The sequence below is a fragment of the Phyllostomus hastatus genome, unplaced genomic scaffold, assembly GCF_019186645.2.
Source record: "Phyllostomus hastatus isolate PE091 unplaced genomic scaffold, TTU_PhHast_1.1 phas_contig_40, whole genome shotgun sequence".
Classification (NCBI taxonomy): domain Eukaryota; kingdom Metazoa; phylum Chordata; class Mammalia; order Chiroptera; family Phyllostomidae; genus Phyllostomus; species Phyllostomus hastatus.
Genome location: NW_025333872.1, coordinates 71,417,811 through 72,505,127, shown reverse-complemented (window position 1 = coordinate 72,505,127; position 1,087,317 = coordinate 71,417,811). Strand labels below are relative to the sequence as shown.

General features: G+C 36.4%; 7 protein-coding genes, 1 long non-coding RNA gene, 2 other non-coding genes and 2 pseudogenes across 27 annotated transcripts in view; 7 read left to right on the top strand and 5 right to left on the bottom strand.

The window, feature by feature from the left end:
• Window positions 1–53,148: 53,148 nt before the first annotated feature.
• LOC123822292 lies at window positions 53,149–53,255 on the top strand. Its single transcript, XR_006786263.1, has one exon. It is a non-coding gene; the product is annotated as a U6 spliceosomal RNA (small nuclear RNA).
• Window positions 53,256–119,004: 65,749 nt separating this feature from the next.
• On the top strand, window positions 119,005–606,818 carry PTPRK (protein tyrosine phosphatase receptor type K). 4 transcript variants are annotated; one of them, XM_045842702.1, is made up of 33 exons: window positions 119,010–119,335; window positions 234,152–234,274; window positions 302,724–302,995; window positions 366,022–366,103; window positions 368,407–368,522; window positions 381,735–381,909; window positions 416,525–416,818; window positions 498,789–499,091; window positions 504,802–504,911; window positions 505,887–506,088; window positions 508,056–508,161; window positions 514,576–514,849; window positions 517,490–517,526; window positions 564,649–564,787; window positions 572,830–572,990; window positions 574,829–574,864; window positions 576,613–576,624; window positions 578,883–579,067; window positions 580,765–580,852; window positions 581,857–581,933; window positions 582,128–582,145; window positions 584,695–584,731; window positions 586,090–586,187; window positions 586,968–587,084; window positions 591,930–592,084; window positions 594,200–594,335; window positions 594,573–594,722; window positions 595,634–595,807; window positions 598,788–598,919; window positions 599,046–599,171; window positions 601,778–601,941; window positions 602,461–602,596; window positions 605,336–606,818. In XM_045842702.1, exons 1-33 carry the CDS (start codon window positions 119,239–119,241, stop codon window positions 605,387–605,389), a joined length of 4,386 nt encoding a protein of 1,461 aa, XP_045698658.1. In that variant the 5' UTR covers window positions 119,010–119,238; the 3' UTR covers window positions 605,390–606,818. The 4 variants fall into 4 exon arrangements, with proteins under 4 accessions (XP_045698657.1, XP_045698658.1, XP_045698655.1 ...); XM_045842699.1 differs by lacking the exons at window positions 574,829–574,864; window positions 576,613–576,624 and having other exon boundaries at window positions 119,011–119,335; XM_045842700.1 differs by lacking the exons at window positions 574,829–574,864; window positions 576,613–576,624; window positions 582,128–582,145 and having other exon boundaries at window positions 119,011–119,335.
• Window positions 606,819–649,152: 42,334 nt separating this feature from the next.
• THEMIS (thymocyte selection associated) lies at window positions 649,153–816,969 on the top strand. Of its 2 annotated transcripts, none has more exons than XM_045844246.1 (6): window positions 649,153–649,273; window positions 699,826–699,984; window positions 719,240–719,698; window positions 735,445–736,496; window positions 803,597–803,749; window positions 813,970–816,969. In XM_045844246.1, exons 2-5 carry the CDS (start codon window positions 699,840–699,842, stop codon window positions 803,741–803,743), a joined length of 1,803 nt encoding a protein of 600 aa, XP_045700202.1. In that variant the 5' UTR covers window positions 649,153–649,273; window positions 699,826–699,839; the 3' UTR covers window positions 803,744–803,749; window positions 813,970–816,969. The 2 variants fall into 2 exon arrangements, with proteins under 2 accessions (XP_045700202.1, XP_045700201.1); XM_045844245.1 differs by lacking the exon at window positions 649,153–649,273 and adding an exon at window positions 656,822–657,016.
• Window positions 748,261–752,964, bottom strand: LOC123821424 (annotated as a pseudogene).
• Window positions 792,446–793,761, top strand: LOC123822252 (annotated as a pseudogene).
• Window positions 816,970–846,975: 30,006 nt separating the features above from the next.
• CUNH6orf58 (chromosome unknown C6orf58 homolog) lies at window positions 846,976–878,597 on the bottom strand. Its single transcript, XM_045843565.1, has 10 exons — window positions 878,294–878,597; window positions 874,345–874,431; window positions 872,438–872,622; window positions 871,427–871,527; window positions 867,365–867,603; window positions 864,329–864,440; window positions 859,971–860,094; window positions 858,759–858,833; window positions 850,717–850,775; window positions 846,976–847,159 (listed from the first exon to the last, which is right to left on the bottom strand). The coding sequence occupies exons 1-10, from the start codon at window positions 878,595–878,597 to the stop codon at window positions 846,976–846,978; spliced, it is 1,470 nt and encodes a 489-aa protein (XP_045699521.1).
• LOC123822276 lies at window positions 855,179–855,289 on the bottom strand. Its single transcript, XR_006786251.1, has one exon. It is a non-coding gene; the product is annotated as a U6 spliceosomal RNA (small nuclear RNA).
• Window positions 878,598–916,345: 37,748 nt separating the features above from the next.
• On the top strand, window positions 916,346–954,725 carry SOGA3 (SOGA family member 3). 2 transcript variants are annotated; one of them, XM_045843019.1, is made up of 7 exons: window positions 916,346–916,476; window positions 918,430–919,619; window positions 920,041–920,265; window positions 922,036–922,194; window positions 946,080–946,151; window positions 951,944–953,110; window positions 954,592–954,725. In XM_045843019.1, the coding sequence occupies exons 2-7, from the start codon at window positions 918,531–918,533 to the stop codon at window positions 954,700–954,702; spliced, it is 2,823 nt and encodes a 940-aa protein (XP_045698975.1). In that variant the 5' UTR covers window positions 916,346–916,476; window positions 918,430–918,530; the 3' UTR covers window positions 954,703–954,725. The 2 variants fall into 2 exon arrangements, with proteins under 2 accessions (XP_045698975.1, XP_045698974.1); XM_045843018.1 differs by having other exon boundaries at window positions 951,944–953,119; window positions 954,592–954,719.
• Window positions 954,726–968,054: 13,329 nt separating this feature from the next.
• Window positions 968,055–1,001,909, bottom strand: LOC123821551. The gene is made up of 3 exons (XR_006786136.1): window positions 1,001,682–1,001,909; window positions 975,191–975,238; window positions 968,055–968,445 (listed from the first exon to the last, which is right to left on the bottom strand). It is a non-coding gene; the product is annotated as an uncharacterized LOC123821551 (long non-coding RNA).
• KIAA0408 (KIAA0408 ortholog) lies at window positions 970,828–986,385 on the top strand. The gene is made up of 5 exons (XM_045843020.1): window positions 970,828–971,000; window positions 975,074–975,436; window positions 975,530–975,609; window positions 977,505–978,849; window positions 981,470–986,385. Exons 1-5 carry the CDS (start codon window positions 970,866–970,868, stop codon window positions 981,641–981,643), a joined length of 2,097 nt encoding a protein of 698 aa, XP_045698976.1. The 5' UTR covers window positions 970,828–970,865; the 3' UTR covers window positions 981,644–986,385.
• Window positions 1,001,910–1,050,985: 49,076 nt separating the features above from the next.
• Window positions 1,050,986–1,070,704, top strand: ECHDC1 (ethylmalonyl-CoA decarboxylase 1). 8 transcript variants are annotated; one of them, XM_045842594.1, is made up of 8 exons: window positions 1,050,986–1,051,048; window positions 1,051,921–1,051,985; window positions 1,052,548–1,052,638; window positions 1,055,421–1,055,642; window positions 1,058,795–1,058,937; window positions 1,065,939–1,065,991; window positions 1,067,469–1,067,549; window positions 1,069,927–1,070,704. In XM_045842594.1, the coding sequence occupies exons 3-8, from the start codon at window positions 1,052,623–1,052,625 to the stop codon at window positions 1,070,333–1,070,335; spliced, it is 924 nt and encodes a 307-aa protein (XP_045698550.1). In that variant the 5' UTR covers window positions 1,050,986–1,051,048; window positions 1,051,921–1,051,985; window positions 1,052,548–1,052,622; the 3' UTR covers window positions 1,070,336–1,070,704. The 8 variants fall into 8 exon arrangements, with proteins under 8 accessions (XP_045698550.1, XP_045698548.1, XP_045698552.1 ...); XM_045842592.1 differs by having other exon boundaries at window positions 1,050,990–1,051,246; XM_045842596.1 differs by lacking the exon at window positions 1,052,548–1,052,638 and having other exon boundaries at window positions 1,050,990–1,051,246.
• Window positions 1,070,705–1,071,546: 842 nt separating this feature from the next.
• RNF146 (ring finger protein 146) overlaps window positions 1,071,547–1,087,317 on the bottom strand; it is a 22,039-nt gene continuing 6,268 nt past the window's right edge. For 3 of the 6 annotated variants that reach the window (XM_045842585.1, XM_045842586.1, XM_045842588.1), the window contains exons 2-3: window positions 1,083,912–1,084,019; window positions 1,071,547–1,074,193 (exon numbers count right to left, since the gene is read on the bottom strand). In XM_045842585.1, coding sequence (XP_045698541.1) covers window positions 1,073,119–1,074,193; window positions 1,083,912–1,083,913 — 1,077 coding nt within the window. In that variant the 5' untranslated portion in view covers window positions 1,083,914–1,084,019 and the 3' untranslated portion in view covers window positions 1,071,547–1,073,118. The remainder of the gene's footprint in view (window positions 1,074,194–1,083,911; window positions 1,084,020–1,087,317) is intronic. The other 3 variants (XM_045842587.1, XM_045842589.1, XM_045842590.1) reach the window with 1 other exon arrangement.

The window sequence follows — 1,087,317 nt, the reverse complement described above, 5'->3', positions numbered from 1 at the left end:
GTTCTCTGAAATTATCCTCCTTAGATATCATTTGATTCTATAATTCCCATACTCCACCTTAGGAAAAGAACAAGAAAAAAAATCTATCAATTTAAATTAATATTTTTGACATAGGTCCATCCTATTTAGCCAACTCCACAATGGTCCAGCTATGAAGATGACTGTATTTGATTTCTCTAATGATGAATCCTTTTTTTTTTTTTTGATGGCTCAAGCCACCACTTGTGCCTCTCTCCTCCTGACTACCCATGCACTCCTTCTGTAAGGGTTTGCTAAAAGGCCCTGTAAAATTGTAATTTGTTATGTCTTTACCTAAGTCATTGTCTAACAGAACCTGCCTCTCTGTTAGCTGGAACATGACTTCTTGCCTGCTAGACCTACAATACATGCAAGACCCCTTCTACCTAACTGGACTGTTGAACTCGGTCTTAAATAGCCAATTTTGCCCTGATATTGTTACTGCCCACTCATGATATTATCTCTCTAATAGTGTAGCTTTCACCTTCTTCAAACATTGCTTAAGACTAATTGTAACAGTATTTTTAATCTAAGAAATCTTTGCATTTGTTTATACAGTGATATATTTGGCATTGCATTAACATATTTTATACTGACTCAGTAAGCTCTCATTAAATACTTGTAAAAGGAAAAAAGTAAGGAGGAATTAATGGAAGTGAGGAGAGGCAGAGGGAAAGAGATGGAGAACAACATAGAAAGAGATGCTCATTTAAGGAATTGTTTACAAGGATAAACTTAAAGCAAATTTCTACTGCTCTTACATTTTTAAATCTAAACTTTGACCCTCAAAAGACAATTATAACAATTGAGTCTTTAATTATACCAGTGGACTAACAGAAAAAAATATATATATACATATATATACTAGAATAATACATATGCCACCCCTCATACCCATAAAAAAACTTTCATCTAATAACCTTGAATTTCATTTTTAAAGCCCAATCTTTTAAGTAATGATTTATTTTTTTTACCGTATCTAGAAATGTTACTCCAGGGGGAAAATGAGATCCAAAAGATAAATGTTAGCAATTAAACTAGAATCTTCTATCTTATACTAGATGGTGCATTTATAAAGCCACATAGAAAAATATGAATCATCTTTATGACAATTGTTACAAGAATCATTAGTACTAGTCTTGCATTAAGTAAGGAAATAAATTGCTTTGCTCAAAATTTAATCCATCTATTCCTTTACATGTTTGCTAAAGTGAACAACATTTTATATGCTAGAAGAGTAGCTAAGGACCTAAACTCCTTGCAGCAAATAATTAATATGCTTTACTGTTACCAAATGTCTACATATTGACAGTATAATTTAACTGGATATAGTATAGGGCTTGTTTCATTGTTTTGATTGACCTGACCTGTCAAATCAAGTCAAAACCATCAAACAACACTTGACATTGACAAACAATCCCAGGCATGAGAATCCTTTTTTTAACCTATTACAGTAGGAATTTTGAACAGTGCAAATAATAGAGTAAAAAATAAAGACATCATGTATATCAATAACAATAGTTACCTTCACGCAAGAATTCCTACTTTCAAAGGCCTGTGATGTCTTACCTTTTCAACTTTCTTTTTTTTAATAAAGATTTTTTAAAGATTTTATTTATTTTTTTTTTAGAGAGGGGAAAGGAGGGAGAAAGAGAGAGAGAGAGAAATATCAATGTGCGGTTGCTAGGGGCCATGACCTGCAACCCAGGCATGTGCCCTGACTGGGAATCAAACCAGCGATGCTTTGGTTCTCAGTCCATGCTCAATCCACTGAGCTACGCCAGCCAGGGCTCAACTTTCAGTTATATAAGAACTAAATTATCTTTTGGTGTGTTCCATATTTACATACTTTCATTTCCTTTTCTCTCCAGCCAGCCATCTTTTGGGTATAATCAAATAAATTACATGATGCCTACTTTTGAAGAAGACTCCATTAAAGGAGATAAAACACAAACCGGTTCCTTGGACACTTGAGTATTTGCAAAATATTGATAAAGAAAATGTATTTATTTTTAAAAAACAAATTTGGGGGTTATAATAGAGTTAATTCATCAACCCGTTGAATTCATCAGCCTCTCAACCAACAGAGGTAATATTAACTTGGACATTCATAAAACTTGAAAAAAACTATCAAGATGCCCAAAATGATCATAGGATATTTTTTAATTAAGTGTGCACAGTATTCTTTAATCTTCATATATTTTATTATAACCTAGCAGTAAAACCAATGTTAGTATGTAACAAATGACAAAAATAGCAAATTTCTTGTATTTCTAACTACAAAAAAGACATGGTTTTATTTTCTGCTGAAAAAAAATCTCAAATCACTACCTTCGCTGTATAATTGGCTCTGCTGGCAGTCAGTCTGTTTATGTTTTGTACAACCTTCACACTATCACTTTTCTAATCTCTTTTTAAAAATCACTTAATTCATGTCAATCTTCTTTACAATGGCTAAGACAGAACAATTCCTTACCATGACAATAAAATACCCTTAATAATTTGACTCCAGAAGACTTCTAAGCCCCTTATTCTACTTCTCCACCATCTTGTTCCATTACCCAACTACTTAACTCTATGGGTTTCAACTTCTCAACGTCCTCTTATTTTACTATACTCTTTCATTTTTCCAGTTGGAATGCTCCTCTCTTCCTGGTAAACTTTTATGCATCCTTTAAGGCCCAATATAAATGTTACTTCCTCTGTGAAATCATTTTCTACTATTCAAGGAAGAGTAAGTTTCTTCTTCTTCTGTTTCCCAACCCAGTATTAATTCATAATTATTATACCATGCATCAAATTGGGACATTAATATTTGTTTACATGTGGGGCACTGTGGTATATGGTAACAGTGGGGTATCTGACCTCGCTTTAAGATACCTCACAGTGTTTTCACATGAGATGATGCAGGTAAGTACCCCACCCATCATGTGTTTTCTTAAATCAATAAGTGATAAAAACTTTCACTTCTTTCTATATGAGGAGATAACCTAATATAAAATATTTTACTTTTAAATGAAATTTTAAAAAGAATGCATGAGTGCTTCAATGAGTCACAGTATTTATGTATTCAAAGTTAGTGTGTATGAAGTACACAATCCACATCTCATATATTGACGATAATGCCACAGAAATTAAAAGTATAACTTGTCATCCCTAAAGGCTTCAAAAATGCTTTGGTTTTTTTTAAGGGGCAATAATACATTTTTCACTGGCAATCTCATGTTCTCTTTAATTTTTTTTGCTCAGAGTTTACATTTTTAATTTTGTATTCAGTCTTTTTTGGGATCTATGATTATGAATTAAAGACAGGATAAACTATAAAACTAATAAAATGTGTTCTTCTTTGGAGAAATACCAGTTATTTCAAGGAGAAACCCCCATATGTGGCACATGTATTTATTTATTTTTAATTTATATTTTGATTGTTGTTCAAGTACAGTTTTCTGCCTTTTACCCCCATCCCAGCCACCCCCTGCCCTCCCCACCTCCCTCTCATTTCCACCCCCCCCTTGCTATTATTCAAGCGTCCTTTATACTTGTTCCTGCAAAACCCTTCCCCTTTTTCTCTAAAATTCCCTCCCCTCATTTAAATGAGTAATAAAAGCAGTATAAACAAGAGATGAAAAAAATATGTTAACCAACCCCCACATTCCCTACCACTAGTGATAAATACATCACTAAACGTAAAATAAGCCTAAAATAAGAAAATACACAGTAAGCCATATCCCTGAAAATACGTGGATTGAGGCGTTAAATGCAGAAATTAATACTGATTTCACCAGTCAATATCTTTAGTTTCACAGATCCAGATTGTAATGTACTCTTTATGCAAGTTTTTAAAATTTGCCTTTCCCGAACAGTTTGGGAAGTTCCTGCTACAGGCAATAGGGTGGGGGCGGAGGTAGATCTAAGTTGCATGTGCAATTTAGATACATTTAACATTTTCCCATTGATTCCATTTGGGTTGGAGGCACATAATCAAAGTGCACATCACTTGAGATCAGTATCAGGAAGCTGATTCTGTGTTTGCAATACCTTTACACTGACTGGAAGGCTAGAGAGATTGGATCATTGTCCTGAGAGCCCAGGCACAGCAGATCATCTAAGCACACAGGACAGACCAGCAGAGATCACATGTCTTTCAGCCCATGGCATTTACTGGCCTTGTTAAGTAGGCGAATTTTCTGTGTTATTCACAATAAAATGTAATCACAAACAGCATGGTATACAGGGACAAAATACATGTACCCTTATATATGGTTACTCTATACAACATTTCGTATGTGTGCCTTGAAATCATTTAAAAAAAACTGTATTTTATAATTCCAGATGGCTGCTTCATTTTATCATGAAAAATATTTCCAAATCTTCTAACGTTTTACCACTGATAAACTACATTGGCAACGATATATGTGATTGATTAAAATTGATGTTTATAGCAGGTGGCCCAAATTACACAAATCTGCTTTGCTGTGAAGCTGTATTAAAAACACTACTCATAAAACTAATCTGTCATTTTAAGGAAACAGTTTAATCCAATCCAGTAGCTGTTGCTTTTTAAAAAAAAATTTGACCATGCCCTACCAATATGCTAATACCCATCTGGAATTTAACAATCCATTATAATAACCCAAAGATGCCAAATGAAATGACCAGAGTATTTCATTTGTCCCCCAAAAATAACAAGCTGAAACATTGCTAAAGCTCATTTTTTCTCACCTATTTTACGGGTTATATTATGTTGGAAACTTAAAAGCAAAATATCATGCTTGCCACAGAAACTTCCAAGTCCTCTTGTTCTAGGATCTGTTATGTACTTGGTTAAGACTAGTAAATGTTTCCCCACATACCCTGCCCAATCTAGTTGCTACAACCCAACACTATTTACAAAGTTCGTATCTAGGGGATAACTAACTTATACAGACCATAATGATCAGAAAATAATTGACTTACATTGTCCATCATACGTTTGGTGACAATGCTGATGAGAACAGTGTAATTGGAGGACTGGACACCAGGATATGTCATCTACAACTGGCTGGTAGTGTGTGACGCTGGCCGTGACAGGGAGCAGACATTTTGTTAGAATTCATTCTGAAAACGTCATGATAAAACAAATAAAAAATAATATAAAGCAGTTTATATTTTAAAAAGTCATATATCTGACTTCAAGAAAATACTTATAAAATTTGGATTCCTATCAGAAACACTAACAAACTAATATATTTTTTAAATTTCTTAAAATTTTGTCTGATGGGATGTTGAAAACATAGTTAATAAGTGTACATCCATGTGTATAGCATTTATATGTACAGCTGTATATATAATCTTGGTGTCTATATGTACATATATTTGTATAAACACATATATGGCATTTTGGTTTTATCACTAGCAGCAGTTGGCATTGTCACAACTCTTGCTTGTATACTTTAAAGCCTTTTAATGTCACAGAAAAAAAGTGTTATTAGGCCTGGGAAAGATGGATTGGTTATGGTTGATAGGATACTGACCATCAAATTTACATGCAAGAACAAGATATTTTGAAGTTTCTTTATCATTTATTTCACTAACTTATTCCACTGCCTGTGCGTAACTTCACATGAATTTAAATATGTATATTGTCTCATAGAATTTTCTCTTTAAAGCTAAATGCTGTTTCAGTTGTCCATCTAAGAACTTGCAATTTTGCCCCATCAGAGGAACTTTAACATTTCTAGTCACAAAGAGAGAAACACCTTGTACTCATGGTATCTCCTTTGTATCTACAGCATGAAGACTCAGATCTTTCTGTGTAGGTATTCAAGGCTCTCTTTTATTCATTCATTCAACTTTATTGAGTGCAATTGTGTCTGTTACTATGCAAGACTATCAATGCCCAATTTTATGATTCTTACTTTATTTTACTCTTGGTTCTCTTAGACACACACACACACAGAGAACATTCAGTTGTACTGACCTGTCTACTCCCCCCTCAAATATACTCTGCTTCTTCCCATTATTGTTGTTTTTCACACACTATTTCAGGCAAGGGTGGCAGCCCAAGCACAGACTCAGAATCCTTATCTTCAAGAAGACTGCAAGCTTCTAAGGGTAGAGACTTCTTTTGTTAAACTCTTAAAATCACCCTCTCACCAGCTCTTATTATTTCTCAATAATTACTCTTTGCAAGAAGAAATATGTATAATATATAAGAAGCTACTGTAACAATATGTTGCATTTGTGTCTTTAAATGAGTTCTACGTAATCAACCAGAGCACTACTACATAAAAATATTTTGAAGGTTTTATGTAGTATAATATCCCTTTTAAATACAATAAAAAATGACTGCTCTGAAAATTGCTAAATTCATAGATCTTCACTGTCAGTGTTACTGAGATTATTGCTCAGTGGAGCAAATACAGTTTCATTTAAAGCACATTCTTTTAATTCTGAATTTGCTTAATGCTATGAGTAATTAGCGTCTCTGGTTTAAAACTAAATCATTCTTCTATGCTTCTAAAAGTCAAATCTCCCTGCTATTCCAGCCTGTGGAGAAATACCTATTAGTTTGGGGAAAATACACCTGCATTTGTCCTAGGTTCTCCCAAACATTTATCATTGTCTTTGGCAAACGACTGGCAAATTAGTTTACTTGACTTAGAATATCACAGTCTGAAACATATATTGAAATGACCATTATTCTTCCGATGCAAGTCACCTTTTCATTTCACTTAATGCAAACAGACAGGGCACACACTGGCCAGCACTGCTGGACTATTTCTTAAATTGTTTGTTTATGTTCAATGTTGGTACCTAGGAAGGAAGGTATTGTAGAAGGCACAGAAGAGATTTCCACTCCTTAAAATCAAAACCATGCAAGATTAAGCAGGATTTAAGAATGAATCAAGAGCCATAAATTGAAATCCTTCAAATGACATTTTCCCCCTTTTACTTTTATTTAGAGTAAACCGTGGTGATTTTGGAGTGGGGCAAGAGCAAGGAGAAAAAGGCTGCCTCTACCACAGCCCTTTCTCCAAAGACTCTTACAGGAGATTCTTTGCACTAGACACCCCCATGGTAACCTCACTCCATGTTTTATTACTCTATGCCAAAGCCTCTTCCATCAAGATTTAAAACTTACTATAAAAAGTACTCCACAGGAAACGTGGAATTGGCATGGGTGGGTTCTTGTGTGGATTGATGGAAAATAGGTACTGTTGTAAAAATATATTTGTACAATTTCAGGTTCAAACCCATCAGTGAAACCTTCTTCATTTTTCAGTGAGAGAGTCTGCCTTTCCAAATCTGTCAATAACTAATCTGCAGTATTGGAAGTCAGGGTGGCAGTTACCTTTGGTGGAGAAGGGGCCAGACAGTGGCTGAGCGGAAGACTGGGGCATGCTGGTCATGTTGTGACTCTTGAGTTGTGTGTTTGTTATGCTGGCATGTTTGCTTTGTGAGAACTCATCAAGTTTCTCACTTAAAATCTGTGCTATTTTCAAATTATGTAATATATATATTTAAGTTTTCTAAAAATAATGAAATAAAATCTGCTGCCAAGTTAAAAACCCAACACTTCCCCTACTGTCAAATGCCTTAGAGCCTTCTCAACTTGACATTCTCTACTCTGCCAGTATGGAAGTGGACTTTATATGTCTTGAGAAGAAAAAAAGTAATATATCAACTTGAAAATTAATAAAGAAAATAAGATGTTTTCTATCCTAGTATTACAAATGATGTATGACATCTAATACAATTAATACCTAGTGTTATGAATCTTTAAACCACCAGAATAGCATTATAAAATTCCAGCATCTCATAATAATACTCTCCTCTAGGGCAAGAACTGAACTGCAGATAATATAGGCCATTTCTATGTTGTGTCTTTTGCGTACCCAACTCTTTCAAGGTTAGCAAGAACAAGCTATTAACATTCATGATCCTCTGCAACACGGGCCTTGCTTGGTAGAATGCAGAAGGTTTCAGGGTGACACTTTCAGCAGTAGGGTTCCAGTGGGTCATCCTAGAGAGTAGCAATGTCATTTCGTTCCTTTCTTCTTATAGCCTCCTGGACACCACCAAGGTGTTGGTAGTGATCTCTCTTTTAAAATATTAGCTTTTCACTGCTATTTGTTACAAACAAAATTCTAGATGAAGGCAAATCCATTTTGGTCCCTAATGAAGGAGGGAAGTACTTACTATCATGTTATCAGCATGAGAGATGAAATCCATGGCAGCCATGTCTGCAGTGTGCCTGGCCGGCAGGCCACTCATGCCGGCCTTCACTGTCCTCTCTTCAGAATGGAAAAGGATTTTATGTTGAATTCTCAGCATTTGAAATATAGAAGTTCCCAAGCTCCTCTATGGGTGTAGACACAAAATGCATTTTACTACTAGGACTGTTCTAGTTATGAGTTACTGAAAAATGCAAATCATGCTATCTTACGAAGAATAAGATGGAGTGGTAGGATAATCTATATACACAGGAAACTGAACATTTTGAAGGCACTAGATCCAGTGGCTCAAATTTCATCAGTAGAGATACTATCTGTCTTCTTCTCTCACGTCTGCTCTACTCTGTATGGGCTTTATTCAGTCAAGCTTATCACAGGGTGTAGCCTGATTGCTGAGACACCTCAGGCCTCTGTCTTCTACTTTCAGCAATCATGGTAGAAAGAGCTCCTCCTTTGCAATAGTTTGACCCCAAGAGTGCTCTGAAAAGTGTAGTTCCCACCACCCCCCCACCCCCCGCCCCCCATCAACCATGTTCTATAAGCAGAGGAACTGAATAAGCCCATTGACTAGGCATGGATCACTGCCACATCCGGATTCAGGTCAGTGTTCATCTGTTTTAAAATGCAAGCCCTAAATGTGAGAGCAGGATAGTTTTCAAAATGAGGAAGTGGGGGGTGGTTCTGTCAGAGAGGCTTTTGTAGACACAGATAGCAGATATCCAGTAGCAAATATATTCAGATTAGTATTTTAAAATATAATGTTAACTTCCTAAGGAGAGTAGCAAAAAAACAGATCAATTTACAAATTAAGGTAATCACAGCTGTATTCAAAGTTTTGTACCAGTCTGAATTGATGTTCCCAGGTAAAGGAGTCCAGAACGTCCTCTGTGCAAGACTCCAGATTGCCTCTACAAGAAAACTCCTCTGAAAACAAAGTCCCAGCTTTCCTCTTGTTTCAGCAACTATCTATTCACGCCTTTCACACTCAGCCCAGGCCTCTGGTTCAGCTTTAACTCTTCTACCATTTTAAATGTTCTTCCTCTTTATTTTTTTAAACCTTGTCTAGAACCAAAGAGAAAAAGCTAAGTAGAATACAAATGAAAAACTTAATCTCTCTATATAAATTTATACTTTAATCCACACATGCAGTATATATTGCCAATTAATGAGATCTTCTCTGATTTCAAATGTTTGTTTTTGTAAGTGCCTAACATATAAGCTTTATACTGAAGTATTCCTTTAAAAAAATTTTAGTGTTATTGTAAATGATGTGCTTTTTTCTTTTAAATTGCTATTTTTCATTGCTAGTACACAAGAATAAGATTTTCTTTTGTACCTTGTTTACTGCTGCTTTTCTAAGATTAATTTATTCATTTTTTTGCTGATTTTTGAGGGATTTTCTTTAGAGATAATACCATCATCTATGAATAAAGTCAGTTTTATTTCTTCCTTCCAATTTTGCATGCTTTTTATTTCTTTTTTTGTCTTAGTGAGGTAGCTAGGAAACCAGTACAGTGGTGAATAGGAGAAGTGAGAGAGGACATCGCTACTTTGTTATTGCTTTTGGGGGAAAAAAGTCATTGTGTCATCACTGAACATGACATTAGCTAAGGTTTTTGTAGATGGTCTCTATTGTTTTGCCTGTATATTTTACATTCTTCCAAGCCTCATTCTTGTGTGTGTGTGTGTGTGTGTGTGTGTGTGTGTGTGTGTGCTTCTATTAAAATGGTAACTCCCAAGACATACAATAACAACCTACTTTTTTCAGTATCTTATAATATTTGCCTACTCCCATCCTCCAGCCAAAATAATAGGTACTTGTTCATATAACAGGCTTTAATTTTTTTCTTAAAATACTGACTTCTTACTAAATTGAAACTAAGCATATTTCATACCATTTTATTTCAATTCTTCATAGTCCAAATGATGGACTCTCCTGTTACTTGGTCATTTTAATGATTAAGTTATATATAGTATTAATGTTTACCATGATTCAAACCACTATTGTCCCATAATCAATGAAACATTTTTTTGAATGTCCAGAAAGAATAGCTTCTCCCTTTCTTAAAAAGTCAGGAACAGTTTATGACTTGGCTGTTCTTAGATTAAATTAAGAAAGGTAAATTAGATATCATTTCAAAAAATAAACAAACTGATTCTACTCCCCTCAGGGGTTTGAAGGTCTAGAATGGTGGGATAATAACATGGACTGTTGGCATATGTGCTAGCACTATATCAAGAAGAGTCTTGGCAAAAGCATAATCTTTGAAAAATCTATCTAAAAATAGCCTACCAATTAGTTGCTTTCCACAGATCTTTAAAGGAAAGATCATGGCCTCTCCTTCACAAAAGATTTTTAAGAAGCAAAAGAGTGATGTTTTTAGGTTAGTTTGAATGCTTCTGAGCCTGGAGTCAGGAAAATAGACTCTCTAGAAGCATTCCCAGCCTATATGATCCAGGGACAGTCAAACTACTCAGTGATGGGATAATCTACAAACCAATCGTTCTATGAGACTCTTGGGAACAGGCTAAGCAAAAAACATAAAGACAAATTACAGGGTAAAGTCCTGGACTGCTATAAGCTCGAGTCTTTTATCCAATTTTACCTGTTGTTCTTGCTATTTCACAAGTTGTTATATGGTAGATTCTCTTTGGGGGAAAAAATAACATTCAGTATCAACTATTGTTAAAATAAAGGACTCCATAAAATCTGTGTGATGGTATCCTTATTTCTTTAGGGATCTGAACATTCTAAGCTTTTAGGCTTTTCTGTGATTTTGTAACATTAACTTTTTTCCCTTTAAGCCTTTGTTTCATGAAAATCTAAGCTTCTTTTATTTCTGTTGAAAGTTATAATCTTTTATATTTGTCTTTCTGCCAAACTACTATTGATTTCCACATTTCTAATTTTACTGATCAATGCTATAATTTTTAGCCTTATTCTTGACTGATTTTCTGTCTCTCAGATTGTTGTTGGATTTTGGTTTTACTTTTCTTAGGCAACAAACCTAGATTAAATTTGTTTCTCCTTTCATTCAAAAAGACTTAACAAAATTTTCAGCCCAGTAATTCTAATCAGATTTAAATTGTTTAATTCTTTTATTATTAGATAATATTTTAATTTCCTACTTCATCTATTGGGGTCACTTTGTAAATTTTGTTCAAATTGTATTGCCACTAAAATTTAAAATATAAAAGCCACTATATTTACGCATCATTGTTCTCATCAGACCCTATTACTTTCTCTGTTATCTTTCACCAGCACTATTGCAATTATTGTTCATTTGATTTATCAAGTGTTCTCTAAGCACTTTGAAGGTAGACACAATGTCCAACTTATTCATTTTGGAATATTAAGCTTCTATTATAGTTCTAGTACTAAGTCAATAGTACTCGTAGTCCATGCTTAACTAATACAGTATGCATTAAAGGAATTAATAAGATTGAATAAATTAGCAAATAATTTTATTTTGGAATATTAAGCTTCTATTATAGTTCTAGTACTAGGTCAATAGTACTCGTAGTGCATGCTTAACTAATACAGTATGCATTAAAGGAATTAATAAGATTGAATAAATTAGCAAATAATTTTATTTTGGAATATTAAGCTTCTATTATAGTTCTAGTACTAGGTCAATAGTACTCGTAGTGCATGCTTAACTAATACAGTATGCATTAAAGGAATTAATAAGATTGAATAAATTAGCAAATAATTTTAATGCTTGGCATACAATGGAATCTCCAACCATTTCCTTAACAATGAATATAGAATGGTGTTTTCTATACATAGAACCCATATTTAGTCATTAGTGTATAGCGCAAAAGGAGAAGCTTGTTAAGACTGTGATCCTAGGAAAAGAAGTATCTCAGAGAAAATTACTGGGAGTGATGGCCCAGAAATGTGACCTTTTTAATCCTTGTAACAGGTATTTCCTGAAGATGGGTGTTTCAGTCTCTCCTCATCAGATGCCATTAAACATCATATTACATAACTCACTCTCCTATTCAGTCAAGTAGGTTCTGAGTATCTGGTCGCCCACTAGGATATGGTGTTCACAGAGCCCAAGACTTGAGATGCAGTTTTTAAAAACTAAGTGAGTCATTTGAGAAGCAACATGCAAGGAAAAGTTGAAAGGAATGTCCAGTCAGACATCGGCCTAAACCATTAGTACGTAGAGATTCAGCAAAAAGGGGGAGAGGCATAAAATGGAAAGAGCAGAGGCAAATGAGAGAAAACAAGTTCAAAGAGGAATTCAGGTTGAGAGTTGAAGGCAGAGTTTTTGGAGAGACATCCTTCACTGAAGAATGTAGCCACTTTCCAAATGATGCCTGCAGCCTACTGGTTCAATAGCCTGCTGAACATCCTCCTCCAAGCTCAAGTCTGAGTCACTTTCTTACCATAAAAATAGGGAAGCTAATTTTTGAAGCCAGTAATGAAAGTTATATTGTTAGCATACCAAACTTTTTTTAATATTGATTCTGCAATCAGCTTTCTTAACATTCTTTTCAATCATCTCTGACTCTTTTCCCTTCTTCATCTTAAAATTATCAGTGGTCTGCCTGAAACACAGAAAAGGTTGACTGAAGCAAACATAGGTACATCTTGAGGGACTGATGGCTACATGTCTTATTGTTCTGTTTCTATTCCTGAACTAGTTTCTTCTCCTATTAAAATTTTTGCTAAGTGTGGCATGATTGCTCAAAGGAGGCACTAAAAAACATTGGATATATGGTAATATCTCTACTCTCACCTTGAATTTCTAACACAAAGGGTTGACATTAGGAGTGTAGGGAAAGGGCCAAGGTTTATCTCACTGAAAATGGAATACGTTGGAAAAAGGAATAAATTCAATTGTTATAACTATGTGCTTTCCCAATCTGGAACTGACAATGGGGGAATAACCCAATATGAAGTGCAATCAGGATCAGGAGTATTTTTTGCCAGTGCAGGAGATATTTCTTAAACTTTGGTAGGTGATACAGCCTTGAAGGTTGATAAATGAGATAGGCTGCAAGTGGGAATTTTCCTCTTTGGTTTTTCTGACCTTGGAATATAGAAGCTAAAAATACACTCAATTTCAGTGTTCAAAGAGTGTGTTTTGGTTCTAAATTAGGAAGATTCAAACACAACTTTGGTAAATAGAACTCAACAGAATGTCTTGATTTCTTCATCTTTTTTTCCCAAAGACAAAGTAGATTAAAAAATAGTAGTTAGAACAATGTCACCGTACATACTCCTTTGACTAAATTATGAAGAAATAGGCCAATAAGAATTATCTCATCCTGGCACATGGACATAAAACTCATCCTAATCCCTCATCAAAGAAGTAACCGTATTATGAAAGGAATATCAGTTATCAGGAAAGGTTGCATTGAGAAGTCATATTAAAGAAAATTCCTTTTAAAAGATTTGAACCTTAATCACATAAGTGGATACCACAGGTGGTGATGCATCCAGCCTCTCTTCTGGGACATTTGAAAACCTGGTCTTTTTCCTCCCCAGTCAGGAAATATGGTGACTTCAAGGACTGAACTATGGGCCAGAAGAAGCCTTTAACCTACGTAAAGAAATTTACTATACCTACGTAAAGAAATTTATTAAGAGGTGATATTTGCCCCAACCAAGAATCTATTCCTAGGAAAGGGTGAGATTGAGAAATTAGGCATTCAATAGACACTCTTTTTCTTTTTTTTTTTTTAATGATTATGTAAGGAATGTTTGATTAGTTTGAAGCATGCAGTTGGGCTAGGGAAAATTTAATTTTTTACAAGTTAATTAATGGTTCAAGAAGTCATGCTGCAAGAAAAAGTCATTCTGCCAATTATATTTCAATAACCTACTGAGCCCAACTCAGCTCCAACTCAACCATTCCAAAGGAGAAAAACAACAAAGGTTATTTCCTGCACTTCAAATATTTATAAGAACTTTTTGCTGGAAAGAAAAGAAACAAGATCAATATAAAATATACAGTAACTAAGCTTCTTCATTTAGATTTTGAGCTCTTCAAAATCATGTGATCTCGCATATAAGTGGAACCTAATCAATAAGAGAAGCAAGCAAAATATAACCAGAGACATTGAAACAAAGTACATACTGACAGTAACCAGAGGGTAAGTGGGAGGGGATAATGGGTGGAAAAGGGGAAGGGTCATCTAGGAACATGTATAAAAGACCCTTGGACAAAGCCAAAATGGGGGTAGGATTGAGGGTGGGGGATGGGGACGGGTGGGATGGGGGATGTGGTAGTGGGAAAATGGAGACAACCACACTTGAGCAACAATTAAAAAAATAAAAATATATGGTAAAAAGATAACAAAAGAGTGTTTCAAGTAGTTAATTAATAAAAGGTAACTAGAACATTTTTATTTGTACAAATATTAGATAGAAGACATAAAGCTAACACATAACAGACAGCTTATCTTTCCTCCATAATATATGACTTTATTTATTCCCCTGCTCTCACAGGAAAGAAGCTTCAAAGGAGGATCACGGACATGGGTATGAACATTGTCTAAATGTTCTTCATGCAATACAGGTCTGTTAGGTAAATATTTTCTAGAAATGTGAACATTTTTTCTATATTTACAACTTAGCTCTGTTTCTAAAAACAACATCCAAAAGTGGAATACAATCTTGAAATTGTAGAAAATTACCTTTTATATTATATTACCTTTTATTTAATACAGAAAAAATATCCTTAATTTCAGTTTTAGTTCAGTACAATCATTCACAAACTCCTGAAATATCAGTTATAATATAACATTTCCCAAAATTTTTTAAATTTAAGATCATTTTTACAGTGAATCAACTTTAAAAAATGTTACTCTACCACCAATTTCCTTAGCTTGTTTATTTCTTCTGTTCTACAATGGAGATATACATTTAATCAACATCATGGACTTCAACCAAAACCTTTCAAATAATTGAAAAAAAAATGTGTTCTTACTTGTTTATTTCAGTCAACTTTATTTATGGCTAGTCTTTTCTATTACATTTATTATTTTTTACTTCAATCAACTTTCAACATACATATGGATACTATTTTTATTATTTCCTAAATATGTAAGTTACAAAGCAATTGATTAGGTTTTTTCTAGTAGAAAAACCATTCAATAACTCTGTGAATTAGTATTTACTGTTTTCATTTTATTGGTGACATAACTGGAACTAATTTAAAAATTAAATATTTTGCCCAGCATCTATATCCAAGTCTCTCAGATTTCAAAGTACCACTACTGTTTGAGATTCTAAAGCAAAATGGGTTTGATATTTTTAAAATTTTAGAGGCATTATTAACTATATTAAGTTAAAATAACTTTAAATTTCATTTATCTCAAAAAACTGTACCTCTTTTTAGATGTCATCTCAACCTGCTATGTTTTTCCTCCTTAACGCTCCTTATCACTTTTCTCATCTTTTAAAAAAAATATTTTATTTATTTATTTTTTAGAAAGAAAGTGAGGGAGAAAGAGAGGAAGAGAAACATCAATGTGCGGTTACATCTGATGCGCCCCCTACTGGGGACCTGGCTCACAACCCAGGCATGTGTCCAGACTGGGAATCAAACCAGTGATCCTTTGGTTCACAGGCTGGCACTCAGTCCACTGAACCACACCAGCCAAGGCACTTCTCTTCTTTTAGTATCTTTCTTTTCATAATTTATACATTATCTCTATAATGCTACATTTTCCACTTTTTTGGTAATGCTGTATTTTCAGGAACTCATCTTCATCCATTCCAGTCTATCCTTTCTATTTGAATATCCTTCAGCCCCAGATGCCACATTTCTTCCTATGGCAATTTATGTACGTTATTGCTTGGTTAAACTTGACCCTATTTGTCACAACTGCCTTTAGTGCATTTTTTTAAAGATTTTATTTATTTATTTTTAGAGAGGGAAGGGAGGGAGAAAGAGAGAGAGAGAGAGAAACATCAATGTGCGGTTGCTGGGGCCATGGTCTGCAACCCAGGCATGTGCCCTGACTGGGAATCGAACCTGCGATGCCTGGTTCGCAGCCCGTGCTCAATCCACTGAGCTATGCCAGCCAGGGCAAGTGCATTTTTTAAAGAGAGGTCACAGATAATATTCATGATATAAAGTTTCTCTGCCATCAAGAAAGATAAAACAGGCATAGTTCAGAACTTCTTTAAGTCTGGTATTTGCAGTTTATGTGTGAGCAGTACTGAGGACACATAACCAAAAATCAATAGGAATTTAATGTAAAGCAAGTACCATAGGGAGAATCAGGGACTACACATAGAGCAAGAGAGAAAACATCTAAAGGAAATGGATAAAAGCAAGTTTGTAAAGTTGAAGAAAAAAATGGATGGTTGTTTTATATGATATTTACCTTTAGGGAATGAATCTATAACCTGTCCTGAGGTTCAATATGCTTTCACTTTCTCAAACTATTAAAAAAAAATGTCTGCTTGGAACACCTTGAGGGAAACACCCAGATTAAGATGACTCACCAGGGTATGCCAAGAGGTTTATATACCTTCTTATTCTCTTAACTATAAGAAATGAACTCTCAAATCCTTGAGTATCTCTCAAACAGCAGATGTAATGAATGGCTAAAGTAGAAATAGACAAGCTCAAAGTTGCTCTAGCCACTATCCAGGAAGTAGAATAACCTCAGCCTCCTGAATATTCCCACTGACCAAAATGCTGCTCTTTTCTATAAAAAATTGGTTTCTAATAAAAAGTTCAACTTATAATTATATTATGAATTATTCATAAGAATTCCCTACACACTTCATAAGATCTCTGTATGTACTATGTACTTGGCTTAGTGTTACATACATCAATCATTCATTCAATGACTGATAAAGAGGAAGCTGCATAACACAGTGGTTCAGACCATAGGCCCTAGAGTCAGACAGAGCTTCATTCAAAACTTCCTTCTGCCTTCTGCTGTAAAAGGCTAATTCATAAGGTTGTGTGAGAACATTTAAAAAGTCTGTAAAGTATTTAATCACTTTCTCCATGCACAGTTATGTGGGCAATAACATAATCTAATGTTATTAGTCCTACCTGACAGTGTGCACAAAGTTTCCTGTTGTTACTGTAACAAATTACCACAAATTAAGTGTCTTCAAGCAACACAAATTTATTATCTGACAGTTTTGGAGATCAAAAGTTCAAAATGGGTCCTACTAGGCTAAAATCAAGATGTTAGCAGGGCTGCATTCCATCTGAAGGCTCCAGGGGAATCTGTTTTCCGGCCGTTGCCAGCATCCAGACTCCTCCTGCGTGCCTGGGCTCCTGGCCCCCTCCACTGACAGCAACAGACTGGTGAGTCTTTAACATCACACCACACTGACTCTGATCTTTCTGCCTTCCTCTTCTGCATTTGAGAGACTTTGTGATTACACTGCATCCACCCAAAAATCCCAGATAATTTTCCTATTCTAAAGTCTGTTTTTCTCTCTCTTAGTTTAAATAAATTGAAAAAATATATAAATAAAAATGCTGAAAAATAAATAAATAAAGTCTGTTGATTAGCAGTCTTGATTTTATCTGCAACCTCTTTCCTCCTTGTTAGGAAATCATACCAACATAATTTATTCACAGATCTGAGCTTTAGCAGATGGACCTCACTATCAGGAGGAGCTAGTATTCTGCTTATCGTATGCTGGGTGGTTAAACAATATTATTCAATTTGTTAACTATAACATTTTTAAAAATTAGGCATAATAAGAAAAGATTGTTATCCACAAAATCCCTTTTCAAAATAACCTAATTATAGTATGTAATAACAAAGTCAACCACCTGTATGTGTATTGTTGATTATATTAAAAATATTTTATTGTTTATATAGGTAAAATATTTCCTGTGAACAATAAATGAATTATAAATGATAAAAACATATAATAGTAGATGAATTTCATAATAAATTAAAATTGTTTTTAATTTTAAAGAGAATGATATATGCTGTTTGTTAACAAGAATGAAACCCCTGTACCAGAACCTAAGGTGAGGTACAAAAGGTGTAAAAGAACAATGTCCCTGGGAACTTTCTATCTGATCTGTAAGAGAAGACACTCATTTCGCAAACCAGTGAGCATCATGTGGACCAGTTTATGTTTAAGTGCACTAAGTGTTTCAGAGCTGCTTCCAGAACGAGATCAATGTAGGTTAGAGTTTTCATGTGACAAGATAAGATATTTTAGCAAATCCAACTAATTTTAACTCACTCTTTTCCTTTAAAGCTGGTAAATATGATGAATTTATTTAATTTCTTGCCCCCGGATGCACATGCAATCGTGCATACAATATGTACATTTTCACTGAATCCCTGAAGCCTATGTACAATCTCCAAAGGCTCATCACAGCCTTGCTGGAAAAGCTCAGTTCTCTCGGAGGTTTAGATATGACTGGATTGATGAGGAAAAGAATAGATTTCTAAGGATAAGGAATGGTAGATTTCTTAGGCAGGATAATTCCTTGCCTTCACTGCTTCCTTCTGACAAAGCTAGACAGCATGCATTATTCTCGGCATTTTAAGTCACAAAGCTAATACTTACTTCAAGAAGAAAATTAATGCCAAAGTCATAAGAAAGAACTAAGAAGTTTCAACCCCAAGGCTTTTATATTTTTGCCATTTTTTGTTACAGGTAACTATAAAATTATGTTTTAAAAAATCCTCCCCACTTTAACATCTGAGTTATAAAATATAAAAAAAAACCTCGTTTTACTTCCATAAGGAATCATTTTTTGTCTTCTAGAACTGGTAAAGTCCCTTCTTTTGCTGGCTCGCCTGAATAGTACTCATCACAGTAATAAAGAAGTAAATAAATGTGTAATTAATCGCTTAATGTCTTTCTACTCCATCCTCACAGGAATATGAGCTCCACAAGGGTTTCTGCCTTGGTTTCCACTGTATTTCCAATGGCTTCTGTATCTGTATTTGCTGAATGAAACAAAAAAAATGTTTAAGCAAATTCCTTACCCTTGAGATTCATCCCAAATTGATTTTGCATGGATCACTTTGTTTTACTAAATGTTACCTCCAAGCTTCTTTCATCAAACTTCCATTTTTGTTTCTGTCCCACTTCCAGCTCTAGAGCACTGATATTTGAACTTCCCACACAAATTTTATGTTAATCCAGCTCAATCTAATCTTTTTCTTTGAAATTATGGAATCTGATAGGTATTTACATAACCAGCCTCTGACTTGACCTTTATATCCTTCTTTTGCAAATTGCCTTCATATGCTACCCAAATGAGAGTGCATACTTTATGTAGTCTCTACTCTTAGGGTGGGTTTGGATGCCTCATCTGACAGCTTATACCAAAATTATTCCCAAAAAGATAAACAGGCTGAACACTTGACTGTTTGGCACTCTTAGGTTTAAGCACTACAAACTAAATTTCGTTAGTTTAAGCAAGAGCGAGACAAAATGACAGAGAGAATGAATGTACTGTAAGGATATAGGTACATTTCATTAATGCTTAAGGACAAGAACATAGGCTGATTTTAGAAAAAAAATTGAACTAGAAAAGTGGAAAACATCAAAAATCCAGAAATTTCCTTTCTTTTCTCTTCTCCTGTTCTTCTTGCTAAGCACAAACTTCATCCATTCATCTTCCTCTGGAGGCCTCAGAAATACCATGAACAAAGATACCCATCCTACAGCATCTTAAGGTTACATGTTTTTAAAATATATTATTACTTTAAATTTATTGGGGTAACATTCATTAATAAGGTTATGTAGGTTTCAAGTGTACAAATCTATATGTCATCTGTACAGGACATTATGTGCCCATCACCCAAAGTCAAATCTTACATCACTATAGATTTGTCTACTTCTATCCTTAACCACCCACCCATGACTCCTTCCTTCTGGTAACCACCATACTGCTCTCTGTGGTCTGTGAGCTTTTGTTTGTTTTTCTTGTCTGTTCATTTGTTGCTTTCAGTTTTATATCCCACATATGAGTGAAACCTTATGGTTCTTAACTTTTTCTTTCTGACTTTTTTGTCTAGCAGGATATTCTCAAGATCCATTCATGTTGTCACAAATGGCAGCATTTCATCATTTCTTATGGCTGAGTAGTATTACATTGTATATATGTACCACATCTTCTTTATCCAGTCATCCAGCAAAGGACACTTTGTTTGTTTCCATTTCTTGGCCACCATAAGCCTGATGCAAAAACTTGGCAAGAATAACACACAAAAAAGAAAATTACAGACCAATATCTCTGATGAAGACAGATGCAAAAACCTAAACCAAATACTAGCTAATCAAATACAACAATACATTAAAAATAATGCATTATGATCAAGGAGGATTCATTCCAGGATCACAAGGATGGTTGAAAATATGCAGATTTTTAAGTGCAATAAGCCACTTTAACTAAGAGTACATCTTATTCATTCAAGTGCCTTTCTTTGTTTTCAATTTGTTTCACAGCCCAGATTTAAATCCCAGGAAAATAATGCTAATTATACCATCTTGGTTCAGATGTCCACTGTGTTACAATAAATTCTCATCAGCAAAGAAGAATCAGATTGTGTCACCATGGCTGTCCTGGATCCACCCCATGACACCATGGGGTAGCCAGATGATAGAGCTGAGAACAGTCAAGACTAGCTTCATATGAAGAGGGAAACATGTGCAATAAAACAGCACTCCAAAATATCTGCAAATATAAAATAAATATTCAAAAATTTAGCAGAAAATAGAATTTAATGATTACTAGCTCTCTCCATCAGAGACTAATTTATTTATATGTATTCACACAAGAGAAGGAACAATAAATATAAAGATGAACAATTTTTGCTATATAAGAATTACAGGCTGGGAACCAAAGTGTCCCAGGTTCGATTCCCAGCCAGGGTACATTCCTGGGTTGCAGGCCATAACACCCAGCAACCGCACATTGATGTCTCTCTCTCTCTCTCTCTCTCTCTCTCTCCCCCCCTCTCTCTCTCTCTCTCTCTCTCTCCCCCGCTTCCCTCCCTAAAAATAAAATAAATAAATAAAATCTTAAAAAAAAAAAGAATTACAACTAAAATTAAGAAGGCAAGAGTAAATTAGACAATACTAATAAATGATACCCCCTAAAAATCTAGGTCATAAGAGAACTCAGACAAATAAGATAAAAGCCCCCAGTAAAAATGTTTTAAATTTGGTAACACATTCAAATATTCTTAAGTAACAATGATTTTATTCACAATTTTACAATAGAATTGATCTCTGACAGTAAAACTGGTGGAAAGCAGCACAAAATTACTGAATTCCTCATTTTTAGGAATTACTCATGGCACTATCAGAAATGTGAATAAAGAGTTTTGGAAACCCCAAGCCAGATGCTTAATTAGCCAGACTGCGATGTGACTAGGACCAAGAGAGCTACAAAACTATCACTGAAGAAAGAGGGTTTATCAAGCATGAGGCACAGAAGCAGGAGAGAGGACCAGATTCCTAGGAGAGTTTTCAACATTGTCCAGAGAAGTGGATTTCTTGTCAGCTGACATGAAGTTTCTTGCCTTTTAAGAGGTATTTCCTAATTCTAAAATCCATCTGGATAGCTACAAAAACATTGCTTTTACTTTACTTTGATTGTTTACACCATTACAGATGTCCCTATTTCCTTCCCCTCTTTGCCCACCTCCCCACCCCTGAGCCCTTCCCTTCCCTCTGGCCTTCACCACACTGTAATCTATGTCTGTGGGTGATGCCCATAATTCTTTGGCTAATCCTTTTACCTTCTTTCATCCAGTCCCTCTTCCCTTCCCCTCTGACAGCTATCTGTCTGTTCCATGTACCCACGCCTCTGTTTCTATTGTGTTTGTCAGTTTATTTTGCTCATTCGATTCAACACATAAGAGAGATTGTATGGTATTGGTCTTTCACCTACTGGCTTATTTCACTTAGCGTAATACTCTCCAGGTCCATCTATGCTGTCACAGAAGGTAAAAGTTCCTTCATTTGTATGGCCACATAGTATTCCATTGTATAAATGTACCACAGATTTGTTATCTATTCATCTGCTGATGGACACTTGAGCTGTTTCCAGGCATTGTAAATAATGCTGCTATGAACATAGGGATGCAGAGATTATTTCAAATTGATGTTTTGGGGTTCTTATGATATAGTCCCAGAAGCTCCCAGTAGCCTTTTATTTCCCCAACAGTTAACATCATGTCATAGCCAGTGCACTCGAATGCCTGACAAATTGCTCATGTCTCTGGAGAAGGCTACATTTTGCTGGTCTGAGTATCATAGAGGAGAGAGTTGTGCACAGAGAGAGATTCAGAAATCTTCAGAGGATCTCTCTTTCCTTGAATCTTTGGCTGCATCCTGACCAGTGCATATCTGTGAGGAAACTCTCTGGAAACAACAACAAAAAGAACTACCCAAAAGAATTAGAGGAGAAATTTTGCAAAATGTTCACAGTGCCAGGAATAATTCTTCTGCTCACGGCTCACAGTGGGCAGTATGACATTGGGTAGAATACGCACAATGATAGTTTCCTTAGTAGTGTCCTTAGGCAAAATTAGCTGCTCTGATACCACCTAACAATGATTAAACTCAAAACCTGAAAACCAATCTGTTTCCAAGTAACTTAACTGTGTCCCAGAGCAAAGCTGAAAAGCACTTATAGCAATACAAAAATATTCAGCATCGAATGAGATAAAGTTAAAAAAATCTGTCTTCCAAACATAAAAATAAGACAATGAGAAGAAAAATAAATCAACAGAAACTGACCCCAAATTATGAAGAAAATAAAATTTATAAGTGAGAACATTAAAATAGTTATTACAATGTCGTGCATGTTTTCAAGAAGCTAAAGGAAAGACTGAACATTTCCTTTAGCTTCCGTGGAGACATGGATGACATTGAGAGGACCTAAATCAAACTAGAGATGGAGACTACAAATAAGCCTCAATCCTTACTTCAAATCATGCATAAAAATTAACTTGGAATAGATCATAATCCTAAGTGTAAAAGTTAAAATTATAAAATGTTTAGAATGAAATATATGACAAAATCTTTGTAACTTCAGGGCACTATTTTTCATGTTTTTGTGTACTATTTTTAGGTAGTGGATAAAAGCATGAAAATTTTTTTTTAAAATGATACTTGTACTTCATCAAGATGAAAAATGACTGCTTTTTGAGAGAACTTTACAAAAATGAAAAGGCAAGCCACAAACTAAAAGAAAAAAACATTCATAATAATTATCTGACAAAGGACCTGCGTCCAGAATATGCAAAGACATCTTACGGCACACGTGCCCTGAGCGGTGTGGCTCAGTTGGTTGGACGTTGTCCGGTAGGAGAAGGGGTCACCAGTTTGATTCCCAGTCAGGACACATGCCTAGATTGCGAGTTCAGTCCCCACACTGGGAACATGCAAGAGGCAGTCCCCAGACTAGGAACATCCAAGTCTGACAATACAAAGTATGGACAAGAATGTGAAACAATGGGAGCTCGCATATATTGTTGGCAAGGACAGGAAATTTTTCCACCATTCAGAAACCGTTTTGAGAGTTCCTTATAGGGTGAAACATGCATGTAACATTTGAACCATTAATTCCATTCCTAAGCATTTACTTATTCCTAAGCATTTACTTAAGCATTATGAGAATTAATAGCATGTGTTTACAGAAAGACATGTACATGAATATCCATCACAGTTCCTGGTAAACAAATTGTATCATATTCACACAATGAAATATCACTCAGCAGTGAAACCGATCAAACTACCGATACATGCAGCACCATAAATAGATTTCAGAAACATTATACTGTAAAATAACGTCAGGCATTAAAGACTGCACATTTTAGAATTAATCTATAGTGATAGGAATCAAATCAGTGTTTGTTTGGGAAGAGGAGTAAGTGGAGGTTTTGACTACAAAAAGGCACAAGGCTGCTTTTTGCATGGAGGAAATGTTGCTTTGAAGAGGTCACAGTGTGTACATTTGCCAAAATTCATCAAATTATCCAAGAATTGATGAATTTTCTAGATAAATAAATTCATTCTTTCATTTTACTTTTTAAAAAGACATGCCGATGTACAAAATGTGAACTCCACTGAACATTTAAAGAAGATTTAATACCTATCCTTCTCAAACACTTCCAAAAAATTGAAGAAGAAGCAATACTTTCTAAGACATTTTATGAAGCCAACATAACCCTGATGCAAAAACCTGGCAAGGATAACACACAAAAAAGGAAACTACAGACCAGCATCTGTATGTGACGCAACCACTGGCCTGCAGTGACAGCGGAACGCTGCGGATGGCTCATTGAAACATGAGAAAAACATACATAGAGACAACCAGGCCCTGTGGAGAAACAGGGATGGAATGGCCACGTTCTCCAGTGGGGAGCACCATGGCCACCCTCCCTAGGGGAGAGCACCTCATTCTCTTGCCCGAGCAGGCTTTTATTGGGTTCGTTTACACAGGAATTCAGGTAAAGCTCATTACTCATTGCCACGAAGTAAGGATCAAAGAATAGGTAACAAAGAACTCTAAGGGCCTATTTTGAGTCAGGGTCAGATAGCTAAAGAGCTGTAAAACTTTGAGGAACAAACTTACTTCTTGCTTGGACCCTTATCAGTTAATTAAGAGCATTCTAAAAAAAGCAGGTATCACAGGATTTTACATATTCTTTCTTAGGCCTGATCACCTGGGGAACCCGCCCTTTCCAGCACAGGGCTGCACCATCCTCCATCAGTGTTTCAGGCTTAGGTGGAGCCAGGGAAGTAAGGCAGCCAAGAGATTAGGAGATTTTCTCACAGACAATGAGGACTCAGCCTATGTCAAAGCCTAGGGGTGAGGGTCCATCACCCCCTTTTGCTATAGCCCCAAGTCCTGCCTTGTGGGGCTCCCACATTATCGTGCCTGTCTTAGAATCGTTCCCCCCTTGGGAAATCTTACCTGTCATTGGCTAACTGACCAAGCATTGGGGGCCACACAGGGTGAAGTAAAAGGAGCAGAAGCTGTGCTCCTGCCAGGGAGATAAGCTTTGTGTCCTTGCTGGCTTATGGTCCAAGGTCGTTTCCTCAGCCTTATCCTTGGTGGGGGTTACAGCTTCTGATACCAGACAGAGTGGTTCCCAACATCTATAGATACAGATGCAAAAATCCTAAACAAAATACTAGCAAATCAAATACAACAATACATTAAAAAATAATATATCATAAAGAAGTGGAGTTCATTCCAGGGACACAAGGATGGTTCAACATACCCAAACTGATTAATGTAATATAGCACATTAATAAACCAAAGGATAAAAATAATATAATCTTATAAATAGATACAGAAAGAACATTTGATAAGATGCAACATCCACTTATAATTAAAACACCCACTAAAATGGGTATAGAAGAAAAGTACCTCAATTATAATAAAGGCCATATATAACAAACCCTCAGCTAATATAGTCAGTAGTGAAAAAAATGAAAGCTTTTCCTCTAAAATCAGGAACAAGACAAGGATGCCCACTCACCTCTCTTATTCAACATAGTCCTGGCAGTTCTAGCTGGAGCAATCAGGCAAGAGAAAGAAATAAAAGATATTCAAATTGGGAATGAAGAAGTAAAAGTGTCACTTTTTGCAGATGACATGACTCTGTATATAGAAAACCCTAAAGAGTCCACCAACAATATTATTAGAAATAATAAACAAATACAGTGAAGTTGCAGGGCAGAAAGTCAAATGACACAATAAATGGATGAATAAAATAAAACCAGAGGCATGGACACATGGAACAGGCTGACAGCTCCCAGAGGGGAGGGGAGGAGGGGTACTGGAACAGAGTAGCCAGAGAACATATAACACATTGTTATGTCACATTATATGGAAGCATAAAGTTGGGTGGTTGCTGTTTTTGAAGTTAAAATGTGGGTGGAAGGGAGCATGTAGACTCTGAATTCACAAAGGGTGAATGATCCCAGATGTGTGTTCAGCTTGGTACATGTATGTCCACCCAAAATGTAGATGTTGAAGCCCTAATCCCCAAGTGATGGTATTTAGAGCTGGGGCTCTGGGAAAATAATTAGAGTTAGATCGGGTCATGATGATGCAACCCTCATAAAAGGACGAATGCCCCTACAGAAAGAGTAAGAGGTGTAGATGTCTCCCACCGCCACATGAGGACACAGTGTAAAGATGGCCTTCTATAAACTAGGAAGTGTTCCCTCACCAGACCCAGGATCTGCTGGCACCTTCATCTGGAACTTTTCCAGGCTCCAAAAATGTGATAAATAAGTGTTTGGGGTTTTTTTGTTTCACTCACCAAGTCTGTGGTATTTTTATTACAGTATCCCTATCTGAGTAAAACAGCATCTTAATTTTTTTGCTTCAAAGGAGAACCTGAAATTCCATTTCCAACCCCCCCTTTAACTGGATGTTCTGGATTAGGCTGCAAATGATAAGCATTAAGATGCAGGAAGTAACAAAGAATAGAAAAGCTTTTTCTTTTTCTTTTTTCAGGCAGCAATAAAGGAATGTTCACAGGTTGATGTAAGATTCTGTGGGAGAAGCCTTTCAAATCATCCATTTTGGGTGCCTCGGGCTACAGGAATAGTAGTAGTCCTTCTTGGAGCCTCTTAAGATTTGCAGCAGCTTCCACATGAACTCTCGAGTGGCTTCTCTTAAGGCTACTGGCCACTGAGACCAACAGGTTGACTTCCTAACCCTCACTCCCCTATCCTAGGAATGGTTACATCTGTAATCCCTGTGTCAGCCCTCTCCTGTGTGATTATCCAAGGCAGCTTCTGATTTTCTGACTGAAACCTACCAATATGGGAAAATACCGCAAGTTTGAAATAGCCAAAAAGTGATTGAAAGATAGTCCTTTATAAAATTTAAAAATTGGAAAACAAACAACAACCAACCAATCATCCTTGATATCAGTTCTAGTGAAGTCCCAGCTCAGGGGGTTTTATTATGTAATTGTCTACCTCAAGGGCTACTTGTATGGAAAATAGAAAGGCTATTGTTATCTTAATATACTATAAGAAACCATTTGAAAATACTATTTGTCTCTTGCTACACAAATTTTTATGGGAAATGGAGAAAAGTTCACTATATGAGTATAAACTCAAAACTTTACTCAAATAAATGAACCATCTTTGTGGTTCTTTCTCTGCAGGCAGGAGAATCCTCCATGGGCCCATATCTCGCCCAGACTTCAGTTCATCTCAGCAGATTCCTTATCAGCGGGCATGCATTACTGCACATAGTCTACCATTGTTAATGTGATAACAACAGAATTGAAATGTTTTGTACATTATGCATAATTTTAGATTATTGAAAATATGGCATTTTGTATCAGATGGCAAATGATGTATGACTTAGTGTTTGAGGGAAATAAATTCCCATTTCCTGCTCTAAGAAATATTTTATGCCAGTGACCAAAATTTAGGGTTTTGTTTCAAAATTAATTATAAAACTAATGATGATTTAGAAGAGAATGTTTATGCTTGCAACAGTTAAGGAAAACACCTCTGTGAGCAATCTGAATAAAGGCTTACTTCTAGGTATTAAAAATGCAAAATGAAAGCTCTCCATGTTTGTGAATTTATGTTTAGCTTTAAAAAGATTACTCTCACTTAATAGAAAATATGTGTGGTTGTCAGAAGAAACATTATGGTAGATTAATGCCCCTGGCAAAAGTATTTGAATATTTCATTGTTACAGAGAACCCATCATTCAAGTCACTGAATATTTATTCCCTTTTAATGTGTTAAAAACAAGGCTAAATTAAAGAAGTTATTCATTAAAGATCTATTTAGCCTATATGAAGTAAATGAAGCTTTTCCAACTTAAAATAATCCTGGCCTCTTGCTAGCTTTTTAGCATGCTAGCAAATGACATACTGATATGCCAAGAACAAGACAGCTATGGTGAACTAAATGTACTTTTGGCACAAAATCAAACAATGTTCTATCAAGCAACACTACTGTCTACTATATAATGTGACACCTAAATCTATCAGTAACATCATATTCAGCTTTCAGATAAGTTTCACTGTTGACATGTTCCTCTTAGCATCAGGTGACAAGAGAAAGTGTCCAGTAAAAAGTTTTGAACTTCAGGCACTCCAGAAGCATGACAATGTAATCTGTGCTCAACTGGGCATCTTGGTCAACTGATAAAAATGTAACAAGTGACAATGAATTGTGGGAGAAGTGGATTCTAAGGCAATTGCACAAGAGGGCAGAATTCCTGAAATGGTTCCCGAACATGTTACAATTCAATCTGCAACAATGCATGAACACGGAGAAGAGCCAGAAAGTGATAATAGCAGAGCAGCTATCACTCACTGTCAGAGATGGAGCAGAGGAGAAAATGTAAGTTTGAGGGAGTCTGAGTAAAGCAGCAATCTGCAAATGATCTCCAACAAAGCAGCATTTTCTAAAGGACAAAAACTGGTACAGAAAGGACTATTTTTAGGCAATACTCTTTAGTTCTTTCCAAATGTCGTGTTATTTATGAGGAAATAATAATAGTAACTGCCTTTTTTTTTTTTTACCCCTAATAGATACCAGGCTTTGTATGAGGCCCTTTATTTCTTTATTTTACTAAAGCCAAGTGACAATACTTCAAGATACTCATTATGATCTTCATTTTTAAAAGATTTTATTTATTTATTTATTTTTAGAGAGGGGAGGGGAGGGAGAAAGAGAGAGAGAAACATCAATGTGTGGTTGCCTCTCACATGGCCCTCACTGGGGACCTGGTCTGCAACCTAGGCATGTGCCCTGACTGGGAATCGAACCTGCGATGCTTTGGTTTGCAGCCCGCACTCAATCCACTGAGCTACACCAGCCAGGGCATGATCTTTATTTTATAAGTGAAGAAAGTAAGGTTCAGAAGCTAAGTAACTTGCCCCAAATCATACGGCCAGCAGGTACAGGAGCCAACATTTGATCCCAAATTTACAGGGCTCAAAGTCTAATCTCCTTTCATATTTGAAAATTTGTGAACCCAATATTTGTCAATGCTTATATACATGTATAAACATATATGTGTACAAAATGTGAATACACTTAGTATATCATGCATACACACATCTTAGGATGTTTCAATAACTGTACCAGGTTCTGTATGGAGAAAAAGCATAAGAACATGTAAAATGATTTTAATCAGTTTTCTGGGATTTTCATAGGGCTGAAAACAATCTTCTTCAAAAAGTTTAAATATTCAATGTTTTTTATAAGATATAGAAATAAAAAGGAGGCAGTCATTCATATTCTTTTAGAAAAAACATCAGTGAAATTTGAGATATCTTAGGGAAAATTCAAATAGTCTCTCATGTTATCGACCACAGAATAAGCAGCTTTAAGAAGTCCTACAGAGGATTAGGAGGATGTTGAAACTGGCCAGAGTGATTCAGACTGAAGGTTGATTTCCTAGAGAGAGAGCTAAAAATATACTCTGATATTAAAGAAAGTTCTGGAGATTGGTAAATACTCTATTGTTACCATGTTTTTTCCTCAAGTTTGAAAATAAGAATGGAGCCCTCTTCAATTTACTGAAAGTAATGATTCAGTCACAAACCACCCCTTCATATGATTCCTTCAGATAACTCTCTTTAGCTGTCTTCAGCTACCTTTTAAGTTTCCTTCCTCGCTCTGAGTCAGCCTTATGGAAGGTTAAAGAATATCTAGGATGTATGTTCCTAGTACCTCAAGAGAAAAATCAGGTATAAAAATCAGGTAAAAATAAAAGCATCTGTACCTTTAGATAATGTAAGAGCACACCAAGATTTCTTTCCTAATTAGCTGCACAAACTTCAACAACTCAATAGCTTTATTTTTACCTCATCTCACTCCACTGTAAAATATGCAAATTGAACTAGATGACATCTATAAGTTTTGAGCTCTAACTACTATAATTTTGTACACCAATCTGTGAACTGTAGCTGACTCCAAAGAGTGACTATCTGTGGGTATGTCATCCTCCATGTTGTGTACTTGTATTGCAGCTCGTGTTTTTGTTCTAGTAATGATATGTAGTGCCTTTATAAAAAAATAAGTATCAGTTTTTTGATCCATTATTTTGTGGCAATTGGCATAACAGAATTCTCTTTGCTTTGGTACATACCATGGCAAATATTCACCAAGGGTCTTCTACAAATAATCCTGTCCACACATTATAAATACATAGCAGAGTATCCTGCCTTCCTCATATTACACTCAGGGGATTGATTTCATTGGTCCTTTTAGTAAATAAATACCCCGTTCTTTTCAAGCTCATCCTTTCTTTCTCAACCCTATTTCACATACTCTAACAAGTGACTTGACTGGGCCCCTCGCACTATCTGACCAAACTCGGTACAACTTGTACCTCTGAAAAGAAAACCCCCGCATTTCTTTTTGATCATTTTAAGAGTATGTCAATCTGTGAATATCACGTTCTTGTTCTAGCAAGAATAAGTCTGGTCACCGCAGCCAGGTTGTTATCAAATTTCTCTTGCTTTTGTGATAAGCGTTTGCGATTTCAGCGAACTGAGGGAGGGCTCCCTGAGACTGTCGCTGCAGCTGGATTCCCTGAATTATCTCCATCTGTCCCACATCTCTGCATCAAGGGAGCTGAGGCCTGACAGCTAGATTATAATGTTGCCTTTGTGTAACATGAAAAACTTTCCTATTGTCTGTCAAATGCAAATTTACTAGTGCTGGCATCCACAGGGTAGTTTTGAGGAAAGAATGCTTCGGAGTGGATCTAGTTGGAGTTTTGAGGCAGCCATTGTTTTTGTTTTGTTTTGTTTTGAACCAGTAATTTAAACCTTTTGTTTTGTTTTTTTTTACAGAACTGTTCTTCACATCCAGGGAAATAGTCAGGCAACTTTCCATCCATTGGTTTTTGTTGATAAACTGTAGCATAGATCCTACATGATTTTAAAGAATAATCCAGGATTTGGGTAAATAACCCCCTAGAGTAAGTGGCTCCACTTCCCACCCTATATTGTAACTAGAATAACTTCCTGTCATCTAGGTATTTAGACTTCATTTCAACTAAAAGGGAGACCGGTGCTCAGGAAGAAGCCCTTTCCCTCCTACCATCCACCTCTTCACCCTCCAATTCTCTTAGAATCACTGAAGTTGTAGCTGCCACTGGACTCCTGGATGCTTCCCTCCCTTCCTACCGGCTCTCTAATTGTAGTGAGGATGTTCTCCAATGTAAGAGTTATTTTGTGTTTGTGTTTCTTAGGGCTTCGGTAACAAATTACCACAAATTTAGTGGAGTAAAATGAGGCACAACAGGAAATGAATCCCTGTTTGAAGACCATTAGTCTGAAATCAAGTTCCCAGTAGGACTGCATTCCTTCCAGACGCCCTAGGGGTGTATTCTTCCTTGCCTCTTCCACCTCCTGGTGGCTCCACCCATGTTCTTGAGTTGTGCCCATATCTCTCTAATCTTTGCCTCCGAGGTTACAGGTTATGTGACTTCCCCTTCTTCTGTGAGTCTTCCCTGTGTATCTGTGTGGCATCTCCCCCTGCATCCACTGTAAGGACACTTGGGATGGTATTTAGGGCCCACAGGATAATCCGTGGTAATCCCTTTATCTCAAGATCCTTAATTTCCTCGTATGCAAAGACCTTTTTTCCAAAATAGTACATTTACACATTCCAGAGATTAGAATTTGATATCTTAGGTGACCATTATGCAATCTACTACAGTCATCTATGGAATATCTAGGCCATAGGTAATTTTACCTCTTTGAATCCCTAAAAGAAACAATTAACAATTGCTTTATTGAAGAGCTGATATCAAGTATCTTGATGTTCATTTATATATCTCCCTATATTATTCTCTCAATTTTCCTATCAAACCTGAATATTTGTCCCAAGATAGAACACTTGTTCCCCTTTCACAGAATGCTTTTCTTACCTCCACATATATCTTCTCTACCTTCTACATATTCTCTGAACAATACTTTTTATTCTTTTGATTAATAAAAATATTTATTATATTAAAGTCTATCTTTATCTCCCTTGGTTTTTCTTCCATTTTCATGTATTTCTTGAGTCCCCATAATTCTTCAAGATCTGTGAAAGTCACTGACTTTTAATCTCAAAGTCCCTTACCCTTAACTTACCCAGGATTCCTAGGGACTTTCATGAAAACATCCCTGTAGCTTGTCTTTCGAGTAAAGTCTTCAAACTAGACAGGCAGGTGTATAGAGAGGTATAGCCAAGCCTCTGAGAGCTGAGGACTGCTAGATATCCCCTGCCTGAAAACTGAAATTTCAACGGCTTAAGAAACTCATTGTATTCCTAGAAGTCCCACTAGGGTACTTTCCCTAAAGCACAAAGCCAACCAGAGTATCAGTAACTTAAGTAAAATGGAATAGTTTACCATTTCAACCTGAGGATCCCCTCACCAAAGAGGGCACTATAATCAATACTCTATTCTGGGGTAGTAATTTCTTAACAGAGAGGAAACTAAGAACTCAAAGTCCAGAAGAAAGTCACGCTAACCAAGAAATCTGAAAAGTGCCCCAAGGAATTATCAGATGAGCAGCAGGTCCCATGGACAAAGCAGTTTTAGAGTCATGTGTGAAAAAACAAGTATATTGATGACCAAATAAATCACAAGTGGTTTCAAGCCCTGAGTTCACAGACTGCTTCCAGGAGATCTTTAGGAAACAAGAGATTCAATTTCAACAAGCAACTTAGGGATTTTGGCGAACCTTATTTCCTACAACAGTGGGTTCTCACACAAGTCTTCAGTTTAAATCCAAGTTTGAAATGAGGGGCTGAAGGTGATAGGGATCACCCATGAAGAAGTCAGGAATTATGTTGTCAGAAAATGTTCTAAGTTTATTTTCCTATTCATAAACTTAGTGGAAAATTTGAAAAGTACAGAATACATTTTTAAAGGCTTACTAAAATTATTTCTAATTATCACTCTGATAAAACCATAATTAATGTTTGTTATATTACCGCTAAGTCTTTTAATAAAAGTACTGATGTTTATTATTTATTGTAATATTAGAGTTATTGTAAATATATAATTTTTGTATTCTACTTTATTTTTCACTTAATGTTGCATAAAGATCATTTTCCAATTTTGTTAGGTTTTCCTTGCAAGTGACTCTAGTGAGTGCATTATATCCTGTTACATAACTTTACCTCTTCATTCTTGATGATTGGACATTTGTTTCAGGTTCTGTGCTATATAAATAATACTGCAGCAAATATCTTAGTGCATAATTCTTATATAGATCATTGATTATTATTATAGTGTAAGCTCCTAGATGTAAAAATACTCAGTCAAGTAAATTAACACTTTGAGACTCTTGACAACTAGTAAATAAAGCTATATGTAAATTACAGTATAGTTGCTGACATGTAGAAAATACTAATGAATTCTAGTTAATTTCTAATGATAACTTGCCATTCAAAAAGTTTATACCAATTTATAACCCCATCGTCAGCCACCTTTAATTATGGTTTTTGTTAAAAATACACCTCTGACTTCCCTTTGAAGTTTGGGGTGGATCCCATGTTCTGGCCACCTGCCAACACCAACTGCCTGCTCCCAGGTTCGGTACTGATTACAGGTGTGGCACTTGCTCTTTTCATTCTCTAAACTGAACGTGCAGAAATTCCCCAATGCTCACACAACCCCTCTCATCCACATCATTGAAAACCATGCTGCACATTGTTTGTATTTTCTGACATTTAGGGACAGGGCAGAAAGACCTGACACCCAGAACTGAACTGGGGGTACATGTGTTCACCTCTGTGTGGGAAGTGTTTTTATCCGGCTTGGTATTTACAAGGGAATAACTTTCCATTTTATGCAAGCTTCGTCCATTGAGAAATGACTAAGGATAATTTTTTTACTTCATAAGGAATTCACCATATTGTCACTGTGAACATTTGCTTCTCTCTCCCCTATTTTGAAAGGCACTTTGGTTTAATACATGGAGTTATGTTACAGTTGTCTTGCACTTGAATATAGAGGTGATTTACACAGGTTTCCTGCAAGTCTATGCTGTGTAATTTGAAAGGGTGACCTTTTATCACTCTCAAAATTGAGAAGGAATTAGCTCATTAAAAGGCAATATTATACCCCTTATTCAGCTATCATGAAGTTCAACTTGAAACACAATATATTTTAAGCCTAAGTGTATATTCTGTCCAAGTATAAGTTTGAAATTGTACTTCATACTATTGCAACAGTGGTTCAATATGTTTTGTAGAATTTTTATAAAATTTCACTCTAATGTTTCTTATAATAGCAAGGATTCAGCTATACTGCAGGAAAAACCATGTCCTCTTACATTTTTTTTCATTTCATCACTGTCTACATGCATCTAAGTCTCTTACCATTATCTAAGACTCAGTACCACTATTCCAAGTGAATTCTACTGTATAACATCATGAGCTGTACACATTACATCAATTAGGAAAGTCATTTCAGTTTGAAGGTCAGGGATGGGGTTTCTGCTCATCAGCACAATGCTACAGCACAAGACATGTGTGCAACACCAGATTCATATTTTAAATTGTGCACAAATGAAACACTGCAAATGATGATTACTCAAGATGTATGAGATAAAGACATATTAATCTTATGATCTCAACACATATAGTCTTGGAACTCTGTTTAGGCAAGAAATAAATCTTTCATTGGTCTAAAAAGCACTTATTATGCTGCACATAGTAGATATTATTTTTGCAAATGGCATGGAAAAGGGGAAAGAAGTTAAGGAAAAGAGAAGGAAAGAAAGGAGAGAGAGGAAGGAAGACTGGGAGGAAGGAAAGAAGGAAGGATGAGAGAGACTTAAGTAACATACCAAATGCATTCAATTTGAGTCTTACTCTTCTATTTCTGGCGAAACTGTTCTTAAACTTTGGTGCTATGATTATTTTTACTGATTCACGACCATTGTCACACTTGACCTTGATTTAGTTACTTGGCTTTGCATTTTTTTTAACTGCTAATGTTGACTTTGTAATATATCCTTATTATTGGCCCAATTACTTCCTCTAGATAGCTGTTAAAAATTGGTTTCTTTTTTTTTTTTTCCAGGATCTTCTCTATGCATTGTTGGTTTGGTTTGAAATTTTCTAACCTGGGTCTTGTTTAAATTTGTGATTTAAACAAGAAGAAACAAATCCTCTTGTACTGAGTATTAACCTCATACAAATTCTGCCTAGTCCAGCTATCCCAAGAAAATCTATACTCAGATTTGCCTAGAACTCTAAATTTATCTGCTCTGAAGGTAACTATCAATATCTTTAAGACTTGTCAGTAGCGGCTACAGCTAATACAACTCAAATATCCTTATGTGCAATTTGGGAGGGATTTTTAAATCAGCACAAATAATTATAGGAAGAACAACCAAACTCAAAATCAGGCCTTTTGGTATTTCTCTGTCTTTATCTCTCTCTCTTTTCCCCTTCTCCCTCCCCCTCCCTCTGCCCCCTCTCACAAACACATACACACAGAACACACACGGAAAAACATACCAATGAGTGTTCAGCTGTTTTTCTTCAGGCTTCAGTGGTTCATCTTTGATCACGGTGAACAGAATACATCCTTATATTTCTAATCCAAGCTCTAACATTTACAGTTGTATAATGTTAGGATTTCACTTTTAATAATAAAAGATCTAGATTGAATAAATTTGTATTATACAATTAATTTTATAATTTGCTTTAGAAATTATTTCAAATTTACTTAAATCTATTGTTAATGCAAATAGAATTAATGTTAAAGATATCATTTTCCAAGCATATGTAATGATTTTAATATCTACTTTTACTGTCTTACTAACTTATTTTGAAGATTTTTTTCATATATTTTTTTATTTTCTAGAAGCTATGATAGAGTTTATCTCAGAATATCTTAACTTTTCCCACACCATTTTTTTTTTTTTTTTGGAGATAGAGAGAGGGGAAAAGTGGGAAAGAGAGAAGGAGAGAAACATCGATGTGAGAGAGAAGCATCGATCAGTTCCCTCTCTCACGTGCCCCAGCCAGGGACCCCAGTGCAACCTGACCAAGGACCGAACCTATAACCTAGGTAGGTGCCCTGATGGGGAATCAAAAGCGGGACCTTTCACTTTGTGAGACGATGCACAACCAGCTTAGCCACAATGGTCAGAGCCCCATATCCTTATAAACATACACAATCAGGGGATTTGAGGATCAAAATACTGCTTTCTGACACTTCCTCTCCTTTGCTCTGGAAATTCCATGAAAATAAATTCTCATGTCCGTCAAATTTAAAGCAATCAGTTTTACTTGACTGTGAATTTTTATTTATGAATACTGGAAATTATACTCAATTTGGAATCAGAAAATAAACACTCAAGTTTGAACGTTCTGAACTGCATGTGATCTCTTCAGGAACCATTGCAAAAGCAGAGGATCCCTAAGAAGACTTCAGGACCAGGGCAGAGCAACTACCATCGGGCAAACTTAGGGACAAAGGCAGCAGCGTAAGCTATGTGATGATGCCATATAAACTTAGCAAACACGTAAAAGCAGTCAAATTTATTTTCTTCTGTGTCATTTTCCTACACCCTCCTCCCTTTCATCCAATAAAAATGTCCCAAGACAATCATACACAATCATGCCAGGGTTATGAGTTCCCGAGAGGCAGGCCTGGGAAGCCAAGAGGCATCTGGGACCCAAAACACACAGAGCTGAAGTTCTAAAATGGGGGTCCAAAACAAAAAGCAAAATTACTTTCAGGAGCTGGAAGGCTACCAAGGCCAAAGATCAAAGACAAACTAAATAGTTAATTAAAGGTTCAGGAATAAGGTGACCTTGAAATGGTAACAGCTTTGGTCTCCATAAGTAAGCTCTTAAACACTCCCTGCTCAGCCCAGACTGGGACGTGATCATTCTAGGACCCAGCCATACAAAAATATAATGAACAAGCTAATTAACAAGAGTAAACACTTCATAGCAACAAAAAATTAGCTAGTCCCCACATGGATGGGCATAATGCTGCTCTGCTTAGTTTATTGAGGGAATAGCAATTCTTTGCGTCAGCCTTGTCTTTGCCCCTTGGTTGAACAACAGATCACAGAAGTAGGAACAGATCTACTTACTCACCAAGGAGACCCTGATTTAGGCAGTGCTACATTTTCTGGGACTTTTCCTTGTTAATTGCAGAGCTGTTCTATTTATTGAAAAATGTTTGCATTAACCTGAAGTGAAACACATAGTCAGTTCTCCAAAATTCCTACTCATTTACTTGCAAGCACTATGTATCCAGGAAACATGATTGCACAATCCTGTTTCAGGGAGTGGGTAGGCTCTTAAAAACATCCCAGCTATTCCTAGGTTCAAAATGTTACTCCTGCTGCCATTCCTTCTCCTGTTTTCTCTCATGAGATTTTGTATTTGGCATTTATAGTTCACCACTTTCTCTGCTCTCCTGTATTGCCCAAGACTATTTTAAACTTTTGTAATCAATTTACCTTGAAGTAGGAATTGGCCCTGCTGTTTATAATATTTTTAATGTGGGTAAGTCTCTGCATTTCCCTCCCCCTTCCTGTCTGCATTGTCACCGGATCCAGACTTCATGTACAGTGTTTCCCATATGTAAGGACTAAACTGGAAAACCTGAATTAGCTGGAAAGAAACCTGGCTCTGGGAAAAAATTCCTTGATGTTTTAAATTTACTAATTGACTTGGGAAGCCCCTCTTCCTGAGATATCCTATGAGGTCAAAAAAATTAAAGTCTGTCTTAGCTTCACCCAAAGTTGATATTAAAGTGTGTGTGTATGTATGTATATATATAATCTCACTTCTGTTAAAATGGCTGTTATCAAACAGACAGCAGATAAGGGATGCTGGTAAGCTTATGGAGAAAAGGAAACCCTCATGCACTGTTGGTGGGAATTTAAATTTGTGCATTGGAAAACAGAGTGAAGATTCCTTAAAAACTTAAAGAAAAAAAACTACAACATAATCCAGCAATCCCACTTCTAGGAAAATAATCAAATGAAATAAAATAAATATTTCGAAGAAATATCCATTCCCCATGTTCAATGCAGCACTTAACAATAGCCAAGACATGGAAACAACTCAAGTATTTGTCAGTGGATGAGCAGATAATGAAAATATGGTATATACAGAATGTAATATTATTTAGCCATAAAAATGAAGGAAATCCTGCCATTTTCAACATGAATAAACCTTGAGTGCATTATGTTAAGTGAAACAAGTTAGTCAGAAAAGGGCAAATATTCTATATCACTTATACAAAGAATATTTTTTAAAAAGCCCAAATGCACAGAAACAGAGAGTAGACTGGTGGTTGCCAGGGGTGAAGGGGGTGGAGGAAACGGGTAAGCATGGTCAGAGGGCACAAACTTTCAGTAATAACATGAATAACTTCTCAGGATCTAACAGAGAGCATGGCAGCTAGAGTTAACCATACTGTGCTACAAACATGAAAGTAGCTAACAAAGTAGACCTTAAAAGTTCTCACCAGAAAATTAGAAAAAGAAAGAAAATGGCCATGATGTGAGGTGATGGGTGTGTAAACTAACCTTGTTGTGGTAATCAATTCACACTGTGCAGATCAAACCATGCCATAATATACACTAAATTTACATAACTTATGTCAATTATATCTCAGTAAAACTAGAAAAATCACTTTATAATGCCTGCATTATCAATTTAGAGCCATTATTGCTAATCTAAAACATGAAATTAAGAATTATTATTTAAATTACTAAAAGAAATACAAATAATATGAAAAGAAATAAACAGAATTGGAGAGGCCAATTCTATTGTTTTGATTACTACATGCATTTTCTAAAATAAATAATTAACTGAATTAATATGATGTGAATGCACCAAATATAACTCCTTCCCTCCAGTTTTTTTAAAACTAAATGATAAAAGGGTCTTGTAACACTTTTTAAAAAGTAACCAAAATACTCTTATGGTATCAGAATGTTTTTGTTTGGATTGGTCTGTTTTATCCTTCCAAGAGAAATTCTTTGCCACCTGAATTTTCACAAATAAGGCGATCTGGCCACCAATGACTTTTTAACTCCCAAATTCAATGGACACTTGTAGGTCCTTATCTTACCTAACCTCTCTGTCACTTTCAACACAGTGACTATTTCTTCTACCTTGCAATTATTTCCTCCATCATCTCCCAAGATTCTGTTATGTCTTGGTTTTATTCCTAATTTTGTGGTACTCTTTCTCAGTCCCTTTTAAGTTTTATCTTCCCCCTCTTCTCTGTAAATATGGGTTTTTTCCCACAGCTTCTTCATTTGCACTCTTCTGATTTCAGTTAACCCTTTTCCTGGAGCATCTTAGCCAAACTATAATTTCAACTACCATCTGTTCAGCAATGAGCTTCAAATCTATATTTGCCTCTCAGATCTCTCTTCTGAGCTAAAACCCACATATGTCCATATGTCTATTATACACCATTCATCTCTAAATCAATAGATCCCTAACTGAACTCACCATTTTTTCTACCTTTTTTTTATACCCACCCCTTCCAAACACTCTGATGTGGGTCACCATCTAACTACTAGGTTGAGCCAGAAATTGAGCAGTCAACTTTAATCATTCTGTATTTTCCATCCCTATTTCCTCTCTTGTGCATTCCTGTTGATCTAACCTCCTTAGTATTTCTCAAACCAACCCCATTCCCTCAGTTTCTATCACTGCTACTTCAGCTCAGGCACTCATCACTTCTTACTTGCAATACCCAATAGCTCCTAACAGATCTCCCCAGTTTGTTCTAAAGCTTTTCTACCCACATTTTACACTGACCCTAAAGCTGTAATTCTTGAGTGACTATAGAAGAAAATCATCATTTAATCCCATCTAAGTGTTGAGGAAGAAGTAGCGTGAAAGAAGAAAGACCTCTTGAATTAAACAAATCATATTTAAGAGATTAATTTGAAAAATTTTACTAGAGATTCTATGTTTTTGTTTTTTTAATGATTTTTATTTTGAACCTCAAAATCTTTTAAAGGGGGCCATATTCTTCTAATGTATATTGAAAGATAACATGTATTTTATGAAAAAATCTGTACTGTGTAAAATTGTTCTATGGGTCCACATTATCCTTAGAATAAAAAGTCATTTGTTTAGCATATTTCACAAGGTTCTCAATGACCTGGCTCTGGTTTATTCCCCTAACTTTCCATCAGTGTTTACTAGACATTACTAGTATATGGACTACAAGTGATAAAGAACTATTTAATGACTTAAGATCTGTACAGGTGCTCTCTTCTGTACTTGGAATTCCTAAACTATAGGCCCCTGTGCACACACACATGAATTTCCCCCTCCCACACAGATTTTCTCCTAGCTGGTATCTTACCTTCTCTCCTTTTAAGAACCCCATCAAGTGAAGCAGCCTTTAGAAAATCTTCTTGGGCAACACAATCAATTATTTTTAGATAAAACTTCCTCTAACTCTTTGCTCTCATCTTTAAATATTAGGTGAAATTCTCTATTATATTACTCATCACACTGGAATGAAGTGCTCAGATTTTTGCTTTTTTAAATCTCTTTTTCTTCCTAGGCAGTGAGCTTCTTAAGAACAAAAACTATATTTTTCATCTCTATGTCCCCAATATTGAGCCTGATATTTGAATAAACATTTTCAGAAATCTAAGAGATATTTTTTATTAAATCTGACACAGTGAACAAGTTCTTCAACACAAAGATTTGTTTTGAACATTTCATGTTGGCTATTCTTTAGAGAAACTCCTAGCTTATAATGTAAGTCCTCTGTAATATTCAGAGGATAACCATTAAGTGACTAAGCCCAGTCTGCAGGTTATGTAACAAGGGCACTGAAATCTAAAGGACTAAAATGAAAGTCATTGAAGACAAAATAAGATATTAAAATATCCTATTTTTTATTCTATAAAGTAAATTATGTTTAGTTCATTTCATGATTTTCTCTTTAATTGGCTCTAAAACTCAAATTTATAAGCCTATTAAGAAAAGAAGATAAATTACTTTCAGTAGATAGTACATGAAGAAATTTGGTGAGGGCAAGCTAGCCCAAGTACATTATATTGAAAATCATTTCAGAGAAAATTTAGCCCACTTAAGGAAGATAAGCTCGTTATTATTAGCTAAGTTGGTCCTTTAATATCCTTATCATGTGTATGAATTATTATGCAACCATTATTAGTTATATAATCGTCCTTACATACAACAATTCTTAGAGAATTCAGCTTGGATTTGTTCCTATTGAGCATACAATTAAATATCACCAAGAAATCTGAGGAATTACAGGAATGATGTATTCATGACCACCCTGAAAATATGTTTAAAACATTTGGCTGTCTGCCAAAGTTGTTTACCATCTCTAATGCTAAAGAATTGCACAGGCTGTTTAACAAATGAAAACAGCATCTGTTTACTCCTCACCTGGCCTGTTACACAATAGCTGTATATACCGTGTGTAATCAGAATCTAGGGTAAGATAACATCTTTGCTGCCACCAACACAATCAGAGAAAAGAGTCACCTCCAGGTCTCACAATGCTTCTGGCCACGATCAACTCCTAGGCACTCAGGCCACTGGTGCACAACAGACTAGAAATCAGAGCGCGGAGCGCAGAACCTGTAGTCTATTATCCAAGGTCAACTTGCTGACTCCGTGGTATATCCTTGGACTTCGTTTGTTGTTTAAACCTCTAATTACCTACTAGCCTCATTTATAATCCCACTCATTCATTTTTTCTTTCACAAAAATGCATCTTGAACACGCTTTGAGTATCATGTATAATACATGGGGATTCAAGATGAGGAAACCCGGCAAGGTTTCTGCTCTTGTAGGTTTTATAGTTTATTTGGGGAAGTAGGCATTACTCAAAGATTCACTTAAACATGTATAATTCTAAACTTACCAAGTGTCATAAAGGAAAATATATAGGATAATAAAAATGTCTGATGGGGAAGTGATGAATTTCTTTTCTCATTTTATTACATTCCCTTTCTTGAATCCTCTAAGTCTTATTTACTTCCCTGCTCAGAAGTTGTCTAGCAGCTATCCACTGACCGAAGCCTTGTTTCTCAAACATCTTCATGATTCCCGGCACAGAGATTGGCTCAGACCACTCAACTCTCATTAAGAACTGTTATAAAAACAATTGTTCTCCATAATATTTTCAAGTGACAGGGCCCTTCCTCAGATGTATCTAAATGGCTTTTATGTATATGCCTTTTAATTTTGTATGTATTTTCAGCTTGAGCAATTTCTTGGCGTAATGACATCATAAATTTATTATCCGCTTTACAAATGTGGAGAAAACAGATTTTGGTCAGTGAATGTCCTTAAAGGAAGCTGTTGGGCCTATTCCAAATGCTGAAGCTTTGAGGGAGTTGTACCAAAGGCATGACAAAAATGAAAATTTAGCTAACATTTCTTTCTTTGAGAGGTTGTGACTAGCGTTAGAAAGGAAAGAAAAAGAATAGTTTTGAAAGTCTTGTGTAGTTATGTTGAAGAAAATTAATAAAGTTATCTTGTGGGAGACACTCAATTACTGTGCGTAAAAAGTGGCCCAGCGCTCACTTACACCACCTCACTTCTATGCCAAGGTAAGACTCAGTACTACAGGGAGGGCATTTAAAGCATCAGAAACTGTGAAACCAGTGCCCACTGCTTAAAAGCTTGAGCCTGACGGGTTCTACATACAGAATAAATGCTATATAAATATTAATTTGACAACTGTCAGTTGCACATATTCAGAGTTAGTGTTACATAAACTGTCAACCTACAGTCAGGTTGAAGAGAGGATGGATACACTCGGGGGAACTTATCAGCCTGCCCACATTGTTTTGTTTTGTGGGGTTTTTTTTTAAGTAAAGGAACTGACAGAGTCAAGGGCAAAGTAAGGAGAGCTGCAGATTTTACTGATCCTCCCAGGTTAGGATTTTATTGCTTCAGCACAGATATATCTTTGGCTTCAAGATTCCCCTCTTTGCGAGCACATACTTCCCTTTTCCTCCCAGCAAATGAGTTTACCACTGAGGACTAAGATCGATATCAAGCTGTAATTCAGGACACAAAAACTTTACCTGGGGGACTAAAGAGGTGATAATACTATAAGGCCTCAAGGTTTTTCCCCAATATTTTAAATCTATTAGACTTGAGAATTCCACCCCATGGGGGAGCAGAAAAAGTAAAGAACAGTGTAGCAACCCTTAGCCAAAAAGACCTTAAGAGGCCAGTTGTCTCCCCCTCTCAAAGCCACAAGTTCAAGGAGCTCTTGCCATGCTTGCCTCTGCCCCACCTGTCTGACCTAGTTGAGTTCATGCCAGTTCGTCTTTCAGATCAAACCACCTGCTTAGTCCTTCCCCAGGACTTTGATCTAGGCCAACTGCAGCTTCTCAGTCCCAGGCAACAGGCCAGTCAGCTCTTTAGATGGAACTGGAGTGCCCGCTGGCTAGTCCAATGCTCCCTCCTGACTCCTGCTGTTTCCCAGCCATCTGAAGCTATAAAAGCCGTGGGCACAGGAGCTGGTGCTAGCTTTGAAAAACCATAAACACACACACACAGTCAATGCTCTCTGTAGAGTCTGACCCTGGGCAGGAAGCTCTACTTTATTCTCAGTTGGATCGGCTCAAAAGTTTTCCTGAAAAGAGCTCCCAGTTTATATTTCGTGCCTGTTCTTCATTCTGCCAAAGTTCTTTTTTTGAAGCATCTTACTAAACTGTTTATTTATTTATTTGTTTGTTTGCAAATTTCTGGTGAGGGTTTACTTCCATAGAAGAGCTATTTAGATAACCTAAAATTATTAATTACCCATATACACCCTGCTTAACAAAATAGTGCTGCAAGAGCATTATTTCTTTGCCCAAAGAGTTTTGAGACTTACCTTGATCACTACTTGTCTATTAATAATAATTTATGGTTTGGACATGACAATAATAAGAACATGTGATATATTTAGCAGATATAGGTTACTGAACTATATACAAGATTGGAAAGTATTATCCATGCAGCCTGAAGTGTTCTTCCTGCACGAGTGGCTATTTGCAAAGCTGACTCACAGTATGGCAATAAGGAGGTGGGATGATATACAGCAGTAGAAATGCTGCAAGAATTACCATGCAGGCACTATTCTCAAGTACTACCTACCATAAATTCTCTCAAGATAAAGTGTAGACCAGAGGAAGCAGTGAACCATTTTTTATACTTCTTCCATTCTGCCAGAACTCTAAAATTAAAATAGGAAAGAGTAAAAGAGAGCCTCTACTTTGAAATCAGAGTGGATAGCACCAGAAGAAAAGCAGATCTGTGATGGGTTCCAGCTCTATATAGGCTTGCGTGACTTTGATCAATACGTAATATCAATATTCTCAGCTGTTTTCTATTGTTTGTTTTATTTTTAAAGGATAACAAATATCTCCCCTGTTAATGTGAATCCTCTTATTACCATAAGATAATATAATAATACAAAATTGTCATGTGTCACTAAAAATGCTATATACACATGTGATAAAACTACGTAATTTGATGTTTTATTTAGAGAGACTACATATTATAATGGAAATTCAGTGATTGTATATATCTAGTTACTAGAGATAGAGTTTGCCCAGGGCAAGTCTGACACTACTCTAATTCCTAATATTCTGAGCTCCTCAATTACGTGAGAATTCTAATAATTGGGGATAGTAAGGGAATTTATCATCTTTTTCATTTACTTTCAAAACGGAAATAATTTTTAAATTATATCTTCAACTGGCAATATCAAGAGAGATTTAAAAGCCAATAATTTGAAAATAGGTCTGAAACTGTTGGTTGTTTTTAAACATAAACAGTAGAAATGTGTAACAATCTGATATCATTAAGTCAGTTGTCCCACAGATGTCCCTAATGTATCCTTGAGGTAATCTTGATCAAAGGAACAATCAAAGGATATTTTCCTGATCTAAACTGATGAATTTATGGCACATAGACGCTATTAATACTGAAAGTGTTGATGAGCTTTGTTGCTTATTTACATTTTAATTTTTTATCATAAAGGTAAAAATAACCCCAAATACTGGATGGAATTTTTTTTAAATTCCTAGGCAATAATCAGAAATCATCATTTTTATAGGAATAATTTAAACAAATTTGTCAAAGGCTGTTCAGAATGTTTTCATCTAAAAAGAAACAACTGATAGAGTAATATGAAAAAAAGCACAAATAAATAAAATTAAAAATTACTTCAGACTTTCTCAAGGTCAATGAAACATAGCTAGTAACAATTATATTTTAGGATTAAATCACTTGGGAAAGTCCTACACTGTAATTATTCAAAAAAATGCCAAAGGCCTAACATGTACCATGCTTAATGTTAGGCGCAGGGGATATATTAGTTGAAAAGACAGCTTATACCAGCAGGAACTATACAAATTAAACAGAAAATTACAGGATTTGAATAAATAATTACAAGGATGCAAAGCTCTGCAGACTGAGTGGTTGAAATACATATATGATCACTAAACAGAAAATTAACTCTTAATTGGATAAAAAGAGTTAATAAAGGGACTATGGTATATGTCACTTGAGATTCTTGACTCATGAGATGAAAATCACCCCATCAGAGGAAAACAAAAATTAGCATCAGTGAGCAAGTGAGACTGGCCAGTGGCTGCAGAGACCTTTTCAATTCAGGCAGCTTTCCAGAGTCTCTTTTCAGCAAGACTTGTCAGAGACTCAGAAGCACCGTGAAAAGAGTGTTGCCATTTCTATCCCCAGATTTGGGTTAGTATGGATTTCTGAAATGTATTGATTACAGGGCAAAGCAGAGAAATTTTCTGGACTCTGAAGCTTAAATGTAGAGTCACTTGTCTTGAGCGCAATTTTCTGAGATTTATTAACTGAAGGCAATTGCATCCGTTAACTCAGAAACATAAGATTATTTTTCTTAGTAGTAAATTAAATGCAATGTTTATATTTTAATTGACCTACAGGGGATGAAATTAAAATTCAATAATTTTTGAAGACACAAGAAGACACTTCAAAGAAACTACCTCCCCAGACACTCCCCAAATACTTGTACATGCTTCGACATGCAGTGTGAAGTGGGGACATAATTTGACTCTCCTCTGGTTTTAGGGAAACTATAATTGAAAGTTTTGAAGAAAGAACTTTGCAGTGTATATCCTAGCTTTGATCTTGAACAAGTTACTTAAACTTTTTAAATCTCTGTATCCTCATTGTAAGTTGAAGTTATTAATAATACCTCCTTAACAGATCTGTGAGATTCCAACTGTGAAATGCTGCTAACCTTTGCTAAACATAGAGTAAGTCCTCAGGAAAAGTTTCCTGGTCTCTTTCCCAGTCTCTAACTGCACCATTTTCCTGAAACTAAATAAGAGGGAAGGGGAGGGAAGGGGAGAAAAGGGAAGGGAAGAGGAGGGCAGGACAGGGGAAGGGAAGGGAGGGGAGGGAAACCTTGCTTTTCTTTCAAACAGAGCCAGAGTCAGAAGCCCCAGAGTAAGAGATACAGAAGTCCCAGGCACAAGAAGAAATTAATGAACTAATCTGCATTTTAGCTATCAACTGGTAACTGAGTGGACTCTATCGCCCCTAATTCGGTGACAAATATAAAGTAGGTGCTTAATAAATATTGAATGAATTGAATGTAATGAAAAAAAATGACTAAGTTGAATGCCTGAACTGAAGTAATAAATTAATGAATGGCGTGATGCCTGTCTCAAAGATCTCTGCACCTCTATGCATACAAATTTGGGGGTATATTTCAGTACACCAGGGCAACTTTTAAAACCCCTGTGCCCAGACCAATTACATCAGAGGGGACGTGAGCATTAGTATTTTTTTAAAGTGCTCTGCATGATTGCAATGTACTGTAAAAGTTGACCACAGTTAGAAGTTCATCTTTTCTATATTAATCCATGTACCACCTCATATATAATTTACTTGGTGACAAATATCACCATTTCATTTTAACCCTATCTCAGTGCCTTTGAGGTGATAATTACTAGTTAATTACTCTATTTTGTTTTAGTTTAGTAACAGATGAGGATTAAATGACGTAGCCCTTGTTGGATCTTGGCTCTCCTAGTAACAAACCAGGATGTGAAATGAATGGTTTGTATTAAGAGAAACTTTAAATAGATCTGAAATGGATTACAATTCTACAATTCTAGCTGAGAAAGAGAATGATCTAGGGTGTACACTTTCTATCTCTTCCACTGTAATGACCTTATATCTATTTTAATAATATCTCCCACTAAGATATTTCTTTCCTTTGATTATTTTTTTTTGGTCACTAATTTTCAGATCACTGTATTAATTAAACTATACTTAAGGCATAGCAGATAAATTCAGTTGTTTAACACAGTTGCAGTGCATTTCTTTTATTTTTAAGATTTTATTTATTTATTTTTTGAGAGGGAAGGGAGGGAGAAAGAGAGAGAGAGAGAAACATCAATGTGCAGTTGCTGGGGACTGTGGCCTGCAACCCAGACATGTGCCCTGATTGGAAATTGAACCTGCAATGCTTTGGTTCGCAGCCCACGCTCAATCCACTGAGCTACGCCAGCCAGGGCCTGCAGTGCATTTCTTGACCACATAAAATGTCAATGGTAAAAGTTAGGGGAGTTGCCTCTACTCAGTCAACCTAGTTGGATGGAGACTTGTCATCTTCAACATAGGGCTTCCCAGGTCACCTTGGGGATCCAACGTCCAGCCAGCAAATGAGGAGAGAGTGGAGGATCACCACGGGAAGTTTGTGTGTCAGTTTTGGAATCAGAACACATTACTTCTACTCACATTCCATTTGCAAGAATACAACTGCATGGACAGTCAGAGGTGCAAAAGGAGCTGGGGACCGTCATCTACCTACATGCTCAGGATAAAAAGGAGCAAGGTTTTGCAGAATACATAGCAGTCTCTGCCACCTCACCAAAGACTGCTGCTCCTTCAGTTCTTATTGCAAATCCTTTACTGAGGAAATCCTTTTTTTTCTTTCTGGGGAGAAGCAGAGTGAATTTTTTGTTTGTTTGTTTATTTTACTTCTAAAAAGACTTCTTGAGGAGTAGTTGCATCTCCATGAGGAGTACTCCATATTTCATTTTAAATTATTGTCTATCTCATCCAGAATTTCAATTTTACTTTTATTTATTTTGTTTGTTCGGACTGATCTTCTTCTCTCTGGCTGCTGGGCCCTTTGAAATGACTGTGGCTTGATTTTTGGGTTTCTGCTCCGTGGAACTGAGGGCTGGTCACAGAGCACCAAAGCAACGAAAGGGGCAAACATACTGTTGGCCCCCCAGGGGGCAGAAATCTTTGTAAAGCACCCGCCATTCTTTCTTAGGCTTGGGCACATGGCGAACGTTTGAGAAAGACCCAATTCTGTTTCTGTTATTACAGAAAGTTAATTTTGCTTTGGAAACCAATGAAATTAGGACCACAAAGATGTCAATCTTCCACTGGGTTTCCACTAATGTCTAGGGTTAAGTGCTCCATGGATCCCAGTGATTATAATCTAGCTCAAGGCTCCTTTGGTGGTCTCGGGCACTTGCCCCATAAAGGCGGAGAAGAAATGACTTCCTTTCTGCCATGCTATTCATTCCATGTCTTCTAGCAGCCACTTCCCTTAGGAAAGACAGTTTGGATGGAGCAGGTATTGGAGAGTAAGACCATCCAATTCAGGTCACTGTGTTCCTAGAATGTCCTGTTTTGGATCTTTGCACATTAACCTGAGGGTACAATTTTTTTCCCCCTAACAGCAAGGATTTCACCTCTATCTGTTTATTTCTTATTGATTAATGAAATATGTATATGAGCAAAATACAGAAAACTAAGATTCTAAGATATTTTAAAAGAAATGTAGTTGCATCTACACCGAGTATATGTAGTAACACAAACTCAATTATTGAAAAATCAAAATCCTATTCTATTTACTTTGGTAAATAGCTATTATTAGATTGTAATTGGCATTAATCCCATAAACAGTACTGTGCTTTTTTCCCTTCCTTTAAACACTGTAAATAAATTAACAAACTGTTCTCAAATTTTATTTTACCATCAAAATCTTAAAGCAAAACAACCTTCAAACTAAAATGATTGATTTATTATAAATTCTAAATAGGTGTCAATTCAAATTAATGAGACTTTACTTTGAAGATAAAAGATAAAATAAAATATCCTTATATTGGATTAGTAACCAGTACTTCCTAAATCTATTCGTACTAATTATTTTGGAGGACAATCCTGAATAGCAGAGGCATTTTTCATTCCCTATGAATTTAACAATTACGCAGTATAATTCAGATGGCTTGAAAACATCTTACTTGCCCCAGAATAAAAGAAAAAGCTTAGAAAAAAGACTAAAAGAGCTATAATTTTGACTTGAACAACCATTCCCCTTTTTCACTCCCCTCACACCTCTTACTTCCAATCCAGGATTTCATAATCTTGGGAAGAAAAGAGGAGGCAGGTAATGAAAGAATTGTATGCAACTACCTCTTTTTACCACCAATTCAAAGCTTCACTTTTAAAGGCCAAGTGACTACTGTATTTATTACTCAATGAACTTGTAATTTCTAACAATGACTGCAAATTGTATAATGGTCAGGCCATTGTGTGTGTGTGTGTGTGTGTGTGTGTGTGTGTGTGTGTGTGTTTGTGTGTTGGTCAGGAAGCTTGCCCTGATGGAATTATCTTTCAAAGTGCATACTGTGATTATTCAATTGTACTAAAACACTCATACTGTGAGTGCTAATTTGCACAAGCTACCATTGCACTTGCCACTGATGAAAATACAGATAACAAATTACACACTAGAGAACTACATTGGAATTTGAAAATGTTTCTACTCTCACTCGTTATCCGGAGAAGGAACTGCTGGTGGTAACTGGGTAAAAATAGGACTGCTGACGTCTCATACGTTTTCCAATGAGAGAATTTCATGCATGAAGAAAATCTAGTTACTTATAATTCAAATTATAAGGACTGTTATTTTTTTGTTAACTATCATCCTCAAAAAAATAATTTGAGAAAAAGCCAATATATTACAATGTGGTCCCCCATTAAATTTAGAATTTATGTTTGTAAAACACCTATTTTGTGCCAAATACTGGGAGGACTGATAAAGTTTCCACAACAGGCATGTCTAGTAGAATGATAGACATATCTATCAATGATTACAAACTGTTATGAGTTATAATGGGATTACAAGATGCAATGAAATCTGTATTAGTTAAAAAGTACACCAGCAGCTATAATAGATAAAATCCAAAATTTAACTTGAGATTTAACATCATGAAGGTTTATTTCTTACCCTTACAGTGGCCCCAGGCAGGACCTGATGGTTGAGCAGCTCTCAATGACTTGGGGACCTGGTTCGTTTCTCCAATATAGTCATGCACTGAATAACAATCTTTCAGCCAATGATGGTCCTCATATACAACAGTGGTCCCATAAGATTATAATGGAGCAGAAAAACTCCTGTTTCCCAGCGAAGTCATAGCTGCAGTAAGGTCACAGTGCAACACATCAGTGTTTTGTGCCCTCTCAGTCTACCCATACAGAGCAAGATTATCAGCTAAAAATGCCTGGGGGCACTCACCTGGGCTGGTGCTTCCCCCAGACACCTCCCCTTTCTAAGTCAATGTTATTGGACTGACTTTTGTGGCTCTTATTATGATTGCAAGATGCCCTTCCATGATAACCACTAAGAAACTTTGAAGAAAAATTAAGAGGTTATTACTTACAGCCCCTGGAGAGTACAAGGCACAGCCAAGGGCACACAACTAGGTCCCGTGGAGAAAGACAGAGAGAGAGGAAGAGAGACACAGAGAAGGGAGTGAGTCCCTGCCATGAATTTGCATGTGTTCAGGCCTGAGGTTCTGCCTTTATTGGGGTTGAGGGTAGGGCTGTCGGCTTTGTGATTACACTTTTTATTGGTAAATTTAAAATGAAAGAGTGGGAATTCAAAGCACAGGAAGAAAAAAAAGTACTCCAAATTTTCCAGTTATCTAAATCAACCAAGATCTCTAACAAAAAATGAGCATCCATGGTGGGGGAGGGGGGAGGGCGCCTGGCTCTTTCTCTAGCCACGTGGCTGGCAATACATTTATTCATTCGCAGTGGCTTTCCTGAATGAAAGCAGATGCTTCTGTGAAATGGATGCCAGCCTAGAAATGGATGCCTAGGCAATCAAAGCTTAGGGCAGGCATTCGAGTTACAAAAAGGAAAGCCAACTGTCAGGGCCTACACTACAATTACTCAGGTGTTTGTGGTGATGCAGGTGTAAACAAACCTTTGGCACTGCCAGTTGAATAAAAGCATAGCACATAAATTACAGTACTGTAAGAGTGGAAAATTGTAAATGTGAGAAGTTGCAACCCACCTCACTATTCTTTTGACATTGTTTCTTTAAGTGCTGACTCTAATGTGCAGCTTGTAGATGAACAACATGTTTGTACAAGAATCCTAGGAACTAACTTTAAAAGACGCAGATCTTAATCTTCAGGCATCCCAGATCTGGGAGATTTGCTGACTTTCAACCACGGAACCAGGATGACGTGAAGCTGGGATGATATGAATCCAGGATAGCTAAACCAGGATGACATACACCAGACCATCACCTGCCTTATCTGAAGGGACTGTCTGTGCTCATCTGCACGTAGAGGACTTTTCAACCCCTTCCTGGATCTGTTTGTTCCGTTCCCTTCATCCTCCTTATAAAAGCCTCTGCCTCCACTGAGGTGTGGAGATGGGCTTTGTGATGAGTCCCCCATTTTCCCAGGGAATGCGTTTTGAGATGTGAGCCCCTCATCTTGCTGGTGGCCGGCACATGAAAATAAACCACCTTCTTTTACATCAGCACCTGCCTCTGAGTTTTGGCTTTTGTAGCGGCTGGCAACCAGCCCTTGTGTTGGTTACAGAAGTAGGTTTCAACGCCTAAATTTGTAGAAGGGCATTCTATGAGGTTTGCACAACAAAGAATTCACTTAATGACAGATTCTGAGAATGTATCCCAGGTTTAGCCGCACATGACTGCAGGGCTATCTTCCATACATAGCTCCTGAGATCTCCTTTGAGGGGTTCTCTAAACCAGCCATCTGATAGTGGAAAACAGTATGAAAAATGACAACTGGGAAGAATATATGGCCACACATAAGAGTACATACATTGTTTCCACTCACATTCTACAGCCATGTCAAACAACCAATGAGGCTGAGAAATGTTTTGTTGTGTGCCAGAAAGGAAAAGAAATGTATCTGCAGCAAGGTCTACACACTAACAGAGGAATAAAGGTAAATTTTACAGGGGCATTAATTCCTCTATTTACTTTTCCAAGTCATCATCCAATTTCCAGAAGGACAACACATTGTAAAGAGCATTCCTGGGTGAAGTAACAGCTGTGTAAATACAAGGAAACATGGAATTACCCAGGGCATTAATGGAAGAGTAGGTTGTACGGCATGACTGGAGTGCAGGATGCAGGGCAAGTAGGGCATGAATCTGGAAGACCAAGGACCAGATCATTTAGTTCATTGGCACAAAACTTACTGAATGTGTTTTATTATGTAACTTTGATAGTTGAAATTAGGAAAAACATAAAGAACAAGCTTCGCCCTTGAAGAGGCTCCAGTTCACTGGGGATCACAAAAAAAAAGAAACTTGTTTAAGAAATAAAACAGACTACAGACAGACTTAAGAGAAGACTGATTAGGGCTTTGTGTCTGATTGGATGGGAGGAAAGATCACAGTGATAGACTGACGGTAAAAAGAAGAAATATAAAATGGACTCCCAGACTTCTCATTTGGAGACTGGGTACCTAAGAGAGAGAATATAGGAATAGATACATGCTGGAGGGTAGGTACAATTAATTAGTGAAATTAATTTTAAAGTTTTTGAGCTTCAGGAAGTTATGGGACATTCACATTAAGTCTAGCAAGTCTTAAAATTCACACATAGAGTGTGATTAAAATTTCGTTCTGCTTGCTTCGAGAGCACATACACCAAAACTGAAATGACACGTAGCAGATTAGCATGGGCTCTGTGCAAAGATAACATGCAAATTCATGAACTGTTCCATATTTAAAAAAAATAATTTGTTCAGTCTCAGCTGGCTGGAATTCTTTCTGTCTCTTTGCTCTACATGCAGAATCTTTTACTTCAACTTTTTCCCAGTTGGTCAATAAACACTTTTTTATTGTATAAAAAAATGCAACTATCCCTTAAAACCTCATGTAGCTCTCACTGTTAAAATATTTTAAAAGAGAAAAAGAAAAAAACGGGACTTCCTTGCTATTCTGTCCATTGTAGATTTCTGTGTAATGACAAGAATGAAACTACTTTTGTGATTGTGTGCCATGAGTAATTTCCTAAACAACAAAACCAGTAGATTGTTTTCACTCAGCCTACCAGGTGTTGTGCTTGGGGAACATGACGTCGCTGGGCCATCTCCTTTCTATTAACACCACCCCCCATTTTGAGGGTGAGGGCAATGCCCTCCTTGGTATTCTTACCAACTAATCCTCCTCTTTCCTTGAATGACTCCTCTTCCTCCTCCCACTTTCATAATCGGTCCCCTTTTCTTCTTCCAGGGAGCAACCTCCGCTACATCGAGGTCCTTAACAATCAGCTTCATCAAGGCTCTCACTCAAATGCCCCCTAGAACAGGGAGGTGGCCCAAGTGAATGGGAAATATTTGTCCATGCATATTCTAAGTGAAGAGTTGGATCTAAGGCCAAAAGGAGAGGCTACTCTTCAGTTCCCTTCACTATCTGCCATATGAAAATGCTAAGCAATAGCCCCACACCACTTGATTTATTAAGAAAAGCCCATTTTTTATATATGCTATGAATTAAATGGTAGCCCATTTATATGTCAAAATCTGTTTCAAAAGGAAAAGAACAATCCATTTTTCCAATTTTTAGTATTTAGTCTCTGACATAAACAAATGATTCTTCTATTAACATCTACTGTCCTGACCTCTGTCCTTAGGTATATTATCAGAGCTCTAGCTCTAAACTGGACACCTTCGCTTCATTAACACACAGACATTTCATATTAAACAGATGTGTGGAATGTAGCAGGTCCAAATTCTGTTCTCTTTCTGAAATACGCTTTAGGACATATTCTAAATCTTTTATATCTATCATCTTTATTTGGGTGTCAATGACAAGGTCTAAAGATAACAGTTAAGCAAAAATTCAAAGCTTTGAATAACTTACATGCAATAGGTCACTTGAATGTGTTGGGCAATCTATGCATAACAAAAATAATAAGAACAAAAGCAGGTGGTATGTACTATTTCTGCTACTGTGTTAGAAAATGTATTAAGAATTTTATGTGAATTAACTTAAAGAATCCTCAAAACAACTGTAGGATAAAAGTGCTTTCATTATTCCCATTTTATAAAGGAGGAAACAGAGATCCCCAGGGTAATCTTGGTAATAAATGGGCAGATTCTGGATCCAAATCCAGACCTGACTGACCCAGGAGCCTTGCAAACACTGTGCTCAGCTGTCAGCCCCGCCTCTATGAAACTTGTAGTGGTTGGAGCTGAGGTTCAGAATGTTTTGAACAATTCTGATGAAACACCTATCATAAATAATCAATTGTTTCCAGAATGGTGCTGTGAAATCCTGGCCTTTGCCCAAGGCAGACTGGTTGCTCTCTGTCTGTGTGGCACCAGCAATCATGGTGTTTCCAGCATCACACCCTCCTTCTTCAAGTTATGAAACCTCTCCTTTTCTCCCAAAGGGATCCTATCCTGCCTCCCATTCTGGAGCTGGTGGTTGCGTGGACCATCCAAAGACCACATCTATCTCATCCTTCTGTAGGATGAGGATACGTGTCAGTTTGCTAGGGCTGTCATGACACGGTCCCAAAGACTGGCTGGCTTAAACAATAGAAATTTATTTTCTCATAGTTCTGAATGTTAAAAGTTCAAGATGAAAGTGTTGGTGATGTTGGTTCCTTCTGAGGCCTCACTCCTTGACCTGCAGGAGGCCACGGCCTCCTTGTGTCTTCACATGATCTCCTCTAGTACATGTCTGTGTCTGGACTTCCTCTTCTTATAAGGACATCAATCATATTGGATTACTGCCTCTTTGATGACCTCATTTTAACTTAATTACCACCTTAAAGAACCTATCTCAAGATATATAGTCACATTCTGAGGTACTAAGGGTTAAAATTTTAATGAATAAAATTGGAGAAATATAACTCGGAGAAAATAAAGCTGGCCAATTTTTGATTAATGTTGTATATATTTATCCCTTGTCCCTAAATAGAGATACTGGTCCCATTTGGGGATATTTTTCAAACAAGGTTAAATGATGTCTTCTTGAAGATTGATAAAAAAATTGGAAAAACAAAGGTCATACCCTATTCTCTGAGATTGCTAGCTCCAAAGTTAACAAAGACTTGATTACCAATAAACTACAAAGGTTCTCTTCACAGCCACGTGGAGAAGAGCTATCAAGGGTCAACATGAGGAAACAGGCATGAGAAGTGGAGAGAAGGAGAGAGGTTTCTGATGATACCCGTTGACCCCAGATTCCCAGCACACCTAAAAACCAAGGGAATCCCTGTCGTTTTTACTGAAGGCCATACATTTTTGTTTTATTAAACTAGTTTGAATTAGAATTGTCACTTCCAATTGAAAGAGGCCCAACAAATGTACCTAGGAAAAATAGGTACCTTTGGCAGAATAGGTTAGGTAGGCTGACTAATGTTATCTTGGTGTGACTATAAATCAATCATAGGCTACCAAACTTTGTTAATAATCAATACCCTTATTGAACAATTCTATATGTGCTGCTTATAGTGTGTTTGCAAATCAGGTACTCATTACCTGCAGAACATTTCCCTATATGGAACTTCCTAAGGAGGGAGGGGCAATGGTGAATCCATACTGATAACTTGAGAACTTAAATTCTTCAAACAACTTTTTTACATACTCAGTTTATTATATAAGACCATAAAAAGAATAAATTGATCAACCTCTCTCATAATATGAATGTAAAATAAGGCAAGCTGTCATTTTTCAACTACAGAATTTGGGAAAACTTGCAATGATTCTAGGACTGATCCTGAAGTATATTCTAGCCATTTTTCTTATTAGTCTATGGTGGATTGGCATTTCCTGGGCAACTTATGATTGGGTGAAGCCATTACTCTAGTCCATGGGTTTGTGAATATAAGTGATATTTTTCCCTTCTAGAACAGAATAGCTAGTTACTGATATAAAAACTTCCAGAAAGAGGATGACACAGAGTAGACTGTTTATCCAGCACACCAAATATAATGCAGTTTGTGCAAGATAAAAACCCAAGTTGTTGTAGCTCACTGAGAATGACATAGCCAATTCTGGCCAAAATAAAATGTAAAAAGTATAACGAACTAGTCTGACAATGTGAATTAAACCTGCACACTTTGTACACTGTTAATGGCAGGTAAATTGGGGAAACCTTTTTGAGTATACTTTTGCAGGATGTCCTAAGATATCATTTAATTATTCATTTTTCTCCTGGTAATATATCCTAATATAAAAAAGGAAAATAAAAAGTAAGTGATAACAACAGTTCTGCTTTCTAGGAAGTTCAGAGCCAAATTTGTTTTAATAAAAGTCCAGTGTGTTGTAAGTTACGAGTATCCATCCTGAGTTCAGGCCATGCATTAGTGAAGGTTCCCCAGAGAAAAAGAATCAATAAGATAATAAGATACATATTTTTTTCAATAAATAGAAATTTATTATGAGATTTATCATAGGAATTGGCTCATTTGATTAGGGAGGCCAAGAAGATCCATAGTCTACCATCTGCAAGCATGGAGAACCAGGAAAGATGGTGGTGTAATTCAGTTCAAATTTAAAGGCCTGAAAACTTTGGGGGTAAATGGCATAATTCCAGTTATGAGTCAAAAAGCTTGAGAACCTGGAGAGCTTATGTCAGAGGGCTGGAGAAGATGAATGTCTCAGCTCAAGCAGAGAGAGCAAATTTGCCCTACCTCCGCCTCTTTGTTCTATTCAGGTGTTCGCTGATTGGAAGATTTCTACCCAATTAATTAATTGTTATTAATTATTATTAATGAGTGTGATTTTCTTTCCTCAGACTAGTGATTCAAAAGTTCATCTCTTCTGGAGACACCATCAGAGACCAACTCAGAAATAATATTTTACCAGGTCTCAGGGCACTAATCAAGTTGGCACATAAAATCTTTCCCTTGTGAGTTAATTTTTTCAAAGAAATTAAAGTCCATACTTATTCTTCTACAATTACTGCTGAGTTCTGGCAGAAGCATCTCCCTCAGACACTAGGATGAGTTTTGAGCTTCTGAGCAGCCATGGCCTGCAACTTTATTACTGGAATGCATGTGGTTGCTCATTCTCAGTGGTAAGTCCAGAGAGTTAACAGAGGATCACACAAGAAAACCAAGGCACACACTTTTAAACAGTTTGACCTGCTTCTTAAACTGGTCCCTTTTCTTCTTTACCTTATGGGGACTCTCACCATTTACAAGCTTTCACTGACTAATTTCTTTTCTATTTCTTGATGCCGTAATTCCAGTCAATATCTCTACCTCTCTCTCACCAGGAGGCCTGTCCCTGTATTTTTCAAACATGGTCCTGAGATCGCTGGGGTAAGTATATGAAAGCAATGAGTTCTTTATGTTCAAAGTTGTCTATAGTTCACCTTCACCACCCTAGAATTGACAATCCTACCAAAACAATAACAAACTCTGCTCTGAATGTAATCTTCTGCCTGGCTTACCTTTAATATGTTTCAGTTTTGTCTGTCTTCACTTAAAGTCTCAATTTTCTCATTTTTTTGAGCATGTTGCCTCAGGACATAGGACTCTTCGTGCTGACTATCCGCCAGAAATAGCTTTGTTGCTTCTAAACCCATTCAGCAATTCTTTGAAGAGTTTAGGCTGCATTTTCCCTCTCAAGTTTGTTTGAATTTTCTGTAACCTTATGATGTTGCTTCCCCATCTTCCAGGGGTGGCTCACCACTTGCTCCTTCTGTAAGTATGATTGGAGTGCAAGGTAAGTAAATGGAATCCAAGGCTATTCCTGGCTGGAGCCTGGGAATGAGATAAATTACATTAGCCATGCAGGCAAGTCCCCAATCTGCTTAAAACTCCCAGTTTTCCCTAGTCCTTGATCAAATCAAGATGAGACCCTCAATCACATATCAAAGGAAGGGAAATTTTTAAAATTTAACAAAATTTTGAGCTTTGGGGCATTTCATTAGATTAGCAGATGATACGCAGCATTAGGGGAAATATATTAGGTAAAAATGAAATAGGCAATTATGGGAGTTTTATGTTCTGTTGTGTTTAGAATTTGATTCTGTCAGAGGCACTCTTTGTAGCACCTAGAGCCTACAGAGTTCAAGAATCTCCGTGATTTGCTACAGTGGTTTAAATTAAAATTCTTTCCAAGTGGTAAATATAGTAAATTGTCTCAATTTATTGAAATCAGGAGGTAGGTTTTTTATATTTAGACACATGTTTTTAAATGTTTCAAATATTTCATGATAAAAGTGGAAGGTATCTTTTAAAATTCTAAACAGGGTCGCAGTCAAACACCACGATGTTAGGTTTTAAGGAGCTAATGGTACCCTTTTCCCTCCACAACTCAGAAACAATTGAGAAATAGACACAGAAACTGGATGAAGATTAGAATGTCATATTTATCATTTGTGAAACAGTTTGAAGATGTGGCTTTAGATCTCGAGTCAAGTGCCTTGTTCGTTCATCCAGGCACTGGCGTGTTCGGCGCCGGCAGAGGAGGAGCCCAGCCGCAGGACAGGGGGTGAACCTGGGCACGCTCTCCCTGCAGGTAGGCAGGTCTGAAAATACGGCACGAGTTTCTAATGTGAGTGGGAAGGGGCACGCAATGGCTTTCTTGGGTACTTGAAATATTCTATTTCTTGATCCATAAAGATTGTTTGTTTAAGTATCAATATGTAAATGTGTAAATATCTATCAAGCTGTACACTTAAGATTTATATATTTCTCCACATGTATTAACCTGGTAAGGCTGCCATAACAAAATAGCACAAACTAGGTGGCTTAAACAACTGAAGTTTATTTTTTTGCAGTTATGGCGGCTGGAAGTCCAAAATATAAGGTGCCAACAAGTTCTCCTGAGGCCTATTTCCTTGGCTTACAAATGACTGTCTCTCTCTATATCTGCACGTGTCCTTTTCTCTCTGCACATGTGCATCCCTGGTGTCTAACTTCTTATACGGACACCAGTCATACTGGAATAAGGTCCCATCTTTATAACCTTGTTTCACTGTAATTGCCTTCTTAAAGGCCTCATCTCCAAACACAGTCACCTTGAGGGTCAACGTATAAATTTGGGGGATACACATTTCAGCCCATAGCCACATATATATGGCATACTTCAATAACAGAGTTTAAAAAGAGAGAGAAAGAAGAAGCAAATGACCATAAATGGGGGCACTTTAATGTAAAGAGATTAAATTCATGATATAAATTTAAGATATCCTTTCCAAGAAAAAACCTCGATAGGGAAAACAGTTGAAAAGAACTGGAAGTCTATGGGAAAGAAGCAGACGAAGGGGGACTAAGCAGGGTTGATGGGAGGAGGGATCTGGAAGAGACCAAACTCCTTTGTCCTGGGACCAGCTGGCGTACCGGATGTGGTCCACAAGCTGTCCACTTCCAGTGATAGAGATGGAGGGAGGTACAAGAAAGAGGGAGTGGGGATAGGTACTCAAGGGCACGTGGGAGGCAATGGGAAGATAATGGTGGGAAAGAGGCGAGAGAGAAGAAGAGCAGTCAATGGGAGAGGGCAAGAGGTGGGGCGGAGAGAAGAGAGGGAAGATGGAGAGAGGGAGAAAAGAGAGGGGGAGACAGGAAGACGGAGGAGAATAAATAAATATGACCTCACAAGAGGCAAATATTTGGCTTAATGTTTAAGTAAATAAACTCTGGAGGCCAACTGCCTCGGTTTATGTCCCAACTCAGTCACTTAAGAGCTATGTGAACATGGGGAAATCACTAAATTGCTCCATGCCTCAGAGCCATAACCTGTCAAATAAAATAAAGAGTACTACCTACCACGTAGGGTAATTTATAGAAGCAAATGAGCTAATACACGTACAGCGTGGCGTATGTTTCAGCAAGTGCTGTATTATTATCACTTGAGTTAAAGACTTCATCTGGAATCTGAAGTATAAATCAGAAATGAGGACCTACCTGCCTCGGAAGATCCAGCGAATATGCACAGCTTGGGAAATAGCCCATTCCCTTTTTCACTCCCATGCCTGCTCCTCCTGCTGGGCCCGGGGTTTGTATAATTACTGCCAGCTCCAAACACAGCAAACCTAGACAGATTGCTCTGTTTACCTGGTGCTGAGGTGGCTGGGATGTACGCTGCAGTTCTCAGGTGATTTTATTTAAGGCTGATATCTCCCAGCATAGACCTGATTTCTCATCTAGGAAATGCTGGTATCCTGCCTTCCTATGATGAGACTAAGTGAGAAGTCTGCAGTCCTCCAATGTAATTTTTCTACATAGGTTATCTCACTTGCTTTTCATACTGAAAGAGACAACACAAAAATCCACCGAGGACCATTTTATTCCCCTCCACCTCACTGTGCTGCGGGTTGATAGATCACACGAACCCCTGAGGAAGCTCCTTCCTGAAATGTGAGAGTGCGGGTGTCGTGCTTATTTTCTACACAGGCACTCCTTTCCTTGCCAGTGCGCATCTCCAGGGGCCATAAGACCATGCAGTCTCTGGGAGCTGGAAAACCACAGGTAATGTTTACCCTGTGTGTTTATGAAAAGGTGTTAACAACTAATTGGCATTATTACCATGAGTCTGAGGAACATTTGGAGGAACATTTTCCTGGCATAGATTTTTAATAGCTTTTAAAAAGAAAATGGTCCTATAGGAGATGCCAAATTTGTGGCTTCATCCAGTGCAATTCAGATGGCAGACAGGATGTGGTTCAGCAGTTATGGGGGTTGCAGTGAGTCAGCTATGGAGACAAATGTTTCCATGGTGACCTTCCCCATTCATTCAGTGCAAGGCCTCTGTATACCCATGAGGATTAATGACATGGCATTAACACTGATAATCATAATGAAGAGAGCTGTCTGAGAGTGGCGCAACTCTACCCTGACATTTGTGAGGAAATAGGATGGAGGAATTTAGCCGACATATAGAGGAAGAAAATATTGAACTACGGGGAAAGAAAATTCTTTTTTTTTTCTTTTATAGCACAGTTTTCCTGCCAGAATAGACCCTGCTGCTGACAGACTTCTATAGTCTCCCCTCTGGGAATTCTCAGTATTACAACAAAATGGAGAGGGAAATAAATAACCCAAAGAAGCGATTCAAAAAGTCAAAAGAACCAGGATGAAAGAACATGGGAGAGGCACAGATTTAAACTCTACTCAGTTATCATGGTTTATTTGTTTGTTTGTTTGTTTACATGGTTTGAAATGTTCCTTAGGTAGTCCTTTTAAGAAAAGCCTTTTCACTGAGAGACTTGCCTTTTTCTATAGCTTCACGGCACCTCTTTTGTCCCTTTCAGGGAACAAAATTCTTTTCACATTGTGCTAATAGCAACACTTGGTTTCGGTGTACAGAGACGTGGGGCATTGCACAGACTGATAAAGTGAAACATTAGGAGCCTACCCTCTAACTCAGATGCTGGCCTGGGTAAAATTATAGCCACAAAGAGATATTGTGCTTTCCCAGAGCAGGATGCAGATCTTCACAGGTTCCCAGAGGACTGAGCTGTGTGATTGAGTTAGTTGTGTGCATGCTTATCTTTATTACATTTCAAGATTCCATAGAGCAGAAACTTCATCTTGTTCCTTTTTAGCATTGCCAACTCCACCCCCAACACACACACACACACACAATTATACCCAGGCACACATACAAACAAGTGCACGTAACCACACACACATCAATCTAGACTCCTTCCGCCTTTACTCACCACATACCACATTACTACATTATCTATTAAATGAGTAGATTTGATCAGTATTAAAACCTCAGATGAGGCAATGGAGCATTTTGTATATGAAGTTTTAGAAACCCATAGAGGCGAACAATAATGGTTTATAAAACTATGCAACACTGTCTTGCTTTCTTAAATGTTTAGACAAGTGGTTTTGACACAAATACAATGAAGCCCAAGAGGCAGTAAATGAAAAACATGTGTGAAAAAAATCAAAAGCTCTCACGGCAGCTGGACTCGTTAGACTGATTAAATGATGTCTGCAGAATGCTGATGGTTGGACCTACTGTGGCATTTGTTAATCCATCAAATATTTTTTGAACACCTACTTTAACAGCCATTTGCTCTGTGCCAAGCACTAAGTACTTATGCAAATTAACGTGTTTAATCTTCCATAACAGATCAACGTTCTTATTAAAATGCCTATTTTTCAGGTAAGTAAACTAAAGTACAAATAATTTAATCTACACAGATAGTAAGGATGGAGCCATAAATTGAACCAAGCAGCCTAGCTCCAGACTGCAAGCTCCTAAACACTTTGTAATAGTGTCGATCCTGTGCTAGGAACAGGGAATAAAGTGATAGTCAGGAGGTACAAACATTTTCTTTGTTTTCATAAAGCTTTGAGTTTTGAAGAGGTGACATGCTGTAATTAAAACCAATTACAAACACAAGTGGCCAAGTGCTGTGAGAGCCAAGGGATAACTCTCTAGGGACAGGGCAATGTAAGTCATCCTAATTTAAGGATTGGGAAGCTCATTATAATGAGGAAAAGATAGACATAATAAAAGAGGCGAGTGCCATTTTCCTCTGACCTTGTTTCCTGCTGGTCTTTTGTGATGAGGTATAAAGGGCTCAGCCAGAGGTGTTGCCATCTTCAGGAATGAACCTTTCCAAGTGGTTCATGAGGTCAGACAATAAACTTTGAGAGACACACCTCTGGTAGGTGAGTCACAGGACAGAAAGATAGCGTCTCGTTTGGCAAGGAATGTCACAACAGGTGGAACCTGTTAGGAGAGACTGTTGGGAACTCCAGGAGCATAGATGCAGATATTCTAGGGAATGACACCATCAATAAAGGATACCAATATGTTTTTAAAGATTGGTTTTTTTTAGAGAGAGGGGAAGTAGGGGAGAAAAGAGGGAGAGAAACATAGGTGCAAGAGAAAAACATCCATTGGTTGCCCCTCACATGCACTCCACCTGGGGACCAGACCACAATCCAGGCATGTGCCCTGACTAGGGATCTAATCGGTGACTTTTCGCTTTGTGGGACAACACCCAACCAATGGAGCCATGCTGGCCAGAGCAGATATTGATATGTTTTGCTAGGGTTAAAGAGATCATTAAAGATATAGGAAACTAGGGAACCAAGCATGTGTTAAAGAAAGTCCCTCTAAAAGTCAATCTAAATCTTGATAATTCATTACACATTTTCACTCATCACCATCAGAGTTAATACACAATGAGCGCTTCTATTTACCAAGCTCTATGATAAGACTAAGGAAAGAGTGTCATCGTTGTTATCCTGATCAAAATTATGACATCCATGTTTAAAGGCACATTATGCATGCCCTGAATTGTACCTCTATATTTTGTTGCAATTACTTTATAACATATCTATTAGTCTCTGGCATCAAAGCTAAGATTGCTAAGTATTGGGGAAAGGGATTCTAACATCTTTTATAAAACATGGCAATACTTAAATAAGAATATTTTTTATTATCTAAGTATATTGCTTAACTAAGATATTCCTTTTTTAAAATGTAGGTTCAGCATAAGTTAATTTCACTGAAATAATGTACTTACTTTTAAAAAATCTATTCCTGAATGAATTTCAAGGAGAGCCCTCAAAACCTAATTAGTTCACTAATATTGTGGCCCAGAAAATGACTTCCTTATTTTAACAATAGGAAGTATTTGTATGACCTGTAGGACCTTGGGTGGTCCTTTGGGAATTACAAAAGTGAGAATTTCCTTTTATGTTTGTAAACCTCTAACTATAAATTGCCAGTGGTCTTGGTGTTTCTGGATGGTTCATGAAGGATTTGATGTACTGTCTCTTGTCCTCATGGATCCTGTCACTGCTTTTACTTCCCTGTCCTTTTCATGGTTCCTACTTGGTTCTGGAATCTCTTTTTGGTTGCTTTTTCTCCTTTGTACAAAATGTTGTCTTGTCTTTTCAGCATTTCAAAAGGCCTCCCCAGTGACTTGAATTTTTAGAAAGCTACAGGGTCGTAGCTCAATGGTAAGCTTAGAATGACAGTGAAATCCCTAAACAGGGACTACTCACTCTGAATAGAGAGACCTAAAAATAAAAGCTTTCTGCAGCGGGGACTGTATGCCCAGACAACTATCACTGAAATGCAAGAGGAGTCAAAAACATAAATAAAAAATAACCTTGCTAAAAAGGACTAAGTTGTTAATTTGGTGCCAAGGTAGAAACCTGGAAAAGGCCAACTTCATAGTAGGTGGTTTATCACCTCCAGATAGCTTGATGAGGTGGAAGTTTTATTTATCTAAGAAATGTCATCCCCAAGAATGTAATGATACAGCAAAGACACTCTAAGTCAGCCCTACTTCTCAAAAACACATTCCCCAGGCAGCTCTCTTTGTTTTTCTTCCTTCTGCACAAGGAGCCCTGGTTATTTATTGGTGGTCTTTTTCTCCATACTTTTTTCAAATGGCAATTCTTTTGAATAATTTGTCCTAAGTCTGGGTTTCCCCCTTACTCACTTCATTCTCTCATGGAATACAATTTCACACCATTCCAGTTTTAGGCTCCTTTTACCCCACTGTCCTCAATGTATTTTGACCTCCAGCTGTTCAACTCCTCCCTTTTAATCCTGTCTTGCATAGGTTCACTTCCTTTTAGGGACTACACCCAGGTTCTGGTAACATTTGAGAAGAAAGAAGCATACAAAAGTGTGTGGTTCCTGCTACTAAAAATCTATGTTCACTTCTTCAGCTGGACCGTCCATGCTGCTCGGCAGTCTTGTGCTTCTTTCAGCTCAACAATGAGCCACGGATATGACTTCAAATCTTCACCCAGTTTTGCAGTTCTCTTCATTCTGTTAGTCGTGTTTTCTCTTAGCATATGCTCTTTAGGAAGAAAAGTGAGGCTCTCTATAGCACACAAGACTACAAATCATTTCTATCTACATGGAATGTAATGTATGTAGGAGCTTAAAAAAATTGTACTTTTTCTTTCACTTTCTGTATGCTTCTAGCTGGGCTAATCATTAAATTCGCCGAGACGGGCTAACAGGAAAGGGGTGTGGGGGAAGGTAGAAGACAGTGTAGAGAGATAAGAGGTGATGGAAGGAGACTTGACTTGGGGCGCTGAACACACAGTACAACATACAGATGATATATTATAGAATTATATACCTGAAAACTATGTAATTTTATTAACAAATGCATCCCAATAAGTTCAATTAAAAATAAACAAGGTCTTTCCAGTGATCCATCAAAACATTAAGCTTTGCACAAAAACCCTAAAATCATTAAATAGGAGATGGGACAGAAACAAGGCTACTGGGAAGACAGAGGAACTTTCTTTCATTAAAATAGCATATATTGATTTGAAAAAAACAACAAAACAAGCAAACCTAAGCAATGTAACAATTAAAAATAACATAAGTTTTGAAGGAGGAGGAGAAAAAAACAGTATCTCAAGCTGAAGAAGTTAAATTGAGATGAAAATGTTATCCTGGCTTGTGTGGCTCAGTGGTTTGAGCGCAGGACTACAAAGCAAAGGGTCTCTGGTTTGATTCCTAGTCAGGGGACATGCCTGGGTTGCAGGCCAGGTTCCCCGGTCCAGGGAGCACAAGAGGCAACCACACATTGATGTTTCTCTCCTCTTTCTCCCTCCCTTCCCCTCTGTCTAAACATAATAAAATCATAAAAGAAAAGAAAATGTAAAGGTTGTATTATGATAAAACCGTTGAGATGGAGAAAGCACTCTATCAGAAATTTTTAAATATTAATTAGATCCCTATATACATTTCCCCCCATTTTTCTTGGGAAATCTGGATTGGCATACGACCTACATCTGTAAGCACAGAATGCTTATAGATATCTGACCAAGCAGAAGAAGTCAGTGTGAGAGAGTTCCAGAGAGGGAATGTTTGGAAAGCGACTATCTGGACACATAAAATGCAAATGCAAACATGCTTGATCATTTCAGAAACTGGTAGAGGAATGGATTTAAAATTCTAAAAAATTTAAGTCCAAGGCAGAAAAAAAATAGTCTTTTAAAAGTCATGTTTTAATGATGAATAATTTTGAGCAATTAAAGTTTAGACTAATTGCTATGGTGATTTTGGAAAAGAATGAAGCTAATGAGTTTCTGAATGTCAACTGCAATTTTTTAGTACTTTTAATTTGCAATCTCTTTATTTAATGGAGAAAGCATTGAAGACTCACTCTGAATGTATTCAAACTGCATTTTTGCTTCTACAGCTGTACTTTAGCATAGGGATTATATTTTACTATAATATCCACTCATTTTTGTAAGTAAAATCTCAGAAAGTCTCCTTTAGGAGTGCCAAATTATATACTCTGTCAGATTCCAAAAATAACTTTGCTTCACATTATACAGGATAAGAATCTGGCCTGATATACTAATCCTATGATTGAGAGGAAAATAGTTGACAGATTGCTTGACCTAGCAAATCATTCAGATAACTCTGCTAGGAGCAATGGCCCTGCCATTTCTTTGTAATATAAATTTTTGATTCATATCAATTTTCACTGAAGGAAACTTTGAGGAAAATGCCTAAGGATTTTTTAGTTTGTTATATTTTAAATGTATTTGAAGTAAATAGGAGCTATCCCCTCTCTCCCACTTTTTGCAGAGGCAAATGGGAAAAATAATAGAATTATAATTTGTCTTTTCCTTCCTGCCTCAGATGTTAATTACAATAAATGTAAAAAGACAGCACATATACCTATGCACTTAAATCTGCTTCTGCCTAGACATTTACCTGAAGATCAATAGTCAGAAACCCTTGGAAACTATGCGCATACATAAATAATTGGTGCTTTTCCTCACATTTCAGAAGTTTGCTTTTCATTTGCTAGTATTGATGTCTGCAGAGAAAGGTGCGAAATGACACTACAAAGTCTAACGTACCAATCACAGCAGCCCAATCATCCACAGGAAAGGAGTAATGAGCTGATTTTTCTCATGTTTCTGCCTGCATTTTCCCCTCTTGATTTTTCATCACCAAGGTAATATTTGATATCAGAAAAAAATGCACCGAAACAAAAACATGAAAAGCCAAAAACCACATCAAACCTGGGGTCACTTTCTGTGTCTGCATTTCAGATTCACACTGCCAATTATTTCAGGCCCAGGAATCTCAGAGACACAAAGATTACCTACTTGTACAAATGCATTATTTTCCCCTTAGTTGTCAGTGTGACAGACAACACAAAAACAAACACAGAAAATTTGTATTTGCAATGTTTTTATATTCAGTTTTAATGGTTTACTAGTCCAACATTCACTAAACTGAACAATGGTAGAATAACACCTGCCTTGTGGTTTCTCTGACGATCTCCCTCCCCCTCCCCTTCACCCTCCCCCACCCTCTCTCTACCTTGCAATTAAAATGCTCTAATGAGAAATACCACTAGTTTCAAGACTTTGAGTTGACAGACATTGGACTGATTTAAGAGCTCTGACCTTTTCCAGACTAACTCAGGGGCACTGATCTTTGAAATCAACCTTATTCAAGATAAACATATATATACAATGAGGGGTTCCATGCAATTATTTGATCACTAGAAGGTATTAAAACATTCAAGTAATATTGTAGGTCAAGTAATATTGTATTGAAGAACTTTAAAGGTTTCACAGACAATGCTCTTTTTTGGACACAAGTAATATGGTCCATGTCACCTACAGATCTATGATGAAAAATTAAATCTAATTGTCTGTGTTTGTACAATAGACATTGATGTATATTTTACCTGCATCAGTATTTGAAGTAAATAAACAAGCATTTTTTAAATTGATTCATTGATTTTAGAGAGAGGGGAAGGGGAGGGAAAGAGAGAAAGACATAAATTTGTTGTTCTACCTATTTATGCATTCATTTGTTGATACTTGTATGTGCCCTGCCAGGGGATCAAACCCACAAACTCAGCATATCAAGACAATGCTCTAACAAACTGAACTACCGAGCAGCACTACAAATAAACAAGTTTTAAGAGACAAATTTCAGCCCTCTCAAGCAGTGGTCATTCATCGGAGCAACAGTGCACTTAAGTGACACCTCTGAGACTTTGTAGACTCCTTCAACTTAGTAGCTCAGTGTGCCATGTGCATTCAAAATATATTTCTGAAGCATTTAAATAATTTTAAAAATATACTGTGGTATGTAAATAATAATTTAGTACAATTTTAGAAATGGAAGAACTTTAAAGGTTTCACAGACAATGCTCTTTTTTGGACACAAGGGAAACAAAGCTTTAAGAGAAGAAAGGGTCTGCCCCAGGCCAAACCTTGAGTTAGTAAACAAGTCAGAACTAGAAAACAAAATCTTCCAGTGTGGCATGTATTCATCAGAACTAACTCCTGTGGAGGTCAGAATGTATTCATTGTCTTTTACAAATCTTATTTTTCCCAGCAATTTATATTAATAAAAGCAGTCTTGAATGGGTTATTTCCTCGACAACTCTTTAAAATACAAGCTTTTATTTTCAAACTTCAGGGGTTTTTTTTTAATTAAAAAATACTTTCTGTTCAAACCTGAAGGGCTTTATACATTATGAAAGAGTAACTTAAAATTTGGAAATTGACTTTAGAAATGTTTGTCAGTTTACATATCCCCTGAAAATCCATTTGACATTCAAGATGTTTATTCATCAAGAATTTAAGGGTACTTCATTATGCAAAGCCTACAGTTTACAGACATGATTGACATTCTTTTCTGTTTTTTCCTTCCTTTTTTAAGTCCAGTTGGAATTTGTTAACAAATAGAAGACTAAAGATTTAGAGAAGAAAAGAACCTTTCAAAAATAAAGAAGTTAATGAGTATTCATATTTCTTTGGGGACTTTAATAGACTGTTTAAAGGAGGAGTCACAAATTTGTATTTCCAGAAATTGACTCTCATCCATTGTGTAACTGTGGTGAGTTTTTTTTTTATTTGAACATTTTTGTAAATACTGTTAATTTAATTTTGGAAAAGAGTATTTTGATGATTATGTAGGATCATGTATCTAATGTTTATCAGACAGTAAGCAAATATTAATAGAAGTTGTTTGAGACCATCGCCTGAGTCTTTTTTATTGTACAAAGTACAAAGTCTGATCATTTAAAACACATTTATATATGAAAATGCCTCACCACTTACTGTGAGTCACTAGTGAAAGTATAGAGGATACAGATTTATGAGATCAAACCATTGGAGATCAACAAAGCCATCAAATAGTCCCCAATGAACGAAATTATTAATTTACCTTCCTATATATCCCAATGTAAATGGTATTCCTTTGATATAGATTTAGAAGTCAATTACACAGACATATACACGCACACACCGGCCTGGTGTTATAAGCAATTGTTCTAAACCAAGAAATTGCCGGTCCTGCCCTTATCCAGAGTGTGCCCAGCCGTTGTTGCTCAGTGACAGAAGCTGCTCTCCATGGGACACGGTTTTGTATGTAGACCTCTAGTCTAACAGTTATAATGATGTTTTTATCATAATCACTAAGCATTTAATTGCACTGAGCAATTTAGAAACAAAGTCTTGGTCGAGACAGATTGTAATCTAAAACAGATGACTCTGATGTGGACAACATAGAGGGAATGAAAACAACAAAAAAAAATAAGCAGTGAATAATTCCAAAGATAAAACTATTTTCACTATATTTCCATTCAGGGTAAATGCATTTTGGTCAACTCATGTTTAATTGTTAAATACTTTAAAGAGCCATTGGGTGCTATTATTTCCTTACTGCCCTTTCATTTTTCCAGAAATCATACTTTCCCAGCACTGTGTCACTGGATAAGAGGCAAGGGGAGTGGGGAACACCATGAAAATTAAGTCCAAAGAGTCATTTCTGTACAACATTTAAGTCATTGTTAAAATGTATTTATTTTAAAGAAGAAGGGAAGGGAGGGAGAGAAACATAGATCAGTTGCCTCTCATACGCATCCCAAAGGGACCTAGACATGTGCTCTGACCAGGAATGGAACCTGCAACCTTTCCCTTTATGGGACAATGGACAACAAACTGCACCATGCCAGTCAGGGCTAAGCCAATTGTTTTAAGAGCATATAACATACATACAGCTAATTACTATAGTACCTCCCCCCTTCATACAGTAAGTGGTGACTATAATTGACAATCATCGTTTTTTCATTCCTAAAGAGCTGATTTAAAATATGGGAATAAAAATCTTTAAAAAAAAGAAATAGGGCAAAGAAACATGTATTCAAGAAAATAATTATAGTAAACATCTTTGGTTATTAAATCTTCCTAATGTGATACCAAATTCCTGATGTAATTGTAAAATCTTTTGCCTTATATCAATGAATCTTTATTCCAAGAAGAAAAGGGCAATTTGGGCATTTTCAGGTTTTTGTATGTTCCAGTAATAACTGGTTATCAAAAAGAGAAGAAAGTAAACAGAAATGCCATTATTTTGCTTGAATTTTTTAAATATAGGGTAGCATATTTTGGTGTCTAAAGCCTGTGGTGTTCTAATTGAATAAAATGTATCAATATAAAAACTGGTAAATATTTTAAAGACTGTCACTCTGTGATGGTAAAAAGTTCAGTACTTTGTGCTTACTAATGAGGAAACAAAGTAATTATAGTTATAAAAAAAAGTTTGCCCTGACCTGAAATAAAGATTATACCAGTTTTAAGTTGCTAAGTTTTGCTCAAATTACCTTCAGTTCTGCTTCAGTGCAACATATGTGTTTCTAAAAATCTCTACACTGCAAAACAACACAAAACCATAGGGACTGGGGTATGACACTCAAAACATTTCTCAGGGAACATTTTTAAAACTCAAGAAATAATAATAATGGTAGTAGAGTTTTATACTTGTTAAACACTACAACAAACTTGGCAATTTAGCTTGAAAACCACCTGAGGCTTGTGGCAGAGTTGCAACTTGTGAGCTCTGGAGAAGTGGAAGGAAGGTTTTCTGAGTCAACGGGAGGTTGTAACACCAGTGGCGGGTGCATGTAGGCTGTGATTGTCCATGGGATATGCAGGTGTAGGTGTTGTGTCATGCATTTTGCATTCCTGTGAGGCTCAACTCAGCTGTGTGCAGTCTCCTGCATTCACCTAATATTTCCAACAGATAAAAATACAATAATGCTCCACATGACAAAATTTGGGTCGATGATGGACCACATGTTCAATGATGGTCCCAAAAGATTGTAATGGAGTTAAAAAATTCCTGTCACCCAGTGACGTCAGTAGCTGTCACAAGGTCATAGTACAAAGCATTACTCACATATTTGTGGTGATGCTGGTGTAAACAAACCTACTGCACTTCCAGTCATATAAAACTGTAGCACAATTATGTACAGCACATAATACTTGATAATGGTAATAAATGACTATGTTTCTGGTTTATGTTTATCATGCAATCCTTTTATCATTAGAGTGTACTCAGTCTACTTTTCCCCTTTTGAAAAGTTTGTTGCAAAGCAATATGCCGTGCTTACGGTGACTCTTTTGCGTCATTTCTCTGGTGCTTAATTTAATCTTGTGTCATTTTGTACAGTGACATGCTGTACAGGCTTGTAGTCTAGGAACAATAGGTTATACTGGATAGCCCTGGTATGTAGTAGGCTCTACCAACTAGATTTGTGTAAGTACTCTATGATGTTTTCTCAAGGAAATGGCCTAATGACATATTTCTCAGAACATACTCCCATCATTAAGTAGGATAGGACTGTAACACATAGGCAAATGCAAAATTGTTGTTTTATGCTAAACTTGTTTTTAATTATATCGTTGCATTGGAACAAATCCACATCTTTAAAACCAATCATTATAGCAGAACTGACTATATAATTTTTATTGAATTTAAAATTTTATTGATATGTACCAAAATATAACAAGAAAAAAATTAGTCTGGGCCTCAGTTATCTGGTACATCCCAATCTCCAACAGCAACTAAATGCAATTAAATGAGTCTGTCAAGTAGACACGGAAACCAAGTGACAGCTGAACTATTTGTTATGCCAGTGGTTCTCAAATGTTAATGATTCACAATCAGAATCAACTTCAGAGTCTGTTAAAACTCAGGTTTGCCCCAATCCCAGAGTTTCTGCCTCAACATTTGCATTTCTAAATATTCCCAGGAGATGCTGATGTTGTGACTCCAGGAACCACACCTCGGGAACCATTTGGTTAGACTAATACCTCCTGCTGAAAGCAGTTGACAACACTGTCTCAGAACTCCTATGAAGGAGAACATCTCTTTTCCTCAGTTACCACTGAGAATGTGACTTCCTCATCACAAAGATCCCAATGACCCTTCTCCACCTTTCTTTGCTCCAATGTTAGCAGCCAATCAAACAACAAAGAGAATAAAAAACAAGTTTAATGTTTAGGTTCATGTAGTATGTTGGGCATCTGTATTATTTCCTATGAAGTTGTCATTCTCCAGTCTATAGAAACCATGCATTTTTGGTGCAATTCACCTCCCCTTGATGAGCCTTGATTAGAATGATTCCATTAGGTTAAACTCACTCTCCCTGGGCATCCATGATGGTTCATTCAGGGAGAAATTTCAGTGGTTTGAGAAGTAATATTTTCTTTCTTTTCCACAAACCTGAATGGAGAAACAGGTCCCTCCAGAAGGTACTGGCAGTCATCTTATAACCAACCCTAAGGCAAGCCAGGCTGAGGATGAAGGTAAAATTGCAGGAGATCAGAGCCAAGAGGATCTCAGGAAAATGGAGCAGAACTCCTCATTGAACAGAACCTGAAGTCAACACTAGCATTGTAACCTTCAACTAAATGAGTGGATTAATCACTTTTAATTTTTAAAACAGTTTGAGTAAGGTTCTTTACTACTTCAACCAAAAATAATACCATGAAATGAGTCAACAAAAAACCTCCTGTCTAAATAGGTAAAGACAAAGGCAAGAAAGGCCCAGAGCCAATAAATACATCAAGCAGCAAGAATACTGAAGGTAGGCAAAGACTCTATAGGAATCTACTAATAAATATATTTTTTTTACTGTTTTTATCGACTTTAGAGAGCAGGGAAGGGGAGGTGGGGAGAGGAGAGAAACATCCATGTATGAGGATAGATTACCTCTCATAAATGCCCCTACTGGGAGTGGACCCCCAACTTAAGCATGTGCCCTGACTGGGAATCAAACCCAAACCAGCCAGGGCAGAAACATTCTACTTAAAGTGAACCTTGGCTATTTATCGATACGAGGACCAAGATCTTGTTAGTAAGGGTTTTTGAAGTAAAGTATCAGCTATTCCAGGTAGTAGAGTTTCTATAAATCCCCCAAAGTATCAAAGGATACAAAGCATCTAGAAAAATGAAATATATAAGCTTCTTTCATGGCCACTCTAGTTAGACTTAACTTATCTATACAGAAAATGAATGTAGTCTTCATTCTGAGTGCAGTCATTCTTAGTTCTTTTGACTAACTCCATAAAGTCTCAACTAAAAGAATCTTTCTAACCTATTGTCACATACAGATATCTAGCCTGACTATACCCTACCTATAGACACAAAAAGCGAGCAAAACCAATTAGCCAGTCTTCTTCCCATTCAACTTACAAAATTTCGCCTTAGCCAAACTTACTGCTGCCTAGATATGGTCTGTGTTTGCCAACACAAAAGAAAAGAAGAGTCACGAAAAGTAAAAGACTCATAAATTCAAGAAAAAATCATTAAATTTGTCAGTTTGCCTATATAAGAGAAATTATTTCACTTTCATAGAGACTAAGGGCAAATTAAGCCCAGTAAACCAAATGGCAAGGAGAAAGAGCATCGTTTTAGGAGTGACATAGATCTGAGTTTGAAATCCCACCTGCTGTTTAACATTGACAAGCTACTCAACTTTATCGAGTACCAGATTTCTTACCTGTAAAATGGGGATAGCATGTGATTTACAGAGGGATTTTTTTCTGGTGTGACAAATAAGGTAGCACATGGAAAGAACCTCACAGTGCCTGATAGACATTAGGTACTTAATATACGATGATTTCCTACCTTAACCCCAGATACTTCCACAGCCTCTTAGAACAAAATATAAAATAGCTGAATTTTATTGGGTTGTTTAGTCTCTTCATGAAGGAGAGTAGTTTGGGTTCTATTGACCTGCAGGACTCAGTGGCATTGCTGTATTGGAGGGATTGTCATTTTGAGAGTACTCCAAACAGGACTGGGCAAGGGGCCCTCCGCTGGGGTGTCTACTGGCAAAGGAAACCATAATACTCTCCAGGGAAACAGGGCAACACTCAAGAATATACAAGAAGGACAACAATCAGTCCCATGGAAACCAGAATACTATACAAAGTGTTTCCTATTAACAAAAAGGCAGAAGCTCACCTGACAAGCAGCTTTTACGTTTGGCAGTGAGACATGAAACCTAAGGATTAAGTGTGTCCATGGAAAGTAAGTCATCAACCAATGAAGCTACTGGAAAAGTATGTGGCATTTTGAGACTCATTTATGAACTCCGCCTACAGAGCTGGTGAAATCGTAGTCCAATTTACTCCAGTAACAATCTCAAATGGCCAAGTTGAAGAAGAAAAAGGAACTGTAACAGCTTTTGCATATACCAGTCCTGCTGTCTTTTATGTAACAAAAGCTCGCACTATTGCAAATTCCATCCATTAAAAATAATATGCATTTATTGTTGTTTATTTATTAATACAAGGTATGTGTTAGAGGATATGTGGCTAGAACTTTTTCTTTTTTAAAGGTTTTATTTATTTTTAGAGAGAGGGAAAGGGAGGGAGAAGATTAGGGAGAGGAGCATTGATGTGAAAGAGATACATCAATCGGTCGCCTGGCGTGCAAGACAGGCATGTGCCCTGACCAGAAACTGAGCTGGCGACCTTTCACTTTGTGGGGTGATCCTCAACCCACTGAGCCATGTTGGTCATGGCTAGAATTTTGTCTTGTTTTTCTGGTCGTTTTAACCTGATTTTGGCACCTACAATGTACCATTTAAAAGCTTTGTTAGAATAATAGGTTTACCTAAGAAAATTGTAGAATATATGCTGAAAAGCAAAATGTGTCATGTAATAGTTTTATGATTTTCCTGCCTACCACCATCACCTCATTATTCAAACTGTATCCCTGGGTTATTCAGAATACATAGTGTTAAAGGAAAAATTGATTTAATGGGATATTAATTCATATAGCATTAAAAAATTTCTATCATATTTATAATGAATTTTTACAACTGTTTTCCTAAAAGAATAAAAAGAGTTTAAAGAATTTATCATTTAAAAAAAACCCTGGTTGGTGTGGCTCAGTGGATTGAGTGTTGACTTGTGAACCAAAGGGTCACCGGTTTGATTCCCGGGCACAGCACATGCCTGGGTTGAGGGCCTGGTCCCCAGTTGGGGCATGCAAGAGGCAACAGATTGATGTATCTCTCGCACATCAATGTTCCTCTCCCTCACTTTCTCCCTCACTTTCCCTCTCTCTAAAAATAAGTAAGCAAATATCAGTCGGGTGTTTAGCATACAGCTATGATATTTCAATGAACATGGTTGGACTCCCACTACCATTACCAGTTAGATGACCTTAGACTGATAGATAACTGAATGATTCCATAATATAAGCCATCAGAATTAGAGAGAACTCGGTAAGTACCACATAGATCATTGTGAAAAACAAATTAAATAATAAATGTAAAAATAATTTATAGAAGTAAAAAGTACTGAGGCAGTTCTGGAATATTTAAGTATTCTAGATGCAAGGAGCTGACCTTGAGAAGTAATTTACTGTCTGAGCCCAAATTCAGTGTCAGTACTTTGCAAAAACCAGTAATAACATCTACCTGTCTTGTCTGCAAAATGTCAATGATATATTCTAAAAGAGCTTCTTGAACTGTAAAATATTATAAAATATTTAATGAATAGGTGTTCTTGCCCCAATTACACTAGCATGAATTCTTAAACCCATGAGAGAGACACTTCAGTTATCCATTTTGGATTTTAAATTTAGGGGGGTTTAGGATTCTGACTGTTTTGTTCCATGGTGCATCTTGAATTTCTAGAACAGGAGAAAAGAGGAGGTGCTCAATAAATACTAATATAATACAGAGGAAAGTATATGAATGTTTATATGCTAATAGTGACAGGTTGGAAAAAGAGATAATGGTTTGTGTGCTACTGGGAAATAAACTAGCAATGAGAATAAAGAAATTTCTAGAGGATAATGAAATCATTTGAGAGAGGACTGTGTACTTTTATTTCATGATTTACATTGGGAAAGAATAGTCATATTACATTTCCCTTGGGGCCAAGCAATACATAGGTTTTCTTTCACATATGTGAGAAAGAAAACAAATCAATGAAAATACGCTAAAAGCAAGCATTCAGTGATGTATGGATCTTTTCAAGAAAGAAAAGGTGGTATACATCCTCATACTGACATCCATTTGTCCCTATATGCTATATCTCTATCTGCATGGATACCTAAAGTGCAAGTCAATGATTGTTGCTCATAAAAGTGACTCTGAACTCTGAAAGAAATGATAAGTCACATTCAATGTTGTTTTTACTAAGGTTTGTAATGTTTCATAAATATACTTTCTCAAAGAAATTGTTACATTTTTAAGTTGTGGTATTTACTTTTTTCCTCCTGTTTAATCAAGAATCTAATATGCATCATAAGATATAGATAATTCAAATAAAAAGAAATATGTCCCATACTATAATGCAGCTTATAATTCAATGAAAAAAAGATTAAGCCTCTTTTTTAAAAAAATTATTTAATCCAGTCTACCTATTTTCCTGTACTACCAATAATTGTACGTGAGGTTCATTTCCTATAAAACTAAAAACAACTAAGTTATACTAATGTGCATGAAGGTTGATAGTATAGATTGGTCTAGATTTTCCTTTCTGGGTAGCTTTGCTACTTACAATTAGTTTTTTTTGTTTGGAGGGTTTTTTTGGTTTTGGTATATTTTCTGTGTGTATGAATACATGAGAGTACACTAATGTTATAGTGTATTATTTTATAGCAGCTGCCAATGTACATTTCCATCAAAATATTTATCCATAGTGTAATATGATTATTTCTAATTATCTTGCCAACAATTATACTCTGAATTTATTGGAACACAGATTCTTGTTTGACTTTATTTTTCTAATATATACAATAGCAAGATAATCTGGAATATTATAGACACCAAATACATGTGGAAGGAAAGAAGGAAGAATGAAAGGAAGGAAATGGGTTAAACTCCATGCAATTACATGTCACAGTTTAAACAAAATGAGCACATGATCTGAAGACCTGGAGAATTTTTAATAGAACTAAATACACTGATGCCAAATTATGCTGAACTTTTAAGAGCATACAAAAAGCATAAGAAACAAGGCAACAGGGGATATGTTTTGAACCAGGAATGAGATCATGTTTATCAACCTACCCTGGTCAATCTCATGTAATCTTCATGCCACATATACTGAGCTGGACAAGGGCTACTCTTGCAATACAAGTCACTTTCAGCTGCGGGAAGCTCGGGTTTCCACAGCCAGAAGAAAGCAGAATGATGTGGCTGTTACCTCAATGACACAAGCAGAAGGTGAAGGGGTCACTCAGTCACCCTCTCTTTATTTTCAACGTGGAGAGTGGCAGAGCTACAAAATCAAGTTCGCCCAGTCTTCACCTGGTACACCAGTCTCTTCATTATTACTCACCCCCACACTCTAAATAAACAATAAAACAACAAGAAACTCACTGAAAAATGTTCTGCCAAAATTACACACCTGCTGTTTCCAGACTTGAGAAACAGAAACTCGAACGTGATTTACAGAAAAACAAAAGCACAAATAAAAGTCTAGTTTGGTGCAGTCCTACCGAGCAGGTTTGACTGGTATCGCAGCAAGCTCACCACTACACTGGGATTCCGCCCCAAGCGCAGGGCCCCCTGCTCCCTCCCCCACCGCACCCAGGATCTGGGATGGCTTCCCACCACCATCCTGTCCATAGAGGGCAATTCTCACTGGTGTCTCTTAGGACAGCTGGAAAGATATTGCTTTACCAAAATAAACTCTTTTTATTAAAAGTTATGATTGCGCCTTCAACACAGCCCAGCATGTGGTGCCTCAGCTTTGCTGTATGCTATTTCTCCTATTACTATTCCAGGAAAGATCTTTATCAGTGACTGCCTGCAGAGTAGGGAAAAAAATCCAAAACGCAGTGTTATAACTTAGAGCCCAGAGAACAGAAAAAGAAAAGTAAAAACAGTAACAACAACCTGGGATCCTGTAGGTCTTCTTTGCCCTTAGGGAAGGGAAAATTTGCCTGATTTGAGTACCTTAGCTCACATACACAAGAATTCTTTTTAAGCCTACAAGAAAGTACTTCATCTAAGCAAATTTCAAATGTATTGAAAAATGTGGTCAGATATCAACAAATTACACTCCAAAATATACTTCCCCTGCATGACCCCCGCAGTCTTACCCAAACTGCATGCAGCTCACCTCTCCTGCACCCACTTGTGTGTGGGCCTAGAAGCTGTTGCTGTTACTCTCTCTCGGTTTCCTACCCTTCGTCTTTATAAAGACTTAGCTTGGAGACACCTTCCCTGGACCTTTTACGTGCCATACTTTTCTTCCCTACTTGGGTTCATTTTGTGTTTTCTTCATCAAAATTTTTACAAATCGTAACTACTTTATCTATTTGCCTGCATGCATTTCCCTCAGAACTTATATTTCCAAAGGGGCAAATACCTTCTCTTCTGTCTTGTTGATCATTACATTCTCAGTTCCAAGCTTTCTGCTTAACATACATTAAGTGCTCCACATTCTGTTGAGTGAATGAATTGTGCAAACTGGTGTTAAGCAACTGTAGTTCATTTATCGGCATTGTGGTTTGTTTACTGCATAATCTTGAGGAGGTATTTCCCTCCCTAAACAACTATGATATCCTTTCTCTGTAAAATAGTAATATGTCTAATCACATAGAGATGTTTTGAGCATTAAATGAAATGAGAGTGAAGAGTACTGCATCTAACAATGACAACAACACGAACAACAAAAACTCAAGTTATTTGTTATTACAGTTGTATCAACCAGGAAGGGAGACAAGGAGATAAGGTAAGTGAGTAAACCCAACCAGGCAGGTACTTACTGGAACTGCATATACAGTCGTGGGAAGTGAAGGCATTTTGAGTTGCTGATTGGCTGTTTTTTAGAGACAGAAGTCCACCATCTGCTTGACCACAATTTGATCAGAAAGTACACACATACCTCTAGACTCAAGGTATTCAAGGGTGAGGATTTCCACAAGTTATCTCCACCCAAACTCTTCTGGATCTTGTGTCTTCTTTCTATAGCATGTCCTGGGAAAGACCAACTATGAAATAGTCATGAGAGGAATAGGGACTTTGTGCTCAACCATATCCTACCATCATCCTGCACCCCCATTACTACATAGCTAGAGAAGGGGAAAGGCTTGAGAAAAACACTAAAGTGAAATATTAAGTTGCTCTATTGTTTTTTATGAAGGTAGTCAAAGAAATCTGCTAGAGTCTTGGGTTTATATTGTAACATCAGAGATGAGATTTACTTCATTGGAAAATATAAAGAATTAAAAATGAAACTAAAACTTTCTAGTTTAATGTATATTTATGTGTAAATTAAGGACACTTTAAGGATGAAATTAAGGACACTTTAAGTAGAGAATTCTATCACAAATCATATAAGAAGAAATTAAAAGTTTCACAAAGAAGAATACAATTTTTTTCAATTTTGAAAATCTGTGCATATTATCATTTAGCAGCCAACATAAAATTGACACATTTTTTATTTTATCTAGAAAAAATTTAAAACTAGCCCATTTATGATTTAAAATGTTCAGTTAATGTGCTTAATCTTCTGCTATTGCTTTGTGAATGCTTTAGCAAAGTACTATCAATATTTCTACTGATAGCAGCCCTAGATCTGCCTGAATATCCAGGCAGGTACATTTTGGGGTGGCTGATGTTTGTATAGTCTCCTTTTATAGAGCAATTAGCCTTCATGAAGTTTCAGTTTATCATTCAAGGAGTCAATTTCCTACGTGTAATACAGTGACTCTCAATTTTATGATATCCAAGCCTCATTTTTATTATAAGTTTGTTACAGTCTGTTTATGATGCTGAAATAAAACTCATAAATAATGTAACTTATCAGCACACATAATTTCAAAAAAAGAAGAAAAGAAGAAAGAAAGAAAGGAAGAAAGAAAGAAAGGAAGGAACAAAGGAAGGAAGGCACACTTCCTATAAAATAACTTATATTTTAACTTGTAAAGACTTGTGCACAAGTATACCAGAAGACATACTGAAATTGACAGATACTTGTACCCACCTGAAATACATAAGATATGATTTATGACAAGTAGGGTGATGTGAATTTATTCTGTGTAAATAGGGAAATGAAAGCAGAAACATGCATAAATACTAGAACAAAAACTGTGGTAGACAGAAGAATGCCTTCCCTCACCCCTGTGAGATGCCCATGTCCTAATCCCTGAGACATAAATATATATACATATGAAATATGTATATATATTATGTTACGTGACAAAGATAAATTTGAGTAAATGGAATTAAGATTGCTAATCAGCTACCCTTAAGATAGGAAGATTGTCTTGGATTATTTAGGAGTCATGAAGGGCATTAAAATATAATCATGAAGGTCATCAAAAGTGGAAGAAAGAAAGTCAAAGTCAGAGAAAGTTGTGGAGATGGAAGCAAAGTCAGAGTGATGTGATGTGAGAAGGCCCAGCTCACCTTTGCTAGTCTTTGCAAGCTGTGAAGATGCAGGAGCTAAGTCAGGAATGCTGGCAGCCTTTAGAAACTGAACCAGAGATGGAAGGGATTTACCACTACAGCCTCCAGAAAGGAACTTTGTCCTGTCAAAGTCTCAATTTTAGCTGTGACATTTCTGACCTATTGAGCTATAAAATAAGGAATTTTTGTTGTTTTAAGCCACTAAGTTTGTGGTAATTTGTTACAGCAGGAGTAGAAAATTTATACCGTAAGTAAACACACCAATCTTACTTATGTGATAAGAGAAAAGGGGATGTAACTTTAATTGCAATAAGGATGACAAGTGAAAACGAATTACAAACTTTTGTAGGGGAGAAAAAAGGGAAATATGACACCTTCACAATTTCCCTGGGCTTTATAAATATGGAGTCAAAATAATTTCTTATTTTGTGGTTTGGAATGAGACAAAAAATATCATCGCAGAAAGTGCATCTCGTTTCCTGATCGCCTACTATTTGTCAAGGCATATATGAGGCACTGGTACTAAACTTGGAGTTTATGCTTCTATTGGTTTGGGGAAAGTAAGGATGAATTGAGAAGACATAAATAAACAAACAAACTACAAAACAAGAGTCTATGAAGAAATTATATTATTATCCTCCAGGAATAGTATCAAAGTTTGAAAAACAAGGGAAAACCCAAAATTGTATCAACATGTGTTTTTTCATAGGTTATAGAATAAATTAAAATATATGGGTGGAAATAATTTATACACATATATGTGTATATATGTGTGTGTGTATGCTGTGGACTAAATTGTGATTCTCCAATTAATATATTTCAACCTATATTAAAATACACAGGTTGAAAAAAATATATAAGTGCTATGGACTAAATTGTGACCTCCTAATCAGAATCTTTTTTGATCTATGTGTTCATAGGTTTCATCAAATGTGGGAAATTTAGAACCATTATTTCTTCAAATATTTCTTCTGCTGCTCCCCCTTTGGAGACCTCACTAAACTATTTAGTGAAGTACAATTACATGCACTAAACTATATAGAGAATCACTTCAGAATCACCAGGCCACCTCCTAAACAAATTAAATTCTCAACTGTTAAGGGTGGAGCCCAGTCAGTACATTTTAAAGTTCATAGATAATTCCACTGTGTGCCTAAGATTGATTCTGTCCCAAGAATTTGAAGAATGAGGGGTGGAGACAATTGCCTGAGGTCACATGGTCTTCACCTGTTTTTCTAGAAACCTCAGCAGGAAAGAGTTGCTTCACTGTCCAAAACTTACTCTTGAGGACAGTGGGACAAGGGTTCTGAGCAAAATTTTGAGCACTTGCTCTTTGTCTCAAGAAAATGGGAAGGAGGAGCAAGAAGAGAACTCCAGCTCTTCCCCTTCTATTTTATCTAACTACACTATTGGGCTGCACCCTATCTCAGGCTTAAATCATCTACACACACGCACACACACACACACACACACACACGCACACCAATTGCCAGGAGGGCAAGAGAAAGGTGATATCCCAGGGTTCTCTCAGTGTCCCTTTTCCTCTTCTGGGTCCTGAAGGTTGAAAATAGGAGAGGAAATTAGCATCAAAATCAATGTATATTAAAGTCATTCTCCCCAAATTAAATAATACAAAAACTTTGTACATCATAAAAAGCAGTTGGCTCTGGCTTCAGATGAAGCTTCAAACACCTTATGGATATTCTAAGGTCATGCAAGATGCTTAGCTATGTAATTCCTTGTTTCATAGGACTGCCTCGCACACTGCAGGACATTCATCATAGCTACCTCCTCCCATTCTCCCTAAATAACAGTATATTGTGCCAAAACGGAAAGGGTCTCGTGATGACTGATAAATTTGAACCTTATCCTAAAGGTAATTGGGAGATTTTAAAGGATTCTTTAAGGAAGGGAAATACAAGTTTCAATCAAACAGTAGTGATCTAGACTAGGCTGTCAATTTCTTAAAGGAGGCACTAATTCATATCATCATAGCATCACCAAAGATTAGTTAGGAACACCACAAATAGCAGACAATTATTGTAGACAAATGATGGTTGGATAGATGGAGAGAGAAGGACAGAGGCAGAGACAGAGAGAGAGGAACAGAGGAGGCAAGAGGACTAGTTACCTGGCTAATATAATTATTTAGATAATTATTAAAGAAGACTCAAACTGAAGTATGACAATAATGAAACAGGACAAATGATAAACATTTAGAAGAAATAATGAATAGGTCCTATGAAATAGTATAAGATAGTAAGTAACCAGAACATTTATTCTGTAGCCCAGATAATCCTGATTTAGGAAATAATGGCTTTTACGCAAAAAGAAAGTACAATAATACAAGAAGCACAAAACTTAAGCTACTAAATTGTTTCTGTAAGGTATGAATAGTCTCTTGAGCACACCTTTTTCATGCCACGTAAGAGCGAATGCAGATTCCAATGAAATTGCAGTGAATGCTTGACAGATTTGTGTACGTAAGTGAGGCTTTATCTCATTCCCACAATCAAGCTGCTCCAATCCCACCACCACGGCAGCTTGAACAGTGGCTCTTTCTGACCTCAGCTCTGACTGAACGAGTGGAGTTTGTTGTAGATTTGCAACAATTTCTGAATTATTTTCTCCATTTTCCACTTTATGTTTGTAATTTTTTGCCAATTTTCTTTAGACTAATCATATTTTAAAAATACACACTCACTCACATCATTAATTATCTAAACCAATACAGCAATAGGTGCTTTTAAAGGAAAGTTTAGGCTGTGACAAAGGAGTTTGAAGGACCTCAGGTATAAAGGATGTACGTTCCTCATGTGGAGGCAAATTGAACAAATGTCTCAGTTTATAAAAGAATAAAATTATTTTGCAGTGTGGGAGATTAAATAAATTAGAAAAAAGAAAAGGTGAGAAAAATAAAGAGAAGAAGCTCGTACATATCAGTGCAGTCTGAAGAGAAAAGCAGAGTGGATTACAGGGAGCTTGAAAACGAGGGATGAACAAGCATGCGCCAAGGCTGGTGATAGATTGATTGGGGTGACTTTGAACATCTTACTGAAAGATATAAAGAGTAGAGTTTAGTGAGGGAAACAAAAATCAGCTCAAAAACATTTATTGCTGCATTATTCACAATAGTCAAGATATGAAACAACATACGTGTCTGTCAGTGGGTGAGTGGATAAAGAAGATGTGGTATAAATACACACAATGGAATATTATTCAGCCATGAGAAAAGAGGAAACCCTGCCATTTGCAACAACATGGGTGAATCTTGAGGGCATTATGATAAGCAAGATAAGCCAGAGAAAAACAAATAGTATATATCATTTATATGTAGAATCTAAAAAAAAAAAAAAAGCCAAAGTCTTAGACACAGAGAGTAGAATGGTGGTTGCCAAGGCCTGAGACATTAGACAAAGAGGGGAAAAAATGGAGACAAATAACCAAAAGACATGTTAGTAAATTAAAGTCACTGTGTGAAAGTTATTGATTTAAACAAATTGAGGATCATGCTACAGAGACGATAATTGAACTCAGAAAAATCTTTTAGAAAAGAGAAGTCAAACTATAATAAAATCTAAAGACTCAAGTATTTACAAAAAGTTTTTCACATTACATTTCCAATAAGCAAACTTCTTTAATACAACTGAACACAAAACAAATCCAGACTTTCAACAGTGTCAGAGAAAAAGTACCTGAGAGGATATTAAACCGGGAAGTCTACTTGTGCTTTCAAGTCTAATGTATATAAACTCTAAATTATAGTAACAAAGGAAAATTGAACTTTGAATATTCAAGAAATTGTAGCAAAGTCTTAGACAAGGGGATGGTTGTAGTACTTTTGGTTGGCAAGACCAACAAAATGAAGATCCCTTTGTTCTTAGCCCCTCCCGCTTCACCCTTCTTCCCTTTGAGCCGTGGAGCCTCCCAGCTTCTCTGCTTTCTGAGAGTCCTGTCTCCTCTCTCCAGGGTCTGTCATTGGATGATTAAGGATAATGTCCATTCAAATGTTAGTTAATATCCCTGGCTGGTGTGGCTCAGTGGATTGAGCGCTGGCTTGCAAACCAAAAGGTCACTAGTTCAATTTCCAGCCAGGGCACATGCCTGGGGTGCAGGCCAGTTCCCCAGCTGGGGGCGCGAGATGGGCACCCACATATTTATGTTTCTCTCCCTGTCTTTCACCCTCCCTTCCCCTCCCTCTGAAAATAAATAAAATCTTTTTAAAAATGTGAGTTAATACTGGATTATTGTGTTCTGCATTTAAACTGAAAACACTTATACAAGACCTTCTAGATAACTAGACAAAGGCACCCAGCAGTGGCTGTTCAAAGAAGTGACTGGAAGCAGGGAAGCCAAAAGCACTGCTCTATCTTAGATCCTTAGAGTCACACCTTTTAAAAAATTGTGTGTGTGTATGTGTGTGTATGCATTCTCTAAAGAAATGTACATGAGCTCTCCCCTCCCAAAGGAATATTTTATATTTCCATAGTCTAAAGGAAATATAGCAGATTCGAATTAAACGTTGTGTTTATCACTCCTCATCCCCACTCTTACTCTTATGGAATTATAAGTAGTGAGTAGTGCAGAGAATCACAGAAATGACTTAAAGAGAGAGATGAGGTAGTTTAAATTAATGTGGATGGTAAAAATGTACATTTTCCAGGCGAACAGCACTTTGGAAACAATTATTTTGAAGGCTAAGGTAACAGTCAGAGCGTAGAAAACAGAAAATAATTGGAACAATGGGGAAAATAGCATAGATAGTAGGAAAGCAAACAGGATGGAATGACCTTATAATAAGAATGTTTACGTTTTTTAATAACTTAGTGACAGCAGATCTTGACTAATTGTAAAACGTTTCTTCCACTCTGTTCTCTGCTCTTCAGAAGTACCTGCTGCCTCTTATCTGTTCACAGCAGCAGATGAGCTTGCTCTCATCATATGAGTAATTGAGCGTGAACATTACTGGCGCAGATAAGGTTTTCTGAAGAAAGGTGTTGTGTTGCTTATTGATAGATACCATTACACACACATGCACTCACACATAAAACGCATATGCAAAACTCCGATAATATTTTATATTACATTTTAGGGAAATGATTTAAATATTTTATAAACACCAATTAAATATCATAGAAGCTCCTTTGAATAAAATCTAAATGGAAATGACACAGTGAACCTACCAGTGCTGAGATTTTTTGACAAGTACACAGAACAAGAACTTAAGAAGTGTGAGCTCTACGTTTCTACTATCTGCTATAGTTCTGACAAATCTCCCATAAACGTCTCTGATAGCATATCTGATTAAAATAAATGATATTAACATAATGTTTATAAATTTTAATCAAGTTATCATTTTATAAAGTTTTTTATAAAGTTATAATCCTATACATTATTCTCAAATAGTGCTCTCAAATGCAATTTTGAATATCTTTGTGTTTCTGCCTCTAACACTGCTTCAGTCTTCTTTGTTTTTCCAGGGTAATGTCTGTTTCTGATTCTTCCTTTCTCCTGCTTCCTTGTCAATGTTTATTTCCCCTCCTTGATATTATGTGCCATCTTTTAAAGATTTTGTGTCCAGTCCATTTGTGAAAGTTCTGTTTCTATTTGTTTTCTTTTCTTCTCTCAGTCTCATGCACTATCCTCTCTGTATCACCTATGTTTTGTTCTTACAGTATTAGAGAATCCTACTATTTGCAAATACTATTGTAAGTCAGTGCTGGGTTGCAATAGGTCAAGGTCAAAACAGAGAAGAGTAAGGGCTGGGAAAAGCAGCCAAACAGAGTAATAAGTTGACAGTATTAGTGCTAAGACTTCCAGGCCTAAAATTATTTGAATGTTTCATTCATTAGTCTGTTTTATATTTGATAATTCTCCACTTTATAGTTGCTTAAAAATGTTTGAAAAGAGGACATCAGCGGTGTCAAGTAGTGGATAAAGTGGTGGTGCACATATTATACATTCCCTTTTCAGAATGTCTGTACCTGAAGATTCTCAGAAGGTGTCCTATTATTGCAGAACAGTGCATTGGCTTTATCAGTTAGGTGTGGGTAATTGTTCTTGTGTGAGTGAGTGTGCACAAAAGCAGTTTATAATATGTCTTCCTCTTCTACAGTCTATTCTCTCAACACTGACTGCATTCCCACCAAACTGTGTAGCATGTAGGGCTTTGAGGTCCTTGATGTATAACAGAACTCCTTGATGAGGAGTAATCTCACTTGGCCAGAATATAGAGGGTTAGACTCCTAGGGCTACTGTAAGAAAGTACCACAAACTGTGAGGCTTAAAATAACAGAAAGCTGTTCTCTCATACTTCTGAAGACTGAAGGTCTGAGACCAAGATGTCAACATGAACATCTGCTCTCTCGCTCTCTCTCAAGGCTCAGGAAGATGGTACCCTCCCTTGCCTCTTTCTAGATTCTTGTGATAGCCGGCAATCCTTGGTATCCCTTGGTTTGTGGCCAAATAGCTCCAGCTCTACCTGTCTTCACCTGTATTCTTCCCAAGTATGTCACCATGTCTCTGCTTTCTCTTGTAAGAACCCCCACCATTGGATTTGGATCCACTTTAATCCTCATCTTAACTTGATTACATCTGCAAAGATCCCATTTTCATGTGAGGTTGCATCCACAGGTACTGGCTTAGCATTTTGACATTTTTTTCTTTTTGGTAACACAACTCAACTCATAACAGGTACCTTTCCATGTTTTTTCCCATTTAAAATTAGAGTGATGAATTATCAAATATGATGTTACATAGTCTGTAGGTGTTTAAGGTATATTATTTGATTTTTATTTCTTATAATGTCTTCCACTATTAATTATTTTTGTGTTAATGGTAATAAGAAAACTGTCACAAGAAAAGATGTCTGCTTCTTCTGTAAAACACAGGTTGAAGTACAAGATTTAGTAATATGTTACTCAATATCTTATATATTGCTCAAATAATATTTTTATGTTATTGTTCATATATATTTAGAAAGAAACACACGATGAAACATAAAAATAGCATTGTTCTATGCTAACCTGTCCAGGAGTAAGTTGAGATGTCATCTTTATATGAACTAAAACTAAGACCACTTTGAAACAAAATAATGCCAGTGGGCTTGGCTTGGACGGAGAGCAGATGGGAGATCTGAATACTCAGTAACTACTAAGCAAAAAAGTAAACCTCTGTTTCTCTTTTGTTGTTGTTTCAGTTAATTATGCTAGTTAAAATGAAAACTTCCACCATTAAAATTACCTGCAGCTGTATGGTTCTTGTCCCTATTGTTGGTGTACCCTGAAAATACTCAACAGATGGCAGCAAGACTTGCTTGATCTACCCACCCACATAGTTTTGTCACTTTGGAAAGTTAGCAGACAGCATAACTAATAAAGTTAGTGTGCTGTTGTGAGAGAATAATAACATGTTTGAAGAAAGTGTATTAACCCTGTTGTAAAGTATTGATTGCACTCTGTAGTAAAGGAAATGAAAGACCAAAGATAAAGCATTTTTAATTCTTACCCTGTTTGCTCTTGCTTGTTTTATTCCATTTCAATTTACACCTATATTCAAGAACACTCAAAATGTATCACTTATCCTCAAAAGCAGTTTTATTTTTCCTATACCCTCTTGTATCAATTTGATGCTTTAAAGGACAGATGTGTAATCTAACTTAGAAAGTGATGAATAAGAAATACCATCCAATCTCAAATGGCTGTGAACTCAGTTTGCTAAGTTTACTATTTAAAAGAAGAAGAAGAAGAAGAAATAGAAGAAGAGAGGGTGAGAAGGAGGACATAAGGAAAGGAAGGGAAATACTGGGGGGTGGGTAGAGATGGGTGGAATTTTGTTATTTTGTTTTACATTTTTATTGTTACTTTCTGATTTTTTTTTACTGGGTTATAACGGTTTCAAGTTATAATCCTGATTGTACACTCCTAAAGAACATAGCAATAAGCAAACAATCAATATTTCTGAAATCCCAAGTTTAAAATTAGAAACTTTAATGTTGTACTGTTCCTCATGGAAAACTATTAATGCCAATAACATGTTCACAAATGTAAATATTCATCCACACCAGCACCTCCTGTATAGAAAGAGCCATCTCTCTAGAAGATGGATGGTGTGAGAAGTAGGAGTAATGGAAACTATATACATATGTATTGCTTGATTTCTTAGTGAATACAGGAAATTCTTGAAACTTTTGTTTCAGATTACAGAGTTTATATTTACAACATTAAGGCTAGTCCTTTGTTCATTATTTATATAAAAACAAGGTGTGAATAAAAATAAGTAATATTGCACATTGATTGCCTCCATAGTCATCGTGGTGTGACAAGGCTGAAGAGTATGGCTTGTGAGCACTGGTGTGCAAAAATAAATTAGATTCTGGGTAAATGAAAGAAATATTCAAAGTTCAAAATCTGGAAGATTCTTAAATAAAAAATTATGACAGGATGAAACTCCACAGTTTTGAAAGGCAGTTGATGAACACTTCATACATTATTAATAAGATATAAATGAATATTTAAAAATCAGATAAAATTATCTTTTATTGTTAATGAACATCTTTTGCAATCATCGTTGTGTGGTGATCTAGTAAGTATAAAACCACTCACCTTTCTAAACCACGTCCTTTAAGAGCAGAGCTCCTGTAATTGCACTCTGATTCTCTGTCTCCTTGCCCCCCACCCTTCCTTTTTTTGAGATGTATCTGTAAAGACATTTGGCATCTCATCAGCAAAAACAGCAGCTAGAGAAAGGCCTTCCTACGTGCTCTGTCAAAGAAATTGCAAGTTTAGTTGGAGTTTTAATAGACATCAAGGATTTACTGACATAACATAGATTGCAGGCTTTCATTCTTTCCATTATTGTGCCTTTCTCTTTTAATGGAAATGAAAACAATTATAGAGCAGAAAAGATAAAGCATCTTTTTTAAACTACTGTACTATAATCCATGAAGAGGTATAAATTGACAAACACATGTATAAGGTAGATATTTACACATCAGATGACACTGGTAAAGCTTAACTTTTATTTTCAAATTTTGTAGGAAACCTCTCAAAAGTCAAGCCAAGCCAACAAATCAACAATATTCTATACGGGACAAGAAAGGACTTACTGCTATTTTTATTCCAATTAATTTTTTTCTTGGAGCTGCTAGTGATTATGTATCATTTTTATGTTTCTAATGCTGTTAATAAATTTTTTCTTTCATAAATTCCTCACAATTGAGACTTTAAAAAATAACACAAATTGGACATATATCCTCTGAATCTAACCCTGAAGTTTTCCATTATAGTGTGATGAGAGTACTTCCATATACAAAACCCCAACCTGCATGCAGCGATCCTACATCAAAGATAAATAATGGTTTGGCAAATTAAGAATCAAATTTCAATCTAGAAATAAGAAAGGAATGGTAAAAGTATACTTGATAGGGTTCTGTTGAATATATGAGATGTGGACATGATAAGACAGCCAATTTACTTAGTTTATAATTCCTGTTTAATTAAAGAATCATAGAATTATAGAGATGGGGTGTTTCACCTGTCAATTCAATGTTAATTACTTAAAGTAACTATTTAAATTTTTAAGTAAGTCGTATTTCTTATGGTGATATTAGGAAACAGTTTTCATTTAAACACCTTAGATTGAACTCATGTTTATCTCTATTCCCTTTAGAAGTAAAAGAAAGGAAAGTAATGCTGATAAAAGAATAAATATTCCAGCCCTGGCTGGCTGGTGTAGCTCAGTAGATTGAGCACAGGCTTGCAAACCAAAGGGTCGCCTATTCAATTCCCAGTCAGGGCACATGCCTGGGTTGCAGGCCAGGGTCCCAATAGGAGATGCATGGGGAGCAACCACACATTAATGTTCCTCTCTCTTTTTTTCTCTCCCTCCCCTTCTCTCTAAAAATAAATAAAGTCTTCTATAAAAAATCATATGCCAGAACAAAGAGAATCAGAAGACAACCATGGGTAAGAAATATGAATAAATTTTTAGAAAATGAAAAGCAGATGGAGAGTACTCAAATAGGGAAAAGAAAATGAAGATGAAATCTAAGACCTGCCAATGAGAATATTAAAAATTTGCTAGCTGGTTCACCCCTCGGCACCCCAGAAATGCTTGGAACACAGAGGTCCACAGTAGTGGGACAGGAAGACTTGTGCGCTTGAACCGACTGTTGGTGTGCAGACTTTGGAACTCCCAGGTGAAATTCTAATTTGCCCTGCTCCCCCCTGCATTCCGTCCACTCTCTCTCACACACACACAGAAAAGAAAGACTGAAGGAAGTCAGACAACTTCAGATTGGTAGGTGGCACTTTAAATAAGCAAGAGGACTTGAGTCTTGTGTGACCAAAAGAGGAGGTCACCACACCTGCCCCCCAGAATCTTCAGAGTTTAAAAAGAGGCCCTAAGGGGGCTCAGTCAAGTATTCAATCCAGGTAGTCTCAGCAAGACTTTACACTCTCAAGGTTGCACTCTTGAAGTGGCTCCTAGTACGGGTACAGTGGGCAGATCAAACATTCTAAAGATAGGGGAGGGTATAAGGAGCCTCCTATTGCTCAGGTCCAGTTCATGGGTCAAACAGTGGTCATGTCCTCTCAATGCCCTCCTTGAACAGGAGTGAATCTCTGAGTTCACACACACTATGTGTGTATAAGTGAAATCATATATTATGTGACTTTTGAGTTTGGCTCTTTAAATATGTCATAATGATTTTGAGATCCATCCATGTTGTCTCATATATCAATAGTTCAACCTTTTTATTGCTGAGTAGTATTCTATAAAATGGATATACTTTTGAAAAACAGTCAACTATTGAGAGACATTTCAGTTGTTTCCAGTTTAAGGATATTATAAATAAAGCTGCAACAAATAATCAGGCACAACTTTTTGAGTGCACATAAATTTTAATTTCTCTGGGAAAAATGTTCAGGAGTGCCATTACTGGAATATATGTTAAATGTATATAATTTTTGAAAAAGAAGCTGACAAACTGTTTTCCAGAGTGGCCATAACATTTTGTATTCCCACCAGCAATATAAGAGACTAAGTTTCTCCACACCCTCATGATCAGTAGGTGTTATAACTATTTTTATTTTAGCTGCTCTAATATATGTAAGGTGATATCTCATCATGATGTTAATTTTTATTCTCCTATGGCTAGTTATGTTAAACATCATCTCCATCTTGTTCAATATATTTATTATTTTTCTTGAGACTTCTTTTTTCACCCGTGAATTATTTGGAAGTGTGTGGCACAGTATCCGAGTGTTTGGAGGTTTTCCTGTTATCTTGTTTCTTATTGATTTCCACTTTGATTCATTCTCATCAGAGAACATGCTCTGTATGATTTCAATGTTTTTTTAACTTGTTGACGTTTGTTTTATGGCCCAAGATATAACCTACCTTGGTAATATGTTCTGTAGCACTTATAAGTAATATTCTGTTGTTGGATAGAATGTTCTATAAATCTCAGTTGGACCTTCTGTTTGACATTGTTGAGTTCTTCTAAATCCTACCTCATTTTTATATTAATTTTTGACAGAGGGAGATTGAAATCTTCAAATCTAATTTGGATATGTTTATTTCTCCTATTATTCCATCAGTTTTTTATTCACACACTTTGCGGCTTATTGTTCAGTGAATTTACATTTAGGATTTTGACTACTTTTACTACTTTGTGGATTAACCATTTACCATTATGTAATATCCTTCTGCAGTCTGCTTAATTTGATTAATATTGGCATTCTGTATTCTTTTCATTAAGGTTTTCATGGTACAACTTTTACTACCCTTTTTTTCTTTTAACTTCCCTATATCTCTTCTAAACAATATATGGTTAGACTATATATTTTTATCTACTTTGTGAATATCTGCCTTTTAATTGTGTATTTATAGAATTTACATATGAAAATTTACATTTAGTGTACTTGATAAAACTTAAAATGTGCTGTTTTATCTTTTGCTTTGTTTGTTCACTCTCTTTTTTCATTTGTCTCATTTTTCCCATTTTTCCTGAAGGTTACTTGAACATTATTTTAGAGTTTCATTTTGATTTATCTCTAGCATCTGTACATGAATCTCTGTACATCTTTCTTAGTGGCCATGCTAGTTAACACATTATGTATACATAACTTGTCACCATGTACTGAATTTCATATTTCACAAACTCAAGTGAAGTGTAGAAACCTCAGCTCCCTTACAATTCTTTACTCATTTATAATATAATTGCCTTAAATAGTTCCTCTCTATATATTTCAAACTACATCATATAGTATTATAATTTTTGATTCTATCATCAAATACGATAAGAAAACTCAAGAGGAGAAGAAAAAATTATCATAATTAAACATTTTTACCTTTCTTTTTTTTCTTTCTTTCTACCTACTGTTTCAAGATATACTCTTTCATCATTTTCTCAATTTTAGGAAACTTCATTTAGCCATTGTGGGCAGATAGGTCTACTGGCATCAAAGTCTCTTCATTATTCTTCATCTGCACATTTCTTGATTTTCACTTTTTTAAAATTTATTTTTAGAGAAGAGAAAGGAGGGAGAAAGAGAGAAAGAGAAACACTGATTGCTTTCCTCTCATCTGCTCCCAATTGGAGACCTGGCCTGCAACCCAAGCATGTGCCCTGACTGGGAATTGAACCAGTGACCTTTCAGTTCACAGGCCAGCACCCAGTTCACTGAGCCACACCAGCCAGGGCTCCATTTTATTCTTGAAGGATATTTTTTTAATATAGTATCCTGGATTGACAGTTCTGTGCTTCAACCACTTGAAAAATGTTGTCCCACTTCTTTGTGGTCTTCATGGTGTGTGCTGAGAAATCCACTGTCATTTGAATTTTTTTCTCTATGGGAAAAGTATCATTTCTTCTTTTCAACTTTCCAGAGGTTTTCTTTGCCATTAGTTTTTTAAAAGTTTGGTGTTCATAAGACTGTGTGATTTTTTTCAGGTTTTCCCTATTCAAATTTTATTCATCTCCTTGAATCACTGTATATTTACCTTAACAATTGAATTCTGAATTCAAAACTTCCCCACAAAGTCTAGTCATAGATGACTTCACTGGTGAATTACACCACAGTGACAAAAATTAATTTAGTGGTTGTTTGAGTACAAGATGGGAGAGAGGGGCAGAAATAGGAGGAAAGAGTGACAAAGGATCTTGAAGAAACTTCTGGAGATATGGGACATGTTCATTATCTTGATTGCATTGATGTTTTCATGAGTATATACATATATTGAAATAGATCAAATTGTATATTTTAAATATATATGGTTTATTGCATGATATTTTTATCCTTCTGAGTTAACTTTGAAATTTTGTCAAGTTAGGGAATTTTACTTTCACATTCCTTTTCCTATCCAGACCAAAAGTCATTAACATATTAGCACTTGACCAAGTCCTGTGTAATAACATTTTCATAATAAAGACATTGTTTTTAATAGGGTAATATTTATGTGTTAAATTTTATATGGGAAACAACATTATATTTTAAAAATATTTTATTTATTTATTTTTAGAGAGGGAAGGGTGGGAGAGAGAGAGAGAGAGAGAAACATCAATGTGCGGTTGCTGGGGGCCGTGGCCTGCAACCCAGGCATGTACCCTGACTGGGAATCGAACCTGCGACGCTTTGGTTCACAGCCTGCGCGCAATCCACTGAGCTACGCCAGCCAGGGAAACAACATTATATTTTAGGTGAAGAGCTCCACAAACATCAAAGCTCCTTAAACATAATATTCCTTTGAAGAAAGGAAGGGTGAATGAGAAGAAAAGAAGGAAGGAAGGAAGGAAGGAAGGGAGGGAGGGAGGGAGGGAGGGAGAGGGAAGGGAGACAACATAGGTGAAGGACAAATTTTTTTTTCATTAATAACTTCTGAAGCCCCATATACAAAAGGCACACAATGTTTATTTTTTTATCATCAAAGAAAGGAAATATAGGTATTCTAGGTATGTATGAGTTATGGAACTAAATGGGAGTGAAATGGACCAGCACAGTAAACAATTACATGATTCACAGAGCAGGGTGGCAGAGCACTAAGGGCCATCTATCAAAACCTTTGAAAACAGCTGGATTATGGCAGAAAAATCACAGGACTCTTAGCAGTTGATATATAGTGCCAGCCATCTGCTTCTAGAAATTGTTGGTAAAATGAAACTTTTACATTTAAATAAGGTTACTTAGGATTTAGCATTTTATTTCTCTCCATGATGAGGACTCATACCTTTTTGTTTGTTTTCTAATGGACATTCCTGCTTGACAACCAGTGTTCTCCCTTGTTCTCTAATAAAAATAATCTTAATTCCACTTTTAATGGCTTACAAAACAAGTCCTGAATATTAACACCTGATCAATTTCTAAACACGGCTGACCTTTAATGTAATCCAAGTTTATTGATTTTAAAAATATAGAAATAAAGAAAAGTTAAGAGTCAACACCACAAGAACAATCCAGAAAGAAATCCAGGTTTATAGTCTCTTTCCTGAAATCCATGGGGCAAGTTGTGTTCAAAGTTAAAAGTATCAGGATGTTAGAACAGGGATGTTGTACATATACCAGTGGGGACAGTGCTCCCACTGACCCCACTGGTATCAGAGACTCAGCCATTACTGCAGGCAAACATGTTCATGTGCAAAACTGTGTAAAATAGAGACCAGAGGTAACTTCATGTTTAGCCAGTTGTGGCCATTACAGAAGCTTCAAAACACCTTTTGGTGTTCAAATTGTTTTGGATCTCAGATTTTCAGATAAGGCATTATGGATCTGTAATTTCAGTATGTTGAGAACAAGCGGAGAAAATTGTGGTATAAAACTAGTGATTGACTGGGAGGAGTGGGATATAAAGGGACCAATGGTAATGCAGAAAAAATACAATGAAGATTAAATTAAAAGAAAAAGAAAAAAACTAGAGGAAATGAGCTCAAGTATAAAAAAATACACACATTTTAACAGATTCCCATTACTTTTCCAAGTGTTGAAAACATAGATATATTTCAACTATTGTATTTTGAATTTGTTTTACCAGTTTCAACAGAATGGTCATGTAGTTTCTGAAAAGTACGGCTATGAATCTCACGAAACCAATGTTATTTTTAAAGAAAAAAACTTAAAAATTATGAATGGTGGTATGGTATGCAAAACTGTAAAAATTATAAGGTATCATGGTTAAGACAGTACACTTAATATATGCTTTATTCATACTTAAATTTAAGATAGTTAATTATGTTCCTTTTACATTGGAACCTCATTATGACACTATCATCAGGATCTATGTAGAACAACCTTGCAGTACAACATATTGATACTGAGGTGTAACTGATTACTGTTTCATATGAAACTTTTTAATAAAAGGAAAGAAAGAAGGAAGGAAGGAAGGAAGGGACGAAGGAAGGAAAAAAGGAAGGGAGGGAGGGAGGGAGGGAGGAAGAAATCCGAGTGTATTTCATTCTGGTGGAAAATATATAGATATTTCCACAGGTGATGGTAAAATAATGTGACCTCTAGCTTCCTGTTCAAGTTTAATTTTGCACTTAATTTCACCATGATTTTCATATGTAATATTGGTTTTTAAAAACTTAATTTTTTAAAATTCAGATTAGGTTAAACTTGGTTGATAAATTGAAAAGAATTCTGAGTATGCAAAGAAGTTTGAGTACTTAGAGAGGTAAGATACTGTGAAAACTCATGACCCCATTCCCACTCCTCAGCAAATACAAACTCCAATATTATTCTGTGAATCACCTTATGAGCCTTTCTCTTAATTTCATTAACACACACTCTCTCTCTCTCTCTCAAAGTTCAAAATATTTACCTATATAAGGAATAAAATGATTATGACAAAGTTCAAACTATAGTAGACAAATAGCTGTCTCTTAAACATGATAAGTGTAGTTGTCATTGAATAAATGAAGAGAAAGATAACTAAACAACAACAAAACCACTCAGCTCCAGGTCCAATGTGAAGTATTTTATGCGTGCTGCTATCATTTAACTTTCATCACAGCACCTCAAATGTTTGCTATTCTATATTTTACAGACAATATGAAGAGATTTACCCAGGTCACTATTGTGCACAATTTCTTTGTAGTCTACAGGAGTAACCTTTTCTGTGTATGGGACTACTTTTTTTTTTCTGACTATGCAAAAGATTAAGTCTATAAAGCCAAATAGATCTTTTCCTTAATGTTGGGATCTTGATAGAATTCACAACTAAATTCTCCCACTAAAACATCAAAACATACAGATTCTCCCCCAAAGTTTCTAGTTACTCCAGAGATACTCAAAATAGAAAATAAAAAAAAAATGGAATCAAGAGCTCAAACACTTAATTATGTCCAGCCTGCTAAGTGTTTTTAGCTTCAAATGTTCCCTAATCTGTCCTCTAGGGCTCTTGATGCCTGTCATCTCTGTGTCTCCCTATTAGCCTGGGACATTCTAAGACTGAACCAAGTTGGAAATGCTTCAATAGCAGCATCTCTAAAATAGTATTATGCCCTATTGCAACCTACATTCCTGTCCCTTTGGCCAGAATGTTCAGGCAAGGTCGGGTAGTGCCCAGATGTTTTGAGACATTTGATTAGCAGGAGTTATTCCTCTGAAAGTATGAGGGATTTTTTTGAGATGTGTGCTCTTTACGCTGACTGCTGCTATAAAGCTGTGGATTACTCTTTCCTTTTTGCCATAAGAGTACTTTATAATTTCAGTAAGGTTCTCTCTGCATGAAATAATGTGCTTTAATGTAGATTTCCTACAGTCATCCACAAATACTTCTCTGTGGGATTTTACATTTCAACCAATGTACTCATATGGCTTTTGCATTCATTTCTACTTACATTTTTATAATGTTCACTCTGGCTAGTAATTTTAGCCTCACCACAGATTTGTCACTTTCTTTCTAAATCTTAAAGTCCTAGAACTCTGAACCATAAGGCAAAAACCCTTTTTTCTTGGATTAGAACTAACTCCCCATTCTAATATGAAATGACAAGTCTTAGATCACAAAATATTAAATAAAAATAAACATTTTTCTCCATGTTAACATGATGAACTTGGATTAAAAAATAAAACAGACTGGCTTTTGCTAACTTGCATTACAGTCTGGCCACAGGTAGAGCAACATTCTTATTTGGGTCTAGCCTGTGTGTATGCATTTTCCCACCCCCTGAACTAGCATGTTGGTTTAAGCTTCTTAAATCCAGTTCCAATTTCAATAAACTTCATTGGCATGGCAAGGGATGCAAGCATGACTAGAATCCATAAATTATGTTTTGGACTTTAGTGCAGCTGTTTTCACAGAGGAAAGGGTTTTTTGTTTTTGTTTTTGTTTTTATCTTCATTTTCCATTAAGTAAGGGAAATGGAAGAGAATGTTTCAGTCCTGGTAAGACAGGACAGAATAAGAGAAAAAAATGGACTTCACAGTGGGGCTCCTTTCTGAAACGAGCTGTGAGCAGGAAGCAAATATTGTCCTTAAAGAAATACCAATTCAGTATGTTATATCAAAATGAAATGTGTAATAGGAAAATATCTAGGTTCTGTGGGTCCTGAAGTTTAATAAAACTTTGCGGACCAATTTTAGAAAAAGAAATTGTGATAAATTTAAAACTGAATTCAAAAGTGAATATTTTAGGTGACTTAAAAATCATAATAAATTATTTCTTTTTAAAGGCTGAAAAATAAATATTTTTAAAATCAAGAAAAACACATTTTTATTAATTAACTGCCTTGTATATCTATGTAGTACTTTTTTCTCTAGCACCTCTGTATGTGACAGTTCCTATCTATATTCTCTACGAATGGAGTGGAAAGATATTACAGTCTGTCCTACAGCACAGTCGACCAATGGGCTTTAAATTCATGGTAGGTTAGAAAACTTGAGTTCAGCTTCACAATTTGTGGTTGGTTGTGTCCCTATGTTCGGATGCACAAAATAGGGGACTTTAAAGCAGACATACATAGTGTTTGTAGAACTGTTTTTGTTGTGTGCCCTACAGTCTGAGGTGTTCTATAAACTTCATTTGTGTTATTCTTAGAAAAGAAATAAATTTAACTGTACATGTTGCATCATTGAGTATGTTTGTAATAGAAGAGAACTTCTGTTTGACTGGGTATCTTCCCCTTACTTTTAAGTATTCAATGGTGTAAAAAATTATCTCAGACTAGCTTCTGGCTCCATGAATTATAATTTTTTTCCTCCTCCCCCATCTATTTATTGCAGTGTCAATTACTGTAGAGCCCATTTACATAGGGATACAATCGCTGTCTTCTCTATTCATATTATGACCCTGGGTGAGTCAGCACAGAATAGTCAGGGAAGAAGCTCTGGCTGGTAGCTCAGAAGCTCTGGCTACCAGCTCAGTGGATTGAGCGCAGGCTGTGAACCAAAGTGTCACAGGTTCAATTCCCAGTCAGGGCACATGCCTGGGTTGCAGGCCATGGCCCCCAGCAACTGCACATTGATGTTTCTCTCTCTCTTTTTCCCTCCCTTCCCCTTCTAAAAATAAATAAATAAAATCTTAAAACAATAACATAATCCAATTGTTTTTAAAAAAAGAATATTCAGGGAAGAAGCCATTTCTATATCAGGACAACCAGAAATAACTTAACTACACATGAAAGCGATTGCAAACCACAAAATTGTATTCCACTGAGTCAGGATTTCTCAACCATGGCACTACTGACCCAGTTAGGCCCAGTACACCTTGGCTGGCGAGAGAAAGGGGCATTTTGTGAATTCCAGGTATTTGGTAGCTTCTCTGGACTCCATATGCCAACACGTTCCCCCTCCCCACCCCAGTTGTGAAATCTAAACATGTCTTCAGAAATTGCTGAATGTCTTCTGGGCAGGAAAAACCACATTCAGTTGAGAGTCACTGCATTAGACAAATTTAACAGCACTATGAACCCATCCCGTTAACTGAATACCAAAACTGTCCACTGTTTGGCAGGACAAAACATGGCAGGAGGCACGCTGGAGAGGAAGTACAAAAAGAACCAATTTCAGGTACATGTATTTTTTTCCTCAAAATTTAGAAAAAGCTGATGATTTTATAAATACATATTTGGGGACCTTCGAGGGTTTTGGAAGGGGTCCATGAATTGAGGACTTCCAGATGAAGCTTCATTACCTCATTTTATATCAGTTTGTTTGTACTTGAGACTTTGAAGACAATAAAGGGTTTTGGTATTTTTATGGTCTATCATTTAAGGGTTCCCTGACCTTGGATGAAGGGTCCCTAATGAGCAGTGTTGTTTAGAGTATGATGAACTGGAAGAATGTGTAGTGAATGATTCCTGGGTTTCCTCACTTGTTATTTCTCCTCTTTGTCTTTGGGGACTGTGACTATAGGTCTGTCAGTAAAAAATGTATGTGTTCTGACCAAATAAGATTAGGGGATTGAGCATTAAATTAACTGTTTCTTCTTGCAGTGTGTTCTTCAAACATAGTTGACAATGAAACCGTCTTTCATGGAACACTCTTGTTCTCTCAATGGACACCAGTATTGTTTGGAAAGCAGTTTGGTGAATGCTGTTGTTGTGACAAGAAAATGACATTTAGTACCTCGAAGTTTGGGGTCCAAATCTTAGCTCAGTTTTGTGCTAGCAATGTGTTTGTAATGACATCAATTAACCTTTCCAAGACTCTGAAATCTTATCTGTAAAACTGCAATCAAAATACCTGCCCTCAAGTATTTACTCTGAAGTTTAAAGATAGCACAGAGAAAGTACCGTGTGCAGTGCTTGACACATGGTACATAACACTACAAATCATAACTCCTAATAAGGTTTGAGTGTGTTTCTTAAAAAGACTAAGGAAGCACTAATCTAAAATCATGAGGAAGATGTTTTTATTGGTTGTAATTCTATTAGTTTTTACTTAATGTATGTTGATTGACTTTCTAGGTAGAACAAAACCTGCCTGGATTTTGTTGAGCCCCATGCATGCTCTATAGTTATCTGTGTGACAATCTTTTGGCTCTAGAAGAAGCAATTAAGCAGCTTTTTCCAGTAGAGAATAATTCACGGTTAACTGAATACAGTCTTTCATGCAATAATAGTATTCTCAGTAAGGTTATATATACTGAATATCAGCTGTAGTGTGTCTGAGTGGGTGGGAGTTGTGATGCTCTGCATTTTCTTCTTTCTATTTTTTTAAATTTAAAATAATAAAACCCTGAGCTCTTTGATGCCAATGTTCTGGTAACACTTATGCTCCAAGTAGGAGATTGTGTCTATTTAGAAAGTGCAATACCAAGCGCAATTTTGCAAGACCTAAAAATAATCATAGCCTTTAGAATTGAACAAGATCTTAAGGATCATCTTTTCCTGTGCTTTCCAGTGAAAATATGAAGAAATGCATCCCTGGGAGTGCAGGCAACTGGCAAACAGGTCCCTAACGATAGACCAGGACTCCTGTCCTCTTCACCATGTTTAACGTGCACCAAACAATGCAGGTCCGAGGTGACTGGGAGAGAGATTGATCAAAAGTGAATATGATGCATGTGCAGCCAGTTCTATTATTCATATTCTGATTCCTCCCAAATTATCCTAAATCCCAACTGCCTTCTTTCTTTTCCTCTTAAAACAAGCCCTCAATGGAAGAAATTTAAAACAGTCACAGACTGTCTTATAATCTTCCCCTATCCCTTTTGGGATTTTTACCAAAATTCTGAATCTAAAGCTCTTCCCCTATGCACAATGTCTTATGATATTCCTGTCTTCTTGAAGTCTCCATCTTGGCCTTCTCTTCCCGAAGCCTGCACCCAATTCCCAAGGTAATGTGGGTGCTTTACCCATACAATTATTATTTATTAAAATTACTGTGTGTTTCTTTCCCCAACTGGCACATGAGTCAGACAAGCCATATGTATTTTTGTAACAAGTTAACTGAAGATGCTAAATATGGAGTGGCTGAAGGAATGACTTAGAATCCTGAAGGTAGCTCATATCTACTGGCTTTTTAGAAAAAAAAAGTGGTATGATAAAATAATTCAAATGGAGGTATAAATGACTGCTACACCTTCTTCTCTGCCCCCACAGGAACATGTCAGTGTTTTATAAGACACATAAAATATTGGCATAAAGCACTCTGGAAGGTGTCTCTAAGTTCAGAACACATAGGCAGTCAGGTCTCCCTGGCATATAGACTGGTCTGTATTTGAACTATATGGCAGTTGAAAAAGTATCGTGCAGGAACTAGTGAGGCAAAACCCTGGGGAGTCCTAGAAAGGCATCAGGCAGTTGGAGGAGAGAGGGAGAAATGAGAAAACATGATTGTAACAACTATTTATTATTGCAGGTCCTAAAGCCAGAACTCATTTCTTATAGAGATTTGGTCACCAAACAGCTCTCTGACTATATATATATTAAGTTAAATACAGCCTCTTCTATGGTTGACATCAGAATAAATTTCATCCTTTAGTTTCACATTTTAGTAGCAGAAACTGACAACCCACATCCCAAATTGTCCCCATTAGAAGTGAGAGAAACAGATGGAAGGGGAATAAGCAGAGTGAAGATATTTGTCACCCATCCTTGCTAGAAAATGACAGAAATTAATTGCTTCTTCATCTCTGTTTTCACAGCAGGTTGTTTGCACTTCAATAGTGCCTATCGGTTTTGCCTGTATTTCTTTTTTTTTTTTTACATGTCATTCTTTGTGCATCCACAGTCACCACTGATGCTAACTTACACTTTTGGAGTTACAGTTCCCTTTGCTCCATCTCTGTCTGTACCCTGTAATGCCCAGGACAGAGCACTACATAGAAGAAGGAAGGGAGAGGGACAGAGGGAGGGAAAGCTGCAGAGAGGAGTTGCCCCATTAGCAAGATAGAGCTCAGAATGTAGTGGGCATTTGGGTGCAGGAGGGGATGTAATGGATGGGCTGGAGTGGGGGAATGGAAGTTGAGGGTTAAGAGGAATAAAAAAGGAGATGGAGATAATGGACCAATTGCACAACCTACTTTCAAATTCACTTGCATTCTCTGTGATTTTTGCTGAGAGTTTTGCAGAGTCTGGTGTTTCAATTTGTACTGAAGTAGTTAGGACCGACTTTTCAATTTATTTCAGTGCTAAATAATTAATCTGCCCTTGGGCTCCTTAGTAAACTGATCAGCAGCTGTATTACTACTGGACAAAATAGCTTCGTGATGGGTCTTGTCACTTACCAACTCACGTGTCATTTTTCTCCATTGAGAAATCATACCTTTGGATCTGGATCACAAAATATTTCTTCTTAATGCAGGCCTAGGTTGCAGTAATGTAAAGGCATTTCTAATATCTTACCTAGTCTCCTCAAACATGTCCCTTTGCAAGGATTTATAGATTCCCTGCTAAGATTTATTTTTCTTGACAGTTTTGTGAAAAACCTGGAGGACCTGGTAGGTCATCCTAATCTCTTTTTCTCACCACAATCCAAGGATAAATGGCAGAATGTCACAGAGGAGATAGAAATGTAAAATTTCTGTAATTTAGAGATGCATAACCTTCGAAGTTACATTCTAACTGATACCCTTTCTTAAAGTAGAAACCACTCCCAGTCCCCATTTCACCCTGACAAGTGGTTAATTAGCACAGGCTTGAGGATGCACTATAAAACCTTGGGTAAGGTGCCCTCACATTTTGTGACTTCGCATTTTTCATCTAAAAAGATTTAAGAAGCAGGAGAGTTGAGCCTCTTCATCTTCTTATGAATCTGCCAAACTTAGGCACCCATTCTCCTGGGGTCATTTCGTTTGTTTTGCTTGGTTATTGGTAGACTTAACTCTTCATTTAGAGAAATAAAACACATACATTGAAATATAAATAAGTAAATAAATCAAGATGAGAGGAAAATAAGGGTAGAATTGTAACATGAGACCACTGGGAATTTAGCACATTCAGCTCAGACTATGTCATACTGCATGTGACTACGAAGTTAGCTCTAAGTCTCCTAGCAGTCAAAGTAAAAAAGAAAACCCTAATAGTTATACAAATTTTCATAAAATATAAATATACATAGTTTTAAAAAAATGATCTATTGATCATACAACCTTTTCTTACACTGAGTCAAAATTTTACTTTGGTAACATTAATATATTGAACTTAGCCTTGGTTTCAAAGCCAGCATACAATGAAAGTCTCTCTTTCATGACATTTTTCAGATATTACAGTATTGATTAGAATGATGGCTGTTGTTCTTTCTAGGCCATCTGTAAGTTTTACTTGTTTATCATCCTTCTTCTGCTAGAACACAAACACAGAGCAGAGATTTTCCCCTACTTTTTACCCTTCTGTATAAGTACTACCTAGAATAGTGCCCAGCACACTGAGGCAAAACAATGGATACTTACTGAATGAATAAAGAAAAAAAATCAGGTTGTGTGGCCCTGGCTTGTAAATCAGTGGTTTAGTACATCATCCTGATACACTAATGTGTTGATTCAATCCCTGGTCAACCAGTGAATGCGGTAAGTGGGACAACAAATCAATGTTTCTCTCTCTCCTTCTCTCTCTTTTTCTAAAAAAGTCAATAAATGAAAAAAAATTAACTAAAAAAATCAGGTTGTGTGCGAAAGACTGGCAGGAGGGCTACCTTTGTCCAAGCACCCGGAATTAAGGGTGTATAAAACCAGCACCTGGCTCCTTGACCATCAACCTGAACACAAGTTGTTCACTGAGGCATTTTACAGTTGAAGACACCTTTCTGAATTAGAGGTACGAACTTAGCTCTCCCTTCTAGAAGCTATCTAGAAAGGGGGAAAACCTCAAACATTCAGATCTGAGATGACTTAAACAGCCCCAAACTATTTTAGGATGCAATCTCACTTGATCCAAGATGCCTTGAATGTCAGTTCACAGCTCTCATTATTGCAACAGGAACTGAGTTCTGAGTAGGACACAGTGAGTTGTGACTATAAATCTTCAATATCTCTGAGTGTAAAGAAGGGATGTTGATAGATGTTTATTATTCATGAAAGAAAATATTTCATCAACAAGAAGAGTAAACACATAAAAAACTAATAAGCCTGCATTCTTGAACAGTACTGTGGCTATAAACAAAAAAATAGAAATCGAATATAGGAAAAAATAAGCTTCAATATCTTGCATGAGAAAGATACTTCCAAACTTGAAATGGCCATAGGAGTGAAGATTTTCTTACTCTGCTCCAGTATTCTTAAGCCCTCTGTCCAGAGGGTTGTTCTTCCATTATCTCAGAATTCTACGCCATTTCCTGCCAGACCATGAAAAGTCTTTTCATTTATTTGTTCTTTTCTTTGTTCACTTTTCCATTATCATTAATTGAGGGACTATGTGACAGTAACTATTCTGTGGGTGGAGATACAATGATAAACAACATGTAATCCTTGACTTGTAGAAAATTACAGAGGTAGCCTATGCACCAATGACCTATAAATTTGGTTCCTGAGGAGTCAATGATCTCCAGAATTAATGACCTACTGATTCATATATAAAAGATTCAAGCAAGTGAGTGGGAGGAAATATAGTCTTAGCCCCTTCAACAGGTTATAATATATAGAAGACAATATAATGATAGTTGTGACAAGAAATATACCAAATATAAAAAAATTAATCTTCAAGATTACTACTGACAAAGGCCATCTCCTTTTTTAGATGTGCTGTTGACTAAATAATACACCAGTCTAGAATGCGATTGCTAGTGTTTAGAGCAAAGGAATTGTGAGAACTATATTCATTGCAAATACAAATAAAATTGCAAATAAAATATAATTTTTAATTAATTTTCTATTATAAAGTAGAATTCCATGATAATTTAATATATTGTTGCCACTCTACATTAATGTTTGGAAACAGCATATTTCTTTGCACTGCAAACTCTGAAGTCCGAGTGCCTAGGTTTGCACATTAGCTCCATTGCTTACTTAAACAAATTGCTTAAACTATTTGAGCATCAGTTTCCTCATTTTTCATTTGAGCATGTAAAATGGGTATAATATCTTTAAGGATCAAATGAGGTAACCCGTGTGTATTAATTTCTTATTGCTGCTATAAAAATATTACAAACAGCAGCTTAAGATGACACAAATTTATCATTTCACAGTTCTGGAGGTCAGGAGCCTGGAATAAATTTCAAGGCTAGCAACGTAACATTCTTTTTGCACTCTGATCTCTGCTTCCACATCTTCCTTTTCCTCATTCTGTTTCCTCTTATTCTAAAAAAGTATTTAAAATTATAGTTAATGTACAAATCATATTAGTTTCAGGAGTACAATATAGTGATTCAACATGTATATACCTTACAAAGTAATCATCATCATAAGTCTAGTAACCATCTGTCATTGTATATAGTAATTACAATATTATTGACTGTATTCCCTATGCTGTAATTTACATTACTGTGACCTATTTTATAACTCTGTATCTTTACTTCTTAGTCCCCTTCCCCTTTTCCACTGACTCCCAAAACCACCCTCCCTTCTGCCAACCATCAGTTAGTTCTCTGTATTTATGAGTTTGTTTTTGTTTCATTTGTTTGTTTGCTTTTTCTTTTTAGATTCCTCAAGATGTAAGTGAAATAGTATGGTATTTGTCATTCTCTGTCTGACTTGTTTTACTTAACATAATATGCTCTAGACATAATTATCTATGTTGTTGTAAGTGACAAAATAGAATTTTTTATGGCTGAGTTATATTCCCTTGAACATGGGTTGTGGCAAAAGTAGGTTTACAGTTGTTCATATGGAAAATAATATAATAATTGATATATAATACCAGCATAAACTCTGTGTTTTGTGTACTCACAACTCTAAACCTATTTTTGTCTCACCCTGTGTATGTGTATGTGTATGTATATATGTCTACAGACATAGACATAGGTGTAGACATAGACATAGATGTAGATATAGACATAGACATAGATGCAGATATAGACATAGACATAGATGTAGACACAAAGACATAGATACATATCACATTCTTTACCCATTCGTCAATTGACAGACAGACAGCTAGATTACTTCCTTACCTTGGCTTTTGTAAACAATGCCACAATGAACATAAGGGTGCATATATCTTTTTCCATTTTTTATTTCTTTGAATAAGTACCTAAAATTTGAATTGCTGGGTCCTACAGTAGTTCCATTTTCAATTTTTTGAGGAATCTTTATACTGTTTTCCACAGTGGCTGCACTAGCTTACAATCCCACCAACAGTGCACAAGGGTTTCTTTTTGCCACAGCCTCACCAGCCCCTGTTACTTGTTGTCTTTTTGGTAATAGCTACTCTGACAAGGCTGAGGTGATATCTCACTGTGGTTTCGATCTGCATTTCTCTAATGACTAATGATGTGAAGCATTTTTTCATGTCTGTTGGCCACACGCGCGTATTCTTTGGAGAAATGTCTATTGATATCTTCTGCCCATTTTTAATTTGATTGTGTTTCCAATATTGAATTGTATGTATTCTTTATATATTTTGTACAGTAAACCCTACTGAATATGCCATTTGCAAAAATCTTCTTTCATTCAGTAGGTTGCCTGTTCATCTTGCTGGTTGTTTCCTTCCCTTTATGAAAGCTTTTTACTTTGAGATAGTCTTCTAGTAGTTTATTTTTGCTTTTGTTGCCTTTGCTCAAGGAGGCATATCCAAAAAAATATTGCTAAGACCAATGTAAAAGTGTTTACTACCTGATTTTTCTCTTTCAGGTGTTTAACAGTTTCAGGTCTTACATTTAAGTCATTAATTTATTTTGAGTTGACTTTTTTATATGGTAAAAGAAAGTGATCTAATTACATTTTTATACATATCTGTCCAGTTTCCCTTACACCATTTTGAAGAGACTATCTTTTCTCTGTTGTCTATTCTTGCCTCCTTTATTAGAGATTACTTGACCATCTAGGCTTGGGTTTATTTCTAGGCTCTCTATTCTGTTCCTTTAATTATGTTTGGTTTTGTGCCAGAACCATACTTTTTTGATTCCTTTAGTTTTGTAGCATAATTTGAAATCAGAAAGTATGGTACCTCTAACTATAGTCTTTTCCCTCAAAGTTGCTTTGGCTATTTAGAGTCTTTTGTGGTTTCATCATTCTAGGATTGTTTCTTTGTTCTGTGGAAAATGTCTTTTGTATTTTGATAGGGATTGCATTGAATTTGTAGATTGCTTTGGATAGATTACAGTTATAATGATATTAATTCTTCCAATCTGTGAGCATACTATGTCCTTTAATTTATTTGTGGCTTCAATATTTTTCATCAATGTCATAGATTTTGGAGTATAGGTGTTTTACCTCCTTGGTTAAATTAACTTTTAGGTACTTTATTCTTTTTTATGCAATTGTAAATGTCATTGTTTTATTAATATCTATTTCTGAAAGCTCATTATTAGTGTGTAGAAATGCAACACATTTCTGAATATTAATTTTGTATCTTGCAACATTACTGAATTAACATTTATTAATTCTAATAGATTTTTGGTGGAAACTTTAGAGCTTTCTATATATATAGCATCATGTTATCTGCAAACAGTGCCAATTTTACTTCTTTTTAAAAAATATATTTTATTGAGTATGCTATGACAGTTGTCCCAATTTTTCCCCTTTTGCCCTCCTCTGCCCAATACCCCCCTTGCCTCCAGCAATTCCCACCCCCTTAGGTCCTGTCTATGGGTCGTGCATATAAGTTCCTAGGCAACTCCATTTCCTATACTATACTTTGCATCCCCATGGTTATTCTGTACCTACCAATTTGTACTTCTTAATTCCTGCACATTTTCCCCCATTTTTCCCCTTCCCCCTCTCAGCTGATAACCCTCCAAATAACCTCCACGTCTATCATTCCGTTTCTGTTCTGCTTGTTTGCTTAGTTGTTTTTTAGATTCAGTTGTTGGTAGTTGTGAATTTATTGTTCATTGCCATTTTAATGTTCATTGTTTATTTTACTTTTCATCTTCTTTTTCTTATATAGTTTCCTTTAACATTTAGTATAATGATGGCTTGGTGATGATGAACTCCATTAATTTCACCTTGTCTGGGAAGCACTTTATCTGCCCTTCAATTCTAAGTAATAGCTTTGCTGTATAGAGTAATTTTGGTTATACGTCCTTGCTTTTCATCACTTTGAATATTTATTGCCATTCCTTTCTAACTTGCAAAGTTTCTCTTGACAAATCAGCTGACAGTCTAATGGGAACTCTTTTGTAGGTAACTCTCTGCTTTTCTGTTGCTGCTTTTAAGATTCTCTCTTTATTTTTAACTTTTGGCATTTTCATTAGTATGTTTCTTAGTGTAGTCCTCTTTGGGTCCAACTTGTTTGGGATTCCTTGTGCTTCCTGGACTTGTATATCTATTTCCTTCACCAAATTAGAAAAGTTTTCTTTCATTGTTTTTTCAAATAAGTTCTCAATTTCTTGCTCTTCCTCTTCTCCTTCTGGCACCCTTATGATTTAGGTGTTGGTGCATTTGGAGATATGCCAGAAGCTCCTTAGTCTATCCTTGTTTTTGGAATTTTTTTTTAATTCTTGCTGTTCTGATCGAATGCTTTTTCCTTCCTTATGTTCCAAATCATTGATTTGATTCTCAGCTTCATCCCCTTCACTGTTGATTCCCTGTAGATTTTTCTTTATTTCACTTAATGTAACCTTCATTTCTGCATGGGTGTTTTTTATGCTGTACCCAATGCAGTATCTTAATATCCTATGTTTTGAACTGTGCACCTGACAGTTTGCTTATTTCATTTTGTTTAGTTCTTTTTCTGGTGTTTTATTCTGTTCTTTCATTTAGGCCATATTTCTTTGTCTCCTCAATTTGGCAGTCTCCATGTGTTAGTTTCTGTGTATTAGGTAGAGCTGCTTTGACTCTGTTTTAGTAGCATGACCTATTATAGAGGGGTACACCTCTGACATATATGGGGTGAAGCCATTAGGTGGTCTCCAAGACAGGGCAGCCTGTATCACCTCTCTGGGATCTGCATGAGGGAGGGCTCAGAGAGGGGAAAATGCCACTGCCTGGCCTCTAGAGATTTGCCTGGAAGGAAGCTATCCCTTGGCACTCACCCTGTTGCCAGTCTCTTCACTGGCAACAGCTGGTGACCTTTCAGCTGTTGTCCTGGTGCCGAATCCCAGAGGGGATTGTTCTACATAATTCCCAAGACCATTGTGGGCCATTTAAAGAGGAGCCTCTTGAGAATCCTGTAGTTTCTTCTGCCACCCCAACCCCCACTGGTTTTTACAGACAGGAGTTGTAGGGACTTATCTTCCTGACACCAGAAGCACAGGCTGGCTGGTCTGATGTGGCACTGGGATCCTTCATTCTTGAGGTATCCCTCTTGATTTTTACCCACCACTCACGAATGTGGGACCACCCATTCCATGGTTCAGTGCCTCTCCGTGCCTCTCAGCCCTTCCTACTTGTCTGGATGAATGTGCCTTCTTTAGCTCCTTGGTTGTCAGTCTTCCATTCAGCTCAATTTTCTGATGATTCTGGGTGATCTTTGCTTTGCAGTTGAGTTGTACTTTTTGCTGTAGTTGTATGAGGAGGCGAAGCATGTTTACCTATTCTTCCATCTTGGGCAGAAATCAGCTTATGCTGATAATATTTCTTAATTCAACCAACAGCCAGATGAAGTGACACAGGGCAGTGTCTTGAACAAAGCTGTGTCTGTCTTCATGGAGTTTGGGGCCTGGTTTGGAGGCACTTAGAAGTGCTCTCTAATTTTACGTCTCTCTTTCCAATTTGGACATCTCTATTGCCTCTCTCTCATAAGGACTTTGTGGGTTACTTTGAGCCTACACAGATATTCTTGAACAATATTGTTATGTCAAAATCCTTAACGTAAGCACATCTGCAAAGTCTTTTTTGTCAGGTAAGGAAACATATTTACATGTTCATAGTTACCATAGACATGAATTTTTTGAGGGAGAGGGGTTTAGGTTGTCATTATTCTGCCTACCACTCCATGTAAAGTGTTTTTTTTTTAAATCAGCTAATATTACTGCTTACATTTACATTGTTCACCAAGCTTCTCTAAAGTGTATATGAATTAGTTAAGTAGCCATTTTACATCATGCACAAGCTTAAATAAAACTAGATTTTGAGCAACTGAGCCTCTGATTCTTTCCCCAGACTGTTGCAGGTTGTCATCCTTTGACTTTCTGCTGAGATCCGTGGACCATTAGTTTATATCAGCTGTAGTTGTCAACAAGTAAATGAGCTAATTGACTATTTCATTATGGCCCCAAAGAAATTGTATGTGATTTTAATAGTCTACTGTGCTCATATGGCTATTTCTTAATGAACTGTTTTCTGAGCTTATTTAGTTTAGGCAGTTGTGCAGCTTTAAAAGCATATAAACTGATGTTACAAGAAATCTGTATTTTATGTGGTTTTCAACATAAGTCTTCTCAGGTGATTTAAAAACATTCAACAATAAAATGAGAACTCATCTCTAGGGTAGGCAGGTACCACAGTCAACAGGAGGCACATTTTAGTCAGTTATCAAGAGCAAATTACTTCACAGAAAGCTTGTTCAAGTAAGAAGTTCAAGCTCTGAAAGTTAACACCTCAATCTTTTTTCTGCCCATCACAGCCACCACTTTCTTTAATATCTAGCTCCGAACTGGTCATCCCTGCAAAACTTTTACTTCCAACAGAACATCACCGGGACCTAATAGTTTGCTTTCACATTTAGGATAAACACACACAGGCATGCACACGCACTTGGTTTGTTGTCCCTTGTTTTTTGCCTGCTAAATGTAAACTGCTAATTCCCATGTCCCCCGTGGAGTAACTAGCACTGTGTTGTATACTTAATAAATGCTTGCAAATGACAAAATGAATTCTTTGCTTTGGTTAAAGAGGACTTCAGAATGGAAATGAGCCCCTATGTTTGTGTATAGGTTTTAATGGTTCATTTTCTTGTCAGACTTCCCCTGGTTATGAATGCTGTGGCAGCACCAACAACATAAAGGGAGGATTTTATTGGAGAACACTTGAAGGATTAGAACAATCTACAGAGCCTGGGAAGCACCACATTTTGGGTTCAGAATCTATTTTGTTTTATATCGAGACCAGAATAAGCAGAAGAGGAAGATGGCAAGATCCACAGGGTTCCACACATGAAGCCTCCTCACAACCCTTTTCAGGAGTGGGTGGGAGGGAGGAAGGAGCATAATTATTCGACGATTTCTCATTCAACTGTTACACATCTTCAGGCTGAAACTTTGCATATGAGCTCTTAACCCTGCAAATTATATTATTGAATACATGATGTATTTAATTAGATTGAAGAGTTATCCTCTTTTCTGGTTTTTGCTAAAATAATACACAAAGACAAAACAAAATAAAATGAAAAAGAATTTCAGGATAATTTGTCCATCCAGACCAAAGGAATTCTAACAGGATCAATGGGATGCCATGTAACTGGTGCTTTTATACCTTTTTTTTCTCCAGTGACCTGGGAGGGAGGATTAACTTTTGGGGGGCATGAAAATTACTCCCTAGTATAAAGCATAAATAAGGCACCATATAGTGTCCCAGACAAGTTAATTCATGAAACACTAATGAGGGTACCATGAAGACCAAGCATTTATTTTCCATTATAGTTTAGTCTTTTATTAACATCATTAGACTACGTTCTTTGAAAATGGGGAGAGACTCTGAAGTCAGAATATACCAGTTCTGGAAGTGACTGTCACTGTCCCATCCCTCCATCTCAATCCAATTTACACTTTTATGATTGGCTTCCTTTTTGACCCATGCTTGCTAATTATATCCAGCTGTAGGCAAATTGCTCTTTCAAATTGGCAACACTGAGCTCTCAAGCTGCTCGCATTTTTTCTTCTTCCCTGGATAAAACCTTTGGAGCATGCAGTTCTGTTTTTTTTTTGACTAGTGTTTCTGAACTCCCCAGTTATGGATATTTTAAGGGGTTCAGGGGACTTACAAAATAATTCCGGTTTTAAGTACAATGCACTTCTTTCCATTCAATCCAAAATCACCTAAGAAATGATAGGGAGGAGAAGAGACTTTCTTAGAGACTCGAGCACACTGCCGTCACTATTCCACTTGTTCCTGGACAAGATCTAACTAGTAACTGGCAGGTCCCAGCCCTACTCCAGGGAGCAATTGGGCTTTGGCCTCCAGTAGAAGATTCAAACACTCATCCAGGACAACAGCTTTCAAAGGCATAAGAGGCACTTTTTCCCCCTTTTCTGTAAGTCTCTGTTCTGCTCAAGGGCTGTGTTGTCAGAAATTCCCTGTCCCTCCCTTCCTGGAGGACTGACTTTACTAAAATCATACATACTCGTGCAACACAATTACTATAAGAAAGTGCTTTTATTTTTCTTCTTCTTCTTCTTCTTCTTTTTTTCCTCCTTTCAAAGAGAAAAATAGAAGTTCATTTTCACCCACCCGCCCAAGAGGCTCTGTTTGATAGATTGGCCTTGAGGGTTTTGACCCTTAACACAAATAAAACTTTTTAAGAGATAAGAAAAGGGAACCCTAGTGCACTATCAGTGGGAATGCAAACTGGTGCAGCCACTGTGGAAAAGAGTGTGGAATTTCCTCAGAAAACTAAAAATGGAATTACCTTTTGACTGGCAATTCCACTGCTAGGATTATACCCTAAGAATCCTAAAACACCAGTTCAAAGGAACCTATGCACCCCTATGTTCATAGCAGCATTACTTACAATAGCCAAGTACTGAAAACAGCCTAAGTGCCAATCAGTAAATGGGTGGATCAAAAAGCTATGGCACGTTTACACAATGGAATACAATGCAGCAGAAAGAAAGAAGGAACTCTTACCCTTTGCAACAGCATGGATGGAACTGGAGGGTATTATGCTAAGTGAAAAAAGCTAGGTGGCGAAAGACAAATACCATATGATCTCACCTATAAGTGGAACCTAATCAACAAAACAAACAAGTGAGAAAAATAGAACCAGAGACATAGAAATAAAGAAGAAACTGACAGTGACCAAAGGGGAGTAGGGAGGGGGATAATGGGGGAATGAAGGGGAAGGGTCAAGTTAAGCAACATGTATAAAGAAAGGACTCATGCACAAGGACACCGGGGGCAGAAGGGGAGGGTTGAATGTGGGAGAGGGGTATGGGCAGAGCAGGGGAGAGTAATTGAACAACAATAAAATATTTAAAAAAATAATTAGGTTCATAAGTATTAGGGGCATGGGGAAAGTGAGATTCAGAATCAGAATATGCAGGTCAGGGGACAGCTCTGCTATTGACCAGTGGCATAACCTTGGCTAGGTATTTTAATCTCTCTAAGCTTTTGTTTCTTTCATCAGTTAAGTGAAATTAATAATGCCACCTGCCTCCTTTACAGGGTTGCAATGAGGATGGATTGAGATCATGTGGGTGAGCAGGCATTACAAACAAAAAAGCGTAATATAAGCAATTAGTTGCTATTAACAAGTTGAGAATAGTATGTAATTGCTTATAAATCTATGCTGTGGGCACACTCAGGGTCAGTCACTGAGTGAATAAAGCCGTGCCTCTGCTTGGTATTGGTGTGCATGTAGTCCTTCCGTGAAACGGTAAAAGAAAAGAACATTTGCTCAGGAATTATTATCACCCAGGCCTTTTCATAGCTGTACCTGTAAGTAAATTTATATCTATAGAAAAATATATATTAAAATATATATTTCATTTAATTCTTTGGAAAATCTGACTCATTAGTCTCATTTTCATATAAAAAAGAAAAACAGAGATGTTAAGTGTTGCTTAAAGCAGTACTTTCTAAATTCTGTCCCTAAAAGAACCCCAATCCTAAGACATACTTCTTTCTGAAAGAGTTCTATGGTTAAAACCGAGAAGGAATGTGTTTCCTTCTCTTCCAACTTATTCACAGAATGCAATACCACACTGATAACCACAGAAAAGTCTTCTAGTAAAGAAGCCTGCTGTAATTAGGGAAACTGTTTAATTTTGTTCAATTCAGAGTTCTCCAAACTCATTTGATATGGAGACTATTTTCCAGTAACACTGACTAAATGTGGATAGAATTCTATAGAAGCCGTTTTGCCAAATGCAGATGTAAATTCATGACTGGAGTTACTATGTGAAGAAATTGCAGTCAGAATACAAGTCCTCTTTTAACAAAATATACTCTAATGATATATCAAAAACAGAAGGAAACCAAAGGACAGTTAGGCAATTTTATTATTGTACATCTATTAATAATCACATCAATATTATGGTTTATGGGGTTCCTTGTTCAGTCTTCTTTTCTTAGCTCTAATCATGGTATATATTGACTTTTGACATATTTTTTTCTCTAGTAAAACACGTATAACATAAATTACCTTTAAAAAAATCCTTATCCAGCACATTTTTCATTGCTTTTAGAGAGAGAGGAAAGGGGAGAGATGGATGGATGGATAGATAGATAGATAGATAGATAGACAGACAGACAGAGAAACATTGATATGACAGAGAAACATTGATCAGCTGCATCCCGGGGATTGAACCTGCAACCTTTTGGTGTACAGATGACACTTCAACCATCTGAGCCACCTGGTCAGAGCTAAAAATTACTGTTTTAACCATTTTAAGTATGCACTGCAGCGGCATTAAATACACTCTCAGTGTCACAGTTTCGATTCCCAGTCAGGGTACATGCCTGGGTTGCAGGCCATGACCCCCAGCAACCTCACACTGATGTTTCTCTCTCTCTCTCTATCTCCCTCCCTTCGCTCTCTAAAAATAAATAAATAAAATCTAAAAAAAATACACTCTCACTGTTGTGCAACCATCACTACCATCTATCTGCAGAACTTTTTCATCTTCCCAACTGAAACTTTGTACTGTCTTCTGAATTTTTTTACCCAAATTTTTCTCATAAGCATTTTCCCACATTGCAACTTGCTCTTTTCTAATAACCTTCATTTCTACTGGCTGTGAGATATTCTATCCAGATAATGCCCATGAATCTGCCGATTGTTGGACATTCATATCATTTCCACTTTTCTTTTTGTAAATGATAAATATCATTGTATATATAGCATTTTCCACATTGTGGATTATAACTTTAGAATATCTAGTAAATAAAGAATATGGGCATTTTAGTGAATTTTAAATGTGTGTTAATTTTTGTTATACCCAATTTATATTCCTATTGATTGATTGAATCATTTATTCTTTCAAATAAAGACTTAGTAAGTTCCTAGCATTTGCCTGGTAATATGTGTTGGACACACATATTCTCTACTCAAATTATTTTAATCTTAATCCATTCTGGCAGCATTAATTATTATGACTAGCATTAGTGACAACTAAGGACAACAAAATTGATTTACTTGTCTAAAAGTTTTCTTGCATTTCTTTGACTTTCAGTTATAAGATATCCTTGTTAGACTGCTGATTCCTTTTGAGAATTTCCTTGTCCCTCATTGTTTCCTCTCCCTCACTTCTCACCCATAGGCGAGCTGTTGGGCAAATTACTGAATCCGAATCCGTAACTTTGTTTCCTCAATTGTCAAATGGGAGTAATGATTGTTAAGAAAGTCGTGGGATTGTTGTCCAAGCTGAAGGAGACATTGTATATCTTGATGTTTACATGATACATTGCTTATCTTAAGTCAGTGCTTAGCAAATTGTACAGACTCTATAAACATTACTTGTTACTGTTATTACTTCTAGGACAGAGAAAGTGAGATGAATTATGTATCAGTTGACCCAAGGAATGAACAAAGTAAGAACTACATGAGCTTTGCCCTAACATGTCAATTTTTAGAATTTAATCCATTTATTTAATGATGAGACAGAGAGAGAGTGAGAAACATTTGTTGTTCCACTTACTGATACATTTATTGGTTGATTCTTGTATGTGCCCTGACTGGGGATCAAACCTGCAGCCTTGGTGTATTGGATGATGCTCTAACCAACTGAGCTACCTGGTCAGGGCTGTATGTCAATTTTTAAACAAGGTTTTGGTGTGTTTAATCAAACATATCTACTAAGTCATGAACTTAATCTTTCTTTCAATTGTAGAAGAACAGATTAATTAGTATATAGATGGTGGGTTTTTCTTTTTCTTGAAGCAATTGCTGCTAAATTTTACAAAATTCTGCTAAGTAAAAAGGAAAATATATTATCTTTCCATTATTTTGTCATCTAGGATTTAAGAATGGTCCTCAAAAAAAGAAGTAAGAACAGTGATGTGCTAAAAGTTATGGGTTAATGAATTTTTAAAACTTCTATGGTGCATCCTAAGAAAAAATGAACTTAACTATGCTGAACTGAATTAAGTATCTGGCTAGTTAGTGTGGTAATGAGCCAGCTATAAGACTCCAAATTATGTTTAATCAAGCTTCTTATCAATTTTTTTAAAAAGCCTTTTCCTTCCTGATTTTATATATATATATACACATATATATATGCATGTATACAGGGTCCGGCAGAACTAATGCTGGCTCGAGTGTGGTTGGTAGGGTGCATAAATGTCTCGCAGGAGATGGACAGCCATTTGAACATTTCACCGAAACTGTCATATGGTGTGCTTGACTATGATATTGTTATATTACAGTTACATGCCTATGGTTTTGTAATTAAAATGGGCATTATTTGTGTCAGACCCTGTATATTTGTTATATATAAACATATTTTTTCCAGCTTTATCATAAGCCTTTAATATAACATATTAAATTTGAAAAAAGGAAAATCTTGGTAAATTCTGTGTTATATTAAATTGACTATTATGTTATATCGATTTACAAAGGCTAAAGATACAATATCCAGTAACTGACAGGTGTCATTCAATAGATTGTGTTTTAGGAATTGTATATATGACATCAATATTCTGAATAGAAATTGTTTATTCAGTTGTGGCCACAACTATTTTATTTGCCATGTTACAAAAAAATGAATAAAGTATGCAATACACTGTCTTTTCAGAAGCAAGTAAGTGGCATATGGTGAGACCGCTGCTGGAGAAGTAGCAAACTAAAACACTTCACTGTCGTAATAGGCGCACAGCATCCTTTTCCTCCGGATGAAATCATTCGTGGCCGTTTCATTGTCGATGTGAAAGTCCTTTTGTTAAATACTGATGTCTTAAGTAGCTATTAGATATTACAACAAAACCAAACCCTTTTCTAGCCCAGCAGACCTGTGTGGAAGGAAAGGATGGGAAGCCTGATGCAGTTCTCAGGTTCTTCCTGGGGGCAGAAGTGGAAAGAGGCCGGAAGGTTTCCGAGCAACAAGCAAAGTCAGTGAAGCAGAGAGTAAATCCAAATATTCGGCAAATGACAAATAAACCAGGAAGGAGACATGCCAGCTGTTCACACTGGAAAGTTACCGGACGTTTGTTTTGGTTCAAGTTTTATTTTTATGTGACTACGGAACAATAAGTTTTCAGTGGGGGAGGAGTGTCTTATTCCTTATTTCATGAACAAGAAGCGGTGAACTATCGACGCAGGTAGACGTCTCCTCCGGGCGCTGGCACACTCCCCCTCCTCGCGCCCCGCAGCCGCCCGGGTGGGCCCTCCACCTTGGGGACCCGACCCCAGCGCACCTCTGCTGGGGCGGCGGGGGGGGGGTGCCTGCGCTCGTCCTCAGCGGTCTGGCCACACTGCTCACCAGATTCTCGCGTCTCAAACTCCGGTTTCTGGAAAAGGGCAGCTAATGGCGCCAGGTCCCCTTTCCCGCCACCGCTCCCGCGGAGCGGCGGCGGGCGGCCGAGCCCCGGCGGCAAACAAAGGCGGCGCGGGGCGCGGGGCGCGCGGCCGGGGCTAGCGCGCGTCTCTCCGGCAGGAGGCAGCGGCGGCGCCGCGCCCGAGCCCGCATTCCAGCGAAGCTCCCGGAGCCCGCGGGGCGACGTCACCCCCGGCTCCGCCCCCGTCCCTCCCCGAGCAAAGTAACTCTTGGCTAACAGGAGCAGCCTCCGCCGAGCCATGGAGAGCTGCCGCTGCGGCCGACCGGCCACGCGAGCGACGCTGGCGCCCCAGAGGTAGTTCGGCGACCGCTAAGAAGGAAAAAGTGCCGGCGGGTGGCCGTGGACTTCCCGCTCTCACCCCGCGAGGCCCGGCCGGCTGCTCAGTCGCGGATTTCTCTGCGATCCTCCGGGCAGCTCTTTGCAAAGCTGCTTGAAACTTCTCCCAAAGTCGACATGGATACAGCGGTAGCGGCGCTGCCTGCTTTTCTGGCGTTCTTGCTCCTCTCCCCTTGGCCTCTGCTGGGGTCGGCTCAAGGCCAGTTCTCCGCAGGTGAGTGGCCCCGATGGTTTCTCCGGATCCTGTGCTCTGGAGGGTTGGAGTGGCTCTTCGCTAGGGCCGGGGGCTAGGATTTAGGGGAAGCTTTCGCGGCCCGGGGTGGGGGGCAGGGCGGAGGGAGAGGTCCCAAGAGTTTGTGCCAGGTGGGACGCGGGACCCAGGGCTGGGCGCCACTTGGGGCAGGTAACTTTTGTTTTTGCGACCCATTGTTACCCTCTGAGGCTAGCCCCGGGCGCAGGCTGATTGGGCTGTGCGGGAGTGAGCGAGACGTTGCTTTTCTTGGGAAACTGGTAACCTCGGTGCCCAGCGCAGGCTGCACGGGGCTGGGGAAGAGAGAAAGAAAAAGTAGTTACGACTCTGGGGACGACTCTGTTGCTCGCGGGGCAAGGTTATTGCTGTCGGCCACTAGAGTGTTCAAAAAAATTTCTCCGGGAAGCCATTGTCAGAAACGTGGAGACTCTAAGGGACTGACCTCGGCGCGCTTTGCCAGGTGCTTTTTGTCCCGGGGATAACCTCCCCTGACTATTGTCCAACTACTTCCCCGTCCCTCCCACAGTCCCTTTCTCCTCCCACAGCGCTGGGCTGCTCCTGGCTTTGCCCTTTGGGTTAGGGCACTGAGTGGAGTGGGTTCCGTTTGTGCGTTTCATGTTCTGAAATCGGATGCTAAGGATCCAAACGGAGGGGGTCCTGGGCAGCGATGGCTGGGAGCTGGGTCCGCGAAACCTGGTCGCGGTGTGGGAGCACAGCTACTCCCGGAGCGGGTCTGGGTGCCGGGGGCTGCAAACGATTGCCGCCCGCCGGGAGAACGCTAAAGGAGGCGTGTGGCGCGGTCTCGCATGTTATCCCTTTGGGTTCTAGGTAAAGCGACTTAGTGAAGTCCTTGAAACTCGCTGCCTCCCAGTCCCGATCTGTTGTTTCCTTCCAGTTTTGTTATCCTTTCCGTCGGTTGCTTCTTTCGTTCTCTCCTCTGGGGGCTCTGGAGTTTCACCAGGTGGACGCTGGGGAGCGGGCTCCCGGGCGCTCGTCGGCCTCCCGCCGATTCTAACAACTTTTCTGGCCAACCCACCCAGCTCTGTGTAGCCGCCGAGTGCGTCTGCCGCCTGGATTCGCGGTGCTGATTGAGACGCAGAGGTGGCCGAGCGGTGCTGGAGAAGACGCGGGAAGCGACCGCCGCGCTCCCGGCTGAGGCCGAAGGACGCGGAGAAAAGAACTTAACTTTGCACATGTCCGTTTCCCTCATTGTTTTGGCTGCCGGGTTTCCAGGAAAAAAACTCAAATTGTTGTGATCCGGAGTAATGCTCGTTTCCCTTCCCGTCTCCCCTCTTTAGAACTCTGTAAAAGGAGTTAGACACCAGATTCAGGTGGCAGCGTGTGTTGTTCGCTCAGGCAGATTAGGAAATGCAGCGCGTAGAGGAAAGCTATGGGTATCGGTGATGTGTGCAAAGGACAAAAAACAGCTCTATGCAATGAAGGATCCCATGGCTTAATGTGATTCTTTCTGGAGTAGGCGAAAAGAAAGGCATCACTGCATGCATCTGTGACATATAGTGCCTATTAGTATTGGAACTGTGCTTGATGGAAGTCATTCTGTGCAGGCAAGTTGGAGTGAGTATTGATTTCTTCACAGTGTTTTATCACTGCACGGAGAGCCTACGCTGGGAAAGGCATGCAGTTTGTTAATTGAAAGTTTGAATTCTACCAGTTGCATGATAAAAACTTACCTGTATTCAAAGGCTGAAACTGTTAATGTCTCAACAGTTGATGGCTATATTTGAAGCAATAAAGAAACCTTTCTTTTTCTTTTTTCAAATATTGTTTACTCTTTAATGAGCGAGTAAATATTAAATTTCCCCCAGCTGAATGAGGAGATGAGCTTTTCTGATTCCTGGAGTTCAGCTCTCTCTAATGAACAGTTGTGTTCTTGGATATACAGTTCAATTAATTTGACTAAATATGCCTGGCTTTTGTATACTGACCCGGCAAAAGCATTTAACTTTATATTACATTTAAGTAAAAGAAGGCGTAATCCTAATATGCAATTTTCCCAGAATTATATCTCAAAATTTTGTTCTTCAGGATTTACATATATGCCTAGAAATGAGTGCCTTTTCTTACCACAGTTTAAAGTCAGGTTGTAGATCTGCCTTTCTTCATAAATTAAAAGTTTGTTTTGTAAAAATGTCCAATTTTTCTGGCTAAGTCATTTGGTGTTCTTTTGTCACCTGCTTTTTTGGCAGTCAGATTTGTTCCAAAGACAGATTTGGAGATTGGCGATGTGTTCTTTCGTGCTGATCTTCTTATAATATTATTCTTTAAATGAACTTTTATTCTTGAGAAATTTAAATAAAAGTGCTTTAAAATCTAAAATATGTGTTCAGAATTTTACTTACCCTTTACATGTCTTTTAAATCATACCCACTGAGGCCAATTTACCCCTTTTAGATATTATCATGTGACTCCTAACATGGTAAGCTTCAAAAGCAAATTTTGAAAAACTGAGGCGTGTTGGATCTTTGATATAAGTATTATCCAGTCTACTTTGTTTAACCACAAATTCAAGAATATTTAATCATTGTGACTTTTGCCTTAGCTTTTAAAGTATAAAAAGTTACATGTGAGCCTCTTTCAAACTAGAACCTCTTATAACTATCAACTTATATTTTTTCAGTTTAATCTCTCACTGCAAATGACACCAGTGTCATATGTTACACCTGGGGAGACCGAGGTGTAGAAGCACAAAGATGTATTGAAGTTCTTCACCGGGTTGTGTAGCTGTTCCCTCTTGATATCATGCATGGTGTAAGAAAGTTTTGTGTACTAGGATGCAGATGGCTGACAAAGCCAGTCACAGATGAAGTCACTGAGAAACTCAACCTTCTCCTCTGTAAAATGGGGGTAATAATACCTATCCTGAACTTTCCATGTGGTTTAGATGAGAATCATATAAAATAATTTATATGAACTGACACTGTCAATGGTAAAGCATTATGCAGCTGTCTAGGGTATAATCATCATACTTTAAGGTAACTAAGTGCCTTGACTTCCGCCTCTACTTACTCCTGCACTATCTCTTAGTGAGTGCAGGCTCTTCAGGATGGCTTGTGTATGTCTACCAGTCAGCCAGTCATTTGTTTTAATCATTATTAAGCATTAACATCCTAGATTGGCCAGATCATAATTTCATCAGCGCAGTGAGAGAATTATACATTTTTTTTTACTTACCTCATATAAATCTTTACTGGAGTTAAACCTATGGAAGAGTCATTATTGACATCCCTAGTATTCTAGCTATATAAGAAATATATTTTAAGTCATTTTCCTTAGCTTTTTGTTCATCTAACTGTTGGTTGTTCAGCTTTTTCATCTCAGTGTAGAGAAAACTAGGCAGCTTTTTAGATGCAGTCTTATCAATGACCTAGAGAGGGACTATTGTCTCTCTAGTATGATGTGAGCCTGGGAGTGCAGCTCCAGACCCTGCTTTGAATGTAGTCTCGGGCACAGCATGCTGTAAGTAGCACTCACTTGATTCCTCAGCGCCCTGCCTCTAAGCAGTGCCACTGTCCTAGGGTCTGACTCCTTGATGTCTTTGCATGAGAGATTAATTTCTCCCACACTTATTTCCTACTAGGACATTACATCAGAGACAGCTTGTTTTCAGGTTGGCCCTTTAGTTTTCTGGTTCTGATTGGCCAGAATCCATCAGTCTCTCAATTCCTTAAAACTCCAAATTCTGATCACTAGTAATGATGTGTGAAGGGATATTTCTAGGACTGGTTTTTGTCTCACTTGGGTCCTGTACACTCTACCCTGTTGATTTTCCTAGATTGCAAGATGTCCTTTTGTGTCTGGACTGCCCGGATGAGAAGAGGCAGCTCTGGCTGCACTTGGGCTGTGTGGCGTGTGTGCTGCTCACAGCTCTTCTCTTTGTATTCATATATGTGAATTTGAAAAATAAATCAAGTCCATGCCCCCCACACTCACTCCTTGCCACTCCACTCTAGCAACAGCAAAGCTCCACACACATGCACAGAATCACAGCCTTTGTGTTTTCACCAGATACCTCCCAGTGCTGTGTGTTCTTGAAACTGGAAATATGACTCAACCGCTACCCAGAGCAAGCATCAATCCTCCTACCAAATTAACATACTTCTATCAATGGTGGTTTACTACACATTTTTATGGCCTTAAAAATTTTAATTCATGTAATGTGGTCTTTTGTAGAGAAATTGTGTGTCACCTTCTAATGCTTTTGAAGTGCAGTGTTCTAGGTCTGCTAAAGATGGTACTGAAGACAGTGTAAGTTATGTTAACTATGCATTTGCTTCTCAGAGGCACAGAAAATGTGGTTCTCACCTGTCCTGTGCTCTTCCCATTCCCCCTACTTGCTCTTCCTGCAGGGCAGGATGTCAGGAATTCTGGAAGATTGAGAGCAGGAAACATCAAGAAAGTTTACAGGTTGTTCTGAAAGAAGAAACAAAGAATGCTGGGAGTGTGTGTGCATACGTGTGTGTGTGTTTGATGTTGTATTTAATTTTCTAAAGAGGAAGAAAAGCCCTGTTTTGCCTTATTTATTGGAATCATCCTTGGCCTTTGTCCAAACACGTTCGTGTCTAAGAACTTCCCTCTGTGGATTCCTGTCAGACTCCACCCTCTGCTCATATACAGTTGTTTTGTGTTCCATTACCGTATGGTGTTTCTTTTTGCCTAAAAAGATATAATTGCTTTTGATTTGTTTTTTTTTTTATCAAAACTCGTGCCGTTTGTCATAGTTACTGAATAATGGTATTTTATCAAGTCATAATATGTTTTAAACTGGTATTTGATGACAAAGTACGTGAATAAGCACATCAATCACGATACCTTTCATTTCAGTTGGAGCCAAAAAATGAACTTATACATCCATGAGATAATCTTTTAATCCTACAAAATATTTTTTTGTCTTTGCTTATATATCTCTGAACAGAACAGAAACTTTAAGGTCTGTTTTGTAAATGGGAATAGGAATTTTAAGTGCCATATTGCCTGATACTTTGAGATACATGAGATAAGTTACATACAACGATGCTATGGAAAACTTTTTAAAAATGATGTTTGAATGTTTGATAGCAATGCAAACTCTGGAGGTAGATAGTTTATAGACTTCAAACTCCATCTCAGTGGAAATGTTTTATGAAAAATGTTCTTTAAAAAAACGTAGTTCCCCATAAAAGTTCTTATTAGTTCCTTAAAGATTCTGTTGTGAGAGGTATGTCTACTTTCCTCTGGTATTCTTGTGGGAATTCTTTTAATTTGTAGTTAATATTCTAGTAACAAAATAACTTACATAATTTAAAAAAAAAACCCTTGATTTTGGGAGGGTTGTCAGATTGTTGAGGCTCCAGGAACACGGCAGGTTTGGGTGGAAGGGTCATGTCGGTTCTGCTGTGGAACCCTGCCATTTCCCCACTTAACTCAGGCTGCGTGTTTGGTATTCTCTGCGTGTGGATAATCCATAAAAATTACAAGTGGCTTATGTTGTCACTGCAGTTGTTTCAGGACCAAATTAAGGAGTCCTTGATGAAATAATCCATGTTTCCACTTTATAAGATTGTAGAGCTCTGTTAATAAAAATGATGAGTGGGCAGTGCAGGCTGAGTCCTTCCACAGGTGCCATTCTAGAAATTATTTTAACAAGCGGAATACAGAAATAAAGCCAAATAAACTAGTTCCCAGTTGAATTTATTGTTGGGAAAGCTGAAGATGTAAATATGTATTTACACACATACATACATACATACATACACATGTCTTAACAGTGATAGAACCTCATTGTCCAAAGGTTCAGGTTACAGGGAAGCTAAGGACATCTAGAGAAGGGGTCAAGCCCCTATACATAGATTCTTGAAAAGAATATTGAACGTAGATAATTTTTGTTTCTATTTCATAGATGAAAAATCTGAAATGGAAAATACATTAAGTATATAGTACACGGTGTATTTTACTATGTTATACTTTTAAGGAAAACATAATAGATCTTCTTCCAGATTGATACCTATGTATATATACCCCTCCCCAGGCAGCCAGCTCCTTAACTAGTGGAATATAGGCTGATTCTCCAAAGTCTGACCAGGCAGGGCAGCAGCTGACCAGCTGCAGAAATACCCCTAATCCTTGTTTGGTGGTTGGTCACTTGGCAGCTTTGTAAGTGGCAGACTGGTCACAGCTCTTTGATGTGACACACCTAAGGTCAGTCAGTAAATTCAAGAGTGGAGAGGACGCCTATTTCAGCACCCTCACTGCCCACCTTGGGGGTGAGAGCTGATTCCCTCATGGTCATTGGATCCCTCAGTTGCAAGGCGCCCCAGAATTTTGCTGCTTGAATTGTGTGCTTCATGGGCCAGCCGTGTCCGCATTGCCTGGGAACTTGTGATGGTCTTGTGATTACCTATCAGAGCCGCATCAGACTCTGCCATTTAATAAAATCTCCAGGAGATTTGCTTCAACATTTAATTTTGAGAAACACTGCTTCTAGGACAAAAAAAAACAAACCCCTCAGCTTGCAAATAATTGCTACATGCACTTTACTGTAGAACTGTAAGAGTATGTTGAAAGGATTAATTACAACATGAAACAAATTTCGCTGGAATTTTATTTCTGATCAGTATTTACTTAATTATAATTTAACACCCAGGACACATGAAAACAATAACACCATCTAGCTTCTTAAAGAATATTCAGACAATTTTGAAAGAAATACTTTTATAAGAGAACAAAAATAAAGCAATATGGTTTGGGTTATAGACCCATTGTATAAAAATATTTAAAGGTAAACATTTTATCTGAGGAACCGAACATGATCTATGCTAATCATTTTAGTCTATTGATATGTTGATTAAGAAATAGTATTCCCTCTGACATTTCTAGTAGTAGCAGTTTCTTATTTTACATTTCTCGTTTTCTCCTAAGGGTAATTTAAGGATCTTGGTAATAAGGAGCTCATTTTTAGGATAGTCAAATATAGTGAATGGGAATTAGGTAGAATACATTAGCTATTCCTGGTGTTCTTTTTGCTATCTTTCGTTCTCATATTTAAGAACAGAGCTTCTTGTCAGTTTTCTCAAGAGAAAAATTATGATGTAATAGACAGTGCACACTATTCATGTCAAAACACAATTTCACTTGCATTTCATAGCTTGCTTTAGCATTCTTTTAGAAAACGAATTCTCCCAGAAGACCTAATTGCCTTCTTATTAATGAGCCTGTGTGTTTTGTTACCATTTACTATTCTAAATGTGTCGACTTTTGCTGGTTGTTTCAACAGTGAAGTCTCTGATTAAATCACAACTGCTGTGTTTGTTTCTGCCATTCACTAGCGATTCAGAAAATACTGGCATAATGACATGGTTATGGCAGAGACTAAAGAAAAACAAGAAGTATAAATTAATGTTAACCCATTGTAATTGGTTGTATTTTGGTCTCGGGAGCTGGAGTTCCGGGTAATACACGGCAGAATTCTCTTACATGTTTGATACTGTAAATGAAAGCCTGCTTAACCGGTATTGTTTCAAAGACAAAAACAATAGCTCTGGATTAATGAATAAACTACAGATCAAGGGTTATTACATTTGCCGTGTTAGACACTGGTGGTTATAGGAAGAGGTTTCACTGTAGACAGGTTCAGTGTTAGAGAACTTAGTAATGGAGAGAAGCTCTGAGGGAGAGGTACTTCTTACACATTTTCAAGAGCTTTAGAGTCTGAAGGCAATGACTTGTGACTTTTTGTAATTTTATTTCAGATTCTAGAACTTGCTTTTTGTATTAGTTCTGCTTTTATTATTTTCAGCAATACGTAGGTTTATGTATCCTCTTACACACGGGAGAGGAGAGATTGCCCTAGAGCAGTTGCAGAGACCATAGAAGCTTCCATTTTCTGAGTTCCTGTGATCCACCAGGTCTTATGATCAATGTTTTTATGTAATTTTAAATTCTCACGATAATCCTTTAAGATTGGAATCATCTTCACTTTGCAGACTGAGACCAAGGGAGGCTAACTACAAGCTTGTCTCAGATGACAGTGTGAGGAACTAGTAGAGCCAGATTTGTTATTGAATATGTACCCATGTGTGGCAATTGGACCTTTTTGCGGGGGTTGCACAGTGGCAGAAAATGCACCCCTGACTGGTTGCGACAAAAGGGGAGTTTATTGCAGTTAAGGTAGAGCTTCATTTAGGAGCTCACATAATTCCCCTGGTATATGCTCTCTCTCTGCCTGCTCAACTCAGTCCTGGGGCGCTCCAGTAGCTTTGTTCTCAGGGCCCATGTGTAGAGAGCAGGTAGTTCTGGCAGCTCCCACGGCAGAAGATCTCAGGTTCCAGTCTGATAGGAAACTGTGAACTTAAGTGCTGGTTGCACCTGAAAGGGTCCTGAGGTTCACTGTGATTGGATCTGGTGAATCATGTGCCCTGTGGGAAAGAAAGTGTGCCGATTGGCTTGGTTTGCTAGGGTTCTGGGTTCAGCTGTTGGTCCTCAACCAGGTCATATGGACTGATGCAAGGGGTGGGGTGAGAGTAGGGGGAGGCAGAGGTGGGACTGTGGATCAAACCATCAGTTGTCAACATATAGGGAATTGGGTTGTGGAAAGTCATACAAACAGTAGTCTGGTTGTTAAATAATGTGTGAGCAGTGAAAGCAAAGAAAGAGGGAGTTTCCACCTGTGCGTGTATTTATAATTCTTCTGAGGAGAGGACAGGAGGTGGTGGGGAACAGACAGGTGGATCAGATAGCCCCCAGCTCTGGACGACTAGGTGGTAACATCAGGAAGACCTGGCGGCCTACACCTGGAGGAGGAAGCAAGAGGCAAATTGCGTGGCAGATTTGTGGGCATTACAGCTCAGTTGTTCATCATTTAGGGAGTGTCTCTTTTTTGGCTTTCCCTTTAAACCCTGCTTTAAAGTACAAATTTTATTATTTTCATTGCCACAATATTGAATAAGCCCAACATTAAAAACTGACAGAACTTTGAGTGCTGAGGGACCTTATAAATTAAATGCTCTCCATTTGATGTAATTTGCCAGAAGTCATACAGCTTGGAAGAACTTGAGGTCAAACTCAAGTTTTTGATTTACAGGTCACTGTTGCTATGAACATACACATTGTTTTGCTTAATGGTAATTTACATAGATTATTAGTTACAGTCTTTGATTAATTATTTTGGTTTGTATTCTGAAGTTCTAAAACAGTGTTTCCAGATGCAATCCTGACTTAATGATTGGCTTTGATTAGAACAATAATCCAAATATGAGGGGGTAATAATTAATATGTCTGTAAAAGACCATCTTAGATAACTGCTTGGTTTTCAGGTGCCCTGCAGGATCTATGTATACATATGTGCACAAATAGCTCTTTACATGTATGCATTTATTTATTTTTAGTGGAAGTCAGAGGGTAAGCTAAGCTGTGATAATGACACTTAGTTGATACAGAAATAAAACCTAGTAACTGTTTACTTTGGAAACTTAATTTTGAAAAACTCAGGAGGAAGAGTGAACTTGTTTATAATTTTGATCTCAGCTCTGTCTTCTGCCTGACTTCACAATGTGTATCTGAACAACATGGGGTGTTTGAAAGCGTGGCTGTCAGAAGGTCCTGAATAATGAATAAAACGGAGAGGAGCAGCAGCTGTTGGCCCAGCGCCCTTCCCCAGGAGGGATTTACCGGGCCTGTGTCAGAGGCTGGCCTGCGCTAGTGGCCCAAAGCTGGGTGCGACTGAGGACCAGGGGCCCAACTGTGGCCGTGCCAGCTGAGAGCAGCGTGTCATCCCGGGCACGGCCAGAGCTGCTAACGGCCCTTCTCTGGCAGGAGCAGCTGGCCTGGCACATAGCAGGAAAAGACTGGTCCTGGAGAAAGACTTAGGGGCTTCAGCATGCTTCCTTCTGTCACAGGAGGTTTATTTTCACACACCTGTGTCTATTATCTTAAAGAAATTAATAGATGATTACTTTCCCCGGTGTATTGCCTACTTTCTGTGACTTTTTTATAACCTCATGTTACAGTCTTATCAGGTGTGATGACTGTGACTCCTGAGTGTGATAAAGTTTGTAATAATTTGTCTAACATCCTGGCAGGTTGTTGCAGAGTGATATCTAGTGTTGACTCCTTATTGCTTCTTCATCTAAACTCACATTTAAATACCTTGGAAATGTACACTGTGAAGGGGCTGGCAGCTTCCGAGAGCGCGAAGGGCTTCTTTGGAGATCTGTGAATGAAACCGTTTTCGTGCACAGAGCATTGGGCTCGCTCTAAGACCGTTCCAGTCTTAGCTGTCACTTGCTAGCTCTGTGATCTGGAGGTAGTTTCTTTCGGCTTTAGCTTTAATTTCCTTATCACTAAAGTGGAAATATTGCAATGAAAATGATTTTAATCTCTTCTAGTTGCTCAGTAGGACACTTCTAAAAGTAAAATGAGTAATATATGTGAAAGTAGTTTTTAAAAATAATTGTAGACTGCCATAAAAATGTAAATATTTTTGTTGGGAATGTAAATTTTAATAAGAATATTGTTGAAGGTACAGGGTATATGCCAAAGCATGGACATGAGAACAGTAGATGCTTTGTATGTTTGTATATCTAAGTTGTACACTGCATATCTAAGTTGTTTACACAGCTGAGTGTTGGGGAAAGTGGTGTGATAAAGCGGCAAACTTCTTGTGAGCAGTGAATAATTTTATTATGTACCATAACATGTAGTCCCCCAAATTCATTTTCCCATTATGTATTTCCTATGTCCATAAATTCTACTCTGTAATGCTACAACATGGGCTTTGTATTTTAACCAGATGTGTTAATAAAGATTACAGGATTAGAAAGTATTTTCACTGAAAAATCTTCAACATATGCTTTAAGGACTGTGATGATATATCTCCAGTTAAATGTATAATTTTTCTTTTTGAACAATTTTGTGAAGAGATTAAAAATACCCTTGCTATTTGAGCTGGTTTGCCTCATTGGTGAGGGAATGATTCTGATAAGGTTTGTGTCCCTTTATTTTGTTTAGACTCCATATACATTTGAGCATCTATTACACATCACTGCTGTGTCAGGCCCTGGGTGTGCTGGCACATAAGCCAGGTATTGTCCCTTTGCTTTGGGAGTACATGTGACTTTATGACTGCATGGAGTGGTTGTCTTTGTGCAGCTCCACATGGAATGATTAACTAGTGAACTGGGCTAATTTGTAACTATCTTACCCTTGTGTTTTCTTGCAAGTCAAAGCTCAGTCTGTCTCTTGCAGTTTGTTCGTCCACTTCAGAACTTGCCTAGGTCAGTACAGGCATCAGTAGCTTTACCGTACCCTAGAATCTATACACAAAAAACTTGAAGCCTACCAAAAAAAGAATTACGCAAAAAAAATTTCCACAATGATAGTAACATTCCACCAACTGGAATTTCCCAAAAGTTGAGTAATCAGAGCAAACAGGTCTGGTGGGGGAGAGAGAGCACACTTGCTTTCTGGAGGCTCGTCACTCACTCTCCTTCTGAAAACAAGATCAGGCAGTTTGGGGTGTGCTCCATGGGGAGGACGTCGTGTGTGAATGTGCAATCACAATGTGGACATTTGTAGGCAGAGCCCCTGGTTGTTGGGCTGCGGATTCTTCTTTCTGAGACCTGCAGATGCTTATCAGCTGCCGCCGTTGTTCCGACTCTCATCAGCCTTTTCTCTGCTGCTTCACTACTAGTGTGGGTTGTCCAAAGTAGTGGGCCGCTGCTCAGTGGGCCGCTGCTCGAGAGGGAGGCCAGAGGCCTGCAGACAGAACTGGCCACCAGGAATCCGGGAAGACCTTGACCCTCCCTCACTGTCCCTGCACCCGCACCGCACCTGCAACAGGAAGCAGAGCAAATTCCATTCCGGTGCTTTGGTCATTCATTTCCAAGGGGACAACAGTATTGTCATTTAAATATACCCATTGCCCTGCCAGGAAATGGAGATTTTGAACATCAGTATTTAAAGGAGGCCCACAAGACTTTCAGTGTGTGAGTTAAGGAGAAACTTTAATTTGGGAGATGCGCAATTTTTTTCTAAGCAGAATTGCCAAACTTCAGAAATAGAAATTTAGAAAACTATTTTGTTTTAGTTGAGTCAGTAACTTTTTGTGCTCATTTTATCTTTAAGCAGAGGACACCCATAGAAACTACAGCATAAGTTTAAGATCACAGGCTTTGGATCCTGATTGCCTGAGTGTGACTACTGGTTCCAACGTTTTCTTGCTACGTGATTTAACCACTTTGCTTCATTTTCTACATCTGTAAACAGGGATGAATTCACGTATCTATCTTGGGTGTTTGTTCTGAGGAATGCCGAACTGAAGTGCTTTAAAGAGTGCCTGGCACACTGATACAATTCATTCAGTCTCAGGGGCAGATCAGAGGAGGTGTGAGATTTGGGGCATTCATGAACCTGCTTACCTGGAGAGATTGAATCTGAGCTAAAATATAAAAACTCTAATTTGGGTGTAGGATCAAAATGGGACTTGACCGGAAAGTTGAAGAGTGAGATCTGTCTTACTTCTAGAGATGTCCTGCCTGTCCCATCCTAGTGAGACTAATGTCCTATCTGGGAGCAGCACTCAGATTTCCAAATGACGCTGTTGGAATGGAGCAGTGGAGGAGAGAGGCCTCCTTAGCTCCTGAAGAATGCCATTTCCCAAAGGTGACAGAGTGAGAAAAGGATATCGTATTGCTCTATTTGCATGTGACACATGCTAAGTAAATGCATTACTAGCATTTGGGACTTCATTTACCCACGAATTCTAGGTAGCATTTTCATTTGCTTTTATAAAGTTTGCTGTTGATATTTAATCTTTGTTAGCCTCGGCAGCTTCAAATCCATTTATCCCCTGAGCCACTGTCATCAGGGTCAAGTCTGTGCCGGGGAGCCTGGGGCTGGCGAAACTTTCCACAAGTGTTAGCTCCAGTGCGGATTTGCTCTTTGGCCAGTCACTGCAGAGGGAAGCCTCCCTAAACTTCACAAGGATTTCATGGGCAGTTCGAGTTTCCGATTTCCTGTGCTCTTTCACCTGCCTGCTTTCTCTCTCTTCTAGCTGTAATCAAAACAATCTTTCCTTTTCCATGTATTATACTTACGAAAATCTTTGCTCTCCAGTTATCATTATGAGCTTTCTTACTAGGCAAGCTCTTTGCACTGTAGGTTTGAATCTTGCCAAAATACATGGTCTTGTAATATTCAATTTACCATCATAATGCAATTTTGTATCCTGGCTAGATGCTCCTAATACAAGGTGGACACAGTAGGTTGCGGTTGATTTTTGACATTCTTTTGAGTTAATAAAGCTGTTGTAATATCAAGTGCATGTCTTTTGCCACACAAACACCTGCAAAACCACTCTTGCTCACCCCTGTGCAGCTTTTACCAGCTGTGGTGGCAGCAGGTGTCTTCCTAAGTTCCTCTCTATTTGAAAAATTTCTTAAGGTGCTGTCCTTTGGGTACACTGCCTGGGAAGATAAAGCATCCTCTACCCTTCAAGGTCCTTCTGGCTGAACTAATAATAATCAGAGTAACGGGAGACAGATTAGGAGCAGAAAAACAAACTAAAGTTTAGTAACATATATAACTCCTATGTCCTTGGGTGTGACCCAGGAACACTGAGTACTCACCAAAATGATGAAAGCCATCACCTCAGATATCACTTTCAGTTGGAGACAACAGATGATGTTGGGGGATGGAGAGTCAGTTAAGGGCGGTGACCAGGAAAAGCAGGGAAAACCGGGGTAAGATTCTTAAGCAGAGACAGCCCCCTGCCTCCTTTGGGGACAGGCCTGGTGCTGTGAGGGAAACACTCTTACAAATGTAAATGTTCTTTTACAAATGGTGCTTCTTGGTTTTCGCAGAGCTTGTCCCGGGTCTGCTATTTCTTAGAATTAACCAGCCTAAAATAATCAGTGGCCCTAAGAGCCATGTTTTGGGGTGGCACATTCTGCTCACTTCATCATTATCTGCCCAGGCTTATAGTCTTAATTAAAATAATTGAAAAGCAAACTCCTATAGCATGTGTCAACTTAAATATGGAACCATTCAAAAAAGGGGGATGCATCTCTGGACTGTTTATTCCGGGCTCCAGAATCATGATCCAATTACTATTTGGAAAGCGGAATCATCTTTTATATGTCACAACAAATATCTAAAGGGCGAGGAAGCAGAAAAAAAACTAAGTTAGATCTAGGTATGGAATGAAAACACTATATAATAGACAGTATACTTTGTGGGTGAAACAGGATTACTGTAATAAATCATACATTCCTAACTGGGCAGATCATGGTGGATAGTCACGGTCCAGACCTGTAACTTCTTTAGTGAAAGGTTTTTAAGCCAGCCCTGTCCATTGTTCTTGTGCAGCTAGGTTAACACACCTTTGAAATGCCAGAAGTAATACACCTGCAAGGGGTAACCACCCTAAGAAAGTGCATAACCTTGTAATCCAGTCCCCACCTTCCCTCTACCTCCATGTAATCTTCCTTAGCTCCCTCCTTAACTTCAAATGCAGAGGAGAAACTGCAAAACTGTTATTCCTGGGAGCATTTGAGATCTTGCTTCCTGGCAATTGTTGTCAGTTTTGGCTCAAACTCTTAAATTCTTTACAGGTTTGGACATTTCTTACGCTGAGAAATTAAATTTAATAATATGTACAGGAACTACGAATTCTAACTGGTGTGGTTCAGCCTGTGGCTTCCAATCATTTTTTCATAAAGGAGTTGGGGAGATCCACGAGCCAGCAAGTGTTACAGCAGACAGTTCCGGAAGAACCCAGGGGGCTCAAGTCCTTGCTTTTAAGGCAGTCTCTTGGATTGAGCAGAGTAGGTCGTGTCCTTTCCTGGCCCACTCTTACCAGGAATGCAGATCCCAGGTGACTCCTGGGAATTGCTTTGAGGGCTGTGTTCACTCTTTTGTTTTAGATACAGGAATCCACGGGCAGGACTTTGAATTTCCCTCGGTACATGCTGTTCACCTACGTATTCATTTAAGATCTTTCCTAGCCTCTCAGCGGTTTAGAGCCAGTCAGTAGACAGAAGCACTCAGTCCACCCCCATCACTCAGTCATTATTATGCCACAGACTTCCCTGTCTGCCTACACATTTTAGAAAAGCATACAATTTTATTAAGAGTGTCTCTTGTTGCTATCAAATGTAGTCAAGGAAGGGGGGAAAGTGGGGCAGAATGTCGCGTCACCATTTACCTTTACAGCTGCCAATGCCTTGAAAACTGTGCCTTGAAAACAGTGAGGGTTGTTTTGTTTTGTTTTTTTGAGGTGGAGACTTATTGTTATTGAAACCCCATCTATTGTTGAGATCACAGCTACATCAAGCATTTTTCTTTAAGATTTTATTTATTTACTTTTAGACAGAGGGGGAGGGAGGGAGAAAGAAAGGGAGAAAAACATTGATGTATGAGAGAGACATCAATCAGTTGCCTCTCATACACCTGCAACTGGGGACCCGGCCCTCAACCCGGGCACGTGCCCTGACTGGGAATTGAACCTGGGACCTCTCGGTTTGCAGGCCTGCACTCAATCCACTGAGCCACACCAGCCAGGGCTATTTTCTTGTTTTTGTTTTGTTTTTTTGTTTTTTTTAATGTGAGCAGTCACAAAAAGAATATATCCATTCTGTACATTATGGAAATAGACTTGAACTTTAATGATAGCATGTCAAATCTAATATCCTTTGAAGCTTGTTAGGTTATATTAGTGTAAATTATTAGCACTTTCTTTTTGGCATTGCTTGTTGGGGCAGGCAACTTTGATTTGTGCATGCATGTGATTGATTAAGGTCCTGTTAGGCTGGTGAGCCAGTGGCCTCTTCATTCAATAAGATGTGTATGACAGAGCTTGTCTCACTCCGTTCATGTGGATTTGCTTAAGTTCACCAAGTGCAGCAGGCACACTTTGCTGTTTTGTGCTTCACAGATGTTGGGTTTTTAACAATAGAAGGCAGGACCCTCCACCAGCAAAGAGATTACCACTCCCTTTATTGTGAAACTTGTCTTATTGTGGTGGTCTGGAACTGAACCCGCAGTGTCGCCAAAGTATGTCTGTATTTAATGGATGTCCATTAAATACAGAGGGCAAAAAGATGCAATTGACTAAGTCCCTGCACTCATGGACATTACAGACTAGTTGGGGGAACTGAGAAATAAATAAGTTATAATTCAGAGTGGGAGGTGCAAGAAGGAAGTACCATCAGCAGATGGGAAAAGGATAATCATTCAGCCCTCATGTGATGACTTAGTCCTTTCTGGATCAGAAGATCATCAACCACAAAATTCCCAAGAATGGGCATACAGTGCACTTAGAAAAATGAGAAAGTAGTGGTGATGGTGGGGCATGTTTAGCAATGGAATTAAAAAGAAACCACAAAATTCCCAAGAATGGGCACACAGTGCTCTTAGAAAAATGAGGAAGTACCTGATGATGGGACATGTTTAGCAATGGAATTAAAAAAAAACACACACACAAACACCAAAGTTCAGGTTTGAGCACTTTTCAGTTTCCATCAGGTAAATCCTCCTCCTACGGCTGATTTCAAATTGCCGATGTGACATCACAAACAGAGCTGGAAGGAATGTGTCGTCACACACTGCTGTCTAGTATTTCCACCACACAGATAAAAGATAAGTAGGTAACCTCAAGGACATAAGTATAACGTGGTCAGAGTAAAATGTAGTAAAATAATTAGGAAGTGGTGACTTTTGAGTTAACAGCTATTTTAAGTATAATTTATTCAAATAAAATAACATTATACTTAACTAAAAGTAAATTATACTTTTATTTTTATTTTATTTTTAAAAACAGGTTGTGATTAAGAACTGGCTTACAAAATTGCTGAAAATCTTAAAAACTGTCTGTCAGGAGCTGGTATGGGCTGGCTCCAGCATACCACTGAATGCATTATAATCTTGGATATGGGTGTGAGGGGTCCAGGGAGCAAATTTTCTTTATTTTGTAGGCCCTTCTATAGCACTCTCCCAGGAGAGCAGAGTCTAGTGTGAGAAAGGCTTGTCCATGTTGAAACTCATCAGGTAGGATTCAGTTCTCAAAAAGATTCGGGTTCATCGATATAAAATGCAGACATCAGAAAGCTTTTGAAGCATCCATTACAGAACCTAATCTTAGGAAAAGTCCAAAGAAGACTCCCTTTCTGTTCAAGTCTCTTCACTGCACAGGATGAATATCTTTGGTCTTAGGTGTTGATGTAAGGAGTTAAGCTTTCCTTACGGACTGTTTACTTAGATCCCTGCTAAGTCTACTTAAAGAGTAAGCTTTTAAATGACTTTGAATTATGTACCTTTTCATGCTAAGCACCATCTTTTCCAGAATATTACACCATAGGAAGTGTGTTTCCAGCCAATATAGCTCAAAAATTATTATTGAATCCTTGTAATAACGCACCAGTTGTGGTCTGCAAGAGCACTGAGTATTCGTTATTCAGAAGTATGGGAAGACAAACGTTGCCCGTGAAAGTGAACGCATTTGCATTCCATTCTGCTATACATTGTGGCTTTCAGGATTTGTTTGTGTTTATGGAATTAACATTTATAAAAGAAATCTACATTTTAAAACAAACACTTCTTACAAATTAATTTTAGCTCTTAGTTTAATCTTTTCCACAGAATGATCAATTGTTAACTAAAATTACTTCTGATTTTTTTACTTAAAAATTTACAATTTAATTACTACTACTGTCACATACAGTGGAAGGTTCTTTTATCACGTGCTCCTGTGACATGTTTATCTGTAAGACAAAAAGATTCTGTGCACTAAAAAATGCCCTGCGGGTTAATCTGGCAATGCTAAATGACAACGCCTGTGCTCCAAATGCCTTTGTAAGGTCTGCCTACCAGGAAGTTATTGCCTAAAAGTAAGATATTCATACTTCAGATTATATTGTAAGATCTTTTTGAAACTGGTAGGTTGTTAATAAGTTGTATATGTATGTTTTTTTCCTTTTGGTAAGAGTCTGTGTGTGTGTGTATTAATTGAACTGAATAGCATATGACCAAGTGTTGACAAGTCTTCAAGTAACTTATTTTGATAAAATAGATTTCTCTATGATTTTCTCTGTATATTTCACATAAAGTCTTTCATCTAATATCTGGGAAAAATTATCTTTCCTCGTATAAGAACACTTTCAATAATTTGGAAGCACGCCAAACTTTACAACTTAAAACTAGCTTCTGTAACAAAATTTACCCAGCCTGTTCAAAACGAAATACAGATTTTAATTATTTTGAATTACTGGTATCTCCTAAAACAAAGTGGGAGAAGAGATAAGACAAATGTTACTTTGTATTAAAGACATAGTACTAAAGTGACTGGACATTTTGTTTTTCTGCACTTAAATATGGTTGTCGGAAGAGACCCATGTTAATACGAATTCTCAGGAAACTACCAGTTTCTATTGTATGACCGGGATCAGTAGACTGAGTATGGTCTTTTACTTTAATGTCTCTAATACTATAGCAATTAATTGATTTAAGAATGATGGGTTCGCTAAGCATCATCAAAGATTTAATTATGCTATGTACATTGGGTAATTCATGAGGCTGGAAAACGTACCAGTAGTGGCCACAGTGATTGAAAGGAAAGGACACTCCTACCCCTAATTTTGAGGTAATCATATGATTATATTACCCAGGACAGCCCATTTTAGAGTATCTGTTTTTGCGAGACCAGTTCAACTTTGTGTTACTTTGTATAGCAACACTATTTATTTATGAGGGACTAATATAGATCTGTAATTGATTTCTCCATCTGTTTAGTCCCTTCTTCACTGAAGTCCGATTACATGACACAACAGTGTGTTGGTATCAGGATTTAACCCTATTCTGCATCGGAAACTGAAGCCATTGGTATATATTTCTCTGGGCTTTTATATGTTTTGTCTAGATTATCATCTCATGGGTAAAATAAATAATTTTTTAATGTTTTAGGTCTACTAACCTATAGTGACTTTACTTTAAAAAGTATTATTTTCAGAGGGTCACATTTTAGTGGTTACTGGGTCTCACTGAGTTGAGTACTATCTGAGCATCAGCTCAGTATTTTCAGACTGCATGTAACTGCCCATTTTGTGGGTATGGAATTTAATTCAGTGGGTAGCAGCCAGCTTCAGAAACATGAAATAGAAGAGAATATCACAATAATAAAAATTAGCATGCCTCTTGTAAAGGGAGTATTATGTCATGAAACCTTGGTTTTAATTCAATATCTGTCTATTTCTGTCTATATCTATGTTTCTATATCATCTATCTATCTATCTATCTATCTATCAATCTATCTATCTATCTATCTATCATCTTTATGTCCCTGTGCACAAGAAAGGCAGGAAAGCCACCACACTTTTTTATGTCATGTTCACTACAGTCTTACGAAGTAACCTGAGGTCTGTGATGTGTTCAAGATCGCACAGTTATAAACTCCAATATCACTCTTCAAATATTATGTTTTGCCATTTCTTGTAGGTTATGAAGAGCACAGGGCTGGCTTATTTTGGTAAATAAGGTGATTTAACTTACTTGGCCTGTTTCCTTTTCCTAAACCTGGGTAAAATGCCACTATCTGTTGGATCAAATAAGGTAACTGACGTGAATAAGCGTTCCGGACCTTGAAGGAGCTCTGGGAATGTAACATTGTTAAAGTGACTTGTTCACTGGTTCTTAAAACACTAATTGACAAGCATGTATTACTAGAGATGGTTAGATTAAGTACCTTGTATTTATCAAACTCAGAATTCTACAATTCAGTGTTTCTTGAGTGGAGATCTCTCCTATTTAGCACTTTTTATAGTATTTTGCTTCTTGTTTATGACAGGATATTGTGGTGAATAAAGAAGCTCCGATTTTTACTTATACTTACTTTTCCTATTTGTTGACAAAACAACTGAAGACAGATGTGCTTTGGACATTTCAATAAATAAACATATCCAGCAAAGTGGCTGTCTGCTGCCTGTCTCCCGTCTTTCCGTCATTCTTTCTCACAGTCATTTATCTCTCTATCATGTGGCCATGTAGCCAAACTTTCGGGATGTAATGATAAACATACAGGTATTTTGCATTTTGTATGTGAGTATTGGCATAACCTGTCAATTCAGCATACTTCCTGAAGGCTTAGAGTTATGAACATTTTCACGTTTAAACGTGTCTCTCAACCTTTAGAGGAACAACGCGGTTATCTGGACAGAGGTGCATTGATGCCTCTGTGCCCCAGCAGCCCCTCGGTCTAGTCTTACTAAAAGCAGAGGAGGATATTGGGATGCAAATTAGGTAGAGGAAGGCCCTGTGCCAAGTGTTGTTTATTGAACTGAGGAACTGGCTCCCCGCTGGGTTGGAGGGAGCTGGTGAGTGTAAGTAGCAGGAAGGGCCTGCCATCTTTCTAGGACCCAGGTTTCTCAAAGAAATATCCAAATGTAGATTCCCTGGGCCCCTGCAGGGAGGGGAGGGCCTGAGAACCATTTCCTCTCCTGGAGTCCAGGCTGAAAACTACCTGTTTGGCCACTGGGGACACTCCATTGTTTGGAAGGTAGGGTCCTTGGAATGGAAGCTGGGCTGTGATTTATCTTTTTCACAACCTGACAGAAAAAGGAGCATTAGGGAAATGGGGGGGGGGGATTTATTTACAGTTCCTGAGAGAATGAATTGTCTTACGTTTTCACACTTCAGATATAAACAGTATGCTAATAGCCAGAGCATCCATACCAATTCATGAGAAAAAGTCTCTAGAGGACTTATGTCAGTCAATGTGTTAAAAAGCACTCATTGTTGAAAAATATTTCAAAGCATAAAAAAAAGTTCTTTTAAAGTGTTCTGCAATTCAGATTTTAAAGTGACTCACAAATCATCACAGTCCACCTCAGTTAATGAGATTTTACTGTTCATATGTTAGCTACATCTAACAGAAAGGGAAAAATAATACATTCTGATAAGTGATAATCACTTAAACTTTGGATCCAAAGTAAGAGAACAAGGCTCTAATAGTGGGAGAGAACGGTTAAGAGATATGAGGTAAGAAATAAAGGAGGGGAAATGGGAAGAATTTAGTCAAAACAAGAAAGCTGAGGTATTTAAATATACGACTATCATTTGATGTTTATTAAGTGTGAATTTGTACATTTACTCATTTCAAAACAATAAAAATCTCAAGTATTTTGAGCAATTTTATTTCTGTCTAGTTTTCTATTAAAATTATTTTTTTCAGTATAGAGGCAGGGATAATTAAATTTAAAATATTTTAAAAGAGAGCTTACTTTAATGTTATTTCTTTACCTCAGTTCTCGGGCATCTTTTTTTTTTTTAAATTTTAATTGTTGTTCAAGTACAGTTTTCTGCCTTTTAATTCTCTGGCATCTTAACACTAGTAATATTAAGATTTCTGTTCTGACTGACACATGTGTATTTTGTGTCTCTTCAGTGAGAACTTCACTGCTGGTAGGTATGGACTATGGTCATCTCCAATTTTGACAATTCGATATAAGGCAGTTTTATAAGTGATAAAATCACATGCTGTTGTGTATGTGGTAGAGTTGTGTCAGGGAGTTATTTTGTTATCGTTTTTGGATGTGATCCTTTTTTAGTTTATGAGTAACCTAATGGTTGCTACTTACAGTGTTTTACTGACTTTAGAACCACCTTGGCCTTTCTAGTTTGCTGTGATGCCAAGCACCATAAACATTTTTTTAAGTGAAGTTTTCTGAAGGAACTTACAGTCTTCTGTTTAAATAAAAGAACTTTACTATAAAGTGAGAACAGTTTTATGAGTCGCACCCAAAAATGTCATGTGTTATCTTCATTAGTTCATTACCATGCTAGTGTGACTTTCATGACTTTTGTCAATCTAGATGCAGGAGGATACACAGTATGTATTTGTTTAGAAGATAAATTCGGCAGGATGGTAATAATTTTAAAAGCTATATATGTTGTTGCTAATGGTCAAAATGAGGAAGTTACATTATTTCAAAAACAGCTGTCTTTCTGATTGTACCAGGTAAGGATTAAATTTGGACCTGGTCTCAAATACGAAGATCCTAAATTAAATTTAAGTTACTTCGTTTTGGCTTAACATTTTATATTACAAATAGTCATTTATTGAATACTGTATGTACAGCATTTAGCTTAAAACTGTGAGTATATGATATATTCCCTAATAGATGAACTACATAGCAATCATAGGTTGAATTATATAGTTAATATTTTCTATTTTCCACTTTACTGGACAGAGTCTTAGGACTAGCCCCCTCTCTGTCTGTCCCACTTTTCTACCTCAAGATTTAGGGAAGTGTTTTTTTCCTGCTTATCACATGTTTTTACAAACTAATTGTTGGGATTTAAGATGAGACTTCCTCATTAGGCCTGTTTCATCTCCCAGGATTTTGAAGGACACTCAGTGAGTCTTTGAATATGTGCTGGGTACCTTCACTGTGGCATGCTTTAGGGACTGAGGACCTGCTCCTTTTCACCAGGGACCTTTGACCATGGTCTTTAAAGTCTAGGGTATACAGATATTAAACAGATAACTACAAGTAATGAAGAATCCATAAGTTTTTCAAGTACTATAACAAACAACAGGGAGATAGGAGAATGTCTCCCAGGAAGATTGCTTGACGTCATTGAGAACTGAAGACTGAACCAGGTGTGAAGAAAGCCGGGACAGAAAATTGTAGGCGAAGAGCACAGCTTGTGTGTGGAGGGCATGGCGATGGAACGGAATGCGGTGGGATGCAGCAACGGTCAGAAGCCTCGTGGTTGAAGATTGTGAGGAGCTCAGCTGTAAGCAATTTTGAGGACTTTTTTCATAAGGAAAAAATGGAACCAAAGAGGGAGAAAGACACAACTTTGTTTTCATTTTATGAGGATCACTGCGAGCATAGTGTGAAAAATGAATGGAAGGAAGTGCATGGATTTTGGTGAGGCCCCTGGGTGAGGAGGGCATCACTAGAACCTAAGTGCGGGGGTGATAGCAGTCTGAATGAGGGTTGGATGGAAGAGCAGGAGAGGGATCTTGAAGGTAAGAGTGTTAGGCTGGCTGATGGATTTGTGGGGACTTAGTGAGAGGAAAAGATGAGAGATGCTGCCTAAGCACATGGTTTGAACTATAACAATTACCCAAACAAGGAACATTAAAGATGGGTTTTGTGGACCTTTGCTGCTGTGAAAACTTAAAAACAAATTTGCTGTTTCCTTGCATAATTTTGTTCTGGGCATCATGACTAAATATTCTTATTTTCCACATTGTTTCTCTTTCTATTACCTTTGTTTAAGGTATTTTTGGAAGTATGCATGTTTGTCTTTTGAAAACTTAGTCTTTTAAAATTATCTATTTTAGTTCCAAGTAACGGGGTCCATACCCCCTGGCACTTCTCTATGTTGCTTCTCTCTCCTTTATAGTTGAGCTTTCTTGAATGAGTGATAAGCTTTGTAATTTTTGAAGTTCTTCCCTTGTTAATTTCTCTTCTCTAGAATATATGTAAGTACATATATAAGCATATATATGCACCCACCCATCTACACAGGCACAGTTTTTTTTTAAGATAGCACAGAGTTGGTGTGTAATACAATATGGAGAAAGAAAGAAAAAAATTTAAAACCTGCTTTCTTTAATGGTTTGTCTTAGAAGATGGGCACATGCTAGAAGGTTAAGAACATGATCTTTGGGGGAGATTACAAAGATTTTACCATTTGTCTCCTTACTAAAGTCAGAAAAATAGGAATTCAGTTCTTATTTCCTCCACATATTTTCAGGGCATTATGACAGATTTAACGTGAATTGTAAAGTGTCGGAGGCGTGCTCTAATTCCCTTTCACGCACAAAAATCAAGTTTTAGCCTCTTTCGGAAATGTTTACTAGCAAGCATGGGCAGAGTTTAAAATGCTTTTGGATTGCATGACAGCATGGTGCCACTTCGATTGAAGGCTTGTAATACTTTATTTTCTCTCCTGAAGAGTCGAGATAAAGCCTGTAAACACTTTTCCCATTTTGTTGTTTCTGTTGTACCATTGTGTTTAGCTCTGACCTTCCCTTCCCACCTGCCTTCCAGGGAAACAAAAGCGTTTTCTTACTCTGTGGCTCCTGCTGTGCGCCCCAGCTGTTGGGCCGCAGTTTCAAAGTTGTGCCTTGTTTGCGCACTGTAATTCCAGCTGGTCAGAAAACTTTCTCAGTCTCACCTGAAGTATATGAGTCTTAAGGGGTATATTTTCAAAGGAAATCTTTGCCAAAACCTACCAGTCAGTTTATTTTATTTATTTTATTTTATTTTATTTTATTTTATTTTATTTTATTTTATATAAAATCTAATTATTGTATCCTTTTGAAAATTAATTATGATATACGTCAACATAAAACCTCAAGAAATTCACAAAATAACAGGTTCCAGTAACTACTCTATTCATTCACCATTAAGATAACTGCGAATGTGTTAAGCCACATGGAAGCTGAGGGCCACGTTAGGTCCTGTTCAGACTTTGCTCTCCATCAGCCTCAGTCTGTGCAGAGAAAAGGGCATGTTGGTAAATGTTATAATTCTCATAGGAATTAAGTTCCGAGACAAGACAGATGGGGAGGAACTGGCTCTACCTGGAAAATTTGGGCGAAGCCTCAGAGATGAGGTGGCCAGCTGCATTAAATCTTACCCTTGGAGTTTCCAAATTAAGAGCAGGGGAGTGGCTTAAATGCAAGATATAAATATAGGATGAGCAGTTGGGTAATAGTGTTAGGTTTTGTATTGTGGGGACTCACTGAAGAGGCAGATTACTTAGTTGGGGGTGGGTGGGTGGAGTTTACCTAGAAAGTGACACCAACTTTAAGACCTAAAGATGTGCTGGAATTAGAAGGGTAAGAGGGAGCCAGCGAGGACTTTCTGGTTAGAGAAAGAGAAGCAGCCTGAGAAGAGGTCAGAATTAAAGCAGATTTTGGGGGGATAGACCATGAAACCCTTGGGTCCCGTGCCATGGAAGGTGGGCTACCTTGGAGGCGACCTGATGACACTGAAGGATTTTAGGCAGGGCAGTGATGGCATCAGACTTCCACTACTAGACTACATTTTATTTATTTTAAAAATTGGGAACATTGGTGAATCAGTTTCCAGCAAAAGCTTCACCACCTAGAACTGGTTCCACCTTAATGCTTGGTCTTTAGTTACCTAGAAGGCTGAGCTTTTTGTGCCCTGCGATGGTGGTGATTTTTTCTACCTTTGTTTTTGCTGCTATTCTCTTCTGCATCTGTCAAGTTTGTGGAACACAGAGCCCCTGCCGGAATTATAAAGAGTGATGGAAAAAGTAACATGAGAAAGAAAACATGTATTAATGTAAACCTAATGTTTGTTTTGGTGCTCATATGAGTACTTGGGTCTAAATTAATCTGACGTTCTCATCACAATTTTCCAGCTCAGGAACTGACAGACCGCAGGTTAAATAATTGGAAATTATGGGTATAACCCGAACGACATTACAGCTGCCAAGTGTGGGTACACAGGAGCCAGGCTGCTTTTGTCTGCTTTCTCGTAAATGTTCTTTTCGCATTCTTTATCAGCACACGATCCCGAGGTACAAAAAGCTTTTGTGTCCCACTGGGAATGTGAGAAAATCAAACCTATATATTGGCTTTGCTCCTGGTTAGGAATCTCTAACATTTCTGTATTAACCACCCCAGTTTCGAATGTAGATACATGTTTTCAGCAGTATGTGTCCTGCCTTTTCCCCAAAGATGTCACCATTCAAACATAAGAAATTTCAAACACAGACTATAAATGTTTGTTTTTATCTACCTGGTGCTATAATTTGTGGCTACTTATTAGAAATGTAAATCTGATGGTGCTTACCTTATTAGCAAGCACTTCTGGTAGCACTTCCCATTTGCCAGACACTTTATATAAATTAACACATTAATCTTTACCGTAATCATCTGAAGTAGGTATTATTGTTGTGCACTCTTACAGACTGAATTGTGCCCCCCAAATTCATAGGTTTGAGCCGTAACCCCTAATGTGACTTTATTTGAAGATTAAGGTCTTTGATGAGGTAATTAAGGTTAAATGAGGTCATCAGGGTGGGGCTCTAATCCAGTAGGACAGGTCTCATAGTAAGAGAGAGAGAGACCAGGGATGCAAGCGTGCAGAGAAAAGGCCATGTCAGGACACAGGGAGAAGGCAGCACCTTGATCTCGGACTTCTAGCCTCTGGAATTTTGAGAAAATGAATTTGCTGTTTAAGCCACCCAGTCAGTGCTCTTTTGTTGTGGCAGCCATAACAGATGAATACATACATGTTTTTTTGCACACGGAGAGATGGAGGTATGGAGAGATTAAGCAGCTGGGTCAAGTCCACACATTTTGAAAATGACAGGGCCAGGATTCACACTTGAAAAGGGTGATTATATTATCAATGCAGTTAACCACTATGCTGTGCTGGTTCACATGTAGGTAGAGCTTCTCACTATCTGGGTCTGGATGGTGTGATTATATGCTGCCTCTAGCGTTTTCCCTTCCCTCCTTTCCTCTACCGCCCCTCTGCTTTCTAGTGACATCCATGGTGCTCACTCACTTTGGGCTATATTGAATAGGAATAACACACCTGCAGAATCCCATACTCTTATCATGGTTAGTTATTTGCTGTGGCTCAAGCAATTTCATGGTTCAAAATGAGCAGGGTCAGCAAACACTGTTACATTTTTTCTTGTCATGCATTAACTTTCAAATAGTAGCAAAACTCACCTTCAATTTTTCCCAGCATCAGCCTCATAGTTCTGTTAAACGCTGCTTCCATAGTATATTGCTGACTGCCATGTTTTGGAAAATAATGTCTGGGAAAGGATGGGAAAGAGAAAAGGAGAAAAAAGAAGTTGTTTGAATTAAAGTGGCCCTGTTAATGCCCGAGACTTGTCTGACTGATTAATTGGGTACTTTTAATTATTTAAAAATATGTTCTATATGTTATATGCTTTATAATAGTCTTTAAAATAGGATAGTGTTTTTGGTGGATACTTATGTCTCAGTAAACATACAGAAATGGTACATGTATTAGGTGGGCTTGGTCCCCAAATGATGATTTTTAGAGAAAAAACCAAATGGGTGGGTTAGCATGGTTGGGAGTGGGGACAGGTACGTATAGGTCTTGTTACAGCATTCAGAATACTGGGCTGAGCGTGGACATTGGAGCTCAGATAAAACTGAATACAAATCCAAATGCTGGTAGTACTAATTTACATTAGTTAAACCATTATTTAACTTCTTTTTGGTCCAAAATGTGATCATCATCATCATCATAATACCACCTGTTTTCTGGCTGTTATAAAGATTAAATGAAAAAAAAATGTTACCTAGAATTTTAAAAAGTATGTTTTTCACGCAAATAAAACTGCTATTTGTTTCTCATTTCTGGAAGGGTTTTTCCTATTATTGCTCATCTGATTATTGCTAATTTATTCTGTGATGCATGTTTCCAGTAGGAGCACCACTCTTCACGAACCTGCCCGCTGCCCTCCAGCGCGTCTGTGTTCTTTCTGTCTGGTCTTGGGCCCCGTGGAAGGCCTGTTCTCAGCTGCTCCGTGGGGTCTTCCTTCGTTCACTAGCATTCCTCACGGGACAGAAACTGGACCCCAAATAGTCCCTTCTTCTTTTCTTGACTTTTCTTTCTCTTTTTGTTTTACTTCATTTTATTTATTCTAGTAATACATAGAACATAAGTTATCTCTGTGTCTCTGTAATAGCATTGCCTGTCATATAGTAGGCATTATCTCTGAGCACACGTCTGTGTGTATATACATTTTCCCCCTTTGTTGATATATTGTAAAATAAAATTGTATATATTTACAGTGATGATTTGGTACAGTGAAGTGATTACTATAGTCTAGCTAATTAACATATCACCTCACACAGTTAACATTTTGTGTGTGATGAGTGCGCCTGAAATCTACTCAGTGTCTTTCCAGTGTTCTGTAACAGTATTAGTCATCTCTATGAATTTTCAGTGAATGGTGTGCTAGATAAAGCATTTTTATGATACGGATCTTTATAAACTTACATTATTATCACATGCTAGGTAGTTTTTTCCCTTTACAACTTTATTTTTTTTTCCATTGAAGGGAATTGCTAGGAATTTGATGGCAACACCAAGCTCCTAGCAATTTCTAGCAAGACTAAATAGCCTGAACACTGGTTATTTGCTTAGAACCTAACAATAAATGTGTAATGTGTGCTAGTAATAAATCATTGTTCTGTGTTTGGAATGACATTGCTTAAGTTATTTAAAAAATGTCATTATGGGTTGATTGCAACAAAACCATAGGTTAACATTTTTATAGACGACTAGGTGTTTCTGACAATTTTCCTAATCATATAGTTGAATTGTAATTATATAGCTTGTATTTTTTTGTGGGTAGCATTATAATGTCACAAAATTGACATTGTTATATGTAGCTCATTCTTCCATTTTACTGTGTGTTCCAAGACTCCATTGTAATGTTTTTGATGCTGTGAGCATCCTGTTGAGATAGTCTGCTTGTTAAAAATGGAAATTTAATTTCTGTGAAGTTTGTATGTGTTTTGAAGGAAACACATACAAGCTTGTGGATTTGATTTGTATTTTCTGAAAGGAAGGAAACTGTTGAGTTTAGAAATGTGATTTGCTTTGAACAAATTATGCTAATTAAATTTATTTTTGAGGCCACTATTAGTAGAAAAACTCTAAATGAGGATGATTTTCCATTGCTCCTTTCTGCATTTCTCAAGTACATAACTCAGTATTTTCTTAACACTTTGTTTTTTAAATAGATCATTAACAAAGTTAACTAACAAGTGATTTATTTGCAACTTGAAAGCTTACTTTATAATGGACTAGACAAGAAATATTTTCTTCCCTAGTTTATTTCTAACCATGGGAACAGATGTGGTAATAGGCTCAACAGCGATGAAGTTAGTATCACAGACTTAGTCTTACTCAGATTTGTAGAAGTTAGCATTAGATTGCTTAACCCGTTAAAACTTGAAGGCAGATGATTATTGAAGGTTGATAAATCACTTGAAAACTTAACTGGGGTTATAAACAGGATTGAAAATAACCTGTAGAATCCATAACTTTTCCAAAAGAATTAGATAATTTTACTGTTAGGAGTTTAAAATTTTGGTAAACACTTACTGTTAAGGCTTCTATAAAGTGAATTAGAAAGAAAAGTTAGTGGAACTGAAATCCACTACTCTTAAAAAAAAGTAACTTTGCTAAAAAAATAACTGCTTATTAAACCTAGTTTATACTCTCTTGGAAATAACTTAAGTCTAGACTTTTATTTTATTTTACTTGATAAACATGGAAGTTGTAGCCTGTGTACCTAGCATTCATCAGTTACACAGTCGAAGGACACTTTGGTCAGGAGTTAGGATATGTTTCCACCGCAGCAGGGGACACTGGGGATGTATAAGGAACCATGAAGCGAGGCAGTGGGGGAGGGGGGGATAGATTGAAAAGGAAATGACTGACCCTGGAAATTATCAGGACATCCTGCCCAGGATGTCATTACCAAATCTGTGTTCTGTTATTTTTATAAAAAGATAAAATCTATACATACCAGAGGACAATGGCAAGCAGCAGCATAATTGGCCTGTGATGATAAAGGACATTTCATACCACATTAGCCTAGTACTTTTTAATCAGAGTTTCAGTTTAATTACAGTATAATTCTAAACTAGCTGTAGGCACTGACGATGTGATGATGATAAAGTACAGAGATTTTATCTGGGAATGGATCTTCCCATCAAGCAATAGCTGTGATTGTGTGCAAAGTGACCTTGAATGTACAACAGTGTTTCTGTGACTTGGACATTAAGGAAATGCGTGAGTTCCTTTAGGACATTGGCTTTCCCTTACTGATTTGTTTTCAGTTCCCTTGTTCATCTTTATGAATAAGTAGTCCCTCAGAAGAGAGTCAAGCTCAACGTTACTACACTTAACCCACACCAATTCATAATATTCCAGGAAAAGAAGATAGAAAGGAAAAGGAAGTAAACAATCAGAATTACTACTTTTGAATTATATTATTGTTATGAAAAACATGCTGCCTTTTTACTTTTAAACATTCAGAGTGGAGACAAACGAGATGTAAAGGCATCAACAGGATAAAAATACGTTGGTAGAAAAAGACTCTGCTCTTGTAGGCCTTGGTAATATAATATTGTGTGTTGCTTAAACATTTAAAAATGGAGAGGGACTTTGCTGGGTCCAGTGTTGATGGCATTAGTATACTGTTAAGAGCCCATGTCATGATACTTAATACTTTAGACATTCAGGTTAGTAAAGAGTTATTAAATTGTACATCTAAGGAAGTTAGCCCTAAGATGCTCAGCCAAGAAAAATGCCTGACGTTGATGTATCAAGTCGTTTTGCGAGCAGGATACCACCTGGTTCCTCCTTGCTCTGACTTCATTTGTTGTTGTCTGTGATAATGAGAACTGTTCATTGGCTTAATGCCTTTACTTGTAAGAGACAGATGCTATCTGATCCCTACTGTCAGAAGAATTTCCAGAATAAACCATTCGACCAAGAACAATTGCTGTCTTGTGGATTGCAAATAGTAGGGAATTCTCTGTGTTCTCTTGTACCTTTGCTTTCCACGTCCTCGTGTGCCCATCAGTAGTGAAGCTGCACATTGGTGGCTTTTGAGACGATGCTGCTTGTCTGTGATTTGGCTATTCTGTATTACTTTGATGTGACCACTCAGTACCTAAAAATGTCTGCATTGCTAGTTCACTGGTAGCATTTCTATTGCCCCTATCTCCCTCAGTGTGTTTCTGGTTGACTCTTCTGATATATACATTTTCTTTTAAATGTCCTTAGTGTCTAGTCCTCCTTCTCTTTCTCCATCTCCTTCTCCTTCTCCTATGTCTTGTGCTGTGTCCACACATAATTCACAATTAGACTTTTCTTTAGATCTGTTCCCAGATCAGAGTAGAAAAAGCCATTCATCATGACTAAAGCACATGCGGTACAGTGCACTATGAACCTTGAGAAAAGGTAGATGGAGCCAGGTCACAGGAATTTATTTTCTTTTTTGTTAAATTTCATTTATTGGGGGTAATATTGGTTAATATACACTTCTGGTATACAGCTTTGTAATAAATACATCATCTGCATGTTGCATCGTGTGCTTACCACTCAGTCTAGTCCCCTTCTGTCAGCATATATTTGACCCCTTTACATTCTTCATCCTCCATCTTCCCTCTTCCTCTCTGATAACTGTCCTACAATTGTCTTTGCCAATGAGTTTGTTTATTTGTTTTGCTAGATTGTCGTTTTCTGTTTTATATCCCACGTGTGAGTGAAATCATAGGGTTCTTGACCTTTTCTCTCTAATTTCACTTAGCACAATGCTCTCAAGATCCATCCATGTTGTAGCAAATGACAAGATTTCATCATTTTTTATGGCTGAGTAGTATTCCGTTGTATATACGTACCACATGTTCTCTATCCCATTGTTCACTGAAGGACATTGTTCACTGAAGGACACTTAGACTGTTTCTATGTCTTGCCTGTTGTAAATAGTACTGTATTGAACATAGGAGTATCTTTACAAGTAAGTGTTTTCAGTTTTGGGGGGTAGATATTCAGAAGAGGGGTTGCTTGTTTGAGTGGTAACTCCATTCTTCATTTTTTGAGGAACCTCCAAACTGTTTTTTGTAGATGCTGCACCGATTTACATTCCTACCAGCAGTGTATGAGTGTTCCCTTTACTCCATATCTTCTCCATCCCTTGTCATTTACAGTCTTCTTTATAACAGCTATGCTGATAGGTGTGAGGTGGTATCTCACTGCGGTTTTGATTTGCACTTATTTCCATTATAGCTAGTGAAGTTGAGCATCTTTTTATACCTGTTGGCCAGTTATGAACATACATGTATGTTCAATTGGGAAAAGAGTCTCTTCAGGTCCTCTGCCCATTTTTAAATAGGTTTGTTTTTTTTATTGCTGAGTTGTAGGAATTCAGTATATACTTTGGATATTAGCCCCTTACTGGGGATATCATTTTCAAATATCCTCTCCCATTCAGTTCATTGTCTTTTTGTTTTGTTGATGGTTTCTTCAGGGAGGAGAGCAGAAGTATTTTAGTTTGATGTAGTCCCATTCATTTATTTTTGTTTTTACTATTCGTAGAACTATATTTTCAATTTTACTAATAGGCTGGGGTGGATATTATAATTCTAAGTGTTTCATTTGGTACTTTACCTCTTCTTAGGGTTGGGGAATATGTTCAACATTATCCAGAATGGTTCTTATTAGGGTTCTTGAGTCATTTATTTTTGTTTGAAGAAAACAAGAATGTTTTTCCTGTCATTAGGGGTGAGTGTTAAAAACACGCAAACAAACAACATAAAAGAAACCCTATAAAACGCTAATTTGTGTTAATGCCTGACATTCATGCAAGCAGGATTAATTCATTCATTTATTTTTATGTTTCATTTTTTGACTGATTTGATTAGAACAAAATTAAATTCTGAGAAGAAAATGCATAGCAGCCAGATGGCCCATTTTAGAACCCCTCTTGAGTTAGTTTATTTTGTACTTATTGTCTGGAAAATGGTATGCTGTATAGTATTAGGAGAGGTAAAAATCCTGTAATACTCAATTCTTCTAAGTTTGTAAATCTTGCTGGAGACTTTTGAAATGTAGATTTTTAAAGATTCTTAGTAGAAACTGAGGAGTAGCTCTCACTAAGTTAATGTTAATATTACTGTTTAAAACAAATTAACTGATGAGGCGTTATGTGATCACACTAAGGTAACTGAGGAATGATTATTGAGTCAGGTCAAGAAAGAAGGAGATAGATTTTGAACTGGAGGAGAAAAAGGTATGAAAGGGTTTCTTAATAAAGGGGCTTTGATACCACAGTCACTGCATTATTGCAGAGGTTGCATGGGGAAATCAGGAAAATAAAAATTAATTCATCACTTTATAAGTGTGTCTCTATTCATTCACCTTGACTCACTGTCTCATGGTCTGGATTGGCTAGTCTCTTGAGGATTGTATGTTGTAAGCATCCTACACTATATCAGCAAAAAAAAAAGAAAAAAGCAAAGCATTTGTTGTGTAAAATTGTAAGTATTTAAAAAGACAAAGGATTTCATGGCCTAAATCATGGAAAAGCCACTGGTGAGTGAGGTAAGGTAAGTAACCAGTTGACAATCTGAACATAAGTAATTGGCTATATCTTAAGTTTTCATTATAGAACAAAGTTAAAGAAAATGTAAGATGATAAAAATACATTTTCAAAATTACTTTGAAAGGTAAGGTGTAATGGGGGCTTTTAAATAAATTTTTTGCTCTCTGAAATTTAAATTGGAAATGCTGGCCTATTTGACTCATATTTGTCTTAAAACTGGTGTCAGGATTTACCTACGCACTAAAAATACAGGACTGTCTTTTTAAAGGTGATGTTTGTACACTGACCCTGCGCCGGTGCTCAAAGTTATGTTGGTATGTGCGTGACAACTAGAGTGCCTTAGGCTTGAGGGGTGTAATAATGAGTAACGAGAAATGAATGTGGAGAAGCAGTAAAAGTGCTAAGGGCTTGAATGGTACAGTATAAGATTTTAGGCTTGAATGGCACACTAGCAGATTTTAGGCCTTGTACGGTGTGGTGTATGAAGACTCAGAATGGCCCTTGGCCATGGCGGTGGATGTGATATTAGAAAGCTCCCTGAAAAGTGGGTGGGACACTAGATGGGAAGTCCTGAGCCCTTGTTTTGTAGCTTGGACTCCACCTCCCACTTGGGTATGTAAACCTTCTAGAGATTTTGTTTTCATCTGGAAAATGAGAGCATAGACTGATCTAAATGAGCGTTAGCCTTTTGTATTTTGTGCAGGTTATTCTGACAATTCACTGTAGAAAAACCTGAAGGTGGGTGGATGAGCTAGGGACTTGCCCTGCATGTGTGAGGAGTAAGGGCTTGGGGCTGACACAAGAATGAAGAGGAAAGCATAGGTCGGGGAGATGGGGTAGAGAGGGAAATGGCAGTGTGCAGACAGGATGAATGTTGAGGATGAAGAAGAGGGAGTGAAAAATAACTTAACATTTTTGAGCCTAGGGGATTTTGAGGACGAAGTTAACATTGACAGTCGCAGGAAATTTTGCAAACACTTGCTTATTGTTGGGAGAAGAAGATGAGCTCAGGCTTTCACGTGTCAAATTTCAGTTGACATCTGAATGAGATATCCTGCAGGCATCCGGAGTGACAAGGGAACCAGGGAGGTCAAGCCTGGTGGTGATGCCACCGGCAGTCTTTCCAACAGAAACGGAAAGTGAACCATTTCGAGGAAGGAATGGGCAGAGAAAGCGTTGGCCTGAGGTTGTAATGAGGATGGGGGAAAGCCCTTCATGTAATTCATACTCAACAGTGTGGAAGTGAGGCACAAATAAGTTAGTTAGAGAAATCAGAGAAGCCCAAGGGGGCCTGAGAGGGTTGAGCAAGCCCGTGAGTTTGGTTATGAGATAGTAGATGGCCTCAGGTAGTTTCCTTGGACTATTTCCAAAATGTTAATGTGTAAGAAAGAATTTTCTGGAAGAAGTGGAAATGATAAGAATATACTCCTAATGTTAACCACAAGATAGAGCATAGACGTTCTATGCTCTAGGAAAATAAATATTATTAGGTAGAATTGAAGACAATTCAATAGTGTGCCAAGAGAAAAGAAAAACTACCGCACCACCTTAGTTCTGTATTCATTGAACAATTAACAGTCCTTTCTAATTCCTCCTTCGGACCCTACCTAACCTGCACCGCCATCTACCAAAAACAAAGCACAATCCTTTGCAGGAAGGCAGAGAGAAAAACTGATGTGTGAAACCTCCTCTTTCACTCCTGCTGAGATTAAAGGTATGAGTACAGCTCCTCCCAATCCGTGGGACAGCTTGGTTTGATCACCCCCATCAGTAAACACTCCTTATGTGTTAAGGTGGATTTTATTACAGTGGAATTTGGACAGGGCGATTAAGTCAATACAGGAGTGACTCTTGTTTAGTTTGTAAATAAGAACTTGAAGCTAGATGTTACAGTGAGAAACATCTACCCGAGGAAGGCCAACCTGAAAATTAGTGGTTTAACTCCTCTATTTTCAGTGCCATAATCCTTTCAGAAGTGAAATGCAGGCATTTTTGTCCACCTGAGACATCTCATTTGTTGCTGTGACAGTTTTATTGAAGCTGGGGATGGAAAGCACTAGTGAACGCCTGAGCTACCCCACTCACATTGTTGTGGATCTTAAAGAGTGTGGCTAGTCACTGAGTAGACATTTGTCAGGTAGAGCAATCCCAGGTCCACTCTGGGAAACTCAGTGTTCAGATTGAGACCCACCCCTTTGACCCACTGAGTACATCTGGCTTTCTTCTCTGTAGCTCTCTAGGAAGGAATGGGAACCTTGTGTGAGGAAGATTAAGCTGGCAGAATGGCTGACTTGAGGCTGGGTGAGAAAGTGCTGTAGAGAATGACTGCTGAATTCTGTATCCTAGGAAATTTATTCTTAACAATATAACTTAGCCTACAACAGAAGGCACTTTTTTATGTGCTTGCAAATTAGCAAAACTTAAAATACTGTTTTACTATTTTGTTCTAGCTATAATGCTGCTTTTCTTTGATGTGGGCAGGTGAAAAGCAAAGCAACTATGAAAATGATCTGCTAAGTAACAGATATCCAAGGCATGGTTCTCTTTCCTTTTGCTGAAACAACAACAACGACGACGATAACAAAACCCCACATTTATTTGAGACCATTGAGACCGTTTCTCTCTTAGAGTGGCAAAAAGCATCATGAAAATGCAAAATGGCCTGTATTGACACTCACGTTTTGTGTAGTACATTCTGTTTGACTTTGTCAGTTATAGAGGGCATGTGAGGGGTCCCTGAATACATGTATTCCACTTTCCAGAGGAGACAGATGACCAAAGGATTGTGAGAGCAGTCCCAGCACAAGTATATGAAATAAAAGTACTAAGCAGTACTTCAGGTATGAGACAGTTCATGTGGCGGGGGAATCCACCACAAGCGTCTGCCTCCAACTGGCAGGCAGATGAGTCCCATTGCAGCCATGAATGCTCAGACGCAGTGCTGGCTCTGGGCTGGATCCAACGAGGAGGGAAATAGCGAAGGGCTTGTGTATATGCTGGTATCACTATGAGAAAACAATGGTGTGGGGAGGAACGATGTGGGTAAGGTGGGAAGGAGTCCATGAACCACAAGCAAAACTGGGCCAGTTCTTAACTCTTTGATTTCTCTCTCTCTCTCTCTCTCTCTCTCTCTCTCTCTCTCTCGCTCTCTCTCTCTCTCTTTCTCTCTCTCTCTCACTGAACACTGATATTAAAACAGTGTCTCCAAAGATTGCCTGCATTCATTAATTTCAATTAGGGAGGGGTGCCACACCCCCTCTTTCAGTTACTATTAAGTAATGTCAACACCTCTGCCTAAGTAAGGTGATGCTAAAACGCCCCTTTACTTGCAGTGCATTGTTCTTTCTTAGGCCCTTTAATTCATTGGCGGTGGCCTTGGCAAGTGGAAGACAGTGGCCATGGAGGAGCTGTAAATGCCTCAGAATTTAGCTGTTCTTGTTCTCTCACACCTGTGAAAACAAGGTGGTTTTTAAATAGGAACTTTATTATTATCAACTTTCCTCTATTCTTTTTTTTTAATTTCTATTTTTAATCCTTACCCAGGGATATATTGACTGATACGAGAGAGGGGGAGAGAGAGAGAGGAGATAGACAGATATGCCTCGAAGTGAGAGAGAACCATTCATCGGTTGCCTTCCATAGGCACCCTGACCAGGCATATGAACCTGCAGCCTAGGTATGTGCCCTGACTGGGATCAAGCCCACAACCTTTTGGTGTATGGGATGATGCTCCAACCAACTGAGCCAGCTGGCCAGGGCTGCTCTATTCTTAATGGAAAAAAAATTGTCAGTGTCTGACTTATGTATTTGAATATGTACTATCTGTATCAGGTTTCCATCACAAATATCAGCTGCTTTTTACACAAAAGAGTGTTTCCTTTCTGAGTGTTTAGGAAAAACTAGGTAAGTGCAATCCATTCTTTAGTGCTTGTAAATATTATTAGTTCAGATATGCTGGTTATTCCTCTCGAATTTTAGCTTTTAGAATTTGGTTTATAGGTTACAGAAAAAAGATTTCAACTTTATGGTAAACTTTGAATGTGACCATGAAAATAATATTGCTACCTTTAGTTCTCTCTCTTATGGATATAATACATCTGCTAGAGATTCCTAAGTGTAACTGTGTGTGTTTTCTTTAAAAGAATTTGTTAGCTTCCTGAAATAAAATTGGCTTGTTTTATTTGTCATAAGTGTGTTACTTTTTCTAGAATTTAGTTCAGGGTAATTTCACACCAAAATGGGCAAACATTTTTATTCTTTCTCACTTTCTTGATTGCTCTGAATTCTTCATAAAATTGGGAATCACATTTTAACTTCTTATTGCTTTTTTATTAAGTGTTTGAGAAAATAAACACATGACCGCAGCTTTATTTTACATACTGTTGGTAACGACATGGTAAAATTTGAATTTTTTCAGTCTCAAGATTGATTTAAAATCAGTTTAGAAACAACACACGTTTGTTGACATTAATCACCATCTAGGACTTAATGTCACATAGTTTGAATTCCTCAGTGATTATTCGTAGGTTTTCAGGTTTTAAATAAGTGATAAACCATAAACCTATAAATATGTAGTAGTTTAGTAAAACCAAACTGAAATGATGCTTTCTTAACCATGAATGAAACTAAGTTATTTAAAAAGACTACCAAATCATGGTAAAAAGAGTGTTGAAATAGAATTAGGTTTACATTTTTGCATACTTATTAAACTAAATCTCTTTATTAACACGATGCATGTGGCTCTGCAGTGTGTTATTCACACACACGTTAATCCAGAGATTCACACGAAGCCGACAATGCTGTGTACATAGGTTTGCATCAGTGGACAGTTGACCTCAGACAAAAAGATGTTCCCCAGTGCACAGGACATACTGAACATATTGATGACCAGGCTGTTCTGTGGGGTGTTTTTAAGGACTTGTTTGGTAAAATCTAGATCACCTCTTGGTACGAGAGGAGAAGTTGCTGGTGAACACAGGGATTGCCATGGGAGGGGTAGTTCTGGGGCTGCAGACTTAGGTTTGCACTATGGATGTCCTCTCTTGGAAATTACAGAATGAAATAGTGAATGCAACTTAACAGAAGGTATGTGCTGGTAAAACCTTCTTCCTAAATTTTTAAGAAAAAGCACTTGGTCTGTCAACACCAGGGCTGATTTTGAAGAATTGATGTAATGTTGAAGAATGACTTCAATATAAGCATAAAATACGGTACAAAAATACTTGATGCTGAACATTATACTGGGATGTGGCTGTAAAACTCCCTCTTTTATTAGGAAGTGCCATCTGTTTCTTCTTTAAAATAAATTTAAAATATTTTTCTCATCGGTGGAATAGGATTGACTCTCTATCAAAATGGTATCCCAGCTCAGTCCTCTGCTTATGCTCCTGCTCAAGGCAGTAACTCACGGAAAGCTGCAGGAGTCTAACTCAATCTCAGTGTGTTCAAAAGCAGTTGTATTTGCTCTCAAGGATGTTCATACAAGTCCTTCAGAGGTCCAGTTACTCTGCTGGTTCCTCCTCATCCCTTCCTGACACCAAATCCTGTACTATCTCATGAACATTTCCCATTCTAATACAGCTTTAGTAAAGACCCTCAGAACATCTTTATTGAACTATTGCAGCTAGTCTTTATATCTGGTCCTATGCTTTGTACACATGACCTCCTCCAACCAACTCATTCCTCACTGTGTTCTCAAACTGATTTCTCTGGAACAAAATTATGATCTTCTTAGTCCCATCTTAAATGTTCACTGCCTCCCTAGACCTAACAAAATATGGCTTTACCTCTTAAAATGGTTTCCATGTATGAGGCATTTTTTTATTATCTTGTAGAATCCTCCTAGCAAGTAAACGAGGTACTTGCCTTTGCTTTACAAATGAGGAAATGGACATAGAGATATTAATATTAAGTACCTGGCCCACGGTTATGTAACTGGTAATAACAGGGCTAGGATTTGGGCCAAGGAGACTGATGCTAGGCCCCCTGTTTGTTAAACACTGTGCTATGATGCTTCTAAAGGTGATTGTTTTAAAATTTATGGTATAAAATTAGTGTTGAAAGGCAATGGTTCTTGGCCTGAGAGCTGTTATAAGTACTCATTGTTTTTAAATTATTAGGTATATCGTATGGCTTCAGTTTTAGTTGAGTCATTAGGCATTTTTAAATGGACATGTATTTGCAACACTCATAGATTATATATATATATACATATTTTTTATCAGTGTCTTTCCCCACCCTTATGTTGTTGACAGTTTGGGGCATATGTTTTGCTCCAGAGAAAAATATAATGACACTGAGCCTTGGTAAGAAGATATTTCACTTTTTGCTTCTGCCTGAGGCAATTATGAGTTTTTAGTTGTTGGAGAAGTTCAGAAAACTTTAACATTTTGATGGACAGAGTCATTGAAAACTTGCAGTCTTAAAAGTTAAGTTTTGATTTGAGAAAAAGAAACATACAAATATACATCCTCATTTTGCCAACTTCTTGCCATTATTTCAATCCACAGTTTAGTCTAAGCATTTATTTTATCTTCTGAGGTCATCAATTTCCCTTCTATTGTTAAATAAGTTAGAAAGATCATTTTTCCATTGAAAATATTTTTTAGTCATCATTAAAACTTGCAGATGACTAAAGACAAGTTAATTCTATAATGCAACCTCCATGTGAGAACCCTTTATCTATTTGGTAACAGCCATCATGTGTCACTTTTCCTTTAAAAAATATTGTTTCCTGCCACAACATGACTTTGTTCCACTTTGAATTAAAAGACTTTGAATTAAAGTGTATTAGTAGATCTTCTTTAACATTACCTAGAAAGTTAGTGGCAGTTATCTTTAATAGCAATGCATTACTGGTCCATGTTATCAGCTGAATTGTGTTGGCCCAAAATTCACGTGTTAAAGTTCTGACCTTCTGTACTTCAGAATGTGACAGTATTTGGAGACAGGCCTTGAGAGCGGTACTTATAATGAAATGAGGTGATATGGGTGGGCCCTGATCCAATGTGACTTGTGTTTTTATAAAAAGAGATTAGCACATAAGACAAGTATGAAAGGAAGACCATGTGAGGGCACAATGAGAAAGTGGCCATCTGGGAGCAAAGGAGAGAGGCCTCAGAAAATACCAAGTCTGTCACACCTTGATCTTGGACTTAGGGCCTCTAGAGTTATGAGAGAATAAATTTCTGTACCACAGCCTGGTAGTGTGTTCTCAGTGACAAGACACTACCAGGCTGTGGTAGTACGTCCTGGCCATTGCAAACATAGCCTCTAGACTGTGCCTTATTTCCTCAAGCTAAAGGAAGTGGTTACTCAGCTATGATCTGTGACCCTGGTAGTTTAAGTGGAGAGGCATGATTTGTGGGCAGACTCAAAATTGAGATTATACAAAATATGTTAGGTTTTATTTTTTTGTATTATTTTGTCTTGCATGTTTCTTTTCTATTGGTATTTGTACTGCAACAATGAATCTTCAACCTTTGGTGAAAACAATGGAAGTTAAAGAAATGTAGCTTTGTAATATATAAGTTGTAGCTTCAAAATATAGGTTTTTTGTATACTGATGTGCAAGTGATGTACTATTTGAGTCTTTAAAACATTTGTCTAATTGGTCTTTTGAAGCTTGAGAAACTCTAAGGCCATTGATGTTCAAGAGGTTTAAAAGTTCAAAGTTCCCTAAGGGATCCTTGAAAAATAACTAGCAACTGATGAAACATTTAATATTTCTGAATATCTGATTTCTATTCATAAACTGATAGTCCATACTATCTTGGATTTTATGACATTGCAGGTGAACTTGGGAAATTACCACTTTGTATCTATAATAGTAAAAATGATTTGGGAAAGAATTGGTACTAGATATTAAACTGGGAGGCAGGAGAAGTGTGATGGAGAACAGAACATTTACAAGGTCTTAAAACATCTGCCTATAGATTTTTATTAATTGCAAAGACAAAAAGTTGTAACTGTATAGTGGCACAGCAGAATACCAAGATTCATGTTATCAAGGAGGGGCACACGTATATCGTATGTGTCTGGATATGATACCACGTTTGCGGTGTTCAGACAACCAATGCATTGCCTGAATCTAATCATGAGGCAACACCAGGTAAACCCAAATGGAAGGATGGCCTAAAAAAACACCTGGCTTTGTCTGCTTCAAAATGGCAATTTCATGGAAAACAAAGAAAGGCTGGGGAACTGTTCTGGGTGAAAGGAAGACTGAGAAGTGTGACAATTAAATGCAGTGCATGACTCTGTATGTATTGAATCATAGATGGAGGATATAGTTAAAATGGATGTTATTGACACAATTAACAGTGGAGTGCAGACTCTAAATTAGGGATCAGCAATTTTTTAAAAAGACCCAAATAGTAAATATTTTGAGGCTTTGCTGGCCATACTGTCTTTTGCAACAACTCCCTGGCTCTACTCTTTGTGCCGTTGCTGTGGACTGTGCAGGAAGCAGTGGCCAGGCCTTGGTGCCAGAGAGTTTCACATGCACAGTCAGTGGCGGGTCAGATCTGGCCCACAGGTTTGCTGAACCCTGCCTTAGACAATTGTGCTGTGTCAATGTTCACATTTCTGATTTGATAACAGTATTGTGGTTATTGAGAGAATACTCTTATGGTTCGGAAATGTACACCATGGAAATATTGAGAGGTAAAGGGAATGTTGTATGCAAACTACTATCAAATTGTTTTGAAGATGTGGATAAAGTGTACAGAAGTGTATAGAAAAAGTGTTAAATATATGGAAAAGAAAGAGAAAACAACTGTGTCAAAATGTTGAAAATTGGTGAAAATTTGGATAATGAAGGAATTCTTTGTATTACTCTTGCAACTTTTCTGTAGGTTTGAAATTATTTCAAAGTAAAAAAGCACATTAAGAGAGATTCCTGTGTTAAATGTAGAAATAGAAGCAAGCAAACAAGCAACACACACATGCACAAACCCCCCCACTCATTGCATTTGCTTGTGTTGTACCATCTGTGACAGAGAGAACCATGTGAATAAACAGAAGCTACAAGACCAGGCTTCTCAGGAACTATTCAAATAAAAGGCAGACTTCACGATGGAAAAGAAAAAAGAACAGAATTAGGAACAAAAGGCTCAGCAGAACCTCCTGTTTCACTTGGCTTTTGTATTTTGAGGCACAGGCCGTGGGGAGAAGGCGAGACGTGGAGGAGGTGCTGCTGGCTCTTGCTCTGCCTTCTCTGCCCTCCTCAGAATCAATCAGCTTCTCCTTCCCTGCCTTTCTCCCTCTCCCATTTCTGTCGTTTCTATTGTTGGCCTTTTTTTTAGTCTTCTCCCTTCTGCTCTTCAGCTCCCTCTCATAAGATAGCATCTAGATTTGCTTCTGATACATTCCTATTATACATTAGCTCAGTTTAAATCATTGTAGAGTAGTTGTAACCTGCTCAGCTGTGTTCAAATCACTTGAAACAAAGCATCAAAACTGCAGTGTGAACATACCCACCGTTAACCACACACACTCTCACATACACCTCCTGGACCACCTGGTGCTAAAAATAGGAAGGAATGTGCTTTACCCATGAGTCTATTGGCCGGTCCATTTCAGACAGGCCACTTTCTCCTTATTGATTGGCCTCCTTGTGTGTTGGGTTTTTTTTTTTTGGAGGTTGTTTTATATCTATTAAATGCATTTCTTAGCTCCATTTTTCACTTATTTGTAGTTCTTTCCCTTTAAGACCTCACTTTTCCTCACTAATACAGTCCCTAGTGAATCCCTTTTATCCCATTTGCACTTTGCTTCAAACTCTTCCTGACAACTTTGTTTTTTTTTGTCTGTACAACAGTGTCTATTTTATTTTTAAAGGTGCACAATGTGATAATACACAATGACATTGTGAAATGATTACATATCCATCATCTCACAGAGTTACCATTTTGAGTGTGTGTAGTGATAATACTTAAAATCTACTCTCTGCCAAGTTCAAGTGTAAAATGCCATGATTTCACTGTAGTCACCATGCTGTATATGAGATCTGTGGAACTGACCAGCATCTCTCCATTTCCTCTATTCCCTCAGCCTCAGAAAATCACTGTGTTGTTCTCTGGTTCTATGACTTCGACTTAACAAAATCACATACATGTGATACCCTACAGTATTTGTCTTTCACTGTCTGGCTTATTTCATTTAGCTCATCTTCCGTAATATCTAGAATTCTGTGCTTATTTCCTTTTTCTTTTTCATGTTCATTTCCTGCCCCAGTTTCTGTGTTCATATGTATTGAAAATGAAACATTTGTTTTATTCACTAAAATTCTCCACGAAAATGTCACAGTTACCAGAAAACTGGATATCCTAGAAAATACCTTTACTCCTTGGCACATTTATGACAGCAGTTGGGAAAAGGTTGCACGTCTGTGTGCTGAACGTTTTCAGCTACTGCCCTTGATGTCAGTTACTCTCAGGCACACTAGCTTCACTTAAGGTCAAGAGAACATTGCAGCATAAAATTTACTTTTAAATGATGTCCTTCGCTTATAGTTTTTGAAGGCACTATCCTGTATTCTAAAGGTATTTTGACTCCCCAGCTGAAGGGAGACTTAACTGGCCCTTAATGTCTCTTAACTTTCCTTGTCTGGTTTCTTCTCAGTTGGGTGACACATTCTCTCCTTTCCTAAAGAGAAAGAAATTCCCTGTGTGGTTAAATGTAGTGAAAATCAGTGTTTTTTAAAAAGATTTTATTTATTTACTTTTAAACCGAGGGGCAGGGAGGGAGAAAGAGGGGGAGAGAAACATCAATGTGTGGTTGCCTCTTGCATGCCTGCCACTGGGGACCTGGCCTGTAACCCAGGCATGTGCCCTGACTGGGAATCAAACCGGTGACCCCCTCAGTTCGCAGGCCATCACTCAGTCCAATAAGCCACACCAGCCAGGGCAAAAATCAGTATTTTTTTTTAACTGTATATATTAAGCAATAGAACCAGGACCTGTAATAGTTTATAGTAAAGGCTTTTTAGCATTTAAAAAATAAATATATTGTGTCTTCTCTAGGTCATGCCTTACTGAACCTCTGAAGACCTCTGTGTTAGAAATTACCGAAAAGCAAAATTCTACCCTGTATTGATTTTTTTTTGCCTTGCTTCTTCTGCAGTAAGAACAAAAAAGCCGCATGTAGTTACTCACCAAAGCATTTTTTTTTACTTCAACTTGGTCTTTTTGTAAGAAGACAGAAGTGCCATTGCAGAGCAAAATATCTCTCAGAGACTTAAAGGAAAAAGTGATAGGTTACTGTGAATGGTTTTATGAATTTATATCAGATTTATTTTAACATGACTGCTTTTGTTCAAAGCTCATTAGAGGTTAATGGAATGATTTTATAGAAAAAGCCAAAGCTCAAGCAATACCTCAAAATTAGTATTCATGAGACAAGGACACAAAGAATTTCAGAGCTCAAAGGAACCTCAGAACATTCCAAGAAACTCCATTATATTAAAAATAATGAAACTGAGACCCCAGGAGAAGTAACTTAACTGTTTTAGTGAGGTCTGAAGTAGACCATGATTTTTTTTAAAAAAAACTATAATGTATATAAAATTAAAATGGTGAGTCTATCATTATAATTAGAAATAACAGGATGTATCTTTTTTTGTTAGCTGTGAAGTGTTTATTAAATTAGTTTTCTATGGATGCTGCAACAGATTGCAACAAAGTTAGTGGCTTTGACCAATATCAATTTAATGACCTGTTTCTGGAGGTCGGAGGTTATAGGCAGGTCTCAGTGGGTAGAGCATGGCAGGGCTGCACTCCTTCTGGAGGCTCTAGGGGAGGATTCGGTTGCTGGCCTTTTTCAACTTCTAGCAGTGGCCTAACTTGCTTGCTCCATGGTTCCTTCTCTCCATCTTTAAAGCTAGCAAAGTCAGGCCAAGCCCTTGATGCGCTGGGGTCTCTCTGGTTCTCCTCTTCAACTTCCTCCCAATGATTACAAGGGTTTACCCAGGTAATCCAGGGCAATCTCCCCATCTCCAAGTCACCTGAGTAGCCACTTCAGTTCCATCTGCAACCTTAATTACTGTTCATCGAATCTAACTTATATACAGAAATCGGGGATTAGAATACTTTTGTTGTTGGCGGGGGGGTGCATTGTTCTGTCTATCACAAGCACTAATCTGAATACTCATGTTAAAATAAAAATATGACCAGAAGCATCTACATGCTTGCTTGGACACAAAGATAGGCTTTATTGGATAGTTAAATGCTCCAATTTCTTCCCCTGTCCTCAACCCTGGTGTCAGAACATCTTCTTAAAGCAGTATAGGGCATGAATAAATAACAACAGTATGAGAAATGGCCAGAATTTTGTTTTATTAGATTTGAAGTGGCTTTCCTGGTCAGAATATAAATTATTTTGGAGGCATTTTCAAGTTATTGGAAGTTGAGCAATTCAGACAGGAGTAAATACTCCTTGTATGTATTCTTACCTTATTAATTTGTAACAGCAATTTCCCTTGGCATACACCTACAGCTAAGTACAAAAGATAACCTTTTGTTTGTTGATAGCATAATATATGCTTTCTAGCTAGATAAAATAAGCAGAGGAAGGCACTCATTTATAGTGTCATTACTATTTTTTCAAGGTTAGATACTGATCTAGTTTTGTTAATCTTGCCATGGATATTGTGATTTTATTTTTCTACAAATGTGAAAAGTACATTTGTCATTGCTATCTACTAACTACCTTGTTTCAAAGTTGCCAGATTTATTTATCAAAGGGAACTTCTGTGGGAAAGGAACTTAGACCGTGTTGGTAAAATCAGATGCCTTAAGACTTTCTCTTTTTTGGAAAAAGTATTTAACTTGTGTGTTGAATTACCCCGGTCCAAGGCAGTGCTTCTATTTGGTACAAAGATATTAGAAAATTATTTCTGATTGAAATAGAATCATTCCAACTTTTCAAAGTGTTGAAAAAAATCTCTGATTCAAGGAAAGTACTAAAGGGTAGTTAGGTGAAGATAAGAGGAAAGAAAATGGAACTAGTAGCGATCTGTTTTTGGGGCGGGGGTAGGAGATGGGGTTGTTGGCATGTGTATAAGTGAATGGCCAATGAGGAGGTTTGTATCCTGCTCATGGGAGTCATGGAATTATTGGTAGATTTGTTGGGGGATCCTTTTCTGTAAATCTATTCCAGAACAACTTTACTCAGGAAACTGTACAAAAACAGTAGGTTCAACAGTAATATAAGCCCCAAAACTGAAAAGGAGCCCTTTTAAATAGAGACAAATTATACTACTTGCAGGTTAATTTTCCATGTTAAGAAAACCTTGAAATTAAAAATTTGTGTAATGCTGCCAGACTGCAATGTTGTTCAAGATTGTGTATGTTTATATGTATACACACACATATATGTGTATATATATAAAGTTAGTAAACATAGAAATGTCATCCTATTAATATTCCTAGATTAGTTTGTCCTCATGATTCAATCACAAATAAAAAAGTCTTGTCCAGTGTTAAGTAGGATTTCAGTGTCTACTAATTGCCAGAAGTTTATGCTAGATGGTAGGTATAGGGTACTGAACACAAGCAAATTTACTTCCTGACCTTATGGAGTTTATAATCTAATAAGGAAGATGCATATCAATTAACCACTCAACAGTAAGGTAAATGCTGCTATGAGGATCTGGAGAAGATTGTCCCAAAAGATAAGCTCTAATCTGAGGATAATTATAAATGAATAAAGTGAAGGAATATGAATTGGGGGAAAGCAAAGCATTCTAGCTTGAGAGAACATTTCAAAGGCTGTGGCTGAAGGAGCTGGCATTTACAGAGTAGAGAGTTGTAGAATGTGTTGACAGAAAAGAGGATGGAGAGGAAGTGACTTCCAAGTTAAGCACAGACCAGAGGGGGTCATTACAAACAGCTCTAGAAGTTTTGAATTCTTGAACTGATCGCTGACCAGGTGGAGTGGCAGACATAACTCATCACAGAACACTCCAGTAAGAACACTGAATGCGTAGAAAGACCAAATGAAAACCTGCCCTTTGTCTCCCTAGGGAAAGGTAGAAGCACCACATTCCATTTGAATTAGAAAAACCCGTGTGTCACCTAGTCTGACTGCCCAGAATTCGTCCTGCCTGAGAGCACGTTTGCCTGGGCTTGCATGCTCTTGGACACATCAGATTGTCCAGCTGTCTGGGAGTGTTTCCTGCCCACAGCTGACCTGGAAGGCTTGCTGGCTCATGGCTCCAGTTCTCTGCTTTTCTGAGAAGCCAAAGGGCTCTTTTACTCAGATGTTAAAATCTTCTAGAGCAGATGCTTTTGGAAAGGATGCATCCCTAACTGCCACTCGCCAGCAGTGGTGTTTGCTGCAGGCCAGCAGTGAGCAGCGGGTACACCATGCCTCTCTGATGTCATTGTCAAACCCATTGCCTGCTGATTGGTAAGTGACTGCAGACCTAGTCAGACTGACCTTTTGGTGTTCCCTAAAGGGGGAAAAAGCATAGTGCTTTTTACATTCTAAAGGCAGTGTTCAGTTTGCCATCTCATTGACATACAGAAGCTGGCGGTCGAACCCTGAAGGTACCATGTCCTCAGGTATGGTATTTCTTAATCTCTGAGATGTTGGTATGCACTGAGGCTGGCATTTGGAGATGCAGACTTGGTGGGCAGCACTGTCATGGGGCCCATGGAGCAAGCAGCCTCTCCCCAGCCACCTCCTGGAGTGGCCATCTAGAAGGGATGCTGAGAGCAGGCAGCGCTAGGTCAGGCCTCTGTGGACCATTGCGCCCTCTGCTACAGAAATTAGTATGCATCCTAGATACTTTTCAGTTTTGCAGCCAGGAGTGTCATGCTTTTTCCTAAGATGCATGTTTCGTGCACTTTAACAGCGTTGGGCATGCATCTGTGGGCTAGGTCATTAAAAACCAAATGTTTTCCTGAATGAGCTTATCAGTTGTTAACCTCAAATATAATACTGATTATAATAGAGCCCCTGCAATTCTTCTAAAAAAAGGAAGTCATTAGAAGATTGAAACAAGGAAGGTGGTGGTGCTAAGATTGCATTTCTGCTTCAAAGATTATTCTGGCTACAGTGTAGAAAGCAGAGTGGAAGCAGAGTGGACAGGGAGATGAAATGAGACTGCAGTTGTCCAGGTGAGGGAAGTTGGTAACTTGGTTGCTGTGGAGCATATGGAGAGAAAGGGATGGATTTGAGAGAGAGGAAGATAAAACTCAAGATTTGGTGATCGATTGGGTGGGGGGAATGCTAAAGAAGGTGGAGTCACCTTCCAGAATGTGAGCCATACCATCCAGGGCAATATATCATAAATAAAAAAAAAACTTATTTGTTAGTATATATTTTGGCCATTTTCATGCATACTGTTATCTCCTTTAAAAGTCAGGAATAACTTGCATTGTGATTAATATGGATTGTCTGACACGAATTAATAGCTCTTGTATATCCAGTGTATTTTTCTTCTTGTTAGATTTCTCCTGTTTGTAACTACAGCATTGATAAAGACTTGGAGGTAGATATTATAAAGACAGATTTAACCAAGTAAACTGACAGTAGAGGATAAAAGAGAAAGTTCAGTGATATTTTTCTTGTAGTCTGAGTCACAGTTGTCAGGGTTTGCTTCATGGGCAGCCAACCAGTGTAGTCACACAGGGCTTCAAATTCAGAAGGTGGCACACACTTGAGGCTTAATGTCTTGTGATCTGTCTTAAAATTCTTATTCATACTATCTTTTATTAGAGCTTTGTAAACAAATCCCCATGGGACACCAGAGAAAGAGATTCGGACTTGAACACCCAATTCACATGTGGCCTACTGCCCATTGCCCTCTCTACCCCTTGTGATGGGTTCCTGGCCACCCACTCTCCGTCCCTGCCCAACACAGTGACTTAGCCCTCTGCCCATGAAGGGAGCTTGGGTGCAGGTGTTAGTGAGGAGGGTTGGATCTAGTGTGTGCCTCCTGCTTACTGAGTTCAAATATAGGGCCCCACTCACATGTGCAGGTCTGTAATTACCCTATGAGTATGCCCACATCCAAGAGAGCTGGACATTAGCAAGTAAGAATCATGACAGGTTGAACATAGCAGAAGAAAGAAGGGTAAGACAGTTTTTCCTGGTTTTTCAACAAGAGTCTTGCATTTGTATTTTGCTTTGGTCAAATTATGTCTTTGGCCTTGACAGTTGTTAATATGAACTAGTATCTAGAAACAGATTTTTATCTTTGCAGCATGTTGATTGTATTATTAGAAATAAGATTTATCTATGCTGTCACAAAGGGTAGGAGCTCCTTCTTTCAGCTGTGTAGTATTCCATTGTATAAATGTACCACAGTTTTTTGATTCATTTATTTACTGATTAGGAACCTAATCAACAAAACAAACAAGCAAGCAAAATATAACCAGAGACACTGAAATTAAGAACAAACGGACAGTAACCAGAGGGGAGGTGGGAGGGGATAATGGGAGGAAAGGGGGAAGGGATTTCAGGAACAACTATAAAGGACACATGGACAAAGCCAAGGAGGGGGGTGGAATCAGGGGAGGGAGATGGGGATGCCTGGGGTGGGAGAGGAGTGGTGGGGGGGAAATGCAGACAACAATACTTGAACAGTACTTGAACAGTACTTGAACAACAATAAAATTTAAAAAATGGGATTTTAAAAGTTTGTAAATATTTTGTAATTGTTATGGAACATGGTATATGAATGGATTTGATTGTGGTTAAACCTAAATATTTTTTAATAGCAGCTGTCATTCCACAGGTCATACTGATTATTAGTCTTTTAATTTCCTTCCTATTAAAGTGGGCTTTTTGTACCTTCACAGTAGTAACATACGGAATTTGAATTTAAAATATGAATTTACAAAATTAATAACAAGTATTGTTCAATTGTTTTTACCTTTCATTGATAAACTGCTTGATATTAATAAAAACTCTTTCATAGTCTTTTTATTATAATTTCATTTAATGACAGTGTTTGGAGACATTTTTAAAATATTGATTTTAGAGAGAGGAAGGGCAAGAGAAAGAGAGGGAGAAATATCAATTTGTTTTTCCACTTATTTATTCATTCAGCAGTTGATTTTTTGCATGTGTCTTGACTGGGGATTGAACCTGTAACCCTCACATATCAGGACAATGCTCTGACCAACAGAGCTACCAGTCATGGTTTGGAGAGATTTTTCATTTGAGCTTTTCTACACCCGCACTACCTCAGTATGCCCCCACTGCGCATTTCAGGCCTTCTTTCACTCTCAGTTGTCTTGGTGCCGAACGTCTTTAGTTGGAAAATACAAATTTTGTCTGATTGTTTTATCGAAGGTCATATATGCATTGCACAAGTCCTTTTAATTTATACGAGTAGTGTAGGTCTGCTCATGACAACTTCTCAAACCTTTTTTCATCATAAAAATCAAACCCAAAAGAAAGACAGAACAAACTGGATTTAATCTTCCCATCCATAACTTTTGTGATGTCTGTTATATCTATTTCTGTAAACTGACAATGTTTATGTTGTTTTTGTTATCTTTTTTAAAAATTAAAAAAAATGCTCCATGTCTTTTTTTTTAATTAAAAGAAATAATATTGCTGTTGCTGTTCAAGTTTTCTTCTTTGTCATGAGTTAGAAGAGTTGAACAAGAGGCTGTTACAGGTACTCACTGGGGAATGAAATGCACCTTGGAGTGGCCATCTGTCCTATTTGCTTAAAAACTAAAATAAAGCTTCTAAAGGGCTCCTTGTGAAATATGTAATAAAGAGACATTCAAAGATTGCTGATGCATTACCTTTGATTTAGAGTTATATCAATGCTTTTTTTTTTGGATATTTCAGAGATCTACTGGAGGCACTTTGTTGATTTTATCCAAATTTACTTTTAGTTTTCTTTAATGTCTACTAAGGTAGATGACACAAATGGATATTTTGGATTATTAATGCACTCCTCTCTTTCTCAAAAGTCCTAGGGAATCTTAAGGAATTTACTTTGGTTTCTATACCAGTATTTTTCTAGTTAATGACCTAGCATTTTATTTCCATCTAGAGGTTAGACTGCCCCTCTAACTTAATAGTTGAATTTGTGACTTTTTAAATGATTTCACAGTTGAAACAACTGTTTAGCTATGTAGAGACATATAAAGCTTTTGTTATTGTAATTTGGCTCTGTGCCTAAAATATCTTGCAATAATGAATAGGTGTTGCATTCTAAGCCCAATTTAGTTCATCTCTAAGTTTGTCTTGAAATTCAATGGTGAAATCATTTATTTAAAAGTAAATTTTGACTTTTGTAGGGAAAACTACATTATTTTGCGAGAACTATGATAAAATTTGAATTTAAGTGCTTCAATTTTTTTTATACTTTCTAAAAGCTACCTTAATTTTATGTTGTAGTTATTTATAAGGGCACATTATTTAACTTAATGTGTAAATTTGTTTTATGTAATATTATTTCAGCTATAATACTAATGATGCAGAACTGCATATTAATAAGAGCTCTACAGTGGTTGGTGGATGTTGGCTACATATGGCATGGAAGTGCAGTTCACAGATAAATTGTGGTTGTAGTAGTTTGAAGAAGTGTGTGTGCAGTAGTCCTCCCTGATTTCAGTTACTTGTGGTCTGAAGATATTAATAGGACAATTTGTAAGTTTCAAATTGCACATCGTTCTGAGTGTTGTGATGAAATCTCCCACTCTCCTGCTCTACTCTGCCCAGGACGTGAATCATCCCATTGCCCAGTTTATCTGCCCTGTATGCACTACCCACCCTTTTAGCCACTTAGTAGCTTTGCCCGATTGATGGACTGTTGGAGTATTGCAGTGCTTATTTTACCCAAAGAAGGTCCCATAGTGATCCTAGCTATTTGGATACTCTAAAACAAAGTTGGAAAGTACTTCCTTTACACGGTATTTGAGAAATGAAATTCATATAACTTTTTAATAGTATATTATTATAATTACTTTATTTTTACTAGTTGTTAATCTCTTACTGTGCTTGAGTTATAAATTGTAGTTCATTACAGGTATGAATATATAGGAAAAAACACAGTATACATAAGATTCAGTATTATTTGAGGTTTCAGGTATCCACTAGGGGTTTTGGAATGAATCCCCCACAAATAAGGGGGTACTACTGTACATCACAGATATGCAGCATTAAGTAAGCAGAGCTCTGTATCTTAGCCTAATTATTACCCCTGGAAATAGGATGCTAGAGGCTACCAGAGGAACACTCTACTGAGACAGACATATATTGTATGTTTCTTTATGGTTGCCTCAGTAACTCAGTTATTCAGTTAGTTCTACTATGTGTGATAGGTAGGTAGTACCGTGGATTTGAGACTCAAAACATATTTGATAGATTGAAATCTGTTTTTTTTCCTGATATTCCTTCATTTTCCACTCTTTTTTACTTTGTGTTCCTTATCCTTTCTAACCTTTTTTTTCTCTGATGTTTCACTTCTTGTTATTCCAGTCTCTCAATCTGTGCCGTCCAAATGGCAGCAACTAACCACATGTGTCTTTTGAGTCCTTAAAATGTGGTAGTCCAAACTGAGGTCTGTGAAAAATGCAAGTTATATAGTAAACATGATATGAGGAAAAGAATGCAAAATACTTCAATTTTTTATGTTGATTGCACATTGAGGTTGATAATATTTTGAATTAAATAAAATATTGCAGTTAGTATTACTTGTGTTTTACTCTTTAAAATGCAGCTAACTAGAAAATTTAGAATCACATAGATGGATCTAATTATATTTCTCCTGGAGAGTGCTGTTATAGATTCTTTTATTGATTTTTTTATAGTAATTCACTTAGGACACTGTTTCCTATTTTATTCTCATCCCCCTTCACCTCATTTTATAGAGGCCAGAAATGAGAAAAATGGCAAATCTCCTGAAACGATCTTTAAAAATAAATGTTAGATGGAATATTCAGAATAACAAACCATGAAGTATTCACACATGCTACCACATGGACGAACCCAACAGATGCTAAATGAATGAGGCCAGTTGTAATAGAACATATGCCGTAGGACCTCAGTTATATGCCAGGTCTAGAATAGGCCATGCTATAGAGACAGGAAGTGGATCAGTACTTACCTAGAGGGTGGTATGGTGGGTTTGGGGCTTGTTAGGAATGACTGCTGGTTGGTACTAGGGTTTTGTTTTTGTTTTTAAGATGACATGGAAAATCAGATGGTGGTGACTGTTGCCCAACTCTGAATATACTAAAGACCACTGAATTGTACACTTTTGAAAGGTGAATTTTATGGTATATGAGTTATATTTCATTAAAGCTGTTAAAACAGTGAATATTAAACTATTCTTATCTTATTGAAGTGTCATGGGTCGGTCTTGCTTGGTTTTCTGCTCCCTTTTCCTGCTTCTTAGGACGAATATGACTTACCCTTTACTAATCATTTAGTCTTCCTAGTATTTGTGTCTGTTCTTAATTGTGTTAGTAGTGATCAGTTGCTTTCATCTTAAAATGTGAAAAAATAGGTCAGTGTGTGTAGGAACTTTTGTAGGCAGTTATAATCTCTTTTTAAAATTGGTGTATATGCACAACATTTATTTTAATGCAGTTTCTCCCTAAGCAGACTTTTAGGCAAATGTATTTAAGTGTCATTTTAATGCATTTTATAGCTTTATTTATTCCTTTATACCTCCATGAAGTGTCAACATCTGATGAATTGTGGCTTTTCATTAGGACATGTAGCTTTCCTATATATAAAAAAAGAATAACAAAAGAGAAAAATCTTCTTTCTTTTTGAGCTGGTTACATGTATCTATTTATACTACAAGTGCATAAATATGTATTTTTTTCTAACAACTCCAGACAATACCCAGGTCTATGTGCTGAAGAGAACCATTTTGATAAAATTGGTCCATTATAAGAAATGAAAAAAGATTAGTATGGAAGAATTTTTAGAAACAATTTTTTTTCTGGATGCATTTTCCCTTTTATCATTTTTTTCTTTAAAGGTGGCTAAAAATTGCAGTATTTTAAGAAAACATCTTTATATTTGTGTTTCTATGTTTATTATTTTATATCTCTCCTTCATTTTGAGAGGCTTACTTTCCTAACCTTAAAAATAAATATGTAGGGAAATAGTTATAAATTGACATAAACTTTGACAGATGTTACCTGCCCCTTTGCTTCTTTTGACATTTGAGGAAAATTGGAGAAATTAAAGTTTAATGGTTATCATTTCATATAAAAGTTTATCATCTCCTATAGAGATTTCCTTCTTGCATCTTTCCCATCAACTGAAGTTGTGTTTTCATTAGATGAGGTGTTTGTTGTTTCGTCTCTTAAGTCAAGAATTTCGTAATCACTTGAATTGTGTCAGTAACTTGATGGGCAAGGAAGCCCCAAATTTGCAACTATATTCACCCTAATGATTCTTTTCTAAGAAAAAAGACATTTTCATGATTTTCAAGTTACAGTTAAGCCATATAACGAATATGTAATCAGTAATATATTAAGACTCTCCACCTCTTTCCATTGTTTCCCATTGAATATGGACCACTTGCTGTAGACTGAATGTTGGTATCCCCCTAACATTCATATGTTGATACCTAACCCCCAATGTGATGTTATTTTTGGAAGTAGGGTCTTCGGGAGGTAGGAGGTCCTGAGGGCGAAATTCTCATGATTTGGATTATTGCTTTTATTGCCTTTTTAAAGAGGCCCCAGACAGCTCCCTTACCCCCTTCTGCCATATGAGGACACAATGAAAAGACCACCATCTATGAAGCAGGAGGGGGGATGGACCCTCACCAGATACCAAATCTGCTGGTGCCTTGATCTTGGACTTCCCACCCTACAGAACAATGAGAAATACATTTCTGTTGTTTACGAGCTTCCCAGTCTATATATGGTATTTTGTTACAGCACCCTGAATGAACTGAGATATTACTGTTACCTTCAAAATAATGTTACTCTGATAGATTGGTACTTTATCAGCTCGTTTATTAGAATTGGCAACCCCTAAAGGTTTATTTTTTTGGAGGAATTTGAAGAATGATAGTAACATACTAGCAACTTCTTATAGTCCTGAAGAGGGTGGGGCCAGACTGAGAGGGCCTGTGCTTTTTCACTGGCCCCAACGACTCCCTTTGTTGCTGTGGGTGTCACTTCATCTTTTAATAAGCAGCTCTTATAACACAGTATCAAAGTCACCTTTTCAGAGTCCACAGACACAGCTCAGATGGTGTGAGGATGACCTGTATGATTTGCCTCTAGTGTGGAAAAGAACTTGGTGAGATGGGACAGAGATCAAGGCTGTGGGTTTCTTGCCTTCCCTTTTTCTTCTGTCCCATTGTATCTCCGAGAGTAAAAACTGTAGGATGTGATGAACTTTGCCAAGTTTTGTTACCATGCCTGACCTTTGCAGAAACTGGGTATATTAATTAATGTGATAATCTATAAGGAGATACTTTGATTTATTGGGTATTACAGCTTAAAGGAACATAGAGATAATGAAATTTGTCCTCATTTTCTGGAAGATTCTACCAGTTCATTTTCAACGCACTTAATGTTAACCCTTTGTTCTTTAATAATTCACTCCTGGTAATTCTAATTCACCTTTAAATTTCCAGTGTCCAAGCTATGAGGTCGGCTTTTTACTTGCATATGATACTAAGATTAATGCATGTATTTCCAGGATTCTGTGGTGACTGAGATGGGTGTAGAGAACAATAAAAAGAAGATGGGCTTAATGGATTTCTTCCATATGTCTAATAAATAATTACATTTAAAAAGGCTCTCGTTCTTTCAAACAGTATTGTTTCTTATTGTGAACAATTTAAATATATGAACAAAATAAATGAGGTATCCATTTATTTTTTATCGACATTCAGATATCTATTATATGATCTTTTCTATGTTATATTTGAAATATCTTAGTAGAGTTACCAGTCTATCCATCAGTCTGTGGGAATATGGCTACATACCCCCTACTCTGTGAGGACCTTTGAATCTTTCTATGAACTAGATTTGTTTTTTATTTTATAATAAAAAATAAACTGGTTGGCTTAATTTTTAAGGATAAGGCATGCCTGTCAGAGTTTACTCTTCCCTTCCCTTCCGTTTCCTGGCTTTGTCGTCATCTGTTCCCTAGAACATTTACATCTTTAATTAGTGGGCTGGGTTGCAGGAATGGAATTGATTGTTGTTGTTGATAGTACATCTCACACCGTTAAACTAATGTGAGATGGAGGGGAAATGCCCAAATGCTCAAGTCCTTGTGGAGACCATAGTGTTGGCTCAGTAGAGAAAGTTGCGAATTCAAATCAGGAGACTGGTTTCTTGCCTTGCCTACCACTTGTACATTTTGACAGGATAAGGTGTTTGAGGTCAGTACATGTAAGGATATTAAGGAGTTAACATTAATAGCACTGTGGCTAAACAGATGGTGTAATTAGCTCACGATGGGGAAGAACAACTTTTTCACTTGGATAAAAAAGAGCTCACGGTGGGTGGTAGAATAAGAGGTTACAAATGAAAATACTTTATGAAGATTAGGTGACAGTCCTATGCCTCTCAGGGCAGAGGCATATATTGTGAATACATGCATATATACATTATCTCCTGCCTATTTTATTTAAGTATACTAACCCTTGTTAATTTTAGGGAAAAAAATCTCTATGAGTGAATGCACAAATGACTTAATTCAGCTTAGTCGAGGAGATATGGCTAAGTACTGTGGAGGTTTCAGAAATGAATTTTGTCTTTGTATTCAAATAACCATTTTTCTGGAACAAATTCATACTATAGTGGCAAATATAGGACCTGATAAACATTTCAATAATAAAGGTATATTATAAATGATTAGCCATATGACTTATTTAGCCTAATTCAGGAAAATATTTTCAATAAAGAGAAAGAAGAAAGATAAAGGACTGAGTCTGTCCACTCATCTAACTGCTTGTCTGGGTGGGTAGAATTTGCTTTTGTCAACTCTGATTTATTCTGAACTTGAAGATATAGCTATATATATCTTCACATATATATGTGTGTGTGTGTATATATATATATATATATATATATATATATATATATATATGCAGCACAAAGTGATGCAACAAGCTAGAAAACATAATCAAATGGATAAAAGAATATGACAAGCCCTTCTGTTTGTATAATTAAAAATGTTTTCTTAAAGAAAATTCAGAAGTTGAAATTGGCTAGTATTTTGTGCTGTTCAAATTGATAGAACTCAACTTTTAATAACAATGTAAATTTAAAATAGTATCTGATACTTTGGTTAATTATTAAGAAGATATTTACAAAGATTTTCCCCCTTGTCTGCCCATCTGCTCCTATGGTACAGTCATAATGCAGAAACATTGACATCTCAATTATTTCCATGGCAACAAATTGATGTCAGGATCTTATATTTGACTTCACTGCAGGGCCAAATAGAATTTGGATTACAGGGGTGGGCTGGGAGTTCTTATTGCAGCACAGGTTTTTAAGAAAGAGAAATAGAAATATCTTGGGAAATTAATTTTAAGTTTCTTTTTTTAAAAAATAAGTTTACTTTAAGAGAGAAAATATAAAACTTTACGTTAAGTCTATGAATAGCCTTCTACCTTTCTGTATATACAAAGACATAATGAAGAGCATTTGCTCTTTTTGTGACAGTTGCAAGAAAGTGTGTGAATCTGATTTAATGCTTACTCAAAAACATAGGTAACATTCAGGAATTTGGCAGTAGTACAAAATAGTAGAAGTCCAGAACCTCTTACTTTTAGTTAAGTAGAGTATATAAATTATCAGTGTATGGTACCTAAGCTTTAAATCACATAATCTCTCTTTGGTTTAGGGTATCATAATTACAATTGATCCTTTATAATATAGGATGGCATAGCTTCAAAGATTTTGTGGTACACTGCCTTCATTCTTGTGTTTTGTGATCCAGTGAGGAGCATTTTGTATTCTATTGCTTATTCCAGATACAATTCTATCAGTGTTTTTTTGCTCATTCTCAGGGGAAACAGATTCTTATGAACAAACTTACTTATTGAACCTAAAATTACTTCTCTATTCCATAGCCTTTGTATTAACTTGTCTTAAGGCTGTTCACATTATATTAAAGTTCATTTGGGATTCTGCCTCTCTAACTAGATAGTGAAGGCAGGGATGTTGTCTTTATACTCTCAGTGTCTGGCATACAGTGGGTACTTTGAGTCTGCTTGTTGATAGATAGATGTGACCTTATAGATTGTTGGGGCATTGCAGATTCTTAGAACGTTGATGGTGGTGTCACTCTGTTCCACTGCTGGATTTTAAGTTTTGTAGGTTTAAAATTTTGGTTTTACCTGAAACACTAATTCAAAAGAATATGCACTCTTAGGTTAATTGTAGCATTATTCACAACAGCCAAGGTTGGGAAGCAGCCCAGGTGCCCCTCAGTAGATGAGTTGATAAAAAGCTGTGGTAAATTCACACACTGGAATACTACTTGGCCATTAAAAAGAAGGAAATCTTGCCCGTTTGTGACAGCATGGGTGTACGTGAAGAACATTATGCTAAGTGAAACAAGCCAGTCAGAGAAAGATAAGTACCATGTGATTTCACTCATATGGAATCTAATGAACAAAATAAACTAACAGAAAAAAACAGAAACAGACTCATAGATTCAGAGAACAGACTGACAGCTGTCAGAGGGGAGGAGAGTTGTGGGGCTGGGTGAAAATATGAAGGGATTAAGCAAAAACCAAAAAAATAAAAAACTCCATGGACACAGACAACAGTATAATGATTGCCGGAAGGAAAGAGAGGAAAGGGAAGGTAGAAGAAGGTATAGGAGGGATAAACGATGATAATGAGACTGACTTGGTGTGGTGAACACACAATATACTATACAGATGATGTATTATAGAATTATACACCAGAAACCTATATAATTTTATTAACCAGTGTCACCCCAATAATTCAATACAAATTTGGTTTTAGCTGTTTTTAAGAGACTAATTCCTCATGAACAAACGTAAAAAAAAAACTTATGACTTATGATGTAACTTTTTTGGATGAACAACTCCATGCAAAGGATTATGTTACAGATTAGATGGCTCCTGGGTGAACCAGCCCTACAGTTTGGAGAATTAGATGTTCAGTAGTGTTTTGGTTGCTGTGTCATTTGTCTCTGGACATTTCTGTCCAGGTGCCTGATAACCATCTCTAGGATGAAAGATTTCTCTCACTCTGTACTGTACTGGACAAACAACACCGTGATGGTTAATTTCATTTGTCCACTGACTGAGCAAAGGGTACACCCAGACAGCTGGTAAAGCATTTCTTGGTGTGTCTGTGAGGGTGTTTCTGGATGAGATTAGCATCTGAATGGGTGTATGGGGTGAAGAAGACCGTCCTTCCTGGTGCTGGCCTGTGTCTTTAGGTTCTGATGGAACAAAAAGACACAGGAAGGGCACATTTGCTCTGCTTGAGCTGAGGCATCCATCTTCTCCTGTTCTCAGACATGGGAGCTCCTGGTTCTTGAGCCTTCTGGCTCATTCCAGGACTTACACCCTTGACCGTAATTTTTGAGCCTAAAATCCCAGGCTGGAATTTACACCGTTAGCGCCCCTTGTTCTCTGGCCTTTCAAACTTGGCCTGAAGTGTACTACTGGCTTCTCAACCTGGCAGATTAGGGGACTTTTTGGCTTCCGTAATTGTGTAAACCAATTGCTCTAAGTTTGCATATATATGTATTTCATATACATATGTATTTATCCTATGTATATGTATTTATCCTATGGTTATATGTATTATATATAATACATATTATATATGAGATATATAATATATCTAATAGTATAATATATACTGTATATAATATGTATAATACATCCCTTAAGCTGTTTTTTGGAGAACTCGAACCATACAACCCCCCAAAATTACATTTTTCTTTTCCTCAAATGACTCGCATATCTTTGCTCTTCCTTTAGTCATTACTTCACACAAGAGTGAGGGAACTTGTAATAGTTTTGCTTATACACTTATGTTCTAACCTTGCTGATAATGCACCCTGGGACTCTGTGATGATGCCTGCTGGTGCATGCCAGTAGTGACTCTGTGCCTGACATTGGGCTTAGTGCTTTACGTGCATCCCCACATTCAGATTGTTTGAGTAGTCCTAGGAGACAACTGCTTTGTTCTCCCTGTGTAATAGAGAAGGCAAGTTCAGCAATGTGCAGAAACTTGCCTCAGATCATGTCTTGAAATCAGTGTGGTGGCTGGGATTTGAATCTGATTCTGGGCTCCTATAGAGACTGACAATTTAAAAAAAATTCTTGTTTTTAAAAGGGGGATATGCTCCTTATGTCTTAATTTTTACATTTTTAAATATTGGAAGCTGAGAACATTTCACTGTTGAGCCGAAGGTAGTTTCCTGCCTGTGGCACTCCTGCTCTCAAGAAGCAGGGAGTTGGCATGAAGCAGAAAAGAAAATGAGTAGACTTAATGATAATAAATTGTAATGAGATTTCAAATGAGCAAATATACCCATTTTGGATTCACTTAATTTTTCCCCATGCAGCCTAATAGCATTGCAGTAAAAACTTGCTGATATAGATGAGTTGTGGGTGACACCTGCCTGAATTAACCAAGTCTGAATCACTGAACAATTTTATACAAATTAAGTTTTTATTTTCCTGATAGATATAATTAGCCTATCAATTAGGAACTGAGAAAACTAAGCTTCTGAGTTACTTACTAGAATAGTTTATTTTACATTAGTACTCTGTCTTTGATCTTGTTTACACTATAGGCTTTTGAAATACTTTAATACTTTCTACATAGAGATCAATTCTTTGAAAAAGGCTTTCATGTACAATGCCACATTTAATCCTCACAAGAACCTCTCTTTTCCCCAGACTAGTTCATCTGATAGTTCATATGTTGGGAAGGGATAAACGTAAAATGATTTCTCCAGGCTCTGACTAGCCGGACAACATGGCCGGCTAGTCAGAGCCTGGTCTGGAACCTGTTTCGTTTGAGGCATTTTATTACCACTACACAAATCTATGCTGTTTAGACCGCCCTTTTTGAATTATCAATATTTGTTTAGCAGTATCTGAATTTGTGTTTTCCCCACCGTCCTCTTATCCATACTCCCTTCCTTTCCCAGTCTTCCCTCTTTCCCTCCTTCCCCTTCCATCCATCTATCAATCCAGACTTATATTTCTGAAATATCCAGAGAATGTGTTTGTTTTAAACAGATTTTCTGCTTTTTCTTTTTCTGGTGGTTATTTAAACATTTTGTTATTTTGGGGGTCACAATTCCAATTTATACTCATTGGAATGAGTCTTTTCATAATGTGGTAAATTATTGACTACATTCGTTTTCTAATGTTTTGTGATTTGGAATATCTATCAACAACCAATCTGAAATAGTTCATTTAATTGACTGTTGCCTCATTTTAATTTAGGAATAAAATGGATCCCTTTTCTGTTCTCTGAATTCTATTTCTAATTCAAAATGCTGAAGCTTTTAAATAATAGAACTGGCATCAGCTGTCTTGAACAAACATAATTTATTATAAGGAAATTGGGTGCCTTGCTACTAAAGGACAAGAATGTGGCAAATTTCAGGATCAGTGAGGGTCAGGAACTTTCTTTGCCTTCTCTGCTTCAATCATACGCTTTCTGTTCTCCCATCCCCACACACTCTCCTATCCTCTGCTCCTTCCCTCTTTCCTCTTTCTTCTTCAGGCCTTTCTTCCTACCTCTTTTCCTCTCTTCCTCTTTCTTCTCTCTCTCTCCTTTCTCCCTCTCCCCCTCTGTCTTTCCTCTCCTTTTCTCCCAAACCTTCTCCTCCTTTCTTACCCTGCACTCTTCCTTTTCTTGCACCTTGTCTCAAGGAATCACATTCAGTGGTGGTTAAGATTGACCACTGGCTTTGACTGGTTAAAGCTCAATTGTTTTATTATAGAGTTCCTCATCAACTTTATACCTAATGGTTCTGTCATTCATTCATGACCATTTTCTTACTCCAATAGTTGCAAAACGAAGATTTCCTAATTGTATTGTTCCTTCTCCATATATTATCTAGAATTGTTTTATATAGAAGAACTTTTCATCTGCCAGGGCTATTTGGCTACCTTGAAATACAGTTCATAGTGGGAAGGTGGGATAATGCTCTTCCTCATGTATCAGTTTTCAGCATGTTAGGTTGGATCCTCTGTGTGCATTGTACTTTTAAAAATCTCTCCAGGTAATTCTTATGCAGAGAAGCACCAAACCAGAGCTTGAATATATCTCAAACCTAAAAGGTTTTATTACTTATTATAAAAGGGATTTTACAAGACAGCTATTGTTTTTACACATGATATATTCCTTTGCTAAGCTTTATCACAGTATATGGATTTAATTCAAAGCAATTTATGTAGGAGTGTTCTGGGAGGTGCTTGCTTATTTTTGTTAAATTATAAACTGAAAGTAAATGGACCATAGATGAAACCCTCTAAAGGCGACCTGAAAATGATAGCACACCAGCTAACATTTATTCAGGGCTTATTCTTTGCCCGGCTTTGCACTTAGGCCTGTACAAAATTAGCTCCTGCAATGCTCATAACACCCAGTGAAGGAGATAATCTAATTTTTTATGCAATGGAGAGAGAGTCGGAAGCTGAAATTTACCCATTTGTCCAAGGTCATGGGATCAGCAAAGGGGTGCAGACAGTTGGGAGACCCAGAGCCTATGTAGTGGATTCTGTTCTCTGCTTCTGTCAGAGTAGGGCATTTCATGTGTTTCATCATATCCTTCATGTGGAATTTTCCTTCTTCCATTCTGAGGCAAAGAAATGAAAAGACTGTGTTTTTAATCTGTAGATCCTGTCATAGGAAAATGAACACATGTACAGTTGTATGTAATAATTAGAATTTTGATTAGACCATTATAACTAGTGTTTTCCAAATAATTAAAATGTGGTTACTTAACCTTTATGGTGTCACTCAGTCATAAAATCTGCAGGTTAGTTGTAATGAGCTCTTTTTTTTTAACGTCTGAGGAAATAAGATTAAGGAAGTCAAATGCTCCATGTCACACAGTGAACTTTGAGCCAAAGCTCCTGTGGTTGCAGTCTTTATTCTTACACACATTATGCTGACCAGGAAGAGGAAAAGTTAATAGCAATTAAGAGTGGTTTGGAAAGCAGCATATAACCTCCTGAAGACATTTAAGGTTATTTCTCAACAAGTGCAGGAGACCTACATAGCAATGAACAACAGGAGTCAGAGAGAGTATGCCCCAATTAATTTTCTCCGTGACAGAACTTGGTCATTTCTCTGTAGTCTGTTTTCATTTTTTTTTTAGTTACTCCCTAGTGTTAATCATCAGTGAAGGAATAAGGTCTTGACTAATCATGATGAGCTCAGAATTTTGCTGTAATTTTTTTTAGTAGGTGTTGGAAATGGGCACTCAATATTGTATCTTGTTTTTATGTGGTGTGCCTCATGGTAGATGTAGAAATTTGAACTTAAGTAAGTAAGCTTGAATTATTTTCTCCAGATGAAATCTTAGGTTTTATAGGTATATAATGTTACCTTTTCTAAAGTTTTGAAAATCCAAAAGCTCATTAAAAACATACACTGAGTTCCTACAACACTCTTTGGTAATGAAGACACAATCAGTAACTTGCAAAAAAAAATTAACTCAGGTACAGAAAAAAGTGACCTAAAGATTATTCCAAACTCACTTGTATATACTTTAAGTGAAAAGAAGGGAGACCTCAGATGGGTAGTCTTGTTTATTTAAAAGGTGGGACCTTTAATGTGGGAGTTGGGAAATCCAGAGAAAGTGAAAGAAGGCCAAAGCAAATAAAAACCCCTTTAGGAAATAAAAGCAGAGATTGACTGTGGCCCTTGAACTAGTAACAAGTGCTCTGAACTCGTAGAACAGTGGTGCAGATTTTGAGCGTTCAAGCTGCCACATGCCACATCCCCAGATAGTCCTGGGATGACTCGGGCATCCCCCTGAGGGCAAAAACTGAGCACTTTCATCTTGTATCCTGAGGAATTAACATGGTGCTTGGCAATTTTATAGATTCTTCTAAGTGTGCATAGAAAAAGCACATTTTAATTGTATTATGAGTTTGGCAAAAAATTCTATTGAAAAGCATTCTATAAAGTGGATAACGAGCTTTTAATTTAGGTCTGTGGTTCTCAGACTTTGAGCTAAATTTATTTACAATTTAAAAAAATTATTGAGGACGCTAAAGAACTTTTGTGTATGTGGATTCTGTCTATTGATATTTACCATATAACAAATTGAAAATGAAAAGTTCAAAAATACATGTTAATGTGAAACATGTTTTATGTTGGGGGGGGACCCCCCTACATTTTGAAAAGAAATTAGGAAAACTGACATTTCTTCACACATTTTACAATTCTCTTTAATTAATTTATAGTTTAATACATGAGAGCAAGTGTTTGTTTTTTAAAATCTGCTTCAGCATCCAATCTCTTGTATTATGTCTTTGGTGGAATATATGAAAGAAAAGGGAGGTATATTTAGACTTTCTAAATAACTGTAGCTCTTCTCCTTTGACACAGTAAAACCTTATAGATTGTAGTTTCTTAAAAGTTTCAATGAGGAATCAGAAACTTTTCAATTAACATTTTCTCCTTTGTTGCATTTTTTGTATCTTGTGTAGATCTTTTTACCTGAACATGATTTCGTAACATCATGCCTTGGTCAATTAGAAAATAACAGTTTCACTAAGTTATGCAGATCTCCAAATGTTGACACACTTCATTATATAATATCAAACACACCTGTTAACATCAGAAAATGTTTTAAGTGTTCTATAGCTGTCAAGCTCGGGATGATGGATAAAACTTCCAAGATACTAATTCTCACTTAAAAGTTCAATTTCTATCATTGGCAACAGCTACTGTCAGTTATTTTTCTTGAAGTGACAGTCTCACTTCTTCCTTTTCCGAAAATGTCAGTCATATCCAATTCTGAATAGTTTGTCTTCAGCCATTCAGTCAAGTAAAAAATAGTGTTTTGTGAAGAGTGGCTAGTTCCCCTCATATCTCAGCCTCTTCAGTGCTTTTCCTTGAGACCAGATTGTGTCGTGTGCTGATATGCAGCAGAAATGCATTATGCATACTTTCCCCTTTCTTTTTCACCTAGGATAATAAAATGGCATGCATTCAAAGATTGTGGTTTTTGAAATTAATTTTACGGGTGTATCAAAGGCATTCTTAAGTGAAACTGCATTTTGTTTCCTGTGATTGCATGGCGGTGAAGAGTAAAATGACTACTAGCAAAATCTGCTGCCCCTGTGTTCATTCATGCTAATGGCACCATCAGCTTGATTCAGCATTGCTTTTGCACCATCAGTAGAAACACAATACTATCTTAGCATCATTATGAAAATAGTTTTTACCCCACAATGCCTAGATGGGTCTCGGAGAACTCACATTTTGAATGTTGTTGGCTTAGCTGAGTGGTTGTTATATATTCATGCAAAACAATTGCTTGTATATGTAAACAAGTATTATCCTGGCATGTATTTATCACAGTATAATTTCTTCCATGCATTAGAATAAATGCTTTTGTTTAATTGGTTCATTAACAGCTTGAAAAAATTAAATTGTTATTACAGAGAGGTACATAATTTGTTTTTAATTTTCAAATTAAGTACAACATCGCCTCACAGTGAAATTCTTAATAGCGATCTCAGTCATCATTATAACTATGTATGCATCCTTAGAAGCAAATACGGTTTGAGCAGGTGACATGCTTCTCCACTGTCAAAGTATTCCATCATTTCTCTTTCTATAGGGTTTAGGTTTGATTTTTATGCTACTTCCATTCCATCTCACACAGTAAGTATGTGGGCAAAGTAACTTAAGGGTGAATGTGTTGGACTCTTTGTTTATTGAGTTCACGTAAGGTCTATTATACATATAACTATTAAATATTTATCCCTACTTTTGGTTAATGGTTAATTAACAAAAAAAATTGTACCTTGGGGGGGAATAGAGATCAGAGTATGTCTTTCTAGAATTTTCTGGCATGTTCTTCAGATTTCCTTTGGTGCGGGGTGGGGGTGGACTAGGGAGAAGCAGCAGTTAAGTCTTAGAACCATGAGAGAGGTGTCCTGACAATAATAATGCCTGCAGTGCATTTTCTTTACAAGCTCTACAGTTGCATTAAAAACTTAAAACAGGTTTATAAATATCCACACCAGGAGTGAAGAAAATAGTAAATTCTAATGAAATTATAAAATACAGGTATTAGTCTATGTTTTAAATAATGCAAAGTTATGTAGGCAAAGGAATAGATTGCTAATGGTTTTTAAAGGAGCATGTTTTCAGCTATGTTTAGCATGAGATTTTGTGAAGTCCTTCTTCCTTCATGTGCATGTTTATGTTCAAAAATTACTTCAGTACAAAGATTTAAACCTATTTTGTAAAACTGGGATGGCATAAGAACAAACATGAGAAATTGATGTGATCTTTGCTACTTTGACAAGCCAAGATATTCTGTTAGGGGGCCACTTCTAAATGTTATGCTTGGTTTATGTAGGTATGTGTGTGCATATATACATACACACATACATACTCTAAGTTAATAATTAAAATTTAAGTTGTAAATGATATTAGTAATTTCTTGCTCTTGCCACATACTCCAAATATATACAGTAAAAAGAGTTTGATGGCAAAGAGCTAGCAAGCATCATAAAGACATGCACACTAAATAATTTGTTTCCAATAAACAGTGCCTCACATATGCCATACTCTGTGCTTGGTGCTAAATATAAAACAGGAATGAGATAAGTTTTTATAGTTTGACAGAGGGAGACACTGCAGAATGTAAGTGGGGGAAAGTGTTCTGAGGTCTACAGTAGGGATATATACAGGGGACTCGGTTCAAGTTTAAGTTAATGGAGAAGGGAGTATGGAGAAGGGAGAATCGAAAAAGACCAGACAAGCATTTGTAGAACATGTGATCCCCGGGAATTACAGGTACTCAGATGAGTTAATAATTTTAAGTAGCAATCATTTATTGATTCTCCAGAACTGTAGAAACAAGCTTATGAATAATTAATAGTTCTTCCTTTAGCCACAAAACATTTATGAAGCATCTATAGCATCTATTGTGTGGCAGGCCCAGCCCCTGGTGATGCTGGCATGAGCGGCGTGGTTCTTACCATAAACTGGGCTACAGTCTAGTGAGAGAGACACACATACTTACACTGCATGGTTTAAGTGCCCCAAAGTTGACACACACAGTGGCTGGCCAGATCAACAAGACATTTGTGTTTGTCACAATATAAAGAAGAATGTTTACTAAATCATGGAGTGCTTTCCTGTGTGCTGGGTACCAATATTTCTAAATAAAAAAGGAGGCCTTTGGTTTTGTATTGCACATACTTCTTATGATTGAGGAACACGGTTTTGATTCCACACACTGGAAAATGGCCAAGGTTTCCCACTGCCTTCATGCACTCATGGAGGTTTAAGTCTGGTTCAAAACCCTGGTCCCAATACTAATTAGCTATTAGGTTCTTGAATCAGTTATGTAACTGCTGTAAACTGTACTTTCTTCAACTGTAAATGAGAGATACAAACAGTAGCTAACTCCTAGGGTTTTGGTGACCTTTCAATGAAATAATCTATGTAAAGTACTTAGCATGGTGCCTGGCACATGGCAGATGCTTGATTTATAAGCTAGTTGTTGTTATTTTTTTATCTTAAACAGCATCAATAAACCACATAGCAGTTAGTCTTCAAAAGAACTCCAAAATAGAATTTTTTCTTACTTCAAAGCTCAGGTGGAAATACTTTTTTGCTTGGCCCTGTACTACCAAGAGAAGCGTGCTTGCTCAAACCAGTCCTGGTAGTGACTTCCTGGAGAGTAGTGCTGTCCACCACTTTCCTATGAAAAGTGGGACGTGGGGTAATTAATGTTTTCTAAACCCTTGCTATGTACAACACATGGGACTGAGTATTTTTATAAATAAGAGACTTGAAATGATCTTTGTCCCTAAAACACTTACACTTTATCATGACAAATAGTTAAATAGTTGTGCATATAGGGAAAAAAGGATCAAGTATTACTTAACTTTGTCTCGTGTAAGCTTTACATTTTCCGAGGGGCAAAAATCATAAGCTTGCCATTGTTAGAAAAGGCCTTTGTTAAAACAAGATGTTTTGAGCATTTTCCCTTACTGTTTTTCTTAGTTTTATTTGCAAGCTGGAGCAGGTATTAAGGATGAAGTGTTCTGGTGGGACCGGTAGCCCAGAGTGCTTGAAGCATTGCTAATTTCCAACCTTGTAATTTAGTTAAATTGAAACATAACTGCGTTTAGATGAATGGGCCGCTCGTTTTCCTTCCCAAAGCAAACATGCCAACCTTTCATTACTTGTCTGTGCTATGGCTTCTGTGCTATTCCGATCTGCTCATTTACGCATAATCAACATGTTACGGTGGTGCAGATTTTTTATTTTGAAAAAAGAATTTTAAAAAATTAGGGATGCATGATGCATCAATCATTTCACCGTTTGAAGTGGGATTGAGGGAGTGATTCCAGGTAACTCGGTGTTCCCGTGGAAGGCGGTTCGCACTTGGCGCATGCTTTTACAAACCTGGGACTAAGTGACACAGTAGGTCTGATTACAAATACAGTTTATCTTCATTTGGAATCCATGGCTTCTATTAAATTTAATTACTTCCCCCGTGGCTTCTATTAAATTTAATTAATTTCCCCTGCAGCTGGCATAGTGGAGGTGCTGCTGCTAAATGAAGGTGATTGCTAATTGAGGGAGTTTTCTGAAAGAGGTTTTACCCTTTCTCTTGTTTATCTTGAAATCACTTATCCAGCCAGACATCTCAACATTAGTGAGAAATTGCAGGTTGCAAAGTCATACTTGAGTTCATCACCATTACTTAGGAAATCTGTGGTATTTTTTTTTTTTTGGTCTGATTTTCCAGTTAGCATGTGTTTTTGGTGAGTGGCCAGCCTAGAATTCTAAGCGAAAAAACCAGCCCAGTCTTTACCTAGTCAAGATGGGACTTGTTAGGCCTGTCTACACATGGAGGTTTTGGCACCTGTGCCAAGGTTAATTGCTGCTCAGATTTAAAAACAGAGGAAGGGAGGTAAAGAATTGAGCATTGTAAGCAATGTATTATCCATTCATGAAGCATTATTTGGGTGATTCTCAAATTAGAATTAACAATCTTATTATGAATATGGTTTTTCTTACTGAGGCCATACAACTATAGTAAACATCAATACATATTTCTAAGGAAAAACTAAAATTTCAAAGCAGGTAAAAAAATCAGGATATAGAAAAGATATATACCTACTGTCATTGTTGTCTGTTTGTACAAGTGGTCATATGTGTGAAAGAAAAGATGTATACTGACATATATGTACCCTCATTCTGTGCATTTTTATTCTCATGCAGCTCTCATTTTTTAAGCATCAACATGTGCCAGAAATTTTATGTACATGATCATTATAGAGTATTCTTTATATGTGAAATGTTGAAGTTCAGGCTCTTACCTTTTCTGATAACAATTACCTGCCCATTGAAACTGTATGTGAAAATTCTGGCTTTGGAGGAAAATTCTCTTTTTCTTTGGACAATACTGTTTTGGCAACAACCTCCTTAAAAAGCTACTTGTTTTTCATAATCTCATTCTTTGTTTTTTTCTCCTACATTTTCGGCCACTCCTGCTTGGCTGAAACTTTAATTTTAGTTTGCTGTCCTTCATGCTTCCCAATGGCCCTGTTAATCTTATAGCTACTAGTACCATCTACAAACCCATTTATTACTCTAACTTTCTTACTTCCGTCCTGGCCTCTCTTCTGAGCCTATTAAAGAAAACTAGAGCTGGGTGTTAAAGTAGTAAAAGTAGATTTTACTCAGGGTCTGTTGCAATAGGGGACGAGAGACCTCAGTGTAAGAACTCTGCTAAGCTTTGAATATAGCACAGGGAAGTAGGGATTCATGGCCAAGGAGTAGGGTGGCTGTCAGTGGATGGAAACTTCCTAAGTGGAAACATGTGGGGGAGGAGAGATTCTGGTTGAACCAAGGTGACAGCACTCCTGCTGAAGGCAGGCCACGGTGACCAGATATCACCAGGGGGAAGGATGGTGGGAGATGAGATATTTAGTCATGCATTGAGGTTGACCAGATGTCAGGGGGAAAGGAATTCTTGCTAAAGTGACTTAGCTGGAATTTTGCTAAAATCAGGCTGTAGAAGTCTGGTAAACTATGGGGTCTAGTTGAGAATAGAGCTTCGATTATTTTGACTAAAATTTAATCAATGAGACAGTCTTTATCAAGTCCCAGAACATTTTTTTTGTTTGTTTGTTTGTTTTAAACTCATTCCACATCTCCACTTGGTTATTTCCTATGCATAGCAAATTGAAATCATCAAATTCCTGTATCGATCTGTACTTTGCTCCTCCAGCCCTCCCTGCTAGCCTTGACTCCATGGTTACTATCACAAGCTCAGGAGTTATTCTTTTTATAAAAAAATTTTATTGTATTTTTTTCTATTACTATTTAGTTCTTTTATACTCTTCTCCCCCTGCACCCCTCGCAATCACCACCCTGTTGTCCACGTCTGTGAGTCCTTTCTCTTTTTCGCTGAAGCCCAGGAGTCATTCTTAATGTCTTCCTCCCTCATGCCTCTCCTTCAAGCATTAGGCTCTACCTACTAGTCTATACTCAGGTCTTTCTAATACTTTATGATGTTCAGCCCAGCCTCATCATTTTAGTCTGTGCTACCTAGACTACTATATTTGCTCCCTAATTTATTCAGAGTTCCCTCAGATTCATTGTTCATTGATCATATACCTTTGAATTGTAATTATGATAATTTTACTTGCCCCCACCCTTCCTTTTGGCTCCTTCTCCTCCATATTTCCTTCCTTTTCTCCTTCTTTATTTCTCTCCTCTACGTCTCCCTTATCCCCTTCCTCCTTTCTTCTTTTCCAGTTCTCTTCCTCAAGCCTCCCTCCTCTCCTTCTCACCACTCCTTTTTCCAAGTACCTGTAAATTGGAGTGTAAAGACTAATGTGTTTAAGTAAACTTTGGTGCTTATTAATGATTTAGACTAAGCTTATTTAAAGACAATGTAAATTACCTGTTTTTATTTTAAGAATGACTAGAATGTTTTCTCTGCCTCCATTTTAAAGAAATTAATCTCTTTATGTATTTTTTTTCTTGGTGAAATGTAGCCTCTCTTATACATTATGTTATTATAACTTATTTGCCAGCTTTTAAAATGGCAACCAACTTCTAATGTTTTGAGCTTTACAGTTCTGCTAAAATTACACATATGTGTGCTATTGACTAATGCTATCAGAATTTGAATAGCTTTTACAATAAATCTTGATTTTTCTTCTCAATTAGTCATTAAGGCTCCTGGGTAGTTACTTAACTGATACTGAATTAATGTTCTGGTTACACTAATTAGAGCCATGTAAATGCAAGACTCAATCAATGAATGAGTTAGAGCTTTTTCATTAACCCTTTAAATGCCTGTGACTTTCCTCATGCTTTATTCAGGACATAGGTGGGATAGCGTCATGGAGACTGCCCTACCATTTTTATAAATGATTTTTATTTATTTATTTTTAGAGAGAGGGGAGGTGAGGAAGAGTGAGAGAAACATCAATGTGTGGTTGTTCCCCACACACCCCCCATTGGGGACTTGGCCCGCAACCCAGGCATGTGCCCTGTGTGGGAATTGAACCAGTGACCCCCCAATTTGTGGGCCGGCACTCAATCCACTGAGCCACACCAGCCAGGGCTGCCCTACCATTTTTGCACACTTTCAATCTGAATATATGTTTTGCCAGATATGAAGACATATTTGTTATTCTTTGGAAACTCACTACTGTGTGGGAGAAATGACATAGGTAATTGGTAGGGTACAAATGTCTGTGGTCAGAAACTAGTTATTGCATTTTATAGGCATTGGTGGCTCAGTTTTCTACAGAGAGGTTTATGGGCAGCCATGTAGTGTGGGTGGGAGGCCAAGGGGCTTGTTTGGAAGCTACATTTGATAGCAAGCAAGTATTTATTTACTTGGGATGGAGTTTACTTGAGGTGATTTTTGGAGCCTGAGAAAAGGGGGTAGGAGGGATGTTAGATCTTCTTTTCCTAATGTACTTGGTCAAACTAGTGTTGAATGAAAGGAAGAGATAATGGACAGTGATGAAAGAGTGGAAGAGAGAGGTGCAAGAAAGGTATAGGACAGACACAAGGGGATAGACGGCATACAGAACAACGAAGTTACTCTGGTTGTAGGGCTAGAAAGACTGAGTTTACCTGTCAGAGTAGAGAGAATTCAGTGAGGAAGACTCCACCACCTGCTTAATTCATTTATGGTTGCAGAACTATTGTATATTTAAACTTTTACAAATGCATGTCTATGCAGAGTTGTAAAAAAAAAGTGTTCTGAAGTGTTTTGAGGACATGTCTGCTAGTATTCATCTTTGCCTGTCCTATTTGATATTTATTCAAATATTGATTCAGTACCTGAGACCTGACCTTCAATGAGTCCTTGTTGGGTCTGGGTTTGGAATCCTGAGGACCCTCAAAGGTTAGTCATGCTTGTTCTTTAGATGTGGGACTTACTGTAGCTATTGAGTGTTCATGGTGGCTGTGATCTCTTCTGAACTGTTTCTAAGCTTTCTTTTTTCATGGCTTCTCTTTAGGATGCTAGTATGGACTAGCTGTACTTTCCTAACCTTTTTAAAATTACTGTAATAGTGAATAACACCAGCTGCCCAGCTTTTCATATGTATCCATCCTGTACACATCTGCTTAAAATGCGAATCTGCCCTTACTTCTTAGGGGTCAATTCTGTGAATCTGTCTTCTTAATCCTTTTTTTGGAATTGATTGATTTATACCTTTATTACTTTGTCTTTTTGTACAGAAGATGGATCGTTCTCACTCCCAACCTTACAGAGACTAGTGCTGTTCTAGGTGTCTAGAGAAGAATAATGTCGGTTGGTAAGGACTGGTCTTTGGAAGAGGAGCCTGGAGAGTAAACTCAGGCCTCACTGGCATGAAAACAAATGCTCTTTGTCAGTTGGCTTAATTTGCTAATCTTTGGTTTTCTTATTCTTAAAAGAGCTTAAAATAACACCTAGGCCAGGCTGTCCTAGCTCTTTGTTGATTACTTCTGATCAATAACATATTCTCCCTGCACTGCCTGTGAAAATTAATAAATAGAAACCTCATTTAAAATGGAGCTTGGAGTCTAGAAGAGAGACTGCCCAAGCAGGGCACTCACCTCATGCTACTGACCCCAACTGGAAGAGACATTCGCTGCAACTCTTATAGGAAGTGATCCCACTTTTCTACCTCAGCAGGAGAAAGAGAAGATTCCTCCATAACTCAGCCAATGAAAAGTCACTATGCTTCGAACTTAGTTGCCTCCAGTGGACTCTTTACAATAGCTCCTTCAAGTCCATTAAAAGAGCATGCCTTCCATTTCTCTGGACTTGCAAGTGGTTTGCTACCATGTCCCGAATTGCAGTTTTTTTGCTGTTCCTGAATAAAGAAACCCATTTTGCTGGAGAAATATCTGGCTGTTTGTTTAAGGTCAACAGCCTATAGTTTTAATTTCACATTTTTATGTTTTATGAAATAGCACCACTTTACGGGCTAATTTGGGTGATTAAGTCTTCTTAAAAAACATCAAATGCTTCTCAGGTGTTTACCCGGCTACCCAAAGGTGTAGGTAGGATACAAAACACTATCTGCAGAAAAGAAAATACAAACTTTTCAACAGATGAAAAGATGCTCCATTTCCTTTTTAATAAAGAAGTGCAAATTAATATGACAGAAATGCCATTTTTTAACTTATCAGATTGGCAAATATGAAGAAGTTTGATAAGACTTCTGTTAGCAAAGGTTTGGGAAGCAGGAGTTCTCTTTGTGTTGTTTGGTGTGTAAGTTGGAGCTCATACTACAGCTCCAACTTACACACCAAATTGGCACCATCTCTCGAATACAGATGGGTATATGCAATAACACCTCTCCTGATAATTTATTCAAAATATCTATGTGCAAGAGGTTCATTGCAGTGTTGCTTTTAATAGCAAAAGGTTAAAAAGGAACTAAATGTCCACTAATAGGGAACTATTCAAATCAGTTATAGTGCACTCATACAGTAGAACACTCCCCAGCTGTTCAACAAGATAAAATAATGAGGCAGTCCTTATATATTGATATGTAAGTATTTTCAAGTCATTTTATTAAAGATAAAAAAGGTGCTGACTACATGTATAGTGTTCTAGCTTTTCTATTAAACAGCAGAGAAGATAAAGTGTATTCCTTCTTGCTTGTGTGCATACATATATACATAAAAAGAAATTTAGAAAGAATTCACAAGTTACTAATAGCAGAAGCTACCTATGGAAGGGGAAATTTTCACATTTAAAATTTTAGATTTTTGAAACATGCAAATATTATCATCTTTTGAAAATTAAGTAAAAAAAACCCCACTACTTTAGTGTGAATTAATTTAGTCGCAATGTTTCCTTAACACTTATCTAAAATCAGTTGGCCTGAGGTGGGGGAAGAGTTCTAACTGGAAGGAGGGAGGAATTTAGCAATTTTCAGAGCCTTGAGTCCTTAGGCAAGGCAGGACGTACCATCCAAATTCTACATGGGGACATGATGGTCCTTAAGAAATCTGGAAATTAGGTCGTAGGAGCTTTGCAAGAAAATGGAGGTGAAAGGATGCCAACGCTAACTGAAACTACTTTCAAATTTTGCCTACAGCCAAAAACTCCAAGCGAAACAAAAGATAAGATGGGAACGTTCTTCTTTCTATATATTCTGTTGTTTCTTGTACAAATCAGAATTTCTGATTCAGAACAAGAATTTAATGCTTAGAATTAGCTTGATTGAGGTGTATGACAGGTGAAATATATTTAATCATCTACTCTGGAAACCTTACTAACATTTAGAAATCTGTATCTGATTGTAACTGAGTTTTCACTTTCAACAAACTAATTTCTCTAACATTTGGAAGACTAATTAGGAACAGCATGTAATCATTTGCAGGGTCATAGACCCTGTCATTCAGTGTGGACTTTACTCCTTGATGTTTGGCTAGTTTTGTTCATCCTTCTCTTTACCCTAAAGCAGAGATTTCAGAATTTTGAAATCATAGCAGGACTAATGAAGGTAATATGTTAAAGGAGATTTGAATTATCATGAACCTACTGTAATTCTTCCAAAGTTAAGTAAGTCCTGTGAATTAAGGCTGGTTGATTCACATATTAGTGTGACTATTATTTTTATTTTAATTAATTGATTATTTTATTAAAACAGTATATTGATTACTTTCCATGGGACAGAATTTATGGCTCTGAGAGTTCACTGGTCAATCAGTGTTTCAAAGTTTCACCTTCATTTTTATCTGTAGTCTTATAAATAAAGATGTTACTTACTTTGTTCATTCATGCCTCCTCTCCCTTCCCCTGCCAAGGCCCTAATTTCATTTTAAAAATATTGGGAAGTAGCAGGAATTGGAAAAGATGCGTAATTGTTCAGCTGTTGTTTCTTTCCTGTTTCAATTCCCATTCAGTAAAGAAATTTATCAACATTTATTTGAATCTTGATCTACTAAGAAATTTTTCCTAATTTTAAAAGTAGTTTCTTGATTACTGCAAAGTATTTTCTACACAATTCTCAATGGGTCCCTTGTATTGGAAATACATCTTTGTGTAATGGAAAGAACACAGATTTGGAAATCTGATTGGAATACTGATCCATTACTTAATAATTATCTAACCATATTTAAGATATTTTCTTTGATCTTTGGTTTTAGTTGGAAAGCAAATTCAACCCCCCAGAGCCGACAAAAGATTGGAGGCATCTATTGCATACCTGGCACACAGTAGGAGCTGTGTGAATGCTAGCAATTATTTGGCGATTAATTCAGAAGCTGCTGATCAGTAACAGCTGAATGCATTTTAGTCTTAGAGCCTTATCTTCTTTTGCTTTAGGCTTTTCTCAATTTACCTTGGCACCTGGGGCAACTCTAGGTCACCATCCCTCTCTCTCTCTGTAAGTTGATAATGCATTGCATCTGAGGGGAGCATCAGTTCTTTGATTTGATCCCCAAATCAAAGGATGAAAGATGAAGGCAGATGAAGAGAGCTAGAAGGAAGTCAGTTAGACAACAGAAGTAGAGAGATGAAGGCTGACTGATTTTTCTCTTCTCCATTCCCTGCCTGTGACAAGCAGCCTGCTGGTTTCTTAAATCAGATTCTGTGTGCCCTGGCAATGATAGAGCACATTCTTCGTAGGAAAATTCCTGCTGGCAATTGCCATTTGAATGGAGAAGAAACTTACAGTAGAATAATTATGGTTTAGTGGCAATGTGTGTGTAAGAGTAGGTAGAGTGAAGGGCCAGGGACTGGCATCCATTTAAAAGCAGCGTGCCAAATCTGCGTTTATTCCCTCACTCAGGAACAGAAGTGGGAGTGTTAGTGTGGCTCACTCACAGAGAAGCCTCGTTTTTGGAACTCCTGTGATAAGTGGTTTAATAAATCAAATTACCCCTAACATACACACTCCGTTGAACATTGTGCCCCTAGGAATAAGTGACACCTTCTGGCCAATGGTGGTAGCTGTCTTCCAAATTCAACTCCTCCTCAAAGCCAGTAAGCTACACCTCTGTGCTTCTCTCCCACCCCCAACCACACCCAACAGGGATAGATAGCACTGCCTTACTCTTACTTTTGGGGTGTGCCTTTATTATTTCTGCACTTGCCATTTATTTCATTTTTTTATCTCATTACATTTCTTTCTATCAAAAACTTATCTCCATTCTTTTCTCTCTTCCCAGTTTTGGCCAGCTAAATTTCAGGAAAACCTTTTGACAAAAGCAGTATACTGTAATGGTGAAGGCTGTGGAGGAGTCGGACTGTGTGCATGCTTGAATCTTTCTACCTGGTGATCTTGGGCAAGTTAGCTTGAACTCTGTGCCTTTGCTTCCTATAAAGTGGGAAAAATGATACCTACTTTACATGCAGGGTTGTATTGAGGCTAAAATAAAATAATGTGAGTTCTCAGCATATCATTTTATATGAAAAAGTTACTCAATAATTGGTAGCTTTTATTGTTTAGCTACCACTCTGCCCTTTCATTTATGTGCCATAAATAATCTCAGCTGGTGAAATCAGTGTCAGTATGTACTCAACGCATGGTAAAGAAAAGGTGTTTTGGAGAACTTTAGTTTCAAAGTAGCTTTACATCAACGCCTGAAGTGGGCAAAATGTCAAAAGTTGTCTTCAGACTTCATATATCTTTAAATATTTTCCTCCACAAATTTTCAGATTTGCTTTTTTTAAGCTCTAGCAGGTGAGATATGTTTTAGAACAATTCCTTCAATTGGATCATTGTCCTGTTTTCATTGTTAATATTACTATTTCATTATTTTCTGTCGTTTTCCAATTTAAATACAAAATTTAAAAACTACTCCATAACACCGGATTTAAACTACCTAGAAATGCTTAGGAGGCTATCCTGGGAAACTAATATTGTTTTAAATTGTGTTTTGGAAAAATGTTGGTTGAGACCCCAAAGAGCAATTTATAAATTAATGTTTTGTATACAGTCTAAGGGTATCCTTTGTCACTTTGCCTGGGAGGCTCCAAAACCTGTAAGAAGTATAATTCTTGCCTTTTGTGTTGTCTTTTTTTGGGGGTGGGCATGGGAAGCCCATTAGTTGGATTCTGTTCTCAAACTGCATTAGTCATAATGCCAAAGTGTTTATTTCTAGTGTGATTTTTCGAGAGCTCAATTTTTATTAGAATACTTTTGATGACTACAAAGCACATAGCAAGTTGTTTTCATTACAGTTTCTGAGTACTGGCTCTTCTGAGATTTTTTTCCCAGCATCACACAGTGGCCAACCTACTCTAATACTAGAGGGCTTTATTTCTTAGACTACTAAAGGAGTTTACTTCTTCACAGATGGTCATGATTGCTCTCCTCAACCGTTATGACTTGTCCCTTAAGAGTAGCCTGCTAATGATTGTTGGGGTCAGTGCCTCTCTTTCAAGTAACAGGTACGGAACTGCTTTAAAATTACCCACTAGCAAGATAGAAAACTATCATTTTCTTCTACTTTCATCGGCAGACCCAGGCTGTTCTGGGAGACTCTTGGTCTCTGCGCAGCCTCTCTCTGGATGCTGTGGGGAATTCAGATCTAAGACATTGGCTTGTTATGTTGAGGTCATTCTACATCCAAAAGGTGTGTTTTTTTTTTAACGTCCCACACTATTAGTAATAGATGTACAATATACCTCCACTGAAACTCTTCATTTTCAAAAGACAAACTAATTTAGGAAAAGCCAGTTACTTACATTTTTGTGGCACTCATGATATTAGACCTTGTCAGCACGGCTATTGTAAGCCAAGCTTTTGGAAGATTTTAAGCTTTGAAATTGGTCCAAACAACTGTAGAACCTGTTTGGGAGAATCTTAACCATAGGCATTTTTATGGTTTTTATAATAAAAGCAGTACACTGGCAAGGTTTACCCCATGAGAAATATTTAGTTTTCTTTCTTGATATGAAGTAATTCTGTTTATCTGAGTTTATTTTGGAATGGGCCAGCATAAGAGAGACTCCAGTGCCTCAGAGGTTCCTTTTTTCCCCAGCTAGTTAACATTTATTGAGTTTTTAAAGTGTCAGTCTTGCTCTACATGCACGATCTCATTTTATATATATATATAGATATGGCAAGTTCTCTGCTTGACTCATAGAGCAGGCAAATAAGCTGAGATTTCAGGAGGTTTCATTTTGCACAAGGTCATTAGCTATTACATGATGGATATACTCTGCTGTGCACAACTGTGCCGTGCCACCCTATGGATTATGTATCTCTCCAAAGAACATAGAAGGGAGGTTCAGAAATATTTAGGTATGCTCTAGTATGACTTGTTTTGAAACTAAGTAAAAAGGCTTATTAAAGAAAGCCCCATAGGGCCTTCTTGTCTATCGAAGAAGGCCAGTTTGTTGAGGAGAAAAAGCCACAATCCTCTAATTGCTCTCTGAGACTGTATTTTTTAGTCTGTCCACCTGCCTCCTCAGAGAGGTTGTGAATGGTCCCAAGACAGGATAATATTGTGGCTTCAGTTTGTCTGGAGTCTTTTCTAGGCTAGTTTGTCGTCCTCCTGAGGGATGATTTTACCCGCGTGGTGGTTCGTAGCCTGTTGTCTAAATGGATAAAAAATATGCCTGCCAGCCACAACTAGCTAATGATGGTCAGGATCAAATACCTTCTTTAGGATTGTCGAGGAGATCTCTGATTTGGGACGCAGGGCTTCTCTTTTATAAATCGTTTAAAAGAAGGATGCCCTGTCTTCTCTGTTATGGTTTATGAATTGTTTTCCTTTGACTTTATCTGGTAAGCTCAAGTGCCTTCCTAATTTCTTTTCAAAGGAAGGTAAAAGTTACTTAGAAATTAAAGAAAAAACTGTTTAGAAGATGCTGTGGAAATTAAATACAGAATAAGTAATAAACTATTTTAAATAATAATATAATCAGGGTAAAATAAAGTCACAAAAGTCAGAAGACAGTTAAATGAATGCACATGGATTAAGAATTTAAGTAACAAGATAATACTAAATAAAAATCCATAGAAAAATATAAAAATACAATTGAATAAATTTCATTGAGGGGTGTGTGTGTGTGTGTGTGTGTGTGTATAACATACTTATATGCTAGAGGTAACATTTGTTGAGACCAGTGATTTTCAACCACTGGGCTGAAAGAAGTTTTAAAACTTGCAATACCTCACTGTTTGGTCAGGGGCACTGACCTTTTTTCCCTTAGACTGCCAAATAAAAAAACTAACAACATCCAATACAACAATAGCCATCCCATATGAATGAGTCTTAATTATACCTATTTTTTTTTCAGATTGGCAAAAAATATATATATATATTTTAAGTGTGCAGCAGAATTTTAGTAATTACTTTATGTATGCACGAGATGAAAAATGTTGAAAATTGCTGGCCTAGACTGATCTCATATGCATGGTTTTTTGGTCACATGACTTGACTGAGCTCTTTATGAGAATATTAATTAGAGTTTGAAAATATTAATTGATCACCCATCCTGAATTAGTTTCATTTTGGGATTAATGGAAACATAGGCATATTTTTTTATGGTTCAGATGAGATCTGGTCATTTTAATGGTTTATAATGTGTCTAAATGGTTCTACAATCTTATATAAAGCATGGTAAATTTTCAACGCCCATTGCTGCATAACAATAAGTAGACAGTTATGTAATAGTAACTTGCATTTGTTCAGACCTTTATCTCTGCTTTTGGTTACATTATTGCATTTGCAAATGTATGGTACACTTTTATTTTATATATTACAGTAGTAATTCTTCAAAGGTTTAGTTTATATCTTTTTAAAAAAGCTGATTTTTTTGATATTCCAGGATATTCATAATTTACCTATTTTATAAGTGAGGAACAGCGTTTGCTTTTCAGTAGAACAAAATCTTTTGAAATAGTAGTTATAAAGATTGTGATCTGTGGTGTATTATATTAAATAAAAAGTAAGGAGCTATGTTTTCTTTTTTTAAAAAAAAATTTATATATTTTTAGAGAGAGAGAGAGAAACATCGATGTGAGAGAGAAACATCTATGTATGCACCCCTACCAGGGATGGAACCCACCACCCAGGCATGTGCCCTGACGGGGAATGGAACCTACCACCTTATGCATTGGGGAACAATGCCCAACCATCTGAGCTACACTGGTCAGGGCAAGGAGCTATGCTTTCAATAGCCTCTCTCCCTCCCTTCCGCTATCAGACATAAGAGAATAGCTCTGGCTAGTATGGCACAGTGGATTGAGTGCTGGCCTTTGAACCGAAGGGTCACGGGTTCCATTCCCAGTCAGGTCACATGCCTGGGTTGTGGGCCAGGTCCCTGGTTGGGGGCATGTGAGAGGCAACCAGTGGATGTATCTCTCACACATGGATGTGAAAAACAGTGAGTTTTTTTAAATGAAAATGTCAGGGTACCATGATAACTCCACCTGGTCCTTAGGCCAAGTCTTATTTATTTGGGTATTTCTGTTGGCTTTACAAGAAAGCAGTTTTACTGTTAGGTCTCTGTGATTTCAAAGGAAATCTCAGGGTCCTGGCTGGGTAGCTCATTTGGTTAGATCATTGTCCTGATACTCCAAAGTTACAGGTTCAATTCTGGTCACAGCACATACAAGACTTGGCCAATGAATGCATAAAAAGTGGAAAAAACAAATTGATATTTGTCTCTCCCTCTCTCTTTCAAATAAATAAATACATAAGATTGAAAAAATTAAAAAATGAAAACTCATGTTAAGCTTTAGCGTGTCCTGTGCACCACCTAAATGAGGTTTTATAAGACTGTTATTCATTAAAAAACAGAAAAACAAGCAATTAGGGCCAGTAGAATGCTGGACTCCTTGATGGTTTTACATGAATATATCTTGAGCTGTTCCAGTTCATAATGAGCTTGCCCTAACTAATAACATTTCATTTTAGTTAATATGCATTGCACATTATTTGTAGCATTTGACAAATTCTAAAAGCATATTTTAAAAATGATTTCATTTTAACATCATCAGCTATGACCCCTAATGGAGCTGGAAAGATTGTAGTCTGGTGTCTTAGTTATTCATTATATAAATCTTTTTTCCAAATTGCTTAGCTTACTTGCAAAGGTAGTTTGTATTTTTTTTTCAAAATATGTTTTAGATATAAAAGACACCTGAGTTTTAGGACTGTATGTTTTTTTAAAATTTATAAAGAACATGTGCAACACAACACCAGACCTACACATTTGCACAATAATTAAGAATGTTTTCAGAATCACTGTGTTGATTCACATGTATTTTTACGTGGAAGTGTGGGGTGGGCAGTGGGGAGGGAGCATACAGCATGCACTTATTTTTTCAGGAGACACCTTGTATATTCACATCTCCAGGCCTCTGCTGAGGCATGCCTGGTGCTGGTCCAGGGCGTGGCATGCACTAGGATGCCTAATCAATACTTACTGAATTAATATCTCCTTTTTCTGATGTGGCCTTGTCTTTTTGAGATATTCTCTTGTCTTTATTAGGTAACTAATAAATTAAATCTGTAATTAATCTATAAATCTGTTAATTATATCACAAAATTTTTTAAGTCATGTTTATATTTCACACTGTGTCTTCTTCCTAGAGGACGTACTTCACCTATGTAGGAAGCAGTACAGACATTACTGCTTTCCAATATTTTGACATTGTGTCTTCAGACTGTCAGTAATGGCAAGGAGTGTGCTGGCTAAGAGGAGTGGCTCTCCAGCCACATGATGTAATTGCATAGTGTTTCTTGGGTGCCTTAATGGGAGGCTGGAAGGATAGGATGGTGGCTAAGAGTTTGGGCTCTGGTGTCAGACTACCATAGTTAAAATCCTGGAACTGTCATAACTACCTGTGTGAACTTGGATGAATTATGTAACACCTCCTCAGGTTTTCTTGTGTGGAGATGATTATAGTAATGATTTCTTCACTGAGCTGTTGTGAGGGTTTAATAAGACAAAGGGTGTAAAAAGCACATAGTATTCTCTGGCACATGGTAAGTGACAATAAGTGTTAGTTGTTATTGCTGTTATTAATAGAGTCAGAGTCTAGCTTTGTACCTTTAATATGTGCCTGTTCATCAGAATACATCACTGGGAAATACAGGGTCCAGCAGAAGTAAGGCCTGCTTGAATGTGGTTGGTAGGGTAATAATATGGGTGTAATAATTTATGGTTTTAATTTGAACATCTCACCTAAAATGTCATATGGTGTGCTTGAGTGTGATATTATTGTTACAGAATTTCATGTTTATGATTTTGTAATAAAAAAGGGTGTTATATGTGCCACATCCGGAATGTAAGGGATGGCCATAATCTTTCCAGTTACTGGCGTTTTCCCTTTTGAAAGGAGATCTTGTGCCTCACTAGCTGCAGCACTGGCGAGGGGGAGGGCTCCTGGGGGGAAGTGGAATTTGATGAATACCAGCAAAAGTCAAAGCTCTGAAATCTTAAGAGTGTTATCAGTTTATTAAAACAACAACAACAAAAGAAAACAAAATATTTCCTTGACAGTTATAGTCAAATAGGACCATTGTGTTTTTAATTTTAGGTAAACCAAGACAAGTGACTGTATAAGGTTATCTTATGCAAGAACAAACAGTCTTTTGTTTTCACTTCCTCCCCCAAACATGGGCTTTCAGCTTATGTTTTTGTTACATGTGACAACATGAAGTGACAGAATGTTCAGTAGAACTTTAAAACGACACTTTTCTTTTGAAAATGTTAGATTTTGTTCCTATATGATTTTAAAGGTGTGGCAAGTGTTGGAAATGCTGAGTTTTTCATTCCTTTTTCACAAAGCAGAGGGCACTTGAAAGAGCATGCTGTGCGATAGGGGTCATAGGGAGTTATAAGAAGTTATAAGGATTATGCCACATTTGAATTTTTCACTTAAGAAATAATTAAAACCCACTGTTGGGTGCTGAGAAGAATAAAAAGACGAATAAGGCCCAAATGCTGCTTTCAAAGGGATTATAGGAATTGAATCAAATACTAGAAAAATAGCTTTAAGGAGAAAGTAGAAGGTGGTAGATACTGAAGGAAGAGCAAATTCGCTATGCTCTGTGAGGTATTATTTCCGGCTGCGGATCCCAGGGAGAGCTTTAAATATGAACTGGTGTTTGAACTGGCCTTGAACTGATAAGTGCCAATAAATGCCAGTACAGGTGGGAAGCCGTGAGGGGGAAGCACATCTCTGACAAAGGGTCTAGAATGTGTAAGGACTACAGACAGAAATCAAAGGAATAATGATGAGAAGCTGTAAGTCATAGTGCATTTTGCCAAGAATACTGATCTCAAGAGATAACGTGCACAAAGAGATTTCTATGGCGAAATTAGTTCAGGAAACTTTGGATGCCATAGACACCTCCTAGAAACCTTCAAACACTACAGACTCAGGGAAGTCTTCCATTAAAAATGTATAGAGTAGTGTAGTTCATCAGAAACCCTCTTTTTGAGTAAAATGCACAGAAGTGCTGTGGCACAATTCCTTGCAGATGCTTTGGGAAATGTTGGCCTGTAAAGGTAGATAGAGCTAGGGTGGTGGAAGGTCTGAATATCAAAGTGAAGCTTTCTTGTGAGCTGGTTCACTCTTTAGGAGAGTTCATCTGGAGACTGTGCAGAGGTGGGATGGATTAGAGACTGCGAAGAGATTTACGGAGGGGCATCCAGTAATAAATCCTTTTCAGCAGACTGAGTTTGAGGTCATGTAGGCCCAACTTGAGGTGGTTATGGCAGTGATAGGAGGAATGGTTTGCAAGGAAAGAATCCTGTAAAAGTAGAGCCGTCAGTTCTTTGATGTTGGGTGCTTGGGGCAATTTTGAGATAGACTAGAGACTTTTGGGAGGTGTTTTAAGCCCCCTCTCCCCATCCCCCACCCACTACCACACACGTTAACCTCTCTGAAATCAGTAAGCATTTTAGCATTTAGTCATTTGATTGCTGGTGCCCTTCATTCTTAGTGGTACATAAACTCAGATTTGTTAAAATCTCATGTTGTCATGGATCCTTGTATGTAAAGAAATAATGCAAAGAGTAATTTGGGGCTCAGCAGTTTCTAACAGTCTGATGATCTCTACTTTTTGGAAGAGGGGGTACTGGAAGAGTATCCTCCACCCATGCGGGCCAGAGGAAACGCGGGTTTGATTCAGAGGAAGAGAGTGACTGAGCATCAGAACCAGGATTTCCTTATGAGTTGTGCCGTGGGCTTTTTTGAGCTATCTATAACAGGGAGGAAATCCTTCCGAACTCACACAGCCCTCACTGACTTATTTACTAACTCCTGTTTTATCCAGCTACTACAGATAGTGTGGCTTTACGTAAAATGCTGCTTTGCTGAGAGATGTGGACCTTCCCCTTGGTCTTCTAGGTATTGATTGGACAAGGTAAGCAGGCTGAAACTCCCTGCTTCAAAGGATTTTTCAGTGGTTGCCATTCTTTCTCTCCGGTAGATCTTTACTCTCTAGCTGAAAAAATAAAACATTTTGTACCACAGTTTATTTGTTATAGTTCTAAGAGTACTTTAATGTTACTTCTTAAAGATTCAGATTAAGATTTGTGTTCATACCATACAGTCTATTCTTATAGTCTAAAAATCCCAACAAATACTTATTGAAGACAGAATACCAATCCTCCAAAACAGAAATATTGATCCAGCCAATTATGAAAGAGCGTAAGTTTTATTTAATGTATAATTTTTAAATTGCTCTGAAATATATTGTTTGACTCTATATACATACCTTCATAAATGTTTATCATGAAACACATGGTATTTTTTTCTTATTCTTCTGCCCTGGCCACCTTCATGGCGGGGGGGGCGGTAAAAACATAAAATGTTCCTGAACCTGTCCATAATGGTAGCTTGATTGATAGGGTTTTAGTCTCTTTATAAAAAATATTAAGCTTTTCTTTTCCCTTGTTTTATTTTTAGGTTGACAATGTTCCTAGGTCATGGGAAGATCTGAAAATAGTTTTAATTCATTTTTAGTCACAGCTGTTATTATTAACCTATGGTCAGTTCCTGTGTTCAAAAAGAGAAAGAAAAATAATCACAGATAATTTCCTCTTTTTAAGTCAGAAAAGCTGGACTTTTCAAGCTTTTTAGTCAGACATTTAAAATTGAGCTTAGGTGCTTAGAAAAGACTACATCCAACTTTACTCATCAAAGAGTTATTAATTGCCAGAGATAGCTGAGTCTGTTTTCAGGTGACTGAAAACAGGCCTGTCTTGACTTTGAACCCTATAGATTAGGGGACAAAGAAGAGTGAGTACATTTGAAAATTTTAAATTTAGCATTGTATTTATACTACTCATTGGCCAGGCTACATTTCAACCTCTTAACCTCTCTTTTTGTTTTTCTAATATTTCTAAAGAGCAGAAGTGCTCAGTTTATTCTTTAAAAACATCTGTGAAACTTTTTATTTTGAGTTCTTTGGGGGAAAAAAGCATTTTCCCACTGCTATTAAAAATGGGGCCAATAATGTATTAGTGAAGACTCTTTTGATTATAGACTGTTTGAAGGGGAAAAGGAGTACAGTAGAAAGCTGCAGGGGAATCTAATAAAGTATAAGGATAAACTGAATAATAAACAACCAATGATGGGGAAGTCAGAAAAGCAGTCTGACCTCTGGAGCATGGAGAATTGGGGTGCAGAGCTCCTCAGGGTTCTCTGCTCCCCTGTGTCTCTACTTCTTTTTGCACATTGGCTTAAGTTTTCTTTCTTCAGGGTGCATCCTTTTCCTCCACACAATATTGCGATGATTAAGAGTTTTCCAATTTCTATATTCCAGCTTCTGTCAGTAGAGTGAGACTTCACCAAGTCCCAAATTTGAGGCAGGGAATTCTGATGTGTTGGCTTTGGTCCCACCCTGGCGCCAAGTCATCAGAGTTAGGGAACAAGGTCTGTGGAATTAACACTGCACCTCCCTGAAAAAGCACATCAATGAGGGGCAAGGATGCAGCGGTGCTGGGCAGAACTGCCATGGGCATTTGCAGTGCCACCACACACACAATGCCTTGCACATGTTACTCGATTTGAAATTTTCTGAATAAATTAAGAGTAATTGTATGTGGAAGAATTATTGTAGTGGCACAGGAATAGTTAAATTCACTGGGAGAAAGTGGAGAGCAGTGCGTTTTTATTTTAGAGGGATTCTAAGGTATCAAAATCAGTATATTCACACATGCACACACACACACGCATGAACTACATCATTAAGTTCATACCTGAAATAACATTAAAAATGTGTGCATGGGGAAAAATAATACACCACAAAAAATTAAATGTGACCTTTTGTCAACACAATTAGAAAATCTACAACAGGGTTTGTAGGCAGGGGGAACTTGGAGTGGAAGTACAAAGCAGCTCTGTTGGCTCCTGGTTGCTAGCTTGGGCTCAGAGGTGTGTGAGCCTTTGTATGTTGCTTAGCAATGTGTGTGTGTGTATTTTGTTTGAATGGATCGAGCCTCATGAATCATGAATTGTTGCTTTACAAGAGTAAGGTGTTCTTACAAGCCAGCCAAAACAGTAACCAAACCCAGGCCCTTTTTATACCAGAAGGATTTTGAGAACAGAAGTTTAGCTTCTTAGATTATTGTGGAGCTTGAAGAAATATATCATTTGATAATTCTATCATTATAATCAATCTGTAACTCTCTGCTTTTTATATGCAGATATTTGTGATTCCAGCTAAAGAAGAACAATAGTACTAATTCATCTATTTAGCAATTCATTTTGAGTATATTGTGTGAGGTGGGAAACAGAGTCCTTCTTTCCTTAAAGGCACTGTAACTCTGGAAGCGTGGATACCTGTGAAGATAGTCCTGAACGCTTAGTAAAAAATCTTGTTCTTACTATTTCTCAAGTTCTGAGTCTCTGCCAGACAAGTATTTTTGTTAGATTTTAAGAAGGAAGAAGAGGAGGGGGAGGAGGAGAAATGCAACCAAACCATGAACCCTTTTTTTATTTGTCCACTGTTACCTTCGTCTCACTTTTTTAGAAAAAAAGACTCACTAGTATTTTCTGCCACAAACTTCAGTGTTCTTTTAAATACTTACAGGATTATTTCTGACTACCAGTCTGTCTCATCTGTTTTGCTTTCTTTTTTTTTTTTTCAACGCAGATTCTGAGAGGTATGGAATGAGACCCAGGGGAGTGCATTTTTTAAAAAATCCTCACTGGAGGACATGCTTATTGATTTTAGAGAAATAGAAGGGAGGGAGAAAGAGAGGGAAAAAAACATTCATGTGAGAGAGAGAAACATCGATCAGTCGCCTCTTGTACTCACCCTCACTGAGGACCGAACCCATGACTTAAGCATGTGCCCTGATCAGGAGTTGAACCTGTGACCTTTTTGGTTTTACAGGTTGACACCCAACCAACTAAACCACACCAGCCAGGGCTGCCTCAACTGTTTTTACACCCCATTTTGCTCCCACCTTTCCCAACTCATTAACTAAAACATTGTATTGTCTAGTTTTATTCTTTGTGGTAAGATATTTCCCTCTAAAACTTTGTTTCTTTATCATTTTAATATAAAATATTTTAATAGTTTTCTTTACCAGTTAATGTACTAAAAATACAGAAAATTTCTATTTGTTTAAAAAATGGCAGTAGGAAAAATAGACCTGTCAGATGTAGAAATATAATTTTAAAGAATCTGAAAATGAATGGATGTATTGTATACAAGCAACTAGAGACTAATGTAGGAAAAATGATGAAGTCTCTGAGAGAGGCAAACACACCACTGAGGTAGAAAGTTAGGGATCTCACCCGGGCACAGAAAGTGCCTTTCCAAATAACAAAATTGGATGCTGTCATTTTTGCCCAGAGTTGAAGATGATTATACTAAGAAAAACTGTCTAATTTCTATCATGATCTCCTACTTTTTAAATTTTTTATTACAAAACAAGCTACATAAAGCACTGCTTCCCAGACATACCCAGTGTCTGTCATATGTGGTTTGCACAATGTGAATGTTCTCTTTCGGCTCTAGCTGGTAAAGGTATTATGGCTTAGTCATAACGTGGCCATTTCCACGAAATCTTCCTGACCATAGGGGCAAATGCTTGTTTTCCTGCTTTCTTCTAAGCACTTAATTTTGCTTGTATTTTCTGTCGTAATTACCATAGATTGCTTTTTGTTGTTGTTGTTTTGATTCGTTTTTTGTATCCATGTCCCGGATAAGCTCTCTGAGGGCAGTCAAAAGGTCTAATTCAACATTTATTCACCTAAAATGAACAGTTGATTCATAGATCAAAGGTAGAAAATACATAGTTTAGCTTTTTTACTAGGAAAACTTTAAGGCAATATTGTGCAAACAATTCAGTTTAAAGCCTTAGGTTTACTTTAAGTCATTACTTTCAGTATGTGTAGGAAAAGGTAGGAAATGACTATTCCTAGAATTTCAACCTCATTGAGACAATATATTTGTTTCTTCCCATTTGATGACTTATTTGAGATGGCTGTTTTTCCCTATAAACTCTACAGCTAATGACAGTTCCCTTTCTTCTTCTGAGAGAACAAACAGCTATATATTTTTTAAAATTTATTTTTATACAGGGGAAGAGAGGGAGAAAGTGAGGGAGAGAAACATCAATATGTGGTTGCCTCTCACATGCCCCCACCAGGGACCTGGCCCAGCAGCCCAGGCATGTGCCCTGACTGGGGATCAAACCAGGGACCCTTTGGTCTGCAGGACTGTGCTCAATCCACTGAGCTACACCAGCCAGGGCACAAACAGCCATATTTTAAGCAATGTGCAAGGTAGGACCTGATTTTAACAGGTCCTCGAATAATGTCATTTAGTTCAACATCGTTTCATTAGAACATTGATGAGAAAAAGAACAAAGGATTTCCAGCAGGAGTCACTGCCTGTGTGGAGCTGGCATGTTCTTCTCACATCTGTGTGGGTGTTCTTCGGATACTCAGGTTGCTCTCATAGCCAAAGACATGTGCATGGGATGGACTGGCATGGCCACCTTGTCCCGGTCTGAGTGAGAGTGTGTGTGACTGTGCCTGTGGCGGAAGGGCGTCCTGTCCAGGGTTGGTTCCCACTTAGTGCCCTGGGCTGCCAGAAGAGGCTGTGGCCACCCTAGACCCTGAACTGAAATAATCTGGTTGGAAAATAATTATTTTACCTGTTTTTTATTAATACTTCTTAAATATATACATAGTTCACATTTATTGAATGTTAATATTAGAAGTGATTTGGGCCTTTATTTAGAAGCTTGGTGATGTTTTTGTGACCACAAATATACCCTAAGAACTCAATCTTTGATTATATATCAGTTTAGGGTTAAATTTGTTGTGTTATAAGTACTTTTCCTTAAGGTTATAGTCTCCAAGAACCCATCGATGGCATAAGTGAGGATGTACTGTACACATGAACTCAGTTTGGCAATGTAATGGCAAAAACTCAAGCAAAGTAGATCTTCTACGTGGTCAATGACATGTTATTCCTCTGTATAAATAAGCTTCAGTACTGAGCAGCTATTATGAAGGATTTCATACTGACCAGTAACTAACCAACCTCTTGAGTTTCCACAAGAGGAAGGAAAAGCTTGATTTTGAGAAGGTTGTCTTACAGTAGGCAGTCAGCTAGATATTAACAAAAAAGAAGAGAACAAAAGTGGCTAAACTTAAACTTAAGTGTGATTAAGTCTGGAAGTTCCAGCTTTAGACACCCCAGGGGACAGCCTCAGTCTCAGCCAGTGGAGACTTAATCCCTGGCAGGCAGGAAGATCAGCTTTCCCCTCTCCCCAGGGATCCACCAGTCCATTTCTGAAGATTATAGGGGTAGAGGGAAGGGAAGAACCATTCCCTAGTTAAAGGAGAAACTCCTTAATTCCTTTGCTAGGTGCATGTGCAGTAGAAGCCAAGATGGCACCGGGGAAGGGGAGCTCCCAGCCCAAACCCCTGCAGAGCTGGGAAGGAGATTGGTTAGTTTGAAAGAAAGCCTGCTGTTTCCCAAGCCTGAGGTAATAGAATCAAAGCTTAACAAAGGCCCTGGTTTTGTTAATTTTTTCTTTTTGTGTGCTGTTCTCTCACTGTAGCAGCCACACGGGCCTGGGTGTGGCAGCCATGGGGGCCCGAGCTGTGGTTTGGATGGGAACTGATGGGGACAGAATAAGGTAGTTGTGCCCAGGTAATGGCACAACTATTTCTGGGCCCTGGTCCTCCTGAGCTTGGTGAGGACAAGTGTGGGCTTGTGGCCCCAGAGGTGGACTTGTGCAGCTGAGATGGAGCTGAGCCACCTGCCCGTGAAGGAGACATTGGGCACCCAGGGGCAGTGGTTTGTTTTCATGCGGTAAACCTTACCACAGTGGCTCATGTCCTCCTGTGCATGCTGGGGTCCTGAAATGCTTTTCGAAATGCTTTTCTTGCTACTTGGTGGCAGAATCCTATTTCCACCAGCAAGAGTTTGAAGCAGGGTTTCTGGATCCCTTGGTACTTTCTTTTCTGGGGGATAGCTTTGGAGGAACAGATGTTTTTCTCCTCATTTCTGCCTAACAGCTCTTTGTTGAGAACACAAAGAGCGTGTGACCCTTCTGGTCTGGGCTCCTCCGCACTGGTTGCGAGGGCTCCTGAGGCAGCAAGCTGATTTGAAATTTAAGTCTTCAACAGGTTCTCAGGTGGTTTTCCTACTGAATTCCAATTCTCTCTTTTCACTCCCCATCATATTGAAGGAGGCAACTAAAAGTCCCATCTATTCCTTTCAGCTTCCATTTTCTTCCTTCCTTTGTGTTAATACACAAATTGAATAAACTCAGTCTTATTTTCCAATAAAGGCCCCCTGCCCCAAAATGTGTTTTGCCGTCATGTTTTCTGAGCTTCATGTACTAAGATCGGAAAAGAAGTATTGGATCTTTATTTGGGATTATTGGATACTTGTTAATTATAGGTATTTGAAAAGTTCTCCATAAAGTCCCGATAAGAGTTTTAGAAGGGAAAGAGGGAAAAGCCTTCATGTAATAGATTTGGGTGTATTGAGTGAGTGGTGTGGATTCTTGACATGAGAGTGTTTTACAGAGCTAGAGGGAATCATTAAAATAATGTGGGAGCTGGAGGCATCAAAAATAGGGGAAGGAAGAGGGAATGGGGTGGGCAAGAAGGCGGTTTGATTAAAAAGTCAGAGATACTCTGCATAAGATGTAACATTTGGCAAGAGCTGTGACATGTACAGTTATTTCCCTGTTAATTCTTTTCACTGGTGTTCTGGTACTGAGGAGGAAACAGGCTAATTCTCAGGGACAACTTTGCCAGACATGGGTCCCGTGGATGCATGCTTGCATGCATGCTTTAGTGTATGGAGAAAAATGTTTCTCTAAGGACCATGAACCTCCGGTTCATTCGAACCACATTTCTTCCTAAAAGGAAAAAATGTCATTTGGCATATTTGAAATTTTAAGGGAGGAGTTTGCAGGAACTGTGACTATGTTAAGAAAGTGGCAAGTAAATGGATTTTAAGTGGTCATAACTTTGAAAGGAAATAAAATTGATAAAAGCTGATATTTGCAAAAATGTGTTTTTTTGTGACTAGATAAGGTGTCTTATGGAATATTGGAATCTGTCTTTGTGTTTTTTTTTAATCTTAACTAGAAAACAAACATACCTCCTTGCAACTGAACTATTTTGTATTTCCTTTCATCTGATGGGCATGGATAGGAAGTAATACACTTTGTTACCTCAGATTGTGAAGAGTGGGAGAAGAATAACAGAGAATATCTCTGAGAATTAGATGAAAAAGCATGTTCTTTTTTTTTCTTCTCACATCAGGTAAATAGATTTACTGTGAAATGCTATTTGTTCCACAGGGAGTAAAGGTGAGCTCTTAATTCTTGGCAATATTATTGGGGATGAGAAAATTAAGGAAGAGGAAATGAATGACAAAAATACTGCTATGACCAAATAAATTTTGGTGATATTAAGTAAATCAAGATGCAAGTTTCAGTGGTATTGTCTAATCTTAAAATACTTGTTTCTTCATGAAGTAGGAATGATTTATAATAACAATAGATCAAGAAAGAATCTCTAATGATATGCAACAAATTACTTTTCTTGTATTAACATGATCTGTGCTCGTTCGATGACTCCCATGCTTTCCATTACAACATTATTGTTTTGTGAATTCGCATTATTAACCATTATATTTTTTCTATGTATGAGCAGTATATAAAATTGTCTTTAGAGGTGCTGTTTAATGGCCTATCCTTGTATAAGGCTGCTGGGACAATTGTATTAGCCATAGAGCAATATGAAATTAAAGTTAATTCTCTATTGTCTTCCTGTAGAATGGCTCATCTTATTGGAGTATTTTACCGTCTAGGCCCTGCCCCTTCCACATACCACGTATCTTTCATCCCGGACCATTTGTTAAACCTAACTGGTTCATATTCTGAAAGTGGAAACATTAATCTGAGAAAAAATGGAATTACTTTTTCATTGCATGCTGGGTATTATACAAAAAAAAAGAACGAAAGAAAGAAAACAAGAATTTTAGATACCTTTTTCTGCTTTATGGGAGATTAGATATAGTATGATTTGTCCTGCTTAGTAAATATCTACTGAAATATGTGAACATTCTCTCATTTATTTTAAAAAGGTTTTTCCATAGTTGGGAAAGTGGAAAAAAATATAACACCTTAATTTTAAGATAAGAGAAGCATCTACATTAAGGAAGTTAGAAAATATAAAGAAGGGTGTAATCGCAGTAGCCTGAAAGAAATACCACCATTATTTTGACTTACCTTTCCAGTCTTTTTTGTGTGCATGCACGTGTATGCATACACATGAATGCTTTGTATGTCCATGTATTCTCTAATTTTAATTTTAAAGGACAGTCACTACATTGAATGTGTAAACTTTTTAATTACAAAAGTAACTCATAAATGTATAGTTTTATATTATTTTCCCCAATCATTTGCAAAAACGAAAACATCTCTATGCAGCTGCACTCACAGTTGGTCTGGTTTTAAACCCTTACCTGGAAGGTAACAGTGGAAGTGGTTTGTGAGAGTGATTTGTGAAAATACTGTTCTTTTCTCTTTCAGAACACATCCCAAATGGCACCTTTTTCTTTACTGCAGTATAAATACCATAGTGTCCCGCTTCCCCCGCCCTTATCCGCGGGGCATATGTATGGTTCCAAGGCCCTCACTGGATGGATGCCTGAGAGCCCAGACAGTCCTGAACTTTATGGATACTCTGCTTTTTCTATACATACATACATGCCTGTGATACAGCTTGATTCATGCATTAGGCACAGTAAGAGATTAATGATAATAGCTAATAAAATAGAACAGTTATCACTATATACTGTAATAAGAATTAGTGAATGTGGTCACTCTCTTAAAACATCTTATAGTAACTATCCCTTATTTGTAGTAAATGGCTTGGTGTCATTTGTTTTAGGGGATTCCTTGCTGAAATATTTGTGTAGGCTCAATGCTTTTTGATACAACATATTGTTATTAGTTGGACCACATTTACTGTTATGTCTTTGACCCACACATTTTTTTCATTTAAGATTTCATTGATTTATTCTTAGAGCAAGAGGAAGGGAGGGAAGAAAGGAGGGAGGGAGAGAAACATCGATATGTGAGGGAAACATCCATCGGTTGCCTATCACACACTCCCCAACCGGGGATGGACCCCACAACCCAGCCATGTGCCCTGCCCAGGAATCAAACCAATGACCTTCTGATATGCAGGATGACACCCAACCAACTGAGCTACACTGGCCAGCATGATCCCACAATTTTAATGCTCCGTGGGATGGAGCAAGATGACTCGATTTGCTCATGTGACTCAGAACAATGTGCAGTTTCAAATTTATGAATTGTTTATTTCTAAAACTTTCCATTTAATATTTTCAGACCATGGTTGATTATTCATTTATTAAAATAAAAAAATTGTGTCAATTGTCCTATGGCCTTGGGCACTAAGCACAAGTTAAGTTTGTATATAATGCCTCATTCAGCTTTTTCTTAAGAATTAAAAATCAAAACTTTTAGAGAAAAATCTCTTTTATTTTTTGTACAGAAGCCTTCACATTGGAGAATTCTGAAGTTGGGGAGGTGGTTTGAAAGGTGAAATACAGAGAATAGCTTTGCCATGTGAGCAAGTGAGGAGAAGTTAAAGAAATTTTATCAAAGAGGAACTAAAATTACCTGATTCAGTAACTCTTACCTAATCTAGACCGTGTGCTTATAATGTGTCCCTGCCACTTCCTCATTGGGCTGTATGGACGCCATCTAGACCTCAGTGACTTTACTTTTTCACATAGATTGAAAAGTACACAAACTTTTGAATCAGAGATACGTAAACAGGTTACAATTTATCAGTTAATGGTTATGTGATCTTAGCCAAATCAATGAACTGTTTTCTACCTCAGTTTTGTGATCTGTAAAATGAGAACGTTTTCACTGACTCTATTTGTAAATGTTAAGTAGAATTAAATATACATATTAAATGAAAAATTATGGAAATTAACATCTGTAGAGATTAAATTACATAAAATTAAATGAGATGTTTGTAAATATTAAATTGAAATACACCTACAGTGTCTGACAAATAAAATGTGATTTGTAAGAAACACTTAGGTTACTTTCTTTTTAAAAGATTTCATCTTTTTTTGAAGTGTTTTTTTCTCTTATTCTGAACCATATTTAGGAAAGCTTTGGAATGGCTTTATTTTATTAGATCAACTGGACAGAGCAATGAAAAGACTAATCTCCACCAGAAGATGAGGTTTTGAAAATAAGTAGTGGCAAAGCAATCCAACTTCTTGTCTGTTTGAATCATTTCTTAAAAATTCGATGAATGACAGACAATATTTGCTATCTTAAAAAAAATTCTTCCACTCTGAGGAAATGTAATCTGTGTATACTTACAAAAAAATTAAAAATGAAATGGGCTGGTGGCTTGCAGAGGGAACGTGCCACCTGCGGGGGTGGTGTGTGGTGGGTTGCAGAACTGCTGTGCTAGGACAGAGAAGCCTGAGACAGTCTCATCAGCGACTGAGTTTGGGAGAGTCCGTTAACTTTAGAGAATCACTAGTGTAAAAGGAGCCTACGATACCTTTCCTACCTGAAGATGGAAGGCTGATTCAGGTAAAATTGTGATAAAATTGAGTTCTGATACTTACCTATAGAAGTTGAAGAAAATAGCTTTTTTTAATGAGCACTTATGTTACTTAATATTACAAATATATTTAGTATTGATAGACTTGTGCCTTAGAGCTCTGGGGGCACATCACATGGAATTTTTTTCTCTATACATTCCCTCTTAAAGGCTGAAGGAGTCCAGTTTTGTTTTTGTTTCCGGGTTGTGACCCATGAGATGTTGGAATCCCAGCACTGTGGTTCCTGCTTCTTTTAGTGACCTATTAAATTTTATTAGTCTTTTTTTTTTGTAACCAGGGTTTTTAAGGCCAGTTAAATAAGACAGAAAGAGAAATATTAAGTAGACATTATTTGGATAAAAAGTCAACAGACGTGAAGCCTTTGTTTTGAAAAGTTGGCTCAATATAGGAGGGCGATTCTCGTAGTGATGGTTATAGTTAAGTGTCACAATGTATGTACCTATAAAGCTACTGCTTAACTAAGCCTCGATTGTGGTCTAAGGTTAACCCAAAAAATGATCCCTAAAGTCCTTTCCAATTCTGAATTCTAGTGGTTGTATTACACTCAACAGGGTGTAGTCTTTGGAGAGGTCAAATTTCTCAAAAGTGTCACATCATTCCATCTGAACTGTCAAATGATTTCAAAGCCATCGTGGTGAAATACCATTGATACCACAGGGGTTCATGCCTTAAGATGAAGCTTGAAAATATCCAAGCAGCTGCAGGGAGGCCATCTGTCCTGAGACTCTAGTGGACATTCTTATATTGGGTGGAGAATGGTTCTTGATGTCCTTGAAGACCTTTTGCAGCTCCTGACATTTTCAAATTCCTTCATCCTAAATACATACATATTTAGAACAACGATAGCCCTGCATTTTCCCAGAAAACCAGGGTGGACTTTATTGAGATAAGGGACAAATGAATGCTCTTTTGTACACTACTTGATAGATACCCTTGATACTGTGCTTCTCTCTTCATGGGTTTGCTTTGGTCTGTGTCAGGAGTCAGGTTAGAATGTCACTGCCTTGTTCTGCTTTAGCGATCTGTAGGTGGGCTTAAACTACAGTCATTGCCCTCAAATAGCTAGTAAGTACATAAAATGCCCTCTGCTACTGAGGAAATGTGTGGATTGTACGCAGGTCCTGAAGTAAGCTGGGTTAAAAGTATTGATAACACAAGGGATGCTAACTGAAAGAGACATGTATCTTTGGTCTCCCAATGATTTCTACTTGTAAATGGCATCTCTGAAGGGATGTCCAAATTCTTGGTGCAGGCGTGTAGACAGCTGAGTCACAGCTGCTAAAATGAGGCTGTGCCTCCTTCCCCTTCTCCTAGAGAAGAAACAGGGAGAAAGAAGTGAAAGAGATCTAGTGCCAAGAGCTACTTAAAATTCACTGGCTTGTGAAATATATGAGATTCTTAGGCCAAGAGGAAGCCATTACTCGACTATATAGGGGTGTTTGGAGCATGAAATCTGCTTTTCCTAAAGGAACTCTTGCAATTGGCCATACTTTGTACAAACATGTATCTTTCTTAAGCAGTCTTTCCTGGACTTGTAGGGATACCCGTGGTATCTGGCCTATGGTTTGTGGCTGCTTGTTTAGTCTGGATTTTTGACATGGTAATATCTGGCTTTCCTGTCGTTTTTCCCCTAAAGTTTGATGCTTCCCTTCTTTGAAGTGCTTATTTTCATTCATTTAAAAAAGTTTTGAAATGCCTGCTTTGCTTGGATTTAGCTCCTGTGTGGGTGCCTTTGTTAGCGATATGACCTTGAACAACTCACTTAAGCTGAGGTAAAAAGCTTACCTTAGATTCTTCATCTGAAAAAATAGACATAATAACAGTACCCATCTGTTTAGGTTGTTGTGAGGATTAAATGAATTACTTCATATGAAGTACTTATAACAGTACTCAGCACACAGTAGCACTCAGTAGTTATTAGCTGCTCTTGCTATTGCTTCTGGGGCTGCTGCTGCAATTTTAATTGCTACTATACTGACACCTATTTCTGTTACTACTTCTGACACTGTTAGAGCTTCTACTACTACTCTTATCTTGTGCCTAAAGAGTAGCATTGAAAATGAGTGAAGAGAGTTGCTAATCTGCCCGAAAAAAGTAACACTCTGGCTAATAGGAAGAGCACTAATAAATTAATAGGTGTTCAATACTGTCATTATAGTACTGTTTTAGAAACTCTATTGACTTAAATAGCTACACATACATATACACACAGAGGGAAACAGTCAGCATTATTTAGATATTATGAGTTTGTATGCAGAAGTCCCAATAACATCAACAGTAACATCATTAAATTTGCAGTACTAGCAAAATGGCTGAGTACTAAATTTTTAAAAAGAGAGAGGCTTTCCTAAGTATCAGCAACAAGTATTAAGGAAATATGAAGTTGGAAAGCCTAGAAAAAAATACTCACCAAAATGTTAGCAATTATTATCTCTGGTTGGTGGGAATATATGTGATTTTTAAAATTTAACATGAAAGTAACTTATGTTTATTTAGTACGTGCTAGGTGTTATGAACAGTGGTAAATATTTTTTGTATCTGTTGGTTTTACACTTTGCATTCTGATCAAATATTTTCATTAATCCTCTTTGAGATCCATAAAGCCTTTCTGAGTTTTGTTTGTGAATTCTAATGCATCTAAAGATTGTAACTGCACAACTGCATACCAAATAGCACGTATTGTGTTTTGCTGTTCCTTATATTTGCTTGACACTGTTGATATTTAGAGATCAAACAAGTTTGATCATAGGATTGAAATAAAATTGCTCTCAATTCTGGACTGGAAACGTAAAAGAACTCCTTTCTCTGTATGAAAATACATGTTTATATGTTCTGTGTGTAATGTATACAGTAATGTTGATTGGTTTAGATGTGACTTTTCTCCATGATAACATTAAGATGTGAAAAATGTATGTCTGACATTCTGGGTCCTTGGCAATATATACTTTGTATCTTAAATGTTTAAAAAGAGGAATGTGTTCATTTGGTTTTCTTTGGGGGCTTTGGTTGTTACTGTGATTATAAATTTAAAGCTGGGAAAAGAAGTTCTACCACTGAAGGCTCAGCCAAGTTAGTGTTGGGCAGGAAGTCAATCCTCCTGCCTTCAATTACTTACCCTGCACTTCTCCCCTGAGATTTCTCGATCAGTGTTTTATAGTACTATAAAATTTTATTCTCTGACTCAGAATTCTCATTTCACCCTTGGAGGTGTAATTAATGCCATTGAGTCAGATTCAATTGCCTTTCACTCACTGAGCATTTGTGGTCTTAAAAGAAATCATAGTCATCCCCGTTCCAGCCTACATTTTGTAGACATGGCTGCAGCCTGGCCCACAGCCATGTGACTGGTCACTAACTTTTAATGACTGTTAATGTTTTGGTAGACATATTTTTTTCCCCAAAACATCACCACATTATTGCCAATATTTCCACAGCAAACATAAGTATTTTTGTCTGTTTTAAAAAATGCTTTCTTTGAACACATGAAAAAGATATCTTTATATGAATCATAGTCAGTGCCTTTTAAGTATTACTACTAGGAGGGGTGGCGGTAGACTGCAGAATCCTGTAAATGGGTGATTGTCATCTGGTGGGGATAATTGCTTGTCGATGTGATCACAGTAGGGGGAAGGTTTCTGACCTGACACCTTTCCTTTTAGATTAGGGCAGGTTGGAGTTTAAAACCTATTGAACAAGAATCTGAGTGCCTCTTCCTTATCTAAAATCCTTTTGTGTGTATACAGGCAGTTCTTAAAGAGAAATAACTTTGTACGATTCATGGTTTCTTGAGTGGTCTGCCGGGTATACCTGAATTCTGGCTGTGCCACTTAGATTGAGTAGGTCACAGACTTGCAGCTATTATGCCATCTAAGTCTCACCTCGGGGGTCTCCACATCCCCACCCTCCACCCCTTTGAGCCCTTTGAGCTCTTAGTCTTCATCTTTATAGCACAGCTCCCCAGTCTCATCTCAAGTCCCTTCTGCTCCTTCTCCAACCGAGGCTTTCATTCCTCTGGGGCTCTTTCCCACTTGCTCTAACCCAACGGCCTTTCTTCCTGTTACTATCCACTCTGCAAAGTGTGTTCTGGAAGAATCTTAATCAAATACAGCCACTTGAAATAGCCACTGGCTGATTGCATACTCTGTCTGTGCCAGGATGTCCATGTCTTGGTTTCTTCAGCTCTACATCCTCTGTTCATCATCTTCTAACAAAACTCTGTGTTACTGTCCAAACTGTAGATTAATATTAAACACAAAACTGAGAGATAAGAGGGATCAGGAAGGGACTCGGAGTTGGAAGGTGTTTTCCTGTGTCCCCTAATAATTTTGCAGGGGACTTCACTGGTTGATTGATTTCTACTCTGCTTATTGAAATTGCTATTTCCAGGAATAGATTTTGTTTTCCTAAAATCAGGTTATTAGAAAATGTAGCATTAAATAATGTTATGAATAGCAGTTACATAGTCAAAATCATGACTATGGAAATATGTTCAAACATTTCATATGGAAATATGTTATACATTCTCTGACAAAGTTATAAACCCATTCCTTGCAGATAAGTCAGCAGCAGAAATGGTTTTGCCAAGTTTGGTTCTCTGTTACGCCTTTGCATGCTGGTTGTACCTTCAGATGAGGTCTGAAGTTACTGAAGTGGTAAGTGAAGAGGAATTAAGCTGTTTTGTGTTGGTAGAGCACTAGGCAGTTACACTCAAAGTCTTTCTTTCAGGTAATTTTTTTACGGGCTGACTTACAATGCTGTTGGTGTCATTAATCTTATCTTGAATGGTTTATTAAAATATTACCTCTTATAAGTAGTTTCCCTTTGTTTTCTCAATCTGCTGAAATAGCCACTTGAAAAAATTGGTGGCTAGGGAGGGATACTATTTTGTGTTGTTGTTATTGATCCTTCTTCCATTTGTGCACTTGGTCAGCTTTGCTTTACGTCTACAATATCTTTGGGTCTTTTTTTATTGTCTCAACATTTGCCACATAATTGCTAGATTCTACATTGCCCCTTAAAATATGCATTGTCTTCCATGTTATCAATTGGTGAAGGCCTTCACCAATTGATAACACTGAACATTTAGGTTCCCCAATGAGCATTAAATATTGTATTAAAATACTTTACCAGTGATTATTAACCCAAACTTTGTGATTATATTTGCAAGCAATTTTGCTGTAAGTGCCCTTCAAACTTGAAAAGGTAGTCCTGTTGTCTTTTGGTGTCATTAAAAACATCCACAATAATTTCTTTTTTATTTTTTGGAGGGTTGGTAGCCCTAGCTTGTATTTATAGGACTCAGGACTGCACATATGTGAGTGTTTATGTCAAGTAGAATTGTAGAGGTGTAATTGCTGGATTAAAGGCCAAGTATATTAAAACGTTAATAAATAAAAACAAATTGCTCTCTAAAACAGAAAGTGGCAACTGCCTTCTTAATGTCCATGGTCACCACTGGATATTATTAGTCCTTTTAAATTGTGCACGTGATAGGGAGAAAAATTCTCCTTTTCTTTTCTTTTCTTTTTGCAATTTGCCTTTACTTGAATAACAAGGATGACAGACTTTTCTTAACTTCATAGGGACATTCATTAGGATGACTTGTTTTTACTAATTATTTGCTACGATGGCCTTGTCAGCGCCACATTGTAGCAATGTCTTTTATTTTATCTATTTTTAGAGATTTGACAATTTCAGAGTCTAAGCTATAGCGTGAGGTGAGAAGTCAGACAGGAAAGCTGCCCAGCGGACTCCATACTTCACAGGCTCTCCTCGCGCTGCTGCTTTTCATCTATTATTCAAACCTGATTTGTCAGCTTCTCACCCCCTCATATTTGAAATTAAAAATTTGCAGGTTTTTAAGTTTAATTCTGAAAAATTGTTTCCCTTTTATCAGTAAACTGGACAGCTTGAGAGATTTAAAGTTGGCCATTATGTTTTAGAGCAAGAACTGGAGGGAATATTAAATAAAGTAAGAAGGTTAAATAAATGGGATATAATGCTTCAGTCCAATCATTAAATTTGTTGAGATGAGGATATTTCAAGTCTTTAGATATTTTTATACCTACTGTTCTTGGGAACTATGAGCCCCTGATCTGCATAGAGTTTGTGGTGAAGAAAAGTTAACTTCTATCTCTATTAAATTATTTTTCCAAGCTCGGATGTGCTTTCTGGATGGAAGCATTTTTCATATTCTTGAATTTCATATGAAATTCTAACATAGGCAGAGTCAACATCTTTAAAATATTTTATCATGCAGGAATAGTTGATGAGTGCTAGTTACATTTTAGCAGTTCTACTGGGGAGGAAACTCAGTGGTAGCATGCATTTCTAACATATAACTGAATTTATAATCATATAATTTCATCATTTTTTTTGCAAATGATGGGCTATTGCTACAAGCTTACCTTCGTTTTCCAACCCTCCAGATTATTGGTCATGTTACTTAAGATGTTCCATGTAAATATAAAACAATAATAAGGATCTCATCTACATGTTTTCTTAACTAAAATCTTAATTTCAGGATGATTTTTAAATATGCAAAGCACATAGATTTAATAATCATAGGTTATTGCAGAGAAGATTTTGAAATTAATTGGCACAGACCTCTTGTGTAGTAGGTAGGAGTAGAGATGGGAAAATGAAGCCAGAAAATTTTGTTTTGGTTGGGATAGAAATGAGAAAATGAAGACACAGACAGACTTGAATCTTGGTGAGGGCCTTTGTAAAGCCTTCTTCACCAGTTCTCCCAATTAAGACTTTCGCTTAGGTTAGAATGACTATTTACTCACATGTCATTTAAATGTCAGTGTATAGCAGTGTTTTTTTGCTGCTTGAGAAATCTTTATTTTATGTGACGATTTTACTAAATAGTAACCACATGTACCTCTTCCGAGAAAGGGAACTTGAGAAGGGAAAGTTATTGTGAGTCAGGATTCAGCACTGACTTGGTTAGAGGCTATTTCAGAGGCTATTGTAAATCTCGCTAAAATTGTGGTTAAAGCCTAGAATGCTTCCTTTATGAGAAAAGGGGCAAAGGTCCTTGACAGCAAGGTTTCTGACATGACTTACTCTCCGCGTAACGATTTTCTTGTGTTTGTGTGAGCCGCCTGTTAGCTGTCGACCTGGCTGAGCTGTCTGCCTATGATGCGTAGAATGAGAAGAACGGTTAATATGTTCATGATGGTGTGATTTACTGATTGCAATAATGATATCCAACTTTTCTTTTCCTAAATAAAGAAATTGACAGAAAGAACCACAGCTTTTTACTCTTAAGAATTTATTTTAAGAACCATGAAAAACCTGAAAGATGGCCTTTATTACATCAAGTCCAACATTTTCATAGAAAAAAAGGCTTCCTATTAGTGAAAATGATACATTTTTTACTTTAGAGATACATTTCAATGACTCACCTAAATTAGCTGTTTATCATTTCCTTGAAGTGTGTTTCAAAGTCTTACAAAAAGTATTGAATTAAATTGTTGACCTTCTTAAAATGTAGCCAAGTACATTTAAGATTCTTTTGCCAATCTGTTATAAAACTTTACATTCAAAGTCTCAAAGCAGTCCTTTGCCCTTCCTCTAGGAGGCTGGGTTGTGGAATTCCATTTTACATTCCATTTCATGGCTTCAACATTTCACGGAACTCCCTTCGTAAGTGAAAAATAATCTATTACCCATCATGCTTGAGTCGGGTCAGGAGCAACTGCTGAAGCCAGAATGTGTCTGATATGGGTGAGGCAGAGCCCACCAGAAATCCCTCCATGACAAACAAAATAAAACAAAGCCAGAGAAGAATGTTTAAATGTGAGCCTGAGTGGTTTCCAATTTTGCCAAAATGTAAATATGGCTTCAGCTGGAAATTTTATTTTTCAGTACATTTACTTTCTATTACTTTGTTCAGTGGCTTTCTCTAGATTGTGTATCTAACACTAGGCAAAAAAAAAAAAAGGTGAGATTTTACTGGAGTAGATAAAAGAATAAAAAAATAGGAAAGGAAACCTGGGTTAAATACATTAATGATCTTTGGAGAAACACCTAATTTCTTATCCCAGGATTAATGTGAGGGCTACTGCAAAAGTTGGCAGAACAAAACTGCTTTTCATTTATCATAATGTTTTCAAAGCTAGAAAAGCTACTTGTTCGTACATGATTTAGGGGAGAATAGGTGAATTTTGAAGGTTGTCGACCCGGAGTGACAAGACAATATCATGACCACACAAATTCTTACTCTAAAGTCAACCTGTATGAATAAGATTCTTTGCTGATGTTGCTAGTTATCAGTGGGGCTTTTATAGCTCTCTCTATTAATGACGCTCTCCTATCTGTGGCATCAGACCTGAGAGACTTTGCCATGTGATGTGATTCAAAGTTCAATACATTTTATCCTCAAAGAATGCAGCACCACCGTTTCATTAAGTGGATGGGACAGGCAGTGCTCTCTGTGTTTAGTAACAGCTTGATGTAATGCCGGTTGGAGGGAGCTGCACTGGCTGAGTTTGGCCTTCTGCGAGGTGCGTTTAGTGTAGTGGTTAAGAGTAAAGAGCCTGCTGTGCCTGGGTTCAGATCTTGACTCTTGATAACTTTCTTGTTCTGTGACCCCGGGCAATTTTATTTTTTTTTTTATTTCTGACATACTTTTCATTGATAGTTCCTTTTATATTTTAACAGATCACTTTTCATCTGTGTCATCACTTCTATGGCTGTTTGGCATGTAATTATTCATTAAGTCCATAATAGGGTTGGATGAAGTTACATATATACTATCTGGGTCAACCAGGTCTCACAGGTTTGTTTTTCGACTTTAACTTGGCCTGACGCCTGAAAAGTAGGTATAGAGACGTGGGTGGCACACACCTGTCTTCTAGGTCCCCTCCCATGATAGACATATTCTTATACGTACCTAAGGCCAAGGATTGCTGGCCTCTTTTTATCTTTTAATATTTACTTCCCCATTTCATACAGCTACTTGATTTTATTTCAGTTATAAAAAGAGCTTGGGACTAGTGACCTGTGGTAGAGGATAATAAATGATTGCGTTGTTGGTTCATAGCCTTGGGAGTTCCCTGGGTGAAATGTGAAACTGGCCTCTGCACACGGAGGGCAAGAAGAGACCCAGGTTTAAGAAGCAAGGGAATTTACCTATGAGGCTTGTCATGGGGTGGTCACAAGACGGGTGTATCTCCACACCTTCCTGCCAGGATCGTAAAAGCTTATATAGAGTACTTAACAGGATTCAGCTGTGGATACCACCCAGCTGTGCTCACCAGCACATTTCTTTCTGAAGGCTGTGTCAGTGGGTAGAGCATACATCCCAAGGACATGAGAGGGGGTCCTGTTGCCTGGGTCCACTTCATGGGTGAACTGGTGGTCACATCCTCTCAGTGACCTCCTGCAACACGGGTGAATAGATGTATTTGTGTGTTCCCCCGCACTGTGTATATAAATATTTACATTCATGGATGCATATGTATGCTGGGGTACAATGTTAAATATTCACCCTTTGTGATCTTAAAAGTTTGAAGCCCAGAATAGAAGCCCTTGAAAGTGTCTTTAGCTCTCTTCATGTTTTCACTTTTTGACTTACCCCTCTGTCCAGCCCGATAATCTGATTTCCTTTCAAATATGTTATTGTAATTCCATTTCTCTTAAAGTTTCCTGGCTGTGGTCTGTTGCTACTCATGTTTATATACAGCAAAGAAAATTGAATAATATACAGGTGATGCTGAGATCAAAGACCCTTGGTGGTGAGCTTTTAACCAGACTGTGCACTACCTGTAATTCTCAGAATTCTTAAGATTGCAGTGATCTAAGTCAGGGGCTGGTGAACTATGGCTGCAGGCCAAAAGCAGCCTGCCACCTTTTTTGGTAAATAAAAATTTTATTTGAATACAGTCATATCCATTGTTACATATTCTCCGTGGCTGCTTTCTCGCTACAATGACATACTTACATGGTTTCAACAGAAATGGTATGGCCCACAAAACCTAAAATATTCAACAACTGGATTCCTGCAGATAAAGTTGGCTGACTTTGGATCTAAAGGAAGGTATTTTCCTAACTGAAAGCATATCTGGTGATCAGGGAAAAGTGGTTATGGTAATATGGTAACATGGCCCTTATGGAAATTCTGTTTAGTCTTTCTAGATGAGTTAGTTATAGGGAAACCATAAGATTCTTTCTTATTAGGCTTTAGCTGTTTAATGTGTGCATAGGATTTCATCTGTATAGCGTACTGATTTCTGTCCAGAAAAAGTCCAGCCGTTGTTAATGTAACAAAAACAATTTGTGAGATATTGATGTAACCTGGCAGCCAAGGAGAGTGGACTGGAATGCACATGCATGAACAATGGTGACTTCACTGTACTAGTCACTGGGGGCAGTAGAGTCTGTTGAGCAAGCATGTGTACTGTGTGGTAGAAACTATTCAAATGATTCAGAAGGCCACAGCAATGGGTAACTGGTGATTGGCAGCTTTATCACGGCAATGCACACATGCATCATATCTTGTGCAGTTTTTTGGCAAAACATCAAATCACCCAGGTGACTCAGCCCTCTATAGCCCAGATTTGGTGCCCTACCACTCCTGGCTTTTTCCCAAACTAAAATCACCTTTGAAAGGGAAGAGATTTCAGACTGTTGATGAGATTCAGGAAACTATGACAGGGCAGCTGATGGTGATTGAGAGACCTGTGTGAGGTCCCAAGGGGGACTGAGTACCCAAGGGGGTCCTTTGAAGGGGACTGAGGTATCATTGTCCTTTGTACAATGTTTCTTGTATCTTGTATCTTCTTCAATAAATGTCTCTATTTTTCATATCACATGGATGGGTACTTTTTGGACAGACCTCATCATATACAGAATAATCTGTAAAGAATGGGACATGAAAAAAAGGGGTGCTTTGAAAACAAATTTGTTGAGTGTTAGAGGATTTACAAGTATTTTCACTGATCTTCATACCACTATGCCGTAGCTATTATTACCTTGATTTCACTGGCAGAGGGCAGAGGGGATTGAAGCTAAAAGCAGTGAAGTAACAAAGCTATGTAAGAACTTAGTCACCACTCCACGTTGTGTTAGTTATTACTCTATGCTGTGTCTAGAAACACTGTCTTCTACCATCTAAGTGCTGCCAGTTCCTTAAAATTCCTTAAGTCTTATTAATTGAAGTTATGAGATTTTAATCTTGTTTCTCAGCAAAGATGTAGGGAAATTGGACTTATTATTCTATTCTGGTTAATTCAGTCTTATTAAAGGAAGAATATTCTGTCAGTTGGAGTATTCATTTTCTTTGAATCATAGACAGTTTTCAACAGAAGTCTTATAAACTAAATCATGGACTATATATATTAAACATATATTCTTGGCTAGAAATGGAACTCTAGGGGTGAATAGTCAGTTAATTTGTGGGTGTGTTTGAAATGAGTTCTCTCATCATTCACAGTCATTTGTATCTATCAATAAATGATAGGTTTAGATTTCCACAAATGTGTTTCGAGTTCCATTTTTTGAATAAAGGAGTTAGGTTCAAATAATATTTTCATATACTAATTAACTATAAGCAGGTCAAAGGATATTTTCCTGGATCTGAAATGATTATATTTTTAAGAAATTATTTTTCTTTTTTTTTGTTAATCTTTTTTTATTGTTGTCCAAGTACAGTTGTCCCCATTCCCCACCCCACCACTGCCCCCCGACCCCAGCCATCCCCATTTCCCACCCTTGATCCTACCCCCCCTTGGTTTTGTCCATGTGTCCTTTATACATGTTCCTGAAAACTCTTCACCTTTTCTCCCATATCCCCTCCCACCTCCCCTCTGGGTACTGTCAGTTTGTTCTTAATTTCAGTGTCTCTGGTTATATTTTGCTTGCTTATTTTTTTATTAGGTTCCACTTATAGGTGAGATCATACGGTATTTGTCTTTCACTGCCTGGTTTATTTCACTTAGCATATTCTTATTTATAACTTTTCTTATTTTTCTTTGATTGTTCATCTTCGGTACTGAACCAGAGCAATGTATTATGACCAGTGACTCATACCATGCCTTCAAAGGCATTCGTCCTCTGCATCCTGTTTGCATTCCACTACTTTGGTTGAGAGAGGTCTCGCCTGTCCTTACAGCAGATATAAACTCTACAAGCACTCATCATGAGATGTCCATTTTATTCTGTACTTTCAGTGTTCCCAGAATTTAGAGTTGAAAGGGGGATTATGTATACATATATAATCTCCCCATAGATTAAAATAAAAAGGAAGTAGGGCTCTGGAGGAGTCTGAACATTTTGTGAAGATCATTTTTAAAAAATATATTGTACTTGTATCTTCAGCATTTTCCCCTCTTGAACATCGACCCAGTCTTAATTTTTTGACTTAGTATAACAGCAAGAACTACACAGAATTATCTTTCCTTGTTCTTTGCTGTTTGTAAACAACACACAATATTTATTTTTAATTTTTAAAATGATTTGGAACATACAGTTTGAAAAAGTAAGAAGAAAGCCTTAGACAAAATATGTTGGCAAAAGTATTATGTCACAGTTGCTTAAGACCCTCATAAATGGACAAATTAATTTTTCTAATTATTAATTAAGCTGGGATACACAAATTTTCTCACCTAAGGGGCACCAACTTTGGAATAGTCTTTTCTCTGTTAAGGACACAAAAAAAGATTCATACATTGCCACTTCAGGACATATGCAATACTGAATTAAAGTAAGTTTGAAAGGTCTGCTTTATCTATGCTAATCAGAAACTATAATATAAGTTTACTGGTATAATCCCCAAAACTCATTACAAAGAAGCCAACACATTTCACACACACAAAAGGACTTCAAAAGAACAAAAAGAAACTTATAATGAATATCTTAAATGTAAATCCATTTATAATCTGAGTTAAGATAGTTTATTCCCAGGCAGATCTGCTGCTTGGCTGATGGGCACAGAGGAGTTAGCAATCTGTGAAATGGCTATTCAGAAGTAATTTTCCTCTAAGAACCCAGGAGCTTGTAGCCATTTCTCTGACATGATTTGCAGGTACTGTCTGTAGTCTTATTACTAGTAGCACATAGAACAACTGGAGATGTAAGATGTTTCCTTAATGATTTTTCACCCCCTCTGCCTAACTAAATTTCCTCAATGTCATTTCAGTATTGTCTTCTTTTGTTCTGCCATTTAACTCAGTGAGACTTTAAAACTCATGAGTTAAGTTTTTGTTTAAGAATTAAAATGTCACTTAAGATACTTCTCTAAAACAGATTTTATAATACTCTGTAATACTCTATAAAGATGTCTTGAACTCAGGGACATGTATATAGAAGATTGTGTATTATGGAAGACTTTGTATCTAAGGCTTTCGAGTGATCCTTAAGTGGTGAACGGGGATTGTGTATAATGGGATTACCTCAAGGTACCTTATGTGGTATCTGCTGTAAGGTTGGATCAAAATTCTCTGCCCACCCCAGTCAAGTCTACTTTAAACTCTCTATGGCTGCTAGAATTGTTATTGTTATTGTTATTACTATTATTGTTATTATTATTTTTAAACTTGGGGCTTGGATTGTGTCATACACTTGGATAAAAACCTTTAATGGCTTCACTACAACTAGAATAAAATCTAAAATTTTATCATATTTAAAATCTTACCTAAAATCTTAATCTAAAAACTAAAATTTAGTTTTGTTTGTGTCTTGTTGCCTACATGCTTTTCATATTTGTTGCACAGACTTTTGTGGGGAAAATTTGAGTTTCTCCTACATATCATGTTTCTTTAGGTTTCTATGCCTTTGCTCTTGCTTTTTCTCTAATCTAAGTTTTGTTTGCATTCTGGCCTGGTGCATCCTCACTCATCTCCTAACTAACTCCACGAAGCCTTCTCTAATTAAGCCGGGTGTATGTAACCAATTCATTTGTCATTTTTATTCTTTGTGACTTTGGCCATACTGTTATTATTCCTTATTACACATTGTAATTAATATACATGTATATAATGTATATGTATATGTATCTGTGCCCTACTGCACCACCCACTCATGTCTGTCAATACCATTACTCAGGACAGGAAGAGTTTTTTGTCTTTTCTCTCATCTAGTTCATTACATTGTACTAGTCCTTAACTTTGAAATACAAAATAGTTTACAAAAAGATTTCTAAAAACTTTTACTAAAGATTTATCAATATAGTCTATATGTGGTAAATAGATATATAGTACTGCTTAGATTATAATTTTATTTACTTATATATTTATTTTTATTTAATCGTTATTGTATTTTTTCCATTACCATTTAGTCACCTTATACCTCCCTCAGAGCAATCAATACTCTGCTGTCCATGTCCATGAGTCCTTTTTCCTTTTTGCACAGTCCCTCCACCCCCTGACTTCCCTCCCCACTAGCTGTCATCTGGTCTACATCTATGAGTCTGTCTCTGTTTTGCTTGTTACTTTAGTTTGTTCATTAGATTGCTTTCACATATGAGTGAAAGTGTATGGTATTTTTTTTTCTCTGACTGGCTTATTTCACTTAGCACAATGTTCTCTAGGTCCATCCATACTGTCACAAAGTGTACATGTTTCTTCTTTTTTTATGGACAAGTAGTATTCCATTGTGTAAATGCCCCATAGTTGTTTTATCCACTTACCTACTCATGGACACGTGGGCTGCTTCTAAGTCTTGGCCATTGTAAATAACATTGCAATGAACCTAAGAATGTTTATGTTCTTACAAATTAGTGTTTTGGGTTCCTTCGGATATATTCCCAGAAGTGGCATAGCTGGGTCAAAAGGCAGATCCATTTTTAATTGAGATATTTCCATACTGCTTTCTACAATGGCTGTACCGATCTGCATTCCTACCAATAGTGCAGGAAGGTTCCCCTTTCTCTACATTCCCCCTAGCACATGTTGTTGTGGATTTATCTATGATAACCATGGTTTGAGATGATACCTGATTGTGGTTTTAATTTGCTTTTCTCTAATGATTAACATTGAGCATCTTTTCATATATCTATTAGCCGTTTGTATATCCTCTTTGAAAAAGTGTCTATTCAGTTCCTTTGCCCATTTTTAAATTTAGTTTTAAATTGTTTTTTTTTGTGTTTTCGGTGTTGAATTTTGTAAGTTCTTGATAAAGTTTGAATATTAACCCCTTATCAGATGTATCAGTGAATATGGTCTCCCAACTGAATACAGCAATGCATCAAAAAGATCATACCCCAGGATTAGGTGGGATTTATTCTGGTTGTTCACAGTTGGTACAACATTCAGAAAGCAATAAATGTGATTCAGCACATAAACAAAATGAAGGATAAAAACTACATGATCATATCAATAGATGCAGAAAAAACATTTGATAAAATACAGCACCCATTTATGATAAAAACTCTCAGCAAAGTGGGATTAGAGGAACATACCTAAACGTAATAAAGGCTGTGTATGACAAACCTACTGCCAGCATCATACTCAACGTGCAGAAATTACAAATGTTCCCTTTATATTTGGGAACAAGACCAGGATGTGCACTTTCACCTCTCTTATTCAACGTAGTACCAGAAGTCCTACTCACAGAAATCAGAGAGGAAGAAGAAATAAAAGGCATCCAAATTGGAAAGGAAGAAACAAAACTGTCATTATTTGCAGGTAGCATGACACTGTACATAGACAACCCCAAAGATTCCATCAAGTATCTACTAGAACTGATAAATGAATTCAGCAAAGTAGCAGGATTCAAAATTAATATCCAGAAATCAGTTACATTTTTATATGTCAATAATGAGCTAACAAAAAGGGAAATTAGAAGACAATCCCATTCACAATTGCTACAAAAATAATAAAATACCTAGGAATAAACCTAAGCAAAGATGTAAAAGACCTGTACTGGGAAAATTATGAGACACTGAAGAAAGAAATTGAAGATACAAATAAGTAGAAACACATACTGTGTTTATGGATAGGAAGAATTAACATATTGAAATGTGCATACTATACAAAGCAATCTACAGATTCAGTGCAATTCCTATTACTATTCCAAAGACGTATTTCACAGAACTAGAACAAATATTTCAAAAATTTACATGGAACTACAGAAGGCCCTGCACAGCAACAGGGATTCTGAGAGAGAAGAACAAAGCAGGAGGAATCATGTTCCCAATATCAAACTATAAGGCCATAGTAATCAAAACAACATGGTACTGTCATAAAAATAAAAACAAAACAAAACAAAACAAAACACATAGATCCATGGATCAGAAGAGAGAGCTCAGATCCATGGAACAGAATAGAGAGCTCAGAAGTAAACCCACACTTTTATAGTCAATATTTGACTACAAGCAAGCACATTCAATGGGCTAAAGACAGTTTCTTCAGTAAATGGAGTTGGGAAAATTGGACACCATGTGCTGAAAAATGAAACTAGACCACTGTTTTACACCACACACAAGAATAAATTCAAAATGGGTCAAAGACTTAAATGTTACACCCAAAACTCTAAAAACTGTAGAGGAAAACATAGGCAGTAAAATCTCAGTCATTGCTCATAGCAATATTTTATTGGATATATCTCCCCAGGCAAGGGAAACAAGCAAACAAACAAACAAATGGGGCTACGCCAAACTAAAAAGTTTTTGCACAGCAAAGGAAATCATCAACAAAATATATTTTATTTTAAACTCTAAAATAAAAAAAATCTTAAGAATATTCTTTCCTCCGAAGTCAAGTTCACCAGGAACTGTTTCAAGTCCCTTGATTGCCATGGCTGTGATGCGCAACAGACAGTCGGGGTCGGCCACTGGTTTTGTGCAGCTCCTAGTTGTTATTGCTAATGAGAACCCTGGAGTCTCAAATTAACAATTGCTATGAAGGACAGCAGTTAAGGCCATTTGTCTCCAAGTGAGCTAATGCAGGTTGCACTGGTAGTTTAAATTTATACACTGAGGGCACTCGCTATTATAAAGGGCAATGGGGGTCCTCAGGGCATGTGATGTAAAGCAGTAAGTCATTTTTGGGTTGAGAGCAAATTATGCTTTGAGACAAACTTTCCCCATGCTATTGTGAAGATGCATTTCCTTGCAACCTCTTTCATTGATCAATTTTAAATTAAAAATACATCATTTTTTATGAGAGCATTTATAGAAAGTCTATTTTAAGCATATTTAATGGAGAATATTAAGCTTTCAAACTGGTGAAGTTTAGTTATTTTAAAGGATTGAAGTACTTATGTGTGTGATTCAAGGATTCCCACGTACATTTTCTGCTTTTTAAAAAGGTCATTAGGGCTGTAAGTGTCTTCTGGGCATATCTGATCTTGCCTTCTTTGCCTGTGCTGCTAGCTTGGGAATGTAACTTTTATTGATATTCAGATTGACAAATTTTGATGAGGAAAATGAATTCCTTGTTTACAGAGCAGAACTTCTAGGGCTGAAGCTTACCACCCTGTAGTCTGCTGTTTGGTTACAGAATTCACTGAGTTTCTTTCCAAAGATTCACCATGGAAACTAAATAAATAAGCTACTTAAAAGGAGACAGGTTATTGGTTTTCCCCCTTAAACCCACTGCTGGATTTTCATTAGTACTAATTCATTTTCTTTCAAGATTAGACATATAGGCCAGTTCTTATTTTCATGAACCGAATAAACATGTTGTGTTGTTCATGCCTGTATCTATGTAGGGTGAGAAGCTAATATAATTCTATCACTGTCATAACATTTCCCTTGAAAATAAAGCCAGGAAAAATTACTGATAAAAAAGGGAGAGCCTGCCTCCATTTCTTAAAGCCATTATTAAATGAACTGGAAGTGGTGAGTATGATTATAGGCTAATCTTATTGGTTTTGTGCTTTAGTTTTTCCCCTCCTAGTAAGTTATAATTGTGTATGAAAGTAATCTAAATAAAGTACTGGAGTGTATCACTGCCCTCAAACATTTTAGATCCTATAAAGTTTTAACTGGTTCATTTGATATTATATTTACCTTACAAAGTATTCCTTTAAAGCAAGGAACTTGATAAGACTTAAGTACTAACTTCACCTTTTTGAACTTGCATTATGGAAAAAGATGGTTTTCACTCTTTGCCTATCTCCCCTTATAAACAATAAAGGTATTAAAAACTATTAAGGTTCTATATGGTTTCTAAATTTCAGGAAACCCTCACTAAATGTGTATCTAACATGCCCCGGCCAGCCTGTGGTTGGGTGTCATCTCGCAGAACGGAAGGTCGCCAGATTGATTCCCAGTCAGGGCACATGCCTGGGTTGTGGGCCCGCATGCAAGAGGCAACTTATTGGAGCTTCTGTCTCTCATCAGGGTTTCTCTCCCTCCCCTCCCCTCTGTCTAAAAATAAATAAAACCTTTTTTTTTTTAAATAAAGATTTTATTTATTTATTTTTAGAGAGGGAAGGGAGGGAGATAGAGAGAGAGAGAGAGAGAGCAAGAGAAGCATCAATGTGCAGTTGCTGGGGGTTATGGCCTGCAACCCAGGCATGTACCCTGGCTGGGAATCGAACCTGGGACACTTTGGTTCCCAGCCCGCGCTCAATCCACTGAGCTACACCAGCCAGGGCTTTAATAAAACCTTTTAAAAATGCATATATAACACTATACACATATGTCTAATATTATTTTTCATATTTTAAAATCTGTTCCCCAGACTTCCATCTGAGGCTCCTTTGGTTTCTTATTCAGACAAAATACTGATAGAAATTTCATTTTGGGTGAAAATTTAACAGGAATGGCGATAAGCAGGAGTACCATTTATTAGTAAAGTTATGAGTACTACATTTACATATTGCAGTGTAATGCTTCCCTCTCCAGCACGTTGTCCACTGTTAGCACACCTGGTTAGCATGTAGCAATCTAATGTTATTTTCCCCCTTTTAGGTGGCTGTACTTTTGATGATGGTCCAGGGGCCTGTGATTACCACCAGGATCTGTATGACGACTTTGAATGGGTACATGTTAGTGCTCAAGAACCTCATTACCTGCCACCTGATATGCCTCAAGGTGAGAATCATTCTGTTTTACCCAGGGTTGAGGAAATCACTTTGGAATATGTAGCATTTTCTTATTTTAGATATAAATTAGTAATAGTTTAGTTGTTACCATAAACTTCTATGATCAAGTTTCTTGACTACATCTAAAAGCCTTAATCTAGTCCTTGTTTTTCCCTTAATAATGTTCTTTAATCCTGTTTTTGTTCGATAGCTCATTATATCTTTATTATCTCTGATGTTGAAAAGATATTAGTTTTTAAAAAAATTCCTATTTAATAAAAAGCCAAATGTAAATGAAACCAAGAAATAAAAAAAGAAATAAATACAATGAAGAAGAAACAAAATTCATTCAAAATAACCTAAAATATGAGATCAGCTCTCTTAGTTACCTGTACAGGTGTGACCCAATCAAACTAAAGGGAATCCTTTGACTCCGTGGTGGGAGGTTGCTTATCGTCTCATTGTCCCTCTGGTCAGTGGCGCTGAGGAAACGCAGCCTGGGCACCAGACTGTCAAATAGAGAATGTCTTTTCTGAGTGAGTTGTAGAAAAATAAGGCTGAGCTCTGACCATTCCTTACCGAGACCTTGTTAAACGCTTAGGATATTGGTTTTATGAAATTCTACATTGTCTTATTGTTTAAACCAGTTTTGAGTCATTTTTTCTCTGGACTAATAGGGGATATCAATGTATACATATTACTTTACACACTATCAGACTAATATTTGTACCTCCAGTTCTGCATAGTAATTTGGAACTCATTCTAAACTCTATGCATATATATTTAACAAAATTAATTGTCAAAATTGAAAATGCAAATGGTAATTTGAAAATACTGTGCCAAAGAGAATAAACTGTTTCCTTCCAATATGTAGAAATAAACAAATGTGTTTATATGGTACAATCATATACTATATACAGTCATGTGCATATAATATGCTGTTGAGGAAGAACAAACTTTCCTCTGCCCTAGAGGTTCTTTCTGGCTGCTATAACAATCAAATAGACGTGAGACAGATTAGCAAGAGAAAATGACCAAATTTAAGACTTGCACGTGTGTGGCAATGCCACATACATGACAGAGCCCGAGGCCCCACGTACATGAGAGCTTTAGAGACGGAAAAGTAACATGGGAATATAAGACATCCTGAGTTAGGGATGAAGCAAGGTGCTCTGAGGGCTTCAAAGGGTCATTTTGGGATGTTACAAAGAGCTGATGCTTAATAAATGAAGTTTGTGCTGCCCTATAAATAGGTCAACAAGAGGTTATCTCTGATAATCTCTTATTATGGGCAAGTTCCAGGTAGTTAAGGGAGGGGCAGAAGTTTACCTTGAGCCTGAGGTTAAAGTTGCCATTAGCTCCAAACAGTCTGCATACCTCAGAGGCACATGTCGGGGCAACTTATTCTGAACCCCTGTGAGAAAATATAGTAATATACAATAATATAATATAATATAATATAATAGTATACTATATAATAATATATCAACATTGATTATAATATATAATGGTGCATAATTGATGGGCTGATTGACTATTATAATAATTTCAGTTTTAAAATACATTTTCAGTATTTTTACTGTGATTACTTTAAAATACTTTAATCGTTATGAATTTTCTAGATTCAGAAAAGTCTTTAGACTGAGTGTGGATTTTAGGTATGAGATTTTTAGACATAGCCAATGGAATGGAAATGAAAATGTCAATCTGGTGATTGAACTTATATAAAAAAAACCCCAAAAGTGAAATGATTAACAGTAAACAATAACATACTACAAGTTTACAAAGCAAATAAAACCACAATGGTACATTTCCAAAGTGTGGTTTATAAATGAACATGTCCTTAGAAAAATGTTTTAATTAGTTTACCCAGTGATGTATTCTTTGAGAGTAGGGTGAAGTAAATCTACTTTCTTTTCTAAATTGTCACTTTCCTGGGCTGAGTAGGCAAATGGTGATTTGTGAAGCTGAAAAGAATCTTAAGTTTTTGGCCATAGGAATAAGTTGGTACTAGGTGGCTGGCATCCTTTGCTTCTTATGTTTGACCCCTGAGTTGTCCGCCGACTCATTTAATTTTGTGCATAGGTTTGTATTTTTTTCTTCAAAGGTACATAACCTTATTTTCCTGGTACATGTTAATTAAAGGAACTATTGTAATATTTCACCTGAGTTTTCTCTGAGGTATATTTAGACTGAATGTTTTTTATAAAATTAAAAGGGGTGGGCTGGGATGCACACATTCTGACTGTTTATCATCAGGGAATAATCAGAAATATGTTGATTTATGGAAATGTTACCATTGTTAATTACCACTGAAGATGGGTAATGAGTAGCTGAAGAGGTACTGCTCAGATGACCTTGCTGGCTCACCTCTGATGAACAGTGTAATAGGTGGTTTACAGGACAGGATGATAGGCACAGAAAATGAAAGTGTTTGAAATTCAGCCACATCTTCTAATTAGTAGGACATTAAGTAATTAATCATGCAGAGGAGGGAAAAAGGTCACAGCCACTTTATTTTTGCCAAATGTAACTTACGTTTAGTCTCAGAGAAGGTGAAGGAGAGCACCCCCATATTCTCCTTTTACTGGCCTCTTTCTACCATACATGCTGCCCCTCCCCCATTTTCCTTCCGCTGTTTCTCTAACATGCTCACTGAATGTTATCTGTTCATAATTTGAGATAAAAGGAGATTTTTAGATTTATCATTAAAATTTAATGAACGCTTCATTTGTTTTCAAGTAAATTGTCAGGCGTGCTTCCTTTTAACATTTTTTAGCTTTTTAAATGTTTGGCGGTCCCAAAGTACGAAGGCTGGGACTCCAATGCAAAGTTGTTTTTGAATTGCTGAACTCTCTATAAAGTAGTTGGACATTGTTAATTGACTTCATTTTATTGACCTTTTTGGACTGGGAAAATAGAAGAGAAGAAGAAAGACAAGGTCAATAAATAGATTAGAATAAAAGAAGACTGAAGATGGGTAGAAGAATAGAGAAAAGAAGAAAATTATCTGTCCTTGCTTGAAGACATAATGCCATCAATATTTGCATATAGTGTTTTTCAGCATTTCCTACCCCCACACTACCTTTGTTGGGTGACAATGAGGGTGGGTGAAAGGCCTGCCGAGAACTTTTAAAATAACAAGCAAAAAAAGAGTATATTCTAATGGCCAAAAAACATGAAAATGTGAGCAAATACTCAACTGAGTCATCAAGGAAATGCATATTAAAGCCACAGTGAGAAACTATTACATACTCAGAAGAACATGAAGAGTCCAATTTCAAGTGTTGGTGCGAGTATGGAGTCAGCATAGCTCTTATGCAAATCTGTGCAACCACTCTGTGCAACCTAATGACCTAGCAAATCCGTTTTCTGATATAAGCCAAGTGGAACTGAGTACACACGTTTTCCAAACAACATGTGCAAGAATATTTACAGCAACGATATTCAAAATAGCCCCAAACTGAAAACAATCTAAATGCCTATCAACAGTACAGTGAATAAATAGTGACATATCCATATAATGGAATATTACATTATAATGTAAATGAACTATTACTATATATGATATCAGTGAAGATCACAAACATAATTTGGAGGGAAAGAAACTAGACCCAAAAGAGTAGGTATTGTATTTCTTTTATATAAATTTCAAAATTTCAAACACAAGGAAAACTAATTGATGCTAGTAGATGTCAGGGTATTGTTTACCTGCAGAAGGGGCTAGCAGAGGTGGGGATGGTAAGTGCTTGGAAGGTGGCATGAACATAGCTTTTGGATGCTAGTTAATACTCTTTTCTCGATCTGGATATCCTTTGCACAATTGTGCTCGAACTGTGCAAAAAGTCACTGAGCTGTGCAATTGTGAGTTGTGAACTTTTTAATATGTATCTTGTTTATAAAAATTGTCAAAAAATAAAGTAGAATTAAACCAGTGTTTACACGTATGCTATGGAAATAAAACTAATAATTAACAAATGTTTTCTTCTTTTCATTAGAAGAAAAGATAGTAATAAGAGACCAAAATGGGCCCCAAACCTTTTATCCCCCAAGCTGTTCCCCCCACCTCCCAGCAAAGATGTGTGTTTTTTGACATCTCAGGGCTTTTGAATGTTCTCTTCTCTCTGCTTAGACAATTATTTGTGCCCTTATCCACTCACCAAACTCTTACCCCTTCTTACTATGTCTGGCCGAGTTTCATCTGTATCAGAAAGATTTTCTTGACTGGCTTGGAACTCATTATTTCTTCAATCCTCATATCCGAATATGTTGCCAGTGTACTTTGTACACATTTCAACTGCAGCTATTATAGTATCATTATTTATGTCCTTCTCCTCACTAAGCTTTAATGTCCTCCTGAGCAAAACTATATTTTTCATCTTTGATTTCCCATGAGACACTAGTTCATTTTACTCAGGCAAAAATGTCAACTTATATAATGTGAATTAAAATAGTTTGATCAAGTAATCAAAATGGTTTTCCTCTTTTTAGAAAATTAATTGAAGAATAAATTTCCCCATTTCCCAAGCATTACGTTCAGTTCCAATTTTAAAATAATTAAAAGACCTTCACAGAACTATTAATATTTGCCTTTTACCATATAAATGCTTTCACCTATTTATTGTGGGTACAATTTTAAATGTTATTAATACTACAAAGAAGCTCCCTTTAGGATCTCTCTCTCTCTCTGTCTCTCTCTTGCCCTGTGTTTGTGTGTCTCTGTCTTTTGTTTGTTAAATTAATTTAAATCTTCTACTGCTCAAAAGCCTGGTATATAAATAAACAAAGCACAGAGAATGAGAGATGTTACATGGAACTAGAAATTGTTTTTCATCTTGAGTACATCTGTGTCCATGACCTTGTTTGTCACATGTTCTTTTATCTGTATGACCTCCTGAAACAAATTCATTTGACCATTTTGCTCTATGTTCTGTCTCAGATCTGAAAGTGGGGATCATGATTGACATCTCAATACATTTATCTTCTACTGTAATTATAACTGCTTTTTCTTTTTAAGAGGTTTTTGTAAAATGACTAATTGAGTTTTAGTTTAGAGCCCCTGGAGTACCTGTTTGACGGTATTTAAAGTCAGGACTCCATTCTACCCCACTTCCAGTCCAATATGTTTTACTGAGCATAATATAAATCACCAGGTGGTGTTTCTTCTGTAAAATGCACGTACACTATTTTATGGTAGAAAATAAAAGCCCTCTGTTATTAAATTAATCTGAAACCATTCCTCCTCGGACATAAAACTTAGTGAGGTGGGATGCAGTGTTTTCAGGCCCTGCTGGATCCCAATTCTGCCCCCTTGTCAGCTCCTAGACTAACCGGGAGAGCAAATGACATTACAAAGAGAAGGATGAGAAATGAACGATGCCGCTAAGAAATGTTCCTTTATGTTAAAAATATTGCTTTTAGAACTAGGTATTCTCTTTTTGATTTATATTTTAGGATTATTAGCCAGATTGTAAAAATAAGGCTTGCCTTCTTCAAATACTTTTTTGGAGAGACCAAATGTGTTTGTGTATCCAGTGGGGGCCATGCACGTGCCATGGTTTTTGTGCCTGGCTTTCTTCTGACAGTGTGATGCAGTGAAATCAGATGAAACTTTGGTGTCCACATTTGAGTCATATAATAACATTTCTTAGGTAACACAATTTTAGCTAAGATTTCTGTGTAATGATACTGGTGTCTTAATTTTATAAGGGAAGACTTAGTCATAATGTAGTAAATGATAGTATGTGTGCAATGTATCACATTTTGATACCTATGAGGATTAATTTCAAGGGAATATTTTTGGTGACTTACCATTTCTAACCTATAGTCAATCTCTCTGGACACCTTAATCACTCAGTAAAATGAGTGGGTCACTTTGTGTAATATTTTCATCAACCTCTTACAGCCAATGTAAGACATGTGTTTTTACAAGGTCATAACTGCCAAAATCTTACATGTTTGAACTAATAGAATTATTTGACAGCAAATCCATCAGCGGCAAACATGCCAGAGAGTGACAGAATAAAGTTCTGTGTGTACAGTGTTGGTAAAGAGATAGTGTGTTGCAATAGTAGGGCCAGTTTTGTTTGTGTTAAAGGACAGAGCTTATCAGATCAAACTGGGGATTTATTTTCTTTTTGTTATATAGTTACCCCTGTCTGTTAAAATGGCCAAAGAGAGTGTATGTATGAATCTGTGCAGTTTGCCCAAGGAGAACCAAGACAGGGGTAGGGACGGGAGACAAGAAGGAGACGGGGAGAAGAGTTCATTAACACAGTTGGAAAATGTTGCAGTATTGGAGATGGGTGTTCAATTCTAAGAACGTGACAGAACCAGAAAATCTCACTTTAAAGCTGGAATGCTGTGTATCATTCAGTGATTTTTAAGATTATGTTCTTTTAAACAACAGAATTCTTTTTTTTTTCCTGGAAACCAGTATTTCTCAGTAGTTATTACCACGTAAAATCATGAACCTCACAAAATTAGTGAAATTTTAGAGAGTAGAGTGAATAACTTTATTAAAGCCAGACAGGAACAGGATTTGAACTTGGTCTTTCAGTCTAATATCAAAATTACCCTTGCCATTGTACCATCCTAGTACCATCCTGCTTTGTAATTATGGTGTAGCTGACAAATTTCCTTGCCTTGATCATGGACATTTATTTATTTATTTATTTAAATTTTATTTATTTATTTTTAGAGACAGGAGAAGGGAGGGAGAAAGAGGGAGAGAAACATCAGTGTGTGGTTGCCTCTCACATGGCCCCCACTGAGGGCCTGGTCTACACACCTAGGCAAGTGCCCTGACTGGGAATCAAACCAGCAACCCTTTGGTTCGCAGCCCAAGCTCAATCCACTGAGCTACACCAGCCAGGGCTGATCATGGACATTTAAATTCACTATACAATCAGCTATATATTACATTTAATTCACAATGATTTTCTACTTTATATAAAATATTTTTATTTATTTTCTTAAAGCTCTAAAAAAGCTTTTTAAAGCTCTAAATGACTGTCTCTTGAGTGCCACATGAAATGGAATTTCAGACTTGCTGAAATTCCAGACTTGCTGTTGTTTGGAATTTGTGCTGCAACTTCAGGGTTTCCTCTGTAATATTCTTACCCCCCAGGGAGATGCTTTGTCCTTCCTTTGATTTACCTGTCTGCTATTTTTAGTTATTTGATGAACACTTGCTGCATGTCTGTTTAAGCAAACCGTTAGAAACACATATATTATCTGGTGCCTCATTAGAGCATGCATGGTAGAAGAAAAATTCATGGACTAAAGGACTCAGACTAAAGTTTAGGGTTTGAAAATAATCTTGAGACTTTGTTTGCAATGGGGTATTTTAGGATTGGAATTATGGGCTTATTTCAGTGTGTTCTTCCAAACTGTGTTATCATGTGTCTGTTGGTGCCTGTGCCCTCAGCACAGAGAAGATAGTTTATCGCATTTCAGTTGCTTATTAAAACCAGTGGGAGATGGAGGCATTGCAGGGTCAGAGAGTGAAAGGCTGTAATGGACCACGTGTAGGGTAAGCCACTTCATGAGGGCTGGTTTTTAGTGTAAGGGCTCTTACCCTTGTTGGACATAAATGCAGCATGAAGAATGTCTGAATTGCAGTGGACAGAAATGGCATGCTGAGACAGGAGTATTTTCTTGATATTTCAGGGACATATTATATCTAAGTAGATACATCCCAATAAATTTTAGGGGGAAAAGACAGCGTAATATTAAAAAAAGAGAACAACATATTGATGCCAGTGCTAGAGAACTTCCAAGTTCCTAAATGAATTACAGATAAGGAGACAGAGTAATTTCAAAGCCTGTATAGTCACCTTTAACAGGTATCTTAAAATCAATACATAATCCAAAGGAACAAAATTACTTTTTGTTGTGGGGAGTGTGAGGGAAAGTACAGTTATGACCTTATACTGTTCATCTCCAAAAATAAACTTGCCCCATGCTGGCTGAGCAACTCAGACATTTGCAGTTTAAAAGTTTATTGTCTTCTAGATGCAAGAAGACTGTTAGTAAAAAAATATAGAAAAAAAGCAATGAAAGGCAAGTGATTAAATTAGGGATTATTTAAAAATATGTGATGTTAATTATTTCATATAATTAATGTTATGAAAAATGCAGAGTTATGCTTATACATTTTATTATCATTACATAAAAATGCTTTAAAAATCTTGGAAGCAGGCCAGCTTTCAAATCTAATAAGTAGTATGATATGTTTGCAGGCCTCTTCTCCCTCCCCCAAAGAGGAAATTATTGAGACATATTTTTCAATAAAAAGTGAATGTTTTATATATTTAGAGCACATGACAACTTACAAATGCCAACAGCATCATAAAGTCTTCCCTTGCTTCTTGCAGTTTTTGAGAATAAAATTAAAGGAGACAGTTCCACGAGTTTTAGGTTGATTATGTATTTCTGTCCCTCCTCCATTACCACCAGTTTTAAACAGTTGATCTGTTAAATGGAAAGTGCAGTGGTAAATTTGGCTATTCAAAAATTATATTTTAAATGTCTGATGTTTATTTTAGGCAGGTTATGCTTGTAGGATATATTTTTAAATGCCCTTATTACCACTTTTATGTAATCCCATTTTTTATATGTCATTTCATTTAATTCTCATAAAGGCCCTTGAAATATGTGTTCACCTCATGCTATCAATGAGGAAACTGAAGTTCAGGGAGGTTAAGTCAATTGCCAGAGGCTTCATGTCTTGGGAGAGTCAAGGTTAGGAAACTGAGTTTATAGAAATATAGGAGAAAGATCTGGCTTTGCAAGTCTATATAAACAAGTATAAGTCAAGATCCTTCTTTAGAGTCTTCAGGAAAAAAACAACTATGGGGTGACTTGAAAGTGTGGCAAAATTTGATTCTCTCATGCTTTATCCAGCCCGCTACAAGTAATGGGAACCCCAAATCAAAATGCCTTTAAAGCATAAGGAGAGCTGCTTTCACAAATTGAGAGGTCCAGGATTGGCTAATTCAGTGGCTAATTATGTTCTCAAGGAAACAGGTTCTTCCGCCTCTCTGTTCCTCCCCTCTGGAAGGTCATCTTCTTACTTCAGACCCGTTCTCTCATGGGCATGAGATCTGCAGCTGTTAATAGTTATTACATTTAGACATGAAGAAAAAGCACTTATTTCTTCATTGTGCCTGTTTTCCTTTTAAATAAGCAAAGAACTTCTCTCAGGTTACCATCAAGAAACTTATCTTCTTGTATAATTTGCCAGAATTATGTCACATATCTGTCACTAAATCTACCAGTAATGGAGAGAATAAGACAAGGTTTGGCTTATCCTTCCAGGCCCACGCTCCTGCTCCCATTGGAGCTGAGGCTGAGGCTTCCCATGAGCAACCAGATTGTATTGGAAAAAGGAAGGGGGTGGGGGTGGGGTAGGTAAACAGCAATGCCTATTGCAGGACCATTTGATGAGTATATGGTAGCATAGATCTGTAGGTGTAGTAGAATTTAGAAGCTGTGAATTTAGAAGAGTAGACAAAGCAATTGTTAGAGAAGCATTGTATTCTCAGCCTAGTGTTACTAGTTTTTCTTTTGCTTTAAAGCATTCACAGGATCTATAACTTGAAAGTGGAAATGTTTCTGCTCTTAATACATTTATTTTAGCTTTGTAACTTGCAATTTTTACTGTTGAGAATTTTTGTATTCTCTCGTTTTCTTCCTCAGTTTTATGACATGAAAGAAATAAGTAATATGCCTTATAAAAAACTCAAAACCTAAAAATGAGTCATGTTATATATGTGGGTGAACACATGTCAAAGGTACATTTAATTCACTAATGAGGGAGTCCGCAGGGCGGTAGGCTGCTTCAAAAGATTATAGGAACAAGAGAAGCATTTATAGTCACTGAAAGAAAGAATACTGGAATAAGATTCCCAATTTTATATTAAATAGAATAATGGCAATAAAATGAAAACCTTTGAGGTACTCTTTACTATCTTACAAGTCATTTGCTTCTGTACTAGACAATTTATTTGCATCATTATCATATAAGTATCATTTGTATTGCCATAAGTTATTTCCCAAATGAACATCTTCTTTCATAGATTTATAAAGCACCTTGACAATAAATAGCCATTCCAGCAAAGGTATATACTCTTGAAGAATTAGCTAATCCTTGGATAAAGAATATTCAGTTATTCTTTTGTCTAGTTATAAGTTTTTCCTTTAAGAGTTCAACCCCTTATGATGATAAATAATATCTAAGGACAATTCTTGTTAAAAACAGCCAAAAAAGGTGGTTTCATTTTGTTTTGATCTGAATCATTCACATAAGTACAACAAGAAGTTTATAACAAATACAAGCCTTGTGGTAGGATCAAAATATACAGTGCCATACAGTATTAAACAACTAGTAAGTTCAGAAAATTAACTTCTGTTTGGAGATTTTATTAGAAATTTAGGCTAGTCTTTAATCTTTTAATTAATTAATTAATTAATCAATCTATTTATTTATTTATTTTGGAGAGAGGGGAAGGGAGAGAGAAAGAGTGTGGTTACTTCTTGTATGTGCGCCTATTGGAGACGGAACCAGCAACCTTAGCATGTGCCGTGACCGGAAACTGAACCAGAGTGACCTTTTGCTTTGTTGGACAACACCCAACCAACTGAGCCCTGCTGGTCAAGGCCTAGCAAGGTTTCTTAAATAGTTTCGATTATTCCACAAATTAAAAAATAAAAATCTTTTTCTTCCTGTTTAGAAGCTTAGAAATTCAACTCAAATTATTCATCTACCCAAGGTATCACTTGAAGTACCTATAAAAGTAGGTGAATTCCTTTCTCTTTTATGTCTTCCAAATCAGCTGAGATGCCTAGCCTGTCAGGAAGTGACCTTCTTCCCATGCTGAGAACTTCTACCTGACCAAGGAACAGATCTAATTACTGAGAGAGTTTTGTAGGTGTTGGTTCACATATGAAGTATAGCCATTGCTCCTTTGAAAGGCTTACCACTTACATTTTAGTAAAAGTCAATTTTAAACATATCACTCAGTAAAATCCAAACAGTTTGGTTTGTCAAATCACATTCTGGTATAAAGAATGACAGATTCATCTAGTGCTTATCCTGTTAGCTACTTTGCCATTAAAAGTAACAACAACAAAAATGTAGTGTTGAATTTTGAGGGGTCAGTGGGAACAAGGTAGCATTTAAGTTCCTATTAAAGTATGGATTAGCTATCAAGAAGGATGAAGAGCTTTATCATATACCAACCAGAAAGTAGGACACTAAAAAATATCAATAGTCTTCCAAACTAAGAATTCCAATTAGATTTCCCCCATCATTCATTAAGTTATACTTAACTACCATATTTTGCTGTGTATGATGCACCCTTTTTGCCCAAAGTTTTGAGAGAAAAATAAGGATGTGCAATATACATGTGTAGTACTAATTCCATATCTATATAAATATTTTTTAATTCTTTTATTTATTCTTATGTGTTAAAAGTGAAACTCTAGACAGCAGTCACTATCTGTATGCAAAATAATACCCTGAAATAAGATAATCAGTTTTGTTTCTAAATATAAATGAATTAAAAATTGAATTAAAAAAATTTAAGAGTGTTTTTCCTGAAAGTTTGGGCCAAAGATGTGGGTTTGCATTATACAGGGCAAAATACAGTAATTTGTGGTCTCTTGAATTTTGGGATTGCAGACTGTTTCAGGAAGTCATCTGCTTTGGCAGTTCTTGCTCTGTGTCCTGATATAGTCTGGCTGACGAGTAAACGGTACCGGCACCGAAGCGTGTACCCGGAGGCTGCACTCCTGAAGCTAGTCCTTGAAGTATCTGGTTCAGTCCTTTCCACTGAGGTCATTAGTTAAGGACCTAATTTCTAGACTCTATAGCAGAGCCCTCAGGTAAAGTATGGGAGGAATATAGAAACGACTTGCTGGTAAGACTAAACGTGACTAACATCACATTAACCAACAATATCTGAGTGGAGAAAATTTATCAGGGCATTGAGTTCACCTAGTTCATAAAGATTTGGTTATTGTTTTTCCCTTGATGCTAAGGCTATATGGACAATGAGGGTATTAACAAATTTCAAGTTCTTCCTGTAACTTGCCATATCTTGGGCACCTATTTATTTTAATTACATTTATCTGAAGAAAACTAATTTACAAAAGATTGAATTTTTCTGATTTGAAGCCCTTCCTATGCAAACTTCAGAATGATGTTGAGCTAGTTAAAAATATATGGAGCAAACCAAACTTAATTATTTTTAGTTTTCCTAGTCTAATAAAGGGAACAAATCCTTGTAGTTGTCCAAAACCCTATAGAAAATTCTGCAGTTTTTAAAAAGAGTGACTTCTTGAAAGTTTTTATTTTTCTGAATTTAGAGTCTTATCAGTCAGGCAGGATCCAAGAAGTTATTACTGTATGAGATTGATCACTTGATCAAGTAGCATAGATCCCTGAGAACTGAAATATTTTAATAGAACTAATATTAATGTTTATTAAAATGGTAGTATTATATTAATTGCAATTAATATTTAGTACTTAGAAATAAAATAGAAGGGTGCTTGCCAGGTTGCTCAATTGGTTAGAGCATTGTCCCTATGCACTAAGGTTGAGGGTTTGATCCCCAGTCAGGACACATGGAAGAATCAACCAATGAATGCATAAATAAGTGGAACCATAAATCAGTGTTTCTCTCTCTCTCTCTCCCTTATTCTCCTCTCTCTTAAAAAAATCAATAAAATAAAATAGGAGTTAACACAATTACAAGAAAACTTAGCTCTTCCATAAATAGTGAAGTTATGTTTTTAATAATCAGACCATAATAAAATCAACTTAATGCACAAAAAATTGTTCTGGAGAGATACAGAATTTCTGCTTAAATTAAACAGAAGGTCAGGAATGATTTTTACAACCTCCTGTTGAGAAGATTGAAATTACTGAGATCAACTTGTTATTTTAATAGAAAGAAAACGTAATTCCAGTCTGGCATTAATGTAATATTTGGCAGTAAAAGATTTTTAAAATTAAAAAAAAAGTCTATTAAAACTGAGCCAAGTTTAACAAGTTTTAGCACAATTCATTGCTTCTTTTCAAGACATTATTTGCATGTATTATACTCCAAGATAAATAAACTTTCCTCTGCAAATATGTTGCAATTTCTTATGTCCATTGAAGTGTTGTCTTTTCCAAATTCTAAAATAATTGTCCCCAAACCCCCCCCCCCCCCCCACTAGGCCAAACAAAATTACTCTTTTCCCAGGTATATAGTAGGTCGTCATTTGATTTCCAGTCATCTTCCACTTTCATCTTCATTAAATGAAAAAAAAAATTGTGTTAGATTGTTAAACATAATGCCCAAATAGTTAAAATGTAACTAAATAACTAAAGTACAGCATACATAATCTGTTCTTAAACTTGGTGGTATCACCCTTAAAACATTTTTTCGTGATCCAAACAATTAATATTTATCTAAGTAATTAAATTTATTAAAGTTGTTCTGTATTCATTATATATTGCACATAGACCATTTGTAATCACTTCGAGCTTTTCAAGGATATTTACACGATTCTGATGTTTTACTAACAGTTTGAGTGTAACTCACAAATCTTTCTATGCATAATTTTGTTTATATAGGGTCCTGCACAAATAATGCCCCCTTTTATTACAAAATCTTTCATTACAAAATCATAAGCATGTGATTCTCTAACATAACAACATCACACTCAAGCACACCATATAATATTTTATATGAAATGTTCAAATTGCTGTCTATCTCATGCTAGATATTCATGTACCCCACTAACCACACTCAAGCAGGGTATACTATATTGAGTTTTTGAATCATAAGTAAAAATATATTCTCAGAAAAAAATATTGTCCAAAAGTCTTTGTATGGAATGATATCTCTATTAAGTTGGATATTAAATGAAAAAAATCATTCTATTTATAAAAATGTTAACAAGGGAAACATTTTGTAGGATATGCCTGTGTGTGGCATGTATCAATTACAAGTTCACCTGCAACCAGTTGTCAAGACAGAGTTATTCTTTAATGAGAAATGAGTAGTTTTTCAAAAAGGGAAGATGTTAATATGACATTCCTGGTTTAATTGTTGGTAAATAGCAAGCCTATTAGGGTATGACTATACTTCCTAAATCAGTAGCTACTACAACAAATAGACTATCTTTCTCTAAAATGTTTAAGGAATAAATTATTAACTCTAAGAAGCATTTAGCTATTTTATTTGTCTCAGGATATGGAGTTGTAATCTACTCTGTATACGGCTAAGAAATAACTTAGAATTTTATGAAAAATAAAAATTTTTTTCAAACTTTAAAAGACTTGTAAATGTAAGCCTACTACTGATTTTGATTTACCACTCTTGTTGCTTATAACAATGGCATCTGAAATGTTGCTAAAGGGTTTGCTAGTATTCATAAAATGACATTGTTTTTGAAAAATAGCATCAAGAAACTGATACTTAAAATCAAGAATAATGTGAAACAAAACCACCACTTACTTTCCTGCCATTTAACACTGCTTGGCACATAGACATGCAATACATAGTTGTTGAATGAATAACTCAAAATCTTTTAAAATGTGAATGAGCATTTTCAACTTTTTTCTTGAATACATATACTAATTATCTTGGAATTCAAATTATTTTTGAATGAATAAATAGGTGAAATAATAATATTGATGAAAAAGGGAGTGGAGAGGGTTTTAGACAATCATTTAAATTATTGACTGCTGTAAATTTATCTGCTGTTGCTAAACTGGCCTTGTCAAGCATTTCCATGTAAACAAATGGGGCGTGTCTACTGAGGATGGTTTAAATGGGTTTAATTACAACCCTTTATGTTTCCTCCTCTTTCAGTAGGTAGAAATGCTCTCTAATACTTTCTCTTTTCACTTTGTATTACTAAACAATTTCTAGTGGTTAACACTCTACTAGTATTGTTTGTGTTTGTGCTTTTTATGTGTGCTATGTGAAATCTTAGAAACTATAGGTCTTTGCTGCAGTACTGGAAGATATTTCATGTTGTGTTTTACAGTTTAACTTGGCTATTGAGAATATAATTGTGACAGTAAAACCTTGCTATATGTGACAGGCACTGAGTTTGATCCCCCCACCCCCACTGGATTACTCAAATAGATTCATTGCCAATGAAATCAAATAATCGTCTCCTTAGCTTGGTGGAGCTGAATATTTCTTCTGTTCTATTTTACTCAAAACTAAAATCAATGAACACAATAAGCCTGTGGAAAGAGCTGACTGGTGTTGTTATATGTCATATTCCTCCTTATGAAGTCCAGGTTTCTCTCAAGGCACAGTGTTTATATGAACTCCATTGAAAAAAGAATAAGACAGCTTTCATGTTATTCTCTTATTTATTCAGGTGAAACAATTTTTTTGCTAGTTCAGTGGCAGTAGTGCAAAAGTTATTTGGAATTTTGAATGCTTTGTATCTGTGCTAATTGGACACCTTAGGTTCCAAAATATCATTAGATATCTTGCAGTGAGTAAAGAGAAATGAGTGGTCACCAAAAACATTTTGTAATTTTTAGATAGGTTTTCTTCACGCGTTAAAAAATTTGCTATCTGTTGTTTTATGGGCTCTTGACCATACCCAGTTATAATACTATAGTATAATAATGATAGTGTACCATAATGGAAGATAGGTTTCTTCATGCTGAATTTTCCTTGTCTTTTGACACATGAAATTCCCCAATTCAGTGTATTATATAACCTGTTTTGATAGTAGTACAAGAATAGCACCCTTAGCATCATGAAAATGAGTTTCCATTAATCTAAAAGAGACCTTAGAGATCATCTCGAGTGTAACCTTTCATTTTACAAATACAGTGGTGTAGAGGTATGTAAACTGACCCCAGAACCACAGGAACCTGAATTTAAGTGCAGATCCTGTCTATTACTTGCAATTTGGTCATGGCACTCACCTTTCTGAGCTTCCATTTTCCTATCAGTAAATTAGGAATAAGATTTGTCTCTCAATTTTGTTGTATCAAGAAAGGATATAATGTTTGTGAGCATCTGGTAGTATCTAGCATGTGGTTGATGCCTAGCATTATTTTTCTTCTTCCCTCTGGCCTGAGATGACATGGCTGGTTATTAATCTCATTAATTTGTAAGAAATTGATTTGAATTTCTTTCATTTACTTTTTCTTAGCAGGGTATAAATTACATTTCCCCATTATAATTTTTCAGCAGCTTGTTAGGAATTATTTTACGTCTAATGCAGAAAATTACCTTTCCTACATAATTGTTCACTGAATGAAAGTGCTTTGCACTTTGACACATAATGACATCTGAAAATGATTTCCATGGTAAGTATTGTAGGGCACCTTAAACTTTTCAAATATTATTCTTGGCAAAGAGAGGATATTTAAGACATGGAAATAGTTTGGAAAAAGGTTCATTATTTCTCAACCCTTTAAGCTGTTTTTACATAACTATTTTTCTATTTGGCTTACTAAATTGCTTTGTAATCATTCCTATTTTCACATTTAAAAAATTAAATGCATCATTTTCCCTTGGATTCTACTTAATGTCAGAAGAAGCTATAGCCTGTACTGTCATAAAGGCATAGGAAGAAGAAATAAAACATTGAGAAACTGGAAAAATATTTAAAGTATCTCCCATTATAGAAATTGAGTGTCTGTTACTATACAAATATCTGTAGGCCAGCACCAGTAAATATCTAGATTTGGAAGCCTGGATCTGAGTCTGTCTGATGTGGCTTCTTATTTTTTTTTAATCTGGATTTTTTTTATCATGCAAACTGATTTTGGTATTTGAAGCTTAAAGTTGAACTTATACAAGTATGGTTTGGCATGTACTTATTTGGGAAAATTTTTATCCTTTTTTTTTAAGATTTTATTTATTTTTTAGAGAGGGAAGGGAGGGAGAAAGAGAGAAAGAGAGAGAAACATCAATATATGGTTCCTGGGGGCCATGGCCTGCAACCCAGGCATGTGTCCTGACTGGGAATCGAACCTGCGACACTTTAATTTTTATCCTTTAATCATACTCTAGAGATAGGTCCAGGCTGCTAATTGGAAATTTCTGTTCTAATTGGAAAATAGATTACATTGGCTCTTCTTCTCAAGACTTCCTTCCATTTCTTGAAGAATGAGAGAAGGTTAAGTTCTTTTGTTGGTTTCTATATATCTCATCTACATATTGTGTTAATAGTGAATATTTAGGGGGTTATGGACCCTTTAATTATAATATTGTATATGTGTGTGTTTGTATGTTTTTGTGTGTAGGTATACATATAATTTCCCCGGAAATATTAGACACTGAATATCAGAAAAATCACACAGAATAGTGCAATATTTTTTGGAGTCCAAAAATTGGACAGTTCTCTCTCTTTTTTTTTAATTATATAGGTGTCAAGTATACAATTCTCTTTTTTTAATTATATAGGTTTCAAGTATACAATTCTTTTTTTTAATTATATAGTTTTCAAGTATACAAGTCTTTTATTTTTTTAAAGATTTTATTTATTTATTTTTAGAGAGGGAAGGGAGAGAGAGAGAGAGAGAGAGAGAAACATCAATGTGCGGTTGCTGGGGGTTATGGCCTGCAACCCAGGCATGTACCCTGGCTGGGAATCGAACCTGCAACACTTTGGTTCACAGCCCGAGCTCAATCCACTGAGCTATGCCAGCCAGGGCCAGTTCTCTCAAATGTAGTCCTTCATAGGAGGCTGAATTTATAGTAGGATACAAAACTCCCACGTCATGCATCTTCTGGTTTGATATCTTATACTGACCTATCAAGGATGATGTCTTTCTGTGAGTCTTGCCTGCATTTGGTTAATTTCATCTCTACTTCTTCAGAGTTATTCATAATCAAAGTTTAAATGATTTAACATCTTTTATTTTTAAAGGGTTTTTCTTTGAATTTGTTTTTCTCCCAAGGACATAATATAGGTTATTTCTATTACTAGACGAACCCATTGTTTGATGTTCTTGCCACACTGTGTTGGCACTGAAGTCCATTTTTGGGGTGGTTTACATCCAGGATGAATAGGATTTAAAAAGCTTCTCTTCTGCTTTTCTTTCTATGTACTAACTACTGTCCATGGGAAATCTTAGATATAGTACTTTGTGTTTCATTGTGTCCTCCATTTCCTGCAACTCATTGTTGATTATTCCATGTAAAGCCATAAGCAAAAATATATAAAATACAAAAACACAAAAGCATCAGTAGACAACAAAATATTAAGGTAGCAAACATTATTAAACAACAAAATAAACACCAATGGAGTTTGCTGTCCATTCTATAAAATGAATACTCTGGAATGCCAAAGCTTTTTCTCCGTGGTCCAGCCAACTGGTGTTAGAGAGGGATGAGCAACTTACTTAGCATTTCCCAAGAGTCTGAGAATATCTACAACCTGTAAAGGATTTGATATTTTTGGTATATATGCCTTTTGAAGAAAAGGAAGCATTTTCTTTTCTTCAAGCGTTGACTGAAGCAGTTTTTAGTAAGAGCTTATTATTTTGGAAGACTCAGACTCTAGATTCTAACACTTGAGACTTAAACACAAATTCATGTGATTTAGATGAATGGTCTTCTCCTTAAATATAAAATCAGGACATTAGTATTTGCCTTTCATTTTTCCAGATAGTGGTTGTAATACATGGTATGAAAACAGTGCAAGTACATGTTAATAACACCCAACAAGTAACAAGTGTATCATGCAGGTTATGAGAAAGGATTATCTTCAATTATTTCAGGTCATTTCAATTCCAAATACTTCAAAGAAGAGAATGAATTATCTGTTTCACAGCAGTGTATTATATATAATTTATTTGATTTGTGTTGTCTTATCTCATGACAGTAGGTAGCACTGGCAGAGAGTAGGGAGAGAGTAGGAAGCAAGAAGCAGGTACACTGGAGTATGTGGAAATAAAGTGGTAGAAATAGGAGTTGACCAAGATCCAGAAAGAGAAGGGTAGAGCTTTTAGTTAGAAACTAAACAGACTTGTAGAAGTATATCAGGGGGTGAGGCAAGTGGCTAATAATTAAGTAGTATGTTTTACTCTTTTTCTTCCTTACTAGTGCCCACGATAGTTCTCTACTGTGATAATTAGGGCATTTTGGCCATAACAAATAAATTGCCATTTCATTCTGTTATTTTCAATTTTGTTTGAACTTGATGTAGTGTAACAATGATCCTGGAATGGAGGAAAAGGTGGAAGAAAATTATTGTAAGTAAAAATAGCCTCTTCAAAAAAGAAAATAGGCGACACCAAGAAATGACAGATTTCTGCTCTGGAAAGTTCCCACCAAGGTTTCCAGTTATAGAGCATCTTTCACATGGAGTTCTTTGGGCTTCTTTAAAAAAGAGATTCTACTGATGTATTAACAGTAATTATTTTGGAGTCTAGTTTTTGTTTTTAGATTCCTAAAAGATAATTTTTCTAAGACTTCTTTATTTGTACATTCAGTGGTAATTTTCGTCATGCTTATGTTCTTCTTATATCAAAACCAGTACATGCACAAAAATTTAAATAAGTTAGAAAACTTTAAAAATTGCATGTCTCATAACTAAGAGAAAACCACTATCAATATTTTGATAATATCCTGCCAATGAGAGTTTATGTGTATAGAGTGTATATGTATACATCTATGTGCATATATATGTATGTACATCTGTGTATGTTTATATATAAAATTATGGCATGTAGCATGTAACATTATTTCCATTTTTCTTATCAAATATATTATTGGTATGTCTTCATCATCCAAGATAATTTTGGGAAAGGTAACATATAAAGGTTCTTTATTAGAGAGCAGTGTAATACATTTTTAAATGTTTCTGCAGCATTAGGCATATATGTTCTTTTCTGTTACTAATGCTTCAGTAAACATCCAACACTTCTATATTTATAATTGTTATATTTCAGAAGATTGTCTCGATAGAAACTTCTCAGTCTTGGCCAGAGGTAGAGCATAACTTATGTTTTATTTATCTTACTTTATTATATTTACTCTTCAGTACATAAATGTAAAAATTTCTTAATGTGTAAATGGAAATGACCTCTAATTTTTATTTATTAAAATATAATTTTCACTTTATATGTGTAGTTAATTTGTCTGATTTCTGTAGAGATTTCTGAAGCCGCAGACCCCTAAAAAGCATACCGCATCCACAGATCACATTGGAAGCATGATTCATTACTGTGCTGGAGTTAGAGCACGAACAAGTCCTTTGTTCACATTAAGAAAAGAAGAATTTTAATGTGTTTAAAACAGTCTAATTTATATGCTTACAACTGTTCTGAGGTTGATTAAAATCTGTAGAGTGAATGAAAATTGCATGTAGTGCTCATTTTAGTTGACCTTCCATGTTAATTAGGACATTTTTTTCATTTATCTTGAAGCTAAGTACATTTTCTTTGTCCAATATAAACTTTGATTCTCTTTTGGGGGGCTTCTTCTTCCTTTAATAAAGTTTATCACTTTCAGAACTCTTTTTGCTTTCTTCCAAAATTTGAATGACAAGTCAAAGTACTATGATGAATAGTCACTGTTTACTTATTATTCATTTATTCATTCAGTGACAAACATTTATTGTATGTGTCAGGTACTCTTCCAGGCACTTGGGATAAATTCATGAACAAAGAGAAAATTCCTTGCTTTTGAGAAGCTTATATTTTGATAGGAAACAAGATAATAAAAATAAGTAAATTAGGGTGTTTCTGAGTGACATGGAGAAAACAAAGGACTTAAAAAAAAGGTGAGGAAGCTAGCCATGCAGATATTTAGGGGAAATGCATTTTAGGCAGAGGGATTAGCAAATGGGAAGTCCCCAAAGCAGGAATACTCCTGATCTTTGTGCAACAGTAACATGGCCAGCTTGGCTAAAGGAGAGTGATTGCAAGGATCTGTAGTAAGAGAGAGGGTCAGTGTGGTCATAGTGGTTTATAGAGCCATCAGCAGGACAGTGCGGGGTTTGAAGGGGAGTAACATGATTTAACTTATATCTTGACAGGATCAGATTGATTGCAGGATGTAAAGAAGAGATATTGAGATAGAGCAAGAGTAGAAATGGGAGACTTTTTAGGAGCATTTTGTGATAATCCGAGTGACAGAAGGTTGTGACCTGAGACCCAGATACAATCAAAGGAGGTGATTAAACATTAGAGTTAATGGCGTTGGGTGACAGACTGGATTCGTGGTGTCAAGTATGAATAGTGTTATGGCTTGAATACCTGAAACAATGGAATAGTCATGAACTGAGTTGGGGCTGAGTGTGGGAGGGGCAGATATTTGGAGAATAGATTTTAGAGATGTTAATTACTTTTTGTATCCAAGTCTCATATTCAGGGGAAGAGACTATTCGAGAGGCTTTACTATATAAATAATGTTTGTAACATGAAATTAGATGAGATCACAAAATTTGGTATATAAACAGAGAACTGAAGAGTTCCAAGAAGTGAACCAAGCATCATTTCAGCGTTCAGAGATCAAAGGTGAGGAGAAATACACAAAAGAATCTAAGTAAGGGTAGTGGTGGCTTGTGCCATTGTAGAAATATGTACCACATTGAGAAATACAGACACAAATTTCGGAAATGATGCAGGTGAACTTAGAGTAGAATAGAACTATCAAAAATATTTCTACTTTGGATATCAGTAAGAGAAAACAATAATATGAAACAGGATAAAACTAATATTAAAAAGTACACTGGAGCACTCCTAGAAACTTGGAAGTTGGGGACGGCATTTTTTCTTCTGGGGTTTTCTTTTTTATATAGCAAGTAAAAAAGTAAATAAATTAATTGCAACATATAATAAAAGATAATCACACATACTGTGAAACAATTTTGTTACTCAAGAGAATGACAGCTACTTCTAATACTGAGGCTAATGGATACCCATAAGCAGGCCAAAGATTTGTGGCATAAACAATTTTGGAGTGACCACTAACACAGAATGGATGGGTGATGGAAAAGCCAACATTCTAGGCCATTATACATGGATGTATATGTGTTACAGAATTGCCTTAATAATTTGTAATGTTATATTATTAACATAATGGAAAATTACAACAGTAGGTCTAGAAGGAGAGAAAGTAGGTCTAGAGGGAAAGATAATTTCAGATAACATTTAGGCAATATTTTAAGGAAATTATGGAATACTAGTTCTCAAAGCTGGCAGCATGTTAGAATGGGGATTTGTTATAAAGGACCAATGCCACACTCCCAGAAATTTTTTAAATTGTTTTGCGTTAGAGTGAGGGCGTCTATATTTAGTTATAGTCCCACAGGTGATTCTAATGTACATGGTTAAAGTAATAAACACTGAAATAATAGAATGGAAAGCAAGAAAATGTGTGTGTTTTGTGTAAGCCATTTCTACCTGTTTGTGTTCCGGTGGTCACCCTGTTTTGTTTGCAGACATACTGAATATACATCAGTGCCGGGTCGATGTGTATGTACTGCTCATCAAAATGTGAATTAGTACAGCTTTGCAAGGAATACAGGCCAAGGCCTGCAATTTGAAATTGTATTTAAGCATACCATCATTGGTGAAAAAAATTAAAAATAACATTTGAACACTAGGAATAAATCAAGTTGGTGGAATAATACCCTTAGTACAAAATCTTGAATATGAACTTATTACGGTCTGCCATGTATACTTTGTTTTTACTAGGAAACACTATTTAAAATATATTGGAATATTTCCAGTCTTCGGTCAAAATTTCTGTCTTGTAATTGCCTCTCTTATTAGTTTCCAAAGTTCACAGCATACATTGCATCCATATGGTGTTATGTATACACCCAAATTCATACGCACACATATACCAGAGTCTTTTCTGTTCATTTCCCCATTCCGTCTTTCTGTTCAAAATTTGGCAAGAGGGAATGTGAGAATTCAGGACACTGTTATACCAGGAATGTATTTGTAATGTATCGAGAAGTTAGACAGAATGTTTTGAGAGCAGGGTGGTCTTATTTGATGCCCCATGAATAGAATGTCCATGTCATTCTTACTGTCCTTCTTACTCATCAGAGCGTCACGTGTGATCCTAACTAAAATTGTCTGTCCTTATCTCATTATTCATTCACAACAACTTAAAATCAAGTAGGAAAGTCCAAGGACAGGTAACTTCTATTTGTCCTTAAGTTTTTGACTTACTTTTCCACTCTTTTGAAATTCTTTTCAAAAAGTAAATGAATAATCAATAAAATGTCCTACTACCTGGATGCATTTAATGTTGGAATGGATTGAAGCCTAATGTTTGGCTTGAATCCTTGGTTTTTGGAAGATCTTATGGACCAACGTGGTTTTAACCACCACATTCAAAGCATTAGAAAATCCTTTCTTTTCTACAGATTCCCATCCAATTTTACTTCTTCATTTCTAATTTCTTTTATCACTATTACTGCTATCCATGTGCCACACCTCTGAAGTCTTTTTGCTATGATATAGCAAAATGGTAGCAGAGCTGTTCCTACAACATCTTATTTGATAGTTTAGGTTTAAAGTCATATGCTCAGAACTTGGAATAGATAAGACACGGGCTTATGTCTTGGTAGATCACCTAAATCTATGTGAAGGAATAGGTGCTAACTTTATAGGTCCCAAATATAGTGTCAAGCCTTGGACAACTGGGCCAATGTTCATTCCGTGCAGTTGTGTGCCTGAAGAGTTTTTAATCTCTGAGGAGCTTTCCTCCAGGTAAAATGCCCTTGAACTCATAGCTTAAGTAGAATCATTGAAAAGCTGAGATTTTGAAGATAAAGAATGAAATTGGGAATGGCCTCTCTTGAGGTTAAATACACATTTACTTGTTATTGAGAGAAGCAAAGGCTGGTGGTTAGTTGGGTGAGTTGGTGGTTAGGATGCTCCCAATATCCCATTTTGACTTTTCTTTGGAAGGAAGGAAGCTGTTTTAACCAGAGAAATGTGCTTGTGCTAGAAATAAGCTCATGAGGTATGAGAGGACAGCAGGAGATTGTAATGGATTTTGAAGTTTTCCAGGTTGTTATAGTATCTTTCAGACACATATGAGAATGTATAAAATTAACATTCTAATAAGCTATTCAGTTTGGGTTAGAAGTGCTTAGCAATAATTGTTATGTGATTGATATTGAAGTAGCCATTTATTTTTACTAACTCCATTTTACACTACAGATAGATTCAAAACTAATTAAACAGGTGTACTAAGAAATGAGTTGGCAGGGTAATAATTGTGAACAGGAAGAATCAAAGATGATGGAAGTATTTTGAGGTTCTTGCTGACGGGAGTAGTGACAGTGGTAGACTGTGGCAAATCGGGATATAATTCATAGACAAATTCCAGTATTTCTGTTTATTCAGTTTCAATTCACTGAGTTGTTTGATTATAATGGACTTTTTCATATTGTACTCTTGAAATGTTTGATGCAGTGAAGTCTTTTAAAAATTCAATTATACTGAAACAATAGCCATAGGACATCGTAAAGTTATTGACCATGATAACAAAGGGCAAAATGGTAAAACACAATTTGTATTTAGTAATGTTGGTGCTATTGCTTGGAACCAAATATTAATATTGTTTCCGAGGCAAACAAACTTCAATTTAATAGTGACTTTTTGGGTAATAAATCAGGAGGTAGTCTTTTAATCCTTAAAATAGTAAGATAGAAGTTATTTTCTAATGAGATCAATGGATTCTTTCTTATTAAAACTGTAATGAAAGTATAAAACTAATTTACAAAGTAATGATTCTTTTGTTGTTGGGACTTTTGTATAGGAATGTGGAATGTCTAAGAGATAATTTTGAATTTAAAACTTGAAAATTTTCTTGGAAATTTTTCATCAGAAAATAATGTCCAGTTAGCTAGGTTTAAAATAGAAAAATGCAAATTTGATATGATGAATTACCTTGATATTAAAGACACACTGCATCATGAATATTGCTGTGCAAAACTATCTAAGATCCCTAAAGACCTATACAAGAGAAATATTTTATTTAGATAATGAAAAAAATCTGGAACAATAGCTTTGGGATCCCTGAATTCTATTCCCTGTTTTACTGTTAGCTCCATAGCCACGAGCAACAAATTTAACCTTTCAAAGCCTTTTCCTCATTTGGCTAAAGAATGAGTAATAATTTCCAGCTACATGAATAATAGGGTTGTCCTAGTAGATGATGATCTTTATTTAGTTCATTAAGTTCTGTAGGTTACAACGCAAATACTATAGTGTGAGCCCATGCTGTTATCATTAAACTACTTGTTTTATTTAAAACAAATGTTTGTTTAAAAGGTATTTATGTTTGGTCTGTTAGGTGCAAGGGACCAAATGACATGTCTCCCTGGTAAAATCTGAGACCATGAAATGCAAGTGTCCATTGTTATTCATTATTGCATCCTGTCCACTCAAGGCCTACTTTTAAACTTCTATGTGGGACTAATCAGCAGTATTTGTTTAGACTATAAATATGGATGACATAGAGTCGTCTTGTAAGTATTAAGCCACCAACTGTGTGCATGTATAGGGGAGTCGAACTGAATTAGGAGGGCCTTTTGTTTTGAACAAGAGATCTAAATTTTATTTTTCTTTACTATTAGTTCCTTATGAATAAACTGTTTGCTCTCCCCTCAAATTTTCAGTGTCCTATGTGCTTTTTGTTTTATTCTGAGGTACCGCCCCCCAATGTTGAGTGTTTTTTTTCTCTATAATCTGTTAGATTTAAAGAAAGGAACAGTGTTCTCTGCTTTCTGCTTTCCTTGCATCATCAAAATCAGTCCTGGAATAGATTTCCTCACAAGACTAGCCATAAAAGGATCTTCAGAAACATGACATCCACATCTGTTGGGCATATGCCACACTAGGTGTATACTAAAATGTGAGAGAAGAGATATAAACTAAATAACATTTAAAGAGTTTCCAAACTTTTCAAAGTTTATTAAATTTTATAATCTAATTTCTCAATCAATGTACATTGAGTTTGTAAGATAGTAATAGGTTAATTGTAAGTTAATATACTAAATGTAATTCTTTGGGCAAGGACTACAACTAAGTTTTCTCCACATATCTATGTCAAGTATTTAAGGATGAAGAATAGTCCATTTTCACCCATAAAATTTTCTTTCACCTGAGGAAAAGGCAAAATTAAATTTAGATTTATCAGGCCAAGATCTGATATATTTTGAATGTCTTATAAGATGTCTAGTTATACTGTGCTTACCTCCTCAAATTTTTACTTAGAATGTTGAGCCTTTGAAACTTATTTACATGTGGAACCATTTCATTTTTCTCTTCAGAGCTCTTTGAAGCTAAACTGTACTTTGGAAAAAAGCCTACTCTCTGAAATCGTTATTACTGCACTTCTGAAAATGGCATCCCTTCTTCAGGAATGCAGAAGTAGGAAATGAGGCAGTGAAACTGGTTAAGAGTGGTGGGACAGTGAGGAGGCAAAATTATATAAATGTATTTTCAGGATAACTTTTTTTCTTTGGTGAAATGCCTACTATATCTTAAAGACAGAAAGCTTGACTTGTGAAGTGTTGGTGGACTTGAAATTGCATGCAAAGTCAAAGCTCTTTAAAAGAAAGTAAATCAAGTCCACTGTGCAGTTTAGCTCTTTGGTGATTCTTGCCTTTTGGGAAAGAAGTGAGGCATTTTATTCTTATATATTCTCTGAATAATGGAAAGATTTTCTGATACCTGGATTTTAAAAAACCATTATTGTAGTCTGTAATCTTATAGTATATTGGTTCTGAGGAGTATTCTAGAAACCTAGCCCAATTCCTTACTTTACAGAGAGGAAAACTGACTGTCAGAGAATTTTAAGTACTTGCTTGGTGAAGAGACACAGAGCTACTACTTAGTTTTAGGTTACAATGGGGGTGGCTTTTCCCTTACTCTGGCCCTGTGATTATAAAGAGTTAAGGAAAATGACTCGGATACTCCCATTCCAGTTAATAGCGATCTTGGGTCAGTAGCACTTATTGTGTTATAAATACATTGGAACGACTTGAAAAGAATGGTAAAGCTTCATTTGGGTAAAACCAGGATTACGCAAAGGAAGCTGCACCTAGTCAGAGGAAGCAACTGGTAAAGACAGGATTTTGCTCATTGGTCTTGTCACAAATTTGCCTGCAGATTTTTTTTATTTTTAAACAGAAGAGTTAAATGTTAAGTCACCTCACCTTTTATTGGAATTGCTCTTACATTAATTGACTTTGTTGCTGTTGTTGTTTGTTTCAATAGAGTAAGTGCGGATCATGGCTGCCGCTCTCTTTTTATCTCAGGTCCTTCCTCAGCTTTTCTCTGCTCTCTGTCACTCTAAATTGAGTTATTATCTCCTTCAGTCTCTGCTTCCTGTTTTGCCTGCCTACCCTCAACACCTTTCCTTTTTTCATGGCTAATTTCAGTGAGACAATTTTATAATTTCCTGACATCTGTAGATTTAACCCCAATGATTTCTAATGTAAACTCAGAAATTCTGGAGTGAGGTGACATCGATGCATTATTTTGGATCGTGGGAGTGGGAAGGCCATGTATGCACGTTAGAGAGTCAAATCTGAAAAATTAGGTGCTGGATTCACTTCATTTAATTGCTTTATAAAATTGAACTAACACTGTAACTCATTAAGGTGAGAATATTTTTTCCCCAAGGTTCTCTCAGACTCTCAAGTAGGACATTACTTTGTAAATTTTTTTACTGTAGTTAATGGTTTCCATTTTAGCACTGCTATTATGTGCTAAGAGACCTGTGTTTGATGTAGGGACTAGTATTAATGAGGCCCAAGTTAGGGGTTTGATTTATGTATGAAACACCTTAGAAGGAGAGACCCTCTTTATTGCTGCTGTACTTACTATTATCATTCATTCTTATATGGGCCTTCTGTCAACACAACTCAGAGATGCAGCAAAGGGCAGTGGTGATCAAACCTCACTGCTAAGACTCTACGGGAGCTTAGAAAAATGTCTGTGCTGGTCCCACCAATTAAATTGAAATCTCCAGGGATAGGACCAGAATATTGGTATTTTTTAAAGTACTCCAGGGTATGTCATGGTAGAGACTCTCGAAATCATCAGGTTTGGATTTGAGAAGTCTACTATTTGGGGCCCAAGTGGATATTCTATTGAGTGACTTTATGTATACTTAAAAGTCTAGAATCATATGACATTGGTAATCGCTTTTAAATACGTATCATCAAACTAGGCAGAATTAATGGTGCAGGTACTGTGGGGGGCCTGGACAATTCAGTATTGCCTATGGCTGTGTTGGAAAACCAGCAGGAAGTATTGTGTACATTAGAATTACATTTAATTTAACCATACATCAGCACATTTATTAAGGGTCAGCTATGTTTTAGGCACATAGGTTAGAAAAGTAAACAAATGCAAAAACATTCAGCCCCTGTGGAGTTTAGATCTTTGAGGAAGATGCCACATAGTGGCCAAGGCTTTCCTGTACAGCAGGTCTAACACAGCTCCTATTTTGTTCCCAAGCGTTAGAGGATCCGAGCCTCAGATAGTAGTTTGCTTGGAGTTACAAGGCCACTTCCAAGAAGACTCCTGTCTGCCAAGACTGGAGCTGTCCTCGGCATCTGCAGAGGCTGGCAGTGTGAGAAGCAGGAAAGAGGTGATGATATATGTGAAGAGGATCACAGGTGCACATTTGTTGTCTCAAGTTCATGTTCCGAATATCTAAAAGAAGGCAAACTACCACTGTGATTCTCATTCACTCTTTTCTGCTTCTTGAACCCACACATTTGACTTCATATAATTTAAAAGAGAATTGAAAGTTGAAAAATGATACTCAGTTTATAGGGACTTTGTGCAGGTCTGACATACGTAAAGCTCTTAGCCCAGCACTTGGTATATAGCGGACCTTAGTGAACAGAAATGTCCATGTTATTAGAGAAAGGGACAAGAATTGTTATTTAAACTTAAAATTAAATAATATGAAAATTGTAAGAACTTTAACATACCTTAATAAAAGACGTGCGAGACATACTTTCTGTAAATCTTTTAAATTTTAATTTCTTTAACTGTATCTGTTGTATAAGTTAAAACTGCTTTGGATAGCTACAATTTTTTTTTTGTCTAATTGATTCAAGTTTCCTTCTCCGTAGACTTCCCAAATTAATGCTCTGAACTCTACAATTTTGCAGCTAAAACGCTGGGCAGAGTGATACACTGCTTCCGGAAACATCTAGGGTCCATTTTGTTTCTATGCTTACCATAGGCTTCTAGGTTTGACCCCTGTACTGACAAGTTTTTCTGATAATGAGAGCTAGTCCACCAGGTGTACTCTATAGAAAGGTTTATCTGTCTTCCACTCAAATAACTCATTTCTCCTGACTTACTTGAACACGGAGGAACTCACCTGGCTCAGTACTTGTACAATGTTTGAGAAAAGATTCAGAGACTAGGAAAACACTCCTCTGTGGCTTGGGAAGTGGCTGACAGGTCTCCCAATTAGAGCCCTATGGGTAGTTTCTTTGAAAGTACTCAAGAATGGCTTAGCATTTGGAAATCAAACTTTATGAGCTCTTCTGGTTTTTCCCTGTTTTGATTTAACTTAAACATTACAGAAACAGTTGGGAAACATCCAGCCCTAGAGCTAGGAAAGGGCCCTGTTCTCTTTGTTCTAGGACTGATATTGACAAGTTATATAACAGACTAATAAATATAGTCCCAAAGTGCCAAAATGCTATCAGTAGCATGCTATCAGCACCGTGGCTGTTGGTTAGGTGCTTGTGGCACGTGGGTGTGAATGGCTGCTGGCTAGAAGAAATACCAGGTCCACTTCAGGTCAGTTATGAAAGGCTCTAGAAGGACTTTTATAATTTAATTTTCGATCCTCTGAAAGTATTTTCATTTGGCCAATAAAAGACCTTAGATAAATATCACCTCAGTTTTCCTTTTAACCTCTATCTCTATTCAAATGAAACTAAGTTTCAAATGACACATTAGGTCCTTAAACTTTAAGCCCACAAGTGATTTGTAAACTGAGTAAAATATCTTTATTCCTGGCTATGAAGCAGTAGATAAGATTGTTTAGGGAAAAAAATTGAGCATGTGGATTATAAACCCTGACTAGAGTTTGAATTTGGTCTGTGGTACACATTTGTAAAAAATGTTTGTTTAAGTATAGCTGATAATATTAGCAATATTATAATAGTTACATTAGTTTCAAGTATACTAAGTTTGAATGGTAACAGATGACTGCTAGAATTAGTGGGGCGATCACATTAGCAAGGCTTAAACATTTTTATTCTTGTCTGTGTCTGCTTCATGTGGTGTATTGTACAAGGTTTTGTAGGACTTTTGGATCCCAATGTTCATTAGACATTTCTGGCCACTTTCAAAATATATCTAAAGCACGCACATGCATGCCCCCCCCCCCCCCCCAGTATATTTAAAATAACCTGTTCTCAAATTTGTCACTGACAATACAGAAATACAGCTCATCAAAATCACACCATAACTAGGAAAAGACAAAGTCAGTGATTCCACTATAGCAGCCTATTTAATAAACTTGGATTCAGATACAAGAGGTACAACAGAAAGAGTGTTTTTTTTCATTGATTTAAAATATTAAAGACTTTATAGGCCTGTAGGTCACCCTAATACAAAACATGTATGCAGTGCATTGGATGTGACTGTTACTACATTTAAATGAAACTGTGTGCATTTAATCTGTCCTGGCAGAGTGAAATCAACAGATGAGATAACTCATTATCTATATACTTTCACATAAACTATTTAAGCATTACTGCTTTGGAAATTATTGGTTTAATTTTTTGAAGAAATCAATGATAATTATTGGCTCTTTTGAAAAGTTTACTTAGTAATGCCTTCACTTTTCTTTTCCAAATGTTGCCAGTTACTTATCAAGATGTGAGAGATATCCATGATGATAAATTGAGCCTATTTTCATGCAGATGACAAATCAATTATGTGTTTCTAATGATACGTTTTTATAGTTATCCTGTGTTAACACACTAGGTGTGGAATTGAGTAAAAGTAGTGCAAACTTCTGTAATTATCTGGCAAGTTGATGTATGGATCATTTGGTCCCCATACTAGGAGAGGAAATAAAATACAATTGTTTGAATGCCATTTACTTCCAAGAAATATATATTTAAAATTTGAAACAACATTGAGAATGTTTAAGAAAAATGAAGCGTTGAAGAAATCATCATGACTCAGAATTACAATATGTTAGACTTTTATTATATAACACATTATAATGTTTCTATGTTTGAGTACTATAGTTATATAGCAGACTGTATATTTTGTGTGTGATCTGTTTACATCAGTCACCAGCTATCTAATTTGGGTGTTAGACTAACACCAAAAAGTCCAGGCTTTTGCTCTGCTGATTACTATATCTGAGGGCTTTGATTTTATCTATACATTGGAAGGGGACTGACTACATAATCTGTTTCTTCTGCACCTGAAATGCTGTAACTTTGATAAGATAACTAACCATGAATGTGACTTTGGAAATGTGATTTGGAAGGGTATGGTTTACCAAAAGCAGTGTGCAAAAAGCCTGTATTATGTACTTAAATTCTTTTTTTTAAAGACTTTATTTATTTATTTTTAGAGAGGGAAGGCAAGGAGAAAGAGAGGGAGAGAGAGAGAAAAAAACATCAATGTGCGGTTGCTGGGGGCTGTGGCCTGCAACCTAGGCATGTGCCCTGACTGGGAATTGAACCTGCGATGCCTGGATCCCAGCCCAAGCTCAGTCTACTGAGCTGCGCCAGCCAGGGCGCTACATACTTAATTATTTGCCTAAAAGAAACATGCAGAAAATTTTCCAGACGGAGTTAAAAAGGACGGCCTTCCTCTTCAATGGGCTTTTCTGGGACTTTATTTTGTAAAATTTTGACTTTGTCATGATTTGATTACCCATTAGTGGTAAAAGTGATAAATCAATAAGAAATGGTGAGTAAACTGATCTCCAGGTAAAGAAATGCAATGTTTATGCTTATTTTTCAGTGAGAGGGTACTTTATGAGTTAAAATATAGGGGCACAAAGAAGGCTTTCCGATGTGCAGGTAGGAGTGGAAGCACCTGCTATTGTACCCAGTAGTCTTGAGCAGACCACTGTTTTGACCGTCTCTGACTCTGGAAGTTCTTTTAGTTGAGCCCGGAATAGACTACATTGTAATTCCTAATTAACCGTGGCATTTAGGGATAACAACGATTTATTTCTCACTTATGATGCATGTCTGTAGCAAAGTCACTGGGAACATTGTACCCTGGACTGCATCAAACAGAGAGTACTTTGAAGGCCACTGAAGTTTAATCAATTTTTAATATATAAATTCTGTGTTTCTTGGGTCCCTCCTCATAACTTAAAGGATCATGCAGTGTGCTCAAGGGCCTGCATAGTCATACCTGTGCTATAAAACAGACAAACAAACACATGAAAGAAAGAAATACAAGACACAATAGCAAAAAGTATCTGGATACTGGTTTTTATTTTTTTAATAGAGAAATAGAGACTTAGTTTCACATGAGAAAACAGGTAACCATTCATAGCACAAACGGGGAAAGCATATTTTCTCACAGGTAAATTCATATCTTTGGGGGAGTATTAATTTTATTTGTAGGTTTTACCCAGAGCTACCTACAAGTAGAGTTTATAAATTGAATTCCTACATACTGTGCTAATTACAAACATTCTAAATAACTGAAAAGCTGGTTTTGGATACTTGACACTTAGCCATATTCATTTCAAGTAGTTTAAGATGCTCACTGTACTCTGAGTTTGTAAGTGCAGGAAAGCCGTGACTGAGGCAGCGGGTGTCTTATGTCCCATTTTCAATATTTCAAAACCAAACTAAAGGCTGTTGTATATGTAGAATTGTACATTTGAAGCATCAAAATTCTCTTTCATTGATTATATTATTTTATAATTGTGACATAAGTTATTCAAGTTACTCAGAAGCTCTGGATTGGCAGTATTAACGTATCTGAATTAGTGCAGTGACGTTATGTTGAAAACAAGCTCAGTCTAATTTGGTTGTAAGGGGTGTGGAATAACATTGCTATCCAGCTCTACTTAGTTTCCTAGCTATTAGTTTCAACTAAAAGCATATTAAAGCGCATTAAAGTTTTATTGCTGCTCAAATCAATGTGAAGGGAGTCACCTGGGATCCTCTGATTATGTTCATTTTGGAGAATTAGTGTATGAGTTCTGCCAAGGGAAGTGGAAGACAGAAGAATGAGGACAGAGGTGCATTATACTGGCTTCACACTCACCATACATATTAGGTCAATACTCGAGATATGTCTCTCAAATGCTAATTAATGACTCACCTTGACATTATGCAATGGCAGCTGTCATCACATCTCAATGTTCTCTGCCTCTACTACTTCTTTGCCTCTGATTGATGAAATTTCAATGAGATGGTGTTGAACAAGGCCAAGTTTAAAATCCTGCCAGCACCACTTACTGGCCTGCGACTTTCAGACCATTACTACCTCATCTGAAATATGGGATTAAATGAGGATTAAGTGAAATAATATGTCATGGTTTAGTACTTTGGCCTAATACATATAAGTAGATCAATAATAGTTGCTTGTTTTTTTTTTTTCTGATAGTAAAGTGAATAAGCCCTGGGAAATAAGAGAAATTTAAGTTTCTTAAACTTTCTTAGATTATGCTAAAATGATGGAATGTTATGAGATGTTCTCTTAAGCTTTGTAACTTTCTAAATCATTGTCCCAAACAGCTATTTGAATGGTAAAAACTTTGTAGGCTCTAACCTTGAACAACAATGAATGAGAACATGCTTATATTTGAAGGGAAATAAGAACTTTCTCTTTTATTTTGGATACATGTGTATTCATGACAAAGACCTCTTCCTAACTTGTGTTGCTCAGGAAGCAGTGAATTGAACTACAACAGTGGAAAATGTCTGTGGAAGAGACCAGCTTTTCCTTTGAGTCTAGCCTGCAGGATAGTGTCCGCTGAGCATTCTCTGAAAGATCACTGTGTAGCCTATGGCTGATTCTTCACTTACCAATTGAGCTCGTAGGCAGAGACACTCACTTCCAGATGTGTTACCAACTTTCTATTGAACTGCAAACACAAAAGAAAAATAATTTGCACTTTTGGATTGCTAGTAAGTATTATAAAAATTGAATTATACCATTACATAGAGAATAATACTTGTTTGTACTCAAAGATAGAAAATACTGCCTTTGAAATTGAACAAAATGAAAATATTAGTAAACTTATAGAGTATGACTACTAATGCAAATTTAAAACAAGAATATTTGCAGGCAATTGAAATGCATGATTCTCAGATACTTAATCCTATCTATAAAATGCAGTATAATATAGTAATTCATGAGGCACAAAATGCATTCATAAAATAAATGAAATAATATCATGTGGTTATTGAACTGGATAATGGAAACCATTGTAAAATTAACTGTTTCTTACTTGATAAACTTTCCTAAAGATTTCTTCAGTTATCCATCATTTGTTTTCTTAGGTGGCCAGAGATGGAGGAGGTGTACAGAGTTCTAGGAATCATGCCACTTTCTCAGTGTGACCATAGAACCCTGTACTTCTGAATTTCTCTGGGTTCTTATCAAAAGGCTTAAAAATCAGGCGGGTGGCACCCAGAACTTGTACTTAATGAGCAACCATAGGGTGTGTGGTTGCCCTCCCATGGACTCCTGTGTCACAGGTGAGTGCCAATGTTCCGGCCGAGCCTGTGTCTTAGTGAACACAAGGCTAGATGGGTAGTTGTCCACATCACACGTCTTTTCTAACTGGCTCATGTGTTGGAAACCATAAGCATAACTGTCACATAGGTGAAGACTTTTATCCTTATGTACATCAGGGTCCCCACTTTTTTCTTCCTGCCTTCAAATCTGAGCAGTCTGTTACAACTTCAGGAACTCCTCCTCCTAACTTAAATATATTGCTGCTTTTCAGCGGCTGCCTGCAGACAGTTAAAGATTGAAACAAGCATTTCATTTTGTATTTTTTCTGCCTACCCACGTGCTGAGGTAGATAATACACTGGGTACTTTTGTCATTCAGCTGAACCAGAGTTCTATTTGCATGGTTTATCAAGATAATTATTTATTTGCTTTGTAACATCAGATTTAGCAAGACGTTTACTTCTAGGTAATCTGCTGGTGAAGACAGCATGGGTCATTGAATTATTCCACTGTCCAGTGAGAATTTTTGGTAGACTAAACTTCCTGGTCTTTGTAAAATGACCCAGAGCTCTGGGTAGGAGGTATTGAACTCTTTAGTTGTCCCAGAAGCCATGAGCTATGGTGCATGGTATACAGTGACCACCTTGCACACAAAGGTGTGAGTGACCACAGCCAGCACTGTCCACTGATGGTGTCTTAATGGGATTGTAGGTTCTGGCCCACATATACCCCTTCCTTCAGGGCTAAACCATTATAGTGAGTGGTGATTATTGTGGATCAAGTGGAATTTGGTCTTTGCTTTATTACAATTGCTCAGAATATCATTTGGTGGCTCCCACCACTTAGCTTTTGAATAAGTAAACCTGTTTTGATGTATTTGTGTGTTAATCATTATAAAAATACATTGAACTTAACTTTGGGATAAGTTAGCAAGTCTGAAATAAAATTTTAATTACCATAGCTCTTTGGACCTATTCTTTGTAATTATTCAAGTATTTCATAGAAATGTGATAAGCATGTATGGATGATAAAGAGACGTTATTGAATAGAGAGAAATGGTTAATGAATATCACTACTAGTTACTGTCAAAACATATCAACACTATAAATGTGATGCTGTCTCTTAAATTTCTTGAAACGTATGCACTGATTAAAAATGCCTGCAGTCAGGTTAGGCAGACAGACATAAGTAATTGTTGCAGTACAATAAGACTTAAAATGGTCAATAATAAGGTAATTGTAGTAGAGACCTTAAAATGGAAATATTGTATTTTTGTTATAATTTTAAAATACAAAGACAGTTCTTTTGAATATTTATAATTTAACTATAACTATGAATAAATATAATTCTTCATATAAGTTTGAACATTTATATTTATTTGGGTGGTGTTGTTCTCTTCTGACTACAGAGAGCTACTATTCTATAAATATAAATAGACCGAGGCTGTGTACTGGGACAGTGGCCAGAAATGCTGAATTCTTAACACTCACTGTGTAACTAGATATCTGGAAGCTGACTCCCCACCTATGCTCTGAAAGATCACTCTCCTCTCCACACTTCTGCTCTGTTCCTCCTGCATTTCTTGCCCTCTAAGGGAAGTGACCATTTCCTAGGTCATTCTGTATAACTTGTAAAAGCCAAGGACTCATCAGAGGTCCATGATTTCCACCCTTGCCTCTTTCCTATTGCTTAATATATTATATTATATGGACTATTAAAATGTGAACTCTGATTCATATCTTGATTAAATAGTTTCTAAGTTATAGCTACAGAATGAGCACACTTAAAGCTCAGATTTAATAGCATGGTAGTAGCTACCTTGCGTTGGTTTATTCTGTAATTGAAAATACAGCAAGCAGAAATCTCCCATACCTTCCAGGCTCTATCTCATTCTTAAATTGTGTCTAGAAATTTTAAACCTTCTTGATTTTTAAGCCCAGCCTTCTCTTACTGATTCTTTGAAACTTAGCATTTCCCACCTTTTGGAAGTAAAGAAGTCAGGTACCATGTTATAAAAAGCGTGGGACTAAAGTAGAGTCAGGAGGCTTATAATTTCAAATCTGATTCTGGTTGTCTGTGTGATGTAGAGCAGATTCTCCAGTAACTCCAGAAACATTCTCGAGTGAGTATTTATAAAAAATAGAACTTTGAACTATAGAGTTAGCTGTTACCATAAGGAAAAAACAGGTTTTTATGTCTGTAACAATAATCCTTATATTCTAGTAAAGTGTTAAATTCATTAAAATATCTCTTATGCTATGTTTAGTTACTTGATTTCCATTAAATATTTGCCAGTGAAATAACTATGTTTTAAAACATGCTATAATTTTGGACCTAATTAATTCAGACTGACTTTAAATGGGTAAGGGCTGACCATCCGAAGCCAAAAGCATGTGATTAAATAACAGTCTAGATAAAATGGCCTGCACTTGAACCTGAGCTTCACCGTGTATTAGCTGTGTGATCTTAAGCAAGTTTCTTTACACTCTCTAGGCCCCACATTCCATAGAAAGCAGGAATAATAATACTGCCTTCACACTGTCATAAGAATTGGATAAATTAACACAAAATGCTTATCATTTTGTCCTACTCTTTAAAATTTTTTTTATTGTTGACACTATTACAGATGTCCCCCAGTTCCCCCCTTTTTCTCTTTCCACCAAACTTACCCCCACCCTTTGGCCTTCACCACCTGCCCCACTCTTTCTAATGATGCCAGAGATTTTTATTGCTATTCATATTGATTCCCATGTTAGGTAGTAAAATAAAATTGAATAAAAATACAAAATTTGGGATATATTACATAAAGAAATGATTTATAAGAATGAGTGACTATCCTAGGAATGTAATTTGTAGGGTGGAAAAGTATTTCCATATATACAGAAAACAAATGTGTTAAAATGTAAACATTATCTCTGGATCGTATGATTATGAGTAAGCTTTTAATTTTAGCTTTTTTGCATTTTTGTATAATTTCTATGAGGGATATGTGTTACTTTTGTAAAATACATATAGCAGATGTTATGAAATAATAGAGATCATTTTAAATATGAAATATTTAACAAGAGAAGTCTATTTATTTTGGGATTCAATTTTCTTCTAAGAAGTCCAAGCACTTTCTGAAATTAATCAATGAGCATAGTAATTAAGTGGGTGATTTTAGAAGATTTTGCATCCTGGCGTAAGATTCTTTTGCCATCCTGCAACGCACTTTTTAGATCGCTCATCCCAACATCAGTGGGTGTTTGTTCAAGGGGTGAAAACCAGCATTTTAGCATGGAAATTGTTGTCTAAAGAAGACTACAATTAAAACAAAACAAAAAAGTCACCCAACCTTGTATAAATTATTTCTGGAGGCTTTTTGTTTCTTACTTTATTAAGACTAGGTCATCATAAGTGAATGAATTTGAATTTCAGACTGCAGAATTTGTGTAGTGTTCTTTCATTAGAGTTCGGTGTTAACATGGTTATTATTGTGTATGTGGTTTCTATTCAGGCTTTTTTTATATACACTGTAAGTCACGAGAGCTCACATTTATTGGGAACATTCATCAAAGCCTCTTTAGATATTTACATAATGAGGAAATAAAGACTAGAATATGGGAGTTTTGGGTCAGAATGCCAATATGCAGTATTGTGCAATCCCCTAGGAGAGAAAATAGGATCATATACCAGTTGGCACATTGGACAAGTGCAAGCAGCCCTCACTTGCACTGCTGTTTCCCAGTCCCCCATCACTACGGCCTAAATTTCGTTGCCACGGTCTATTAACTGTGAGTAATTGCCTAAAGCACAAACTTTACCACGAGATCTTCAGCTCACAGATCGCCACATGAGAAACAAATGTGCATTATGATCAATGACTTGTCATGCTACTTCTTTGAAAGTCTGTTGGTGAGTGGCGGCTGCTCATCTGTCACTCCATTGAAGCAGACAACCAGCATTTACCTTGTCCGTCAGTGGTAAACCTACATAACATTGTATAAAATCAGGTAATTTAAAGAGGGGGTTGGTGGACAAAGATGAAAGTGCAGTGAAGAAACAAAAAGTGGTAACACTGGAAATAAAGTTGGAATCAAACCACATTGGGGTCCTAGAAGAAAATGGTGACTGTGGGAATGTTGACCTTCCTGCTGCTATGTAAGGGACTCTGGTAGCCAGAGAAGGTTACTGATCAGCATAACTGAGGAACATGGTTTGATCAAAAGGAAAAGTTGTGCCAGAGGAAGTGACACAGGTGAAGTATTCACATTAAAAGAATTCTTGTAGTTAAGAGATGCAAAGGTGAAATTGTTGGAAGCTAGTGCAGATTTAGAAAGGGATGTGAAAATTTGCTGAGGCATAAAATACCTCAGCTTCCTCAGCATAAAATACATGCCAGCTTCATACTATAAGTTTTGTGGAGACAAAAAGGCAAGTGCTGTTCAAATGACTTTTGATAATTTTTATGAAGAAAGCTGCTATAAACATCTGTACATGTGTGAGCATAAAGTTTAATTTTTTTGAATAAGTGCCCAAGAATAAAATTACTATATAATATGGTAAATGCTTGTTTAGTTTTATTTAAAATTTGTCCATATGTTTTACAAAGTGGCATAGCCAGTTTACATTCTCACCTGTGGTTGCATGAGTGATTGATTTTCTCAGCATCCTCTCCAGCACTGGGTGTTAGCACTATTTTTTATTTTATTTTAGTCATTCTGATAGTTGTTTAGTGATCTCATTGTGGCTCTATTTATTTATTTTTATTTATTTATTTTTTAGAAAGAGGGAAAGGGAGGGAGGAAGAGAAGGAGAGAAATATCGATGTGCAAGAGATACTTTGAGCAATTGCATCTCCCATGCTTCTACCTGGGGACCTGACTGCAAATCGAACTGGTGACATTTTGGTTCACAGGCTGGCGTGCATTCCACTCAGCCATACCAGCCAGAGCTCATTGTGATTTTAATTAACATTTCTCTAATGGTTAATAATATTCAATAGTTTTTCATATGCTAGTTTGCCATCTGTGAACTGTCCTTAGTGAAGTGTCTATTTTTTAGCCCAAATCTTATTTTATTGTTATTTTTAAGTATTGTTTTAAGTGCCTAGTCTATTGTTTTTCAATGTTTCTAATATTTTATATTTCAGGGTACACAATAATGATTAGTTTCACACTTTTTAATTTCCCTAAAAACTTTTGACTGAATATAAGAGGCTTTTTAGGATTTCAACAGAAATTTTTTAAGGACCTTGAACGATTATAAATTTTCTCATTGATTTTAAAGGTTTATTTGCACAGCTTCAGCTTGCATGTTCATTTTTATAGTCCCATACTGCTGACCCATGAGAGGACTTCACATTATGGAAGGTGATAGGTGCTTTGCTAGGGATGTACACAATGCTGTGGAAGTACAAAGCCTTCGAGAATAATGTCTCAGTTGAAATCTGCACAAGAAGTAGGAGCTAGTCAGGCAAAGACAGGTGAGAGGGCCATCTTCCAGGGGGAGGAAACTGCCTATGCAAACACTTGGTGATCCTAGATGGCATGGCCCTGGAGAGGAAAGAAAATAAGTTCAGTGTGGCTCAAAGTTGGAGTGCAAGAAAGGCAGTGGAGCAACTGCAAAGATGGGGGAGGCAAGGTCATGAAGATATGATCAATGTCAAGATGTTACGGGGGAGACCTGAGTTAGGCAGCTCCCCCCTCCTTGGTTCTTGCCTTGCTCACAAGAGAAGAACTGAGGTAAGAGACAGCATGTATCATGGAAATGAGATAACAAGTTTATTTATGAAATACACTTGAGATGAAACTATAGGCAGGCACCCAGCTAATCTGAATGCCACACGTATAGAAGAAATGGTTGTTATTAAGTGTGTTGGTGTGTTCTTTACACTTGAGCCTGAAGCTGCAAGTGGGCCCCCAGCTAATCTGAGTGCCCCATTGGGATTCAGGGGTTTTATACTTTAGCCAGCTTTTGGGTATTCCTCCTCTTCAGCTAGTGAAATTGTTTTACACAGAATTTCAAGAGCTCCCCTTCTCCTACACTGTCATAGTTTTGCTTGTGATGTCTAACATCTGGCAGTCTAACTGGACCAGGCTCAGTATGGCTGAATCAGTGGGTGAGACATATCTCCCTTTTGTTTCTTGCCTCCTGTTTTAAGTTCTTCATTAGATTGCCCTGTGTGGGGCTGCTTTATTTCTTCCCTGTCCACTCCTTCCTGGCTGTTACCCAACAAAGACACATGGTCATTACACAATGGCCATGAGTGAGACCCCAATTAAATGTGCCATCCACGGAGATCCCCCGACTGCAGTATGGGCATTGAATTGTAGGACAATGCAACTAAAGCACTTAATACTTTATAGAACTGTTTTACATTAAAATATGTTTTTGTGTTAGTGTTTGTTTTGGTGTTTGAGATTATTGTTTATTAGCATAATGTTTCAAATGACTATATACTAACCTGTCACGTTAATACCAAAATGTAAAACAGAGTAACGTTGAGCTACTCTGCTTTAAATTGGGGTGGATCAAAGCACCACCTTATTTTCCCCTTCCTGTGTACAACCAAATCCTAACTCCATCTCTCCAAACTTGGCATACAGTGTCCCTTGTAGTCTAGAGTGCATTGCAAGGAGATCCCTTAATGTTTTAACAATGGTATTTTAGATTTTATTTGTTTTGTGTAACTTTTATTGCATGATTTTATTTTTACAAAAATTCTCAGTGAACAAAATATTTGAAAGTCCTTTTACCCTTAGGGCTTTAGGAATTCATTTTGGTAAATTCTAATTTCGAGAAGGGAAATTTTAAACTCTGGAGTACTTTTTTTTTTAAAGTAAGAACTAGGTGAGAAAATGAACTATCAGGAACTTTCCTTTAATCAGTTCAACTTGTGAAAATTATGTGAGAAGCTGGTGATCTATCCTCAGAGATATATTTTATTTTTGAAATTAAGTTCCCATGTTCATTACAGTTATCTACCAAATGTTCTTTCAGGCCTTTAAGAAATTATAGTGATGCTTTCCTTCTATCCTACTTGTCCGGACATGCTGTGTTTATAGGAGTACTGTTGTTTTTGGATGTACAGATGTGTATACACACACACACACACACACACACACACACACACACAATCTGGAAGAAGTTAAGGGCTGCTTGAGAGTGGTCAATATAGTAATAATATGAGTGTAATAATTTATAGTTTTAATTTGAACATTTCACCTAAAATGTCATGGTGTATGCTTGAGTGTTATATTACAGAATTACATGCTCATTCTTTTGTAATAAAAGATTTTGTAGTAAAAAAGGGGCATTATTTGTTCTGGACTCTGTATGTATGTATGTATGTATGTATGTAAGTATGTATGTATGTATATATATATCAAAACACTCATTTTGACAAAATGGTGGCATCTTTTCTTTCCTTGAAGTGCTTAAATTCCTATTTCTTGATTAAATCCCTTACTCTTGAGGCCCTTGGGCTTCAACCCTTGGGTTGTAGTAGAAATTACAACTCCAGAATTGAATGAGTGATTTTTCAACCATAGACATGATACTCTCTCTCTTAAATCCCTGGCTAAATTCAGGATTTACCTCATTGGTGTGGTTCAACACTCAGCAAAGCATCACATACACTTGTATGCCAAGGTGTGTAGAAGTTAGAGTTGAAGAAGTAGAGCTGAAAACAAATTTTTGGGTTGCTTTTTATTTTTAACTTCTAGGCTGAAAGCCTAGTTAGAGGTAAAAGAGTACCACATTAAAATGGAAATAAAAGTCTAGCTTTCTGGCTCTGAATGAGTTAATGTGGTTTGCAAATTCAGAGATATGCTAGGCTAGCAATTTTCAAACTGGTGTGCCGCAAGATTTTTAAAACTTGCAATATCTGACTATTTAGTCAGGGGCACTGACCTCTTTTCCCTTAGATTGTCAAATAAAAACATGACAACAATAGCCATCTGGTGTGAACAAATCAAAATTATACACAAGATGAAAACAGTTGAAAACCACTGTGCTAAGCCAACGGGTAATAAAAGCTGATCCAGTGTTTTTTTCCATTTAAAGTTTAAATGTTTAAGTTTCCTTTTACACATATTTGCTTAAATGTTTATAAAACACTCTGCAATCCAAACAAAACATTTCTAACATATCTCTTAGAAAATCTTGGTGAAGCGTACACAGTACTGGATTCGATCAATGTTAGTTTAATTGCTATCTCTTTGCATGCTCATTTTTACCCTGTATCCTTTTTTTCTCTAAGAGCCTTTTGATGCTATTGATAAGTGTACTTGTCTTTGAATTGAAGAAAAAAGTTAGCTTCCTTTGCATCCTCTATCTCTGTATCCCTGGCACATACAGTATCTGCTGACTTACTTTTTACAACAGACTGAAGATTTTGAAGTTTAAGAACATTTTTGTATCTGATCCTAATTTGTACCACCATTGCCTTCTACCTTGGCTGTGAGCTAGTTCATAGGTTCACTCTATAAATTTAGTGTCTTTGTTCATCTAACTTATCCATGTGGCTTGTTATTTCTGGCTCCTATCTTCTTGCCTGGAGTTTTAAATTTCTCCTTTCTGCCCTCCCCATCAAGTGGATGCTTGGGTGGGTCCATGAGCATAGACTTAGTACGTGGTCTACTCTCAGGACTGGCCACAGTGAAAGCACCATACTCCACGTTCTGAAACGGAGTAGATTGCTCAAATGTCTTGGTTTTCCTGGGACTGTCCTTGTTTATACTTGCTGCCTGGGCTTCATTATTAATAGTGTCTCATTTCACTCAGGGGCCTGGTTTAGAGGAAGGTGCATATGGTCACCCTATCTCCAGGTCTTTTCTCCTACATCCCTCACTGAGATTCCATTGTTGGGAGACCCTAGCCCAAACTCCAAAATGTGTTGGGTTCCACATGCACAAAAATGTATGATTACTCAAGTAAAACAAAGCAGACAGGATATAACACCTACATCTACTTAACAGTACTTACTTTCATTAAAAATTTGAATGTATTTTCCAAGTAAAGCCTATGATGCACACTATTAGATCGAGTGAATAAAATTGTATTATCTTTCTTTCCCTCTTAGCTGTATCAGCTTCTAAATATGTGCTCATTTGATGTTAACTAAGGCAGTAAAACAGAAGAAGCTCTTTATCTAAATTATCCCAATGGCCAATATATCTCACTATCTATTTATTTATTTTTGATGCAATAAAAATATAAGAAGGCAGAGATCATGAAAGCATAAAGATAGAATAAATTTGTATATTTTTCTGTAGATAAAATCTCTCATTCGTCTGCAGTTGTACATTCAATTATAAACCATTATCCAAGAGATTTAAGTCTTGAAAAAAATCCACTAGGGAATATTTATAGGCAAATTTATTTCTGCATTTTGTTTTCTTCTTTCATTTGATTAGGTAAATGAGCCTAGGAGATGTGAGAGAGAGTCACACCACGGGTGTAGGTTTGCTATAGTACTTTTCATTGCCCTTGATTGGCGGTGGATTTTTGCTTATTTTTCTGGATCTCACACTTGAATTCTTTGGGACTCTCATGAGAATTTTTCTCATGCCTTATTCATACCTCTTTTCATGATTTCTCATGTACATTCATTTTTTTCCCTTTACCTATAATTGCCTTCTTGTGTAGCATACAGGGGGGAAGGTATGGTATGGAAATCTCTGTTTGCAAAAGCCCATAGCAATTACTAGCATTCTTAGATAGGTGGCTTTTCATTTACTTTCTTATTTAATAAGGACACAGTCATTCCTCTGCTTTGGTTCCCAAATAATTTTATTCATCAATAGCCAAACTAGTTATTATTTTCCTTATCAGCATTCAACAGAATGTTTGATTTGCTCTACCTCCAATTTAGAAGTTCAACAACTTGTTACAAAGCTTCTAAGTTCTCACACATGACTTATTAAAGACGTAGCTAAAAATACTTAATAACTAACTGAAAAGTAGTTCTCTTCAATTTGACTATTGGGATTATATTTCCAGTAAATCTTCTTACATAATGGAAGTAGGAAAAATTAAAATAATGATTATATATTTCATTAAGATAAATGGAACTGTTTCAACTTACAAGGGGGATATTTGGATTGTAATTCTCACAGATAATTTTTATGTATTGTTATGGCTTTAATAATTCACTGTGAATAAAATACAATAAACAGGTCTAAATTGCATTCATAATTTAAAGATTCGGAAGAAGGTTTTATTATATTAATGTAATTAACATATTATTTGCAAGTAGAAGATACTTTTTCATTGACCTAGATGTGGTAGGTATTGAGTTTAAAGCTTCATCTACAATAGGTCATTTTTGGCACATTTTCACAATTTGGAGCTTCATTTAATCAGATATATTAGTTAATATTACATTATTTTTGGTATAATGAGTTGATTGGAAAGTTTATTTGGAAATTATGTCAATAAATACATACTTGGGAATAATGTTTTATTTCATGTTTTCATACTAGTAATGCTGATGGCTTTTGAATATTGCTGCTGTTTTCCACAGTTTTTGATCAAAGCATCTGTGTTTGTGTGAAATCTACAATAGATCATCTGTACTGAAAGTCATGCTTTTTTTTGTCATGATCTTTGTGTTATTGACATAATCTAATTTCTGTGGGTATCCTCTATCTGACAAAATAAGATTTCAGAACTTAGAATAACCTTTTTGAGTAAAAATGAAAACAGCTAATATGTGTTGCTAATTCATGGATATTATGTTTTGAGTCTGTGTTGTACTTTTAAATTACAATATAGAGATTGAAGTGTTATTAATTATATAAAATGTAGGAAACTTTTAGGCTTCTTAGAGTGTGTGTATGTCCAGATAATGAAATACCCAATCTAAATTTGTAATGTTTACATATTAGTATACATGCTTGTTAACTGTATTTTGTATGAGGATATCAACAGTAATTAAGCTTGAGAAATATCTGAGATGTGAGATTGCTTTACCTTTGCATGCACTGCTGTCCGCTCCCTCTCACATACGGACTCACATGCAGATAAACTGAAAAACTTAAAGGTACATTATATAGGGTTAGTCTTGTGCTTCTTAAAAACATATAAGCAAATGAAAAAAATAATTTCAACATATTATATTGACCGGTTTCTACAAGTTTAGAGATACCTCAGAATAGTAGATAATGGTTCTGTGATGAATTTAGTCCATCTTTCCATTTCCTGAATTGGCAACATTTTTAGGGGGTACCATTTTGAAAGGAGAGGGTATAAGCGGTCCTTGGATGATATTCTCATTGTCCCGAAGGGGACAAAATCAGGTTTCCCTCTGATTCAGCATACAAGCCACCATGACCTAAATGATCTGTCTTCTCACCAATTCCCATAGCTCCTACTGCCCCACAATGCTTGATGGTGAATGAGTAAGATTTAGATCAAAGATTAAAATACTAATTTATATTATGCTTTCTAGTGAGATAACGTGGTAATAGGTGTTAGGAAACTTATTTACAGTTTTTAGTGTTCTTAAGAGTTAAAGTATTATCACTTTAGGTCGGAGTTTTGTTTTATATAATTAATATTTTTTATTCCTTTCCTACTGTTGCAGGAATAGCAAGCATGAGATTATCATGTGTTATAGACTTACTATGAACCAAGCCTCCTGCTTAGTTAGTGCTTTAACAATACTTCCCAATGTTTTCTTCATTCCAGTCCTGTGAGGCAGGCTGTTACCCTTATTTGCTAGATGAAGGACCTATGTCTTCAAGAAGAGAAATAAGATGTTCAAGATTACACATTTACCATGTATTAAACTGGGTTAGTCTGATCCCATCCATATTGTTGGGGACAATTAAGAGTTTATAAGTGTTTTTATCATTCCCTAAGACATGTTTATTGAGAGAAATAGACTCTGTACTGGATTAATTTTTTTAGACAGCCAAAAAGGAAAACAATTCTATCTCACAGAATTTATGAAATGTTTTAGATTGGGACTTTATAGCAGACGATTAATAAAATCACAGTACTCAGGAAATTAATTAATTGAAGCCTTATTTTACTATAGGATGTATCATAAAATTGGCTAAAATTTTCACCTTTTTAAATGACAGGATTACTCACTCTCAGGCAAAAACAAAAGGCTTTCTCAGTTTTCATCTTTCTAGTTCCCTTTGCTTCCTTGAACATTTAAAGCATTTGCTGTTTATATATGTCACTTAGGTTTAGTGTCTTTCAGATTTTTAATCTATGAAACATGTAGCAAATGAACAATGGCTAAATTCCTAAAACACAGAGAATTTTGTGAGATTGCAACCCCTTAGAGACAAACGGGGAAACATCAGGGATATAATACCCTTGTGTTTCTCTGTTCTTTGTTGCTTCTGATTGTTATTCATTGGAACATTTTTGAGACAGCAGGTGTATACTAATGCTAAAGTGCATTTCATCCTGCTTTTCACTAAGGTGAAGGTAGATAAAAAAGACATTTATTGCCTGAGATATACATCCTTTTAAAATGTAACTTAAAAAATAGATACAGTGGGTATTAAGAAAAAAACACCCACTACTTTCCTTTGTAGTTAAAATTGAGTGCTTCTACTTAAAGGATTAGATAAATATATAATTGTAATGAAAATACAGCTTATACATTTGGATTCATTATCTCAGAGCACTTGGTATCACAGGACACCTTCGTGGTAAGAAGATGTGTTACTGAGAAGGGATACAAATGCAAGTAGTGCATAGCTCCCTTGCATGATGACTAACACACACACACACACACACACACACACACACACACACACACACACACACACACACACACAAAACCTTTCCAGTCTGTGTTAAGTACTGCAGGGGAATCCTAGATAGTTTTGGAAGAGAAATAAATTGGAAAATATTATTGCTTCTGAAACTGAGCTTCTCAAATCATAACTTAATTATTTGTGTCTCAGATGTTGGGATTTTCTCAAATGTCAGTGATTCCATTAACTGATACTTACTGATTCCTGACCTCTTCTTAATACAGTGCTGGATTCCCTGGCTTTAATAGGGAATATTGTCATCAGCATGATGGCTTGCCTCCTTGAGGAGATGGCAAACACATGGAATAATTAAGGAATAGACAAGAGGACAGAGCAGCTACCATTCACTCAATATTTATTTTGTGCCAAATTTAGTTAAGTGTTTCATGTATATAATGGGAACATCTTACCCATATCTAAAGGCTCAATTCTGTTTGGTGTCACTTAAGGAGAAGCATATATTCAATATCAGGAAGTGTTTACAATAGCATGCATTCACAGAACCTGCAGATTCATGCATATGTATGTATGTATGTATCAGTGTATTTGTGGGTGTCTATCATACATTTCACAATAAGTGGAGAAGTTGCTAAAAAAGGAAAAACCTTTTTAAATGATTCCTCAAAAGTCTATACCACATAGTGGTTGCTCTGATTTTGTGCATCTCTCCAAAAAATAATCACTTGGCTTTATCTTTAGAGACCTAACTTCTCTCCTCATTTGTTATTCTTCTACATTGACACTCATTTTTTTCTATTTTCCAGGTAACTGTCTGCCCTTTATTAAATAAACAAATCTCTCTCTAGATTCATTCAGAACTTCCCCCCTTTATTCTCCCTGTACAACAGAAGCTCAGGTGCACAAACACGTCTTCCATAGACATAAGAGGAGATTGGGGAGAGTGAAAAAAGAAGACTGAATAATCATAGTTTAATTGAGAATTTTGGCTGAGTCTGGCTGCACACATCCTATATTGTGCGACGCCAGCCACCATGTTTTACAGTCTTTTGGCAAATGCAGATTTCTTAATTGTTAGCAAATTCAGGATAGGGATCCTGATGTAAATTGAGTTAGTTTAGAAAGATAAGTGTACTTTCTTTGGCTAAGTGGTGGTGATGGGAGGGTTTCTAAGAGAAGGAGCACAGTTAGTGGAGCAGAGAGGATAACACAAGAAACAGTTATCTCAGTACTGTCGGTGAGGATGCAGTTACTGGCTTGTTGAAACAGAGAATCCATGTGAGGGAGTTGGCTTCTCTTTGGGTGAGAAGAATGAGGAAGTATTTTTTGACATAAAAAATCAAATCCCAGAAAAATTTTTATGCAATAAACATTTAAAGGTATAAATATATTCCACGTATGTCTCCCCAAACTTCCATAAGGCACATGGTACTCTCTCTCTTTTGCAGATAAAGATCCCAACTCAATAAAGGGGGAAAGAAGTTGTAAAAGTTGCTTAACTTGCATGTGATAGAGCCAGGATTTGAACTAAGTTTGATCTGACTCCAGAGTTCATTCTCTTAACTATATGCTTAGAAAAATAGACAAAATTACAGATGTTTCTTAGTTTAAGAGCTATCCTGTTTATTTCAACTGGACTTGGGAGAAATAAGAACTTTGCCCTTGTATATTTCTTCAAGCAGTTAAAAATGCAAACAACTCTGTTTCACATAACTTATGAAATGTTTTTGGAAAAAGCATTTAACAGCTGAATTTCTATTTAATTTTTTTTATTTTAGAGGAATTCATTTATAGAAGTTTTACTGTACTACAGAATTAACCGATATGAATAATCTGTTTATATAAATGAAGTCATCTTTTATTTCTTCATTTTAATACTTGGAATGTTAGAAAACCTTTATTACTTTTATTAATGATAACAAACTATTGATTTTAAGAAATTACAGATATTTGTGTCATCTGTCTTACTACATTGTCCAGGATATCCAAAACAGCGTTCAATAGAGAGATGGAGGACATCTTTATTGCATTTCTGAATTTTCACAAATGAAATTAATTATATCAGTTTTGATACCTACCTTTTTTCAAAATAACAGATTTCTTCTAATAAAATGATTTCTTCTTTATAATTTGCTACAATTTATTGCTACAACAAAAATGAAATTATTAAAATAAAAAGATTTTTAAAAGACTCCTTTAAGTTGATATTTTTCTTGTGGTTCTACCATTTTAATTTTGTTTACAGTTTGAATTTTCTTTTTGTTTAAAAGTGGGAATTAATTTATAACTTATAATACATTTTTATACACTTTATAATACCCTATTTGAAAGCCAGCACATGGCTATTTAATGAAGACGAAATGGTGTGTGGACAAATGTAATGACATAATGGCCAATTTTTTTCTTGACATATCTATGCTGAGGGATTTTTTTTGTTGTTTGTTTGTTTAGTCTCCTTCAGTCACCATATATCTGACCCCCTGTACCCTTTTCAACCTTCCTACCCCGCTTCCCCTCTGCTAACTACAATCCTTTTTTTTTTGTCTGTGTCAGTGAGTTTTTTTGTTTTATGTGTTCATTTGTTGCTTTCTCTTTTGTATCATATCCTGCATGAGAATTAAATGATGTGATACTTGTCCTGCTTTGTCTGACTTATTTCAGTTAGCATGATACTCTTAAGATCCATCCAAGTTGTTGCAAATGGCAGTGTTTCAGCATTCCTTTTGGCTGATAGAAGCTTTTGTACAAGGTCTATCCAGTAGGCATCCAGCCATGTAATATGAAAAATAGAGACATTTATTGAAGAAGATACAAGATACAAGAAACATTGTACATAGGACAATGACTCCTCAGTCCCCTTCAAAGTAGGCACCTTGGGACCTCACGCAGTTCTCCCAGTCACCATCAGCTTCCCCATCATATTTTCCTGAATCTCACCAAAGGTCTGAAATCTCTTCATTTCAAAGGTGATTTTACTTTTGGGGAAAAGCCAGAAGTTTCAGGGCTCCAAATCTGAGCTGTAGGGGGGCTGAGTCATATGGATGATTGGATGTTTCACCAAAAATCTCTGCATAATATGTGATGCATGAGTGGGCATGTTGTCATGATGCTGCTGCCAATCACCGGTTGCCAGTAGCTGCAGCCTTCTGAATCATCCAAATAGTTTCCATGGAGGAATGTTCAGGCTTAACACAAAATTTGATGTTGTTGCTCTGCTTGCTTAGTCACTTTGAATGCAGCGGCCACACAGTATGCATGCTCATTCAACTGCCCACCATCCTCACTGACTGGAACAGTGAAGTAGTCATTATTAAAGCATGTGCATTCTCCTTGGAGACTGTACTCCTCTCCAAGGAGAGTCCACTCTCCTTGGCTGTCAGGTTACCTCCATGTTGCACATACCATTCTCATTTTATTAACAATGGCTGGACTTTTTCTGGAGAGATGTTATGTATCTAACAGTTTTTAATGTTGAGATCAGTGTGTAGTAAATGGCTTTACTTCTTCTTAGATACAGCTTAGCAGGCAATCATAGTCAACTATCTTCATCAAAATATTATGTAGAATTGGCTTTGAGAGCTTTTGGCAAGGTGGTGCAGGCACTTATTGGAAAACTTGGTCTTAGAAGTGGAGGCTTTCTTCATTTCCTAGTCATTACTTAATTTATATACCATCTTATGTCTTTCATCATTACACAAATAATTTGAAGTGTCTATTTCTAAGATAGTAACCCAAATGCAAGGGTAAATAAAAAAAGAAAATCCAGATAATATTGCAAGCATGATTATAAAATCCAATTCATCGCAAATAAACCTAAATTTCCTAGCCATTGAGACCTACATTGCTAGTTTTTCTTGAGACTCAAATTAAGTTATAAGCTTCCTAGCACCAACTCAAAAGGAAGCACATCATTCATTACTTAGGGTTTTCTTCACTGTGTTAAGAGAAAGCAAAGCTTTTCCATGTATTAAATTCTAATGTTTAGGGGTAAAAAGGAGGGCATAGAACATAAAGTGGCGGTTCTTATTTTAAGGGATTGAATCACTCTGTGTATCTTTTTTAAAAATAGTTTTTTCTTCAGCCCTGGCTGGTGTAGCTCAGTGGGTTAGAGTGCTGGCCTGCTAATCACAAGATCACCGGTTCCATTCCGGGTCAGGGCTTCCATTTCTGGGCAGGGCACATGCCGGAGTTGCAGGCCAGGCTCCCCGCTGGGGCCATGTGAGAAGCAACAGATTGATGATGTGTCTCTCACACATCGAAGTTTCTCTCCCTCTCCTCTCTCTCCCTTCCCTTCTCTCTAAAAATAAATACAATTTAAAAAATATAAACTCTTTCTTCAAAAAAATTAAAGTTAAAACATTTTCTTCCAAGAAAATGAGTTTAGGCTGGGTAGACATAATTTTGTTCCAGTCTGGTTTTTGTGCTTATTTCTGTTACTTTATAGGTATCTGTATTAAAAATGATGAAGTTCTTTTGGTGCTGAGTGTCTTGAGCTAGGGAAGTGCTTCTCAAATTATGATCTATAGGCATATTCTCTGAGTTCTATGAAAGTTAAAAAATTGTATATTTTTATTTTTATGAGTGTAAAATTAATATTTACTTACACATCTTATAATTAAGATGGTCTGGTCTGGATGATTGAGAACTAATGCCAAAGCATCATTTGCATTCATGTTGATGCTTTATTTACATGTTTGCTAAGTGAAAGTGTAAATTGCATTATAGTTTAGTGCACAAGTGAAGGTTTAATGGTAATTCACATAGAGAAAAGTGATGGGAGAATTTAGTTACTCTGGGGCAGATGTACATGTCATGAGCATGAGAAATGTAAATTTTGACTTTATGTTAGCTGATGTCATACTATTTTTTAATCATATTTTGCGCAGTTCCTGGATTTCTACATATTACCTTGGAAAACCTCATTAAAATATAGTGAGTAATCAGAAAGTACTTTTTAATAAGTGGATTTAAAGTTTCCTTATTTTTGTATTTTGGAATGCATTATCAAATTTATTGGCCAATAAAAACATAAATAAGTGGCTAAAAATTTCTATCAAACAAAAACAGATTATAACAACATTGACTCAAATGATGTTTGATCGTGATCAAAATCAAAAGACTCCGACCCAGAAGTAAAATGTAGTATATAAAAAAGTATATACTTTCCCTATTAAATGTAGTGTTTGTAATATTGATTCTGCCAAGCATAATTTATTGTTAAATAAATGTTAATTCAATTGGATTGATTTGTACATTTATTTGTATGAGTAAATTCTTATAATATTCAAATTTGTCTGTGAATAGTTCAAGTTAACACTGAGGCCAGTGAGAAAGTTTTCCTTTTCAAAAGATTGGTCATGTTTGAGAAAACACTGAATCGGGTTTACTCTTAAAAGGGTTTTATGCCCACAGGGATTCAACAGAGCATGCTTTCCTGCACATTTGGAGGTTTTTAAGGTAAAAGTTATAATGCTTACTTACTAGGTCTGCTAGAATGAGGGGATTCCTTAAGAAAATTGACTGATGCCTAAAACAAATGCTCCATCGACAGAGGAAAAATCTGGAAACCCTATCTGGTTGCCGTGTTTATGTTATGAGCCATATGGTTTTACTCTGACAAACCATGGAATTCAGATGTTTTTAATTCTTTGATAGAGACCCAAGAAAGAATTTATACTTAGACAAAATGACTTATTTTAGGAAGACATTGTAGCCATTGGAGAAATCTTGTTCTTCTAGTAGGTCATCTGAACTAATCTATTAAATTTATGTAAGATTTAGGTTCCTTATGCTTCTGCATCTTTCTTTTGCTTAGCACCTTAACAGCTTGCAGCTGTCCCACTGTTCGTCTTATCTGGGTGTTTTGGAGGGGGATTATGGTAGCAATTTTGGCCTGCAGATTTTACGCCATATATGATTCTGGGCAATAGGTGGTGAAACCTCATTGTCCATTACTACCCGAGGAAACTTGATAGTGAGGCCATTACTACCTGTAAAGAAAGAATCAGGGATGTACTTCTGATCAAATGACAGAACCCAATTTAGTTACTACATTTTTAAAAAGAGGAAGAATCAGAGGCCCTGTGGTATGACTAGTGTCCCTTGTGAGATCTTTCTAAGTGGAAGGACATCCTTAGCCTTTCTAGAAGCTCACTGTTGACATCAGTGTGAGTTTCTTCATGCACACCTAATTTATCCTCGTGATCTTGTTTGATTCTCATTCATTTATTGTATTTTTCAGGTGTCAAAGGATATTTATGTGGTTTTCTGTGTTCCAGGAAGCGATTTAACTACTGTGGAGAGGATAATCGAAATGGGGCTTCAATCACGATTAGTTCTAATTTTTCCTCCCCAAATACACATGTCTATTTTAGTGTCTTCTCAAGTTTTTTTTTTCTTCTTCTCCCTCAGAGCACATCTTTTTAATTGAATGCTGGTCTGTATAAACATATAACATACTCAGGAATTTTGGTTTTGTATTTGAAAAAATAAACCAGGAAATCATTGTTCAGATTCAAAGATGTGGTTAGTGAGGGTCAGGAGATGAATATACTCAAGACAGACAAACTAGTTTTGTGTGCTTATGAGTGCAAGATTAAGTTGCTTTTATCCAGCCACAGACAGATTTTCCTGTGGGGTCTTGGAAATCACCTAAATTGTTCATCACTATTGAAGTAATATTTTGGTACAAGATGGTAAGAACATTCTTAGTCATCAGAACTAGCCACATAAATTAGAAATTTAGAATGAATTTCTCTCCTACCTTCTGTAGTTTTTCTGTCACTACTAGTGGTAAAAAGTTTTTTAACCAGGTCGTGGCAGTCCATGTCCCATAGTAATACAAAACATACATGGTGGGACAATAATTTCATTAAATTTACCCTGTCATGTTCATAAAATATTTAAGATTTTGTTAAAGAGTTTACAAAAAGTGAAAAGTTGTGGCATTATGGAATTTGCATATGTAATATACGTGCAGATGATTCACAAATGTTGCACAAATGTTTATAGCTAAAATCTCTCCAATTAGATACAGAATCATGTATCTAATTGCCTACTTTATATCTTCACTAATATGTTTCAACAAAATTAATGCTCATTCTTTCTTAGATGATTTCTTATTTTTTGGCAGGCTTTCTTATATTTGTTGAATTTCTTTCCTTATGAATTCTCAAGGCCTGAGAAAAGTCAAACACCTTTCAACCACCCTTGTAGATAGGATACTCACAGGCGACCAGATCTCCATTATTCAGACCCCCCAGATAAAGTCTGGCTTAGGAAGCTATTAACGACAGACTGAGGATTTCCTTCTGCAAAGGGTGGAAGCATAGATCTGCAGGGGCAGCAAAGGGGGCAGTGTTGCCTGTTTCCAGCAGTGTGTCTCCACTGGAGGTGTCTTGAGTTATATTTAAGTCATTGTCTGGGTTTTCTAAAAGTCAAACAATGACTCAAATATCTCATGCAGCATCAATTCTTGCTGATTTTTTTTACCTGATACAAGTTTTGAATGGTTGCTTCCCATCATTTCCATCATGCACTACCATAATTAAATAGAATTTTTCTCTACCTGAATGCTACAACTATTTTGCAACTGGTCTGTCTTCCTTAACCACTCTGCCTGCTCCTTACCTCTTTACCCATCTATTCTCTACACTGTAGCCATGGTGATTTTCCAATGTGTGCATCTAAATTAGGACAGCAACCTCTGCCTCCTCAGCTTCAATCTGTTCCGTATATTTCTATAACAGTTAGGATTAAGCCAAAACTCCTTATCTTTCTCTATGGGCCTTCTTGGCCTGTATACTTCCTGCTTCTCCATGCTTATCTCTTCTATTCTTATCCTGCCCAACGTTCAATACGTCTTACGCGTTATAATCTCTCTGCTCCAGGTCCTTTGCACAAGTGGTGACCTTTCTTCTTCTCCTCAGCTATAATGACTCACTCTTCAGATAATAGCTCCATACTCATTTTCTCAGAAGAAAGATTGGTTGTGATCATGTCTTTCCATTATATGACCCTATAGCCAATCTCTCCTTTAAAGAGGTTACCACTGTTTTGTTTTTTTTAATATATTTAAAATGTTTTTCAATTGTAGGTGACATAGAATATTATATTGGTTTCAAGCGTACAACTCAGGGAGTAGACCTTGATTAATCTAGTGCCCATCTGAAACCATACATAGTTATTAAAATATTATTGGCTGTATTCCCTACATTGTACTTTATATCCCTGTGACTAATCTGTAACTACCAGTTTGTACAACCTCCCTCCCATCTGGCAGCTGTCAAAATGTTCTCTGTACCTGTGAGTCTGTTTCTGGTCTGCTTGTTTGTTCACTTTATTTTTTAGATTCCAAGTATAGGTGAAATCATGTGTCATTTGTCTTTCTTTGACATTTCACTCATCACAAAACATTCGAGGTCCATCCATGTTGTTGCAGATGGCAAGATTTCATTCTTTTTTTTTTTATGGTTGAGTCTTATGTCATCATGTATATGCATCCCTACTTCTTTATTCATCTATTCATGGACACTTAGCATGCTTCCATATCTTGGCTATTATAAATAATGCTGCAATGAACATATAGATACATATGTCCTTTCAATTTAGTGTTTTGAATTTCTTTGGATAAATTCCCAGAAGTGGAATTGTTGGGTTCTTTGTTGTCTCTTGTTATAGCCTTTGTTTTAAGAAGTTTACCTGTCTAGTGTAAGTATTGCTACCCCAGTTTTTTTTTTTTTTGGTTGTTTCCATTTTCATGAAATATCTTTTCTATCCTTTACTTACAGTCTGTATCTATCTTTTGGTCTGAAATGAGTCTCTTGTAAACAGCGTATGTAAGGGCCTTGTTTTGTTATCCATTCAGCCTCCCTATGTTTTTCGATTGGAGCATATAATCCATTTGCATTTAAAGTAATTGTTGATCTAGAAGTACGCATTGCCATTTTATTACTTATGTTTTTTATCTGCTTTTTCATCTTCATCAAAACAACCCGGTAATATTTCTTGTGTTGAATAATACCAGTTTGGTGCTGATGAACTGCTTTGGCTTTTTCTTCTTTGGGATGCTCTTTATCTGTCCTTCAATACTATATGATAGTTTTGCTGGGTAGAGTAATTTTGATTGTAGATCCTTGCTTTTCATCACTTTGGAAATTTTGTGCAAATCCCATCAGGCCTGCAAAGTTTCTGTTGAGAAATTTTATGGGAGCTACGTTCTACCATAAGAAATGTTATGGTAGATAACTGTCTTTTTCTGGCGGTTTTTATGATTCTGTACTGTCTTTAATCTGTGGCGTTATAATTATGATGTGTCTTGGTGTGGGCCTCTTTGGGTTCATCTTGTTTGGGACTCTCTGCATTTCCTGAACTTGGATGTCTATTTCCTTCACCAGGCTACAGAAATCTCCTGTTGTTATGTTTTCAAGTACATCTTTAATTTCTTGCTGTCTGTTTTCTCCTTCTGGCACCTCTATGATGCAAATATTGGTATTGGAGTTGTCCTAGAGGCTTCTTAAACTACCCTCAGTTTTTGGATTCTTTTTTTATTTTTGCTGTTCTGATTGGGTGTTCTCTGTTTCCTTATCTTTCAAATAGCTGGTTTGATCCTCTGTTTCATCTGCCCTACTGTTGATTCCCTGTAATGTATTGTTTATTTCAGTTATATTCTATATATCTGACTGGTTCATTTTAATGTTTCCTATCTCTTTGTTGAACTGCTCACTAAGTTCATCTACTCTTCACCTGAGTTCATTGAGCATTCTTATAACCAGTGTTTTAAGGTCTGTATCTGGTGGAGTGCTTGTTTCCATTTTATTTGGTTCTTTTTCTGGAATTTCATTCTGTTCTTTCATTTGTGACCTGTTTCTCTGTTTCCTCATTCTGGCTGCCTCCCTGTGTTTGTTTCTATGTATTAGGTTGGGCCAGTATTTCTTCCAGTCTTGGTAGAGTGGTCTAATATAGTAAGTGTACTCTGTAGAGCGCAATGGCATGGCCTCCTTTGTTACCTGAGCTGAGCATTCCAGGTGCACCCCTATTTGGGCTGTGCCCACCCTCCTGTTTAGTTGAGCCTTGATTGCTGTTGACACAGCAATGGGAGGGATTTACTCCCAGGCTGGTTGTCTCTGAGGACTGGTTGTGAATACAGTGGAGGATTTGCCATGTAGTGGCCAACACCATGGAGTGAGATGTGCTTCAGTGACACTCAGGTGCCTGACGAATCTGCCCCTTCAGTGTGTTACTAGTGGAGGTTGTCTTTCAGGTGGTCTGAAACTCTACACTGAATATTCTGGCTCTGAGGTCTTCAGGGGGTGCAGGCCAAGATCAGATGCTGGCTGCATCTTGCCTGGATTCATTGGGAATTAGCTACAGAGCAATCCTTGTATGGCTGCTTCTTGTGCTGGGCTTGGAAGTGACCCTAAGAGGCCAAGCTGCAAACCAAGGCCTCATGAAGAAAAAACACTGAAATGATATTTTTTAGAGCACTTTAAATTTATGCTCACTAGGTTTCCCTGGAATTTCAAAAAATAAATTATGCTATTTTTTTGTAAGAGCACTTTGATAAGAGCATAATACAGGAGCTGAAAATAATGGTTTTTGTATTAGAGTTAGTTCTGGGCAAATTATTTAACTTTCCTAAACCTCACATTCCTCAGTATAATGGTTAGCATTTTATGTATTAAGTATCTTTCTAGCTAGAAGTTTGCATTAATAAAATATTTTTACTGTTTTAAGTAGTTCTATTCTTAACACATTCCAGTTAGGCTCCATCATCATTTCTGTTAAGGAGATATCTGCTGTGTGTTGACCATGATGTGGAAAGGGCTAATCCGTGGCAATAGCCCTTTAGAAGTTTGCCATTAATTTTGGAAAGTTCTGTAAACTTTAACACTACAAAGTTGGAAATGTCAGATCTGTTAATAACCTACAGAGTTCTATGATCAATGAAAGGAATTTAAGGAGATTGCCAATTTAAGCTCCATAAAGGAGAAAGAAGTATACAAGCCTTCAAAGCAAAATGGAGGGTAAAAAAAGGGCAAAAAATGCCTATTGTGTCATTATGAAGTGCAAACTAAGAGTTTATGCTGGTGCTTTATGGCATATAAGCACTGCAGGGCTTCTGTGGACCAGACTTGAGAGGATCTTGAGTATTATATATACGGTATTACCTCCTTGAGAACATGCACTTGATTTCTCTAACCAGCAGAATCATACTGAATCTAATGGGTGTATATCAACATGATTGGAGTAATCGTTGCTAGTTTATTATGCTTGCAGAGTTCGTCACTGCTTGTAGGACCATTTAACAGCAATCATTTTTTTAAAGTCATATAAACAGTTCCTAGGGAGATACTTGATAATATTATAGTTAGAAGAAAGTAATGTTGGAGACTTATCTTTGTTTCTGTTATTCTCCAGGTGAGTAGTTTGATCCTATTCTGTGTGTGTAATATGTTTCTATTTATCTCATGAATATCACTGAAATCTTGAAAATATATCTCAGTAGATTAAAAACTCTGAAAGTTGAACTTTTTAAATTAATAAACATTTCCTCTTTTCTTTTATAAAAGAGGGCCAGTGTGCCTTTGGGGGGGAGGCGGGGAAACACCTGTGCTTGATTGTTAGTCAGAGTTCCTTGCCCAACTGTTAAACTTGTTTTGGATAAAACTCTTTTCATTTTAGCTTCTACAGTATACCTCAGGATAAAGCTTTACAAAGTTAGTATGTAAAGTGGAATTCTACAGTTTCTCAATGTTTGTGTTCTCCCATTGAGCCTTAAGTTAACATTTATGAAAACATTAAAGTGCAATTCCCAGTTGCTCTCAGGGCAAGCGAGCACTATCGGAATGGAGGTCACTTGCATCATGCAGGCTTTTCTGGTGAAGTTTAAAAGGCATGTTTTGTGGGATGAATATCCTGGGGTGATTGTTTTTCCTAAGAGGAAGTTGACTTAATTGCATGCCAGCAGTCAGGAAAATATTTTCATGCTCTTTCTTTCCTCACCATTGGTCAGTATTGCTCTTCATAAGTGACCAAGTGTGTTTTAGTGATTTTTTAAAAAATAGCAGCTGAATCGGCAGCACTGGACGTGGCATAGCTTATCCTAGAGAACAGTGATATGATTCAGCATTATTACAGTTTGCTACAGTATTGGGAACCACTAATTCCATTATTCTATCTTAAATTAATGTAGGCTCAGGAGATTTATAGAAATGTATCAATTAAAGAGTTTTCATATTTAATATTTCATTACAGATGATTAAACTCCTTGTGACCAAAACCAGTCATCTCAGCATTTGAGGTGATGATACCATTCTCATTTGCTTTTTTATTTCTGGGACCACAGTTTCTTTTGTCGTATTTGTATGAGTCATGAAGTTACTTGGAGAGACAGGAAAGAAATATAAACCCATTTTCTCTATCATCCTGCTCTTCCTCTTTTGTCTTCCTAGATCTTGTATTTTAAAGTTTAATTGCTTATTTCTTCTCTTTTAGTCCTCTCACTTGGATTCTTTTCTTCATTTCTCTATCTTGAATACTCTATCTATATCTACTATCAATTCCTTTTGCTCCCCGCCCCCCTTTGTTTGATGTATGCCTTGTAAGACAGACGGTGTTTTTGAAAACCAAGCAGACAGATTGATTTTTGGTTTAGATAATACTTGTAAATAAAAAAAGAGATGTTTTTACTTTGATAGTTCCCATTTCTGTAATTCTCCACAACACTGCTTTCAAACAGTAATTTTGTTGTATCTAAGACACTTATCTTTTCTGAGCCTAAGATATTTGTCTCAAGAATATTAGAGGAGAGTTGGATGGTTGGGGTGGGCAGTGTCAGAGTTCGGTAGCAGAATCAGGTCTCTGTGACTTCAGAGCCTGAATTTTTAACCAGTTCATGGATAAGAATATAGTTTCATCTGGATAACAGTAGAAAAAATGTCATTTCTTCCTTTTGAGACTTTTATAAAATAACTATTATTATAATTTAGAACTTTCATTGCTGAATAAAGAATGCAGTTTCCTTGGTTGGCCATTGAACTTTTTCTGTAGTTTGATCACTTTTGAGTCTGAGAACTCAGTTGAGAAATCTTGCCCAACCCAAGTTCGTTTCTACTTGGTCATTACCATTTTCTTTTTCAGGAGTAGTTGTTGACTCTATTTGTTAACTTTGAGTCAGAAGAAAGCCTAATTCTTCTAATATATTAATATAGATTTTTGGTTCTTTCAGACATACTACAAAAACTGAATAAAATATTTTGACTTTGGGAATATCCATTTCTATGGAGATAGGGAAGCACTGTACACATTCTTTACTGACCTTAAGCCCTTGTCTTCTGTTACTAAGAGTTAAAATATATCTAGACAATAGGCTGGAATTGTTAGTGTGGCATTTAGTCTTTTTGCTGTTTCCAGAGGCTGCAGGTTGTACTATCTTCTCTTGCTCTTTCCAATCTTCATTCCTTGGAAAAGACAAGTGATGATTCACAAAATTAGCTGTAGGACACAGGCTCTCTTGCCTTCATAATGTAAGAGAAGGATTATTCTCTTTCAAGTTGCTTTTTATTTTAGTAGCTGCTTCTCAAGACATTTCAGTATCACATAAGAGAAAAGATATGCAGGTTGGGGAGCCATGGGGAAGAGTGCTGCAGTTTCGGAAATGGAAGAAGAAATCACAGGAGATCTTAAACTTACATCTATGAGTCCTTTACTGTTGTCGGTGAAGTTTTGTCTGTTTGTGTGTTTACAGAGAGAATATTCTATATTATCATCAAATTTTAAAGAAAGAAAGAACTTTCAGAAAAGAGGGTTGGAAAGGAATAGGGAGGGCTTCAATTGGTGTGGCTCAGTGGATTGGGCATTGTCCCACAAACTGAAAGGTCACAGGTTCAATTCCTTATCAGGGCACTCACCTGGGTTGCAGGCCAGGTGCCCGATTGGGAGCCTGCGAGAGGCAACCATTCAATGTTTCTCTGGTACATTGATGTTTCTCTCCCTCTTTTTTGCTCCATACCCTCTCTCTAAGTATAAACAAAGAAAAAAAATAAAGAAAGGCATAGGAAGGAAAGAGCTGGGAAGGAGGTTGTTGACACATTGGAATGAATGCTGTTAGTTAGAGTTGTAAAGGCTTGAGGGAGGTTGTGAGGAAAGTTTGGAAATTTTTAAGTGTACTAATTTTTCACAATGTCATTTCAATTTTACCTTTCGAATGTTTTTATACATTTTCTGGCTAGATTCTCTCTATTATTTAACGGAGAAAGGAATGACTATGTCTAAAAAAGCCAATACTAAGAACCTACCCAATTAGCATGTTGTAACACTTAAAGACAAGCTCATTGAGTCTTGACAGCAGACTTAATGAAAATTTTAGTGGTCAGAATAAGGGCCAAGTAGATTCATGCTTCTGCTTTCTATGATGTTGTAGGGGAACAATAGCATAATGTTTGGCCCGGTTCCTAAATCTTAACATGTAGCAGTTAAACTCCCTGAGGAGGCTAGTACCCCAAGAAGAAGTATTGTGCTCATTTTACCTAAAATATTGTGTTGCCTGAAAATTTAAGAAGATGTTCTCTGAAATCAAGACTTCTTAAATTTTCAAATCTAAGTTGACTATCTAGAACAAATACAAAGATTTACTCAGGGAATATGAGAAATTTTAGTCCTGCAGAATGTCAGTAACACAGATTTATATTTTTCTAAAGCAAAAGGAGGAATATTTAGGAAGCACAATATGTTGGAAATAGAATACTGCGAGGATGCATGCTCAGTCTTTTTGAATTGGAGTTTGAGGGACAAGTTTACTTTTTCCAATCTGACATTTTATAATGTGCGCTTCATTCTGTCTTTTAGGAACAAATGGCATGGTGTACAGGGTGAACTCTATTAGAAGGGAAGCATTATCTTAGAGATAATAGAATGCAAAAGTTTGAGGAATTAATAATAGAGCATGCAAAAAATGTGAGGGCACCTATTTCAACCTTATGCAGATAATGGAATCACTAGGGGAACTGACAAGATTGAGAACATTTATAGTCCTTTCAGATTCCACGACTTTTTGTTCTATCTGAAAAAAACAATGTTGTTATTATTTCTATAATTACATATTTTTGATTTCCTTCAGTTGAGTTCACCAGGAGTTTACAGGTGCAAAATCTGTTCGATGCTAGAGGAAAATGATATTTCTGATCTTCAAAAGCTTGTGGTAGAGCTGGCAGGTGCACAGATAGGTGCACTGTATTTGGTACATAAGAGAGCATTATAGAAGTGCTATGGACATGCAGAGCAGGAAATACAAATAGGTAGTAGTTGTCCTATTTAGTTTTAATGAACATGCTCTTCCACACTGAATATTCCAGACATTGGTCTAGGTTTTGCGATGAACAAGACAGATGAAATCTAGACTTTAACTGGAGTTTTTCAACTGAGTAAACAAATAAATTAAAATCAGTATGAGGCAAGTGGTATGCAGGAATTAACAAAGAAGGACATGTTAGAAAGAACCTTAGGAGGAACCACTTTAGTTAACACACCAAGGGGTGCTTCACTAATAGATAACATTAGAGCCAAGACCTGAATGATGAAAATAAACCAGCTGAGTAAAGAGCATTGCAAGCAGGGGAAAATCCAGTAGAAATGCAGAGGCAGGTGTGAGTTTGGGTTTCCAAACGGCAGAGGGAAGCCCACTATCTCTGGAGCACATTGAGTAAGGGAAGAAAATGGTAGGAGATAATGAGAGAGAAAGGCCAGATTATATGGAATCTGGTAGGTTAGGAAGAGGTTGCATTTTATTCTCATTGCAATGTTGGGGTGAGCGGAAATTAATTGTATGTTTTGAAAGCAATCTGGCTGCCTGTAGGGAACTATTTTAGGGCTGCTAATGTGGAGATTATGAAACCTGTTAGAAGCCTATTCTGGTTGTCCTGAGAGTTGGTAGGAGTTTGATAAGACTAGTGAAGATGGAGAGAAGAGGATGGGTTCAGGAGATAGTTTAGAATTATATATTATAAGAGAAGTGGGAGGGAAAGGGGAAAAGCAAACTGATTCCTAGGTTCTTATTTTTAGTAACTTGGTAAATTATGTTGTCACCTGATTAGATGAAGAATGAAGGGGTTAGGGGAAAAAACTTGAAGAAAGGAAATGAGAAGCTGAAAGATATAAAAAATAAAAAATAAAAAGGTCAGTGGCATTGGCTTTAGTGCAAAGGTAATAGTAACAGAAATGCTTAAACATTAACAACAACAAAAAATTTAATGTGGATGAGCAGGGACCCAAATCATGATTTTGGTTGTTGTTAGTCAACCAAACAAATAGGTGTGTGTATACATGTGCATGTATGTATGTGTGAATGCATGCATGTATCTATCCTATTCTGTTTCTTTGATCAACTTGGAATAATACACCCTGGAAATTTATACTGGTGTAAAAGTATTCAGCTTTTTCTATTTTCATTCTCTAGATATCCACTATCCCAGTGAAGACTTTTGTTTTGTGGAGTATATTTTTACATACTGCAAAGACTGCACGAGGGAAATAGACTCAATATAAATGAAAGTACTGATTATGTTCTTGTTGGAGCATAAAAATGAAAAGAATTATGTGTATTATAATATAGTGCTTTCCACATGTAGTCCAGGACCACTATGGGTCCCCAAGACCCTTCTGGGATTCTTGAGGTCAAAACTACTATCATGAAAAACCTGAAGATAAAGTTTTTTCTGTTTTCTCTCATTTTCTCGTATGCGTATAGTAGAATTTTCCAGAAGCCACACGATGTATTATATCACATTAGATTGGATGAAGAATACAAATGAGAATCTAGGTATCTTAAAGAGATTTGCAAATCTCTTGTTCTTTTGATGTTTTCTGATAACTTATTTTACATGTTGGTACTGCTTGAACAGTTACATGTTGTTATGTTCTAAGAGCTATTCTATTTTCCTCTTATTCATTCAGCCAATCGATTACCCAGCTAAAACCAACAAGATTTATTGAACTTCTATATACAAGGCCTTTGCTAGATGCATGCTGATTATCAATTCATTTTTTTGCTGCTCAAAATCTACTCTTCATTACCTGCCCTGTGATAGTGGAGCTTGACTCTTTCAGCATTTCTTCTTTGTAGCTTTCACAATGTTAAGCTTTGTCAGTATAGGGTGCTGAAGGGGCATTTTAGTGGGAAGCAGCTTCTACTGGTTGAATTGTGCTTCTATTTTAGTTTCCTCTTGCTGGTATAACAGCTAAAAGTTGCCTGGTGACACGCCCAGTGCCTGCAGTCCCCCAGTGAGCTTGCAGCTGCAGCTCTGGTCTGGCGCCCACCTTGCTGTGACCCTTCCCAAGTGCCACAGCACTCCTGAGCCCTCACACCACCCCGCTGCAGGGAAGTGTTTCCTGCCAGCTCTGGCCTGAGGACCAAGCAAACTCCTCTACCACCCAGTAGGCTGCAGCCACCACACCTTCCTAAGAGGTCTGATCCTCGGCAGCCTTCCTCCCCTTTCCGTGTTCTTTCTCTCCTTGGGTATTGTAGTTATCCTTTGGGGTTCTCTGTACAACTTTAAAGTTTCTGCTCTCTTATAGTTAATAATTCTTGGTACTACACTTTCATTGTTACATTTACTTTGTGACTGCCGTCTTCTGATTGGACTCTGAATTGGTGCTATCTTCTGAGAGAGATAAATTGTCCCTATATACATTTTTAAAGCGTTTTTTATTTATTGATATAGAGAGAAAGTGGGGGGGGAGCGATACAGATTTCTTGTTCCACTTGTTTATGCATTCATTGGTGGCTTCTTGTATGTGCTCTGACTAGGGATCAAACCCGCAACCTTGGTGTAGCTGGACAACACTCCAACCACCTGCGCTATCCAGCCAGGGTCTGTATATATGTGATTTAAAATGTGTACAAAAGCAGTGCATAATTAAAAGCCAGAACCATAAGAGCAGAAAGCACTACCAAAGGCATTAAAGGTAGGGAAAGCCTGACATGGGCTGGAGCTGAGGAAGAATTGTGGGTAAAAATTGGCTAGGGCTTTAGATGAGGGGAGGCTTCCTTCCAAGAACATGCACCCAACTGGAGAAGAAAATGGGCATGCTATGTGTAGAAACAGTGAGGGTTCTGTCAGGTTGGAGAAGGTGGTTTGTGAGGAACAGGGGTAGGAGATAAAGTGGTAAAATTACTTTGTGACCAAATCATGGAGGGTTGTCAGCACTAAGCCAGAAAAGTAGGAATTTCTCTTCATATAGTTTATAGGGCACATTCTACATATTTTAAATAAGAACTGTCAATAAGCCCTGGCTGGTGTAGCTCAGTGGATTGAGCATGGACTGCTAACCAAAGGGTTGCCAGTTTGATTCCTGGTCATGGATTGACTTTAAAACCTGGAACTACATTGTGGCTATTTGAAGATTGTTACTTGTGGAATTAATTTTTTTTCTATAAAATTTATATGTGGATCCCTGGCTGATATGGCTCAGTGGATTGAGTACCAGCCTGTGAACCAAACGGTCGCTGGTTTGATTCCCAGTCAGGGCACATGCCTGGGTTGCAGGCCAGGTCTCCAGTAGTGGGTGTGTGAGAGGCAACCACACATTGGTGTTTTTCTCCCTCTCGTTCTCCTTCCCTTCCTCTTTTTCTCTAAAATAAATAAATAAATAAAATATTTTTTTAAAAAACTGGCAATAAAAATACCATGTTGGTGTTGGTGTGTATCTATATATATACACACATATATGTATATGTGTGTATATATATATATATGCACACACATAAAGGAGTTTTAGGATGAAGTATGGCAACTTATTTTTTCATTATTTTCTTTGCAGTTAATCCTTTATCTGGCTTAAAGATAAAAATTTTATTAAGATATACAATTCATAGGACATTATTCATCTAGATCTTAGACTGGTATTTATGAATATGGGTCTTGTAGTCTCTGGCTATTTTTTATAATAAAAATTATATTTAGTCTAAATACTCTCTGCTTCTCTCTCTTTTTAAATGAATTGCAGTATGAAGTTTCTGATTTTTGTATATTTCTTGTTGTTGAAGGAAAGCCAGGATGCTCTCAATCTGTAGAATGCAGATTGGATTTATTTTTAAAGGCAAAATACTTGTCTTTATTTTCTAAGTATTTATCATTATTTATTTGATGTTCCTCTTGTAAAATAGTATTCATGTATTTCTCTCTCTCTTTTTTTAAAAGTACAAATCCATTGTATGATCATGTGGAACATTTGGTGAATGTACATAAACAAAAATAAGAAAACAGAAGACTATCACAACTCCCCCTATATAATACAACTAATGTTTTGCTATGTATTCTTTGTATTTTTCAGTTATACATGCATGTGAATGTAAATATAACCAAAAACAGATACATCCTGCTTCTATAAATTGGATTGGGATCCAGGATACCCAATTAAAAAAAAAAGAGAGTATAACTTATCCAAAAATATGTGTGGCCAATTTATTTGTTAGTGTGCTGTCAATAAGAATCAAGAAGAAAGAAAGAAAAGGAATTCCAGGTCACAAAAGAAGATGAGAACTGGGAAAAATGAAGCAAAAGTAATATGTATAACTTATCCCTGTACTAAGCTTTTTCTGTACTGGACCTGGTAGTGTTGTGATATGAAATCTTCCCACAAGCTCTGAATCACAACACCCCCAGATGGGAACTGGTCCAATTTAAAATTTTGATTTCTTCTACATTAGACGTCCTCTTATCTTCCATGATTTGAATAAGTTTTGGTGGGTTAATTAAACTAATTAGACCAGTAGTCAATGAACATGCAGTGTTGTGGGTAAAAGTTACTGTGTTTTAGAGAGGAAATCCAAAGTGTTGACTAATTCTACAAAATGGTTAGGAAGAGGGGCCCAAATACAACCCTAGTAATACAGGATTCTGTAACAGTACACCTACTACATTTAGGTTAAATTTACATCCTAGGGAGAAAATATTGTATAATAAAATTTGTGTCCTTCCTTAAGTGTGATAAATATCTGATTTTTCCATATGGATCTTTGTTGAAATGCACAATAACATGAAAAACACACTGTTTTTCTGGACATGACCTCGGGCTAATACAGGCAGCTCATGTTCAAGTCTCATTTTTGTATTTAGCACTTTATGGTTTACCTGCAGAACAGACTATGTATGAGGGTGGGGCTGTGAGGTATTATGAGGGTAAGCCTCTCTAGTTTTGTGCCTTCCCATGTAAATAGCCAATAAATATTTATTAAATCAAAGGAACTAAAATAGATTAGTTATTGTCAAATGCGGTTTCTGGCAGCTATAGAGCAACGTAGGGACTATTGCAGAATTAGGCCTAATGGCCATGGTGATAGCTGACAGCTTCACGGGTGAGGTGCTAGACGGGTAAATCTATTCCACATCAGATTCTCAGTCTAGAAGTTTTGACATTACAGATTTCAGTCCTCATAATTACACTGCAAAGTATCCTTTTTTCCCTGACCTGCAGTTTAGCGTGGCTAGTATACTGCGAAAGGTCACATAGCTTTTATAACTGACGATCTTGGGATTGGAAATAATAAATGATTTCAGTGTCTACACTCTTAGCCTATTTTCCTATGTCATGTTATAGATACGGAAAAGGAAAGGTGCGCACGGGATGTAAACCAGGCTTGTAGGGTATTTATTGCTTTGTTTGATATTAAAAGACCCTTGCTTAGTAATACTAGATTTTTTTAGAGTGGGATCTGGATTTAAACCAGGCCCTACCTATTTGACCATGTAAATAATCAAATAGTATTTGGCTTTGAATTTACTAATTATTCCTCAATTTTCTAATTTTTGAAATAGGAATAAACTTTGGTTATTGCAGAGAGCAAATGTGTTAATACATGTCATGTTCTTTGAACAATATCTGTCACCTATAATAATTTATTTACTTGTTTGACCTCTTTCTATGGCTCTGTTCTGAAAGACATAGTTCTGAGTTCAATTTAACACTCAGAATAGATTGATACCATTTTTAGTGTTCTTTCTATCATATACTCCTTTTTGCTTATATATTTATTTAACTTTATTATATGTAATGTCATTTCAGGTTCCTATATGATAGTGGACTCTTCAAATCACGACCCTGGAGAAAAAGCCAGACTTCAGCTGCCTACGATGAAGGAGAATGACACTCACTGTATTGATTTCAGTTACCTGTTGTATAGCCAAAAAGGGTTGAACCCTGGCACTTTGAACATACTAGTTAGGGTGAATAAGGGACCTCTTGCTAATCCAATTTGGAATGTGACTGGATTCACGGGTAGAGATTGGCTTCGGGCTGAGCTAGCAGTGAGCACCTTTTGGCCAAATGAATATCAGGTAATCATGCTTTCTTTTCTGGTTAATGCTTTGATGTCATCGAATCTCACTGTGTATGTAATACTTAGAGGTAATTATTAGCCCCACAAGAATGCAAGATAGTCTGTCTAACTCTCCCCAGCCCTGTCCTTGAACAAATGTTTAAATACCTTGGCATAAAATTTTCAAAAAAAGAGGAAAATAATTTCACATATAGAAAAAAAATAGTTTAGGTACAGAATTTGTTGGTTGTTTGGCAAAAAGCTACTTACTTATTGACAGATATATTTCTATGTCTCTGTTCAGGAAGAAATAGTGTTTTTGATTGCAGTGCAGTATTTGCAAGTGATTGATTGGTTTACTCAGTTCTTGAAAATAGCATTTGGAAAATAAATATGAAATAGTGTTTCATGAAATATGTTATTTAGGAAGGAGACATTCTCCTTCCTAAGTTACATGAAGTATAAAATTAAGCAAACAAAAAAAAAGAAAAGCTTTTTCGGAGACCCCACCACCACCACCACCACCACTACCAAATGCTTGATATCATTACATTTAAATCAGGCAATAAATAGTGTTAATACCTAGCTTATATTTTGTGTGACTGAATTTATGTGGTTTAACAAGAAGATTAATTTACCATATCAGAGAATTATTCAATAATCCTCACTATGAGATTCAGTTCCTGGAAACAGAAAGTTACCTCTTTTGAAAGTTCACTTTTGTGTTAGAATTTGCTGTTTAACTTATATGACTTCTTATTTGTAGCTTATTAGAGAGCCTAATCAGAATATGGTTTTGTAATAGCAAGTTTTATGTCCAATGAGTGATAATATATAAGTTAAGAACAGTTTTATTTCTGTTATTTAAAAATTTAACTATTTCTTCAGGTTATGTTAGTCTTTACTTCCAAAGAAGGGAAAAATTCAATGCATTGTTTTAATTGCTTCGTTTTGAGTTGATTCTCTATTTGTTAAAAGCCTTTCACTTCATAGATACTGTTGCAGAGGTAAAGCTCTTCAGTCAGGGTTATGTGTCATTGAGAGTTCAACGAGTTTTCATTAGGTAACAGTTGATTCCATTATTCCAGAACAGAAAGGTATTTTTATTCCATCTGGGAGAGCCATCTGCTTTGGGAGGTCCAAAGCTTTGGTAGGGCTGCATGCATGGTAGCTGGACTGGTGCAAGTGTGTGAAACTAATGCTAAAATACTGGGGGAAAGCTCGATGGGCACAACTCTGATAACAGTGGGTTCATTACTGCCGTTGCATCGTCATACTAACTTCACAGGGAATCTGTTATTGGGGCTTAGCACTAAAAAGAAAAGCCCCACGATTCAGCAAAATAAAACTATCAATGTATTCAGACTCCTTAAAAGATCCAAATTACAAATCTAATTACAAAGCAAAATGGTTAAAAATTTGGGTACTGGAGTCATATTGCCTGTATTCAACCTGATTTGCTCTTTGCTACCTGTGTACATAGTTAAGGAATCAAACTGTTATACCTTAAAATAAAACATAGAAGTAGAGTTTGATAAACCCTACAGGTAATATATCTGTGTTACTAGGCTTCTGTTGCTTGCTGACAAAGAAATGGCATACATTCATCACTTTTTCCTTATTTTCCTAAGCTCTATCTTTGAGCCATTGATATTAATAACTTTTTAATTTCTTAAAAAATTTATTTTCAGGGAGAGGGAGAGGGAGAAACATCAATCACACTCCCAGCTGGAGACCTGGCCTGCAACCCAGGCATGTGCCCTGACAGGGAACAAAGCTGGCAACCTTTCAGTTCACAGGCAGCTAGCCGCTCAATCCACTGAGCCACCCAGCCAGGGCGATATTAATAACTTTTTTGATGGCACAGATTCTGCAATATTAATGTTGAGTTATAGTACCTAGAACTGGATGGACGCTTTTTGTTCAGTCTCATTTGCATGACCAAGCCCTCTAGTTTACATGGACCTACAGTGTGTTTAATAAGCAAGCAGTGAAAGAAGTTTCTGGGAGAGATTCAGCTTGGCCAGTAAGATCTTTTTGGAGATCTCTTGTCACGGAACAAGATAAGGAAATAAAAGAACCCATGGGTAAATGTCTCCTTGTTGCAGGTTGAAATTCGAGCCACAGATCATTTTTTAAGTGATTACTTTGCTTCCACATATTTTTACTTAACTTGCAAAACTTAACAATCAATGAAAACAAATAGCAGAGTAGAACATTTTTCATGTGCATAGTGCTCAATAAATTATTTGGTTGATGTTTTCATCGATTCTGTCATTTAGATACATACTTGTACCTGTACGTCAGTTATTAGAAACAACCAGCTCGACATAAACTATATTTATGTAGCCTTTTTGCTATTAGGAAATAGCATGAAACACTTTTGACTGTTGCTTAATGCAGAAGCTTTATGGATTTAAAAAAAATTAAAACATTCCTATTGCAATGTGTCATGTTAGCTGCTTATTCATTTTAATTCTTATAAAAAGGAAAACTGAATAATTTTTAACTTTTTCCCAGACTCTAGGTTAAGTAAAAATTATTCTCCTTTCTTCCATTGTTTACTCAATTTCTCTTCTCCAGAGAATTTACACTCTAAACTTCTTATTAAACATTTTTAATACTCTGATTTTTCTAATTATTTTTACTTTTTTGTATTTCTAGAGAGGAGGCCTATATTTTCTTTGCTTGCGACATTCCTTATCTGACCACTCCTCTAATCAACCCCCTTCTCACACAATTTTTACAGCAATAAAACTACCAAAAAGAAAATAGTCCCAGAGTGCCACTACTTTTAATGAACTTGGACTAATTTTTGTATAGAGGATACTCCTGGAAATGGGGGGGCATCCCCTCATTTTGTGTGACAGAGCTCCCTAGTTTACATGTACCTGTGTGCTGCTCTCTTTCCCACTTTTCTGTTGAACTAAGAATCTGAAACAGCTACAGCATATCATTGCTATCACTTGTGCTTCTCAGTGATTCCATTTTGCCAGATGCCTGAACAGGAAGCTGACGTGGTAATTTAATTACTCATGATGGGTATTATTCAATAATGAGGAGATACTAGTTTTTAACCCCAAGAAATTTAACCTCTGATTTGAAAAAGGAAAAAAATAATATACATAAAATAGTGAAATAAAAGCAAAAATGGTTTTCCAAATAATGAATTTGGTTGCCTGGCAGATCAGGATGAGGCTCATGAAATTTGGGGCTGCTTTCTGGGGTGAATTTTGACTCTTATTTCTCAGCCCTGCAGAATTGGACATGCTTCTTAATCTCTTTGACTGTAGTTTCCTCCTCTAAAAAAGGAAAATCACAATAGTTTCTACTCATTGGATTATTATATCACATAAATAATTATATATATATTTGTGTGTGTATTATATATATTATTTTTAGAAAAGTGACAGAAGGCATGTGTTTATCATAAAGTTTAGTTAATATTATAATGGATAAACACAAAATTTGCAGACTCCACTGGATTTAATATGTGCTGATAATTTTCTTCTGTTTCGAAAGCATGCTATTTAAAAAACAAGGCTTTATTATTATTATTTTTGAGCAGTTTTAGGTTCACAGCAAAACTGAGAGGAAAGTACAAAGATTTACCATATACTCCCCACCCCCACACATACATAGACTCCCCTATAATCTACATCAACCACCAGAGTGGTACTCAATCGATGGACCTACATTGACATCAGAATCACTCGAAGTCCATAGTTAATTTTAATGTTCACTCCTGGTGTTGTACATTCTAAGAGGCTGACAAATGTATGACATGTGCCCATCATTATAGTTTCATACAGCGTTTTTCCACTGCCCAGAAAACCCTCTGTGTGCCACCTATACTTCCCTCCCCCTTCACGCTGTTCTTCCTAGGTTGTTGTTGTTTTTTTTAATGTTAACATACTTGGCACCTCATTAGCATAAGGTCAAACAATGCCAAACCCCTGAGGATACAGGCAAAGTCCCTCTTCTCATAACCTTATAGTCTAGGTTGGCACTGTAGGAGATCATAATGTAAATCAGATGTGGGGTCTAGCCTTAAGGAGCCTCGTCCAGATGGGAAATGTGAAACATAAATAGATTAACTTTGAAATAGTATAGCAATTGTTAAGTGACTTAAGAGAGATATAAAATGTAGTGGGGGAAATGAAAACAAAGTGTAGATTTGTTTCCAAAGTAATTTGAGGCAGAAGTAGGACTAGAATTCTTGCCTCTGATTCTTCTGTTTCAGATTACTATGCTTCCCATTGTACCACATTGTTTCTCTTAAACCACGCTATTTGGAGCTAACACTTTCTGCAGTGGAACAAGAAAAGGAAATGTAAATTTTATGAAGTAAGCACTGCAGTGAAACCCTAATATATGAAGCTGTTTCTCACCTGTATCTTCAAAACAATAGATGTCTCTTTTTCTCAGCATACGAATTAGAAAAAGTATCATATTATATTTGTTTTATTTGCCATGGTCACAAGGTGCTAGTTTTGCCTTGTCTTCTAGGCTTCAAATAAGTACTGTAACATTTTAAATTGATTAATAGGTAAAAGTGAAAAGGAAAAAAAGCCCATTATGAGGCATTATCTTGGTGTTAAATTTCAATGGAAGATCAGCACTCTTCTGAAAGTGTAATTTTCTCCTCTCTGGAAATCTGACCTGTCTTGTATTTATAAAACTAAGTTCTGCTTTGGGATTAAATCCATTAGTTTCTTACTGAACAGTGAGGTTGTTACCAAATGAGGCAGGCAGACATAACTTCCAAAACTATTAGTGAAAACCTAATCTGCTGTTTTCCATTAACTGGGTGCACATCATTAATCACAAAAATGATGCGTGATGAAAACCACAGGGGTTTGGCCAGAAATTAGAAAGTGATAATATAGCAGAATGTGGGGGTTTTTTTTTGTTTTTAAACCCCTGAATTCACTGAGAAACAAACACTGAACTTTTGCAACCCATTTTCTTAACATTTTTCATTGGTTTGAAAAAAATTTTAAGAACTGGATAGGCATGGAATTTTCTGTTTTTGTTTCCTTTTTAAAGGTTTATGTTAACATGCATTGCACTGATATTTTGGCAATGGGATGATTTTTACACTCCAGGGATACTGCTGGCTTTGAATCTAAGAAGACTGGGACTTAAACCAAGGGAGTGTTTAGTTAAAATAAAAAAATCTCTAAAAGATTGATCCTTGGAGATAGGGGCTGAAGTAAGGACATGCTCATGAACCATCCGTGCAAAATGTGAGGAAGAGTAGATGTCACTCCTGTGCCATAGCTCTTCCAAATTCAGCCAGGTGGAGCCCCGCTGAAGAAAGGAGGCTCGGCTTTCTTTTCTTAGAGGGATTAGTCTGCTGGGTGCCATAACCAGACACTGAAGACTGGGTGGCTGAGACAACAGAACGTTATTTCTCTCAGACTGGAAAGCCCAAACATCTGGGTGGTGGCCTCTTTGGGTCCTGGTGAGGGGTCTCTTCCTGGCTTGCAGATGGCCCCTCCCACTGGGTCCTCACTTGGTGTGGCCACATAAACTCTGGAGTCTCTTGCTCCTCTTCTAAGGGCACCAGGCCTATCAGATTAGCGTCCCGTCCTTATGACCTCATTTAACTTTACCTCCCAAAGGTCCTGTCTCCAAATATAGTCTCATTGGGGATTAGGCTTTCAACACATGGATTTTTTTTTTTTTGTGGGGGAGACAGGGAGGATACAATTCAGTCATTAATACTACCTATAGCTGATAGCTGTAACTTCTTCATTTATAAGCATTATAAATGACTCTGGCTCAGTATGTTGTATAACAATGTTACAGATTTTATTAATTTTTTATTCAATAGTCCTTCTTCTCTCTTCCACATTGGCCAGACTCCCACCCACCTCGCTTACTTTCACAACTTCCTTTGCCCCTAAGAGTGGCTGTGTGACACAAGTTTGGCCAGAGAGTTATGGTGGGGAAAGATGTTCCTCCCAGATAAAAAGACAGAGGCGAGTTGTTACCTGAGATTATGATGCTTGGAGCTACTGCAGTTACCATGTGACTGTGAGGTAGGAGAAAACAAACTAAGGGTGACAGAAGAAAGTATGGAAGGAGAGGGAGCCAGGGTCTTACTCTCAGGTCAAATAATAAAAAATAGTAATAATAAACAGTTTTTAAACCACTTTTAGGTGGGCATTTCTCTATACGGGCAAAAGCATCTTCATGTGCCACGTCACACCTTTTTTCAACTTTCGTGTTGTCACCCTTATCACCACATCGTTTACAGATGAAACATGTGAAACACTTGGGGAAATTAAAAGTATTCCTATCCACCCTGGCTGGTGTAGCTCAGTGGATTGAGCGCGGGCTGCGAACCAGGCATTGCAGGTTCGATTCCCAGTCAGGGCACATGCCTAAGTTGCAGGCCATGGCCTCTAGCAACTGCACATTGATGTCTCTCTCTCTCTCTCTCTCTCTCTCTCTCTCTCTCTCTCTCTCTCTCTCTCTCTCTCTCCCCCCCTTCCCCCTCTAAAAATAAATAAAATCTTAAAAAAACTATGGTAATTTAACATAAAAAAGTATTCCTATCCGTCTTTGATTGAAACAATTCATGGTTTTCAGCTCAGGTGTAGAGAGAAGACACAAGAAACTATCAATAGATCTGTCAGGCAATAAATCAGTGACTGAAAGAAGCAGAAAGAAAGGAAGGGAAGGTCATCTGCTGGGTGTCTACCATGTGTAAGACACTGAGCTGGATACTTCATGTATGTCACCTTGTCTGGTTTTAATATTTGCTGTATTTCACCATGCTTTTAAGCAACACCCATGTATAATGCACATCCTTAGTACCACCCACATATAATGTGAATTCTTGTTTTCTCCCAAAATATTTGAGCAGAAATACATGTATTATACATGGCAAAACATGGAAATCAAGTGTGTGGATGAAAAAAGTGCTCTGTAATAAATTTAACTGAAAGTAACTTCACAGGGTGATTTGATCATAAATTTCTAACAGGGTAGTCATGCCTCAGGCCTATAACTTTTTTTGTAAAAGTTTCTCTTAGCCTTAAGCAAGCCTTGCCCATTATTTTGTGCATCTGTGTTAACACACCTTTGAAATGCTTCCTTTTCAGACCCCTTGGAAGCCTAACCATCCTCGAGGGCACATAATTTTGTTACTGTATTTTGCCGTGTATTATTTGCAATTTTTTGCCCAAATTTTTGAGGAAAAAAACTAAGGATGTGCATTAATACATGGGTAGTACTAATTCTGTATCTATGTAGAAGTTTTTAATTCTTTTATTTATGCTTATGCATTAAAAGTGTAACTCTAGAAAGCCATAATGATATCCAATGCAAAATAATACCTGGGAATACTGTAATTAGTTTTGTTTGTAAATACAAATACATAAAAAATTGAATTAAAAATTAAAACAAACAATTTTTTACCTGAAGGTTTGGGCCAAAATTATGGGTACACATTATATATGAGAGTGAATTATACATGGCAAAATATGATAATTACCATGTAATCTGATCTTTGCCTTGCTTTCTTCTATCTTCTTGTAATCTTCTTTACATTCCCTCCTTGATTCTAAATGTATAAAAGAAATCGCAGAACTGTCATTTCTGGGGAGCTTTTGAGATCTTGTGTCCTGGTATTGTCAGTTTTTTCAAATAAACTCACAAAACATCTGTATGGGCTTGAATGTTTCTAACTTGAATTGTTAAGTGAAGGTTTCTTATCGGTTGCATGGACTAAGTTGCTGCCAAGTTTGTGGCCAAAATTATTCCCCTTTCTCTTCTTTCATGATTTAATCTTGCTGTTAAGTGTTTGGACTTGAGCCATATCAGTGACTTCTGAAATTAGTCATAACTAGATAGGCTGATTTTAGTTATGGCAACAGTCAGTTCCTACCACGGGCACTTGGGTTCATTTTTATTCTGGCAAAATACTTGTTATTAAGGAAGCAGCCTCTTGCTGCTGATTTTTCATCTTAATGATTCCCTAGTTGTTTCATTTAAAGTGCTCCAAATGGATTTGGAAAAACTCCCACGTTATTATAGTCATTACTTTCTTAAAACATAACCATGTGAGGGTGACTTCTCTCTTGTTCCTGACGGCGATTTGCTTTTTTTATAAAGCATCAGCTTTGCTTTCCTATTAGACTGTGTTTGCATTGATTCACTGACAAAATTTACAGTTTGTAAATAAATGTAAACAAATGAAGAGGAGAGTCTTTCTGGTTAACACGATAATCATTGCAAGTATATGACAGCAGTCTCTTGTTTTTCCACTAAGTCATACCTGTTTTTATTTAGCATAGCAAGAGCTGTCAACTGCCCCTTACTAATTATTTTGAGAAATACATCTATGAAATTAATTCATTTTCCGTTTAATAGCAGTTAAAATTCATGAGCGGTAAGGAGAGTTAGGTAGTGCTTTTTTCTCTTAGGAGGTTGTTTTTACCCAAGGTGACTGAGGAAGAGACGTGATCCAAGAGTGGCAGGAGAGATTTGCTTGCCCACTCGCTTACATTTAGCCTCGTGTGTTGCACCTGAGTTAATGCACTTCCGATTCCGTTCCTCCTATATCTCTGTGGAAGTTATTTCACACACCTTTAACAGGCTGATTTTCATGTGTCAAGATTAGAAAAAAATGCATTTTACTGGGGCAGAGTTCATAGTCAAACACAAAAAAAATGAAAGAACTCCTTCTTATCAGTTTAATGATGTTTCTGACAATGCTGTGCCATTTAGTAGTACAATACCATGTCATATAAAAAATACAGATAACAATTTAAAATCAATTTTCTCAGTTATTTTGCCCATTGACTTTGATAGTTAATTGGAATTGGTCTTTTTCGGAGTTCTTTTGAGTTTCTGTACAACTTGAATTTCTGTGTGACCTCCGCGTCCATTTCCATTTCAAAGACTAATTTTTTTTTTCAATTCAAACTTCCTGTGGTTGGTATGTGAGCAAAATATTGGGTCTTCATGGGCAAAACAAAACTGAGTGACACTATGTTTTTATCTAAATTTTAACTTTTATGCTGTGGTAATTTCAGTTTCAATACTTAGAACAATTTATATAAATAATAAAAGGATGTAATTATCTATTTTAGTTTTTTAATTAAGGGGTTGTATTAAACAAAATATAAGGGAAATGTCAGACAAATGTATAGTCTGTAACTATTTTACTATTTCTTTAGATAATACTGTATATAATCTAATTCTGTTGTTAGTAATACAAAGTAGAATATAAAGGAAAACAAACTTTAAACACCGAAAATAAAAATATCCACTTATCTCATCTAGAAGACAATTTATGGTTAATTTTATCTGTCATGCTTTTCAAAAGATTTTTAAAAAACATTATTTATTTATGTATTTATTTTTAAATAAAAAGGGGGAAGGAAAGGGAGAGAAACATCAATGTGTGGTTACCTCTCTCTTGCCCCCTACCGGGGACCTGGCCTGCAACCCAGGCATGTTCCCTGACTGGGAATCGAGCCAGTAACCCTTTGGTTCACAGGCCACCACTTAATCTACTGAGCCACACCAGCCAGGGCTCAAAAGATGTTTTTAAAACTTGTTATAAAACTTGCTGCTACATCTTGTTTCTGCATTTAGTTATATAAATAACTATTGCACACACCTCTAGAATTCTCTGATGAGATTTGGATTCTCAATATTCTCTGAATGATCTTTTAAAAATCATTTTCCTCAGCTTTTTGTAAACAGTAAATCAATTCTCATTTTATGTTAAAAAATGAGGTCTATAGTCACAAATTTATATCAAATAATAATTCAGTAGTAATAAAGAATGGAAAACTTTTAGCACCTAGGGATCAAAATTTGTTTTAAACGTAAACATCTTTAGATCCAGGTGTTTTGCAATAGCAGCACTAATGTAATTCTTGGGAATAGACACAGCATCTCTCAGGTTAACTTTTATTAAAGTCATTTGTGGTTTGTTTGTGAACTTCAATCATGTAGGCCTACATGGGGGTGAAGGGTAAATTTCTTTTGGGGTGGTAGCTATGTTGCTATTTGTTTTCTTTCATGTTTTACATTCTTTCTATTTGCTTTTTAACCCCCCTCCCCCCTTTTTTGGCAGGGCATTGGTAAGCAGAACAATAAACATATAACCGAATGACTTTATTACTTTGGGTACTGTGACCTGATGCATGAGAGAGGTAGAAGATCTCCTTCCTACGTAGGGAATATAGAGTTGACAGACAATAACATCAAGGCTATCTTATTTATAGGGTGAAGCTTCGAACTAGATGCCCTTTGGCTTGTGTTCAATACCAGGGCCACTGGTCAATGCCTTTGTTCTTTGAGTGACTGTTTTGTGGGCCTTTTGAGTTTCAGACCCTGCTAGACTGGATGATAGCTAGTCACTTATTACTCAGATTTTTTTTTATGAAGTTAAAAGGAAGTAATGAAAACTGCAAAATGGTATAGGTCAAGTTCTAATTTACAAGTGAAAGAAACCAACTAAAGCTAGCAAAGTTGGAAAGAGGCAGAATTGAGAAGATTTGGGATTCTCTCACACCAATTAAGGGAACTGGAATATCCAAGACTGAAGAAGACATGGTGTCCAGAGCAGTCCTGAGGACATTACTTTCTCTCTGAAGGTTGACATGAATGACTCGTTTATTTATCCATTCCACAAATATTTATCCAGCAACCTAATCTGTACTGTGTACCATTCTTGCTGCTGGAGATCTATAGTGCTGATTATATCTCAAGGTTCCTGTTCTCCCAGGCATTGCAGTGTAAGAGTGGAAGAGGGGAAACAGATAAACAAATGAGAGAAAGATCAGAATACAATAAGCACTAAGCAGGTAATTAGAATAATGTGAGAGTTAAATGTCTTGGAAACCACCTTGGACCAGGTGGTTAAGGAAGAATTATTGGAGAAGGTAATGTTCACCTGGAGATCGAAATGGTGCAAAGGACCCAGGGACCGATAATTTTCCTGATCTTTATCAGGGGAATACATTAGAGACAGATCAAACCACTCATCCAAGTCCCCGAATCTGGACGATTAACATGGTGGAGACACGAAAACAAGCATAATGGTCAAAGGGGATCTTTTGAAGATGAGATGGTTATGTTCTAGTTATGTGGAGCTTTGTAATCCAAGTGAAGAGTTTGAACACTCTAAGATTTCTATCAAGGGGTCCTATTTACTTATTCTTGGCCTCATCTTACACATGTTTGAAATTTATATTCCTTGTTAGTCATTACGCTGCTTACTCTCCAATCACAGCTTTAAGTGTGCACGGTCTCAGTGGTAACAACAGTTTCCTGTTTCCTCTTACCTTAAATTCTGATAAATCAATTACTCTTTTGGGATGCTAATTTACTGATATTGAGCTCCCCCGATTTTGTCAATACTTCCTTTGTGGTCAAAATGATTAGCCTTCATTTGAGGTCCTTCATAATTTAGCCTCAGTCAACAGCTCCGGTCTCTCTACCATTATTTTTTACAGACACCTCTGATTAAGTCAAACTGAAAACTGCTCTCTCTAATTGTTCTTTGAAGAGTTTGGGAATTCTGTGTGTGTGTGTATTTACACATGATATATCTACCTTCTAAAATGCCCTTGTTTCTTCCTTTCTTTTGCCTACGTTCCATTTATCCTTTAAGACTCATCTTTATGCCCACTTCTACTAAGAAGACTTTGCTAGACGTATCACTTCTTGTATTTGTATTGCTTACATTGCTATTCAGATATTTAGCCTGTCATACTTCAGATAAATTTATGTCTCTAATTATATATGTTTGAAAATGCTGTGATGAAACGATGGGAAAACAGTTATCTGAGGGAGGTGAAGCGTTCCTATCGGCTGTCTTGTATTGTTATTTAACTCAGTGCCCAAAGGACCAGAGAAACCCGTACTATGGAAGGAGCTCCAGGAAGGAAGCAGTGCACAGGCTCAGGGGTCAGACTAGAGTGCAGGTGGATCTGGGTATGTGAAGGTGGGAGTAAAAGGGGTTTAGGTTTCATTGTTACAAGGCATAGGGAGTGCCCACACTGCTCAGAAATGAGAATGATCACTCTGGGTGACGGGACTTCATACAGGTCTGAGGTGGAGGGTTTTGAAATGAGGAATAATGATAAATGATGTTGAATAGATTGGACTCTATGATTGAGAAATTTCCAAATCCAGGCCAAGGGATTTTTAAAAAAATATTAAATAAACTATAAAATAAAAATAAACATAAAAATAAATAAAGAAGAAAACAAAAAAATTATTTTGATTCCTACATCCTTGTGCAATGCTCACAAGAATCTAATCAGCAGAGCAGTGTGATGACAGTGATGATTTTTGGAAGTCATTCTTCTAAGTCTTGGCTCAGCAGATCAAAGGTGGCCCTTAACTCAGCATTTGCTGGCCCTCTCCACACTGCTATTATTCAAGCCCCATCTGTTCAAATAGACTCTTAAAGTTGTGACGTTCACCGTTTTTGGATGATGACCTGTGGGGGGCAAGGCATATTTTTGCTACTTAGAAGAGATTTTTTGCTTAGAAGACATTTATTTGTTATGAAAGGTAATCAGGTTTTGGCAGACAAACTCATATTTAAAAGAAAAAGTCCATTCAAGGATTCTGCCTTTGTCGACAGAATTGCTAAATTTTGTTCATTTAAGCTGATTCTTTCTGCTGGGATCACTGGGGAACTTTCCCTTATTGTAAAGGATGAAGGATGTCCAGATGATGCTCTTCTCCTCCATCTGCCGGTTAAATCCTTAATCTCCTACACCTGGGTGGCTTTAAATCTTTTATTTGCTTTATGTACCAGTGGTTCCAAGTCAGACAAGTTCTCCATTGCATACGCCAAGTAAGTTTCCTTGTGCCATAAAAGGGCATGCTGTGCCCCACGATCTCCTGGAAAACAAAGTGGGTTGCTGTTCAAAAATGGACTTGCCAGTTTTAATGCAACCCAGTTAGTAAATGGCATTCGCTCCCTGTACAGCCAGGAGTGCCCTATTGATTGGCAGCAGGAAGCTCCTTGTTCACATTGAGATTTCCTTTTGCGTGATTTCTAGCCCCTGTAAATCGTCAGTGTGCTGCCTTTGTGGTGGAACAAAAGGCCCTTTTCTGCTTTTCTCATTGCCATTTGCTTCTCTGTTTGGAACCAGTTGAGTTATTTAGTCATGGGCCTGAGTTGTAAGGCACAGAAATTTGAAATGTATTTGTGTTTGGGTCTTTGTCAGGGTTCTTTTTGGAAAAGAGTCAAACAAAAAATCCAGGAGGCAAAGTTATCCACTGCTTCGTAGTTATCTCTGTACTGACTTTACTTCACTCGGCTAACTTGTTAAGAGGTTATGCTCCCAGTTGACTTTCAACCTTGAACCCTGTTGTATTTCGTAGAGAGCTATTGTTGCAGAACAATCCTCACCTCAATCACATAAACCTTCCAACAAATCATCTCTGCACCCCATGAGATTATGTACCGGTATATCTATCAGCTATGTTATGGTATAATTGGGAATCAGAAGGAAAGAGGCTTTCTCTGTTCTCCAAGTTAAGGCCTACACAGGTATCTATAACTAACGTAGTAAAACATGTTGCTTGTTAGGCTAAGACAAGGGTATATAGCTCAGTAAGCTTGGAAAGGGAAGGGGAGGGGAGAGGAGGGGAAGGGAGAGGAGGGGAAGGGAGAGGAAAAAAGGAAAAAGGAAAGACACCGGGCTGTCCAATACCTTTGTATTTCTGATGAGCCATCATATAAATGCATGGCAGGTTTGTAGAATCAGGGACTGGAACTTTTATTTTTTAAATCTTGTTGCTGCTACTAGAAAGACAGTGGATAAGGGAGATTTCTTAAACCAAACTATAATTTGTGATTATATTGCTCAGAGAGAGTGAACTGGTATTGGTGTGAGATTTGGAAATTTTCTATTAAGATGGTATTTATTATCTTTGAAAATAAAGATAAATTATTTAAAATTATGAATATTTTAATTTGGAGGGGATCATTTGGAACATATGCATTAGAGAGGAATTTGTACTTTTTATCACTACCAGACTACAAAAAAAGACTTTAATTTCTAAACGTTATTACAGTTCTCTGCTTCAGCAATACAAAGCAGTAAGACCTATAAAAAATTAATGACAACTTCTGATGTAACAGACTTTGGGAGCAGTAACTCTGGAGAGAGGAGGGCCAAGCCGTTTTATGGAGCAGGACTTATATCCCCAGTATTGCTGTTGCTTTGTGTAGTGCCTGAGCCCTGCTTCCAGACAGGGACTGCTGCATCTGCTTCGGGCACTTCCATTGCTGTTTGGAAGGATCCTAAAGACTAATGACTGATTCTAGACTCTGAATTCCCCACCCCTCTCTGCTTTCTGCCTTTCTCCTGGAGGCCCCATTTATACCTCCCACTCCTGTCCCAAGGGGAACATTGCCCCTCTGAGGAGACAATGTGTCCTTGGACGAGCTGCCAGGAGAATTGGGGAGAGACAGAGGTGGTGCCTCTAGCATTGCCTTTAATAAGACTCAAAAGTGCATGAGCGCTTAATTGGACTAGACTTTGTAGGGTGTTAAAATAAATGGGAAAGGTGAACTCTTTGAATGAAGAAATTGTCCTATAGCTGAGTTGTAATTTATAGCTTTCTGACTGTTGAACGAGACATTTAATCTAGGGAATAGCAACCTTATCATTTTTAATGCCCAGGACTATAATTTTATTTATTTAAAAGTAACATATAATCTCTGTAGTGTTTTTCCTCCTGTATTGTTGGCCTTTCTCTCCAGGCCAACCCCCGTAGACGCCACATGCCCACTGTCGCAGACCTCTCTCTCTCTCTGCAAACACGTGCCGGTTTCATCCAGTGGGAAAAAGTCTGGCACCCTACTTTCGTGCACACCTAGTTCTTCCGAGGGTGGTTTTTACTTCCTCTGGTTTCTCTCAAATTGTTCTCTTACACCTTACAGCTTAGCTGTTACCCTTTTCATGCATCTGACAATTCCTGTCTCAAGATGATAACATGTCTCTAATTTTTTCCAAGACCTTATTCCTCTTGACTTCTATATCATTTTGACATTATGGGACCCACTTTCCCTTCTGGAGATCTAAAAGTCTGTAATGTCCTCGATTTTCTATGACCAGTTTAAAAAGCTATCCTTAATTTGTTTTGTTTTTTTTCTTTCTCATTCCTATATATGTAAGCATATCTGAGTATATAGTTATTTTTCCTTTATAAATATTTATTTTGTATGAGATAAATAAAATATAACCATACATGTATATAAGGTTTTTATATAAATTTTGAATAAAATAGTAAAAATATAAAAATTTACAGAATTTATGTAAATATATGACATTTTATAAATATATGACTGTGTACAAGATATAAAGAAAAATAAAACAAATATACATGTACCCATAATACTACACTGTTGTGTAGTATTCTGTTGTGGAGTATGCTAAGATTAAATACCCAGTCTTCTGCCTATGGATTTTTGGGTGATTTCTGGATTTTCTAATTGTTATATTAAAAAACAATATTGTATATATGTACAAATTCTTGTACACATGACTTTGAGCATATATAAGTATTTTGACTTGATAACACCTAAATCGTTTGCCAATATTATCAAACAATTGGCATTTCAACCAGCATTGCATTATATAAACATTTCTATTGTTACATGTTCTCATTAACTGTAATAATATTTGTATTGTTGGATTTTCAGATTTTTCACATTGGTACTTTTAGATTTTTCATATTTAAAAAAATTGCATGGGAGTAAAATCATAATCAAAATTTGTCTTTTTTGACTCTTTGAATTTCTCTATTGTTGAGGTTGAGTGTATTTTCAGGTGTTTGTCCTTTGTGTTTCTACTTTTTTTAAGTGTCCATTCATGTCTTTAGCTCGTTTTCCATTTGGTTTATCTGTTTCTTACTAATTGGTAGACATTCTTTATCTCCTCTGTTAATCACTAGACAGTGCTATGTATTTGTTTCAGGTCTGCGCTTATTTTTTCACTTCGGTTATAATTCTTGGACAAAGTTTTCATTGTAACATTGAAGATTTTTTAATTTTTTGGTTTTATTCAGAGATTTTTAAAAGTTTTTAGAAACACTTTCTGACTCTGTGGTTGTTTTATTCTGCATTTATTTGAAAAGTTTAATGATTTGCCTTCCAAACTTAGTTGTTATTTAATGACCTGGAAATAGATTTTATATATGGTGTGAAGTAGGGCTTTTTATAATAATCTTCCTTAGGGCTGGACTCATTCGTGTGCATTTTCTCTCTGTATGTGTGTGTATTAAACATGTATTTGCATTTTGTGTACATATATCTATGTTTTCTTTTGTGCTCTGAGTCCTCTTTCCAACTGACTGCTAGAAATTTCCGTGTTGATACATATCACCTTAAATTCACATATGAAGCATAACTTTTCCCATTCTTTCCCAACCCTCATCCTCACATTTAATTAGTTTCCAAATTACTTAAATACTAAATTTGGAATGAATTTTAGGGTTAATCCCTACTGCTATCCTATTTCATCCCATGTGACCTAAACCCCTGACCTCTGTAATATGTTGTGTAGACATCTAGCATCTCTGTTTTTCCCATGCTGATCATGGGAGCTGGTACCATATTAATATTAATTTTTCTAAAGTAAAACTTTGATTTCTCAAATAAAATATCTTTGTTAATTTTTAAATGTTTGTATGCTAGTGTGTAGTCCCTAAGGCTCTTCAGTTCTTTTCTAGCCCCAACTTTGCTTTATCTTTTACTATAAAACCTCTCTTCTTCTAAATTAATTTCTCTTTAAATCATCTTGTGCTTTTTGATTTTATTTACTATTACTTATTCCATTGTACCCATTGTTTTACTTCTTGGCAAATCTAAATCAAACCCTTCCTATCTTTCTTATGACATTCATGATTCACTGAGTTAGGAATTTCCTGAATGTTTTTGTTGAACTGAAGGTACCAATTCTTACATTTTTATATTCTCTGTATCACCTATCACAATACTCAATGCATACATAGATAACACATATCAGTCAATTGATATAGAGGCATATTAATTTTATGAAATGGAATTATATGGACAAATTCTATATTTTTTCTGAGAGATTCAATTTTTAAAAATTTCAGTGGAGAATCTTTCCTTCCTAAGTTGCATGTAGTGTTTATGCTAATTGTAAGTTGTTAATTTCTTTTTTCTTGATTTTTTTCTCTTTTCCGTATCTCTTTTTTTTACTCTCTCAATATGTCTATAGAAATAAGACTTCATTCTAGTAGACTTAATTTTTCCCCTTTTTATTTTCTATAAACAGTCCAAGTAAGTGAAAATGCCTCCACTAACTATTCAAGACAGAGAATGGGAAGAAGAAACTTTAAATTCTCTAAGCTACTAATGATGTAGAAGGTGAACGCATTGTTCCCTGGTGATTCATAAGGTAGAAGAAAACTTACAGCAAAGGGAAAATCCGGTTTAGGCCTCCCCATAGTCAACTTTATTTCAGTTGTTAATTGGTCTGTACCAGAATGGCGCTGATAAATCAACAAACCAGTGGCCTTGAAAGGGGCTTTCCGAGAAATCTACTAAAAGGCATATACAGTTTTTTTATTTTTAACTTACTCTTGGTCTCCTTCATGATAATCAAAAAGAGAATACTCACCATATAAGTAGAATAAAGAGCTGTTTTTATGTTCAGAAACAATTTTATTTAAGAAAAGAAATCCAGAAATAACTAAATAGGCACAGAGTTGTGCTGTTTAATCCATTTCTTAAACTGTGAGTTAGAACAACTTGTTTATCATAAATTTTATTTATAAAACATGCATTTCTTGCCTTTTCCCCTCTTGATTATTGGCCCGATGCTATCCTTCTAGCAGGCCTAGGGGACACACACTGATTTTATGTTAAAAAGAGTTCCCTGGGGATTTAATATTTCTTTTCATTATAATGAACAGATACATTTTGTAAATAGGTTTTTTTTTTGTTTTGCCCAGACACATTTCTAATACAGGTAAAGATAGCTTGTAAACTGACTAACTGAGAGAGTTACACATGTTTATGTTGGAAGGCTTCAATGGTCATTCCCTCCAGCCCTCGGATTTGGGAGGTTCACAGAGGCGACATGATCTGTGTGTGCCACATGCAGAGAGGTGTCTGAGTGAACCAGGAAGTTCTTACTCTTCAGCTGCTTTCAAGATAACTTAGCTGCTTTGTGCATTTCACAATCAAATAACTCTTTTTCTCCTTAACCTCAAACAAAGGGATGTTTGTATTTGCACCTATTGCAGTTATTTGCTTTATATGATATAACAAATCATGGGTAGCTAGACGAAATATATTTTGCAGCATTTTGCTTTCCTGGTGTTTAATGCTCTCCTTAGTAGTGATATTAATTTGATAAAGCTTAATACTTTGAGGATTATTCTAAACATTTTTTCTCATAAAACAAGCATGTTCTTCTTTCTTAGTTTTATATTTTGGTATTGCTGGCAAGATTATGTAGCAAGAGCTATTACATCACCTCTAATTTACCACTGAAGAGCAAAAGGTATTGGCAGTACTTGGCCTTTTTAAGCAAGCCACAGGCAAAATATGAAACACATTTCATAGTAATTATATTGCTCCAGAGTTGCGTAAGTCTGGGCTCTGATAGGATCTTCCATGACTGGGCTTTAGTCTGACTACAGTGCTGCTTTTGTTTTCTGCCGGTAAATGTCTCTGCTGTTTAAACAGGTATCTAGACTTCAAATAATTGTTAAATGAGTGTTGTAATCGAGACAATTGACTCTTGGAACTACAATAATAGTGGAAATCTGTTGTTCTCTAAAGTCTATGTAAAAATATTCCATGTGCTTTAAAGAGAAACATTCCATTTTATGAAGAGGAATTTGCTTGAACAATTTACTTTAATTGAATAAAATTAAGTAACGAATCATCATGCTATAGCTTTAACTTAAGTTTTCTAGTTTAAGAAAATCAGTTAGAGGAGAGATTAGGTTTACCTCTTAAGGTAGTAGAGAGTCATTTCTATAGAGAACATGAGTGACCATTGAATGGTATCTGACCGGTGTTGAATCACATCACTGCAAAGTCACCCAGGCAATGACATGGAAGACAGTTGATGAGAAGTCTAGTGGGATGAATACACTAATGGACATGATCTTCAAATATTTATTCTCTGACCCACTCTTTGGCCATTTGAACACCTTCACACATACCACCCCTCCACATCCACCAAGGGTACCTTCCTGTAGACCCACAGAGTCATCTGCTCCCTAAAGGAACACCAGTAAAAAGCAAGAGTAATAAGTGCCAATGCATCTGAAGACAGAGATCAGTGGCCCCCCAAAAGAGGGCTACTTTTGGAAGATCTATGTGGGAATGCCGATAGTACTGGAATTAGCCTGCTGATTCAGGAGACTCATGTATTAGTAGTTTAGGTCACAAATAGAGAATGGAGAGCATGAAATAGGCCACTGATTATGCAGACTTGAATGAAATCAATTGTTTATAGAAATTATTTGGACATGGATAGATAGGGACTGAAGGCTGATTTGGCATGTCAGATTAGAGAAAGAAGGCAGAGGTGATGCCCCATTTTCTAATTGTGCAAGTGGTGGAGTGTGATGCTACTTGTTCACATATGGGTTATTTGAGAGAAGGCAGTGTGTTGTGTGTGCCCACTAGGTGTTGTGTGTGCACACTAGGTGTTGTAGGGTTGGCTGATGCTGATTTTAGTGACGGTGAGCCATCTATGTGGAGTTGACTTCTAGTTTGGATATCTTTAATATCAGGAGAAAGATCTTAACTAGAGAAACCGATTTGGAAGTCATCAGCATAAAGATGCTGAAAGAAGTCGGAGGAAGGTAGTATTCCCCGGGGAGAGCAAACAGAGTGAGAAGATGGTCTCTTGGACACTAGCACTTATGGTAATCTGTAGGAGAGTCCAGAAAGTTGAGCTTACAATGGAGACAGAGAGAGTGATACAAAAAATTAAGGGAAATCCATGAAATTAAGTGACAGGAAATTTAAGGCAAGAGAACATTTCAGGAAGGAAAGGGATAAGAATATGAAATCCTATAGAAATCTCAAAGGTAAAGAAATGAGGTCTATTAAATTTAGCATGGGCAACTTTAGTTTTATCTTCTTTCAAATACATGTTTTCAATAAACAAAAAATACAGTAGTCTGATTCAAGAAGCATAATGAAATATCACCTGGTCCCTCCCACCCCCTCCATGCGGCATTCCTTTGTCCAGCGTATCAACACTGCATATATGCTCCTCGCCCATTGGTCATGTAGTGGCTGCCATCTTGGTTATCAGGTCCACTGTAGCAGGATCTCAGGGCTTGTGTTAAAGCAGCCGTCATTCAACTTAATAATGGCCCCAGCATGCAAGAGTGGTGATGCTAGCAATGGCAAAGAGAAGCATAAAATGCTGCCTTTAAGTGAAAAGGTGAGTATAGTACAATTTTGAGAAAGACAGATACCACATGAATATAATTTTAATACAGTATGTTATTATAAAGTTTCTAATTTATTATTAATTATTATTGTTAATCTCTTACTGCTCCTAATTTATAAATTAAACTTTATCATAGGTATGCGTGTGTATGTATAGGAAGAACATAGTCTACAGGGTTTGGTACTATGCAAAGCTCCAGGCATCCATTGGGGGTTTTGGAATGTATCCCCTGCAGACAAGTTGGGGTTACTGTGGAGCAAAAGTCAGGCAAATAGTTCTGGGGCAAAGAATGTTCTGTATTTTTCCAGGCTTTCTATAAAAATGATGATTTTATTGTTTTATTTCCATTTGCTTTTTGGTATGTTGTTCTTAGTAGACGTTTTTGAATATGTTACAAAATAACCTACGCGTGACAGACAAGAGGATGAATATAAATTATTTCATTTAGCTTAGATAAATCTAGAACATAAATCATTGAGATAATACCCTTATCCTTAAAAAAGAATAAAATAATACAGTTTTCTGGCAGTAGAGACAAGGCAGCTTAGATATCAGAGAATATATCAGCAATTATGACTCTAACTCTAAGGTAGACTCAAACAGTTCTACCACAGTTTATTAAGACAGTTTATTAAGACAAAATTATATGATCTGTATTTATAATGGTTTGATGTGCATTTTAGAATTGTGGTTTCTTCTGGAAAGAAGATAAAAAACTGCTTTTAATGTTTAAATAAATTCGTATTTAAAAATGTACATACTATATGCTTGAAATCACAATGTACTTTTGTATTTAACATTTGTCTTCACTTATGTTTTATCTTATCTTTTAAAGCAAGTGACAAAACACAAAATTTACCTACACTTGAATGTTTTACATACTTTTATTCAATATCTTTAAAATATTGGAGAGTGATAAAAATTACTATTTTGGTTACTGTACTTAGAGCTAAGCATCAGGGCATCTGAGAAAAATTAACATGAAAATTTCTAATTTTAACTGTACTTAAACAACAATAAAAGAAAACAATGAAAAATCTGAAAATGGTAGTGTAAGTAAAAACATTGTTATTTGGGGAAACATTGATTTGTATTAAAAGTGATGCTAAACATTTTAATATTTGTACCATATGCCTGTATTTAAAAAAGCAGTGATGTTTACCTTTTCATAAGGCAAACATGAAAAATATTTCTTGAATAAATGAATTAAAGAGCCTTTTTTAATGCCAGGCACTGTTCTGGGTACTTAAAATGCACTGGTGAATAAAAGAGACAAATCGGTACTCTGAAGAAACTTTTGTGTTGGTTGGGGTGTCACAGGAGACTAACATGATATGTAAGACTAGAAGCTAGTAAGAACTATGGAAAAGAAATAGAGCAGAATTGTGGAAGGAGGTGTTGAAAGTCGATGGGCAGGGGCAGGCTGTAATTTTACATGAAATAATCTGGGTAGTTTCCACTGAACAGGCTCTTGGGTTAAGAGGTGTAGAAGATGAGGGTATAAGCACGTGGGTATCTGTAAGAAGAGCGTTTCAGGTGAGGGAAGAGCCCAGGGCAAAGGTCCTATGCCTGTGTGTCCAGGAGGAACCGCTGTGGCTGGAGGGAAGTGAGCTGGGGGCAGGGGTGAGGTGGGTGGTGGGGGAAGAAAATGAGGTTAGAGGCTGAGAAAGGTGTTGGATCAGGTCACTTCAAAACTTTTAGTGCCTTGGAAGGACTTGACTCTAACTCAGAGCGCATGGAGATTCATTGAAAGCTTCTGAGAAGAGGAGAGATTTGATTTTGGTGAATTTAATTGTTTCTCATGTTCTTTAGCCTATATGAGGGGGGACTCCCCAACAAACAGAATTAATGTATAAAAAACTGTGTATTTATTCATACATGTTTAAACTTTAGCCACCTTCAAAGTATTCTCCATTTGATGCAATATACCTATCAAGAGGTGTTCTCCACTGCTCAAAAGTTTTTCAATGTTGATTTTGATGCCTTTAATGCTTCTGCTGTTTTTTGTTTCCCCTCTTCCACATCAGCACAATGCTTCCCTTTGAGGACTTGTTAAATCCAGGGCAACACAAATAAAACTCCCTTGGGACAAAACTGGGTGAACAGGGAAGGTGGGACACAGGGGTCATGCTGTTTTTGGTCCAAAGCTGCTGAACACTCAGCGAGGTGTGGGCAGGTGCACTCATAAATCACCCATCATGAAATGGGTAAACACTTTGAAAGAGTCTTCAACAAAAATTCACTGAAACTGAACACAGCGTCTCACAACAATGTCCGCTGGTGCACTGATACAGAAGGGCTCCGAGACCACCCACCTAGTGAGGAAGCCTGTACTACAAGGGGCCCACCCTCCAGAACATAACTCCTTTTGTTGGGGGTCCACCTTCATACTGTATAAGGTTGTAATTTCAAACTTTTAAAAATTAATATTCATAACAGTGTGCTATACATAATTGCTACAGTGTAGTCTATGGGACATATATGAAATTGCCCTGGGACTTTATAGGGCCCTAAAGTTTAAGTTATATTGGCTGTGCATATGCCTCATTTTCAAAAACCTAAAAGTTTAATTTGGAAAATTAAGATTTATTTTACATAATCTCCTTAATTTATAGATATGGACACTAATCTGTCTACGATTATTTAGTTGTATTTGCTAGAGCTAGTAGTAGGATTTGGGTTGAGAATGAGAAGCAAGAACTAAAAACTTCCTACTTTGTTTATACAGGGGTGGGTGGGCAATATTAGCTTTACCATTGTTTGTATGGATAAAGACATGCAGAGTATAATTTTACAATAGGCTTTATTAATTCAAAAGAATTCACTCACAACTATAAAGCCACTTTTTGGCCACCTCTATATATGTGCTCAGCGCCTTATTTTTTTTTCTAATCCAAGCCAATTCCCACTTAAATTATATTACTCTATCTTTTACACATCTCTTTGTCTAGGTGTGAGTATATCATGGCTTTTACTACTAGATCTTTCCTGTAAATTACTATGTAAAAATCAATCTTTTTGTCATCCTCTGGACCAATTTTCAAAAAAGAAATCTTGCTTTTTATGCATCTTGGTAGATATTTATAACCTATTCCTACTCTATGGATTTTCCGTCTCCTGCAGCAGAGGTCAGCAAATTATGACCAAATTATGGCCCGCGGCCTGTTTTTTCACATTGTGATTTAATATAGTTTTTGCATTTTAAAATGGTTTGGTAAAAAAAAAGAAAATTATATTTCATGATATGAAAATTACATGAAAGTCAAATATCACTATCCAGAAACAAGGCTTTATCGGTGCACAGCTGTGCTCACTCCTTTGCCTGCTGCCTGTGGTGCACTTGTGCTGCAAGGGCAGGGCTGAGTAATTGAGACAAAGAGCATGTGACCTGCAAAGCCATCAGTATTTTCTGTCAAGCACTTTAGGAAAATGTTTGTTGACTTCTGTCCTAGAATGTGCTTCTAAAACTTTGCATAGAATGGCCTGGAGGGCTTCTTCAAACCCATGTTCCTAGGCATCGCTCCCAGAGGTTCAGGTGCCATCCATATAGGGTGAGGCTCAAGACTGCGTTTTGTGCCTGGGTGATCAAGATGTGGCCAGGCTGCAGACTGACCACACTGTGGAAGCATTCCCCTGAAGTGGTCCTTTTCGAACTTATTGTTTACCTTAGCTTATCTGTCCTGTCTTGTGTTACCTGATTTTGAAGAAGGGGAATGGAAGTGGGTATCTCTGATGAAGCTCAAGCTGCCTTGTTCAAGTAGCAGAACTAGTCCAAGCATATTGAATCTTAAAAATTAATGCAGGCTATTTCTTGTACTCTGAACATATCTTTGATTGTATTTTAATATGGAAATATCCATTCTCCCTCTAATACTCTGTTTTTCCTACATGAAACCTTTTGTGTGCTCTTGTTTATACTGTGACTTCAGTGCCCTTGCAGAAATATATTAATTGCTTATAGAAATGACTGTGGGATCAAATAGTTATTCACATTAATGATATTTTACATTTTCATTTTTCTAAACCATCTCACTTCTTGGAATTCTATCTTTTTAAACATTAAATACAACTTGGCTAATAAAGTTTTTATTAAATTATTTTAAAATAGTTCAAAAATTTTATATGGTGACACAGTTTATTGTGGTATATCTCAGAGTAAACTAATCATGGTTAACTTGTGAAAGAACATCCAATAAAAACAGTTTCCATATAGTATAAATAATTACATAAGCAATTATGTACCTGCTTATGTAGGATATTAAATATTTCTTCTTTCATACTTTAATTCCACACAAATATACCATATGTTTTAATGACTCTGGCTTTGTTCCCAAAGGTCTATGATTTCTTTTTGAGTTAATCAGCCCTGTGTCATGTATTCATGTATGCAAAATCAAAATAATTTCTACATATTATTTAATAAAACTTAATTGAATTTAGGATAGAGCAGAGGCAGAATATATATTATACAAATTTATGTAAATGCTACACAGCATGTCTCAAGCAAAGTGGATCGATCCATCATAGTGGATCAGCAAAAATTGAGTGCTTAGCCAACGTGATGCTTAGCTACATGCTAAAATTTTTTTGGTTACTACAGGTATATTTCAGGTTATTTTCAACACTGTGTCTTGAAGGGAAGGCTGTCATTTAATCAGTATTGGACACCTTAGAAAGGTTGATTATTAGCCACCAGGGTTAGGAAGAATATAATGCTTAGCTCTTATATCTTGCACAGCAAATGTTTATTGATTGTCTCTTTTTAAGATATTTGTTTACATATACCTAAATTGAGTAAAATAAACTGAAAGTGCCAAAATACCATAAATATAAGGAATGTACATAGTTTACTAATGTGTTAAATAGCTCTTTTAATTGTCCACAAAGTATACTAATGTGTTCAATAGTTTTTTAATTGTCCTTATGGAAAATATGTAATATGGTAGAGACTGAGAAACATGTAAAAGCTAGAATTAAAAAAAAAGAAACATCCACACCTACATGCACAAAGGCTCTATCACTGGGATAACAGACAGACTTTCTCAGATTCTGTCAGTTGCATTGTCTGCCTGAGTCCATCTGATCACAGTGTGTGGGCAGGGAATTCAGTCTACCTCCTGTTGGCACACCTCCCCTGGACGTTTTGCACATGAGTTACCCGTGCTAGGCACTCACAAGAAAGATTGGTGAAATGAGTTGGATTCTGCTTCAGTCAGTGGAGTATCTCCTCTTTTCTTACACTGTTTAATTATTATTATTATTTAAGTGTGTATATCTAACAACTTATAACTCAAATAATTTCTGGAAAATATTTAGAGCTGATATAGTACAATGGACAAGGTCTGAATTTTGCTTCCTTAAATTTTTATTAGGACCTTCACTCCTGTCATGAGATAGGCTGGTAAGTGATGTTTGGTGTTTCCAGTACAGCTTCAGAAATCTCAGCCACGTGAAAGAAAGTAAAGACTTTTGAAGGTCTGGAATACAGAATCATTGTTATGTTAACAGCTACTTTTACTTACCCTGTCTTATATCTTTACTTGCATTATCTACCCTGATTTTCACGACTGGATGAAGTGAAATGTTATGTCTACTTTATATAGTTAGATAAAAGTTACATGAACTTTTTATAAACTAGTTTATTAAAGACCTGGTGACGTTTACTTAACCAGGGCCACAAAGCTAGGAAATGTCAGCTGTGTGTTGAACTCTAAAGTGTCTCACTCCATTGGCTGTTCTTTGACAAGCAAGACATTGTTGTTTCTTTAACGAAGGTTATTGGGATTGCTTCGGAAAAACAGGCATTCTTGTAGATGTTGGGATAGAATCAGAAAGTATCCACTGCTGTTAACAGAGTAGCCTCCTCAAGTAGTCTTATGGTGCATTCCAAGGAGTCAACAAATAATTACATTAAAATTCAAGTGTTATAATAAATGTATATCATTATGCTAGGGAATAAGGGGAGGATTAGCTATTGCCTGAGATTTGTAAAAAGAGAATTCACAGGGCAGAAGCACTGTCTCCTGAATGTAGCATCACATTCTGTTTTAGGAAAAAAGGGGAAGTTCATGACAGATAGAGAATACAACACATAAATCTAGAGCTGTGAAAGAAACGTTTTGGGAATTCTATTTCTTTGTGCCTGGAGCCGGGGGAAAAAATATAAGACCATGTGACAGAGAAGTCAGTGTTTCAAAGGGAAAGATAAGTTCTTACTTATACACATACTAATTTTTAGTTTTGATAAAAATGTAATTAGAATATCAACAGGAATATTAGTAAGTTTAAAAATGTCTGGTCTTGATGTAAACCAGTATTTTTCAAAGTCTTTTAAAAATGCGTCTGTACTTTTTTCTCTAAATAAATTACATTAAAATATTGGTTTAAAATATATGGTATAATTCCAAGAGAGAAATGTATAGATTACAATCACAGAGGTCAGCAACACAGAATTACCAAAACATATTTATATTTATGTTACTAATCTTTGTTTTGTTTTTTGTGAATTATATTATTCCAGTTATTCAACAAATATATTTCTAAGATAGTGTGTATCAGTGCATTTCTCACTGTATATTCTCTGCAAGTATATAAAATATATAGTAATCTTCCTTATGAACATCTGACAGATCAACTTATTTAATTCAATCTCTTTTTTACTATTTTATTGGTAGTGGATGGTACCTTCTCAAAGAATGCTATGGTTTTTGTTTTTTCTAACAGTGCTGTATTTTATTTATCTTTCATGCTATATTGCACTGGTATGAACTTCCAAAACCACAGGTATCTTTCCAGCTATTCAAGGGAGTTAGTTAAAAGTTCTGGGAAGAGAACTTTGTGTTTTATCTACAAGAATCGCTAATACAAATGCAAACTGGGCCATGCTGGTAGCCTGAACATGTAAACTGGGCCAATTGCAAGAAAATGAAAAACTACAGGACCAAAGAACTAATGTGCATTCTTTTAAAACACTTTGGGAATAAAACAACATATCTGCAAGCTTAATTCAGGTAAGGGACTGCCAACAGGCAATCCCATCTGTGAAAGGGTGATTGTGTCCAGGACGGCATTAGAAATATTAGTATGCTGTAAGAGCTATTAAGTACTGGACAGTGATGGTATTGATGGGAGAACAACATGACCCCCTGGCAAGAATCTGAATTTAAAGTATGTGGCTCGTCCCCTTCCTAGCATTGTGTCCTTGAGCACATTACTACATTACTTTTCTATTGCTGCCACAAATTTAGTGCCTTAAAACCACCAAGTTTATGCTCTTATGGTTCGGAGGTCAGAAGTCTCACACAGTCTTACTGATCTAAAATCAAGGTGTATTCAGGGGTGTGTTCCTTTCCAGAAGCTCTAGGAGGGAATGTTTTCTTGCCTTTTCCAACTTCAAGAGGCTATTCATCCTATTCTTTCGCTTATGGCCTCCTCCATCTTCAGAATCAGCAATGGCAGATTGAACCCTTTCCGAGTTCTAGCCCTCTCACCTCCTTGGTAATTGTCTCACTCTTCCACTTTTAAGGACTCTTTATGTAATCTTCTCATCTCAAGTTCAGTTTATCATCAATCTTATTTACATCTGCAACATTAATTTCTTTGCCATGTAAAAGCATACGCACAGGTTCCAGGCATTAATATGTAGATATTTTTTTTGCGGGGGGGAAGTTCATTATTCTGGCTACTACACTTACCTTTTGTTTTGTTTCTTCATTTGTAAAGTGAGGCTGTTGTGAAGATTAACAACAAAAAAATTAAAATGTATTAAATGCCTTGCATATGGCAGGAATTCAGTAAGTGGTATATCTGATGTTATTTCTTGTTTCCTGCATTGCCTTTTCTTTTATACTCTCAATTTCTTTCTTATTGTGCCAGATATTTCTAAAATCAACTGTGAGAGGTATTCTCTGGTAGACAGCTGTCAGAGGGGAGGAGAAAGGGGGAAATTGGATGAAAAGAGGTGAAGGAATTAGTCAAAGAATGTATACACGTAAGCCATAGACGCAGACAACAGTGTGGTGATGGCCAGAAGGAAGCGGGGCAGAGCCTGGGCGCAGGTGGGCAAAGGGGCAGGGGCATGAGGACATCTGTGTCCGTGTCAACAATAAAAATAAAGATGTTTCAGATGTATAGGTTTTATCCTAATACATACAGAGGGGCTTAAATAAGTTAGAACTTTTTAAAGTTCAAAAAATTAAATTGGGCATACGTAGAATCCTTTAAAGCATCTTCTTACTCCCCATCCTTCATCCTAGTGCTCCTGGTCCACTACACTGAGCACCAGGGTTCTTTTACATGAGCAACCGTCAGAATACATGGGGGGTTGGGAAACTGGGGTTGCTGGGCCTGATCCCCAGAGTTTCTGGCCCAAGAATTTGCATTTTTCACTAGATCCCAGGAGACAATGAATATTGTTGGCCTAAAATTACATACAGAGAAATCAGTGCTCTAGAAATAACCATAAAAATGGGGTTAATTTTGCTTTCTTCCCATGTGCAGTTAAGTGTATCTCTGTGCTTTTGGTTTTGTTTTGTTTTGGCTTCTAGTTCCCCAAATACTGAAAATATCTGGGTGAAAAGTGCTAAGTTTTAATGGAAATGCATTAGCATTTTTTTCTTTATCAAAGAATGTAAATCTGCTTTCTAAAACATTGTTATTTGAAGTGAAGCAAGTTATAACCACAGAGTAGATAGATATCAAAAATCTATGCCTTTCCACCCAAGGAAGAGTATCTGATCAAGATTCGTATTGATATTTTGTTTTCTTCCCCCATCTTTTTTCACTCAGTTTAGCAGTCTCTTTCTCACTTGTGAAAGTAATAAAATTGAATTGTTCTTCATCTGATTGTGTTACTGCTTCACAAATCAAATGTCTTATAATAATACTGACTTGAGTTACTAAACATAATGCTGTTATTTTGCAACATGACACTTAAGCATGAAAAATAAACTGTTAAATTAATAATGTTGCTTGACACATCTTTGAAATTGTCCTTGAGTTATGGTACTATAAAATATCTAACAATTTGTGCCACGTTTAAAGTCAAATTTCCTTTGATATAGAATCCTGCAGTAAGTTTCCAAAACACATTTCATCTCCATAAGGTATGCCAAGGTGGCACAGGTCAAATTTTCTGTATTTGTCTAAGTGGTAAGAGACTGATACTTTAAAGGGAGGAAAAAGACCTCAGAGAATTCTCATTAAAACCTTCAAGTAAGTTGTTAAAAAGTATAGCCCTACAGAAGCAACTGTCTTTAAAAAAAAAACATGATTTTTAAAGAAGTTCAGTGTCATTGCATAGAGAAATCAAGTGCATTGTTGAAGTACTTTGAACTCTTGTGTAATTTAAAGTATTTAAGCTAGTTTATCACAATCTTTTGAACTTAGAAGGGACATGGATTTTATAAATTTGATTTATAACTTATTTCTCTGAAAGAGTATTACTTAAAATAGACAAATTTTTAACTTGTAAAATTGTATAACTTACAATTACACAATAAGTTATAAAATAACTTATAAATTTCTTTATAAAGTTATAAAGAAATATAACTTATTTCTCTGAAAGAGTATTACTTAAAATAGACAAAGTAAAATAAGACAAAATTACTTAAGTATTACTTAAAATAGACTAATAGACAAAATAGAATTGTCTATTACTTAATAGACAATTAAGTAATACTCTCTAAAAGAGTATTACTTAAAATAGACAATAGTAATGTCTATTACTATTAATAGACATTAATTAATGTCTTCATTTCTCACCAAAGAACTCCAAACTGAGAGCAGCCAATGAGTACACAGTGAACTAGAAACTTTCAGTGTTTTGGAAGCCAGTATAGTCAAGCGTTGAGAAGCATGCTGTCACAGAACCAGACAGCTGAGGAATGGCCTGTGCATTTAATAATTAGATAGTCTGCTTCGAGGAGAAAGGCCCTAGTGATGTTTTGGGTAAAGAAGCCAAATCCAGTAGGTTGTTAAGTTAGGTGTATGTTATAAATTCAGGAAGCAAATGAGAATAGAAACTTTGGTGAAAAGAGTATGTTTGGACAGTAGCCACAGGATAACCATGACCAAATGCAGGCTTTTAAAAGTGAAAGAAGCTACTTGATCATATTTATTAAAAGGCTAGTGGAAAGGAGCAAATGGAAAGGAAATGTTAAAGGTGCAGAAGAAACTGAAGATGGAATGAGATCCAGGAAAACAAGTAATCAAAGTTATCAGGTTGGCCATGAAAAGGCAGGGTCAGCTCATCTTCCCAGAATGGTGGAAAGGAATAACCGATAGTGAAGAAACATAGAAATGTATACCTTTTTGCAGAGGGTCTTTCCAAAACAGAATATCCATGGGTGAAACTTTGTAACAGGTAAGATAAAGAACCACTTTCCCTCTGGAAAGCAGAGGGACAAATAATCCTCAGAATTCACTGAGCTGGAACTAATTTGTATTCCCATCAACTAGAGTAGAGAGCCTTCCAACTACATAGGGCATTGAGTAGAGTCCTCAGAATGATATTGCCCTATTAAAAAGAGTAAATTGGCCTTATTTTAAAGGCTACTCTTGGGCCCACCGGAACACAGCTTAAAACCAGCCCTTCAAATGATCATGTTATATTGATTCACAAATAATAGTGTCCCTCAAAGAGCTCAATACTCTATAAAAGGATACAACAAAATCCAGCATGAAACAATGCAAAATCTATAATGTTTAACATCCAATAAAAAATTACCTTGCACATCAAAAGAAGCAGAAAAATAAGAACTATAACTAGTAGTTGGAAATAATAATCAATAGAAACATTGCCGGAAAAGAAGATGATGAGATTTGCAGACAAAGATGTTAAACAGCTATTATATGCATATGTGCCATCTGTACAAGACAGAAGAAAATATGAGCATGATAAAAGAAATGGGAGATACAGAAATAAAACAAATGGAGGTTCTAGGGTTATTCCTACTAACAAAATGAAGCAGAGGCCCTGCCTGGCCTGGTAGCACAGGTGGTTATAGTGTGTCCTATACCCCAAGCTTCTGAGTTTGATCCCCAGTCAGGGCACGTAGAAGAATCAACCAATGAATGGGTAAAGAAGTGGAGCAACAAATCAATCTCTCTCTTCCTTCCCATCTCTAAAAATCAATCAGTAAAAAAAAGTAAAAAAAAAGAAACAAAAAATGTGGAGAAAAAGAGTCTCCGTAAGCTGTGAATAGTCAGTATCAACAAGTCTAACACGTATAATCGAAGAACCACAAGACAAGGAGAGCAGGCCAATATTTGGAGAAATATAGCTAAATACTTCTCAAATATGATGAAAACTATAAACCCACAGATCCAAGAGCACAGTTAATTCAAGCAGATAGAATGTAAACTAAACCACACCAAGGTACATGGTAATAAAGCAGCTGAATACCAGTAGGAAAGAGAAACTTGAAGAAGCAGTCAGAAAGCAGCAAGAAAAAGGTGCAACCCTCACTTTCAGCTGTGGGGGAAGGTGTGTACAACAGAGGCTGGGTGGGAGCTCAGTTTGCACCCTGTGGTGGGTGGAGAGCCAGCGGCATTCAAAAGGTGGGCAATTCTGGGTTCCACAAAGGGAAACTTAGTAATAGCAGGATCTTCTATGGGTGGAACAGGTAGGGGGTTTGTTGCTGTTTTGTTTTGTTAGTTTGCTTGGAGCGTGGCGGGAGTCACTGAGATTGAGTAGAAAGAACAGTGAAAACTAAGAGGAACCTCCTGGTGCTTGAGGATTACCAGGGCTGTAATGAATAGGCTCAATGTTCTTCATTTTGGTTTATGACATTTTCATGCCAGAACTGGCTTAGATTCTCAGACAGTGACAAATATGCCCTGAGGGCTGTGATGTGGTTTGCTACAGCATGTGCAAAGGCATGACAACAATGAAATTTTAGGTGTTCTTATCAAATTTTGGTAGAGAGAAGAGAACTATCTTCGTAGTACTGAGTATGAATAGAAAGTATTGGCATGTAAACTCACAACAAGGTAGTACATTTATTTGCCTTATCCAACTGTATATTCTCATTGAATAGCACAATACCTGGCCCATAATTTAGGACCTAGAAAGATATTATTTAATGTACTTCTCATGCTCTTTTTAATAGGTGGCAATTCTTTAATACTAGAAATAAATTGAGATTAAGAAAACTCTAAAACAAACTTCACATACCTATCAGCCAAGCACAATAGCCTGAAGTTCTGTTAAGTCATTGTATGGTTGAGACTTACGAAAATACCGTTTGCATTCTGCTTTCCTTAACTTGAAAGGGAAGATGATGCTTCTGACCTACTTTATATGTAGTATGAACAATAATTATAAAACATCATGTACTTTATGAAATGTTCTGTGAATGCACCTTTTCTATAAATATGCAGATTTTAGAAAGTAGGCCGTTGTGTTTTTGTCCTTCCAAATTCTAGTTAAATTGAGAATAACCTTTAGAAGTTTTGTTGAAAAGCCGAAGCATTCATTGTTACATTCGACTATTCATTGAACGAACAATTTCAGCAGGGCACCCACGAGGCCCAGAATTGTGAAAAGCAAAGTTTTCATCTTTTCAGAACAAACACACGTGGGTCAGTATTTACAGTCCAATCAGTGAAAGGTGTCATGTTATTTGTTCACGATATTTGCTCTGACTGTGAAGGGGAGGGAGGTGGAGTGCGATTGTGGGCATCTAATCACCATGATGTGGAAAAGATTTTGAGGATGAGGAGGCATTTGAATTGTTAGGATTTACCACTAGGAACTGGGAGTAACATTTGAAAAAGTGTTTTGGGAGCTGACGAGTAGGCATTTTCAGTGAACTGAAGAAATCCCAGCTAAATAGAATTTAAGATTAGTTTTGGAACAGAAAGTGAGAATATAACGGGCTGAATGGGGCCAGATTGTGAAGAGCTGTGAGTGCCAGGCTAACAATTTTGAGCAGTACAATAGGGAACCCCGCTGAAGGTTTACCTGTAATGAATAGCTTCAGAGTCTTGCTTTAGTGAAATGTAATTTCTTGGCACATGTAGGCCACAGATGAGTCACGGCGTCAGGTAGACTTATTTGTGGACTGTTGTAGTGGTCTAGGTATAATGTGCTAATGGCCTATAAGAGTGAAATACAGTGTGTAAGAAAAGTGAAGAGTGGGTACCAGAGCTATTCTTAGGAATTGTTTATACTGTACAACAAAGTGAGTAATCTTTAAAGTTGCTGCTTTGCTGTTTCCTTCAATGGCAGTTTAATTATTTCCATAACCATTTACTATATTCCCCTAATAAATGCTATTGATTTTAATTTTAGTATAAATATGCTATATTCAGTCTATACTCCTGTATCTGAAAATGATCATTTAGGAATGATTAATTTATGAAATACACATTAACAATTATTTAACCTACCAGGAAATGTTTATGAATTTACAATGATATAGTAATGATTTTTATATCAAGCTACAAGCTTTTTTAAATGGGCTCCACTTCACCCCCCCACCACACACACACACACACACACACACACACACACACACACCCAGTACAAAAGCAATACTGCTGACAGGCCAGGGAAGGATTATCTTCTGTGGGTCTGGTAACTGGAATTCTTTACTTGTAGGTTCATATAGATTTCCGACCCTGTTGGTCGACTACACTGGGCTCTACAACAGCACTTTTGGCTCCCATCACCTGTGTCATTTTCTAAGTTGACAGGCACGCTGCTGGAGAAAATCATCTGTGGTAGACATTTGCACGTTCAGGACTCTGCAGCCAGGGCAGGTGGGGAGGGAGCCTAGAGATGAATGCGAGTCAAGGCCAAGCTGGTGTCTGGCTGCACCTTCCTTCCTGGAGGACTCAGGCAAGTCTGGGAGGGAGCATCTGCCCTGTTTTTACCCCTTGTGGTGGGCTGGTTTGTTGAGTGCCTGGGTAGGAAGAACCGGCTTTTGTTATATTCATAGCACTACTATACCCATGTTTCTTATATTTGGTATCTCCTATAATCTCTTTCAGCAGTTACATCACTTATTTTTATGTCAATTGCCATTGTTGAAAACTCTCATTGCTATATTATTGCTTCTTTTCCCCTTTCTGGTATAATAAGCACGTGGTGTTTGTAAGATATTCTTGGAAGAGAACCCATAGTACTTTTTAGAGATATCTACTAATTAATCTTTACAGAATCCCTATGAGGCAGATAGATAGGGCTGAAGAGGGTATTCAGCACACAATCTGATGTCTCTGTTATGATAGAGGATTATTAATATGTAAAAATTTTATATACTGAGAACATAAATTTGTAGAGATTGACGTAAACTGAATCCCTTGGTGAAAATATGAACATACCTGTAGCATAAAATTGCAATTGTAAAACATGCTCTATCAACTTCTGCTGTTCAAAGAATTCTTCTAGGTCCACGCACTAAACCTCTCTCAGATAGGTTATTTCCTTTGTCTTGCCCGTTTGGGAGTCATGAGGGGTCAGTGAGCTCCTGAACTAGGGTTCTAGCACATGATAAACCCAGACTTTTGATAACATTGTTTAAAAATTACAGCAGGCTGTTGTGGCATGTGTGTGACTCATAGTACATGCATATAATACCTTAATTGACTTGCATCATTAGAACTTTATGTTGATACACTGATATTTATTCAAACCCAGGCAAGTGTTGAAGCTTTTACAGTTTGATGTGGGTCTTCAGGATTGGGACTACCCTGTTTTCAAAACAAACCAAATATTCTAAAGACTTGTCCCTTTATGGGCGGGCACTCTACTGTTTAAGGGACAACGAGGTATAGTCCTAAGGTGCGTTAGTGTTCCCTCCTCCATGTCATATGGACTCACTGGGAAAATAGCAAATGAGTGACGGGTAGAAGGGGAAGGCTGGAGAGGAAGGTCTTTCCTATCACTTGCTTTCTCTTTGCTCAATATCTGCAGGTTGCCTTACTCCCCATTCCTCCTATTTCTTATGGCTATTGAATAAATAAGAAAGTACTGTTCTTAGATCCTGATTCCATCTAAACACTCAAAGGTAGCAGATTAATTCTGGTAGGGATTGTTGGGTGTACCAGAAAAGCTCTGGAGTTGTAAGAATATTGAGTTTGTATGTAAGTTATGGCTGCTGCTCTGTATCTCTCTCTCCTACTGGGATTACAATAGTGAGGGAGGCCTGTTGGGTTTGGAGTTGGTGGGGTGATAATTGCAGAGATAAAGAGTTTTAATTTGTAGTCACATGGGCTCCAGGATAACAGGAGGTGTTCTGTTATCACTGATGTAATGAGTTCCTTCCTGGGAAAGACTTCAATAGTATGTAAGTCCCTGATTCTGCATCACTCAAGTGCCAGGCATTGGGGAGCTTCTGAAAGATTTAAGAGGGGGAGTAGAGTGATAAAAGTGACATTAAGGGAAAAGTAATTGATCATCATTTTAGCCTCAGAGGGCCTTTCTTTTGGTCTCCTAAACTTTCTTTAACATGCATTTGGAGGAAATTATTTGGGGGAAATGTCATATTTCTTATTAAATATGCCTAAGATTATTTTTTAATAGACAAAAGACTATGGATTGTTTTCTTTGCCATTAAACCCTAAAGCTTAGTCCTTTGCCTTGTTTGGAGAAGTCCCATGGGGCATGCACTGTCCTCCCCTCAACCCCCTCAGCCGCAGCCCCCTCAGCCTGCTGGCTTAGGATGGGCCATATGATTCCTGATCAGCTCAGCAGGGTTCTGCAGGGCAGACCATGTTGGTGGGGTCTGCGTGATGTTCAGTTGTTTTCTGTATTGAGATGGAGAGACAATTGTTGCTCTGTGCTGTAATATGACCAAATGTTTGCAAATACAGATTTCTTTTACCTCTCTAATCCTCTCAGAGGGTCACAACATGAACTCACTATTACCTGGGCTTTTCCCCAAAAGGTTGATTTGCTTAAATAGCAAAGTATTTTTTAAAAAAGAATCAATTCTAGTAATTTTCTACAAAAGGTATGGGAAATAGGTTTTATAATTATTTAAGTTCCAAACATATTACATAACTACAATTACTATATTAGCATTTTCTGATTTTTCTAAGTTTGTGTTCACATAGTTGTAAACATAGTGTAAGTACACTATTATACCCTGTTTAAAAATGTCTGAATATAAAATAGTCACACCTCCTCATTTCGACATTACTGTCGTGATTGTAGTTTTCAGACTGGAAAACATGCTTGAGAAAATATTATCCTTGACTTAGTTATCCTGTTGATTCCGTATTTTTTCTCTTCAGTTTAAAATACAAATTTTGTATTTTCTCATATTATCTCCTTAGTCTTTAGTTCCCCAAAGATAGCACTTGAACTCAAAAAGGATGGTTCACGAGCTGTATTGTGAAGTTGCTTTCTAAAAGTATTGTGCCACCACAAGTAATTTTTTAAACTTCCGTTTTATTAGGTAGCATCATTTTCTTCTTTGATGAAATTTCCTGACAGAGTATTCACACACAGGAGGCCTGTAACAGTTTTATGGCCACTAAAGTCCTGCAGAAACAGCACTTAAATTGTTTCCACTGACATTGAGAAGCTACAGTGCCCTCCTCGTGGTACCAGGCCCCCAGGGCCACGTCTGCCGAGCCCTGTCCCCGTGTCCCTAACCCTGTAAGCCCAGAGGAGACTGACTTAAAAAAAGATGAAGTTGATTTAAAAGAAAAACAAAACTTGATATTTTTCAGAGGTACATAATTTAAACAGCTTTAGCTTTTATGTATCCATATATTTTTCTTTACCCACCAACTAAAATTTGGGAGGAAAACAGTAACAATAATTATTTAGAACTCTATTTGTCAAAATTGTGAGGCCCAGCCAGCCAGCTCATTTGGTGGGAGTGTCCTCCCATGCACCAAATGGGGCGGGCTCCATTCCAGGTCAGGGGACATGTCCACGTTGCAGGTTCCATCTGGTTGAGGCATGTGCATGAGGCAATGGATTGATGTTCCTTTCTCTCTTAAAAATAAATCAATAAACATATTCTTGGGTGAGGATTAAAAACAAATTACGGTAAATATTTTAGTAGCCACTGGGAAGCTTCTGTGCATTTGTTTTTATGCATATACCTAACTATCTGAAATGTTTAAAAATTAACTTTGTGAATAATTTCTTCAATGTTTTCTCTTTTAAAAAAGTGGGGCGGTTGGGGAGTCAAATAGCTCTTTGGATTACCACTAGAGTACTTATCTACTTGCCTTCTGAGTGCATTGATTCCTATGGAAATGGCTGCTGCTGTAACAGATTTACCTGACAAGCAGTTCTGTAGCCTGCTAAGGAAAACCACTCATTGAGAAATGAGTCCATTTACTTTGTGTTTTTAATTAAAGGTGTCTAATGCTGGAGCACTCGTTGCTGTCTCATTTTCCAAAACTTCAAAAATCAATTCTCTTTAAGTTTTCTTAATCTAGGGTCTGATCTCTATTAATTTTTGTTGTTGTTGTTGTTAATTAGAATTAGGCTGTAACAAATTCAAAGAACAGACCTAAGCACTGAGTTTTCCAGGCATCTTAAAAAAAAAAAAGAAATCTGCCCTTGATTGAAATCTGGGAAAATTGATATGATTTCCAGTTCTAAATTCTGTTATGTTCAATTTATAATGGCTCATAGTGTAAGTTACTTCTAGTCTAAATAAGTGCTTAAGTCATATCTCAGGGTGGTTAATGGCTGAGTAGGAGAGGTAAATACAGCGCTTTGTGGCCTGAAGACCAGAACTTAGCAGTCTGAAGCTACTTCCACCCCTGGCCTCTTGGCCCAAGCCTCCTTCCTTCACCATTCCTCATCAGTAGTAGAAGTCTCCAGTCTTTGTTATGTATGACTGGGATTGGAGTACAACAAGAGCCATCACCTGAGACATCAGGAGGATTGTATTGGAACCAAGGATTGTACTTTGTCCCTAATACCTTTTGTTGTTGTTGTTGTTGTTGTTGTTGTTGTTGTTGTTGTTGTTGTTAGATATATTTTCATTATCACAGCCTGTTGAGAATTTTTTATCCTAACTTTCTCAACCAGGGCATGAAGTATTCTTAACAGTCTTTTGTGTTCACTGTGTATTAGCTACTTGCATTTTCTTTCATGTGTTTTCATACTAATGATGAATAGACTCAGGCTGCAGGTTGAGCCCTGTGACCTTATGCAGAACGGCTTCTTCCTGGTTGACAGCAATGCTGTAGTCAGTTCTTTTTTTCGGTATAGAGGTTAGACCAGTCCAAAAGTGACATAACTATGTTATTACCCATCTCTCTTTCCTGCATCTTGCCCCAGTAGAAGAGTGTGAGAGATTTGGGCAAATGCTTTATTGAACTATGGACAAATTAAGAATTGCATCTTTTCCTTTATCTATTAGTCTGGTATTTCTAGCTTTTCTTTGACAGTACTCAGAAAATATTCATTTAAACTACTAATAGAATTTCACTGGGAACTTGGAAACATTGCTTTGTACAATTTTTTAAACAAAATTTATTCATTTTTTAAAAATAATGGAACTGTATTTGTTTCCATGTTCACATATCATGTGTGTTTTTATTCTCTGTATTAGCAAATTGCACTTTGAATCATTCAGTCATTCATTCAACATACAGTTTTCAGTACTGGAAGGGGATCAGGTACTTGTGTAGGTTTTCTCCATACTTAGGATATAATTTGTTTGGACCAGGAGACTGGAATTAATTCAAGATAGCTATTCATTTCAGCTTAAGTGATTGGCTGAGGTCATTTCATAAATCATGCTATAATGTTATTGTAACCACACAAAACTGATGTCTGTCCTTTCCCTAACCTTTACTATTTTTGTCAAGAGTCTTTTATGAGCTAGGCTGCCAGAGCTCAGCACAGACTGGCCACCCAGTTATTGATCTCATTTCAAAGTCTGTTTCTATATCACTATCTAGAGTCAGGGTCAGCAGAAATACTGTTTGGAGAGAGCAGGTCACATATTTTATTAGGGTAATATGTGATTGTATTCTGACCTCCCTTCTCTTTAAATTGATTCTCAGTGTTTTGCATGCCTACTCACTAATAGGGGACAAAAGATAACCATTTTCTTATAGATAGTTTCATAGTTCTGTTATCTTAATCTAAAAGGGTTGTAAAAAGATAACTGCCCCTACAAAATGTGTTATTTTATTTTGTCAATGTACTGTGACTGACTTTTATTTACAATAGCCAGCCAAATTACTTTGGCTTATGCCTCACAGGTAGTATTTCTTAAGCTTAGCTCTTGGTTAACTTTCACTGTGTGTTTTATTGAATGCTTTTTTAAAAATAATGAAACCAAGCAGAGAGCTGTTTTTACGTTAGTGAAAACTTTTTTTTCACATTCACACTGTTATGCCAGGCTGTAGAGAGTCCACTTTCTAGGCAGCAGGTCATGCATTATGCTGCAGTTAGAGACGTTTTAGAAAAACCTCTCTAAAGAAGTACGTGTTCCATGATACTACATTCAACAAAGGATGAACACCCTTTTGGACGCACTCAGGTCTTTTTAAGGCTAGATTTCCTAATTCTCATAAGAGTATAGGAACTCTATATACATAATTTCTTAGAATTTAGAGTTGTTTCAAATGTGTGCGTTGAAATGGCTTCGTTGGAGAGTATGATGCCCTAGACCAGCAGTCCCCAACCTTTTTAGATGGAGAGCCCAGTTTTGGCACAGACCTGGTGGGGCATGGGGGCAGCAGGTGGAGCTCAGGCTGGCTTCACTTGCTCACCTCTGCTCACCTCCTGCTGTGGAGGCGGGGAACTGATGGAGGGGCAGAGACCAGAGGCCAAGCTCAGGCAAGCTTCCCTCTAGGTCTGATTCCTAGCATGCCAGGGGCCACCATCAGTCTGTGGACTGGTGGTTGAGACCTTGCCCTAGACCTTTCCAGGCACCCATAGTTTAGACAAACAGTATTTTGGGAGGATTGCTTGAAAGACATGCAATTCTTTCTTTCTCTAGGCTTCCCATGTTATCTAAAATCGATCCCCAAATCAAACCGTATCTGTGGACAACTGGCAGACAGAAACACATCAGTTTGCCTCTCAGTGGAATTGTTTTACTGATCAAATTACTCCAGGAGCTGTGTGCTGCGTTTATTGCTAGAAAGCTTAGAGCCAATTTATGGCTCCCTAATATGAAGCATATAAATGTTTATGGTAAACTTATCTGAGCTTTATTTCTGACTGTATCTGATGTCTTCATCCTCATTTTCCCCTCATTTTCCTCTGATTTTACGCTTATGGAATTTTCTTGTGGTTAATGTATCCTTCCAGCTGACACTAGGCTTTCCTAGAAAAGAGGCAGAATCTAAATAAACAAATACAAAACATCTGTAAGCAAAAAATAATAATTAGGAAAGAAATAAATTTGTTTTCCTTTTGAACTTTTGAACTTCTGTTCTGTGGTTATAGACAATATTTTTGCTATCTTAAGATGTCCTGGAGAACAATATTAGTTGAATAAAGAAATTTGTGTTTAAATTACTTAGAGATATCATAAAACTGTACGTATGTTGCCTTGAGCAGAATGTTATGCCCTTATTTATTCAATGATTTAATACATGAACATTTATAAGAGATACTATTTTATATTAATAAATTATTTTAGTATCTAAACATTTAATATTTAATCTTTAATTAAATATGTAGTAGTATCTAATGTGCATATTTAAACATTTTATAAAGGTTTACATGCCCCATCACACTGATTAATTCTACATTGTTTATATATAAAACCCCCATTTTAAAGGCTTGATTGGGTTTTCACTTGCATGTATTTGAGAGGGAATCCCAAAAACCCAGAATTTATTTATAAAAAATTGTGTGTTTATTTTTACACCTTTAAACTTCATTCACCTTTAAAGTACTCTCCACTTGATGCAATGCAGCTATCGAGACTTTTTTTACTGCTTAAAGCAGTTTTTTGAACTTGTTGATGTTCATGCTTATTAGGGCTTCTGCCATTTTTTGTTTCACCTCTTCCACATCAGCAGAACTTTTCCCTTTGAGGAGTTTTTTCATAGGGGAAACCAAAAACAGTTGTTCTGGGCAGGGGCAAGATCAGGTGAGTAGGGTGAATGAGGCACAGGGATCAAGCCTTTTTTCATCAAAACCTGCTGAACACTCAGCACAGTGTGGGCAGGCGCTCTCACAAATCACCCATCATGAAATGGGCAACTGCATTGAAAGAGTCTTCAACAAAAATTCACTGAAGCCAACATAGCCTCTCACAACAACACCAGCTGGTGCACTGATACAGATGGGTTCCTGGAACACTCACCTAGTGGGGGAAATTGGTACTAAAAGGGGCCTGCCTCCAGAAGATAACTCTGGGTTTTTGGGGTTCCCCTTGTGTATATGTGAGTGTGTGTACATATGTATGTATGTATATATGTATGTATATCTCATGTGGCAAAGGAAAATAAGATACCTAATTTTCAAAGAACTTGAAGAGTCGCTTGTAATTCATCCATTGTAACAAGATATCTTTTAGCCTCCTCAAATGCTGATACTAAAAGGGACTTTAGAAAACAATTTGTACAGCCTTCTCATTGTTAGGGTGAAAAAGAGTGGGGTCCTGCATTTGTCACTTAGGTGGTCTTATATAATTCATTACTGACAGTGGGTTTCAAGTCACATCTCCTGGTCACCAGTACAGTTCTCTTTGTATTATGTCATGTCTCCTACTGTCATATCCCATTCTAATTTCAGAGCACTCAAATAAATGTGAAATCTCCATGTAAAGTGTGCTCATGGGGACCGTGCTCATCCCATGCAAAACTCGAGTTCCAGTTGAGCAGTCTAGTCCTTATTCCCAATGACTGCCATTAGCATCTGCAACTCCTGGTTTGGTATTATTGTCCTTCAGCCCCTCGTTATTGTGACCACTCTTAAAATTCAGTTGCACTGCTCTCACTTATTAATTTATTATTTTTTTCTCTTTATAGCCAGATACACCCAGAAGGGGTTGTATATAGGTTTTGAACACTTTATTACACTTTCCAGGAAACATTATGAAGTTTGCCTGTTGGTTATAATTAAACAAATAAAAACCACAAACAAAAAAGTGTAGAGTTAGACATCTCTGGGCTCCGAACACTCAGCTTCACCTTAAAAAAAGAAATATTAAACAATACCTACATCTTAAATATAGAAATGATATTGCAGCACTTCAGGGAAAACAGGAGCACCTGCTTTGGAAAAGTTTGAGTTTGGTCAAGTTTGTTAACATCTGTGAAGCTTAGTGTCTTCATCCTTGAAATAGAGATAATACCTGCATCACAAATGTATTATGAATAGACTAAAGCATTGTCATATGTTGCACGGTACTCTTAAAGCACAAAATAATATTCTTAGTACTTTCCTGCTAGTGCCACACACTGCAATCACATGGTTTTACCTATTCTTCACTTTGGAAAAAGGAGCATAATTTGGCTTATGTGTTACTGAACTGACAATATTGCAAGGTGCTTTCATACATGATGCTGTTGAATAATTTTAGTTGTCAGACCTCACCAGCAATAAAAAGGTCATGTTCATCTATATTGTGCTATTGGTTAGCCTTAACCAAAAATTTGCTCTTTGATTTTTTTCTGTGGTAATCTAAAACGATACAGACATTCATTTTACCTAAATCAGGCTCTTTCAGTTCATACCGTTCTGTGAACTGGTCTACGAGGTTAATCATGAGGAAACCTGCTTGTAACTTTTAGGAGATATTTCTGAATCATTTATCTGGACCCAAAATAAAAATGCTTTCAAGTCTATTTCTTTGGTGACCAATGGAGCAACCTGGGCTTTTTTTTTTTTTTTTTTTCATCTGAATGTGCGTGCCATGGATTGCTATTGCAGATGTATCTGCGTGTGGGACTGGGACCCTGTGCTGCATTTATTTAGAAGAATTGTAAATCCCAGGAAGCAGTTTATTATGAAACTTTTAAAATGCTCTAAAAAGTATGTTCAGATTGTGTTTTTAATTTTTACTAGGTTATCTTTATATGCCCATTGTAATAATTTACTTAGCCAAACACTGGATTATAGTGGTAATTTTTTGAGTTTCAGAGAATGTCAGCTTTTTTTAAGAACTAGTAAATGTGATACGGTTTATGAGAGACAAAGTTTGAGCAGGGAAGTGAACCCTCTGTCTTGCATCATAGAAGAAATTCAGTTTCTCCAGTAAATTAAAAACAGTAACAAAACAATAATATTTTAGTGTTATAATTTGTAATCTTGGTTATTTGAAATAAGAGTCATTAATTAGACTTGGTATTCTATTGGAACAATTTTAATTATAATTATATGATAAGAGTGCAATTAAAACAGTTTGAAGAGAGGAGGTTTGAACATTGTGTAATGGAACATTTATTTTTCAGTATTGTTAGTATAGTAGTTTCTGTGGGTTTCACTCTTATTAAAATAAATTCAGTGAACTGTGTTCACTAATAGTGAAAAGGAAACCCTGGCTTTGTATTTGGAGAACAGAGGGGGGTATACATTTATAATAATAGTTTTTATTTTATTCACTGAACAACTATTTGATTTTGATAGGCAAAAGCTTGTGAAATTCATACTATTATGATGCTTTTGACATTATGGTAATAAAATGCTATATCTGCATTGACAAGTATAGCATATTTCCTTTACTCAAATACTTCTTAACTGGGATTTCCATGAGTATACTCAAGGGAGATTACTCTGGACATAGAAGGATTGCTGGTCCATGACACCAAGACATGTTTTGGTCTGGAGTTCAATCTTGAAGTGATGACAGCAGAAGACGTGAATCTTAGCCTGTACATTTGAAGGAGTTTGGAAGATTTAAATTTATTGTCTGGGACCTGTGGATCACTAGGTTGTTGAGTTTTAAATTTCTAGGCTTGTAACTTTCGTACACTCCTTTAGGGTGTATTTCATACAGTCCTTTAGGGTGGAGGATCTAGAGTTTTAATAAAATGTGTTCTGGGACTTCACAAAATATTAATGTCAATGCTTTCTCTAAAGCACTTGATATTTTCTTTACCGTGTATTTTAATAGCTAATTTATGTGTGGACAAATCCATTATTATCAACATATGTAAAACATTGGAGTTAATATCAGGGTTCTTGTTTTAGGAAATTAAATTGTTAGTATATTGATGAGTGTTATTAATATAATACTTGTTTTCCTGATAAACTTCACATTAAATCTTTGACATTGATATTAATTTTAAGTGTATTTGTTCCAGCTCTTCCAAATGAAGTACATAAATGAGTCCAATTTGCCGAGAACTAAAAGCATTGTTCAGAGATTATGCATCAATAGCCTTGGAAGAGAACCAGAGATATTATAATCACAGTTTGCCAAGTCTGAGTAATGATTTCTTCAAAGTTTAGAACACCAGTGTGCTAGTGTTTTGTGAAGGCTTAACCTTTGATCGAGGAGGGGGGCTTCTGAATTTAGGCCAGGGTGCAAGTAGAGATTTGCACCTGATCAGACCTTCCCTTTTCTGAGTAGATAATAGCTACTTCTGCCAGAAAACCAGATCAAAGCATAGCAGGAGAGATTACTACATTGGGTTTTATCAGTCATTTTCCAGCTAAAGCTCTTATAAAGCTGATAACAGGGTGGAGGTGCATGAAATCATCTGCTTCCAACCCCCCTGTGGAGCTTTCATCTTGATTTGTTAAGAACTTGGGAGGCCCATGTCTACACTGTGGACACCTGGTCGGTCCCCTTGCCATCCCTGTCAAAATTTGAAGCACTTAACTAGTAATCACTACTCTAACACTGGGGCAGCAGGATACCACGTTCCTTTTGCTTTTAACTTGGCAGCTGCTATGTCTTCTTCTGCATCTGGTCCTCTGCCAGCCACCTCAGTTACCTTGGATTGACTACAGAAGACTTTGGTTTTTGAAGTTTGTGTTTCTCCTGCTACTATCAGGACAAAGTGTCACTCCTTCTCTCCCCTCCCTCCAATACAACACAGCTCTCATGCAACCTCTGTCTGTCCTTCTTTATTCCTTCAGGGCTGCCCTGGACCCTGAAGACCTGAATATAGCAAGTCTTCCTCACCAAAAGTTGACAACTGAAGTCAGAGCCATAGCTCATTAAAATTTAAAAAAGAATGAGCTACCCAGTTCCACCATCTCATTTCATGTAGCATATCTGTACATGTTAATAACAAAGCAGGAGTTGGAATCTTGGTCTCTTGATGCCTGACCAGTTCACTGAATCCTCCATGACAGATGATACACAGGCTGCATTTAAACAGCGTAACTCCTAAGGTGGTTTTATTTTCTCTTCTGGTGAAGAAATATATGTATAATATCTAAGTAATCTCTAGAAGTCCATCCCAAAAGTTAAGGCTATTATATGCTGCATATTATATGCTTTCTAAAGAAACATGTATGAATGATTTTTCTAAGATTTCTAGCATCTGTATTATATGTGAAAATACAAAGACTTGAGTATGGTAGAGTTGACATTCATGTGGAGTATCTTTACTTTTAAATACATCGGCTCTCCTCGTAGCCAGTGCTGATTATCCATGACTATTGTATGTGGCTTTGTAAAGTTGGGGGGTGAAGTGTAATAGAACGTTAAGTATCTTGGCCTTTGATCCATCGAACTTAGTTAAAGTCTTGTTTCTATCTCTAATGTACTGAAACCTTTTGGAATCTAATTTGTTATGTGTGGCTCTTATCTGAGGAAATAGGATGTTGCAATTTAGATACTTTCTAAGGTTTCCTAGGTACTAAAATTCTAGGAGATGACTTTGAACATCATTTTACTCTTTCAAACGATTATCGTTGTGCATGAATATATATTTGCATTTCTCTTCTGTTATAATAATACATGATTGACAACTTCATAATTTATTGATGTCAAAAGCTCTACCCAAATTATAACATCATTCTTATGGGAAAGCATAATCCCCTTTACAGCTGTAAAATGTCGTTTCTAGGAAACTATCATGGCTCAAAAGTAAGGACTTTCTGCTCTGGGTTAAGCATAATCGACTAGCAAAGTACAATCAGCAGAAGGAAAAGTTAATTTAATTGGTTTAAAGACTTTCTTGCAGACACAGAGAATGTTAAATTGATTTTGCCTTATTACATGGAAAAATTGCAGCACATTCATTATCTGGAAGTTGCTTTTAGAGAATGTATTACTTTCTAGATACTACACCAATGATTTCAAGAAATGAGAACAACTATCCCAAATTTACCATTTGTCAGTTCTTTTCCTTAGGACTAATGCATGTAACTAAAGAAAGATTTTTCCCTAAGAATACCTGTATAAGAATATTTTATGTATGTAGCTCTTAATACTTTGAACATGTACTGTTTATATGTATTTACTCTTTATACTCCAACTCTGTTCCAGTTTCTGTGTTTCTATCAGCGACACATTGTTTTCAGAATATCTCTGGCTGGAAACTTTGTAGGTGGAATGACTCAACTCTTATCACAACCCAAACCATACCTTATTTTTTTTATGATAAAGTCAGTTGATGAATTACATTATCTTGTAATGTGTTCCATATCTGGGTAACAGCCTCTATTCCCGCCATGACCTAGATTTCTCTGTGCCATTCTCCTGAATAACTGGCCTCCTGGGCATCAATATCCAACCTCTGGGCATCCTGCGAACTGATTTTGGGGAACCAAAACCGTTTGTCTGATTTTCAGATCTCTCTTACCAGCCTTCATGTTAGATAGAATGTAACCTCCTTTTGAGCTTCTCCAGCTTCACCTGACATTTAGATTCTCTGTGTTTCAGTAGATTTTTGCAGGTCTAGCCCGTGCCTGACACATATAGATGCCTGCTTTTCAAAATAGTGTCTCTGCTACTGAGGACAGGATCCATGTATTCCACTTTAACTTCTTTCTCTGTGTTGGCTTACACCATGCTAGGCACAAAATTAGGTGCTAAAATGAAGATTTGCCCCTTGAACCCTTCTCTCTGTATTAGTACTTACATATTCTTGATTAGCACTTATATGTACTATCTAGTGATTTGTTTCACAGATATTTACATGTTCAGAACATTGTTAGTTTTATTGCTTCAAATATAATAATACTTTTTATGTATGTAGTTGTGGAAGTTTGGTTTTTATTTATGTATTTTAAATGACATGTTCACAGGATTTACTTGTAGTAGTTGCCTTACAACAAAGCAATTTAATTCTTATTTTAATAATGAAGAGGCTAGTGCATTTAATGAATGAAGTAGTTACATTTTTGCAGGACAGTTAGAATCCACTTTTCTCATAAAATTGATAAACTCTTGAATTTTAACTCTAAATTTTAGAGGGCATTTTATTAAACTTCCTTTATTTTATCAGAGAGAATAAATTCCTGCCCTCTGGGACTTTTCTGGAACTAATTAGCCCTTAGCATGTGAGATATGAGACACTTATTATCACTTTGTTCTCCTGTCTGATTTTAACTTGACAAGGTTATTACTGATTGATGTAATCTCCCTTTCTGTGTGTGACATCAGAGTGATAGCTTATTGCTTATGATTTCACCTGGATCATTTCTTTTGATGGAGATAATAGTACAGGAAATGACTGAAGAAGATCGTATACTAGATGAACACTCACAAGTCATCTTCATTAAGATTTCATATTTACACTTTTTTGGTGGAAAGCAAGTGATAAAACTAATGATGATTCCCTTAAGGAATGTTAAAAATATAGTTCTCTCTTTCCTGCCAAGGTAAGGAAAGAAACTGGAAAGTATCTCTCAGAGCAATATATTAAATCTTCTGCAGTTGTTCTTAGACTCATGGAGAAACACTTCATTTTGTCTTAAGAGAATATATAGCTAGCAAAATTCAAATAGTAAGAATGAGTTCAGTATATTGAAAATATGTTACTATAGGTGACATTCACATTTAAAGAGGGCTTAGTACTACAGATAAAGGATTGATTTAAAGGTAGATGATCAGATTTCTGTACAATAATTTTACTAGAGCCATTGTGTTTTAGAGATTGTAAAACAAATGAATTGTTAAAAATAATTTTACTGTTCACTGAGGCACAGTGATTATTGCAGAATAATTTCTTTTTTGCCTTTCTCTAATGCTTTGTTTTTCTGAATATGGACCCTGTTCCCAAAAAAGGCTTCTCACAGTTATCGGTCTTCTAGATAAAAATTTTAATTATGGTTCTCTTACTTTCTTTAAATTTTGTTTCCTCTTATGTAGAAAATAGGCCATTTTGTGCTCAGTAATGGATGACCCCTGGAATTTAGTGACAAATGTTGGTTAATTTAAGTCATCATCATCAATTTAACAAGCTTCTCTGGTAATACGCTTTTCACTTTGAAAAAAATGTGTCAAGGAGCAAAATGCGTCTCTCTGAGGAACAGCAATGACTATAAGATAATCATACACCTCTAGGGCATAAGCACAGGAAAGGTGTAGACGAATGTATCTCTTCCTTTGACATAATGACTATTTTATATGTGAGTGCTTCCATTTCGGTCTTTCCACTACCCCGGCTTACCCCCTACTCTATTAATCTGAAAGAGGAACAATTTTTCTCCTGCGGTAAATTATGATGCTGGTGTTTCTATGATGGTTCTGTACATATTCCAGCTGAACTGTACATTTACTTCTAATCCTTAGGAAATCAAAATGGCCCATTAGCCAAAGTATTTGATATAATAAAAAATAGATTTTTCTTGAGCTCTTTTGTTCATGCTCTTTCCAATTAGACGTACCAGATCTGCCCCTGCTGTAAATCTTCAACTTAAACATGTATTCTATTGCTACTGGTAATTTTGGTATACATTCTTGTATGTGTAGATGCATATTGTTAGGATATTTAAGCTAAAGGTGAACATTGTACTCAGTATTTCAAGTTCTGAATGTAGATGGAGTTCCCAAGAACACAGAGAGGGGAATTTTAGATGTTGTTCTTAATGGTGGAGACCTGATGGGTGTTTGAGCAATTCCTTAGGATAAACTTTTCGCAGGAAGCAGTTTTGTGAATTCTTGGTAGTAACTAAATATTGAAAGAAGCATTACACAGTTTTAAAGAGCATGGGCTATAGGATCAAATCCTGTTATAATAAAGTCCCAGCTGAAGCACTTGTTATCTCTTTCCTTGTACAATTTATTTACTGTGTCTAGGCTGTGTCTAGGTTGCAAATCTAGGCTTCAAAATTACCTAAGGTATTGTCTGGCAGATAAGCGTTCAGTGAACAGCAGTTGTTTGCATTTTTCCACCTCATATTTTCCATCATCATCATAAATTTGGTTGGAGTATGCGTGTGTTGGGTGGGTTGGTAGGTTTGAGGTGGCTGTTAGTGACTTTGTTTAAGAAACAGGAGTAGTGGCTCCCAGGCATGGTTCTGTTCCTGGGGGTAACATGAGTGAGTCAAGAGATTCCTGAAGTAGGTCAGTGTAACTCTTTCTTGCCCATAGACTGGATGACCTTGCTGAGAGCTTTAGCATGAAGGAGGCCTCAGTGAAGCCATGAGCTTTCTTAGCAGGACTCTTGATGGAAAATGAATGTACTGAAGGCCAACTCCATGTTGCAACAGTTCACATGTTATCACGTGACCACTTCAAATCAGCCCTGTGTTTCACAGAATGCGGAAGGGATATGGGAGGCTTACGTAATGTTCAGAGCCATGCAATATGTGACGACCCGGGATCCCAGACCAAGCTTATAACTGGGGCTAGCTTAGGGCTTGGCTTTTATGAAGGTAGTTTAATTTCTATTTTCTTGAGAAGTTAATATTCTCCTTTTAGGTGGAGAGTTTAACAGTTCAAAATAATTCACTCCTGTACTTAAGAAAAAGGCTAAATTTTAGGGTTTTAAGGTGCTGATGTTGATCAATATTTGTATTTTAACATAAGACTAAGACTCTCACTTGGGATAAAAATCTCCTTTTGAGACAGTATAGTTTATATGTATTTTCACTGTGTGAACCTAATTGGTTTCAGTAATTAAACTTTCAGTTTGTGTCAACCTGTTTGAGTCAAGGGAGAAAATGAATTTAAAGCTGGACATTAGTATTGGTATATCAACAATTTTGCATTGTAGTGTAACTTTCATCATGCTGCTTAGTTTGCCATTTATAAAATTGGGACAAAATCCAAACTTGGAAAGTAATATTTCACTGTAACAGTAAAAACAGCATTGTGTGATCCAAATAAAACACCCTTCATCGTTGCTGTCGTTTGCACACATGGAGAGACTTCTCTCAGGCTGAGTAACTCCTGGTATAGGATTTTAGATTTAACCATGTCTCTTTGGCTTGTTGGTGCCATTAAATAATTCATTAGTCCACCATGTAAGAAACCAACTTAAACCCTTTCTTAACCTGCCTTTCTTTCCTTCCTTCTTTCTTTTCTTCCTTCCTCCCTCCCTCCCTCCCTTCCCTCCTTCTTTCTAGCTATCTATATGGCGCTTTAGAGATGGGTTTGTTATTGGGGCAACTTGGCCTATATAGACTTGGCACTCAAGTTATGTACAGCCTTGTCCATTTACTCCAAGAAGCCCTACAGATATTATAATTTTCCTGGCCTTTTTTTGTTTTGGCTTACTTATTTTTTTCACAGTAGAAGAGTGTGGGGTGAGGCACTGCTGAAGTCCAGAATCCCATCCTTCTTGCTGCAAACATCTGCTTCCCAACAGATCTCCCAGCTTCCCTCCTTGTCACTGGTAGGCTCTTCTTTCAACTCACTGCTTACTGATCTGTTGAGAACACATATCAGATATTAAGGATTCTATCCAAAATCTTTTCCTGGCTTCTCAAGGCACTTAAAATGGAATCTAAATTTCATACCATGGATCTTACTCCTGGCTAACTTCACACGAAGTTGGCCGCTGCTGTCTGCCTTCCTCACTTTGACCTATGCTTCTGGATGTTCCAAGATTTTTCCTGTCTCAATGTCTTTGTGCTGTTACTTCCCCTGCCTGGATCAGTATTCCCTCCATCTTCACTTTCAGGTATCTGTTCATATTTTACCTGCACAGAGTTTTCCCTGGTCCCTGACTATGTCTCAACCCCTTTGTTCTCTAGCTCCTTGCCTCCATAGCACTTTAGCACCGTACGTGTTTGCTCCTTGTCTTTCTCCCATAGAATGCTTTTTATGAAGGCACTAACTTTTTCTGTGCTGTTCATCTCTTTGCATATTAGACGTCAAATAAATGTTTAATGAAGAAACAACACATGTATCGTGCTATGCTACAAGGGTCAGTAATAATGAGATTCATATTGTTATTCCACATATTTCTCATTTACTTCCTTCCCCCCCCACCCCCATTGCTTTGGATTTTTCTGAACCGTTTTCTCTATTATTAGCATGGGTCCTTCAGGGAGATTTAAAGGAAAATATAAAAATCAAGACATAGTAATCCATCAGTCAACTAAGGTATGCATAATTAACTTTGTGGTATCATTGAGTATATAAAATATTTTGATGTTTTGAACATAATGAAATTAAAGTTTTAAGTATTAACTTGCTTGTTTAATATTATGTAATGGTCTTCTTATGATAATTTCAAAGATTTCCCATAATCTCTCTTTTCTGTTTAACAAAAGAAAAAATATACAAAAAAGTCTATACAAACAATATAGACAAAGCTAAATTAGTGTTATTCTTTAAGTGAATAAAACTATAGTTTAGGCAGAAATAATTTATTTCCTGTTACAGTCCTCCCTTTGTACTTCCTCAAAATAGCATATTTAAATAATTTTCAGTAGTCACAATTGACTTCTGAATTAAATATTTGTTGGCTACTTTTCTTTCTGCCAAGATTTGTTGTAAGCATATCACCAGAACAGTTTACGTCTGTTTACATATCAGAGAATGCTCTGATCTTTGAGAGTTGGGACTCCAAATTGGATTTATTCAGTAAATCATTATGGGTTTTTGGTGGTATGTGGTTCTGTCTTTTATCCATCCTCTGCATCCCTGGTGGCTAGGATATTTAGTGGGTGCTCACTAGGTACTTGGAAAATGAAGGACGATTTCTTTGACCAGAAAATCACTCAGAGAATCACTCACTTTCTCTGATATTTTTTGGTCTTCCCCCAGGTGAAGTAATTTTCTTTGTCTCCTGAACTCTCTAATATCTCTAATTCTGCTGTATCACAAATAACTGTTATGGTCATTTCCTGTCACCTCCATCTCTCCTGCCACATTGTAACTCTTTTGAGGACAAGCTTTAAAAATTAGGTATATCTTTCTTTCTAGTGCCCAGCCAATATTAGATTCGTAATACATTTTTTAAAGAAAGAATGAATGAAGGAGTGTCCAATTGTTTAAATGTTTTAAAGTTAATATTCTTTCTGAAAAAGTAAACCTATGAATCGGCTGTGATTTGATTTTCTATGTGAAGGAAAAGATACTGAAGCAAGAAGACTGGTTCTTAAAACCAGCTCTTCCATTGCTAACTATAAAACTAAGACAAAGACATCTGGCTCAGTTTTTCTCTAAACTAAGGTAGATAAGCTTAGGTGAGTGGTTCTCAAACTTTACCCTGCATCAGGATCACCTAAGGGGCTGTGTATGTGCATTTCTACTAGTCCCTAGATGTTGCTGATTCTACTGCTTCCTGGAGCACGCAAACTCTTTACTGCCCTGGTCTCTCTAAGGTAGTATTTTGCAGTCTTCAATACTTTAATGCCAGTATGTAGAAGCAGTGCAAATTCAAGTAGCTTAAATATCTCTAGATTCATTTCACTGTCTCTTTCAGGTCATTTCAGTTGGTTTCCATTCTTTACTATATTCATTAAAGAAAGTAATTTGTCATTACAGTGTCCATCACTTTCCCTCACCTTTCAGTAAATACTGTCACTGAAAGTAAAGGCTTTTCCTCTTTTGCCATTGCCTGTTCTCAGCAAAGGTACAGGGTCTGGCAGAAGTAATGCCTGCTTGAGTGTGATTGAGTAGGGCAATGTTATGGGTGTAATAATTTATAGTTTTGATTTGAACATTTCACCTAAAATGACATAAGATGTGCTTGAGTATGATATTGCTATGTTACTGAATTACATGCTTATGAATTTGTAATAAAAGATTTTGTAGTTAAAAAGGGGGCATTATTTGTGCTGTACCCTATACTTGATCTTTCCCTATCCTGCTTTAGCACCCAGTTTTATTCTATTTCTTTTGTATTGTCTGGGTAACAAACAATTGTTTATGAATCAATCACATTTTTAATATAGTTTCAGACTTTTTTGATTGTACAGAGTTCCAAGAATTCCTTTCTTATCAGTACTGCAATTTCTAAAATTATCTGCCTCAAATAACCCATTTTGATCAATTGCCAGACACCCAGTGGGGTAATGAGTGTTCTTCTGGAACAATGTTGAGTATATAATACGGAAAAGCACACCATTTTCTACTTTTTATCTTTTTTAATTTTTTGAAGTGAGATTTCTGGCTTCAGTTCTAGCTAATTTAAGATCTCTGAACATTGGGGATAGCAATTCTCCTTAAAAGTTTATCAAGAAAGACTCTGAATGTAAGTTTGCATCTTTGCTGATTTATGGCACACAAACTTTTGACTAAAGTTGAAGCACAGACTTTTTACTAAATATATCAGCAAATGTTTGAGTTGGTATTTTGCAAACAATAAAATAAAATATATGCAAATTAAATGTATGCATTAGGAAAAAGTCACAGCAAATACATATGTGTATTTATATTTGTAGTTTTTTTTTTCAGCAGTGCTAGGATGTCTAGCTCTATTGTACTCTTAGGATATTTTCTAAAGTTTTCTATTATTTTTCTCCTTGTGGAAGCTTACTATTAAATATATTTCCCAGTACTTCCCCTAGTAATTACGAATTTTCACTAACTTTTTACTGACTAGAAGCACTAACATCTTAAAGTATATAGTAATAGCTAGATATATTTTCATCATTCAGTTCTTATAGCAAAAATTATTACTTTACTTGTCCATTTACTTGTAAAATAAAATAAGAATAAAAAGTTAATGGAGATTTTTATCCCTAAATTTAACTGGAGTACATACATTGGTTACTCTAATTAATTTTGTGTACAAATTTTTGAAATTATTCACTTGTTACTTGTTAAACCAACATGATGAAAGTAAAGAGTTCTGCTTTACATGTGGTCTTAATAAAGTCATTACTTAATATGTTCTCATTTGTGATGGAGGAGCTCAAGTTTAGTTGAACTTGGCCTTGATATACACAGATCTGATTATGCTGCCTGTTCAATAACAATTAATCACCTGGTTCCCTTAAAGCTTTTTTTCTTTATAAGTACATACTATCAGCAGATTTCATATGTTAGTAGTTATATCGTGTGATGGCACGAACAGATTGCATTACTAATTTTAATTTTCTTAATTGAGCTGCATGATCATAAATTAAAGTTCTTGAGACTCACTAAACTTTGCTAAGAAACAGATTTACTGTGTTAGTTTGAAAGCATTTTTTTCATATGTAGTCGTGCAAGTGATCTGCTATGTGTACGATTGGACTGTTGGTGCTAAAATTTAAAAGGCTCTGGCTGTGGATTGCAGGAAGACAAATGGCACATCTCTGGAAGTGAGGAGAAATAGTCCTGTAATTCAGTGTCATGTTGATAGAAATAGCAACCTTAACCATCATTTATTTTTGGCTCAGACAACTAACCATAAAATATAACCCAGATGGTGGAGCTATGATAGTAAAGATACAGAAATGACATTTTGCTGACGATTTTGCTACCCTTTGCTTCTCCACTTTCAGTGTTACACCACATCTTTCATGGTGTAAGTTGCTTGTTTATGTATTTTAGGGTGGGTCCACAGGATGAAAAATGTATTGAATGGCATTTTTAGATTTTGGGTTATTTCACTTAACTTTCATTTCCCTCTTCCAATTGCCTTTTTGACTTATCCTCTCTTTTGCTAAATTCATACTCTAACATAAATTAGTCTCTACCATGAATAGTGGGTCCTATTTCAATTTGTTTCTGAATACCTATTTAAAGATGTTTAGAATGTAGTATCATGCTCTATCTGCCTACTTTAGCACTGGGGATGCCGCTCAAGGATTTGGGCACATTATACTGAGTCCAGCTTCACATTTAGCCGTTTAATTGAAATGAAAAAAGGAATCATGTAAAGGTCCTTCAATGATGTGCATGTCACATGGTTCCAAGCATTTCTGTTATTGTTGTTTTTGCATTAGAAATGAGAATGAGGAACCTAGTGAGTGTATGGTGCTGAGTCTGAGGGCCATTCTTGGCCCCATTCTGTGTTTCCTTGTGGTCTTCAGCATCATGGCCACCTGGAGCTGCTGGTCCTAATATCACTGGCTGGGTCTAAGGCGCTGGTTATGATGAAATAGTCCCTGGAGAAGGACAGGAAAGGGAGGAAGGGCTTAACATTTGTGGAGAACCACCTAGATTGTGCATAGTCTCTTTTAATCCTCACAGTGACTCCGGGAAAAAGATTTGAATTGAGTCCTGTGACTCGGGGTGCAGTTGTCTGTGGTGTATGTGTGTGCGTGTGCTCATGTATTGGGTATATCTCCCTTATCATGAAGGATTCACACTAAAACCCATTTGAGAGAGCAGTCTATGTTCTCCCGAAGGAATCTACCCTCCCAAAGGAATCTTAACGCTATGGGTAATGTGCAGAGAACACAAACGCTCCTGTGACATTCATTTTGTTAATATTGTTTATCTTTGGTTCAAATTTTGAGTTTGTTTTCAGAGATGAAAAATTTGTCGGGGACTCTCTTTGCCACATTATAGAGTCCTGTTTTTATACATATTAATTGACATCAATATCCAAATTAAAAAGACTTGACAATTTTTTGCAAGTGCAAGATTTTGGGAATGAAAATTAATTTAAATAGCTAATGGACTATTATTATGAACTTATATATTCTAGCACAGGATCTAAAAGTAATTATTGTTAGTTCCTTTATTTAGATCTTCTAGATAATTTTGGAAATTGCATTAGGGATAGTTAACTCCCTGGACTAATTTGAAGTATAAGAATGTACTATGTTTGCATTTTCATTTCGGTGTAGAGTCTTCTGAAAATCTCCTTCTTTGGATTTTTTAAAAAATTCAATCTACTTTGAAATCCCCTAAGTTTCATTTTCTCCTTTTGATCTGTGATCCTGCATTTTCACTGTTTTACCAGACATTGGCGGTGTTTTTTGGCTGATGTTCTGTTGTTCATCAGGTAAACTCAGTATCACTGGAAAGGCTTGTGGTTGGATGGATGTTGTAGTCTCCATGCGAGTGCGGTCTTGTGATGACTAATATTGTCACCTGTGTTAGATAGTGTTGCAGTTCCTTTCATCACTTAGGCAGTTGGTAATGCTAAACCTCAAGATATTTTTGTAACATTGACGTTTTATTCAAGAATACTTGACTATACTATACATAGAATTTGCATGCTAAAATCAACTTAATTTACTAGTATATTGTTACACTTGTGTGGGTAGATCGGACTCTGTGTGTGTGTGTGTGTGTGTGTGTGTGTGTGTGTGTGTGTGTGTTTTGAATGAGACAGAGAGAAAGCCGCTCAACACCAGCTTCTGTTGAGCAGCAGACCTTGTAGCTATGCACATAGCCTGCGTGCACTCAGGTACCAGGGTGTGGTTTCAGAATCTCTGGAAGCCTAATTACTCCCTGCAAACTGCAGAGTCCTAAGGTTAAGTCTTGACAGGACCAGTCCTAAGGAAGTGGACCTGTTTAATGTTAGGATGTCTTAAGAAAAAGAACTGATTTTTGATTTGTTATGCAGCTGTATATTTGACTTGATTGGCACAAGCTCTTCTGGGAGCTCTAAGCAGAAATGTATTCCTTACGGTTTTTAACTATTCAAGAGAAGTAATTGTATTTTCATGATTTCTAAATTAGCTTGGGAAAATAATCTGGAACTTTCTTAAGGGAGAGTTATTTTATTATGTTAACAGAGTTATATCAGTTAGGTAAAGATGAACTGAATATTTTATCCCATACTTTCTCCTAAGGCAAAACTGTTAACTAGAATCATCCACTGATATCACATAGTTGTTTTCTTGAACATCTTGGAACTCCTTCTAGCTCCAGCTTTCAACAGGGGTCTTGTGGTTCACTGATGCCATGGATGAGTAAGAACTGGCACTGTGCTCAAAGACCTTATATTTTAGTAGAGGAAGACAGACTTTGAAAAGTTACTTATGCAGTTAAGCATAGTTATAATCCTGTTCTTCCTTGTGACTCTAGCCTGTGGACACATGTTATAAAACAGCCTCTAAAAAGCAGATATTAATTCCCAACTCACTTAGGATCAGGTCAGTGGATAGTAAACACTCCTCTCCTTTGTGTTTCTTTCCTTTCAACCATGGCACCATTCATCCCCATTATTGCCTCCCTCAGGACCCCAAGCCATTATCTTCTGTTCACTATGCACTTCAGTACTAGTTGCTCTCCCCACCTCCTCCTTCCCCTAAATCACCTTTCTTATTTTGCCTCATCTCCAGAAATCACATTCTTCATTTTACCTTATTCCCCAAATCACCTACCTTATTTTAACCTGATACACTGGTTAAACAGATCCTATAATATTAATATTTCACCAGTGTTCTCACTTTACACGCAAACATCTCACTCTCTGACCATAACATAAACTCATTCTCTTCTACTCTACTCAGGTTACTGAGGTCATCCGCCAACCTCATGGGGAGCATCAGTCCATCAGATGTTCTGTCTTTCTTCAGTTCATCAACTTGCTCGCCATATTAAAACTTGATTTCATTGTGCTTTTTTCATTACATTTACTATTTCCGTACAATTTTTGCTTGTTTTTTTTTCCTGTCTACTTTTTATAGGCTTAAAACCAAGCACATTACACTATGTTTAAAAGAAACCACTATTCATGGTAGATTGGGATGACAAGAAATCTGCGGCGCCGACTTCAGTTGTGCTGACTGTGCTCTTGGACGTACGGCTGCAGTTTTCTGTTTCATTTTTCTTGTTCCTTCTCCTTTTTGTACCCCTGCATCTGATTCTCACCAACTCCCAAACTCCTCCTTCTTACCAGCCTTCTTCATCGCTGAGAAAATTGAAGCCATACAGTAGAAACGCTTTTATCTACCAAACCTCCAAATTTACTCCTATCTTCATTTATACTCTCGTTTTTCCCTCGTTATAAAAAAGTGTAGAGCTAGAGCCCCTCCTCTGACTGATGCTTTGGATATTGTACTTGGTTATCTCACACTGGCAGTTATCGTTTCCCTCTCATGTACCCTCAGAAATCCTTTAAATAGGCTTTAAATTTTCTTTTAAAGTCTAAAATTTAAATTAAAAAAGGGAAGGTCATTTTAAATAGGTTTCAATTTTACACAAAGTCACATGAGTAATTTTACATACATTTTTCCATAAGTTAAAAATTACACTTGCAGAATGTGAACTAAATGTATGTCTGACTTTGGAGGCAACACTAGTTTAACATCATTGTGTATCGAAATGAAATGAAGTGCGATTTTTTTCTAGATTTTTAAAATACCTATAATATCTTTTATTGCATAGTATTTCATGTATAATTTAATCATTTCACGTACACCATTCAGTCTTCACAAGAAACTTGTGATATAAGCAAGGCCAATGATGCCTAGATGAGGCTACAAAGAACAGAGTTAAATAAACTACTTGGATTGCATGTGATAGTGGACCAGCAACTAGATTTCAGGCTTCCTGATTTTGAGTTCAGCTTTCCATTATATGAGGTACTTCCTCTGTATTAAGTCAGTTTACCATAGGATAAAGTTTTCTTTGTCTTTTGGGTCTGTATTCCCCTCCCTACTTTAATTTAACTTCAGTTATTTAGTTAATAATCCAAGAATGTTGCTAGAGTAGCAAAAACTTGATTAGAATCCTCACCTTCAGCATTTCAGGTAATGGAGTGCAGGGAAAGCAGCATAAAAAGCAGAGCCCGTGTGTTCTGTTCCCGGGCTGGCCTCCTGGATGGGCTCAAGTTGATGTTTGGTATCGCTTTCATTGCTCTCCTCTTCTGGGAAGCCCTGGTAGACTACTTGACACCAAGCATTACATCTGACCTGAGCATTAGCCCAAGCAAGCTCTGCGTAATTAAGCCATTCAGATTTGTTTCCCCTGACTGGACAGAAGAGCCAGACAAGGTGAGGGCTCTGTTGGAGCGATAACGCTGACTAGATCCTTAGCAGTAAAGGAATCTGATCTTAGAAATTTCCTCTAGCTCTCATTAATGAGGCAAAGACAACACTTAGGAGGGAAAATGAGGTGACTAAAAAGAGAAACATTTTTTTTCGTTAATAAAGAACCAATTCTTTTGAATCAAGGACTAAATTTATTGTCCAGAAGAAAGTTCAATTTAAAAGAACAAATAAAGTTTTTTCTCAAGGGTGTAGTCATTATGTTTAAAGTTATTACTTATAAGGAGCAATGGAAGTTAAACAATTCAAGCAAATAAAATGAAAATAAGCCTAGAAATTAGAATAATTTAAGTACTGCTGACTAAAACAAAACTAATTATACAAATATATGGTACATTCATAAGGATATTTTGTTTTTTAAAAATGGGTTTTTCACTTTTTCTTTCAATGCCTTCTCTTTTCTTGAACTACATTTAAGCAAGTACAATATTTTTCTGGGATACACTTATACAAATCTGACATAAAAAGAATGGTGATAACCTTACATTTTGTTTATGTCGTACTTTTGCATGCGGTACTATTTAATCCTCATAATATTGTAATGAGAGCTGCATCATATCTATATTTTAAAGTCTGATCCCCTCCTCTGTTTCTTGCTAAGCCTTTGGTTCAGTATTTAAAGAGTAACACGGTAATTGTTTTCATATCAAACACATTTAGATGAAGTGTAAATCCTGTGTATATGCAGACGGATATTTCTATGTTCCTAGGTCAGCTGTCCTTTCGTCATGAAGCATTTCTCTTCCCCCAAAGACATTGTTCTCCTACTTCTCAACTTTAACTTATTACAGTGAAATCAGTAATCACCAAGGACAAACTTGAAGTGGATAAGAAGTAACATAGGAGAAAGCTTGTGAGGAGAGTGGATGGATGGGAAATGAATCGGCCACCCAGCCTACTGCCTGTGTCCTATTGGCTTCTGGATGGTTCTAGAAGTGCAGTGTCAGGATGGGAAGGCTGTCATGCTGATAATACTGCTATTTTGACAATATAATACCTAATTAGAATGCTAGTTGAATGACGTTAATTTTGGAAATTTAAACTTTAAACTTTAAAAGGAAATTTAAAGCCTATTTAAAGGAAATGTTCTCACTGTGTTTGCTGTTTTATCTTGTGGTGAAGTTGATGGGAGAATGCAACCTCTAAGGACATTCCTGACTGCTGCTTGTTGGCTGTTAGCCTTCAGTACCGTTACTTTACTTTTCTTTTTAGTGAGGGTAAAAATAATACGTACCTCATATGATTGCAGATGGAAATGAGTATGTGTGTGTGGTGGGGTGTGTGCTCACATGAATGCATATGCTAGTTTAGGACAGACTCTTGTATATAGTAAGCGCTCGATAAATGTTAATTAGTACAGCTGTCAATCAAGCTTTTGCTTCTCCACTGCAGTAAAACTATCTATTGGAAGTTACCAGAGAACTCCTAATGTCTAACTACAGTTAATACTGTCTAATTCTAGTTTTTCTTGACTTCTCTCCTATATTTTATATTTTTTACCACAGCCTACATAAAAAAAAACTAGACTCCCAAATTTCTAATTTGTCGTTCCTTTTTTGCACAACTCTAGTGAGCTGCACTGTTTTCACTTTCTCCCCTCAGAGGCCCTAAGTTTGTGCTGGGCTAGAAACACAGCCTAATCCCAGAATTCCGAATAGTCTCATGGGAAAAGAGTCATGGCTGGAGTTTGATCACAGCACCACGTTGGAGAGACCGACCTCCTAAAATCTGTGTTCATATAAGTGCCATTGTTTATGCAAATGCCTGCTTTAACATTTTGGTTATCGTAATTTATCCAGACTTTTCTAATCCTTTTGGTGAGAGTGTTGGCCTGCCTGAGACTTCCTGGTACTTCTCTTCCTTTTTTGACCATCATGTGTGAATCATACTTTCTTGGCTTCACTTCTGCTGGCTGTCTTCTTGCCTCCATTGCAGTGGTTTTCTCCTCTTCTCTTTGAGATACAGCTGTCTAGTCATCTCATAAGCATTTACCCTGTACATATCCTAGGCAAATCAAACTTGAAATATCTGAAATGTGCTTGGTTATCTTCTCCCTCAAATGTGTACATTTTTCTTCATCACTAGTCCTAGCTAGGAATCCAAATAGTGTATCATCCATCTAGTGGACCAAGCCAGGAATTATAATTATCCACAACTAATGAGTTAGTAAGTTCTATTTTGTATATCTCCTTAGTATTATTTTTTACCTCTTTTCTTTCTTCTCATTTCTTGATTTCCACTGCTACTAGAATATCACCTGATTGTCTGTTTCTAGTCATCTTTTCTTAGGCCATCCTTGACCTTAAAGCCAAATATATTTCTAATAAGTCAGTGTGATTATATAACTAATTCCTACTGTAAACATAAACTTCACTACATTTCTTAAAATGTTTCCAAGATACTCCAAAAACTCTCCACAAATAAAGGAACCCATAGTCAAATAAAATGTGCAAATATGGCACACTGTGTCTATTTTCTCTTGAAAACTCACAGCACATATCATTAAAAGAAAGGTTATATGAATCTCTTCTATTGACTCTAACAAGAAATCTATGCCATATGAGCTAATGTTTGAACATGGAACCTTTTTTGGCTTGTTTAATATTTATTAATGTGGAACGATTGACAGGATGTACTCCTGACAACACTCTGAAGGTCTTCAAGGCCTTCCATGCCTTTTCTAATCTCATCCCTTCCTTTTTGAGCCATTGTAGACATACAGATTACATTGATTTAGTTCCTCAAATACATAGCTCTGGGTTTTTTTTTAAGATTTTATTTATTTATTTTTAGAGAGGGAAGGGAGGGAGAAAGGGAGAGAGAAACATCAATGTGCAGTTGCTTGGGTCATGGCCTGCAACCCAGGCATGTGCCCTGACTGGGAATCAAACCTACAATACTTTGGTTCGCAGCCCGCGCTCAGTCCACTGAGCTAACATAGCTCTGTTTTATTCCCTTTTATATTGTCCCTTTTGCCTGGAATGTCACTAATCTATCTGATGAGGTCTCTGAAAATTCAACTATTTAAAAAGTTTAGATCATTTGATACCTTCACTGGTCAGCTTACTGCTTGGCATATTGTAAGTGTGTTATTGTAAGTATGTTAAATAAATAAGGAGAATAGAGGGAAATCAATAAGAGAAAGTTTAAGGATATGGGATTTGTTGGATCTGTCTGTTCCTTCTGCATATGTATTGCCCAACCAGGAAATCTGACTTAATAGGTTACTCAAAGCATCTACTGAGAGCTGCTCGACCTCAGTAATTTGATGGTTCTTCAAAAAAAAATATTTCATTTACTTGTAGAAACTCTAGAAAATTACTTTATATTATAAGATACAATTTTATTTCTTATAGGACAAAAATCAAATTAAATTTCTTAAGCTTTTTATAGCTATTCTTCTGCTCTGAAAAGTTTTTATAAATGATTGTTGTAAATGTTTTCTATCTTTCCTGACAGGTAATATTTGAAGCCGAAGTCTCAGGAGGGAGAAGTGGTTATATTGCCATTGATGACATCCAAGTATTAAGTTATCCATGTGGTAGGTTTGATTAAAAATTGTATTTTTCTGTGTCCCTTCAACACTTATATTGGCTGTGACTGTTGATTGTTTAACACTTGATCACTTCTGTCTCTGCTATTGTTATTATTCCTGGCCTTCTGTTCAGTTGTAAAAGAACACTGAAATATTTCTAGAGTTTTTAAATCAAATATTTTTCAAACCTGCAATTAATAATACATATATTAAAGAAGTCTTCTAATTAATTACTGAGAACCATATGCAAATGAAACTGTAGGTAGGGCTTGTTCGATCACTTGGTATTGGATTTTCTTGGAAATCATAGAAAAATAACAAATCAGAGATCATCTGAAGGAAAAATATAAAGAAGCCTCGTTAACTTATGTAATCTGCCAAGCTGAAATTTGAAGTAAAGTAAAGAGAATGAATTAGTTCAACCTATTCCAAAGTGTCATCATAGATATCTGGTTAATCTATATTAAACAACAAAACAATGGAAAGCCAGTAAAACAAAAAACTCAGTTTACTAACACATGGCTTTGTTATATTACATGCACAGCGGTTGTTCAGTCAGTGAGTATAACTACTGTATTTGCATAACTACTGTGTAATGCACACCCACGTTTTTGGCCCAAATTTTCAGGAGAAAAATCTCTCATTTTAATTTTTTAATTCAGCTATTTATTTATATTTGCATACTTGTTTCTTGCGTTATAGAGGGATTTTAGCATTTATTTTTGAATGTATTATGGTACAAGGAATTTTATGTAACATATCATCACAAAACACAAGAACAGATACAAGGTATGTCAGCTACTACCCATGTATAAGGCACATCGTTATTTTTCCCTCAGAAATTTGGGCAAAAAAGTACACATTATATACAGCAAAATACAGTAAATTTGTGTTTACATTACATTTCCTGAAAGACAATTACTGCTTGCATCCCCACAGCCAGGCGTGAAATAGCTGGCAAAAATTTGAACTTTCCCTATATTTCCAGAGAACAGCATTTGTGAGGGTCCATAAATTCTAGAGAGTGTGTTGGATCATCCTCCTGGTGGAACTCCTGTAGCACATCAGAAGCAGCTTGCACAGGGGGACAGTGTGCCAGGGGTCAAGGCTTATGCCCCTGGTGAGTGGTTGCAAAACCCTAGTTTGCAGGAGAATCCCTCATGGAGGATGGCAGATCCCACATTGCCAGGCAAATTAGAATTCTGTTCTAATTTGTAGGGCTGCCGGAGCCTCAGAATTTGTATTTCTGATAGGTTCCCAGGTGACACTGCTGTTGCTGGCCTGGAGTTCACAATTTGAGAACCTCTATTCTAGTTCATGATCTAGTTCAAGCATTCCTTTTTCTGAAGTGCCTACTGAAACGTGGCACTGGAAAAAGGGGTAGCAGACGAGGATCAAATGATTTATACATGTTTTAAGAAAAAGGAGAGTAAAATTATCACACTCAGAACTCAAGTTGGCTTACTAAATTCTTTCAATCCATTAGTATATGAACATGATGTTTCTACCTACTGTTCATTTACACTTCTTGAAAGAGAGATGTTAAAGAAAAGCTTTCTTGAGTAAATAATAAACTGTGAATTGAGTACAACAGCTGCTTCATTGTGATACAGTTTTCTCCAAGAATTTTTTTGCTCACAGAGGCTGTTTTTTTTTTTGTTTATATTTTCTTTCACTGAAAATGAATAAGCTTCTGTCTTAAAAGGGAATTACAGAAAACACCTTTTTGACAGTCATATATGTATAATATATTTTGACTGCACTCATCAGTTGTTGTTGCTCTAATATTTCTTTTGGGTAACTTTCTTTGGAATGTAAAAGAGGAAGTAGATATGACAGTAGTTAAGCTAATATTCTATTTGAGAGAAACACAAACATTCCCTTGCTCTTTATTAGGGGGTTATAACTACTGAGATTTTAAAGATCTAACTGCTTTAGATATCATTATATATTTTTATTATTTTTCCATAATGCTCTGTTTTATGCCTATTCAATCTCTTTTGCTTGTTGGACTTGAAACTATTTTGTTGGTACCCATATGCAAAAGTCTATGACAATCCTCTATGTTACGTGTTGAGTGCACAGTCTGTAAAATAATGCTCTCGTAATTATGGAGCAGTAAGTGATAGAGCTATTGAGAAAAAGTACTGTGAAAGAGAGGAGGTGTCTTTCAGTGCAAAGAAAGCTCAATTTTGTTCCATGTAAGTCTTGGCCAAAGGTAAAATATTAACAACATTATTCTCTTGGGGAAAAGTAACATGGCCTATTTTCTTCATCTTAAAACAACAATTTTTTTCTTGCCTTCACAGATAAATCTCCTCATTTCCTCCGTCTGGGGGATGTAGAAGTCAATGCAGGGCAGAATGCGACATTTCAGTGCATCGCTACAGGGAGAGATGCTGTGCGTAACAAGTTATGGCTGCAGGTAAGCCCAAGCTGGCAGCCAAGCTGAAGGGTACACTTGATTTTTTTAAAAGGAATCACTGATGTACTGGTTGTGGTGTCATTCTTTTCTGAGAGAAAGAGAGAGAGAGAGAGAGGGAGCGAGGGAGGGAGGGAGGGGGAGAGAGATGCTCTCTTTCATTTGATTTAATTAGCTGCAGGTCCATTTCAGATATTTTTATTTTTGGAATATGAATAAAAATATAACAGTATTCAGTTTAAAAGTATTTGGATTTGTGTCTAAGGAAACTTAATAATTCTCTAATGTTTCATGTATTTCATGCAAACTGTAAAAACAATTTTTCGAGATTCATTATGTAGGACCAAAATGAAAATTTCCTCATTTAATATTTTGAAAACTCAACTAAAAAGAGCATAGTACTTAAGTAGGAACTGTCATACTCAGATACATTTACCAAGAGTATTTTAAGACATTTTTGGTATTATTTCTGGAAATGTGAATTGGATGACAACCAATTTTTTTTCAGAATTTTTGTGTATAAAGTTTAATCATAGACGGAGGTTGACAGTTGCCTTGAATATATTAAATCTTCAATAAGCATGTATTTAATGAGTTGCAATTTAGCATACATGTTAGAGAAACATAAATCATGCATATAAAGAATTTTAGAAGAACCAAAACAATAGACTAAGGAGTGTACCCTGTTTTTAGAGAATTATTTGTCAATCTTGGGGCAGTGGGGGTGGGAAGGAGCTAAGTAAGAGCAGTTCCAAAGCCCACTGAAAAAATATTTGAAGTAATGTAAGTAATAATATTTTCTGAGCACATTTATTATTATTTTGTTTCTATTTGCATCAGAATGAGGAAAGAGGTTTAATTAGCTTGAATTTAAAATTCCTGAGAATGCCAATAGAGATGAAAAAGAGAAATTAATGTAAGATTAGCTTAGTTTCTTGAACATAGATGTCAGGATTTATTTTAGTATATCTTTATGGAGGTGAAATTAGTGTTGAGGATAATCATTAGTTTGCAGGTGGTTTGGGTAATGATTATAGTAAGTGATTTATAAAATCATACCTAGTATAATGCCTGGTATTGTACTGGATGTTTTAAATGTATTATTTCACCTAATTCTCATAATAAAATCAGTTGACAGATGTACTTCATATAAATCTAATTATTACTACTTTTATAATTTTTCTGACTTGCAGGTATAAAGATACCATATTGAATATGTGAAAAGGAAATGAAGCTCCTTTTTTCTGATTATGCTAATTTCCCATATAGATATTAAAATATAATTATTCCTGGAGAGCAAATTGAATAATATGGAACTTGCTGTATCATCTAAACTAAGTCAGAATCTGCCTTACTTTTTCCCTCTCAGCATAAATAATAGTTTAAAAAATACTTGTAAATGTATTTTCATTAATTATTTTGCTAATTATTTTGTAATTATAGGTAGGACCATTAGTTGGCATTTAACTTTTTAGCTGTGATCCAGGTAGTCTTGCCTTGGAAAACTAGAGGCTCTGCAGTCTGCACCTGGTTTCATGCTCCAGGATTTAATGTGACATTGAAACAGAAAGGGCTTTGTAAACAGAGATACCAGTTGCCTTCTGGCAACCCATTCCTGGCCCTGCTGGCCTGAGTGGGTTGTGGTCAAAATACTGCTTTTGTTTGTTTGTTTTCTACTTTATAGATTGATTCATTTCACTATAGTTTCTTAAAACTTTCTTCTTGCCATGTTTTCAAACTAAGATGAGAGATAAAAATATTCCGTGAGACTTCTATTCTGCTTTCTTTTCTTCATTTTCTTCATGTTTGCCTAGGTGTGTTTGCGTATTTCTCTTCTATTTTGACATTGGGATTGCCCAATTCGTCACCAGTCTGCATATTCACCTTATTTACTAAAAAGAAAAAAGAAATTTTTCTTACTTAAGCTACCTTAATTTATTCTCTGAAGTATTTTTCTCCATGTTTAATATGTATTGAAAACTATCAGTTATTGAAGAGAGAGTTCAAGGGGGTGTGAAGCCATTAAGAGGTGGCAAGAGACCAATAGTCAACAAGTACCTTAAGGGAAAGTTGAAAAATGTGTGGAAGAGAAAAGAAAACTATCAATTACTTAGTTTAGGGATGTTTTCAAATTAATGACTAGTTATTGTACATGCAGAAAATGAGTTGATCAGAAAGTGGCCAGTGACTTAAAAAACTTATTACCCTTTTGTTAATATAGTAAAAACATGATAAAGTGGAAAGAAACTTGGTTCCACACTGATTTTTAAAGCCATCCCACACAAATGTATGTCAAGTCAGTTGTGCTTGATGTAGAACCACTTCCTAGAAATCAGGAAGCCTAGTTCTTAGTTCTAACCTTAATTCCAGCCCTTTAATTCTGATTACCTAGTTAATTGTGTAGGCTTAAAGAGTTTATGGAACTATTCTGGGCCTCAATTTTCTTGCCCTAATCTATAAAACAAGTTGTTGGATAGAGACTAAATTTTCCTCCAGCAAAAGATGCTAAACTGTAGCCCTTTATAGTATTTTTGACTCCCTGAAATATACCTTGACTACCTTTTTATTGGTGGAAGAATGTCAAATTTTTATGTTACTAGATTTTTGGGGGGGGTTATATCTCTTAAATTAAGTATCATTATGAGGACAGCTGCTTAAAATATCTGCTTACAGTATTGAAAATGAATGTATTTAAAGCAATTCAATGAAAGGTCACTGCTTCCTATCAAAAGAGTAACAGAACAAATGGAGTAGACACGGTCAGGTGTAATTAAAAATTGTGATCAACTTTTTATGTCCTCCACATGACTTACATTATATTTAGCATTGTGCTCCAATTGTTACAATGTTGTCTGAATATGGGGTGGAATAACAAAAACACACAAAAAAACTCAACCGATTTTCTATTTTAAAGGAGAAATAACAATACAACTTTCATGAAAGATACTGATAATAATGTCTGTTACTATTTGATATTTAGAATAATTTATGTATGGAAATACGTATACAGAATAAATTCTCTCACTTGTTAATATCTTTAGATTATAATTCATATTGTAACCAATTTTATTGTTTAAAATGATATATAAATTATGGAATGGAGAACAAAACCTGAGTTAATCTAGAATAATCCATAAATCTTATTATAGTGGCTCTGGATGTATCTCTAGGAAGTGTTGTTTCCTGTAAGATGTCATATTATATAATTATAGAGCCTTAGAAGTAGGTCATTTATTATGAACATTGAGTAAACAATGACAAAACATGTAATTTGAATGAACCTTCTTGTGTATGCTGAGCAGTCTAGCGATACATAAAACAACACATATGAATGTTTTTAAAAGGTTGATGAGCTATAAATAGAGTGAAATCATGATGCTTTCTGGAACATAGTTTTCCAAATTGTGGTCAGTCAACTTATGGGGTTGGCAAAAAGTTCGTTCATTTGTTTGGGTTTTTTTTTTCCCCCCATAAGATGGATCTAGTGGTGCTTAGTTGTCTTTAACTTCATTTGAAACAATTTTGTTAGATTTTATTGTGACAGCTGTTATAGCAGTGTGCTTTAACAAAAAGCTTATCAAAATCAGTGAATTTTTAAAAAGATTTATTTATTTTTAGAGAGAGGGGAAGGGAGGGAGAAAGAGAGGGAGAGAAACAGCAATGTGTGGTTGCCTCTCCCTCGCCCCATACTGGGAACCTGACCCGCAACCCAGGCATGTGTCCCAACTGGGAACCAAACCAGCGACCCTTTGGTTCTCAGGCCGGCATTCAAGCCACTGAGACCCAATAGTCAGGGAAAAATCAGTGAATTTTTGTGTTGCCATTTTACCATTGAAGATGGAAGAAAATATGTAACATTTTTGATGCATTGTGCTTTATTATTTCAAGAGAGGCAAAAACCCAACTGAAATGCAAAAAAAGAAAAAAAGTTTTTGCAGTGTATGGAGAAGGTGCTGTGACCGATCGAATGACTCACAGGTGGTTTGCGAGGTTTCTCACTGGAGATTTCTCTCTGGATAATGCTCCACAGTCAGCTAGCTGACATTGGTAGCAATCAAATTGAGACATTAATTGAGAGCAGTCAGTGTATAGCATGTGAGAGGCAGCTGACATACTCAAAGTATCCAGATCAATGACATTATTGGTGAACATGAAAAATGTGCCTTTTGCTTTACAGAAAAAACTAAAAGGACTATCTGGCCAACCCAACAGTTAGTAACTTAGAATATAGTCTTTAGTTTCTTTTAGAGACTTTCCAAATTCCTGTGGTAATAAAGCTGAATGAAGTAGCATATATCCAGATATAAACATAACATTTTTTGTCAACATATGGTTTGTAGTATTTTTCACTGTGGTCAATTCTTGCAACAAGTTTTAGAAATAAGCCATTTTGTGTTCCCGAGGAATTCCCTGTAGTACAGTATTTGTGGATCTTACATTAAGGCTTAGTGTAAAACACAGATTTTAGAAAATAAGATCACAAATAAAATTTTAATGAATAATTTATATGGGTTCTATTCCCAAGTAAAACAATAAAATCATCTTGTTATATTACTGAGAAATATCAGTGAATTTTCTCACAGCAAAATTAGGTTATACATTTTTATAGGTTGAGAGTTTTAATTATGTCCTTTTTATTTCAACTCTTACTAATATGAATAGTAATGTGATGGCAAGAAAAATGAACATATAAGCCAACAACTAACACGATACAGAAATTCCACTCCTAAGTATCTACCCAAGATAAATAAAGGCAGATGTTCACAAAAAAACTTGAGCAAGAGTGTTTATAACAGATTTTTTATACAACAACCAATAATTGTGAAGATCTCAAATGTCTTTTAACAAGAGAATGGATAAACAAATTGTGGTTCATTCAAGCAATGGAATGTCACTCAGTAACAAAGAATGAAGTACAGATATGTCACCAGTGTGGATAAATCTCAGCAACATTATGTTCTCAGAAGGAGGACAGACACACAAAACAATACATACTGAGTGATTCCATTTATATTAAGCTCTAAAAGAGATAAAACTAATTTAGGATGATAGAAGTCTGATAGTATTTGCTTCTGGGGGATGAGGATTGACTGGAAGTGGACAGTTGGAAAAATTTCAGGAATAATGTAAACATCTTATATCTTTAGTGATGCGTTGGGTCTATGGGTGTATATATATTTGTCAGAAGTTTAGATCTGTCCAGTTCACTGTATATATAGCTTACCTCAATAAATTACGAATGGGGGGGAAGTGAGTATATGATACAGTTTATTAAATTCCTAAATCACTGTCAGTACTAATCAAGCCAGAGATGATAGTAGCCTACAAATACTACTTACATTTTTGTCCATCTTGTCCAGTTGCAGTGATGTGATTGGGTTTAAAATGTAACTTTTGTGTTAGTGTAGCTGAAATATAAAATAAAGCCTGTCTGAGTGTTCTGTTTTCAGAACATGTTACAACTTTTGAGGATGCGAAAGAATGGAAAGACTAAAACATATAAATTACTATTCTTTCATGAAGGTCCAGTATAAGTGGACACCTACATGGGGAGTCAAATAGAGCTCATTGCTGGAACATCTGTCAGACCATATGCTTTGGCTTCGGGTTCAGTGTAGAAACTAAAATGCTAATGACCTCATCCATCATTACAGAGCTTTGTGTGCATGCATCATTGCATTGGACAGAGAAATTTGACCGTGGAGTCGTTGAAAGTGGGGAATTATGTGGGTAGATTTGGTAGCACCATTTGTTTCGGTGAATTGAAATGAGGCTGTTTAACGTGTGATTGGTAATCCTATGCAGAGTGCCATCAAAGCTGTGGTGATTGGGCCAATTTGTCAGTAAGTGCCACGGGTGCTGGCACTGTGCCACCACAGGGGGCCTGCCAAAACAGAAAAGTCTGCCATCGCTTTGCCCTTGGTGAGCTTTGTCATGACTAATGTAGTGTGATATGGCCACTTTCTCAGCCAAAGGAAATGTCATTCCTTATGAAGCAATAGATAATTTAAGCGATGGATTGAGAGTAATAGTTGGAGGGTAAAATTAGTAAAATAAGATGCAAATGGCTCTTCAAAACAACCACAGAGAGGGAGACGGACCTCTTGCAGTAACACCTGGTGTCAGCCGAGGTCAGTGAACATTGTTGGTTGGAATTATCCGGCCACACTGTGTTTTATCTGTCCAGGCAGATGTCATAGCCTTGTTCCTGTAGTACACAGGAACACTGGCACTGTAACCATGGAAATCAGAAGTATGATTTAAGAAAAATGAGTACCATGTTTTAACTGGTGATATATATCACTCTAGTATTTCAACTTTTATCTACCTGATTGCCCACATAGCTCCTTCTGGTGGTCCCATGGTATAGTATCTTTCCATGACTATTTCTACTGTCATATAAAGTGCCAGGACGTTTGCTGCATATTTAATTTCTGTGAGACATTTTATTATTCCTGGTGCTGTTTCTTTTTGAGAACAAAATCTAGTAATTTTGCATTTATTATAATGAAGATAAGTCCTTGGAAGAAATTAGTCTGTGCCTAGAAATATGCAATCTACAATGGATAATTCACTGAAAATTAATTGGAGAGAAACATTTCAAAGCCAAAGTGACTAAACATGCAATATGTGATAAGCTCTCACTGAGTATCATGAAAAAAGAAACAAAGGAATGGGATACGGTAAAAATGGTCCTTCCTAGGCTTGGTGAAAATTCTGACATTTTCCAAGTCATTGTCCTTAAGAGTGACTGACTCACATCTGAAATCCTAGACTAACAAAAGGAAGCATGTAATTACTGGGACAGTGACTAAACTTGAAGAAACAATGTCAGTATTTCTCAAGTGGCATGGTATACATAAATCTTGAGATTTGTGGGAGACTAAACATATGTCTTAAAATCTTAGAATATTGGAAATACACAAGAGGGATTCAATTTGTTCTCTGTAGAGCCTATAGTACAATAATAACTAATGCTTTAAAGCTGTATGGTAAGAGTGACATGCTGATTATAAGGAAGAACTTTCTAATGGTAGATCTGTTGAAACCTACAATGAGCTACTCCAGAAGGTAGTAAAATTACAGTTAGTGGAAGTATCCAAACATAGTCTGGGTAAGCCCTTGCTAAAGATGTAATTTGAGGCTGAATACTTTTTTAAGATCCTTTCAGCCCTGAGAGATGCTTCTATAACTAAGAAAAAAACTGTATAGTATCTAAGCACTGCACTATTCCAGCAACATAAACTGGAATGAATGAAAGATTTGACCAAGTCACTAAAGGACATGTAGGACTTGAATGAACAAAGAGTAAGTGGGCATAGTTGTTTCTGAAAAATAGTGTATATGTATGTGGGTGGTATAGGGACATAAGGAGGGAGATCTTATTGGAGTGGAATGTCAAAATGGAAAGTAGAAGTGAATATAGTTTATGATGGGTTAGTCCTATGCTGTGATATGCAGGCAAAAGCAGGAAGGAAGCTACTATTAGCAGTACAGATAGCAAGTAACCAAGGCCTTCGATTGGATAGTGTTGGAGGAGTTGGATAATTTATAGGTAGAGAAGGAGGGGGGCAGGTGAAAGAAGGCAGTAGAGCTTTAGGTCTGCTTGGTACTAGTTGACAGAATTTGGGAATATGTGAGAGAGACATAATAAAAACAGCTCTCTTTCTGAATATCCTCAATAGTTTACTTTTTACAGCCAGCCAATGAATTTGGTGTCTCATTTTCTCTCTTGGAACTCATTTGTCTGTTAGATTCATTGGTTTACATTTTTCTGCCCTACCTTCATAACTGCACAGAAGTTATCCTAAAAGGGAGTGAAAAAAGATGAGACATTTCCATCCCTTTGGGTTTTTTTAAACCTCAGTAAAAGTTTAACAAGGCAGTCTGAAGCTCTGGCCTGATAAACCTCAGGGTTCTCCTGGTGTCACTTAGGAGAATCCATCTACTGGCTGGCTTATGGTGCTTTTGGCTGTGGCCTCTCTGGCCCTTGTGGCTAAGGGAACATGGATCACATCAGAGACCAGTGTTAACCATGTCTGTTGTGCTTTCCTGATGTGTAGACTGTTCTAGACTTCAACTGGTAGATGAACACTAGCCTGCTATTTAACTCTAATTTTCTCTGTTTATCCTTCATTTAAGCACTAGTGATTTTTTTCTGTGTGTATGCTAATTTACAATTAATTCTGCTCCACTTAAGAGACCATGTTCTATTTGGTAGCTAATTGCTATTACTCTTGTCAGTCTTGCTGTTTCCCCAGGACATTGGTTTATTTCAGCTCGTGGCATTATACTTTTCCTTGATAGCTTTCTATAAAGAGTTATGGTCATTGGTCTCAAAGTAAAACTATCAACCAAGGACCATGGATTTTAGTGTGTTTTTTTTTTCTTTAACTTTCAGCATTTTGGGTGCATATGCATGTAATAATAAGCATCAGAAATTTTAAACATATTAATCTATGGGATCGTTAAATGTTCCTCAGATTGGCTTTATGTGGCTTTCTACTATAAAGAGTTCAGTGCCTTAAAGATATAGTGCATTCTTTTCCTTTAATAATTTATAAACTCTAAGTTTGTAGTCTACAGATTACATAATCGATTATAAATGAGTAATGAATGTATGGAATATTCTTCATCTTCCTTATCTATCCCTGGAGTATTCTGTAAAAGCTAGGCAGTCATAAAAGCTCAAGGATTCCTTCTTATCAATATCCATAAATTACAATTTACTACTTTTCCTGTGCAAAATAATGCACTCTCCCGCAGCTCCTAGAGCTGCCCTTTCAGTGTGCTTTCAGGGAGTTTGTACTGTCCCGCACTTCGCACTTTCCACTGAGCTCATGTGATTAGTGCAACTGCATGGGGGCTCTGGCAGCAGGCCAGGGTCCTTCTTCATGAAAAGGGCTTAATATAAAGACGTAATATTTATAACATCACTTTATTATGAAATACAACAGATATAGAAAACAACACAAGATTAAACCTGTGATTCAATGCGTTTTTGCAAGGTACAGAGCACATGGGTCAGGAAGGGGTCTCAGCCTGCCCTCTGAGAGGCTCTTTCCAAGTGCTGCAACTGGTCACAACTGACTCTTCTTCCAAGCCCTACAAATAACTGTTATTGTGAATTTTAGCCCTCGCTTCCCTTACTGTTTAAAAAAATCATTGTTCTTTTTTCACTTATATATCTGTCCATAGCTGGTAGAGATTATGAGTCTTGTCTATTTTTAAAAATATCAATTAATGTCTCTTTTAATCTTTGGGCTTGTCCTCTATCCATTCCTTTTCTTTGCAGGCTATCTTGTTGGGGAATCCAGGCCACTTGAGTGGTAGTTTTGCAGAGTCTGTGCTTCATTGATCGCATACAATTGTCCTCTTGAGTTCATCACATTCTTCTGAATTTCCTAAAAATTGCGCAAAAGATCAAGTCAGGTCCGATCCTTTAGCAATGCTAGAGGTGGCCCTTGGTGTGATTACAGGGGGCACCGAGGGGAGGCTGGAGTAATCAAGCACAAACTAACCTTGTTATTCGCAGGTTTTCTCCTACTTCATCTACTTCATCTACTTCCTCTACTTCAGGGAAGCCTCAGCTCTACTCTAAACACATTGTGACTCATTGAATCAAGTTTACCCAGATTATTCATAATCTCCTTTGAGGATAATTACCTTTTCTTAATGTTAATCGGTTACGGACTTTAATCCCATCTTCAGATACTTTCAGAGGGCATTTAGGTTAGTGTTTGATTGACTAATGAGACTAGCCTAGCTGAGTTCTTACATCAGAGACCATCATAGTTATAAAATGTATTTTTGGTTTAGAGATTGTTTTGATTATCTTTATGATATTGCTGTTAGAGCTTTTGCACAACACACCAAATATTCTCAACCTCTCTGTTGAATAAGCAGGTACAAATTGCTATTCCCATTTGTAGATGACAAGGTAGAGATTTGAGTTTGCTTTCTGTGTCTTTAGTTACCGATGGTAGGCTGAGGTTTGGAGATATTAAACAGAGACTTTTAGAAGTAAACAAATCATAAGTTTTAAATTACATGCCTTTCTGAGTAACATTATGAAATCTTGGACAGCCTTCTTCATTCTTTCTATGACATGAATTATCCCTTTGTTCAGCATATCCACATGGCTATGCTGCCCACCCATAAGTATCTTAGTAGCTGTCTTGATTGCCAGATCGACATTTTGTGATCCCAAAGTACAAGAGTAGAGGTGCTTAGATGGTAGTGATGCTTTAGTGCACCAAAGAGACGTACTTCCTTTAAGTGAAGCAGTGAAGGTTCTGTACTTTATAAAGAAAGAAAAAAAAACATATGCTGAGATTGCTAAGATATGTATATGCTAAGACTTAATCTTCTATCTATGAAATTGTGAAGAGGGGAAAAGAATTTTGTGCTAGTTTTGCTGTCCCACCTTACTTAAACTGTAAAAGTGGTGGCCACAGTGCACGGTAAGTGCTTGTTAAGATGGAAAGAGCCTTAAACTTTCGAGGGACAGTCATGAACAGAAAGTGTGTTACGACTGACAGCAGCCAGTCAAGCCAGAAAGCTTTGGGCCTATAGGAAGACCTTGGCAGAGTCCCCTGAAAAGAATGACATCAGGCCATTTGCTGTAAGTGAGGGATGATTGCACACATTCAGGTATAGATTAGAATTGAAAAAATATAAAAATTATGGATAGAGTAAGAGACTGCATTTACATAATTTTCATTACAGTATATTGTTATAATTGTTTTAAATTAATTATTGTTGTTAATCTCTTTATGTGCCTAATTTATAAATGAAGATTTATCGTAGGTATGTATGTATAGTATACATGCCCTTGGGAGGGACCACTGTAATGAGAATTGTGAAGCTAATCAATGGTCAGTTTAGGACTAGATCCTAGGAAAGGGTATCCCAACTAGGCAAGGGTCAGTCTACTTACCCATGCTCTCTGCATGACCCCCTCTCATGGGTCACCTGCTCCCAATGCTGCAAAGATAACTGTGCTTCTTAAGTTAAAACTTCTTTTCTTGTTTAATAGCTGACTTTACTTTTTGTTACTTATGATCCTGAGTCTAATAATTTGCTGTTCCCAGCACATTTCTATCCTGCTTTGTGTCAGAATTATAGTAATTGCCACCTTTCTTTTTCTGTGTCAGATATTATTCACTCCATTCAGTTCTTTCATTGCCACATAGTAAATACATTGGTGAACTTCCTGTTAGCAGTTTAGTGTAATTATTCCTAGAAGAACACCATTTTCTTGTTAAGTATGATTCTACTGAAAAAAAAAAAATTCTAGCAGATAGAAATGAGTGCTTTTCCCCAAGAAATGACATAAAGTTTCTAATTTTTATGTTTGCCACGATACTCTTTCATGTTTCTAAAGTGCTTCGATTTAATTATTTGATGATGATGATGATAGCTGTGTGTCATCCTTGTGATAAAGAACAAAAAAATTCACCTGGCAGACAAGCCCTGGGAAGGAACTCATATGTCCTTGGGATTAATTTGGCTAAATTGTTATATGATTCACCTCAATCTCAGTTAATTATGTGTTCAAATTTACTTTGGGGTCAGTTTTGGAAAGAAATGACAAGTACTGACAAATCATGTGCCCTCTTCTGAGTGCTATTCGGCAGGAACCTGAATACCAATCGTAGACAAGCAGCCTCTTTCCAGTCTCTGCAGCTCTAAGAGGACAAAGAAGTTATAGATTATTATGTACTCAGGAAAAGCAGTAAAAAATAAATAAAACAGTAAACATAATTTTATTTTGTCTTTAAGTCAAAAGAGTGAAATAATCTCTGGAAGTCTTCTAAGTGCCACATTATTTAATTTTTAAAAAAGTTTATTAATTTATTCTCAACCTTTGAAAAGAGAAGATGAAATAAACTGTACCTGCCCATTCTAACTGTACCATATTACCTTTTAGGATTTCATGTTGAAAGTAATAGAAAATGATTACTTTTACGCCACTTAACAGTCCAGAAAAAAAGGGGATTCTAGGAATTGTTGACAACATTTCAGACCGTCTTTGGACAGAAGTGGGGTGCACACCCATTTTTAGACCTGTCACTGTTGATGAGAATAGGACTACTGTGATCGTTTTCAATCAATGTGCCTAGGGCTGTCATACCTCAATACATAACCTAGGGATCTTGTAAAAATGCAGATTTGGATTGAGGAGGCCTAGAGGGACCAATAGACTGTAATAATTTGAGAGGGGATCTGGATGCCACTGGTCTGTAGACCACATTGTCAGTAGCAGAGGGTTGAGTTAATAACCTTGTTACTATAGATGTTGGGAATTAACCAGTATCAGCACTAAACTACTTTATGCCAGGAATCGGACTAGTGAAATAAACACCGCATGCATCTTGCATGATGAGGCTTAGTTGATTTAACAGAGAGTTGATAATACTTAGGGAATACAATGACTTTCCAGGGACATTTGGTAAGTGAGAAGTCTCTACAACCTACACTGTAGACAAAGTATGTGAGAAAGCATGGCAAGGATCTGGGGATGGGGAAGAGGAATAGAAAAAGGGAGTGATAGGTTGTAATCCGTGGATCATTTAATTTTTTTAATTTATTTTTCAGCATTTCTCAAAGTTAGGGTTATTTGGAATGGAAAAAATCATATAAAATCTCAAAGCAGGATAAGGAACCTGGAATTGAAAAATAAATAAATGAAGGCAGAAAACTATATGCAAACATTGCTGCATAAGAAAAATGTACGACTAGCTGTTACTGCCTTCTTCATAGCCCTGCACACTCTACTAAAATGACAGCTTGTAGTAAGGCAAAGACCTATTACTTTGGATTATAAAAGAAAAAGTTACCATTTTTAACTTCCGTACATCAACTGCTATATTTAACTGTAATGCGTACTGGAAGTTGAGTGAATAAAACAATGTCTGATATAGTGGATTATGTTTTTTCACTGGTACAATGCATTAATTAAGGCTCAACAACAAATAATGGATTTGTTGGGCTAGACATATACCAATAAAAACAGCAGCTTTGGTTCAGTTTAAAAGAAATACTACTGAATTTCATGTCATCAAACCTGGTAAAAGTTTGTGGGGACTACATAGACATTTTCCGCTAATTTAACCACAAGAATAATTTATCACAGATATTGGTTGCCAAGATGCTTTAGATTTGTGGAAATGCTAAGAACCTGTTTTTTAAAAGATTGCTTTCTGTTTGCAGAGACGAAATGGAGAGGATATACCAGTAGCTCAGACTAAGAACATCAATCATAGAAGATTTGCTGCTTCCTTTAGATTGCAAGAAGTGACAAAAACCGACCAGGATTTGTATCGCTGCGTAACTCAATCAGAACTAGGTTCTGGTGTATCCAATTTTGCTCAACTCATTGTGAGAGGTAAGGTAAAATGTTTTCACTATATGAAATTGCATGGTTTTATTAGAACAAAAGTGACATTGTAAATATTTGGATTGACTTTGAAACCTAGTTCTCTTCATCTCAAGTTACTATAAAATTATATTATTTTAAAAATTTTGGGAATGTCTTAAAATAAAATTAAGACTATAGTTCTACAGTTTGTCAAACAAGTTTTCATCAAGTGTTTTCTTTTCATTGAATGGAGTCTCCTTTGAAATGCTCTAATAGGGCTAGCCATATAAAACATTTTAATTCTATATTGCCATCGTCTGGTTTGCATTTAACTTTAGATCCATATTTCCTTTTCTTCTTATAGTTTCATAGACTTCATTATTGTTGTTCAAGTACAGTTGTCTCCCCACCCCCCACTCGCCGCACCCATCCCCACCTCCCACCCTCGATCCTACCTGCCTTTGGCTTTGTCCTTGGGTCCTATATACATGTTCCTTGAAGACTGCCTTTTTTCCTTGTTGTCCTCTTCCCCTCGTCCCTCCAGTTACTGTTAGTTTGTTCTTTATTTCAAAGTCTCTGGTTCTATTTTGCTTGCTTGCTTGTTTTCTTGATTAGGTTCCACTTATAGGTGAGATCATATGGTATTTGTTTTTCATCGCCTGCCTTATTTTACTTAGCATAATGCTCTCCAGATCCATCCATGCTGTTGCAAAGAGGAGGAGCTCCTTCTTTCTTTCTTCTGGGTGGTATTCCATTGTGTAAATGTACGACAGTTTTTTGATCCACTCATTTACTGATGGGGGTGGATCATATTTCTTTTTTTAAACAGTTACATGGATACTGTATTTGCTCTTCAAAACATTGTGGCAATGAGGTCACCTTCAAAGTTTCTATCCTATGTAGACCTGTAAATTTTACTGGTATCAAAACGCAATGCTTGATGCTCACTAATTCCAGACGCCTATAGTCTCAGAGAGTTAGACTTGCTAAGAGGTCCTCATTAATATTCTTCAATACCAAGGTTGCTAGAAGAATTGCGGGGGATTATGACAAATGAGTACATATCAGAAGTGAATACTGGAGAAATAACTACAAGTACTAATATGTTATCACATTCATTCAAAATTTACTGAGTCCATTTTATTCCACACACTATTCTAGGCTGCAGAGCTGGAATTGTAAACAGAATACAAAGTTCATGCCCATATGAAACTTATCATTGAGTTATGTTAGGTACACATAAAAAATTATCAAAAATGTAGTACTGTGGTAGGTGTTACAAAGAAAAATAAACTTATAAAATGACAAGGATTTATATTTTTGTTAAGGAGATCTGGAAGGCCTCTTTGAGAGGTATCAACGCAGTTAAAATTGTAAAAAATGAGGATGTGTCTCATGTGAAACTTTAGAGGTAATGCAGCTTTGTTCAAGCATCAATCAATAATGATGTAAATGAAAATAATTATAGATTATGTAAGTCACTTCAGGGAGAAGTTCGCCAGATTCTAACAAAATATCCAAACTGGACTGAGATGTATCGGAGGCACCAGGGAAGGCCCTTGTAAGGAAGTTTTCTTTGGAATTGGATCTGAAAGTTGAGAAAAAGCTGCTCTCGTAAGGGGTGTGGCTGTGGGGATAGGGTTAAGTGAAAGAAGTGTCCTCAGACAGGCAGCAAGGCCTATGTCAAAAGCCCAGGGCTGGAAGGAGAATGAGATACATCCATATTCAAGTTAATATATTTTATAACGCTTGACACCAAATGACTTTACATACATTATTTCATTTTAAGATTTACTTGATTTTAATGTCTTAACATTTAATACTTTTAGAAAGAAAAAAAATGTGGTTTAGACTATTTCATAATTGCCGAGAGCCACAGCGATCTAATGGACTAATGGACTAATGGACTATGCCAGGGTTTAACCCCATCTTTCCAGACTCCCAATGCTGGGTGCATTCTCTCCCATCGCAGCTTTATCTAACCTTTACATTATAAAGTAATGCTGTTAGCCTCTACTAATGTTTTTGCCTTGGCAGATCCTATTGGCCATCAATAAAAAACTTTATCTTTACAGGTTGATATGACTCCTGTTTTCAGTGTAACTCCTATCCTGTCTGCAGACACAGCTCAAATCACTTGCTTGATATTTATGAAATCACAGCCCCAATTAATTGAATAAGAAAATCTGATAATTTTCACCTCCAGGGTTTCAGTAGAAAGTGTAGAAAAAAGGTTTATCTTCTGCTCATGCATACTTGCATATTCATCTTTGTTGAGCTTCATTTTGGCATCTGTCTCACCTGAGCATACTTTTTTTTTTGTCATTTTTACTGTTGACACTGATCCAGAAGTCCCCATCCCCCACCCTTTGCCTGCTTCCACCCACCTCCACTCTCCCCTTTCCTCTGGCCATCTCAACGCTGTTGTCTCAGTGTTTAATATGCCAGGGATGTGGGAAGGGGTGTGTGTGCTTGTTTCATTATGCTCATTATAACCACATGGCACTGTATGTTCATGTACTATGCAGCCACTGAAGGGGATGATGGTTTTTAACAGTGCAGATAGAGTGCTTTTGAATAGCTTCCTGTTATGCACACATATAATTGTTTTTTGAAGAAATGACGTTGTAATGTATTAAACAACTGTGGAAGGCAGAGATTACAGTTTTTATCCAGGAGCACCCTTTATAGATATAATTTCTTTTTTTATATGCTGTTTATTTTTAGAGATTTATTTTGTCATATTAGATTTTCCTTGTTTATCTAAATCAACAAGTAGATTTTACATTTTTTTTTTAAACCTGGAACTACCATGTGGCTATTTTAAGGTTGTTACTTGTGGAATTAATGTTTTTTTTTTCCTATAAAATTTATAAGTAAATCCCTGGCTGATATGGCTTAGTGGATTAAATGCTGACCTGTGAACCAAAGGGTCACTGGTTCAATTCCCAGTCAGGGCACATGCCTGGGTTGCGGGCCAGGTCCCCAGTAGGGGGCATGCACGAGAGGCAACCACACACTGATGTTTCTCTCTTTCTCTTTCTTCTTACTTGCCCCTCTAAAAACAAATAAATATAAACTTAAAAGTAATTTATAAGTGGAGAATTTTGATTATCATAGAAATTTTTGGCTGTTTTCCTTTATTTTTATTTTTGTAAAGAAAGTTCTACCATTTAACATATATTTTACTTAGGTTTTATATTTTACCTGTTGGGTTATCCAGAATGTGTGCTATCCAGAATCTGCTAGCACTTTAGAAACACATTTTGATGGTGTTGGCAGTTTTATTTTTCTTTTCAACGTATTTCGTTTTGCTATATATCTAATATTTGCAGGTGATACTTTGCTTGCTGCTGTATTTGGGAACTAATATACAGCAATAAATGTTCTTGTTTGTCCAGATAAACACCAAATAAATATTGCTAGCCACATACCCTTCAGGGATCAGCTGCCCTGGTGTTGAAATAATGCTGAGAATTTACTATGGTGACTAGTCCTGTCTCTCATTGGCACTTTCAAAACTGACATCCTGTTACAAGGATAAAAAAGATGGTAATTTTAAGGGAAATTTTGAGAGCAGTGATATGAATAGTCTTTAATAAGAGCTGGCATGGGATTGCCTGTTGTCAAAGATGACCCAAGGGCAAGAGTTTATTAGTGCATTTTCTCCTAAACTGAAGTGACAGGGCATGCTTAAGGCTTTTTTGTTGCTGTTTGTTACAAATGAAAATTTTACTGCAAAATTCTCATGTTGAAGAGTATTGATCTGTGTTCCCACAACTAGAGGAAGGGGGAAAAAAAAGTATACTGAAATGGAATGTACCTTGCCATGACTTTAGCATTGCTGCTTCCTGATCATTGTGAGTAATGATAACGTCTTCAGCTTGTGGAAGCCAATCTTTATTGACAAAGAAGTTTTTACAGAGATGAGATGAAGATCAGATGTTTTTGCTCGATGTTCCTAGAAAATTGAAGTGTAAAAATGTGAAATACAGGTTGAAATGCTGTTTACAAGCTTTAAACCAAAAACACCAACTTTATAGTCTAAGTTATGTTATAGGGATTCTCATTTTCTGCCTCATTTGCATGCCTCTCTTTTCTTTTGCACCTGTCTGAATTAAAGACCCTCTTGCATTTCTAACCAGCTGAACCACAATAAGCTTCTATAAAATTCTCTGATTGCTACAATAGACAATTTTTATTTCCATTTGTTAGTTATACTTTATATCTCTTAGTTTATCTGGAAAATTCTAATTACACTTTAGGTCATTTAATGTCAAAGGCACAGTTGTTTTTGTTTGGCTTTGTTGCTGGTTTGATTTTTAAATTTTAGTGGCAGCTATTAGCCGTTATCAAAATGCTCTGCACATAAGGATCGTTAATATTTTTTTTATGTATTTTAATAAGTATCCATGACCTTTAGCTGTAAAGTAAATGCCACTTCATTTATCCAGCCTAACTCAGTGTGGCTGGATCTGTAAAACATGTTTGGTGTTTAAGATAATGAAGAGTTGAATTGTTGTTGACGCACACCTTTGTAAGACAATGCCAACCTGCTGAAAAAAATAAGGGTGTTTACTGACTTTTGTCACTGGGAAGTGCAGAGATAGGCTTCAGTGCTGGTTCATTTAGTCATGAAAGAGCTAGATTCTTTCCAATTCTTTGCTCAGTGGTCCATGGTTTTGTCTCCTTGTCATAGGGTAGCAATATGGGTATAATTCCTTGGTCACATCCACTTGGATTTATTATTGCCTACGAGTTTCAAAAATTGCATGCTTGCATATGGAGTGACAGCTAGAATGTCCTGTAGATAATGTTTGTACATGGGACTTAAGGGCATAAATGATGTTATTTAGAGAGTATTATTTCTTGTCAGGTAAGATGGGATCTGAACAAGTATTTCATAAGAAGGTACAATTTGCCCTGGCTGGCATAGCTCAGTGGATTGAGTGCAGGCTGCGAACCAAAGCATTGCAGGTTTGATTCCCAGTCAGGGCACATGCCTGGGTTGCAGGCCACAGCCCCCAGCAACCGCACATTGATGTTTCTCTCTCTCTCTCTCTCTTTCTCCCTCCCTTCCCTCTCTAAAAATAAATAAATAACTTAATTTAAAAAAAAAAGAAAATTAGGAACTTTATATAAAAAAAGAAGGTACAACTTAACCTGGAAAGACACACAGAGTTTGGAATTTGGCAATGTGGGAGAAAGGTGTTACAGTACGTCAGGTAACAGCGTGGAGTGGGGTCATGGCTTATTTGATGAAAGGTGAGGGGTAATGGATTCAGTCACCTGTACCAGTTACTCACTACACATGTATGTGAAATAGGAAAGAAGTCCAAACTAACACTAGTTTCACATTTGAACATTTTAGGTTGTGTTCTTGTTGTAATTGTTTATAGTTATGTTCCATCAGAGCCTATCTAGTTCATTTTTGTTGGCATTGGCACCTAGTACATCTTTGCATAAAGACATTGATGCTTTTCACCCTGGCTAGTGTGGCTCAGTGGATTGAGCACAGGCTGCAAAACAGAGAGTCACCAGTTTGATTCCCAGTCAGGGCACATGCCAGGGTTGTGGGCCAGGTTCCCAGTAGGGAGTGTGCAAGAGTCAACCACACATCAATATTTCCCTTCCTCTCTTTCTCCCTCTTTTCCTCTCTCTCTCTAAAATAAATAATAAAATCTTAAAAATAAGACACTGTTGCTTTTCTAAAAATTAATAAACTTGTCTAGTTGAATGCAGAGCAGTGGGGCTGACCCTAAAAGATGTAGGGAATGGGTGATGAACCACATACGCTTCTTCCCCACCTACAGATGGAGTGAGGATTGCTGGCGAATGGGAAAAGATAACAGTTGTTGTCATGTATTCTTTTTCATTTTTAGTAAGAACTAGAAATGGTCACTTAAATTTAGCATTAAAACTTCTTCCACTTGTAAAATAATTCTGATTTAATCAATATGTTATATTCTAGTCTTTTTGTATATACCAGTTAAGAATTAGGTCTGAATACTTGATTTTAATATTTTTATATTAGAAGTAAGGACATACAGGAAGTGGTAAAGATGACATACTTTACTAATACTTTTGGTGGTGGTTAAAGCCCGTGGGATTTCTAGTTTGAGGGCTTCAGCAGTCTGCTTAAAAACACACTGTTGATTTTTCACTCATTTTCTTTCATAGCACAGCTGTGAGACTCATGAATCCACACAAAGATCCTTCTTCTTAATGGTGACTTGATAACTTTTCCTTGCCTATATTGTGAAAACTAGTCAACTCAACAGAAGATATGGTATTATCTGGGAGAATTCAATTTAAACCCCTGTGGTTTACAAAACCCGAGCCATTGTGAAAGTGTAAGGACACATGGATAGACCACGTAGTGGTTTTCTCCGACTCCCTGTACACAATTAGAAAAGCACCTGCCATGGGTCAGGTGAGATCAGATGTCTACGATTTGGAGGAGACTCCAAATGTCACATATCTAAAAATTTTACTTTTCTATCCTTGAGTATATAAAAGAAAAATTTGGAGTCTCCTCTCATTTCATTCATCATAGCTACTTGTAATTCAGGTGATTCAATGTAGGGAATCTCTGGTACATTTTTAAATTCTCAATGAACAAAAGGATACTAGATGTCCTTATTTTAGACACTGCATTATTACTGAAACTCTGTTCTGTCCACTCGTGTACCTCATCATTCCAAATACTTTTTCCTGATACTTTTCTCCTCTGAATTTCCTTACACTTCTTCACAAAAATGGTAGAGTGCAGCACTCATTTAGCCCGAGTGGTTATTTCATGTTATGTATTCTCTGTTTGTTTCAAAAATAAAGATGTAGCAAAAGTTCTTTCCCAAAGGATATCTGATTGCATTTACGTAGACGATTCACATGTAGGACCTCTACATAATGTTTAGCATTTCAGGTGCTGGGCCCTGCTTTTGGAGTGAATCTTGTGGGAGTTTGCTTTTGTTGGAGCTTTCTTAAGAATTTGAGAAAGATCAAAAAGGAAGGAGAATGATTTGCATGCCAAATAATTCTTTCTGTTGAACTCTCAGGAATTTGATTTCAGAACACTGACACGAGGTCCTTACTTTCCTTCTGAATCTCTCAGTTTTGTTCTCTTGAAGTCTGTGATAAATGAAATTTGGGTCCACTTCTTCCAAAAGACATATCAACTTCTCAAACTAACAGTGTTTTTGTAATTTATTTTTCCCTCCCTGTTTACTATTTTTTCCCTTACCCCAATCCAATAAGGAAATAATGAACTTGATTTGCAACTTCACTGGAAAAATCAGCTAGCAGCCTTTACTGAATACTTAAAATGGCAAGTAGTAGGCACTAGGAAATTACAGAGAAAGGGCAGACATAGTCTCAGGTCTCAAGTAATTTATCACTTAATTATTGTATAGGAAAATGTAGAGTTACTGAATTTGCAGCACAGAGTTTTGACTTTGATTTTGGTAAAATTTTTAATTTCATAAAATAAAAACAACTACGAAAGGATCTATTCTATTAAAGCCTTTTATTAAGCATTTATTTTATAAATTATTATATCGTGAGATCATTAAAGAATATTAACCGGGAGTTCTGTAACTAACTGAACTCAGTCAGCAAGATAGAGGGATGATTCACAGTGTTTACTCAGGGGTGCAGTGAGTAAGGTGGGGGGTGATGTGCGTTGCCGAGGGGGAGTATTTCTTGGTTGTAGTTCTTGAGTTCCTCCCCCTCTCCTACCACTTCATCTTCTAAAGAGTCAATAATAACATGCTTCCATATTAGCGTATGACTGACAGATGGATTTGATATTTGGCTTTTTGCAGTTAGCATACACTATTTGCCACATAGATGGTTACATCTTTTTAAAAGCCTGCTAACCCTCTTTCCACTTACTAGTAAAATACCGTCAGGAACTTAACTTACTAAGAGTACACACTAGGACTTAAACAAAAATCAGAAAACACTCATGAAGTGTTAGAAGCCAAAGGTAAATCAGTCAAAATGAACTTTTTCAAAAACGTTTGTCATATTACCACTGAAAGAACCCCCCATCTTGGTTACTGTAATTCATGCTATTTCCTTCTCTAAGAAACATTTAATCTATTGGAAATAAAAACAGTCATAAAGTGTACACAGATAAGTACAGATAAATATATATACATGGTTAGTTCTTGGCATGGATTGTGTTTACTTCACAGTTATCAGTTTTTATAAAAAATAAGTTGTACTATTTTAGTGTTAAAAGTGAGGATTTGGGGAGTAAAAGTGTGGATTGGGCAGAGATTAAATTATTGTAGAAAAATCCACAAGGATTTTATCAGTGTGTATTCACAGCCACCTCTCTCTGCTCAGCTTTATCTTAGCTCTGATATTTGTTTTTGAGGAAATCATGGCCTACCAGCATGTTCTCATCTCCTACCAGGAACAGGGACAGAATTACTTTTGAATTCAGGATTTAATTTGGAAGTTAACTTTGTTTTGCTCTCCATCTCCACTTTCTGAGCCTTAAACTAATACTTGTTATCTTTCTGCTGTAATGCATTTGGAAACAGATTTGTTTGTGATGTCACAGAATCTGTTCTTGTGTTTAAACAAAGACACAACAAATGGATAATTACCTATACCCTGTTGAGAGGAAGTTTTACCCACATGGTTATTTACATCTTCTTAATTGCCATTGGCATTTTCTTTCATCTTTATACACATATAGAGGAAACCATTGCTGCTGTCATGTTCCCATGTTACTGCTCCACCAGCTTTCTTTCACATTCAGGAAAATAAAAATCAAAGCCCTCTTCTGGTCCAAAAGACCTTTGATGAAATTTCCCCTAGATATCCTTAACATTTTTTCTTTTCTTTTTAAAATTATTTTATTGTTGTTCAAGTACAGTTGTCTGCATTTACCTCCCACCACTGTCCCCACCCCCAGCCATGCCCCCTCCTTCCCAGCTTCCACCTCACCTTGGTTTTGTCCATGTGTCCTTTATAGTTGTCTCATTTTTTGAACCCACAGCAGGTGCGCTGACTCTCCCAAGCATACTCTCTCCTAGGGCCTTCACAATTGCTATTTCCTCCACCCAAATATCTTTTTTTTCTCAAACATTTGCATGCTTTCACATTATTTCACTCAGGTTTCCTCTCAAACATTTCCAAAATACCTGAAAACCAAGTAATACTTATTTTCTATTGTAACAGAGAATTTATTGATTTTTAATACAGTTTTTCTCTAGTTATTTAGCTCTAAGTTTTTAAAAGCTCTTTGTGTAGTGGCTGCTATTAGTATGCGCAGAGCAGTATCTGTACAAGACAATGGCATCAAATATTTTTGTGTTGTTTGGTGAGATACAACAAATAGAAATGCATGTTAATTAATCGCATTCTTCCTTAGTCTGAGTTTTATTGCACACCCTCAGGGTGCTGGGTGCCTGGCTCTTTTGTCTCACCTTCACTGCCATTACTGTCGTGCATGTGGCCCTCTCCTTGTTCCTGTGTCTCCTTTGCCCACCTAACCTGAGTGACACTGGCTTCCTTTCCCTTGATTTAATGCACTTGCTCTCTTCTCCCTTAGGGACTCAGCTTTTCCTGCCTGTCGTGTTTGTTCATCTGTCTTAAAAATCATACTGCATTTCTACCATCTGCCTCTTCCACTATATTGACAAGTCAGTGACTATTCCCTTTTGCTTGTTACTGTTGTGTCTCTGTAGCCAGTCCCCTGGCCAACGTCCAGCAGATATAATTAAGTAATTGTTGTTAAAGAAACAAAACTAACATGGATTGTAAAGTGCCATATGAATGGCACGGACTTAATGTGTGGAGCAGAGGAGGGTAGACTCATTGCTGTCTAGGGTGATCAGGGGTTGTGTTAAGGAGCAGGTAAAGTTTTATCTTACCATTGACATGTGGGTAGGATATGGGTAGTTGAAGAAAAGTAAAGGGCATTTCCAGCAGAAGCATGGTGTACACAAGCATACGCTCTGGTGGACTAGTATTAAACAATGACTGTGACACAGTGGTTTCCAGGGAAGAAGACTGAGAAGAGCCTAAAGTGTACTTTGAGGTCTGACTATGGAGCAGTTTGAATGCCAGGCTAAGGAATACAGAGGTACCCTACTGCTATCTGAAAATGGAGCACTTCTATGGAAATGTGCCTATGCCAAAATGGTGTAATGCAAAGAAGCAATTACTATTAATTTGCAAGGAAAATTTTTTCATCATTCCCAGAATGAAAATACAACACACGCATAAATGTCTTTATTTCCTTCATTATGATCAAAAAGCTTAATTACGTCCAGTTTTATACCAAGCATAACATTTTTACGAGCTCTTTGGATACCTTAGGACCCATCTTGTTAACGGATGCACAACATAAATTGAGACGCAGCACAGATGATCACTGGCTACTGCAGCTTGAGGCTGAAACGTTAAGTGTGGTTTCCAGGGAAGGAGCTCGGCGGGCCCTCTCTGGCTGTTCGAGGTTCTGCTGCCTGTAATAACTGCTCTCTGCAAAACAAACACTGAATCCTGTTTTTGCTTTTTGCCCTGTTTTGTAAAAGCAAAAATCTTCTTGTGATTTCTTTGAGTAGATGAAAACGGGTAGTAGTGTACGTCTTCCATAAAAGTGAAGTAGTATACTTAAACTTACAAAATGTTGTGTCAATTATATCTTAATAAAGCTGGAAAAGTATATATTGAAGAAAGTGAAGTGGTGTAATGCAAACTTTCAAAAAGCAGGAGGAACCTGTTTGCATTTATTGTGTCCGTTGATTTAGGAATTTCTGGGAGTTTCGGAGTAGTTACTCTTGTCTTCATATATGAGAAAACTAGGGTGGGAGATGATTTGGCAAAAGAGTTTTCAGTGAACAAAGAAAGGACTCTAAAAAATCATAAAAGCTTGAGATGGGGAGGTGTTCTTGAGGGGGTTGTGGTGGAAGGAGCACGCAAAGGGAGAGAGATTATGGTGGAAATACCGTTAAGAACACGTGGAATGAAAGAAGCCTGGGGTATGAGGTGGAATATGGTGTCATGGACAGAAATTCAGCAGACCTAGAGAGGAACCTAACTGAAAGTGCAGATGGTAATTTCAATAGTAAATCCTTGATGAGGGTGCTGAAAACAGGTTTAAAATCTTTAGGCCTGTGAGAAAGGCTTCAATTAATTGTAGGGTATTAAATAGGGACTCAACACAAGATAAATTAAACAACATGTAGTGCATAGAACTGTTTTATATTTTGTAAGCTTTCATTTCATAGAATTCAGCCAATATTGTTAGAATTTTTCATTTTGTTAAACTTAGCATGAAAGTCTATGTTCACGTAAATGGAATTTTAAAAAGGTGACTCTGACAGGGTTAAATGTCTTTTTTTTCTTTTTCTTTTTTTAAAGATTTTATTTATTCATTTTTAGACAGATGGGAAGAGAAGGAGAAAGAAAAGGAGAGAGATATCAATGTGTGGTTGCCTCTCATGTACCCCATACTGGGGACCTGGCCCACAACCCAGGCATGTGCCCTGACTGGGAATCAAACTGGTGGCCTTCCTGGTTCGCAACCCATACTCAATCCACTGAGCTACATACACTAGCCAGGGCTTTTTCTGTTTTTCTTTTTAAAGACCTTATTTTATTTCTCTTTATTTTTAGAGAGAGGAGAAGGGAGAGAGAAAGAGAGGGAGAGAAACATCAACGTGTAGTTGCCTCTTGTGCACCCCCAACTTGAGGCCTGGCCTGCAACCCAGTCCTGTGACCTTACTGGGAATCAAACCAGCAGCTCCTTGGTTCATAGGCAGCACTAAGTCCACTGAGCCACACCAGTCAGGGCTCTTTTTTTCTTTTTTTCTGACATTATGCACATATAAAACCACATCGAAGATATATAATGTATAAATATTTTTCTGCTGCTTTATGTACATTCCTGGTTGAATTTGAGACTTTTAAGTGAAAATCTTTTCCCTGTTCTTTCTATAAACTTTTTACTTCATAGAAATAAGGCAAATTCTCTAAAGACTTCTTCACTTTCTCTGCTCTTAGGAATTTCATTGCCCCTGATAATAATGCTCCTAGACATGTCTCAATCCTCAAAGAATGCCATTCAGTGCGGCGGGTGGTTTAAAAATGTTTACTTAAGAGTAGATAAAGAATTCCCACCTGCCATAATGTTCCTGTGTTAAAACTCCCAGTAGGTTTGACCTTTCTTTTTCTTGTGCAAGATTGTTAAGAAGTAGTTACCATGATGGGGCTGGTTGATGCATGGTAATGATGAAAAGCCGGGTGTTTGGGATTCAACATGAATGGTAAGAACATGAGGTGTCAGAGAAGCCATATATTAAAGAGAATTTGAATTAGAAATCGAATCCCAATCTGCCACTGGGAACATTTTGATCATTTTGATTTATTAAACTTTTATAACAGCATTCAGATGGGGTGGAATTAAGACCCTTTGGTCTTGGATAGTTTGTGGTTCACCAACCACTATGTAACTGGTGTCATTTTTGGAAGTCCTCTTAGCAATCAGTGAAAAAGTGAAAAATGGAGGCGTAAGAGATTTGTTTTAAATGGCACTTTTTCACAAATATCCTTGCATTTAACTTTACATTTCTCTCTTCTATTGCACTGTCAAGGATAAACTCATTTTGATTTGCAATTTCAACATGCTAACTACCTTAAATTTTTATTTTTACTATCAAACATATTCAAAACTCTAATAGATTCTAGGTTGAAGTTTTACATTTATATATAGTTACAGGCTGTCTTTTCTTCTTTGTTGCATGTACCTTTGCACTCAGAGGCATTTATGTCTGGGTCTAGTTTTTGTTTCTGAGTTTTATGAATAAATATTAAAGTTGAAATACGAATGCAATTCTGAATATTCAGTTGCAAAAACAAAATAAAATCATTGCATTTTTGTACAACTTTTGTATTTTTTTTTTTATCATTCAGGTCGTTTACAAATAATCTCAGCGTCAGCAAGCATGTTCTTTTCTGAACAGTGGCTCCAGGATAAGGAGAAATCATTTACTATTAGTGAGGCACTAGAGGTTAAAGGCATTACAAGTTCACACTTGGTTTTGCAGCCACAAAGTGTACTTAGCTGTGAATAAGGAATGATGCAAAAGACAGATGGGACAGAGTTCAAGGAGCAGTAATGTGAGGGTCCAAGACTATCATTCCAAGCTGTCTCTGCAGTAATGATGGATGGTTTGGTGGCAAGAAGTAATAATACCAGATGATGAAATATATCTCAGCATCTTGAGCCACTGCATCCTGGCTACCTGTTGGAGTTCTGAGGCATAATGATTTCCAATTTGCAACCAAAAGGTTTGCTGCATTTAGCAACCCAGATTTTTGGCAGCTGTGAAGGAAGCAAGTAGCATATCAAACACTCCTGCACATTGTAAATTTAATTACCTCATGTTTATGCATAGTACTTGTTGACAGGATCTTGTAAGCTATGCTAATATGGAAGGTAATTTGTTACCTTCAGAAATCACTTTCCATGTGTCTTCTGATCATTATCATGAAACATGATAAATGATCTAGCCCATGAAGTATAAATGAAAATGAAATGGATAATTGGATTCCATGTCTAAATTGTGTCTGGGATAGTTGCAGCAATTATAATTGAATCTGTCTCATAAAAATGCATTTGGCAATATATTAATGACCTTTTATCACCTTGAACCTGTGGTGTTTTACAAAACTACTGTTAAGATGATTGTAAAAATTTTATCACAGTTATTTTTTAATTCTCCCATACCATAAATTTTCTCTTTTCTTGCTTTACTTGCCTAATTTCAAACCATCTTGTTTATCAACAATGGGTCTAAGCAGTTTATACTAATAATCTTCTTTTGATACTGAAAGTAAAGTGTTTTGTTGTTTCAGAGGCCTTGATTGAATGGTTAGGAATGGCACAAGATATAATTGAAATGGATTTTATGAACACCTTTTATCGTTAGCAGCACGAATTTTTCTGCTGGGTGATGAAAGTGTGCCCTCTTGCTGATGTGCATGTTTTCTTTGATTCTTAAAAGAGAATGTGTCTGAAATACCCAAATAAAATGACATTTGTTTGAAATATCATCACTTTTATCCTTTATCTCTTGTGTCTCTTCAATTCACTTTTTTAAAAAGATTTATTTATTTATTTTTAGAGAGGGAAGGGAGGGAGAAAGAGAGAGAGAGAGAGAAACATCAATGTGCGGTTGCTGGGGGCCGTGGCCTGCAACCCTGCCATGTGCCCTGGCTGGGAATCAAACCTGTGATACTTCAATTCACTTTAGCAAAAAACTTATTATAAACAAAAATGTTCTTAATTTATGCATTGATTTGATTAACATGTTTGATCCTTGTCATAGGTGAATCATTGTGTTTGTTGCAAATAAAAGTGACTAGCTATGGGAATATCTAGTCTTTAAATTGTAATTTCTTTTTTGTACTTGATACTGTAATTCCTTCCTCTCCTCTTGTTTCTGTCCATGAAGGTCCAAGAAGCCAATAAACCTTCTGTTTATGCTTTTTCATTTTTATTTACAGCTGAAAAACTGTTTTAGATTCAGTTAATAATGAATATATGAAGAATAAAAAGATATCTAAAAGTGTGACCATTTTAATGAAATATGTCAATAAGCAGGGCATGTCCTTTGGGGCTTGTTTCTTCTTGACTTTTTGTGCTTCATGTAATGAAAGCTGCTTAGCTCCAACTCATAACCTTATTTCAGTAACTGTTTGATGTAATGGGATATGGACATGGTTGAGCCATCTATTCTTCTTTCTAGCAAATAGGAATTTAATAAAACATAACACAAATGTTTAGTGTATATTGTAATAAAAACACCCACTTATAATGCATTTTTTAATCCTCGCCCAAATATATATTCTTCATTGGAGAGAGAGAGGGAGAGGGAGGGAGAGGGAGGGAGAGAAGAGAAAAGACAAGAGAGAGAGAATCATGGGTTTGTTGCCTTCCACACCTGCCCTGACTGGGGGCTGAACCTGCAGTCTAGACATGTGCCCTGACCGGTAATCAAACTGGAGACTTTCAGTGTGCTGGATGACATCCCAACCACTGAGCCATGCAGGCCAGGGCTATGATGCATTTACAGTGTGCCAGGTTCTGTGATAGATAGTTAATAAGTAGGTAGATAATGTGTATAACATTATTTCTCTAATTTCACGATGAGTCTTATTATCCCCATTTTGTCCTCAGGGAACCTGAGGCTGACAGGTAACACTGCTCAGATTGTGTGGCTCTAAGGGGTGGGCTCCAGACTGTAACCCAAGGCTGAGTCCAGAGCTCATAGTCTTCTTGCCACACCATGGTGAAAATATGCTATACATAGACTTGTTTAGTTTATATAAGGGCACTGGGAAAAGGCTACTTGAAGCAAGATTTAAATAAATAATGATAAGAAATAGATTTGTACTTTTTCTTTTAAATTTTAATGATTTTAACTACTATGCAGCTATCACCATTTTATTGTTACTTTAGAAATAATGCATTTATTTAGAGTTGCTTGGTTACTGCTTTTCACTACATCCTGCCCTTACAAGTGACATTGTAACTGTAGCCCACCTTTTTATCACAGGGGTTTCCAATAGAGTGAGCAGGAGATAGCACCATCCTCTTTAAATAACATAAATAGGGTGTTTAAATAATGATCATCATTACGTATGTTCTTTTCTCAGAATCTGATATACTTATATAGACTGGTGCATGTACATACCTGTGTACACTTAAGCACATGTGTGTGCTCACTAAACTCAGATTCCAAGAAGCCTAGGAAGCTTTGACTGAATCTAGGCAGAATGTAGCACATGGGTTTATCAAAAGCTAAGAAACTGTTCTGATATTCCACCTGCATTCTTCATTACCTCTTTCCTGATCATTCTTCTTGGACTTTGTGCTAAGAGCTATGAATTGTCTTTGCAGCTCTATGAAAATTTGGGAAATATTTTACAAGTTTCTAACAATATAAGATTTTTTGGACTTCACAAGCTTCCTTGATTGTGGAAAAAGTAAATCATTTAGAATTCAATTTCCTATCCTCTTTCTGAAATCACAGTTTTTAGTAATCAATAAAAATGCATCTGTAATTATCCTTAATTTTATATGAATATTAAAAATTCTTATAGCCTGATTTTTTTCTATGGTCTGGTCACCTTTAATCAAGTCTGGTGAAAATCCTAGGCTTCTCAGCCCCTTTCTCTCCCTCCCCATGCCCTGCCTTCTCCTCCCTCTTTCCCTCTCTCTCTTTTCCTCTTTATTTCTATGCTATCTTTATTGTTTTATTTTTATTTTTTTAGCTTGGTCAAATAGGGTTAGAAAATTTTTGATGCATGCTCTGGAGGAAGTTTTCCTTTCCACTTAGTCTATTTTTATATTTCAGGTAGGGATGTACTCTGAGTAACTCTTCACATTGAGAGTGAAATCATGAGCGACTTTCTTTTCTTCCAATGACTCACTCCAGGGCAGCTTCATTTCTTGTGTTTGCTGCCTGAGTAAAAATCTGGAGATTCTATGAGATGGGTTCCCGAAGTTTCTCTGAACTTCTCTGTGAAGTAATAGTGGCAGTGCAAAGTTCAAATAATGTCAGACACTAATGACTGAAAGTAGACATGATTCCAGAATAATATTAAATAAAAGGAAATTATTATAGGAGCTATGGCAAAGGAATGAACGGTGTAAAAATATTATATATGGATGAATCCAAATAAATAATTCTCAAAGACTTATAGTTACAAAGCAGAAAGAAAGTCTACTCAATGGTTTTGTATGGCATAGTCACCTCATAATATATTTAATATACAAAGGTGACTGTCGTACTCAAGTGCTCCGTCCAAGATGAACTTGATCTATCTTAACTGAAGAAATATTTTAATGCTGAAGCTTGTAGAATGACCATCCCTCCTGTTTCTTTCTAAGAGATTCTCACAGCATTCAAGTCAAAAGAGCTGTTGCGATCAAGTGTGTAAGGAAAAACCCATAACCTAGATTTTGTGAGTATTTTAGGAATTTTCAAAGTAAATTTTGACTAAATTAAATTTTTATTATAAATGCTGACTTTCAATGTTAAATCTCAGTTAGGATGAGATTCTAATTGTATTTGGGTTCTTGAGTTTTATGTATGGTGTTTCTGGGCAGGAGTCTAGTTCCAATTAGATACACAGTCACCTTTCTCTTTATTTACTTTTAAATTTCTTATATAAGTATGGTGTAGAAAATTGTCCGTTAAATATATAACTTAATAAATGTGCAGCTTGATGACTTTTCAGGAACTAGATATACTCATCATCCATATAAAAATAAAAATATTATCAGCACTCCAGAAGCCCTCCTCGCTCTTTCACAGGCACTAACCCCCCTCCCCCATGGTAGCCACTGTCCCTGGCTTCTCGCAGTAGTGAATAACACAGGTAAATGGAATTCTGTAGTTCATACTTTCTCTCTTGGCTTCTCTCTCCAGTATTAAGTTGGTGTGCTTTATTAATATTGTCACAAGTAGCTTTTGATCAGTTGACATCATTGCTGTGACTTGCTGGAATTTGTCTGTTTCATTGATGATAGGTATTTATTTTCACTGAGCTGTTCTATCGTAATGGTATAGGAATATTCTAGTATAAGATCTGTGGAACAGATGAACTAATTTGGGGAAGCCCATACCTACAAGTGCAGTTGCCAGGCAGGCTTATGTTCAAGTTTTGTAGGTCCTGGAAAAGTTATACAAATTTGTTGTATCAATTTATAACCCAGCTTGCTGTGTGCAAGTTCCATATTCTCACCAACACCAAGTATTATCCTGCCATTTAAAATTGCTTTCTTATGGTTCTTTAATTTGTTTATAAATACATTCATACAGCAATCATCTGTGGGGGAGCTCCACCCACAGCCCCCCCCACCACCACCACGGATGAGAATAAGTCTACCATGACATGATCTACTTGGGGAGGAAAGGTGGCCAATCTCTCAAAGGAGAAGGGCCAAGAGCCTTTTCCTCAATGGCCTTTTATTGGGTTCATTTGCACAGGAATACAGATAAAGCTCATTAATCATTGCCAGGCAGTAAGGATCAAACAACGGATGACAAAGAACTCTGAGGGCCTATTTTGAGTGAGGGTCAGATAGCTAAAGAGCTGTATAACTTTGAGGAGCAAACTTACTTCTTGCTTGGACCCTTATCATTTAATTGAGAGCATTCTAAGCAAAGCAGGTTTCATAGAATTTTACATGTTCTTTCTTAGGCCTGATTGCCCGGGGAACTTGCCCTTTCCAGCACAGGGTGCACCACCCTCTGTCATTGTTTCAGGCTTAGGTGGAGCAAGGGAAGTAAGGCAGCCAAGAGATTAGGAGATTTCTCACAGACAATGAGGACTCAGGCTTTGTCAAAGCCGAGGGGTGAGGGTCCATCACCCCCTTTTGCTGTAGCCCCCAAAGTACTTCCTTGGGGGGCCTCCCACATGATTGTGCCTGTTTTAGGTCGTTCCCCCCTTGGGGAATTTTACCTGTCATTGGCTAACCGACCAAGCATTGGAGGCTAGTTATGGATGAAGTAAAAGGAGTAGAAGCAGCGCTCTTACCAGGGAGATAAGCTTTGTCTCCTTGGCGGCTTACGGTCCAAGGTCACTCCCTCAGCCTTAGCCTTGGTGGGGTTACAGCTTCTGAAACCAGTCAGTGCAGTTCCCAACAATTGTTGGCTGGTTTCTCAACATGTTAAACACTGAAGGCACAAACCCAAAGACAAAAAATATAAAGCTTTGCCTTTCAAGGACCTCAGTAACTAAATACACACACAGAGAGAAAATATTCATAAATCTCTTACAAGAAAATGGTGTATTTATTTCAGGGTGGAGAGGGTGTGCTGAGGAAGGCTTGCAGAGACCATAATAAGTAAGCTGAGATTTGAAGATGAATGATTTTGCCAAGTGTATAAATGGTGAAAGGGCCCTTCAGGTAATGGTGGATGAATATAAGAGAAGATTTTCCCATAGAAAATGTAAGTTGTTATATATACAAACCTGGGTCTGGAAATTTAGAGTGGTAAGACATGAGACTTGACAGGTAAGCAAGGGACAGATAATGAGAGAACAGTGTGTTTTATGTTAAGAAGTATGCATCTGTCATCAAAGTTTACCTTCGACCTCTTAATAAGATATAATAGTCCATTTATTAACTACTGCACAATAAAATACCCCAAACCTTACTGGCATAAATCAGTAATCATTTTCTAATGCACAGCTTCCGTGGGCTAAAACTTCAGGAAGGAACAGTGGGAATGATTTTTCTCTGTCCCATGGTGTTTCAGTCCTCAGCTAGGAGTGCTCACATTGGAGAGCTGAAGGTGAACTCAGATTCCCAGAGGCGAGGATTATTTGGAAGCTTCTTCATGTATTTGTCTGGCACTGGGGTGGGGTAACGCCACCAGCTAATTGAACTTTTCGCCTGGTGGTGCAGTGCTCCAAAAGTAAGTGTTCCCAGTTTTAGGGAAGAGAGGGAAGCCACATGGTCTTTTGTGACCTGGCCTCATAGTCTCATTCCATTACTTCCTCTGTGCTCCACATGTTCAGGCAAAGCAGGTCCAAGGTCGCCCCGAGTCCAGAGGGGACAACATGGACCCAACCTCTTAATGAGAAGGCTCTCAGAGAATTGGTAGCCATGTGTTCAAACCACTGCAGTAACTATGGTGTTTTGTCTTTTTGCATTTTTCGTGTTATATATAATACTGTGACAGTCACAAAAATTATCTAGTTCCCCCACCACCACCATCCCTGTTATTCTGCCTGTAGTGTGAATACCACGCTTATGGCACCACGGAATATAGAGAGCATGGACTTGACTTTTGACCTCTTCTTCCTCACCTAGCTGACATTTGATTTTACACAGGGGTCTGGCAAAAATAATGCCCCTTTTTATTACAAAATCATAGATATGTAATTCTGTAACATAATGATGCCACACTCTAGCATACCTCATGACATTTTAGATGAAATGTTCAAATTAAATCTAAGTTATTACATGCATATTATTACCCTACTAACCACACTCATGCAGGTGTTACTTCTGCTGGACCCTATTGATAGAAAAATTTAAATTTACAATTAGTAATGCATTAGTTCAATATATTTTGATTTATATTAAAATAGAATAACTTTTGAGGCAAGGTAAGAATATTCAGGCACAAAGCAGTGCCTTTACACTTTAAACGTGTCATTATACTTTATAGGCGTTATATACATCTGGTGTACCTCTATAAGTAATTTCCAAACTAGCTTTCCTGATCTTTGTCTAGTGTCAGGCTCTTAATTTAGAACTTCAACAGAGTTATAGATATATACCTTTGAAAATGTAAGTGTATGAATTCGAAAAAAGAAATGGCAATTCAAAAAATGGCCTCCCCTTTCTCTCGGTGAAGCACACTTTCATTTTTTTGCTGGAGACTCTGTCTCCCAAGTTTACGGTAAAAAGTCCTTTTTTGGGCTTCCAGCAAGATGGAGGCATAGGTGGATGCACCGTACCTCCATGCACAACCAAGATTAAAAGAACAACAATTTAGAGGCAGAATAACACCCAGAACTGACAGAGAATTTATCTGAATGGAAGTCGGACAGCCAAGAAGTTGAAATAGACCCGTTCATCCAGACCGGTAGGAGGGGCGGAGAGGAGCAGCCGGGCGTGGGGTCTTGGCATGGGGAGAACAGGGAGAACTGAGCGCATAAGGCAATCAGGGGGGAGCGCATAAGGCATCTGGGACGCACAAGATGGCAGCGGTTGGACCCTGAGTACGCAAGCGGCAGCTGGCAGACCCAGTGAGTCGGCGATTGTGGACCAGGGCAGAGCGTGGAACCCAGGATCCCAGAGAAGGGACTGAGGTCCCAGGAGAACGGAGCTACCGCAGTTGTTCCCTCCCACCCCGCCCCCACATATAATGTCACAATCTAGCGACTGGGGTGCCCAGCCCCAGTGAACACATAAGGCTCCACCCCTCACAGTAACAGGAGCGACCAGACCAGAGAGAGAGAGAGAGAGAGACATGTCTCAAACAGAAGAACAGATCAATGCCTCAGGACTCATCCTATTGAGGGACCAAGAGATAGCCAATCTATCAGATGCACAGTTCAAAACACTGGTGATCAGGAAGCTCTCAGAATTGGTTGATGTTGGGCACAAATTAGATGAAAAAATGCAGGTTACCATAAAACAGATGAAGGAAAATGCACGGAGAACCAATAGTGAAGGGAAGGAAACTGGGACTCAAAACAATAAAATTGACCAGAAGGAATAAAAAAAAAACAAACAAGAAAGAATGAAGAAATAAGAATTCAAAAAAACGAGGAGAAGCTTAGGAACCTCCAAGACATCTTTAAATGTTACAACATCCGAATTATAGGGGTACCAGAAGGAGAAGAGGAAAAGCAACAGATTGAACACATATTTGAACAAATAATAAAGGAGAACTTCCCCAATTTGGCAAAGGAAATAGGAAGTCCAGGAAATCCAGGAAGCTCAGAGAGCCCCAAAGAAGTTGGATCCAAGAAGAAACACACCAAGGCACATCATAATTACATTAGCCAAGGTAAAAATGAAGGAGAGAATCCTAGAAGCAGCAAGAGATAAGGGGACAGTAACCTACAAAGGAGTTCCCATCAGACTGTCAGCTGATTTCTCAAAAGAGGCCTTACAGGCAAGATGGGGCTGGAAAGAAGTATTCCAAGTGATGAAAGACAAGGACCTATATCCCAGATTACTCTATCCAGCGAAGCTTTCATTTAGAATGGAAGGGCAGATAAAGTGCTTCTCAGATAAGGTCAAGTTAAAGGAGTTCATCATCACCAAGCCCTTATTTTATGAAATGTTAAAGGGACTTATCTAAGAAAAGAAGATAAAGAAAAGACATGTATAGTAAAAGGACAGCAAACTCACAATTATTAACAACCACACCTAAAGCAAAACCAAAAGAAACTAAGCAAACAACTAGAACAGGAACAGAACCACAGAAATAGAGATCACATGGAGGGTTATCAACAGGGGAGTGGGAGGAGGAGAGAGGGGAAAAAGGTACAGAGAATAAGTAGCATAGATTGTAGGTTGAAAATAGATAGGGGGAGGGTAAGAATAATATGGGAAATGTAGAAGCTAAAGAACTTATAAGGATGACACATGGGCATGACTAAAGAGGGGGAAGTGGGTGGGAGAGGGTGTACAGGGTGGAGGGGAGTGAAGGGGGGGAAATGGGACAACTATTAGCATAATCAATAAAATATATTAAAAAAGAAAGAAATGGCACATTTTGGTTACAATGGGGACACCTCTTAGCTATCTACTTTTACAAGTGTGGTCATTTTACAAAAATTCACACCCCAGAAACATGGGATATTTTCTTCTCCTCTTTATTCTATTTAAAATAGTAGGTTTTTCTATCCAATTTTTCTTCACCTTAAGTCCACTGATGGAGGTACTTATTTACAAGATTATTTAGTGCCCATGGAAATGTTAGCATATTTTACTTATGTTTTCATTCCTTAGCAAATTTTTCAGTTGATCTAGCTAAAGTTGTAGCAAAATGGAAAGTTTGAAGTTCAAGGAATATTTGAATGGTCTGGCTGTAGCCATTCCACACCCTTATTTTTCAAAGGCATGATATTTATCAAAGTAGAGTAGGAAGGTTTCTCATCACTTAACAATGGCTATAAAAAAACACCTCAGCCCCTCAGCCATATAATTAATTGCATTGCTGTGGTCTTGATACCCTTTATTTAGGTGGATCATGATGAGAACCATGTTCTAGTATTTTCTGTTTTAGATGATAAATTGGATCTGGTACCAATTCCAGTGTGAGTGGGCAGGGAAGGTGTCCCCCACACTAGCAAGTATTTCTTTGGACATCCACTGGGTTTCCTAAATTCAATTTCATCTGACACCATCTATCCAGGGATAGCATCAGACTCTGCAGGTTAAGGGTTCTGTCCTGAAAGACTGATCTTGCCCTCCCGCCCTCTTTTCAGATGCCAGTCACAATGCTTCTACCGGTTGGCTATAAATTGAAGGTTCCTTAGAACCCCCTTCTTGGGGTTTAGATGCTAGTCACGAGTCTAGGTTATTACCTGTACTACTGCCCTTGTGACTAGAAATCAGAGGTTTCTGTTCCCCGCAAACCCTCCTTCATCTGATTTGAGTAATTTGCTAGAGTGGCCCACAGAACTCACAGAAACATTTTACTTACTAGATCACCATTTTATTATAAAAGGATACAACTCAGAAACAGCCTTGGTTTTATCATGTTCATCTAACCCAAGAGAATACATAATTGTTTTTGTGTTTTGTTTAATCTCAAAATCGAGGAAATGTTCTGTAATTGCTAATTTGTATCATTTGCTTTTTGAAATGAGTATATATTGGGAATCTTCACACTTTGACACTGAGCTGGATCTGCATAAGCTAATGACACAGGGGTTTTTTTTCCTATAAAGATTTTTAAAGTCTCTGAAGATTTATGTTTTTTGAATTGGAAAGCATCCTAAAATATGACTGCTCTGGAGCTAATAGTGCATACATAAAGCTTATTATCTAAAGGAGTTATCTATATGAAGTCTTGTTCAACTGTTTTTCTATGTCATCACAATTTTTTTCATAAAAATTAAATATAGTACTTTTATACATAGAGAAATATGCCTGCCCCCTCCCCCCCAAATGGTCACTCTGTACTTTCCAGAGTCATGTAAAAATAGCAGGTAAATAATAGTTCTCCTGATTAACTTGAGGTAAATACTGTCTTGGATTTTATGAGCCTGGAAACCAGGGAGGGAGCAAGTAGTATCCTTTCCTTCTATTTCTGACTAAGTCATTACCCTGAAAAATGGCCATCTGTTCCTGGCTACATATACATAAAAACTTCACGCGTCATTCTAAAGTGTGTTGGCATAATCACAAAGTACATATTCATAATGAACATATGCTTATCCTGTGTTGTATTACAACGAGTCAGCACAACCCAGGGGTCGAGTTGGCAAACTTAGACAAAAATGAGTTATTATATGTTTGCAGCTGTAACCTTTTTTTACAAGCTGTATAAATCATTTGATGCCACTTGGTCACTAAGCAATTGCCTAGAAAGTGTTCTTTGGTTCCAGTCAACTAACTCCTTTAATTAAATAGTAACATTTTGTAGGTGCTGTGTATCAATGTCAGAGCCATTGGCTCGGTACATGGTTCAAAGCAAGAGGAGGTACATCTTATATTTTGAGGATGTAATTTCTGTGTTTGAAGGTAAATTAATAAATACACACACAAATTTTACTAACGCTGTCTCTAAACGTTGGTTGTCACACTGAAGTCGTAGCCTACCTGTATGGCATAGGTATAATTCATGTAGATGCTTTTCCCTGCAGTGGCACGAATAACTTTTTATCATTACTTTAGGTGTTGTTGAACCAGTCATTCATTCCCATACAATATTCTTGAACTCTGTCAGGCACTCTGATAGCTACTAAGAATATAATGATGAGAAATTTTATGAAAACATTACAAATTTTATTGGAAAACATGTAAAATAGTGAAAGCAAAGCACTCATGGTTTCCCAGTTCTTCAGCCACTGCTGTTAACTTTTCAGTATCTTTTTTCCTGGTGGTGGTTGTTGGTGGGTTTTATTTTGTTTTTCTTATGCATTTTTTTAATGAAAGATCTAATAATTTTAAACATCCCCTGACTTTTATTATATAATCTTCACAGCCTGAGGTCTGGAACTGTGTGTGAAATTCCATTGAATAGATCTATCACAATTTGCATCACCATTTTTTTACTTTGAATATTTTGAATCATTAATTTTTTGTTTTAAACAGATATTTAAATTATCTTCTTACAGTTTATTCCTAGAATTGGGACTACTTTTGCTTGTGAACACACTTTTATTTCTTTTTTAAAAAATATGTTTTATTGATTATGCTATTACAATTGTCCCAAATTTTCTACCTTTGATCCCCTCCATCTGGTATCCCCCATTCCCCCTGGCAATTCCCCCTACCCTTAGTTCATGCCCCTGGGTCATGCATGTAAATTCTTTGGCTTCTCCATTTTCTGTATTGCTCTTAACACCCCCTGTCTATTCTGTGTTACCAATTTGTACTCCTTAATCCCTGCACCGTTTTCCCCATTCTCCTCCTTCCCCCTCCCAACTGAAAACCCTCCAAATGGTCTACATATCTATGATTCCGTTTCTGTTCTGCTTGTTTGCTAGATTTGTTTTTCAGATTCAATTGTTGATAGTTGTGTGAATTTACTGACATTTTAATGTTGGTAGTTTTCATCTTCTTTTCCTTAAATAAGTCCCTTGAACATTTCGTATAATAATGGCTTGGTGATGATGAACTGTTTTAGCTTTACCTTGTCTGGGAAGCACTTTATCTGCCCTTCCATTCTAAATGATAGCTTTGCTGGATAGGCAATCTAGGTTGTAGGTCCTTGCTTTTCATCACTTTGAATATTTCTTGACAGCCCCCTCTAGCCTGCAAACTTTCTTCTGAAAAATCTCCTGACAGTCTTAATGAGAACTCCTTTGTAAGTAACTATCTGTCTATCTCTTGCTGCTTTTAAAATTCTTGCTTTATATTCAACTTTGGGCATTTTAATTATGATGTATCTTGGTGTGGTCCTCTTTGTGTCCATCTTTTAGGGATTCTCTGTGCTTCCTGGACTTGTATGTCTATTTCCTTCACTAAATTAGGGGAGTTTTCTTTCATTATTTTTTCAAATAAGTTTTCAATTTCTCACTCTTTCACTTCTCCTGGCACCCCTGTGATTCAAACGTTGGCATGTTTGAAGTTGTCCCAGAGGTTCCTCAGCCTCTCCTCATTTTTTATGAATTCTTTTTTTCTTGTTGTTCTGATTGGTTCTTTTTGCTTTCTTATGTTCCAAATCATTGATTTGATTCTCAGCTTCATTCACTGTACTGCTGTTTCCTTGTAAATTGTTCTTTATTTCAACTAGTGTAACCTTCATTTCTGTCTGGGTCTTTTTTTATGCTGTTGAGTTACCCAGGGAGTTCCTTGAACATTGTAATAACCAGTGTTTTGAACTCTGCCTCTGGTAGGTTGCTTATCTCCATTTCATTTAGTTCTTTTTCTGGAGTTTTGTTATGTTCTTTCAATTGGGCCATGGTTCTTTTTCTATATATTAGATAGAGATGCTTTGACTCTGTGTCTTAGCAGCATTACCTATTGGAGAAAAACACACCTGTAAGTTGGATGGGGTGGATACTTTGATAGTTGCCAGGGTAGAGCAACCCATGTGAACCAGGTTGATGGAGTCTCAGATATGATGCTGTTGCTCTGTGGCTCTGTGGGGGGGGATGTTCAGAAAAGGGAAAATGACAACTGTCTGGCCTCTGGAGTTTTGTCCAAGAGGAAGCTGTCACTGGCACTCCACCTGATGCTAGACACTTCAGTTTCTCTCCATATGCCACTGGTACCCTTCCAGCTGCTGCCTCACTGCTGGAGCCCACAGGGAGTGAGTCTATGTAAGTCCTAAGTCTGTTGTCAGACTTTTAAGAGGAGATGCCTGAGAATCCCACACTTTCTCCCACTGCCCCAACCCCCCCTGGTTTCAACAGGCAGAAGTTACAGGGACTCATTTTCCCGACACTGGAACCCTGGGCTGGGTGTTTTTGTGTGGGGTTGTGATCCCTTGCTCCCGAGGTATCCCTCCTGATTTTTATCCCCCAAATGTGTGTGTGGTACTGCCTGTTTGTGTCCATGTTTCCATATTCTCATCCCTCCTACCCATCTGGATGAATGTGACTTCTTTAATCCTTGGTTGTTGGACTTCCATACAGTTCAATTTTCTGATGATTCCAGGTGATAGTTGTTTTATAGTTCAGTTGTAATTTTTGCTGTGGTTGTATGAGGAGGCAAGCCATGTTTACCTATGCCTCCATCAGGATTGGAAGTCCCTTTACGATCCTAAGTTTTTCTCTGTGGAAAGGAAATCAGCCTGGCAAGATATAGCAAACAATGATCCAGTTCTCAGGAGAAGACTAAGCAAAGTGGACATGACACTTTCCTTTACAGGAGAAACTGCAGGACAAAAACCAATGGCCAGGAGCACAGGGCTCACTAAATTTATATATATATATAAATGATTTTATTCCAAAAACCTAATCAACTCACTTGCCTATGAGCAAGCTATATACTCAAATGCCTGTTTATGCCTCATTAGCCATGGTCAGTTTGTGTGAATAGATGATCTTATCTTCCTCAAATTCTGCTCCAATGCTCTTTTGAGAAATGGAAGTGTATGTGATGTAATTTTAGGTAACCATAAACCTTGGGTTATGGAAGGGCAATTATTTTTAACATTGTTGTGGGGTTTCTCCAGAGGAATCTATTGGTGTTTTAGGTTAGAGAATTTTTTATGATGTGAGATAACCTGTGGATTTCATGAACTTTAGTTAGCCTGTCCCCGGTCTACTCAAGGCCATCAACACTCCTGGGTCATAAGCGCAACTGTCCTCAGTGGAGAATGACTAGAATGGAGTGAAGAAGAATGTATTGTTTAGCTGGATATAATTTACAGTGATAAAAATACATAGTATAAACAAAGATGCATATTATGTGTGCCATGAAGCTTTTGTTATTCAACTGCAATTTTTTTTTTACTTCTAGTTTTTCTACCTACTTACAGCTGTGAAATCATATATGCTCATCTTATGTTTCTCAGAACTTTGGTGTATGTGTAAAATAGTTGTGAGTGTTAGAAGTGGAATACTGTATATACTCTTTCCATAGTCTACTAAAACTCTATCCTAAAAGCCCTCTGATTTCCATGGACTTGATAATAAGTAATTAATAGTCTAGGTGCTAGCATGGAAACCTCAGGTTTAACAACAGTAAACTTTATTGAAGCACCTGAATGACATGATTTTAAAAGGGTATCTGTCAATTGCATCATGGGATTTAAAAAGATTTTTTTAAAGATTTTATTTATTTATTTTTAGAGAGGGAAAGGAGGGAGGGAGGGGGGGGGAGAGGGAGAGAGACATCAATGTGCGGTTGCTGGGGGCCGGGGCCTGCAACCCAGGCATGTGCCCTGACTGGAAATTGAACTGCGATGCTTTGATTCACAGCCCGAGCTCAATCCACTGAGCTACGCCAGCCAGGGCGAGATTTTAATATATTAAAAATAATTTGATTTCAAAATCTAATGCACAGATGTGTAGACATAATTAAAATACTAATTTGCCTGAAAGATTATGTATGGAATTTACCAAGTACATTATTGATATGAGAAAAAATTATGAGAAGGTTACCAGAAGACTGAATGGAGACGTTCTTGAGTGCCTAGGACATCTGATAGGACTGGAAATCAGAAGTAGCAGAAAAATGACAGTGAAAATCATGAAAGAACTATTACTCCTCTCACTTATATATATGCATTACAGTTCATAAAATGTGGGTGCAGTAGGAACCTTGTTAAGTAAATCTAAAAGGTTTAAAATGTGTATTTTGTTTTATCATCTAAGTAAAAATGCAACATTATGTTGTTACACAAATGATATTAAATGGCCACAGAATGTGCTTCTAATCTATGGCCTGCTTTCCATTTCTTATGGGAGGAAAGCTCATCTTCCCACTCCTCAGCGTTACTGTTCCTAACTCCTTGAAACATTGGAGTACCTTTAAATTGTATTATTGTCTTTTTGAGACATAATTTGAAGTCATTTAAAATTATTATAGGTTAGCTGGTAAACAAATGCTTGAGTTATTTGGCTCACTGGTGTCCTCCTTGCTTCTCTCAGTCTCAGTGTCAATTCCCCTTTACCTCAGCACTTAATAGGTGATAAGGCAAAAAAATGAGACCATGGGAAGCGTGAACTAGCAATCTTTTCTTTTTGCCTGGAACTGGATCAGAATTGTAGCGAGAGGAATGCCGAAGAAACAGAATAACATTAATTTTGAAGTGATCTGTTCATTTACATAAACAGGTGACAGCAAGTAAGGAAATATCTGTCTTCAAGGCAATTGTTTAAAGTTGTTTATTGTTTTTGAGGTTTCTTTTTTCTTTTTTTGCAGTAATTTAGGCATGGGAAGCAAACATTAATTTCTGTAGCTATTTTGATTAATAATTTTTAATCTCTATTTTCATTCATCCCCCTAAAAAAGTGCAGAAAGATAAATTATTAGGTCTTTTATAATTTTTATTACTCTGAACCTAGCTAGGAAACTTTCCTAGGTGACGTATTGTTTTTTCCTCACAAGCTCACTACTAACTGAAGAAAAAGGACATCTGAGATGGTTTTCCAAAGGAGGATGGTATTGTAGTTCATATCTGTCATGGGAGAAAATGGCCACCCAAATATGAGGTCTCCATCCCTAGAACCTGTGAATATTACTTTATCTGGAAGAATGGGTTTGGTGGATTTAAGTTAAGGGTCTTAAGAGGGGGAGAGTGTCTTAGGTTATCTATGTGGGCCCTGAACGCAATCCCAAGTATTGTTGCAGGTGAGAGGAAGGGGAAATTTGAGAAGAGGAGAAGGCAGCGTGAGCCATGAGATAGAGACGTGTCAACGGAGTAAGGAACAGCAGTGGCCAGGAGACACTGGCAGTGGTGAGAAGCTGATTCTTAACCCTAGAGTGTTTGGGGCAAGTGTGACCTGCTGCCATCTGGATTTCAGTCCAATGACACCAGTTTTGAACATCTGGACCCCAGAATGTTGAGGGAATACATTTCTGTTGTTTTTAAAGCACCAAGTTTATAGTAATTTGTTGTAGCAGCCGTAGGAGACCTGTGCAATACTGTTGCCTTGCTTCTACAGTGGGGCAGTTAATCTTGCGACAGTTTCTTTGTTAAGGAGTCTTTGACGAGTAAATAAAACAAGTTGGAAGAAGATAGAATTGAGAGGCATTTCGTTTATTTATTTGGAAAGAGGAATGTAGATGTGTCATTGTCCTTCATGTTTACTTTGTTAACTGACCTTTTCTGGCTTTGTGACTTCTATTTCTGTTAACTAATTAACTGCATGTTGAACCATGACACATATCTTTGTAAAATAGCATTTGTAATAATGGGATAAGGATATACTTTCATAATGACTTACTGTGATTTCAAGACAATTTTTAAAATCATTTGAAACCAAAAACAAGCAATTTCAATGCATAATTGTGGTTCCATAATAGGTTTAGCTCGAGAATAATGAATATAAGTTATTAATTGAAAGTTAATTGGTAACATCGGCATGGTTTATCTTGTATTTTGGGTATTGCATGCTTCAGTTGACACCTATTGTGCATTTGGGATTTATTCGCACACCTCTGGGTCTGATAGTGTATTAAGTTATGAAGAATATTAATATTGCTGCAGAACAATTACTTGTTCATTTGCTAACTGATTAAAATTCATGCATAATTTATTGAAATGAATAGAGATTTTATAAATAAGCCTCCTTGTTCTCAAGGGCCAAAACCCAAAATATATATGCTAATATGAGTCTACTTTTTTTTACCTCCAACATAAAAAATTTAATATGTAGTAGTATATTAGTCTCATTAATGCTAGATTTCACTTCTTATAATCATGTTGTAAATCAGGGTATACGCTTCTAAGCCTCTCCTAAAGTTGCCACGTTTCCAAATGTGAAGCACTGTTGTGATTACTGAAATGCCTCTTTGGTTGGCTTGACCCTAACAAATGACAAGTAAAACTGATCAGAGTGAGTTGTTTCCATACTTCAGGCCAAGAACCTGATTACTTCAAACTCATTTCTTCATATACATAGAACACTAGTATTGAATATTAATTTTGGGTGTTTATATGCTATCTGAAGAAAAAACAAAACAAAGCAAAATAGCATCAAATATAGAATTTCTTGGCATATTTATGAGTGTGGAGTCTTTAAAAATTCTTAAAACAATCTTAGTTTACCAACAAACAAATGGTAATGCCAAGAAGTTCAATAAAATATTCAGGTTTACCCAGCTATTAGTGCATGCATTTTTGAAACTAGATCTCCTGACTTTAAATTCATGTTCTTTTACATGCCATTTTCTTAAAGATAGAAATGACAGAAGAACTATTATGCTTTAGTTTTTCACTTTTTGTAATGTTTTGTTATAGCTTTTTTCCTTTGTTCTCTCCTCTTCATCCTCTTTTGTTTTCCTGTTTTCTATGGCAATGCTGTGCAGAGTTTTGATGAATAAGATTAAACATTCAGTATATACTCATTAGGCCAGGTTTCAGAACACCCATGAGTTTATAGATTCAACAAGGTTTGCTATTAATTATTTATTGGATAAATCATTTCATCATGTTAATATCAGGTGTCTTTGTGCTGTTCAGCTGTAATGTGAGCGAGGCATTGCTGTTCTGGGGTAGAACTCCAGGAAGCTAAGAATTTAGTCTCATTTTCTACTTATATTGGTCAGTGTCTGAGCAATGTGGAATGAAAACAAATACTGCAGGTGAGGAAACTCAGTTGTAAAATACAGACTGCTTAAAATATATACAACATTTAGATAGTTTGGGAAGACGTTTGTATTTTTTCTTTATGTTTTTTTCTCTATTCAGTTTCATTCCAGTTAAAAGTTTAGAAAATTTATCAACTTTCTCTTTCTCTGTCTACCAGAACATTTGCATACTACAAATTGAAAAATGCTAGGCTGGTAAAATTTTGTTATATGAAACATCTAGCTCTACTATTCTTTAGCTAATAAATTAAAATTCTAAAGTATTTTGGTTGTATTTAATCTTTTTATTTTGTAACAAATTGGAGTTAGTTGTAAAATTGGATGTCATTTACCATTTACACAATTTTGATTATATTTGTTGAAATATATTTCAATCCATAAGGTACAAATTTTGTAGTGAAATTTTATAAATTGAGTGTTAAGACTACTTTTCCAAAGCAATAAAAGTAATTCTAAATATAAACAGCTTATGTAGCACATATGATACTCAATGTTAGTTTTGTTTTCACTTTAGACATGAGCAAAGTGAAGGACAAGTTCATGTGGTACTACTGATAAGTAGTTTGAAAGTAATGAGCCAGAATTAATGATGGGAATAACTTAGCATTTTTCAATAGATTCTTTATTTTAAAAATTCAGTCTTACTCATTACATACTCCCTCCAATCATTTATTCTTTATGACAGTATCTCAATTTTAAATAATGAATTTGAAAACATAATCTTGAAAAGCACTTTAGCCTGTGTAGAGATCCAGTCCAGCTAGTCTTACCTTTTAGGTTAAGGATGTTTGTGACTCAGGGTTACATAAGGTGGGAACTATATTTTTATACAGTCAGGGTTTAAAGGCAAATCCTGGCTGTAACTGAAAGCCCTTACTTCATACTAATCTGCATCAGAAGGTAAAATCTATCTACAGGTTTTTTTCCCTTTGTTTCTTATTTTAAGCATGCATTGTCATTAAGATAGAAAATCCATTTTTGAAATACACTGTATCTACTTAACTTTTTTTCTGTCTGTATCTTCTCCAATTTACTTATGCGAGGGTGGGGGACATACCTCGTGCAGTTATATTTAATAGTTCCTTTATATGATTGCTTTTACTTTTAAAAAATCTTAGCTTTATTGAGAGAAAATTCACATACTACAAGATTCTCCCAAAGTGATTTCTAGCACATTTATTAATTTGGTGGTTTCTGGTACGTTAAGAGTTGTGCACCCACCACCACAATCAGTTTTAGAACATGCACATCACTCTGAAAAGAAACTCCATGCCCACTAGCAGTCAGTCTCCATTTCCCTCATTGCCCAGCCCCTGGGGGCCACCATCTACTCTTTACATAGATTTTTCTGTTCCAGGCATTTCATCTGAATGAAATCACACAATATATGGCCTTTTGTGACTGGCTTTTTTCAACTTGTAATCAGAATTCATCTATGTTTTACCATGTTTCAGAATCTCATTTCTTTTTATGGCTGAGTAGCGTTCCATTGTACGGATGGTGTTGGCTTCTGTGTATCCAACAATTCCAAATGTTGATGGGTATTTGTTTTGTAGTTATTTATTGCAAAAAAATGCTGCTATGGATATTCATATGTATTCTTGCAGGTACAAGTGTCCGTTTCTCCTGGCTAGGCAGCTGAGTGTGGAATTGCTGGGTTGTGAGGTTACCCTAGGTTTCACCTTTGGGGATCTACCTGCTTTCCACAGTGACTGCTCCATTTTAGTCCCACCAGTCTTTTTCATGTCCTCGTCAACACTTGTTATTGTCTGATTTTTTTTTCTTTTACCCTTTCTTGTGTCCAGTGATGTAAAGCATATTTTCTTGTGGTTATTGGCCATGTCCCTCTTCTTTGGAGAAATAGTTGTTCAGATCCTTTGCCCATTTTTTCCTTGGGTTGCTTATTTTTCATTAAGCCAAAAGAGTTCCAGAGGTATTCTAGATTTGTTTTCATTCTTAAAAAAATAACCTTTGAAACAATGTTGAGGCAGTTGCAACTTTATAAGAGTAACGCCCTCCTTGCAGGGGTGTCCAAGCTTTTGGCGTCTCTGGGCCACACTGGAGGAAGAAGAGTTGTCTTGGGCCACACATTAAATGCATTGAAATATGTAATCACAGAAAAAAAAATCTTATAATGTTTTAAGTAAATTTTCAATTTTGTGTTGGGCCACATTCATAGCCATCCTGAACCACATGCGGCCTGTCAGCCAGGGGGTTGGACATCCCTGCTTTAAAGCCTTTTGGCTACTGGAGATGTTCTTTCGGACATTAAGAGAAGGCCTCGCCTGGTCACAAAGTAGTAGTTAGAATGTCTTTGTGACATAGCATGTACAGAGTTAGCACTGTGGAGATCTTCATAAAGCCCAGCACCAAATTGTAGCCACACTGTTGTTAAATAAAGAAGAAGTGCTTTAATTCATCATTCGTCATTTCTATAAGTTCAAATGTTGAAATAATGTTTCCTGAAGTTTCTTTCAAGTGAAATATCTAAGCTGTTCAAAATTAAATTGTGGTATACCTTTGACATTTGAATTTAATATTTGATGTATTGCCTTAATCCATGGTGCTCCCAAAGGTCAGTGATATGTGGTGAGTTGAGATTTTGCCTCAGTGTTAGTTTTAATTTCTTACACTCTGAGGTGGGGGTGCGGAAAGGAGTCAGTACCTGGGATTACCTTCTGACTTCTGCTTTATGCCTTTCTCCTTATTTCATCAGCAGGAACTCTGCAGAAGTAAAAAAAAAATACAGCAAAGAAAAAACGCCACACAGCCACATTTCATGAACTGAATGACGAGTGATAGCAGTATTCCTTAACCTGAAGATGTGTAAAGGTCATAAGACCTCAGGAAGGGGAAAGGGGAACTGCACTCTGTTAGTAGCTAATTGGAGCTATCCATTCCTAAATATTTCTCTTTATTTTACTTATTTACAAGTATTTTATAGTTTTGTTTCCTGGAGAAGCATGATTTTAATAAGAGAAGACTTATCATGATGGGTTATAGCCCATCTGTGAAAGTATTTGACCTTTAAAAGTACAGTTGCAGGACCACTGATGCCCCAGTTTTCTTTTATGTGTTTATTAGGTACTCCTAAATAAGTTATTTATTAAGCCTTTAGGCTTTGAGATCCAATAGTGTATTCCTATGTATTATAGTCTTTTGGCTTTTTAACTAATTAGGTTGTATATTAATTTCTCCTAGAACCACCAAGACCCATTGCTCCTCCGCAGCTGCTTGGTGTTGGGCCTACATATTTGCTGATTCAGCTAAATGCCAACTCCATCATTGGCGATGGTCCCATTATCCTGAAAGAAGTGGAATACCGAATGACGTCAGGTTCCTGGACAGAGACCCATGCAGTCAATGCTCCAACTTATAAATTATGGCATTTGGATCCAGATACTGAATACGAGATCCGTGTTCTACTTACAAGGCCCGGTGAAGGTGGGACGGGGCTCCCAGGACCGCCGCTAATCACCAGAACCAAATGTGCAGGTAAGACTGAATAGCAAGCCACTCTGCATAGTGACAAATTTGAGCATAAGACATACTATACATACAACATTGGCCATTCTAGTTATTAGGCGCATGATGTAATCACACTATTCTAAGAGTTTCAGGGAATTTGGTAAATTGTGCCCTTGGATACATCATAATCTGACCGTTTTAGGCGCAATGTGAATCTTTCTCTATTACTATTCAGTATTTATTTTGTAACCATAATCTTTTCTGGTATGTTAATTTTGATCAACTTGCCTATATTCACCCCCAAATCGCTGGTAGACACAGGTGAAAGTATTGAGAGCAAACCTTGGCAATTCAAGCAAGCACTGAATACCTTTCTCATATGTGGAAATGGTCTTCCTTGACCATCGCAGAGACCATATCTGATCACATAAGAAGTGTTACTTTGAACCAAGCCTTGGTGAGGCAGCTCTGCTGTTCAGGAAATCCCATGGCTGAGAACCAGGTCAGCAGGTTGACAGCCAGCTGTAGAACACACGGAAGCCTGCCTTTTGTTTTTAAGCCTTGTGATTGCCTTCCCCATGTCTGAAGTGTGCTGGTGAAGATAAAAACATATGGAGAAAACACAAAGAATAAAAAGTGAAATGAAAATTAACGTATAAACATACATCCTAGTTCCTTTTCCAACATATTGTTATAAGGGAAAAAATTGTTAGCTATTTGTTAGAAGCCACTGGAAAGTTTAATTGTCTAAGTTATTAACAGTGCATGTTTTTGTGCACTCTTTATTTTCTTATTGAAAATAGTTCAGTTGAAAAGACATTTTTTTAATTCATCAAGCATTATACTGAAACACCTGCAGAATTAATCCATGGATTTGTGCATCATGAACATTTAATGATCTAGGTTTTGGAAATTGAAAATGAAGACTGTGGGGATCTATGAAAATGTAAATGCCTATAAAATGTCTTTTGTTTCTTGAACATCTGTTTAGCACTGACAATATTTTGTGGCTACCCACCAAGAATACTGATCTAAGATCAAGACAAAACCCATGAAATTTGTTTATGTACTCTCATCATAAAATGTTTTTAATCTGGCTTAATTTTATATATTAAAATTCACATTAATTCATATATTAACATGCCATATTAATATTGAAAGATTTTCATACACAGGAAGTTTATCTGCTCAATCATTAGTCTCAATCATTAGTCTGAGATTTAGACATAGAGATTCTACTAATATGCTGATTGATGTTATGTGGCAAATTGTTCTAATTGTAGTGGGGAGAGACAAGTCCATGCCACAACCTCATCTAGCTGGAGAAAGGAGACAGTTTGGAAGCTGAGAAGTAGTTCATTCTGTCTTCCAAAATTAATATTCCATGATAACAGAAAATGAACAATGGGATTCATTTTACAGAGGATATTACATACACATTTTCAAGTAAAAATTACCTTCTTTTCTACATTTAATTTTTATAGTTAATATACAAATTAAAATAATAGTGGTAATTTTGTTATTCCAGTGTTCTCCCTTTTGATTTCCTGTGTCCAGACTTCTTTAAATATCAAAACTGCTTTCTTATTTTTATGTCATCAAAATAAACAATTAAGAATTAACAGTATCACACAATATATTGCTAATAATTATGTAATTTTTGTTTAATTTAGAAACTACTTGATGTTGGTTATTGGTGTGAGGGCCAATGGATGTTGCTAGTGAGTGGGATAATGTTTTAAAGCTACGTATGCTGTATTACGTGGATGAAAACAACATGTCAATAAGCATTAATTTATCCTCATTGAGTGCCCTTAAAATCCATATTGAAGTGCCGTTAAAATACATATTGAAATGCAATAAATATATGACTAGAAAGTGCTTTGAGGTATTTTAAGAATAGTCTTATCTGTGTGGGTGGGGATAGAATAACAATAACATATTCATAGCTGCTTTCAAATTTATAAATGTCTTGACCTTTTGGAATTATATTGGTCTTTTACCCTAATTCTTTATTTGAGAAACATTTAATTTGTGGACTTTGTAGCACAGAGCAATATCCGGCTCACTCATGGTTTTCATTTGAACTGCAGAAAGGTTTTTGGTTTTTAAACCTATCTTTCACATGTGGTAAGTCTTGTTCTCATGTTTATTAATTTATTAACGTCCTCATAAGTTGTGTTTGATACAGATTTTCATGGTTAAAAAAAGGTGCTTATAGACTAGATTTTTAAAGTACATTATAGATTTGAAAGAAACCAGGGTTACTATTTTACTAGGAATGTCTACTAATCTTGCCCTGTTGTTAGAAAAGGAGGGAAACTTTATAAAAGAATATATTGTGTTAGTTATTAAACTATCTTTGACCATCCAAAGTTGAATAACTGATAGACATTGAATATCTAAAACAGAATCAGTATCGATGAAAATTACAGTGTCCATTATCTTCCCTTCTTCATGATCCATATACCTTCCACCCAATTACAAGGGCCCTCACACTTCACCATCGTCGTCACTGGTCTCAGCCCAGGGTCCCAGAACAACAAAATAGAACACAACATATGCTAACTATGACATTATCTAGTATTTAGTATAGATTTCAGAAGCTTAAAGTTCTTCCCAAAATGATTGTGTTTCCACATAGGGAGTGTTCCATAACACTTAGGCCTTACTATTGTTCTTAATTATTGGTAATGAAACAATGTATTTTTGTTAAATAAACATGTATTACTTTAAAGTTGAAACTAATTCTTTCGAAAAGCAGAAGAATAAAATGCTTCCTAATCTGGGGAAATGATCCCTTTGAAGCCCCCAACACAGTTTCTGGAGCAGGGTCCACATAACTGTATTAAGCTGGGCAAGCCCTGAGCACTGGCTCTGTAACTCCTTCCATTTTAACCCGGGCTGGGAGAGTGCACCCTGTGGTTGTGGTGTTTCACCCTTAACGTCATGGGACTAAAAATGTCAATTATTTCACTGTAGCTATTTTAAGAGACCCTGCCTGGTAGACTACCAGAAAGCCTTAAAAACAAGTATAAAAACTTCTTTGCTGTGTTTGTATCTGATATCAATTTTATATGAAGTTCTTATAAATAACAAAAGAACGATGATTATTTTCTGCCTCTGAGAAATTCTGATTTTATTTTGGTGTATCAGAGAGGAACAATATTGATATTACATAGCAATTAAAAAGTACATTGGTTATAATTCTATGTTAAATATTCTACTTTAATGTATTTAAGCCATTGAAATTTTATTTCTTGCAGAAATCTGTCTATAAATTATTGTCTAGCAAGTTAAACAAATGGTTTTATTTATGTGCATCAGTGGTGCAATTTTGTATTTCAACATGCAATGTAGATTGTCATAGTTAAGTGTTGGTTACATGGCTTTATAATTAGCATATGAAGTGAATTTATCATGGTATTTTCTTTCCACACCAATCCTGTGAATTAGGTGTATTTTGCCTGTTTTGCAGCTTGTGAATCTAAAACTCAGGAAGAACAAAATAAAACAAGACTTGTCTGATATTAGACAACTTGGCAGCTATGGCTCAAATGCATTTGCTGAAAATGGGGTTTCACTTAAAAAGCCTGAATTCTTTCCCCTCTTTCTGCCACCGTAGGTGATCTTTTTCTTTTCATGAATAAATGAATGTGCAATAGATAGAATCTGGGAGGGATTTACTTTTTTAATAAAGAATATCTGCATGGATTCCCTGAAAAAATCGTAGTTTGACATTTGCAGCTTCACTTTTATTCACTCAAGTACATTCTGTGTCTTAAACATTTTAATCAGTGAAAGAAGCGTTAATACAATCTTCTAATTTATCTTTACCTGAAAATGTCCTACCTAGTTGCCAAAGCTCTTTGTTGGTGTTTTTTTTTTCTTTCTCTGTGAAGTGTATTAAAATCATCTGGTGAGGGAAATTACCTGCTTCAGGGTCTCGCGAGTTCAGAGAGGCGGTAATTACGGTCTCTGGTGGCTGTAGCCGCCTGCGCTCACCTCCTGCTCCCCTGTGCACCTGAGGGGTTCGATTAGTTCGCTCTCTGCTTACAGCCTGGCCTGTGTTTGTGTTCACAAAATGCTTCTTCAGGCATTTTATAAATTAAAAAAAAAGCATAAATATGAAGTTGTCTTAAAAATGAGAAATAATTCAAAAACTTCAGTGAACAATCAGAGAAAGTATGCTCTTTTTTTTTTTCCATGTGTCTGCTTCCCCTGCGTATACCATCTGGAACTGAAGCTAAGAAAATACAGTTTCTCTTTCTCTTATTAAATGGAAATAAAATATGCCATCCTCAGAAATTGTCTGCATCACATGCTTTGGCAATTGCATGTTAAAATTGCTCTTTTAAATTGCCTTCTGCTTCTGGGTAACCCATTGCAGCTCTGCTTTATGATTAACTGACATTTTAGCAGTATCTCCCTCATAGGAAAGGTGAAGAGTTCAGGGTGTCCGGAATGTAATATATTTATACAGTTGCAAAAACTACTTTCTACTCTTATATTGAAGTTCAATGCTCTTGGCAATTTTCAGTGAAACGTAGATCTATGAAGCAGTGAAAAGGAGAGTATCTTATTTCACACGTAAACATTTACTAAAAATACATTTTTTCTCTCCGAAATTCAAACTGGAAGGAAAAATCAAAACAAAACTCCATCATATACCAGAAACCAAAAGGTGAGGAATTAAATTTTGGCCTTATGGCTACAACTTCATCAGCAAAAGGGAACCATGTATTGGTTTTCACTGTGGTCCCAGATAGCTATCTGTCACCAAGACGAGGTATCACAAAACTTAGCCTCAAGGTTAAAAGAGAAGAAACCACTTTTGTAAGAATTGGCATGGTTTACCAGTGTAAGGGTGAAATCTCTGTTTTAAATTGAAGGCCTATATCAATACTTGTTTTAATTTTTAAAATAATTTTATTTAATTGTTTAAGTACAATTTTCTATCTTTTAGTCCCATCCCAGCCCACCCACCCACCTCCCTCCCATTTCCACCCGCCCCTAGTTTTTGTCCATGTGTCCTTTATACTTGTTCCTGTAAACCCCTCCCCTTTGAAATGTATTAATAGCTTATATATGGATGTCATGTGGCTTCTGTATTGTTACTGAGCAAGAATTTTAAAAGGCAATGGTATTATTTAGAAATTAAAAACAACAAAGGTAAAAAGCTATAAGAAAAGTAATGAAAAGCAGTTTTTCGATTTTTTAAAAAAAATCTAGGAAAGTAAAATTCTGTAATTTTTTTTCTTTTTGTAATAACCCAATTTTGTTTTTCAGATTCTATCAAGAATATTACAGCTTGAAATACATATATTTATTCAGAAAAAAACATTTATTGGCTTCTTTCTTTGTTAACAACACTGGGTTAAGTGCTAGGTCTTCAAAGTTATACAAGCAGTGCTTTCCCCTCAGGTCCCCAGTAAACACAAGAGACAGACCCATAAACAAAGAGTGTAAATACAGAGTGATAGAAATTGGGAGGAAGAAGCTGTTCTGTAAGGGGGTGTTTTAGATAAGCTGTGCCCAGGAAAGGGTGGCTTATAAACTGTCTCTTAAAAACTAACAGCAAGTTTTTAAGGCCGAAAAGTATAGAAAATAAACAGAGGGGAACCACGTTTAACCCAGCAGTAAACATTGCTGATGGGTTGGAGTTCGGAAACAGATGGGGCATTCACTGGCTGTCTCTGTGCTGTGGGAGAGCTGGGCTGCCGTGGCGTGTGGCCGGGTCTCACGTGGTCCAGGCTGCTATTCTGCTGTTTTTGAGAAACACACTAACATGACTAGATTTGCTTTTTAAACAAATCTTCCCATTTTTGAGGAAGATGAGTTTGAGTTAAGGAAGGACTAGGAGCAGAGAGACTATGAAAACATGCTTAGAATAATTTTATAAAACATGCTGTCTTCTTCTTTACTGCATGTCTCTCTCATTTTCAGTCAGAAACACAAAATTTGTAAATTCTTGGAAAGTATTGTCATTCTTAATAATCAATCTAGTTTCTATCACTAGAGATTTTAAAGATATTTTATAGGTGATCTAACATTTCATTGTGTGATTTACTTCTCTTTTTAAAAAGTATGTTTCCCATTGTGATTAACAAATGTGGAAAACGCTAATACAACACATCTTTTAGAGGGTTCAATGATGAAAGATTGCAGAGAAGTTCAAGAGCTACTCTGTATTTGATAAGATACTTAACATTTATTTCATAAATTATATTGAGTGTCCAAGTTGTACACTTAGCCACACTTAGGAAGCAGAAGACACAACATTAATAACACAAGATTCCCATTCTTCAGGGACTGACACTCTAGTGGTAGACCTGTAATAACAACAGAAACACCAATGATGTAACAAAGATAAGAAATACTTTAGAAATCCAGGGTAAAGAAGAATAATTTCTGACCAAAAGTTAATTTTCCTCAATGATATGTCTGAACACAATATTAACCTTTGTTTTCTGCATGGAGCTGGGTAACACTGTATGTAGCCTCCTTCCTAATTCCTGGACTGTGATATAATGCAGAAAACAGTGGTTAGCCAGTTGTTGCCATGAGGATGACTTACCTTCTTTCTTTCCTTTCTACCAACACTTAGGCAAACTATATGCCAGTTTGCCTATAACTATAATTCATATTTTAATTTAAATCATCAAAATAATTTGTTTGGTTTATTCGAATTTTCTAGGGCCCGTGGATTATAGAAATGTTATTTTAAGTTGCATAGAGCACATATATTCTAAATGTCCAGTGGGTGGGGGGAGATATATTTATAATATATTCAACTTCTATTAACTCTACTAATGGTCTGTAATGCTAGGATCTCCCAGCATAAGACTCATGAAAGTTGAACTAATAAGAAAATCATCTTTCCTCCTACCTATTTTTGTCTTTTACCCCTGGCATGGGATGTATAGTTAACCATACATATAGTTCCTGGAACATTTTCTTATGGGGAATATCCTTAGTAACTGTGTAATTAACTTTACTGAGTAGAGTTGGGTTACTTCGAGCTCAGAATTGTCTTCTAACTTACTTTTTTAATAGAAAGCATTTGGTAACCAGTAAAAATGACACTACTTTATTTATCTGTCGTACTTAACTACATGCTGAGTCTGTTAACGACATCATTAAGTACTCTTTTTATTGGCTTCATTTGTTTTTATTGAATTTTGCATACTACAATAAAGCTGACAGGTGGAAATGATTTGAATAACAGCATCAGTCCCATTAAATATCGTAGATTTTCCCTCTAGTCCTAGGTCTTTTTTTATATATTAGGAAGTAGAAATAAAAATAAAATGATATTTTAATATCTCAAATGATAATAATAACACAAGAGCATCTGAAGAAGAAAATGACTAGACAGAATTAAAAAGCTATGGATCCAGATGTTGAACACTAAGGGATGCGCCGAATGTAAGATGCGCTCGAGACACTAAACCTGCGAGTGTCAACCCTCATTGTGCTTCCACTGCGCATACTGGCCCTTAATTTTTCTTCCTTTTTACCCAGAGAATCTACCTCTGTAGATTTTGTCTTTAGTTGTCACTCCCTGTTTTTTCCTCCTGACTTAAGTTATAATTTGTTTTCTTTGCTGCAGAATAAGAAAAAAATTCCTTATTCAGGCTCTGGCAAAAAAAAATGCAGTCACATTTTTTGGGGGCAGGAGTATAGATTCCTAATTATTCTTGAACTCACTTATGCAGATCCATCTTAGTTGTAATCAGCATTTTTTGAGAATATTGGTCATTCTGTACAGTTTCTTGAATGGAAAAAAATGAGTTTATAAAGTATCCTATTTTCATTATTTAACTTGACTCTTAACTAAATCTGAAGATTGGATTATCATCTCAAAGTCTTGCTTTCTGGTCTTCACTGTCTTTCTACAAGATACAGCCTCATTATACCAACAAATGCTGTAGGGATGGCTTTCTGTTTTTCTTCTCTACCAACCTGTATATAAACTGCAGAGAGGAAAAAAAAACCATATTCCATGGCAAAAGATAATGAGTGAGCTCTTATCTTATTTGTTCTGTTATATTAAACATTGTAATCTCCATAAAAACTTCAGAAGGGCAGAAATCCATGCCTTTTTGGTCACCCAAAGAAAGATATGCGCAAATTCGGCTGTCACAATGTATGACATGGCCTAAATATCACTGAGTGATGTGCGTTTTAATTGTCGCAGACAGATCATCTGGGCAAAGTTTGAGTTCATATAGCTCACCTTTCATTCTCTGGCTTTGTTATTATTTCCCACCTCTATGTGGTCCTTCACAACAAAGGAATAACATACAGTGAGAAAAAAAGTTTATCTTATTATGGTACTTTTAATCTGGTACTGTTATATCCACCCCAGAAACTATACAAACATCATAGTTTTTGTCTTAATGTTACATGTGAATCTATAATACTTTATTGTTAAAACAAGGTTTTATTTTATATATGCATAAAAATCATAAGAACCATTACATGGTTTCCTTTTAATAGTAATTATAGAAGGAAATGAAATTATTTCTGTTCCAATTTTTAGGTATTTCTATACATCAAGAGCACCAAACATGCTTGCTCATGATTCAGGATAATGTTTAATGGAAACCACAACACATTTCATTGTGAGAAGTGTTTTCTTGCCTACTATAGACATTACACATGAATAAAGAAATTGATATCTAGTTTTGAATTATAAATAGCAGAAATTTTTGCTTGTTACATAGTGCATTAATTTTTAACTTTTTTCGCCATCCAGTAAATTATTATAGTGTAGAAAATTTAGGAACATGTTTTAAAGGTTCAGTTTATCCAGGATTGAACAATGATATCTTAAACGTTTCTTCATTTTATCACCTTTATATGATGACATTTTAAAGCACAAATTGGTATGTTGATGAATTTGTGATTTTTGAAGAAGGACATTAAAGTTCGCTCTGGTATTTTAAGGATTACAAAATGAAGACAACAAGAGCTGTTCTCTCACCGGATGAACCCCTTCATGGACTGTCACGAAAAATACGCTGTAGGGAACGAAGCCTTCTTCTTTTTTCAACAAAAACAACCTGTTGATACGAGAGTGTGGGCATAGGCTCTCTAGTTGGTTGGGCCATTGGTCCTGTTTTCCTTAATTATTTAGTCAATGAATTTTGAATTCTTATCAAATTCTAAAGTAGTAGAGATAAGATAGTATTTTTCTCATTTATCTTGTTTTTAAAAGTAAAATTAACAGGTAACTAATATGTAGATCCCCTTCTAACAAGTGACAGAATGTTGAGACTATATCGTCATTCTATTTAATTTTGCTTAAATAAATCTTTTTAACTTATTCCCACCTCGCATAAGTTATATCAGTAGAATACAGAAAGCTGCTTGATTTTCAAAGCAGTATGGAGAGAACTTCTGCTCTGAGTCCTCCTTCCATCTGATTCAGATAACCCTTTAACCTCTGCTTCTTCTTCACTCTGGTTTATTACCCACAAAGGGAACATTCATTTTTTAAGGCTAGATTCCATGAATGATCTAGCTACTTTGGGGAAAAAGTCAGCTCTTTATATTAAATTAGTATTTGATATTTCAGCTTAATTAAACCAATTTGGGTTCTCTTTTAAAAGTTTTAATCAATATTAGCAGTTTGGATACCACCTTAAAATTATATTACTGAGGAATACTAAAAAAGCAGAATCATTGTTTCAGAGTTCCCTTTCATGTTTCTCCATCCCTCCTCTGGTGAGTGCTGTCTCCTGTGTATTGTGTGCACTGTGCTCTCTCAAACAGTCAGCCTTGCTCTGCTTGGGATGAGGAAATGCACTGGGGCTGCACTAACTATCTCTAAGATGGAAGTCCCTTGACTGAAGTCCCAGACTTTATAAACAGCTCATTAGAATTTACACACCCAAGTCCTTTTTGTAAATTATGCATAAGAAACATTACACCAAATTTCACAAATTGAATTTTTTTAAAAAGCACTGCAGTAAATATCTATACAACTATCAGCATTCTTGTCAGTGCACTATTATTTTTTTCAGCGCCTGTGGTTTTATTGTTTGTTGTAAAAATAAGATATGTGCAGTATTATGTTCTGCTCATTGTACTTGCCATCATATCTCATTTCCTATGTTTCTACAGGACATTCTAACACCTTTAATGGTTGCTTAATATTCTACTGGACATATGTAGCACTAGAGTATATTGAACCGTTCTTCTATTACTAAAAGTTTGGACTACCTCCAATGAATCAGTTATTTTACATGCTTCAATGAGAGTTATGCATGTATCATTATTTTGTACATGGTGGAAAATTTCTTGACAAATAATATTCCATTGTTCTCTCTTCCTGGCATCAGCAAAGGCACACATGAAGTCATGTAGTTTTAGTGTAAGAAAGTACTTCATAATCAAGTCCAACTCTCACATTTACCACCATTTTGGGTACTTGGTCTCAGTAGTGAAATAATTTGATCAAAATCAAACAATTGATTAATGAGAAAATCAAGACTCACACTGCATTTTCTGTTTTCCTTTACATGAGCATCTCCTATGTGGCAAACGCTGCCTCCACGCGGGGTATTGTGAGATGAAGACTCTGCTCTGCAGCCACTCAGTGTCGAGAGAACCATAGCCATCGCAGTTCCCATATATCAAGTACTTACTTCGTGCCAGGCACAAGCTCTTAGCTTCAGGTCCAGGCTGCCTGAGTGCATTTTTATGCTGAGCAGCCTAGAGAGGTTAGAAGAGGGGCATGTAGGTAAATAACTAGACCAATAAGTGGTATAATACATTGTGCTTTGGGCTCTATGGGAACACAAAGAATCTTTGAAGTATGAGAATTTCATAAAGCAGCAGATCACATCATTAGTAGTGATAAATTAAGGTTCATGAGTCAGTAAAATCGTACTTACCACTGGGTAAGTACAGTCTCTCTAATGTTTCGTATTGTCATCTGTAAAATAATGATCAAGAATTGAACTTGCCAACTTGGTATTTGTGAGATAATTCATGATGTGCTAAAGCTGAGAATTAGTTGTTAAATTTTCAGGAATTTGCCAGCTGGTTGTTAAATTATTATTAAAAAATAAATATACAAACAATAATATCAGTTATATTTTAAACAAAAGTAATAAATACTCAAACCTTCCTTATTGTTTCAATATACTGCACCATTATTTATGTTCTTGAGGCTATTTATGTCTATTTTATCTGTATGTTGAAGATACTATATCATAATAAACTAATGTTCATCTCTTCTAATTATGTTTTGGGAGTATTACAGCATGGAAGTTGGCAAATGCTACAAATCTGGGCTTTTTCCTTCACCTCACCACCTTCTCTGTTTTGGGGAGAGCTGAAAGCATTCTAAATATGTTAAGCATTTCCTGCACACCACTGGAGATAATGCATACAAAATGTTTCCTTAGCATATATACCACAACAAAGATTAGCCATTACTGTATTGCAAGCCATTTCATTAAAAATAATTATTTTGATATTCTAAAAATTACTAAAATGAAGAAAATCTAAAAAGAATGATGCTATGATCCACCCATAAGCCTACCTCTGTAATGTTTCCTTTTGCTGTACTTGCTACCTCACATACTTATTCACCTATTTACCTTTTATTCATCCAACATTCCATGTTAACTTTTTTATATAATATATTAAAATATTTTGTTTAGTGTAGTGAATTTTAAAGAATAATCAGTTTGAAATGTTCTTATTAAAATGTTTAGAATGATTTGGTTTTAAAGGTGATTCTGTAGTGGTAGTTTAGGAAAAGGACTGAAAGATTTCAGGGAGATTAGAAGGCGACCACATCAGTCTGAGCAAAAATTGATCAGTGCTTGAAGTGAAGCAGTGGAGATAAGAATTCCAATGAGGTGGCCGAGTTGAAAGAGATTTGAGTGGTACAATCAATAGAATTTGGTGACACATTGTAAGTGACTTCTGGCTTAGAATATTTAAGGTATAGTGACAGGTTTCAAGTTGAAAGAGTAAAACAGTGGGGAAAGCATTAGAAGTGAAGTAGCTACGTTTAGTTTTACAAGTGAGATATTCGGTAGGTAGTTAATATTTTGGGTCTTTACGCTTCAGTAGGGAATGTAGAGAACAGAGTGTGCAGATGTGGGTGCCATCACCATGTCATTGTGTTGTCAGAGTCATGGGTATGCTGTCCTTGAATTAGAAATTTAAGTAAATCTTATTCAACCATATTTAAAATATTATTCTCTTTTTTTTCCTGGTGGGTGGAATCATACTGCACATATTAGTATCTTACTGTATGAACTCTACAGATTAGTGAAATTGTTCTTGTTTTTACATAGAAACAACTTTAAAATATGTAATGGCTGTTTTATGTTGTCAAATGCATTAAAGATGTTCAGGACGTGCTTTATAAAAACTGATTAGTTTGTTGAATTGTGACATCCATTTGTGCATCTTAAATGTTCCCCATAATGGGCAGGTAACAGCACAGAAATAAGGGCAGAATCAAAATGTGGTTTAGTGTTGGTTTTCTCTTGCTGATCTTAGGTGAACTTACAGATAGGCTCATGCTGTAAAGTGTTCTATCTTTATTCCGGCATTTCCTCTGACCTCCCATGGTACTTCACCCTCACCTCACAGATTCGTGGTGCTCTTACGCACAATGGGCACCCTACAGGTACCTCCATACCACGGCAGGAGAGGATCATGATCGCGTGTCTGTGGGATTAGCAGCAGGACTGGCGTGCTCATTCTTTGGGGTGATAGTATGAGACAGTGTTGCACTGATATCTTACTGGAATTTTGAAATATAAAAACTTATTTTTCCTTTTAATTAGTATTAAGTTTTACACTTCAGTGCAAATAATTAGTTTGATTGCACCCTCAAATCAGAAGCCTTTGTAAAACAAACTTAAGTATGTAGACTTTCGAAAGATACCAGAGCAAAAGATCAAAAAGTACCTGTGTACTTATGTGAAGAGCAGACAATAAATGTTTGCACTCTGTCCAATTTTAGTGGAATGTTTTTATAAACTAAAAACTGGGTCAGCAAGACTGAGTTTGTATTATAACATAACAGTACTAACATCATCTTAAGGAAATGATCTACAACTAACTTACAAAAACAAAAAACATGGAAAATTTTTAGTGATTTACTCCTTCAATGGTCCCTTGGTCTTTAAGTAAAATGCAGAGTAAATTGGCTAGGTTACTAGGGTTTCTACTTTTTTTAGCTGATAACTTTTTCTCTCAGTTATAATATTTTTATGATTGTAATTTTGTAAATAATCAGGAAGCTTTTAAAAAAATCTGTGTTTAGCCTAATCAGTTATTTTGTTGTTTACAATTTCAGTGAAAAGATAATCAAAATGCATTCACAAATAGGTTGAACAGATCCTTTATTATTTTTTAATGAGATGAGTTAGTATCACCTCATATTATTATATTGCCTCTGAGACAAAGTGCCAGATTTGGAAATCTAAGCTCCTAGAAATATGTTTTGACACAATCATATATACATATCTTTTTAACAATGAAGTTAAAATTGGGTAATGTTACTATTATCTTGAATTTAAAATCCAGAATTGATTTGAGGAAGAAATTCTGTTAGAAATATTCTTTTAAAAAATAAGAAGGTGTAATCACAGTCCTTTTATATACCTGTCACCAAACATCTGAACAGTAGAGAAATAGATATGTTCTTGCCTGTAAGCAGAACAGTAGAACAGAGCTTCTACATTACAAACAGTACATAATACTTTAATTTTCATGGGACTAGTAAAGCATTTGTTATATTGTGGTTTTTAGCAAGAAACAGTACATATATCTTCCATTAAAATATATATTCTTGGCTTGGACAGGTGATATTAAAGAGTGTGGAGTGAGAAATCATTTGGCAGTGTAACAAGGCGCAATACAAGTGCCTACCTTGAAAGTAAGAAAGGAGAGAGACATTTTCCAATACTATCTACTGTTAAGGTGCTCGCATTACCCCTAAACAAACTGGTGCTTGGGGCAATAAGCATGCACTGTCTTTTTTTTTTTTCCTTCCTAGCACTAATATGCAAGTGCAATTCAATCTTTTTGACAAATACTGCATCACTTCCATCTGGGCAATTTTCGTCACTCAAACCCAGTTGATGTATAAGTAGCTGGTGACACGCTGGCTGAAATGACTTTGGATTAACTCTATTGAGGAAAGTAAAATTTCATGTAAGGTGTTATCTTTCGTTCACTTCCCTTTCCTTCTCTCCCCACCTCACCCTACCCTCCCTTTGCCCTGAGTTCAGATTCAGTCTCCTTGCCTGTTTCTTTATAAGCTATATCAAGCCAGGAAATGTTTTACCCAGGAAAGGTAGCTTTCCTTAGAAGAGCATAGTTTGCTTCTTTGTTTTATTGTTTTCTCAATTGTGTGTGGCTATATCCATGCATGCTGGTGCACAATTTAAGCAATTTAAAACTTTTTGCTCTCTTATGGGGGGCTCTTTTTCTAAAAAACAGCAACAACAAAAACTGTTATACAGTGTTTGTAACCCTAGACCAGTGATTTTCAAAACTTTTAATCTCATAACACCCAGACTAATTAGTAAAGTTCTGCAACATACCAAAAATATATTTTTTAAAGATTTTATTTATTTATTTTTACAGAGAGAAAGGGAGGGAGAAAGAGAGAGAAACAGCAATGCATAGTTGCTTCTCACATAGCCCCACTGGGGACCAGGCCCTCAACCTAGGCATGTGCCCTGACTAGGAATTGAACCAGTGATCGTTTGGTTCACAGCCAGTGACCAATCCACTGAGCCACACCAGCCAGGGCCAAAAATGTTTTTTTTTTCCTCTCTGACAAAACCATTTACATAGGATGGCTATTATTGTGTTGTCATCTTTTTATTGTTGTTTGATAATCTAAGGGAAAAGAGGTCAGTGCCCCTGACTAAATAGTCTGGTACTGCATGTTGCAAAATTCTTGTGGCACACTGGTTGAAAATCTCTGCCCTCGACTCTTAAAGTCATTCATAATCTGTCAGTTGGTATGAAATATGAACATTTTGCCTTTAATTTTCTACTTTTGTAGTTAACAATTTTGTTCTCCAAAGATGCCCTTTGCACTCATGTGTGGTTTGGATGTAGTTGTTTCCTTTTTTTCCTTCTTTAGTTGTTCCATCTGTATCTCTCATGGAATTGAAATGAGAGGTTTATTGCATTATTATTATTTTAAAAGATGACTCATGAATTCCCACTGCTAATTCCCAAAGTGGCAGTGCTGACAAAGAGGTCATTTCTTTGGTAACTTAATATGTCAGGTAAGATCTGTTTGTAGTTTAAAATAATTGAGGTAGAAAATATAATCTTTAAAAAGTGCAGACTACAATGAACAGTTTTCTTTAGTTCACAAGTAAGATTTAAAGGAATTGCCCACGTCTTCAGTCTCTGTTTCATTCCCTCCCCGTAGACTAGGCTCTGCTGAGTAAGAGCATAGAAATAGTCATAGATATTGTTATAGATATGGGTACATACAAATTAAGTGTAGACATAGATAACAAAGACACCTATGTCTGTCTGCCCACTCAGTCACTTGTTTGTGGCCTGCAGGGGAGTTTCGTCCTCCCCAGATACACCCCAGCTCCTACAGGCTGCCCTCAGGAGCAGTCTTGCTCTACTTTGTAGTAGTTGTGGCATGAACTTCCTAATTATATTCCACCTAGTGTTATTTAAAATCAAATTTCTAATTATTTTTTAAACAATACTTCAAGACACCTATTTTGCTAGTTAAAATTTGTCCTTTAAATAAATTTTGAATTAAAAAGCAATTAAAAAAGAAGAAAACCTACTATAACTTAAAAATATTCATTCACTAGGATTTAAGCATTTACTTTGCCACTGCTAATTTATTCTTGTGTTTCAAATCAAATGCAAATTCTTTTCTCCAATATATATTGTTTTGAAAAGTACATGGAATTTTTATAAAAATGTTTACATGTATTACCTCAATTGTGATATTAGTCTTAAAACAATGCATACAGAAACATGTATTTTTTAAACTAAAATGGCATATAGTTTTAAAAATTGGAAACTAAATGTTCAACATTAGGGAAAGATCTTATAAATTACAAATCTGTATTAAATGTTTTGTAGCCATTTAAATTATGTGTAAAGGTTTAATTTGAATATAAGATAATGTTAAGCAAGAAAATCAAAGTATGATTAAATAAGAATAAAAATCAGGTAATAATATTATATATAGTTTTCTTACTTCCTAACATCATTTAAAGCTATTCAGTTATATAATTAAATATTTATTGTAGAAGAAAATTTACCCAAAAAAGAAAATAGAAATAGCTGTAGACACAAATTTAACTAATTCATGTTATCTTAAACTTTCTGACTTTCGTTTCTAAATCTTTAAAGTTAGGATGAATGAAAATATTAAAAAGGGTCTATTTGAGGACTAAATATCCTAATGACATTGCAAGTTAACACTGGAAACTTATTTCAGGATACATTTAACCCGCACATATCTATAAATAGGTATAATTGAGCATTTTATAAAGTCATGCACTTTGAACCATGCAATTATTTTAGGTTTTGGCTGATTTTATTTGTAGCAAAATCTCTTTTTTCCATTTTCAATCAAAATGCATGAAAGACCAGCCCTGGCTGGTATGCTCAGTGGATTGAACACTGGCCTATAAACCAAAGGGTCTCTGGTTTGATTCCCAGTCAAGGTACGTGCCTTGGTTGCAGGCCAGGTCCCCAGATGGGGGTACATGAGAGGCAACCACATATTGTTTCTCTCCCTCTCTCTCTCCCTCCCTTCCCCTCTGTCTAAAAATAAATAAAATCTTTGAAAAAGGCATGAAAGAATGAAATTGAACTGTTATTGATTGGGAGATGTCACAAGATTCACTCCTAGCATTGTGCTTCTGTGAGAACACATTTTCTAGCACTCACGGGTCACTCAGCACCGTTTTCATTCCAACAACTTAGTCTGAAAAGGATTTCAACTGCTGAGTTCTGTTTTCACTTTTCAGGTATAAAACATATCTCTCTGCTTTCATTTTAGAGTGTTGTTTTAAATTAGACTCTTAGAAATTTCAAAACCAAGTGTTTGGCCTTGGCCTAGAAGTTACTTCTATTTTTAAAAGATAGGTTGTTAGTGACAGTGACTGCACTGACACATTTCTATTTAGTACTTAACCTTATTAAATGCTAGGCGAGGTACAGCAGGTAGAATAAGGTCCTAAATTGAATTTGGGGGAAAACATATAATATTTAAAAAGCAAATCAATAAGTATATAATGAGAATCAAATTCATGAAATGTCCATTCTACTTTTAAATTTTACTAGACCTACTAGAATACTTAAGAATGGAGAATCTTAACTACAGTTCGGTTGCTTGGTAATTTAATGTTCCTGAAAATCACATAGGAATAAACTTTTATAGAAACCTTGTTAAAACCTATTTACCTTTGGGTAGTAATCATGTAATGTAAAATATAATTTACCTCTCTTGGAGATGGAAGACAAAGTCAATGTCAAATGTCTCAGATGAAAAAGACACTAGAATAACAAATAAGAGACTAATTTGTTCAATTTAGAAGTGAATCATCACTGTCCTTTCTCATGTGAAATAGTAATGCAATAAACTTTTAAAAATCTTCTGGTATAGTTTTTAGTTTAAATTTGTATGTTTAAGATTTATTACATTTGTCAGAGTAGATGCTGGCAAAGAGTATGTTAATATAATATTTACTATTAAAATTAGAGTATTTTTTCTTGGTATATATTTCTGTGACATTTTGCTTTTCTCACTGACCAAGTCATAATAATGTTGTGTTATGTTTTTTCATATATGTGTTAATGTGTAGGGCATAATTCTGGCTATGTCTCAGTGAAGACATTGAACTGATCCCAAAAATTGTTTTGTTATCATTGTTGATTAACTTTGGAGAAGCTGAATGTTTTGTCCTGAGTGGTTATATTTTATTCCTAGTTGTTTCCTGATGATATTGGTAACCCAAGTGAACTTAAGTAGCAGAAAACATAACACCCATGATAATTTAATAGGATATAGAACATTATTTGAAGTCTTTATTAGATTATTTATATATTTACATAAGAAATATGTTATTTACCACCTTATTAATTTCAAGAATGATTTGAGACGGTCTACGAGAACATACAACTTTCAATAGAAGAATATTAAGCACCTTGGAGAGAAAAAGGATACTAAAGGGAAAAATTAGATATCTTTTGAGAGCAGGCAAATATTCTATTGTCATGGACTCTGGTGTTACTAGAGGAGACCATATATTTGGTTTTGAGTTGATTAGCAGTAAAAGCAAAATCTTCATCAATCGATAACTGTGATGTTCATCATTGTTTATAATCAAGAGTTAATGTTTAGCCATCACTACAGCATTCTAAGAACTGTGCTCAGTATCTGACACAGGATTTTGTATTTATCAGTGCAATGGCCGTCCAAAGTGATAATTTGTTATATTTTCCATATGAAGAAAAGCATCTCAGAGAATTTAAGTGTTTTGTCCAAGGTCACCCAATTATTAAACAGTTGAGCTGGGATGTGAATCTAAACACTTTCGACTCCAAAATCAATACTCCTATTCACAGGAGTCACAATTTTTATAAGATAAAATAAATCAGTTGTTTCAGGAAAATATACCTTTTTTCAATTCTAAGGATAAGAAAAAATATTTTCTGAGGGACTCAGGCCCACTTCAAGGATAAAATGGAAATGTCCAGAGAAATGTCTGTAATGCACATCCTTCTGGCAATCCTTATGAATACTTCTTTGCTCTTTGTTGCTACCGCACTGTTTTGTCCTGAGGCTATGGGGACATTGATTTTTCTAAGCGCTGTGTGTCTCCTATGAACAGTTAATATTTAAGTCAATAGGAAGATGTGATGGTTAGAACTTTAGTAACTTTGTCCTTATCAAGACCTGGAAAAATACATCAAGATCTGGAAAAAATGCTCTTATAACTGAAAGCTTAGTCTAGAAATTCTTCTGCCATAGACAATTTGTTAAATGTCCAATGTTACTTTAAGTAGTTTAAAATGTTTTTCTTATCTGATTTACTCTTCTATCAACTTTTACCTACCTATTGAACTACAATTCTTCTAATATATAAACTTTTATCAAGACAGTAGTTTAGGTTTTACCTGCATTAATTTTTAGTAAATGCTTACTCATTTACATTACCATATGAATTTATAATAAACTTTATTACTGATTTAACTAAGGGACTGACTTTTGCAAGTTTGTCTTAGTGAAGGCAGTGTTAGAAATTTAAAAAATCATCTCATTATCACTATGAAAATATCAGTTATTTGATCTTCCTATCTTTGTGTATATTTCAGATTTTTTTTATTACTTTATGTATGTAAATATTAAAAAAAATAAGTTTCACATCTAATTATTTTTAGTGCCCATGAAGTTAGTTTGATTTTTCTATTGCATTTCTATTATAGTTTTAAATGTTGAAACAAGTGTAGAAAGAAAACAAAATCACCTAAAAGTTCTATCCTACAGAAAAAATTATCGTTAACTTTCTATGTGTATGTGTATAAAGATGAAAAAGATAGAGGAAGTGTTAATGGTTAGATAAAATACTTTGTGAAATGTTTTCATATGTACTAGTTATTAACAATAATTATTTAATCAATTTTTATTTAATAATCAAATAGGATACTGAATAATAAAAAAAATAGGTATAATTGAAATAATGACTGTTAGCTAGGTAAAAGTTTCCCACTGCAAATATTTCTTAATTTTCTTTTTATTTCTTTGGTTCTTTCCTCCCTTCAAATTTGTTTAATGCAATGTACCAAAAAGTCTTGGGGAGAACTTTCTAAACATAACCTTGCACACATAGAATTGATAAGATATATAAATATACGGTCTGGCACAAATAACATGTGTTTTCTATTACAAAGTCTTTTATTACAAAATCATAAGCATATAATTCTATAACATAACAATATCACACCCAACCACACCATATGACATTTTAGGTGAAGTGTTCAAATTAAAACTATGAATTATTACACCCATATTATTACCCTACCAACCACGCTCAAGCAGGCATTACTTCTGCCAGACTATATATACATATATATCCATGTAAACCTATGTAGAATTGCATCTGTGAGATTTTTATGAAGGAGTGTTATGTTCTTTATAATGTGAGAAAACTAGTCAATAAAGTCAGGCATATTTTAAATATTGCATGAGTTAAGAAAATTAATTATTCAAGGAACATGTGTAAAGGACATATGGACAAAGCCAAAGGGGTAGGCTCAAGGGTGGGTGGCAGGGAGGGATGGGTTGTGGGATGGTGGAGGGATGAAAATGGAGACAAATGTACCTGAACAACAATAAGAAAAGAAATAAAGAATAATTAATTAAAAGATTAAAAAGTTGAAATAGTAATTATTTTTAGGGGGTAAAAATGACTATATTTTGAAATTCATTTGTTATTTTTAGTTGGTTACTCTTGATGTTTTCCTGTCTATTACTTCTTATTAATTGGTAGCAAGCCAAAATAATACATTGGTATTTATGATATATTACAACTGTATCATTTTACTTTGGAATGTTAGACAAGTATAACATTTGTCTTCCATTTGTAGCCATAATGCTTACTTATTCTCATCCTAGTTCTACATTTAAGTTTCCTATAATTAGTATCTTACAAGGATTTATCTAACACTGTATATTCTTTATTGGATATATTCCCTCTCACTGAATTTTTTCCAGTAGATTATTAAAAGAATGTAACACTTCATGATATTTTAAGTGTATTAAACATATAAACAAATATATCAGATAACATTTTCTCTTACTTTTAGACTTTGATATTTATCCATGTTGAAACATATCAATCGAATATTAAGTTCATGGCTTGAAAAATATCCCACTCTGACTTGTCATTTAATGTCATGTTTCTATAGATGATCATTAAATTATTTCCAGTTTTTTGAAAATATAAATAATGCTGTTATGAACACTACTTGTATATGTATTTATATGTGTCTTCTTATAAACATATACAAATTTTTCCTGTGGTATGTGGATAAAATTAGATTAGTAGGGTGATATGGTATATCCATATTCACTTTTATCAGAAATTATGAAATTATATTCTGAAGTCTCATATTTATTAATATCCTCATCATCAATTAGTAGAGACCCTGTTTCTGCATTTCTTCACTAGTATTTGATATTGTCCAGCTTTTTCTTTTGACAGCTTGAGTGCAAACTGAAATTTTGGTTTTTTATTTGTTTATTTTATTTATTTATGTTTTTATTTGAAGATTGAACATCTCGTTTAGTCATTGGTTGTTTTGGTTTCCTTCTAAGTGAACTTTAGCAACGTGGTTTTCACCTTTTTTTTGTTTTATACTCCCTTCTGTAAAGTTTATTGTTTATAATTAGATCATTTTCATTACTGAAATGTATTTAAAAATATGAAAAACACTTGATTGTCTCCCTATTTTCTTCAGCTAATTTTATTTTTATGTACCAATATATTGTCTGCCTTTTGATAAATTTTCTTTTCCTCTGGACTTCCTCTCCCTTTTAGTAATTTGTTAAATATTCTTAGCCTTCCACAATCTCCAACTATATTTTTAATTCATGCTTTTTAAAGCAGTATTTATTCTATATAGTTGAACAAACCAGTTCATTGTGGCTAGTGATTGGAATGCACAAATTAACTTAAGACCCAGTTCTATATTTAAGAACTTTTTAAAGATGGAGATATTAATTTTGTATTAGCTTTGTCAAAGCAGACTTACACTTTTTTTAATGGAAAGTTTGAAGTGTTGCAGAGTTCTATTTTTACCAGGAAAACTTGATATCCTGGTCATACATTTTTATAGTAATGTCATATACAAACCCCATTAAAGAAAAAGCATTAGTAATAATATATAACCAGTGGGTGAAGAGTTTCTCTTCTGGAGAAAGCAACTGAGAAAGAAATATAGGGCCATGACTGTGATAACTAAGATTATATGATCACACTTCATGTAAGAACTGTAACTGACTTTATCCACGGTGAGGGTTGCATCTCCCAATTTGAACAATCATCTCAGTGTGTTGCTTCTTTTTCTGATTCATCATCAGTGCTCCTTTGCAAATACTTTTATTTACACATGGATGTTTATACAGGTATGTAAGAGTTGCCATAAAATAGCTTCAGTGATGGCTGTTACTGGGAGAAGAATAACTAGAGTTGATTATGGGGTGTCCCCCAGACTATGATGATGTGTGGGCGATTTGTGTGTGTGATGGGAGTGAGCTGTAAGGGAATGTGACAGTGGAGACAGGAAAAGGAGAAAAGGGTTTTTAGCCGGTTCCAGAATTAAACTGAGGGCATTGGAGAATTTGGACATGAGAATAAATTAATTTTATTTCTACAAATCTGTAACTCTATAATTTAGTATTTCCTTGTGAATAAATGCCACAACCTCTGATAGTGTTGGTAAGTTGATGATTTTATTTCTAACAGTCATGACAGATATTTTCATATCACATTGCAGATACTGTAAATACCCTGAAATAACATTTATGCATCACTATTTTAAGCTTACAGTAGTTATTAGACCTGCCTCTTTTTATTGTGCTACTGAATTAATACATCTTGCTTTGCCTGGGTAGCTTCGTTTGTTACAGCATCATGCCAATACACCAAGGTGCAGGTTCGATCCCTGGTTAGGGCACACACAAGAATCAACAAATGAATGCATAAATAAGTGGAACAACAAATCGACGGCTCTCTCTCTCTCTCTCTCTCTCTCTCTCTCTCTCTCTCTCTTTCTCTCAAAATCAATGAATAAAAATTGAAATTAACACATCTAATATTATATCCCATATTTAAAAGAACATTTATAGCTATTCATTCTAACGGGATTCACTGCTCTCTGTATTTTACGCATTTGTAAACCTTATCCTCATAAAAGGACTACATTTCAGTAGACTGCTAAAGAGAGCCTCGGCATAAAATATTACAGGAACCTTTTCTGTAAGAGGTACGCTAATTCAGCTAGCTCTTAACCTTCTTTTCTAAATATGGTGAGTCTTTCCATTTTTCTCTGCCATCAAGTATGAAGTTCTCAGGGAAGTTGAGAAATGTTTTTTCTAGTGATGAGCTGTTAGATCATGTTGTCATCTTTTTATGAAGTAATTGTACCATATGTAATGGTGGGAAAACTGGTAATTTATTTATGTCTGTTCCACCCCACAGACAATCAAAACATCACAGCAAAGAAAAGGCAGAATGAAAACTCCGTTTACAAAAATTTCTTGCAAGAAAAAAGATGTTATTTTTATAAAGATGAGATAGAAACATTACAACTTCTATTCCTGAATAGTCTTAGGTTTTATTTTGATGGTTTGAAATAATTCTAAGAACAATTGATACGATGGTAAACAGATGATACCTAAAAATGTACAAATCATATAGATTAGAAAACAGAAAAGCCTGTGAGTGTTGATGTAGACATTATGTGTCTTTTTTTTGAACTCCTGATCACCATCTCTGAGAAGCAAACTGTGCAGATTTTGTCAATATTTGCAGCTTCCTACAATTTGTTTCACTGCTCAAGTTTCATTAATAGAACTCGCCCAGATAGAGTTCACTGGAGTCTGCTCATTCTTTTATCGATTGAACACATTAAAAGGTATTTGACTCATTCTTGAACTGAAATGCAGCCTTCACCCAGGATTTGACAATTATTTCCTAATATAATTGGATCTATCGCTTTTATCTCAGGCTCTTTCCATGTATGTGAGTGTTTATGACGGTTTTAGTGAGTGGATTAGCTGTGCCCACCCTTTGGCTTTTCCCACCGAGTACAGCCTTGGTGAAACTCAGAAATATCTAGCCTAAAGTCTTTCCTCTCTCTTACAAACACACCCACACACACAGAGAAGAAAACAATATGAAACAGTAGAAAAATGGGTAGATTCAATTCATTGGTAGTTGTAATATATATCACACATTTTTATTTATACTTATGAAATTTATGTTTTGAATAATATCAAAAGTTATTTAATCTGCTATCAAAGATCAAAGTCCTCTATTACTACATAAAAGATAAACATTAAAACTAATATCTATATTAGGTTATATAATAGTGCATTGGCACTTACTGTTATTTAAATGTCATCTCCATTTCCTTTTTGTAGTGCTGATGTGAACCTTGTGAGCTTTACAATGTTTGGAAGTTAATGGTCTGTTATATGACTGTAATAGTTCTTAGTGAAAGAATATTAGATTATATTATGCAGTTTGAAATGTAACTTTATCTCATAATCATAAATAATGACAGTCTTAGTTGAAATTACAGACATTTGTTTTTTCTTTTCTGCCGATGCTGTATTTAGTGTGAAGGATTTTCATTTATTAAAATCTTGTTTAACATATTTATTTGCCCTTCATCACACCCTGGATTGGGGGAAAATAATAGAATGAAATGAGCATACTTCTAAAGGGTACAGTGTTCTTTGTGAAAATCGGAATCTGAAAATTATTAAAGTTGGTAAACTCCAAAGCATCATGTTCTTCCAGGACCCATATATGCCCTTGTCAGGTTTTGCGTGAGTTTTATTCCTTAATTTTATAAGAGGTAAATTTGTATGGAAGCTAGTGTAACTGACAGGAGGGAAGTAGAAGCAATTGGCTTGCACTAACCAAGTTTGAATGGTTGTTAATGTGAGTGACTTTCAGGCGGTGAATGTCAGAGAACAGTAGATTACTTTCTTTACCTCGGGCATTTTAAGCCATCTCCTGTGGTAGACTGACATAATTTCTCTCCCTCTCCCTTGCAACTGGGAAGCAAAATAATTGGAGTCTGGTAATTTTGGCCTATGGCTGATGAAGATAAATCATAATGAGCAGTGGAATACACACTGACAATTCACATAGGGCTACCAGAACATGAACTTTCAGTAATGTATTAATCAAATATTGTTTCTTTCTGATTTATATTCAAGCAAGCCCTGGAACTGTTAATTATGAATGCAACCATCATTTCTTACTTTTGACATAATTTCACAGGATAAACAAATTGTTTCAAGATGTAAACTATTGTGTCCTTTCAACATGGGCTAGAATCTTATATTTTCCATTATTTCCATTATATATGATTTTAAGCCAGCATATTTAACAAGTACTATTTGAGGCTTGAAAATAATGGAGGTGGAAGGGAATTCAAGACCATCTGTCTAGCCCCTCTCCTTAAGGCTCTTGAATATGTAAACTATCTCGAACAGATGGAGGTGTAGTCACCTGCAAGTTTATAGAAATATAGGTTCTAAAGCTTCTTTCGGGAACTCAATTTTGAATTTGATCGCTCTGATTGTTAAGGGACTCTTATATTCAAAGTATTTAAATTTAAATTCATCCTCTAAGGTCATTTTCTAAGCTTTTGAAGACAATCACTTCGGTGTTTCCCTTGGTCAATATAAATTTGTTAAACTGTGTACGTATTTACTTAATATCATGTATGAATTATTTTTAATGCACTGGACACTGTACTAAGTGTTCATTTACGTCATAGCATTCATTTCAACAATCTGATGAGCTTAGATAGTGTCTCCATGTAGACTTAGGAAAGCGAAGTTCAGGAAGGGTAAGTAGTGTGGACAAGGTACATGTCTAATGAAATGTTGACTGGTAACATACCTTAAAAGTTTTCTGATTGAACTCTTTTCCACTGAACTGTATCTTTTGTGATAGATTCTGAACTCTTTGTTTCCTTTCTGAGTTACATTTCCATGACTTGTGGTTGCTGCATTTTGCCCCTGACTCCTTTCCTTAGCTAACGTGGTTGGTTATTCAGTGTTTCTCAACCATAAGAATTGTATGTAAAAAAAGCTTTTGCATGCTCTGCAAAAATACAGCAGTTAGAATTGGGCCTCACTGGTAGTTTGTTACACTGGGAAAGTAAAACAGAGATGTCATGTTCCTTGGCGTTTCTGTGTATAGTCAGTGCAAACAGACCGGGCCTTTCATTCCATTCATTGAATTAACAATATGAAAAATTGAATCTTAAAACATTGCATACCTCTTTGGAGGTAACATCCATACTCAATTATTTGTATAGATAAAACGACAAACTTAGGTTTTCAGAATTTCTTCATTCTGTAGTAGTCTCCACTTCTTTTTTGTGAAAGTTATTTTTGGTCTGTACCGAAATTCACAACCCTTCAGAACTACAAGAGGCATTTCAGTAGTTTCTGTTGACACCCAAACCTAATTTTGATCTCACTGATGACCCCTTACTTTTTTCAGAAATTGAAAGAAATGTTAATAGTAAAACGAAGATAGGGCATTTGGCCCCCAAAATGATATTCATGGAACTTACTACTTTGAAATTATTACTTATTTTTTTATAATTTTTTTAGATTTTATTTATTTATTTTTAGAGAGGCAAGGGAGAGAGAAAGAGAAAAACATCAATATGCGGTTGCTGGGGGCCATGTCCTGCAACCCAAGCATGTGCCCCGACTGGGAATCGAACCTGCAATGCCTGGTTCGCAGCCCGCACTCAATCCGCTGAGCTACGCCAGCCAGGGCTGAAATTATTACTTATTACAAAGAAATTTTTACTTTGGAGTGGAGACTTTTGTCAACTGTTACCTTTTCCAGGTACATGTAGTAAAGAAGGATAGAATTGCATATTTCTAATTGAATGAAATAGAAGAATTAATCAGGTTTCCAGTTTAAATGGGGAGAAAGAAAATATCTATACTAATGACTCTTTACTGAAGGTCTGGTGAGAGAAAAGAGAAATCTGAATGGCCACTGTGCAAATGTTTTGAATTACTTAAAGAGTCGAGTATTTGAGAGCACTAGAGCTGTGTGTGGACTTAGAGCTAAAGAATAGTGAGTGGGAAATAGAAACTGGGAAGTTTATGTAGACCTGTGTAATTTAATTCTTGATGATTCATTTTACAATGTCTTTGTGGTGTGGAGAAGGCACGTGGCTGTGTTCCTCTGCCATTAAGTGTGTGCCTTGTTCACTTTCGCAGGGGGGAGCACAACGCAGGCACACAGCACTGGACAGAGTGGTCATTCATTTAAGAAAATTGTCATTATTTTTGTCACGGATTCTTTAAAAATTCTTTTTGTTGAGTATTTACAATTAATGAAAGATAAAATTAAATATTCAAATTACTGTTGAATGTTTTTGACCATTCACAAGTACAATAGTAAGTATGTAGGTCACCGATGTTATAGGAATATCATTTTTGTTGTGCTTTTCATTTTTTTAGTCAAATGTGTTATACTTCATATTTTTACTTTATAGATATTATATACCTAATATAATGTGTATCAATGAATTAAGAAATTAATTTATATGCTTTAAGAAATACGATAATCCTGACAAATCTTGAAGTACTTTTCCCATTTAAAAAGAAAAAGTGATAGAAGGTATTGAAAGGATACAATAACATTCAAGAGATTTAGGGAGACTAGAAAAATCAATAGTTTTTGCTTAGACATGAAAGCGTAAGAATTCTCCATTGGGGTCTAGAGTAACATTCTGTAATCACACACTTAACACCTCTGCAGAAAAACCAGAGGGGAAAATGAAAAATCCTAAGCCGCTCTGTAGGTTAGAATTTGGATAAATGATTACAAGCCTATATTTCATTAAAATTTTCACAATAACAGGATTAGGTACTATCACCCCCATTTCATTCATTCATTTATTTCTATTATCCCCACTTTAAAGGCACAGTAACTTGAAACAAAGAGGAGTTAGGTGACTTCTTTTGAGTCAGAGGCAGGCTGGCTCCACAACCTGTATTTTTAGCAGTGCTGCCATGCTGCCTCTTTGGCATACAGTCACGCATGCGTACATGTGTACCAACAGAGACACTACATGTAAGCAAGCAACTCATTAAGGACGATTTAGAAGTGAGTTCTGAAAATTCTAGAAATTTATGTGATTGTTTTAAATGGAGTCTGTATTATAATAACATGTTGCATTTAATTTTGTTGTTAGTGTATATTAACTATTTCTATATTATTTCTATGTTAATAATTGCTACTGAAACTTGTATATACCTTATATTTAGCTTGGCTTTCTGGAAATTCCACATTTGGTATTTTTATATTAGGTACAATTTGTAAAGTATTAGCTTATACTAGGAATTGCAATTTTGTGATACATTAGAGGAAAATATGTAGATGACCAAACACAAAACACTCATAGAAATCAAGAAAAGAAGACATAATCAAACTTGTACAGTTTAAGACTTTATGATAAATGCTACATAGGCATTGAACTTACAGTTCTTCAACTTGGTGTTCCCATCAAGAGAGAAAGACTGACAGTTGACTTATGCTTACTGATATATCCAGCTCAGCACTTAGGAATACTGTGTAGCATTTATGTTGTCTGTAGTAACATGTTACTGGTATTGCACTTTTTAATTCATCCAAACTTTTGTGATCCTTTGGAGAAATGACTAATACAGCATCTGGTACAGGAAATATAAGGGTTGAGCCCGAAACATCATATAACACCAGAAATTAAGGAAGCTATCAGAGGTTACTAGTGCTATGCCACAATGATGGAAGAGCCAGTTCCCATTGGCCAAAATTGGAATATTTTGAGGAAGAAAAAAGAAAAGTAGGAAGGAAGGTAAAGAATAAACTGTGTCAGATTGAATCATAAAAAACATGTTAAAATTTGTAAGTTCATAATAATACTTAAAAATTGATATCATTTATAATTTTTCTTTTATGCTAGGAAGTCAACAATAACACTGTGAAAAATTGTAAATATAAGAAAAACTTCAAACACCTAACCTGTCTTTCCTATAAACTCAGTGTAACTAACTCAAGTCTCTCTTTATAGAATTATTCCAAAGAATAAAGATTAATAATAAAATTATATTTTCACTTTATAAAACTCAAAGATTGGATTTAGTTGATGATCATTAATGGTTAATAATACTAAAAGAGATCATTGAATATTCTTTGTTTCTGATAGACATATATCAAACCTATGAAATATTCATGCTAAAAAATTCAAGCCTGAATCTACCTGAGCTTCTGTAAATAACTACGAGTTGCCAGATGTGTAAGTTTTACTAAGCATATACAGGGATAAAACTCTGAAGTTTAGAAAACTGCATAGGGTAAGCGACCTGCTTTCTTTAAATGCAACATGACAGACAGAAAGTGCATAGATTATAAAGAACTTAAAAGACACATCAACCAAATGTAATGTGTAAACATTGCTTATATTCATATTTGAACAAATAAATAAAATAAAATAATTATTGAATATGTGAGGGTTTGTTAAATTATTCTATATTTAGTATTTTTCATATTAAACTAAAATGAAATATAACTTTGTGGGTGTAATTCTATTGTGATTTTGTATGGCAACCCAAGTAACATTATGAGTATCTATACTGAAATTTTTGAAATCATCTCTAATCACATTTTTATTTTCACTCTGAAATAATTCCTTAGGGGAATCATTTTTTTTTCAAATCTCCATTTAGTTTTAATTATCTGTAACACATTGTGGTCAGAAAATGAGGTAGTACAATTTATGCCTTTTCAGAAACCAGAACTTTTCTTCATTAAACAAGTAAATGATAATTTTTTAAAATAGACATGTGGACTCTTGAATGTAGGCATTCACTTAAAATGTGGCATTTTACCATTATTCACATTTTCTCTTCATTACTTTATAGGTCAGATATATCATTTTTGGTTTCAGTGATCTTTTAGAGATAGTAATGATAGAATTATCAATAAAATGAATTTTGTTGTTTTTTCCTAACATTTTTGCTGTTGATATTCTGATATTTTAGTCTTCAATACATAAATATCCCTCAGTTAACAATCACTAAGAATTGAAATGTCTCTTCTCAAAATACAGTGTCTTAATTATTACTGATATTGATTATTATTAACAAATAATAAGAGTAGTAGTAATAATAAGAGATGTGACATGCAAATGAGATCACTAAATTATATAGAAAGTTATGACCCATGTGTTAAGTCTTAGCCGGCGACCCTGACTGCTTTCCTTCTCTTATAGAATCTTCTAAATCATACTGATAGTCTGCTCTAGTCATAAATCAAATCTTTGCTAAATTATACATGCTTCCAAATTCCTAATCTTCCATCATCATTATTGATAAATTTATGGAGTTTCACTTTTTTCTCAAGACCATAGATAGTGAAGCTTATTTTGATAAATGGAGGTCCTAACTACACCTTTCCACTGGTTGTCATAAGCCCTTTGTAGCTATTTTAATATTTCACAGGAAATGACCATTTTTTTCCATGGGTATGTTCATTGAATAAATTTCCATCAAATGAAATGATTAATAAGGCCTTGCTGAATTTCATATTTTTCATTTAGTAGGCATTGTATCTAAAATGTTGTCATTGTCTGTCAGAATAGCAATGCAATGCCTTTATCTAAATTCTTTCTAAAGTGACTGATTCTTAAAGAGAATAATGTATTTACTTTTAATCATTGTACCTTGAAAGATGGATTTCAGTCTGTTGAACTGTTGTGAAAAATGTAATGCTAATTGTAATTTGAATGGTCTAGTCACCTGATAATACAGGTTCACATTCAAGTAATTTAAAGCAAATTTTAGAGCACACATTTTGTTTCTTGTGCTAGCAAATACATAATACACAGTAATAGAAACTCATGTGCTAGGGAAAGATGAACATGATTAAGTAAACTTAATTATTTTTTTTCTACGGTGTATTTATAGCTTTCTCAACTGCGTCCTGGTGGCTGCAGCACCCTGTGCTATATACCTTACTGGGTAAAGTGTCTCTTGTTACCACCCACTCTTCACCATCTTGCCATTTTTCACCTTTCCCATTTCAACTCATGGAAATTCTGGTTCTCTCATGTCTAATCATCTTTGGATTTTGATTTCACATATAATACACACCAGTTATTTATATTTTTGGTTTTGCTAATCAACTAATTACTTCACATATTTTAGTTTTCTTCCCAAACACATTCTGTGCTCTTTGAAATCAAAAGCTCTCCTGTGAAAAATCCTAGTGTAATTGGATTACTGAATTTTAAAATGAACAAGTGGTGTTGTGGGGTCAGTTCAGATTTAAGGTCCGACCTGCCCCCTGAGACCTGAGTGATGCCTGTTCATAATGCAGTCACCTTCCCCTCTTCCCCGAGGCACGCATACAAACCGATGCTACTCCCTGTTATCATGATCTGCTGACGCTCAGTGAATGTTCTGATGCCACCTAGATCATAGTTTTCCCTCTGCACCCATCTTAGGTGACTTTAACTAGCCAAGTAGATACTCGTTTCTTAGAGTATTTCTTTTTTAATCATCATTCAGAAGATTCTAAGATCCTTTGATTTCCAGGATTAAACTTATTTTTTAAATCTTTTTTATTGTTGTTCAAGTACAGTTGTCTCCATTTCCACCCTCAACCCAGCCATCCCCACCTCCCACCCTGGATCCTGCCTCCCTTTGGCTTTGTCCATGTGTCCTTTATACATGTTCCTTGAAAATCCTTCCCTCTTTTCCTCCCATTATCTCCTCCCAACACCCCCTCTGGTTATTGTCAGGTTTTTTTTTCTTTTTACATCTGATAAGAGTTGTTTTTTTTTATTTTAATCATTGTTCAAGTACATTTTTCTGTCCTTTACTCCCATTCCAGCCCACCCTCCCACCCCTGCCCACCTCCCTCCCATTTCCACCCCCCTCCTAGTTTTTGACCATGTGTCCTTTATATTTGTTCCTGTAAACCCTTCCCATTCTCCTCTGAAATTCCCTCTTCTCTCCCCTCTGGTCACTGTCAGCCTGTCCTCTATTTCATTGTCTTTGACTATATTTTGCTTGTTTCTTTGTTTAAGTGCCTGTTGAAGGTGAGATCATATGGTATTTGTCTTTCACTGCCTGGCTTATTTCGCTTAGCATAATGCTTTCCAGATCCATCCATACTGTTGCAAAGGGTAGGAGCTCCTTCTTTCTTTCTGCTGCATAGAATTCCATTGTGTAAACGTACCATAGTTTTTTTATCTATTCATTTACTGATGGACACCTAGGTTGCTTCTAGCACTTAGCTATTGTAAATTGTGCTATGAACATGGGGGTGCATAGGTTCTTTTGGATTGGTGTTTCAGGGTTCTTAGAATATAGTCCCAGCAGTGGAATTACTCAGTCCAAAGGCAGATCCATTTTTAGTTTTCTGAGGAAGTTCCATACTGTTTTCCATAGTGGTTGTACCAATCTGCATTACTGTCAGTTTGTTCTTAATTTCAGTGTCTCTGGTTATGTTTTGTTTGCTTTGTTGATTAGGTTAGATTCAGCCTCTTCCTCTCATTCCATTATAAACTCCAATTCCTCAACTCCCTTTTCATCTCTCTGCCCACCCGCTCAAAAAATTCAGTTCCTTGACTATTGCATCACTGTACTTACTCAGGCTACATTGCCCCTCTCTCTTGCCAGACCACATCGTTGAATCAACATCACCTCCCTCTGGGATGCCACAAGACCAGACACCCTTTCACTGGGCTGTTCGATTGCAGTAGAGGCTTGGATGATTACCATCAGCAGTACTTTCATTCACGAGAGCAACTGATGGTATCCTAATAATGTGTCTTCCTTTCAAACATCTAACTGCTTTCTTAGCTCTCAGTTGAAAATCTTACCTTTGATTGTAGTGAGAAAAATCAAAGCCATCTGATCTCAACTCTATCATTACTCTTTCTTCTTTTACTTTCCTCAACAAAACATTTTTTCAGAATTTACTCCTACCTGCCTTCTTCCTCACTCACTGGCAAGTGTATCCTTTGTCCTTTTCAGGTATAATAATATTTTCCCAAAGTTGCTCAATCTCAGCTGCTTGTCTTTCCCAGGGCCTTTTTCCTCAAGTAATTCATCTGATGTATTTCTGTTTATTCTTTATACTGCTCTTCCAAACAACCTACAAATATTCATATTCTTCAATCACTTTGTCAAAGAAAAAAACCACTTATTTTTACTGCAATTTTCCATCTTTTTTGCTTTTTTGTCCTTTTATCTTTTGCATTAATGAAAGTATCAACAGAATTGACTTTTTTATGCTGTGGATTCTTTCCCTATAGTATTTACTTACTCATTAATCATTTGTTTCTTTGACCACTCTATTAAAATTACAAACTCCTCATTTAGAAGTTTGTAATAACTCTCTAAGAGGCAAACCAAAGTCATTCCTCTTAGATATTACCCTCACTATATCAAAAATGTTTATGTAAAATACTATAAGGATATATTTATACAATATACATTACACTCACTTATACTTATGGTACATCTGAATACACATGCACATGGTTTTGGAAGAATTATTTGATCTAAGATTTTTCTTCTATGATGAATTGGTCTTTGTACTACTTGTTGTGGCTCATTAGATGTGTGTTGTTCTCTGGCTAGGTAATTTACCTTGTCATATCCAATATAACAAAATAATCTAGTCAATAGATGCCTAAAATTAAACATTAAGATGAAGGACAGCTTTTCTTTAACAATGCCTTAATTTGTTTTCTCTCTTTCCACTCCCCCTTTTGCCTAATTTTTTATGGATGTATACATCCATAAAATACAATAGTATAGTAATCTTACAGGATTTTATTGATTTGCTATAGTTCAGAATTCCTTAAAAATGAGCAAGACCCTGGCTGGCGTAGCTCAGTGGATTGAGTGTGGGCTGCGAACCAAAGTGTCGCAGGTTCGATTCCCAGTCAGTGTACATGCCTGGGTTGCAGGCCATGACCCCCAGCAACCGCACATTGATGTTTCTCTCTCCCTCTCTTTCTCCCTCCCTTCCTTCTGTAAAAATAAATAAATAAATAAATAAAATCTTTTTAAAAAATGAATAAGAGTAAAGCCAAAATCCATAAAATGGAGTAAAAATAAAAGTCTTCCTATTTTGTTTTTTCAAAATTCTGTTTGTCTTTTAACTCCTAGTTCACTTTTGAATAGATCTAGAAAGTCAAATCATTTAACAAACTTCATGAATTCCTAAGGGACGGGCTTCATTCACACTCTGATATCTCAACCAAAACTACTTTTGTACCTTGTATTCCTTTAGAATATTTAAAAAGATTTTATTTGTTCATTTTTAGAGAGAGGGGAAGAGAGGGAGACACAGAGGGGGAGAAACATCAATGTGTGGTTGCCTCTCCCACACCCCCTACTGAGGACCTGGCCTGCAACCCAGGCATGTGCTCTGACTGGGAATCGATCCAGTGAGCCTTTGGTTTTCAGGCCTGTGCTCAGTCCACTGAGCTACCCCAGCCAGGGCAGCATTTCGTTTTTTTAAGCTATATCACATGTCACATGATATGCCATATTTGAGCTATTGACAAAAGTTATAATAATATTTTAAAATGTAATTCTCTTTGCTAAATACTACACCAATCCCTTGGCATGTCTTATGTTTGATTCTTGACACAAACCTGAAAGGTTGATGTTATTGCTCTATAGAAGAGTAAACAAGGAAAGTTGAACTAACTTCTCCCAGATCAAATAGATACCATCAAGGTTTGACGTAAATCTCTTTTTTTATAGCCTTGCATTTCCTCCTTCTCATGTTTGTATATTTATTAATTTGTGACTCCTCAGGAAAAACGTGAGATCAAAGAAGGAAGGGATAAACAGCTGTTTGTGTAATGTGATAATAGGGCACATTTTCAAGGCATCGATAGCATTCAGCCGTTGGAAAGTTGCAGTGAAGCAGGGAAGGCCGAACAGAAGGAGTGGCATTTGGTGTGCCTCTGGAAAGATGAGACAGGCAGGGGAGGGAAGGGGAACATATTTCCCAGAGAGGAAATGGTGAGTGCAAAGGACAGACTCTTCCGAGTCCAGTGATCCCAGAATATGAGACATATACCAATTTAGTTGTTTTTGATCATTTTCCTTATTTGCCTCACAAACAATGTAGCTCCTGTCTTACATCCAGTATTTTTAAAGGGAATGGGGTTATACAGTTTATTTGGCCTGTTGCCTTGTATATATTTATGTAAGTCAAAGGGAGTCAAATCAGAAATTATTCTCTGTGATGTCGAAAGCTTAACAGAGCAGCACTGAGCCCAGTACACTGATTACGGGTTGGTTCCTTCTTCTTCATACCTCCCCTTGGGGGGTTGTTTTTTGGCTTGCTGTTATACTAGTTGTAGCAAAAATTCAGCCAGATCCACTGAACTCCTTGGCATTCCCTATATCCCTTGGTAGTCCAAATTAATACTAATGAATGTCTTTAGACTACATCCTGCTTGAAGCCCAGGAGCAAACATTCTGTGTCTTTCACCCAATGGAATGATGACTCACTTAGGGTTACTCATGAATGTCCCATAATTTTTATGAAACCCTGACATGTTATGGCTCCCAGAACACCACTCCTCATAGTGAACATCTGCATTTAGCCGAAAGTGATCTCTGTTTGAAAGGCATTCAGAATCATTATTTCTTCCTTACTTATTTGCAAACAAATCCAAAGCTGATTTAATTTAGGCAGAAACAAGTGGGGAGGTGGGGAAGAATGGGGAGAGTGACACATGGGTTTCAGTGTCTCTAATAGAAAATCGTAATACCAACATTATATACAGTTTCTGTTTCTTGAGACTTTGGCCCTATTTATTGAGACTCTACCAAGTGCTGTGCTCTTTACCAAGAGCATGCCTTATCTATTTTAATTCTCACAACTACCGTATGATGTAGGTAGTATTAACCCCATCTAAAATAAATGAATGCACAACCTGAATGAGATTAGGTGAATGTCACACTGAGTACAAGATTGAGACGGAACTGTGTGTGCAACAGATTTAAAAACTGTCTACTACGTGTATGTGTGTGTGTGTGTGTGTAGCACTATGTTACTGCTGCAATATAGCTATTCAAAAATTAAAACATTGTTCTTATGTCAGACAAATCTGTAACATCATTATAGCACATCCCATTTATTTATTCTAATTTAGTGTTATTATTATCATCAATGTATTTTCATTAGTTATGCTGCACCATGAAGATTTTGTTTGATATTGGTGGCAGCCTATGCTGTAGTATCAAGCAGTCTGATTCAGTGCATGGTGCCCTTTGATTAAAATGCATCAGTCATTTATGTAAGATATGGTAGATGAATTCCCCTTGAAATCATAGAAACAGGTAATTAAATTCTGTTATTTTCCCAAACCCAGGCTTTGATCTTTTCCTGGAAAGACATCATATAATCTTAGAGTAAACCAGGTCTCAGTCCCCCAAAGTTCATTAACATGCAAATAAATTTTCGACATGCTAGTGATTGTTCTTACTAAGTAAATCAGTATAAAAACATCATTTTAAGCAGAAAAGATTTTAAAATTCTTGATAACTCTAAATTGTTTTTTAAAATATGCAAAGATATAAAAGAGAGGCTAATGCATTCTTTTTGCACATATCTGCCAATTTTTGGTTTCTACTCTGATTGTTACATTGAAGAAATGCTAATAAAATATATTACCTGTTAAGGGATATCAAGTCTCCTCAGAATGCAAGTAATAAAATGTTAATTGTCAGCGTTAACCATTTAGCTTGGAAATGTTTATAGAGAAACACTTGTATATTTTCTCTACCTAGGGAGGATTGCTGCCTACAGTAGTCTAACACAGGAATTATTGGTACCTGTCATCATTGATAGAGTAGAAATTTTTTTAATGAAGGTTTTTGTTATTATTACTAACTGTAAGTCCAAACTGTTTTGTGTAGCCTTCTGCATAATATATGCTAATGAAATTTTTGAATACATATTTTAAAAGTTCAATAATCAGGTTTTTCTAACCCACAAAGCAACTCTTTCATTTTTAAACAGCATTTATCTAAGTTAAATGTATTCTCCTTGATCTTTTAGTACTAAATAACAAAACCCTAATTCTTTTACCATGATGGCCCTGCAGATATTTATTATTCAAACAATTTCATCAGTGTCCCTCTTAAAATATGCCATGGAGAACCAAACTCCTCTTGCAGTGCCTCAGCCAATAGTAGACGGGTTTCCGCCTTCCTTTTTCTGGTCAGTAGGATCACATGGCAAATCTGGGCAGCCATTTCTTGGCTGAAGTTTAGCCATCAATTTAAATTTCTGGGTGTTTTATGTGTTTGTTTTCTTCCTTAATGTTATTATTATATAAATTGGCATTTTAACATTCTCTACCATAGCAAGATTTTACGCATTTTAAGACCAGTGAAATGGGACACTTAGCAGGTAGGAAAGCCTTTGCTTTAGTGAATAGAGGGAGGCAGAAAGACTGCAAGCTTATTAATTATTTTTGGTCTATCAGATATTTTCTTACGCAGAGCACTTTCTCACTCTCAGGTTTTATTGTTTGTTTTGTTGTGTTGGTATGCTTTGTCATGTTTCTGTGAACTGTTGTGGAGCCCAGGCACCCATGCATTTACTTGAATGAGAGAATTTGAAAAACATAACTACAGGGCTTTGTGCAGAGTCTTCAGAATCAATGAAGATTTCTCTGTGTGAGTATTGATAGCTATTCACATTTACTTACTCCATCCATTTTCTTTCTCAGGGCTGGCCTTTATTCCTAATGATATTATATTTTTGTCAATTGTATAGTCATAGGATTCCACAAATTCAGAGGTTTTTGGAAATAGCTTTTTACTTGCAAGAGAAGCATTAATGATAAATATCTGAAGTTCCATCCTGGAAAAAGTGTCAGGATTTTTTTTCCTCATGTATTGACAAAAGAATGAATAGTTTCTCTGAAATCATAAAATGCCTCTGGTTTCTTATAATTGTAAATACAGAAACTATAGAAAAGGTGTAACTATTTAGCCTTAAACAAATTATTTTAGTAGATATTTAAGCATTTATAAATGTTGACAACTTTAATCATAAATGTTTCCTATATCTTTTGTATAAATCAATCGCATGTTTGTACAGCATTCATTTTTATATATAGTAACAATATGTTTACTACTTAAGCACAGCATTAAAAATTGAAGTAATATTTCCTTTATACAAGAGAGACACCTTAGAAGATAACAGGAGAGCAAACCAAGATAGACGAATGAGCTAATTAGATCAGAATAGGAGAAATGTTCCCATTTTAGTTTCAAGCGCCTGTTTTCAAGCAGTTTATTTTTATTAATATATATTCCTAATTGAGACCATTATATGATGTTTATAGATTGTGCAAATGAGATATGAAATTGTTGAGAATCACATACTGCTCCACAAAATGATATTAAAGTATTAATTTTAATACCTTTTCATGGCCTGTTATATTTGCAAATTAGAATGCAAAAAAAAACCCATTTTCCCATACACACAATATGTTAAAACACTGCTCCAGTTAATAACAAATTATGGAAAACAGTATATTTGATTTAAAAAAGTTTTAAAGCCAGTTTATTGAGGTACAATTTATACAGAGTAAAATTTGTCCTTTTTAGTGTATACGCCTATGAGTAATTACAAACCACTACCCTAATCAAGATATGAAAGATTCTATTATCCCAAAAGTTCCCTCATGCCCTTTGTAATCAAAATTCAGTGTCAATAAATTAACTACTTCCTATCTTGGATAACCATCCGCCGCCCCCCAAAAAAAAAGGATGGAACTTCTACTCCCAGATCCATTGAAAGGGTTCTGATTTGCCTGGCCTAGATTAAGGCCCACCCATCCACCCATGAACCACAGCAGAGGGCTAGGGTACCATACTTGAGCCCTGTGGCTAAGGCTTCCTGGGTGAGCTGCTGGAGTACCCATTGAACCAAAGATGGGGGAAGGAGTGTTTATGAGAAGATGGCTGCTTCTCCTGAGGGCACAGGCTTGGAGTCCTGGGTACATAAAATCATTAATTTCTATTATTATATGAATTTGGTAAAATTTAATATTTAAGCATTTATAGTAGTAGATGCATCAGCTACTACTGCTTAAAGAGCTTCTGCATCAAAGCTCTTTACAGTTGTTTCATTCCAAGTGTCCTAAAGCAGTCTTTGACAGTTGTTCTTGTGTTGCTTTTGTGAAGGAAACTCTTTTAAACAAGTTAGTTACAATTAATTTTTTTAAATAAGAAAGAATTCTCTATATGTTACCCTTAAGATAATCTATGTTGTATGATAGTAGGATCCACTTTATATTTAGTATAAAAGAAAATTTACGATGCAAATATAGTATGAAAGAATCTATGGTTAATATTCGTTAAATAGGTAATCTTTTTTGGTCATTTTTATCTCTGACAAATATAATAGGTTTTTCACTCTTGCTCATTTACCTCAAAAATAAGAAATATGACAGATTTTCTTTTAATTTCTTAATATTTCTGAATTTTACCTCCTAAGTATATTTGGTTCTTAATGTAGAGAGTACACAGTAAACCCAGCTTTAAACTGAAGCTAAATGGACTCAGATCCCATCATCAGAACATTAATCTCCTGACTCCACTTCTCATTTTCATTAAAAGCAATGCTTTCATTGTTCATGCCTTTATTTCAGAAGGCTCTTCTGCATCAAAGCTCTTTACAGTTGTTTCATTCCAAGTGTCCTAAAGCAGTCTTTGACAGTTGTTCTTGTGTTGCTTTTGTGAAGGAAACTCTATTTCATATCGCACATCTAATAGTTAAAGTGTAGCCCTGTCCTCACAGTGTTCACTGAGAGAGACAGAGAGAGAGAAAGACAGAGAGAAAGGATGCTTGATTTGTATTTCCTAATTTTATAGCATATGGTAAAAAAAATTGAAAGAATACTATTTTAAGAAAAAAACACTATACATTATTTGAGAAACAACTGAAATCTTTCATTGTTATACAAACACCTGTGATAGTATCATAGTAGTTATCTTTGTTTACATATTTGTTGAAATTAATGTATTTATTAAATTCCATTGAATACCTACTATGTGACAGGTTGTATTTCAAATATGGGAACTCAGTAGCAAAAAAAGTAAAGGGATTGACTTCATGAAATTGAACTTACATTAGAACAAACAATGAAAATAGTTATATAGAAATGCCAAGTAAATGACAACAGCTAGAAGGAAAAATAACACAAGGGGATGGAAAGTGATGGCAGGGCTTTATTTTGATAGTTAACAGACCACAGGCAGAGAGTCAGGGAACTAACTCCTCTCTGGGGTGGTGACATTCGAGCTGAAGTGAGTAAATAAAGGGAAGATGTGTGGCTCTTTACAGGAAGAATATTCCAGCAAAAAGAACAACCAGAGCTGGGTCACTGGAAAGGGCAGTGCTATCCAAGGTGTGCTCCCTGGGTTGCTGCCTGGGGCAAGCTACTTGTCAGTGATGGGCACTGAGATAGGGAAACGGGGAAGGAGCTCTTAAAAAATTTGGTGTGCTAATTGGTTGTGTATGTTGAATGTGATATTTGATACATGGTGCATGTCTACTCTTTTCTTTCATTGTTAATTAATTTTTATTATATTTTACAAGTTTATGTTCACACTAGACTGGGGTATGGGAACTTGTTCTTCACCACAGACAATTTGTGAAGCCCTGTGTGAGAGAGAAAATGGGGACCCACTGTTGTGAAGTAGGAGGGAGGACCTCGTATTGCTCAGATCCTGTAAGACAATGAGAATTTGTCTTCCGGGTGAAAAAGAATCAAGTTACGCAGCTAAGAGTGATATTGGGTATAGAAAACTGTGAGGAGAGAGATGTGAAATAGCAGTGCTGGTTGTTGCTTGGCTGTGCAAAATCCCCGCCTCGGATTTGTGGTCAGATATTCAACATGACACCAGTCGTCACTGGTTATACTATTTTCTTCAACAACTTTCAGCTGCTTTGCTGCAAGTGCAGAACAGGCAGAGAGTACTTTACTGGAGGCATGGGTTTCTCCAGGAAATTATTAAGAGGAACAGAAGAGTTGAGCTGATGAAAGGATGTGATTATACTGATGTGCCTGCAAGGAGGGAAGAAAATATATAAAAGGATGATGGTCAGTGAAAAGATAATTGGGCCGGTGGGCTATTAGGACAGCAAGTCAATGAGAGGGATGCCCCAGTTGGTGTTTTGGAAATGTTGCAATTATTGGTATCGATTGAGGTGGGAAAGAGGTCACCATAATTGTGGTAATATGTTAAAATACTGATAGAGCCTCATTTTCAAATTTACACAGGACAGCAGAGCATTACACACTGTGTTTTAGATAAAGTCAGTCACTGTGGAATGAAAAATGCTTGTGTTCTAATGACATTTAATGTTCAAATACAATAATTTCAGAGGTTCTCATCAAATGCTTTTCATATGTGAATATATAGTTCCCTTCCACTCTGTCTGGTGAGAGGTCAACTGTGTTCTGTGTTCGGTGATGAATCAACTTACTGGGAGAAAGTAAACAGCGAGGTAGGAGCCGAGTTGTTGTATTAGTGTCTGCTGTCCTGTATCTCAACAGCAAGCTCTGGCCATTTGCTTTAACTCCACTGTGTCTGAGAGGTGCATGGGAGGCATTGATCGTGGAGGGATCTGCATTATAGCAGTGGGAAAGTGGGAAATGTAATACATTGCAGGATCAGTCTGCTTTGGAAAAATAATACTGATTCCTTTAACATAGACACATTTTGAAAAGTGTTTGAAAAGTACACAGAGACCTTAAATATCATGAATAGTCATAATAATATAAAATTTTATTAAGAAGTAATGTACCAAGTCATTTATGTTTGGCTGAGCCTTAAAATAGCTTATCTTATATGATAGTACCAAAAGTTTCCTGTCTGAAAAAATGCATTTATGTATGATATCATGATTCTAAATGATGAGGTATTCTATGAATAGAAGAGCATTTGCACCTTACTATAAATGTATACTTTTTGTTGAAAACTAAGATTTAATTTTTATTTAAATATTCTAATTTTCTTGAGTCCACTTCTATAAACAAAACATTTCAAAATTTCCTTGTACATTACCATGTATAACAAATATATTTGCGAAACACAGTACTTGCCTCCTTCCACAACCACATCAAAATGACAACCACAGAAAACCATCAATGAGAACCACTTGAAATCTGGCTGAATGGAAGTCCTACAACTAGGGAATTAAAGAAGCCACATTGAGAATGGTAGAATGGGTAGAGATATAGAACCAGCTGGTCCCACAGCTCTTTGTGGCAGGTAAAAACCAAGAGGGATGTCTTGGCTGCAGAGGTACCCTCTGAGGAGTAAAAAGTCCTGGCCCCACCCCTGGCCCCAGAGTCTAGGGTTCCAGTATCAGGAAGAGAAGTCCCCATAACTTCTGGCTATAAAAACCAGTGGGGATAGACACTGAGTGAGATGGAGGGCTTCTGGATCCAAGGCAGTACATAACTCTTAAAGGACTCACACAAGAACTAACTCAAACTTACTTCCTCTGAGGTCCAGCATTGACATAGATTTTAAAAGGGAACAGAGACATGGGGGAGGAAATGAAGTGTCCAGAATCAGTGCAAGAACTTGGAGGGTGGGGGAGTGGGGGGCAGTGTTCTCCCAGACAGAATTGCTGGCAGAGGCCATTGTTCCTTTGATTAGCCTTCCTTCCACAGAGCCAGCAGCCAGGCGCCATATCTGAGTCTCCATCGACCTGACTCATACTGTTTGCCCCACTCTGGTGATTCCCTAAGACCTTGCTCCACCCAACTTTCAAGTCTACTTAAACTGTTTCCAATGTCTTTTCCAAACAAGTTTCCTGTCTTGGCTCATGCTTCATACTTTCCTAAAATCTCTCAAACAAGAAGCATCTGGCCTCAGCATGTCTCATGTGTCTTACCTAGTGGCCTCAAACCTGGCAATAGCAACAGCCAGTCTTGTTTGCAGCTTGGCTTCACTTGAACATCTCCAAACTCAGCACAAGTAGCAGCCACTGGCAGATGATTTTGTAGCTAATGCCGGGCAACCCTGGACAGAACACAGGCATCAGCTGACCTTGGCCTGCAACTCCCAAGTTAACGTACCCAGCAGACAGCTTCAGACCATGTTGAAGTACCACTATCCAAACACCTCCACAAGTGACATATTCCAGGTGCAGACTCAGTGGGCACCAGAGCCCTGCTAAAGTAAATCCTGCTCTGTGGAGTGGGCCCTGGAGTTTTGTTCTGTTCTTTCATTTAGGACGTGTTTCTTTGTCTCCTCATTTTGGCAGCCTCTCTATACTTGTTCCTATGTATTAGGTAGTGCTGCAATGTCTCCAAGGCTTGGTAGAGGGACTGATCCTCCACAGTGGCACAAGTTTGGTGTCAGTGGTCACAAACAGTCCTTGCATCTGATTGGCCTGGAGGTAAATTCCTTCCACTGACATGCCAACAACAATGAAGGTTCAAATACAAGAAGAGGTGTACACAACCTATATAGTGGGTGCTCCTCAAATACCCATCTTGGGCGATTAAGAGGGTTCTGCCACAGGGCCCTGCAGAACACCTACTACATCAGGTCCCTCTACCAAGCCTTGGAGACATAGTAGCACTACCTAATACATAGAAACAAGTATAGAGAGGCTTCCAAAATGAGGAGACAAAGAAACATGTCCTAAATGAAAGAACAGAACAAAACTCCAGAAAAAGAATAAAATGAATTGGAGAAAAGCAATCTATTTGATGCAGAGTTTAAAAATACTGGTTATAAGGCTGTTCAATGAACTTAGTCAGAACCTCAACAACATAAAAAGGACCAGAAAGAAATGAATGATGCAGTAAGTGAAATGAAAAATACTTTACAGGCAATCAACAGTAGAATAGATGAAGCCAAGAATTAAATCAGCCATTTAGAATATAAGGAAGCAAAAAAATAAATAAAAACCAAAACACCCAATCAGAAGAGCAGAAAGAAAAAATAATTTTAAAAAATGAAGATAATGAAAGCAGACTTTGGGACGACTTCAAGCTTACCAACATTTGTATCATGGGGTGCAGGAAGGAGAAGAGAGAAAGCAAGAAATTGAAAACCTGTTTGAAAAAAATAATGACGGCAGACTTCCCTAACTAGGTGAAGAAAATAGAGTAGAAGTTCAGGAAGTGCAGAGAGTCCCAAACAAGATAAACCCAAAGAGGCCCACACCGAAACACATCATAATTAAAATGCCAAAGGTTAAAGACAAAGAGAGAATCTTAAAAGCAGCAAGAGAAAAGCCATTAGTTACCTACAGTGGAATTCCCATAGCCTGTCAGCTGATTTCTCAACAGAACCTTTGTAGGGTAGAAGGGATTGGCAACAAATACTCAAAGTGATAAAAAGGAAGGACCCATAGCCAAGATTACTCTAACTAGCAAAATGATCATTTAGAATCAAAAGACAAAGAGCCCTCCAGACAAGAAAAAGCTAAGGAGTTCATCACCACCAAAGCAGTATTATATAAAATGTTTAGGCCCTTCTTTAAGAAGGAGGAAAAAAGGATGAAAAATATGAACAAGAAAATGATAATAAATACATATTTATCAATTGAATCCAAAAAAATAAGTGAATAAGCAGAACAGAAACAGACTCATAGATACAGAAAAGATTTTGATGGGTGGCAGTTGGGAAGGCAATTGGCAAGGGTGGGTGAAAGGGTGTGGAGATTAAGAAGTACAAATTGGTTGTTACACCATAGTCATGACAATGTAAAATACAGCATAGGGAATACAGTCAATACTATTCTGATGGCTGCATATGGTGTCAGATGAGTGTAAGATTTATCAGGATGATCACTTAGTAAGTTATGTAATGTCTAACCACTGAGATGCACACATTAAACTAATATAATAATGTATGTGAACTGAACTTGAAAAAATGGATAATAAACCATTTTTTTTCTACCATTGTTCCTACACATTTAAAATACTGATTGGCTCACTGAATATATTTGTGTCCAGGGTGGAATAGAACAGATTCATGAACCATTTGAGTTTGAAAAGTACTCTGGCCATTAGCAAGGAAACAGCCTCATGTGCCCTAAAGAAAGGAGCAACAAAAATGTAGGTTTTTATGATTTAGACACTTGTCTAGGGCCTGGCAGTCCAACATGAGCAAGTTACATAATCCATTCAGGCTTAAATGTCCTTGTTGGTAAAACAAGGATAATAGTAAAACAAAGATAATCCTTTCAGGACTGGTATAAAAAATAGAAATAATGTGTGCAAAATAAAAGGTGAAGACCCAATAAATAAATATTATTATTGTTGAGTGAAGAAAAGAAATAAATTTGCATTTGGTAGGCACATATCTGTGAAAGCAATATATATACTGTGGTCTTTGTATTCAAAACTTCCAATGGAATGTTACATTCGTACTTTCAGTATACTTCCAATGTTTGACTTGCCTGGGTGAGACTTGTGATGGACTTATTCACCTTAGATGATATTTATTCCTTTTACTTCATTACACATAATCCACCTCTGCAAGATCTTAAGGCATGTGGTAGATGTTATACTCTACTACACAGCTTATCAGCTTCTCTGCAGGCTTCTCAATTTGAATTTTAAAGTAAAAATGAATGAATTTGTGTTACTTGTGGAGCCCATGTTCTGAGCTATGCCTGCTCTCTGGTTCTCAGGTCATGACATGAGTGGAAAGCAAGTTCATGGATTATCATTTACAGTGGCTGCACTGTATCTATGTAGTCTTTATGTGTGCATACACATACATTTATATAATGCATATTAATAACAACACATATATCTTAATGTAGTTTTGGATATTTAAGGAGTAAGGAATAAGTTCTGATTATTGATTATCAGAAAGAATTTGATACTTGTAAGAAATAAAAATTTATCAGAATTTAGATGAGCAATATATTACACTACTGGTTTTGAAAAAAAAAAAACAGTTTTATAACATAAAACCAAAGGTAACACTAGGAAATCATTTAAATGTTTTCTTTCTGGCTTCTATGAAGTAAGGATTCAAAAGATTGTTAAAAGATATCCAGTACATAAAAAAGGACAAGGTATCAGAGACCCAAGGCTAAAATGAGATGAAACAATTTTAAAGTCAAAGATGTCGTTTTCTAAAGCTTCATGAATTTTAGTCAGGGCGGGGGAGAGAGGACAGAAAAAGAATGCATTGACTGCATTAACTTTATGAAAAAAAGGAAACAATCATTCAAAAGACCTTCCACAAAGTTTTCTATTTTTTGGTTAGTGTTAAAACCTATTTTCATAACTATGATGATCTCAATGAGAGGAACTTTGGAAGTAAAAAAGAAGATAGGAGCTCTATAAACTAAACTTTCCGGTAACTCCACATTTTATATGTTAGTGACATGTCTTTTCTGTGCCCTTTTTTTTTCTCAAAATGTCTAAGATAACTATAATATAAAGCTATTAGGGCCCTCATCACTTCACACACGGACCACTGCAGCTGCTTCAAAACAACCTATTTTTCCCAGACTCGCGTAGAAAATAACTGGTTCTGAGATAACCGATTCTACACACCTATAGATTTATCTTTCTCTTACTCTGCTTTTAACATACTTGGTGTCTAAGTTCAAAACTTACAAAAGCTTATCGCTGTTTGCAGGAAGTCCGGATTCTTCCTCTAATCTTTAAGATTCTTGATAACGTGGCCCTCCTCCGTTCAATTTTATCTTTCACTAATCTCTGACCAAAGCCTCACCTCCCACTCCAGGAACTCGCACTGTCCCCGGACCACAGGGTTTGCTCACACTGACTTCTCCAGGCTGCCCCACCTCATGCTGTTCTCCCTTGCCTTGAACTTTGGGATACATACCCCTCTGCATGTGTGACTTAGCTGATTACCCATCACCCCATTTGATTGAAGTCTCTTGGGGAGATGGGGAAAAAGCCTTGACACATCTTTTGTATTTCCTACTTTACTGTGGTGATGAGGAGTGCTGTCTGCAGAGAAAGCACTCAAGTGGTTATGGACTATGTCCATTAAGTTTCCCCAGTACAAGACCCTTAACTTCATATCCCATTATGCTGCCACTCTGACAGCTAAACAGAGGGTCTGAAAGGCTCAGGATTGCTAAGGCTTCAAAGACAGGATGTGTAGTTCTCTGGATCCCTAAATAGTGAGAGAAGAAATAATTGTTTCAGTATAAAAGTTAGCAAATCAAATGATAAAGAAAAATGAGAAGGATTGAACTTAATTGAAGGAATATAGGTGAAAATATCTTTTTTTAAAAAAACCAAGTTTGGTGAAATCACCAAGGAGAATTCAGGAAGTTTTGTCTAAGTTGGTTGGACACTGATTTCTAAGAGGTAACAGAATAACAGAATCATTTTGAATAAGAAGTAAATTATGGAAATGCCATGCAAATCAGTGAGATCACAAGGTGTCTCCCATCCTTGTTGGTCATGATTCAGGAAAGTGCACCTGGATCGCACACCCATTCTTCCCTGTCGAAGGGGAAGAAAGCATGAAAAAGGGAAAGAGGGAGGCATGTGACTCAATCACATGGTTTATATAACTGTATATTTATCCAGGGTTATTAAAAAAATAATCTCCACTAGACAAGATAAAAAAACTGTGCTGGCCAGTCTCTTGTATATTTCTTACTATCTGAACATGTACATGTAGATGATTTCCATTTTTAAATAATTTGGGGACTGAGTATTTATTAGCTCTTTTAAAGAAAAGTAATTTGTCACATATTCATATTTACATATTCCCATTAATAATAATCCTTTACTTTTATAAAGCTGTATATTTTGAAAATGGAATATCTGTGGCTTAATGAATATGCAGCATGTTTTTACATTTCATACAGACAAGAAAAACCAAACACGGGGCAACACAAGTTTGTGTAAAGGATCCTCATTTGTTTTTCTTTATTAATAATGTGTATTTTTTAAATAATTTATAAAGGATGCATAATCTTTGCATTCACTGCTAGGACAGTTTCATATGGTTTACTAAATTTTGCATTATACTATTACTTTAGCTTGTGGGAACATTTAGTATAATTGCTTTAGCTGTTTTTCATTAAATTGTGAGCCTCCCATTGCTTCAAAAAGTGTATCTTAGATGCTGTTTGGATTCAGTAAATAACTATTTGCTACTGTTAAGAGATACTGAGATTTCCATTTTAAATGGTATTTGGCTAGCAGCCCTGGTCATAACATCCCTGAACTTCTCACTAAATGGACTATGAAGACCCAGAAAAAGATAATTCACAATATGGAGAACATAGACTGATGATCAACTTACTGCCAGAATTTGGGAGGAATTTTGTTCCTTTTCTTTTTCTTCCCCTATGTTTGGTTGCATAAAATTTCAAGAATGCAGCAATTGAAATCATTTTATAGTTAACATCTGTGCACCCACCACCTAGATTTTACTATTATCATTTTATTCTATTTGCTTTGTCACAAATACATATATTCATATCTCTATTGTCAGAACTAGATTTTAAAATAGAATTGGTGGGTTACCTGTGCTAGGCTTCTGAAAATAGAGCTAACTAAGCTCACTTTGAAACAAGAAGTAAAAGCTATATTGAACCTGGCTTAAAATAAAAGCTTTCCTCAAAATGAAAAACTAGCCAACTGCTCATATACTATAGACATTTTTCTTTTCAGTGGAAACCCACATTCAAGTACCTACCTATCAGTTTTAAAATCTATTCAGAAAGGTGAGCAAATAAAAGATATGGAGGAGAGGATATGTGGTTATAATTCACACCCTGCCAAGTATAATTCCCACAAATGGGACACTACAAGCAAAAAATTACCCATCTCCAGTGACTCTAAAAGGTTTCTGAAATGTAATTAATTAAAATTACATCACTCCCAATGCAGGAATAGAGCACAGTATTGACGCTGTTATAACATTTTTCACTGATGACACATTGTTACAATGTATCGGTTCTACTTCTTTTAGTGACTCCTGTGACAGGGTGTTTAAGTCTTACAGCCTCGGTAGCTTTTGCATATCCCTCTGTGAAGAGCTGCTCCTGCTGGAATGGAAGATACCAACACGCCCAGGTGTTCAGATCCAGTGGATCTGGAAACCGTGACTATCTCCAGTGTATGCAGCATCAGTGCTTTACCAAATGGCATGAAGGATGGCTATCGCTGTTTGCTGTGTTATCAGTTAGAGGTGCAGCAGCACTGGTAGAACTCAGGTTGTGTGTGGCGGTGGGAAATATTTTATGGAGGACAGAATGAGTATGATAATCATATACAAATTGAAAATCAAGTATGTCATACCTTTATTTTTGTCATGTATTTTGCTTGCATTAGGAATGGTGTCATCTCTGTGATTCAGGAAAGATCTATGATAAAGCTAGATATTGCTAATGGTCTCCAGAGTGGGCCTTAGTTGGGAAAAGAGGGAATTACAGGAAGCAACTATAATGGTCACACTTATTTTAGAAATGTATAGCCTGTAATGATTTCTCTTATTGACCTTTATCTTACACAATATTTTTAGTGTGCATTTCATTTCTTTGGTTTGAGAACAGGTATAGAGTGTTTTGCAGTACAGTGCTCTATAATTATTTTGTGAAAAGTATATTTGGCCTTTGAAGCCATAATTCATGCACATCAATGATAATAATTTAAGTATCTTATATACCAATTATTAATCATTCTAATATTTTTCTCTAGGGAAGATCAGAGCTAAAATAAAAACATTAATGACTCAGTTGCAGTTTTTATCAGAGCATTATTAACTCTGATTTGACATTATTAAATAAATGTAATTTAAAAAAACTAATCCCTGAATAGTTAATCATGCTTTCCTAATAAACTGAGATATAGTAGTTTGGGAATATCCCTTTTGAAACAGCCTCATTAAGAGAAAAATAATAGCACTATTGCACAACTCTGCTTGACTTGAAAGAAGACATTTCATTCTGCAGGTGTCCTAATTTCACTTCTGGCTGGAGTGGCACTGGAAGAGTTTTAGCCAAAACTGCAGTGAGAGTTGGATATCTATTCTATACTGAGATGCTGAGATGCCTGGGCACTGAGAAGAGCTAAGTTTACTGGTGAGCAGTAGTTAACAGGCTGCCTGGGTCCAAATGCTTGCCTCCCATCTCTCCACCAGCAGACGCAGACTAGAGCTTTCTTAGTGGTGGTCTCTCACCTGACATGGCTCCCCATAGATTTTTATTAGGTCATGTGTCCTTTGCTCAGCCTCTACCTGATCACCCATGTTTTGCTGCTACAGAATTAGTTTTTCAAGCAACACTCAGTGAGAATTGGAAGATTGCCAGAGTTGCCATTGCCACTTTATCTTCCAGTGACTTTGAAAGAAAGCCACAGCATGAATTGAATGCTCAAAACTCTGCCCGTGATCTATCTGCAGTATATTATTTCAGTTCTGGTTTTTACTGCTTCTTTGGGAATTGATTTTTTATTTCAGGGTACCACCCTCCCCTCAATTCTCTTCCCTTAAAATGGAAAAAAGAAAAAAAAATACAGTGCACAAGGTGTTTGGGAAGAGGAGCAGAAAGTAGGCATTTAAATCCCATAAGGATATGAAATGGATGGAAATTATAAAACAAAAGGCAATAATTGCTCTCTCATGCAACAGTAGATTCTTTAATTCTGGAGTGGAGAAGCTGACCCCAGAACCTTGTAGTTTTCAAACCACGTTTCTTAAAATATAATTCCATTATTCAGTTCTCTGAATGTGTTTCTTATCAAGTGTTTCCTTATTTGTTCATGTGTCTCTTTCCAGAGTCTTGGTTATCTAAGTTAGAGAGAAATATCTCCATTTTCATATACTTTCCATACCAATATCACCTTTTGTTTGTGGAAAATAGTTCACTGTTTGTTCAGATAGTCTCCAATCTTTTGCTGTAATTGCCAAATGAATTTTTAAAATGTGATTTGGCAAGACACAATGACAACTACCATGTTCACTGCTCAATAAGTCTTATAACAAATAACCTTATTTGATTTGTTTAACCCAGTATTTCCTAAATCAAACCCTTTTTTACACTGTTATATCTATTCTTTATCTCCTTTTGGATTCATGTGTAGCTAAAAGAATTACATAGATTCAAAAGACACAGAAGGAAAAATTGATAGGGTTTAGAGAGAGAGGAATATGGACAGAAGGTGAGCCAGGCTCTTAGCTCTCCCAGCAACTCAGTGGTTCATGGTACCATTCACTGAAATGGGGTACTGGCTATATATTTGGACATTCGTATATGTCCTGGAAATAAAGTAAAATTATTGTTCTTGCTTTAAAGAAAAGTAAGTCTACCTGTACGTTGTAAGGTGTATTATTCAGAACACATTCTTAGGGGGGGAAATGCAATGTTTATAGAAGTAGATTAGTATTTTAGCTGTGTGAGGAAATTGAATTTAAAAATATGATAGTGAAAAATTATAGTTAGAATAATTAGGAGAAATTATATTCCACATTAAGATACCTCAATCTTTTGATCAAGGCAATTACTTAATTGCTGCATTGCTGTTACCTGAAAATGTTATTTGCTTGAGACAAAATATTGCCAATCATAACTCGTACTGTGTTCTTAAATCTGCTTGTCCAGCAATAGGAGCGCAGTTGCACCTTCAGAACAGTTAAGATGATTGTTTGAATGTGACATTATCTGATGATACTCAGAAAGCCTTTAAACATAAAAGATAGAGAGCAATGCTTCATTGCCTTCCTAGGATGACTTTTTCTCTTTCTGAGTCTAAGCAAGATTAATGTTCTCAACTGACAGGATGACATCCAGTCATGAAATGACAATAACGTATACAAAACGGGAATAGAGACATGCCTAATAAAATGCACTGCCTTAATTTTTCCTAGATATTATTAGTTTTATATTTTTCTGAAAGTAATGATGTTTAACTTCTAAATGGGTTGAGTATGCCATTATGTTTTTATATGTATGTGTGTACACTGTTTTTGTTAGCAGTGATAGATCACTTTCTTTTTGTCTTGATTCCTGTATCTCAGAAAAGCAATGGCATTTTTTGTATTCCCTTCAGTTCAGTTTAGCAAACATTTATTGAGTAATTTCTCTGTTTAAGATGCTGTGAAACTACCTCTTGTATGAATGTAACAAAAAGGGAGAGAAAAGCATGAGAGCATCAGTTTAGGCAAATACTTAATCTCTGGTGCTCAAAGCTAATTGGTGATTGAATGGGGGGAAATAACAGTGTTACACTGACGAAATAGATTTTAGTACAATATGAGAAGACATAATTTTTTCTTTTTTAAAAGATTTTATTTATTTATTTATTTATTTAGAGGGAAGGGAGGGAGAAAGAGAGAGGGAGAGAGAGAGAGAAACATCAATGTGTGGTTGTTGGAGGCCGTGGACTGCAACCCAGGCATGTGCCCTGACTGGGAATCGAACCTGTGACACTTTGGTTCACAGCCCACACTCAATCTACTGAGCTACGCCAACCAGGGCTTGAGAAGACATAATTTTTTCATACAAGCCAGTTTATTAGTAAGAATATGCACTGCCCATGAATAATAGTGATGGTGAGATGGCTTACTCTGAGAAGTATGTGAAGAAATCATTTGCAGAGACGTTGAGCTTCAGTTTGGAATAGTCAGAATTAAAACAAATAGGTGTAGGCAAAGCCACAAGCCAACTGAGACAGGTAAAAGGTAAATTACAGATAAAGGTGAATTGTACAATTTTCAAAGCAAGAAAGAAGACCCATACAAAACCAAGATCTCTAGTTCTACAAATCATGAGTCAAGTGACCAGGGACAGTATCTCCTGATGAAATCCATCGGCCCCTGTTAGCCTCACTTTTCAAAACGAGGCTGGTAACTGGTAACATCTTTAATGGAAAGAACACCTCTTACAGTTCATGGAAGTTTTGGTTCATATCATTTCTGTGGCTTATTTAGCTCTCACTTATCCACTCCATGAAGATGTTTTTTGGTACTTTGTGTTAGTTTATAATATACAAAATAACTTATCCTGTCAGACTTCCTCATCTAAGAACTCTAGCATTAAGAAAGAAGGGCTAAACTGTTTGGAGAATTAAGGGTATAGCCTGATTTCTTCATCTCCAGCAGGACAGTTTCTTTGGAAGTTTTGCTAGGTCTTAAATATTCATGTAAATTTTGCATTCACTGTTCTGTCATTTTAATGAAGTTTCTCCCTCAAATCTTTGGAATCCAGGGAAGGCTGGTCCTGGTAAACTTGAGGTTTCTCCTGTCTCTCAGGAGGAGTAATCATTGTTAATTTGTAGTTCCTCATGTCTCCTGTGGACACACACGTATCCCCATTTGAAAAACATAGTATAAGATGTTGTTCATAAGGACTTTACCATAAAGTTAGGAAATGATGTTTCCTTGGAGCACTGTGGGCATCCTGGGAAGGAAGGTGATGGCTGGGCCTGTATCCACTTGAAGGGGAATTTTCACTTGGGCTTTGGAGGAAGAGGGTCCTTTCAGTAGCCTGAGGAAATGAAGAGAGGAAGACCTCCCGGTCTAAAAGAAGGGTCCTACGATGGCATAAGCAGTGTGGCTGGAAGATGGGATGAGAGTAACTAAAGACGAAGATGGGAAGACACACAGACAACTTTTTTTAGCCTGAAAGGCAAACTAAGGAATTTAGTCTTCATATAGTAGTGAGTGATTCTTTAGCACATATAGCTATTTGTTAACTGAAATCAATGTGAAAGCCTAACAGATACTTCTTTAAACATTTTTATTTCAGCAGTTTATGAACTTTCCTTACAAGCCAATCAGTGAAAACAAGAGTATTTTGATAAAAGCAAAAATTGACTTTGTTGGTTCTTGCCCTCCACATCCAGTTTATTTTTTGTATTTTCTCTTGATTTCATGGTGTCTGGAAAATCTTGATTTGTGTAGATAATTCATATAATTGAAAAATATGCTTTACTAGTTTATTTAATAAACCCAACATAATGTAGTTATTTCCACCTTTAACGAGTTCCAGCATAAGTCCCCCACTCTTTGAGGCTGAAATACACAGTGGCTTCCTTCAAAAGATTAGAGTATGCAAAGTGGGGGGAAATGAATGGTATTATTGTGGAGAATCTAGACAGACACTACTTCAGCCAGGTGACTGTCAGCATCAATCATAGTCAGTCATGTTGATACTCTGTGCCCTGGACATGAGATGATGAGATTGGCACTTCACCTCTCTGGTCTCCTGCCCCAACGCCCTCTCAACCTAGAAAAACATCAGACAAAGCCCAGTAGAGGGCCATTTTTCAAAATATTTGATCAATATTTCTCAAAACTGTCAGTGTCATCAAAAACAAGGAAAGGGAGAATCTATCACAGACTTGAGGAGACCAAGGAGACATAATAACTAAATGTAACATGGCAACTTGGATGGGAACCTCAAACTTAAAGGGGACATTAGTTTAAAGCCATAAATCTAAGTCTGAACAAGTAAGCAGTTTAGTTATTAATAATGTATCAATATTAATGCAATAATTTTGACTAAGGTAACTATCAAGGTAAGGCATCATTTACAGGGGAAACTACATGTGGGTTATATGGGAACTCAGTACTGTATTTGTAATTTTTCTGTAAGTACACAACTATGAGAGAGAGAGAGAGAGAGAGAGAGAGAGAGAGCAAGGCTCATGCTTGGACACTGTTATTGAAGTAGATGGGCTGGCAAAAGAACAGTGCAAACAGTGTACCTCTTAACCATGAGTACTGATTTCCCAGGGCTCCCTTAACAAATTACCACGAAATGGGTAGCTTGAAACAGCAGAAGTATACTCTCATACAGTTCTGGAGGCCAAAAACCCAAAATCAAAGTGTCAACAGGATCTCACTCATCTCTGAACATTCTACAGGAGAACCCTTCTTTTGCCTCTCCCAGTTGTGGGCGGCGTCTTGGATCTCCTTGCAGTTCTTTGGCTTCTAGATGTGTGGCTCCAACCTCCGCCTCTGTCTTCACATAGCTTTCTCCCCTATGTTTTTATTTTCCCCTTTTTGTCTCTTATAAGGACACTTATTAAATTTATGGCACCTAATCCAGGGTGATCTTATTTTGAGATTACCTTAATTACTTCTTCAGAAATCCTTTTTTTGCCCATTCTGAAGTTCTAGGTATGCAGGGACCACTTTTCAACCTACTCACAGCATGCTGTATCCATAAGATACATGGCAAAAACATGGCAAAAAAAAAAAAAAAACCCGCAGGAAAACAATTAGCTGTGCAAATGAACACGGTAGCAGTCTATCAAATATTAGAATTGTTCAAATTTATTACAACAATAAAAAGTATTGTTGATCTTTCACTATATGCTAGGCACTGATGTGAGTGCTTTACATATATTCTCTTAAGCTTCATATTTCAGTTATTCTTCGTTTATAGGTGATGAATCTGAGGTCCTGAGTGATGAAGAAACTTGCCTAGAATCACAGAGCTGGTACATTTTAGACCTGTGTTAATAGCATTTATGGCAGTTAAAATGTTGCAAATAAAATGCATATTGCACATTTGTAGATGTCCTGAATCCCTCTCTGGAACCTCGGGATTGCACTTGAAGGCCTAAAGTCCTGGGGTGGTGGCAGGCATTGGCTTTCTTCAGTTGCTTGAGGTAAAGGTTTATCGGTCCGTGTTGCTGGGGGTTCCTTGTGACAGAGATCAGTTGTGCTTTTTTAATGGTACAGGATATCAGATATGATTCCATCTCAATTACCTAGCTGTCTTCCAATCAATTCTTACCTTCTCTATTTAAATTGCTATTTTCACCCTAAAATATTTTACTTTTTTATTTGAGTTTCCCTCTCAGTAGAGTAAGTTTCTGCCTATTCCCCTTGCATATGCACATACATGCCTTTTTATCCATTTAATTTGTGTTTGGACAGAAAGTCTTAAAAATTCTCTTAATGATATAAAGGCTTATAAACTTTATTACAAGCTAATGTAGCATTTCTAGAGGCTAGTAAAATATGTAGCTACCAAGTAAATGCATATAATGAAGTAAGTGATTTAAATAGAACAATTAGCAGATGGCAGGAACAATTATATATTCATATTCCTGGCCAACGACATTTGGTAGATATAATTACCTTACAGGTGTTAACTGCCCTTCTATCATGAAATGAGACATCTCTGAAGACTAGTAAGGCATAGTTAAATGACTGATAGCCTCAAATTAGCAAAAATTCTATTGGCTTCTTTTTCAGACATGAATCAGAAAGCTAAATTCAGTTCTTGGAGTCTAGTGCTAAGTTCAGAAAAAGAGGAACTTAAACAGTAGAACAGGTGTGGTGCAATCTTCACGTTGATTGCTGGGAGGAGAAAAAGAGCCCTGAACATTAAAAAGACATTTAAATTCACTCAACATTTGGAAGGCACAAAGTCCAAAAAGTCAATCATTTGGGGAAAAGGAGGCAGCTGTTATGAAGAATTCCTTTGAGTTTTTTTAAAATTACCTGAGCTTCTTATGGAAGACAGTATTGCAATACCATTTTCAAGCAAAAGTTTTGATGTAGATAAGTTTGTGTATTTTTCTTTATAGCCTTAAGGATTATTATATTAGAATAAGAAGAAAATTAATTATTTTAGAATAAGAAGAAAGCATTAATTTTTCATGTTTTAATCACTTTGACCAGAAATATTTGAAAACATAGATAGCCAAAAATACACAAATTATAGGTCATGAAGTATTATCACTTCAATTTGATTTCTGTATTGTGAAGAATAAACATTTGTTACTTTATTTAACATATCTATTACAGCATTAGACTAAGGAAGTATTAAGTCCTGAGTCCCTACTGGGAAAGATCCCTACTGTCTGATTAAAATGGGAAGATTTCCTTACTTCTTTTCTATCTTCTAGTCAGCTACAAAGTCAAATTTTTGTATACAAATTTAATTTGATTTTGTATTTTGAATTGAATCTCTGAATCGGGCTGTATTCAGCATCACCATAATTTATTTTTTCAAGTCATGATTTTAATTTTTGTTTTTTGTGTTTTTACAAAATAGTAGTTTCACAACTATTTTTTATGATATTGAACATCCCTATGACTCACAAGTATCTTATTTATTGCTGGATAATAGTTATTTCTCAATAAATAATTTTGATTGATAAAGCCTATTTTACATAGCTGTTTTTACTACATTTCTTCTCTTTCGTTTCTGTAGAAGAAAAATAGAATGGAGTTCTTCTCTAAAAGGAAAAAAAACATTATTTAATGCAGTACATTAAAGTATATTGTTTGTTAACATACTTTTAAAATTGTAAAGTTGTCCAATATACAGAGACAGATTGTTATGGGGAAATGTGTATTATGTTATATTACTTTTTTCTTTATAATGAAAAGTTTTTCATAATTTAAATGTTATTATTTTATTGAAATATGTCATAATTTTTCTTTAGCACTATATTCCCTATATAACAGATATAATCAAGTCCTTGTTGCATACACACTTTTCCTAAAAACAGTTAAACTAAAATATAGGGGTTTTGACATCTATCATCTGAGTTATTCTCCAAACAAACCTTATGCATTAATTGTCCTATTTTTCTTGTGTAGGTAAGAAATTACACTTTTCTGTCTTTTTTTAAAAAATCTTCATAAATCCACTTCTTTTTTAAAGATTTTATTTATTTATTTTTAGAGAGGGAAGGGAAGGGAGAAAGAGAGAGAGAGAGAAACATCAATGTGCGGTTGCTGGGGGCCGTGGCCTGCAACCCAGGCATGTGCCCTGATTGGGAATCGAACCTGCGACACCTTGGTTTGCAGGCCTGCGCTCAATCCACTGAGCTACACCAGCCAGGGCAAGAAATTACACTTTTCTGTCTTGATCATGGAGAATACTCAATCAGCAGAAAAACTTTTCCACACATATATAAAATTAGTACACCCTTCACTCTTACCTGGTTTCTAGGTTGCGTTTGATAATGTATTAGCTTTAAAAATTGTCACTCCACCCACCTGGCCATGTGTATCCAGTTGTCTTTCTGATAGATTTTGGTGAGCGAAATTACTGTATTCAAAAGAAGGGATTTGAAATTGAGATAAAAATTTATGTTCAGTGACACTCTTATTTTAAATCGGAAACAGCTCGGAAGTTTCTGATCTGGAAATTTAAAAAAAAAGAAGAGGAGGAGGAGGTTCAGCATGTAGAAAATCTTCCACATAGAAGACCTTTAGGAATAATAATTTCAAATGTTTCTTAAAATTATGAGATAACTACTAAAGTCATTTTTAAGAATATAATCTCAAAAGAGGAAGGGTCAAGTCAATGAATGTGTATAAAGGACCCATGGACAAAGACCACAAGGGTGGGGATTGAATGTGAGAGGTGGGGGAGGGTAGGGCAGGGGAAAGTAATGACGGGAAAATGGGGACAACTGTTACTGAATAACAATAAACATAAATAAATTTTAAGAAGAACCACCTCTATGAAAAGAGATTTACATAGAAAAAGACTAGAATTGGTATACAGAAAAGTAATACTAGTCATCCTTGAAAACAGAGTTAAATATAAAATAATATAATAAGAACAAAATAATATAAAAATGAAAATTCTCTTGTAAATTAGGTAAGAACATTTATTCTACTTAAATATTTTTAGATTTTATTGGATTAAATTCTTAAGAATCAGAGTTCTTCCTGCAATACTGTGACCTTGGACAAAATAATCTTATTTCTAGTATAGAGATAACCATAAGAACAATTTCATTTAGTGTTCAATAAGAAGTCCAGATTGATTTACATTTTTTAAAAAAATCGTTGTTTGTTATAAAACAAGTTTGGAAGCAACGAAAAATAGAAGAATTTCATATTGTTGTGGCTGGAATTAACAAAACGACATGTAAAGCACGTAAGTAAGTGCCGGGCCTACAGTTACTGCCCACTACATGCTACCAGTAATTAATTGTAAATTTTTCCCATTAGTTCGGTTTAAAGGTGGGAAGGTCTTGGCATCAATATATTAAGATGCCTACAAAGCCTGCCTCATGAGCATTGCAGTTACTGGTTTTCCATTGTGCTTAGGTTCATCATGGTGGTTTGAAATTAATGTGGAATCAGGAAAAATCATGAATGAGAAACCTGTGTAAAGCTGAAGTGTTCTTTTTTGGGGATAAACTCAAGTTCGTCCTTGAGTAAATTTACTTTTCTAGCTATTATTTTTTAATAGACAGCTTTAGCTTCTTCTTGAAAATAACTGCCAATTCAGCACTACTATTTGACATAAATCCTTTGAGAAAATATTTTCAAGCAACTACTATATAGATCTGGATTTCTAAATATACCTAAATGTTTTCTGAAATGTATTTTAGCAAGAAGGTAAATATTGAAACCTCTTATATATTAAGAGACTTTATATTTTTCATCTGGAGAATAAAATTGATAATTAACAATCCATTTAAAACAGTGTCATTTTGATCTTTCAAAATGTAATTTAAAAGAATAATAATAAAAAAGTATAAGATTTTAAACAAAGTTACAATTTTTTGTTTAGTGATATTTTGATGCTATTTTTTTGAAATACGATTTCTTTACTGGAGAAAATCAAGCCTGCTTTACCAACATAGTAGATTTCATTTAACCAATGGGTTATGTGTTAGTCTAGCAGATGGGTGAAATTTAAAGTTACTCATGTCACTCTAATTTGTTTGCCTGACTTTTTCATAGTGGCTGATTTATATTGTTAGAGCATTTAAATAATGTTTCGAGCTATTCTCTTCAAGGCTAAATAGACCTTTTCCTGAGAGAAATCCCCTCAATGAAGTGAATTGGCAAAAGTTATGTATGGGGAACGGAAATGCTTATTGTGGTTCAGAATTTCTGAGAAGGCTCTTCATAAGACAAAACTAAGGAAGCTAATGACAAAGGGCTGACAGGAAAATTTCCTTCTCATAAAACTGTGGAATGAATAGGAAGCATGCCCAGAAATAAATGGCTGTTTTCTCAAGTGGAAAGAAGTTAATAGGGGGTGCCTTCAGGACCAATTTGAATACTGATGGTATTAAATCTATTAGTGATTTGGAAGACAAACTAGAGAAGTTTTGCTAGTGTCATCATTTAATTTACAGTAAAAATAGGCAAAAATTAAGAACACAGGCAAAAAGAAAAATTGCATTTACAAACATTCATAGAAAGAGGCAGTTCCAAATGTTTGGCTGCCCTATACTTGCATGTAATTGACACAAAGGAAATTGATCCTGGAAAACTTCAAGCTTTATTGTTACTATAAGAGAATAAGCAATGTAAAATTTAGCTTTCTTTTTTCTTGCTTTTCTGAATTGTATATCCTATATGCATCAAAAGAAATCTCCATGTTAAAGAAAAATGCATTCGAGAAAAATTTATATACACACCAAAATTGTGTTTAGAACAGAACTGTTTGTTTTGTTGTACTTCTCATGCATAGTTACTTCCACAGTTGGAACTGGACAGCTGGCACTAGTACCACGGTATTTGTACAAAACAGACGTGCCACAATGCAAGTCCACAGAGACCTCAGTTTACTGCCTTTTGATGCAAATGAAGTCATTGATCCCTTTTTTGGAAAGCCTGGTGCATAGAGGAATAGCTGGAGTTTTTTTTCATTGTGCCTCACTGTGACTATTATTTATTAACATTGTTGTTTGCCTATGAACGTTGTTGTACTTGAAAAACTTTTGTTTGATGGGTGATTCCTTCTACTTTCCACACTGAGACAGACTCTTTGTGGCATCCGTAAATGTTTTGGCTCTTGGAATGTATTTACTCAATCTTAGATAAATAGCTTAATTATAAAATGCAAGAATCTTTATTACAATATGAATGCTTATATTCTAAAAACTATACAACATTTATTTAAAATATACCTCTTAATTGATAAAGATAAAGTATATTTACATAGAGAACATGGCAGTCTGTAAATATAGGTGATTGTAAAATGACATCTTTGGGATATACCTATTTCTGTTTGCAGTCAAACTTAAAATTAATTTGAGATGCTTTCTTCTAAAATTTGAAAGTCTGTAAAACTAAAATATAATCTTTTCAACAGTATTATCTAATCAATTCCTTATGACTGCATACCATTCTATGTATTTGTTTTTGCAATAAAAATACATTTGTAAGTTTGTGACTAGTGCATTAAGGATGGAAGAGTAAAAAAATATAAGCATTGTATGGCAAATTCAATTATTTACCATCTCTAGTACCTTTCAAGTAAGACTTGTTCAACATAATAGCATATAAACAACCAGATGTTTAATTCTAAGCTCAAATCTAATAATAATATATACTTGTAGACCTGTTTTTCAAAACCCTTTCTATATATTACTCCAATTACAATTATGTATCCACCTTGGGAGCTACTATGAGATAGGGGTTAATATTCCCACATTATTGATAAAAAGAGACTCTTTTCTTTTATCTCTGTATATTGTATATGAGTATAGTTAACTGGAACAACATCATAGGTACATTTTGTGTCCATCTTTTTATAACTATTATACTTAGAATTTTCTTCTGTGTAATTGTAAATGAAGGGAAGACAGAACTGTGGAGGTAAAGAGATTTGTTATGAGACTATTGTGAGCCACACTCCAGAGCAGTAAGGAGTTGCAGCTTGATTTGCTAAGTGTAGAGAAATAGGGGGAAACCTGGTCTATCCAGAGTGGCTCGGGTTTGAGTAAGTGGGTGGGCAGCTATATAAGGAAACCAGTTCAGAAAAGGGAGATAGGGAAAGAGCATGACTCGTACTAACATGGGTTTGAGTTGCATGGAAGAAATCAAACTGCATTTACCCAGTGAATTAGGCTGTTCTAATTCACCACTAAAGGAAAGGGGAAAATATATGGTCTCTGAACTCTATGTGATAAACTATGTTTAGATACTATATTTAAAAGAGTCTTAATGAATTATTAAGGGAGCTTATGACTCCTCTTCCCCTGGAGGATTTTTTAAGTACACAGAAGCATTTGTCTGCTGTGTTTTGAAAGTGATCTTTCCAAGGGAAGGGGGTTTGCCAGCCCAGCTAACCTGCCAAGAACTCTCCCCAAGCTTTCAACCTGTGATAAACTTATGTTTATGTTGACTCTGTCACATGCTTCTAGTGAACCACAGTTTTTAAAAATGAATGTTTTTCCTTTTCTAAACCCATATACATTTATTGTAATTTACTTAAATATCCTCTCTGTGTCATAAAATTAGATGCCAAGATCTCATATTAACTTAAAAAGCACTAGTTCTTTAATAACTTGCTTTTCTTTTTAATGTGTTGTCATTCAAGAAAGTTATGACATATACTTCAACAAACTGTATCACATATAATAGTCTTAAAAGCAGTTATTTTTTTGTCTTTTACCCCATTCCCTTCCTTAAAGTTTTCTTCAATGTGAACCAAACCAAGTGCAAAAAGCAAGGACTTGGTATCATTACAATAAAATACAACTAAAAAATGGTATATCAAAATGTTTGAATATTATGTTTAAAGTTAATTTCTAAAAATCATTTCCTTGCTAAGCAAATATATAACTACTCCTTTTGTCTGGTTCATCAAGATTTACTTCACCCTGTTAAAAAATGGACCATGGAAGCCCTGGCTGGTGTGGCTCAATGAATTGAGTTCCAGCCTGTGAACCAAAGGGTTGCCAGTTAGATTCCCAGTGTAGGACATGTGCCTGGGTTGCCGGCTGGGTCCCCAGTAGGGGGCACACAAGAGGCAACCACACATTGATGTTTTTCTCCCTCTCTTTCTCTCTTCCCTCCTCTCTGTTTAAAAATAAATAAATAAAATCCTTTAAAAAATGGATCATGACAGCAGTAATTTGAGGAATAAATTTATTAAAGCTGTAAAACCTTTAGCAATACTATCTCCTCCATCTTCACAGGTGAAACTTAGCATTCATTCAATCATTAGTCATTTATGGATACACCTGCTATATTAGACGTCATGCTAGGTTCTGGCAATATAAAAGTGAAAAGGAGATGTTCACATTCCAGTAGTAGAAATAAGTATGTAAACAGAGAATTTAAAAGTATAAGTCTCTTGATATTTGTATCAAAACCATTATAAAGGCATCTTTCTGAGCAAGGAGAAGATGTGGGATCAGGGTGGGTAAGGTTCCTGGAGAACATCTTAACTAAGAGATATTAACAGATGGCTGGGAAGATTTAGCCAGATGAAATAGTAGAATGAGCAAGCGGCTATCAGAGAGAGAAATATATCAGAGGAAAGAGCAAAAACAGCATCATATAAGGAAGAAAAATGAATGTGGGTATGAAGAACTACAGATAACTTGGTGCTCCAGAAATATGAAGAGGGAGACTGTGGTGAGCAGACAGGGAAGGGTAGGCAGGGCCTGGATCAGTGAGGATACTATATACATTGTTAAGCAATTTGGACTTTACCCAATAGGTTAGTATTATTCACAACTTTGGTACCTACAGGTGACATAAAGGATTTTACTACAACTTGGAAAACTCTTTTATAGGTACATTTTTAAGTAAAAGGAAAACTATTTTAATTAAAAGTGATACTTCTTTCATTTCATTAAAAGTCACTAATTTCAATTTTCTTTGTTAATTTGTTTGTAGATTTAAGATGAATATTCTTCAGAAACATCTTATGTTTTAGGTCCAGTCAGCATTTAAACTTTTCTTTGTTGCAGCTTAGTAGGTACTAACTCATAATTGTAAGTCAGTGCCAAAGAACTCTAACAAGTGCTTGGAGACTGTCAGTTCTGGATGTTTGGATGTAATATGGCATAAGAAATGACAAATAGATAGATACTTTACTGGAAAGTACTTTTTTGGAAACTGTCAAGGTCTAAATTGGCAAGCACATCCTACTTAGAAGTTAAGAAGTTAAATGTTAATCTTAGGATGTAATGGTAAATTGATTTTAATATACTCTTTTATTGAATCAAGGACTAGAAATTATTTTTTTCATGTTTTGGTGCAGCATTGGATATGTTTTTAAATGTACCTAACACTAGGACAACAATCTCTTTTTCTAAAAATATAGAAAATAATTACATGTTGAATTAGATTAAACTTGTAGTGACTATGTTATTTGCATCATGATTCAGTCATTTTAAAGAATATTTCTGATGCTCAGAATTAAATATGGTGATTATTCTCTCCCTGCCATGATAGATTTAGATGATGTAATAAATTGAACATATTCTGAAATTGGGTCATTTAGGCATGCCACTTGAAGTCATTGAAAAGGCTTTTAATAGCATGGTCAGCATCAGGAAGAAATGTGTTCATCACATCCTTTATTTTGGATTTTGGGAACCCATGTGAACTTTTCTCCACTCAATAGTCAGCACGCCACAGTATGGCTAGGCAGTCTTGTATTCATTGGCCATTTCACTGCATAGGTGGGAAATACAAGGCAATTATATTCAGTTTTATTATTTCCTTCAGGTAGCATATCCAAGATCAGGTAGCATTATGCTTAACTCTTTGCTGTTCTCGGTGAGTAAAATACCTGCATAGACATTTGAGCTTTATTTAATTCTCTTTTCAAAGTGCCAGCTTTCCCCTCTGCATCCATAGCTGTGTCCTGCTTGTGTTGAATCCACAGTCTTATTCCTGCATCTTTGCATATTCCTGGTTTTCAGGAATTACTGGTTCCAAAATTTATGGAGCATTGTTTCCTCAAGTTTATTCCACACATCCGTGAAGAGCATCTCCCGGGCATGTCAGTGACTAGTCCAGCTGTTAAATGGAACTGCGTCCAAGAGGCAGACATTGCTCCTCCAGGTTGACATTATGTGATATCTAACAACAGTGTTCATAGATGTGGACATTTTGCCAATAGCTTTTACTGATTTTTGAGAGTATAGTATTTATTATTAATTTTCTCAGTAGCATTACAAGCCTCTCAGAGAGAGTGTGAATTTACTTGCGTATGCCTCCAGGAGGATAGATTAGAAGTCGACATTTGGGCCCTTCTCATCTTTGGTGAATAACATTGTAAATTTCATCACAGAAAACATTCTGCTCTCATTCTGCGAAAATTTCTTTGGTTTAGTATAGTGGTTATTGAGTTCTTTTGGGAAATGATGAGGAAGTGTCAATAAGTGTAAGCTACTATTTGATAATATTTTATTATCAGATAGTGTGGAGATGAATGGATCACCAGTATAAGAAAATCCAGGTTTCAAGTACTAAAGTTTTGCTTTGTGTTTCTTTAAGTATATTTTGGTCCATTTCATCACTGCTTGTCATAGCACAAATATTCACATTATATTTTGACATTTGATTCTTGTTTACTCATTAAGGACCTGGGTTTGTTTGTCACTGTTTTTAGGCTTTGATGAGCAAAATATGAGACACTGATACATTTTTAATTGTTGTCATAAAACAACATCAAAAAAGTATCAATTAAAAAGGTTTTGCACAGCAAAGGAAAACAACAAAATGAAAAGACAACCCACAGAATGGAAGGGCATTATCGTCACTATATCTGATAAGGGATTAATAGGCAAAATTTATCAAGAACTTACAAAACTCAACACCAAAAAATAAAAACAAACAAATAATCAAACAACCCAATTAAAAGAAGAGCAAATGACCTTAATAGGTATTTGTCCAAAGAGGATAAGCAGATGATCAATAAACATATGAAAAGATGCTAAATGTCACTAATCATCAGAGAAATGAAAATTAAAACCACAATGAGATATTACCTCATGCTGGTCAGAATGGCTATCATCAATAAATCAACAAACAACAAGTGCTGCCAAAGACATGGAGAAAGAGGAACTCTTCTGCATTGTTGGTGGGAATGCAGATTGGTGCAGCCACTGTAGAAAGCAGTATGGGGATACCTCAAAAAATTCAAATTGGATCTTCCTTTCAACCCATCAATCCCACTTCTGGAAACATACCTGAAGGAACCAAAAGTAAGAATGTAAGCACCCCTATGTTCATTGCAGCATTATTTACAATCACCAAGATATGAAAGCAGCCCAAGTGGCCATCAGTAGATGAGTGGGTGAAATAATCATAGGATATTTACACAATGGAATACTACTCTGCCATAAGAAAGTAGGAAATTTAATCCTTTGCAACAGTATGGATGGACCTGGAGTACATTATGCTAAGTGAAATAAGCCAGTCAGAGAAGAACAAATACCATACAATTTCACTCATGTGGTATCCAATGAACAAACTGAAGTAACAAGCAAACAGACTCATAGATAGCAGAATGACAGCTGAGGGGGTGATGGGGAGACGAGGGTTGAGCAAAAAGGAAAAAAAGGACTCTTGGACAACAATGTGGTGAATGCTGGTGGAGCAGGGTATAAGGAACTAAATGGTAATGGAAGAAGATACAAAATTTAAAAAAATAAATAATGAAATAAAATAAATAAAAATGAAAAGCAAGTTTAACATGTGTAAATAATAGCAGTCACAGCTTGAAAAGTCATAGCAGTCACAGTTAGATGGGACAACTGGACCAGCACAGCCTTATGTCAGGTGTACTCCTTTATAATGTAACCATTATTAGGAATTTAAGTAGGTTACATTAAAAATCATAACTAATCTTACATTTCAAACTTTTGAAACATGGGGAAAAAGACAAGGGTGGGAAGGATTCAGCTTACTTAGATGGTTGATGTGGCAGTTCATTTGCATGGAGATACTCACATATTTAAAAAGCTATGGTCACAACAGCATAAATTATTTTTTTTTAAAGATTTTATTTATTTATTTATTTATTTTAGAGAGGGAAGGGAGGGAGAAAGAGAGAGAGAGAGAAACATCAATGTGCGGTTGCTGGGTTCATGGCCTGCAACCCAGGCATGTACCCTGACTGGGAATCGAACCTGCGACACTTTGGTTTGCAGCCTGTGCTCAATCCACTGAGCTACACTAGCCAGGGATAACAGCATAAATTAAATGTGAGCTATTAATGGCATGTAATAGCTATTTAAAAATTTTTAAATCTTCTACTAAATTATAATACTCTTCTATGGAAAACTTTGCCTATAATCATTCCTTACTTTTTCCAGATTTCTTTTTTTTTTAAGATTTTATTCATCCATTTTTAGAGAGGGAAGGGAGGGAGAAAGATAGAGAGAGACAAACATCAATGTGCTGTTGCTGGGGGCCATGGCCTGCAACCCAGACATGTGCCCTGACTGGGAATTGAACCTGTGACACTTTGGTTCACAGCCCACATTCAATCCACTGAACTACGCCAGCCAGGGCATCAGATTTCTTAATATGAATTCTCATACACCATTGTTTTTGAGTCTGTCAGAATTAGATATCATTTGTAAACTGCTCAACTCCCTCCTAGTCTCAGTTTTATTTTTCACAAAATTGTAGGGGGGAAATACATCACATCAAAAATTTAAAATTTTGTTTTGCTTCTTTTGTTATTTTATTGACAAGATTTACCTTTTTGAGGTACATTTTATTTATTAAATTGACTACATTAGCTTGTTATCTTACAACATCATATTGAGGAGGCAATAAGCTTAGTATAATTTTTAAGCAATCCAAAGTTGGCACTAAAACTGTTGGCTCTTAAGAATGTGCTTAGGAACAACTAGTTTTGACTGGTGTGTGTGTGTGTGTGTGTGTGTGTGTGTGTGTGTGTGTCCTTCCCCTCTTTAGGATTTTGGTTTAGTTTTGGCATGACCTGGTGAACAAAATGAAGCAGTTGAGAGATCACCTTCAGGTCCATGTAAAATTAAAAGAAAATTTCAATGATGAGGTGGTTCATAAATAAAAAGAGATAAAGTTGTATCAAAGACAAAATAGAGGCCTCTTGCTGTAGGGCCCTTGCCATGCGCCCCTGAAGGGGACTCCTGTCTAACTCAGCAGGAGGTGCCATCTTAATTAAGCCTCTAATTGTGAGTCCTTACCCCATGATGCAGAGCCACAAGGGGAGAATCAGAAATTCCCCTTGAAACCTAAAATCCTCATTTTCTAAATTATGACAAATATTATTTAACATGCATATTTTTTATTGCATTTTAAAAAAACAATGGTGATATAGCAACTTAAGGCATGATTTGCTATTAACACTTTTTGTTTCAGTTTTTATTAAATTGTTGGTACATTTATTTAAAATTATAACACCAATACAAAAGAACCTTTGCACCCCAATGTTCATAGCAGCACAATTTACAATAGCTAAGTGCTGGAAGCATCCTAGATGCCCATCAGTAAATGAATGGATCAAAAAACTATGGTACATTTACACAATGGAATTCTATGCAGCAGAAAGAAAGGAGGAGCTCCTGCCCTTCGCAGCAGCATGGATGGAGCTGAAAAGCATTATGCTAAGCGAAACAAGCCAGGCAGTGAAAGACAAATACCACATGATATCACCTTTAACAGGCACCTAAACAACAAAACAAAGAAACAAGCAAAATATAGTCAAAGACACTGAAATAGAGGACAGGCTGACAGTGACCAGAGGGGAGAGAAGAGGGAATTTCAGGGAAGAATGGGAAGGGTTTACAGGAACAAATTTAAAGGACACATGGACAAAATTATATATTATTTTACTTGAACATAACTAATGTGTAGAGACATTGAATACATACTAGTTATTTTTCCATCAATGGGTGCATTTTGTCACTTTGGGCTAGAGGACACCTACATGCTTCTGCTCACTCAGGGAGCATCATTAAAAAAATAAGGTAGTTGTTTTCAAATAATACAGATTTAATGTGTTTATTTACTAGGAATTACTAAAGCTATTCATTCTTTCAATCAATATGTTACTTTTAACTAAGTATCTACTATGTGACATTATGCATGGATCCATGATGGATGGAAAGAAAATGTGGTGTAATTCTTGTCTTCAAAAAATACACCATTCTAAGAGCCTAACAAATATTCAAATTAGAGAATATTGAAATTACCAGGAGAGTAACACTACAGCAATGAGAATGTGCTTGAATAATTGTTTTAGTTAATATTTTTAATGTACAGTGTTTAAGATATCAGGAAAGTATGGTTGATTTTAAAAAAATTCCTAAATGGTTACAATAATCACACTGAATGTTGTAAGGAAAATGTCTCAAATGTCATTAAAATATATATTTCTGATGTATTTCATCCCTTCATGAAACAGAAAAATGAGTTGTACTTTAGGGGATTCTTATAAAAATGAATTCCCAAAGCATGCACATCAAGAAAGGGAATGCAATGGAACTGCCATACTTCATTTTAATGATTTTCTGAAGGGTCTCCATTTATGGTACAAAATTTTTTAAAAACAAACAGAAGTCCTATGTGGCAGTGAAATATAAGTAACTTTAATTGTTGAAATATAGCTATTTGAATTTTTCAATTTGATTTGCTTATGAAGATTTATTAGTAGATATCTGGATATATTGTTCTGTATTTAAGATAAATCAATATAAAAAATCCAAAAATGAACTACTTAGATATTTAATTTGAATTTTGTAGAATTCATAGTAAAATAACTTCTTTTAAGTGTTCAGGTCATCTGACTTACCAAATTCTTCTTTACATTTGCAAAAAAATATGAACATGTTCCAAGAAATCATTAGAGTATTTTAAAATATTATAAATATCTACTGTTTGATTATGACTTTTGGTTTCTGGAAATGTCCTTGAGCAGTCATTCATATTAGAAGATAGATAAATAAAAAACAAAACCTTTCAAACAACTCTCCCTATAGCTTTACATTCAAAACAAGAATTCCTGACAATTTCCGTACCAGTGTTTAATGGCATTGAGAACTTCACTTGTAGAGAAAAGAGTGTGCGTTCATGTGTGAAAATGAGTGGGCAGGCTCAAGGGGCTCCATTTAGTAGAAAAGTTTTATGCTCAGCAGCGTATTCTATTCTTTTTGTAAACTTTTCTATCTGTTAGATTTCTGTGAGATTATAGTATTGTTTTTATTTGAAGTTAGATATATTCCCTAACTTACAAACATATTCTTCATGGCCAGAAAATGGGCAGAGTGGTACATAAATCTGGCATTTTTTTCCAGAAGTTACTTAATCTGACATTTCAAAAATTATACATGAATGCTTTTATTTTCTGCATAGAGCATAAAAGATGATAAATAGCCACACATGTAATGAGGTTTGTGGGGGGAGATAGGGGAGAGCTCTTCCATACTTTCCCAGGACTTAATTCCTATAAGTGATAATACTAGTAGACCACTAATATATATGTAATTAGAATAAAGTTAACAGTCTCGTTTTAGTCATCAAATAAACCAGGTATTTTTTTCAGTCACTTTTTATGTAGTAATCTTATTTTAGCCTTATTATAATTCTTTGAGGTAGATTTAATTTTTCTCATTTCATGCATTTAGCAATGATGCATATGGATGTTAGCAGCTTGCACTTAAATAACCAGAAGTCCCATTCCACAGCCCATTAGTATATATATATATTCACATATATACATGCATATATATGATCTTTTCACGGATGGAGGTTTCTGCCCTCCTATTAGGGCTACATTCAGTAATTTAAGATGTTATCACATGTAGAAACACACAGAGGCTCGGAAATATTCTTGTCAAACTTGTTCCAGGCCACAATAACAAACGTGCTTGTATATATAAAAACAATGAGCAAAGGAGCTTGACTTCAGAAATCAGTGTGTGATTGCCAGTAAAGTCATGGTAAACAGTACTGATGCAGGCTCTAATTAAAGAACCAATTCTTTAGATCCCATGTGAATGAAAAAGAAGTTTAATGTGTCTTTAATGATGCCATCTGTTCTTCAGTGTAACCTAAAACAAAGTCAGTTGTTTATATAGACCATCTAATTTTTAAGCTGGAATAACAAAATAATTTAAAATACCTAAAGTCTATTATTCCTGTGCTTTGAAAACAACAATCATTGTTTGCAAGGACTTTTTTCCCTCCGTCTTGATGAAGTTTATTTTTATATTTTATGTTCAAAGGTTGTAAGTTTCATAACTCCTTTAGGGTAAAATTGCTTAAATTAAATGTATTCATTGCTATTCTTACTCTATGCTTAGCACTAAGAAGTGAAATAGTAAATATGTTTCTTGCCCTGGAGAAACTTGCTCTCTAGTTGAGAAAATTAAAAAAGTACTTGAAAGATCAAACAACAACAACAACAGTAAAGGACAGTTCCAAATGTATGTCGTTAATAGAGGCTGATATTCATGATGGATAAAACTCTTAAAATATTCATCAAATTTCTAACGTTAAATGTATATTTCCTTCTGTGAAAGTTTTTTCACTTTAGTTTTTTAATGTTCTACAATAATTGTTTTCCCTTCCTCTTCACTAACTTCTCCCAGTAATTTGACTTTTGCTTAAATGAAAATCTTTATTTGCTTCTTAAGTATGAACATGTTATATGTTAAGGCTATTTCTAGAGGGTAGATATGGTTAGTAGTTTAGATTTCATTTTATAACTAAATTCAGATAGACTTTTAATAGTGACTCTTCTGTTATTAAAAACGACCTACCTTCAGGAAAATTGTAGCTCATTTATTATGTGTCAGGAACTTCCAGACTGCAGAAGATACAGGCATTCATTAATTCATATATATTCATTCATTCATTCACTCATCTGTTCATTCATCAACTGAAATATTTATTGAACAATGATTATGTACCAAACATTTTATTATGAGAAGACAGAAAATAATAAAGATGACTAAATAAAATACAAATAATATGAGATTAGCAGTAGTGCTAAGAAGAAAAATTAACAGCAAATGACATTAACTTTTAAATAAGGTCAGGGAGAGGGAGCGGCAAGTGCATGTCTGGAATAACATTCCGGGAAGAGAGAATAGCAAGTGTGAAGGCACTACGGGAGGCCAGACAGGGAATTATGTGGGTTGATGGGTGGTAATAGAAAGTGCAGGACATAGTAACCCATTGTGATGACTTTCACTCTTACCTTCACATAGGTGAGCAGTCACTGGAGGATTTCTCAGGGTCCCTCTGACAACTTATGTGAAGGAGGGGGAAAAAGGGAGCAGGTGTTCACTCCAGTTTAGTTTGGAGACATTTTCACTAATTGCACCCTGGGTGTTAGCGGCTAAGGTCAAAGAAATAGAAATGGTGCAAGTAGGGCTGAGTGGTCAGATTTTAAACATGTGTTGCAGAGAGTACGGATGGAATTGAAAATGAAATGGAGTGAGGTTAAAAGGAGGAAGGTCTTTGGATGACTCCAAGATTCTTAGCCTGGTTTATTAGAGCTGTTTTCATTGAGAGAGGAAAGACTACAACAGGAATAGGCTATAAAATAACATTAGCTCTATTTTGGAGCTACCCATTGGACAACCAAGTTGAGATATTTGGTAGGCAATTTGGTATATGAATCTGGAGATTAGAGAGGGATCAAGCTGGAGATTAATAGGACTTACTTGCAGAAACAAAGGAAAGCAATCCCTCCAGGTCATCATTCCTAGTATTATCATTTTACGCTTTCCAGTGGATCATTTGAAAATATTAGTAGATTTTAATAGAAATATCTTGATCAAATATCTTGCATAAAATATTCAGTGATAGATATGTAATTTTTTTTATTTGTGTAATTTAAGGGGCTTTCATTTTCTTTAGACTAGTGCAAGGCAGTACAAGCTCTAAACCTCATTGTTGAATACCTTCTAAAGCTGAAGAAATGAGTTCTTCAGAGTGTGTGTCAATATGAATCACCTTTTATTTATTTCTGCCTTATGTGTTATCGTATATAGGACTTGCACAGATATTGAACATACTCAATTAGAATAATGAAAGATATTTTGCAAAGGACCAATGATATGATATTCAGAAAACCATAATAGAACATGAAAAAAGAAAGTTAAGATTTTAAGCTTGGAAAAAATAACCCACTTATGTTAGTTAAGTTTATAGATGTTTATTAATCTTTTTCTGGACATCCTCAGACCTTGAAAAAGTGAACATAAAATATACAGCAGTGTTGTAAAATATTTTAAGGTGAGAACATTCTTAAATAGATTTAGTTGTGAATTTCATTGTCACTAGTTATTTACTAACTTTAAATGATAATATTTTTGTAGTAATTAAAAAATAGTCCCTTTTCCTTTATCTTAAAATAGATCATGATTCTTCAGTTTAATATAGGCCCAGATTTTCCAGGTAGAAGTTAAAGAGTTCATTAATCTTATCTCTGTCAACTTCCTAATTTACAAATGAGCTGAAGCAATTAATCCTTTCGAGTCTCCTGTATTAATTATAGTCTCAGACAGGTTTCCTTGAGGTTTTGTAATTCTTTTTGTCACATTTTCACTGTGTTTACTTTCTCAGCCCAATGCCAGTTGACATGCTGATTCATGTTTTAGTGTGCTAGATAGGTTTTATTCACCCAGAGGAATGAGCATTAAAAAAGCTGCACCTTATAATCACATTGGCATTTCTAGTGTGTGTAGGCCGTATATCTCCTTTTAATTTAATCTCTGAAAAATGTACAGGGATTTCTGCAGCTAAGCTGTACAAATCGATAAAATTTATAATCAAGGCTGTCTAATCTCTAAACCTAATATAAAACTTCACAACTATTGATTACATGTGAAGGATCTGCAAGCTGTTACTCATGCATGAAAGCAAAGAATAAATGGTGGCTTCCGAAAAGGAAATGGTCAAATAATCAGCAACCTGGCAGCCCCTATCTTTCCATTGCCCTGGAGCAAGCATGTTCCCAGACACTTGCGTTTTATAAAATCAAATGTGTGTCAAGGTATGTCAATAGCCTGCATCACTTTTGAAGTCTGCATACTACAGCTTGTTACTTTTATTACCTAGAAATTTTTCTTTTTTCTTAACAAATTATTCTCCTTAAATTTCTAATAGGAATGACAGGACCTAAGTTGAAGTATTAAAATCATAGTATTTGTAAAGAGGAAAATGAGCCACACATACTTGAGATGTCACTAAAATGTAGTTGTGTTTTGTGTGTGTGTGTTGGAGGGTTCAGTGGGACTTTATGTCATAAGATAGCCTCACTTAAAACGGGCTTTCTTAATATTTCAGTGAGTAAATACACTTTATAATAATTTTCCTAAGTTGCATTGACTGATTTATTCAAGGTCAGGTATTTATTCAAAGTCACTCTGAGTTTCACAACAGAGTGATGTAGCTGAGGAAAAGGTACTAAACAGTGTTACAGAAATTTGGGAAATATACAGGGATGGACAAAAGTAATTGTACAGTTGCACCGTGACATTCTTTTGAGTAATGAAACTACTGTAATAATCATAACCTGCATGTCCTTTTCCATTCCAACAGCTGTAAACCCACGGTTGCCCACTCCTGTATATGGAAATGCATCTTTTCCATCAGGCCTATCACCTCAAAAGGAAAGAAATTTAGACTATGTTACAAACTCAGTCTTATGTATACCTACAAAGTCATATTAATATAAACAATTAAATTATTTCAATAAATGCTTTACAGTGATAGAGTAGAGTACTAAAACCTGCTATTTTAATTTTTATAGATTTGAATAAAGGACTTAGATATCTTATCACTCATAGAGTTATTAGCTCAACCTTTGATATATTACTGTAACAACTAAACCTGCCCTCAGAGAGCATATAGGAAATAAGAAAAAAACAAAATTGTTTGATCATTTTTAAAGCATATGGTATGTTACCACAGTATCTGGCACATGTCAAGCATTTAAATGATACTAAATAAGCATGTCGTGGCTCAGCACAACCTGTTAATAGAGAAATAAAATTTGTAAAGTATTGTCCTGTGGAAAGATCACTGACATAATCTTCACACAAATACTAATGTAATTTACAAATGAAGAGATTAAGAATAGAGATTATATCAAAATGCTGAGCAAAAACTAGCCATAGAAGCCAACCAGTGGCATAAAGCGAGCATGTACTATAGCTTACAACCTGGGATGGTCGGGTGGGACCCTCCGATCCTGAGTGCCTGTAGACTCCATTGACTGACCTGCACTGACCTTTGCTGTTACACCTGGGACAACTCAGCTCCGACTCACAGATATCTCATTCTAGCACTGTTGGTGGAAGGTGGAAGAGCCATCAGGAGCACACTGGCCTTTGAGATACATTCCACCCCAAGAAATAGCACACCATCACTTTGCCTCTTTGCCTCATTCATTTGACCAAAGCAAGTCACAAAGGAAGCTCAGAATTAAAGGGTGGGGAAAGAAACCCCACTTTTTTTGGTACCAGGAATTACAGTCACACGACAAACTGAAAACAGAAGGGGAGATGAAGAATTAATCACATTGTAATTATAACACAGAATTGGGTCCTTTGCTCGTAATTCATTAGCTCTTGAGCTTAAAACATTTTTAAATTATCTGCTTTATTGTTCAGAAAAGAAAACTTTCCAGGAATATACTATGGATCAATGACTATGCTTGACATACAAAATATTTACCTCTTTTATTAGAACAATCTATGAAGTAGATAATTTATCTTCTTTTTAGGGATAAATAAGGTATTGAAAAATCCCCTCTAGAGTTTTTTAATTGCTATATACAACTCTAAAGTCATCTTTTTAAATACATATATGGGCGCACACTTCCCGTATTACTTTTTACCAGCATTCTGTACAAATCACTCTACTTTTTTTGCATCTGATGAGTGCTTTGCTATTTTATATGTATATATAAAAACAATACATTTTTAAACAGGAAAATAGATTATTGTCTTTATTTTCATAATTTAAAACATGTCTTTTCTTTCAATTTTATGTTTTATACAAATGTATACAATTATCTATAGAGAATATATTTTATTTAAGTTTTAAAACATAAGTGAGACCTACATGCTCTGTTTTAAGATAAATAAAGCAAAGAAACAATAAAAAAATCATCTTGACTTAATCATGTAAATTATTCACTGTGTTCAATAAAGAACATTATTGACATGCAGTTTCAATGACATGTAGAGGAATAAAATATGTAGGCTAGAAAATAATCTGCTAAAAAATACAAGTGGGATATCCAGTATCAAAGAGGAATCGAAGTGGGTTCACTGATTATAATTATATGTTTCTATCAAGTCTAATATTATTACACAAAAATTTAAATGAAAACACCATTAAAGTGTCACCAAATTTTCAACTGCTTGCTATACTGAGAAATAGATTTCATGATAAGACAACATTCAGTAGGATTTAATATTTAGAAAAAGAATTACTATCTTTTTTGTCACTTTGGTATTGTTTAAAAATCAATTCATTTTCTTAGCATTATAATAGAGAGTATGCGAATGTTAAATTTATTGGAATTATTTGATGTACTTCAGTAAGACTCTTGAGAGCAATGAAGATGACACGTTTTGCTTTAATTTTTATGTGCTTGGTATTGTTCTGATGGTACTGGCTAAATATTACTGTGGCCGCAGGAGAGCTGAGTGAGCCTTGCACCCTCTGTCACTTTGTATCCCCTGAGCCCAAGTGTGTCATTTCAACAACATAGCCATAAAGCCAGAAGAGCTGACAGTTGGCTTGCGATTATTTCTGGACCCGAGGCTCCCTCATGTTACAGTATTAATCAAGTCATCTCACCAACTTATCATTAACTCAATCTGACCCATGGGAGCAGAGATGAAATCTTTTTGGGCAAGACTATTGATATTATAAGATTGAAAAGCTGTGCAGTGCAAAATCTTGATTATTCTCAATTCTTACCATGGGCCAAATAATAAAAATACAAAGCATCAACAGGGAAAAGTAAAAGAATACCTTCCAAAGACCTTAAGTTTTTTTCATCCCCCAAGGGATGTCAATGTTTTCTTCCTTTTCACTTTGTAAAAATTTACCTGTGTTCAAAAATTTTACCTCAATTATTTCTTGGTTTACACTAACAAATTTTTTCTCTGGCAGTCAGGAAATTCACTTTCCTTGTATTTGTTTTGATAAATGGAATGGAAATTGTGCTTTGCAGTCAGCTTCTCGGATTTCTGATGAAAAGGCAGCCAGGGGCATGCAGCGCCTGTCATGATTCAGTGTTCTCAGTTTGTGCACATCTTTAACAAGATCTTTCTTTTTTTTCTTGGCATGAGGTTTGGGACATCTTCTGTTTTTCTCTGACTGACAGCTAGATAATAAGTTTTATCATTAAAAACTGATTCTAGGGAAATAGTATCCCTGTCCTTGATTCTCTGGTAGCTGCTAAAGCTTTTGTTTTCACAATTCTTTCAGAGTAACGAGAGATTATCACTACAAAAGGATATGGATGTTGACCTGCCATGTCACATGTTGTCTAGTGAATACCAAAAGCTCGAATTCCCTTTTATCTATTGTCTAGAACCACTTACAAATCATCGTGCTCTTCAGAGGGGACTCAAAGTCAACAGGTTTTGTCTGTTCATGTTGCCTTTATGTTTCTTAACCTTCAGGGAATTATTAAGTAGTTCTTTATGTTATCCTATTAAGTTGATCTAGATATTTAACACATAAAATTATTACAGACATAACCCCCATGGCTCTATCTATTTAGAATTTAAGGACAATGATATGTTACTTTTTAATTTACTGCTACTTACATAATACTGGTCCTAGATTTGATATGCAAATTTTCTGCCATTTTCTTTTATTTCCCCTCAACTTCATGGAGACTTTTTCACTATAACAACTAGGAAATAGGTGAAAAGTACAAGGAAAATGGAATGGGAAAAGCTAGTAGGCCTGCCTGACCAATATTTGACAAAGAGAATAAAATCAGCTAATACTGACATTTCTCATTACATGTGCATTTTTTTAATTAATAGGTGTTTTCCTAGGATTTGTTAGGAATGAATGAATGAGAACTTCATACCAGTTTTAGTGTGCATCTATACACAGGACAGACATTTAAGAAGAGGGGTTATGATTAATCATTTAAAGGGTAGAATGAGAAAGAATGAGATTTTTCTTAAAGTACCAGTTTTTACCTGTTTTTTAATGTCCTTCTCTCCCATTCCCCCTTCCCTAAGTCTAAAATTATAGTAATTATCTTCTAAGTGACTTTCCATAACCTATCACATCAAGTTAAATTTCTTACCCTGATATCCCAAGTCTTCCCAATAATCGTTTTCTACATAATCTACTAAATAACTGGCACAACAACCAAATGGGATTACAGATTTTTCCCAATTGTGTTCTGCATGTTTATTCATTCCGCTTCTCCTGCTTGTGCATCCAAACAATGTTTATAGATCTTGCCTTTATCCCTTGAGATATAATGCAAATGTCTCCTCCCTTTTGCACCTGGAGGTCATTTCTTCCTCTTGAATCGCTATACTATATTATTCCATTTATATAGCACTTATATCATGCTGCTTAATCACTTATGTATTTTTCATGACATCATTTTTACTAAATAAATGTGAAGCTCCTTGAGGTCCATCATTGTTTTGTTCACATTAGTATTCTGTACTGTGTCTGGTATTAAATACAATGTATATAATAAGTAGTGTCTTTTTGTTTCTTAATAGATTATTTGTTTGAAATATTTTTTAATTAAAAAAATTGTATCCTCACTCGAGGACATTTTCATTTCTTTGAGAGAGAGAGAGAAAAGAGAGAGAAACAACAATGTGAGGGAGAAACATTAATCAGTTGCCCTCTCACACAATCCCTGACTGGGAATTGAACTCATGACCTTTCCACCCACTGGCTGATGCTCCAACCAACGGAGCCACACAGGCCAGGACTTCGAAATCTTTTAATATGATCCTTTACTACATGAAATTTACTTTCTACCTATATTTCTTCCCAAAATTTTGCCAAAACTTGACCTCAAAAGTTTTTTAATTACTTATTTCTTTCCCAATTTTTCTTTTACCAAGAAAGCAAAGAATGAGAGAGAACTGTTTTTACAAAATTACATAGATAGAATACCTAATGAAAATTTGAATGTGAAAAGTCAAATCCTGGGAAAATGAGAGAATATTTAGTATGTTTCAAAAACACTTGATAGCTAGTACATTGATCTCAACTTCTTTACCTTCCTTATGTTTATTAATGTTGTTGGTTATAAATACTGTTTACTGTTGTGCCTCTATGTAACATTCACCAGGCTGGGTCATTTCTTTAAAATTTTTATCCTTAAAACAGCACTTATGCCTGTCTTGTATAGAAGATAGTGGGTTCCAAGTAATATCCTTCTGCTTTTGGGTTTCTATGACAATTTAAGTAATTATTTCAACTTAGAAAGTCACATTTTTATTTATGTATTATCTCACAAATACAATGCAATTAATTATTGGTGAAGCACAAGAAATAATGGATGAGAGTGAGAAATTTAGGTAATTTTATTTTTGAATTCTTTGATAGAATTTTTTAAATGAATTTCTTAGTAGTAGAACAGTCTCAAGTCTCTGCTCTTTATAAAGATTCTAATATAAAAATTTCAGTTCAGGTAGTTGTCAGCTCATGTTAGACCTAACAGAATTCAGAGGAATTGCATAGCACAGTGCCTATCATATGTAGATGTTAATGAGTATATATGTATATGTTATGTCTATGTGTTTATTTTGTGTATGTGTTTCTCAATACTGCCCTAAGGTGAGAGTGAAATTATATAATTAACACATATTTGGAATAATGACAGTTTTGAGCGTTTATTCCATGCACTGAGGAAATACAGATTTTAAATACCATTTTGACTTTGTAGAATGATTCTTTGCCTAACGGAAAACTACTTCTTTCCACACATCTGTATTTTTCTGTGTCAGTTAATAAAGTATTGGTTACTGAAATTATGATGGTGACTTATACACATATGTATAGGATTTATAAAGCTATCTTCTCCTGATTTTGAAGTGAGTTTTTAATATAATTTATTATTATCAATGTAAGCAACATTTAAATACACAAGATCAAAATTTGTGCACCAAGTAAACCCCATGCATTTTTTACAAAATATGTAGTAAATATGTCTTTTGAAAATCCTTCAAAAAGTAAGAATTAAAGGTGTAGAGCTGCTCCATCTTCACAGAGTGAAAGCCATCTAGGTGTGCTTTTAGAGTTGTGTTAGAATGCAGGGTAAGTGAAAATGGAACTGTGAGAATAATAGAAAAGGTGAATGAGAGAGAGATTACTTGGAAAAAGAAAAATCCATAAAGGGAGGAAATGTCAGAATCAAAATGAGGAGTGAAAGCAAGTACATTAATACTAGTTCAAAGAAAATTTGAACAGAGGAGCAAATATTCATTGCTGAATAGGAGATCTTCATTCATGCATTCCACATATTTTCTAGGGAAATCTCACCTTCTTATTTTAGATAACTTTTAGAGCAAAGTTGGCCTAATCTAAGCATGGCCACTAAATTGTATCTACTTTTTATCTAGCAGGCAGCAAAATCAGTCTACCTGGGAATCTTAGGGTGATCCTAACTATAATTGCCTGGTCAGCTGATAGCCAATGGTTCTGAAGATTGCTTTTAGTCTAACTATGCTGAACTGAAAGTATCCCTTGTGCCTGGTAAAAGAAGTGTTATCACAGAGCTAGACATATAAAGAAATTTGCTAAATTATTAAAGAGACACATCTTTATTCCAACCTAGTTACAGTGCTTAAGGTAAAACACATGCAACAAAAGTAATGAAATAGGAAGAGTTAATACTGTGAACAATCAGAAAACTGGAAAATAGCATTTAAAACCTAAGCATGTCAATGGGGGGAAGGTGGGAAACTGAACAACAATCAATCAGTAAATTAAAAATGATCTGCTTTTCCATGAATCTGCTTTAATATTTTGTGAATTGCTTAAAAAGAGGAAACATGTCATGTGTCTTCATATCTGCGGTGACTGATATAATTTTATTAAGTTCTATTCTACCAGTAAATTTATTGAGACACAGAAAACATTTTTTCTTACATTTCTGTAGTTTTTGTAGATAAATATTTGTTCAAGAGAACAATTTAATTTTTGGACGTTATGTTATAACATTATTGAAAATAAAATGTAAAGTTATGATACAAAAAAAACCCCTAAGCATTTAGATTCTACCAAAGGTTAATTTGCATGCATAAATATATGTATTTTTGTAAACTTCAGGTTTTTAATTAAGTGGCCTCCACAGTGCATTGCAGATGACACATTAAATACATTGAACTGGAATTTCAATTGGGACTTGCCATCTGTGTACCATGCTGATTATTTTTACATAACTGACATTTTAATCTCAAAAGTCAAAATGTATAAAAACACCCAATTAGGCTTTTTTTAATTACTTTTTTTCTTTTTCCTCTACTGATTTCCATTTAGCAAGAGTAGTGAATATCTCTGATGAGTTAAGGGAGGTCCCTACAAGGCCTTGACCTTGGCCTTGACTTTAATCTCCTTGTCAAATCAATGTAATAAAGTGTGCTGTGTACTGGTTTGTTTATGGCATAGACTTTGTGATGGCCATGATTTCATAGAGTAATTATTTTTATTAAGTTAGACTATTAAAGTTAGTCTTGCATGAGGAAAGAATACACTTGGGAAGCAGTGATGAATGGACTCCTGTCTTTGGAGTGTTTAGTTCTGCCAACATTTTCCAGTTGAGTGAATATTCACCTTCCAGTTTAGTTGGGTGACAATGAATGGATTCTTCGACCTGGGTGTTTCCTAGAAAAAGATAGAAAGAGATCAAGAAGCACAGATGACGATGTGAATATCCACATGTGTTCTTGAAATTTTTTTCAGATATTTTTCTGCTTTGATGAACAATATCATTACTGAAGTAATAAATGTTAATTAATATCTGTGTCTTTTTTTGTAAGTGGTAGTTTATGTTACAATTAGACTAATTAGGATACAGCATAGCTTGGTGACATGACAAATCATAGAGCAGAACATGTTGACTTTTATACATGATGATATATTAGCTAATTCACTCGCTCAATAATGACACAAGAAAGAATGGAGAATTGGCAGTAACAACAGCAGCAACTACAAAGGCATCTTGGCTACATTTTCAGATCTTTATTTTGCACCATGCTCCTAAGTACTATGGATTGTTGACATTTTACATTTCAGTCATTTTCCTTTGGTAAACTGTAGCCCTTGACCAAAATCTTTAAGAATAAAATCATGAGTAAACAAAGAAAATGAGAATAAAAGATGAGTTCTAAATTTTCCTGGTTTACATATATGTCATGATCAGTGTTTTATTTTTCCACGATTATTTATTATAAAGTTGACAACTCTCTATGTCTTTGGCTTATTCTTCAGAACCTATGCGAACCCCAAAGACGTTAAAGATTGCTGAGATACAGGCAAGGCGCATTGCTGTGGACTGGGAATCCTTGGGTTACAACATTACTCGTTGCCATACTTTTAATGTCACTATCTGCTACCATTACTTCCGTGGTCACAACGAGAGCAAGGCAGATTGTTTGGACATGGACCCCAAAGCCCCTCAGCATGTTGTGAACCATCTGCCACCTTATACAAACGTCAGCCTCAAGATGATCCTAACCAATCCAGAAGGCAGGAAGGAGAGTGAAGAGACAATTATTCAAACTGATGAAGATGGTATGCTCATATTTTGCTTTGTTTTGAAAGGGGGGATTATATAACACAAATTATGTAAATGTTTACAGTTTTTTCCTAGAGTACCCAAAATTGAATTAAAATCTGAAATCTGCTAAAAACTCTTAATAAGGTTAACTTTGGAAAGAGTCTGCCTGTAACCAAAGAGCTTAGTATTTTTCAGAGTAGCATCGAATACTAGATGAAATGTAGTATTTTAGTATTTTAGTATTTCACTGTATGGTGTTCTGTTTTCATACAGTTTTAGAGAATTGGCAACTGCACTAACAGTGTAAATAAGTTTTTCTTTATCAATTGTTCAAAAATAGTTTTCACTGTTCATAGCAATATAACAACTACCTGTTGGTAAAATACGTTTAATTAATAATTTAGTCCTTTGCCTTTTACAAGCAAACAGCAATAGCTTTCATTTCCTTAACCTTTGAAAACAGCCCTATTTATCCATTCTTTTTATTTGTATATGGCATTATGAAAGTCTGGGTATAAAAGAAGGCCAAAGTTCATACCTTTAAGTCTAAATAAATACCCTAATCAGACATTTGCAAACTATCATCTTTTATCTACCTTATTACTACCCAAGAAATTGAACTGTATCTTACCCAATTTCTGTGTTACTTCTGAATTATTGAATAATAGGAACAAACATGCTATTATAATATATCCACACACCTGTTGTAGCACTATGTCAATGAAAATATAAATGTAGTTTCTTATAAAACAAAAATGTATCCCATAGAAAAATTGTTACAAATGATAATAGTCTAATAATAACAAGAATATAGTCTTCTAATGTAAGACATTTCATTTTTAAAAAGCTTTATAAAAAAATTATATAGGGGAAGAAAGTACTATATAGTGAAATTATACCCAAGTGGTACCAATCCCCCTCAATTTCTGAACTTTAGGCTTCAATTTTTGATGCCTACCAAGTATGAGATTGCCGTGTAATGTGTCAATATACCATACTTTCTAGATACTTTCCTTATCACTCTGAAGAACCTAAATGACCCTGATTTGTCCTATTGATTTCGTGGTAATAAAGGGAAATAAGAGCCCTTTAATCTCATTTGCTCAGACTTTGAAGGAAACAATTAATATTGCCCCAAAATTATGCTTTGGGTTATTCTCATATTCCTAAAACATCAAAGAGTGTAAGCCTCAGACTTAAGGATAAATATACTTTTTCCATTCTTGACGCCTTAGCTATCATGTTTAATAGCTAAATTTGGACCTAATTGAAGCATTTACAATATTTTAAACAACAAACTCTGCTGTAATATAAAAACACACCAATATTCATATCACTCCCCATATACATATACAACATACCTCAACATATGCTTATGCAAGAAGGAATGGCTAGTATAGTAGTGTTATAGGTGCAAAATGGGGAATGTAAGCATAGATTCAAAAGTCTTGAAAAAATGTCTCCTTTCATAAGGTGGGATAAATATTAAAAAGTCTGTATTATACTAGACATTTTGTAACCCTTATTTTTAGTGATAAGAATAGGCTCACATGTTTTATTGCCTACCCTAAAATTTTTAAAAAATGATTCTTTAATTGGCAATTTTAAAACAATACATGAGTTCTGTGCTCCTTAGTCATTCATTCTCTCCAATATAATTCATTTTGATGGTATCCTTTGGTATGTTGTTTTTGTTACCTTTCTTTCCCACAAAACAAATAATGCAGTCAGGCTTATATAATGTTTTTCATATTTTCCCATACTTTTTAAATTTTTAAATGTATTTTAGGTATACATATGACTAGATTAATAATCACAAAGTGAATTGTAAAATTTTAAATTATGTTCTAAATTGATCAACTCATGACTGTATTTTTTATCCAGAAACAAGTTTATAAAAGTAAAATGGCTTCATTTGTTGTAATTTCAGTAATATTATCTATGCTAATTTTATATTAACCTGTGCTTTGAAGCACTTTGTTGTTGGTTTTAATGATATTGAATTGCATATTATTACTTCAAAGTATGGTCAAGAACTAATTCCTTGTACCTTCAGGTTGTTTTTTTCCCTTTGCTTTATCTATAAGACTAAATGATAATGATTGAAGCACAAACTATGACATATTCAGATCTGCCCTTGTAAGTTCCAGTTTCTACACACAGTGCTTGAAGTGTTTCAAGTTCCTGAGATGGGGACAGAATATCTACATTGTAATCTGTTGTTGTGAAGATCGATGGGTTATGATGATATAATTAAGTCTGTCTTACTAAATTATTGCTGCCCTATATACATAGAAAAAGAATAAATTATCAACCATCTAATGAAAGAATGTAATTTCATGAAAATAATTCTGGGGACCTCCATAAATCATGACAGCAAAGCTAGAATGATTTCCCACCAGGACCCTAAGGTAGAATTTATATTTAATTTATTGCATACATTTTTTTAATCTACACATAGAATATTTTTTCTATGGGATTTTGTTTTCATTTTTTCCGGCATTGATAAAAATCAATATTAAAAAGTTGGCTCAGCAGAAAAGGCCAGTTTAGGGACAGGGCCTTTTTTTTTTGTTTTTGCTAATACAAAACTATTTTTAAATGTACATTTATTATATTTTAAAGGTTGTAATGCTTATTTAATATAAACTTGACCCAACTACATTTATTATTTTTTCTCCTTTCCATTTTGAGAGTTATATTTCCAAGGATTTTCTTACATGCAAAAAATTTAGCTGAAACAGCTCTCAAGTAAATCACAAGCAGGGGACTAAAAGTCAGCATTCTCTCTCCATTAAAAGTTGTTGATGTGGAAATATGAAGTGGCAGCCGTGGCAATATGCGGACTGCCATGATGACGTCTTCGTAGCTCTGTGTTGTATTTATACACATTTTAAGTACATCTAGATGTATGTATGTGGAAGACATTGTCCTCCTTCATTTGTAGACAGTTATTGAATGCAATTTGCCTCTTGCCCCTGTAGTTCGTTCTTTTGTCACTATACTTGTCCCACTGCAAGCTCAGTAGTATGGCACTCTCTTAGCCATAATATTCCCACAGATTCTTCCCTCTTACAGACAGGACCTTAGGTACTTGAAGTAAATCCAGTTGACAAAATAGAGCTAGTTTAAGGAAAGTGGAGAAATACGTGCATTCTAGAGAGACTTTTCTCCAATTCAACCCCCTTTCAATGCAGAATTATGCAAACATTTAAATCTATCCCTATTTGTAAACAATTTGAAATATATCCTTGGCGTCTTATAGTATTTAAGGACCAAATTGTGTTTGGTGAACCAGGATACTAATTACTTACCATCATATAAAAATTCAGTCATGAATTGGTCTTTTGTCTCCTCCTTCCCCCAACAACCACATTCTATATACAAGAGGTATGGAAAGGTGAAGACATTTTTTCCTTAATTACAATCATGAGCTTGTATCATTCGAGTAAAATGGAAACAGCAGGTACTCTTCTGAAAAACAAACAAATGTCCATGACAGCTTCAGTAGATGCTACAGATTGCACATAGGGGCCTTCAGCCGCAATCAGTGGCATAGCTGTGCCAGTGCTGTGGACTGGGGTGTTGGCGGGTGCTGCTCGACACCTTTGGCCAACTTCTTCCTGAGCCTTCAGCTGACAGTTACATGAACAGATCATCTGAAGCTCAGTAGTGGCACCTTTTCTGTTTACTGTGAGTTTCTTTCCTTTATGAATTTATTATTAATGTGCCAAATTATGGTTGCTGTCCCAGAGGTCTTAACATCATTCATCATCTCCTTGTAGATTGAAATAAATCTGACTCTTTTGACATATCATTCAGAATTTCTTGATGCTGCCAGCCACAATGCAATGCATTTCCTTTGATCTAGTGATTTTTAATTTATTTCAACCCTCATGAAATTGCTTTATACTCTGAAACTACATTTCAAGATAACGTCATGTGTGAAATTCACTGAAGTTTTATATTAAGGAAAAATATTAATTAAAGACCAAACTTGCCCATATTAGGTCAATATTTTCAAACAAAAGACATTATTAAGCAAAGCAGGATGGAGAGAATGTAGTTGTAAACATAAAGCAGAACAAGAAACTGAATATATGAATAAATAATAACTATATATTTAAATAAAATACACAGAAAGTATACACACACACACACACACACACACACACACACACAAAAGTATCTTGTGTCATACTTTGTCAATAGAAGCTGACACATCATTTATTGCTGCCATTGGGTATTGTTAAAAAATGTCATTTGCAAATAAGGACAGGAGTAAAGGTTTCTGAAATCTTGTCATACCTTGGGATACTTCAAAACTGGTTATGTCAATTGGTAACTTCTAAACAAGTGTGATGTTATAAAATGATTTGATTCATGGCTTTGAAAAAGCGAATTTCATTTAAAAGACTGAAATAAAAATATTTTGACCTATTTATCTTAGTTTTTTAAAACATAATTAATGTGTCTTTTTTAACTATAGAAATTAATATAGCTTTAAAGGTCAGGTTGACTATTAATGGGCATGTCTTTTTAAAAAATAAGTAGAACACTTATTATCTCATATAAATCCATAAGTAGGGTAAGCTTCAGAGTTGAGTGATTCCATGGCTCAGAAATATCAAAGATGCCAGATTGTCTTAGCATCTGTGACAGGCAGTCCACGTGTTGTTCATCTTCAGGGTTCTTCTGGTCACAGTATAACTGCCCATTGGAACTGGGGAAAGCTGTGCCCTGTGTTTCATGCATTAGGAGAAAAAGAGAGAGAAAGAAAAGAAGTGGGGAAGAGAAGGGAGAGAGCTAGTAAGGGATGTCTTCCTTAAATATGAATGCTTTCATTTAATCTGGTTGAGCCAGTTTAGAGTATATGTCCATTCTGTGATCAGTTAGAATCACCAGGAAAATGCTATCCCTTGATTTGTTTTGAGCAATCAGAATCTATACTCAGAATGAGAAAGTCATAAGTTTCCTTAGTCACATGGATTGTGCGAAAGATGGATGGATAGTTGAGCAGAATTGGGATTCTTTTCAGAGGAGGAAGAAAGGGTGATGAGTAGTCAACTGACCACACCCTACGCAGTCCCATTTTATCCCATTTCTCTTTCCTTGTGATGGACTTGAGAGTCCAAGAGATTTGGTAATAGCCTTACAATTTGGCAGCTTTATAAAGAGTACAAAGTGTCCTGTGGACCTGAGTTGGAGTCATGATTGTCTTGTCTTCTAATTATCTGACTTCAGACAGGTGAGGTCACTTCCCTGTGCTTCTGTTTTCTTACCTGTCAAAAAGCTGAATGCTACTATATGATTTTACTTTCCAGTCTAAGAAGCATTACCTATTATGTTCCATTATTATATGCACCTAGTTTATAGAAACTCTTTTGGGTATTATAATCTTCACAATATCTTTCAGGGAAATAGGGCTCTGTTCATGAAACAAATTACCAGTAAGATTTTCATGTTATTAGAGCTTTACAATAGAGTAAACTATACTTCACAGTTTATTCAGCTCTCTTGGGCAATTAGAATATTCTTTGAATAAAAATAACTTTTTGGTTGTGTATTCTCTGTATTAGAAGCTTACAGACTTCCTTTAAACTTCTTTTAAGGACATATTTTTATTTATTTTATGTATTTTTAATTTGGTTGTCTGGTCCACATAATTTACCTTTCCTGTTTCTGAGCTAAGCACTCTTATAAACAAAATGTATGTATTTGTAGTGCCTGGCCCTGTACCAGTCAATTCTCTGCAAGGAACATCCTTTGAAAATAAGATTTTCTTGAACTGGAAGGAGCCTTTGGATCCAAATGGAATCATCACTCAATATGAGGTACTGGGAGAACAAGAAAGTTCATTGAAATGTGGATCAGAGGAAAAGTAAAAGGAATGGTTAGAGGGAAATAAGGAGGGAAAGGAGCAAGTGTTAAGGGACTAAAATCATTATTATTTCTCTTGTTTTAATTTGGCATTTCTTGATTTCAAAATTTAGCATCAGAGCAAATATTATATGGCACCTAGAATTTTCAAATGCTTAAAGTAAATGTATGTTTTTTGTGTGTGGTTGTTTCATAAAAGCAGGATTGGTGTTTTTCAAGCAGATTTGATGATGGTTGTGAAGCATGAATTTTTATAAAATTGAGAAACTTATTTCAGACTGTGATTTAGGGAAGGCTATTGAATGTCAGTTTCATAGTAACAGATTAATAAGAAAAACTAAAACCTTATGTACACTTGACTATATTTGAACTTGGAGTATAAATTATCTTGTTTTTAAATATAATATTTTAAAGGAAAAAAGGGATCATTTTGATTATACTAATGTGTACTTATATTCTTGTCAGTGTTAAAGCATAAAATACTTAAATTGCTAGTAGCTACAGAGTGTGTCCTGAGATCAGGGATCACTAGTGCAATCATATAATCTGTGACTATATTAGCATACTTGAATACTAGTTATACATAATTTATATAACTTGAACAAAGTATAGATTAAGTTAATTAAAAAAACTATTTGTTGAACACATCTGTATATCATATGAATTAAAATACATAACCATAAGATTATGTATTCATATCAAGTACATTAATTAATTTTTGATAAAATGGATGTACATTGGTCCAATCAAATAGATAGTAGATACACATATGAGTATAACCATATAAAAATGAGAAGGAAAAGAAGTGAAAGGAAATGTGATTCCCTCCACAGAGATGCCCCTGAATTCTATCTTATTTAAAAGTGTCTATTTAAAATTTGTTATGACTAATGTTGGATATATAATAGGAAATGTATTTCCTAAAACAGGTTAGCTACAGTAGCATCAGATCTTTTGATCCCGCGGTTCCAGTGGCTGGACCTCCACAGACTGTATCAAATTTATGGAACAGTACACACCATGTTTTCATGCATCTCCATCCTGGAACCACATACCAGTTTTTCATAAGAGCCAGCACCGTCAAGGGCTTTGGGCCAGCCACAGGCATCAATGTGACGACCAATATCTCGGGTATGCAAATGAATATAGAATTGGATTGTGTTAGTATGTCACAGAGAATCACAAATACATTGAGTACAGTTTGTTTCACTTATTGAATCTTTAATGTAGTTATTCGTGATTGAAGGCACTTGAAATAATTATTTGAATACATTTATTCTTGGTTATATGTCCAAAGCTAGTTTTAATTGACAGTGGTCTTTTTAAAAATTGCTTTATATCTTTATTAGAAATCTTTCAAAGTTCATTGGATATGCTAATGGGCTTATAATTATTTTGAGGAGTTATTAATTATTACGGTATCAGATCTTTACTGTAAATGATTTTATCAAAGAATGGTAGATGATCTGTGCCCTACTATTTTAGTACCGCATAGCTTGTCTTTCTGTTCCATTTTTACTGACATTCTGATAATTTTAAACAAATATGACCTTTTATTTTTCTTAGCAATCTCACATAAATTCATTTGCATTTCACAATAGCAATGTTAGGTTGATAAACAAATACAATTAAAATTTTATTATGTTATGCTTATAATTTCATTGCTTGCATTTGACTAGATTAATTATAGATGTGACTACTTCAATCAAGTTGCCAATTAAACCTTTTTAAAATTTTTTGCCAGGAATTAGCATTGTAAAATGCCCCAAATCTACTCCAGCTTATGTAATGCTATATATTATTTGTCTATGATTAGTAAAATGAGCCTATATTATACATGTAATGAGTTAAAATTGACAAATATCTATCAATTAATATATTAAAATACTAATTTTGAATTTAAGTCCAAAATTGTATTTGGAAGAGTTTTGAATATAATACAAAACTTTAAAAATTTATATCATGAAAAATTAACTATTCCAATATGAGTGATGGTTTTGTTAAAATATTTATTTTTGCCCTGGCTTGTGTGGTTCAATGGATTGAATTCAGGCCTGCGAACCAAAGGGTTGCCGGTTGGATTCCCAGTCAGGGCACATGCCTGGGTTGCAGACAGGTCCCCAGTACGGGGTGAGTGAGAGGCAACCACACATTGGTGTTTCTCTCCTTCTCTTTCTCTCTCCCTTCCCATCTGTCTAAAAATAAATAAATAAAATCTTCTTTTAAAAAAAAGAGCATTTAAAAATATTTGTTGTCACTTTGCTAGAAAATGTGGCCTGATTATATGATGTAGTGAGAAATGTTTTCTACACTCTAGAATTAGCAGTGGTGTTGTAGATGAATAAGATCTTTCAACAGAGATGCCTACAAAATTTTCATAAACTTGTGAAGCTGATAGCATTGAACAAATGGACATTATTGAGAGCCATAATTTCTTTCAGTTCTGACACATATTTTATTGAATAGAAAATTTATAATTAAAGACCAAACACCCATTTAGCGTTTTCTTTGAATTATTTATTTTCTCTTTCACTTAAAATAACCTACATCCATGGGTACTAGGATCCAAACTTTAAAAACTTGGTACAATCACTATATCTTAGGAACACATAGTAGTCAAGCTCATGCTGGTAAAATATATGTTTGTGATTCTAAGAATCACTTGAACTTTTAAGTCATTAGGTCACGGAAAGCATCTCCTCTCAGGTAGCCTTTACCTCAGTTCCTGCCATTTCTTTCTCCACATCTCCATTTATAATTCCATAACCAGGACACTCCCCATAGTCTCACTGTTACCACCTTCATCCCTTCCCATCTTTGCTTATTTCAAGGTCTCAGGAAACTGAAACCTAAAGCATTTTCCCAAAGTGTTTGGAGTGTGTCACAAGTTGCCAAAGTATTATTTAAATTTCTACAGCTCTTGGCTCCTATCTTTTTCTGCTTTAGGTTTCCAGGGTTTGCATTCACTGGTATATGCTATTCATCAAAATAAGTATTAAGTTGATATTTTCCTCAGTCACATCATTTATTCAGCCTGACTTGAGATTTATTCCTGCTAATTGATTGAAACTTTTTTTGTGTGATTAATCACTCATCAGCTCCAACTTTGCCTGACTATGAAGGAGTTGATGCCTCTCTCAATGAAACTGCCACCACCATAACCGTATTGTTGAGACCAGCACAGGCCAAAGGGGCGCCTATCAGGTAAGAGGTGGGGGGAAATGCAATAGCTAAAGGAAAAAAACAGCCAGTAAAAGGGTTGTTTTCTCATAGTTGCTTAGAAGCCAATATACTGAGTGGGTCATTTCTATAGGGAATCATTTAAAAAATTACTAGCAGAAGCTTTCATTTCTCTTTAGTATTGTATTTGTTTGCTTTTCATTTGGACTAAGCCTAAGGATAGACTTATAGTTAAGAGAAGAATTCTAAGGGGATTGTTGAGATATTCATGAACTCAATCATTCACCTCTCTGTGAGATTGGATTTAAGAGTGTTGCTCTTTTATTTTTGTCTCTAGTCCCATTTCATTTCACTTCCTCTGTGGATATCTATGGTATATGAGCTTTGAAGGTATTTGTCATAAATACAATGAGAAAATACCTCCTGTCCAATGCATTAAATCATTATGAATAATTTCATATGAATGATTGAAAAATAGGAGGCTTTGAGGAAATAAAAGTAGAATATTTATAATGAATGTAGCCTGTGACCTTTTAATTCCTGAATTATCACTTATCAGAAATTTCCATAGTAAATATTAAAATTCACGTTGTATTTTCTTTATCTTTCCCATATTAAAAGCCACCATATTTTCTTCATCTTGCATAAAATTATGAGCCATGTTTTCAGGGATTGAGTCAAATTATTCCAACCATTTTAGATACATATTTAAAACTGATTCAAGTTTTTATTAGGAATTTGTAGCTTTTTTTGTGGATACTTTTGTTTTCATATTTCTACTGAGAAATACATCTAAACTCAAAAATCAGTGCAGGTATTTCATAATTAAGTCATCTCAAGTTGTTTACATGTTCATTAAAAATAAAATTTATCTTTATTTTATATGTAGAATAAATGCATTTGACCTTACGAGCATATACTAACCATTCAGATAATCCTATATAACTACAAAAGAAGAAATACTTTTAATTAAAAAATAAATTGATAAAAGACCTTCAGTTTATAAAGGAAATTCTCTTAAGTCTCTCTGGCTAAAATGCATGGGACTACTACACCAGAGGAGAAGAGAGATGACTGAATACACTTGTAATATAAACACTTAGAAACATTCCTACTTGAAAATGCAAAATAAGTATGCAGTGCTATTCATGAGTCAATGATCTGTGAGTCTGATTGCAGATCCAAAGGAGAAAGAGTAAAGCCCTGCATTCAAAATCTTTTCCTAGTGACAAGAAATCAGGATCATTCACATGTCCCTACCTGTGATAAAATTTACTTTGTAGGTGTTCAGTTCCATTACTGCTTTTTAAATGAGCTGCCAGGTACTGGCATTTATTTATAAGAGTTAGACATTTGAGTGAATTCAGCTTTACTTAATATAAGTTGAAAACACAGTGTATATTTTTTCTGCACTGTGCTATAACATGCAGGGCTTGTTATATATAAACTCTGTATTCGTTTGATCAATGTATTACACAAACATTGACTGGCCATGGATTATGCGTCAGGCACTGTGCTAGGCATTGTAAATCAAAAACAGAATGATCACAACAAAACATGGAGCCAGTGTCCATGTTTGTCATGGGCGATCAGCACTGCCTGCAGCCTGGTAAATACTTTGCTTATAGCTGGTATTCACAAAATTTGTTGAATTAATGAGCATGTTATCAATGACACATTTTTAAATCAAATGCCTTTCTTCTACTTTTTTTTCTTAACACAAAATTTTTAGCTGCTAAAAATCCATATAATCTGAATTTATGGTAGTATAAAAACAATCCTTGATAATCATACATTCTCTTTCTTTGCCACAGAGATGCACCTCTTTGTATCTATTGGAAAGACATCTGACCTTTTTGAGATTGAGCCCAGTGTCTCAGAACCCCCAATTTTATACTTTGGAGCTTAGGGTTCAAATAAATTTGAAATCTGTCAAGTATTACAGATTTCTTTATGTAGTAACATGAAAAAATAATTAAATGATATATAAACAAATTAAAAGTATTTTAAAAGAATGTTACTACCAGGAAAAAAAGCTGTTTTCCAACTGATAATCTTATCCATCTTTTCCATTTTTAATTTTTTATAATGATTTGCACACTGATCTGGTACCACCCAAAGTGTGGGCGAGGTGGCAGAACTGGACTGGTCTAGTCGGGCAGTTGGGCCTCGGATGAGCATTGCCTCCTTTGCTTTTGGAACCCTCCAGTCAGGTAGTCCTGAGTCCTTTCCTCTGACCACATTCCTGCCTGCTGTATTGCTAACCGGAGCCTTATCCTGCAGTTTATATGGTCTGGTGCTCTTTTTTTATTTGTTAATGAGAACCCAACTTTATGTAATCCATTTTCAAAGCACTGCATTTATGTTCTTGTACATCAAATTTTTTATTGGATCCTCATTACTATTTTAGGTTCTTGAAATTCTTTTACTTTCCATCCAATTTCTTCTTTATTTATGTCAGTCTATCAGAATCTCTTCTGTGCTAATGCTTGTTGACTTTTCCACTTTGTCTGTGACCCATCTCCTCCCCTCCCAACGAAAGCCATACTTACATACCACCTAGCCAAACCTCCTGAGAGCATCCATCTGTTAGCTTTGTTTGCTATCATAGGCTCTAAATACCAGGTTCTATCTTGCCTTATTTGACAGCATAACTAGCCTCTGCCAGACTGCATTTCACCCTCTATTTATCCCATCTCCAGTGAAATATCTAATTCTTTCTGCTCTGGTCTTCCTAATGTCAAGCAAACTGCAATTCCAAAAGCCTCCATCATAGCACCTGTGAAATCCTTGTTGGGAAGAGTTTGTCCATCAATGGTTTCTATAAATTCACTCAACCAGTTAGATCCACTATGTGCCAGGAGCTGAGCTGGATACTTGGAATAGAAATCCACATAAGGTGATTTAGTATGTGCCCCCAACTGGTTAATTACAAGGGAGGTAAAACATGGTTAAAAAATTGACCTTGTTAAAGTCAATGCCAGGATTTTGAGCCTTGTTATTCAGAAATGAAGAGCAGTAAATGTGATGCTAACCGAAATGATATTTAAACCTTTACTCTGGATCATCAAATGCTGGCAATGGGGCAACACAAGCAATGGTGTCTGAGATCTTGGGAAGTCTGTTCACTAGAGAAATAGTAAAATATTGGTTCTGGGGAATTTCTCCTGAAGCTTTAAGGAGACATTTTAGATCAAAAAATGAGGAAGTGGCCCTGGCTGGCATAGCTCAGTGGATTGAGCTCGGGCTGCGAACCAAAGCATTGCAGGTTCGAGTCCCAGTCAGGGCACATGCCTGGGTTGCATGCAGGCCATGGCCCCCAGCAACCGCACATTGATGTTTCTCTCTCTCTCTCTTTCTCCCTCCCTTCCCTCTCTAAAAATAAATAAATAAAATCTTTAAAAAATGAGGAAGTGTAAATTGTATGAACTTTGTTATGTGATATCACTAAGAAGAAGTACAGGCTGAAACTATAGTTGGATTCACAGAGAGTTCAAGTAGTAGTAGTTGAAAATTCATGGCAGGCTGTTATAGGTAATTTTGTGTTGAGCTTCAACATTTTTAAGCATTACATCAAGAAAAGTATCTACAAAATGTATAATATCACTTTCTGAGCTAATGTCAAAATCCCTTTCTATATTTTCTTACAGTTGTACAAAGCAAAGAGAAATTATATGATGAGATGTCATTATTTGGTTTCACAGAAACTAAGAATGACTACATTCCAGGTTTAATAACATTAGATTATAGTGTAGCAAAATCATTTTTGTTTTTTTAATATAAGGAAATCATATTTTACATATTGAGTAAAGATTCATAATGCCAGTATATTGATTTTAACTTAATCATAGAAATATTTTAAAATGTAATTAAAAGAAATGGGGACTATATGAAATATGGGTAGAGTGAATAAACTCTTCAGGTGACTTTGGAATATTTTAAATTGCTAGAGTACTGAGCTCAAATAATATTTAGATCTAGCTAGAATTAAGTACCATTATGTAATTAGACAACCAGAAGGATGAAAAAGCACAGGCCCATTTCATGTAATCAGTCAAATCAGTTCCAATTTGATTTCTCTTTCCTTATTTTCTGCCCTTTATTTAATTTGTATTGATATATAAGGAAGTAGCAGGAGAAAAAGAACAGTTCAAAATAAGTGGAAGAATAGGTTGGGGTACAGCTTGCTCAGACAAATTGGACAATGAAGGGAAAATATATTATTTTAAAAATGAATGTAACTACTTTGAGTTTAAGCCCATCTCAAGTTCAATGAGATCTCTCCCCGAGAATAGATTTCACTTTTTCTTCCTTCACTTCCCTCCAACATCAGCAGTTTGCTTTGCCCATTGAAGATTTGAAGAGATGAGCTATTTTTGTTTGAAGTTTCTTAATTTGCAATATACAACTATGGCAATTTAATAGAATTAGTTAAGATGGAATGTGTGCATGTATGAGTTTATCTATATACTTTTTATCTGTATATGTATATTTCAGCAGGACATGCAAATGTACATCATACAGATACAAATTCTAAATTGAAAGTGAATAGAAAAAAATACTAGGTTTGTTTAATGTGGAACATGTCAGCTATGATTTTTTTTCTCTTGAAGGGCTATCATTATGTATTTCCAGTATTTTTAAATGCAGGGGATGGGGGTCTATGGGAACTTAATAGTAATGGAAAAAAACACAATAAAATAAATTATACCAAAATAAAATAAAATTTAACAAGTACTCCTCCATGGACCACTCAGAGAGCATGTATCTTTTTAATAGTGTGTCTAAGAACTTACAAACCCAACTTGGAAGAGAAAGAGAGCATGATGCAGTACAGGTAATTTCAAATAACATAGACTTCCGCTTCAGTTACTAATCTAAATCTGAAATTCTGACATTAATACAATTTTTACACTATTTCTAAGGGAAAGAACATAGACATTGACCTACCAATTTTTTTGCAATATTTTAATAGGAAATGGGAATTTGAATAATTAAGGAGAAAAATATTTGATTTATAAAACTTCTTTCTTAACCATAGGAAGGTTTTCTGTTTGTAGGGATAACACAGTTTATATTAAATTAGAATTTTACACCAGTTTCTAAGCTGGTATAAAATTTAATTTTTAATTGTCATAGAGGCAGATTCCATCTCTCTTTCTCTCTCTTTCTCTGTGTGTGTGTGCCCCTCCCCTCTCTCTTTCTATTCCTTTTTATAGAAGTTTACTAAAGGAAATATTCTATTTCTGCTGGAGATCCATTCAGTAGCAACTGTTTTCCCTGCATTGAATGAGCATATTTTCCTGGAGGCTCAGAGTCAAAATGCAGCTCTACACACAGCTTATTCATAAGCAATTTATTTGGGACCACAAATGCATTGTCTGATAATTTGCAGGAATTTTGAAACACAATTTTTAAAATTGGTTAATAATATATTAACAAATATGTTAATATATGTTAAATATATTGTTAATACATGTTAAATACATGTAATATAATATATGTGTTAATAAAGTCAACTTCCTGGGGTATACATTTCCTAAAAATGTTTGCCTAAAGAATTCCTTACCAAGGAAGAATATTATTAATATACCAGTTTCATAAATTAATAAAAATACATTACCAGTGCCCAGGCAGATCTTTATTTTAAAGTTGCACTTTTTTCTTTCCTCTGTAAAATAATAGCTGTTATAGAAAAGTTTAAGACATTTAGGAAAGGTATTGAAAGTTTTAGCTAGATTGGAGCTTTAATAGGCCAAATGCCATCTGTTTCTATGATTTGCAACACTTTATTATTAACAACTCTAGAAGAAGGAGGCAGCTCTATTTTGGTGGTGAGGACAGATTTCTGTCCATCTGTGCCCGTATTGCAGCATGTCACTTGTGCTTTAGATCTGCATAGCTGCAAGCCAAAGTTGATGCCAGGGCAAGGTCAAGAGGTGGGGACTGCCTGTCAGCACGCTCTGTCTCTAACATTGTGACAACTGTGAACCGGTGCTTTCAGCTCCGCCCCGAGGCGGCCATTCTGTTGGGCCCTGGAGCTAGCTGGACCTTCGATGCTACCATTTCAAAGGAAAATATTAACTTTAAGCATTTAAAAATACCAGACAAGACACTTAAATCTATTATGTGTCTCTGGTTAATGTCAGGTTCCTTATTAGGATGGCTCATTTCTCAACAGTTAAACATGAGTCGAGTTCTATGCTGATGTTTTTAACTTTCTTGTTTCAGTTTTGTGATAATTACACTGGGATTGGAATCCATGTGAAATTTTATTTTATTGCAAAATAGCTGAAAACAAGAACACAGGGTGTTAATAAGACTGACCTTAAAGTCTTTTAAATGTTTCCTGTTACTGTTAAATGATTGTTTCTTCTTTTGAGAAATCCTAATATCTAGAACCTCTAAATGTGTGCTTTATTTTCTTTTTCCAAAAAGTGCTTATCAGATTGTTGTGGAGGAGTTGCATCCACACCGAACCAAGCGAGAAGCCGGAGCAATGGAATGCTACCAGGTTCCTGTCACATACCAAAGTGCCATGAGTGGGGGTGCACCCTACTACTTTGCTGCTGAGCTACCCCCGGGGAATCTTCCTGAGCCTGCTCCGTTCACCGTGGGTGACAATAGGACCTATCAGGGTTTTTGGAACCCCCCTTTGGCTCCACGCAAAGGATACAACATCTATTTCCAAGCAATGAGCAGTGTAGAGAAGGTAAGCTTTCTCCAGGATTTGCTTTTTCACTGCCCTGAGGAAATGCTACAGCTGAGTGTTGTGAATACTCAGTAGCATTTGTCAGTTAAACAAAGGGGGGAAATTTGGTGTGTGCGGGGGGCTGTTGTGCCCAGGTTTGAGTCTGGCTCCATGTGTTACCTTGCACAGGATTCCTGTCTCCTAGTAACTGCTTCTACTTGAACCTTCTTCAGGAAAGCCCGCACGGGCAATTGTGAGCAAAGTGATTTGAAAAGGTGGGTGTGCTGCTGACACTTGAGCCCCGGTAAATACGGGGAATTGTTCTGCCTTTGCTCAGTAGTGGCACACTTCAGAAGATTAAATTTACTGCAGGATAAACAGAAAGTATGCTCCACAGCAGGCTAATAAACCCTTATAAACTTTCAGGGGGTACAAGCCAAATAGTAAATAACAAGTAACAATCCTCTGATTACACGAGGACGCCTGTGGTATATCTGACAGAACCCAAACAGAAGGCTGCCTGGAGACCCTGAGTGCGGTGCCATTCGAGGAGTCTGTTTTCTGTCTCCCTGGTTGCCCCTCCTTTTCCCATTTTGGACACAGTTGTTTTTGAGGACTGCCGCTGGTCCCAAATGAATATTGGAAAGGAAAACACAACAGGGAGTTAGAAACAACCAGTGGTTCTTTATGTGGGGAAATAACCTGGCCTTTCATGCTTCGTGCTGTTCTCCGTGAAGGATTTTCTTTCCTACAACTTACTTAATTTTTTTCTTCAGAGAGAGATAGGAAAAAAAAGTTGAGAAGAGAAAATGTCCACAATTCAAAATCCAATAGGAGGAGGATATTTTTGTTGACTTGTAACTGGGTAATTGAGTCCCTGAAGTGAGTACTTGATATCTAGTTGCACTGGTCATGTTAGGTCTTGGAATAGCTTAAGTGGAAGACACAGCAATCCGTTTACATTTCTTCAGGGACCATGGGAACTCAGAGTATTGACCAGTTGCTTTTGATGAAAACTTTATTTTTCTCCTTACCCTAAATGGTTGGCTTGCAGAATATGGCAGAGAAAAATGCCATAGCATCTTCTAAAATGTACCCCAAAGCCAGAGACCGCTCATGGTTGCAAATACTCTCGTCATTTTCTAGCATATTTCCTCATAAGAGGGAGTCTTTAAGGGCAAGTCAGCTGCCCACTCCCGACCTACACATCGTTCTCTACCACTGGCTCCTCAAAAAAGAGAGGACTATAGAAGTTAATATTCCATTCTGGACATGAAGGTTACATCGTGGTAGAAAGCATACTTCTGTGTTTGGATATTCATTTTTACAGAGATGAAAGATTGCAAATTAACTTTTGTCATTTGGTGTATGGTTTGAGAAGAGTACTAATAAATGCATGTTACTTATATAGGGTTTTCTCTGGCATTCTTTAAAAGCATCCTTATGAATTTTATCTTTAAATTGTTACTGTGTCTCCATGTGGTATAATCAAAGTACAGAGTAGCAACAATGTATCTCACAGTTATCCTGGCAAAGAGTTTTAAAATTGACATGGTTCCTACCAGCGGAGTCTGGTAATCCCGATAGAGTTAACAGCAATTGCTTTTAGGAAATCAAAATCTCTCTGGGCTTTATGGGAAAGTGAAATAATCTCTTACAGTTTATTATGAAGGCCTTAGGTCACAATTAAGGGATAGAATTGCATACTTTCATTTTTAATTACTGTTTCTCCCTCAATGCTTTATTTTGCTTAATTTAAAAATAACACATGCTTAAGAGAAAATGATAAACTCTTGGTTTATCAATATATAGAACTACTCCCAATGAAATTATAACTGCATCTTAAAAACAAATAGCCTCGGTTTTGTTCACTGGCTTTAACATCTTTATCAACCACTTATATGTTTAAAGGCATAAACTGAAAGAAATAAGTCTAAGAGTTGTACCCATAAAAGTGTGTTCCCCTCCTAGTGCCGCCCCACAGCATTTTTTAAGAGGAAGAGAAAAAGAAAAGATAAAAAATAGAATCTGTAATAACTTGCCCTTTCCTATTTCTATGATTTCCTCAACCCCTTCTGTCTAGCAAGAGGGGGAAAATCATCACCAAGAAAGATTTATCCCCAAACAGCTAAATTAAAAAGAAAAAAAAGGATAAATTATGTTGCAACTATGATGTAATTTCTTGAAGATCTTTCTAACTGCTGTCATGTAGCTCTTTAGTCATGCCAGGCTCTGAGTGAGAGCATGTAGCCCTTGGCTTTAGTCCAGTGTACAGCCACGAGGAGAAAATGAAGTTTCTGTTGGGGTCCGATTTGTATTAGCTTTGCAAACACTTTTTTTTTCCTGATTGTTCATAAAGTACAAAAATGCAAATAGAATGCCATTATACTTGTCCCAGACAGGATAGCCTGTTTCATTACAAAGTGAGAAAGAACACCTAAATCTTGAGAAAAATGTTAAATTTTTTTTAAGTTCTTATTTTACATTTAAAAATAAAAGATATCTGAGAATACATATAAAAACATTAAAAGCTTCCTTAATACTGCAATTTCATTCTTTAAACCTATTTTATAGTCCCAAATTGATATTCAAAGTAGTTATAGTTTATGAAATAGGAAACATGTATACACTGACAATTTTCTTTCACTTTTACTCCATCAGGAAACTAAAACACAGTGTGTTCGAATTGCTACAAAAGGTAAGAGGTTTGCTTTTTATTTTTTTTTTTCAAATTTCATTCTCCTGCTTTCTAAAATGAAAGAGCTTTGTTCCCTGCTTCCAGGATAATTACATGTGACACGTCTATTACAGAGTATTTGTAGTAGGGCCCAGTTAAACTGCCAGTCAAGTCCTCTGACTCACTTGGGTGTCTTTAACACATAGTGGGGTGCTAGTTTCCATCCTCTAGGAATTGACTGGAGCAATCTTGTTATGAGAATAGGAAGGATTTAGAAGCCCTTAGAAGGGCTTATTTCTGCCATTAAGTATCAGAAAGGTCTTGTGTTGCTGATCAACCAATGTATTGGGAAAAGCTCAGCAACATCAGTTCAAATTCACAAGGTGCTTGTTTAAAAACCTCTGTTACTTTCTGGGGTAGGCAAAGGTTAAAAGAACCAAGCTAGTCCATGCATATGGAAGAGTGTAGGTGTGGAGACTCGTCTTCATCAGCAGTGCAGTTTCATTGAAGATGCTTTACTTTCTTTTTAACCTAATTTTTTTAAATCCAGCTGATGCCAAGAAATTAGATTTGTGATGGCCAGTGGCCAGGGCAGTTCCTGCTGACATTTCACAGCATAGTTTTGTTGCCTGACTTCTTTAGGAGAAAATATTTTCATCTTTGGATGGGTATTTAGAGTCCAGAGTGGGAGAAAATCTCCAGAATTTACTCTGTTTATAATCCTTCAGTTAAGACTTATATGATCATGCCAACAAGTGAGGGTGAGGGATTGGTGGACTTTAATAGGAGGAACAAGAGAAAGCTGTCTGCATGCAGTCGTGGGGCTCTGTGGAGGGTTGGCGCTCTGGATGGTTTTCTGCCAGAATTAGTATTTAGACATTCATGAGCAGGAGCTGATTCCGTTGGGGTGAAAATGAATGGCCATATTCTGTGTGTGCTGGCATCACTCTTTCCACCATTTTTCTCGTCCATCATCTCTCTGCTCGGTTGAGCATTTGCGTTGTACTCTTGCTTGTGAAGACAGTAAAGACTTTTTTTCTTGACTCATGAGAAGTAATAAAAAAACTTCACAGAAGAGAAAAAAATACACTTTTCAATTCCAATACCAAGATTCTTCATGATATTAAAAAAGCAATCCTTAATGGAGGGAAAGAGAAAATACACACAGAGGCATCTAATATATAAGAATTTATTTTATTCTACAAACAGCTTACAGATCAAGAGTTAGAGTGGAAATTTTTAGAAGATAATGGCAGAAAGTAATTACGTATGTATCATCTATGTTTTTCCAGATTTAAAATAAAGGTAGAAATGTAAAAGGGCCTTGCATCAGCCTCCAAAGAGTTTTTTAGATATGGTCATGTTGTATTTCTCTAACTGAGAAGAGATATCTATAAATTATTCTAAAATTTAAGGTTTTTGTATTTGGTTATTTAAGTATTTGCATTTACACAGCTATTTGTTGTTTTATCCCTCCCTTAATACAAATAAAATTATGAGAAATATCCTATGTGATTTAGACTGCAGGAGAAGTAAGATTATGGAAATTAAACGTACCATGTGGCACATAGCATTCGCCAGAAACTCAGAGGTAGTAAGGAAGAGTCTATTTGTGGTAGTTCCTTCTTTATTTAATAGTTTATTCCTGCTATACTTCTGGATCTCAGGTTGATGGTGTGGTTTAGTGAGGAAGAGAAGCAGACTCTGGCCCTGGACTATCTGGTTCATATCCTGACTTTGCACCTTACTATCGTTTAGCATTTGCAACATATTTAACTCTTCACTCCCAAAATATAAATAGTGGAGTATTTGAGCCTCTTTATCATTGTGAGGATTAAAATAGTTTTTATATATGAAGTACTTGAATAATGCCCTATATTGTGACTATTATATGAATTAACTACTAATTTTTCATTGTAATCACTTTGTACCTCCAGAGGACATAGTTTGTGTTATATAGTTATGAAGGAAATGTGTATGAAAATAAAACTAAATTTTTATGGGGGGAAAGTAAATTTTTAGTGTTTTAATCCAGATCTAATATAATTCCTTCTCTGACCGTTTAGCTTCTTTACACACTTATTAGGGTAAAATCAACTTATTGTCTGACTTCATTTGTACTTAACACCATACAAGTATGGTATACAAATACATCTTTGGTATACAAATTTTCAATATGAAAATTAAAAAGTTTCCTATAGGGTATTTTGAAGACACACTTAATTGACAAAATGACATAACCATACTGACTGGAAAGAGACATGAAGGAACCTTTTGGGCAAGGAACGGCTGAGCATTATACAGATGTAAACACACATAAGAATTCATTAAACTGTTTGTTTAAAATGTGTGTACTATATTGGTTTAGGGCACTGAATTTTCTGTGGGATGTGAAAGTATTTAAAATTCAAGAACAACTAGCATTATCATTTTGAAAAATTTGTGACATGTGAGACTTGTTCTACAAAATTTTCAATGCAATAGATTGTTGCCTTCTTGGAGCTCATACCTGATGGTACTAAGGCATAAAGAGGTGGTGACATTGGCCTGACCATTAATAGAGAGAGCAAATAATCAGCGTCACAATATCTGCATAAAGAGTGATGTGAATATATACTATGGGACAAGAGAAGGGGTGTTTTGGGAGTTATGGTCATTGTAGTTGAGATCAAAGGTTATGCTGTCTGATTCACATTTAGGTAAGAAGTCATGGAAAAGATACACATCCAAATGGAGTGGAAGGGTTTGTCTAAATTATATTGGATGTCATGAACATTATTCCCTTTATAAAATAGCATATCCAAAACCAGACTTGTTACAAACATATGAAAAGGAATTTAGTCACCTGTGTCTCTGGGAAGCAAAAAGGAAAATAAGTATCAGGAAAGGTTTCAGTGGTACATTAAGAAAACCGGTCATCACTGGAAAGTCACTGGTACAGTGTGGTAGGAGCACCATGCAGCCTGATGCTTTAGGCTGTTGATGTCGGTGTGCTCTCTATCTTTTTACATAACATGTACAACAGTGTTCTTAATCAGGATACACACACACAATTTTTTGTAAATAAGCAGCTAAGGGCCTTTTGAGAGAGGTGTACTGCAACCGCTTTCTTTTCTTCTTAAGGAAATTATTTCAGTGAGTAATAGATTTATGTTTAGATTTAACATACTGATCATGTAAATGTTATATAAATTATAATAAAATTTATTTCAAGGTTTTCGAAAGTATTCTATGGAAATATGCTTTATCGGTATTAAACTAATGAGAGATGCATGCCAATTAAAGTTTTATCTCATTCAATAGTATTTAGTATACCATCTCATTTTAAATTTTCTCAGTCATTTATGAAACCATGTACCCATTGACATAAAATTATTCTTAACATAAAGCAAACATTGATAAGAAATTAAGATATTGGATAAATCCCTAGAATAAGACTAAAAAACAAAACCAATAATACAAGATATTGACAAGATTATAATCTATTTATGTAAGTAGCTTTATTACATTATGAAACTATTTTGGTTATGTCCAGTTTCCCCCTCTTATGAATTTCTGGATTTTTTAGAAGAAAACCACTTACTTAAAATTTAATTTCAGAAGAGGTTTTTATATTGTTCAAATCTATTAAAAAATGTCTGATATGTTTATTGTTAAAAGCCATGAACTTGATAGAACAGAAAAATGTGTCATATATGCAAATTTACTTGAACATAGCATTTAAGGTGAAAGGGAGGGTTTTTTAAGTTAATGAATTGTGGCTGTATTCTATTATTATGGCAAACACTTAAGTTTCTAAGTGAAAAATGGATTTTATCCCAAAAGCCCATTTGTAAATAACCATTCTTTGACTCTCCCAATTTCTTTTGCACAGAGCAGTGAATGCATAGAACAAAGCCTTTGCTTTTATGGAACTTAAATTTCCCTAGAGGGAAACAGACGAGAAACAAATAAATACGTGATAATCAGATGGAGGGTACATTTTGGGGAGAGAAATAAAACAGTAAGGGGGTTAGAGAATGCTGGGGCATGTGTCTGGGGCAACACGATTTTATGTAAGATAAAGACTCACTGGTCAGGTGAAGGAAATGAAGGAGAAAACATGTGACAAGAGAATGTTCAAGGCAGAGGGAACGCTTGCAAAGACCTTGAGGAGTCTGTGTGCTTCGCTGCTAAGGAAAGTAGGCTCAGACCCGGGGGTGAATCAGATTGGCCTTGGCAATTCTCAAACTTCAACTTGAGTCAGAGTCAAATAAAGGTCTTATTAAAACAGGATATTTGGTCTCAGCTTCAGAGTTTCTAAATCAGTGGGCCTAGGGAGGGGCCCAAGAATGGCATTTCTAGCAACTTTGCTGCTGCTCCAGCTGGTGCTACTCAGGTAACCAACCACACTTGGAGAGCTTTTGATGTAAACAGCTCCCACGCACTGATGCCGATGCCTGGTTTAGGGTTGTATCTGTAACCCAATTCTGGCCACAGAGATCTAAGAATATCTCTTCTGTCAGATCTTCTAAGAAATAGTATTTTTTTTCTTTCCAATTCATAAAAGGAAAGATGGCAAGAATAATCTCCAACTCATCCTTCTTATCAGGGGCATTATTTTGTGAGAGTTTGTTATTTAGAAGTTCAGGGCCAAATTAGCTAAAAAGAGGAGAAAATCAAAGAAAACCATTAGCCTTTTATGAGCTGAGCTACTCACTGCTGGAACTTCTTAACCCCAGATATATATTTGCTGAAATTAACATTCTTATTATGAAGACCACTACTAGTGAGTAATGTATAACCTATAGCAAATGATGTCTGAACTGATGTTAGATTTTTACCCCTCTTAGGAAAAAAAAATAAAAATATCACATAACAGTTGCAAGTAAGCAATTAAAGTTCGTATAACCTAATCGTTACCAGTGGCATTTTAAAAACAGGCAATCTCCTGTTAGATATCAGTCTTGCACACCAGGAACACATTTGCTGCCTTGGCTAGGATCCTTGAGTAGGATTTATCCTCACCAGGCTCCAAGAGAGCTGGAAAAGAGGACCCTAGACAGTTCCTGTAGTAGCCATGGAAACAAGGAAATTCCAAACTCTAGCAGGGGTGTCCAACCTGCAGCCCACAGGCCCAGGATGGCTGTGAACGGGGCCCAATACAAAATCATAAATTTACTTAAAACATTAGATTTTTTTGTGTGATTATGTGTTATAATGTATTTCATGTGTGGCCCAAGACAACTCTTCTTCCAGTGTGGCCCAGAGACACCAAAAGGTTGGACATCTCTGCAAGTCATGCATATCAGCATTCATCCATTCACTTAATATCACTTTATTTATTCTTTTGATATCTTTGATATATTTCTTTATTCTTTCTTCTCTTCTTTGCTGCCTATTCCTTAATTACTAGATAACTGGTTTATTTTTTAAAAATAGGTTTTTTATCATCTTAATTTTGTCTCATGTTGCTTTTGTTAAATCTTTCATCGTCATTTTTTCTGAGTGCTCAGAAGGATAAAAGTATCTTTTTGAGTGATCAGACATTCAAAAATAACAAACATGGGAAGAAAACACTTTGTCAAGAAGTTACAGTAGAACCGTGAAAGCTCCCCTTGGGTGCACCGTGTGTGCAGAAGCTACTTGACTGAATTCATTTTTATCGGATTTACCACAGATGAACTTGAACTTGATACAACCCAATCATCAGCTCTTAAAGCACACTCTTATCTTTCACCCCTTTCAGAACTTAAAACTGCAGTGGAGGATGGTTTGGAAATAGGAGTGAAGTCTGCTAACATGCTTTATATTTTGCTAGCAACATTTTGAAGGAAATGGTAAAACATCAAACATAAATTTTCAGATACTTACATACCTTTTTTTTTAAGCTGATGGAAAATATGGTCAACTGTTATAGTTTATTCTGGCTATTAAGAAATCTTGGGCCAGGTTGTGGCTTTTCTTGGTCCCTAGGATGAAATTAGCTTTGAGGAAGCTGCCAGCTCTCTGAAAAATTTTAATCAGTGAGAATAACTTTGTGTTTTTCCTCTGAACCCTAAATGCTCCTGTGTGTACGCATACTTCTTTCTTCTGCAAGTGAAGCAGCCCATGTCCTAGTTTTCAAAAATTAATTTAATTTGGAGTTTCTTTCTCTTTTTATTTTTATTTTTTGAACTGAGGAAAATGAAAGCATGTCTAAGTGAAAACAAGCTGGAAATAGGTACAATTTTAATAAAACTTAAATCAGTGGCTCATGGCTTGAAACTCTTGTCTGTTAAACACCAGTGTTTCCTGTGGCTCTGTCAAAGATCTTATCATTGTAAATTTTTATCTTAATATAAAGAAAGGATTTTCTCCATTATACTATATTATGCTAAAAAATAAAGAGCTAGTTAATATTTTAACTTCTTTGCAAAACTAACATATCCCTTTACCTTTGTGAAACTCCGGTAGACTAAAAACATAGTATTTCTACATTGGATTCAAAAGCTAATGACTGTATAAATTGTTTATTGTTCAAAATTTTCATGAGCTGAAGAACTATCTGGATACACCGTCAGGTTTATAAGGGTAGGAGTGACAATCTGCTTATCTTCTTTGTCCATGTCTGATATTTAATATAAATGCAGTCAGTCTCTTTGGAATGGATGAATGAATGAAAGACTATTGCTGTGCAGAATTGTTCTCCTTTTAAAACATGGAATGTATATACATTTTCCCCAGTCTTTATTTTATTTACATAATTTAGAAATAATTTGAAGTGTTTGCTTTCTTTTTAATCTTTACAGAAAGTGAAAAAAATGAATGACTAAAAATGTTGCCTCTTAGTATTCCTATTAACTTTTGCTTACCTTCCATTTAAATTGTGCTATACTCTTAGAATTTTTTTAAATGTAGAAAGAAAAGCTTTGCCTGAGTTATTAATTTATTATTTCTTATATTAATTTCCACCTTTTCTTTTCATGAGGAGTATAGGTGTAAAAAATTGATACAATTTTACCCTCCCCCTGATTGGGTACAGAGTGTGTATGTGTGTTATTTGTAATCAAGTCAGCTGACTCCTGGAGACTTGAATGAGTTATGTCCACAATGTCCTGTCCTCAACAGCCCTGTTGAGAGATTATTTACATTTCTATAAATAGAGATCAAATGACATAGCTCTTCACCTTGAGAAGCATATTGAGCAATTCATGATATATATATATATAAAGACCTGAGGAAAACTAAAGTCTAAAAACAAATATAGTAAAAGTTTTACATGTAATATAAGTATATATACTACCTAACTACTAATGTAATGTGGAGTTTTCAAAAATGGCAAAACTACTGATGGGAAATTTCTGGCCAGTAATGAATTCTAATCTCTGTTTAAAGAAGCCAATTGAATTGTATTTACTTATTATGTTTATTTATTTATTTAGCAATGATATATTACAAAGATATTACCAGTTCATTTTGCAGACATTTTAGAGATTGAGAATTTACTTTTATAATAAACTGTTTTTCAAATTGAGAACGATACTTACATACACAAATCTTTATGTGTAGAATATTAACAGATGCCTTTCCTAAGAGATTCCATTATTCCTGAAAAGATATAAAACTAAGACTTCTACCTCTGCTTTTACCTATATTGATCCATTTTCACATTAATTACTAAATTGATAATGTCATTTTATTACATGTATTGATAAAGTGAAATCTATTAAAATACATAGGTTCCTAAATTCTGTAGCTACTACTCATAACCCGTGATTTCAAATCCACCACTGAACAGCTCTTATGTTTTCACCAGTTGGCTTTACAATACGTAATGGAAATGGTATTGGTAATAAGTGCATTTGATCATATAAATTTATATTAATAAAATACTTATATTTTACTCAGTGTTTAGCAATATGATTATGTGCTAAAATTTTAGTGACCTTGCTTTGAGTCATTCCCTCATTTGGTGGATGAGAAAACTGATGTTCACTGATAACTCGATTTTTCCAAAGTAGAATAGACTACTAAAAGTATAGAATTGGAAACCAACCCCTGTACTTTTTTCAGTGTACTACACTCATTCCACTTTGCCTGTCTAGAATCATTAATGGGAATACTGATATGTGTTCAATTTCCATTTTCATGTCAACCAAGGCACTATGGTTACCAGAAGTCCGCTATAGTAATTATTTCTCTGGTGCAATTAAAGGCCAATCCTGAAATTTTATGTGGTAGTTAGTATATACTGATAACATCAAATTGAGGGTGGCAGTTGTTTCTCAGGGAGAATTTTATAATTTAAAGTTTCATTCAAATAATATCAATAGCAAAGTCTAAACTATTGCTTTATTTTTAGGAAATTGCCTTAAGGGACTAATGAGATTAAATAACTCCTCTACTCATACATCATTTCATAGACATTTATGAACAAGGGTCAGAAATAGCATGCCCTTACAGAGCAAAGATGGTAAATTCTCGATGATAAGTTTATCTCTTTTCAAAATCACTTTTTTAAAGCTGTCAGTCAACACTGAGCCTATTCATATTTCTAGGCAATAATATTGGATTAAATAGATAATGGTAGGCTTAATAATACTTCCCTAACCCCACCCCCACCGCGATTTCCGAGTTCTAATCTTCAGACTCTGTAGCTGTTACTTTATATGGCAAAAAAATACTTCTCAAGTACTTTAAAGATCTTGACATAGGGTAATTATCCTGGATTATACAGATGGACTCAGTGAGAGTTCATACAAGCGGTATGTGGAAGGCTCGAGTGAGAGAACGGGTGTGAGGACAGAAGTCGGGATCGGCGTGATGATGGGCTTTGCAGAAAGATACAGAGATCGGGAGCCAAGGAAGGCAGGTGGTCTCAGGAAGCAGGAAAAGACAAGTGGTTTTTTCCCTTGAGTCTCTAGAAGGAACACAAGTCTGCAAACATTTTAATTTTAGTCCCATAAGATTCATTTAAGATTTTTGACGTCTAGAACTTTAAGATAATAAGTTTGCATTGATTTAACTCACTAATACATGATAACTTGTTATAGCTTAAAAATAACTAATCTAGGTTTTATTAGTTACTGAAAGGGGGGTCCAACTGTAACAAATACCTAAAAATATGGAAGTGACTTTGGAATTGGGCAGTGGAGAGATTCAAAGAAGTAATGGCACATGGAGCATGATACAAAAACCTAAATTACCTTTAACAGACTCTTAGTAGAAATATGAATTTTAAAGTCTCTAGTAGTAAGGGCTCAGAAAAAAATGAACATGTTTTTAGAAAAATAGAGGAAAGGGGTTTGCTGTGACATATTTAGCTGAGTTGAAATACAGGTATGTGGGAAACAAAATTTATAAATGATGAACTTAAATATTTAGGTGAACGGGTTTCCAAGCAGTGTTGAAGGTGCAGCCTTTTTAAAAACATGCACACTCACAAATTACATATCTACATATTCACATGCACACATGTGTGTTATTTGTTGATATCATTAACTTTATATACTGAAAGTACAGAGTCCCTATTTTAATCCTTTGATTTCGAAGAAAGCAAATGCTAAACTAAAAAAATAAACTTAAAGTATTTTTGTTCTTAGCAATTAAAAACATCTTTAGAGTGAATCCGCACATCAAAATATTGGATTAGTTTTATTGCAATGTTATGGTATCATGAGCTCTGCCTCTCATATTTCTATATTTATTCTGTTCTAGGGATAAAATATTAAAATCGAGTTTGACCTCCTTAAAACATGTTCACTGAGTGTTATAGAGCATTGGTTTATAATTATTGCTCCATAATAGATGAAGTATCCTTTATCCCCTATTCGTTAGTGTCTGACATTTTGCATTCTTTTCAGTTTTTAATGAAATGTGGATTACTTTAACGATTATCTCTATGATTGAATAAATGGCATTAAAGTAGAAAGTTAATTGAATCTTTCTTGAATGCACAGTGATCACTATTGAAAGAAGATTATAAATTACATACTTTAGAATTTTTTCAATATGTTTAAAACTTTTAGATTAGTATTCATTATTTAGATTAGAAAGTATTTATGTGATCAATTTTATCAAGTAAATTATGTATTTCCTATTGTATTTATAAAAATCTTGGAAAAATTCTAGGTCACTTTAAAATAAAAATTTCTCAGATTTTGTGAAAATGAAATACATAAAACACCACACAGTTCAGTGTGTTTTTACTTTAAAGACCGAAAGTGAATGTTATCACCCAACATCTAAATAGTTCTCGATTTTTCACATCCTGTTTTTGACACAGATCTCAACCTAGCTTCAAAATTTGGAATCTTGTTCACTTCTGATATTTTTTACTCTTTTAAGAACTCCTGCTGAATTTACTGGGAAAGAAATTACTATTTCCACTTCATGGTTTAAGGAAATGTAGAAATTAACATTTGTAAATATGATAGTGGAGGGGATAGTGTGATCTTTGCCACATGTTCTATATCCCTAGTAATAGCAGAACATTCACAGTTTGCGTATTGATGACCCTTAAGTAAATGTACAAATTGTTCTTTTAAAACAATGCTACTCTTCCTGATAGATGTTTGTATGTGCAGGTGTGTCTTCCATATTGTAAATTCAGAAAGATGATGTTTTAATTACCGGCTGCTGCTGTTATTTACAAATAACACCTGGCTTTGCATCTGCTCTTTGCCTGCTGTTTTTTCCCAGATGAAAATTAAACTGGGCTATGTTTTTGAGGTAGGGTTTCACTGTATTAGTAAGACTTTCTTCTACTTACTCTGATAACCTTCATCTCAGGTTTGATTTTATAAAAAGCTGAGTGGTATTGGCCGATTACTATTTTTCTGACAAGGGTAGCTACTAGGAGAGACAGTTGAAGTAAATGTGGTTTATCGTTCATGGCCTAACCATATACTAACACTACAGCAAATAAGAACATTTTTGGAGAGACAAGGAAGAATGAAAAATGTCTAATAAGAGTATGTAACTAACACTTACTGTTTGTTGATTTATTGATGATGGCCATTCTGACAGGTGTGAGAGAATATCTCACTGTGGTCTTAATTTGCATTTTTCTGATGTTTAGTGATGTTGAACACCTTTTCATGTCTATTGGCCGTGTGTATGTCCTCTTTGCAGATGTGTCAATTAGGTCATTTGTCCACCTTTTAATTGGATTGTTTGTTTTTTGGTGTGAAGTTTTATAAGTTTTTTATAAATTTTGGATATTAACCACTTGTCAGATGTATCAGCAAATATGTTCTCCCATTCCATAGGTTGTCCTTTAATTTTGTTGATGGTTTCCTTTGCCGTGCAAAATTTTTTTAGTTTGATGTAGTCCCATTTGTTTACTTTTTTCTTTTCTTTCCCTTGCCTGAGGAGATGCAGCAGATAAAATATTGCTAAGAGAAATGTCCAAGATTTTACTGCCTAGGTTTCTTCCAGGATTTTTATGGTTTCAACTCTAATATTTAGGTCTCTAGTCCATTTTGAGTTTTTAAAAAACTGTCAAGACATTTCTCAGATACAAATGACTCTTCATTATATGAAAAAAATTCAACTTTACTCATAATAAGAGGAATATAAATTAAAACTAAAATGAGATACAAAGGACCCATGTACATGGACAACAACAGTGTATGGAGGTGAAGAGGGTGTAAGGGGGATAATTGGTAATTGAAGCAATAACAGATAAAAAGCTCTTGCAATATGCCTTAAAAAATCATTAAAAAAGAGTATATAGCTAAGGCATCACCTCCTGTAATTTGGGCTTTTCTCAAGGCTTTCCTGCCATATCGTTTCTAAGAACTACATTGTTGGTGGCTGATTCTTTTAAACATATAAATTTCACATCATCATGGTGAAGGGCAGTCATCTCTTGAATATATCTCCATGCCTTGCTCAGTTTCCCTACATCTAACTATTCTGTCAGCTGCTTAACATTGGGAGCCTGGTCATCCACTGAGAATGTATTAATTGCCTGCTTATACTCTGTCAAGCACTAAGCCAGATTTTGAGCTCCAAGGAAGGTAGCTGGGGAATGGAGGGTATAACACCTGTATGCAGTTACCATGCGGAGCAGTTTTGAAGTGATAATAGTCATTGGCCAGCTTCCGGTCAAGATGGAAACATAGCTAGATACTGCTCACCTCCTCGCACAACCATATCAAACTTACAACTAAATTATAGAGCAACCATCAGACTGCAGAAATTGAGTGGAATGGAAGTCTGACAACTATGGAATTTAAGAAACCACATCCATCCGGACTGGGAGGGTTGGAGACAGGGAATAGGGCTGGTCTCACAGGAGAAAGGAGTCCCAGCCCCACACCAGGCCCCCCAACCCAGGATTCCATCGCCAGGAACATAAGTCCCCATAACTTCTGTGTGCAAAAACCAGTATGGATTGAGTTGGGAGAAACTTCTGGAATCCCAAGCAGTTCCTTTCAAGGAACCCACACATAACTCAGACTCACTCCCTTTGAGCTCCAGCACCAGGGTAGCAGCTTTAAAGGCACAGTGGCATACAGGAGGGATCTGAAGTGTCTAACATCAAGGCAAAAGCTGAGAGACAGCTTTCTCCCAGACAGAAAATCAGCCAGACCCACAGAGCCAGCAGGAGGTTGCCATATCTAAGACTCCATCAATCTGGCTCACACTGTTTGCTCCGCCCTGGAGATTCCCCTGAGGCTCTGTCTCACCCAATTTGCAGCTGTTATCAGTAGCTTTGCCATATGAGTGCTTGGTTTTGGCTCATATTCACAATTTCCTAAATACTTTCAAACAACAGCAGCTGGCCTCAGTGAACCCCAAGCCAAATATCTCTTGCTAAGTGGCTCCAGGCATGACACTAACAGAAGCCAGCCTAAATTCACATCTTGGCTTAGCCTGGAAATCTCCAAGCCCAGCATAGTAGCAGCCATCTCAGATTGCTCTATAGCTCAGGTAGGATGGTCCTGAGCAAAACACAGGTGTGAGTTAACTTTGGCCTGTACCACCCAGGAAACCCCAGAGCCTATGCACACAGTGGACAGCTATAAACCATATTGGAGCACCATGACCCTACCCTTGCACAGTTGATCCTCCATGGATGGTGGAGGTTGGTGTTAAGTGGTCACAGCCAATCCTTGCAATTGACTGGCCTGGGTAAATCCCTCCCATTGAGCTGCCAACAGCTACCAAAGCTCAACTATAAGAGGAGGATGTACTCAGCCCACACAAAAGGGTGCAACTCCAGTACCTGACTTGGCTGATAGGGGAGGCTGTGCTATTGGACCCTACAGGACACGTACTGCTTTAGGCCATACTACCAAGACAGGGAGTCATAGCAACTCTACCTAATACATGGAAACATACACATAGAGGCTACCAAAATGAACAAAGAAATATGGCCCAAAGGAAAGAACAGTTCAAAACTCCAGGAAAAGAACTAAACAAAATGGAGATAAGCAATCTATCAGATACAGAGTTCAAAACACTGGTCATTAGGATGCTCAAGGAATGTAGTAAGAACATCAACAGCTTTTTAAAAAGATCTAGTCAAAAGTAAAGGATTCACTAATTGAAATAAAAAGCAATTTGCAGGGAAACAATAATAGAGTGAATGAAGCTGAGAATCAAATCAATGATTTGGAACATAGAGAAGCAAGAAACAATCAATCAGAAAAAGAAAAAAAAAAGAATCCAAAAAAATGAGGATAGTATAAGCAGTCTCTGGAACAACTTCAAGAGGTCCAAAATTCACATAATAGGGGTGACAGAAGGAGAAGAGAAAGGGCAAAAAATTAGAAATCTATTTGAAAAAATAATAAAAGAAAACTTCTCTAATTTGGTGAAGGAAATAAATATACAAGTCAAAGAAACACAGAGTCCCAAGGAGATGGACACAAAGAGGCCCACTCCAAGACACATTATAATTTAAAAGGCCAAAGGTTAAAGATAAAGACAGAATCTTAAAAGCAGCAAGAGAAAAGCAGCTATTTATCTACAGGGGCATCCCCATAAGACTGTCAGCTGATTTCTCAAAAGAAACTTTTCAGACTAGAAGGGATTGGCAAGAAATATTCAAAGTCATAAAAAGCAGGGAACTACAGCCAAGACTGCTGTATCCAGCAAAGCTATCATTTCGAGTCAAAAGAGAGGTGAAGAGGTTCCCAGACAAGAAAAAACTAAAGGAGTTCATCATCACCAAACCATTATTATATGAAATGTTAAAGGGACTTACTTAAGAAAAAGAAGATCAATACTATGAACAATAAAATGGCAATAAATACATACCTATCAGCAATTGAATCTAAAAAACAAACTAAGCAAACAACAAGAACAGAGAAAATCATGGATATGGGGAATGTTTTGATGGCTGCCAAATGAGACGGGTGTTGAGGGAATGGGTGAAAAGGTAAGGGGATTAAGTACAAATGTATAGTTAAAGAATAGCCATAGGGATGCAAAGTACAGTCTAGGAAATGGAGTAGCCAAAGAACTTATACACATGACCCATGGACATGGACAATGAAGGGGGATTGCCTGAGGGAGTGGGGAGGCTGGGTGGAGGGAGGCAAAGGGGGGGAATTGGGACAACTATAATAGCATAATCAATAAAATAACATTTTAAAAAATTGTCATTGGACACATTCATCTAAATCATGAGATATCACACTCTGAATGGAGATTCCCAACTCTGTCAAGGTCTATTCTTGGCAATAGAATGCAACTCCTTTCATTCTGGTAGAATATTGAAAGTCTATGTTATAGGTTTATTATAATTTAGGATCTGGTAATAACTTCCATTAAACATATATAGCCTTGTCTAAAAACTACGTAGGCTTTGGATTCAATTTTATAAAACATCAATCTTACATGTTGTAGATACAAATATTTTTATAATTACCCAACCTGTTGAGGAACTCTTTCCCAACTTTGTGATTATGGAGACATACCTTTACTTTTATTGCCAGAAAATTTACAGATTTTTAAAGTTGCCATCATCCTAAAATAGTGGCCTGAAGCTTGCTTTTTTTTCCTCTAACTTAAAATGTCTTGGATATATTTTCAAATTAGAAGACACAGATATTCCATGATATATGAATGTATGTTTAATCCTTCTTCTATTGATGGACACTTACATTGTTCACATGTCTTGCAATTACATGCAATGGAATAAACATCCTTGGCTAAGCTGTTAATTGTCTGTTATAGAATAAATTCCTGAAGTCAGTACTTCTAAATCATATGCTGTTTATATATTTTAAAATAATTAAAGTCAAATTACACTCATAAAGAATTATACAGATTTACGTTTCACACAATATACTTGAATGCTTGGTTATCCATACTCTTATTCTACTAATTGATACCAGTCTTTTAGGATTTTGCTTGCCTCACAGGCAGAAACATGGTTAGCATTTTATGTTTTATTGTTAAATTATTTGCATAATGATACCTCTGGTTTTGTTTTATAACTGTTCTATAAAGACTGAAGAAATGACCACATGAGTAGTTAACTGTTCAGTTTATGTGGTACACTTTGTTTCAAGTTGATGAATCAAAAAAAGTTAACAAACATTCAAGCTCTTTTATTGAAGGCTGCCTCTTAGGGAAAGCCTAGAAATACTTTAATTTGCTTTGGAATATCTTTAAGTACATAGTGGTTCTTTCACATTTCCTGAGCTGCAAGCAATTCTAAATCATCTTGGTTTATGATATATATGCTGTTATTAATCACCGGAAGTCTCTAATTTCATAATTTTTAAGACTTTCTCATATTGAGTAGGGCAACATTCCCTCCCAGATGTTGTGAAAACTGTACTTTTTATTTATTAAAAACAAAAGCATCAAAAAATAATCAAAGCAGAAGGAAGCATGATTAGGCAGAGGAGTAAGCTGGGATTCATTAGGTAAGCCAGGTGGCAGGAGCAAATGTGGAGAGTGATTTTTATTTCACTGCTAAGAGAACTTTTTTTTTAAATGAAGTTTAAAAAAGCTATTTGAAAACTTCACATAATGCTCTACAGAACAAGCTGAAATTGTCACACCAATCATAGAAAATACACACTAATTCATACATACAAACTAATATTTCAAATTTCTCCTGAAAAAAAAAAAACAAGTTACATATTTTTTAAGATGTATAACCAAGTTGAAAAAAAATTAGAAAAATATGTACTGCACCAGTTAAGCTCAGTTTGACTTCTGTTTACCAGAAGTTTTGATAGAAGTCTTTTTTGTGTTCAGTATTATAATATCTGTGAAACATTGCTGTGAAATGTCTAAACTATATATTTTGTTTATCGATAAAGAACAAATAAGTTTGAGAACCATTGCTAAAACCACATGGAATTTTTTTCTTAATTTTTATTTATTTATGTGCTAATTTATTTAATTTTTAAAGCGAGGGGAAGGGAGGAAGGAAAGAGGGAGGGAAACATTGATGTCAGCGAGAACCACTGATCTGTTGTTGCTTCTTGTATGTGCCCTGACTGGGGACCAGACCTGCAACCCAGGCATGTGCCCTGACCAGACATTTCACTTTGCGGGACAGCGCCCAACCGACCAAGGCACACCAGTCGGGGCTACACGGAAAATTTTTGTGACACAAACATTTCAGTTTTTCTCAATATAATAATTGTTTTATAAGTATTAAATAAAAAGGTAAATTCTCCATGATATATGCAGTCATCTAAATATATAGCAGAGAAAGTAGAATATTTCCTATTTCTAAACTCAGGGTCACTTCTTTTCTAGTTTCAGAGGAATTCAGTTTTAGAATTAGCCAAATAACCAGTGATGCGCTTATCTTCCTAATTTATTATCATGATCACAATATATTTATTTGACAAAATAATGCCAAAATGATTTTGTCAGATATTTTAAACATGACTGCCTTCTCTCCACTTTTCTTTATCTAAAGACTTTATTGAAATAAATATGTAGTAAAATCCTAATTATGCTACACTTATTTCCTGAAAGTGTTAGTGTCATGGGGGTAGTGAAATCTAAACTTGATTTTCTAAATATAATATTAGCTTGAGATACACATTTTTAAACCTTGATAGGCAAATGTCCCAGGAGGCTGGGTGGATGCAGAGCCCCACTCGGGTCACTGGCTCAGAGGACTGGCTTGCCCCACATTTGCATCCTGCTTTTATTTGGATCCATTCACAGGAGCAGTTGCTCATCATGCAGGGTATAGGAAAATGACCTAAATTAACTTTCCTGCAGGACGTAGGGGCACCTCAGGATAGAGGACTCCAGTTTCAAATTTGCCCTGAGGTGTAAACCAATTCAACCTTTATCTGGAATGACTTAAATGACTTAGTATACGTGGCCTGTTGTTTCTGCTGAAGAGGATCTATCAGTGATAGAGACCTGGATCTAGTGATCAAGTGTGCAGGACTGCTTCCTGCGAGAAGGCAGAAAACTCAGATTAGTCCAAAATAAAAGAGTGGTAGGGGTGGTGATGGCACTGTGGACAAGATTCACTTCCAAACACACCTGGGAGAATGAGTTTGGAGGAAGACTGAAAGAGATCAGATCATTTACTTAAAAAAAAAAAATCAGAATGATTGGTAGCTCTTTTCAAGGATCCCTTATAATTTTGTGATATGTCTATTTTTTTTTTGCTATTTGGTTAATTTTAACTTTCCATATTTATTTCAATATTTTATTCAAGTATGCTGGGTATTGAGTATGAACAATCTCAAGAGTACAACAATAAAGATCTGTTCACTGACCTTTAGGCACTCACATCCTAGTTACTGTACTACATGGTTTGTTTGTTTTTTCCTAATCATTTTCCATTGATAAAGGTTCCTCTCTCTTTTGTTTATGGTGAATAACTATGCTTTTCTTAAACCTTTTTTTTTTGGTAATTATTTCTTACCTATAAAATTAGTGTTCTGTATATGATTATGTTGCTAGCAGCCCTCATACAGTTTGGTTACCTGAAAGGTTAAGTATTTGTCTCAAAGATCTCCCTGATGTAGCTGCTCCCAGAATACAGACGTGGCAGAACTCTGTGGTTTCGTTAAGCTCATTCTCCCGCATCCCTTGGACCCTCTGTGCTTTGGTTGTCTGAGGCTCTTTTGTTCAGATACTGAGGCGTATTTATGGAACAAAGACTCCCAACCCCACTGGTTTCAAACGCAACAACTATTCTGTAAGACCTTCTTCATGCTCCTGAAACAAAATTTATTTATTGTACCAACATATGTAATTTTAAAAGTAGTCAATAAAATGTTCTAACATTAATATTTAAAAAGGTCTAAAGAAAATATTTCAAATAAGACGTAAATAATTTCCTAAATGATTAGGCCCAGTCGCACTAAGACAAAAGGAATACTCTGATATGTGTCTCTGTATATAGAATCGTAGAATGCAGCAATTATTAATGCAGACTGCCCTGCCTGTCCCCTTAAACCTACATATTATAAATTCTTAACTCTAATTATTGGGAGACCACAGTGTGTCTACATTTTCTAGATGGCTCCAGAAATCACTAGCTGCCAAAGTGAGACATGCCACAATTGGGCATGATACATTTGAGTCACTATATCTTCAAGTGGCAGATTATAGACTTGAAACCTGAATTCCTTTTATTGTGTCATGACGCTGTTGCCCTCATGTGTCCAAATGATATTGGCAGAAACCCCTCACTGAATACAGCAGAAAATGAGAACTTTCTAGATTTTCTTTAATCAGCACAAACAACATTAAATAAGTAGTTTCAAAATCTTTGTTTCCTTCACCTGCATCTTTCTCTTTGCTAATAATATTCTATATTTCTCTCAAAGCTATGAAATACAACATTACCTTAGGTGTTGCTTCAACAGATATTTTTACTGTATACCAGTTTGATTTAAACATCTCATTAAATTCATCCACAAATATTTATTAAGGATGTGAATGTTTTATATGACTCCAGGTCGTGCCTCAGTCAACAAGTCTTGTTCATCTGTCTCTGATTTCCTAGCCCTTTCTCTTCAGGTTGAAAGCAAAACAAAAATAGCATCTGACATAACTACTTCATTCCCCAAAGAGGAAATGTAAAATATAAACCTTTAACAGTGTTAAATGTTGAAACTGTTAACATTTTTTAAATGTTAAAACATTTCTGATGGCTTATTTTTAGGTCTACAAAGACTGTAGGTTTCATAAAACACAGAACCCATGTTTGTTTTCTGTTGTATCTGTCTCTTCATCAACTCACTTACTTTACAGTACTCTGGATATTTATTTAATAATTTTGTACAGGTGACATGAATGAATGAATGAATGTGTGAATGAATATAGCTTGTTTGTTAAACATGTAAATTCAAGAATCTCAACACGCAAATATGTATTTTTGATGAGGATTTTAATGGTTCTTTTCCTTTACCAAAGGGAAACTTGTACTAAACACTTTGATGGTTGAAACGCTGCTGATTAAAAATTGATTATCAATTTGAGTGCATGTTATAGTTTTTCTGTCTTATATGTAGTTGAATTATTTCTGAAAACAGAAGAGGAAAGTTGATTGGGTGCCTTAGCTGCATTTCTCTATAATGAGGGACATTTAGACTTTAATTACTTTAACTGTGCAAATATTTCTTTCTGTTGATTTTTTAAGAATGCAGTACCAAATATTTCTTTCTGTTGCAAATATTTCTTTCTGCTGATTTTTTAAAAGTTCGGTGCCCTTTGTGTAAAAAGCATAGTATGAATAACATAATTCTGAAGATAGTTTAGTGACCCTGTCTACACAGTTATGGACCAGGGTGTATCTTGTACTGGAGGATTGGTCTGCATTCCAGGAGTTGGTCCTAAACCTAAAGGAGTATTTTTTCTTTAATACGGATGTGTGTGGTAACTAAGGGGTTCAAATCCTCATTTGCATTCATGGGACCCCAGTCAGACCCAATATTGTATATAAAATCATTCCTGACTTGTGACATTGACCTTTAATTATTAATTTTACTTTATAATAGAAAATCTTTCATTAAATATAAAACCACCATTTCATTTAACTTCTAAATCTGTGTCAGTAAAATAAAACAACTTTATCTTCATGCAGTAATAGCAAACATATGCTATTCTAAAATCCTCAGACATCTGGCAAGATATAAATTGTAGAGGTAGCAATGACCTCATAATGTTTTAATATGGGCCTAAACTCTTTGGAAAGAGGTTTGTCAGCAGGGTTTTCATGCTCCAAATCTGACTTCAACAATTGCTACCTTCTACCACATTTATCCTTTATATCTCAGTATCTGCACACATTCCTCGACAAGCCCACTTTCAAATTAAGAGCATAGCTCTGGCATCGGTGCCAAGCCCCGAGTGCTACCCTTATGTACCAAAATCAGTAGTGCTTGTCTGAGATACTCCCCAGGGATTATGAACAACTGGAAACAGTTTAGAAATACTAGGAAAAAAAAGTGTTGTTCATTCTTTTTCTACATTCTCCACATCTACCTCCCCTTTCACTTCTCAAAAGTCCATTAGTGTCTTCAACAACACTCCGTCAGCTGTTCACACATTTAAAACTCTGGGAAAATCACATAGCTTGAAAATGGTTTACAGCACACCTTGGTTAATCTTTTTTAAAATATGTATCTTCCTGACGTGACCTCACCTGCCTGGAGTGACCGTGGAATGCTGTGGATGGCTCGTCAACATGCGAGAAAAACATACACAGAAAACAATCAAGTCCTGTGGGGAAGTAGGAACAACATGGCCACTCTCTCTAAAGGGGAGAGTGCCCCGTTCCCCCGCTGGAGAGGCTTTTTATTGGTTTTGTTTGCTTAAGAATTCAGGTAGAGCTCATTACTCGTTTCTAGGAAGTAAGGATCAAACAATAGATAACAAGGAAGTCTGAGGGCCTATTTTGAGTCAGGGTCAAAGAGCTGTAAAACTTTGAGGAACAAATTTACTTCTTCCTTGGACCCTTATCATTCAACTGAGAGCATTCTAAACAAAGCAGGTTTCACAGGATTTTACATGTTCTTTCTTAGGCCTGATCACCCGGGGAACCTGCCCTTTTCAGCACAGAGCTGCACCACCCTGTCATTGTTTCAGGCTTAGATGGAGCAAGGGAACTAAGGCAACCAAGAAATAAGGAGATTTTTCTCCCAGACGGTGAGGACTCAGGCTCTGTCAAAGCCCAGGGGCAAGGGTCCATCACCCCCTTTTGCTGTAGCTCCCAAAGTCCTTCCTTGGGGGCCTCCCAGGTGATTGTACCTGTCTTAGATTGTTCCCCGCTTGGGGAATCTTACCCGTCTTTGGCTAACCGACCAAGCATTGGGGTTCAGTTATGAATGAAGCAGCAGAAGCAGCGCTCCTGCCAGGAAGATAAGCTTTTGTCTCCTTGCTGTCTTATGGTCCAAAGCGACTCCCTCAGCCTTATCTTTGGCGGGGGTTACAGCTTCTCATACCAGGCATGGCGGTCCCCAACATCTTCCACGGGAAATAAGATCTAGTGTCAGGTCCAGGCAATACTGTAGTGCATGTGCTGTGCTCAGCACAGTGAACTGCACCGCTGCTGATGGCCCTTCAGTGAACAGACCTACGTCTGTGACAGGTGCCACCGACACCTTTGTGGGACAAGCTGAAAAAAATTTTAAATGTAGAGTCTACAGAACATTTGAGCTCTTGGAAATCAGTATGATTGCATCTATACATCCCCTTAAAGAGATGGATGTTTTTGCCCTGATAGTTTAATTGACTGTTCATATTTGATGGTTATTTGTGGGGGTTTTTAATATCTTGTTACAATCAGCTTATGGACAAGTCAGACATATAAATAATGGCTGATACTTTGGTTGAAAATGTCTTGGATTATAATGAGTTTAGAATTACTCTCCTAGAAGTTTGATTTGATGAAGCTATTGCAGCTGTGGCCTTGACAAAATACTGAATCTTCTGTCACTGATCTGAACTTGGTGACTGGCTGAGCTTGTGGAAACCAGCATGACCAGGCAGGCCAAGCCAGAAGCCAGAGCAGGAAAACCACAGGAGACTGAATAACACAGCACAGAGCCCAAACGCAGGGGGTAGGGTGGGGCAGGAACCAACCCCCCGCTGACTTGGAAGGGAAGATGAAGTCTGGAGCCAAAGCTCAAATGTCCTCCGGAAGTGAGAGGCAGCGGGTCAGAGGGACCTCCATAGCCTGCCTTACCTGGAACCTATAATCAGGCCAGAGTTTGAGATCAGAGCAGGCATAACAAACCAGAAACACTTGCACTGTTTAAATAATGGCTGTCTTCCACAGGAAGTCCTTGCTCTCGCGACTGCTGCCTGACTGTGGCTACTTTGATACAAGTGCCACTACAGAGCTGGTCACACCTGATGGGCGCTGATACTGGGTGTGAGTGAGGAAACGCAGGGCCTGGGATTGAGTGTGTCCATTCAGACGGGTCATTAGACCAATACAGTGATTTTCATATAAAGAAAAAAAGGAGGGATTGATATACCTTTTTGGCTTTGTCATTTTAAATTTAGTGTTGAAGCTATCCCCACGTAGTTCAAAATCTACAGATTAAGAGATAAAGAAAAGATTTTTTAAAAAAGAAATAGAAAACAAGGCCAGATTCAATTTGATTTCAGAAATAGTTGGGTGATAAGTTATTTGGGCTCAGGAGCATAAATAATTTTTCAAAAATGGAATTAAGGTCTTGGTTACTTGGTATTCTCTTGCTAGTTGTCACACATACCCATTGACCCCACAAAAAAAGGTAATTGTCCTAGTCTAGTCTTCTATAGAACATTCAGAAAGATTAGGCGGACAATTGCAATTACTTCATCAATTTCTTAGAATGACTCTGGGAGTTCAACTTCACATCTCCCCCTCTTTTAAATTTCCAGCATTTACTCTGTAGCATTTGTATAGCATTAATGTTACACAACCTGCATTATTTTATACATTTATTTTCTTTCCTGACCAGATGCAAAGTTTCAGAGGACAGGGATTATATCTTTAGCTGTGGGGTGAAGGAAAATGTACAGGCTTAGAATCAGATCACCTGGGTTCTACAAACCAGTTGCGTGGGCTTAGCCAGATCACTGGCCAGTGTCTAGATTGCCTAAAGTTTAAATCCCACCAAAAGAGTGGTTCTCAAGGATGTTTGGAAAAATAAAGTCAGAACTTTCAAGCCTTATATTCCTTATCTCTGCTTCAGCTACTACATCTGTTCTCTCATTTAGTTTATATCTTGGGCTTCTACATAGGATTTTTAAATATGTTTTTAAAAATTTCTCCTGCTATGAAAAATTTGACTGACATCATGTTGCCTAATTTCTTCCAAAGTTGAAGACTTAGTAAGTGTCTAATAAATATTTGTTGGGAGAGAAGAAATGAAGGCTGTCACTCGGTCATGTAGTGTCCAGATGTCATCAACAATTTCCATGTGAAAAGTTTAGTATAGTCTGTAGCCAATGACGATTTTGATTTTTGAGGAGAATTCTTTTTACATCAGCTTACAATTCTTTTTGAACTTGATTTCTGACTTAAGGAAATAGAAAGCCAACCTATGTGCATATGCTTTGTGCAAGGAATGAGGTGCTTTTTAGAGAGTAATCCAGCTGCTGTCTGATCAGCCATGTAGGAGTTATTCCGTGGAAATTCTTTGAAAAGCTTTTTTTAAAATTTTCAGTCACACATATGAAGGCTTTGATAAGATTAAAATAATCCAAGGAAGCAATTTCAAGAGTCACAGCTAGAGACAGGAGCTAAGAAACATCCGTGTCTCACATGACACAGTCTCCTAATGGGCAAATCGAGTTTTAGGACCTTCTTCAGATCATGGGATACACAGATATATATAAACAGCTGCTGCTTGAGCTTGAAACACTGCTGGTTAAGTTCGAAATCTTAATGACGTGTGTCTTCCAAAATGTCTTGTTTCTTGCTACCTTTTTTTTTAACTATATTCTTTTTTTGAGAGCCAATAATGCTCTCACATGAAGGGTGTGCTTTAGTGTAACTCTAGTCAGTTTTGGTGCTCTGACCAGATCCCTTTATCTGAGCTTGTGGACTTGCTTTCTAGTTTCTGTGACTGTTCTGCTAATATCTCCATCTGCCCTCTTTCCTTCAGAATCACTTTTAGCTGAAAAGTATTTTCTTTCCCCAGAGCCTTATGCACCCACCTCCCAACCCTACTAGTTTATAGCCAATGACAGACTGACTTGAAAGCACAAAAAACTAGCCCCCTCATATCAAGTGAGGTCACCTTTGGGGCAATTTATGCTCCAGAGCTCCCCAAAAGACCCACTGAGACCACATTCTCAGTTACTTCCTTTCCTCATCCTATTCCGTGCCCCTTGCTTCTTTTCTTCCCCCAAGAGCACGCCCTTAATAAATCACATGCAACTGAATCCTTGTCTTAAGCTTTGCTTCCAGGGAGCCTAACCTATGGTGGTGATGCATATTTGAGAGTGCAAATACTGTCATCTTTAATCTTTCACCCACATTCCCCAGCACATCTGGAATCTGATGATCACTAGTATTTTGAAGAGTGAACAAAGTAAGAAAATTTGATCATTTGGCCAAAGTCCTCACAGTGAAATATGAATAATTGAAGTCTTCATCAGTCCAGTACAATTCTTACCTAACTTGAAATCTGAATTCTGAGCTCACTGAAGACATAGGAAATGGGCAGAATTGGGAAGCGGAGGAGTTATGGTGTCAAAGTGGAATCCATTTTAACACATTATCCTGAAATTGGAAAATATCAATGCATCATATCAACCAAAACTGTTCTTAGTTATAAAATTTCACAAGAATATTTAATTAGCCTTTCTGGCGTCCAAGATGTTGAAATGCAGATGTGGTGGGCCCTCCGGGGCGAAATTGGGGATTTCCCTCGGTCTCCCAGTAGGAGCCGTGATCAACTGTGCTGACAACACAGGAGCCAAAAATCTGTGTATCATCTCTGTGAAGGGGATCAAGGGGCAACTCAACAGGCTTCTTGCTGCGGGTGTGGGCGACATGGCGATGGCCACAGTCGAAAAAGGCAAACCAGACCTCAGGAAGAAGGTACATCCAGCGGTAGTGATTCGACAATGAAAGTCATACCGGAGAAAAAAAGATGGTGTGATTCTTTGTTTTGAAGATAATGCGGGGGTCATAGGAAACAATAAAGGTGAAATGAAAGGTTCTGCCATCACAGGGCCAGTTGCAAAGGAGTGTGCAGGTCTGTGGCCCAGGATGCATCCAGTGCTGGCAGTGCTGCACGATTCTCTGGTGTATTTGTAAAGAAGAAAAAATTAAAAAGTATTTCCTCTCCCCCCCAAAAGAATATTTAATTAATATAATTTGAGTATTCAACTAATAATATAAATTAACATATAATTAATATAATTTTATTGAATAAGAATATTTAGTTAGTATAATTGTGTTGCACATCAAGAAAATAAAAATAAATATGGTGTAGCTCATTCCACAAAGGAGCTATGAATAGTGAGAGAGCCCGACAACAGATGAGCTAATAATTGTGATATGAGGTACTCAGAAAAAAAACAGAATTGCATGCAAAATGACACCTGAGATCAGCTGGTAGAAAAGGCCAGAGGCATAGGGAACAGAATGAGCAAAGGTATGTAGGCATGAAAATTGATGGAATGTTCAGGGAAGAATAGGTAAAGAAATTGGTGAGAAATTAGGCTAATAGATATGTTGGTACAGGGTTATGGAAGGACTGTAAGACTAGGAGTTAAACTTTATCTTGAGAGCAAGGGCAAGCTGTCAGCAGTGGTTTAGGATTTCATTTGTCTCCTCTACCTTAAAAATTGTTAATATAACAACATTTAAAGTACTTTGAGACAATATCCTAGAAGACTATTATCACATTTCTGCTTTTTTTCTTATTAAATGCTTGCATGAATGTTTTCCATATTTGCAGCAATTATAATTATTTCTAGTTACTTCTGTCATGAGCTTTTATCATATTACTGTGTTGTTTCAAGTGCTGTTGTAAATCATGTTTTTATTTGAATGTACATTTTCATTTTCCTTAAAGTTTTGTGGGCTGTCAACAGAGCAGCAGTGGGATCCTAGTTCGGTTTCAGGAAAACCACACATGAAAGCCGGAGGTGGATGGAGATGAGTGGGCCTGGGAGTCGCACCTTCTCGGGGGCAGTGCCGCGGAGTGGGCCAGCAGAGAGGGAGGCAGACTGAGACAGAGGGGCCACGCACCCCTGCGCCCTCAGCCTGTACTAGAAAAGAAAATGCACAGGCCTGCCTCACAAGCCTCGTAGTTGAATTAATGTATTAAAAGAACTTGGCATTTAGGAAGCTGTTAAATAATCATTCATTCAACAGAGGAAGTTGTGGAAAACATTTAAAGGTTACTTTGACTTGTCGGCATACAAGTTTCTGAAAGACTCTTTGAACCCTTTGAAGGTGGGTGCTCTCTTCCTCGCATTCATGTGCTAACTATACCCCTTGACTTACGTTATTGCTCACTGTACATATTTTTTCAATGAATAAGCTAATGAACAGCCAGGCGATAATTTCAAATTTACTAAAGGGACACACAGTGTTTTCTAGTGGAAAGCATGCTTTTAAAAGAAATGATATATTCACTATTCCAAGAAATGATGAATAAGTGAAAATACTTTAGGTATTACATGGTGATGGTTAAGTATTTTCTCTCTTGCTAGTGAACATATATTAGTTGTGTACATTAATGGGGCTAGACAAGTGATTATTATAAAGCACAAGGTAATTAATGAGGTCCATTAAGAATCCAGAAGTTTTCTGGTCACTATGAAATACGTCATGTTTGGAAAAGAGGGGAATTGGCTTTTTCTTTTGTAGCACTAAATTCAAGTTTTAAAGTTTTATTTAATATCTGTCTCCCGTTCTAGTCTTCAGGCTCCATGAGGTCAGGACTGGGGTCAGACTTGAATCTACCCTCAGCAGCTATCATACCAGGTGCACAAATGTAATTTGTGAAATGAATGACAGATACATAGTGAATGAATGAAATGGGGCACTAGTTAGGGTGTTGGATCAGCCACAGTGTCAGTGTGAGGATGAGCCTACTTATTGCAATAGAAAAGAAAATATAATGTGAATAAGAAACTCCTCTTCTATTACTGAATTCTTCCTTGTTCCATTTTTAAAACTAGAAGATTTTCATGAGACACTATACAAAAAGAATTACTCATAATATTTTTCAAAATTATGTAGTCCTGCCAAATTATATAATATGATGCATTAATTTTTTACTACCTGATATCAAGTTAAAATTAATATTAACTGAATATTCGGTCCTTGCTACGTGCCAAGCACTTTCAGGTTCTTTAAATATGTATTCAGTAATCTTCAAGACATACCTAGAGAGCAGGAATTATTTATCCCACTTTAAAGTTGAGAAAACTGGGCCTCAGAAAAAGCAGGATAACCTGCCTCAGATTACATGATAATTTTTCCTGACTCAAATTTTTCCTCCTGTCTGTCTGACGCATAAAACAATGTTTTTACAGATTATAAAGTATCTCTGATCCTTTGGCTGTTGTTACAACAGCTAAACAAACTGCAAACATACTCTAAGCTCTTTAGAAGAGAGATCTTATAAAATGCAAACTAGGCATATATGATTTCCATCATAATACAAAAGCACATCTATAGATGACTCTTGGTCTACAAACTTTTAGAGAACTGTTGATAATTTGTCTCTGCTTTATCAACTTCATCCCCTGAAAATGTCCCATGTCGATTTCTAGCTGCTAGTTTTAAGTGGATTATAGGCTTTATATATATCACCCTTAGTAGCTTATTCAGTGCATAAAATTTTATATATTTATGTTTTAAAAACTTAACAAAGAACTTAACTCTTTTGTACAATTTTAAAATGTCCAAATAAACATGTTTTTGCCCTCCAGTTCTTGGACTTAAAAATAACTTTTTCAGTAAATACTTCCTCTGTTTATCCAACCTTAGAATAGGACTAAACCAAGAGTTTTGCTTTCCTTGGCTTCCTCCGTAATACCCTACTATCATGGTTTTGTTTTGTTTTGTTTTTTTCATATACACTTTCTTAGTGTGTTTTGCTAGTTGTTACTCCTCCTTTAGAGTTTCCCAGAACTTTGATCTGGGCCCCTTCTCATCTTACACATGTTCACTCTGCAAGATTTCACCATAGCTGCAACCATGTGCTGTACTAGGATGACCTGTAAACCTGTTTACCAGATATCTCTTCAGGGTTACAGCCCTATAACTGCAGAATCTAGTGCTTCCCAGCCTGTCAGACTCAAGAACTCAAAACTATTCTGATCTTCCCCCCCGAAACCTGTTCTCATTTCAGTGTTCTTTATCTGAATTTATATTGCCATTCACTGAGTAGCTCTGCTCTCTTCCTGCCATTGCTGTCCAAGCAATCATCAAACACTACTGATTCCACTGCCTAGACATCTTAACTTTGCCTGCCGTCCTCCAGCATTTCCAGGGCCACCTTGATCACTGCAGCTGTCCCTCCCACACCTGCCATTGCCTTCTTCCTGGTGATTCTTCCTATGACAACCAGAGGGAGCATTCAAAAATGCAAATCTGATTATGCCATATGTTTAAAATACTGTTGTGGTTTCCAAAGGCCCCTAACATAAAGTTTAAAATCTTTGGTCTACAAAGCCCTGCATTATCTGATTGTAACCCTAACTTCCAAGTGTGGCATTGAGGCACTTCCAACTACTTAGCCAGACTAAGATGTCTTTAATTAGTTGTTATAAGAAGTCCTCAGAAGCCGTCTCAAATGCTTACCTCCAGTGTTACCTTCATGTTTAACTACTACTCAGTACTAGGATCTGGGTCCTCTTTCCTTACTTAGACTTTTGTTGTAAGGTTTTACTGTGGCTTCACTCATATGCTATACTGGGATGACTTGCAAACCTCTGTGTCTTATTTCAGACCTGTCTTCAGAGTTATAGCCCAGTAACTGCAATATGTATCCATTTAACATCTTTGTCTCACTGGCACATACCATTGAGGTCTCAGCATAATTATACTTTTCTTATTCCCCAAAACTAGATTAGAATCTTCTCTTATGTGTTCTCATAATGCCCTATCCTTTATGTCAGAAGATTTATCAGAATTTGTTATAAAACTTTGTTTGCTGTCCTTTATCCCCTCTAAGCTAAAAGATATGCTCCTAGCACCTGCCCAGGGCCCATGACACAAAAAGCACTCAATATTTGTTCAACAAATAATGAATCTATACTGCTTGGCTTCTATAAAATAAACTTATCTCTTATACAGGTTTTGAAATATAATATTAAAAATAAGATGTACTGTTTGAATATATGCTTGGAAATAGTTTTGATTTTCCAAACCTATTGTTATGGGAGAAACTTGGTTCTTCTTGCCAACACAGTAAAGATTACAAATTAGCAAGCCTATTCGTGTGCAAGCAGAGTTTATTAGTGATGCATTCTCATGGAAGAGAGCAGGCTTTGCTGACGTGGGGGTGAAAGTCAAGAGCTTGGGTAAAAGCAAGGGTGGCAAGAGGCATCAGGTCTCTTGTTCTGAGGACTTATATAGTTGGCAGGACGGGGGCGAGGGAGTTACATATTGACTGGTGGGTAAAGGTGGTGCCAGCTTCCCCTAGGGGGATGTATCTACCCAAATGTAGCTATGTGTGGGGGTTCTGTCTCAGATAGTGGAGACGGTACATAGAAACATCCCCACCTTGTAGGCCTTGGGATGTTCAGGATACCCGGCAATCTTAGTAAGATTGTTACAGAAGCTTACAGAAAACCTAGTCTCAAGGATTCTCCCCTGTTTTGTACTATCATAGTTTTGCTTGTGTTGTTCAGCATCCCTGGCCAGGTTCTTGTCGGACCAGGCTCAGGACTGCTGGGTCCACAGGTGAGATGTGACTTCCATTGCTTCTAGCCTCCCGTATTAGGTTCTTTGTTAGATCACAATGGTGCAGGCTCTCCTTCACTTCCCCTCTGACAGCTCATTCCTAGCTACTACCTGACAAAATGGCATTATTTAAAAGACTAAAGCATATGCTGTAATGCAGTATTTTAATAGTTATTTCTCCTTTTAAAAGAATGATTTTTATGCTGGATATCTATTTCAAATAGTGATTTCCAGTATAATGCTTGTCCCTCTGTAGGAATTCAGAGTCTTCAAAAATTAATATGTATCATGTCTTATACCTATCTTTTTTTGAACTAGGGTTTAGAGGACAAAATCTCTCTCCTTTATAATGTGACTAGGGAAGCAAAGTCATGTAGTCAGAAATACTTTGCCCAAAGTAAAGAAAAAACTTAATTCATTGAACAGTTGTTGAGCCTCAGCTACGTGGAAGTCTGTCTGGCAAGATGTCGATGGATGCGGATCAGGGCAAAGAGCATCACTTCTGAGTAAGACAGTCTTTGCCTTTAAAGAGCTAATGCAGTGAGGACAACATACACATATTTCACCATGTATAAAACAAGGGATAATCAAGCCTGTTTTTTAAAAGACTGTGAGAGTCTGCCATATGAAGGGATAATGTATTGTATTCCCAGGGCAAGTGGTGAAAGCTTCATGGAAAAGATAGATTTGAGGTAGACATTGAAGAAACAAAGGAGAATGGACTTGCAGAAGAATGGTGGGACAGCAGCCCCATTACAAGCTGAATACCCAGATAAGCCTGGAACGTGTGAGGAAGCAAAAGGAACTGCGGTATTAGATTCCTGTAATTATTGTAAAGGCTTTGTGAAAGTCAGGTTGGAGTGTACGAGCAATTCTCAGCCCTTTCCAAATGTAGCCCTCAGCTACTGAGGAAGAGGTATTATGACAGGATTGTGTTATCTACCTGATTTAAAAGAAAAATTATTTTTTTAAGAAAAATGATTTTTGTAACATGCAAAAAAAGAGAATTTTTGAAGCAAATTGCAGAGCCTTCTGCAGCTACTATGTGTATGTGTATGAGTATGTGGAGAATAAGGAGAGGCTCTGTTAGCGACAAAAACAAGTAACAATGGGGAGGAAGAGAAGTAGACCTGCCTACAAAATCTGTCAAGTGCCGTAAATGATGCTTTGTCTTCTATTATACTTGCCACTCAATACCATCACTTTGGCCTCTCACCTACCAGATTCTTTTGATATTTAAAGCATGTACCTTGAAAAATACTATTTAAAACATGTTGGAAAGCACATAGATTTTAGTAGACTGAATAATAATCACCCAAACATATCAAGTCCTAATCTTTGGAATCTGTAAATGTTACCTCACAGGGATTTTAATTTGGGGAGATTATCCTGGATTAAGTAGGTGGACCCTAAATCCCATCACGTGTATTTTATGAGAGAGCGACAGAAGAAGATTTGACATGCAAAGGACCAGAAGGCAATGTGCTACAGAAGCATTTTATGCAGTGACGTGACCTCAGATCAAGGAATGCTAACAGCCACCAGAAGCAGGAAGAGGCAAGGAGCTATTCTCCCCTAGAGCCTCTGAAGTGGTACCTTGACTTTGTCCCAGTGATACTGCTCTTGGACTTTTGGCCTGTGGTAAATTTGTCACAGTGGCAATTGGAAATTAATATGTAGATGGAAAATTATTTTATGACTTTTCTCTGAGGTTTTGCTGTTCAGTCAGCATTTTATCTTATTTGAGCAATGATAGAACCAGGGTTTGCTAATCTACAAACCATTGATTTTCATCTTCTAAATGTGTTTACTTATTCTTTTCTATAAGTTTTGTTTCCTTCGAGGCTCAGCTTAAATAACTTTGATATAATAAAAGTTGGAGAAAACAGTCCTGGAATCAGAGACATTGGTATATGAATTCATAGAAACTAATGAAGAAAAACAAAACTTGGCCTCATAGGGAGAGGATGTCTTAATGCAAATTTTTGTAGTCAGCCAAGTTCATACATGCAGAATTATAAGTTTGTTGGGGATTTGGAAATAGCTTGAGATAATCTAATGTAAAAGGACTGGTGAATTCCTTTAGCTTTGTAGAATTTATTCCACTTGTGTCAAAGATTTACTTATTATGCTGCAAAATAAACTAGCACTGTGGGTGACCTTAATTGAAAATGTAAATATTGCACATTACATTTTATTTTTTTCTTATTCATTTTATTGATACATATTAATGAACTGTAAAAATACAGTGGTAGTGCTTCAAAGTCTACTGATAAGCTTATGGAATGTTAGTTAAATGTATTTCTGGTTTTGTAACCTAAAAATATTAAATTATTAATTTTCATGCCTGATACTGAATTTACATTCATTATAAATACAAAGGTATAAGAGGGAACAATTAATTTTTTTCTTAAAATATTCCTGGTAAGCAGGAAGATTCATAAGATCATGGTTTGCTGAAGGCATTGCAACATAATCTTACGTTGAGAACATTGTTACAATGCAGGTTATAGAGGTCATGTGCCTCAAAGATGTGATCTCAGTTCCTAAAGTACGTGGTGATGTAATAGGATAAGATTTGTCCAGATGTTTACACAGCTCATACAAGGAATTATTTTAGGTGTGTTTACTTGGGTTGAAATGTTATGTGTTAAAGGATTGAGTTACTGTTATGACTTGGATTATTCAAATAGCTTTGAACTTCAGAAGTAGGTTAAATACTTGTTTTGAAAAAAAATATGGTAGACAGAGACAAAAATCTGTGAATTAATCTGCTTGCCCTAATAATATGCTCTATTTGTAAAAATAAGAGCTCAAATAGTTCTGTTTTAAAATATACTAGATGAGAAATAAATTGATTTCTTTATTTTTATCATATTTTTGAAAAGAATACTTTCCAGCAGAGTTTTAATGGGAAACCATAGCAAAATATAGAACATACAAATGTGTAGGGTGCAATTTCTTTGGTGAAGATAATATGAAAAGATGTATATTAGGGTTCTGCAGAGAAACAGAATCAACTGGATATATAGATAAAATTTATTATTTTAAAAATATTGGTTCATAAGAATATGTAGGCAGAGAAGTCCCACAACAATTGTCTATAAGCTGGAGACCCAGAAAAGCCAGTGGATGGCTCCTGTCTTGAGTCCAAGGGTCTGAAAACCAGAAAAATTGATAGTGTAAATTCTAGACTCAGCCCAAGGGCAGGGGAAGACCTGTGTCTCACCTCAGCAGTCAGGTAGAAGGGATTCTCCTTGCTTTGGCATTTTTGTTCTAAAAGAGCCTCCAGTGGATTAGATGAGTCCCATCCACATTGGGGAGGGCCATCTGCTTTACTCCATCTCCTGTTTCAAACGCTAATCTCACTGTCACAGACACACCTAGAATAAAGTTTAAACAGATACCCAGGCACCCATGGCTCAGTCTGAATTGACACATAAAATTAACTACCACGGGTAGTAAGGGAAAGGTGGCAACATCAGGTCTATGGCCAAGGGAGAGTAGAGAAAGTTCAGAAGGGCTTTCTCATGAACCTAGCTTCCAGGGAGGTTGGATGGGTCAAATCTGATTTCAGTAAGGTGTAACTTCAGGGTCAGAAGCTGGTACATGCAGAGAAAGACTACATGCAGTACAGCTGTGCGGGCCTGAGGCTGTCAGGTGCTCTCTAAAGACTGGTACTGGTTTCCACATCTATGTTTAGGTCACACAGATTCCCAAGAGAGAGAGGCTCTCCACCTTTCTCTCAGCTCTTAATAGGAATACCATGAAAGCTGAGCCCCCTCTCTGTTCCTCTCAAGAAGTGGTTCTCTTCTTAGCCATGCAGAGCAATAAAAATCTTTATTCTTATTGTGATGCACTGCCTAGAATTCCCTGTAAATTCACTGGTATAATCTAGTAGTTTTCAAGATTAGTTAAAATGTAATTCCAGCTTTGTCCACTACGAAAATACTATCACTTTTAATACTTGAAACTAAATTTATGTTTTTCTTTTCATTGCAAACATTTAAAAGGGTACCACTAATCTTATATTTTTTTCTTGAAAATGTTGAGAAACAAGAGGATCCATAAGATCAGGGTTTGCTGACCCACCGTTAGTTAGAGCCAGGCACAAGAAAGCGAAGTGAATCAGGCCCATCCCTCCCCAGCTGTGTGCCTGCCTCACTTAGTTCCATCAGACCACATGGTTCAAACCACAGCCTAGGCTCTGTCTCCCATCTGCCTGCTTTTGGCCTCACCACTTGGGAAATTCAAACTAAACTGTTTCTACTGTCCATTAGTAGGTAAACGTGTCCACCCCTGAGCAAAGGACCACTGGGCTCTGTTTGTACTACCCAAGACCAGCTTGTTTACAAGGAAAATCACACTCATTGTCAATGCTGGTTCATTTTCCCATCAGAGAGAGTCAGGGCCAGGTTTCTTCTGCCAATTTGTACTGAATTACTTTGACTGTGGGTCCACTTCTGATAAAAGAGGAATGGGTGGGATTTTGTCAGTTAACCCGTGCACCGCCCCCACATGAAAGCAGCTGGGAGACCACAGATGCAACGCGGGCATGCAGGTGGGACCCTGTGTGAGGAACGTCTCCGCCCTGCTGCAGACGAAAGACCAGGTTGTTTGGAAACATCTCTTCGATCTAATAAATGAAAAGGAGTTGGAGCAAACAGAGTGAGCATAATCTGAAGGAAATGAAAGAATCAGAATAAAGACTGGTCTTTATTCTTGTAAAATTAAGGGAATCGTTATGCTGCCAAAACCGATAAGAAAAATAGAGTAGAGCTTATGATTTCACCTGATTCTTCAATTGAAATTTGTCTGGGTTTTTTTTTCGTAAAGAAAAGCAGAAATTAATCCTTAGCTAAGAATTTTGGAATAACTGTTAATATTAACACATGTCATTTATTAATTAATAATTTATTGGCTATCTTTACAGATCTCTGTTTCGCAAATCATCTTGGTTTCTCTGATTTTAGTCTTTGCTTTTATCACTTTTGCCTTTTTCCCTTGCTTCTTCTGATTCTACTATCCAGTTCACCACATGTCAGAAAAGTTCTGTATTTTTAAAGCAGAAAAATGTAAAGAGGATGGTATTTTATAATGTTAGTTGTTAATCTTTTTGTCAGAGTGATGATATCAAGTAGCCAAGGTTGGGCAGGATCCAGCACCTGATCTACCTATTATTTGTACACTTTGTAGAAGAAAACATTTTTTCTTCAAAAGCTTAGCTTTCTATATGCTCAAAATATGAAACCATATTAGGTTTGGGGGGACTGAGAAAAGTTATTGTTGTAAAATCTAAGGCTCAGTGAAGCCTAGGAGGAAGCAAGTTCACACAGATGTTAATGAAAGAGGAGTTGATTGGCACCATCTAGGAAAGGCAGGTGTGGGAGGCATTGGTGAGGACTGGGAGCCGAGCTCCGGGATCTGGTGGTGATGCCGGAAGACAGTGCCTCAGAGTAAATGCAGGGTTTTCTTTTTCTCCATAAACTAGGAGGCCTTGAAAGTAGCAGTACTCATTTGGAGTGAGGTGCTTAGAAACAAGTGTTAAGGAATTCAGAATGGTAAGTGGAACAAGTATTTCAACAGTGAATTCACCGAGTGTGGAGGTAATTGAAAAAACAAAGATACTACAGGTCAAAGAAAAATGTAAGCACTTGTTTGAAGGCTTCTGTGAATCAGATCTTAAGAGAAAAAAAGTAAGAGACCAAAAGTTGGAATGGCAAAAAGACAAAACAAAAACAACAAAACAAAGTGCTCTTTAAAAATTGGTCTAAGTGCAATATGAAGCAGGGATAAAGGAGAAAAGGATACTGCTCAGACTATGAGAGTGTGAAGGCACCACTCAGTGATGGTCATTCTTCTCCTGGCTTTTGGAATAGTAGGCAAGAGGTTAAAGAGCCTATTTGCATGTACATTGTAGAACTCTATTTTGCAAACAGCAGCATCCAGATCATCAGTGGTTAAATCTCTACCATAATGGAAGCATTTGGAGATCAAATATTTCCTGTATCCCTACTCCCTTCTAGGAGATGGAGATGCTGGTGTCTGCCCACAAAGAAGAAAGATATGGAAAATCCAGGAAACAAATCTTTATGAGCTTTCTTTAAGATTATCTCAGTTAATCCTTAAAATATGTGTGAAAGAATAGTATTGCCCCATTTTATAGGTGAAGAAACTGAGATTCGAAGAAGTTAGGAAACTTCCCAAACTCCATGTAATTAGTGAACGGCAACCCCAGAAACCCTTGCTCCTCCTAAAGCCCCAGCCGCCCTCTACTGAGCTGGGATTTAGAGTACAGATAAGAAAGAGAAACAGGAAGCACGCGGGAATTCAGAAGAGAGGGAGACTGAAGGACTGGAGAAGGCTTCATTGAAGAGGTGGATGCTTCTCACTGAAAGGGTCCAGTCTAGATAAGGAGGAGATCTTTCAGTATAAAAACAGAAGGTTCATTATCTAGAAGTGGACAAAATGTCATTTAAAGTATGTTGGATGTAAATGTCGGCTAGATATTTTGAAGCATAGAAATCATGAAATACAGCCAATGCTTAGATAATTTTAGACTATCAAGAACTATTGGAAAATATGGTTCCCATTTTTCATTCAAGGCCAAAAGATGTTTTAGGATTAAAAACCAATCTCAAATTTTAAAACATTTATTAATAATTTAGGCTTTATACTAAATCATCGTGGAAAAGCTGGAACTCAAAATCATTTTTTAATCTGGCTCCTCTGAACAATATTAAGTCAGTTTCTAATTTAGTAAACAAAGACCTGTGAAAATTGCAGTGCAGCCTCTATTAATATGATTTAAACCATGTTGTGTGTTCTCCTGAGATATGCCAGATTAATGAATTATCCCAGCCTTGGACGAAAATGAACTGCTGAAAATAAAAGTAAAATTCATGAGTTAAAGCAGCCCAAAAAAACCCTAGCTAATCTTAACTCCTCATTTTATAAGTAAGGAAAGTGAAAATCAGTAAAAAGGCATTTATATTTTAAGTCATATTACATCCTTATTAACTTGAGCATTATTAAAGGTTTTGTTTGGTTTATATTTCTTTAATATCTCAAATTATATTACATCCGTGTGTGTGTGTGTGTGTGTGTGTGTGTGTGTGTGCGTGCGTGTGTGTGTGTTTTGAATGGCGTGTTTGGACGACTGGCCAGATCTGGCATTCTGAGTTCTGTGCCAGCAAAAATGTCAAGTGCATTTGCCCTTCAATTACACGCAGTGCCTGAATTTCATATTCCTGATTTTTCCCTGAAGAAGAGAATTTTCTGTTCCTGTATTTTATGAGAGGAAAAAAAAAATCACTGACATTATCATGAAGCTTTTTCTCCTAATACCTCTAGATTTTCACACTCATCTGTTCATAAACATTCTACTCTGAGGTTCAGATTTAGTTGTTTTTAGCCTGCTTTGCTTTAAACATTACGTGTGGATATGAGATCCAGCGTCATTTAATTTATTCCTTTTATTTCTCAGTAATCTTTAGCTCAATCTATTTTACTTTTAACAGGCCATTAGTACCCAGATGTCCCACGCATAATAAGCAGTATATGGAGGATATGTAGTTTCTGATTATTTATACTTTCCTTTCACTTTTGACATAAAAGCAGGCCAGCTCGTTATTCCCCAGGGTTATGGTTATAGCACTGTCTTATTTTTTACTTCAAGTCAGTTTTTAATTTTACCCTATTTTATTCTCTGATCTCCTTTATTATTTGACATTAAAAAAATACTTCTTATCAATAAGACAGCTCCATCGTCTCTGAACTCTCATTAAAGATAGTGGATAGACATTCGAAGCATTTTGTTACTGGTGTGATACACTCTTCCTCATGTCAGTAAAAAAGCCACATCTTCCACCTCCAGGTCTTCTTTAGAGAGGTTTTCCCTCACATTTGAATCTGAAGAGGTCACCATTGTGCCCGCTCTCATCCCCTATTTTAATTCTCAGTAGGAAACTAATCACTATCATATGATCCTTTTGTGTGTCTTTTGCTTTGCAAAACGAGATGTAAACTGTGTGAGACCAGAGATTTCTTTGTCAGCAATGATGCTTCAGGGCTTAGAAATGCTCCAGGCAGATGGGGAGGCAACAAATAATGTAGTAATGAAAGGAAGGAAACCTATACCTTCTTCCTAGATTTAAGGTAGGGCATGGATTTATATTTTTCTTTTTATTTAGTTATTTTTAAAAGATTTTATTTCTTTATTTTTAGAGAGGGGAAGGGAGAGAGAAGAGAGGGAGAGAAACATCAGCGTGTGGTTGCCTCTCATGTGCCCTCTACTGGGGACCTGGCCAACAACCCAGGCATGTGCACTGACTGGAAATTGAACTGGTGATCCTTTGGTTTGCAGGCTGGCACTCAACCCACTGAGCCACACCAGCCAGGCTATATTTTTTCTTTAAAAAAATATTTTATAACGTTCTCTAAAAACTACCCAGATTTCATTTCATCCTTTCATCCATCTATCTCTGTACCCACCCATATCTGCTTTTTTCTAGAAAGGATTTGATGTGACAACTTCTTTCTTTATTGTGGGTAGTGAAGGAGAGGTCATCCTTCTCTCTCTCTCTCTCTCTCTCTCTCTGTCTCTCTGTCTCTCTCTCATTCTCTATATCTCCTCCCTCCCTCCCTCTCTGAAAAGACAGTGCTGAAAATATTCCTAATCATATTTCTCTCAAGCTGAAGTACCAGATGGGAGTCAGGAAGCATGGGGTATATTTTGAATTGCATCAGTAACTAATACTGTGGCCACCATTGATAAAGACATTTACCTCCACTGAGCTTTTCCTTTATCTAAAAATCACAGTTGGACTTTGATGCTGAATGACTTTTAAGAAATGTTTTAGGATGTTAACAAACCATATACAATTTCTTCCCCCTGTACAGATCCCTACTTATGCTGCTTTTTAGTGTTGCCATAGTCTGTTAATAAGCAAAGTTATTTAAATACTTATCTCTGCTTCTACATTATATACTCTCTGAAGAAAGAGCATTTGTTCATCTTTAGCCTAGTAAAGGCATGGTTTTTAGCCTAGCAAAATCTTTCCTACCCCTGAGGTATTCAATAAATATGTGATAGACAATGAAGAATAACATTAATATCTCTGTATTTTTAGAAATTAGACATCTGCCTAGTTGATGCTGTTTATTGGAACTCATTAGCTATGGTTTAGACATCTAGATTTGGAAAGAGAGTTTTATCTGAACTTAATTGTATCTTAACTAATACTTAATGGGACCTTATTATATATCAGATATTGTCCTAAGTTCTTGATGTATTTTAATGCATTTACTCTTAGCCTCAATCAACCTAGAAGGTAGGTATCTTCCTCATTTCTCTTTTACCAGTATAAAAACTGAGGAACTTAGAGGTTAAATAACTTAAGGTCACATAGTGAGTAAGTGGCGGAGCTGGAACTCAGATTCATATCAAAGGTTTTGTTATAAAAAATTATTTAGTGCCACGTGATTAGAGTAATTCCTGTAAGTGTATTTTCTAGATATGTTAACTTTCTTTTCTCATTGCTATTATGTAGAACAAAATTTTTCTTAAAGTATAATTATAGATGTCATAAATCAATTAACTCTAGACTTAATGTCTTTTGTTTCAAAAATGTTAAAACTTTAAACATTATATTGTAGTTGATATATGCTTTCATTTGTGTAACACTGATAAATGTTGCATATTTTTTATTTATCAGTTATTCATTAGATTAAGTGGTTGGTTTCTATGTAAATCACTGGACATAAAATGAATGAGATTATATCTCTGCTCTCAATTAGCTTTCAAACTGGTAGATGTTGTAGACTTATTGAAAAATACTTGCAGCACAATTTTACATGTGGGTTGTGGACAGATAATTAACTCATGTTTTAGAGGCAAGAGGGTAGTTAAGGATAAGGTCTTGGGAAAGATAAAAGCATAAAATCTTACATTCTGACTTCCACTTTTGGAAGCCTGACAGCTAATGTGCTCTGAGAAACTATATGGAATAATCCTACCCGGATAGGACATGTCTTTAGACATTGCTGGGCCCACAGCATCTAGGGAGGTCTCTATTCTGCCTCTTCAACCCCACAAAGGTAGGTGACTGGAGCTGAGGACAAGAATAGGCAGGAGGGATTGGTAGCCTCTGAAGGGAGAGGCTGAAGATACATCAGGAAGGTCATACAGGGGTGCTATGGAGAGGTGATGCTCTTGAGGGTTGCAGAGGTAGTCTGGGCCCTGCAGTACCACATGGTTAGTAGCAGAATTTTAAGATGAAAGCATGATCAATTTAGGTCTGCAGGATTCCCATAGTTTAACAAAGCAGTTAACTCACAAAGGTCACCAAGTATTCATGAAAGTAACTCACTGTGAGAATTAGCTGAAACAGCAGATCTAAATCCCTGAAGAACTGCAGGTATTCGGATTGTCAGGTACAGAATACAAGAGCAGTGATTTGACTTGAGGTGGTAAACACACAATATAATACACAGATGATGTATTATAGAGTTGTATAATACAATTTTATTAACCCATATAACCCCAATAAATTCATTTTTTTAACAAGAGAGGTATACAAAATATTCAGAGAAACAAAGTGCAAATCATAAAGTTTAGCAAGATGCTTTCAGGAATAACTAAACAAAGAGCCATTTGCAAAGAACGAAATGGAACTTTTAGGAAGAAACAGTACAATTGTTCAAATTTTAAAAGTAACTCAGGATGGACTAAATAGCAGGTTTTACCAAAATAAAGAGATAATGTATTGGCTGGCCTTGAATCTGAAGAAGTTTCCCACAGCAAAACGCAAAGGTGCACTAAGATGCTCGAGAAGAAAGATACTTGGCATGGAAATGTGTCTATCATATATTACAACATATTGTAGATCTACAGTAATTAAAATCATGTTATTCCAACATAATACATACATTACCTCATGGAAAATAATGAATAATCTAAAACTTGAATTCAGTCATGTATATAACTTGGAGACAAGTGGTTTTGAAGATTCTCGATCAATTTGAAACCTGCGCACAAATAGGTGAGAAGTGGGGGGTGCTGAAATATGTTCCTACTTGTATATCATACTCAGAAAACAATTACAGATGGATCCAGGGTGAAATATGAAATGTACAGTTTTAAAACTTTTAGAGAAAAAAGAAGACATTGTAATTAAAACTCAAATAAATAATTGATATATTTGACTTCATTAAAATTAAGAACTATTAGTCATCAAAATACCATCATTAAAATGAAAGGAAAGTTTCCCAGTAGAAGGTATTTACAACATGTATAACTGACCAAGGATTATTACCATGTGTAAAATATTTCTATAAACCAATAAGAAAAACATGAAAACCAAATAGAGAAAAAGGGGTCAAAATTGTGCTCCCAGCATTTGCAGAGAAGAAATTGGTATACATATTTAAATAAGTATCTCAAAAGATAATTCCAGTAGCCAAAAGCATATTAGGTATATTTTTCTACCATAAATTGACAAAAATTAATAGTCTGATAATACAAACTGCTAAAATGTAGTTTAAATGGAGTTTACATACAGTGCCAGGGGTGTGTATAAATCTCAGTAGCAATTTAGCATTATCCTGTGAAGCTGACTATTTGCAGTCATATAATAGTTGCAGTCAAAATCCACTGGAAAGGACTCATGGGGCCACAGTTTGCCAAACCCTGAAATAGATCAAGGAGTATTTGAGTGTTTGGGGCATGGCTGATGCTCTCAGATAATTAGGGTACGTGATGCCCTAAGGAAATCATCAGTAGATGAGATGGAGAAGGTTGGTTAGAGCCTAGTTTTGAAAAGCCTTGTATGTCATACCCAAAACTTTTGCCTTTTCTTTTGAATGGAAAGCAGTTAAGAAAGTCATTTAATCACATTGGCATTTTAGGAAACTCATGCTGGTAGCAATAGGGACGATAAATCTGCGGAGGCCTGTGTGAGAACCAGAAAGTCTTAGTGAAAAAGCAGGTTGACTTAAGAAGATGGAATGGAAAATTAAGGACAGATTTCAGACATAACTTAGCAGATAGACTGTACTGTGTTTAAGAAGTAAGAGAATACACTAAGGCTCTGTTTGGCTCAATTGAATAAATCTAACTAAATGAAAAGCTCAATGAAAAATGCACATGTAAAATAAAATACTTGCCTTTCACTTAGTTACTGTGGAGCAAAAAATAATATTTTACAAGTTTTTTAACCATTAGATACACTCCTGAAATGTGATAGTTATGTTATCACCTTTGTAAAAAGTATTTATCATTTCTTCAGGATCATATGTAAGTTTTGAACTGTGGTTCTAAAATCAAAACAAACAAAATCTAAGACCACAAGGAGAGATGCCTTGAGCCATATGAAATTAATTTGAAATATTCATAATATAAATCTATACTTCTATTTCATAGTGAGTTAAAATCTTTATACAGTTCTGCATTATTTTGTACATCGTAATTTTTCAAGTAATGTTCACATTTTTATTAAAAAAGGGTAAGGTATGTTCTAGTTACTGTTGAAATATGTAGCATATAGCTGTCATTTTCACCAAGATAAGACTCCAATAGACCCTGTCTCTTACTGTCAGCAATCTAAGACTGGACAAGTTTCATGAGATCACATGACATGATAAAGCAGAATGACTTCAGGGGATCACTGAGTTAGATACCTGCCTCAAGATGAATGTAGGGCTCAGATATCCAGTGTGGCAGACTACTTAATTAACAACATGTACTTTACAAAACTCTCATCATCATTTATTTAATAGACTGCTAATATTTTTCTGAAAACTGTTTTTCAGTAACATCAGAGCCCCGGTCCATAATTTTACTTTTTATGTGATGAACCCAAATAGTTAACACCCAAGCCATCTCCACCCAGGACAGCAGCATCTACCACTACTTCTGGTACCAGTGTTTCATGGCTCATAAAACCTTTTCCCATCATTATGTCATTTAATACTCCTGAAAGCTATGTAATATAGGCACTGATATTATTTTTACTTTACAGACGAGAAATTAATGATTGGGAAGTGAGTGTAAACAATTTTTCAGAATTAATTATAACTGAGAAGGGAAGAAAGCATTGGTGAAATACCTAGATCTGCAGTCCTCTATCTTTTTTGGCACCAGAAACCAGTTTCATGGAAGACAAATTTTCCATGATGGTTGGGGCATGGTGGAGGATGGCTTTATAGCTTGCCACCAAATGCAGCTTAAGTGTCACTTGCCCCACTCACTGATAGGGTTTTGATATGAACCTGCAAGCAGTTGATTTGTTATGGTCTTTGTTTGGTCAGACCTCCCTGCTAATGATAATCTCTATTTGCAGCCATTCCCAGTGCCAGTATCCCTGCCTCAGCTCCACCTCAGATCATCAGGCATTAGGTTCTCACAAGGAACACGCAACCTAGGTCTCTCACATGTGTAGTTCACAGTAGGGTTAATGCTCCTATGAGAATCTAATGCTGTGGCTGATCTGAGGGGAGGCAGAGCTCAGGTGGTATGTAAGAAATGGGGTGTGGCTGTAAATACTGATGAAGCTTTGCTTGCTCACCTGTCACTCCCCTCCTGCTGTTCATTCCAGTTCCTCACAGGCCATGGATTGATAGTGGTCCCTGACACTGAGGTTGGGGACCCCTGACCTAGAGGATTTGCAGAATTTATAGGACGATGGTATCTCAAAAACTTCTGTGAGATCACCCAATATATTATACTTAGAGGCTTCTATCACTAATATCCTTCATAAAAATGGAAGATGTTTTTGTATGATTACAGCTATTAAATAATTTGACTTTGTAAGTAAATTTTGAGGAATTTGTGTAGGTTTTTTTACCTAATTGTTTTAGGTAAGTTATTTTTAAGTAGTGGAAGAACACAATTTATAAAGTTGCTTTAGCTATTTTTGCAAAAATAAAAAGCATCTCAAAAATTGCACAATAAAAATGAAATACTGCCTTAGTTTTTCCCACCGTCCAATAAATTATGCTGCTCTTGGCTTCAGAACACCAGGGACTCTGAATATTCTCTGACAGATAAAAAGGTAAAGATTTATGGCAAAGGAAATTATTTCTGAAAAAGGTGCTCCATGTTGCCTTTGCCTGTGTGTTCAAATTATAAACAGGGCTCAGGGGTGCAGTGACTATAATAGCTCTGCTGTGCTCTCTCTCTCTTTTTTTTTTTTTTTTAAGAAAACAGAAAATGTTCACTTAGGAGCTACTGCTTGAGTTTCTGTTAATGAATTTTCTAAGCTTGAATGATTTTAGATAGGATATTTATATTCCTTAGTTCTATTAGGCCAAGAACTTAGAAAAATATGTTTGATTAAAGTATCTAAAGTGATACATTTATGCAGACATTTAATAAAAATACTCTTAGTAGCCCCAGTAGTAGAAATAATAATAATACATTTTATAGCTAAAGATTTAAGGAGGATTCACAATCCAGGGGAAACAGCCACCAAATCATGTTCCTGGGGAGAGCCGCATTAGCCTTCTGTTTTCAAGTTTAGTAATGATGTTGAAGCACCAATGAACAACTCCTTGCATGAGAGTTAAAATTATGACACACAAGTACCCTTACTCAACCCACATGAATGAACTTAGTGTTTTAATTTTCATTTTTATATTTATTTTATTGTATTTTTTCCATTACAGTTTATCCCCCTATCCCTCTCCCCACCACAATCACCACACTGTTGTGCCTGCCCATGAGTCCTTCTATTTTCTTTTTTAACCATTCAGTAAATATCTATTGAAATCCAGTGTTTAACAAAGACCTATAGACTGTGACCATAAAGTAATAAGTTTTGCATAATAGATTATGAGTCTTATATCCTGAATGCAACCTCAAGGTTATCAGTACCAGTCTTTGGGTCAGAAATTTACTTTTGGATTTGGCTTTTCACTCCTGGAAATATTTTTAAATTAATTTATTAGCAAATTTATATTATTTAATAAAACTTAAAAAGATGTTTAAAGCTCTGAATTTGAACCACCTTCATGTCTATCTGGTTATTTAATTATTAGACCTAGCTAGTATTAAGGCTGGCTGTTCATACTTTATGAGAGTTTGTTTGCACCTGAGTATATTATGAAGGCTTCTTGCTTCTTATGAGGCTTAGCAGTTCTGAAGATTATGAAAACATGCTACTTATGTAATAATATCTCTAGAAATTTATCCCATAATAGAATATTTCTTTGAACTACAATGTTAGGTTAAATATACATTTACCTCATTGAACAAGAACTGGTCTTTTTAAGTTTCAGAAGGGATTACTCTCTGAAAACTAAGTGTAACATAAAACTTGATGAGAATAAGCTTTAATTAGTGAATAATGAGGATTTGTTGCCTAGACTAATGTTTTTTTTCTAGAGATTTCTATATCAAACATCCTGTCTCTCTGTTTGAAGTGGTAACTATGTGAAACATATTTATTTTGAAAATTACAAGCAATGCTCTTTTTTGGCTTCATACGCAACTTGAAAATCTATTTCCTGTCTTTATTATGGGTGTGTATATCTTTGTAAAATTTTTATTGAATTCACTGGTGTGACATTGGTTATTAAAATTATATCAGTTTCAGATGTATGATTCTATAATACATCATCTATATATTTCTAAAGTTTCTTTTGGGAAGGGAGATCTCCAATACAGTTAATCCATGTTTTGATGACTTGAACCATAACGCGGAATTAGAAATGTGGTAAACAGTGAACTACCTCTATTCGTAATTAATGAGCCTGGAAATTCCCTGAAGCTTGCATATGTGGAAAGTATCAAATTGGACAGGAAAACCCCTCTCTTACTAAAAGAAAAAAGCTGAAGGCTTGGTTATCCTATTTGAGACTAATAGTTACCAAATAGTGTTCCATGTGGAAGCTTTATTTTATCCCGTTGAAATAAGATAAATGTAGACAGTTATAGTGAATTGTTTTGCAAAGTTAACCATTCTCTCTAACCCTTTATAAAAACCATGTTTCATACTGGTTTAGCTTTAAATTATCATTTTATAAAATGATATTAATATTAGATGCATTAGTCCTTTTCACTGACCTACCTGGAAAAATTAAATTTAGCAACCTTGTGTCAATCCCCCTTTAAGTGAAACGGGCTGGTTGGAAAACTGGAGCAGGTATTTAGATGTGCAGAACTGGGGGTGAAAGTGGAGGGTGGGGTAAAGGAGCCAAGACAGAGAATCTAAAGAGGAAAGGATTGGAATGTAGAGAAATGAATTATTTTAAAGGCGGAATTAGCCAAGTATTCATTGGAAAAATATGGGGTTAGTTTTAGGGATACACTTGCTTGTTCACTCGACTGCCATTCCTTGACTCTCTGAATGGGCCTTGAAGGCAATTTCCCAAATGTGCTGATTCCTAAGAATCGGCTGCATTCTTGTCACACACATTCTTAGCAGGAGGGGCTGTGGATCTGGAAATGTTGAGAACTGCTCCTTGAGAAGATAGAAGATATGTTAGATTTTGTGTCTGTTTTTGAGCAATTTATATCTCTCTTTTATCTCTCTAAGCTTCAATATTTTATGTACAATATAGATAATACTTTCCTTGCCAATTTTTAAAAGGAAAATGTCTTCAGAGAGCTTGTAAATTGATTAAAGATTATAATTACTAGTATGTGTGTATATGGGGGATGGTGGTGACTTCACGAAAGGAAGTGAACTTATGTAAAAAATTCTTTTTTAAGATTTTATCTTCTCAGCATTCAGTTTTCCACGTTTACTATATGGGTTTTATTTATTACGAGAATGTGAAATATTTCTTGGTATACCTGTTTTACTTTTCATATTCTTTCTATTCCCCAAACCAATGATTCATTTCAAGTTTTATATATCAGATTATAAACTCAAACTTTCAGCAGTTCGATTAGACATTTATTTGACTTAACCACTTGTGTGCCAGACAAGTGGCACTCACAGAACCTTAAAGGGCCAACCACAGCACCCTGTACTTAAAAGTGGAGAGGGGTTTGCTGAACAAAACAATAAACAAATGAGTCTTTAAATCTGACCTCATCTCTTTCCCATGTACTGACTGAAAAATCTTGCGTTCTCATTTGTAAAGATATTTGGAGAAAAATTGTTCAACGTTCCTTTGGTAGTTATGTCTAGACTTTTGTTTTATTCTTTGTGTTAATCCCTATTCAGAAAGCTTTTCCCTTAACTTGACCCTGTATCTCCCATGCTGTAGTTTAATAGGCTTCTGAATTTATACATGCAGGCTATTTTTATTCAGATAAACATGTTGCCTTTTGTAATGGTTCACAATTTCCTTTCTGTGATAATTAGCTGCTTTTAGTAAACTTTTTTTTTTTGGTTCATTTAGCTGCAGCAACAGAAGAACCAGAAGTGATTCCAGACCCAGCAAAACAGACAGACAGAGTGGTGAAAATAGCAGGAATTAGTGCTGGAATTTTGGTGTTCATTCTCCTCCTCCTAGTTGTCGTATTAATTGTAAAAAAGAGGTAAGGCCTCATTTTGCTCTGTTTCTCTCACTTATTTATCTCACTAGATGTCAACCACTTTTTTGTTTCCTCAAGCTCTTTTAAATTAGAGAATTGAATGTGGAAGAATTGCATTTTAACCATGTTGTCTGCACCTGAGCCTATTTCTCAGGCTTCTCAAATAAATTTTTATTGATTATTTGTAGTTTAATTTCAGATATAAATATCTGTTTTAGTCACATTAACCTTTAAATTAGTGTATGAATTTAAATTTCTCAAATTCAAAGGTACTTGAGATATCTGTTTATCTTGAATGTCAAGTGTTGTTTATTCAGAATGACAAAATAAGAATTTATCATAATATTTGGGTTAGGGTCTATGAATTATTTTGTACTCTACTTTTCTAAATATTGGCTATAAATAAGATATGAAAAGAATGTAAACATTATTTTGTGAAGTTGTACATTAAATATTCACTGAGTATTTTGGCATTTTAGTATGAAAAGTCAATTTTTAAAAAATTGAGCATTGGTCTTTTCTACTATATCAGCTAATATTTTCATCTTCTAGAATTATATGCAGATATTAAGACCCACTAGAATTTCAAATGAACTCTAGCTTGGAGGTTAAATTACACTCCTTCTAAAACATTTTAAAAGTATAGTTTTTATAATTTGAACTTTGTTTTATTCTATACTGTGTTATTGTCTGTCAGGCATTGTCTTAGAAACTAATACAACTCTCTCATCCTTCCAGTCACATGTTTTAGATAATACTACAATTGGGAAGGACTTCTTAAAAAAATCTTTACATGCGGACTACAGCCCAAAATAGTTTTGTGTACAGAAGTGTTTGTAATTTATGAATTATATTGAATAATATAATAAATGCTATTGGTTATATTATATTAAATCATATAATATACTATTGTGGTTATTATTTTATACTCCAAATAAATCATTAACAATATAGATAAGATTCATACTACATGTTTAATGATTCCATCAGAGTTTATTTTAATATATTGCCTCTTTACAATTATTTCCTGGAGATATATATGTTGGAGAAGACACATCTGCATTAGAAACATTAGGTATGCATTATAGTATTTTGTGTTAAATTAGCTACATACGTGCTTTCCCCAATAGTGCTTTCTCTTTTTGCTGTTGTCTACCTCTGTGGTTGGAAAATACATCCTATTTGAGAAAGGAAGGTTTAAGTATTTAGTAATACAAATTTGCCAGTCAAGATCAATAAAAGTATTGAATATAACCTCCAGATCTTATCTCTCTTTATACTATAAATTTATACTTGGAGGGTTAACTACACCAAACAGTTAAGAGAGTTCATTCAACTTTGCTTCACAATTAAAATCAGTCCAGTCACTTCAGATCGGACATAGCCTCTTATTATATCCTCATTTAATTAAAACTGGGTTAAATGATCAGTTTTATTATGTACTTGAAAACAGTTATTTGTTATTGGAGTCTTTCTTATGCATGGCTTTCTGTTTTAGAGATAACAAAAAAAATGAAAAATAAGCCTCAAGAACACCAAAACAATCTCTAAGCATGATTGGGGGGAGGGGTGTATACTCTGACAACTTGCTATAATTGCATAATGTAAGAAATTCTTTTCTGGTTCATATTTTAAATGGTCGGATAAATGAGCCTCAATGAAAATGTTGAATGTGGGAGTTTTCATAGTTATGCTTTAATTGATTGCCTTTTAGTAGAGGGTATGCTAGGGCTTTTGTTTCTCTTCCTCATCACCTTCATGACTAGGCAAAGTTGCAATTTTACAGATAAAGTTACATATTTAGATATATTCCATTACAATAGATAACTAAACTACTTGAATCCCTTATGTATCTAAGCAACTTTTTAATGCCTTTTACTCATATGTTGTGTGCCGTACATTTATCCTGTATGATTTAATCACAACTATGTTTATTATATATACATAAAATCATAGATATTATAACAATATTGAGTAACATCAAATTTAGGGAAACAATTTCAGTATATAACACACTTAGCCTTTTAATACACAAATGCATAATAAAAATAATGGAAAGGCAAAATATTTAGTCTTTTATTATCTTTATTTTTATGAGAAATTATTACATTTCTCAAGATTTTATCCCTCACTGGGAATATTAATATACATAGCTGTATTTCTCATGTTGAAAAACATTCTGTGCATTTTTGTTTGTTGTGTAAAGAAATGGTTTGAAATTCAATTTAGTAAAATTCTACAGCTGAGGATATATATAAAGTAAGTTTTTAGGCTAAGAAAAGGGATATTGCATCTTTCAAAACGCAATGCCATTTTTTAATTTAATTGCTTTTGAATTATTTCCAAATGTATATCATTATTTCATTGGTTATGTATTATATTTTAAATGCGCAGCATGAATAATTTAATAATTCCAAACATAAATTTGAAATTATGTTTCAATACAGTAAATGTCTGTGTATGATATCATGGTCACATACATCTACTGTAGACATTATTGTGTGTGTATATAGTATGTGGTGCATATGTATATTCACATAATATATGTATGTACCTGTGTACCATTAAGATATGACTTGTTTATAAAAATTTTAGGTGTCATTCTGCATATATTCTATATTAACCTAATAGGTCTTTATGTTTTATATCTAAAGAAAAATAATCAATTTAGTATACAAGTTCTATACACAGCTGTTCCATCTGTCATGACATTTAGATGGTAATGGATGATATGCTTAACTGCATGTCGAAGATACACAATCCATTTACTTTTTCTCTTTTTCTTTTTTGGCTATAAAAGAAATGTCAGCATGTTATTTTTTCCCAAATTATGTATTTTAAATTTTATTTTTCAATTGCATATCCGTCTAATTGCATGGCAAAAGGTATCTAACCAATGCATGAGCAAATTGAAATGCAAACCAAAAAAAAACACGAATTTTATTTTATTTCATCTTAATTTTAACGCACATTTTTCTGCTTTATTGAATGTGACGGAGTCACGCTTTTCATTCACCATTGCTTCTCTTTTTCCACTGTCTGTGATTTGCTTGCCAGGAGGAGCTACTATTCTTACTCCTACTACCTGTAAGTAGAAAATGGGTGATATACAACTTTACATGTGTTAAAGATGCAATATCCCTTTTCAAAAACAAAACAAAGCAAAAACGAAACAAGAAAAACTCACAGGATGTTTGTGATTTCACTGACATTTCAAAACATTTTTTTTCTGGACTCAAATTATAAAATTTAGCTATTAAATTATTTTGTTAATCTTTTTAAAAAGGGATATTGCATTTGTGTATATTCAGCTACTTCTAATTTTAATTTTCAATTTTCCATGAGTAGCTTTAGTCTACAACCCAAAACATCATTTATTTACTTAAGTCAAACCTGTAACTTATCAATATGATACCTCACTCATGTGGTAGGGATAGTGGTTGTAACTCACTAATCTCTATCTTTACATAATATTAATTATATTTCACAAGAAATATAAAAATATAAAAGTGATGTGTTCATAGAAGAACAAACAGAAGTTCCTTCACAGGATGCAAGTCATGTCAGAACTTACTGTGAAAACATTCATCTCCACAATTCCAGAAATCCAAAATGGGCTATAACTTTAAAATGAACACCTTTGGTCTGGCAGTCTAGGCCATCAGTATATTCTTGTGAAAACAAATGGGTAAAATCATGATATTGCAGTGGCAAAGAAATAAAAATTCCTTTTTAAAGAAGAAAATTATTATTTCTTTTTAACTTAAATAGGATTATTATTTTTAAAAACCATGGCCGATGGGGGGAGGAGTCTCTTCTACCTAGACAAGACATACATGGGTGTCACATATGTCCTTTTCTCTTCCAAAGTCTTATCTCATTCTGTAATTAGGTATGAAATACTAGTATGAATAAGGATCGAGACTATTGTCCACTCTATTTCCCTAGTCATTTATTACCTTGGAGGCCAGGATATTCATCCAGTCCAAAGGAATAAGGCAACAAAGTATTCACGGACATTGCTTGATCAATACTGATCCACCAACTTTTAAAGCTTAAGGATCGTGATTGTGAATGTTTGGATCAAACACTATTTGTTTCACTAGGTAAATTTAAGTTAGCTTTACAACAAAATTTGTTGAGTCTTAATGACTAAAGCAGAATTCTGGCAACCTTTTTAAATATTATAAACATTTGCCTTCTTAAAATCCACTAAACAAGCAGGTGTAAACTAACAATGTTCCTCGCTTATCATGATGAATCATAATATCCTTGTTAAATCATGTTGGATGAAGCCAAAGGTAATTGACTGTACCATTTCATATAATGATGGAGCACTTTCCCTCTTTATAGCCCACCCATATATCCACCTGCAGAAGTTTATGCTGTTGGCTGCTTTGATAATGAAAGTCATTTGCACATCTGTCAAACTCAAGTAGCTGCAAAATGAATTGCTTAACTGTCCTGAAGTGCACATTATATATGCTTGTTGCTGAGGGAGACAAAGCATCAAACACAGAAATCATTAAGTGTTTTATTAAGAGAATATCAGTAACCTTTCTATTAACTGTCTGTATATTCATAATGTTAGAACAGGGTCGCCTTTTTAGTGGATGGACAACATTCCAGTATTCTAGGCTAGGTAGTAAGTTATGATACTGTTATTGTAATACTTAGGAACACTGGCATCATTAATCATAATTAGAAAGAATGTCATGGAGATATGCTGTTCAAAGCTGCTTAAACATACCTAGTGAACCTAATCTGAGTTAGATGATTTTTAAAAAATAAAAGCAGTAATACATTAAATTAGAATTTAAAAGTAAATCCAATGTGACCTTTGAGCTACCATTCATTGACATCATAGTAACTCACAGTTCTCGACCAAAACACTTAATTCTGTTGTTAATTTTTATTTGTTTTGTAATAACCTGAATTAAAGTCTACCTCACAGTGTTGTTGTGAGAATTAAGTTATTAGAACAAAGCTGGTGATGGTTGGTTGGCAGATGTTAACAAACACATATTCCTCTGTAAGTTGACAACTAATAGAGGTTTGTAAATCTGAAAAGTCAAGATCCTTCATTGCCATGAACTCTTTCATCTGTTGTGAATTTGACAAATCCATTACTTTATATTTTTCCTTACTCATGAAACATGTATAAATTATAGATTTTTAAAGTAAAGCCTCAAAGTTTATACATGTTTTCTATTTCCTTTGAACTTCCTATCTTCAAAATTTTAACATTTTTAATTCATATTTCAAGTAGTTATTTTTATCTAATTCAATCTCATGAATTTTTAGGGAAAAGAATTTTTTTTCTTTTTGCCCAACAAAGACTGAGATTTATTTCGTAAATGATCTAATTTGCTGTTTCAAAATTTTAAAATGTCAAAAATGTGTGCTGCATTCACATTCCTCTTCTCAAAATTGTAACAATTTTTAACTTGTAAATCAAGTAGATGCTTTTATTATAGTACACTTTATAATGAGGCATTAATAAATGTCAGCAACTGGATATAGTATAAGAGTATAGAACTTGAAAACAGGTCATTTTTCACTGCTTATTAGATAAGTAACCTTGGGCAAGTTATTTAACTTGTCTGAGCCTCAGTAAACTCATCTATACAATTAGAATTCTCATGCCTTTTCAGCGGGTCGGTCTGAGAATTAATTGAATTAGCAAAGGAAAAGTGCAAAGCATATAACAGGTCTAAACCATCCATTCAGCAAGTATTTAAATACTCTGCTCTTACCTGCTCTGTGCCAGACACTGCTCTAAATGCGAGAAATATGCAGATGGTTCTTCCCTTCGTGGAACACACAGTGGGGAAAACAATTAAAAGCACACTTGCGATGATATGTGATGAGTGTTATTAGAGGGAGAAAACATTGTGTTTTAAACACACCTCGCAGGGAAACCTAACCTGAGACAGGTTGTTGGAATCAGTCAGCGAAGCCTCCCTATTGAAGTGAAACAGAACACAAGTTAACCAGATCTTAGAGGAAAAAGAACATTGCAGGTCAAAGAACAGATATCCTATAAGATACCACAGAGGTAAGTTTGAAAAGTGGTCTATCAACTAAAATATGACCTGCTGGTGTTTAATTTGCTTCATGCACTCTTTCAAAAAAAAAAAAAAGCAGTTGGGAAAAATCCAAAAATTTAACGTAAATATTCAGATTCATTACTTCTCTTTAAATATAACTTAAAAATCAGAAGCTCCTGGCTGGTGTAGCTCAGTGGATTGAGCGCGGGCTGCGAACCAAAGCATTGCAGGTTCGATTCCCAGTCAGGGTATATGCCTGGGTTGCAGGCCATGACACCCAGTAACCGCACATTGATGTTTCTCTCCCTCCCTTCCCTCTCTAAAAATAAATAAATAAAATCTTTTAAAAAAAATCAGAAGCTCAATACTGGGATCAAATGCCAGCAGTCACCTAGAGAAGTCATCCTGAACCTCTGTGCAGTTCTCCCCCAGCCCCACCCAGACGGCGGCCTGGCATTGGCAGCCACACACACTTACAGTTCCTATCTGAAACCTATCAGGGCTTTATGGGGGTTTTACTGCCTAACCTAGAAAAAAAGAGACAACTTTTTCATTTTCAATGAATAGAGCAAATATTGCTAATAAATGGTGGTGGTGGTGGTAGTGGTACTGATGGTGTAGTTAGTAGCAGTAATGGTGGTGGTGGTGATGGTAATTCTTATCATACTTTTGTCATTGTTTTCTTACTACTAGTACTATCATTAGTATTATTTCTAAAGAAAACAGTAATGCCATTTTGATCCTTAAAGCTTAATTTATGACTGTCTCATTTAGGTATCACAAATCTGCTGTATTCATACGTTGGGTATAAAACCCCTAAAGTCAAGTATTATGATTCTTAGGGGAAAAAAATTCTATTTAGGAGTAGCTCTTACATTGCTAGGATAATCTTTTAAAGGAACAGCCTTCGGACATAAATACAAGTATTAAATGAGGCCTTAAAAAAGTACTTGTAGAATATTTACTCTAGTGTAGATACTAATGAGAATCAGAAGAATATGTCCTAGCTAATAATCTGGCTGAGAAATGGTATTCTGAAAACTGCTAAAGAATATTTCCAAGGCAACATAAACTGATGCCATAAATTTAGAAACATAATCTGGCTAATACAAGTTTTTAGAGTGCCTTTACTTATATCATATAAATTGCCTCATTAGTGTGATATTAATGTTTTATATACCTTTAATAGTTTTTTTATTTCATGTGTAATGGTCACAGAGAATCAGAATGTATTTCATATCTTTGATATGTAAGATAAAGATTTCATTATCTGATTAGCTGAAAAGTCTACCTTCATTATTTGCAAGCCCCCTGAGTCATTTGCCTTGCTTAATTTGTAAGGCATTTCTATAGTGGATACTCTGCCACGTGGATTTGACCATGCCTATAATTCAAGATTATAATCATTTGTGTAATATGTCCAATTTTCTTATACAGAATGTAATTTCTCCATATATTCCTGTGTATTTGCATTATGTCTAGCTGTGCTTGATTTTACAAGTATTGTCCAGGTTAGGCTTGGATTAATGTTGTAAACATATTGTTAAATATGTTCATGCTACACATGTTGCATTGTTACTGAGTAATAAAACAATGAGGAATGGGAGTTGATAAAAGAATTGATCATCCAAGAGGAATACCAGAATTTAGCTTTATCTAAAATTTTTCTTAAACAACTCTAATAAGGAAATATTCAGTTACGGCTTTAATAAAGTGTAGTTGGGTTTTACAATACTCTATTTTAATGATAAAATATAAGAAATAAGAGTTTGGGGTTGACAGCTTGAATGTTGAAATACCCAAATGACAAACTAGTTTTATAGCAAGCAACAAATATTGTTTGAATGTCAAACTTAATTCCAAAAATTATGACCTAAGTTATTTGTAACCCACATCTGTATCATTACCCTTGGACATTCCTGAACCACTTACTGCTGCTGTCAACTCTCCTTCAAGCTTCACATTAAGGTTTCTTTTTTGTATTTACCTTGGCAGCAAGCTTGCTAAAAAACGCAAAGATGCTATGGGGAACACCCGACAGGAGATGACTCACATGGTGAATGCAATGGACCGAAGTTATGCTGATCAGAGCACTCTGCATGCAGAAGATCCTCTTTCCATCACCTTCATGGACCAACATAATTTTAGTCCAAGATGTAAGTTCTTCATTAAAATTTTCGTACATGATTTTCAAAGCTCTTTTAGTGCACTCTATGGTCAACACATCTTTTGAATAATGAGAGAAAGTAAGAAAAACAGATGGAAGAAATAAGAAAAAGGGCGATAACATTATAGAATTTATAAGAACTCATTTTCAGTCTTGATACTAGATTTACTGTAACCTGAACCTGCATGAATGTTATTACCATATCATCATAAGAGATATTCGTATATACCACTCAGACCAAATCATATGTCATTGCTTTAATATACTTGATGGCCCACATTAAATTAATTTGTGTCAGATTCATAGTTATTTTACCATTTGAGTCTTCCTTCGTGCAAGATAAAGTTTTTTGTAAGATAAGAAACATCATACATTTTCTGAGAATTATTGGCATGGGTAAAATTATTCTATCAAAATATTGTATAGACTCCTGGAGAATTTCAGTAACAAAAAATTAACTAGGGGAAAGCGGAACTACATGCTCTTTAGTGGCTGGTGTGAAGTCCAAAATTTACTTGAATTAGGGGATTGGCATGAAATAGTGAAATCCATCCATTCATCCATTCATCTGTCTATCAACTTATCTATCCCTCCGTCCATATTAAGAACTCCTAATGTTGATCTATAAAGGAGGGCTTTTAAAATATTTCTACGGAAGTACTGTCTAATGGCAGATGATTTGAATAATTACCCCACCATCAATATTAGTTAATTTCAAATTTCTGGTGAATTTTATATTTTTTCTATACCCCTGTGTTTGTTACTTAAGTTTAAGCTAAATTATCTGACTCTGTTCCTTCAAATCCTCATGTAACATTGATGCTTGACAAAAGAAAATCATGTTTACCCTTGGCCTTGTATATATGGGCATTCTGCCACAGACAGTGGAAGTGTGCTTACTTCAGTTTGGAAAACATATATAAGGGAAGATGACAATAGAAGTATTATTTCTTATACAGATTATAAACGTATGTTGTGATAAAGTTGAGAAAATAAAGTGTTTGCAGGTTGTATACATTTACCTCTTTTCAGAAAGGGAAGTTTGTTTTTTTTTTTCTTTTGTTCAGCTTGGTGAAAATGTCAGGCGTTACTGGCCCTAAATGCAGCCCATTATTTCCCTTGTTACATATCTAACCAAAGTAGTTAAAAAGGTTATAGTCATTTTTAACTTAATTTTAATCATAATAGGGTCTTTCTGATCTATTTTATTTTTATTTCACTGTAAGATAAATAATAGAAAAGAACATAAAAAATTACTGTTGAAAGCAAGTTTGCCTGAAAATATAGATGTGCCACCTCCCTAACAACTTTATTTAATAGTTAATCCATTAAGGATTTGAGAGCATGTTTGTTCTCCACACTTTTCTATGGCCTAGGTTTGTATCTTACTGGGAAGTTTGGATTCGGTAGTGTAATTATATATACCCACTCATGAACTTGGCAAAAGGGTTAAATCTGTTTCCCACAGTTAACTAAAATCAAATTTATTTGGAATGAATGAGGTAATTATTTCTCTAAGTTTTTTGCACTTGATAGATCTAAAATTCACGGGTTTCTCCCCTAATTTTATAATCTTTATAATGTCAAGTTGAATCATCCTGGCTTTTTAAATTGAGCAGAATACTGAACTATAATTATAGATACACCTTTCTTATTTTGAGATAACCCAAGCTGGAAAAGAATTTTAAGTTTTCAGGATACATTAATCAAAGCATGTTTAATAATTATATTTCTTAAGAAAATATAAATATATTTTAAAGGAGAAAAGAGAGTAAAATACTCCTTTAGGGCAACATATTCCTTCATGAGCTTTGTTTTCCCACACAGTGCCCAATGATCCACTTGTGCCGACTGCTGTGTTAGGTGAGGCCCCGCTACTTCATCATTTTTCTTTGCATGGATCACACCTCCTTGCATGGGTTATAATTTTGTCAACAGAGTTATTACTTGATGTTCAGGAAGCAGCTTGATTTAAAATATATAGTCATTGCCTTATCAGAGAGAGCAACCATGATCAACCCAATTAGTAGATTTCAAATTAGTGATGTATGCTTTTCTAAAGCAACATGTTCATCAATTCCTGGTTCTGTTAGATTGGGGCAAAAGTACAGTGGCCCACAATGTAAGATGTATGTTTATCTGTGCAGGTTAATAGAATGAACCCAAATGCACATGTGTCAGGGACCAGTGCTACCTGGATAATTTGTTTGTATGTAAGAATTTGATGGAAAGAGAGTTCCTAAATTCTCCTGATATTATAGTTACTATATAACACCTAAGACATCCTGTAATACTAGCAATAAATAAGTCCTTTTCAGATACAGTTAATTACATATTTAAGAATGGAATGAGTTTTATTTCAGTTTGTACCATATTCTTTGACTGATTTTACAGCAATGATTGATGACCATTTGCTTATATGTTCACAAGTTATACATCAGTTTTAATCCTGTGTTTCTAATGTTAAGATTTAACCAAAGAAATGTAGAAATTGCCAGAAAGAGTGTCAAAAGCTCCCAGTTTTCATGTTTTATGTATAAATTTCTTGTGAACATAAAACTTTAGTTTGTATTTTATGCATGCTTTATTATCCATGTATTCAACATTCATTTCCATTTTCAAAATATTTTGGAACAGTTACACTAACTCAGTTAACCAAAATGCACCTCTTTTTCACTAAAGTAATTATTTAAAGTTAAAATTATATATTCTAAAAGAATCAGAAAGTCAGTGTTCTCAATTGCTGATAGCGCTCTCCCTTTAATGTCCACACCATCAGAGGTATAGAGCGAACTGAGGGACCTGTCCAGGGGGCAGCCTGACCGTTTAGGGGAGAAGTCAGGAATCGTCATCTTTGGCAAGGCAGCAGCAGATGCCTCTGAAATTATCATTCTTGCTGAGCACTCAGAAGCCTGTCAGCATCCAATTAATAAGTAAAATTCAATGAAAATGTTAATAACTCACAGGAAACCATAGTTGCCTAATTGTTAAAATTGTATTACAGTAGTATGTTAAGGACGTGTAAATAGAGCTGGGGTCACATCTAGCAGTGCTGTGTGCTTGCAATATAAACTCATGAAAATACCTTTCGTCTTTTCTTTCCTATCTGTAAAGCAATATGATAATTCCTACCATACCTTTTCCACAAAATTTTGAAAAAAGAAAATGAGATGATAGATGAGTTTTTAAAAACTATAAAGTTTAAAATGTTGTGATGATAATATTCCCTGTGAAAAGGGATATTTCTGTGGAAGGAAGGCTGGAGTTAACACAATAGAGTCCTCAAATTTACTCATATAAACAGCCATTATGAATTTTATGTCACTTTGAAAGTTGAGTTGTTTAATTTCTTTAAAAAATTATTGTTTAAAAACTAAATCTCATTAATCATATCAGATGTAAAAATGATTTGTTGCATTTTTCATCATTCTTGGAGTCATGAATTTTATAGTTTTGCATCCAAGTGATTTTGTGTTTATAAGGCAATCTTGAAATCATTTCAAATATTGCTTGATATTTGTATCTATTCACTGATTTAAAAAGAGCTTAGAAACTTTTCATGGTAATTCATATATTTGTTTTTTGTGTTTTACTGCTTCTTTGGGTTAAAGTCCCTATTACTGGTAAGTGTATTGCAAAGAACTCTAGAAAACCTTTCCATCAAGGAAATACTTAAAATTATTATTCTTAAATGTGTAATAAGGATAATGCTTAGTACATGTACTCTCACTACTAGTCACATTATTAGGTGGTTTAATGAGGTGGAAATGTATTGACATTAATAATTCATGTGATTATTTTAAAGAATACTGCTCATTGTACTGCTGTGTTAAAGCTTAATGCAAAACAAAAGCATTTCATACTGGGACACAATTGTGTAAGATTTGGAATATGAGTGAATTCTGTGTTTCTCACTGGGCCTTTTACAAATGTAAATATCCTGCTGCTCCAGCAGGTGCCGTGTGAGCTCTGGGGCCGCTCCACAGAGCCCCTTAGGTGGTTGCACTTCACCTCACTGACGTTATCTGTCCTCTTCTCATCCTAAGCTGTGTAGTGTGCCCAAATTGGTGCCTTTTGGTTAAATTTACAGGAGAGATGTATAGATGCTTTATGTCAGTCTATCGGTTGTAATATTTTAGCAGAGATAGATCAACTGAGTATAGTCTCACAGAAGAAAATCTCATGAATTATGTTTGCTATCAAATGTTTGTGTATAGAGGGGTGGGCAAAGATTGAATAAAGGGCATTAATTCATTTGGGTGATTAGTTCAGAACGGAATCCATCAGGAGTGCTTTTGATTCATTGTGGTATTTTAGAAGGAAATGCAAAAAAAAAAAATAATAATGCATTCAGCCTAGTAAGACAAAGTAAAGTAAATGCAATCAAGCTAAATTATAGAAGCACACAAATCTGATTGTGGGGTTCTTTTTTTTTTTCCTCCTCCAGGAAGAAAAAATGTTTATCATGGGGACAACAATTCATTTTTTGCCATATCCTATTTGTAGAGTTGGTGATAGAACAGGCAAATGTACCAGCATTTGAAATATGTTTCACTGTTAATTAAATATCGTTCTCTACAGTATGCATTATCATTAAAAACAAAAGTTCCCCTAAGAGTGTACTTTCTCTTCTGTTAATGAGCCTGGCAATATAATGCTTTTCTCAATAACACCCCTTAAAACATTTTTTTAAAGTGGTAAGTTTAAATGTGATAAATATAAGCATGCTTTTTCTCATTGTAATGATTAGTACTATGGTCATTAAAATAATATTTATTCTTCATAGGTAAAATGTTCTTGTTTTTTTTTCTTCCTCCTTATGACAGAAAGATGCTTAAAGTTTCTTTTCATTTTAAGTTAATATAACACAATTGGGATGGGCCTACACTTAAATGTGGGTGGTAAGGGATTCAGCTGATTTTAACTAATTCATTCATTGAAATGTTTATTGACTGCTTTGCACCAGGGACTAGGAATAAAAAAAAATGACTCTGTCTCTACACTCTAAGTGTGAAGAGTTTAGTGAAGATAAAAGACCCGGAAACAAATTATTAAAATATAAAATAAATGAAATGAATGTAGAATGAGAGGTCATGAGAACATAAAGCAGGAGCTGTGTAGCTCTGCCTGGATGGGCCCAGGAAGAATTCCAGAGGAAGGACCTCCATACTTTGCTCCAGAGAAATACACTGGTTTCTTTTACACAGTAGCCAGAAGAGTCCAAATATATTAGCAATAAAAACAATAGCAACAACAACAATAATAATAAAAAACCAAGAGGTAGAGATTGAGTATGAATAACATGTGGCCTTGCTAGCCAACATAAGAGGGTCCAGGGGATGCTTCTGTAGAATGCCCGTGTCTCCCAGTCTGCAGTGTCAGGGTAAGAAGCCTTAGGGGGCTGGGCATAATAAGGCCGCAAGGGCAAGACAAGCAGCCCTGTGGGATGGTTGCCCAGAGAGAGGTTGGGTTATGGGTGTGAAGGAATTTGCTCAATTTAACCAACAATGAAATACCTCTCCAATTGACAATGTGTTCTTCTAGTCCTACTCTATACTTCTGTGAATGCAGACACAAGAAAAAAGTAAGAACCCAGCAAAATCTCCCATTATACTTTTAAAAAAGTGGATCAGCTATTTTCTACATCTCAGAGCATCTGTCTTGGTGAAATACACATAATGTACTCTAACCTCATGCCCTGAGCTGAAGTGAAAGGCTTTGTATTTATGAGGATGCTGCCCTAGGCCTCTACTATATTTCTTTCCCTTCCTCCTATTACCAGAAAGAGCTTGAGGTCTTAAGAATGTTCTTTGCATTGATATATATTAAACAAGATAACTTTGTCTTTTTTTTAATGTTCTTGAATCTGAAAAAATGCCAGATGAGAACCACAGTGCTACAGCCGAGTCCAGTCGTCTCCTTGATGTACCTCGCTACCTCTGTGAGGGGACGGAATCTCCTTACCAGACGGGACAGCTGCACCCAGCCATCAGGGTGGCCGACTTACTGCAGCACATTAACCTCATGAAGACATCAGACAGCTATGGCTTCAAAGAGGAATATGAGGTGAAAATTTCAGTACTATGTTAAATGTTATTTTTAATCGTGATACTCAGTGGAATTTAACAGATTTCCTTCCTTTAACATAACGAAGATTTGAATACTCTGTAGACACTCTAATCCTGCGTTTGAGTGAAAAATCAAGTGTGTGTATGGGGAGATTAAGTACACAGATTGAAAGACAAGGTACTTCTTGGGGCTGTATCTGGCTCTAAATACATTTTAAGAACTTAAAAATGTTGAGTTCCATAATTTACTTTACTATATTATTTAAACTCCACTTTCTTAGACCTTTTGTTTCCCCAGTCAAGAATCCACAGCAAGATCCTCTGGGTTCCACGTAATCACTACAGGCTCTATTGTTCTAGTGGCTTACACATTCGGTACTACCTTGCCTCTTTGCTTGTTAACACTCTGTTAAGAAATGGGACGAAGTCTTGTGTTCTAAATATACTAGTTGTCACTCTTAGTTTTGAGGGTGTTTGGGAAGAAAAAACAGAACACTGCAAATCCAAATGTTCAGAAGCCAAAAGAAGGAATTGAGAAATTATTCCGCCAACCTTGTTTCCCCTTCCTACTCAAACCAAAATAATCAAGATTTAAACTGCAAGGGAAGTGATTTAAAAATGAAGCGTTCCAATAAACAATGTATAGCAAAAAGGGAACAGTTCCTTTGCCACCTTTGCCTACTGAAAAATATCAGCATGAGGCAGAGAAGGAAGCTCTTCCACCACCACACATGTAACAGCATACATGCACTGCTACACATGTACCACCAGGCACCCATAGTTAAAGTAAAAGAATTCAAGCAATAATTTACTTTAAACGACCATTCAAAATACATCCAACTACATGAAGAATTCTCTAAACATTACATTTTCTTTGCCAATTACTTATATACTCAGTTTGGGAGTGAATACAATTGTCTTTGAATTTTGAAAGTTGGTTTTAGATGTTTGCCGGAAACACTATGCTGTGGTAAGGAACTAGTGAAAGGAATTATAATAGGCTGCTAGAGCTGGCTCTTTTTGTTCATTTCATGTGTATTTCTGTGTACCTCACTTCAAAGACTGTTGACTCTTTGAAGACCCTATTTCCTGTGTTGAGCAAAGTTAAAGCTCTTCTGCAAAAAGAAATTTATACCCATATTTTAAATTGCTACATATGGCAATTAAACCAGTCAACATATTCATCTGTTCCAAGATTCTTGGAGATGAAGACTTTTTAAAAATTCTCATATGGTCCCTTGTTGTAGAGACTCAGTCCTTTTCATGATCTTCAAAGAAACTGAAATGTGATGTACTACACATGATTTAATGAATAATTATGGGGGAAAACAAGTCCCCCCCCGTTATTATGCTAAAGGAAGCACGTTTGAAAAATAACTCATTAAAAAATAGTTTTGAAGTTTTTGATGCTTTCTCTACCTCTTTCTTACAAAGTTATAGCGATCTTAAATTGGAAATACTTTTAAGGTCCTTCTTTTCTGAAGTTGTCTCTTGTCCTTAATTTGAACTCAGTCCAATCCAAGATGAACAATGGGAGTCCAGCAAATAAGCTTTGTTCTGACAATAGAACTTGTTTACTACTGTAGGACTCCCTCCCCAAGACAGTGGCTATTACTACTTTGGTCTTCAGAACAGACAAACCTGATTCATGAAAAGGAATTAAATTCAGTCTGCTTGTTCCTTTTATTTTTCTAGAGCTTCTTCGAAGGACAGTCGGCATCATGGGATGTAGCTAAAAAAGACCAAAATAGAGCAAAAAACCGATATGGAAACATTATAGCATGTAAGTTCTCATAGAATTTGTGGTGAATATACTGTAAATATTGTGCATAAATGATAAACAGTAAGTTGCAATTCTTCTTTATATGGTTTTAAATTTTAAGACAATCCCAGAGGGTGTCACATTTCCTTATAAAATAACCTACTTAATATTAAAATAGCACTGGCTATTGGTAATGACATTGAAATTGTCATCATCCTTGTTAATTAAATTGACTCACACTCTTCACCCTGTGGAGATAGTTCTGTGTGATTTTATGTTTGCACACAAATGCACAGGGTGTTATTAAATGACTGAGAATATCAGAATAATTAAAAGAAAAATCTTTTCAGTGATAAATGACCTCCTTCAAACTTACTCCCTTGGAATCTGTCTGAACTCCAGTTGCTCCGTGTTATTTCTCATTAGGGACTTCTTCCTCCTTACCTCTTCAATGTGTGTACATGGATAAATAACATAATATGAAACCACAGAAGAGCTGAGGGAAGTAACATAATTTAGCTTGCAACTAGCTACTTATTTACTTTGACCATTCTTTTTTCAATTTAAATTATTTTAAAGTTTCTTATGAATACATCAGAGACTAATCTTGATGCTCAAGAAATAAGTTTAGGGCAGAGGGTCAAAATCCATTTCCTACTTCACTGGCTCATTTGCTATAAAGCGCAGGCAGAAAGATCCCAGCCCTTTAAAATCACATCTAAGAAGCGAAAATAGGAGTCAAGGCAAGTTGAGTTCCTTGGACAAGTCCATGAGATTCACCAGACACTAGTTATCGTGTCCTCTAAAAGCTTCCTAACTATGCAGATATTAGTCAGTAAAACTTTATTAATAGAATGCTATTGCAATTGTAATAAGTAATAAGACCATTAATGATCTTGAATTTCTTCAAATGAGTGGAGTCTTGGAAAATTTAGATCCTGGATTATTCTAAGTCTCTACCAGTGGCATTGTGTCAGAACAGGGGGATATTTAATAGCTGTTATTTTATTATTTATAAATTTTAGATGATCACTCCAGAGTAATTTTGCAACCTGTCGAGGATGATCCTTCTTCAGATTACATTAATGCCAACTATATAGATGTAAGTATTTTTATAGTTCAGTATGCCCAATTTGTTGGCTTGCATATGTGAATCTTTTACTTGTTATTACCTATAAAGTGATTGCTAGCTTTTTAAAATAAAGAACAAACTGTACACTTTTCCTTGTTCTACGTCCTAGTACTTACTGACGTTGTTGTGCTTTCTTTCACACCTGACTTTGGTTTGGGCTGTAGATATGGCTGTACAGGGATGTAAGTACCACTATATGTAAATAACAGTATCCTATTATAAATATTTAATGTAACTACTCTTAATTACAGTTATTACTAATGCTTACTACTAGCTTTCTCTGCATGCTTCATGTAATTAGCCTCATACAGTATATCTATGTTCATTTCTTTGTAACTCCTTTACATGTCTTAAGATCTCTTTTATCTCCTTCCCTTATCTATGTTTAGAAAAACAGGACCATTTTTAGCTCTTGACAGTTTCTTACGTACTTGAGTTTTATTTGTTGACGATTTCTGTTTCTGGCTTTTATTCTTACCCTTCCCCAAACATATGTGAGAAGCTGGATAGTATGATGTGTTAGTGTTTCTGAAATTTTACTTTTTACATTTGACTTCTGATGTGAATAATGGGTAGGGAAACTATTTTGTGGTATATGGTATTGGTTTGTGAAGTATTAAAATTACTTAGGCAAAATAATTACCAAATTGCATTTGTCAAGTACACATATCGCACATATATATCAAATCATACAAGTGAAAAAGTTTGTTTTAATCATATATTCTATTCTTAAATTTTACTTAAAAACACATCTACACATATATTCTTTGTTTAATGGAAAATATTTTTTTAATGATAGATAAAATGTTGTTTAGGAAGCAATATATTACATTACATATAAGAGGGACAGGCTTTGTTTGTGCTTCCTGGTTCAAAATCCCATTGGAAATCATAGAAATGTTATTTCATCACTCTGAGCCTCAGTTTCCTCATCTTTAAAGTGGGGGTAATGATAGTTTTAATCTTACCACTTTTTTGTGAAAATTAAATGAAGTAATTCATGTTGAGCTTTTAGCACAATGCCTCACACATATTAAGTGTTCATTAATTTTAGTTATTTTTTAAACTAATTTAAATCGAGGTGTGCATAAATTAATCAGTTCAAAATATGCATTATTTGGAAGGCAAAAGGTAGAAATATCAAGTATTACAGCATATATGCATACATTTACATCTATAAAATGTAATAAATTTAGGAGCCAACATTTTCTAATTTACCAAAAGAAAGAATATTTTTTATGATATTAAGTTCATGTTTTATAGTTATTTTGTGGATTGTAATTATTTATATTTTTGAATGAATAAATTTTATTATATTGATTAAATTTTTGACCCTCACTTTACTCTCATTCAATATTTTAAATTTACTAGACACCTTAACATGGAAAACTAAGCTCTTGGTCTATTTTTTAAAATAAAACACATTAACAGTTCTCTGACAAATTCATACTTGTTCTTACCAATTTAGTTTGACCTTGGTTTTCTGCCAAGACATAATACACTGGAGCCTTGTTATAATGCTACTTTGTGATTCACATGTTAACGGTGAGACTGTTTTATACAGCATTTCTGTTAAGACCCCAGTGTATTTTGGCTGATTATTACACAATTTTATAATTTTCCCACTCCTATTAGACTATTATATTTAAAAGATGTCTCCTGCAATTGGTAAATTTTTCATGAAAAGCAGGAGATGAAATGCTTATGGAGCTTGAAAAAAAAGTCGTAAAATACTGTGCTATGTGGGTGTATTTAGAAACAGAGAACTTCCAAATTTGCAGTAACTTAATGCTCATGTTATCAAGTTTTAGACTGGAGATTTCAGTTTATATGCACTTGCATTTGTACTGAGTCACCCACCCAAAATGTGGATAAATTGTACCCAAGGCTTTTTACTAAAGTGCTCTGGTAAATACACAACAGACCCAAAGCTCAACCCTATTATACCATTAATATTTTTTCTACTCACGATCCATTGGAATTGAAACCAATTGATAACAACTAACAGCTTGTTCCTTATCAGGAATAACTTTTTTATTGAAACAATATTAAGTCTTTAACCACATAGAGGTCTTGGCATATTAAAAAAGAAGATAAGATATATATTTTAAAACTCTTCTTTTCCTATATATGTGTGTACCTATAGTTATGTGTGTGTGTGTAAATTATTATATTAGTATCAGCACACATAAAACGGTTTTTGGCAGATTCTGGAATGTATTAGCAGAATAGGAATACTCTGTAAAATCACTGCAGGACTTTGATTTGACGCACACATGCATTGTCCAGCTCTAACATTGGAATGTTCTGTTATTTTTTTATGGTTCTAATATGTCGTTGTCCATTTGTAATGCAGTGTGTTGTACTTTTGGATGATAAAATGAGAATTGGTCTTTTTGAACACAGTTTTGCCAGGAATGAATGACTAAAGATTAACATGAAGGCATAAACATTTTAGTGAAACCAAAGAAAATCTATGAGGTTAATCCCTAGCAAACAAATCTTAACTGTGCAATATGTATTCTAATCAGAGCCCTTAAAATATTTATTTTTTTATCTTTACCTTTCAGATAACATAGGTTTGAGAAGTGAACTATGAGTTCACTACTCATTTCTGGACTTTTTACTATAACTTAATCTTAACAGGTGGTTGTCTTCATCTTTTTATGCCTTCATTCATTTATTTCTGACACTGATGTAAAATTATGACCAATTTGTTCTCCTGTTTTAGGGCTACCAGAGACCAAGCCACTACATTGCGACTCAAGGTAAAACTTCGCCTTTTTGAGTGTTATAGAACAACCAAACTTGCTTATCCCTCCATATTGGGGGGGGGGGGGGTTGTTTGTTTGTTTTTTGCAATTTTATCTGTCAATTAGATAAATGATCGTCCCTTCTGAATAACACTACTCATTCATTCATTTGTATAATACAAATTGTTTTATCTGTACAAAATATATGTGAGCATATGTATATATAAGCGTGATTTATTGATTTATTTATTAATTATCATTTTTTTATTGTTGCTCAAGTACAGTTTTTAATTACAACTGTAAGAAAAGCTGGTGGTAGTTTTTGTGACTGGGTTCTTGGTATCCTGATGTCTCAGAGTACTAGACAATAGTGCTGGGCAGCGGAATTACTTATTTTCATTGAAAGCAAGGGAAGCCTCGCCTTACATAAGGTACCTTGTTTCTGGAGCAGGCTATGAGCCTGAAATGTAATAATAGTACCCAAGGCCTGTATCGTTACAATGAGATGTTATACTATCTTCCAGCAATTTTTTTGCAAGTCAAGACTGAGACAAAACATAGGGCTAAAGGGAACCTTGTCAACTTCTTTCTTCATGGAAAATAAGAGAAGAGTAGGGGAAATTTGTTATAGTGGCACATTGGGAAATAAAAGTATCCTAACATCAACAACAAGACACCTTCAGTTATCTCTCAAAATTGGCCATGGGTTGTTAGAAGAAAAACCTGCATATCTACTGTATAAAAGAGGAAAGTAAAACAAAAGCTATATTACTCTTTGACAGAGGTTATTTTATAAGTGTTTTCACATATTTTTGGAGTAATTGAGTTTGTGTAAACTATTTAAATTTAGAAAAGTCATCCATGATGAACAATATTCTAGTTTTAGGGTAATAAGTGAAGCCCAGCAGATGCTTTGCAGTTTGGAGATTATACTGTAAGATTAAGATGTGTCCTGTATGTATGACATGTCTTCATTAACCTCTCAGCATGCACTGTTTATAAGTGATATGCATATAATTTTAATTGGCAATGTGTACTTTTTGGTTGGTGATGGCATGATCCTGTTTTCATATATATTTGAAGATGTATTGACATCACTTAGATATAAATACCCTAGAAACCAATATTTCTTTCTGAACTGGGAAGTAAAAACATAGATGGCAAATAAAACAAACAAACTTGCACATGCCTGTACTTTTACCTAGTATGACTTAGATAGGAAATGCATTGGAAGTACTTTTCGTGACATTTTGTGTTCGACCTTCAATTTTCTTTTCCATTTATTTAGTTTACATCACTTTTTAACTTACCAAATGTCTTACTAACTATCAAAAATCTCTGATAATATAATATTCAAATTAATTCTTTGCTAGGCCCCGTTCATGAAACAGTATATGATTTCTGGAGGATGGTCTGGCAAGAACAGTCCGCCTGCATTGTGATGGTGACAAATTTAGTTGAGGTTGGCCGGGTAAGAAAAAAAGTGTGTTCGTTTTTTGTGTGTGTTTGTTTCTTTGGGTTTTTTTTAAGGGGGGGGGGCTATAAAACAAGAGTATAATTTGAATAGCAAACCATAAAAAATTTAAAATAGAATATCGTTCAATTGTTTAACAAAAATTATAGTCATAGCTTATCAAATGAGTGCTTGATTCCCTAAGTGAAACTTGATTGCTGAGAAATTATTTGATTGCTCATTTATTGATAAAATAAGCTTTGATTTTCTACTGGAATCTAATTACATTGTCAGGCTTGTATATTTTTATGAGATAATACAAAGTCTTTCTCTTTAATGTGTAATATGTAAAATGATGTCTCATTTATAGGTTTTTCAAACTATTTCTTAAATTTATTTTTATAGTATTTTTTCCATTACTACTTGTCCTCTGTATACCCCCTCCAATCCCCTCTCCGCAATCAACATACTGTTGTCCATTTCCGTGAGTTCTGTTTCCTATTTTGCTTAATCCCTCCACCATCTAACCACCCCCATACCAAGAGCTGTCAGCCTGCTCTCTATCTGTGAATCTGTCTCTATTTTGCTTGTTATTTCAGTTTGTTCATTAGATTCCACATATGAGTGAAATCATATGGTATTTCTCTTTCTCTGACTGGCTTAGGATCTGGAGAATATTGTGCTAGATTTTTTAAACTGTATTTTATCTGCAACATGAAGAGTTACCACTCAAATTAAATCATATTGGTTATGTATTAGGTTTTCAGGTTAACCTATGTCTTCCTTTTTGTCATTTAGGTTAAATGCTATAAGTATTGGCCTGATGATACTGAAGTTTATGGCGACTTCAAAGTAACTTGTGTGGAAATGGAACCACTTGCTGAATATGTAGTTAGGACTTTCACCCTGGAAAGGGTAGGCACCCTAACGTTCTATTTTAAAAAATGAATATTGAAATGTATTTTTCTCTTAAAATTCCTGTTAAGGTATGTTTCGACTATGCTATAAATCTGTCCATTTTACTCACTTATTTTACAAATATTTGTTTAAGAGCAAGGCATCGTGTGCAAGGCATGTTTCAAACCCTTGGAACACATTAAATCCCTGCTCTTGTGGAGTTTATAATCTGTTGAGGGGAGAAAAGCAATAAATATTAATAAAGCAAATACATCATATACTATGAAAGGTACTACAGAGAAAAATGATGTTGGGCATGGAAGTACAATAGATAATATTGCTGAGGTAGAAGAAGGAATGGTTTACAATTTTAAAAGGATGATCAGTAAAAGACTCATTGAGAAAATTGCCTGCAAATAAAGGCCTGTGGAAAGTGAGGGAGTAAAGTGAGTGATTTAACTATTATATCCCAGGGAAGTTAGCCCAGAGAAGAATATTTCTGAGGGAGGGAAGATTCATTTTAGAGACCCTGAGGCATGAGTATGCCTGTCACAATGAGACACAGCCAGGAGTCGAAAGCGTTCAGAGATGAGACAGAAATATGAGATGAAGTCAGAGAAATCACAGAGCCAGATAAGTGAGCCCTTGTAAGCCATTGTGATGATTTTAGCTTGTATCAAAAGAAGGCAGGCAGTCATTGAAGGGTTAGGAGCCCAGGAGTAACATGATCTGACTTTTATTTTTAACAGGATCAGAAAGACTAAAGCAAAGTAGGCAATGTAAGGACATTTAAGTGAGACACAGAAGCAATGAACTACATTGCTGCGATACCATTGTTGCATATGTATCTCTGTATATCTACAGAGCTTTAAAATACTGGTGTCCTTTCACCAAGAATTTTTTTTCCATTAATTTATCATAAGGTGTGTATTTAAAATACAATGACTTCATGTATACTCTTGGAAAATTTAGTTGACTGTACATGTCCAGCAGTAGGAAGATATTATACATTTATAATCTAGCTATAGCATTTTTAAAAATGTATTGACTTGAGAGAGAGACAGAGAGAGAGACATTGAGACATTGATTTGTTGTTCTATTTATTTATACATTAATTGGTTGTTTCTTGTATGTTCCCAGACCCGAGATTGAACCTGCAACCTTAGTGTATCAGGACAACATCCTAACCAACTGAGCTACCTGTCTAGGGCCTAGAAATAGCATATATTACAAACTAGATCTATAAGTACTTATACCCACATTAAAATAATTAGGGAAAATATTAAAAGTAGCATTATACAGAATAACATAATTATGATTATCACAACTCTAAAAAAGTATGGAAATTTCTTAGACAAATCAAGTACAATAAAATAATCAAAGATACAGATTTCAAAAGGAGCCATCAAGTTTGATTTAATGATTAACTAGACCTCATTATTATGGAAAGAAAGAATATAGAATATGCATTTTTCTTATTCATGAAAATTTTATGAAAATCAATCGTGAACTTATAAAGGAAACATGAATATATAACAAAAACTTCAAGATGCTTCCAAAATCCAATAGAAAATAATAACAAATCACTAACCCATGATCCCACAAATTAGGCTCTTAGAAATCACCAAAACCTCTTCTGAATAATCCCTGAGTGAATGATTGCCTCAAAGCTAAAATTATACTGTAGTAATCAACAATTTATACCAAAATTTCCTACAAGTTATCCTCTAAGAAAAAAATATATCCATAAATCATTTCAATCTTTAAAGGTAATCTAGATCACATGAAAAATCATTAAACTACAAAACTTTAAAAATCAATAAAATAAAGAAATAACTATTAAACAGAAATAAACAAAAAAAATTAAAAATCTAGTTCTTTGAAAAGATCAATAGACTAACTAAACCACTGATTCAGAATCAGGAACAATCAAAAAAATATGCAGCTTTAGCCCTAGCAGGTGTGGCTCAGAAGATTGAGTGCCATCTTGCAAACCGAAGTGTGGCTGGTTCAATCCCCAGTCAGGGCACATGCCTGGGTTGCAGGTCAGGTCCCCAATAGGGAGCACACAAGAGGCAACTTCACACTGATGTTTCTCTCCGTCTCACCCTTTATGCCCCCCGTCTCTAAAAACAAATAGTAAAATAAAATAAATCTTTTAAAAATATGCAATTTTAGTAAATATAGAAAGGATATAATTGTAGTTATGCTTGCTATTAGGAAAGTTATAAATATATTTTGTTTAAACTTAGAGGTGCAGATTTTCATCTATATACACTGATATGCTAAAAAATAATGACTTCCTAAACTTAACTCAGAAAAAGTAAGAAACCTGAACAAATGATAGAAGAAAATAAAATAATTGTTAAAATTTACCATTAAAATTGCACTATGGTTTCATAGTTGAGGTTTCTTTAACATTTACAGAATTATTAATGCCTATATTAGTCAAATCATTTAGGCCATAGAAAACTGTTAAAATCAACTAAATATATTTTTAAAAGCTAGCATACCTGTGATAACAGAACCAGATAAAGAAACTCCTCTCTTTTTTATCTCAATCTCTCCAGTGTGCATGCCACACCTTTTGAACCAATTACATTCAAGAACATACTTGAAACAACTTCAAAATGAAATACTGAAAATTTGAATCCAGAAGTGAACTAAGAAAAGATCATAACATGATCCATCATGATTTTTTTCTAAGAATACAAAGATATTAAAACTGTGGCAGAATATTTCATTATAACAGTGCATTAAAGGAACAAAACTATGTTATTTCATTAATAGACATTGTAATGCACTTAATTTGATTTAATTGACATTTGTAATAATACTCTAATTATATTAGGAAAATAAGGAGAGTCCCTAAACATGATAAAGGTGTTTCAACAATAACTAGGAGCATGCATGTTCAGGAGTAAAAAATTAAAGGCATTGCTGTTATAATCAGGAATGCGATGTGGATAATTATTCTCACTAGTATTCAACATTTTAGGAAGCTCTATCAAATGAAATAAGACAAAAGGAATAAACTGCATTACTATTAGAAAAGATGAAATTATTTTTAAATAAAATGATCTTATACCAAGACAACTACCAATAATATTTTTAAATATTAACTAATAATCACTTATTTAAGCAACTAATTCAAAATAAATATTCACAAATTCTAGCTTATGGTAACAATAAACAGAGGGTAGACATTAAAAGTATCTTTCATGATAATAAAAAAGTATCTAGGAATATATTATCTAGGAATAAACAATAGTAATATAGATAAGTTTCTAGAAATATACTTTCTAGAAAGGTACAGGTCCTAGGCAAAAAAAAAACACAGAAGTCTATTGAAAGACATGAAATAAGATGTGAACAAATGGAGGCCTGCCACAGGCCCCACGTATACTTGTGTGTAATTGTTTTTAATACCACATTAGGGATTCGGTGCGGTACGAATTGGAACGTCATTGGGTTTTTATTTTTGATATGTTTTCTTGTATTTAGAACTGGAAAGAGTGATTTTTTGTGAAAAACACATATTTGAAAATTACTTTGGAAAAATTAAATAAAAAGAACAACAAGGGAACCTGTGCTGGCAGATATTAATATTTACTAAAAGGAGCAAGGCCCTATAGCAACTACGGTGAAAGGATTAATGTGGAAGAGGTGAAGCAACATCTAGAATCAGCACTAGACTTGCCTTTGAAAGTAGTAACAAAAGGGATTTCTCCATTTGTGTGACTCCGTGGTGCTGTTTATTATTGTCACTAGTATAATGGCTTGCTGAGCCCTGCTTTCTGTAGGGTGTTGTGTTAAGAACTGGAACTAAAAAATATAATAAGACATGATCACTGGCTTCCAAGGTTTTCGTCATATTGGTCTATATAGGATAGAATCAAAACATAAACTTTCTTAATTTGTTTTATTTATTTCATGCAGTTGTTCTACCTATCCTGTCTTTCGAACAACAGACATTGACATTTGACCGAGAGGTCACAGTAAAGCTGGAGTTATATAGACTATAGTAGGGGTTTTGCTTTGTTTTGTTTTGTTTTTCAGTTTTTGGTATTTTTGCTACAAAGGTGGGTTCTGAAAAATAAACTCTGCAGCACTTCATGTGTGCTCCAAGCTGCACTACTACAACCTACAGGCTTCTTTTAACCAAAAAAAAAAAAAAAAGAAGAAGGGAAAAGCTTTGAAATGTGCATTTAAAGGTGTCTCTTAAATTAGCCCAATATGAGAGAGGCACAACAATAGATACTTTACCTCCTTTATTTTGTATTTTTGTTACTATAAATAATACTCTGTGTGCTGAATTATTGCAGAGTTAAGAAAAATAGGCCGCCCGAAGAATAGTTTAGCTGTCCTTATCTTTTTATAAACCAATCTAGAGTAGCACTCTGCTGGAAAATCTCCACATGCTATGCTTCAAAGCCATTTTCAACATGGATAAGCGAGGCATTAAAATCTCTTTGTGAGGTGAGAAGCTAGAAAGTTGCTTTTATAAATTACTTGAGTACTCAGTGCATTGGGTCAATAGGGCAGCGTTTTAGCTTTCCCATTTCTTCCCTTTACCCTAATTTTATGTGTTTCCATTCCCACTAAGGAGCAAACTGTCAGAGTAAATAAAATTTACCCTGACTTACAAAACTGAGCAAGACTTCTAATTTTCTTCCTGTGGCTGTTGTCTGACAATAAACGTAAGCTCCTAAGCTGTATCAGCCCAGCATCCTTTTTTAGACAAAGTCTGATCTTGGTAAAATCTTCATTTTTTTTCATTGTCAGTCAGGTCTAGTACTCCTGATTGTGTTTTATGACTGGATTTGGGACCATCTAAAAACACCTGTTTACATGTTTGCGCAGAGGGGCTACAATGAGATCCGGGAAGTTAAGCAGTTCCATTTCACCGGCTGGCCTGACCACGGAGTGCCCTACCACGCCACGGGGCTGCTCTCCTTCATCCGGCGAGTCAAGTTCTCCAACCCGCCCAGCGCTGGCCCCATCGTTGTGCATTGCAGGTGAGTGATGGTCCACGTGGCGATGACTGTGTACAGCCAGCTTTTTTAAAGTATAAACATAAGGCTTTTAAGCACAAACTAATGCATGTATACAAAATTCCAGCTTGCATGTATTACAGATTAGTAAAACAGCAATAATATAAAAGTTAGCCATAAGGAGGATATAAAATAGGAACTTAAGAAATAAATACGTTCATTCTAATGTGTATAGTGTTGTCCACGATTGTGAGTGTAGAAACTACTTTTCAGTGGCAACATCTGTGTTTTGGTTTTTGCTGGGGGATTTTTTTATTGCTTTTGTAAATCCCATATTTTATGGAATGGTAAGTTGAAATAGAGATTTCTTGCCAATCTAGTAAATTCCCAATAGAATCCCAGCTTTTAAAACTAAATTTGAGACATACAGAGTTACTGAATGGCCTAAATTACAGGAATTTGTGCTATAAAACAGCTATTTAAGACTTTTTTTAAAAAACATCTATTGGAGGACCTTGAAAACGACATCAGTGAGATCCAGTAAATACATGCCAGAAAAACATGAACAGTATATCCAGACTTTCTTCTGATTAGAAGCTTCTCTTAAAATAAGCATTCAGAGATACTAAAAGCAAATTACATGGCCTCATTTTGAGATGTGAACAAAAAAATATATACTGAATTTGAAAGTCTTTTCCTAAATGCTACATACCATTCTCAAATACTAACTCCTCCAAGCCACATGATAGTTTATACTTAAGCATATTTTTTCCTTTCTGAAATTCAACCTATTCAGAATTTAAATGACTATGTAGAAAAGAAGAAAAAAAAACACCGACAATGAAGTAAAAGTAAGTCATCTCATAAGAATCGGATACTATGTACCCTGAAAAAAAATTTTAATTCAATCCTACTCAAGAAATCTGATGGACTCTTCAATTACTTTCCTGTCTCAAACCCTGGGAACAGTGATTGAGAGACAGTAGGCACAAAAAAAAAGAGGGAGCGAGAGAAAGAAAAGGGGGGAAAAGAAAGAGATATTCACAGTATCTTTCACTTAAATTCCTTAAAGAACAGTGAGTTTAAGAAAAGTGACTGGACAATAAAGAAATAATGTGAATAATCTATCTATGCATTTAGATAGCATGAGATGAGATAAATAGGTTTTCAGTTCAGGGTTGTCTTATCATAGAGGTTTATTTTCCTATGAATTGTGTCCTCAGAAGTGTTCCAAGATTCTTAGATACTCTCTTGAAACAGAAGTGTCATTTTCTACTTAAACTCAGGTGTCTCTGAATTTATGTAAACAAGGTTGCAGACTACAAAGGGAATTTCCCCTCCAAAAATCCCAACTATATCTTGTTTCCTCCATTGACTTGTATACATAACATTGGAGAAGCTGTCCTAAGGTGTAAAATCACCTATGCCAACAGCATATTATGATTCAAGTAATTCATTAAATATCTATGCCTAGCAATGCATTTTCATATTTTCTTCAGATGTCCATTTAAAATATTCTACTATTGGTCTCCTCCCCATTGATAACCACTCTTTTCCCCCACCCTCTTCATGAGAATTTTCTCCTGCATTGTAGCTTTTCAGATTTCGCATTTAAAGGCTTTGGAATTCATGTTCTTTACCTTGGTGCTTACAAGAGTCTGTTTGACTAAGAGAGCCAGCAGTCTCCATTTCTCCAGAGGACCCACAACTACTTGAGGGTTAACGTCCTTATTTGGGGGTTAAATGTTAAAGTGTGAGTCCACTCCTTGATCAATTATAATTCTATGAACTTAAAATTATGTGTACTTGATTTTCATAAAATGAAGACTATGTAAGAGCTACAGAATTTGAACAACATGTATATATTATTTTCAATATAATGTGGCTTATAAAAATAATTTTTATTTATAAAGTTGTATCATCTAATTTGGAAGTCTTATTTTAATCTTCAATTGATACCAAACCATATACTCCACAGGAAATTTTTTTTGTTTATTAACAAGTGTTTACAGGATATGTACAAATTATGCCCTGTGGTTTGTTAATTAATTCAATCCCACATGTTTGAAAGCCAAAAGGATCCTTATATAAGATTGCATAGACATGATTCCTGCAATTCTTTTGTTTAATTTTTTCCAGTGCTGGTGCTGGACGAACTGGCTGCTACATCGTGATCGATATCATGCTGGATATGGCTGAAAGGGAGGGTGTGGTTGATATCTACAACTGTGTCAAAGCCTTAAGATCTCGTCGTATCAATATGGTCCAAACAGAGGTATGTGTTGATTGTTGATTTACCTCTAGTGGGTTTTAACATTTTTCCAATGGATCAATGTTTTTTTTTTTACATAGAATTAGTATTAGCTCATCAAACTAATATTGGTATGTTTAATATTGGTATTTTTATTAATATTTCCTTATAGAGAAAAATTCTCTGTATTCTCTCTACCTTTGGTGACAAATAAATTTTATTAAAATGGTATGAAGATTTTCTTTTTCTTTCTTTTGATAGGAACAGTACATTTTTATTCATGATGCCATTTTAGAAGCCTGCTTATGTGGAGAAACTGCCATACCTGTCTGTGAATTTAAAGCTGCATATTTTGATATGATTAGAATAGATTCCCAGACTAACTCTTCACATCTCAAAGATGAATTCCAGGTATTTGCAATTTCTAGGGCCTCTTTTATGAGCAACTTATTTTGACTTGTTCTGGGCATTATTAATTCTTCTAAGAAAGGTCTTTCGGGTCAAATTTATAACCTTTGACCCAATTGTAAGTATAATATAATGACTGTCTCTTTCATTATACATATTATGCAGTCACTTTTGTATTAATGAGCTGATATCTGCTGTATCATGAAGGGCAAATGAGTTCAGACTCAGTTAGGGAAGAGAATGGGGGAAAGGTATAAAAGTCAGTTTTAGTGGTGATTTGTGTATTTTTACAACCTTTTTTAAAATTCAGTCTAATGCGTTTTGGCCTGTGTCAATCAAAATATGAGATCAAGCACATTAGTGATAATAGCTTAAGTTGTGAAGTTTAGTAATAATAGGTGAAGTTTGTGCTAAACATTGTTTCTAAAAATACCCTAAATGTTTATATTTCCCTTAAAGCATCCATGAAGGTGTGTGACAGTGATGTGACAATGAAGTCAGAAGTACTTCTAGAAACTTAATCCTTCAATTCTTCACTCAGTGTTCTTGCCAGCATAGCACAGCCTGTCTTTAAGTATGGCACACCGGATGTCCTCATAAATGACACTTTCCAACTTTGATGATGGGTTATCATCCTGGGAGTGTCTGATTGCATTTTGTGGGTAGTTGTGTTGCCTAGGTTCCCTTTGCCTTTTAAGAAGAGGCACAGTGTACAGTACATGTATTTTTTCTTTGTCACTCTTACAAAGAAAGAGTGTCATTAGCTTAACTACAAAGTCTATCAGCCTGTTATAGTGGCAAGTGCCATCGAGTTGTACAAATCCCTCACTTGGCCTCCTAAATACTTGATGAATCTGTGTTGTGCTATTAAATGGGTCACTGTCTTTTAACTTGGGTTCCCCTTTTCTTTTTAGACTTTGAATTCAGTCACCCCTCGACTACAAGCCGAAGACTGCAGTATAGCATGCCTGCCAAGGAACCATGACAAGAATCGCTTCATGGACATGCTGCCACCTGACAGATGTCTGCCTTTTTTAATTACAATTGATGGAGAGAGCAGTAACTACATCAATGCTGCTCTTATGGATGTAAGATACTGCTTTCTTTGTTAGTGTAAAGTGTCACAAAAAGCTACGTAGTGCAATGAAAATGAACACTGGCTTGTTTCCTGTCCAAGAAAATTAAAATGGCCTATAAAGGAAAATTGGAAATGTTCGATGAAATACAAAATTGTGAGAATGCTTTTGAGTTTCCTCTATAAGGATTCTTAGGAATGATAAGTTTTAGGCTTTACTGTAAATTTGGAACTTGATTATCAATTATTATATTCTGAACAAAAAATATCTGCAGGTGAGAGTTTTTATCTTAATTATTTTCAGAAAAGAAAATCATGTTATCTATTTTAAATATAGTTAAGAAGGAATTTTAAAAATTACAGAATGCCATATCTTTCTAAATTTATATTAATTAGGGAAAATTTTATCTCTGGCATTTACTATTCCAATAATTTAGAACTGACTTCTTCTGTTGGCCCTTAGCTAATAGATACTATTTGTAAGTAACTGGAAAAGACATGGAAGATATCATGTTAATATATATATCCTAATGAAAGAACTGACTTGCCCCACTGCACTCTTCATAAGCTGTAGATGGAAAAGCATGTACTCAGCATGTTAGCATCCTGCAGACAGAACAACATGGAGAGAAAGAGAGTTTTAGACTACAGCTTTAGCCACCTTGCTTTGGTTACCTTGGGAAGAAGCAAAATGACTGTCAGGGTTCAGAATGCCTTTAAACAGTTTTGTCACCTTCTTTTGTAAACATTTCTGGCTTTTGCCTTTTGGCTTTTGGAACCATAGCAAGGAGAAATTAGAAGTCAGAGATCATCCCTTTGTGACTAATAATGAAGCTTTTTAAGTTGTTGCTCCTATTATGTTCTTCAAAAATTAGCTTCTGAAAAAAACCATTCTACCTCTAGGACTAGTCTTTCAGCCAGTTAACTTGGTTTTTGTTTAATCTGCAGAGCAGAATATCCTAAAGGCAAGCTCCAGTGGAAAGTTCCTATCTGTCTGTGACCAGAGTTTTGCCCACCTGTTAATTATTTTCACTGAAATCACATTGGATTCTCATTGTACCATTTCTTCTCCTTTTAGTTGTCTGGAAAGGCAAATAAACTAAATATAGAGAGAAAATATTCAAGACCTTTCAATTCTGAGTTTAGATTGAAAATGAAAAAAAAAGATGTATGAAAAGAGAAGAAGGAAAGCTATTGATGCCTTTCAGTTTTGTCTTAGGCATCTCTGAAATTTTCCCTGATTTCCAGGTTGTTTTCTAGTTAATTTGAAGATTGAACCTTGTACTCTTTCTGGTTCTACTCTCTGCTTAATTCCCTATGAGTCAACAAATATATTTCACAGTGGATACTGCCCTGTGTATTTAGCAGTATAGTTGGGGCTTCAGAAAAGTAAGGTTTGATTTAGCTTACAAGAACAGGGTGCACTGGTCAACACTGCCTCCTCCCTTCCCCCATCCATCCCCATCATTAGTGTTATACACCCTTTTGCCATGCCTGCGAAGGATTAGGAGGTAAGGCCAAGGATTCTGTGATTTAAAAGTCTTAGGTGTGCTCCTGTGCATAAGGGGGAAAGAAATGGGAAATCGTTGGTGTCTTCCCTATCCTCTTCCTCATCCATCTCCCCTCTCCTCTGACTCAAAAAGATGAGCAAACAGCAATCAACATCTTTGACTTACTTTCCCATGGAGCAGGCATTTCATTGAAAGGAAAGCTTCCTGCTTTCTTCTGATCCTTTCTCATGAGACTTCTTGCTTTCTTAGGAGGGACTCACTCCAGCTGCAAGTGCAGCTGTGTAAAACATTGAGGTCATTTAGAAGCAGCGAGGTGAATAACCATCTACTCACATTTACCCTCAAGTCCTCCATGGAGCGAAATGCCATGGTTAGCAGCATTTCCCAAATAGTGGGATCAATGAATTTGAAGGATCAGTTTCTACACAGATGTTAAGACACTTAGAGGACTGAGAGTAGTGTGATACAAATGAGTTAGGAGATCACTGACAGTTTTTATCAGCGTTAAGGAAATCTATCTCAGGTAACAATCTAATTATTTGTTTTATAAATCATTAGTTTAAGTTATTAAATGTATATATTTAAGTTATTAATGAATACATTACATGATTTAATAATTTCAGTCATTATATATGTACATTTCTATTTCAGTGTAGAACATCAATCTGTAGAACTCTAGAGATCCAGGCTAGATGAGCTTTGCCTTTATTAGCCCCTCCTTCTAGCCCCTAAAAGAGATAATATACTGTGTCCCAATGAAGGGTCACTTGGCAAACTAGGGCCCATTTTCTCTTAGGTGGAGCAAAGGAATACACTGCTTTTACTCTTTGGCACTTGAAAAACCTTTATTAAATGATTAAAACTATGATCATGTTTATTGATATACATTAAAAATGCCCAGAAAATTAAGGGAAGTAGATTATAAGATGTACAAAATGTGCTATAATATCCAGATGATGTAAAAGCATATGATTCTGAAGCATATGTGGATTTTCTTATTTGGAATGGAAGAGAAGCAAGCAGTTACATGTATTACAGATTGGCAGATGGTTGATAGAGAGGTACCTACATACACATACCCCAGAGGCTTTACCTTCAGCCTATCAGGCTAATTGGTTACCTTTGGAAAACTGAAACAGCCTGATAGGCACCTCATGGAGGATCTTAACCTCAAGAAGTTCTTTAGTTTCTTCTTCTCTATTTTTCTATTTACTTTTCTCAATAAAATAAAACTTAAATTACTTACATGATTTGCTGTTTAGACATCAAAATCTTACCATCAGACAACTAATTACCAGTTGTAGTGTATTTCAGTGGTTCAGATTTGTTATTCTGTGCCTTGTAGAGCAATCTGGTTCCATCTCCATGTGAAGCTGTTACATTTTACTGGCTCTACACTGAAGTGCATTGAATCTGCTTATACAACTGATCGTGCATTTTAAGTTCTTCTTATGTTTTCCCATCTACATTGTTTCTTCACAGAGCTACAGGCAACCCGCTGCTTTCATCGTCACACAATACCCTCTGCCAAACACTGTGAAGGACTTCTGGAGATTAGTGTATGACTACGGCTGTACTTCCATTGTGATGTTGAATGAAGTTGACTTGTCCCAGGTTAGTGGCTATGGGCTGCCTTTGTGTATTTATACATAACTTAATAGCATAGTAAGAAAATTCTTTTACCACCCTAATGAGAAAAAAAATCACACTCTTTTTAATTTCAAAACACTCATCCTCTAGGGCTGTCCTCAGTACTGGCCAGAAGAAGGGATGCTGCGATACGGCCCAATCCAAGTGGAATGCATGTCATGTTCAATGGATTGTGATGTGATAAACCGGATTTTTAGGATATGCAATCTAACCAGAGTGAGTCATTGTTCAATTATTCTAATTGAGTTGATCCAGAATATGTGGATTATAGCCATGACAGGGTATAATTCCATTCAGACAACATGGAGAGTAGAATTCATAAACCTTACATAATCAGTCCCCAAAATAGTAATCATCTTACACCTTAGTACTAGAACAAAAAGCAGTATGAAAACAGGAAAGCAGAAATGCCGGAAGCTACTGTTTTCTGGTCTATTACTAGGCTAGATTTGGATGCACTGGCTTAATTGAGTTTGATTAGTCTACTTGGCTCCTGAGCTCATGTAGACATATCTCCAGGTTGACTGCATGTTTTATTAGTATTGACATCCAGCTCAGAGAAGACATGCAGTTGAAAATAATACAATAATAATAATAATAATAACAGAGAAGGTTTACCTCCAAAGGAAGGGCTATATTATTAGAAGTCATTATAGAAGGTTCCATGTCACTATTGCAAGTCCTGTGTGTAAGGAAGAGCCCCAGGCATGAAGAAGGTAAATCACAGACATCACTGATTCTCCTCCCACCTACAACGGTGTCTTTCTAAATGTCCCAATGTCTCCCCCTGCCCAGGTCTATGGAAAGAAGCAGAGCTCTGCCACTGTGCCCTTTCCCAAGAACAAAGTAGCAACTTTCCCTGACTATTCATGTGCTTTGTGGGCAGGGGGATGTCTTGGGTCTCTACTTAAAAAAAAGCATTAATAAAAACTGTTTAGGTTATATAACCAAATAACAAGCATAATTTGAAAATAAAACATTAGTAACTTCCATTAAATGTCCCTCCTTTTTTTTTTAAGAAAAATCTTAAAAAAAAGATTCTAGTTCAGAGCAGCAGCCCTGAACTACATGAACTACATATCTATATCTATTATATTAATTGTGTGATTAGGATGATCATATTTCAATGTTTTTCATCTCAAAATGGCTGTATGTGTTCCTGTTTAGTAAACCCATATGTATATAACTATAAACAGAGGGTAAAATCCTATCCAATTCTATTACTCATTTTCATGAAGAAAAAGATAAATTCAATCATGTCATACTGTTCATGGATATCTTAGATGTAAATTTAAATGAAATCTCATTATATCTGCACATCTGTTACATTATGGTTCTAGTAATGTTTTAGCTGGAAACCATAGGCACTAAACTAAGAAAGTAAGACTTGTCTGTTAATTGAGCTGTTTAAATGAAAAATATTCCAGTAACAAGAGCTGAAATTGGTGTTACGTTTTTTTGGCGGCATATTTGTTTCCTTATTCTTCAATATTTGGCATTCTAAGTCTTAACAGTGCAAGATTATTTTTCTGTTTTCTATCTCATTATTTAACATCATTCACTTCATCAAAAATTTAGTACATGAAACAACAAGAAGTTGGGTGTTATACTAGGTAGGTCCTGGTTCTACCAAAAGATGCATGAGCCCTCTTTGCTTAACACTGGTTCAGATCTGATGCTTTATGATATGGCATACTCATGAATTGCATAGTCTTCCTTCACACTTTTATTTGAGGGTTTAAGATTTTGATTCACTCATTCAACAAAACTCTGGAAATTATTTTTCTAGGTTCATGTTGTACAGCGTTTGGCAGGGAAAAAGAGAAACTTTCTTGTCCTTAAAGAATTTATATTTTATCAGGGAAGATAAGTATTAAAGAACTAATTAAATTATCACTTATTTACAGATATGAATAATTTTACAGAGAAAGTACAGAATACAAAGTATTTGGGTGATCTGACATAGCTGGGTGATCAGGAAAAATTTCTTTGAGGCACTGATAATTAAGCCAAAGTTTGAAGAATTGGTAGAAGCTATTTGAGGATGGGGTAGCCAACCACTTTGGTTTACACAGCATAGAGAGGTTTTCAGGACACACGAGTTTTAGTGCTAAGAACTTGAAAAGTCCCAGGCAAACCCAAGACCAACCCAAGTTGGTCACCATTTGGAACTGAGAAGGGCAAGCAAGAAGGAAATGTTCAGGGCAAAGGGAATGTATGTGCAGAGTCCCCAAGGCAAGATTAAAAGAAGGCTGATGTGTCTGGAACTTGAATGGCCTGTTTGAGTAAAGGGAAGGTTGAAGAAGAAGGTGGAGCCAGATCATGTAAGGATTCTTAAGCCATGATAGTAATTAGAATTTTATGCTAAGATCATGTGGAAACCATTAAAGCAGAAGAATGACAAGATCAAATTTGCATTTCAAAATAATCATGATGCCTACAGTAAGAAAGAGTTGGAGAGAGATCAAAGTATATTTCAGGAGATCCACTAGGAGGTAATTATCATAACCTGTGATTGGGAGTGCACTGATGTCAGTGGTGATAAAGAAGAGATGACTTTGAAAGTTCTTTAAGAAGTATACACATAGGAATTGATTAATGGACAGGGCTCCGAGGGAGAAGCTTGTATAAAGGATAATTTTCAAGTTTCCTGCTGCTGTAACTTAGAATGTTTCTGCACTGGCATGCATGAACATAGTTAGGACTTACAGAATTGATCCAGTGTAAATGTCATTGATATCATGGTATCCATTGGTAAGGACTTCTTGCTTTTTGGTTCAATTTCTAGTCCCTACTTAGTAAAAGTACTTTTTCTTCCACAGCCACAGGAAGGATATCTGATGGTACAGCAGTTTCAGTATCTAGGATGGGCTTCTCATCGAGAAGTGCCTGGCTCTAAACGGTCATTTCTGAAGCTGATACTTCAGGTGGAAAAATGGCAGGAGGAATGCGAGGAAGGGGAAGGCCGCACGATCATCCACTGTCTGTGAGTACCGAGGTGGCTGGCCGGCCCGGGAGCCTTGGCGCTCGTGCCCGCCTTGGCCTTCCCCTCCTCCGTGCCAGAGAGCACCTGGCTCACATCTTACACGGCGCCATAGATCTTCCTGTCTCCTAATCCCATCATTAACTACTAACTAACGAGCTTTCAGTTGCTTTTAAAAGTTGATTATTACATAGTTTTTATATAATTTCAAATAAACTCTTACATTACTCTGAACCACTTTTCTGATTTACACAGTTTGGAAATCTGTCACAGTTTCTGAGGATCTAGGTTGGCAAGCTATGCCTGTAGCATATTCCTAAGCATAAGCTACCGAGTTAACATCTTCCTCAAGTGTCCTTTCCCCTGGCCCTGCACACTTTCAGGTGCACATCTGAAGCAAAATTAAGACACAAATGAAAAAAAAATTAAAGATCATGTTTTATTTTCCAAACATATATCTTTGTGCGACCTATAGTCTCCAAAAGCTTTGATGTAAAATGGCTTTGCGTTCCTTGGCTTTAGAAATGGTGGCGGGCGAAGTGGCATGTTCTGTGCTATCGGCATTGTTGTGGAAATGGTGAAACGGCAAAACGTCGTTGATGTGTTCCACGCGGTCAAGACACTGAGGAACAGTAAGCCCAACATGGTGGAAGCCCCGGTGAGTCAGTCTTTGAGACAGAAGGGAGCGTAGAAATGAATCAGGCATTTACCTGCTTGTGAATTGGTTTCATGCACACATAGGGGATGCGAGGTGCAAACCTGTCTTTGTGGGGACTGTTCTCTGTAGTTGGTGGACTACAGAGCAGCCCCTCTACCCAAGGAAACTTAATCACATATCACATAAGCTGCCAATAATAAAGAAAACTATTTTCATTAAATTGAGAAAATGTATAGGAATTTGTTTTTCTATTATGGATATAAACATTTGCTAAAATAAAGTTAGGGTAAGTGGTTCTATAATAAGAATAAATTTGCTCTCTAGGCATTATTCTTATTTACTTTTAATTTCTTAGAGTATATTGAGTTTGCTGATAAAACTGATCTGAGGGATATACATCAGGACTTTCAGTACCAATGTTTTTAAAGGGCAACTGCAATTTTATAATTCATTACTTCTGGTCAAAGTATAAATTTTTAAACTTATCATTGACAATTTTCAGCTTTTACAAATTATAGAGTGTAGTTCCTGTGATGCTACCTGACTACCAGAGCTCAAAAAATCAGAACATAACTTACAAAATAAGAGCAGATGTATATGTGTGTGGGAGTGTATCTGGGTGAAGCTGTATAAAGAATAAGAAAGCAAGCTACACTTCTTTAGCACATTTCACTTCTAAGGAGAGATGCCTGTGGGTTACACATGTGTGCATGGCAGGATAGAATCAGGAGCCCCTGTGTAGTGTATGTTCACAGAAAAGTCAACCAGAAAAACCAAGGCATCACTGTTGCTTGCCCTACATTTATCAAGATTATCAGATAACCAAAATGAGCAATTCAATAAACCTTTAAGCATTTTTACCACTTCCTGCTCTTGGATTGTTCACACAAGGGGTGCACTGCTTCCTGAGACTAAATCTGAAGAGTTACATTCATACTCTTTCACTTTCAAGAGTGAAAACAAGACTTTTTCACCTTCTACAAGTGCTCCAACCCCCTCTGCTCCCAGCATCCCTTGGGTGACTGCAGTTGTCCAAACAAGGCATGATGGCTTTGACCGGGGTGTTGGCAGTCGAGATGGAGAAAGGGGGATGGGTTGAAAAATTTTTGAGGTGGAACTCTCAGGTTCTTTTAAAAGCAAATGGGTAGTGGTTATGTCTTTAGACTCTTTGCAGTCTGAAGATTTCTCAATGTAAACTCTGCCTCTGTCTCTCTGACCAAGTCTTCTTAATGGGGTTACTTCTGACCTCAGAATTCAAATTGTACCTCCAAATTTCACTGTTATTTTCCACCATTACTTTAAGAAAATAATTCTATGGTTAAACTCTGCCATTCTAAAATCTTCCAAAAAGTTACAATTTACTTTTAACTCATGTCCAGTGAATCATGACAAAATCCCCCACCCTCTGATTTGTGTTTCATCACAGGTGATGATTAGTTTAATGTGCTGTTGACTTGTACTGACAAGTTTGGTAAGGAAATTTAGAGTGTAAAACAAATGGCTGGAGACTGATTAAAAAGATATAACTGCTTTCAAGCACTTTGTGTTTCTTCAGATGCACTTGTTACAGTAGCAGACTACTTAAAATCACGTCTACTTGACAATTAGGGTAGGGTAGATGCAGACCTCTCGGGGAAGGTTTCTGTCACCCCAGTTTATTGCTAGAGACACCTGGACGTTGGCTTTAGAAAGAATATGAGTTTTACATTATTCTCCATTTCAGCCTAAATTTATCTACTTGGGTTGAGTTGGAAAGATTTTAATGAGTTACATGTTGTAAGTCATAATTAGTAATACAGTCTCCGAATTTTTTCAAATTCTGAATAAGCAACGCATACATGGACTTAGAGGAAAAGCAGTTTAAACTCAAAATTTTTATAGCTAACAAATCCATCTTAAATATATCAAGGCAGCAGAAATAAATGTTCAGATGTAAATAAGCTCAAAAAATTTTAAGAACTACCAACCAGTGTCAAAAACTTTCTTGAATACCCTGATGGACCAAAAGCTGTCAAAAATTAAGAATTTGACATTGTAAAGTGGCAGTTTGAAATGACTGGCTTCTTTTTTTCTGCTAAGGGAAATGTCTAAAATGTGGAAAAGAATATTTGCATGTATTACTGTAGCATTATTTTATAGTAGAAAAAAATAAATGCAATCTAATAGATAAACAATCCACCTGTTAGACTTTTATATAGGGTTAAAAGATGTGTTAACATGGGAAAAAGTTACCTAATGTTACACAAAAGACAATGAATATAAAATTATATCCTCATATATGTATGCAAGTATGTTTGTTCCAAAGTAATTATTTCAACCATGCATTAAAAAGGACTGAAGCAAAACTAAGGCAGTAATATTAACAATTTTATTTTCTGATGATAGAAGTATAGAAAATCTGCTTATTAATCTTTATATTTTTCTATATTGGAAAAATTGTCTGTCATGATGAGGTATTACTATTATAATCAACTTTCAAAATAGTTTTTTAATTTGATAGAAACTATAAGGCAAAGACAACATATCTTTTTACATCATCTGTTTTCTTAAACAGCAGCCATTAGACTGAAATGTGAAATATGTATTCCCAGATATTCAACTTGTATATAGAAAAAATAATTTGTCATTCATTCTTGAAATATCTAAATTGTTTGCTGAGTATTCATGGGGTAGCTGTTGTTCACCATGAGTCTCTTTGTTCCTCACTTTCCCCAACTCTTTTGTGCTAACGTCTTTCAGGAGCAGTACCGCTTCTGCTATGATGTAGCCTTGGAGTACCTGGAGTCGTCTTAGTAGGGTGAGACGTCCGCATCCCAGCAAGAACCTGTTCATCTGTTGAGCCAGCAGCTGTTGTACCTGTTACACCTGTGCAGAAAGATTTTAATGTGGGGGGTGGGCGACTTTTACATTCGAGAGGTAAAAGTATTTTTCTTATGAAGTTGTGTATCTTAATAAAAAGGACTCAATTAATTTCTATTACTGTATGAAAGCATCGACATTTCGTGCCACATATACTATATTTAATAAGAACCAGATTCAAATGAGAACTTATCAGTGTTTGTACAGTGAATATGCAGCCTTTTCTCTCCTGGTTTTGGTAGAGCAGCCACCACATGTTGCATGAATTAATACTTTCTATGTGGTGTTTTTTTCCCTTTTTTAGACAAAAGATGTTAAATCTTTAAAGAAAGAAGAAAGAAAAGCTGTGCGAATTCATAGTAAAGTTCATTTTTTATATGTTTCAAGTGTAGCAGATCTCTATATAAATATATAAATATATATAACTGGCTTATTTTCTTTCAATGTGCAATGATGGCTGGATCATTTAAAGTTCTTTTTAGAAAAAAAACATAAGCCAAAGACTCAAGTGTAAATATGTCTATATGGAGAAAGCACATTATATTTATTGGTTACTGACATTCCTTTTTTGATGGCTAAAATACTACCACCACGCTATCACTTTTTTTTCTGAAGCTTTTTCTTTCACTAAAATTCATCGTAAACAATTTTTGTAGATTATTTTTTGTATGTTTTAGTGTAAGTAGAGGATAAACTCTTTATTCATAAACCAGGAAGCAATGTTCTTTATAGTGATCCTCTTGTGAACATGCTTGTGAATTAAATTTATGTAAAACACCTTGGCAATTGGGTCTTTTCATATAGGACCAAATTACAGCATTTTGCTGAAAAGGTATAATTTTTCACAATTTCATTAGGTAAATAAATAATGGTTTGGTGATAACATATGAGAGTTGAACACATTCAAATCCTTTCTGGTAGCGTGCACAGTGTAGAACATAGCCTTGAAGCATCATTTAAATGTTAAAGGACTTGATCTTTTCAGCCTATCGCCAAGCAGCAAACAAAATAGCAGCATTTATGCTTTCAGGGTCAAGTTTTAGCAATCTGTAAACTGTCAAGGTGATAAAACGTTTCTTTTGATGTTTACATGCACGAGCTTTGGGTTCTGACCATAGAAAGTGTGAACAAATTGATGCCAGATTCCTGTTTTGTGCAGCGTCACAAGATTCTCCAGGGAGCCTTCGTACGTGTGGTCTTGTTCACGTGCCCCATGTAGCTGTAACTCAACATCATCAGCTTGCAGTTTGTTATTGACTGAAGCGTTCCAGTAGCCTTGTTCTAGATTGCCAGTACATGACATGGTGCTTTTAAAGATTTAATTAAAGTAAGAGTGAAATAAAGTTTTTATAATTATATCAGGTATCGTTTGCACATCATTTTCTCCTCATTTCCATGCCTGTACTCCCAATTAAATACCCTATTCTCAATAAAAGTAGACCATGAAAATTCTATTAGGAGTAAAACTAATCTCTAAGCACCAGTTTCTTTCAGTTTGCTTTTTAAAGTTGAATTTCAAAAAGTCCATACGAGTGGAGAAAAAAAAGCAAAGATATTGACATCAATTATTTTTTGAGTTTCCATAGTTATATGTCAGTATTCTTTTATATAGTATATGTTTTCTCATTTCTTTCTTATAACAAACTTGACAAATAGTAATTATCACCTCTATTTTACCAATGAAATTGAAACCGAGAGCATAAATGATTTGTCACCTGCTTCAAATCTTAGTCTGATTTAGCAGCTTCCTCTCTTCCACTGACCACACCACTTCCCTGTTGTGTGACAACAGAAATTGGGCACTTCATTCTTATTTTTCCTCATTAATTGGTTTTGTCATAAAGTGTTACCCATTATGGGCATCTTTAAATGCCATTTGCTTTGTACATTATCAGGACATTTGTGACTTTTATTGGTAAGAATTTAGATAATGAGACTTCTTTTCCTGGGAAGACTAAGTTCCATTTAAACATGAATGTACTTAACAAAATAACTACAGACTTACCCAAGATTTTTTTACCCAGTGGCACTAATCCTGTGGAGGATTCTGCTTTTCTGCAGGACCCTGACTTCATTTCTACTCACATCATTGCATTCACATGCCACCAAAATCACCATGAATACCACTGTTCACAAAGCTCAGAGGTCCGTGTGGCCTCCAGACTCCAAGCAAGGAACAAAAGGAGCTCTCTCTCTCTCTCTTTAGCAGGAAATGGAAATGCCATGTTTGCTTTGTTTGGACACCACAGAGACCAGTTCACCAGGATTGGGAGGGGAGTGGTTCTCAATCCATCTTTCTCAAAACTCATGTTTAAAAAATCATGCTTTATACCCTTGTGGAGCTCCATGAGTAGTCCCATGCCTGGCCATGTCCCTCTCGGCTATGTCCCCCTGGGCAAGAAACGCTCTGTCAGAACTTTTTAAAAGTGACCATATTTTTCATACTTAAAGGCCCCATGTCTGTATGTCACTCGTTCCTGTTATAAAGTTGAATTTTATAGATCCCTTTCGTATATGTTATCACTAGGGAAATGTTGGAAGTGTGTCAATAGAAACATAAGCAACTGAGAATTTATAAGTTTTAACCAAGCTGCCTAGCCTTATTCTAATATTTTGTCTTTAGAGAAAGAAAAGGCTTTTGCATGAATGTGTTTCTGTGTCACAGGCGAATGATTTTTGACATTGAAAGATAAACAAAAGAAAGACATTTTTGCTTGGATGAAGAGGGAGAGGAGACATGTTTACTTCTATACTGATGTGCTAACTCATTCAATATTCACCTTACTGAGAATCTCTTGGGTTGCAGGCATTCATATAACAAACTTGGAATTCAGATATAAACAGCCTCTTAAAAACTTAGTAAATATTAAAGTATTTATTAATATATAAATAAACATGTTTATATATTAAATATTAAAATGCAGGAGATAAATGATTGTCCTTAGCTCAGGCAAATATGAGATAGTCTGTTAGCTTTGAAAGATCGCCTTTGAGATTTACCAAAGTTTTATGGAAGAGTGACAACTGTACATTTATATTTAATGTCTGTGAACTTCAGCAAGTATTCCTTTTTAATAACAAAATAGCCAGAAACCAATATTATATCCCACACCCCAATATAATATGATGAATATTTACTTTATAAAGTATTTCCTTAAGCAGACACTCCACAATATTCTATACTCATTTAAGTGTCTTAGTGAACACCCCTACTTAAGAGGGGGGAAAATGCTGTTTTATTAAACACTATCCTGAGTGAGATTAGAAGACAGCTGGCTGTGTCTCATAGCAATTTCTACTTACATATTATTTCATAAGTCTCCCCACATGGTAGGAGGGTTATACAAGAGAGAGATTATCTGAATTTGTTTACAATTCTGGTCTGTTGAAGCATTCAGCAGAGTGTCAGAATATCGTAGCTCTAAAGCTAAAAGAAAAAGCTTTGTCTTGGGATCTACTTTAAGTAAGTTGTAAATGGTTTCTCACATATAAATTGTCCAAAAATCGATGACTGTGTGGTAGATGCATAACACTCCTAAACTTCCAGCTTCCTCCAAAGTGAATTGAAATGCTAACCTGGAAGATAACAAACACCGAAGGGACACTGTTATCAACTTCCAGGCATTCCCACCATGGTGCATGGTCTGAGATGAAATCAAACTGGGAGAGAGGGAAAAACAAGGTCACCGTGGCCTCTACCTGTTTGTTGAAAAAGAAGAAATGCCAGCAGGGCCAATGGGTACTGTGAGTGAGGGAAATAGGGCAGGTATATTTCAGAATGGTCATTCAGATCAGGCATTTGTAGCTTGTGCACTTTCTAGTAGGAATAATTTTCATCTCTACAAAAATATGTATCTCATTCTTAATAAAACATATTACTTCTTGCATTTTCCTACTCTGAATGTAAAAATAGATACTAATTTTATGCCATCTTCAGCTCTACTCTAAGAAACAATAGCATGAGACAGATAATAAATGGCAACTGTCACTAGACATGGGGACTGGAGGGAACAATGTGGAAAAGCTAATCCGCACTTGGACTTGAAAGCATATATGACACCCAAATAGAACATGACTTACCTCCCAGCAGCATGGAAATGTGGACTCAACCGTGACTCACTGTCAAAAGGGTAATTTTTATGTGAACTCAAAATTTTTGAATGTTGGCAATTCAAAAACTAAAATCAACTTCTGGACCAATGCTGTGCAGAACAAAACCTGTCAGGAGGTTTTGTCTGGTCATTTTAAGATCTTCAGGCACCTGGTTTTTGAACTCCCCTGGAGAATAACTCTTGTTTTACTGTATGGGCCTTTTGAAAATGTTTTTAAAAGAAACTTGAATTTCAGTTTTTTTTAAACAGCTGTCATGACTGCTTTTCATACTTATTTTTTGTTTCTCATTTACCTTCTTTTCTTATTTTTCTGTCTTAAAAATGTGCATGGATGAATCTTGACTTCTCAGATATAAAACAAAAAACAAAACATGTCTCTCTATGCTCGCCTACCTGGACTAAATTCAGAACAGCATGTTTTAGAAAGTAATTCACACATTTCACCTAGTAAGCAGCCCAAAAATGATGACTAGAAATAATTCTTCTGGAAGTAATAGTATAAAGAACTCAAAAGGGGAGCACTTGTTCTGTGAGCCATGGGATGGGCTGAACTGTTTCAGTCACAAGTGCAGAAAAGTATCTGCAGAAGCCCCAGCCTTCCAGATTGCATAGTGCCTGCTGACTTCCATGGCAGGTGCAAAACAGTATGAGCTCTTGCCAGCCCACAGTGGGAGCCTGAACTCCAGTTCCATAAATCTAATTACTTGAAGCACAGTCAGCAGACTGAAATTGATTTCTTTTCACCTTCATGTTATATTCTTGGCATGATAAAGGGAATAACTATTTTTTAATTATTTACATTCCAGTGCTAAGTTCTTTATTGCCTGAGCTCAAAAGTATCATTGAAGGAATAAATTTATGTTCACCTAATAGATCACATAAGTTCACTGAATGAAATGATACATATTAAAAGGATATTAGAGATGATTGAGTCCAATGCCCTTGTTATTAAGTTTAAGAAATTAAAACCTAGAGAGGTCATATGTCTATCAGTAGAGGGTCAGATAGTAAATATTTAAGCCATGTAGCTATTGGTCTCTGTTTCCTTTGTTGCTAGACCTATTCTTAAAGAATGGCTAAAGGAAGCTCTTCAAATGAAAAAAAAATGATAAAAGAAATTTTCAAGCATCAGAATGGAAGAGCAGTAAGAACAGAACTTTGGGTAAATACAATAGAATATACTTTTCTTCATATATTTGCTTTATAAATCATATGTGATCTTTTGAAACAAATAATACCATCTGGTATTCAAGAAAATGGTAGAATGGAGAAAAGAATCTAAACAGAATGAGGTTTACATATTGTACTCAAAGTGATAAAATAATAATAACATTAGGTTGTATTAAGTCACATATTTATAATTTAATGCCCAGAGAAATCACTGAAAAAACTATGCAAGAAATAGTCTTAAAAACACTGTATTAATCAAGATGGAATCTTAAAGCATGTTCACATAATGCACAACAAATTAAGGAAAGAGAAGCAGAAATAAGAATGAGAACATATAATAAAATGACGATTTAGGGCTAACATGTCAATAATTACCTTAAAAGGTCTAAATATGCCAACAATAACAGATTGTCATTTGATTTTAAGTGGACAGCTATATGCTATACACAGGAAACTCCATATTTCAATGAAAGATACACTGAGAATGACAGGATTGAAAAAAATAACACCATGCAAATATTCTATGTAGAAAATGAGCAGCTACAATCAACATCTAATAAAGTCTACTAAGCAAGTCAAATTCCTGCATAAAGGGACATGATATAATGATAAAAGGATCGATCCACAAAGAAAACATAATGATGCTAAATGCATAAACATCAAATTGCAAAGTCTCAAAAGTGTATGAGTAAAACTGACAGAGATTGAAACTTCAAGCCCTACTCCCTCCTCTCTGCCCATGGAAGTGGATGGAGCTAGTAGGCAGAAAGTCAGCAAAAACGTAGATCTGAACAAACAATCAGGGTCTGGCAGGGTCTGACTTAAAAATTTAGAACACGCTACCCAACAACAGCAGGATGTACTTTATTCAAGCATCCATGGAACAATTACCAAAATAGGTTATACGCCTGGGCCATAAAACAAAACCAACAAATTTAATTCTATAGTGTATATTATTTGACCATAAAGACATCCAGCTAAGAGAATTCAGTGACAATAGAAACATCTCTAAACAGGTAAATTAAGTGACACTACTAAACAATTTATATGACAAGAAATTTTCAAAGAAAATTTTTAAAAACAGACCTGAAAGAAAACGAAGTACAATGTCAAGATATGTAAGATGCAGCTAAAGCAGTAGTGAGAGGGAAATTTATAGCTCTAAATGCACATGTTTGAAATGACACAAGGTCTCAAAACAATAACCTAAGTTTCTACATCAAGAAAATAGAAAAAGAACAGGCCCTGGCTGGCATAGCTCAGTGGATTGAAGCGCGGGCTGCGAATCAAAGCATCACAGGTTCGATTCCCAGTCAGGGCACATGCCTGGGTTGCAGGCTACAGCCCCCAGCAACCTCACATTGATGTTTCTCTCTTTCTCCCTCCCTTCCATCTCTAAAAAATAAATAAATAAAATCTTTAAAAAAAAAGAAAAAGAAAAAGAACAAAATAAACCAAAACAAGCAGAGGGAAGAAAATAACAAAGCAGAAATCCATGGCAATGAAAATAGGAAATTAGTGAATATCAATAAAATGAAAATCTTGCTCTAAAAAGTCATAACATTAATAAACTTCTAACAAGACAGACAAAAGTGAAAAAGGATACAGAAATTGCCAATATCAGGATCATAACAACATCATTATAGATACTGCTGCCATTAAGAAGATAATAAATATTATAAAAATGTATACTCACAAATTGGACAATTTAGAAAAAAATCTACCATTCCTGAAAAAAACACAAACTCTTACAACTCTACTAAGGTGAAATAGATACTCCGAATAGTATTTTTATAACCACTAAAGAAGTTAAATTCATAATTTAAAAATCTAAAAAAATTATTTAGGCCCAGATGGTTTCACTGGAGAACTCTATTAAACATTTAAGGAATTAACACCAATTTTACACAATCTCTTCTAGAAAATCGAAGAGAAAGGAGCACTTCTGAACTCATTTTATGAGGGCAGTATAAACATGTCACTAAAATCCATAATACCAAACAAAATACCAGTATGATACCAAACAAAAGCAAGAAAAACTACAGACCAATGTAGGCCATAAATTTTACATGAAAGTGTCCAACAAACTATTAGCAAACTGAATTCAACAAAGTAAAAATAATCATGTAAGAAAGTAAGTGAAATTATTTTCATATATGTAAGGCTAGATTAACATTTAAAAATCAATGTCATACTAATTTAGATTGATATATCAACGATCTAAAGAAAACAAGGATATGAGCATGTTACAGACCTGAGAAAAAGCATTTACTAAAATCCAACCCTCGTTCATAATGCAAACTCTAGAGGGGAACTTCCCCTGCTTGCTGACATCTAAAGGAACTAACAGTTAACTTCGTACTAAATAGTGAAGGACTGAATGCTTTCTCTTTAACACTGGAAACAAGGTAGACACTATCCTCTCACTACTTTATTCATCAGAGTGCTGGAATTTCTAGCACAACAATAAGCAAGAAAAAGAAACCTAAGTCATACAGATTTGAAGGATAATATAAAAACTTCCCCTATTTGCAAATGACATGATTGTACATGTAAAAAATCCTAAGAATCAAAAAAAAATTTTTTTTTAAACCTAGAATCATTAAGTGAGTTAGGTAAGTTAACTGGATAGAAGATCAATACAAAAGTATCAATTGCATTTTTATATTAACAATAAAGTGATGAAAGTGAAAAGCATAATGCCATTTACAATTGCTCCAAAGAAACACTTAGATACATACTTATCAAAACATGTACAGGATCTACAAGCTGAAAATTACAAAATGCTGACTGAAAAAAAAAACTTAAAGTGCACCTAGATAAATTGAGATAGATATTTGCTTGTGGACTGGAAGATCCAATATAGTTCATGCTCAGTTTTCCCCACACTGATCTATAGGTTTAAGGTAGCTCCTATCTTATTGCAATCCCAAACACAGACCTTAGGGTAGCTAAAACAATCTTGACAAAAAAATCAAGAAATGGGAGGGATTACTATACCCAATATTAATTAAGGCTTCGTATATTGCTATCTTCATCTGAAAAGTGTGCTATTGCTAGAAGAAACCACTTTATCCAAAATTAAGTCTTCATTACTGCTATACTTGTTTGAAGAGTGTGGTATTGTTTAAAAAAAATAGAAAATTTTCTGGATTTAGGGATAAGCAGAGTTCTTAGATTTGACCCTTAAAGCATGATTCCTAAAACTAAAATTGATTATTTAGGCCTCATCACAATTAAAATCTTTGCTCTGGGAAAACACCTGTAAAAAAGACAAGGGGTAAGATTAGAAGAAATATTTGTAAATTACATGTCCAATGAAAGCACCAGCATCTAGAATATGTAACAACACTCAAAACCCAACATTAAAGAAGTGCAATTAGAAAATGTGCACAAGAAAAGGCATCTCACTTAAGATGATATATATATGACAGATAAGCACATGAAAAGATGGTCAATGCCATTAGCTATTAGGAAAATGGAAATTAAGATACCCAGAGTTATATAAAATGTAAAATGGTAAGGGCACTCTGGAAAAGAGTATGGCAGTTTCTTATATCAAACTAAACATGAAAATAACATACAATGCAGCAATTGTATTCCTAGAAAAATAAATACTTATGTTCACACAAAAACCAAGGCACATGAATATTCACAGCAGCTTTTTTAATATCCCCAAACTGGAAACAGCCCAGAGGTCCTACAAATGGTGAATGGTTGAATAAACTACAGTGCATCTCTATTATAGAACACCATTCAGCAATAAAAAGGAATGAACTATTATATAGGCAACAACTCAAAAGTATCTCCAGGGAATTATGACTCTCCAGGGACTTACTCTATGTTAAAAAAAAAATAGAAAAAAAGCACATCTCCAAAGGGTTTATGTTGCCGGATTCTGTTATGTAACCTTTTGAAATGACTAGATTTTAGTTATGGAGAACCAATTATTGATGGATTAGGAACGTGGGAAGGGTGGGCGAATGGGAGATGGGAGGTGGGCATGGTTATAAAAGGGCAACACAAGGGTTCCTCATGATGAAAGTATCTTCCCTGTGGTGGTGGATGCATGAATTTACACATGCAACAAAATTGCATACAGTTAAATATATACACACGTGTAAGCACAAGTGAATAAAAGAAGACTGGGTAAATCTGAGTAAGATCGGTGGATTGTTTCAATATCTATATTCTGGTTGTGATATTGTACTTCAGTTTTGAAAAGAAGATTCAATCTTCCCTGAAAGATGAAACTCGAATGAGAGTTGATTGACCAAAGATACACTACCGCACACACGTTGCTGACCAGGTGACCCAGCCATATGCAACAAACATACAACTACAAAAATTTCCAGGTACTCTCCAGCAGCAAATAATCCAAAGCCATGTCCCCATGCATTAAATATAGAGGACAATATTAGGTGGTCATTGACTCCCGAGTCCATAATCCCTTTTTCACATAAAGAGAGTACCCTTTTCAGCATATATCTTTTCTTACTGTTGGAGTGTTAGAAACATCCAAAAGAAAGGTAATATGAGACAGGATTTTAATCCAAATCTTGTGTTTGTCCAAAACCAAGAGTGAAACCAGAGAGAGAAAGCAGAAAGACAAACAAATATGGAGCAAGTAGACAATCAAGGCAGACAGTGATATGTGCTATGCAGAAGGTTGCAGCTGATGGTGTTACACTACCTGGAGAGTTGCAGAGAATTAAGGGAGAGGATCCTTTCCATCTAAAGCCCAAACATGGAATGTGCAGAAGGAGGAGAAAGTGGCCGGTGAGGTAGAGCACGCTGAGGAGAGTAGTACAGTGTGAGGTCAGTGCAAGTGGTCACAGCACCTGAACTGAATAAGCCAAAACCAACAGTTTGAATATATGATTCATCTTGAAACTCCATTCTCTCCACCCTCACATTGCATGGAGTTTAATGCATTGCATCGCACATGGACAATTTAAAAAAAAATTTGTTAGATATAATTGAAGCCATACCTAGGATCCGGGCTTATTTCTTCTCCAATGTATTCTCCACAACATCGCTGAGTGCCTCTGCTTCTTAAAAAGCACACAAATAAACCCCTTGGGCATCTGCTTTGGGGATCTTTCCAGGATGATTTTTTTTTTAGGGTTACATAGTAGAGCTCATTCCCCTAAGCACTTTGGCATTTCATTTACAGTATTCATGGGTTCAATGAGCTCTTTAGTAAGTAATTTGACTCTAGACCATAATAAACAAAAAATAAATCTGGGCCTAAGGGGACTATAGCAATTCATCCAGTTCAATATCACTGATTGAATGTAAGAAAAACTTTTCCCCCATTCCAGTCCAAACATGTAAATGATAGCTATATATAAATATACTTTATAAGTACAGAGCCTACTATGAAGGCCAGAAATGAAAATCTCTTCAATCAGAATTGGAAAGGCAGCATACAGAAATCCACAGCAGTGAGTGGGGAGTGGCGGGGGGAGGGGAAACCAAGCTGTATAACCGGCGGGTATCAGGACAGGTGGGCAGGACCAGGGCCAAGCTGAAGTCACACGGCTGACTGACAGTGAGAGATGTGCTGGGCTCCTGAAATCATTTTAAGTTTAAAAAACCGGTTCCAAAAGGGTAGATGCTGTAGGATTCCATTTATATAACCTTTTGGAAAATGACAGAATTTTAGAGATGGACCACCTGTGTCTGCCTATCTGTGGCCTGAGCCATACAAGGCCAGGAGAAGAACAGGCTGCCCTTGACTGACAGATGGAGTCACTCTCCTCTACTTAATGTGGACTGAGAGTCAAGAAGCATATCTTCTACCCTGAGTGTCAGTCCTGAGATTGTATTAGATTCTTCGGGCTGTCATAACAAATTACCACCAACGGGGTGGCTTACAACAACAGAAATGGGTGGTCTTGGTGCCAGAGGCTGAGAGTTTGAAGTCAAAGTGTCAAACTCTTTCTGACACCTGTCAGGGAGAATCCTTCCTTGTATCTTCTAGCTCCTGGTGGGTGGCCACCAATCCTTGGCATTTCTTGTTTGGCAGCTGCTTCAATCCAGTCCCTGCCTTCGCCTTTACATGGGGTTCCTCCTGGGTCTCTTCTCCTCCTACAATACCAGTCATTGTGGATTACAGGCCCACCTTTCTACAATGTGTCTTTATTTTAATTTAACTAGTTTCATCTGCAATGAAACTGTTTCCAAATAAGTTCCCATTCTGAGGTAATGGGGCTAGGACTTCGACATACTTTTTGTAGGACACAGTTCAGCCCCCAACACGCAGCAGTAGGTAACTAGCACACTCAGCCAAATGACTAGAGTGTGAGGGTAGAATGAAGATGTTTTCAGACACAGTCGTTGGTGTGTACAAAACTGCCTCCCCAGTGGTTGCTGCTAGAACATGTTTTTCCACACATGTGTGTACCCATGAAACATAGTTTCACTGGATTTTAAACATAATATGAATGCTATAGCGTGGGTATCCTGCAGCTCCTTTCTGTCTTCACTTGTGTTTTTGAGATTCATTTACATTAGAAATCTGGTTCATTTTTTAAATTGCTTTATTCTATTGCAGAGATCTAAGCTATTTTATCAAAATGTTCTCTTATGGATGAATGTATGTTAGTCTCTATTTGCCTTTAAAAAGTGCATATTTTTTTCTCTTCTGGCCTCCTAAGAGCTACTCTCTGCCCTTCTCAGCCTGCTGGTGTGTCCTGGGAGGCTCACCTCTAGGGACTGACCGCATCACCTGGGTTTGGCCAAGGCAAGACGCCAATAGGAGATGAGCTGGCAGGAAAGGGAAGTGGTGTTTTCTTTTGCTGGTCTACAGTTTTTATGCTTGCTACATTTCTCTACCAGCCTGACTTCGTGACTGCAGCACTCCAGTTTTAACAACACTTCTTCATCCTCTTACCGTTCAGGGCTAGGGATGATGACGAGTTTCAGCCTTTGATATTTCCAGGCCGCTTTACCAACCTTTGTTGATCCCTAACCTCACTAGTTCCACTGTAATGGTCTTTATTTTTTTTTTAAATCCTCAGTTTATTATTTGAGTATGTCATCAATTTCTTGCCAAAATTTTGACTGACACAATAATTGGTCCCAGAAGTGGCTCTACAGACACTGCTCATCAAATTGGATTATGGGATTGGGTCATTCACAGGTTCGATGAGTGCCTGTAGACTCTTTGCTGGTGAAAATGAGACCCTGGTAATCAGAGGCAAGCAATAGCTGGTACCTTTTCTAAAACAAATCTGTCTCTGAAATATGATGTACACCTATTGCCCTGGCAAATGCTTTCCCTTTAGTTTCTACCAGTAAATATAACCTGCAGTATCTCACCTTCGGCCTGCGTTCAGCAGTACTCCTTTGCTGTCTTTTATCAAAGCTGTGCCTGATCTCTGTCATGTTATAGTCTAGACTGAAGCAGTGATCCTCAAAGTGTCATCTGTGAACTGGATTTTGGTTTATGTTTCTTTCTTGTCACCAGTGAATTAAAGATTTGCACCAGCTTGTGAACCATGTCACTAAATGTATTGTTCAGTTCAGCTGACAGTTTTTATCTTAGCGGGATTTTTACTGAGGGAACAGGGTATTGATTTGCAGTCTGGTGCAAGCTGTTTATCTTATTGTTGCAGAAATGCACCTTAAATAGCTGGTATTCTTGTCTAGAGGGACCTTGATCATCTTGATCTACAACAGAGTATTATGTTGGGACATAACAATTTGACTCTGTCACCAAGAAGAAGCTCACAACCAGAGGCCTTAGGAAGACAAAGCATGACTGAGGAAGGGAAACATGTGAAAGTTCATTGACCTCTGATATTATGACATTTCTAGGAGGACAGTGGTGTGAAAATGTCAAGATATTGCTTCTTAAATGAGACAAGTTGCCTCACTTCACACAGCTCAAGGCAGAAAGAGCCCTAGCACTTAGTATATTTAAGGCACTATATTTGTGTCTACTGCTCTGGCCCATCTACCAGGTAACCTGGAAGGCTCCCTGTTCCAAGAAACATGTGTAGCAAGAGAGGGTCTGAGGCAGATCCAGGCTGCTGCGCAAGCTGACCTGCCACCGAGACCTGTGACCCAGCAGCCTGAGTAGCACTTGAAGAATTTGTGGCAAATAGACATGAGATATGTAGCAATAGTAACATCACAATGAAGATTCCTGAGGTTTGGAGGAGCAATATTTCCTTTTCCGCCAACTACTATTTCCCCACTGGTAAAGCTGCTTTGGGCTTGCTACGTGGCCCTAGTAGAAAATGAACAGCCGAGTATGGTGCAAACCACCAGCACTATGAAAATGGACCCTAAGAATGGCTACCATCAAGAACTGAGGGTTACCTGACCCAAGCAATTATAAGGTGTGTGGCCGCATTCCATTCTGAAGTGTGATTGGCATGTAGGAGACTGAGACCAAACAGAAAAAGAAATCACAACTGCATTTCAGGTGTGGTGGCTCAGCCCACTGACAGCTGCTGCCCGTCCTCACTTCCTCTCCCTTAACTCACACCCGGGGCCTCTTCGAGATGCCAAAACTCATCTTGGTTTTAATAGTTAGGTACCAGATTGTGTGTTGGCATGGCAGCACATTTCCCACTCCCTTGGATGGCGGGGTCTGGAACAGGTGCTGGCAAGCCACTGTCTGTGAGCCCGATCCAGCCCACCACCTGTTTGTGCCGCTCCTGAGTTCAGGATGTCTTTTCTGTCTGTAAACGGCTGGGGTCGGGGGGGAAAACCAGAAGAAAAACAAGAGTTTGTAGCATGTAAACATTATCTGAGACTCAAAAATTCAGTGTCTCTGGTGCCTTCTATGCTAGAACGGCAAAACCTAGAACATTGGCTATCTGGACGTTTACTGACAAATGCTAACTCTTATCTAGAAGCCTGGGGACCATATTGTCCCGAATTCTTAGTAGATTAGATTCCACTAATGGAAGGTGCTCATGGGAGGCTTAGAGGAAAGCAAAGAAGCAGAGGGTAGTATTCCCTTGCTCGCTGTAAAGAAATTTCATGGACTTTGGCAGGCAGCTAATAGGGGTTTTTGCTAGAATCTTCTAGGCATTCTCTTGTGAATTGGCCACAAAGACCCGGCAGAGATCACAAAGGACCCCTCACTTCATGATTTCCCGAATTCTGATATTTAATCTCTTCTTCCTGGAAAAACCTACAGTGGGTATTTTTGACCTTCTCCTCAAACCTGACCTGAGTCAACACGAAAAATGCTCAATCAGCTAGGAAGACGGGGTGGCTGGCACCCGGCTCCCAGCTGCGACTGGAATGATCTGTTCTGTGAGAGCAGAGAGTAAAGGGATTCTCAGTATTCTGGGGAATTTAGGGGAGGTTTCTCTGAGAAAGTCAAGACTGATCTTACATCTGAAAAACTGACAAAGTAACCGGGCAAAAGGCTCAAAAAGTTTTCAGGCCAACAGGAAATGCCATAGGAATGAAGGCTGGTATGCAAATAACCCTTTATGAGGAAGAATATGGTTCAATAAAGAGAAAATTGCCGGTTGGAGGGAAACTTAGAGAGCAAGGTGTAAGATTAAGCTGGGCAAGGAGAGAGCCGTACAATCCAGGTGCTTCTACACTGTGTTAAGGGTTAGGGTTTTTTTTCTCGTGACCAATGACAAACATTTCCATGACCTCTGTCAGTCATGAAAACTTTGTTAAAGGGGTGACCGGAAAGATGGGGCTTTACTAATGGTTGGGAGAGTGGTGAGAGACGCGGGATCCAAAAAAAAAAAATGGAGGTGGGGGGACAAAACACGTTAGTATACACCAATCAGTTTAGCTGGAGCAGAATACAGTGGAGATTAATTTAAAACAAGTGTGGAGGCCCAACACGCCAGGGGTCTGGACTTTATTTTGTTGTCAATAAAGTTATCCAGGGAACCATAACTACACTCTCCTGGAACTGTTTCTTATGGTAATCATACACAGACATATCAAATTGCAATTTAGTTTGAGAAACAGTGTTGCCTTTTGTTAATGTTGTGTTTTGTGGTTCTTGAAATGAGACAAGGAGGCTTAAAGATACAGGAAATTGGTGGCTTTGGTAATGAGTTTGAGTTTTTTATATTAAAAGTAGCTGTTGCAGAGTTTTTCTTTATGCCAGCCCTGTAGAAATAGAGGAAATAGATTATGGCGGTTTGAATATTAGGTTGTGTCTTAGTTACTCAGCTTTTGCAATCTTAATCTTGAGAAGAAGGCACTGAAAAGTGTTCTAATTGACATTTGACACACAGGCTTCCAAGAGACAAGAAAAAACTAATTTAAGTATACATTAAAAGTGCTATTTATTGTCTTAGAAAGAGGAGCATCAAGAAAATGATTTAGTATATATTTACAACAGCTGGGTAAGAAAAAAGAAGTGTCATTCTAACAAGTTAGGAAATGGTACAGGTCTGTTTTCCTAAAAAGAGACCCTGAAGTGGACATTAGCATGTAGATAGTTTATGGGGCATTTTGAGAACAGTGATGAGGGTGAGGAAAGCAGGATGGGGCAGTGGGAGACGGTTTACCACAATGCGGTGGCGACAGAGCTGGGGTGGCACTTCAGACTGGCAGGTCACCCCTACTGAGGCAAAGAGGCCAGGCATTTGTGTCCCTGCATCAACCAATCATTGGCTGCAGGTTACCCGGAGGGAGGTGCATAACTCTGGAATGAGAAAGTTTCCACAAACCAAGGGCAATTCCTAGAGCTGTCAATAGTTAGTACTTCTGACACTTGGGGGGGATGGGTTTATGAAATCTGAGGAAGGATCTGGGTGGTACACGACAGCATTCATTACCAGCCAACCCCATGTGTTGGATCCATTTATTTTGTATAATGAACTCACACCATTTGGAGTCAGCTCTTCCAAGATTCCAGTTGGTCTCCATTACCAGAAAAAAATACTAGAGGAAGGTTAACAGCACAAACTCTAGATCCTTGTGTTACAGCTAAATTTCAAAGATATCCGTCATCTTCCTCCTCTACTACTCATTCTAGAAATACCTCATTCTTGACTCGGTCCTCTGCTGGTATTGCTGGCTTGTGCAGATGAGTGATGCAGACTCTCATCCACGCTTTTCCCAAGCCCAGCAGCTGTGATTAATTGTTTACTATCACTCAGGAGCATAGGAGAACCAACAGATGCCCCAGGGGATTATTTGGCCAAATGAATTCTTCTGTACCCCCATTGTGTACCAACAGCCTGCCTCCCCATGAAAATCAGGATCAATTAAACCTTCCACATTAGTGACACCATTGGTTGCCTGCCAAACTCTGAGTATAAGGAGTTTGAAGTGGCCAGGGGTCAACTTTGACTTAAAGTTTGATGGGACTCTGTGTCCTCTGGCAGAAATATTCTCTCCTGTGGAAACAGAATATCTAGCATCACAGAGTCTGGAGTTGAAGGTATAGGGAACAAAACTTCAGTGGGTTACTGAGATTGATGACAATTAGAGCCGCTCTTACCTGTATCCCTTGGTCCCTGTACCCATATATTTACATGTTGGGGATACAGAACAATATAACGAATATTGATTGGGGTCACATTCATCAGCTCCATTATTCAAGCTGATGTCTCATCTGCACATTCCTAAGCTATTCCATTATTCCATCAAGCTGGTAGTTTCTGCGTAATATAAAATGTAATAGGATGAGTGGGTCTCATGGTTATGTGCTCACCGCTGTGCTGATTTTGCTTTAAAATACTTCCTGTGGTTTTATCGTTAAGTGGACCCCCATGTTGGTGGTTCTAAAACTCTGTAAGACTTTGGATAGTGGGTCACTGGTTGAGGCCATGGGTGCAGGAGAGATAACCCATACTCAGAATAACTTGATTCTAACCAACATAAATTGTTGGTTATTGCAGTACAGGGTGAGGCAAATGTAAGTTTTTAGTGGTTCATATGGAAAGTAATACAATAATTAATAAATAACAGTATAAGTATACACTCTGTTTTTCAGGTACTTACAACTGTAGACCTTCTTTTGCCCACCCTGCACAGAAGAAATTTAATGTACTCCACTTGGCACCAAAGAGAAGTGACTGGTTCATCTCTTCACAGGTTGGTACCACATTGGGAGCTCAGACTTCGTCCAAGGTGCTGTTGGGTTAAGCATTTGCCAGTGGCTAAATGAGAAGTGACCAGCTAAAATGAGGGTGGGCAGCCAACTTCAGTTCATAAATTGTTTAGCTCAGTATAGGGGTGCAGCTGAAAATAGATTGCTCCTCCACCACAGCTCTACTCAGTGGCGGCCTTGAAAGACAGTGGAACAATTAGCTGCGTAGTCCTGCCCACTTGGTTGCAGTGAACACTCTCTAGTGTCAATATACAGTACAAGGATGTTCACACTTCATGCCCTCTCTAAAGATGTGTCTCCACACATCTTCCCCAGATCTCCTTATCTGCAATCATCCCATTTTTCTCCTTCCAAGACCTCAAACAAACAGAAAGCCACCTGTCATTATCCATGAATCTGTCTATATTCATACATGACTGTTCTTCTTTCCATGCAAAGTGGATGTCAGTTGCACTGCTCGAAATTGTATTAAGTGCTGTAATTTTCTCTGACCACTGTCTTTCAAGACCACCACTAAGTGGGGGTGTAATGGAATAGCAGTCTGTCTTCAGCTTGTGCCCATATACTGAATTAAACAATTTATGAACTTAACTTGCCCCCCACCCCCATTTTAGCCAGTCACTTCTCATTTAGCTATAGCTGTGCAGTGAGAGAAGAGTGCTGGTGTGAGAGTAATGCATGGTGTGGGGGTTTGCACTGCCTTACTGTGTGGTTTACTTGTCTTCCTTTGCTTGCTTCAGGTGATACTTCCACCTTACAATGAATTGATTACAGCTAGGCCTGTCTGATCTTACGGGTTGGTAGGTTTGAGAAAACTCTCCTCAAAATGAGAGCTCAGTCCCCTTTGTTTCTTCATATCTATGGTCAGATGCTCAATTTCCACTAGGGCCCAGCAGCAAAGGGCTGTTTTTCGAATGAGTTCTCTGCTGGAATCGCTCCAGAACCCATGCTAGGATTCTTCTATTAGGAAGTAGCCCAAATGCCAAAGGATATCTTCCTACCACAGATAAATTTAATACAATACAGTCTGTGGTTTCAGGACACAAGCGGCTAGGATGCTTCAAGTGCAACTTGGACCTGCTCAGAGTCCTTTCTTGCTCTGGATACCCCTACAGGCGGCAGGATTCTGTCACCAGAACTGGAGGAGTTCTAGACACTGCCCTTCCTTCCACTGAGGAAGTGAAAGATGCTAATCTGTGTTTGCTGCCTCCGACAATTCTTTATTCCTTGACTTTTGATGTCTTAGCCTGCCCTAGACCTTTGAAAATTTTACAAATGTGGCATGTCACTGAATCTTTGTACAGTTTATCCACCACATTCAGGAGTTATTATTCTTTGCCAAGTCCTACAATATACTTATCACTGCTTGCTCATTGAGTGTGATTAGCATTTTTTCATTGAATGGTGAGCCAATTTAATCTTTTGCAAAATATCCCACATGTCCAGGTCCTTCCAAACTATTTTCTGACAGATGGTGGTAGAAAACAGTAGCTCTCAACCATAACTAGGCGCCGCCACACCTCCCGTGTGAATATGAACCACATGCGGTCCTATGTCTGCCTGGGACAGAACGAACTCACTTCCCAGATCAGTAGCCCCATATCACATTTCTATGACCATGTTAATCTGTCGTAGTTAAGATAATATATCTGGAGTGTCCATTTTAACTGAAGCTCCTACTTAATTGAGTGTTTGGTAATCATTGTTACCTAGAGAATCCCGTAGGTGTTTAAGAGCAGTGCTAATGTCTGGTATTTCCCAATGTCGCAATATTTTTAACAGTTTTATTGAGATATAATCAACATACCATATAGTTTACTAATTTAAACTACACAACTCAATGTTTTTAGTATTGTCACGGACTTTCCAATGTTGTTTCTTTACTTACATCTTGTGAGGAAGTTTCAAGGGATTCCCCTTAGTTTTTTCTCTACCATAGCTCTTACTTCACAAATCAAGTAACCAATTTGGAGATTCTGCCAAAGCACAGGATACTAGATTTGGAGAATACATAAATGACCACTGGGTGTGTCCATGTACTTAAGAAACTCACTGTGAATTGGATTTGGACCAGAACTCCTTTTGTCATCTGACTCTCACTAGTCACCAGTCCAGTGGGGGTCAATAATGAGGATGCTTTCAATAGTCCTCTACTTGTTTTGGTATTCCTCTTTTTTTCAATGTACAGTAACAAATGTCACAGTTCTCTTTGGGAAAGGGTCATGGGAATCATTATTCATATACCTGCCATCCTTTCTGACGGTTGACTGTTAAGCAGCCTCGCCTACAGTCACTGGGTTCCCAGATCTAAGAAATAGCTCATGTCTGGAAACTGGGTAGTGAATCATGGCTTGATATTGGAGTGGCCTTCTGATAGTGAACCAATGATTTATTTCAGTTGCATAGATTGAACACTCTTGTAGATTGTTCATTTGTCTTGCTCTGCTAACAGCATGTTTTATTAACTACCTTCATAGCTCTCTGTGTGCCAGGCCTCTCTCTTCCTCCAACATATCATGTCGTTAGCTCTAGTCTACAGACGACGGCCTCTTCAAACTCTTAAAATGTCATTCCCCATCTCCCAAGCACATACTTTAGTAAATAGAGTGTCCTCTGGGACTTCCAATAGATTATGGTCATCTGGTAATTTTCTTGGATTTATGTAGACTCTCTACTCTAGTATGCCCATTTTCGAGCCCTTTAATTCTTTTTTTTTTACTATTTGTACTGACAGTCTTGATATTTCCTATTCTCTCAGTATGAGTCACCACTTTTCCAAGCGTTTTGGACTCAATCTAACAGTGTAATAGCACCATCTCCCAAGTTCTTGCCAATATACTAAATCCTGGGGTGATTTATAGTGACCCTATACTGATAAAAATGTCCTTATCCAACTTTGTATTCCATCCCCCTGTCAGATCACTCTCGAGATCCAGTCTCATATGTTCTCACAACTCCTATGTGCACATCTAGCCTAAGTCCTTCATTGCCTTTAGTATCTAGGGGCTGATTCTCTTAGTAGGCCTAACACTTTTCTAACCCAGTTATATTGTGACCCAATTCCAGCAGCTTTTCTCATAACCACAAAAGAAAGTAGGGCTGAGAAAGTATGGTAAACAAGTAATCTATTGTATTTAAGTCAGAAACCTGTACTTTGTCTTCAAAGAAAGGGAGAACTAAAATCATTTAGGAGAATGAGATATTTCTGGAGCCCAGGGGTTCAGAGGATTCTAGATCTTTAGGATCCCTTAGTATATTTTCCCAGATGCCCCCATTCAAGTCTCAGGGTTCTACTCTTTCTCCTTCAGTGCCCGGATCTTAGCATATCAGACCTGCCAGGGTTAAGAATTCAACTTGCTTTGGAGCACATTCTCTTATAATTACAGCAAGTCCTAGGTCTAATACTCAGGTTTTTCTGCTCTTTAGCTGTAGGAAATAAGAGTGTATGGTGTCAGGGAAAGTCATTGACTTTACTACTGTACCTTTTGTTGCTGATTAATAGCCTTCAGCTTTTCACTGCCGTTTTTCAGTATGTTTATTGTCCCAGCAATAATGAACTGATTCCATCTCTCTTAAAATTACTATTTCTCCAAAGCTCTCAAAATCCCAAGATACTGCAGCCACATATTCCATTCCACCAGTATCTCACCCCAGTTCACTACTGGTCAAAACGCCTAAGAACTGCACTGCAAGTGATGGGGTCCTTATTGCCACATGGCCAGTGGTGGACCTATCTCCAAAATGACATTTCTGAGTTTGTTTCCTAGGTGTACTCCCAGTATCGACTTTCCAGTATCAACTTTCTTAGGTTGCATTCCCCAGGAAATAAACTCCAAGGTTCTGGGATTTGCATGCAGATTATTGGAGAGTTCCTTTACTAGGGAACAACACAAGTGAGGGATGAAAGAGGCAAATACTGTAGAGGTCGAAAATGAACAGTGATGCATTGCAGCCAGGCCTCACCTAATCCTATCAAGGTTTCTGAAACTGGGATACTCCTTCAAAATTGTCTCCATTGAGTCAAGGGAGTCACACTTTTGAACACTCATTAACTTCAAACAGCCACCTAAAAAGTGTTTTAATGTTCACTAAGGCATTTCTTTTAGTCGAGAACAATTCCTGGAGATCAAGTCAGGTGGGAGGCATGACAGCAACACTCATGGTAGCTGAGGAAAGGAAATAAGTGCATTAGTTCTGAACACTTAACATTTACTTCAACTGGAGTGTTATGAGAGTAATATTCAAATACATGAAACCAATATATCCTTAGGCTTTACAAATATGCAGAATCTATGAGCTCTGTCCAGCAAAAGTCCAACCATTGTTAATATAACAAGAATGGTTTGTATCACACTGATGTAATCTGACAGCCAAAGAGAGGGGAGTGCAATGTACATGCATAAACAATGATGACTTCACTGTACCAGCCAGTGGGGGTGATAGACCACTGAGTGAGCACGTGTACTGTGTGGCCATCACATTAAAAATGACTGAGTGACTACAGCAATGGATCTGCATTAAAGTTTGTGTTAGCTTGAACATTTCTCCATGGAAACTATTCAGATGATTCAGAAGGCCACAGCTATGGCCAACTGGAGATTGGCAGCTTCATCAGGACAACATGCCCACTCATGCATCATGTCTTGTGCAGAGTTTTTGGCAAAACATCAAATCACCCAGGTAACTCAGGCCCCCTATGGCCCAGATTTGGCACCCTGCAACTCCTGGCTTTTCCCAAAACTAAAATCACCTTTGAAAAGGAAGAGATTTTAGACCATGGATAAGACTCAGGAAAATATGGCTGGACAGCTGATGCCCATTGGGAGAACTGTATGAGGTCCCAAGGTGCCTACATTGAAGGGCGTCATTGTCTTATGTACAATGTCTCTTCTATTTTGTATCTTCTTCAATAAGTGTCTCCATTTTTCAAATTACATGCTGGATATGTTCTGGACAGACTTTGTATAATTTTGTAATATTTGTATTGCAAGAAGTAAATGTAAAGATGAAAGAACAGAAGAACTAACCTTTTGGGGCCAGTCCACATTTAATGATTAATTTTTTCCCTCCAGCAAAATTTGAATTTAAAGAAATTCCTGCCACTATACTGTGTTTGAAGACCCAGAAGAGACAAGCACTGAGAATTTTATAATAATGCTATAATCAACTTTGGGCAGAGGAAATTTTTCAAAACTGACACCTCTGATATTAAGAGTTCTTGGTTCTTAAAGAAACACAAGAGAGCAACTCTCTTATAATTTTATAACTACTTTTAAAGAATTTTGACTAGTTCTGTTTTGCTACTTTTGGTATCTATTGTACATAAATGCTAGAGGAAGCACTCACTGAATTCTACTTGGGTTCAAGTACTATCTGCCACCTATTAGCTGAGTAAGAAATTAGTTTCTTAATTGTTCTGTGACTTGGTTGCCTCGTATGTAAAATGTATGGGAATAACAATGAGCTTATTTCATGAGTTGACTGTGAGAATTAAATGAATTAGTATTTTGTACAGCGATGAGCGTCACTCAGTCAGTGATCATGGTTATTATTTTATTTAAGCAGTTGTTTTGCTCTTCCTTTATATGTAATCTTCACCATTTTATATGGCCTCTTAGCAGATTGGATACATCCCTGTGTCTTCTCAACTGTGTTGGTCTTTACTGAATATTTTAGGCTCCACTTATGGCTATTGGAGGAGATGCAAAATAGTTGAGAGAAAGTATGAAATCTGTGTTAGTATCTTTAGGCTAGGACTAACACTACAAACCTAGTCCTGTGGTACTAAACTAAAAAGTGGATTCCCAGCCCAGATTTTGCCATATTTCGGTGTTTTTAGAGATCATGAAAATTACTTTGTACTTCCTTTTAATTATTTCCTGATACATTAAAGCTCTACATGTTATGAATGCATCATTGTAACTTGTTTATAGAAAAATTTAAGGTACAAGAAGGAAAGCTTAATTTTTCTTCACCATTGCTTACAACCCATTTAATTTTAATTTGCATTCTTCATCCCTTGATGATGTCTAGGGCAGACAGATACCATAGCTTTCTGAGAATTTACAATTAAAGAAGTGTACGTGTTATAAATTCTAGAACAGAGCACGACATGGCCTAAATCTTAATCAAATAAAAAGCAACTCCCTTTCTTATCCCAACTCAAGCTGACCTGAGGCTCTGGTCTTGTGTGAGTAGAAGGCCTATTCATTTATTCTCCCTCCCTCGTACCTGACAGAAGAAATCTGAAACAGTACAATGATGGAGAGAAGAGATTAAAGCCAAGGTGTGAAATTTTTATTTATTTTTTTATGTCTTTGTCTTGCGATTTTATCTTCCTTTGGCTACCACCAAAAAGCAGTCAATGTCTGCTCTGGGGCAGACACCTGAAGGCCAGCCTGTGCTACATTTTGTTCTTTGGAGAACTCGTGGAGACTTCCGCGTTGCACCGCGTGGTTTCCTGACACTGACGATTCCCTCTCTGGCTTACATCTGGCCATACCCAGCTCACCTCCTCTACCCAGTGGGCTTAACTCACTGTCTCTCACTGCTAAGCTTTCTCTGCCCCAGAACCCCACCTGCATAATTGGGGATCTTCAATATGAATGTATCCCAGCTTTGTCATAGCAAACTGGAGAGTGATGGCTGTGAATGGCTCCCTGCCATAAGGAACTGCTTCTGTTATCAACTGAACTTCAACATTATACAGATGAGAGGTAAATATCTGATTCTATGCTAATGTATGTTCCCAAACTCCAAAGGACACAGGTTAAGCTATTGAGAAGTATCTCATTGCACCACACCTTGGTGCAATGAGCTAGGGAGGATCTGTGGGTTTCTGAGGCTCAGTAAGTATGGGAGCAAAATCACCACTCTGGATTATTTTATTGGGCAGCATAGCCCTTGAATGGAGAAAGGATAAGGTAAGGAGGAAGATGAGAAAAGCCACATCCCTTTCCTTCAATCTAGTAATGAATATCTAAAAAGATTATTACATCTAAAACACCTTTTCCTGCCCTGGCTGGTGTAGCTTAGTGAATTGAGTGCAGGCCTGTGACCCAAAGCATCACCGGTTTGATTCCCAGTCAGGGCACATGCCTGGGTTGCAGGCCATATCCCCAGTATGGGGTGTGCTAGAGGCAACCATACACTAAAACAACAACAACAACAACAACAACAACAACAACAAAACTGCCCTTTCCAAATTCTTGGTCTTCCCTTTATATACTTTGACATGTATGGTCTGATGATGGTAGGATTGTTTGCTATGCCTTCTAAAAGTCCTACAGAGGGGTGCATATTGGCTCTTCTTTAGACTGAGCGGGCTCCTGTTATGTATGGCTTACAATGTTGGTAATTTAGTAAAAATTCTGAGATCAAAAAAGCCCAACCCTGGCCAGTGTGTCTCAGTTGGTGGTGTGTCATCCTGCAAACTGAAAGGCTGCTGGTTTGATTCCCAGTCAGGGCACATGCCGAGGTTGCAGGTTGGGTCCCCAGTTGGGATGCATACAGGAGGCAACTGATCAATGTTTCCCTTTCACTTTGATGTTTCTCTTGCTCTTTCTCCCTCCCTTCCCTTGTCATTAGAATCAGTATAAGAATTTTTTTCTTTTCTTTATTGTGTTCAAGTAGAGTTCTCTTCATTTTTCTGCCACCACTCTCCCCCAAACCACCCACCCCCACCTCCCACCCTCAATCCTATCCACCTTTGGCTTTATCCATGTGTCCTTTATACACGTTCCTTGATGACCCTTCTCCTTCTTTACCCCGTTATTCCCTTCACCCCACTCCCACCCCTCTAGTTACTGTCACTTTGTTTTTTATTTCAATGTCTCTGGTTATATTTTGCTTGCTTGTTTGTTTTGTTGATCAGGTTCCACTTAGAGATGGGATCATATGGTATTTGTCTTTCACCACCTGGCTTATTTCACTTAGCATAATGCTCTCCAGTTCCATCCATCCTCATGAAGGGCAGGAGCTCCTTCTTTCTTTCTTTTGTGTGGTATTCCATTGTGTAAATGTACCACAGTTTTTCGATCCCTTATTTACTGATGGACACTTAGGCTATTACCAGCACTTGGCTATTGTAAATTACACTGCTATGAACATTAGCTTACACAGATTCTTTTGAATTGCTGTTTTAGGATTCCTAGGGTATAATCACAGCAGTGAAATTGCTGGGTCAAAAGGCAATTCCATTTTTAGTTTTCTGAGGAAATTCCACACTGCTTTCTACAGTGGCTGCACGAGTCTGCATTCCTACCAACAATGTACTACGGTTACCTCTTATCCACAACCTCATCAACATTTCTTGTTTGTTGATTGATTTGTGATGGCCAGTTTGGCCAGTGTAAAGTGGTATCTCCTTGTGGTTTTAATTTGCATCTCTCTGATGGCTAGTGATGCTGAACATCCTTTCATATGTCTCTAGGCCTTCTGTATATCCTCCTTGGAAAAGTGTCTGTTCAGGTCCCTTGCTCTTTTTTTAATTAGATTGTTTGTCTTTCTGGAGTGGAGCCGTTACAATATTTTGGAGATCAAACCTTTGTCCGAGGTATCACTGACAAATATATCTTCCCATATGGTTGGTTCCCTTTTTATTTTGCTGATGTTTCTTTAGCTGTGCAGAAACTTTTTATTTTGATGAAGTTCCATTTGTTTATTCTTTCCTTTATGTCTCTTACTCTAGGAGACATATCAGTGAAGATATTGCTGTGTAGAATATCTGAGTTTTTCCTGCCTATATTCTCCTCTAGGACTTTTATGGTATAATAACTTATAGTTAAATCTTTTATCCATATTGAGTTTAATTTTGTGTATGGCGTAAGTTGGTGGTCGAGTTCCAGTTTTTTCCATGTAACTGTCCAGGTTGCCCAACACCATTTGTTAAAGAGGCTATTTTTACTCCATTTTATCCTTCTACCCCTTTGTCAAGTATTAATTGGCAATAGAGACATGCATTTATTTACGGGATCTTTATTCCGTTCTACTGATCTATGTGTCTGTTCTTATGCCAGTATCAGACTGTTTTGATTACAGTGACCTTGTAATACAGTCTGATGTCAGGTCTTGTGATCCCTCCTACTTTGTTCTTCTTTTTCAAAATTGCTGTGGCCATTCAGGGTCATTTATGGTTCCATATGAATTTAAGGAAAACAAAAATCACATGATCATATCAATATATGTGTAAAAGGCATTTGATAAGATACAGCACCCATTTATGATACAAACACTCAGCAAAGTGGGAGTAGAGGGAGCATACCTCAACAAAATAAAGGCCATATATGACAAACCTCCAGCCAACATTATACTCAACAGGCAAAAAACTAAGAGCCTCCCCATTAAGATCAGGAACAACAAGAGAATGTCTGCTTTCACCACTTCTATTCAGTATAGTATTGGAAATCCTAGCCACAGTGATCAGAAATGAAAAAGAAATAAAAGACATCCAAATTGGAAAGGAGAAAGTAAAACTGTCATTGTTTGCTGATGACATGATAGTATACATAGAAAAGCCTATAGACTCCACCAAAAAACTACTCGACCTAATTAGTGGATTTGGCAAAGTGGCAGACTTCAAAGTCAATATTCAGATATCAAAGACATTTGTGTACACCAACAATGAAATATTAGAAACAGAAATCAGGAAAAAATTCCCTTTGCTATAGCGACAAGAAAAATAAAGTACCTAGGAATAAACCTAACCAAGGAGGTAAAAGACCTATACTCAGAAAACTATACACCCCTACAGAAAGAAATTAAGGAAGACACAGATAAATGGAAGCATACATCACATTCATGGATTGGAAGAATTAACATCATCAAAATGTTAATTCCATATTACCCAAAGCAATTTGTAGATTTAACATCATCCTTATTAAAATACCAATGACATATTCTACAAATATAGAAGAAAGCATTTTTTAAAAATTCCATTTATCTGTGGGGAATGTTGAATAGTTTGCTTCATTGGTTTGTTCTTTATTTTTCTCATTTGCAAAAGAGAGAAGACAATAGCACCTACACAGAGAGTTGTGAAAATTAAATAAAGTGATGCATGTAATCCCCATAGTTGTTTAGCATAGATCTTAGTACATATAAGAATTCAATCAGTGTTAGCTACCATCATATAATCTGATATGTTTATTTAACTGTAAATAAATATTGATGGAACACATATTTATTCATTTAACTGTTGTAGGCACTTTGGAGGAGTAATGAAAAGAACAGACAGCTCTCGTGAAGCTTAAATTTTAGTGGGGGAGACAAATAACAAACAATAGAGTAAGATACATAATATGTCAGACAAAGATTAGTGCTACGAAGAGAAATAAACAGGAAGAGTGGCTCGGCAGTTTGGAGACGTGTTGTTATTTTAAATGATGGACAGACTCACTGATGAGGGGACAGATGAGCAGAGACCTGAGGTAGAAAATATTATTCATCTTGTTAGAAAATGTATTAATTAAATTCAGTATTACATTTTCCAAAAGTTTGGTATAATTTATAACTCAAATAGGTAACTAAATATTATACCCAATGAAGAAAAATTACCTTAAGCTGAGTGGATTAATTCAGCTTTTCAAGAGACAATTTATACTATTTATAAAAAAATATCTACCAGTCCAGCCAGGAAATCTTCCCTTTTTTTTCTCCCTTTTAGCATGCCTTGTGATTTTGTTGTTGAAAGTCAGACTTACGGTAATAGAAATTAAGGTAAACGGGGCTTTATTGTGAGGTTCTGTGTTAATCTGGCCGGAAGTTGGTCTATGTCTAATGCTTGTTGTAGCTGTGGTGCCATTGACTTCAGATTCATCCGGTGTCCTTGTTTTTGTCTCCTTGTTGTTTGGGGAGCTTCCCTAAGAACTGCTTAGGGGCCTTTACACATTGCAGTTCCTTGAGCTCTAATCTGTTGTTATACTGGAGACCTGTTAGTGTGGTAGTGAGGGGTAGGGAAGGGAAAGTGAGCTATAATCTTATGACTGCAATTTAGGCCCATTTAGTGGGCTTGTGTCTTTCATAAGCATTTGACTTTCATAAGCGTTTCTTTGTTTTCATTCCCTCCTTAGGTGAGCCAGGAAGTGTAGAGGGAGCTGGAGCTGAGCAAGGCTAAAGTAAAGTCCTTTCCCCCTGGAGAGTAGGCCTTTGTTATAGAGAATTCTCTAGGTGTATTTCAAAAGAGTTATTTCCCCTCCCTCAGCCAGAGCCAGGATAGATATTTCTTAGCTCTTTGTAGTAAAAACCCTGGTTCCCAAAGTAGAAACCATAAAAGTATAGGAGTAATATCTTACTTTTTAAAAATAATTAAGTGTTGAAGAATAGCTTACATACAGATCTGCACAAATCAGAAGTGAAATAAGCCAGTCAGAGAAAGACAAATACCATATGATTTCACTGACATGTGGAATCTAATGAATAAACTGAACTAACAATCAAAACAGAGACAGACTCATAGATGGAGAGCAGACGAAGGCTAGTGGTTGGAGGGTTGGTTAGGAGGTGGAGGGATTGAGAAAATAGGAAAAAGGACTCACGGACAGGACAGCAGTGTGGTAATTGCTGGGGGCATGTGGGTATAAGGTGACTTACGGTGATGGAAACACATATAATAATGATTAAATCTAATGAAAAGAAAAAAAAAGAACAGCTCAACAAATTTTCACCAAGGGAAAATACCCACATAACCAGCAACCTGATCAAGAAATAGATCATTGCCAGCATCCTAAGAACCTGGCTCACAACCACTTCCAGTCAGTATTCTTTCCAAGGGAACTGTCACCCTTCTCACAGCACAGGTTAGTTGGACCTGTTTTTGCACTTTATAAAAATGAAGTCAAACCAAAGAAATTCTTTTGTGTCTGGCTTTATTTTAATTTACACAATATTTGTAAGGTTAAGTGGAGCTATTGTGTGTAGAAGTAGTACATTCATTCCCACAACAGAATAGTCATTTATTGTATAAATATAACATCATTTATCTGTCCATTCTACTGTGATGCACATTTCAATTTTTTCCAGTTTTTCTCCATCAAGGACAAAGCTGCTGTGCATTAGAGTACGAGTCTTTTCATGAGCACAGGTAGTCATTACTGCTAAGTGCATATCTAAGTATATACCTAGGAGTAGAAGACGCACGTTTGCCGTCAATAGATACTGAACAGCAGGTTAGCAAAGTGGCTGTAACACTTCAAACTCTCTCCACAGCATTCGAGTTTGAGTCACTCACTCCACATGCTCCCAAATACTTATTATAAATATTTTAAATTTAGTTTTCTGGGGGAGTATGATTTGGAAAAAAAGAGCTAATAAAATTTAAAACCCATCCATTAATGATCAATATTGACTTCTTGGCAATCTTGAATTCCAAGTTTTGTCTCTAACACCATGGTATTTTCAAAAGTTCTCTGGGTTCTCTGCCTCTTTGCAATTGCCTCTGACCAGATTTCGGTCTTTCACAGGGCTCCAAACATTGGCAAATGCCCCAAGGAAAGTATCTGCTTTCCATTTTCCTTCTTGTGTGTGTGCATGTGGCTTAAAACAACAATCATGGTTTTATTATCGCTCACATTTCTGTGGGTAAAGTTTTTGGAAACGTTTCAGCTCAGGGCACTCCATGAAGTTGCAGTCAGAAGGTGATGTGGGGCTGGATCAGCTGGGTACTGGTTCTTCACACAGTCTGGAGTCTCTCTGTTTGAATTTTGCAAGTGGTATAGCTTGTCCTTTCTTAAAGCACGGTGGCCTGAGGTTGGTTGACTCTGCTTACAGGCGGCTAAAGAACATGGATCCTTAAGTTCTGTAGGTTTCTGCAGTTCCACAAAGCCTTCAAAATTGTATACATATCTATCTACACACATCCTAAACAGAAGTAGACAGGGAAGTCCTACTTGATGACCTCTGGCTTGTTTGTTATTAGGAAAATTCACAGGGGCTTCTCTGAAAGAAAAAGGGTTTTACTATTTTGTTTGTTTGCTTTGTTTACTTTTTTGGAAAGAAAATTCTATCCAACATAATCTCCAAAGATTAAGTCTCTTGCATAAGAGAATCAATATGGAATAGGCTATTCTGAGATTTGTAGATTTCCAATTCTAAATAAAGTATCATGAATCATACAGCTTTTGATGTAAGCCATTTTCAGAAGTGTCGAGGACAGCACTTAGAATCCACGGTACACATCAAACACTCTGCATTGATCTACAATTCAGTAGAAAGGCAGATGGATAAATGTGTTGACATCGTTTTGCCATCCACAAACATACCGCTAAATGTATTTCTGAAAGTATTGAAAAGAGTAGTGCATACTATCATTTTATAAATTGCAAGTACTGTATTCGCACTGAAAAGTGATATAAGAAAAGAAGAAAATAAACAGCTGTAAATGTGCTTTACCCAGGAGAATATGGGTTTTAAAAAATGAAAAAAAGAACATTAAAGGAGTTAGTTGCCTTGGGGTCAAAACACTCAGATATTGAGTCAGCAAAACAAAAATAAGAAGAATCATCCAGAGGAAAAAAAATGTTGAAAAACAGATACAGGATTCATTTTTGTTCTTCTGTTTTTGCATTTGTCCAAATATATGTATTGGATTTTAAACAAATAAAGTTACTCAAAAGATATATTGTAGAAATGTTCCATAATTTTAAAAAAAAACAACTAATGTCACACACTGCTATCATCAGGACTTTAACCCGGCCATATCCAGGAATTACCAACAATTAAAACATGCTATATTGCATGAATGATGAAGTTAAAATAATATATTTTTAGTTTCTAGAACAGATGAAAAAATGGTGCAGTTGCTGAGAAAGGCGATGTAGGAATTGTGTCCTTTTTTCTTTGATGAAAATGGAAAACATAGGAGGCGTTCACACCACTGATCCATCAACGGTTATATATTGTTCTCTTCTCTTTACCCCAGCAGGGCGCATCTGTCTGACCTTCACCCAAAAGTGCCTGTGCCCCTTACAGTAAATAGAAAATTTGATGCTGCTAGAGTAGCTGCCCATCATTTGCAATTTCACCTTCCAAAGTTTCAATTACCCATAGTTAACCATTGTTTGAAAATATTAAGTGAGAAATTACAGGTATGAACAATTCATAAGTTTTAAATTGCATGTCCTTCTTAGTAGTGATGAAATCTAACAAGTCCCCCTGTTCCCCTACAGGCATGAATCATTCCTTTGTACAGGGTACCCACATCCACCCTATGAGTCCACACCTGCCTGTTAAGTTACTTAGCAACTTCCGTCTTGATTTTCAGGTCAACAATTGTGCTTTTGCTGTGGTTGTGTTGAAGGAGTCCTTAGTTTACTTAATGATGGCCCCAAAGCACAGGAGTAGTGATGCTGGCAGTTTGGGCATGCCACAGAGAATCTGTGAAGTGCTTCCTGTAAGTATAAAGGTCGGTACAGTAATATATTTTGAGAGAAAGAGAACACTCACATAAGTTTTATTACAGTATAGTTATGATTGTTCTATTTTATTAATAGTTATGGTTCTTTATCTCTTACTGTGAATAATTTATGAATTAAACTTTACCAAAGATATTACTTATAGGAAAAAACATAGTATATATAGGGTTTGGTACTTTTCCAGGTTTCAAGAATTCAGATGGTCTTGGAATGTATCTCCTATGAACAATGGGGGACTTTTCCTTTCTATTTTCTGTGCCTGTCTAATTGGGTGAGGGGTATCATATTTTGAGGTGGTGGCCTAAATGTTTAAGATCAAATAGATTTGTGCCTTCATCAGGGACTCCCTCTTTCCCTTACATGTTTAGGAATCCCCGTGTCTTTAGCATTGGCCAGTTTGCCAGGTCTGGTCACTCCCAGATCTCAGAGCTGGTATTGGCCCCCAGTGCATGCTCTGAAATTGGAGAATGAGCTGCACCCCTACATTGTTAGTTTTTTTGAGGTGCTCTGGCTCTCTGCTGGACCGTTAGGCCCAAGATTAGGGTCAGAATTATAGGGAAAGGCTGGAAGAATTGAGCATTTTCTCCTACTGTCTAGGATAGATGAGCCTTCAAAGAGGGCAAGTACTCGCGCTCCCTCAGTTTGGTGTCAGGAAAGTTGAACGTCAAAACTCTTTTGGGCTCCCAAGGCTATAGCTCCTTTTTGTTATAATAAAACATCATCATAGCAAAATACAGTGAAAAATAGGTCATGTTAACAATAAGCATTTATTTTGTTGTTACTTAACCTTAATTTGTACAATAAACTTTGCATAGGTTATTAACTCCATTTTACAGATGAGAAAATAGAAGCACCAAGATGTTAAGTAAATTATACAGGATCATTTAAGACAGAATAACTGTCCATAGTAAATAAGTGCCATCACTTATGGTTAAATTCACAGAGGTGTGGTTGGATTATCTACTTCTCTTGTCACTCCAACGGCTGCTGAGTGCAGATTTTTGACCAGGCAGATGAAATGATGCCACCTCTGCACAGAAACCACGATAAGAGCTCTCCACACAAGAACAGGCCAGGGCTGTCAGGTCTATGGTTCTTTAGATGTGTTTATTTCCCCAGAGTGCTAGTCTGTTCTCAGTCAGATCTCCTTCCAGGTTTTCTGGCTCACAAATCAAAAACTTTATTTTGTCCTTTTCCTCTATTCCAACCCACTGCTTCTGTCTCTTGTGATAACTTTATTTCAGGGAATCCATTGTTCTTTCTGTGACTAAACCTTAGTCAAGGCTTCTCTTACTCTCTTGAAAAAGTTTCCGTAGTCTCATGATTTCTCCCTGAGTGGAATAATGTGGATGATGGGGTGTGCAAGTGGGAGTGACATGATGATGATGACGACAATGATGATGAAGATGTTTTCCTGTTATAATACATCTTTGGTCCACAGTATTTAGCATTCCAGATATACTCGTATCAGTTGATTCTCTCTGCTTAGAGCTTCCTCATGAATAAGTAAGTAGTCCCATTATTTACCTGAAGCTTGGATAAGTGGATTTGAAGTTTGTTTGTTTGTTGTTATTGTTTTTTTTCTGGTTGGAGAAGAAAGAAGCATGTTAATTTCTACATTGCCAAATAGCCATACAAAGTTTTTTCTGTTTCATGTTTGCTGCATACATCATTTGCTGAACATTTTCTTGCCACACAAATCTTCCCTCTGAAAGACCCCTGAGAACTTTTAAGTGCTGTTTTCATTCTACAAGCATTTTTTTGAATGCTCATATATGTCACATGCAGTGTTGGTCGACTCAAAAACAAGTGAGACAAAGTCCCTTTTTCCAAGGACCACTTTTGTCTAAGAGTGCAGGAAAGCTAATACAAGAATGTGTTCCTTCTCTCAACTAACTTTTGTCTAACAAATAAAGGCATAAGTGGTGAAAGGGGAGAGCTCTAATTTTCAATGATTAGAAAAAAAGCAAAAATTCTTTGAAGTTTAACTGTTAAAAGGATCTAAAGACATTGGATTACCAGATACCCAGTAAAATTTGCATTTCAGATAAACAATGAATATTTTTTATTTAAGTTTTTTAAATCTGGCAACCCTAATAAAGTGAGAATGTGGGTTAATTCCTTTTATGGTAAATATTATTTTCTTCAAGAAGACATGATATAGAAAAGGAATGAGGTTATGAATCAGCCAGATGTGGATGAAAGTCTGACTTTATCAGTTTCTTGGTAGGTGACAGAGGGAAAGTGATTTGTCTCTGAACCTCATTTTCTCATAGAAATGGTAGTAATTTTGGTTAAAAGTTATTAAGATCACTAATAATATATAAAAATGGCTAGCATGTAGTACGAACTGTATTATTACTATGTGCTAGTGGTAACAATAACAGTAACAACCAACATTTATTCATCTCTTGTGCTAAGGACTTAACATGCATTATCCCATTTCATCCTCACTACAGCTTCTTGAGATACATAAATAATCAAATTTAGTTTTGAAGATAAACCACTGATGCACAGAAAGTCACACAGCCAGTATATATTTGATAAAGATTTGAACCCACTCTTAAACACTGCACCGTAATGTTCTCCTGCTCTATGCTATTTAGAAGCAATGACTTTAGACAGACTAGTGTGACTTGCAGCAACACAAGTCCTTCATGGCTATCGAAGATCAGAGGTGCTCAAAAAAACATTAGTATGAGAGGCAGAAGCATAACTCTGACTCCTCTCCCACTAATGGCGACAGAACTAGCTTGGAGGATCAGTTTTTTCAGTTACATCTTGGGATGGAGATGTTGGCCACTGCCACTGCTGCTGCTAATAATAGTGATCATCATCATCATCATTATAGCCGCTAATATTTTTCTGTGGGCTAGACCATTTTGTCAGCATTTTACATAATTAACCTATTTAATTTTCATAAGATTTACAGATAAGAAAACTGAGGTTCAGAGAATTTAAGTAATTCACACAGTCCAATTCACCTCACTTACTTCAACAATGAACATTTTATGAAACCTGATCCTAGCCATAATTAGTCCTTTATTCCTCTGTGTTTCATTGTATCTTCCCAGAACTCAGTGTGTGGTTGTTCAATTATTTAATTCTGTGTAATAATTACTCTTAAACTTAGTTTATAAGTTTAAGATATATATGCATGCATATAAGATATACATAGTTTATTCTGGGTTTTGACAAGCTCAGTTGGTTGTTTCTCAAGGTCATTCATATGGTTGCAGTCAGATGGCTTGTGCCTGGGGTCATCAAAAACTTTCTTACTCACATGTCTGTCACCAGGACTAGTTGGTCTAGTCCAGGTCATCTCTCTCTGTGACCCCTGCATGTGGCTGGCCTTGGCCTTTTCATACCACTGTAGACTCGGGGGCATCGGACTCCTTGCATGGAGACTGAATTCCCCCAGGACAAGCATTTTAAGAAATAGGAAGTAGAAGCTCCTAGTCTCTTAAAACCTGGCTCAAAATCTGGAACAATATTAACGTGGTTTGATTGGTTATTCTAATTGGCCAGAGTAGTTGCAGAGCGCATCTAGATTCGAAGATTAAGTCCTTTTCACAGTGGTTTGTTCCGGGGGGTCCTTCGTGAGAGCAAACTCCCCTCTGCTTCATCATACTCTCACTGCGGGGGTTATGGCCTTTACTTGGTCACCACATTTTGCTTTTCCATTTCTGATATCAGTGTGTTTCTATTGGTTTTACTTCCCCTCAAAACGAGTATCTGGGCTTCTAACCTGAATCCAATTTCCCCATTGGCCATCTTTAATATGCATCATTGGCATTTCTCAGTAAGTGTTTGATGGGTTGATTAGTGCACAGATACATTAAAAAAAAATCTAGGCCAAGGAAAGTAGATGGATGAAAAACATATGAGGGGTAAAGATAGATTAAAAATGAAAATATTACAAAGATGATTGCTATTACAAGTTTAAAAGTGCTTGGGAATATGTGTCATAGTCTAGATATTATCAAATATATAAGTAAAATATATAATATGTATGTATGTTAGCAAGTTGATAATAGGCGGACCCCCTCTTTTCAGACTAATACATTGGAATGGAGGTATCTGGAAAATGTTGACAGACATAATGGCTCTTGGCATTACCTTTTGGTCAGATAAGCTTATTATTCTCTTCTGTTTTTATTCAAGTGTTTCTTCTCCACTGAATAATTTAGCTTCAAAAAATCAGAGCATTGAAATATTTTGTCATTTTCCTTCATGACTTTCCTACTCTCTTGCATAAGAAATTTCATATAATGTGGTTTTATGAATTTATTTTTTGTTTCCCTAAATGCTAAATGTAACTCTAGTCCTCAACTTCCATTTTATTTTGAAGACTTCTACATAGTGAGTAGAAGAATTCCATTATATTATCTTCATAGCTATCACAACCAGAACGAACTTCCTGGATTCCTGATATCTTCATCAATTTTCCCGTCTCCAACCCTCATCAGTCTCCATCTCAGAGAAATTGCTTTTTAAACTCACACAAATCATTTCAACTTTCTCACTGCTTCCTAGAGAGGAGTAGAGGGAATTATGGGACATGAACAGAGACATAATGAGAAAGTAAAAACCACCAGGACCTTAAATGTTAAAATCAACAAAATATGCAAAATGCCTTGAGGCACTGTAATATCACTGTCTCACAGAAGGCAGAAGATTGTGAGGAGAAATTTAAATGATGTGCTAGAGAATGTCAACTGCATTCAGAATGGAGCTTTGGATTTTTACAGGAATCGAATACCCATTTCAGTCATTAAAATGAAGCACTATGAAATTGTTTCAGACTGAACTTTGCCTAGGCCGAGGAAGAAATTACAATTAAATATATCATGCCATGTTTTTCATTTATGAAATGAGACATGAGGTTTTCTAACAGATGAAATAAAATGCAATGTGTGTCTATAGGACAGCTTCTATTCCTAGGGTGTCAAAACTGAAGACCACAATTGCACCTACACATCTCCTCCCCAACCCCATTAAAACCCTGTGGGGATGATATAAATATGGCCGTCAGAGGCTTCTAGAGGATGAGTTATAACCAGGAGCAAATAGATATTAAATGATCTCTGCAGTGATTTGTTTTGTGGGGTTCTTTCATAATAGCAGTCTTCCCTCTGCTTCATTGTCCTCTCACTGCTGGGGTTATGGCCTTTACTTGGTTATTACAGTCTGCTTTCTTATTTCTGATATCACTGTGTTTCTATTTTATTGCTTTGTTTCCCCTCAAATACAAGATTCTGGGTTTCAAACCTAAATCTACTTCCTCTTTGTCCCTTTCACTGATGATGTGGATGAGGCATCCTTGAACTCGAACATTAACTTTGGACTACCCAGTTAACAAGAGGGGCCCAGACCCTTTCTGGGGGGTCTCATGAGACATTCACTCAGGAAATGGGCCTCTGTAGCTTCTGCTCACAGATGCACACAATCTCGAAGACAAACAAGGGGCTGCCGGATTTATACCTTCCTTTGCTATGCAAATGGTAAGGGCTGCCAAACTGAAAAGTTTCTTTAAGGCTGACAGGTAACACCAAGGATTCTTGATAATGCTAATATGACCTTTAATGGACAACTGTTCTCCTTCCACAGCAAACCTTGAACATTTCTCCCAAATATTCCGTCAGCATTGGTGTTCTCCCTTGTCTCCTGCAAACTTCATTTGCTACCTCAGGTTGCCTCTGGTTTCTTCTACTCACTGTATTTTCTTATTATTTTTCCCCATAATACAATCTAACACGATTAAAGATTTTTCTCCAACTGTGGAAAGCAAATAATTCTTCCGGTTAAAGAAAAAAGCATAGTTTTCATACAATGTTGATGTGAGTTTATGCAATAATGGTCCTACTTCTGAAAGAACTTAGTCCTTTCCTTTCTCAGCCCTGCCATTCTCTCAGACCTCTGAGACCCAGGATATCCTTTATCATTGCTTTGCTCTCCTGGGGGAGGGGGGCCAGGGGGGTTAGAAAATTGTATCAAGTAATTTAACAACATGGAAATTATCTTGATGTAGTGAGAAATTCAGCAATAGGTAATCCAGAATTGGTATAACGACTCTGTGATGCTCTTAGGGTGACCCAATTCCTTCCATAATTCCTTTTTTAAAATAAGCTTTTTTATTTTAGAATAGTTTTATCTTTATAGAAAAATTACAAAGATTATACAAAGTATTCTCATTTATGCCCAATTTCCCCTGTTAGTAACATTTAACTTTACTATGTACACTTGTCACAATTAACGAACAAATATTGATACACTATTATTAACTAAACTCTATTCTCTATTCAGATGTTTCTTAGTTGTTTCTTAGCATTCTTTTAATGTACCAGGATCGTGTCCAGGATACCATGTTACATTTACTTACGTTTCCTTAGGCTCCTCTTCGTCATGCTAATTTCTCAGACTGGCCATGTTTATAATGACCTTGACAATTTTGAGGGGTATGGGTCAGGTATTTTTTTAAATGGCCTCAGTTATGGTTTGTCTGATTTTCTCATCATTTAACTGGAGTTATGGGTTTGGGGGAGAAAAATCTCTAGTGATAAAGTGCTATCACAGCACATCATAGCAAGGGTATATACTATCAACATGAATTACCAGTGTTGTTGTTGACTTTTGCTACCTAGTTAAGGTAGTGTTTGTTAGGTTTCTTACTTGTAAAGTTACGTATTTTTCAGACTATAAAATGCACCCCCTAATTTGGGAGGAAAATGGGGGTGCATCTTATGGTCTGAATGTAGCTAACCTGGCTCACGGGGGGAGGGGGCACAGGCAGCAGTGGAGCAGGGCCACAGGTTATTAAATATTTTACCACATTTTTTGCTTCAAAAATTTTTTTCCTATTTTCCTCCTCTAAAACCTAGGGGCGTCTTATGGTCTGGTACATCTTATAGTCCTAAAAATATGGTAATCTTTTGCCCTTTCCTTTACAAAATGCACTCTCTGGAGAGAAGTTATTTAGTCATGGAGAGTTATGTTTTACCGCCTTGAAAGGGAATATCTATAAAAATTATTTGGAGTTCTTTTTCATAGAATATTTGATATTGTCTTCCATTCATTTATCATTTTTTAATATTGGTATGAACTCATCAACATTTTCTTTGTACTTTGAGTGTTACTTCAATACTATGTTATAATTTTTTTTTCAAATTGTTCCAGATATGGCCATTGAGACTTTCATTTGGGTCCTGTGTCTCTTTGACCTACCCCATCACCGAGAGAGAGCATGTGTGCCTACTAATGAGTGCGTGCTTGTTTTGTTTTGTGATTTTGAGTACTTTCTTTCTGACATTACTGAATGTTATAGGCTCATCTTATGTATTTCTTGTCTCAGTCCTAAAATCAGTCATCTGCTTACTTAATGGTTCAGTATCAGTGCACGTGTAGAGTCTGGGCAGAAAGGGCGCTCTGCAATCAATCTAGTTGAAATTGACCTCAGAGGGTGATCTGATCATAAATTTCCAATTGGTCATGGTGGATAGTCATGCTTCAGGCTTATAACTTCCCTAGGAAAAGGTTATCAATGACTTAAGTCCTCTTATTTTCACTAATGCAAATTGACACACCTTTGAAATACCTCTTTTTGGGGCCCCTTGCAATTCAGGTGTGATCACCCTCAAAATAGCACATAATCTTGTTAACTATCCTATAATCCAATCATAGATATTTCCCTTTCTTTATTCCTCCCACTTTCATATAATCTTCCTTACAGTCCTTCCTTAATTCCAAATGCACTTTAAAAAAATCCCAAACTCTCATTCTTTGGAGTGTTTGAGATCTTGCTTGCCAGCATGTCACCAGTTTGGCTCAAACTCTTAGCAAAACTGTCTGCCAGACTGAACATTTCTTACCTTGACATGAACTATATAGGACTTGTTAACCCATATCCCCCATGGGAAACAATTAGTTAAATAATAATAGGTTAGCATTTATAGAATCACTATGAACTCTGTTAGCTTGATATAAGTGCATATATATATGTAGAAATATTTATAAATATGTGTGTATATGTGGAATACTACACACATATATTTCTTTTCTTTGTCCTAGAAGCAGTGACATCCCAGTAGCAATGAACACACCGAGGACACAGGTCTTGGTGTTAGTACCATCCTTTAATAAAAGAAATTAGGACTTTTGGGGAATGAGTGATTTTAGGACTGTGGCAGGAAGCAGGCAAGATGAGCCTGGAGCCTATATATGCATTTGATTTGATTTATCACTCTGTTTTCTGCCTTTGGAAATTAAAGAATCCAGAGGTTTCTTAATTTTCAGGTTCTCAAATGCAATTCTTTTAAAATGCTATAGGGTTCCCATATATTAATTTCTAATATGCCTCATTAAATAAAAGCCACACCCACAGATCTTTTTAAGATAATCTCTTTTCTACCTTGAGTGTACCTGTGAGGCTGAGGGACAAAGCCCTTAAGATTCTTAGAAACCCTGTTTATCTGAAAGCCATACCGATACAGTCTTTTCAGGCCTTTTTATCCACCTGAAAGGTATCATGAGGCACTGCCTTGGGCCTTTCTGATAACTTGATAGTCGCCCTTTGGATTTGACCTTTGGTTGAGAACTTTTCTTATTTTGAGAGGCTTTTGCTAGCTGAAAAGACCATTCTACGCCCTTTGCAAATCCTCAAATGCAACTCAGAACCTGAATAATTTGTTTTTTAGTTCCTCTCTTCTCTCCATTTATAATAGGCAGCTAGAAGACAGCAGGCAGCACTCTCAATGCCCAACCAGGAAGTCCCCTTATTAGATCACTAAGTTCATTGAATATATTTCCTATTTTCCAAGTTACCTCAGATGACCACTTCCCCCAACTTTCTCTCACTACATGAAAGGAACTCATTTCCTTCACCTTGTAAGTCCCTCACTTTCTTCTAAGGTTTCACAGATACCATTCTTCAGTTCTTTTAAGATTCAACTAAATTTTTCTCTAGACTCTTTAGACTTAACGGTCTCTTCAAAGTTTTTTCAACTTTTGCCTGGTCCTAAACCCAATGTCACATATCTTTGTTTTTTATTATGTACCCCCTTTTAGGTGCCAGTTCTGTTCCATTTCTCTTCTGCTGCATAATACTTTATGGATCAAAATTGACAAGAGTAGCTTTATTGTCTCTCGTGGTTTTGGTGTGTCTGGAATTTGGGAAGGGCTTGACTGTGTAGTTCTGGTTTAGAGTTTCATGGACTTGCAGTCAGTGACTAAAAGTGGAACAGCTAAGGGATGAATCTCTCTCTCCATGTAGTCTTAGGGCTTATTCATTGATCTCTCTGTGCGGGTTTGTTGGGACTTCCCTACAGTATGGTGGCCTCAGGGTAGTCGAGGAAACCAACATGAAAGTTTGGGCAAGCAAGAGAAAAGATGAATGGTCGTTAATCATCTAGCCTCACGATTCGCAGAGCATCATATCCCCCACATTCAATTGGTTTCAAGAGAGTCATAAGCCCACAAAGATCCAAGGGGAGAGAACTTACAGTCCATCTCTTGAAAGAGAAGGGAAAGAGTATAAATGAAGTTGTACTTTGTATACTTGTAATTTGTACAAAATGCCCTTGTCTTTGGTACGCAAAGATACAGAGAGAGTGGACCTATTTGAAAAAGGTCATGGCCTTCTGGGAAGTAAGCCCATCTACTACCTAGAAATACTTTTTTTGTGTGTAATAAAATATATACAACATAAAATTTTTAACCATTTTTAGGTGTGTAATTCACAATGTTGTGCAGTAAGTACATCCGTAATGTACAGTATAACCACCGCCACTCTTCAACAAAGATCGCAGCTTTTGAAGGAAGACCAGGTTCAGGAAGTCCAGGCCAAGTTGAATGACAAGAAAGAAACCACAGCTTCTAAAGAATAGCAAGGACAGTGGAGGCTGGTAACTTAGTCTTCGAGAAAGTGGTGGGGACGGTTTAATCAGATGTGAATGTGTTGCTCAGAAGCCCTGCGTTAACAGACAGGTGGCAGGTTCTAGGCTTTAGAGAAGAGCAGAACAGTAGTAGAAAAATAAATCAAATACGACTATATTTTACTCTAATTTTGTGTAGCTCATTTTACTGGTTACTTAGGATTGATGAGTATACTAATCTTCAAATCTAGAGAAAGTTGTCTTTGAACTGAACTTTTAGTTTAATCTATTCTTAGCAACTGTGTTTACTAGAGCAGTGGATTTTTCATTTCTGACTCCCAGTAACTCAGACGTTGGAGCAGATAAAGCAAACGACAGACCAGCTTTCATTCTGGTATGATTATAGCTCTTTGCTGTCAGGAAAGTCAGGCTGTTTTGCTTCCCTTCTGTAGGAAATTGTCAGTTGATAGGCAAAACTTCAAGAATAATTAAATAAATAGAATATGTACACTCTCCCCTGGGAAATCAGTCTTTTGCAAATGTATTTAAATGAATTCAGTTTTCTTCTCTTTTAATAGTGCTTGTCTGGGCAAAACATTTATTTTAGATTTTATATGGCATCCAAAAAACTATGATGCCTCTTTAAAAATAAATTATAGTGTAAAAGTCACAGAGGAAGCTTACTGAAAAGAAAAAAATCTCAGGAACATTCCTTGTGTATCTCCTACTGATTTACGTGCACTTAAAGTATGCTAAATAAATCTCAAAGCACTTCCTGTTTCCTGAGGTCATCTCAAAGTGTCTCAGTAAATGTTTAATGCATCCCTATTCCTATGTCTTATTCAGCACACCAGGAGGAGAAAGATTTGTTTTTGGCAGAGGTTTGCTTTGGCAAATGCCACAGGTTAATTCAGCAGGTGCCATTGGCACCTGTGTAAATCATAGGTCTGAGAGCTGCCCAGAAATGCTGGTCTTTCTCTTTGGGAAACCAGACTGTGACACTTGGATTAGGTCATCAATGAATACCAATTCATCCGTTTACCTCATCTATTCTGCCACAAAAAGAGGGTTTAAAAGAGCTTTTATCAACATGCTTGCTTTGAGAATGTTCAAGAAGGCTGTGGAATTTGTGTTGAGAACTGGAGATGGGACTGCAGAGCTTTCTGGGGTACTGATGTGGAATTGTTGATAGTAATAGCTCTAGTACCATCAAAAAGGTTTGCTGTGTTCTGGTGCACTCTGGGTGTCATGAATACACAATTTCTTATTTCTCTCCCTCACAGCAACGCTCTCTGGTTGATACAATTACTATCCTGTTTTAAAGGGAAGAAACGTAAGACTTGGAGAATTTAGATTACTTTCTTATGGTCTGCCTAGTGTGGTGCAGCACTGGGACAAGTGATGCCATGGTCAATGACTCCATCTACTACACTGTGTTGGAAAACGAGCAGACGCAAGGGAGGTGGGAAAGATCTGGGCCTTCAAGCACCTATTCATCAACCTCATTTGATGCAAGTTACCAATTAGTAAGACATGGGAGGAATTAGATTTGCATAGCTGATTTTAGTTGCTCTCAAGGCATAGTAAAATCAAGTAGAAATTGCTCAAAACCAGTAGTTTCTCATCTATTACAAACTACCTGAGTGAATGTGAAAGGGTTACTTAGGCTCTTTAAAATTTGCAGAGAAAATAAAAATTAAAGATGATGAGAGAATCCTTTAAGTTCCAGATATCTTTTTATTGAATGTATTGGGGTGACATTGGTTAATAAAATTACATAGGTTTCAGGTTCCAGGGGTGTTTTTGATTTGTAGTTCTAGTTTTTACCTGATCCCTAGGTGCAAGCTTGCCTTGAAACAATTCTGACCCTTCATAATAATTTGAGTCTTCAGGTTAATCTAACTGGAATTAGTTTCTGTTACTTTCAGCTAGCATAGCAGGAAACACTGAGTCGGGTCCAACCTGGGTTTAACCACATCAAGATTTAAGAGCTCCACCCCATTTGTAGACATACTAGGTTCACAAATGGAGCATTCTAAAGGCTCAAGGTTTATGTTTACACTGTTCTCTTTTGCTGCTGCTGGTGGTGGTGGTGAGAGACCCTGCATGGCTCCCTGCAGGAGAGGAAGGGAAGACCTGGGCGGTTCCAATTCCCTTGTGCATCAGTGATCCTTAGCATCAGTCTCTGTGATCAAAAGGTACAGCTCTTTGGAGGATAATCTTTCTTGCATGAGATTTTCACGGGCTGCACTGCAGTTATCATGGGTTTCTCCTCTCAAGTTGCCAATTACAGAGACAGGCTAGATAAAAATTTCTCTAAGAAAATACTACCGCTACCTGCAGAATCAGGTTGAGAATTCTTTTTTTTTTTTTAAGGATTAAATGCTATTCATAAGGCATGTGTTATACATGGTTTATTTATTTATTTTTAATGATGGGGGTCTGTGCTTTGGGACCTTAAGAGCCAGTCTGGGATTAATGATGAGGCACTCTCTATACTGGAATTAGGGACTACCCTAGGAAAGAGCTTCTATAGTTAGTCCAGCCATGAATAGTCTTAAAAACTGAATCTTGAAATGGGGACCTTAACTAGACACTGTAGTGATTAAGGTTCTTTCACATACCAATGAGATAAGGTGACTCATGCTAATTTAAGCAAGAGGAGAAATTTATTAGAAACATATTATAATATTTTATGTAATCCAAGGAAATGTTGAACCATTAGGCCTTTGAAAAGTGAAACCCAGGAAAAGCCAGTCTTAGAAGCAGGGATTTATGGTTAGCTTTTTACACATTCCCATTTAAATGTTCTCATTTTAAAGACAGTTCATTTTCAGTTTCCAGCATGTCTTTTGGTGCGAACACAGCAATATTTAAAAGGCAGAGAAGAAGGAAGTTGCAAATCTGATTGAGAAGGAGAAGGTAGAAAAAGAATAAAAAATTAGGGGAGCCAAGTAAGGGTAATATGCCAAGGAAAGCAGTGTGGCCATGAACATGAAGATAAGGAATAAAAATTGTCCACAAGACATAACAAAGAGAAATAGGGTAATATGTGGTGAGTGAAAACCGTGTAAAGAAGGGGCTAGATATTACAAAAATAGAAAAGTAATCTCTGTTTGTTCAAGAGCAAAAAGATCTTTCATTCACTTTCAATCTTTTAATTTTTTTAAGTAAAACACACTCAAGTATACATTAAAATATATAATTTGGTATATATTCTGGATTCTGTTTTCACTGATGCTTCTCTGATATACTCAATTTTTAAATATTGTCAACATTTTCCCAAGTCAATATTTTTATCTTTGACAACATGCTTTTTGAAGCAGCATAGTGTACAATCATGTGGATAATTGATTTAATAAGCTCCATTCTAACATTTTAGGTACCTTTTCATTTTTTGCCATTACAGGTGATTATATCACCCTGACGGGGTAGCTCAGTGGGTTAGAACACTGTCCCAATAGGCCAAGGTTGTGGGTTTGATCTCTGCCTCGGGCACATACAAAAATCAACCAGTGAATGCATTCGTAAGTGGAACGATAGTTGATGTCTCCCCCTCTCTCTTCCTCCTTCTAAAATTAATTTAAAAAATTTAAAAGATATAGATATCTTTGTGTGTATCTGATTCTGTTTAAAGGTAAAATTACTAGATCAAATTCATTTTAGGATAGACCACACTAGTTTGCATTATGCTGAGTGACTAAATACTGTACCCTCAACAGTATGTCTTTCATAAATTAAATTTGGTTGTTCTAGCAAATGGTGAGTATATGTGTAAATGTTTCTTAGCCTGATAATGGATTCTATGTCTTCTCTTCATTTGCTTAATTGTTCATTAGATACTTTGAAGCTATGCATGTTGCTGTGGTGCATAGAGATTTAGGGCTGTCGTATCTTCCTCAAGAATTGATCGCTTTTTCATTATTAAACAATACAGCATTTTTGTCTCTAACAATGCCTCTTGTCTTTAAATCAGCTTTATCTGATATTGGTGGAGTTTCATAAGCTTCTTTTGCTTAATTTGTTGTGTGTATCTTTTCCTATGTTTTAACTTTTGGATTTTTCTATGTACTTATAATTAAGGTGTACCTTTTTTAATATTATTTTTTCATTAATATTTACTCCCACTAAACATCATTCCATCTCTGTCTACCCTCGCCCCCTCCCCCCTCAAGAACTTGCATCCATGAGTTCTTTCTCTTTTGCTTTCTGTTTTGCCTGATCCCCCCAGCACCCAACCCCCATCCCAGAACTGTCAGCCTACTCTCTAAGCAATATATATTGGACTATTAAATTATTTAAAATTCATATGTGTATTTATTTAATTTAAATTAATTTTAAAAAGAATATATTTTAGTTTATCTATCATCCTACTCTTTGCTAGCTTTTTTCCTTCCATTTTTCTGATTAATCAAAACTTAATTTTATTTTTAATTTGCTGTATTTAGTGGTTTGCCTAAAAATTATAAAATACATTTTTATTTATATTGGCCTTATGTTAATGATTACTTTTTTAGCTTCTCTAGAAGGTTAGAACCAGAGAACATTTAATTCATTTACTAGCTTTTTATTTTGCATTATTATTACATACTGCAATATTTTGTTTAAACTATACATAATTTACACATATTTTAAATTCCTTCAACCATTGCAATTATTGTTTTGTACAGTCAATATTCAATTTACCCTTAAATTTACTGTCCTAATTTCTTCTGAATTTTTGCCTTTCTGTCTGGGATCACTTACCTTTGGCCTGAAAATCACCTTTTCCAATAGTTTTAGTGCAGGTCTACAAAGAACTTCTTTGTTTGAAAATATAGTTACTTTGTCCTTACTTATATTATTTTTTTCTGAATATAGAATTTTAAGCGAGTAATTATTATCTTTCAGCATTTTGATGATGCTATTTCCATCATATTCTGGCTTATTGTTTTTGTTAATAAGTTACATATACAGTAGTCTTATTTTTATCCTTGAAGGTGATGATTTTCTTTCTCAGATTATATTTAAGATACTCTGTTTGACTTTGGTTTTAAAAATTTCAGTATGATGTTCCTTGATAGGCTTTTTTTGTATTTACCCTTCTTGGTTTTCTTGGAAATTGCCGAACTTGTGGACTGATGTCTTTTTCAGCTTTGGGGAGCCATTATCTCTTGAAATATTGTTTCTCCCTCTACTCTCTTTCTCCTTTCATGTTAGGGGTCAATGTACACATAAGCAAAGATTGTTTCACTATGACTAAAATGTCCCCTATATTCTTTTCTCAATGCTGAGTTCTTTTTATCTCTGTAGATAGAGAATAGATACTTTCTACTCTCTCACTTTCTTTTCAGCAGTATTCTCTTATCATATGTCCAACTCATCTGTTAAATCCAATTATTAAAGTCTTAATTTCAGTTGTATTTTTATCTTTTTTATTTTTAGAAATTTATATTTTTATGTGTATTGTTTATATTATTACAGATGTCCCCATTCGTCCCCTATGCCCACCTCCACCCAGCCCCGGTCTCCCCTTCTCTCTGGCCGTCACCACACTGTTGCCTGTATCTAAGAGTTATGCACACACGTTCTTTGGCTAATCCCTTCACGTCTTCCATTTAGTCCCCCCTCCTCTCTGACAGCTGTCAGTCTGTTTCATGTATCTATGCCACTGTTTCTATTTTGTTTTTCAGTTTATTTTGTTCATTAAATTCCACTTATAAGTGATATTATATGGTATTTGTCTTTTTCTGACCAGCTATGTCACTTAACATAATAATCTTCAGGTCCATCCATGCTGTCCCAAAAGGTACGAGTTCCTTTTTCACAGCAATGCAGTAGTCCACTGTGTAAATGTGCCACATCTTTTTTATCCATTTGCCTACTAATTGCCACTTAGGCTGTTTTCAGATTGCAAATATTTTTGCTATGAACATAAGAGTGCATATATTCTTTTAAATTGGTGTTTCAGGATTCGTAGGATATATTTCTAGAAGAGGGATTGATGGGTAAAAGGCTGTTCCATGTTTAATACTTTGAAGAAATTTTATACTCTTTTCACAGTTTATATTCAATATACTTTTATATTAGTATAAGATGTACAGTATACTGTTTGGCCAATCATATACATACAAAGTGTTTCCCCTAATATTTACAGTACCTACTTTGCACTATACAGAGTTATTGCATTATTAGTGACTATATTTCCTATGTTGTATTTTACATCCTTGTGCCTATGGTGTAACCACCAAGTAGTACTTTTAATCCCAACATCTTGTTTCATCCCTCTTCCCCCACCCCTCAATTCTGGCATCCATCAATCTGTCCTCTGTCTCTATAAGTCGGTTTCTATTTTGTTTATTTTTTCTTTAGATTCTACATGTAAGTGAGACCATATGTTATTTGTTTTTCTCTGTCTGGCTTATTCCACTTAGCATAATACTCTCTAGGTCCAGCCACCTTGCTGTAAGTGGTAAGATATCTTCTTTTTAGTGGCCGAGTAACATTCCATAGTATAGTTGTACTGCATCTTTACCCGTGTGTCTATTGATGGACACTTGTGTTGCTTCTGTGGCTTGGCTATTGTAAATAATGCTGCAATGAATATAGGGATGCATATACTCTTTCAAATTAGTGTTTTGGGTTCCTTTGGATATATATCCTCAGTTGTATTTTCAATTGTATTTTTCAACTCAAGAATTTTCACTGGTATTTTCTATTTTTAAAGATTTTATTTATTTTTATTGAGAGGGGAAAGGAAGGGGAAAGAGAGGGAGAGAAACATCAATGTGTGGTTGCTTTTGTGTGCCCCCTACTGAGGACCTGGCTTGCAACCCAGGCACATGCCCTGACTAGAAATCAAACCAGCGACCCTTTGGTTCGCAGTCTGTGCTCAATCCACTGAGCTACACCAGCCAGGGCTCATTGATACTTTTACAAATGGCACTTTTCTGAGATTCTCTTTCTTCTGGTTTTGAACATGTTAATCAAAATTATTTTAAACTTTATGCTTAATAATTCTATGTCTGAGTTTTTTTAATTATTAAATTCTAGACATTGTATTAAAAAAGTTATAGAAGTTCTGGTTCCTTCTTCTCAATGGCAGGATTTTTGATTGGTTTTGTCTGGCAGCCCAATCAGGGATTGAGCTCATTTTAGTCTAGGGAAGGCATGTTCTATTGATAGTCAATATTTTCTCTTGAAAAGTAGATTTCTGGAGCCCCAGCTGAGAGCAAGGGGCAGTTACAGGAGCTCCTCCCTCCATCCTGGCAGGCCCTGACTTCCCAGCACAATGAGACTGCTAGAAAGCACTTCTTGGCTTCTTCAAATTCCTACTGATCACTTTCTACCTGGTGTCCCATGAAACCAACCCTGTGCTGCTTTGGAAGGGGCAAACCTCTGAAGGGGAAAAGTGGTGCTGCACAATTCATTTCTTTGAGCTCTCCTGGATGCTTGATAGCCCCAAATTCCAATTTTTCTCTTTCTAGGTATGTGAAACTGCTAAAAACTCAACTCGGCTTCTCTCCTCCTTAACCCTCCCTCACTTTTGCTCTGCTTCTCAGACTCTCTTGTGGTGCCAGTTTCTAATCCACAAATGTTTTGATGGGAAAAAAGTGCAGAATATTGTGTTTCCTCATTGTGTTTTCCCACCTTTCAAGACATTGGTTTCTCAAGTTCCATCTGCCCTGATAATGTTCTTGTTCCTTAAAACAGACGTATAAGAAATTATCCACTTTTCACATTGCCCTTGGTAGGAGCATTGATCAGATTTATTGAATAAAATATGTTTCCCTACTGCTTTGGAAATTCACCCTTTCATATAGTAGCATTTGTCTGACTACTATTATACCTGCAATCTGCTGTTTCAATGATTGAACTTTAATTATTCATTTTACTACCTGGTGGTTCAAATACCCTTTCAATACTCCTCCTTGTCAATTTTGTCTTGGAGCTCACATCAGCATTTCTTTGCCCACAGTGTCAGCAGTGATTATGATCAGGACTGAAGTGGGAACGGTGGGGATGCAGAGCAGAGTGGAAGATATGGACTATTGCCGTCTCTGGTGCATGAGGGTTTTGGGGGCTGGAGATGGCACACCCCATGATGCAGCCTCCTGGCTCAGGAAACTAAGAGAATGGTGGTGTCCTTAACTGTGACTGGGGATATAAGGGAAGCAGATTGTAACAGAAAGGATCATCTGTTGAAAGAGTAGAAGCAAGGGTAGCATAGATAATTATAAAAGATTGATGATGTTTTAAAATGACTTCTTTAGCTAGTAGTATAGAAAGTTGACTTATCACTATCAAAAACATCGAGTAAAGTCCAGTGTGGATGAGATGTCAAATGAAATTAGTTGAGGCACCAATGCCAACGGAAGTATCATTTCAAGGAGCCGTGCAGAGCAGCCTTTCTCGTGTGTTCCACCGTGTGACGTGTGCTGTTAGGCTTTACCCAATGATCACAGGCAATTAAGGAGTCTAAGCTTGGAGAGAGGGTGCAGACGGCAGAGAAATCAAGTTTGGGAGACTTTAGGGCAAAAAAAATTGTAAGTGAGAATAATAGAAGCTACCGGTGAAAAAGCTAATGACATGAATAAATTCTAGTCTTGTGAAACAAGAAATGAATTCAAGGAGATTATTGCAAGTATCAAGTTTGTTAATAAGAGCTGCAGAAGTTTTATAAGCTATATATCAAAGTACGGTAGTACTATATTTTATTGCTAGGTCATTTATGTGAAGGATATGGTAGAGCTGTGATGAGACCTGACCCTCTCTATTCTGGCTCTGCTCTCTGCAGCCTGAAGATAAAACAGTTGCTAGACAGGGAGTTTGTCTAGATGCAGCTTCTTAGCATCTTTTACTTTTGTCTATACCAACTAGTCTTTCCTTCCTCACCCTTAAAGAGACTTAGAAAATATCACTCTGGATTGTATAGTCTAGCTCTAAATACAAAGGATGGATTTTTAAGATTTGTTTTTATAGGATCAGAATTGCAGAATTTTAGCCTGGAAAGAAATTGTACAATCTACTTGACTCCTACATGTTCTTCACTTGATAAATGAGACAAAGAACAGCAAAGACAAGGCTGAAGTAACCTGTAAATCAAAAGCAGGGCTAACCTCAGGAAACCCAGGTTGCTCATGACAAATTCAGATACTCTCACTATAGTGTGGAGATTCATATTACCTTACTGAATTAATTTACTGTATCACTTTGCATATTGCACCCCTGCCCCACTCTCCTTTAAGATTCAGCAAAATTTTTATTGTGGAAGAATAAAAAGTGGTTTCGATCCTCTCTCTCCACAGTATCAGATTTCTGAAAATTGCTGACACAAAACACTTTCAGACCCAAATTTAATATAAAAGCACTGAGTATGCAAATAAGGCATAAAGGCAAACTTTAGAAATGAACTAAAGAGATGAAGAATCAAGATTAAGATGTTTAAGATTAGACTTCAGTCCTGCACTTCTTCTGTTCTTTTCTGGTCAACAAGCAACTTTGACCCCAAACTGTAGATGCACACCTGGACCAGCAACAGTCACCGAGCTACTTATCAAATCTCACTCTCGGGGCAAAGTCTGTTCAGACATGCTCACCCCACCCCCATCCTGTTTTACTTCAGTGTCAGAAGGAAATGAAGCCACAACCAGAACAAAAAGAACTCTAACACCTTTTGCTCCCTGCCTCCTCCCTCCCTCCTCACTGTTCTCCCCACCTACAGCTACACCACCCCAGCTGGGCTCTAGTGTGACATCCCTGCCTGCCTGAGGGAGGGATCATGAGCAGAGTCTGCATTTACAGGCAAGTGACACCCAGGAGCCACAGGCTTCTGTAAGTACGAGGTCTGTGCGAGACCCAAGTCATAGCAATGGCATTGTCACTGGAAGAATTTGTCCACTCTCTTGACCTCAGGACCCTGCCCAGGGTCCTAGAAGTCCAGTCAGGCATCTACTTTCAAGGTAAGCACTCTCCTGTCTGTTGGCTGGCTAAAAGTACTTATAAGGTATATACTCTTGGGAATTGGAGGAAGATATTTTAATAGAACATGTATGAGTTCTGTTAAAGGACAGGTGAAAGAGAGAAAGTAATGAGAGAAAGTAATAGTCAAGACCCAAGAGTAATAAGGAAGAGAGAGACTCTGGGGCAAACAGGGGGAAGGAATTGTGTGAAGCTTCTTGAGCTTTTCATAACCTTCTAAATAGTTCAACATGAATGGTGAATTATTTCTGCCTTTTCTTTGAAATAGGTTATAATGCAAGACCGAAAAGTTAAGCTATCTATGTTTCTAGAATATAGAGAATAAAATTTAATTTTATAAAACAAAAGTAATTATTAAAAGGGCAGTGTTTAGAAAGAAAAATTCAGCCAGCTCTTAACGACTTTTTGATGTTGCCTTTGTCAGTGCCTCTCACACCCTTTCTGTAGGAGGCCAAACTCCCCGTTCTTTAAATGATGCCATTCTTATTGAAGGTATAGAAATTAATGTTTTCTAATCACAAGATAGTTTTTAAAAATTCATGTTGAAAAGTCAAGATTCAGTTTGGATTATTGATTAGTAAGTTAACGTGTTTTCAATGCAATTTACTGTGTTAATTCAGCAAAAGCATGTTAAGGCCTAGAGATTCTTTAAGCAGTTAGTTTAGATAGATGCAAGAAAGTAAGAGGTGTTTTCTAGGCAAACATGTATTTCTTGTCATAATGGTGGTAGAACTGATGCACTAATAAAATTGAATACAATAAAACTACTAGGAAAGTAACTTAAAGAAGTGTTGGTAGGCAAAACTTTCATAGAAAAAACGTTTTAGATATTATATTATAAAATAAAACAAATATTGACAAATGTCAAATCCAACACACACGCACACACACACACACACACGCACACACACACACACACCTGTTGGTGCAAGCTATCATCAGCGTAATATCAGGTTTTGTTTAACTCACTTGTAAATTGGTTATTTGAAGTCAAACCACATTTTTCCATGTATACAATATTATGCAATATATCTTTGTTCACAAGTCAGTCCCAAATCATTTTTTTTTGTTTCATAGTTTGTGCTATGGAGGCTTTACATACAAAGTCAGTCTTCATTCCCAGGTTACAGAAATATTTTCCTACATTATTTTATATCGACTTATCCATTTTGTAATTCACATTCAGTTTTTAATTCATTTGGAGGACACTTTGCTCTGAGGTGCAGAGGGATCCAATTTTAGTTTAGTTTGGGTTTTTTTTTCCATAAAATAAACCTGACCCCCCAGTACCATTTGCCCAGCTAGCCATCCTTTCCCATTGATTTGTATCACTGCTGTAAGTTATATGTAAACTTGCATCTGGAACAATCTGTCTCTGAAATATCACTTACATACCATTAGTCTATTTTTTCCTCGACTGTGCCAAAATCACCATATTTTTGTAACTATGGCTCTGAAGTGTGTTACTGTGTAGTCCATGTACAGATTGACCCCTGTTTTCCTCCTTTTATCTAAGTCGACTTTAGCTTTTCTAGATTTTTTTGAATATGTTCTTAAAGAAATCAGCCAGTTACTTAAGAAATTCAATTAGAATTTGTATTGGATTATACTGATTTTGTAGATTGACTTAGGAAGATTTGACATTTTTACATTAAGTCTTAGAAAAGAACAGAGTATGTCTCCCCATGTGTTGAACCCTCTTCATCCTTTAATAGTTCACTACTATGCTATACTTCAATTAAGGGGGGAGGTATATACCTAGAGGAATGTTTATGAAGTAAGGACATTTATGTAACCACCACCCTGGTCAAGAAATAAAAAATTACAAATATTCTAGAAATCTCATCTTGTGCTTTTTTTCTCAAACATTATCCTTTACCCTCCTCAGAGGTGATCACTATCATGACTTTTGTTCATTTATGAACTTTATATAAATAAAAAATTATAGTATGTATCATTTCCTAACTGGCATATATGCTCAGCATCATCTTTTAAAAATTAATCAATGATGTTCTATATAGTTTATTCATTTCAATGTGTATAACACTTCATTGAATGAATATATACAACTTATTAGTGCATTCTACTGCTAGTGGATATCTGAATTGTGTCTAGTATGGAGTTGTTACCAGTAATGTCATCATGAACATTTTTGTACATATGCATACACATGTATGTATATTCAGTTGTGTATATAAATTAGTGAAATTTCCATGTCATATGGTATGTGTATACTCAGCTTTGGTGAATAATGAAAAACAAGTTTCCCTAGTAGTTATACCAATTTACATTCCTACCAGCAGTGTATGAGAGTTTCAATTCATCTATATCCCTGGCAACATTTGATGTTATCAGTAATTATAATTTTAGTTATTCTGGAGTATAGCATTTATAGTTTGCATCTTTCTGCCTGGTGACCAATGAAAATAGGCACCTTTTCATATATATGTTTACTGGCCTTTTGAGGATGCTCTTTTATAAAAACATTGTTCATGTCTCGAGCATTTCTCCACTGTACTTCATGAACTTTTTTAATTGATTGGAATATATATATATTCCAACATATATATATATATCCACACACTGTATATATATATACTATATACATACACCACACACACACACACACACACACACACACACATACTGGGATTTCTGACCCTTTGTTATCCATGCTGAGATATCTATCTCAGTCTATAGCTTAGTATTTCATTTTTAAATGGTGCGTTTTGATGAAAGTTTTAATTTTAATGGTATTGTATTCAGTTTATAATTGCTTTCTTTCTTATCCTTTCAAATAATTTTTTACCCTAAACTCATGAAGGTATGTTTTGTCTTTTTATAAGTTTCTAATTTCTTTTTTTTCCATTACAGTTTACATTCAATATTATCTGTATTGGTTTCAGATATACAGCCATAGTGGTTAAACAACAATATACTTTATATTGTTATAAAGTATAAGTATTCTTTAGCAGTCCTCCCATATTTCAATCACCCACCTGGCACCGTGCCTAGTTATCACAGTATTATTGATTACATCCCCATGACTATGTTGTGACTACCAGTTGGTACTCCTCAGTCCCTTCAACTTTTCCACCCAGTCTCCCAACCTCCCTCTCCTCTGGCAACCATCAGTCTGCTCTCAGTGTCTATGAATCTGTTTGTATTTTGTTTGTTCTTTTATTTTTCTCTTTGGATTCCACATATAAGTAAAATCGTGTAGTATTTGTCTTTCTATGTCTGATTCAGCAAAATACCCTCTAGGTCGAGCCATGCTGTTACAAATGGTAAGATTTCATTCTTTTCTTATGGCCAAGTTTATATACATACATATATATATATATAATCTCACCATTTATCTATTGATGGGCATTTGGGTTACTTCCATAGCTTGGTTATTGTAAATAATGCTGCAATGAACAGGAGGGAGTATATTGTCTTTCAAATTAGTGATTAATGTTTTCAGTTTCTCAAATATATACCCAGAAATGCAATCAGTGGGTCACAAGGCAAATCCATTTTTAATTCCTTGAGAAATCTCCATACTATTTTCCATAATGGCTGCACAAAATCAATCTTCATTCCTACCAACCATGCACGAGGATGTCCTTTTCTCCGCATCCTCTTCAACATTTGTTGTTTGTTGATTTATTGATGGCGGCTCTTCTGACAGGCATGTGGTGATATCTCATTGTGGTTTTAATTTGCATTTCTCTGATGATCAGTGACAGTGAACATCTTTTCATATATCTGTACGTTCTCTCTGGAGAAGTGTCTATTCAGGTCCTCTGCCCATTTTTAAATGGATTGTTTGATTTTTCTGGTGTTGACTTGCATGAGTTCTGTGTAAATATTGGATATTAACTAACCCTTTATCATAAGTGAGTATCTTCTCACATTCAACAGGCTTTCTGTTTTGTCTATGATTTCCTTTACCGTGCAAAAACTTTTTAGTTTGATGTAGTCCCATTTGTTTATTGTGGAAAATAATTTCTTACATTGCCTTTTTGTTTTTTGTTTAGTCCCACCTTAAGATCTGCAAGGTGGGACTAAACTAAAAAATATTGTTACAATATTTTTATGGACAAACTGCCTTTCTCCCTCTCTTTAACTGTGTCATATTAGTCATAAACAGTGTCCATACATGTCTGGTTCTCTTTCTATAGCTTCTATTCTGTTCCATTCATGTAATTGCTGTACTCACACCAATCTTACCTTGTCTTAATTAATATAGGTTTGCACCAATATAATGTACAACTTATATTAAACATGATAATATGTGGCAGAGACATGCTTCCCAAACTTATTTGCACATTAGAAAAATCTGGGAAGTATTAAAACTAGAGATGGCTGGTCTGTCCTCAAAACATAAGAATTTAATTATGTAGGAAATAAGGCATTACCATGAGGTTTTTAAAAATCTCCCTGATGATTATGACATGCACCCAAATTTGAGAACTGCTAGTTTTGTACTACTATGTAATGTTCTCCCAATTTCTTATTTTCCTTCAGGTTTAGCAGCATGAATTTTCATATACATTTTAGAATTAAATGATCAACTTCCACAAAAGCCCTCTTAGCATTCTGATCAACGGTGCATTGATTGGTTGGGCAGAATTGCCACCATTTTAAGTTTACTAATCCATGAACCTCATGTAGCCTTTCAGTTATATAGATCTCTTCATTTTATAATTTCTTAGTTTTGTTTTGTTTCTTTCATTGATTTCTAACTTGACCTCTGTTATTTTATTGTGTTTGTCTGTTTGCTCCTTTTCTAGCTTTCTAGGTTAAACAGGCAATCATTTAAAAACATTTGTTGAATTTTGATGTGTTTAAAACTGTATTTTTCCTCTTAATACATCTTTAACTGTTACCCATAAATTTTGCCATGTAGTATTTTTTCTATTACTCAGTTCCAAATACAATTTATTATTTTCAATCCAATGGATATTTATTTATTTACTGATAATATGGGGTTTTCCTTCAGCTATTCTTTTGCTTTGATAATTTTATTGTATGTTGTTAGAGAACAATAGTCTGCATCATCTTGTGTCTTTCTAAATGAGTGAGGCTTCCTTTGCTTGATGGCATGAACCATGTCTTACAATGAAATATTTCATATGTGCTTTAAAAAGCACATATTTTGTTGTTTGGTATAGCATCTTTCAGTATATACCATATTGCCAAAGTTTTTCATTGTTTTGTGCTAATCCTGCTCTCATTGCTTAATTTTTTTTGTGGTTTTACCATCATTTCCTAAGAGGGCTATTTTAAAAAAAATCCTTTAACAGCTGTTGATATATCTAGTTTACTCCTTATTTCTGCTTTTTTTGTTAGATCATATTTTTGAGGTTGTTGCATCTGCTTGTCTTGAGGGCCATACCTTACTCTGCCATTATTGTTCTTTTTTTCTATATGACTTTTTCACTAAGTTCTAGGTTGTTAGATAATGTCACTAACCCAGTTTTCTCTCGAAACATCTTTTTCTAAGCATTTATTTTCAATTTTTTGGCATTTTGTTTAAAGTACCAGAAAACATGTTCTTTGTCTTCTTTCTGCTTGTTGTATCAGTGCAGGCAGCAGAACCAGGTTTGGCCCACCCTGTGGTAAAGACTTCAGGACAGATTTTTGGGGAAAGGAGATTGAGGGAACTTGAGAAAATGAAATTGTATAAGGTTCTGTGGTACTGGATTGAATGCCCCCAATTTGCAACCACAGTGATAATAAGCAGCGTAGCCATCAATCATATGTTGGTCAAGCACTTAGTAAGTTGTCCTGTTGATGTGCAGCATGGCACTGCGGCTATAAGCTCAGGTCTCTGAGTCCTGGCTGTTACAGATGAGGGGTGCTTCCATGGTCAACTTAAAACATTCCAAATCTGTTTTGTCCCTCTCAAGAAAAATAGGCTTCATCATAACCCTGAAGGTTGAGGTGAAGATTAATTAAGCTATTGCATATAAAATATTTAGCAAAATGACTGTCTTTTAAGAATCTTGCAGTAAATCTTAAATGTTACTATTATGATTGCCATGTTGGTGTATTATGAGGAAAACTGAACAACCATTTTTCAAAAAGTAAAACACAACAGATTTGAATTCCACTATAGTTACATACACTGACATAAATTAAATATGGAGAAGAAATATCAAAAGTTAAAATATTAACAATAAAATCACTAAAAGAAACCATAGAAAAATATTCAACTAGGTGCTTTAAAAAGTGAAAAGTTAAACTTATGAAGGAGAAACTTCCTTATTAAAAAAACAAACTAAAATACACAAATGCAGACAAAAGTCAAACTACAAACTGGGAAAATTTTCATAGTATAAACACCAGACAGATTGTAAATATGTAAGTGTATAAAGCATTATTAAATAACAATAAACAAAAATGAATGTGAAGTTTTAAAATAAGAAAATGTGTATAAAAAAGGTTCACATGTCAGAAACATAATAAAAATTTTTCAAGTTTACTAATAATAAGATGCAAATAAGAAAGAAATCACTCAATCACTTTTTAGGTCACAGATCTTAAAAAGATTGAGGCATGTAGGCATGCCCAATATAGGCATGTGTGTATTAAAATGAGGAGAAGCACAGTTGTTGGGTGTATAGACTGTTTCAGATTTCAAAGTATCAATTGGTCAATATGCATCTACATATAACATGTGCATAAATATATGACCTCTAGAAATTAACTTAAAATATACTTATAAAAATAAAAATAATGATTATACAATAATAATCATAAGCAGCATCTTTTATATGTAAACATCAAGTGAATATCAGCATGGAATAGCTTATATAAAGTACAATAATACATTTTCAAGGGGCTGGAATTACAGTGGGGGAAGAAAGCAAAGCCCTTACCCTATTGGGGCTTATATTTTTATGGATGGGACAAATGAGAAACAAATGACAGATTTAATATACATACAAGTGTCATGAAGAACTAAATAAGTAGTAAAGCAAGGCAGGGGGAAGAAATGATCTTTTGATAGGGTAATTAAGGCAGATATTTCTGATGAGATGAAATTTAAGCACGGACCAGAATAAACTGAGGAAACGAGCCTGACACATATCTGGAAGAACATTCTTGCTCAGGACAGAGCAAGTACAAATCACATAACATTCTTCCTAATTAAGAAACAGGAGGAGGTCAGTGGGAATGAGGCATTGCAATTGCAGGGAAGGATGGTGGGGGATGAGGTTGGGGATGTGGTGGGGAGGTATGGATTGCGTAGGACTCAAAGGCCAAAGTAATACCTAATTTGGTACAGAGTGGGCTGGGGAACAGGTGGGGGCTATAAGATAAAGTCACACTAAAGAGCTGATTTAGGGACAGAGAACTGAATGCTGGGAAGGAATAAGCCATGCAAACATATGGAGACCAAAAAGAATTTAGTCTTTTTGAGGAAGAGAAAAAATATCCCTGTACCTTGTACAGACAGAAGAAAACAGAGAGGAGAGAGTTTAGGAGAAGAGGTTTAAGGAGTAGGCAAGAACGTTTCAAGGAGTTTGGATTTTACAACTACTGTCAATGAGCAGTTTGAGGCAGGAGATTGACAGAGCCTGATTGCTGCTTTAGGAGACTCATTGGCTGCTGTTGGGGGAAGAGGACAGAATTACAATGAGACGCATCAGGAAACCATGCAGTAGTCCTAAAGACAGACTGTGGTGGCTTGATTTAGTTTGCAGAGAAATGACCAGTCAGGATATGCTTTGGAGATAGAAATGTCACAACTGGGTAGTGGATTCAGTATGCATGAGAGGCTGAGACTAAAGGATAATTGCAAGGATTTGAGCTAAGCCACTCCATTGGTGTTTGTATATTTGACAGAGCTGTGAAGGCCAGGGGAGGAAGAGGTCTGGTGGGAAAAGCAAAAGTTCTGTTTTGACATGTTAAATATAAATATTTATCAGAGTAGAGATTTCAGGTAGACAGCTGAAAACTCTGTTTTGGCCACAGAGAAAGGTCATGGCTGAAATGTCCCATCCATAATATAATTGATCAGGATTTTATATGATCACAAACCTTGTTGGTTAAAAATAGTATGATTTTTTTCTGCTGATACTTATGATCATTCTAAAGTATACACAGTAGTAAAAATTGTAAGAGGATGAAGATGAAATTAACATTTTAAATAATTTTAATTTTCTGTTAACAAAATATATTTTATCTCATAAAAGATAACTTTATTATATTGACTATGAATATATTTTAGTGAAAGCAATATAACTGAAAATTATTGAAAATATAAGCCCTGGCTGGTGTGGCTCAGTGGACTGCATGCTGGCCTGTGAACCAAAGGGTCTCCGGTTTGATTCCCAGTCAGGGCACATGCCTGGGTTGCAGGCCAGGTCCTGGGTAGAGGGTGAGTGAGAGGCAACCACACATTGGTGTTTCCCTCTCTTACTCCCTTTTCCTCTCTCTAAAAATAAATAAATACAATTTTTAAAAAAGCAAATATGAGTTCTAGTTCTAATATTTTCTTCTCTTACCTCACATCTTGTAATACACTATGAAATATGTAACCCACTTTAGAGAACCTTGTTGGGAGACAACATAATTGCATCACAAATCCATTAAAGATCATGTAAGCTATTGCATGAATTATTATGATACACAGCATAGCTACCTTGACCTGTGCCATTATATCACCCTCAATTCTTTGAAAGAATGATTTGTAGCTAAGAAACAAATTTGAAGAATTTTTAAAATTAGTGTTCATTTACTCCAATTTCCTCCATTTGAGTACATCACAGGATTGTGCTTCCCAACACTTCTGCAGCCATAGGACTTGCACTGGCCAATTTAATGAGAACAGAAGAATGTGTATCATTTGGGAACAGACGTTTTTAGGAACCAGTCCATAATTGAATGCATTTGATCCTGATAGGCCATTACCAGATGGAGCCTCTGACAGTCTAGCTTCTGGGGTGAGAACAGTTATTAGAGACCCTGCCCTGGTGAAATGAAAAATATACCTATACCGTTTAATTTTGTAAGACATTGACATTTTTGTTATTTCAGCATAACCTAAACTTCCCTGACTGATACAAGTTGTATTTATTATTGCTAGAAATGCACTTATTATGAATTTTAAAAATTAGACATGAGATTTATTCTGGAGAGAGTCATAAAATGTCAAGGAAGTTCCTTGGGTAATAATGCTACATGTTCATGGAAGAGTGAGTTCACCACTCTGTTTTCAGGAAACACTATTTATTTCTTCCTTGAATACTCTTTATATTGCTAATATTACCACTCATCACTATACATGTTCATATATGTAACCATTTTGGTGATGAGTTAAAAATATGGCAAAAAAATACCTGGTTTGCATTATTATCTTGTTCAATGAACTGAATATTGAGAAAAATATTTTTGCTCTATAGAAATAATTCAGTGACATAGCTGACAAGCTAGGAAATGCAGAAGCACAGAATTACCAAAAACTGCATCAAACAGAAAGAAATACTATTAACATTTTGATGTATTCTCTTGTAATTTTTATGAAAGTATGAATTAACTTTTAAAAAGAGAAAAATTGATGCTAAAATTCCTTTTGACTTGCTTTATCCAGAATCTCACTACTCACCACAACCACCATCTACTGCCTTCATTCAAGCCATCCTAATTTACTGCCAGAATTATCGAAGTAGCCACTTAACTGGTCTTCCTGCTTCTCTGTCACTCCTTAAATCTATTCTCCACATGACATAAAGAATCATGCTTTCAAATTGTGTGTCAGATTACGTTGTTCTTCTGTTAAAAATCCTCCAATGGTTCTCCATTTTTTTACCATGTGTGATAAGGCCCTATTTTCCCCTTCTTGCTCCCATTATTTATCTGAGTTTATCGTTTACTAATCTCCTGCTTCCAGCCACACTGACCTCTTCACTGTTCCTCAAACTGAGGGTCATACTCCAGCCTTAAAGCTTTGCTCAATCTCTTTTCTTGGGCCGGCTAGCTCTTCTACCAAATGTGAACATGGCTAACTCCTTTTTAATATAAGTCTTACCCTAACTACCTTATCTGATACTGCAGAAATTTTGCACTTCTTCCCTATATTCCCTGTTCTTTCTACCATGTTCTTTTTTGTTTTGGAATCCAAAACTTATCTCATTCTTCCATGCCATATAAGTTACTCAATGTTTAGTTTTCTGTCTTCTCCTATTAGATTTTCCTCACATCTTAATTGAGGTACAATTTTCTAAGCTACAAAATCCACCTGTTATAAATATGTAATTCAGTGACTTTTAGCAAATTTATAGAGTTGTGTAACCACCACTAATTTTAGACCATTTCCATAACCTCATAGAAGTCCCCTGAACTATTTGCCAATAACCGTCACTGGTATTTCCAGCCCCTGGCAACCATTCACCTGCTTTCTGTCTATAAATTAGCCTTGTCTGAACATTTCATATAAAATAAATTATACAGTGTATGTCTTTTGTATTTAGCTTTTTTTACTTAATATAATATTTTTGAGGTTTATCCATGTTGTAGCATGCATAAATATTCTGTTCCTTTTTACTGCAAATGATATTTTATTATATGAATACTCTATATTTTGTTTATCTAATATCAATTAAAGGACACTTATATTATTTCCCTTTGAATATATTATGAATAATGTACCATTTTACATTTCTACTTACAGTGTATTAGGATTTCAGTTTCTCCAAATTCTTACTAAATTCTTACCAAAAATCCTAGTATTTTCTATTTTTATATTATGGCCAATGGTATCACAATGTAGTTTTTAATTTGCATTTCTTTAAAGACAATTGATGTTGAGCGATTTTTTCTGTGCTTATTAGCAATTTATATGTCTTTTTTGATATTGTTTGCCCATCTTTGTCTTCTTGTTATTGAGTTATAACTGGTGGAGCCAGTTCTTTCTACAGCTAAAATAATCTATATGAATTACCTTAGAACTGATCCTTCTATACTTACAGGTAAGGGGAATGGCTTCCACTAAGCATAGCTTACCAGTTTTATCATTAGGATCTATTGTTTATGGAAGACTTCCTGTTTTAGTATAGCTCTTGAGCTAAGAATGATCTTTAAAATATTTACAAATAGTTGAAAAATATCAAAATGTGATTTTGTAACAAGTGATTATTATATAAAATTTAAATTTCTCTGTTTATAAATAAAATTTTATTGGAATGTTAATAAAAGAATTATTTCTCTATTTCCATTCTAATATTTGATTTACAAATATTACAAGTATTTTCAGATATAAATAGCAAATATTTTCTTCTGTGACTTATTTTTTTTCATTTTTCTTAACATCTTTCAAAGCAAAATGTTTTCAATTTTTATGAAATCCAACTTATCAATTTTTTTGAGCACTCATATTTGTAATTAAGGTCACACAAATTTTGTCCAATGTTTTACATTGGGAGTCTCCCAGATCACTCCCAGTTTTGATGGTTTTCAGGAAATACAGAACTCAGATAAGCAGTTTTACTTAGAGTTACAGTTTATTACATGGATCAAAGTCTACAAAGGAAAAAGGCACATAGGGCAGAATTCACGAGAAAAGAGGCACGAGCTGCTAGTTATTCTCTAAGTCCCCTGGAAATGATGTGTCACAACACGGGCAGAATATTTCTAATTAGGGAAGCTCACTCATGCCCTTGTGTCCACAATCTTTATTGGAACAGTGACTTAGGCATGGAGTATTTGTGTGACTGACCTTAGTTACTGTGTCTCCAACCCATCCAGAGGTCAAGTTGCACAATGTGATTCAGGACCATGGGTGTACAAAACAGGCATTCACCATTAAAAACATTGTGAGCATAAACTATCTGGTGTGGCCTGAGATTTCAGATATAGGATAACACTCTAATCTGGCAGGTTATTTTAAGGGTTTAGATGTTGTCTCTCAGAAGCCTGTGAAGCTTAATCCTTTCTTTGGAATATGGGGAGTTTGAGTACTCCAAGCCCATGAAGTTAACCCTTTACTTCTTAGTTTTTTTGAAAAAGAGTCTTATCTCTTATCCTTAAATCTAATTTTCATTTGACTTAGCCAGAATTTTCTAAAGTCTTAAATCTAAGTAATGAAAAAAAATTAACCAACTTTATACAGTTATTAAGCATGCTGCGAACAAATCAGTTAGAAAAGAGTTTCTAGTTGGGAGAGTGAGGGAGTTTCCCAGGTAGCTGGGTGAATGGCTTTCCAATCTCATAGGTCATCTTTACCAAAATGTTATAGCAGAATGTGTTAATATATTTCAAGAAAAAGTGAGACATCAATGAGGTTGAAAGGAGGGGAGGAGTGATCAGAAACGATTACAGAGAGGAAATGGTAGAGAACCATATACGGTACTCTTGGACATTCAAAATTTTACTCTTAAAAGAATTGGAAACTTGGAGATACTAATCAAATTAGCAAAACAGCTAAAATAATCATACAACGATTCTCTTAACTATGTATTGAGATACCATGAGCAATGTCTTCTATTTATCAAGCAAAGGAATGCTTGATGAAACCACACATACATTTACATAAGTCAGAACACAGCTTTGCTGAAATGAGCTCATAAATACAATGCCCAAGTTTTATCTTATACCAGTTGTTAAATGCCATAAAGATGAGTCCCTTCTTGAAAAGTAAGATTTTTAAGTACCATGTTTTGAATATATTAAATATTGTATTTCTTTTTCCTGCCAAAATATACTAGAATCATGGAAATTATTTTATAAAGTTGTATGTCTCTCTCCTCTATTGTTCCTTATGTCTTTCTTCCTTTTACAAAATAAATAAAGTATGATTCTTGCTTTTAAGGACTCCGGAGGACAGTAAAAGGAGATAGATATTTTAAAATCTATATTTCAGATACGGAGTGAAAGTTTCTCCAATAGACATAAACTTCTGAAAACACTGGGAAGAGCACAACTTACCACTCAAGTCAGAGGAAGCTTAACAAGAAGTACAGACATACATATATATGTATATGTATATACACACACACACACACACACATATAGGCTGGGGCTTGCAGACTGAAGATGAGTAGGTAAATAAGAAATTTTCAAAATAAGAGAAAAAGTTAAAAAGGTTATATACATTTAAAAATTTAAAATATGAACAAATATAATAAAAAAATAAAAAAAATTTAAAATATGGCCCAAGAAGAACCTAGGGAACAGTAGGTAATTACATATTTGGTGGTCATATTTTAAGTGGCTCCTGAATTCTAATGAGGATATTGAATTTATTCTGTAATCAATAGAAATCTATAAAAGGATATCATTTTAATGTGTTTTCCTGATTATAAAATTAAAACTCATTCATTGTAAATGATTTTAAAAATGTAGGAAAAGCCAAAGAATTTTTGAGATGTTTAAGACAAAAAAAAATCAGCTCTGATGAATAGATTAGATTCTAGCAGAGGTTTACCAGATGGATTTGAGTCAAACCATAAGGAGCTAATTGCAGCTGAAGGGAATAGATTGAAATCTACAGTCCTTTAGGTAGAATCTTCTGAACTTCACAGTTTATGAGAAGCAGCCAGCAAAAAGGAGGAGTTGGTCACAGGTCCAAGGTCCCTAGACTAAGTAAATGTGGTAGGTGTTTCAAACGTTACTTGAAAGCGTTACTACAAGAGCAGCAGAGGTTTTGGAGATGCAGGCATGATTCAGTTATATCCCAATGAATCTGAAGCTCCTATAGGACACTCAGATGCAAATGAACATTACACCACAAAAATGTACTTCTGAAGTAAAAGCAGTCATCAACTTGTCGCTTTTAACATATTTGTAAATGGGTGAAATAAGTCTTATTTTAGGAATGGCCCTGTAGTCCATTTGAGAAGAAATACAAGGGTCTCAAAGAACAAGATAGAAGGTGTGGATAGAATGGGAGCCTGTCAAAACAAAAAGTGTCTTTTGGAGGAGAAGCAGGAGAAAGTGGGGTAGTTTCTTGACAAAAAGAAATGACATAGAACGATAAATTTTGAAAGTGTCAAGGATAAATGTTTACTTTTAGCACATTGTTTATGATGGATTATTAACTATGACTATAGCTCTCTCTATATAAAGCTTATTATGTGTCAGGCACTCTGCCATGCCCTTTGTATATATATTTGGGTAGGAAACATATATAATATATAATAAACATATTTTATGTATGTACATGACTATATATAAATACATGTGAATATATCTAAAACAACATATATAGACAATACTTTATTCTCATCTATATTAAAATTCAGTATTTATATGTATATAAGTACACATATATTTAATCTTACTTAAATTATTTAATTCATTATTTCTATAAAGAAATTTAATCCCTGGCCATATCTTATGAGATTATTATTATATCCATTCTTAAGGTCACCTATTTGCCATATCACCTACATATGCCTTAGAGATAAAATTTAAAGTTTATTCTTGCTCTGCTCACTTGAAGAGGTTACAAGATTCTATAGTGAATTCTATCATTATAGAACCATCAATGTTTTAAGACATATGATAACAATTTATTAATGGCAGTTTGACAATACAAATTTGGTTGCCAGAATAAACATGCACAAGAAATAACTAGTACTAGTTACACATTTGTTTTGTCTTTTAATAACTTATTACTGGTTACAATTGCAATTTGATATGTGTAACCTTGAAGTATTAACTTTAAAGCTGGTTGAACAAGTATATTGAAAAATTATACTTAGTGAATTATATGTTACATGAACATGACTTTTATGGATTTGAGGCATATATAAAGTTCATATAGAAACAAATTATGCCTATTTTAGTGCCATAATAATTATTTTATGGCTAATTAAATTTATTTTTTTCAGGCTTAATTTAGTCAGCAAGGAACATGGTAGTAAAATCAGGACAAATTTGAAAATTATAGCATTGTATTCAACATGTATTTACTCATATTTTATATACTTTACATATTCAGACAAAGCAAAACTTTCACTTCTTAATATGCATTTACAATACTGATACTAGTTCATATAGACTCAAGAGGAAAGAAATTGTATAAAAGTCTAATGAAACATGTATGGCCTCTCACCTTTTTAAAAAAGAAATTTCAACTAAAAACAAAACAGCAACATTTCTTTACATGAGCATATATTTGTAAAATTTATGAAAGACAAAATTAAATTTCTATAGTAAATTTTTCTGCATGTGTACAAAATGTTCTGTTGAGCTTTACCAACTGTGATTCAAGACAATCTAAGTTCACAGATTGTGAACACTTTGTTCACAGATTGTTGAAAACTTTTTATACCTCAGCTCTAAAATTAAGTAAAACTTGTTTTACTCCAAACTTAAAATTGATAATGTTTTATTAAATAAATCTAAATTTGCTCAGTGTTATTAGCATATGGTTAGACACTAAAATAAATATTAGAATAAAATCTGGAAAACTTGTGTTTATGTTTTTAAGAAATATATATTGAAATCATGTTGATTTGGTAATATGCAAAACTTACACTTTTGTCTACATTTTTAAGGTTAAATTGTTTGAAATGATGTTAATTTTTTTACAATCATTTTTATCTATAACTTGATACTTCAGCTAATGTATAATTTGACTATTAGATTGCCTATAGGCCATATACTATACATCAATAAGAACCATTGATCTATGGTTCTCTCAATGTAATTAAACATTATATTTTTAGAAATAAGAATCAAAATGTTTAAAGTTTAAAAACCTAAAAAATGTTTTAAAGCTTAGTGAATTTTGCTATGTGTGCTTGAATAAAATAGTTTGTTGCCCTAAAATTTAGCTCAAGCAGGCCTCATTTTAGGAAAATGTCCTAAAATAGGTATTTGAAGAACAAGCAAAAGAAACTCAGTTAAGAGTAACTTCAGCTGTATTATTTTCTAAAGTTTTAGAACAAAATGACTGCCAGAAATTTTTTGTGTTATTTACCGAAGTGGGGATGTTCTAAAACGCAGACAGTTTTGTATCAGGGAGCACAGTATTTACATCTGCAGCAGAGTGCTGACACTCACATTTCTAACTCACTGTTGTCAAGTATCAAACTTGACTATGCAACACAACATTAAAAAGTGGAGTGCGGCATATGATTTTCTATAAGCACATAAATATAGACTATATACTTTTTCCATTTTATAAACATAAAGAAAAGACTGAGCAAGATTTAAATAAAATAATGGTTTTTATTGGCTGCTAGACTTCCAATGTTGTGAAATGGACATTTTGGTTAGGGATCTTAATTGCCTACATTCATTTTAACAGGTACAAATTATTGCTCATTTACTTAACATTGAGCAACATTTATTAAAGGAAAAGAAAATTAAAACTTTTACCTTAAGTATAGTAGTTTATTTTCTGTATATTATGATATTGATACATTTTGTCAGGAACTACTAAATGACTAATGAGTAAGCATTGAAAATGGGAATGAAAACAACTTTAAATAATGTGTAAAAATATGAAAGCATATTTTTAGAAATGTCTATCTTTGATGCAGTATTCAAGTTCTTGATATTTTTTCTGTTAAATTTTATTTATTTATATTTTTAAAATTATTTTATTGTTGTTCAATTACAGTTGTCTGCATTTACTGCCCACCAAACATTACAGTTTAACTGGGCATCAACTTTGTTTTACTCCTAATAACTATTGGGAATCATCACACCTTTTTAAAACATAGATTCTAGCAAAAGCAATGAGATAAAATTTACTTAAATGAAATATATTTTTTCATGTGAAATAATACTTTGTAAATGCAATGGACAATCATACTTTGACAAGATTTTGTAGTTGTTAAAGAAAATTAATTTATTAGAATTTGAGACAAGTTTTCACCTAATTTATGTAATGAAATTAGCTCTTTAATATTCTGATCCTCATAAGGAAAAATTAGGTCTCCAGTTTTACTCTAGGGTATAGAGTAAATGTCCCTATGAAAATGTGGTTTTAATGAGTCAGCATTCGTGTCGGTTAAAGAAGGAACACCTGCCCCATAATGATGTGTGAATTCTAACCACAGACCAAAGCACATTTTTTTGACTTCTCTATTATAATCAGAAAAAGCTTAAGGCATATTTAAAAACAATTTTTCCCCAGAAGTCCTGAAATAAGATGTTGTTAGTTTTGAATTAACTGTTCATTAACAGAGTTCACTCACAATTTGAACGTTAGGAACACACTTACTAATTTTAAATATATTTGTATGTAAATAGAGTGTATGCATTTCTTACAGTAATTTTTTTAAAAATTAGCAATGATATAGCATGCTCAAATCGTTTATACAATCGACAATAATAAAATCTTGAACTTGCCTTAGATCACACACAAGCTGGCCCTTCCCTCTTTTCATTCTCTTTTGTGTTCCAGTCAGGTGAGATTTGATACATTTACAGATGCTCTTCCACAGTAATGCACTTTGAGTACCCACCATGTGCTGCAGTTCAAACAAACAAACAAACAAACAAACAAACAAACTTGCCATCAAGTTTTTTTATTCAAAGAAAGGGCAAATAAGTAACAGGCTAATAAAAGAGATGGCACCTAAAAACAACCACCCCAGATCAGTTCTAGGCCCATTGCATGCTTTAAAATACCAGGGGGACAAGGTTGCCCTGTCTTTGGTGACCGGGCTAAATCTGCTGCGAAGTTAGTGCAGGAGTAAATCAGGGCCTAAATCAGGGCCACCTACGGAGGATTAATGCAGGCCTCGGCTCCCTGGGCCTGTGGGTAAAATATGCAACAGCAGAAGGTTTAGAGAGGGCAGGTTGTAAATCCTGGAAGACCAACTCGGAGAGACACGTCCGGTTGGAAACTGTCGGTAACAGAGGGCGCAGCTCCAGCTCAAAGACCCGCAGCAAACTGTAAGGACGCGACACCACCGCCTCTGCTTCCTCCGCCCCGCACTCTCACCACCCACGGCCTCTCCAGGTGCATCAGAGCCCAGACAGCAGAATCAGTTTCCCTAACAGCCATGAGGATCTGTTTTCCTTCCCCCGGCCTACACCTGTCCCCGCATAATTTGTCCATTGTTTTAAAAAGTAATTTTCTACATTTCTCGTCAATCTACTCTTTTTAGAATGACGCAGCATTCTAGATCAACAAAACTAACCTCATTTTATTGAGGCAGAGACCTGTTTCAAGTCACGTTTTTGTGCAACCATTCCATTCACAGATTATTAATAGAAAGAAGACTAAAAATTTTTTCTAAAACAGGATCAACAATTATCTTTCTTTTTTTGGTTTACTCTTTTTTAAAATATATAATCTTTATTATATTTTCCATTACCATTTAGTCCTTGTCCCCCTGCCCCCAGCAGTCTCCACCCTGTGTCCATGTCCATGAGTCCTTTTTCTTTTTTGCTCAACCCCTCCACCCCCTAATCTCTCTGCCTCACTAGCTGTCATCTGTTCCCCATCTATGAGTCTTGTCTCTGTTAGGCTTGTTAGTTCAGTTTGTTTGTTAGATTACACTATGAGTGAAATCACACATTATTTGTTTTTCTCTGACTGGCTTATTTCACTCAGCATAAGGTTCTCCAGGCCCAACCATACTGTTGCAAGGAGTAAAATTTTCTTGTTTTTATGGCCGAGTAGAATTCCATTGTACAAATGTCCCGTAGTGGTTTTGTCCACTCATCTGCTGATAGACACCTGAGCTGCTTCCACATCTTGGTGATTGTAAATACAACTGCAATGAACATAGGGGTGCTTATGTTCTTTCGAATGAGTGTTATGGGTTCCTTTGGACATATTCCCTGAAGTGGGATTGCTGGGTCAAAAGGCAGATCCATATTAATTTTTTGAAGTGTCTCCATAATGCTTTCCACAGTGGCCACACCAGTCTGCATTCCCACCAACAGCGCAGAAGGGTTTGTTCCCTTTTTCCACATCCTCATCAGCACTTCCTGTTTTTTTTTTTAATTTATTGATGATAGCCATTCTGACAGGTGTGAAATGGCATCTCATTGTGTTTTTAATTTGCATTTCTCTGATGTTTAGTGATGTTGAGCATCTTTTCATATGTCTATTGGCTATCTGTATGTCCTCTTCAGAGAAGTATCTATTCAGGTCCTTTGCCCATGTTCTAATTGGGTTGTTAGGATACTTAAATATAAGGAGGCAGATAAGCAATGAAATGAACAAAGTAATCTTTAAGAATGACCATTTATTCAGTTGTCAGTGAGTAACTTGGCAGTATGCTGAATTTGCAGCAACCAAGATAATTAAATAACCATGACCTTCTCAAAGAAGACAAGGCCTCTTCCTGAAGGCAGGCATAACACAAAGATATCATGACCTGCTCCATATAAACATGCTCACAACAGGTTGTCACTCAATCCTGGATTGATGTGCTTTCGGTCAAGTATGAATTTTCAGATGATGTAACTAAGAGAACATTTGTTTCTCAGTGTAAATAACATGGTTCTCAAGATTTTTTAAAAAGTTGACATTTAATAAACTACTTGTTTTAACACATCCCCTGAAGCTTAAGTGAGTGCTTCAAACCACTTAAGACAAGTAAGAATAGAAATTTTGATTTCTACTATTCAGTGTTCTCTTGCTCAATAAGCAATTCATTGACAAGTTCTCATTAAAATTTGACAGTGAAATTAATAACTGATAGATGTCATTTATCTGACAAGTGACTTTTAGCATTGCTTTTTTATTGCTGGGCTTTTCTAAACAGAATCCTTAGTGAAACAAAGCTGAATTATCCAAGGAAGCACCATGTTTTTAAAAAAACACAGTCTCACTGCTCAGTAACATTCAGCAGCTCCTATTTATTAATGTAACTTGCCAATGAATATTAATCTCATTGTATTCATTAAGAGAACAAAAAGTCCTGCCAAACTTTCTGGAGAAAATGACTTTTTAAAAGATTTTACATATTTATTTTTAGGAAAAGAGAAAGGGAGGGAGAAAGTGAGGGAGAGGAACATCGATCGGCTGCCTCTCACAACCCACGTGCCCTGAGCAAGAATCAAACTGGTGATACTTCGGTTTGTGGGATGACACCCAACCCACTGAGCCACACCAGTCAGGGTGAAAATAATGACTTTTGTTGCAAACTGACCAGAACTGATTAGGTCATTAACCATTGTTAGGTTTCTTTCTTTTTTTGAATATACACTGAGAGACTTCAATTCTTGGAAGTACATGTCCTCATGTAATGAAAGAAAATCTTAGATCAAATTTTGCCAGATGTAAAACATTAATTTTCAAGCTGGCATAAAAAACAGATATGTGGCCTGTTTGTCAGCTGGAAATAGTCCCAGCTATTTGTCTTTTCAGATACTCCAACAGCACCTTGTAGGAAAGCTTCCTTAGAGACTTGTGCAGCAATGTTCCAGATCAGGACCCAATTTCCCTTCTCCTTACATGACAAATCTGCTTTGAATCAGCAGCTGCACCAGGCCTGTGAAGCATAGGGTTTATATTGGACTCAACATATTCTTACACCCTTTTGCAAGAACAGGAGTGCCTATGTCATATTTAGAACTAATTAACACATTTTGAACACCACTCACTTCACCAATGTACCCATTATTGTAATCAAGAAAACTTTTGTGTTAATAAGAAATAAATGTAGAGGACAATTGTAGCAGTTGTTTTAAGAGTATATATAGACTTTTAAATAATCTCTTGCATGTTAACTAGTAATCTTGGGTTTATATTTCTGATTAGTGTACTGTACATTTGTCATTTTCTTCATCTCTTTCTCAGGGCTATAAGTTAAAACAATTGAAGAACCTACTTATGAATGTCATTATCTGTGCTGAAGTATTTTAAGTAAATTACATGCACATTCTAATAATATTAAGCATTTATTTTCATATGTGTCCCACATGCTTTATTTTTCTCACTTTTAGTGGAGCTGATTTCTCCATAGAAATGCTTTTGTTTTGTTTTTATTCTTATAGTTTTAACTAATTCTAAATTTGTCATGATTTCTCAGGTTGACATACATGGTGGCCCTGTCTTCCCTCTATTTAGTGATTTGTAACAGTAGTTCTCAAAACCTAAATAAACTTTGAAATCAACTAGGAAACTTAACACATATATATGTGTGTGTGTGTATATATATAAATTTTTTTCTGGGTTGCACTCTGGTGAATCTGACTTAGAATTTCTGAACTATAGCCCAAGAATTTTTATTTAAATTGTCCTCAATTAATTCTGGTGCAGCCTGTTGGCAAACAATTGTTTAAGAGGGTAAGACCATCTCTGCTTCATGATGACCATTTAACTTTAGAAACAATAAATCAAGAACCTATCTTGGTGGGGTTTTTTTTCTCAGTACTTCCACATATAAGTACGCCATCATCTGCTAGGTCTCTACTTTTCTTTCACCAGTTCCTGTGGGGTCATTTCAGTGTCTGAGACTGTCGCCCTGTTCAGGCTCTCCTCACTTCATACTTGTGCCACTGAAGCATATGGCAACACTCCCTCAATTCCCCTAGTATCTTTTGTTACGCTGCAAGGTGCTTTTAGAACTTTGAGTATAATGCCTTAAGTTTGAACTCACTTTCCTTAAAGTCTCTCCAGCCACTGACTTTTTATTTTGTAATCAGATCATCTTGGAAAGACACTTACCTTCAGATAATCCTTTAACATGTGTTAATTTGTTTAAATCTGCAAAGAGATATTTGTACTTTCTGAAATGCCCTTTCCATCAATGTTAATAACTCTCCATCCAGACTGACCCTGTTTGGCCACAATCATACATCAACTACTACATATGTAAGAGATTGCACTTTAAATTGTTTGTTGCAGACTCTATTAGCATGAGAGGACAATCAAGGTGACACAAGGATGCTGAACTTACCAAAGCTCTGAGGCACCTGAACAAGCAAAACGGAGGCTCTCGTTTAAGCTTCAATTGTCCTTTGAGAGAGAGGGAGAGAGAGAGAAGAAAAAGAAAGAAGAAAGAAAGAAAGAAAGAAAGAAAGAAAGAAAGAAAGAAAGAAAGAAAGAAAGAAAGAAAGAAAGAAAGAAAGAAAGAAAGAAAGAAAGAAAGAAAGAAGGAAAGAAGGAAAGAAGGAAAGAAAGAGGGAAAGAAAGAGGGAAAGAAAGAAGGAAAGAAAGAGAGAGAAAGAAAGACAGGCTGTTCAATACAATAACCACCAGCTTTATGTGGCTACTTAAATCAAACTTAATTGAATCAAGTAAAATTAAAAATTGAGTTTCTCAGTTACATTAGTTATATTTCAAATGCTCACCAGCCTCAGGTGGTTGTTAGCTGCAGTGCTCAGCACCTCAAATTATGATATGTCCATCATGGCACAAAGTACTGTTTTACTGGGCGGTGTTGTTCCAGAGTCCCTGGGAGTCCCAGACTTGGGAGGAGGCTGGTGTCTTCTACAGTAACAGTGTAACCTACTGCCCTCTCCCCGCCATCATGACTCTCCTAAGGAGTTACTGCAGTTCTGCGGTTACAGATTTTCCTCAGGATGTTTCTGTTGTACTGCTTTGCCTTGAACACATGTGTTTCTGTGTTTGACTCAACTTTTTCAGTCTGTCAAGAGTGTGAAAAGATGCACTGCAGCACACACACAATTTATTTAAATTGAATTGTTTATTTTGAGATGACTGCAGAATTACACACAACTAAGCACTGATACAAAGTGAGTCCGTGTAGCCTTCATCCAGTTCACATCCACCTTCACATCTTACAAAACCCTGGCACACTATCACAGCCAGATGACTGGCATTCGTACAGTCCAGACAGCGACCGTGGCTGCCCTCACATCATTCACGTTGCCCTTTTATAGTGTTACCCACTTGCTTCCCACTTCTCCATCACGACTTTAATCAGATTCAACCATCAATCTGTTCAGCATTTTTATAATTTTGTTATTTCACAAAGGTTATATACAGCAAGTCATATAATATGTAAACTTTGGGGAATGGCTTTTTTCACCTGGCTTAATTCTCTAGAGATTCATCCAAGGTTTTGAATATATTAACAGTTCATTCGTTTTTACTGCAGAGTGGTACTTCCTAGTATGGTTTTACCAATATTTGTTTACTCACATGTTGAAAGACATTTTGACTGTTTCCAGTTTTTGGCTATTACAAATAAATCTGTTATAAACATTTGTATAGAAGCTTTTGTATGATTTTTTTTTATTTCTCCTGGACAAATACCAATCAGTGAAAGGCTGATAGTGCTTATTTGGTAATTTTTTGAGAAACTAACAAGTAGTGTTTCCAAGTGGCTTTACTATTTTACATTCCCACCAACAATATCCAAGTCATCCAGTTTCTCTATACCCTCCCAGCATTTGGTGTTGCCACTATATTTATTTTAGCCATTTTGTTAGGTATGTAGTGATATATCACTGCGGTTTTAATGTACACATCAATAATGGCCAACAGTGTGTTCATTTGTTATTTGTATATATTCTCTTCAGTGAAATGATTGTTCAGTCTTTTGCCCATTTTCTAATGGAATTGTTATATATGTGTGTGAGTGTGTATTTGACTTTGAGAATTCTTTATAAATTTAAATATAATTTCTCTGGCAGATATATGGCTTACAAACATTTTTTGCTTATCTGTACTTGTCTTTTCATCATTTCATATTTACTTTTACAGAACAAAAGTGTTTAATTTTGATGAAGTCCAGTTTATCAAATTTTCCTTTATGAATTATACTTTTGATGTCAATTCTAAGAACTGTTTGCCTAACCCTAGGTCCTAAAAATTTCCACTGCTTTTTTGTTTCTTATATCTCACATTTACATTTATGCTCAATTCTGAGTCAACATTTGTATGTATATGGTGTGAGGTTTAGTAATAGGTTATTTATTTATTTAAAAATTTTATTTATTTTGCCTCTGTATATCCAGTTGCTCCAGCACCATTTGTTTAAAGGTCCATCTTTCCTCCACTGAATTGCATCTGCAGCTCTGACAAAAGTCAAATGGACTTATTTCTGTGGGACTGTTGCTAGGCACTATTTCATTTTGCCCCAGTGGTGCATGTTACCTGTGCCTCTGTGAGGACCACAGTGATGGTCATGGTACTTGTGTCAGGAATCTTGAACTCTGGTAGTCTAGTTCCCTCCACTTTACTCTCTTCTTGTTCAAAATTTAGCTTTCTAGTTTCTTTGCCTTTCCTTACACATTTTAGAAAAATCTTGTCTCTGTTATAAAAAATCTTTTTGAAAGTTTCATATGAGTAGCATTAGCTGGTATACCAATTTGGGGACAATTAACATCTTTATTATGTTGAGCATTCCAATCCAGAACAGAGTATGAACAGAGTATGTCTTTCCGTTTTTTAAAAGATCTTTCACTTCTCACATCAGTGTTTTTTATTTTTTACCATGTAAGTCTTATACATGTTTTGTTAGATTTACAAGTAAGTATTTCATTTTTAAGAGATTGTAAATTGTATTTTCATTTTCAATGTCCCTAAGTTCATTGCTAGTTATAAAAACAATTGACTTTTGTATATTATCTTATATTCTATGACTTCTTTAATGAATATGAGAGTTTCACATGAGAGTTTCTAGGATTTTTTTTGTCAATTTCTTAGAATTTTCTATGTAGATAATCATGTCATGTACAAATACAGACAATTTTATATCTTCCTTTCCAATATGCATGCCTTCTATTTCCTTTCTTCTCTTATTTTACTGGCTAGAACATCCAAGACTCTGTGAATAGGAGTGGTTAGAATGGATGGTCTTGACTTGTTTCTTTTTTTTTTAAGATTTTATTTATTTATTTAGAGAGAGGGGACGGAGGGAGGGAGAAGGCGAGAAAGACAAACACCAATGTCTGGTTGCCTCCCACATGGCCCCCACTGGAGACCTGGCCTGCAACCCAGGCATGTGCCCTGACTGGGAATTGAACCGGGACCCTTTGGTTCATAGCCCAAGCTCAATCCACTGAGCTACACGAGCCAGAGTTGACTCCTTTCTGATCTTAGGGAGAAAGCCTTTGATTTCTAACCATTAAGAATAATTTATCTGTGGGGTTGTTTCTGATAAATTTTCTGTATCAGTTTGAGGAAGTGACCCTATTCCCTAGTTTTTCAGAAAGTTTTTATTATTATCATTATCACTATTAATATTATTATTATTATTATTAAAGGGTGTTTAATATCTCAACTATTTTTTTCTGTATCAATTTATCTGATTATAGACTTTTTTCTTTTTTAGACCTTTTAGCATTTCTGAGCCACATTGGAAGAATAAGAGTTGTCTTGGGCCACACATTAAATATATTTTTACATAATCCCAAAAATTCTCATAGTGTTTTAAGTATATTTATGATTTTGTGTTGGGCCACATTCATAGCCATCCTGGGCTGTAGGCAGCCTGTGGGCCACAGGTTGGACACCACTGAGAGGATTACATTGGTTGTTTTTTTCATATATTTTTAAAGATTTTATTTAATTTTAGAGAGAGGGGAATAAAGGGAGAAAGAAGGGAGGGGAACACTGATGTGAGAGAGAAACAGTGATGGGTTGCTTTTCACATGTGCCCCACATGGGGACCAGGCCTGTAACCCAGGCATGTGCCCTGACTGGGAATTGAACTGGAAAACTTCCACTTTGTAGCATGATGCCCAACCAACTGAGCCACACCAGCCAAAGCTGCTTTTTGGATATTGAACTACCTTGTATCTCTGGGATTAAGCCCATACTTGGGCTTAATATATAATTATTTTTATATACTGGCGGATTCTATATCTAATATTTGTGAAGCATTTTTTGTCTATATTGATGAGTGAAGGGGATCCTAGAGATTTCTTTTTTGGATATTTTATAATTATGATCAATTTTCTTAATAGTTCTATTAATGAACCATTTATTCATTTTATATTGAGTGAGTTGTGATATATTGTGGGTTTTTTGCTTGAAAGAATTGGTTCATTTCACCTAAATTGTCACATTACATCTGATTCTGGATTTTTATTTCCCCTTATGAATAGTTGCATATTTTTCTTTTGCATAATTGCTAATGGCTTGTCAATTTCATTGCTCTTTTAAAAGAATCTTCTGTTTGCTTCATTGATTTTTTTTCCTGTTTTTCCAAGTTCTTGAGGAAGAAGGTTAAATTATTGATTTGAGATTTTTGTTCTTTTTTTTAATTATAGTACTAAATGATTATTTCCCCCTCAGTAGTTCTGTATCTGTATTTCATAACTTTGACAGTTTTTTTTTCATTTTCATTCAGTTCACATGTATTTTACAAATTTTCTCTTTAAGTTTTCAATCACAGATTACCTGAAGGTATGGTGCTTAAGTATTAAGGGTTTGCAAGATTTTATGTTCTCTTCCTGTTACTGCTATTTACTTTAATTCATTGTGGTCAGAAAATACTATGGTTCAACTTTTAAAATCTGTTAAGAGTTGCTCTACAACACAAGATATCTTGGCAAATGTTCTGGTGGGCACTTGAAAACAGTGTATATTTGTTGTTGCTAGGTGTAGTGTTCTATAAAAGTAGATTAGATTCCATTGTTTAATGGTGTTACTATTCTCCTATACACTTACTGTCTGTCCAGTGTGTCTGTCAGTTGTTGAGAGATGGATATTGACATCTTCAGCTGTGATTGTTGATTTATCTGTTTCTTCTTTTAGGCATACCAGATTTTGCTTTATATATTTTCCACCTCTGTTGTTTGGTATATACACATTTAAGACTCCTCCATCTTCTCGGTAGATTTACCTTTTTATCATTCTGTAATGTACATCTCTGTTTCTAGTAATTTTCTTTACTCAAGTCTACAAGATGTTAATATAATTACTTCTGCTTTCCTTTGATAAATATTTGCATGATATATCTTTTTCTACCAAATTCTTTTCAACCTGCCTATGTTTTTATATTTGATGCAAGTCTCTTGTAGATAGCATATATTTGTTTTTTTATTAATGTATTTAAACCATTTACACTTAATATGACTATTGATATGTCAAGGCTTATGTCTGCCATTATATCTTTACTTTGCTGTTTGGTTTCTGGTTTTTGTTTCTCCTGGAGGGGATGGGGTACATTTCCTCAATATTGCCAGGTGGGGTTAGAAGTCCAGGTTCTGTTACAGAACACAACAAGGGGGGCCTGGGACGATATACTATTATTGAAAGAAGGCCCTGGGTCCGTTATGTCCACCGCCCTAGGAAAGACGTCTCTCAATGCCAGAGATTCGTGAAAAGGAAAGGAAATGTTTATTTAATGCTATACTAACTTAAAGTAGTGACCTAATGTCTTTATCAAAAATCCTAAAGTCCCTAAAAACACCCACAAACACACAGTCTTTCCTTCCTTCCCCCTTTGCCCAGTCCAGAGTACCGTATCTCAGGAAAGGAAATAAAAGTCCATGGCTCAGGCAGTCCTCTGGTTCTTAGTTAGTCCCCCATCTCGACTGGGAGACCTCCCTGGGTTCCCGGCACCCTCTGCTGAGTCGCCAGGATCTCTGCTAAAACCAGGTGGTGGTTCCCCCTTCTAAAGCTGTGGGGGTCCCCACTCTGGCACAGGCACGTGGTCCTCTCTCCCAGGGCCACGGGAGTCTCCACTCTGTCAAGGCCGCGTGGTTCTCCCCTCCTCAGGGTTGCGGGAAGGGGAGAGTCTCCACTCTGTCCAAAGCTGCGTGGTTCCCCTCCTCAGGGCTGCGGGAAGGGAGAGTCCCCACTCTGTCCAAAGCCGCCTGGTTCCCCCCTCAATGGCTGCCATGTCTGGGTTTAAATCCCCCGCACCAATCTTCTTCTGCAGCCCTATTTCCGACTCCTCCTACACTTGGGCACACTTGCCCTCAATCTGCTGTCTTCTCCAGCTTTTCTGGTCGCCATCGTGGGTTTGAGCAGGTGTCACCCCATGTCATGGAGCCAATCTTCTCCCAGCTCCCATGCAGGCGCTGTAACTCAGGGGACCTGCCCCCCCAGTCACATCTTGGGGGGAGATCCCTTTCCATCCCCCTGGCCTTGAGCATGGCCATAGCTATTTAGCATATCTAAGTGACCAGCCAAAGGCTATAGGTATGCTAAATGACCATGCCATGGATTAGCTGCAAAGCTGCCCTGCATGTTCTTGCTCTGTGTGCCCCTTCCCCCAACTCACACCTGTGGGGGAAGGGGTGAAGACACCTTAAAATCTCCTGGACACCTTGAGTTCTGGACCCCATTTCAAATGCCTATTTGGGGTCCCCCCTTTTGGCTGCACCCTGTAATCGTTCCCCCTTCAGCCTCTGTTGTCACCTAAGACGGAGGGGATCCATCTAACTGCTTGTTTGAGTGTGAGTACTGGCTCTTTGCTATGCCTTCACTAGTACCACACTTGGAAGGATAGGAGTGCCTCATTACTGGCCTCCAGTTCAGTAGTAACAGTGCTATTTTTTTTTCTTGCTAGCCATCCTCTGATATCACCCCAGTGTGAGGAGGAGAAAAGGCACCTCAGTCCATCTGGGTAAGGGTGGAAGTCCAAATTCCCCACTTGGTTTTCCTGATGGGGGTGGAGGTTTATTAATGGCTTACAGAGATGCAAATCTCATCTCCCAACCCTGCCCTTTCTGCTGCCACCTCAACAAAGGGTGGGTGAGCATCTTACTGCACACATCAAGGAGGGGATTCTAAGGACTCTACTCAGCCTTTCCTGGTGTGGGTGGTTGTGGAACCAAAATTTTTTCTGTGGGTGTTCAGCTTGAGTGGAGTGATTATTTTCAAAACTTTTCTTTCTTACTGGACTGTTCCTTTACCTTTGCTTTGCTAGAAAGAGCAATATATTTGTTGGAGCTTTTTAAAATTTTTTTTTATCTGTACCCATTGGCATTGCCAGGTCCTTCAGTTTCAAGCCTGGGATAAATGAGGTTAAGACAATATATATCTTACTCCATCTTCCTAGAAACAGTGGTCTTCAAGCCTTTTAATAAGACTTTACTCTGAGCTTGAGACTGGCAATAAATATTTGTTGAGTGATTTCATCAATACATATAGTACAAATACCCTGTTCATGGATACCAAAAGATCAGGCCCTTTCTCCTTATATCTTGCAATTTTCTTTCATAGTAACTATCGTTTTGTAATTATACATTGGTATGGTTTTTTTGATTAATATCTTTTATTCCAATGTATGAAAAAATTTCATGAAAGTGAGACCACATATTTCCTCACCATTTAATTATATCAGCGGTATTCTTAGGTAGCAGCTAAGAATGAGTGGCCAGAGAGGAAATGAAGGCAGAACCCCTGCCATTCTAATATAACAAGGAACTTAATGTAGGAGGCTAGAAGCAAAGGAACACATGTCTCATCCTCTGACCCAGCAGTCCTGAGCCTGGTGAAATGAGATTGGCAGGCATGCCACACAATGCAAACAAACTGTGATAGTACAGGAGGAGGGGAGAGTCTTTGAGACTAGGCTTCTGAAAGCTCCTGTAACAATCTTACTAAGATTTCCAGGTATTTTAAATATCCCAAGGCCTAGAAGGCAGGAGGGGAGTCCTTGAAATTCTCTGTACCATTTCCACTATCTGGGAAAGAGTCCCCACACATACCTATGTTTGGGTAGTCGTGTCCCCCCGTGGGAAGCTGGCACCACCTTTACCCACCAATCAACATGTAACTCCCTCACTAGCATCCCGCCAACTATATGAGTCCTCAGCACAAAGGACCTGATGCCTCTTGCCACCCTTGCCTATACCACCCAAACTCTTCCCTTTCACCCCCACTTAGCTAGGCCTGTTAGCAATAACAAACTTCATTTACATTCTAATAGGCATGTTGATCTGTAATTCTTTACTATATCAGCAAGAAGAACCAAGTTTCTCCTGTAACAATACTTCTCATAGTTCTCTTGTTTAGCAGGAAGCAGATATTTAGTTAATTTGTTGAACAGATAAAAATGAATAAGCAAAGTATCTTTCAAGGCTTCTTTCTAAGTGGCTGTAGAGCTGCATCCTTGCCTAGTATAACAGTTAATTCTAAACTAACTTCCATATGAAAGAATGCAGCTGATATTTTGCATTAGGAATGCTCATGGGCCATTCTCCCTATCTCTCTAAATTATGCCAGACACATATACACTATAGAAATATTAGTGTGGCATGTGGGGTAAACAGACAAGGCAACTTGCAGCCAGAGGCCACCAGCCTAAGCCAGTAGTCATCCCAGACCCACCTGAGCAGGTCACTTCAAGGAATGAGAAGTTCAATATGTTGACATACTTATAACCCATATGTGGCATAACAAGGTTCATTGGTGCAAGTTGGGAAAAAAATGACCTTGAATGTATCTTTATTTCCATTCTCTCAAGTTCCTATTTTCTCTTCCATAATCTTCTCTTCCTTAGGATATTGAACAAAAAAAAATATTTTTTTAATTCAGGGAAGACCCTCCCCCATCCATAAGAGAAAACATCTTTCATCTTGATAAAATCATATGAGTTTATAGTAATATAACATTATACGAAATTATTCAGTCTTAAACAATACATGTAAAATAATAATGATGACAATAATGATGATTGATATTTATTAAGCCCTAAGCAGATGCCAGGTGCTGGGCTGTGCACCTAAAATTTGACTACCTTTTTTATTCTAAAAATAATTATTTGAGGTAATATTACTATCATCATTTTAAAGATAAGGAAATTGAAGTTATTGCCACGCATCTATTAAATGTAGACCCTGGACATAAACCTGAATCTAGAAAAGGCATTCTTATATGTACTTTTACCTCAACAAATGCCTGAGAATGAATGCAGAAAGGAAGTGTGTGTGTGCATGTGCACGTGTGCACAGTAAGTTTAACAGTTTTGTCTCTTTGGTGGAGATAACGATCAGCATTGAAATTTCATTCTGCAGCCTCAACTTTAGCAACAACACTCCTGTCTGTGGTGTTTCAAACACACAGATATGTAGTTTCTCCCCATAAGACAATGTAAGATTTACAGGCACAGTGTAGCCTAATTTAACTCATGAAATATACATACCTTTTCCCTGACCTTTTGGATCTGCGACTGTTAGCTCTTCCTCTAACTGCATCTGTTCTCTCTTTATTCTGTAGTAACAGGGGTTCCAGCTGTGAACACGACTGCCAGGCTACAGATGATATTACGCAGCTCTCTTGAAACTTAATGTTACCACTTGATTAAGTTTGGGGTAATAGGTTGTGAAAGTATTTGAAGTGTGAGATTTCTATTGCATGCCATGAAGATGAAAGGAACATTGTCCCTTCTTCTCCATCTCTCTTTCTTACTGGCTGAAATTCAGACATGATGTGGTAGGAGTTAGAACAGCCATTTTAGAACATAAAACAAGGTCTTGTGCTAAAGGGGCCAGAATAGCAACATTAAAAAAAAAGCCGGATGCTATGAAGATACTATATATACTCTGACAAGCTACCACTGACTTGTTACTTGAAAAAGAAATAAACATATTTCTTGTTTAAGCCACTGTTCTTATGGTATTTGCTTCAGCAGCTGAATTGGGGTTTTGGGGATGGGTTCACAACCATTCATTAATTTTTTTTCTCAAAATAGAGAAAGAGTTGTGACTCAAACATACCAATTAATATTAAAGAGAAATTGCTTGGTTAAGCACAGCTGCATTCAAGCCAATGGTTGTGTCTACGTTTTTTCAAGAACAACAGTGTTTTATATAACAAAAAGAACTCTTCAGATTCCCTCCCCAGCAAAATGAAAATAATAGTCTTCAGAAAGGAGTTGTCAAATATCCTTTTCTATAGCACAGAAAACCATTCTTTTTCTTGCTTCCCATCAGATCTATCAAGAATCAGAAAAACTTTAGTAGGCTTAGTTGAAATTCTTTGTGTCTGGCATTAGTGGCTACTAGTTTACTTATTTTTATTCTTTACCATCAGTGTGTACCTTCCAAGTCCAGCTACCTAGAATGCAAACTTCACAAAGAAAAGGGATTCTTTGTTGTTGTTTTTTATTTGTTTATTTAGTTGGTTGGATTTTGTTGGTTTGTTTGTATCTTTAGATTGTTTCCGGTATTGTGCTCTGAATTGTTTAGGAGATCAGTGGATGATAGTAACTAATTAAAAAGAGTGAGTTCTGAAATTTCTATAAATGTTACAACCATCAGCTCAATTTTGTGTGAAATTTTCCTCATTATTTGCAAAACTTCGTAGAAATATGAGGAAAGTGAGCTCTTTCACAGTGGGCAATTTAATATTTAGAATGCACTTTAGAATTTTATTGCATTTTATCATTTCCTGGTTGGACTCTTTTGAACATAAAGTTAAAAACATTTATCATTCTTAAAAATAAATGATATTGAAATTTTATCTGTTGCAGACTTATATTGATGAGAAAATCCTTAAAAAAGACATAATTTGATCTGCAAAAATATACTGTGAAATCACATAACTATATGTTAATCAATGTTTATTTTATAACTTTTATTCACTGAATAAAACTATAGACATTTTGAATGAGTGACATAATGAATATTGCACTTTATAGAAAGACTTGAGTACATTTAATATATTTTGAAAACAACATAGGTCTTCTCTCTTTGATCTTCTTTCTTTACTAGATTGATTTTTTTAAAACTCTTCACTAAATCAGAAAACAAGGAAAGGGAAAATAGAGGCAAACACATGGAAGAAAATGTACAGCATAAATCAGACACAATATTTCACAAATATAAGGGAGGTAAATTTCACTATTGAGCATTTCCACCCAAATATAAATATTGAACACTTTCCTTATGAAATTATCTATGCATTTCTGGGAAGAAGGATCCCATTTTTACAAATAACTAGGTGTATTACAAATAACCAGGTATATCGAAAGGTATGTTGTACAACTAATGTGAGATTAATAAAGTAAAACGTTTCACAAAGTTAAAAACATCAATCTCATGTAAACATAAATGAACATGTGAAAGATTTTATTTAACTCATTAAATGAGAGAGCCCGTGCAATGTTAAAACCAGGTCAAACACACACATACACATGCAAAAATACATTCATAAATGCTCAAATGAATTTTCTGGTTTCCAAACCTGATATCATTCTCAAATATGTACTATTTAGGGTTCTTTTCTACAAGATATAGGTCAATTGTATGTGCACTAAAAACAACCTTTTTTTTATTTTAATGGAAAATACCCATTTGCATTGCTGAGGCTAAGTATCATTTCCATACCTCTCAATTTCTGTAAGTCAATGTAATGTATTAAAAGCTGCATAACTCTATAGAATCAGTAATTCCCAGAAGGTCCGCTAAGTAATACTCAACTCTTCATTCAAAAGACACTTTTTTTTCTCTTTACAAGTCTTGGACAGCTTTTTCCTGACAAGCTTTGACATATTCTTGAGACATGGTAGGTGGTAAAGGTTAACTCAACAGACTTTGGATGTTCAAACTCTGCACATTCTACAGAAAAGACTGACTTTTGAGTGGTTCTTTGGAATATTCTGCCTAATAAGAGTGTCTTTTTATACTTTGGAACTTGGACTGCCCAAATAGATTATGTTAACAATGTGACTTGTAGTGAATTCCAATTCTGGTTTGACTGCGGTGCCAGGCCATGCTGTGTTAGTTTGACTTCTAAAGGGGTTGATGAATATTGAGTAGTTAAGGTCAGTGACATGGGCATCACATGTCTATGTGACTGACCTTTAACAAAGACCTTGGATACCAAGGCTCCCATGAGCTTTCCAGATTGGCAGTAGTGTGTACATGCTGTTATCTGCCATTGCTGGGGGACTTAAGCTCTGCCTGTGGGACTCAGCTGGGAGAGGATAACCAGAAACTTGTCCCCGAGACTCTGCTGTACACACCTCTTTAAGTGTGAGTAAAACAGCTTTCTGAGTCCTGTGAGTCCTTCTAGTGAGTTGTGAAACCCAAACGTGGGCATGGGGGCCTCTGACACACTCGGTTAGACATCATTTCTCCTGGATATTCAAGCAGCCATTGGAGGAGGCCTTTGACGGACAGCAACTGAGCTTGTTTTTTCACATTACTTGAGTACGTGTTAGAATGGTCATTTGTTACAGACTGCAGTCCCAGCTTCCTGAAGCTGAACATAGAGGATGCTGAACAGGCTACTTATGGTACTTGTTGTACTTCTTTCACATCATTTCTCCAAATCCATCCCAATTAATCTTTTCTAAGATAACTCTTATTTAAACTCTCTTCTCTCTTTTTCAGTTGGTCTCCCAGACAATATCCTGGAAGTTCTGTGTTCTCTTCACAATATGACTTCAAATTGTCAATTCTATGACCTTCTTTTTTAGGATCTGGTTTTGACTTCTCTCAACATGAAGCAGATCTTGCAAATCAAAATGTTTGATTTACAAAACTTTATTTTCTGATGTGGCACAAACAGACCATTTTTGAAGTAAAAACTAAAATACTAAATTTTTTCATCTTTGCAATTAAAAACAAACCCTAATTTTCTTTGCAGCCAGGCAAAAAATTCCTTTATGTCGTACACTGAGTCTTGTGTGAAATATACTATATGATAATCTTTAATCGTTTGATTCTTATGTTCATATAAAGGTTATGATAACTGTGAAAAAATATGTGCCCTTTCTAATAAAGTCTATCTTTTCATGATTACTATCTCCCAAGTATTCAAAAAAATATTTGAGTCTCAGAAATAGCAATGACTAAATCTATCATCTTTCCTGGGGAAATAATCTTTGTGTCTTGCCTTTAATGATGAAAGGAATGCAAAGGAAGAATACAGCTTCTGGTGAGATACTGTTTTCTTAAATTTGCTTCTCAGCTTTAGAACATCTTTACTTTTTATACTCTAAGGATTACTTTGGTTTGCAAAGCTAAATGTTGCTAGTATGAAATAGCTACCCTTTTTCTCATACAAAGATTTCTAGTTTCATAGGAGGAAACTTCCCCTGGACATCCCTGGTAGGTGCTCTCAAGCCTCCCCAGAACACTCGAGGGCACACAATTTACCATGGTGCACAAACCCAAGCATGCCAGCCGCATCCATGTGAGCTGTGCCTCAGGCAGTGTTATGGTGGATAGACCAGGCTGCAGGCCATGGTCCTGAGCATATTTCAACGGTTTGACAGATTGACTTGTTATAAAGAACAGCTAATGACAGCTGTCTTCGGACATTTTAAAGTTGCTATTGGAAGAGTTCAATAGTTGTTTTTCGTGTGATTCCAAAGGCTAAAAATAGTTCTAATATGTATATCTCATAAGAACTCATATTAGCCCTGGTTGGTGTGGCTCAGTTAATTGAGCACCGGACTGCGAAGCAGAGGGTCGCTGGTTGGATTCCCAGTCAGGGCACATGCCTGGGCTGCAGGCCAGGTTCCCCAGTGTGGGGAGTGCAAGAGGCAAACACACATTGATGTTTCTCTCCCTCTCTTTCTCTCTCCCTTCCCCTCTGCCTAAAAATAAATAAATAAATAAATAAAATCTTTTTAAAAAATAATGCATATTATACTTAATAAAGAAAATGCAGAGCTTTTCACAATGAAATTGGCTCAAAAGTAGATACATCACCTTAGAATAATTGGAATTCTGTCACTGAAAATGTTCAAACATAGTTTGGACAGCCATTTGGTAGAGACATTGTATAGAGACTCAGTCAGACATTGTAGTATATTAGTAGGATAAGGTCATATTTAAGCTCCTGTCTGACACTGAGATTCAGTGATTCCAGATACTAGTAAAATCAGTGACACTTTGCTTAGAGATATAAATGGAACTGAAACTCACCCTACAGCTGTCATCAGACTATAGGAAGTTGACATCGTTCTCAAGTTAGATGGTTTATGCCTCAGTTTAGATAGTTGCTCTGGAAAAAATGATGGATCAAGGGAGTCTGTATTCTGCCAGATTTCTTTTAACTAAGTTGTTGGGGGTAGAAGATTAGCCCAAACTCAGGGTTAAAATCTGTAAAAATAAATATCACCCAAAGGGGTGTAAAGAGTGCAAGCTAAATCATGGTGTAGGAGTGGGCTGGAAGTAATTTATACCTGACACACACTCTTCAACTGATGGATGGTCACCTGGAACTTTGTGTTGAAGAGGATTATTAGGCCTCGTCTGGATTCAGCTGCATATGTGCCGTGGATGATTAGTGATGCAGGGAGGAATGTTAGAATATTCTCTAGGTGTTTGCTGTCTCTGTCATGGAGAATGCCTGATGGGCTAGTTAGGTAGAACTCATGGAATTCATTTCCTAGGGGATTCTACCTGCTTGTGGCTTTGGACTTGAGCTTGTGTAAGTCTAACAATTCAACACATCCAGGGTCAATTAGTCTCAAGCACTGCCTCATTCAACTCAGAAGAACATAGTGTACAAATCAGAATGCCAAGATAATAATTTGCAATTAGAACTATTACTGTCAAGTTGATTAAAATTCCTGTGTTTTAGCCAGGGCACCCAGGCTGCTGGTGACACTGAGATAGATGAGTTAATAATACCAATTAAAACTTTATGTATTAGGTTATAACTTTCTTTTTTTTTTTTCAGTATGTTCACATTTTACTCTAACTCCCTCCAACTAGATCCTATTTCCCGGCACTGACTGTGGTCGGTCCTTCACTTATAATTAATGGTTCACGGAAGAGCTTCTCAAACTATGTGTGGTGAGGGCCCAATTTATTTTCTTTTCCCAATCGATCATGGACTGGCATTTAATAAAAGGCAATGAAAATAAATTGTTGTAAAAATAATATTTAAAATTTAAAATATATACAATACAAGCATATTTTTATTATTTAATTTGGTGGGCATAAAATAACTTCAAAATTCCTATAAAAGTTTCTAAACCTTTCAAATTCTAAACTATGCTTCATAAGCAGAATAGTTAATGAAGTGTTCAGTACACTTGAATGTAGGGAACATTTATAATGTGGTGATGCTTTACTTTTTATGCATTGTATGAATGTGTCATAGTGCATTGGAACCCTTGTGCAGTCAATTCAACCAGTATATCCATAGTCATTAAATAAATGTAGAGACCGGGTTTACTGTTGTAAATGGCTATAGAGGTCTATAATAGCTTTATTTAGCATTTAGGATGTAAAACAATAGGCAAATATATTAGAATACGTAAAATTACTTGAAACCAAGTCCTTCCTAAAACAATAAACCAAACTTCCAATGCAACATTGTTCACATAAGAAATTATATTATTATTAATGATGGCACTTTGAAGGTTAAAATTTGAGTGAAACGTGGGGAACATTTGATCAATACTAGTGTCAGGAGATGAAGAACCACTGATTTGTTCCACCACCATAAGGAAATGTTTTGTAGATGTGTAGGAAGGATGTTCATTTCATACTCCCACATCCCACTTCCCTTTGCTCCGATCATTGTTAACAAAAAACCACAATGATGACTTCTATTATACCAACTTACAAACCCACTTAGCATAGTTTTATTCAATCTATTAAATTTATTTTACCATTAAATGAACATTAAGCTTTTAGCTGGTGTATAAAACTTCGAATCTTTCTTCCTCGACCAGTGCAACTTATTTGAATGACATGCACTCCACGCAGTGTTTGAAAAGTTGTCCCTTTTCTATTTTCTGGACTCACTACTGTATTAGGCTGCTTAATTAGCTCTCAGGCTCCAGCCTTTCCAACCCTCCCCATACTGGCTTTCATTGCTTTCACTGCTTCCCCATATTCAGACTTCTTAAGACTCACCAACATTCACTGCAATCTCTAGCTCATTTCTGTCTTTAAGCTTGACTTTCTGGATAACGTTTAAATCCCCAGCTTACCTTATATTTTTAAAGGTAAGAGAAATTATACCTTAGTTCTTAGTGTGGACATTTCTCTTACTACCTATGGTCAATGTTTTGCTGTTTTTTGTATTGATATTTTAGAGGTGGAGTAAGAGTCTCTATGACCTTGAAAGATCGTTTCCTACCATGTTCAGATATACCTCTCTGTGGTAACTCCAATATCTAAGTAGTTGAATCTGCCTCTAGGAAAGCTGCAAGCTTGCTGTTTCATGCTTATTTTTTTCACTACATTGGAAAGAATAATCATACCTAACTATGAAGAGTAAAGATATATCTCTGCTGGCAACCCAATCTGATGTGGTTCTGTATACACTGTAATACAATATCCAGCAAACTTTACAGATGCAATCTTAACTCCTCCAAACATATCTCAGATCATTTCATTTCATCATTTCACTTCCTCTTCAAGTCCAGCAATATAAAAACCTAATTGTAAAGTGCAAACTTAAGCAGAGATTCATAATATAGAATTGCCTACCCTAATGGTCCTTGTATAGATAGTTCACAGGGTGGCCAGCTACTCTCACATATGCTTGTGCATTTGATATTAAACATATCAAATGAAAATATAACCCACGCTAGAGCTCTGGGTTGCCCATGCTTTAAACTGATGGTGTAAAAGGACTACTACTGTATTCAAAATTACGTACTGTCATTTTATGTAAAGCTGATATATAATTTAACATTAACTAAGAATCTACTAAGTGACAAAAACTGTGTTACTAGCAGTGTGTACGTGAGGACAAGTATAAATATAGTTAAGAAATAGCTTTCTCTAGGAACTCATAATAAATTCTAAAATATTCATAGTATCAAGGGTTAGAAAATAATGCCCTAATAGCTGGCTGTGGTAATAACCACATCAGGTCTATGATGGAAATACACACACAGAAGAGAAAATTAATTCTCACTTAGGTGTGGGGGTCAATGGAGGTTTGAAAGAGCCCAGGAATATGAGCTGAACCTTTAGGACTGGTTGAGATGGATTTCTTCTGCCCTGACTACCATATATTTTTAACTTTTTGAGGAAATGGAAAAACAGCTATTGAACCAATTGTTTTGGCTCTTCTGATGTGATCATAGTATTGCTTATATGAATTGTCGAATAAGAGATGAGCTCATAAAAGGATATGAATGTGTCATTTCTGTTGTGCAAAGTAGCGTTAGAGAAGTTGATTTCAAAGGCATATGGCTCTTTCATTACAGGCTTCAGGGGGAATGTTTGATCACTGGAAACAGGCCGCTTTGTTCCAGCTCTCTCTGATGTTTGGCACTGTCCTGAATACTTATGCTATTGACTTGGGAAGAATTCGTCTATAAAGATTTAATAGATTTGCATATTCAAAATACATGTCTTGTTAAAATGAAATAAAAACAAGCTTAATATCTGTATATATGCAAACACTTAGTTCAGATACACATCTCAGCAAGTTTTTTTTTTAATTTTTAATTTTTATTTATTTTTTAGAGAGGGAAGGGAGGGAGAAAGAGAGAGAGAGAGAGAAACATCAATGTGTGGTTGCTGGGGGTCATGGCCTGTAACCCAGGCATGTGCCCTCACTGGGAATCGAACCTACAACACTTTGGTTCTCAGCCTGCTCTCAATCAACTGAGCTATGCCAGTCAGGGCTTCAGCAAGTTTTTAAAAGGCATTTACACATATTATATGAGCTGGTTCTGAAATTATGAAAGTTGGCTATTTTTTAAATTAACCAAAAAATATTAAATTAAATATTTTTTAATTTTTTTTATACTTTTGGTGAGAAAAAGTATATTTTAAGAAACATTGTATTGACAATAAAGTACAAGACCTCCTCCAGTTCAGATGTGTTCTTGTTGTCTTCTCATCTACAATGAACATACATTTCTAGTGTTGGGCGTGGTTGACATTCTCTTTATTGAAAGTGGATTAACAGCTTTCTGGTTAGAGAAAATTACAGCCACAAAGAATTAATGATAAATGTTAAAGCTTAGTATTTTTATGAAGTTCCATTCCTTTTATGACTGAAAGAAGTGATTTTCTTTTTTTCTGAAGGAGTAACATGTTTGGAATGAGACCTGAAGAGTAAGAAGATTTCTATGTGTTGACTAAAACTCACAGAATTTTCTCATAGAATTCTCTGACTTCTGTTCCCTATGAGTTGTTATGTAACCTCACAGAAATTCATCTTTCAGTTTTCCAGTGGAGCTTTTGAAAAGGCTGGCATTCCAAGCCAGTCAGTTTGATATACATCTGCAATTAGACACTCATTAAAATGAAGCCCAACAGGCTTCAGCTAAAATGAACTGGGTCACATTATGTTCCATTTTATGGGACAAAGAAATGTCTTACCATATCACTTACCTACTTAAAATCTTTCCCTTTTCTTGTTTCCATTTTTGACATCCTTTACCTCAATGGCACTGAATGCTTCCTCTACAGGGCATCGTCTTCCCTATCCAGTTATTGCTACAACAATCTCAGAACGGAGACTATTTCAGTTACACATTTGTTGCCTGGGCCAGGGCTTTCCAGACATTAATGTGCTTATGAATCATCTGGGGGCCTTGTTAAAAATATAGGTTCTGATTCAGCAGGTTTGGGGTCTGGCCAATATTCTAACAAGCTCCCATGTGATGCTGTAGATTAGACTCTGGATAACAAGCACCTTGATACACATGACCTCTCATTAAACTGGTATTAGTTCCTAAACCCTGGTAACAGAAAATGTAGATCCTTTGATTTTTGACATTGCTTCAGGTTTTTATTGGCCCTTTAGTTTATTAATGATTTCATAAAGATGCTGCGTGATCTAGATGCCCTCAACTTCTCTTGTCTTCTTCTTTTTCTTTTTTTTTTTACTAAGTCCCTTTTCCTACTTTATATTTGAGACATAACAAGCTACTTGAAATTTCCAGAATGTATCACATCTCCGTACCCTTTCAAATAATATTTCCTCTGCTTGTCCTGACGTCTTGTCAGGCTTCCTTTAAAACAGCTCAGCTGTCACTGCCTCCAGGAGTCCTTCTCTAGTCTCTTTCTCATGTAATTTCTTAATTAAGTGTCTGCAGTATCATCCCACAATGCCTTGTATTTCTTAAATTATAACTCTCTCATAATCTGTTTCAATATTTGCTTCAATATTTGCTTACTTGCCTGTTCCCTTCAAGACAGTGCTTCTTTGGGAGAGAGGAAGAGATTGTGCATTTTATCTTTGATGCCAGCTGTCAGTCACAATGCCTGCCACATAGTAGGTTTTAAATGAAAAAGGGAAGTTGATATGTTATAGTTATGCAATACTATAATGCAATATTTCCTTTCACAAAGCTTGAAATTGAATTGGCAGTAACAAAAACTAAAGTCATAAAAAGTTAAGTACAGGATGAGATAATATTGAAGATGTAAAATGTTAGTATGTGATTAATTGCCAAATGAGGATCATAGAAATTAACTATTCTGAGTTCACTGGAGGAAAATGTCACTATGGATTTATTATTATTTTTTAATATCTCAACTTGTTCTAAAAAGGGTTTGTGATGGCTGACAAGGCTATGTATTAGAGTTAATGAAAAGGATGAACACATGCAATTAATGGAAGAGTATGAGACAATAGGGGATTTATGGAAATATATACTAAAACTTGAGGAACAGATACACCAGCATGTCTGCTAAAATGGTCTTTATTAAATAATGGACATTAAGTTTTGTGTGCTAGATTTTCATTTCACTCTCTACTTAGGATGTGACTTCTGTAGGGTCATCAGCCCCTCCCTTGTCCTCTGGCTTCTGGCTGATTCTGGCCAGTGAGGGGCCTGGCAGAGGATCAAATGGAGGGAGAAATGTGAAATCAGGATATTTATTTTCTTGCACTGCCTAGAATGGACTGTGCCTCTGTGTAAATCGCCCCTTTGTTAAAACCTCCTCAAAGTATTTTACTTTGAGTGTGCCCCCAATTTCTATTGAGATTCTAATACAATCGAAGAGTTAAGCAAGATTGTATGTCAGTCTCAACAACTTTTATGACAACCGTTAATGCTATAAAAATATTTTAGGTGTCTGCTATATCAGGCAAGAATCTAGGAAGAGTGGGTCCAATAAAAAGAAATTTGGAAAACAAAAACAAACCTCAAATCTTATGTTTATGTTGTTCACATTTTAGTGCAGTAAAAGTGATATAAATCATATCATCTTTGGAGGTAAGGAAAAACTGATATGTCTTAAACTCTACAGTTTTATAATGTTTATTTACATCAAACTAGTTTATTTACTATTTAACTGTAAATTGATAATATCCCAATAATGTAGTTTGGGGTTGTTCCACTTTTACTAGGGGTAGATCATCCAGAATTTTGCCTCCTCTTTTTTCTGTTGCTCATCTTCTTGTCACTTCACTGCTTGCTCTTCTTCCACCAGGAGATAAGAAAGGAAAATAAATGAGTGAAAAGCTTTCTCTAGCATCTATGATAAAAGGTTTGCTAGGAAGCAGACGGAAATCCTGAACTAAAATGAAGCTTTTCAGTGTATCTGGACTGGTCCGCCCCCTATTGCCATAAAAATATTGTTTCAGATGTGTCAAAAATCAAGAGATTAAATGGACAGAAGACTTATATGCACAATGATAAAGAGAACCAGGCCAAGAAATCGATATGATGCTCTTGGTGTAAAGCCCTGCTGTGCAGACTCTCTGTCTTTGGATTCAGATTGTATCACAACTGTGTTTGCAGTATTTACTTAGAATATTGTTGACTCACATAAGGTTAATTCTGTGACCCTGAAAAAATAGATCGTAAATCCCAATAAGGGAGGACACATTTGTAGTTTGACCTTGGGAGATGAACCAAAGGTTCCGAGGAAACCATAAATTCAATTTATAATAATAACAAAAATAAGATTGTTTCTACCTTGCCCAATGGATAGATAAAGTCAAAATCTAATATTTTTCTTGGAACATGCTGTACATTTTGCCGAGCTTGATTAAATTCCTGTTTAGTAGGTAGCTACGAGAGGAACTGAAATAAAACACTTAATATGAGGCTTTTGACTCTTATCTTTTTCTTCATGATTTAATTCATCTTTAAGAGCTGTTTTCTTCTTTTTTCAGGCTCTATTTATGAAATGTTTGGAAATGAATGCTGTTTGGCAACAGGAGAAGTGATTAAAATTACTGGACTCAAAATTAAAAAAATCATAGCTGAAATTTGTGAGCACATTGAAGGTCGTGAATCTCCGCAACCATTTGAACTGCCTATGAATTTTCCAGGTAGAGTATATTGCAACCATTTCTCATTTGTAAAACTGCATTGTTAATAGATACAGTCATCCATACAACTGAAAACAAGGAAAAAGTGGTAGTTTTTTTCACTCTAGGACAGTGAGTAAAACAATCATAATTCTTATAGTTCAGTGACTTTAAGAACTAATAGAAGGCAAATATTTTCTTCCTTTTTTTAAATAAACATCCTTTGCTTAGGACTTTATATTTTCTGTTAAAAAATATTTGATGAGTTTCGACTGTAACCACCACTAGCCATACTACATAGCAAAAGATAAAGACATCAAAGATATATTTTCATAAATTATATGGCGCTAATAAATATATATGAAACATATCAGCTCTTTTTGTTCCAGCTGCCATTTGCTCACTTTCTGGATCACCACTAAACTTCCCTGCCTGAACTTGCTGACAAGTCTGGCTATTTTTCTTTGTCTAGGCAATTCTACTCAGCCTTACACAATTAGACTAAATAGCATGTCTTCTGGAAAACTTTTGCTGACCCTCTAACCTAATGTAGATATCTCTCTTTTATGTCCCCACAGTGTACTGGGCACCATGGCGTGTACCTTATTTTAATCATTGATGATTTTCTTATTTGTGTTATTCTCTAGACCAGGGGGTGGCACACCTTTTCTATAAAGGGCCAGATAGTAAATTTTAGATTTTGCTGCCAGATCCTCACCCTCACAACTACTCCTTTCTGATGTCATAACATTAAAAAAACTGGAGATAATAAACCAATGAGCGTGGCTCAATAAATTATATTTATGAAAACAGGTGGCCAGCAGGATTTGGTCTGTGAATTTTAGTTCACTGACCTCTGCTGTAAACTAAAATTCTTTCACAGATAAAATATAACATAAGAGACTTTGTATTTCTAGTAACAGGCACATTTTCTGGCACAAAGAATATGCTCAATAATTGTTTATTGAATGAATGATTCAGGGAAGAGAAAAATCTGGCAAACATTTACAATATAATGTGATTCATGATATCATTGAAGTATGCGTGGGTTCTGTGAAAGCCTTGATAAGGGCATCTAATGGCATGTAGTCATGTTTCAAAACATAGGTTGCTGAGTCCTTATACAATATTTGAATCCCAGCTCTGCCACTCTCAGTTGTGTAACTTTGTCAAGTTATTTATCCTCCTTTCATGTAAAATGAGAATACTAGTGCTATTTCTGTCCTAGTGTTGCTGGGAGGATCAAATGTTGAAATATACTTAAAGTGCCTAGAATGGTACTTATCACTTGCAAGGGCTATAAAATGTGTCAGCTTTTATTACCTTTATTAATTGTTATTATCATTGGTGGAGCTGGGCAAAGCTTTTTAGCCAATGTCGTACTTAAGCTGAGGTTTGGAGAATAAAAATAAGTTACCTATATGAGGAGAGGGTTCTTCCAAGTGCTCCAATATTCCACCCCTTTCAGTGGAAATCTTTCTCATTATATAGTTCTAATTATTTGTTCCTCACCCTATCTTTTATTTCAATGATTCTCAAACTGGGCTGCACATTGTAATTACTAAAGGAACTTAAAAAATCTTGATGCACCCTGGCTGGCGTAGCCCAGTGGATTGAGTGTGGGCTGCGAACCAGAGGGTCGCAGGTTGGATTCCCAGTCAGGGCACATGCCTGGGTTGCGGGCCAGGTCCCTAGTGGGGGCCAAACAGAGGCAACCACACATTGATGTTTCTCTCTCTCTTTCTCCCTCCCTTCCCCTCTGTAAAAATATATAAATGAAATATTAAAAAAAATCTGCCACTTGCCTGAGATATTTTGATTTACTTGGTCCGGGATAAAGTTTGGTCATCGAGATTTTCTGAAGCCCCCAGAGTGTTATTAATGAGCAGCCAAGGTTGAGACCACTCTTTAGAAGAAGCTTTTCCTAAGTACTCTAACTGGATACATCACCTTTGGAATCACCGTAGGCTCTCATGCCTTAATCATTGCATTTCTTACATTTTGCATGTAATGGAAATTCTTTTGTGTGCTTGTCTTATGAACACCATCTGCTTAATAGATCACAAGGTTGCTGAGGACTGAATCAAATCTCAGTTATTGCTATAATCCCCCCCAGTGTTTAGAAGAGCTGTATAATAAATATTTAGTAAGTCAAAATAACTAGAATCTTCTGGTAGAAGGAGCATATCTTATTATAGTAGTTAAAACACTTAGCTTTTGACTAATAATTTAATTTGGGAAGTTGCTACTTAGAATATCCCCTTGAGCTTTCAATGGACATAATCATCCTGCATCCATTGAGTAACAATGTGGAAAATGTATATATGCCTAATTTTACTGCAATGATCAGGATTAAAGTGAAGGGGTAAAGTGACTGGTGAAGACCAGGGAATAGTTTACTTAAAAAAAATCCCCTTCTAGGTCATGATGAAAGGAATCCCAGATAGAAGAGTAATTTGTCCAAATCAGCACTAGGGAGTAAGATAAAAATCAAAGCCACTAATGTTTGTCTTTTATAAATTTCAAAAGAGAAATTTCTTTATTTATGCTCTACCCAAACCTTTCAATTTTAGCTTCCAGTTAGATTTTAAACTCAAAAGTTCAATATCTTTTTAAATATTCTTTCTTATTTGAGTATTTCTTCAAAATTTATTTGTTACTAATTTCTAATTTTATTCTATTGTGGTCAGAAGACATGCTTTGTATAATTTCAGTTCTTTTAAATTTATTGAGATTCATTTTATGGCCTAACATATAGCTTTTCCTGGAGAGCATTTCACATGTACTTAAGAAGATTGTGCATTCTTCTTAAGAAGAATACTGTGCATTCTTCTTAAGGCTGGGTGGAATGCACTACACATGTCTGTTGGCTTACAGTATTGTCGAGTCTTCTGCTTCCTTGTGGATTTTCTTGCTAGCTCTGCTCATTGTAGAAAGTAGAGTATCAGAGTTTCAAACTATTGCCATTAAATTGTCTATTTTTCTTTTCAGTTCTGCAGCTCTAGCTTCAAACATTTTGGGGTTTTGATATAAGGTGTAAACATGTTTATAACTGTTATCTGTTCTTAGTGGAGTGACCCCATAAGCCCTTTAATCATTATATAATATTCTTCTTTGTCTATAGTAACGATTTTTGTTTTAAAGTCTATTTTCTTTTTTCCATTTCATTATTTTTTATTTTAATTGTTGTTCAAGTACAGTTTTCTGCTTTTTACTCCCATCCCAGCCCACCCCCCAGCCCTCCCCACCTCCCTTCCATTTCCACCCCCTCCCTTGTTTTTGTCCATGTGTCCTTTATACTCGTTCCTGCAAACCCTCCCCCTTTTCCCCTGAAATTCTCTCCCCTGTAAAGTCTATTTTCTCTGACATTAGTGCAGTCACTCCCATTTTCTCTGGGTTATTATGGGCCAGCTTAATTTCTAACATTTCATTTTCAAAGGATTTGTATCTTTGAATCTCAAGCATATCTTTTATAGATGATGTTTTAAAATCCATTCTGTGAATCTTTGCCTTTTAATTAGAATGTTTAGTTCACTTATAGTTAATGCAAACACTGATAATATAGGACTTAGTCCTCCCATTTTGCCATTTGTTTTCCATATGTTTTAGACCTGTTGTGTTCTCCACTCCTCTATCATTGCCTTCTTTTGTGTCAAGTAGATCTTTCCTAGTGTATCATTTCACTTCCTTTGTTTCTTAAAAGAAAATTTATTTTTAGGGCAAGTTTAGGTTCACAACAAATTTGAACAGAAGTTACAGAGATTTTACATATTCTACTTGCTTCTAGATATGAGCAGGTTCCCCAGCATCAAAATTCCACAGTGTGTTTTCATGGTTTATAGCTGACTTCTTTTTTTTAGCACTGAATGATACTGCACTGTCTGGTTGTGTCACTGTTAATTTAGTCATTTGCCTATTAAAGAACCACTTGGTTGTTTCCAAGTTTGATAATCATCAATAAAGCTGCCATAAACATTCATATGCAGGTTTTTGTGTGGATATTAGTTTTCAGTTTGTTTGGATAAACACCAAGGAGTATAATCACTGGAACATATGGTAAAAGTATGTTTGGTTTTACATAACTGCCAATCTGTCTTCCAAAGTGGCTGTACCATTTTGCATTGCTACCAGCAAAGCATGAGAGTTCCTGGTGCCCCACATCCTCATCAGCATTTTGTGTTGTTGGTGTTTGGGGTATTGATCATTCTAAAGTGTATACACCAATGATATCTCTTTATTGGTTTAATTTTCAATTCCTTAGTGACAGAAAATGGGCATACTTTCTTATATGTATTTGATATGTGTGTATCTTCTTTGGTAAGGTGCCTGTTCAGGTCTTTTGCCTACTTTTCAACCAGGTTATTTTCTTCTTGTTGAGTTTTAAGAATTCTTTATGTATTTTGGATACAAGTTCTTTCTCGGATATGTTTTTATAAATATTTTCTACCAGTCTGTCGATTGTCTTCTCATTCTCTTAAGATATTCACCTACTAGTTTATCAGCTATTTCTCTAATAGATTTTGCTTTTAGAATCATATCTAAAAAGTCATTGTAAACCCCAGCTCATCTAGATTGTTGCTATGTTATGTTCTACTTCTGCATTTGACATTTAAGCCTATAATACATTTTGAGTTAATTTTTGTGGTGTGTAAGGTCTGTGTCTAGATGCATTTTTTTGCATGTGATGTCCAACTGTTCTAGCACCATTTGTTAAAAATCCTATCTTTGCTCCATTGTACTGCCTTTGCTCCTTTGTCAAAGATTGGTGGACTATATATATGCAAAGCTATTCCTGGGTTCTCTGTTCTGTTCCATTAACCTATTTGTTTATTCTTTCACCAATACCATATTGTCTTAGTTACTGCAGCTTTATAACCAGTCCTGATGTTGAGTTGTGTCAGTTCTCTGACTTTGTTCATCTCCTTCAACAGCATGTTTGCTAGTCTTTTCTCTCTATCCAGAGTGGGGCAAACATAGCTTTACCATTGTGAGTGTACAAAAAACAGAGTTATTCTTGTATTGTTATTTGTTAACTACATTATTTTCCATAAGAACAACTGTAAATCTACATTTGCCCCACCCTGTGTGTAAATGAGTCAGTTTGTCAATATATGTAAACGAACTTAGTGGGATTTTGATTGGCATTGCATTAAATCTATAGACATCTCAACAATATTGAGTCTTCCTATCCAAGAACATGGATTGTCTCTCCATTGTTTTTCATTAATTGATTTTATTCATCACAGTTTTGTAAAATTTTCTTATAGATCTTATAAATATGTTGTTAGACTTATACATAAGTATTTTATTTTTAAGGTGCTAATGTAAATGACTGTGTTTTTAATTTCAAATTCCACTTGTTTGTTGAAGGTGACTGACTTTTGTACATTAATCTTACACCCTGAAATCTTACCATATTCGTTAGTTCTAGGAGTTTTAGGGTGAATCTGTCAGATTTTCTACATAGACAATCATGTTATCTCTGAACAAAGACAATTTTATTTTGTTCTTCCCAATCAACATAATTTTTATTTCCTTTTCTTGTCTTATCTCATAAGTTAGAATTTTCAGTATGATGTTGAAAAGGGGTTGTGAGACGGGACATCTAAGCCTTGTTCCTAATCTTTGTAGAAAAGCTTTCAGCTTCTTACTATGAAATATTGTGTCACCTGTAGATTTCTTGTAGATATTCTTTATTATGTTGAAGAAATTCTCTATCCCTAATTTGTGAGAGGTTTCAATTTTTTAAGTCATGAATGGATGTTGAATTTTGTCAAATGCATTTTTTGCATATATTTACATGATCACTTGATTTTTGTTTTAGCCTGTCAATGTGATGAATTACATTAATAAACTTTGAAATGTTGAATAATCCTTGCCTAACTGGATAACTACCACTTGTTTGTAGTGTATTATTCTTTTCATACATTGTTAGATTTAATTTGTCAATATTTTGTTGAGGGTTTTGCATCTAGTTCATGAAAGACATTGGTCTGTAGGCTTAGTTTTTTTATTTGTTTGTTTTTGTGTTTTATTTTTGCTTGCAACAATCTTTTCTTTGCCTGTTTTTTTTTTGGTACTAGAATAATGCTGGTCTCATAGAATGAGGAAAGGAGTATTCTTTCTATTTTTATCTTCTAAAAGATAGTGTGGAAAATTAGTACAATTTGTTTTCTAATGTTTGGTAGAATTATTTTTTTTAAGAAATTGATTCAGGTTAAATGACTAACATTAGTAAAACTTGCTCTTTGTACCAAGATGCCTAATACATTAACATTTTTCAAAATGAATTTTCCCACTGTTTTATTTGAGAAACTTGATTGATAGGAAACATATTACATTCGATGGTCATTCATTATATAGGGATATGCAAAAGTAGGTTTACAGTTGTTCATATTGAAAATAATATAATAATAAATAATAATACAAGAATAATCTCTGTGTTTCACATGCTCAAAACTGTAAAACTACTTTTGCTAATTGCTCCATGTTTTATATAGCATTAAAATGACTAAATCTTTTATGGTTAGTCATTTTATAATTGTTCCTAACTTTTTAGAAGCTGACTACAATATCAGCTTATAAATTTCTTTGAGAAATTACCTGATAGGAAAATTGTTAGGCAAAATATATTTAGTAGCTTCATAGTGAATAACCTCTTTAGCTCTTGCTTTTTGAAGGACTTTTGTTAAAAGAGGCAAAGTATAAGGCAGAATCTGCTCCTATTTTCCCATCTGGATGTTATGAAGACATGATTCAGAGCATCCCTAAATAGACTCCCTGCCTTTTGGATAATTTGTTATTCAAGGAATCATGAACTATTCTGGGTCAACTTCTCTTAAGACATTGTTTCTCCACTGTGCTCACTTAAGCAAAATAAGTTCAGTTATGTCTATTATACAAAATACTTTCCTAGACAAAAAGAGATATTCTAGATATACTATGCAAAAATCTGTGATGCAATATAAGTGCACAAAATGTTTAGGCTTTTACACTGATTTTCAGTTCCTTTTTTGGCCTATTTTTTCTTCTGCTTCTTAGGACATGATCAGATTGTCTCTCTAAATCTAAATGATTGTTGAATAACTAAGATGTATGGTATCTGGAAGACAAATGGACCTTTCAAGTATAGGTTAAAATGTTCTTTTCACCAACCTATGTACATTTAAGCCTCAGACCAACATGCTCTCAGAAAGATCACCCTAAAATCAGCTTTTCCACAATTGTCACTATTCTAAATTTTCATAGTGTTAGTATTTTATGAACATCTTCTAAAAATCTATTTAATCACACTTTGCTCATAGCATTCCCTTTCCTACATGTATAACTCCTCTACATTTCTTTGTGGTGTTACCTCAACAATATCACCATGTTGGAAACTGATTTCTCTTAAAAATTTGTCTACTAAGATCTTTAGTGTTTTGGTTCTCTCAACTGGATATTGGTAAAGCACATTATTATATTTACAGGTAATTATATATGAGTGATGTAGAGGTTCTGCCATTGGAACAAAAGCCTTTGTTAGTAGGCTTTATTTTTAAAGAGCTGTTTTAGGTTTATAGTAAAATTGAGTGGAAGTTCCAGAAATCTCTCATTTACCACCTGCCCTTACATTTATGCATAACCTCCTTCATTATTACATTCCCCACAAGAGTGGTACACTTTGTTACAGCTGATGAACCTGTATTGATACATCATGACCAAAGCTCATGGTTAACATCATTGTTCCTTCTTGGTTTTGTTCATTCTATGGGTTTAGACAAATGTATAATGACCTGTATCCACCATTAAAGCATCATACGGAGTATTTTCACTGTTCTAAAAGTCCTCTATGCTGTGCTCATTTGTCTTCCTTCCCCCACAATCTCTAACTCACCTTTTGATCATTTTCATAGTTTTCCTTTTTCCAAAATATATTTGGAAAGTATGTAGCCTTTTCAGATTGGCTTCTTTCATTTAGTAATATGTATTGAAGATTCCCCATGATTTTTCATGACTTCATAGCTCATTTCTTTTTAGCACTGAATAATATTCTATTGTCTGGACTTACCACAGTTTATTTATCAACATACCTGCTGAGGGACATCTTGGTTGCTTCTAAATTTTTGCAATTATGAATAAAGCTGCTATACCCATCCATGTGCAGATTTTAGTGTAGACATAAGGAACACAATTTTTTAAAGTGATAAGATGTATTGATTTTTCTCAATACCACACAATCTTGTAGAAAATTAGAAAGAAGGAGAAAATGCAGAGAAGTAAATTAAAGCTCCCTGGAATCCCATCAGCAGAGCTATATAGCATTGATATTTGTTACATTTCTTCCACTGTTTTCTAGTACATTATACAGCCACATACAAACAGACATATTTAATATAATGGGAAGCAAGCTTATTTTTGAGGATTTGCCTACATTATCAAATATTCCTCAAAAAGCAATTTTTTATTTTCTATATAATTATCCCTCATATACATATATTACAATTTATTAAGTCCATTCTGAAAATGATTACTTATGCAGTTTATGCTATACTGAGCAGCTTTTAGTTGAAGTTTGGTCTGTACTTCTCATTATTATTATAACTTCATATATGTAAAATTGTGACTTCAGAACTAAAAATATTTTTAAAGATTTTGATGCATATTGACAAATAGCATTGCATAAATATTTTGACAATTTACATTCCCACCAGGAAATAATGAGAGGGCCACTTCAACTGTTTTCTGAAGCTATTACTTAACTGTCCATCTCTCCCTTCCCCAATTAAAAAAAAATAAATAACAGCAGTATTGCGGTACAATTTAAGTAGCACAAAATCCAGCTGTTTAAAGTATATAATTCCATGATTTTTAGACTGATATAATCTTCTATCAGTTTTTAAAAGCAAGATGAATTTATAAACCTCCAGAATCCCAGAAAATGGCAGGGCCCGTCGCCGGGAGACAGGAGGGCACCCAGCGGGCGGGGCAGGCAGGGATCTCTGCAGTCAGGCTAGGGCGCCAAGCGGGAATGCCCCGTGCGTCAGACAAAAGAAGCACTGTTCTCGCATGGGTGTTCATTTTCCCTCTCATTGAACACTGTTCTGTAATTCTGAGTAAGAAAATGTGGATATAGGAACAAATGAATTTGAAGGCTTTTCGAAATGAGGTAATGATTATTATTTGCAGTAGGATCATCCAGAAAAACCAATGGAATCAAGTTAAACAAAAATTTTACATTTGTTATAAGTAATATGCCAGTTGTTTAAGAGGACAGAATAAAAATATACAAGAAAAAATATGTAAATAATATTTAGAGTATATACATAAAACATGAATAAAAACATATTTTCATGTATAGAAGAATGTATATAGTCATAACTTTCCATTTATAACCATTTAGAACATATAATGGTAATATAATTTTTAAAAGCCACAGAAAAGCACAAAACAACTATGCTTAGTATCTTTATACACAGTATAACTAATATTATATAACTAACTCTTTCTATTTATTTTAAAATAATATTAAAGCTCACTTACTTATTAAAATAAACAATAACATATTTTAAGTGCTGGGATCAGAAAACTGAATATTATATATATATCTCAAATGTACATGAATTAATTTATGAGATAAACAGCAATAAACTTAATTCACATATTATAACCATAATTGTTATTCTATTGTCTCTTGAAAAAGTAATTCTAAAATTCATTGGAGAGAATAAAGAGTTGAAAATATTAAAGCAAATATTTTTTAAAACACAGAACAATAAGATGTACTTGTCCTGACAATATTAAAACCCATTAAAAAGCTAGAATAAATTATAGTGAATGCTGCAGAAAATCAAAAGCTGAGTCAATAAGTTAGTAATAGTGGTACTGGTTATTATATAAGCATTAGAGCAATGCTTTCAATTTGACTGCAGTGTCCCTGAACTTAAGCCTTTGCTGATAGGTCTGAAACAGACTTCAATGTAGACTATTACTTTCTACTTGATAAAATTGGTACAATACATCTTGGATAAAAGGAAAAATTATTTAGTAAATTAATGTAGTGTACTTATCAATTGAGAAAGCAATAGATGGAACTGGATCATCAACTTTATACTACATAGCAAAGGAAACTTGAAGTTGATTTAAAAATTACATTTTAGGTAAAATTATTTTATGTTTGTATTAAAAACAACTTTCAGATGATAAATATAATGAAAATCCATAAAGAATCAACATACTCAATTACATATAAAGGAACTTGCTCTACATCACAAAAGTAAAAGCAGGAAGAAAATTTCAACAGCAAAAATGACAATTTCAAAAATGCTAGATAGCACTAAAATGTAAGACAAAAAAATCAAATGGTTTAGAACAACACTGAGTGGGAAATGAATAAAGGACAGAAGAAATTTAGATGACTTATAACCACACAGAAATTAGTTTGGACTCTGTAAATTAAAACAATAATGATAACTTTCCCACATATTTATCAGCGGAACTTTTACAATTACGATAATGAAGTCGAGAGAGGTATTGTTTAGAGGTCACTATCAAACCTACCTGAAGGGTATATAGAATGTTGTAACCTTTCTAAAAATGAATTTGATACATTACCAGAACCATCTGCCAGTCAGTCAGCAAATATCGCTGCTTTCATGCGTGTGCAGACAGAGGCTGATGACGGGGTGCACTTGTACCTCGGTCCCTGCCCTCCTGGGCCCAGCAGTCCGCTGAGGAGAGGGCCTTTACTCAATGGTTCCACTTAGTAGAATAAACTCGAAGGAAATAGCCTCTTAGAACTATTTATGTAGCAAAATAATACAAGCAATTTCAACACCCAATAGTAAGAAAAAAGATGTTATGATACATCCCTTACAACGTTTTATACAGTTATTAAAAATCAAATTTGTGAAAAATACTTTTAAACATGAGGTGTAATCATGGTTCAATATTAAGTGAAACAGAGGGATTCAAATGAATGTGTTTGGTATACTTTAAATGCTGTGACAACCTTTCTATCTATACGTATGTATGTATATATCAAGATTGAAAAAAAATCCCAGAATTTAAAGACTTGGGTGACCTCCTTGATGTATTTTAGTTGACCCCCTTGATGTCCTGATGTACATCAGTTTATTCATTTCTTTATCTATGAAGTTGGTAAAATACAAATACTATTTATCTTGTAAAACTCTTCCAAGAATTAAATAAGTAAAACAAGGTGATCATTAAGTGCTTCCTACAAAATTTGGCCTATAAAAAGTACTCAGTGGTTTTAATTCTTTTTATTTTTGTTCTTTTTACCTTTGGAAAATTTAGAGAGGCTCTTCTGTTTCATGGACCTCAGGGTTGCCGGACTCTCCTGTTCTCATTTCAGCTCTGTCTGTCTTGTTATGAGAGTAAATTCTGTCTTCGGGAGGCAGCTGGTCTATTAATAGTTTTTGGTGGTGTGGTAAGCTTTCATCTTTCTCTATCATATTATGTGTTGTTTTGCAAACAATTAATTTGGAAGTCAGGAGCTGTCGTGTTTAGACTGCCAAACAGTTGATCTTGAAACCACTCTTGATCAGACACAACCCATATGAAACTCCCATTTGTTTATCTCCAGTATCTAAAGTAATCAACAGTAGCAAGTTCATTGTCTCTGGTCTTTCTGTGAACTCCTGTCAGGACCAACCTCTGAATAGCCTGAGGGAGCTCCACAGGTGTTAGTTGTGTCAGATCTTTTACTGAGCTAAGGAAACTCATCTCAAAGCTACTCAGGAGCACTTGCTGACCAGGTCAGTCCTAGATGGAGTCCAGCAACCTGCTTTATGCAGCCAATCCCATGGGCATGGTGGTGTGCTAGCCAGTTAAAGAGCCACTGATTATAGGTAGGATTTGCAAATTCTTGTGATGCAAGTTAGTTTTTTTTGTTGTTGTTGCTTTTGTTTCCTGCCTAGTAATTTGGAATCAAAATGATATCTTTAGGAAGAAAATGTCCCTTTTTATATGCTGGTGAATTTAGAAAAAAAAGTTTTCTTCATCATGCAAATCAAAATCTATTTAAATCATAAGCTCTGAAATTTATTTAAAACCTACGGCTACATCGGAAAATTATATCTCTTCCTTATTTGAATTTAATGTAAACTGATCTTAATTGTTTTTGCATAACCATGGGTAACAGATTTTTTTGAACACAGAATGGTGAAAATCAGCAAATATGTCAGACAAAGCACACACTAAAGGAAACGCTGCAGCATATGTGACAGTTAGAGAGGAATTGCTGCTGTTTTCACCCTTCACACCAGAATAATTTTTTCAATATTTACCTCCCATGTGTAGAGAGGGAAACATATGGGGCTTTACATAATCGTAAGCATAAACAGGTGGCTACTTAGGTACATTTAATTTGCAAGCAACATCAATACTGAACAACGCAATCAGCACCACATGGCTCCCGAACTCTCTCCACTAACATTCCATTAGCAAAATTAAGATCATTAAAACAGAGGGAGGGGATACTCCTCCCTCAGTTGGCTTCAACTACCTTTCAGAGCCATGAATAAAACATATTTTCAAAAATGCCTTGGCATTTTGCTGTTTCTTTTGTTCAAGGGAACTTCAGCAACTGTGTAAAATGCATACCTTGTGAATAACTACAAGCAGCACAATATTTGCATTTTAAAAGTGCTTATATCTCCCTATAATCTGCTCATTATGGGCATAAAATTATTGTGGTTAAATTCTAAGCAATTAATCAAAGCATGGGGTCAGACACACTCTTCAAAGCAACCTGGAAATGTTTCCCCAAAGGCAGTCCACCTAGAAAAGTCACCCAAGACTCATTTCCATATGCAAACACTTGGGCAAAATCTATGGAAGACTGGTTGCTGGAATATTTTACTCAGTCTGTGTCAGGCGCTGAATTGTGGATTCTGTATAGTTTATTTTACCTAATTTGATCCAATCTGGGATGTCTAGTTTATCCTCTTGACCTTATAGGTACTAATGTCTTCTGATTTTATAACCATCCTACAATGGCCTAGAATTCCAGAGTTTTAAAAAAATGAGGAAAAATAATAAGCATTAATTTTTTTTTGTTTCTTTTTTTTTTGGTGCATGTTATATATTGCATGTTGCATTTATTAACTCATTTAACCATCACATTGATTTTGTGATGTATATGCTACATTTTTTTTTCGTTTTACAGGAAAGGAAACAGTAGCCCTGAGAGTTTAAGTTCTCAGATTTGCACAGTGAGGAAAGGGCTGAGGCCAGAATTAAACCCAGGCTGTCTGAATCAACACTTCATACTTCTAACCCTTTCACTTTACTGTTGAGACAGTTGTGTGTCGCTGGCCCTGAGAATTCTATCGCCTAAAGTCACCAGGGCTAGGAGTATTAAGTGTGGTATTTTGAAGGTCCTCTTAACAAAGCTTAGTGAGAGATTTGGGGTATGGTCTCTGGGGTTTCTTTTCCAGCCTGATGCCTCTGTGTATAGTCCTGTAACCCAAGTGACAAGGCTCTGAAGAACTGGAGTCCAGCGATTGTACACCTGCCAAGGTTAATGAGAAGAATCTCTTACATTCTCCCTCCTCATCCTAGGTTTATTACTCATTCTCATTGCTTAGGGGAGAGAAAGCTCAAACGTAAACAAGTCAGTATGGCAACTTTATTAAAAAACTATGATTATAACAGAGATTTAGGCAGAGATACCAAATTACATTATTTGATTTCAAGACCTAACATTATTAGTGTGAATTATTTGTTGAACATCCCAAATGTGCTAGATAGTGCAGCATCACTTTTTTCAAGGAGTTTAAATGTTATGTTAGTTGAGAAAAGAGGTATTTTTAAATGCAATAATTGACTGTGAGTTAAAAATAAATTAATTAGTAGGTTTTATGATTTATTTGTTTTACCTCCAGGTAAGAGAACTATTAAAAACTCTTTATAGCTATTATAGACCATTCTGATTCCATTATAATTGTAAAGACATTTAAACATAGAAATTCTACAGCCTCACTTCATGTCATCTAACATTTAAAAATGGTCACCATCTTTGATATGTCTTCTCTCCTCCCCAAATACTCAATTAAATTACCATGCAAAATTTTCTTATCATGAACTTTGACCTTTTTTTCACATTCCTTATTTCTGATCCTGGAGACTCTTCTCTGAAGACTGTTGGGATCACTGATTAGTTGATGATGTTCAATAATCATGTATTTGAGAAATCTGGAGAATTTTCTCATAGTATGAACATTGTTATTACATTATTATATAACATATTATTATATGTTACATATCCTTTGCTCAAAGATTTTGAGGTTTTTGCTTTGATACATTATTTTATGCACCTCCATTTCAATTTGAAATTGAATAGAGATGCTTGAGCTAGAATTTCTAGTAAAAATACTGGATTTGGCATAGTTTTGAAGAAGATTTGTAGGATATGCTGACCCAAGAATTGTCTTGGGAATATAACAAAATGATAGAAAAGCCACAAGAAGCATGTGAAATGAGAAATACATATAGGCAAGTATAAAATAATAAAGCTGTTTAGAAATTTGACTGCAGAACAAACAGTGCAGTTTTTCAGAGACGAAGCAAACACAAAAATAAATGAGACACACTTTGCTTTATTGGTAGAGCGACAAGACACATAATCAGAAATACGGAATAGTCTGATTTATCTCCAAATCTTCTTCACATACCTCAGTATGTTAAAATTTTCAAACATGCCTCTCAAATACATGTGTATGAATTTAAAACTGTGCATGCATATTTGACATATGTTTGACTGTATCTCAATGGCATATTTCTTTATAATGGCAGTGGATGAGAATCCATATTTTTATAAATTTGTGTTAAAGGAGATTCAGCCACTTGAATTTTTTATTATACTAGAGTGACATTATTTTACCTTACAATATGGCTGAAGAAAAGCTTGAGTGGGAGTAGAAATGTCAACTCTGCCATATTTTTGTTATTCTTGTGTTTATATTAGTTTTAATTCCAATACATGGTTTTCTTGCAGGAAGTATTTCAAGTCATCCATCCATTAGTAAGAGTTATTATATTTTAAAACTATGACAATATATTCTAGAAATCCACTTAAATTCAGCCAGGTAACCTGTGGCACGTTGAAAGTGCATAAATGGGTGTGTGCAGCACTGGCAACCCTTTTGCCTTTGCAGCCCCCAGGCCTCCACGGGGGCCTCACCTGCACCTGCAGGCACGTGGCCACCTGGCCTGTGACTTGTGCCCATCAGCATCTTAAATGTCAGTGAAGTTCACTTTCCTATTAGATTTTAAAAGTTCTAAGTGATTCTGTATCCAAAAGCATGGTAAACACCCACCTTACAGCCATCCCTTTAGCCAATAAAAGGCTAGAAAAAAAATTTATGATTTCAGATAACAATGAAAGGTTGAAATGTATAATTCTGTGATTAAGCCCTTGAGCTTCAGAGACACATAACATACTTTGTCTCTTATGATCTACGTGATGATGGAGAATTTATGGCACCTCTTCAAACATTCGTATGCTTACCTGTGACATGTTTGTGTTTTATTTGTAGTTACCTCATGTTGCCATTATAAAATTAAATGATATCTTACATGTGAATTTCTAGCACATTGCAAGTTGCTCATGTTTTAATAATTCTAAATATTAATGATATGAGAGAAAGATGAGAACTAGTAGGTAAAGTTCACTCTAAGATTACTTGTTTCAAAGATGGAGGCAATATATTTTCTTGGAACTGGGAAAACAGACTAAAGATTAGACTAGGAAAAAAGACTATAAATTCTTTACAATGCCCCCATGCTATGTATATTAAATAATACAGTTGGAAATTTTAATTTTAAAAATTACCCCCTACTTGGGTGGGAATTGATGAGACAGAGAAAAAAGTGGAAGAAAATCTGATGAGCACGAATTATGCAGAGTTAACCAGGAAATTATTCTCACTCTTCCCATACTGGAGAGTCTGGAGAGGCTGATCCATGCAAGGGGGACCAGCTCTAGAGGTGCATATACGTATTTTGTAAAATGTATATGCGGAGTAAATACAGTTTCCATATCAATGTCTTTGTAAACCATGCCTGTGATAGGGAGGTAACCTGCCTGGTGGCAAGAGCATAAAACTCTTATTCAAGAGCCCTGAATATGAAAACCATGGCCACTTTCAGACCCATCAGTGACAGCATTTGTTTTACTGTCCTAGGTGATTATTGTGAGGAAAAATGATGGGAATGAAAACAATCATTCAAATCGTAAATTTCTAAGCTAATTTTATTTGTTACTATTACTAACAATGATTGCAGATCATTAACAATTAGTTAAAAATATAAACTCCCTGAAAATCTAAGATTCAGAGCCAAGATCTTACATGCTAAATTCACTTACTGACTAATTTTCAACAGATCAATTTCATGCAGTTTCCTATAATTTTTCTTTCTCAAGTGACATGCTCTTTGTGAATAATTTCTTGTAATGTAAAAATGATAATACTATCCATTTTAATAGGTGACACTAAAATTTGAAAATAGAGATCTATTTTCTGTGTTTTAACTTATTTTATGAAGACTATATATGGGCTTATTTTATAATCGCTTTTATGATCACTCAGCTTCTGAAATGTGGTTTGTTTTTCTTTGGAAGAATAACAAATCATATTTTCTTTAGTGAAAAACTACCATACTCTTTGTGAAAAAGATGCAGTATTTGTCTAATCTAAACCTGATCAAGCTTATGGTGCTTTAGTTTATTGTGAAATTGAAGTTCCTTTATGACTATCTAGACATATGCTCTAGTGTTTATAAGAAAGGACTTTTGGTTTGGCTATAATAGTGTATGAAGAAATAAGTTAATCAATTTTTTTCTGCACTCTGCCACTTAAAAAGCTAAACTGTGTACTTAATCATTTTCTAAGGTAAAACATTCAGATGTAAAGATGGATTATTTTTGCAATAGAGACATCCAACAAGACAGCGCTGAAGTGTGTGATTAACTTGAAATAATGGTAGCCCTTAGGGCTTCAGGCTTTTTCTACTTCATAACATTTTAGGTTTGTTATTACCTTAGGTGAACCCAATTCCCAGAGAAAGAAGATACTAAATTAATTTCCTGTGACTTATGTCATCAATACAGCTAGGATAGAAAAACAAAAACAAGCTGTGTTTCTCCACTATTTATGGGATTCTAGGTAGCTATTTTTTAAAACTTATTTCACAAAAATTGCTGAATTCTCTATACCCTGGTGATGATTGTGGACCCTTAGACATAAACCCTCACACACAGACAAATGAGATTAAATGTTGCAGGAATGTACGTGCACACACACACACACACACACACACACAGATTTCATTTACTGTGAGAATTCAAGAATACTACTTTATTAGATTTTCCCTGATACAAGACATAATAAAATAAGAAGTTCCTTCAAAGTAAATGTTTCTTTCTCTCACGGTCCTCAAGCACACTAGCAGTGGATGAACACTCTCAATTTCTAAAGGTTTTTAGGACAGATCTCACATGCTACCTTCCTCGTTCCTGCCAGGACTGTGCCACCCACACTTCTTCAGGAAGTTTATATCTAAAAATAACAAAAATCTTACATTTTTTTTGTTTGAGCCAAGATCAACTACAAAAATAACTGACCATAAGTCCTTGTACAATAAACCAAAATATACATAAAAGGCATTATAACTTGGCTAATAATGGTTTGACATAGACATGAACTTGGTTGAAATGTATATGTTGAGTAAAACTAATAACTGACTTTTCCAAGCTATATCATTCCATTGAGTTTTTAGAAAATACATTGTCTTCTTTGTGCCTGCTAGTATATAATATTATTATTAATTTACTTTTGGGTTCAGAAAGCAATTATGTAATTTTCCTTTATTCATATTTTCTCTGGAATTTATTAAAATTTATGCAGTCAATAAATTCTGAAACTTCTACAAAGCAGATGTGTTCACTAAATCAAAATAATTCAAAGAGAAGCAAAATAATTCAAAGAATTAAACACTTAAATACACAATCATAAAAAGATGCATCTTAAATAGTAAAAATTCATTGTATTAGTGACTATTCTGGTAGCACTAGAGAAAAAATTTCAAATGGTGAAACTATGACAAAATTACAGAAGGAATGAGAAGAATGAAATGTAATTGAGAGTATTCATTCAAGCCAGAACTACCAAACCTGGTATGTTCCAAGGAGAGTTACGTGATGTGCTAATAAAACATGGTGTGTTATATTGTGATTTATTAGTGGATATTTTACAAAGAGTTCTTTAAACAAAAGAAATTTTAAAAATTTCAGTTGTTGTTTTCCCTTCTTGTGAGTCACAGTGTGCTTACATTTTATGAGAAATATTAAATTAATTTGAAATACTGAAATTATTTTTTATTGTGGCAAAATATACATGGCCTGAAATCCGTGGTTTCAAAGTGTACAATTTGGTGTCTTTAAGTTCAGTCACAATGTTGTGCTGCTATCACCACTATCTAGTTCTATGTTTATTGTTGTTTTTGTTTCAGATGAGAAATTTCAACTATTTTTATTTTTATATTTTTAATCTCCCAAAGTATATTTTATTGTTGTTCTATTGGAGTTGTCCTGATAACCCCCCATTGCTCTTCCCTGCCTGCCCCTCTCACCCCCCACTCCCACAGTCAATCCCCGCCCAGTTGTCCACGGGTCATTTATCCTTGTCCTTGAGCTAGGCCCTTCCCTTTCTTTCCTCCCTTATCCCCCACCCCTCTCCGCTCTGGTCCCTGTCAGTCTGTTCCTTGTTTCCATGCCTCTGGTTCTATTTTGCTCATTTGTTTGTTTTGTTCATTAGGTTATTAATTTACCCATAAAACAGTTTTTTCCCAGAATATCTCTTAATTTTGTGTCTAGAGATTACATTTATGTGAACATTGGTCTAATCCAATCCTCTCATTTAAAAAAATGAAAAAATGTTATTTTAAGAGATTGAATGCCTTGCTCAACGTCACACAATCAGTATCTCACACAGATTTCTCGTTTCCAAGAACAGGGCCTTTTCTCTCTCAAGGAGATTTTTTCTGGTCTCCATTTACATTGCCTCAATCAGATGGTCCAGTAAGCTACAGACAATTCATTATGATTTTTCTAGAAGAGTTCTGGATTCACAAAAGTATATCTAATCTTTAAAAAAAAGATATATTACTTTGAAAAGTTACATTATACTTGTTTTATAACTCTTTCACTGCAATTTTTGTAGAAAACTTTCATTTTAAAACTTGTCTCTAATTCACACAATTCTGTTCTTAGGTCTTTTTAAGATTGTGGCTGATAAAACTCCATACCTTACTATGGAAGAAATTACCAGGACCATCCATATTGGACCAAGTAGACTGGGGCATCCTTGCTTCTATCATCAGAAAGATATGAAACTGGAGAATCTCTCCATAAAGCAAGGTGAGCAAATCATGCTCAACTCAGTCGAAGAAATCAATGGAGAAATAATGGTGAACTGTGGAGTGATAAGGAATCATCAAAATCACTCATTTACTTTGCCTTTGTCACAAGAAGGAGAATTCTATGAGTGTGAAGATGAACATATTTATACTCTAAAGGAGATTGTTGAATGGAAGATCCCCAAGAACAGAACACGAACTGTGAAACTCACAGGTTTTTCAAATAAGTGGGACTTAACGAATCCATTCCCTAAAGGCTTTTATGGTGCTCTGATACTCAAGCCTGTTTATGAAATTCAAGGTGTGATGAAATGTAAGTATCCACTGAGAATGATGCTCTATGAGCAAGGGCATTGTGTGATTTGGGAAAGAGAAGAACTTTAGAGTGAAGAATGGGACTTTGTCCCTGACTTGTCCACTAAGCCCTCTGAGAGTTAGATTCTCATATACAAATAAGTGAAGAACATATTCACTCCAAGGATCAAACTGAATAATGTATATGAACATATATTGTAAATTATGTGGTGCTAACTAAATGTAAGCTGCTCTGTCTCATACAGACAGATTAAGATATTCATTGTTTTTTACCACTGCTAGTTCAACATGGTCAGAAAAAAGTAACTTTAAAAACAGAACAGATTTGGTTAGAAAGAAACGTTCTTGTATGGAAGCGGTCAAAAAGAGGTAAAAATGCAGTTTTCTTAATGTGTCTCTTACTCCTACTTTTGTGACGACCTTTTCTTCAGCCACCACCACTAGTAATAAATCTTCCCTACTAGCTGGAAATTCCTCTAACTTAAGGGAAATGATGTGACAAATTAATTTACACATAAGCATGTTTAAATACATAATCTTCAGATAAGTATTTGCATTTTAAAATAGGAATAACTAGAGAGAACATTGTTACCCTAAAGAAATTAATACCTTGAATTTGCAAGATTAGGTACATAACCAGGGCAAGCCTGGAGCAAAGAGTTCTGAGCTTGTAATCAAAAAATCTGAATTCTAGGTTTGTATCAATAACTTAATAGGTGGTGGCTTTGGATGAGCCAGTAAACTTGTATTTATGCAAAAAGGATGATATTCCTTTGCTTGCCTCTTGGAGTTGTTTTGAGAATAAAATAAACCCTTGCCAGTGTGGTTCAGTTGGTTAGAGCACTGTCCTACTAAAAATTTGTGGGTTCAATTCCTGTTCAGGGTGCTTATGGGAGGGAACAAATCAATATCTCTCTCTCTCATTCCCTCTCTCTCATTCCCTCCCCTCCTCTCCCCCCCACTCCCTTCCTCTCTCTCTCAAGTCAATAAACATTTTTTAAAAAGAAAATGAAATAAGATTCTATTCAGATTCTTTATGTAATACACTCGAGAACATAAAGTAATATGTAAAACTGTTTAGTCAAAGTGTACTCATCTCTCAAATTCTATGCATCTCTGCTCCTATTAATATTATTGGTTACCAATACAATTATTAAAAAGTAGATGTGAAAATCTGGGTAGGTTTTAGAACTACATATTGAATTTTGTCACATACAAATACTTAACCACAAGTTGATTAATTCATTTGAACCAATGGTATAGGTAAGGAATCCCACTCAAATGGTGATTATTTTTTACTATTTTAAAAGATTGAGGCCACAGCATGATTATTTTTTCATTGGACAAAAATGAGGTCACACAAAATTTTAGTATTCACTTTAGTGTTTTGTTAGTTATCCCAAAATGTGCAATCAAAATTAATAATTGTTTTCCTCAATATTCATAAATAATGGATAACATTTTCTCATTTTATAATTTGTTAATTTTCTAAAACCCTTGGCACCTCCTTTCACACAGCTGCAAATGAAAGCCAGCCTACGACCTAAGTATTTGAGCAAGATAGTTGCACTTAATGAATTTAAATTAGGGATCGATCAAGAAAGGCTTCTCTGAGGAAATGGCATTTAAACAATGACTTGGAGGATGAGTAGGAGGACTATCAGGCAAACCCTTGGTGTTAGTTTTAAATATGGTTTTATTGTTAAAATATTGGCTCCATAAAAGAGAAAAGAAGCAAAAAGTGTTTAAGTGAAATATTTGTTCCTAGTAATTCTCGGGTATACTCCTTATTACAGGCCTGAACCCCTCTTAATTTTCATATGCATTTCATATTTTTTTAAAATTATACATTTTTTAAAAAATTATACATTTCATACATTTTTTAAAAATTATACATTTGGAATTATACATTCCAAAATTATTTTTGGAAAATAGATATAAATAATTGTCCAAAATCTCTAATTACTGGTCTCATATAAGTCATAAAAAAAATCCATGTGTGCCTTTTACAGGAAGATGAAATTCATATTAGTGTAAGAAATGGAATGCATAATATTTCTAAATGAAGAATAAGTCAGTTACTTAAATTTGTTTCAAAAAAGAAGACTTTGTCATTAAAACCTTTTTTTAAAGATTTTATTTATTTATATTTTTTTAATTATAGAGAGAGGGGAGGGGAGGGAGAAACAGAGGGAGAAAAACATCAATGTGTGGTTGCCTCTCAGGTGGCCTCCTCTGGGGACCTGGCCTGTAACCTAGGCATGTGTCCTGACTGGGAATTGAACCGGCAACCTTTTGGTTTGCAGGCCCATGCTCAATCCACTGAGCTATACCAGCCAGGGCTCATTAAAACATTTTAATGGTGTTATGTTTTGAAGTATAGGTTAATAATTTTTTCTTCCCTACCTGAAATTTTAAGGGTTGGAAGCTGCATTCCCCTTAAAGAGAAAAAACACAGTGGCTTCCAAAATTTGGGAGTACAGTTTTTGCTCAGATATGACCTGTTAATGTACTTATAAGCAGAAGTCTGACATACAGGCAGAAAGGTGGTATTAGAAAGGCAGTGTATGAATACTGTATAATAGGTGGGAACTGGGTAGCAGGAAAAAACTTTCTGGGTGAAAGACTGTCTCTCTCATTTTATTTTTGAGAATGAATCCAATCTTTACCAAAGTAAAAAGAAAGGTCAAATAGTGGCAAAAAGACATAACAAAATTGTCAGCAAACTTTGTGCTCTTGATCATTTCCTATTTCCCCCATATCTGCTATACTCCAGTATAACTCCTTTAAACGTACTGTCCCTGCTTTCCTGTATTTGCATTTACTTTTCCAAATCATATGGGGAATTTGCTCATTTTCAAGCCATCGGTTTTCGACAGTAACTACCTACTACTACCCCATATGGTGACAAAGATTTAATTCTCTTGTATTTCTACTTCCTCTTTTTTTTATTCCATTCTCTCAGTATATGGTAAATTATAATTAATATTTTCTTTATTGTGACAATAAAAAATACACTGCTAAATCAAGAGGTAGGTAATTACTATAATTCTATTTTGTTTAATTAACTCTTTGATTTTCTGTAACGACCTTATTGTTTCATGCTTATTTTTTTCATCGTCTCCTAAGTCTTACAGTATTCTTTAACATCTCTGAAAAAAAAAAAGAAAGAAAAACCTTTCAATGCAATTTTCCACAGAGATCAAACTATCAGGGAATCTACTTTTTTTCTATTCTTTCCCCCCCTGCAAGTACTCCTCCTGGCCCCTTCATCTCATGCTCTAGTTAGAACTCGTTGCTCTCTAGACCTATACTGCACAGGCAGCTACAACAAAAATGCCAAAAACCGGTTGGCTTATAAACAACAGCAAGCTATTTCTCAAAGTTCTGGAAGCTGGAAGTCTAAGATCAGAGTACTCCCAAAGTCCAGTTCTGGTGAGGAACCAGTCCGTGTTGCAGAGTCCTGGCTTCTCATGGGATCCTCACACGGCAGAGAGCAGAGAAGGGAAGCAAGCTGTCTCATAATTCTTCTGTGGTCACTGATCCCATTCATGAGGACTTCCTCTAATTTTAATCACCTACCAAGGGCCCGGTCTCCTAACACCATCACATTGGAGGGGAAGGCTTTAGGGTTTCAAACTATGAATATTGAGAGACACAGACATTTAGTCCATAACAGTGCTGTCCTGGGATTTATATTTTAAATAATCCCCATGGTTCCCTCTGGACTTGCTTCCGTGCCCACTAGCGATTTCTGAAATCAAATAACTGCATTCTTGGTTTTATTACAGTTTTGAGAAGCCCATCCCCTGCTTGCTTCCTAAGATAGGTGCAGAAGACTAGTTATTATTTAATTAAAGGACCTGAATATTTGAAAAATCTTCATTCTATGTTCATATAAGATTGATGGTTTGGCTACTTATAGAATTCCAGGGTGAAATAATTCTCCTCAGAGTTCTGAAAGCTTTGCCCCCTCATGCTCTACCTTCCAGTGTTGCTTTGAAGAGATTATCCATAGTACTCAAAAGTTTCACAGCAATGCACTTCTTGGTGGGTGGTTCTGTTATTTCACTGTGATGGCAGTTTTCAGGAGAGAAATTTAGGTCCTTCATTTCTGGGATTATTTCTTTGATAATTTCCTTTAACCATTTTTTTCTTTTCCCTCTTTCTGTAACTTCTGATCTCTTGTTGAAGCTCCCATGCTGATTGAGGACTTGTTTCTTCTCCACATTATGTCTCCTTGTCTTTGGTTTCCCTTCAGGGAAAATTCTTCAACTATGTTTCCAACTGTTTTAATGAATTTTTAATTTTAGCAGTCATGTTTTTAATTTCCAAGAGTTATTTCTTACATAACTTAAAAATGTTATTGTGTTCTTATTTTAAAGTAGCAATACATTATCTCTCTGAGACTATTTTACATTTTTTAAAGTTTTCTATTATTCCTTGCATTTTATCTGCCTCTTTTGAGCTTTTTAAGAAAAAGTGTTGGTCTGTCATTCTTGTTAAATGCTTTTCCTCAAATCCTAAATTTTTTCTGCTATTTGTTCAAATTTGCATGTAAGACTCTTTTTAATGAACAAGTGAGACACTATTTCTCTACAATCTCTTCATTCATGAATTTGTCTCACTTTGTCACCTTTTTCACAGGCACATTTTCTCAAACTCAGGCCTAGGGGTCTTTCCTCTGGATCTTGCTTGGTTTGACCTGAGAAGAATTTTCGTGCTGTCTTCTGGAGGTTATGAACTATTGTAGCCCAGTGGGGAATGGCTGAGAGTTTCACCCTTCCCCTGCAGGCTTAGCCTCACCTCCTTGGCTTTGAAGCCTGTGCATCTCCCCTGTCCACTTGTGCCCGGTTTCCAGATTCTAGGACCCTGTGCCTCTAGGACCCTGTGCAGAGAAAGAGGGGGAAGCAGTGGTCCCGATGTTTCCCAGATTAGAGTTGGAGCCTGACTTTACCCACTTTTCAGACGTTCAAATAATTTCCTTGTTTTTGCCACCTAGCTTCTCTTCCACCTTCAGAGGAGCCTTATGCCTCCAGTTGGCAGGTATAAGGGGCTTTTGGGGGGACAAAAAAAGCTGACTTTTCATTAAACTTCTAAGGTGCTCAGGTTTTCCTTTTTCTATTCTGCCAAATTATTTACCATTCTTCCATGGAGTTAACATTCTTCCATCTGAGTTCTGTTTTCACTTAGTTTAAGGGTTGTAGATGTCTTAGATTCATTGCACCTTTTCTGTCTCTCTCTCTTTTTACTACTGGTAAATTTGAGGGAGAAAAGGGATAGAAGGCAACATATTTGACCCATAAACTTCACTGCTTGTTTAAATTAGTCCTAACCCACAGTTTTACTTGGACCTAGTATAATCTTAAAACAACTGGTCACCAATATTGCTAAATGATAATTATAATTTATAAATAATTTTAATAAAGCAATTTTCAGTAACTTATAAAAATATTAGAATCAATTTCTTATGTATTTATTTTTAGCTTCCTAATGCTTGAGTTAAAGTCAATATTCAATATTCAATAAAGCAAATACATGAATCAATGAATGAAGCAACTAAAATAATTGCTTCTGTATATACACATTGTGCAGTACAAAGTTTTCATTTAGGTAACAAGAGGGTTTTCTCACCACATCCAGATTTGCTTTATTACAATGAGATATTCATGAATTTAATATCTAAGGAGCATAAATATTCACTTCATGGCACAAAAGTTGGTATTATTTATATTCATATAACAAGTTCAATTTTTATTAGTGTGTGTCTATGAAAATGCTATGATTTAACATCCTACTTAGATTCAGTGAATACTGTAGTCAGCTTCCATTTGATTTTCCCCATTTAGGCAGCCATCTCATTGCTAATAGGAATATCAAACAGCAAGCAGAAGAGAGTGTAGTTTTTACTATCTGTATGACTATTTATTTTTATACTACCAACTATTAATGTTTTATCAGTCAGGATTCTCCAGAGAAACAGTATATATAATGTTATATATTGTTAATATTACATACACATAATTGTATATTAACTAATTTATTTAATTTAAGGACTTGGCTCATGCAATTATGGGTCTAATAAGTTTTACATCTATGAGATGGGCCTGAAGGCTGATGCTGAGTCCTGAGGCAGAATTTCTTCTTCTCTGGGAAACCTCATGTTTTGCCCCTAAGGCCTGCAATGGATTGGACGAGGCTCAAACACATTATCGGGGGTAACAGAACACCCTTTGCTCAAAGTCAGTTAGTTAATTTATTTAGACATTACCCACATCTGCAAAATTCTTCCACGGCTGCCCCTAGGTTACTGTCTGGTTAACTAACCAGGTACCATAGCCCACTCACCATCACAAACATCAGTGGGGAAAACGTTGAAGAGTATCATCCAGCATGAGAAATGGCTATTCACTTTTCTTAGCTTTTATAAACCAAATGAAAATGTAAAAGACAAAACAGTGTTATAAATAAACCCATATGAAAAGCCAGTATATTCATTTTAAATAACTCAATTTCTCAGTGTCATGCTGATTTCTTTTTTTTTCTGCTGCTAGTGTTAGCAATCCAACAGGCACTTCCTCTATTTCTAAATACAAACAGCAGTAGAGCCAGAGGAGAACCATCTAGCAAAATGGAAATTCACAGGATAACTTCTCTTATTGTAATGAAACTAAATAAATAAATAATTTCACGGAATAGCCATAAAAATTGAGACCAAAGGCATGAACTATAAAACAAAATTTAATTTAAAACTCTAGAATAAGGCAGAGCTCAGAAATTATTAGTGCATCTAATAATCACCATAAAGAGTATAATGTGATGCAAATGTAAACAAAACAAATTCACTGAGGAATTGAGAGCTAGAGATGGAATTTATGAAAGCACTTTTGAGAGAAATAAGTACAATTTTGGAAAGTAAATGACAAACTTAGAGAGTGAAAATGTCCAACAAATACATGAATTATTATTGTTGTTGAAAAATAACATAGGCAGAACTGGACATTCAGAGAGAACTGCAGTGCTAGAATTTATAAAACTTGTTTAGAAAAAGCACCTTGCCTTCGACACCTGGATAAGAGTTCTTCAACCGGTTTTCAACCCTGTACTATCAATTTAGGACCAGTTGCAAAGGATAGGTCCTTATGTGCTGAGTTGAGACTGAGAATATTCCAGAGTTAAATATTAACTTTCCGAGGAAACGTGCATTGCCCAACATTGCCCAAGCTTAAATGGAAATCTCTATTTTCTTTTTAAAAATAGTGTTTAATAGAGGTAGTGTTCCCAACATTCACAGGTAACTAAAGAGTTGCTGGGGCAGGAAATGCAAAAAAGCACCACATTGTGATTGACTTTAGCCCTAGCTGTAAAGGGGCTTTCCCTGAAAGAACAGGCACAAAGGTAAAGTGTAGTAAAATGACTCAGCAACATTAAGAGGAAACCAGTGCAGCCTTTTTGAGAAAATGGAATGGACATTTTGTTTGTTTCACAAGCGCTCCCTCTGAATAACCAGAAAACATACCCAAGCGAGAACAATTCACATTCTCCCAGAAAGAAAATTTGGGAAGTCTAAACTAAGGTTGCATGAGTATATATTATTTTTACTTCAGATTAGTTTGAAACTGGAAAATTCATAGGAAACACCTCCAGGAATGTCCCAAGTGCTTTGAGTTGCTGCCTTCTTATCTCTTTATCATTTTGAAGTCAAGATAATTTTGGGGGGAAATTTTCTAATTTAGCTTATGCTCTAGAGCTTGTTTTTTCTTTTTCTTTTTGTTAGTTTGTTTGTTTTGCTGGGGAGGTGGAGGGAGAATTACGTTTCCCAACTAAAATCACAAATGCTTGTTTAAAGAATACATCCTACACATAACCAGAATTATGTGTACGAAAATGTAATCAGTGGTACCATAAAGCTGATAAATTGATAAAAAGATTGCAAATCTTTTATATTGTTTTTCTCCCCTCTTGTTTTTTAAATATATTTTGTAATGAAACTAATAATAATATGATCACAACAATTTTGTTTTATAAGAAAAACAAATCAAAAAGTGATTTATTTATTTTTCTCTTGGACACATACTTAGCTATAACATAATTTGTCATAAAAATTAGTTAATCCCATTCCAGTTTAAGCACTTAAGATATAATTTCTAAATTCTAGGTAATTTTAAACAAGTATAAGTTTTTACTTTAACTTTTGACTATAGAGAACATAAAACATGCAAGAGTAAATAGAATAGCATTAAAAAACCAATAGGGATTTTATTTTACCTTGTTAACAGACGTGAGAGCAAAGTACGTAAAATTTGAAGTTGATGCAAAATAATCAGGCAGACTGAGTCATGGTGCAACAGGTGTCTGTGGCTCCACAGCAGGTAGTAGAGGAAGAAAAGCAAATGTTCAGATTTTGATGCCTCTTCCCATCATGCTGTCAAATTAATCTGCCAAATTCTTAATTTAATTTGGTCATTCTTAATTTCCAATTTTTGATATCCTCCTGAAATAGTTATTTATTCTGCTTGGTATTCAAGGAGTTGATCATCTTCATTGTTTTCCCTTCAGAGGTTCTCCTGTTGAGACCCCCAGCTCTAGTTTAATCCAAGACTGGATTACATGTTAATTATAACCTGTGTTAAATGCCTCCTGTCTTGACTTGTAATTTCTCCCCATCCTTGACAGCTCATGTTACAGAAGCATCTTTCATATCTATCTTTTTCTTCCATTTCAAAACCAAATGTGTTCCTTCTTTCACTCTTTTTCTTCCTAATGTGGATTTAATGAGCCTTTTATGGGATTCCATTTTCTCTTCTCTCAGCATATCACTTATATTTAAAAAATATTTTTACTAGTTGCAGTAGAGTTTGCAATAGACATTTATAATCTAAGTCTACTTTCAAATAATACTACACCACTTCCTGTGTAGTACAGATACCTTAAACAAAGTATTCCCAATTCCTCTCTCCCTTCCCTAATAACATTACTGTTATTCATTTCATTATTCGTGAGCTATAATTATCCAATATATTATTGCTATTATTATTTTGAACAAACTCTTATCAGTTATGTCAAGTAAGAGCAGAAAAAATAAAATATTTTGTCTTCATTTATTCCTTTTCTAATACTTTTTCTCCCTTTATGTAGGTATGAGTTTTGACCTGTATCATTTTTCTTTTCTCTGAAGAACTTCCTTTAGCTTTCTTTCAAGGCAGATAAGAAACTCTCTTAATTTATGTTTATATTAGAAAGTCTTTCTTTCTCCTTTATTTTGTAGGGTAGGTAAAGTTTTGTTTTTACCTTATCAGGGTTTTCCTACTGAGCCTGAGCATTAAACTGACATTAGACAGAGTAAGAGAAGAAAAACATACAAATTTAGATATTTTACCTACGAATTTACCTGTTTTGTGTGACACGGGAGCCCTTACAAGGAAATAAAGACCCAAAGAAACCCGCTGGCTTTTATATAGGGCTAAACAAAGAGGTACAGCTGTGGGACAGTAACTAAACTGTGTGGGGAGGTTAAAGGAAGGCACAAATTATTGTAATGAGGTCTGTTTGTACAGAATCCTCTTGACTCTCCTTAGTTTCTTTACTCTTGGTAAGGGGAGGACATCCTTCACATAGGAGTTTTTATCTCCTTTTTCTAGAGGAAAGGGGGAGATCAGAATGATTTGCTTGCATCTGCTGTTTTTCAAGTACTTTTCCCTCAAAATAATCCTTATGCTAAAGTGGTATATTTTGGGGTGGCATATTTTGCCACCTTGACTTTTGCAGGATAATCTCACTGGATAAAGAATTCTCAGTTGGTGTTTTTTTCAACACCTTAAATATAGCACGCACTGTCTTTCTGTTTTCATGGTTTTTGAAGAGCAGTCTAATGTAATTCTTATTCTTCTCCCTAGATAGTTAAGATTATTTTCTTCTGATTTCTTCAAGTTTTTTTTCTTTGAATTTCTATATTTTGAATATGATATGCATAGGTCTTGATTTTTTGGTATTTATCCTACTTATTGGTGTCTACACTTCATTAATTTTGAAAAATGTCCAGCCATTATTACTTAAAATATTGCTTCTCTTCCTTTCTTTCTTCCTTTCATTACCATTTTTTTCAGGCATGTATGTTATACCTTTTGTAATTTCCCCACAGGTCTTGGATATTCTATTCAATTTTTCTCATTATTTTTTCTTTTGCTTTTCAATTTTGGAAGTTTCTTTTGATACATCTTTAAGCTGACTGATTTTTTTTTCTTTGCTGTGTCTAGTCTACTGATGAACCCATCGAAGTCATTCCTGATCACTGTTACCGTATTTCTAATTTCTAGCACTCTCTTTTGATTCTTTCCTAGAGTTTCCATCTCTGTGCTTGTGTTATCCACCTTTTCTTGCATTTTTTCCTTTAGAGCCCTTAGGATATTATCATATTTTTAATTCTCGGTCTGACCATTCCAAAATCTCTGCCATATCTAAGTCCACTTTTGATGTTTGCTTTGTCTTTTCAGACTATATTGTTTTCCCTTTAAAATACCTTGTATTTTCTTGTTGAAAGCTAGACATGATCTATCAGGTAAAAGAAACCAAGATAAAGAAACCTTTACTATGAGGTTTTGTATTTATTTACTAGGGATCAGGCTGGGCTGACTCTTTGCTATAGCTAAGGTGTCAGAGATTAAAATTTTATGTAGTGCCCTTGTTTTTTGCCTCTGTTATCTTTCCTAGTGACCTCCTATTTAAATAGAGCCATAAATGCCATTTTAAAATATTGTAATCCCTATTATTACATAGGAGCCCTGTTGATGTGTTCAGTAAGGTGTGGGGGAGGAGGAGCATCCTATAGTCTTATAACTAGGTCTCAGTCTTTTAGTGGTTCTGTGCCTCTCGGTTATGACCTTTACAAGTGCTTCTCAGTTATCACTCTCTTGCCCCCTTAGTGAGATCGAATGGATCCTGTGGATTCAGGTTGGAGCTGGGTGTTTCCCTCCCTGCATGAGAAAGGAGAGGTGCCTGGAGTTGGGCAATTCTTAGCCCTTTGTGAGTTAGACTCCGGAAAAAAAAACCCAAGGTAGTTAGTTTTCTTTTTTTTAAGAAGAACTAAATGCTCTGGGTATATTTCAAATTGTTTACTTTTCCCCTCATGCTGCCTGAAGCATGAGGGGATTTTTCTTTGAACTTTATCCTGAGAAACTGGTGCAGTTCTTTGAAGTAAACTCAGCAAAGTGTGGGGAAATCCCCCTAAGCGTGGCCATCCAGAAATTTTCTCTCTCCTACTTGTCCATGCTCAGTCTCCAACAATTAGTTAATTACTCTTAAAGCGTTCTTCATCAGTTGATGGCTCCAGCAGAGGTTTCTGTTTCCAAAAAACCGTAACTCTCTGTGTTCACCTATCTCTAGTTTCAGAGGTGATGGTTTGCCTTTGGACCTCAGTTCTCTGGTGGATCTAAGATGAGCTCTTGATTTTCATCGTATGTGCTATTTCCCTGTGTTGAATCTTCTCTCAAAGCATATGCATCATGATTATTGTTACACTCTAAAATGTCCAGATTATTCTCTTGTAGAAACCAAATGATAAATTATTTATTGCAGTTAATAAGCCATCAAGATAAATTACAACCTAAAGGGCCATGTTTTATATAAAATATAGAATATATTAGGTAATGTATAGCAGGAGTTTTAGTAACAGAAACTAATTCTTTCCAATGAAATTTCACATGTTAACTGGATCACATCCTTTAATGCTCAATCACGGACATTGTTTTGCAATTATTTTTTATTCATTCAATTTATTTAGTGCCTACAATGTTCCAGGCACCATTCTGAACATGAGGATAGATGGTTTGACAAAACAATCAAGGACTCCTGTCCCTGTGAATCATATGTTCCAATCAAGGGAAACAAACAATAATCAATGGTAATAATTAATAAGCAAATTATATGCAAGGATTGAAGGTGAAGGGTAACATGGAAAATAAAGAAACAGAGCAGGCAAGGGACAGATACAGTTACAGTTTTAATTAAAACACTTTCTTAATCCATTAATTGGCTAGAACTAAATACCATAGACTGGGTGGCCTATAAACAACAGAACTTTATTTCTGATCATTCTGGACACTGGGACATTCAAGATCAAGATGCTGGGAGATCTGGTGTCTGGTGAAGGTCTGCTTCCTGTTTCATAGACAGCCATCTTCCCGTTGTGTCCTCACACGGGATCAGGTTAAGAGGGTCTCTGGGCTCTCTTTCATCAGGCTACTAATCTCATGACCTACCCATCTCCCAAAGGTAGCACCTCCTAATGCAAGCACTTTAGAGATTAGGTTTCAACATATGAATTTTAAGGGAACAAAAGTGTTCAGTCTATGGCAAGTATTTATTGAGCAAATCTCATTTAAGATGAAGTTAAGTAGACTTGAAGCAGAACAAGAGGAAGTGCCATAAATATAGCTGGCCAAAAGATTTATCTTTTAGCAATGAAACATGCCATGCAAAGAAAGGGCCTGATTAAAAACAAGGTCAGGGAGGCAGCACTGAGCTGAGATCCAAGAGGTACCTCGGACTATGGAAAGGGTATCGACTTTTATTCTGGATGAAAGGGCCTACCCTTGTGGGTCTATAAGCAGAAGACAGACATGATCAATTTAACATTGAACAAATTTTGGCTGGCCTATTCAGATTTGACTGTAAGAAAACTGGTTCAGAAGCCATTGCAATACAATACATTTCTCCTTGTTCAGCCCAGAGATCTCAGAAATATTATTGCTTTTTTTCTTTTTCTAACACCTAACATCCATTACATAGGTCAGGGTAGTCCTATATAATGGATGTTAGGTGTTAGAAAAAGAGAAAAGGCAATAATATTTCTGAGATCTCTGGGCTGAACAAGGAGAAAGAAGTCTTCAATAACTGAGATAGAAAAAAAGCAACATATAATAGACTAGGTTTTGATTGGGAAGATGAGAATTTTCATTTGGGCACATTAATCTTGAGACATCTATTAGATATCCAAGTAGAGATCCTAAGTAGATATCTGGAGTGCAGGAGAAATATTTGGCTAGAGATATACTCTGGGGAGTCATCTGCATGCAGATGGTACTTAAAGACTTGAGACTGTAAAATTACAGTAGGCGTGAGTGTGGATAGAGAAAGGAAGAGAACCAAGACACATGAAAAGGTGTGAAGGGGTGGGGAAGAAATGGGTGGCATATAGACAGAAGAAACCATAAAAGAAATTGAGAAGAATCATAAGTAAGATAAAGAAGTAAATGAGGCAAATATGCAAAAAGGAGAAAGTGAAATCTACTCTGTGAAATGCTGCTGATAAATCTAGCAGGATGAGATAGGCTAGCAAACTGTTAGTGTATTTGGAAATACTGAAAACAGGGCAGGAATTGGAAACCATAACAGCAAAAACTTAACAGAGGTCAGATAGCTTGGTCTGGAAGCTTTCTCTGGCATCAGGAAAGTCCTCCTACGTTATTAAGACAGTTTCTTGCCCTCAACACACACCATGTGCCCAGATACAGATTGAGATCCAGTTCACATTAGGGTGTCTGTGTTCTGATGGATCAGCCTGGGAGTCCCACACATTCCTCACAACATCTGTTCCACCAATGTCTAGCTGCTCCCTCAACTGACAAATGTCATGAGCTTGTCTGTTGCTAGCTCTCCAATTCTTAAACCTAATTCATTTGGATCTAAATAACTGAAATTTTAAAGTTACTAGAATTACCCTGGGCTTCTGAGAAGCGTGTGACACCAGTCTCAAAAGTGTGCATATGCTAAATCCTGTAAAATGAATTGATAAAGATAAGAAATATCCTTTTAGCCCCTCTCTCTTTCATTAATGAAGAATTTTTACATTTTTTACCAACCTTCAGCCTACAGACAAGCTTTGATTTTTTTCTTTTTTTTTTTTAAAGATTTTATTTATTTATTTTTAGAGAGGGAAGGGAAAGAGATAGAGATAGAGATAGAGATAGAGAGAGAGAGAGAGAGAGAGAGAGAGAGAGAGAAACATCAATGTGCGGTTGCTGGGGGTCATGGCCTGCAACCCAGGCATGTACCCTGGCTGGGAGTCGAACCTGGGACACTTTGGTTCCCAGCCCGCGCTCAATCCACTGAGCTACGCCAGCCAGGGCATGATTTTTTTCTTTTTTATATTCAAGGAAATAATAGTTTTTTCATTTCATGTCTTCAAGAACTTTGTACACAAAATGTGCAGGTAATGTGACACAAGGTATATAGAGTTATGGTTTTCAGATGCTACATGAATGGTTAATAATATAAGATATAATCATATAAGTAACACTTTATAAAAAGAAGTCCTATCTTCTGTGTTACTCATTTTCAAAAGCATACAAGGGAAAAAAGATACTGACAGAGGGTGCCTGGAGATGTTGGGACACAATGGTGGGTCATGAAAATACTATAAAACATTGTGGTAGGAAGATGTCAAAAAATAAATCATTGTAATATCCTGTTAATGACAACAGATAACTATTTTTAATGCAGGAATTTTCTTTTTTATTTTTTTCATAACACTTCATCCTTTAATGTTTCAGCACGCATCTCTCAAGAATAAGGACAGCCTTCTACATACTCACATCTCCATTATATTTCCTAAAAGCATCGACATTAATTTAGTAACATTACTGACATATGGTCCATAATTCAAGTTTCCCCAGTTGTCCCCAATATCCCCTTTAAACTGTTTCTTTAAATGCTGTTCAAGTACAGTTGTCTGCACCCCCCCCCACCCCAGCCATCCCTACCTCACTCACCTGATCCCACCCACCCCTTGGTTTTGTTCATGGGTCCTTTATAGTTGTTACTGGAACCCCTGCCCCCTTTCTTCCCCATTATCCCCTCCCACCTCTCCTCTGGTTGTTGTCAGTTTGTTCTTAATTTCAATGTTTCTTGTTATATCAATGCAAGAATGTTTTTAAATGTCTCCATAGTCCCACATAAAAAGTTCTGGGACAGTGGGCTCTTGAAAAAAATATAGAGATTCACTGTCCCCAGTGACACATCAGGCAAAGAGCACACTGGTGAGCACCCACCCCCAGCATACCTAGGGCTCCTCTGACTGTGGCCCACCCTTTGCCACTGTTTTATATCCAGATGTTAATGTAGCATCAGCAGGAAAAAATAACTATAGAAAGAAAATAACTGAAAGAAAAATGAGGGCCTGATTAACACTAGTACTTATATCCCATGATTTTGCAAGTGACTATATGGCCCATGATAAACTGTTGTCTTGGGCCTTGTGCAGGGAAAGTCTTACATGAACCAAAACTGTCTTCTAAGATAAGTTTACATATATTGCCTGGACTGTAAGAACATAACAAAACAATATAATAAACCTTTTATGGAAAAAATGCACATGTATACATTAACTCAAGCACATAAATTCATGTATGTTACATGTGAAAAAATTATAAAGAAAAATGAGGGCATGATTAACATTAGAATCATGAGAACTATTACACCTGGCATTTTGGTGAGGTTCACTGGACTTCATGGTACTGGCTGCTGTCTGTTTTCTAAGCCGAGCAACAGTTTTATGGGTGTTGGTTGTATATATGATCTATATCATTTTAAAATTTGAAAAAAGGAGAGTCACATATAAGAAATGTTATATCGTGAATATGAGTTTTTAAAATTAAGTTTATGTATGACATCTCAAGAGATTGTGTAATTCTACCTCACAGCAACACTTGGATGCACAAAATGTCATACTCTTTTTCTTTTTTTCAGTTCAAAAGGATATAATCCGCATCCTCCCCAGTTTAGATGTTGAAGTCAAAGACATTACTGACAGTTATGATGCCAACTGGTTTCTTCAGCTGTTATCTACACAAGATCTTTCTGAAAGGACCAGTAAAGAGTTCCCCATAGTGGCTGAAGTCATAGAACCACCTCAAGGAAACCATCTCCCCAGAAGCATTTTACAGCCTGGAAAAACCATTGTGATTCACAAAAAGTATCAGGCATCTAGGATCTTAGCTTCAGAAATTAGAAGCAATTTTCCTAAAAGACACTTTTTAATCCCCACTAGCTATAAAGGCAAGTTCAAGCGACGACCTCGGGAGTTGCCAACAGCTTATGACCTGGAGATAGCGAAGAGTGAGAAGGAAGCTCTCCACGTGGTGGCCACCAAAGCCTTCCACCCCCTTCATGATGAGTTGTCATCCGTGTCTGTTGGGGACCAGTTTCTAGTGCATCACTCACAGACGACTGAAGTCCTCTGTGAGGGAATCAAAAAAGTGGTGAACGTTCTGGCCTGTGAAAAAATCCTCAAAAATTCATATGAGGCAGCACTGCTCCCTTTGTACATGGAAGGAGGCTTTGTGGAGGTGATCCATGACAAGAAACAGTACCAGATTTCTGAGCTCTGTGCACAGTTCCACTGGCCCTTCAATGTGAAGGTCTCTGTGAGAGATCTTTTCATCGAAGAAGACATTCTGGCTGCTACTCCAGGACTGCAGTTGGAGGAAACCATCACAGACACTTACCTACTCATAAGTGACTTTGCCAACCCCACTGAATGCTGGGAAATTCCAGTCAGCCGCTTGAATATGACCGTTCAGTTAGTTAATAATAATTTGTCTCAGGATACAGGGTCAATTGTAGTCAAGGCTCTGACTGAAGAGATCACGGAAGAACAATATTACATGATGCGAAGATATGAAAGCTCTTTCTCGCACCCCCCACCTCGCCCCCCCAAGCACCCCTCAGTGGGAGAAGCAAAGCTAACTCTGCTAAATGTGGCAGAAGAAAAGACTGTGGGTCTGCCTAAGTCCCCCAAGGTAAGGCTGTGATTTTGCAGTTTTTCTTCTTGAGTGTTTTTCTTGAGGCAATTTATTTCAAGTCTCTTCTGAGTTTGTTTTTTGCTTACTTTTCTTTCTTTCATGCCGTATTTGAAATGAGCTTTTTCCGACGCACAGTGGATGAATGAACATCAACAGAGCATAAGCTGTTGCAGCATTTTGTGTTTTGATGCTTACCCAGTAAATGTGACAAGAAGTTTATGTTGCATTAGAAATAGCAGGGATAACATTTGAATATGCTGACCCAAATTGCTGTTTAAATGGGTTTTACTAATTAGGCGTGTTTGGTAAGGTTACTCGGAAGAAAATCTCTTTTATTTTGAAAGAGCTGTTCACTTTTTCTTGATAGAGTTGTTTTAATACAATACTTCATCCAGGAAATGAGTGTACAAAAACCTTTCTTCTTCTGGTGGGTTACCAGTAGCACGCATCTATAACACACGTCTTCATTTTGTTTTAAGTGCAGAAAGATGTAAAAATATCTTGGCAGAACTATGTGTGAGCATATGAGCATCTGCCCACATTCTGCCTATCTGAGAATTGGAGTCTTTAACAGTTCTATTGAAAAACAAAATCAATAAAATCGCAGACAGTATGAGATCATTACAGAATCAACAACTCCATAACCACTCTAAAGGTTTTGGGAGGGGAGGGGTTGCAGCTTCATTACTACTCAAAGTTTTTGCCTTTTGAATAGTGCCTGCTGAGGGTCTGGAAAGCATTTGCCCTTTCAACATGAAGCGTGGGTTGTTTATCTGGCCGGCAGTGCTTCCACGGCAGCGTGTGGAAAGAGTGCATTCTGGCCTGGCAGATGTTATGCTAGCAGCTTGGGGAAACAAAGCCATTAGTAATACAAAGAGAGATGCTGTGTTTACTCTCTATACGTGGGAATAATAGCTGCCTCAGGCTTCAAGTATGTGGGTATGGAACTACTTATAATTCTACATGTCAAATATTGCATCCTGATTGTATGCTAGAGAAATCCAGTAAGGATCTTCAAACTCATCTTCAGAAGAAGGAAGATAAAGCCAGCCAAATTTTTTTTTCAGAAAAACAATTTTGAAGGAGTCATTGTGAATTAAACAACTGTTCCCAAATAATGTTGATTAACATGCTTCTGTTCATGCGGAGGGTATCTGGCTTCTCCTGTTAAGTGTATTTTTGTTGCTGAATTGAGTGATGTGAGACATGGAATGCTGGTTCCTGTTTTACTGGTAAGCAGTAGAATGCCCCCAAACCCAAGGTTTCCATCCCTAAGGCTTAAGAACCTGTGACTGTGTTGCATTGGGTAGCAAAAGAGTCTTTGCACAGGTGCTTAAAATTAAGGATTTTAAAATAAGATTATCCAGGTAAATCCAATTTAATTACGAGTCCTTTAAAGACTTTTCCCAGTTGAGGTCAGGATCAGAGAGATGAGATGACAGAATTGTCAGAGAAATGCATCCTTGTTGACTTTGAAGATGGAGGAAAGGAGCCTTGAGCCAAGGAAAGCAGACGGTACCTAGAAGTTAGAAAAGACAAAGAAACCTTCTTCCCCAGAGCCTTCAGAGTGGAATTCAGCTGAAGGTATAATTCAGCTGTGCCTACACCTTGATTTTGGCCAGTGAGAGTCATGTCAGATTTCTGACTTACAGAACTCTAAGACAATAAATTTGTATCATTTAAGGCACCAAGTTCATGTTATAGCAGCATTAAATAGTTAATAGAGGGCATGAAGTTAGGAGGGAGGTATAAGTAAAAGCTTTTGATAGAAAAATCTATATTTAGGTTAGAACTCATTTTATTGTCAAAGTGGCTTTTTCTTTTTAATAAATTTATTAAAAAGCTCCAAGACCAATTGGAAGTAGGATCTCGAACATAGCCAGAGTGGTTCTTTTCATCACAGATTGGTTTATTTTCACAGACTAGTTTAATTCACACAAGGCACACTACTGCTTACAGTTACTGCATCTCATAATTCCATCACTAGGGAAGAATATTTTTCTGTTTGATTACAGTTTAAAAAGAGAAGGAGTTTGGATCACATGTCCATCTCCTGGTTCAGTCAACTCATTGGTTGCCTCCAAAACAGTCAACATTAATGGGGTAGGGAATGAGGACTGGTTGTCTCAAATAATAGATGTTGGGACAATATTTGATGATCTGGAGATATGAAAGGATGGATGTCTATCACAGTCAGAAATAAAAAAATTCTAACCTACTAAGAAAGCATTTATAGAAAAATAGGTTAAAATTTTTTAAATGCCCTTTGACAGAGTTAAGCATTTTATTAACAGAGAAATCCACAAAACAACAATATATGTCTAGGCTACTATTTTGGGAAAATTTCCAGTCTTATTCCTATGACTCTCCTTACTCTCACATCGCTACCATACTCACAGCACTTATAACACCAGATGTGTGCAGGTTTTCCCATACCAAGCAATTCTGAGGCACCAACTAGCTATTCTACAACTTAATTCTGACACTCTCTACCTGCAGACAGTGTCAGTTTTCACAGGTTACTTTGGGATCAGTCCCACCAGACAGCCCCCAACCCACATAAGATACCTCTTACAAGTATTAGGTCCTCAGGTCATCCACATCTCCTGTCTATCTTGGCTACAAATCAGAGGTTGCCATGACCCCCTCCTCAAGCTCTCTTTGCCAGAGTGGCTCACAGAGCCCAGGGAGATACTTACTTTCATTTACCATTTTGTTAAAGGATATAATAAAGAATACAGATGAATAATAGTTAGATGAAGAGCTAGAGAAGGCAAGCTCTAGGAGGGTCTTGAGGTCTGGAGCTTCTCTTCCCAGCCAAGTTACTGCATGTCAGTCTCCCAGTACATGGGTGTTTTCACCAATCCAGAAGCTCCCCAAACCTCATACGTTTTTTGGAGGCTTCCTCACATAGGAATGATCAATTATTAACTCCATTTCCAGTCCCTCTTCCTCCTCTGGATAATTGGGGGGGCTGGGGCTCAAAATTCTAAACTTCTATTTATGGATTAATCTTTCTGATGACCAGCTCTCACCCAGAAGCCACCTAGGAGCCCACCTGGCTTCTCCTCATTAGAGCAAAAGATACTCCTATCACCCAGGAAATTCCAAAGGATTTAGGAGACCTGTTTCAGAAACCAGGGTCAAAGGTGAAATATTAGAACAAAAGATGCTCCTAGGACTCTTATTACATAGGGAATTAATTACAACAAGCATTTCAGGAAATGGAGGCAGAGACCAATTACACACACACACACACACACACACACACACACACACACACAATTTCTGTTATCTCACACCTAGTAAAACAAAACTAATGCTGTCTTAGACTAAATTTATAGATGGAGGATTCTAGATCAACTTAATAATTCTTAACTAATTTTTCACTGGTCAAACCTCACATGGATTATTGTGTCTAGTTCTAAGTCTACTTCTAAAGAATAGTGATAAACTGAAACTTCTTAAGATGTTAAGTGTTGTTTGTTAAGTTGTTAAAAGGTCCTGGAGACATTTGCATCTGAGGACATATTAAGGGAATTGAGTGATAGTTAAAACTTGAATGACTTGGTACTTGATAATATTAGTTATTTTATACATTTAAAGAGTTATCTGTAGCAAAAGTACATTTTTTAAAGATTGTATTTACTTATTTTTAGACAGAGGGAAAGGAAGTAAAAAAGAGAGGGAGAGAAACATCAATGTGTGGTGGTTGCCTCTCATACACCCCCTACTGGGGACCTGGCCTGCAACCCAGACATGGGCTCTGACTCAGAATCTAACCAGCAACCCTTCGGTTCACAGGCCAGTGCTCAATCCACTGAGCCACACCAGCCAGGGTGAGAGTACATTCTTATTTTTCATTACAACATTGGTTGACAGTCAAGGAAAGACAATTTTGGTATAATTTTTGGAACAGATTTATTGTCCCACAAAATGTTATAGCAGAAGCTAGGACACCCTAGGTTCACTGATGTTGTCGGGAGATTTGTGCTTGGTTGAAAGTTTATCAGTCAATTGAAAAGGGTCTATAATTCTGTTTATGATTACATAGTTACATCAAATTTAGTGCAGTAGATAAAGAGCTTTATTTTCCTGAAATCACTTTAAAATGTCAAGTATACTATAAATTATGTGTTTAGACTTACTGACCTCCTCATTTTCAATCATTTTTCTTACCATGAAAATAGAAATCTGCTTAGAGGATAATTTTTTTAATATAAACGAGGTATCTGTCAGCTTCTGCATAATCTGCTGGAAAATTATTGTAACCAATTATATCTTATTATTGCAATGTCATTCTTCCATATATTTCTTTTGATATCTACATTAAAGCTCTTCTATGTATGCTTTTGAAGTGATTTGATAGAACATTTTTCTTTTTAATTCTAATGGCAAGAAGCTACCATTGAAAATAAGCTTCTAACATTTTGGGCTCTGTGTGAAATATTGCTTTAAATTCAGAGAACAATTTGTAAGGGTTATTCAAGTTTAAATATTCAAACACACTTAACTCATTAAAAATCTTATATATGAAAAGAAGACAATTAGATGCTTCATTATATAAGTTTGCTTTTGTTTTCCCTTTGGATTGTCTAAGAAATTTAGAAATTAAAAATATATAAGGACAGGTTATAGGAATTAAGATCAATAGAAATAATTGTTTTTCAGGGTAATAGTGTCAACTTTTCTCAAGTTTTAGCATTACCTAAATAAGAGAAAATTGAATGTAGTAGGAATTTGAGAATGTAATGTGGGTATGAGCATGGACAGCTGGGCGAGGCAGATGGGTATCAACAGAGATAACAGCACATCTCAAGGCCTAATAAGGTCTACACTGAAGGGTTTTATTCTTGTTTTAAAAGTATGACACTTAAGTGGGAGAATAATGTATGGGGTTTAAACAGAGGGATGAGAATATACCAAGAGACCCTTAAAAACTGTTTAGGCTTAATGTACATAATGTACATTATGACTTTTAATCAGATGAAAACAATATTTTGAAGTGACTGAATAAACGAGGCTGGGCCTAAAATTGTGTTCTAACTAGGAATTTTGTGGAGTAGACTCTTCTTCTCCAAAGGTTAGTTTCTATGTCAGGAGTAGTTTCAGTGACTTTGAAAGAATATACACTCATTAGGGTGTTTGCCTGTCGCAGATATATATGGCTATGACTTCTGAGTGCCACACAGGAGAAATGTAACTTCTGTATTCTGATTAAAGAGCCTATAACCAGATAGAAAAACAAACCTTTGGTTGAAAGATGAGATATTCCACTCCTTCACAGACTGCAACTGGGACCAGAAATCTTGCATTTCACTAACACTGTTTGGCCATTTAATGCCCAAGTGTCCACTTTGCTGCCAGAATTTCTAGATTTCTGTTGGGCAAGAACACCCATAGGAGACATTAAGGCCAAGAGCAAGGGAGGCAGTAATGGCAAGGTACCATGAATTGAACAGAAAACAGAGCCTGGACCAGAATTGGAGTGAGGGCTGGAAAAGGCTGAAGGAAAGCAATAGTGTCTGGGAGCTGCGCAGAGAACACTTCAACAGCTGCTGCTGGGTGCTGAGACTTACTTGTGATCTGATGTGACAGAGAGGCTGAGAAGTGTTAAAGAAACCCACACTCTTGGGCTGAATCTAGATCTTTAGAGCAGCAATTTTCAGCCTTTTTCATCGCATGGCACATATAAACTAATTACTAAACTTCTGTAACACAAGAAAAAATATATTTTTTGCTGATCTGAAAAAAAGTAGTTATAATTTTGACTTATTTACACTGGATGGCTATTGCTATGTTGGCTGTTGTCATCTTTTAAATTTGACTATCTAAGGGAAAAAAGGTCTGTGCTCCTGATGGAATAGGTATTGTATGTTTTAAAAATTCATGTGGCACACCAATTGAAAATCGCTGCTTTAGAGAATAGTATTATATCCACTCATTTGTCATCTATAGAATTTAGATATTTCACAGTGTGATTTGTTTACATATATATTTTTTACCTTATATGGTATAAAGAGAGAATATTTGGATTTATAACCAACTCTTATACCCAACCAACTTCTGCAGACTGGTATTCATCCACTCTTGGTGGTTGCTTTTGGGCTAACACAGAAGCAGTAAGTCTATTTCCCTGTGAATAAGGAAAACTAGTGTTTTAGCAATATTCAAAGACCAAAGGCTTAAAGTTGGAATGTAGACACATTCTAAAAATTGGGGTCTTAAATCTGATTAATATGTAAATGAAAGGAACCTACAATTTTTCTTTAATATAGTCAGTAATTTCAACTGTGAGATAATTTTCAGCAAGTATTCAAGTTGTTTTTAAAGCAAGACACATATAGATTTTTGAGGTGCCTGAGGTTTGTATTCTAGTAAATGACATGAGTCAGTAAACAGCTGAGTAGGAGGAAGTGAAAGAGATTGGAGGAGAGGCAAAGGATGAATAAATTAAGTGCTGAGTTGAAAGTTAGCCAAATCATAGTTCCAACTGAAACCTTCCAGGTAGATATTCTGTATTTCTCAATGAGCACAGATAGAAACCTGTACTCATTGAGAAATACAGAATATTTGCAAATTCTGTTTGTGTTTCTGGAAGTAGGGATCATGACTTAAAATTTCACTCCAGCCATGACTTGCAGTACATTAATACTTCTAGCTAGATAGCCAAAGAATGCTTTAAGTGAGTTTTAAATGAAAAATAATTGGTGAAAATAAAGCATTAGAAAACATTGCCTGATTTTAAGAGAATTTTGACCTGTAACAATGAGCCACTTATCAAACTATTAATAAAATACTCTTTCTAGAGAGTTTATGTCCAAAGAACATTGTTTCCCGGTGGGATAACTGAAGAACGATTCTACTTGTAAATGTTTGAATGCACCAAAATTGTACTTTGAGCTTTCAACCAACTGACAATGTTTTTACTTGAGGAGTGAGGAAGGGCTGATGAAAAACATGAGTTAATACTGTTTTTCACCTCCTTCTCCCATCTGTGGAGACAAGAACTAAAATACCACCAACTATGAGATTATCATATTTTCAGTCTTAGTATTACTTTTCAGCTGCAAAAATATAGGAATTAGAAAATATATTTTCCCAATAGATGGGCAAAATATTTGAATGAAATTTGGAGTTAATCATTTCACATTAGACTTCTGACTTTTACAAGGGTTAAAATAGTTTTCAGGTCCTTAAATGTCCGTAACCTAGAAATCCTTGTTTAGAAATGACCAGTTATGATGCAAGAATCAGCAGTTTGAAATGTTCAATGCACAGTATTTATAAAGTGAGGGCACTTGAATTGCCAACTTCCAATAATCCCTGCAGAAATTTCAGTACCTGGAATCACTGAATTGAATGTGGGCTTATTAGATATTTAAGTTCTGTTCTTTGAGCTCAATATCTTAAGTTTTATTTTATAAATTTTTAGAAATCTGAAGAGTAGTTGGAGAAATCTAGAGGAGATAAGTTCCAGCTGGCTTTGTCATTCCCAAAACAGATTTATCTGAGTTTCCTATTACTATATTTATCAGTTTGAGTTTATTTTAGAATAAAAATCTTGCCTAAAAATTAAGTGGTAAGACATAAGCTCTATATTTGAGCAAATACATTTTGCTAAACTACCCAAATTCTTGCAGGACAACAATTACTTTTAAATCTTTTGGTGGTATTTTCATTGATGTCAAATCTACAGATGTTTGTGCTTTGCTTTCCAAAACGAATTTCCTGGGTAAATGTTAAGATGGAGAATGAGTATGGGATGGCTATGAAAGCATGGGATAGGCTTCCAAAAATCAATATTTTTTCAGATTTAAAAAAGCAGGAAACTTTTTAAAAAGTTACCTTGAAATAGAAGAGAGTAAGTAAGTTAGTCAAAATGAACTTGGAATTTAAGAGATCAAAGAGTCCATAGACACTCTAACAATTCATAAAGATAGAAATGATAATACAAATGCATTATTTAAGGGTAAGCTCTCAGCCAACCTTTTACAACACTAAACTTTTTTTTCCTTATACTTCATCCAGAATCTAACTTCAATGATTATAGTGTCTTAGAAAACTCTACCCACTACTTAATCATCAAGATACACTTATAATAGAGCATTTTGTAAGATATGCCTTTTGTTTAAGAATTTACCATGAACTAGCTACATAGCTAATTTTAAACCTGATGAGGAAAGAAAAACAGAAGAAATTCTATAAATCAGAAGGCCACTGACCACAAAACTAGCCAAATGGAATAAATGTATACATTAAAGACCACAGAACTATATATTGTCTCCTGTTATTGATGTGGTTACAAATTCGAAAAGGGTTGATTCCAAAATTACAGAGTTACACAATATGTAAAAACCAAAAACATCTGTTCTTCTAGTGTAAGAGATAAGAATGTAATTTTAATATGTGACATTATACTTAATTTGGATTGCACAAATTTACATACTTTTTGTCCTTAATAGAAGTTTGTTGCTTTCAGATGTTTTCCAAATCTTAACTGATGTTCAAAAAGTACATAATCGCCACTTAATGAAATAGGATAAAACACAAAGTCATGTAAGGTCATCATTATCCAAGGATGGGTACTGCGCTACCCACGCTATTTTTCTTCTCATTGTCTCTGGTTCCAGCTTCTCCCCTGAGCTATAATCATTTCTACATGTTCCATTCACATTAGACTCTTCCCCAGCCAAATTCTCTCTCACATGGTTGCCAGGCAGCCTGTGTGCAATAAACTATCCAAACGTCTGCAATCCAGACTGGTCTCAGTCTTGGGTAATTAAAAAAAAAAAACACCACCCCATCATCAACCACGACTAACTGCGAGTGACTGGAACTGTGGGAAGTGAAACCATGAGTGGGGGTACTACTGTAATTGCTAAATAAAGTTCTGAGAGAGAAGAAGACGCTGGAGAATGCGTGGTTCATGGAAAAAGAGATGGACTTCTGTGAGGGGGTTAAAAATACAAGGAACAAAAGAGGTACACAAAAAGCCTAACAATAAGCAATAGGAGAGCATGATTAACTAAGTGCTTAAATTAATTACTCACTATTCTAATCTTTTTACATATGTAGACTTGTTTAATTTTTACAAAAACCCAATGAAATTAGTCCTTAAATTATTATCTCTCTTGTATAGGTAATTAATGTTCATCAACATTGAATAACTTTTCAAGACCAAAGTCTGAATTATTGCTTTTTAGGTAGAACTAATGAGCAATAGTTTAATAGACTCTGCACCATAGAAAATATCTATGATTTTAGAATTAAAATTCAAGCCATGGATGATTGATGCTTATTATTTTCCCCACAAAATTGTGGACATCATCCATGTAATTAATTGGTATGTAACTTAAAATTTTATCAGATTGTAAGTTGTCAAAAGAAATTTTTCTGAAACATGGCTTCCACTATTAGGGCCCCATATTAATGTCGGCTCCTTCTTTTGGAACATGGGTGGTTGTTATTGTGTGGGTATAAAGAGGCAGAGAATCATAAACTGAGAATAAAGCACTGATGAGGGATTGCTCTCTATTTCTATCCACTGCACTTATTTAATTGGCCAGAAGAAATTATAGTCTATGTTTATTTGTGATGAGAAGGTATAACTCTGTCTAATGCCTGCAAGTAGAGAGAAACTGGCTATTAGTTGACAATATAAAGGCTACTATGTCTCAAAAAATTAATCACTTTTAATTCTTCTGTATTTTTTGTCTCTGCAAGTGCCACCACCATTTACTAAACCAGACATCTACAAACAATCCTTTTTTTCCCTCTTCCCATTTATTCATCATTAAATCCTATAAATTCTACTTCTTTAGCATCTCTTGAATATATACCTCATTACTTCAGATTTTCATGACTTCTGTTATGGATTATTGAGAATGTCTCTCAACTAGTCTTTTTATTTCTGGTCATACTATATTCAGATGTATTATTCACACCACTGATGTACTGATCATTCTAAAAGGAAAATATTTCTGTTTAACTCTTGCTAAAAATACTTTGTATTTTCCTTTTAATTTTTTAATCATCTGTCCCTTATTTATTTCTCCAGGTTTACTCCACTTCATACCTTACCTCACATTCATGATTCAGCCATACTAAATATGCCCTTTGCAAACTTTATTCCCTCCTTAGTTCCCAATCATTCCAAATCATTTATTGGGGGCTTTCTAAATCCTAAAAAAACAAAGTTATTTTCATTAAATCTTTTCGGTGTCCCTATTAGTCTTATTATTATTTCTAATTTATGCACAGGGAAACTGAGGCTCTGGGAATAATTGCCCAAGGTAAGAGAGCTACCAGTATGTGCTAGACTTAGAATTCTAAACTGTCCTTTACCCTTTATCTAAATTACTCTGTATTGTTACCTGTTCTAAAATAATTTCTTTGGCACTCTTCTGCCTCTCAACCCCCAGCTCACAGCCTGGGTTTGGTGCTCCTAATTTGGCTTTCTCTAACAGCTCTTTTATGTGTATATCGTACTAATTGGACTCTGTACTTCTTTAAACCTAGGAATGTATATTTGTATATGCTACAGAACAATGAATGAATGCTTGTGGGAAGAAGTAAGGAAATGGGGAGGAAGAAAGAAAGGGAGAGAGGGCCTGGGCCAGTGTGGTTCAGCCAGTTGGAGCGTTGTCACATAAACTGAAAGGTCACAGGTTCGTTTCCTGGTCACAGCACATGCCTGGGTTGCGGGTTCAGTCCCGGTCCTGCCCGAGGCAAACAGTTGACCGCCTCTCTCTCTCCCTCTCTTCCCCTTTCTCTAAAATCAGTAAGCATGTCCTCAGTTAAGGATAAAAAAAAGAAGGAGGGAGAAAGAAAAGAAAAAAGGAAGGAGCAAAGAAGGACATTTTACTTTACTTTCCTCTAAATAAATTCCTTTACAGTCCATGTATTTAAAAAAGCCTGAAAATGTCACATTTTTAGATAAATTTTCCAGACTACTGGTTTGTAATACTTCTGTATGGAATATTCAATTTTTATGCAGCTAAACCTGTTAACCTTTTCATTTAACCTTTTATTGCTTTTAAACTTATCTCCATTCCAATGATTTAGTACATGTTCATCAATTCTGTTTTAATTTTTTTAGAATTTGAATTTATGTATGTACTTAATACATACAAATGTGCAAACATACCTAGGTAAATATATGTATATGTGTACACATGTATGTGAATCTACATACTATATATGTATTATATACTACTAAATATATCTGAATTTTATGAGGGTAATTCTAAAATATCTTAATACAACTTATTAAGTAATTCTTTCCAATTTTTCATGCTTTATCACATAATGTACTTCTCTATAATAACAGTCTGTTTCTGGGTTATTGACTCTTTTTTAGTAATCTTTTATTTTATTTTTGAACTAAAAGCATACCTTTAAAATAAGATCCACCAGTATGTGTTTATATATAGATATACTTTTTAAGTGGTTTTATAAGCAAGGCATGTTATTTTAGGAAATAGAAAAAATGAAAGAATAAAAGGAAATTACCAGTAATCTCATCACATTAATATTTTGTTCTATAAATATGTTCATTATTAATTAACATAGACTCAGGCACACAAACATATATGATTCTGTATGTATCTGTATGCATGGTAGGTGATATGTGGACATATATCCATATGTATACATGTGTGTAGTTTAACACATTGTTACATTTGACTCTTCATCCTCTACTTTTATTTTGCTTTTTTAGCAGAGTTTAGCTTTTTATTGAAAGTGTTATGAAAGAGGTTTAGTCAAAAAGACCAAAGCCCACATCATCATCAGACATGTCAGATTCTTTTTCTTTGCTTCCAGTTTCCCCGCCTGAGCTGGGGCACCAGTGGTGGAGGGGGCAGGGCACCCCCATGGTGCAGCACCAGCTGCTGGGGCAGGTCCAGCCCCTACATTGTGAATGAGGCTCCCAATGTTGACATTGGCCAGAGCCTCTGCAAACAAGCCTGGCCAGAAAGGTTCAATATTTACACCAGCAGCTGTTATGAGGGCATTGATTTTGTCCTCAGTCACCTTCACCCCATTGTCTTGCAGGATAAGGGTCGAGTAAATGCAGATGGAGGCTGTGGTGTGGGCAAGTCCTTGGTACACTGCTAGTCACTAGATGAAGTGAGGGCTTCAACCCAACATGGTCTTAGCTCCCTCAGAAGGACAGGGCACCTTGGGGTCAGCTGGGGAAAGTGGCTCCACAGTGAGCTGCTAGCCTGTCTACACAGAACCTGGAAGGTGAAGGTCCCACAGTCAGTGCCAAGAACATTAGCCAATCTTGCATCTTGAAAGCCAGAAGCAAGTGTTCTTTAATTGCTAGAGCATTTTGCCTCACCTCAGATCAAGAAAAATATAGTTTAAAAAGTTAAAGTGAGGAAAGATTTGTTTTTCAGCGTTAATCATATCCTGGGAATTTCTTGGTTTTTATTGTTGTTCAGTTACAGTTGTCCCATTTTTTCTCCATTGCTCTCCCCTGTCCCATCTCCCCCACTACAATAGTCAATCTCTCCCCGCATTGTCTGTGCCCATGAGCCCTCTATTCGTGTTCCTTGACTTGTCCCTTCCCCTTCTTTCCCCCATTATGCCCCTCCCCACTCCCCTCTAGTCCTTGTCAGTTTGCTCTTTATCACCAAGCATCTGGTTCTATTTTGCTCATCTGTTTGTTTTGTGGATTACATTCCACTTATAGCTAAGATCATGTGATATTTTTCTTTGACTGCCTGGCTTATTTCACTTAGCATAATGCTCTCCAGTTCCATCCATGCTGTTGAAATGGGTAGGAGCTCCTTCTTTCGTTCTGCTGTGTAATATTCCATTCTGTAACTGTACCACAGTTTTTTGATCCACTCATTTGCTGATGGGCACTTAGGTTGCTTCCAGCACTTGGCTATTATAAATTGTGCTGCTATGAACATTGGGGTGCATAAATTTTTTTAAATTGGATTTTCAGAATTCTTAGGGTATAGTCCCAGCAGTGGAATTGCTGGGTCAAAAGGCAGTTCCATTTTTAGTTTTGTGAGGAAATTCCATACTGTTTTCCTCAGTGGCTGCACCAGTCTGCATTCCCACCAACAGTGCTCCCACCAGGGATCCTTTTCTCCACAACCTTGCCAGAACTTGTCATTTGTTGATTTGTTAATGACAGCAATTCTGACTGGTGTTGAAGTGGTATTTCATTGTGGTTTTAATTTGTGTTTCCCTGATGGCTAGTGATGCTGGGCATCTTTTCATGTCTCTATGGGCCTCCTTGGAGAAGTGTTTGTTCAGGACCTTTGCCCATTTTAAATTGAATTGTTTGTCTTCCTGGAGTGAAGTCGTGTGAGTTCTTTATTTTTTAAAAGATTCTATTTATTTATTTATTTATTTATTTATTTATTTATTTATTTATTTTTAGCCAGAGGGGAAGGGAGGGAGAAAGAGAGGGTGAGAGACATCAATGTGTGGTTGCCTCTCACACACCCCCCACTGGCCCCCAACACAGGCATGTATCCTGACTGAGAATTGAACCAGCAACCATTTGTTTCACAGGCTGGCACCCAATCCACTGAGCCCCACCAGCCAGGGCTTGTGTGAGTTCCTTATATATTTTGGAGATCAAACCCTTGTCTGAGGTATCATTGGCAAATATGTTTTCCCATGCGGTTGGTTCCCTTTCCATTTTGTTGTTTTCTTTAGCCATGCAGAAGCTTTTTAGTTTTATGCGGTCTCATTTGTTTATTATTTCCTTTATATCCTTTGTCCTAGGGGATGTATCAGTGAAAATATTGCTGTGTGGGATATCTGAAATTTTTGTGCCTGTGTTTTCCTTTTATCCCAACACTATGGGTAAAGAAAACTTGGATTTTTCTTCTCCGCTTCAAGTTATGTGATGAGGCCATCAAATGATTCACTTGGGGCCTTTGACACTGAGCTGTGAGAGTTTGAGAAAAATAGAAACTGATATTTGCCCCATGTCTACAAAGTCTAAAGACAAGAGACTATTACTGGAGTTTCCCCGCTTTGGGGTTAAGCTATATTGAGAGTAAACTGCCCTTTCATCAATGGCAGAACAAATGTATGGCTTCTCAGGAGACTGGAGGTGAAAGAACTGTGACCAATAAATGTATTTCCTAATGTCCAAGAGCTGAGAGTGAGAGTTGCAAGTGGCTAGCCTTAGGCAAGTAAGCTACCATGTCTTTCCCAGGTCAGATGATTTCCAATCATGCTGCAAAAGCATTCCATGAATGAATGGGTCAGCTTTTAATGTCTGTACATCCAAATTACAGCGACATAAGCAACCCAAGAGTGTTTATCCTTTTTCTCTGTGCTGGAGAAGTGAAAAGGACAGATTAGCAAGTAGGGGAAAGATATGAAGAAAGCTAATAATCAAGAAGTTAACTATATTTTCTCTGCTACACATTTGGGAGCTTTAGGAGGGTTTAAGTTACTACAGGGAGAAGTCAAAGTAGGCAAGGTCTTTAAGCTCTGGTTATTTTACTAAAATGGCCTAGAATTAAGTGACTGTTATACAAATATGGATTTTAATGGACCATTTGTTTACTAAAAGCTTTGGGATTTCCTCAAGATTTTGTACAGAGTTTGAACAACCACAGATATTTGAAGGGATATATATAAAAGAAAAAGAATAAGTTAGTTTCTGCTTATATCCTGCCAAGTCCAACTTGCTCAATGACTTCTTTATAAGTGTGTATGTGTGTAGATGTTTGTATATGTACACACCTATGTGTGCATATTTCTGTATGTGAGTATTTGTGTGTGGATGCGTGCAATGCAGTTATCGCCAGTCATCCTTTTGAACGTCAAGTTTTTTAATACCCAAATGAAAATCAACTAAGCCCTCAATTTCACATAATTTTTGACATTCCAATGCCCTTCTCCTTTCTTTTTAAAAATTTATGTGGGAACTTTATATTTTCTCCTGTGACCTTCTTTGTTGTGTTCACTTTCTTCCTGAATTTCATTTTTTATTTTTATAGTTTTGACATATAAAGCTATACATAATTAATGTGTGTAATTTGGTGAGTTTAGTGGTAAGTATACACCCATGAAACCTTCTACGGTGTGTGCCATAAACATATCTATCACTACCACAGTTTCCTCCTTCCCTCTTTATTAGTGCTTTCACTCTTCAGGTTTGTGTACCATCTCAACACAGGTGTTTCAACTATGTCCTAGAGCTAAAGGTTACTAAAGGTAACCTATGTCCAGGTTACTCTGGTCTTCAGTGCTTCAAATGATGAATTTAACTGGTTCTCTTTGATTTTTCAAGGAACTATAAACAATCTACTTTAGAGTAAAATGGAATTTGCTGAAGGTCTGGTGAGAATAGCTAGGAAGGAAGTGAAATTTCCACACGCTAATGCCTCGACCCTTAATCATCTCCATGTTTTTTCATCTCACAAAATCAGTGCTTTTCCATCTGGGATCAGCTCACCTTTATTGGTTGCTTGTTTTATAATTATCATTACTACTTAATACATTCAAATACTTATTCTCATAATTTAGTTATGTAGTTTTAAGTTTAGAAAGCCTGACCTGCTTTAAAATCAGATTAATTTATGATTATTTTAGAGCATTTTATATTTTCTTATTTATCTCCTTAATCCATAAGGAGTTTATATGGTATGCATTATGAGAAAAACTTTTATCTCTTAAAAATGGTTAGCCCTGGCTGGTGTAGCTCAGTGGATTGAGCGTGGGCTGTGAACCAAAGTGTCGCAGGTTCGATTCCCAGTCAGGGTACATGCCTGGCTTGCAGGCCATGACCCCCAGCAACCGCACATTGATGTTTCTCTCTCTCTCTCTATCTCCCTCCCTTCCCTCTCTAAAAATAAATAAATAAAATTTTAAAAAGAAAAAAATGGTTAATACATTTTCCCAGTGTCATATATTTATTAAACTATTCCTTACCCATCTGTTTGGGAGGAAGTTTCTCAAATTTTACTTGAGTTCTTTCATTTACCTGACTTGTCTTAAACCAGTAGTTCAAAATGTAGTATTTTCTATAGTGTCTTAATATTACATATATATGTATGTGTGCATATATATATATATATATATATATTTCTCATTATTAAACATTATCTGGAAATTAAGAAAATGTGATTTTTGTTCTTGCTCTGTTACTAGTTTGTCAGGATATCTGGAATAATTTTAGCATCCTTGACTATAAAATAAAGTTAAGGTAAATGATCAGTACCATTGCTTTTAGCCTAAATATTCTTCCAATCTATGATTCTGTATCTATATATTGGCCAGTAAATAATCAAAAGTAACTGAAAATCTTCATCTGAGTCTCTTGAAATAACAAAAAGGTTGCTTTGTTCTAGCTGAATAATGTTAAAGAGAAGAAGTAGGAAGTACCAAAAAATGAGCTATGGTATTTGGCAGAGATGGTGGTCTCCTTGGTGACGTTGTCTGTTTCTCTGTCTTTGGCACCTGAAGAGTTTTCCATGTCTGTAATGCTTGTGTTAACGGGGCCTGTTTTGTCTTCTTAATCCTGCATTTAGTAGGAAATTGGTCCCTATTTTCCCTTCTCTTACTTTTCTGGGAAGTTGTTCCCAAGAACTGCCTCGTTTAAGACACTCCCTTTTCTATTTTGGTCCTACACTTCCAAAACGCAATTTGTGGTGGTTGTGTCACTCAATTCAATATGCACATGGCAGTATTCCCATTCACTCTTTTATCTGTTTCACCTTAAAGTTTTCCTGTATCTGTGACCCTTCCTGACATTCTTTTCCAGGGTTACCAATTCCATTCCTATTTTGCCTCCACCAGGACCCATTCTCTGTGTACAACCTGTCCCTTTCCTCTCCTCCAACACACAATGTGTCTGATTTTGTGAAATGGTGTAGCCTGTTCCATCCTGAAGTGAACTCAATTTGTTTTCAAACAAATATAACAATATTCTTTTCTGCATCTCAAGGATGTCATATTTATGCTTCTATTCGGCACTGTAAGACCAGAATTGAGGAACTAAGAGGCTATGGTACGAGATTGGAAGAGCTTGTTCTTGCAAATGAAAAGAAATGTACCCCCATTTATCTAAAAGCACAAGACCTTTCCAATCAAACATTTCACATCATGAGCAGGCTGAGAGAAAAGTGTACCTGTTCAGTTGTAACCGGTGCTGCTCACCGAAGTTGATTTCTCATTGTCTGTGCAGCTACAGGAGATATGGGTAATAATAAAAGCTCATGCCAGCCTGACTGCTGCTGTTCTATAAAGCCTTGCCAGACCACTCTGAGAAAGCTGTTATTCCCTATTATGAAAACTAAATCTCTAATCATGGTTAAAAGGTAATCAGTCTTCAAAAGAGTGGTCTGTAGAGGTAAGCAGTAATTCAGCTGTGATTGGCAACATAGGATTTTCAGTAAATAGTTCAAAATGAGAAGCATTCAGGGAGAGCCAGAAACATGATCAAAATGCTGATTCTAAAATTTTTGTAACATTGGTTATTGACAGATATGTTAGAAATTCTTTAAGCTGTGTGTTTCTTAGAAACGATAATAATTATACATAGTGGTTTTGTTTACTTCATCTCGTCTGAATCCTGTAACACAACCTTGTGATGTGGTATCATCATCATCGATGCATAGCTAAAACCTCTTGCCCAAGGTTCCCAGGTCTGCAGCCAGTGGTAGGGTAGGCCCTTCTCCCTGCTCTTCTCCCAGGAACTTTGTGTGATTGGTCCCATGATGTCTCTGGAAAGGTGATGTATGAATGTCTTTCAACTTACCTGCTCTGTTATTTCTTGAATGGAATCTGTGTTTATTGTTTTCGTCATAGGCAACACAGCACAGTAGCATCTTTCTCACAGTCTGGTTATAAAGGCAAAACCCAAAGAAATAACACATCTGAAAATCATAGCATGTCAAAAGGAATTAATACAACTTACCTAAAAGACAACTAATTTTTTTTGTTTTATTTATAAATTTTATGATTTGAAATAAAGCTTTTTCCTTTACTGCATGTGCAGGTCAGCACTCAATCCACTGAGCCACACCAGCCAGGGCAAAATAAAGCTATTTCCTTTGGATGAAATGTGCTATAACTAGGCAAATCAGTAACATAACTTCAGAAGCAATCACATTTCTGTTTTATACAAAAATGATGTTGCTGGCCTATTGTTGGAGAGACGGGTGTTGTGTACCACTTCCCTCACTGGAGCTGCAACAATCTGTGTTTCCATGTGTTAACCAGGTGAACAAAGACTGTTAGGCCAGTATACATGGATTGTACACTAGGATTGCTACCAACATTTTTAATCTTATAAAATCATCTCTCTACTTCTGTTTTATCTTCCTCTGAGGTAAAACAAATCTAAGTCTCTGAATATTCTTCATTCATTAAGCAGAATTTTCCATTTGGGACCAACTAGTCAAGTGACTTTTACCACAGTTTCTTTGTAACTCCTTAGTGTTTGTGCCATTTTTTACTAATAGTAATATTAATGTGCATATATTATCTCTTTTGTTACACCTGGGATATTCTGTACAGCGAACATCAAGTTTGGAATGAGTATATGACTATCCCCTAAGTCTTTGTCTGGAGTTACACAAGAGGATACATTTTTAAAACACCTGAGAAAAATATTTGAATTATATACAGAATTCATCCAGTTTCAGTGCAAAGCTAAAGAACTCTAGGACTTATTTCTAAGCTATCTGCTATTATATTCAGTTGTTTGTCAAACCATCAATCAGTTATTTGGAATATGTAGATATTGCAAAACAAAACAAAAGAAGCTAACAAAGAATAACTGTTATCCAGGATGGGCAGGCAATGTAATATTTTACAGGCCCTGAAAAGAACTCTGATTATCCCCTGTGACTGACATGAAGAGCCAACAGAGAGTTTGGAGCGGAGGTGTGGCATGATGGGATCTCTGCTGGGAAAGAATTACTCTAGCTGTAAGCGGGTACTGAATGATCACCGTTAGTAATGCTTGGGGTGCCAGAGCTCTGTTTCTGAAGTGCGATCTAAAAATTAGGGCTCTTTTTGTTCTGACTTCAAAATTTATTTGAAAATATTTTTACAACATCAAGGTAAATAAAGGCACTTTTATTTGTTTAATAGTTTGTCAGGTTCTGGGCAAGTAGGCAGAAGAGTAATGAGGATTAAGTGAAGGAACCTTGTCTTAGCAGAATTTATAAGATAAAAGGTTTATTACCTATTCAGAGATTCTAAAAAGGTAGAATCTGCTGTTATGATAATTTTTTTGTTTGTCTTTTCAAGGAAAGATACAAGGACAAAATGTTAAAAGAACGTATTTCAAATAGGATACTACAATCTAAAAATACATTTTAGTATCATGTTACTACCAGTAAATGGCTACTCTCAAGCTTTCTGGTAGTTCAGACTAGGGCAATGACTATGGGTATCATTGATTTCTTTAATAAAAATGCCAATACTGCTGAAAAAAACATTTTACTTCCCCCCTTTACATTAGTCCTCTAACCTTTTCTTATTCAATGATAAAAAGCTATAGAATAAATCAGGAAAGGTCACTGGACTCTTCAGCCTCAACCCCAAGATCTGATTGTTGGAAGGCAATTCCCTGTGAATGCTTTCATGTTACCACATGGTCCAAACTTTCTGAGGAAGGACCACTGACAAACCTGGCTAATGAATGACTGGCAAGCAAACATGTCCTGGAAGATAGAGATAGTTTGTTGCTTCAGGTAGATTTAGAGACTTCTCTCTTCTTTAGATGTTTAGCTACATTCTAAAGTCCAAAACTATTCTTCTGTGGAGAGGAAGGCCCAATGTCCCAAAGGAGCTGAGAGTCATTATTTTGTGAGCCTGTGGTACAGTCCCACTGTATGTGCAAAATCTTAATTTGCCCTAAAGTAATTAACCAGTTATTTTAACACCATTTATTCAGTATGATTTTAATGGTGATGCCTTTCATAGCTTTACCAGTGCTAAGATGGTCTGTGATTAATAAACTGGGTGCTAATCTAGAAACTTCGTGTTTCTTGTCAGGTCATCTATTTGTCTATCTCTCTATCATCTATCATCTACCTGTTTACCTATCTATCTACCTGTTTTATCTTCTACCTACCTGACACTGTGTGTGTGTGCATGCAAGGGTGTTGGAGAGAGTGAGGTTTAAATGAAACAAGAAAGTTGGAAGAATTTAGAACATGGACAGGATAACCTGATATAACTTGTTTGCCACAACTGATATCACAGCTTCAGGAAGATGAATGTTTTTAATAAATGTACTGGTAATAGGGCTATTTCCAGAGAGTTTGTGGAGTTAGGTCGAGTAATGACAAGTCCTACAAAAGAGGCTTTTCCAAGGAGCTGCACAGATTGGTGTAATAGTGACAATGCTCTGAGAACAAGACTTTTTAGAAGTGGTTTTATTGTAAGCATACTTAAGTTTCTACCCACTTAAACATGTATGTGTATAATACAGTGTGGTTGGACATAGGTACACTTGTCACACAGCAGATCTCTAGAACTTACTCATCGTGCGCAATTGAAACTTTATACCATTGCTTAGTAATTCCCATTTTCCTCTCTGTTCAGCCGCTGGCAACCACCATTGCAATTTTTTATTTTATGAATTTGACTACTTTAGGCACTTCACATGAACAGAATCATGCATGGAATGTCTTTCTGTGACTGGCTTAATTCATTTAGCATCGGGTACTAAATATTCATCCATGTTGTGACATTGCAGAATTTCTTTCATTCTAAAGGCTGAACAGTATTCCACACTTTCTCTATCCATTTATTGGCTTGTTTGTACATCTTAGCTATCATGAATAACACTGCAATGAATATAAGAGTGTATATATCTCTTTGAGATGCCAATTTTAATTCTATTGGATAAATACCCAGAAATGTGATTTCTGGATACTATGGTAATTTTGTTTCTAATTTTTAAGGAAACTTCATGCTGCTTTTTTGAGGTGCTCCAAACCCAGGGTGCCCCTCTGTTGGCTGCAAGGTTGATGTTTTTTACACCTACTGTGGCTGCAAGGATGCTGGCTTCCAGAGCTGCCACAGAGCTGGGGGGAGGGAGCAAGAATAAAGCAAGTCAGGACACCACAAAACTAACTGTCCTCATCAAAATTAAGTCATTTTTCTTGAATAAAAGCTTCTTGGATTGTTGCAAATATTTGGTTAATTTGTAAAGTTCTGAAAAAAATGATTCAGAGGTCTTTGCCAGTGTCCATTAGTTTTATGGATGGCAAATTTTAGATGTCGGTTGCCTACCATTCCTACTATTGATCTTGGACACATAAGGGAAAATAATTACTGGCCAAAACCCCCAATGAACATGGATGCAAATATCCTCAACAAAATACTAGCACACCAAATTCAATGGAACATTAAAAGATCATACACCATAGCCAAGTGGGATTTATTCCTGGAATACAAGGGTGGTTTAACATATGCAATTCAATCAATGAACCACACCATGTTAACAGAATGAAAACAAAAAATCCCATAATCACTTCATCAGAGGCAAAATAAGCATTGGCAATATTCAACACCCTTTCATGAAAAAATCACTCAACAAATTAAGTATAGTTAAACATTTTCTCAACACAATAAAGGTTATATATGAAAAGCCCACAGCTAATATCATACTCAGTGGTGAAAATTGAAAACTTTTTCTGTAAGATTTGGAACCAGGCAAGGGTGCCCACTCTTCAATAGATGCTGTTAGGAAAATTGAAAATCCTCCACATGCAAAAGAATGAAATTTGGATTCATGTATTACTCCATACATAAAAATTAATGCAAAATGGATTAAAAACTTAAATGTAAAATACAAAGCCATAAAACTCTTAAAAGAAAGCATATAGGAAAAGCTTCTAGACAATTGGTCTTGAAATTGTTGGTCTTGAAAACAATTTGAGGGATATAATACCATAGGCAATGATAGAAAAATAAGTAAGTGCAACTACATCAAACTAAAAAGAATCTTCATAGCAAAGGAACTTATTAACAGAATGAAAAGGCAACCTATGAAATAGGAGAAAATACTTTTGCAAACCATATATTACATAAGGGATTAATTTCCAAAATATGTAAGAAAATAATGTAGTTTAATAGTAAAAAAAAATGACCTGATTAAAAGGTGGTCAAAAGATTAGATTATACATGTCTCCAAAGAAGACATACAAGTGGCCAATATGTATAAGAAAATGTGTTCAACATCACTAATCATCATAGAAATGCAATAAAAATCACAAGGTATCAGCCCACAGCTGTTCAGATGACTATTATTTGTTTTAAAAAAGGTAAGCATTGAGGTTGTGGAGAAATTGGAGTCCTTGTACATTGTGCTGGGAATATAAAGTTGTGCAGCCACTATGGAAAACTGTGTGGAAGGCTTTTAAAAAGTTAAAAATGGAACTACAATCTCACTTTGGGTATACAAAGTATATCCAAAGTAATTTAAATCTAGATGTTGAAGAGATATCTGTTTACTGCAGCATTATTCTCAGTGACCAAAGTATGAAGACAATCTAAATGTCCATGTACAGAAGAATGGATGTAGTAGAGATGAAATATATCATGTCCAGTGTTTTTACTATAAGCATTTTGCCATAAACATCTTTGTTGAAAACACTTTTCCACAAATGTTTTCTTTTTTTTAAGAATTATTTTATCCTTGTTCAATTACAGTTGTCTGCATTTACCTCCCACTACTCCCCCCGCACCCCAGCCAAACCCACCTCCCTCTCTTGCTTCCACCCGGCCCCCCTGGTTTTGTCCATGTGTCCTTTATAGTAGTTCCTGAAAACCCTTCCTCCCATTATCCCCTCCCACCTTCCCTCTGGTTCCTGTCAGACTGTTCTTAATTTCAATGTCTCTGGTTATATTTTACTTGCTTTTTTCTTTTGTTGATTAGGTTCCCGTTAAAGGTGAGATCACATGGCATTTGTCCCTTACCACCTGGCTTATTTCACTTAGCATAATGCTCTCCAGTTCCATCCATGCTGTCCCAAAGGGTAGAAGCTCTTTCCTTCTCTCTGCTGCATAGCATTCCATTGTGTAAATGTACTATAGTTTTTTGATCCACTCATTTACTGATGGGCACTTAGGTTGCTTCCAGTACTTGCTTATTGTAAATTGTGCTGCTATGAACATTGAGGTGCACAGGTTCTTTTGGATTGGTGTTTCAGGGTTCTTAGGGTATAATCCAAGCAAATATTTTCACCACCTAACCCACTGGTCATTGACAATTTTTCCATAAAAGATAAATAACTAGTTAATATTTAGGTTTACATTTGGCAAACAATATATTTAACCTAGTTGTCAGTTTTATTTTCTTTTTTACGTAGATGAAGTTCTTGAAGAAGAATTTCTTTTATAAAAGAAAAACTTATTTTATAATCAAAAGACTTTGATTATAATTTATACATCACACATACATAGGTTTTAAAAAGAATTACACTAACTTAAACTGAAAGGAACAGACCTTTCAAAACAAAAAGTCTTTGAGCCCTTAAACTTCCTACTACAGGCTGAGAACACTACTTAACTACAAATTTAGGCCTTTTTTAAGAGAAAGAGGACTCAGGGGGTAGTGTCAAGGGTCCAGAGCTTTGGGCCAATGACCAAGAAAACCCCCAGGGAAGATACTTGAGTCCTACTCATCATGTTCTGTTCCTTCTCAGAGGGAAATGGCAACTTGTGCTCTTCTGGATCTGATTTTTTTTTTTGAGACCAGTAACTCCTACATTGCTTCCATTATTCATTTATTTAAATTGAAGTGCCCATTGATCCTGTCTCCCCATTGTATGTTGGGTAAGTGAGGGCATATAGCTTATTCTTTATTCCACCATCTTCAGATCAAGAAAAGCTTTCCTCCAACTGACACGAACATCACCAAAGTGCCAAGCATGTAGTGAGCCCTCCTGGATGTTGCAGACCTAGGAACACCCTATGGAGCTGGGACTAAATAGCCCACTAAATTGTGAGGTCCTACAATGGTGGTGTTTTAAGCCACTAAGTTTTGGGATGATTTGTTATGCAGACTCGATAACTAAGACACTGTTATAAGCCATTGGATATAAGAACATAAGATTATATAGACTAAAAGTAAATAAATTGGCTAATTTCAATTTTCCATCTTTGAACTTGAGCTAACCTTAATGTAAGTAAGTGCAAAGCCACCAATATTAGAGTCTTAAACATTTGTTGCTATATTAATTATTATTTAGGTTGTTTGACTTCTTACCTAAGGGGCTCTTTACAAAGTGAGAGTTTAAGCTATTCATAGATCTTGGCAGGAAAGAAGATACCAGATGTCATGTATGTGATGAAAATATCTATAATCTCCCTGTTGTCATTAAAAATCTTTCAAAATTCTTTTAGTGGAAGTTTATATTTGTAGCTACTTATCAGGAACAAGAAAAAATATATTTTTTAAATGCATAAAGTATTTTTAACAGATCTCCGAGTATTTTTAACACTGTATTCATTTTAATGATAGAAAATGGGATAAAGAGGCTCAAATATGTTATAAAAGTATAATACTTCTTTTGGAAGTTTCCAGCATTAAAATTTGGTTTACTAGTCATGCAGAAATACATCAGGAATATGTGTGATGATCAGAAACAGTGATTCTTTTATAAGTTGCTACTCTAAAAACATTCTGATAGATCTCAATGGTTCTACATTAGCTAATGAAACTATTATTAAAAGCTACATTCTTTTCTATGTCCCCCAAGAAAGTGCATTTCAGGCCAAAGTTCTATTCTCTTATCAGCAAAAATCTTGAGATTACCTCTAGCTTCTTAATTATTTTTCATCTTCAAAATCATGCAAAAATTAACTGAGGGGCTTTAGGTACTTAAGTTTGAATCAGCATATATTTATGCATATACACACATTGAATTCTGAAACTTATCTGGTGCTATCCACATGATATAGATCAACTTCATTTTTATGCTAAGTAGATTATGACTGGCAGAGCCAAGAGAAGTCTAATAAACAAATTGATACAATAACCATTCCTTGAATACTGAGTCTCCCTCACCCTTTTAATGAGCTGCCTAAATGAAAAGATTTTACTTCTAAATCATGCATTAGAACTGCTTGTGGTTTTAGACTTCTCTAGGAATGGAAACATCATAATGACATCAGATTTAAAACATATTGCTGTTTTTTCAGGAAAAGGCCACAGGAATTAGAATCTGTTGGCAAGAATCCGTAGTGAAGGGGATCAGAGTGTACTCTTTGAAATTACAGGAATAGGAAGATAGTTGAGTGATTCTTAAATACAAAAATGAAACATCACATTCAAGTTTTTTCTAGGGGATGATTTCATTAGCTTAATCTTTAAGCAATTATAAAGAAAACATTTTATTAGCTCAGATATAAGTACTTTTTCTTAAATATCCTCAGTGAACAAATTAACACTTTTTCTGAAGAATGAATAAATAATATAAATAGAAAATTTATAGAACTACAAATGACCAATAAGTATATGAAACACTTCTTAACTCACTAAAAATCAATGATATGCAAATTTTAAAGTAAGATCATTTACCAGGGACAAAAAGCAAGGGAAAAAAAGAATGATTAAGAATTAAATAACCAGAGGCCATGAGGAAGCACATTCTAATATACTGTATGAATAATTTTTGACCTAGTAATTTCACTTACCACTGCCTAAGAAAATTCTGCCATACCTGAGTTTACATAAGAAAATTTTGTGACACTGTTTCAAATAATGAACACATGGAAACCATATAGTTGTCTATTAATAACAGAATAATTATACAGACTAAGAATATCCATACTATGGAGATTTTTAAAAGAACAGATGTAGATGTATTGAAAAATAAAGTGTCCAAGATATAGTATTAAGTGAAAAAGCAAGTTTAAAACAAAATACACAGCACACTTTTAGTCACTAAAGATACACAAATTATACATTTCTACATGATATATACATGCATGTGGTGTTATACACACATACCATGTTGATTTCAGTGACCCTGTGGAGGGAAGATGGAGAAATGGTGAATTAATGATATGTATATATGTTTTATAATTACACAGAAATAAAAGGAATAGGAAAAAATTATGGTGCAATATTTGGTTTTCAACTGTGCTTCGGTGAAGCATAAATAATTATAGACTGTCACAGTTCCAACTTTCAGTGTGAAGTTAGGGATTGCTATGGAAAATAAAGGTAATTTTAAGGTCCTTTAGCTAATGGAGCAGAAATGATATCTTAAGTCTGAAAAGTAAGTCTGATTGGCAGTAGAAAGCAATGCCTGAGTGTGTAGATTTAGTGACACTTTATACACTACCAAGCACCTAAGTTCTCAACAATTGGTACTTATTTTCATTTATTCATAAAATATCAAATAACATGAAAGTTTAAACAAGTTCTTTATTATTATTTTTACTGTATTTTTCATTACCATTTATTCCCCTTATACCCCTTCTCCTCTGCAATCACCACACTATTGTACATGTCCATGAGTCCTTTCTCTTTCTGCCCGATCCTTCCACCTCCTAAACCCCACCCCCAGAGCTGTTCTAATCACTGAGTAAAGAAAACCAAGGAGCACTGACTCAAATAATTTGTCCAATTTAATAGGATCTTTAAAAATGTTAGATTTATTTCAGTTTGTTTCCTTCCTCATTAAACCTTTCATTTGAAGTATAGCTTTAAGAACTCAAATAATTCTCTCAAATGTAATTAATGTTTCTATCTCACTAGAGCCAAAGGGTGACCAAAATTCAGAGAATGACTTAATAAAGAAAAGTCTGCAAAGTGAACTGAAATGAATGCTGTTTTCTGATGTTGTATTTGAAACACTGCAATATTTGCATTTTAGATGGAGGTCAACGTGGTGCTGCGTAAGGGTACAAATTCTGTAGCGTTTGCCACATAATAAGCAAGAACAATGTGCCATAGGAGCTAAGATCAAGACTATCAAAAAAATTAGAGCCTTTCAGTGGAAAGCAAAGCCAATATGATGAATGCAAGGTGATACTTTAGCATTCATCATTGATCTATGTGCAGGTAACTTTGTAGAAATGAGGAACTTAAGAACTTTTTAGAAACATTTAAATATATTTTTGGAAATGATAAATTTCTGATCTGAGCTATTGTCTGAATATATGAATAATTCAACTGATAATTATATTGTGTGACTTTATATCTAAATTTTTTAAAGACAGTTAATTATATTTTGAAGAACTTTCACACCAATTTACAACCTGTAAGAATGAAAAGTCATTAAATGCCTTGACTTAGAACTAAACAAGGAAAACTGTGTGTTTGTGTGCTTGTGTGCTATAGTTCAGAGAAAAGAGACTATGAGAGGAAGCAGGAAGATGTACTTAAAATATTGAGGGGAGGGTGGTCTATCCTAAAACATTAATAAATTCTCACAAATTGTTATATTGGACCTATTTTATATATTTTATCGTTTGTTTTTTTACTTATCTGAATAAAGGAGTTATTGTTTTTCTGGAAGTAGAATGTAACAGGGTCTAACTCTTTGCCTTACAACCACCTATTTTACCAAAAAGATCATTAAATTAAACATCTTAAAAACAAAAATTTCCCCTGGCTGGTGTAGCCCAGTGGATTGAGCGCAAGCCTGCAAATCAAAGGGTCACCAGTTTGACTCCCAGTCAGGGCACATGCCTGGGTTGCAGGCCAGGTCCCAGGTAGGGGGCACATGGGAGGCAACCGCACATTGATATGTCTATCCCTTTCTTTCTCCTTCCCTTTTCCTCTCTCTAAAAATAAATAAATAAAATCTTTAAGAATATATAAATAAATAAAATAGAAATAGAAATTTCCAAACACTATTAAGTTCATGCCTACATTCAATAAAATTGCTAGCTACTACATCAAACAGACAAAAAAAATATGCTATATGAAGTATACAAATTTCACATTGGGTATTCCTGGTGGTCATCACAAAGAAGTAAGCAATCAGTAGAAGAGCTAAGACTACAATGTAATGGGTGCATTGGGTGATAATTAAGGGTTTGGAGCATCGTTCTATACACCATAAGCTTGAGGGTTCAATTCCCAGTCAGGGCACTTGCCAGTCAGGGAGTATACAGGAGGCAGCCAATCAATGTTTTTCTCTCATGTCAATGTTTTTCTCTCTCTCCCTTCCTGTCTCTCTAAAATCAATAAACCATATTCTCGGTGAGTATATAAAAAGTTTGTTAGAATTCTTACAGAGAACATTGAACAGTGATTTCAGATGTGTACCTTATACTGCGAGTCATGAGAACAGATGCTTTGAATTTTGGTTGCTAAATTTCTATCTGTTTGCTTCTACACTAGCCACTCAACAAAACCTTGCACTAGATTGATATCAGTAAGGATTTATTTAAGAATAATCACTGTTTTTTTCACAAGGATTACTATAATGGTCAGCTAGCACCCAAATACACTGCTGCTGGTGGAAGTGGGGCTCTTTCATGGTGTAGGGAAAATGAAGTCAGTCAGGCTCCCTCGCCTGGATGTCCTGGCAAACATAACTTAGCAGTGTTCATATAACCTCGGGTAGGGGCCCACATGCGTAGAATGAAGCTCTGTTATATAACCCGAGGGTCAGTATTGACACCTTGCCAGCTTTTTGTACACTCAGTATATAAAGGAGTCTGGACTTCCTGTGGTGACACGCAGCTTATGGTATGTGTGGATGACCCCACCCCAGAACAAAGGTATGTCAGACATCCCCATGGTGCTGTAAATTTTCTTCTGTCTGCCCTAATCCTGTGTGAACTTGCCTGGCCTTCAACAGCTGCAAGACATGTGGGATCCCAAGAAAAGCATTTCATGGACCCACACATGGGAGATTGTGGTGTGACAAGCTTTATTCTGGAGGAGAGCTGCTCCTGTATCCCATCTCCATCCATCCTGCCATGAAAAGTTCCAGCTGTGTCTTCAGCAAGGCCAAAACGAAGTCCAGTGTGCAATGTTTCTGTTTGATACTAAAGCTTAGTCCTTTGGAGCCTGCAGTTGGCTACTAAGCCGTCTCAGTCCCCATACAGGTAGCTTAGCACTATTCCCACCTAGCCTGCTGTACCCAGGCTTCTGCCTGGAGCCTGCATTTGAAGTCCCCTTGGGCGCTGGCTGCATGGCTGTTAGGGCCATATGATTAAGGAGAGAGAATACGCACCAGTACACAGCGCAAACATGGGTCACTGAGAGAGAGCTCTTCTTTGTTCCTTAGGATTATATTATTTTGGGCTTCAGAAAGACCCAAAGAAGTTTTTAAAAAAATAACCAGTCAAGCCCTGGCCAGGTAACTCAGCTGGTTAGAACATCACCCCCATGTGCCAAGTTTGCAGGTTTGATCCCAGGTTACAGCACATGCAAAAATTAACCAATAAATACATAAATAATTGGAAAAAGAAATCAATGTTAATGTTCCTCTCTCTCTTTCTCAATTCCATAAATAAATTTTTAAAAATATAACCAACCAATTCCCCAAGCTTACATTGGCTTCTGATGGATCCACCCCCTAGCCAATAGATCCCTCTCCCAGGTTAGACTGTCAGGCCTCTACGGTCAAGCGCCTGCCTCTGTGTCCTTTTGACTTCTACTGTGCATGTGTTTAGCTCCGCCTACTCCCCAATAATCTGGTACCAAAGGAGAAAAGGGGGGAGTGTGAACCATTGCCTGGACAATGCTGTGATGCTCTGGAGTGTGTGAAGCTGTAACTTCCTGGTGAAGCAAACAGGCTTATGCTCCTTAGTCCATTAGGCTCAACAATGTCCAATTCCCTTTGTTTCCTTCTTTATTAATAATTAGCTAACTATCCATCATAACAATACAATTCAATATGATTAAATTGCTTGAGTGACTTTTTTATATTTGGCAGTAAAAAGTCTCTTCATTATTTTGCAAACAATGGATGTAATAATTTGTAATTTATCATAGCTGGAATTGACTCTCTTATACTTTGAAGCTAGTGTGCTATAGTAAGCTTCCCCATCCATTTTTCCTAGTTGACAATTCATCTCAATTTGGACTTTTATTGTTCTCTCTTCATCATCTTCTACACTTATGACATGAGGAAAACTCTGTTGCTTTGTGAAATATTTCCCAGAAAATAGCCAACTGATAATATTGGTGGGCAATAAAGATATGTAAGAAAGTAACAATTCTTATCCCTCAAATAGCTTTATGCACATGACTTTGGCCTTGTGTTTGCAGAACCATTAAGTCTAAAGAGACCACTTACATTTTTTTTATTCTGCATTATTGAATTTTTTTTTAAATTGTTGGATATAATAGTGTCCTTGACTTTGAGAATTCTTAAGAGTCTCAGGGGGTATCCCCTGTGAAATCAAGGGTCTCTTACAACAGGATTAGATTAATAGGACACTTGTAGTTTACATGAAGCTTTGAAATTTACAGTTAATGAGGTTTCCCTGGTGGTGACCTATACAAATGGAGATGTCAGAACAAAATGAAGCATAAACTCCTTCTGTAGTTGGGGGGTCTAATTTTATTAAAATGTGAAAGAAGAAAAGAGAGAAAACAAAACAAACAACATTTATGTTAATCACTTCAGGAAAAGCAGGGTTGGAACAGCTTCTGGAAATTTTAAGTAAGAAATAAGAACATATAGATATTCAAAAATTGAATGAGAGAATATAAATATAAGGCAATACAAAAGCTGGTATTGAGTCACAGCATGATGACCAATGATCACTGTTGCCTTCAGGTAAGGCCAGCAAGCAACACCCACCCTTAGGGCCTGGCCTGCATCCTTACCAAGTACTACATTGTTTTAAGAAATAGTGTTTTAAGTAGTCAAGGGCAGGTGTTAGTGGACTAGTGTCCCACTTAAGCCCTTTCTGAAGATATTCGACCTCTGTATGCACTGAACAAGGACTTTATTTTATAATCCTGTTGATCACAGAATTCTGCACACATGCATTTTATAACCCCTTTTATTTTTCAATATTTTGCTATTTTTTAAGTATTAATTCTATCTTAAAGAGAAACGACTAGAATAAAAAAGCCTCAAGTGTGTAGACTTCAACCAAAAGAAAGAGAAAAACAAACTAATTTTTGGCAAATGACCAGGGAAAAATATATAGCAAATGGCTTTAGCATTGATTTAGCACCTACCTCTTGGGGGTTTTATGAGCATTAAATGGGATAAAACATGTGCAATGTCACGTAGTGACTAAGCTCTCAGTACGTGTAACAAATTGTAAGGGATTCCATCAGCCCCATTTTAGGATAGAGATTACATTGCGTACTTTCCTGAGTCTTTCTAAACTTGGGATAGGATCTTTGTACTCTCATGTATGCTTTCTCAATTAAATCTAATTAAACCATCTTTTAAGAATGTATAAGATTTATCTATTACAGTTTATCTCATAATTATCTGTCCAACAGTGATGTAGTATAAGCCACAAATGTGAGTCATATATGCAATTTTAAATTTCTTAGTAATCATATTAAAAAAAACAACAAAAAACCCAGTCACATTAATTTGATTTACATGTTTTTATCCTTCTATTTACAAAATATTATTGATTTCACTGATTTACATGTATTCAAAAAAATTATTAATGAGAGTATTTATATTCCTTCTTTTTAGTTTGAAAAATCTAGTGTGTCTATTATACTTACACACATTCTAGTTCCAACTAGCCACACTTTGAGCATTCAGTAGCCACCTGTACCCAGGAGTTACATATTGGATTTTGCAGACCTATATAGAGCAGAACTTTAAGCTAAAAGAAGCCATCTTTAAATGTGCATTTTCAGTCGTTTGCAAGTGCATAAGGTAATTTTTGGTGGGTTTTAGTAGGTAGAGAGAGTAACAAAGCTAAGACAAATGCATTTTGTTTTGTTTTTGTTTTAAAGTTACTTGTAATAATAACCGATTCTATCATGCAAAAGCCTAGTGTTGCTCAGAAACACCTGCCTCTCACAGACATCAATTCTTTTGGGTATTCAAAATTAACTTTTGTTTGGGATTATTTTTTTTAAACTTACTTTTTTTTAAAAAAATTATTTATTTATTTTTAGAGAGGGAAGGGAAAGAGAAAGAGAGAGAGAGAAACATCAATGTATGGTTGCTGGGGGTCATGGCCTGCAACCTAGGCATGTGCCCTGACTGGGAATCAAACCTGCAATGCCTGGTTCACAGCCCACACTCAATCCACTGAGCTACGCCAGCCAGGGATGTTTGGGATCTTGTTAATGAGTTAATCCAATCACAACCACAACACAGATCTTGATTTTTTTTTTTGAAATCTGTGAGGTAAGTTTATTTCTAGGCCTTTTTTTTTAAGATTTATTTATTTATTTTTAGAGAGGGAAGAGAGGGAGAAAGAGAGAAAGAGAAACATCAATGTGTGGTTGCTGGGAGCTGTGGCCTGAAACCCAGGCATGTGCCCTGGCTGGGAATCAAACCTGCGATACTTTGATTCTCAGCCCACGCTCAATCCACTGAGCTATGCCAGCCAGGGCTTAGATCTTGATTTTTATAATCCATTGAGAAAAGGTATATAAAAGCATTCTGTAAACTGTAAAGCATTATATAATGCATATTAAGGACCAGGAATATTTTAATCACCTACAAAGTTTATTGGCTCATGTAAATAAACTAAAAGGACAATGCTTTCTTTCCTTCCTAAGGGACTTTTCCTTTACAAGTTATTCACGGAAATCAGGCAAATTCTTGTCTTTCTCAAACTCTTAAATTTCAGTTTCATAAGTTAAAGAACAAAGCCACATTGGGAATGATTGAAAAAGGGACACTGGAAACATTCCTTTTGTCTTTTTGCCCAGCTCCTCCAACCCAGATATGTCAAATTTATGTAAGGCTCTATGATTATCTAGTTATTAGAAGTTATCTATCCTGGTTTTTTCAGTACAGATAGAGAGCTGATTGCTTAGGTTTTTCTTTAATTTTTATGAAAGTTGGTAACTGGTAGGCAGTGCTAAATGACTTCCACCTGTTTATTTAGCCTAGAAATACTTAAAATAATAGCTCTAAGAAGAGATAATGAAGAAGAGATGACAGAAATTATAAACTCAAGGAAAGTCAATGTCAATTTTTCAGGCTGAACATAATTTTCATTTCAGTGCTGATAAGTATTGAAAACTCTTTAGACAGGGTACAGAAAATGATGGAAGTGGCAGACAGCTATTTTAATTAATTAGATAGAATGGTTATGGAATAAAGTGAGCAAGCCAGTCATGCCTATTTCTGGGAGAAGAACAGAGGCCAAGGAAACAGACAATGCAAAAGCCTTGAGATGAAGCCATTCTTGTGCTGGCTGCAGTAGAGCTAAGAGGTAGGATATGGGTTTGAGTGTCAGCAAGGGGCCAGATCTGTCGCCAATGACAAACTTCAGATTTCTCTTCTGACTAAGGTAGATAGCAGCATAGGGTTTTGAGTAGGGAAGCAACATGATCTAATTTGCATTTGGAAATGTTCCTTTCAGTGGTTTTGTGAAGAAAAGACTGTGAAAGGGTAACAACAAAATGAACAACAGAATGCATTTTACAACCCAACTCTATCAACAATAAGGGACCTATGATTTAATATTTTATACTCCTTCTTTTCTGACTGTATCTTATTTGTATTGTATTCTCAATTCTTCATTTTTTGTATTCTGTTGATCTCATATATAACTGTCGACCAATTCAAATATCTTCTAAAATTATGTCATGAAAGTATATATGTCTAAATATTATAAATATGTATGCATGTATATGTATATGCATGCATACCTGTGATATATCTGTCTATTTATCTATAAAAAATAAATTGCACTATTGTTAAAACATTTTCTGCTCTTCTCTATCTGATCCTGCTCTACCAGACCAGGCTATGCCTAAAGGAAGATAATATTCTCAGCACCACCAATATCACACTTATCCATATATCTGGATTTGGCTGATAAAATGTGACATATGTGACATGAGCCACTTTAGAGCAAAGCTTTGAGAGCCACTGTATGGATCCACCATTGTTCTGTTCTCCCTACCAAAAAATTGGTAAGACCTAAACTGTAGCCACTCCAACTTGGTCCCAGAGCCTAGCTATAGCTGAACCCTGAAAAAAAGCAGGTAACAAGAATAAGAAATAAACTATACTGTTGTAACCTACTAAAAATTGGTGATTGTAAACTAAATAATATAAGCTAATAGAGCCAGCCAGCCACCCCTCTCAGAATGCTGAATTGATTTCTTAACATACAAAGTGCCTACATATATTAATGCCTTTGAAGATTATCATATATTTAATATATTTTTGTCTATTCAAAAATATATACATATAATCCAAGGCTTAGATACATCATCAGAAACTCTGACAATAGTTGTAGAATCCAGTAATATATTATACCATACATCATGGCTAATACAGCCACTATCCATGTGGGACTATTTACATTTCAATTATCTGGAATTAAAAATGTACTTTCTTAATTAAACTGGTTGCACTTTAAGTACTCAATAGCAACATGTGGCTAGTGGCTAGTGTAATGGATAGCACAGATATGGAACATTTCTGTCATCCCAGAAAGTTATATGGAGAAGCTCTACTATGGAATAAATATTCTTTTGACCTACAGTACAGATATTTTTGATTTACTACCATTCCTTTCAGAAAATAAGGTGGTGACCATTTTTTGAATATGATACCATTTTATTACTTTTGCCATAAAATTGGCAGAAACCTTCTAACAAGGAAAAAGTGGTTATATATTGTCCACTTCACAGAAAAAAATCAAGATTCATTGTAGTGACATTTTTATTAGGATATAAATAATTGGACTACAGAGCAGGTATTTTTGGAGTTCAAAGTGACATTACTGCATCCTTACAAAAGCTAAACAATGAGCCACTCTGATAAAACTCACTTTTGAATTAATTTGACTAGCATATTAATATACCAGAAAATACACCATCATTCTAGGCTTTATTTCTTTGGCTAAATAAAGGATCTGTCATATTAGTAAAGAGTTAATAATTAGTGGAAAATGCTAGAGGATGCAGATGACTGGCAGTTAAAGAAGTCAGAAGCAAAAAACCAAAAGCTCCATTTACAAGTGCCAGAATGTTTTCTGAAATGTTTTTTGTATACTGATCATTCTCATCTCTTTACTTTTATTCTCATCTTATCAAAAGTAGCATTAGAGGCGACAGACACAGCCACTCGAATTTGGTCATGAACATATTCTGTTAGAAAATGTCATATAATAGTTTTTACCTTTTCTGCTGTTGCAAAAAGTGAAATGGATTAGTAATAACCTTAGGTTTGATGAAATTTGTCTATGAATTTTTAGTCACATTTGTGTCATTGATCTACAACTTAATGAGATGTTTGTGCACTACCTTTTCAATCTGACAGCAGCTCTATAAAATTGTTCTTCTAAAATCATACAGATGATAACCTGCTTGCATACTAATATTTTTACATGTAGTTTTAGGAGGTTATATTAAACAAGGTTGAAAGGAAATTCTTAACTTTGAAAGACAATGATAACACCTTTTTTAAAAAGGTGGTGGGAGAATTTTTTAAACAACATACCTGGTTACATAGTATGAATTCTTTTCTGTATTTGGATGATTTAGTGTTAAATATTGATTGCTAAAGTATGACATGTGAAATGAGAATGTTGCTGGTTTTATGCTTTTACTTTGTGGAGAATATTTGTGCAACATACAATTAAAAGTTATAGTAAGGTGACACCAAAATAAAATAAAAACAACTTTAAAAATAGTATCTTATAGGCCAGATGGTTTCTTTCAGGATTCTGTAGGGTAATGGGAAATATATATATATATATTTTAGATAAAAAGGTGAAATGTTAAACATTTTTTTGGAAACCTCCCAATTCTTTGACCTCTCCATTGCTGTCAGCAGAAATCCAAAATTTATTTATATTGGGAAGGCAAACTAACCAGTTCCTCATGGTAACACTTAATTTGAAAAGCATTAAGGTATTTGTTGTTTTGGGACTCAATGCCTATCATGAGCAATAACCTCTGACTGTTGCCTGAGTCCGATTGCTGTTGACGATGGCCAGTGGGCAGAACTGACACCCTGAGAATGGCAGAGTGGAGAGATAACCAAGTGTATGGGGCTATGACAACACTATTTGTCCTTAGCATCCTGAGTTGCAGATACATACACCTTTCATCATAAGAATAATGTATTAAATATCAACTTGAAATATTATTTGTATTAAATTTCAACAACATTAAAACAACGGTCATGAAAATGTCTAGAAGCCTACACACATGGTTGAGAAAGATTTCTTTAAAAAATTATCCAAATACTTTTACCCAAATGTAGGAATACAACCCCTTTGTAGGATGGGGACTGCTTGTATAATTTATGCCTTGTGAAGCATTTAAATAATGTGAAATGAATATCAAGCAGCTTCTTTTTAAAAAAAGTATGTTATTTATTATGCTATTATAGCTCTCCCAATTTTTTCCCTGTGTATCCCTCCTCCACCTTGCATCCCCCATCCTCCAGTACTCCTTCCCCATGAGTCGTGCATATAAGTTCTCTGACTTCTCCATTTCCTATACTACCCTTAACTTCCCCCTATCTATTTTATGCCTGCCAGTTATGCTTCTTGTTCCCTCTACCTTTTCTCCCCCATTCTCCCTGTCCTCCTCCCCACTGATAACCCTCCATGTGATCTCCATTTCTGTGATTCTGTTCCTGTTCTTGTTGTTTGCTTAGTTTGTTTTTTTTTTTTAGGTTCAGTTGTTGATAGTTGTGAGTTTGTTGTAATTTTATTGTTCATAGTTTTTGATCTTCTATTTCTTAGATAAGTCCCATTAACATTTCATATAATGAGAGCTTGGTGATGATTAACTCCTTTAAATTCATCTTATCTGGGAAGTACTTTATCTGTCCTTCCATTCTAAATGACAGCTTTGCTGAATAGACTAATCTTGGATGTAGGTTCTTGCCTTTCATGACTTTGAATAGTTTTTTCCAGTCCCTTCTTGCCTGTAAGATTTCTTTTGAGAAATCAGCTGATAGTCTTATGGATACTCCTTTGTATGTAACTCTCTCCTTTCCCCTTGCTACTTTTAAGATTCTCTCCTTATCTTTAATCTTGGGAAATATAATTATGATGTGCCTTGATGTGTTCCTCCTTGGGTCCAATTTCTTTGGGATTCTCTGGGCTTCCTGGACTTCCTGGAAGTCTATTTCCTTCACCTGATTTGGGAAGTTTTCCTTCATTATTGGTTCAAATAAGCTTTCAATTTCTTGCTCTTCCTCTTCTCCTTCTGGCACCCCTATGATTCAGATTTTGGAGAGCTTAAAGTTGTCTCGGAGGTTCCTAAGCCTCTCATTTTTCTGAATTCTTTTTTTCTTCATTCTGTTCTGGCTGAATGTTTATTTCATCCTTTTGTTCAAAATTGTTGATTTGAGCCCCAGTTTCCTTCTCTTTGCTGTTGGTTCCCTGTGTATTTTTCTTTATTTCATTTTGTGTAGCCTTCATTTCTTTCTTCATTTTGCCACCATACTCAACCATTTCTGTGAGTATCCTGATTACCAGTGTTTTGAAATGTGCATCAGATAGATTGTCTAGCTCCTCATCACTTACTCTTTTTTCTGGAGTTTTGCTCTGTTCTTTCATTTGGACCATATTTCTTTGTCTTGGCAGACCTGTTACGTTGTAATGAGGCAGAGCCTTAGGTATTCACCTGGGCAGGGCAACACTCTTAGCTGTGTTTGGCGCTGTCTGTCAGGGAGGGGTCAGAGAGGGGACAATGCCACTTGCTCTGCTCTAGTCCCACTTTCCAACAAACTCTCCTGTGAGACTGGAAGTTTCGCCCACCTTTGTAACCCCCACAATATTTTGAAGCTACAGGTTTTGAATCTTTAGTTTTCCTATCAGCCAGCCCCACCTTGCCTGCACAGTCCACTGCCTTGCCACAGGTCCTCTCTGCCCACCTGGCTGCCTGTCTCTGCCCCTCCTACCAGTCTGGATGAATATTCCTTTAACTCCTTAGTTGTCAGATTTCCGTGCAGTTGATTTTCTGGCAGCTCTGATTGTTTATTGTTTTTAAATTGGTTATTATTCTTGTTTTGGTTGGGCAAGGAAACAAAGTGTTTCTACCTACACCTCCATTTGGCCAGAACTCTTCAAGCAGCTTCTGTATCATATTTTAATTTTATCATACATTAAGCATTAACTTAAAATTGTGTCAATACTTATCCAATCTTAGAATAATCAGATTTTTCCTATGTCACATCAAACAAGAAGATCTAGTTTGACTATGTTTAGTGCAAATGTTATGGGAATCCAAACCCAAAGATTTATTAGGAGAATTGCCCTTTTATCAATGATGCATTGCCATCTGGTTTAGAAATTGTGATTAGACATGAATAAAATTGTACTTAAATTAATGAGTTGTTCTGTGTTTTCTTTTTCAGATATACCTCACATTTGATACAAAATACAATATGAGATCTATTAAAAAAGAAAATAAATACTGGAGATATATGTATGAAGAGACACTTTTCATGTAGTCCAATGTTATGACAAAAATATTTGCTTTCCTCAAAAGAATATATAAACCATGCTTCCTTGTTTTTGTCTCAGTAAAAACTATTTTTTTTTCACCTAAAGGTGATTAGAACATGTTGTGAATTAGAGTAGGACACCAGTAATTTTTTCTTTCCCCATGAGGACAGCTGTTTCATTACAACTCGGGTCCAACAGAGTTAGTTGATTGACCCCTGGACAGAAGTGTGGTAATACCCCATAATAACAATGATTATAATGAAGCCATTATACACTTTTTCTATGTAAAACATTTATCACAAGCATTTCTGAATGCTTGAGGAGGTAGTGTCCCTATTTCATAAAGAAATGAGCAGAGGTTAAAAATGACATTTTGTTAGTGTCCCAGGAAAGATCAAGCAAAGCACCTTTTTATTAATAATTTGATCTACTCAAAACTCTAAATCTGCTCCTATATTCTGTGAAACCCATGACAGAGTATTATAGTGGTCAGTGGAGCTGGCTGCAATTCTCTATGATGTATTATGCTCTAATAAACTTCAAGCTCAGCTATATGTCCAGGGTAGTGTAAGGCTTATTTTATGGCTTAAATTTCATCTTCAATCTAGTAAGGTCCAGGAACATTCAGCCTTATGGCCTGGCAATGTTTGCTGGGTTCTTACAGAATAAGATTACTTAATTGAAGTCTTAACCTTTTTTCATGGATTCTCTAAAATTTCCCTGGTCTTATCATAGCATCTATTTCAGACTTACCTGTACATTTACTGCTGCAGCAGGGATGCCACTTCCTATGAAAGCATATGACACATGCAGCAGAAATCTTAAGGCAGGATTGGAAATATGATAGAGCCATTTTACGAATATGACTCATTCTTTCATGTTTCAAATCTTCTTTCAAAATAAGCTGCTGATGTGTGGTGCTTCATATCTAGTTTCATGAAGACTTTTCTTCCTCATTAACTTGACATAGAGAGCATCAATCCTGGGGTTTGAATAAATATCAAGTTCAGTTGCTTTTCTCACAGTTTATAATCACCACATATCTTTACGCTCTTGTCAGATCTGAACAATTGAGGCTAAAGAAGTTACCCACACTGCGAGGGGCATAGACTAAATAATTATGTGCTTTTCCAGCCAAAGAAGAATGGCTTTCACCCTGCAGTGAGCTCTAGATTCAGCGAGGCATAATATCCTCAAGGCTGGATCCAGTTTTACATATGAGGAGATTTTTGCCGATGGCAATATTCTGGCATGTGAAACTGTTAAAGAGGCTGTGCTCAAAGAATTATGGAAAGTTAAACTGAATGAGACCTTAGAATTCATCTTATTTCACTCCTTCATTTACATGTATGCTGGTAGCCCTTAACACACTGTCTAGTTAGGAGTGGGACCGAGAATTGACACTGATGTCTCTTGGCTTTTAATCCAGGGCTGCTTTTATTATGAAATAATTTGAGGAATGAAATATTTGAAGTGTGAACATCAAATTTTAATTCAGTAAGGCATAAATTGTATATTATTTTATTATTATAGTTAAAATGGAAACTAAGTTTCTGAGAAATTGTGACTTTAGCAAGGTAATCTTATTTATTCATTCCCATTTTGGTGTGCTATTCATAACATCTTCATTTGGCCATCAAATCTTGACTATATGTGTTGGTAAAGCAGGCACTTCAAGTGAATAAATCCAGATAAATACAATCTACCCCATACAGGGAAGACTACCAGCAGACCCTGCCAGACATTAGCCCCAACTCACAGCTCTGCTAAGGGGAGAAAATCCTAGCAGAAATACCAAGTTGCTTTTTGTATGTGCTCTCTTCACAATGTGGCATTTCTTAGTTCTTTTTCAGCTTACTGAGATTTGATTTGGTTCCCCTGTGAATTTATTTTCTCTATTTTTTTTAATTTATACCTAGCTTGTTTTCTGTGCAAGTGTGCAATAGTGCAAGGGTGTGTATGTGCATGCAGGTATGTGATAAAAAAGAAGTGCCTAAGAGAGAATGGGAGGAAAGTAGGGACACATGTATAATAAAGAAAAAATAGGATGGAGTTTTCTTGTGTCTCTCAATTATCACTTGACCAAAGCATAAGGAATATTTGATATGAATTATGGGCTCTGTGCTCTTTGAATGCTGATATTACTTAACCCAATATGATCTAAAAATAACTTTAATGTGAGCTGTCTTTTGAACATAAACGCTGTTTTAGAAAACTATTTTGAAAAAGAGATAAATAATCATAAACCTAAACTTGCCTATAATTCTGCACACTCTGATTTGTAATCTGCTCTTTTTAATTCGTTTAATGTAAGACCAGCATTTCCATGCATAGTATTGTATTCTATGTATATACTATAATTTATATAATCAGTCTTATATCATTCGTTATTTATGATTTACACTTTAATAGTATTAAAATATTTTAATAAGCAATATTTTCTTGTTAAATCTTTAAGCACATCTTTGATTTATTACATAATATAAATAACTAGAATTGGCATTTCTAGATTATTCTCCCAAATTTGTGACTGAATAACTTCACGTTAGTTGAATTAAATCTTAAAAATGCTATTAATCAAATAGTTCTTGTATACTTATTTGGTCAAGCACTAGGTACTATGGAATGTAATAAAGAGTGAGAGCTGTATGACAGATTGCTAACTTGTTTTCTAATTCTTCTTCTGTACATCCTCCTCTGTAACATGGAATCCCCAATTTGTAGGGTATGGCTACCAGTATAACTCTATCTTTCTTGGTCTCACTTGCAGCTAGGTTGGTTATGTGACAAAGTTATGGCAAATAAAATCTGAGCATGAAAAGATATATGTAAATCCCAAGACATGTCTCAAAGGGAAGTTGGAGGTCAGCCATTGCAGTGAATGGCATGGCTGGAGCCTCAGCAGCTATCTTGTCCACAGTAAGGAAGCAGGATGTTAGTGAGAGAGAGAACCTCATGATGTTTAGTAGAATATTATTGCTTGGAAGTAGAAGGGAGTGAAAAAATAACTTGTGAGAAACTAGAGAAATAGTTGGACATCAACTGAGTTTGAAACGAATAGTTTCAGTGTTCTAAGTACGAATATCAACATTAGGCATTTTATGCTGTTTAAGTCTTATTCTAGCAGGATGGGCAGTCTTTGAGAATTCTATTCATGTTTATAAATATAAGAGACAATAAATATAAGAGACAATAAGTTACTTTTTTTCTTTAAACAATGTAATTCAGTATGCTGAATTAGAATTGGATCCAAATCCACCCACAGAGCAAAATACTAATATACAACGTTTATACCAACAGGCCAGCACTTGTAGTTTGATATATAGAACAAACACATTATATAACAAACCATACTGTTATTTGCTTTTCTCAATATAGCATATAGGTATTTATGTATTAAAAAGATCATCTTTTTTAATGGCCTTTAAAATCTACCTTACTGATTACTCACAATATCACTAGTTATTCTGCATTACTTGGAGTTTTAATTGTCATTTGAATGATTGTTTCTAATTTTTCTCTATAAAATATTTTATAGTTAAGATTTGTTACTTAGGCAGATTTCCCATAGGCAGAATTATTGGTCAAAAATATAATATTATGTCCTTGATACATATGTCTAAATTGCTTGATACATATGTCTAAGTTGCTTACCATAAGGGCTGGGAAATAATTTAAGCTCTCCCAAGTTAGACTGTGTGAGAGCGCTGTTCTGGTCACCTTGGCTGATTGTGTGAAGTTAGGGCATTCTGTTTTAGTATCTCCAAAGCTCAGGAGCCATCAAAATGAGTTCCATTGTGTTTCATTTCTCTTAGTCTTTTCCCTCTCTTACTTTTTAATTGTATATTTGATACAAAAGGATCTGGGGTAACATAAGTGTACTAAGGGAGATGGAGGAATTGAAGGAGGGAAAATGAGCAGGAAGAGACTACTAAAGAGAAACTTTGTTTCCACTGAAAATTTCCAAAGGATCCACTGCTTCAGCTTCCTGAGCTAAGGGACCAGACTACCCTGGCAGCTTCTGTAACTTATTGGAGAATAATTGCCTGGAGCAGTCAGTGGAACATCTGTTCTAGCAGCAACTCTGATCATTGTACCTGATACCAGATATTGGAAAGTTGGTCAAATTCAATGATTTAATAATGGTTTTATTTCCAGACCTCAGTTATTTGTATTTACTGTATAGTGTTTTTTGTGGGCCAAAAGCAATTTTTAAAGGGTAACATATTTTCCCAGACTTAGACTTCATATCTGGAAAATTGGGTGTCCAGATGATTAGCAGTCAAGTAATAAACTTGAAATTAAGTGGCTGTAATGCAAAACTATCACCTGAGCTGAAATATCATTATTTTAATCTAAAGAAGAGAGTCACTTTGCCTTTTAGTCTTCTCTGGATGGCTTGGCATGCTGAAAAATCAAAAGAATAGCCCACTTCCTCTTCCTCCTTCCTTTAATAATTCATCATTACACATGTAAAATATTTCTATGAAAACTTGCTCTTTTATATGATAACAATTTTAATACATGATTTTGTAAAATCCAGGAAGAAAAATTCCTATCTTTTTTATTGTGGTACTATATATATATATATATATAAAATAAATTTATCATTATAACCAATATTTAAGAGTGCATACAGTTCAACGGCATTGAGAACATTCACATTGTTGTGCAAACATCAACACCATCCATCTCTGGAACTTTTCACCTTACCGATCTGAAACTTTGTACCCATTAAACGGTAACTTCCCATTCCCTCTCCCCACCACACCCTGGCATCTGGCATTCTACTTTCCGTTTCTATGAATTTGGCTACTCTAGGTACCTCATACAAGTGAAGCCATACAATATTTTTTCTTTTGTGTCTGACTTATTTCACTTAGCATAATGTCTTCAAGGTTTATCCATGTTCTAGACTATGTCAGAATTTCATTTTGTAAGGCAGAATAATATTCCATTGTGTGTATATTTCACATTTTGTTTACTTAGTCATCTATCGATGGATACCTGATTTGCTTCTACCATTGTAACCAATTTGGTTACAATGAAACCAAATTGGTTACAATAGTGAAAGCAACCAAATCCTATGAGCATTTGTGTACAAATATGCATTCAAATCCCTGATTTCAATTCTTTTGAATATACAAGGTCTGTCTGGAAAATGTCCAACCATTGTTAATATAACAAGAACAGTTTGCACAACATCAGTATTACCTGGAAGCCAAGGACAGTGGACTGGAATGTGTACGCGTGAGCAATGATGACTTCACTGTACTAGTCAGTGGAGGCTGTTGAGTGAGCACGTGTACTATATGGCTATCTCATTCAAAATTACTGAGCAAGTAGAGCAATGAATCTGCATCAAATTTTGTGTTAAGCTTGAACATTCCTCCTTGGAAACTATTCAGATGATTCATTCAGAGGCTTTCAGGGATGATGCAATGAGTGCAGTACAAATTAAAGGTGGCACAAACGTTTCAAAGATGGTCGAGAATCTGTTGAAAGTGATCTATGCTCTGGAAGGCCTGCAACAAGAAGAACACCTGAGAATGTTTAACTCAGCCCTGTGACAACCCAGATTTGGCACTCTGTAACTTCTGGCTTTTCCCAAAACTAGAATCACCCTTGAAAGGCAGGAGATTTCAGACCATCAATGAGATTTAGGAAAATATGATGAAGCAGCTAATGGCGATTCTAGCAAAGGATTTTGCAGAATGTTTTTGAACAGTGAAAGAGACACTGGGAGAACTGTGTGAAGTTCCCAGGTGCCTACTTTGAAGGGGACTGATGCATCATTGTCGTGTGTACAGTGTTTCTTGTATCTAGTATCTTCTTCACTATATGAAACAGCTTTCTAGACATACCTCTTATAACCAAAATTGCATAGCTAGGTCACATGGTAATTCTAGTTTAATTTCTTTAGGAACTACCATATTGTTTCCTCAATGATCCATATTATCTTTCCCCCCTATGATTTCATATGCTGCTTTTAGCTGCACTGCAAAGAGCTTGCTTAAGTTATCTTTTTTTTAATACCGTAACAACCAGTTCTTTTTGTCATTTTTCACTGGTGCCAAATATTTTTTGTTTGTGAATCTAATGCCATCCCATGGAAAATTATCAGGGTTCTGATGATTTCTTCTGTCTTCCATCTAGCCTGAGCAGTCTTTACCCATTATCTTGGCCAGCCAGTAACTGTTATTCTCATTCTGCAGATGAAGAAATTGGTTAGATGAATAGGTCTGTTATGAGAATAAGTTGTTAGAGTAAAGGATTGACTGAAAAGCATAGTAACCATAAGTGATTTCCACAGGTCACTTAAGGAATTGTAGAAACTAAATGTCAAATTATATATAGCTGAACACTTTCTGCTGTGTCTTCAGACTTTTCTATTCTTCAAGCCTTAAGAATGTATTCTAGAACTGTTGTATATCCTCAGTTGGCTTATCTTTCTTTGTTCAATTCATTTTGCATTTTTATTTTATTATGAAGTAGAGTGCATAACATGTCTGGCAGATTCTTTCTCCATGATTCTAAGTTTATATTATTGCAAATAAAATTTGATAAGCAGCAACAAACAACGCTGTTCTATGAGCCTTTTTCAAGATCAGGAAAAACACCAAGATAAATAAAAATGAGGCAGCATAGATATTACTTGACATTTTAAAATACTGAATACTCACCAGAAAACTTTAGAGCAAAGCTTAAAAGAAATGGTAAACTTTCCCATATTTTTTAAATAATTTATGTATTGGGAACCATTATGTTTTGCTCTGCCTCTGTTAATAATAACAAACATTATTGATGACATGTTTGGTTAAAAAATGAAGTTAGATGATAAGTTTGCAGACTTAAAACTAAATATCTTACTGAGCTACAAATTTGTGGGGTTTCATTGGTTTCTAGATAGTATCTATAAAATTTAACTGCTTTTCAGGTGTGGGCGAGCAAACGTGTGCAAATGTCTTCCTGTATAAATGACCAGGGGAAGAGAGAGATGGACCTATCTTCAAGTATGGTTATGAAAGGAAAAAATTAAAAAGACTCTGGATTATTAGTTAAAACATGTGCTGGTAATATAATATATATCATTTATTATATTGGTCATATAATCTGTATCATATTATAATGTATCATATGATATATATCATCAAACCATATGATATATATTATGTCCCATACATTTTTATTTCCCTTTTCTTGAAAATGTTTTATAGTAAATGTTTTATCTTGGAGTAATAATTCACAAATGCTCCCTAGAGGTCTAGTGCTATGTCCATCACAGATTGTTCAATAAGTAAGTCTTCTCGTTTTCCACAATCATACGTAACCACACCCCAGCTTTATTTTCAGATAGCAAAGGAAAAAATGATCAAGATGCTCATGCTCTCACGTCTTTCTATAGCAACTCAGCAAAGTGAGGCTGGCCTTACATGTGGTCATTGTTTTAATGACATTGGGAGCATTAGACTAATCAAGAGATACTTTTGAGAGAATTAATTGGGTTGGCTATGCAATTGAGTTCGATGAAAATCACTTTATTGAGCATTTTTTATCTATTTTTTCTATCACTGAGCTATGGCTATGAACAGTCTGAACTTTATTTCCAATAAAGATTTCTAGCAACATTCAATTCCACTAGAGTCTTCCAAACGTCTGTACTGTTTGTCTGACGAGATGCTCTCATTAACCAGGGATCATCACAAACTGGTCACTTCAGCTCTGAAGTCAATCACGAATATGACCCTTCCTTTTCATTCTGTGGTCCCTGCTGCCGGGGCTCTGAAGGTGTCTGAGATTCCAGGACTTGATTTCATGGGTTTTTAAACAATTTTAGGTGGTCTTTGTTTGTTTGTTTGTTTGTTTACTTATTTAACTTTTCAGTTAAAGTTGACATGTAATTTTATCTTAGTTTCAGATGCACAACATAGTGACTATACAGTTATGTAATTTATGAAATGATCACCAGATCAGCGTAGCACCCATCTGATACTATATATACTTACTACAGTATTATTGACTAGATCCCCTATGCTGTACTTTGCCTCCCATGGCTGTTTTTGTAACTGGCAATTCATACATTTTAATCCTTTCCCCTTTAGATGGCCTTTGTGATAAAATTTTTCTTCCTGCTCAGAAAAAAATCTGTAAAGCAGGAAAAAGACAATTAGTTTCCTATTGCCAAAGCTCCTATTATTTTCCTATTTCTTTCTTTGGAGGAATCAGGGGACAATCTCTGTCTCGAGGTCCAGTGACCTCCTCTCCAATGGCTCCTTTTCCAGCCCTGTCCTCACGTGCCCATGCAAACAGTCAGTGATGATACTGGAGAAAATCAAGATGAGCACTGGCCAGTGATGGCATGCCTTGCTTGTGGGCTGATGCCAGCCGGCTCAATACCAGCTGAATATGAATCCGTCAATGAATACTATTAAAAATGACTTTTGTTTTTAACTATTAGTACAATGGAATCTCTGAGTACGAGAATGTTGGTAAAGTGGCAGATTGCAGAATCATACAAAACCTCTTTTTAGTTTATGTGCTTGGAACAATTTGTTAGGTTTACAGCATTAAGCAGACTGCCCGGGCCCTCCCTGTTTCACACGCCACCTCTTCGTTCCCACTGGCTGGTTCCTCCTCTTTTCCTCACTCTTAGAAGTAGGTGGAATTAATTTTGATTTATTTTTTGTTCCACAGCAGTTCACCCTTGCTATCCTGGATCCTCAGAAGTGAAAATTGCTCCTTTATTTTGAGCTTCTTGTCCACATTTAGGATCTAGCTCACAAATGCTTCGTGTGGACTGCATGTGCCTGGGATCTCTGTCCCCACACAGTCACAGCACTGGCCTATCCAACAGGCAGGACGAGAGTGCGCTGATCCAGTCTGTCTCCCCAGTTACCCTTTCAGTGCCTTGGTCTTCCGCATCCTCTTGTTTTCTAGGTGTTGGTGTATTTGGAGCTCACTGAGCAATAGCAATCTCCTTGGACACCATAAGTAAAACTTTCCTTGGAGAGCTATAGAAATGTCTGGGCTTAGGTCGAACCAAGAAATATTGTGTTTGTCATAGGAACCCTGAACTCAGTTTGAATTTCCTGTTCTCATAAGGTTAATTATTTGTTCTCAGGTTGCAGTAGGCGTATATGGCCCCTCCCCCAAAGATGTCTGCATCACAATCACCTGATATACTTGACTATTACTTTATATGTCAAAAGAATGAATATTTCCTTATAAGGCAATGATGTGATTAAATTAAGAATCTTGAGAGGAGGAGTTTATCCTGGATTAACTGGTGGACCCTAAATGCCATTACACATATCTTGTGAGAGAGAAAGTGAGGGGGTTTAGATGCACAAAAACATACAGAAAAAAGCAATGGGGAGATGGAGGAAGAATTTGGAATAAGGCAGCCATGAGCTAAGGAACACCAAGGAACTGTCAATAGCCACCAGAAGCTGAAAGAGGCAAAAAAAAAAAAAAAATCTCTCCCCTAGAGGCTCTGAAGGGAACATGGCCCTGCCGATATGTGATTTCAGCCTGTGACCCCCAGAACTTTTAGAGAATAGATTTTGGCTGTTTTAAGCTAATTAGTTTGTGGTAATTTGCTACAGCAGCCCGAGGAAGCTAATATAATACACAGGTATTCCAGGGCTTCCCAAGGAAAAGTGAACAAATATATTTCCCTGGCATTTTGGAATTTTTTAGAAAAGCCTAGTCAGAAAAGTAGCTGTGAGTTATTTAATTGATTAACTCACTCATCAAATATGTATTGAGGACTCCCTGAAAATCTGAAAGGTAAGCTAGTAGGAACATTGCCAGGAGCACACTATATAGCAAGATGTACTGGAAAATAAGCAAGGTCAGGGTGTACTCAGAGAATTACAAAGCAAAGCTAGAAGGGGAGGTATGAAATTGGGTGGTGAATATCTTAAAGGTCACAGGGTTCAGTCTGGAATTTATTCTTTGGGTTATAGAATAAGAGTTTTAGAGAAATTTTAAGTATTGAAGTTAAGTTGAAAACTCTAATTGTATATGAAAAACCTGTGACTCCTTGCTATTGAAGTAGGATGGAACTTCCTCCGTTTTCCACTAGGGTAAAAAATACTACAGCCTTTCCTTGTTTGCCTAGATAATTTGGTCTCCAATTCCTCATCCATAGAAAATTTTCCTTTTTTATGCATGATTATATTCACAAGATACATATTGCACAACTGTATTATAGTCCCATTCTTTGTGAATGACTGTGAATTTAGTTCTGGATAATGAGAATTTTTTAAACTTAAGTTTATACTGAATTCTAATGCTTTTATATTGTGCATATTATACATATATTATACATATATCATACATATACAATAATGTTTATATTACACATATAAAAAAACAGTTGACATTCTCTAGATTTGCAACATACCGCCTTGTGTGGAGCATGGTGAGGGGAGAGTTTGAGAATGTAAGGCAGGGTTAAGTTGCTCATAGTTTAGTTCAATAGTTTGTGTCTTTTCTGTGAGATGTGAGTAATGTAGGGGAAAAAAGAATTTTCCTCTCTACCTTTATGAGTTCTTGGCTGAGACCTCTATAATCTAAGAAAGATTAACAGAAGAAAAATAGCAAGTTTTTAAAAAAAGATTTTATTTATTTATTTATTTTTAGAAAGGAAAGAGAGGGAGAGAGAGAGAGAGAGAAACATCAATGTGTGGTTGCTGGGAGTTATGGCCTGCAACCCAGGCATTTTCCCTGGCTGGGAAAAATAGCAAGTTTTTTAACATGTAAAAGTCAAGTATACGTGGGAGATACCCAGGAAACCTGAATAACCCGAAGAGGTAACTGTAGACTTTTGGCTTAAATATCATCTTAATAGAGAAAGGGGTGGGGTTATGTAAGTCTCTTAGGGGAGAGTAATTGGTTTTAGGAAGGATAGGATGAAGGGGCCCTAAGAAGAACAGGTGAGAGGTAAGATCATTGTGACAAAGTTTGCCTGGGTCATGACTTCCTTTGTCTCCTGTAATAAGAGTCAAACTTCTGGTTGATGAAACTCCAGGGAAGATTTAAGACAATGAAGTTTCTTTTGGAGGATCTGTCTTTAAACCCGTCAGGGGAGTTCAGAGATGGCTCTCCCTGTATTGGCTGTTTGTCAAGTTCCTGCAGCTCAAAGTAATTAATATTCCAAAGAGGCTGAACTCTTATAGTCATGTTTGGGATGGCATGTTCTACTACCACTCAATAAGAGAAAGCCAAGTGATCAGGACAGAGCCCCACCTCATATGTGTCTCCCTGAGTCATCGTCACACCCTTGCCTGAGAATCCCTTCCCCAAAGCCTCACCATTGACCCCGAGCAGGTACCCTGAGAGAATGTTCACAGCTTATACTCTGTATAACATATAGATAGCATCTTGTATTGTGTGAATTCCGGTATCAGAAAAGTAATCCACTAATACTGATCCTTGTCAGGGATATAAGTTTCTTAGAAGTACAAATTAAAATAGTTTGGAAGAGGCAGTGAGGTTTTCTAGCAATAGGGAGTGGATGAATTTCAGTTTCTGGTAATTGCTGAATGCAAATGTCACTGATCCTTAAGGTATGCCTTTTATTCTAGAATTAGTTTATGATGTATTTGTGCACATGTAGTCAGAGAGTAAAATTCTCAAACTTTACACATTAGCCATAAATATCTCAAAGAAAGGTACAATTGAATGCCAAGAAAATGAAAATGTTTTAAGTAAATACTCTAGGAGCTGAGAGATTAGATGAGAATACTGGAGATATGGGTGGCATTTGAATACTTCTCACTTGGCGCTGCTTTAAGAAATACAACACACTGAAACATTCACCAGTGCAGTCACCAGCCTCTCGGAGTCCTGAGCATCAAGGAAAGGTGCCAACTGCAATCCTGAGAAGCTCAACTTAAGCCTGGAGTTTATGTAAATAGCCTTTGTCCAGAAGATAAATGGATGACTTGAAAAAATAAAAACCTCTGCCCATGGAAGTCTCTTTTCAAATGAAAGACATTTAATCCTGGAGCCACGGAGTCCTGGCCGAGTTCCCATATTTGAACCGAGTACTTAGACAGATACAATGCTGCTGCTTTGTCAGCAGTGAATAGCTGTGCTAGACTCTGGAAGGGAGCTGTGAAGAGCCAGGGAAGACTGCCATCTGGTGGCAGTACACGATTACTACTAAGATAAAGTCACAACCTCCCCGTGGCTTGATCAAATATTTGTTTACAACCTAATTTTTAAAGCAAGAGAGGTATGATATTTTAAATAAAACAGCCCCTGAGCATTGTTTTCACTAATTATCATATTGTTATTATTTCACAAGTTCTTTCTTGTTTTTTTTCCTATTGTTTAACCTTTTCTCTGAAGTGTGGGGGGAAAGAAAGTTCAAGACAGCTCATATATTGTTTTTATTCTATTTAGTCTTTCAGTTTTACCTACTCATTACTTTCTAGTTTTCAGAAATGGGATAAACCCTCTAATTACTATACTGGCAATGTACGACACAATTCTTACTACATTAAGAGGTCAAGATGAATATAGAAGAATGAATAAAATGGCAAGTAATAAGCATAATCTGAAGAGAGTCTGAAAGCGATGAGCCTTTAGCCAGACTCCAGTGTGGTCTGCATTTGAGGATATTGATTAATCCTTTTGTATTTGAGTTTGATTAATCAACTTTGGCTCTTACAGTTTCTTTGTCAGCTGAGATTTAACTTGGCAGATCATGCAGATCATGTACTTGTGTAGAGATTTTAATGTGTTTAAAGTGTTTATATGATCCCGGGGCTAGATTCTGGTGTTATAAAACCTATGTCAATAAATACTCAGCTCTTAAATATTTCTTATCAATTTTACTCTCTACTGACTCTCTCTTCAAAGTGATGTGTGAGTTGGAGCATTTTCTGCAGAATTTCAAATGTTAAATATGCATGTATGAATGTATGTGTATGTGTATGAATGTGTGCAGGTGCATGTGTGTGTATGAATGTGTGCAGGTGTGTATGTTTGTGTGTGAATGTGTGCAGGTGCATGTGTGTATGAATATATTGAGGTGCATGTGTTTGTGTATAAATGTGTGCAGGTGTGTATGTTTGTGTATGAATGTTTGCAGGTGTGTGTTTGTGTATGAATGTATGCAGGTGTGTATGTTTGTGTGTGTCTGAACTTCACCTCATAGTCAGTTTTTCCTTGGTGTAAATTTAAGATCTCTCCACTTCCTGCACAAACTATATGTAATAAAATTAATTTCCTCTCAAGCTAATACTTTAGACATACATTATGAAAAAATAAAAAAAGATATCTGTCTAAATTTTCTGTGATTATGTGAACATTTCATATATAAGTGGAAAAGACACCTGGATCCAAACATCCTTCCCTTTTCTCTTTATTCCCTGTGAGTAGCCAAGAGCAAATGCCATGATGGATGGTGAGCTTCTCTACGCTGGAGGATCTGGTCTGTGTTACTGTCTACCAACAACTCCCTCCAGGAAGGTCCAGATCTAAATGAATGGATTTATTGATGATTTTATTCACCATGAATGTATGTAGTCTGATTAATGCTTGGAGGCTTAGTGCCCAAAAATCTTCAAGAAGAATACAAACTAGCTAGCTGACTTCCCTGAAGTCCTTTAGGAGAGACATTGATCATCATTAAATAAACAAGTCTCTACATCCCATGCCCTAGAGGAGACAGCACAGAGTTGCCCAGGTGAGCAATATTACTTCATCACCTATCAATGCCTGTGCCTCAGAAGAGTTGTCATGGTGACTCAAAGTTTTCAGAGGCTCTGATGGGTGAGGCAGGTCGTTTCTGGTCTACAGCCCAGGGCCTCTTTAATACCATGTCACCTGATTCAGAAGCTGTCTCATTGTTCTTTGTGGTACCTCTCAAGATCCGTGGTGTCGACTTTAAACACATCATGTAGTCTATGTTATTCATGTGCTCAGTCTCATTGTTAAATTGCAACCTCACTTCCTGAGCACCCAAGCCTCTTCCTGCAACATTTTCTAAATTGCAGTTTCCTGTGTATGTTCTGGAGTAGAGTCAAGACTCTGAAATTCTCCTTCTCTAAAACCATAGGAAAGCTAGATAGGTCATCCTGAGAATTAATCCCCAACCTCAACTTTAGGCAAATGAGATGATTTAAGAATCTATATCCTACCATGTCTGCCCACAAAAATTCCAGCTGTAGTTAATATAATGAGAATGGTTTGCATGACATTGATGTAACCTGGCAGCCAAGGAGAGTGGACTGGGATACACATGCGTGAACAATGATGACTTCACTGTATTAGTCAGTGGAGTGGTAGATCCTTGAGTGAGCATGTGTATCATATGGCTGTCGCAGTCAAAATGACTGAGCAAGCAGAGCAATGAATCTGCATCAAATTTTGCGTTTAGCTTGAACATTTCTCCATGGAAATTATTTAGATGATTCTGAAGGCTATAGCTGTAGACAACTGGTGATTGGCAGCTTTATCACAACAGCACCCCCACTCATGCATCACGTCTCCTGAAGAGTATTTTGGTGAAACATGAAATCACCCAGGAGATTCAGCCCCTCTACAGCCCAGATTCAGTACCCTGCAACTTCTGGTCAAAACTAACATCACCTTTCAAAGGGCAGAGATTTCAGATTGCTGATGAGATTCAGGAAAATAGGATGGGGCAGCTGATAGCAATTAGGGGAATCGCGTGAGATCCCAAGGTGCCTGCTTTGAAGGGGACTGAGGCATCATTGTTCTACGTACAAAGTTTCTTGTGTTCTGTACCTTCAAAGAAGGTCTATTTTTCCTAGTACATGATTGGCTGGATACTTTCTGGACAGGTCTCGTATTTTCTGAAATTCAGTATATTTTTTCATGTGTCTTCACGTTGTACATATTTTCTAGGATTGTTTTCCCTATGAGTGGGCATCCTTTAAAGTGTTCTGACTTGTTTTCCTGTGAATTGATAGTTAATCTTGGAGCATGATAGATTTAGGTTTAGATTTCTTGGACAACCACTCCATAGATAGTGAATATTATTTTTTATCATGACGTACATAACACTTGTTTTTTTGTTGATTTGTTTGTAATAAAGTTAGCAGCTATTGGTGATCACTGTTAACTGAAATCATGGGAAAGTCTTGGCCACTGGATCTTGGTTTTGCTTCCAGAGACAGCTAAGCCTGGGGCCCTGCCTGGGCTGCCTGCTAAGGGTACGCAGTGGCACCCTAAATTTCAGGAAATTGCACTGGACTGCAGATTTGATGAGCCTGCTCAAGGTGTTGGAAAATTGTATTTTCTAGTCAAACGAAACCAAAACAAAATGAACAAGGATTTTTCAAGACTATTTTAAAAAATAAAAAAAACTCAACCTCTCGACCAAAGACTATACTACTAAAGACACCATTAAGAGAGTGAAAAGACAGGCCACAGAGTGGAGGAGGCTATTGCAAACACAGATAAGGTACAGACACTAAAAAGGACTTGTGTTCAAAATACGTAAAGAACTTTTACCAATTACAAAAATACACACAGCACAGTAGAGAAAATGGGTGTACACCTGAAGATTTACTTCACAAAGTAACTTCATTTCACAATGACCAAGATAACATTGAAAAACTATTTAGTCACACTAGTCATCTGAGAAATGTAAATTAAAACCACAGCGAGATAACATTATAGAATCACTAGAATGGTTAAATAAAGACTGACAGTTCCAAATATTAGCGAGAATATGAAGAAACTAAAACTTTGTATACTCCTTCTAAGAGTATATCCTAGAAAACCTTTTGGTAAAGTTGGGCATACACATACCCTATGGCCCCAAAATCCTATGACTACAGAAACATATGTATGTGTGCACCCAAAAGAGAAACATATATATGTGCACTAAATGACATATACAGGAATATTCATAACACCATTATTTATAATAGATAAAAATTAGAAAAATTCCAATGTTCTTCAATAGTAAAGAGATAAGTAAGTTTTGGTATATTCATAGAACAGAATACTCTATAAAGTTATACTTAAAAGGAAAGAACGAGATACAAAAGAGAATGTACTCTAGTATTCAAAGTCTAAAGGTTTCCAAACAAGAAAGAGAACTAATTGTGATTTTTGAAGTTAGAATAATAGGCACCTTGGGGAAGAGAGATTGGAAATGTGATGTGTTTAGGCACGAAGAAGCTGCTGGTGGACTACCAATATTCCATTTCCAGGCCTGGGTGGTAGTTACACAGGCTCGTTCAATTTGTATCAAGTCACTGAGCTGTTCTTATTACTTGTGCATTTTTCTAAAAGCATTACATACTTCAGGAAGTAAACTTATTAAAATATTGTATTTATGATATGAGCAAAGGACAACTGAGTGATTTCTCTAAAAAAGTAGAACTGGCAACTTTCACACTTCTAATAATGTTTCATAAGTTATATTAGGAGGAAAAATATGATGAATCATACCCTTCAAGATGTCAGCCAAAAATGTGAAGTTATGAAGATTGAAATGAAGATTTACAAACATCCGAAGTATTGTTTTACATGATTTTAGCAACTGAGAAAATGAAGCCATGGTGATCAACAATATAGTTTTGAAGTTAAGCAACAAAAATATAAAAGCAATTTTCTATACTTTTTTCAGTTTTGCTTATAATTGTTATACTCAATCCAGTACTTCATTACATTTAAAAGTCACTAAAGTTAACATTAATTCCTTTGCATTTTTTAAACAGTAATAAAGAAAAAACTACATAATTTTAGTACACTGGTTCTTCCTAAAAATGGGCAAGTTAATAGAAATAAGTGATGTGCTGACAAATTGAAACCATTTCTTTTTTGGAAAATACTCTTGGAAAAATGTTTAGGAAAAAATGCAGAAGATTTCAGTATGCTAATACATGAAACAGACATAAGACAGTAAGCACAAAATAAGCGTTAGCTATTGTTATTGTTTGAATGAACAAGTGACCCTAGTGAGGGAGATTTTCTATAAAGTTGCACAAGAGTTCAGGTTTTTCCTGACATATATGTTTATTATATTTGTGAGACTATGTTTCAATAATGAAATCCATGAAAAAAATTAATGCACTGAGGAAGCCATTATCCTATTTTTAATGACTTCTGTTGTGAAGGCATTGCTTTACAGGCAGACTGAACTAAGTACAGCTACTGAAATAACAGCTTCATTGTCTCAAATGTTTTAAAGTGGTCCTCAAGGAAGCTTAGACAGATGAATCTATACATGAAATGTATTCCCAGTATTATTATAAGCAAGTTATTGCAGCAAAGAGTAGCCAGACATTTACAAAGTGCTGCAGAATGTTTTCAATAACGTATAGAAACAAAAGTGTAAAACAAAAATGCAGAGTCCTCCTGACACTGTCGAGATGGGAAGGGACTGTGGCATTATTTTGTGCCATATAAAGGTTTACTGGAGCTTCAACCTGAGTTTTGGCTTCTCACCTGCTTCCCTGACCAGTATGAACTTCAGCACATGCTCCAGCTTCCCCACAAGCTATTGGACCCTGGGTTCCATGCAGTTGCCCAGCTACCAGGTCTGGGCAACCAGCAGCGTGGCCAGCATCTATGCAGGCACCAGGGGCTCAGGCTCCCAGATCTCTGTGTCTCGCTCCACCAGCTTGCGAGGAAGCTAGGGATCTGGGGGCCTGGATGCGGGGATGGCTGTGTGTCTGGTGGGCATAGGGAACATCCAGAGCAAGAAGGAGACTATGCAATGCCTGAATGACGGCCTGGCCTCCTACCTGGAGAGGGTGAGAAGCCTGGAGGCTGATAATCAGAGACTGGAGATCAAAATCTGGGAGCACTTAGAGAAGAAGGGACCCCAGGTCAGAGACTGGGAGCATTATTTCAAGACCATTGAGGACCTGAGGGCTCAGATCTTTGCAAATTCTGTGAACAATGCCTGCATTGTTTTGAACATTGACAATGCCCGTCTTGCTGCTGATGACTTTGGAGTCAACTATGAGATGGAGCTAGCCATGCACCAGTCTGTGGAGAATGACATCAATGGGCTCCGAAAGGTCATTGATGACACCAATATCACTCAGCTGCAGCTGGAGACAGAGATCTCAAGGAGGAGCTGCTCTTCATGAAGAAGAACCACAGGGAGGAATCAAATGGTCTTCAAAACCAGATTGCCAGTTCTGGGTTGACTGTGGAGTTGGATGCCCCCAAATCTCAGGACCTCGGCAAAATCATGGCAGACATCTGGGACCAGCATGATGAGCTGGCTCAGAAGAACCGAGAAGAGCTGAATAAATACTGGTCCCATCAGATCGAAGACAGCACCACAGTGGTCACCTCTCAGACTGCTGAGATAGGTGCTGCTGAGACGACACTCACAGAGCTGAGACATATGTTCCAGTCCTTGGAGATCCGCCTGGACTCAATGAGGAATCTGAAGGTCAGTTTGGAGAATAGCCTGAGAGAGGTGGAGACGTGCTCTGCCACACAGATGGAACAACTCAACAGGATCCTGGTGCACCTGGAGTCAGAGTGGACCCAGACCCGGGCAGAGGGGCAGCACCAGGCCCAGGAGTATGAGGCCCTGCTGAACATCAAGGTCAAGCTGGAGGCTGAGATCGCCACCTACCACAACCTATTGAAAGAAGGGGAGGACTTCAGTCTTGTTGACACCCTGGACAAGAGCTACTCCTTACAAACCATCCAAAAGACCACGACCCACAGGATTATGGATGGCAGAGTGGTGTCTGAGGTCAAGGACACCAAAGTTTTGAGGCATTGATGGCAGCAGAAGTGGAGCATCCCTTGGCAAGGCAGAAAGCCAATAGAAACTTCATTGAAAGCTTAAATAAATAAATAAATAAATAAATGTTTACTGATTGTCTTATAATGAATCATTTTTTGAAAATTAAAGATGTATTAATACTAATATTTATTTTACAAAAAGATGAGTGCTCATGTTTGTCTACCTTGCCCATGGTAAGTGCCTGTCAATCATCTGCTGCCTAGAGGAACCTACACATTTGACCGGCCCTTCAATTAAAAGGAACAAAACTGACTGTAATAAAGGAAGCATCCTGTATGGAACATTGGAAAATGGATTGTTAGGAAACAGTTTTAATGTCACATGCTTTTTATTGCTGAAAACAACTCAGTGAATATGGTGCAACCTATAGAACCTCTCATCTTGCACACTTTAAAAACTAGGAAACAAAATTTCTAACCATTCTTAAAATGTTCTAAGGAATTTCGGTGGGTTTTAAAAGCAATTATTAAAATATTAATTAATTAACTACTAATTCAAATCTGTTTTGTTTTTAAAAACAGTTTGACATCAGGGAAGGAAGGAATTTCATAGCCAGTTTCAATATCTTAGCAAAATTAGTAGACGTTGTTGAAATATATATATCATGACTTAGAGCAATTAACAATTTACTTTTTCGTTTGGGTCCATGTATCTTTGTGAAGCAGCATGTTTTAGTGGTGACATTATTAAAATTCAATATATAAGTCCACTGAATTATGAAGCGAATGATTAAATTACTGTACTGCAAAGTATAAAATCATGATTTGAAAAGTAATGAAAACCATTGAGCCATTTTCTCAATATTATTAATATTCAAAATAAAATTTTGCTTAAAATATTTTTACTTTAACTTTAACTTATTTTAATATTTCTACTTTGAGCTTGTTTCATAATGTGCATGATATGTTAATAGAGTAAATGTACATAACTGCATGTATGTCAGTAGAGTACATATATATGTAATTTAATGTACATATACCCATATCACATTTATGGTTCATGTTTAAAAGTTTTACTGTTAATAAGATAGAATCAGAATGGTTTAGAGATCAGTGATTTAGAAGTTGGTAGAGAAGAGAAAAGACAGCAAAGGAGATGAGTGCATGACAATTCCAGAGATAGAGGAAAGACGAGGACACAGTGTTACTAGAGGCTGAGAAGAAAATGATTTTTTAAAAATGATGAGGTGGTTCACAGAGTTATGTGCAGCAGAAAGCTCAGGAACTACAAGGTCTGAGGAAAAGCCATGGGATTTATCACTGATGATTAGAAAGTTACTGGTGAACATATTTTGTCAAGGGGTAGGAATAGAAACCAGATGCTACGCAGTAAATACCCAGATAGTAAGTCAGTGGGAGGAAAGGCAAAGGAGCAGTAAGAACAGATCACTCTTATTAAAGTCTGGCAGAAAATGAACAAGGCAATGGTGAGGCAGAGTCAGAGAATGCTCTGGAAGTGGGCAGAATAACTGAGTGCGTAAGTCAATAAGGACGTGGGAGGGGAAGTGTCACAGTTAAAGGCAGAGAAAGAGGATGGGGCATTTTGTAAAAAAGGTAAGAAATAAAGTGCTCTTCTAAAACAGGAAAAAGAAAGATGTGAGAATTGATTATCAATGGACACAACCCCAATGACTTAAGTGATTACAAACTTTGTGAGCTAGATAAAAGAGGAAAAGATTTCAAATATCATCTATGGATCCCTCACAAGGAACCAAAGCAGAGATCCTCCAATAACTGAGGGACATTGAGGAGCCAGGTGTCTCCGGGCAACATGAATTTATGTTAGAGCCAAATTACAAGACCATTTCTATTTATTATTATTATTATTATTATTATTATTGATTATTATTGATTATTTTACGAGCAATGAATTAATTTTGGGAGGTGGGAAAACAGAAAATGAGATTTAGGGACTGGCGAAGAGAATAAAATGGAAAGTGAAAATCTTATATCCACGGTGAGAAGACGGTTAGCAAACTGGCCCTAAGGACTGAGAGTAGGAAAACAAGTGAGGCAAGGAAGAGGCTGACAGGCAGAAATGAACTGAAGACTGAGAGGGAAGAATAGTGTTAAGTAAGTGTGAGCACAGAGGGAAGTCTCAGAATCCAAGGTCTTGATGATGGAGAAATTCTGAAGGACAATGAGGTCCAAGTTCTGATTGTACTGACACAAGGCCAAAAAAAAGGTGGAAAAAAAATGTTCAACTAGATGTGAACATTAAGGGCCTCTGATGTCATGTTTGTAGAGGGATGAAAAAGAGAAGAACACGAGATAAAGAGGGTATTATGAGCAAACGCCTTCTTTGCAAGGGCAGACCCTAGAGGCCACTCAGGTCACTCCTGAGTTCTGTAGAAGTATAGAGATGGTGTTGGGTGGTGGTGTCTGAGAAAGCTTTATAAGGGGCTAGGGAATAGTGTGGGTGTGCAGGAAGAAGTGAGAAGGGCAGCTTTCGCAGGAAAGCGTTTCAAAGAAATGTTGAGATTGTAGGTGGGCAGCAGCCTTCAAGGACTACATTCTGCACATATGTTGGACTCTTGTGCACAGTAGCATGAGCTTTTTCATTTTAGCAGCATTTTGGTGACAAGAATGCATTTAACATTTCACATAATATGAATGCTCGGAGAAAGAGTGAGATGAATCATGCTCATTAAAATTTTTTTCTAGCTCAAATAATAATATAGCAATGTTTTAATTCAGGTTGCCAGGATGGATACCTTTCAAAAGTGTTGAAAGGCTGTGTTTTAGTACCCAGAAAGTGAAAATGATTTCAAATGCAATTTTTAAGGACTGAATTCAGAATACTTCTCCTGGATACAGAACTATTACATGGTACACTGCGGTTCCCATCTGCCATCGGCAGCAGAGTTGCTCTGCTGGACACTTTTCAAATGCTATTCATATGTCCACTGATTCAAAACTAATTTCACCAAAAACTAATCTAAACAGAAAATGTGTCATACAGTTTATCCTATTGTAATTTCTATTTCTATAATTTAAACTAAGATTAATTCTCCTGCCCTTTGGCCACAGATTACCTCACACAGTCAGAGTTATGAGAGTTGTAATTAAAGTAGAAGTTATGGAAGTGATAATGATAACTATGGGAATTAATGATTTTAAAATATCCAGGAGGGAAAAATAAAGTAAAAGAAGATTGATTCATATGCAAAGAACCATTCCAGTGTTCATAATACCAACATTGTGAGTGAACCTGTCCTGGTATTTTGAAGGGGATGTACCTGTTACAGCATCTTTAAAATCACAAACCTTTGCATGGTTGTCCGTTATCTGGAGTGACAGCACTAGCATTTTTTTTTCTGAAGGCAACCAGACTTCTCATTTATATTCTCACGAATAACAATTGTACAGATAAGCTGTCTATTCTGACTACGTTTTAAAATCAAAATATATTGGTTAAGCATTGCCTCAAGTGTCCATTTCATTTTTTGCTGAATTCATAAAAAATTAGAGTAGCAAAAAGCAGATTGAATTGAGCTTGACAAAAGTGTGTGAAGAGCTTCTCTACCATGAGTACTCTGGAACAAAATTCTTCATCTTGTTGTGATCAAACAAAGTGTGTGACTGTATTGAGTTCTTCCTGCAGCCAAGAGCTAGAATTTGATTTTTCCCAAAAGGGTGGTTAAACCTGCATCAGATCAGGATGGCGACAATTCTAGATGTTAAATCGTCTAGTTCCCAGTTGCAGTAGGGAAAACAGAGGAAAATGCAACTGAAATATATGAGCACTGTTAATTTGTTTCTTTAATGCATGATACATTCTTGAAATGTATGTTTGAATATGAAGATTTAAACTCATCTCAATAGTAACTAAAGGATTTCTCTCCCAAAGAACATGGTATGATCTTTGATGTATGATGCTTGTTAAGGTCTCTAATCATAGTTCCAGCACGGATGTGTTGTCTTGGGCTTGGTCCTGGCAAGTGCAGCAGATAGAGGGGGACTTTAAAGAACCGCGGTGGGAAAGTAGTCCCTTATCAGGATGACTTAAGAAGTAGACACAAGCATCTTTCTTTCCTATGGGCCAATTGCCTCTTCTCCAAATCAAGGGAATGGGCAGGGAAGATAGAAAACCCAAACTCTTATAAACATCTAAACTTCTGGTCATAATTGGAACAGGCAAGGGAGAAAGGGGTTGTCCCAACCACAACTGGGCCCACGAGTGTCTAAGTGTCAAGTCACATGCATACACCTGTGACTGCTGCTGAGGCCCCCAATCAAGTGCCAGCTCATACCCACCTGCATGGTCCCATTTGATGAAGAGTGTGATCAAAGGGGGAGGAACACTAGCTGAGGAAGGTTCAGTGATGTCTGCAAGGATTCTCACTTGGAAGGACCGCAGTCTGAAGTTCTAAGAGAAGTGAGAGAGATGGAAATGGGCTTCTGATGAGCCCAGAATATAAGGCCTGCCAATCACAGGCCTGGGCAACCTCTGTGCAAACAGCGTAAGTCTGCAAGGGACAGGAATGGTGTCGATGACAGCTTGTCTTTGGGACTGGGGGAAAAAAAACTCAAAAGCATATTCTTTCAGTGAGTACAAAGAATACATTCTGTGCAGAAGATATAGTTTATGAGTATAGATAGTAACTGTATAAAACATCAGATAACCATTTGAAAGAGAAGACTATTTACATGGATGATCAACTTTAGATGAATTTTCTTTTTATATTATTGCTTGTTTAAACATTTTTGCCTTCATTTATAGTACATGATGAGAATATTATGAGTTTTTAAAACCATTTGATGATCTTATAAATTATTTATGATGATTCAACCATATCACAAACAAGAAAATATGCATACACTCCACACACACTCTCTCTCACACACACACATTAGAAGACACATTACATAGAAAATTACATGTTCTCCTGGAATGATAGATTGATGTGCATCACAAACCTATACTCCTTATGATTAGATTTTAATCTTATTTCTTTATTTTAATATATAGTCCCTGAATTACTGTTTCTATTGTTCTTGATCAAAGTAGAATTTATTTCTGAGTAACAAAGTTAGTTAATGAGAAATTTCTTCCCAAGTATTACTTGAATTTACTTTTCTGATTAAAAAAAAGATAGGGACAGTAGAAAGAAAGGTTGTTTATATAAGCAGAGAAGGAGGTGGTTATTTTTTAGTCTGTTAGGAGAGTGAGTGATTTTTACAAAACATAAAGTGAAGTACTTTATCTGGGATACTTCATGTTGTTTTCAGTGTGAATGATATTTAGTCCCTGGGCCAAGACAGGCTCTATGTGGCTTTCTAAGGAAAAGCAAACCTATGTGCCCCTGGGGAGAAGGGCCGCCAGTGAGTATAATCATGAGCAGGGAATCTCAATGAATGTTTGGAAAATGATGTTTACCCAACAACATTGCTTTAGGTATGAGATGAAAGATGAGTTTGAAAATATTGCTTAATTTTTTTCATGGAAATCTTATTTTTGGTAATGTTTATTTGTTCTTTTCTTTGTTCATGAGAAAAAAAATTCAGGACCTTGTAACTGAATCATTGCTTTCGGCAGGAACACTAAAAGCAGTATGCAAACCACAAGCCAAGAATAACTGGAGAAATAATTTAATAGTTGTTTTATCTGAACAGGCAGGATCCTAATGACTCATTCTAATGACAAGCTAAGTGGAAATTACACTAAATAAAAGAGGATTTATTTATGGAGTACAACCAAAGAGCAGTCGCAGAGGCCTGGTACATACCAGTTCAAATTTATCTGGGTTCCTCTTTATTCTTTGCACACATTGTATTTTTCCTCATTTTACTCTGGATCTGATCTTCAAGTTGAAGGCTTGACATCACTGAAGCAGTGCCTGACAGAGAATCTTCTTTTTTTCATCACCGTGGGGCCCCAATCATGTGCCTCAGGAACATGGAGCCACTGTGCACACACACTCAGTCCTCAGGGTCTCACTTTCCCTCCCCGAGCCAGTCTGTGGTTCTCACTTGAACCAAAGAAATGTATGGGGTATTACATAACTATAATGTTTTCAGTAATAGCATTGAGTTTATGTAAAAACACAAGATTTGCAATATGCATTTTTATAGATAAAATAAGGTAAAATACAGGGTCCAGCAGAAGTAAAGTTTACTTGAGTGTGGTTGGTAGGGTAATAATATGGCTGTACTAATTTATAGTTTTAATTTGGAAATTTAACCTACAATGTCATATGGTGTGCTTGAGTGTGATGTTGTTATGTTACAGAATTACATGCTTATGATTTTGCAATAAAAAATTTTGTAATAAAAAGGGGTGTTATCTGTGCCAGGCCTTGTATATGTGGTTTTCAGCTCTGTGATAATAATAACTGTGGGAAGTGACTAGATAGCACTAATAACATATGAACGTGTGAATATGTAGTGGCCATTGATATGCTAGCCAAAGAAAAAGTTGTAAAAATGAAGTCTATATTTTATTCATGTAGTTCTCCATTTATTTAATATGTAGTTATTTGATATCCATTATATTTAAAACACTGAGAGAAGGACAGAAGACAGTGAATAGGACAGATATAGTCTTCATTCTAGTTGGTTTATATTTTTAACCAGAGAGATAGACATTAAATATTAAACCAGGTACTATGCTTTGCAGTGCAAGTACAAGGTACTCAAAGCCTAGAAAAGAAAGGCACTGGCTAAAGTCTACATGGTGAGGGAAAACTTGAGGGAACTAAAGGCTTAGTAAAATTGAGGAAGAGTTTGTGATAAGGTTCTAGGTCAGTGATTTTCACCTGTTGTGACACAGCACAATGGTGTGCTGCAAGAATTTTTAAAACATGCAACACCTGACTAGTCAGAGGCACTGACCTCTTTTCCCTTACACTGTCAAATAAAAAAAATGACAACAGCCAACACAACAATTGCCAACTGGTGAGAATGAATCAAAATTATACCTATTTTTTGTTAGATCATCAAAAACATATATATTTTTGGCGTGCTGCAGACTTTTAGTAATTAGTTTATGTGTGCCATGAGATGAAAAAGGTTGGAAATCGCTGTTCCAGGTAAACAAAATAGCCAAACCTTAAGTCAGGAAGGGAGAATGATGGGATTGTGGAGCTAAAAGATGTGAGAGTTGGAGTCCTGAGTGCTTCTCATGTTATACAAGCTCCTGCCTCATTTTATTTCATAAATCTTGTCCCTCCCCTGAGCCATAAACATATAGATGGTAAATTAAGCCATGTAATTGCTGGAATTATCTGGGGATGGTTAAACAAAACTAGATCATTAACAAAACCTTGAGAAATATGTAGCAGTCAGTGTTTAAGCCAGCAAAGGGGAATAAGAATGGGTGGTCAGAGTGGAAGAAGGGACACCACAGCCAGGGAAGGGAGTGGGTGACAAGATATCAAATGCTGCAGAGGGGTAACAGAGGTGAAGTCCAACATCTAGTTTTAGAACTAGGGTGGCTGCTGTGTAGAGGAGAAAGGGAAAAGAGCCTAGAGGGCTGGGGGATGTAGACAGAGTAAGAGATCGGTGGATCTCAGGTCCCAGTGTTGTCCAAGAATTGTCCTGGTTGGAAAAACAACAACAAGAAGAACAAACAAACAAAAAAAACCCACAGTCTACAGTCTTGAAGGTAAGGGCTTTGGCTGGAGTGGAAACAATAAACGAGGACAGGCGATCAGATGAGAGGAACAGACATTTAGTGATTTTGGAAATGGAATGACAGGCTATGACGGGTTTCAGGTGTGACTCTGGGAGAGAAAGGCTGAGGTGGAGAAATGAAAAGTTTATTCATAATAAGGAGATCCAGTCAGGGTATTAAATGGGGTGACCCAGGAATTCAGTCTTTAAGTGAAGAATGGATTGCCACTACAGGTTAGTAGGTAGATGGTACCAACAAAGAGGGATATGGTGCATAGCTAGGTGGCAAAAGTATCAGAGCAGCAGTGATTTTTTTTTGAACAGAAGTAATAATGCAATAGATAGCACAGTGGGCAAGAGTATCATCAACCTGAGGGTATGTAGGTTGTGGAGGAAGCAGCAGCCATGTTTACTCGCAGAGTGCTGTCCTCAGTAGAGAATGAAATTTTAGGAAGGTAATGTTCTGAAAGGAAGTTGAGTACGTAGTACAATTTGTAAACCATGGAGCAAAGTTCTGAAGACACGGTGTAAGAATGTGAGAGATGATAAGTGGGTGGGGAGAGAGAGACAGGAAGAGAGAAGGATTAAGGCTTAAAGGAGTCCAACTGGGCAAGGAAGAACAGAGCTTTGTGGGAGCCTTATGTAACAGAAAGTCAGTGTTTGAGCCTGGTTTGGAGATTCAGGGCACTCACCAGAAGAACATAATAACATACATCCAAAAACATTTGTTTAGTTCAGGAGGCTGTGGGGTTCAGCTGATCTGAATTATTTTCAGCTAATCTAGGCTGGGTTTGCCCAAATGTCTGGGGCTCCTCTGGCTGTTACTTATCTCAACTCAGATGACTGGAATGACCTGATCCTGCTCTCTGTCCCGGTCAACATCCAGCAGCCTAGTCTAGGCATGTCCTCACGGCAGAGTGGATGGATAAGAATGAGCAAAACCAATTGTGCAAGCATCTTTCAAGTCTCTGTATTTGTTACATGTGCCAATATTCTGTTGGTCCAGATGAAGCCACATGGACAAATCAAAGGTCAGAACAGGAGGACACTGAAAAATTACATAGATAGGACATAGATCCAGGGGAGGGTAAAGAACTGGGGCCATAGGGGCAAGTATGCCACCACATCGAGCTAATAGATCATAGAATGAACCAATGGATCATAGAATGGTATGAGAAGCACCTAAGGGTCAGGAGGCATATCCTCCAGAATCAGCACTGTTTATTTTGTTAATTTGGGTGCATCATTTAATCATGCTAGACCTTAATTTTCTTATTGGTCTTTTCCAAGTTTTAAAGCCCTTGAGTCAAGCTTGTAATGAACCTAATGCTATATACAATCTGTAGGAGGAACTTAAGGACATTTGTTCATTATGCTCTCCTTTGGTTAGCATAAAATGGATATGTGGATCACCCAAAATGGCTAATTTTAACTTGATGAATTTCTGAACATTTTGTAATCCCTTTAAAACTGAAAAAATTATGGTCTGAATTTGAGTGCTGAAAGTTCAATTTCTTATTTAGGACTTTAATTTTTGCTCCTAGCTGATGATTCTTTTGAAGCATACAATATACCAGTACAACATCAAAGACTATATGACATCTCATATATGTGAAATGAGTTTTAGGGCCTACTGATGTTGTGCCTAAATAATTCATGGTTTTGATGGATTATTATTCTTAAATGACTGGAGGAACTTTGTCAAGTTTGCATAATACTGGTACAAGTGTGATTTATTTTTAGGCTGATGTTATGATGTGTTTTATATAAAGAATGATAATAACAGAGAATTTAAATCCCTTCATTATTCAGTATGTAATCATGAACTATATAATGAAATGCAGCATTATTTACTATAGAAATGAAAACTGAGTAAAAATGTTCTAAATTAAGAATATTCTATAAGATTCACAAGAAGAAAGTAATATATACAAATCGCCTTTGGAGATGATTTTCTCTGAGATGACTTCTTATTCTAGTCACTTAGATTGCCACAAAAATCTCCCACCTAGATTAAAAAAATATATTGATGAAAATATAACTTGTAACTCTATTTGACATGTAGAATGTTCTGTTTCTCATATAAGAAATAATTTGCCCTGTGATAAATGTTTATCCTTGTCATATCTCTGGGAAGCATTCATTTTGGACTGATAATTTACTTATAATATCAATCACTCTGGCCTGTTTCATTTCAGAGTCTCCATGTAGATATATCCAAGAAACTGCACTCCAATCAAGTTGGCCTGGATTCAAAAGTACCAGCTGGTTGTCAAAATTCTTTGGCCAACTTGGAGAAAGAGAGAAGCAAGAGTGGGGCACTGCAGCAGCAGGCACTGATGTAACCACAGGTCAGTTACACCACCCCTCCAGGACGAATGCACAGTATACAGATTCTTACTACTATTTTTTTGTGGATGGGGGGCAGAATTTATAACCCAGTCAAAGTGACTGCCTGGCCTGCAAATTTCATTGTAATAAAGTTTTAAGGATACCATAATATTAAACACTCATGATAATAATAGGTCTCTTCATTGTTTTTTATTAGATTTTTCTCACAGTTTTCATGTCCAAAGAACTTAAGACTACTTATATTATTGTAAAAAATTTATTTTTAAATTTTTGCTAGAATTAAGAAGAAGGATTAATGGCTTGAGAAGAAATGAACATAATTGAGATTTTCAGTTAAAGAAGAGTCAGATGAATAATCCAATGGAGACTTGAATTATGACAGTTTAGTTTACAGAGAGGTGATATGACAGTTTTCATCTCTATTAAAAGGAAAACAGGATCAAATAGACTTATGAAGAAGTTGATAGCATTCAATTAAACCACCCCGACAAACATCCATATTGTAGAAATCTGGAATGAATTAACAAGGGGAATATTTTAGACACACCAAAGCAGCTCCATACTATTATACTTTTTCTATGAAACTTTATATTTTAGTTTGCAGGAAAAATGAAATTGTAATTATTCCTAAGCCTATGATTTGTTTCTTCCCCCTCCTTATCTGGTTTTGTAGCTAGCCTCTTTTTTCCTCCAAGGGCATGTAAAAGTCACAATACCAGACATAAGGCCTCTGAAGTGGTGCTGCTGAAACTCTGTTTGTACGATCTGTGTTCTTTCATGTAGTCAGCTTACTGGCTTCTGACACTCCAATAAAAATATCCCATAGAGCTTTTCTTATTACCTTTTCATTGACTCTCTTTGAGTGATAAAAATGAAATTCTGTACAGGGCTTTGAAAACCATGCATATTGCTATTCCTCCAAATTTCAAATGCTAACCAAGGGTGACTATAAAAGAAACAGCTACTGCAGTGAAAATTGCTGCAGCATGTTGAGTCTCAAGCCATTATTAATTTATTAGAAACTATTTTTTCCTAAGACTATGGATCCTAAAGTGTACCAGATAACACAATTCTTGATATCAAAGCTTTTGTTTCAATCATCTGACCTTTCACTGTGTGTGCCTCTTCCAGAGATGGCACATGGCAGCCCCACTTTGCACCCTGAACAAATAGTGCAGAGTATGCTGCAGACGGGGCCAGCACCTGCCTCGAATATATTGTGTGGCTTAAGCGATGGTTTAAGGAGAAAGAGGTCCTGGAATTACAGTAGAGATTTTAGGCAAGTGAGACTCCTAAATTTATTCCAGAGAATGCAATGAAATCTTACTTAGCTTAAATAATTTCAACATGCATATTTTTCAGAAATTTTGGTATGCTCATCTGAGCAATATTTTCATTTGCTTTCCCATTTGTAACTGTAATACATTACAGGTACTGTCTCCATTATGAATAAGAGTTGTACAGCAATTCCATGTGTAAGAACACAAAAGTTAAGTAAAGCAGAAATACAATGCCAGATGTGGAATGAATAGCTCATCTCTGAATATTCAGTCACCACCTTGGAGTTCAGATGGGCAAGCAATACCCTTTTTGAACTTTCCCCTCTTTTTAATATTTAGACATAAGACAGTCACTGTCTAAATTTTCCTTGGGTAAGAGTGGCAGTTTCATCAGAGTCCTTGTCTGTAGCATGTTATACACAAAAACATGATTAAGACAGCGTTGCTGTATCTCTACTTTTGCTCCTTCTGGACACCCAGATCTCATTCTTTCATTTAGAGGAAGTGGAACCACTTCAAATGTGTATCTAATAATGACACAAAAGGGAATTCTCTATTTTGGAATCGGGTGTAAACACCTGGACGTTTCAGTGTGAATGCATATTTGTTAACGGGAGTTCACTGTCGCAGACAGGCACAGGGTCAACTGTACGTCAGGGCCAGCCGCTCCCTGTGCCTCAGCCGCGGAGGGAAGCCATTCCGCAGATTTCGGGGATTCCTTCTTCCGTGGGGCCTTCATTCGCTCTGGTTGGTTGGTGATGCTCACGTTTTGTCTTAGAAACATTGTGACTAGGTCTGCAGGTTGTTTTGTTCATAAATTACTAAAAGAACAGTTCCCTGAAAGTAGGATGATTAAGCGGTTAACCTTTGGTGTCTGAACTCAGGCTGCTGGGATTAAGTCTTGTCTGTCCTCCTCACTAGCTGTGCACCACAAAAAATTTGTTAATGTCTCTACCTCTTTATTTGTAAAAGTGGGTTAATAATAACACTAAGCCGTAGGCTCTTTCAAAACCTACATGTATAGGTTAGAGTTGGTATAGTGCATAATAAACTCCAATTGAATAATAGCTATTATAATTAACTTCAGCATCTTTATGAGCTGATTGCTAAGGAAAACTGCTTCCTAATAGTATGTTCTGCAAAGTGATGGTTATGACTACCTCATGTGGCTCTGGCAATCTTTGAGTTTCTGCCTGTTCTTTTCTTTTCTTGCTTTGAGAACTATATCCTCTTGGGAATTCCATGACCTCTATGAATCCTACAGACATAGGAGGTGATTAGAAATCTTCTTTGGAGATCAATCACTGATTCCTCTGAGTCCATGAAACGTGTAATTGTGCAGAGACAAGGAAGCACTGATCTCACTAATGAACCCCTTTCCCATCTTATCTCTGCAGTGGGAAGAGCACAGGGTTCCGTTTTTAATAAGTTTAAGTGCTCTTCTTGGTAGGTGCCATATGTGAAGAGCAAATGTTTGTTTTAAGCAGTTTGTTGCATGACCTGTTCCCAGGGTAAATTTGCATGTGAAGTTTACCAAGAAGTATTCTCGGGAACAACACGTAAAGCAGAGAAACAAAAGCAGAGTTGTTCTCTGTTGGGGCCAGGCCATTATAGCTTGCAAATCAGCCAATCATTGAGTGCAGATGGCCCTGAGAAAGGGGCATGGCTGTGGGTAAGGTGGCCTCCTTCAGCCAAGGGCAGGCTTTTGGTATCAGAGGGGCACCATGTAGTTGTGAGGAGGATGTGATTATTATGTAGGTCATTCACGAATTGCAGTGATTGCGTCAGGTTATCTGATTGGCTAAACAGGAGGCTGTTTTCCCCCCTTCTCATGTGTCTCACAAGAAACTGCAATCTTTGCCAGAAAGGATAACCTTTTAGGATATGCCTGCTTGATTTTGCCCTACATAAATGTTCTCTACTGAACAAATTTTTTACTCTCCTAATCAACATTCTCTAATGGAATTTCCTTTCTTTTGAAGCTTCAACTATGCTCTTTTAATTATTCCTATGCCTTTAAGCTAAACCCATGATCCATCCTCCATAAATTAGACTTGCGAAGTGGTGAGAACCCTAGGCAAGAAAATAAATGCACATACCCTAAAGTCTAGTCCCAGCTCTGCACAAACTAGACATGTAGCCTTCCACAAGATATTTTACTTTTCTGAGTTAGAGTTTCTTCACCAAAATAGGAGGGATACACTGTCCATTCTGAAAGTGTTGACTCTATGGCCTACTCTGATATCATAGAGTGATGCAACTGCTGTCATCTCTCAGTGAGACTCACATGGAAATGATGCCCACATCTAGGAACACACTTACTGTGGTGAATTAAATGGAGGAGAGGACAGAGCTCCATGGAAAAACTCTTCACAGAGGTCAAGTTGGAAGCTGGAAATTAAGAATGTATCTGTAGGAAAATAAAGAAGTTGTTATATTGAGTTTAACATTAATCTAAATGTTAAACTTCAGATTGCACTTCTATGATGGGAAATGAAACAAAGGCAGTTCCTTATCTGAATGACTTTGAGAATTAGACAACATGAGAGTTCTGTATTAAAGACCTCAACTGAAGACTGAATGTATGTTATAAGGAGGTAGGTACTTTTGACAGCATAAAATATAGGCTTGTCTCTCAATTTTAATAAAAGAACACTTCAGCAATTAGTGTTATTCTGACTAGTGTGTAATTTTAAGTGCAATAAATGTTTTTACTCTAGAGACCAGAAACCTCTTATTTAAAATAGTGGATGATTTCAAACTGATGATCCAAAAATCTTATCCTCGTATTTAACATCAATGCAGCATTTTCATAATACAAACAAAATAGTAACACTAGTAGCATTTCCCTTACATTTCCAGAAAATACTATCTCAGTTTGGAACTACTGAACAGCCTGAAGTAAAATGTTATAAGATTGCTCTTCATTTTATAGCAACCTATTTCCCTCTTCTCAGAAGGTTTAAATGTTTAAGAATATGCTGGAAGGAAAACCCACAGTCATTTCATTCTTTGAACAATTCCAAAATATCATTTTCCATTAGGCAGTTGTGTGAGTACTGACAGCCTTGCCCCTCATCTTCCCTAGAGATTAATTTATTTCCTGCACTGCTTGCTCTTCATAGAAAATCTGACTCCTCAGCCTTCACCAGTGGGAGTTCTCATCAGCAGAATGTTAATTATAAAAGCAAAACCATATACCATGTTGAAAGGGAAAAACAGTTCTCTAGGCAAAGGAAACTGTCTTCTCTGTCGGTTCTCTTCACTCTATTTTCTTCTCAATCTGTAGCTGGGCAGAAAAATTCACCACCGGGAAAAGAGTCTGTAACATGGTGGGGAATAGAGGAAAATGTTCAGGCTTTGCCACCAGGCAGACCCAAGACTAAACTGTCACATTTCACTGTGATTTCGTTTCCTGATCTGTGAAATGAGGATAGAGATATTTTGCTTCGCTTGAAAGTGTGTAATGAGACACATAGTAGACGCTAAAATACTATCCGTATAGAGCTCCATCAACAACCTTTATTTAGCACTTGCTGCATATTAATTGCTGTGGTGTAATATTAACTCATGTTGGTTTATGAAGGAATCTATTAGATATTTGAAGAAATATATCTTTCAGCTCTTAGGAGTTAGGAGTGTTAGACTAAAACATTACTGAGATAGCCTGTTTGAAACCTTGTCTTAAACTCCATTTTCTTAATCTTCTGGTCTCCATTTTTACAGTTTTCATAATGCTTGCTAGGAAATTATGAACATATTATTTTTTCACCAATGAATTCTTTTTAAAAATCTCCAAACTCTTTGTTAATAGTTTTAGATCCATTAGAACTTGAAGCTGTCTTTGAGTTTATTTTTTAAAATTATTTTATCTAAAATAAAAATTGTCAGTTTCTAATGTATTTAGTCACAGAAATAAAACTTTGATAAATTAAATCTTGAGACAAAGAAGGCAAGAGCATAATGGCAAAGTAGAGATAAGGTTGAAAATTACTAGTTGAAGGAACAAAATCAATTATTTTAAAACCAGAAAGATCATTGTTTCAGTAACATGATTATGATTAATAAGTTCATTTAAGTGAGTTAACTTTTCCTTATTTTCCCAGTGTTATTTTATGATTGTTGGTTAACACTAGAAAGAACAACTGAAGCATTAGATGATAAAATAAAATTTAAAAAAAGAAGAGATGCCGTGGCGTAAACCATAACAACTGAGACCTAACACAGGCTGCGACAAGCAGAGATGAGCTACGTGTGTGACGTACAACTTGTGATAGGCAGTGTTCTTTTGCATAACCAAATAGTGATTTTCTTAGGATCATTGACAGTATCTTAACTTCAGTGGAACAAGGGCCTAGATTTATATGATGACCTCTGTCTTTGACTTTTATGGAGTCAAGTACAAGTCATCGATTTCCCTTTTTTAATGGTAAGTGAAATTTTTTTAAATATGAAAGGTACTGCTAAATAATAAGCTTTGGAACTTCCCCCTGATTCCTTCATTTTTCTCATGAATAATTTTTCATCTTATTATTTTCCCCTTTCTTCTCACCATTTTCTTTTGTTGGCAGGAGAAAATGTTTCTTTTATTTGTTTTCCCAAACCAATTCCAGTTCTTATTTTATTCAAGATGCCCATCTTTACTCTGACCCGTGAACTAAACAAAGCAAGAAGGAACACATGACAGTCACTTTCAAAACTTATCTCAATGTCTCTCTAAATTCTTGAACATAAAAAGTCATTTTTTAGTTTTGTTAAAAATACTTATTTAATCTTGGGATCTGCTCTCTAGAACAGGGTTGACAAACTTTGGCAGTAGATCAAATCTGTCCGATTACCTACTTGTGTACAGCCCATAAAACAAGATTTTTAAAATTTTTTTAAATGGTTGGAAAAAATTAGAAGCAATTAAAATATTTTGACATGTGAAAATTGCATGTAATTCAAATTTCAATGTGTATGTAAAGTTTTAGTGGAACTCAGCCATGTTCATTCATTTACACATTGTCTGTGGCTGCCTCTGTGCTCTATCAGCAGAGCTGAGTAGTTCTGAGAGACCAGATGCAAAGACTAACATAGTTATCACTTGGTGCTTCAGAGTAAAGTTTTTCTATCCTCTGCTCTAGAGAATCTGATTCAGAAGCTCTAAGGTAGGAACTGGGAATTGATTACAACATGTTTCTTGGATGGTTATGGTACAGGGCTACTCCGGACCACACATTTAAAAATAATGCAATAGAAGACTTGTGAGCAGCCCTTCTTTTCTTCTCACTCACCATAACTGCCACATCAACAAGTTCTATTAGCTTTTTCTTTAAACAGTATCTAGAATATGATCATTTGTAAACCACGGTCATTGTTACCAATCTAGGCCAAGCCATCATTGTTTCTTATCTGGATCCTTGTATTGGCTTCCTGTCTAGTCTCTCTGCTTCTGTCCTTGCTCAATACTGTCCATTCTCAATACAAGAGCCAGAGTGATTGTGTTAAAACCTTAGTCAGATTATGGAACTCCTTTCCTCAAAGTCCTCTGGTGGTCTTTCTACTTCCCCCCATCCTTATGATTCTAGCTATATTGGCCTCCTAACAGTTCCTCAGAAACTCTAGGGCTATTCCATCCTCAATGCTTACACAGGCTGTTTTCCCTAATTGCCATAATCTTCCCTCCAGAAATCTACATGGCTTTCAGCTTTGCCTCTTTCAGATATTTTCATAGTCACATGACACCTTCTATAACCACCTTATCTGAAGGTCTACTGGAATTGCCTATCTCCCTTAGGCCATCTGTAACATACGACACCTACTGAACAATTTCTGTGCTCAAAAACAATTGCCAGGAGTATACATGTAAGACCCCTTTCTGAATATTTTCAACACTATACCATTATGTAGTATTTTCACCATATAGGTAAAGTAGACATAATCTCAAAAACATAGATAATTTTTAAAATGTAAACTAATTAAGATGTGATGTTTTAGTGTGTATTACTTTTATGTGATGTAATCCTTTTAACTATAAATCTAAGTAAATTAATTTTTAATAATGGCTATGTTTTTTAACAACCAGTTCACAAAATTCCTGAAAATGTATCAGTTGGCTCTTGTAAGTCACTATGAGCCAGCTTTAACACACTGCTATTCCAATCCTCCCTTCCTCACCAAGACCTCACTGCCACCCTCACCTGCGCTAGACAGTGTTTTTCCCAGCCGGGTCTGGTAGGAGGGTCTGAGAGTGTCTGGGAACATTTTAGAGATGAGCGTCTATCCCACATCCACTCCTCTGACCCCTACCAGAGGCCCTGAGAAACAAAACAAAACAAAATGAAATGAAAAATCCCATGAAGTTGGAAAGTTTCTAGCCTCATATGAAGACAAGCAATGATATAACATTTGTTAGTGCTTACTAATTGTCAAGCAGTTGTGTAGTAACTTCATATTGATAACCTGAAATGGTGTTAGTATTTATATTACAGAAATTAGCAAAGGCTACTTTTCAGAGCTTGGCTTTTTGTTGTTGTTGTTGTTGCTATTTAGACTTAAAGTGATGGAGAAAATATTAATAATGATTCTTAAACCTACAAGGACATTGTATCATAGCTGTTACATTTTGAATAGCACAAAAAAGAGAAAAAATTCTTCTAGTATTATAATGAGCAAGTCATTTGTTACTGTAACAAAATAACCAATATTCATGCCAGAACTATACTCATTTGGCAATTGCAACCTTAGGTTGGCTATCTGTAAAAGAGTTTAGCAAAAAATAAATAAAACCCTTCCTCGGTTTAAAAAAATCCTATTATTTTATGTTGAGATAATCTAATTATTCTAATTCTCTCATCTCCCATTTTTCTGCTTAACTATGTACTATCTTAAATCAGTTTATTGACAAGGGACAGTGAGACTAATAACTGTCAAGATGACAGATTGAACTTTCAAACTATGGGCTTATAATAGTTTTACGTGAATAAAACATGTTAATAGAAGGTAATATCTCTGTAGCACTGAACATTTTACAAAGCACTTGCAGGTCTATTATTTCATTTAATATTTCTTCAACTCTGTGATTCAGTTATTACTATCAAAACTCCACTGATAAGGAAATGGAATTCAGAGATTCCTCAAGACACACAGCCAGTAAGTCTTAGAACAAGAAATCATACCTAGGGCTGCAGATTCTGCTTTCTATACTACAGTATATCTATTCCATTTGCCCTCAAGCCCTGATCTCCCCCCAAAAAGCAACATTGTAGGGAGAAATACTGTTGTTATCCCTTTTTACAAATAAAGTCACAAAGATAGCCAGTGATACTGGTGGGAATAAAATCTGGGCATACTGCCTAAAAACCCTGTGTTCTTTTATCTATAATGCATATACTGGAGTGAGCAGCTTCATTGCTGATTGTGATATAAGGAAGACCAAAATATCTGAGGGCAGCAACTGGGGGTAGTGGATGATGAGGGGAGGGAATGAAATCAACAGGAGTATGGAATCCAGGCCGTCTTTCTCTCGTCGGGCCACTGACTCTCCTCACTCTGCCCCTAGCCCTCAGCCCTTCACCCAAGCTAACAGTGAGATGTTGACAGAAGAAAATAAATTCAGGTTGCTCAGGGAGTTAATATGATGTGTGGAGAAATCCCATTTCTTTCTGCCTTGACATCTCTTTTCTTAAAACTTTACCAATTAGTCTGTGAGCTCCTCAGAGGTCACAAAACTGTGTATTTTGTCTTTCTATTTCACACATATAAAAATAACTAGCAGCTGGTGAGACGATAAAATTCCTCTCTGTAAAATATAAAACATTTTACATTTAATTACTCATTTAATCTTTCTCCTAATAGGCACATAGACATTGTATAAAATAGGCAGTATCATACCTCCCCCCTCTTTTTTTAAAGATGAGGAAATGAGACACATGAATGTTAGATAATGTCCTTAAGATTGTAGAGTTGGTATTTAGCAGAAAAAAAAGAAGGAAAAAGGGAAGGAGAGGAAGGAAAGTGAGGGAGGGAGAAAGGAAGAGAGGGAAGAGGAGAAGGAAAGCAGAAACGAAGGAGAGAAGAGAGAGTGAGAGAAGGAGAAAGGAAGGAAAAAAGAAGGACGGATGATATGAAGAGAAAAGTGGGGAAGGAAGGAATGGAGGGAGGAAGCCATAGGTTAATGAGCACTTGGGCAAGAGCCTCAGAGGGTGACTGGTTTCTCTACCTTTTGACTATTACATGCTAGTAGGGTTTTTTGCCTGTCCTCCCACCCAGGGTACACAAGACCATATTGGAGAAGAAGGAAGTGTCTTGCCTGAACACAAACAGAATTCCTCTTTGCAATATAGCTTTCTTTACTTGAGTATGAATATGATGCTGTGTTGAAGTCAAATCTGTGTATATGTTAATCAGGAGCTTTAGATCATGCAGCTTGAACTTGAGACCTGTTGCCTTTTCTCCAATTTAACATTTGTAGATAACCTTTTTCTCCTCTGTGGTCTTCAGAACTCCACGAGGTTTGGGCTCTGTTTTATGGGCACCATGCCACAGCCAGAGTGGTGGGTCTGCAACCAGATGTTTACGTTAGAGCACAACTAGTTTCTGTCTCTTTGTGAAGCAAGTCTCTTAACTTCAGTGTAGATTCAGTTTTTTACCTTACATGACCTACATTGTATTGTTTTTATGAGGACAAACTAAAAATGCAAAGGAAAGCACTTTGTAAATGAAAAAACACTTTACAAATTTAAGGTATTGTCTCCCAGCTCATAAAAATATTTACTTTGTAGCTAAAGAGTTTACATTTCTTACTTTTTTGACTCTTCTTGTTTGTATCCCAATTAGTTCTCAAATATATGCATGAGAGTGTCCTGTAAACAGTATTTGAAAGCAAATAGTTTTCTTCCTGGCTATTTCCAATACATATTTCTGATGGATCCCTCTTATTTTTCCTTTACTTATAGAAATCTTCAAAAATGAAAAACATCAAAAATAACAAGATTTGACTGAAGCCACTGGTAATGAAAACAAATGTTTCAATGGAAAAGTAAGCATAGCTTTCTGGCTGAAAAACAACTACTTCCCAATGGCCTTCCCAAGAAACTTGACTTACCCATGCAAAGAACAAAACAACTTTAAAAGTTTTAAGAGATAAAACAAAGAAGAGACCTATGTAAAGAATTCATATAATCTACCCTGTTGTACCAAAATCTTTATGCATGGTTTCATTGTTACTAGGACATATTTATTGAATGTGCACATTTTTTGTGGTTAATTCCACTAACAATTATTAAGCAACTGAAAAATAATTTGACTTTCAGTTTCTGAGTAAAACCAGCATGAAGTAGGATGACAGCTCACCAAGTATTTACTTCTATTTTCACAGTTGCTTTTGCCATTTTTCTGGTGTTAAAATCATTCCCTTTAAAATTAACTCTAAAAAAATTATATCTGAGAGTGATTTAAAATACCCAGGCTTCTTATCTCATTCTCTTAGAACTGTAAAAATGAGTTTTACTTCATGTTTTTAGTTTGTTTTGGAAATACTCTGTAAATAAGTGTGTTTGAGGCTTTAACCGCTCAAGCCTTGGTGAGTCACAGTGATTTTTCCACAACTTTCGTCCCTATTTTCTAACAACCAGAATTCATGATTGCAATATCAGCAAAGTGCTGATAATATACCTTATTATTTTATGTGATGTATGTTAGATAACCCTTTAGGTTGATGTTTATTAGGATTGTAGGGAAACCATTTTATTTATGTATTGTCATGTATTAAATATATAAAGATAATATTATTTTGCATCTAACAAAATGAAGAGACAGAGAAATTTCTCATTGAAGTTATATCGGAGTTATATATGAAGTTAATGTAAGTCCTTGGTTTTGTTCACATGTTATACTCTTTACAAAAGTTACTTTTTCTATCTCATCATTATTTTATGTACAGAAATTATTCATTGGGTTAGTACCAAAGAGTTTCTGATGACAACAAATGAGTCAATTTTTCAACAGAAAAAGAAAATTACGGTTAGAGATCTTTTACACAATGTTTATATTGCCGTCAGGTACCCCTTAACAATGTTTCGGACAATGATGGACCCCATATACAATGGTGGTTCCATAAGTTTATAATGGGGCTGAAAAACTTCCATTGCCTAGGGACGTCATGGCCATCATAACATTGTTGCACGAAGGTTGCAAAAAAGCAACAAGTCTGTGGATGAGATGGCACACAACCTTAACCTGAGTGTGGGCGAGGATGACTTGGAGGCGCTCTCAGAGGTTGTTCCTCAGCAACTGATTTGTGAGTTGTTGCAACTAGTTGAAGACTAGGCAAGAGAAAAGGAAAACGCGGGACAAGAAAGAGAAGAAGAACCCCTGAGGAAAATGAGTGGAGCATTTAGCAGAAGCTTTTTCACACCTCCCCAAATTCCTCAAAATGTTTGACAACAGGGACCCCCGATACCAAAAGATAATCACGGTACATTAACTATTTACGAGCAAATCTGTGATGAAAAACACAAAGGAGCCAAGCGAACCATCATGGACACATTTCTGAAAAGAGCGGCACCTCCTCCAGGAGAGCCTCAGGCAGGTCCTTCAGGAGGTGTTCCAGAAGAAGGCGCTGCCCTCCCAGGAGTTGACAGCTCTATGGGTACAGAAGGGGGAAAGTGGAAGAGGGTGGTGTTGATGATCCTCACCCTGTCCAGGCCTGGGCTACTGTGTGTTTGTACCTTAGTTTGTAACAAAAAAAATTTTTAATTATGAAAAAGGCTTATAGAATAAGACTATAAAGAAAAAAGTATTTTTGTACAGCAGTAAAATATGCCTGTGTGTTAAGCTAAATGTTATTATAAAGGAATTGAAGAGTTCAAAAATTAAAAACTACATATAGTAAAAAAGAAGTTACAGTAAGCTAAGGTTAATTCATTACTGAAGAAAGAAAAATCTGTTCTATGAATTTAGTGTAGACTAAGTGGACAGTGTTTATAAACTGTCTGGTATTAGACGGTAATGTCCTGGGCCTTCTTGCTCACTCCTCAGTCACTCCCCGACTCCCCCACAGCAACTTGTAGTCCAGTAAGCTCCATTCATGATGAATGTCCTGTACAGGTATACCATTTCTTGTTTTATACTGTATTTTACTGTACCTTTTCCATGTTTGGAATATGTTTAAATATACAAATACTTTCCATTGTGTTACAGCTGTCAGTATTCAGTACAGTAACATGCTGTACAGGTTCAGAACACTGTACCACAGAGCCAAGGCGTATGGCAAGCCATACCATCGAGGGTTTTGTAAGTGCACTCTGGGGTTTGCACAGTGATGAAATTTCCTAATGGTGCATTTCTCAGAATGCAGCTCCACTGTTAAGTGGCACATAACTGCTCTGATTCAGCTTACTTTCCCTTATCTTTTAAGTGAAAGTGAATTCTGATTTACAATATCCAAAAGATTGTTTATCAATTTGGTGTGGTAACAGTACTAATTAAAATTTCTGAAAATTTCTGGGATGGCCTCTGAGAACAACATCTTGCTTGTTTCAGCCTCTAAGAAAAAGATCTTTTCATCTGATGCCCCCACGAGTGGTTACTGCAACGCACAGAGAGGCCTTTCTCAACTGAACAACCTTGGCCAGCTCATGTTTTATTTTTAAATAATAATGGGTACTTAGTTGTGATTTTTCAGAACAGTTGGGATATGAGAACAATTAAATCTGTCCATTTAGTAAGTACAATTCTTTGATTAGAAAAATCAAGAGACTGTCCCTCTTAGTTTGGTTTTACATCATGAAGGGCTTTCCAGTGGAAATCATACATAACATTTCTAATTTAATATAAATTTTCCTGTGTACTGGGCTTTCAGTTCTTTGATATTGAAAAGTGTTAATAAGGTTTATTAACCTTATGCTCATTGATGGAAGATTTGGGGAGGTTGAAAATAAATTTTCTCATTTTAATTCATGCGTGTGTGTGTGTTCCCTGTCATGTTTAGCTGTGACACAACTATCATTTTATAATAAGTTAAAATATTCTTTAACTAAAATCAATTCTTTACTACTAAGAAGGAGGCTGCCTATTTTAAATAAGCCAGAAAGAGAGACATCCTCTCCACCCCTACCCATTCCAAACCAGGGACCTGCAGTGTTGAACACAATGACCAAATTTCACATCATGGTCAGGCTGCATAGGAAGTCGCCAAGGCTACGAGTTATTAATGCTGTACCAGTCAAGCAGTCAAGGGAAAGGGATGGACGTGGAGTGAGAAATGAAAAAATGGAAAAGACATTCTTCTTGAGATGTCTTGTTTATATAACCTGCACTTGATTTTTTTAAAATGTCTGTTTTAAGAGCAAAGCCAACATTAGTGAGATATCTAGTTGCTTACCAAAAATATTAAAATACAAATTATTTCTAAAAGGAAAAAGCTATATATTATTTTTTCATTGCTTTTATTTTTTTATTTTATTGTATTTTTTCCATTACCATTTAAAACTTGTGGCAAGGAAGAGTCAAAATTAGGATCCAAGCGTATCTCAATAGGCTGCGATACAAAATTGAACCTAACAGAATTAAAGCATTCTTTTTATTTTACCATCAAAATATTTCCACCAATTTACCACATCTTATTGCTTCCACTTCTCCCACTGTGGGCTGAGCTTCAATCATCTCTTCTTGGATTATTGCACTCACCCTGTAACCATGCTCCATTCCTGCTTTTGCTACCAATCTATTCTTATTACAGTAGCCAGAATGATCTCATTAAACATATTGTGCCCTGGCTGGTGTAGCTCAGTGGATTGAGCGCAGGCTGGGAACCAAAGTGTCCCAGGTTCGATTCCCAGCCAGGGTACATGCCTGGGTTGCAGGCCATAACCCCCAGCAACCGCACATTGATGTTTCTCTCTCTCTCTCTCTCTCTCTCTCTCTCTCTCTCTCTCTGTCTCTCTCTCTCTCTCTCTCTCCCTCCCTTCCCTCTCTAAAAATAAATAAATAAAATCTTTAAAAAAAACATATTGTATTATTCAACACTACAGTTGCTTCTTACCTCAATAGAGTAAAAGCCAAAATTCCTAAAATGATCTATAAAGCCCAACATAATTTATTCCTGCCGTCTCTCTGGCCTCTTCTCCTTCTACTCACTGTGCACAAGCCATGCTGGCCTCCCCATTGCTCACACACATGCCAGCACATTTGCTTTCTCCTGACCCAGAAATGTTTCTGCTCATATATCCACCAGGTCCCTCCCTCACTTCCTTCTGACCACACTGCCACAAACTGTACCCTCTACCCCACCTGGTTCTTCCTTTCTCCATTCCCATTTTATTTTTACTCCTTAACTATTGATTATATCTATCGTACTATGTATTTTCTTAAATCTTTGAGGGTGGCACTAATTTCTGCCAATATACCTGGGATATAATAGTGTTTTATGTTTACTACATAGGCCAGAAGTAAGTGAAGGTAATTTCAACTCAGCCTTTTCACTATAATAGCTCTTTCTCCACTGACCAATGAAACATTTCTATGGTTCCAAGAGATGGTGCATATGTCTATTTTGATTATAACTTCAGAAACATGCAAATGGCCACTGGTAGGGTCTGTGTAACCAGTGGACTCAGTGGGAAATGAGGGTGGCCCAGAAGAATCTACTTATATTTGACCTCTGCTAACAGGAAATGCACTATTTATGAAAGGGTAAATCCAAGGACTTCATGCACCCTGTCACAATTCTATCATTAATGTACTGAAACTATACTAAATAATGAGAGCTAGATACACACCTCTTTAAGTGACAAGCAAGGTACTTGAGCTGAGAGGTCCTAGGCCCTGTAGCTTCTTTATGCTGATGTGATTCACACTCAACATCTTCTGGTCATTGCTTGAGAACAGTGCAATGGTTGGGTACGTAACACATAGTACCTGGGCATCTGAAGGCTCCAGTAATTTTTGCTATGCACAGTGCTTGCTCTCTCTCTTCCACCCCTTATTAAAGCTAAGGCACAACAGAAAAGAAAGTGAATGAGATGGTAGATTTTATTTTATCACCCAGAATGCAAAAGAAGACATGACAATGTAAATATAAAAGAGATGTTAAAACACATTGAAATGAATTCAAGAAGGCATAATATTCATTTAATTAGAATTAGAGAGGGAGAAATTGAGAATGGTGCAAGGCTCAGGTGAGGCAACATTCAAAGATGTTACCTAAGAAGTTTTTAGAATTGATTAATAGTACTAATTCTCAGATTTAGAAAATATAGCCTGCCTTAAAAGTTTTTAAAGTAATTTTTCAGCATATCATATAGTAGTAAAATTCAAGAAGAAGGATACAAAGATAGGACTGAGGTATCAAATGGGCAAACAGCAGACTGCCAAGGCCAAGGCAGCAGGTGGAAGCCGGGTTGTTGGAGGAAAATCTCTCAAGAACTGTGATCCAAATTAAATATTTTTTTAAAAAAAGACTTTTAAGATGAACAAAAACAGAGAGGATACACAATCAGTTGAATTCTCAGTACAAGACTACAAAAAGGATGAATACTATGGAAAAAAAGAAAATCTAGATATAGACCTGTGAATCAAGAAGAAATGTTAAAAGAATTCACAGAATGGATGAAGATATTTGCCATATATACATGTGTCTAGAATACATGAAGAACTCCTACAAATCATTAAGTAAAATGTAGACCACCTAATTTTAAGAAAGCAAAAAGGATTTAAATAGGCATTTCATATACAAGGATAGTCAGATGGATGATGAGCATATGTAAATGTGCTCAGAATCACAGCAATCTTTAGAAAAATGCAAATTAAAGCCACAATGACATATACCATTACAAATCCACCAGATGGCTAAAAAAAATTTTTAAATGACAAGAACAAGTTTTGAAGAAAGTGTGGAGCAATCAGAACTCATGCATATTTCTAGCTGAAATTTAAATTAATACATCTATTTTCAAAAACTATGTTATCTACTAAAGCTAAATATGAGTATTCACCTTCCCTGTGACACAGAATCTCCACTCTTAGGTGTAAATCCAACAAAACTGAGTGTCTTCACTTACCAATAAAACATATACAAAGATGTCTGTAGCACACTTATTCGAGTAGCTCCAGACGGTAAGCCATCCATGCCCATGAGCAGCAATAGACAAGTTGTAGAAAATGATAAAGCAACATGTGGGCAATGACACATGCAGTGACATAAATATGTTTCATAATGATAATTTTGAAGGAAAGCAGACATAAAAATAGTACATGCTGTATGATTGCATTGATATTATTTTGAGAACATGCAACACTGCTTAGTAGAAGAAAGTATACTGTTTGCATTTGAGTTGATAATGACTGGAAAGGGTACAATAAAGCTTTCTAGGGTGCTAGCAATGTTCTATGTCATAATCTGTGTTCTGATTATATGCACATACACATAGATATAAAAGCATCAAGCTTCACATTTAAGAATTGTACACTTCATGTGTATGATAAAGCAAAAAAATGATGGATAAGCACAAATTTCAGAATAGTACTGATCCATGGGGTCAAGTTGGAGGAGAGATTGGAATGAGAGCCTAAGAGCTTTTGGGTATATTAAGAAGTGCTTTCTTTCTTCCTTTCTTTCTTTCTTTCTTTCTTTCTCTTTCTTTCTTTCTTTCTTTCTTTCTTTCTTTCTTTCTTTCTTTCTTTCTTTCTTTCTTTCTTTCTTTCTTCTTTCCTCCCCCCTCCCTTCCTCCCTCTCTCTCTCTCTCTCTTTCTTTCTTTCCCTTCATCATTTTTTAATTTTCATTTCTTTTTAGAGAGAGGGGAAGGGAGGGAGAAACAGGAGAGAAACATCAGTGTGTGGTTTTCTCTCACATGTCCCCAACCGGGGACCTGACCCATAACCCAGGCTTGTACTCTGACTGGGAATCAAACCTGCGATCTTTTGGTTCACAGGCTGGCACTCAATCCACTGAGCCATACCAGCCAGGGTATGTGCCTTTATTTTTATTTTTTAAAAATATTTAATTGTTTGCACTATTACAATCATCCCACTTTTTCCCCTTTGTGGCCCCTCCACCCAGCCCACCCTCCAATTCCATAATCAGTCCCCTCACCATTGTCCTTGTCCGTGGGTCCTTCATAAATGTGCATTGACTAATGCTTAACCTTCTTTCAATTAGTACTCACTTCAACCTCCCCTCTTACAGCTGTCAGTCTGTTCCATGAATCTATCTTCTGGTTCTATTTTGCTCATTAGTTTATTCTGTTAATTAGATGTCTCATAAGTGAGGTCATATGGTATTTGTCTTTCACCAACTGGAATATTTCACTTAGCATAATAGTCTCCAGTTCCATCCATGCTGTCACAAAAGTTAGGAATTCCTTCATTCTTTCTGTTGCATAGTATTCCATTGTGTAAACATACCAGCTTTTTCTTTTTTAACCCACTCATCTACTGGTGGACACTTAGGCTGTTTCCAAATCTTGGCTATTGTAAAAAGTGTTGCTATAAACATGGGGATGCATAAGTTCTTTTGAATTAATGTAACAGGATTATTTGGGTATATTCCCAGCAGTGGGATCGCTGGGTCAGAAAGCAGTTCCATTTTCAGTTTTCTTTCTTTTTGTTTGTTTAACTTTTTTTATTATTGTTCAAGTACAGTTGTCTCTATTTTCTCTCCAATTAGTTCCATTTTTAGTTTTCTTGAGGAAATTTCATACTGTTTTCCACAGTGGCTGCACCATTCTCAACTACATCCCCAACTACAGCATTCCCAACTACAGCATTCCCAACTACAGCATTCCCAACTACAGTGCACTAGGTTTCCTTTTCTCTGCATCCTCTCCAGCACTTTTTCTTTGTTGATTTATGAATGATACCCATGCTTACAAGTGTGAGATGATATTTCATTGTGGTTTTAATTTGCATAAGAATGTTCATTTCTTATGGTTTTAGGTAAGTATGTAGATGATTTATTTTTATTTTATTTTTTGCCTCAGAATTATGTTTAATGAATAGCAAAGTATAAACAGACATTTGGGGCAGATTTAAAGAGAAGCAAGCAAAGGTCCTATTCATGTGGGACCAGCAATAAAAACAAATAGGCATTGGCATGTATTGTTTGTATAAAAATTGTTGAGTGTAGCAATTTAAAAGTCGAGATCACTTGCAATCTTCAAAAAAAAAAACGTCCTGTTATTTCTCACACTGTGTTTTAAGTTAAATGTAGACTGGAATTACTTATAAATTCGAAGCAACTGCTCTTTTCCATTTATTATCAGGGATTTTAACTCTCCATCTTCTACTTCCACCTTTTTTGGCCATTTTCAATGATTCTGTTAGTGGCAATATTTTTGCCATTAATGGTTTTGGTGGAAGTCGACATAGATTTGTAGTTACCCATCTCTGTACTGCCACAAGATGGGAAGAAGGAAGAAAGGCCTCCATTCCCCAGGGAAGCAAAGGAATTAAATCCTGTATCAAAAGAAGAAAAACCACCAAATGCTGGAAATTCACTGAAGGTGGAGAAGAAAGGTGTGGACTCTCTGCTTCTGCTACTCCAAAAGTTGTTTGCACCCCCCAAAATGCTCTAAAGTGGGTCTCTGTTTATTTTATTCTTATGTAATGTATACATGTGATATTGTATATAGCAATATTTCATTCACAAAAATAAATGATAAAATAATTTAAGGAAAACTCTACTATTTAACTTAGCCAAAGGAAGAGGTAGATACTCAGTTAAACTCCCTCAAAATACACATTATAATTCTCTGGGTGCACTTTAGATTATCACATGTACCATTATCAAGCATATGTTTTAGCTGTGCTATTTTTGGTAGAATGCACTTCCCCACTGATGTAATCTGATAAGTATTTTCCTATATATGCCCCACATAATAATGCAAAATAAGAAATTTATTTTCTCCAGCATGTTTCTTTAAACATTCTGAATTCTTTTGTTGAAAATAAATGTTCTCTACATTGTATGGAAGATTCCTACCTGTTGCAGTATTTAAAAATCAAAGCTAAACTCTTTGGTCAGTATTATCAAAAGACCTAATGCATGCCATCTTTATACCCTTTTAGACATTAGCCTGACATTTTTTGTGTATTGAAAGGAAACATCAAACTTGGGTTGAATACTTCCAATACATGAAAAAATACATGTAGAGTTTTTATTTGTAAGTTAGAAACTATTACTGAAATAGTAGCAAAAATATTTATAAATGCTCATATCCTTAATTAGACTAGTAGTATGTCATTAGAGAAAAATGACCTTATCATTTCTTTTCCCTTATTACATGGTAATAATTGTCTGATGATAACTTCACCTGGATTACTGGTTTCTGTATTCAAAATATTAAAAGGTAAAACTTTTCTATATATGATTTTCTCATTTAGATTCTGAAATTCTAAAATATAAACTTACTTTATCAGAGTTTGTTACATAAAGACTCCCTTATGAGAGTGGAAATTAGACCATATGTTTTGCTTTATATTACATTTGGTAATTTTTGTCACTGTGGTTGGTGTTGAAGCAAGTTTATTATTTCATTTTGATATGCACATAGAGAGATGCACTCAAAAGACTCTTGCAGATGTTTTGCACAGCAGTCATGGGAAGGTAAAATTTCGGACATGGGTTTGCAAAGTCCTAAAACAACATAAGGGGCAAGTCCAATATAAACTTGTGTTTGATACCCCTAGCCATGTAGGTTAGAGGTGAAGTTAGACTTTATAGAAATCTGTAAATCAGAAATGGTTTAAGTGGCAAATAAGAAAAGTGTTAACAGTGTTTTTAAATTCCCCACAGATATTAATACTGGGGATTTGGGAATGTTATAATTCCTGACAATATGGAAAATCTCCAAATCATAGATTTTCTCCTATTTTAAAATAATAATTTATTTATCTGTTTTAAAATAGAGTGCCCATAATAATAAAAAATGAATAGTGTTGTGTGATGGTTTTAGTTTCATGGGTTTTCAGTTAAAAAATAAGCGTATGATAATAAATGCATGGTTTATTATTCTTAAGAGATAATACATATGATAAAATATAAAAATGATGTCTGCTTGAAATAACTTGATGTTAGAAAATACTTAACAAAGAGAATATTAATAAAGTAAATATCAAATAAAATAACTAAAAATGAAATATAGTATTTTTATTATTTAAAAGCTATTATTCTTAAAATGAAATTTTACAGCACACAAAGAATTGTCCTAATCCATAAAATTGACTTTTGTTTTGAGACAAATATTCCAGACATAGAAAATATTGCACTATTAGATTGGTTGTTAGGGTGCATATTGTTTCTTAGGCTTGCATTTCCATTTTTAACAATGAATATATATTTGATCTACTTGTCCTGATTTGGGTTTTGCCGGTGAAATTGATATTGCTTAGGCCATATTAGATTTTAGTACAATTTCGGATCTCGTGTCACAGTGTTCATCATTTGTAACTTCTCTGTGCACTTCTGTGAAGCTCCTTACAGAAAGCCACAGGCTAGAGGAATAGTGCTCCGCAGATCCCCACGTCCAAATTGCCAAACTAAGAGCTATTTGCTTCTGAAACAGGGTATATTTTGGAACACCATTCATCAGTTTGTATGAAGTAAACTATACACGTAAATTTGTTCATTTTATTTTATTTGTAAAAACACCTCACCATTAACAGCAGCCAGGACCATAAACTCCCAACTAAAACATGGCAACAGTGACAAGGAAGGACAAATAATTATCTTTTGACCACTTTTCTCCTACATGCTCCTGTTCTTATTTATACATGTGACCACATTAAAGTTTGACTAAGTTATATCAAAACATAAGTTTAAACGTATGTTTTGAAAAGTGAAGTAATGGCCTATGATTTCCCCTAACTTCTGCAGATATAAAACTTACTGATAATTTTTTTAATATTGTTTCAAATGCTTTGCTCAGTAAATTCTTTTTTATGATATTAACCATTTGTTATTTTTACAGAGTATATTTAAACCAATCCTAAATAGGAATTGCAGTAAAATATTTAAAAATATAGTTTTATATTAATTAATAATTCAACAATTGTAATCATATTTTAAAGTATTCTAATTTATTTTGTAATTATTTGCAAAAACTTAGTGGAGGGAAAAAGCTCATTTTTTATTTCCAAATAATGTTTCTGTGACTCATTAGCTTTATCTTCTAACAGCTGGCAGCAATGTGTCTTTTAAAGATAAAATGACATTGACATATTAGCCACATAATTAAGGTAAAAATTCTAACAATCTTTAGATATTTGCCAGACAATAAGAATGACATAGATCTTTTAACATATTGTGTCAATAATTAATCAAAATTGTTGTCTTATGATATGAAAAGTCAGAACAATTTAAAAATTTTAATCAAATTTATTTTAATTAATTTATATTACCAGTGAACAAATATATAGTAATATAATATTTAAGTTAATGCAAAGTTAATGACAGTAAAAAGATTAAAAATGGGATAAATACATTTTTATATTTATATTTAGAACAACTTTATTGATAGAGTTGATATACAATAAATTGTGGATATTTACAATGAAAAATCTGATAAATTTGGATATATACTTATACCCATAAGCTCATGACCTCAATAAACATAATAAGTATATCCATGATGCCAGGAAATTTCTTCCTGTCCCTTTGTATTTTCTTCTCTTATTTTTTTCTGTCCATCCTCCTGTCTCTAGGCAATAGTTTCCATCTTTCAATCACTATAAATTAGCCTTTTTCTGGAGATTTTATAAATAGAATCATGGATTATACACCTTTTTGTCTGTCTTCTTTAGCTTAGTGTGATTATTTTGATAGTCATAGATGTTATTGCATATATCAGTTTTTTCTTATTAATTTTGCTGAGTTGTGTTTTGTTGTGCAAATGTACCAGAAGATTTTCATCCAGTTGTCCATTGATAAACATTTGTATTATTCCCAGTGTGGGGCTATTTCAAATAAAGCTGCTATGAACAATTGTATATAAGTCTTTCTATGGATATATGCTTTCATTTCTCTTGAGTAATTAAAAGTAAAATCTTCAAGTTGTGTAGTATATGTGTCTAACTTTTAAAGAAACCACCATAGTGTTTACATAAATTGTTCTATTTTTCATTTCAGTCAGCAATGTATTAAATTTGCAGTTGTTTTACACCCTCTGTATGGTACGTGCTGTGTGTGTGTTGGTGTGTACACAGTCAGTCATTGGCTTGCATGGTTCCAATGTGAATAATTTGCAGTTACCATGGTTTTGTTAAATGACAACAATCCCCCAACAACACAGTTCAAGTTTCAGTTTACAGTATATTAACTAAGTACACAAAGTGTAAACATTGCACATTAACTAGTTTAACCTGACAGTTCCTTTTCCTCCATACTATTTCTAATCAATTATGTATAGATATTGATCATGTCTTGTTAGATCAGTTAATTTGCAAGAGTCAAAAGTTTTTTCTCATGGCACCAGACTCTCCTGCATCCTACTGGTGATGTATATTTCTCATTATTCAAAGACCACAAAGAGTCCTTACCTTGATGTATTTTTACTTTCTAAATATGCCTTAAATCCCTCTACTTCTCTGCATCTCTTTCTTGCCTTTACAAGGCCTTCATGGATTACATGCCACAATCTTTCATCCCACTTCAATTGGTTAGTAAACTACAGAGTTCAAACCTCTCCTCTGAGAAGTCTGCAAGATTCATTCAAGCAGACACCATCATCCCCAACTCCTTTTATCATTTAGTACACATAGTACAATAATGTATCCTCAGTGTTGTGAATACATGTTTACATATATTTTCACTGAGTTCTTGGTATTCAAGTGATTTGTATCATTTGACTTTATATCAGTAGTGACACAATGTATGTACATAATAACATGATTTTTAAATGAGTAAATCTCTGTTATATAAATTTAATTTACTATAAATTAAATTTAATTTAATTTAAGACTATGCTGTCTTCAACTTAGATTTTTATCTTAAGCTTTTTCTAGTTGCATAGTACCTACATAATAGTTGAATGAATAAATGAAATAAAAGACTGTTCATTGTTGAATTAAAGTCAGACTTGACCAGTGGGGCATCTTTCAAAACAACATGCGACTCTGGAGCTACAGGGCTTGCAAGATGAGAAGACTGAAAAAAAAAGGCTTCCAGTCAAGATGGAAGCATAAGTAAACACAGCTTGCCTGTTTGCACAACCATATCAAAATTACAACTAAACTAAAAAAACATTCATCACCCAGAACCATCAGAAATCAAGTTGAATGGACGTCCTACAATTATGAAATTAAAGAAACCACATGCATCCAGACTGGTGGGAAGGCAGGAGATACAAGACATGAAACAGGCTGGCCCCACACCGCTGTGTGGTAGATAAAAATTTGGGGGGATATCTTGGGAGTGAAGGATCCCAACCCTGCACTAGGCCCCCAGCCCAGAGTTCCAGTGCCAGTAAGATAAATCCCCATAACTTCTGGCTGCAAAAACCAGCGGGGATGGAGCCAGTGGGAGAAACATTCAGAGTCCCAAGCAGTTCCTCTTAAAGAACCCACACACAAACTTACTCAGACTCACTTCTTCTGAGCTCCAGCAACAGGGTAGTAGCTTGAAAGGCACCAGTGGCATATGAGGAGGAACTGAAGTGTCTGGCACCAAGGCAAGAGCTGGGAGACAGCTTTATCCAGACTGAAAGGCAGGCAGACACCATTGTCCCTCTTCTGAACCCTCTCCCCATAAAGCCATAGAGCTGACAGGCAGCTGCCGTATCTGAGACTCCATCAATCTGGCCAATGCTATTTGCCCTGTGCTGGAGATCCCCTGAGGCACTGACCCACCCAAATTATGGGATCACCCAATCTGTTAACAGTGTCTTTGCCATATAAATGTTTGGTCTTGGCTCATGCTTCATAATTTCCTAAATTCTTTCAAATGAACAATAGCTGTCCTCAGTGGGCCCCCAGGCTCATTAACTCTTGCTAAGTGCCCACAGGCCTGGCACAAACAGCAACCAGTCTAGATTCTCAACTTGACCTTGCCTGGGAACTTCTAAGCCCAGCAATAGTAGCAGCCATCTTCAGATTGCTCTGTGGCCCTGGGCAGAACACAGGTTGGGGCTGACCCTGGCCTGTACCACCAGGGAAACCCCAGTACCTTCACGTCAAATGGATACCTACATATCACACTGGAGCACCTCTACACTACCCCCGTACAGCTGATCCTCCAGAGGGCAGAGGCTGGTAGTCAGTGGTCATAGCCAGTCCTTGAAACTGACTGGCCTAGGTAAGTCCCTCCCACTGGCCTGCCAACAGCAATCAAGGCTCAACTACAAGAAGAGAGTGTACCTAGCCCACACAGGGGGCACATCTTGAGAATCCAGTTTTCATGATAGGAGAGGCTGTGCCATTGGATTCTACAAGACACCTACTAGATTAGGCCATGCTACCAAGACAGGGAGTCATAGCAGCTTTGCCTAATATATAGAAACAAACACAGAGAGCCTGCTAAAGTGAGAAGACAAAGAAATATGGCCCAAATGAAAGAGTAGATCAAAACTCCAGTGAAAGAACTAAACAAAATGGAGATAAGCAATCTATCAGATGCAGAGTTCAAAACCCTGGTTGTAAGGATGATCAAGGACCTTAGTAAGGACCTCAGCAGCATAAAATATATCCAGTCAGAAATGAAGGATACACTAATTGAAATAAAGAACAATTATAAAGAAACAACACAAGAGTACATGAAGCTGAGAATCAAATCAAAGATTTGGAACATAAGGAAGCAAAAAACAACCAATTAGAACAGTAAGAATAAAAAAAGAATCCAAAAATACAAGGATAGTATAAGTATTCTCTGGGGCAACTACAAGCATTTCAATATTCATGTCATAGGAGTACCAGAGGGAGAATAAAAAGAAGAAGAAATTGGAAATCTATTTGAACAACTAATGAAAGGAAAATTCCCTAAAACTTGGTGAAGGAAATAGACATGCAAATCCAGAAAGCACGGGGAGTCCCAAAAAGATAGATGCAAAGAGGTCCACAGCAAGACTCACCATAAAAAAAAAATGCCAAAGGCTAAAGATAGAGAGAGAATGTTAAAAACAGCAAGAGAAAAGGCATTAGTTACTTACAGGGTCGTTCCCATAAGACTGTCAGATGATTTCTCCAAAGCAACTTTGCAAGCTAGAAGGCATTGGCATTCAAAGTCATGAAAAGCAGAGACCCACAGCCATGATTGCTCTACCCAGGAAAGCTATCGTTAAGAATGAAAGAACAGAAAAAGAGCTTCCTAGACAAGAAAAAACTACAGGGGTTCATCATCATAAAACCATTATTATATGGAATGTTCCAGGGATTTCTTTAAGAAGAAGACAATCAAAACTATGAATAATAAAGTAGCAATAAATACATATCTATCAACAATGGGTTCTAAAAAACCAAGTAAACAAACAAGAAGAACACAGATAGAATCATGGATATGGAGAGCGTTTTGATGGTTGACAGATAGCGAGTGGGTTTCATAGAATGGTTGAAGGGGCAGGGGGACTAAGAAGTAAAAATTGTAGTGACAGAATAGCCATGGGATGTAAAGTATGGTATAAGAAATGGAGCAGCCAAAGAACTGAAACAAAAGACCCATGGACATGAACAAAGATGTGGGGATTGCCTGAGGAAGTGGGGGATGCTGGGTTGAGGGGAGCCAAGGGGGAAAAATTAGGACAACTGTAATAGCATAATCAATAAAATATAATTAAACATAAAGTGAATGCTGATATCATATTTAAAACTTTTGCCCAGATTATAAATTTAATGTATATGCATGGTGTTGATAAGCACTGAGAACACTAAATTCAAAATGTTATTGAGCTGAATTCAGATCCACCTTTGTCACTTACTAGTTGTGTAATCACAGAAGTGAGACTCTATTTCTCTATCAATAAAATGTAGTCGGGAGGGGTGTGTGGCAAATGCCATCTGTTTCTAGAATTGTCGTGAAGATGAATGATGGCGACAGATGCAGATGAAGCACCGCCCCATGTCTGGCACTTGACTGATGCGTAATAAACATTAGTGTCTGTTCTCCATTTCCCTCTCTGGTGTTGGAACACGATCATGTTTATGTTTTCAGTATCCGATCAATATTGTATTATCATTATTTAAAATAAATGATCTTTTAAAGCATTTAAATTATGTTAGTAGGAATCAAACTTTTCCTGACAATTTTTAATCTGTATTCAGATCTTGGATTATTTATTTATAAATTGACTATCAAAAGAGAAAACTCAGGCAAACTCCTTTGCCTCCAGATAACTATTAGCTATTATTATTTCTTAACATGTGTACAAGCCCTCACTGCCAGATTATGAGCATTCAAGGGCTGAAACCTGCTGTTCTTACTGCCTGATTTCCAACAGCTGAGTAAGATAAGTAATTGTTCAAAATCCTTGCCAATTCTATCAGTTAAAATAATGGAGAATTATCTATAACAGGAGTCTCAAAATCTTAATTTAACTTTTAAGGTTAATCTTGGTAAAATTAAGTCCTATGACAGTATATGTATGTGTATAATATACATACATTAACACTGATGCTTATATTTCTCTTACATTGTTTCCCAATTTTATTTTATTTTATTTTTCCTACTTAATTCAAAATACCTGCCAGCACTCTTGGCATGTGGCTGAATTCTGAGCAACTGTGAGGTTATAGAGAGGGGTTGGTCATGCGAATGACCACTAGATGTTGCTAGTTGTCTAGTTTATAAACCTAAGCAGCTGTATTTCTCCAAAGCTTGCTTTTTCCCTTTTGTCACTGATGTTTTTCGAACACAATTCCTAATCTAATGCTAACTTTCAGTAAAATCATAGGTTATAAAAAGCTAAAATTATCAACATATTATAAATGCTTCTAATTCTCCACCCATCTCTTTATATCTCTTTACCAATCTCTTTATAGTGAGAGGTAGTTTATACCATTCAAATCTGCAATACAGTCATGATATTTAGAAAGTTATTCTTAGTATAATGTTTTAGTAGATAGCCTACCTCCTTTCATACCCAGACTAACTTAGAAATTTTTCTGTGAGGACTGCAGATAATTCAATTATGCATTAGTTCAACAGAGCACATTCATTCTAGAACTGAATAACTTTTAAACTTTCTATTATAGACTGCTTCTTTTTCTTCCTTTGCTATATAACCAGGAGTTGGGGAAGGACTAGAATAGAACATTAGGATTTGGAAGGGAAAACATCATTATGCCTGAAATCTGAAGAACCTGATCGGCAAAACTCCGGTAAGGCAGCTCAAGTTTTGCTTCAATTAGCAGGTTTTTGTGTTTAACTTTTTTCCTGTTCAGGCACAATGGAGGAAGTAAAAGTACTGAGCCCTGGGGTGGGGGAAGAGGATAGAAAGGCTTCATATTACCTCTAGGTCAATCAAAGGGCATGATTCAAGGGGCCACTTCCGACCACACCAGAGTACCACCTAATCAGCAACACAGTGGACACACCCGAAGGCAGACTCAGTAGGCACCAGAGCCTCAGTAAAGGCAAACCAGCTAAAGCAACTCAGTAGAGTTGGGGCCCCGCGCCACAGCCGTGGCCAATCCTCACAGCCAGTCAGTCAGCCTGAGGGTCAGTCCCACCCACTGACATCCCAACAGCTATGGAGGCTCTACCGCCACGTGAAGGCACACACAAACCACACGTGGCACACCCTGGGAACACCTGGCTCAGGTAAACAGCTGTCAGAAACTGGAACAGCAGTTGAAGATGTTACAATCCTAGTTCATCTCACAGAAACCTCAGCAACCAAGAGTCTTCACCACACAGTCGTAAGGTCAGTCTTGAAGGATTATCAAAATATAGAGGGGGGTGAAATAACATAAATCAAGAGGTCAGAGAGAGGGACAGCACCATGAACCAATATTCCTCAAACATGCATGCCTGGAGGTACACATTCAGGAGAGCAGTAACTCGGCCTTTCTTTGTTTCTTCAGATTCCGACGAGGTCAGAAGAGAAAATTTTCTCATCCAAATTTGGATACCTTTGTGAGTGAATGCATTCTCTCAGCAAGTTTGCTAGGTAAACTACCTTTCAGACAAGCTGGAATTATGTCACCAGCTCTAGGTTATGTCATTATCGATATCCCATTTTGCTAGCATGTACACTTACTGTATTACATGTTAACAAGCAGTTTTGTATTGTGTTTACGTGTTGTATTTAAGGAATATTCTTGAAATCTTTGGCCTTTGCGTACTACTCCCCGGTCTGTCATATTATAATGGTATTTGTATTCCAGAGTGTTCTGATAATAGTATATAGTTCTGTAATCAAAAGTATTCAGATATGCAGAATTTACTTTTAATTGTGTCTTTAAGAGTTATAGGCAGAAATCAGTGATAAATTGACTTCAAAAAAGTCCTTGTAAGTTTTATTTTTTCTTTTGAAGGGAGGGTACAGTATTGTTCACATATTATTTTCTGCTAATTTTGATTTTTGAGCATGATAAATATTTTCTGATTTTTTCCTCCTCAACAATTTTATACTGGTAAATTGCAAAATTTAATGATATTTCAGGAGAAACATATATGACAGAAAGTATGTTCTACATCAACAAGAAATAATGATTTAAAGTAATACAAAGATCCAGTATTACTCATCATTAAAAAAGTTGCTAGCAACTTCCAGGGACAAGCTACCTGCAGTCCTTCCATAGCTCAATAGATCATGAAAATTTCCAGAAGATACCTGTGAATGCTAAACCAAGGGGGATAATCACTACTGTTTAGGCAAAAGTAAAATTCCTGGCACTGAAAACAGTTTTATTTGCACATGTGATTTTATAATGTCATCAAAGAGAGAAAGACACCATTTTATGGTTGTTACATATGTAAAGCCCTTTATCCTCAAAACACAGGAAAGCACTTTAGTAGTATGACACACGCGTCCAGAAAAATAAGCTGAAACACTTCCAAACAGCATAATAAGTATCCAAAATGGCTAGAGCCAGATTTTGAATACAGGTTTATATACTTTTTTCCTGCTAGAACAACATTTATGTAAACTGAGAAAATAATACATCCTAAATAATACATTAAATATGACATTCTAAAGTAAAATGGTTATATGAAAGTGTAATAAACCTATGCTTTCTATAATCAAACTTAGACCCTACTTTCTATGATTCATAAGCCTTTGGTCAACAGATATTTAGTTTTAAATTCCCCAAAACTATTTATGGTTAATTTTGCGAAAACAAATTCCCAAATCATACCTGTATAAAGAATTAACCTTGATAGAACTAAAATTTCAATTAACCTAAACATTTCTTCATCACTTGAGAAACTGTGCTATAAGTTTAACTTTGTGAAGAAAGAAATGGATAAATATGGTCAGTACTTTGTTGAATAGGATTAATAATGATTTATCACCCTATAGTAATATTATTACTACAATAATGTTACATTTTCATTATAGGAATCTCAATTCTCAGAAAAATATAAAGGTCAGTATATCAAATATCTGACCTATTTTTAAATACAAAAAAAATTGTCCTTCCTATCCCCACAACAGTTTAAACGCATTTGGGTATTTTTATTGCTTTTGGGAAGAATAAATGGCAGCCAACTTTTGTTATAGTATTTTGTTACATATTTAATTTTGTTTTGTTATACATACTAAAATTATCTAATCCCTTGACCAAAATTGTCAGTTGGTCTAAAAATATCTCTATGTCAGAATCAGCTGCATCAAGAAAGGGTAATTGAGATAGGGAAGAATTCATGGTTGTAAGAACAGTAGCACCTATTATTACCACTTAAAGTTTTCTATTGAAATCAATGATTTTTGAAATAATAAATAAATCACTTAGGAAAAAACCTACATCCAGATATTTATACAAAAGCTGGTGCAGAAACAGTGATTACCAATAGGAAATCAATCTGAAACTCTCTCAAAGATCTGTTACATAATTTTACCATATTTCTATTAGTAACTCTTCTATCCTGAAGCAAAATTGAATGGGTACCTATAATTTTAAATAAATGTCAACAATTTTAATAGATTAGGCAACTGTGGAAGGCATTTACTTAAAAGGAATTAATATGTCAACCAACTGAAATTACATGCTAATTTTATAAACTCCTATAGTTCTCTAAAATTTTATATTCATTGACAACAAATTAAGCAATTGGCATTTAGTTAAATATAACCAGTCAACCTGGTAGAAAAGCTTCCTTATGTTTTATATCTTAAAGTAATCTTTTGTATCACCTACTGTCAAAGATATACAAATGAGCTTTTTTTAGAGAGAGAGAGTGGGGAAGGGAAGGAGAAAGAGAGGGAGAGAAACATCAATGTGCTGTTGCCTCTCATGCGCCCCCTACTGGGCACCTGGCCTGCAACCCAGGCATGTGCCCTCCTGACTGGGAAGAGAACCAGCAGCCCCTTGGTTTGAAGGCCAGCACTCAGCCCACTGAGCCACACCAGTCAGGGCAATAATTGAGCTTGAAATTCACAAAAAATTAATTTTTAAAATATCCACTTAAAGAAAACCCGATTTAAAACATCCATTATTTGGGGGTTAGTCAGATATTATGTTTTTATCAATTTTCACTGGTATTTCAGATTTGTTTTTACTGTAGATACACATGGCTAACTCTCATTTGTGAGCATGTCTCCATGCCTCAGGGTAGGAATCTAGGATCTGAAATAGTCCATACAAGACAAGCTAATCTGAAAACAGAGTCTAGAGTCCAGGTGCAGGTTAACTAACCATTAACTGTTTCCTCATCTGCATCATCTTTATTCGGAGGTACACGCTTGTGGTCAAAGCACCTTTCTGATAATGCTGACCCTGCAGAGGCCTGTTATCCTGTGCAGTTCCACAGACTTCTTTTCAGGAATCCAAGAAATATCTTAAAGGAAAACTTCATTTGTGATATAGTTAAGTCCTGAGACATAAGGACCACAAGGTGGTGCTATCTCAAAGAAATTAACTGCATGGCAGCAGTTTTTAGAAAAAGCGTTTTACTTGCTGGTTTTCTTTTTTTCTTTTTTCCTTTTCTTTTTCTGTAACAGTAATGTATTCTCCATTGAATAAATTCTTTGTAAGAAGGTTTTAGTTTAGTGTTTAATTATATGGATGAACCTGAGCATTCAGTTAGCACATGCTATAGCTCCAGATTCAGGGAGAAGAGAGAGCTCAGAAGGCCATCTACAAATTCATTAAAAAAACTTTGGGGCAAAATAAACTGATGAACACAATAGGAACAGAGGCATAGATACATGGAATAGACTGACAACTGCCTGAGAGGAGGGTGGTTGCAGGGCTGAATGAAAGAATGTGAAGGGACTGAGCAAAAAAGAAAAGAAAGAAAGAAAGAAAGAAAGAAAGAAAGAAAGAAAGAAAGAAAGAAAGAAAGAAAGAAAGAAAGAAAGAAAGAAAGAAAGAAAGAAAGAAGGAAAGAAGGAAAGACACATAGACACAGATAACAGTGTGCTAAAAGAGGGTAGAAGTAGGTGGAAGTGGAGGTGGGCACAGAGGAAAATATGAGGATGGAAAGAGACTTTGTTTTAAGCAATGGGCTCACAGTGCAGTGTACAGATGATGTTTTGTTGAGTTGTACACTTGAAACACTTGACCATGGTTTTGTGAACCAATGTCACTCTAATAGATTCAATTTAAAAAAGAGTTCTGGTCACCCTGGCTGGCGTAGCTCAGTGGATTGAGTGTGGGCTGCGAACCAAAGTGTCTCAGGTTCGATTCCCAGTCAGGGCACATGCCTGGGTTGCAGGCCACGGCCCCCAGCAACCACACATTGATGTTTCTCTCTCTCTCTCTCTTTCACCCTCCCTTCCCTCTCTAAAAATTAAATAAAATCTTTAAAAAAAAGTTCTGGTCATATTTCTACCTGCATATGCATGGATCTGGTTCATATTAGCATACCAAAGATTTTGAGACCTAAGCTAATAAATACATGTTTCCCAGGTCCCAAACTGACTACTGAGTAGGGCACATGTGGGACAGTCCAGTAGCACTGAGCATTGCAGAGGCTTTAAAAAATTAACTGCCATTGAAACCACAGCCTGCAGAAAAGAGGTAGTAAATCACAGCCAGAGTTTTACCAGGTACATTCTCTGCTAAAACAGAAACATCAATATTCCTCATGGAGCTTAAATAAAACTGAGTCTCATAACACAATAGTCAAGGTGATGAGGATCCACCCCAAAATTATTCAGCATATGCAGAGATGAAAATGTCAACTTTCATGGGAAAAGACAAACAAAATGTCAACATTTTCTTCTTTTTTGTGACTGAGTAGTATTCCATAGTGTGTGTATGTGTGTGTGCGCGCGCGCATGCGCACCACATTTTCTTTGTCCATTCATCTGTCAGTGAACACTTGGGTGGCTTCCATGTCTTGACTATTATAAATAATGCTGCAGTGAATGTGGAGGTGCATATATTTTATCAAATTAGTGATTTTATTTCCTCCAAATAAATACCCATGGGTGGAATTATGGGATCATATGGTAGTTCTAATTTTAATTTTTTAGGAATCTTTATGCCCTTTTTCATAATATAAATTCAATTGATTTTTGACAAAAGAACAAAACCAATACAATGGTCAAATACAATCTTTTAAACAAGTGAATACAATGAATACCCCTCTATACCCATAGGATAACTAAAACAATACTGACAACATCAATTGTTGGTGGGGATGCAGAGGAACTAGGAGTCTCATCACATGGTTGGAATGCCAAGTGATATGACCTCTGTTATGGGTTGAATTTTATCCCTCCAGATTAGTACTTCAAAGTCCTGATGCCCAGCACCTCCAAATATGACCTTATTTGGAAATAAATTCTTTGCAAATGTGACTAGTTAAGACATGGCTTAAGACAAGGACTCCTTACAAAAAGACAAAATGTGAACACAGGAAAACATGAGAGATGAGGTGGTGCATATTGCAAGGTAAGGAAAGAGTGCCAGCAAACCACCGGAGACTAGGACAGAGGCATGAAACCCATTCTCATTCTCCCTCTGAGCCTCCAAAGGAACGAACCCTGTTGACACCTTAATCTTGGACTTCCAGTCTTCAGAACTGTGACACAATTAATTTCTGCTGTTTAAGCTACCCCATTTGTAATACAGACGTGCCTCGCTTTATTGCCCTTCACTTCGTGTGCATCACAAATATGAAGGTTTTTTACACAGTAATGCTTTGTGGCAATCCTGCATCAAGCAAGTCTAGTGGCAGCATTTTTTCAACAGCATTGGCTCACTTTGTGTCTCTGTGTCTTCTCCTGGTGAAGATACTCTGAAAATTGTTAAAGCGACAAAAAAGGATTTAGAATATTACATAAACTTGGTTGATAAGTCAGAGGCAGGTTTTGAAAGGCTTGACTCCAATTTTGAAAGAGGTTCTACTGTGGGTAAAATGCTACCAAACAGAATCCAATACTACAGAGAGTATGTGAAAGGGAGAGTTAGACTACGTGGCAAACCTCATTGTCTTATTTTGAGAAATTGCCACAATTTCTAATTTGAAGTCACCCCAACCTTCAGCAACTACCACCCTGATCAGTCAGCAGCCATTAACTTAAATGAATGTCTGCATAAAACTGAGAAGGAAGAGACTTAAAATCAAGGATGGCTATTCAGATTCATAAATTGGAAGATGGGCATGTTTGATTATAAATAATGAAATGCATGCCAAAAGTCAACATATCAAAAGTCAAAAAAGAAGAGAGAAAAAATTAAAAATTCTTTGCCACACAGAGAATTAAGTTTGAATAGAAAAATGCAAGGGGATATTACAAATTGTTTAGAAAATGAAAATTGGCCAAAACAGTCAAATCACAGAAGATACGATTCCATTTGTCAATAGACACATGCAAATTTTCCAACCTCGCTGGTAAGGAAGTGCATATTATAAAAAGATAAGCAACAGGGTGACATTTTTTTCACCCATTGTATTTGCCAAATTGACAGAAAATACACATGGGGAATTTATATAAAATTAAATACAAGTTTTAAGCATATGTGTGAAAACATGTTTAAACATACCAGTGAGAAAATACAAATGTAAGGGACCCAACAAAATACCACTAATTTACCCACCAGATAGAATAAAGTTAAAAGAAAAGAAATGAGTAGTTTGGGAAACAAGGTAGTTATAGTACGCATATATTTTTCTGTGGATTACAAATTACTATAATGTTATTGGAAATTATTTTAGTAATATGTGGGTGATAGAAAGAAAGAGGCATAAACGTTTTTACCTAATCATTCTGAAGTAAAAGTTACTCTGAAGTTCCCATGGATAAAGCTATATGAAAAAGAATACTTATTCTAACTTTGTGGTGTCAAATAGTGGAAACAGCATTATTAAATGTTCATCAAGAGCAGCACAAGCCATAAAAATATTTTTAAAATATGTATTTTATGTCCTCTTTACCTGTAATATATGCATACATATAGACACACTTTTTTTTCATTTGAGATACAGATCATTAATATCTTTATAGATTACCTAAAGCTGAACCTAATTACCCCTCAAGGACTCACCATACTAACATTTAGGCTGTAGTGCCATATACTCATACACTCAGCAAATGATTTCTAATGTATTTCATTTTGGTGGAGGAACTCTATATAATGCCAATCCTTTTCAGTTATTGAGATACTTTATGACTCAGCATATGGGCTATCTTGGTTGAATGTTCCATGTGCACTTAAAAATATACGTATTGTTTAGTGATTACTTCTTAGTTTTCACCAGACATTGAGGTTTTGAGGATTAAAATCTCAATATATGTAGAAATAACTTAATGGATTTTCTGAAAAGCCAATGGAACATCTCAACAAGACTGAAATTGCATGGGAAGCACTGTAAAAAAAATGATACAAACTTCTAGGGTATATTTAATAAGTAAACATGGTTGTACCTTTAAAAAATAGACAGGCTATGGGAAACCTGAGACAAATGCTTGGTTCTTCCCTGATTCCTGGCTCCCCATTTTTTGGTTTTTGTATTCCTTTAAGCTGAACTTGGATGAAGGAATTTACAAACTGACATTATTGAAAGGAGACATCTTATAATATTACCAAGGTTTAAGAAAATGTCAAGTTGGTAACCACTACCTTTCACATGAGTTCCATGGAGACAGACCTGAAAGATCTTGATTGTCACATGAGGATTGTATTAGAAAAGCCATCAAACAAAAGATGCTCTTCAACCTCATCAGAAGTTATTTATCAAGTGCCTAAACATGAATGCACATCTACTTGTGTCTATGAATATCAAAGACTCCTTGAGGATAAGAAGCTGCTGACATGAGACAGCTACCCCAAGATGGCGACAAGGCCTATATGTGTATGGATTCATGCTGAACTCAGAATACATTCTTAACTGTCTATACTTGTCTGCTAATAAGATTAGTCATAATAATAGTTATACTTGTTCTTTTCATTTTTCTATGTAGTCCAACCATTTATGATCACTGAAAATGTATAAGTTAACTGTTAGTACTCTTTTCATGGCTTATGCAAATGTAATAGGAGATGCCAAATACAGAAAAATTAGATGGAAGGCAAAACTCAGATCATGATAGTTCATGGTATAGAAATGATCCAGAGGGTTTTTTCACAATGCAAGCCACAGACCTGGCTGCCTTCCATGTACCTTTCTCTTCTGGGAAAATTTGGCCTTAACTCAGATCTCATGGTTACAGTATTGCACCAATGGTCAACAAGATAATGTCAGTATTGAAACTTGCCAGGAATGGGCCTTCCTAGCACTGTGAAACTACATTATCTGACCAAAAAGTTCACTATCAATGCATGCTCTGGATTGATTTGTGGCCAAAAGTCAAATCCGTTGATCAAAAAAAGGGGGATCAAAAAAGGGGGAAAGTAACTTCACAGGGTAATCTGATCATCAATTCCTAAGTGAGAAGGTCATGGTGGGTAGTCACCCTCCAGGCCTATAACTGCTTTAGTAAAAGCTTTTAAGCCAGCTCTGTTCATTGTTCTTGTGAATCTAGGTTAACACACCTTTGAAATATCAGAGTAATACCCCTTGAATAGGGTACTAACCCTCAAGATAGCACATAATTTTGTTAACTGCACTGTAATCTGATCCCCAGGTGCTTTCTCTCACTTCCATGGAATCTTCCTAATGTTATCTCCTTAATTTCAAATGAATTTTAAAAAGCTGCAAAACTGTTATACTCTGAAACATTTGAAATCTTGCTTCTCACCATATGTCATCAGTTTGGCTCAAATAAAATCTTATAAAAATTTAAAAATATATGCATTCTGCAATTTTTATATATAGTGCTCAATCAATTTTAATGAAATCAAACTAATAGATACTATTGTTCAAATATTGCTTATGCACCTGGATTTTTTGTTTATTCTATCTAGGAGGAAGAAAAAAGTATGAAAATCTCAAGATATGAATTTGAATTTTTCTACTCTCACTATGATATACCACAAATCAGGGCTCAAATACACCTTATATAGTTCTGACTTATGGCCTTGAAGTTTTATTGACATACTTTATTTTTTCATTTTCTGAGAAAAAACCTAAGACTAGACTAGATTCTCTGGGATATCAGCAATAGGCATAAAAGGGGTCAGAACTGAAGGTGATAATACAGTAAGGAGTGGTGCAATAAGGAAAGTTTCCAGTTTATTTGGAGGGCACTAGATAGTATTTGATAGAGATTGTTCTGAAGGCCTTTTCATTTCTTTTTTTTTTAAGGCCTCAAATGACCCAAATATCTGACCATTGATTTAGAATACAGTTTTTTTCTAATTTTTGAAGACCATTTATATTCATTTTAAACTATGAAAAGTTACTGCCAAGTAGACATTGTTACTCTAAATTTCAAAAAGCATTTTCTAATTGCCTATCATGCTTATACACTGTATACCTTTAGTGGACATTGCATAATCTAGGTGTAAAAACAAAACAAATAAAAATGTTCAATAAGATATTGAACATCCAGATAAACAACAGCAAAATCAAAACAATAATTATAAATACAACATATTTATCAGATGGTGCATCTAATAGCTAAAAGTATTAATTACCTTATACAAAAGAACCAGTTTTATTAAAATATTTACTGTAAAGTACTCCTCTGCACCAAAGATCTTGCACTTATGCAAAAACTTATTTTATTAAAAATTCAAAATAAATTCAGCAATGAAAGTTGAATGAAACCAGCCACAACACAGGTCATTCTTCAGACAGACTCAGTGTAATTATGAAAAATGTAAACTCCTTTAACTTGATAACCAAATCCTTGGTGACCTGATTCCTATCTTTTAGCTCATGTTTCACAAATTCTAAATAGTCTACGTACACTTCCTTCTTTTTCTTAGACCGATTGGGTTTTCTGCTTTCTTTTTTAATTTTTTAAAGAATCATATCAAACTCAGACAACTTTAATATAAAAATTTTATGTTTTCAGGAATTGAAAGTCACAGAAAATACACTCTATATTTATAAATATATTCAAACTGTAAATTTAAAAAATGCTATAATTGAAATTAGAAAAGAGAATTTGAAGGATATAAATACTAATGAAATATATTTTTATATGTAAATGTTTAACCATACTATAAAACATAATTAAACTGAGATACTTTTGCCTATAAGTAGAGTAATCTAAATATGGCAGCTATAAATGTAGACTTATATGTATGTTTTACTGGAAAGCTAAAAGGAATACTGAAAAATCAATGATTTTCCCATTAGTGATGCAATTTTTTGCAACATGATAAACAAATTGTTACAGAGATACTGTGATTTATAAAAATAAATATTGGGGCATTCAGATGACCAAAACATATTTCTCATATATATTTGGTCTTCAACCACTATTCTTGGCACACAGTTCCCACAGCCCTCAGAATTTCCTAAATGCTGAGAATGATAAAAGTGCTTTTTATTATGTTAATGCGATGTTCTGGTGCCTAATGGAGCCAACCAGGTGATTAGAGGGTTGGACCTTTTAGCCACTCCTCTTATCCAATTTCCTGGTAGGGTGAGTGGGCTTAAATTAGTTTAATTTCAGTGACCAATGATTTAGTCCATCATTACTGTGTAAGGAAGCCTTTATAAAATCCTCAGAAGGGCAGCTTGTCGCCCCTTCTTCAGACAGCTTCCATAGGAAGCCAGAATGATTCTGGGAAACCAGAATGCTCTCACTGCATGGGGTCCCCTCTCCAGGAGGACAAAAGCCCCTTCATGCAGGAGGACCTCACCCTCTGTATTACGTCTCTTCATCTAGCTATTCACTAATGTCCTTTAATATCCTTTGTAATAAATCAGTAACCTAGAGAGTAAATACATTTTCTTGAGTTCTGTGAACTATTCTAGCAAATTAATCAAACCTGAGGAGGGGTTTGTGGGAACCTCTGATTTGTACCCCATAGGTCTGAAGCACCTAGGCTTGTGACTGGCATCTGAAGGGGAGCTCACTTTGGTGTGACCTAACCCTTTACCTGTGGAATCGAAATCTATCTCCGGCTAGGTAGTGTCCTGCTGGTGTCTGGTGAGTGTGTGAGTGTGGAACGCTACACACAGGCATTTTTGGAATTAATTCCAGAAACCTTCTGGTTCGCAGACCAGCACTCAATCCACTGAGTCACACCAGCCAGGGCCAGAACCCTTTTCAATCACCTGAAAAAATACCATAAAAATCTTCCCTTAAATTACCTAGCAGTGGTATTTCTAGAAAATTAAGTGACTAGTAAAATCCAAAATTATTCTGTCACAAATGCAACAGATATAAGACCTAGGCTCAGATAGTTATAAACACTTATAAACTATAAATTATATAAGTGATAGACAGGATGTGGATATGAGATCTTTATTTTTCCTTGTGGTTGATGGTTCACCTTGTCCCCCCAGCACTAAATTCCATTATACCTCATCCTATAGAAGAATAGCTTGTAAGTGAGGAATGAAGTCTGCAAAACTATATGGATCCAAAATGGGAACTACTGATTTTTTTTCCCTACTCTGTGCTTATGATAGCACTCATTAGATAAGTCATATCCATTTATCTACTCACCAATGTTCCTACACCAGACTGAGCTTCAGGTAGTAGGAAAAAAATGTCTTTTTCAATTTGTGGTCCTAGTGCCCAGCACAATGCCTAACTCTTAATAACTGTCAATAGAAATCAGCTGACTTACTGAAAAACTCAATGAATGGGAAGCATTTATAACATACTGTAATAGAGGTGAAGTTGGTCAATTCCTCATGGATGGGCTCCTAAATTAAATTGTCTGGCCCAGGTTTGGAGTTCATCTTTGTAGACATAGGAAGTAAATTTTGTTCTTGTGCTTAGCATGGCTGAAACTTGGCAGCCCTTAACCAAGTACAAAAGAAACTCAAACAAGGAAGGGACTATTTACAATAGAGAAGTGAGCGTGCAGTACATCAATGCCCTCTGGACATGGCATTTTATTTCTGCAGAGGAATCTACTGAAGGAGCCAGTTTCTCAATGAACATAGAACCTGGACAAAAAGAACCAAATGTTTGGGCTTAGGGGCTTATCTATTGCTAAGGTATTCTGATGCACCATCAATTCTTTAAAGACAGATTAAGAGGACTATCAAATGTCTCTGGTCTATTTGGAACAGGAAACTTATTTTTTCTTTTAAAAATAATTCTATGCATATTTTCATCTTCAATTAACACAATCCTTCAAACCATTACAAATGTTCTTTTTATTTTTGGTATAACTTTGTTAAGTATTCATTGCACACTTGGGAGGTACTGGGACTTTCTATCTTTGAAGATGACCTCCCCAAATAGAGATCTGATATTCATGAGTTGTTCATATCACTCATATTCAATTACAGTTATTTACCACATCATCAAAAGTATTCAGTCATGAGGAAACACTTTCAGTTTTTTACCTATTGAATATGATGTTGACTACAGTTTTTTTGTATAGTGCCTTTATTATATTGAGATATGGTCCCTCTATCCCCAATTTGCTGAATGTTTTTATCATAAATGGGTGTTAGATTTTATCAAGTGATTTTTCTACATCAACTAATATGATCCTGTGATTTTTGTCTTTCATTTTGTTTATGTGATGTAGCACACTTATTAGTTTGCAAATATTGTGCCAACCTTGCATCCCAGGGATAAATCCCAATTGATCATTGGTGTATGATCTTTTTATTGTATTACTGGATCTAGTTTGCTAGTATTTCACTGAGGATTTTAGCATCAATGGTCATCAGGGATATTGGCCTATAGTTTTCTTTCTTTGTTGTGTCTTTACCTGGTTTTAGAATTAGGATAATACTGGCCTTGTAAAAAGAGCTTGGAAGCCTTCCCTCTTCTTGAATTTTCTGGAGTAGTTTGAGAAGGAGAGGTGTTAGTTCTCCTTTAAAAGATTGGTAAAATTTACCTGTGAAGGCATCTAGTCCAGGGCTTTTGTTTGCTGGGAGTTTTCTGATTACCAATTCAACTTCATTAGTCATTATTGGTCTACTCGGGTGTTCTGCTTCTTCCTCATTCAGTCTTGGGAGACTGTATGATTCTAGAAATTGATCCATTGTGCCCATGCTGCCCAGTTTCTTGGCATATAGTTGTTCATAGTATTTGCTTATAATCCTTTGTATTTATGTGGTATCCATGATTATTTTTCCTCTTTCATTTCTGATTTTATTAATTTGGGTGCTCTCTCCTTTTTTCTTGATGAGTCGGGTTAAAATTTTATCAGTTGCGTGTCTTTTCAAAGAACAAGCTCCTGGTTTCATTGCAATTTGATTTGTTTTATTAGTCTTTATATTATTTATATCTGCTCTGATCTTGATCATTTCCTTCCTTCTGTTCCCTTTAGGCTTGGTTTGCTATTGTTCTTTTAACTGCATGGTTAGGTTGCTTATTTGAGATCTTTCTGTCTTCCTGAGGGAGCCCTGTAATGCTATAAACTTCCCTCTAAGCCCTGCTTTTCCTGTGTCCCATAGGTTTTGGGCTGTGTGTTCATTTTTCTTTGTTTCCAGGTACCTTTTGATTTCTTCCTTGATTTCATTGATGATCCATTTATTATTTAATTAAGTACCTTGTTCATGGATTGGAAGAATTAGCATCATTAAAATGTCTATACTACCCCAAACGATCTACATATTCAATGCAATTTCTATTAAAATACAGCATATTTCCCAGATCTAAAACAAATATTCCAAAAATTTATATGGAATCATAAAAGACCATGAGTAGCTTGAGAAAAGAGCTATCCTGAGAAAGAAGAACAAATTTGGAGCGATCACAATATCTGACATAAAACTATACTACAAATCTACAGGAATCAAAACAGCCTGGTACTAGTATAAAAAAAGACATATAGATCAATGGAACAGAACAGATGGCCCAGAAATAAACCCACACCTTTATGGTCAATATTTGATAAAGAAGGTAAAAGCATACAATGGAGTAAAAACAGTCTCTTCAATAAATGATGTTGGGAGAACTGGATTGGTACTTACAAAAAAAATGAAACTAGACCACCAACTTATACCATATACTAGAATAAACTCAACATGGATAAAGGACTTAAATATAAGTTACAATACCATAAAAAATCTAGAGGAAAGCATAGGCAGTAAAATTTCAGATACTTTGCATAGCAATATTTTTGCCAATATATCTCCTAGGGCAAGGGAAACAGAGAAAAAAATAAACAAATGGGACTACATCAAAATAAAAATCTTCTGCACAGCTAAAGAACCCATCAGCAAAATGAAAAGAGAACCCACTGTATGGGAGAACATATTTGCCAATGGTATATCTGATAAGGGGTTCGTATTGAAAATATGTGAAGAACTCACACACATCAACACCAAGGAGACAAACAATCCAATTAAAAAATGGGCAAAGGACCTGAATAAACACTTCTTTAAGGACATACAGATGGCCCATAGACATATAAAAAGATGCTCAACATCACTATCCATCAGAGAGATGCAAATTAAAACCACAATGAGATATCACCTCATACCTGTCAGAATGGTTGTCACTAATAAATCAACAAACAACAAGTGTTGGCAAGGATGTGGACAAGAGGGAACTCTAGGGCACTGTTGGTGAAAATGCAGACTGGTGCAGCCTCTCTGGAAAACAGTATGGTGTTTCCTCATAAAATTAAAAATGGAACTGCCTTTTGACCAGCAATTCTACTTCTGGGGATATATCCCAAGAAATCCGAAATACCAATTTGAAAGAATGTAAGCTCCCCTGTGTTTATAGCAGTGTTATTATTCACAATAGCCACGTCTTGGAAACTACCTAAGTGTCCATCAGTAGATGAGTGGATAAAAAAGCTGTAGTACATTTACACCATAGAAAACTATGTAGCATTAAAAAAAGGACTTCTTATTTTCTGTGAGAATATGGATAGAACTGGAGACTATTATGCTAAGTGAAATAAGCCAGGCAATGAAAGACAAATACCATATGATCTCATTTATAACTAGAATCTGAGGAACAAAATAAAAAAACAAACAAAATATAATCAGAAGCACAGAAACAAGGAATAGACTGATAGCTGTAAGAGGGAAGGGGGAGATGGAGACTAGTTGAAAGAAGGTGAATGGATTAGACAAAGAACATATATGTATGTCCCATGAACAACAGTGTGAGGATTGACTGTGGGAAGAGGAGGGGCTGGAGGAGGAGAACAAAGGGGAAAAATTGGGACAACTGTAATAGCATAAACAACTTTTTTAAAGTATTTGATTCTTAGCGGTTTTGAGGCACTCTAGTAAGTGGTTTCATTTTCTTTAGCATTCTCTTAAATTTTAGACTCTAACATAATCAGTACAATCTGCTCAAAAAACTCGGATGACTCGAATACGGTGAATGCTTAAGTGAGAAGATCTGAGATCGGAGCTCTGAAGCTCCGGTCAGGCGCAGGCTGGAAGGGAAGAGCTGCCGCCGCCTGTGTCGTAGTGCATCGTTTTTGTGTGGTGACGCTGTCTCTGCGGCAGCAGTTTCTGGAGTGTGGTCATTCCGGCAAATTTGATACTAGGCATCATTTTGCTTTCTCGTTGCCAGTATGCTTTTGAAAGTTTACTCATTGTTCCTGGTCTGGTAAAAATTTTAGAAGTAGTGAAGCTTAGAATCGTACATGTTTAAAGCTGGACAAGATGCAGAATGTCCTTTATCCAATTATATAAACAAGGGAACTACACGACGTTGACTTGCCCGGGTCACTGAGAGTGGTAAGAGAGCTTGAGGGGAGAATCGAAGTCTCTTTCTTTGTAAAATTAACTTTAAATTAAGCCACCTGATTATATTTATTTATATGGTCATGCATTCATTAGGTAAATGAAACAAAATATTGGCAGAAAATATGTTTAGATTTGATTCAGTTAAAAATATAGGTATACAGCCCTGGCTGGCGTAGCTCAGTGGATTGAGCGCGGGCTGCGAACCAGGCATTGCAGGTTTGATTCCCAGTCAGGGCACATGCCTGGGTTGCAGGTCACGGCCCCCAGCAACCTCTCTCTCTCTCTCTCTCTCTCTCTCTCTCTCTCTCTCTCTCTCTCTCTCTCTCTCTCTCAAAAAAAAAATAAATAGAATCTTAAAAAATATATAATATATATAGGTATACAAATTTTTTCTAAAATGAAAGCAAAGAGCAATATCTCTCCCTAGAATAAAGTCACTAAATGTTCCTTCATGGCTTAAATTAAAGTAAATTAACTCTCATGATCTGATCACGTCTTATCTTAGCAGCCTGTTTTCTGGTGGTTCACAGCTAGGTCCTCATTTTCAGAACGTTCTTTTTCTCATATGTTTATCTGAATGCTTTGCACATAGTATTTTATCTCTCTCAATTTCCTACCCCATGTTTGCATTGTCTATTCCTAGTTAATCTTTCAACTTCAGAAAAACATCCAGTTTGAATTAATCTTCCTATTTCACCTCCCCCACCCCATCCCAAAATACTTAGCCTTTTTATATCTCTTTGTTAACACATATATCATTGTATTTTGTTAGTTTGTTTGTAAGTATGTTTCCCCACTTCAGAGCGCTATGGACATTCATTTACCTTAATATGCTGGTGAATACCATAGTGCCTATTAGTTGATACACAATTAATATTTAGTGAATAAATGACTGCATTGTAAACTATGAAGTGCTGTAAATACAACTGTAATTATGCATTCAGAAAAGGAAAGAGGGTAACTTTGATGGACAAGGCTGGGTAAGAGATTGGAAGTAGCTGCCTAGTAGTGTATATGGAAAGGCAAACTAGATGTACTAGAGGAAAATTCCTCTCCAGTGACACTTAGAAGTACAGAGGGAGTAGATAGTGCCTGCTGATTCAGTCTACTATGATATCAAATGAAAATGTCTATTGAAATTGATTGACTTTTAGATAACCCATGCTAAAGATTTCCTCACTACTTTAGATACTCAGTACTAGATGAACTACTGGATCTTCCTCCCTCTTGAATGGGAATGTCATTGATATTTTAACACCTAATGCAAATGCTTACTTTTCTCTGGATTTCTCAGTTTTTGTTAGAATTTGAAACACAAAGTATAATCACTTAATGAATGATTTATAGTAACTTATTGGAACTAAGATATTTGCACATTGTTAAAACCATTCTTGAAAGTAGAGTCCAATCAGAAACTGTCAAATTCTCCAGGATCCCAAGCACTTGTTGCATTAGAAATAGTGGAGTATACAAGAAGACCCCAAAGTTCTGAGTCTCTCCATCCCAAATCACAAACTATGTTAACCTGTACCTGTTACATATCTGTTTTTTTATTTCAGTCATCAAATCCTTAAAATAGAAATAAGAATGCCTTCAGCATGAAATTATTTTGAAATTGCATGAGCTAATAACTCAAAACAACCTAGAAAATAACCAGAGAAATAAATTCTAGTTCTTTTTCCTCCCTTCTGCTAAATTTCCCTGGGCCACATAAAATAAAGCATATTTTAAATAACACTAGGTCATTAGAGAAGAAATGGCCCAGAGATAAAAATAAGTGTGTGTGTGTAGGGGGGATAATAAGGGGACTAAATGGTAATAGAAAAAATGAAATTAAAAAGTGTATTTCTTTGTTTTGTTCACTATCACCTGGGAGACAGTTTTTAGGCAAGAATGAAGGTATTCATTTGGGATAAAACTAAGCTATTAGTTTAGAAAATTTGAGAACCTAGAGGTAAATGAAGCCACAAAATATAGTTCGATTACATTAATAAATTATCTTTGGGAGTTATTTACTTGAGTCATTCACAATAGCCATTAATCATTCTAATAACCAAATCTATATTGGCAGGTGCCCATTTATTATCATTATATATCATTAGCTATGCAGGTGCTGGTTGGTCAGAATATCATCTGCTCAGAGATTCATCATTCTCTGATTGGCAGAAAAATATCATCTGACTCTCATCAGCTCTATAATTTGTTATAGTTTGAGACTTAACCTTAAGCACAATGGGCAGTGAAGATGTGATTTTCTTTGATGTTCCCCACTTTTCTATTTTTGAGCTTCTTTACTGTGAAATTAGTCCAAAACCCAGCATCAGCCACAGATGAAAAATGATAAGTACCTCCCTTTTGGAGACCAAATTAATGGAGAAAGTACAGAATTAAAAAAAATCATTGATCCCTGGAAATATGTTGATCAGTTGCAAATGTATAAGATCCTTATGAAAAAACAAACCAATAATTTACTTGTTTGGACAAAACAATGCAGACAATGTACTCTGGACACTCATTGTATGGAAAGCTATGTGAAACAGGTATGTACATTTTAATTTTTGCCAAGGAAGATTGCTTTTTTTTCTTTTTTCATTACCAAGAGTGTCATTATCATTATAGTTAATATGTTTAAATGTAGCTATCTGAATGCTCATGGAGTATATAATCAATATAATCATTATCTTCAAATATTCAGACCTTCTTATGACCTAATCAAGTGATTTTGATTAGTAAAATTATTTGGCATACCTTTTCTTTACATTTTATGGACTTTTTGGTAAAAATTGCAGTTTTTAAAATAAATTTGTGTGAACTGCGAAAGCATACTACTTGGAGAAGAAATGCACCTCTCTGGATTCAAAATCTTCACATTTTGAGAAATCACCATCTTAAAGTGTGACAATCTTGTCAGAGAAAGTGGTATTATAACCACCTTTGTTTTATGAATGAGGTTATTATAGGAACTATAACAAAAGCTTCTTTCAACTATGAAACCCAGGGAGAAATTTCACACAAATTAAGGTAAGAAACATACTCTCCTTTAGAAGCCTGATCTTTTGTCTCATAAATTCTAAATGAAAAAAGGTATCTAATAATGGCTCTCAACACGCAGTCTCCTTTCTGTTCATTGTTAGATTCAGGCAGAGGAAAAGAATGAGAAACAAGGAAGATCTGGTCTAGATCTTCCTAGTAACTAGGAAGTAACTAGACCGCTCTCTTCTTGTACTGAAACTGTAGGATGGGAACATGGAGTAGAGGTGTGATGCTTCGGCTTGGAACTCTGGGTTTCTAGAAAGCCCCTCTTTTTTCTTCCTCTTGTTTTGGACAGTTTCACTACTTGGCTTTACTGTTTCTAGTCCTGGAATCAATTTTCTTATTTCCAAGCTCCCTTCACTGAACCAGCTTTCCATTTACGTGAAATTCTTTGCTAAATGGGCTTCATCTGAAGTGACTGGATTTCCAAGAAACTCAGGCTAGGTAGAGAATGAAACGGGGATTAACGTGTGGTGCATTTGTATAGAAAAATACCTCCTGTACATTTGAATTATTACAAGCATCTCTCATTATTTAGCAACAAACAACTGACCAAAAGAATTGAGACACTCTGCTAGCCTAGCTTAGACAAGAGTGTTTTCTACAAGCTGACATCTCTGAGAAGTTTTCAGCTCTCAAAGTGAATGAAACGCTGTGAATGGACTGTATTACTAACAGGAATAACCCTCTTCGCATTTTTTGGTAAGGGAGTATATGTGTATTTTTCTTCTTTCTCTTGACTGTCTATGAAAAGTCTAAACTTTCATCCTAGAGATTTTGTTTTACCTATTCTGTTTACTCTGCAGAGTGATTTTCAAAGCCTCCTAGTAGTTCAGTCTGTGCTTACGAGGCTGGAGCTACTGGCTGTCTAACTGTTAACAGTGGCTGGGGAAGTAAGTGTTATATTTGCTCTATGCTTCTTCACTGAGCTGTGGCTGTGAGGCCTGCTCACTCTGATTTTACTGGGGCTAGGATAAGTTAGGTTAAATCCTGATTTTTGGTAAAAACATATAATTTTCAGTGCAATTTTCCTTGGAGCTAATCAATTTTTAAAAACAAATAAGAAAGGTCACTCTTACTAAGACAATTTCTAAATTATGTACAAAATGTTGTTAATTTTAGATAAACACTAAAGAAGATGATCCTTAAAGGTACTCAGTGTTTCACTCATTCTGTTTTTATTCCACACATCACCAGCCCCTTCTCCAACTAGTTGCTGTTTATTCCATACTTACTACATTCTAGCACCTTACTTAAGCCCTTTGGCAGCATAGTTTAAATTTTTACCATGATATTATTATCCTTATAATACAGATAAACAAATAGAAGCTGAGAGATGTTGAATAATTTGCTTAAAAAAGCTAGAAGTAGATTCTTAACACTCACCTTTCTATCTTGAAAATCCATTTTTTAAAATTACTGTGCCAGTTTGCTTCCCTAAAGCCCAGTCTGCAAAACTTTGTTAATTTTTTATTTATAATTGAAACCTATTTTAGGATTTAAAGATCACTTTCACTATAGACTATATCTAATATCTATGATACTTCTCAATGACTTTCAGAAAAGTAAATTGACTAGGGACAAAATTTTGGGAAAAAAAAGCATGTCTTATAAATGTGCATTTCAAAAATAAAGGTCATCCAAGACAAAAAAAAGTGCTGAAGGAGTTCATGAACATCAAACTAATATTAAAAGAACTGTTAAAGGGATTTCTTTAAGAAGAAGTAGGGAAAATCAAGATAAATAAATAAATATCACAAAGAAAAAAATCCACACTGATGAAGGCTAGCACATAATAAAAGCAGTGAATTAACCAACACTAAAGCTAGAACAAAGGTAAAAAGACAAAAGTAGGAAGATCATGTGTAATTACAACAGTAGATTAAGGGAGACATGCAACCACACACACACAAAGCAGTAAAAAATAATGACAAAAACATAAACATGGAGGGGATGAGAAAAAATGCTAGTGATTTTAGAATGATTGAACATAAAATAGACTGCTATAAACATAACTTGTCATGTATGAAGCATATGGTAACTATAACCCCAAAATCTACAAAAATTCATAAGAAATAAAAAGAAAGGAATATAAACACAACACTACAAAAAGTCATCAACATACAAGAAAAAAGAGCAAGAGAATAAGAAAGGAACAGAGAATACAAAAAAAATCACAAAACAGTTCATTAAATGTCATTAACTATGTACTTATCATTAATTACTTTATATGTAAATGGATTAAGTGCTCCAATCAAAACACAAATGTATAAAGAAGTGATACATATATACAATGAAATATTACTCAGCCATAAAAAAGAATAAAATCTTATCATTTATGACAACATGGATGGATCTGGAAGGCATTATGCTAAGTGAAATAAGTCAGAGAGTAAAATACAAATACCATATGATGTCAGTTATATGTGATATCTAAAAAAACAAAGTAAACAAATAAAACAAAACAAGCACAGACACTGAGAACAGACTGATGATGGTCAGATGAAAGGGGAGTTGGAGGGCCAGGAGAAAAAGGATAAAGGATTAAGAGGTGCAGACTGGCAGTTAAAAAATAGTCACAGGAATGTAAAGTACAGCATAGGGAACATAGTCAGTGATACTGTAATAACTATGTATGGTGTGAGGTAAGGTGGGAGCAGGACCTCTCAGGCTGATCACTTTGTAAGTTCTATAAAGGTCTAACCACTATGCTATAGAGCTGGAACTAATACAATATTAAATGTCAAATGTAACTTAAAATTTTAAAACATTTTAATAAAATAATTTAAAAGTACAATGAAAATAATGCTCTTTCAGGCTCAGGATAGACAGCCCAAAATAAAGTTGATATTGACAATCATCTATTCAGTTTTGAAGATTCAGGTTCAAAGTAGAAAGAAGTTGGAAGAGGTCACTTAGTTTCAAAAAGTGAGGAAACAACTTGTCATCTACAAGACCAAAAAAATTTCTTGAAATTGCTGTGTATTTTATATCACTAATTACCTTGGCTGCTTCTTGACAGCTAGATTAGCAATCAAAATATCAGTGGTTCCTTCCCAAATTGCCAAGAAGGAAGACAGGAAAACGTGTATTATTAACAGGAAGCATGGATTCATGCCTGACTACCAAAGGCTGGCTGAGGAGTAGACTTTGCAGTAACCCAGGACTGGAAATTGCCAGAGTCCCAGTAGATAAGATGAATACAATTGAGAATTTGACAAATAGTCCAAAATCAGAAGCACAAATACTATACTGAGTACTTGGTAAAAATGATTTGGCATCAAGAACCGGAAGAAAGGTAATAAATTTAAATTAAGAAAATGTGTTGGAGGTTAATTGGAAAGAGAGCCAGAAACATGAATCTCTAAAAGAACTTAGAGGATAGAACAAGATAATTCACTGCAAACCTCTTCTTCAATTTAGGCAGAGTGACTACAAGGAACGTAGTTGAGCATCATCTACATACATACCCAATCTGAAGCACATGTTGTCCTTAGCCAAACCTTATTGGATACTTTCTGTTTGAAGAGCAAATAAATATAAAACATGAATAATTTAGAACTATGTTGGAACTAGGTAGATCTTGTACAAGCATCTATACCCAGAGTGTGTCTCTGATGTGTCAAGTTCTGTGACTGTGATTACACTAAGCTCTCCTAGTCCTGTGCACTTTCTAAAATCAAGTTGAACATAATGGTTTGGAGGATAAACTGGCTAAATTATGTATGCTAAACCATAGTCATTTTATTAACTCCTGTTTGAATAAACAGTTGATGATTATAGACACTTCTCTTCTGCTACATTAGAGACCTTGACTTCTATGTGATTGTTCTATCTTTCCTTGCTGCCTTTGAATCTGAGTTTTTGAGGGATTTACCATATGAGGTAGAGTTAGTACCTTCAGAGGAATACAGATCTGAAGAATTATAGAGCACATAAGTAGGAATTTCTGATATGTTAACAAACAAAACTTTGTTTTAAAATATAGCTATATTTTATTTTTTAAATATTTTATTTATTTACTTTTAGAGAAGGGAAGGGAGGGAGAAAGAGAGGGAGAGAAACAGCAATGTGTGGTTGCCTCTTGAGTGCCCCTCCCTGGGGACCTGGCCCGCAACCCAGTCATGTGTCCTGACTGGAAATGGAACTGGCGACCCTTTGGTTTGCAGATAAGTGATCAGTCCACTGAGCTACACCAGCCAGGGCTAAAATATAGCTATACTTTAAAATATTCTAAAGATGCATCAGATTTTTTAATGCAGAATAAAAACTTATAAAAGCACAGCATTCTCTAGATAAGTTACTTATTTTTTTCTTTTTCACTTAGTGTGCTTTAGAATTTCATTAGTATTTTTAAAGTCCAGTGCCATTATTATGTTTTTATGATTTAAAATAATAAATCTACAACATAAATCCATTCTGCTTGATGAGAGTAGGGTTTTGAAGAGAAGCATGTCCAAGTTGCATATGACAATAAAGCAAATTTCTGAGACTTTCTGAACTGTGCCAAACTACTGCTTATGATATATAACATGTCTAGATCTGCCAGTTTAACATTATGATAGATTTTCTTACTTCAGAAACAACCCCTTTTGTGTGTTAATGATATTAATAATAAGTTTTTGTTTACACAGACTTTAATTATTATTTCTCTGCAGTACCCTTCCTTGCTGCGATTGATTCTGGCATTATAGGGATCCCGTCAGACAATGTCACATTTCTGCCACCCTTCAAGGATCAGATGAATTTTTGTTATACTGTTTCTAGCTGTCATTCATCCTTTCCAGAAGCAACATAAAAGTGAAATGAAGTTTACCAGGTATTTTTTTACTTTAGTTTTTTTCTTAATATGGAACGCTTCACGAAATTGCATGTCATCCTTGAGCAGGGTCCATGCCAATCTTCTCTGTATCATTCCTAGATTATTTTAAGCTCCAATTTTACAAAAATTAACTTTGGATTTGTTAAGTAGTTTTGAATGGATTCTATAGACTACAATAAAACCTTATTTAAAAGGATAAAACAAACAACAAATTGGAATGTAGTTAAACCAGGTACCTTGCTTTCTAGCTTTCTCTAGCAATTGCATGCTCCCATTGATGTTCAGAATCCAGAAACTGTGCTGAAAACCTTGGCAGATATTTTTAATTAATTCAATTATAGAAAAAATTGAATTAAATGCCATTGATAAATATATTTTCTACATTTAAGCAGCTGGTTTGTAGTCAGTCAGTGAACATGTATTAAACAAAGTTTTTAAATTAAGATTCAGCTCCATTTTTGAAATCAGAAAATTTTGTGTTGTTTTACACTAGAAAATGGACAGAATTTCTTGTACTTTAGCCTTTATGCTTTAATATTCCTGGGGCTTCAAGTCTCCATTGTTGTGGAAAATCCACCCACACGCGGGGAGATAACGAAGCACAAACTTTATTACCTGGGAGCCCAGAGAGGGTGGCTAACATCCAAATCCTCTGAGCACCCATCCTCTCTCTCCCAGGGTTTAAATAGTCCCGGGCTTCCTACCTACGTGGCGAATCAAGGTTACAGAAGCCGAATGCGGAAGTTAGATCCAGCTACCTTATATGGGAGACAAAGAGAAAACGCAGGAGGAATTTGCAGAAGCTACAGAGCACAGGAGCTTATCATGGGAGTCTGTGTACGACCTTGAGTAACTGGCCGTTGCTTTGGTTACGACTTGTCAGCTTCTACAGTCCTGTGTGAAACTTTGCAAGTGTTACAGTTACAGAGCATAAGAAACCTTTGGAGTTTTCTTTTCCTGCCACACATTATTTGGCATTTTTAAAGATAATCATTTACTTACCTCAACCAGACTTGGGCAAAGCCATGCAGGGTAAAGCTCAGGCTGCAGAACAGACCCCTTACTTGTGTGGCTGCCCTGCCTCACTGACTGTGTGGAGCAATGTGGAGAAGAGAGTGATTCCTGACTTTCGACATTTTTGGTGACTAAACGCCAACTATCAGCCACCAATTAGGGATTTCCATGGGGAAGAATTAAAGGTGGGGTAAGGGTCTCAGACATTAATGAAAGTAGCTTCCTATGAAATAAATCAATTGGAAATAAACATGATTGTCCTAACATGGGTCAATAGAGGAAAAAGCACGTTAGTCCCTGGCTCAGGACTTCTGTATCTTTCTTTCTGGCACATGACTGATCAATCGATTCTGACGTGTTTGTTCTATGCAAAATTCACATCATTAGTAAATGCTTCTTTCCCTTTCCTAATAGGATTTTATTTTTATAGCTATATTTTATTTATTTATTTATCAAATACAGTTTACATTCACTATTCTGCATTAGTTTTAGCTATACAGCAAAATGGTTATACAATCAGATACTTTATAATGTGTGTCCCCTATATTTATTTTTAAATGTGTTCAATATGTCTCCAATGAAAAATTGAAATGCAACAGAGAGTTCTTAGATGCAAATAAAACTTACCCTCTTCATCATTGTCCCTGAACCTTCTCACCTTAATTCCTTGCCTGATGTTTTTTGTTTTGGACTCACTCCTGCAAAAAGAAAATATTTGAACTAGTGGATGTAAAGAAACAAATAAAGCATTTGATAAAACTATGTTGTTTGGGTAAAAGTGATTATATGTATGACACTACTCTTGCTATACATTTTTAATTAACCATGTATATTTGATATATTAACAAGTCAATAAATAGTGATACACATCATTTTCTAAAATTAGTACATAGCTTTCCATTGAGTAGATTTATACTCTTCCCAGTTTTAGACAATACAAAGATTATATTCTATGTAGACTTTTAATAGCTTAATTTGTTGGAATTGTGACAGATTAATTTACAAGGAACAAGTTCTTTGATTAGATATTGCTAAAGTGCAATTTAAAAGTATGCCATGGATTTTATTCTTGCAAAATAAAATAAAAAACGAAAAAACAAAATGTTGCAAATTATTTATTAAAATTTATGTCTCAAAAAATAAAAATAAAGTTCATGTTTCTTCATAGATGCCAAGATGAATATCAGCAAACTTTCTAAAATTGCAGCAGTGTGATGTGTAAAAAATGGCACCATTTTTTGAGTTTTCATTCTCTGATATCCATTATTCTCTTTAGTTACTATGTATCATATAAGTTTGAACATAAAGATATAACATAATATTAAGACAAAAACATTGTATGTTTTATTAATGCTAATTTCATGGCAATTAAATTGAAATTTTAAAATAATTTTAACATTTGGGATAAAAATAATAATTTTATCTACAACTCAGATACCTTTACTGTTTTTCTAGGAACACTGTCTTCCATTGTATGGAAAATTTTAATCAAGTTAAAAGTTGCAGGAAACCTTTTCTAGGTATATTGGAATTCATCCTTCATTCTTTTAATTAAATATTTCTGGAAATCTGTAGTAAAACAAGAATCTGCCATGATAATTCCCCAAGGAAAAGTGTTCTTAAAGACTGGTTCCTGCATATTTGCATGATTTTTTCTTTCCTTCCTACTTTAAACTTTGAATTACTATTGCTGTCAATTTAATTGATCATTATTGAATTAGCATCAATAATAAATAAAATGTTTACTGTTCAAGGTAGATTAAATCAAATAGCTGAAAAATGCTGATAAATTAATAAAAATCCTAAAACCTGATTGGAATTTTGGATGTTATTCTACCTAAATCTGTATAATTAAAGATTATTATTATCGGGTGTGTACGTGTATAGGGTGTCCCTTTTGCTGACACTCAGGAACAGCATGGTCTGCGGGCATGCAGCAGCAGCAGAGGGAGAGAGGCAGCCTGCCCAGTGCTGGCACCAGCTGGTGCCTACTCGGACTAGGTCACTTACTGCTTCTTTCTCTGGTTGACTTTGTCTTACAGAGAAATTATAGATATGTATATTATATATACATAATTATATTCTACTACATATACTTCTTATTCCCTAAAGTGAAATTTGAAATTAAATTAAAATAAAATTTAAAATTAAGAGATAAACCAAAATAAAAATGATTGCACTGTATGTTACATTTAAAACACTGTGTCTAAAGTCTTATGGTAAGACTTTGTTGCATTAATAAATAAACCTCTAAAATTAAATGGCTCAACACAGCAATTTTCAACCGGTGTGCCATGAGAATTTTTAAAACATACAGTACCTGACTATTTGGTGAAAAGTACTGACTTCTTTTTCTTTAGATTGTCAAATTTAAAAAATGACAATAGCCAACATAACAATAGCCTTCTAGTGTAAATGAATCATCATTTATAACTATTTTTGTCAGGACAGCAAAAAATATATTTTCAGTGTGCCACAGAATTTTAGTCATTAGTTTATGTGTGTCATGAGATGAAAAATGTGGAAAATTAGTGGCTTAACACAACGTGATTTCAGTTTCAGAGTCAAATGCTTCAAGGACATTTACCCAAATGTCAGAAAGCTGTCTTCCGCAGAGGGCGATGATGCTGGCCCCCGGGGTACTTCCGTCAGTAGAATTAGCCTGAAAGAAGGTTTGATGTTTTAAATACCTAAAAATAGAAATAAACAACTGGTTTATACATATATATAATCTATACTCTCTTACATAATACCCACACATACATATATGTTATTTCCTTTTAAAAATGCAAAATAAAATAAAATTGAAAAATATAAGATGAACCAAATCAAAATTTTTTAAAATTATAAGCAATTCACATGGCACCACCAAGTTGCCTGAGTGGCTGGCTGGAGCTGAGAAAGTTGTCTTTTGTCTATGTATCACTGACAGGAGGAGCACAAATTTGCTAATTTTCTGGCCATCTTTAGGTTTTTATAAGCTCCAGTATCATCGGAAGTCAGCAATATAACTCATATGAGATTTAAGTTGTAGCTATAGTTTTTAAAAAGATAATGGGAAGTCAGCAATATAACTCATATGAGATTTAAGTTGTAGCTATAGTTTTTAAAAAGATAATAGGAATGTAGCATTGAAATAAATTAGAAAAACACAACGATTCCTGACTCTTGGCATTTTTTTTTAATATATAAGCTCCAACCAGTTGTCATCCATCAAGAGATATCTTGCTTCATCTGCAGGGACAGAAATGAGGAGTGGGGCTAGAGTCCAAGGGTACTTCTGAAACTTTTCCCTCAAGAATAAAAATGATGGTGAATAAACATTACAGCCTTTGGGAATTAGGTACTTACTGAGAATTTTTTAAAAAGTACTTAGTGATAGTATGGAGTGCTTATGAGCAGAAAGGACATGTCAGGATAGGACAGTTAATGTGCAAGAAATAATAGTCCTGCAGAATAAGACCTAGGCCTACGTCCCTTTTCTCTCTCTTGGTAAATGCCACACTTAGAAAGCAATCCAGGGCCTCATATGTGGCGATATTGGAAGGAAGTAGTGAAATGAAATGGAAAATTGTTGGCCTGCAGTAAGTATGGGCAGATGCATGTAAAACAAAATAAAAGAGTGGCAAGTTCTCCTAGAGGTCTTGGTCCTGGTATGACTCCTAAGGGTTACTATGCCAAAATGGGCTCTACCTCTTCCTCTGATTTACACTGCATTTCCTAAAGCTAACTTTATGCTCAGTTTGCCTTCTGCATGATGCCAGAATGTTGGGTACAAGAAAAATGCACCATGGCTTACCGCCAAAGCCTGATTGATCTCAGGCTCTGAGAATGAGGACAACAGGTTAGTGGACAGGCTGGTCTCTCCATTGTGCAGGCCCCAACTTGTGGTAGAAGACAGATTTAGAAAGTTTTCCAAGAGCCTAAAAGAAGGAAAAGAGCAAGGAAGAGTAGGGCTGGAACAGAAATTTTTGTGCCTGCAGGAAACTTAGGCAGATACAAGCTAGATGTTGAGAGCATATACAATTGTTTTCTGCAAGAGAATTTATTCCAAATTTTTTTAAGTCTTGGTTATTATTAACGTCAGTACTAGAAAGCTGGATTCTTGACTGTCGATTGAAATGATCCTTTAAATGTGTGCTGTTCTCTTACTGGGCTTATAAACTCTGTAAATATGTGATTATAAATGCATTGCCTTTATGATGCTGTTTAAAGATCGTTATGGAAAAATAAAACTTCCTTAGATTTTACAGAGTGAAATATGTACAATGATGGAATTCTCTAGATTACCACTAGATGGTATATAACACCTATTAAATATAGTATATTACCCTTTCATTGCTGTTCTGTTTCTTTCAGGTTCTTTCCAAATGACATCTTAATAACTGTAAGTCTAATTATAATTAATTAATATTAGTACTATAATTAATATTTACTTAATGACTTCCATAGCACTCATCCAATAATACTATACTAACTGGATGACCTTAGACAAGTCACTTATTCTCCCTGTGCCTCGTTTCCTTGTCTATGAAATGGGAATAGTGAGTACCTACCTAGCTCATAAGAGTTGTAACAAGTTAGTAAGTAAATATATTTAAGCATTTAGGCAAGTCCTTGACACTTTATAAGTTAGCTATTATAATTATTTTCCAGGTACTCACTCTACATGACACTCACATAAAAAATCTGTATACATGTATGTTTTCCAAATAAAATTTGCACTTTCCAAAGTGCAGAACTGAGACTTGAACTAAGATCTTTGCTATTCCATACTATGATGACTATGTGGACTTAAACACCAATCAAAGAGCTTCTCGGTGTGCTGTGCTACGGCTCTTTACATATTCAATCTGTATTAACTACTCCATTTTCAACATTTCTTGAGTGCCTACTATGTACCAGAAATGGTGGTAGGTTCTGGGGATGTTACCAACTTCTAGGGAGACAGGTAGCTTTTGCCAGCAAGGAAAAGGGGTGAAATAAGATCATTGTTAGCAGGCAACTATAGGTGCTGCTGCACATTCTTCCAAGAAGAGTATTGTTTTGTTTTAAAATAGATGCTGCCTTAAATTAAAAAAAGAAAACAATGAGTCACTAAAATGGAATGCCCCAAATTCAAGCATATAATAGACCAATAATAGAGAAATAGATAGACCTTTATTTCCCTTGAAATTTCTCCATATACAGAGCATAGTCACATGGCTTATTTGCTGGCACTTCTGGGTCAACAACATCCTTCTTTTCAGAACTGACCCTCTCCTCTCTCTGTTCACATGATTTGAATGGCAGCTGTTACATTATTTCAGCTCTAATCCCCAAACCCCCACAGGTCCTGTGATGCTGATAGTCCAGGATTAGGCTCTAGGCTTGGGCTGGGTCTGACAGTTTTTCTGAGCCACCTTTGCTTGCCGGTTTTGGAGCCCAGGGCCAACTGCCCCAAGATATCCCATGACCGGCACATTGATTCTTTCAAACTAGAACTCATGGACAAAAACAATGGGGGGAGGAGGATTGAATGTGGGAGGTGGCGGTGGGTAGGGCAGGGGAGAGTAATGGGGGGGAAATGGAGACAACTGTAATTTAACAACAATTTAAAAATAAAATAAAATAAACTGATAAACTAGAGCAAAAAAATAAAGGATATTAAAGATATCACCAGACCAGATGGCATTTAAAAAAAAAAAAAGCCAAGTTGGCTTCCAAGAAAAGTGCCACCAAAAGGATGCTGGAATTGGTGAGGAATGGGTGAGGGGGAAGAGACTTAACGGGTGAAATGCTGGCAGGGAGACCAGTGTTTGTGTGCCTTCAAAATCAATAAGGGTATTTCCAGTGGAACAGAAATGTCTTAAATGTCTTCCCTATAGGCAGATATGTAAGAAATTGCACATTTTCGCTTCTTGGAAAAGATAATAAATACAGTAAAACATGTGAAAAAATAAAATAAAATGATTTGAGAAGCAGCCAGAGCAGGAGGAGTGCTCCGACTCTGCTCTGTCTCTCAAAATGCAGGAAATAAATGTTTGTGTGATATGTACCCTCCCTACTCCCATGGGCTGAGAGTTGACATTATTGCAAGAGTTATAAATCCAGAGTTGGAAAAGCCTGCATTGAAAAACCTTGTTACACCTTCACTAATTTACTACCTAAACCCAAGCCTTGCTTAGATTCCTTTCAAATGAGCACTAACTCTCTTTGTCCTGTCAATTACTCACAAATGTATTGTTTCTCGTCTAAAAAGCTCCTACCCTTTCTGACAGCACAGATGGAACTGGAGAGCATTATGCTAAGTGAAATAAACCAGACATGAAAGACAAATACCATATGATCTCTCCTTTAACTGGAACCTACAAGTGAACAAAATATAACCACAGACATTGAAATTAAGAACAAACGGACAGTAACCAGAGGGGAGATGGGAGGCGATAATGGGGAGGAGGGAAGGGTGAAGGGTTTTCAGGAACATCTATAAAGGACAGGTAGACAAAAACAAGGTGGGTGGAATCAGGGGAGGGAGGGAGGGAGGGATGGCTGGGGTGAGGGAAGAAGTGGGGGGAAAAAGCAGAAAACTGTACTTGAACAACAATAAAATTAAAAGTATGTAATAAAAAAGAAGTTATATAAATAAAACAAACATTTTCCATTTTTGAAAATTTAATTAAATATTTTTAAATGATTTTATACAAATAAAACTATTGATTTTTTTTAAATGAGCCTAGTTTGATCACTTCTTTGAGACTTATTTTATGGCCTGAGTATTGTATCATATTGTGATTCTCCAGTATGCACATATTACATTTATTATTCCATTAACTAAGTACGGCTGTGAAAACTAAAGGGCAAGGGGCTGAAGTTTCTTCTTCCCTGACACCAGAATGGGGTCAAAATCTGTGTTACTGGGCACTGCTATTTATTGATTTTTTTCTCTTTTTACTGAGAGCATTTTTGCCTTATTAGTATCATCTGTCTTGAAGTAATTTGAGAATTTGGTTTTGTATAGACATATCATAGATGTGTAGTTATTTCACATCATTCAGGAAGAAGATGTAGGGAGAAAGTTTACTACACTGCCTTTGTTGCATACAGTGACCAAAAAATTGTCTATATCTTTTGCATTCAGTAAAAACTTATTCATCATCTTGGTTCATCAAAGGTTGTTTTCACTGTCTCAACACTACAACAGGTGTCTTCCTTCTCTGAGCACAATTATTGTGACAATTGCTCATTTTTGTAAATGCATACAATTTATTAACAAGAGTCCTAGTCACTTGATTTGTATGTTTTTATTGTCTTCTCAAGAAAATTCTGGAACTGAGTTGTATAATCTTCATTTTAATAATAACTAAGCTAAAGCATGGAGGGGGTTAGAAAAATTTGCCAAGTTCACTCTGGAAAACAATAGAGCTGAGATTTAAGCTATACCTTCCTATTCCCGTGTCCATATTATTCAAACCAATGTATCTGACTTTTCCCCCAAAAGTTAGTGGGTAGAATTAGCCTGGGATAAAGCTCTGGGAAACCTTCCTATGTCAGCTCGGGGAGTCACCCCTTCTGGCCAGTTCATCTCTCTCCTAAAAGAGAGCAGCTTTCACCCTTAACCATTCATTATCACATGTGGACTGAGGAGAAGAAAGAGTACACAATTGCTATAAACTTGTGATCAGTGAAACTGCACACACACACACACACACACACACAGACAAATCAGTTAGGTATTCTGCTTGTCAGTTCAGTTTTATGAATTTTAAAATTTTAATCAACAGTCAGTATTTTTTTTAATGTTCTGGATTTGGGTTGAAAATCAGAGAGATATTGCTTTAAATTTTATGAAAGTAGACTATATAAGATAACAACAAAAAAGCCATTGCAGGTTCAGTGTCTTTATTATTTTATCAAGGATTTATAATAGCTTAATACAAACTTCTTTAGATGTTCAAAATTATATACTGATGAATGGAAAAATCAAGAATTATTAATTGAGCAAAATAATCAGAACAAAATTTGAATTTATAGTTAGGAATACATGTTCAAAATCCTAACAAATGAACATAAATCTAAAACAACAGAAAGAAGAAATTTCATGCTTATGATACAGTTAAAATTTGAAATTGCTGTGTCCAACAAATTAAAAATGTCTACTGTTAACTCATTCATTACTCCGGAAGTGTTGGATTAAACTTTTCAAGAATCATTTCTAAAAACTCTAGAGCTTGCTGTCTTGCAATTTGTGTCTTCATTAAAATTTTCCATATTGTTAAAGATAATGAACCTGAAAAAGTTATAAAATATTGATATGTAAACATAAGCCCAACTATTAAAATGTTTATTTTAATTTAAATTCTATGTATTTTGTACACAAATATTATATTTGCATTGCATGATGACTCACACATAATTTTTTATTGAGTTTATTGGGGTGACATTGGTTCCCCAAACCATACAGGTTTCAAGAGTACAAAGCAATAAAGCACAGTCTGCACACTGCACTGTGCGCCCATTGCTCCAAGCAAAGTCTCTTTTTGTAACCATTTTTCCTCCCTTTGGCCCCCTCCTTTCCCCCACCTATCTTTCCCTCTGGTTACCACCACACTGTTGTCCATGTCTATGCACACAGAGGTTTTTAAATTTAAAATTAATTGACCAGCTCTTCACATAGAAATCAATAAGAAAAATTAGGCAACTTACCAGATAATAATGAAGTAACATTTTCTACAAACACACTAGCACAAATTATAGAAATTGTCCATATGATAGGGATTGGAGAAAAACAAGAACCTTAATTCATAGTTTTATGAAAAAAAATGTAAACTCCTGAACACTCTTTTGAGTACCATTTTGCAATATATGATCCATCGACTTTAATTCATTTCTTTTTGAAAAATGTATGTTAAAATAATAAGTTATGCCTGACAGTAGGCATAAAGTGCAATTTTTGTTTTATTGCCAATACCTTATAACATAAAATGATCTCCAGTTATGATAATGTCATTAAATAAAACACTATATATACTTCAAGTAAAATAGTTGAATTAATATAACTTGATATAGAAAAAGCTCTAAAACTTTTTTCAGTTAAAAACGTGTACTCCAGAGTAGTGTGATTTCACTTGTGTTAACAGCACAGGTTTTATTTGTTCATTTATTTTCATTGTTCTATGTACAAAAGTACAAATCTAGAAATATTGACCAAAGACTGATTTTTAAAAAATGGGTGAAAGACTAACAATGTGATCGAAAGGAGAAGGTAAAGATTTTTTATTTTCATTTCATGTGTTTATATACTTAGACTTTAAAAGTTTAAATGTGTTAAACATACTTTTAAATACATCAGAAAAAATACAGCAATTAAAATGTGTTTTAAGTAAATAATAAATAAGAGTTCTAAAAACAATTTTTTAAAAGATTTTTATTTATTTTTTAGAGAGGGAAGGGAGGGAGGAAGAGGGAGAGAGAGAAACATCAATGTGCGGTTGCTGGTGGTCATGGCCTGCAACCCAGGCATGTGCCCTGACTGGGAATCGAACCTGTGACACTTTGGTTCACAGCCCGTGCTCAATCCAATGAGCTACACCAGCCAGGTAAAAACAATTTTTGAAGCAAAAAATATTTCAGGTTATATTGGTTAATATACAAGTGGTAGCAGTTCAGAAATATCCAGAACACTTGGTCCCAGGTCTACAGTTCTTCCTTTCTAGACTCTGGCAATGAGAGAATAATGCTTGATTTCCCTTTAACTTTCATGAACATCCTTTACTCTTCCCTATGTAGTTGTAACATCTTACCTGATTGGTGGATGAGGGCATTTCTTTCAGGTTTCTCAGCTGGCTAGAGCTAATCTACTAAAGTCTTAAGACCCAAGAATAGCTATTTTTTTCTTCTTTTTATCTAGACTAGTTAGGTTAGTTTAACATTTTTAGACTTGATAACACTGAGTCAGTCCTACCTTGACACACCTAACAATAGCAAAATGCTGACACCATATTCTCAACTATCCTAGAATACAAATATCAGGGTGCAGGGTGACTTGATAGGGAGAAAGAGGATAGGCTTTAAATTAATACTCCCAGGATGCAAATTTACTGGATCATTCACCAGCTTGGGAATTACTTAAACTTACAAAGCCCTGATTTCTTTATCAGTAAAATATGGGGCCACTACCAGGCAAGAAAGTTCAATTGTATGAAGCCCCTAAAACAGGTGGATATATTTGTTACTTGAAATAATGCAAATAAGATTTCAAATCATACATTTAATGTAATTGTGTTTACTGTGCCTTTGTATCTTTCAGATATTTTTGCTTTTTTGTTCATTTTAAGAATACTAATATTTTAATTATGTTTTAATATTGGTTCACTGCATAAGAGCATATCTGAAAATCTGTGATAATGTGGTTATTCAAACACACAATGATAGATTACTGAGTTTTTCACTCTGCTAGAGAATCCTATAGTTGAGGAAATGGAACAGAATATGTCTTCCACAACTAGTAAAGCTGGAGGAGAGTGTGTACCTAAATCGATTTGATAGTTTCCTTATTACCTGCAGCAGGGTTTATTTTGACATTCCTTGATTTTTTTTCTAAATTTAAGAGTCGTGTATAAGTAAATAAAGATAGATTATTATAACAATTATGTATCTACATAGTCATATGCATAGATATATAGTATATATGTATGTATGTATATAATATTTATATATATTTACATATACACACATAGATTTTAGATTAAAAAAATAGACTTGACATAATCTGGTAGCTTCATGGGTCAATAAGAACCTATGAGAAAAGACAGACCATGAGTGGAAGGATCGAAATGTGTAAAATAGATGCCCATAGGAAATCAAGACTTTCTTTGAAAGAATGTGTTATAGCCCTGGCTGGCGTAGCTCAGTGGATGGAGCATGGGCTGGCAACCAAAGTGTCCCAGGTTCGATTCCCAGCCAGGGTACATGCCTGGGTTGCAGGCCATAAACCCCAGCAACCGCACATTGATGTTTCTCTCTCTCTCTCTCTCTCCCCCTTCCCTCTCTAAAAATAAATAAATAAAATCTTAAAAAAAAAGAATGTGTTATGATTGTAAACATCTATATATACATACATACACACATATATCTCTGAGATCATCATTATTTCTTCCCTTAAAACTCAATGTAGTATTGATTTTCTTTAAGGTATTTTTAAAATGTCCTTACCTGTCCAGCTATCCACATCTCGAACAAGACTTAGACCAAACAGAAACATGTTTTGACGTTCACTAAAGTCACTGATGAAGGGGGCGCTGTCCCCATTCACAAGCATCCGGGGGGGCAGACCCTTCTGTAATTCATGCATTTTGATCAAGGTTGTAGGTACCTGTAATGCAGCTATATACTCCACACTCACAGACCATATTCTTTCAAAATCTGCTTCTGCTTTAGAATAATATACCAACCTAAAAGAATAGTGGATATATGTACAATTATAATTAGCATAGTCAGAATTTTAGCTTAGTATTTTCTAGAAAAACATTATCCTCTGTCAACAAACTAAGAATGTAATTCTTAGTTTTAGAATGTAATGGCTTGAGTTCCTACCTCTCAAAGTACAAGTGTAGTTAGTTAAATTTTTTAATTTGAAAGGACCATTCAATCATTGTTAACATTCGGAATTTTTGTCACTTTTAACAAGATTCATATTTACATATTTTATAATAAGCAGATGTTACACTATTACTGTTTTACTATTACTGTTACAGTATTACTGTTAAGTAATACTGTTTAGAAATATACAGAATAAAGTCAAAGTTTCCAAGACAGCATTTTTGCTAGATTCAGGCATTCTTTGTAATTATTGATTTCCTAAAGCCAGGAGGCCCCTGAAATGTTGAGCACCCTAGAGAAATAGCTGTGTTTTTCTTGTCTGATTTTCTAAATACATAGACTTTTCCTACATGGATGAAGTCTTCTAGGAAACCAAACTCTCTCACGTATTTGGGGGACAAATTACTACAGTGGTAAGGATGAGGGTATGGTAAATGATTTTGTAACTATGTAATTCAGAGTTCCTGCCTCCATCAGCAGTCTAAACATGCTGAATAACTTGCAGTCTTTTTATAACAGACTCATTCTTCTTGAAATATTGTCTACTCTCTGCTTTGCCCATCAGCTACTTTTTCTTCCAAGTATCATCCTTGATGTCACCTCCTCACAGTTTTTCTGCACACCTGAGACAGAACTGGCTCTCCTCCTCTTCAATATTCCCACAGTACTGTGTCATTCATATATTTAAAGTTTGTTTTTCTCATTAAAATATACTTTAACTTTGGTTTCCATATCACATACATTAGGTTCATTAAATAGAAAATGCTTACATTATGTTTCCCAGTGTTAAAGGGACTATAACATAACCCACAGGTGAAATCTTGCTGTGTTTGGTTCCCATGCTTGTGGGCTCCTGCCTGACCCCAACGTCCAGAAGTAGAAGAGTGGGGTCAGTGAACTCCTGAAGAAAGAAAACTGTGGCCTAGATTCATAGTCAACTATCTTTAGTCAGATCACAGCTGACTGTGGAATAAAAACAAAAAGATATTGGAATTCACAAGGATTATGAGCCATGGCCTCAAAGCCTTGTGAGTAATAAATTAAACAAACTGCGAAAAAAGACGTGAGAGCACCCCCAGTTCAAGACAAAGAGATCTTATGATCAGAAGTGTAATTCAACATAAGTGTTCCAAATGATTTAATTGAATATATAATTGAATGATTTATCTGATGTCAGTTGAGATGTGATCAAGTAAAAATATAAAAATATATCTTAAAAGTTTGACTTTAATTATATATACGCATACTCTAAGCCAATCTCATACTCTAAGACCACCGAGTTTTATTTAAGTTATATACGCTACACAGAGTTCAGCATTATTTTATGTAAATAAAAAATACTAGTATATTTTTTACTTAAAGAAAGTAACACATGGGGTTAAGGAAGTGCTCCAGCATTTGTAGATCGCATATATAGCCCCAGTTTCTCAATACTCTCTGTGTCCCTGTATTTTGGTGTGGAATTTTCCATTTCTCCCTCCCCGCTGCAGTGGGAGGTGGGGAGGAAGGAGAGTGGCATAATTCCCTACCACTGGCTCAGACACATGATTTGAATTGACCAACAGAATATCAACCAACTTGACACAGCATATGCTTGAAATAAGTTTTCACAACTTGCTTTCTCTCTCTTGCCATTCTGTCAACACTGTAGAAAAGAACTAAGCTTGCCCTACGGAGGATAAGAGAAAAGTGGATCAGAGCTGGGCTTCCCCACTCAGCCCTGTGGAGCCAACAAAAGTCAGCCAACATGAGGTGAGCCCAGGAGATGTCAGGGGACCTGTCCAGCTAACCTCAGACGTGTGAGCTATAAATGTGTACTGCTGTGTTGCACTGAGGTTTAGTGATCATCAGTTGTGCTACATTCTTGTTAGAAAAACTGGATGAAATGCAGTTCCGCACTCCTAACAAAGTGCAGAGCCAGGATTTAAATCCTGGAGATCTGGCTTTACAGCTTATGTTCTTTTCTAGTACCCTCTACTACTTCTTGTCTTGATGATAATAGATAATTTGTATTCAATGCTTCCCATGTGCCAGAGGTATGATAAGCATGATGCATGGATTCCTCAACTAATCCTCAAAACTACTCTGTGTAGAATGTAAAATTATTATTGCAGGTTTAAAGATGGCGAGACTGAGTTTAACACTGTTGGGATCCCCAGGCTACTGGAATCAAATCTGTTTGACTCCAAAGCACAAGATGTTAACTTCTACATTCTTACATTTTTAAGGAATAATTAATAGTCTAAAAATATTCAAAAAAATTTTTAGGACAAATCAGAAGGGACATAAGCAAGCATTTGAAATCTTCCATCTTAAAAATCCTTAAATAATTCATCTTCTATCAGCATAAGGTATCAAAAGAATTCCATTTAGCAGAACTCTTTTTTTGAAGTTGTAAGTGACATAAATTGGTTGAAAGCTTTTGTTCTTAAATGCAGTTAAGACGTCTGCAGCCAAGTCATATCATTCACACGGCCAAGGAAGAAGACCCCTGTGTTGCCCAGATTAACTAAGTTGTCCAAGCCGTAATAACAGGTAGAGGAGGAAGTGTTTTGTGAATCTGCTAATCAGGTTAATTATTTACCTTACAGGATGATGAAGACCACGAGAGAAACAACCGGTGAAATATGAGGTACTCAAACATTCTTGCTTCAATGTACAAAATTACTTATACAAGCCCAACAGTCCTTGAATTTTTTGTTGTTCTTGTTTATTTGTTTTGGTTTTTGAGCATACTCAGATGTTCTACCCTACACCTCACTTTTAGGGTTGACTCCACCTCTAAATAATATCTGTGATGGTAGCTGTGCCACAGCATAGCCAACTATTTGGCCAAACATAATCTGGGTGTTTCTGTGAGAGTGTTTTTGGAAGAGATTTATATTTAGATCAGTAGACTGAGAAAAGCAGATTGCCCTCCACAATGTCGATGGACCATGTTCAATAAGTTGATTATTGAAATAACAGAAGAAAATGCTAATCTTAATTTGAGTAAGAGAAAATTCCCTCCTCTGATGTCCTTCAAACTGGGGCACAGGTTCTTCCTGGTTCTGTGGCAGTTACCAGCCTTCGAACTAAAGCTGGACATTGGCTTTGCAGATTATGGACTTGCCCACCTACATAATTTTAGGAGTTACTCGGAGTTAGTTTCTTATCATCGCTCTTTCTCTCTCTTTCCTACTGCGTCTATTTATCTGGGAAACCCTAACACAGTGTCTGCATAATCTAAACACAAATTATTCTTACACCTTCACATCTGGGTATATAATACCACCAGGTTTACATGTGGAGTGATTTGATAACTTTCCAGGCTATTTTGTGTGCTAACCCAGATGCTGGTTGACTTTTCCCCCAAGAATGTACCTATCATATTGAGTGTTTATGATCAAAATAATGAATAAAATCTCTTTTTTAATAGTGAAATTGGTTGCATGTTTTATTTGTTGATTGGTTGGTATGAGATTTTCCTTCTCAAGTTTGTGCCCCTTCTTCATAAAACACTTTCCGACTCTGATCATACAAAAATATTTACACCTCATCAATAAATACCTCAGTGATTAGATATATTATTTAATGGGAAGACTGACAGTCACATTAGAAGAAGAATAAAAAAGCACAAATAAGCCCCTAAATTATTTTCCATATTAAATGAAATGATTTGGGATCCATTCTTACCTGTGATCAAATGGTTTGAGAGCATCACCCAAGGTTTTAGCGTGTGCATCCCATAAGTACTTCAGCAGGTCCTCAAAGCTACTATAAGGTGACTGCATGTGCTGTTGTGAAGAGGAGAAATTAATTCATGTTTGAGCAAACACAGCAATTTCTCTCCCTACAATTTAATCTTGTTCAAATGAATAATTTAGCAATTTTCTACTTAATGGGAGAATTCTGTTTCTAAAAGTTCATTTGTGTAAGTCATCAGTGACTAACACTCTGGAAAGACTATAATAATTATCTATTATTAGTATTAATATTGAATGCATCTATAGGAAATGAACTGCAAATATTTTCCCAACAGTCAGAACTTTTTTTGTTTATAATTTTTTTCTCTGCTGTCACAGTTGAAATTATCACAAAAGTTAACGTTTAAGAAAAGGGAAAAATTCTTAGAATATTTAATTTAAGCCTATCTAAACTGATGAACTAAAACTATAGAGCTAGAAAATCTATATTTTTGGCATTGATCTTGGTCCATGTCTATGTTTAACCAGTGTATTTTTTTCTTGGTCATTGAATAGATGATTTTCATTGCCCCATAACAGTTCTACCTATATGTGATCATTTACTGATGCAGTTTAAATAAGCCAATGGACTATTTTCAAACAAACTCCATAATCAAATTTCTCTCAAGAGTTAACCTATGGTTGACCTGAAGTTCCAATTAACCAGCATAGTCTCATTTAGTGAGATACCTGGGTGCTCTCACATTTACATGTAATTTATTTATGAAATGAGTTGATAGATTTTGCCTCAATGCTTTACTGGTTCAGAGAATGTTAATGACATGTGATGCCCTGCTGCAATGTAACAATATTAATATAACTTACATAAAAATTTGCATTTTTATACTTAGGAAAATACTGCATAATACACACAAAAACCTAAACCAAAGCATTATGCAAAAAAAAAAAGGAATTATCTTACCACGTCCTAAAAGAATAAATTACAAATATAAAAAAGAACCTCGTAGAAGCTTTTCCACTTTCTCATTGCTGTAGGAAAGGATGACTGACAAGTAGAAACATTAACACAAAACTTCATCTGATCCTTGGGTGGTGGCAAGAGTATGACTTGGTCTGATGATATCCCCATTATGCCAGAATCAACCGCAGCAAGGAAGGGTAATGCACAGAGGAAGTAATTTATGTCTGTAAGAGTAAAATATATATTATCACCACAAGCCCTGACAAATGTGATAGAGGACATTTTTAAGTAATCTGTAAACCATTAAGCAAAACTCACAGAACCAGAAATATATAAAACAATCACTGCAAAAAATTAAAAATCTTCATAAGGATTATATATATAAATTTAACATACTTGTATTCATATCCTTATGCTCATAAATAAATATAAGTTAAGGTAGTTGATTCTAATATTTTAAAACAACGAAGTAATTTTAATAGATTTGGCAATATACATTTTCAAACCATTAGGTATAAAAGGAAGATAGGTATCTACTTGTGCACAGAAAAATATTATACCTCTAACTGAGGTTTTACCATCAAATGTGACTTTTTTTATCTAAAGTATTTTATATGTGGTTATAGCATTGATATTTTGTGTTTTATTTAACCAAGTTCAATGTGCCACCAGGATATCACAAAGTCCTTACATTAAGTCTTTAAGGCAAAATTTTGGATAAGTGTTGACAATAGATTTTTGGATATTTAAATTGACAATGAATTAATTTTTTTCTCTCTACGTGTAAACTATCTATTCCAGCAGATTACGACATTATAATATAGTTGGCTCAGAACTTATACTGACCCCCACTGGTGATGCAGGCAATTTTTATTATACACATACATTTGTGAGTGCAGTCCGACGCCCCAGTGCAGCAGGCTGATATTCCGAACTACTAAGTCAATCTGAGAATAAAGAAACTTGATTCTAGCCCTTTTTTCTACATCTAGTGGGAGGATGAAGACCATTCTTGGCAATCCAGCTGTCAACATTCAAAAAAAAGTCAACATCGCTCTGTAGGGACACACAGTTATTGTGAAGGGGACCAGGGGCACCCTGCAAACAAACTTCAATTACATCAATGTCAAACACAGGGCCAGCTACAGCAACAACAAAATGCCAGATGATACCTGAGACTTATTTGTGATCTTTTAAAGATGAAATAAAAGCCATGCATTGATTTGGTGAGGGGGAAAGAAATTTGACTTCAGAGATGTGGCCATGACTGTATGTTGATGCTTGAGAAGAACCAATCAATGTCATATTAGGAAAATACGTAAAGATGTATATGATATGTGCCACTCCAAGAAAGTGAACTTTAAAGTGATTTTTTTTCCTAACTATTGAGAAATATTCTAAGAAATTGTGCATAAGTTACTTTCATTAGTAAATCACAAAATAAATTCAAAGAATTAGAAAACACCTGTGACTATTTTAGTATTCAATATCTGACTGAAGCCTTAGATTATTGCTTGATAAAATAACTTGTGATAGACTAATGCAAGTTCACCTGTTTAAAAGTTAAACACACTTAGTCTGAGCAAAATTAGCAAAAGTATTATTTTCTTTTTCCCTCATTTCTCATTTTCACTCATCCCTCAGACTCCCTGTCACTAGTAGGACCTCCCACCTAACTGTCAGTGCCGGTCTGTCGGAGGCCTTGTCCTTTGCAACTCTTTGTTTCAGTCTTTCTGCAAAAATCAGAACATGTCCTAAGTAATCATTGCCATTGTGGCTGTTAAAGCCTAGAATGTGACAGAAAGGCTGCAAGGTGCATGAGGAAGTAGATTCCTTTTAACAAAGGAATAGTACCACTTTAGTTTTATCTCTGTGCTTAGGACTTAATGTTGAACACATTTTGGAGAGAAAGGCTACTATCTCTTTTGCTATTTCAATGAACCTACCAGCCCACCAACTGTCCACAGAGATGCACGATGGATCTCCAGATTCATAGCCACAGTCTGTCCTCTGGCTGGGGTCAGCTAATCGACCTAGGAGAGAAGGATGCACAGATTATTTATTATGCACATTTTGAAACTGGTAATAATTGCCACTTAATTAGGTGTATTTTTTTTGCAAGAATGCACAAGTATTTTAAAAATATTTTTATGTTTCAATTACATTTGATACTCAATACTATAGTAGTTTCAGATGTACAACATAGTGGTTAGACATTTATATAACCTAAGAAGTGATCCTCCCTGTAAATCTAGTACCCATCTGACATCACACATAGTTATTACAGCTTTACTGGCTACATTCCCTGTACTGTACCCCCATGACTATTTTTAACCGCTAATTTGTACTTCTAAATCACTTCACCCCCTACATCCAGCTCCCAAACCCCCTCCCATCTGGCAACCATCAGACTGTTCAACCATGCATCTTCTGATGACTGGTATTTATCTTCCTATCATTCTTTGTCCTTCATTTCTTTGCTCTGAGCCAATTTTTTTCCTGTCTCTAGTAGTACCATAAATTTCTACTTTTGAATTATCTGTCTTGAATATTATTTAATTTTGTAATTATTCTCTCTTCTACTTCCTTCCCTTCTTCCCCTCAAAATTAAGGAGGTATAGGCACACAGATTAAAAGAGGCCTACAGGCAAACCAAATCCTTCTCTGTCGTTTACTCAGTTTACCTTTGATAAAGAACTTCACACTAATAGCTCAGTTATAGAATGGGGATAATGATATTAACTTTATCATATGGTTGTGTGTCAAGTGAGAAAACCCATGAAAAGTATTTTTTCAATGAGGATAGTCATTCTTTTTCTCATCAGATGACCATTGATATCTTCTCAACCCCTCTGACTTCAGATTTATGTTGTCCCATTTTCCCTGTGCTTATCCTTTGCATCTTCCAATTCTCTATCATACTTTCTTTCCCCCTTTCAAATGTTGCTCCCAGTACAGCTTTTTGTTATGCTTTGTTTTACTGTTTTACTGTTTTACCTTACCACTCTACAGCTTATTCTTCCTACTCTTGTTAACTTCTCCTTCTCTCTGGCTTCTACCTAAGTAAATAGAGGATACACTCTCATTTACTTCTCCAACTGCTTTCATGACTCTACTGACCACTATGTTGCATCTTTTGTTCCTAGCCCTTCTCCTGCTCACCCACTCTCTTTTCCTTCCATTTCTATACAGTTTCACCATTTTCATTCTTTTTGTGTATGTGATTTCTGCTCATCTCTTTTCCATTTATAGCTTCAGTCTTTTTTTTTCTATTATTCTCTATCACTCAGGTTTCCTTAACCTGATCATTCCCAAAGCAATGATTTAAAGAATTGTCAATGCTATTAGCCTACATGAATATTAGAAGTGTGAATTTTCCTAATTTACTAATCCTCAGATTGCAGAATGTCTGTAAATCTCTCCCCTCTATCTTTTCTCTTTCATTTTTTGAGGGTTCTCCTGTCTCCTCTTTCCATTATTCCACCTCCTTTTTTTTTCTCACTTACTTCCTCCAAGAGTTCGCCATGCAGAACACCTTCAAATATGAACCTGATATTGGTAACAAATATTCTTCAGCTTTACACACCCACTTCAGCCTATGTCCTATTTGATTTGTTTTCACCTCTAGTGAACATGGCTGAAATTATACACTGGTCTTGATACCCATGCCAGGTTGAATAACTTTTTTTCTCTCAGAGGAGTACAATTTTGTACTCTTTCATTTCAAGAATCTCAGTTCTTTTATCTCTGTGTCCAAGCTGAAGCCATGTCCTGTCCTTTCTTTCTGAAGAATCTTTCTAGCCGTCACCGCAAACATTCACTCATTGGATTCTTCATTTCAGATCTGGATTGTCTCTGCACTGTCTGATCTCGACCCATCACCACCAGTACCTTGTTTCAATCCACCTAAACCAAACTACTCAACCAGCTTCATGCAAATTTTTTTAGTAAAAACATATTTGCTCCAGAACCTAAAAAATTTTATAACTCTTAAAACTTCAAAACCAAACCCTAAGCTAAATGTACCCAATGTATCAATGACATTAATTCTTACATATTCTGAAATACAGTGTTTTGCTTTAATTTGATCTTCCATTGTTGACCTTCCAACAACATCATTGCCTCTCTCTGTCTTCCATTCTTTTCCCTGACTCTTTTTTAACACGCACACATACCCTCACACAATCACATACACCTGTGCCATGGTGTTTCCAGGCTCTGTCCTTTAGCTTAACTTCTCATATTATTCAATCAGATTAGAATTTCTAATGGTGGACCTAGGCAATGGTTTTTTGGAGGGTTGTTTTTGTTGTTGTTTTTTGTGGGCATGCAGAGAAGAAGGAAACTTGATTCGATGCACAGAGCTCAGCAGTGTTACTGTGCTGCTGTGAAAACAGCAGGGACTGCAGACCAGCTCTGGGACTGGTCTGCAGGCCCTCTTTGGCACCACCCCTCTCTGGCTAGGCATCTCCACTTTCAAAGGTTTGCTCTACTCCTCTTCTGTCAGCTTCATTCTGCTCTACTCCACACAGGTCGTCTTCACTCTGCTCTGGTGAGACATCCTTGATATTTGAGCTCAGCCAGTAGGTGCAGTCTTCAGCCTTTCACGGACAGTGCGCTCCCCATGTTTTTCAACTAAGTGGTAATATTCAGTGTGCATCCAGACATAAGTGAAATTCTGTCAGCATTTCAAGTCTTAGTTCAAATCCACTTTTTCTGATTATCCCAGCTCACTGCACACTCCTTCTTGTTCAGCACTTTTAATTATTGTCCAAGAGATGTTATTTATTGTTCCCTGTTTATTTTTTCTATCTTTCTCATTCCAATGATGTTGTAAATTTTTTGGTGGCTGGGAAACTCAGAAATATTTACTTTCACCGCACACCCCACACTCCCACTGCTCTTAGAAAATGATAGGCACATACAAGCCCACCACTAGGTGAGTTTATTCAAGCTTCATCCTAATGTGCGAATGTAGTGAAAGAGTAAGAGAGGCATTACTCTACCAGCCCATTCAGTTTCCAGGTACCACAAGCCTGCAGGCCCCTGAGGCTAACACGCCTCTTGTAGTGAACAACGTGTTCATGATTTCTCCTTATCTGTCGTCTTTCTGACTCCAAGGAAAGCCACATACCTCAGAATAGATTTGAGTCTCGAGATATCCTCTTAGCAAGATGGATTGTTTGCCAACCTCAGTAGTTCCTTCATGTGACCCCTGCTCAGACCTCAGATAAACTCTGATCTCCCTATATATTTTTTTCCATTAGTAACGGAACTAATTTCCTTATGTGTGGTGTTATCAGTATGCACTAGGCAAAGAGGTACAACTTTTTTTCATGAGATTTTTCTGTGTGCCAAAACAAAAATATTCTTTAGATTCTGAATCTTTGGCACAAACATATCTTCTAAATGATCCCTGGCATGTACTTCATTTGAAGAGAAACATCCTTACGTACAAGGCGTCACTACATGCCATCACCCAAAAGGTAATCACAATCAGAACTCTAAGGAATTTGAACTAATTTGATGTCACCTTCTGTTTTTAATATATCTCCCCTTGACTGTTTTGTTCACCTCAGCACTTAGAATGGGTCTGGAACTTCTGGACTAGTAGAAGTTCAATAAATATTTTTCAAATGCTCAATAGATTAGATATGACATCTTTTGTGTTTGGCAGCTATACTGTATGCCCATTGCATTTTCTAGTCAAAACAGGCGGCACATTAAAAGAGGATTTATGGAGGAGAAGGAGAGAATAATGGTTATGTAGGGGAAGGAGAGAAAAGAAAATAATCAATTACAAAAACATGGAATGACAAATATAGAGTCCCACTTCTCAATTACTATGTGGTTATACTGGCAGGTCATCAGATTGAAAACAAGAGCTGGTCTTACCTGTACTATATTGCCAGCCATGCTGCAGAGCCAATCCCCACAATATATTTTTTTCATTTTCTGGTGCAAATTTTTCAAAATACCTGGCTGTCTGGGTCAGTAAAATTTTATACATCCCCATTCTCTCAGGATATATCCAGGGATTAATAATGTACTTTCCATTCTCCACCCTGTACTCACTGAACTGACCAGGACTTTCGTCCCATAGTGGGGGATACAGAGCTGAGAGACTGGCTGCTGCTTCTCCTAAAGAAACAGAAAAGCATCCAGTTAGAATGCAGGCCCAAGAAAACAGGAGAGCCATCGTGCCAAAGCTGGGGATGGAGGCCGTGGCAGACTTTTTATTGGGAAATGGAGGGAGGAGTTGCTGTATTCATTTGCGTTTGCCAGTAAGTCAATACTGTGTTCTTTTCACTGCCAACAGTAGAGTGCTAAGAGTGTCTTTCCAATGCAAATAGGATGCTTTATTTGTTAAATAACAGTAATAACATAATTTGACATTTGTTTAATAGCTATTGAAAATTTATTGTTGATTGAATAAATATTTAAATATTTAGAAAACAGTTATTATATCTACATTGTATTTTATGTCTATTAAATTAAGTACACTCCTACACATATATCTCTGCCTTACTTATCTGGAAATTTAAACATACGGGCATTTACTTTACAGAAAAGAATAAAGATTTTATATAGCAGGTTTGGGGCTGCTATTAAAAAAAACACTGCTTGAAAAATTGGTCCTTCGCTAGCATTTATGTACTTTGCTCTCAGAGTTCCTAATCTACAGTTAAGTGACAAGGGTGATTCACTGTTCCTAAGCTGGGCAATCAAGATGGTTTATGCTAAATACTTGTTTTCCTTGTAAAGTCCAAACCTTTGTACATTGACCAACCCCCTCAGGAAACCTACATGGCCAGTCCTTAATAAGCGGCATGGGCTCTGTGCCTCCAGTGGGAATCTCTGGGTAAAAACATCACACACATGTCACTACACTGTCATTGCAGGTGGGAAAAGTGTGCTCTATGTGGCCTTTCATGAAAAGAAGGAAGCATAAGGAAACCTATATATGCATTACTCCAGATCCTGCCTGTGTCTTTTTCCTTATGGTTTAGTTATGAATCTGTTAGGCATCACTGTGAAGAATCTTAACCATAAGTATATCTACATGCTGAATCTGGGAAGTCCTTTTAAAAATGTTTGAACATAAGTCCCTGAGAGAAAACAGACACCCATTAGTTTATGTCTCATGAAAGTCTCAGAAAAAACTTTTAAAACATTTGGTATGTTTATTGAATATGAAAACTACTAGCTCTTATAGTGAATCATGTATCTCTAGATTCTAGAGGAAAAGACAAAGTCTAATAGACTTGAATTTCAGGTGTATAATTTCTAACTAAGAAAGAAATTTCTGTTGATTACAATTTCATTGTAATGAAATGGGTTCCCTTAAAAGCAAAGGCTTTCAACTAGTGTTTGGGGGTTAATGTAGAGGAAACTGATAAATTAGCTAACGCATAAAATAGTTAAATTTTGGATATCCGTCTATGTCAAAACTTAAAGAATAAGTCAGGATGGCCTATAACATTACAGATAAACTACTATAATTACTACTACTATAACTACTACTATAAACTACTATAACTACTTGTCAGCAGAAACCTTCCAGGAGTTCCCCAGCCTACAATATTTGCAAAACATATCACCAATGATATTAGAGTACTTCCTCCTCATTAAATAAAAAAGCTTTAATGTAGTGCACAGAAAGTATAAAAATTGATATACTAGGAGTTAAAGTATAAAGATGTACTTTAAAAGATACAAATGATTGATTTAATAGCAATTTCTGTTGCAAGGAAGAAGCTTGAAGTGTGCCTGTGTACCCAATAGACCAACCCAATCTGTTGGCAAAAGCTTCTAGTTAATTCCCAGTTTTCCTTCTGCCTTAGGATATTAGCTGGGAAGGTGAACACCCAGAATTTAAGCTGTATTTCCAGTATGTCTTACACAAGCAGCCAAGTTACTAAGTGCTGGCCACTGGAACTTAAATGGAAATGATACCCATGCAACCCTTAGAAAACAAAAAATGAGGACATGCCACTTTCCTATCCCTTCTGCTACAACGTGGCCTAGATTTTGGATGTGAGGGCTAAATTTCCATTTTGACATGTAAGGATGATGCTACTATCTTGAGGATGGCAGAGCGTAAAGCTTGAAAATGTCTGTATCCTAATAACTTGGAGCCATGAGACATCCTTGAGTCTCTACATCTGGGTTTTACCTGGGGGAGAGAAACAAGTCTCTATCTTATTTAAACCACTGCTATTTGGGTTTCGCTTATACATTGTGAAAATGATTGCCTCACTATTAATAAGGAGTGCATCTGGAAAACCCGATTACTAGCATCATTAGGAACATCTGTTTCATGGCAGGGCAAGCACATGGTTTATTCCCGGCATGGTCCAGATTAAATATCCCTTAGCAGGATTCAGCTGCTTTCCTCTGTCATCTTACTTACCTAATAGGCTTCTAATAACTTATTATTCAACTTTCCAAACATACTAATATAAAAGGGAAGAACTGGAAATTGTTATATTCTGGATCAAGAACATACACACTCTGGTCTTAAAAAGTATATTCCATATTTAGAAAAAGTACATACGTGAATGTCATATAGTGTGTTTGAGTGTGATATTGTTATGTTACAGAATTACATGCTTATGATTTTGTAATAAAAAGTGGCGTTATTTGTGTCAGACCCCTGTATATTTTACTGATGAAGTATATATCAGATGAAAGGAAAAAGAATAGTGAAAGCTGACTCCCAGGTGTGTGTGGCTTGGCCTGAAACACAAGTGGGTATCAGTCACAAGACCAGTATATACGGTATACAGTGGTAGTGAAAACATCTCACTCTTCCCAGACTCACCCCTAAATGGAAGTCATCCTTGCTTTATTCTTTAATTCATGCCTTTTTAATAGCTTCCGTGTTTTCTTGCCCTAAGATGACCTTAACTGCAATAGTCAGAATTCAATGAAACTCATTGTATCTTTGCACAGAGATAAATATTGTTCCTTTTCAATAAGTTGCCAGTTCTAGGATACCAGTACATTGAATTGATTTAATCAATGACATTTTTATTGCTCTTTGCTACCAAAACAAATATTTTTCCTAAGATCTTCAGGTCCTTCCCTAGATTGTAATCGACATGTCACTGTCAGCAAAAGTGAATTATTTTTCCATTGATTATATCAAACATCTCAAGCATTTATGGTTCCCTTCAATATACCTAAACCAAGACCCCCCTGGAGTAAACTTCCTGTTGCTACACTATATCTTTGAGTTTTTCCATTGTGCTCTTTGCTCCACTTTAAATAATTAACAAATAGAATCCTCAGTCTCTCCCTAGACATTCCTTACATTTCCATTTCCTTGTCTTTGCTGACACTTCTCCTTTTTGTTTTGTTTTGTTTATTTGTTTGTTTGATTGATTTTTCTTTGTTGGATTTTTTTTTGTTTAGGGGGAAGGGTTGACACACATTTTCCCCTGGTGTATAGCTCTTGCTCATCCTTATTCACTTATAGCTCATAAATCATAGAGTACATTCATAAGATGAAAGCTACTCTTCCTGAACGCCCTATTCACCTGGTCTTGTGACATCGTGAACTCCACTTTTACCACCATTTCTTTGCTTTATTGGTGATTGTTTATAGATTTTTAACACCATTCTTCTTTGTGGAAGTAATCAATTTGATATGTCACCTATCATGTGTATCCTCATCTTCTATCATTCATGCTGTTAAGAAAATCAAAACTCATTCTAAGAATTTGACACTCTAGTAGAAATAGGAACATTTTTACCTCTCCCTCCTGTGATAATGTAGGTTCATAACCCTGTATGAATGACAGCACTGTGGTAAATGTTAAAAATGCCACAAAAGCTTTGCCTCTCCACCTGTGAAAGGATAGTCTACCTCTCTACTTCTTCGGCTGGGATGATTTGAGAATTGTTTTCATCAACAGAATGTAGTGAAAGTAATGTGGAGCAATTTCCAAGCATAGGCCTTATGATGCCTTACAGTTCCTGCTCCTGCCCTTTTAAAAAGCAGACATGATGTAAACAAGCTGCATCCAGCTTGCCAAAGAGACACACGGTGGAGAATCAAAGGACAGCCAACCAACCACCAATATTGAGGTCATTGCACACCACCCAGCTTCAATCCAGCCACAGATTACTAAAGTTGCATTAGTGAGCCAATGCCCAGCTGAACCTAACCCAAACTGCTGACCCAGACTGTGAGCTCATGAATGAGTGTTGTCATAAGCTGCTAAATTTGGGGTGATTTGTAGCATACCAACACACAACTGATATAAACACTCTAGTAATTAAAAATGTAGAGGAGAACCTCTATATTTTTATTACTTATAGAAAAGTAATATATGCATTATGCAGCCTCAAAGAAGAGTGTAAGCCAACATCCTGTAATCAAATACATCAATGTTTATGCAGTGAAATGTATGAACATTCACACTTAAAGAGTTAAATAAAAATATTAATAGTGTTGTCTTATTTATATAATACTAGACCATTAAATAAAATGGTAGGATAACTTTAACACCTTTGATCAAACATCTTTACCTGCAGTGTTTTAAATTGACATTCAAAAATGCCATCATTGGGGCTCTAACACTTTTTGAAAATTACCTCTCTCTGTCCAACTCATCATTACGTTTCCTTTAGATGCTGAAGGAAGGAATTCTTTCCTCTTCATTAAGGTACTTTTCTCTGTGTGGGATTGAGCTTCCTTTCTGTTCACCATTTTTAAAATGTTGACCTTCTTTCAATACACAACACAATCCATTCTCCTCTCTGAAGCTTTCCATGTCTACGTTCTCTTTTCCTTTAAGCTCAAGTAAGTTTACCACTACTGTGGTGCTTTATATATTCATTTTTACATTGTCATTTTTGTTATATACAATCTGGCTTTCATGATGTGGAGTTATCATCAATAAATCAACCCACGTTCATATGCAGCCTAAAGTCTATTACAAAAAGTCAGTGTGCACAAACTGGGTGCATTGCAAACCTGTTACAGTTGGTGCATCTTATTACTTGTTAGACCTTATTTAGATTTAATTATATCTAATAGTCACTATTCGATATATGAAATGTGCATTCCGTTGTTGTGTTCAGTGTTCTGCACATGTGCATTATGTTCAGTTAGTTGATAGTGTTGATCAGTTCTTCTGGATTGTTCCTAATTCCTTTCTAGTTGTTCTACTATTGAGAATGTGGTACTGAAGTTCTAACTGATGTTGTTGAATTGTTCATTTTCCCCTTTAATTCAGTTACATTTTGTTTCATGTGTTTTGATACTTTGTTTATAAATATATGCATATTTATACTGTTAAATTAATTTATACTTATTTTGAATAAATTGAGTCTTTAGTAGTTTCCAGGAAAAGTCTGCTGGTATTTTAATTAAGACTACATTTAATTTGAGGAGAATTGAAATTTTAATCCTACTGAAATTTCATTCCAGTTGATAATCACATTTTTTAAAATTTACTTATGTCTTCTGTAATTTTCTTAGCAAAATTTATAATTGTCAGTATTTATGGTCTGCATCTATTTTGGTAAATGTATCCCTAAAAATTTCATGTCTGGGATACTAATGTAAATAGATTCTTTAAATCTATAGATTAATATAAATCTAAATAAATTCTTCTAATTTCTCAATTGTTCATTGTTTGTGTAGAGAAATGTAATTAAATGCTTTTGCTAAATTTATATAGCTTCTTTTTAATATTCCTTATTATCTTTGTGTATAAAATCATGTTATTTAAAACAAAGACAGTTTATTTTCTATTTCCAGTCTGCACAATTTTATTTTTCCTATTGTATCATAGTCCTAAAACTTCCAATAAAATATAGAAGTAGTAAGAGTGGACATTTTGCTTTGATTCTGTTCTTAAGTGAAACACAACCCTTACAGGGTAGGGCAAAAGTAGGTTTACAGTTGTGAGTACATGAAACACTGAGTTTAAATTTGTATTATTATTTGTCTATCATTGTATTATTTTCCATGCAAAAAACTACAGGCTTACTTTTGCCTCACACTGTATAATGTTACTTGTAGATTTGTCACAGATGCAGTTCTTTCACTTGTGAAAGTGCCCTTTTACTCCTAATCTATTTTTAACACAAAAGTGTGCAGAATTTTATCATTCAATACTTCTAAACCTATGGAAATAATCTTACTTTTTTTCTCCCAAATCCTGTGAATTATTTTGATTAATTTTCTTTTTTTTTAAGATTTTATTTATTTATTTTTAGAGAGGGAAGGGAGGGAGACAGAGAGAGAGAGACAGAGAAACTTCAATGTGCGGTTGCTGGGGGTTATGGCCTGCAACCCAGGCATGTACCCTGGCTGGGAATGGAACCTGGGACACTTTGGTTCCCAGCCCGCGCTCAATCCACTGAGCTACGCTAGCCAGGGCTTATTTTGATTAATTTTCAAAGATCAAATTAAACCTCTATGCTGGGATAAACCATATTTGTTCATAATGTAAAACCATTTTTATATATTGCTGGATTCTATTCACTAATATTGCAATTAGTGTTTCTGTATCTTGTCAGAGGGTACATTGCTGTGTAATTTTCTGTTCTTGCTTTTGGTGATTGTAACAGGACAATATTTAGGCCTGATAAATGACTTGAGAATTATTCTCTCTTATTTTCAGAGTTTGTATAAAATTGTATTATTTTTTTCCTTAGGCCTGAAAAGTATTTATCGGGTCTAGGAAAAGACTTTTGAAAATTACTTCTTCAATTTCTTTATTTAGTTTGTTCAAGTTTTCTATTTATTTTTGTATCAGTTTGTATTTTAATCTTTCAAGAAATCAGTATTTTTCTGTATTCACACTTGTTGGCATAAAGTTTTTCATGTTATTCTTAAATCTTGGTAAAATATGTAGTGATGTGCCCTGTCGTATTCCTGGTATCAGTCATTGGCACCCTACTCTCTCCATCAGTCAAACTGCGTATTTATAAACTCTGTTGATTTTTTTGAAAATGATTGGTTTCACTGGTTTTCTTTGTTTTTCGTCCTACAGTGATCCTTTGAAGACCCAAGGCACATTACCACTTCCTTGGCTCAGAATATCATATATACCTCAATTTAACTTTCTGTCCACGAACTTCTCACATAAGTGGTGTCTCTGACCCTGTCACGTATGTGGGGTTTCCGTGCCTACATAGGTGTCAAGTTTGGTTATTATCTCTTATTAATGGTTCTCACATAGATTTAATTATTAGATGAGCCGTGAGAACCTTGAGGGTAGGAGAAACTTTCTCCCCACAATGGCAACAGAGCATTATCTATTACTTTCTTCTGGGACAGAGAGCATTTTTATGCAAAGACGTTACACAACACATCAGTCGTGTCAGTCGTGTCCAGATGGTCTCGTCCTTCTGATGAAGCTGCACCAACTACCAAGGTTGTTCCTAAAAATGTGAGCTTGCCAAGGAGGAAATGGGTGGCAGTGTTCGGATGCTGCCACCATGTGGCGAAAGAGAACAGGCACTGGTCCATGAGACAGAGGACAAATGGGAAGAGACCCCTTAATTGTAGGTCTTTTAGGAAGTCTCCCACCCTCCCTAACAAAAACACCTAATCGTTAAATAGTTACCAGTATTTTAGGCTTAATCACCTTTAAGGACTATTAAAACAAATAACAGTGACTTGTATATGCAACATTATTTCCAATAATAGTTTTCTAATCATGTTATTTGGGGGGAAATGTAAAGAATAATTATATTATTTAAAAACTAGTAGTTAAATGTTTGACAGTCTAACCCTGATTAACTTATTTTCTTAATCATTTATTCATTCATTTAGGCCAATGGTCGTATTGCCAGCAATTTAACAATTTAGTGGCAAAGTTTGGGTAAAAATTCTTCATATTCTTTATGATGCGTATTTTAATTCTTCTTACTAAAATGGAAATATGTAGTTTTGCAAAATATTTTTAAGCATAATTTAATACTGTATTTTACCAGAGATAATTATAAATTTTAAGAAATGCCTATACTTATGGAATTACTTTGTCTTTTGTAAAGTTGAAATAATACTACATTGTAAGTACATATCACTAGCCTCATAGCATAGATGTTTTAATTGGTAATAAACTTTTATATTATTTACCATTTTATCTCCAATATTTTACATAATGATTGACACAAAATAGTTAACAACAAATCCTTGCTAAATAAAAAATTTGTATCTGCAATAAGAAATTATTCTCTAGATCAAAATATGTATAACTTTAAATTTTGAGAGACATTATCATATGAAAGATGAAGAAAGTTATATTAATTTAAACTATATACAACTCACTAATTAAATTTCCAACCCCAACAGCTGTAAGTGATAATATTAGAATTTATTTAGTCTTGGCCAATCTAATTGGTAAAATAAAATTTTAATTGTATTATATATATTTAATTGTATTATATGTACATACTAGTAAAATCAGCAACCTTTGCAAATGATTTTTAGCCAGTTCTGTCATCTTGGTTTAATTGTCTATCACCCTTTTTACCTATTTTCTTAATTATTTTTCTTAATAATTTATAAAATCTACTTATATAATATAGTCTAAATATTAAAATTTTCTCTGTAATGTGGAGTACAATGTTTCAGATTTGATTATGTTGACTTAAATATAAAGATTATTAAATTTTTTGATATAATTATGTCTTCATTGAATTTAATATGTGAGTTGAATGAATAAAGTTTCTTCTAGAATATCAAGATGGTCATAAAATAACAGAAAATCAATTGATATTTTTAAAATACTGAATAAATTACAAGAATCAACCTCTTTGTTAAAGATATTACCTATTATCATTCAGTTTTCTCAAACACATATATTTATATGTTCATAATCTTAACATTTGCCAAAGAGATGTTAGCCTGTCTATCCAGGTGTCTACAAAAAATTACTTTATGGCTTGCTTAAACTATAGTATTAGGTTCATATTATTTTTAAACTGTGATAAAATCAAAGGGATAGTATCAATGTAGTTTAGTTTCTAAATATTGACCACATTTGAGGGTATGGCCTAAACATTTTTTACAATTATTATCCCACTTACTAAAACTTTTAAGTTGTTTAAAAGCTTTTCTTCTGTTGTTAGCAAGTCTTACTCTACAGTCTGATACAAACTCTTACACAGTAACGTTGTAAATTGGCCATTAACTTCACTCAAGTTGAAGTCTTTTTACGTGTAAGATAAATTTTAGTTAAAAATCCTTTCTCTAAAAAAATCAACATATTTTCAATGTTGGGAGTGATATTTTTGCTAGAAATCCTTCAGTTGCTCTCCTTTCAAAATGATACAATAATATAATAGTCATTATAAACCAGTCAGCAAAAAAATTAAAACTACAATGGGTGTATCCATTAGAAATTGCAATTCCCTTCAGGGGATTGTTGACTCTTTCAAATTCAGGGACCCCCTATTTAACATGCACCAGACAGGTAGCAAAATATAACAAAGCTAATATACAAGGAATGACACAGAGAGAAAGAGAGTTGGTCAATGTTTTGGTCAGTGATGGTCTGTATGGGGAACAAGATAGAAACAAAATAGAGAACAAATAGATTAGGCATAAATTGAGTGAGGAGTCCAAACTGAGTGATGTATTCTAAATACTGGTGTCAGACACTTCTCCCTGTAGAAATTTCTCTCAAGCCACATGTAGTGTCATTGTGTGCCACTCAGAGAGATTTGCTGGATAGGATACAACCCAGAAATGCTCCATTGTCATTAAGTTGCTTGCCACTACCAACAGAAGGCCCTTTAAAACACAGGCTCAAGAGGCCCTATAGTGAGTAAGTCCAACCCAGTGTGGATTTAAACCAGCGATTCTCAAGTAGGGACAATGTTGCTGATCAGGGTACAATTGGCAACATGTGGAATCATTTTTGGCTGTCATACCCAGAAGAGGTGTGACACTCTCTCTAGTGCCTAACTGACTAGTAACTCTGCCCACTACTATGTCCAGTGGGCAGAGGCCAGGGATGTTACTAAGTATACTACAATGCACATGTCAGTCCCCTACAGTAGAAAATTATGTGGCCAGAAATGTCGATTGTGTCAAGGTGGAGAGACATCTAAATAAAGGAAAGCTAACAGGTTTATTCAATAGAATTGCTTATTAAACTAATGTCAAAGATCCTCCTTATTAAAATGGACACTGAGTTTCTTTGCCTCTTCAAGCATGAAAAAGTAGCCCATCACAGAAAGTTCCCTGAGTGGCCCTCTGAAGTTGAGAGACTGTCTATGATAGAATAGGAAAACTTATTGTAGTTTATACTAATTAAAAAATTGAATCTTGGATACTGCAAAGGGTAGAATTAGTATATAAACTTGTACTTAATGTGTTGACAAACATCATATTGTTTTTTGGTCATAAAAGGGATCTCCCAAAAAGTCCAGTAATGACCTAATATGTCACTGGACTTCATTAGCTTGAGTTTATAGTTGTTCATCATCTTTGGCTGAGGCATCAGTAAAACTACATATTTGTTCATCAGCTTTAATATGTTAGAACCCATTATGGTTAAATGCAGTATCTAAGGATTTTCTAAAAGGAAATTTTAGTTTAGGAATAGTTTTATATTTACAAAAAAGTAGAAAAGATAGCATGTAGAACTCCTAAATAGGCCATCCCCAAGTCCACCCTCTTGTTAATATCTCATGTGAGTGTTGATATGTACAATTAATGAGCCAACACTGATGCATCATTATTAACTGAAGTCCATACTCTTTTTAACAAAAAATAGTTTTAACTCTGTTTTAAATTTTTGGTTGAGATGAATTGTATGGAATTTAAGTGATTCCCAAATGCTGACCTAAATTTTAGCTTTTGTTTTCTGAATAAACTGATTTTATTTAAAGTGGCCAGATGAACTAAAAAAAAGAGGGCTCCTCGAATGAGGGCAAACATCTCTACTCCACAGCTGCATGCCCCAGCCAGTCAAGCTCCTGTGGCCTTACATTGTGCTACCACCTTCCTTTCACACACCGAAGTTCCTGAACTGCCCAGAGACTCTGTCACCAGCCTGCTTGTTCAGTGGCTCACAGGAGCAGCCTGGACAAATGACAAAAAGGAAAACAACTAGAAATCCTACTGATGAAGTGAGATAGATTTCCAAAAATCTGGAGTTTTACTTCCTTCTTGCACACACATTCCAAACTTAACAAAATAAATGAACTTTGCCACACCTGTATTTTAACTTTAATAAAATGACACTTTCTAAAGAAAAACAACAACCAAAAAAACCCCCTCTGATACTGTCTGAACATTCAGGGATTAGACATCTTCAAATTTCCTAGTAGAGGGAAGCTGAAAACTAAGGCACACCAAAAATCCCTGGTCATCTAAGCTATGCAGGTCTTCACATCAGTTTCTAGAAACATGGCCTCCTTCTGTTACTTTCTAGCCCCATGGATTTTCTGACTTTCTGGTAAAACGCAGACCTGTTGTTCCCAAACAGGATCAATAAGAGCATGATCACTCTATCATCTAAATATGCCAACCACTCTCTGAATTTGATGTTAGGAAACATGGCCTAGACTGAGTGTTGTTTCTCTAAGAAAATTTATCATTTGGGTTTGATTTATTAAATCTTCTCAAAAGCAATGTGGGTTACTATTTTAACTTTTAACTTAGAACAGGAAGTGACATTAAATATCACATAATCCAAAACTCATCTTATGTCCTAAGAAGCTAGAAGCTGAGATCTAGTCCAGAGACATTGATTGGCCCAAAAGCACACATTGAGTCAGGAATAGGAGTGAGTCTAGAACCCAGATATTACAGTGTTTTCATTTGGTTCATTTGTTTGCAGAAACGTGCCATGCATTTAAAAGGCCACAACAATGGAACAATCACAAAAGTGGTTCCAGCCATAAGGAAGAAGAAACATTTCGGGAACATGTGGGCTTTTCCACCAGCCAAGTGACCACACCAGAGAGGCAACCTGCCAGCAGGGGGCACATAACTGTCTTTTGGCAGAAAAAAATATCCATCAGTAGGAGAAGTTACAAAGTTGGCGAACTGCACCAACATTGTCTGGGTCATTGAAGACTTCTTGTTTTGAAACTTTCTAGAATTGTAAGATTTCGAGTTACTTGAATCTGAAGATATACAAAAAAGAGCTAACATTTGCAGATTCTTTTTTTTTTAATACCTTAGTTATAGATAAGCTTCAGTACAATTGAAAGCATGGAAGTCAGTGTAGAGTTTCCAGCTGTTTAGGGCAGAGGCATGTTAAACCAAATATTCAGTTCCTGAAAAATAGCACAGTCTCTTGATATAATCACAACTTCAATACGGTCACAATAATGAGTCAGGGTGAGATTACAGCATAGAGAATAAAAGAAGACTATGGCTAGATTCACAATTAGTTTGATGGATCAGCCAGATTTCACCTTAGAAATCGTGGAACTGGATCATAGAAATCAGGAGCCCCGTGGAGTGAAGTAAAGAACAAGAACAGGAAAGGGTCTGAGCATGGTGTGCTGAGAAGAACAGGCTGGGGTATGATCAAAGTGATATTTTTCCACCGAAGGAGTAAAATGACACAATAACGTGTCTGAGAATATCTGGTATGAGAATGAACATAGGGGCAGAGGTATGCATTGGTGGCAGCAGTTACACTCATTTTGAATTTTGAATTAAATTTAAAAGCATATAAACCACTAAGAAAAGAGCTTCTCAGGGTTATATTGTATCCCTTTGTGGCAAGAAACTAATTTTTTTTAATTACAGAATTTTTTATGTCCCTAATGTACATAGGGGCAAATTCCTAAATGCCAAAACAAAATTCAAACATGAACTTCATAGACAAGATTTGTCTTCCTCCTTTCCAACCTCCCATGATTTGCTGGAATGAAATGGATCACCATCCTGCCAATAGTGTGATTCAAACAGTGACATGTCACTGTGGAAGACACAATGAGACATAGTACTGTGAAACATAGATCAGAGTAGTAAGTCTTTTGAAATATCAGGCATTGCTATGTACAAACTTAAAATGGCCCTACTCAAAAAATATTTGTTATTCAGAGAGAATAATAAGAGAGGGTTTTTTTCATAACGAATATGCAGTGTTAATCTAAAATTTAACATTGCTTCTTTGGAAGGCTGTTTGCTGTTGGGAACCGCCCTGACTGGTATCAGAGGCTGAAACCCCCGCCTAGCTAAAGCTAAGGGAACGCCCTTGGAACCGTGAGCCAGCAAGGAGACAAAAGCTTATCTCCCTGGCAGGAATGCTGCTTCTGCTGCTTTATTCATGACTGAACCCCAAAAAGCTTGGTCGGTTAGCCAAAGACGGGTAAGATTCCCCACGGGGGAAACGACCTAAGCCAGGCATGATCACTTTGGGAGGCCCCCCAAAAGAAGGACTTGGGGGGCTGCAGCAAAAGGGGGTGATGGACCCTCGCTCCTCAGCTCTGACATAGCCTGAGTTCTCAGCGTCTGGAAGAAAATCTCCTTATCTCTCAGTTGCCTTAGTTCCCTTGCTCCACCTAAGCCTGAAACAATGACAGGGTGGTGCAGCTCGGTACTGAGAAGTGCGGATTCCCCAGGGTGATCAGGCCTGAGAAAGAATATGTAAATTACTGTGAAACCTTCTTTGTTTAGAATGCTCTCAGTTGAATGAGAAGGGTCTTAGGAGGAAGTTATTTTGTTCCTCAGTCTTACAGCTCTTTGACCCCAACTCAATAGACTGGCAGAGTTCTTTGTTTTCTATAGTTCCTTACTTCCCCCTAATGAGTACTGTACTTTGCCTGAATTATTATGCAAAATGAGCCTAATAAAAGCAGGTATGGACGGTAAATCAGCGCCCTCCCCACTAGGGGGGGTGGCCATTTCGTCCCTACTTCCCCACAGAAACTAGTTTGTCTCTGCATGTGTGTTTTTTCTCGTGTGTTTTTCGTCGAGCCATCCACAGCGTTCCGTGGTCACTGCTGGCCGGTGACCCACGCGCAACAGTTTGCTAACATTTAAAAAAATGAAAATAATTCATGGAATAATTTGAATAAAAAACACTCTATCAACACATGTGCTTAGTTTTCACTTCTTCTGGAAAGAGACAACTGTATTTATATTTTCTCTTTGGAGACACTTTTCTTAATTCAGTGTTAATTATATTAGGCAGGGTAACAATTTTAAGGGAGCTACCATCGCTGATGTGTAGTTAGCAGCTCAGTTTTAATGTATTATTTCCATCTGTTTATATTACTGATGGGAAATTTCACTTCTGTTTTGACACAAGAATTAAAAATTGTACATATTATTTTTAAAATATATATAACCATTTCAAGTTTGTTGGCTGAGCTGATATGCTTAGTCAATTCTCACTGACATTTTAGAGAAATACTAAAAATTAAGAGAAATCAGAAGAATGACTTCAAGCAATTTCTGGGCGACACGATACTGGTGAAATTAAACTTGGAAAATAGCAAACCACCCAGTAATTCACTAGTTCACATGAAAAAGCTAATGGACAGTTTTCAGAGATCTGAAAAGAGACAGTCCAGCTCTAAAGGGCAGGGGATGTAGAGAAGTCTAGCCTGATCAGGGCGGATGATGAGTGAGGAAGGGGAAAGGGGTTTCCAACCTGCCCTACACACATCTGGCGGAAGGTGCATGCAAGCTGGTTCAAGGCTCTTACTACTCTTGTCTTGAACTTGGAGCAGAATGTATATGAGTAAGTGAAGCCAAAAGCAAACTATGAACTTGACTGAAAAACAAAGAGAAAACAAACCTAGCTGTTCACATTAAAGTCACAAAGAATATAAAATAAATGAAGTGAGACTGCACCAGTGCCTACTAATGTTAAATAGCCTGTGGGTCATGGGCCCGCATGCAGCCCAGAGGGACTATGAAGGCAGCCCAACACAAAATCATAATTTTACTTAAAACATTATGAGATTTTTTTGTAATTACATATCACTATGTATGTGTGGCCCAAGACAACTCTTCTTCCAGTGTGGCCCAGAGACACCAGAAGGTTGGGTGCCCAGGTTTAGAGCTTTAATCAAGAAAGAATGTATAAGGGTTCAGAACCAGTGGCCTCAAGATGTGCTACTGTGGTGTGTGGATTATTTTGAGTGGAAGGCAGTCAAGATTTTGTGGGTTCAAGGGAGACTTTGGCCCTTCCATTAACCACCTAGAAGAATCTAAATTAGGGGGTCTTTCCCAGAATGAGAGTTATTACCAAAAATAAATTTTTATTACTTATCTATATGGTAAAGCAAACATCTAATTACTGAATGTCTGCTTTAATCCATTAGTCCTTTGAACTGCCCCCCATCCCTTTGAAGCCCCAGGTTCTGTATCTTGTTCATTAGCTCTGGATGTCATGTGTGTGTTATTTTAGCTTTTTGTCTCTAAAATGTTAATGTATTTGGTGTGTCTCTGACTCTCTTCCATATGTGTGGATTTGATGTGCACAAAATTAAAATTTATTTACTCCTATTAATGTCTTATGTCATTTTAATTATTCAACCAGCCTAAAGAGCTAGCAGAAGGAAGGAGGATATTTCCTGTCTCCCACCGGAAGGAAGGAAGGAAGGAAGGAAGGAAGGAAGGAAGGAAGGAAGGAAGGAAGGAAGGAAGGAAGGAAGGAAGGATAGTGAGATGGAAGGAGAATGAAATCAACAGGGTATACATATGGAAAAAGAAGAGTCAAATTTATTGTTATTTATAAGCAATAAGATTATTTACCTAGAAAATCCAGGATAACCAAATAAAGAGCTGTTAGTGTAGGAAAAAGTTTAGAAAAGCAATGTGCTCCTAAAATAAAAATAGAAAATTCAAGGTTTTCCTGTTTATAAGAAAAATAAAGAAATAATAAATAAAACCTCAGAAAGAAAATCGATAAGTAAACAAAACACTTGGGGATGGCTAGAGAACAAAGAGATAAATAGATCAGAAAAAAAAAAGACCAGAAATTGACTCAGATATTTGAAACAATTTGTTATTAGATGAAAGGGAAGCTCAAAATAGTTTTATTTTTGAATAATCTATTGATATAAGTGACTAAAACCAAGGAAGACTACTACCTCACAAAAATAAATTCTACATCAAAGGAAAATAAATATGAAAATGTGTGTAGGAGACCGTTCTGTGTGGCATGGACCCAGCTCCCACTCGAAGATGCACAGGACCCACACCCATGGATAGATTTTCCCATGGAGAATCGGGCCTGCAATGTACCTAGGACACTATGAGTCTTGCTTTTTGCTAAAACTCCCTCACCCTGAACTGAGGACATTCACTACAAAGTAACTTCCTAAAATCCATGCTAAACCTTCCAAGGATAAGTGTAACTGGTTTAACCACTTTTGCCTTTTCATTTGCAAATATCCCTCTTCTGTGATGTGATTAGAGGCATTGTTCCTTTGTTTTCTGTAAAAGGTAACCACCTAAAGCGAACCTGTGCATACTAAATGAGGACCATCATGTAAGGGGCAGAGATAGAAATAAAGGCCAGTCATGGCAAGGGCCAAGGCTTTTGCTCCCCTTGAGAGAAAAGCCATGCTGTCCCTTTTCCTCCACCAGACTCGGTAGTCCATGTGAATGTCTCATTTCATCTGTAATGATGTGGACACTGTGGGTCGGTGTCTGCGTCAATGTGTAATTATAGAAATATTGGAATAAAATATTGGTGAATAATCTCAGGTAGAGAAAAGTCTATCAACTTATGGGCCAAAAGACAGAAACCAACAATAAACTTGTAAAGAAGTTTTTTAATTAAAAATCAATTGCTAACATGGAAGTAAAGTTAGAAAAATGAGATACAGAACTTTCTGGAATCCAGAATTAATTCAATATCCTTAAAGCTGAAGCCCTTTTTATTTCAAGTGAGTAAAGACTTTGGTTTTCTGCTGGTGACTGAGTAACAGAGCAACTCAAGGGAGTTTCACTGCAGATCTTCAGATGCACATTTCTCAGCTTTGGAACACATAAGGTTCTGTAGGAGACTATTCTGCTTGGCATGGGCCCAGCTCCCACTCAGAGATGCACAGGACCCACGCCCATGGATAGGTTCTCCCGTGGGAAATCTGGCCTGCAATGTGCCTAGGCCACTTTGAGTCTTGCTCTTGCTAAAAAAAAATCCCTCACCCTGAATTGAGGACATTTACTGCAAAGTAACTTCCTCAAATCCATGCTAAACCTTCCAAGGATGAGTGTAACCAGTTCAACCACTTTTGCCTTTTCATTTGCAAATATCCCTCTTCTGATGTGATTAGCAATATTGGCTCCTTTGTTTTCTGTAAAATGTAACCACCTAAGGCTAACCTGTGCTTAGTAAATAAGGACCATCATGTAATGTACCGAGAAACCCAATAAAGGCCAGTCATGGCAAGGGCCAAGGCTTTTGCTCCCCTTGAGAGAAAAGTCATGCTGTCCCTTTTCCTCCATCACACTCGGTAGTCCGTGTGAATATCTCATTTCATCCATAATGACGTGGACACTGCGGGCCGGTGTCTGCATCATGGTTCTACTGTTATCAGCCCGAAACTCCTGGTCCAGGGGCCCATGCATGGCAGTCTAGGAGAATATATGATTTACAAAAACAATGACTCTAGTATTTCTAGTGATTCTAGTGTTCAGTCACACAGAATCCAGTATGTCATCTGTCAGAAAAAAAAAAACAGAGCATAACGGTATCATTAGGAACTTGTGTTGGTCAGAAATTTCTAAAAGTATGTTTTAATTAAATTGTCTCATAGGTATTAATATGTTTTCCAGAGGTCTGGCTTTGTGACTGTCAAAGCCATCAAGAGCTGATGTAGAAGATTGGTAAAAGTTTGACATAGTGCCTCATGGTGAAGAATTATGACTGGAGAAAACCTATTAGAAACATAGTTATTTCATTTTCTTCTTCATGACTGGCACAGGAAGATCCCAAGAGTACGTGGATGGTACATGATTGACATATTGTTGTACAAATGTATCCACATAACCCAATACAATGCACTAACTGTGGGAGAAAGGGCAATGGAGTTCTATATTGAACAGCATCTTTCCTCATCATACTCACTAAGAGTCCAAAAGAATTTGTAAAACAATTTTTAATTCAGGCTTGTATCTTCTCTTCTAACCTTTCAATACACATTTTGCAAATGGCAGAGTATCAGAAGTAGGTTCTCCTACCATGTACAAATCATGGCCATATCATTAAAGTGCGGTGGGTCTTTCATGCTGGGTCTCAGGATAATACAATATAGCCACAACCTTTGTTGTCAGAGGGAATAAGAAAATGCTTTCACTGGTCCCACTGTCTCTTCTCTCCTTCTTGGCTCTCAACTCCACATGTCCTTCGATTCTGCTGCTAGCTCCTATAACCGTGCCTCTCCTCCTCAGCCTGCCTTGCTGCAGACTGTCCAGTGTTCCTTGTCATCCATTTCCAGGGACCAGGAATTATGGGTGGAGCAGTGGGAAGCCAGTGGGATCCAAAAAGCATCTCTTTCTCACACGCCTCCTTAGGGTTATTAAGCTAAATTTGTGTCTGCCTCTTCAGCTGCTTTACACTGCATTTTCCAAAGTTGACTTTGTCTCCAAAATGTGCCTTAACCTGATCACAGAAAGAAGGGTAAATATAGGAACAGGGTCACCATTGGTTGCAAAGCCCCCAGCTCAGGCTCAGGGAAGGAGATCAATGGTTTAGAGCAAAGGTTGGTCTCCCCATTGTGCATTCCCAGGTGAAGAATGTCTTCTACCCTTTGGTAAATGACAAAGAAAGTAATCTAGGTGCTTACCTGGTGCAGGGAGATGGAAAAGGGAAGAGAGGATGAGTAAAAAATGGTGGGGCTGCAGAAGCATGGACACATGTATCGGAAGAATAGTTGTAAGTTTTCCTGGAGGTTTGGACCTGTGGGCTTTCAGCAGGAAACTAAGGAATATAGGAAATATATGTAGAGAGCATAGCAATTTGGAGTTAATTCTCATGCTAGGCCCACTCATGGGAAAAAAATGAAAGGTTTCATGAGCATTAGGGTCCCAATTAGAAGGGACCCATTTGGAAGTCCACTCATTTGGGAGGGTCTTACGTGGAGAGAGTAAAATGACCACATGGAACAAGAACCTTGGTTCACAAAATGAACTAAAGCACACCTTCCTTGGGGCCCCAACCCCTTTGAATTACCCTACAGAGGTTCTAGGGAAAGAGTTGTCATTTCATCTGCTTTCCCTCACACACTGACTCAGCAAAGGCTGGGATCCTGTCAGCATTAGCTCTCAGCATTAGCTCTCAGCATAATCATCCTCTCCTTTTATTTTTTTATTGTGTATACTAATTATTTTTATTGTTGTTCAATTACAGTTGTCCCCATTTCCCCCCATTACTCTCCTCTGCCATACTCACTTCCCACTTCCCATATTCAGTCCTTCCCCCTCCCCACCGTAGTGTTTGTCCATGTGTCCTTTATAAGTGTTCCTCAAATTGGCCCTTCCCCTTCTTTCCCCCCATCATCATTCCCCTGCCTCTGGTTACTGTCAGTTTGTTTTTTTATGTCCATGTCTCTAATTATATTTTGCCTGTTTGTTTGTTTTGTTGATTAGGTTCCACTTATAAGTGAGATCATATGGTATTTGTCTTTTACCACCTGGCTTATTTCACTTAGCATAATACTCTCCAGTTCCATCCATGCTGTTGGGAAGGGTAGGAGCTCCTTCTTTCTTTCTGCTGTGTAGTGTTCCATTCCATTGTGTAAATGTACCACAATTTTTTCAGGTAGCATTTTGGAGGCAGTTGTGCTTTTAAACCTTCAGCTCAGGTAAAAGGCAAAGCCAGGCACCAACAATTCCATTCCACAAGAGCTTAGAGGAGGACCCTGCTATTATGGTGAAAATAAGCAGATACTCCTTAGCCTTTAAACACAGCAGCTTGGTTTCTTTATAGCTACACCTGAGTTCAATGTCCCTTAGTATTACTAAATAATTTGCAAAACAGTTCCTTGTCACTGTCAAGAGTAGGTTGTTATATCTTGCCTTGAAAAATTGGTAAATAATAGTGCTCATCCCCTTTTATTGTGCCATGTACAATAAAACATGCTTAAAAGATGACCAGGAACCCTGTATCCTACTTGGATACAGAGGGGCTCACCAGTACACTTTCCCCAATCAAAAGAATATGACCAAATTCAATCTTTCAGGCTCCCTGAGATCTTTAGCCCTGAGTGTATAAATAATGGTTGATTCTTGATGAATCCACGAAGATTTTTGGTTCATCAGTGAGTTTCTCTACAGGGAAGGTTGTTGTAAAGGGGGATTATTGCAGAATTTGCTCCTTCCTGTGTCCCTTGTGAAACATTTTTAAACTACTGGTTAACATGATACATTTTAAAATAACTACAAGAAAGTCAGATGGTTTCAATAAATATTCCAGATGTTCTTAGTAAGTTATATTATATATAATGACTATAGGTATACACTTTATATTTTAAGATGCCATTAAAAAACTTGTTCTTCCACACAAGTGAAATTTACATTCAAAATGTATCTCATTTTAAATCTTACCATTCAATCCATTGTATTCATCAGCCCTTAGTTTACCTATTGTACCCATGCTGTCAGCTAATGCAAGAATTGAAAAGTAAACTAATTAGCAATAATTCAAAAAAGAGCTGGAATAACAGCTCTTTTTTTTTAACCTGGGGGAAGAATAGAATGATATTTCCAAACATTATGAAATCCTCTTACCTCAATGGAAAAAAATGTCACTTTCAAATTATGTACTTTCTCATGAATTTTCCCCCTTGTGTATCATATTAAGATTTCAATGATCTCATGGAAAACTGGAGAGTTATCTGGTGTACTGAATTTTCCATAAATAAGTAAAATCTCTTGTTATGTACACATCTGATGCTCAAGGGACAAATTTATTACCACATGCACGCTGAAACATCATTTCTGCAGTAGAAATGTAAATGTATACTAAAATACACAAAATGTTGTTGAACTAAACAGAATCTTAAAAATATTCAGTCAAGGTCCTGGCCAGGTAGCTCAGTGGGTTAAAGCACCGTCCTGATACACCAAAGTTGTGGGTTCAATTCTCGGTCAGGGTATATACAAGAATCAACCACTGAATAAGTGATAATGGGAAAAATACAATTAAATTTTTTTTACAAATTCAACCAATGAATGCATAAGTAAGTGGAAAAACCAATCAATATTTCTCTCTTTCTCTCTCCTTCTCTCTATAAAATCAATAAAACATAGTTTTTAAATATTCAGTCAAGAGGTCAATATTTCAATATTGGAATATCAGATTTCCCATACATTAAAATTGTGCTGTAGTATATAGAAATAATAAGTGCTAGAACCATATTATTTTCAATCACACCATTAAAAAAAGGAACAGCATGGCTGTATTATATCCAAATGGGTGGGACCAGAGTGGACATGTGAATTCAGAACCAGGCTGATGGGTCAGCTCTGTGCCTTGAGGTTCCCTCTCCAGCCCTGCAGCCCAAGTGCAGAGCAGCTGCAGTGCCAGCCTCTGGGGTAAGCGAGCACATCCTCAGGAAGAGCCCCTAGTGCTCATGCTCACCTGCTTTCTACCCCATTTGTAGTAGCAACTATTTTTTCCCCAGAAAAAACATCTGTGTTACCACTATCTTTTGCAAATCTTGATATTTGGCTCATTTTGTACTATATTTCAGAATAAATAGCAATGTTCTGCAAACATTTTTATAGCAAATTTTTTTTAATTTCAAAGTTATTGTCAATGTCAGCATTACAAAGCTTGTTTCTTACATATCAATTGAAATGATTCTTTAAATATGTACTTTCAGTGGGTCTATAAACTATGCAAATATGTTATAAATATATATTTCTTTATGGTACTTTTTATAGATTACATTGAACAAAATAAAACTTCCTCACTTAGTAAAATATAAATTACTGATGAAATTTTTTAGATCACCACCAGATGGTACTATAAAACCTATGAAATACAGTCTATCCTTCTTGTTTTGGATGTTTCCTGTTTCAGAATTTTCCCAGATGCTTTTTAATGATTACAAGTTTTATTGTAAGTAATATTTATTTAATAGCTTCTGTAGACACTGATCAAATTGTATTGTACAGATGAGCAACCTTGGACAGGTTAGTTGTCCTCCCTGTTCCCCAGTTTCCTCATCAGTGAAATCAGTAAAAGGCTCTTGGTCTTCATGTCAGATGGCCTCCTCGTCTTAGCTGAATACACGAAGGGTGAGCCCAGGCTGTCATAAGACTGACTCAGACTCCTTCCCCATTTTATTTTCTTTCCAACTACAATTAAGAAATGCAGCCAGGGCCTCTCTGGTAGTGGGAGCAGCTAGGTTTGAGCTGCAGATACTGGACAAGTAGGACAGGAACCTGGCCTCCTGAAGTAGGAAAAAATGAAGCTGAAAAGCAGAGGAGCAATGGTAAAAGGCAGAGATAGAGTCCCAACAGTGGTCATGTCCCCAGTTCAAGCAGTTCCTGGAGCCTGTGACAGCCCTGCCCTTCCAGGGATTCATTAGTCACATGTCTTTAATTATATTTGACAAGGCATCTTCTGATACATACTCCTTTTTTGCCTTAGCTAGTTTGACGTGGGTTTCCATCACACATCCAACAGAATTCGTACTAATCCAGGGGGCCACTTATCCTATCCATTCAAAACTGTGGTCCAGCAGCTTAAATCTTTATGCCATAATCTCTTCAAGTCTAACTCTCATTGTATTTAAAAACACCAAGGAGAAAACAATGCAAAGAGAGCAAAAGGCAAAAATTAGGAGAACAAATAGAAAGCTTGTGACCCATTAGGACTAAGTGGCATCTTGAAGGGATACAACCCCCAAGAAATGCCAAGCACTTTGCAAATGGGTGTTTTCTCTGACAGCCATTGCTTCAGTCCTACAAGTCTAGATGGCTCAGTGCACCTATACATTCTGATGCTGCAGATTTCAGTACTTTGGGAGGATAGGTGAGTGGTATGAGTTTATTCCATTAACTTACAGTGGTCTACATTCCTCCTTTATAAACTATGGGATAAACATGTATTTTTCAGGTACTTATATTCTCAGAAATTCAACATACAGAAAGCAGCAGGAGATACTAGGGTTCTAGTGCAAAAGTTCAAAGTAATAAACCAACGCTCTCTCTCTCTCTCCCCTCCATCTCTATCTCTATCTCTATCTCTGTCTCTATCTCTATCATCTCTATCACTATCATCTCTATCCCTTTCCATCTCTCCTTCCCTCCTCCCACTTTTCTCTACCCCTTTTCCTCTTTTTTGCTCTCTCCTTGTCTCAGTGGGAAAATGTAGAATCTTAAAATCCATTATGTCAATATACTATCTATGAAAGCAGAGTCCTAAAATGGGGATACTGCCAGGGAGTCAGGGCCATAGAGAACCTGAGGACTTATCTACTAATTTTGTGACAATTTTAAACCAGCAAGAATATACCCTAAATGAGTTTAGAGCAGTAAAAAAATCACTCCTCTGGCCTCCTGGAACCTGGCCTCCTCAAGTCACTACACAGGTCAAATAATAGCTGCTGGATGTGTGAAGGAACAATATAAAATAAAAAAGTCAAACATGGCTTGAAAAGAGACTTCTATAGCTATAAACATTTCATTTTCATTTATCCTTTTCTACATTGTTAAAAAATGATTAAAAGAAACTATCAATAAGCCATAGCCTTTCCTCCACCTCTTCTAAATAAAACTTAATTTCTCACCTTTTCCATTTTAGGACTGGCCCAATAGGGTCCAGTTCTTTAAGATCATAGTATATGGAGTATCTGTGAAATGTCACTTCCCTTGACCCACCAAATTCAATTCAGCCAATTTACTTTTTGTCACATTTGAATTAATTACTTTTTCTTTATTGCCACTATTATTTTCTTAAATCAGATTCCAATGACCTCAGATTGGATTTCAACAATTTCTTTCTTACTCTCTTTGTCTTCCTCAGATATATCCTGTGACTTCGGGTGACCTCTCTTCCCTACCTCAGGTATCCGTAGTGTACCACTGTTGCTTTCGTTTCAAAGCAACTTTGTTTTGTCCTCTGAAACCTGCAGGAATTCTTTTAGATTTACTTGTGTATTTATGTGTTCACTTGTTTATTCAAACAAATAAAACATTTTTAGTGCTTTTTAAGATCCTCTGTCCTGGATCCAAGGGATAGAGAAATGAAAAAGAAAAGTGAAAACAAAAATGAATCTCTACCATCTTGGAGCTCCCATTCTAGAGTGGGGAGGTAGACAGGAAACAAATCATTTAACAGAATATGTTAGATGGAGATAAGTCCAGTAAAGAAAAACATAAAGCACAGAAGGAATGACAGGGATTGTTGAATGGACACAAATTAGTGTAGTCAGATTATTTGGATAGTCAGAGAAGGGGACATTTGGAAAAGGACCAGAGAAGTGTGGAGATGAGGTAAAGGACTATTTTGGAGAAGAGAATTCTTAAATCAGGGGAAATAAATGCTTTAAAAATCATCATTCAACACCATACACCAAAATAAACTCAAGATGGATAAAAGACTTAAAAAAAACATCGTTCATGAGCAACAAGGAGGCCAGAGTAAAAAGGGGAAGTGTGAAGAGAACAGGGCAGATTGAGGGAACCAGATCATGTGGGGTTTTGTGAGTCATATATAGTCCTTGGGTTTTGCTCTGGAAGAGGGACCAAGCTATTTTTTTAAAATCCTCACAGGAGGATATGTTTATTGCTGAGAGAGACAGAGAGAGAAAAACATTGATGTGAGAGAAACATTGATTGGTTGCCTTCTGTACACACCCTGACCAGGGATTGAACAAACAACCTAGGTATGTACCCTGAGCAGGAATCAAACACAACATTTTGGTGTGCGAGAAGGCACTTCAACCAACTGAACTACCCGGCCAGGGTGGGACTAAATAATTTCAAAGCAATATGTGTTCTAGCTTACAATGGAAAAGGTCACTCTGGTCCTCTGGCCACCATGTGGACTCACATATGAAAGAGAACAAGAGTAGGAGCAGGGAGATTCTTTCAGGTAAGTGATTTTCCTGTGGACTGCAGTGAGAGGGGTGAGATGTGAGTCAATTCTGAATCTATTTTGTGTTTAGGGCTGACAGGACTACCTAATTGCTTGAGGTGGTGTATGAGAAGAAAAAGGCAATTCAAGACTTATGATTAAATAACTGAAAAAATGGACTTCCTATTAACTGATATTAGAAAACTGCTGAAGATACCCAACCACTCCTCAGGAAGAAGCTATGTCTTTCACTTTGGCCTCCTTCCTTGCCTTCATCTATATCTCTCATTTCCTTTGCTTAGAGTCATCTTCCCACCACACCAGCCTCATTCAATTAAGGAAATGTATGAAGCACTCATACTTTGCAAAGCCCTGTGCTAGAAGCTGGGAAGCATATAAAGATAGGGAAGTTGTGACCCCACATATTCCTAACAATCTCTATGAGAAAAATAACACATACGTTTGTGATAACATAACATTGTAACTCAAATATGCAAATTTTTATGAATAGTAAATAGGTACAAAGGCCCAGGAGGAATAGACCTGTGAACATGACATGGATGGCCCTGTTCAATGTATGGACTCACTACTTCATGGTTGGAATTTGAGCACTAAGAGAAAAGAATGACACATCAGACTTAAAGTGAAAAGAGATCACTGTCTGCCAAGGGAATTCAATAAGTGGGTCAAACTTTTGGTTCTTTCAAGGCCAGCTTGGGTTTTACCATTCCACCATGCTTTTTCTAAATAAATGCCTCTCCAGGAAGTTTCAGCTCCTTTATAAAATCAGTACTAGTCTGATGTGCACTTATGTTGTTATATTCTTAGAAGTATTCATTAGTTATACTGTGGAATGTAAACTTGAAAGCAAGAGTATAGGGGAAATAGAGTTAGTCAGGCTCCCTTACTCAGATGTCTGGGCAACTAAGATAAGCAGTATTCCCATAGCCTTGAGACTGGGCCTGCATGCACAGAATTATGCTTTGTTATATATCTTGACACCCTGCTGGCTTGGTGTGCATTTAGTACATAAAGGAGTTGGGACATCCCAATGCACGACACATGGCTTGCATGGCTTTTGAGGGTGTAGATTGTCCCACCCTTGAATAAAGGCAAGTAAGGCATTCCCACAGCTTTATGCATTTTCTTCCCTCTGCCCAGATCCCCAGTGAATGTGCACAGCCTTGAAAGTCTGCAAAGCAAGGAGCTTCATCTTACATACTTTACTTTGAACTTTACAAACACTAAATAAAGATTGTGAAAAAGTTATAAAATATACCTGAAAAATATATTTAACATTAAAATGTTTTTGAAAAAAAGGAGTGTGAGAAGGCCAGGGAGTTTGCCCAAAAGTAGAAAACTTCCTTTTTTTAATATGTATATTTTGCAACCCAAAATCAGCACCCACTAAATATTCAGGAGAATTAGTCAAATAGTTATCCCATGGCGCAGACATGGGCCCACAGTGTCTGAGACAATAAGGATGAGATACATTCACATGGACTACCAAGTTCTGTCAAGGAAAAGGGACAGCACGGCTACTCTCTCAAGGGAAGAGCACCCCAACCCTTGCCTTGACAAGCTTTTATTGGCTTTCAATTTTCACAGGAACAAAGTTCATCAATCATCATCAGGCAGAAATGATTAGACAATAGATAACATTCAAAGAACTCTGAGGGCTTATTCTGACTCAGGGTCAGATAGTTGAAGGGCCATAAAACTTTGGGGAAATAAGCTCATTTCAGGCTTGGACCCTTATTAATTAAATTAAGGGTATTAGCAAAGTAGGCTTCACAGGATTTTATGCATTCTTTCTTAGGCATGATCACCCTAGGAAACCCACCCTTCCCAGCACAGGGCTGTACCCAGCACCAGCATTGTTTCAGGCTTAAGGCATTGTTTCAGGCTTAAGTCAGGCAGGGGAAATAAGGCCACCAAGAGATTAGGAGACCTTGTGCAGACAGAATGAGGACTCGGGCTATGTCAAAACCGAGGGGTGGGGGTTCATTACCCTCTTTTTCTGTAGCCCCCAAGTCCTTCCCTGGGGGCCCCATGATCATGCCTGTCTTAGGTTGTTCCTCCCTTGAGGAATCTTACCCATCATTGGCTAAACGACCAAGCACTGGGGGCTAGGCAGAGTGAAGTAAAAGGAGCAGAGGTGGTGCCCTTGCCAGGGAAATAAGCTTTGTCTTCTTAGTGGCTTATGGTCCAAAGGTTGCTCACTCAGCCTTAGCCATGGGGCAGGGGGTGGGGTGGGGTGGGGAATTACAGTTTTTGAAACCAGGCAGGGCAATTCCCAACAATCCCATTTATCTGGCACTGCATGCTATTTTAATTTCCTCTGAAATATTTTAAATTTAAACCCCTATCACTTTTTGATAAAGATTTTAAAATAATAATATATGGAAACACTATCACGGATAAAGGTACCATATTTTTATATACCACTAAAACCTGCTGTTAAGCTAGTTCGGTCTTCTCCTGGCATTTTTCCTACAAATAAACACAGTTTATTGCTTTGTTGCTTTTGTTTTTCATACTTCACAAGTATACATTTATGTGGGATGTATGTGTACATACATTTTAAACAAATATCCTATTTATTCTCAAACAGATATTGTCCCAGGCCATCAATGGCATTCATAGTATAAAGGCTTTGCCTTTCAAAGGTGCTGAGATTGACAAAAAATATGGAAGAAATTGTTACACAATGCTGTTTTCACTTTGAATAAGGCACTCTTTAGTTGCTTAAGCAGGATTTAAAAGTATCATAATAATATAAATTGACATGTTTTTTCTTAGACCTTTTATGGAAAAGAAAAAAACAGCAAAAAAGTACAGCAAAGAAAAAATAATCCAAGTGAAGAAAATTGGTTCACACTCACATTGACTAGCTCAAAATACATATAAAACTCAGTTTTATGGGTACATTTGGTGAATGTTATACTTTTTCTCCTTGTCTTTCTTTCTCAAAGTAATAATTTTATATATTTTGTGAACAATTTTATATCCTTCATTTCTAAAGGAAATCCAAAAAGCTTTTATATTTTTTATTTCAAAGAGAAATTTAATATAGTAAATGAAAAAAAACAATTAGAATCTATAAGATCATTCAACTACATTGCAGAGACAAAAATCACCTAATTATAGTTTTCACACGTAGCACTAAATAATTGGAAAATACAGTTGAAAATATGCTTTTTAAAATCAAAACAAATTTTGGAATATCTTAAAATAAAACCAAAAGAAAAATACAAGTCTCAGACAAAATAAAAAGAAACATGGTCAGTGCCATTTAAAAATAAAAATCAATGTATAGATTATATTCTTGTGCAAAAAATACTCTAATATTTTACAGACATTAATTTTTTCAAATAAATGTATAAAATCAGATAATCACAACAGGATTTTCATAAAGCTTAATATGCTAGTTCTAAAGATCACATGAAAGACAAAGATGGAAATGAAAGGACGATAAAAGATTTAAATAAATAAGAGGATGTGCCCTACCAGATATCAACATGGTCTATGAACTCATAATAATTAAAACAGCATGTGTTAGCATAAGAAGAGATCAATGAACATAGTGGACAGTACAGAACAGACACCTATTTACAGTGAACTTTAGGACACTGTAAAAGTAGTGAAGTAGTCGAGAGAGTACATTTCAGAGTCAGAGTGGCTAGACTCAGACCTCACTCTGACACTGGGAGCAAAGGGGAAAATCTTCGAAAGAATAAAGGAACATACATTTTAATCAGTGGCTCAGTTTTGAACATCTACTCCACAGAAAACACAGGGGCACAGGAGCACATGTCCAATGTGGGTTTTTTTTTTTACATTATTGTTTGTAAGGAGTTAGAAACAATAAGAATGTTTGAATATACTGGAATATTCAGAGTATGGTACAAAATAAAGTAAATCTACATAACTTGGAAACACATCCAGCTCATATTGCTTGGCTAAAATAAAGAATTTGGTAGGATTACATGCATAATATGATCACATTTTATTTTTTTATTCCATATATTTGTAATACAAATACACAAGAAAAGCCAGCAAGTATGCACACACTAAACTGTCAGCAAAGATCACCTTTGTGTAGGAAAATGGAACAGAGAGATCTGAAGGTGATCTTCACTTTTTAGTCTACATATTCCTATATTTTAAAAACTTTTTACAATAATATACTTAGGCCTTATTTATATAAATAAGATAGGTAAGTAATTCATAGTACACCTTTCTATCCCGCAGGATTCCTTTAAAGCTGACCATATGACACTTTGCTGCCCCGCGGAATGCCCAGTGTCATTGGCTTCTATTTCTGTCTAAGATTTTCCACTATTCGAGGAACTTCAACTCCTCCCCCAGGTTACAGAAACTGCTTTCTGTCAATGTTTCCGTATAACATTACACCATTTCTCAAAATGACTGTACAAATTATAATCCTACCAGCCATATGTAAGACTTCTATAATTTAATATTTAGTTGTATCAAACTTTTAGTATTTTAAAAATAAGGTGGGTATGATATGGTATGTTTATTTATATCTCTTTTGTCTTACTAACACAACTGAGTGTATTTTTTACATTTATGGGGCCATTTATGTTTGCTTTTCTGTGATAGTTTATCTGTCTTTTAACCATGGTTTTCCTACGGTCTGAGTAAGAAATCTTGCTGTTAATCTTTTTCTCATTGATCTGTAACAACACTTTGAAATACTCTGGATATTCATATTTTGTTGTTATAAATTTGATGCTGCTCCTTCCACTTAGTGACTTGTCTTTTCATTATGTTTTTATATTACCCTTTGATGAAATAAAACTTGTATGTTTATTAAAGTTTACTGTACTAATCTTCCCACTTGAGTTATACGCTTTTGAATTTTTTTTTAAATCCTTCCTTATCTCAAACTAAAAGAAAAGCAGTCTTCTAACATTTACTTTTCAGTGTTAAGACTTTGCACTGGCTGGTGTGGCTCAGTGCAATGAGCACCGGCCTGTTAACCAAAAGGTCGCCAGTTTGATTTCCAGTCAGAGTACATGCCTGGGTTTTGGGCCGGGTGCCCAGCTGGGGGTCTGCGAGAGGAAACTGATAAATGCTTCTCTCTTTCTCTCTCCCTTCTCCTCTCTCTGAAAATCTTCCTTTCCCCTCTGTATGAAAATAAATAAATAAAATTTAAACAAATAAAGTATTAACGTTTTACCTTTCACATTTAGTCATAAATTCACTGTCAAGTGATTTTTGTTTAAGATCCAATATAGTCAAACAATTTTTTATTTCTATAGACTTAGCCATTTGTTTTCACATAATTTATTGAATAATTCATCATTTCCATGGTGATTTTAATGCCACTACTAAGTATTAAAGTTTAAATATAGTATCTCATAGAGAATTGTTTCCCCACTTTGTGTCATGGTTATTCTTGGCTCTGGCACTTAATATGTAAAACAAGGAGGCAAATTGCTAAAGTTAAAAAAATAAACCTGTGGGATTTTTATTGGTATTCTTTGAACTGTCAATTAACTGTTAATTTCATATTAATTAATTAGGAAAATTTACATGTTTAGGATGCTGAACCTTCCTATTGACATTTATTAACATCTGTCTCTTAACTGGCTATGCTTTATTTAACTTTTCTGAATGAGTTTTTTATTTTAATAAAAAGATATTGTACATTTTTATTAGATTTATTGGTAGCTGTATTTTTTAGGTATAATAATACATATCTCTTTGTGATATTTTCTGTTTGTTACAGATATAATATCATGCATTCTAAGTTGATACTTTTTTGTTATAGAGCAAAATTTCATTACTCTAGTGTTGATAATTTATCTGCATTCTTTAGAATTTTTGGAGTGTCAATAATGTTAATAATCATGTCTCTAAAATAATGATCATTTTGTTTCCATTGTAATCTTTAATCTTATTTTTTTTCCTTTATTGTTTCACTGTAGAATCTCCAGTACAACACTGAATAAAAGTAGTGAAAGTAGTTTTCCATGGCTTGATTTTATCATAATTTTAAATAGGATGTTTTTAATGAATCATCATTAAATATGCTGTTTGCTGTGGCTAATTTTTGTGGATACACTATCTTAAGATAAGGAAGTTTTCAATTAGTAGTATCTATTACCACTATTTCTATTCAATATCTTACCAGAGGTCATAGCCAGTACTATACATAAGACAAGAAAAATAAACTTAAAGCAAAAGGACTGGAAAGGAGGAAATGAATTTTATTATTTTTACATGATGTAATTATCTACTTAAAAATTATTCTGCAGAAAAATATTGTAAATGATGGAAGAATATAGCAAGGTGTATGCATATAAGATCATTATACAGGAGTCTACTGCCATTCTATACACTAACAACAAATAATTAGAACCTGTGCCTTAACAATAGCATAAACTATCAAATACCTATGAATGAATCTCACAAAGGGTGTATAAACCTTCTGGGGAAACATAAAAATTATTGAGATTCAGGAAGACAATCTAATTAAATAAAAATATACAATATTTTGGAGTAGGGAGGTGGGTGGAGGTGGAAGAGGGTATAGGGGTCATGAAGGGTAAATAATGAAAATAATAAAATTAAAAAATATATAATGTTAATGTAGAAATAAAACTAATATCTTAAATATGATAGTCCCTTCAATCAATTAATATGTAATTCCATTGAGAATAATCACAGGAAAAAATTCATTACTACTATTGGAAAAACAAATCAAAGTATATGCTTTTTCTGAAAGTAGGAATTTTAAGATCACCACCATACATGAAAAATATGAGTTTGTATGGAACATAATAATTTTACATTCTTTAAGTTTTTGATAATATTGTAGCTTACGGCACTGAATAACTTACATTTGATTTTTTCAGATCTGCTTTCCAACCAGTAGGCTGGTCTGAGTAGATCACATCAAATATCTTCGAAGCCCTCTGGATTTAATTGGACTAGTCAGTGGAGATTTCTAGGAGACCAGAGGAAGGGAGGAAAGCAAGATCCCTTTCAACTGACTATATCACCCTGTAGAAAATTGCTATCCTCAAAGTGTCATGCTCTACACATATCTTTTTTTCTGTGTTCCAGTGACCACTCTGTACCCAAAATGATTTAATACTGTTGCCAATAGAGTCTCCTTTTCTAACAAAGTGTGCTGACAGGTCATCTTTTTTAGTTAACCCCAAGTTTTTGAAGTATCCATGGTGGTTTCCCTTACCTCTGATCTATATTTCATAGATAGTCCTATTGTAAATAAACCTTCTTCAAATTATCCTAAATTGTATGTGCCTGAATGAACACATATACAATAAATATCACTGAGTAAAAAATAAAGTAAAAGTAGTTTGGGATCCTGTCAGAGAAAAGAGTACTCTGACCTTTAATAGCATATCATAATATCCAAAACTTTAGTGACTAGACATTAAATGAAAACTTCACTGATATCTAAGAACAAGAAAAACAAAATATTATAATAGAAAATGTAAGTGTCATTTTGTTGTTTTCTTAAAACTAGATCAATTACATATGATGCATAAACTTTGCAGTTCACTTAACAAATATTCAGTATATAATAATATAAGAAACTACATATAAAAAGATCTATCTACAGTTAATCAGATTGATGAAATCTGTGCATAAGACCTCTAAACTTTTTTTTTTCAGGCAGCATGGTGGAAGGAAAGCAGGTAGTAGAAATAAAAAACTTGCATTAAAATTTCCTAGTGAAGTATAGAATAACTTACAGCACATCCTTGTTGATCTGGCACAGTGAGATTTAGCCTACTGTACTCATATTAGAGCAGTTTAATTATTGATGATGGAAGATTTCAAGTAGTTAAAATACCTATTAAAACACTGCTATAAAATTTTGATGATTCTAAATTATGACACTAGTGCTATTTGGGGAAATTTAATGGTAATCTTAAATGTGTACTATATTTACATAATGTCTACCAGACTTGTAAAAAATTTCCACTAAGATTAAAATAAGGTTCAAAATGGGCTGGGTTGAAATCAGGCATCCAACAGTGCTTTGGCCATAATGAGTGACTAGACATTAGTTTTTGTCATAACACTAAGTTTTAAAATGTGTACATGTACTCTGGGAGATTGTAGAATGAACTTTATTGGGATGCCTAAAATTGGGCTAAACCCAACATATAATATGGGTTGGGTAGCCTGCTTCAAGAAAAAAAGATATGAATCATGTATTTCCAACCCAAGGAGTCTATGATTCATAAATTATTATCTAAAATACAGTCCAGAGAACAAATATAGCTTGTAACTGCATGCATATGTCAATGAAGGTCAAGGCAATGGGACAGATCCAAGCTAAATTACTCTAAAAAAACAAAGGATGAATCTAAAAGCATCAGTTTTTCTGTCACTAAAAGACTACTAAACAGTCCAGCTCCTACAATGGCCAGCCTCTGTGTATCTAACTCCCTGTTGGAAGTAACGATACAAACAGGAGTATTACTTGAAGATATTTACCATCTGAGTGAACAATTACAGAATAACCCAAGACTAACCAAGTGTTTCTAACAGTGTGATGTTATTTATCAGTTCTGTAGAAATTCAGGAATGGTAAAATTTGGTGAAAACTGATGTAATAATGGTCCTAAAATATGAATAATGACAATAATAACTAACATTAATTGACAGTTTATGATGCCAGGAGCATAGTAATTATCACTTATTGTTTGTTATGACTACTGCATGTCTCATGTACTGTAACAAGAATTACCATCACTATTTTATAATAATAATCACAGAAACTAGGTATTATTAATAACATGAATTCAACAATATTATTAAATGTGTAGATCAATTAATAAATCAGTGAATGAAAAAAAACTGAGGCTCAAAAAGTTTAATTTGCCTAAGATCATATGGCAGAAGGATTTGAAACTTAAGCTGAGCTGTAGAATATGGGAGCTTTTGGACAGGAAAGGAAGGACAAGCTAAATATAAAAAATGGCAAGAGGAAAACCATACAAGCAGAATGAGATGCATATGCTTATGAGGAAAGAGACAATAAATCTAACTAGGATAGGGAGTTTGTGTGGTGAAGAAGTATTAGGGGACACATTTTGGTATAGGATGGGGACAGTGCAGTTTCTTGAAGTCTAGGAAAAGTTTGAAAATAATGTGATAACTGTAAGCAAAGTGACATGAAAAAATTTTGGTTTAATAAAGGTATAAACTGGCAGTATTTAATAATGTGGATTTGGAAGAAATAACTGATCTAATATAGAAAGAATGTACAGTAGTCTAAATGTAGAATTATAAGGGTATGGATTTTTATGGTGATTGCACAAGAAATAGAAAAGCTAAGTCTAGGAAATATAATTTTTAACAAATATAGAAGAGAAGGGAAAAGATTAAGGAATGAAGAAGACAATGTTCAGTGGGAAAGTGTATCAAATGGTGATATCATTAAAAGAAAAATACATGTAGAATATATTGTTTATCTTCATTAAAAGAAAAATGAATATCAGTTGGAGGAGATAGAAAAATTTTACATGGAGTCTAAGGTGACAGTTTTATATCCAAATATAGTTTACACAAAAGTGACATGAACAGACCAGTACACAGCTACAAAATCGGGATTATAGATACAGATTTTTAAGTCATGGCATGTGAAAGGGTCTGGCCAGTTTCCCAGCCCACCAGACTGCTCTTGACCCAGTCAGGCCAGTTTTCCAACCACAGGACTGCCCATGACTCAATTATCCTGACTTGCTCGGTAGCCCAGCTCCTTAATCAAAACTCTCTCCCATTGTGCACTATGGACAACTGATGCCAGCCAGAATGGCCTGTGGTCAGACTGACCCACCAGTACCTGGGAACAGCCCGGCCCTTTACCTAACCCATAGTCCCAGCTCACATCCTAAAACCCTGAGATACCTGCACAAAAGAATAAGAGGCTAACCCCCCCTTCCCCTTCACAAGCCCCATGCTTTTTCTTAAAAACAACAACAACAACAAAACACTCTTCTACTCCTCCTCCCCCTCCTCCCCCTCCCCCCCCCCCCCCCCCCTCCTCCCCCCTCGCCCTCCCCTCCTCCCTCCCCCTCCCCTCCCTCCCCCTCCCCCTCCCCCCCTCCCCCCCCCCTCCCCCCCTCCCCCTCCTCCTCCTCCTCCTCCTCCTCCTCCTCAGGCTGCAGTCTGTCCAGACTCAGCCACCTGTAAGTTCAGCATCAAATAAAGGCACTTGGATCAGATCATCTGGCTCCTCCCACCTCTATCTCTCTTGCATTACTAACAGCATGAAAAAGAGGCACATGGGAAGAATATTTTTAAAACAGATTTAATGGAAGAAAGGACACGGTTCAAGTTCTAATTAGCAAAGATACTTCACATTTTATGTGGAGTAGTCAGTATCTACTTTACAGTATTTTGAGCATACAAAGTGGAAGGGCCTTGCAAACGGTAAAGCAATATAGATAAAGATAGTTAACTATATGGTAAAAGTCATGAGAGTGAAAAGGTAGATTTTTTAAGCTATGTTTTTCTTAAGGGTTTTTAATTTGAGACTTTAGCCTTCTTCTCGATTGAAGATCCACATCTTGCTGTGTTACAAAGTGAAAGATCCATCATTACAGACATTAAAAGGTTGGTGGCCTGTTTACTTCTAAAACACAGTCAAGATAATGCCTGTCTGAATTCTGACAAATCACTGAATTATCATCTCTGAGGTTGCTTAATTGGATATATACAACTTTAGCAAATAAAGGAATAAGCAAGATAAATTCCCATTTCAAAAGTTTTCTAGTAGCATATTTACTGAAATAAAGAAGCATCTTAAATATCACTTACACTTATTCTGTTTTATTTTAGCTTTCAACCTTGAAACTGCATACTAAATTATTAATATACACATTTAAGTACATCGACTGCATAATAATCAATTCTTATTTTTATTTTTAAAGTTACTAATTACATTAAAATAACTGCTATCTTAGGAAAAATTTGAAGCATAGATATCTGAACATTGTACAAGTTCTTAGAGAAGCAGGGCCAGGTATGTTCTGTATTCTTAGACTATGTTCATAATATTTTATTTTTAAAAATTAATGTGAAAAATATTTTTATCCATTTTTATCTATTTTGGTTGAATGATGCCTGTAGATCTTGGTATTTCTTAATGAAATCACAACTCAAATTTGGCTGCATAATGACAAATTGCACAATATAAATTGTAAATAAATTGTGATTACATTTTACTTTTCTTTTATTCCTCTGTTTTCCTTTGTTGGTCAAGGTCTCAGCTATTAATTATAGATGTCACAAATATTGCAATTCCACCATCCCAAATTATCCAAGTGATGATATAGACATTATTCTAATTCTCATCAGCAGGTTTGAGCATTTCCAGAACAGGGACTATGTCTTAATTTCATCTTTGAGCAACCAGTACCTTGGACAGGGCCAGGCATAAACTAGGCACTTATTATCTGTCTTGGAGCAGATATGAATACATGAATGATTGTGCTGTGATATTATACTTGTCTGATATATTTCTGGAGATATGATTCAGCAAGTGTCGAACATCTTTCTGATTTTGCTGTAATAATGTTGCTTGTATGCAAACTACTCCTAAATTGTTTCAATTTCGTTTTAATTCAACATGTTACTCTCGGTAAATAAAACATTACACTAAAATTCATGTTAGCATAAACGAGTACTATTTCAAGACATTGACCTCCTTTTAGTTACAAAACCAGTATATGAAATGCAAGAGAAACTTAATTTAAAAATCTTTCTAATGCAATGTTTATTTCATTATTATCTTTCAGTTCATTAAGGACATCTTAGAGGTAGGAGGAGACCTTCATGTTTCTCCCCTCCTCCAAAAAAATGAAACTTGAAGGAAAAGGAGAATTTCTCCAGCCAGATTTTTAAAATGCTATCACTGTGGAACTGAATGGATCAGTGTACATTTTAAAGCATCTATTCTGAACCCCCTCCCCAATTCCTTCAACTCTTATGTATTCACTCTTGCTGATTCCTGTTATCCATGCATTACTGTAAAGAGTATGGTTCCTAGCAATTGGTCCTATATTCACAGTGGAAAATAGAACTTGATAGAGAAGAAAATGCACCGAGGTCAAATCTGTCTGTACACGATGTCTGTAAACCGATATGTAGTTGGTTTGCACTAAATTAGTCGTGGCATCTCAAGAACCCTTTGTCTGTGGGACGGTGAGCCTGGCAATCATATCTACTCATGGAAGCGTTGCCTGGTGACTCCGCCCGGGATGGGGGTGGGGACTGAGCACCGCGTGGAGAGCTCGACTGAGAATTAAAGTGAGCGAACAAAGAGAACTCCCAGCAGCCGCCTGCCAGCGCCTCGCAGCTGCATCAGGAGACCTCGGTCACACCCGGAAGGCTGTTTGCATCCTTCTGCCCGTGAAAACAGCTCAAGTGAAAAATTGATGGAGATTGATCGAGCCCAGGACAAAGCTTTGCAGAAAACTAGTGCATCCGATTTCGAGCGATTTTGGAATCGTCTGTCAAGTACGGGATACAGGAGTGCAACAAGGACTTTGAGCTTGGCTACGGATCTTCCCTCTCGGGCGTGGCTTCGGCCTTTTTGTCTTCTTGCTACCCCTCACCCCTTCCCCTGTCCCCGCCTTCTCTTTCCTCTAGAAAGTAGCCTCTCTTTGGTTACTTCTACCCTCTCCTCCCTTGCAATCCCGCCCCCTCCCTTGCCCAGTGCGGTGAGGTCAGCTCATGAATATCAGTGCACTTCCTGGGGAGCGTCTGGCACGGCTTGGTACCTCCCGCGGTCGCCGGCTCGCAGCAGCAGCCCTAGCCCAGCCTCGGACTGCCGGGAAGTAACCTGCTCTGGGGGCCAGAGTCTGCACCGTAACGCCATTGTTTGGGGAAAACCAGTGGGTGTGGAACTGGGGCGAGTGGGCCCATAGTCGTGCTCAGCCAGAAAGTCGAATACAATGCTGTGAAGTTAAACTTTCCTCGTCTCTGAAAGACACAATAAACGCTGAGGTCACCGGAAGATCAAAAGGAAAGCGCTGCTGATTTGCATCAACTTCGAAACATCGCCTCTGCTGAGAAGTGAGCAGTTATTCTGGATTTCTAAAGGGATGGGGATGAGATATGGGGTAGGTTAATAGGAAGATGAAATTGGAGGTTTAAACTATTGGTTTGGGTTGTTCAGGGGTGCTTGGTTGACGATTTCCACAAGGGAGAGCTTGGAGAGACACAGCATCTTGTCACTTTGGGAGAACCACGTGACAGCAGTCAGTTACCTTTGTGGAAGCCGAGCTTCCTCCTGGGTTAAAGCTGTATGGGAACCAAATTTAAGCGTTCTCTGATGGCTCTCAGCTCCGGAGTTATGCTGCCTAATTCAAAACAAAAATAAGGTGGGACTGGCAAAATAACTTGTTTGGGTGATCACGTTAGTGTGACCCACGCCGATAAACCAAGCCAGATATTCTAGAAGCATGTGGCTCCAAGAGAACCCGTAGAAAATAAGTTGATTAAAAATACTTTATTTCTCTCCCCTAACATCTTCTTTGTTCACTATTATTTTTCAAACTTAGTTGGAAGGAGATCCTGAGAAAAGAAAAGGGGTGGAGAAGGAGCTCTTCAGTAATTTTTTAAAAATAAGGCATTACTGCACGTTGACTGAGTTATGATACTTAAAATAGACAATAACAGGAATAATAGTCAAGTAACTGGCAAGCATCTCCTCTCCAAATAGGAGTTTTGAAAAACAAAACAAAAGAGAACTTTCTGCCTAGTCATGCCTCTTTTAGTGCTTTAGAGAGAAATTATAGTTCTAAGAAAAAGGTACCCAATTGACTAAATGACTAGCTTAGCTGGATCACTATGGAGAGCCCAGGAAGCAATGGTTTGCTATTTTCCAGATTGTAAAAGCCAGTGATGGTTTTATCTGTGAAAAAATGCACAATAGAAATTGGTCTTATCACCATGAGTTAAGATGCACAAGCTTTCTGGGTGCAGAGTCAGGATGCAGCAGCCTTCTGGCTGTAGGGTCATCCTGTCTCAGAATTTGGCTCCATAGGAAGGACTGGGCACTTGGAAAATATACTTTTACTTATAATATATCATCTGAGAAGATGCTTAAAAATAAAAATATTTTAGCGATTTTACTTAGAACTAAAATGAATAACAAGAAGTATGAAACTTGGATAAGTGAAGAAAAAATTATCACCTGTAATTTAAGAAATTGTGCAGAGCCATCAATAAACTTTTCTAAAAGTATTTTTTAAAATTATTTCCCAAAGCTTAAAAAGGAAGCATTCCTTTAAAGTGCTAATGACTAAACTATATAGATGATTCCTAATGTCATTATTTTCTTGAAGCTGAAGTTAATTATATATATATAATTCATATATATATGAATCTCATATATATATGTGTGTGTGTGTGTGTGTATATATATATATATATCTCCCAGTCTAAAGGAAATTGGATGCATTTCTCCAACTAAGAATAACAGTAAGTGTTAGAGCTGTTTGAGAAAAGTGGAAAGTGCCACTTATCCATAGCAAATTTTCCTCAGGAACCTCCATAACCCTTTCTCTGTAACTGACACTGGGATTATTAATTACATAAAATTCTCTCCACTAAACTATGCTTTAAATTCCAGATTTGAAGTGAGAAAAACCATAGTTAAAAAACTAAGGTATTGACAACTCTAGCATGTGATTATCTCCTTTTCCTCTGATGCTTTTTGACTTTATCCCTTTTTTTTAACCTTCCCTCCACTAAATTCTGACTCCATGTCTCATCCTTCAGAATGTTAGGTTCAGCTACTTTCACTCATCGTTTTACTGAGGTGGAGTGGTTTGGAGAGAGCGCCTCCCCGGGCAAAAGGAGAATTGACAATTCCGCCTCTTCCTCCAGTCAAGGCTTTTATTCAGCGCCTTCCAAATCTCATCATTTTCTAGAGCTTTTCCTGCAGAGCAAAATCACCCTTTGCTCTGTAACAGTGCAGAGATGCTGTACGTTTTTGTTGTTGTTGTTTTATTTCTGTTCCAGACTAAAAAAAGAAGTTTGGTGGCAGTGAGGAGGGAAGAGAATGATCTGGTAATGGACCATTCTAAATCGCATCTGGTAGATCAGATCCTTACTAGACAGCCATGAGTCAGCCACCGACCGGGGGCGCTGCCCCTGCCACAGCCGCAGGTCCTGTCGCCACCGCTGCCACTGAGGCTCGTCTGCACCCGGAGGGCAGCAGCAGAAAGCAGCAGCGTGCTCAATCACCAGCCAGACTGAGGGACAATTCGGTCCGACAGGCAACCACGGCCACCCGGTCCCCAGTGGGGGCAGGCACTAAACTCAATTCTGTCCGGCAGCAGCAGTTGCAACAGCAGCAGCAAGGCAACAAGACCGGGGGCCGAGGGGTGCCTCCGGCAGCCACCCGAGGAAGCGGAGGCGGGGCGGAGAAGGCGGTGCCACCCGCTCCCAAAGGGGCCGGGTCGGGAGCTGTCCAGCCCGGGGCTGGTGCTGAAGCGGCCCCCGCAGCGACCCTGGCCTCGGTGGGCGGCAGGAGGCCTGGTCCGACTGAGGAGCAGCCCCGGGAGCTAGAGCCAGTGTCCTCTAAACTCGGGGAACCCCCTCCACTCGGGGAAGGAGGAGGAGGGGTTGGGGAAGGAGGAGGAGCCGGCGGCGGCTCCGGGGAAAGGGAGGGGGGCGTTCCGCCGCCGCCCAGGAGCTGGCGAGGGAAAGGCGGACGCGCTCCACACCGAGGCAGCGGCGGCGGTGGGGAGGGGGCCTCCCCTTCGCCATCCTCCACCGCGGTCAGAACCCCGGGCCCTAGCAGTAGGAACTCCGGAAGTGGCGTTGTGGGGGGCAGCAGCAGTGGGGGAGGGAGCTACTGGAAGGAAGGATGTCTGCAGTCTGAGCTCATCCAGTTCCATCTCAAGAAAGAGCGGGCGGCAGCTGCAGCGGCCGCGGCTCACACACATACTAAGAACGGCGGCGGCGGCAGCCGCAGCTCCCCGGTCTCTGGCGCCCCCGCCATTGGCGAATCTCTTGCAGTCCCTTCCTCCTCCTCGATGGCGGCAGCAGCGGAGGGACCCCCGCAGAGCGCAGAGGGCGGCGCGGGCGGTGGGGGCATGCAGGCGGCGGCGCCCCCTTCGTCGCAGCCGCACCCGCAGCAGCTCCAGGAGCAAGAAGAAATGCAGGAGGAGATGGAGAAGCTTCGAGAGGAAAACGAGACTCTCAAGGTGAGGGGGGTGGGGGGCGGAGGGGGAGGGGCAGATTGGGCCTCGTAGGACTAGGGCGTGTCTCGGCAGTGAGAGGCTGCTAACCTGTTAGGGAGCCTTGGAGGGGGAGGAGAACAGGAAATGAGGGGAGGGGGTTCCTAGGCCTTTTCCGCCTGTAAAACAGCCCGAGATTGATAGCGTTAGATTTTCATGTAAACCTAAGTCTGGACCTTCCTTTTTCTATCGTGGTTTGCTCCACGTTTTCATGGAAAGAGCTAGATAGAGCAGGGCGCGAAAGAAGGCCTAAGGAGGGCCCGTTTTTTCCATTTTCTCCGTGTCACGCCTGTCCCCTGGAGGATTTGGAGTTGAGATGGGGTGTGCACGGTGTATGTCGGAGGGGTGGGGGGCGAGGCTGATTTTGCCCCTCGGTCTGTCACCCCAGAACGAGATTGACGAGCTAAGGACCGAGATGGACGAGATGAGGGACACTTTCTTCGAGGAAGATGCCTGTCAGCTGCAGGAAATGCGCCACGAGTTGGAGAGAGCAAACAAAAACTGCCGGATCCTGCAGTACCGCCTCCGCAAAGCCGAGCGCAAAAGACTCCGCTACGCACAGACCGGCGAAATAGACGGAGAGCTTCTGCGCAGCCTGGAGCAGGATCTCAAGGTCTGCCTCGCAGGGGCCGGGGCGCGGGGCAGGGGAGGCAGGTGGGGCTTGGGTCAGGGCTCTGTGCTCTTGGCCAGGGGTGACTGGCAAAGAGCTTTAGGGACACTGAGTTGCGTAGCTTTGACCACAGATATCAGCCCTGGAAGAAGAAGGGGAAGGGCAGACTGGTGGATCTCAAGAGTGGAGTGTGTCAGGCCTTATAGAGAGCCAGTACTGTAGGCCCTCCTGGAGTCGCCAGGGCTCTAGGAGGTAGGGGGAAGAGGGCGCCTCCCTTTCTGGTGGAATCAAGGGTGTGGCAGAACACAGGCTCTGGCCACAGTCTGGCCTCTAGAATCCACCTGGTCTTCCAAGTGAAGGCCAGGTAGAACCAGGCACTCCAGAGCAGTGCCACGAAGACTCCTCCAGCACAGGTGAAGCCCTGAATAGGAACAGCACTGGGAAGGTAGAAGTTGAGATTTCTCCCTGCAAGTCCCCACCCCCTATCTTGCAGGAGCCCTGCGTGGTTGTGCTTACCACTTCCATAACTCCCAGACAGGAAAGCTATCCAACTTAAGACCCCTTTTGGAAGTACAGGGATAGTGAAATAAATAAAAGAAACACATATCGGTCTTTTTGCTTAATGCGAAGTTGGTTCTTCAGACTCAGTGGAGAATTTCAACTTTGAAATGCGTTTTTAAGCAGGTGGAGTCTGTTTAATTCAGTTTGACTATAAGTCAGGTGTTATTATCATGGCCTTACACAACCAAAAAATATATAATTTTAATTGCATTTAACTTCAAGGTAGAAAAATCAATTGAAATTATCCTATATTTGTTTTAAAAAGAAAGCAATGAGAAAACGTGTTATGAAAAGTAATGTATTATTTCTTTTTTTCTTCTTTTTTTAACCTTTGTTCAGTACTCACTAAGCACCGGGCACTGTGGCAAGCATTGTTATATATATTTCTCAAGGGAAAATTCCCTATAAAATAGGGATTATTAATAGCATCATTTAACAGGTGCTTAAACTGAACATTTTACTGCAGTTAGGTGCCCAGCCTCCACCCAGCCCTGTGACTTGGCTAGTAGGTAGCCAGGCTAACTCCTCCCCCCCCCCCCCCACCCAGTCTAAAAACACAGCCTGTGTCTTGAGCCACTAACACAAGACTGTTCCACTTTTCCAAACCCTAAAATTTCCAGGATAATCTCAGAACAAGGGATAGAAATGCACAGTTATTTTATTATTTTTTTAAACTTAACCTCAAGGACTAAAGTGGTTCCTAAAACAAAGTCCTTGGGAAGCCCAGGATCAAAATTCATGCCCCACACCCCACCTGTGAAAACTTTGTTTTCTAGCCTTTAACATGGGTTACAATAGAAATGTGTACCTCACAGAATTAGAGAAGATATGTGAAATTTCTCTACGCATGGTAAAGCAGAATTGAACATTTATTACCATAGTATAGTGTAGAGGTTAAGAGAACAGGTTTGAGAGCCAGACTGCCTGGCCACGTGTTAGCTCTATGACCTTGAGTGTATTACTTCACATCTCTGACACTCAGTTTTTCCATCTATAAAATAAGAATAATAATCATGCCTATTTCATGGGGTTGTGTGAGGGTTAAATGGTTTATGTATGTCAACTGCTTATACATAGCATCGGGAATAATGCCTGCATATCATAAATACTATGTAAGTATTGGCTTTTAATACTTTTAATGTGAATGTAACTGTAGCTGACATGTTTTGTTGTCTTTAATTATATTTTATTGTTACAAACATTTTAATTCAGGTTGCAAAGGATGTGTCTGTGAGACTTCACCATGAATTAGAAAATGTGGAAGAAAAGAGAACAACAACAGAAGATGAAAATGAGAAACTGAGGCAGCAGCTTATAGAAGTTGAGATTGCAAAGCAAGCTTTGCAGAATGAATTGGAAAAAATGAAGGAGGTTAGTATTCGATTATCTCATGGTGTGGTAATTATTTCCATCTCTTCAGAAAGAATTCCAAGGACTAACATGAATGTTAAAATAATTTTATTTTTTCTTGATTATAATACAGTTTGTTGTTCTCATCTAATATAGTAACAGATAGATGAGTTTGTTCTAAAAAATGAGAATTTGACTTCAGCCCTACCTCTAATTTGACATATATGACCTGTGAATAATGTTTCATCCTGTGTATTCTAAATGCATAAAAATAAATTAAGTCCATATACCAAATGCAAAGGGAGTCAAGCATGTGAAGGAATAAGCCTTGTCTGAGCAGAGAGGAAGAACTAGTTCTGTGATATTAATAGTGAGTTCGTAGAACCACGGACTTTTAAGATGAAAAAGGCCATAAAATCCACTTAATATAATCTAATTGTTGCCCAAATCCTTCTTAGAACAAAGCTTCCAAATGGTCTAGTGCTTAGAACATCACCAGTGACTGATGCTTAAAAGGTATTCTGCAGCAGCAAGTTCTATCACGGCATACCTCTTTTTAAAGATTTTCTTTGTTTTGAGTTGAAATGTATTTAAATGCAGCTTTGACTGTTATCTTAGGTCAAAGATACCCTTTAGGGGCATCTACCCTTTAGGGGCAAAGAGTCAAATTCTCTTCTACATCAGCTATTTCAAGACTCCTTCCATGTTTCCCCAAATCTTCTTAACAAAATCAGTGTCAAAGGAAATAATTGGAAGTGAAAAGAAACAGAAAAGGTTTATCAAGAAATAATTAGCTTTGTGATACGTAAGAACTTGAATTAAAAAAAATAAAATAACATTTTTTTGAGAACTGCCTGAGAGTATTTAGGTGCAACTTGTGAAAACCATTGAGAATTACCAAATTACATAAGTGGTCCTCTGAACATTTTCTCTGCTTAAATATGCAGATTTGAAATGAAAATCTTAATCTTTCCACGGTTAGATATTGCAGTTTTTCATTTACTGTGCTTATCTCAAAATGGTGTAAAATTTTATCTACTATGTAACAGTGAAATTACCAATAGTCTGATTAAGAATATGTATGTGTCAAGGATTGTAGAAAACTGTTTCAGAGGGGTAAACTCTTTTGTGATCTAAGTTTCTGCTTATTATTATGCTAACTTGACTTGCAGCAGATTTAACATGACATTTTTTTTTAGATTTTATTTATTTATTTTTAGAGAGGGAAGGGAGGGAGATAGAGAGAGAGAGAAACATCAATGTGTGGTTGCCGGGGGTTATGGCTTACAACCCAGGCATGTACCCTGGCTGGGAATCGAACCTGCGACACTTTGGTTCGCAGCCCGTGCTCAACCCACTGAGCTACTCCAGCCAAGACAACATGACATTTTAATAATATGTAATTAATGAGTAGTACCCAAGGGTAGCTGTAGGCTACAGTAGAAAATCTCAGAGACTGGGAGCCATGTGACCATCTCTACTGGTAACTAACTGGTGACTCAGACTCCTCTAACTTCTACTTGCTTCTGTTTATTCAGTTGTAAAATGTTTTTGAGGATTCTCAGCTTCTGTGGCGATCATGGGTTTTATTGTGAAATCCAGGACATCACCATTAAAAAGAAGCATAGATTTTTTTCTAACGTTAAGAGATCAAATATGAAATTGAATAGACATAAGTATGTATTTTTTTCAACAGTAGTGTACAGATAAAATTTGTCAAAAATTGAAAGTTTAATTTCCAGGAAAATAATAAAGTAGGTAGCCAGGGATGCTGCAACGAAGTATCACAAACTGGGTGGCTTAAACAATAGAAATCTTATTTTCTTCTTCTTTTCTCATAGTTCTGGTGTCAAGAAGTCCAAAATCAAGCTTCCTGATGGGTTGACTCCTTCTGAGGGCTATGAAGGGAGGGTCAAGCCCAAGTCCAAGTCTTTTTTTTTCTTTTGGCTTGTTAGGTCACTGTCTTCACATTCACACGGCATTCTCCCTGTACCTGTCAGTGTCCAAATTTTCCCTTCTTAAAAGGACACCAGTCATATTAGGTTAGAGCCCACTCTGATGACCTTGTTGTAGCTTGATTGCCTCCGTAAAGACCCTGTCTTCAAAGAAGGTCACACTCTGAGGTACTTGGGATTAGGACTTCAAAATGTAAATTGTGGGGACACAATTCAACCCTGGAACAGTAGCTATCAAATACCAGCTTATGGGCAAGCAAAGAGAAAGGTCGTCGTCAGTTCCATTCAGCTTCATTCCATGTTCATACCAAACTTGCCTTCTCTCATATTCTTTGTTTATACAATTAAAAATATTCAAGTCAAAACAAACTTCATTTGTTTACCAAGGGTAAAAGAGAAGTACCTCATGATTTGATACCATGTGAATGTTTTTCAGGTTGCTATCTAGAAAACTGGATTTAAGAGTAGCATCAGGACTTTCTGATTTTCATCGTATGTCTGGGAAAGAGGAAAATGCTTATAAACTGGCTGTCCACTAGCCAGACAGATGGGATTGCTCCCATCTTAAAATGAAAGTCAAAATAATCTGACTACTGAAAAGAAGGTCTGGAACCTGGGAATGTGCTCAAGGGAATCATTGTAAAGATGCGCTACTTTGATTCCTTTCCTCACACACTTCCCTATAGCATTTTCTCCTTCAGAGTGCTAGCTCTGAATTGGGAAAACACTCTTGCAGCACCAAATAGTGTGGATGTGTATGTTCATGCCAGAGAAGCAATTTGCATTCTTCTTGGGGTTATAAGAGCAAAACTCAAATCCATGGTTACAGACCACAACAGTAAAAGTATAAGGAATTTAGGAACACGTATGCAGCACATCTTCTAAGGGAATCTTTTATTTAAAAAATGGCCCCTGAAATAACATGTACAATTTGGGAAAATAGGGATGCAGACATAGAACTAGAGAGGAAGGGCAAGAGAGTGGAAGGTAAAGATTTGAGGGATTCTAAATGTAATATAGAGGAAATGAAAAATATTCTGGTGAGAAAGTTGCATAATCATTCATATAAGGTTGACCTTTATAGTGTGCAGAAAAGTCAGAAACAGAAAAAGTAGCTTAAAAGTATGTTTAGAAATCAGAAATGTTTCATTTACATAACATTTTTTATAATGGTAATTTTGTTGCCCTCCAAGAACATAAATACTAAAACTGAGCTGCAGTAGTAGTAACTGGCTCATTTTGTAAGGTGGGAGCTGTGAGTTTGAAGACTGCCTTGCCCTGTATAATTGCAACAGCTTCAGTTAACCATCTGCTTCGTTGGCTGTAAAATGAACACATTCGAGTCCTTGGTGAGTGCTAACCACGCGACTGTCATCCCTTTGTGTCATTCTAGCAGTGGAGGAAATAGAACCAGGCCAAGCTTTCCGTTAAGAAGAGAAGACACTAGTTATGGAGTAAAATCATAAAATATGAAATAGAAAATACTAGAAAGAAATAATCCTCCAACTCCCAGATTTTAGTTTCTTGTCTGCAGTCATGTAGATGTTGAACTGCACAATTGGGACCAATAGCCCATCTGTCGGAGTTTGGAAACCATTTGCCAAAGGTTTAACTGGCTTCAAGGGTGTTGACCAATTGCTCTCAGGGCTGGTGGCTTTACGAAGTTCTATGCACCTTCTCACATCCATCTGCTTATCTTCTTCCCCTGAGAGAATGAATTAGGCTCCCAGGGGTAAGAAAAGTTGAGTAGAGACAAGATGGAGGCAATTAGTTAAGTTTACTACAGTGTGTTGCTTGTATTGACATAACTGATGTTCTGCCAATTGCAAACAAGAGGGAGCTCTTCAGATGCTGCTTTGGAATCTTAATGGCATTCTCACTCTGATTATAAAACACTGATTGTTACTAGCAATATGTTTTCTTGCAGTAGAAAAAAATGCCTTTCCCTTTATGTAACCTGGGGAAAATGATAGTCTATTATTCAGCATCACAAAAAATTATAGAGAAAATTATCTGATGGAAACTATGACCAGCACTTTGAATGCGAGGACAGATTAATGCACAAAAAGCATAAAGTGAGGGTCTGTGAAGGGTGAGTCTTTGCATTGTTTAATTGAGCCTTAATGCCCTTCATGAAGTCTCTTGCTGCTGTAGGAAAACCTTTGTTTTCACAGCTTTAGAACTCCTGTGTTCTTCAAGATGGAGGGTCTTCTCACATCCCCTTTAAGGTCCAGTGCTTGGAGAAGTGTTGATAATATCCATTTGAGCAAATGAATAACCAACAGAGGACCTTTGAAAATAGAAAGAGAATCAAGTAACTGAGATGTTGCTGATTGTTTATTAGATCTTTTGTGTTTCAGAGTCTGCACTCTGTGTTGTCTCATCCCTTTCTTGCCTGCAAGAGTCTTAAAAGAAAATGACTCTCTTAACTTTTCTGAGTCTTTGCTCTAGATGGCTCTTAACTGGCCTACTGCAATAGCACCATATATCTGGGGGCTTTTTTTTTTTCTGTGAATTTGGTTAATATCTTCTATCTATTACCCTGAACTTTTATTCTAGAACCAAAAAATAATGAATGCTGTAAATTTCTGTCTCTGGGTTTTTGTGTTTTGGAGGGTCTCTGCTGTAGAGAGTGTATCTATACCCAGACTCCCTCTGTAGACAGAACACAAACAAATGCTTGCCCTGTGTGATTGTAATTATCTATTTATTTTCATATATAAAAACAAAAACTGATTGTAACTAGCTTTTGAATGCACATGTTGGTCTAAGTTATATAGTGCAAAGGAGAGATGCTGAGTGATGAATTAGCCAAAGAAGCAGCCCAAGAGACAGTGTTAATGAGCAACATTTTTGATGTTTTAAGTATTTCCCCTTACATGTGGTAGTTTCCTTATAATTTGAAAAAATCAAACAGTCATTGACATTTTTAAATGAAACTGCCATACATATTTTTGAAAGCATCAAACACTATTACCTCAGTCATATCTTCTCAGACAGGGGTTCCTGGTTCTGGGCCTGTTAGGAACCAGGCCCCACAGCAGGAGGTAAGCTTGAATGTAATGGGCTTGAACCATCCTGAAACCATCCCCCTCCAGCCAGGTCTGTGGAAAAGTTGTCTCCCATGAAACCAGTCCCTGGTGCCAAAAAGGTTGGGGACTGCTGTTCTCAGAGACAATAGTTTCTTGAATAACATAGGCAAGAAAAATGGAGGTTAAATTAAAAATAAGAAATAGTGTGCCAGGTAAGCACAGGCAGGCTTGTCTTCCAGGAGGTCACCATGTATTTTTAAAGATGCATTTATTTAAGAATTATAAATGTTGTGGCTGCATATGTAGTTACATGCACTGTGAAGTGATTCCCAAGAGTCAGTCTTGGGCAAGTGGCTCTTTTGCTGATATGCCAAGTCTCCCGCAAAAGCAAAGTACAGTAGTACACAGATCAGAAGAACCTTGTTGGTGGATTGTTTCTTGAAGTAGATTGAACTTTTATTATAAACTTCAAATTTCTGAATTTTTTTACATAAAAATGTCAACATAACTCACGCTACATAAATGATTAGATCCCAGTCCCTCTCTTAGCTGGAGTTTGGAACTTCTTGAAATAGTAAGACACTGTAAAAATAAAGGTTTTGCCTGGTTAAGCCTCTCCTATTGAGGTGCAGTTCCCTGTTGAAAAAATCCATTGATTTTGATGTTTGCAACATCGTGGGCTTTATAAAAATTGTTCAACCAGTGTATGTTGAAATGTTTGTTGAATTTGCTGATAAACCATATTCATGGGAGTTAAGTCTCCAGCCCTGGGCTCTCCCGGTTTAACAGAGGGTCTGGAGCTCAGGGCTGAACACGTGCGCAGCTTACCTGTGTTTAAATTTCTGCATAGAAGTACATTACATAAAAAGTTGTTGACATCTTTTACTTTTCTATCCAACCTATCTTAAAAAAGGATGTAAAATGGTTCACAATAAATCATAAACATTGAAATAACGGTTTAAAAATTAGGTCAAGTAAGAATTCTAGGAAGATGAAGGCAAACCTAATCCAAGGAATATGCATTATTATGAATAGCTCCAAGTTTAGTAGCAATCAAGGCAGGGAGAGAGATTTTGAAAAAAAGAAATTCTTTCCTAGCTGTGACCAGATAAAAGGAGGCCTCTGAGCTCCCTTGAGGCGTCCTGAGCAACCATGAAGAAAATCAATTATAGTACAGCAAAATGTTGACAATTATGTGAACAGACTCTATTTACATGGCAACCAAGGGATGGATGAGCCTCTAAACATTGTCAGTTCTCATCTATGTAATCAAAATATTAGGAATTAAAATTTTTTGCAGAATGTTAAAAACTAAGGCATTTTTGTCAGTAGTGTGAATTTGCGTGTGGTTTCTTGGAATGGGTGTGCATCATGGAGTCTGGAAACAGGCTTTGAAGACTCAACTCTCATTCCCTGTGACATTGAGCAAGTAACTTTAAATTTATGGTCCTCGGTTTCTTTATTCATAAATGTGATAGTTAAACTGAGTGCTCTCCAAGGCTCCCGTAGAAATGTTGTTTCTTGTTTACTTTGTCAGTTATCTATCTCTGTGCTCCCTAAAAGTTTTATTTATAGCCAGGTATGCCATTCCATTTCATTATTACTATTTTATCACTGCAAGTATTTTTTAATTTATTCCATCCACAGATATTTAGTGAACAGTAATTTATTACCTGTTGCAGTGTGGCCATAGGTACCACAGAGGATGCAAAGATAGAGATAGCAGAATGCTGCATTAAAGTGAGTTTGCATTCGCTGGGGACGCTGCTGAATGGTTTCGAACCACAGAGGCTAAGACCTGCAGTGCTTCTGATTGTTGCTACTGCTCAGCCTTCAGGGCCTGGCTTAGTAAAAAAGTCAGAACTGAAGACTCAGTGTGCTGGGCTGAGGACAAGTGGAGCTTTCTGAGTAATCTGAGCCCCACTTTGGATGTAGCCTAAACACTCCACCCCAGGAAGCCACAAAGACCTCATGGTAACCAAATAAGTCACCGTCTTTTCCAATTATAAATCAACCATAGTATTGAATGACGGCACCTAGACATTCTGATTTGTGCAGAAAGTCTCTGAAGAGATCCATATAGGTCTCTGGGGTGAAATCCACGCCTGGATGACTGACTGCCAGACTCTCACCATGGGAGGTGTGGCACCTGAGTTAATGATTGCTGGTTATTGGTTAAACATCTGCACATTTGTATTTTGTTATTAGTGAAGTTTAATTTATTTTCATCCCCTTATCACTTCCCTGATTTTTTTTAAGGTGAAAGGCTTTACAAGAGCAGAAGAATCTCTTAGGGGTTACTTGTCCTTGTAAATTACTTGTTAATTACTACCCCTTTGTGGGTATGACAAACAAAAACCCCCATTTAACAACTTATTGGTAGTTCCTTCCCTAAGGGACTCGGAGGATGCCACTGGGGTGGTGTCTTTAGGCTTTGGGGCAGTAATACACTATTTTTCTACCACTCCTCTGTATCCTGGCCACCCCCCACTTCCTGAGAAGGTCCTTGCCCTTAGCAGTGGCAGAAAATAGCTTTTGCCCTCTGTCTCAGCTTTTTCCTTGAGGCTTAAACCCCAAAATTTTGATCTGACTTTATTTTAGCCAACTTTTAAAGCAAACATTTATTGACTGTGTGTGTGTGTGTGTAGTGTATATAAAGGATAAACAGTAAATGTCAGCATGAGAAGAGTCCTTGACCTCAAGTTTACTATTTTTTTCTAGAAAAGACAGCTGTGTACAGGTTGTATTTTGACAGCAGTTACACATATGCATCTCCGCACCGAGTGCTTTGATACACATTACCTCAGGAGAGTAAGCTTCACGAGGACAGGGCCATGCCTTTTTTGATCACTGTGATGCTCTCAGCATCCAGTTCTGTGTCTGGGACACAGTAATTAGACTACATTCTTCTGTAATACTGTAACAACTGTTATTTCATATTCACTTCCATACACTCCCCTGCCCCCTGTGCTGAAGTCCCTGAGAGTAAGGACTGAGTCTCTTATTCATTGTGTCCACAACAACCACAAGTTGTTGACCCAAAGCTGATAAACAGTAATTAATTTTGGATAAGAGAATGATGGAAATTAAGATAGGTATTTCAGGCCGCCTTTTGCAGAGAACAAGAAACATGACTCAGCACCAGGCCTCTTTCCACGGTGCTTAGTGCAGTACAGACAAAGTGAGAAGGAAGCTGATGTGGAATTCGCCCTGATTCTAGAATTAGAGGTCTCCTGAGACTTCGTTTCCTCCTCGATCCTCCACTTTGCTTCTCTCAAACACCAGTTATTCACCAGAAGCAACAAAATCTTCCCTGCATCAAGCTCTTACAGGTTTCTTGGAAAGGGAAATGGAGACAGGAATTCAAAAACAAGAGGATAATTCTGCCACCCCAACACCCACTCTGCAGTTTAATTTCTGTGTGCTTTGCTGAGAAAATGTGAAATGCATATTTAGACAAGAGAAGCCTACAGATGCTGTCACTCCCAGAGGCTATTCAACTAAATCTGCTTTAAATCTTCAATGTTTGGGATAGTCAATGCAGCAGTTAATTTGTCCGAAGAGATATGGAAAATTACCCCAGGGCTGCAGTTGCTTGATAACCATGTGCTAAGTAAGTGCTAATTAGAAGCCAGGCACTGTGCCAGCTTCTTTATGTATAATTATTTTGTTAATAGTTTCATTTTAGAGATGAGCACTGGAGGCTCCGAAAGGTTAATATCAGGAGTAACAGGCTGGGTCCACAACCATCTGTCTGCCTCCAAGCCCAGTCTCCAGTGGCCAGTGCATCACAACCTCCTGACTGAGGCTGCCGCTTCCATGGCCACTTCCATCTTCCTCCTGACCCACAAATGACCTGCCCTCTTTAGGGACCTCAGAGTTCTGAGAATCTCCAAGTTCTGTACCTCTAGCACATGTGTAAGGAATGCTCTGAGCAAGCAGTGCGAGAAGACTGCCAAGGTGCCCATAGGAAAAAACTATTTTATCTCAGGGATTCTTTGGAAACAATGACAACAAAATGCCTAGAAACAGGGCTAGAAAAATCTGTTCAGGTCTGCTGATCCTGTGCCCTATTCTTTATAGACTTAATAACCTGTGTTATCTGAGATAGGTCACTTAATAGCTGACTTTCTATTTAATCACTTCTTAGAGGAAAATATTTTCCTTATCCAGTCTATTTGCTAAGATAATACATGTGCAGGTGCTTTGTAAACTGTAAGGAACAATGTAGACATCGAATGTCGTTGTTGTTGTTACCACAGAGCTCTGGAGGAGCTGATTAAAACTTCACTCCTAAGAAAAATTTTAAGTCCCCAAGCTTGAAATTTTGTCTATACAGGACTCCAATTCTTTTATACAGGCCTTTGAAACACTTTTGCTCTCTTTTCCCATGAGTGTCTACTGCTGTCTGAGGCTCCCCTTCACATCTTTCACTGTAAATCCATTGTAACTTGTTCCACTTTCCCTAGTACCTCTTCCCTGAGCTACGTCCCTGTTTCTTAACTGGTTCCCCACCATCAGCATCAGCTCATATTCGTGTGCATTTGGGGCTGGGGACATGCAGACACTGCAGCTACACTCTCCACCTTTGCCTTCATCAGCAGGGCTGGCAATTCTAATTTGTCTGGATAAATGTGTCTCTTCTACCTTTGCTGCCCTGCAAATATTCTTCTTAAACATTTTAGCAGAGAGAGGAAGGCTAATGTATTCAAGCACAATATATTTTAGGTTGTTTTGTAGCTTTTATTGAGTCCACACCTAAATTTGATGCTTCCTGATTTTAAGAACTGTGTTTCGATTTAATTCACTTGCAGAGGCTGTTACACACGCCAAAACTATCAATAAAAGCTTGGGCAACAGAAGAGTTGTTGAGATGATATGTTGCTGTCCCAGGAGCTCATCTTTAGCTCCTTTGAAAACAGTGTGCTCAGTTCCTTTGTTTTCTCACGTTGTGTTACATGTGGGCAAATACAACATGCAATTTCACTGTATTTTAAGAAGTATTTTCCAAATTGAAAATTCATTTGTATCTTGAAGATTTTGGATTTTATTTCATTTTAATGGAAATACAGTCACTTATTTGATATCTCTGTTCAAATTCCATTTTTACATTTTAGGGCCAGTTTAACTCATCTTTATCCAGATGGTAAATGATGTTCGAAGATGACATTTACAGACGCCATTTAGTTTCTCCCCTGACATTTCTCATTTTATATAGTACACCTAATGGGACAATTTATATTCAGCATGATTCAACTCAAAAGCACTTCAGATAAAAAATTCAAACTATTTTACATTCATTTACTGGCTAGCTAAATTATTTCCAGTTTTTGTAGCCAATAAATCATAGTGGTAAGTGGTTAATAAATTGAACTACATTATTTTTTTCCCTTCACAAAGTAGTGTTCTTACTATTACATTGGCTAAGAACCCTGAATAATAGTAGAAATAATTAGAAAACACAATTGATTACTGTATTTAAGTGCACAGTGAGCTACTAATATATTGGTATGTAGTTGTGTCCACTGCTTACTTGTCCATGGAGGAAGAAATTTTCGTAGACCTTTCTCAACTGGTAACCATCTGTGTGAATTTAGGAAAGTGTTGTCTTTCAAGGATGAGATATAGCTATTGGATTCATTTACTTAAAGGTATGCTATAGTTAACTTAGAATATGTTCTGCAGTGACTTGGAACATAGTTATCGTATTTTTAAGTCCACCAGTGTTGACTTTAAGTTTTTTTGTTGTAATACATGTACAATTCTCCATTTTCCCAATTACTAAAATCAAGAATAAAACAAGGAACTATAAATTCTTTTGGTTAGTCCAGTCCCTTGGATTACTTTCTGGTCTTTGTTAATTTAATATGAAATTATAGACTAAGATTGTTAGTATCAAATTATTCATTGTTACAGTATATAGTTTCAACTTAAAGAATGTTTTGCCTCATATGTAATTATATAGTCCTATAAATAATTCTGTATATTTAAGCATTTTCAATATTTATTGTCAGTGATTTTAAAACACATTTTTGAGAACTCAGTTTTAAATAACTTTTAATTGAGTAATGTTCTTGACTTATTTTTCAGGAAAAGTTATTGTTTTGAGCCTTTGCACTTTTGAAAATAGCATTTGGTTGACTTCACACAGGAATGGCAGAGTAGAATTATTGAGTCAAAATTTTTCTTCTCACATTATATCTTTGTGTCGCATTAGCTTCTGGTATTTGTTTTACAGTGGAAAAGTGTAAGATCAGTCTGACTTTGATTCCTTTGTATGCCAAATTATTTTCTTTTTATATATTTATGGGTATTTTCTTCACACTTTGTATCATTCAGGGTCTTCCAGTAGGAAATAAAATTCACCCTAGATGGATTAAGTGGATAGGTGTACTCACAGTGATGTGGGCAGGATTAAGGGAGCATACTTTTAATTTGGGCTGGTGAGTTGTTCAGAAATTACCTCCACTTGGAAACCATCACCACCTCTAGTCACTGCTGTGGTGATAGTGTTACAGGGGCCAGTGAAAGCTGGAACTCAGGAAGAAGGTCCAGCCAGTAGAAGTTGTCACCTGGAGGGGTTTTAGCAGCTAAGATATGGTGTTGAAAAAGTGAGGAAGCAAGGAGGAAAAATACTCTGAACTATCTTTTCTCCTACCCTTCATCCCTTACTATTTCCACCGTCGCCTTCTATTGGCCAAACCCAACTGGAAGACAACTAGTAGGGGAAGGAGGCTGGGTCAAACAGTACGCAGGGATCAGCCCACTGAAGCACACAGCCAGGCAGAGCAAGAACGCATTCGGATAGCTAAAGGAGAATAACCAGTTCAAAGATATTACCAGGACATATGTAGGTGATAGTCTTTGTTTATATATGTCCAGAACAGATAGCTCCTTTATCTGAAAATTCACATTTATTTACTAATTACCCCAGAGGAGCTTTCTTGTAGTATAGGCTTGATAATCGCGTGCTCTATTTTTCTGTGTAGGATTTTCTTCACTTTGTACTCTTTAACTGCTGTCGTCTCACCCTTTAGCCTTCCTTGTATCCTTTTCACCTGTGTCCTTGGACAATTTCTTGTTTGTTCTCAGAATCATTGAATTAATTTCCTGTTATGTCAGTTATGCTCTTTAAAGACTCCAGTGCAAAATTTAATTCTTGCATTGAATTTTAGTGTCCTTTGTGAGTTTTCTCATTTCCAACAGTTCCCTGTTCTTCAGAGCTTAGTTTCCTCGATGACCCTCTATTTTTAGTTAATAGTGACCATATTTACGATTTTATTGAGAACACAGTATTTTTTAAAACTGCCTTTTGTTTTCCAGAGTCAATAATTTTTGGACATATATTTTTATTTTTTCCTTTCTTTTTAGCTGACTACTTCTTTTTATTGACCAGAACATTTTAAAGCTTTATTGAAATATAATTTACATAGTATAAATTCAGTTGTTTTAAATGTACCACTTAATGGTTTCTAGCACATAAACTGTTTTATAACCTTCTCCATAGTAAAGTTTTAGAAGATTTCTGTTATCTCAAAAAGATACCTGGGGTCCATTTTTAGTCACCTTCTGTTCTCATCCTTAGCCCCAGCCAAGCACCTATTTTCTGAATCTATAGCTTTGTGTTTCTGAATATTTCACACAGTTATAATCACACAATATGTTTCCTTTTGCACTCGGCCTCTTTCAGCTCGCCGGTGTTTGATCATCCCGGCTGTACCGTGTACTAGTACTTCATTCCTTTTTACTTTGAAGTAATATTTGATTGTATGTGTATGTTACCCATTGTCTATCAGTTGATGAACACTGGGTTTTTTATTTTTGTGAGTAATGCTCTTATGAACACATTGTGTGTGAACACATTTTCATTTCTCTTGTGAAAAGAAATTCTACATCTAGGAGTAGAATTCATGGGTCATGCAGTGAAGTTATGTTTAACTTTTTAAAGAAACTGCCAAACTGTTTTCGAAAGTGGTTGCACTATTTTCCATTCTCACCAGCAGTGGATAAGGGCTCCAATTTACTACCATCCTTGCCAACATTTGTCTTTTTTTATTATTCTATTGAGTATTAAGTGGTATATCATTGTGGTAATTTGTTTTTCTCTAATATTGTTGAATGTTTTTATGTTTATTCTTCATTTATAGATTTTTTTGATGCAATATCTATTTATGCTTTTGTCTCTTTTTAATTGGAGTATTTTCTACTTGCTCTTGAATTCTAATTTAAGCTCCTTATATAGTCTGGCAACAAATCTTATGAGATGTATGATTTGCAATGTTTTCTTCTATGGCATACCTTTTTTACATGTTTACTGGTGTCTTTGGATGTGCAAAATGTTTAATTTGATAAAAAACTAAATATTTGTTCTTCATGTGCTTTTAGTGTCACATCTAAGAACTCTGCCTATTCTACTGGGAAACTCTACTGTGTTTTTGTAAGAGTTTTCTAGTGATAGGTCTTAATCTTTTTGTCTACAATCCATTTTGCATTAATTTTTGTATATGGTGTGAGTTACGTGTTTAAATTCTTCGTCATATGGAGCTTCAATTAATCCTTGCAACATTTGTCGAAAAACTGTTCTTTCCCTATTGAAAAATGCCTCAGTCCACTGAACTTTTACCTCCTTTTCTATTTTTTCATTCTTTTTAGAAAATATCATCACTGATTGTCAAACTTTCTTTCAAATTCAGTGTTAACTCAAGATACTTACTGCAATTTTTTGTAGTCCCTCTTACTGCCCACTCTCAGATCCAAAGCTGTAGTAAAACTTGATATGCTCGACCCAGTTCCTGACAGCTACTGCAGCACTCAGACGTACTGGGTATGAGGGAAATTTGAATCTGATGTTACTGCTCTTTACATATTGTCTGATGTTATTGACCTTTAGCATATGAAAAACAATAAACCCCACCATGGGTGCTCCCAAGGCTTGTCTGCCTGTGCATGTACCCGGGAAGCCCTAGGTAAAGTAGGACTGTCTCTCATGATTTATTGCACTATCAGTCATCTAGTTCCTGCTTGCTTCCTGCTTGTATGGGAGTTTTAATAACTGGAGAACTGCAATTGAAAGCGGGCTAAGCCTCTTCTCCAGATACATGATAAAGCAGTGTCTGTGATATTTATGCACGTATTGAAGAAAATAGGGTTAGAATGTAGAAGTGTTGGATGCCTAGTTTTACAATAACTTTACTGAGGTATATTTTACATATATAATTAACCCATTGTAAGTGGACAATTTTAGTGATTCTTTTTAGTGAATTTTCAGTGGTGTGCAACTATGATGAGAAATCAGTTGTAGAACATTTTGTCCCCTAAATATAATCCCTCATGCCAATTTCCTGTTAAATCCAATTTCTTCCTTCCTTCGGGCTCCAGGCAACCACTAATCTGCTCCCTGAATCTCTATTAATTTGCCTTTCCTAGACATTTTACATGATCATATAATAAGTGGTCTGATGCTTCTTTCATTTGGCATGTTTTTGAGGCTTTTCCATGTCATTTCATATATTAATAGTTATTTCTTTTTTATTGTTGAATAATAGTCCATGCAATGGATACTGCATTTTAACTATCCATTCATCAGATAGACATTTGGGTTGTTTCTAGATTGGGACTATTAGGAATAATGTTGCTAAGAATAGTTTTTATAAGTCCTTGTGTGAATATAAGTTTTATTTCATTTTATTTTGTTCATTCTTAAGAGTGGAATTGCTGGATCATAAGACAAATTTATGTTTAACATTTTAACACATAAGGTATCTAGTTTTGATTGGTTTACATCTCTATTTGTTCTGCTTTAGACAGTAAAGGCACCATATAGGACTAATTGTGTTTCTTGGTTGAATTCCACTGATGCCATTGTTGTAGGAAATTTTTTCAGATTCTGGCAAATGCTTGAATCTTAACCTTATTTTCTGATATTATTGTAGTTATGTTTTTATCTTTGTCTTCAAGTATATTTTAGTAAGAGAAAGTGATAGCTTTGTGTCATATTAACTCAGAATTCTTTCAATTTGATTAACAATGTGAACAGGGTAAAATTTATTTTAAAAATATTACTTTAGGAATTGAATCTGGTTCATTTTTTATTACTTCCCATAACTTCCTCAGTATATGGAATATTTAATCATATCCTATTCTATGGTGTCTCATTCTCTTATGTTCATACATATATTCCCCAGGTACTTGTTATTTATGAAGTGTTAAGTTTTTCTTATGTCTTAAAAAGGTATGTGCACACATGTATGTGTTCTTCAGCATTGCATACCAAGGGACTCCATAAATTTGCTCAGCCTAGAATATGACACTTGTTTTGGTCCAAATTAAAGTTTCAGAAATTTAGTGATTGTTCATCTATTCCAAAATAACGTTGAAATGTTCTGAATGATTTGATCAAATACAATACACTTTAAAAGAATATCAAGATACCCCTTAATGTAAAGTAAAATCAAATTATGACATTTTAGTGAGCATGTGTTCTGATATCTATAATATATTTTAAATTATCTGTTTGGTATATGCGTAGAGGATACAGAAATTCTTGTTGGCCTTGTGTTTTAGAATTCACTAAGCAATTTTTAATATGAGCTGAAATTCCTTCCAGAACTTAAAAAAACATACATCTAGACACCTGTTCATACACAAGCATGCTCAAACATGTATACACACGTATTCACATATGCACATACATTTATAAGCATGCATTCATAGTCATTGCTCTATGGAAATGCACACACTTGTGCAAACAAAACACACTCTGAATGTGTGGTTTGGTTTTAAAAGCTTGGCTTCAGTTCTTTGCCTTTTAAAATATCCTCTGAATTTTTTATTGAGCCAATTATGTTCATCTCTACTTTCACTATCTTTCAAAATGGGGAAGGGCCAATTTCCTAGGAATGGTTGATTAAATAAAACCATGGAAACAAGATTTTTTTTCCAGTGCATTTAAGATTTCTAGGGAAAACGTTCTATGATTATACTTCATTTATGACTTTTGTTTACTTGGTACATGGATAGAAGTCACAGAGATTGCGATTGTCATGCTTTACTCAAAGTTTTTGTGTTTTTATAAATCTGCAGTAAGAAGTTAATTTACTCTTATGCCTTTTGTTTTCAAGTTATTTCAACTATAATACAAGTAAATACCTGTCATATTCTAATAAAAGAATATCTAGGGAAAATTTTCCCTAATAGCAGTCAAAAAAGATACAGGCAAAGACAGAACAAAAAACTCAATATGTTGTCAACATACTAGAGTGATAAATCTGACTTAACATGATGAAATTTAATATGAAGAAATATTAATTTGTAATTGCCTGACAATTTGATTCACAGCTATTTACACACACACACACACACGCACACACGCACACACACAGAAAGCTTAGGGAGTTAAGTGGACCATAAGCTAGATATGAAACCAAGTGATATGATAGACGAATGCCAGAAAGAAACTGGGGAGTATATATACCCTGGAAAAAAATGACTTGGGATGTGACCACCCTCTACCATTGTTTGGAGGCATTTAATATAGAAAATAAAGTAGGTTTGTTCTTTCAATCACTTTTTAAGTGGTTTTTAACTTTAAATTCTATTCAAGTTATCCATAAAGGGGATTGTGTTGCCTACCTTACATAGGAGCAAGCTCCTGGAAAAAAGCAGGCAGAGTCTTAGTGGCACAGAAATGATTCCTGTACGACACTAACTGGGAGTCTGGGTTTCTTGACCTCTTTGCACATACATAACCCTAGCTGTCCCGGGCAAGTCTGAACACTCCACTTAACTAGGGGCCAGGCAGGTTATATGAATGATTGAAGCTGTCTGTGTTAAGAACAATGGGGCAAACTGGATACAGTATATCTCAATATTCAGTTCCAAGCCAAGGTGTCCGTGCTGAAACCAAGACCCAACTTTATCAGGTCTTCTGATTGTTTATGGGAAACTGGAAACCTTGATTTTGGAAAAGTAAGTTGCTTACATTTTAAAATTTGGAAACTAATTCCAAAAATTTCAAAGCACAGTTGTGGGCTATCACTTTTTAGCTTCATCTAGGAATTGCCTCCAAAACTTGCTTCTATTCCCTTCCAGTGCATTCTGGGAATTGTTGAATATTCTGGTCTTTAAAATTTATCACTAATATATTAATATATAATTGTATAAAGAATAATTTTAAAATAACTTCATAATGCCCACCACTTGGCATCATACCATTTTGTAATGGCACTTTTAACATATTTCTTACAAGATTTTGAACTGGATACAAGTTAATATTACTGCATTAGTAAGGTAGAAGCTGGTTCAGACTCAATATAAAAAACACTAGAGATCATCATTTCTAGTTAGAAATGATGGCTGTCAGTGCTTAGCCATGATTTTCTAAATGTGTTTTACTTGCTAAATGCAACGGTGCTTAGAACCCAGTTTATTAACTAGAGCAGATTAGAAGGGAATGTAAATGTCTGTATTTGCTGATGACACTCATAGCTTAGAAAGCATACATTTACTGTGGGTCAAGTACCTAAGGCATGAAATGATTTTTTAATGATGATTGTTTAAAAAGTCATTAACCAGGTACTCTGATTTAAAAAAAACATAAAACAAAAAACCCTCAGCTGGGAAAGCTTCCAGTCCTAAATCCTTTTGTTTGTGTGGAGCTTTCTGAGGCCTTTGTATTGTACCTATCCAAGTGTAATATATGATAGGGATATTGAAGAGCCACTTACTATTATGTTACCTTTGCTTTTTCAAGCAAGATGGTCCTGGTCTGGAATCAGATAATAATTGGTAATTTGAAGAGCCCTCTAACAACCTATACTCTGCTCTAAAAGAGGGCTTCTACAGTGAGGTAAGAGTTTCTTGTATCAGAAACTGCCTCACCAGTAGCCTCGATCCCTCCCCCTGATGTTGCCCTGAAGTCACAGTTTTTAATCCTGAGAACCGATGAGTGTGTGTGTAACTTCTGCTGACCCCTATGTTGAACATACACACATTGCTCATGTGTAATATGTGTAAAATAGTGCCCCCGAGCCCATGCAGCCAGGTGTGTAAGAGCTCAGAGAAAGATATACTTCGAGATAACACAGCCTTGCACTTACCTTTCTTTGGAGCGTCATCTGGTTGTTCAGAATAAGAGCTTTGAAGCTGTAAAACATCCCATTTCTAACACTGGCTGAGTGACTTTTCTTTTGTGTGCTGCAGATAATGGTGTCAGACTCAGAAGACTGTTGCAAGATTACACGAGTAGATACATATTATGGTCTCAGAAAAGTGCATGGCATGTGCTCAGTAAATCCTAGATGTAGTAATTATAGTGTCCTTTCTTGATTCAATCATATGAATGGATCTCTCGCTAATTTTATCAAAAATATAAGAATTTTGTACACATAATAGGTCTTTCGGCAGCATTTTTGACAGGTTCTCTTCTGTTGTTTAATTGTTGAAAACATCAACAGGCTGCATATTAAGAAGCTGCCCAAATTTCAATTGAGGAAGAAAGGCAGGCTGAAAACATTTCTGGAACACAAATAATCCGTTTTATATGATTGTCATGCAAACAAATTTTTGGCAAACCTCTCTAATTCCTGGCCTTCATGTGGATAAAAAGAACAGCAGCCTCCTTTGGACAAGTCAAGGCTGAGAATGCAAAGAATGAAGATGTAGACAAGACATGTTTTCAGCATTTTTCTCTAGAGAACCATCTGAAGTGCCAGTTTGCAAACAAAGCTGAAAATCTGATATCCAGTTCCAGCTTCTCAAACTGCTCCCCGTATGCAGGTGTCTGGGTAGTGGGTGAAGGTGGGGTGGGGTGACAGAGGGGAACTGAGGACATTCTGTCCTCACAGGAAAAAAACTTACATTATTTCTTACACTTATGTTATTTCTCCAACATTCTCTACCCAAATGAATCTTTCATCTTTTTCCATTAGAGTGAAACTTAATAAAAACTTACTGGAATATGAAAAGATGATTTAACATGTATTGAACATTTAAATGTGATACGTAAAGGTACTTACAGTCCTTGAGGCACCTTAAAGGCAATATACCATTTATTCAAGGAAAAATGTTATTTTCAGAGCTTTCTCTGAGTTTGACACCCACCTGAGTGATATTTAAATAAAAGTGAAATAGAAAATGCCTCTTAGGAAAGCTTGGCCTAGTTTCAGCATTTCTCCTACATTAATTTGAGGGCTCGTTTTAACATTGCCCACAGGATAAAGTCTAAATTTCTCAGCTCCACAAGCTGACCTCATTCCTTTCAGTGGCTTCTTCTACTTCATCTCTAAAGTACCTCTACTTGCATTATTTCATTTCGGACGTCAGTGAACCTGTACCACATCCGTCCTCCAAGTCTTTTCTTCTGCTGTTTACTTGTTTTTATTTCCAGTGAAATTTTGCACTCTTCAAATATAAACTCTCCTGGATGATTTTCTGTGGTTTGTTCCCCCAGATCTTGTATCATGGATGCTTCTTTGCACTCTTGGTTCTTTGTTCTTCATTTCATGCCCTTAGTCAATTCTGTCTTCTCTTTTAGCTTATTATTTGCATCTTTTTATCAGCATAAACAAGTAGCTCTTTGGAGAAGAATAAAATATTTCTCAGTCATATTTGTATGTTACAGAGTAGCATATGTACACAGAAATCAACAGATAATCTGTGGAATTAATGAAACACTGACTAGAAAGAAAAAAATGTTCTCAGAACTAGAGCGTACTTTCATTCATTTTCTTTGCACGCCATACTGTTACCTCCTGGCCATTTGAACTGCCACCTTTGTGTCTGTATTTCTTCTAGGAAAGTCTGATTATGGGCACTTCTTGCTTAAAACTCTTTAATATTACTAATTCCCTTTAGAATGATAACTTGACCTTGGTGAGAGGAAATCCAAACTTTATTCAGTGTCCTTCAGGACTGACTTATGCCTAATCCCACCTCACTCATTTCTTCACACTTTGTACAACCACACACAGAATTTCTTTGTGTCCCAGAAATGGTCCTTCTCCATGGAATGCTTTGTTGTTGTTCCATTCCTCCCCTCCCCAGCTTCTGCTGGCTAACTCCGAATCTGCCAGATTCAAGATAAGATGCTGCTTTTTTTCTGGAAATCATCCCTAATTCTCTTCACCATCTCCAGCTCCAGATGGAATTAAGCCTTTCTCCTTTGTGATCTAATAGATCAGAAGAAAGATTAGAAAGACGTGGGTCAAGAACATGATTCTGCTTCTTACCAAGTAGTGACTTTAGGCCAATGCTTTTCAAACTTTATCATGCATCATTATCACCCAGGGAGCTTGTTAATTCATAGCCCTCTGAGTTCCATCTCCAGAGTTTCTGATTCATTAGTTCTGGGATTGGTCCTGAAAATTTGCATTCATAATGTGTTACCAAGTGACACTGATTATGTTCTTTTTTTTGGATTTAATGTCATACTTTATTTTTTTAATTTTTAAAATGTATTTTATTGATTATGTTATTATAGTTGTCCCATTCTCCCCCTTCACTCCCCTCCACCCTACACACCCTCTCCCACCCACATTCCCCCTCTTTAGTTCATGTCCATGTGTCATAAGTTCTTTAGCTTCTACATTTCTCATACTATTCTTACCCTCTCCCTGTCTATTTTCTACCTACCATCTATGCTACTTATTCTCTGTACCTTTTCCCCCTCTCTCCTCCTCCCATCCCCGTGTTGCTAACCCTCCATGTGATGTCCATTTCTGTGCTTCTGTTCCTGTTTTAGTTGTTTGCTTAGTTTGTTTTTGTTTTAGGTGTGGTTGTTAATGATTGTGAGTTTGCTGTCATTTTACTATACTTGTTTTTTATCTTCTCTTTCTTAGATAAGTCCCTTTAGCATTTCATATAATAAGGGCTTGGTGATGATGAACTCCTTTAACTTGACCTTATCTGAGAAGCAGTTTATCTGCCCTTCCGTTCTAAATGAAAGCTTTGCTGGATAGAGCAATCTTAGATGTAGGCCCTTGCCTTTCATGACTTAGAATACTTCTTTCCAGCCCCTTCTTGCCTGAAAGGTCTCTTTTGAGAAATCAGCTGACAGTCTTATGGGAACTCCTTTGTAGGCAACTGTCTCCTTATCTCTTGCTGCTTCTAGGATTCTCTCCTTCAGTTTTATCTTGGGTAATGTAATCATGATGTGCCCTGGTGTGTTCCTCCTTGGGTCCAACTTCTTTGGGACTCTCTGAGCTTCCTGGACTTCCTGGAAGTCTATTTCCTTTGCCAGCTTGGGGAAGTTCTCCTTTATTATTTCTTCAAATAACTTTTCCACTTGTTGTTTTTTCTCTTCTCCTTCTGGTACCCCTATAATTTGGGTGTTGGAACGTTTAAAGATGTCCTGGAGGTTCCTAAGCCTCTCCTCATTTTTCTGAATTCTTGTTTCTTCATTCTTTTCTGTTTGGTTGTTTCTTCCTTCTGGTCCACTCCATTGATTTGAGTCCCAGTTTCCTTCCCATCACTATTGGTTCCCTGTGCATTTTCCTTTATTTCACTTAGTGTAGCCTTCATTTTTTCATCTAATTTGCAACCAAATTCAACCAAATCTGTGAGCATCCTGATCATTAGTGCTTTAAATTGTGCATCTGATAGGTTGGCTATCTCTTCATCACTTAGTTGTATTTTTTCTGGAGCTTTGATCTGTTCTTTCAAGTGGGACATTTTTTTGTTTTGATGCACCTGTTATGTTGTGAGGAGTTGGCGGAGCCTTAGGTGTTCACCAGGGCGGGGCAACGCAGTTGCTGGGTTGTGATGCTATTTGTCGGGGAGGGCTCCAAGAGGGAACAATGGCACTTGTTCTGCTCTCTGCTGGATTTCAGTCCCTTTCACCTCTTCCTGCAAGCAAACTGGGCCCTTCTGGTATTAATTTCCGTGTGGGTGGGTTTATGTACATCCTGGGACCCTGTGGTTCTCTCCAACAAACTCTCCTGTGAGGCTGTGAGTCCCTTCCTGGGCCTCAAACCCCACAGGTATTTTCATTCCATGTTTTGAAGCTTTATTTCCCAGAGCTGGGGCCCTGGGTTGTGTGGTCTGTCTCGCTCTCCAGTTTTGCCTGGTTTATCTGCGAAAGAATGTGGGACCTCGGTTAGCCAGCCACTTTGTGCACCGCGCCTGCTCCACAATTGCTGCCTTGCTGGGTCCGCCCGCTGCCACTTCTGGGTCCACCAGCCACCCTTTTTTTTGCCAACCCCTCTCCCTTAGGCCACCTGACTCCACCTCTCCTACTGGTCTGGATGAATGTGTCTATTTTTAACTCCTTGGTTGTCAGACTTCCATGTACCTCAATTTTCTGTCAGTACTGGTTGTTTTTTTGTTTCTAAATTTTTGTTGTCCTTATTTTGGTTGTGCGAGGAGGCACAGTGTGTCTACCTACGCCTCCATCTTGGCCGGAAATCTGATGATTATGTTCTTGGGATCATCATACTTTGAGAGCCCTGCTTTATATAATTTATCCAACCTCTCTAAGCTTTAGTTTGCCATCTTAAAAGTGAGGCTAATAGGTGTTTTAAGAATTAGTTGAGAGTGTTTGACATGAATTAGTACTCAATCAGTGGCAATTAATATTGTTTCTGTATTATCATTGCTTTCATCTATTAAATTATAGACTGAACTGCCAAATAAAGTAGGAACACTCATATAAAACAGCCTATATTAGTTTTTTTTTGTCGTATCACAGGTGCCTCAGGAACTAGATTAGTGAACACTAAATAAATATATAATGGAGAAAATCAAAGTAAAAGCATTCAATAAATAAGGAAATGAATTCAGGGCTTCTTTGTAGGTAGCTGCTACGTAGTACATTCCAGGATTCCCTAGTTCAACTTGCTGTGTTCTTGGTTTTCCTGGGACTGTTTCTGTTGATTGGTTCCTACATTACTTTTGGTTTTGCTGAGTCAGTCCCCATACTTTTGTTTCAAGCAACAGAGGGAAAGATATTCTGTTGAAATTGAAAATAACCCCATGGACGATTCATTTGACACTGTAGTTTCAGTTTCATACTGAACAGAAGCATTGCAGTTGTTTGTTTCCCTGTCTCCCATGCTGAATTGTGGGCTTCCTAATGGTAGTTGCAGCTCAATAGTCTGGTATGTGATAGCCATTCATACATATGGGTTATTATATATACAGAGAGGCCCTCCTTGTTATATTGGTGCTAGAGGAACCGAACACCAGAGATCATATGCTGCTGGTCCATGAAATGATTTTGCACTCCGTATGTGTTATTTGACCTACAAAGTGTTGTTTGTATGAATTTCAATGATAGTCAACCAATAAAATGAGGGAGATTTTATATAACATTCCAGATTTCTGGCTCCTCCTGAAAAAGCCCACACTCCTGTGTGACACCAGTCAGTTGAAGCTAATTCCCAGTCCACCTGCTCTGTACATGCCACAACCCCTACCATTCCCTATTGTTTAAAGAGTGTGTGTGTGTATGTATTGGGTCATGTGTGGTTGCATGGTAGTGTAGTGAAGAAAGAGATTATTTCAATTTCACATACACCCAGTGAAAGTTTATCTTTACAAACTTATAACAACCTGACTTATTTTTTTCTTTAGCGATATAAATGCTAACAAGAATTTGATTTCACCTGAAATTCTGAAATATCTAGTACATCGAGTCATCAATTTAAATTTTGTCCAGTTATTTTTCTGCATTTTCACAATGTTGCCTATATTTCTCAATTAATTAGATAATTGCCAGCTCCTTTTCTACTGTGATGTGTATCTCAGTCCAAAGTAAAAATATATGTAAATATATCTGGCTTGAGTTATTTTTCTCTTTTATGATTTTTGAACTAATACTTTTCATTTGACTTGGTTTTGTTATATGTGATTAGGCCATTTAAAAACATCAAATTTAATTAAAATTATTGTTTATCAAACTGAATATATTTATGCTTTGTTACAGCTATCCTTAAAAAGAAGAGGAAGCAAAGATTTGCCGAAATCTGAAAAAAAGACTCAACAGACTCCCACAGAGGTATGTAGAAATAAAATTTCAACTAGTACATCAAGCACCTCTAAATGTATATAATAAGCCACTTCTATAAGTAGACATAGTACTCATACACTCCTGTAAAGCAAAGTTATGCATAGTGATTATGCAGTTATAGATACAGGCGGTATAAAACATTCAGTATCTTTACTTACAAAGCTAACACTAACATCCCTGTTATTATTGCATTAACACACAGCAAAATGTCACTAGTACTTTATGAGTTCCTATATGTGAGAACTGTACCGATGGTACTAATCTTGTTCAGTCATCATTAGTAAGGTCAGTAGAATGGCTGTTCCTATGGAATCCGGGGAGAGTAAAGAAAGGAGTGGGGTGGGAAGGGATGGCCAAGGGAGAGAGGGGCTTGTGAGGGCTTTGAGCCCTAGTCTGAAGTAATTCTCTGTACCAGTGACTGGAGAAGCAAAAGAAAGGCAACAAAAGAATAAAAATAAAAGTTAAAATATGGATTCAACATGGGCTTGTCAGGATCCTTAGAAACACGACCACAGTAAAGACTAGTTCTGCTTTCAGGGTGAGTGGAAGGTACTGATGGATGTGGTGAAGGAGATTTTAAAACAGAAGAGGAAATACTTGGAAGCAGAAGTGACATTATGGCTCTCCAAAAACACTTGCCTAGATATTGACTTAAATGTATATGTTAGAATCTAGAGTACTGTACCTTTTTTTTATTCTTTCACAGGGTTTTCTCATTAGATAGTAACTTTAAATACACAAAATTTGAAGAAGTTTATCTTGGTCATATTTTTAAAAGTGTATCATATTAAATGTTTATTTTCTCTTTTCCTTCCTCTGCCTGCTGTATTCATGGGTAATTTTTCTTCTGGTACTTGCACAGAAATATTTATAGGCCAGAGTCTTATACCAAGATCATTGTTTCTTTCTGTACATTTTTCTCAGTTTCCTTGTTAAGTCAAATATGCTGTTGCTGCAGCATTCTCACTGTCTTTGCCCTAAGTTTAGCCCCCTCACACTAAGTATTCGGCTGTGAATCATTACCCACATTGCCACAAATCCTCTTCACCTTATTTAGTGAGAAGCTGCTCTATGCTCCTTGTTCTAAAATCTGAAGTCAGTGTTAGTCAGCAGTTTCTTTCTTTTAATTTACTTTTGTTTTGTTCCTGTATTTCCCTTGTTAAGGTTTATGTATTCTTTTCAACAACATTGTCTAACCCAGGAATTCCTCACTATTTATTCCTGGCTCTATAGACCCCAGTGCACATGCATTTGAGAACTTTTCTGCAAAAAAAAACATTTAAAGCTTTCATCAGTTTCTCAGTGGGACCTGGAACCTTACAACAGGCAAGATGCATTGAAATCCACCAGTTTATTTCATGGTTACAAACATCCTGGGAAATTTCTAAGTATGCTGTTGTGGCCTTTGAAATCCCTGCCCTCATTTGTAATTTAATTATTTTTGGAGGTTATTACCTGTCTTTTTTTTTTCCCCCAAAAAACCCTCCCCGGCAAATTGAACAGGACTGTCTTGGAGGAGAGATCTCAACCATAAAGTAGTCCATAGATGATTTTATGGCTCAAGCAAGGCTGAGGACCTTTGATTCACACGCTTATATTAACTGAAAGCATCCCTTTCTATTGTAATTCTTATTCACGTCTTCATCTCTGTAGTTAGCCAGGGCATATTCTAGGCCGGGGCCACCATATTCAGCTTTGACTCATCAGGGTCTAATATCTGGCACTCTGCAACATACTCAGTATGTACTTTTGAATACTCCCATACCCCCATTTTTATATGGCCTTATGAAATTGCCAACATGCTATTGATTTTAACCTACACTAATGACAGTTTGATTTGCTTCAACTTCCTGTTTTTTGTGTAGCTTTGTATTTCACTTTGTTCATTTGCCTCAGCTTCTTTGATGAGTTCCCTGCATGTTCCCTCAGCAGCACAGTGACTTTATGTAATGAGAAATGGTATTATATAACAATTATGAATAGTAACTTTAGGGCTAGTTTATCTAGAAGACAGTCTCTTCCATGTAAGCTGTATGGCTTTACATCAGTTACTTACTCTGTATATGCTTTTTTCCTCATCTGTAGAAGAGGGATTATAAAGAGAATTGTACAGATTGAATGCATTAATATTTTATTGTTGTACAGTTTAGCTTCTAGTGGTAGCTAAGTCAAAGCCAGGCTCAGCTCACTTCTTTTTGCCCTTCATCATCTTTATGTTCCCCTTCCTCACATGCCATTTGTATCTTCTTCAGAGTGAGTCTTTAATGTATATGAAAATAACAGACAATTTCCTTCACATCTCAAAGCATTATAATGGGTTTTGCCTACTATTCACTGTGAAAATAGGAGCAAGCATAAGTTGCTCAGTGGCACTTCCCATGCAATCTCTAATTTAATGTTTTCAACATTTATGCATGGTATTCCTATGCACAGTTCCAAATGCAGCCCACCATAGTTAGATTGCAAGATGAGGATGCAAGGCACATTGGCATGCAGTGTTCTTAAACTCTTGCCATGGCAGAAACCATCATACTTTTATTGTGAAAAGATTCCTTCTAAAACAGTAAAATGATTATCATCCCGATCATTCTCCTTTCCTCTAATGACTTTATTACATGCAGTATATGTTCAAGTCTTAAAATTTTTGCTTTCATTCTTTTGGGTAGGAGAGCTTATATAAACACAAATCAGATAGTGTTCTGTTTTATATTTGCTTAAAATAGCCCAGTCAAGTGTTTTTCTGCTTCAGTCTGTGACTTATATCACATTTGCTTAGATTTAAACTGCAGCATTTGCCAACATTTTTTTTTTACTAACCAGTCAAGGCTTTGTCTTCCAACCAATGACTCCTACCATTCATGTAGCCCAACCTAGCTTCCCAGCTTATCTACTCCTACTCCCCAACAAAACCTAGCCCAGGTAAAATCATTTTTGATGTGTATAGTGTTGGTCACTTTTCTGTTCAAACACTGTTTTCAATTCTTGGCTTACATAACCTTTGACTCTCAGTCCCCTCTCCGTACAAACCTTTAACATTTCTTATTGGTCTCCTTGGCTTTAATTCTCCTCCCTTTTGCCTCTGAATTCATTGTAATAGCTTCAACCACCATCTCTGAGCATCTCATGCTAATGTCTTCCCCTCTGGACCTGAGCTCTCTACAGGGCCAGAAGTGTAATCTTTGTAATATAGGTATCCCTCAACTGATGCACCTCAAAGACGGCATTTTAATAGACCCAAACCCATACTTTTCACGTAAAATTTGCTCCTCTTTGTTCATTCTCAATCCCTGTTATCGGTGGCACAACCCATCAAGACATCTAAATTCAATGTATAAGTGAAATCATATGGTATTTGTCTGTCTCTGACTGACTTATTTCACTTAGCATAATATCCTGTAGATCCATCCTTGTTGTTGCAAATGGTAAGATTTCATTCTTTTTTTATGGCCAAGTAATATTCTATTGTATGTATGTACCAGAGTTTTTTTATTCACTCGTGTTTGATGGGCACTTGGGTTACTTCCATAGCTTGGCTGTTATAAATAATTCTACAGTGAACATAAGAGTGCATATTTTCTGTGAAATCTAAAGAGCAATATAAATGAACAAACAAAGAAAAGAATCACAGATCAGATTCACAGACTGATGGTTGCCAGAGGTGAGGGGGTTTGGGAAACTAGACGAAAAGTGAAAGGGATTAAAAAATACAAATTGGTACTAACAATATAGTCATGGGAATGTAAAGCACAGTAAAGGAAATATAGGCCATAATATTGTAATAACTCTGTGGCATCAGTTGGGTACTGAAAATATCAGGGGGAGGTCACTTTGTAAAGTATATGGTTATTTAACCGCTATGCTACACACCTGAAACTAATACAAAATAATATTGAATGTAAACTGTAATTGAAAGAAATATTAAAACTAAAAAAAAAGAAACCAAATGTAAAAAAAAACCCCAACAACAGCCTTTAAACTCAAAATGTTGGGGTTATCTTTGATTCTTCTACTGATGTATTATTAAACATTGAAAATGTCTTTGTTGTTATGGTCACTGAATTAATTTGAGGGCCCTGATGCAGTCTCTTGCAGGACAGCTTCTCTCTTCCCTTGTGAAGTGGGTTCTCGCATCAAATCCGTGACATCTGTTCTTACCCCTTTCCTCTCACGGTGTTCCTGAGGTTCTCTGTTCTCTCTCTGCTTCTCTCCTTTCTCCTTGTTGAAGAAAGGAATGTACACAGGCCAACACATCTGATTTACTTTATTTCACCCATCAGCCTACTTTTCTTCTCTTGTGCTTCTTTTCTGGAAGCAACACATACAGAATATGACTTGAATGGAATTGGTCTGCATATAGATATGCTCTGTCATTTACTAACTTATGCTTAGCATGTTAATAAAGCTCTCTGAAGCTCAGCTGCTTTATGTGTAAAGTAGGCATAGTGTCACTTCCTTCACAGGGCTGATATGAGGATGTAATGATATAAAGAAAGGGATGTTCAGGCTCTGTATGCCCAGCAGCTCTCAAACCCTTCATACTCATTTTCATGAGGACAGGAGACCTGTGTCATGCTCTCCATCTCTTCTACTTCAAAGGCTCTGGGCCATATCACCTGAGCATCTTTGGCAGAAACTCATTGTTCTGCTTACCTTCACCATCGTCGGTTGCTATTTCTTTACCAGAAGGCATCTCAAACACAACTGACTCGGTGCTTGAAAGGAAGGTATTTCTATTCCTATTTTAAAAGCGAGGTGACCAGAGTCCATAGAAGTTACTTGATTGTCCCAAAGCACATACTTAGAGAATTTTGGGAACTCTGTCCTAGACATAATCTGCTCTGATGTTAGCTCTCTGAGAAAGAATTGATTTGTGCTTTTCTGTACCTTTTTTTTTTAGTTTAGTTAATGAGTTGGGTTTAATTGTTGTCTGAGAAGGTGTGAAAACTTCTGTAGGGTCTGTGCCCTCATCCTTTTACCAGACAGAGCCAACTATATTCACTTCAGACTCACAGGAGTGCATCCTATTTTAACAGTGATCTAGATGGACCATGTAGCAGTTTCTCCGTGGATGGGCCATTCCAGTGTTAAACTCTCCTTACTTTAAAGGCCCTTAAAAACAATTCTCCCTTAAAGATGGAGGTCAGTTTCTTTCTGGAGGGTTGAGTGACCGTGAGCCTGAGTCTTAGTGTCAGGCAAAACTGAATTCAGATTTCACCTTTGTTGCTTGCTGGTCATTTGTTGTGTAATCTTGAACAAGTTACTTTAAACCATTTTAATATCTACTCATAAGATTACTCTGAACATTAAATTAGGTCATACGTGTAAAGAACTTTACAAAACCTGACTGAGTCCACGATCAATAAGTGGCAGTGAGTGCCTATTAACTACATGTTCCTTCTGGCGAATAGGTTTCATATTTATTACAGTCAAGGGAATTGAAACCACCTAAAAAACCAAACAAACAAAATGAGCATTTTTGAAATGACAGCCAAACTGTTGTATGTGGTTACAATATATAATAATCTCTGAATGATGATGATCACGTTTTTCTCTTTTTATATCCCTTTCTCATTTCATTGCCAAAATGCAATAGTCTCCTAATATTTGCCAAAGAATTTGAATGGCTGGAGAAAATGAAGCATTACCCCCCCCCCCCTTCTCTCTCATTAAAACCTTGACTGCAAGAAAGATAATTTGTGCAGGTGTTCTCTTTTGGTTGTTTTCTTGATTTACATTTAAAAAATGGTCTCCTATCCTCTTTTTCCCTTTTCCCAAATGAGGAGGACAATGAAGATCTGAAATGCCAGCTGCAGTTCGTGAAAGAAGAAGCTGCTTTGATGAGAAAGAAAATGGCCAAGATTGATAAAGAAAAAGACAGATTTGAGCACGAGCTCCAGAAGTACAGATCCTTCTATGGAGATCTGGACAGTCCTTTGCCCAAAGGAGAAGCCGGGGGGCCTCCCAGCACCCGGGAGGCTGAGCTCAAGCTGCGGCTGAGGCTGGTGGAGGAAGAAGCCAACATCCTGGGCAGGAAAATCGTGGAACTGGAGGTGGAGAACAGAGGCTTAAAGGCGGAACTGGATGACCTGAGAGGCGACGACTTCAATGGCTCGGCCAACCCGCTCATGAGGGAGCAGAGCGAATCCCTGTCGGAGCTTCGGCAGCACCTGCAGCTGGTGGAAGACGAGACGGAGCTGCTGCGGAGGAACGTGGCCGACCTGGAGGAGCAGAACAAGCGCATCACTGCGGAGCTCAACAAGTACAAGTACAAGTCCGGTGCCCACGACAGCGCGCGGCACCACGACAGCGCCAAGACCGAGGCCCTGCAGGAGGAGCTAAAGGCAGCGCGCCTGCAGATCAACGAGCTGAGCGGCAAGGTCATGCAGCTGCAGTACGAGAACCGCGTGCTCATGTCCAACATGCAGCGCTACGACCTGGCCTCGCACTTGGGCATCCGTGGCAGCCCCCGTGACAGCGATGCTGAGAGTGATGCAGGCAAGAAGGAGAGCGATGACGACTCGCGGCCGCCACACCGCAAGCGCGAAGGGCCCATCGGTGGCGAGAGCGACTCCGAGGAGGTGCGCAACATCCGCTGCCTCACACCCACGCGCTCCTTCTACCCCACGCCTGGGCCCTGGCCCAAGAGCTTCTCCGACCGGCAGCAAATGAAGGACATCCGCTCGGAGGCCGAGCGCCTGGGCAAGACCATCGACAGGCTCATCGCCGACACGAGCACCATCATCACTGAAGCGCGCATCTATGTGGCCAACGGGGACCTGTTCGGACTGCTGGACGAGGAGGACGACGGCAGCCGCATTCGTGAGCACGAGCTGCTCTACCGCATCAACGCGCAGATGAAGGCCTTTCGCAAGGAGCTGCAGACCTTCATCGACCGTCTAGAGGTGCCCAAGTCCACGGATGACCGCGGCACCGAGGAGCCCATATCCGTGAGTCAGGTACAGTTCTGCCTATTGCGAGCCAAGGCGATGGCGAGGCTGGTCAGCGGAGCTGCAGTCCCGCGTGGGGCGTCTCCGCGCACCAACTCCCACGCCCCGCTTTAGGGAAGCCCCAGATCAGAACCTTTCACACTGTCCTTCTTCAGGCCTGAGTTTTCATCACCTGGTTATTGATTACTTAGTAACTGCTTGCCCTCTGTTATTTTTAAAGGGAAACTTTGCCCGGCCCCACAGTTTTTGTGTAAACATTAAAGGATTTGTAAAATTTATAACTACGACTGTTACTACTTATTATTTTATTAATATTAATGAACAAGGTTTTTTTAAACCATATCTACTCATAAGTTTACTCTGAACATTAAACTAGGTGATATGTATAAAGAACTTCACAAAATCTAACGTTTTCAGTATTACTCCACAAATTCTAAGAGCTCTAACTGCAAGAAGATCCCTAATACGAATCTTCAATTGTTTGCAGTTTTTGGGCCAGGATTCAAATAGAGTATAAAATAAATTTTTAAAATTTCTAAGTTGATTCACAGCCACTGGTAAATGTAGAAACCAGGAGAGAAACAGATGATACTGTGTCTAGGGCTGGACTGAAAGGAGTAAGTGGAAGCTGCTCTTTTACCACAAATTGAAGTCACATGATCATTACTTCTAAAAAAAAATATCGCTGTTGGCTCTATAGTGGAAAATCTCAGGACTGAGGAAGGATTGTTTAAGGCAACACTAATTCAGAGAAACAGTAATAACTATTCCCGAACAGGGAAAACCAGCATTTTTCCTTCATCCTAATTGTAGAGGCACAACTGATGAATTGGACTGAGCTGCTCTAGCCAGGTATGGTGGCCAAAGACCAATGCATTTTGTCAGAGTTAACCACCTAAGAGACAATTTATAAAACCAAACAGGCAGTGCCATCCCCCTGTGGCAAGCCTGGTATCCTGTATCCATTGGAGAACCCGCGGAGTACAACAGCATGCATGGCTTTTAAGACACGCAAAAAGCTTAAATTAAAAAATCAGCTCATACTCACAAGCATGACTGACATTAATTTAACTGGCCTGTTAGTCACCACTGGAGGAATTGTGACCCTATTGCTTATTGATCTTGCATGTTGCTCTGCTTTGCTATGGAAAGAAAAAAGAGTCTTATGATAAAACTTGTTGAATTTTTTAAATGTTAAGGCTTATTTCCTTTTATGTGTTGTATCAAATAGGCATTGGTGTTTAGTTTCTTTGTTGCAGTGTTTTGGGTACTTTGAGCATGTGGTTTTTCAATTTGACCCTTGGGGACAAAGAGGCAGAGTGAGAGAAAGGATGTGATAATAGGCCTTCAGATTCGGTAAACAGAGGCATAAAAGAGGGTTCTGCTTTATCTGAAGTTGAATGAATGCTTAGGTTAGTTGATATAAAGTTTCTAAAATTATTATTAATTAACTCTTTTTGTCTTTGCATTTACCTTCCCAGATGTTCCAGCCTATCATTTTACTTATTCTCATTCTTGTATTATTTTCATCACTTTCTTACACAACAATATTTAAACTTGTCTTCCTTTTTACGCTGTTCTTTGTACTGTAAATCTTTCATCATTCACCATTCATTGTAGTATTTTTAGTTTTGTTTATTTTGTTCACCCTTCAAGACAAGAAGTAAAAGAAGTATACTTTCTGTAGTAACCAATGCTATAAAAACACTGAAGACTGCTTAATTTCTTTAAAAAGACCCATCTTACCACTAGCAAATTCAATAAGAAGCCCAAGCACTAAAATATTTCAGGTAAGGAAGTAAGTGTGACTTTTTTTATAAATCATTTTAATTTTTGCTTCTGTCTTTTACATCTTAATTTGTACTCTTCTCAAAAAATAATTGGCAGAATGACTGTAAAAATTGGCTAAATCTCTCAGTTGTTTCTCAGTAGTTACCGATTCTGGTCATTCAAAGGCTGGACATTCACAAATTGGGTACATCTCCAAAAATTATGTAGGTTTGTAAACTACTTTTACTAGGTTACATCAGACTAACAGGATAATTTTGATATCTAATAAATATCTACGAAAATTTTGGTGAATGAATGAAATGCGACCCTCATGCAAACTAAGTAATTAATTATTGTAGTGCTGATGGTATTCTGTCTAAAGAGATGGGTTTGAAGCACAAGAGTGAATTAGTTCATTGAGAAAATAATTATCCCCATCCTACTCAATTTGACCAGCTTGCCACCAAACCAGCATTTCTGCTTTTACCTGTTACCCTTGGAACCATATGTTGCTAATCAGGTTGGTTGCCTGGAGTCCTGTCGTCTAGAAGACATTATCATACAGAACTGTTTCTGGAGCAGGAAATAGGCTAGAATTATAATATGTGAAATGTTTTCATTAAGGAAATATATAATCATTCTCTAGAATTTTAATAAATTGCAGTCCACATCCAGTAGTATAGTTCCAATAGGGGTTACTCTATACATAAACTTGCTTCATGGAACCACAGCCCCCTTCTGCTATCTGAAGTGGCCTGGGTGGGCTGTGTGCACCAGGCATCCTCACTGGTCCATCCCATTGGCCACTTACCCAGTGGGGAGGTGGATGGCGCCAGTGCCACTGAAGACTGAGAAATCACAACAGTTGTTCAAGTCATGTACTTGGAAATACTCTCAGATTGGTTGGTAGATATGAAAATTTGTAGTACAGTATCTTGCATCTCAGAATAAGGACTACTATGTGGAAACTCTTTGCTCTACTACAAAAGTTGGTACTGGTAACAAACTTTTGTGATCTCATGCCCCAGTGTCTCCATTTGAGTATTAAGTTATTAAAGAGAAACACTTAACAATAGTTGAGCTTTCCGTTTAAAATAACTGCTCTTAATCTCCATGTTGTTTCCTGTTTGGTTCCTATTTCATTTTGTTTTGGAGGGGAGGAGAGGGAGCGAGAAGCGGTTAACCAGAGGTGTGATCTGTCACTGCGCACTTGAAGATTCAAAAGGCCAGGTAGAACTTCATGACAAAAAGTAATGAAAAAACATAAGTGCTATATTTATGCAACTATTCAAGCATTTACTTTTTAAAAATTTTCATCTCAGGAAAACAGCCACTTTAAAAAACAATCTGTCTGTTCCATCTTTGATAAGTTTCTAGGCCAGAGGGACTATTTTGGCAAAGCAAAAAAAAAAAAACAAACCAAAACCTGAAAGCAAATGTTTGAGGTCTGAAATTTATCTGAAATATTTATTGCTTTTGGAGCCAAATCCCCTCAGCTAAGCAGTGATTCTCAGCTACCTGGACACATTTGATAGTATATGGAGGTGTTGTGGGTTGTCATATGACTGAGAAGCTTTTTTGGCTTTTAGAAGAAAGAAGTCAGAATTTCAAATAATTGTCCTGCCCAAATTGCTAATGTTATTCCTGTGGGCAAATGTATGCAATGCACGTGTTCACTTCCGGAGTATCATGGACATTCACTAGTTTGTGTTGCTCTAAGCTAGAGCATTTCCACCTTTGTCATCCAGTCTTAGCCATGACAAAGCAGTTCCATTTCCACAATGGTGATAGAGTTAGAAAACTGCTCTTTCATTAATACAGGTTCTTGAAACCAACTAAATCAGAGAAGACAAATAGGAATAGTATATGACACAAAGGAGAACCATAATGAATATTGTGTGTGCACAGGGTCATGCACACAGGGAGATACAGGCACATGTGCACACTGAATTAAAGCCTCAAGATTACCCCCCACAGACACACACCTTAACAGACCACCTCTTCGTCATTATATAGCCACCCCTGCCACAAAGCTTCCTTATTGATCAGAAAAGCGAATATGGTATCCTTCAGATCCACCTGGAATGATGGATGCTGACTCCACCCTCCAGACTAAGGTAAAGAGCACATACAAGAGATAAGAAAATGGAGCAAAAAATGGAGTATGGGTTCTTTGTCTTTTCAACAGTGTGTCCCTGCGTGTATGCACACATACCTCTACCGAGCTGTGGTGCACAATAAGTGGCGTGTCAGAGAATCCAGACCTGCTTCTATTGTAGGGGGACTGCTGAGGGCTAGTAGCTGGGAGATGATGTCAGCAATCGACCAGAGGGCATGAAGTGACCTTGTCCCTTGCCTTAGTCTCCTTGGAACTTCAGGCTGTTCTGTAGACACCCAGGGTTCAGGGTACATCTCTCCCCTACATCACAGGATGCTGGCTTGGGAAGAGAAGTGAACAAAGATGGTGCCCAGGACCTCAGAAAGGGTTTCCAGCATCATCTTCCTCTCCCCTTTGATCCTGTTACTTGCATTATCTTTATTGTCTAAAGATAGTTGTAAAACAAGAACACCCAGCCTTCTTTGTTCATCAGGAGGAGAAAATCTCCCAATTAGTGAGACAAAGACTCTTCTTTTTGCAGTTTTGAAGCTGTGCTATTTAAACATCATGCTAAAATAAATTCAAACAAACCAACCTTCTTGAAGAAAATTCCCTTGCACACTCATTCTTGGGTATAGGAGGAAGTGTCTTTGGTAGCTTTGGCCTAATTTAAGAAAAAAAATCCAGTTGACTATTTTTAAGCATAACTAACACAACAAACTCATAAAATAAAGGAGAATTCAGTGTTGAGCCTAGCATGTGTATTGGCCTGCATTCCCCAAACTTCAGTTTGTGTGGTAGAGCATTATACAGTTGTGTAATCAGCTGCCAATGAAGTTTGGAATGTCAATTTGGTAGCTTGGCCTTAACTTCAAATACTCATGCAGTGTTTGTAGCTCTGTTCTTACAGACCTGCAGCCCACCTTCCATCTGGTAGAGGCATGCGTTGTTGGGTCAGATACCATAAATGAATGGAAGGATTGAAGAGAAAAGTGGTAGAGGATATTATCAGAAAGTGAGAAAAGTCGACTGTTTTAAACTACTGGAATTTGATACGGTTCAGAAACAGTATTCTTGAAAACACTACTGCTTAAACCCTAGTTACAACCAGGTAAAGGTCTAATGAAAGATAGTTTTGATTCTGTGTGCGACTTTGATTTAGGTTGTAGGAGATGAAGTGATTGCATACACACTTGGATGAAAATAACATTTCCTGAGTAGGTCCTGGTGTTCTGAACAGCCTACTGGTAGGGAACTCATACAGAATAAGAAAGCTTTATGGCCTGGACATGTCAGGAAAACCTTTGTAGTGACTGAATTAAATTTGGTGACTTACTATATGCTTCTAAATGGTACTTTTGTGTTCATCAGCTGGGACAGGAGGACATGGTGGTCACTATTTTAAATGTTGGGCATTCTGAAAGTGTGTGCAAAACCATCGAAACTCTATAAAGGGCCTTTCAGTGTAAATCATAAATACCCTGTAGTCCATACAGTCTCTGCTTAGACACTCACTCATTCTAAAATATTCATTTGCTGATTTAAATTAACTCTGTTGCTGTTCCCCTGAAGTTGTGGGTAATTATTAAAAACTACCAGGAAGAACTTCCAAGTAGAGTAGTTACAAGCTCACTTGATCAGAGAACGGGGGCAGCAAGTGTAACACTTACTTCTTAAAAATAAGGAGAAACTTTAGAAATCGTCATCTTTCACTGTCCACTGTTAAGCCAGGCTGTGTTGTCCTAAGATCCTCATCTTATATTTCAGATATTTATGTTTAATAAATTTAAATGTATTGACATTTCTTGGTTATTCAACTCTATTGTTACAATTATAAAAGGTTTTTTTGTTCATGGTTGTATGAGTTTTCCTGTAGCTATTTTTCAAAATAGGTTACTATCAAAATCCAATATCTGAAAATAAAATTGCATGATTTTATAAATTTATAAAGTTTATGATATAAGAATATAAAATCAGTGGTTTCTACTAATTATTCAGCCTTTTCAAAAATATTCATGTAACTTCATTGACTTGTGTATTATAATGTTCCTTTGAATATTGTCTGAACCAAATTCTTGTTTGGGATATTTCAAGCTCAGTTTATTTTTGCTCTTTGAAAAATTATTTTTCTTTTAAATTGTCAGTTCATTTTAGATATATTAAATAAATAATTGAAGGTTTTATCTTAAACCAAAATATATATTAAGTAAACTGTGAGTTGGCGGACTGACTGCACAGCTGAAAAACTGTAACCTTTCAGACAAGCTCAGAGCCCTGACTCATCTCACAGAAGGCGTCGCGGCCCTGAAGGACTCAGGACTGTGCCGCTCCTTCGGGAGCTGTGCTGTGCTGCACGCGCCCGTGACAGAGCTCGGGAAGTTACTGGTTCTGAAAATGTTGCTTTACAAATTTACTTTCTGTAGTCTTTTCTGAGTGTAATGAGTTGAGCTGCTTATGTAATCTATGTTAACAAATAAAATGCATAAGTGATTTTCAAAGGCTGGCAAACAGCATTTGCACCTTTCTGAGGTTGTCCAACATAATGTAGCTTTAAAGTCTGCAAGTCAGTTCTTCTAGTGCATGTCGAAAGAACCTGCCTTAACCTAGGCCATGGAAAATTTAGAGGGTGTGAGGGTTAGAAAGAAACTCATCAATTTGCCACCGGCCACAAGTGAGTGAGTATGGGAAGAGAATTTAAGAGCTTTAAAAAAATAGGCTAGAGAATCTTTTATTTCTTAAAGTCAGCTCAGTTCAGTGTGTAGTTTAAAATTCCTTTTCTTTTTCTTTATAAACATGCACAACTTTTGCACAATTCATGTAACTCCTTTGTATCATTAACTCCTGTACAGATAAAACAGAGTTAGACTTTTTAAATAGAGCATCCAATGTGTCAGCCTAGATCAGTAATTTAGAACTTCAGAGGGTGAACTAAATGTAAGTCAGAAAAACCAATTTATTCTGCATTTTAGGTGACTCCTAAAAATCTGAGCTCCTTTGTGTGAAAGGAAATGTGTTTCTGCTGAGGTACCAGGGCCACTGTGTGGGGAGTGTTAAGTTACCCTAACTGCTTAGACTCCATTTGTGGAAAAAACCACAGTGAAGCAGCCAAAAGAGGTAATTGGTGGAGGGTGAGCATCCCCAGCTTTGGACCTCACAAATCCTGTGAGAAGGCCTCCAAGAGGGGAAGCTAGGGGAAACTAGGAGAAACTCATGTCTCTGGCCACACTGCTCACTTTAAAGGGAATGCAGTTTATTCATAAGAAACTGTTTGAAGTACTGGCATTTGTAGAGATTAATTCAAGTAGCAGGTGGATACAAAATAGTTGAATAAGAAAGAATGGAGTTATTCTTTTAAAAAGATTTTTAAAAATAACTTAAGAAAAAGTTATTAAGGAATCTTACTTTTCAAAATATTTTGGTGGCAACAGCAGATACAGTGTAAGGGCCAAGACTGCGGTTAAGGCATCGTGTTGGAGATTTGCTAAGAGCCCGTGGTGCGGAGGGTGGGTCTGCCTGGCTCCGAAGTCCTCTGATCAGCGTGGGCCCCAGGCTATGCTGGAGTGTGACTTCGAGCCTCCCTTCTGTACCCTCACCTCCAGATCGGTCACCTGTGCTTTCTCACATCGTGATGCGCATGAAACCCTCACAATCCAGCACCCACTCACATGGTTCTGAGTTCTGATCTTCCCTCCCTCTCCCCACTCCATGCCCTATGCATAAAATCATTCTCTTCATGAGCTCCAGTCAAAGCTGACTTACATTGACTTCTTCCTTCCAGTCCCTTCTGTGTGCTACTGTTCTCTGTGCCAAATGGTACTTCCTCTGTCAATTGCATTTCATTAGAAAATTACTGAAATGCTGTCACTAATGGTGATAAATCCAGCATTTCTGGTAGGACATATAGATGGTCTAGAAACTCCTAGGGGGTGGGGAGTGAGGGGGAATGGAGATTAATTCCTGTGTCTTTCAATTGATACTCATAAATGGCCTCTCTTAGCCCTGCTTTACTGCTAGAACGTGCTAAGAGAGAAGTGACTCAGGGTGGCCCTCTTGTGGTGAACAGTCACTCCCAGGGCTCACTTCTGGAATAAGATAGCTGAAGAACACTCCCTTTTATTATTTTCATTTTGTTGTCAATATTGTCAACATCTCCCAAGTCTTGACACTGGAAGTAATATAATGAGATATTAAAAATAAATTTAAAACCCCTTTTTAAAAACTCATTTTAAATAGCCCACATTTCTAATATGTTTTATTTCTTCAGAATACACACCAGTTCTTTAAGAGAACATAGTTTTGAAACTGTTTCTTTTGAATATTTCTGTCATCTGGAGATTCCTGTACACAGCCCCATGACAGATCTGCTTGGCTAAAAGCTCTGTGGCCATGTCGCCAGCCCCCGGCATAAGAAGGAGAGCCTGCACCCCGTGATTCGAGGGGGAAAACATCCAGCACAGGGCAACTAGCACATGCACTGAAACCCAGCATTGCAAATGTGTGACTTCCACGGATAATGAGCACTCTCTGCATGTGACTGTGCGACTGTTATAATTTTATAACCCAAACCATATCCTTACAAGTATCAAAATTATACCACTTTTTATAACACAGAGCCCAACGTCTATCATTCTAGAACTCAAATAACACAGGGCCAAATTTGGTAGAATCGGGTGTGGAACTGTATAGAAACTGAGAAACCCAACCATCACCCAGTGGATGGTCTCATTCAGAAAGTGTGGGGGAAAGTTTCAGCTTTAGTAACGTGTAAATAATTCTCTTGAGTGATTGTGGTGTGCAGCAAAGGCTGGGAGTAGCACTCAGCTGTGGTCTCCTTGGTAGATGGCTGTGGGGACCACCAGGAGAGGCTCTCCACACTGTTTATAAGTCGATTCCAAGACAGTGGGCTACTCAGGATGTGGGCAGTCATGCTACAGGTCATAGCTGAGTTGACAGAGCTTGCTGAGGACAAGGACTTCTCTTCTTCCAATCCTCAGGGTCTAACGTGACACCCGGCACAGAGTTGGTGCTTACAGATTATTTGTTAAGTGAAATGTTAATTGGAGTGCCCGAGACCTCTTCCTAGAAATGGAGGATAATTTGAGATTCAGGAGAGTTTTACTAAACAATGGAGATCATGTATCCTAGGGTACATGATTCTAGAAGGAAAGAGTATTTTAAATATATTACCTAGAGTAGCCTCTAAATTTTAACATGCGTAAAAATGAATGTAGTTTTTCAAAGTCATCACTTGTCCAATTTTTTTCTGTCTCCTTGTTAGTGTAAATAGAAATGTGATACCTCTTCTACGAAATATGTTTAAGGAGTAAAGGAGGAGGGACTGAAGAACTATAAAACAAAGATTCGGAAGTCACCCAGTCTCACACCCAGCCAGGGCTGCCATAGCATAAAGATTTGAACGAATAACTGCTTTGTGGTGCTGCACAGTCATCTTTCAGACAAAAACCTATAAATGAAGTATATACTGGCATGCTGAAGGCCAAGTTGGTGTGCTTATTCCCAGATTTTTTCCCACCACTAAGTTAAAATCCTTTTATTTTTGTATTTTGATGTAGGATTTATATTATCTAAAGTAAAAGCCTTTCAATAAATAGTCATCAAAATAAATACTCTGCTATATGACTCCTTTGTTACCCTTGGAAGATGGAGTATCACCTTTCTCATTTGGATTTAGAAGAAAGCTGAATTTAAAATCTGACGAAGCCAGAAATCAGCCTCTCACACCCGAAACTCTAGCCCAGGGTGCTGTTCCCTCCTTTGAATGCCTTGGAATTTTGAACCTCAAGGCACTCCACCAGGAATGAGAAGACCTGGACTCTATTCCTGGCATTGCTAGTAAACGGCTCCGTGACCTTGAGCAAATGTCTCAACCTCAGGGCTTCTTCCCCTCGGCTGTAAAGTGAGAAGGCTGGCTGGAGGGTTTCAGAGGTCTTTGTGGCTGTAAAATCCTGCAAGTCAGGGAACACCTGCTGGTGGCACTTATGCACTCAGTATTCTTCTTTCACCCTTTCCGAAATACTTTAGTTTGTAGCTTAATATCACTATTCATGTAAACCTTTTCAAATCCTTTCTAGGATTTTCTCTTTGGTTTCTTGACAGCAGCTGGCATGTCTACATTTGCTTTACATTTGCATTTTCTATATTTCTACATTTGTATCAAGTATTAGATACACTTCTTTACATATTTGTAATTCACCGAAATAAGATTAGTATGTCATCAGATATGAATGACTTTTCTGAATTTTCTGCAATACATAGAACAAAAATTTGGATCAGTTTTATATTTGAAAGCTGAAATATTTAAATGGCCTAAGAGTAGCCTGGATTATACAACATACTGCATTTTTCCCAAAAGGTTTTCAGCCACTCATTTGGACACCAGCTTGGAAATGTCAGGCATGTCGGGATGGCTGAATATCACTGCAGGCTGAGTACACCAGCATCAGCCTTTTAAATCCATTAATTTTATGTACATAGCAGCAGGAACTTTCCTTGAAATTTTCTTAAAGTTTTTAGTGCAAAGGTTCAAAAAACCTGTGCTGAATATTTATTGCCTTTGTATGCTGTCACCTAATTGTGACTTTGTTTCTTTTGAATATGAAATATACCATGAAAATTTTAGCTAACACCTGAAAAGTTGTCACAGAAAGGGTTGGGACATGTAAGAAGTGGTGGGCTAGGTGTGAAATTCTTGCCCAGGTCTTTCATGTTCTGTAATTTAAGGTCAGCTTTACTATGACAAGGAGCAGATGAAGGACCTGTAGTAAATACTGACACACCCATGAAAAGGGACATGGACATAGGTACTACTGAGTGATAGAACAGAGTTATATCCCAACATACTTTCTCCTGTAACTTAACTACCTATCATCTGAAGTTCTCATAGGATTCAGGAAACAATCAGCGTGATTTAGAAAGGACACGTGGAAATTAAGAAGTCTGTAGTGGAAGAGTGGATGTAGGGGAAACGATGTTACTAGATAATCCTGTATAGATGCTTAGGGACCCCCTTCCCACCTACCCCCTCTTCCTCCTGTCTTCCTAAGGCAGAAATGAGCTAACATTTCTTGTATGTCTGGCACTTAAGTATCTCTCATGTTTTTACAACAACCTCCTAAAGCAAATAGAATTCACACAGATGAGTGGTGGCAGTAGAACTGAATCCAAGCTCTCTGTGACAAAATCCCAGGATCCCCAGTTGGAGAAACTGGTTCCAGATCCGACTCTACTGCACGAGCGCACTTCTGTGAATTTAGGCAAGGTGCCTTACCTCTCCGAGCCACGGTTTTATGGGTAAGGTGGGAATAGTAGTATCTACAGATGCATCTGCTGGGATGGTGACTTAAAGGAAAGATATTCAAAGCACTTAGCGCAGGGCCTTGCCAAGCGCTGTCTCTCCTTGGACAGTCACTGTCATAACTATTACTGTTACTGCTTTTGAAATCAGGATGCCAGGCTTTCAAAACACAAGGTATGGTTTCATTCCGTTGTCCTGTATGTGCTAAAAGTCCTACTGTGATCAGGTCACTATTACTAAGCTTTTTAGTTCCTCATGAAATACTAATCTGGAGGCAGGCAAAAATAATGTGAAAGTGAGCAACCACACAGACTTAAAGATAAGACTTTATTATTTAAACCGCTACCTAGCTTATTGGCCGAATTAGACACAGATTGCCCTAGACACCTTCTTTCCGCCTCTCAGACCAAACACGGTCAGACTCATGTGTGTTCTCACACAACCTGGACACGCTGCTGGCGGAGGCAAGGCGCCCTAGCCTTGCCAGCACAGATCCCTGTGGTCGTGCTCGAAGGAGCCTCTCCTTACACTTGGGCTGCAGCACACCGCAATCGAAAACCAGCACGTGGGTATCTCTTTGGCTTTTTTCCTCTGATAATAAGTATCCTCTCGCATGGGATCTAATTTTCTCCAGCAGAGAGACGTCACTATAACTGTAGAGACAGGCATCAAGCGGTGCTATGAATCACGAGGAGCTATCAGGTTGGTCTTTAAATATGTCCTGTTTCTACTTTATTTAAAGATAGAAATTGGATACAATTCACAAATCTTTTGAAATCGTATATAAAGCATTGCTCCACATGTTCTGCCTCATCCAGACACAACCTCTGAAAGCACGGAAAAGTGCATTCTGATGCTAGCCAAACAGGGGAGAGAGGTATGCGTGGAGATAATTCTTGCCTGTAAAAAGGGGAGTTGAGTTTTCAAATAAAAGATGTAAAATTGGCCCTTGTCATGGTGTGATACTGCCACCAGCTCTTTTGGCAAGTTTGAAAATACTGAGCTCCATTATAAAAGCTAAAAATGTCCTGGACCTGGAGTTGTTTACCCAGAGAAGGAGCTGCTCTAGAGTTACAGAGCTCTGGTTGGGAGAGGTGGCTTGAAGGCCGCCTCCGAGTAACTGACGTCACACTGGTCTGGGCTGCTGCTGTGACTCTGAGCTGAGCAGCTTTCTGATTTGTGAAAGTGGTGAAGGTTTCAAAGGGACTTGTCAGTACTGATCTGTTGAATGGTTGGACTTATATTGCGTTTCCATTTCTTGCAAAGAAGCAAGCTTCACCAAGTTGAGACTTTTCTCTTTAAAACAACTAGCAGTTCTTCCATTGCTAGGTTGGCCAGTGATTGAACATCCATAGGATTCCTCCCCAGAGCAAGAAGGTATGTGTCTTTCTGGCAGTTTGAAAGCAAGTGACTAATTTTGGCAAAATGTAAAAGGGCTGCTGCCGAGATGTTGGAAACTATAGATACTGTTTCCGTGAAGGCTGATTTCAACATCTGCCTGTGTCGGTGTCTGTGTCTGGTCTTAGCAGTGGGGCGGGATTCGTCACGGATTGTACCGACTCCCAGGGAACAGAGGGTTCAGCTGCTGTGAGTGGATTTCTCAACTCTGGACTGACAGTGCCATCCGCTCCCTGACTCTGTTTTCAAGCACTGCCTCCCAGTTGTTCAGACAACGTTTTGCCTACCATGGCATTTCACTAAATATATTTATTACAATGCTTTTTTGATTAGGATGAAGAACTTTTAGCATTTGTTAAGTGAAGCTCACAACCCTTAAGGTTGCTGGTATTTGAAAATTGCAATGAAAAATAATAAATGAATGTTGTTGCATCCAAGATGATGGTTTTCTCACTGTATGATAAGTGTTTCTGTAGTTTGAGTTAAAGGGTGTGCCATTCATTGTGGGTTAATCTGTGGTTAGGGAGGAACCTTGACCACCACATCTTCTGTTAAAGCTGGTTAGGTTTAGTTTTCTTTTTTTTTTTACACAAGCCAAAAGTTTCAAAGTTGTATTTTATAAGAGGTGTAAAATCAATAGACATATGTTGGATATTTTGTAGTTTGAATATACAACTGGAGGGAAAACAAGGAAGGAGAAAAGATAATAAATGAGAAGGCAAAATTGATTTCTTCAGAATTGCATGTGGTAGGATCTCTTTGACCTTATTCGAACATAAGACACATGCTGAAATGACAAGAAATAGCAATAGAAACCATTTCCTTTCGCCCTGTAATGAAATCAAATGGTGGTTGGCTGTGGAAAGATGCTTTTGCCAGTGAACAATAGGGGAGGAATAAGGTCTGTTAATTAGTTGAAATAATACAAGTGATTTATAATAGCCTGGGGAAGGGCTAGGGAACTTCAAGGCAAAAGGTGCCTTACTCTGATGGGTATTGTCATGGGAACGTGGGAACGCCTAATCCCTCAAAATTCAGAGGAAGCAAAGCACCTCCCAGGCAAACGACTCTTCTAGGAACTGTGAGATTGACAAGTACCTACTGCGTGTGGCATTGCTGTGGGAATATGTAAACTTCTTAAATGAAAACTCTTCAACTGTATGGAAGAGTAATATGTTTAGAAAGAGGAAATAAGAAAGCAAGAAACAAATACTCTGAAAGAAACTCAGAATAGAAGAGCAAAGGTGTCCACTTCCCTGACACTGTTTTTTGTTGTTTGTTTGTTTGGCTAAAGTGCAGTTTTCACTGGGGAAGACTGAAATGGTGATGACCAGGAGTAGTAAGAATGGAGCACCCCTCAAAGAAGTGTTACCGTGACCTATAGAGACTGATGGGGAAAATGAAAATGAGTTATTGTGAGACTCCTGTGTTACACTTCAAATTTCCTGACAGAGTTGGGTCGGAAGGCCAACAGAACCGTTTCCCTCCCATCGCCATCCTTATGCAGCCTGCCCACAACCCCACAGTTCTGGCTTCCAGCCTCGGGGAGGGGGCCGCAGCTTAAAGGGATTATGTAATGCTACCTGAGAGTTGTTGGAGGAACAGCTCATGCAGGACTAAGGAGTGCAGCTCACTCTATCCTTACATTTGCTCTGATAGACTTTTATTCTGAATGAAATTCTGAAAGGAATGAAATTAAGTGGAGAATCAAAGAGGCATGGGAGGGGGTGCACATAGCAGAAATCCTTTCTGCCCTCCCACGTAGATGCCAGTATCTGTGGGAGGAAGGACTGACAGCCAGGGACAAAGAGAACTTTCACGTGGGCCTCAGTGGAGAACACTGAAACTGAGTTTCTGAAGCTGGCCGACGAAGTTACCCTGTAACTTCTCGTTGGAGAACATTATGTCCCTACGAAGTTGCCTCGGTAGTTGGAGTTTCTAAAATTATATATTTAAGGGGAATTATAACAAAAGCAGTTTTATATGAGTGATTTATTCAAAAATTCACTAATAAAAAACTTTCCTAAGTATTTTACTTTCAGTGTATCCTTGAAACACTTGAAAACTACTGAGTGCAAAGGAAAAGCATTGAAAATATGAAAGTTCACACATTAGACTTGTTTCTATCAATTTTCTAATTAAAGATCAAAAGCATTAATTTCATTTTAGAAAAAATAGGGAAGGGTGGGTGAAGGGAAGGAAAGGCAAGGGAGGGAAGACAAGAAAAAAGACAGAGGGAGAAAGGGACAGAAGGAAGAACCAAGGAACGGGCATTTATGAAACACCGCTATGACCCAGAATGCTTTTAGGCACTTTTATTAAGCATCCTCTCCTTTGCTCACTTAATCCTCACAGCAACTCTATGCCCCCCACTTTATTTTTTTGGAGGAGAAAGCAATATATTCAGCTGTATTACCCTTGACATTTATGACAAGACAGAGATGCTAAGAGGGTGAAATAAATCCTCTCCCCCAAATTGGCACAGATTTTGCTTTGTAGGCATTTTCTTTCAAAGGCTTGTTTCTGATCCATAACTATGACATTTGCTGGCACTAGGAATTGCTCTGGCCTTGAAAAGGGGAAGCTCTGTAGGTTGGCCTTTCTCCATATTAAGTGATAAGTTTGGCTCTTTGCAATTAAGTGCAAGATTCTGTCTGCTTTGGGAACATGTATCCAGAGGCATGTATCTTCATGTATCTTCCTGTTACCAGGAACAAACCTGATTGAGAGTTTGCTTGGATGACCTTCAGTTACCTGAAAAAGAAAAGGGGGTGCCACCTTTTAACCTGGTCTGGAAGTGAGTTAAGGAGAGTTAGGAATATAAGGAAAAATTGGAGCCACTTGCTACATAATTGTAAGAGAAACTTTATGATGATTTCTGAACATTTCCAGTGTTTAAAGACCATTACGATGAAATAGAGACTATCATAACACCTCTTTCCCAGGTAGTTTGAAATTAGCCTATTCCCTTTCTGTAAGTTCTTTAGTGAAATCTGCAACCATCTCATGATGTCTTAAACCACTCCACTGTTCCTAAGAAGTTCCAGTGTTAACCACATGCTAGTGAGAGAAAGAGTTTCAGCTCTCAGGTAATTACATGTAGCTTTAAGCAGTCTGCTAGTCTCTGAAAATAATCACTGTCTGCACATCCTGTGAATAGTTATTAAATGAACCTAAAAGATTACTACATACTCAAGATCAGTGACAAATTCACCAAAACAAAAAACAAAATTCTGTATATTCTTTACTATCTTCCTTTTGTTGGGTCTTCATGGATGCATTTCTTTGGGGCCAGCTGGCATTTGCTATGGCAGGTACTTACGGTCATTTTCTCATAGGTGCACAGGGTCAAAAAATAAAGGATGATGGAGGGCGCAAAGTGCGATGAGAAAAGAACATGGCCGAGTCAGTAAAATGAGACATGACAACATCTTTAATGGTTTAATTGGAAATTTCTTGACTTAATTAGTCATAGGATTGTGAGTGCCAACGAAATAGATAAAAATGAACCAAGTATCTACAGCAAATTGCTTGAGAAAAGAGATACAGTACAGACCCCAATATTTCTAGGGTATTTTTGATGGTGGAGCCCCGCAAGTAGGACTAACATTTTTGTCCTTATTTGTCTGTTACGATTCATTGCTAGATTGTAGCACAGAAAATATATGTTTGGAACGTTTTGCCACTCGGATATGCTTGTTCAGAACAGTCTGACAAAAGTTTAAACTAGTCTTGAATGTTTATCTTGTGTTTGGGCCACAATGTGCGGCCGTCTTCTGTTGCCCAGAGTGGGGCGTGCTGCCTGGCTCTGTCCGCTTCATTCCGCAATTCCAGCACCTTGGCAGCTAGTAACTCCAGGGAACTTTGCTCATAATGAGCATAAACTGCCACCTGCTAAGTTAAGACATTTTGGTCATGGCCTAGAAACCCAAAGAGTTAGATTTCTTATAAGCATGTTTATCTTAGATAGAGATCCAAACATTTTAAACACACTTTTCTACCCATTGAAAGAGTGTGTGATTTTATTAATAAAAATTATTTCTAGTGGAAGTGGGAACAAGATTTTTAAAGCAAAATAAAAAAAAATTAAAATTTCTCAAACTGTTTTTCATTTCATATGTCATTTCATCTTTGGGACAGCACTGTAATTGGCCCTCTTTTAATGTACATAAACTAAATCTCAGAAATTTTGGATGATTTAGAGTTACTAATCCGGCATTTTAAATTGCATCTTTGAACCCTAAATACACATATCCTAAGTGTTAGAAATCTAATCACTTTAGGTACAGCTTACTGGACCCAAAGACGAAATTACTGAGCACAGTGTTTTCTTTAATTCTCTGTATTCAGGATCCTCAGTTGGTTCTGGTACGTAATCTATTAGAGGGAAACGAGACCAGGGGTGCATTTTAACATTTGGCTCCTAGGATAGTTTTGCTGCTTTTACATTTTCCTTGCTGAAGTAAAATAATGAAAATACAGTTTTGTGATCGAGTTTGATTTCTTGCTAATATACCAGTCTCAGATTGACTACCAACTTTGGGAACTCACTAATACAGTAATCACATTTCACATACACTGGAACTCTGAATATAAAATTGAGACTGTAGTCAAGCACTGGCTCAGGACTTTAAGTCACAGAGTCACACAATCTGGTTGCATAATCAGAACAGAGGGAGTGATTCTGTTGCAGCATAACCCACCATGGTTGTGCAGATGTGACATGTGAACTTCAGATTTCCAGACTTAGATAGTCATGAAAAATTCTATGCTTATATTAGGTGGCTGCTTAAAGGAATACTTATGTCTCACATGCACATTAAACCATCTTGTCCTTTTTAATTTTACTGTCCAATCTTAGAAGGGGAGAAAACCTTTTGACAGTACTTTTTTTTTTGCTGTATTTGTTTCTTCTTAAGTAAATTGTCATCTCTTCTTTTCTTTGGAGTCCAATTTTCCTACAGTTTGTTTATGTTGATGGCTTTTGACAAAACGATTAATTGTTTCCAGAAAGCATATGGATTTTGAACTCTGTCTTGTTATGTTTATATTAGGCTTTATTTTAAAGGCAAGTGAGAGTGCTTCAAATAAAACAACTCCAAAATTCCAAGAAACAACAGAAAGAAGGCAGAGACGAGCAGAAACACCCCTTCACTAACACTCACGCGGTTGCCATGGACCTGCACAAGCAGTGGGGGAACCCAGAGACTGACTGGCACAAGGAGAAGATGGAGTTACTGGACCAGTTTGACAATGAAAGGCGGGAATGGGAAACCCAATGGAAGATCATGCAGAAGAAGATAGAGGAGGTACACATTGATTTGTTTTGAATACACTGGAAACTTAAAGCTCATAATGGAAGTGAAAATGCTGTTGAAGTTTGTCTTGCATTGTAAATTATTTTTATTTTCCTTATTTCATTTAAGAGATGCGTGTCTTGGTGACATTTACCACACCAAAAATAGTGTAACCTTACCCAGTGGTATCACACAGACTAGGCATATTTTGTAGCCTTACATGAAAATTAAGAACTTCAAAGGTCACTCTAAAGCATATCAGTTTATTATTTGCTGACTAGAGTGCCTTGGAGTAAAAAATGAAGTATGCATTTTTTCATGAGTTTTCCAATACTGTGTCCAGGAGGAAAATGTAAGAAAGACATAATTGGTGAAACAAATTAGCAAAACTACAATTGAGCATTAAAATGCAGATCTTCTCTGTGATGACTTGTGAATAATGTGTGCAAAGGAAATTACATGTTAGATAATACAGTAAACTCAAAAGGAGTGTCGAATCTCATACAGAAAATGGCAGTGGACCTGATATTTATCCTGGTTGGCTGCGCCACATATGCTGGCACACGTATTAGAAAAGAGGTAACCAGAACTGGCATGCCATGACTCTGATACAAATAGTCATTTCATCCCCATTAACCTTCCCTTCGCCTGTTGAGTCTATAATATTCCTTTAAGCATTTACATTGATGTACATTCAGGCCTGTTCCAGCTGAAAACTGTTTATGCTTGTCTTGCTTTGTTCTGGAAACATCGATGGTATTGACTTACATGGTTTTGTGCACATTGCCAAAGTGATTGTTTTAACAGGTTCCTTGGCCTTTATTCAGAGGCAATCAAAGCGGGTGCTTTATGTGTTTATAGTGCAAATATTTTTTTCTTATTGACAGACATGTAATTGGTAGTGAATAAAATACAAATTGGCATGCACCAAGAAAAAATTAGAAAGAGTAGCTATTAAACCCTTCCTCTAAAATAGAGATGAGGAGGCAGGCGTGCAGTGTACGATTAGAGATTGAAAGGAGGATCCACTGCTCATCCCCGTGTTGTTTGAAACAGGTGTTCTGCCCTCTCTCTGAATTCCTCCACCCAGAGACTCGGGTTGGATCTGCCAGAAGACAATCTGGGTCAAATCAGAATCCACAGCTCCAGTCAGAAACCCAAACACTTGAGTCCATGGCTCCCAAGGGAGCCACTCGTCCAGTTAGGAAGAGTCACAGATAACTGGAGCATCCAAGCAAAATAATTGAGTCATGATTAGTCTAGCCAATGGTTAAGCCATGTTGCAAAAAACAATCTGCTGTCTGGTTAAATTTTGTATTGTAAAATATGTAATTCTCACAGCTCTGTAGATTTCATCTGAAGTAAATATTAGCCTTACCAACTAGGCATTAAATATACTTAACTTTTTGTAGATTATATTATTACAGTTGTCCCAATTTTCCCCCTTTGCCCCATCCACCCAGCACCCCCCCCCACTCCCTCTGGCAATCCCTCCTCTTTTATTCATGTCCATGGGTCATGCATATAAGTTCTTCAGCTACTCTATTTCTTGTACATGTGCTTAACATCCCACTGCCTATTGTGTAACTACCATTTCGCACTTAATCTCTTCACCTTTTCCCCTATTCCCTCAGAACCTTCCCCCCAACTGTCCACCCTCCCACTGTCCTCCATATCTATGATTCTGTTTCTGTTCTGCTTGTTTGCTTAGTTTGGGTATTAAACATACTTTAAACTTAGGCTGATAATCTCTAAAAACACTGTCCTTTTCTGTTTCGAGGGGAGAAAAGGGCTGTAATGTTTTTCTTCACCTTGCTGCTTGCAGTATATAGCTCCACAGCCAGGGAAATGTTTAGAAAATGGGCTTACCCAGAATATTCACAGTGGATGCTCTTCAGTCCCTGAATGCTAGTGCTGTGCTTCCCTTATCATACAAATACATATTTCTTTTAGAGTTCCAGCTTTGTAACCTGTAAGAACGTACATTTTACATATCACTTCTTACAGGCCATAAAGCTGGGAGTAGAAAAGATTGAGGAAAAGAGAAAGAAAGTATCCTCATGTGTCACAGAAAATCAATATGATTTGTTTTAAACTAAACTTAAAAGTCAATCAATACTTGGAGAAATTATAACATACCATGAGAGAAATAGGCTGTTTACATTTATCACTAAGTTCTGTGTATTAAGTCAGATGCAAATTATTAAGCCATCTATTAGGGAATTACATATTTTTAGGAGCACACATATAACTTGAGTGATTCCAAATAATAATATTTTCCAATGAGAGGTTCCAGCATTGAATACTAAGATGCTGATGATTCTCTATTCAGCCACTATCCATGATCATTATATTTGCTGTTGTAAAACCAAGGTGTACATTCTTGTATCATTTTAAACTTGGTATATTCCAGATTGAAACCCTGTAGAGAATACATAGATGCCTGGATTTTTTTTTACCACATTGCAATCTTTTCTGTTTATCTCCTTTGGTCAAATGATTAGATGACCATTGTCAAGGGCTGAGTACCAGATTGCCTTATACACAATAAACTGTTTTCCACCAGTAACATTATGTTATTTTTGTATTCACACCTCACCTGAATTCCCAAGAGAACTTACAATGGCATATACAAGACAAAAAGAAAGGTGAGATAAAGACAAGAGGAAGAATCATATATAAAATGTATGTAGCAAGTCTGTCTTTCTAGTAACTAACACAAATATTATCAGATGCATATTTCTCAATATTCAGAAAACAAAAGCAAACTTGTTTTCCAGAAATGGCACTTCTGTCCCTACTTTGGAAACTAAAGCAATTTTGTTTTTACCCATGACTCCTCAAAAGAGGACATGAACAACAGCATCCTTAGATTTAACATGATACTTTTGAGGGTTGCTTCTTATGATATCCTCATGGTCAGCAAAAATCATAATGCCCACAGCAGTTCAGTAGAAATAATTTTACCAGGGCCATGGCTGCAATTTGGTGCTGTCCTGACTTCATCCAATGACAGATTCGTAACAGTCTAGGGAAACAAATGCACTGCTTAGCTTTCAGACATCACCTATATATAGTGCTTCTCTCCTCCGAGAATCAGGTAAATATTGAGCAGCAATAAATCTGTTATTCCTTAAATAATAGATGTAGTACGAATATAGGTTGTGGCTGAAAATGTAGTCATTTGCTTGAATAGTTATTTGATAGTCTCCTTTGAAGTTTGACAAGCTTTCCCAGAACTCAAGCCAGAAGAGAAAGCCACTTACTCCCTGCTGTCTAGAGGTGAGCTGAGTGAGTGCCTGCAGGCTAAACTAAATTCTCATCAAGAAAAAATTTGGGGTCCACTTGAACATAGACTAGTAGATGGTCAGAGCCTTGAAGTTCTGTTATATAGACATATATTTATATATGTGTTATATATTTATATAGACATACATATATTTACATAGGACAGGGTCACATTTGTCTTAATCAGGACAAAAACCTTTTTTTTTTAATGTGTATAGCCTGGCATTAGAAAATCTCAATATTAACCAGCCCTCGCCAATGTAATTTCCAACAGAAACATCTTTTGATTTCTAAATGTCTACTTAGGGGACAGAATAAACTGACTATATGAGATTGTCAACTATTTTGACAGTAAATATTGGCATGCAGGTGGGATCATGTATTTAAAAATATGACTTGAATGTTAGTTAAATGGTTGCTTCTCTCTGAAAGCAGTGAGAGAGTATGGCCAGTAATTGATTCAGGTCATTCTAATTTAATGACAGTGCTTCTGTATCTTAGTGATATCTGTATGTAGATACAGGTTTATTTTACTTTTGACTGAGCTGATTTCTGCTCAGAAAGACTGAAATCGTCATCCATGCTTTGACCTATAAAAAGTAGTCTTTATGGTTTATCAAAGTTGTTCTGGCTAATCCAGATTTTAGAAGTACTATTTAGAGGCATAAGCATGAATAATATCCCAGTGTAGTATATAGTCATATGGCAAAAAGGACTGAAAACAGCGTACTTAGCTTCAAAAATATTGACAACGTGAATTAAGGGGATAAAAATTCTTATCTTTGTTTTCCTTACAGCTTTGCCATGAAGTAAAGCTTCGGAGGAAAATTAACATGAGTGAACGTGCTAAAGTCATTGATCTTGATCGTGAGAAGACCATTCAAGATAAAGTGGTAGAATCTTCTCGAACTTACCCCAGTAGAGGACCACAAGAATTTACAGGGATGAATCACAGGAATGACCTGGAAAAAGAAAATAAAACAGAGAAGAGCTTAATCAGTGAAGGAAATCAAATGTGTAAGGAACAAAAAGCAACTAAAAAATCAAAGGTAGCGTTTATGGATCCTTTGGCCACAGACGACCAAAAGGAAGGTGAGGCCTGGCTTGACCCGAGGACTTCTGAGGGAGCGGGCCAGGGCTGTTCTGGCGCCCTCAACACAGTAAGTAAGCCGTGACTGGCCTAGAACTGTTTCCAAAACTTATTTACATTCGCAAGTCCTAACACATTATTGCTTTTATATATGTATATAAAGGCTCTTGAAGAACTTGCCAAAGTCAGTGAAGAATTATGCAGCTTTCAAGAGGAAATTCGAAAGTGCTCTAACCACAGAAGGTAGGCTGGTCCTTCTATGATTATTTTATGTTGGAAAAATCTAGAAGAATACTGTGTGTAGTTAGTGAATTCCTTATACTTTGTTAGTGATAATTAACAATGAGTTATTAAAATTTGTTTTCAGATAAGAGATAAAATCTTTAATTGACTGTTTTCCTGTTCGCTGATTCTTAAAACAATTCTTAAAATAATTCTTATTTTGAGCGTACCTTCTGGTACATTCAAACTGGAGCATCATTTGCTACGTGTATCTTTTTAACCAGCCAGTTTCTTTTTAAATCCCAAATGTATCTGACCAAACAAATTTTATTTGTTTTCTCCTAATTCTCTTTGTAATTTGACTGTTAGGAATACTTTACTTTTTTGGTGCTTATTTAAGGTATACCATTTGTAATAAGTTAACAAATACATTCTAATGAAGTTTTTTTCTATTTTGAGTATTTAGAGAGTAGAAGAGTATACAACTGAGCTAATCCAGTAAAATCTTTAAATGATGTCAGATTTAACAATGTGGTATTTTAATTACATAATGATGTTTTACTGGAATGTTTTACACCTAAGGGTCATTTATTTCTGTATATCTATCATGTGTATAATAGAAACATACATAATTTTCAGAACAACATATTAGAAATGTATATGCACATCTATACAATGCTGTGAAATACTGTTTCAACTCAGAGACACCTATATAATTGTGAAAGTAAGTTTGAGTCAAATTAAAAAATAAACTGGAATTTTCTGCAAGTTAACTAAAGATGAATTATCGTATGACCAACACGTATCTGTCAGTGAGGCAGGACGCTCCTCTTAGAAAGCTGTATCAGTGAGTACCCTTATTTTTTTTTTAGCTCGTAGGAAGCTCAGAGAGAATTTTTTACTGACTTTAAGTATATTTTCTTATCCACTCATGTTTTTTTCCATAATTTTGTCCTCTATGTGCCCATTTAGCTTTTGTTTACTTCTTCTTTGTTAATGAGTATTTACCTGTACTTTATGGTGAGCTAGCACATAATGTAAGTTGAAGAGATATCAATAGGACTTACATTTATCAATATAATTAACTTTAATTTGAGAATCCTTATTGTTGCTATATTTCGGTTTTTATTTTTATTGAGTTCAAGAGAAGTATAAGGTTTTCCTCGTTACTTGAAGTAACCTTGTTATTTCATGGTTTTTAGGAAGAAATTCAAAATTCTTAATATATAATTCAAAGGTATTACAATGATCTGATGTTTCTCACTTATTTTCCATCGTCTTCTCCACTCTGCCTTATAATCCATGCCCACAAAAGTGCTTGCTGTTCCTTGCATTAGCAACACTGATTTTACTACAGTTCACTTTGCCTATCTGCCCTTTACTCATCAAAAAAATCCTTACTTTTCTTTCAAATGATACCTTCTATTTGGTATTACTCATGTCTTGTTGCACTTTTATTCAGATTCTGTTACATTAGTTAGAATGTTACTTCAAATTCAAGGGGAAAAACTTAATCTCACATGACAAAACCAATAGGAATTCAGTAGGCAGAGCAAAGGTAAGGAAACGATTAGACAGTCTTGTAGAAGGGGGAATGCTAATAACAGATGCACAAGATACTATACATGATCTAGTCTGAATATAAGTGAAGTTTTAGGTAATAGAAAAAAATGAGAGCCGAGGTTGGAGAAGTGGTTTGGACCAGAGTATATAGATCCTAGAGTGCAGCACTGAGGGGTAGTCCAACAGTAAAAAAGACTGGGAGGTTTTGATGAGAGGACTTATATAGAAAATATGCTGTGGAAAGTTGTGACTCCTTTTCCTATAGCAAAGATCCATTGCTTAAGCCATGTTTTTTTGAATTACTTATCCTAAATAAAGTTATTGCCAATATATTATGTTTTATCATTGTTTAGGATGAAGTCAGATTCTTTTCTCCAGGAAATGCCAAATGCAATTAGGGCACAGGAAATGTGGCCTCATGGAGACCACAGGATCAACAATGGCCAGTGCATTCTTCCAACAAATTTAGAGAGAGAAAAGCAAAAAAACAGAAGGAATCTGAGCTATGCTGATATGCTTCAAAGGAATTCTTTGAAAAAATGTGGAATTGATACAATTGATCTGCAAAATAATGAAACTCCACCAGTGCCTCCTCCAAGAAGCACATCGAGGAATTTTCCCAGCTCATACCATGAACGAGCCCTTGAAAGTCTGCAGGAAAGTTTAAATCTCAACAGCCAGGTGGTCCAAGAGGGTCCAGGTGAAAGGAACTGCAGTCCTCACGTCCTTCTGGGGCATGATGAGATGCCTACGCTGTGTCTGAATGAAGGGAAAACTTTGAAAAATGGTACCATGTTTTCTTCTTTGGCACCAGAAGCCGAAATAGAAAACAAGCATCCACGTAAAGAAAATGTTGGATTAAGCATGAGGGAATGCAATGCTGTGATAGGCACAAAAAATAGCCCCTCTACCCTGTGGTTTCAGAAAACCTGCTCTATTCCTGATAAGTTGAAATATGAAAAGATGGTCCCAGCTCACCCTGCTAAATCTCATTCTGACCTTCATGGAAGCAATGACTATAGCTCCTCGGGGACACAGAGCAGTGGCCCACTTAGAAGTTTCAGTTATGGCTTTGAAAGGACTACTAGGAATGAAAAGCTGGCAGCAAAGACTGATGAATTTAACAGAACTGTATTTAGAACAGATAGAAATTGTCGTGCAATACAGCAAAATCAAAGCTACTCAGAATCATCTCAAGATCTTAAGCCTTATGATACCTTAATTACTCGTATAGACAATGTACCAGAAAATGACAGTGTGTCTGATACTCTGCAAACCAGTACCCACATGCCTGTGCCTAGAGAAAATGTGCCTGATAATCCCACCGGTAAATCCACAACAGGCCTAGTGAGGCAAATTCAGGAACACCTAAGTCCTAGCAGTTATCGGAATATGCTCCACGAGCATGACTGGAGACCCAGTAATTTGTCTGGCCGACCAAGATCAGCAGATCCTAGGTCAAATTACGGTGTTGTGGAAAAGCTGCTGAAAACCTATGAGACATCTACAGGGTCTGCACCGCAAAATTCTACATGCTTCAAGGATGACTGGCCCCAATGTAATTCTGATGTCAGTGTTGGGGCCACACTGGATCGCCATTTAAGGATAATCCAAACAGAACAAGAGCTTCGAGGAAAAACAGCTATGTGTGGGGCACAGCAAGCGAAGCAAGGAATAGATTGGAAAAAGGTAACAGAGGTGAGAAAGCAGTTAATATATTTTGGAAGGACTTCATTCATGTTTAGCCATAGCTCAGAGTTCAGCCCCTTGCATTCATATAAATAGAAGGCTCATGTTTTGATGTCTTAACTTTCTGATCCTTCACTTTGTGAATAACTATAAACCTTAGGATTGTAACTGTACATGAACTTGTTAAAGTGGAGTGTTAAGCCTGCGGTTAGCACATTATCACCTTCTTTTAAAATTCTGAAATAGGGTAACATAAATATAGTGCATGTGCTTATGAACCTCGAGAAGATGAAATGCAAGTTACTTGAAAAAGTATTCTGAATATGCATTTGTTGATTTATAGAATTTAATTCTTTTAGAGTATTTTTAAGTATGTGGGAAACATTTAAAAAATAATTTGTACTTTTTAGTTATTAACTATGAATAGTTCAATCATTCTCAGTATTTGATTCATGCCTTTTCTCATGGGTTTACTCACATATGTACAAATATGGGTAAAATACATTGTTTAAAATAGTGCCTTATAAAGCTCTTACTTGTGGAGCCAACAGGCAGGACATTGAAATAAAAAAGTGGTATTATAGCTTAAACAATTTTAAGGTCATTCTTATTTGTATAAATTCTTAGCATGAAAATGCAAAAAAATTGGTACTTGAAACGGGGTTATCCTTTTTCTGTTCCGGACAGTTTTCAAGAGTGTAATCTTGACTAGTTGCAGGCAGAAAAGAGGTGGAGGAGGTTGGCGTTCACAATGAGAAGCTGTCCAACAGTACCCCATTATGCATAATTCACTGACGCTTACAAGGTTACATAGTGTTAAAATTAGCTAATGCTTCAAACATCCTTGTTTTTACAGGATACAACTATGTATGCAGTGTAGTTTTAAGCTATGTAGGTTACTGCCTTCTTATTTGAAAAGATATTGTGTGGCTTTCAAACCCTACATACATATCAGTCTCATCTATTTTATCAGAAACCTTGTGCAAGTGTGCACAAGGCACAAATAACTACTTTGCCTTTGTATCTTTCTTTCTTTATTTACTTTTTTATGTTTTTCAATTAGTTTACATTCAATATTATTTTTATTACTTTCCAATGTACAGCATAGTAGGTGGACAATCATATACTTTACAAAGTGACCCCCCTGACATTTCTAGCACCCACCTGGTGCCATACATTGTTATTACAGTGTTAATGACTTTATTTCCTATGCTGTATTTTACATACCCATGACTATTTTGTAACTACTAATATGTGCTTCTCTATCCCTTTGCCTTTTCACCCAGTTTCTCAAACCCTCCTCTACTCTGGCAACCGTCACTCTGTTCTCTGCATCTATGAGTCTGTTCTGTGTTTTCTTTATTCATTTATATTGTTCTTTAGATTCCACATAATGAGTGAAATCATGTGGTATTTGTCTTTCTCTGACTTATTTCACTTAGGGTACTCTAGGTCCATCCCTGCTGTTGCAAATGGTAAGATTTCATTTTTTTTATGGTCAAGGAATGTTCCACTGTATATATGTACCACAGCTTTCTTATCCACTCATCTATGAGGAGCACGTGGGTTGCTTCCATAGCTTGGTTATTGTAAATAATGGTGCAGTGAACTTGAGGGTGCATATATGTATCTTTTGTTTTCAGTTGAGCCCATAAATACCCATAAGGTCCTATAACTTCAGGTGGGAAATAAAAAACATGTATACAATAACCAGCCAAATTCTCATTAACTAAATAGTCTTCGTTTTGGCGTAGATTGGAGGTTTGGGAGGAGTCCTCTGCTATGGATCCTTAAAAGTAGTTCTTCATTCCCCTTCCCTCTAGCAAAATAAGATTCCAAAGAAAGAAAAAGAACCTGAAGGATACTGTCATAGAAATTGAGGCCATCCTTACTGCCTATCTCAGATAAAAGAGCAAAGGCTTTGTTTAAAAGGTCAGTAACAACCAAAGGTATAAAATGGGTTACATACACTTTTTAATTGCAAGGTTCTAAAAATTATTATCTTCCTTTAAAATAAAAAGAAAAGAAGGAAGAAATGAAAGAAAGGGAAAGGAAGGGAAGGAAAAAAGTGCAATCATTAAATGAATGATGTCCTACATTGATAGTAACTATTAGCAATTTCAAAGTTTTTGAGAGCTTGTAACACTACTTCTTTAGTAGGGGAAAAAAGTTTCAAACTAATCATTTGATGGTGTGTGTGCTTTTTGCTTATGACCTTTTAAAGTGTCAATAAGTTGAGAAAAAAGGAAGTTTTTCTATAAATTATCTTTTGGTTTTTAAATAATACTTAAAACATTGTAAAATATCACCAAGAAACACTTGCAGTTCCATCATATCAAAGTTATCCATAACATGAACTACTGAATAATAAACTTAAAATTAGTTCTAAAAAGAGACCAGTTGTGTTAAAATTTGTCAGTGTGAAAAGATTATTAAATGTCATATTACATATTAAAATTTCTTTGTTTAAAACATTCAAGACCACAAATATTAGATGATATTTTTAGTTTGCGATGCTCTTTCCTGTTCATAAATATGCTAATACACTAAGACCATTGTTGAGATTCATAAAATATTAAGCCCATTTTTGGTGCTGGTGTAATTAGAGGAACATCTTCTTTTGTCTTAGGAATCCACGGCAGTGAAATCTTCACATGGAAAAGGATTTTCCCGACCCGCTAGACCAGCGAATCGCCGTCTCCCATCCCGATGGGCATCGAGATCTCCATCGGCGCCTCCAGCCTTGCGGAGCACTGCCCACTGCTCTACTATTTCTCTGCGATCTGAGGCATCACTGGTCTGAGTCTCTGGCCTGGATTGCTAGATTTCAAAAATCCCAACTGTCAAACAGAGCATTCTGAGTGTTTACAGGCTATCCTGTCTCTTCTGTGTCTTTCAAGATCAGTGGGACAAGCAATTGAAATCTTAACTTCCCATCAGTCTTCAGTGTTTTTAACTTATGGAATATTTATCTTCCTGTCTGTTGATTTCTTAGACTTTTTAATGCCATCCTCATTAATTTGCCAATATGATTTAAGTTGAAACACTGTATTATATTGTATATTCCAACTTTCTTGCAAGTGTCAGAAAGCAAGGTTATGTGCATGGCCACGTGTTTGCAGGTGCATGTGTTGAAGTAGGAAGTATCCTAGTATGTATTTAGATAAGAAAACTTTGTGCTAGTGTTGACTTCGAAATTATAACACGTACACCTATATACTCTTTGTGTTTACTTTAAATTTTCAAAAATATACAGTACTCTTTATATTTTGTATACCTTTTCATAGGTATCCACTTAAAGCATCTGAGGTACATATATTAACTAACCACTTTCTTGGCCCCAACTACATTGAAAAAATAAGAGTTATACACATGTCTAACGTTGGTAGATTCCTATATACAACTTATAATTTCTTAACCCATATAAGGATAATACCATTGGTCTCCTATTTTACTCTTTTAAATAAATAAAACTGTCACAGGTGTAACAGATCACCCTTTTGAAGCAAACATAAAATGTGCACGAAAGCTTTTATACATCATTTGGTAGTCTATTATGGCTTTAAATACATACTTGGTCCTCAGAGCCAGAATCCTGAGACTGCCTTATAAACAACGTGACTTAAAAATTAATTTATTTTGTCAAATCCAGTTACAAACATTCTTTAAATGGGATATAAAAAGAAAATTATGTTGAATTCTATTTTTTGTTATAATGTAAGTTTTAGTTCAGCTACTTTATTTGGAGTCAGACATATTTAGAGGTAAGTCATTTCCTTTTTTCTTTTTCTAAAATCAGTAGATAAAAGAATAATTTACTTATTTGCAAACAAGGAAAATGAAGAATGATGTTTCTTATGTGTTTCTTTAAGCGTGCTACATGAAAAAAAAAGCCTTAAACTAAACTCTGGTACCCAAGAGTAGTGTAAGGGGCAGAAACATGTATTTTGGCCAGAATTTGCAAACAGCGAACACATAAAATCTACAGTGAGAACCAACAGAAATGTGAATGTTGAGGTACTTGGAATCTCTTAGAAACAATTCTGCTCTCCATTGTCTCTGTATAAAACTGACTATGTTATTAAGATATTAAGTTTATTTAAGCTTTGCCTTTACTACCAAAACGGTTAAGAAATTCTTATGACAAAAGTGTCCAAAGAGCCTTCTCTGCATAATATACTCTAACAATTTATAGAAGTTCACTTCATAATACACCCAGTAAATAATTTCCAAATCCCAGACTGCCTTAACAGGCTCAAGACTGTTGCATGGCAGTGGACAGATTTACGCTTTTCAATGAGGGAGTGTCCAGGAGTTGAACTGAATTAAACTAGAATGTGAGGTTGGAGCAGATGGTAAGTAAGGGCTGTTGATCTACTTTTTTAATTCTTGTTTCTTTCAGGAATATCCTTTTCCATAGGAAACCTATCAAAGAAAAGTAACCTAGACACCAAATGATGTCATTAATATAATATGCATTGCACCTAGAAGGGAGAAAACACTAGGGAGGTGGTAGCCTGTGGCATAAAATGATGGACATGTTAGAAAGATGCTGGTGTGTAATGTTGGAGAGCCTGCCCAAGACCTGTGTGACATACCTGTTCCTCTACATCACTGTGTCCCTGCTAGCTGATGGGGATCAGTGGTTATGACCTTTAACTACAAGTCAGAATGTTGAGGATCTCTTTTACAAAATTAGATTACTAACCTCATCCCATGATTACTAAAGATTTTCCAGTGGTGGAGAGTAAGAATATGGAATATTTAATAAAACAAAACAAAAAGCAAAACATTTGATGATTAGGAAGATGTGGAAGAAGTGGCATTGATACCCAAGTGGCTGGGTGTCACTGGGTAATCGCATTACTTCCCTGGGACTTGCCTTGGTGATCTGTAAATTCAGAGGGTTATCAATCAGTCTCAATAGTTTTAAGCCACGTTTCCTATTACCAACTGATTTAAAAAGTGGGACACATTTAACATCTTATGTTGACTAAAATCATAGAACTTTAGAGCTAAAAAAAAAGCATCTAGTCAAATTCCTTGATTATAAAGATGAAAACACTAAAACAAAGACCATATGAATGTTCTATCTTAGCGTATTTTATAAGTTTATATGAAAAATCTATCAATTGAATGAAAATGACCTTTGAAAAATATTTTTTGATGTGTTGGGATTTTTAACCAGTACTTTTCTATTTTGGATGGGCATTTTCTTCCCAACAACATAACCTTCATTATGGCGTCACTGCTGGATTTCAGGAATTTATAAACATTTTAGAAATATTTAATGAGAAACACTTGTGTTATCAAAGTTTTCTCTAGCAGACTTTTGCAGGGAAAATCTTATGTTATTTCAAGTGAAGATTAATAATACTATGAATTAGAAAGGAATACAGTGCAGCAGAGAAGAATGATTGGGTTTCTGTGTGTGTGTTTGGGCATGGGTGTGCAAGTGCACAACATTTGCACAGGATCTCTATATGGCCTTATGTCAAAGCCAAATGTAAAAATATAAATTATGTTTGCATAATTCACTTGAACAAAAATTATCCATAACTTTCATTTGTTTTTGCATAGACAATGAAGATGACCAGATTATCATGCACAAAACATGATTTTCTTCTACATAGAGGATGTAGCCAGACCCCATGTCATCCCGAGAAAACATCTAGAACTGAGAAAAAAGAGAATCTGAATCCCTACAAAGATTTTAAAAATTATTTTAGGCACATTTGTGACAAAACCACTGTTTAATATCTTCTTCAGTCATTGGAAGCTACCAAATAAAATAGGCATGGAAACACTTGCTATGGCATCTGAAAACAGTGAGAATATTTTTATTTTCCTCCTTTTCTACACTGGTCTTCAGGAAAGCTGAAAGTTTTTATGAAGTCTAAACTCAAAATGTGCACATTTCAACCTGGCTTCATCTAAAATACATTTTTATTTCAATCTTTGCAAGATATTTTGTGTTATAATTAACTCAGTACTTTTACTGAGTTAATTCTTTGAGTTAATAATATCTGGAGTGAAATAGTTAATCTTCAATGAAAGCCAGAGGGCTATTTACAGTATTTTTTAAAAAGGAAATTACATATCGGAGTGAAAGGGGACAATAGTCTCTACATATTAATACTCTCAAAAGGTAGATCACTGGTTCTTATAAGTTCTCCCTAGGAAATTCCAGGAGAGAGAAGCTGAAACCAGGAATGTTACCCATTAAAAAGGAAGCTGGTGGTTGTGGAACCCAGGGAATCAAAGCTAAGTGAATTTAACTCAGCAAAAACAAGCGCTAGACTTTCTCAGGCAAATCAAAGGCCTTGGAAAAGCACAATATCAAGGACTCCAGGGTTCACCGTGCTCAGAACTTAGGCAGGTGGTCATCCTCAAAAAGCTTCTTCATAAAGCAGCTGAGACCAGACACTTGATCCAGGATCCAAGAGAGTAAGAATGAAATGTTCTGGGAAATCAGCAAAAGCAAGATACTAGCTCTAGAAGCCCAGTCCTGGGAACTAGCATGAAAGGAAATTGAGAGATACAGCTAGAGGTAGGGAGGGAAATTTTTATCTGAAATAAAAATGGAGAGGTCTTCACTGGCACACGGGATCATTACTGAAGTTGGGAGCAAAGAAGAGTAGGTTAGCAAGTGAAAGACCCATTTTTAGGCATAGAAGTGAAATCACCACAAAGCTGAAATATGTGGAGGGTCAGTGTAGCTTGAGCTCTCACTGGGATATCTTTAGGAACTAGAATTGATAGGAGGCCATCAGAGGACCTCATTTTGAAGAATTTAAAAAGACAGGCCAAGATGAGGAACTGCAGACTGATACTCTTCAACTTCTGTTGTCAGTTTCTTGTGACTATTGCCAGAATCTTAAATTTTATCTAGATAATGGAATAAATATAATAAACCATCTACACCTTCATATGATAGACCATAAGAGCAAAATTACGCCCTAGACATTGAAAGTGGTATTTTCCCCAATAAAAAATAAAAAATGCTCACGTAATCAAATAGTCTATTTTCCGAATAACCTAGAATATCACACAGAATTGTATGTATGAAGTGGGTAAGCATAAAGAAAACTTAAATTGCATCTAAGAATAAAATAGTGTCAAAGAAAAAGAAATGAAATGTGATTATAACTAAAGGAGATGAGACTTAACTCCTCTGAGCTCTGTCTGCATGAAAAAGAAATGGAATGCCTGGGGTGGAGGAACAGGTACCCCAAGAACAAGAATACCCAGTGTTGATCCATTGTTGTCTAATGGAAAAGAGTAGGAGCTGAGAACATGACATGTCTGGACACAGGAGTGTTCCGTTCTGTCGTGAGAGCCAGAGGTTCCCGCAGACTGCTCTGTGTCACACAGGTGGCCCTCATTCAATCGGCTCACTTTTCCACACTCAGTCAATCTTATGGTCTCAAATTAACTACCTAAGTATTTACAGAGAGTATGAAAACATCTAGATCAGTGTTTCTTCAATGTTTCTGGAACATTCTCTAACAGCTGAGAAAATAAATACTATCCAAAAGTCTTTAATTGTGTCTAAAATTCTTTAAATTTGGGGTTTTTTTGTGGGGGAGGTCTGCCCACAGAGACCCCCATTCACCACGGATGAGAATAAATCTACCAAGACATGATCTGCTTGGGGAGGAAAGGTGGCTGATCTCGTGAAAGAAAAGGACCAAAAGCCTTTCCTCAACAATTTTTATTGGGTTTGTTTACACAGGAATTCAGGTAAAGCTCATTACTCATTGCTGGGAAGTAAGGATCAAATAACGAGAAACTCTGAGGGCCTGTTTTGAGTCAGAGTTAGATAGCTAAAGAGCTGTAAAACTTTGAGGAACAAACTTCTTGTTTGGACCCTTATTCAATTGAGAGCATTCTAAACAAAGCAGGTTTCACAGGATTTTACATATTCTTTCTTAGGCCTGATCACCCAGGGAACCCGCCCTTTCTAGCACAGGGCTGCACCACCCTGTCATTGTTCCAGGCTTAGGTGGAGCAAGAGAAGTAAGGCAACCGAGAGATTAGGACACTTTCTCACAGACAATGAGGATTCAAGCTATGTCAAAGCCGAGGGGCGAGGGTCCATCACCCCTTTTTGCTGTAGCCCCCCAAGTCCTTCCTTAGGGGCCTCCCATGTGATTGTGCCTGTCTTAGATCATTTCCCCCTTGGGGAATCTTACCTGTCATTGGGTAACCGACCAAGCATTGGGGTTCAGTTATGAATGAAGCAGCAGAAGCAGCGCTCCCACCAGAGAGAGAAGCTTTTGTCTCCTTGCTGGCTTATCGTCCAAGGTCGTTCCCTCAGCCTTATCCTTGGTGGGGGTTACAGCTTCTGATACCAGGCAGGGCGGTTCTCAACAAGTTTTAACTTGAAGACTTTTACAGTCCTTAAATATGGATTTTTGTCTTCGTTCACTGATTAAACGTGCTGGCAGATAGTAGGTTCAATAAATATTTGTTGAATAAGTTGGCAAAATTTTTAATGTTTTAATAGAAAAACAAAAGTTCTGTTCTCCTTTATTTAATCACAGCTGGACTAAATGTACTTATTTTATAAAATTGAGCCAACCTTAATTTACATTATACAGTAATTTCTTGTCATAGTGTCACCGTATTTTGAGGATGGGAATCCACTTAAAAATGTGCATGCAGATTGGAATTTTTTTTTACTGTTTTGCAAACTTTATAAGCATAATCCAATCCATAAGGCAAAATGACCAGAACACTTGAAGAAGTTTTGTTAGGCATCTTTTAGTTGAAAAATCAAGTGACTCATGTCATATGAAATGAAACACTGTCTTTTATTGTCTTAAGGGAAAAATAAGTTGAAGAACCCTTTGAAGGAAGAAAAACAAATATGTGGAGTAACTTTTATCACATAATTGAATTAAAAGTTTCCAAAATTTCATTGTCCATGAAGTCAACTCTTCATAATTTTCACACTTTAATTCTGCTGCAGTTTTATCACACCCAGTGAAAGCTTTCACAATTTTGCTTTTATAAAGAATTCAATCATAAATGTTTTTGCTGAATAAGCCAAATTTGAGAACTGTTGATTTTAGGAAAAGCAATGATTTATTGTTTAACCCATTTTTTAGCCATTGTTACAGTATTTTCAACTCTCTATTTTAAAAAAGAGCTATTCCACTAAATTGAAGATCTGTTCTTCATTTTTCTCAGCCTAAGCCAGCACACACATAAGTCAAAGAGCAAGTCTTCACTTTCAACTCCGAATATTTTAAATGTATCTGTAAAGATAAGCATCCACATTATTATTTCTTCTAATTTTCAACAAATCTCAGCATTTCTTTGCAGCCCATTAACACACAACAAAAACGAAGACAAACTGTTTGGGAGGAGGTATGGTTGCTGGGCTGCTCCAGGCTGCCGATTCACATAACTCACAGAAGGACACCTTCCCCGACATCAGCTCTGTAGACCTGTGTCTCTGCATGTACCCATCAGTGAAAGTTTTCATGTTTATTAAAAATACACCTCATGTATTTTAAAAATCACTTACTAATTATCTTACTATAAATTATCTGTATAAAATTAATAAAAGTCAATCAAATTGCTAAATTATTAGTGTTTAAAATGAAGAGCAAAATTATCATTCCTCTCTCAACCAGTCATTCCTGGATATCCTTCTGGTACATTCAAACTGGGGAGCATCATTCACTAAGTGTATCTTTTTCACCTAGCCAGCTTTTTTTTTTTTTAAATCCCAAACATATTTGACCATAACGTCAACAGGGAGCATCACCAAGATTTTTTCTTTGATATGAGGGTACTACTGGCCTCACAGAATAAAGTGTGAAGTATTCTTCTCTTTCTGTTTTGGGTTTTTTTTAAGAGTTCGTAAAGGATCAGTGTTAATTTTTTTTTTAGGTGTTTGGTAGAATTTACTAGAAAAATTATCTGCCCCAAATCTTTCTAGAGTGAAAAAAAAAAATTGCCTTTAGAAATACAATCTTCAAGTGAAATTTATATTCCAAAAATCTGTGTTGAGTTTATAATACAGCATACCACTGCATTTCCATTTCACAAACATGAATATGCTTCATCATTTTTGTAAAACTATATACCTCCAAAAGGAAGGATAATTGTTGAGGTGCCTTTGCAGTCTGAAGACAAAGACAGACTCTCTTTGTAGTAGAAGATTTCTATTGGCTCCTTACCAGTACTTTTGTCAGTCAGGGTTGAAATCAGGAGGACGGGGAAAATGGTGGGAATTTAAACACATAAGAAATTGGCAACACAGGTACTAGAATATTTAGGAGAACAAAATGGTGATGGGCGTACAGGAGCAAGAAGGAGGAAAAAGAAAATACCTAGGGAGGAAGTGTTGCTAACGTTCCTGGCTGGATAGATCACATTTGGTGCTGCACTATTGGAAGCTTTTTCGTGGCTGAACTGGAATGCTAAGAACCATTCCATACAGGAAAATGCTTCCATTTGTAGGGTAGAGTCTGGAATGACCTCACTTCGTTACCACTGCAAAACAATGCTCAGTTTCCATAAGGTAAGAGCTAGGCGCTAGAAGCTTTCCCTGCATCATTCTGATCTGCCAGTAAGTATCAACGGAAGCTACGAAATGCAGTCTGCAGCCTCCCAGCCCTGGCTGGCTACACACAGCAGAGGACTCAAAGGCTAGTGGCAAAACCCAAAACGCTTCTGTAGAACCAAGTCTAGAGTCCAACAGTTGATTTAAAAGGCCTTAAATAACAGGAAAAAGTAATAGAACATTGTTTCTGTTTATTCCAGTATTTTAAAGCAAAATAGGATAACATGTAGTAAGATCATTCACTTAGTTCTCAGTAAGTTAACAAAAGAGATTAATAAGCTTAAATTGGCAGAAATTTCAAACCATGAGAGCATAGAATAAAGAAAGAGGTTTGGTTGTTGCCCACCCCATCCACCCAAATTATACGCAGAATATTAACTTGTTTGTGACACAGAGAAAAACAAGGAATAAGTCTTTCACCACAAAAGTATTCTACTGATCCACCACCCCTCCCCCCAAGAAAAGAAAATAGAAGATTAATAAATCATTCCTGATGATTAATTAGAGTACATTTCATATCTGTGCCATAATCAAGCACTTCTAACCGAGGTTATACTAAATATATGAAGCCAAAAAATATATTTGTTCATCTAATATTTCTTTTTAATTTACACTCATGAGGTATTAAACAAAGCTTCCATAATTATTTAAATTTTAAACCCATTTCAAGAGAGAAAACATTAGAGGCAAAATCAATTGAAATCTTAACTTTTAAAAATATTTACTTTCCTTAACAATTCTGCTTTCTGAAATTTACTTATAAAGAGCTAATGGAAATTTCCAGAATGGAAAAGAAAGATGGCTTTCAGAAGGTTGTCATGAAGTGACTGGATTTTCTGGCTTCAGTCTGAGACTGGGGTCAGAGCCCTTTTAGGTCTCATAAGGTACAACGAAAAGGCAGATCTGGTTCTAAGTTACTCACTGTTACTGTCTTCAGATTCAGACGGTACATGTCCTGCAAGGTGGCACGGGCACACACATTAGCAATGGGAGGCACAAATGAAAGCGGGTGTCCTGGGGAAACTGACAGGCAGGGAAAACAGCAAGGCACGCACCACTCTCTGGCCGGCATAACCCACAGAGACGTGCTGAGCTGGGGACAGAGGGCATGTCATGGAAAGTGCTCTGGATGAAAGATCCCTTTTTCTAGAACTGGATAATGGATACTATTATTTTCCATATTGATAGAGAAAGAGGGGTAGGAAATGGCTACCTGATTTTGACAGGTTAACAAGGAGAGCTCTTCACAGTGTCATGAATAACATAGCCGTGTTGGAGAGGGGGTTTTCCAGAGCTCAGGCACAGTGTCTAACTGGCTACCAAGGAGAGGAGGAAATGAGCTGGCAATGCCAGTCATATCAAGTTATCTCTCCTTATTGTATTAGCGGACTACAGCAGCTAGGGGAAGACAAATTTAGAGGACTTAATAGAAAATATGTACTTACTCTTTTCGCTATAGGAAAAAAATGTTGCTATATTTTATGATGGCAAAAAACGATAAGATCACTAATGTACAATGTTATAGAAGCAAATATGTATAAAAAATTTTAAAGATATGAACAAAATATAATTTAATCTTTTAAATAATGTTTATATTTTGGTGTCCTAATAGAAAAATTAAATTTTTCCTTAAGAACAAGGAAATATTTTTAATCTTCTAAATAAATATCTTTCTGTTTACTTAAATTATATAAGCATGATGAGCTCTATTGTGTATACTCTATAACTTATTTTAAATAATATATTATGAAATTCTGAGTTACTCACCTGACCCTGATTAAATTACCATTACCATCCTTGAGGAAAACTTTCAATAAGTATATTTATGCTGACCATACACGCGAGGGTTGCTAATCTTCACAATTATAAACACAGAATGTCCAGTTAAATTTGAACTTCGGTTAAACAACAATCAATCAGTTCATAACCACTGTACTGGTTTATTCTACTCTGAACCAATTGTTAACACAAAGATTAGTAGATGACAGATAGATAAATGCAATATTGGGCACATAATTACACCAAAACATTTTTCGTGTTTGGTGCTCCTCAAAAGAGCATCACGGGAGTAAGGAAAGAAATAAAAACGAGACATTTTAAAACTGGAAAGCAGACCAAAGTGAAGCACAATAGTAAATAAAAAGCTAGGAAAATTCTTTGGCAAATGGAATGGGAAAACTGAGAGATAGTTAGAATGCCAAGCAATTTAGAGCCAGTTAATGAATCCCAAGGTCTCATTTCCTTGACCAAGGCCATTTAGGAGCACAGGGTTTCCACGTTGCAGATACCTGGACAGGATTGCTTCTTTCTTGGTCCCTCTCCAGTGACATTCTTTGAAGGTGAATCTGACCAGCGAATGACCTTGACCCTTCTATATACTCATTTTGATGTGTCAGCATATTAAATGATGAATATTCTGTTGAGATCCTCTCCTGAGAGGATCTCCCCTAAAAGTCCTGCCTTTAGAAAACAGATTAAAATCCCTTAAGACAAAAGACCCAGTGCATGTACTCTCTCTAGAGCATGCCCGCCCACCCCTTTCCTCCAGCATGTACCATTGCTTTCTTTCTCCTAAGCTCTAAGCAGGGGTATACAACATTTTGGCCTCAGTTTTTTGGAGGGCTGTCCAAACTTTTGGCATCTCTGGGCTACAATGGAAGAAGAAGAGTTGTCTTGGGCCACACATTACACAAACACTAATGAAAACCAATGAGAAAAAAAAAGGTTTTAAGTAAATTTACAATTTTGTGTCAGGTTAGATTCATAGTCATCCTGGGCCGAGTGTGGATGAGTTTGACACCCCTGCACAGATTCCCAGGAGACTTGCAACCAGGTATCAGCAGGCAGCAGCAGCTGGTCCTGGGCCAACCCCCTGAACCTGTCTCCAAGGACCCTGCTTTTGTCTCTGTGACTTGTTTCTTGTGTGCCTGCAGCCCAGCTGGCTCACTTCTTCTGCTTCTGTGACTTTTTTTTTAAAGGACCAAGGCAGCCTCACCTAAGCTCAACTGTTTCTCACATTTCCAGAGGGCCAAGGCAGCTCTAGCTAGGTCCCTCCTGCTGCTCTGATCTTGCCTCTTGTATCTTAAACCTATATTTCACTGTCCCCAGCTTTAATAAGTGCACCTTCAAAATCACCTGGACTCATATTGTGAACTCATCCCTGTACAAAAGCAAGAACCCACACATTCCAGACCCTGCCAGGGCAGACCCACTCCAGTCCCGGTCCATTTCTGGTGACAGAAGGGAGGGCTAACGGGAACTAATTGTAAATGGGTTGCTTTGAAAAGCAGAGAAGGTTTTAAGTTGATCTCCACGGGATACTAATGGAGCTCCTTGTTGTAGTAGGATGGTACTGACATGTACTTTCCAGGCTTGAAATCCTATGGCATGCAGCTCAGAAGAAAATGGGACAGTCCAAAGAATTCTTGTGACTTTTCCAAGCAAAAAGAATTCTTGTGGTTTTTCCAAGTCAAAAGAATTTAGAGCAGAGAGGAATTTATAGCTTAGAGTAGAATCAAACTAACAAAGTAGCTATAAACTGCTAACAAAAAGATAAAGGAACCATCAGTTAGGAAAAGAGAAGCTAATTAGATAAAGTATCTTCCTTTGTAATCACAATGAAGTTCATTTTATAAAATTTAAAATTATTGGAGAAACTTAGTTAATAGTGCAATATTTTTCCAGCTGAAAAGGTAACAAAGAAAGCACTTATATTATCTGTGAATTGTATTTGCCCTTATAGAAAAGTTAAGGACATGTACCTGAATATAATCTCATTACCATTTTGGCATATTTTCTAATATTTTATATGTCATTTTGTTTTATAGTTTTCACCATATAATATAAATATTATTTTATGTCTGACTCTTTTCTCTCAACATCCTATGTTATGTATACATTTAATGTCACTGTTTTAATATTTGCATGTGATTAATTTTATATAACTGGTAATATCTTGGTGAATAAAGTTTTTTTCCTTCAGATTTGCTATTATTTTCTTTTGAAAGATTATTAGGAATAGGATTTCTGAGTAAATAAAACAAACAGTTTAAAGCCTTCAATAGATGTTGCTGAATTGCCAGAAGCTAGTTTTCTAAATCACACACTATTTTATCAAAGAGTTTTCTTCTGCCTTGTCCTTCCGGCAATTGTCTATGATTTTTAAATTGACTGTAATGATTTCCTTTTTTCATTGCAATCAAAAACTCTAAAAGCACTCAAAACCTCTGGGAGTCACGGCACAGACCAGCCCTATTATTTCTCTTTCTCTCTTTCCGGGGACAGCCCCACCCTCCGTGCCCTCGCTGGAAACACAGGGAGCCTTCACTAGCGACCCAACAGCAGCCATCAAAGACGAGAGGAGAAGTACAGGGTGAATCTCAGGGGGCCTTCCACGACGCTTTGAAGTCTCAGTGGACGCTCGTGATCATTTTGTACTCACCTACAGAAAGAGATTATGTGACCTCATATTAATAACCAAAAGGTGGATTTTTAAATACTCTCTTTGGCTGTATTACTTATTTATCTTGCTCTGTTCCGAACTGTTAGGTTTACCCTGGAGACCCAACTAAGGTAAACCCTGGGGACTCCCCTGACCCAAGTCTCCGAAGCAGCCACTGATGTCTGCGATCAAGGGATAAAAAAAGTAGGTCCCTGAAACAAAGCATCGTTTCTCTTCCCCCACCCTACCCCCAGGTTTCCACTTCTGTCAGCTGTTTGGAGCTCTAATTAAAGCCACTGTGTTCCATCCACAGGCAGCCAGCCCTCAAGAGGTTGAATTACAACTCACCCTGCAGTCAGAGACTGGAGGCTGAGTTCCAACTCCTCAAGCGAAGTGGGGAATAACTGGAAATGTCTGATCAAATTTAGCATTGGTTTTCTAGCAGAGAGACAAAAAGTGGGGGTATATAATTTTTATTAATGTACAAAGCACAATCATCTCTGCCACCATGATTATTTTAAATTTCCCCAAATCCCCTGCAATTAATGACAAAATTGATTAAGTACTACCATCACATATTACTAACCAATGACTAAGATATCCAATGTGAGATACTCCAGCACTATTTCATCACTGTATCAAATTTAGTTCATTAATGGATACATCTTTCTCTTCCCATAGAATAGAAAGGATATGTGGCCAGGGGTAATGCAGAAACAAAGTAGGGTTGGACAAAAGTAGGTTTACAATTGTTCAAATAGAAAATAATACAGTAATTAATAAATAATACTGCAAGAATAAACTCTGTTTCATGTACTCACGACTACCTTTGTTCCATCCTGTATAAGAACTTCACAGCACTCTCAAGGATTCTAGGATGGAGAAATAGGTATTTGCACAAAAAAACAGTAACTAATATAAGCACTACACGGAATTGAACAGAAATTATAATAATATATCTTATATTTCTGTAACTTTTCAGAGTTCACAAAGTTTAATCTTCACAACAACTTTGTGCATTTGGTATTATTACCACCATTCAACAGATAAAGAAATTGAGACTTAGGTAGACAGATACTTATTTAAGTTTTCACATCCAGTAAAAGGTAAGGTCTAACATTGAGTTCATGACTGCTCTTGGCAATTAAGTATCTATAAGGTCAGAATTGGAGCCTGGCCTGATCAGCGGAGCACCCGTGACAGATGTAGGATTTGACTGGACCCAGGCACATAGGTCAGGTTAGGTACAACACAACCTCCATGGCGAGAGGATGGCCATTGGACTTCGTGAGATTTCTATTGGAATTTGGAGGACAGGAAGTAGACCTGTTTGCCTTAAAGGGAGCTTCAGGTGAGGCCAGAATGGTAAGGCGAAGTATTTATACTTTATTCAGTAAACTAATGCTTAACTAATGAAAATGCTGAAACGCGGGAGTGACATCATGTCTGGAGGAAACAATAGCAGACTTCACTCAATAAGGTACTTGAGTCAAAAGTATTCTTTTAGAAATTGTTTCTAGGAACTCAAGACTGTTATACTTTGGCAGAATAAATATTCAGACCACTAACTTTGGCAAAAATGTGATCGGTGTCATTGAATTATCACAATCTCATCACAGATGTTGCCTTGCTGTTTGACAGTAGCTGAAGGAAATCCAGTTACGTCAACTGCTTCTTTGTAGCAATGCCCCAAAATTCTAGGAATCATTTTTTGAGTAAGAAATTTGGGTAATTTTCATCTCTAATAAATAGTTTTTGTTTTTGAGGACTTGGAAAATTTCCTGAAGCACAGTGCAGTTTTTCTAAAGCCTTGAGATCCCCATGAAACTGGGAAGAGGGATAGCGTAGAGGAAGTGAATAGCATAACAGTGACAAGCATTTGTAGTGAATGGGGGGAGGCAACCAGACAGACCCATACCAACAGATTCAAATCTAGGGTTAGGGAACGTTGCTTCTTTGTCTTTCCTTTCCAGGTCACAGCCAAAGCATTCAACTTCCATCTTGCTGAGACAACAGAATAAAGGCTTACACCACTTGTATTTTGTCTAATAGACCTTTGCCCCTCTTCTAAAATCCTCTGTTAATGAAGAACCCAGAGAATCTATGGGTTTTAAGGATTCACTAAAATTATGCTTGTGAATACTACACCAAATACTTTTACAACAACATATGAAAGCAAGACACACCAGGATAAGATTAATTAATATTGTGAAAATGTTCTTAACACTTAAATATTGGCAGTGAATGCAATATAACAGAAAATTATCTTCTCACTTATTCCTCTTCTCCCATTCTCTGATTCTAAATTTCTTAATACTTTAAGGACATGCAAGAGTTATTTGTTCTCATATGGATTTTCAATAGCTTGATATAGTTGATACCCATGGAAAAGACTATAATTTCTCGGGCATTATTTGACTGTTGTAATTAAAAGGCAGACATCACTGCACCAAGTCAACCTGTATTTATTGAGCCTCTGTGCACCACCAATTTAGACATCATAGAAACCTGGTCTTTTGCTCTCGAATATTAAAATTTGATTATATGAGTAGAGAAACATATACATATCTTTGAGGCATTTCCAGAGTTGTCAATCTGTGAGCACAAAACACTATTGTAATAGCACAGATTAAATACAAACATGCCAAAAAAATTAGAGTGGAAATGGCAGGTTAGGCAGTTTGAGTAACAATATTTCTGACCACAGATGGTGCCCACATCCCAGCATGCACATGGAGAGTTTTTTAAGACCCCAGGCTTTGGCAAGCCCCGTTCTATGACCTACAAGAAATAGGTCATCTTCATTCCATCTGACTAAAATCCACTGACTGTGCCAGTCTTGAAAAAAGAAAGTCTCTAACAAACACAGTCCTCACAATTTTCAGAAGGATGGGAGACATTTCTTTAGATGCATAGAAACCCATAAGAAGATTAACAGTTTCTTTAACAAGCCCAAAGATCCCCCCCCTCAAGTGCTATGTACCATTATCAGAGAATAAAAAGCCTTATTTATTTCATTCAACAAATATCTACTGAGTACCTCTGTGGTCTGGTCACTATTGTAGGTCTTGACAAGTACAGCCATGAGCAAAGCTGATCAAATCCCTTCTCTCAGTAGATATATAAATAAAGATATAGGATTCCATGTGATGACTTGTAGTATGTTGGAAATGAAATAGAAAGCATGGAAGGTAGACTGGAGTAGGGATTCCATTTAAAACAGCGTGAATGGGCAGGTCTTGTCAAGAAGATGGTCATTTAGGTGATATTTGAGCAATGATCATAGAGACTGAAGGGATGAACTACATGGGTATCTGGGGAAACAGTGTCCCAGGTAGAGGGAATAACAGGTACAAATGTCCTGAGGCAGCAGTGTGGCCAGATATTGGAGGCACAGGAAAGAAGCCGACGTGGCTAGATAACAGTGAGTGAGCAAGAGAGAGAGAAACAGAAAAGAAACTAAAGGTGTATTGAGGAGCTAGGTTATGTAAGGCCCTTGGAGGTCTTTTAAGACTTGTGTTTCTACCCCAAGAAAAACAGAAAGCCATAGTGGGCTTTTAAATCAATGGATGACATGGTCTTATACATGTTTTAAAGATATTGCTCTAACCGCTATGTTGAGAATTTTTTAGAAACTGTAAACAGAAAATTCTTCTTTGCCTTGGAAAACATTGAGTTCATAAAACTGATATACAGGGATGGGCAGAAGGAGGTTTCCAGTTGTCTATATGAAAAATATTACAATAATTAATAAATAATACAAAAATAAACTTTTGTGTACTCACAGCTGTAACCTACTTTTGCCTTACTCTGTATATCAACTGAGAAAAGAAATTCCTTTTCCTTTGTACAAAACAAAAAATGTGGCAGCCTTCTCATTTGAGCATTTGGCTGAAAAATGGTGGTGGCATAGGAATAGACCCATACACCCTCTCTCCCCCGGTCACCCTGGTGACCAGTTGTACACACTGAGGAGGCAGTTGGTCAGGATTAGTTGCTTCCTTCCCACACTGGAGAATGAAAGGAAGAGGTAGGCCTCAGGAGCTTATTATTAGCAGATGCAAGGTGTACTACTCCCACTAATCAGCTTACTCTTAAGAGCAAGGGAACAGTATTTTTATTAATAAAAATAAGATTTTCCTACTTCAATTACATTCTCTAAAAATATATAGCACAATAAAATGCAAAATCTCAACCTGACACACAAGGCCTCATCAACACAGCCCTGTTCTTTCTCACGTTTTCCATTTTTTTCTGGACTCAGACAGGGAGCTCCAATCAAACCAAGCAGCTCCGCTCTGTTTCTGTGTTCATGCTACTTGCTACACTTAAAATGCTTTCCTGGCTCCCATTTTTCCTGGTCCAAATCATACCCAAGATGAAGCAATCAAATGAAGGTGAAAGAGCAAAAATTAAAGCAAAAAATGTTGGGTGACCCCTTGAATTTTGGTTGCACCACTTCAAACTTTCTTTTCCTTTCCTGCCACTGCCTACCTCACGGACGTGTTGTACACCAGCTAGACGATACATGGGGAAGTCCCTGCAGACTGCAGAAATAAAAACCACGTTGATTTACTTAGTCAACAAATATTTATTCCACTGAAAGGGAAAGGCTGTGGAGCCTAGAGAGAATGTGGGAAGATATTTAGGAATAAGAAAACTCAGTGGTAAGTACTGTCATGGAGTGGGCCTATGGCTGCCTGTGGGTTCTCTTCTCCACTGCACCTGGCCATGTGGTGGGAAGTAATCAGTTCCACCCCTAACATTGGGGGCAGGGCCTGGGGCAAATGTAAAAATGGAAGCCCATATTCTATATGTCACATACCTTCATAATCACCAAATTACAAAACTATGGTCTTTTTATATCACTTGAAAGTCTGAAAAATAGCAAAGGTGGCTGAATTTAATCACTGTTACACATTTGGTATTCTGTTTATAGACCGGTGTGATATGTTGAGTCATAAAGACAAACATTAATAAATCACCATACATTCCACTAAATTTATTTTTCTTGTCCTCGTTTTGACAAAATCATCAATGATGTGCTGTAAGTATAAAATATACACAGTTTGAAGACTTGCTACCAAGAAAATGAATGTATATCTCATTAATAATTTTGTATTGATCACATATATATTTCAAATATATTGAATTAAATAATATTTAAAATTTTCAAAACATACATAGCACACATTTATTTCACATGTTTAAGATAAAACTGGACATTGAAAAATCTAAAGCTAATTTGAGATAACCCTTTTTCATTTTATTTCTGAGTCAGGGGAGATGATAGAGCATTCTTTGGGATCACCGGTCCTTCAATTCTTTCCCTAAACAGACAGAAGAAGAACATATCAGGAACCAGGGCAGGAGGTCAAGAACCTGGCTCAAGATTTGAGGCTTTGATTCAGTCAAAGTCCCCCTTTGGCTATGCTGAGCCCTGGTTCGTCCCTACCTATGGAGTTATTGTGAGCTCCTGATCACCGCTGTGGCTGTGTAGATGGAGGCAGGAAGGACTCCAAGTCAATACTGGTTCCATGAATGGAAGAGCCTGCATTCCCTGGAGCATGGCAGGGTCTCAGAATGCCCAGAAAACCAGGCCCAGAAAAACTTTCTTCTTCACAGAGAGACCTGAAGTAGTGAAAGAATTTCCTTCTAAATTAAAGTCATTGAGTAGCTTATGAAATCAAGGACTTCAGAGTTCCCTGAAAACCTGAATTTAAAATGTAACTGAAAGTGATTTATAGTCTATCAATAAGTTCTACATCTTTTCTTTTTCCTTTTCTTTCTTTTTTTAGAGATCGAGAAAAGAAGGGAGAAGGGGAGGGTCATACGTGCCCCAGCCGGGGTCCAAACCCACAACCCAGGCATGTGCCCTGATTGGGAATCCAACCAGAGAAACTTCAGCCCTGCAGGGTTATGCCCAGCCAACTGAGCCATGCCAGCCAGGGCTTGGTTCCACGTATTTAAGCATAACAATGCTTTGGATTATTATCTGGCTAATTTAAGTAAAGCTAGCAGATTCAGGTAAGTCTAACTTGACTTAAATCTGTCTCTTTTTAATCTGAATTACTAAGAGTGTGGAAGTAACCCAGGGATTTAGGACATTGAGATGTGTGAGCACAGTATAGAGCCTGGGGCTTGATCACAGGGGCAGGGAGGGGAATTTCCTTCCCACAACAAGGAGAGCGTTTGGGAGAAAGGTGTTGAGGTATCTCTGTGGGGTCTGTACTTCTCATGGAGCAGCAGGGGTAGCAGGGAGACTAAGGGTCAGTTCACCTTCTCAACATAGGCCCCAGAGCAGAGCAAGATTAACACTGAGTGGGAAGAAGCTTAAAGTGGTTAAGAGGAGAAAAGAAAGCAGGAAATCTGCTTGCTTTCTTTCTCCTCCTCCTCCCTTTCGCCCTGTACAAAACACATACACACCACCCTCATGACAGAGGTATTTCCTGAGTGTTACAATACTGGGGTCATATCCAGGACACAATCTTGTTTCCATCCAAAGGCACACAGGCAAGAGGACACCACCCTGCTGCCCCCACATTGTCCTTAAGAAAGTGGTAATGAGGTACTTCAAAAAAAATTTCATGGTAGAGTGTACAAATACCCTCACATTGGTGACTGGGGCCACTGAAAACAGGCATCAGGCTCAGGACCTTTGAACAGGCCAAGTCAGAGGCCGGGAGGCCAAGCAGCCAAAGATGTGGCAGAGAGAGAGAATTAAAAGCTGTTCATGCTGAGTACCTGACCAGCTGTTATAAGAGAATGTTTGTCCAAGTGGGAGACAAAGGAGTGACACAATTGATCTTTGAACCAGTGAGATACAGGACTCCTCTGCCAGAGCTGTAAGACCTGGGGTGTAGCTCCAGGCAGGTAGAGAAGGGATTAAGAGGAAAAGGATAAAATCACGAACGCAGCAAACTGTGGCTAAATGTAACAAAAACATTGCTATTGGAATCAGAGTTCAAGTGGATGTTAACTCAGAAAGGCAGGGCAAACTTCCTCCCTGAATTTTTTGTCTTTAAATTTGTGTCTTTAAATTGTGTATCTTTAAATTTAAACAGTTTAGCCTCCTTGTTATTCTTTATTCTGGAGGACAGATGCCCATGTACATGTTGGTATTTGCCTTTTTTCATTATTTATTCAGCAAAAGTTTCACTGGCTTTTTTCTTCTAACTTGGGTCTCAGTGAAAAACAAGCACAAGAAACTTTTTAAATCTTTTGACTCATATCTTTTTACCATCTAATGTAAAAGTATTTCTTCTAATACACACTTTTGAAAGAGCTGATATTTGCATGAATAGTTAGTAGCCTTTGATTATGGAGAATATATATATATATTTTAAATTCCAATCTAAACAGAGCAATTTGGGAAACTATGTTAAGAGCATTTACTAAATTAAATTGGGACAAAAGATACTTGATCATTATTAAACCAGCTACAGCAGAGATATGAAATTGAGAAGATAAGTCATTCTGCACGTTATCAAAAAGAGGTCATGGTTCCGGACAACTGCCAATCATTTTCAGTAAAGTATTTTAAATCTGAGTTTTACACATGCCTGAGACATAATTTTATCATTGTAAATGGTTATTTTAAATTCGAAGGAAATATACATCATCGATTCATTGACTTTCATTATAAAAAACAGTAAAAACATGTATGTATTAAAAGGCATAAGTAATTATACTGAAGTGCTACTGATGTGTTTGTTTATGTGATGAAGTGTGTTCTTTCCTCTTTCCTTTGTTTTCTAAATTTTACAATTTCTTCTATGAATGTAAATAGCAAACGTGAAGAGAAGGAAGAAGTATTCTTACCTAGCCACAGTCATTCACCTGGAAAAGTCTGGGATTTATATCAGTTCAGTAGTTTCTTCTTTCTTGTCTTTTGGGACTGCTGAGAAACCCAGAGGAAATCCTACACCTCTGAAGGTCGGTGTGTCGCCGCAAAGGACAACCATGGAGTTTTCCTGGGCCTAGAGCCTGGCACTCTGGTGTTCTCAAGTCATCCCTCTCCCACTGCCCTCTGGACATTCCAGTCCTCCACTTCTCCCAAACCCCCTGCTTCACAGCCCTTCCTGTTTTTAACAGTTTGCTTCACCCACTTAAATGAAAGAAAAAAAAATAGAGCTATTTTGCAAGAACAGGATCAACTTTCTACATTCACACCAAGCCACCCAGCCTTGACTCCCTCATCCTCTTAAAGGCTGACTACCTCCTGCACCTCCTACCTCGAGAAGGAACTTCCCTCCATCCAAAGTTCCCTCTCTTGTTTCTGTGTCCTAAATTGTCCCTCACTACAGTCTCTTTCCTTTAAATATGCTCTCTTTAAAACATGTCCCCAACTCAACGTGCCACATTCCCCAAGTCATCTCTCTTATTTCTTCCCACAATCACAATTTCTGTAGCGTTCTTTGTCTCACAAACATTCTTTGATGTGCATCATTCTGGCATTCATGTATATTAAGCCTATGAAATTATTCTTTCTCAGGATCATCAGTAATTTCCTTATTGGAAATAATATGGAAAGTTATCAAGTTATACTCCCCTCTTTGCAGCGTAAGTCTTGAAAGCACTGACATTGCCTGTCTTCTTGAAAGATTTTCTTTGGCCTCCATGACATGCAGCTTCTCTGCTTTCTTTCCTGACTTCAGACTTCTGCCCTTCAGTATGCCTTGTCTTCCCTCTGATTTTCCCTTAAGTATAGATGGCCCACAGTTTTCAGTTCTCTTCCTTGTGTACTTTTTGCATTCATTCCAGGAAATCTCACTCACCACTATGGGTATGATTAAGATTTTTACCTCAGTTTTTATTTTTGATTGCTCCCTATATATGCATTATGTCACCTTCCCCTAAAGAGATTTCTGTATACACCAGAACCACAGGGTGGAACAACAGATCTTGCAACTCAGCAAGCATCCAACTGGGTGGGTGAATGAAGGAGGGTTATGCTTGCTTTCCTGTGAGAAGGGACAGAAGAAAGGAAAATTTTTACAGTGTGAAGAGCAGGACTGAACTAAGACGGCATTAGTCCTGTCAACTAAGTTGGCAATGAAAGAAGCCATATTTAGAGTAGTGTACAGTAGAGCAATGACTCAGAGGGATGACACAATCTCTTGAACACGCATAGTACAACATGGTCAACATGTGCTCATCTGAAGGGCAACACCACCCTCTCAGAGCATACTCAGTAGAAGGACATAAACTACATGTGCCTCTTGAGGTTGCACAAAACAACATGTGTTAATCAGGGACTGATGCAAGATTGCATCATACAAGAGTATGAAAGCAAAGACCTTTGACAGACAGCAGAAACAGACTAGAGGAGCTGCAATGGCCAAGAGATGGCCACTGCTCTGATGCACCCGGCTCTAGCTGACTCTGAAGCCACCATAGACTCTGCCTTGCAAGACTCTGGCTGGCTGCCTCCTGGACCTGGACCTGATCTGAACTCTTGGGACTCGGTTTCATTATTCCCCAGTTCCCTTGTGTGGTGTTATTGCTGATTGTTTCTGAGTGATTATTTTTGTTATTAGGTTATTATAGATTTGGATTGAGCCTGCATTAATAAAAGCCGAGTGAAAAGCATAGTCACTTGTGTGGACTCACTTTCATTCCTTGATGCCAGTGTTGCCTGTAGAGCTCATGGCCATATAGGTGGCCTGGGCCTCCTGTCTGTGACAAAGGCCAAGTTATAAGACAGACTATAGCACGGATACTTGTAAAGTGAGAGTATCACTTGTGATAGACTGTCAATTTTCTCGCACCTTCTAACTTGTTCTAGACAAGAGAGACTGAAGAGGTTGCACTCTGCTCAAAAGTCCCTTTTTAGCAAATCTCACCTTGAGGGTATTTAGTGTCATTTGTTCCAAGACATGAGCAATCTCTACAGTACACATTCATTGGAGCAAGAAAGGGTCTCAGTCATGTTATGTATTAATTTATTCAACAAATGCTGAATGACCTCAAAGATATTCACAATCAAGTGGGAAGGCACATATTAAACCAGTAATTACACAGGTTATTATTTAATTATACTCTATTAACTTCCTAATAAGGAAAAATACAGGATGTCAAGAGCACATAATAGAGGTCTTTGTCTAGTCCAGGGCACCAGGAAAGGCTTCCCTGAGAAAATGTCAGTTAATTGAAAGGTGGAGGAAAAGTAGGAGTTAATTAAGGAACCTAATGGGGAAAATACCTTCTGAGTAAAGTGATCATAAAGGTTATCACGAAGCTTCACAAGCTCTGAGAATTGAAAGTAGGCCAGTGTGGCAAGAGTTCATTGACCAAAAAGAAGAAAGGCTAAAGAAAGAGTGTTATAGACATGCTGGCACCAGATCTTGGAAGAGCCTGCTAAGGATGCTGGATATTACCCTATAAGCAGTGGTAAGTCTTTGAAGAATTTACATCAAGCTTGGCCTTATTTGCAGTTTTAAATACAGATTTCAGATGTTTTGTTATGAATACCAACTAAACCACTAATATTCTAGCTCTAAAAATGCATATCAAATGCAGAAATACATTTACTATTGTGTTATTTCTTTTTTCTAAGTCCTACTAAGTTAAATGCACAGCTCACCATTGCTTCCTCCATGAAGCCTGCTCTGAGCATTTCAGAGACCAGTGATCAACCCTTCTGTGAGTTCTTAGAGCCATTGCAGCCATGCAGTCTTTTCCCAGAACATTAGCTCTAGGAGTCAGGAATTTCTGTCTGCTCTGTTCACTGATATATCCCAATCCACACACAACAGGACCTGGACATAAGTGGTGTTCAGTAAACATTAGTTGAATGAGAGAATGTACTGACTGAGTAAGGCTTTGAGATTCAGGACCTGTAATATCTCTTTTTGAAATTAATTAAATTAATTTATTATTGGCTGAAAAGCCAACAAAATTTTGTTAAACTTAAACACATGCATATTTGTTTAAGATCTATATATCTTTATAAATGTTCTGCTTTACATATAATGTATATATAATAAATTTATGTATATGTTAAATGTATATGTATTAATTTAAAGCAAAACATTTCAAAGGTACAAATTCACAGAACTGAAGGAAAAACTGAATAAGATTCTAAGCTATAGGAACTAAGGCCTCTTTGGGAATTGCAGTCATAGGCACTCTTGCACGGTAATCTTAGGGTTTTGTCTTATGTCCATGTGTGACCACGTCAGGTTTAAATTATTAAGAGATGGTGATTTGCATAGTTTAAACGATATGCATTGCTTGCCCTCCACCTTTTTGAATTTGGGATGAGAGAGGGACCATTTCCAATAGGAAGAGCAAGGGTGCCATTAACATGCCAGAAAAACTGACAAGGAAACATTGCAAAAAAAAACAGATGTCTAACATATTCACTTTACTTTGACTTAGAGTCTCTTCCCTTAGTGAAGTGCTATAATAGACAACAAGATAGAGGAACAAATAGGCTTCAGTACAAGAAAACTCAGAACAGTAGAAAACTATAATCTGTATTTATGTAAAATAATATGTATACATAAATTAAATAAATTTATTTATTATAAATTTATTTATAATTTTATATTGTTCATGTTGAAATGTAGGTCAATGTGATGGATTCTAAAAATGGCCACAAATTCTTTCTCCTCCTGAACCCATGTCATTGCAATTTAACTTTACAGATCTTCCCATCAAAAGGTGGATCTGTTTTGCATCTTTGATTTGGGTATTAGCAAAGGAGACACAAGCAGCAGAAGGTTAGCAAGCACTTGCACCTTGGAGCTTGCCTATAAGAACAAGCCCATATGGCTAGTCTGGTCAAGTATAACTGGTCACATAGAGAAGAGACAAGGGTGATAGGTCACACGAAGAAGAGACAGTGGAAGCCTCCCAGACCAACCCCCAGCCAACCTGGGCTACCTGCAGACACAAAAGACCTGCAGACCAGCAGGACCCAAACAGAATGCCAGGAGCCCAAAATCAATGCTTGTTGTTGTATGGTGCTAAGTTGTGGTATGGCTCTCTATGAAGCAAAATCTGACTCATATAATCAGTGAATTGGTATTTTAAGGCTAGGAAATAAAAGTGAACAAAAGCAAGTAGAGCAAATCCAACCACAACCATGTGTGAGGTCTGTCCAGAAAGTATCCAGCCATGTACAGCGAAAAATGGAGACCTTTACTGAGGAAGATACAAGATACAAGAAACATTGTAAATAAGACAATGACACCTCAGTTTTCTTCAAAGTAGGCACTTTGGGGCCTCACATAGTTCTCCTAGTATCTCTTCCATCATTCAAAACACTACAGAATCCTTTGTTGGAAATCACCATCAGCTGCCCGGCCATGGTTTCCTGAATCTCATTGATGTTCTGAAATATCTTCCCTTTCTAAGGTGATTCTAGTTTTGGGGAAAGTCAGAATCTGCAGGGCACCAAATCTGGGCTGTATTGGGCCTGAGTCACCTGTGAGATTTGATGTTTGCCTAAACACTCTTCACAGGATGTGATGCATGAGTGGGCTCATTGTCATGATGAAGCTGCCAATCACCAGTTGCCTAGAGCTGCAACTGTTTTCATCCTACTTCATCTCTCAGCCAACAAAGAACATTGAGGTAGTACTCCTTTTTAATTGTTTGGCCTTGGAGGGGTGTCCTCACAATGCACACCTTCCCAATCAAAAGACACAGTTAACATTGTCTTGATCTTGCTGTGACTTTGCCTTACCTTCTTTGGGTGTGGAGAACCAGGTAACTTCCATTGGGACTATTGGGCCTTCGTTTCCGGATCATAGCCATAGACCCACAATTTGTCACCAGTTATGACCTTCTTGAGAAAGTCTGGTTCATTGGTAGTGGTTTGAATCAAGTCATTTTCAACTGTAGCATGATGTTTCTTCTGCTCTGATAGCAGAAACCACCGGACAAGATTTGCCACATGTTTCATGCCAAGATCCTGCATCGAATCTCAGAAACAGTGGTTTTTGGAATCCCGATCAGCTTCTAGTTCTTGAACGGTCAGTCGCCAATCTCTGTTGATTGCAGCCTGTACACATTCAACATTCTCAGGTGTTCTGCTTATTGCAGGCCTTCCAGAATATGGATCACTTTCAACAGATTATTGACCATCTTTGAAGCATTTGTGCCACACTTTTATTTATGTTGCGTTCATTTTATCATCCCTGAAAGCCTTCTGAATCATCCAAATAGTTTCCACAGTGGAATGTTCAAGCTTAATGTAAAATTTGATGCAGATTCATTGCTCCACTCACTCAGTCATTTTGAATGCAACAACCACACCGTACACGTGCTCACTCAATTGAGTCTACCACCCACGCTGACCAGTACAGCAAAGTCGTCAGTGTTCATGCACGTACACTCCAGTTCACTCTCCTTGACTGTCAGGTTACATCAATGCTGTACAAACCTTTCTTGTAATTAACATTGGTTGGACTTTTTCCAGACAGACCTTGGTATGTTGTCTCCCTTGAGAGCTTTAATTCAACTGGTATGGGATAGTAAGCAAACTGTAAATTAACCTATTAATCTACTTTTGTTATTCACTCTCTAAATAAGAACCATATATCCTAGCTTTCAGCTAATCCAACTTATTTTGTTTTTAGGGTAACTGGTACCTGTTTGGTTCTAGGCTTTGTTGTTGGTTGGTGAATTTGTTTTGTTTTAATTTACAAAACTGAAAAAAGAGGAGCTGCACCTTCTTACTGATCTTTTAAAAACATCCCTTTACAGAGATTTGTCCCACAATTTTCTGGCATGGCAGTCTACCACCTGGAAAAACAGGAAGCAAAGTTCATCTTCTAAGTTCTCCTTTACCTTTCAGCTCCCACAGTGGCTATCTCTGAGGATATTTTCAGTAGTTCACAATAAAGTTCACTGATAAGCATCTCCAGTCCCATGCACAGTTTATTATAGCCCACAGAAAATTCCTTCTTCATCTACTGTGTCTGCTCTCTTCTGCTTATGAATGAGATTTATAACAAAGATTCATAAGACGTATAACAAAGTTAACATTGAAGATAGGAATTAATAGAAGACAGGAGTCCAGCAGGTCTAAGTTTAAATATGAGTTTTGCCAATTAAAAACCTTGGGTACATGATTTAACATTTTCATTCCTCATTTTTCTCATTTGCAAAATGGGAATAAGTGCTAAATTTATAGGTGATAAATTATAGGTAATTTATAAGTTAATTATAAAATATTATAAATATTTATAATATTTGTAATTATAAATATAAATTATATATTTACACTTATAATTATATTTAGAATATTTATAATTATAAATATTTATAAAAGTATTTTGATGAACTTGATGTAATAAAATTCTTAGTAAAGGTGTTTTATGACAGTTTTCATGTATTTAGCATTGTCTAAGCATGTTGATTCCAAAGTCAGTGATTGACCATCCAGATAAGATGAAAGCAAACCTGCAACATTAACATTAATGATAATAATAAGCACATATAACACTTTGAAATATTAAAAGCACTTTCATTAGCTTATCTCATTTAAACTTCAAAATAATCCTATTAAATGGTTATTATCATCCTTCATTTAATACACTAGGAGAGTGAAATTTGTGAGTTTAAGTGTTTTGTGTAAGTTTATACAGCTTTAAAAGTGGCCACAACTCAAAAAGTGACCCAGTTGGCTCCCAGCCCTGTGCCGTCTGACTATGGCATGCTGGCAGGCTCTCTGCCCTCAGGGAACAAGCATCCCACGTGCTGAAGTAATCTGGAAGGCAACCCCAGAAACCACTCTACGTAACAGTCAGCTGATCCTCATGCTACTTATCACTCAACTGGTGAGGCACCTGTCACTAAACTGGTGAGTTTAGTCTTCTAAACTAGCCCCTAAGTTGCCGATGCTACATCAAAAGCTTGGGAAAAGCTTTTAACTGTTGTACAATATTTCTTATACCATACCAACCATATCATACCATACCATACCATACCATATTTGTTTCTTTAGAAATATTGGCCAAAATACTGAAGAAGAAAAAAGATAATTCTTTGTCTTTGCTTTTTTTTAAAGTCCCAAAAATACAAAAAAGCTTATAGAAGAAAAACAGTACTCACAGAAAAAACCAGTAACATTCACTTCAAAATTGTTCCTTTGTATGTTATTAGGGTTTCTTCAGGTGTGCCTCCCAAACTACATAATTTGAATTACTTAAAGTACTATAGTATGATTTCCATAACTTGTATAATGCACTAGAGACAGAAAATTGGTCAGATGGCAATTTCATTTCATTGTGTAATACCTTGTCTTAGAATCATGGTCTGTTTTTTAAAGGTATATTTTATTGATTATACTGTTACAGTTGTCCCAATTTTTTCTCCCCTTCCCCCCCTACACCCTGCACCCCTCTTGCACCAGCATTCCCCCACTTAGTTCATGTCCATGGGTTGTACATATAAATGCCTTGGCTTCTCCATTTCCTACACTATTCTTAATCTCCCCAGTCTATTTTGTGCCTACCATTTATGCTTCTTACTCCCTTTGCCCCATTGATAACCCTTCCTGTGTTGTCCATTTCTCTGATTCTGTTCCTATTATGGTTGTTTACTTAGTTTGTTGTAAAACTATTGTATCAATGCTATATTTACTGAATTTGATAATTCTACTGTGGTAATATAAGTTATTCACACTTTTCTTACAGCTTGTCTATAAATTTGAAATCATTTTAAAATAAAAAGTTTTGAAAAAAGAAAAGAACATGTATTAAATATATTGTTCCAATCCAATGGTTCATAATACTTTTTAACAGATTATGTAGATACATCATAGAACAATACACATTTGCACCAAGTAAGGAGGAAATCATATTAAGTACTGGTGTAAATCAGTTTATATACCTATATATATCAATATATATATGTGTATATATTGATATAATGGCTTTATTTCCCTCTATTCCTTCCATCATGATCTAATTTATTTGTAGTATGTGTGTTTTACCTTTGTACAAGCTGTATTCACTGCATTCATTCTAATTCAAGTTATTTTAATAACTAGTATTACAAGTTATGTGTATGTAACTGTTTCAACTAATTATAAAACTGGTAATACTGGAAATCGGGGTCACACTTCTGGGTCACACTTCTAATTAGGTCTCCTGGGTTAATGAACTGAGTACAATAGAAATGTGGTTCAACTTTCCACTATCACTATCAATAGCAAGAAATGAAATATTTTTTAAGTTAGTATCTGCCACTGTATTTACATGTTCTTTTATCTCCTGATTACTGAGAACCTGGCAGGACCACCTGTTTCAGTGACAACTGTTTTTGTAACTACCGAAAAAGCAGACTAATAACTGTTCACAAATGACCTCTGGATTCTATTCATTCTCGAGTGTCCCAAACTGAACTCTATGCTATATTACTAGACTTGCTTAAAGATGTATCTACAATATATACTATTTATTTTATTTTCTGTGCTAGACAGTTTGCAGCTTCTTTTTTCCAACATCCACCCAGTCACACAACTTCCGCTAATGTTACCGTATTTTTCAGACAATAAGACACACATTTTTTACGACATTTTTTGTTCAAAAATTTTTCCTTATTTTCCTCCTCTAAAACCTAGGTGTGTCTGGGGTCCACACCATAAGACACACCTAGGTTTTAGAGGAAGAAAATAGAAAAAAAAATTGAAGCAAAAAATGTGGTAAAACAGTACATCTTATAGTCTGAAAAATATGGTATATCGAAAGCATCTCTTTCCTGTGCCCCATGAAAAAGTTCATCATTTACAAAACATCACAGCCCCTTTTATAACTCATGCTTTTGCCCATGCTATTACAAATTGCCATGCTAATTCTCCCATGCAAGGAAGAATTTTTCTTCATTCTGTCTGGCCAAGTTATCTCATTCTTCAAGTTCTGCCTCAGATGTCCCCAAGTATAGTTGGCCATGCCCTCTCCTGTGCTCCAACAGCCATTCTATATTTTTTGTAGTATTCTGTGACTGTAAATTTTCTGATTACATACCTATCTGACATTGGACACTATTAAATTCTTCAGAATAGAGAACATATACATCTTTATATTTCATCCAGGATATGAAATATACATTTATATAAAGCAAATATTTAATAAATGTGAAATGAGCCCTGGCTGGTGTGGCTCAGTGGATTGAGTACTGGCCTGTGAACCAAAGGCCAGTAGCCTTTGTTCAGCCGGTTCAGCCTTGGGTAGCCGGTTCAGCTCCCAGTCAGAGCACATGCCTGGGTTGCAGGCCAGGTCCCCAGTAGGAGGTGTGTGAGAGGCAACCGCACATTGATGTTTCTCTCCCTCTTTTTCTCCTTCCCTCTAAAAATAAAAAATAAAACTCTTTTTTACACAAAGGAAAAAATAAATGTGAAATGAATGAATGTAATAATGAAAAAAACAAACAAATGGATGGATAAAAGCAGAATAAAATTAAAGAGCTAAAGAGGGGTGGTGGTAATGATATAGAGAGATCTGATCAGATCATTTACACAAAGGAAAAAATAAATGTGAAATGAATGAATGTAATAATGAAGAAAAACAAACAAATGGATGGATAAAAGCAGAATAAAATTAAAGAGCTAAAGAGGGGTGGTGGTAATGATACAGAGAGATCTGATCAGATCACTGAGAAGGAGTGGGGAAGAGCCATAGGAAGAGGCTGCGTGAGGCTATGGTAAACAGCCTAAGTGGGATTGGCTGAGAAGCTGAACGGCTCCTGAGATCACAGAATTATGAGTCAGAAGACTTAAAATAAAAAGAGGGCAGAGACTGGCTCTGGGCTCTCTTCTTCTAGGATGCCTGGATGACTACGCTGCAGTTGCCTGTGCTTCCCAAAGGATGGTTTTTTGGAAGGATTTTGGGTGGGAGAAAAAACTCAGGGTGCAGCCTAGGATCGGGCTAGCCTGGCAGAGTGTGGCAGAGTTATTCTTCTTTGGGTATTGTAGAGGGGACAGGCTGTGAGGCAGAAGCCTGCCATTCTTCCAAAACAGTGTAGCTTTTGTATCGTATGTTGATTTGGCTTGTAAATTATTCCTATAGAAATAAGGTAGTTGAAAACTAACAGAAGGAATGATAGGGCAACTCAGATGTTAAAGAGTTTAGCCCTAATTGAAAGGCTTAAGTGACTAAGCATGTGGAAAGCTGTTATTCCAAAGTTGTGTAGCTTTTAACTAGAGACTCCTTTCCTTTGTCACCAAACCTTTGCCTCCAGAATTTTGCCTAGAGGGTGGCAATGGGCAGCAGGACCCCACTCGCTGTTTGGTAATGGTAAGACATTTTAGAAAAGAAGAGCTAGAAATTTTTACCCATTCAAAATGTATAGACTATCAATATACATACGCATATTGTCTTGTTTTTTAATGGAAATTCTCTGGAGTCCAGAAGAAGATTTCTTAGATCAAGCTTAAGAGCAACTCAAATCAATGCCAGAAAGAAGGCCGAGGAGTTTTAGTTTACCAGGTAAAACCAACCAGCCAGATCCTGGCAGAAAGGTCTTCCTCTGAAAAATGGCACCCCTCTTGCACAGCAACCCTATGAGCTGCTGTACTTTTGGCATAATACAATTCTTACTTTTCACTCATTTTTATGGTGCAGACCATCTCTCTCTGTCTCTTATCATTCTTTGCCTGTTGCACTGAGTCGTGTGTCTAAGAATTTCATGGCCTTGTTCTGTTCACAACCCTACAAATTCACCTTGGTTCATGGGATAGCCTTCTATCTAAACCAACACCTGGCCTGGCCTCTGATTTCTTCTTTCTAATATAAAGGAGTGGAACTCTAATGATCCAGAAGCTTCCTTCTAGCTATAAAAATTCTGTAATTCTAATGTTAATAATGACAACATCATGGGTAAAGTTGCCTGAGGTTGGTGTTCCACAATAACTCCAGGTGACTTTTGCAGTGGTTGAGCTAAGAGAAGCCACACTGTTAGTGAGCCACCAGGCCTAAAGGAAGGACCTGTGTCAGGAACTGTGTGCTGGCCTTTACCATGGGACTGGGCCCCTCAGTGTGGTCCAGTGGAGCTAATATACCCCAAAAAGCTCTAATGTTTCTGACGTTCAGTTTTTGCAAAACTAAAAATAGAAGAACAGTGTTGGATTAAGTCTTTTATAAATCATAAACTGGAAATACCAAAACACAAGCTTCCCGTGGAAAGAAGGCGTCAGAGTTTGCCATCTGCTTCGTGTGAGGGAGGAAACAGAATAATTGATATGCCTGTTATTTATATACAAACGGTGATATCATGCTGGCAATTCCAACTTTGTAACAAAGGAGTGTTTTTAATTTCTGAATAAGTTCTGGATCACATTTAAATGATACCAAGCATCCAAATGAGAAAAGAAAACTTTGTGTGATCAATGAATGGGAAGATAAATGAATGCCTATCAACTTGACATTCCACAGGCAAAAAGCTGTATGTTTGATGCAGTGCTACACATTTACATAGATCATTGCTTGACATTACACAGATGTGCCTCAGATTTTTGTCAGAACCGCTCAAAGGGAATTATGAGCCTTGGGAGACCAGGTGGTGAATGGGTTGACTGTGAGCTGGGTTGACCCTATTGCTGTGGATTCCACCTAGCTTGCTAGCACACAGTCACTGCGATGAAGTGTACACTTGTCCTGCCCATTAGTCTGTACGTGAAGGGTTCCTGGCTGTGTGATGATTCCAAGACATCATAGTCTTAGTCATGGAAATAGCTACAGCATTGCAAAACTGTGTGCTAGTCTCTAGCCCACACTATAGTTAGTGCCTTCTGTTCCTTATTTAGTCACGTGAAAGTATACAGAGATTTCTTGGCCTTATAAAGTGTGTGTTCTTATTCAAAGACAATTTCTGGCTTGTTTCTGGCCTTTTTTCACAAAAGGCATTTTGATTTCATTTATTTTACTAGTTTTAGTAGAGAACAGAATGTCAAAATCCACCTGAGATGTTGAATTAAATTCTAAGGGAAGTATTGTTACTATATTCTTTATAATGGAAATATTTAATAAGTTAGGAGTATGTCCTGCCATATATCTGTTTCTTCAACATCTTTTAAAAATGGACATGTTCAAGTTTTTCTCTCGCTTTTTAATCATTTATGCTACCAAGGACATCAGCATATAGCTCTTATAAATATTATTTTATTAATTTTTATTTGATTCAGAAGGGAATTACTAGTTAATTGGTAATTTATGAAACTTAGGGGTTAATTTTAAATGAGCTATTTCATTTTTCATAAGAAACTAAATCCAAAACTATGACAAACTTTGTAAAAAAAGGCACATGGTAGAAAGAGCACAATTTTTTAAATCGGACATCTTTAGCATTGATCCTAAGTTTGCTCCTTACTGGATCTGTGCAATGGTAAAAATGACTACATCTACAAACCTGTTTCATCATCTTAGAAATAGAAAAATATTTTGTGTAGAAAATATCTTTTTGAAGATTTAACATGGTAACTTGTCAAGCTCCTAGCACAGTGAGCCACAGACAAGGCATTAGTAAATGTTATCTCCCCACCTCTCCTCCTTCCTAAGTAGCCTCAGACTTTGTTAAGAGATATCCCAGTCCCTTTTAATTTCTATATCCAGGAGAATAACAAGTCGTTATTTACCCACTATAAAGTCATAAGCTTTACCCACTATTTTGTTCAGTTCCAAAGTGCTTCACAAAAGAAGCTGGTTTGAAGCAGAGTGCCAAGCAGCTGAGCCTAGGAACATGGGGTCCCCATTCTGTGGAGAACCTGCTCTGTGCCAGTTCATGAATGGAGCCGAAGCCAGCACTTCTCAGACCTGCACAGCCCTGATGGAGAGCTGCACGATAAGAAGGAGAGTGGGTTTGAATATATCTGCTGGGAGTATTCTCAGAATCTTTCCCTGCAAAGTTGTTGCTGTTCTGGTTTCCAGCCAAGAACTAAGCCAAGTCAGTTTCTTATTACTTGATTACCTTATTAAGTGAAAATCTCTTTTAAAAGCTGTTCATTCAGCATTCCATACAATGTGTTCTTTATCCAAGTTTGCCTTCAATCCCAAACTTGCTGGCTATCTCCTGAACAACAGGTGGAGCACTAACTTGACTGTTAAATAAATTTTCTTTAAGTTATATTTATATCCATTCAATAAACATAAAAAATAAAGGTCTATAAATCTAAAAATATGTTATGTAATATAAAACATATATGGAAACATGGTCAGTTCACAGTTTTCTGTCAAATCACAGCTAACTTGTACCCAAGGGACAGGACATGCGAACAAATCAAAGTAACTGTATGTAATTTAATAACTGTAAAAAGGTTGAAAAGGTGATTGTCTTTGAGTAGTGTACCTTGAGATGTTGTTTAAAATGTGAGCATTATATGCAAGGTAATAGCTCCCTGCTTCTAGGTAACAGGACGGATGTGACACCAAGTCATATAGATTAGTAAAGGCCAATTATAAAGGAGAACATTAAGGACACTATATATTCAGTCTGTCCAGAAAAAGTCCAATCATTGTTAATACAACGAGAACAGTTTGTGTAACATCCATGTAACCTGGCAGCCTGGGAGAGTGGACTGGAATGCACATGCATGAAAAATGACAACTTCACTGTACCAGTCAGTGGGGGTGGTAATGCCATTAAGTGAGCATGTGTACTGTGTGGCCATTGAATTCAAAATGACTGAGAAAGTAGAGCAACAAATATGCATCAAATTTTGAGTTAAGTTTGGACATTCCTCCACCAAAACTATTTGGATGACTCAGAAGTCCACAGGTTTGGCAACTGGTGATTGTAGCTCCGTGACAACATGCTCACTCATGCATCACATCTCATGCAGAGTTTTATGGCAAAACATCAAATCACCCAGGTGACTCAGCCCCACTGCAGCACAGATTTGGCACCCTGCAACTTCTGGCTTTTCCCAAAACTAAGATCACTTTTGAAAGGGAAGAGATTTCAGATCCACGATGAGATTCAGGAAAATACAATGGGGCAGCTGATGGAGATTGGGAGAACTGTGTGAGGTCCCAAGGTGCCTACTTTGAAGAAGGCTGAGGCCTATCATTGTCCTGTGTATAGTGTTTCTTGTACCTTGTATCTTCTTCAGTAGATGTCTCCAGTTTTCATAGCACATTGCCAGATACTTTCTGAACAGACTTCATATTATCCTGAGGGAAATTGAAAGACTTTGGAGACCCAACAAAATGTCATAGTGTACAACTGACCCTTTGGTCAGATCTAATATCTGACTATTTTGACAAGGAATACTCAGTGCTATAGAAGTTTCTAAAGTTTCTCTTATTATATATAATGTATAAAATCCAGTTCTTATGCTTGTACTGTAGATGCAAAGGTGTTTGTGGGTGTAAACTTAATAGATTCTACCTTAGGAAGGCAGGACTTACATGTGAGAATTACAAACACAAAGGGAAATATTTAAAGGAATCGGCCAATGGCAGCTGACAATGTCCACTCAATAGCAAAAATAGGAGAAGTGAATTTTCAAGGCAAGAAGAAAGTTCACCTGAAAATATTGAATTTAAATTTTAGGAAGAATAGACAGTAAGATATATTTAATAGGCTTTTTAGAGCTACAGGGAAATGTCTGAACTACAGGTATAAAAGTAAGAATATAAGTGTCTATAAATATTAAAACTAAGGTAATATATAAAACTGCCTGGAAATATGATGACATTTCTTTTTAAAAGACTGATAATGAGGCCTAGGAGAAAAGTTGCACCAAAGGCAATTTAGCAATTAGCAAGGATATTTTCAATGAATAAAATAGAACCTAAGTTCCACTGGAAAAATATAGGCAATAGTAATAGTATTGAAAGAAAGAAGCGATAAACTTTTACACCACCCCTGATTGCCTGGGGAATTTTTCTGACCCTTAGCACAATGCAGAGGAAAGGAGCTGGGTGTTAGCTGATTGGCCGTTAGCTGGTCTGTGGCACTCTCCTGAGTTACAGCACAGGCAATTTACAGCAGACTCCAAGTATTCACACCCTGGGTCCATGGCGTTTGATGCTGTTAAGTGGTATGCATCCCGTGTTTTACGGAAGGTTTATTCTCTTCAAGTGTTTGTTTTCTGGTGTGAATTAGAGTCATGTGTAAAAAAAAAAAAACCAGCAACCCAGAATTGACTGAATGAACTGAGTTGGATTGAAGAGGACACAGTGAAGTCTAAAAGCTTGTGCTGCTCCTTGCTTCAGAGAAACAGCTTCAGAAAGCCAGTTCTGAGTGTCAGTGGCCTTGAATGTGGCTACTCAATAGATCTTTCTGGGTGGATCAGGAGTGACAATGGTAGTCAGGAGCTCTCTGCATTTACTCTGGCTGTTTCAACCCCTGTCAGCTTATCTTTTTTTTAAATCCTCATTTGAGGATATGTTTGTTAATTTTTAAAAGATTTATTAATTTTTAGAGAGAGGGGAAGAAAGGGATAAAGAGAGGGAGAGAAACATCAATTTGTGAGAAAAAAAACATTGACTAGTTGTCTCTAGCACTCGCACCAGCCAGGGCTGGAACTTACAACCTAGGCACATGCCCTGACCAGGAATCAAACGAGAGACCTTTTGCTTTGAGGGACAACACTCAACCAACTAAACCATGCTGGTCAGGGCTATGTTTATTAATTTTTAGAGAGAGGGGAAGAGAGAGAAAAAAATATTGATGTGCAAGAGAAACATTGATTGGTTGCTTCTCCTACATGCCCCAAGTGGGGATTGAACCCACAGCTTAGGTGTGTGCCCTGACCAGGGATCACACTGGAAACCTTTTGGTGTACAGGATGACATTCCAACCAACTGCACCACTGGCCAAGGCCTATTAACTTTTCTTATCTGCTTATGTGATTCTTTCCTACATGCATTCTTAGTAACTGATACTTTTGTCACTTTCTGAGGTAATTAAGAGATCCACAAGTCAGCTTTCCCTGTTAGCCAACCCCAACAGTAGGAAGTAAGGGTTCCTAAAGGCTGTATCTATAGAAAATATCATTGTCAACATAGCCATAGTTATTTGATCCAAGAGTGGATTTCAGAGCCAAACTTATCAATCAAAAGATAGGGAGCTTGAGAATTAGCTGAACTCAGTTCTATAAATGACAGGGAGAATCTGGACAAATATATTCATAGCCTCCTGCTTTGGGATTCCTGAATCTGCCTTCTTCCTTCCCTTCTTGTATTCTGATCTCTTTTTTGGTTTTGTGAGATAAACTTTTATAACACCCCTGATTGCCTGGGGAATTTTTCTGGTGACAAATTCTCTGGTTTTGCTTATGACAGTCAGAATTGATTCATACTGCTCCCAGCAAAGAGAATTTAATGAGTCATATTACAATTGAGATGACTTGAAGTTAAAGAAAGACACATTCCTTGGAGGGTGCATGGTAGAATGAACATTCCCTGTTTTAGGGTGGGAGCTGGGGCTAGTGATTGTGCACTGCCTCATCAGAACCCCACACTACAACTGTGTGTGAATTGTTTGTTTCATTGTCAGATCCCCCACTGGATTTTAAACTTCGTGGAAGGATCAAACACTACCGATTTGCACACCAATGGATCCTATGCACTTAGCACAGGGCCTGACATGCAGTAGTTGTGTCAGTAGTGTTTATTGTGTGAAGGAGTTAATGATCTGGATAACCTGCCATCCTTACCATAGTATATTTGGCCAAATATACTAATATACCCAATGTGTTTGGGTATACAATATACACAAATTGGCTAAGTTTAGTTTCTATTTTCACAGTTTAACTACTAATACTATTTTCTTTTTTATTTATTTTAGGGCTTCCATTTACATTGTCTTACAATTTTTTCTTCTACTAAACTTAAGTCAATTCTTTTATTTTGTACAGCAAAATCCATTCTGTGCCCACATTATGAGCATAAGATCGTGACTTTACTCAGAAACTGAGTTTCAAACATGAAAAATGAAGAAAATGATACAAACTGACAAAAAATAGCAAGTAATGTAACTTGCAAGGAACTACAAACACCTGGCCAAACAAATTATTCTTTCTGGTCCACTCCTCCATGTGTCAAAGGGGGGAAAACGCTTCCCACATGAACCTCTCAGTCTGTGAAAATCAGTCATCTGTTGGTGGGCATCTAGCGTAGCTAAGACAGTTTGCCAAGCGTTAGAATCAGTGAGCTCACACCCTGGGTTTGGCAGGAAGGAGAGAGGGAAGTGACTATTTGGTGAGTGATTTGGGTCTGTACAAAAATAGCTGTGGAGAAACTGGATCCTGCCTTGCTTATTTGCAGGAAGAAAAGAAGTCTTCCTTCTTTCCTTCCAAGATATAACATGCGTAAACATAACCCAAGGATAAGGGGTCTGAATGGGGGTGCTGGTAAATGTTTTACAGCTGGCTTTCTGGGGAAAACAAACAAAAAAAACACCCTTGTAATAGCATTTGTTGATTTCCATGGAGTACATTGTTTTTATCACAATCAATTTCCTGATACTAATGTGCTATCCACTAGCTCACAGGATCTCTGAGTATTTATCAACTGACTGTCATGCAGTGGGGTCAGTGAACTCCAGGGCACCGCTCCTGGAGGGTGTGTCTCACATAACTCAACCCATCCTACAGTTTGGTTTCGTCTGTTACACTAACACATGCATACTCATATTCATTTACCAAACTAACATTTATGAAGTGTCTTGGGACAGAAATAAGAGATAAAAAGATTAACCTTATCCTCTGAGGGTTAGTAGTCTAACAGAGACAAGATTTTTTAACAAGTACACGTCATGTTAGGGATATGTACAGGCTATATGGGATCACAGACAAAGTAGTTAAATCTATCTGAGGCAGCCAAGGAACATAATGTTAAGTATTTTAGTCATTAAATGGGCATGCTTTTAGCAATGCCTATGCACCAGGAGCTGCTAAGTATTTGATAATAAAAAAATCAAGTTAGATATTTCTATAGAGGGCTTCACACTGTAAAAGGAGAGACAGTGTGTAAATGGCCATAATCTAGTGTAAGTACAATGATATAAGTAGATATTAGAAACAGTGTAGAAACAGTGCTGGCATAAAAAAGCATAAAAGTCACATTGCCTAGCAGAGCTGTCAGATCCCCAGTCACAGGGGCCCTTCACATCTCTCCAGACCCCTTTCTGCCTTACCACATAGCCCCTGCTCCAGAGTAACTGGGCATCTTGAAACTCCTCTAAAATGCCTACCAGTCCCCTGCCGTGTGCTGCCACTGTATCCTGGGCTTTCCTCTTATGGAACCAAGTGGTACTGAATATCTTTTTTGTAACTTTTGTCTTTCTTTCTGTCAGATTCTCTTCTCTTTTTTTCCTTTTTTAAAATTTTCATATTAATTCATGTAAGTTTCACATAAAAACATGATAAAATTTACCACTTTGTCTGTTCAGCAATCCTTTTGCACCCCAAACCACCTGGGATGATCTTACTTCCTCTGGAGCACATCTCTAAATGCTGCTTGATCCTGCACAGTGTGTAGATAGTAAACTCAGTTTTTTATTTGTAAGTAACATTTTTATTTTCCCCTTATCCTTAAAAGCTTTTGCTAAACATGCAATCCTAAGTCCAGAGTTATTTTTTTCTCAATAGTAATCTCTTCTAGATTTCATTGTTGCTGTTGAAAATTTTGTTGTAATCTTACTGTTGTCCCTTTGCCATTTGGAATAGGAAGAATAGCAATAGGTGTGTAATCCATTCCTCTCTCCACACGGACAGGAGAAGCAAGCTTGACCCTGAGCAGAACTCCTTGCAAATGTTGACTGTTAGAATTTACTAAGATTAAAAAAAAAAAGAATCTACTAAGAAATACATGAGGATCATGTAGGGGTTGCATGTGCTGATTACAGAGCTAAGGATGCTTTCAGCATGGCAACCTATTCCATCCAGATTGGTCATAGTAAACAGTCTGCAGCTGGCGTACTGAAGAATGAAAGGAATGTACAGTAACTTTCCTATGCTAACTTGGCCCATAGTCACCTCTCAACCCTCTAAAACTAAGTACATACTGGTAAGGCGAAGGGATTCTGGAAATGGGATCTGAGAGTTTGGGACTTCCTGATGGTACAGATATCTCAGTGTTTTGTGGGAGTCTGACAGTTTAAGTCTATGTAATCATGAGCAAGCATCTCTTCTTCCTCTTTGGCTAATTGTTAAGAGATTTTTGTCTTTGGTCTTGTGTAGTTTCACTTGTCTCCATATGGGTTTATTTTTATAAATTGCAATAGGTCTTTAAGGGGAGAGGATTTCCCTAAGAAGAATAACAGGAACAAGGTATCACGAGCCACTGTGAACCAGGGAGGAGAGCAGACAGCTGCGTGGCGCACAATGGTTAAGAGCTGGGGTTCTGAAGCCATGTAACCTAAGTTATATTCTTGGGGACAGATCAACAGAGGACCTTAAACCTCAGGCTGACATTTCTGAAAGTTCATAAAGAATAACATTTACTTAATTTTCAAAGTAGGTGCCAGTTACATTTTGTTTGTATCTTGCTGTCTCTTAAATATGAGTTGCTACATTCACCTAGACAAAAACAGTTGATGAATACTTTAAAGACAGATGGCACAGACACATTTTTCCCTACAAAAAAAATGGTTTCTTTCCGGTTACATTTTCTTTCCTGAAATTCAGTTTTTAAAGATATCAGAGGAAGCATTTCTAAAATATAAATGATGACTGCAGTAAGGGAAAAAAGTACCTTGTGTTTCATCATATTGATTTCTAAACTAAACTGTGTTTCAGTTGCATATTTGCATAAATCTGATGCAGCCATGAAGTCAAAAAGCATTTGAGGTCAAGGTCAGCCTTACTTATCTGAGGAGTCAGTCAGTGGCTGCCTATGCAACGTTCTTTCAGGGATAACAGGAAGGCTGCCTGTCACTCAGAACAATTCGCCTGCCTATAGACAGACTCCTCATGCCTTTACAGAGGAAGACTTTCGTTCTTTCAAAGAACAGACTTGTAAACTGTTGCCAGATAAAATGGGCTGTTGAGATGTCACAAGAAAAGAATTCTGGGGCACAGGCATGGGGGAGGTTTAAGTGTAGTGGCGAGATAAATTGTGTTGGAAAGAAATAATATGCCCTCGGGCATGTAGAAAGCAGGAAGCCTGTAGGAACAGCTGCTCTGAGGTCCCTACTAATTCTCCATATAGTTTCTTGGTTTCAGGAACAAGCAGTTTATCTTTCAAATTATCCAACCTATTTCCTGATTCTTGCTGGGGCTGTGCTGGGCCTGTCCCTGGATTTTCTGGGAGCTTTATGGCCTTATCCTATGCCATCCTTTTTCCAGATTTTCCCAGGGTAGTGTCCTCCCCTTTATGGTTGCCATTTTGGCTTCTTCTGCACAGGAGCCCAGTAAAGGAATTTCCCCCTCACTGTTCCACACCTCCCTGCCCCCAGACTGGAAAAGCAGTATTTCCTGACTGCTTGGGAGTTAATATCTCTTTGGCAAAAAATGAGTCTGTCCCCTGGAGTGTCTGAAAAGCTGCTCCTTCATAGTTAATCAGGCTTAATTAGATGTTTGGCTCCCTTCTCTTTCCTTAATACCTGACTTGGTCAGCTACGCTAACAAAAACAAGATACTCTGTGGAACATTAGGAGTTGCTTGAAAATTATGTCAAGGTATATAAGTGAATGAGGCTGACTCACTCATGCCAGTAGAAAATTCACTTTTGATCTAATGGGATAATTTGGTCACATACCACAATTCTGCCTAGGGAAAGTTTGCACAGTATAACTTTGTGTAGAACAGCAACAAATATTCTGGATTACAGATTTACTTATTTAAATAACTCACTGAAAGACATTATCAGCAAATGCAGTTTCAGTTTTTTTCTACCACCAATAACAATATAATTTATGTATTAAGTAAAATTTATATTTCAATGCCAAAACCTTCAAATTTTAAAAAGCAAAAAAAAATCATTCTAAACAATATAGTCTCTGATGTTTAATAAATATCATTTTTTAGATATCAAGGACTTCATGCTATTGTAGAAAGATAAAACATTTTATGAGAAGGAATCTAAAGTAGATTTACTTTTAGATTCTATGTCTATTGTTGCAAAGGGAAGTAGCATTTGGCATCTAAAACAACACAGCTTTCCAGCAGGTTCCATGTGGAACTGTGAAGTCAGTCTCCTTTAGGACAACGAAACAAAAGGGCCATCAAACAGAAGCAATCAGTTTTGCAATATCTAAGTATCTGTGTTACAGGACACATCTAGTATATATTATATGAGCAACACCTGTCATTTAAGTATTACAGACTGCAAACATGAGTTCCTGCTTTTAAAATTGTAGTAAAATCACCCAGAAAGGAGATTACAGAAATGAGACAGACATGACTGTGTACTGCTGGCAGAAGTGAACATTGGTCTAACCTTTTCAGAAACAAGTCCAGAACAAATATTGAATGCTTTTAAAACTTACTCATGACCTTTTGGCTCTTCTAAGGAATTTATCAGAGATTTTAAAAAAGATTTTATATGGATTTTTTCAGAGCACTCTTAAAAGCAAAAATTAACTCTCCAACAAGGGAATGGTTAAATAAATCATACCATTTCCACATTATGAAATATTGTGAAGCCAATAATCATGTTATGAAAACTTTAATATTAAAGTTTTATAATTTAATGTTAAGCTTTTAAAAATGGGTAAAGTTTTATATATGTGCCATCAAAGTTTGTAATGAATAAATAAAATGATGATATTTCAGTCCTTTATATTTTATACTGCCAGAAGGCAATGGCTACTACCACATATTGATGGATTAATCTTAATCCTGTTCATTTAGGTCACTAGAGAAAATTTATTTCAACTTCTTCACCTTTCACATATTTGAAGTTGAGTAGAAAGAACTACCACATGATCTGTATACTTACCCCAAACCTAACAAAATGTTGTAATTTCTCTAAGTTAAAGAACAAACTGACAGTAACCAAAGGGGAAAGGGGAAGGGGATAACACGGGGAAGAAGGGGAAGGGTCATTAAGGGACATGTATAAAGGACCCATGGACAAAGCCAAAGGGGGGAAAGATTGAGCATGGGAAGTAGGGGTGGGTGGGGCAGGGGAAAGCGGTGGGAAAATGGAGAGAACTGTACTTGAACAACAACTGAAAAAAAAAAAAGACTCCTGGTCCTATCAACCATTTTCTATGTGACATTTTCAATTTATTTATTTAACGTGTTGTTATATATAATGCTTTCTATCTGCTGGTTACTGTTCTGTGTGCTTTACAATGGTGAGTTAAAGTAACCTTCAGAGTATTTTCTGACATGGGTTATCTACAGGTCTGCATTTTGAGGACAAGAGAGAGAAAAGAAGAAGGCAGTGGGGCCATTCCAGGTGAGCAGATGAAACTGGGTCCTGCCTCTCAGCCCTGCACAAAACCGTGATCTGTGAAGGACTATGCCTTCAGTAAAATGATAAATAGGGCAAAATCTATACAATCAGAAAATGTATCTGTCTTAACTTGAGCTAAGAGTGAGATAAAGTTTTTTTTGAGAATTTATAAACACAGGCATAATTTGGGCAGTCTCAGGAAATTAATTTAAACCACCTGGGTGGTGTCAGAAGTGCTGAGTTGAGAAATATATATGCAATGGTCCTCATTGGCATAGCCCTGGCATCTGGCAAAACACTTTATCTAATGGGCATAAGTTTAATACAAGCTCTCAGAAGTCCAAAAGTCAAGCAGATAAAGTCGGGCCAAACATGACCTCACACCTCACAAATTACAAATGTAAACCAGAAATTTTTCAAACCAATGCAGACCTATTTTATCCTGTAATTACATATAAGGATAAGTTGCTATTTTAAAATGTGAATAAATAAAAACATTTTAAAACAATAATAGGGTCATTCTCCTTCAACAAACCCTTAACAAAAGAAATTCCAACTGTATGTCAGAGAAAAGAAAAATCATTCCAGATAAAAGAATGATCAAAAATTGATTAAAAAAAAGGTAGATAAGTCTTTCTTAAAAGACTGTATAAAACAGCAACATCATGTTTATTTCAGGGAGCAAGAAAAGAAGATACAACAAAAATAGTGGACAACTGCATAGCAATATTTAATCAGAGTTATGTATATATTATAATTTACAAAGAAAAACCTAAGAAAAATAGAATTTATAATTACTGAGTCAGTGAAAAAAACAGTAGAAAATTTAAAAAATTACAATAATCCAAAAGAAATTCAAAAGGAGAAAAAAGAGGAACATAATCAAGCCATAATGTAAGCAGAAAATAATAAAAATCTAGTATGAAAATCAGTAAAGTAGAGAACAAGAAAGGTGATCTGACTTTTCACAGGCATAGATATAAGAATCATTGTAGAAGTATTAGGAAACTAAAGTAATAGTGTATTTTAAAATAATGCATCATGATCAAATTGGATTAATATCAGGCAAGAGTACAATAAAACCCTAGCATTTGAAAGTCTATCAGCGTGTGAGTATCTTTCAGTCTGAGTTCGGGTTTCTTGGAGGCAGCCTATATATGGATCTTGTTTTCTTATTCATTCAGCTTCCCTATGTCTATTGGTTGGAGCATTTAAGCCATTTACATTTAAGGTTGTTATTGACAGATATGTATTTAGTGTCATTTTATTGTTAGACTAGTTTCCTCTATTTTTTTTCTTTCTCCTTTTCTTTTTTTCTTAAAGCAAGCCCAAACATTTTTTGCATTACTGGTTTAGAGTTAATAAACTCCTTTAGCTTTTTCTTGTCTGGGAAGCTCCTTATTTCTCCTTTGATTTTAAATGATAGCCTTGCAGGGTAGATTAGCCTTGGTTGTAGATCCTTCCTGTTCATCACCTTGAATATTTCATGCAACTCCCTTCCAGCCTAAAATGTTTCCATTGAGTAATCAGATGACAGTCTAATTGGTGCTCCCTTGTGGGTAACTCCTTGCTTTTCTCTTGTGGCTTTTAGGATTTTCTTGTCTTTAAGCATCATCATTATAATTATGATATGTCTCCATGTAGGCCTCTTTGAGTCCAACTTGTTTGGGACTCTCTGAGCTTCCTGGACTTCTGTATCTTTCCCCTTCACCATATTAGGGAAGTTTTCAATTATTATTTCTTCAAATAGGTTCTTGATCTCTCGCTCACTCTCTTCTCCTTCAGCTATTTCCATGATGCAGATGTTGTTATGCTTAATGTCCAAAATGTTTCTTAAGCTCTCCTTATTTTTTTTAAATTCATTTTTCTTTTTTCTGCTTTGTTTGCAATCCTGAGAAAGAAAAGCAAAGTTGGAGGAATTGTACAACCTAAAATGAAGCAATACTATAAGGCCATAGTAATCAAAAGAGCATGGTACTGGCATAAAAACAGACAGAGATCAATGGAACACAATACAGAGCCGAGAAATAAACCCATGCCTTTATAGTCAATTAATATTTGACAGAGGAAACAAGCACATGCAATGGATTAAAGATAGTTTATTCAATAAATGGTGTTGGGAAAATTAGACAGGTATATGCAGAAAAATGAAACTAGACCACCATCTTATACCACACAAAAGAATAAATTAGAAGTGGATCAAAGACTTAAATGTTATACCTGAAACCATAAAAAATCATAGGAAAAAAAACAGAGAACAAAATGGACATTGCTTGTAGCAATATTTTTTGGATATATCTCCCCAACCAAGAGAAACAAAAGAAAAAAACAAATAGGACTACATCAAATAAAAAGTTTTTTTTTTCACAACAAAGGAAACCATCAACAAAATAAAAAGACAACCCAACAGAATGGGACAACATATTTGCCAATACATGTGTTATGGGGTTAATCTACAAAATTTATAAAGAAATTACAAAACTCAGTATCAAAAAGACAAACAACCCAATTAAAAGTTGGGAAAGGACCTGAATAGACTCTTCTCCAAAGAAGACATAAAGATGGCCAAGACACTTATGAAAAGATGCTCAACATTATTAATTACCAGGGAAATGCAAATTAAAATCATAATGAGATATCATCTTACATCTGTCAGAATGGTTATCATCAATAAATCAACAAACAACGAGTGCTGGCAAGGATGTGGAGAAAGGGGAACCCTTTTGCACTATTGGTGGGAATGCAGACTGGTGCAGCCACTGTGGAAAGCATTATGGTGATACCTCAAAAAATTAAAAATGGATCTGCCTTTTGACCCAGTGATCCCACTTCTGGGAATATATCCAAGGGAACCCAAAACACTAATTAGAAAGAACATAAGCATCCCCGTGTTTATTGCAGCATTATTTACAGTCACCAGAAATGGAAGCAGCCCAACTGTCCATCAGTAGATGAGTGGATAAAACAACTATGGGACATTTATACAATGGAATACTACTTGGCCACAACAAAGGTTTTACCCTTTGCAACAGTATGGATGGACCTGGAGAACATTATGCTAAGTGAAATAAACCAGTCAGAGAAAGACAAATACCATACGATTTCACTCATATATGGAATCTAATGAACAACTTGAACTAACAAGTAAAATGGGAGCAGACTCATAGATGGCGAGCAGGTTAACAGCTAGTTGAGGGGGAGTTAATGAGTGGAAGGATGGAGCAAAAAGGAAAGAGGGCTCATTGACATGTATGACAGTGTGGTGATTGCTGGGGGCGGGGGAGTATAAAGGGGCTAAATGTAATGGAAAAAATACAATGAAGATTTTAAAGATTTAAAAAAGAAAAAGTCTATTAATAGAGTTCACTATATTAATAATATGTTGAAGGAAAATTTATTTGATCATCTAATTAAATAGAAAAAAGCATTAATAAAATTCAGTATTTACCATCACTGCAATTCATAGCAAATTAAAAATAGAAGAAAACTTTACCAATAAATGGAACCTGTTAGAAAATTACTATGCCTGATGGTGAAATGCCAGGTTAATTCCCATTACCATTAAGATTCAGATAACAGGGCTTACTATATCATCAAGATATTGAATATCATAAAGAAACCCATAGCAGTGCAGTTAGCCAAGTAAAATAAATAAAGATATAACAATTTGTGGTGCTAGGTGGGTATTTGAAATATTAAAGGAACCACTTTGTAAAGTATGCAATCTAACCACTATCCTGTCCACCTGAAACTAATATAAAATAATATTGAATTTAAATTATAATTGAAAATAAAATGTAATAAAAGAAAGACAAAATCAACCAAGTCATCCTTACATGAAAATAGCATGTTTGTATAAAAAGAATCTATAGAAAACATTTTAGTTAATAAGATAAAAGTGGTAGGGAGTAAATGGAGACAACTGTACTTGAATAACAATAAAAGAAAAAAGAGCAATAACAGGATCTTTTACAAGACTTAAGATTATGTATGATTATATATACATATATAAACTGAAAGGAATTTTGAAGATAGCAATCATAGTAACAACAAAAATAAAAAATACCAAGGAGGAAATTAAGAACATATAATTGGAAGATATTAAAGAAACAAATCAAGTATATGCAGAAGAGACTCCTATATAGTAAAGATATTCGTTATTAGAGCTTAACCTCTAAATTTAACATGAACTCCTATCAAAATCCCACCTGTTTTATGCAACTTGACAGACTAGCTTGAAAATGTATGTAAATCAGCTAATGGATAAGAACAGCCAATACAATTTTGAGAAAGAATAACAAGATGGAAGGATTTTCTCAGTTAAATACTAGTGCTTACTATAAATCAATAATGATGGTTGGACAAGGGTTTGAGCTCCAAAATATACAAAGAATTCATATGATTCAACATCAGGAAGACAAAAAATCCAATTAAAAAATGGCAGAAGACCTGAACAGACAATTCTCCAAGGAGGACATACAGAGGTCCCAGAGACATATGAAAGGATACTCAATATCACTAGCCATCAGAAAGATGCAAATTAAAACCACAATGACATATCACCTCACACTAGTCAGAATGGCCATCATCAATAAATCAACAAATAACAAGTGCTGGTGAGGATGTGGAGAAAGGGGAACCCTAGTGCACTGTTTGTGGGAATGCAAACTGGTGCAGCACCATGAAAAACAGTGTGGAATTTCCTCAAAAAACTGAAAGTGGAACTGCCTTTTGACCCACTGCTGGGATTATACCTTAAGAATCCTGAAACACCAATTCAAAAGAACCTATGCACCCCAATGTTCATAGCTATTCACAATAGCCAAGTGCTAGAAACAGCTTAAGTGCCCATCAGTAAATGAGTGGATCAAAAAACTATGGTACATTTACACAATAGAATTCTATGCAGCAGAAAGAAAGAAGGCACTCCTACCCTTTGGGACCGCATGGACAGAACTGGAGCATATTATGTTGAGTGAAATAAGCCAGTGGGTAAAAGACAAATACCTTATGATCTCACCTATAAGTGGAACCTAATCAACAAAACAAACAAACAAACAAACAAGCAAAATAGAACCAGATACATGGAAATAAAAAAACACACTGACAGCAACCAGAGGGGAGAAGGTTGGGGGATAAGGGAGGAAAGAAGAGGAAGGACCTATCTAAAGAACAAGTATAAATGACCCATAGACATAGACTACAGGGTGGGGATTGATGTGGGGTGGGGGGTGGGTCAAGGGAGAGCAATGGGGGAAAATTAGGACAACTGTAATAGAACAACAATTTAAAGAAAGAAAGAAAAAACAAACAAAAATTCCAGTGCTTGCTATAAATCAATAATGATTGCGACAATATTGTGTTGGCTCAGAAGCAAACAAAACACCAAAGAACAGAATGGTCAGCCTAGAAGCAAATTGGCACTGGTAACCAATAGTGAGAATATGGGCGATTCAATAAATGCTGTTAAATAATTGGTCATAAATATAGAAAAATAAATTAAATTCATGTCATACCATACACAAAAACCATTATCAAGTCAAGTCCTAAATATGGGAAGCAAAAGGATGGCTTTTAGGAATAGTAGGAGACTGTATGACTTTGGGATGAAAAAGAACACATTTAAAAGTTTAAGTTATTTAAGGAGTTAAAAAATAAACTCTAGACAGGAAAAGACATTTGCAGCATAAGGAGCTCTGCTCCTGGTTAAAACCTGATGTGGCATTTTTTCAGCCCTGCCAAGGGCTTTCTGTGACAGGGTCACCTGGAGAACCACCCCCCCGCCCCACTGCCCCTCACCAGATTTTTGGCGTGACAACCTCTGAAGGGAGTTTCCATTGAGAACCAGGCCCCAGTGGGTGGTATTCTGTGCATATTCCCCTACATTCTTTATCTGCTGAGACCTTACCTGGTAGAAGAGGGGGAAATCTTGAAGAACCATTTCCTTCCTCCAACTTAGCATGTTTTTATTCCTAAGTCTTGCCCCTCATCCTCTCCCTATCCCAAGGTTCATACACTGATAGGGCCTTTTATTCAGGGCTCCCTCCACAGTAAAACACACGCCAAACCCCCAGGAATGCCCTGTGTCTAGACTGATCTACCTGACCCTCAGCTGGCACACCTTCCCACTGAGGTAAAAGGAAGCAGGAAGTTGGGACTTTCTCAGGTTTCAGCCTTTTGCTTATACCATAGCAGTAAGTCATTCAAGGCCTGGCTCTCTCATTTTTTGGCTTGTTGTTTTAATCGATTACTCCAGCACCTGGCAGCTCAGCTCATCCTCTCAGCTCAGCTGAGCTTCTAACAATACATAATTCATAAATGGTTAATAATCAGAATGTAAAATTGTTTTCCTACAAACTAATCAAAGAAAAAGTAATAGGAAATGGGGAAAGAATACAAACAGATAATCCACAGGAGGTGAAGAATGGGCTATAAATGCACCAAAGATGTTTACATTTTCACACCTATGGGATAAACAAAAGTTAAAATTTGATAATATAAAATATTGGCAAGCATGTGAATGAATAGGATCCCGAATAGGCTGGAGGTAGAAAGGCAAATACGTACTATGATTTAGGAGAACAAGAATCCTACCCAGTACAAGACGCACCATCAGCCCCAACCAACATCATGAATCTTGTATGCAGTGCACTCTCAGTCAAGCAGCAATTTGAAAGAGTCATTTATAATTAACCGAAAGGAAACATCATAAGTGCAAGGCTGCAAGGTTAGTGCTGCCAGGAAATCTCACTACTTCTTTCTTGTTCAGTTTTTTCTTCTTTTACCTCCTCTACTTAAAACATTATAGCTATGCAGTCCAAATTTCATCAGTATTTCACCATTTAACTTCACAGTGTTCTAGTTTTCAAAGTGTGGGAATAAGCATTGCAAATATAATAAAAGATATTTTAGTTCTTATTGAATTGAAAGAAGTTAGAACTACATAATACCCATATCAGTTTTTTCAAAAATATTTTAGGTTTCTTGCCCACGTTTCAAGGCTTGACAGAGATAGGAAGTGAACTAAGTTCCATTTGGATTATCCAGGTATGTTTACACACACACACACACAGACACATGATTAAATATGTGAAATTTAAACTGAAAAAGAAAAGGATCTGTTTCTAAAACACAATTAGTTAACCACTGGTATAAGCCATTCTTGGTGTTATACAGAATGAGAAGCTGCCGCTTGGCTGTCAATGAGTGGGAAAGCAATTATTATGTAGACCAAGAAGACCATTTGTTTCCCCGACATAGAAATTCTTTCTATTAAACCAAGGACAACATAATACTATTAAAAGAGTCTGTATTGTATTTCTGGATGCTCTTCTAAGGGAGAAATAATCATTTCAGAAACTAGTGGGGGAATATCAGATCAGTGTTAAGGATTAAAAAGGAATAGTAACGTAGTAAGAATTCTTTCTATTAAGTCTGATTTGATTGAAAGGGCAAGAGAAAATGTGCCATACATATTCCATGCAAAATATGTCTCTTCTGGAATACCATATGTGACCACTTAAATTTATTTCTACAGCCTAAGCTCACTGGAATATAAACAAAAAAATTTTCTGATAACATTGCTTTAATAGTCGGAATGGAGGTTACCTAGAAACTTAGCAGAGAAATAGCTAAGATGAATTCTCCCACTGCTTTTTCATAGCATTCCATACTCTGAACAACTTGACCATCTTCCATAATATTTCAAAATAAATCGCATATGAATCATTTCATATATAATATTTCAGTATGCTCCTTTAAGAAGTAAAAAACTTATTTAAAAAGAGAGTTCCAAAACTATTACCCTTAAGAACACACATAATGGCAAAATAATATTTAAATGTAAATGTAAATATTTATACTATGGTTCAATACTCTTTGAACATATTAATATTTGCTAATTTTTATAAATTTGGGTTGATGAAATATGGGCTCAATATTTGGATGTAGTAGAACTAGGACCATTCTAATCTGCTTTCATTTACCCCAGTGTTATACAAAGGAGACGCTGATAGGATATTCAGTCTAAAGTGCCAGGTAACAGGTTGATGTGGTGAATGATATTTATGACTGATGTTATTTCCCAATTCTAAATCCTTCATAATGTGTGGATGATTACAGCAAAAGATTTCCTCAATTACATGGAGTTTTGATTCCTTCACAGTGATATTAGTAAAGTCATATGAAAAGAAAGATATTTTTAGAAAGTATATTCTATAGAAAAGAATAAAGGAATAAATATAAAGTAAAAGAAAGAAAGCAAAGACAATAAGTATGGTAAGAAAGCATAATACCAGATACCTCAAGAATAACAATAAATGTTGATACATTAAGCCTCTTCCCATTGAAAATATGCCATCAGTTTAAATGTATAAGCACCCCGACAACATGTTTTTCACACACAACTTAATAAATTGATGTTATTTGTTAAAGAGAAGTAATAGTATTATAATTTCAAGAAGAAAGGAATGCAAGAAAATTTTATTTAATGAGATCAAGACATTAATTGATAAAATTTACCATGAACAGTGTGTGTGTTGATGTTGTGTGTGTGTATGTTTATCATTATGGAGCAATCTCCATGTACTAAAAATATTACATTATAACATATGATATCAAAACTATTTTAATTGAAAAGGAAAACATGCCCAAACAAAATAGTAGTAGAAAATATAAAGCAGGCAGAAAATGTAATATAGGTAATCCAATTATATAATTAATAAGATTTATTAATGTTTCCAAACTTTTACCCTATAAACAATACAACTTATTTCTTAATAATCATGGGAAATTTATAAAAATTGATTATTTATGAGGCTGCAAAGTAAATCTCAAATCGCAAAAAAATATAAATAACATAGAACACATTCTCTGGATATAATGCAATAAAACCAATGTAAAAATAAAAATATGAACAAAAAAAGTCAATCACTTACAAATTTAAGTCAGAGGTTTCATAATATTTTTATCCAAGAAGAAATTAAATCTGCACTTAAAAGTCAAAACAATGATTTTCTTATAACATATATCCATAAACCCCAAATTAAAATGAAGCAAAATGAATTCAGTAATATGCTAAAAGTAATACACTGTAGGTGGCTTTAAACAAGATATACTAAAATGGTTTAATATTAGAAAGCATATTCATATAACTAATTCAATCAATAAATCAAAGCCAGCTATTTATAACTTTCTCACTAGAAGCCAAGCAAAATTCAATATTTATTGTTGTTGAGAGAATAAAGTACAAAGATATTTTCTCCACATGTTGACTAATATCTACATCATGTTTCTACTTCTGGTATTAGCAAAGCCCTTCACTGTAGACCTGTTCTCTTACCAAGAAGTAGAAGCTGGGTAAGAATATAAAATGCATTAGATGTGCACTGTGATGATATTGCTGAGTGAGTTGCCTCTGGGGTGTAGGTTAAACTCATTTTAGTTTGCTTCTGATCCCTTCCTAGATGTTCTGCATGACAGCTACAAGGCTTCCCACTTGGACAAGGGGAAATGGGAGGCTTTATTGAAATAAAACAGAGCACACACTCCCTCCACTTACTGTGCTCAGGACAGGAGCAAAAAAGTCCTTACCTCATAATTCTAGGCTGTTTGAGGACACCAGAATGCACCCAAGCCTGCCACACAGATAGTAGGTCAACTCACTAGTCTCACAAAATGGAAATTAATATGTGCTACTGTCAAGAGTACATTTCAAAAAAACTGTCTAAATAGTTTGAATAAAAAGTTTCAAAAGTTTCATCTCATCTGCCAAAAATGCATACTATATTCACATTCTTCTTACATACTGTATTCACCTTCTTCTTCTTCCTCTTCTCCTCCTCCTCCTTTTTCTTCCTCTTCCTCTTCTTCTTCTTCCTCTTCTTCCCCTTCTTCTCCTTCTTCCTCTTCTTCCTCTTCTTCCCCTTCTTCTCCTTCTCCTCCTCCTTCTCCTTCTTCTTCTCCTTCTCCTCCTCCTCCTCCTCCTCCTCCTCCTCCTCCTCCTCCTCCTCCTCCTCCTTCTTCTTCTTCTTCTTCCCTTTAGAAGCTGCTATGTAAACTTGCCAGTGCTGTCTACAGCCATACCACCCTAAACGGGCCTGATCTCGTCCAAACCTGCCAGTGTTATTACTGCCTCTCACGGTGTTATTCCCTGCTTTACTAAATATGGGAAGATCAGAGGAGCAGGTCCTTACAAGAAGCAAACATTACTGCCGTTGAGGGATGAAGGTTTTGCTTTCTCTTTTGCAGTGCTTTGGGTGCTGCAGGCCTTCTATAGAATTGTGTGTACAAAAGGAAAAAATGGAGCCCTGTCCATTAAAAGCTAACAAAATGAGCTATAGAAGAACAAATGTATTTTCCTTAAATCTTAGGACATTTTTTACCCAAGTAAAGAACTGCCAGAGTACATGCTGATTGTAGGTTGAAATTTTCATGCTGTTTAGCCGTGACTATTATTTTGACCTTCTAAAGTATTTTAGCATTTAAAGTTTTTTTTAATATTTTATTTATTTATTTTTAGAGAGGGAAGGGAGGGAGAAAGAGAGAGAGAGAAACATCAATGTGCAGTTGCTGGGGGCCATGGCCTGCAACCCAGGCATGTGCCCCGACTGAGAATTGAACTTGCAATGCTTTGGTTTGCAGCCTGGGCTCAATCCACTGAGCTACACCAGCCAGGACTATAAAGCTTTTATATTATTTCAGTTTTTCCTTGCATCATTTTTCATGTTATAAGTACGTTGGACATGACAAGTGTGGATGGATTCAGAAGTTTTATATCTATCACCTTTGCACAGACTGTCTTGTAGGTGGACTTGGGCTGTCTGTTCTCATGCCCCTGTACACTGTAGGCTGTGCTTGCCTTGGCTCATGTTACTCACTCGAGGCTCTAAGGCAAGTGGGACTGCCTGTCCCTTTGGTTTCACAGAACGGGTAGTCTTTATTCACCCCTTTTGTGTTTACATCATCTAGCCAAGTAACGGCTCTTGAATTTATTCTTTTTTTGTCTTTCTCCATTCCTTTCTCCCTCTCTTCCTTTCACCCAGCCATTGAGTAACCGTTTCACCAAGGCCCTGTGCTGCACTTCTGTAGACTTTCTCTTGTGCCAATCCCTCAAAAGTTGATTTTTAAAATCCACCAAAAAAACCATATAAGCAATGAAAATTGAAACACACATGTTGTTTAGTGACCTACATATAGCTTTGATTTATAACTATCTAAAAGTATTTGAAATCAAAAGTACAATCAAGTCAAAAGTATTAAGTTAGAATGAGTAAGTTCCATAGAAAATCACAAGTAAAAATAGAAAACTGATGAAAAATTTGACAGAAACATGCTGAGGAACAGAATATTATATTGTGAAGAGTCAATGACCTAAAAAGTGGAGATCAACTGAATATCCAATCTGATGTTTTAAAGGAATTTAATTTAATTTGATTGACATTTATAAAAGAATATAAATTATAATACATTGGATTTATAAATTAAGAAAAGAAGCATCAAATTGTTAAAATATAACCTAGTATATGTTATCATTCATTTAGAGTTGAATTAGAAAGATGGAGAAACAGGAGAAAACTCAAAAGGAAGGAGAGAAATGGAAAGAATAACATAAATAAAGACACAAAATAGAGGCAGGTTAGAGTAAAGAAAGAGTAAGAGTAAGGATATTTGTTGAGTACAGTCTGTCTATACCATGCACTATATTGGTGCTTCATTTATATTTTAATCAAACTCTCCCAGAACCCTGAAAAGTAGGCATTAGTTAGTCAATTTTAGAGATGGGAATGATCTTAAATTGGGATCTAGGGAACTAGGTATGCATATCTCACCTCTTCCCATTCCCCAGCCTTTGGGATCTGCCTGCCAAATACAGCCTTCCCGCTCTACTCCTCCTGCAGGTGTCAAGGGAAAAGGCTCCACCTCTGCTTGCCATAGCTGGATGAAAAGAACTATGGGATTCAGGAGTTGCTGTTATAAAGCCAGTGTTCAAATACACCTACCTAAGCCCCATCTTCCAAAGGAGGATTTTAATAATAAAGATAGCATTTGTTCACTATTTGCCCAGTTCCTTTTTCCTCTCCCTCTTTTTCTTTCAAACAACTGCAATTAGGCAACAGAAAGAGGTGTTATGTGTTGATCCCCAATGTGTCAGCAACAATACTGCCCACCCCCACCAAAGATCCAGAAAATGTCAGTGACATAAAAGCAACGAGCATCTATTTCACTCCTGGATCCATTGGTTAGATGGTATGGTTCTACTCTGTGTGTTCATTCCTCTGTTTAGGCAACAGCATCAGCAGCTACCCCAAGGACGGTCTCCCATAATAAAGGCAGAAACACAGAGATGCAGGAGGTTAAACCCACATACTCAAGTGCATTTCAGCTTTCTGCCTGCCTTTCATCTGTTCACATCCCATGGGCAAAGTAAAAAGCTGGGGAAGACACTCAGCTCTAGAGAAAGGAAATGTCCACTTACATGGCAAAGGGGTGGGAACTGAGTGAGAGAAAGAATAGAGTCAATAATTCAATTTACCATACTCTAAAATCCACGGCAATTGTAATCAAGAAAAATCGAAGAATGCAGGCAGTTTGGTAGGCACAGGGGTGTATTTTCCCCACTTCAGCTACAGAATTATATTCCAGTTTTCTGCATGAACTGTACTGCTGTATAGTATAAAATATATTATTAAAGACTTTACTTTTATAGCCCTTCATTTGCCTCATATCTCCTGTTCTAAATGGAACCAAAGTAGCTATACACGAGGGATACACTGTTCTCTAGGCTTCATGCAGGTCACCTATTTTAATTTTGTGTGGATATTTTAAATTAAAACAACAGCTGGGATTTCTCTGTCTCTTATCCTAAGTTGATCTTAAGAACATCCCACAGTAGCATTTCCGATATGTTGCTAATATAAGAGAATTTGGATTCCAAAGGGATATTTAATGTTGTGCAACTTCTTTACACAAAGAGATCATTTTCAGCTCATTGCTTTTTGAAGCCGACTAGATGACTGTTGCCTACTTTGTGTACTTCTTTGCATTCTTGCACTTTCTTTTTGTAGGAACTCAGTTACTTTTTCACAATCATGGCAACAAAAGACTGAACTGACAACTCCCTTCTTTCCCCCACCATGGTGCCCTCCTGCTATCCTTAGAAAGAAGGAGAAGAAAGAAGGATAGAAGGTCCTTCAAAAGTGTCAGGAAGACACACAGTAAGTGCTCTCATGGGGAAAACAGATCTGAAAAATCTACAGGGGCTGCCCCAGCTGTGACTTCTGGGGAGAGCACTCTTAAAAATTAACATATCTTTTAGGATTTCTGAAACTTCAAAATTAATTCTCTCCTTTTTCCTACTGAATTAAGTAATAGTAATGCTTTTGAAAATGCTGAGTGACCTACATAATTCATTCAAATCATTTGACAGAAAAAAAAATGACGGGGAGGAACAACTTTCCAGTTACAAAAAAAAAATGTGTTCCGTGCTCACTTGATTTTTGTCTGGTTCTAAAATGCCACACCATGTTTAGCATCCACACTGCCAGCCTCTCCAGTTAGTTTCATGAGGATTTTGCTTTTTCTCCTTTGGTACATTCACCTATTTCACTTTTATTTTAATTATCTGGAAAGATGTTACCTGTTCATGTGTGTGTGTGAATTGACTTTTCTTGGGGCTCGATGATCTGAGGATATGGCAGCAAGTATAGAACAAGTAGAACTTGTATAGAACAAGTGCAGTTTTGCTTTTCCTGTTATCTTACCTCATTATTCTAGGACAACGATAAGAAGTAAGGAGGAGACGGAGATGGTTTGGGGACAGAAAAACTTTTTACATGTCTTATTCATCCATTCATTCTTTCAAGTACCTCTCATTGGGCAAACATCACACAATACCAAGGGCTGAAAGTAGGGCCTTCAGTTTGGTATACCTACCAAATTAGGCCCGATCTCTGCCCTTATGAAACTTGGAGTTTGGCTAAGAAGCCATTTATTAAGCACAAATCGACAAATGCATTGAGCTTTATATAATGGAATATAAATGGTTTTGGGTATATATATATATATATATAGGTCTGATCAGAAAAAAAACAAAAAAACAGCTGAGTATTTAACACAGCAGGACTTTCTGCAGTGGGACGGTTGCAGTGCTGATGAAAAACTGGGAAGCCCTGCCCAGAGGACAGTTGAACCAATCTTGAGATTAGCAACAAGAGGAAACCATTACCTTCCCTGTCTCAGTCTGCAAAGACAAAAGACAGAAGTGGCAATATCAGAGCTCAGGGATCAGAGTCATCCAGCCAGAGCTGGAGCCACTTTCGAACATGGCTGCCAGTTATGACACCCTGGCAAGGAGATGGAGAAGAGCCGTGGCCTTCATCTTTCCCCGCCCCTCAGTTTCTCTCCAGTCATGGTCATTGGCAATAAACCAGATGTCATGGGGGATCATCCTTTTGCAGAACAGAACATACCAAGATGGTGTTTGAGGACAAACTGGCCCAAGACCTTCAAAGGAAATATAAAACAGGAATTAGGAATATCTAACCTAACATTGGGAATATTGGCTTTGGACTCTCTACTCCCTACCTGTGCATCAGCCAGGATATGTAGCCACACCTTCAAAAATGTTTGCTGGCAGTCTTAAAGTACACAGACATAAATCTGAGTAAAGAACAAAAAGTGAAGTGGAAGAAGCTCTAAAAATGATATAAGAAACCAAGTGGAGAGGGATTTTTTAAAATACACTGCTAAATTCTCAGTATAGATACAAATAAGAAATATAACCCTCAGTGAAACACTGTGAAGAAAAAAATCCCTACAAGATTCGAGTTCAAATTACATCTTTCGCATTTATAAGCTGTGAGGCCTTTGGCAATTTATTTAATCAACCTGTTTCTTCATCTATAAAATGAAGTTAACAATACCTACCTTCAGTTGTGCTGCAGGATTTCTCTACACCCCTCAGAGACTAAGGGGTGAAAAGCTGGTTGAGGGTGAGGCAGTGAGGCCTTAGACTCATGTTGGCACAGGAAACAGCACTTGCCCACTTTGGTACTACCACCATTAGAGTTCAGGTATGTGAACCACTTGCATGCATAGTAGGTACTCTCACTAAGCATTTTTTAATTATATTTTTAAATCATTAAGTAAAACTGTGTGATGTTGCCATGGGAGTTATTTGTTTTTTCATTCCAATCTTTGTGTTCATTTATTTATCGTCAATTAGAATAAACTAAGCAGTTATGGGGAAAAAATTCCCCCATAACAAAAGAAATTCTATTTCTTTTTTGTCAAGAGTAATCACATTTGTGACAAGTGTTTGTTTGCCACCTCCTCCTTCTCCTAGAAAGCTGTGGTCATGTCTATCTTGTTCCCTGGGGGATGGTCAATATCCTGGGACACGGCATCCTACGGGAGGGCATCCTAGGGCAGGGCATCCTCGGACACAGTATCCTAGGACATGGAAAGTCCTGAGGTCATACTGAAATGCAGGCTCCATTTTAGCAGGATTGCTGAACTGGTAATTATAAAATAATTAGGTTGTCGATAGGTACAGTTCAAAATTTAAAGATTGCTTCCCAACATGCTTATAGATTAAAGATTGAACATACTGTTTTCATATTGGGGCAAATGCTCTATGGAAACAATGCTCAATGGATGAGCAGTCAGCTCTCAGCTGTATTCCTTAGGTAACAGTCTAATTCTACTGAATGAGAGCTTCCTATAAAATTCAAAAAGTTATCTTTCAGATAAGCAAATCTTAAAATATTGTTTAACACTAAAGGAGAGCTTATTCTCAGGTGAGTTCTTTCTATGTGAATCAGAAAAATTAAAGTTGTGGGTAGCATGAAATAAGACAAATTATATCTGTGTCAAATATCAAAATAATTTTGAGCAAGATGCAGAATGTTGAAAGTTATGTTATTCTTTCCAAAGCTTTATTGCAGCTTCTCCCAATTGCGTTACAAAACACCCCTCCCATATCATCTTCTTTCAAAACTTTAATACAAGGCTGATAATTTTCTTTTTCCTTTTATCCCCTGCCATTATATTTACAAATGACTCATCAGAAATCCTGGACTCATAATTTCTCAAGCTCCATATTTCCCAAACTTTTATCTCCACTTCATTTCAGCTGCAATCGGACACTCTAAATGGCTCCACTCTGAAAATTAAATCACAAGTTTCCACTTCTGTCATGTCCTTTCCTCCTGCCCCGTTTCCTCCCTATTTGTTGCACTTACCCTCTGTCATCAAAGGATCTGTGGTTTTCTCTCCTCTTCTGTGTTCTTCTTTCAGTACATTAGGGTCCCTTTTGACTTTTCTTACCTTTCTAGCCTAATTTCATGCTCTCACATTTCAGCTCTGCCTTGTTATCTAGCACCTTTGAGGTCCCAGATTCTTTCACCTTTCATTGACTTACAAAATCAGTTTAATCATGGTAACTCCCACACTCACAATCTTCATTTCTTGTCCATAGAATGCCTAAGATCCTTCTGTGTCAAATGTGGTGCTGGATAGATCATGCAAGTTCTTGCAATTTTCACCTCAACCCCAGGAATCTTTTGATTCATTTCTTGGAGACTCACAGTTACATTCCCCCAAAGCCCAAAGAGACCTTAATAAATGTTTTTCTCTCTTCCCTAGTCTCTCAGGCTCATGGACTCATTCAGTCCAGTGGAAAATTTTTCGTATTTAACTTCTATGGTCTTTAAGCAATAAGTTGAAGCTATTAATCATTGGGGAAACTTTATGAAGGAGATATTTCTACATGCACCTCTTCTCCATACTGCTGTGTACAAGGATGATCAGAATTTAGAGTAGCAGATGAAGGAAAGAGAAAGGTACAGACGAGTTTGTTTGAAAAACTCCTAGTGCAGCCCTGCGGCACTGTTGACACTCCGTCCATAAGCATCATTTCTGTGTGAACCATCATGGCTTCTAACAACTAGTTATTGCATCTTTGTTGGAGAACTACCCTTGGGCTGCCAGAACTCATTTTGCTGGAGGTCATAGCAGGACAGAAGTGGAAGTAAACTGGCACCCCCAGAGACACTTATGAACGACTCACTGGTGCTCTAGTTGTCATCATTCCCTGGTGGGGACAATTCTTATGCGTGTGTTTTGCACTGTTTTCCAGAGCTTTCCCAAGTATCAGGCTCCACTTTTCCCCTGCACTGTGCTCAATGATGCTTCCTTCACTTTTCTGAGTCATCTCTCCTGTGTTCCTAGCACTTTCAACAAACTGCTTGCAAAAAAACCCTTGGGTTCAGGTCAGCTCTGGGGAAGGCAAAAAAAGACACTGGGGCATTCCAATGCAATTCCCTCACACACACTGCTGGGAGTCAATGCTTCAGCCAGAAGACCAACTACAGCACTCAAAATTTACTTTAGTTTTCTTGTTTTTTACCTCAAGACACATTGCCACATCTTTCCCTTCATCAAAAAATATACAGTGACTTCTCAACTCTACCTTTGTTTACTTGGGAAAAAAGCTGTCTTTTCTCCTTGTCAAACTTTGTTAACTTTCTTATCTACTTTCAACACTAAAATTCACAGACTCTCAAGAGATTGCCTTTATTTAAAAGTATCTCTCCAGACCTTGTACTTTTTGCTATGATTTTATAGCTGTCCTCCTTTGCATCAAAACATCAAAGAATAAAGTAATTTCATAGCCTTTGCCTTCATTTCATTACCATCCTTTGAATTTTTTTAATCATTTGCTCTCTTTCTTCCTACCTTAATTGAAGCTTCAGTCTCAAAAGTGGTGAATTTCAGGAGTACCATTTCTGGAATGGTAGTCTGAGGAGTTCCATAGACCCATTCCCAAGTCAAATAAGCATAATTGGTTAGAAAATACATACATACTATTTTAAAAAATCACAACAATTTAATACATGTGGAGATTGGCAAATAGGATGCAATAAATAAACAATCATTCAAGAAAATCTACTAAAAGTCAGTAAGAACAGGAGAACCTGGGGTATTTGAATCACAGCCTGTTTCCTCTGCTCCTTGTTCCAGTTCAGCATGAAAGAAACTTCAGCCCAGACAGGTGCAGCCCAGACCACAGGGTTTCCTCTCCCCTTAACAGCTATGCAAGGGCCAGGCTGTTAGCATTTATCAAATACTCCAGCTATATTTTGCAGAAACTAAATCCTAGGTGACTGCATGAGAGATCAGAGACTCCCTTCTTGCATCTAGCTTCTATTTACAGGCCAGAGACTCTATCACAAGTGTCAGCTGAGAGACCGGGGCTTCAATTTCTCTCAGCCCAGCTAATGTGTTGGGTAGAGAATCCACCATGAGAGAGGCAAGAGAAGAGGACCACATGCTACTACCTGCACCCAGCACCCTCCTCCTAAAATAAGTGTACCATACATAGGTAAGTCTCCACTCCCAGTTCCATGGTTCAGACATTTTTTTCTCAGTGGGAGAGGTAGGCCTTTAGAACAGAGAGTTATGAAGTTTTCTCAAATGAACTAACTTTATTTTAAGCAGAGTGTGGGAAAGATAAAAATCTAAGGACGCTCTGAAAAACAATGGACACATTAGTTGGGATGAGAGTGACAGGCCAGAAGTTTGGCCAGCATGTTCATGAGAAACAGGAGAACTACCACCTACAAAAATCATTCCACAGGAATGCTTTCCACATACACTGGCTTCAGAAACTGCCTCTAACATGAGGCCCAAATTTAATTGTGTCAAACTTTGGAGCAATTTGTACTCAAGGGCATTGTGATAAAAACAGAGCGGATCAGGCAGCAATGAAAGGAATCTAATACCTGGGTGTGCTCAAGGAAAGAGGCAGTCAAAGACAGCCCTGCTGAAAGCACTCTCACCCCAGGCGACTGGTTGCGAGTACCTGCCCCCTCTCAAGAGAAATATTGGAGGCTTCAAACTAAGACAGCACCACCAGTAGTTAAACAATAAACAGGAAAACAACAATAATAAGCACCAAACAAGTGGGAGGTAATTATATCCAGAGGGAAAAAAGATATTATCTAAAATGTAAAGTTAAAAAAGAAATTACATGAAAAGACATGAAAAGAAATGAGAAAGTGTGACCCATATTTTTTCTTTTCTTTTCTTTTCTTTCTTTCTTTCTTTCTTTCTTTCTTTCTTTCTTTCTTTCTTTCTTTCTTTCTTTCTTTCTCTTTCTTTCTTTCTTTCTTTCTCTTTCTTTCTTTCTTTCTTTCTTTCTTTCTTTCTTTCTTTCTTTCTTTCTTTCTTTCTTTCTAAAGCAGGCAATAGAAACTTTCTTCCACGGGGTCCACTTGTAGGCCATAGCAGTTAAAGACTTCAAAGCAGCTATTAAAATATCTTCAAAGAGGGGACTTCCAGCCAAGATGGAGGCATAGGTAGACACACTGTGCCTTCTCGCACAACCAAAATAAGGACAACACAAATTTAGAAACAAAAAAACAACCAGAACTGACAGAAAATTGAACTGTACGGAAGTCTGACAACCAAGGAGTTAAAATAGACACGTTCATCCAGACCAGTAGGAGGGGCAGAGTCAGGCAGTAGGCGGAGAGGGGTCAGACCAAGAGGGGTCAGGGAGTGAGACCAACTGCGCAACCCAGGGTCTCAGCGAGGGGAAATAAAGCCTCAAAACACCTATTGAAAACACCTGTGGGGGTTGAGGCAGCGGGTGAGACTCCCAGCCTCACAGGAGAGTCCATTGGAGAGACCCACAGGGTCCTAGAACATACACAAGCCCACCCACATGGAAATCAACACCAGAAGGGCCCTATTTGCTTGGGGGAAGCAGCAGAAGGGACTGAAATGTGTGAGAGAGAGAATGGAGCAAGCACCATTGTTCCCTCTTAGACCCTGCCCCCACAAACAGGGTCACAACCCAGCCACTGAGTTGCCCCGCCCTGGTGAACACCTAAGGCTCTGTCCATCACTACATAACAGGCGTGACAAGACAAAAAAAAAGGCCCAAACGGAAGAACAGATCAAACCTCCAGAAAAAATACAAGTGATGAAGAGATAGCCAACTTAATCAGATGCACAGTTCAAAGCACTGGTGATCAGGATGCTCACAGAATTGGTTGAATTTGGTCACAAATTAGATGAAAAAATGAAGGCTACACTAAGTGAAATAAAGGAAAATGCACAGGGAACCAATAGTGATGGGAAGGAAACTGGGACTCAAATCAATGGAGTGTACCAGAAGGAAGAAAGAAACAACCAAACAGAAAAGATGGAGGAAACAAGAATTCAAAAAAATGAGGAGAGGCTTAGGAACCTCCAGGACACCTTTAAAAGTCCCAACATCCGAATTATAGGGGTACCAGAAGAGGAAGAGGAAGAGCAACAAGTGGAAAAGTTATTTGAACAAATAATAAAGGCAAACTTCCCCAATCTGGCAAAGGAAATAGACTTCCAGGAAGTCAAGGAAGCTCAGAGAGTCCCAAAGAAGTTGGACCTAAAGAGGAACACACCAAGACACATCATAATTACATTAGCCAAGATTGAAATGAAGGAGAGAATCCTAGAAGCAGCAAGAGATAAGGAGACAGTAATCTACAAAGGAGTTCCCATAAGACTGTCGGCTGATTTCTCAAAAGATATCTTGCCGGCAAGAAGGGGCTGGAAAGAAGTATTCCAAGTCATGAAAGGCAAGGACTTACATCCAAGATTACTCTATTCAGCAAAGCTTTCATTTAGAATGGAAGGGCAGATAAAGTGCTTCCCAGATAAAGTCAAGTTAAAGGAGTTCATCATCACCAAGCCCTTATTATATGAAATGTTAAAGGGACTGATCTAGGAAAAAGAACATAAAAAATATGAACAGTAAAATGAGAGCAAACTCACAATTATCAACAACCACACCTAAAACAAAAACAAAAGCAAACTAAGCAAACAAATACAACAGGAACAGAACCACAGAAATGGAGATCACATGGAGGGTTAGCAACGGGGGAGTGGGAGGAGGAGAGAGGGGGAAAAGCTACAGAGAATAAGTAGCATAGATGGTAGGCAGAAAATAGTCAGGGGGAGGGTAAGAGTAGTATGGGAAATGCAGAAGCCAAAGAACTTATGACACATGGACATGAACTAAAGGGGGGGAATGTGGGTGGGAGAGAGTGTGCAGGGTGGAGGGGAATGGGACAACTGTAATAGCATAATCAATAAAATATATTTTAAAAAATCAGAAAAAAACCTTCCAGTTTTTCAAGTCACCTGGCAAATAGGTGAGAGCAATACACCCAAATACAGCACCAACTGAGTCCAAATTTTTAAAAAGCCCACTTAGCACCATGCCTCCTTTATAGGGGAAAGGAGAACAGGAGAGACTGTTTTGTCTTTGGAGGAGATAGTTAACATGCTGTAGATCGGGGATCTGCACACTAAGGCCTGCAAGCCATACTAAGCCCTCAGCCTGTGTTTGTAAGTGAAAGTTTGTTGGAACAGGAAAAAAAACTTCAAAGAATTAAAGGAAATCATGCTTAAATAATTAAAAGAAGATATGTGAATATTTTCTCCTCAAAAAGACATTATAGAAAATAAAGAAAAGTTATAAAGAATAACAAGTAGAAATTCTAAAGTTGAAAGTTCAATACCAAAAGAAATCACTACAGGGCTTAATCATAGGTTTGAACTGGCAGAAGAAAGAATCAGTGAATCTAAATATACTCATTAAAAAAAGGTCAATAGAGATTATACAACTGAAAAAACAAAGAAGACATAAAAATGAAAGAAAAACTAAATGTAGCCTAAGAGAAATGTGTGACAACATTAAACTCACCAGAAGGAGAGAAGAGAGAAACAAACAAACAAACAAACAAAAACCCCCACAAAAACGAATTAAAAAACTAATGATTGAGAATTTCCCATATTTGCTGAGAAACATTAATCTACACATCCAAGAGGTCCAGCAAACTCCAAGTAGGGAAAAACACAAAGAGAGCTTTGCCAAGAAATATCATAGTGAAAATGTTCAAAGACATTTTTGTCTACATTGAAAATTTGAAAGAGCAAAATTAAGCTGAAATAAAGACAATGTCAGATAAACAAAAACTGAAAAATAATCATTGTAAGCCAACCCAACTAACAAGAAATTCTAAGAGAATTTCTTCAGGCACAGAGGCGATTGTTGGGAACAAAGCTGAATGGGAGTAAAGGTATGACAGCAGATGGTAACTCAAATCTAAGGGACAAATGAAAGCAAAGCTGAGAGATAAATATAAAGGTTACTATGACTAACGTGATAAATGCACATTTGCTTTCTTTTCTTGTCTCAGCTCCTTTAAAAGACATGTTATTATATAAATTAATATTTATAAAAATTTCAGGTGTGTAACAGTTATAGATATAATATGTATAACAATAATGGCACCAAAAGTCAGAAACAAAAACTATATAGGAGTAATATTTCAATACATTACTGGAATTAAGTTAGTATAAATCTGAAATAGATTCAGATAAATTAAGCTAACATATATGGCAAAACACTAAGAAAATTATCCCAAAATACAAAAAAAATTGAAAAAGGAAATGAAATGTAACACTAGAAAATATTCATTACTACCAAACTAAGAAATGAAGAAAAATAGATAAAAAGGATTAGACAAAGAAAACAAAAATTCAAATGGTTTTGAATTATATCTAACAGATATCACTATACCAATAATAACATTAAATATGAGTAAGTTAAACAATCTAATAAAAAGGCAGAGTTTGTCATATTGGATGAAAAAACAAGAACCAACTATATGCTATCTCAGGTAGACACACTTTAGATCTATAAGTAAAAATATTAAACCTACTTTTGCCAACCCCTAAATACACACATCAACATACAAATATTTTATGTTTATGTGCATATGTTTTAAGTTTATATTGTTGATTATTCTATATCAATACAAAGTAGTGCCTCATACTTATATTTAAGACTGCATAATATTCTTTGAATGAATACACTATAAGTGTGTGCATGTATATAATCATAATTATATATTTACTTATAACATGTATTTATAATGCATTAGAATGCATACATTTATATATGAGGGGTACACACCAAAAAATGGAAGGCGGAGGGTGGACCCTGGTAGGACAGGCTTCCTCCACTAGGTGAGTGTTGTAGGAATCCATCTATATCAGTGTACTAGCTGGTGTTGCTGTGAGAGGCTGCATTGGGCTTCGGTGAAATTTTTTTGAAAGCTCTTTCAACACGTTTGCCATTTCATGATGGGTGATTTAGAAGCACACCTGGCCACACTGTACTGAGTGTTCAGCAGTTTGTGACAAAAAATGGTTTGATCCCCATCCCCCACCCTCACTGTTCACTTGATTTTGCCCCTGGGCAACATTTTTTTGTTTCCATGGATGAGGTCCCCTTGAGACCTCAAGGGGAAATGTTTTGTCAATGTGGAAGAGATAAAACAAAAAATGCCAGACGCACTAAAAAAGTACAAAAACATGCTTCTTTTAGAAGCACAAAAAGGCACCCAAATTGCCAAGTTCAAAAACTATTTTTAGCAGTGGAAAAATTGTCTCAGTAGATTTATTACATCAAATGGAGAGTACTTTAAAGGTGACTGAAGTTTAGACATGTAACAATAATTTACAACTGTTATAAATAAATTCTGGGTTTTCTGTGTCCTCCCACCTATATACATAAAAACATGTATACATAATATATTACAATAGATATAATAAATGTGTTTATTATATCTAATAGATATAGTAAACTCTGGAGATACACTAAAAATTAGTTGAGTAAGGGTTATTGTCTCTGAAATAGAGAACCAGATAGAGAACAGAGGGGAAGAAGCCTTTTACCCCATGTAATTTTGAACTATGTGTATATGTATCACATACTCCAAAATGAAATTTTTAAAAATTATATTTCAAAATAGCATTTTACCTTAAGACAAAGCCCAGAATATTCCAGTTAATAGTGTATTGTCCTTGTGAATATGCTTTGGCTTAAACAAAAGTAATTCACTGGAAGAAGGCAGGTAGCAGAGAAATAAAGCCAAAGAGGCAGAGAACCCTGAAAAATCAATTGCAAAAAATGGCAACAGCAGCAGCTGCAGCAAGAATAACAACACCATACACCTATGAAAATCAGTTTAAAATGGCATGTCATGCTACTTTCCAGGATATTAATTTTAGGAGAAATTGTATTTCAATTTAAAAAACTGTATTTATTACCAGGCACAAATTTCTTTAGCCTGATAAATTTCTAGGTTTGTTATGTATGTAAGCTGCCACTAGGGGGCAGTATATTTTTACAAGGTGAAGAAAGGAAAGTCAGGAACACTATTGTTCTTTGCATTATTCTGCTATAAATCTTATTCAGTGAGACATACTTTTATTATGAACTAAATTTTGAGATAGTGTATACTGAAAAAATAGCAAAACTTTATTAGTCAAATGATATTCATTTTTCACAGAAGACAGGCAGCAGGAGACATTCTTCAGCAAATGATTTTTGGTCAGTCTCTCAAGAAGCAATCTACATAGAATCTGATTAGTTCTGTTTTGAAATCCCATGCACAAATATTAGTATAAGAATTTCTCTCAGAGATAGAGCCACTTTCTATTTATTTTTTAAACCTGCATGAAGTTAGGGAAAATGAGAACTCAGGACATTCTCAATTTGAATGCAAAGCTAAGCACACAACAAAATTTTGTCTATTCCTAGGCTCATCATAAATGCAAAGATATAAGTTTCATTCAATTACATAACCAAGAGAAAAGTAAAGAGTTTAAGAAAACTCCTTTGGGATATTGTTCAGTCTTAAAAAAGGAGATACTGACATTTGAGACAACATAGATGAACCTGGAGCATATTATGCTAAGTGAAAAGCCAGATAGAAAGACACATACTGTATGATCTCACTTGTAGGTGGAATCTAAACGAGTCAAAGGAGGGAGAAAGGTGGTTGCTAGGGACGGGGGGAGGCAGAAGTAGGGAGATGTTGGTCAACGAGCACAAAATTTCAGTTATGCAAGATAAATGAGGTCTAGAGAAATGTTGGGAAAATGGGAGCCACAAACAGAAAGTTCACCTAAACTGAGTTACTACTGCAAAAATAAGAAGATGAAGAATAAGAAAACTTTCTTCAGGGAGATACAAAATATTGTACATATAGATAAGAGATAATGTTCACTTAGCCCATGTATAATCATTGAAAAGAGATACACACCTAGACAATATTTTGTGATCTATAACAAAATATAATGTAATCTACAACATTACAAGTTTAGTATAAAGGTTTCAGACACATATAGATAAAGAATTTCTTATAAAAAAGCAAATATAAGGGTGGCTTCAGGTCTCCCCTCTAGCAGAACAAAAGAGAGTAAGGTCTCCAGAGAAAAGGGAGGTTGTGGTCAAGAATTAATAACTAGCCATTGAAGTTCATGTGGAAAAATAAAAAGACAGTTTCAAATATGCATGGCATTGGAAAATAGACAATATATGTACTTCTTGGAAAAAATGAACAAAGCAAACAAAACCAATAAATATATTTTTAAGATTTTATTTATGTTTAAGAGAGAAAGGAATGGAGGAAGAAACAGAGGGGGAGAAACATCAATGTACAAGAGAAACATGGATGAGTCGCCACTCTGCACACCTCCAACCGGGGACCTGGCCTGCAACCCAGGCATGCGCCCTGAGCTGGAATCCTTTTGGTTTGTGGGATGATGCCCAATCCACTGAGCCACACAGGGCACAAACACAAAAAATAATTTTAAAACCCTTTGTAACCAAGTAGGAGATTAATTAAAATGAAAGATTGAAATAGGCTATATAAAACAATTGATGGCTTTAAACATAAGTCTAAAGTCATTTAAACATGGTCTAAAAAATAAAATGCAACTTTGGAAAATTACCGAAATAAATGTTAATATACAAAATGACATCTTTGTAATGTAAAGTAGGTCTCAAATACCAGATTATATATTTGAAACAAGGAAGATATATAAGAAAAAGGAAGATAAAAAAGTAAAAATGCTAAATTATTTTACAAAGGAATGAGTAAACACAAATTTTATACTTTGTGTTGGTAGAAACAGATAATAATACTTTGATATTCTTGGGAAATTTAACCATAGTAAAATTATAATCAAAATGTATACTTTCTAAAGCATTAAGGAAAATAAAAATATGTGAAATGGTTCATATTACAAACTACAATGTAAAACAGACACAAAGGAAACAAAAAGAAGCACAAATAGTGGGTATAAATTTTAAGCTGTAAACATAGGTATGCAAGAAATTTTTTTTCAATCAGTTTCACTTCTATTCTGGTAGCCCAGTTCTGCATGGATGGAGTGTAATTATATTCTTAGATTTTAAGGGTTGTTCCGCCTTGCCCTAATGTTGGTGACAAAATTCTGAGAGGTTTACATAATGGTGCAAAGTTAGGCAATCTAGTCCACGAGAGAGACATCCAGATTACTGGGGACAATCACGCAACCCCGTGTGCACGGCCTCTTCCGGCTTTTCCTCTGGGCACAGGATTTTTTCTGCAATTTTTTTGTGTGCTCATGATATCATCTACCCAGGTTCACTGGCAGTAGAGACGCTGAAGATCTTCTCAGTGGCTATGCAAATTAGCCCCTTCCTCTACCATTTCCCTATTTCCAAAGTTAACCTCAGAGACTGAAAATAAATAGGGTTTGGCAGCTTCCCGGGACCAGCTCTAAAGCTCTGTCGTAGAACCAAAACCACTAAGCAGGTACAGTCCCAGGTTCGCTGGGACACCGACGCAGGCAACCGAGGACGCTGCGGGAGGCGGGCGCAGAGGGGCGGAAGAGTGGCGCAAGGAAGCGGAAGAGGGTCACGTGGGAGGGGGGCGGGGCGTGGGGGAGAGGAAGAGGAGTGCGCCGGGCGCCCCGCGAGACTTTGGCCTTAGGGTTTGTATTTTAAGTGACGTCCTGGAGGCCACCGCCGCAGCTGGCTGTGTAACGGACTTTAGCGCGTTTCCTTGCGATTTCTAAACCGGGACCTGCCGGGGCCCAGCAGTCCCCGAGCCGCCGCCGCGCCGCCCACTGCCCTGTGCTGGGCGCGGGGACGGGGACGCTGTGCCCCCCCCTGCGGCGGGACTTGGCCTGGTGAGCGGCGGGTGGGGAAAACTTCAGAATGTGGAGAAGTAGCTAAATTGGGAGGCATTATTTCAACGTGCTAATTTAAATTAGGAATACTTTCCAGGCCCTGGGATAGGTAGTGTTATATGGCTAAAGAAAACAGTTTAGCTGATACAATCAAATGTAATGTCGTGAAGCATACAGTCACAAAGAATGGCAAAGTGGGGCCAAAGAGCCAAAGCTTTTATAGGACAAAAAATAAAGTAAGAGACAGGTAGTATCAGATTGGATGGGCCACATAGCCAACCTTTTGTAGGTTTGTAACTGAAGGGCAGGTGCTGATGTAAAGGAAAGTGGTTTTCCGGCAATCCTGGAGGAAGAGGGACTCTTGTCTCAAAGCCCATGTTAGCATCTCAGGCGTCCTGGCTAGTTTCTGTAGGGAAACGGTGTAGGAAGAGGATAACTAAGAAATTTCTGGCAACGTGCTGTTTCTCGGCTCTGCCCTTGGGAGTTTTCGGTGTCATCTCCTGCATGCATCATCCTGTAGTTTCCTTGTTGTATCCGTAGTTTTCACTGCTGCTGTCTGGAAAAATACTTAAAAGGAAACTTTTCATACCTGAATCTTTTGAGTTTGTTAGTACAGCCTATTCTGTAATCACCACCTGATTAGTATATTAGGTTTATTTCAATCCCTGTTACAGGTTGAGAAAGCCCAGAGTCAGCTTGGCGTTTGGAGATTTGCCTGACACAATATACTGCGTTTCTGGTAAATGGGAGCATTTATGGGATGGCAAAGTTTTCTGTTGGTTTGCTGATGTGCGGTCCTGGGCAGGTAATGTGCCCAAGGATCTCTATAATTGACTTTCTCACTACCTATGCATTAAATTATCTGGGTTAACTAAAATTTACATCATTTGTTTTGTGCAGCCAACTTTCCAACAACAACAAACAAAAATGCCCAACCTATTTTTAGAATGTGTCTTCTAGAATTTTTTAGAACCTCAATAATACTTTTATTGCCACACACATACAAGGTTACAAATGTAGGGGATCAAAACAACAGATTACTTACCTGTTGAAAAGACTGACAAGGCCTAGAGAAAAAAATCTACATCTCCCCCCTCCAACCCCCTTTTTCTCACACAACTGAGAGCCTATTGTTTACCAACCAGTGTTTACCAACCAGTTTCCCTTCCTGAAACTCTCCTGGAAGAAAAACGCCTTAGGGGAAAGACAGAATGTGTGATGTCTGCAGGGGGAGGGAGGAACGTAATAATTAGGTCAAACAGCTGACCTGATGTTGAAATTGTACTGTTCTGACTGGAAAGAACCAGTGTGTAAACCTCAGTGGAGCACAGGCAGCGATCATCATTACAATACGAGAAGCTAACTTGCGAAAAGGAATGGAGTCAAACGAAGGTGAGTGGTTAGGCAACAGGTTAAGTGGAGAACTGTTAAGCCTCCTATGATGTTATGGATTCTTAAGTCTTGTATGCCACCTGATTATTGGCAGATTTCATTTGTCAAGCACTGCTCAAGGCACTGCAAATGCCTTCCTGCTGTTAAATCTAGTGGAAATTTGGTTAAGGAAGTAATTATGGAACAGTGTGAGTGAGGGTTAATAAAGAATATGAAGGAGAACAGACAATAAGAAAGAGTTTTTTACATCGTCTAGTGTATTAAAGGGGATGGTCTGGAGTTACTCTCATGGAGAGAAAGTGTAATAGGTGAGGGCTCACCTATACGGAGACTTTGAATGAAGAGAACACCTGAAGAATTGGAAGAACTGAAAGAAGTTAATTGTGGCTGTGTGAGGAAGAAAGGTGTGTGTGGCATGTAATGAAATTTGAAATTATATAATGAGAGCCTAAAATGAACTAAAAAATTTTTAAAAAGGTCCTATATTGACTGTCTGAAATAGAATATATCTGATTTTTTGTTGTTTACTACCTATCTTAGGCTAATTGTTTTCTTATTAAATATGTGTTTGTGGTAATTTTGTGGTTTACTGAATTTCAGAATGGGTAACAGGTTTTAAGAGAATGGCTAGGTTATTCCCCATGCAGAGAGGGCAACCCTTTGATCACCTTAGCAGAACTTTAAAAAAATGGAGAGTGGCACCTTCCATCTCAGCTTCTGTGGTGCTCCCTTCTCTTTCCCTTTTCCTGTGATTTGATAGCGAGCTCATTCAGCTGAACCAAATCTGCTTGAGGCAGGACAGCAAAGTTTTGTGCATGACAAGTTGTAAACATTCGCTTTGTCCTGAAGAAAGTTTCTGAAATTGTAAATGCCTTAGAATCTGTTCATAATATTGTAAGTCTAGAACTAATCCAAAATGCTGATTGCTTAGCTGCATGTTTATACAAAATCTGAATCTCAACCCTTGTTAGGTTACTTGTACTTTCAGGAACTAGAGTCACTTAATAGTAGCTAACACCTTGTCAGCTCTTCAGGACTGAAGCCTTGTCTCTGAAGTTAGAATTGAGATGAAAGTATATGTAGTAGTTATTAACAAATTTCTAGAATTGGATTCTTCAACAGAGGTCAACAAATCTGGTAGGCTCAAGCAGGGCCCTTGAGTTTCTATGGTACTGTTTGTGGCATAGACAAGGGAATAGGAGAAGAGGGGAGAAAAGGGGGAAAGTTAGTGGAAGGGGGCAGAAGTGGGTGGGGGCAGGTGAAAATATATGGAATTAATAGAGAGAAGGCTACATGAAGTATTTATAAGGTTTCCTTGGGAAAATGAGCATATCGAAGATGTCTAATGAGGCAAAAATATTACTGACATAAATATTTAAATTTGTAATGATTTAAGGACAAGGAGAAATAGATCTGATGGAATCAGTACCAGTTGTCTTTGTGTTGTTGGCTTGGAGGGAGCGGTAATGTATGAAGAGAGAATAGACTCATTACAATGAAAGAAGACATGTTGTTTATTGATTCTGTTATCCCACAGTAAGAATTTAAAATGCTAATGATTTTATAAACTATACTCCATTATCTTCTTGTTTAATTCTTATTCTTTTCCCCAAACAGAATATTGTGGAAAACAAAGGCAATTTTTTTTTTAAACTAGCCACCCAATTCCTTATCTGGTTTCTTTGGCACATTTTTTTTATACTGAAATCATAGTCAATGTGAAAAAGATCAAGACCTCTTCCCCAATTTAACTTTCTACTGAGTTGTCTCTTGTATATCTGATATATCACTAGGTGCAAAACATGCAAACACATATTCCAAGGAAAAGCAAGCTTGGACATATTTGAGAGAGGGGGAGAGGGAGGAAATGGGAGAGAGGGAGAGAATAGTGGGGAGAGAGAGAGAGTTGAAATCAGATACAAAGAATATACCATATTCTTCACATTATATAAAATTCAAAGCAGACAAACTGATTTTGGGTATTAGAGGTCAAGATAGTTATCCTTATTTGGAGTGGTGATCAAAAGGTGGCAGAGCAAACCCGAGATTCATGTTATCTGCCGAGTGCTATGTACGCAAATATATTCACCTTGGGGAAGTTCACTGAGCTGTATATTCTTCTGAATGCATGTCTTATATCAACAGCAGTGCTTATGTATGGTAAAAAGCCTGTGGGCAGAGTTGCAATTACCTGATGAAAGTGAGAGAAGAGGGACAGAACCCCGGGAAACACAGAAACCACACACACATTCTTGTTTTTCCCTTCTTCCTCTGGACCCCTTCCAGCTTCTGTAAAAACATCACAGAAAGTAAGGATAATGCTAAGAATCAAATTTCTGTTAGAGAATGGGATTTCTCTTGTAGCATTTCTGCATTGAGACTGTCTCTAAGTGGACATTTGGACTGATTTCTTCTTAAATTTTGTAAGTGTTAGAATTGGAAAAATAACTACCTTCATGAGAAAGATTACCTGGAGGCAGGAGATGGCACTGAATACAGAACAGCAACATTCTTCTAAATCTCCCTAGTGTATTAGATCCTCGCAAATGCACTGTCACTCTGTTATCATCTCTCAGTGGTAGCATCCTGAAATGATATATTTTGTGAGTTGTTTGGTTTGAGAAAGGGGGGAAAGGAAAGGAATTCCATACTAACCATCTCTTCTAAGAGTGTTTTTATAAGTTGGAAAGTACTTCTAATTATACAGAAAGGTCTATTAACAAAATAATATTACAGAAGTGTCTGTTCATCTGGACTACATATGCTTACGTCTCTTTTCCAGAAATGGCAAGAAGTCTTTTGAAGACATCGTCTATGTCTCTAGGGACAAAATTGCTACATCAGACGGGAATAGCACTTTATAATACATCTCATGGCTTCCATGAAGAAAAAGTAAAGAAAATTCTTCAGGAGTTTCCTGGGGGAACCATTGACCTTCAGAAGGAAGACAATGGCATTGGCATTCTTACTCTGAACAATCCAAATAAAAGGAATGCCTTCTCAGGTTAGAGAGTTTTCTTTTGCTTGTGAAAGAATAACACTAAGTCTAACCTGCTGTTACATGACTGTTATCCTTACCCTGGTGACATTCACTCTGGGAAGTCATGGATCCTTGTGGAACATGAAAACAAAACAAAACTGTCATGTGAGTGAGGAACATCTTTTACTAATTGTGGAAATTTTAATGCTTTTCTTTTAAAACAATCCATGAATACAGATACTGATAAAAAGGAAAGTGTCAGATTAATCTTGACTTTTTTTTCCATTGAAATGTATTAACTGCTTACTAGCTTCATTTGTTTGTGTTCAACTAATGTCAGTGGGAAACAAAGAAAAGGCATTTTCAAATGTTTTTAAAAACTAAGGATAAAAACCTATACATTAAAAAAGAAATTACTTATTAGCTTAAGTTTTTTATGAGAATTGAAATAAAACTGTGTTTGTAACCATGTAATTCCAATATTATCAGTGAAAACACTTCCCGCACCTGTTTGTTGCTCCTTTCCCAACTCGTGGATACTGGTGAATACCTTCTGTTTGCCAGGCGGCGCTCTTGACATACAAGAATGTTATGTTTAAGAGTCCTGAAGGTCCAGGATATATGGTAATTTGCAATTTTTTGCCAAAGCTGAAATTGAAATGATGCTACCTTGAAGTTATGCAAAAGCTAATGAGTAACCTTGTTGAATACCCAGCCCTTGTATTTCAAGGTGATTTGGCATTTTCTCTATTTGTCATTTATATACTTTATGAAGGTAAATTATATTCTATGGTAGCATTTGAAATATTGGGTTCAAAAATACCTCAGTACATTGTCATGCATCTGTATGTAATCACACCTATAAACATAATTCAAAAGACTGTAAATCATAAGTTGTCTATGGTGGATCTTTAAATCAAAGATGACTTTTCCTTTCCACTCAGCAGAATTCAGAGATGTCTATCTCTGTTAGTGTTAATCAAGAGAAATATAATGCAAGACACAAATGTGAACCACATACATAGTTTAAAATTCTGTAGTAGCCATATTTTAAAAAGTAAAATGAAACAGGTAAAATTAAATTTTTTATTTAACTCAGTGTATTCAAAATATTTCAACATGTGACTAATACAAAAAATTAAACATTTTTTTAAATATCAAGTCTCTGAAATCTGGTGTGTGTTTTACACCTACTGCACTTCCCAGTGCACCTTTGGACTAGCGACATGTGAGTCCATTATAGTAGCTACATTTGGTGATGGCTACTTTATTGAACAGGGTGGTTTCATACCCTCAATGAGTCCAGAGAGTAAAGACCTAGGACACTAACATTAGCCTAGGAAAAATAAGATTAGCAAAGTAAGACTGCTCTAAGAATTAGTTTAGATTAATAGTTTTCATTTACTACTGAATAGCTACAAATAACTTACATTAGTAAAACTTTGTATTCAAATGGAAACAAATGTTAATTTGGTTCCTAATTAACACTAATACAAACTATTTTGAACTATTATACATCAGTGTGGGTAATGGTGTTTTGTTGGGTTGGGAGATGATGATTGAGCCCCATACTACACAACCCCCAAGCCCTTTGTTTGAAAATCACCCAAGCATATACTCTTTAAGGTCCCTTCCAACTTTTAACATGTATTTTACAAAGTCAGAAAGATGAGTTCAAGATTAACTACTGGTATAGATTTCTCATACTCAAGGTCAGCATTTTTTTTTGAAGCTTAAATATTAAGGATGATTGAAAGTCCATATTTACCTATTTAGATTTATTCTCACCCTAAATGTTTCTCTGTAAAAAGAAAAAAAACTATTAGACTCTTAATCTTTTTGAGAGCAAAAACTATATTTCTAAAGCACCTATGACATTCTTGGGTAGGTAGGTCTGCTTTTCAACTAGGTCGTAACTAGCAATTAGGAAGAAGAGCCAAATTGGTCATTATTTATTGTGGGACCACTTCCCTCCTGGTTACTGCAAAAAAGGTAAAGAAAATAACAGTTCTTGACATCATAAGGTTTATATTCCTTAGAAGTGAGCATAGTTTAATGGGTTATACATAGTAAATTTTGTTATCTTGTAGAGATTTTGCTGAATTTAACCCTTTGTTACGATCTTTCTGTTGGCTTCTAAAGCATATTCTTAAGCAGAGGGAAGAGTAAATTTAATCATGCTGAGAGCATTATGAACTTTTCAAACTTGGAAGACTTCCACAAATAAGCATAAATGGCAGTCTCTGCTATTTCCATTTTAAATTTGTCTATTATAAACAAACTCCAGTAGAATTTCTGAGTGATATCAAGGTAACAGTCTAAATAAATTATAGAATTAATGTTTGCTAGTCTTTTTATTGGCATTCAGCCAGGTACTTCTACTGTATGCCCTGTGCTTCCTAGCACAGTTTCTCAGCCAGGAAACAAGATGATATTTACTACAAGTTATATTAGTTTTGATGTGGTTAGGGTTGGAACGTCACTGTAGTTTCAGCTGCAACCTACTTGAAATAGCAGACCTGCCCAAGGATGTCCTAGGTGCTTTAGAAATACAGTTCTTGCTCTCAAAAGATTTACAGTCTAATAGCTTTTCTTTTTACAGAAAAACACACATTGAGGGTGAGAATAAATCTGTATAGGTAAATATGGACCTTCAATAATCCCAACACTGCCCAGTATTATCATAACAGCTCATGCTCTGAGGCAGCACTGTAGTTGAATTAGGGATGTCGGCACAGCTCATTATGTGTTTGCGGACTAAGACAGCGTGTGCTGCTGTGAAGTCAGGCCTGTATTTTGTTTTTACCCCAAGGAATATGTTTTCTTAACACCAATTCCATAGTATTGATTCCAATGTTCATATTCCTAGGACATATATATATTTGCATTTTTCTTCATAACCATGTATTTGTGTAATTTCTTAAGAAAGAAAGAGAGAGATTGCTAACAAATTGTGAACTTTTAAAACAGGCAAAAAAAAAGTAAATAGAGCAGGCACTGTTATGTATACCTCTTCTGGATATATTCACGGTGGCAACAGAGCAGGGATTTAACATTCAGTAAATACTTGTAAAATATATGATCTAAGCACTGTGTTTGCCACCTCATTGTTTCTAGATTATCTCTATTCACTGAGTGTCTTAGCTGTTTGTGATTCCCCCTCTACTCTCTGACAGGTGTTATGATGCTACAGCTTTTGGAAAAAGTGATTGAATTGGAAAATTGGACAGAAGGGAAAGGCCTCATTGTTCGTGGGGCAAAAAATACTTTCTGCTCAGGGTCTGATCTGAATGCTGTGAAAGCACTAGGAACTCCAGAGGCAAGTATATATGAATTGTATACTAGGTTCTACAAGTTTATCGTACGTCTATGCTGAGATATTTATATTTACTTATATGGTTGTTATAATGACAGCTACTCTTGAATAGCTTTTCAAGGATCAGAGTTTTGTTTTGCTTCTTAAAGATTAGGTTACAGTACTGTGAATGAAATACTGGAATTAAAAAAAAAAAGGAAGGACAGGAAAATTAGCAATAACCAAAGTGTTATACATTATTAAATTTAGCAAGAATTTGAATTCTTAAGTGGAAGCCCCTTAGCATCTCCTGATAAGGAATTTTACACAAGGTATAATATAAAGTATTATAGATTTGGTACATAGTAGGCTTCAACAAATGATAACAATTTAAAATTTTGCTTTTAATTATTATTCCTTTAGAAAAAAATCCTAATCATCTTCCATTATCAGTCCTCCTAGGAACCTCTTTTTCTTAAATTCAGGCTTCCACCCACAACACCTACACCAAAAAGCAAAATGAGAGAGAGAAGGCGGGGAGGGGGGTGGAGGAGAGAGAGAAATGAAAAAATGTATTAGTTGCCATTTAATTACAGGCCACCCACATCTACACAAATATTTATTTAGGTAATAAATGGGGAGTTATATTATTTATTTATTTTTAACAAATTGTTGATACTGTTACAGATGCCCCCCCATTTCCCTTCCTTTTCCCTCCCTCCCCAAGCCCTGCCACCAGCCTTCAGTCCCCCTCCCTGCCCCCCACCCCCTGAGATCTGTCAGTCAGTTCCATGGCATCCATGCCTCTGGTTTTGTTTTGTTCCTCAGTTTAGTTTGTTCATTAGATTCCACATATGAGTGAGATCATACAGTATTCATCTTTCTCTGACTGGCTTATTTTGCTTAGCATGATATTCTCCAGGTCCACCCATGCTGTCACAAAGGGTAAGAGTTGCTTCTTTGGTATTCCACAACTCTCACACCACTACTTGTGTTTGCATAAATATATGGAAGCAAAGAGTTCTCTCTTGGTAATTTTGGTAGCCTTGGATTTGAATGCTGGTTTTGACATTTTCTGGCTAAGTTATTGGACAATCACTTAATCTTTCCAAGTCTTATCTTCCTAATCTATAAATGAGAATTATGTATTTCATAAACTATTGTAAGGACTCAAAGTAATGTATATAAAGTGACTTCTAGCACAGTATCTGAAAAATGTAGCTGTTTTTATTTCAAAGCTCTTGATTTTAATAAATATTCATGAAGTGGTTCACAATTTGTAGCACCACTAGACTTAAATTTGTAATGTGTCTGAATGACTAGAGCACAAAGCTGGCAAATCGAATGTATGGATTCTTGCCCAAGCTCTACTAATAATTAAACGTGTGGGCTGCAAGTCACTTGATTATAATTTTTCATAATCAAGTAGAGCATAATCAAGTAATACATAATCCAGAATGATTGCATTACTAGGCACCTTTGTTCACAAAAGACACTGTAAAGATAGAGTGAGATAACAGGTAATTGTGGGTCTGATAAAAGTTGGGTAGGAAAATATCCCTAAAAAAGCGAAAGGTTATTTTGTTTTCTTCTAGTTAGAAGGTTATCTCTGTCTCTTCAGATGATGCTGCCAGGATTTCCCCCTCTGTGTATGTAAAGTTCAAGTGGAAACACACTAATGATCTAAGTTGTGTAGGAAAATGTGTAGTTTTTATACAGGCTTCAGGCAAGGGGTCACTTTTAAAAGTCCATTCTTTCTAGTATGGACATTCTCCAAGTTATCTGCTCTGTTGAATGCCTGCAGTAGAGTAAGATTAACTTCTGATCAACAGCTGACAACTGAGGTGGAGGGGCCCCCAGTGCTACAGCAGCACTGGGGGTGTCCGTCACCTGTAGTTACGCACACCTGCCAGTCTCATCAAAAAACCCTGGAGTTGTGATTTTACCTTATAATGTGTATTTTACAACCCAGCTCAGTATTTAAAATACGGTATTTTATTGAAAGCATTCTCCTGGGTAGGTGGATCCTTTCTTGTACTTTTATGAAATCTGCCTGTTACCATATTTTACTATGTATAATGCACTCCCATGTATAGTACACACCCACATTTTTGGCCCAAACTTTCAAGAAAAAAATTTGTTTTAATTTTTAATTAATTTATATTTAGATACTTGTTTTTTGTATTATAAAGGAATTTATTGTTGAACATATCATGGTACAAGAAACTTTATGTAACAAATAATTACAAAACATGAGAACAGATACAAGGTATGTCAGGTACTACCCATATATAATGTGCATCCTTATTTTCCCCTCAGAAATGTGGGCAAAAAGGTGTGCATTATACATGGCAAAATACAGTAATAGTGTAGGAAATATGCAGCATAGGAATAAAAAATTTGAATAAACTTCTCTTATGGACAATATTAAAAAGCACAGTAACATGTATAAAGTATGGGGTATATTTGTCTCACAATGATTTTAAAATTAACAAGCAGTAGAAACAATATATAAAGTTCTTGGTAAATATCTCTATTTCTCATATAGACGGCATTTCTATATGTCTCAGAAATAGCTACAGGTATGTGTAACACTGAAATTTAAAGTGGCATGGAGACTCCTGTGGCTCGCTTGTCCTTGTGTATGAGTTGCAGCTGTGTGTATGAATGCAGCTGCCCCTCGCTGCCAAGAGTGTGCTTACTCTTTTTTGTTGCAGGTGCATCAGTAGCATCTGCTGATTGGGTGCATTTGCTCTTTGAGCATGATGATTTTAGAAATTGAGTTATTTTCCTTTCTAATTACAATGAGATGCTTGAAAGTGACTATTAAATGGCATTTTAAAAAAACATGATCAGGTTGATGGTTTTGCCACTGTATTTTTTTCAGTTAAAAAAATTTTATTAGTGAAAATGACCAAATATAAACAAAAGTAGAGAGACTAATACAGTGAAACCCTCAGGTATGCACTCATTATAGCATCAGCAACCATCAACATTTTATTAAATCTGTTTATCATTCCACTTTTTTTTATGTAGCTGGTCTCTTAAGAAGTTGGTTTCATTTTGGTATCATTTGTTTAATGAGTAGGAAAAGAGCTTCAACTGTCCCTACTCATCAATTCTTGGTTGAGAAAGTCCTGGCAGAGAGATGAATTAGTACAGCACAAGAATTAGGCCCCGAGAAGTTATGGGACAGAGAAAAGAATAAAGTGGGAAAAAATCTAATGTGAGTATTGGGTTTCCCAAAAAGTCCATATGTTTTTATTCTATAAAATAAAAGACATTTTTCATTTTCACCAATAACTTTGATTTGAATATTGTATGTCAGCTGTCTCTCATGGTATAATGTAGATTGTTTTTAATGTCTTGATTTGATTGCTATCAACTTTAACTGGTGTAGCTGACTGTGGAACATTGTCCAGTTAGAAATCTCCAGCATGAAACTTCATAAACCACTTTTGACACGTTTTGTGACAGTCACAGAACTTTCTCCATACACTGCACAAGTCTTTTTGTGCATTTCAGTTGCTTTTTTACCTTTCTTGAAATAATAAAGCATGATATGCTGAAAACGTTGCTTATTTTCTTCCATCTTTAATATTAAAATGGCTACACAAAAGTTCATCAATTTTGATACTTTTTTTAAAGCACACTGATATGACAGCTGTCCCAATACAATTGTTTTTGAATGAAGTTAAAGACAGCTAAGCACTACTAGAGCCATCTTACTGAAGAAAAAAAAAACAAAACAACCTTTTTGGCCAACCCAATTATAAGATTTAAATTTGTTTCACAGATGTTCTGTAGGTCACAATAAGTCTTTTTTTCCAGAGGGCAAAAATAATCAAAATCTAATTACAAGCTTTAAGATATGAGGAGATAAAAACCTTTTTACTTTGCTCTGAATGGGTATTATACCTAAAGGAAAAGTCTGACATTTTAGAAACCTTTATACACTTAATCTAGCTTGAAAATATCCTTTGCCCCCTGACCTACCTTGTTCCTATTCTGCCAATCCATTGCTCCTTATTTCTCATTGCTTAAATTTCTACAACGACATCAAAGTTCTTGTGTAACTTTATTGCTTTTGTTACTACTATTGAACAGCCCCATTTTAGCCTTACTAATTTACGGACAAGCTATTACAGTTTTCTCTAAGCTCTTCCAAAGTATTATGAGGATATAAATAAGTCCACATAGCAGGCACTTAGGGGGTGGAAAGAGACTCATTTATGGTTCTAGGATAAGATACTTTTACAGGTTGGGCATTTTCCCACTTACGATAAATGTGACTTAGAGTTAATAGGATGTTAATATAGTTCCTTTGGCACTTAGGCTGTGTATTGCACTTCTCATTTCTATTTTTGTAGGAAAAGCTGGAAAAGTCAGGTTGGGTCTCAGGGTATCTTCCAGAAAGGATGAAAATATCGCCTCCTGCAGCAGCTCTACTGACCTTTTTTTAGTGTTTCCCAGCTTCCAGCTTTCATTTATCAGAGCAAGTCTAGCTTTTCATTGGTTCCTTTCCTTCAGTACTATCACAAGTAGGGATTTCTGGCTGATTGGCAGTTTGGCTGTAGTCTGTGTGGTGTTGACCACGATTTCATACTGCTTTTAAACTGTTTCATACTGCTTTTTTACTGTTTTACTTTTGAATGAGAATTATAACAGTACACAGGCTAATACCTGCTTCACTTTCATTTCGATCAATTCTAAATACTTCCATCAGAATGTTAAGTACTCTAAACCTAGTAACAGAAAATATGCCTTTTGAGATCCTTTAACAGGCTGTATTAGACAGGTTTTCAATAGAATAGAAATCATTCCAGTTTTTAACTTCTAGCTCTTTGTGCTTGTTTTAATTTTCTTATCACTTTATAATATAGACTGCCCTTCCTGAAGAAAGCATTTTGTTTAGGAAATTGGCACCATACTGGTTTTTACCATTCGTTGACTGCATCTGTTTTAATGGTCAGCAGTTTTCCATCTAAAAGTCATCTGACTCAGTTAACTTCATCAGGCATATACTGTATGTAGCAAAACATTGTACCAGCCTCCGAAGATAAAGAAGGCATTTTTCCAACTTCAAGGAACTTATTGCCTAACCCTAAATAAATGCCATCTCCCCTTCTACGTTATGAAGCCTTCCCAACTACCCCAACCAATTGAAATTAATTATTTCTTATTTGGTACTATTCTGAGTTTGTTCAAGTATTTTAAAAAAATACTTGTGCTATACCTTGATGTGTTGCATTTCTTTATCTCATAAGATTTTTGAGGAACAGGAACTGGGACCACGGTCTACTTACTATTGTCTCTAGCCCTTATCTTGTATAGATGAGCCTAATAAAAAATCCAAACACAATGCACACAAGACAATCTATAAGTATTATCCTTAAGTTACAAAAATAAAAATATTGCAGAAACACAAAGGAGAACACTATTACTATGGGATTTAGACAGTGTTGATGGAAAATATTTGATCTGTGCACTTCCTAAAATACGTAGAGGCAAGGACAGGTTTTCTTTGAAGTAATGGGAATGGTGTGAGCACAGGCATGGGAACAAGTGTAAGTTGCTAAAGGAATGGCAAGTAGTTTGTTGTGGCTGAAGTTAAGATGCTTGGATGAACAGCACAGGTGTCAGTCAAGTTGGCAAAATAGTTTGGGATCAGTCCTTCCCATGTAGTTTAGGCTATTTCATTGGTGATATGAAATAATCATCTTATGGGAAGGTTTATCAGGCAGCAGGATATACTATATATTGCAGAAGAAAAGAAGTTAAATACAGAGAGGTGATTTGGGAAGCAAGGCTATTTTAATCATCTAAGCATGAATAACAAAAGTCTGGACTAGTGTAATGACAGTGAAAATAAAAAAATGAAGGGGTTATATTGGAAATATTTCAAAGGAAGAATTTGGGAGACATGTTTGGTAACTACTTGAGAGTGGAAGAACTGTGAAATGGAAGGGCCAAAGAAAACCAAAATTATGAGCCTTATTGACAAGAAGATCTTTTTCTGTTAACTCATAACTTGCTTACATTTATGTGATCATTTTTCCAACTGTCCTTTAAATCAAATAGAACAGGTATTTTTTTATTCTTTATTCCTTCCTTATGGACGAGGACAGTGAAGTTCATAGTTATGCCTTATTCAAGTTCATGTTGTTATACAGTGGTAATGCTAGGATTCAAACTCAACTCTGTTTTGCCATGCTGAATATACTTCATATTGGCAGAATGTGAAATTTCTAGTAGGCTTTGGGACTCTATGTGAAAACAATAGTTGAAGCAATGGGAATGGATCAGATTTCCAAAGAAATTGTAGATAAAGATGGTGAAGAGAGTCATGGATTGGATTTTTTGGTATACAAGCACTTAGAGGATTTAGCTGAATAAAAAGAGACAAAAAAAACTGGAAAAGAACAATAAGAGAAAAGAAGAGAATCAGGAGTCAACAGGGTTACTAGAAACAGAGAGAATATCAAAGAAACTTGTCAAGGCAAAATACCATTTCTTATAGAGATAGAGGAAGATGAGGAAAGGAAAAGCCATTTAATCTGACATGATGACGATTATTGGAAACCTTTGAGGGGAGTCTTGGGAGAAGTCTGAAGATCAGAGTATACTGGCCTGAAGAAGAGAAAAAAAATGCAGTGGGTTCAGACTACCTTTAAGAAATTGTTTTTATATGTTCATATTCTTAGGGGATCGGAGTTTTGGATAATTGGTGGGTGTCTCTTGTTCCGCTCTCCAAACTACTCTGAGTAGAACTCCACACTCTTCTGAGTTATTCAATTTAACTCTCACATCCAAGTCTTTGCTAATACTTCATGCAAAGCTGAGCTCGAATCCTAGAAAATCAACATCGAAAACTGTATCAATCAATGTGCATTTCACAGCATCAGAGTTTTAAATGAAGACCTCATTAAAAAATGTTAGATGTATTTTTGACTGCTTCTAACTCCTGAAATTAAAAAATATTATAATAATTTGCATTAAACCTTTGTGTTTATTTTTATTTAAAGGATGGAGTGGCCTTATGTATGTTCATGCAAAACACCTTAACAAGACTGATGAGGTAATTTTCTTTTTAAAATATGATTTCTAAAAAAACACAAAAAATAGCTCTTTATTCTATGTGTTGCACCAGTTAAAAGAGCGAGCTGATTTTCGAATTATATTTATTCTAATGATGACCTATTTGTGCCATCAAGGGTAATCATTTAATTATGTGTTAGCGAAATATATACAAGTATTTAAAAAATAAGAGACATGAGAAAAAGAATTTAAGACACAGCACTTTTCCCTAAAGAACTTATATTACTATTAGCTATATATGTGTGTAGTTATAGAGATGGGAAAGTTAAATACTGATATTATAGCAGAATAAAGACACATAAAGGTTACCTAATCAAAATTAATAGAATGTATAGTGAGGTGGTCTGTATCTAAGGGAGAGAGAAAAAGACCTGCGGGTTTCTGGGGAAGATGGATTCACTTTGCACCTGAATGAACAAGCAAAAGGAGAGAATTCTTGGCCTATTGCTGTGCATTTGGGTTACAGACAATGACTGGTTTGGGCTTATTAGCTATTCCCGTATTCCAACTGGAAACAACTTAAAAATGACAGAAACTAAGGAAATTCATATTTATTTAGTATATTTACCAATTGGACATCACTGTACTTTTGTTGTTCTTCATATGTGAGAACATAAGAAGAATAAAGGAATCATACTATTACTATTCTAAAATACTTCATTATATTGGCAACTGTTCACCTCCGTTTTCCTATTACATTTGATTTTTGCTTACATAAATCTTGAGTTTTGTTTTAAATATTTTTTTTAATTGGGAGTAGTGTAAGAAATTTGCAGTCACTTTAAAGCTACAGTTTTACATTTCAGTTAGAACAAAAAAAAATCCATTATTTCAAAAACATTTTAGACTTACCTTTTAATACTGAAACAGTCCTACACTGCAAAGCGGGTCTTTGCACACAGGAGAGGTGAAGAGATTTATTTTTGCCACAGAACCATTCCTTTACATAGGAATTGTCTATGGATCATTTGAGTGAGCAGTGAAAAGATAGGGACCTTTATAACAACACAGTCTGGGAACTCGTTCCTCTGTACCACATTTCCTCCCTTTGGCTGCAGCCTTAACTTTCCCATATATAATCTGGTATCGATAAAAATGGGCCAAAACAATATTACATTGCATTATTTCTGATTGCCAGTAAGTAGTTGAAAGGTTCCAGGAGCTGTATGTCATCCAAAAATATCCACTTATTTGGAATAAAGTTACAGGCTGACTACAATTTAAAAATATATGATTCAGGGAGGTACTTTGATAAGTTTACATGGAATTTAGTATGAATTAGTATATCTTCAGATATATTATACTGTTTTGCTCCTCATGATCCCTTGAGATTTATTATTATAAACATAGTTCAATAATTTTGTTTCTATTGCATCTTAAGTTTTAAAATAATATTCACAGATTAATACTGAAATGAAAAATGTTAACATATTTTTCCTTTTTCCTTCAACATACAGACTTCCTTTAATAAGTGTTGCACTAGTTCAAGGTTGGGCATTGGGTGGAGGAGCAGAATTTATTACAGCATGTGATTTCAGGTAGGATGAAAACTGCATTACCCCTTGCACAGATACAACTAACATGCTCAAATTTATTATTCACCCGAATATAAGTATTTCATATAATCTTAAAATAGAAAAATCAATTAGCACATTTTAAAAATTATCATTAGAATAGGTAATTTTAGTCAGTCAAGCATAACTCTGCTATCACTTTATTACCACTCATTCAAAAAGTTAACAAAATAAATTGGGTTTAAATAAATCAAATTCATTTTAGTAAAATTCATCCCAGCATCTTGGGCTTTAACCAACGTTTACGTTCAGCTAATACTCAGTGAATTTATTCCTGGCATAACCCTTTTCTGTATTGTAGGAATAGCTCTGAGCCAGTGTTTGAGTCAGTTCCAGGATGTAATTTAGGACTATGATTTATTAAATTTATTCTGTGGGAAGCTACTTTATAGGATTGTGTTCAGTGTTAAACAGTATTCCCGTCTCTAGACCATTTGGCATTATTTCTGTAATTTCTATTGTTTCTTCACTTTTGACATTTTCTGTTTATTTTAAGAAGGCAGTGCCCCCTTTCAAATTTGGAGCTAGATTCAGATTCTTAGGGCACTTGTTCTTTCTTCCTTCTTTACCCTTGTAGGAATTCACACCTGTGAGGAGGAAGTTCTCTTTCCCAGTGGTTTAATAAATAGGCATTTGTGAGAAATATTCTACTGGAATCTCTCTCCTGATTAAAGGGTCAAAGATTAAGGGTTTGTTGTTCTTGGTGCCGATAGAACCAAACCACCTGCAGTTGAGCATTGAACCCTTTGGAAAGTTTAACTTGTGGTGTTTATTTGTTTGTAATGAGTAGGTGACAGCAATGATTTTTTTTTTTAAGAAAAATTCAGACATCTTTTGTCTAAATTAAGGTGTTAACATAGTGAAAATCTTGTCACTAAAATGTGGAGTCAAAATAAAACTCATAGGCAGCATTCCCTAAACAGTGTAACTTTATGCAGTCTATTAAGAGAGTACAAATACTGAACTGGCAATTGTGAACGCCTTTTGCTATGTTCACGAATTTCTTTCTGTTAACTCCTCTTTATTGTACCACTTTGCTTATTAACCACCCTATTCATAAAAATACCAAGATTTGGGGACAGTGAATTCCTGCTATAGGAAATCACTGCTCTCAGTCTCACCCAAGCTGCTATGAACTTTTGGAATGGTATCTCTGGTTCCACTCCAGCCTAGCTAGCTATTGTGTGTACTGTGAGGCTAGCACACACAATGAAGCCACCCTACCTGTGTTTTCATTCTGGCTCTGCTATAGGTGTACAAGATGTTGAGGTGTTTATATAGTTACCTCAGTTTCTTCTCTGTAAAATGAGGCTATTACTGTACCCCATATAGTTCTGAGGATTGACATGAAGTTCTGTAGAAATCAAGTATGTTACTGAATGTTATAGTCTTGACAGAGTAACCAGGGTAACCCTTTTCAATAAGTCAGATACTACTCTCTTAAGTAACCTCCTCTAAATAGCTTCACACTTAAAAAATAAAATCTGAACTCCCATTTAAGGGTTAATACGCCTACCTCTCCAATTTCCACTGCCATTACTGTTTCCTCCATTCCAAGCACAGTAGCCTGTTCCTCAGAGATACTAAGAAATTCTACTTCAAGGCCTTTGCACTTCAAGGCCTTTGCAAGGCTGGGGGGGCAGTTCCTCTTCCTGGAACACTTGCCCCCCCAGGTTTTTTCATCGCTCGCTCACTTGGGTAGCTGCTCAAATATTCAGAGGCCTTTTCCATCTAAAATAGCACACCCCTAACACACACACCCTCCTTCTGTAGTCCCTTGCCCCATTTTATTTTTATAGCACTTACCAGCACTGACATTATATCGTTCAGTGTCTTTCTCTTAACAGGAATATAAACTGGCATTGGTAGTGCTTAGTACTTATTTGCTGGGAGACTGGATAGATGCTGGTTAAAAAACAATTTTTCTTTTCCGGTGGACAACTGACTCTGACTTGCTGTTTTTTATTTTTTCATGGTATGCACCTAATATTACCTACTTACATATTTTCACTTAACCTAGGTTTTCTCATTAGGCCACCAGTTATTTTAGAGGTACATTTTGGGCTTTTAAAAATAAATACAAAGACTACATTCTTATTTATAAAGTAAAGAAGAAGCAAGCACAACAAAAATGTTGATACTGTTTTTAGAGGGAGGTCATACGTATTGTCTATAATTTAAATTCTGTATTTAGCCAGATTTTTTGAACATTCAGTTTTTAATGTATCTACCTATAAAGACCTATGGAGATTTCTGATTAGATCATGAATGGTTGGTAGTTGATGACTAAAGCATATATACCTAGTTAAAATTAAGCTGTTTTTTCTTTTCTGTGTTGCAGATTAATGACTCCAGGGAGTGAGATCAGATTTGTTCACAAGGAGATGGGTATAATACCAAGCTGGGGTGGCACTACCCGGCTGGCTGAAATTATCGGCCGTAGACAAGCTCTCAAAGTGTTAAGTGGGGCCCTCAAAATGGATTCAAAACAAGCTTTAAACCTAGGGATGGTTGACGAGGTCTTGCAGTCTTCAGGTGAAACTGAAAGTCTAGGAGAGGCACTAGAGTGGCTAAAGCAGTTTACTGAAGGGCCAACAGAAGTAATTAGAGCTTTGAAAAAAGCTGTTTCTTCAGGCAAAGAGCTTTCTTTCCAGGAAGCATTACAGACCGAAAGAGATCTTTTAGGGACACTTTGGGGTGGACCAGCAAATCTGGAGGCTATTACTAGGAAAGGAAAATTCTGTAAGTAGGTATTTTAAATATGAGGTACTGCAATAATTAATGTGTAAGAGAGTTAAATATTAAATATGTCAGAATTACTTCGAAGGGTACCACTGGTATTTGGGTTTGTTTTTAATAATTTTTTGAGTACCTAAACTCATTGGCATAATTTTCAGAATACTCTAGTACCCCCTCGACTTGCAGAGGTTAGGTTCCGTGATTCCCAGGGGAAGGCTGAAACTGAGGATAGGAACAAACTCTCTGTATACTATTTTTTCCTTTAATTACACACCTGTGATAAAGCTTAATTTATAAATTAGGCACAGTGAGAGATTAACACTACTATTAAGCAATTATACTTTAATAAAAGTTCTGTGAATGTGGTCTCTTTCAAAATACTTTATTGTATTGTACTTACCTTTGCATGGGCAAGAAGCACATTATTGTTTCTCTCTGAAATATCCAAGTTGCCAGCATCACTATTCTGGCACTTTGGGGCCATTATTAAGTAAAATAAAGTTTCCTTGAACACAAGCACTGTGATACTGATAACTGAAGCAGCGACTAAGTGACCAACAGGCAGGTAGAATACACAGTGCAGATATACTGGACAAAGGGATTCAAGTCCTGGGTAGGGTGGAGTAGGACAATGTAAGACTTCATCATGCTACCAAGAATAGTATACCATAAAAAACTTATGGTTTATTTCTAGAATATTCCAATGAATATTTTTGGGCTACAGTTAACTGTAGGTCGCTGAAACCTCTGAAAGTGAAAGCACATATGTAGGGAAGGGTGGAAATTACTGTATTTGGGCATTTACCAAGTAAACCTGGAACGTTTGACTAAAATACACAATACTTTTGGCTTAATCATTAATACCCATTCCCAAATTCCCATACTAGTTCTTAGCCTATAACCAAAAACTGGTTTTTAAAAGGAAAAAAATTTCTACACAAAACATATTCCTGGGGTAATTTTTATTGAGTGTTTGTTATGCCTTCCTTACCTGGAAAATAATTTATAAAAACAAAAAACAACCTTAATAAAACTTGAAATTAAAGAACAAAAGTGGAGACAAGAAAAGGTATCATCAATCATTTTGTGCTCTAAGAAGGCATGGAGAATAAAAGATGCTCCCCACCTCACCCCCTACAAATTTGGAGTTTTATTTATTTGATGTTTCTAATAATTTTCTGTTTTAAATTACCTACTAAACAAGGATAGCCACCATGTAGAATGTCTACTGACTACAAAACTGGCCATTCATTTGTGTGCCCTGGAATTTTCTGCTGTTTTTTAAATTTTACTATCGTGTAATAAAGTTTAACTTTCTACCAAGACTGCCTGAGGCTCAAAGCGACACAAGCATTCTGTAACCTACATTTGTATTGTACATCAGATTTCTATGGTTATCCTGAAAAGTAGCTAGCCTTTCTTCTTTTATAACTTTTAAAACTAAATTTAATAAAAACACACAGCTTAAACTTGTGCTTATATCAATAACAGACTATAAAAATCATAATTCAAAGAATTAAGTCCCAATTTTAACATCATAGAGGTAAAAGATAATTTCAAAGTAGTGAAAGTTTTTATTTGCTATTTGTAAAACTCAATTCACACTTCAAAATCATATTAAACACTTACATAAGCCTCATCAACAAGATCCTACTGTTTTGAGTTAGGAAAATGTAGTAAGACCAACTTACATTACTTTTTTGCAGAATCAAATTCTGAGTTACCAAGTAAACCCAATACTTCCTACTTTGCCACAGGTTCTACAGCGTTTTGTATAAAGTGAATTTGTGTCTATGAATACTGTTTATAAGTAAGCCTAGCATTTAATTTAATTCAGATGGGTGTTAGACTGCTAATGAAGACTGGCAGGAAAAAAATCATATTCTCTACTACAATTATTTAAGAAATTCATCTCATAGGCTTTTCGTTTAGTTCCAAGTTTATTTACTCCATGCACACTGCCTGCAGATTCTGTTTAAATGCTTCCTATGAAAAAAACAGACTTCTCTGAGCAGGTGACTTGTTTAATCTGAACACCACCACTTGAAATGACCACATTTTTAGTGGCCTTTGGCCACAGATGTCAAAATGTCTCCATCCCCTTTCCAGACCTAAGCAAGAGACAATTTACTTTTGATAAACTCTAGTATTTATTAAATTATAAATTTTGTAATCAAAAAGAAAACTGTGGATCAAGAGAAACATCAAATTACAAGGACTAGACAGCAAAGTCTATGGGGACGCCATGAAATGTGTTACAGACAAGATTATGGAACATTAAGTTATTAGGTGTTCTTTACATTCCATTTCAGTAGCTTTACTATTAAAGTTTTTGTCTATTTTAAATCCCAAATTCACATGTATTCTCACATTAAGCTTCCTGTTAAAACTGATACCAGACATCTCATAGGTGCCAAATTTTAGTTAATGGTTTTAAGTCAATCCATGCAGAAAAGTAAGACAAAATGCAAGAGTCAGATGGGACGATTAAATGCACAGATAATACACACACGCCGGCCAAAAGAACTTTAGAAATCTTTAAAAACTATAAACAGACCTCAAGAAAACTGGGTTTATTACTAAACGACTCTCAACTATTAACACCCAAGTTCCTTATATTAAATAAATTTCTCAACAGAGACATGTTAGACATTTTAATTACAGATCTATCCTTCCTATACCCCTTCCCACCCCAACTCCCAAAATGTATTATTAGGGATGAGTATAATGTTATGTGGGCAGAAATTTACAGATACTCATTTTAACCTTGAGTGGAGCTGAAAAGTTTTTTTATTTAAACTTCAGTTACTGTGCACTGTCCATCAGGCCTTCTAGATCTAACAGTGCTACTCACTGTTACACCCCCTGCTAGTGATCCATCAGTTCCTGATCGATCTGCTCGATCAGATACTGTCTGGTTTGTGTTAGGAACCAAGAGTCTCTGTTGGGTCAAGGAGTGTTGTGCAACAAGCGCTGATACATCCTCACTATCACTACTGGCGTCTGATTCAGTTTCTTCAATGGAAGTATCTGGTGCTGGTACCCTGCCTGAAGATGGTAATTCACGATCTTCTCCTTCCCCCCTGTGGCTCCTTTCAGCCAGGCTGTCTCCAATGAGCTGTAAATGAGCAAAAGAGTCTTCCAGAGAAGTGCTTGCATCAGGGGTTGGTGTTGCAGGGCTTGTTAACTGACCATCTACTGATGTCAGGGGCCTTACAGAAGACACTAGAGGCTGAACAGAAGCTCCACTCTGTGCCGATACACTGTCCGCTCCATCAGCAGAGCTCTCTCTTGCTAAGTTTACGGTATTAGCATCACAGTCCAGCCTAAGTCCAGCTACTCCCTTCTTTGGTATATCTATTATGTCCCGCTTAATTTTCCTGCGACGTCCATGTTCATTTCGCCTATATTGAACCATATTTTCAAGATCAGCAACATACAGAAATCCAGCAATTAACATTTCAGTGCTCTTTTTACCTTTGGAGAAAGCATCTTCCAGCTCTCTACTAGTGCGTTCATCATACTGCCACCACCCATTTCTTCCTTCATAATACCATGCATATTCACCATTCCCTCTACTTGCTGCTTTGAGTTCTTCTGGTGACAGTAAGGTGGGCTTGTCAAGGAAATCCTCAGGAATTTCTTGTCGACAGAGGGCACATCGCTTTCCAAGCCATGAAGCTCCCTTTACACACAGATAGCAGAAAACATGTTTACAAGGCAGACTGACTGGGTGAACACATGTTTGCAGACAAATGGCACATTCAGGGACAGTTAGAGACGGTGCAGTATTAGAACAGGACTCATTCGCTTTCCTGTTGGTAGGAAGCATGTTTACTGAGTGGTCAATTTCACCACAGCCAGCCATCCTAAGAAAATAAAAGAAAATACATATGTTAAAAATCTGTTTTAACTTTTAATTCAACAATTCAGAAAAAACTTACAAAGCACCTATCCTATGTAAACCATGTACTAGACAATGGGGTTACAAAAATGAAAATACAGGAAAAAACTCTTGTGTAGAAAAATCTTTTTGGTTTGTATACCATTGACTTTTGCTTGTTGGGGTTAATAAGGCTCACAAATGTTAAGCCTAAAATAAAAAAATACAATTAAGGTACAGATAGATTTTAAATAAATATACCATTTTATTCAGTCATACACCGTGTAAGACAGAACTAAATGCAAAGATTTAAAAAATGTAGTCCATTCTAGACCGACTTCAACAATCAGTCTGGAAAGCAGTTGCAGGAATAAAAAAAAATGGCTGAAAGTAATTCAGATGACCATTACAGAAAGTGATGATTTTGTAGCCTTTTAGGATATTAATGGTGTCAATTTTGCAAATATTACCCTATGTTAATATACTTTTGGTCCTTGACAAGTACACCATATGTAACTAAGACTAAATGGCTGCAATCCCAGAGGTTCCCTATCCCTGCTGTGAATCTGAAAGCACAGGTTAAACCAGTCACTTCATTCCCTCTTTGTGAAACACTCTAACAGCCTCTTTTTGTTGCTGTGACATTTTCTAAACCACATATGCTCTTCCTGCTGTACTCTTTCAAAATGACCTTATCTATTCTAATGGCTTCAGTTGTTACCGATATACAAATGATTCACAAATTGGTATCACCAGCCCAGGTCTCCCTTTTCAGCCCTAGACCTATAGTTCTAATTGCCCATTTTAGATCTCTTCTCCAATGCCATGGAGGCACAAAAACTAAACTCAAGACCTGTTTCCTCCTCATTTACTCCTTAACAGCACCACCATCTGCTTTTCCAAGCTAGAAATCCGTACCTGAAACTGCTCTTTTCTTACCATTTTCCCATCCAAAACATCAGCAAGCCAACATTTTATCATCTATCTCCCGAATCATCTACTATCATCCATCTCTACACTTCCCTAGCCACCAAGTGACCACTCTTTAATAACTATGTATGCCTTTTAATTGGTTCAACCTTACCACCTGCTTAAAAAGTTGATTTTAGGATAAAGACCAGGATCTCTATGCCTTGAATGGTCTGGACCCCAACTCCCACGCCAGCCTCATCTCACCTGAAACTTCTTGCCTTGATAGCCACACTGGCTACTCTCTCCAATAATAGCTTTTCTCCATATGGAACATTTTCTCACTTCCTGCCTCCCCAACTCTCCACGGGCAAACTATTTCCCATATTACATCCCTCTTGACAAAGCCTCCATGACTGGGTCAAATCACCTTTTTTTTTTCCCCCTACGGTAGTGCACTTCTCATTCATAGCACTTAACAGAATTGCAGTGTTACACCTACCTGTGGAATTATTTTGTTAATGTCAGTTTCCTCATAGGTGGGTGGGCTTTATAAAGGCAGAGAATAGGTCACTCTTGGATCATGTCTGTATTCCCATACAGTGTATGGCAGACACAGAACACTCAAAAATTTGTTAAGAAAATGAATGTTTCCCTAAGAAAAATATGAATACATTGCATTATGAAATAAGTTGTGGGGGTTTCTATTTTCAATAATATTAAGTTACCTGGCTGACGTAGCTCAGTGGATTGAGCACAGGCTGCTAACCAAAGGGTTGCAGGTTTGATTTCCAATCAGGGCACATGCCTGGGTTGCGGGCCAGGTCCCCAATGAGGGCCACACGAGAGGCAACCACATATTGATGTTTCTCTCTCTTTCTCCCTCCCTTCCCCTGTCTAAAAATAAATAAATAAAATCTTTTTTAAAAATCATAATATTAAGTTAGACCAGCTGACTGATAGACACTTTTTTCCCTAAGTGTTAACTTACACATACCTTTGAAATGTATAAAAATTCTGTCAGTACAATTAAAGATCAACCCTGAAGCAGCACCCTGATAACTATATACTGAAACACTGCAGATGGCCAAGGGAGAAAGGATAACTTGAATAAAGGCAGTGTTATACAATGAAACCAACAGAGGACAATAAATCTAAAAACCTGAGTGTTGGTCTCCCTGTTACTTATATATTCTTAGGCACTCAGTTAAACCCTTAGTCTAAATTTCCTCACCTGCATAATCACAGTTTATAAAACTTAGGTGAGAATAGCAAAAAAAAAAAAAAAAAGCTTTGTAATCACTAAAGCTCTACTGATGTTACAATCATGTAAGCCCAAGAGAGAAAATGACATGAATGCCAAAGTTGCCCTGAAGAGAAGAGAGGAAAAAAAGAAAGACAAAGACTTGTCAAACTGGATGTATGAAGGCTATACACTGGCATAGAATTTGGGACTTCTGCTTTATTGATTCAGATAAACTTTTATTACGCGACTCCTATGGTCCATGTACAATGAGAGCACTGATAGAACTAAAGATGTGCAGGACACATATCCATGCTATAAAATAGGCAAACATACATGCAAGCAAGCATATAATCATATGGCATTTGATTCCTGCAGTAATGAAAATGTGTTAGATATTTATTAAAAGTAATAATCATGAGAGAGATGACAGGATGGGTATAGGCTAGAAAGTTTAGGGTGCAGGAGGCCGGGAGTGGAGGAGACTCAAGGCAGAGACATGTGCAAGGCATTGAGTCAAACAACCGACGGAAAGGCAGGAGGTGAAGCTATAAAGTAATCAGAAGGCAGAATGAGTAAGTGTAAAATTAAAAAAAAAACAAAAGCCTGGTAAAATGTAAACAAAACATAGAACATGTAACTTTGACAAATACTTTTAAAAAATGCACAATCCAAAACCCTGTTATATTTAAGTAAAATTGACACAAAAAGTCAATTTTTCATCAGATGCGGTTAGCTCATCTGCAAAAAGGGAAGTTTTCAATCTGAAAACATCACTCTCCACCCTGCTTAATATAATCAATATCTTACATAATCTTTATTCTATGCATGGATAAACCTAAATATATAATTTAAAAACTTAAAAAAAAAAAAAAGAGAAGCAATTACAACCACCCCAAGGGAAAGTATGAGCTGTAAAATAACATACTTGTAAAGGCACAATTCTGTTTGGGCAGGCATTCTCATTAGAAAACATTTCTCAAAGAATGAAGTAAAGCTGGATAAATTTCATCAGAAAACAAACAACAGACAGCTAAAGCTTCATTATTTCACCTGAAGCACTTTCAACTACCTCTTTAGCATAGCAGATTTGAAATTCTGCTCCTTAGCCCACCAACTATACTGTTAGTCTAACTAAGAAATGGAGAAAAAACTTAGTAACTACATCTCACATAATTCTGGATGAGGCACATAGAGTGCACAAGATAAAACTAAGATATGACAAGGTAAAGACAAGGCAACCCAAACTACTAGACTGCCTATAAAACATAAGACATGCTTCAAAACATAAGACACACTACTTTAATTTCCTACAAAGTCTCTATTTTGCATAGTTTCAATGACCTTCAAATAGGTCAGACGCTAATGTGTTCAGAGGATCATACCAATATGTAAATAAGAAATGCCTCGCCCCTCTTTTGTAGAGCAACGGTTTGAAAAAGAGTTAATGCTAATCAATGAGAGGTATTCTCTAACCAATAAGTGTCTTTGGAAACTTCAGTGGTCGTTCAAAAAAGGGAATCTATTTCCTGGTTACTAAATTAAGAATAACTTAATATGTAAAAATTTGGAGTACAGTTAGTTCAACTCTACTAAAGAACATACATATAACTGGATTTTATTGTGATATTATAACTTTGAAGCACAAATCCCATTCTTCTTCTTCCCATAGAAGACTTAGAGGAATACGGAAAACCACTAAGTACTTAGATTTTGTTTAATCTTCTTGAAGACATCTAGTCAAAAGGTAAAATTACTATAAATGAAAAAGGTCTTTAGCTTGCATTGTATTGAATAACTTTTTAGACAGCAATAAAAATTTCAAATATTAAAAACCAGATTTTTTAAAGTCTGAGCTCAGAATCTAATTATAAATACAACAAAAAGGAAACAAAGAGTAAGTTAACATACTACCTTTGGTAAGTCCAAAGCTATCAAAAATGAATGTCATCTTCCTTCCCCAAACTTTGACTACTTTTAAAAGAAAAAAAAATTCCTTAAATCTTTAGCCCTCCTAGAATACAAAGAGTTTAAAGTTTAATACAAGTTAAAAATGAAACTTTCAAATTTAAATTTAAAAATGACCATTCCTAAGTCCTCTTAATCAGGGGTGTCAAACTCATTTTCACCAGGGGCCACATCAGCCTCACAGTTGCCTTCAAAGGGCTGAAATAATTTTAGGACTGTATAAATGTAACTACTACTTAACTGTGAGAGGAGTTGAAATTACATTAGAAGTTGAATGACTTCACAGCCTGCACTCTTAAATGCTACAGAGATGGCCTCCACAATAGTTATGACTGTCCAAATATAAGTACCACCATCAATAATATTAAGGTAGAGCTTCAAGGAGTTACTAAGAAGTTTCACAAAGTGATAAAGGAATGAAATTTATATTGCCTGCCTCAAGAGCTCTGTCACTTTCAATATGTCCTTTTTCCCTTTCCATTTTGAACATAGAAGAGTATGTGAGCATCCAAAATGCCTATGGCACTAGGAAGGAGATGCAAAAGCTTGCCATCAAAGTGTAGAGGCAGATAAGTTAATGAACACATACATGCATTACTGATTAGTTTAACAAAAGGCATAACAGACACCAGAGAGCAAAAAGAAAGGAATGGTAACTAACAGGGATGGGATAAATACATTTTGAATGGATGAAATGTACTATGCAATAAGTGCTGCAAAGACCTTGTACATTATGCTATCTTAACAAATTTAAACATTTATTCTAAATACCAATGATTCTTAAAAATTCTTAGGTCACAAACTTACTAAGAATCTGATGAAATCTTACATAAAATTTCAAGGGGTTCAAGAATCGCTATAAAGCTGGTCTACCTAGAACCCCCAAAGAGGCAAGAGGAATTTACTCTAATCCTTATACAAGGATTTTGTATAAGAAAGTGACAGCCAAGTTTAGTAATTTATCAAGATCACTTGGACAGAAGTTTGAAGGAAGACTTGGTGGCATAGTGCAAATACCTGGATTACTCATCCCTTATAAGATAATGGGAAGGAGGTTGCAGATGTAAGGTTCCAACAACAGAAATGAGAAATAGGAAAGAAACAGAAATAAAAACATTGGTTACTGATGAATGGTGGTACTATATCCATCAGGATAGAGTTCAAAGAAAATTCTGTCTCAGATATAATGATTCTGAGATAATTATGAAGTCATCAGATGAAGACAGGTAGATGAAAGCTGAATCGACTAGACTTGTACTCCAACGAAATCTAAGCTCAAAGAATACTGATGAATCAACATACATGGTTCTTGCAGACATGAAAATGGATGAATGCCCAAATTAAACCTGTAGAGACAGCAGACAAAAGAGCCAATCACAGAACCTTGGATTACCCCAATATTTCTAAGTAAGGCAAAAATATGAGGGGGACCCAAAGAAACCGGGAATTATCTTCTGGAGGTGGGCCCCTTTTAGTATAGGCTTCCCCTTCTCGGTGAGTGTTCTAGGAACCCATCTGTATCAGTGCACCAACTGGTGGTGTTGTGAGGGAGCTGCCTTAGGCTTCAGTGAATTTTTTTTGAAGACTCAACATATTTGCCCATTTCATGATGGGTGATTTACAAACACACCTGCCCAAATAGTGGTGAGTGTTCAGCAGTTTTTGCCCAAAAATGACAGGACCCCGTGCCCCATGCTCCCTATTCACTCTATCTCGCCCTGAGCAACTTTTTTTTTGTTTTCCCAATGAAAAAAGTCCTCAAAGGGAAATATTTTGGCAATACGTAAAAGGTAAAACAAAAAATGGCAGAAGCACTAAAAGACATCAAAACTGACGAGTTCAAGAACTGTTTTGAGCAGTGGAAAAAACATCTTCATGGGTATACTGTAGCAAATGGATAGTACTTTGAAGGTGACTGAAGTTTAAACTTGTAAGAATAAATACACAATTTTTATTCTGGGGTTTTGGGGTCCCCCCTTGTAGAGTGCAAAGGATGCAAAATATGGTCACAGAGAAATAGAGAATAAAGAGAGACCACTGCCAAAAAAGCCATGAGGGAGACACTTGCAAAAAAAAGGGTCAAATAAGGAGAGGACTTATAAAAGTTACTCTTCAACTCAGGAAAATCTCCACTTTGTAGTGAAATATTTGGTGCATAAATTGTGAGCACCACACAGTGATTAGCCATTTTGCTTTCCCAGAGACCATCAAGCCTACTATCAATAACTTTTTACTCAGTTAAGACATCTTATTTTCCCTGTTCTCAAACAGGCTATTATAAAGTTCCTCTAATCTTTTAGCTAAGAGATATTCTGGACTCCCTTATCCTTAAGAAATTAGGTAAAAATGAATTCTCAAAATTTATCTTTATTTTCACTCTTCCTTATTATCAATCCTCTTGGCTCAGGATGGGGCATTGCTAGTTGTTTTCCAAGATAACCCATCAATTGTTAGTATTAAAACCATGTTAGTTCCTCCAAGATTTTGAACAATATTCTCTATCCCTACATTTCAAAATCAACTACATGTGAAGTCTAGTAATGACCTCTTTCAGGCTAAATCTGTATGATCATATTGCACTGAATATTATTAACCATTGATTTCTTTTCCTAAGTTTTTTTTTAAGCCTTTATTTATTTTTTGCAGAGAGGGGAAGGCAGAGAGAAAGAGAGGGATAGAAATATTAACATGAAAGAAAAACATTTGTTCGATTCCCAGTCAGGGCACATGCCTGGGTTGCAGGCCACGGCCCCCAGCAACAGCACATTGATGTTTCTCTCTCTCTTTCTCCTTCCCTTCTCTCTCTAAAAATAAATAAATAAAATCTTTAAAAAAAAGAATTCAAATTAGCTAACTTAAAAATGTAAAAATCAACTATGTAAAAGAAAATTGGTTATAATACGATATTTTTCAATATTTCATTCGATATATAATCAAAATATTGCATGTACTCAAGTTATGTGTCTTCTGCAAAAAATATAGTGCACAAATAACAATAAAAATAAACTGACTAAATGTAAGAAAAAGAAAGAAAGAAAGAAAGAAAGAAAGAAAGAAAGAAAGAAAGAAAGAAAGAAAGAAAGAAAGAAAGAGAAAGAAAGAAAAACATCCATCTGTTGCCTTTCATAAAAGCGCTGATGGGGACCAAACCTGCCACCCAGGCATGTGCCCTGACCAGGAATCGAACTAGTGACCTTTCACTGGAGGACTATGCCCAATCAACTAAGCCACACCAGTCAGGGCTCTTTTTCTAAAAGTTTACTCTTCATTTTCATGATGGTACTCTCTCCCAATTCTCCTTTCTATTTCATTTTCTCTGTCTTCTCTAGCTTCCCTTAAATACCAGTATTCCTCAAAAAGGCCCTATTTTCACACTGCATTCTATACCTAAACAATCAACTGAATATTCCAAATACATATACTTACATGGCACCCAACATCTAATATCCAGAACCGTTCCACCTCAGACCTACATTTTCAGAAAGTCTCCCTTAGTGTTTTCCAGGCACATGAAACCAAATGAAACTAAAAACAAAATATCTGCTGGTTTAAAGCTGTATCTTCTTCCTTTGATCTTTACCTTATAAAAAACTTTGAACCATTCTCATTGCTCCCTTATTCCTTGGCCATTCTCTTTTCTATGACAGAAACTTCTTTATTATGTGTTCCCCTTATCCCCAAAGCCAGTGATCCACATTCTGCTCCTGGACACCCTCCTGTACAAAATACTGACCTCCTAAGTGACCTCCCTGACTTCAGCCTTTCTTCCGCTCGTCTTTTCTTAGTTCAATCGTATCTAAACTACTAAATCTTTAATAGTTTTCTACTGTCTACATAATCTACTGCAAATTCCTAAACACTGGTTTAATTACACTGATACAGCCTTTAGAGTAACACAGAATTAGTTAAAGTCCTAGCTCTACATTTATTTTCACTATGTTGACCAAAACAGCATTTCCCAAACTTCCCTAAAGGTAAGAATAAGTTGATGTGTTCTTCCCTAGAAATCTGGACTTAACTGGGTTAGAGTCTAAAAACCTGTGTTGTTTAATAACTGTCCCAAAGAGGAACACGTCCCAAAGAGGAATTTGGTAAATACTAACAAAATAACTTCATCTAATTCTATTTCTTTATCAGTAAATAAAGCTACTACTATCTTTCACAGTGATTACTTTCAATAATCAAAATACCAACTTAAGAACCTGGCAATATAGTAGGTACTAATCAAACACTCATTCCCTTTCCTTTAAGGTCTCTTTCTCCCACCCCACTTTCCCACGTAGGCTTGCTTCCTGACTCCCCTAAGATGCCTTCATGTTTTAGGCAGGTCTGCTCCTCCTCATCTCCTTGGCTTGAAAAATATTTTCTAATTTTCTGATTGTTAAAATTCTATTGATTCTTTAAGATCATGCCAAAAGTTCTTCTGTTTACCCTGAACCCTTCAGATGGAATAAATGCTTTCCAAAAGCTATTTTATTGCTACCTCACTATGGCATTTCTTGTACTATTTAATTATTAATTATATATATATGTATGTCTCACTTATCAGACCAGAGTCTAGGTCCTTGACAGCCAGCACATAGACTATCTGAACTACAGGATTAAAAAAGATAGATAACAGATACATAGACAGATAGATAGATAACATGAATAGAATTAAATAAAAGATATATCTGCCCTAATTATGAAGAAAAGGCTTACTGATTTCATTTTTTATGAAATTCTCAACAAGAATGATATGGTCACACTTTTAATGAGTGTATATAATCAAAGCATCATATTGGAAAAGTAGATGACAGTAGTTATATATCAAACTAGAAGTACATGTGAAATAGTATGTCTAAGAGTCACTTTTTTGTCCAGTATTTTAAACACTGTAACCACCGAGACTACAAACGTCTATGAAAGGTTCACTGCATTTTTCATTAGTGACATCAAGCAGGACAGTGTTCATATTACCTTGGGAGATGTAAATATGATGTTTATTGTATAAAAATGTTTCATCCAGAATAGAATGAAGTTCAATATAGGCATGATCAAGGTACTATAACATTTGACAGCATATTTTATAAAGACTAAATAATAAGAAAATAACTAGTAAAACTGGGGATAAGAGTGAAATCAATATAAATTAAAATGTAATAATGTACAAATTTTTTAAAAAATCAATTTATTTTAGCAAAACAAGTTTTTAGTTCACTAGTATTTTATAACTCATAAGTCTCCTTTATTTATAAAAGCTGATACTGTCTACCTAGCATGGTTATTTAAGTAAGTTACTATGTAAAAAGAAAATAGAACCTGGGAAGAAACTGGGAGATTTTTCTAGTTTTTTAGCCTTCTATGAGCAAATTTTCTGTCTTCAGTTTCACTTTTTGGAGAGACTTTTACTTATGAGATTTTTGGAAATCCTACATTGGTGATAAGTTAATGTAAATAAAATTGCTAACTCAGTAAAATATCTAAAAATCAATACAAAAGCACTCATTTTGTAAAATGAGAAATGACAGATACTTAATTTACTCATTTTATCCCAGTACACATAATTTACTATGGCCCTGGGAAACCACGATGCCACACTTACATTTCTATTACAGACCCTACAGGTGCTCGTCACAAAAGTAAGGTGTCATTTCTACCGCCATGCAGCCACTTTACAGTATTTGCTCTTCCACTGCTGGTTCATCCTGTGCTGCAAAAGAAAAAAATTCAACGTCAAGTTCTCTACAGACTAGTTAAGAACAACAAAATTAATTATGTATGACCCTTTCATTTAACATAATTCAGTGGCAAATTTTATCTTACAAGTGAAAAAATTTGAAAACCAAGATGTTGCCTTCAACACTGCTATTCAACAACTATACTAGAAGTTCTAGCCAGAGCAATTTGACTTGAAAAGATTTAAGGCATACAAATTGCTAAGGAAGAAGTTAAACTACCTTTATTTGCAGAGACAGTAAAACTATCTCTATTTTCTATACAGAAAATCCCAAAGAATCCACAAGAACGCTACTAGAGCTAGCACAAATTCAGCAGCAGGTTGCAAGTTCAGGACACAATAAGTCAGTTTTGTTTCTATGTCTAGCAGTCAGCAATCCAAAAAGGAACTCAAGGAAGCAATTCCATTTATAATAGCATCTAAAAGAAAAAAATACCCAGGAATGAACATCACCAACTGCTGACAGAAATTAAAGAGCTAAATAAATGGACAGACAACTAGTGTTCATGAATTGGAAGAACATAAAAGATAGTAATACTACTCAAAATGCTATGTACAGATTCAAAAAAATTCTTATAAAAATTCCAACAGCATTTTTTGCAGAAATAGAAAAGCCAGTTCTCAAATTCATATGGAATTGTGAGGGGCCCTAAATAGCCAAAACAATTGGGGATAAAAAAGAACAAAGCTGGAAAACACACATTTCCTGATTTTAAAACTTACCACAAAGCAACAGTAATCAAGACAATGTCATACTGGCATAACAAGAGACAAATGAGGCAGTAAAAGAGAGTCCAGAAATAAACCCATATATATGGAAGGCCAACTGATTTTCAAAAAGGGTGCCGATTCTATGTGATGGGGAAAGAGTAGTCTCTTCAACAAATGCTGCCACAATGGAATTTTTGCATGCAAAAAGTGAAACCCAGACCCCCACTTCACACCGTATACAAAATAAACTCAAAATGGATCAACAACCCTAATGTAAGAGTTAAACCACACAAATCTTGGTAGAAAACATTAGAGGTAAATCTCCATAATCTAGAATTTGGTAATGGATTCCTACATGTGACACCAAACACATGAGCAACAAAAGAAAAAAAACGAACTGGATTTCATCAAAATTAAAACTTTCAGGCATCAAAGGACATTGTCAAGCAAGTAAAATGACAACATACATTATGGAAGACTATGTCTATGAAAAGGATTTACTATCTGGAACATATAAAGAATTCCTACAACTCAACAACAAAAATACAAAAGAAAAATTTTAAAGTGGGCAAAAGACTTGAATAGACATTTCTTCAAAGAAGACTTAGAAATGGACAGTAAGTACATGAAAAGATGCTCAATATTATTAGTCATTAGGGAAATGTAAATGAAAGTCAAAATTACATGCTATTTTACATCTACTTGGATGACTACAATTTAAATAAACAAAAAAGAAAATAACAAGCATTGGTGAGGATGGAGAAATTGGAAGCCTTGTACTGTGTTGGTGCGAATGAAAAATAGTATAGCCACTGTGGGAAAACTGCTTGGTGATTCCTCAAAAAAGTTAAACGTAAGATTACCATTTGACCCAAGAATTCCACTGCCAGGCATGTATCCACAGGAACTAAAAACAGGGACTCGGATACTTGCACTTCAATGTCCACTGTAGAACTATGCACAAAGGCAAAAGGTGGGCACAGCCCAAGTGCCCAGTAACAGAAGAATGGATAAACATCATGGCATGTAAAAGTGGAATACTATTCAGCCATAAAAAGAAATAAAAGTTCTCATACATGCTACAACATGGATAAACCTTGAAACATGATGCTAAGTGAAACAAGCCAGATACAAAAGAACAAATATATAATCTCACTCATATGAAATATTAAAAATAGGCAAATTTAGAGATAGAGGGTAGACTAGAGGTTACCAGCGGTTAGAGAAAGGGGTACAGAGTTTTTGTTTGAGGTGATGAAAAAGTTGTGGAAATATACAGTGGTGATGGGTGTAAAACATTGTAAATGAAATTAATGACGCTATAGAATTAAAATGGTTAAAACAGTCAAGTTTTCATTATTTATATTCTACAGTAACAATTTTTAAGTGAAACAAGTTCCATATGGATAAAGCGGCCCACATGGTATATATTCTATAGCCATTGCCCTCCTACAAGGAGACACTGTGTGCAGAGACAAGCTCGTCACATTAAGACCTCCTGCCATTTATATGTATGTCCAAGCTGACAACCATACCAAACTTCTCAAACTGTCTCCTGTTCAGAGAATCCAAAGGCAACAACATTATGTCATGAGTCCTTTTTCTTCTCATTCCCTATTTCCTTCTTCCACTTCGCCATGCCCAATGCAGAGGGCATCATATTACATATAACTTAGAATCAAGCACACACAATGAGTGAAGAAATGAAGGGCCTCAAGTAATAGCAAGATAGGAAAAACTTGAAATCTCTTTTCAGTTCCATATGCCTCTCATAATGTGGGAATCTATCTCACTAAAAAAATCTGGATTATTTTAGTGTTTAAAGATAAACCTTTTTTTGATATATGGCCTTAAAATACTAGTTTATCCTATGAAATGTTCAACAAAATAATAATGTTTTAAAACTAGATAATTTTCAAAAGTAACCAACTAAATAGGGTTTCTAAATAATTTTTGTTTTACTCTGACTTTACAACTTAGTCTTTACATATGAACTACAGTGTCCCGATTCCCCCTCCACCTAACCCGTTTTCTTTATCCTCTAGGCACCTATAACTTCAAGGGCACCACAGAAGACTCCTACTCAAAAGAGAAACTGCCCATTTGCACACACAGGACAGGAAGAAACATTCTACCATTCTAACATCATTACTCTTAACAAAACACTTATTCTTTGAAGTCTCTACCACTGGCTATAATCACCTACAGTTCTCCCTTAACCTTTAAGGCAATGACTTAATGTTCTCCCTATTGGTTATTTTCCTCAGGCTAACTCCTGATACATCACTGTGAACCTATTTAAATATCCCTGAGAATGAATCATCCAACACCTAACTTAGAGGTTCTTAAACCTGTCCCTCTGAGGCTGCTTGTTAAAAACATGCATCCTCTGGCCCTAACCCTAGAGATTCTAGGCCAATAGATGTGGGCTGAACCCCAGGAATCTTACTTCAAGTGATACTGATGCAGGCAGGGCTTCACACACAATCTGAGAAACACCGTCCTCAGTTTTCAATTCCTAAAACCCTAAATTAAAAGAATTTCACCCCCTTCCTCCAAC

What these genes read in the sequence shown, in the direction of transcription:
- PTPRK (XM_045842702.1), top strand. Translation starts at nt 119,239, where the DNA reads ATGGATACAGCGGTAGCGGCGCTGCCTGCTTTTCTGGCGTTCTTGCTC. An exon ending in GGATATGCAATCTAACCAGA is followed by an intron (nt 599,172 to 601,777) that starts GTGAGTCATTGT and finishes TTTCTTCCACAG; the next exon opens with CCACAGGAAGGATATCTGAT. An exon ending in CGCACGATCATCCACTGTCT is followed by an intron (nt 601,942 to 602,460) that starts GTGAGTACCGAG and finishes CCTTGGCTTTAG; the next exon opens with AAATGGTGGCGGGCGAAGTG.
- THEMIS (XM_045844245.1), top strand. Translation starts at nt 656,926, where the DNA reads ATGGCATTGTCACTGGAAGAATTTGTCCACTCTCTTGACCTCAGGACC. An exon ending in GTCAGGCATCTACTTTCAAG is followed by an intron (nt 657,017 to 699,825) that starts GTAAGCACTCTC and finishes TTCTTTTTTCAG; the next exon opens with GCTCTATTTATGAAATGTTT. An exon ending in AATTCAAGGTGTGATGAAAT is followed by an intron (nt 719,699 to 735,444) that starts GTAAGTATCCAC and finishes TCTTTTTTTCAG; the next exon opens with TTCAAAAGGATATAATCCGC.
- CUNH6orf58 (XM_045843565.1), bottom strand. Translation starts at nt 878,597, where the DNA reads ATGGCTCTCCTGTTTTCTTGGGCCTGCATTCTAACTGGATGCTTTTCT. An exon ending in AGATGTGGATAGCTGGACAG is followed by an intron (nt 864,441 to 867,364) that starts GTAAGGACATTT and finishes TAACTTTTTCAG; the next exon opens with GTTCATTATCTTTAACAATA. An exon ending in TTTAATCCAACACTTCCGGA is followed by an intron (nt 860,095 to 864,328) that starts GTAATGAATGAG and finishes TCCTTCTTTTAG; the next exon opens with GCTCTTGGAAAACTTTCTAA.
- SOGA3 (XM_045843018.1), top strand. Translation starts at nt 918,531, where the DNA reads ATGAGTCAGCCACCGACCGGGGGCGCTGCCCCTGCCACAGCCGCAGGT. An exon ending in AATTGGAAAAAATGAAGGAG is followed by an intron (nt 922,195 to 946,079) that starts GTTAGTATTCGA and finishes GCTTTGTTACAG; the next exon opens with CTATCCTTAAAAAGAAGAGG. An exon ending in CTCAACAGACTCCCACAGAG is followed by an intron (nt 946,152 to 951,943) that starts GTATGTAGAAAT and finishes TTCCCAAATGAG; the next exon opens with GAGGACAATGAAGATCTGAA.
- KIAA0408 (XM_045843020.1), top strand. Translation starts at nt 970,866, where the DNA reads ATGGACCTGCACAAGCAGTGGGGGAACCCAGAGACTGACTGGCACAAG. An exon ending in TGCAGAAGAAGATAGAGGAG is followed by an intron (nt 971,001 to 975,073) that starts GTACACATTGAT and finishes TTTTCCTTACAG; the next exon opens with CTTTGCCATGAAGTAAAGCT. An exon ending in ATTGGAAAAAGGTAACAGAG is followed by an intron (nt 978,850 to 981,469) that starts GTGAGAAAGCAG and finishes CTTTTGTCTTAG; the next exon opens with GAATCCACGGCAGTGAAATC.
- ECHDC1 (XM_045842591.1), top strand. Translation starts at nt 1,052,976, where the DNA reads ATGAAGAGAACACCTGAAGAATTGGAAGAACTGAAAGAAGTTAATTGT. An exon ending in ACCTTAACAAGACTGATGAG is followed by an intron (nt 1,065,992 to 1,067,468) that starts GTAATTTTCTTT and finishes TTCAACATACAG; the next exon opens with ACTTCCTTTAATAAGTGTTG. An exon ending in ATTACAGCATGTGATTTCAG is followed by an intron (nt 1,067,550 to 1,069,926) that starts GTAGGATGAAAA and finishes TCTGTGTTGCAG; the next exon opens with ATTAATGACTCCAGGGAGTG.